General features: G+C 39.1%; 12 protein-coding genes and 1 long non-coding RNA gene across 32 annotated transcripts; 3 read left to right on the forward strand and 10 right to left on the reverse strand.

Annotated features, from left to right (window-relative positions):
* Positions 1–8,552: 8,552 nt before the first annotated feature.
* Positions 8,553–143,843, reverse strand: KCNH6 (potassium voltage-gated channel subfamily H member 6). The gene is made up of 14 exons (XM_058183445.1): positions 143,624–143,843; positions 117,791–118,021; positions 70,476–70,631; positions 52,182–52,390; positions 36,161–36,586; positions 34,329–34,728; positions 26,358–26,557; positions 24,117–24,369; positions 20,484–20,677; positions 19,956–20,059; positions 18,801–19,057; positions 13,541–13,721; positions 11,713–11,902; positions 8,553–9,011 (listed from the first exon to the last, which is right to left on the reverse strand). The coding sequence occupies exons 1-14, from the start codon at positions 143,697–143,699 to the stop codon at positions 8,727–8,729; spliced, it is 3,162 nt and encodes a 1,053-aa protein (XP_058039428.1). The 5' UTR covers positions 143,700–143,843; the 3' UTR covers positions 8,553–8,726.
* A 22,175-nt stretch (positions 143,844–166,018) lies between these two features.
* On the reverse strand, positions 166,019–219,297 carry ACE (angiotensin I converting enzyme). Of its 4 annotated transcripts, XM_058183281.1 has the most exons (25): positions 218,957–219,297; positions 209,771–209,938; positions 207,104–207,197; positions 203,891–204,034; positions 197,574–197,765; positions 195,303–195,400; positions 194,357–194,529; positions 190,818–191,041; positions 189,623–189,767; positions 189,007–189,105; positions 188,175–188,297; positions 186,463–186,674; positions 184,175–184,311; positions 183,046–183,204; positions 181,459–181,546; positions 180,544–180,687; positions 179,500–179,691; positions 178,300–178,397; positions 176,749–176,921; positions 175,637–175,860; positions 174,902–175,046; positions 170,944–171,042; positions 170,702–170,824; positions 168,586–168,773; positions 166,019–168,317 (listed from the first exon to the last, which is right to left on the reverse strand). In XM_058183281.1, exons 1-25 carry the CDS (start codon positions 219,170–219,172, stop codon positions 168,139–168,141), a joined length of 3,837 nt encoding a protein of 1,278 aa, XP_058039264.1. In that variant the 5' UTR covers positions 219,173–219,297; the 3' UTR covers positions 166,019–168,138. The 4 variants fall into 4 exon arrangements, with proteins under 4 accessions (XP_058039264.1, XP_058039267.1, XP_058039265.1 ...); XM_058183284.1 differs by lacking the exons at positions 195,303–195,400; positions 203,891–204,034; positions 207,104–207,197; positions 209,771–209,938; positions 218,957–219,297 and having other exon boundaries at positions 197,574–197,710; XM_058183282.1 differs by lacking the exons at positions 195,303–195,400; positions 203,891–204,034; positions 207,104–207,197; positions 209,771–209,938; positions 218,957–219,297 and having other exon boundaries at positions 194,357–194,550; positions 197,574–197,674.
* A 77,956-nt stretch (positions 219,298–297,253) lies between these two features.
* Positions 297,254–627,112, reverse strand: TANC2 (tetratricopeptide repeat, ankyrin repeat and coiled-coil containing 2). Of its 7 annotated transcripts, XM_058179544.1 has the most exons (28): positions 626,705–627,112; positions 593,698–593,796; positions 517,968–518,039; positions 485,087–485,269; positions 426,128–426,238; positions 409,274–409,422; positions 405,487–405,676; positions 394,967–395,230; positions 393,016–393,141; positions 391,139–391,420; positions 381,195–381,328; positions 378,187–378,418; positions 377,915–378,081; positions 370,482–371,089; positions 364,173–364,281; positions 363,153–363,275; positions 358,556–358,792; positions 352,097–352,282; positions 347,654–347,747; positions 341,377–341,510; positions 330,481–330,604; positions 326,526–326,701; positions 325,313–325,445; positions 323,859–323,950; positions 319,686–319,832; positions 318,073–318,173; positions 313,196–315,154; positions 298,029–298,153 (listed from the first exon to the last, which is right to left on the reverse strand). In XM_058179544.1, exons 2-27 carry the CDS (start codon positions 593,762–593,764, stop codon positions 313,213–313,215), a joined length of 6,183 nt encoding a protein of 2,060 aa, XP_058035527.1. In that variant the 5' UTR covers positions 593,765–593,796; positions 626,705–627,112; the 3' UTR covers positions 298,029–298,153; positions 313,196–313,212. The 7 variants fall into 7 exon arrangements, with proteins under 7 accessions (XP_058035532.1, XP_058035529.1, XP_058035526.1 ...); XM_058179549.1 differs by lacking the exon at positions 313,196–315,154 and having other exon boundaries at positions 297,254–298,153; positions 626,705–627,110; XM_058179546.1 differs by having other exon boundaries at positions 298,018–315,154; positions 485,198–485,269.
* A 66-nt stretch (positions 627,113–627,178) lies between these two features.
* Positions 627,179–798,221, forward strand: MARCHF10 (membrane associated ring-CH-type finger 10). Of its 4 annotated transcripts, XM_058179553.1 has the most exons (13): positions 627,179–627,560; positions 644,417–644,609; positions 702,530–702,614; positions 712,061–712,166; positions 712,416–712,568; positions 732,397–732,574; positions 750,799–750,948; positions 751,864–753,241; positions 767,375–767,541; positions 782,158–782,267; positions 785,916–786,029; positions 787,060–787,093; positions 794,977–798,221. In XM_058179553.1, the coding sequence occupies exons 4-13, from the start codon at positions 712,080–712,082 to the stop codon at positions 795,003–795,005; spliced, it is 2,400 nt and encodes a 799-aa protein (XP_058035536.1). In that variant the 5' UTR covers positions 627,179–627,560; positions 644,417–644,609; positions 702,530–702,614; positions 712,061–712,079; the 3' UTR covers positions 795,006–798,221. The 4 variants fall into 4 exon arrangements, with proteins under 4 accessions (XP_058035536.1, XP_058035535.1, XP_058035538.1 ...); XM_058179552.1 differs by lacking the exons at positions 627,179–627,560; positions 644,417–644,609 and adding an exon at positions 698,188–698,272; XM_058179555.1 differs by lacking the exons at positions 627,179–627,560; positions 644,417–644,609; positions 712,416–712,568 and adding an exon at positions 698,188–698,272.
* MRC2 (mannose receptor C type 2) lies at positions 797,049–871,757 on the reverse strand. 2 transcript variants are annotated; one of them, XM_058179550.1, is made up of 30 exons: positions 871,413–871,757; positions 846,391–846,798; positions 845,771–845,944; positions 844,287–844,451; positions 843,154–843,267; positions 841,692–841,835; positions 838,992–839,177; positions 837,675–837,829; positions 836,288–836,392; positions 829,301–829,416; positions 828,893–829,041; positions 825,153–825,370; positions 821,512–821,654; positions 821,033–821,135; positions 819,716–819,854; positions 818,983–819,018; positions 816,809–816,969; positions 814,604–814,671; positions 814,387–814,487; positions 812,403–812,548; positions 810,835–810,940; positions 809,267–809,430; positions 806,691–806,799; positions 805,499–805,734; positions 804,979–805,147; positions 804,643–804,792; positions 802,369–802,488; positions 801,773–801,952; positions 800,931–800,957; positions 797,049–800,066 (listed from the first exon to the last, which is right to left on the reverse strand). In XM_058179550.1, the coding sequence occupies exons 1-30, from the start codon at positions 871,513–871,515 to the stop codon at positions 799,846–799,848; spliced, it is 4,416 nt and encodes a 1,471-aa protein (XP_058035533.1). In that variant the 5' UTR covers positions 871,516–871,757; the 3' UTR covers positions 797,049–799,845. The 2 variants fall into 2 exon arrangements, with proteins under 2 accessions (XP_058035533.1, XP_058035534.1); XM_058179551.1 differs by having other exon boundaries at positions 797,050–800,066; positions 838,992–839,174; positions 871,413–871,756.
* Positions 871,758–912,482: 40,725 nt separating this feature from the next.
* On the reverse strand, positions 912,483–956,111 carry DHX8 (DEAH-box helicase 8). Of its 2 annotated transcripts, XM_058179558.1 has the most exons (23): positions 955,805–956,111; positions 952,177–952,262; positions 951,762–951,834; positions 950,634–950,716; positions 949,036–949,145; positions 947,988–948,287; positions 946,570–946,714; positions 945,303–945,503; positions 943,400–943,487; positions 942,907–943,004; positions 942,254–942,401; positions 937,776–937,957; positions 936,668–936,862; positions 935,297–935,482; positions 934,937–935,147; positions 932,878–933,059; positions 928,226–928,366; positions 919,155–919,310; positions 918,792–918,929; positions 918,219–918,347; positions 917,364–917,560; positions 915,700–915,879; positions 912,483–913,487 (listed from the first exon to the last, which is right to left on the reverse strand). In XM_058179558.1, exons 1-23 carry the CDS (start codon positions 955,908–955,910, stop codon positions 913,268–913,270), a joined length of 3,555 nt encoding a protein of 1,184 aa, XP_058035541.1. In that variant the 5' UTR covers positions 955,911–956,111; the 3' UTR covers positions 912,483–913,267. The 2 variants fall into 2 exon arrangements, with proteins under 2 accessions (XP_058035541.1, XP_058035539.1); XM_058179556.1 differs by lacking the exons at positions 942,254–942,401; positions 942,907–943,004; positions 943,400–943,487; ... (6 more) ...; positions 952,177–952,262; positions 955,805–956,111 and adding an exon at positions 941,644–941,805.
* A 94-nt stretch (positions 956,112–956,205) lies between these two features.
* On the forward strand, positions 956,206–972,069 carry MLX (MAX dimerization protein MLX). 5 transcript variants are annotated; one of them, XM_058179565.1, is made up of 8 exons: positions 956,206–956,330; positions 957,877–957,913; positions 958,448–958,537; positions 968,042–968,166; positions 968,370–968,469; positions 969,579–969,678; positions 970,252–970,453; positions 970,929–972,069. In XM_058179565.1, the coding sequence occupies exons 3-8, from the start codon at positions 958,477–958,479 to the stop codon at positions 970,983–970,985; spliced, it is 645 nt and encodes a 214-aa protein (XP_058035548.1). In that variant the 5' UTR covers positions 956,206–956,330; positions 957,877–957,913; positions 958,448–958,476; the 3' UTR covers positions 970,986–972,069. The 5 variants fall into 5 exon arrangements, with proteins under 5 accessions (XP_058035548.1, XP_058035544.1, XP_058035545.1 ...); XM_058179561.1 differs by having other exon boundaries at positions 956,292–956,407; XM_058179562.1 differs by having other exon boundaries at positions 956,292–956,407; positions 968,060–968,166.
* Positions 968,190–970,937, reverse strand: LOC131196602 (uncharacterized). The gene is made up of 2 exons (XR_009154778.1): positions 970,000–970,937; positions 968,190–969,882 (listed from the first exon to the last, which is right to left on the reverse strand). It is a non-coding gene; the product is annotated as an uncharacterized LOC131196602 (long non-coding RNA).
* On the reverse strand, positions 971,855–981,113 carry PSMC3IP (PSMC3 interacting protein). The gene is made up of 8 exons (XM_058179566.1): positions 981,039–981,113; positions 980,140–980,243; positions 979,528–979,617; positions 977,952–978,063; positions 977,632–977,777; positions 974,453–974,506; positions 973,406–973,465; positions 971,855–972,940 (listed from the first exon to the last, which is right to left on the reverse strand). Exons 1-8 carry the CDS (start codon positions 981,073–981,075, stop codon positions 972,884–972,886), a joined length of 660 nt encoding a protein of 219 aa, XP_058035549.1. The 5' UTR covers positions 981,076–981,113; the 3' UTR covers positions 971,855–972,883.
* A 6,866-nt stretch (positions 981,114–987,979) lies between these two features.
* RETREG3 (reticulophagy regulator family member 3) lies at positions 987,980–1,006,777 on the reverse strand. Its single transcript, XM_058179559.1, has 9 exons — positions 1,006,321–1,006,777; positions 1,003,217–1,003,323; positions 1,001,644–1,001,674; positions 997,094–997,220; positions 996,527–996,611; positions 996,161–996,298; positions 995,773–995,855; positions 991,104–991,236; positions 987,980–990,818 (listed from the first exon to the last, which is right to left on the reverse strand). The coding sequence occupies exons 1-9, from the start codon at positions 1,006,611–1,006,613 to the stop codon at positions 990,367–990,369; spliced, it is 1,449 nt and encodes a 482-aa protein (XP_058035542.1). The 5' UTR covers positions 1,006,614–1,006,777; the 3' UTR covers positions 987,980–990,366.
* Positions 1,006,778–1,006,855: 78 nt separating this feature from the next.
* On the forward strand, positions 1,006,856–1,032,061 carry TUBG1 (tubulin gamma 1). Its single transcript, XM_058179560.1, has 11 exons — positions 1,006,856–1,007,025; positions 1,007,455–1,007,567; positions 1,011,650–1,011,817; positions 1,013,215–1,013,283; positions 1,016,844–1,016,923; positions 1,022,732–1,022,858; positions 1,023,692–1,023,778; positions 1,024,611–1,024,760; positions 1,026,018–1,026,170; positions 1,026,492–1,026,653; positions 1,030,772–1,032,061. The coding sequence occupies exons 1-11, from the start codon at positions 1,006,977–1,006,979 to the stop codon at positions 1,030,967–1,030,969; spliced, it is 1,356 nt and encodes a 451-aa protein (XP_058035543.1). The 5' UTR covers positions 1,006,856–1,006,976; the 3' UTR covers positions 1,030,970–1,032,061.
* Positions 1,032,062–1,033,613: 1,552 nt separating this feature from the next.
* On the reverse strand, positions 1,033,614–1,053,411 carry PLEKHH3 (pleckstrin homology, MyTH4 and FERM domain containing H3). 2 transcript variants are annotated; one of them, XM_058182266.1, is made up of 11 exons: positions 1,053,029–1,053,408; positions 1,045,691–1,045,749; positions 1,044,002–1,044,087; positions 1,043,699–1,043,893; positions 1,043,225–1,043,382; positions 1,042,031–1,042,139; positions 1,041,340–1,041,637; positions 1,037,493–1,037,703; positions 1,037,030–1,037,245; positions 1,035,004–1,035,230; positions 1,033,614–1,033,871 (listed from the first exon to the last, which is right to left on the reverse strand). In XM_058182266.1, the coding sequence occupies exons 1-9, from the start codon at positions 1,053,176–1,053,178 to the stop codon at positions 1,037,237–1,037,239; spliced, it is 1,275 nt and encodes a 424-aa protein (XP_058038249.1). In that variant the 5' UTR covers positions 1,053,179–1,053,408; the 3' UTR covers positions 1,033,614–1,033,871; positions 1,035,004–1,035,230; positions 1,037,030–1,037,236. The 2 variants fall into 2 exon arrangements, with proteins under 2 accessions (XP_058038249.1, XP_058038250.1); XM_058182267.1 differs by lacking the exons at positions 1,042,031–1,042,139; positions 1,043,225–1,043,382 and having other exon boundaries at positions 1,053,029–1,053,411.
* A 30,127-nt stretch (positions 1,053,412–1,083,538) lies between these two features.
* Positions 1,083,539–1,086,716, reverse strand: CCR10 (C-C motif chemokine receptor 10). The gene is made up of 2 exons (XM_058182268.1): positions 1,086,632–1,086,716; positions 1,083,539–1,084,732 (listed from the first exon to the last, which is right to left on the reverse strand). The coding sequence occupies exons 1-2, from the start codon at positions 1,086,653–1,086,655 to the stop codon at positions 1,083,668–1,083,670; spliced, it is 1,089 nt and encodes a 362-aa protein (XP_058038251.1). The 5' UTR covers positions 1,086,656–1,086,716; the 3' UTR covers positions 1,083,539–1,083,667.
* Positions 1,086,717–1,107,260: the final 20,544 nt, after the last annotated feature.

Genomic DNA, 1,107,260 nt, shown 5'->3' on the forward strand with positions numbered 1-1,107,260 from the left:
GGTTTTGACTCCAGGACCCATCACTGGCTAATTTCTTGGCCAGCGAGACTCTCTGTGTACTTTGGTTATTTACTATTTTATATGTCCATCACTTGATCTTGTAATTAGATTGGATTTCTAAAGCACACACATTCAGAGAAAATGGGGTGGTAGCTCATACATATAGATAGCTCAAAATTTATGTTGCTAAGTAAGATACTTAAGTGAGTTTTGCCTCATTTTCTTGCCACAATTGTTAAGTGAATCACTGAAGCTGTTAAATAGCAACACAGTTGTTAAGTGAATCCGCTTTCCCCATCGACTTTGCTTGTCAGAAAGTCCCAAAAGGTTATCAGATGATCCTGGATCATTGCAATTGTTTGAGTTTTGATCACGTGACCATGGGGATGTTGCAATGTCATAATTTGAAAAACGGCCATAAGTCACTTTTTCAGTGCTGTTGTAATTTTGAATGGTCACTAAATGAATGGTTTTAAGTTGAGGATTATTTGTACAAACCCAACATGATTGCTCCCTTTTAGGATTAAATACTGTTATCCTAAATCAAAGCTCAGAAATTTTATTTATTTTTATTTCATTTTTATTAGATTTTTTAAAAAATCCTGCCTTTATTACTTTACAAATAACTCATTATCATTGGCCCCCTTAGAGCCCGGTTCGGAGGAAGAAGAGTTGGAACTGGGACCAAACACAGACACAGAAGGCACGCCGGGGCTGAGGTCAATATTGTCCCAGCCCCTTGGGCACTGGTAGAGGTGGTTGAGCAGATGGAGAGCTGCCTCCCTGCACATACATGGGAAGATCGGCTGCTGACTGGCAGTGGTCCTAATAGGTAGCTGATCTCCTCTGATGAGATCCGGACCTCCGAACCTTTTGCCGCGAGCTTAAAACTTACTTATTCATCTGCGCTGGACTGGGTTAGTGTTTTAATGGGTTTTAATGGGTTTTAGCTCTAAATTTTAATTCTGGCCAATTTTAATAAGTTTCTTAATTGTATTTTAATTTGTATTTATAGTATTGTATTTTTACTTGGCTGTGAACCGCCCTGAGTCCTCCGGGAGAAGGGCGGTATACAAATTTAAATAATAAATAAATAAATGAGGAACAGCTGTCTATCTACTGATTCAAGGGCAAGGGGAGTGGAGTTTAGACTATCTACTATTGACCTCACCCCATTCCTAAGAGGTCTGTAAGGGGCGTGCATAAAAGCACCAGCGTGCCTACCGTTCCTGTCCTAATGTTCCTTTGATTGTATCCAATTCGTATGGTTATTTCATGCTTATACTTATATATATACTGTTATGTTTGATAAATAAATAAATAAATAAAGCTCAGAGAAGAGCTGCAAGCCACCCCTCCTCTCAAGGAAGACCTGGAGGGGAGTAACTGGGAAGTTAGTCTTTGCCAGGAACAAATTTTTTCTCACCATTTTTGTGTATGCTTCAGAACAGAATTTTGCCAAACAAATTAATCCCTTTGCATAATTCACTCTTTTTTTTCTTTTTATGAGGAATATTAGTTGTGTCCCTCCAATTGTCAAGCTTGATATAGTTTTCACAATTATTAACATTTCTCTAATTACTCCAAGGCTTACTATTTTTCAGCACTAACATTTAATTACTTTCTTTTTCTCATTAGTTGTTCTTGGAAGCAAACATTTGTAGCATGTGTTTCAGTTTCCTTTTTTGACATGTGATTATTCCTACAGAATCTGCACAATACTTCTTCAAGCATTCCTCTTCTAATTTTAGATCATCCTGGGTTTTGATTCATTTCTTTTTCATGTCATATACAATTAACTGTAATTATGAAGGATCCTTGTTCATAATTAAATCTATATCTTCACTTCCTTGCATATATTTGTCAAGTCAACTCTGCATGATCAGATCATCTTTATTCAAATCTACTAATACTGCAGAGTGTACCTTATTCCCTCAGAATTATTGAAAAATAATAAGAGTAATAGTTTCCAATTTTTTTTTTAATTTGAATTTATATCCCGCCCTTCTCCGAAGACTCAGGGCGGCTTACATTGTGTAAGGCAATAGTCTCATCCTATTTGTATATTTATACACAAAGTCAACTTATAGCCCCCCCAACAATCTGGGTCCTCATTTTACCTACCTTATGAAGGATGGAAGGCTGAGTCAACCTTGGGCCTGGTGGGACTCGAGCCTGCAGTAATTGTAATTGCAGGCAGCTGTGTGTTAATAACAGGCTGCATTAGCAGCCTGAGCCACTTCCCATTTTGCACCCATATTGATACCACTCGATGCTGGGGCCCTGACAATTTTAGTGCCAATCTCTAAGAAGAGAAAGATATGACCCTGCTAACTACAAGCCAATTAACTTGATTAATGTTATGCTAATCACCTCCACAATAAGCTTAAGGACTGGCTGGATCAGAGAAATCTGATAGCAGAAGAGCAGGTTAGCTTTGAAAAAAGTAAAGGAACCATTAATCAATGTTTGGTCTTACAGCACTTGATTAAAAATTACTCAACTAGCAATGCTGTATTATTTTATGCTGCCTTCATTGATCTTAAGGCAGCTTTTGATTATTTATCCCAGACCAAGTTATGGGAAAAACTGAAAGTTGCATCAATTAGTTGTCGGTTTCTTCATTTAATGTGTATCCTACACACTAATATACTTTCAAGGTCATGAGAAATATGCAAGGGTTCTTCATAAAACCAATTGCAGCTCAAAAATGGATAAACAGGGATGTATTTCCCTCCACACTTCAATTTTTATATCAACAGTATGTGAGATGTTTAAATGATCCACATTTCAATCTTCTAAGCTAGAAGACTATAGCATGCCCTTGCTGCTGTAAGCAGATGATGCTGTAGTACTTTCCAGAACATCAATAAATCTCAAAAGAGTTCTAAGAATTTTGTTCCAATATTGTAACAATGATAATCTAGAAATAAACTGTCAGAAAACCAAGATTATGGCTTTTGCCAAAAAGCTGGAACTTCATTTTCAGAGCATTAATGGCCATAAAATAGAACAAGTGACTAGCTTTAAGTATTTAGGAGTAGTTATACATAGCACTGGCTTAAGGGAAGCCCACTATGAATACGCTGCTGCTACTGGAAAAAGATATTCCAATGCCATCCTTAATTTTTTTTTCAGCCCAAGGGAGAATATTGTGTTCCAGTTCCTAAAACTCAACAGATATCTTGTCACTGCTGCAGGCACCTTACACTAACTGCAAATATCTAGCCACTGGAAAACTTTCTCTCTTGCCTAATGACATACCTCCCCTCTGCAGTATTGATGGTAAAAAAAGTTTCATTGGCTAGAAAACTATAGAACATGTCCTTCTTCATTGCTTCCTTTAAAGAAACATCAGATCCAGTTTCATTCTTGCTCTAATTAGTAAATATCATAAAGGTTACTCAGATTCAGCCTATGTCCAGATGCTGTTTATATACAGTGTACCTCTTTACATCCGTTACAGTGGATATGGCCAAGTTTTAAAAGAAGCACAGAAAATCTCTCAAAATATCCCATCCTGCAACGTGTTTCCTATAAGTCATTCAAATTTTAGATATGATCACTTCTCTAATACTAATGGTTTTAGATACATTTGCTTTGTTGTAATTTTAGATATTGTACTTAATATAATTTTAATGTTTACATTATAATTTAATATAGGCTACCTCCTGGATCTCACTTATTAAATGCTAGTTGGGTGATTTTAAAAATGTATTTTTAGCTGTCTTAAATTTTGTTTATTATCTGTATTGGACTTTGACTAAAATAAATGGAAATGATTGATTGAAATCTACTAGTAGTCCCCCTCTCAAATATATATAACCTGATTCACCTCCCCCCCCCAAATCATTTAATTTTATGCTATTTAACATTTACATGTTTTACAGGTAAAACAACCTAGAACTAAGGACAAATTTTCTGACATTTAGAACAATTAATCAATAGAACAACTTGTCTCCAGAAGTTGTGAATGCTGCAACACTGGAAGTTTTTAAGAAGAGATTGGACAACCATTTTCTGAAATGGTAAAGGGCTTCTTGCCTCTGTTATACATTTTAGTACAATTTTCCATATCAACACATTGGCCCATAGATACTAATTTCAGCATGGCATTGGAGAATCAAGGGTTTCACATAATGTTTTAAAATGAAATGTAGATTAATTATCAGTCTTAGTTGCACTCTTGTCATACATATATTGGGAGAGAACCAAATGGGGTAATATAGTTTTCTGCTGTTTGCTATAACATCTAATGTATGTTGTTTGGTTATTCCTTTAGGAAAGGGTAAAAATCTGAATCAACGATGACCAAAATTGATTAAAACAAAGAGAAGAAATTTATTGAACAACACCATTTTAATAATCAGGTACACATATTTAGCATAGCAGTAGAACATCAGCAACCTTGCCCCAAACTAGAAAATATAGAACAAAAATTTCATTAAAATAATAGAACAGGTGGCTGGAACCTTGCCCATCATTGGCTGGACCTGTAACAGTAGGTATAGAATGAAAGACAGAGTCATATTCCAACCAGCTAGACATTCCTCTGTTCTTGGTTGATAAAGAATAGCATCCTCATGTGTTCACATAGGAGCCATGAGTAAGAAATTGGTAAAATCTCTGCAATAGGAGCTTGTGAGATAAATCTATACACTGCTAAAACATTTGTGTCTTTACCCTTTAACTAGGAGACTATCCTCTCCTCTTCAAACTCTTTTAGGAATTTTGTTTTCTGTGGAGGTAAGTGCCAACAGTTCAAAAAATGCCCAGACATAGCCATTTTTGGAATGGGCAGCCTATTTGGTGGGGACTTATATTCTGAATTATGTGCTAAGTAGAGTGGCTATATAAATTGATTAAATAAATAAATATTTACACAACTATAAATTACTTATGTGGAGCTGTCTTTGAAGATGATTTAGAAATGGCAGCTGGCCCAGAACATAGCAGCTTAGTTCCTGACCAGGTATAATGGAAGTTAGAGTTGACTTTGCAGAAGGTGTGAAATAATTCTTAAAAGAAAGACTTGGATTTTGATGAGAGATTACAGGGTCAGAAATAAAAAAGTATAAGGAAGAAATAATCACACTTTGGTTTAGTATGAGATGGTATGGAAAGAAATTTGACTGGACCTTCAAGATTTTGTTTTTTACCCTACAACAATAAAATAGCATTTTTAGGATCCCTATGGTATCTATTTCTTGCTTTCGCCTACCTTGAAGAGCTGAGATAGGGCCTAAAATAATTCAGCAGTGTAACATCCGTTTTATAATAGCTGTAGTAGTTGCTAGTAGGTTTCTGGGTCCAATTTTAACTCATGAGAATCTTATTCTGTAGCTCCTTACATGCCTTGAATCTACCTTGACTAGGTAGTCAATGCAAGAGGAGATGTTTTAAGTCCCTTCTTTTTCGGGGAGTATTTTGGAACAGGACTTCTCAGAAGGTGTCTTAGTGTAGAGAATAAGGAAGATGACTTTAAAAGAGATATGCAGGAGCCACTGCCTAGACAAAAGGAGCTGAACATTTTTAAAGTCCAGAACTGTGAGATAACATTTGGAACCAGTTTAGGCAGAGTCGGTTAGCTTAATTCACTGAATTATAACAAGGAAGAAAAGGACCAGCACAATCAGATTTGCAAGGTTCTATTATTGTAGTTACTATCCCAGCTCAGTGTATTTATTATCTTAACTACTAATACAAGTAGTTTCAGACTTTCGGTGCAGTTGATCTCCTGGTCTGGTACATCTAGTGGAACTGTTACCTTATCTTCTCGCCCTAGAAGTCTTCTTGACTCCTATACTGCTATAATTTAGGCAGTCCATTAAATCAGTTCTAAATTAGAAATACTTTAGGGCAGGGGTCTCCAACCTTGGTCCCTTTAAGACTTATGGACTTCAACTCCAGAGTTCCTCAGCCAGCTTTGCTTTGCTGGCTGAGGGATTCTGGGAGTTGAAGTCCACAAGTCTTAAAGGGACCAAGGTTGGAGACCTCTGCTTTAGGGGTTAACAGTCTGCTGCTATGCTGGCAGGTATGGCATTGATTTCATTTATTATTTAATACTACATGCTATAAACTTTTGTCTTACTGATATAAACAATTGAGATACTGGCAGTTTACAGATAATATAATAATGCTAAATAATTTCAAGAAATCAAATGACTGAAATTCTTTATTGTGAAGCTTCAATATTTTTTGGAAGAGTTATTTCCATAGAGCATGAAAAATAGATTATAGGATTGTTTAAGTATTCGTCTCTCACCCTGTAGTTTGAAATTCTATTGTTAAAAAGAGCTACGGTACTTTGTGTGTCTTTTGTCCACTAATTTCAACATCAATTTTCCTTCTACTTGTTACAGTAAGGACTTAATTGTTAATCTCCATTTGCAGTATGGGATAATATATTGAAGAGTTTATGTTTTCATTCTTTGTGTAGAATGCATTTGCACGGCAATATTTAATGTTTATTTAATTATTAATAACAAAAAATATCACCCATGTCAGAAAGAAACCTTTCTCCCTTTTTGTAGTTTTCTTCTTTTCTTCACTTTTAGCAGAAGTGAATAAGTCACATAATCATGTGAAATCATTATAAAAATTACTTTCTGGAATTCTCTATTGTCTTCCATAAGCAGTTGTCACTTTTAACATTCTCAGAACAATCACACATCAACTGTAACCAGAATCTGGTTTGTTGTCCAATACTTCTTTTTTGTTTTGAGAAAGTAGTCAGGATAATTGTCATCTTGGACCTTCATGGGAATAGATTGTTCATTGATTAAACAACTGCTATCCAATTGCCCAGAAGTACAGGGTATAAGAGAAAAGTCTTATGGCTTCAAACTGTTAGACATATATCATGGATATTCTGCTTTCATTATCCTGCTTCAACCAACTCTTTTCAATAAGTACACATCGTGTTCTAACTTAAAGAGAGGTAGTCATCAGACCACAGTAGGTGTCAAAATAATCTTTATTAGCAAAGTAATTAACATCTTGGGGGTGGCAAATGCTTACATTTTCCCCCTGCTACTTAAGATGGGGATTTAATATATTTTTCTGGGAACGTGACCTCATACCATTGCAGCATTTAGTGGAGAGGAAGAGAAAGAGGATTTGGGTACAATAATTCTTTATGCAGTGCTGTCATATAACGTCATCAAAAAGAAAGATGACACTCTTATACAAAAAGTGTAATCTGATTAGCTTTTCTTCTTAAAGGATATTCTAAAATTGTGCTTATATCAGGCAAATTTGTACAAAATGTGTTACTCATACATATATTTTGCATAGTGGTTTAAGCAATGCCTGGGGTAGTTTTAATCCAAAAGGAATTGTTTTGTTGCAAATGCATAATAGTAATCTTCACATTTCCTAAAACATAATGCAAACCTACATAAATCTTGACTGTTGTAAAAACCTGGGAAAGAAATTCTGGAATTCAACTATTGCTCCTGGCTCTTTTCTGAGCCTTGGGAGAGAAACGTCACTTCCACTTTATAGATTACTAGATAGAATGTGGGAAAATATTTCTCTATGAGAATATGCTCAACAGTGTTTATTACAGGGTACTTAAGATCTGACACTACTGTACAACAAATTTACATAATCTGTCAATGTGGTCTTCTGCCTTATTTGATGTTTAGTTTTAACTAAATTTGGTAAGACTCTCCTTTTTAACAAATACATATCAAACTGGAACTACAGACCAAAGTGTATATCTTAATTTATTGAAGGGGAAAGTGTCATAGAATTAAGAAGAGAGACTAAGAAGGGCTGTTAACAAAAACAGAGTCAATTAGATGTGCAGTTCACCGTTCTACAAAGGACTACACTGCATATTTTAAACTTTCATTGAATAGTCTTCCTTATATTTACATCCCTACAAGAAAAAAATAGAATTTATAATCTCACTTTATTTTTGGGACAAATCATTATATGCAAAAATTATATCATCCTTCCTAGGGTCACATATAATTAATAAAATCCTAAGATATTAATTGTAACTATTAACAGAAGAAATATCTATTCCTAGTACCCTCTAACCCAGTGATAATTTTGTGAAGTTCTTAGCAATTTCCACTCCGGGCCACATTTACCGTTAATTCTTTATTATTTTACAGAAATGTTTCTCTTTTCACTATTATTAAGTATGTAAATTATTAATAGATAAAACTTTCAGCATTCATAAGGATCCGCTGTTAATGCATGTCAAATCCGAGTTGACTTAGAGTTGCCCACAACTGCACGTAGTGTCACAGCATACCTAAGGTGTGAAGTGGATGATGTGTAAGTGCAGGTTACAGTTGGCTACAGAAGGCCAACACACACACCTTCCAAATACCAACTGTGTTTTGCAGTGGTGCGCACCCTGCATGCTGATTGGCAGATCTTACATCTTGTTCTGTGCTATTCTGTTTAAGCAGAAGAGCACAGAATGAGCATTTGCAGATGTATAAATGCAACAGCTATTGCAACCAAAGAAGTCCATCAGCATGTTTATGTCATTGTTCTTGGAAGAGGGAGGGGGAGGAGGGGGGATGTTTGACTTCTCTGTGTTAGAAATCAATGAAGTCAATTCTCTTTTAAATTGCCCTTTTCTCAGAGAGCAGAACATAGTTACAGTACGCTGGAAATGTCCTCCAAGTGTAAGGAGTAAACCCTATACTAAATGATTTCTCAATTCAACTCCTCTTCGCTTGGCTTTCTGTGCACTTGGATTCCTAAACTATAGGAAGGAGTGGGTCAGAGAGATGTCTCTGAATGTCCAAATGCTCAGATGTTGCCTCAAGGTGTTCAGGGAGAGAATGGAAACGAGATCCTTGGAAAAGTTTCTGGTTATTAGGTATCCTCCAGTGAGGTTCTTGTTTTGACAGGAACTGTGGATAAAGCTGTTGCTGGGAATTGATTGCTACAGTATCATTTAAAGCCAGTGACAGGGGTAAACCACTTGACAACAAATTCCTAGATTTTACTGTTTTTTTTCCAATTTCACAATAATTTGGAATCTAGTGAGGAAAGAAAAATAAAATCATACTTCCAGTAATATATTTGTGTGACACAGAATATCAACAATAACATGAAAACTCAATGTTTAAGCATCTATCATAACTATAGAAATATAGTTACAGAAGCATTATAGTAATAAAATTAAAGAGAGATGAGCTACCCTTGGTCTATGAGCTATATGTTCTAAATCGTTCTAAATTTGACTGTAAAAAATATGATTTCAGTAACAGAATTGCCGAAGTCTAGAATGCGCTACCTGATTCAGTTGTTTCAGTTACAAATTTTCACAGTTTTAGTCACACATTGACTTCCGTGGACCTTACGTATACTTAAGTGGTCAGTAGAGGGGGCGTGCATAAGTGCACTAAGGTGCCCATCGTCCCTGTTATTGTATTTTTATTGTTTTATTCTTGTTCTCATTTCTGTTTGACAAATTCTAATAAACAACTAACTAAATAAATAAATGTGGGTCTTGCCATCAGAGCAACTTCAGATGGTAAGCTGAAATTTGGTGGCAAAATGGTCCAATTTTGATGACCATTTTTCACTTCCCCATTTGCACACTATGAATTTGAAGTGAAGATTTGATGAACTAACATTGTATTATTTATTTGCATAAAACCAAAAAACACATGCATATACCTTTCTAGACGTGCAATTTAAAGAAAACTCAAACTGAAAAATGATGAACTTGTAGGGGAAGGATTTAATGAGACCATTTTAAAAATTAAACAATTCTGAAATCTTGAACTTTCGTGGCTACTATTATAGGCAAACTATAAAAGCCTGAGCTGGTTCCTAGCTACTTTAGTGTTAAACATATTTTCAAAACTACAATACAAATGTCCTCTTTTATTTTGCTACAAAGAAGGTTGCAATATTGGGCACAGCTCCCTGAAAATCAGCTATATTATGCATATACTTAGTATGGTCCCCTGCATCGAACAAACAAATGATAAAATACAGCAAAGGGGAAAAAAAATATATTTGAGGCAGAATAGTTTTCTTCCTACAGAATAGAGCTTTCTTCTATCCATTCCTTTTCCCCCTTTTGTTAATTGACCCTGAGTCAGATCAGACTATTTATTTTAGTTTATTTTTTTACCTTCCCAATCTGACATGACTTTGTAGCAATGAAGTTTTTAACTGCTTCATTGAAAATGAATAATTCAGGTTCCTGCGTCCAGTGGGGAAAATGGTAGTTTAATTATCTCCAGAGAGCATATTTCAGCTTGTTTTGCCCCCAGTTATGGGGGCTAGGATTGTTGTTGGTGGGGAGCCAGCTTTTTTTTCTCTGTATTTAAAGAGGAAACCAGAAACCAACCCATTTGTTTGGGTTTTTGTTTCTCATGAGCAAGCCATAGAAATGGAGATTTCCCCATGGCTGGTGAGTTGAGGGAGTCTTTCAAGTTCAGAGGTATGATGTAGCCTAAATTAGAACCAATCTACCTAATTTCTAATACACTTTTTGGATTGGAATTTCTGTTTCAGTTAAAGATAGAAGAGATACAGATGAGTTTTTCTCTTTGTGGATATTTGTAATTTTTGGAATTATAATATTTAGAAACAGCTGAGAAGCTTATTGACTTTGCTTGCCTCATAAAAAGCTGAGAACTAAAGAAATTAAAAGACTTGTAGCTTTTCTTTTTAAAAGATTGAATAGGAAGAACGTCTTCTGTGGGACAGCTGTCCTGTTTATATATCAATGATAAAACAAAACCTTAAAAATCAATTTCTAGAACAAGATGTCTATTTTAAAGAAAATGTTTGATTTAAGGGCCTGTGAAGTGCTTGAATTTTTTAATTCTTTACTTTAATCAGAAATTACTACTAAAGACAAACAAATCTCTCTGGAGATGACAGATGGATTCACTAGATTTACAAATAGAGTTGAATGACTATTGAAAAAAATGGAAAAAGACATTGTGGATTACTCTTTCAAACAGAAATGTAAGAGATTTATTGGACTTACTTATTTACTTACTGAAATTACAAGTAAACTTCAAGATAAGAATTTTGACAGAATAAGAAAGGATACTAGAAGAAAACAGGAGCCAGAATTTTATCCATTACCATGGGGTAATGGATTAATTTTTGATACCTAAAACTTTTCTTTTTGGTAATATTTAAAAGTTCTTAATTTCTTTTTTGTAATGTTTAATTGCTAAGAGAGGGATGAGGTGACCATAGGTTAAATAGAAAAGAAACCTATCTATTCATGCTATTATGTATTTTTTGCTATTTTTACTGGATCTTTGCTGATTAATAAAGAGAGCTGAAGTTTACAAACCAATTTATAGAAAATGGAACAATTTATGGAATGAAGAAGTATCTGTCTGTATTTTAAGACACAGTGATGAGTTGTTAATGAAGCTAATTTTGGACACTGCAAGAAACTAACAAGAAATGTAATTACGATTTTGGGATTTGATTTATTAGAATTACATGGGATTAAAGAAGTAATAGTAGGACTATTGTTAATTATATAATAAGAGTTCGATGTATTTTTTAATTTACTGTAAATCTGTATCCTTTTTTTGTTTGCACTTTTCTCTTGTTTTTTGCATGATTCTTTTTTTCTATTTTCTTTTTTCTTGCTTCTTTAGTTTTATGCATTGTTTCAATTTTTTTTTTTAAAAACCAATATTTTAAAAAGCCAAGAAACTGAATGTTTTAAGTTTTTTAATGCCTTCATCTTACCTCTTTCAGGGGAGTCAGTTCCTCTTCTCCCAGGGATGGATCAGGTTCTGTGTTCCTTAGGTTCATGCTATACAGAGATAAATTACGGGAGGAAGGCGAGATGGAACTATATGCAGGTGGCACTTGAGACAGCTGGCGCTGTAGCAGCTGCAGAATGAGATTAATGTCGGAAGACATCCTGGATTCTAGTCTATATGAGAGAACATAGTATTTTCCCCTGAGGCATTTTGATTTCTGAGGCAGTACAGAAGATTGATTTAAGAGCAGTTAGAGTTAGCATAGAACTCTTTCAAACAGTGAACTATACAACAGTAAGAATCAGAAGTCTGGTAACACCTTTCCCAACTAATAATCTGATTAAAAGGTTTTGTTTCTTCTATTCTATTCTATTCTATTCTATTCTATTCTATTCTATTCTATTCTATTCTATTCTATCCTATCCTATCCTATCCTGCCCTGCCCTGCCCTACCCTACCCTACCCTACCCTACCCTACCCTACCCTATCCTATTCTATTCTACTGAAAATTTATGCCTTTTAATAAAATGTGTTGGTTGGAAAAGGTGCTATCAGAGTTTCCTAATTTTTGCTATACGTAGGTTAATATGGCTCTCCTCCTATAGCGTGCAACACCAAGACTTTTCCTTTAAAAACTGAGCTTTATTTTCAGCTTCCAAAAGCTGACACTACATTTTGCTATTTATTTTTAAGCAGCAGTTGTAATTCCCAGAGGACCTCCAGATGCTGCACTGGTTCATCTGGGATAGTGGAAACCCATCCAATACTAAAAATGGTATAGATAGTATTCAATTTATGATTGTTTGTTTAATGACAATTTCAAGTTATGACAGCCTTGGAAAAAGTGACACATGTCCTCTCCTCAAAATTATAACCATTACATCCTCTGACAGCCATGTGATTGCAATTTGGATGTTTGGCAACTGGCTGACATTAATGACAGGTGCAGTGTCTTGAGTTCACATAATTATGATATGTGATCTTCCTAACCAGCTTCTGACAAGCAAAGTCAGTTGGGGAAGCCAGATTCACAACCACATGCTGTCAGCTCTGGAGACCATCTTTTTCTTTGGATCTTCAGGGCTGCCATACTTAGTGCTGTGGAAAATTGGGAGGGGGGATTGCATGGAGTTGTGGAGATATCTAGCCATAAAAACATTATTTTCTCTGAGAGTCAAGGAGTCAAGTCCCTTCTGCCTGCCCCTGGAGTGGCATGACTGGGAGGCATCTCCAGTTAGAACGGTGCATTGATTAGACCATGTGATGGACATGTAGGTGCAGGGGAAGGGACTTGAACTTTCTTTTAGGTGGAGAAAACCTGGAAGCTTTCGGATTTGGGTTTTCCCAGATGTGCCAATATGACATCTCTTTCTTTCGTTGGGGGTGTTACTTGGAACCCTGACACGTGTCATGTGTGATGATTCACTTAATGACCACATGACTTAACAACCAAGATTCCAGTCATAGTTATAGTAGTAGGTTGAGGACTACCTGTAAAGTCTTAGAACCAGCAGGCCTCAAACTCACTCAGTCTTGTCAGGGTTTAACTGAAACCTGTTGTTCCTATCCAGTCCTTCATAGCCCCAGATACCATAATAAGACATTCACAACATTTTAAAATTGATAATGGTGATGGATGCTGCTTGTCCAGCAGCTTCATACATTTGTTGAATTTGAGAGAAGAGCACTGAACTCGGCAGCAGCATCTCTCATGCCCAATTACTTTCAGGAATTTGGGTTGCGTTGTTGAATTCCAAAGCTATTAGAACTGGAACATTCTTATTTTCAAATCACTGAATGTCTGAATTTACCTGCTAAGCTGTGCCTGCAGGCATTCCAGCTTTGCTTCAATCTGCCGTGGTCCATCCTCAGGATTTAGAGGTGTGCCCATTGGACTATGTACCAAGGAGATGTGCTGGAAAGGCTCCGACAAGAGACTGGGCTTTTTTTTCTCCCAGAATGTGAACAGGTTGGAAACATCCAATGATGTTGCTGGGAGTTGAAAGAAAAAGGTTATCTATGTAAAATTGCATGGCATTGGCCCAGATTACCTGAGGAGCGATTTCAACCCAATGGGATTGGCCTCCCTCATCTGTACCAGCAGAGGAGGCAGGCTGTGGACCCTGTTGATCAAGGAACTCCAGCTGCTGGGGTCCAGAAGAAAAGGTTTCTCTCTTGTGGCTCCTATCCTTTAGAACTTCTTGCCTTCTCCAATGAGATCTGCTCCCACCCTCCTGACCATCCATAGAGCCTGAAGACCTCAGTCCGCCATTTGGCTTCGGGCTCTAAGTAGCAAGTAGCAGAGTATCATGCTAGACTGATAGCAGATTCCACCCCCCATGCATCCTGCTCCCTCCCACCCAACCTGCCTTTTAATTACGTTGTATTTGTATAGCTATTAGATGCACATATTTTTATGGTTTTATTGCTTTTAATGTTGTAAGGGTCAGTTTGCTGCGAGATGGGCAGCAAACAAATTTAATAAATTAACAATTAAAGGGTTTGATTTTGGTTCTATTTGCATTTCTATTTGCATTTATATCCCACCCTTCTCCGAAGACTCAGGGAGGCTTATACTATGTTAAGCAATTTATGGCATCATTATGTCATTTTTCATTTTAAAAAGCTGTTTAATACATCTATTTAAAACATCTATTTCTGAAAAAAATAGAAACATGATAAAACCAATTAAACCATTAGTATACACCAGTTTATACTATTAATATAAAACTAAACCAGTTTATACTAACAATGTAAAACACTAAAACTAGCAATTATTAATTAATTACAATAATTAGAGTTGATACAAAAGATCAATGGAAGGCTTATTTAAGTTTGTTTTTATTTTGGCAAAACCTGTCAGGTTTTCTTGTTTTTAATTAGAAATTACAGTAGTTTTGCACAGTGGAAACCAGTTTTCAGCATGTCAGCTTTTGCACTACAGCCAGATGAATGTCAGCTGTACCTAAATATCAGGTCACAAATATACTTGGTTTAAAATAATTCCTATTTATAATTCTTACAATGTTTGTTAAGTGTCTTTTTCTCATTAAGTAATATAAGTTGTTGTATTTAGTCCTACCCTTGTTTGGTCTTAATCAGTCACTCACTTGTTCTCTAAATTTCATTAGAATATTCCCTCTTACAATTCCCTCTCCTCAGTTTGCATTGTCCTATTGATTTAAAAATTATATACTGTACAAAAATATATATAAAGACTCGTATCAGTATGCTGTAGGGAGGAAATAAAAAAATATCTTTATGCTAGTCTCCCATTTCTGGAGTATGAAACAAAATATGATGGCTTTTGCCGTATCTCAAGGGCTACAAATTTCTTTAATGCTTCTAAAACCATTTTGTTCTTCATTGCCAGTCGTGTCTGAAGATGAAAATATCCTGGGCCCCTCTTGAGAAGGTATTTAAAAGATCAATACTGGTACTTTGATCTGTATTCTTTTTGGACATCTTGATAAGCACATATATATTATTGAAAGGAAAGGAAAAGTGATTTTGAGAGTGAGACCAATGGGCATATCTTTTGTCTTTGATCTCCTTGATTTTAATCTATAAAGACTGGCCAACCCTGTATTGGTGATACATTTAGGTTTACTTGATACCTGAAAAGAAAAAAAAGGGAGGACAAATGGTGATGGGGAGAGGAGAACATACTAATTGTTTAACTTTTGGCATTTGCAACAAAAATTACAGAGAAAAACTACAAAAAACGGACTTAGCCTATATATTTGTATGTATATGAAAGCACTTTTTCCAGTATCATAAAGACTTTTGTTTTAGTGGCATGAATATCCTAGAGACAGTTACAAGACAAAAACTTTCAGTACATAATTGATTAAGGTCTTATCAATTTCTGGCAGTAGCCTAGTACTAAGTAACTTAAGTACTAAGCAACTTAAGGCCCACTTCCAAAGGTGTTAGACAAGGATGCAGCTTGGCCCAGATGCAATTCAACCTTTATGCTAATGACATCTTGGGATTTCTCCATCCTATTAATGTCCACATGCCAAAGAACTTTAACAGGTATATCAATGTTCTGTTGGATGCAAGTGACATGGTTCTGACGGCATACTCCTAAGTAGGCCTGAGAAGATTAATGAGGAAATTTAGTGCCTGATATGCTTTTGAATAAGATTAAATCAAAGGTAGTGGTTTTGATGGAAAGACAGCCCAAATGCAACAGGCAATCTGATGGGAGTTATAAAATTTATCATATTTAGGGAAGTGGTGAAATCCACTTACTTTCACTACTGGTTCGGAAACGGAAGTGCGCGGTAGCCTTCTGTGCATGCACAGAGGATCAAAAACAGGTTGTAATGACGTCCCGGCAGGTGGGCAGAGCCTCCTACTACCAGCACTACCAGTTTGCATGAGCCGAATAGATCTGGCCAGATTTCACCACTGATTTAGGGGTGGATATAATCTTAGCCAACCACTTCAAATGAAGTTCTGCGAAGACAACCACAAGCTCTAAAATGTTTTGTATTTTAAAGATCCACAAAGCAAAAATTGTATTAATGTTAACATATGGCCTATCAAAGGTACCCTTACTTGAACAAAATTATAGGTATACTTTTTAAGAACTATTCTAGGGATTGATAGGAATACATCTGTAGTAGCACTACAAATAGAAAGAGGTACCCCTCCATCTATAGTATAACAATAATGAAAGTTTTTAATTATTAATCTATGATCCTCTCAGTGGAAACTGATGATGTACCACAAAGGTGCCTTAAAAAACAGTTGGGCACACTTCAACCTACCACATGGATCAATCAGTTTCTCCAAATTGTCTCACATCGTGGCCTCTCAGCACAATACCTATCCTCAGTCTGCCACTGAGGCCAGGGCAACATTCAAACAAAGAGTTTTGGGTAAACTAAACTAATATTGAGCCACTTGCAAACATCAAGTTGTTGAAATGGCTGGCCAAAAATAAAATAATCTTCCAAGGAGAAAAATACTTGACAATGGATTTGACTCAGTATCATAAATAGCTCTTACCATATGAAAGATTCAAGATTCAAACTGCTAGATTCTATGATCAAATAGGGAAGTCAAATGCCATATCAGAGAATGTGTATTTGTGGAACATTAGAAACAGAAGACATTAGCACATATACTCCTATTCAGTTATCAATTATGTGCCTCAGCAAGGATTCAAGTCTTACAGACACTATTCAACAGAACCATAAATGGGTCCCAAAAGATTACCTTATTTTTTTCAGGGCACACATATAAATGTAGTCACTAGAACTGTTAAATTTATAATCAGAGCTTTCCAATAAAGAATATGTTTTATACATTGAGGATCTGAAATGTGAAACTGATGAATTCACTTAAACACACGCTGTTTCTGAACTTTAGGATTCATTTCCTTATCTATCTTTGCATTCTATTTTACTTTGTGCTATTTTATCTTACTTTTTTATTTTTAGCCTGTTTCCTACTATATTTTAGTCTATTTTATCTCACCATAGCCTATTTTATCACATTTTGCTGCATCTTACCTTATCTCATTTTGTTGTATTTTACTATGGCGATGCTCATGGTTTGATATGGTAAAATCAACAAAGTATTCTGTTCCTACAATAAATTACACTAACACAAAGGATTAATTTTAGGTCAAAGAGTTGAACTTGTTAACACAAGTTAGCACTTATTAGAGTAAGTTAGTAGTTACTAGAGAAATGCGGCATTGTAGAAAAATGCTACTCGGGAAAGAAAGCTTGTTAGATATTGAAAAAACAGACAATGCTTGATTTTAAGGCTGTGCTTGCTAGAGGATAAGGAGGACATTCCATTCTTTTGCTGAATGTCTGAATCTTAAATTCATCTATTGTGAGGGTTTTCAAATTGGATTTAAAAGAACTCTTAAGAGTTTAATAGATTCCATGGGATTAAGAGTGGGGAAAAAATCCACTCAATGAGGAATTTGGAGAGAGAGAATCTTCTCTGCTAGAGGCTAAGTCTTAATTCCTGGAGTAGAAGGTGTGCTTTTTAAAAAACATAGTCCCATGTGGAACAATATTTTCTTTTCTATAAGGGAGGAACAGGAATTTTTTTTTCCACAGGTGTAGAGGAAGCAGGTTGAGAACCTTGATAAAAGTCTGCAATAGCTGTTAAGAAAAAATAAAAGACAAGTCAATTCTAGGAAAGAGGAAAGCATTCAAAATCAGTCCACCTTGATTCTGCTTAATGTAGGGATAGAGAAAAACTTCTGTTGATTTTCCAAATGGTTATTGCATCCTAAAACATGTTAGTTAAATAGCCTGAAATCCTCTTCCTGTCTTAGCCTATCTTTAAGATCTGACAGCAAGGAGCTAAAGAAAAGGGTTTAATCCAGTGGTGGGATTCAAATTTGTTTACTACCAGTTCTGTGGGTGTGGCTTGGTGGATGTGGCTTGGCTGGGTGGGCATGGCTTGGTAGGCGTGGCAGAGGAAGGAAAAATCTCCATTCCCATCCCACTCCAGGGGAAGATTACTGCAAAATCCTCATTTCCTCCCAATCAGCTGGAATCTGGGAGGCAGAGAATAGGTGGGGGCGTATACCTCAGAGAAGATATTTACCGGTTCTCCGAACTACTCAAAATTTCCGCTCCCCCCAAAAAGCACTAAGGTATATCACTTGTCAGCTGATAGGGTCAGAACACCCTTTTTGATCAAGGGTGTTGGAATTTGTTTGCTCTTTAAAGGCAAATTGGTTCTGCACCCTGAAAAACTCCAAAACCTCCTTATTTAGTGGGTCTCTCTCTCTCCCCCCCCCATATGTACTCAAAAATAAGTGAAAATGTCTATGATTTTTGGTGCATAAGTGACATTTTAGTCACACTAATTCTTCTCCAGGAATCAAACTACTCGCTTCCTAAAATTTTGTGGAATTTAATATTCATGAGGCAAGCAACAGTGTTATGTCCTAAACAAATAAATGTCTATTCCAAAAATTAACATGGTTATAAAAATAAGATTCTTGAACTAGCCCTACTAGTTAATCATAAACCTCAAGTCAAACATTATTTCATTTCTACACCCTACATGAACAATAGTTACCCATACCTGCGTAGGCTAAATTTTCTTCAGTTACCAGTTGATTGGCCTTTGTGCCATCAGTGACCAGGTTTACCACAGTTGGGACAAAATCATTGTTTTCAGTATCTGTGAAAGGATCAACCTTGATGGGATTGGGCATCTTGGCTTCCTCTTCACTCATTTGGGAGCAGGATGTTGTGGTGCTGTGCATGTCAGGATGCTGCACTGGTGTAAATTCAGAGTATCCATGACATTGCTCCAAGTCTGAGTTGCCTGCATCCATGCTATCTGAATCTGTAGTAGGTATAAAGAATGCAGAAAAGCCTCACATGGTCTGAGAAATGATTAAATACTGACAGAATCTCTCAAATTTCTACAAATACAATGGCCATAATTAGGCCATAAAAACATCTGGACATTTTAACATCCTGCATGGTGATGAGAAATATAAAATATGTCGACTATTGTTTCACATTCAATATATAGAGCAGCAAAAATCATTTACTTTGTGCAGGTAAATTTAATAACAACTGTAATAATATAGTCTTTCTAGAATCTTTAAGACAACTATAAGCAAAGAATGTATACAGTATTTCTGCATAGGAATAAATATGTTGTCCAAATATATTAATATATTGTATTTGTCAACAATTAAATGGAATAATTCCTTTATTTTTTCTTGTGGTCTTAGATGCCTTATTAAATATCTTCTAAATAATGCATGAGATATGATGATAATGAATGAGATAAATCATGTCTTACAGGTCCTGAAGGTTATAATTCACATAAAACTGAATTCAAAGCCAAAGAGCGTAACATAATGCTTTTTTTCTTTAATCCAGAGCATCAGTAAGATGCAGATCTACTAGGAAGCTATTTTTGCATTCCAAATTACACTTGATAAATTATAGGTGATAAATCTGGGTGATTGGCTAAAGTGACAGATTTGTCTTCATATACTTACAGTACAAAGCCTGATTCTCCAAATGTTATTGTACTACAGTTCCTTTGCCCAGGGACTGCATTGACTGGGAGATGATAGGAACTGTACAATTCAGCATATTTGGAAGGCCCAGATTGAAAAAGATACTTTTGGAAATAATCACAAGGTGGCAGTAGCGGATTTCCTACTTTCCTCCTAATTTTAATGGCAGAATTTAGTACAATTCCCAAGAGGCTAACTCACCAATTTTGTTAGCTTGGCAGGGAGAATGTTTATGATGACGTGTTTGGCGATAGTTGCATGTGTAGTCTTCACTGAGGAAAGAACGAGGAATACTATCTGCCTAAAGGAAAAACAGGGCAAAGTGTAAAATATGGTGGAAAAAGTAATTCTGAGCAGCTAGAACATCCAAACTCTTTATAATTATCCAAATAGATCAGAAATATTTAGATATTCATGTTTTAGAAAGAACATAAAAGTAAATTGTTCCCAACATTATGCATAAATGCATAAAATTGCTTGGGCTTTGAATAGCTGAGTAACAATGTAAAATATCATAAAAATTATTTATGTATTGAAAGGTCTGCTAGTTAGATTAATGTGACCTACTTTCGTGCCAAAAAAAGACAAACTGTACTTAATTCTTCTAACACAACTCCTTTTTCATGTCAATTTAGGTACAAGGAGTTAATATGGGTATGGCCTTGGTTAACCTTTTAAAAATGTTTCTCTCAAATCTTTTCTATCTTCCCATATTAGATACTCACATCTCTCAAGTTGAACGTTATCTCCAAATTGCTCCAAAAGTTATCTGAAAAGGATGGATACATATCCAAGACTTTCAGGAGATCTTCCCGGTGAATCTTATGCAAGTCACAATAAGTCAAGGCTCGCACATCTGCATTGGCTTTTCCAGGTCTGGCATACAGACTGATAGGCTCTCCAAAAATGTCGTTCTTTCCTAAACAACACATGAACTCCTATTAAAGTATAGTAATTTTGCTGTTGCTATTTAGAATTAAAACAATTATTCAGTCACTCCTTTGGCTGGTCCTTGATACCTATTGACACATTACAGTGGAAATATTATAGGAAATTGTACAAATACAAATGATGACTGCTTTTCATTTGCACCTAATCCGACAACTCAGATTAGGATTAGAATCCATTCATATTAGAACTATTCATTAGTATTTTTAAAAATAAATATAAGAAATATAAAGTACTTGTTCCTCAGGTATCCCATAGCCTACTTATTAAAGATAGGGAAACACTTATTTAGATTGTTGTCTCCAACTCCTTTGCTCAGTGTAGAAATCCAAATTTAAGTGCCTCTGACAATTGTCTGTGTAGCCTACCACAGTGATCAGTGAATGGTTCCACTGTCAAACTCTTGGGATGTCTGCCCCATATTAGGATCTTTCCTTCTATAGCTTAAATCCACAGTTCTGCATCTTGTGATTTGAAAAATACTATCATATTCCCTTCCAATCATTGCATTTGACTTTTGTTTTCTAAGTGAAAAACATTACGTTTGAATCAGTTAAATTTGATTCTGCCATGTTTAGATCATTCCTTTAATCTAGCAAAATCACCTTGAATTTTATTCAACAATTTAATGATACTTTTAATATTGTGTTCCCCCTAAAATAATAAAGTGAATTTATGTGATCTACTCTGAATAAAAATAACCTGATTAGGGTTTGGCAAGAAATAAATATACCACTTTTAATAATTAAACTTTAAATTAACTTTAGAAAATGAAAACATTTTATTTTATATAATAAATAAGAAAAAACTGATCCCAAATAATTTTTAAAATGTTATTATTTATTTATTAAACAAATATGTAATTTTTATATTGTCACCTATCTTTCAAAAAAAGAACCTCTATTAAACTTATTTTTTGTATTAAATGATTTCTCCTTGCCTTAAATCAGGCGTGTCAAACTCAAGGCTTAAATCTGGCCGGTGGGGCCAGCCTGGGAATATCAAAGGACCGGCCCAAAGGACAGTGCATCTGCCTGTGAAAACGGGCCGAAAATAGGCCACATGGGACCTCAGGAGGCCCATTTTCAGCCAGCAGAGTGCTGCAGGAGGCCATAGAGGGTGAAAATGAGATGTGGAGGCTTCTTACATGCCCCCCATGTGCCCCCCATGCCCCATTTTGACAGGTAAAATGCTGCAGGAGGTGTCTGTCCTGTCTCCCCACCCCCTGCTCTCAGCTCCCCCCCCCCCGACTCCGCAGGCCCGTGGAGGAGAACTACAATGCTGATCCAGCCCACAAAGAAATCCAGTTTGATACCCTTGCCTTGATAACCTTTTTAAAATGTTGCTTACAAAACAATGGCTGCAAGTTGCTATTTGCACTTTGTATCCCAATCCAGCCATCTTGAAATAATAATCTTAGCCCATCTTATTTTCTTTCATTACTTTCCTGAATTGTATTTTTTTTCTTTAAAATGACTATCAGTTTTCTTCTTGCTGAAATCAGAGTATTATAGCCATAACATATCGAGAATATATTAAGCAAGTTACCAAACAAAAATTGAATTGCAATAAGGTCCATCTGAAAAGACTTTATTGGCAAATTCAATCATGATTGGTCTCTTTTTTTTTTTTGTTATCTTCAAGTCAAGGTCACGGTGATTGTCTGGACAAGTCCCTGCAGTTTTGTTGATAGTGTTTTAAAATGTTTTGTTTGGAAGGGCTAAGTAAATGGTCTAGGATCACTGTGCTAGCTTGATGCCTAAGACAGAACTTGAGCTCATAATTCTCTAAATTTTAGCCTGTTGCTTTTAACCTCATTTAGTTACCACAGTTTAGTTACAGCAACTCAGTTATTAAGAGAAACAATCACAACTCTGTTTATGAGCTTATTTCAGTTTTCCATGGCTGTATAGATCTGCAAAGGTCATGCATGTAAGGATTTGTCATTTTTAGCAACAAGTAACTTTAACTTGTTGCTAAACAAGGCAGTCACTAAATGAGAACTACTTATATATTGTTTACAGCTTCTTACAAATCAATCTCTGTATTATCTGCTCTAGAAACTTCCAAATAATCATGTCAGACTCTCTGGTTTGTGGTTTCACCATCTTCCTTTTCTCCTTTTTGAAGGTAAGGATAAAATTTGCTCTCCATCAATTGACACTTCAAAATTTCTCAATAACTATTAATGATGCAGCCAGACCTCTGCTAGTTCCTTCAATATCCTAGAGTGCAATTTGAAAATTTAAACTCAAACAAAGTTAATATACAGTATGTTTCTGTCAATCTTACATTGCTTAACACAATGTAAGCCGCCCTGAGTCTTCGGAGAAGGGCGGGATATAAATTCAAATTTAAAAAAATCTCAGCCTTCAATCCTGCCCCTTTGTTTTTTGCAATTTGCAAAAATTGTTTTTCATAATTATTTAGTGAAACACTTTGTCACTGGAGAAGATTAAACCAAAATAATAATGAGCATTGCTGCCATTTCTCCTTAGCCTTTTGCCAAATGAATAGGCAATTATTGATTCTTTTCGTTCATATTTTGAATGTATGTAAGTAAGATTTATTTATATGTTTATATCAGTGATGGCTAACCTTTTTGCCATTGCGTGCCAGGAACAGTTGGGGAGGTCACATGCGCATGCCCACACCCATAATTCTATGCACCCTGCCTCCACGCATGCATGCGCCCCCCCACTCCCCCTGCTCCTGGCACGCGATGGTACAGTACGCCCTTTTTTTGCTCCAGTGAGCCTGAAGTTGGCAAACGGGCCGTTTCCAGCCTCCGGAGGGGTGCAAAAAGGCTGTTTTTGCCTTCCCCAGACTCCTAGAAAGGCTCTGGAGGCTGGGGAAAGAAAAACAGGCCTCCCCCCCCCCCCGAGGTCCTTCGGAAGTAGGAAACAGCCTGTTTCCCTACTTCTGGTGGGCCCAGAAGGCCCAAAAATCAGCTGAGCTTGCATGTCCACCAATATGGCTATGTGTGTCATCTGTGACACATGTGCCATAGGTCCGCCATCATAGGTCTATATCTGTAATCCGTATGTAAATATCTATATTTACCTATATCTATAGCCAGACACACACACACACACACACACACACACACACACACACACAGAGTATATGGATGGCTACAGGTTAAGAAGGAGAATCATATACACCAAAAGTTGTACTGTTCTTGCCACATATAGATAGGATAAAGAAGTTGCTTTTTTCAGCTTCAATATGTTGCTGGAACTGTAGTGCCCTCACTCTTAAGGGAAAATGGAGGGACAGAGTTTACAATTTGATAGTTCCTCGATGGCCTAATGACCACCCTCTACTTGCTGCAAAGGAACCAATGGGCTGAAATGAATCCACCTCCCCCCATTTTCTAAAGCTATCCCCCATCCTGGAAAATTTTTCACCTAGAATGGCCACTACTATGTCCTCCCTGAGGATCTCAATGGAGCCACGTGAGATAAAATAAAGAGTGGTAAGGACATCTCCATAATGCACCAGGGTATCACCAGGAGGGGCATGTGTTGTCTTGAACTTCATTGCCAAGGCACGTAAGCAGCCTTTGCTAGCTCCTCGGAAGGCCTTGCAATTTTGGAGAAGGGTGCGATTGAGGTGGAGGCTGATATCAGCCTGTAGGCAATCAGGAAATCCTTTCAGCACCTGAGTAAAATGAAAAGCATAGATAAGCAAATGAATTCTGTGAATCTTCCTGTATCTCAAACCCATATTCTGTAGAGTAATATATTTAGGATTTGTTGGTTATATTGATGGAGAGAATTAAACTAGAAAAAGGCCATCTATAAATAAAATAAAACTTTAAGTATCAGACATTTCATGAGTTGTTAAAATATTTCCAGATTCATTCAGAAACTAAGCTTCTAAGATTGAATGGTCAACTGTTACCGATTTTCTCCTTGTTTCATTCCAGGTAATAACTTTTGTCAATCCTGGAGTTATCTATTTATCTAGACCTCATACCCAGTGATAAAAAATAATTTTAATATTACTTGAACAATGCTATCACTCTCTTCTTTTCCAACAATCTAACTAAAACAATCATATTTTTTTTTGTTTGTTTTTTGTTTACATTTATACCCCGCCCTTCTCCGAAGACTCAGGGTGGTTTACAATGTATATGTTCATTTAAAGACTGCTCTGTCAGGTTTTTGCTCAGAAAAAGCTAAATTAAGCCTGTTGCTCCCAATCAGGAAAAAGAATCGTAACTGCCAAAATTGCCACTTCATTGTTCCATGGTGGCGCAGTGGTTAGAATGCAGTATTGCAGACTAACACTGCCCACAGCCAGGAGTTCGATCCTGACTGGCTCAAACTTGACTTAACCTTCCATCGTTCTGAAGTCAGTAAAATGAGGATCAAGATTGTTGGGGATAATATGCTAATTCTGTAAACCACTTAGAGAGTCCTGTAAAGCACTATGAAGTGGTATATAAGTCTAAGTGCTATTGATATTGTTGGAATGGGGTAGCAACAAGCACAGTGGCACTAAAAGACGTTAATTTCAAGTTCACATATACCATGAGGTGATGAGGAAAATGGAGGATTAGCCTGCTGCTATTCTCCGGTGAATATGTACATTCTAATTTGATAAGTGTTTCTGCCTCATGAACTGTCACTGTAGATTGAATTATTTTACTTCAATATCATCCATGCAATAGTGTAAACCAGGAAAAGAGATTTTATTTATACATTTGTTGATCTATAATATTGAAATGGCTGCCCATCTCACAAAATATGACTGGGTGATATATAATGACACCATTAAATGTGTTTAAAAATAATCTCTGAATACAAAAATTAAAATAATTATTAAAAGACTAGGAGATATTACAAAGAATATCCCACTTCATGGGATCCCCATTTCCTTGCAACCCCCAGGCCTATTGACACAAACATTTTTTGAGGGACTTCTGTAAGGTCAGCAGAGATGAGGCCAGTCTCACTTCAGAAGGGCTAATTTTCCACAGAGTAGATGCCATGACAGAAAAGGCCTATTTCATGGGCATTTGGCAGATATAATTCTTTGGCAGATGAGACCTGCAACATACCTTTTTCTGATAGACATGATGGGACAAGCAGATATAATGGAAAGAATTGGTCCCTAAAATAAACCAGCCCCATGCCATGGAGCCTTTAATTATCAAAGCTGCACCTTGAATTGGACCTGGAAGCAATGCAGCTTGTATAATAAAGTTGTAATGTGCTTCTTTAAGGATAGACACACAGCTGTCCACACACTCCTGCATTCTGTTCCAGCTGAAACTTCGGGATATTCTTCAAGGGCAGCCCCATATAAAACACATCATAATGGTAATATATATATATATTAAATCTGAATTTTTCTTTTAAATCTGAATTTTCTCTGAGTGCAACCAATTTCATTAATAAGACAGACATACTCTAAATAAAAAAAATATTATTAACAGTTGTTATCTTGTGAAATGGTTTATAACATTTTTGTCTAGATTGGTCCCAACAGTATATGGAAACTTACAGTAATTGTTTTCTGAAATGTTAGGATCTTCAACTGTAATGGGACATGTAAATACTCACTTAAGCTCCAACTCAAAATTACGTTTTGCCAACATGCATATACTCCAAGAATCTAAAACTCAAGTTTTTCTGACTTACCGCATTCATGTCAATACCATTGGTGTAAGACCAGGCATGTTGAAAATATTCTTCAAGGCGTTGGCGTAGAGGATTGGGGATTTGGTGGAAACGGATGAACTCCTTGACCCTTAACATCTGGGTGTGGTAGCGAGCTGTGCCAGAGTATAAGCGCTGGATGATAGCAGAAACATTGCCAAAAATGCTAGCATACATGAGAGCTGAAAGAAGAGGACAATTGTCAATTTTGAAGGGTTCAGGACAGAAAGACCGTGCCCAGTTGCACGGTGCCTTTGAAAAGCACATGTCAATTATTTCACAGAACATCGACCGAATGAGTCCCACAGTCCAGATACCAGGCAAAATTTTACTATTGAGATGTCATAAAAGTTGTATATGTGTTGCTTGTCCTTCCATCTCATTATTCTAAAATAAAATGATGCATAAACCCTCTCTATAGCTGAGTTGACTGCAGTTGGACACAAATTTCCTTTCTGAAACTGGGCAATTTATCTTACTATTTGTTTATTTATTTACTTGTGTGTGTGTGTGTGTGTGTGTGTGTGTGTGTGTGTGTTTATTTTCTCTGCCATCAGCAGTTTATTCTAGATGGAGAATTCACTACAGGTAATCTTCCATTAACAATGGCAACTAAAATCGCCATCACTAAGTGACGCAGTCATAAAGCATGATGCCATGTGCCTGCACTGCTTAGTGACAGAAATTCTGACACTTCCCATTTCCTGTTGTTAAGCGAATCACTATGGATCATTAAATGACTACATCATTACCATTTGCAACCTCCTGCCAGCTTCCTCAATGTCTTTGCTTGTCAGAAGCCAGCAAAGAAGGTTGCTAATGGTGTGACTGCATGGAAGTTGCTATGGCTGGAGCACACATGTAAGTAGCCCTCATTCAGTGCCATTGCAGGTTGAACAGTTGCTGCATGGCCTGGCTCTTTTATGGTGATTACACTATGAAAATGAAAAGCCAAATGAGAATAAATGGGAATAAATATTACCTTACTGAGTGTAATATTTCTTTGCCTAGCAGGGTAAGCTGCTAGTTAGTTGGAGGGAGCAGAACTCCCCTTCTGACTGACTCTTTTATCGTAGCTTTAGTACTACGTAAACACAGCTTTATCATTATAACAATTGCCTCAAGATTCTCCTAATTTCCTCAATGTTTTGTGCAACTATGAGGTTCATCCTAAGCTTTATAAGAATGCAGCAAGACATGGCAGTGCAGACACATAAGCAATTTAAGGATCTCTTAAGAGGGTCAAATTATCTGACTGTTTGATTAGGATATAACTCTTCTGCAAACATAGAGAAGCAAGGGACTGGCATTTTCCTAGACAGAGCAGGCGTTAAAAGAAATAGAGAATTAAATACTGTGTATGCACATAGCAGCGCACATAAAGGTCAGACAGCTATAAACACAGTTGTACAGACAGTTTTAATATATTGACAAAGGTCTATTTGTATACCTTTGTGGATGTGTGCATGAGAGACAGATTGAATGGTTTCAAATGGATTTGATATGAATTACAGTATATTAATGTATATGGGAATTAATTGCATACATCACACTATTTCCTCCCTTGTGACATATAGCCTCTTCCAGTATTATTGAGGTGATGTAAAGCCCCTCTTATAAATGAAACCCCCTGTTTCATTTATATGATTTCCCTCTATGAAATCATATATCAGAAAAATCTCTTCTTTCTACCTACAAGACAGTACAGAAATTACTGGGATCATACATTCTCCAAAACTTCAGGAACAGCATCTACTGACAGCAATAGAAAGGGACACTATCTTTTTTTTGTCAGAAATATTCTTGCTCATAAAAGGATATTGGACATTATTTATAAAATGTCTTTGCTTTGGCAATTAGCCAAGAGTTCAAAGTAGCCAAGGGTTCAGTATAGATAATATTGAGATTGGTGAAGAAACCAACAAATACTGATTTTGTATTCCATTATGTTGATGAGTGTTAACATATTTTCAACTCTGATATTGCTGGCATTGCGGAAATTTCCAAAGGAAACTTTAAAAAAATAAACCAAGAACAGACTATCCTTGAGGAGAGGTGAAAAGTCAATCTATAGGACTAAATTTCATTAGCTCCAGATTTGGCTGAGAAAAGTGGTGCTATTCATGTTTTTATTCTACAGTAGCACAATAATAGGACAGGCAATAGATAGGATTAGCAATACTCTCTTAAATGGCTTTCATTAGTAGAAGAATCAGTGAAAAGAAACCAAAGAACCCCCCAAAAACAAAGAAATGTATCTTGCATTGACTACCCCACCTCAAAATATATTTGAGGATATTGGACACTGGAAGTGAAATGATCAATCCTGTACCATCTATGAAAATGTTTATTTGTTTAATAATTGTTTAATAAATAAAATGTGTTTTAGGATGGATTGCCTGAGTATAATATTCATAGAAAGAATATTGGGGATAATTGAAAAGATCTGTAAGGCGTTTGCTGGAAATACTATTTGTTTCTTTATTTTGTATCCTCCCTAAGTCAAGGCAGTGAGCATATCCAACACACATTCCTCCTCCTATTTTCCCCATAATAATGGGAAATAAGATGAGTTGGGTTGAGAGTGACTGGACCAAGGTCACCCAGCTGGCTTTCATGGCTAAGACAGAACTCAGACTCATAATTTCCCAGTTTTTAGTATCATTCTTAGACAAGGTAGATAAGATTGAGAAATTGAGTTATTTATTGGAGATACTACATGGCAGTTATTTATTGGAGATACTACATGGCAGTACTACATGGCAGTACTACTACATGGGGTCCTTGGTACTCTCTGAGCTTGGTTGAAAATTAAAATTCTCCATGGTAACCTTACTAGTTTGATAATGAAGAAAATCCTCAAATATTTTGGTCATTTTGAACATTATGAATTGTTTATATAGTGCTGTCATGACCTAGTCACAAAGGTGCTTTTTCAGGAGGCAAGTGGACTTTCTTATTTTTTCTTTGAAGATGTTTCACTTCTCATTCAAGAAGCTTCTTCAGCTCTGACTGGATGGTGGGGAATAAAAGGATTTATATTCCTTGCAGATAGCTGGTCATTTGCATTCTTTTAGACAGTCATTGAAGCTGCTTGGAGGTTTATCTGTGTCTTCAGGGTTACCTGAGCAGTATAAATGGGTGTGGAGCCTTTTTGGCTGCAGGATGTTTTTTGCCCTGTATTGAAGACAGGCACAGACTGTTGGGCCTCAATGCCTCTTCAAGTGGTTTCAATAAACAAGAAAGGCCAGTTGCCTCCTGAAAAAGTACTTTTGGATAACCTGATGTGGATGACTGAGTATCTGCATAGACAGTCATAATTTAATAGTTTTTCTCAAGTGAGGAAGAGGAGAAAGCATCATAAAAAGAAGAAATAGTCTCTAGTTTTCATGGTTTTCATCATGCCCCAGAAGTCACTATTCTAGTCTACAAGCTTCCACATCAAACTTTCATGATTTCCCACATTTATGTTTTTATGGATGAATGATAATTGAATGGATCCATGATTTTTGAGGACTTGAAGGATTTCTTGTTGCTGAACACTGGATACTGCAGCTACTTTGTGATGCCAGTTTTCAGCTAGATGTCTCTTATTATTATAGAAGAAAATGGTTGCCCCATCCTACAGTAGATTAAGTATTTTGCTATACCATAGAAGGGACACCTTCACTGCATCAGTAATAATGATCTGAGAACAGGAATGATTAATGTTAGGTAATAATGCCTGGATACACCTAGGAGCAGTGGCTTTATGTTCAATAATACAAAGGGCATAATCTGTAGCTGATGAAATATGTACTAAAAATTTTGAGAAGCCAGTTTTATAGTCCCTTTGCCTATCATATGGTAGAAAAGTCTTTCCTTGTGGAACTCATATCTTGCATCTATGAAGTTTATGCAAAAATGAGGTTATGACTTTTCTCACAAGTTACCCATATTTGAAGAAAGGATAAGATTGAAAAATTGAATGTCACAAACTGGCAGACATCCCCGCTATTTATTATGCCTTAAGCGGTAGAAAGACACTATGAATGCCATGCATGTAATAAATACCTACAGAGATAAAGAAAACTGAGAAGGGATAATTGGAACTGCTCATCATGAATTACAAGTATTTGTAGAGATATACTGTAGTTTGATGGAAATATGAAAAAGGTGCATTCATGGGCATTTCCAAGCATTGTTTTTCCTGAAGGAATAAAAGATATATACTAGTACGACCATGCATGTCCCAAGATCAAGTAACACCATTAACATTCAGAAAAGGATGTCCTCTTTTGGTACAATAAAATAACAGGAGAAGAACTGTTATGTTGATTCAGTGTTTGAGTTATGAGCTGAAGGAACAAGCCATCTTTTTAATATTTCTTCAGATAGCAATATGAGATTACTATCTTCCCTTGTCCCTTGGGTACTTGAGTAGGGTACTTAGGTAGGTATCTTCCCTTGTCCCTTGGGTACTTGAGAGAGAAGTTTTGTTAATTACCTGGATTGGCTAAAGTTTTTTTTTGTTGGAAATTGGGCATACAATACATGCTCAGTCCCAAAGTGCAAGATTTGAGATTCTAGCTGTAAGGCTTGAGCTACAATAATTAATTGACCATAGTTATCCTAGGGGTATGACAACTGGTATTGAAGAGATTCTTGCCAGAAAACACAAGAGAGTAAATCTGAGGACCAAAATCAAGATCCTTTAGTTAGCCTCTATGGCTCAGACTGGTAAGACAGTCTGTTATTAACAGCAGCTGCTTGCAATTACTGCAGGTTCAAGCCCCACCAGGCCCAAGGTTGACTCAGCCTTCCATCCTTTATAAGGTAGGTAAAATAAGGACCCAGATTGTTGGGGGCAATAAGCTGACTTTGTATATAATATACAAATGGATGAAGACTATTGCTTGACATAGTGTAAGCCGCCCTGAGTCTTCGGAGAAGGGCAGGATATAAATGCAAATAAAAAAAAAAATATACTAAGCAGCCATATAGATAAAATTGAACGTGATTGTATAGAACTGCATGCTAAGACTGTTAATTGTTGGAAACCAATCTTTAACTATGAAGCCAAGAGTCTTAGCAATGTTCCAGATATGGCAAATGTCCTCAAAAGTTGAAAAGATGGTTAGATTCCTAGCAGAACCAAGTAGAATAACTAAAATCTGAGACTGAGATTTGAGACTGAAATCTGAAGACCACGTATCATTTTGGTCAGTGCTTCTTATGGTTTTTCTAATCCAGATCAGCATGACTAATGGAGTACTTACACTTCATTTCTTGAATCTAAGGGCCATTAATGTAATCAGATGATGCTGTTAATATGGCTCTGCACTACATCCTACAACATCTTGAGTCTCCAAAGACCTATGCAAGGGTCCTTTTTGTAGACTTTAGTTCAGCATTCAATACCATCATTCCAGACATTCTTCTAACTAAGCTAAACCAGCTACAGGTACCGGAACAGACTTGTAAGTGGATCACAAGCTTCCTAACAAACAGGAAGCAGCAGGTGAAGCTAAGCAAGATCACATCAAATACCTGTACAATTAGCACAGGGGCCCCCCAAGGCTGTGTGCTCTCCCCACTTCTCTTCTCTCTGTATACCAATGACTGCATCTCCAATGATCCATTTGTTAAGCTACTGAAGTTCGCAGATGACACAACAGTGATTGGTCTCATTCGAGACAATGACGAATCCGCATATAGACGAGAGGCGAACGACTAGCCTTGTGGTGCAACCAAAACAATCTGGAACTGAACACACTCAAAACCGTAGAAATGGTGGTAGACTTTAGGAGAAACCCTTCCATACTTCCACCTCTCACAATACTTGACAACACAGTATCAACAGTAGAAACCTTCAAATTTCTGGGTTCTATCATATCGCAAGATCTCAAATGGACAGCTAACATCAAAAACATCATTAAAAAAGGACAACAAAGAATGTTCTTTCTGCGCCAACTCAGTAAGCTCAAACTGCCCAAGGAGCTGCTGATCCAATTCTACAGAGGAATTATTGAGTCTATCATTTGCACCTCTATAACTGTCTGGTTCGGTTCTGCAACCCAACAAGAAAAACACAGACTTCAGAGGATAATTAGAACTGCAGACAAAATAATTGCTACCAACTTGCCTTCCATTGAGGACCTGTATACTGCACGAATCAAGAAGAGGGCCGTGAAAATATTTGCAGATCCTCGCATCCTGGACATAAACTGTTTCAACTCCTACCCTCAAAACGACGCTATAGAGCACTGCACACCAGAACAACTAGACACAAGAACAGTTTTTTCCCGAAGGCCATCACTCTGCTAAACAAATAATTCCCTCAACACTGTCAGACTATTTACTGAATCTGCACTACTATTAATCGTTTCATGGTTCCCATCACCAATCTCTTTCCACTTATGACTGTATGACTATAACTTGTTGCTGGCAATCCTTATGATTTATATTGATATATTGATCATCAATTGTGTTGTAAATGTTGTACCTTGATGAACGTATCTTTTCTTTTATGTACACTGAGAGCATATGCACCAAGACAAATTCCTTGTGTGTCCAATCACACTTGGCCAATAAAATTCTATTCTATTCTATTCTATCAGCAGAAGGAACCTTGATAAACAAGAGGAAGAGCCATAACCAAGACAAGGGTCAGATCAATGAAATCTGAGTCTAGGGCAGAAATGAAATGCAAGAGAGCATCTCAGACATGAATCTCCCAAGTTCTCATGAAAATAAAGGGAAGGAGGGAGAAAGCGTATTCAGAATAACAATATTTTGTACTAAAACTTTATAATAAAAGTATTATTAGCTTAGGTGTCTTTGGTTTCCAAGTTTGAGGTGTCTTGAATGGATGACAGTTACATATTTGCTCAATGTCAGCTCACCAGCAGAATCAATATTGGTCTAGATTAGGCAGGAGATACAACTACTAGACATGAAGGGGACAACACATCCGTCAGTGATATGATAGACTGAGCCATCCTTCAATGATATAATAATGAAGCATTCAGAATGGAGGCGTAGTAAATATTTTGAGAGGCTGTTTTGACAGTTGAGCGTAAGAAGTGCCTGATATAGAGGCTTGAAATACTAGTTTCCAAAGACAGTTGTGATGTATTATGTGGAAAATGTATGACAATATGTGCAAGAAGCGGCACAATTGTCCTCTGCTAGAGGAAAACACACACACACACACACACACATACAGAGAGAAATTCCTACACAGAGAATGTCTATGACAGGGAGTTTACTCCCACAGTAATTCCAAGGGGATTTGGCGTCTCCACGCCAAAGTCAAGGGAGAATTCTTAGATAAACATTGACCTGATCTTGCTAAAAAGTTATAACAACAAAAATAATTATATCATCATCATCATCATTATTAAATCAAAAATTTAAGAGCTCAACATTACCCGAGAAGAAAAGTGTTATGAATGGAAAAGATGAACTGAGATATTTTGTGCTACTTCTGTTAAGTGTAGCAGCATATGCAATGTGCAGTATAGTCCTGTTCTAAGTTCGGCTTTAGACTGTACTGAGAACAATCTGTGTATGGGAAAAACCACATGCCTGATGCAGATCATAAATAAATGTGGATACTAACCTGCATTTGTCTACTAGCTACATGGGCCAAACTTTTGTTTTGGGCTCATAATCGCTTATATGTGCTACTGTGTGAATTCTTTCCCACCTCCCTTTGCACAAGCTGAGAACTGATAATAGCCTAGATGTAGCTGGTTCTTCCTATGCTGATCCCTTCAAGCTATTTATGGTGATTCAGCTATCTGCCCCAGTGAATATCACCAACACTGTATCTCAAAGAAGAGCAAACTTTGGATTCATGCCAAGAAATCTCAGAAATGTTTGGAAGAAATGTTTAAAGAAAAATGAAATGTTGCTATTGCTGAGAGGGAGATACAATTAAATTTACAGAGAAGGTTCAGAAGCACTTACAGCCAATAAGCATGACGCAGATGGAAAAAATCTTCTCAGAGTTGGTATTGGGTGAGACATTGCCAAAGCCCACACTGGTAAGACTACTGAATGTGAAGTAGAGAGCAGTCACGTATTTATCTTTGATGGAAGGGCCAGACGAGAGGTCACTGTTATTGTAGGGTTTGCCAATCTGGTCACCGAGGTTGTCCAGCCATCCAATCTTATGCTTCATATATGGCCGCTCCACATTGCCAATAGCATACCAAATGCAGGCTAGCCAATGGGCAATGAGAGCAAATGTGCACATGAGCAGAAAGAGTACAGCGGCCCCATATTCTGAATAGCGGTCCAACTTGCGGGCCACTCTCACTAAGCGTAAGAGTCGTGCAGTCTTTAGAAGCCCTATCAGAGTTGTTGTCTAGAGAGAGGAAAAAGAAAGTGTGCAGAAAGCAAAGAACAAACAATGAATTAATGGCAGGGCTTCTGGATCTTATTTCCATCTTTAATAGGCACATGCTGAATCAACCTAAAATATGCATGAAAATGTCATACTTGCCTTGCAAATGCATTCTTTTTTTTTTTAAGAAATAGGAAAAAAGTCTAAAGAGGAAATATTTTCCAGATAGATACTCTCCATAATATCATTTAAAATACAGTGCATTATCTGTATGCATATTTTACTTTTTTTTGCATTTTAAGGTACCTATGTGATTTTATGAGTTGTTACTATTATTCTCTAATAGCAATTCCTTAAGGTCAGAATTTTCTAAAATTTTTAACTACAGAAAAATGATATTTGCCCCAAAATAAGCTGTAGATTTCTTTTTAGATGAGAGTATTTAAAGCATCCAAAAATCCCAACAATGCCTACAAACTGTGTCCATCTTATCCAGAGTCATCTAGGTATTGGTGCTGTTATGCCTCGCCTGCCCCCCTCTCCACAGCCGGGCTCCTCTCATCTCCTGTTATCTGAGCCAGAGACTGATAGTGAAGAAGAATGGCCTGGCATGCCTCCAACCCCCAGCCCTGGCACCATGCCCAGACAGACTGAGCAAATAAACCTCCCCCCCACAGCATGTGAGCAAGAAGCCAGCCAGGAGCTAGAATTGCCGGCAGCTGACAAAACGTGGACAGATCCCCGCTTCCGGAGAATGGAGAGGCGACGTCAGCAAAAGGAAGGGAGAGGCAGGCCTGGATAAGTGCTGAGTCATGGAGCCACACCCCATGGCCTATATAAAGGATCTGCTTTTTGGCATTCCTTGAGTCAGGCAAAGTCTAATCTGGTTGCTGAAGTCACATCTTGGATTCCTGCCTGCCCTGAGAACTCTGACAGGAATTTGGCAAAGCTGCAGAGGCTTTGTGGCCATGCTTGATACAGACTTCCCAGACCCGGCCGTCAGAGGAGGAGTGGGACACGACAGGTGCATTATCAGTTCTGTAATTGGCATTATATCAATAGCCGGTGTTTGAAAAGCTCAGAATATACCACGTAGCCTGATTAGCATCACTTAGAAAAAATACATGATTAATACATCTGTGGTGCAAGCTGAAATTTAAAGAACTATAAGCAAAATGATTTCTTGCACATCCTCCTCTAGAAGTTTTCTTCAACCTTCTAAAAACCCATGACGTTCCTGTCCCAATGTCCCCTTTGATTGTATCCAATTTGTATAGTTATTTTATACTTATGCTTATATATATGCTTATATATCGTATAGTTATTTCATCCTTATGCTTATATATACTGTTGTGACAAATAAATAAATAAAATAAATATGTTCACCTGACAAATGACAAATATCATATGCTATCAAATATATCCTCAGTGTGTAAGATAATGTATATCTCACCTCATCAGATCCAGAGCGAAAGATGAGTAAATCAAAGGGGATGGCAGCAACCATATCAATGAGAAACCAGCCTTTGAAATAATGGATAGCAATCTTTCCTGGGTGGCTGACTACTTCATCATTCATGTTGACATAAGTAGTGCGGAAATTAATGACAATGTCAATTATAAACATGATGTCCACAATGAGGTCAATTATATAGAGAGGATCACATGAATAGCTGCAGTCTGTCTCCTTCTCTTCCTGCTCTTCATTGAGCAAGAAAGCAGCCGAGTAGGGAGTGAAGACAGCTGTGTAGATGACCAGTAGTAGGATAAGCCAGTCCCATACTGCTTTGAAGGGGCTGTAATGCAGAATGGTCCATCGATGGATGCGTGGTGCCTGCAACTTATACTCTGGGAGGACATCTGCTCCCAGTGATAGGACCTAGCAGAGGAAAAAACAACAACATGCATTTTCAGAATAGCTATATCCAGGACTATATGTATATATATGACATTGAAATAAAACAGCTATAAAAATCTATTTAAAAATAACATATTTGTATAAAGATACAATTTATATGCTTTGCTTGGGGTTAAGGAAGTATAAAAAAATAATAGAAAAATATCTTCATGTCATTTTAATAATAAGAAAGAACCTGAGATTCATAAAAAGGAGTATTTATTGGTATTGTTTCATTCTTAAAATCATGGTTCTGAGGGACAGAACATTAATTTAAAAATATGAATTGAAATAATAATTAATCATTTTAGATAGGAAAAGAGGCAGTTTATATGGAACCTCAGAACATCTTAATCAGATTCCCACATGAACAAACAGAAGAAAAGACATTGGGTGGGGCCTGTAGGAAATCAATACTACCAATAATATGGAACAAATCTCTAAAGGCTTTATAAGGTAAGCTAAGAGGAAGAGTGTCTGTGGAGATTCTCAGTCATCCAGATCAGAGCTGTCTCAAAGCTGCTTTTCCAAAAAGCAACTGGATTTTTTTTTTGATTTTTTTTTGAGGAAGAAGAACAAAACATTTTGCTTCTTATCCAAGAAGTTTCATTAGTTGTGATGGTGCGTGTGTGTGGAATGGAAGGATAGGTACTGACAGTTTAGATTGGATGGTGGGGAAATGGAAGGATAGTTTACATTTTGATTCACACCACCCACTGGAGCACAAAATGGGAGTGATCAGAACTCTACACCACCAGGCTAAAAGTTTGCCTATTAGTAAAAAAGGAAAAGAACAAGAACTAAAACACATCAAGGAATCACTCAGAACTTGTGGTTATCCTAACTGTGCCTTCATCAAATCCAGAAAAAGATATAGCAACAGCTTCTCCATTATAGACAAAGAATAGAACAACAAATGCAGTAACATTGTCATTCCCTATTTGGCAGGAATATCTGAGAAGCTGAGGAGAATTTTCAACCAATACAACATATGTGTACATTTTAAACCCAAGAATACACTAGAACAGGGGTCTCCAACCTTGGTCCCTTTAAGACTTGTGGACTTCAACTCTCAGAGTTCCTCAGCCAGCTTTGCTGGCTGAGGGAATCTGGGAGTTGAAGTCCACAAGTCTTAAAGGGACCAAGGTTGGAGACCCCTGCACTAGAAGCTTGTCCATCCTGAGGATAAAACCCCCAGACATAAATGGAGTGTGATGTGATATATGCAATACAATACAGTGATACATGAGCCGATCTGTACATTAGTGAAACAAAACAACCACTTCATAAGCACATGGCACAACATAGGAGATCAAACCCATCAGGACAAGATTCAGTGGTCCATCTGCATTTGAAAGACAAAGGTCACTCTTTTGAAGTCAGCAAAATCCATATGTCAACCCTGAGGTGAATTTGGCTGAAGCCGTCTTGGAGGCTTCAGGATTGCCACACAACAGTGGGAGGGGGGAAATAGTTAGATGGGATTTTATAGCCAAAACAATAAAGTTTTCCTGTGGAAACCAAGGAAACTGCCAGAGGTGGAGCAAGTAACCAAGCAGGCACTTGGATTGGACAGCATGACCAGTGACTTAGGGGGAACGGAAACTTTTACTTTTAATTAAGTGAAAGCCATGGAAAATTTCAGAGTCAGTTTTCACCAGTTGTGCCAATATGAAGTATCCAATAAACTTGTTTGAGGAACCTGCCTGTCTTGGAGTTCTGTTTTCTATGGGTGCATTACTTGGAACACTGACACCAAGCTGACTCTCTCCTAATTCCAAATTCTCCGATAGAATTGGAGCTGTTCTCCAGGGTCCTGAGCCCTGGCTGCTCGCCTGACCTTTTGCAGGAGCCGCGAAGACTCAGGGAAGATTGCAGTGATGGAGAAATAAGAGGAGGAAATTGTGGGCACCTCGTCCTGCTCCCTGGGGGCCGTACAGACTCCTGTGGAGAGACAGTGGGTGGCCGAAGCAGTGGCCGAGATCACTTTCTAGATGACAACCCAGCTGAAAGTCTGTGCCGAATGGCTGGCTGCAGGGAATCTCTACCAGATCCGAAGAAGACTTCAACTGCAGGAGCTCGGTCCAGGGTTTGGTGAGAGACATGCCAGTGACCTCGATGCAGGAGTCAATGACCACCATTCATGGATGGAGGGCAAAGGGACCTCTGGAGCTGGACAAGTCCGGGGACTGGAAATATCGGACAGTAGTCCATAGCCAAACCCTGGAGGGCCTGCCAGAGAGGTTTGATAGTTGAGCTTGGAGAGCCTGAAGTGAGCATGCCAAGTTGAGCGAACTTGGGTGATCCTGACCCAGCCAACCATGATGTTCCCCTCCTCCAAGATCAAGCCTCTATCCCAGCAACTCAAGTGACTAGCCCTATGCCAGCTTCATCATTACAGTCAAGTCCCGGACCACAGTGCAGCTCACCAAGGCAGCACCAAGTGGGGACCCCATTGGGCCACCCTGTCAGTCCTGGAAGCCATCTTTTACTATGGATCTTCAAGCCTGCCACACATAGTGCTGTGGGAAACTGGGAGGGAGAAGACCTATGCTAGGGAGTCAAACTGCCAAACTGCTGATCTTTCGGATCGATGCTCAGCATCTTGGTCACTGAGCCACCTAGCCAGGCAATGTTATTAACATGGGAAATATCTTTAGATATAAAGATATTTTGAATGAAAAGCAGGAACTTAAAACTAAACAAGAACTGAGTGATCAAGGGATTGACATGGCATGGTATTCACAAGTGCAGATCCATTCTAGATATGAGAAAGATGCTAAATTATATAGTTTCTATAAAGAATTAACAGAATTATATAAGATAATAACAGGAAGAGAAGAAAAATTGATAAAAAAGCTGTATAATTACTTATTGGCTATTAAACTGGAAGATGAAAAAGTGAAGGAGACAATGATAGCATGGGCAAAAAAACTTTGGTTACACAATAGAATCACATAAATGGCAGAAATTGTTGGAAAGGAATTTTAAACTAACAATGTCAATTGTATATAAAGAAAATCTGTATAAGATGTTTTATAGATGGCATCTTGCACTGGCGAGAATGGCAAAGTTGTTTAAAGATAAGTCAGCTAAATCTACCTGCGCATGTGTCAAGATGGCGCGGTGACGATCTTCGCGGTGCGGTCCGCGGCTTTTCCAGGGGGTCTGGGACCGAGAGGGGGGTCTTTTTTAGCCCTCCGGTCCCAGACCCTCCCGGCGGAACATCAGAGGAGGCGTTTGGGCTGAGGCCCGCCGAGCCGCGAGCCTCGGAACAGCTGATAGGCTCGGCGGCAGGCTCGGCGGTTTTCCTCAGCGTCTCCCCGGGGCGGTGGTTGTTTGGCGGTAGGCCCGGCGGCTTGGCGGCTCCCCTGGTGGCTCTTCTGACGTTTCTCGGTGGCGGCTCTGCCCTGACTCGGCGGCTCTGCCCCGGCGACTCTGCCCTTGGCGTCTTTTATGGCGGTTCAGCCCCGGCGTTTTTTGGCTACGGTCTGCCTGGGCCTGCGGGAAGATCGGCGGTCCAGTGACGGCCCAATGGCGGCTCTGCGGTCCTGCGGCGGCCCTGCGGTGGCTCAGTGGCCCCCTCGGTGGCCCGGCAGCTCCCTCGGCGTCTCCCCACCTTCCTTGGGGCGGTGGCCGTGGCCTTGGCGGGCGCTGCGGGCCTTTGGGTCTGGCGGCGGTGGCGGCGGCGGCGGCCCCCCCCAGGGGCTAGGGGCCTTTTTTCCAACAGTGCTGGATGGGACTTGGCCGGACTTCTCTCCCTTGGAGCCTGGCGTTTTCCTCGGCTTATCCTTCGGACTTCTGTCGGGGCCTTGCTGGGCCTCTGGCTGGGGTGATGGCCACAGCGACCGCGCTTGGCTTCCGGGTATCGGCGGTGATGGCAGCGGCGGCGGGCGGCCCCCCCACTCCCAGGGACTGAGGGTTTTCGATCAATGCCTGAGAACGGTCTTTCCATCAATGCCAGGGAGGAGGAGAGACGAGAAGATCGATCGCTGAGTGGTAGTGGCGGAGGGTCAGATGTTGCCATCTGGAGGGTTTCGCCCCTCGGAGGAGGACTCGGAGGTGTGGCTGGCCCTCTTTTAGACCCTCGGCAGCTCGGCCTAGGACTGTTCAATCAGGCCTGGAGTGTCGGAGCAACTGGGTATGGAGTCCCTGACATCAAGGCCCATATTGACTTTAACACCAATTGACTGACTTGATGGAGAATGGCTAGTCATCTGTACCTGGGGCAAGTGGGACCGTTTGGGTTTGAGGGCAGAATAACGGCCCCATGGAGCCCTGGAAGTCCATGGTTCATCTCGCCAGCCAGGGAGCCTAACCTTGCTATAATAACCGCGCTACAATAACACCTTGACATTTTGACCGGCCTGGATGGACTGCTGACCGTTTTGTACTTTTATTTACTTATGCGAAGATTTTCAACCGCGGACCTTCTTGCCCTGCGAGACTCCCCTCTCTCGCAGGTCTGGCCCTCCACATTATCGAGGGCACATCTTGAGGACGGGTTTTGGAACCCCGAGAGATGGCATGCGAAATCTAGGAGGCTTAGGGGATTTTTAATGAACTCTTTTAGTCGTTTTTTATCGGGGGATTTTAAGGGGAATTTTAAGGGGGGGAGGGAAAGGGCGGGTGTTGGGGGTAGCCCGCCGAGGGTGGGGCCAGTCACTGCGCGTGTTTGCGGCGGAGTGTTAATAGGTCCGAAGGTTTCAGGGGAGGGTGATGTTCCAGATGACAATTGTGGTTCCATCTGTGTGGTTAGTGGGAGAGGCAGATATGGCGGAGGGGGGGGGTGTATCGAGACCTGGGAGCACGTGTTCGATGTTTGAAGGCGATCACGTGCTCCGGCCCCTCAGTTCCTACCCGTTCCTCAGGAGGCCATGATCCTCAGAGCTTGGATCTTCAGTTGATGTTATGTAATGCCCGGTCCGTGGCTAATAAAGCTCCCCTGATCTGCGATCTTATTCAGGGGGAGTCCGCGGACCTTATGGGCATTACGGAGACCTGGTTGGGCCCGGAGGGGGGTGTGCCCCTTGTTGAGTTGTGCCCTCCAGGTTTCTGAGCATTTCATCAGCCGAGGGCCCAAGGTAGGGGTGGGGGGGTGGCGGTTGTTATTAAGGAAGATCTAGAGCCGAGGGAGGCCACTGTTCCTCAGATTGCCGGCTGTGAATCCCTCCATGTGAGGTGGGGTCATAGGAATCAGTTGGGCTTGTTGATCGCGTACCTGGCTCCTTGCTGCGTGACCACAGCCCTGCCCGAGCTGTTGGAGGTACTGGCTGCTGTGGCGGTTGAGACCCCCAGACTTATAGTCATGGGGATTTCAACTGCCATCAGTTGGCTTGTCATCGACGGCAGCTCGGGAGTTCCAGGCTTCCATGACAGCCTTGGACCTGATTCGAGTAAATGATGGCCCTACGCACATGGGGGGAGGCATGCTGGATCTGATTTATATCTCTGGACAGTGGTTAAATGATCTGGTATTAGACGATTTAGTAACAGAACCAATGTCATGGTCGGATCATTTCTCCTTCGCCTAGACTTCCGAACCGCCATTCACCACGCGGGAGGCGGAACCTATCGGTGGTTCCGTCCCAGGCGCCTGATGGCCCCTGAGAGGTCCCAGCCGGAGCTTGGGCCATTCCCTGAGGATCTGGCCCACGGCACGACTGAGGAACTGGTCGTGGCCTGGGAGCGGGCCGCGGCCGGGGCCCTGGACCGTGTCGCGCCTTTGCGGCCTCTGACCCGGCGTAGATCTCGTCCGGCCCCTTGGTTCTCCGAGGGGCTGAGGAGATGAAACGCCGGAGAAGACGCCTAGAGAGCACCTGGAGGTCCAGTCGCTCCAGCTGATCGGACACTAGTTAGGACCTATTCTAGGACCTACCTAGTGGCAATGAGAAGCGAGGCGCCTCGCCTCCACCCTCATTGCGTCGGCAGATAACCGCCCGGCCGCCCTGTTTGGGTGACCCGCTCTCTCCTACATCAGGAGGTGCGGGATGACCCTTTGCAGGGACGAGCCGAGGAGTTTAGTGGTTATCTATCGATAAAATCGCTCAGCTGAGGGACGGTCTGGACCGAATTTGGGATGATCAAGCGAGGGAGAGGAGGCACGTCTTGTTGAGCACATTTGGGATGAGTTTGACCCTGTGGCTCCGAGGGCGTGGACAGGTTGTTGGGGAGGCTTCACGGCACGACATGTTTACTGGACCCGTGTCCTTCCTGGCTGGTACTGGCCACTCAGGCGGTGACACGAGGCTGGCTCAGAGGATTATCAACGCTTCTTTGTTGGATGGGGTTTTCCTGCCGCCTTGAAAGAGGCGGTGGTGAGACCCTCCTTAAAGCCCTCTTTGGACCCAGCTATTTTGGGTAATTATCGTCCAGTCTCCAACCTTCGCTTTGTTGCGAAGGTTGTAGAGAGTGCCGTGGCGCGACAGCTGCCCCAACACCTGGATGAAGATGTCTATCTAGACCCGTTCCAGTCCGGCTTCCGACCCGGATACAGCACGGAGACAGCTTTGGTCGCATTGGTGGATGATCTCTGGAGGGCCAGGGACAGGGGATATTCCTCTGCCCTGGTCCTATTAGACCTCTCAGCGGCGTTCGATACCATCGATCATGGTATCTTGCTGCGCCGGTTGGGGGGATTGGGAGTGGGAGGCACCGTATATCGGTGGTTCTCCTCCTATCTCTCTGACCGGTCGCAGACGGTGTTGACAGGGGGGCAGAGGTCGACCGCGAGGGGCCTCACTTGTGGGGTCCCACAGGGGTCGATTCTCTCGCCCCTGCTGTTCAACATCCACATGAAGCCGTTGGGTGAGATCATCAGTGGTTTCGGGGTGAGATACCAGCAGTACGCTGACGACACCCAGCTGTACTTTTCCACCCCGGACCATCCCAATGAAGTTGTCGAAGTGCTGTCCCGGTGTTTGGAAGCTGTACGGGTCTGGATGGGGAGAAACAGGCTCAAGCTTAATCCCTCCAAGACGGAGTGGCTGTGGATGCCGGCACCCCGATTCAGTCAGCTGCAGCCGCGGCTGGCTGTTGGAGGCAGTTACTGGCCCCAAAGGATAGGGTGCGCAACTTGGGTGTCCTCCTGGATGATCGGCTGTCGTTTGAAGACCATTTGACGGCCGTCTCCAGGAGGGCCTTCCACCAGGTTCGCCTGGTTCGCAGTTGCGCCTTCCTTGATCGGGATGCCTTATGCACAGTCACTCATGCGCTCGTTACCTCTCGCTTGGATTACTGTAATGCTCTCTACATGGGGCTCCCTTGAAGTGCGCCGGAGGCTTCAGTTAGTCCAGAATGCAGCTGCGCGGGTTATAGAGGAGCTACGTAGCTCCCATGTAACACCGCTCCTGTGCAGACTGCACTGGCTGCCTGTGGCCTTCCGGGTGCACTTTAAGGTGTTGGTTATGACCTTTAAATCGCTCCATGGCTTAGGACCTGGGTACTTACGGGACCGCCTGCTGTTACCACACGCCTCCCACCGACCCGTACGCTCCCATAGAAAGGGACTTCTCAGGGTGCCGTCCGCCAAACAATGTCGGCTGGCGGCCCCCCGGGGAAGGGCCTTCTCTGTGGGGGCTCCCCCACTCTGGAACGAGCTTCCCCCGGGTTTACGCCAAATACCTGACCTTTGGACATTTCATCGCGAACTCAAGACTCATCTTTTTATCCGCGCGGGGCTGGCTTAAATTGGGATTTTAATGTTTAAATTTATTAATTTTAAACGGGGTTTTTAGTATGGGAAATTTTAATCATTGGGCTAATTTAAAATAAGTTTTTTAAATCGTATTTTAAACTTATATATTGTATTGTCGGTTTTATTATGCCTGTACACTGCCCTGAGTCCTTCGGGAGAAGGGCGGTATAAAAATCAAATAAAATAAATAAATAAATAAATAAATAAATAAATGTTGGAAATGCCACCAAATACCTGGGTCCTATTATCATATTTGGTGGACATGTGTAGAAGCAAAAAAATATTGGATAAAAATACAAATGTGGCTGGAAAAAATGATAAAGCAGCACACTGACTTAAAATCAGAAATATTTCTGTTGGGATTTTACCTGAAACTTATAGCAAAGGGTCCAATAAATATTTAATTATACACGTATTAACCGTAGCTAGAATTGTATTTGCACAAAACTGGAAAAGTGGAGAGATCCCTACTGATGAGAATGTGATTAGGAAAATATTACAAGAAATATTACAGAAATGAATAGATTATTGCTTGCTATAAAGGAGAAAGAACAAACTGAATATTACGTGGCATGGGAGTTATTTTATGAATGGTTGGAAAATAAAAGTAGAAGTTAGAAATAAATGGAGATCAGTGAAATATAGAAAACGTTACGATAGAGAAGCAAACAATATGATGATTTTTATTAATATGACTATCATGATTATTATATTTAATCTTATTATTATATTCTTATTAGAAGATATGTTAAGAAGGAGACATGAATAGATGTATTATGCTCATTATTATTATTGTAAGATTAGAGAATTAATATCAATGTAATGAATACTGTTGTAAATTTTGATTGTTATTGCACAGGGATATTTGTACCCAGATGTTTAATGGAGGATGGAATGTTTAAGTTAAAAAAAAAGTACTAGTTGGCCTTTTCTCTGAACCAGGTGTGGGCTGACCTCAATGACTATTGTCCCGACTATCTCACTGACCAGGCTATTATTTATTTATTTATTTATTTATTTTGTCACAACAATATATGTAGGTATCATACAAAAAGATTATATAGTAAATAAACACATATATGGGTAAATATAAGGAGGTATAAGCATATATATAGGAAGAAGAAAAGAAAAACAATAGGACAGGAACGGTAAGCATGTTTGTGCGCTTATGCACGCCCCTTATGGTCCTCTTAGGAATGGGGTGAGGTCAATAGTAGAAAGTTTTTGGATAAAACTTTTAGGATTATGGGAAGAGACCAAAGAGACAGGTAAAGTATTCCAAGCACTGATGATTCTGTTACAGAAGTCATATTTTCTGCAATCTAGATTAAAGCGGTTGACGTTAAGTTTAAATCTATTAGTTGCTCTAGTATTATTGCAATTAAAGCTGAAGTAGTCTTTAACAGGAAGGACATTACAATAGATGATTCTGTGAGTTAAGCTTAGGTCTTGTCGAAGGCGACAGAGTTTCAAGTTTTCTAAGCCTAGGATTTCAAGTCTGGTGGGATAAGGTATTTTATTGTTTTCAGAGGAATGGAGAACTCTTCTTGTAAAATATTTCTGGACACGTTCAATTGTACTGATGTCAGAGATGTGGTGAGGGTTCCAAACAGGCAAGTTGTATTCTAGAATTGGTCTAGCAAATGTTTTATATGCTCTGGTTAGTAGTGTGGTGTTTTTGGAAAAGAAGCTGCGCAAAATTAGGTTTACAACTCTTAGAGCCTTTTTTGCTATGTAGTTGCAGTGGGCTTTGGCACTTAGATCATTTGACATGAAAGTGTAACCGCCTGCCTGGAAAGGGAAGCGGCTAAGTGGATGAACTAGCTCTATGATGAAGATGCATCAGAGCTGGGGAACATTGACATCTTCTTGAAAGAACTGAGGTCCAGATTCGAGAATGAATCCCAGACTCAGGAAGCTGAGGTAGAAATCTGCGACATTAAGCAGGAGGGTCGTCCTGCCAAAGAGTATGTCAGGAAGTTCAGGAGAAATGTGGGAAAGCTGTGGTGATGGCCCGAGTGACTTCTGGTCCATTTCTTCAAAGATGGACTAGACCCAGGGCTGCTTCACACATATGTCTCCCGAGGAGTCCCCGACTGCATCCAGGAGTGGTACCGAATGGCAGTGGCCATGGACCTCAAACTCAACCAGCATAAGAAGTGTGGACTAGCCAAGAAGAAACCAAAATGCCAGACTGAAACATGCCAGCTGGGTTGTCGGTCTAGCCCATGCCAAGCTGAGGAGCAACTGAGGGGACACCCAGGGCAGCCCATCAAATCTCCAATGTGACTAGCAAGGCCACTGGGTGGCCGAATGCCTGGCTCCAGCTCCAGACTTGGGGGGAAAGGGGAGACTTCTACTTTTAATTAGGTGAAAGCCATGGAAAATTTCAGAGTTTATTTATTATTATTTATTTTATTTTATTAGATTTCTAGACCGCCCTTCTCCCGAAGGACTCAGGGCGGTGTACAGCCAAGATAAAAATAAACAATGTACAATTAAAAATAAATTAAAAAACTTATTATACAGTTAGGCCGATAAATTAAAATATATAATCTAAAAAAAACCCAATTTAAAACTTAAATAACAATTAAATTTAAAATCTAAACAATTTAAGAAAGCCCTGCGCGAACAAACAAATATGTTTTCAGTTCGCGGCGAAAGGTCCGAAGGTCAGATATTTGGCGTAAACCGGGGGGAAGTTCATTCCAGAGAGTAGGAGCCCCCCCCAGAGAAGGATCTTCCCCTGGGGCTGCCAGCCAACATTGTTTGGCGGACAGCACCCTGAGAAGTCCCTCTCTGTGTGAGCGTACAGGTCAGTGGGAGGCATGCGGTAACAGCAGGCGGTCCCGTAAGTACCCAGGCCCCAAGCCATGGAGCACTTTAAAGGTGGTAACCAGAACCTTGAAATGCACCTGAAAGGCAACAGGTAGCCAGTGCAGTCTGCGCAGGAGAGGTGTTACATGGGAGCTACGTGGAGCTCCCTCTATCACCCGCGCAGCTGCATTCTGGACCAAATGAAGCCTCCGAGTGCATCTCAAGGGGAGCCCCATGTAGAGAGCATTGCAATAATCCAGGCGAGAGGTAACAAGAGCATGAGTGGCTGTGCATAGGGCATCCCGATCAAGGAAGGGGCGCAACTGGTGAACCAGGCGAACCTGGTGAAAGGCTCTCCTGGAGACGGCCGCCAAATGATCTTCAAGCGACAGCCGTGCATCCAGGAGAACACCCAAGTTGCGCCTCCCTCCTTTGGGGCCAATAACTCGCCCCCAACAGTCAGCTGCGGCTGCAGCTGACTGTATCGGGGTGCCGGCATCCACAGCCACTCAGTCTTGGAGGGATTGAGCTTGAGCCTGTTTCTCCCCATCCAGACCCGTACGGCCTCCAAACACTGGGACAGCACCTCGACAGCTTCGTTGGGGTGGCCCGGGGTGGAAAAGTACAGCTGAGTATCATCAGCGTACAGCTGGTATCTCACCCCGAAGCCACTGATGATCTCGCCCAACGGCTTCATATAGATGTTGAACAGGAGGGGTGAGAGAATCGACCCCTGTGGCACCCCACAAGTAAGGTGCCTCGCGGTCGACCTCTGCCCCCCTGTCAACACCGTCTGCGACCGGTTGGAGAGATAGGAGGAGAACCACCGATAAACGGTGCCTCCCACTCCCAACCCCCCCAACCGGCGCAGCAGGATACCATGGTCGATGGTATCAAAAGCCGCTGAGAGATCTAACAGGACCAGAGCAGAGGAATAACCAGCTTTCACCAGTTGTACCAATATGAACTATCCAATAAACTGTTCTTTGAGGAACCTGCCTGCCTCGGAGTTCTGTTTTCTATGGGTGCATTACTTGGAACACTGACACCACATTTTGGATAGAGAGGATTCCACTTACCTTTGCTACTGGTTTGGAACTGTGAGCATGTGCAAGGTACTTCTGCACATGCACAGGATGTGATGACGTCGGGTGGGTGGGCAGAGCCTCCCGCCGCTGCCATTACTGGTTCATCTGAATTGGGGCGAACCAGTAGAAACCCACCACTGCTCTAATTCCATATTAAATTTTGCCAAGTTCAATAGTGGTAGTGGATAGGAAATCATGAAAGTTTATTCAAAATTAAAAAGCTTAAATATTATCCCAAGAGTATTTGACTATTTAAAATAAAGCTATTTTAAGCATCTTCAATGTGAAAACAGGTCTAACCTGAAATATCATATATTCCTAAAATTCTCTATTTCAATATACTGCATTTGGAACAACAATAAAAGGGAATGCACACTCCCTACATTTGATACTGCCTCATTTACCTTTTCTCTCTCCCTCTCTCCCTCTCCCTCTCCACTCTCATTTCTTTTTAAATGTAGGATTAGTGAATTTGTGAAATATCCTTACTTTTCTTCATTTATTTTTATTAGCTGATTTATAATCTCTCTTGCCTCAAAACACACTAAAAATGCTTAAAATTTGAAACAAAGGTTGAAGGGAATACAAATCTTTATTATCATGTGCTTTTTCTTACTGGGGCAAATTTTCGCTGATAAATCTGTGAATTTATCTAATAGCCAATAGCAATCTAAATAATATGATGATTCAGAAAGTGATTTGAGATAAGAATTTGAAAAAATTGGCATTATAGCCATATTTAGTAGGCTTGTCAGTGACAATACTGTCATCTGCTTTGTACTTTGGAGGAGGGTGACATTATTAATATAAGAATACAAGAGGATGATCTGCTTGCAGGATATTTAATCCAGAAGAAAAGTAAGTGATCTATCCTTGGTAGATTCTATCTGTCCAAACCTCAGGGTAGTTTTTCAAGGCAAAAAGTGGATGTAGCAATGTTACTGAGACAGTTATAATGGTTTTGTAGGAAGTTAGCACCCACCCTTCTCTTAGGAAAACGAGATATTTTAGGAAATATTAAAAGGGCAAAATATTTCCCCTAAAAGGGAGGCAGAAACTCAGCCTCCCACCTTTGTCAATGGGCCTACTAAGGCCTGAGCCAGTCTAGTCTACCTCCTTCTAGCAGAGCCATAATAGGAATTGCCCAAATCCCCTTCATTACATCATCAACCAGCAAAGCTCAACCAAGCTTGGGACTCAGGATAGACTACAGAATTGCCCCTGCATGGCCCCATGAGAGTCTAACAACCAATCAGAATACAAGTTCAAATTCAAAGCCCAAGAGAGGGCATAAAATCCAGGCACTCTCAGCATCTCTGCTCTTTTCTGCCCAGGATCTCAAGCCATGTGATCCTGTTCATCAATAAACCTTCTTTCCCAGCAACTTCCATGAATCCAGTGTCTTTTTCCCCACTTGGAACTGAACCCAGAAGGATATTTCTTCCAACAGTTTTAAACCACAACTGGCATAACAAACACCACAAGAAGTGACAACTATTAGTCTCTGGTTTAGTGGGAAAGTAATATTAAAACAACAGTTACAAAACAAGTGGCTAACTATGTAACTCTTGTAGGAAGAATCCAATTTTTTTCTATGGATGGGCAAGTACTATCACTAGATGTGCAAAGATGAATCTGTGCACAAAGATATGGGAGGCAGATGTCAGACAGGAATGCTCCTTTTAACTTTTGTAACTCCACCCCCACCCCACCCCCGATATTTTGTACTGCCTCAGAAATTGCATCATGGCATATTGTGACACTGAAATGCAGAAGAAGATTGATGATGATGAAATGCCATTAAATCTGTGTTAATCTGCAGTAATCACATCAATATATTTTCTCCATGATTATCTTTCCCCATCCTAGGCCTTTGGGGTTTCTAAGTGTACCCATCATTCTTCACCTTACTACTAGTTGTCCTCTTCTTTTTGCCTCTAAATCTTTGCTGGTGAATATCATGGTGAATTCAGAGTCAGAGGGAGACCAGTGACAAGCAGCCTGTGCCAGAGCCAGCTCAGAAGTGCTGACAGATGACAAGTAGCAAGCTCCAGCACCACCATGAGACTGATTGTCTCTGAGCAGGCAAAGGGTGTAGGGCAAAACAGCAAACAGCAGATACATCTACTGTTGCTCACTGAAGATGAGGTCATGGAATTACCATTCACTCTCAACTCAAAAGCTCAGGGAACTGCAGAGAGTAGAGCAAAGGTGTTCTGTGAGACTGCGCACATAAAAGGAATCTTTTCCCCCTAAATGGGCTACACTGGGACTGTTTCTAATAAAATGTAGCAGCAAGTCCATATTGATGACCTATGCCCATTAAGTTCCACTCAGAAACATATTATAGAGATCTGGAGGGGAGATGGGAATATTAGTAGTAATGTTGGAGAATCCTTCAGTACTATGTCTTCTCTCCTCGGTTTTAATCACAGACATACATTCACCCTAGATCAGAGGTGGGTTTCAGCAGGTTCTGACCAGTTCTGGAGAACCGGTAGCAGAAATTTTGAGTAGTTTGGAGAACCGGTAGTAAAAATTCTGACTGGCCCTTCCCCCATCTATTCTCTACTTCCCAAGTCCCAGCTAATGGGGAGGAAATGGGGATTTTGCAGTAACTTCCCCCTGGATTGGGGAGGGAATGGAGATTTTACAGTATTCTGCCCCTGTCATGCCCACTAAGCCACGCCTACCATGCTATGCCACACCCACCAAGCCACACCCCCAGAACCGGTAGTAAAAAAAATTGAAACCCACCACTGCCCTAAATCCAAAATCCAATATAGGCTAGATCAGAACCAGCCTATCTTTTGTGAAGCAGTACATCCAATAATTGTTATTACAGTGAACTAATGTATACCTTTTTTTACTATGAATTTACCAGAAATCTAAGGCAGAGATTCAACCCAGCTGAAGAAAATACTTTTTTATATACTACATCATTAACATGGGTGCCTTGCTTAACAATTGCTACTACTTAGTAAGTCAAGGACTAATTTCAGTATAAGATAGAAGAGTTCAATTGTAATAGCAAAGATGTGACATAGGTGACTGTACAACAAAGAACAAATTGTTTTATGTCCAAGCTCCATGTTAAGTTGAAGCAGAAGAAGACCAACAATGTCGACAATACGAGCATTGATCGTAAACCTATCATTTAGATTACTCTTTCTGCAACAATGGAAGAGTACAGAAATTACCACATAGAGGAATCAATTGTGAAACTATCATAATTGGTGAAAATGGTAAAACTGGCCTGTTTTGTCAGGAAGAAAACAGTAAGGGCTTCTCTGAAAACATTTATGGACTTATTGCTAAAAGAAGAAAAAAAAGTGAAATGATAATTTATGGATTTAATGATTGAAAAAGATGAGGATTACAAAAGGGACTGAATGGATCTCTGAAATAGTTAAGAGGGAGGGAGGTGAAATGATAGGTTTGTATTTGTTGAAAAGACAATTGGAAATAATTTTTTTTTTAGTTATCACTGTTTTTTGTTTTTTGCATTTTTTCTTTACACTTTCTTCTCTTCTTTCTTCTGTCTCTCTCTTTCTCTCTCTCTTTTAAGATTTGTCTTTTATAAAAATCTAAATGTATGTGTGTGTGTGTGTGTGTGTGTGTGTATAGATACATAGATGATAGATAGATAGATAGATAGATAGATAGATAGATAGATCTATCTCCAACCTGTAACTACATTTTCATTCTTAAGAACATAAGTCATATCCATAACAAAAATTGTGCCAAAAGAGGCAAATGACTACTGCTGTGGGATGGGAGTGAGATAATAGCAATGTCATGAATACATAGGGGGAAAATACTACTGGGGCATATTTGTATTGTATCCAAAGCAATTTAAAATGTACTGCTGTACATTTATGTATAGATTATTTATGTGTGTATTTTCTTTCAGCTGAATTTGCCTTCCTCCACCCTATTAGTGATTCATCTTCATGCTACCTCAGAAGCCACATACCTGAGTGACTTTTTCAGTTACATTCTGGGTGCGTTCTGTTACTTTGTGCGGGGCGATTATCTCAATCTCTGTGGTAGAGCCTGAACGATGCTTCTCGAGGTTGAATTCCACAAAGTTGAGGGTGAACTGTGGAATCTGGCTGATTGTCCTATATTTCATGAGGTTTGCATCTGATGTGGAATTCTGGTTGAGTTTGGCTTGGGAACTTTCTGGGGGGAAACAAATAAAATATTTTTCTAGTTAGGCTTTTTGCAAATGCAGATGCCTAAACTTAATTATGTAGATTAACTCAATGTTGTTGGGGTTTTGGTTTTTTTTACAGCAAAATGGATAGGACAGACAATTTAAAGCCTATAAGATTGAAGATCGGTGGGATTTCCCTTCGTTTGGTAAAAGCCTTGAGCGATAAAGAAGTATCTCTTCGTTCTGTGGAATTTTGATGCTTTGAAATATGATTAAAAAGCTCTTACAATAAACAATATTGTACTTTACACTTCATTTTGTATCACCATTAGTAACCATTTTGTTTATTTAATTTAAAGAAATGCATGTAATATCAAAGGGAAAACAAACTCCTCAAGGTTTCTAAAATAATTACCCATATAATCATTAATATTAATTTAAAAAAATGAATGAAAACAATAATAGCAATTTCTAAAAGCATTCAGCCCATAAATAACTAAAGCCTAATACACATATACAGCTCAAAACTAAATAGCTAGAAAAGAAATAAATTATTTGAATTTTTTTTTAATAGACGTATACTCAAGGTATTTATAAAGACAGCATTGTAATCAATCAGTCAATCAAAATTCCAATGAATTCTGAATAATAATGAAAGTAATGAAAGTAATGGGAAAACATTCTACTGATACTCAACTTATTCAACTTACAACCATAACGAAACCTAAGTTGTGATGGTTGTTAAACAAGGTGCCATGTAAGCACCTCGCTTAACTGCACCTATTCCTATCTCCCCAATGAGGTTGTTAAGTGACCATGCAAGTTGTTAATTGAAGCATGGGGTGCTTCAGGGGCAGAGGAATCCTTGAGAGGCCCAGCTCACATGTAGCACCTCCCCAACTCACACATGACTTACCCTGGGTCTCCCAGATCTTCCCTACTGCTGAAGCAACTTGTGCTCTGCTTCCCACTCCTCAGTGTGCCTGCAGGCCTTGGGCATGCTTCCCACTCACAATATCCTTATTTGTTTGTTTACTTATTCAACATACATTTTCCATTCAGAATCCATGGAGAAATGTTCACTTGCAAATTTTATCTCATTTGGCCTTAAAACCTCACTTAGCTTAATTGTTATAACGGGAAAATGAAATCTGCAGCTAGCTCTATAGTTCTGAAATATTTATAATATCGGTATCTAAACATTTTTGCCAAATTACTAAAAACATTCTAAAATTCTTTTTTTTTCTCTTAATCCTGTTAAAGTACCTTTTTAATTTTATCAGCCTACAGGATAAATGGCATTTTTCTCCTGAATCAAGATACTGTTCAACGATTGCCCAGGCTTTGCACAGACAAATGGGTATTTTTAACACTGAATTACTCTTATTGTTATGAACTGATAGGTTCATTTCAGCCCTTTTTGGTCAGCTCAGAAAGCAAATAAAAAATAATGGCCTGATTCTGTATTCTATTACTCTTTCCATATCAACATTCAGCTTCTAGAGATTTTAACATTATGTTTCAGATTTTTTGCCTCATTACCCTAGCTGGATCCACTATCATTTGCTTTATTCCTTTCATCCTGTATTAATTAGCCATTATTCATTACCTTTTTGTTTCTTCTATTTGCAGGAAAAATTCCCCATCTCTTTTCTTTCCACTCCAGATGCGCTTTTTGAACTATCCCATAACTGCCACTACCGTACGTTACAAAACTTTCCATTTCTGAATGAATAAGGCATGATGGACAGTTTGTTCTAGGAATCTAATATGCCTAAAAGCATTTGAAGATACTTAAAGTAAACTTCAGAATTACTAAAATACGTAATTTGGAAGGAAGAAGGCAGTGCTATTCTTGTTGTTTTCTGCAGGTTCTGTTCCTTCTGATTTAAAGGAGCCAGAATGCTGAGGTAATATGACTTTTCATACTTCACTAAATAGCCATGTTTTCAGCACACTGGAATGTGCTGTCACTGGAATGACAGCGTCAACTACAGAAAAAGAATTAGATACCCAGTCCATTTTGGCAGTGGTGAGAACTGTCCAAAAGTATTCTAATGATTATTTTTTTTTAAAGACCCATCTTTGTCTAAAATGGTATATATGGATCTGTTAACTTTCTTGTTTCAAAATCACTAGCTTTGCTGTGACTTCCAGTTAGAAATCAATGTATAAATCTGGAAACAGCACTTCATGGGACTGCTTGACCATCTTTTGCCAGCCTGTATACAGAGAAGAGATAAGAACAATTAGCAACTGATCCATGGGACATTGTTGTACACGCTTTCTCTCAGTCTGCTCCAGATTCCTCTCCTTTCCCTGAATTTTCTCTGAGCCCAAATTCTGTATTCTCCAGTTTCTTCAAGAGGGAGACTGATGGACACTATCTCCAGGGTGGAACTGGTCCAAGCCAGTTCTGGCAGGAAGTGACCTTTGCAATCCCAGGGAAACCAACTGTTATACTCAGGCTGAATGGTGTGCTGAGAACAGATGCATTCTCCACCTGAGGCCCTACCCTCCTTCTGTTTCAAACTGGGCATAAGCTTCAGCTTCTTCATTTTTAAGAAATCCCCTCTGGGCTTTAAGGCAGCCATGATAATGTGTTTTATTAAGAGAAAAGGCTGAGAATAGTTGATAGTCACATTGTTATATCTACTCAATATAATTTCTCCCCAACATTGCTTTACTCTCCATCAATGGTTGGGGATTACATTTGCTTCACAATACTCCATTTGGTGGTATATTCAAAACATTTGTCCTACTTAGTGATTTTTGCAACTGTTATGTAGGTTAGATAGAGAGCTAAAGGGGAGAGAGGGAGGGGGGGAAGAGAGAGAGAGAGAGAGAGGGAGAGAGTGTTAGTTTACCATAGGCTACCTATTGATATAATAGCATAGGTTATTTTTAGCAACACATTTCTTGGTATATGGCTGTTAACTAATATGTTATTTTAGATGTAATCCAATCTAAATTAGTCATATTATTATCAAGCAAATGAACTGGATTTAAATTAATTATGATTAACATTTCACAATAATTACAAAGGAATTTCAGTACAACTGATCTACTTTAGATTCAGCCCCTTCAGCAATATATTCTAATTCTTGTTCAATTCCTTTTACTATAGAATTTTTCCAACTATATCCTAAAATGCCACAATAATGTCAAAATGACACATGGCTACAGAATATTAAGATGTCATGATGAATTTATCATGCATTTTCATAACTACTTTCTCCCTTAGAGATATGGACTGTTCTTTGATTATTTATTCTTGAGAGCACAAGATCAAAATATACAACCACATTCAACTGGAGTGCAATTCTCCAGAAAAAGCTGGGCCTAGATGCATTAAATAGTGATAGTGATGTATTATTTGTATAAAGTTAAATGATTATTTGCATCAACCTTCTTAAACAAGAAAAATAACTAACCAAACTATATAATCACTCATCAGTGTAATGTAGCAGCTACAGTGCTAGATTTGGAAAAACTTAAATATTCAGATTATCACTCAATCATGAAGCTCAGTATGAGACCTTGATCCACTTACCATAACAGCCTAATATACCTCCTCAAATGGATTGGCTCATTAGAATAAAATAAGAAAGGCATAGATCTTCAATAGCAATAAATTATCTTGGAGGGGGGAATGGGAAATATTTAATAACATCCAAGCATGTTCCTGTGAACTTGTTTGTGTCAACCAAATATTGTCATTTTTTTAAAAATACTGTGACTTGTTTTTTGAATGACTGGAATCTACCTAATTCAATTCACCTTTCTAATAGAATATTCCCTAAATCTATGCTGAACTAATAGTAATTAGATTTTATGCATTTGGATATTTTTTTTAAAAAAGGTAATACAATATAGATTGATTGAGGGCAAAAGAAGAAAGGGATGACAGAGAACGAGGTGGCTGGATTGAGTCACTGAAGCAGTAGGAGTGAGCTTAAATGGGCTCCAGAGGATGGTAGAGGACAGGAAAGCATGGAGGAACGTTATCCATGGGGTCGTGATGGGTCGGACATGACTTCACAACTAACAACAACAACAATACAACATTAAAAAAATATTTGTAAACGTCAGAGAAAAATTCTAGAACAGGGGTCTCCAACCTTGGCAACTTTAAGCCTGGCAGATTTCAACTCCCAGAAAGTTCTGGGAATTCAAGTCCTCCAGGCTTAAAGTTACCAAAGTTGGAGACCCTTGTTCTAGAACTCCTATTTTGCCTATTCATTTCAAAGATAGCATATTATTCAGGAAATGCACACAGTAGATAAACATGTTGATATAGAGTTTCCATCCTTGCAGCCTGAGAGTTGTAGTTAATCTGCAATGTACCCCATTGGAAAAGACTACACAATGTACTCTTTCAGGTAATAAAAATGATTTTTAAATATTTCAAATTAAATCTTTTCTAGTAATAGGAATTGAGGCAATGTTTAATTTGGCATTAGCACTAGCCATTGAAGCACTGTTGTAATAATTCTGAAGATTTCTTTTGACTTTGGCACTTTATAGGTTGAACTAATATAAAAATATGGTACATTAGTAATAGTAGACCTGCCACAGTATTCTTATTGTTCATAGAAATCTTTTGTTTAGAATCTCTATTATTTGTACTTGGTACAGAAGTAATAAGGAACATATTCAACACATTTAACAATCATAAAATGCCTTTCTTATTCTCTGTTCTCACTTTTTATTTTCTGAATGGTTAATTACATTCTTAGAAAATATCTTGGTCTTGCAATCTGAAAAATATACTATCATGCTGAACATTTCATTCTTTATATGTTGAATAACAGCTTGGTTCTGGAACTGGTATCTCTACTCATTTGTTTAAAAGCTTTCTAAATGTAAGTCGTCGTCGTGATTATGGATGATTAAGCATTAGAAGTCTGTTTACCATTAATGAGATATTTCAAAAGTCTTTCTCAAAATACAGGTTTTAATTCCCAGATAGAACCATCCACAGCCTCTTATTGGGACCATCTACTTTTTATTCCACATTAGAAGTTATAATTCATAAATTATTTTTTTCTTCAAACCTAGAAAACATCCAAGAAACATTCTCTTCAAATATTCCTAAAAAGCTGTCCATATTCCATGTTTTACTAAGGCTGGAAAATATGTTATTATTGCAATCCACTATCACGGAGTCTATATAGTTCAATGTACACATTTGTATTATTGGTATATATATACAGGAAAGTCAGCTGGGTTATTTGGGCTAATCGTTCCCTTTCTCTCCAATGGATCTCCCAGGGTTGTTGTTGTAGGTAAAACAGGGAGAGGAAAATGTGTTAGCTATTTTTGCTGCCTGGAATTATTTGTAAATATAATAAAGGCAGGATGCAAACAAACAAATATACCCTTGAGCAGTACAAACCAGAAAATATTGTCTCCATATCTATGCAGTCCTTAACCATAACTTTTGCGGTCTTCGATTACATCTAGATCATAACATCTAAGATCTTGACATAAGAGGAATATTTACCTGATCAAATCTATTATCTAAAGTAATGTTGCAATTGCAAGTGCCATGGCTTTTATGGAAATGTGGTTCACCTTGCAAAATCTGAAACCTATGGTATACAAGATGATAGCCAGAATATTTTAAGTGAAGACTGTCTTCAGAACAGCAGCCTCAATTGTTGGTGAGTTAAAATGAGACTTCATATTTTCCTTGCTTCTATTATAATTTCAATTGCTTTCTCTTCTAATATATCTTTATTTTTAAAATTAATTAACTTTTACTTGCAGCATGGATAAGGTGGGCAAGATGCCACATGAGCTTTATGGATAACACCCGCAGTTTGTCATAGATTGCAAGGATTATGACTTTAGCTATCATTCTGTCCTGAAATCACAGAAAAATTCTATAATCCTCATAAATCCATCACCCACTCCTATTTCTAACCAGCAGTACGATTTCCATTTGCACATTTATTACATACATTCTTCTTTGTCAAGTGAGTCTTTGAAGAATCTCACTGCACATCATAATCTATGTTCTTGCTTTGCACAAACTCCTCAGACAGTCTCTCATGGGAGAAAAAACTGAAGAACTGTGTTCAGGATTCCTGTGTTCTTTTCTTTTCTTTTCTTTTCTTTTCTTTTCTTTTCTTTTCTTTTCTTTTCTTCTTTTCTTCTCTTTTTTCTTCTTTCTTTTTCTTTCTCTCTCTCCTTCCTTCTTTCCTTCCTTCTTCCCTCCCTCCCTCCCTCCCTCTTTTCTTTCCTTTCCTTTCATTAACATCAGCCACTAATATCCCCAGATTAAATCAAGATGATTGCACTAAAGAAGGGCTTTTAAACTCCTCTTTTTCCTTTGTATCATTTTCTTCATTAAATAATATGGCCATGGCCAGGATGCTAGTTTATTCTATGGAGAAAACAGATGCTGTTTGTCAGACGTTGCAATGGAATGTGAAAAAGACCTTGAGAAACGGGGCAAAGAGCTGCTATCTAAGGAATGATCAGGTAAGAGAGGGTGTAGCCTACACCTGCATAATCGGTGGAGAAAGAGATTCAGAAGGACCATCCCTAACTTTTCAGGCTGTAAAAAAGATAGCAGAAAACTCTTTTATCCCTAGGCCAGGGATCCTCAATCCCTGGGCTGCGGCTCAGTACTGAGCTGTAGCCTCTGAGTGGCCGGCCAGAGTGTGTGCACGCATGTGCAGCTCAACTTGTGTGAGCAGCAAGCCAACAGGCACTCGCGCATGCTGGCCCGTTGCTTGTATAAAGGCTGCATTGCATGCGCACGCTGGCCCGTCACTCATGCAGCCCAATTCCATTCTCCACTCCAAGCCAGGCCACCAAGTTGCAAAACTTGGTGTCTTCTACCCTAGGCAGTATTTCTTCACCCATTTCTCAAGGTCTTTCTCACATACTATTACAGAAGTTCTATGTAGATTTTAATCCTGTACTTTGGAGAGAAAAATCATAGCAAAATAGTGTTGGAGAGATGTTCACGGATGTGATCTGGTCCATTCCCTACTCAGCTCTCTCCATGACACCATATTCTATTAATTGATATATATTAATATGGAATAACTTGGTTACTGATTATAAGTAAATCTCCTGTTTTGTCCATCTCCCTCTAATTTAAAGCAGTGTAGTGCTATTGATACTGCTAGTTGTGTATGATTGCTACTGCTCTCTCACGTATCAGCCATAACACTGCTACTTATGATAATAATCAATGTAAACAAGAGCTCTATAATTGTGCTGGGATAACTCAGAGTGTGGTGATTAGTCTGCAATAATCACCTCTTACATTCAGCAATTAGAACATAACTGATGATGGCATGTCCTTGTGACATATGCCCCAGAGGGGCAGGTACTGCATCTTCAGTAATCCTGCAAAAGAGGGCATTTCAGCAGATTACCATGAATTACAAGAGATGCTTAACTGCCATTCTCTCTTCTGCTAAATACTATATGGAAAATGCTAAATACTATATGGAAAATCCTGTCCTCTTTTTCTACTGAGAAAGATCACAGAGTCCTCAGTAGATTTTTTCCTATTCCAATACTTATAAGTGACATCCCATTTAAGCAGTGGGAGATGGAAATTTCTAAGTTTATATGGCAAGGGGGGGGGGACACCAAGAATTAGGTATAAATTATTTTAAGATGCTAAAGAAAGATTTGGGAATTTGGGTTTACCAGATTGTACTTTGATGCTTGCTATTTAGTCTGGCTTAAAGAGTGGGTGACTTTCCAGAATAAGAGGTTATTTGATTTGGAGGGCCGTGAGTTAAAATTTGCTTGGCATGCAAATTGTGTGCCAAGTAAAATAAATGTTGATTTCAATAATCACTTAGTTAGGTGGGTCATCCTAAGGCAGAGGTGTCAAACCCAAGGCCTCTGGGCCGAATCTGGCCCGCAAGTTGCTTAGATCTGGCCTGCGGGGCTGCCCTGAAAACAGTGAAGGACTGGCCCATGGCCTTTGCCAGTGAAAAAAGAGCTCAGGAGGGCTGTACGCAGCTCTTCCAACAGCGCCTGGGCTGCCACAGGTGCCCCTGACTCAAGTGATGTCAAACTGGCCATGCTCCCCCCCAGCCAAATCCCCCTCCAGAGGTCAAACATAACCCTGATGTGGCCCTCAATGAAATCAAGTTTGACACCCCTGTCCTAAGGGTATGAAATAGATAAGAAAATGAGATTCTCTGCAAATATATTTTTCTAGGTGTTACCCTAGGAAACTTTTTTTTTTTAAAAAGAAATGATGGTAAGGCCAGACTTTTCAAATAATATTTTTTAATCAAGATGAATCTATTTATGAATCTAAAGAAGAGTTGGAATCAGAAGGACATATATTTACCCTCCCCTGTGAGAGGGATCTTGGAGTCCTAGTGGATAACCATCTAGATATGAGCCAGCAGTGTGCAGCAGCTGTTAAAAAAGCCAACACAGTTCTGGGCTGCATAAATAGAGGGATAGAATCAAGATCACGTGAAGTGCTAGTACCACTTTATAATGCCTTGGTAAGGCCACACTTGGAATATTGCATCCAGTTTTGGTCGCCACGATGTAAAAAAGATGTTGAGACTCTAGAAAGAGTGCAGAGAAGAGCAACAAAGATGATTAGGGGACTGGAGGATAAAACATATGAAGAACGGTTGCAGGAACTGGCATGTCTAGTTTAACAAAAAGAAGGACTAGGGGAGACATGATAGCTGTGTTCCAATATCTCAGGGGCTGCCACAAAGAAGAGGGAGTCGGGCTGTTCTCCAAAGCACCTGAGGGTAGAACAAGAAGCAATGGGTGGAAACTGATCAAAGAAAGAAGCAACTTAGAACTAAGGAGAAATTTCCTGACAGTTAGAACAATTAATAAGTGGAACGACTTGCCTTCAGAAGTTGTGAATGCTCCAACACTGGAAATTTTTAAGAAAATGTTGGATAACCATCTGACTGAGATGGTGTAGGGTTTCCTATCTGGGCAGGGGGTTGGACTAGAAGGCCTCCAAGGTCCCTTCCAACTCTGATGTTATGTTATGTTATGTTACAGTTGAAAGGAAGGTTTAAATTAGATTTAAAAAGTTGTGAGTTTGACTTTTGCGAAGAATGAATTGAAAGCTCTATTTTGTGGTAATGATGAACACATTATTACTAAGGTTTATAAACTTATTGAAATTGAATTTGGAGAATAACTATGTGAAGCATTGTATTATCCAATAGGCAAAGAATTTTGAATATAATATAATGCTATAAAGTAATGGTTGAACAATATGTGGATTAAATTATAAATTTAAAGACAATTTTTATAAAATGATGTACCATTGAGCATTCTGTGAGTTAACTTTCTCTTAGTTTGAGTCCTCTGCTGAAACCTATCTAGCACAAGTTTCTGGTAGAATGTACTTCTGGCAGCATAGCTCTATATTATTATAGCTGTTCGCACAGTCAGCCAGATGTTTACTGATGTCACCATCAAACAATAGCATCTGCTTATCCTAGGTCCTTGGATTTGCAAGGTAGATAAAAATGCCAAATACAGGCCAAACATCTGTCTGTCTGTGCAACCAATCATTATCATAACAATTTCTGATAGATGTTGAGTTTGCAGTCTTTCTGATGTGAAACAATGAAATCTTAGGCATAGTTGTATGTCAGCAATGCAAGTAAATAGAGATAAAGAAACATTAAATTGCATAACAATTTTTTGGTCTGTAGAAGGAATGTTCTTCCTGTACCAGGTAGCCAGTGAAATGCTGAAATTAGCCTGTTGCAAACTGAGATATTCTAGGCAACCCAACAAGGAGCCCCAAAGATGACATAATTAGAAGAAGGAAGAAGCCATTTGCTCTGAGGCTGCTTCATAGTTGAGTGGAGAATTAATAGAGAGAAGTGTCATTCATTTCTGCCTTCTAGAAATTTTTTCCAGCCTGTTCTAGTAATGGAAAAACCAAGTAGTGCCAATAAGCCTTTGACTAATCTCAGGTCAATTCAATTGCCTTTCTTTTTTTGGCACATCTAGACAGAGCATTTGTTCACTGATTTTTCTCCTAATAGGAGGTAGTTAGCTAGTTGTAAGGCTCTGACGACTTCCATAATGTACTTTCTGTTCTGCTATACTCACTGTTAAAATCTTGCACATTCAGAATTTTTCCACTTCCAATAAAACCCAGGTTAACAAAACACAACTGATATTCACATCAGATATGTAATTATCTATGGCATTGATGTTGTTTTCCTTTCTTTATCTAATTTTTTTAACTGTTTCTTTAAGCTGGCATCTTTCTTGAGTCCTTTTGAACATTCTAGGAGCCAAAGAATTTTAACAGATTGCAGCATCTGGATGACTTTGCCTAGTGAAGAAAGAAGTAGTAATGGCAAACCATTTACAAAATTCTTTCCCAGAAAAATACATAGACCTGTTGATGAAGCCACCCAGGCCTGAGCTCAGTTTTGTGACAACGACCTTTATAGACAGAAAGGTAGGAAGCCACTAGTTAGATTCAGACACTCCAAAGACATAGAAATCTATTCTCCTGAATACCCTGAGTAGCCAGAGATAAGAGTTTGACAACAAAAACACTCTTTGAAGCCTCACAAATCAAAATCAAGAACACCAAAGTAATTCTCACTGAGGAAGTAAATAGTTCTGGCAAAAGTAGCTTGAGACTGTGAGTAGAATAGAATAGAATAGAATAGAATAGAATAGAATAGAATAGAATAGAATAGAATAGAATAGAATAGAATAGAATTATAAGACTGGAAGGGACCTTGGAGGTCTTGTAGTCCAAACCCCCTGCCCAAGGCAGGAGATGTTACACCATCCCAGACAAACAATTGCCAAATCTTTTCTTGAAAACCTCCAGCAATGGCACACCTGCAAGTTGTTCCACTTATTAATTGTTATCACTATCAGGAAATTTATCCTTAGTTCCAGGTTGGATTGCTCTTTAACAAGCTTCCACCCATTGTTTCTTGATCTGCCTTTAGGTACTTTGGAGAATAAATCAATCTCCTCATCTCTGTGACTGTTTCTTGAGTTCTGGAAAATAGCTATCATGTCACTCCTTCATTCTTTTCTTATTAGGCCAGACATACTTTGTTCCATTACTCATTCATCATATGGTTTAGCCTCCAGTTCTCTTCACATCTTCATTGCTCTGGACTCTTTTTAGGGCCTCAATATCTTTTTTATGTCTTAGTGACCAACCTTGACCCTGGGTATATAATAGAATAGACTTTTTCTGTTCTGTTCTGTTCTGTTTTGTTCTGTTCTACTCGATTCAACTTGACTTGACTCTATTCTACTCTACCCTTATTTGAGTGATCTCTGGCCCCCTCCATTTTCTCTTAATAAGGATTAAGAGCATGAAGAACCCTTTGTCTTCTCTGCCTGGCCAATAAATTGACACCTGGCAAGGCAGCATAGAAAGATGGGAGAGTTGATTTATATCAGAATAGGACAACTCTCCATGGCCAACTCTCCATTGGCAATGGGATAACTTGCCATGGGATAATTCAACAATTTAATTTATTTAAAATAATTTAAAAATATTTTAACTTTTGTCATTCCCATTTCATTTTGTCCCTCATTTTGCATCCTTTCCTTATTGCCACCATTTCTTCAATGTTAATGGAACTCTTGTCCCATGGTGAGTTGTCCTGTGGTGAGTTGGCTGCAGTAAGTTGGTTGTGGCAAGTTGGCTGCAGCAAATTGTCCTAGACCCCAGCTATATAGGCCTGTTAAGCATAATACAGCAGTTGCTTTTTCTGCAGGCATCTCTTTGTAGTCCTTTTAAAGTATGATTATCAGATATATGAACAGGTAAAGGACACAAAAACCCGAAAAGGACAAATGGGGAGAAAGGATGAAATATTCTTTAACTTTTTTTACATCTGTAACAAAAATAACAGTGAAAAATGGAGGGGAGAAAAAAAGAACTTAGGCATACATGACACCCAGCTGTACTTTTCCACACCGGGCCACCCCAATGAAGCTATCGAAGTGCTGTCCCGGTGTTTGGAAGCCGTACGGGTCTGGATGGGGAGAAACAGGCTCAAGCTCAATCCCTCCAAGACGGAGTGGCTGTGGATGCCGGCATCCCGGTACAGTCAGCTGAGTCCACGGCTGACTGTTGGGAGCGAGTCATTGGCCCCGATGGAGAGGGTGCGCAACTTGGGCGTTCTCCTGGATGAACGGCTGTCTTTTGAAGACCACCTGACGGCCGTCTCCAGGAGAGCTTTCCACCAGGTTCGCCTGGTGCGCCAGTTGCGCCCCTTTCTAGACCGGGATGCCTTATGCACAGTCACTCACGCGCTCGTGACGTCTCGTCTGGATTACTGCAATGCTCTCTACATGGGGCTCCCCTTGAGGGGCATCCGGAGGCTTCAGTTAGTCCAGAACGCAGCTGCGCGGGTGATAGAGGGAGCCCCTCGTGGCTCCCGCGTGACACCTATCCTAGACAGACTGCACTGGCTACCTGTGGCCTTCCGGGTGCGCTTCAAGGTTCTGGTGAACGTCTTCAAAGCGCTCCATGGCATAGGGCCGGGCTATTTACGGGACCGCCTACTGCTACCGAATACCTCCCACCGACCCGTGCACTCTCACAGAGAGGGACTCCTCAGGGTGCCGTCGGCGCGACAGTGTCGTCTGGCGACGCCCAGGGGAAGGGCCTTCTCTGTGGGGCTCCGCCCTCTGAACGAACTCCCCGACTCCGTCAACTTCCGGACCTCCGAACCTTTCGTCGCGAGCTTAAAACGCATTTATTCATCTGCGCAGGACTGGGTTAGTTTTTTAAATTTATGGGTTTTAATTGGGGGTTTTAAATGGGGTTTTAAATTGTATCTAAATTTTTAGGCCGTTATTGAATCAGTTTTTTATATAGTTTTTAATTTGTATTCTATGTATTGTGTTTTTTATTGGCTGTGAACCGCCCTGAGTCCTTCGGGAGAAGGGCGGTATACAAATATAATAATAAATAAATAAATGTATGAAATTACTTTTTCCAGCATCAAAAAGATTGGTTTTTCTGTTGCAATATTTTTCCAACAAATCTTTATTTTCACAATATGTGTTAGTGATATAGAACTGTCAACGATGTGTGTTTCAAATTTCATTATGAAAAATTTGATGAGTGAAAATAACAGTGCCACCTTTCTCGCTGGGTGCTAATTTATGGCACTCCGCACTGGATATGGTAAAAGCCGGTGTAAACAGCTACTAACAGCTGTTCCCGACTTAATTTTCCCTCTCTGGTTGAGAGAGCGGGGGGAAAGAGCAGGGGGGAGAGTGGTAGATTCCCCTAGGGGCTTTGTTTTTGTTATGCAAAGTCCCGAAAGGTCGAATCCCATTGAATTCCTCCTATCTCCAGTATCCAGCGCGTCTCCTGCAAAAGCAGGAAAAGAGGAAGGTGTCCAAGTTCTGCTAACAATTGATTTCTTTTTGTGGATTTCTATAAGCAGACGGAAGAAGCATGAGTGAAAAATTACTGGTTTGCAAGTATTGTTGATTTCCTGACTTCCTCCTTTTTTTAAAGAGAGAAAAAAATTTTTTTCCCCTTCTTTTAAAATGGTGTTTGACTAACTGCAAATAGACCGATAGCCTTGCTGTGAAATCGAAACTGAATGGAGACTTCATCTTATTGTGTTGGATTGTGGATTGTTGGATTATATTACGTTGTTTAAGTATTTCATAAAGGGATTTTCAGCAAGAACTTTGCCATGAAGGTTCTTTCAGAAGAATGGATTCGTGACTTTATACAGGATTACACAGAAAGAATGTATTTAATTATTCAAAAATACGAACTGATAAAAAATGGGGACTTTTTGGATCAAGGCTTGGAGGAAATTAACCAGTGTGATCAGGACTTAAATGCAATGGAGGAGATACAAACAAAAGTGGATAAATATGAAGATATGATCGTGAATAGACAAGTTGATGTAAAGAAGTTTCCTTTAAATAGTTTGGATGAAATGTCAGAATTTGTGTTACAGGAGGCTGTCTCCCGAACCAAAAAAATTTACAGGCTTAATGCTTTTCAAGAATTCTCTCCTTGGACTGATGGAATATATGGTAGTAATTTGTGGATTTTTGGACATAAGGAACTATTAGGCAATATTGTGACTGACTTTTCAAAAGGAGTAATGAAGGAAAGACAGAGATTAATGCATCAAAAAAAATGGCAAGAGACAAAAGTATTATCCTTGAAACGAGGTTGTTTTGAATTATTAACAGACAAAAATATTACTGTCCCTGAAAGACAATATGTGAGGAAGATCTGGAAGAAATGGGTTGATTATATGTTTTATATCTATCATCTATCATAAAAGACTAGGTATTTGGATTTATACTGGATTTTGACGAGGAAGGACTAAATTTGAATAGCTACTGTAATTCTCGGTATTGAAATTTTATAATGTGTTGTATTGTATTTTGAATAGAATATTTTTGAAAGAGTTTATGTAAGAAAGACCTGGGGGGGGGAAAATTATATGGTTATAGAAGCTATAAGGGAGATATTCTTTGAATTGGATTGGATTTTTATGCTTTAGTTGGTTTTAAATACTTTAGGATTAATTTGTTCTATTGATTTATATATTTTGTTACTGTTAATTGTAAATTATTATTTTTTTCCTGAAGGATTTTGGTTATGTTAGGAGGAAGTCAGAGCTAGAGAGGGAAAACTGGTATAATAGTTTTGGGGGAAAATTTTCTTAGCATATGTTTGTTTTATTTTTAACTATAGCTTGTGCTTCATCCGGGAAGTCAGGGGGGGGGCAGGGATTAGTGAAGGGAGGGGGGTTGGGGGGAAAGGGGGAAAAATTGTTTTTGTAAAATGTTTTGAATTAAAAAAAAATTGGTGAGTCATGTGATCTACAGACCATCGTGGTCATAAATTATTTGAAAGGGGTGGATTGAAGCCAATTGCTGGAATCATGAAATAAATTAAATAATGTGAATCATCAGCTGCCAAATCTGTCAACAGATCAGGAAAAGAAACAAGCAAACAATTTACAAGATCACAATACATGAAAGTTTCAATGACTTATATGAGAATAATCCAAAATAAAAATAATAAAAAACAAATCCTCAAAAAGTGAGACAATATTTGATTTTAAAGCTATGCCTTCTGGATAGAGGACATGAGGACATAGAGGAGGACATATCTTCTTTTTTCTAAACATCTGGTAACTGTATCTTAAAGGAGACTTGATCTTCACCGATTGAAAAACTTGTACATAAATAACTTGTTAATTAATGGTGAGCTCAGACCTATTGTAATTTTATAACAGAAGTGAGAGATATATCCATGCTTGGAAAGATGGCACTGGAGATGCTATGAAAAATTCTATAATGTAATTGCAGTTTCCTCTCTACAGTCCCTTTGCATCTTTACATACTCTTGAATTTCCAACTCCAACTTCATAGAGTATGTGGAATCAACAAGAGGTACCACTCTTATAGCTTTAATTGTTTTTCCAAGAATCATTTATCCACTGGATTACTCCTCCCCAAGATGGCTACTGATTTTTCTCCTGCTGATGATTTGCTAATTTTGCTACCAAAGCTCTTTGGCAGTGGGTCCTTTGGATTTGAATGGGAGCACTTGGAAATAACCCAAGATGGATTTTGGACAATCATATACCCACCTGGGGCAAAGGGTCTTGAAGATTACAATTCTTAGTGGGAACGGTGGAAAACCACGTCATCCATCTTTATTCTTTTTGCAAATCATTTTCATAAGTATGCCTGGGTATTAACTAAACCTTTTAAAGCTTTTGTTTTTCTTTGCTTCTTATCTCTAAAAGTTGACTAGCTGATTGAATGCAGATTTATTTTAACACCCTACTGGATTTTATTTATTTCCTTTTTGTTCCTTTCCTTTGACTTTTTTGAATGACTTTGTTTGCCATAAGGAAAACATGGCAAATAGTGGAAATGTTTGGATCTGATTTACATCTATATGGGACTTTACAGGAATTTTCAAATTTAACTTGAAAAAAATGTGAGTATTTTTTCAAGAAACTTTTTTATCCTGAACTAAATTTGAAATATCTAAAAATATTCTCCTTGCCTCTGTATTCTGAGGAATATTCTCCCTGTTTCTGAGGAGTTTTATTATCTCTCCATTGCCAAATTACATCAAAGCAACAATGCATCAGATTACAGACAAGAGAAAGTGGCTCATAGTAAAATGAAAAAAAACCAAAACCACATTTGGTAATATGCAAACCCAAGTTAAAACTTTTAAAAACACTCTGACAAAATAATAATGATACCAAAAAACGTACAAATCCAAGTAACTGGATTTAAATTAGATTCACAAAAGAAATTTGATTGAAAGTGTAGATTCAGACGGGAAAGAGATACAAGTGTTATAGATTTAGAACTGACTGAAGGGATTATGCATGCCTTCCCAAAGTTCAGGTCTTGCACTTTTTTACAATAGCTGAATTGTAAATCGAATTGGTTTTCTCTAAGACGATTGATGAAGATTGGGGAATGGATTCATCATACTTAACTCAAAAACAATTTCAGTTGGATTCCTTGGGGAAGATAGATCGACTTTGGAGAATCTGTTTTATTTAACCAGACAACAATTGATAACAGATGGTATTAAGGATATTTGATTCAGGATGAATCAAAGTTAGCTGTTGGGATGATTTGGAATAGATAAGAAGCTATGGGTAAATTTTCTATGAGTTGAATATAATAACAGTTTGTTAACAGAGGGTTTTGTGTTATGTGTTATTTTTGTTCATCTGTTATTCTACCTGTTAACTATTTGGCCATTAAAATGGTAGATAGATGATAGGTTAATAATTTGTAAACAGAATTAGAGGTTTGGGGAAAAAAATGGGGGGGCCTATTTTGTAAGCAATGGAAAACTAATATTGTTATAATATATTTATTAGCATTTAACTAGGGAGGGTAATATGTGTTTTTTAATGAACTTTTTAATATTTTCCTTGTTCATTTTTTTGTTTGCTTCTGTGAATTTTTTTGGGAGTTGTTTAATTTTAATTATTGCATAAAATAAAAATAATTTGTAAAAAAACATCTATCCACTGCAAGTTCCTTTTTGCCAGATACTCTGGGTATGTGAGAGAGGCATATATATTCTATGAAGTAAATATTGTATGTTTTTGTAGGATATATTTTCAAGATAAGTAGTATGAGTTTAGCAATATCATAATCAGCAATATTTCATATCTGAAGAAGAGAAGGCATGTAAAAGGTGTCATGAGCTATTTGTCCATACTTTGGACATAATTTCCTGGGTCTGTGCAGCTACCATATGAACCCAAAGAAAGATGCCGTTTCTTAAGAAAATGCTGGCAGGAATAGAGTATGTTCCATAACCTCTCTGAAGCACGTTCTCTACTTCAGATCCAAAGTGCTGTACATCTGTAGAAGTCACACAAAGCCAATTTAAAACTATTTTCGTATTAAGAACATTGTCCATTATATAATAGTCTTATTTTCTTTTTCTTTCTCTGCATATTTGTCTTGTCTTCTTTAGCTTCTTCTTTTTTTAAAAAAAAAGATTGTTATACTAGATGTCTCTACATGGCTACATGCTTCCTTCTTATTGTCTCTAAGTATGGAATATGGAACAGCATTTCCTGACAGAACATTCTTCCACAACTATTGATATAATTACACTTTCTTAAAATGCAGTGGACTTGATAAAAATAGAACTCTTTCCCATGCTATAAACCACATGCCTTACGAGTTCTAGATTTTAGCTTCCCACTGGTCTCTAAGTCCCACATATGCTTGTTTGAGGATAAAGGGTACTGGCCAGTGGTGGATTTCAACATTTTTTACTACCGGTTCTGTGGACATGGCTTGGTAGGCATGGCATGGCTTGGTGGGTGTGGCTTGGTGGGCGTGGCAGGGAAAGGATACTGTAAAATCTCTATTCCCACCCCACTCCAGGGGAAGGATACTGCAAAATCCCCATTTCCTTCTGATCAGCTGGGACTCGGGAGGCAGAGAATAGATGGGGGCGGGGCCAGTCAGAAGTGGTATTTACCGGTTCTCTGAACTACTCAAAATTTCTGCTACCAATTCTCCAGAACTGGTCAGAACCTGCTGAAACCCACCTCTGATACTGGCCTCTTATGGACCTCTCACCTGTATGCCATCCTTGGGTAAGACGCTGGTGTAGACTCTGTCGGGCACTTTTGGCAATGAGAACTGCCAGGTCCTCAAAGTTCAAAATAAACATGATGACAATTCCTTCTTCATTCTTTATAGGGACCACATCCACTAAACAATGAATGCGTGATGCTGCCATGAGAAAAAAATAAGTTTTAAGTTATTAAGTTATAAATTAACATAATCTATATTTCAGCCTTTACCATATCAGAAGCAAATCATCTTGACTGAAATCAGTTTATTCTGGCTAAGATTGGGCATAGTCTTAAAGATAAAAAAAGTATTCTCTACTCCCTTCCACTGTTCAAATGACTTCTTGGTTGCAACTGCAAATAAAGTAATAGATGTTCTCTAAATTTTTATAGCTGTATAATGAAAGAACTGACAAGTACAGCCATATTAGTTCTAAAGCCAAATCTCTTAGGAAGCTAGAATTCTATTTGTATACAGGACAGCCTTATAAGATGAGATAAAATTGCTTCATGATCCACATAATGACCAGTCATTGGAAAGTGTTGTTTCCTCCAAATAGTTCACCATTGCCCTCAAAATACCCCATATTCAGATAAACAGTTCTGTTTTTTTCTGATCCATGTTACTTTTCCAATTTACAAAAGCAATGAAATTTGTAAGTCCATTCTATCTCCTTTGTATCCATAGTAATCCACAATGTAAAAGGGCACAAAATTGTATATAAATACTTAAACATGGATTTTTAATTTGATTTCCCACAAGTTATGAACATATTGATAAACATATTTTCATGGGATTCTGTTCATACAGGAATTCACAAAGACTCAATCCCTTAAATATATGTAGACTTTATTGATATATAGGAATACAGAAATGGCATCCCATTTAGTCAATAGATGAGTTCATGATTTAAGTAATAGAGAGGGGTTCTGTCTTCCAGTGTCTGCTTTCCACAGTAAATTAATTTTTCCCATAAATTGTAATACACTTGTTTTTTCTCTTATGAGATCTTCTTTTTATCTTTCTCCTTCTCCTTCTCCTCCCCCTCCCCCTTCCTCTCCCTCTCCATCTCCCTCCTCCTCCCCACTCCTCCCCCCTCTTCCAACAAGGGGGATAAGACATAAGAGAGATACCAAAACTTACTTGTAGAAGATGTATAATTCAAATGTAATTCAAAACAATATAGACATTCAAAAAATATTACACATGTCTCTAAGTAATGTTAATGTATGAAATGACTATTTCCTAGAATATAGTGAAAAAAGATAAAGAGAAAATGTTCCTTTTATTATAAATGTGCCCTCCTAGATCAGCCTGATTTCTGTCAATGATGTTTACGCTTTGATTGTATAAGCAAATATTTTTTATTTCAGTTGATCTAAAGCAGTTGCTCAAAAACAAGGATTAGAGTATCATCTGCTACTAGGTAGTGCTGATTCCATACTTTCCTTGGCAGAGTTTCTTATCTCATCCATCACTTGTGCAACAGTAGATGAGATTGCTTCATTCCACACAGTTTGCAAGGGCTCAGATTCTTATAATCAGGAGCAGATGGTCAGTGTCTCAGAATTTCAAAACCTATAGTGACGTCAATTACATGTTTTTGCTGTATGTATGTGTGTGTGTATGAGAAAGAGACAGAGACAGAGACAAAGACAGAGACAGAGACAGAGACAGAGAAATGAGAGGGAACAGAGAATGGGATAATGTAACTCAATAGAATAAAAGTATGGGATTCAATTAAAAGAAGCTATTAAAGGATTGTAAAGTATCAGATCAGAAGTTTTCTAAATAATTTATTTGTTATTTTAGTTAAAACTTACAATAGAAATTTAGGCATCCTCAAAGACACAAGAATAGTAGATATTGCTGGCATTCAAAGAGGCACTATTTTCAGAAAATATGTCAGATAATTCATGAACTGGCAGAGACATGGTAACAAGGTCAGCCAATGAATAAGTATAGCAACTAAATCAGCCAATGGGAGCTGAAACAGTTTGGAGACTTGGCTTGGCTCAGCTTTGTGCTGTCCTGAGAAACGAAACTGAAACCTGTCTGGACTTGCATCTATAGTGTTTTCTCCTGCCTTATGTTTTGCTTGTAACTGCTACTACATTGAAGAAGAATCTATATTGGTATTGTACATTTATCTTCATATATTGGAGGCTCTAAAGGCTTGTTAGATTGCTGTGAGCAGAAATGCCACATAGAAAAAGCCACAAGGAGGAATTCCTGAGGTGGGAGCCCAAGGAGCAGAGTGAGAGCAATGGAAATTTCCACAGACTGGATGTCTCCAAAGAGAAATGTAGCAGCAGAAGAGATCAGATTACAGCCCAGCAAAGACTTTCTAAGCAGAAAGCCCAGCAACAACAGCGGTGTTCCCTTTGTGGTGAAAAAACACATTTAAAGAAGGACTATTTGAAAAGAAAAAGCTGTTTGCAAGGAAGACAATTGCAAGATGGACAGGTTGCTGTTGCAAAAGTTAGCTATTGCAATAGCAGAGACAAATGGTTGATAGACAGTGGGACAATTGTAAATAATTCTAAATTGTTTTTCAGAATTGATTCAGCTGCTGGAGATACAGTAGCCTTGGCAAATGGCCAGAAGGCTAAAGTCATTGGAAGAGGCAGTGTGCAAATTCCATATTTGGAAAAGAGATTTAATGATATATTATGTGTGCTTGAAATGAAGCATAATTTGCTGAGTGTCTCTAGTTTAGACAAACAAGGATTTGAGGTCACATCTGTAAATAGGAGGTGTCTCATGAATAGGAGGTGTATCAGGCGCGGGTTTCAAAACCCGTTGCTACTGGTTCATTCATGGGAACTTGCGTGCATGATGCTTCTGCACATGCACAGAAGCATCCAGGTGGGTGGGTGGAGCCCACTGCTGCTACTGCTACTAGTTCGCCTGATCTGGTGTGAACCGGTAGCAACCCACCACTGGAATGTATGTGCACAAGACATAAAAAAGGATAATCTTTATATGTTGCAGGAACAAAAGGTTCAATGTGCTCAAACATTTGGAAATAAAGCACAACATGATTCATGTGTTCATCTCTTGCACAGGAAGCTTGGCTATGCCAGCTTCAAAGTTTTGCAACAAATGCAACAGTTTGCAGAAGGATTAAATTTAAAGGGATGTAAGGCATACTTGGACTGTGCAGTATGTAAGACATCAAAGTCCAAGGCATTGCCAGTGAACAAAAATAGCAAAGGCAGACAACAAGAGCTCTAGAGCTGGTACATGCAGATTTGGTTGGACCAATGCAAGCCAGTTTGGGAGAAGCAAAATATGCGCTGGTCATAGTAGATGATTGCAGCAGGTTTGGGTTCTGCTATTTACTAAAAAGTAAAACAGAGGTGCTACAGAAATGTAAGCAATGGGTGAGCTTCATAGAAAGAAGGTATCAACAGCAGATATGTCAGCTACAGACTGATAGAAGTTCAGAATTCATGTCAGCAAGTTTTCAATAGTGGTTGGGACAGTTAGTTATAAAACACAGATGCACAAATCCATATACAGCAGCTGAGAATGGTGTAGTTGAGAGATGGAATGGAATCTTACAAACCATGAAGGACTCACTGCTGGAGGATTCTGGTCTGAGCAGGTCATATTGGGGTAAAGCCATGTTGACTGCTAATTATTGAATCAATAAGCTGTGGAGTTAATCCATTAATGATACTCCATATGCAGTGGTCTATGGGAGAAAACCATCTCTGGCACATTTAAGGGGTTTTGTAAGCAATGCGTGGGTGCATATTCCAAAAGCAATTAGAAGAAAAGGACAACTAAAGGTTAGAAAGCTCAGGTTTACGGGCTATGAGCCAGGTTCAAAAAGCTATTGTTTTAGTGATGGGAGCAAAAGAATAGTGATTTCCAGGTCTGCTAGCTTTGCAGGGCAAAATTGGAACAGAATTGATGCAAATTTTTGGAATGATCCACTTAGTGATGGTAACTCAGTGATGGTAACTCACTTAGTAACAGTGTCAGCATTCAGGGAGGAGAAGCTGAAAAAGACATGAAGCAAGAGAAGATTAACACACAGGAGCAGTCAATGCCATGCAGGTCAGAGCAATGGAACAAGGGGATTCCACCTGACAGGTATTCTGCTAGTAAAGTTAAAGTGTGTAATGTATGGTATGAGCCAAGAAACTTTAAGGAAGTATGGCATTACCCAAAATTGAACAAATAAAATGGAAAGAAGCCATGGACAAGGAAATGAAATCCATGGAAGTGTTCACATCTATGACTTTGCCACAGGGTAGCAAAGCCATAGGATGCAAATGGGTGTACAAGAAGAAAGAATACCCAACAATGAGGTACAATATAAAGCAAGGTTAGTAGCACAAGGATTTTCACAGGTGAAAAATGTGCACTATGATGAGGTATTCATGCCAACTGTAAAGAATGAAAGCATAAGGCTGGCACTAGCGTTGGCAGCGGCACATGGCCATAAAATTTGGCATTTTGATGTGACCACTGCATTTCTCAATGCAGAACTGGAGAAGGAAATTTACATGGTTCAAGCACCAGGGTATGAAAGTAAAAGGCCTAACATGGTGTATATATTGAACAAGGACATTTATGGGCTGAAGCAGTCAGCCAGGAATTGGAATATCTGTCTAGCTAAGGCATTGAAAGGTCTTGAGTTCAAGAGTTGCAAGGCTAATGGTTGCATATACACTGGAAAGTTACAAAGTAGGGATTACCAACTATTAGCATTTGTGGATGATCTTTGTTTCATCGTGAAGGATGCATCATAGGTAAAATAAATTGCTAATAAGTTAGAGAATTTGGAAGAAATAAAAATTATCTCAGTGTAAAGATACAAAGACTGAAAAAGGTGGTTATGTTCTCAGTCAAAAAAGACAAATTGAACAGTTGTTGGAGAGGTATAACATGAAAGATTGTAATACTGCTCCAACACTTATGAGTACAGGTTTTCATAACAGTTTGGGTGAGGACAAAAGTGAAGCCTGTGATCAAGAGATATATCAGTCAGCAATAGAGAGCCTGTTATACTGTCACAGTGGTCCAGACCAGACATAGCTTGTGCAGTAAGCATTTGAGTTGTGTTACTGCTGCACCAACACAATTACATTGGATGGATTTAAAAAGGGTTCTCAGATATTTGAAGGGACCTGTGAATTTGGGTCTTCAAATACAGGTCTCTGAAGAATTAAAATGCTATGTTGATAGTGATTATGCAAATGATGTAAAAACCAGAAAGTCCATTCTGGGATTGTGGCATTGTTTGGAGGGGCTTTAATTGGTTGGAAGTCCAGGAAGCAAACAACTGTAGCAATTTCTACTGTGGAGGCAGAATTTATTGCTTTGTCTGTTCTGAGGTAACCTGGTATGTACAGCTGTTACAGGATTTAAATATAAAGGTAAATGAAGCTGTAGTGGTGTATGAGGATAATGCTGCCTGCATTAGATTGGCAACAGGTGACAGAGTAAAGAATAGAAGCAAGCATGTTGACATTAAATATTGTAATGTCAGGAAAGCCATCAAATGTAAATTGATTAGCTTGATTCACTGTTCTTCAGAGACAATTTGGCAGACATAATGACCAAGCCATTGGTGAAGTGTAATGTGTATTGGATTCGGCCGACAGGCAACACGGAAGTGAGACTCCCATGAACACGTAACTAGGTCTTTATTAGCTATTTCAAAATACCACAACAGTCATAACTTCGAACTCAAAGCCTTGCTCATTTGACAGCTCTTTTATACTCGCTGTCAAACGGATTAGCCAATCAGAACAGAGAACACTTTTCTTGTTCTCCACTAGGGGAATGAACCCCGGGGAGAACTCAGAACACTACACCCCTTCCAACTATGCTTGTGCATGCGTAGTCTTGAAGGTACGCTGGTCGACGCCAGACTTGCCCAGAATGTCTGGGTCCTGGAGCCTGCAACAACTCTTTCTGTGGTGCTTCCTCGCCCTGTTCTGGATTATCGCTGGGCCTCTCATCTACTGGACTATCAGAACTTTCGGGACACTCTTTGCTCAGTTAAGGTAAGTGCTCAGTTTCTCGTATCTCTGCCTCTCGGCCTTCAGCTGGGTCTGCTGTGCTCACTGCCTCAATGTTCGGTTTTATTAGCACCCCCTCCTACTTGTTGTTGTACCCTTATTGTTGTGTTGCAACAAGCCACGTCCTCCTAAATTGATCCCTATGGCGCCTCCATATCCGGCCCTGACCTATCTCTACCCTACACGAACAGGGTCCTGTTATGTCTACTATTTTTCCAGGTATCCAGAGTGGTTGTCCCCCATAGTTTCTGGTGTAAACTATGTTATTCAATTGGAATGGCTTGTGCGTGCTGTTTGAATCTAACGGTTTGCTAGGGGCATACTGGGGGTGCAGCTGGTCTAACATGGTTCTCTTAGTCTCCAGCCCATAAGGAACTCTGCCGGACTTTTGTTAGTGGTCGGGCATGGTGTGGTGTGCTGCACTAACAAATACTCATCAATCCTTTCCTGCCAATTTCCTGGGCCCAGTTTCTTTAATGCTTCTTTGGGGGAATCTCACCGCTCGCTCTGCCAATCCATTACTAGACAGATGAAACGGGGCAATCAAACAATGTCTAATTCTCAACCTAGCCAGGAATGCTTCAAATACGGGTTATGGATTATATAAAGAAGTTAATGAATCCTGCTGTATCAGTCTGCCTGTGTGTACTTTCTGGTTTAGATTTTTGCAACAAACTCTGATAAAATAACTGATAAAATTGTTCACCCAAGATTTTGAAAACTTTTATTATACTCACTTATCCAGTCATTCCTGTTCTAATCTGAGAAGGAAGTTTTATACACATTCCCATATAAACATATATTCTAAGGGCAGGGGACATGCAAAAAAGTTAGAGACAGAATAATTTCTTTATGGAGATTATTAACCTACTAGTAATTAGGAGTGATAGAGATATTCTTGTGTGCTTGAGCTGGTTAACATAATGAATTGGTTCAGATAGAATAGTTGATATCTATTTAATCCATGAGAAATTATATGAAATCCAGTGATGAATGTTGCCTCTATTGTTTCATAATGAAATAACTCTTTATGATTAATTTTTTCTCAAAATGACAATTTCAGAACTATTGGGGAGCTAAAATACATCCTAATTTTTTTTTACATTCCTGGATTTATATTGATTTATTGTTTTTCCCATAGGTTAGCCAGTTGATGTATGATAGTTAGTTACTGCTAACTTCAAGAGTTATATGAAATAGAAAGCTTTCAGGGGATGCTCATTTAAGATATAGTTAATGTATGGATTCTGAATCACTTTCTCATTTATCTCCTCCTCCAGCAGTGGTGGGATTCAGCCAGTTCGCACCACTTCGGGAGAACCGGTTGTTAACTTTCTGAGCAGTTTGGCAAACTGGTTGTTGGAAGAAATCATTAGGGCAGAGAACCGGTTGTTAAATTACTTGAATCCCACCACTGTCCTCCAGGTATGCTCCTTGTTAGGCTCCTTTTCTGTCATTACAAGCAATTGAGGCTAATATTTTTTTAAAGATTTCAAATCATTTCCACCCTTTTCTTGCCACATCCTTTATAAATTACACTGTACCAGTGTACAAATTTTGTTACTACCAGTTCTGTGGGCGTGGGTTGGTGGGTGTGGCAGAGGAAGGATACTGCAAAATCTCCATTCTCTTCCCACTCCTGGGGGAAGGATATTGCAAAATCTCCAGTCCCAGCCCACTCTGGGGCCAGCCAGAGGTGGCATTTGCTGGTTCTCCGAACTGCTCAAAATTTCTGCTACCGGTTCTCCAAAACCTGTCAGAACCTGCTCAATTTCATCCCTGCATTACACTGGTAGAAGCATTCATGTGACTTGTTTGATCTTTAAATGAGAACCAGCTGGATTAGTGTGGCCAAGCACAATAGGGAAGAAACTTTGAAATTGCAAAAAATGAGATATGGGTCAAAAGTAGAATTCTAAGACTTAGCATCCTTTGGATATCCATGAAATTATGCTGAAGAAATAACTTGCCCCTTGTCGTGTCCCACTCCTCCGCTGACGGCCGGGTCAGGGAAATCCGAATCAGGCGTGCTTCTGCAGCTCTGCCAAAGTCCTAGCAAAGTCCTCAGGGCAGGCAGGAGACCAGAAAGTGACTTCAGCAAGATATGTTTAGACTTTGCCTGACTCAGAGAATGCCAGAAAGCAGATCCTTTATATAGGCCATGGGGTGTAGCTCCATGACTCAGCATTTATCCAGGCCTGCCCCTCCCTTCCTTCTGTTGCCTCCGCCTATCAAGTCTTCTGACGCGAGGGTCACTCCAGTCTGCAGCTGTTGGTAATTGACCTCCCTCAGGCTCACATGCTGTGGAGGAGGTGGTGGGGTCTAGTTGCTCCGTTTGCCTGGGCATGGAGCCAGAGCTGGGGGCTGGAGGTATTTCCTCCTCTTCAGCCTGTCTGGGCATGGAGCCAGGGCTGGGGCCGGGAGGCATACTAGGACATTCCTCTGTGTTCGGAAGCAGATAAGAAGACCCCGGCTGTGGTGAGATCGGACGAGACACAACACCCCTCATGTTTACTTGTAGAATCCTAGACTTTTAAACTGACTTCTGAGCAAACATAGAACTACGTTGGACATTTGACTGCTATTATCCTGGCAATAGGCTTTGACGAAAAGGCCTAGGAAATGTTGTACTTGAACTAAGTTTGCACAGATTCCTCTTCAAAACATTAGAATTGAATATATATGTATATCTTATCAATTATCTCAGTTAAGAAAATTCCTGGAGATAGAAATTTGAATATTACAGTCTTAAAATAGAAATGGACAATTGCTATATGGTAAAGATATGGCTATATGGCTATTTCCTTACTTTATTTATTTTCTACTATAAATTGGAAGGAATTTATAAAGGAATGTTTGGGAAATTTCCTCACAGATTTCAATACAGTCCTTGATTTACTATGAGAATTGCTTTCATTTGTGACATCAAATGAGCCCAAATTTTATGTTCCTAAGCAAGACAGTTATTAAGTGAATTTTACCCCGTTTTACAAACTTTCCAGCCATAGTTGTTAAGTGATTCGCTGCAGTTGTTAAGTTGGTAACATGGTCGTTAAGTGAATCTGGCTTCCCTATTGACTTTGCTTGTCAGAAGATCGCAAAAGGTGACATGGGACACTGCAACCATCATAAATACATGCCAGTTGCCAAGCGTTCAAATTCTGATCACGTGATCACAGAAATGATGCAACACACTGTTTAATATAGAAATGGAATTTGTGATATAAAACAATAAAATAATAATAATAGCAACAGTGATGCTGCAATGGTGGTAAGTATGAAAAATTGTCATAAATAACTTTTTCAATGCCATTGTAACTTTGAACGGTCACTAAATGAACTGTTGTAAGTTGAGGACTACCTATATTGGTTTCCTGTGTGTTCTGGGGGCTTAAATATAGAGTTTGGGGCTATATGAGATGTGTATTATAAATTGTCATTCCTGCCAGAAAGGAGAACATGCATATAAAGGTATCAGCTAGTCACTTACCAAGCATTCTAAGCTATGATGGACATACATGGGGTGTACTTATGATCCACATTCAAATTTATAATAGTCGCCCCATCCTCACTGGAAGGCATTTCAGGTATTTGACAATTGGGCTGCTTTTACAGTTGCTTGTAGTGTCCCATGGTCACATGACCGCATTTTATTTATTTATTTATTTATTTATTATATTTGTATACCGCCCTTTTCCCGAAGGACTCAGGGCGGTTTTGTGGTTTTGCCAAAAACTAGCATTTTTTGGTAAAACTGGCCCATAGTGAATGATGGGTTTGCTTTACTGACCATGGCAATTGCTTTATGACCATGGCATTTGCTTAAGGACCACTGCAAAAAGGATTATAGCATTGCATTGATCGCCAATTTATGACTGACACCAGTTATGACCCTGATTGGCAGGATCCATTATGGTTGTAACTCAAGGACTACCTGAAATGAGAATCTGTTTATCTGTGCATTTATTAAAAATGCAATATGTCCTAAATGTTTATTAAAATGTTATATAAATGTTGAAAATTTTAATAATATTCAAATCGCTATAAAAATTATGTTAAAATGTATGAAAGTTTCACAGACTGGAAATGAACTATTTCACCATCCTATATTTCAGTTCTCTAATTTCCCTATATAAAATGAGTCTTTGTGACCTCAAGAATATTTTAGAATGAAAATATTTATATCTGTTTAGTTGACCCATAACAGGCTGTTATACTCTAAATAAACAAGTGTACATACAGTATATACAAACATTCACATTCCTACTGGGGAGATTGTATGTTCCAACTTTTTAATTGTGTGTACATAATGTTTGATGTTCGCAGAGTCACAATTCGCTGCCTACCCAATCCATCATCTTTAACGTCTAGCATATAAAACACACAGAGCCAAGGTGCTACCTCACACCATCACTTCATTTTTTTTAATAGCTTTGTAAATTTGTTATGATAGTCAACTAGCCAAGTGATAAAGAGCCTTTGTAATACTCGAATTTCACATAACAGACAATGTTTGGCAAGTAAATGGGATAGGTGTGCAATGGGTCTTTGCCAAATTCCAGAGATCATATAGCGATATTTTTTTTAAAAAAATAAATTCTCTTCCATAAAATAAGGCACAAAGCAGGGGAAATAGAATAGCCAATCCCATTTTCTATAACTCTGTTTTATCATGATTGCCAGACCGTTATCAATCAGTAGATGTATGTGTTTTCTACGCTAAGGCTTATTACGTAAATACTATTTCACAAGTAAATAGAACAAGGATTAAAATGATGATTACATACACACACACACACTCACACATTCACAGATGCACAAACAAAAATAACAGCACAATATTCCCTATTACAAAGAAGCAATGCTCATCCTCACATGCATAAAATCACCAGACTTTAGCAATCCCCGTCTCCTTTTTGCTAATAATTCTGTAAAAGTGATGACTCAAAGAAACTCAAAGTATAAGGGATATAAAACTGCAAATATCACCCCCTTCTTCCAATGTTGCTGACATTTTTTTCTTCTTTTATTTATAAATAAGTTCTTCCTTTTCTTGACACTCTAAGCAATATAGTTCAAATGATACCCAGTAACTTCAATAGTAAAATATGCCCAAATCCTTGAACAATAATCCTTTAATGTGCTTTTCCATAATACTGAAGCATATAATCGCTATTTCAGCCTAACCATTTCATTCTTCAAAAAATTGCTTCTAGCATAATATTTTGATTCCACTGATGATCAGGTTTTAATTCTCCACAGTATTTGGAATATCCCTGAAACTCTCCTTTAACATTTGCCTCCATAGGGAGATTGGACCCATTAGAGTGGTCTGTCCTTGGAACTGATAGACTTAAATGGCTTCCAGAGGAACTAGGGTAGTGATGGCTAACCTTTTCTGGACCGAGTGCCCAAGGCATGCACGAACCCCCAAAATGCGATGCATGCACAGCCCCTAGATGCGCCCCCCCATGCATGCATGTCCCCCACCCGCATGCAACCCGCCCATTGTGCATGCACGACAGAGATCTGAAGACCAGCTGGCTGACTGGAGGCATGCACACATGTGTGGTGGAGCTGAGCTGGGGCGATGGCTCGTGTGCCCACAGAGAGGGCGCTGTGTGCCACCTCTGGCATGCTTGCCATAGGTTCACCATCACAGAACTAGGGGATATCCCAAAGGATTCGCTGCATAGTTCTGCCACAGCTTTAGTAATGGCATGGAACCAAAAGGCCACTGAGACTTTGGATACAATCATGCCTATGTGATATCTCATGAACCTTCATTCCCATAGTTCCCCATGGTTCATGGAGGTAATGAGAGTTCTGAAATGGGTTAATAAGGATGGAAAACAAAGGATGACTCTGACTGGACACATCTTGGAGCTTCTATTAAGGCCTACTTAATAAAAGCAGCAAAATAACACTGCCTCTCTGCTCATATTGCATCTGCAGTGTGTTGCCCGTTGACCATTTTGTGGATCACTCAATTTGTCCCAGGCCAGGGGAGGCTCACCTAATCATCTTCAGGGCCATGCAGAATTAGTTGGCCACCTATCAGATAAAATCACCTGGATTCATTCCCTGGACCCTTGCATGGTACAAGCCTATATAAATGCTTACGGAGAGATCTTGCCCAGTAATTTGTAAACAGCTTGACTCTATTGGATCTAAAGAAGTGAACAGGGTCCTCTGCATTGTTGATGCAATCACCAGTCAATTAGACCTTTTTCCCTCCTGGCTGGTGAAAGCCTCCAAGACAATGACCAGCAGTTGGATTCATGTAGTGATAAATTCTTCACTGTGAGAGGGGACATTCCTGGGACATTTTAAAGAGGCTCTGATTTATCTTCTGCTTAAAAACCATCACTCCATTGCCTGGACAACGTTCATTTAGTCTCCTGTCTTCCCCTTTCGAGAAAGGTGGTGGAAAAAGTAGTTTGGTGGTTCCGGGGCATCCTGGATAAAACAGATTTTTTGACCCCTTTCAGTCAGGATTCAGGCCTGGCTATATGAGAGAGACAACCTTGGCTGCACTCATGGCCAATCTCTGGCTGGAGCAGGATGGGGGTAATGCAACTATTCTTGTTCTCCTTGTCCTCTCAGCAGTCTTTGATACCATGGATCATAATAACCCTTTAGATTGGCTACACAAGTCGGGGCTAGGAGGCATACGTTTCAGTTTTTTCTCAAGGTCTGTCCCAATCGTTGTTGATAGAGTGAGAGATCCAGTCCCCAACTGCTCACTTGAGATATCCCCTGGAGCTTGGTACTCTCTCCTCTCCTGTTTAACATCTACCTGAAGCCTTTGGGTGAGCTTTTCTATCACCATGTGTCAAGATATCAATATACTTATGATACTCAGCTCTACCTTTCTAATCTGGTGACACAAGTGATGCTATCTCTGTCCCCTCATGATGCCTGGAGACTGTAGGCATGGGGGATAAAGGACTTAGACTGAACTGTGGCAAGACTGAGTGACTTTGGGTGCATGGAGCCTCAGGATCCAAGTTTTTATCATCCTTAGCTCTGGACAGGGTTGCACTACTCTGTTCATACCCAGTTTGCAGTTTGAGGTTTCTCCTGGAATCCCAACTCCTGCTCAAAGACTAGGTGGAGTTGTGACTAGGAGAGCTTTTGCAGAACTGTATTTTATGCACCAGCTATGACTTTTTCTATATCATGACTTATTTATTTATTAAACATTTATGCCATCCTTTTCCCTTATAAAGTGACTCAGTGTGCTCAATTATTCCAACCCTAGTCATCTCTCATCTGCACTCCTGCAACTAAGCAGTCTGTTATTAACACAACTGCTTGCAATTACTGCAAGTTCAAGTCCCACCAGGCCCAAGGTTGACTCAGCCTTCCATCCAGATTGTTGGGGGCAATAAAAGCTGACTTTGTATATAATGTACAAATGGATGAAGACTATTGCTTAACACAATGTAAGCCGCCCTGAGTCTTCGGAGAAGGGCGGGATATAAATTCAAATTTTAAAAAAAGTGCTCTACATGCAGTGTACAATGCATACAGAGTACAATGTGCTCTACCCTTGAAATCCATCTGGAAGCTTCATCTGTGCTGCAGCAAGAACAGTCTTTGGGGCCCCTAGGATGGCCCATATTACACCGCTGCTCCATGAATTGCACTGTTACTGGTTGGCTTACAAGTGCAGTTCAAGGTGTTGGTTATTATTTAATGGCAAAGTTCCAGGCTTACCTAATGAACCATCCAGGCTTCCTGATAAACCATCTCATCTTACTCATACTGGCAGAAAGGGCTTACTTTGGATTCCATTGGTCAGAGAACTTCCACTATCGGGATCCAGGAGGATAGCCTTCTCTGCCATAGCACCCAACCCCAAAAACATCCAACTTCCTTTCACGAGAACCTAAGGCTGGTTCTGCCAATTGAGCTGGGGACCAAATGAAGGAACTCCATGCTGGAGGTAGCTCTGGATTGATGGCAGACCATCCCTCCACCCACCTTATTCACTACTCTCCTCCCATTCTTCTTTTCATTATTATATAGATGTATTCTTGTTTTCTTTTTCATTGTTTCATTGTTTTATTATTTTACGTTTGTTTTATTTACATTTTTTTATTTCTTCCTTTTATTGCTTACAGCTGTAAACCGCCTAGAATAATCCCATGGTAAAATAGTTAGCAAATAAATTTAGCAAATAATAAAAAATAAATAACAACAACAATTCTTTCTTCCCTTCCTTTGTGGAATCTAATTTCACTGCAATCCTTTCTATGTCCAGTGAGAAATTTAGTAGCATCCCAAAAGTTGCTATTAGAATAAAAAAAGAGACATAGCAACATCACACCTCAAATTCCACTGTTTTTTGTGTTAGTATAATTTTTCAAAAAAGGGAGTGGGTCTTACAATGCAAAGCTGCAATGGTTGTGACATGAATCTAATCTCTTTTATCTTCCCCTTCTCAAATATGGACACCATTATCACCAACGAGTTCAATTTAGGTTTACACCAGGGGTAAAATGCTATCGGTTTGCACCGGTTTGGGCAAACCAGTAATAATAAAAGCTACCAGTTCGCCAGAATAAAAAAAAGCTATCGGTTTGTCCGAACTGGTATTTCTGATGATCAACTCAGAATAGAATAGAATAGAATAGAATTTTTATTGGCCAAGTGTGATTGGACACACAAGGAATTTGTCTTGATGCATATGCTCTCAGTGTACATAAAAGAAAAGATACGTTCATCAAGGTACAACATTTACAACACAATTGATGGTCAATATATCAATATAAATCATAAGGATTGCCAGTAACAAGTTATAGTCATACAGTCATAAATGGAAAGAGATTGGTGATGGGAACTATGAGAAGATTAATAGCAGTGCAGATTCAGTAAATAGTTTGACAGTGTTGATGGAATTATTTGTTTAGCAGACTGATGGCCTTCGGGGAAAAACGTGGGTTCAGTGGTGGGTTCTAACTGGTTTTACCACCAGTAAAACTGGGGAGCACCAGTAGCAACCCACCACAGCTCTCTATCATTAAAATACTGATAGAGAAGAATATGTGTAGCTCGGGGATGAGATGGGGGTGACCCTGGTGCTACTGATGATGTTATCTAGTTTGGATAATGAAATATCTGCAAGAAAAGAACCAAGATTGGAGAACACCAAGAACCAGAGGTGATATTCAGCCAGTTCGCATTGGTTCAAGTGAACCGGTAGCGGCGATCATGGGTGGGCCTGTCCACTCACCCCGTGTGCAAGTCGTGCTATTTAGGAACGTTTTTGAGGTCGGGCGCAAAAGGCATATGTGTGAGCAAAGCACATGTATGGAAGGCCGGATGCATGTGTGGACAGCCTGTGTGGGGCAAACTGGTGGTAAAGGTAAGTGAAACCCACCTCTGCCAAGAACCTGTCACATAAAATGCTAGGGATATATGCAACAACTTTAATCACATGGAATAACTTAAACAACAATATGTACATATACAATATGCTAAGTCCACAAAAAGCTTGGCATCTTTTTTGTCTTTTTGTAGTCATATGATTAGTTTATAGTTTATGCAACTTACAAATTAGATTTGTTGAGTAACCAGGTTAAGCGTGTTGTGGGAACACAGCTATAGGATCCCTTGGTCCCTTTGCCTAATAATGTGTTCAACTATAACCGGCCACTGACAAAACAAAATGCAGACAGAATAGGAATTCTGAAGTCATAAATGAAGACTGTAGGTTTTGTGCCATTCAAAAATATGAACTGATGTTAAAAAAAGAAAAATCAACTATACCATTCATCCAAGTTTTGGAATGGAAAATCTGGCCAACATCTTCATCCATGAAAATAATTTTGTGACAGTCAAGCTTAACTGTATCTGTTTAATATAAAGTCTGTTTCACAAGTCAATTTTTTTTTGTTATTTCTAGATTATTTTCTTTTTGAAATTCTCTGATTAATAATAACTATATATGGCTTCAAAGAGAATTATTGCTGAGTATGAACTGAATATCATGTCTTCCAAATGATGTGATTTGGGGCTGACTATTTTTCTCTCATATACATATGCACATTTTCAGATTGAGAAAATGATTAAAGCCAATGAACCTGATATAGATAATTGCTTCTCTGTTATTATCAGTAATAAGGAAAAAGCTGTTGGTTCCTTGCCATTCAGCTGAGTGCTAGTGAGCTGGACAACAATAAAAACAGATGGTGACTCCCAGGTCTCTCTAGATCAGCTATAGACTGTTCTGAATCAGGCCACTCAGTACATTTGATATTTTAAGAGCAATTTACGTGCACTGAAATAAATGGTGGTCAGGAACTTCATAAAATGGCAGCCATTGTGAATGTAGCAACTCCTAAAACAGGGGTGTCCAAACTTGGTCCCTTTAAGACTTGTGGACTTCAACTCCCAGAGTCCCTCAGCCAGCAAAGCTGGCTGAGGAACTCTGGGAGTTGAAGTCCACAAGTCTTAAAGGGACCAAGTTTGGACACCCCTGTCCTAAAATATCAATTTATCACAAAACAAACTGGTGAGGATTGTTTTATGCCATTGTGTATTGGCCTCTGCTGCCAAGACATTCATTAGCAAATCTCAGTTGAGAATTGTCTTTCTCTTTATTTCCCAAAATGTATCATAAATTTATCAGTATAAAATGTAGGTATAGATGGCCAATAGTTATTATGTTCTTTCGAGTAACAATGTGTGCAGTAATGGATAATTCAAAATACAATGTCGCTCCTTCTTTCTTTCTTATAACATCTATCCTCAATGGCTAATTTAATGGAATTTTGAAGTCACTGCTCTTATCAGTTTACCATAGCAATGATCCACTTCCATATAATAAATTGATATGTTCATGCTTCTATTTCCTTTTCCTTGATAAAGAAACTGAAAACTTACTTAATTCTCAGTTTACTATATCTTGTTTCCCCCAAAATAAGACATCCCCTGATAATAAGCCCAATCAGGCTTTTGAGTGCATGGCAATAAGACCAAGTGCTTATTTCAGGGTTCGAAAAAAAATAAGACAGGGTCTTATTTTTGGGGAAACACTATATTAACATTTTATCTCACTAAAGGTTGATATTTCAATATGATATGTCGGAATTCTGCAAAGTTTATAGATAAGCCATTTTCTCATTAGGCTTGTTTCACTCTACCTCCAGGCTCCTCTTTTGAAGCTGCCCTTCAAACATGGGAACAGGCCATGTTTGAAGGCTCAGAGTCATAATTTAGCCTTCCAACCCTCAAAAGCACCACAGTTGGCCATCCAGAAATATTATGACTTCACCAGAATGGCAGGACTGTTTTAGAGGGCACTGTGGAGAGAAAGGAGTCTAGGAATAACAGCAGGATTAGGGTCAAACTGCCCCAAAACTCTAAAGGAGAAAAAAATCAAAATAGTCTTGCTGAAATTCAGTCAATTTATACCAGGTGTAATTTGCCAACTCCTGCCATAGATATTCATCTGCTAGAAACATTATTATGTCTCCAGTTATACAACAGATGCCTAATATCTTGCTGGCTGAGAATTCCCTATCACAGCAACCATTTCTTTTAATTGAAAGGAACAAGTGGAGAAAGGAGGAAGCCAAAAAATTTATTATCTTTGTGTAGGACAGAAGTCAGGGATTTTTGTAACTCCAGATTTAGCGGAAACTCAGGATTGGGCAATGATTAAATACTATTTTGTATGGCTCCTATTCTGCTAGAGAGAAGTGTAAAAGCAATCACATGTTTTTATGCTGATAGCTGTATCCCAACTATGAATATGAATATGCCCCCAAAGAGCAAACAAACAAAACATAATGATAAATTAAATTTACTATGGCAAATGATATTTTTCTTTCTAATAATGTGTTTCCTTATGTGTTCATGTAGTTATTTGATGATGCAAAAAAAAAAAAGAATAAAAAGAAAAAGCAGCTCTTCAAAAAAAGTCTAACTGGATTTTGAATCCCTATTGCTTTCCAGCAACTACAGTAAATACAAGATAGCTCTAATACATCTTTACTACTATCAGCCCCCCACAGAAACCCACCCTCACCCAACAGATCAGGAGATTAAAACTTATTTTCAGTACCAGCTAGATTTTTCCAGTTGTTTCTAGTTGTTTCTTCTTAAGCATCTTCTGATCTAGCTCTTTCCTACCTCAGCTCTTCCCAGTGCATCGTATGTACTAGTATCATATTACAGGAGATTGGGAACTCAGGAAGGCAGCTGGATGAATTGCAAGGCAAAGCATATAATTTTCCTTGAACAAGTCTGAGATGACTAAAGGGAGGAGAGTGAATATATTCTGAATGTCAAATGGCATGATTTTGTAGGCATATAGCAGTTTTTAAAAAATTGTTGGTATTTGCTGTAAAATAAATCTGTAAAGTAAGTTTAATTGACAGTGTTTGAACAACAGTCAGAATATTACTTCCAAAGAAAATTGATTGATAATGAAGCATTAATAATAGCTGTGATATAGTCATAGCAATATCATGAGTGGGTGAAATTCCTGCATTGTTTGTAAAAATGATGTAATGTCTTTTCATTATTTTTTGTTACAGATCTGCATTTGGGATCTGTGTGGAATATTGAAAGAAGGAATAATGTCTTCATTAATGCTTTAAATCTATTTAATTTAGACAACCACAATAAATAGTCTTTCTTTTTTCTAGATGTTATTTCATGAGTTATGAGCTATAGAACTTCAAAAATTGTGCCAATTTTATATGCTACAACCAAAAGAATTTGTGGGTATTTTTTGTAAAACCTACTCAATCTGAAAAACCCATGATCATATGTCAACATGAATTCAAAAGCAAAATTATTTTATTCATCATATGTAAATGAGGAATACAGTAAATGAATGACAGTACTTATTGTTATAAAATAAGATCAATAATTGAGTCATTCCGGGATTATGGTTATTTTTTACTCTTTAATATTTATATTCTAAATCACGTTTGTTCAGTTTACTACTTCAAAACATTGCCTTTATTAATTTCAATGTTGTCATGCCATTTTAGCTTGCAGAGTGTCGTATAATTAGTGTGGTATAATTAAACTGTTGCTGTTCATGGCAATTGAAATAGAATACATTGACTATATATTGGCATTACTACACTTATTTTATTTGGTTTTCGTAATTGATTATATACGTCTCAATCAAAAATAGAAGCTGGGGACATGACTCATTCAATGACTTAACATACTTTTTCTCCACCAATGAACTTAATTTAAACTGTAGTGTAGCCTTAGAATAAAATTGGCCCATCTCCTCAGTCAAGTGGCTTTGCTTCTGGTTCATAGTGATAACTAGGAGTCTTGAGTTCCTATCCACCCTATCCATTCCCATTTGACCTTGAAAAAAAGACAAGCACTTAGCTTTTAATAACATAAAATAACATTATCATAAAGCTTTCACCCTCCTCCTCCCCTTCAGTGGGATCAGCATTGTTTCAATGTATTTATCTGTATCACCAGTATTAAACTACTCAGGGAGATATGGCTGTTTCTAAAAGCTGGACATGAGAATATGCAAATTAAAAAGGGAACTCTTAATCTTTCTCTTAAATCTACTTGGAAATCTTTTTTTTCTCTTCATTCCTTTACATTCCTGCTTTTTTGGGGCCCTGTTTATTACCAGATATTATCTCCAAGTTCTTCTTGCAAGCCTAGTTTATAGCAGTTTTTTTTAACAGTGCCCCCAGAAGGTCCCAATGACAGTGAAAAGCATCTGGCCATCAGCATACCAAATTGCACTCCTAATTTGAAATTCGCCAAATTCTCAAAATGGGCCAAGTCTTCCTACCAACTTTGCAATTCTGTGGTTCTAGCTTTTATCAGCTTTCATAATTTCTAGCCTAGCACCTTCCAGATGCTAAGCTTAGTTACCGGTACCGGTCATGCTGGCTGGGAATGATTAAAGTTGGAATCCAACATAGCTGGAAGATTCAAGTTGGGAAAAGCTGATATATAATGAGTAATTTACAGTTGTGTGGATTAGGTCTTTGGCATACAAGAATTTGTCATCAGGAGCAGTGGGGTTATTAAATATTGGGCACATGTAAAAAGTTCAATCTTATGTGTGGGGCCATTATCTTCATTACTTTTTTAATTCCAACCTGTGAACACCCCATTTGTTCTTGGCTTTCCTATGATTTTTGCATTATGCTATATCTATAAATTGATTTCCAGGCAGCAGTTAATCAGAGAAGCACATATCAACAATATCACATTGAAAAAGAAATAGCTATGCAATTTAGAGAAAAACACAAATCTATTAAAAGCAAAAAACCAATAACAATGCGCCCATAAGCTGAACATTTCATGTCTGGTATTGTAGGTGATAGATGATAATGATGTAACTGCTCAGCCATAATTGAATAAGGTTTTGTAGATCAGCCTATTCATCCCATTTTCTCTGTCACATGGCTATCACTAGCTAAACACAAATGTACTTTATTTGCACTTTATTGCTTCATTTCTTATGGAGATCTGAATATCTGCTGTTCTCAAAATATATTCAGTGCTGTAGTTAGAGATACAGCGAGGACATTCTATGTAGTGGTTATGGCACTAGGCCAGAAACCAAGAGACTGTGAGTTCCAGTCCCACTATCACTACAAAGCCAGCTGGGTTACTTAGGACCAGTTATTCTCTCTCAGACTTAGGAAAAAACCAGTGGCAAGACAGTTTTGAAATCTTGACAAGAAAACTGGAGGGACTTGTTGAGGCAGTTGCCAGGAGTCAGTAATGACTTGAAAATACACACACACAAACGAGATATGCTGTTAGGTTCCCAAATGGTGACCTTCTCTTTAAATGTCTCCTTCTTCTGTATAGAGAGATTTTGCCTCATCTTTCAGTGGAAACATTTTCCTCCTATGCCTACATATTTTTAATCTAGATCCATGTTTTTCAACCTTGGCAACTTGAAGATGTGTGTGAACGTCAACTCCTAGAATTTCTCAGCCAGGCATACAACTTCAAGTCACCAAGGTTGAGAAACTCTGATCTAGACTCTTCCCTAAAGAGATAAGTAGCTTATATGCCTGTCCTGTCTTCTGTTTGCATATTGTGGTCCAAGTATTTTTTATCAATAATCTTTATGTGCAAAGAAATGATATAAGTATTTTCAGACTTCAAAATCCAGGATTCCTAGGAGCATCAATCCTACAAGGATTGCTGCCCCATCTAATTTTTTTAAATTAAATAAAAAGCATGCATAGTAGATATTACCCTCTAGTTGCAGATGTATTTGTGATAATGTCTTCTGCATTAATATCTGTACATCTTCCTAGATTATTAGAGAATACCTTAATTTATACGTGAGTATAGTAGGACACAATTTCATTCTGGTAAATGGATATTTTATGCCTCCCATGTCAGATACATTGAGAATGGACAGGTCGTCTGCAAATTCTTATTTTGTGTGTATATCTATCACATGTCCTCACCATTTTAAATGTGCTCCAGTCTAGAAAGATTCCCTAACCCTGGGAATTTAGGGTCACAGCTCCTGGGTTCTACTACTTGTGTTATAAGGGATTTTGCTATGAAAAGCTTTGTGATAATATCATGTATTCTGCGAGTATTTCCTGAAGCTCATATGTGAGTTGCCTCAGTCCATGCATGGTTACCAGAAGGATATCAATAACACTCTACTCAATGTTGAGCATGCGGTCTTGCTAGAAGAATGCTGGCAGATTACCTTGCTCAGATTTTCATTTCATTGCATGATTACTGACATTACATCAGTACAAACTAGCCAATTTTTTGCCTGGACAATTGCATTGTGATATACAATTGCCTGTTCTATCCAGTCATGAGATCATACATTTTTAACAGAAACGATAGCATGTTTTTGTGCAGTGCATTCTTAGTGAATTATCAGAATGGATCAGCTACTTTGATTTCCCAGGATATCAAAATAATAGTGACTTTTCTTTTTCTGATTTTAGTAGATACAGAGAGCAAAATAGATTCAGTTATGAAAAATGCAAGATGATGGCCAAACACAATTATGAATTAGGGGGCAACATGGCTAGAGGTAAAATATCTGTGTTCTTTTACTGCCACAATAAATACAGTTGTTTATCACAAAATTATTGCAAACTAATGCATTCATGGGCACATATTTCAAAACCTGAACATGCAAAACAGCTTTCTAGAACTTTCCCAAGAAAACAGCTGAATTCTGTATTTACAGAGGAGGGTAGTCATGAATCACTTATTTAATTAGTACCACAAAGCTCTCTCTAAATGGAGGTGAAATAGCAGGTTCACAGCTTTATAAAAATATCGCAGGAACACAAATCCAGCATGAGTTTCCTGCATGGCCCTAATTCCTTCTTGTATAGCACAGAAAGCAAATATTTTCAAAACATGTGGGTTACAAATCAGGAGACCTATTGTAAAATGTGGATCTGAGTGAACCAGGTATTTAGTCCTTTTCTTCTGTCTAATTTCTTTTTTTCCTGATAATTGTATATGTATAATATGCAATAAGTGATGTGTTGGGATGAACACCTCTTGGAAAACTGGCCAAGTTAATGTGACTGGCATGGAATAGTCAAATATAAAACAAACAGGTCTCAGAAACAGCCATGTAGGTAATTGCACACATATGAAATATTGCCAACCCCACAGATCACGTGTTTGCAATCCATTCCCCATGGATTGGATAAAAAGTATTTATTTCTTTTGTTTTTCAGACACATACCTAAGATGTACCAAACTGTTTAAATACAATTGTAATATCCAGCCACTTGCAAACGAATATTGTACGTCACTGAGATTACTCACTAAAGGAACATGATCAGCTGCAGCAAGATCTACTTTCTCTTGAACTTCAGATGAAAAAAAAGAAGACTACTACAAGCAGTGTAACAGATTTACCTTATTTTCATCAAATAGCCCCAACATGGCATTTATGCTTCAAAATTCTTTGGAATACTTTCAAACTATTGTGTTATTATGAACAACAGATGATACTTGCAATGAATGGCAAACATAACAAAACAGTATTATTTCAGTACGTGTGGAAGAAGAGAAGAGTAGAGAAGAGAAGAGAAGAGAAGAGAAGAAGGGAGAAGAGAAGAAGGGAGAAGAGAAGAAGGGAGGGAGGGAGGGAGGGAGGGACGATCAGCCTGCAGGTTTGAGAGAAAGATGATGAATAATAAGGAGAAAGCTGAAAAGTTTAATTCCTATTTTTTCATTTATCCAAAACAACTGTCCAACCTGTCAGAAGCTCCACCATGAAATGCAGAAGAGAAATGCAAATCAAAATATATGAAGAAATAAGGAGATAATTGCTTTGAATGAAGTCCAATGGATTATATCCAGGATGCTGAAGGAACTGAGGGATATAATTTCTGAACCACTGATTGTGATTTTTGAAAATTCCTGAAGTATAAGGGACACTGCTAGAGGATGGGAGAAGAGTTAATGTTATCCCCATCTTTGAAAAGTGGGGAGTAAGGTGCGTGCATAAGCGCATCAGCTTGCCTATCGTCCCTGTCCTAATCTTTTCTTTTATTCATAACCTTTTCATGTATTTATAATTATGTTTACACTTGTATCTGTCATTAAATACATGCTTGATGAAAATAAAAATAAATAAATAAATAAATAAAGGAAACTATAGCTTAATAAGCTTTATAACAGTAATGGAAAAAAATTCTAGAAAATATTAGCAAACTGTAGAGTTTGCAAGTAACATACTTAGAAAGAAACAAGGTGATATCAGAAACCTGGATATTAAAAAAAAGAAAGTTCAATAAGAACTCTAGATACACTTTTGTGTATAAAGTCTGGATAGACTTCATCTTTTGATAAAGTTGACTATAGTATCCTTTTTGATAAAATGGAAGAATATAGGATAGGTTGTCTTATTATCAGATAAATTTAGAGTTGGTTAAACAACTCATCCTTAGTGGAGTACCTCAGGGTTTTCTCCTATGCCCAATGCTTTTCAACATTATTATAAGTTATTTAGATGCGATATTAGAAGAGATGCCCATGAAATTAGCAGATGACACAAAACTAGGAGGGATTGCTAACATCTCAGAAGACAGCTTCAAGATTCAAAAGGATCTTTTGAATCTTTTGAAAAAAGTAAGGTTCTACATTTAGACAAAAAAAACCCAAAATGCACAGGTACTGTATATGTGGTATCTTGCTCAATAGTAGTACCGGTGAGAGGAATCTTGGAGTCCTAGTGGACAACCATTTAGATATGAGCCAGCAGTGTGCAGCAACTGCTAAAAAAGCCAGCACAGTTCTGGGCTGCATTAAACAGAGGGATAGAATCAAGATCACGTGAAGTGTTAATACCACTTTATAATGCCTTGGTAAGGCCACACTTGGAATATTGCATTCAGTTTTGGTCGCCATGATATAAAAAAGATGCTGAGACTCTAGATAGAATGCAGAGAAGAGCAACAAAGATGATTAGGGGACTGGAGGCTAAAACATATGAAGAACGGTTGCAGGAACTGGGTATGTCTAGTTTAATAAAAAGAAGGACTAGGGGAGACATGATAGCAGTGTTCCAATATCTCAGGGGTTGCCACAAAGAAGAGGGAGTCGGGCTGTTCTCCAAAGCACCTGAGGGTAGAACAAGAAGCAATGGGTGGAAACTGATCAAGGAAAGAAGCAACTTAGAACTAATTAGAAATTTCCTGACAGTTAGAACAATTAATAAGTGGAACGACTTGCCTGCAGAGATTGTGAATGCTCCAACACTGGAAATTTTTAAGAAAATGTTGGATAACCATCTGTCTGAGATGATGTAGGGTTTCCTGCCTGGGCAGGGGGTTGGACCAGAACGCCTCCAAGGTCGCTTCCAACTCTGTTGTTATTATTATTATTCTCTTGATAGACTTCACCATCAGGCCCTATTCCCATACCACTGAATGCAGTTCAGTGGTAAGAGGTAGAGGGTTCTGCATTAAGTAAGAAAACCCAGATGCATCGATGCAAGATAGTCAGTGCCAATTCTAGCCAGCAATATTGTGATTTTTCTGGATTCTAACAGACAATGAACTTGCCATGTGTGATATCTGCCAAAAAAGCCAATATAATATTAGGTTGCATCAATAGAAATATAGTGTTAACATTACAGGAGATGACTATTCTGTTTTATACAACAAGATAAAAAACATTTGTATGTAGTTTGGATCACCATAATACTGCTAAGAAGTGGACAGAGTACAGAGAAAACTGGATATGTGTTATTTAAAAAAGAGGAGGTTAAAAGGAGTAATGATAGCAGTCTTCTAATACTTAAAGATATATTTTTTAAAAGGCCAGAGCTGCTAGTTAATTAGGCTGCTGGACAAAGAATAAAATAGAAACAGCAAAGAGTCATTTTATTTAACATCTACTTGCTGTCAAGGTAAGCATATTCAATTATTAAAGTCATTATTGTTTCCAAAGGGCTATGGATAGCACTAATCTATGCAATGTTTTAAATACATCTGCTCCTGGATTTTTGAAATAATTCCTAGCATCTATTCCCATCCAATGAACCTCTTGAGTTACAGTTATTCGCACTGCTCTGTGACTTCATGATATTCCTAGTCATTTAGGTACCTCTGCTCTTGAATCATCTTGCTGTTGGTTCTGCTATTCTCAACATTAATATTTTTAAAAAAAATATTTTTATTAAGCATATTTTTTTAAAAAAAGACAAAAACAGAAACAAAAAAAAATTGACACTTTCTTCTTTCCAACAGTTTTGCGTCGGTGATCTATACTTATACATTTTCTCTCTCTTATCCTAATGTATCTTTTATACATATATTTCTAATGTATCATATATATATCACTATATTATATTATTCTAATTATTTTATTTACAGATATACTAAGATATACACGTGTACCCAATTTCCTTTCCACAGTTTCTGTTTCTTCCTAGAATAGTTTATCCGTTATTTAATCTTTCCTTGCACTTTTTCCGCCCTTTTCCTTCAACCATTTATACCATTTCTCCCATACTAAATAATATTCTGTTTCCTCTTTTTCTTGTATCTCCTTCATTAGCTTATCCGTTTCTGCACATTCCATGTAATTTTTTCTAATTACATTGTCTTCGGATGGTATATTGTTATTTTTCCAGTTCTGTGCGTAGACTATTCGTGCTGCTGTAACTATGTGGATCATTAAATACCATATTTCTTTTTCATATGACCCTGGAATTATTCTCAGTAAAAATGCTTCTGGCCTCATTTCTATATGTTGATTTATAATTTCTTCTATTTGTAATTTAATTTTTTGCCAATATTGTTTCGCTTTATGACAGGATCACCACATATGATAATATGTTCCCTTTTGTTGTTTACATTTCCAACATAGTAGTGAAGTATTGGGGAACATCTTTGCCAATCTAGCTGGTGGCAAGTACTACCTATAAAACATTTTATACATGTTTTCTTTATAGGGTACAGACATTGTTAGTTTATAATTTGATTCCATAATTTCTCCCACTTATCTAATTCAATATTATAGCTGAAATTTTTTGCCCAAATTATCATGTTTTCTTTGACTACCTCTTCTTCCAATCTGTATCTTAATAAATAATTGTAAATTTTTAAAATCAATTTGTCTTCTGTACCTTGAAGAATTTTGCCTAATTCATATGCTTCCTTTTGGAATCCAAATTGTATCAAATCTGTCTTGTATCTGGATTTTATTTGCATATAAGGCCACCAATCAATGTCTATACCCGTTTTTTTAATTCCTGTCTTGTTTTTAGTTCCCCTTGATTATTTAACAAATCTTGTAATCTTTTCATTTTACCAATGTCTAATGCGTTTGGGTAAATTTGAGCCTCCATTGTGGATAACCATTCAGGAATTTTATCATAGTGGTTCTTTTTTATCCCTTGCCATGTCTATAACAGTGCTTCTCTAATTAAATGCCTTTGAAAATATCCATGTTGTCTACTTCTGCTATTCTCAACATTAATATTTCTTCTTCAGTTGGATAGACTTTTCTGTTCAGCTTCCATTTATGACTTTCCCCACCTTATGAATTCTCGTTTTACTTCTACTGCTCAAAGCCTCATTCCACCTCTTTTTGATGCTATCTCTATTACTTGACGGACAAAGATGCAGGGTATTTTTAACGAAAGCTTTCCCTGGAAATGATTCTTTACTAAAAATCAAAATAACATGAACATTTAACTTACAGTGTAGTCAGCAAATGACAGAGATGTCTGAATTATAATGTGAAAAAGAGGTACGTCCAAATTACATTGTTTTGGGGAACATAATATGACTTTAGGGACTAGTATAATTCCCATGTTCAGCACAGGGTAACAGAATAACTGATGTCTCAAATATATATCATGCCTCCATGGAAGTGGGACATGCTGATTTTTGGGCTTTAGTTAGATTATTAACTAAAACTCACAAGATTGCAGGTTTGGTGTTTTCTTTAGCAGCAAAAGCAACGACTACTTACAGCAATTTTTCTTCTCCCTGCTTTGGACTTACTTTGTAATTAACCTCAAAGCAGCTGCACTCTGTCATTGTCAAGCTCAGCTGTCAAATAGGTTGTAAGGAAATTAATTTTTGACTGATCCTCGACAAACTTGCATTGCCACTTCAGATTCAACTCTGCCCTAGATTCACTACTCTGCAAAGAACACTGACTTTTTTCCATATTGTTCCTGGGTAGGAAGGTTAGTGAATTGTGCAATGAAGTAGAAGCAAAAGCATTGATGCCCACAAGAACGATGCCCCAAAGTCATTATTAGATTGCAGGTCAGAACATAATATTCCCTGTTTGGAATGCCAACTCTCTACTTCCTCTCTCTAGCATTATGTCCTGACTCCTGTTCCTAGCACACATTTGGTGTTGCTTTTTCTACCCAATTTTCTCCTACTCACAAAGGTTAGTTTCCTAACTATAATTCTTCCACCAGAGCTGGAAGAATTTCAGCCTTTCCATTGTGTTTGTATTTCCTGGACCTACAAAACTACTCAAGAACTTGCTGGACATTCTCAATAAAATGGAATAGGATTACATGCTATTACTCTATTCATAAATTTTAGTGGCTATTATGGAGGCAAAGAGGATGGGTTGCAGACAATGCATAGAGCTCATCTGTCCTAATTGTTACTATAATCTGCTCCGTGCAGCCCTTCATCTTCTTACAGAAGACCAACAGTTTGTCCCAATGGGGAAGAACTGTCCAATGGGGAAGAATAGGAGACTGTTTCTTCAGAGATAATGGTATCATCTTCTCCCAGTAACAAAATTTTAAAGTCATTATAAGAATGATGAAACATTTACAACTAATGTATGTACAACAATATATGTAGCTCAGAGATGAATTGAAGAATTCTTGGTGCTTTGGTTGATTGCTTGCAGATGTTTCATTAACCCATCATGATGAATAAGAAATAATGAAACATCTGCAAGGAAACAACCAATTGCAGAAAGCACCAAGAAATTTACAACCATTTAAAATATTTTTATTTTTTCTTCCATTCAAAATAAAATATGCAGCATAAATATTTTTAAATATATATTTTTGAAAGTTCAAATTTCTAATAATTTGTTCCTCCTTTGGCAGCCTTTTATGGGCAGAGGAAAAGAAAAACTCTTATTACTTACTGTTTGCAGAATTGTTCCCCAAAGCAAAGCAGAAAGGAAGATGATAGCATGTGGAATATGTGCTTGTTGTATAACTTAAATTCTTGATCAATTTTTGAATCTAACATGCTCTGTTCTAAGATGTGTGTTCCTGGCTGCTAATTAATATTTGGATGGGAAATGCTCTCAACAGTGTTTGTGATATCCCAAATTCAGGAGATACTAAATATCTTGGTATAAAAGATATTGGATAAAATTAAGTATGGATAAAATTAAGTATGGCTGTTAGAATAAATTGCACAAGAGGAAGCATTTGCCTTAATTATTCTGAGTTCAAAATATGGATATTATTGAGAAAAAACTTATTGAATAGTTACACATAGATCTGTTAATATTACTCTGTGTGAACAAGAAAAGACAGGTGAATACTTGTGTCCAGAACAACTAGACACAAGAACAGTTTTTCCCCGAACACCATCACTCTGCTAAACAAATAATTCCCTCAACACTGTCAAACTATTTACTAAATCTAATTAAACAAATAATTCCCTCAACATTGTCAAACTATTTACTAAATCTGCACTATTATTAATCTTCTCATCGTTTCCATCACCCATCTCCTTCCATTTATGTCTGTAATTTTGTTGCTTGATTTATACTGATATTGATTGTTTCCTGATTGCTTATTTGTAGCCTATGACTATCATTAAGTGTTGTATCAAGTGTTAAATTTGTAACCTATTACTATCATTAAGTATTAAGTGTTGTAAGTGTTTTAAGTGTTGTACCTTGATGAAGGTATATTTTCTTTTATGTACATTGAGAGCATATGCACCAAGACAAATTCCTTATGTGTCCAATCATACTTGGCCAATGAAAATTCTATTCTATTCTATTCTATTCTATTCTATTCTATTCTATTCTATTCTATTCTATTCTATTCTATTCTATTTTCCAAAAAAAAAAAAAAAGGCAATGGACAATCTTCCCATAATGGTTTCATAGTTATGATTTAAATGGATTTTATGGATACAAGGAAAGAGTTTGTGGGTAATATGGTCCTTGGGTTGCAGCCTGTTCAGTCCTGGGCAATAACTAATAAATGCTTAGATGCTAGAAAGTTGGTTGAATTAAATATCCAAGAGGCAAGATGAAGACTACATTGCCCTATATTTTCTATCTCCTTTTTTAGTAGTTAAGATGCTGGGCTGTCGACCTGAAAGTTGGCAATTCAAGACTTGAGCATCGCATGACAGGCTGAGTTTGTTAAGTTCGGGAAGTAACGAGGCTGGAGACCAGGGTAGTGACAACAGCTCTTTAATATATGGTGAACCCAGCAACAGAACTGGGGAAAAACCTCTTCTTATATACAGTTTACCCGGCGGCTTCAACCAATCAGCAATGTGCTTGTTTCCCGCCCAAATATTTAAAGATACATAACACTCCTCCCCTCCCAGAAAACACTTTACCAACATCTACATATTATTTACATATTATTTTTCGACGTAGTCACGTAAATAACTTGGGCGTCTCCTGACTCTTTCGGACCTGCGCAGTTCAGTTTTTGGGATTGGGTTGAGCTGGTCGGAGGGGCTTTCTGCTCCTCCCAGCTCTTTCTCTAGGCCCTCCGGCCCTGGATTACTTGCAGAGTCGTCCCTGCTGTTCTCTACGGGAACCTGATGGCGTCGCTGGATCTCTGGGGACTCAGATAAGTCTTTCGCCTCTCCCGGGTTTAAATCAGCTGTGGGTTCAAATAATGTGTGGTCAGGGTCTGTTTCATTGAGCTCGGATTGTTCGGTTATTCTTTTTCTGATCTGATCTATGTGGCGCCTCCATACTCGGTTGTCTTTTAACTCAACCAAGTATGACTTTGGACCGGTTGCTTTTATGATTTGCCCTGCTAGCCAACTTGGGCCGTCCCCATAGTTGCGGGCCCACACTCGGTCGCCTATGCCCATTTCTCTAGTTTTTTCCAGTTCCCCCTTATAACCCTCTGGTGTGTAGTGGGGATTTAAACGGTCGAGTGGGCACCGGAGCTTCCGTCCCATCAGTAATTCGGCTGGGCTTCTGCCTGTTGCAGTGCTGGGGGTTCTATGCTGAACGGCCAGAAAGAAATCTATCTTTGTTTGCCAGTCGCCTGGCTTGAGTCTGGACAATGCCTCTTTAGCGCTCCGGACGGAACGCTCTGCAAGGCCATTCGGCGCAGGGTGGAAGGCGCAGAGAGGGCATGTCGGATGCCCTCATCTGCCAAGTATTCCTCAAACTGGGTTGCCGTGAATTGCGGGCGTTATCGGATACTAGCGTGTCGGGCAACCCGTGGGTTGCAAATAGGTGCCGCAGGGCTGCGATTACTGCCTCGGCTGTCATGGATCTCATGAGAATGATTTCCAACCATTTAGAAAGCGTCGACTACCACTAAGAAGGTTTGGCCGTGGAAGGGGCCAGCAAAATCGATGTGGATTCTTGACCAGGGCCCTTGGGGTTTCCCATTCCTAACCGGGGCCGTCGGGGGTAGTGGCCTGGATTCCTGGCAGGCCAGGCATTTCCCTACCCTCTCAGCAATTTCTGAGTCCATCAATGGCCACCACACATAGCTTCTCGCTAGCCCCTTCATCCTTACGATCCCTGGGTGACCCTCGTGGAGAAGGTCCAATACCTTTTCCCTCAATTTCTCCGGGATCACCACTCGATCGCCCCATAGCAGGCACCCCCCTTGAGCCGAGAGTTTCCCCCGCTTCTTCACAAATTCCTTAAAACGCTCGCCCGGCGCAGCGGGCCACCCTCTTTGCACCCAACCCAGTACAGTTCTTAAGGTAACGTCCCGGTAAGACGCCTAGCCACCTCCTTAGATGTGACTGGGCCAGAGTCCAGAGAGTCAATCAATAGTACAGGTGCCCCCGGAGTGGGGTCCTCGATTGCCCCTGGCAGTGGGCATCTGCTTAATGCGTCCGCATGCCCCAGGTCTTTTCCTGGTCGATGCTGCAGCTTGTAGGAGTAAGCAGCCAGAAAGATAGTCCATCTGGTCAATCGGGGTGAAAGTGCCACCGGCGTTGGGCGGTCGCCAGCCAATAATCCTAACAGTGGTCTATGGTCTGTAACAATTTCAAAGTCTCTGCCAAACACGTATTCGTGAAACTTCTTTACCCCTGACACTATAGCTAGGGCTTCTTTATCCAACTGACTATAGTTCCTCTCTGTTGAGGACATTGTTCTGGAATAGAATGCTATTGGGGCTTCTGTGCCATTTGGGAGCCTGTGGCTGAGCACAGCCCCCACTCCGTAAGGGGAAGCGTCACATACTAGAACTAATGGCATTTTGCTGTGGTACTGAATTAGCAAGCTATCACTCGAGAGTAGGTTTTTTACTGCTTCGAAAGCCCTGGCTTCAGGTTTCCCCCCAAGACCAAACAGCCTTCTTTCCCAGCAACTTATGTAGCGGCTCGGCAACGGTTGCCTTGTTTTTTAAAAAGACCGCGTAAAAGTTCACTAGACCCAGGAAAGCCTGTAGCTCTGTTTTGTTTTTGGGCGCTGGAGCCTTTCTTATTGCCTTGACCTTGCTCTCGGTGGGGTGAATTCCCTCTTTGTCTATTCTGTAGCCCAAGAATTCTACGGATTCTATCCCTATTTGGCATTTGTTTACTTTAAGCTTTAGACCGGCTGACCGGAAAATGCCCAAAACTTTTCTCAGACGCTCCCCCAGTTCCTCTAAATTTTCTGCCGACACCAACACATCATCAAAATAGGGAACTACCCCGGGGAGCCCTTGCAGAAGTCGCTCCATTAAGTTTTGAAATAGACCTGGTGCCACACTCACCCCAAACTGCAACCGGGTGCACTTGAAAGCCCCCCTATGTGTCACGATCGTTTGGGCTTCGGCGGTGGCTGCGTCTACGGGTAGCTGTTGATAGGCTTGTGCCAAATCTAATTTAGCAAAAACTTGCCCTTGTCCCAACGAATGCAGCAAGTGTTGCACCACGGGAACTGGGTAAGCGCTCTTTTGTAAGGCTTTGTTTAACGTCGCCTTGTAATCAGCGCAGATTCTTACTGACCCATCTTGTTTCACCGGGGTGACGATTGGCGTCTCCCATTTGGCATGGTCGACTGGTACCAGTATCCCCTGCCTTATTAACTTGTCTATCTCCCTATCAATCTTGGGCTTAAGGGCAAAAGGTACCCTCCTTGCTTTTATCCGGATAGGGACTACCTGGGGGTCTAGATTGAAGGAAATAGGGGTCCCCTTGTACTTGCCCAGGCAGTCCTTGAACACATCTTCGAATTCACTCATGAGTGCATCTTTAAGGTTAACGTCACTTCTGTAGATGCCAGTCACTCCCATGCCCAATGCCCGGAACCAGTCCAGACCCAACAAACTTGGCAGGGTCCCTTCGACGATCGTGATGGGCAGGGACTTCTTGTGTGGTCCGTACTCGACTCGGACAGAGGTGGTCCCTCGAACAGGGATGCGATTCCCTTGGTAGTCGTGGACTCGTAGCCGTTGTGTTTGCAGGTGGCGTTTTGCGACTGATGGCAAAGCTTCCGCAAGAGTGTCCCAGGACATGATTGTGATCGCTGACCCGGTGTCCACTTCTAGTCGGCACGGCACTCCTTCTATTTTGGGCTTGGTGAAGATTTTCTTCTCCACCCGGGTTGTGGCGCGGCCTATGATCACGGTCGTTTGATTCGAGTTCGCGCCTTTTTTGTTTGAGCCAATCACGGGTCGCCTTGCCGATCCCGCGCTCTGATTGGCTGATTTGAATTTCGGTAGGAAGATTGGGGAGCTCGACAGACTTGAGCCAGGTGCCCCTTCTTCTCGCACCGCCGACATGTAGCGTCCTTGAACTTGCATTGTTGGCGCTGGTGTTGACCTCCGCAACTTCCGCATTCGTCCCGGTCTTCTTTGCCACGTTTCTCGGTTCGACAAACCCCTTCCTCATCCTCACCGTCTGATTCGGTCTGGATCTCTTCGTGGTGTACTGGGGTTGGTTTTGTGCTTGCCTTCGGCGTGAGTGGCTTTTGCAGGGTTTCCGCCGCTTGGGTGGACATCTCATGAGCTCTGGCTTCGTCCAGAGCGTTTGCCAGCGTTAGGTTGCTTTTTGATAGCAGCCGCCTCCGCAAACGCATGTCTCTGACCCCACGGATGAGTTGCTCTAGCAGCGCCTCGTCCAGGTCTCGGTACCCACAGTCTTTGGAGGCTTTCCGCAGGGCGGCCATGTAGTCGCTGATGGATTCGCCCTCCAGCTGCCTGCGCTCTCCAAATTCAAAACGCCGCGTATTTGGACGGCGTTGGCGCGAAATGGTTTTAAGCAGGGTTTGCAGAGTTTGCCACGATACCGATTGTACGGCGTTGGCTCTGCCAGGGCTTCCGCGATGTCGATGACCTCGGGACGCAGTGGCTCAAAATATGCCCTTTTGCGGTTGTCTGGAACTCCTTGCAGTTCGTTTGCTTCTAGGAAGCTTTCGAAACGGGTCATGTACGTTCCCCATTTCTCTCTGGCTGGGTCAAACGGCGCGGGCGGAGTGTAACTGGCCATCTCCGCGTTTCTGCCCTGGGCTTGCTGGGTTCGGTTCTTCCGTGCTTCAGCTCGGTTCTGGTGCTCCTTAGCCTCGGAATCCCACCCTCGTCGCCAGTGTTAAGTTCGGGAAGTAACGAGGCTGGAGACCAGGGTAGTGACAACAGCTCTTTAATATATGGTGAACCCAGCAACAGAACTGGGGAAAAACCTCTTCTTATATACAGTTTACCCGGCGGCTTCAACCAATCAGCAACGTGCTTGTTTCCCGCCCAAATATTTAAAGATACATAACAGAGTTCTTGTTCTTGCCTCAGCTCCTGCCATTCTAGCAGTTGGAAAGCATGCAAATGCAAGTAGATAAATAGGTACCATTTTGGTGGGAAGGTAACAATGTTCTTTGGTGTACAGTCATGCCAGCCACATGATCACAGAAGCATCTTTGGACAATGCTGGCTCCCTCTGCTAGTAAACGGAGATGAGCACTGCCCCCTAGAGTTGGACATGACTGAACAGAGGAAACCTTTACCTTTTTTTTCCATAATAGAAACAGTCTGGACAGCTATCCACAGTACATTAGAATATGTTTACATGCCGGTCAGTTTATTCTACTCAGTTTATTCAAAATACAGAATTGCTTTAGCAAAGATTCTCTTAGAGATACATTGTGCTCTATGCTCACATATGTAGGTAAAAAGGACTCAATAATGAGATAACAAACAAACCTTTGCATTAAAGCAGCCCATTTAAGTACCTTTAAACATCTCATCCTCAATGTTTTATCTCTGCACTACCATTAATCTTCTCATCGTTCCCATCACCCATCTCCTTCTACTTATGATTGTATGACTGTAACTTTGTTGCTTGTATCCTTACGATTTATATTGATATTGATTGTTTCCTGATTGCTTATTTGTACCCTATGACTATCATTAAGTGTTGTACCTTGATGAACATATCTTTTCTTTTATGTACACTGAGAGCGTATGCACCGAGACAAATTCCTTGTGTGTCCAATCTCACTTGGCCAGTAAAAAATTCTATTCTATTCTATTCTATTCTATTCTATTCTATTCTATTCTGTTCTGTTCTGTTCTGTTCTGTTCTGTTCTGTTCTGTTCTGTTCTAATTCTAATTCTATTCTTCTCAAATACATTGGCAAACAGTGCTTGTTTTTCTCACTAAATTAAACAAGCCACTGTTTTTAAATAGGAGCCCCTAACTCAGTGGTTCCCAACCAGTGTGCCGCGGCACTAAGGGGTGCCGTGAGATCTTTTGAGGGTGCCGGGAACTTTTGAGCTACGGAGATTTTAAATATCTATTTCCTTATAAGGGTGCCGGGAACTTTTGAAAGGCTTTCCAAGGGTGCCTCAAACAAGAAAAGGTTGTGCCTCAAACAAGAAAAGGTTGGGAACCACTGCCCTAACTATTTGTCCTTGGTAAGCTGTAAAAGAAAGCCACAAAACAATAAACTACAGATAGGGTCTGGCAAAAGCTACTAAAACTATGAGAAAAATATTGAATAGATGAGAATCTGTTGTCTCATCTAATTAAACCTTGGCTGCCAATAACATAGGACTTTCCCCTATCAATAATATTGGTTTATATTACTGGGATAATTGATTACAGGCTGGGGATCAAGAAGAGACAATTATGTTCACTCTGCTAATAGGGAAAGGTTTTAAAAATAGACACTAATGCCTTTTTTGAGATGGCATAGAAAAAGAGAAAGGGAAGGACAGGAAAGGGGATGAAACTGGGAGATTCTTGAATTACAGATCTGAATTATATTCCAGAGCCAGTAATAGGATATACATCAATGTAAAACTAGTTGGAAAGTCTTAAAAGCCTAGAAAGAGCACATTTATATTCATGGGCAAATCTTACAAAGGGATAGAAAGATGTCTTAGAATGTCCTTGATTGTCACTGTCTCCCCGAAACAAATTATGTACTTTTTAATGGTGCACCTGCTTTCTCTGAACTTCTGATTTTTATTTCCATGATTGGATTGTTCCAGGCTCTTAACTATTTTATGTATTTAATATTTATTTGATGTATTTATGTGGAGGCTACCCAACTCCAAATGACTCTAGGCATCTTACACTTAATATGTAATATACGTAAACAAATATGCAAAAAAACCCATGAGAGCCAAAAACAATTTACAGAGGCTTAGCAGTCACCCTATCCCAAGGGTGGGAGAATTGTCCCATTTGGAAGACTGTCAGAACTTTTTGGGGTGGAATACTATCTTCAACTCTGCAAAGATATCTTCTCGGAAGAAAACATAATTTAGTTCCCACCTGATATACTGCCAATGTGAATCTTGGGATTCTGGAAAGCTAATTTGTTGTGTCTGGATATCATGCAACTCTTTTGGGCAGGTTCAATATGGTTGCAAGCTCAGAAGTTACGTAGAGATCCAGAAAGTCAGTTCTAAGTTGCCTGGATACATTTCTGAATCTTCAGCACTTCATTTCAGTATTCCAGTAGCAGCCTCAGTTCTGAGTGGTTGCATTGTTGCAACAGCCCTCTCCCCATTGATACTGTAAAAGTCTAATTCTGTAAACAAAACTTGTTTAGTCTTCTGGCACAAATGACTTACTACTTACAATTGCTTCTGAATATATCAGTATTTTCCATAAATATTGCTTGTTGTCAAAGTTGTAATATAGCCAATTGGATTGTTGGCTGTTAAGGTGCTGAAGTAGGTGATGACGAATTTGACTTCTCCCTTGGGCATGAAACTATCTAGGTGACTTTGGCCGGACACTGTTCCTTATCCCAACCAAACTTCCAGAGTTGTTTTTGAGGGAAAAATAAAAGGAGAACTATGTATGACACCTTGAGTAATGTAGAATAAAGAGTGGACATAATCTAATAATAAATCAATGTAATAAATCACTTTATAAGTGAGTTTTCCCTATTAGAAATCAATTCTTTGAAGGTTTTTTCATGATGAACCTTTTATATGTCTTTTTTATTTTATCTAATTCTGCTTTCTATTTTTATGATTAGCAATATTTTATTGTAGATGTTCCTTTACTTTCATGATATTGTCTGGACAAGAGAAATAACAATTGCAGAAATATGTTCTGTTTGTTCTTCTGCTTTTGCTGCTTTGAATAGAATATGTTTGGTTACATTAAGATATCTTTCAGAATGGTGAACTGCCAACTACCCTTACTCTTAAGGGTATGTAAGTTGGAGTGGTGGCAATTATAATTTCTTTACCCCTGAGGTATGCCATTGGCAAACAGCCTAGGCTATTATTTGAGTAAGTAAACTTCCAGGCCTCAGAAAACTTTTGGAATTCTGTTTTCATGCCATGGCCAACACTGTAATGTCAAGTCAGCACATTGCCTCTGGAAATTATAAACCTGCTTTGACTTCTATTTTGCAGTTGATTACCACGGTCTAGTAATGATGAACAGACATTATGCTGGAAAGATATCTTGTTGCTAACATTTGCCAGGTGCCACAGGATTTGTGCCAAGAAGGGTGATGACTGGACTCCTATAGAAAACAGTGGGCACTGTGCTATTCTCCATTATATTGCAAGGAAGAGACAACTTCAAGCTGGAAGACTCAGAAAGTTGCTCTGAAAGGTAAAATACTCAGGAGCAGTAAGTGGTATTAAAGCAGTAAGTTTCATTGTTGCTGTTATTATCCTTTTCTCCTCTTTTATGTGGGGATGAGTGATACAACAAAGAATCTGAAAATAGCAAGGGACTATGAACACCCCAGCATGAAAGCCAAAAAATTAGGAGCACAGATGGTGTAACTTCAGATTCCTAGACTGTAATCTACATTAACTATATGAAGGGTTTCTGACAGGGGATGGGCTGTCCTGCACAAGAACCAGGAAGAATGTGTTTGGAAAACAACTAGCTTAGGGCTTTAAAAGGCTTTAGCTCTAAAGGGCTTTAAAACTGAAGGGAGAGTGTGACCAATCTTTAGGATCTTTAGGACCTAATCCCAAGTATAAACCCCAAAACAACCAAACAAACAATGAGGTTCCTGGGAAGGAAGGGGATTCAGATATGAAACAGGAAATGTAGCCATAAAGGCCTCAGACCTCAGGCAGCCTAAACACCAATGCTCAAAGTTTGAGGAACAACCAGGATTGATGTGAAGTACTGTACATGAGGGCAGGTATGATGTAGTTGCCATTACTGAAGCTTGGTCAGATGAAACTCATAAGTGGAATGCACTTCTGGAAGGATATTAGAAGTTCAAATGAAATAGACCTAACAAAAGAAGAGATAGAGTTGCATTATATTAAGAAACCACTACACCTCTACAGGAAAGTATAAAACCAAAGATGAAAGGCTCTTTGAATGCATGTGGATTAATATAAAAGGGGGGGAAAAGAATGATAATGCCATAGGAATATACTACAGTCCACCCCGCCAAGTAGAGGAATTAGATGGACATTTTGCTAATCAATTAGCTAAGGCGTGCAGTACAGTAGTAATAGGGAACTATCCTGATATTAACTGGGAGACAAACTGTGTACCAAGTGGGAGATCAAACAGGTTCCTGATAAACCTAGTTACAACTTTGTCATCCAAAAGGTAGAAAAGGGAACAAGAGGGTCAGCTTTACCAGATTTAACTCTTACTAACGAAGTTGAAATTATATAGGGGATTGAAGTTTGGAAAAGAGTGATCTTGTCATACTGGAATTTAACATAATGCAGACACAAGTAATTGAACATAGCCAAATGACTGTCTTTGACTTTAAGAGAACTGACTTGGAAAGAGGAACATATGACTAAAACAGAATATCAGCAAATAGCCTGAATCTGCACAAAGCTTTTCTGGACAAAGTCAGAAAAGCTAAGGCTTAGAATGAACAGATACCAAAAATAATTTTATTATTTTTTTTCCAACATGTAAGAAACAAGAAAGAAGTAAGGGAATTGATTGGTGCATTAATGGGAAAAGGTGGCAAAAAGATGACAAATAGTAAGGGGAAAGCAGAATTGTTTAATTAATTCTTTGCATCTATCGTATTTTCATACAAAAGGAAAAAAACAGTCCAACCTATAAAATCAGCACTGTAGAAGAGAGAATAGGAATATAAATCAAAATAGGCAAGAAAATCATAAGATCCACTGTAGACAAGTTCAAATCACCAGGACAGGGTTCTGAAGCAACTGGGAAATGTGATCTCAAAACCACTGAACAATATTTTTCAAAGATCCTGGAGCACAGGAGAACTGGCAGAGGACTGGAAAAGAGTTGATGTGATTCCAATTTAAAGAAAGTGGGGGGGGGGAGTAGATCCAGGAAACTATAGATGGACATCTGGAAACTATAGATGGATATCCTGGAAAAGAAAAGCAATGCATTTGTGAGCACCTACAAACAAGCAAAACTGTAGAAGTCAGCATGGGTATATTAAAAAAAGATCATGCCAGTTAAAGCTTATTGCCTTGTTCAACAAAATGAAAAAATTAGTGGATAAGAGAAACAGTATGGATATAATTTATGGACTTCCAATATGACATTGCAGTGAGATTAGATTCAAGGAACGGAGATCCCCGAACTCACACCAAATCCTCCTCGTTGGAGGGGTCCTAAGAGGCTAAAGTCACCCTGTAGGGGTGACGAAGAAAGGAGGGGCACCCTGCAGGTCTCAGAGAGTGGTGGCTCTCCAGCTGGACCCAGGGATTTTCTCCCATCCAACAACGAAGAGGAGAGGCAGCCATTACAGCTGCCATGAAGTTGGGACAGCCAAAGAAACAAAGAATGTGCTAGAGCGGTATAGATGAACAGTGATTGGAATGGGGTGAGGTGATTCTTTTTTTTACCTAGAACCTAACCCCAAAGAAAATAAACCCTGGAAAAGTGACTCTTTGAAATGCTTGTCAAAGCAGTAAATAATTACAGAGAGAAAAATTATAGATCTGAAAGAAAAGAACTAAAGGGAGAGCACAAAATCTTTAAAATATAGAAAGATTGGATTTTTAAACTTTATTGGCAATATTTACGTAAGGCATTTTAAAATGCTGGAATTATTTGTCTGAATATTGTCTATTTGCAAAAAACTGAAATAAATATTTGTTAATTTTGTGCATTGAAATTTAAAGAAAATCAGTAGATGAAAATCAGTAGATGAAAATCTACTGGTGAATGGAATATACACTAAACTCCTACAACCTTGGGAAGTACTGATAAGACAAAGGGAGAAAAGTGGAAATAAATAATACCTGGAGGGCTGCTGTGCTATCTATTGCTCTATACCTGTCTAATTCATGGTTATTGGAGGTGTAACTGTGAGATTATGAAAGACATCTAAAGAAAGTGACTTTTAAATACCAGGAACTATGACTGAGCTTACAGAGTAGATTTAAGGAGACATTTGGAAATCTTCTTGGATTACCAAAATGGAATTAATTGACTAACTGTGGGACACAAAGAACTATAACTATTGTATTCCCCTGAGGAGCAATGTTAGGATTTAGCAAACAGTTTCTAAGCTGGATTTCTGAGGTCATAGACAATTGAAACTTTGGGGTGGTGACAGACTACTGACAGGCTATTGAGCAATATTTGGACCTATCAAAATAAGACAAGATGTTGCATAGGGAAAGATGAGTGGATTTCAAAAAGATATGGTGTTGATTCTCCAAAGTGCTTATGATATCTTAATAAAGAACCACCAGGAGATAAAAGACTTAATGCATGACATTGTGGGGAAATCAGAAAATGTTCAACAAAGGACAATGAATAAAGATCATTAAACAAAGGAAATAGAGGAGATAATAGAAATAAACCCTACATCTACACAGTGGGAAACATGCAGTGTAGTACTTCAAGATTCTGTCTTAAACACCGTAGTCTTCAACATCTTCATAAATGATCTAGATGAGGGGGATAGAAGAGGAATTCATCAAATTTTCAGATGACACCAAATTGGGGGAAATAGATGGTAGACTCAAGATTGAGACCTTGACAGATTTGAATACTGGGCCCTATCCAGCAAAATAAAATTCAGTGGTGAGAAAAGTAAGGTCCTACACAATAAAAAGAAAAAAAACAAATGCACAGATATAAAATAGGTGATAACTGGCTCAATACTAACAATTGAAAGACAAATCTAGATGCCTTAGTAGATCTCCACTTAGGTATGAGCCAGCAATACATTGCAGCTTCCAAAAAAGCTAATGCAATCCTAAGATTTGCAGAGAGATAGTTTCAGGATCATGTAAAACTATCGAACTATTCTCCAAAGCACTGAGGACAAGACAAGAAGTAACAGATGGAAGCTTATCAGAGAGTCCAATCTAGAATTAAGGTGGAATTCCCTGTTGGTGAGAACAATTAATCTGGCTTGTGGATTCTTCATTACTGGAGGTTTTATAAAAAGAGATTGGACAACTATCTTTTGGGTGCTCACATTGCAGCACTGGTCAAAAAGGCCGAGCAGAGATTATACTACCTGTGATTTCTCAGGAAACAACAACCGAATGTAAAATTGCTGGTGATCTTCTACCACTGCACTACAGAGAGTATTTTAACTTACTGTACTTGTGTATGGTTTGCCAATTGCACAGTGGCAGATAGGACAATGCTCCGGAGGGTTAACATCATTGTCCAGATGATCATTGGTTGCCCTCTCCGTACTTTGGAAGAATTTTATAGCTCCCACTGCCTTAAGAAAGTTCAAAACATTTTTAAAGATCCATCTCGTCCTGGGCACCCTTTTTTTTTTTTTGAACTATTACCGTCTGACAGACGGTACAGGATAATAAAAACAAGGACAAATAGGCTGAAAAACAGCTTCTATCCCAGAGCAGTAACTATATTGAACTCTATTGTATAGTGTAATATTAATGCAGAATCAGGGGTTTTCAACTGAATTGTATAGAATGTGAAGAGTGTGTGTTTTTGTTTTATTTTTTATAGTTTTCTTATGTATGATGTGCACAAGATGGCATTTAATTTCATTGTACAAGGTGCAATGACAATAAACTATACTAAAGTAAAGTAAAGTAAAGTAAAGTAAAGTAAAGTAAAGTAAACTAAACTAAACTAAACTAAACTAAACTAAACTAAACAAATAGTATAGGTCTCCTTCCTTGAGCATGGGTTGCTCTAAAACAGGAGTCACCAACCTTTCGGACCTCAGGGACCACTAAATTCATAATTGTAAATCTCGTGGACCACTAATATGAATTTTTAAAAAGATAAATAGTATTTAGTTCAATATAAAAAATGCAAATAATTTTTCTGTGGACCACCAAAATTTTCTCATGGATCACCGGTGGTCCATGGACCACCAGTTGGTGAAATGACTAGAAGACTTCTGAGGTCCATTTCAGTCACATGATTCTATGTTCTGTGTTTTATGTACTGTCCAGCAATAATGGGGGAAGAATTAGGTAAGTTGCCAATTAGTCATCTCTGAAAAATATTAGGTTTATTACTATGGTCAGAAGGCAGGCACTTTTAAAATAACTCTATGGAACTAAACTGGAAGTCAAGGGACTGGTCAGGATTGATAATATTATTGTACCTAAACTATGGACACAGTTGATTCAAGATTTTTTTTGCAAGGTTTTTTTTTTTCATCTTCTGATTTTAGACTACACATTTTCTCTTAGCTTAAAAAGAGTAGGAGGCTATTTAAATTATTAAAAGTTATTAAAAACAAACATAACTGCATAGTAAAATTACTACCGTGTTTTCCCAAAAATAAGACTTTGTCTTATATATTTTTTCTAACCCTGAAATAAGTGCTTGGCCTTATTTTTGGGGAAGTTTTATTATTTTGGGGGAGCATGGAACAAGATGGGGCTTCTCTTGCTGTCTTACCTGATTTCCAGCTCTGTGTTTAAATATTTTCGGGAGGGCTTATTTTGGGGGGGAGGTTTATTTTAGCGCATGTACTCAAAAGCCCAGTTGGGCTTATTATCAGGGGATGTCTTATTTTGGGGGAAACAGGATACTCCTGCACTTAAGGCATTGCTATTTGCCATAGGCCTCTGTAAAGTAGCCATCTTCATTTTGAATTTTCAATACCAGTTTTCAAGCCATATTTATTTTATAGAGTAATATCTGCACTCTGTATTCATTAGATATTTATGTAGTGATATTGTGTTTTTTTTAATATTGCAGTCCTGTCCAGACCATATAATACTGTCAAAAAAACCCTTGAATAGCTTGGGCCAAAAATTTTGGATATTCAATAGATCTAGACAAATAGCAATAGTTATGGGAGAGGAACTACAAATTAACAATGTCCATTGCATATAAAGAAAATCAATATAAAATGTTTTATAGATGGCATATGCCACCTGAGAAACTGTCAAAAATGTTTAAAGATAAATCAGCTAAATGCAGGAAATGTCATCAGTTACCAGGATCTAATTATCATATGTGGTGGACATGCCCAGAAGCCAAAATTACTGGGAGAAAATAAAGGATTAGTTAGAAGAAATGATCCAACAACACATTGACTCAAAACTGGAGCTGTTCTTATTGGGTATTCTACCAAAGAAAATCAGTAAAGAAAATATCTACTTGATTATACCTGCAATAACAGCAGCAAGAATTATTTTTTGCACAAAATTGGAAAGCAGAGAAAATACCCCTGGAAGGAGAAATTATTAGAAAATTTTTAGATTGTGCAGAAATGAATAGATTAACTTTGATGATTAAAGAAAGAGAGGACCACATCATAATTAAGTTTTTTCAATTCTTTAACCTTAAGTGAAAGCACTATACCCAAATATTTCAATGTGTTTTTAATCCTTATCCCAAATTGCTCTTGCATATTCTCAGACTCATTACCATTACTATCCATCAATAATTCTGACTTTGACCAATTTACTTTCAATCCTGTCATTTCTTCAAATTCTATCAAATGCTTATATATCTTTTTCAAATCTTTCTCTACATTTTTCAAAATAATTAAAGTATCATCCGCATACAAATTTATCTTATACCCCTTATATCCTTCTAATTCTTCATCTTTTTCTATCATTTTTGTCAATATTTCCATAGCCAATAAAAATAATGTTGGGGACAGGGGACATCCTTGTCTCGTACCAGCTTCTAATTTTATCTCTTCAGTTAATATTCCATTCACCTTCACTCTTGCACTGCTCTTTTGGTATAATTTTGAAATAACATGTATAAACTTATTACCAAAGCCTAAAGCCTCCACAATTACTTTAATTGTTTCCCATTGTACAGAATCAAAAGCTTTAAAGATATCCAATGATACTATACCAATTTTATCACCATTATATTCAGCTACATCTATAATATTTAATACTCTTCTAACAATATCACTCATGTATCTACCCTTCACAAACCTACTTGATTATAACTTATATATCTATCTATAAATCTATTTAATCTATTACTTATAATAGCAGTAAATATCTTTGCATCCTGATTAATTAAAGAAATGGGCCGATAGGACTCAATCCTTTCTAAATCTTTATCTGGTTTAGGAATTAGGGATATCACCGTTCTATTCCATGACGAAGGTACTTCCCCACCATGTAATATTCCATTAAATAATTTTTGCAATCTTGGTATTATTAATTCTTTAAATTCTTTATAAAACTCAATAGGTAATCCATCCTCACCTGGAGCTTTCCCTAATTTTAATTTTTGTATTATTCCATTAATCTCATCTTGTGTTATATCTTCTTCCATCAATTCCTTATATGTTTGATCAATTTTCACCACATACTTTTCTAAATAGCTTTGCAATTTTCCCCGATTAATTGGTTTCTTTGAATATAGTTTCTGAAAAAAATTTCTAACCACTTCACATTTCTCTAATTTTTTATAACATCTTATACCTCTATCATCTATCAAAACTCAAAAAATTATGATGTGGTGATTAACGAAATTGAGAAGAAGATAGATAAATATAAAATTTTAAAGTTGTCTTGGTTTGGTAGAATTGCAATGTGTAAGATGATGTTGCTGCCCAAGTTCAACTTTTTATTCGAGATGCTACCACTAAATTTGACAGAGAAAGATATTGAAGGATATCAGAAAAAACTGGATAAATTTTGCAATGGTGGCAAAAGACCCAGATTAGTGAAGAAAATGTGGTATCAAAATCAAAAGGAAGGTGGATTAGGAATCCCCAAATTACTTAATTATTACTGTGCGTATGGTATCCGGATAGTGGTAAAAATACTTAAAGGTGAAGATAATTATTGGAGAGATTTAGAGTTAAGGGATATAGAGAAATTTGGATCAAGGTGGTTTTAGATAAAGCAAATTTAAAATGTGTAAGTAGAAGTTATTGGTTAAAGGATTAAGTAAAAATGTGGAACAAATTTGTTAAAATTTTAATTCGGATATAATCTTTTGGGGAGACAACTGAATTTGGCCAATTAAAATAATATAAAACGTAATGAAGTGATTAAAGAGGAAAATATAGAAATTATTAGAGATTGGATTAAAGTTATGGGAAATGAAAGGAGGAATAAAGAAATTATTGAAAAATTAGGGTTAAGTTGGTTTGAAAAATTACAGATAGAAAAATGGACAAAAAACTAAAGGAAAATTATTCGATAAATAGATGTGAAACTGAATTTGAATATTTAGTATCTCGGATTATGAAAGATGAAATTGGGCTAAAGGGACTCGTTAGTAGGGTTTATAAGATTATAAATTCTGATGAAAAATTACAAAGAGTGATGAGGACAAATTGGGAAAAAGATCTTAATATTGAAATACCAGAGTCAGATTGGAATGTGAATTGGAAGAGTAGAATTATGAGAACTTTATCTATAAGGATTAAAGAGCACAATTATAAAGTTGTTTGGAAATGGTATTTGACTCCAGTAAGATTGTCACAAATGGATAAAAAATTAGTAAAAATGTTGGAGATGTGAGATGGAATTGGGGACTTATGAACATATGTGGTATAATTGTGATAAGGTTAAAAGTTTTGGCAACAATTGGAGAAAATGATATTTGAAATGATGGGGAAAGTAATAACATTGAGAGTGGAAACTATATTATTGTTGGTAATTAAGGAAATAGAATTAACAAAATATGAAAAAGAATTGATTAGAATTATGATTATAATAGGTAGAATTATAATAGCTAGATATTGGAAACTAGATGTGATTTTTAGAATAGAAGAGTGGAATTCTGAAATGTGGAAATTAGCTTTAAATGATAAAATGACATGTGATATTAAAATTAGAAGTGGTGTGTATAAAGAAGATATTTTCTGGAAGACTTGGAAACCATTTGTGGACTTTGCGCTTGGAACATTGGACGCTTCAGTACCTGTACCTCGAGAACGTGGATTTTGGCAATCATGAGGATATATCCGAAGACCCAAATCTTCCTTTTATGTATAGCACAAGGGTGTAATAATGTATTTTTTTTTGTTTGTTTGTTGTAAAAAAAGTAATAAAAAAAAAAAAAAATAAAGTTGCTAAGGTTGGAAAAAAAAAAAAAAAGAAAGAGAGGATTCAGAATATTTTAAGATATGGGATAAATTTTACCATTGGTTAGAAAAAAGGTATAGATAAGCAATGGATAATTATGTATGAACATGGTATAATTAGAATAGTGTACTTAAGAAAAAAGGGATGCGGTGGCTCAGGGTCTAAGACCCTGAACTTGTTGATCCAAAGGTCAGCAGTTCAGCGGTTCGAATCCCTAGTACTGCTGTGTAACGGGGTGAGCTCCCGTTACTTGTCCCAGCTTCTGCCAACCTAGCAGTTCGAAAGCACATAAAAAATGCAAGTAGAAAAAATAGGGACCACCTTTGGTGGGAAGGTAACAGCGTTCCATGCATCTTTGGCATTGAGTCATGCCGACCACAGAGACGTCTTTGGACAGCGCTGGCTCTTTGGCTTTGAAACGGAGATGAGCACCACCTCCTAGAGTTGGGAATACCTAGCACGTATGTGCGAGGGAAATCTTTACTTTTACCTACTTGTGGAAAAAATGGTAATAGATTAAATTGAAGTGAAGAAAGAAGAAACAACAAAAAGATGGAGCCATGAAGAAAACACTGAGATGTCACATGGAAGGAATGACTGATGTACTAAATGTTTGTTTGTTTATAAAATAAAAAACTTTTTTATAAAAAAAAATCCTTGAATCATAAAAAAGAAAATGGCCAGTACCTGGGACGAGGAAATAAAGAAATGTTATGAATGCTTACTGTCTTTCCTGTAGTAGAGGATCTCCAGTTTGCATTCCTCAGATCCAAGCAACGCTTGTCCCAGCTGGGCAATGGAGTTGGGTGTGGTGTCAGGCCCAGTGAGGAAACTGCAGCTGCAAGGCCGTTGCATAACTTCTACCCGAGAGTAGCCAAACATCTCACAGAAGCCATCATTGCAGTAAATGATAGCATAATTCTCCATCTGGGCATTGGCAATAATAAACTTGCGATCTTAGGAGGAAAATGGGAGAAAATGTCAAGGATTACCATTAAACTGTTAACCAAACCAGAGTAAAATGTTTGGAGGGAACAAATAGCAATTTACATCAACCCACTTCCTGGAACAATGAGAACCTTATAAATAAAAAGCAGTACCTTTCTATATACCCAATATCAGTGGTGGGATTCTGCCGGTTCTACCCAGTTCGGGTGAACCGGTAGCTGGGGCTGTGGGAGGCTCTGCCCACTCACCCAGACATCATTACGTCCTTTTTTTATGCTCTGCGCATACACAGAAAGTTCTGCACATTTGCGGAGGTAGCACTTATGGAGGTGGTTGCTCACATTTGTGAACCAGTTTTTAAGATAAGTCAATACCACCCTTGCCCGGTATGTAGAATGGACCAATGTTATTGGACAAATATGACAAGTATGATCATAAGGTATTAATGGAAGGTGTATATACTAATGTGTTTCTTCACTCGTCTCACCATATTACTAAAAATTACCTTCTGAGAATTTTGCTGCCATTTCTTTCTCTTTTTTTTAGGTAGCTCCTGAGTCCAACTGCTTTTTTAAAATTTAAAATTTGCATTCCTCGTTTAAAAAAACACTCAAGCCTGAATTATGTCAATTACTTTGGAAGCTTAGTCCATGGATTAATTTTCCCTTACATGCTGATCCAATATTCAAAGTCTTAACTCAGCAACAAGGTCAAAGTAGAAATGGATTTTTAAAAAATAAATTCACATAAAAATTTACAAACATGTCCATATATATTTCATCTAATGTACACATTGTATACATGTTTCCTTTTTATATACTGTAAATTGCTGAGCATATTCTTAATTTGGATATTGCATGACAGCATCAGGAAACTATAGTTTCAATGTAGAGCCACATTGCAATTGTAGTTTCAAGCAATTAAACAAATGTGCCCTGTTCTCTACCTTATCTTAAATGTTATGTAATTCCCCTCCAAAATATTGTAAAATTGATTAGAAATTAAATACAGTATTATTGTTTGTAACGTTTTTGTCTGACCATGGCCTATTTTCTTAGTTTGCTTGATTTTATGCTTCTATTTTTTTTTTGTTCACTTACGACAGAATAGTATTGAACTGATTGCCATTATTGTTCCTTTTATTTATTATGATATTGTATTTATTATACATAGTCCTCCACTTGTTTAAAGACAGTTCAAAGTTACAACAGCCTTGGAAAAAGTTACTTACAATATGATTTGTAATCTTTTTTTGCTAATCTTTGGCAAAACAAGCCCATTGGGGAAGCTGGATTCACTTAACAACTGTGTGATTCACATAACAATCGTGATGATTCACAAAACGATCACTGTAAAGGGCCCTTGATATGAGTATTCAGCAGGACTTGCCCCTACTTGGCATGCCATGCTACACCTTGGTATGCTGTCTTTAGGATATTACCTTCTCATGTAGGTAATGCTTACATTACCTACATGAGAAGTAATGTAGGTTACATTACTACATTTGCTTAGCAAACATCCTTTGTCCATCTCACAGGGCAGCTTTTACCTTGGCCTGATATAAGGCTAGAAGATTTCTCAATGTTCCAGTTCAAGAATGTCTTTGCCCATGCCTCTGGAGGACACATAAATTGTTTTATATGTCCTTTAGTAATGCTGTTTTTATAGGACAAGACCATTGAATTAATAACTCTTTTCTGACTCATGGTCATGCAAGATTGGCTGAGCAGAACACTTGCTTCCATTTAGCAGACAGCTCAATAAATATAACCAAAAGATAGCCAAATTACTAGCAATCTCTATTATTGAGGGACCATTAATTGTACAGCAGTCTTGTTAATTTGTTTTCCCTAAGCAGATTTGTATTTATTTATTTTTAATGCTTTTTACTTATCTTCCTGATTGATTTAATACATGTGGTGGTTTACTTCTATGCCTTGTCCTCTGACCATGAAGCATTCCAATGTTTTAAAAAAAATTATTTCTGTTCTCTCTCCACTTTCTTACCTGAATATATTGGAGTCTGTTGCATTGTAATATCCTTGATATTTTAGCTAGTTTGATCTAACGATTAAAACACCAGACTAGAAAGTGAGAGACCATGAGTTCAAGTTCTGCCTTACTCATGAAAGCCAGCTGGGTGATTTTGGGCCAGTCATTTGCTCTTAGCCCAGTCACAAAACAGGATTGTTGTTCTGGGGAAAATAGGAGGACAAAATTGTATTGGATATGTTTGCTACCTTGTATTACCTCTAGAACTAATAAAGGCGGGATACAAATAAATAAATATAACTCACTCCTCCATTCACATCAGATTGCTAAGGAAGTTCCTTTGTACCTCCTCTTGACTTATCAATATTACAGTCACAGCCAATTACATACAACATTCCCTAGTCGTACCACAAATAACTAAAACGATCTAACACAAATAGATTTCACAGAAGATAATGTTGAAAAGGTACTACGTAGACTAATATCATCTCTATCTCTCAGACCTGATAAACTATGCGCAGACTTCTTAAAAAAGCTGTCCACTGCAATAGCAGAACCCCTAAGCATAATCTTTGAAAAATCCTTCAGGATCAGCTCTCTACCTAAGCTAGCCACGGTCATCCCAATTTTCAAAAAGGGAGACCCCAGCCTGGTCAAAAATTACAGACCAATCTCTTTATGCTGTGTCACCTGCAAAGTCATGGAATCAATCATTAACTGTTCCATTATCCTCCACCTAGAAACATACAAACTACTCTCTAATAAACAGTTTGGTTTCAGAAAATAATTATCCTGTAATCTACAAGTTCGACACTGCAAGAACATATGGACTACAAATCTCGATCAGGGCAAAGCAATAGATGCAATTTACATAGACTTCTGTAAAGCCTTTCATTCAGTGGTATAAGACAAACTACTTCTAAAACTAAAATCCTATGGCATCTCCGGACCCCTACATAATTGGATAACCGCGTTCCTGTCAAACAGACAACAAGTGATCAAAATAGAGAGCGCCGTATCAAATCCTGCAGCTGTTAATAACGGTGTCCCCCAAGGCAGCATTCTAGGACCAACACTCTTCATACTATACATACATGACCTTTGCGATCATATTATAAGCAACTGAATTCTCTTCGCCAATGATGTAAAAATATTTAACACCACTGACAATGCTGCTACCCTTCAAAAAGACCTTGACTTTGTGTTGGAATGGTCAAACATTTGCAACTCCAAATTTCAACCAACAAATGCTCTGTCTTACACATTGGCAAAAAGAACCAGAACACAAATTACAAGCTGAGTGGACAAAACTTTATAGATGACCCTCACTCTATCAAGGACCTTGGAGTATTCATATCAAATGATCTAAGTGCCAAAGCCCACTGTAAATAGAGGACTATGAAGTTCTTCTTCCCTTACTTTTACAATATGTATATTTATGTTGCAAATAGGAACATTACTTTTTTGTTCCTATGAAGCTGATGGTGCTACAAAGTTTCGATTTATGTAAAGATGATTTTATCATCCTTAGAACAACTTGTCCCTGTTGCTTTAATTACTTTAGCATCAAAACAGGAATGGTATTATAAAGGGAGGAATAAAAAGTCAGGCTTAGATTCAAATGAGATAATATGGGAAGGGGACAGGAAAGCATCTATATGTGCAAACATTGCGAAGGCCAAGGAAAGGTGCAAGGACTAATAAAGGGGGGGAAAAAACCCTAAAAGGAAAAACAAGGAGGCGCCGGAAAAGCAGTGAACACTGAGGCTTGCCTTTCATACATGGGAACAATCACCTGGATCTTGTAGTGGATATAGCCCATACTGAGCAAACCCCATTGCTAATCCTCTAGAATCCAGGATTTCTGAGGTTGATTTAAGAAACAGCTGGGAGCATCATGGGAGACGAGCAGCTTAGTTTGCAATGAAGAATTGCCCTCATTGATGAATAACTAAAAAAATAAGCCTGTCTCTGATGTACAGGTAATCCTTAACTTATGACTAGTTGCATAATGATTGTTTGAAGTTATGACAGGAAAAAAGTTACTTATGACCCATCCTGGAAGTTATGATTGCTGCATTATTCATGCAGTCACATGGCCACATTTCAGGCACATGGGCAATTAGCCTGCATTTATGATTGGTTTCCATGTCCTGTGGTCACCTGTTTGTGATTTATAACTTATTTGCCATTTTCTGACAAAAAACACTTATTAGGCTTATGGATGGGTAGATTCGCATTTACGACAATGTAATTCTTGTTGTGAATAGCTGTCATAAAATAGTCATAAAATTGAGTCAGGTCACATGGTAACCCAACTTACGACTGCAACAACTTACAACTAAAATTCCAGACTTATTTGTGATTGTTAAGTCAAGGACTATCTGTATGTTCAGTGCATTTTTATTAATTCTTAAAAGAAACTTCCCTCAAACTACAGCATCCATCAGACACTGTATTATAATGTGTATAATTTATAGGTAGCATCAGAATAATGGAAGGATAAGTTTATTCCATCATTTATTGAAATATTTGTCATCTAAAAATATGTAAGAATAATTGAGATAATCAATATCATCACCGTTAAAAGATTAAGGCGGGGTGTCAAACTTGATTTCATTGAGGGCCACATCAGAGTTGTGTTTGACTTTGGGGGCGGGGTGGGCGTGACTGGGGTGGGCATCGACAGCTTGACATCACTCATGTCAGGGGTATTTGTGGTAGGCCAATTGCTCTGCCAGTAAAATCGGGCTCCCGAGCTCTATTTTCAGCCATGATGGAGCTTGGGGGGGCCTGCGTGCATGCTCCATTTTCACTGGCAGAAGGCGGGAGGAGGCCGTCGCGGCTGAAAACAGAGCCTGAAAACCTCCGTTTTTGCTGACAGAGGCACTGCAGGCCAGTACTTTGCTGTTTCTAGGGTGGCCTATGAGACTATTGCCTTATACACTCTAAGCCGCCCTGAGTCTTCGGAGAAGGGCGGGATATAAATGTAAAAAAAAAAAAAAAGGTAATTACCAAGATAATAGTTAAAAATAATTACATATATAACAAAGAGGAAAACCAGCAGGAAGGTCACTGAGCAATTCAAAATTTACTGAAGACATGAAGGCTGTCTTTAAAAGATGTTTAAAGCTTTTTAAAAATCTATGTGTTCACAATAGAAGATTTTAGATTGGTTTCTATTTTTTTATTTGTGGGAAATTGGTAGAATAACTGATTCAAAAAAGGTGGTGAAAGAGAAAGCTGCAGCCCTAAATGCCAAATTATAAAATCACAAGTCACCAAGCCTCTATGGCATATAAAACAATTTTTTTAAAAAGCACATGGAAAATTGCTATTCTTTAACAAAAATACATTATTACACTTATCTCAAAGTAAGAAAACGTAAATAATTTAATGCAATTCTTTAAAAAGATCAGTTAAATTCATGTCTATTTCAGGTAAATTGATGAAAAATATGGGAACACCTTTGTTGTCTAATCTTGAACTGGTAGCTATTGAACAGGTTGTGGTGGGTTTTAGTAATATTACAAAACTTCCTTTCTTAGGATTCATACAGAAATGGTCATTTGTGTTCTCATGATCCCTGATCAATATTCAAATGCTCTGAATGGTAAACAATTTATTATGTGGGACTTTGCAGAACATAAGAATGTATAGGCATAGTCCTTGAATTACAACAGTTTGTGTAGTGACCGTTGAAAGTTATAATGGCACTGAAAAAAGTGACTTATGACTGTTTTTCATATTTATGAATGTTGTAACAGTCCCATAGTCTTGTGATAAAAATCTGGATGTTTGGCAATTATTTATGACCATTGCAGTGTTCTGGAGGTCATGTGATCATCTTTTGCGAACTTCTGTCAAAGTCAATGGGGAAGCCGCATTCATTTAACAACCTCTTACTAATTTAACAACTGCAATGATTCACTTGGCAACTGTGGTAAGAAAGGTTGTAAAATGGGGCAAAATTCACTTTTGTCTCACTTAACAACAGAAAAATTTGGCTCAATTGTGGTTGTAAGTCAAGGACTACTTATATTTGTTTTTGCTTCTCTGCTAGAGTACTAGAACTGGCTCAATGCAAATTAAAAGAGCTTGCATAGCACAGAGATTTACAATTGGAAGATATAGCAATGGCTATTATTTTACTTGACTGTAAACAGAGTCATACATTTTTGAGGGATAGGCATATCTCCACCTGGAAGTAATGGTAACTAAATGGAACCCACATGTTCAACTCTCATGTCCAAAGTGATAAAATTAGTGGACCAGAGGAATGCTGTCGATATAATTTACTTGGACTTCAGTAAAGCATTTGATAAGGTAGACCATAACCTACTACTAGATAAAGTAGAAAAATGTGGGTTTGACAGCACCATCACCAGATGGATTCGTAACTGGATGACCAACCACACTCAACATGTAGTCCTCAATGGAACTGCATCCACATGGAGGGAAGTATGCAGTGGAGTACCCCAAGGCTCTGTTTTAGGCCCAGTACTCTTCAACATCTTCATCAATGACTTGGACAAGGGAATAGATGGGGAACGCATCAAATTTGCAGATGACACCAAGTTGGCAGGAATAGCCAACACTCCAGAAGGCTCAAGATACAGAAGGATCTTGACAGACTTGAACATTGGGTGCTATCTAATAAAATGAAATTCAACAGTGAAAAAAGTAAGGTTCTACATTTAGGCAAAAAACCCAAAATGCACAAGTACCGTATATATGGTACCTTGCTCAATAGTAGTAACTGTGAGAGGGATCTTGGAGTCCTAGTGGACAACCATTTAGATATGAACCAGGAGTGTGCAGCAGCTGCCAAAAAAGCCAACACAGTTTTGAGCTGCATAAACAGAAGGATAGAATCAAGAACACGTGAAGTGTTAATACCACTTTATAATACCTTGGTAAGGCCACACTTGGAATATTGCATTCAGTTTTGGTCACCACAATATAAAAAAGATGTTGAGACTCTAGAAAGAGTGCAGAGAACAGCAACAAAGATGATTAGGGGAGTGGAGGCTAAAACATATGAAGAATGGTTGCAGGAACTCGGTATGTCTAGTTTAATGAAAAGAAGGACTAGGGGAGACATGATAGCAGTGTTCCAATATCTCAGGGGTTGCCACAAAGAAGAGGGAGTCAAACTATTCTCCAAAGCACCTGAGGGTAGAACATGAAGCAATGGGTGGAAACTAATCAAGGAGAGAAGCAACTTAGAACTAAGGAGAAATTTTCTGACAGTTAGAGCAATTAATCAGTGGAACAACTTGCCTGCAGACGTTGTGAATGCTCCAACATTGGAAATTAAAAAAAAAAAAAGTTGGATAACATTTGTCTGAAATGGTGTAAGGTTTCTTGCCTGGGCAGGGGATTGGACTAGAAGACCTCCAAGGTCCCTTCCAACTCTGTTGTTGTTGTTGTTGTTGTTGTTGTTGTTGTTGTTGTTGTTATTATTATTATTATTATTATTATGGTGGAAATAGTTAAAAATTGTTGTGGGTGTATGATAAGAAATGAAAGTCCATGCACTTGCATTGACTTTTGGAAATGAACTGGTGGATCCCCTATAATAATGGATACTGTTAGGTCCAGCAATGGCTACTCTTATATGTTAATTTTACTTCAATTATTCAAAATTTTGTAGTGATAAGGTTAGGATTTTCAGAAGAGCAATCTTGCTCTTTAATACATGCCCTCATAATAAGTTTCTCCACTTTATAATTTAATTGTCTTTGTATGCTTTAGTTAATTGTCCATATGCTATCCACTGACTTGGAGAATCTTAGTCATCCAATCCCCTGTTCAAATGTCAAGGCCACCAACCTTTTTTCAACAGATAATTTGAGAATATTAAACAAGGGGCAATCTACCACTTCTAGGAAAACTGTTCCAGACATAACATCTCAGGTCATTGTAATGACTTTTATTACTTTTAATGCTACTGCAGCAGTGGTGGATTTCAAATTTTTTTACTACCGGTTCTTTGGGTGTGACTTGGTGGGTGTGGCATGGCTTAGTGGGTGTGGCTTTGTGGGCATCGTAGGGGAAGGATACTGTAAAATCTCCATTCCCACCCCACTCCAGGGGAAGGATACTGCAAAATCTCTATTTCCTCTTGATCAGCTGGGACTTGGAAGGTAGAGAATAGATGGGGGTGGGGCCAGTCAGAATTTTTACTACCGATTCTCTGAACTACTCAAAATTTCCGCTACTGGTTCTCCAGAACTGGTCAGAACCTGCTGAAACCCACCTCTGTACTGCAGGATCCTACTTGATGCTTCTCTCCAGGGCAGGACAGTATTATTTACAAGGACCTTGCATGCAGTTGTTCACATGGTTGCAGATCCATAGATTGCATATTATGCTGGCTCAGGAATTCTGGGAGTTAAATTACGCAGGTCATAAAAAGGCCATAGTTCCCGTGCCCTGCTCCAGACCATAATAGACATGACCTACTTTTAGCCATTATATTCACAAAGTAATCTATTGATTTATTTAGAAGTATTTTTATGACACCTTGGTCACAGTAGAGCTAAACAACTTGGTATAATGAGAGGCTATGTCAAACATCTTCCTGAAACTTGGTACATTATACATTATATTATATTTTTTGTGTTGCCTTGTGGTTTCCCAAACTAATCATTTTGTAATAAAATAAGTTTATTCTGAACTGACTTGTTGTAATAAATTGTGATATTTTTTTCTAAATGCTGCATACTTTCCTTAAACACTTTTTTGACAGATTGGCTCCACCTTCTGAAAAAAGATAGATACAAAGAAGGTATTAAATAGTTCTATTTTCCCATATCTCCTCATTATTACTTCCCTACCTTCCTGTGTGAATAAATGAACAACCTCCTTGGTTTTTCCTTTATTTTGGACAATCCTTTATTAGATTATGCTTTCCTATCAGATACAAAACTCTGAGCTTCAGCCTTTCGAATTCTACCCCTACAGGTTTGAATTAATAGTTTGTAAGTGTCCTTAGTTACTAGCCTCTGCTTCCATTTCCTGTACATCTCCTTTTACTTCTCACAACTTGTGTCATTATGCTTGCTGTTCATCAATAGGCTTCTTATCCCTATTTCTCCTTCTTCGTGAAGATCTCTTGTATCTCTTGCATCTTAGTATTGCACTTTTCATAGTCTTTCATCCCTCTCTGACTAGTTTATGCTTTAAAATGTCAAGGCAGCGTAAGCTACCTACGTTTTGTCCTATTTTACTAAAATCTGTCTTTTGGAAATCTTTTCCTGTCCTTGTTATTTTGGAATCCAACATAACATAATCTGTTTTGTCTAAGAAGCTTCACACTTTGAGTTCGTCAATCAATTCTGCTTTATTTGTCAGTACTAGGACCAGAAGAGCTGACCATATAGATTATTTTTCCATCTTTTGAAAAATAAAATTGTCAGCAGAAGAGATCAGAAATTAATGGAACTCTTCCATATATTATCAACATCCTTCACCAGAGTAGATGGTCTATAATCAAAACCATTATAGTCTCTTTTTTGCTTCTAACTCCTTTATATCTCACCCAGATGCTATAGGAACTTCCATATTCAAAATATAAATGCCTCCAAAGCTACAACTTCTTACTACCTTTTTTATTGGATCTGCTGAACTTTTACACTGTAGTCATGACTCTCATCTGCTTCCAGATTACTATAATACCTATGAGGACACATGTCCTTTTCTGGTTAGGATTTGTAGTTCCAAAATGTCTACTTGTTTCCTTCACTGAACTAATCAAGAGAGCATTAAGGTATGCATGGACTCTTCTTAAAAGACAAGAACATCAATAATTGAAGGGTGACCACTGGCTGCTCAAATACAGTGTTTAATGGTTATATCGAGAACACTCATGATTAATGTTAAACACAAAGAAAGGGGTGGGGGTGAGGAAATATACTGAGTGTTCCATGAACAAGCTATTAAGCAGAACTTTGATGGGTGCACGATAGAGACCTGTACAATTATGAACAATATAAAAAGGATGAATAGAAACAAATTATTCTGTGCTTCTTAAAATAGCAGAAAAGAAGCTGCTCAGATATGGTATTGACTAATTGAGGGACTTCATTTTATTTTACTGTATCACTCTGGCTCTGCATTCTCTCTCTGAACAGGTCCAAAAGAACACGGTTTCTAGTTGAATTGAAATGTGTTTGTTTTTAAAGATGTAATTTCCCAGCAAGGGAAAAGAGGCTTATACTTTTTTCAAATTGTGGTCATATTTTGTTGGTGTTCTCTCTCTCTCTCTCTCTTTCATGGTGAGTGTTGGAGAAGGACAGGGAGAAGGAAGAGTAATAATTAAGAATATTTTCAAGCCACTAGCCTTTGCCCTTTGTCAATTAAAAATCTACAATAACAAAATGGGCCAGAAAAAGGCACAGTAGTGAGGGTTGTATGCAAATTATACATGCAAAATGTTGAAGGAGTCTTAACATGGTGGAATTTGTCTTTTAAAACCCTTGAATTTGTCTTTTAAAACATAAACAGCAAAAAAATAAAGCAATGGAAATATGCTGAAAAACAGCAGAATGTTTGTTTGTGATGAGATATTATGAATATAACAAGTTACTTCATTGTTTTTTAAAGGCAACCCTACTATCGTAGACTTGACTTTTAGCCATCCGGATTTATGCCCACATTGTAGACAAATATTTTAATAAAATAGATTTGAAGCAGATTTCCTATAAACAAAAAAATTATATGAAATTTATAGATAGGATATGATAAATTTGCCAATTTTGTGAAAATGCTATGGATGATAGGCCTTCCCAAATACATTTAGCTAGCTCCTCTTGGTGAAAGAGTACTTGATTTAAGATAAGAAAATTATTGAATTATCATGATGTATAACTATTATGTTATAACAGTTGCAAGGCAGTCTTCATTGTGTTAGGATTGACTAAGACTTCTTCAAAGACCTATTTTCAGCAATTATCTTTCTTGTCTTCCTCCCAATATTTTCTGTTTACCCTGTGAAAAGTAAAAACCTAGATTGAGACTGGCTGTAATAATAGAATCTTATAAATCTGATTGTGTTGTACTTCCTCCTCCTCCTTATAGTTCAGCGAATTAAGAAAGTATCTGTCTAAGCTGCTTCCAAACATTGTGTGGAAGCATATCTGGACTTAAACAATGTTTTGCCGCTTATTTCATGACAACAGAGCCATCTCTATTAAAGATATGTTCCTTATTTTCTACAATCTTTGACATTTTTATTTTTTGTACGTTGGTGTACTTTTTTTTGGCTTTGATGAGAATGATTATGAACAGAGAGACTAAGTAGCATTCTTATTACTAATTAAATCTTATCCTCTCACCAGAGACACTAATCAATATGTGAGAAATTCTATCCCATTTGGTGATACTAAGGTAATCTCAACAAAGATCAGCTTCCTGAAGTCTCTACTGTTAATGATGTGTGATTGGGTTTTGAAATCCTGATATTTTGGATTTCAGTATTTTGATTTCTTCAACCCATACTGGTTTCATGAATGCAAATTGAGAAATATGATTATCTGTTAATACTAATAGTTGAAACAAGTGTTGTTTGTAAGAGCTGTTGAATATTTATTAAAACTTACTGTTAGTAAGTGTTAGTAACTTTGCCATAATGTTTGCACAACAACATTGATGTATAAAAGTAATTATTAATACCAGATACTGCTTGATGTTTATGGTATAATTGATTGTTACATAAACTGTTAAAATACTGTGCTATTAAAATGCTCTATTTTGGAGACGACTTCCGGTATCCGGTGGCAACGGACGTCTGGAAGGCTTCTCCTGCCTCCAGTGTCCGAATCCGGCCGCCGCCGAGGCCCTCAGGGGCCAGGTGTTCCGAAAAGGACACCTGCCGCACGGACGGCTCGCCAGGGGTCTCCCAGCCGATATATAGGACTGTGGGGACCGATGCTGGCGCGTCCTAGGCTCGGTGGGGTTCGGAGGCCACAGGCCGCGGCCATTATTTTGGTCGTCGCCTAGGCCGCTGTGCCCAGTGACACCGGGGCTTTGGATTTATAATTGCAGCAGCCTGGTGGTGAACAGGGAACGGAGAAGAATTGAGGAATGAAGAAGGGAAGGGGATATCGGCAAACGTGAGTGGAGTACCCTGGAGTGCGGGGGGGTTTTCCTCCCCTGCGACTGGAAGGAGTACGAATCACTTTGGAGAGAGGAGAACTTAAAATAACAAGATTACCGGTTTTGTGGAGCTCTGGAGAGAAGAGGTGATGGAGAAATTTAGGAGGGAGGGTTTGAGGCCCCTCCTCTGGGGAACAATGGTGGCGCCCAGCTTCCGCCTTCACTATGAGAATCTTGATGACATCACTTCCTTCGGTTTCCTGGTTGACTAACTGTACTCTGGACTCGTTGCTCCTGTGAGTGCCCCTGGTGGATCCGGAGGAAATTATAAGGATACTGTGCTTGCCTGAGGACTTTGAAAAATTTTTTAAATGGCAAAAGGTCAGAGACCAACTGCTGGAGAAATGGAGAGAATTTTGGAAAAGTTATCTAATATGGACAAGAAACTGGATGAAATAAGAGCAGAAATTGTGACTATCCAAAAGGATTTAAAGGATACTCAACAAGTCTCAGCAGAAAATAAGCAGAAAGTGGAAGGTCTGAGGGTGAGATGCGGCAGTGCAGAAAAGAGGGGAGACGACAAGCAATGCTGTGCTTGGATTACAGATGGATAAAATGTCTTATTTCCTTAGGTTTCAAAATTTGGAAGAAGTGGACCAAGAAGACTTGAGAGATGTTGTGACTAACTGTTGGGAGAATTTCTTGGGAGAGGTGTTGATTTTATGGATTGGGATGTGGATCGAGTTTATAGAGTTAATTCACAATATGCACGCACGCATGCAGTTCCTAGAGTGGTTCATGTCAAATTTGTGAAAAGAGAGACGAGAGATGAAATTCTTAGAAAACATAGGAGTGGGGCACTGACTTATAGGGGCAGGAGATAGCCATTCTGAGGCAGATTCCCAGACAGGTACGTGAAATGAGAAAGAAATATTACTTTTGTCAAGCAAATTGTACCAGAAGGAGTAGGCTTCAGATGGCTGATGCCAGAGGGATTGATGATTTTCCGGGAGGGCATTACGAAAAAAATTAGTACAATTGCGGAGGCCGCGGCCTACGTGGAGGAACACAAAGCCCTCCTGGAATTAGATGACCCAGGAATTGAAGAAGGGGAGGTTATAGACCATGGGGCGGAGGCAGCTGCCGCTGTTGCGGCCCTGGAGTTGGGTCAGGCTGAACCCAGAGTTCTGAGATCCAAAACTAGGAGGTGACAAAGATATTTGGTATTGTGTTGGTTTTACTTATTCTCTTTCGTATGATATTCTGATTATTCTTGACCCTTCTTTATTGCGTATGTAAGATTGGTAAACTTAGCTACTCCGTATTACCTGCTTGCCATATGGCTGTTGTATGTGTTTAAAATTTTGAGTAAAATTCTTATCATGTATAAGAAAAATGAAAATTTACCATACCTGATATGTATTTGTATAAACCTTTTTTTGACCAATAAAAACTTTTTTTGGAACAATAAAATGCTCTATTTTGGGATTATCTGGTATGTTATAATTAAATGTAGTCTTAATAATAAAGACTACATATTTATGAGCCAAATCATAATGCCCAGTTTAGTTTAATTAATTAGTATGTTTGACTAGGTTTGGAGATACAGGAATAGATTACAATTTCTTTCTTTTTTATAGCTGTGTTATTGGGCAAGAAAATAATCAAGAAAAAAACCTAAAAATGTACAGAATTTTAAAATGAATTTTGCAAAAACAAGAACTAAAACAACAGCATCAAGAAGAAAAGAGAGAAACCCAGGCATATTTACACATAAAAAGGGATAGAAAGAAATGAGTGTACATATCATGTTAATGAGAGAAATATTTAAAATATCAATATTTCTGATATAGGTGAATATAATCAGGAAAAACTTTGTTCTGATGTATAGTTGATTTGGTTTATAGAGCCTGATGACATAGATTTAGGTGCCATAGAAACTTGCAATTAGATTTGTTAAATTCATATCTCAAATCTTCTTCTCAAAGTTTTTAAAGACTTTTGGGAGAACCTGTCATGCTTGATATAAGACTTTTATAAAATATTAATGTAATTCCCTTGATTTTAAATGAAACAGAAGTTCATCATTTTTCAAGTGTTGTCAATGGTTGTAATGGATAACAGCTAATAATCTTAGAAAGGGAAGATTGAATTTGCCTCATTTGAAACTACATTGGAACTTGCAAGATGTATTCAACAGAAATAGTGTTTTTATCAATATGCAATATCTAGCCTGGTAATTTCCTCTGTTTCTCTCTTTCATGTATTGAATAAATTTAGTATCATGCATGAAAAAGAAAATTAAAAAACAAGAGAAAATAGAGGTCAATAACCAAGAATCATTTCTGACTTTCCCAAATTTATATGCAGTAGATGTAAATTTGTGAATTTAATTATTTAGTATCGGGGAAAAATGGCCTTGCCCTAGGATATGAGTAGTTCTATTTTAACCCAATTAGTTCCATTCATAACTATCTGACAGGCTCCTTTCCCCCACTTTGGTATGGAGTAGATTTGATGACCTTGTGGGCCAGTCACCACTATTTCCCAATCGCAGTCTATTTGATAAAATTGTTCTGATAACAAGGTTATTATAACTCAGGATGAAACTAAAGATAGCCCTCAACTTACAACCATAATGCAACACACCTATTATGGTTGTATTTCATAAGAGTTATAAAACAGAACAGAATAGCAGAGTTGGAAGGGATTTTGGAGGTCTTTTAGTCCAACACCCTACTCAAGCCAGAGATCCTATGCTATTCCAGACAAGTGGATGTCCAGTCTCTTCTTAAATGCCTCCAGTGACGGAGCACTCACAACTTCTAAAGGCAAGTTTGCTAATTGTTCTCACTGTTAGGAAATTTCTCCTTAGTTCTAGATTGCTTCTCTCTTTGATTAGTTTCCATACATAGTTTCTTGTCTTGCCTTCTAGTGCTTTGGAAAATAGGTTGACCCTCTCTCTTCTTTGTGGCAGCCCTTCAAATATTGAAACACTGCTATGTTACCCCTAATTCTTTTCACTACACTGGACATACCCAATTCCTGCAATTGTTTTTCATATGTTTTAGCTTCCAGCCCCCTAATAATCTTTGTTGCTTTTCTCTGTATTATTTCTAGAGTCTCAACGTCTTTTTTATAATATAGTGACGAAAACTGGATGAAGTATTCTAAGTATTTATTTATTTATTTATTTATTTATTTATTTATTTATTTATTTGTTCGCACTTTTATACCGCCCTATCTCCCCAGGGACTCAGGGCAATTTACAGCCATATAAAACACATATATATACAAAATAAAACACCAATTTAAAAAACTTATTACATAAGGCCGAATATTTAAAATAGGAATATAAATAATAAAACCCCATTAAAACCCGATTTAAAATTTAAAACATTTAAAAATTCTAGTCCAGTCCTGCGCAAATAAATAGATGTGTCTTAAGCTCGCGGTGGAAGGTTCGAAGGTCAGGAAGTTGGCGAAGTCCTGGGGGAAGCTCGTTCCAGAGGGTGGGGGCCCCCACAGAAAAGGCCCTTCCCCTGGGCGTCACCAGTCGGCAGTGCCTGGCCGATGGCATCCTGAGGAGTCCCTCTCTGTGAGAGCGCACGGGTTGGTGAAAGGCAATCGGTGGCAGCAGACGGTCCCGTAAGTAGCCCGGCCCTATGCCATGGAGCGCTTTGAAGATCATTACCAAAACCTTGAAGCGCACCCGGAAGGCCACAGGCAGCCAGTGCAGTCTGCGCAGGAGAGGTGTTATGTGGGAGCCACGAGGGGCTCCCTCTATCACCCGCGCAGCCGCATTCTGAACTACCTGGAGTCTCCGGGTGCTCCTCAAGGGGAGCCCCATGTAGAGAGCATTGCAGTAATCCAGATGGGATGTCATGAGAGTATGAGTGACCGTGCATAGGGCATCCCGATCTAGAAAGGGGCGCAACTGGCGAACCAGGCGAACCTGGTAAAAAGCTCTCCTGGAGACGGCCATCAAATGATCTTCAAAAGACAGCCGTCCATCCATGAGGATGCCCAAGTTGCGCACCCTCTCCATTGGGGCCAATGACTCACCCACAACAGTCAGCCGCGGCTGCAGCTGACTGTACCGGGATGCCGGCATCCACAGCCACTCCGTCTTGGAGGGATTGAGCTTGAGCCTGTTTCTCCCCATCCAGACCCGTACGGCTTCCAGACACCGGGACAGCACTTTGATAGCTTCGCTGGGGTGGTCCGGTGTGGAAAAGTACAGCTGAGTATCGTCAGCGTACAGCTGGTACCTCACACCAAAACCACTGATGATCTCACCCAGCGGCTTCATATAGATGTTGAACAAGAGGGGCGAGAGAATCGACCCCTGAGGCACCCCACAAGTGAGGCGTCTCGGGGCCGACCTCTGCCCCCCCTTCAACACCGTCTGCGACCGATCAGAGAGATAGGAGGAGAACCACCGATAGACGGTGCCTCCCACCCCCAATCCCTCCAACCGGTGCAGCAGGATACCATGGTTGATGGTATCAAAAGCCACTGAGAGGTCTAATAGGACCAAGGCAGAGGAATAACCCCTATCCCTGGCCCTCCAGAGATCATCCACCAAAGCCGGCTCAGTGCTGTATCCGGGCCGAAAGCTGGACTGGAATGGGTCTAGATAGACGGTTTCCTCCAGGTACCGGGGCAGTTGACATGCCATCACACTCTCTACAACCTTCGCCGTGAAGCGAAGGTTGGAAACCGGACGATAATTACCTAAAACAGCTGGGTCCAGGTAAGGCTTCTTGAGGAGAGGCCTCACCACCGTCTCTTTCAACGCGGCCGGAAAGACTCCCTCCACCAAAGAAGCATTCGTAATCCCCTGGAGCCAGCCTTGTGTCACCTCCTGTGTGGCCAGCACCAACCAGGAGGGACACGGGTCCAGTAAACATGTGGTGGCATTCAACCTACCCAGCAACCTGTCCATGTCCTCGGGAGCCACCGGGTCAAACTCATCCCAAACAGTCTCAACAAGACAGCTCTCTGACATCTCGCCTGGATCTACCCAATTTTGGTCCAAGCCATCCCAAAGCTGAATGATTTTGTCATATAGATAACCGCTAAACTCCTCGGCACGTCCCTGCAACGGGTCATCCCATTCCCCCTGTTGAAGGAGAGAGCGAGTCACCCGAAACAGGGCAGCCGGGCGGTTATCTGCCGACGCAATGAGGGAGGAGACATAGCAACGTCTCGCTTCCCTCATTGCCACTAGGTAGGTCCTAGTATAGGACCTAACTAGTGTCCGATCATCCTCCGAATGACTGGACCTCCAAGAACTCTCTAGGCATCTTCTCCAGCGTTTCATCCCCCTCAGCTCCTCGGAAAACCAGGGAGCTGGTTGAGACCTACGCCGGGTCAGAGGCCGCAAAGGCACGACATGGTCTAAGGCCCCTACCGTGGCCTGTTCCCAAGCCACGACAAGTTCCTCAGCCGTGCCGTGAGCCAGACCCTCAGGAAACGGCCCAAGCTCCGTCTGGAACCTCTCCGGGTCCATCAGGCGCCTGGGACGGAACCAACGTATTGGTTCCGTCTCCCTGCGGTGTTGAGTGGTGGTCAGAAAGTCCAGGCGAAGGAGGAAGTGATCTGACCATGACAAAAGTTCGATGACTAAATCCCTCAAGTCCAGATCCTTCAACCACTGACCAGAGATGAAAATCAAATCCAGTGTCCCTCCCCCCTGTGAGTAGGGCCATCAACTACTTGAGTCAGGTCCAAGGCCATCATGGAAGCCGTGAACTCCCTAGCAACTGTCGATGACATGCCGGTCGATGGTAAGTTAAAGTCCCCCATGACTATAAGTCTGGGGGTCTCCACTGCCACTCCAGCAAGCACCTCCAGGAGCTCGGGCAGGGCTGCTGTCACGCCACAAGGAGCCAGGTACGTGACAAACAAGCCCATCTGACATCTATGACCCCACCTCACAAAGAGGGATTCACACCCGGCAATCTGAGGTACAGTGGTCTCCCTCGGCTCTAGACTCTCTCTAATAACAACCGCCACCCCCCCCACCCCTACCCTGGGCCCTCGGCTGATGGAATGCTTGGAAACCCAGTGGGCACATTTCAACAAGGGGCACGCCCCCTTCTGTGCCCAACCAGGTCTCCGTAACGCCCATACGGTCCGCGGCACCGCCCTGGATAAGATCGTAAGTATTCTTAGTGATCTTATTAAGGCTTTATAAAGTGGTACTAATACTTTGTGAGAGCCTGATTATTTCCTTATGTTAATGCAACCTAGGATTGCATTGAGTTTTTTGACTGCTGCTGCATATTGCTAATTCATATTTAAGTGATTGTCCACTAGGACTCCAAGATCCCTCTCATAGTTACTACTATTGGGCCACGTTGGTTTTTCTTGCCTAAATGTAACACCTTACTTTTCTCTACACTGAATTTCATTTTGTTAGATAGGACCAGTGGTGAGATTCAGCCAGTTCGCACCACTTCAAGAGAACCGGTTGTTAACTTTCTGTGCAGTTTGGTGAACTGGTTGTTGAAAGAAATCATTAGGACAGAGAACCGGTTGTTAAATTATTTGAATCCCACCACTGGATAGGGCCCAGTGATCAAGTCTATCAGGATTTGGAGCCTATCGTCGGGTGTGTGGACTATTCCTGCGAGTTTAGTATCATCTGCAAATCTGATGAGTTCCTCTTCTATTCCGTCATTTAAGTTATTTATGAAGATGTTGAAGAGTTATGGGCCTAAAATGGGACTTTGTGGTACCCCACTGCTTCCTTCCTTCCATGTAGATGTAGTTTCATTAAGGACTACATGTTGAGTGCAGTTTGCCAGCCAGTTACAAATCCATCTGGTGGTGATGCTATCTATCCCACACTTTTTTAGCTCATCACATGACCAACCTGATTTTATGACCCTTGGTTTAGTGGATGTTAACCAAATGCCATTATTGTTAGGCAAATCAATTGTTTGTCAAGGGCTGGTTTTGCCAAAAACTGGTAGTAAAGGCCTGTTTTGGCAAAAATATTGTAAATATGTTCAAGTGACTGTGGGATGCTCAAATAGCTGTGAATTGGGCTGGATATCAACTGCCTGAAATGTGGTTAAATTATCATGGGAGAGGGCAGCTCTCATAACTTTGGAACTGGATTGTAAATATTCCTAGGGAGATCTGTCATAACTTTGAATGGTCACTAAGTGACCAGTGGTAAATTAAGACTACCTGTATGGGAAGGAGACTAACTCACTGCTCACTCCAGGAATTTGATTCTCACCAATTCAAGGTTGACTCAATTTTCCATCCTTCCGAGGTAAAATGAGGAGCCAGATTGTTGGGGGTAATATGCTGACCCTGTAAACTGTTTAGAGAGAGCTGTAAAGTACTGTGAAGTGGTATATAAGTCCAAGTGCTATTGCTATTACTATGGGAAAAAGAAAGTTTCTTGGAGGAAGGATATGCCATAAACCTTGGCATAATATATAAATGATTATGAAAAGCTGTGGTGGTGCAGTGGTTAGAATGCAGTTTTGCAGGCTGGATCTGCCTACTGCCAGGAGTTTGATCCTGACTAGTTCAAGGCTGACTTAGCCTTCCATCTTTCTGAGGTCAGTAAAATGAGGAGGCAATATGCTGACTCTATAAACCACTTAGAGAGAGCTGTAAAGCACTGTGGACTGGTATTTAAGTCTAAGTGTTATTGCTAAATGATGTGTTTGAAAATGTCCTATTGAGGTCAACTGAATGAAAATATAATATTCAGTTTTAGTACCTCTTTTATATTAGCATCTGTTTTTTATAGTCATAGAAAGATACAGTACAGGTAGCTATTAGCACAGTCCTTAATTGATTTCAGATTACTGCATCCATCTATAGTGCAATTTTTCCAGTTTTCATTATATTTTGTTTCCATTTCTATCCAAGGTTGAATAAGAGTAATTGCCTTTCCTAAAGCGATACTACCAAAATAGTGAAAAGAATAATTTGAGTTAATATTAGATTTTTTTAATTGGGCAAAACATGTTTCCTTCCTTCCTTCCTTCCTTCCTTCCTTCCTTCCTTCCTTCCTTCCTTCCTTCCTTCCTTCCTCTCCCTCCCTCCCTCCCTCCCTCCCTCCCTCTCTCTCTCTCTCTTTCTTTCTTGTTCTTTCTTCATTCTGAATCAGGCATCTAATATTTTATGGGTTCTGCTTTGAAACCTTTCCCTCACATGTGTGAATTCTGGTCGTGATAACACAGTGCTATGGAAAAGGCACTGTAGCCTGTTCCTGTTGTGCTGTGAGTCATTCTCTTCTTTATGATCACTTCACACATTCCAGAGTTGAGCACTGGCACTGAAAAGAATCCCATAACTTAGCTCTGATGTTCTCTGAGTTAAGAAGTAGACAGTTCCCAGAATATATAAGGCTTTCAAATCTCTCTGTTTTGGAAAGCCTGTGATTGTGTTTCTTGCAATTTTCCCAAGGGAAATACATTTTTTCAGATACGATCAGAACAGATTGTGGCTGAAGGGAACTAATTTGGACTAGGCACATTATCAAGATTTAGCTAGCTTATAGCTTGATTTCTCAAAAAACATTTAATCAAAAAAGCAAGACTCACTATATCAAAAAAAATAATTATTATTAAATATGATTAGAATTAAAATATTTACAGCAGATTGGTACAATTTTCAGATTGAAAGTGCTCTTTCAAATTTGGAGAGATCTGAGATACTATTCACAAAGACTGATGTGGCAGCAATTTGTGCATTTCTGGTCCCAAGTATATCTGCAGCAGGAGCAGTTTTCTTCTTCCCCTGATTTTCACCAAAAATATACAGAAACAGGAATCAATGCATAAAGGAATCATTGGCACAAGAAGGAAAGTCTCCCACATTCAAGGCCTTGCTCTAAAAATTACTGTAAAATGCAAATAGAAGCTCAGAAGCATTTTTCCAGTAGCGGCCCAATTATTTGGCAATATCTGGATGGGCTTGTTTGGTTTAGAAGTGAAGTAGAAGCAGTTCAAAGTAAGAGTTAATCTTTGAATAGGGAATACAAAGAATATGTAGGATAGGGCAGGAAATTAAAAAGCATCCCTTAAAAAGATTGCGGCAGCTAATTTTATATTGAATAATTTTTATAATTTATAATTCTATATTATTGCCAAGAAAACTGCAAAAATATGTCCATGACATTATTGGTGATTGAAAAAGTCAACTCGAGTAAACTCAACTTTACTTTTTAAAATGATGAAGTACTGTATTTTTCAGAGTATAATACCCTCCGGAGTGTAAGACACACCTTATTTTGGAGGGAGGAAAATAAGAAAAGAAAAAAATTCTGCTCAAGAGGCTCTCCTTTTGAGAGGCTGCATTTGTAGCCTCCAAAAGCTCCATTTGCAAAGGCAGCCTCTGAAATGGACCTTTTGGAGGCTGTTTGAGAGGCTCTCTGTTTGGGAGGCTGCATTTGCAGCCTCCAAAAGCTCCAAAAGAGTGAGGGCTGGCGGGTAGGCAGGGCTACATTCAGTGTATAAGACGCACCCAAATTTTCACCCTCTTTTAGGGGGGAAAAAGTGCATCTTATATGCAAAAAAAATACGGTATTTTTTGATATTTTGGTATTTTGGACATTGATCACTTATGTGCTTTTAATTGAATTCTTAGAAATTCTTGATTGTCTTTGCAAAGTTTACATTGATCTTAAGAAGAATCTTATTCTTAAGAATTTTAAGAAACTTACATTGATTTTAATAAGAGATTGGACAGTCACTTGTATAGGTTCTCCTGTTTGAGCAAGAGGCAGGACTAGAAAACATCCAAGGTCCCTTCCAGCTCTGTTCTATTCTATCTGAAATCTGTATTTTTTTATATATCTTATTAATTAATTTATACTGATATGATCACTCATCTTTTTTCTATACTTATGGGTGGCTCAGCGCAACAAGAATAAAAGCATGTAAGAAACCATTTTAAAAACAAAAAAATATCCCGTCATTTTATTTGTTTAAATTTTTTTATCCCAATTTTATTTACAAATAACTGAAGATGGCAAACATTCCTAATACTCCTTTTTACTCCTGTTTTGTCTATAACAGCAACTCTGTGAAATGAGTTGGGCTAAGAGAGAGTGACTTGCCCAAAGTCACCCAGCTGGTTTCATGCTAAGATGAAACTAGAACTCCCAGTCTCTAGGTTTCTAGCCTGGTGCCTTAACCACTAAATCACTAGGTACTTGAAAATATAAATAAGTGAGGAGAGAAAGATTCGGTTAATAAAAAAATTAAAATATTTAAATTCCTGTGAAATTCTAGCTGTACTTCCCGTTGCTGAATGGATTCTTAATCTCCACAGAGAGGATTTATGGATGATAGATAGGACTTAATAAAAATGTGTCTTTCTGCATTAGAGTTGTTTATTCAATAAGCCTATTTTAAAAATAAATGGGTGCAAATGTTGAAGAAGAGATAGCTAGAAGTGTCATCGTATTGGTCCAGCATCGCATCCAGAAATGCATCTCCTCAACGTCTGCAGGAACATCCCTGCTGTTCTCATAAAGGCAGCCGTGCTTTCTGGACACACTATTTTGAGTGTCATTACCTTTTTCCTGAGCAATTGCAATATGCTATTCCTCTGCCATTATGCAGCTGTAGAGAAACTAGCTAGGCTAACTCCACATTATCCTGGCAAAGGCACCAGGAGAGGATTAGATTGCTTTCCAATATTTCAGTGAATTAGAGCTTAAAGCGGAATGGATGAGTAGGAACGTGGATGGCTTTGTGTGGAGAGATTGGCAGCAGGAATGGCAAGTTATATAAAGATTCTGCCACTACGAAGTGCTTGATGCCTATACATTTATTCAAGGAAAACAAATATCTATAGCATGTTTAAAAGAGGCCAGAACAACTATATTGAGGATGGGCTAAACTAACTTTCTTTTTTTTCCTTTCTATTTCCCCTCTACTTTTCCAATGCTATTTTTTCATTTCCTTATCTACCTCCTTAATGCCTTCTTAATGCATTCCTTAATCCTCTACGGAAGCTTTATATTCATCAAATCAAAACCACTCCTAATTTCCAAAGAATCCCTTTGATTTGGTAGATCTAAAGTGATATTAGACCACTCATACCTTGCCACTTTTCAGTCCCTCATCTATCCACGGAAATGGTTTTTCCATCTAAAGCTGCCTGGCTTTTGTAGGGACATGAAATAACTTTTCAAGGACAGTCCAAAGATTAAACTTACTGAAGTAATTAGTTTGTGTTTCCAATAGTATGTGGATAGCCCCTTGTTCAAAACCCCACAAGCCATTATATTTAAGAATTCCCAAAGTTTCGTTATCATCAGACCATTAAGGAGAAAATATTCAATATCCTTCCGACTGGGTGAAAATAATACCTCCTCAAAGAAGCCATTCACTACTTGTCATCCAGAGTTATGGAATTCCAAAGTAGCATTTAAAAATTCTCAATTTGAGACCTTATCCATCCATTTCTCCATTTGGATGGGATCTCAGAGGTCCATTTGAGACCTTATCTCCAGCTGTGATTCCATCTGGGACAAAGAGAGCAATTTTGATGATAGAGAACATTGTCTGCAGGGCTGTCCCTGTAATCTGTTTGAAAACGTCAATTACTACAAGGCACATATGCTGGATTCAGTCCCCAATGCAAATGAATACAAGTACAGATATCTTGTTGAAATACACATCAATATTAGTCAACAAAAGTCAGTTTTCTTTACATAATGGATTAAAAAATACTGTCTTGAATTCCTTAAAAAAAGGGATAAAAATTAAAAGACGGAATCTGGCTTTTTTGTTTAAATTGGCAAGTATTCTTACTCGGTTAAGGTTTACATAAGTACATATCAAAGGAAAATTTCTGTATAGTGAAAGAGACAGCTTGTTTAAAAACTATTCTAAAACAAGTGTAAAATAGATTGCATAATGTCCCTGAGCTAGCCACACTGATTTGAAATATGCTTAGCTTTTTTATTCATGCTTTTTGAGTAGAAAAATGGAACAAGCTACTTAAGTTAAAATATAAGTATGGTCACACAAAGTAATGATTCCCTTGAACTTCATTCCTGGTAATTACATATTTCCTGTGGCAGCAGTACACTGCCTGGGGTTTCCTGCTGATGTCCCATCCAGGCATTAATCTGGTCCATTCCTTTTGGCTTTTTCAGTTCAACTAACATTGGTCCATGGGTAATGCTCCAGATATAATGAAAACAAATGCACAATTGATCTAATTTGTGCTGAAGCTACTTATTCTATCAGTATGATTGTAATTAGTGTCACTGTAGTTCAAGTACCTATATGTTCATCTAAAGCAACAACAGCTATTGCCTTTTATCAGACAGCCAACTATTTTGTCCTAGAATGGGTGCAGAAATTATTTCTATGCCAATTGGAGAGGCTATGAATAGAAATATTATTTAAATACAGTATGCATATAAAATTGTCAGAATAATTCTGCAGTTTGTTAGGTTTGCAACACTCCTGTGAATTAACTTTATGTTGTTCTCATTTTAAAGCTACAAAGCTGAGAATACTGGCATGCCTGACACTGCTCACTGAGAAGTTGGTTGTATATTTGGCTCCTCTCTTCGATCCAGAGGTTGTATGTCAATATAGACTTTTTTGGAATTTGGATTATTTTATTCTCTAGGTACACTTGTGGACAATACTGCAAGAGTGACATTTACAGACTATGCTACTTTTGCTGCTTGCAAGACTGTATCCTATCACTTTCAGCAAAGCAGCATTTATATATTTATTACATGTGACTAAATATAATCTAGAATATTAAACTATTTGTGTGTATGCATACAAAAATTCATTTTTAGTAAAAATGCATGGAAGTGGACAAACTGCTTTCTTTTAACCACGAGAACACATGATGTAAACAGAATGCTCAGATAGTTGATGTTTTATGGTGTTGTAAGGCTTCAACATATTTATGCTACAATCTTATACATAATTACTGGAAATAATTTTGGTTATGCTTACCACTTAATAAACAAATATGGGCTGCATTGTTTACCTTAATACCTCATACAGACAGAATAACAGTATTTTTTAATAAGGAAAACATTGTATTTTGAATGGTATCAAGTGAATTTCTGCTCTGTAAATAATATTCATTGCACAAATTCCCAATGAACAAGCTATATAAAAAAGTGCTATTTTAATGAAAGTTATATTTTGTTGATAAATTCAAAGATTGATAAATCTGGTGATTTTTGTCTTAATATTAGTAATATTAATTTCAGATTTTTACATATCAACGCACACACAGTTTTAAAATTTGCTGGACACAGATATAATACTGTAATAATATAGTAATACTGAAGGGATTAAACTACTCTGACATTCACAAAGTTTCAAGAAGTAATTGAGCAATACTCTTAATATATCCCATCAACTAAGCTTTCCATTTCCAGACACACACTTCACAACAGTGCTGACAGGCAAAAAATAGACCATTTACAATGCTAGTTCTGACCTTCAAGTAGAACAAATGCAGAGAATGAAAGTCAAGAGACTACTTACTTTGTCCTTCAAATTTCCTGATGATTGTATCCAAATAAGTGTTCTGAGGGGCCACATGCCCCCTCCTGACAGGCATTTTCAAATTTTTGTTCACATCCAACAGGAAAGAGAAATCCCACTTTCTTCAGTAAGATGCTCTGGTTTTGAGTAGAAGGGTGGAAGAAGCTTGAGCTCTGCTCTGAGAAACCAAGGGGTAGTTAGCTAAGAGGCCCTTGCCTCTTGTACTCTCCTGTTTGGTAGCTGTGAAGAGAGCAAAGACTCCCCCCTTGTACCCATATCCCTCCCTTAATTTTCTTTAGCTCCTGACCAATACAATTTCACCAAGGGCAGGAGGGGGTGAGTTGAAAGAAACACCAGAGGAAAAGGGGTGGGTAATTTCCTTTTTTTATTTTAAATGATGATGCTTAGTCATCAGTGTCCCATTCCATATGTGGCTGTCTCAAAGACTTGTCAGCAGCAACAGCTGTTAATCTGACAATAACCAGCAGCCACCTCCCTTCTCTCTTTTTGGGATCCTAAATAGACGTGGAACCGAAAAAACTCACGGGCAGAGAAATGTCTCTCTGGTCTATAATTCAGCGCGGAAGAAGCTGAAGAAAGGATTGGGGCTTGTAAGGAGAGACACACGCCTTTGGGAGGGGTCTCCTTGTCGCTCCCCCTTTCTGTTCCTTTAATGTTCGGATGGCAAGAATACGTTTGGAGTCGATGAAAGCAGGAGCTGTTCCCAGGCTGTGGTGCTGAAGAGCCCTTCCTGGACAGAATACCACCTGGGTTGCTGGCTGCTAATCCGGGGGCGGAAGGAGAAAAAGAATGAATGGGAGGGAGGGGCAGTGAAAAGAGGAGAAACAAGAAAGCACGTTTACAAGGTTTTGCAGACATTGATTCACTCTGGACTATACTCACAAACCGGGATGCTTGGCATTTTGCCATACAGCCACTTGTTTGCTACTGGGAAAGAAGATGGAACAAACAAAAGATTCCAATAACGCCAGAGCTAGAGAGCTGATCAGTGCTTCTTCACAGTTAACTTACCACCTTGTAGAGGAACAAAATAAATGGAAGAAAGCTATTGTAATAATGCTGCCATTGACTTTAGGGCTTATTCTAATATTTTGTTTGACATATCTTTTGGAAAACCACTGTAATGGGAACCAGGTTTCCATGCAGATGATCATAAGGATTATAAAACAGTTTTATATACATAAAAAAAGGATAAGGTTAAAATGTTTCCTACGGATCCTAATTTGTAATAATTGTGTGTCAATATCCTTTCTTCTAAAACTGAACATTGGTAATGAGCTTAATAGGGGTGGAAATTTGTCAGTTATAAAAAGTCGAGGTGAAATGCTCCCGGTTTGGACTTGATCACACAATCCAATAGCGATGGTGGCGCGTGGTTTGGAGAACCGGTAGCAAAAATCCCTGCCCCCCCCTGCCCTAGCTGAGCCACGCAATCATCAGAGGGTTTTTTTTACTTTTATAAGTATTTTTTCCTCAGCCAAAAAAATACTTTTAAAAGTAAAAAAAAAAAAGCCTCTGATGATCGCGCGGCTCAGCTGGGATTGTCAGAACCCTTTAAAACCTCTTCGACCGAACAGGTTGTAAAAAAAACTGCTTTTAAAAGGTCCTGGCAATCAGGCAACTCAGCTGGGATCATCAGAACCCTTTAAAAGCTTTTTTTCCTCTGGCGATCCCAGCTGAGTTGCCTGATCGTCACAGGCTTTTAAAAGCATGTTTTCTACAAGTTCTTCTTTTAAAATGCTTTTAAAAGTAAAAAAAAATAGTTGGCCACACCCATCCAGTCACATTACCACCCCCACCCCCCACCCCCACCAAGCCACGGCTACAGAACCGGTAGTAACAAATTTTACATTTCACCCCTGTAAAAAGTATATTACAAACTAAAAGAAAAATAATTTGAATTATATCTTTATGGGTATGCAGCATGATGTCATTCAGATGTATTGGATTAGAATCTCACAATCCCTAGTTAATAATAATAATAATAATAATAATAATAATAATAATAATAATAATAATAATAATAATAATAATAATAATAATAATAATAATAATAATAATAATATTTTAATTTGTATACCACCCTTCTCCTGAAGGACTCAGGGCGGTGAACAGCCATATAAAAACAACAATCAAAACACACAATACAAATAAAACAATAGCTAAAAAACTTATTAAATTTGGCCCAAAATTTAAAATACATTTAAAACCCAAAACACTAATTAAAAATTAAAACCCATAAAACCCATAAAACATCTAAAAATTCTATGCCAGCCCTGCGTGGACAAATAAGTAGGTCTTAAACTCGTGGTGAAAGGTCCGGAGGTCAGGGAGTTGTCAAAGTCCAGGGAGAAGTTCGTTCCATAGGGTAGGAGCTCCCACAGAGAAGGCCCTTCCCCTGGGGGCCGCCAGCCGACATTGCTTGGCCGACGGCACCCTAAGGAGTCCCTCTCTGTGAGAGCGCATGGGTCGGTGGGAGGCAAACAGGGGCAGTAGGTGGTCCCGTAAGTAGCCCGGTCCTAAGCCATGGAGCGCTTTAAAGGTGGTGACCAACACCTTGAAGTGCACCCAGAAGGTCACAGGCAGCCAGTGCAGCTTGCGCAGGATTGGTGTTATATGGGAGCTCCGAACAGCTCTCTCTATCACCCGCGCAGCTGCATTCTGGACTAACTGAAGTCTCTGGGTGCTCCTCAAGGGGAGGAGCTGTTCACATGCTGACTGGGGCTTATGTGTCCAAAATTTTTGGAAGGCATCAAGTTGTGTAGTCTATTCCAAGCACAAATTGCCACAGTTATTTATATGTCATAATCAGGCCAATTTTTATTACTTCAGCAGTATCTGAAGTAATTCAAAAGTCTCTGGAAACGTCAGCTAAAGCAAAAATGTCAGGTTATTGGCTGGAGCTTTGCAATGTAATAGTAAAATCCAATAAAGATACCTCTTTATTCAATCACCTTGGCTGCCTCTTTGACTCTAGGTTTGAGTTTTAGAGGTAACACCTTTTATGCTTCTAAAAAGTTGGGACCTAACCAGTGGGTGTCTCTCATCCCTTTATTTTAGACAATTTTCATCTAACACGAAGCCTTCATTTTTAGGGAAGATGGTAAAGAAACATCAAAGGACCTTGGAGAAAGTGAATTATCTGAACTGTTTCCAGTCAGGATTAAGACCTGGGTGTGGGACAAAAATGGCATTGCTCATGCTTATGGATAACTTCTAGTATGGTCAGATGGGAGAGTAAATCCATTACTGCTCTATTTATCCTCTCAGCAGCTTTCAATACTATCAACCATGAATTGAATTGGCTCAGAGAGCTGGGGACAGGTGGCATGGTGTTGTGCTTGTTCGCTTCTTTCTTTCTGTGCTAATTCAAGTTAGTAGGTGATTGGGAAGGAGAGTCCCACCCCTAATCCCTACTGTTATAGGGTGGCACAGGGTTTTGTACTTGCTCCTTTACTTTATAACATCTACTTACAGTTGTTGGTGAACTCATCAGTCATCATGGGGTGAGGCATCATCAATGTGCAGATGATACCCAACTGCATATCAGCCTGGCAAACTAAGCAATGGCTGCCTTACTCTGGTGTCTGGAAGCTGGGAGGACCTGAATGGGAAAAAACAGCCTTGAGCTGAATCCTGGCAAACTAATTGGCTTTGGGTTTTTGACGTTCTGAGTCCAGGACTATGCCAACTTTGCAGCTGGATGGGATTGTACTTCCCCAGACAGATTCACTTTGCAGTCTAGATGTCTAGACTCAAGACTCCTGCTCAGTGAACAGGCCCAGTCATGGCCAAAGGGTCTTTGCACAATGTTGGTTGTGTGCCATTTGTGCCTGTTTTACAATCTTCTTCTTACAATCATTTATGCCCTAATTAGATTCTGCTTCAATGTTCTATACATGAGGTAGCCTTTGAAGTGTTTCTTGCAGTTTCAAGTGGTACAGAATGCAGCAATGCAAACAGTTATGAATGCTCCTAGAACAGCGCATGTTACACCTGTACTCCACTGGCTGCATGGTTGCCACTCAATTTCCAGGTCCAATTCAAGGTGCTGGTTTTAACCTCTGGTCATGTGCAGAGTGCTTTCATGGTGCTTCTGGTCATGTGCAGAGTGCTTTCTGCCCAAATCTGGGTGGATGATTTTATGGAGTTTATGATCATGTGCAGAGTGTGTTTGGATAGAGAGTTACAGCAATGTTCTTCCCCAAAGCTGACGCTGATGCCGTGAAAAGAGTAATGCTGGCAACAGGGTTTCCCCCCCCCCCATTTTGGACTCCAAACTTTCTTGTCCCTGAAGCCCCATTTCCATAGTGCATCAGGCCTGTCACTAAATGCAGCTGCAAATTTTGCAATCTGCTTGATGGGCAAGGATCCCACCCCATTGTTTCCCAAAGCTGCCCTTATTTTCTGAGCAAGACACCCTCAAACATTAAGCAATGTGGCTTTAAAATAAAACTTGCAGGGCTTCCCATTTTGACATCTCCCCACCCCCCACTGATAGTCTGTCACTCGCCTGCCCATCCAGTACTCCATCCAGCATCCACAGCAAAGCGTTCCCACAGTGAATTTACTGTGTTAAGATGTCCTGCAAAGAGATGGCGGTGAGTTGGCAGCAAGGACTCAGTGTTGTGAGAAGGCTGCCCTCAGCTGGCCATGATGAGCTAGTGGTATCAAGTCCTCCCATTCCATCACCATGGATATCACATGATTGAGAATTAAACAAGCAACCTTAGGCAGCCAAGCTACTCTGTAATAACACTGGAGACTTGGCTCTCAATGTACAAATGCAATAGCTAACTAAACAATTAAATAAATAAACAAAGAAATAAACAAAGACATTCTTATATTTGTATTTGCTGTTTTCATATTTTTATTTATTGTTGTATACTGCCAAGAGTTGCTTTAGTGAGAAGGATGGCTATATAAATTAAGAAAGAAGGAAGGAAGGAAGGAAGGAAGGAAGGAAGGAAGGAAGGAAGGAAGGAAGGAAGGAAGGAGAACGGAGGGAAGGAAGAAAAGGGGAGGGAGGGAGGGAGGAAGGGGAAGGAAGGAAGGAGGGGGGGAGGGAGGGAGGGGAAGGGGAAGGAAGGAAGGAAGGAAGGAAGGAAGGAAAGAAAGAAAGAAAGAAAGAAAGAAAGAAAGAAAGAAAGAAAGGGAAAGGAGGGAGGGAGGGAAAGGAAGGGAGGGAGGGAGAGTGCTAGAAGAAATCTTAGCATCTCTAAAAGGAACAGTAATTCCAGAATTAAAATAACACAATAGGCTGTAATGCATTGTGATACAAGGGGCAATTCTGATCGGCTTCTTAAAATGTTTAATGTGGAATATTTCTCATTTTATTGATAATAGAGGAGGCAATTTATACTATAACTGTCTTATAGGTGCTACCATTTGGGAATCAGCCAAAATGGTTTGCAAACATTCATGCTTTCCTATATTTTTAGGCATTAGGCATGATTACAAAAAGCGCTCTCTCTCTCTCTCTCTCTCTCTCTCTCTCTCTCTCTCTCTCTCTCTCTCTCTCTCTCTCTCTGTGTGTGTGTGTGTGTGAGAGAGAGAGCTTTGGAAGCCATACTAGGCTGGAGGCTTCCGTGCTGCCACTTTCCCATGTGTGGGAAAGTAGGAGGGGGATTTGGTAGAGGGGGCCATTAGACATAATAACATTCTTCCTGCTGGTGAAGGTCAGACCAAGCCTGCATCTGGAGAAGGAGAAGGAGTGGGCAGAGTGAGGTCTTGAGATGAAACGGTTGGCGATTGGAGCATGTGATTGGCAGAGGGTAAAGGGGGTGGTGATTTTGGAGTTTGTCTTACTGAGGAAAAGCCCGGATCCCCAGTTTTATTATCCAGTTGTGCCAGTTTATCTATGCTAGTAAAAGAACTTTGAAAGATGTTGGCTTCGGAGTCTTTTCTGCAGGAGGGGGATTTCTGGAATGTTGATATTGTGTCTGTACCAATTTTCTCCTGAATTAAACCAGATGTTTCAGCCAAAATGTCTTTGGTTCAAAGTTAGTGTGGATAGAATTTCTAGACTAGATGTGTTAGAAGGGTGTCAATTTACACTTAGCATTCAGGGGGGACAAAATATGGTTGCTAGTTCAGGAGGTAAAAAAATTATCCACACTAGTTTGCACTCTGTCTTTTCTCAGAAGAGAACTAAAGTAGAAAAAAAAAAAGAGGCCACTCCAAAAAGGGTCATATATAACTCACCTCTCCCAAATTAATACTTGTAGTCCTGTATTTTTAAGTAATGAAAGAAATGGAAAAAGGGTGAACCATTAGGCTATGTATAAGATCATAAATGACTTAGCAAATTAGAAATCTTGGGACAAGCTAGATTTACTAGCTTGTATTATAAAATTATAATAATGTCCTATCCTTCACATTAGTTGAACTAATAATGATTGATAGACAGAGTTATCAATTATTATCAATTATTAGTTCAATTATTATTATTGATATCCTATCAATTATTAGTTCAACAGCCATCCTATGTATTAATAAACTATCTTGCTCATGAAGGAAAATGTTAATTTTAAATAAATAAATAAATAATATTAACTTGATCCCAGAAAGTAGTCTTCACTAAGAAACCATTTTGCTGTTTTTGAAAGTGATAGGATTCTTCTGTTTCAGCAATTCCTAAACATTAAGGTGCTTTTCTGTATAGAACAAGGGTGTCAAACTCAATTTCATTGAGGGCCACATCAGGGTTGTATTTGACTTCAGGGGTCCAGTGTGGCCGTGGCTAGCTCAACATCACTTATGTGGTGACGTTGAGTGGTGGCCTGAGCCCTCTGCCAGTGAAAATGGGCTCCCAACTCCGGTTTTGGCTGCAACGGCTTCCTGCAACCCTCTGCCAGGGAAAACAGAGCTCAATAGGGCTGCCTGTGGCCCTTCTGAGCTCCATTTTCGCTGACAGAGTCACAGTGGGCTGGTCCTTTGCTGTTTCCAGGGCGGCCCTGTGGGCCAGATCTAAGCACCCCACAGGCCGGATCTGGCCCCAGGGCCTTGAGTTTGTCATCCCTGGTAAAAATATAACTATTTTTCTTATGTTATTTGATGATGAGAGAATAATAACTTATAAACTAAGAATTGGTAGTTCTTGCCATAAAGAAAAGTGCTCCAAATCTTTTTCTGAACAAGAAGTTTTGAGAGGACAACATTTATTGAGAGACAAATTCTGCTAAGATGATCCCACTAGGAAACTCATATCTTGTCTTGCCGACAACTTTTTTCTCTGGAGATTCAAGGAAGCACAAGCTCTATCCAAAATTTGATATGAATTAACAGGGGAAGACATAGCATATGAGGTGGAACTGATGACATGCTATGATCATGTAATGCTAGAGTTCTTAATGCTAAAGGATATTAAAACTGAATTTATTTAAACACACACACACACACACACACACACATATGCGGGTTTTGGTATGTTCGGGTCTTTTCCCATGTAAGATTGGAATTATTTAGGCCTAAATACTTCCAATCTTACACAGGAAAAGACCCGAGCATAGCAAAACCTGCATACATATACCCGTGAAAACCTACGAAAACATATATATATATATATATATATATATATATATATATATATATATATATATATATATATATATATATATATATATATGTTTTCTGAGGTTTTCGGTGTTTGTATGTAGATCTTTGGTTATTCTCCGCGTAAAATTGGAAGTGTCTTGGCGACGTTTCGACGAAGTCTCATTCGTCATCTTCAGGCTTCAACCGTGCTTCTGGGAGCAATGTGTGATCGCAGCTGTTTCTTCCTTTTAACTGCTAGTGGGGTTTGAACTGATTGGGTGGGAGCTTGGCTGTGCTCTGATTGGATGGGGTTTTGTGCTCTGATTGGCTGGGGTGTGTCCTGTTTGGGTGGGGGCTTGGTTGTGCTCAGTTTAGTCTGTGTTGCAGGGGGATTTGAGCAGGGGGATTTAACCAAAGACCTACATACAAACACCCGCGAAAACCTCAGAAAACACACACACACACACACACACACACACACACACACACACACACACACATATATATATATATATATATGTTTTCTGAGGTTTTCACGGGTGTTTGTATGTAGGTCTTTGGTTGTTCGGGTTTTCTCCCGTGTAAAATTACGGGAGAAAACCCGAACATTACGGCCCCCACCCAAACAGGACACACCCCCAGCAAATCAGAGCACAAAAAAAAAAAAAAACAGCCCCCACCCTTCGTGCTCCCAGAAGCACGAAGCTGAAGCCTGAAGATGACGAATGAGACTTTGTCGAAACGTCGCCAAGACACTTCCAATTTTACACGGAGAAAACCCAACAACCAAAGACCTATATACAAACACTGAAAACCTCAGAAAATATATATATATATATATATATATATATATATATATATATATATATATATATATATATATATATATATGTTTTCTGATATATCTATATTTATGATAGAATATCACAATAGAAAAACGCCCACACAGTATGAACAAACGAGATAATACCTCCCGCCTACCAGCCATTTGGAAACCCGCCCTTATTGACAAACGAGTCCCTAACACGAGGAATGACACCAGACCCACACTCACGAGCTCCACACAGGATGTCACCACCACACATCCACCCAGAAAGCAGACTCAAACCCACACTGATCAGGAAGCACGACCAAGGACCAGAAGCCAGACCACAGCTGCAACATTAGCCATTTCAAACCCCTCCAATCCATACATGCAGCAGACTGACACCCACTATGAATAGCATGACCACGAACACGAAGCCAAACAACAGCAATGCAGCTCACCAGCTCAAATCCCCCTGCAACTCAGACTAATCTGAGCACAACCAAGCCCCCACCCAAACAGGACACACCCTCAGCCAATCAGAGCACAAAAAAACCCCCATCCAATCAGAGCACAGCCAAGCTCCCACCCAATCAGTTCAAACGCCCACTAGCAGTTAAAAGGAAGAAACAGCTGCAATCACACATTGCTCCCAGAAGCACGGTTGAAGCCTGAAGATGACGAATGAGACTTTGTCGAAACGTCGCCAAGACACTTCCAATTTTACACGGAGAAAACCAACAACCAAAGACCTATATACAAACACCGTGAAAACCTCAGAAAACATATATATATATATATATATATATATATATATATATATATATATATATATATATATATATATATATGTTTTCTGATATATCTATATTTATGATAGAATATCACAATAGAAAACGCCCACACAGTATGAACAAACGAGATAATACCTCCCGCCTACCAGCCATTTGGAAACCCGCCCTTATTGACAAACGAGTCCCTAACACGAGGAATGACACCAGACCCACACTCACGAGCTCCACACAGGATGTCACCACCACACATCCACCCAGAAAGCAGACTCAAACCCACACTGATCAGGAAGCACGACCAAGGACCAGAAGCCAGACCACAGCTGCAACATTAGCCATTTCAAACCCCTCCAATCCATACATGCAGCAGACTGACACCCACTATGAATAGCATGACCACGAACACGAAGCCAAACAACAGCAATGCAGCTCACCAGCTCAAATCCCCCTGCAACTCAGACTAATCTGAGCACAACCAAGCCCCCACCCAAACAGGACACACCCTCAGCCAATCAGAGCACAAAAAAACCCCCATCCAATCAGAGCAGAGCCAAGCTCCCACCCAATCAGTTCAAACGCCCACTAGCAGTTAAAAGGAAGAAACAGCTGCAATCACATTGCTCCCAGAAGCACGGTTGAAGCCTGAAGATGACGAATGAGACTTTGTCGAAACGTCGCCAAGACACTTCCAATTTTACACGGAGAAAACCAACAACCAAAGACCTATATACAAACACCGTGAAAACCTCAGAAAACATATATATATATATATATATATATATATATATATATATATATATATATATATATATATATATATATGTTTTCTGATATATCTATATTTATGATAGAATATCACAATAGAAAAACGCCCACACAGTATGAACAAACGAGATAATACCTCCCGCCTACCAGCCATTTGGAAACCCGCCCTTATTGACAAACGAGTCCCTAACACGAGGAATGACACCAGACCCACACTCACGAGCTCCACACAGGATGTCACCACCACACATCCACCCAGAAAGCAGACTCAAACCCACACTGATCAGGAAGCACGACCAAGGACCAGAAGCCAGACCACAGCTGCAACATTAGCCATTTCAAACCCCTCCAATCCATACATGCAGCAGACTGACACCCACTATGAATAGCATGACCACGAACACGAAGCCAAACAACAGCAATGCAGCTCACCAGCTCAAATCCCCCTGCAACTCAGACTAATCTGAGCACAACCAAGCCCCCACCCAAACAGGACACACCCTCAGCCAATCAGAGCACAAAAAAACCCCCATCCAATCAGAGCACAGCCAAGCTCCCACCCAATCAGTTCAAACGCCCACTAGCAGTTAAAAAGGAAGAAACAGCTGCAATCACACATTGCTCCCAGAAGCACGAAGCTGAAGCCTGAAGATGACGAATGAGACTTTGTCGAAACGTCGCCAAGACACTTCCAATTTTACGTGGGAGAAAACCCGAATAACCAAAGACCTACATATGTATGTATGTATGTATGTATGTATGTATGTATGTATGTATGTGTGTATATATATATATATATATATATATATATATATATATATATATATATGATTTTGGAAAAGCAGGATGTAATAAATTAAGGACAATTATAAGGATTGTACAGAGGAAAAGCAAATGAGAAAAAGTTCCAAAGGATTAACAGAAATTTCGAAAAGAGAAGATGCTAGAGAACCAATCTGAAAAGCATTCTAAAAAAAAAACTTAATGAAAATTATAAAACAAATGAAAACAAGATCAGAAAACAGAAAGCTGGATGCCACACAAGACAAATTCAAAGAGAACATCTTTCCATTTGCACCTAATAATGGCACAAACTTGCCTTGGCGACATCTTTTTTTCTATTCTCCATCTCCATGTTGGTTTTATCTCATCCCCAGCCCATGATTGGCACAAGCTTAAGCCTTTTCTTCCTTTAGTCCAATTAATCTTGGATAACAAGTTTGCTGCATGAATGGACTTTGTCTGCTTGGAGGAAAATCAGCAAATTAGCGGTGTCTGGGAAAAGAGGTCAAAGAGCCAGGGGAGGGTTTGCAATGGGGCCGTCAATATCATTATAAGTTTTCTGCTCAGTCAGAAATATATGGGTAGCATTTCAGTGCTGGGGAAAGACCAAGAGATAGTATGGAATTGTGGAGAAGTGTCAGAAAACTTAATATAAAAAATTAAAGTAAAAAGAAAGCAAACTGCTCATTGAAGCAATCACAACATTTGTGAAAAAGATGAAATTATTCTCCAACAGGAACCCCCACCCCCACCTCCATGATGTAGTTATAAAGAGCAAAAGGGAATGATTTTAGAAATACATGGCTGAGATTGAGAGAAAATGAGTTAGGAAATGTTTATTTATTTTGAGAGTAATTTGAGACAACCTTTATAAAACTATTTTTGAAAAATCTTGGAGCATGAGTGAAGTGCCAGATTTCTGAAGACAGAAAATTCTCCAGCTTCAAAAAGAAGAGCAAGTTTCATAGAATAAGCACTTTAAGAATGATAACTGAAAAGATTCTAGAGCAGATCATAAAGAAATTGATTTGTAAAAATCTTTAAAATAACGAAGTGAGCATGAATTTATCAAGAACAATTCTTTTGAGGATAGCCTTATTTCAATTTTTGCCTGCATAATTTCCTTTGAAGGCAATGAGGGTACAGAACAGTAGGCATAATACATTCTTGATTTCAGCAAAGCCTTTAACTGAATATCTCATGGCAAGAGTCTATGACTAAGGAGCAAAGGCCTACTGAGGAAGTCCCTGTGAAAGATGACAATTACAGCTAAGACTAGAAGGCCTCTGGTTGAGGAAAAAACATGCAATTTCCCACATGTGCCCCAAATGACTGCTCCCGCTCCAAACCAGTCATTCACAGGTTTGAGTGTCAGGAGTTGAAGCAATTATTCATAACCATGGTGGAACTTGCAAACTTGTAGCTTGCAAGCCTCACTTTCTAAATCATTTTCAGAAATTGTTTATTAACCGTCTTAAAGTTATTAGAGACCTTTGGAACAAGTTTGAAAGATCACCAGCTGAGTTTATCTTCAACTCTGAACAAAATTAATTATAAGCTTAAGAATTTAAAGAAGTTCTGAAACTTCTGAAACAAACAGCAAAAAGCTAAAAAACATTTTGATCTAAGAAAGTTAGACATGGATTAAGAGTCCAGTTAAATTTGGAATATTGAATTTTACTATAAGATTATGGAAATAGCAAAAAAAAAAAAAAGCCTCGAAAAACAGTTTATTTTGGCTATCTTAGGTTATTCTTAAATCATAACATAGCTTAAGTTATAATAAAGATGAGTGACTTTATGAGTTTAGGGCACGAGACGGAATTGAAGATTCTAAGTAGAAGGGAAAAGTACCAAGCCTGCTTTTGGTGTTGCGTGGTGTATAACAAATGTTGTAATACTGGAAAAGAAGATCTTTGAATAACGGAGGCAGAAAATAGTAGCTACAATATCAGCAGAATTAGAGTCTCTGAATCTATGGGTAGTCTATGTCCAAAGGCAACTGATAAGGAAATGTCAGATGTGGAGTAAAATTTGTCTGACAAGAGACAAAAAGTATTGAAAATGGAATTGCAGATGACAATCCAGGAGATTGATTTGGAAAAGGCACTTATTAGGTATACAAAAGAAATTGCTTGAAATTTTAAAAATTAAAGAGGAAATGCAAATGGTAAACCAAGAAAATGTCCTGGGAAATGTTTTCTTATTGGTCCTACAAAAGAGATTTATTAAACCCTTGAAGCCATTGAAAAAGCTGGTGTTTTATGAATTTGTATCTAGATAAGGGATGGTATATGGATGAAGAGAAATATGTTTATAACCTTTTAGGGCATGAAAACTGAATATGTCTATACTTGTGATGAAGCTTAGAAGTCACTTCTTTATTTCTTTTCTTTTTATTTATTATATTTTTTCTATTTCATTTCATTTCATTCATTCATTCATTTATTGAATTTTTATACCGCCCTTCTCCCGAAGGACTCAGGGCGGTGTACAGCCAAAGTAAAATACAAAATATATACAATTAAAACATATTTAAAATGGACCAAATTAGTATAGACGGCTGACAAATTAAAATAAATTTCAAATTTCAAATTTCAAATTTCAAATATAGATTAAAACCCCCAATAAAATCAACCAATTCATGCCAGTCCCGCTTGAGTAAATAGATATGTTTTTAGTTCACGACGGAAGGTCCGAAGATCAGGCACCTGACGTATGCCAGGGGGAAGTTCATTCCAGAGCGTCGGAGCTTCCACAGAGAAGGCCCTACTCCTGGGGGTCGCCAGCCGACATTGTTTGGCGGACGGCACCGTGAGGAGACCCTCTCTGTGAGAGCGTACGGGTCGGTGGGAGGCATAAGGTAACAGCAGGCAGTCTCGTAAGTACCCGGGTCCTAAGCCATGAAGCGCTTTAAAGGTGGTAACCAAAATCTTGAAGCGCACCCGAAAGACCACAGGAAGCCTGTAATGTATTACTGTAAGTTTTGGCGGGAGTTTTAGGCGGGAAATATCTCGTCTCTGATTGGATGCAGCCTCAGGCTGAAGTGTATATAAGGAGAGGTTTTTCTCCAGAGTTTTGCTGGGTCACCCATTATTAAAGAGCTGTTGTCACTAACCTGGTCTCCTGCCTCGTCATTACCCAAACATAACATTGGCGACGAGGATGGGATCTTGAGGCAGAGCACCAGAACAGAGCTGAACTCACTACGAGAATCAAACCCAGCAAGGAGATGGCGAATGCAGCGATGACCGGCTACACGCCACCCGCTCCGTTTGACCCTGCCCAGGAGAAGTGGGGAATATATATGACCCGTTTCGAAAGTTTCCTGGAGGCAAACGAACTACAGGGAGTCTCCGACAACCGCAAACGGGCTTACTTCCTAAGCCACTGTGGGTCCGCGGTCATCGCCATCGCAGAAGCCCTGGCGGAGCCAACACCGTTACAATCTGTATCATGGCAGACCCTTCAGTCCCTCCTGAAGAATCATTTCGCACCAGCCCCGTCCAAATACGTTCGACGGTACGAGTTTGGGGAGCGCAGGCAACAAGAAGGCGAGTCTATCAGCGACTACATGGCAGCCCTGAGACAAGCCTCCAAGCATTGCGAGTACCGCGATCTGGACGAAGAGCTGCTGGAACAACTTATACGGGGGGTCAGAGACATCCGTTTGAGGAGACGGTTGCTAGCCAAGAGCAACCTGACATTGGCAAACGCTCTGGACGAAGCCAGAGCCCATGAGATGTCCACCCATGCAGCAGACACCTTACAAAAGCGACTCACGCCGATGGCGGGCGCAAAGCCGAGCACAGTCCACCACGAAGAAACCTATCGTGAGTCAACCAGCGAAGAGGAGGAAGAAGTCCACTACACCGGAAAATCGACAAGGGAAGACCCGGAGGAATGCGGAAGTTGCGGGGGGCGACATCAGCGCCAAAGATGCAAGTTCAGGGACGCCATTTGCCGGCGGTGTGAGAGGAAGGGGCACCTGGCTCAAGTCTGCCGAGCACCCCAACCTTCCCGCCGAAAATTCAAATCGGCCAATCAGAGCGGCTCTGAGTCAGAGATGCAAACCCCACATTCCCGCCGAAATTTCAAACCGGCAAATCAGAGCGCAGGATCGGCAAGGCGACCCGCGATTGGCCGAGAAAGGAAGGGCGCGAAAGCAAACAGAATGACAGTCACCATAGACCACGCAGCTACCAGCATCGAAGAAAAGATCTTCACGAACCCGAAAATTGAAGGCGTGCCGTGCCGACTGGAAGTAGACACAGGATCAGCAATCACAATTATGTCCTGGGACACTTTTGTGAAAGCCTTGCCGCACATCGCCAAGCGCAAGCTTCAAAAACAACGGCTCCGAGTGCAAGATTACCAAGGCAATCGCATCCCTGTTCGAGGGACAACGACCGTCTGGGTAGAGTACGGGCAGCACAAGAAGACCTTGCCCATCACGTTAGTCGAGGGGACCTTGCCAAGCTTGCTGGGACTGGACTGGTTCCGGGCATTGGGCATGGGAGTGACTGGCATCCACCGGAACGGATGCAACCTGCAAAACGCTCTAATGGAGGAGTTCGCAGAAGTATTCGAAGATCGCCTAGGCAAGTACCAGGGGACCCCAATTTCCTTCAATTTAGACCCCAAATAGCTCCCATTAGGTTAAAGGCAAGGAGGGTTCCTTTGCCCTCAAGCCAAAAATTGATAGAGATAGATAAATTAGTCAGCCAGGGATACTAGTGCCAGTTGACCATGCTAAATGGGAAACGCCAATCGTTACTCCCATAAAGCCAGACGGGTCAATCAGAATTTGTGCAGACTACAAAGCTACCTTGAACAAAGCATTGCAAAAGCGCCTATCCAGTTCCCGTGGTGCAACACTTGTTGCACTCACTAGGGCACGGACAAGTTTTCGCCAAATTAGATTTAGCACAAGCCTACCAACAACTACCAGTAGACGCCAGCACAGCTGAAGCCCAAACCATTGTAACGCACCGAGGTGCCTTTAAATGCACTCGGTTACAGTTCGGGGTGAGTGTAGCCCCTGGGCTATTCCAAAATTTGATGGAGCGACTCCTACAAGGGCTACCAGGAGTCGTGCCCTATTTCGATGACGTGTTGATATCGGGGGAAAACTTGAAAGAACTGGGAGAGCGGCTGAGGAAAGTTTTGGCCGTTTTTCGGTCAGCTGGCCTGAAAGTTAAAGCAAAAAAATGCCAGATTGGGGTCGAGTCTGTTGAGTTTTTGGGCTATAGGATAGACAAGAAGGGAATTCACCCCACTGAGAGCAAAGTGAAAGCGATAAAGAGAGCCCCAGCACCCAAAAACAAGACAGAGCTTCAGGCTTTCCTGGGTCTGGTAAACTTTTATGCAGTATTTCTAAGGAACAAGGCAACCGTTGCTGAACCGTTACACAAATTGCTAGGAAAAAACTCTGTTTGGTCTTGGGAAAGCCAGAGAGCAGGGCATTTGAGGCAGTAAAAGTTTGCTATCAGCGATAGCCTGTTAATACAATACAACAACAGACTGCCGTTAGTATTGGTATGTGATGCATCTCCCTATGGGGTAGGAGCTGTACTTAGCCACAGACTCCCAAGCGGCACTGAAGCCCCTATAGCGTTCTATTCACGAACGATGTCCCGGCTGAGAGGAATTACAGCCAGCTAGATAGGGAGGCTCGCAATAGTGTCAGGGTGAAAAATTTCACGAATCGTTTTGGGCGAGATTTCGAAATTGTCACGGATCACAGACCGTTATTGGGGTTACTGGCTGGCGACCGCCCAACGCCAGTAGCACTCTCACCTAGGCTGACCAGATGGACTATCTTCTTGGCCGCATACTCCTACAAGCTGCAGCATCGGCCTGGAAAGGAGCTGGGGCATGCGGACGCATTGAGCAGATGCCCATTGCCAGGGGAAATCGAGGACCCCACCCCGGGCACACCCGTCCTACTAATTGACTCTTTGGGTTCGGGGCCAGTCACATCGCAGGAAGTGGCTCGGGCCTCCTACCGGGACGTTGTTTTAAGGACTGTAATAGGTTGGGTTCAAAGGGGATGGCCCGCTGCGCCGGGCGAACGTTTCAAGGAATTTGTAAAGAAAAAAGGGGAATTGTCCATACAAGGGGGGTGCCTGCTCTGGGGGGATAGGGTGGTAGTCCCCGAGAAACTGAGGAAAAAAGTTCTGGAACTCCTGCACGAGGGTCACCCAGGAATTGTGAGGATGAAGGGTTTGGCTAGGAGCTATGTCTGGTGGCCCCTAATGGACAGGGAAATCAGTGACAGGGTTGGCCGATGCCAAGTATGTCAGGAATCCAGACCGCTACCACCTACGGCCCCAGTTTTGGAGTGGGAGAAACCCCAAGGCCCTTGGTCCCGCATACACATTGACTTTGCCGGCCCCTTCCACGGCCAAACATTTCTAATTGTGGTGGATGCATTCTCCAAATGGCTGGAGATCATCCTAATGAAATCCACAACCGCGGGAGCTGTCATCTCGGCACTAAAACACCTGTTCGCCACGCACGGGCTACCGGACACCCTCGTGTCCGATAACGGCCCACAGTTCACCGCAGCATTATTCGAGGGGTACCTGGCTGAAGAGGGCATACGACATGCCCTCTCAGCGCCGTTCCACCCTGCGTCGAACGGCCTTGCTGAACGTTTTGTTCGGAGTGCGAAAGAAGCGCTATCACGAAGCGGCCCCGGCGATTGGCAGGCACAAATCGACGCATTCCTCACAGTCCAACACAGAACCCCCTGTGTGGCCACCGGCCGCAGCCCAGCTGAGCTATTAATGGGGCGGAAGCTACGGTGCCCGCTAGACCGGCTACACCCGAACTACGTGCAGGACGGGTTCAAAACAAAATCAGATAGAATCCGAGAGTTAAGCATAGGAGACTCAGTATGGGCACATAATTACAGCGACGGCCCAAACTGGAAGAGGGGGATAGTAATAGACAAAACGGGCCCCAAATCTTATCTAGTGGAACTGGACGATGGCAGAGTCTGGAGGCGCCACATAGATCAATTAAGAAACAGATTGAGCGATAAGGCAGAATCAGGCGAAACCAGCCCTGACTATGATTTAATTAACCCCACAGCTGACTGGAGCCGAGAACAAACAGAAATCGTAAGCAAAGAACCAAACAGAGACTTATCTGAGTCAGGCGAGGTCCAGCGACACCCTCCGGTCCCTCTAGAGGACAGCAGGCCCGAGCCGGCGAATAATCCAGGGCCGGATGGCCGGGAGGAGGAGCTCAGAGGAACGAAAAGTCCCTCCGGCACGCTCGACTCAACTCCAGAAAGTGAACTGCGCAGGTCCGGGAGAGTCAGGAGACGCCCCACGTACCTGCAGGACTACGTAGAGAAGTAGTATGCAAATATTGGCAAAGTGCTTTCTGGGAGGGAAGGAGTGTAATGTATTACTGTAAGTTTTGGCGGGAGTTTTAGGCGGGAAATATCTCGTCTCTGATTGGATGCAGCCTCAGGCTGAAGTGTATATAAGGAGAGGTTTTTCTCCAGAGTTTTGCTGGGTCACCCATTATTAAAGAGCTGTTGTCACTAACCTGGTCTCCTGCCTCGTCATTACCCAAACATAACAAAGCCAGTGCAGACTGCGGAGCAGAGGTGTTACACGGGAGCCTCGGGTGGCTCCCATTACTACTCGCGCAGCTGCATTCTGGACCAACTGCAGCCTCCAGGTGCACCTCAAGGGCAGCCCCATGTAGAGAGCATTGCAATAATCCAGCCGAGACGTAACCAGAGCGTGAGTGACTGTGCATAGGGCATCCCGGTCAAGGAAGGGACGCAACTGGCGCACCAAGCGAACCTGGTGGAAGGCCCTCCTGGAGACGGCCGCTAGATGTTCATCAAAAGACAGCCGTCCATCCAGGAGGACACCCAAGTTGCGAACCACCTCCTTTGGGGCCACTAACTCACCCCCAAAAGTCAGCTGCGGTTGCAGCTTATTTCTACTTATCTCCCTTTTTCTTTTGTTCTTGCACTTTTTATTTTTTGCTATTTTTTCCCCTTAAAGTTTAGTTTATACTAGTTGTTACCATTACAATACAAAAAATTAATAAAAATTATATACAAAAGTCAAAAAAATATATACAACACTTCTGGTTCATTTAACTATTTTGGGCAAAGCTGGAAAGGGAATCATTCCACCTGATTCATACAGCAAATAAAGATTCCTAGGAAATTTTTGTTTCCAAGAGTATAATTTTACTGAGCCAACGTGGATTCAGGAGTAGCAAAGCCAATTCTAAGAGTTTCACGTGCAAATAGCATAGTTAAACGTTCTCCTTTTCCCCTGGTCCTTCCATTGTCATTTTATTCCCTCCATTCAATACTGTCAATTCAGTTCAATTGTTTGGGTAACAGACTCTGCCTAGCAGACTTTCTTAGCAGGTGACCTTGAGTCTCAGATCTCTCTGGGTCAGTGCTCTTTGCACTCCCACCACCACCACCTTATACCTCCCCTTTATTCCAGTCTATTTCCCTCCCATGGCTTCTTGTTTGGCTGTGAGTGGGGTTTGTAAACCTGAGCCATGACAAGGAAGGGAACAGTTCAGGCTCATGCAAGCAATTTCATCCAGGGAGCTATGTTGATGACAGCTTTTTATCAGTGAATATGGATAAGTCACCTGCATGAAAGTGAAGAAAATTCAGAAGGAGTGAATGTGAGTGCATGTGCATGTATCCCACCTTTTCCTTTGATGAAATTATTGGCCTACCTAGGATCATGCCTCAAAAAGCAACTCTATAGGACCACTTTTGTTCTCTTTGTATAGTGGTTTAGTTTTTACTATTGCCTTAAAGTAAACATGGTGATTGCAGATGTTATTCTGGGAGACATATCTCTGCCCCACAATTTATTCTAGAATAGCCATATGGTGGCAGTCCTGCTGCCCTGCCCCCACGAGTACTGTTAATCAACAAACCCCAGGAAAATCATTTATGTAATCCTCCTGATGACCAAGTCCAAGCTGTTAGGATTAAAAACAGGTCCACTTTTTTACAAGGGTGATCAAAAGCGACTTTCAGGGCATCCTGTTCCCATCAGCACTTTCCGTAGAAGTAGCAGTAGCAAGAGCCATATTTTTCAATCATGCACGCAGGAAAAAACACTGAAGCAACAGAAGCAAACTGACATTTCAGAAATAGTTCTAAGCTCTTCTTCTCCATATAGCAGATTACTAAAATCAAGCCCATGAGCTTGAAATTTTAGTGTGTTTCTGACTCTAAAGGCAAAATTTTCTTATATAATGTTTGGGTTTGAACTTTCCTAAGGAGGCAAAACAGTAGTCAGGTTCTACCATATTTAGCACATACCACTTAGAAATGATGTCCATGTTGTGTTTTCGTATTCATACTAGAAGGATGCAATAATATTTATAACACTATCTTCTCTCCCTTACAGTCCATTCTCTCCTCCTCCCAGAAAATGTATTTGCTCATTTCAGAAATGCTTCAGGACTGAGGTTGCAGATCTGGTTGTTCGCTGAAGCCATAGAGTTGAGACTAATTATTTCTTCTCTGAGCAAAACTGATGGGCTAGAAATTTTCCAGCAATAGAAGACAGGCAAGTTCTTAGCATGCTAAGAGCATGTACAAGCAGTACTTTCTAAATCAGTGTTTCTCAACTTTGGGAAACATAGGATGCATCAACTTCAACTTCCAGAATTTGCCAACCAGCATGTTGAAGTGCATGTATCTTTGCCAAGATTGCAAAGTTGCCAAGATTGCAAAGTTGCCAAGATTGAGAATCATTGTTTTAAATATTAGCACCATCCAATATTAAATAATTAAATGATCGATTTTAATTTGCTCATATATTCAGGGACTTAAAACATTATTCCTTCCATCTTTTCTTAACCATCAGGAAGAAGGAAAGGAACAGCTTTACTTCTGAATAGTGGGTGGATTCTTAATTAAGGCTTAATTTGGGGATAGGGCTTGTATTGTGTGCAGATGTAAAAAATCAAGCTAGGATATACTTTTGGGGTAGGTCATATTTTCAGGGAAACACAGAATCTATCTATCTTTATCTGTCTGTCTGCCTGTCTGTTTGTATTATCATTTTATTTTGAGAGTGGGCATCAGAATTTCATTTTTTAATGTGTACCAGTGTGTTCACAGAAAAAGTGACAATAAAGGTCATCTCATCTCATCATCTCATCTCATCTCATCTCACCCCACCCCACCCCACCCCACCCCACTTTACCTATCTTCTCATCTTATCTGCAGGCCAGTGGATGGCAGGGAAGTAAAGGTTCACTGCCATGATTATTAAACTACACGCTGTTCCATTTTATCCCTATGCTGTTTAATTTCTGAAAAAAATCCTGGTTCAATTCACTTGGGATTGGAACTGTTGTTGGAAATCTGACTTTGGTTGCACTGACTCTTCAGCACTTCACACTGTATTGACCACAAGAGGCAGTGCAGTAGAGTTGAAGAGTTAGAATTTCTTCCTTCTTCCTTCTTCACCTTTCAATCTGCTTGCCTCTTTGCCTCTGTGACTGTTAACCTCTGGTGTTTCCTTCCTGCTTTTGCCTTCCTAGCATATTTGCTCTATTGTTCAAGTAAAGTTCCACTTCTGCAGGGATGCACTCAAATATCTTTCTTCCCATATTAATATGTTGGTGGTATGCAGCTCTGATTCATATCCTATTGAATCAGTCAATCTGTGCAGATGTGTGCATCTAACAATGGATCATACAAGGGTCTCATTGGGACTGAATCCCCCAATAAAAAGAGGGTCTTTGGGTTAGTTTCTAGGCTCAGGAATGGGATAAACAAGTATGCAGCTTGAATATGACTTTGGCAAAAGGTGGTGTTTTTGTTTTTTTTACTGTGATAGCCTCCTCAATAGTTTATGGTAAGGCAACTTTTCATCTTGATTACAACTCTTGTCTATTATGCGAGGTGACATGATATGCATAAAATACAGAATTCTGCACTTGTATATTATAAGGAATACAGTGGTGGGTTTCAAAAATTTTTACTACCGGTTCTGTGGGGGTAGCTTGATGGGCATGGCATGGCTTCGTGGGTGTGGCTTGGTGGGCATAGCAGGGGAAGGATATTGTAAAATCTCCATTCCCATCCCACTCCAGGGGAAGGTTACTGCAAAATCCCAATTTCCTCCCAAACAGCTGGGACTTGGGAGGCAGAGAATAGATGGGAGTGGGGCCAGTCAGAATTTCTACTACCAGTTCTTTGAACTACTCAAAATTTCCGCTACTGGTTCTCCAGAACTGGTCAGAACCTGCTGAAACCCACCTCTGAAGGAATACCATATACAGTATATTACATTGATTTTCAAAGAACTACCTATTTATCAATAAATGTTTTTGCCTGACTTTAAGGTTCTGCTATGTAAATTCTAATTCACCCTGCTCGCCACTACTGAAGGGCTGTAGATTTTGGAAAGAAATGGGAGATGCTCTTTTATTTTGGCTGACAGGTTACAAAATGCTCTCCTCCTGGACATTCAGCTTTATTTTAATGATAGATTCAGAGCCTGCCATTTATACCAATGTTTGGAATTTACTGAATGAAGCTTGTTTTGTTTTGCTTGTAAATGTTCTAATGATGATCATTATAGAGATTATTATGCTAGATTACTCATTTTCCTAATATATCTATCAGATGCATTGGTGTAGTCAAAAGCTATAAGATGGATATTTTAATAGGGTAGCATTTTTTAAAATTTATTTGTCAAACACAACAGTATATATAAGTATAAGCATGAAATAATTATACAAATTGGATACAGTCAAAGGGAACATTAGGACAGGAACAGTAGGCACACTGGTGCTGTTATGCACACCCCTTACAGACCTCTTAGGAATGGGGGAAGGTCAATAGTAGATAGTCTTTGGTTAAAGCTTTGGAGATTTTGGGAAGAGACCACAGAGTTAGGTAGTGTATTCCAGACATTTACAACTCTGTTACTAAAGTCATATTTTCTACAATCAAGATTGGATGTATTTGGAAGAGTGATTTCCTTTCCTCAAATACTTGTCTTGTAATCGATTTGTGATTTCTTCCTTGTTCTTTCACAAAGAAACGAAAAAGACAGTGAAAATACAGAGACTGATACATTTTAATTGTCATTCATGCACCAAAACAGACTTTTAAAAACTTCTCGGCATGATCACATAAAACATATGTTCAACTTCTGAAGAAATCTGACACAGCTCTTGTTAGATAATATATTCTTTGCCTGAGTTACAGTAAGCCTGATAGAATTTACCAGTTCTTCAAATGAATATATGAAGAAAGGCATTGGGTCAACAGTGATTTAAATTGTACAGCTATACCCATTACCCCAACTTGATCACATTGCTTTATTTTTTCTTCTTCTTTTCCCCTTGTACAAAAATTCAGGTATTATTTATAATAAATAAATGTTTTTGTTTTGGCTCTTGCATAATCAAAAGGTTTGTTGAATTTATTACAAGTCAAGTACTTTTGTTGGCACATTTGCCCTGTTTGTACATGGGTGCCCCCTTATGGGAGTGTTCTCAGTTGGGTAAGTGAACACAAATGCATAGCTATCCACATTCCAATTATTCCTTGCAAATAGGATACACACATACTCTCCCCAGCCATATATTTGCATATTAGCCATAGAGCATGTATGCAAACAACATACTCACATTCTCTGTAGAGACACTCAAACCAGGGGTGAAATGCTCCCGGATTGGACTGGCTTGCACGATCCGGTAGCAATGGTGGCTGCTGGTTTGGAGGACCAGTAGCAAAAATTCCTGGCCACGCCCCCCTGCCTCTGCTGAGCCGCACCATCTGCAGAGTTTTTTTTTTTTTACTTTTAAAAGCCGGTTTTGCTTCAGCCGAAATATGCCTTTAAAAGTAAAAAAAAGCCTTTGAGGATTCCGCCCTTCAGCTGAGATCAGCAAAGACTTTAAACTTTAAAAAAAAAAAATTAAAGTCTCCTCTGGCGATCTCACCTGAGTTCCTCATCAGCAGAACCTTACTTGTATTCTTATTTGTAGAAAACATGTTTTCTACAAGTAAGAGTAGAGATTCTAAGGCACTTACCTGATTACTGATGAACGCATGGCTCTTTTTCCAGCCCGAAAGCAGTTTCACTTTCAGCCAGACAGAATCAATTGCTTAGCCAAACTATTTCCTCGGCGATCAACTGGCTGGCTTTGCTGGCTGAGGAACTATGGGATTTGAAGTCCACAATAAAATAAAATAAAATAAAATAATAAAATATTTGTCAAGCTTTCTGAGATTTGGTGTGTTTCTGTAGTGTTTCACTCTAGCTACACAAACACACAAAATCTCAGAAAGCTGTATGTGGCATTTTGTGTGTGTGTGTGTGTGTGTGTGTGTGTAAAGTGTGAAAGTTGGTTTTTGAGCTTTTTGTGGCTGTGTGAAGTGTGAAGTGAAGCTGCTTTTACATTGTGTGTGAGTCAGTTGTGTTGTGTTGTGTTGTGTGTGTGTAAAGTGTGAAAGTTGGTTTTTGGTACCTCTTATTGTTTTTTATACTTTGTTAATTATTTTTATTATTGGCCACGCCCACCCAGTCATCTGACCACCAAGCCACGCCCACCAATTAAGCCACGTCCACAGAACCGGTAGGGAAAATTTTTAGATTTCACCCCTGACTCAAACCTATCTTACACACTCACAAAAGCAATATTAGTTTCTATTCTAAATGCAGATATATCTGGTCTCTCTCATTCAGCCACACATATACACATACAAAATTTTCTTCAACTCTTTTTCGCACTCATTTGGAGGCATAGTAGAAAACAGGTTAAACACATTCAATTCATTTCAGTTCCATTTCTGAACTAGTTCTGTAGGATTTCCTTCTTTTAAGGAAATATTTGATGCCCAAGGCTACTGTGATAATAAGAAGAATAAGCCCAATTGCAAGCAAAATCCACTGTCCTGCTTCTATTTGACTGCTGCTCAGTGACATCCCAAGGAAACTGACTTCTGGTTCACCTAAGAAAGAACCAAGAAAAAAGCATAATGAATGGATTTAAGTAAGCTCATCTTAGAAGGCATAGAATCAAACTAAGCTGCATTTTTAAAAAAAAAGCGCTAAGCAGGGTATAGGGGGAAGAAGGAAAAGGAGGGCATTAACTTTGTTCCCACTGTAGTCTTGCTATTTCACTATCCACAATCAGCAGAAAGCTTAAAGGGTCTATGTGCAAACTTCCCCCTCCAGTCCTCATTTTTGGAAAATACCAATGTTGAAACTTTTAAATACCTGCATAAGCCTGCCAGGTGTATTCAGGCCAACCCAGAGTTTCATTGTTTTCCCTGTTCTTTTCAATGAGCCACCTTGTCAGTGGTTCAAAATAGGTCAGCAAAGCTTCAGCGGACATGTTGGGCTGCCCTGTAATATTTTGCATGACTTCAGGCCATGGCCTGCTGAAACCCAGCTTCAAGGCATCCCTGCAAAAAGAAATTGTTTGTAGAAGATGTACATGTGCACTCCTCCCTCCCTCTGGAAACATAACATAAACATAACCTAAGCTTAACTCACAGAATCATCTATTGTAATGTCCTTCCTGTTAAAGACTACTTCAGCTTTAATTGCAATAATACTAGAGCAATCAATAGATTTAAACTTAATGTCAACCGCTTTAATCTAGATTGCAGAAAATATGACTTCTGTAACAGAATCATCAGTGCTTGGAATACTTTACCTGACTCTGTGGTCTCTTCCCATAATCCTAAAAGTTTTATCCAAAAACTTTCTACTATTGACCTCGCCCCATTCCTAAGAGGACCATAAGGGGCGTGCATAAGCGCACAAACGTGCCTACCGTTCCTGTCCTATTGTTTTTCTTTTCTTCTTCCTATATATATGCTTATACCTCCTTATATTTACTCATATATGTGTTTATTTACTATATAATCTTTTTGTATGATACCTACATATCTTGTTGTGACAAAATAAAATAAATAAAATAAATAAATAAATAAATAAATAAAACATTGTTTTGGTAAATGAAGCTAAAGGCACATCTATATAGAATTCTGTATTTTACTGAAGCCAGCCAGATCCTTATTAGCAATCTAAAGAGACCTTTGCGTATCATCCTTTATTTTATAAATCTACACAATAGATTTTCACCTAGTAGTAGAATTTTTGGTATTTTTCTCTTTCTTAATTTACGAAGATGCCAGTTTCTTAATGGGCGCTTTTTTGCCTTGCGTAGTTTTTTTTCCCCCTAACCCAACTGTTGCCTTGCTATATCTCAGCATTTTTGTTACAATCTACTTTTGCTTTTGTATCTGACATCCCACCCAAGGATACTGTTTTGTTATTAGACAAGTCTCTTCACTGTTGACTACTGAAACGGCACAAATACAGAATATATGATTTGTTGGTATTATTTGAGTTGGGAGTTATTTAGCTGGGGGTCAGCTGAAGTTTTGGGAATGAAGCCGAATTACACTGTAAGCCGCCCTGAGTCTTCGGAGAAGGGCGGGGTATAAATGTAAACAAAAACAAACAAACAAAAAAATTAAATGGTCCCTTGCATGAACTAGTACATATTTTGAACTCTCTGCAACAATAGACATTTGTTTAGTTGTGTGATGGCAATAATTCAATGTGTATCTTGTCAGTTGAAATAGCACTGTACCAGACAATAAAACATTTTTATCTGACAAATAATGGTCTTAAGCTTGATGATTTAAAACATCAGAATGAAATCCAAGAAAATTGGAAGACCAAATTACCCACCAGTAAATGGCCAAGACCTTTGTTGATAACTTTCAAATTTAAAATGCTAGTTTTGTTTCAATTTGATTAGTATCAGTTCCCCAATCTTTGGAGCTACCTGTAATTAATCAAAACTTGCTAATTTATTTTTGAATGAGGCAGAAAATTCCCTAAGTATCATTCAGTAGCAGTTCAAGACAATTAAATGCCTAATAATTTTTTTGTCCTTTTCTAATATTTAAACTATTCAGTCACCTGCCTTGCTGAGCCAACTTTACCAGTTTCTTTATAAGGATGATGCTTAGGGTTTAGCAAAAAAATGTTTTTAAAAATTGCATTTTAAAGCTAATTTGTAGGCATTTTCAGAACCATTACAGAATCCAAAATTATTTGAAATTCTGCAATGCAGTTACCAAGAACAATTTATCATGTACTAGGGGAAAGCCAGTACAAACCTTAATATTTAGGAAAATAATATGCAAAATGCATTGTATTAGAAAAATACAGAAACTATATGCTTAAAAATAGATATGTTTAGAGAAATAAATTTTAGTGCATAATTTTAAAAAGTCTCATTTGATGAATTTGACATATTTGCAAAAAACCTGAGAAAATGTAAAATTTACACACCTCAGGGCAACATACTCACCCTAAGATTTTCCCAGCTTCTTTAGACTGGTAAATGTCACATTTGTATAAAGGTCCAGTATGGCCAGCAACTTTGCACAGAGCTTCATGAAACTGAAATTGGATTATAAAACTGACAAAGTACCTGGAAGAGAAATGGAAGAGATAAAAAGGGGAAGTCAAGGCCATTCTAGGAAAAAGTGGTGATTGTAACATTTCATAAGTCACAGAGGTACACAAACCAGCAAAAAAATATATCCTTACCTGACATATGGGACATTAGCAGGAATATGGAATTTTGCTCCTGCATCAAAATCTTCTTCTGATCTTGGTGTAGGAGGACATAAACCCTGGTATTTCAATCTATAGATGTAGGGTACATTGAGAGAAGATAACGTTCATTAAGGAATTTGAAAAATGAAATAGTTTCAAGAGCTATATTCACCGGATTGAAAAATAATTATTTTTCCTTTCTATGGAAAAATCTAAAACACCTTCTGAATTTCTTTTTCCTTCAGGACCTTTCTGAATCATTTCGCACATGTTGCCGCAAAAACTATACAAATGATTTGTTCCCAAAGGAACAATATTTTTAGTCCAGAGTTGCTTTTATTAGTGAGATAAGCAGTGCATGAATGAATGACTTTTTTAAATCTCCTAGAATTCCTTCAGCAAAAATAATGCACAGGGTAGATTTGAAAGGGGAATACTTTTCCAAGTATTATCTTAGGAAGCCCCCTAAATATAAATTATTATATTTATTTATTTTTATTTATTTTATTTATTTATTTTGTCACAACAATATATATAAGCATAAGCATGAAAATAACTATCTAATATATAAGCATATATATAAGCATAAGTATGTAATAACTATATTAATTGGATATAATGAAAGGAAACAATTGGACAGGAATGGTAGGCACACTTGTGCTCTTATGCACGCCCCTTACAGACCTCTTAGGAATGGGGTGAGGTCAATAGTAGACAGTTTTTGGTTAAAGCTTTGGGGATTTTGAGAAGAGACCACAGAGTCAGGTAGTGTGTTCCAAGTATTAATAACTCTGTTACAGAAGTCATATTTTCTGCAATCAAGATTGAAGCAGTTAATATTAAGTTTAAATCTATTGTTTGCTCTTGTATTGTTGTGATTGAAGCTGAAGTAGTCTTTAACAGGAAGGACATCGCAATAGATGATTCTATTAGTTAAACACAGGTCCTGTCGAAGGCAGCGGAGTTCTAAGTTTTCTAAACCCAAGATTTCAAGTCTGGTGGCATAAGGTATTTTGTTGTATTGAGAGGAGTGGAGAACTCTTCTTGTAAAATATTTCTGGACACGTCCAATTGTATTGATGTCTGAAATGTGGTATGGATTCCAGACAGGTGAGCTGTATTTAAGAATTGGTCTAGCAAATGTTTTATATGCTCTGGTTAGTAGTGTAGTGTTTCTGGAGAAGAAGCTACGCAAGATTAGGTTTGCAACTCTTAAAGCCTTTTTTGCGATGTAGTTGCAGTGGGCTTTGGTGCTTAGATCATTTGAAATGAAAACTCCAAGGTCTTTAATGGGGTGGGGGTCATCTACAAGGTAATGTCCATCGAGTTTGTATTTAGTGTTTAGATTCTTTTTTCCAATGTGTAAGACAGAGCATTTGCTGGTTGAGATTTGGAGTTGCCAAGTTTTTGACCATTCGGACACAAAGTCAAAGTCTTTTTGAATGGTAGCCACATTGTTGGTAGTATTAAATAGTTTGACATTGTCAGCGAAAAGAACACAATTACTTTTAATATAGTCACAGAGATCATTAATGTCTAATATGAAGAGTGTTGGTCCAAGAACACTGGCTTGGGGAATGCTGCTATTGACAGGAACAGGATTTTTTTTTATTATTTAATTTGTCACAACAGTATACATAAACATTGTCATAGTAAAAAAAGAAAAACATATCATGAAATATATATATATACATATATATGTATGTATGTAAGGGATATGCATAGCTATATTAATTAGAAATAATAAAGAGAACAATAGGACAGGAACGGTAGGCACTTTTGTGCTCTTATGCACGCCCCTTATAGTCCTCTTAGGAATGGGGTGAGGTCAATAGTAGACAGTTTTTGGTTGAAGATTTTGGGATTTTTTATAGAGACTATGGAGTCAGGTAATGAGTTCCAAGCAGTAACAACTCTGTTGCAGAAGTCATATTTTCTGCAATCAAGTTTGAAGCGGTTGACATTAAGCTTGAATCTATTTTTTGCTCTTGTAATATTGCGATTGAAGCTGAAGTAGTCATTTACAGGAAGGATATTGCAATAGATGATTTTGTGTGTTAAACACAGGTCATGTCAAGTCGACGTAATTGTAAGTTTTCTAATCCCAGGATTTCAAGCCTGGTGGCATAAGGTATTTTGTTGTTTTCGGAGGAGTGAAGAACTCTTCTAGTAAAATATTTCTGGACGCGTTCTATTGTATTTATGTCAGAGATGTGGTGTGGGTTCCAGACTGATGAGCAGTATTCAAGAATAGGTCTGGCAAATGTTTTGTATGCTCTAGTTAGTAGTGTAGAGTTTTTGGAAAAGAAGCTGCGTAAAATTAGGTTAACTACTTTTAGAGCCTTTTTTGCTATGTAGTTGCAGTGGGCTTTGGCATTTAGGTCATTTGATATGAGAACTCCAAGATCTTTGACAGGGTGAGGGTCGTCAGTAAGGTAATGACCATCAAGTTTGTACTTGTTGATAGGATTCTTTTTTCCAATATGTAAGACTGAGCATTTGCTGGTAGAGATTTGGAGTTGCCAAGTTTTAGACCAATCAGAAACTAAGTCGAGGTCTTCTTGAAGGGTAGAAGTATTGTTAGTGGTATTAAATAGTTTGACATCGTCAGCAAAGAGAACACAATAACTTGAGATGAGGTCACAGAGATCATTTATGTATAGTATGAAGAGCGTTGGACCAAGAACACTACCTTGGGGAACGCCACTTTTGACAGGAACAGGATTTGATATAGCGTTACCAATTTTGACCACTTGTTGTCTGTTTGACAGGAAGGCGTTTATCCAATTGTGAAGAGGTCCCGAAATGCCATAGGATTTTAGTTTGAGGAGTAGTTTATCATGTACTACTGAATCAAAAGCTTTGCAGAAATCTATGTAGATTGCATCTATTGCTTTACCTTGATCAAGGTGGGTAGTCCATATGTTTTTGCAATGAAGAAGTTGTAAGTTGTAAGTTACAAGACTTGTTACAAATAATTAATTACATTAATTATTATTTAAAAATAATAATTAATTAAAATAATTACAAATTACAAGATTTGATAGGGCACTGCCTATTTTGTTGTCTGTTTGACAGGAACGCTGTTATCCAATTGTGGAGGGATCCGGAGATGCTGTAGGATTTTAGTTTTAGGAGAAGTTTGTCATGTACCACTGAGTCAAAAGCTTTACAGAAGTCTATATAAATTGCATCTATTGTTTTGCCTTGATCAAGATTTGTAGTCCATATGTTTTTGCAGTGAAGAAGTTATAAGTTACATGATAATTTTTTTCTGAAACCAAATTGTTTATTAGAGAGTAGATTGTTTCTAGGTGGAGGATAATGGATTGGTTGATGATAGATTCCATAACTTTACAAGTGACGCAGCAGAGAGAGATTGGTCTGTAATTTTCAACTAAGCTGGCGTCTCCTTTTTTGAAGACAGAGATGACCATGGCTAGTGACCAAAGTTTGGGAAGGGAACTGGTCGTGAAGGCTTTTCCAAAGAATATGCTTAGGGGTTTTGCTATAACAGTGGAAAGCTTTTTTAAGAAGTATGCACATAGTCCATCAGGTCCTATAGATAGGGATAGTTTCAGTTTGCGAAGATCTTTTTCAACATTTTCTTCAGTGAAATCTATATGTGTTAGGTCGTTGTTGGTGCAGTTGGGGAATGTCGGGTATGAGCCCTTACTGTTAAGAAAGACTGAGCCGAAGAATGTTAAAGAGGTTTGCTTTAACTGTTTCATCATTATTTTCTTATATTTTGGACTTTAGCTCTGACTGAAATAATTCAGTTATGATTATGTTTACTCTCAAACAAGCCATCTATTAGCCATGTATTGACTTCACTTTCTGTAGTTTTGGGCCTGACTTGGTTCCCTTCTTTGTAAATTCTTGACATTTAATTCTGACAGAACAATACCAAAATATCAATCTACTTACTAAACAGTTGCAAATTAATTACCTGAGATTCCACCATTGTTGGTTGTACTCATTTTTTGGAATACGCCCATCAAAGACTTTCCATCTCCATTGGTCAATCAGGTAGCCAAAGGGCAGGAAAGCAATCTTATCCAGTGCAATGCTCATTAGATAGTTGATATCACTCTCTGACCAAGAAGAAAATGTTTTTAACAGATCAAGGTACCTATCAAGTCTTCTGCTTTATGTCTTCTACTGCCTTTACTGTGATTCATGTCTTACATTTTTTTCCTTTCAGCCCCTAATCTTAATTGGCAAATTGTACAATATTACAATATTTTTAATAGTTGTGTCTCTGTTTCTGTGTGTGTGTCTCTCTCTCTTTCTCTCTGTGTTTCTGTCTCTATCACTCTGTCTCTGTCTCTCTTTCTCTCTGTGTGTGTCTCTCTCTGCCTCAATCTCTCTGCCTCTTTCTATCACACACACACACAATCCCCCAAAACTAATCTGTCTGCAATTAAATATTTAATTCAAAATATCTCACTCTAATATTAAAAACCAGCATGGGATGAAAAACAACACAATCAATTAATATTTTGTATTGGAAATATGCAAGATGAATTTGATTCAGAAAGATAAATGTCTCTACCCAAATCACAAATACATCTTAATGGGTTATAAGACACCATGAATCTGATGCACCAGTGCTGAACATTTTTAAAAAAAACACCTGAAGCTGATAGATCTACCTTGTAATAAAGTGTCCCTATTTGCTTACCAATGTTGTCTTCCAAATGTTCAAGCAGCTTGATTTTATACAAATGCTTTGGGGTTGACACTGATAAAGCCATAACATCACCAATGGCTTCATGGAATCCTGGATTGGCCCCATCACGAAATGAAATCGGCTGATCTTTATACTGCAAAAAGTATTGGACATGTCCCATTTCATGGTGAACTGTTATTAAATCATCCATGTTCACAACAGTGCATTGTTTTATCCTGAAACAAGAAAATAATAAAAATGAGATGAAGAATCTCTTGAGAAGAATGGAATAACCAAGTAATTTCTCAGCAGTTTATAAAATAACATGCACAATCCGGGTCCTAGAGAACCATAGGTAGAATATTAATTTATTTCACCTGGTCTAATTGCAGTGGTGTTTATCATTAATTGATTACTGTCAGTTGCTTGCTTCTTCGTTCTTTATAAGCTTATCTCAGAAAGATACTTACAGAACAATGTCTCCTAATGATTTTTGCATGTGAACTGAGCCACAAAGTACAACAAAGAAATACGCACCCATTCTCTCCCAGGTCCAAATATAGCCGTCCACCTGGGCCCAATTATCAAGTAATATTTGGAACAAGTATGTACATCCCACATGTCATCAGTAATTACAGGGTATCCTTTGAAAGACAAGACTGCAACCTCAAAAGGCCATCAAATCTCTTACTAAACTCAACCCAGAGAGATTTTAAGAAATGTTTCAGAAAATTTATTAAGAAGCAATTTCTTTACAGACCACTGAGTTGAGTTCAACATGTGATATTGGAATATGAGATTAGTGTGTGGACATACTAGTCAGAAATAGGGCCAAGAATGTTTGCTATATGAAAATAACATGAAAGCAGTTCTAGAGAGACCTGCAGGGTGAAAAACAGTATGTCATTCTGGGATATAGTTTGAAATGTACAAACAGTAGGATTAATCCCAAATGTGACTCATGTCCCCCTGGAGCACTAGTTTATACTATAATTCCTAGTAAAATACAGTAAGGGATACTGGTAAGTAACAAACCATAAACGTATTTCAACTACAATGAGCCATTGTAATGAAGTCTCCCTGATTTTCACAAGCTTTATCCATTTAGTTCAGTGTGCAATCACCTAAAGTCCTTGCGATTGTAGAAGTCCCAGGCTGAAGCATGACAGACCACTTCTCTCCCATCTGATGGCTTTTCTAGCATAGACTTTTCCCAGAACTCAGGCGGCATAGGGATAAGTCCCAGTGACTTGAAGAAACTGTCAGATTGATTAAACATCTTCAGTGGGGTCCAGCCCTATGGAAAAAAGAGCAAATGTGCCAAAAGTTAAAAAGCTAGCAAAGGGGAGTCTGAGAACAAGACCAATGGGTGAACTGGTAGTGGCGGTAGTGGGAGGCTCCGCCCACCCACCCAGATGCTTCTGTGCAGAAGCGTCGCACTCCAATGAGCGAACCAGTAGCGATGGGTTTTGAAATCCGCCTCTGAACAAGACACGTATATTTTAAGACAGTAGCAAATCACCCATTCTGGATTTGTTCTTCTTGTTCTAATTAAAGATAATCTTAAATACCGCATAAAAACAAGAAGATAACTATAAAATATTAACTGTGCAGTGCAGAGCAAACAAAGACAGTGATTTCAAGGCAGAGATAGCTTCTTAACAATGAAGAACTGAAAGCAGGAAGGAGAAATAATCTCAAAAAGCTAGATTTCTCTTGTCTCCTTTCCTAAGATTTGTAACTCCAGTTCAGTCTCACAAAAATGTGCCCATTCATAGGAAATGAAACCGAATTACCACTCTAGCTGGCTTCAAAAGATAGATAGGGGTAGCAATAATGGCCCCACCGCTTTTGATTTCAGCCATATGCCTGATACAGTATATATTGTATTCTGTTCCAGATTTGCACTGAAGAAATGTGGTCCAAGAGAAGGCCCAGCTCTCTAGCTCTGCTATATTTTGATAATCTACAACTAAGTTAGCTAGACTTCATTCTTGATTACATCATCTAATATCATACAACATCTAACATAAGAACACAACAAGATACATTCTTGGGGGCAATTTTGATTGTGGGAAGTCCTTCCAACGGAGATTTGTCATATTTTGAATTTTACAGTCAACTTCTGAACGAAGTTCTTATTTTCCTTGTTTTTGAATTGCAGTTGGGCAAATTTAATTAATATATGTTTTTTTTTCCTTTTGTACTAATGCTCAAAGCAGATTCATAGAACAGAATTCAAAATATATATTTAGGATACAACAGGAACCAGCTTTGGAAGCAACAATGGTTTTTAATACTAAGGTTCAGATCCAACTAAAACTTCCCTTCCATCTTCCTGTAGCCAATAAGGCTGGAAGAGTGAGTGGCTGAATTCAGATATAGCAAAATCAACTATTGTGGATCATTCACTAAAACATGGCAAAATTTCTACATGATGTAGAATGAATCAAAAGCATATATTCGACACATGCTCTTAAGTATTTGCTTGAATATATAAAATTGAAGATTATTGGAATATGACAGCTCCCAGCTACAGCATAAGCAACTAAAAAAATATGTCCAACAACTACAAGAGTTTTATTCCGGATAATTTTTAAAGAGGGAAAGAATTATGTTAAGTTCCTAGGAGAAAACATTGCAAGTAACAATTGAATAAAATCTAGTGTTTCAACCTGTTGTTTCATTGCTGGAGTAGCATCCACTTTGGTAGCATCAGGGAAGGGTATGACAAGGTCAAAAATGTTTGCCCATGATTGTGCCCACATGTTACCTAAAAATAAAAAGTAAAGTTGGTTAATAAGTAACCAGAAAATATATAGGGAGGGAAGTAAATCAAATTAGAAGATGAGGCAATGAGGGAAGATCACTATGTTTGAAGAGGAACTAAAACTAAATAAATTTTTGGCTTATGATATCCAGATAGTGCAGTGCTATTGTAGCCATCACAGTATGTGCAGTGCTATTGTAGCCATCACATAAAAATAGTTTAATGTCCAATTACATTTGTCCCTTGAATGTTCATATAGACACATTATTTTTAAAATAACAATTTATTTGATTTTTTTAAAAATAGAGGCAATTTATATTTTACTTCTCTAAATACACTCAGACTACTATACTTGGGGAAAAAAATGGTGAGAATTATGAAGAAAAAACAATTGAAAACTACAACCTGCCAACTTCAAAGGTGAATACCCTATCTATATTGTGGACTGGCTATCATAGTATTGCTGCTTAAATTGGTCTTCAAAGGGAAAGGATAAAATGGAGCTGGATCATGTTTTCTCCAGCATGGTTGATATGTTTTGGCTGTGTTCCAATTATTACTTGATTCTTCCAAGCTCTATCTCCCCCTAAAACTCTTGATGTAGAGTGCCTTATCCTAGAACTGTATTTGTCCAGGTTGTGGATGCATTTATACTTGTGTATAATACACATGATCCTGAGTCATTGTTCACGTGGGGTCTTGTCTCTACCCCTCAGTGTGACTGTGGTGCCCCTCGACAAATTTTCCATCACATTGTGTCTGAATGTCCATCAAAAGTCTACACCGGCTCAATGCCTGATTTTTTTCAATTGAACTACTGTAAGTCCATGTGTTTACCATACACTAAGTAAATAAATCCTGAGTCAAATCTTATGTGGAACACTTTATTAATGGATCACTGCCTGCCTTTGTAATAAAGATCTTAAGAAAAACTGAAAAGCAAAAGCTTTCAATTACTAAATTCTGTTACTATATCTAACAATTGGAAATAGGTCTTCAATGCACCAGGTCTGCAAACATTACAGAAATGTAGAAAGTTCCTGGGGATTTGCTCAGCATGCCTATTGCCCAATGGCTCAGGGCAGCCCTGGGTGGAAAGACTTACCTAGCAAATGAGCTGGAATTGGGCCTTTGAGGTTAATGCGCTTTTCTCCATATTTTTTGTATAGAGCCCGACGTACATAAGCATGCAGATTGAAGTATAGTGGTTGGAGCTGAAGCCAGATGTTCTCCAGGTCAGTTTCAAAAGTTGGTGTTTCATAAAGAGACCGCCAGTAAGCACCCTTGTCTGCATGTCCTGTATACATACATATATACATCTATTGTGAACTTAGATAAGCTTTTTAATATTATGAGACAGCATATATATGCAAATATATATTTTACTCTTTTCTTCATATACCTCACACCCATATAGCAAAGAGAAAAATATTGATTCTGAACCCTTTATTTAAACTATGAAAGTAGTAATGATTATGAGGACACTATAGGACAGTTTCTGACACTCAAAATAATTCATTCTGACTGGGCCTAACATTTTGCAATTGAAACAAAGTAATATGCAATCTGTGGACATCTAGATGAATCCACTCTTTAACAAAACTGATTAATTTGTATAAGATCATTATTGTGAAATGACATCTTAGAGTATATGCCATTTCTGTGATTATTCTATGATAGACTGCTATAGCAACAATTGAAATGCTTGAAAGTGTCAGCACAGATTATTTTCTTCTAGGATAATTTTTGTTTTATTTATATATTATTTTATATATTTTCCACATTTAATACTTTTTATAATTTTTATAAAATTATAAAATTATACTTTTATAATTATACTTTTATAATTCAAGGCAGCAAATATACATATACACTACTTATTTTCTTCATAATAATCCTGTGAGTGGGTTGGGCTGAGAGAGTGATTGGCTCAAGATCACACAGCTAGTTTTCATGACTAGCGTGGAACTAGAATTCACAGTTTCCTGATTTCTAACTTGGTGCCTTATCAACTTGAGCAAACTGTCTCTTCCTATAACATCAGCATTTCCACAATAACTCTAGCTTTTGAGTTTTACTTTTAATTATGTTGGTTCTATAGCTTTTGAGTCACCATCTTTTCCTTGATCACATTATTAAATTTCTTTACCATTTAATCTGACAGCTGCATTGCTCAGTTCGACATATCTCTCATAGTGACTTCGGATTTTCTTCCCTGATGCATCCCGCCAATCTTTCCAGATGTTAAGAAGCTCATCATAATCTCTTGATTTAGCCATAGTATCTGTAAGGTCTGAACAAGGAATCAGTGCACATATTAATGTTTATAATTGGACCCTTATCTCCCAGCTATACCTATTGCATTTCCCTCATTGTGCATATTTTGTATGACAGGAATCGGAATTATGCAAACAGATCTGGAGGGCACTAAGCTCAGAGAGCCCTCTCTGCATTTTAAAAGCTGAATTCTTCCGCATACTTTGTTCTTCTCAAAGAGAACTCCAGTGCAGTGAAATATATTTTCCTACATTTTAGGGAATGCTAACAATACAACAATCTATAATCCAACTCTGTTTTCATGAGCAAGATGTGTCTCACAAATATCAAAATAATAATTACTACAACATTACTAATATTTCCCCCAATCCATTTCTTATTGAACATCTGGGTTCTTTCCAGTTGAAGGTGGATTGTTCGATCAAAGAGTTCCATTGACTCAAAACGTCTTGAAAGCCTCCTATATTTCATGTCTAAAATATGTGGGATCTGTTGTGTGATAGCAACATTCCTGATCTGAACACTTTAGGGATAGACAGTTAAAATTCCATGTTATTGGTCATGTAAAACTGTCCTGCAGCGGGGAAAGTATATTTTCAATGTACTCAAAGCTCTGTCTTCTTTATGAAATCTAAATTCTGCTTCTCATGATGCCAAAGTAATATTTGGATGGAAAGTTGTAACTCCAAAACTTCATTTCTATATCGATTCAAAGTGAGTTTCAAGAAATTAAGGAGGAGAAATAAGAGACTATTCCTTAAAATTAAGTGACAGTGATGGGACTTACCAGGATCTAATGCTTTGCAGTCTGTGTCTTTTCTGCAGACTTTGGCTAGACTATAAGTTGTCTCCATTTCTGAGAGCAGTTGATTATACTGAAAGAAATAAGCTTATTCAACCATACAGTATAGAAACTGGCGTATGCCTTCTGTAGTTTAGAAGTTGACCAACTCTTTCTACTAAAGGATTTTAACAGTAAACATATTATATACCATGAAATTGATAAGAATGGACGATAATGGCACTCCTTAACCATTCAATTTTTTTAAAATAATAATAATAATAATAATAATAATAATAATAATAATAATAATAATAATAATAATAATAAATAATAAAAAATAAAATAAAAATAAAAATAAAAATACCACAACCACCACCACAGGATAATATTTGTGACAACAAATTGTCTGAAATTAATTATGCTGAATTTGTGGTGCAAACAGAATAAATAATGGAATAAAAATTTGTTTATGTGTTGCAGAATCTAGTAGTATTCCTTTCATTGTGTCCTTCTGGAGAATTACTCATTCATAACAGACTTTCTTGTTCCTTTATTATCAAGAGATTATCTATAGCTACTAATGAGTTCACCTAGACTGAACTCTAGCAGAGTCTTCAATCAGAAACCCAGCAACTCCTCACTTTTTGCAATATGATAAAAATATCACATTACCAACAGGCCACTGAAGATATGTCCCTTTTCCATCAGATTGGCAGTTTACTATTTAAAATTTTACTTACTGTTACTTACTACTTATTACTTACTACTACATTGTTTTTTATCGCTTTATAATTATTTTATAAATTACTTAAAATCTTAGAATCTGAAGTTGTTTATGTGAGTCTACTGGCAAGGATTTCATGTATCATGGGAATCTGAGGAAGAAGAGGGATGTCATTGGCATACTTATGACTTTGTTTTCCAAATACTTTTATCAGTGACTTCATATAAGCGTCCAAAGTTTGTGTTAGAGATCTCTAGAGAGCATTATATTCTGGAATCTACCAGTTCCAAAATGAAACTGTTCTGGCAGGAATCAAACTGTTGCAAAGTCATAGGTTTTTATTCCAAGCCTAGAAGGTAGTCTAGACTGTAGAAGCACTCTGAGACTCAAAGAGAGAGAGGGGGGAAGATATATAGTACATGTTTTCTATTTCTGTGAGAAAGGCAGATTCTGTATCTTAGGTATGAAAATTATTTTAAATAGACCCAAATAATCAACCAAATACTTACAACTAATATGCAACAATTTTTCTTTTTTTAAAGGATTATTCTAATAATGGCTTCTTGATCTCTATAAATACATTCTCGCTTTTCCAGAAAATAAAGCTGAAGTGGTACTATTTAACCTTTCTTCAATTTACTATCCTTAACAAAAACTGAGAAGTAATTTTTACTTTTTTAAAAAAGCTGGGATATTTTATATGCAACATAGCTAGATCTTCAAACTTAAAGTGAATAGGCCCAAGTAATTAAGAATGAGAACAAAGGAATCCATTACATGTAAAAGAAAAATATTACAAACTTCCATTATTATGCAATTCAAGAATTTTGTAAAGCACTATAAATAGTATCTCCCTTCAATCTCACCTCCTTCAGCTCTGTTTCAGGTAAGGCTGCCTGCTCAATATCACTTAATTTCTTCAGAATACGTTTTATTCTGAAATCTTTGAAATCAGTGGTATCAAATTGCCGAGCCTTTAATCCATTTTGCAGAGTATGGTTTGACATTGCAAGATTCTTCTCCAACTACAAAGGGAACAGAAAAAAAATGAAGAAGGATAACAGAACAGGAGCTCTCTGCTCCAAAGTAACAAATACGCTAATTCAAATTATAATCTTGTGTGTACAGGGCTGTTAACAGTACTAACACCACAGATCTGTTACTAGCAATTGCAATTATTAAGAAACTAGCAATCCATTGCTAGCTAATCAGAAAATCTAGATTACTGTTTAATAACAGGCCTGCATAAAATAATTTAATCTGGCAAATCATGGAGATTGCATGGTATAATATTATGCTAGAATAGTTATATATAAAGTACAATTCCAACAACAAGAGCCAGAATTGAGGGGTACTGGGAACAAGTGAGATGTAGCAAGAATGACTTAGCTTTGGACATTCTGTCCAAATCTTCACCATTCAGTTTTCAGTGATTTACAATACAATAAAGGAGGGGGGGAGGGGGAGGAGGAAGTGGTGGTTAAGTCAGCTAGAATTGCTTAAAAAATAATATCAGAAAAATACAAAATTAAGGGGGACCGATACAAATAGGTCTTAATAAGAAAAACCGATTGCACTGTAGCTTACAGTACAATGAAGGATAGCTCTAATAGTAATAGCAATAGCACTTAGACTTATATACCTCTTCAAAATGCTTTACAGCCCTCTTTAAGTGTTTTATAGTGTCAGCATATCTGGGTCCTCATTTTACTGACCTCGGAAGGGTAGAAGGCTGAGTCAACCTTGAGCCAGGGAGACTCGAACTCCTGACAGCCAGCAGTTAGCAGAAGTAGTCTGCAATACTGCATTCTAAACACTGCACCACCATAGCTCAATATAGTATTCATATATCTTGATGTGCCTCTATATTTGACAGTTGTAATAAATAGAACATAAGCAAAATATTTCACTGTTTTAAGCCTGGAATGTTATCTGTTTGCCTGTTTCTCTTTTGGACTTCCTGCAAGGATTACTAAACAGTAAAGACTTCCCTACCATAATCTGTTTGTTCTGTTTAGTAATGTTGACATTGTACGTCCAAAGGGCCTCTGTATAAGCATTCCACACCACTTCAGCTGTCCTGTTGTACTCTTCTAAGAATTCTTTAGCTTCAGCTTCATCAGTTATTTTATCTGGAAGATAGAAAGACGAATGTGTAAGCATACATATATACAAGTATACATGTGTGTATAAAAATAACATCATCATCGCTTGGAAAAAGAAGTTGAATTTGTTTAATTACTATCAGTATGGGTCTAATTTGTAAAAAGAGAAGTACCAAGATCCCAAATTGTAACAAAATTATATTAGTTATGATAGAATCAGAATACTCTCCACCCGGTCAGCTAAGTATGATTTGCTGCTGCCAGATATCTGAACTGACAAAGGAGATCATGCACAATTGGAAAGGAAAAGGAGAATACACTAACTGTTTAATTTTCTTGGCCACTATGGCAAAAATACAGTGAAAAACTGCAGCAAAAAAGGATTTAGGCCAGTGGTGAAATCTAATTTTTTAACTACCGGTTCTGTGGGTGTAGTTTGGTGGACATGATGTGGCTTGGTGGGCATGGCTTGTGGGCATGGCAGGGGAAGGATACTGCAAAATCCCCATTTCCTCCCCACTCTGACGCCAGCCAGAGGTGGTATTTGCTGGTTCTCTGAACTGCTCAAAATTTCCGCTACCTCACTCAATGGAAGCTTAAAATGAATACACAGGATATTTATATTTTAGAAACTATTATTTACCACAGAGAGTGCTGTCTTTCAGTCTATTTGGTTCCATAGAACATCAACAGAAGAGAACCCGATACCTGGGTTCTCATTTGTGCTTTTCCCCCAAAATCAAATGTCATCTTCTATAGCTCCTTAATCAGTTGCCAATCCAACAAATGAGCAAGTATTTGAAGGAACGATATTATTAGTTTTGAATATTTTTTTGTCCCATTTGCAACATTCTCAAGATGATTATGCAGCACAACAAATAGCTACCCCTGGCTTCACAGTCATATCTACTTCAGTTCCACCGTTATAGCAACATCATTCATTTGTTCCTGAGTTTAGGTCTCATCTCCACACTTCTTTTACATATATAGTCTCTCATTCTTCCCTATATCCCACTACATAACTAGAATGATAATTGTATATTTCTGTGGGATTATGATTATCAGATTCAATTATCAATTGGTATCTGAAGGTAATGATTCTTCTATTCCTCCCCTTTTTTGGGGCGGGGAACTGTTACAGCTAAAGATTAAGCCTCCCAGTACAACATTCAATCTATTCCAGGGGTGAAATGCTCCCAGTTCGGACTGGCTCGCGCGATCCGGTAGCGATGGCGGCTGCTGGTTCGGAGGACTGGTAGCAAAAATCCCTGGCCTTCTACCCACCCACCCCGCCTCTGCTGAGCCGCACCATCAGCAGAGGTGTTTTTTTTTTTACTTTTAAAAGCCGGTTTTTCTTCAGCCGAAACATGCCTTTAAAAGTAAAAAAAATAGCCCTTGAGGATCCCACCCCTCAGCTGAGATCAGCAGAGACTCCTCTGGCCTGAGTTCCTCATCAGCAGAACCTTACTTGTACTCTTACTTGTAGAAAATATGTTTTCTACAAGTAAGAGTAGAGATTCTAAGGCACTTACCTGATTACAGATGAACGCATGGCTTTTTTCCCAGCCCGAAAGCAGTTTCACTTTCAGCCCAGACAGAATCAATTGCTTAGCTAATCTATTTCCTCAGTGATCAACTAATGCTGGCTGGCTTTGCTGGCTGAGGAACTCTGGGAATTAAAGTCCACAATAAAATAAAATAAAATAATAAAATAAAATATTTGTGCAGCTTTCTGAGATTTGGTGTGTTTCTGTAGTGTTTCACTCTAACTACACAAACACTCAAAATCGCTGTATGTGGCATTTTGTGTGTGTGTGTTGTGTTGTGTGAGTTGTGTTGTGTGTGTGTAAAGTGTGAAAGTTGGTTTTTTGTGGCTGTGTGAAGTGTGAAGTACAGTTGCTTTTACATTGTGTGTGTCAGTTGTGTTGTGTTGTGTTGTGTTGTGTGTGTGTAAAGTGTGAAAGTTGGTTTTTGGTACCTCATTGTTTTTTATACTTTGTTTATTATTTTTATTATTTATTGTTATTGGCCACACCCACCCAGTCATCTGACCACCAAGCCATGCACACCAATTAAGCCATGCCCACAGAACCAGTAGGGAAAATTTTTAGATTTCATCCCTGATCTATTCTCTCTGAAATGGGTATCGTTTAAGGTTTTAAGCATGGAAAACTTTACCAAGGCCTTCTGGATAGCCTTCAGGGACAGGAGGACGCCAATCAAATTCAGGCCAGCCTAGTGTTTCATTGTTCTTCCCATTCTCTTCTTTTAGCCATTCAATAACAGGTTTGAAGTATTCAAGCAATGCTGAAGCATTCATTTTATTTGTACCAGTGAGTTGTTGGAGAATATCTTGCCAATGCTGGGAAGATCCCGCCTGCATTGCCTCACTGCAGTGAAGATAAAGCAAGAGTAAATAGATGAGACCATTGAGATTAGAACTGACACAGTTAAATTGTTAAAATGACACAGGTGGCATACCAGAATGATGTTTTTAGGGTTTTTTTTAGAGGTATTGAATTTGCAAGGCTAATTTATCTTCACAACGTGCTGATTATGGCTAAACCATTATGCTGATAAAACTGCTTAAACGTTTGAGATTTTTCTGTTTTGACAATATAATTGTCTTTTATAATTCTCACAATCTACAGAAACTCTTCCCCTGGAGATCAGATTGCCAAACCCCAGCATGTTTTTTTAAGTCCAAAAGATCATCGTTGTTAAGGAAAAGATTTTGCAGTAGTATATAATTTCTGTTCAATTTTGAATGATTGATGTAGAGGACATTAAGAATGGTCTTGAAGGATAGTTGGAAGTTCCATTACCAAGGCAATGACCAGACATGCATAGCTTAAGCCAAGAAACTAACTTGGAAAAATGCCTCAAACAGACCTCTCTCTAATTCACAAGGGAGGGAGGGAAGCACGTTTAGATTTGCAAGATTATGTTACAATAACTGTTGTAATAAAAGTAGTTTCAGACTTAAATTGCATTGTTTTCATGATCTATATATCCTATAGGGCTGATACTTCGTAACAAGATTATTTATTTTATTTATTTTATTTATTTATTTTGTCACAACAATATATGTAGGTATCATACAAAAAGATTATATAGTATATAAACACATATATGAGTAAATATAAGGAGGTATAAGCATATATATAGGAAGAAGAAAAGAAAAACAATAGGACAGGAATGGTAGGCACGTTTGTGCGCTTATGCACGCCCCTTATGGTCCTCTTAGGAATGGGGTGAGGTCAATAATAGAAAGTTTTTGGATAAAACTTTTAGGATTATGGGAAGAGACCACAGAGTCAGGTAAAGTATTCCAAGCACTGATGATTCTGTTACAGAAGTCATATTTTCTGCAATCTAGATTAAAGCAGTTGACATTAAGTTTAAATCTATTAGTTGCTCTAGTATTATTGCAATTAAAGCTGAAGTAGTCTTTAACAGGAAGGACATTACAATAGATGATTCTGTGAGTTAAGCTTAGGTCTTGTCGAAGGCGACGGAGTTCCAAGTTTTCTAAGCCTAGGATTTCAAGTCTGGTGGGATAGGGTATTTTATTGTTTTCAGAGGAATGGAGAACTCTTCTTGTAAAATATTTCTGGACACGTTCAATTGTATTGATTGGATGGGGGTTGTATTGTATTGTATTAAATATTATATTGATTAGGATGGGGATTGACCAGGCAAGCCTGGATCTTCAATGGAGCAGCTTTTTGTTTTAATTTTAGCATTTGAAAATGATCCTTCTTGTCATTTTAGAATGAATGGTAGGAATGGAAAACATTGATACATCCTTAGCTAAAGTATGAAGATGTATAATCTTTTAGCTATAAAGTTTATTTTTTTGTCAGTTGCCCCTCTCCCTTTGCTTTCACCTGAGTTTCTGTCCAGCTTCTTTGGACTTATAGATGTCACATGTATGAAGATCACCAGTGTGGTTGGCAGCTTGGCAAAGGGCCTTGTGGAATTGGAATTGTAGAATAAAACTGACAAAATACCTGTCCAAAGCAAAAAATCCATAATTTTTACAAAATATACGATACATAAACACATAATATAATCCTTTTAGACTGAAAATATTCAAATTCTGGAGAATAGAAATAACATATCAATTACAAATACAAATAATAAACTATTATTATTATTATATAAAACTCTTAACTATTGAAGATGAGATTTAAATTTTTGGAAGTAAGAAAATCTCATCTTTCTTTCTATACTTCAATTAACTTAATGGTATAACTATTACTCTTACTTGTGCTGAATGGTGTTGAAGGATAGATTAAGCATAACATAATTTTGCTTAGGAGATCTTGACAATGTGCTCTCAGATACTCAATATATAAGAAGTATAACATAAAAATTATAGGATTGTGGGTATGCAGGGGTATTCTTCAAGAACAGTCAGTCAGATATTCTCAAGCAGAAACTAGAAAGATCGATAGTTGTGCCAAGAGTTTATTATGGCTGCACTGGGGGAAAGATACAGTTTATGATGTAGTTTGTAGTTCTAGAGTCTCTTTACTTTAAAAAAATAACACTAGTTAGATCTTTTAAAGCTGTTTGCTGAAACCTGCAGCTGTACTAAACTCTACTATGTTCTCAACTCCCTCATGAAAAATCAAAGCATGAATCAATCTTTCCCAGTAACAATAAAACTTCCTAAAATTTCATATTTACACTTTTCCTTTTTCCAGCTTCAAATACCTGATATAAGGTGTGTTTCCAGGAATGTGATATTTAGCTCCAGGATCAAAGTTAGTTTCATTTCTTGCAATAGGAGGACAAATTCCTTGATATTTTGTTCTGGGGAGGAAAAAAACATCTTAACCAATGGACAAAAATGGAATGGACAAAATAAGTACAATCATTTCCCAACAACAAGCAGATTTCAGATTTAGGCAAAGGGTATATGTAGATATAAAGGCAATCATTGAAAGATCACAAAAAACAGCTATTTTGCATTAAGTTCTCCTTTATTTCCTTCAAATAAATTAACACTTCCATTTCATCTATCTTTTCAGATTTTCCTCTTCTTATAGTGTCATATTCTTAGATGTAGAAATTACGTTTGTCAGAGGGAAGTTTGTCGGAGGGATGGCAATAGAGGATGGGTGGTTTCAAAACATTAAAATAAACAACATTAAATAAAAATATTAACCATACATAAAACAACCACCACCAGAGAGTTATATGATGGAGGTTGTAATTCAATATACTTAGAAGGGTCTAGATTGGAGGATTACATTAGTTAAACCCGCTGCTTTGCTTGCCTGTCACCCATTATGGCAATTTTCTTTTTGCCTTGCTGAGGCTGTTTTACCTGAGGTACCACCAATCAAAATTGTAGCGGCCTGGAGGAGTATGTCCACTGAAGACATTCCACCGCCATTGATCAATTAAATAGCCAAAGGGTAGGAAGGCAATCTTTTCCAGGGCCATTTTCAGAAGATAATTGATATCACTCTCTGCAAGGAATAAAGGAAGACAAAAATGTTAAACAAACAAAATGTTAAAAAGTTGTGATGTTTATGTAGTTACTTACCAAGCACATCCAAATTATATTAGAGTAACCAAAACATCCTTACAATCCCCAAGGCATGCCACACCTTTTGAGTATCCCTAATGTTTGGAAATTGAAAGTTGAAAAATTTGACACACTCTAAAAGAAAGTTTCTTTTAAATCATTATATACCTAGAAGATGGCAAAGAAGTAAGAACAGATTAGCAATAGATATATATATCTATTAGCAATAGATATATAAGAATTCTCTGTTGAGAACAAACCAGTGGATTTCCCTCTCTCACTAACTAAGAGCAGTGGCTTGAAAAGCAAATAGCTTGAGCTGATCCAAGTGAGAATAAGGAATCTGGGAAAACCAGAAACATCTACCGTATATTTTACCTTAGGAAAAATAATTTGCTGCAACACACAGCGCAGCAGCAGTTATATCCTGAACTTGTCTGTAGCTCTACATTGCATTATTCTAATTCCTTTCGGTGTGGAGATGTGTGTGTGTGTGTGTGTGTGTGTGTGTGTGTGTGTGCATGCGTGCATGCACATGCATGCATGTGCACAAATGCAAACTCATGTGCACGCTTGCTTTCACTGACCTAAAGCAATAGGGATGAGATGGGAGTTTTATGATTCAGTACATTTTTTTTCTAGGATGAGATCAAAAAAGGTAAAGGTTTCCCTGTCACCATGCACCATCTAGGGCATGGTGCTCATCTGCATTTTTTGGCTGAAGTGCAGCGTTGTCCAAAGGTGATTTCCATGGTCATGTGGCCAACATGGCTATATGCCAAAGGTGCACAGAACACTGTTACCTTCCCACCAAAGTGGTACCTATTAATTTACTCCCATTTGCATGCTTTCGAACTGATAGGTGGATAGGCCGTAAACCTGATTCCCAATCCTTAATAACAATTATTTATTATGTATAAAAAACTTCTCCCATGAACTTTATTGGTTTTCTTCTTCTGCCTTGTCACCAACCATTGTATACTCATCTTACCTCTGTCTTCAGTGACATGGGTGAGCAGCCCAATTTTATTGAGATGGATGGGGGTGGAAACAGACAAACTCATGACATCTCCAATGGCTTCATGAAAGCCAGGGTTTGCCCCACTGCGAAAACTTATTGGCTGGTTCTTATACTGCAAGTAATATTGAACGTGCCCCATTTCATGGTGTACTGTAAAGAGTTGCTCCATAGTAACTGTTGTACATTGTTTTATCCTGCGGAACAGGGAACAAGAAAACGAGTGTTTCAGTGAAGTATCACAATATACTAACAAAGCATCAATTGCTTTTGTAACCCGGAATATTTTGCTGATAGCCTCAGAACAGCTGGAAAGGATCAATTTTTCTTGTGCTAGAACTAGGCTTTCTAATATTCCTTGAAGAAAATATGTAATTTAAAGAGAATTTAGAATAAATTTAGACAACCCCCTTTTACTATCTACCTAACTTACTTCATCCCTGAGCTATTCATTAAAAATTTATCAAGTCTAACACCTCATTGAACCAATAGAAAAAAAACAAGAGAGAGGGAGGGAGGGAGGGAGAGAGAGAGAGAGGGAGAGAGAGAGAGAGAGAAAGAGAGGGGGGGATGGTAATTTTGGCTTTGACTTCACAGTGATTACCTTTGACTCTGAAAGCATAGGTTAGTGGCAGATTAACACTGAGGAACTGTGTCCTTTCACACAAGCATAATTCTGAGCTTTGATAAATTAATCCCTTTTCCTGAATTCTTAATGTAAGAGAAAGTAATATTGTCCTAATATCACTTTGCCAAGTACCTTTTCCAGATATTGACACAGGGGGCAGGATAGAGAAGAAAAATTATATATGCATTTAAACAGAACAGGAATTATAGTTTAGGGCAGAGATGGCCTATATTTTGATAGATCAGAATTGTGCTTAATATTTTTGGGTAGGGGTAAGGTACAGTGGGCAAAGCAATGATTACAAATGCATAGTGCAAATAACACTATGCAAATGTTAGGTTAGGAGCCTAATTTAGAGGCTACTCTACAGTTCTCTTGCAGATGCGATTCAAGGAGCTGCTAAAAAGTAGGGATCCTTTGAGCTGTGTTCTTGGAGTTTTGTGATAATCACTCTAATACAGCGATGTCAAACTCAAGGCCCACCCTGGAAACAGTGAAGGACCTGCCCATGGTGCTTTTGTCAGCAAAGATGGAGCTTGGGAGAGCTTCATGTAGCCCTCCCAGGCTCCGTTTTTGGCTGCGATGGCCTCCTGCAGCCTCTGCCAGTGAAAATGGAGCCCCCCTGCACTCCATTTTCACTAGAAGGAGGCTAATAAAACAAACTAAAAGCAAAACAAAAGGAGAAATGTTTCCCCTTTTGCATTTGAGCATCTAAGAAGGGACAGTAAAGGAGAAAGGGAAAGAGGAAAAGAAAAAAGAAAAAAAGGGAAGATGGGAAGAGAGCCAGGAAGGAAAAAGAAGGAAAGAGGGGAAGGAAGATGAAAGGAGAATGAAGAGGGAAGGAAAAAGTAGAAAAGGAAGGAAGGAGAGGAAGGGTCTGAGGGAAGTCCTGCCTAAGCATTTGGCCATGGGTGCCCACAACAGAAGTGACATTGAGCTGGCGATGTCCACCCAGCCATACCTACCCCAGCTCCCTGAGATCAAACAAAACCCTAATGCGACCCTCAATGAAATCGAGTTTCACACCACAGCTCTAATACATCTTCTACTTAAATTCACAGCATCTTAATCATTTCCAAAATTTGGAAAAGGAGATCTTTCACCTAAATTGATCTTAATTTTTTTACCAGCATCAAACCTTGCATAATAAAAAAGCATAATTTTAAGTATTGACTTTATATTTATACTTTTCACTGATCATGTAATAAAAATATTTCTGAATTTGTGAGATACAGCGAAGATAGGAAATTTTTCTTCGTTTTCTAACCAGACATACTTAAAATGTCTCTATGCATTTAAAAATAAAAAAAATAAAAATTAAATGGCTCCATGCCAGTAAGATCTCAGGTTCCCTTTGCATGCAAGTCCCCATCATATGCAGTATGTACCTGAAGCAGGGGTGAGTTCCAATTTTTTTTATTTCTGGTTCTGTGGGCGTGGCTTATTTGGTGGGCATGGCTTGGTGGGCATGTGACTGAGTGGGAGTGGCCAACTTGAAGTCACTCAGGGCAAGGTGGGGCGGCACCTTGCTGTGAGTGACATCAAGTTGGCCACACCCACTCAGTCACATGACCAATGCTGCAGAGACAGGGCGATTTCTCCCGGGGGAAAGCCAGAGCTTCGCTGCCTCTTTTCCTCAGAGGAGCTGCCTCCAAGTCCTTGCGAAGGGACACACACACACAACACAACACAACAGACTCACACACAATGTAAAAGCAGCTGAACTTCACCCAAAATGGCCCCTGCAACAGCAGGAATCTCACACAGCCACAAAAAGCTCAAAAACCAACTTTCACATGTTACACACACACAACACAACACAACTGACTCTCTCTCTCACACACACAAAATGCCACATATAGCTTTGTGAGATTCTGTGTGTTTGTGTAGTTAGCGTGAAACACTACAGAAACACTGAGGAGATGGATTGCAGGCAGGCAGGCAGATTCAGTTGCTAGCTGATGCAACTGATTGCAGAAGCTGAAGGAAAGCGAGCCTGAAAGGATCAGTAATTATGTAAGTGGGGAGGGGGGATTGGGTGGGCCAGAGGAAAAAAAGATTTTAAAAGGCTCCTCTTGTTGTAGAGACACGAGCCAGCTCTTCTGGGAAGGAAAGGTTTATTATATGCACAGGTTCAAGATATAGAACAAAGCTGAAAGTCTGAACAAAGTCAGAGGATTTCCAACACGGATATATATACTTTTTGGTTACGTATAGGCAGCGTATACATTGTTTAGCATGTTACCTTCCATATATGGTTATATTTCCAAGAAATGAATATTGGGGAACTGATACCAGACATTGGGGGAGGCAACACCATATGTTTGTTCCGATACCAAACTTCAGTTAGAGCGTGACAGGGGAATATGGTTATCTAAGCTCAGCATATTTATGGGTGTATCTTGGCCGGGCCGTTGTCATACATCAAGCTGAGAAAGCAGTTTCCTTGATATAGCGGACAAGACATTTCCTTTCACAGGGGAATAGGTGTATGCAGCCCACCTTACTCTGACGATCCCAGCCAAAGTTGCCTAATAGCAGCCTAGAACCTCTAAACTCAGCTGGGATCGCCAGAGGAGCCTTTTAAAACCTTTTGTTTTAACAACCTCTTCAGCCGAAGAGGTTGTTTAAAAAAAACTTTTAAAGGGTTCTGATGATCCTTGCTCAGCCACGCAATCATCAGAGGTGTTTTTTTTTTTACTTTTAAAAGCCTTTTTTTGGCTGAAGAAAAGATGCTTTTAAAAGTAAAAAAAACCTCTGATGATCAGAGAACCGGTTCGGGGGCGTGGCTAGCCAGCCATTACTACCGGTTCTCTAAACACCAGCAGATTTTTACTACCGGTTCTTCAGAACTGGAGCAAACTGGGAGCAACCCACTACTGACCTGAAGTCTTTGCGATTGTAGAAGTCCCATGCTGATGCATGGCACACCACCTCCCGCCCATCTGTCGGTTTCTCCAGCATGGATTTCTTCCAGAATTCAAGTGGCATTTCAAACATGCCAAGCGACGTGAAGAAGTCCTCCGACACCCGGAACATGTGTGTTACATTCCAGTTCTAGGAAAGGCAAGGACCCATCTGAAGCATTAGATAGCACAAATGTGTTGGAAATTGTTCTTAGGGATTGATCCTGGGTCACTCAAGTATTCTCAGAATAAATTATACAGGCATATGTTGCTTGAGCTTTAGAATGTCATGGAGAACTATTGTTTAGGAAAAAAGAGTTACAGAGTTGGACAGAGGAAAGCATAGTTAAGGATTTGAAGGAGACAGCCTACTTGTCTTCTGCACTATGAGATGAAAGTTGCCACATATCTTGGGTCTTGAGGATAAATACTGCTATATTTGTCTCTTTTGAATAGTTGTGTCAAGAAATGAAATGAAAGACTGTACCCTCAATGTATTATTAAAGACAAGAATGTAGATGAATATCACCATTACTCCTGTATGTAATCTTGGACGGTCCTTCTGAAAATTTAACATGAAATTCAGACCTTGAAATGAAGAAACTGGAGCTAAATACATCTGGGAATTATGTAGAGAAGCAGCACTGAAAAGTGTCTATAGCACAGAAAGCTGCACTGGAAGAATTCCATGGAGAGCTGTGGTTCATTTATGCACTTTAGACACACCTACCTGGCTTATCACTTTTTGATGTTATGTTGAGCAGATTAGTATATATTTATTATTCCAATTCTTGCTCAGAGAACAAATAATCATCTCACTGCTGGATGAAAAGGTATCACTAGCAATATTTGTGTATATGGGCATTTCTGCTAACTGCTGCAGCTAAAGGGAATGGAATAAAACCATAACACTAATGTCCTTACTTTCTGTTTCATGGTATTGGTAACATCTAGATGTGGCTTATTTGCAAAAGGCACCATCATGTCGTAAATGTTGTTCCATTGCTGGGCCCACATGTTACCTGCAGGGGGCAAAGCAGCACTGTTTAGCTGAATAAAACCAACAGCTTGAAGGGGGAAGGAATGACTATTACATAAAATTAGAGAGAAAGTATTATTCGGCACAGAGTCTAGAGGGGAACAGCCAATAGAATAAGAGTCAAAGGAGGCACTATGTTAATTCGATGAATCCATGTGACAGTTTGGTTATATAAACAACAGCCAGAGGGAAGCTTAGCAGCCTCTGGACAAAATGCACAACTAGGAAGAAGATAAACTCTTCCTCTTGTTACTGTAGTTTCAATGAGAAGTATTGAAATTCCAACGCTCATAGGACCTCTTTATTTAGAAACTCTTTACATGTGAACATTGGCATGTAAAACATGTGTCAGTTTCCACAGAGACTGAATAACTATATAATTCAGGCTCCTAGCCTTTCCCCCATGTTATTCCAATGCATCTTCTCCATTGGCTGTAGTAAGTTTGTGAATCCTAGAAAGGAGATTAAAATATTCATAGAGTGGCATAAATATTCCTTCCTTCCTTCCTTCCTTCCTTCCTTCCTTCCTTCCTTCCTTCCTTCCTTCCTTCCTTCCTTCCGCCTTTATATTATCTACACAACAACCTTGTTCACAGTCACTCATGGTTTAATAATTTCCTGTCTGGATTATTGCGGTGTGGTTTACATGAAATACCACAAAGAAGTTACAACTGATCCAGAATGCAGCAACACATTTCCTATGATATACCAATACAAGTACTAATAAAGGAGCTCAGGGTTGACATAAAGGGTCCTTGGTGCTCTCTGAGCTTGCTTGTTTTCTTGCAGATGCTGATGATGTTACCTAGTTTGGGTAATAAAACAAGAAGACAAGCAAGCTCAGAGAGCATCAAGGATTCACCAATACAAGTGTTCATAGATTCACCCATATTATACCTCTATTGCTTGAGTTGCATTGAAAACTGGCATCGGTTTCCTTTCAGGTTCAATTCAAGGTGCTTGTTTTAAAAAGCTCTATATGACACAGGACCTGGTTACTTGAAGGTCCGCCTCTCTCTAAGAACATCTGTCGATTCTATTGAATCAGATAGGATAGGCAAGCTTCAAGTCCCTTTGCTAAAATTCTGCCACTTAGTGGGATTTTGGAAGCATGCCTCATCCATAGCTGTCCCTATCTTATGGAACACCCTTCCCCAGTAATTTGGCAGGCCCCCATCCTGTAGCCTTTCAGAAAGCCATCAAGAATTGATTTTTTTGTGGAGATGTTGGAATAGGACAGAATTGAAAAGAATAGAAAGAATGAAATGAGGATAATTGGAGGTTACCCAGGGAATCCTAAGGGGAGAATTTATTTTATCATGTTACTATTTCATTTGTTGTGGTTATGTTTTATAATTACTGATTTTATTCCTGTTGTGAGTCACCCAATTCGTTTAAAATGGGCAGCCATACAAATCTAATAAATCAACTAACCAATCTGTGATTGGGCTGAAAGAGGGTGACTGTGAGTCAGTCAGTCAGCTTTTCATGCCTAAACAAGGATTGGCATCCCAATTTCCAGTCCAATGCTACATCAGACTCAGTAGCGGGTTTCAAAGCCCGGCGCTACGGGTTCGGTATCGGTAGCGCACGGGTGCGGGGATTCACTTCATGAGCGCATGGCACTTTGATAAAGTCTGGGTGGGTGGGCAGAGCCTCCCACCACTGCTGCTACCGGTTCACCCAAAATGACGCAAACTGGGAGCAACCCACCACTGGCCAGACTGGTTCTTTTCAATCTCTTATATTTTAACATTTCTATTTGTATTTTTCTTCCCATCAAAACATGGTATTCTTTAAAGAAAGCTTATCATGATTTCCATTATCACCATTCAACATACCAACAGATAATAGGAGTTAAAGTCTAACCCATTAGGAAGACACTAATTTAGCAAGATTGCTCTCCAATGCCCCAAAATATGTGACTGAAATCCAAGCATTTTGCTGCCAAAATTTGGAAAATTGATTTCAGGTTGTGTTTGTTATTTGAGTTTAAAAGTAAAAATAAGACTGGTTTCCTCCCAGAGGTCTCTCATTCAAGTCAGCCTACATCCATTCCAAAAATTGCCCACTGTTAATATAGAATACGGTGGGATATTCCCAATTCTTCCCCGCCTGATCCCAGCTCTATTATACGCACACAAACTTTTTTTTACCCAATAAGTGAGCAGGAATAGGGCCTTTCAGGTTTATGTATTTAGAGCCATATTGGTCATATAGTTTCCTTCTGACATATGCGTGGAGATTCAGATAGAGAGGTTCCAATTGTTTATAAAGTTGCTCTAGATCTTCCTTAAATGTTGGTGAATCATACCAGGAGCGCCAATAAGCCCCAGTATCTTGGAATCCTAAATGTAAAAACAATAGAGCATGAATACAGTTCTTACAAAACAAACAAGCTCTTTAAATGATCCATAATTATTCTACAATTACAGAACATAGTTGTGAACAACCCATTTCCTAGACTTTTCTGCACCAATTATAATATAATTGAACCAGTCCAATTCTGAAGCCAAAAAATGTCCAGTTCTGAATCCAAAGACAGGGTTTTCCCCCCCAAATATTTATAAATGTACTTGTAGTAGGTGTAGGAGGAGGAGTTGCCAAACTGCAGAGAGAGAAGATAAAAAGAGGAAACAGCCTAAAATTCCTATATAGCTACTAATGAACTAAATCAAATGCTGTTGACTGTTATTTAATTCCAAGCAATATGTTTAGCAATAATCTAGTTGATTATTATATATAATTATTATTATTATAAAATTATTATATAGTTAATTGGACCTTCAGATGTGGACCTGGTCTGTTGCACCTGACATTAGGCTCTTGAGAATGAACAGGTTAACAAGTCAACCTCAGTATATCAATAATTTCTTATGCTGGCAACAGTCTTACCAGTCTTCTACCGACTAGAAGATATACTTTCTTCTGCGCATGCGTGTTATGGCGGCGTTTTGAAATCTTGCGGAGACGGCGGCTGGAAGTCATTGGGCCGCGATGCCGTTCTGCCGCTCGCCCAGCTGCTTGCTCTCTGGCCCCGGTCTTGTGATCTTTCCGGCCGCCAAGAGCGAGGTCTTTGGGCCTCATTGAACTCTCGGCTGCCGAGTACGGAGCCGGAGTTTGCTTACAAGCAGCGAACGGCAGCGGCCATGTTGGGGGGGGTACGAGGAGACGCCCGGCATGATTCAGCAGTTTTCCGGCCGTTTTTGGCCGCAGATACCAACGGATACCAACAAAGGATACCAACAAAGGCTGAGGAGCGTCCCGAACACCGATGGAGGGCGTCGATGGTGGTATGCCGGACACCGGGTGTTTGGGTCGCTATTAACTTTGGTTGCTGGGACGGGGCTTGTATGGGCACGAACATCGCTCCCCCCTCCCTTCATGGACTGGAACATCGTTTTCTCCCCAATGCTGACTTTTGCTATGGCCTGCCAATATACCGCAACTGCCATCAGCGGCTTACCTCTCTCTGAGTTGCTCTTTCCATCAGCGACTGAGAGGTGGCTTGGCCTGGACAATTTTAACAGCGGCATAGCGGCACACTGGGGCCATATTGGGCCCAGAGGCATAATCTGCCGACTTAGTGGTGGAGGCATGGACGGCGTGAGGGCACTGGCAGTGTCGTTTCAATTATCGTACTGCACGGGTCTTTGTCCCGTGATGGTGCGTTGCCAGGAATTCGAGGGAGATCTTTTTATCCTTGTGGTCCCATGGACTCCTACGGACTAGGACCCACATGGTTGACTATCTAATGTTGGGCCTTGGCAATCAATGGATATGACGGTAACATCTTCGACGGCTAAGGATGGACATTTTCCCGCAATTATATGGACTATTTCTCCATGAGATATTCATTTGCCGAACTACTACGACTGCGAGGTTCCCCCGCCTCGCAGGAATGGCCCTCCAAGCTATCGAGGGCTTACCTTAACGAAGGGTCTTGGGACCCAGAGAGGTGGCATGCGGCCAAGAAGAATTTGTGGGGTTTTTTAAATAGTTTTTTAAATAAGGGTTTTTTAAGGGGGGGGAGGGATTTGACGGGTGGGGGTGAGAACCCGTCAGGGAGGGATCCAGCCCCTGTGCTAGTTCGCGACACTACTCCATCTGGTCCGAAGGCAGGGGGGGAGGGCGTTGTTCCAGGACTAGAGGGTTGTTCGATCTGTACTGTAAGTGGGAGAGGCAGATATGGCGGGGGGGGGGGCGTATCGAGAGTTGGGAGCACGTGTTCGATGTCTGAAAGCGATCACGTGCTCCGGCCCCTCAGTCCCTACCCGTTCCTCGGGCGGCCATGATCCTCAGAGCTTGGATCTTCGGCTGATGTTATGTAATGCCCGGTCCGTGGTTAATAAGGCTCCCCTGATTTGCGACCTTATTCAGGGGGAGTCCGCGGACCTCATGGGCATTACGGAGATCTGGTTGGGCCCAGAGGGGGGGGGTTCCCCTTGTTGAGATGTGTCCTCCAGGTTTTCGAGAATTTCATCAGCTGAGGGCCCAAGGTAGGGGTGGGGGGGTGGCGGTTGTTATTAAGGAAGATCTAGAGCCGAGGGAGGCCACTGTTCCTCAGATTGCCGGCTGTGAATCCCTCTATGTGCGGTGGGGCCATAGGAATCAGTTGGGCTTGGTGATCGCGTACCTGGCTCCTTGCTGCGTGACCACAGCCCTGCCTGAGCTGTTGGAGGTACTTGCCGCTGTGGCGGTTGAGACCCCCAGACTTATTGGCATGGGGGATTTCAATCTGCCATCAGTTGGCTTGTTATCAACGGCAGCTCGGGAGTTCCAGGCTTCCATGATGGCCTTGGACCTGATTCAAGTAAATGATGGCCCTACGCACATGGGGGGAGGCACGCTGGATCTGATTTATATCTCTGGACAGTGGTTAAATGATCTGGTATTAGATGATTTAGTAACAGAACCAATATCATGGTCCGATCATTTTCTCCTTCGCCTAGACTTCCGAACCGCCACTCACCATCGCAGGGAGACGGAACCTACACGTTGGTTCCGTCCCAGGTGCCTGATGGACCCTGAGAGGTTCCTGACGGAGCTTGGGCCATTCCCTGAGGACCTGGCCCGTGGCACGACTGAGGAACTGGTCGTGGCCTGGGAACAGGCCGCGGCTGGGGCTTTGGACCATGTTGCGCCTTTGCGGTCTCTGACCCGGCGCAGATCTCGCCCGGCCCCTTGGTTCTCTGAGGGACTGAGGGAGATGAAACGCCGGAGAAGACGCCTAGAGAGCATCTGGAGGTCCAGTCGCTCCGAAGCTGATCGGACACTAGTTAGGTCCTATTCTAGGACCTACCTAGTGGCAATGAGGGAGGCGAGGCGTTCTTACACCTTCACCCTCATTGCGTCGGCAGATAACCGCCTGGCCGCCCTGTTTCGGGTGACCCGCTCCCTCCTTCACCAGGAGGTGCGGGATGACCCTTTGCAGGGACGAGCCGAGGAGTTTAGTGGTTATCTATACGATAAAATCGCTCAGCTCCGGGACGGTCTGGACCGAAATTGGGATGATCCAAGCGAGGGAGAGGAGGCACGTCTTGTTGAGTCCGTTTGGGATGAGTTTGACCCTGTGGCTCCCGAGGACGTGGACAGGTTGTTGGGGAGGCTTCACGCCACGACATGTTTACTGGACCCGTGCCCTTCCTGGCTGGTACTGGCCACTCAGGAGGTGACACGAGGCTGGCTCCAGAGGATTATCAACGCTTCTTTGTTGGAAGGGGTTTTCCCTGCCGCCTTGAAAGAGGCGGTGGTGAGACCCCTCCTTAAGAAGCCCTCCCTGGACCCAGCTATTTTGGGTAATTATCGTCCAGTCTCCAACCTTCGCTTTGTTGCGAAGGTTGTAGAGAGTGCTGTGGCGCGACAGCTACCCCAATACCTGGATGAAGATGCCTATCTAGACCCGTTCCAGTCCGGCTTCCGACCCGGATACAGCACGGAGACAGCTTTGGTCGCATTGGTGGATGATCTCTGGAGGGCCAGGGACAGGGGTTATTCCTCTGCCCTGGTCCTATTAGACCTCTCAGCGGCTTTTGATACCATCGACCATGGTATCTTGCTGCGCCGGTTGGAGGGATTGGGAGTGGGAGGCACCGTGCATCGGTGGTTCTCCTCCTATCTCTCCGACCGGTCGCAGATGGTGTTGACAGGGGGGCAGAGGTCGACCGCGAGGTGCCTCACTTGTGGGGTCCCGCAGGGGTCGATTCTCTCGCCCCTGCTGTTCAACATCTATATGAAGCCGTTGGGTGAGATCATCAGTGGCTTCGGGGTGAGATACCAGCAGTACGCTGATGACACCCAGCTGTACTTTTCCACCCCGGGCCACCCCAATGAAGTTGTTGAAGTGCTGTCCCAGTGTTTGGAGGCCGTACGGGTCTGGATGGGGAGAAACAGGCTCAAACTTAATCCCTCCAAGACGGAGTGGCTGTGGATGCCGGCATCCCGATTCAGCCAGCTGCAGCTGCGGCTGACTGTTGGAGGCGAGTTACTGGCCCCAAAGGATAGGGTGCGCAACTTAGGTGTCCTCCTGGATGATCGGCTGTCGCTTGAAGATCATTTGACGGCCGTCTCCAGGAGGGCCTTCCACCAGGTTCGCCTGGTTCGGCAGTTGCGCCCCTTCCTTGATCGGGATGCCCTGTGCACGGTCACTCATGCGCTCGTTACCTCTCGCTTGGATTATTGTAATGCTCTCTACATGGGGCTCCCCTTGAAGTGCACTCGGAGGCTTCAGTTAGTCCAGAATGCAGCTGCGCGGGTGCTAGAGGAAGCTACGCGTAGCTCCCACGTAACACCGCTCCTGCGCAGACTGCACTGGCTGCCTGTGGCCTTTTGAGTGCACTTTAAGGTGTTGGTTACGACCTTTAAAGCGCTCCATGGCTTAGGGCCTGGGTACTTACGGGACCGCCTGCTGTTACCACATGCCTCCCACCGACCCGTACGCTCTCACAGAGAGGGACTTCTCAGGGTGCCGTCCGCCAAACAATGTCGGCTGGCGGCCCCCAGGGGTCTGGCTTCTCTGTGGGGGCTCCCACACTCTGGAACGAGCTTCCTTCGAGCTTACGCCAAATACCTGACCTTCGGACATTCCGTCGCGAACTGAAGACACACCTTTTTATTCGCGCGGGGCTAGGTTGAATTGAATTTTAATTTTAAATTTTGTAAATTTGATTAATTTTAAATGGGGTTTTTAGTTCTTGGCATATTTTAATTTTTTTCAGGCTAATTTTAAAATAAGTTTTTTAAATTGCATTTTAATTTGTACATTGTATGTTTTATCTTGCCTGTACACCGCCCTGAGTCCTTCGGGAGAAGGGCGGTATAAAAATCAAATAAATAAAAATAAAATAAATAAAATAAATACCAACTTTGGGTAGTTTCCCATATGACTCTGATATGGTACATTTGATCCCTTTTATTATAGTGATCAGGGTCAAGCACTTGATCACATGTATGCCATATTCTTGAATACTTTTGAAAGGAATGCAAAGATGTTGGGACTAAAAACACAACATATATATTGATCAAAAATGGTTAATTCATAATAACTTCATTTCGGAATGGCAATGGACGGAAAATAAAACATGACAATTCATTTAAAAAATGTAAGAGTAAAGTCCATGAAGGTGGGTTAGATTTATGGAGGGTTAGGCGCAGGGGTGAAATGCTATCTGTTCAGGCCAGTTCACCAAAAAATGCTACTGGTTCACCAAACCGGTAGTAAAAAAATGCTTAAAAAGTAAAATAAAAAATAGTTCTGATGATTAGCTGAGCAACGCGCTATTGTCAGCACTTTTTTTTACTTTTTAAGCATTTTTTACTACTGATTCTCCAGAACCAGTAGTCAAAAATGCTTTAAAAAGTAAAAAAAAAAAAGTTCCGATGATCATGTGTTACTCAACTGATCATCTGAACTTTTTTTTTTACTTTTAAAGCATTTTTTTACTATTGGTTCGGGCAAATTGGTAGTAAAAATGGTTTAAAAAAGTAAAAAAAATGATTCCGATGATCGCATGGCACAGCTGTGATCGTTGGAACCTCTTTTTTTACTTTTTAAAGGCATTTTTACTACCTATTCACCCAAACCGGTAGTACAAAATGTTTTTTAAAAGGTTTTAAAAAGGTTCCCAATATTTTGGACCACAGCTGATTTACCCCCCCCCCTTCACTGTTCTACTTACTTTCCCAAGCCTCCTTTTGGTGCATACTGCACATGCGTGCACAGCACACATTTGGTGTGAATTGTGCATGCATGCGCACAACACGCATTTGGTGTGCAGCGCATGCATGCATGGCCAGAGAACTGGTAGCAAACTGGTTCAGATTTCACCACTGGTTATATGGTAATATGCCTCTTTCTCAATCACATTAAGGTTTCTTAGTTTGAATTAAAAATGCTTCAATTGTTTGACTGAAGGCAGATTTTCAATCCAGGTAACATTGATCCCATTCCCTGTCTATGTTTTTAACATCTCACCATCCATTCTATAGGCTTCATTGCTCAGTGAAACGAATTTCTCATACTTGGATCTCAGAGGATTGCCGGCGGAATTATGCCACCCTTCCCAGGCATAAAGCAACTTCCTGTAACTACGAGAAGTGGCCATAATTTCTGAAATATCTGAGGAGCATGGAAAAAGAAGAGGCATAAAAGAAATCATTAGAAGATCATACAACTGAACAAAATCCAAGAAACATCAAAAAGTCATCTGTATTTGCACTAACTTTTCTACATATCTATCTACATAAAGAAAAGACCCATTTGACAGTCTGTGGGTCAGACTGGTAAGACAGTCTGTTATTAACACAGCTGCCTGCAATTACTGCAGGTTCTAGTCCCAGCAGGCCCAAGGTTGACTCAGCCTTCCATCCTTTATAAGGTAGGTAAAATGAGGACCCAGATTGTTGGGGGCAATAAATTGACTTTGTATATAACTATACAAATAGGATGAAGACTATTGCTAACATAGTGTAAGCCGCCCTGAGTCTTCGGAGAAGGGCGGGATATAAATGCAAATAAAAAAAATGTAGTTTACTTGTATCATTAAATAATCCCATCACGCTAGAGTTTGAAGACTTGAAGAAAGGCACTATTCTTCTAAAGAGGTATAAAGCAACAGCCTTCTAGCTGAACCCGTGCTGCACAGCTGATAAGAATTGGATTCAGAAGGTCTTTCCTCTTCAGGAAGCAATATTTTTAAACATCATGGTTGTAGTGACTCGTATTCCAGAGACTCTTGTGGCTATTAGATCAAAACCATCGTTACTTTTTGAATCTAGTGTCTACATCCTCATCACTGATGTCATTTCACTAACTCTAGCTGTTTTCTTTCTACATGTTTCTAAGTAAGTGCTACTTGAAGTTTGGGATCCTGATAAAATATACTGAGAAATAACATAGCAATATGAAACATTACTGAACATAAGCAAGGGGTGCATCAAGTGCTTGTAATCTTACAAGCCTTTTTAGAAAATCCCACCTATATCTGCTCTGGCAAACTATGTGTGCTAATGTACCAATTATGTATTAATAGAACAACAATGACAGGTAAGCAGCTTTCTTCCCTACCTTAAATACTAGAGGTTGCTATCAGAAAATTGTTAGAGAAGTTACATGGATAGAAAGAAGGACTGTTATTGTTTCAAAACAATTGGGATTATATTTCAGACATGAGGCAAATAGCTGGGAGAAAAGTGCAGAAAAATGCAGTGAGACAGATCTGCAGATCTGTACACCGGGAAAACAAAACAAGCACTTCATGAGCGCATGGCACTACATAGGAGAACAAACCCATCAGGACAAGATTCAGCAGTTCCTCTGCATTTGAAAGACAAAGACAGCAAAGTCCACATTCTGGCTAGAGAGGACTGCTGGTTTGAAAAAGGGTTCAAAGAGGCATTAAAGAGGCCATCTACAGGTACTCCTCAATTTACACAGTTCATTTAGTGACTGCTCAAAGTTACCACAGCAATGTAAAATGTGACTTATGGTGGTTTTTCACACTTATGGCCATTGCAGCATTCCTTTGGTCTTGTGATCAAAATTTGGATGCTTTGCAACTAGTTCATATTTATGACGGTTGCAGTGTCCTGGGATCATGTAATTAGTTTTTGCCACCTTCTGACAAGCAAAGTCAATGGGGAAGCCACTTAATAACTGTGTTACTAAGTTAACAACTTCAGTGATTCACTCCAACTGTGGCAAGAAAGGTCACAAAATGGGGCAAAACTCACTTAACAAATGTTTCACTTAGCAACATAAATTTTGGGCTCAATTGTGGTCGTGAGTCATAGACTATCTGTATATTAAAATTGAACAGGCTTCTCTCCACAGAGGGGGAGGATACGACACCACCTGCCCCATGTGTCTGTCTCCAACATGAGCTGTTGCAGTCCCATGAATGTTCCACACCCATTTACACTCTGATTCACATGACTCTGATATAGTTTCAGAGAACTATTGACCAACCCTCAGAATGCTAATGACCAGATGACTGCAAAGAATACAAATCTTTCCATTCCCCACTATTCAGTCAGAACTGAAGAAGCTTCTTGGATGAGAAGCAAAACATTCCCAAGGAAAAAACCAAGGAAGTCCTGTTGTCTTTTAGGAAAGCACCTTTGGGACAATAATGATTCAGATGATTAAGTATTTCCATAGAAAGTAAAAAAAAAAGAAAAAGGGGGGGGGTCTCTTTCTATTCTCTAATTTTATTTGTTATTGATGTTTTTTTACAGTAGATATTAGTTGATTCAAAAACAGAGACTAGGGTTTCCAAATTAGAAAATACTAATTGAATGGAATGCAATGGAAAATCTATTTTCTAACAGTATGCTAGCTTTAAAAACATTAGCATAGTTACTTTTGAGTAATTGTAAGGACAGATTCAGTTCATAGCAAAATAAATGATTGAAACTCAAGAGAGGAGCTAGTTTATAAGATTACAAATTAGACTGCCCAATTTCTATTCTCCAATTTTTCTTTGGTGCATTTATTTCATTCTTAAAGAATAATATCACAAAACTGCATTTTGCTAAGTAGCATGATAATAACACATTATTTTTAAGTATTTTTGCATGTGGATAGTCCTCATGACTGATATTGGGACCAGCAACTCTGTCATTAAGCATCATGGTGCTCAAGAGAAACACCATGAGATTGTACCCAGCTTATATTAGATCCTCTGTGATACTTAAGCAAATCACCCATGATTGTTAAGGACAATGTCACATGACCATGACTTGCAGATTACTGCTGGTTTCCCCATTGTCTTTGCTTGTTGGGAGCCAGCTGTTGAAGACTACAAATAGTGATCATGTAATCACATGACATTGTAACTGTTATAAATGCACAATAGTTGCCAAGGTCTCAAATCAAGAACATGTGACTTCAGGATACTGCAATGGCTGCAAGTCTGAAAACAGGTTGTATATCTACTTTTTTAATGCCATTGTAAATTTAAAAAGTCAACGAACAAGGCAATTGGTAAGGAGTATCTTCATGTAAAATGTTATGTAATTAAAACATATAGGTTCACTATTGGCAGTCTCAGAAGCCATAACCTACTATAAATTAATTTTACATTCATATCCATGTATTAGGATGCTCTCAGGGTTCAGAAAACAATAGAAAGCATGCAAAACACCTGCAAAGAATGAGCTGAGCTAATGTAGAGAAGGAAGTACATACCTGGCTCTAAAGCCCAGCAGGAGGAGGTCTGGTTTGGTAGACAAACCTTGGCAGTGGAGTAGATGCTGTCCATCTCACTTAGAATAGTATTATACTGAAATTAGCATTAAAAAGCACACGTTTGAATAACAATCTAAATTTACAACATGTATATTCACACTATATAGTCTATAGCCATGATGGCAAACCTATGGCACGCATGCCACAGGTGGCACATGTAGCCATATCAGTGGGCACATGAGCTCAACTCTGGCGTGCATGCTTGTGCCGGCCAGCTGATTTTCGGGTCTTCTGGGCCCACCAGAAGTAGGGATACAGGCTGTTTCCTGCCTCCAGAGGGCCTGGGTGGTTGTGGGGAAGGCCCATTTTTCTCTCTTACCTGGCTCCAGAGCCTCTCTAGGAGTCTTGAGGGGGTGAAAACTACCTTTCTCACCCCCAGACCCTCTGGAGGCCAGAAACAGCCCATTTACCAATTTCTGGTTGGACAGGAAGTGACTTTTTTGCTGTCCCCAGCCTCCAGAGCCTCTTTAGGAGTCTCTGGAGGCTGGCGACAGCAAAAAATATCACTTCCTGAAGTTGGTAAACAGGCCATTTCTGGACTCCGGAGGGCCTGGAGGGGTATAAGGCAGTTTTCGCCCTACCAAGACTCATAGAGAGGCTTTTCTCTCTGGTGAGAGAGAAAAACTGGCCTACTGGGCCATTACGTGCCAGGAGCAGAGGGGGGCACATAGAATTATGGGTGGGGGCATGTGCGCACACGACACCCACCTCAGCACCCCCTCCTGGCATGTGATGGCAAAAAGATTAGGTCTATAGGCATCCTATAGCATAGATATTGTACCTCCATAGGAACCTGGCAAGTTACCTGCCCCTGTTGAACTTTTGGTAATTATTTTTATTTTAAATATGTAATTAAAAAGTGACACAATAAAGCAACAAGCTTCCAGCATTGGTTTTATTCATTCTTACATAATAGAAATTGTAAGCAACTACCACTGCGTACTGCTTTGATATATTGGTTAAGGTATCAGGCAAGAAGCTGGGAGACAGTGATTTCTAGTCCTGCCTTAGGCACAAAGCTGGATGAGTTACTTTAGGCTAGTCTCTCTCTCTGTCAGCCCTAGGAAGATGGCAATGGCAAGTCAATTCTGAAATCTTGCCAAGAAAACTGCAGAAACTTGACTAATATGTCAGAAATCAAGATGGGAGTTGAAGACACCAAATATATATCACCCAGAATTTTCTGAGATAGTAGCTAGATAGATTAGATGGAGGGAGGGAGGGAGGGAAGGAGGGAGGGAGGGAGGGAGAGAGAGAGAGAGAGAGAGAGAGAGAGAGAGAGATGGAAAATATCTTTCAAGGACAAAAGATTTTCTGAAAAAACTAGGTTTTAAAGATCTCAAGAACAAGCCGTTTGCAAAAGAAGAATGTTCTGGATTATTTAACAACACTTGATTACCCTAGAGAACATTTTGTAATTTGAATATTGAAATAAGGAAGGAAGGAAGATTTTAAAGCTTGAAATAAATGTAAAAGGGCAGCTGGAACAGGGAAGTAAAATAATATAAAATGGCTTTTTCCTCATAGAAATAAGTAACTTGGAACATATGGACAAAGAATTGTACTGAAAGAATCTGAAAAGGTGAAGATGCATACCAAATTGGCCATTACAATGAAGGGGCAAAAAGAGTGATCACCCAAAAATAAGTTACAGCGAGGGCAGCACCAGGAAAAGAATGTCAGCTTCTGGTGAAGGCAAATGTCTAGAAAGTTACTGGAGAAAATTATTATGAAGGGAAGCTAATTTCTGGTTGAGCACTGGTTTGAAAGAGAAGGGAGGCAATAAAAACAATTAAATGACAGAGGGAGGTGATTGCACAGGCCACAAAGAACACAAATGGGCTCTGAGGGGAGAAAAGGACAATTTAGTTGATCAGTGGGAGACCATTCAGTCCTCCAGCTGTATACTTTTTTGTAAGCTTTGTCTTTCAGTTAGAAATATAGTAAGTGAGGTAGTATTATATTATTTAGCTAGATGGATTATTTAGCATATGGTCTCCCACAATCTTTTTAATGCCCTCAGCGCAAAATCAGAACTCTTATCTATATTGATATTATTTGGTTTGTGTATATGTATATGGTTTTACGTCAATCTTGACTCCTGGCAACTTCGTGAACACTATATATATTTTTTCTAAGCAACACTTTAGAAGCGGTTTGCCATTATTTTTCTGAGTTGACATCCTGACATCTTTTTTATTTGTTTTTATCAAACAAACAATGTGTCACTGGGAATGCCTGCAACATGGAGCATAAACCAAACCCCCCCCCCCAAGTGCAGCTTCCTTCTTGTGTAAGGACTCGAGTCAGAAATAAAATAATGTGTCAGACTTCTTTAGCTAATTAGTCTTCAAATATATGAGAATGCTTCCCTCATAACCACTCAATACAGCCAAGACTGGAGTATGTTATTGTGAATATTACCTACCGGTATGTACTTTCAGAATCCTTCATTTTATTTATCCTCTCAACATTTCCCCCTCCATCATTGTTTGGAATTGATCTTATCTAAAATTATCTAAGGATCATCTCTCCCTTAGCCTAGAATCTTTTTTTCCCATTGCCGCCTCAGAATTCATCCACTCTTTCTAAAATACTGATTCTTACCTCTTCCCGTTTCTGTTGTGGTAAATTGGAAGGACCCAAGGTCTGAATGGAGCTGATTATTTTTTTAAGTTGGGGATCAGTAAAGTTCTCCCAGATGTCACCATAATTCTCCTTAGCTTTTTTCCCCCAAAGTTCTGTGAATTCTTGCTCCTTCAAAGAAGCTGCTATCTGTAACAGGAGAGGAAGACAAAGACATTTGGTACATATGTTGAACTTTATTTCTTTTTTCCATAGTACATGGTTGGAGAAGTTGTTGAATCACTTTTAGGACTATGAAAGAGTAAGTTGCATGCCTAGTGGTGGGTTGCCTCCAGTTCGAACCGGTTCTATAGAACCGGTAGTAAAAACGGCGGGAGGCTCCATCCACTAACCCAAAAATCATCAAAACTCTTCTGCGCACGCTCAGAAGTTCGCGGGCACAATGCGAATCGGTAGTAAAGGTAAATAGAACTCACCTCTGTGCATGCCGCTGATAAGAAAGAATGCCTTAAATATACTTTAGTGTTTTAAACATCTAGGCTTTTTCACAAGGGTTTGTGAAAATTTGGCAGCAAATACTAAAGAGCATTTAGCTCTTTACAGCCATCGGGATGACAAGGCAAAAAAGCAAACCACAACTCAGAACGGGCTTAATTAAAAGACAGTAAGGGACTGATTATTTTGGAACTTATTGAAGTTTTATTTATAAATGATTCATTTTTATCTCTAACGTTCCTATTAATAGGTGACAAGACCACATTACCTTATTTTAATTAGCAATCAGAATACTGAATGCTGGTGTTAAATTAATCTATCAATTAAAATCAATGGCTTGTATGTGTAGTTAGCATAAAATTGGATATATTGCCTTGAAACGGTTTAAATCCCACATCGATATGAACTGTCTGTAATGCCTGAGCCAAACCCACAGAGCAAAATAAGGCATGTCCTGTATTAAAGCCATAATCTGAAAGAACATGAGATGAGCCTGAAGTGTTCCCTAATGTAGCATTCTGGGTCAGACTACTGAAAAAGAAGGATAACTGGGTTTTCTGATTTGGAGTCCAGAAGAATCTCCAGCTGGAAATTTTGAGTGATCACAACTTATGTAACTGGCTCACCCATTATATAATGCCCACATGATTAAATAATGATATGCAAACATGGCGAAGGCAGCTGGAGCGGAGCAAATACTCCAAGGTAATTTATTAAAGTGACCCAAGAGCCACGTTTTTGTAGTGGAAGACAACCCCTCAAGGCTAACAGCCAATCTGATGGAACACAGAGAACCTTTTACAACTAAGAATGAATCAGTCACAAAGTCACTTCTCTGCAAATATTAAGCAAAGTAATGTATCTCAACATTCTGTCTCTGGATATATTTTCACTTAAAGTATGTGGAACACAAGATCTTTTTGGTATAGGTGGGGATACTATTTTCTCCTTAAAAAGGAAAAAGATCTTTTAATAGCTCCTCCTCTCATTAAAACAATTTACCAAAGACTTACCTATATCTAAGGAAATTAGACAAAAAAAGTGTGTGGGGGGGAATACTTTGAGGATGAAAAATTCCTCAGTTGGGGACTTCTATTGCTGTAACCATTTCTATAAATATATATTTTAAAGTCTTATCTCACACAGACATTTTATGGGATATAATTTCTTCGAATTCCTGTACCATCTCAATACAGCAAGCTATTCATAAAAATAGGTCTTTGGATGATTCCAGCAATTTCCAATATATAATTAAAGACATTTTACATAGATAATCTCATGGAAGTAATTGGTCTTCTTGCGGCATATAAATTAATCCTAAAGTAATACATAGTTTTCTTCTTTTTTAATATTTCCAACCTGTTCTAGCTGGATTTGAGTGTGTTGGGACACAATGCTCTTAAGAAATACTACATGGATTGCTTTTCTCATTCATTTTATTCATTGAAAATTACAAACTATAGTAATCCACTGCTTTTCTACTTCTGGTAATCTGTTATGAAGTGAATCTAGCCAAATCATTGTCCCAAAAAGCAAAGCACCTGGAGCAAGAATAATTATCAAGTAGAAACTCCATTAAATTCACATCAATGAAATTAGTAATTGCATCATGACATAATAATAACTAATAGTTTAGCAGAGTGATTGGGAAATAGTGAAAACATTCTGAAGAAGGCAATTGCAAAATTTCTTTGGAAATAAAAATACATGGATGTGCCTATGAAGCTGTCAACCAGTTGTTGAATTTGGTCAATTAGATTAGTAAATTTGGTAAATTCTAAATGTTTGTGCTTTCAGTTTCCATTGATCCAAGCCAATGTGGACAGTGGAAAGGGATTCTGAAAACAGTAGCCTAAACCAGGGGTCTCCAACCTTGGTCCCTTTAAGACTTGTGGACTTCAACTCCCAGAGTCCCTCAGCCAGCAAAGCTGGCTGAGGAACTCTGAGAGCTGAAGTCCACAAGTCTTAAAGGGACCAAGGTTGGAGACCCCTGGCCTAAACCATCTAGACAGCACCAGATTGTTTATCCCTGCTCTGGTCCATCCATAGCAGATGTACAAGAATTAAGATGGCATAGCAATTTCAGCTCTAGAGAAAACTCCAAGTAAGGAACTTTTTCTGGTGAAATCTAAAATTACTCTAATATTCTTTCTAGTGTGAATCCTTAGGTAAAGTTCCTTAGTATCTATTAGGGCAGGGGTGTCAAACTCACAGCATCATGTTTTCATCATGTGAAATGTCACGACTTTCCCTCATTCACTAAAATGGGGGTAAGCATGGCCAGCTCATGACGCATCCGTCCCATGGCTGCAAATTTGACACACCTGCATTAGGGTGTCATCATCACACACGCAAATCAGCCACCAACAGGTACATAGAGATGGAAAACATCTATATACCCTTCAAAAGAGACAAAAAGCCAAAAAGAAAACAAAAGGTCCAAACATCTTCTCACCGGCAATCAAACCCAGATGAGCAGAGTTTAACACTAAAATTAGACCAATAATAAGAAGTGAATAGTACATCAATCAAGCAGCTACCAACTTAGGCGAACAAGCTAAAGCAAGCAGCAGCCTAATCAAGGAACCACCAAGATCATCCACACTAAGATTGACTGGTCTCTTCCACAACAATGATTTTACCTAATTTGGTAATGAAACGTCTACATGAAAACAACCGAGCTCAGAGAGCACTAAGGACCCCACAGTTCAACCTGTAATATTCTCTTCTATCAGTATCTCATATTTCTTACCATTGGGTGGGCTCTTAATGCTTCAAAATCAGACTTGAGATAGCTCTCTGAAAGGGGAGGGTACCAATGCAGATTGCTAATCATTATTGTTAGATTCAGTATCAGGAATTGGATTCTATTTTTCAGTTGATAGAGCAGTGGATCAGATAGCTTCCACCTTCTCTAGCTAACCATTGGTTTCATTACTGGATTTTCCCTTCGGTTTTATCCTCTCTGCCAGAAACCCATGAAGAGGTAATACATTTCTAAAACATTTTGTTCTGATTTGCAGTGTTGTTGGCAAATGTTAAATCAAATTCCTCTTTATAGATATTGACTCTCAGGTGATTCTCTCATGAATCCTCAAAAATAAGCAATTATCTTCCACCCAACTCTTCCTAGTTGCCATTTTTTAGCTTTCGCTAATGCTGTCTGTATGAAGTATATCTCAGAATTGAGTCCCAAAACGTCCTGTTTGTTGAAGGAAACGTTTTCAATGAAAATGTTCCTACTGTAATTCTATTAAATGAAATTAGATAAAAGGTAAAGGTTCCCCTCGCACATACATGCTAGTCAATCCTGACTCTAGGGGGCGGTGCTCATCTCCGATTCAAAGCCGATAAGCCAGCGCTGTCCAAAGATATCTCCGTGGTCATGTGGCCAGCATGACTCAACGCCAAAGGCGCACGGAACACTGTTACCTTCCCACCAAAGGTGGTCCCTATTTTTTCTCCTTGCATTTTTACGTGCTTTCGAAACTGCTAGGTTGGCAGAAGCTGGGACAAGTAACGGGAGCTCACCCCATTACGTGGCAGCACTAGGGATTCAAACCGCTGAGCTGCCGACCTTTTGATCGATAAGCTCAACGTCCTAGCCCCTGAGCCACTGCGTCCCTACCTAAATGAAATTAGGAATGCAAAAATGTTGCATTTAACTAGGAAAAAATCAATGAACCACTGATTGATTTCTTCTATGAAGCTACTTCTATACTCTTTACATTTGACATTTGGATTAGAACTCTAGTTCTGTACAGAATATGCCTATTTCAAGATTAAATCTATAGTATATGCTAAATAATTTAACAACATTCAAAACCTTTAAGGAGGTACAAAAAAAAAGATCAGATCAGAGGAATTGGAGAGTTATTCTCAAATTAATTACTCCTAGTTCTTAAATCTTTCTGGAAATACAGGACAGAGTGAAACTGTTTACAGCTATGCAAGCATAAATAATATGCAAAGTATCCTCTAGACTATTCTGATTTTTGTTTAAAAAAACATTGAAATAGAGGACAATCTGCAAACTTCCTGAGTAAGGCAGATTCTATCAATAGATATTAGAATACTAGGTTATCTGACCAAACTGTAAACAAAGCTGAATTTGTCAATGTTAGGCAATAATTAACCATCATTAGTTGAAAACTGGAGCATTATTTTTACCTTCTTTTTGCATCTATATGATACAAGGAAAATAGTAAAGGAAGTGCAGGTATGTGCATTTATTTCAACCAAGCATAATAGGAAAAATTACATTTATTGGCCCCAGTTAAAGGTGCATTCAATGAATTCGATGTGGAATGTACTTTTGGACTAAAATACTATCCTGCTTCTATGCCAAGAAAAGCTAAATTGTACAAAACACACTTGCTTATATTGGCTTGCTGATTTTGCCTTATATAGGGAGAAAAACAAGAGTACTGTCATATTATGGCTATAAAAACTAGGTGTCTGTATTTTATTATATACCAGGTATACCACAAACATTTTTTTAACTTTTTCTGTTGGATTAAGTCCCAACGAGACAAAAAAAAAAGAATCTGAGATGGAGAGAAAGAATATCCTGGAGTTAAGTGGAACCATTTGGGTTTCAGTTCCATTTAACTTAGCTAGGTTGAGGGGGACTGCCATCTGAATGTGTACCTAATCCATCTCATACCCAACATATTTCAGTCTTGTTTTAGCATTCAATTTCAAAACAGTTTATTAGATTGTGCTCTTTTGATTGTACATGTATAATACAGAAAACAGAGGCAAGGAAGCAAAACAGGGCATATGATACAGGAAACAGCAACTGTATGTCTCTTTGCTTGACAGCCCAAGTGTCACTTTTCAAAACATACTCAAGTAGGAAAAAATCGTAGGGATAAATATAACCTGGTATTATGTCATATGTTGAAAGAAGTAATACGGAGTACGGGATAAGCAAATCAAAGAATCAAGAAATTGCTTGCAGAATCGTTCAACTGTCCCTCCTCTTTTAGCCTAGATAATCTGTTTGTATTTTAGGTAGCATCATTTTAAGTCATCTATGTATGCAGGTGAAATTATACATACAACCACATGCAAAATAAGCATTGTTTGTTCATCTAGGAGACAATGTGCTTTTGTTGTCTTTTATTCTTTACTGCTTCTTATTACTGCTGAAACACCACATTTCTGAACACCAGATCAGAAAGGCACTCTGGCTAGGCAGCCCACCAGCCCTTGCTCTAATTTGGAAATATATGGATAGTCTACAAATTGATCTTCAGTTTTTAAGCCTTTTTTAAAAATTCTCCATGTTTTTGATACTAAGATTTTTGCTGTGGATTAATATTTATGATAACTAATTTATGTATCCCATTTAAAACACATTGCAGCCACAATTTATCATTGTTAGGCTTAACTGATTACGTAAGCACGTTTTTTAAAATTTCTTTCCAGAAATCATTAAATTAATTTGGACCCTATGTTTAAAGTGTTTGTCCTCTGGGTAAATTATAGATAACACAGTTCACACAATTAAGGAAAATAAAATTTCTAGCCATTTTAAAGGAAAACTGTGTCTAAATTTAAAGTTCTTATTTTAGAAACATTGCTGATTGTCTTTCACCATGTTCTGGCACACTTTTTTTAGTTGTTAATGCTAAAAAGGGTTAAAAAAAACTACTTTTATATATTTAGAATCAGTCAAATTGAAACATGATAAAAATTGTTATTTTTAAATAAATACTGAAGCAGTATTTATTTAATACTGAAGCAGAATCGCCAGCATTTAAATCCCACCATTTCTGTCCTCAGTTGTGCAAAACTCACCAGTGGTCCCTGTATTATCCAACAACTACACAACCCAGCTGTTCCATTAGTTAAGGTAAGAAGTAAAGGAGTCCCTGGGGGTTTTACTCCATTAGCCGTAGCCGATTTTTAGGGGCAGTGCTCATCTCCTTCTCTTTAAACCAGCACTGTCTGAAGATGTTTCCATGGTTATGTGTCCAGCATGACATGATCATGCACTGCAAAGCATACAATGGAATACGGAACACTGTTAACTTCCCACCGGAGTGATATCTATTTATCTACTTGCATTTACATGCTTTCAAACTGCTAGGTTTGCAAGAGCTGAGACAAATGATGGGAGTTCACTCCGTCACACAGTGATAGGACTCAAATCACTGGAGTGTAGATCTTTGGCAGCATATTTTAAAACACTGAGCCACTGTGCCTCCCATCCATTAGTTAACCCTAGTGATAATTCAACTGCATTTCTACCACAACATCACTGAAGAAGGGCTATCTCTAATCAATCCTTGACTACCAACTTTTTTTTCTTTTGCATTCCTGCAACATTACATCCTTTATTCATGTACAAATTTTACATAGTAATGTCTGGAAAGGGGACAGGTGAGAGAATAAATCTCTAAAGTCTGCTTAGCAAAACAGCCTAAATTACTTGTCTAGCTGCAATCTCACCCTATAGAACAGTGGCCTCCAACTTTTTAGGCCTCGGGGACTGGTTTCTGTGGAGAAAGGTTTTTCCGTGGATCAGAGGGGACGTGGTTTTGTGTGCTGCCTGCATCCCGCAGATGGGGCTTTGCTGGTTTGCATGGCTCAGCTGCTGACATGCTGCAGACTGGTGCTGGCCCACGGACTGGGGTTGGAGATCCCTGCTATAGAAAATCCAATCCACATTTTATTTTATTTTATTTTATTTTATCTTTAAGCCTTTTAACTTTGCTACTAAAATACATCTTCAATGGTGAGCTATTAAATAACTGCAGAATATTTTGTGAAACTCAAATTAGAAGCAGTCACTTGCTTCTTGTAAATATAATTGGACTAACATCTCCTTCACTTTACATAAAAAGAGAAATGTTAGTCAGTAATTCCTAGTGGCTCCTGGACTACATTCTAGATGCCCAGAATTAATTGCCACCCAGCAGTAGAACAATCTACTGCTCTGCTTAATACTTAAGCTCATTTATTGACATCCAATATTCAACACCAAGTTATGATGTTGAATTGTGAGAACTGAAGTGAGACAGATAGGGTATCTCTAGATACACTTATCTATTTTGGAAGAATAAGATCTGTAAATAAAAAAAAATCCATTAGCACACAACAAAGCACACAAGACAGTGGGAATATTATTTTTCTATTGCCATAGCTTCCTTCTGCCTATCCCTTCTTAAATCTCTCTAAATTGGCCCATGTGAATATATAGAAAACATAACTTCAGTTTTTAAGACTATGAGCTTGCTTTTTCATCTGCAAGCATTTCATTGGCAAGATAGGTAATATCCAGTCCAAGAAGTCTAAGGGGCTTCTTGGTTCTTTATATGTAGTACAATAGCTTGTCCTGCTTAATTGGGATAGTGTTTCTTTCTTTATTGTTTCTATTTATCTGGTGTTTATCTGGTCCTTGGGTATTGGATATATAATGTGAATGGATACGTTAGGGGTGTTTGTTCATTTCCTTTGAATTTGGTGATAGTTTTTAAAAAATAGTTTTAGATGGTTTATATTAAAACTTATTTCGTGATAAAATGAGTTTATCTGGTGCTGATCTTTGGGTATTGGTTGTCAGGTGTATAATGAGAGTGGATGTGCTGATGGGTCTTTTATTCCTTTCCTTGATCTTTGGCTGAATCATTTTTTAATTTATTTATTTTTTTGTAAATTAAGCTTATCTCATGAGGGAGTGAGAGGATAACAAAAATCTTGTATCCACTTTCCCTATTCCAGAGTTCATGCTTTTTCTGGCAATCTTGTTGTACTTTTCTAAACTACAAAGATCCCAATATATGTATGCCTATTTCTACAGGAGAGTTGATCTATTCCTCTGTTTTGATTCTCCTATTTGTAGATATTTTGTTGTTTAAATTTACAGTTTAGAAACTATCTAACCTGTGGCCATGAAAACAGCAGTGAGTTAAAATTAAATATAGGGTCATTTTTGTTCCTGTCAGTTAACTGATTTACTGGTTTTTATAATTCTAACATTTTCATTCCTTCATTGCTTTATTCGGAGCTCAAGGAAGGGAGAAAGAAGCATTAAAGCTTCTTTTGAAGCAGTTAGATGCTATTTGGGCAGAGATATTAATGTCTGAAGGTGAGCTAACTCATGGAAGTTCGGTGATAAGGTGATTCTGAATTTCTCATAAAATTGCTAAAGTTAAGATCACTTATATTTTGCTGTTTTATCTGGTATGTTTTTTTGTTTTATTATTTTATTAATTTTAAAATACCTTTTATTACTTTGCTATCTGCTCTGAGAAAGCTTCACAGAAGTAGGATATAAATTATGTAAATGAGCGAAGTTAAGTCACCTTAAGCAAACTGCTTTCTTAGTTTAAAAATGGAAGACTAACATGCTTAGAGGCCAGAAAGGACTTCCAATTACACAACCACTATTGCACTAATAGGTAAAGTGCTAAGGATTTGGGAAGAACCAAATGCACATGTAGACATTTAGCCTCCCCACCAAATCCGAGGCTCTATAAGAGGAAGGAGAGATCTCTCTTATGACCTTTTGAATGACAAAAGCGACAAGTGAGAAAATGGGCTGAGTAATATCAGAAGAAAAGTCGTATTGGAGAGGCTACGGAGAGCTTCTCCCTCCCCGTTGTCGCCCCCGATCCAGCCCGGTCCTGTCCTGCCCTTCATAGGACAACAGGAGCCAGCTGGGAGACAGAGGCAGGTCAGGAGCGAGCTCTGCTTGCTTACCTGCAGCTGAGCGTTGTGGTTTGTCAGGTCGGTGTTGTAATTCCAGCTGGCGTTGACGCTTTCGAAGAACACAGTTTCCCCGGTAGTGTTATAATCGTTTGCGAACAGCTTGGCTCCTTCCTCGGTCTTGTTGCGATCAGGAGGCATCAGGGAGGCTTCCAAGGCGAATGCCACCCCAACGCAGATCGCAAGGAAAAAACCCGCCACCGGAGGCATCTTGGCAGGAGGCGCAGAACTGTCCCTGCGAGCACCAGGTTATAAACGCCGCTCTCCCCTCAGACCCTGCCCACGGCGCCTCCCCGCGCTTAGGAGATAAACTGGAAGGCTGGCTCTGCTTTCGGTTGCCCTGCCCGTCTTTCAGCAGAGACTCTGAAACTGTAACCGTCATACCAGCGGCGGCGGCGGCGGCAAATCACCCGCTGAAAGGACAGCCCCTTGTCTTGCTCAAGTCCACTCAGCGGGAGGGGGTGAAGGGGGAAAAAAGCAACATCTCGCACTTTCATGGAAAAGGGAAAACCAAGGACTATGGTCAGGCGGGAATCAGCAGAAGCTTAATGGGCAGTTGGGAAGACTTCAGAGAAGAACAACAGACTGCAAAGGGAGCCTCTCAGCCAGAAAATTATATTCCTCCAAAATTCCCTGACCCCACCACTGTCACCTGTGAACACACAGCCTTGCCTTAAATCCTCTTCACAGCCTCCCGGGTCATGTGGTGGCCCAGGGGTGAATTCCAGCAGGTTCTGACAGATTCTGGAGAACCGGCAGAAGAAATTTTGAGTAGTTTGGAGAAGCAGCAAATGCCACCTCTGGCTGGCCCCAGGAGTGGGGAGGGAATGGAGATTTTGCAGTATCCTTCCCCGGCCATGCCCACCAAGCCACGCCCACAGAACCAGTAGTAAAAAAAAAATGGATATCACCACTTTGGTGGCCTCATACTGTCCCATTGCCAATGTTGAAATAAGTAATCAGGTAGTAGCCTATTGAGTGGGATACAAAGGATGGAAGCTCCAGCCTGTTCTTTGCCCCAGGTGCAAAGAGTCCTGAGTTAGCCCTTCCTACGGAAAAAAGGTTGCTTCTGGCAACTTGAAGGTGTATAGCTGGAAAATCCTACCCAATCGACCAGGAGAAACCGTTTATCTGAAAATGATTGCTTCCTTCGGTTATCCCTTGGCCTGAAGGCCAGAGTTGTATGTGTGTGACGGTTGGGCAGCAAAACTCTATATCATCTTTTGCAGAATAAGCAAATGAGCTCTCCTACATATACACATATACACACAAGGTGTCATCAAGTTGGTGTTGTGTGTGTGTGTGTGTTTTACCAATGTAGATGTAACAGTGCCAAATGATGGCACTATCAGGAAGGAGTATGAGGAACTGGAGAAGGCCTGGAGAGGATGTGAAAAAGTAAAGGCTAAAGTGGTCCCAGTGGTAATAGGAGCACTTAGCACTGCAGTTCCTGAACTGGGTGAATGGGGTCCAGCAGATTGCAGGAACAACATCAGAGCTTTCTGTCCAAAAGAGTGCATTGCTAGAAGCAGCTAAAATCCTGTGCAGAACCTTCAAATTCCCATGCCTCTGGTAAAGGACCCACAATTGAGGAAGATACATACGAGCCATATGGGTGAGAAGGGAATTTTATATGTTACCTACATCTTTATCGATAACAGATATAGATAAGTTGGTGTCAACTCTTAGCATTCACATAGATGAATTTTCTCCCGGATCATTGGTCCCCAATCTGATCCTTCAGATCTTTCAAAAGTGAACCCATTGTCAATGTAACTGAATCAATCCAGTTTACTGGTATTGTCTGCTTTTTCTCTTTCGACTTTCCCCAAATTTTAAACTTCTCAAGAACCTAGGTCTTCACAATTATGTCTCTAAAATATGACAATTCGTGGTAGGTCAGTTATGCTTCAGGTGAGAACTATGGTTTAATTTGTTAAATAATCCATTTGTTTATTTTCTTGGCTATCCATGGTATTTCCAGGAGTCATTTTCTCTTTTCATATCCATAGAGCATTGTAGAGAAAAACACTGCCTGCACGATTCTGACCAATGTAAGTATAGACACATCCTGGCACCTGGATACCTTTTCCAGGATCTTCCTTCCAAGAGCCAGTGCAATATATTTCTTGACTGTTGTTTCCTTTATTGCTGATATTCAGTCTTAAAGCCAAAGCTTTCCATATCTTCATTGTCAGTTCCAAGGTTGGTTGCTGTACCTATTGTCATTAACATGGCCTTAATTTAATTAATTTAATTTAGTGTTGCTTCCAGTTTTCCTTGCATTTCTTCAATTAGGGCTTCAATTCACTTGCATGTCCAACTATCAGGGGAGTATCATCAGCATCATGCAGGTTGATAATGTTTCTTCTCCCATTTTTAAAATTATGCTCATCTTCTTCCAATCTACCTTCTCTCAAGCATGTAGTAGGAAGGAAGGAAGCAAGTAAGTAAGTAAAGGGAAAATCAATACAGTTTTTTTTCTCACTCCTTGCTGATTTTTTTTTATTTTTTATTTTTATTTGCATTTATATCCCGCCTTCTCCGAAGACTCAGGGCGGCTTATACTATGTCAAGCAATAGTCTTCATCCATTTGTATAATATATACAAAGTCAACTTATTGCCCCCAACAATCTGGGTCCTCATTTTACCTACTTTATAAAGGATGGAAGGCTGAGTCAACCTTGGGCCTGGTGGGACTTGAACCTACAGTAGTTGCAAGCAGCTGTGTTAATAACAGACTGTCTTAGCAGTCTGAGCCACCAGAGGCCCATTTTGAGACATTCTGTTTCAGATTCTGACTTTGTGACATGGGTATCATTGTTTCATGAGGGCAATGAGAGGTTCTGATATCCCCCTTTTTTTAGGCACATTCTTTCTACACTTTGACATAAGCTATACAACTCAAAATCTTTTTTAAAAAATAATCTTTATTCAACCTTTTTTAGTTTTAAAATCACATTTCCACCTTTACAGCATTCAGTTATGGGTATCAATTCTAATTATATATTTTCCATTTACGGCCTATTATACTTTTATGTAATTTTTGTATTTATATATCTAAATACATAAAACCTTTTGCTATGTTAAACAATTGTTCACCTGTAGTATACATTTTGTAAATTCTTTATATATTAAATATACTTATATATACTTACATAATCTCTTTAACCTTTAACCTCCTTTATCATATTCATAAATATATATGGCTTTCACTTTAACATGATTTCTATATCTATTATATGTGTTAATTTTACATTTAGTTTTTAGCCATTTATACCACATGTTCCAGATCTTATAATACTCTATTTCTTCTCTTTCTTTTAACACCATAGTTAATTTATCCATTTCTGCATGATCGAGCACCTTTTATATTATCATTGCATTTGATGGCATGTATTCCTGTTTCCAGTTCTGGGCAAATGTAATTCTGGCTGCTATTTTTTTTTTTTTTTTTTTGTAGTTTTAGAATACTCAGAATACTCAAAAAGTTTTTATTGGTCAAAAAAGGTTTATACAAATACATATCAGGTATGGTAAATTTTCATTTTTCTCATCCAAGATAAGAATTTTGCTCAAATTTTTTAACACATACAACAGCCATATGGCAAGCAGGTGACACGAAGTAGCTAAGTTTACAAATCTTACATACGCAATAAAGAAGGGTCAAGAATAAACAGAATATCATACAAAAGAGAATAAGGAAAACCAACACAATACCAAATATCTTTATCACTTCCTAGTTTTGGATCTCAGAACTCTGGGTTCAGCCTGACCCAACTCCAGGGCCGCAACAGCGGCAGCCGCACCCCCATGGTCTATAACCTCCCTTCTTCAATTCCTGGGTCATCTGATTCCAGGAGGGCTTTGTGTTCCTCCACGTAGGCCGTAGCCTCCGCAATTGTACTAATTTTTTCGTAATGCCCTCCCGGAAAATCATCAATCCTCTGGCATCAGCCATCTGAAGCCTACCCTTCTGGTACAATTTGCTTGACAAAAGTAATATTTCTTTCTCATTTCACGACCTGTCTGGGAATCTGCCTCAGAATGGCTATCTCCCTGCCCCTGTAAGTCAGTGCCCCACTCCTATGTTTTCTAAGAATTTCATCTCGCCTCTTCTCACAAATTTGACATGAACCTCTCTGGGAACTGCATGCGGTATATTGTGAATTAACTCTATAAACTCGATCCACATCCCAATTCATGAAATCAACACCTCTCCCAAGAAATTCTCCCAACAATTTAGTCACAACATCTCTCAAATCTTCTTGGTCCACTTCTTCCAAATTTTGAAACCTAAGGAAATAAGACATTTTATCCATCTGTAGTCCAAGCACAGCATTGCCTGTCGCTCTCTCTTTTCTGCACTGCCCGCTTCTCACCCTCCAGACCTTCCACTTTCTGCTTGTTTTCTGCTGAGACTTGTTGAGTATCCTTTAAATCCTTTTGGATAGTCACAATTTCTGCTCTTATTTCCGTTTGGCCTCTTTGCAAATCATCCAGTTTCTTGTCCATATTGGATAACTTTTCCAGAATTCTCCATCTCCAGCAGTTGGTCTCTGACCTTTGCCATTTAAAAAAAAAAAATTCAAAATCCTCAGGCAAGCACAGTATCCTTGTAATTTCCTCCGATCCACCAGGGGCACTCACAGGAGCAACGAGTCCAGAGTACAGTTAGTCAACCAGGAAGTCAAGGGAAGTGATGTCATCAAGATTCTCATAGTGAAGGCGGAAGCTGGACGCCACCACTGTTCTCAGAGGAGGGGGGCCTCAAACCTCCCTCCTAAATTTCTCCATCACCTCTTCTCCAGAGCTCCACAAAACCGTAATCTTCTTATTTTAAGTTCTCCTCTCTCCAGAATGACTCGTGCTCCTTCCAGCCGCAGGGGAGAAAACCCCCGCACCGGAGCACTCCACCACGCCACCGATATCCCTTCCCTTCTCCATTCCTCAATTCTTCTCCGCTCCTGTTCACCACCAGGCTGCTGCAGTTATAAATCCAAAGCCCCGTGTCACCGGGCACAGCGCCCAGGCGACGACCAAAGTAATGGCCGTGGCCTGTGGCCTCCAAACCCCGCCGAGCCTAGGACGCGCCAGCATCGGTCCCCCAGTCCTGTATGTCGGCTGGGAGACCCCTGGCGAGCCGTCTGCGGCAGGTGTCCTTTCGAACACCTGGCCCTCCTCGGCGGATTGGGCACTGGGGGCAGGAGAAGCCTCCAGACGACCGTTGCCCCTGGACACCGGAAGTCGTCTCTTCAATTAGAAGAGAATTCTGGCTGCTATTATGATGTGGAGTATGATGTATTGAGTCTTTTTATTTGTATTTCCTTTTATGATACCCAATAAGAACAGTTCTGGTTTCATCTCAATTTTTGTTCTGTAATTTCTTCTAACCATTTTTAAATTTTCATTCAATACCTCTTAGCTTTTGGACATGTCCACCATATGTGATAGAACGTCCCTTGTTCATGGTTACATCCAGTGGTGGATTGCCCCTGGTTCGGTCCAGTTCTATAGAACCGGTAGTAAAACTGGCGGGAGGCTCTGCCCACCTGCCACAACATCATCACGGGTGATCTGCGCACATGCTCCTGTTGCTGACTGGTAGTAAAGGTAAGTAGAACTCACCTCTGGTTACATCTCCAACAATTTGCCAGTTTATTGGGGAACATTCTTGGCAGTTTTACTGGAAGTAGATGCCAACGATAAAACATTTTGTACATGTTTTCCTTATAAGCTGCCGACATTGTTAATTTATAATTTTTTCCCCATAATTTTTCCCAATATTCCAATTCAATATTATATACAAAATTTTTGGCCCAGATTATCATCATCTCTTTCACTGTTTCCTCATCCATTTTAAATCTTAAGAAACATTTGTAAGTTTTGGTTATCACTTTTTCTTCTGTCCCTAATATTATTTTGTCCAATTCTTGTTGTTCTCTTTGGAAGCCAAAATTTTCTAAATCTTTTTTATACCTTGTCTGAATTTGTAAATATGGCCACCGATCTATTTCTAGTCCTTGAGATTTTAAGCCTTGGTTAGATTTAAGTTTTACTTGCCCATCCAATAACTCTTTGTATGTCACTACCTTATTCCAGTCTAATATATTGGGGAAATCATTGCTTCCATGGTTGATAGCCATCTCGGGATTTTTGTAATAATTTCTCTTGATTTTCCCTCACACATCTAACAAAACACCTCTTACCTGATGTCTCTGAAAATATGTATGAAATTTATTTTTTCCCTCCCAGATGAATGCGTGCCAGCCAATTTGTAGATCATGGCCTTCTATTGTTAGTACCCTTTTATTTTTAAGAGTTATCCAATCCTTAAGCCATTTTATGGCTACCGCTTGATGGTAAAGTTCCCAATCTGGGAGTCCAAATCCTCCCTTACTTCTACTATCCTATAAGAGTTTGAGTTTTATTTGGGCTTTCTTCCCTAACCAAATAAATTTTAAGATTGTTTTATTTAGTTCTACAAAATATTTTTTCTCATCTTAGCTTCTAGCAGCGGTGGACTTCCAGCCTTTAATACATTGGTAAAAATATAAGATGGAAGCAAAGTCGAGATTGGAAAAAAGCGGGAGAAGGAAGTAAAGCACACACAACTTAAAGTTGAGTTGGCAACTACTGAAGAAGAAACACTGAAAAAAGTAGGCGATGTAAATGAGCAAAGAATGATTCGAATAGATAATAAACGAAGCGAAAAGAGTTTCTTTTTATGGGAAAGGATAAATCATAACTGACATTGTTGAATATACTTAAAAAATTACTGTGTATGTGTTTAAATTTTGAAGAAGAGTTTGTAGTAATGTTATTTTATTATATGTGGTGGGTCTGTTAGAAACTAAGTTAAAAATTGATTTTGGGAATTTAAGGTGTTGATAAAAATAGAATAAGGAATGGAACTAGTTAAGCTCTGCAAACCAGATAAATATAAAAATTTAAGAAAAATTTTTAATAAAATGTTTTGTAGATGGTATCTGGAATTTAAATGCAATGTTATTTGATTATATATGGTGGATTTGTTAAAAACTAAGTTATTCTGGATAAAAATTGATTTGGAGTTATATAAGGTGTTGATAAAAATAGAATAAGAAATGGAATTAGTTAAGGATTGTATGATAAAAGGGAAAAATTGGGTTAAATGTTGGGTTAAATTTATATAAGTTAAGAATTTAAGAGGAAAATTTTACAAAATGTTCTAGAGATGGTATCTAGATTCTAAAAATACTGGCGTGTATGTATTTGAATTTACAATTTAAATGTTGGAGATTTGGTCGGGATGATACTATTTATTATTATATATGGTAGATACATAAATTTGGTGGATTATACAAAATATTTTGAAGAAGAAGATAATGTTTAAGGGCGTAAATTGATTTTAAATTAAATATTAGTAGCTAGACTACCGGCAGTGCAATATTGGAAGATGGAACATTTGCTTATCATTGAAGACTGGACGCTAAAAGTAGTGAACTTACTGGAGATGGCAGAAATTTTAGTGTACCAGAAAGACTATTCACAAGAAAGATATATATTGGAAAGGAGAAAAAGGATCGACTATTTTTAAAACAAATATTGGATTAAGAACTATCAAATAGTCTATGAATGAATAGAATGTATTGTATATTTTTTTTCTTTTTTATGGAAAATAGGAGTTAAGGTTCTATGGGAGGAAAGGGAGTTTAGGGATCGTTTGCGTATTCTAGCTTATGTTTGTTAGATATTATTACCTGTATTTTGCTCTGGGAAATCCGGGGAGGGGTGGGGGGATTGAGTGAAGAGGGGAGGGGGGATGGGGAAGGGTGAGGGTTGGAGGGAGGAGACGGGATGTATGGGTAAAAAATTTTTGTAAAACTTTTTAATAAAATATATATATATATTCCCAAGTTTTATTGGTACTGTTTGAAATCAAAATACGATTTTATGTAAAATATTCATTTTTATTGTCGCAATTCTTCCAATTAATGATAATTGTAGTTTTACCCAATTTTCCAAATCCTTTTGTATTTGTTGTAATAATTTGATATAATTATCTTCTTTTATGGAAGAACATTTTGCTGTCAGCCAGATTCTGAGATATTTCACTTTCTTTACTATTTGGATTCCCAATTTCTCCTCCAGTTTTTCATTCTGATTATGTATAAGATTTTGGGTTATTATCTTTGTTTTCTCCTTGTTTATTTTTAGTCCTGTTACTTTGCCAAAATCCTCTATTTCCTGCAATAATACAGTTCCTGTTTTTACGCTTTTTCTATAAAAAAGACCAGATCATCTGCAAATGTCTGTGTTTATATTATATAACTCATTTTTTGCATCTGTCTTTACACAAAAGGAAAAAACAATCCAACCTATTAAAAACAGCACCACAAAAAACAGATTAGGAACAGAAGTTAAAATAACAGAAAAAATGGTTAGTGAACATCTGTCTACCCTAGATGAGTTCAAATTACCAGAATCAGATGGATTACACCCCAAGTTTCTGAAGGAACTGGCAGACGAGATCTCAGAACCACTGAACTATATCATTCAAAGATCCTGGAGCACAGGAGAACTGCCAGAGGACTGGAAAAGAGCTGATGTAATTATCATCTTCAAAAAAAAAAAAACCAGATCCAGGAAACTACAGACCTATCAGCCTGACCGCAATACCAGGGAAGATTCTGGAAAAGATGATCAAGCAACAAATCCCCAAACACCTAGAAGCAAACAAAGTAATAACCAAAAGCCAACCTGGGTTTGTCAAAACAGATCATGCCAGACTAATCGTATTGCATTCTTTGACAAAGTGACAAAATTAGTAGACCAGAGGAATGCTGTCGATATAATTTACTTGGACTTCAGTAAAGCATTTGATAATGTAGACCATAACCTACTACTAGATAAAGTAGAAAAATGTTGGTTAGACAGGAAACTACAGCCACCTATCTCCACAACCCCATCTCAGACACACCAACAACAGCCAAGCCTCCTACAACTGACCCCATTTCATTGGGTTCACAACCCCTAGTGATCACAGAAAAGGAAGTGCAGGACCTATTTCACAGACAAAAGCCAGGAAAAGCTCCAGGCCCAGACAAGATAACTCCTTCTTGCTTAAAAGTCTGTGCTGACCAATTGGCCCCATCTTCACCCATATTTTCAATAAATCACTAGAGATGTGCTATGTTCCTTCTTGCTTCAAACGCTCTACCATCATCCCAGTGCCAAGAAGCCCACCATCAAGGAACTGAATGACTACAGACCAGTTGCTCTAACATCTGTAGTCATGAAAACCTTTGAAAGGCTAGTGCTTTCCTACCTGAAACCATCACGGATCCGCTGTTAGACCCTTGCAATTTGCATACCGAGCAAATAGATCAACAGATGATGCTGTTAATATGGCTCTGCACTACATCCTACAACATCTTGAGTCTCCAAAGACCTATGCAAGGGTCCTTTTGTAGACTTTAGTTCAGCATTCAATACCATCATTCCAGACATTCTTCTAACTAAGCTAAACCAGCTACAGGTACCGGAACAGACTTGTAAGTGGATCACAAGCTTCCTAACAAACAGGAAGCAGCAGGTGAAGCTAAGCAAGATCACATCAAATACCTGTACAATTAGCACAGGGGCCCCCAAGGCTGTGTGCTCTCCCACTTCTCTTCTCTCTGTATACCAATGACTGCATCTCCAATGATCCATTTGTTAAGCTACTGAAGTTCGCAGATGACACAACAGTGATTGGTCTCATTCGAGACAATGACGAATCCAAGATATAGACGAGAGGTTGAACGACTAGCCTTGTGGTGCAACCAAAACAATCTGGAACTGAACACACTCAAAACCGTAGAAATGGTGGTAGACTTTAGGAAAACCCTTCCATACTTCCACCTCTCACAATACTTGACAACACAGTATCAACAGTAGAAACCTTCAAATTTCTGGGTTCTATCATATCGCAAGATCTCAAATGGACAGCTAACATCAAAACATCATTAAAAAGGACAACAAAGAATGTTCTTTCTGCGCCAACTCAGTAGCTCAAACTGCCCAAGGAGCTGCTGATCCAATTCTACAGAGGAATTATTGAGTCTGTCATTTGCACCTCTATAACTGTCTGGTTCGGTTCTGCAACCCAACAAGAAAACACAGACTTCAGAGGATAATTAGAACTGCAGAAAAATAATTGCTACCAACTTGCCTTCCATTGAGGACCTGTATACTGCACGAATCAAGAAGAGGCCGTGAAAATATTTGCAGATCCCTCATCCTGGACATAAACTGTTTCAACTCCTACCTCAAAACGACGCTATAGAGCACTGCACACCAGAACAACTAGACACAAGAACAGTTTTTCCCAAGGCCATCACTCTGCTAAACAAATAATTCCCTCAACACTGTCAGACTATTTACTGAATCTGCACTACTATTAATCGTTTCATAGTTCCCATCACCAATCTCTTTCCACTTATGACTGTATGACTATAACTTGTTGCTGGCAATCCTTATGATTTATATTGATATATTGATCATCAATTGTGTTGTAAATGTTGTACCTTGATGAACGATCTTTTCTTTTATGTACACTGAGAGCATATGCACCAAGACAAATTCCTTGTGTGTCCAATCACACTTGGCCAATAAAATTCTATTCTATTCTATTCAATCCAACCTATTAAAAACAGCACCACAAAAAACAGATTAGGAACAGAAGTTAAAATAACAGAAAAAATGGTTAGTGAACATCTGTCTACCCTAGATGAGTTCAAATTACCAGAATCAGATGGATTACACCCCAAGGTTCTGAAGGAACTGGCAGACGAAATCTCAGAACCACTGAACTATATCTTTCAAAGATCCTGGAGCACAGGGGAACTGCCAGAGGACTGGAAAAGAGGTGATGTAGTTCCCATCTTCAAAAAAGGGAAAAAAAAAACCCAGATCCAGGAAACTACAGATCTATCAGCCTGACCTCAATACCAGGGAAGATTCTGGAAAAGATAATCAAGCAACGAATCACCAAACACCTAGAAGCAAACAAAGTAATAACCAAAAGCCAACATGGGTTTGTCAAAAACAGATCATGCCAGACTAATCTTATTGCATTCTTTGACAAAGTGACAAAATTAGTGGACCAGAGGAATGCTGTTGATATAATTTACTTTATTTATTTATTTATTTATTTATTATTCGAATTTATATACCGCCCTATCTCCCAAAGGACTCAGGGCGGTTCACAGGCATATAAAACATCAATATACAAATTAAAATAATCCTTAAAAAACTTATTCTAGCGCCCGAATTATTAAAAATAGAAATATAAATATAAAATATAAATATTAAAATCAATGTAAAACCCCTCTAAATTTAAAAATCTAAGCCAGTCCTGCACAGATGAATAAATGTGTCTTGAGCTCGCGACGGAAGGTTCGAAGGTCAGGAAGTTGATGGAGTCCTGGGGAGTTCGTTCCAGAGGGTGGAGCCCCACAGAGAAGGCCCTTCCTGGGCGCCGCCAAACGACACTGCCTAGCTGACGGCACCCTGAGGAGTCCCTCTCTGTGAGAGCGCACGGGTCGGTGAGAGGTATCTGGTCGCAGTAGGCGGTCCCGTAGATAACCCGGCCCTATGCCATGGAGCGCTTTAAAGGTGGTCACTAAAACCTTGAAGCGCACCCGAAGGCCATCACTCTGCTAAACAAATAATTCCCTCAACACTGTCAGACTATTTACTGAATCTGCACTACTATTAATCGTTTCATAGTTCCCATCACCAATCTCTTTCCACTTATGACTGTATGACTATAACTTGTTGCTGGCAATCCTTATGATTTATATTGCTATATTGATCATCAATTGTGTTGTAAATGTTGTACCTTGATGAACGTATCTTTTCTTTTATGTACACTGAGAGCATATGCACCAAGACAAATTCCTTGTGTGTCCAATCACACTTGGCCAATAAAATTCTATTCTATTCTATTCTATTCTATTTGTTGTAATAATTTGATATAATTATCTTCTTTTATGGAAGAACATTTTGCTGTCAGCCAGATTCTGAGATATTTCACTTTCTTTACTATTTGGATTCCCAATTTCTCCTCCAGTTTTTCATTCTGATTATGTATAAGATTTTGGGTTATTATCTTTGTTTTCTCCTTGTTTATTTTTAGTCCTGTTACTTTGCCAAAATCCTCTATTTCCTGCAATAATACAGTTCCTGTTTTTACGCTTTTTCTATAAAAAAGACCAGATCATCTGCAAATGTCTGTGTTTATATTATATAACTCATTTTTTGCATCTGTCTTTACACAAAAGGAAAAAACAATCCAACCTATTAAAAACAGCACCACAAAAAACAGATTAGGAACAGAAGTTAAAATAACAGAAAAAATGGTTAGTGAACATCTGTCTACCCTAGATGAGTTCAAATTACCAGAATCAGAAGGATTACACCCCAAGGTTCTGAAGGAACTGGCAGACGAAATCTCAGAACCACTGAACTATATCTTTCAAAGATCCTGGAGCACAGGGGAACTGCCAGAGGACTGGAAAAGAGCTGATGTAGTTCCCATCTTCAAAAAAGGAAAAAAAAACCCAGATCCAGGAAACTACAGATCTATCAGCCTGACCTCAATACCAGGGAAGATTCTGGAAAAGATAATCAAGCAACAAATCACCAAACACCTAGAAGCAAACAAAGTAATAACCAAAAGCCAACATGGGTTTGTCAAAAACAGATCATGCCAGACTAATCTTATTGCATTCTTTGACAAAGTGACAAAATTAGTGGACCAGAGGAATGCTGTTGATATAATTTACTTTATTATTTATTTATTTATTATTTATTTATATACCGCCCTATCTCCCAAAGGACTCAGGGCGGTTCACAGGCATATAAAACATCAATATACAAATTAAAATAATCCTTAAAAACTTATTCTAGCAATTATTAAAAATAATATAAAATATAAATATAAATATTAAAATCAATGTAAAACCCTCTAAATTTAAAATCTAAGCCAGTCCTGCACAGATGAATAAATGTGTCTTGAGCTCATGACGGAAGGTTCAAGGTCAGGAAGTTGATGGAGTCCTGGGGAGTTCGTTCCAGAGGGTGGAGCCCCACAGAGAAGGCCCTTCCCCTGGGCGTCGCCAGACGACACTGCCTAGCTGACGGCACCCTGAGGAGTCCCTCTCTGTGAGAGCGCACGGGTCGGTGAGAGGTATCTGGTCGCAGTAGGCGGTCCCGTAGATAACCCGGCCCTATGCCATGGAGCGCTTTAAAGGTGGTCACCAAAACCTTGAAGCGCACCCGGGAGGCCACAGGTAGCCAGTGCAGCCTGCGCAGGATGGGTGTTATGCGGAGCCACGAGGGCTCCTCTATCACCCGCAGCCGCATTCTGGACTAACTGCAGCCTCCGGATGCCCTTCAAGGGAAGCCCCATGTAGAGAGCGTTGCAGTAATCCAGGCGAGACGTCACGAGGGCGTGAGTGACCGTGCATAGGGCCTCCCGGTCCAGAAAGGGGCGCAACTGGCGCACCAGGCGAACCTGGTAGAACGCTCTCCTGGAGACGGCCAAATGATCTTCTAGAGACAGCCGCTCATCCAGGAGGACGCTGTTGCGCACCCTCACCATCGGGGCCAATGACTCGCCACCGATGGTCAGCTGGATTTAGCTGACTGTACCGGGATGCCGCATCCACAGCCACTCTGTCTTGGAGGGATTGAGCTTGAGCCTGTTTCTCCCCATCCAGACCCGCACGGCCTCCAGGCACCGGGACAGCACTGATAGCTTCGTTGGGGTGGTCCGTGTGAAAAGTACAGCTGGGTGTCATCCGCGTACAGCTGGTACCTCACACCGAACCCACTGATGATCTCACCCAGCGGCTTCATGTAGATGTTGAACAGAAGGGCGAGAGATCGATCCCGCGGCACCCACAAGTGAGGCGCCTCGGGCCGACCTCTGCCCCCTGTCAACACCGACTGCGACCGGTCGGAGAGATAGGAGGAGAACCACCGATAAACGGTGCCTCCACTCCCAATCCTCCAACCGCGCAGCAGGATACCATGGTCGATGGTATCAAAAGCCGCTGAGAGGTCTAATAGGACCAGGGCAGAGGAACAACCCCTATCCCTGGCCCTCCAGAGATCATCCACCAATGCGACCAAAGCCGTCTCCGTGCTGTAACCGGGCCGGAAACCGACTGAACGGGTCTAGATAGACAGTTTCATCCAGGTGTAAGGGAAACTGATATGCCACCATACTCTCAACAACCTTCGCCGCGAAGCGAAGGTTGGAGACCGGACGATAATTACCTAAAACAGCCGGGTCCAGGGAAGGCTCCTTGAGGAGGGCCTCACCACCGCCTCTTTCAAGGCGGCCGGAAAGACACCTCCACCAAAGAAGCGCTCGTAATCGCCTGAGCCAGCCTCGTGTCACCTCCTGCGTGGCCAGCACCAACCAGGAGGGGCACGGGTCCAGTAAACATGTGGTGGCATTCAGCCTCCCCAACAACCTGTCCATGTCCTCGGGAGCAACAGGGTCAAACTCATCCCATAAAATGTCACCAAGACCACCCTCAGCCGCAATCTTGGTCCAAACCATCCCGCTTGAACGATTTTATCGTATAGATAACCGTTAAACTCCTCAGCACGTCCCCTGCACGGGTCATCCCGCTCCCCTGGTGTAGGAGGAGCGGGTCACCAAACAGGGCGGCTGGGCGGTTATCTGCCGATGCAATGAGGGAGGAGGCGTACGCCGCTTCTCAATGCCACTAGGTAAGTCCTAGTATAGGACTTCACCAGTGTCCGATCAGCTTCTGAACGGCTAGACCTCCAGGAACTCTAGGCGTCTTCTCCGCGCTTCATCCTCTCAGCTCCTCGGAGAACCAAGGAGCCGGTTGGGACCTGCGCCGGTCAGAGGTCGCAAAGGCACGACCGGTCTAAGGCCCCCGCCGCCCGCTTCCCAGGCCGCAACAAGTTCCTCAACCGAGCCGTGAGCCAGACTCTCAGGAATCCATCAGGCGCCTGGGACGGAACCAGTGTCGGCTCCGCCTCTCCCTGGTGGTGAATGGCGGTCAGAAAGTCCAGGCGAAGAAGAGAGTGATCTGACCATGACAAAGGTTCAGTGACTATTTCCTTTAAGTCCAGATCTCAACCACTGACCAGAGACAAAATCAGGTCCAGAGTGCCACCCCAATGTGAGTAGGGCCATCAACTACTTGGGTCAGGTCCAAGGTCATGGAAGCCATGAACTCCCGAGCTGCTGTCGATGACGAGCCGGACGATGGCAGTTAAAGTCCCCATGACTAAAAGTCTGGGGTCTCACTGCCACCCGCCAGCACCTCCAGGAGCTCGGGCAGGGCAGCTGTCACGCAGCAAGGAGCCAGGTACGTGATCAGCAAACCCATCTGGCACCTATGACCCCATCTCACAAAGAGGGATTCGCACCCGCAATCTGAGGTACAGTGGTCTCCTCGGCTCTAGGCTCTCTAATCACACCCACTACCCTGGGCCCTCGGCTGATGAATGCACGGAAGTCTCATTCGTCATCTTCAGGCTTCAGCTTCGTGCTTCTGGGAGCAATGTGTGATCGCAGCTGTTTCTTCCTTTTAACTGCTAGTGGGGTTTGAACTGATTGGGTGGGAGCTTGGCTGTGCTCTGATTGATGGGGGTTTTCTGTGCTCTGATTGGCTGGGGTGTGTCCTGTGTTGGTGGGGGCTTGGTTGTGCTCAGTCTAATCTGTGCTGCAGGGGATTTGAGCTGGTGAGCTGCACTGCTGCTGTTTGGCTTCGTGTTCGTGGTCGTGCTACATCTTCGTAGTGGGTGTCAGTCTGCTGCATGTATGGATTGGAGGGTTTGAAGTGGCTAATGTTGCAGCTGGTCTGGCTTCTGGTCCTTGGTCGTGCTTCCTGATCAGTGTGGGTTTGGGTGCTTTCTGGGTGGATGTGTGGTGGTGACATCCTGTGTGGACCTCGTGAGTGTGGGTCTGGTGTCATTCCTCGTGTTAGGGACACGTTTGTCAATAAGGGCAGGTTTCCAAATGGCTGGTAGGCGGAGGTATCATCTCGTTTGTTCATGCTGTGTGGGCGTTTTCTATCTCGATGGCTTCTCTGATTATTCTGTTGTTAAAGTGTTCAGTTTTGGCGATAGTTCTGGTCTTTTAAAGTCAATATCGTGTCCTGTGACTTTAAAGTGTTGGACCAGGAAGAAGTTGGTTCCTCTTTTGAATGAGTTCTTGTGTTCTTCAATCGTGCACTTATTCTTCTGTTGGTTTGTCCAATGTATGTGGTGGGGCAGGCGGTGCATGGGATTTCATATACTCCTTGATTTTCTAACTCAATTTTGTCTTTGGGGTTTCTTAGGATGGTGGATATTTTTGGTTTGTGCAGAATGCTGTCTTGATGTTATGTTTGTGGAGGATCTTGCTGATTCTGTCTGTGGTGCCTTTTATATATGGGAGGAGGGCTGTGCCATTTTCTTGCTCTCTGTCTTGGGTTTTAGTGGGGGTTCTTTTGGATTAGTTTGGTAATCTTATTTCTCTGGAATCCATTGGATGTTAGTACGTTTGTGAGAGTGTGTAGTTCGGTTTTAGGTGTTGTTCGTCAGCTAAGCATTTTGTTCTAGAGATGAGTGTCTTGGCTACGGAGTTGATCTGTGCTGGGTGGTGGTGTGAGAGTGCATGCAGATAGCGGTTTGTGTGTGTTTTCTGGTAGATGGTGTGTCCTAGGGAGCCATTGGGTTTCTTGTAGACTAAGACATCTAGGAAGGAAGTTGGTTGTTAACTTCTGTTTCCATGGTGAACTGTATTTTGGGGTGTAGGCTATTGAGGTGTGTGAGGAAGTTTTCAAGTTTTTCTTTCCGTGTGGCCAGATTATGAAGATGTCATATCTGAGCCAGAGTTTGGGTTTGTGATCAGATTTTCTAGTGCTTGGGTTTCAAAGTGTTCCATGTAGAGGTTGGCAATGACAGGTGAGAGGGTGATCCCATGGGTGCGCCTTCTATTTGTTTGTATTTTTGTCCGTTATAGATGAAGTATGTGTTGGATAGGCAGTGGTTGGTCAGATCTAGTATGTGCTTGGGGGTTATATTTGTTTTGGATAGCTGTCAAGGCTTCTTTGATTGGCACTTGGGTGAAGAGGATATGACATCAAAGCTCACGAGTAGGTCGCTGGGCTGTAAGTTTTGTTTCTTTATGATCTCTATGAACTGGAATGAGTTTTACATGTGATGGATTCTGCATAGGGCTGTAGTTGTTTGGCAGAAATTTGGCTAGGTTTTGTAGAGGTGAGCCTATGGAGCTGACTATGGGTCTGAGTGGGGGTTCCTTCTTTGTGTATCTTGGGAGGCCAGAGCTTAGGGCATCTGGATGATTTCTCTCTGGGAATGATTCTTTGTTGGATTTCTTCGCTGATGGGGAGGCTTTATTTTGGATCTAGTGGTTTTTCTAGGTAGGTGGTGGGGTCTGTTTTAGGGGCTTGTATGCAGGGTCTTGGAGTAGGTTGGTTAATTTGGTTTGGTAGTCAGATGTGTTCATAACCAATGCCCTTGTCTGCTGGTAGGATTATTATGCTGGTATCTTTTTCAGGTTAAGTAGTGCTGTCTGTTCCTCTTTGGGTAAGTTGCTTTTGGGTGGCTTGCTGCTGCAGAGGATGTTGGTGATTTCGAGTCTGATTTTGTTAGCGCCATCGGGTTGATTTTGGTCAGGCTGGTTTCAACTCCGCATATAATGGTCTCAGTGGGATGTATTTGGGAGTGACTGCAAAGTTGAATCCTTTGGAAAGGACATCGGTTTCAGCTTTGGTGAGGATCCTATCTGAGATGTTATGCACTGTTTGTTTCATGTGTTGCTGTGAGGGTGGAGGGTTTGTTTCTGGCGTTCTTGTAGTCTTCGGAGTTTGTTGGTGTGCGTGTCTGTCTTGAGGGTGGTCTGTGTTTCGCCTCCAGACGGCAAGTTGTTTGGATTTGTCCCAAAGTGCGGGTGCATCTTGTTGCTGAGTTTGAGGTGAAGTGTGAGGAGATCTTTGTTGATTTGATCTAGGAGGAATCTTTTGTGTGAAGTTCATTTCTGATTAAGGCCAATTCTGTTCTTTTAGGATGCTTTGGTGGCTGCAGAGTTGGAGTGGAATTTCAATTGGAAGCATTTGGGGATTAAATTTTCATCGCGGCAGTTTCAGAGAATGCGAGGTCACATACAAGCCCCTAAAACAGACCCCACCACCTACCTAGAAAAACCACTAGATCCAAAATAAAAGCCTCCCCATCAGCGAAGAAATCCAACAAAGAATCATTCCCAGAGAGAAATCATCCAGATGCCCTAAGCTCACGGCCTCCCAAGATACACAAAGAAGGAACCCCACTCAGACCCATAGTCAGCTCCATAGGCTCACCTCTACAAAACCTAGCCAAATTTCTCGCCAAACAACTACAGCCCTATGCAGAATCCATCGCCTCACACGTAAAAACTCATTCCAGATCATAGAGATCTTAAAGAAACATAACATTCAGCCCAGCGCCCTTCTCGTGAGGTTTGGAGTCTTATCCTCCTTCACCCATGTATCATTCAAAGAAGCCTTGACAGCTATCCAAAACAAATATAACCCCCCCAAGCACATACTAGATCTGACCAACCACTGCCTATCCAACACATACTTCATCTATAACGGACAAAAATACAAACAAATAGAAGGCGCACCCATGGGATCACCCCTCTCACCTGTCATTGCCAACCTCTACATGGAACACTTTGAAACCCAAGCACTAGAAAAATCTGATCACAAACCCAAACTCTGGCTCAGATACGTAGATGACACCTTCATAATCTGGCCACACGGGAAAGAAAAACTTGAAAACTTCCTCACACACCTCAATAGCCTACACCCCAAAATACAGTTCACCATGGAAACAGAAGTTAACAACCAACTTCCTTCCTAGATGTCTTAGTCTACAAGAAACCCAATGGCTCCCTAGGACACACCATCTACCAGAAGAAAACACACACAAACCGCTATCTGCATGCACTCACACCACCACCCAGCACAGATCAACTCAGAGCCAAGACACTCATCTCTAGAACAAAATGCTTAGCTGACGAACAACACCTAAAACCGAACTACACACTCTCACAAACGTACTAACATCCAATGGATTCCAGAGAAATAAGATTACCAAACTAATCCAAAAGAACCCCCACTAAAACCCAAGACAGAGAGCAAGAAAATGGCACAGCCCTCCTCCCATATATAAAAGGCACCACAGACAGAATCAGCAAGATCCTCCACAAACATAACATCAAGACAGCATTCTGCACAAACCAAAAATATCCACCATCCTAAGAAACCCCAAAGACAAAATTGAGTTAGAAAATCAAGGAGTATATGAAATCCCATGCACCGCCTGCCCCACCACATACATTGGACAAACCAACAGAAGAATAAGTGCACGATTGAAGAACACAAGAACTCATTCAAAAAGAGGAACCAACTTCTTCCCTGGTCCAACACTTTAAAGTCACAGGACACGATATTGACTTTAAAAGACCAGAACTATCGCCAAAACTGAACACTTTAACAACAGAATAATCAGAGAAGCCATCGAGATAGAAAACGCCCACACAGCATGAACAAACGAGATGATACCTCCGCCTACCAGCCATTTGGAAACCTGCCCTTATTGACAAACGTGTCCCTAACACGAGGAATGACACCAGACCCACACTCACGAGGTCCACACAGGATGTCACCACCACACATCCACCCAGAAGCACACCCAAACCCACACTGATCAGGAAGCACGACCAAGGACCAGAAGCCAGACCGCAGCTGCAACATTAGCCACTTCAAACCCTCCAATCCATACATGCAGCAGACTGACACCCACTACGAAGATGTAGCACCACCACGAACACGAAGCCAAACAGCAGCAGTGCAGCTCACCAGCTCAAATCCCCTGCAGCACAGATTAGACTGAGCACAACCAAGCCCCCACCAACACAGGACACACCCCAGCCAATCAGAGCACAGAAAACCCCATCCAATCAGAGCACAGCCAAGCTCCCACCCAATCAGTTCAAACCCCACTAGCAGTTAAAAGGAAGAAACAGCTGCGATCACACATTGCTCCCAGAAGCACAAGCTGAAGCCTGAAGATGACGAATGAGACTTCAAAACGTCGCCAAGACACTTCCAATTTTACACGGGAGAAAACCCGAACAACCAAAGACCTATATATATATATATATATATATATATGTATGTATATATGTATGTATGTACATATATATATATGTGGTATATATATACATACCACAGGACTGAACACCATTCCTCTCTCTGCCACTTGTGAGCCTTAGAGTGAAAAAAGCAAGAGGGATAAGTTGGCACTTGTGCCTCTATGGCCAGTAAATTATCTACGAGTGGAATAGGGAACATTTTGTAAGAACCCACATGCACCTACACACATTCCATTAACTCATTAACTCAACCTTCAGTTAAAATTGAGAGTTGCATTTCAAAGTATTGACTACAATGTGTATTTTATCTCATTTCTGAAGTAAGCAATTAGCTTGTTTAATTAAAATAAATCCAGTGTATCATTTATACAACGATTTTCTGTCTGAAATTATCAAAGCAGCTATCAAAGTAGGTCACTAAAAGTAAGCTTGATCCTTTAAAAACAGTGAATAATTGGGGTTATGATTTATGAGAGCTGTGGTTCTAATTCTGGCATAGATGAATTTGTGTACAGATTTTACAAAACCAAGAGAATTGCATTCTCCATTCCTGATAATGTAGGTTGTCTATCAAGGCAATGAATATAGTTTGGACTTAAGATCTAAAAGTGACAGATTGAACTAACCTATTAAATAGTGCAATTCAGTAAATATTATTAAATATGTGCAAGATATACTCTATTAAACACATTAGATAGTAATTCTGTTTCCACGATTTGTAAAGATCTTACAAGGCTAACAAAATTGCTGAATAACTATATTAATCAAACTACGTTTTAAAAGAAAACAATATCATTTTTTATTTTTAAAGAACACATATTTGAAGAAAGCGAATTACCTAAATCTTTCTCTTTCAACATCATCAACAGTTCAATATTTTATTTCATGTTTATAAATGTTCTCTTGGATAAATGCAATATTCACTAGGTATTACTCCTTTCTATTCTTCATTGGACCTGGAGAATTGTCAGGAAATAATTCCTCTGTCCTTCAGTGGGGAAAGTTTTCTCTGCATTTGGAAAAAGAAAGTATTATCCAAACAGTTGCCTGGGCAAATGTTATCATAAATTTTTTTATAAAGAGAATTTGTAATGCTACACACTGTTTTCCTGTTATAATACTGATGTTTCTACTTATTTCTTCCACTTCCTCAAGGGCTGAATTAGCTGTCTTTCCAATGCTGGAGTTTCCTCAATTTATTTATTTTTTATTCTTGTCTATCTGGCACAACATGCCACATTTTTGTTATGCTTTTATGTCCAGTTTCCTGATTTGCTTTTTTGATCATATTCTAGTCACAGCAATTATCCTTCAGAATGATTGCCACTTTGTTCACTCATTCCAATTGATAAAAAAGTCTCTCCCTTGTTTTCTATAGGCTATCACATAGTAAATCTTGTACCATATGTGTTTTTAACTAAGAGGTTAAGCTTCTGAATCTGGCCTAAATCCAAATAACATTTAGATGATAGCAAAAAGATGAAGAATACTTTGCTGCCATCTGGTAGAAAAAATATGGATTTTTGCAACTCCGATTGCAACTCATAGTAAAGTGCCCCCTTCATAGTGTTTTAAAATTAGTTTTATTACATCATTTTAAACAAGGAGCAAATGGCATGAATTATTGAACATAACTAACAGGAGCCTTTTCGGAACAAAGGTGTGATTACTTTGCCCAAGGAAGGTCCCTTTGGGGAGGGGGTATTTCAAATAATTTTATATTTTTCATGATTTGTTGTTTAGTAATCTTCCTTTAAATTTTTCTGATTTAGTCTTTTCCCCCTGTTACCTCCTGAAATTTCCTCCCATTTTTAATATTGCATCTCAATATTCTCAATCAAAGAATAATATGACTTAAGTTAGAAAACATAAATTAGAAAATGATAAAAACTGTTCTGTCAGCATTTAGATTGCTTAGGGAACAACCCTATGCAGATTGGGTGCATAGCTGATGATAAGTCACCGTGGGCTCATTCCTTCATCATGAAAAAGGTTCAGCTGTCACTGCTCAGATTGGAACCTGCTTAGAAAGAGGGCCCCCAATGGCATCAGGATGTGGCATGAATTTTTATGTCCTTGAGTTTGTTTGGAGGTTCTAGCAGGGCAGCACAGCTACCGTATACCTTTAACCAAAGATTGGTACACTCCTTCTATGTGGGATGGTCGTCCTCTTCCACTGAGCACGCAGCTTTGGGAGGGACACACATGTAGCAGTGAGGAAAGAGGGGGACTCCCACTTAGCCAGTCAGATCAGCCGAATCAACACTGGCGATTAATGGGGTGACAGATGTCACAGCCAGATCGCCCTCACATCCAATTTTTATGTCCTCTTAAACCAATTCCTAAAAGCTAAGAATTAATTCAGAGTTGAGTGTCAACAATTTCCCTTCTACAGTGTCAGTAAGAAAGATACAGGAAAACTCTTTAAATAGGGAGAAAGCACATGAATCCGCCATAAGTCAACAAAGCATAGAATTAGTGTTTTGTTTGCTATAATGATATCTCTTTTCTGTAGTATTATTGTACTAGTTTCTCTTCAGATTTTTTTTTTAAGTACTGAACTTTTAATATTTTATTTTCATAGTTTTTATAGTTTTAACACAATCAGAGCTAAGGAATCTTCTTGGGTAAGAAGTGATACGTCCAGTGGTGAAATACCCCTTCCCCCGGTTCTATCTGGCTCGCCAAACTGGTAGTGGCGGCTGGAGGCTCAGCCCACCTGCCGTGACGTCATTACATCCCGGTTTTTACCATCTGCGCATGCGCAGAAGAGGCATGCACATACTCCCACGTGCCCCCGTTCCTGAACTGGTGGCGAAGGTAAATGGATTTCATGGCTGGATACGTCCTCAAGGAAAAAAAGTCCAGTTGCCCTTTGAAAAAGTACTTTGGGGATTTTAAAACAAATGTTATCTGGAGAATGACTTCTAGTCAATACATTATATCTGATTACAGAAAAATGTTCCTTGGTCCAAATACACTTGCTAAGAATGATTTCATTATAAGTAGCATTCCTTTCAAGAGTGAAATAAGATGAAAAATTACAATTTAAACAGAAAATGTGGGGAAAATCTATTTTATCTCTTATTGGCAAATCCAAGCAAAGCTATGCAAACCTTGAAATGTTTCTAGCATATGTCAACAAGTCTTGTAATACAGAGCAAACTCTTTGAAAGTATAGTGCTCCCTTTTTCTTTATCCTTAAAGGAATAACATTGACTTCCTCCTAAAGGAAATAACTCCCCTGCATCTATCCAGGTCCAGCCCATGCACTCCCTTTTAGTCACAATAAGATCAGGAAAGAGAGAGCTTTATGACAAGTCGAACTTGCATTCAGCAATAGCAGCAAAAGACGAAGACCACTGAGAAGCAACAACCAATGACCTATTTGTCAGGATGGTCCAGGGGCCAAGAAGGCAGTATTAAGCTTCAACTTCTTCAACTTCAACTTCAGACACAATCTTCCTAGAAATGAAAATTAATTCCACACTTAAAGCAAACTGATTGAAATGAATGGGACTTTGGTTAAGCACACAAACAAGTGTGATTGATTTTGCTGGGGCCGTCTAGACAAAAGCTAGAGGAAAGCAAGCTAGTGCTCAATAATAGTGGTGGCAATCTTATTTCCTTTCTGTTGCACATTTTATCCCGCGATAAAATTGTTGTGCTACCCCTTTGTATTTTCAATTAGTTGAATACTGTACACTGTGACTCAAACTCACCGGAAGAAAAATATTTACCATTTTCTTCTTGAGACCAAATAATTGCTAAATATAAGAGTAAATAGATCTCTTTTGGAGAAGAGGTATGGTATTAGTGAGTCCTCTGAAATTTCAAGTTCCAACATATTGTGGATCACCAAAGATAAATTAAAATAAATTTAAATTTAAATTTAAATTTAAAATTTCTAAATCTAGAAATTTAATTTCATCAGCCTGTATAAAGTACAGATCTTAATTAGTACACAATATTTTTTTATTGGAATTTTTTTTTTTTTTACATTTATATCCCGCCCTTCTCCGAAGACTCAGGGTGGCTTACAGTGTGTAAGGCAATAGTCTCATTCTATTTGTATATTTACAAAGTCAAATTATTGCCCCCCCAACAATCTGGGTCCTCATTTTACCTACCTTATAAAGGATGGAAGGCTGAGTCAACCTTGGACCTGGTGGGACTAGAACCTGCAGTAATTGCAGGCTGCTGTGTTTTAATAACAGGCTTCTTACAGCCTGAGCCACACCGCAGCCCTGAAGGCTAAAACAAGTTTCAGGCTGATCTAACTGTTATACTCTCTCTTAGAAGTATCAGTGTTTTTTCCTTTTAAATTGCATCCAATCTGAGAAATTTTATATAATTCACGACCTTGTACATTTGACTGTGAACTTTCTGATAAACTATTTCATTGTCCTTGTACTTATAAATACTTTTTTGCTCTCCAATACAACCTTCTTATTTTATCTTAACAGTAGCTATTAACAAGTTCACTGTCCTTCAAATATCTTTTTGAACAATTATTACCATAATAATTTGTTTATTTATTTATTTATACAATTTTAACTTTTTCTTTTTACTCTGTATATCTTTAAATTATCCTTGACTTGTGGGGGACTGCCCAGACAAATGCATGTAGATTTTCAGAGGGTAGTCACTGCTTTCTTCCTAGGGCTGAGAGAAAATTATTGAACCAAAGTCACCTAACTGATTTGTACTAAGGGAGGGCTAATTCTCTTCATTTCTAGGTTTTAAGCCTGGTGCTATTAGCCACAACATCAAGTTGGTTTTCATAAATATATTAACTATTGAGATCCCCATCTGATGAGAAACGGTTATTAGGTGCTATCCAAAACGCAAGTAGAGCCAAGAGGAAGAGGTGGATTGATATAAGCGATTTGAATAGTCAGTTTCATACATGGGGAAGTAATCCTAAACCAGTGAGAAATTAAAGGTTAAAGATTAAAACCAGCACTTCCAATTGAATTTAGAATTTAGGATCTTGACAGACTTGAACATTGGGTGCTATCTAACAAAATGAAATTCAACAGTGAAAAAAGTAAGGTTCTACATTTAGGGAAAAAACAACAACAACAAAATGCACAGGTACTGTATATGTGGTACCTTGCTCAATAGTAGTAACTGTGAGAGGGATCTTCGAGTCCTAGTGGACAACCATTTAGATAGGAGCCAGCAGTGTGTAGCAGCTGCTAAAAAAGCCAGCACAGTTGCATAAACAGAGGGATAGAATCAAGATCACGTGAAATGTTAGTGCCACTTTACAATGCCTTGGTAAGGCCACACTTGGAATACTGCATTCAGTTTTGGTTGCCGCCATGTAAAAAAGATGCTGAGATTCTAGAAAGAGTGCAGAGAAGAGCAACAAAGATGATTAAGGGAATGGAGGCTAAAACATATGAAGAACGGTTGCAGGAACTGGGTATGTCTAGTTTAATAAAAAGAAGGACTAGGGGAGACATGATAACAGTGTTCCAATATCTCAGGGGCTGCCACAAAGAAGAGGGACTCAAGCTATTCTCCAAAGCACCTGAGGGTAGAACAAGAAGCAATGGGTGGAAACTGATCAAAGAAAGAAGCAACTTAGAACTAAGGAGAAATTTCCTGACAGTTAGAACAATTAATAAGTGGAACGACTTGCCTGCAGAAGTTGTGAATGCTCCAACACTGGAAATTTTTTAGAAAATGTTGAATAACCATCCTGGGCACGGGGTTGGACTAGAAGGCCTCCAAGGTCCCTTCCAACTCTGTTGTTATTATTATTATAATTTGAAAACGGATTTGGAAGTAAACTCAGCTGTTTCCATAAAAGGATGTCTATATTCTATATTCTGTTCAAGTGCTTTTCAAAGGCAGCCTTACTTAGACTGTAGGCCTATTCCAATCGATTTGTATATTTTTCTGCATGGAGCTCAGCATGGATAAATGGGAAAGGGCATTTTATCCAAGCTGTGAATGGCTTAATAGGTTAATATCTGGACAAATAAAAGTACATGCACCAAATTGTGAAAATGAAAAAAGTCCATATACATGTTTTTATTTATATAATTATAAACCACTTCACTAGGAAGACTGTGTAAGAGCAACAGCAAATGCATGACAAAGGTAAATGTAATAAAACCCTTGCACAACCTTATACTTCACAGAAAAGTTTATTGTAATGTTTCAAATGTTTGATGGAAAACTTCTTTTTAAGAGGACCATTAATGGTAGAACATTTTTACATATGTATACATCAGTAAAGTTACAAATAAAATATCCAAAGAACATACTGACACACAGTATGGAAAAAATAGAGTTATGTAAAAGGAAACTGATCATTACAAAAAGCAGGTAAAAATGATATATAAAAACATTTTTGAACTGAGAATAACGTTATGACAAACTCAGGAGAATTAGTTATAAGAAACTTAGGAAAAATCTATTGTCTCATTAAAAATACATGTGAGTACAACCCACAAAAATTGAATGGAGTTTAACAAAATTAAAAATGTTGCTGTATATTCCATAGAAATGTTTGGCAATAATACCATTTTTTCCAATTACACAAATTATGCCAAGATGTGCTAATATTTTAAAAAAATGCACTAGAAGAATAATAATAGATATAATTACAATAGATATGATATTCAAAGCATATGATTCCACTCAAACTGTTGCCAATATTAAAAATGCAAAACTCAGCCCATTAATCGTATGAAAAAGAGAAAATACCCAGGTGTTAGCCTCTGCAGGAGTAAGAGTATTCAAGGCCTTCAGCTGTAAAGATTAAAATGTGTGCTTAAAGATTGTGATATATAATAGAACAGAATAGAATTTTTATTGGCCAAGTGTGATTGGACACACAAGGAATTTGTCTTAGTGCATATGCTCTCAGTGTACATAAAAGAAAAGATGCCTTCAACAAGGTACAACACTTACAACAATGATAGTCATAGGGTACAAATTTAACTCTTAATGATAAAACACTTAATGATAGTCATAGGCTACAAATAAGCAATCAGGAAACAATCAATATCAATATAAATCATAAGGATACAGCAACAAAGTTTCAGTACATAAGGTTTAAGTAAATAATACTTTTGTTGCATGAACCTTTTCAGTGAGATTAGATCTCCAACTGAGATAAGTGAAACTAGTTGCCAGTAATTATCATGATTTTGCAGACTCATCACACCAAGGTAAAGATGGATTCAAATTTTAATGCAGCTTCTATAAATTTATCTTCTTTTAGTGCATGCCATAAATCAACTTCTGAACATCGTAGCTCTCATTCAAGAAGTTCCAGGAGGATGTCACTCTGACAGACAAAAATGAAATAACAATTAATAGCAAATTAACTATCACTGGCAAATATTGCATATTTTCTTTTGTGAGATATAATCATTTGTTGATTTGATTGACTGATTGACTGATTATGTGCCATCAAATAATGTTCAACTCCTAGTGATCACATAGATTTTCTCCATGACAATCTATCCCTAAACTTTTCTTTCAAATCTCCCACTGTAACTAAATCCATCCCCTTGCTGGTCATCTTTTTCTTCTCTTTCCTTACACTCTTCCCAGTGGTGGGTTTCTACCAGGCGAACTAGTGGTGGCGGTGGTGGGAGGCTTCGCCCACTTGCCTGGACATCATCATGATCGCTCTGTGCATGTGCAGAAGCTCACAGTTCTGAACTGGTAGCGAAGGTAAGTGGAACCCATTACTGATTAGATTATTCTGCTGAGAGTTGGGTCACTGGATAATATATCCAAATGGATAATATATCAATTTTTGTGCCTCGATTGAAAATTCTGGGTTGATTTCTCTGATGATCCATCAGTTTATTTTCTTAGCTATCCATGATATTCTCAAGAATGGGATGAATCCCCCAAATGATAGCTAGAAAGATTACTTTGAAAAAAAAATCATGCCAGATGAAGCACCATGTGCACAATATCATTTGGAGGAAAATTTTAGTGAATCAAAGAGCAAACCTTGGAGCGAAAGCGTAAGACAACAGAGTGAAAAGAAGCTGCAGCTAACATGACCGTGAAATTTTTTTAATCTTATTACTTCTGAATCGATATCCGATAATACTAGATGTGTGGGACTCCAAGCCATAATGAAGTGTGTTCTAGCCATAAATTCCTTGTGATTCTTAAATTGTCTGGTTCACATAAAGTTACAGAAAAGTTGTTTAAAAATACTGAACTGATGCATTGGATTTCAGGAGCATAGTTTTATAGCTAATCCTTAACTTATAACCAGATCTTTAACAACCATTCAAAGTTATGATGGTGTGATGGAATGTCGTTTAGATTCCCAAGAGGAAGGGAGTGCATTCCAGAGGCAACTCAGTTCAGATATTTTGTGTGAGAGAAAAAGGGTGAAGGTGGTGGCTGCTGCTGCTGCTGCTGCTGCTGCTGCTGCTCCTCCTCCTCCTCCTCCTCCTCCTCCTTATTCTTAATCTTATTCTTAATCTTCAATTTAATTCACATTCTGAGACTGGTAAAAATTTAACAATCCAAGTCCTAACCAAGGACCTAAGAGCTGTTAAGGTAATGTCTGAGTATATAGGCAGTTCTGAGTAAGATGGTTTTTTTGCAAAGTTGAGCTATTCAGGTCTAATAAGTTTAAAATTTCCATGAATCTAGCCAGCCGTTTGGGTATTGCTCCAAGGGGTCCTATTACTATAGATACAACCATTGATTTCTTCCTCCACAATTGCTCAACTTCAATTTGCAGATTGTGGTATTTCATTATTTTTTCTAATTGTTGTCTTCAATTCATGTACCACCTGGTATTGCAATATCAATTCTTTCCCACAATAGTGATGTCAGGCATGTTGTGGGACAGATGTCTGTCTGTTTGGTTTTTTAAGTCCCACCAGATCCTGACCTGTTCATTTTCAAGAACTTTGTCAATTTGGTGTTTCCAGTAATTTTTGTTGCATTCGAACCTAAACGTCTGGCAAAATATATGTTTTTGGAAACTCGATCATGATATTATAGATATTCAGTTTGTAAGATTTTGCTGCAGCCACTGATATTGTGATCCACTTTCATCTTTCTCATTGCATAAGCCACATTTGCTGTTGTTACTCGAATTGGTCTGCAGGGCTTGTTTTTGGGCAGCCAAAAATGAAGCCTTCAGTTTCTTTCTTCAGCACCCCTGTTCTCAACCAGCTCCATGTTAGCTTTGCATTTACCTTTCCTTTAATGTCCACCAGGTATTGACTGCGCATAGGCTTCTTTTTCCAGTTAGAAACTCAATGCTCAATTGTTCCTTTTCGATATTCTGCTTTCAATCTCTTTGTTTTCAGGAGGTTTCCCTTGTTCACCTACTTCAGCAGAGGCTCTTTTGTTTTTGTATGTAATCATTTAAGTCATGTTTTTCCTCTTTCACAATTCTGCCACCCTGAGATTTAGGCAAGCACAATCAATAAATATCACTGTTTGGGTGCAGAGCATGGTGCATTGTAATTAGTTTTCTTGTCTTTCAATCCAAGTTATCAATTTCTAGCTGAGTCTATCAATTATTCCAGCTGAGTATTGTATTACAGGCACTGCCTAGGTATTAACTGCCTTTATGATATTTCCTCCACTTAGCTTTGATCTCAAAATTTTCTGGACTCACTTATGTATTTGGTTGAAGTAGCTTACTTGTCTTTGTTGTGCAACAGGTCAGAGGCTTCAAAAACTCCTAAGTACTTGTATTCTTCTTCTGGTGTTATTGTTTTTATCAGCTCTTCATTATCAAGTTCAAATCCATCATCTTCAATTAATTTTTCTGCCTTAACAGCAATTGTTGCACGTTTATCAATGCCAAATTGCATCTCAATGCCTCTGTCAAACTCCTCAGTGCCTTTCAGCAGTGAGTTCACTGCTGAACAACTGCTTTTGTTTTTCCAAACAGTTTTAAATCATCCATGTAGAGCAAATGGGAAATTTTCAACCCTTTTTTTGCCAATTCATAGCCAAAGTTTGTCTTGTTCAAAATGCTTGTTAGTAACATTGATAGTACAAATAACAGAGGTGACAATGAGTTGCCTTGGAAGATTCCTAGTTTGATTTTGACTTCACAAAGTTCTTTTCCACAGGCCATAGCTTCATAGAAGTCTTCAGGAATTTCTGGATGTTGCTGTTAATTCCAAAAAACATCTAAGTATTTCTCTATCCAGCTTTAGGAAACAGAATCAAATGCTTTCTTATAGGCCATGAACAAATTTGTTCATCTTTTCTTTGAATTCTTCAAAACCAATTTGTTAATCATTAGTTGGTCTTTGGTCCTCTTGAATTTTTACGACACGCTTTCTGTTCTACTGGCAGCAAACCCTTGTTTTCCAGATAAATTTGGTTTGCAATAATGCCTGTAAGAAATTTTTATGTTGTTTGGCAGGCAAGTTATAGGTCTGTAATTCTCAGATTTATTCCCCTTTGCTGAATCCTTCTGAATCAAAATAGTTCTTTCAATTGTCAGCCATTTTTCATTTTCTAGTGTTTTTAGAACCAGATTCATCTGATTTGCCAATCTTGCATGCAAACTTGTTAGCGATTTCAACTAGAATCCATGCAGCTCATCTAAAACAGAGGTTCATCTTGACCGTTGCTTGTTTTTGCACCATTTCTGTTGTTATGTGAACATCTTCCATTCTAGTTACTTTCACAGTGCTTTCAACTTGCTTGATCTACCACTTTGCATTCCCATTGTGTTTCTCGTTGGTTTCCCATAAGTTTTTCCAAAATTTCAGGGTATTTTCTTTGTTAGAATAGAATAGAATAGAATTTTATTGGCCAAGTGTGATTGGACACACAAGGAATTTGTCTTGGTGCATATGCTCTCAGTGTACATAAAAGAGAAACAATTAGAGAGCATTTCACCGAGGCAGCCTTCGTCGGCGCCATCTTAGGTTAGGTTTTCACTTGTGGTAGCCAGGGAAATCAGCAGAATCAGGCAGTTCAAATGAGAATAAAGATTTATTGCAATCTTCAGCTCTGTACAAGAATCTGAACTGCTAATGGTCAAGGGAAGTTAGTGGGAGATAAGAAGGTATTCAAGGACTTAGATAACTTATGGGCATGCAGCAACTCATGACTGATGATGCATTTGACCCCTCTATTGGGCTCAGCCTGGTCATCTCCAACACTATTTTTAAAAAAATACTGGCCATATACATTGTACAGGACAGTACTTTGTACATATATTGGTCTTTGTCTTCCCATACCTCCATTCTGGTCTTCATTTGGTCTCTCTTGTAGGTCAGTTTGGTCTCTCCAGTATTTAATAAGTCTTCCTGATGTACTAACTTCAGTGTATATTCTTCATTGTCCGTTGGATATTCTTCCAATGCCCTTTTTCTTCTTCAACCATCTGATCTATTTGCAACATTCCACCCCCACCTATTTTCCTTGATAGGTAGAATCTGTCAATGTCACTGGGAGGATGAAGGGCATGATTCATTGTCATTATTTTTCTGGTTTTCCTATCCGTTGCTTTTGGTTCTGCTTGGTATCATCACACAAAGAAGCAAATAATCAAATTTGCATTGTGTGTGATGGGGTAATATACATGATGTCCACTAATCTGCTTCTAAAAAATATGCATCAACTTCAAAACTGGTATTATTATATAAATTATTCAGAGTTTAATAGCACTAAGCAAAAGCTCTTTTCAAAGATGCTAAAAATACGACGGTAAAATCATGTTACATTAAAAAACCATAAATATTGCAGCTACATTGGGAAGAAAGAAAAGGGATTTAGGGGCATGGATGTGTTAGTCTGAACTCTCTGAATAAGACTGATAACATCATTGCAGATAGACCTATTCAGAGACAAAATTTCTCTTCCTGCTAATTTGCAGGGGAGATCTTTTGCAACCTACTGACCAGGTCTATTGACCATCTAATTGTGATTGGATCCACCAAAGATGTGGCTGGCTTGTTAGATATTTCTGGTATTGTAATCACTATTGAATAAATTTTAATTTTTATTTATTTATTTATTAAATTTTTATACCGCCCTTCTCCCAAGGGACTCAGGGCGGTTTACAGCCAAAATAAAAACGACAGCAATATACACATAAAACCATGAATAAAAAACTTATTACACAAATGGCCAAATTAAAACATTTAGAATAAAACCCCATAAATTATAAAATATTAAAAACATTAAAACTAATTAAAATCCTATGGCAGTCCTGCGCGAACAAACAAATAGGTCTTCAGCTCGCAGCGGAAAGTCTGAAGGTCCGGCAGTTGCCGAAGTCCAGGGGGAAGTTCGTTCCAGAGGGTGGGAGCCCCCACAGAGAAGGCCCTCCCCCTGGGGGCCGCCAGCCGACATTGCTTGGCGGATGGCACCCTAAGGAGTCCCTCTCTGTGAGAGCGTACAGGTCGGTGGGAGGAATTCGGTTACAGCAGGCGATCCCATAAGTACCCTGGCCCTAAGCCATGGAGCGCTTTAAAGGTAGTAACCAACACCTTGAAGTGCACTCGAAAGACCACAGGTAGCCAGTGCAGACTGCGCAGGAGTGGTGTTACATGGGAGCAACGTGAGGCTCCCACTATCACCCGCGCAGCTCATTCTGAACCAACTGGAGCCTCTGGGTGCTCTTCAAGGGGAGCCCCATGTAGAGAGCATTGTAGTAATCCAAGCGAGAGGTAACCAGAGCATGAGTGACCGTGCATAAGGCATCCTGGTCAAGGAAGGGGCGCAACTGGCGAACCAGGCGAACCTGGTAAAAAGCCCTCCTGGCGATGGTCATCAGATGATCTTCAAAAGACAACCGTCCATCCAGGAGGACACCCAAGTTGCGCACCCTTTCCACTGGGGCCAATGATTCGCCCCCAACAGTCAGCCGCGGCTGCAGCTGACTGTACCGGGGTGCCGGCATCCACAGCCACTCCGTCTTGGAGAGATTGAGTTTGAGCCTGTTTCTCCCCATCCAGACCCGTACAGCTTCCAGACACCGGGACAGCACTTCGATAGCTTTGTTGGGATGGCCTGGGGTGGAAAAGTACAGCTGTGTATCATCAGCGTACAGTTGGTAACTCACCCCAAAGCCATTGATGATCTCACCCAGTGGCTTCATATAGATGTTGAACAGGAGAAGCAAGAGAAGCAAGAGAATCGACCCCTGCGGCACCCCACATGTGAGGGGCCTCACGGTCGATCGCTGCCCTCCTGCCAACACCGTCTGCGACTGGTCAGAGAGATAGGAGGAGAACCACCGATAAATGGTGCCTCCCACTCTCAAACTCCCTAACTGGTGCAGCAAGATACCATAGTCGATGGTATCAAAAGCCGCTGAGAGGTCTAATAGGACCAGGGCAGAGGAGCAACTCTTGTCCCTGGCCCTCCAGAGATCATCCACCAACGCGACCAAAGCCATCTCTGTACTGTACCCGGGTCAGAAGCCAGACTGGAACGGGTCTAGATAGACAGATTCATCCAGGTATTGGGGTAATTGACGTGCCACCACACTCTCAACAACCTTCGCCACAAAGCAAAGGTTGGAGACCAGACTATAATTTCCTAAAACAGCTGGGTCCAGGGAGGGCTTCTTGAGGAGGGGCCTCACCACCGCCTCTTTCAAGGCGGCGGGGAAAACCCCCTCCATCAAAGAAGCATTGATAATCCCCTGGAGCCAGCCTCGTGTCACTTCCTGTGTGGCCAGCACCAACCAGGAGGGGCACGGGTCCAATAAACATGTGGTGGCATTCAACCGCCCCAAGAACCTGTCCATGTCCTTGGGAGTCACAGGGTCAAATCCATCCCAAATAGTCTCAACAAGACGTGTCTCCAGCCTCTCACCTGGATCTACCCAATGTTGATCCAATACGTCCCGAAGCTGAACGATTTTATCATATAGATAACCACTAAATCAGGGTTGGGTTTCCAAAACATGGGTTTCCAAAACAAATCATGTGAACCATGATTTGCCAAATAGAAGACTGGCCTCATACAACATACTAAATATAAATAGAAGCACATTATGAGAGCTTCCAAATGGCCCACTTTTTAATTCTACAAGTTTGAAAGGAAGCAAGGCAGGGGTGAAATTCAGCAGGTTCTGACAGATTCTGGAGATCCGCTAGCAGAAATTTTGAGTAGTTTGGAGAAGTGGCAAATATCACCTCTGGCTGGCCCCAGAATGGGATGGGAATGGAGATTTTGCAATATCCCTCCCCCAGGAGTGGGGAGGGAATGGGGATTTTGCAGTATTCTTCCTCTGCCGTGCCCACAAGCCACACCCACCAAGCCATACCACACCCACCAAGCCACGCCCACAGAACTCATAGTAAAAAAATGGATTTCACCACTGAAGCAATGGTTAGGGTTCGGGTTAGCAAACTCTTCTGTTAAGTAACCAAGACTACAGGAAAATGAACATGTTGTTATCTAAAGCTTAGATAACAAAAATCTTCAGGTCTTTCCCCAGAAGAATAGGGAGTTCCTGACCAAACAGTGCTCAATTTCTGGCCAGTAAGGATTACTGTATGGTGACTTCACTCTCCACATTTTGGTGCCCTAAAAAAAATCCCTTTATATTGGGAAACAGTTTTTGTGGTTGCTGGATTTGGGATTTGTTTGTTTTTATGTTACTTTATGTTACAAACCACCAAAGGTTGTGATTCCTAATATAGACATGTGGAGATATCTTTTAAATAAATATAAACAAAATCCTGACTATAACACCAGCCTGAAATTAACGGTACGTTATGGGCAGAAAGGTAAAATTGAAATCTAATAATGATCACAGCAGCAATAATAATAATTATAATATTGCAGTTGGAGAAGCTGGATCACAAGAACATTATCCTAAGCTTTGTTTGCTGTGCTGTCCATGCTGTTCTAGTTGTGTCTATGATTAATAGTTGACAGGAACTTTTTCCCTGCAACATGCAAGAAAATTTGCCTTTTGTTTAATCAAGGGCTCTTCAGAAACTCCCTCTCCTTGCTGCCTTTTTTCTCTAGACACATGGAATGCTTATTAAAGCATATTAGATTAAAAATCTCCCTCCACCACCTTCCTCTGTTTTAAGAGGCAAGGAAAATGTCCCAGCTCCTTTTCTGTTCTGTGAGCTACTTCGAGGTTGATTGGGACAGAAGAGAAGATCTGTTTCTATTATCCCGAGAGAAAGGCCTACACTTCCTCCTCCCCATATTCAATTTTCATCAGCCACAGTTGCCAAGTATTGGACCCAATCATCATTTTTATCTCAACAATGCCTACTGTTTTAGCAACTGCTTCCCCCAACGCCGCCCATGAAAGAAAGCAGAGGTGGGTTTCAGCAGGTTCTGACCAGTTCTGGAGAACCGATAGCGGAAATTTTGAGTAGTTCGGAGAACTGGTAAATACCACCTCTGACTGGCCCTGCCCTCATCTATTCTCTGCCTCCCGAGTCCCAGCTGATCAGGAGGAAATGGGGATTTTACAATATCCTTCTCCTGCCGTGCCCACCAGGCTATGCCATGCCCACCAAGCCACACCCACAGAACCAATAGTAAAAAATTTTGAAACCCACCACTGAAAGAAAGGCAGTTTAGCATTGCCAATTGCTTTGCAATATTGTTCCAATGTGAGAACACGTCAAAGGTGAAAGTACCAGAGAAATTCTCTTTTAAGATGTACCTTACCTCTGCAATTCCAGGCTATTAATATTGATTTATGCATAAAAGTTTATGACAGGTAATACAAATGTAGACTTTATTCTTCGGGGCAAGATTTATTAACACAGATATTAATGGCAATGAAAATGCAATAGCTCAGCTACTGACTACCATGAATTATAGGAAAGATCACCTGCTTGTGTTGAAATCATCCACCTGTGGGCCGTGGTGGCTCAGGCTGTAAGATAGCCTGTTATTAAAACACAGCAGCCTGCAATTACTGCAGGCTCGAATCCCACCAGGCCCAAGGTTGACTCAGCCTTCCATCCTTTATAAGGTAGGTAAAATGAGGACCCAGATTGTTGGGGGGGCAATAAGTTGACTTTGTAAATATACAAATAGAATGAGACTATTGCCTTACACACTGTAATCCGCCCTGAGTCTTTGGAGAAGGGCGGGATATAAATGTAAATTAAACAAAAAACAAAACCTGAGAGAAAAAGTGATTGGAATGGAGACTTCTGGAAATGGGAGTTTTTGATTGCCTTGCCCAGGCAAACTTTAGGTCTGTTGGAAACCGGGCCACTCCTCCCCGCCAGGTGCACTTTCCCAAGGGCAATGCAGCACCCTGTCATCCCCCAAAGGGAGAGTGCTGGGCTTCATGCCACCTTATCATGCTCATTGCCCTCCTACCACTGCACTACCAGGGTGGGATGCTCCCCACCACTGCACTGCCAGAGTGTGATGCCACTGATGAAGAGTGGGATTTGCAAGCTGAGGCCCAGCATGGCCAGCAGCAGCAGCACTCCATAGCACGTAGGTAGTAGCAGGGGTGGGTGCAGCCAGCAGTTAGGAGCCCTGAAGCTCAGGCAGGACACCTGATGTCAGCTGGAGCAGAGAGACCCCTCCCTGAATAGTTGATCAAAGAAAGGGCGCTTTCTGCAGCCCTACAACATCGGGGCTTTGTCCCAGAGAGCCTTTGGAGCCCCCAGGAGGGCAAGCGAATGAGCACAACTTCTCTGTGGGGCATCCATGGTTTCTCAAACCCTCCTTGGAGAGGCCTGGTGGAGCTGCTTCATCCCAGGGCTGCTTAGCTGAAGGCTGTCTGTGTCCCCAGGAAACCCTCTGGGGCAATGGGAATGGGGCAGGAGAGGAGAGGGAAAACTCTGGCCCACCTCCTCCCCAGTCCTACAAAAGGATAAGAAAGGAGGTGGAGGGAGTGTAGGGAAGAATAGCTGATTTAGATAGTGCTTGGGGCCAGAAGACTGGGGAGAAAGGCTGGACAGCAAATGGCCCCTCCCCCAGGCTGGGAGACAAGATTAATAGTAGTGTAGATTTAGTAAATAGTTTGACAGTGTTGAGGGAATTATGTGTTTAGCAGAGGGATGGCGTTTGGGAAAAAACTGTTCTTGTGTCTAGTTGTTCTGATGTACAGTGCTCTATAGCATCGTTTTGAGGGTAGGAGTTGAAACAGTTTATGTCCAGGATGTGAGGGATCTGTAAATATTTTCACAGCCCTCTTTTTGACTCGTGCAGTATACAGGTCCTCATTGGAAGGCAGGTTGGTAGCAGTTGTTCTATCCTGCTCCCTGTCCTTAGCAGGCAGTCAGCTGGTATCTCAGCTGCTCTGCCCTGACTGCAAGGTGCATAAGGCAGAGCAGCTGCCCAATCCCTTGCCCTTAGAAATATAGTAGGTAAGGAAGGGACCCAGCTCTTCACCAAGATTCTCTGGGACTGGCTGGGTACCAGCAATGAAGCCAGTGCCTTTGGGGCAGCTGCCAATGCTGGGCTCTCTACCACTGGGCCCAGAGCTGTTGCTGGTGCCGAGCTAGTCCCACAATAGTGGGGCTTGCAAGCGATGGAGGCGTGGCCAGTGTCGCAATGAGATGGACGTGAACCCCGGGAGCTCTGGAGAGAGCGCCAAAATTCCTATGGGGGTCCGCAATGAACCATAGCTTTCCTGCAGGGACAGCAAAGAAAGAATGTACCATCAGAGCAAACAGGGAAGCTGCAAATTCCCTGCAGCACCAGCCTTTTAGCCTTCAACCCAGCAATGAGGACCGCAGCCATCACAAGCTGCCAAAGTCGGACGGCCACATAAGATCATGCAGGAGGTTGAAGTGGTGAATTGGGCAAAATATTGAAGCTGGGTGAGTGAACATCAACTCACGGTGAGGCATCTTAAAATTGATATTTGCAATAAACTTTCAAAACCCTGGAATAGCGGCTAAATTGACAAGGATTGTTAATACAATTGAATAAGAGAAACGGAAACAGTACCCAAAGATCTGATAAAAATTTGCCTTTTGAAATTGAAGTTTAGAGCCTTCAAATAAAAAGAGAAAAATAGAATTTCTAATTAAAGTTGGAATCTGGACAATCTGAAAGTTTTAAATAACTAATTAAAGATTATAAACGCAAAAAAGAAAAAAACAGGATTTAAAATTTGATGGAATATCTCCAACTTCCTCTATGGATTTGAACTAAGCAAAGTATTAAATTAAAGGGCCTCTGTGGCTCAGACTAGTAAGACAGTCTGTTATTAACACAGCTGCCTGCAATTACTGCAGGTTCTAGTCCCACCAGGCCCAAGGTTGACTCAGCCTTCCATCCTTTATAAGGTAGGTAAAATGAGGACCCAGATTGTTGGGGGCAATAAGTTGACTTTGTATATAAATATACAAATAGGCTGAAGACTATTGCTAACATAGTGTAAACCACCCTGAGTCTTTGGAGAAGGGTGGGATATAAATGCAAATTAAAAAAAAATTGAAGTCATGGATTTTAAATGGGACAAATTGGAAACGGAAAAAACAAGCTGAAACAAAACAGGGTGTGACTCCAAATTGGATTGGATTTGTGGACTAAAAAGGGACATCTAAAGGCGGAAGAGAAACTACAAGCACTTGGTCATTGTTGAAAATCTTTTATGACTGTGATAAGAATGGTGAGAATTTTTAAGGAGGTTTCTATCTGTCCCGTCACAAGAATAAGAATAAAACAGAGAACAATTGAAAACAAGAGAAACACACAAAAGATTTTTAACCAAGGAACACAAGAAACAACTATTAGACTGGACGGAAAATAATGATTTAGAAAAAACTAGAGCTGTTCCTAGCAGTGACAGTGAATAAAGAATTTATGATGTTAAAATATAAACTTAAAGGATTATGCAGAGATTATTAGAGAGATATAAAGAAGGGGGGAAGAGGAAAAAAGGAGAATTAATAGAAATATAGGATAACCTAAGAAAGCATGAAATTTTAAGCAAATAAAAACCGAATTGAAATAGTTTAAGAATAAAACTTCTAAGAGATGAGAATATATAAATATAAGCATAAAACCTTTTGAAATAAGAGAAATGTTTGTTCCTTTTTACTTTTGCTTTTCTAAGAATAACAATTTCAAAATCTTCATTAATAAAGAAATGATTGATATTAAAGTTATGGAAATGGGTAGAATTTATTGAAATATAAGATATATTGTTTTAAAGCAAGGAACTTTAAAGAAAAGAAAAACAAGAAGAGAATTAATATAGATTAAAATTGAAATATTAAAGAGATGAGAATTAAATACATAAGAGACCTTTTGAAATAATGAATATTAGCTGGTATTATTTTGTCTTTTCTTGTTTTTGTTTTTCTTTTGATAAAATTAAGAATAATAATTTTTTAAAATGTTTAAGGAAATGTAATGGAATTATGTAGTGATAGGATTCAAGTAATTAACAACCGGTTCTCTGCCCTAATGATTTCTTCCAACAACCAGTTCGCCAAACTGCTCAGAAAGTTAACAACCGGTTCTCCCGAAGTGGTGCGAACTGGCTGAATCCCACCACTGGAATTATGGATGTTGATGATACAAGGATTGAAAAGAAATAAATTTGTAAATGGGATAAGAAGGGGCCTCTGGTGGCTCAGCAGACTAAGTCTCTCTGTTATTAACACAGCTGCTTGCACTTACTGCAAGTTCAAGTCCCACCAGGCCCAAGGTTGACTCAGCCTTCCATCCTTTATAAGGTAGGTAAAAAGTTGACTTTGTATATAATATACAAATGGATGAAGACTATTGCTTAACACAGTGTAAGCCGCCCTGAGTCTTCGGAGAAGGGTGGGATATAAATTCAATTTTTTTTAAAAAAAGAGGTGGGGGATTAGACTTGATTAAAGAGTTAAATTCAGGACAGAGGGTTAGATTGAATTTTACATTAGAGATATAAAAATAGTAAAATTAAAAAGTGGGGAAGGGAAATATATTTGATAAAATATAAAAGAGGGTGATGGAAGATTGAATTGGGTCTGACTATGTACCTGGCTGATATTTTGTTCAAAAAATATACTGTATGTGGTTTGTTTTAAAAAAGTAAACAAATTTCCAAAAAAATAATAATAGTGGGGCTTGCAAGCTGAGCACCCCTATAGCCAGCCCCATTGCACTGGCTCCACAGTGCAAAGGACGTGTGCAGCTTTGCAGTGAAGTGCCCATCCTGGAGGGGAGCTTAGCTTGGACAACCCCCAAGGAATGGAGTGGCATCCTGCTCTCACCACACCAGTGGCACAGAGGTGCGTAGATGGCGGGCATGGCAAGGAAGGGTGGATCCCTGCCACCTCTCTTTTTGGGGGGGATGGCAGGGCATCATGCCTCTCCAAGGAAGGTGCACTTAGTGGGAAGGAGTGGCCCAGTTGCCATGCACAACTGCCTCATCCCTCAGTTCTCAGCACATAGTCTTTTGAAAAGCCCGGTGCCCAAGGCTGCTGCCTGCCCATCCCAACACCCGCTCTGCATGCTGCATCCAATGGGAAGTCAGAGACCCTCCCCTCTGGGTTGTCGGGATGATTTTTCTCATAATGGATTGGCTGCTGGAATGCATGGCTAATTGTCCTGTGGAGCAAATCAGCCATGAATCGCCTGAGGTGAAGCAGTGTGGGAGAAGTGGGAGGAGGAGTGGTGGGGAAGGGACACCTGCAATGGGTTGGCTGGAGTGCGGGACAAGGTGAAGCTGGCAGGGCCAGATGGCTGTGGCCTATTGTCCCATTCCGACAAAATGTTGCAATCAGTCGTAAATGCAATCCAGTTGCCAAGTACCCCAATTGCAACCATATGATTGCAGGGGTAGTGTGCTGTTCATAAGTATAGGGACAGGTTGTAAGTCACATTTTCCAAGACCATCACAATGAACTGATGTTAAATGTATGGTTATACATTGAAGACTATCTGTAATTTTACAGATTTGCTCTTGATTTAATTGATTGATTTACACTTTGGTAGAATTAGATAAAGATTGCTGATACAATTATACCTCCTGAGGAGATAAAGCCTGCTATAGGGTGGACAAGGCTAATAAAAAGACTAATCACAGAGATTATTTACCCATTTGAGATAGTGACACATTTGTTGATTTGCCTTAGCGAAGAAACAAGTCAAATTACAATGCAAGAAATGGAGGAGTTCTCTCTTTTTTTTTTTGTCACAACTTTATATACAGGAACATATATTGAAAGGAAACAATAGGACAGGAACGGTAGGCGCTTTTGTGCACTTATGCATGCCCCTTATAGTCCTCTTAGGAATGGGGTGAGGTCAGTGGTAGACAGTTTTTGGTTAAAGCTTTTGGGAGTTGGAGAGGAGACCATAGAGTCAGGTAGTGTATTCCAAGTGTTAACAACTCTGTAACTGAAGTCATATTTTCTGCAATCAAGATTGAAGCGGTTAACATTAAGTTTGAATCTATTGTTTGCTCTTGTATTATTGCGATTGAAGCTGAAGTAGTCTTTAACAGGAAGGACATTGCAATAGATGATTCTGTGTGTTAAACACAGGTCTTGTCGGAGTTGGCGGAGTTCTAAGTTTTCTAATCCCAGGATTTCAAGTCTGGTGGAATAAGGTATTTTGTTGTTTACAGAGGAGCGGAGAACTCTTCTTGTAAAATATTTCTGGACTCGTTCAATTGTATTAATGTCAGAGATGTGGTATGGGTTCTAGACAGATGAGCTGTATTCAAGAATGGGTCTGGCAAATGTTTTGAATGCTCTGGTTAGTAGTGTAGAGTTTTTGGAAAAGAAGCTACGCAGAATTAGGTTTACAACTCTTAGAGCCTTTTTTGCTATGTAGTTGCAGTAGGCTTTGGCACTTAGATCATTTGATATGAAAACTCCAAGGTCTTTGACAGGGTGGAGGTCATCAGTAAAGTAATGTCCGTCAAGCTTGTATTTAGTGTTTAGGTTCTTTTTTTCCAATATGTAAGACTGAGCATTTGCTGGTTGAGATTTGGAGTTGCCAAGTTTTAGACTAATCAGATACAAAATCAAGGTCTTTTTGAAGGGTAGTACTATTGTTGGTGGTGTTAAATAGTTTGAACATCGTCAGCAAAGAGAACACAATAACTTGAGATATGGTCACAGACATTATTTATGTATAGTATGAAGAGCGTTGGTCCAAGAATGCTGCCTTGAGGAACGCCACTTTTGACAGGGACAGGATTTGATAGAGCATTGCCAATTTTGACCACTTGTTGTCTTTTTGACAGGAAAGCAGTTATCCAGTTGTGAGGAGGTCCTGAAATGCCTTAGGATTTTAGTTTTAGGAAAAGTTTATCGTGTACTACTGAGTCAAAAGCTTTGCAGAAGTCTATGTAGATTGCATCTATTGCTTTGCCTTGATCAAGATTAGTAGTCCATATGTTTTTGCAGTGGAGAAGTTTATTTATTTATTTATTTATTATTTTAATTTCTATACCACCCTTCTCCCAAAGGACTCAGGGCGGTTTGCAGCCAGAATAAAATAACAGATACAAAAATTAAAAACAAATATTAAAAGACTAATTCAAATTTGGCTGAGAACTGTAAAAATTCAATAAAAATCCCATTAAAAACTATTAGGCCAGTCCTGCGCGATGGAACAAAAACATCTTCAACTCGCGACGGAAGGTCCGGAGGTCAGGGAGTTGTAAGTTACATGATAATTTTTTTCTGAAACCAAATTGTTTATTAGAGAGTAGGTTGTTTGTTTCCAGTGGAGGGTAATCGATTGGTTGATGATAGATTCCATTACCTTGCAGGTGACGCAGCATAGAGAGATTGGTCTGTAATTTTCAACTAGGCTGGGATCTCCTTTTTTGAAGATAGGGATAACTGTGGCTAGAGACCAAAGTTTGGGAAGGGTGCCAGACATGAAAGCTTTATCAAAGATTATGCTTAGGGGTTCTGCTATATTAGTGGAAAGTTTTTTTAAGAAGTATGCACATAGTCCATCAGGTCCAATAGATTACGATAGTTTCAGTTTGCAAAGAGCTTTTTCAATATAATCTTCTATGAAGTCTATATGAGTTAAGTCGTAATCATTGTTAGTATGATTGGGGAATGTCGGATATGAGCCATCACTGTTAACAAAGACTGAGTCAAAGAATGTGTTAAAGAGGTTTGCTTTAACTGTTTCATCGTTATATTCATTGCCGTTAGTTTCTTTTAGTGGTGAGATGGATCTTGATTCTTTAATTTTATTGTTAACAAAATTATAAAAAGCACGATTGGAATTTGTGCACAGAAGATCTTCTTCTTGCTTTGTGTGGTAAATGGTGCATTCAGTTTTTATTTGGTTGCAAATATTTCTGTGGCGGTTTTTGAATTTTGCTACATGGCCCTTTTTGTTTCTTCTCCAGAGGGATTTTTTTTTTGGATTGAAGCTTCTTTATTGATATGGGTAATTTTTTTTTTATTTTGGTGGTGATTTGTGGTATGTATTGTTTGATGATTCTATTGATTTCAAGTAGGAAAACTCCGTAGTGGTCTTCAGCAGTGATACAGGTTGAGAATAGATTTTGCCAGTTCAAGATATGAGAGGTCGTTGTTTATAAGGTCATAGTTGGCTTTTTTGAAATTGTAGTTAGGAGTACTATTATTATGATGATTTATGTGAGGGCGTATATTGAGACAAAAGTCTATCATGCAGTGGTCACTGTTGGAAAAGGGTTCTTTTATTTGTAGTCCATAAATTGAGTTTGTGTTATTGCAAAAGATGAGGTCAAGGCAGTTGTTGAATCTTGTATTGTTAGTTACTAGTTATTCAAGACCTAGGTCTGTAACGGTGTTGTATAGTGTAATATGGATTGGTTCAGTTGTACATTCATTTGTTATCCAGTTAATAAAAGTTCTGTTGCTCTTTGTCAGAACCACCAGCTTCAGCTTGAAGCTTCTTCAGCATTCTTTCATCAAAACAAGGGGGAGAAGGAACAAATGGTACAGTTTGCAGTACACCTTTATGGTGGGAAATTAGCAAGGGGGGGAATGATAGTTGAGGAAGAGCAGAGAATCTGGTTTCTGCTGGAACAGGCATCTTCAACCCCATATCTCCTGAGTGTGGAATTTCACCAAACCAAACACTTCAGAGTTCTCAAAACATCTCAGTGGTGCTGGATTGGCTATGCATGGATGGACTATGGGGGAAGGGCTTGGGAAAACCAGGGGTTTTAGTTCTGTATTACTTCTGCATTTAGTTCTGCATTTAGTTCTGTATTTAATTTTAATTTTGTATATTGATGTTTTATATGCCTGTGAACCGCCCTGAGTCCTTTGGGAGATAGGGCGGTATATAAATTTAAATAATAAATAAATAAATAAATAAATGTATTACTTCTGCATTCCCTAAGGGATTAGACCAGTGATAGTCAACCTGGTCCTTACCGCCCACTAATGGGTGTTCCAGCTTTCATGGTGGGGGTTGGGGTTTTGTCCAATACTGAAGCACTTTCCTTTTTTTAATTTAATTGACTTTTTAAAAAAAATTCATAGCTTTATTTAAAAACATTTTCATTAGGTTTCATAAAAGTTTTCATAGCATTATTTAAAAACATTTTCATTAGGTTTTCATAAAATTCCCCATGACAATTTAAATTTCTGAAAATATACTATTTGTATCACCCGTGCATGTTTAGTTCACGTTACGTAAGCGAAACTAAATGGCGCTATAGTGCGACCACAAACAAAAGAGCCTCGTCCCAGAATAACTCACTCATCTCCCCCCACACCACCCAGCTGTAACAGACAAGCAGAGCGGGTAGCTGGCACCCCTCCAACCCAATCCATGATGCGCGAGAGGCATGCACAGATGACAATACATGGCACATTACTGCAAGGGTGAAATCTAAAAATTTTCCCTACTGGTTCTGTAGACGTGGCTTAATTGGTGGGCATGGCTTGGTAGTCAAATGACTGGGTGGGCGTGGCCAATAACAATAAATAATAAAAATAATAAACAAAGTATACAAAACTATAAGAGGTACCAAAAACCAACTTTCACACTTTACACACACACAACACAACACAACACAACTGACTCACATACAATGTAAAAGCAGCTGCACTTCACCCAGAATGGCCCCTGCAACAAGCAGGAACCTCACACTTTCACACTTTACACACACACAACACAACTGACTCACACACACACAAAATGCCACATACAGCTTTGTGAGATTTTGTGTGTTTGTGTAGTTAGAATGAAACACTACAGAAACACACCAAATTTCAGAAAGCTGCACAAATATTTTATTTTTATTATTTTTATTTATTTTTTTAGATCAAGGGGTCTCCAACTTTAGTAGCTTTAGGTTTGTGGACTTCAAATCCCAGAGTTCCTCATTCAGCAAAGCAGGAAGTCAAAGCAGGCTGTAATCAGTAGCTGAAGTAAGCATTGCGTTGCCAGCCCGAAAGGAGCAGTATGCAGTAATTATAGGTAAGTGAGGAGGGGGAATTGGCTGGGCATGAGTGGGGGCTCTTAAAAAGTGTAAGTGGGGGCTGTTAAAAAGTGATTTTAAAAGCCTGCTAGGATCAGGAAACTCCTCTGGGATCGCCAGAGGAAAAAAATTTTTAAAGTCAGCTCCTCTGACAATCTCAGCTGAAGTTCCCTCATAGCAGCCCAGAACCTCTTAAAATAATTGTTTTAACATGTAAAAAACATGTTTTTTAAGGTTCTGGTGATGAGGAACTCAGCTGGGATGGCCAGAGGAGCCTTTTAAAGCCCCCCCTTTCCTTTTTTTCCCCTTCAGCTGAAAAGGTTTTTTTAAAAAACCGTTTAAAGTGTTCTGATGATCTCTGCTCAGCCCTGTGATCATCAGAGGTTTTTTTTTTACTTTTAAAGGCATGTTTCGGCTGAAGAAAAACTTTTAAAAGTAAAAAAAAAAAACTCTGCTGATGGTGCAGCTCAGCAGAGGCAGGGAGGACGGGGCCAGGGATTTTTGCTACCGGTCCTCCGAACCAGCAGCTGTCATCGCTAACTAATCGGGAGAGCCGGTGCGAACCGGGAGCATTTCACCCCTGCATTACTGTGGAACCAGTGGGCGGTTAGAAAATTTTACTACTAACAGAGATACAAAAGTGGGCAGTAAGTATAAGAAGACTGACTACCCCTGGATTAGACACTTCAGGTCTGACATTAAGTGGAATATTCAATTTTGGTCAACCTCGAGAGGGCATCACCTCTACCATGGGGACCATGCTCACAATGTCAGTTCATGGAAGCGATAAGGAAGAGATCAAATGATGATGGGAGGCTTCACCCAGGCCCTCTCCCAGGTTGGATCTCTCCAAATGGATGAGAGATGGGAAGAGCTATGGTGAACCACGAAGACCCAGGTGGTCCCTGGGCATCAGGTGAAAGGAAGATTGGGAAAAGAAACCCTTAGGATGGCCTTTATGCATGGAAAATGCAGCCACTGCGGGTGGGAATAGAAGATGGAGCTGAAAGGACTGGAAGAGGAGGAGGAAGAAATACGCAGAGAGCATGGCCAAATCGACTGGATGATGGAGCAAGCCATTAAATTTATGCAGGGAGCCTTCGAAAACCTCAAGGTGCATGAAATCCTTGCTCAAGCCTCCCAACCAGGCAAGCAACCCACCCAGCCTCAGCAACCAATGGAGTGACCGCATTCACCACAGCAGGCAATACCAATGGGTGGACCTGTGGCTGCAGCGGCTGCAGAAGCCCAAACACCTGGAAGGATGGCCCAGTGTGTGGGGCCTGTGGGGATTTCACAGGTGAGAAGAAGCTGCAAGACCCCACCACTGGGCAAGACGTTGATGGAGATCCCTAGAAATTAGGCTTCTTTTTGGCTGAAGTCTAGACCTACATGCAGGAATACAGCCCCAAAATAGCCATAGAGGGTGGCAAGTTGAGGTGTGTCACCATGACCCTGAAAGGAGTGGCAGTGAGGTGAATGGTCACCCTATTATCACCGGCTATGGCAAACCTCCTTCCCAGCCGGAAATATCACCGGCTATGGCAAACCTCCTTCCCAGGCTGAAGGTAATCAACAACTGGCAGATGACCTGAATGAGTTTTACTGCAGGTTTGAAAGGAAACTACAGCCACCTATCTCCACAACCCCTATCTCAGACACACCAACAACAGCCAAGCCTCCTACAACTGACCCCATTTCAAATAGTTCCCATCACCCATCTCTTTCCACTTATGACTGTATGACTATAACTTGTTGCTGGCAATCCTTATGATTTATATTGATATATTGATCATCAATTGTGTTGTAAATGTTGTACCTTGATGAACGTATCTTTTCTTTTATGTACACTGAGAGCATATGCACCAAGACAAATTCCTTGTGTGTCCAATCACACTTGGCCAATAAAATTCTATTCTATTCTATTCTATTCACAATGATGGCACACCAGTTGAGAAACTTCAACCATTTCATGGTGCTCACAACACTTCAAGGATCCTCCCACTGACCGAAAGGCTAGAGACTGTATCAAGACCATCAGTCAGGGCTGAAGGAGCATAGCTGAGTACACCCAAGAGTCTGTGACCTGGCCTGCCAGCTGAACGACTGGCCACAAGATATCCTGATTGACTGTTTCAAAGACAGAATAATGGATGAGGTCTACAACACCTCTATCTTCAGGAGTTCCCCTCCCACTCTCTATGGCTGGGACAGCCTGGTTGAGGAAGCGGAGATTGACAAGCAGTATCCCAGAGAGAGGTTGGTGAAAATCCTTCCTGAAGAAGAAGGAAATCCTAAAAATGAAGGCAGATGCCCAGAACCCTCAGCAATGCTCCACAGCCTGCCTCAAGTGTGGAAAGAAGGAGCATCGGGCTGCCAAGTATAGGTCCAATCGACCAGTCCAGAAGACAACCAGAGGGTTGTCTACTAAAAAACTCACCAAGGCACTACCACAGATCCATGAGACTGCCTTGGAAGTAACTCTGTAGGGATTCTCAAACATCCAGGTCTTAATTGTCCCGAAGGTACTTTTTCTGGAGGCAATTGGATTTTCTCATTTTTGCTTTGAACACATTTTGCTTCTCATCCAAGAAGCGTCTTCAGCTCTGACAGGGTAGTGGGGAATGAAAGGATTTATTTTCCTTTCAGACAGCTGGTCATTTGCATTCTTTTAGAGAGTTTATCTGTGGAGGTTTATCTATGTGTCCAGGGTTGCCTGAGTAGTGCCCCTAATTCCTGTAGTCTGCAATTTTTTTCCCCCTCTGGAAATCCATTCCTACTCCCACACCATTCAAAGGGTGTTCATCCCAAATTGTATCGCTAAAAATCTGTAGAGATTCTCAGTCATCCAGATCATGGTTGTCCCAAAGGTGCTTTTTATGGAAGCAACTGGACTTTCTTGTTTTTTCTTTGAAGATGTTTTGCTTCTCTGAAGTGCTGAAAAAGCTTCTTGGAAGAAAAGACGCCCCCCCCCCATCGCATCCTTAATAGACTAGGTTGCAATTTTGCAATTGCAAAATACATGGCTTGTTCTCAGGAAATCATTGGAAGCAAGAGAAACTTATAAAAAACACAGATAAAAAAAAAGAATAAAGCCCAAAGATTTCAAAATAGGAAATTGGGTCTACCTGTCAACCAAATACCTACAATCCAGGCAGTCTTCTGGGACCCAAGTACATTGGCCCTTTCCCCATCAAGAGAATCATCAACCTGATCACAGTTGAAGTTTCGGAGTCTTCGGAGAAGGGCGGTATAAAAATATGAATAAATATAAAAACATGAATAAATAAGTTGAGCTGCCGAAATCCCTTAGACATCTTCACCTGATTTTCCATTGTAACATACTGAAACTGGAAACTCAATCCCAACTATGCCCAAGCCCACTCCCACAACCCAAACTACTCAGGATTGAGAGGGAACAACATTTTGAAACTAAGAACAATTTAGGCCTGTAGACACTTTAGGCCTGAGGAAAAATCTAGTTTTTGGTAGCTTCCTTCAGAAACTGAATGGGTGGAATTTAAACAAATAAAAGTGACCAAACTTCAAACTTCAACCAATATCCAGATCAACCAGATAAGTACATTACTCTAACTGTATATTTATCCTGTCTCTCCTTTATGTTTTCCATTCATCTTGTCCCTGTCAAGGGGGGCAGCATGTCAGAACTTATCTTCAGCTTGGTGCCTACTTGGGCATTCTCTCTTCAAAGGGAGAGAGTGGGGGGAATAAGTAGGTAGTGTGTTATATGCCTTTATGGTGGGAAATTAGAGGTGGTTTAGACAGTTGAGGAAGAGCAGAGATGGTTGGAATCTGATTCATGCTGGCACTGGCATCTTCAAGACCATTTGCCCTGAGTGTGGACTAGCCCAAATGTCTTGGAGTTTCTCATAAAATATTGGCGGTGCTGGATTGGCTACGCATGGATGGACCATGAGGGGAGTGTTTTGGGAAACCAGGGGTTTTAGTCCTGTATTAGTGAGTGGGAATTCCACTTGACTTTCTTGCAATCAGCATCTCTTACTAAAAGTGCCTTTTCACTTCAATGGAGTCAAGAGTTTTACTTCCCTAAAGGATCAGACTGGGGCAGGTCTGACACTCTTGGACAGAGCTAACTAAAATTTGCTGTCATTCACATATAGGCACACAATCAATGTTCAAGATTTCATGCCGAAATGTTGACAGAAATATTGATGATTTTTGAGAGCATTACTTTCTCTGTTTTTTTTTTAAAGTCAGCCACATAATGCCTCTGGTTTAACTTATAGCAGTGGTTCTCAACCTTTTCTTCGCCACAAACCACTTTATGTGGCATGTTCCAGGGCCATGGACCACCAAGAATTAACTCAAGATTTAAATCATAACATTTCTTCAAGTCTTTGCGGACCCCCTGTGATGACATCATACCCCTCCCCTTAGGGTTCTGTAGACTGCAGGCTGAGAAACACTGCCCTACAATATTATTTAGGTCTCAACTTCTGGTCAAAAGCTACAAACTTCAGTCTTGTACTTCTGATGTTGCCTTTAAAGCCTCATTACCAGATTTTAAAAGTTAAACTAAAAAGTATTGCCTATACTGGTCTATGTCAGATTTTTTTTCTGTTTAGAGAGGCTTCATACAATGTAAGTCATGGGACATTTTACAATGAGCTAAGAAGACATTTCAATAGTTTCCTATGTAAATGAAAAACTTCAAAGAAATTATTTTCTGCGAACTAATTTTGACTGATAAGCTTACAGCTTCCTTCCACTCCTTTTCCTTTTCCTCAATGTTGCATTTTACGGAAATATTCAGACAATGTTGCTATTTTTAAAGAAAGAAAAGTCAGCTGTTCCGCAGTGTTCCAAATGCTAAATCATTCACCTACCTTTTGATTTGGGTTGCTTTGTAGGACTGCTTCCTTGACTTAGTCCTAGATTCAAACTTAGTATTTGTCAAACCAATCCTTCTCCTAGTTAATGTCAACTAGACACAAGAACAGTTTTTTCCCGAAGGCCATCACTCTGCTAAACAAATAATTCCCTCAGCACTGTCAGACTATTTACTGAATCTGCACTATTATTAATCGTTTCATAGTTCCCATCACCAATTTCTTTCCACTTATGACTGTATGACTATAACTTGTTGCTGGCAATCCTTATGATCTATATTGATATATTGACCATCAATTGTGTTGTAAATGTTGTACCTTGATGAACGTATCTTTTCTTTTATGTACACTGAGAGCATATGCACCAAGACAAATTCCTTGTGTGTCCAATCACACTTGGCCAATAAATTCTATTCTATTCTATTCTATTCTATTCTATTCTATTCTATTCTATTCTATTCTATTCTATTCTATTCTATTCTAAGAAATTGTTGGTGCAAGTCATAATATTCCCAGAATGCTTTTGAATCTATAAACTGTAGAGAATATGAAGAACTAGTGAATTAGGACATGGCTAGCTGTTTGGAAGCATGGTAAGCCACTTGGCTGATCTGCATGGAGAGTGGAATGATATCTCTCTTTCAAGTTTAGTTTGGAAAATTTGGCTTCCCCTAAATTTCTCAGCAATTTTTTGGGGTGAGTTACATGAATGCATCTGCATGTAAGATTTTTTTCAAGAATTGGGGGGGGGACTTCTTGTGCAACAGACATGTAGGCTGCATGTTATTCTGCGTATCTAATATCTCTTAAGATAGTTTGGAAACTCATTTCTTGGGATTAATTTGTCTTCCAAGTCACTTTCTCTTAGAGAAAAATTGATTGCTGTTCTTTTAAATTAGTTTTGCATTGTTTGGAAAGAATGGTCTTACTGAATGAATTTCCTCTACTTTCCAGCAGTTTAAGCTATGTTAAGGAGTTAAGAAGTTTGTACGGATGTAAGAATCCTGCAACTAAATAAAGAAAAATAACAGGTGAAAAGATTACTCAACTTACCTAATTTCATAAATTGTCATATATAAACTAATACAGATAAGTTCTTGATTTATAAGTTTGCTTAATGACTGTTCAAAGTTACAATGGCATTGAAAAGAGTGACTTATGACCATTTTTCATACAAATGGATCCATCCATACAAATGGATCATTGCTGACCTTCTGTCATCCCCTTGTCTCCTCCTGACCTCTCCTGGTGGTCTCCCATCCTATCGCTGAGAATGCTTTGGTTACATAGCCAGGCCTCCTTGCATGGAGAGGGAATGGGCCTCCCTCTGACCTACTTTGTCCTCCCACACACTCCGTGAGCAATCTGGCCAAGGAGAGCGAGCACAGCAGCAGCAACCTCAAGGAGGAGGTAAGGAGGTAAAAAAGAAAGAAAGTGCAGCCTGGCATCCCCTTGAGGAAGCGGGGCTGGGCTGGGGTCCTGATGCCCTGGGAACTTGAGGGCTGAGCTGGGCACTTGGGCACTGGACAGCCTGCGTCGCAATCTGGGGGTCCTCTGCATGGCCTGAGGAGGATGGTGAGGCTCCTCTGGAGGATAAGGGTTTGGTGCTCTCCTTGGTCTTGCCTTCCTCCGCTGGAGACAATGGATCCCCTCCCCAGCCCCACCCTGGTCCCCCAACATGAGTGACATTGAGCTGGCCACACCAACCCTGGCCATGCTCCCCCCTAAGTTCAAACACAACTCTGTTGTGGCCCACAATGAAATCAACTTTGATACCTCTGGTATATGCAATAGGTTTCATCTCTCCAGCCCTAAAGATGGAAAAAGATCTACAGTAACTAGTCAAGCAGAAATAAAAGTTAAACAAACTGGACCATATTTTACCTACAATATGCTTTCCAGTTCCAGGGGCAGTCATATGAAGATGGATCAAGATGATGGCAATTGAATCACCATCCATTTTTATATGTGTTGCATGTAAAAATGGTGCAGGACTTTAATCAGATGGCTGTGGCCACCATCCTGACTCCTTCTATGGCTATCCCTGCCCAACGCAGTAGGATGTAACCTCATAGATCCTTTCTACAGTTATCCTTGCCCAACTCAGCAGGATATAACCTCAGCAAGATGTAACCTTCAGATATAGCATATCTGAAAAACCCTGTAAAAATCTGTTGTATCAGTCCTTTTTTGTGCGAAGTTGTATGTATTAGACCTCTAACCCTCCCTCATATCCTTCTCATTTGAATTATGTGGTGATGATGCAATGGTGACAGAGAAAAACAACATTTGCCAATCTTTTGAGTAGGTTCTCAAGTTAATTCTAGACCATATACAGTCAGTCTCTTTTCCACCAGCCCCATGTACCTGTTACTTTAATCACTTCTTGGCTCCCTGGAAAAGAAGATGTGTTGGTCTTGTTTTCTTTAGTAAGCAAAAACACTAGTATGATTATATCAAATGCTCAGACCATTTCCCATTCTCACTACTCAGTGAAGAGTTTAATAGATCTGCTTGCTGAATTGATAGGAACGTTCCAAAGAAATATCAGAAAATGATTTTAATTCTTTCTGGGAAGAATTATCTTCAAATCCTTGTCTCTCCAAGAAGCGATATTAGAATTGCAGATCAGTCTGATTACATATTTCCTGCTGAATGAAGTCAGCCCTTGTGCCAGTCGTATGCTGAAACGACTTCTGATGTAGCAGCTTCAGCAAGTAGGTTGAAGTCCCACTGAACAAGGCGGGGATAGGGAGGAAGCAATTATTCCAATAACACCCTCAAGTCTTTGCTAACTAGTTCAGGAGTGGAAAATGATAAATAGCAAAATTAGACGTACAGAATAGACCTCTTTTCATGAAATGAAGACCTATTTCCGAACTGAAAGTTGAGAGAGAGAGAAAGGACTTCAGGGAGAAAATCACCATAGAATACAGCTCCTCCTCCCTGCCTGTGAAAAACAAACAAGGCTGATCAAAACAGATAATTAACTTAAGGCACAAGAATTGCTGACTTGTCATCCAGACCTGCAGACTCTGCAGCCCAAGCATTTTCTCAGCCTAACCTCCGAATTCCTTTTGGCTGGGGGACGGGGGATGTGATGGTGGGGAATTGAAACATTTCACTGAACGGTTTTAATCTATACATAAATACACTGCAGTCTTTTCCTGCCCCTTCTGGAACTTCAGATACCCAAGACCAACACCTCAAACAACCACCTTGTAAGTCCAGTTAGGAATGGACCAGCAGGTGTATTTATGATCTCAGCTTTCTAAAATAAGAGAAAGGATTAAGGTGCCATCCAGTAATATTCCTATATTGAGCAGTGACTCTAAACTTTAAGCTAACAGCAGAGAAAACAGGAAAATCATCAGGAATCCGCATTTATACTCCTTGCAACTTGATTGAATCTAAAGAGGTTCTGAGACCGTTTTCCTCCTGCCAAAATGCTAAGATTAAGACAGGTGGAATTTGGGAAAAAGAACCAAGGTCCTGGGAATGCGGAAGAGACTTTCCTCATTGCGGAAGAGAATTTCCTCATCAAGGAACAGAGTGTAATAATTGCACCTGCTGCCTTATCAAGGCAGGCGCTTGATGTGAAGGGAAGAGCAGGTACAGATAAAGGAAGATTTTTTTCAGCTATGAGGTTGAGATACTTAACTTGTCTCTCTTCCTTGCCAATGGACCAATTCTTGAATACAGCTCGCCTGTCTGGAACCCATACCTCATTTTGGACATTAATACAATTGAGCGTGTCCAGAAATATTTTACAAGAAGAGTTCTCCACTCCTCTGATTACAACAAAATACCTTATGCCACCAGACTTGAAATCCTGGGTTTAGAAAATTTAGAACTCCGCCGCCTTCAACACGACCTGAGCTTATCTGTTATCATCTGTTACAACAGCCTTCCTGTTGAAGACTACTTCAGCTTCAATCACAACAATACACGAGCACACAATAGATTTAAGCTTAATGTGAACTGCTCCAATCTTGATTGCAGAAAATATGACTTCAGTAACAGAGTTGTTAATGCCTGGAATGCACTACCAGACTCTGTGGTCTCTTCCCAAAATCCCCAAAGCTTTAACCAAAAACTGTCTACTATTGACCTCACCCCGTTCCTAAGAGGTCTATAAAGGGCGTGCATAAGAGCACCAACGTGCCTACCCTTCCTGTCCTAATGTTCCCTTTGATTATATCCAATTTCATATAGTTATTACATACTTATGATTTTATATATATGTTTATATATCAGATAGTTATTCCATGATTATGCTTATATATAATGTTGTGACAAATAAATAAATAAATAAAAAACAATGTTAAAAGGGCAAAAAAAATGGATTCATAATAATTTCCTCTCCTCAACAATGCTGTCTTCTGTTCACCACTAGCACACCACAAATGAGACCTCCATCTGTGTTTTCCTGCTCAGTTGGAAATAATCTGTTCCAGCTAATGCTGGACCAAATGTCTTGTGTGCTTTTTGAAAGCTATGCTTTACTTTCTTCTAGATAACACCTGCCCCTTTACTGGCTCCTATCCAAAGGTAGGGTTCTTCTTCACTTGATTCAGTAGTTGATTCCTGGAAAAGCAATAGATGCAATCTACATAGACTTCTGCAAAGCTTTTGACTCAGTAGTACATGACAAACTTCTCCTAAAACTAAAATTCTACGGCATCTCCGGATCCCTCCACAATTGGATAACAGCGTTCCTGTCAAACAGACAACAAGTGGTCAAAATTGGCAACGCTCTATCAAATCCTGTTCCTGTCAAAAGTGGTGTTACCAAGGTAGTGTTCTTGGAACAACGCTCTTCATACTATACATAAATGATCTCTGTGACCATATCTCAAGTTATTGTGTTCTCTTTGCTGACGATGTCAAATTATTTAACACCACAGACAATACATCTACCATTCAAGAAGACCTTGACTTTGTATTTGATTGGTCCAAAACTTGGTAACTCCAAATCTCAACCAGCAAATACTCAGTCTTACATATTGGAAAAAAGAACCCAAACAACAAGTACAAGCTTGATGGACATTACCTTACTGATGACCTCCACCCTGTCAAAGACCTTGGAGTTTTCATATCAAATGACCTAAATTCCAAAGCCCACTGCAACTACATAGCAAAAAAGGCTCTAAGAGTTGTAAACCTAATTTTACGCAGCTTCTTTTCCAAAAACTCTACACTGCTAACCAGAGCATACAAAATATTTGCCAGACCTATTCTTGAATACAGCTCATCCATCTGGAGCCCATACCACATCTCTGATATTAATACAATTGAACAAGTCCAGAAATATTTTACTAGAAGAGTTCTTCACTCCTCCATAAACAACAAAATACCTTATGCCACCAGACTTGAAATCCTGGGATTAGAAAACTTAGAACTCCGCCGACTCCGACATGACCTGTGTTTAACACACAGAATCATCTATTGCAATATCCTTCCTGTAAAAGACTTCTTCAACTTCAATCGCAATAATACAAGAGCAAACAATAGATTCAAACTTAATGTAAACCGCTTCAAACTTGATTGCAGAAAATATGATTTCTGTAACAGAGTTGTTAACGCTTGGAATTCATTACCTGACTCCATAGTCTCTACTCAAAATCCCAAAATCTTCAACCAAAAACTGTCTACTATTGACCTCACCCCATTCCTAAGAGGACTATAAGGGGCGTGCATAAGAGCACAAATGTGCCAACCGTTCCTGTCCTATTGTTCCCTTTCATTATATCAAATTAACATAGTTATTGCATACTTTTGCTTATATATATATTTTTCTTTTATGATGTGTTGTTGTTTTATGTCAATGTTTGTGTATACTGTTGTGACAAAATGAAATAAAACAAAAAACAAAAAAACTCCCTAATCTCTGTTGTAGGAACTTTTGAAAAACAGAGTCTCAAAGCACCATCATTATTATACTTGCCTGACACATGACTTATTTTATGACTTTTGCAGATACTTGCAGTACAAAAAGGAACATTTATTTTAGAGCTGGTCGTTGTGTCTACATAAATGTATATTTCAGTGATTCAGTTCTATATGAATGTATGTGCGTATGTGTGTTATGTATCCCCCATTCTTTTTTTTCCATATGCAACTTAAAACAGCAAACAGACCACACTCCTTTCCCATAACAGTCCTGTAAAGTGGGTTCGCTGAGTGACAATGACTGGCCCAAAGCCACCCATGAGTTTTTTCATGCCTAAAGCTAGAACTCATAATCTCCAAAGCTAGAACTCATAATCTCCAATAGCTTGTAGGCCAACACTTTAAAAAAATAAAAAATAACCAGTACACCAAACTGGGTCTTACTAATGTAATTATATTAATTATAATTTATATAACTTTTCAAAGTTGTATGCATTATATATTTCTCAGCCTTAACCAATCCATTGCAAGATTAATGGTTCTTCACTGAAGGTTATGGACTAAAATCTATCATGCTTATCCAGTACATCTTAGTAGATAATTGACAGAGGTTTTTTTGACTCCCCACACTATAGTTAAAAGAGAATGGCTGTCTCAGACACTCAATCTGGCTCATGGCAAGATCTGCCTGGAGTGGGAGAAAAGAGACAGGCTACTCCTTTCTTGGGCTCCAAAATAAGCTCTAGGGCTTATTTTTGGGGAAACATGATTTCAGGGTGACCAGCCCGGCTGGGCATCCCCACCCCTCCAGCGTGTGCACAAAAGGCGGCAAGCACATGGTGATTGATGGTATCTAGCATCAGCTGCATACCACCAATCCCTTGATTGTTGCACTCTGAGGCTTCGCAGCCTGCACCATGGAGATGGGTTGATTCACTGTCCAAGCAGCAGATGGAAGCAGAGGCACTGGGGGGAAGCGGATACACGCGGGCTGCAAGAAAACCAAGAGTCGGTGGGCCGAACAAGACAGCCGGCTGCAGAAGGCTCATTTTCACATGGCAGCACCGGCAGCAAATGGAGGCAGAGGCATGGGGTGGAAGCCAGGTGATACCAACGTGCTGCACGGGCCACAGGCAAGTTGAGAGATGTAAGATGAGCCTCCCATGGTTGTCTGCCCATTCTGGCCCACTGATCTCGGCTTCCCTGCAGCCCACATAGCACGTTCAGATAGCCTGCCTCCCCCCAACACCTCTGCCTTTGTCTGCTGCTCGGACAGGGCTCAACTGCACTGCACGGGCTACAGCTGCTTCCAGAGCCCATCAGCCCATGCACATGCTGCCTTCTGTGCTGCCCCCCACCCCCCTTCACTAGGGCTTATTTTGGGTGAGTAGGTCTTATATTAGCCACACGCTTAAAAATCAGGCTAGGTCTTATTTTGGGGTAGGTCTAATTTTTGAGGAAACCAGTAGGTAAATAGGAAGTAATGGCATCTAGATAGTAAAGTCACATGTGCGCATGCACATGCACACACAACCAAATGGGGTGGAGCTTGCAGCATGGGTTAATGGTGCTTTTGATCACTTTGATGAAAGCAATAGGAAAATTCAATAAACACCTGTGTGTGGCACGGGTGGGTTTCAAAACCGGTTGCTACCAGTTTGCTCATGGGTGTGCACGCACTCACGTGCGCGACGCTTCTGCACATACACAGACGCTTCTGCGCATGCACAGAAGCATCCGGGCAGGTGGGCGGAGCCTCCTGCCACCACTGCTACTGGTTTGCCTGATCCGGGGCGAATCAGTAGAAACCCATCAGTGGTGTGTGGTAGCATGCATCCTGGTTCAACCCACTGCCACCTCCATTAGGATAATTTTTTCCTTAAACTATTTTAGAGATAATCAGCACAGTTAAGGAATAGTCAAGGCTCTGGTTTTCCCAGTTGCAATGTATGGCTGTGAAGGCTGGACCATAAGAAAGTCTGAGCACCAAAGAATTGAGGCCTTTGAACTCTGGTGCTGGAGAAGACTCCTGCGAGTCCCTTGGACTGCAAGGCGAACAAACAAGTCAGTCCTAGAGGAGATCAACCCTGACTGCTCTTTAGAAGGCCAGATCCTGAAGATGAAACTCAAATACTTTGGCCACCTAATGAGAAGGAAGGACTCACTGGAGAAGAGCCTAATGCTGGGAAAGATTGAGGGCAAAAGAAGAAAGGGACGACAGAGAACGAGGTGGCTGGATGGAGTCATTGAAGCTGTAGGCATGAGTTTAAATGGACTCCAGAGGAGGGTAGAGGACAGAAAGGCCTGGAGGAACGTTGTCCATGGGGTCGCAATGGGTCGGACACGACTTCGCAACTAACAACAACAACAGAAATGATCTTAACTACCATAATGCCTGGTTATGCAAAAGAACTGTGTGTAAGAATGCCACACAAATTGTACAGTGTAACAGTTTGAAATAATACCTGCAGATATATAGAGAGAACATCAACATTTCCATCTATTTCACCATTCTTGCTAGCCATGTTGAATCTTTGAAGGTGTCCTTGAAGCCATCAGTCCAAATCCTAACCCTAACCCTAACCTTAACCCTCACAGGGATACTATACCTAACTTACACTGAAGGGGAGTTCACTGCCTTGTTAAATAACTTATTCCAGTGCTTTTATTATTAGGATATTTTTCATAGGATTTAATAGGAATTTGCCTTCTTTTCTTTTAAAAAACCATCCAGGGATAGAGAAAATACATCACTGGCCTATATAACTACTCTTCTGGTATTTGAAAAATGCGGTAATATTCCTATCATATCTTTCCTGAGTGCTTTCCAGTAATATTTAGCTTTCAGTCCTGGTTCCTCTTTATTGCCTTTCTCTGAATCTTATTTGTTCTAATGTGTCTGATCATATCTGAATTGTACACCCAGATGGCACTTGAAGTTAAATCGAAGAGCCAGTACTGGGGAATCTCGTTGGGGTTTTCATTGCTATCCCATCTTCCGCTATGTTCTTTCTGCTTTCCCTTGCAGGGCAGGAAGTAGATCTGAAAGCTGGCTGATGAGCAGGGTAGATAGGAAGGTCTGCCTGGAGAGGGAAAAGTGGGATAGGTTGCTTCCAACCAGAAAGATGCTTAAGACAATAGCACAAGAAAAATGAAACCCCCTCTTTTTGTTGTACATTTTTAAAATCCCATCTTTATTATTTTTATAAATAATTGAAAGCAGCAAACATACTTTATATTTCTTCCTCCTGTTTAACTTTTGTTTTATTATTTATATATTTTTCTTATATTCTTCGTTGGTCTTCTAGGCTTCTTCTGCCAATATGGAGCCCAGAAGACAGGTAGGGACAAAGTCAAACAAGAGATATGACCAAAGCATTTGAAGATAATGAAGATATGTGTTACTCATGCTGTATGTATATGATGCCCACCTTTCTTAACTTTGCAGACATGCAGCAAGCTGATATGAAAAGTCTTGTGTTATTTCAGGATGTTCCAGTGTTAATAAGCTCACGAGATGTGTCATGGGTCATTATTTCATCTTAAAGGAATGACATTATCTACTAGGCCTGAAGACTGATAAGTAAAGTGACGTTGAACTTGTGTTATTTCAGGATAGATAGTCATTACTATCTAATTTAATTATGATATCCTAATCATACTTCTTATCCAAATAATCATAAATAACCATATGCTTCTGCTCTACAAACAGATTAATTATTGCTTTCTTGCAGAGTAATCATCTTTCCACCCTCCCAAGGAGTCGTGTCATATTTTGCTTTGATTTCATTGTACAAGGTTCAGATTCCCTAAAGATGGATAAAGTCCATTTCTTAATTGCAATCCATACATATATGAAACAAACATAAGTTACTTTAGAACCTGTGGCCCAAAGCCAAAGATATGGTATGTACAGAATATCATGTTCCCTTGTTTGGAAACATTGTGTTCTACAACTTCCAACCATCTACAGAAAGGATTGATGAGTGAGCCAAGACCAAACTCTGCTATTGCAAACAGTTCTTCTCAGTTTTGCTTGTCTTCCTGAAGTATTTTGTAACCCTTGAGTTGCTTTTAAGGCTTAGTATAGATAAGAATTGCTTAGCTGAAAATGGAATGAGATATTTAACAATGAGAGATATAAGAAACTTTGAACATTTTGATAACAGAAATAGATTATAAGCAATTACCAGTGAACTCTAGATTAATCATGTTAAATAGTATACATGAAAGGTTACTTAAGTTTAAGCTTCATGAGTGAGGAAACTACATTCAAAGGCAAGCGTTGCTTGGTATTTCCTTCCATATTTCAGAACATAAAGGTAAAGGTTCCCCTCACACATATGTGCTAGTCGTTCCTGACTCTAGGGGGCAGTGCTCATCTCCGTTTCAAAGCTGAAGAACCAGCGCTGTCTGAAGACATCTCCGTGGTCATGTGGCCAGCATGACTAAATGCCAAAGGTGCAGAGAATGCTGTTACCTTCCCACCAAAGTGGTCCCTATTTTTTACTTTTATTTATTTATTATAAATAATTTTTATTAAAGAGGTGTGTTTTTTTTGAAAACAAAAAAAAAATTCTTACAATTTTTTTCTTTTCACATCGGTAAACATTTCTTACATATCCATTTTTTTCCTTATTTCAATTTATCCTTTATGCATACAATTCTAATATTGATTTATTTACATATATACATATAGATAACAGTGTACACAATTTCGTTTCTACGATAAGCATTTGTTTTGTTTCCTCTTGTTCGTTACTGCATCCTCATTTACTCTTTCCTTGCCTTTTATCCCTTTCCTCTAATTATTCATACCATTTCTCCCACACTATATAATATTCTGTTTACTCCTTTTCTTGTATTTCCTTTGTAAGTTTGTCCATGTCTGGATACTCCAAAACTTTTCTTATCAGATTGTCTTCTGTTGGTATATTATTTTTCCAGTTTTGTGCATATATTATTCCTGCTGCTGTTATAATATGTATAATTAAATATTGTATTTTTTTTTCGTAAGTCTCTGGGAGTATTCCTAATAAAAATATTTCTGGCTGTCTGTTTATCTCTTCTAATTGTATTCTAATTTTACTCCAATATTGTTTTGCTTTGAGGCATGTCCACCACATCTGGTAGTAATTTCCCTGATGTTGTTTACATTTCCAGCATGTTGATGGGGAACATTTTGGCCAGCCTTGCCAGTGGAAGATGCACCTATAGAACATTTTGTACATATTTTCTTTATAGGTTACAGACATTGTCAATTTGTAATTTTTGTTCCATAATTTCTTCCATTTTCTAATTCAATGCTATATCCAAAAATTTTATCCCATATTATCATATTTTCTTTTACTACCTCATCCTCCATTTTGTATCTTAATAAATAATTTTTTTAATCAATTTGTCCTCTGTGCCTTGAAGAATTTATCTAATTCCTGTGTCTCTTTTTGATATCCATATTGTGTTAAATATGTTCTATATCTGAACTGTATCTGCATGTATGGCCACCAATCAATGTCTGTACCCTGTTCTTTTAATTCTTGTTTTGTTTTCAATTCTCCTTGACTGTTTAGTAAATCTTTGTATCTTTTAATTTTATCAATATCCAATACATTCAGATAAATTAGTGCCTCCATGTTGATAACCATTCTGGAATTTTTTTATCCCTTGCCATGTTTGTAATAGTGTCTCTGAAAGTAGCTGTGTTGTCTGTTTTTTCCATCTCATAAAAAGGCATGCCACCCTATCTGTAAATCATACCCCTCCAATGTTAATTTTTTTTATTCCATAATTCCATTCAGTCTTTGATCCAAATAAATACTTGCATTTTTTATGTGCTTTCACACTGCTTAGTTGGCAGAAGCTGGGACAAGTAATGGGAGCTCACCCCGTTACGCAGCACTAGGGATTCGAACCGCCAAACTGTCGACTTTTTGATCGACAAGCTCAGAGTCTTAGCTACGGAGCCACTGTGTCCTTGTATTACAGAGCATAGCCAGTACCAAAACAGGGTTCTTGTCCATTGTATATAATTATCAAATGGATAATTATCCCAGGACTTCTATACAATTATGCAATAAAAGCCTCATCAGCAACCCCCCTCAGTTTAGTTGGTGCTGTTAACTCCCACCCTAAGACCACTACTTTATTTCAGGGATTGGGGGACCACTATAACAAAAGGCAGCCATTATTTTTGTCTGGCTTCTCTAAGCCAGTCCTGGAAGTAGAAGCCCCAAATGCAATGATTTAAGGTGCTGAGAGTTTCTGCTTCTTGGAAACATTAGAAAGGCCTCTTAAGATAAAGTTTCACTTACTGTATATGCCAAGAATGAGATGCAAACCATATTCATAGTAGTAGCAATATTTATTTTGCTCTTTCTCCCACTTCCTCTGAATAGGGGCAGCGGCTGACATCTGACCCTTGATGCCACAATGGACCAGTCCGCTCTTCAGTTTTTTTCCTGCTGGCCTTTCCAGCCTTCATCTTAATACTTGTCCCCAAATGCCCTGGAATGAGGCTACCTTGAACTTGGATGTGCTGTTGAAATGGCTGCCAGAGGGCAATGATATTTTGCCATGCTATGCTTTAGCCTTTTTTCACACCCAGTCTGAATAATATACCCATCAGTGTTTCTCTGTTATGCTCCTAATTATATTGGTATCTCTTTTTTCTTTAAAAGCCTCTGAAATTTCCATTGGCCAGAAGCAAGATTCTCTTAGTTATAGAAAAACACTTTTTGCCACTGAGAAGCTGTATGCTTCTTCCTGTCATCCAGCCACAGGGGAAAAGCAGCATTTATATGGTTACATAATATTAAAAAATGTCCTGTGACAGATCTGGTTTTCCCTCTGTATTCCAGCTTCCATTTTCTCAGCAACCAAGTTAGATCCCTTACGTAATCTATGTTTCCTTCTTTTCCAGCCTGAAATGTTGTACAAATAGTGCACCGAACAGCAAACTATTTTTTTTTAGTTAACATTGCTCTTGCAAAGCATTTATTTCCCTATTCTAAACTCCCTCTGAGGTGCTCTCTTCTTGTCAGCCCATCTCTTTTGCATTTCCCGAGCTATTTCTAATGCTTTCCACACTATGGACCAGATAGCTTTCAGAGTACTCATCTACTCAGACAATGAAGTCAATAAAGGAGGCTCTTGAAGAAGCTCTGGTCTGGGCACAAAATCTGCACCTGTGGCCATTCAAAAGATGGTAAATCCGGACCTACTGTGCATAGAGTTATTGTAGGCCACCTCAGCAAAGAGCAAGAGCTCAGTCCAATTGTTTGTACAGCATTGAAGTACTGTTCCAAGACTACATTTGTATGTTCACAAGCCCATTTGTCCAAGGATGACGTGGGAAGTTAAGACCCTGGGAGTACTCTAACAACTTCAGGAACTTTCACCAAAATTTTGAGGTGAACTACATACCCCCAATCTGAGATTATGCTGTTTAGAACCCCATTCAGCCAGCACACATTCTGTATGAAGAGCTAAGCAGGGCCTGAGTGAAGGGGGTTTTAGGGCATGCCACAAAGTTTTTGCTGCTGTGCACCCAGGGCAGCTGGCTACATAAGATTTTATGTCTTTCTTCATTCACAGCCACCAAAACAGTCTCTTTACAAGATGAATGGTCTTCAAAATTCCAAAATACCGAGGGAGAGATTTTCAAGCCGCCAGACAGCTGATTAGCGCTCTATAGAAGCTGAGTGGCTCTATAGAATCACGGAGCTAGCGGTCTAAAATAGACCGCCATCAATGAAACGGAGCCACCGGAAGAGGGAGAGGTGAGCATTCGGGCTGAAGTAGAGCCCGAAAATTTCTGGAGGCTTGATGGGAACACTCCTTCTATAGCCCGAGAAAAGCTCCGGAATCTGGAATGCTTCTGCCTAATGGTGGAACAAAATGCAGCGCCCATCTCTATGACTGAAATGGATTTGTGATGGATTGCTAATGTGGACACAGCAGAAACAGGAGCGTTGGCATTTGTTTGTAAGAAGATTTTAACTCCCTATCAGAGGATATATTTGTAGTCAAGATTGGAGATGAAGAAAAGAAATGGTGTTTTGTGTATTGAAAGCAAATGGTGCTTTGGTATTGGAAGTAAAAGTTAAGGAAATGCTTATTACAATTGCTGGCATGGAACCTATAAGAAGAATATAACAAGATACTTTTTAAGTGGAATGAATAAGAATTGTTTATGATTTTTTTAATCTTTTTTTTTCTATTACAGTGTTTAAGAAGAAAAGTTTACTGAATTTTTTTTTCTTTTGGGTAGATTATACAGTTTAAAAATGGCTCTTAAGAAAACAGAATTAACTACTACTAAAATCTTGGAAATTTCTTCAGCTCAGATACGGAAATTAAAAGAAGATATCAAGGAAGGTTTAAGGAATTTTTTACAGGAACTTTTGGAGGCTCATTTTTTAGAAATAGATCAAAAATTAATGGAAAAAGAAATATTGGATTTTAAAGATATGGTGGAAGAGCAGAGGGGGGCTATGAAAAAGGTAAAGGATTCAATTATGCCATTATTGATATCTAGTATTCAGATGGAGGAAAGACTGGAAGAACTTAACCAAATTAATTTAGATTTGCAAAGGAAAATAGAGAAAGTTCAAACAAATCAAATTAATTTGAATTTAGAAAATAAAATAGATGATATCCAGGTTAAGGTGGATAGGGCAGATGAAGAAAGGGTTATATTACAATACAGATTAATGGAATATGCAATAAGGGTGAGGGGATTAAAGGAATGTAGGCAGGAAAATTTAAAGGAGATTTTTAATCAGGCCTTTGCTGAGATAGATGGAGTGGAACCAGAAGATTTTGAAGTTAATATTGAAAAAAAATCTATCGTGTTAATTCTTGGTTGGCAAGGCAGAAGCATTTACCGAGAGATGTGGTTATTTATTTTACAACTAAGAAGATTAGGTATGGAATTTTACAAGCATTTTATAAAAATAAATTTCAAATATTAGGACAAAATATAATAATGACGAAGGAAATTCCTCCTAAAATGTTAAGAAAGAGAAAAGAATTTGCTTTTTTAGTGGATGAGCTTAAGAAACATCAGATATATTTTAGATGGGAGGTTCCAGCTGGCTTAACAGTGAATTATAAAGGAAGAAAGTATTTTCTTAATACAGTTTTTAAAGCTATACCAATGTATTAAAGATTGGAAATCCTTTATTGCTAGATGTTAAGTTGATTGGTGAGCAAATGGTGGAAAATGTGTAAGATAGAAGATAAGGGGAGGGAGAACGTTTAATTCTAATGAATTTGATTATGGTTAATCTTTACAAATAATTTATTTTGGATATAAATGTGTAATTTTAGGGGTATTATTTGATATATGTGTGGTATAAAGAAATGGGAAGATGGAATATTGTTTAATTTTGGAGGATAGACAGTAAAATTTATGAATTTGGATTAAATATTATATTTGAGAGATTGTTTATGGATGTAGTGTTGTTATTTGGTTAAACAGAACTTAATTGTTATAATTGATATATTTTGGATATAAGTTATAGGTGTAATTTCAATAATGTTATTTGATATATGTAAGCTAAATTGAAGATTCTAATTATTACAATTGACATATTGTGGATACAATATAGGTTTAATATTAATATTAGTAATGCTATTTGATGTATGTAAATGATACCAAAGATATGAGAAGATAGAATATTGTTTATTTTTGGAGATTGGACAGTAAAATTTAAGAATTTAAGTTGGAAATTTGAATTATTTTTGAGAGACTGTTTAAGGAAGAAATATATTATAGAAGAACTTCTGATGAATATTGGAAGATGGAACATTGTTTGGGCGTTGATCAATGGAGATTGGATATTAAAAACTATGTATTTTATCGAAGAACTGGAAATATCAGTTTAATCGGGAGATTCTGAAGACTTTAGGAGTGGAATGGACTGAAATATAATGGACCGGAAGAAGAATGTACTTTCTTGTTTCTGGAAGGGGAGTTAAGGTTTTAGAGAAAGGAGTGACTATGGATTATGACTTATGTTGTATTTTAATTTATGGTTGTTAATTTTATATCCTGTATTCGGTTCTGGAAAGTCTGGGGGGGAGGGGAAGGGAGGGGGAGGAGGTGGATTTGGGTGGGGGAAAATATTTTGTAAAACCTTTTAATAAAAAAAAAATCCCAAAATGCCCTGCCTCCTTTGTGTCATGGCTCTGCTGCAATACTAAAGTCCTCTGGCTCACTGGATGTATAGTTTGCTCCCCATCCATGCTAGTCTGTCCCTTAATGAGAGTTCACTCTTTTGTTGTTGAAAACACTCATTCTCTACCAGAGCCTCCTTTGGTGGTTGTGTTATGCATTTGGTCCTTGGTCAATGTTGAAGACGCTTCCTGTTGTCTCATGAGGGCTGATGCTACTATTTGCTTGGAGGGGATGATGAAATTGATGACCTCTTCTCAAGCACTGATGTACTGTGGCATTCAGGAAGGAGAGTCTGCCAATAAATTTCACCCTCCTAGTAGGTAGCAGAGAGTGAAGTTAAAGCAGTTGAATTACTGGGCCCACCAGACCTGTTTAGGATATAGTTTTCGGGGAGCCTTCAATGCTTCCAGGTTTTTGTGGACAGTCCACATCTCAAAAGGGATTTTACTGCTTTCTAGGAACTGCCTCCAGGTTAGGAGAGTCCAATGAACCATGTAGGCTTCCTTCTCCCAGATAGTCCATCGTTTCTCAGTCTCAGCAAGCTTGAGGGATGTGGAGAAGTTTGGTTGCAATTATCCTTTTTGCATTTTTTTTGAGCAGCACCACACCCATGGCTACATAATGGTGTCTGCTTGTATTACAAAGAGCTCATCTAGGTCAAGGTCTTTTAGAACCAGATCAATAGCAAAAAGATATTTTAGCTTTTCAAATGTGGCTTGGCATTCAAGTGACCAGCTTCCCCTTTTGATCAGCAGGACAATTTGAGGAAATGGGATGAATTGACGATAGATGTTTGCGAAGCTGAGGAAACTCTGGGTTGCCTCCTTTCCGGAATCCATTTCTATGACATCTTTCAAAATCTAGTACACTAAATAGTCTAAGCTGGCCTTGTGGAAATCACATTTGGTCAATTTCATGAAAAACTGAGCCCTCTGCAGTTTCTTGACCACTGCTCTGAGCAATTTCTCATGCTCTTCCTTAGTTTTTCTATAGATCAGTATATCACTCAGATACACTCCTTGTACAAATCCTCATGCAGGACTTCATTTATCAGCTGCATGAACAGCATGTGGGCCCCCTTTAGCCCAAACAACATCACCTGGAAATGGTAGCAACCCAGAGGGCAGTTGAACATATTTTTCTATTCATCCCCCTTCTTAATTCTCACTTGGTAGTATGCCTCTCCAACTTCGTGAAAATCTTCCCCTTTTCAAGAGGGGCCAACACGTCCTTCATTAAAGGGAGGGAGTACGTATTCTCCACGCATATGCTAAACTGTATACAGCCTAAGGGACCCATCTTTTTTTTCTTTAAAAAGCACAGGGGCTGCCATCCTTGACTTAGCCCTGTTGAATGAAGCCCCTGGATAACTTTTTGTCTATAAATGTGCAGAGTTCCTCCATTTCCCTAGGTCTTATCAAATGTAGTTTTGGCTTTGGCAGGCTAATCCCAGGCAGAATCTCGATCTCTGGGGTGGTGGGGTAGAAGTGTGTTGGATTCCTTCTCACCAAAGACCTTGGCCAGGTTGTAATATTCCTAGGGGATCAGTGGTTCTAAGCTTACCACTTCCCTCTAGTTTATTGGCAGATTCAATTTTCACTTTCTTAGCTGCAAACGTGTGGCAGCTTCTTGGCACTTTCCCAACTCTTGCAGATTGGATACTTTCCTTTGCATCCGCCACTTGTCTCTATCCCAATTGACAGATGGGCTCTATTTTTTCCACCACACTAGATCCAGTACCATGGCCCCTGTCATCTCCAGGGCCACAATAAATCAAATAGTCTTTGTGTGGGTCCAAAGTACTATGGGCTTCCTTAGTTTTCTTAATCCCATTCTTAACTTCTCTACCACTTGGGGATTGACCAATTTAAGCAAACTGTAAGGACCATCTTTACTCCTGAGGAGGACACCAAAATCTCCACTCTAGTAATTTTGAGGATGATGGTGCCATTTACTATTGAATCATCTTCTCCTTCATTGTTGCTCTCGTAGAAGACTGGTCTCATCTTGACAGGGGCTGAAGTTTCCTCCCCTTCACTGGATGGAGGGCAGAACTCTATGACTTGCTGCCCTGCTCATGTTTTCTTTTTTGGCTTTGAACACAGCCGACACTATCAGCACTGCTGGCTGCAATGGAGGAGGTATGGCGAAGGCCCCTTTTGCTTGCTTGAGGCTCTGACCACATGTACAGCTGCTGATATGGCCAGCTGAAAGATAGGAGGAGAAGGAATCACTAGGGCCACTGGGGTTTCCATTACTCCTGGGCTGGCACCAGCAGCCATGGCTCCAGGTGTTGCTGCAGCATAAATCTCCATCCCTCCAAACTTCTCTCTCAGCTGCTCCATGGACGGACTGTGGATGGTGATCAGGATCTTCCACTTGGCAGGGTCATCCCCTTCAGCTAGCCGCTTTGCTCTCCATCTGCTACCTCAGACCATGTTGACTCTGACAGGAAGAAGGGGTCTGAGGCCTCTGCTGCCTTGCCCATGTTTGTTGCCCAGTGGGTCTTCAGTCCCTGGTACAGAGCATCTCTCACTCACTCCTTCATAGCTACGGGTGATTGCTTGGACTTCTTGGGTGTTGGTTTTGGGCACATGTCAGCGGCCTGCGCTCTAGCTTCAGCCTAAGGCAGCACTGGCTTTTCCTAAGCCAGGATCTCTCCCTACTTCTTTCTTCCATGTCTTTGGCCATAGCCAACATCTTGAAGTTGACCTCCTGGTGGAATCCAGGTAGGCTATTACTGTGAGCATTGGCTTAATGTCAACTGTCACACTACATTAAACAGCAAAAGATATTTTTTCTTTATGAGTATAGCTTTACTGAGAAGTTACATGGGTACAGAAGTAGAAATACAGTTCTGAAGTTTTCATGCGTAAACAGCATAGAAAAACTTTTCCTTTCCCCACTGGGTTATTGTCCATTGTGTACCATTTGCTTTATTTTGGAAATGGCTTGTCTGCCTCAGATTTCCCAGGAAATGACCTTGGGGTTTGGGTCTGTCTCCCAAACTCCCATCTTTCAGATGATACACTTGCATTCCAGAGTTCCCCCTCAAACCACCCTTACATTCCAATACCTTCCCTCCCCACTGCTTATGTTGTTTGGTTGCGAACTGAGCTGCATAGTGAGTCAACCATGACATCATATTTTTAAGGCCCATTTTCACAAACAATTGAGATATTTACAGCATATAAATTCCTTTTTGACAAATTATTTTATTAAAGATTACAATTTACAACAATAAGAACTAATAGAAGGTAACAAAAATAAAAATAGAAGTTGCAGAAAATAAAAAATAGAAAAAAATAGAAATATAATAAAGAAAAGATTAAAAAAAATTCTTCACCAAAACAAATATATACAATTTTAGTAACATATCACTTTCTCTTAAAATACAAGCAACAATCTCTTCTTCTCATATGTCATCTCTTATCTTGTTGTTAAAACCTTGTTGTTTCACTCCTGAAGTTAGCAAAAGTTCATTAAGTGTTACCAGAATTAACATATTTTTAACCTTAATTAAATACACTAATTTCATATTCCTTCCTTTTCTTCTAATAATGTTGATCTTTAGTCCCTTCAAATAACATCTTGGAACTTGATTTATTTTAATATTTTCTTTGTCATTACTCACAAAATTCTTTAAAACTTTAGAAAACCTCTTTTCTAAATCAACTATAGGAAAATTACCCAGGTCACACTCTTAGTTTATTTTTATTTATTTTTATTTTTTAAAGTTTTTTATTTTTTTATAAAAATGTTAAATCAATGCATGAACAGTGTGGCATCTGGCCACCATACATTCCAATACAAGCAAAACTGTTCAGATTAAACATTATCGCATCAGAGTCATTCAATCAACTTATAAAATTCCCATAACAATACACATCTGTATTAGGTTATAGTCTATCATTATTCAGTTATTCCACCTATTTCTCATTATTACTTTCATTTTATCAAATAAAAATGTAATACATTAATATTCTCTTTATTTCTATCACTTATTCTAGCTTTTAATTTAGCTTATATTAAAAAGCTTTTTCTTTCTTTCCTGTTTAACTGCTATTCATGTCACCTGCTTACAAAAAGAGGAAAAAAAGAAAAAGAATAGAGAGGGAGAGAAAGGGAAAGACAATTCAAAACAGCAACCAAGGAAAGGAATCATTCAACCATCATGTCAGGGTATGTAGATTTAATAGCTGTAAACTGATGAGAGGTTGTAAGCGGAGGCAACTGGAAGCTGATGCAATGGGAATGAGGCAGCAGAATTACTGCCACTTTAAGAAGCCAGGTAAGAAGCTGCCTATATAAGGGAAGCTGCCTTTATAAGGGAAGCCATTCTCCTCATGTTCTCTCTCGTAGTGTATCTCATTGCTCTCCTTGTGTCAGTAGCTGTATGATAAGGTGTTTGCCACATATAAATCTGATATTTAGCTGTAGATAAAACCATTGTTAATTATCTAAAGGCTCTGTGTGTTGTGTTTTGCTCCTGGGTTTATCTCATAATACTAGTCACGCTGCCTAAACTCTGGCATATCACCTCTTGCTTTATATTTTAATTGCTATACTTTAAAAGAAAGAGGGGTAGAAGTAAAAGCGAGTCAAAATAACAATAAAGAAAGGGGGAAAAGGAAAACATTACCCATTGTCTTTTGCCCGCTTCGATACTTCATGCTTTTTTTTTTACTTGCCTCCCCCATTCCTCTCTTAAGTTTCCATCTATCTCTATTTCTTGGATGTCCAATCTAAGTGTTTCCCCCCACCTCTACCTCTTCCACTGCCTATTTTCTACAAATTTTTACCAAGGCCCCTGCCTCCATTTCAAACATATCTTCCAACTGTTAATATGTTTTCCACCTAGTTTAATCCATCAATCATTATTAATTTTGTTATAATCTCCTCCTTGTCTTCTTCCTTCTTTATTTCTTCTTTTGGCTCCTCCCTTTCCTTGGCGTCTTGGTCTGTAGTCATTATTCCTTGTAAAGTGTTTTCCATTTTTTCCATAATATCCTTAAATCCTTTGTCCATATGTCTTTTATATTTTGATAAAGTAAATCCATCTCCTGGACAATTCTACTCATTTCTCCTTCTTCAGTATCTTATTTAATTTTTAAGAAAGTTGATTTTTGTCCAACAGTCCAAGAATTATTTATTTAGTGTTTAAACTACCTTTCAAGGAGTACACTAGCCCCGATTCTTTATATTTCATAAGTTGACACTCAGTTCAATTCAAATAGTCCCAGAGATTATCAAAAAACCATTTATATCCTCTTTGCAAATTTAATCCTCTAATATAGTATTCAAGTGTCACTTTATTTAAATCACTTACTTCTAGTTTCCTCTTTTGTCAGCAGTTGGCACTCTCTGTTTAAATTTCGGTTTACTAGTTTACAAGTCCATTGTCATTTGGATTGTACAACAAATACAAAAGCAGGGTAATTTTTTTATATAGATAATTCCAATATTTAAAAATACCTTCCCAGTAGCACTTCTTCCCAGTTTAGAAGTCTGTTTATTTCATAATCTGTTGTTTATTCTCCTACAACTTTAATTTTTAATTAGTTTTTTTTTCCCAAAACGTCCCAAAATGCTTAGGCGCCGCTTAACACTCAATTCTGGGCAAATAGTTATTTCTTGAGGTTCAATTTAAAAGAAAAGAAAAATTCCCTCCCCCAGTTCCACCATGGCTCACCTTCTCTCCAGCACTAGTCTTAGCTGTTGTTCTTCAGTTGTCCCAACTTTATAATGGCCATCTTTAGACTGCTGCTTCTTCTTGCCATGGCTGAGAGGAAAAAAAACCCTGACTAGACAAAAGAGCTGCGACTCCTTCAGGGTGGCTTAGGCTCCCTCCAGAGCCCACAAACATTAAGAAATCAGCACAGGGAACACGGGAATGTGTCTGTATTGCTGCAACTTCAACCGGAAGTCCCACACTCTTAGTTTATTATCTCTATTTTTTTAATTATTAAAGCATTAGCTGATTTCTTTTTCATTCCATGCCACTTTTCTTGTTGTCATTTTTAAGTCCATGACAAGTAATATTATCCTCTTCCATAACATCTTTGCAGTTTATCTATAGAAGAAGACACCATGCAAATTATGAGGTCCATTATAAAAAAATATTCTTCAATATTTCCCACATTAAAATATTTTTCTTTAGTTTGTATTTCTAAATTGAATTTAATATTCCTCTCTAAATGTAATCTTTAATATCTTCTAGTTCTTTCTACTATTCAGTTTGAAAGTCTTATTTCATATTTTTTTAAGAATTTAAAATAGAAGAATTTTCCCATAAGGAAGATTCTTTATAGTGCCAAAATCTTATTTCAAATTTATCTGTTCCCTAAGTCCACTTAGTTTATTTTAACCCTTAGCTAAAGTAATTTTAAATACAAGTTTAAAGATTTTTAAAAAATAAAGGAATAAACAACAAAAGGATGGTTATGATGTTGACTTTAGAAAGAAACTTGCCCAGTGCTGTCAAACTTGTTGATCCAATAATAGCTGTAAAACAGTCACAAGCAATTTCTAAAAGTGGTTAGAAAAAGAAGTATGCAAACCCAGGTTTAAAGGTGCCAGCTGCAATTTGATCAAGATAGCTATTCCTTTTTCTCCTAGAGCGCTAAACCCACCAGAAATCATTGTCTTGCAGTCTCCTTGTGAGGAACAGCAATCTGGAACACTTGCAAGTGATCTGAAGTCCTTTTCCAGAGAGGAAGTAGAAAGACTCCATCTATTCACTAGCTCTTCATTCTGTCATGGTAGTTGTTGTCTCTGCTTTTCGCAGAGCCATCTTCAGTTCACCGGAAAAAGAAAAAAATTCACAATTTCTTCCTTGGAAATCAGCCAATTGTTTCCAAATTATAAAGAGCACTAACTTTAGCATGCTTCAGTGCTCTCCTGCTGGGAGGGCTGATACAAAAAAAGTTCCCTAGGAGCTGAGACCTTACCCCTATGGACCAGAGACTGTTGAAACAGCAGCTCATGTCCTGCTACATTGTTCCCTTCATAAGGATATAAGAACTTGCATTATTACTCTTTATCTGGTAAAACACTGATTCTGATCTTTTTTTATGTAGTTATCAGATCCATATGATACAGTATCCTGGAATGTGCCTATGTTTTGTGACAAAGCTTATAAAATTAGACAGATTTTTTAATCCACTGATCAGCCCACCGCCATTGAAATATTTTACCTTGTTTTGTTTTTATTTCATTTTTATTTTGTTTGCAATTTTGATTTAACATTTAATTTAACATTTTGATTGAGGATAATTGAAGTAAAAGAAAGTAGAAACAATTATATGAGAAAGGAAATTAATCTGGGAGGGAAAGAGAAATGTAAGGGTTTTTTTTGGAGTTGAGATGGTGACTTTATAGGCAGCCTATGCAGCTGTTTCACAATAGAACAAAAATAGCTTGGCATTGCTTTTTCTCAGGATGTTTTTGTATTTCTCAGCCTAACTTAGAAGTCTGGGACTCACTAATAATTCTCATCCAGCTGCTAACTAAACTAGACTTTTCTTGGCTTTGAAAGCTAGCCAAATGCCCATAAAGGAGAACATAAATTAGCACTACAAGAAAAGACCAGACAGGCTGGGATATCCCTAAATTTCTGAGTTCTTACACAGTCTTGGTACTTTATCTTTTAGTTGTTCTGATGGACTAGTCACCTTGAATAAAAGCAGAAACTTTCAGCTTACTAACCTCAACAGTACAGCAATTGTGAAATACTGGAAATGTTTCTGAGATTCCAAACACAAAAGCAATGTTCTCAGAACACAGTAGAGTGAGCTAGTTCAGAAATAAATGAAAGCATTGATTTAAATCTTATCTTGATGGGAACTGCCCTGACAACCAGTTGATTGAAGGGCAATATATTAAAGCATATATGTTCTGTAATGCATTTTTTTTAAAGAAGTAAATTGAAAACCCAATTTGGTTGCAACATTCTCATGTATCAGCATTTTCAGAAATTCTTGGCAGCATGTGAAGATAAACATTTCACATACAGCTAATTAGTAACATCTCCCCACAACTGACTTATAAACAATTTGGCATCCCCCAGCCATTTTCTTCATCACTGTGGCATTGCAACAAATGGTTGGATAATTCTAGAAGATATTAGAAAACACTAGAAGGGATATGGTACTTCCCAAGCTGACCAGGTTCACATTTGTGCATTTTCTTGAGCTACTAATACTGAACTCAGTGGACATTATTTCTTAAAAGGTATCTAGAGTATATTATTTGTCATCTTTTGGTAGATCATGTCTTTTCTCTCTCTCTCGTTTATTAACAGGAGGAATAACAGGAATTCCTATTAACAACAGGAATAAGCAACTTTTTATTAGATAATTTAACTCATTTATTATTTTTAGTTGTGGGCAGCAAACCTGTTGGCAGGGTTAGATTTGGGGAAGTATTTTGGGGGGTTGTTGTTGTTTGATTGGTCTTTTAAGCTCTGATGTGTCTGCTTCATGGTAAGTACTACAGCTTCCATTTGTTTTTCATTTCCAAACAGTAAGAAACTGTGCTGGCTGCTTTCACCAATCTTGATCAAGGAAGGCTCTGAGAATCACAAAAAGACAATTTGGAGCTGCAGATGACCCCCAATTGTCCACCTACTATTTAGAAAGATATACTTGAAAATAGGATGTGTGTGTATTCATCTTTGAATTGTAAAATTGTTGGCTAAAGTGGTTGCTATTGTGCTCATACTGTCTGAAAAATCTTTGAAATCAGAGAATGTTGGCAAGAATGCTAGATTAGTGTGTCCTATATATATATATCCTATATTCCCCCGCAGGAACAGTAAAAGCCCAGGGCATCTTTGTTCACTGAGCTAGGAAGTAGTTTCTGCTAGGAGAGGCTGATGTCTCCAGCTGCATGTTTCTCCCCTCATCACTTTGATTCATCATCCCTTTGACTTGACTGTTCCCAATATTAGCTGTGTTTCAGAAGCTATGGATAATATTAAGAAATGACCAGATACTAGAGATAAAACAGAATGATAGTCCTTCTTGCCTGCTGAAGAATGATTTATTAAATACTAAAATAGTTTTTAATAAAACCAGTTCTATTTTTAATTAAAACTTCATTTTAGGCTGTGCATTAAGGAAATATTTGAAATATCTTGTTTATATTTTAAAATAGGTTTAAAATATGAACTGTTGGACAGGAGGATGCAGAATAAGCTTTTCTGAAACCCAATACCAATTGGTTGAAGAACAATGATTTTTAAGAGAGAGTAGACCATAAAATAACACAAAAAAGGATTTGATGCAGTTTAAATATTTGAATAAATTACAAATTTATCATATGACTAATGTGGAAGATATTTATCATTTCGGTGTGACATAACCTGTTAAGCCACTTTGTGATTTGATTTAGCAAGTAGCAAGGCCCAAATTGCAGATAAGTCAGAGCACTTTAATCATACTGTAATTACAGCTGAGGTTAGGTTAGTTTTCTTTAGCCATGCTCTGGCATGTCACATCATCCAGAAAGAACTTTAGTTTTCTAATTGTTAACCAGGAACAGTTAGAAAAGGGGCCAACATCCATGGCAGTATATTTGCTCTTTCAAATTTATTTTTATTCCTGCACAAGAGGAGGATAAAAATAAGATCTGGCCAAGACTTCCTCTCTCTGGGCATAGGTGTTCCAAACTTAAGAGGTCTTTTAAATCAACCTACTAACCAAAAATGAAATTCCACCTAGCCAGTAAAGGCTAAAAAGAAGGGAATTGGCAAATCAAACTGCACAGCTTGCATTCCAATGCTTTCAAGGCCATCCCAGCAATTAACTTTATGCCATGGATAAATGTGCAGCAATTCCAGAAGCTAGAACTACTTTTGCCATGTGTCCAGCTTCATCCTGGATAGTAACTAGTTCTCTGGAGTTGCTACTTACTTGCTTCTTTAATTTATTGATTAGATTAGATTTGTATGGCCTCTCTAGTTTGTACTGTGTTTATTTAGATTACTCACCCATTTATTTAATTGGCTTACGGCCACTCTAACTATCTGGATGGCATATTTAACTGAATTTGTTAAATTAAATTATTTGTTTGAAATAATGTAGTTCCACTGAAAAATATTTTCATGCAGGTTTACTTCTTGAAGTCAATATAAATTATGTATGGATTCATTTTACCAAGAATCCTTACTGTGCCACATATTGAAGCATATTCCAAGATATAGCTGTAGTGTCTTGCTATAAAACACCTTCTCAATCATGCCCTCATGTGATACCCTGATTTGTGGACGCAGCAACGATAACTATATAGTTTTTCAAAATACATTAATAGTAAAAAAAAAACTATTGAAATGCAAGTTAAAAACTCACATTTAAAGTCTGAATATAATACAAAGAGGACAGAAACGACAAACTGTTCCCTGAAAGATAATTCTGCACGTGAAAATCTTTAAAAATATATTTTTAAAATCTGTTACATTGATCACAAGAAGGCACCATTTGAAAAGTTTCATCTTGCAGGCATTCTTCAGATAGGTAGGTTCTGTAGAGTCCAGACACTGTCCTGAAAATTTTTACTTTTCAGATGTCTATAGACATATATCTGCATATAGAGACATTGTAAAATATGTTAATAGTATCTGATTCTATACCCATGCATGTTTCTTGGAATTTTACAAAATTGGAAGGTTTCTTTCAGATTTCTTTTCTCAGTTTTCCAGTGAACAGTCTTAAAATTCCCAAGCATTCTCCCCAACCCCAAGTATTAATCAGGGCCAACCTGCCAGCCAAGAGACCTGAATGGTACTATCAGCAAAGTATAGAACTTCAAGAGATGCAGACAAGCACATTTTCAGTTGCTTGCTAGGAAAATAATAAATAAACTCAATAAATTCACCAGGCTTCACCATACTTTGATAATGTTTGCATGACACATTGGCTCATGGTTAGCTGAACCATGATTTATTAAATTAAGAATATAAGACAGCTTTCTGCTTCAGGATGAGGCCTATCTCAGTACACAATTTGTTTCTCACAGTAGTGGCATAAGTGTGTGTTTAAAAGAAAGAGCTGGACAAATCCCATATCGCACATTTATTCCTTTGCATATTGGAGAATTTGGATGCATGTTGCCCCACAAGCTAGATATAAGTCTTCAAGACAGAGAAATTATCCTGGCCCAACATATTGCCCTTTCTTGCTTTAACATAGATGATCAAGCAAATCTGAGGTAGAAAACATCATGACTTTTAAAGTTGGTCATTCATACCCGCTGATGTCAACAGGTGACTAGTGTGAGCAAGTGAAATTAAATAAGAACAATTATTTATCCTTCTAGCGATAAACGAGGCAACAAGAGAATAAGAACCAAGCAGCATATTAGATGTGACCAATAGATGAAATAGGTTTCTTGATTCCACACTTCATCCGTGTTAAAGTAACTCTTATAGAGATCACACAATAGACCAAACTGTGGTTTTAACCATTGTTTGTTGAACAACTCATTGAACTTAGTTCATGCGTAATATAAGTCTAGAATCATGGACTAGTTCTATATAAATAATAATGGCTGTGTTCACATACCACACTTCGTCAAAGTGAAGCAAGCCACACTGTGGTTTAGTGAAATGTATGAACTAGTTCTAAAAGCACAGCTACATAGCTTTGTTAACACACATTTCTTCTTGCTCTGAATCGTCAGAATTGTTTTGTATTGCCCTATTATCTACCTTCAAAAAATACGCAACCCACTCCAGGTTCTTGTTTTGTCCACCATTAGTGATAAAATCTCATGTCCTGAAATTTTGTGCCTGACAGTAGATAAGTTCAGACAGGAAGATTCTGCAAATGTTTATTAATCAAAAACTCAGTTACATGAATATTGCACAGATATATCATGTAGAACACATTCAGACATCCTTCTTGTGATTACAACACCAGTATATAAATTCACAGCAATAATAATTGAAGCTCACTAATATGCATAAAAGACAACACCCCCCCCAAAAAAAACCCCACTCTCCAACTGCTCTCCAGAACATTGCTAAGGAAAACTTAACCCCTTCCTCTATACCCATTTTTTCCCATTGGCCAGCAATCAGCTGGAATATTTTGTTTTGATGCAGAACTATTAACCTACCAGAAGATTAATAGTTCTATCAAATTCTTCCTATAAACCCCCATTGCCTTTTCTTGTCTGTCTCCCATTTCTTAATATTCAAATTTAATCCAATTTTGTGTGCGGGAGGAAATTTTAAGAAACTTTAATAGGTCTCTCAAAGATTAAAAACAGATACATCTGCATCATCTATAAATACATTTCCATAAATCAAATAAGCTTCACATTTACTTTCTGGTACACGATAACTCTGATGTTGACATTTTTTCTCAGAAGACTCATTATTAATACAATGATGCTTATTATGAATAAGGATGAATTTTATTTATTCTACAGAATCAGCATTTAGATGTCCCAAATATGTGAAAAGCAGTTATTATAACAAAAACAATAACAGGGAGGTCTCCTTTGGGAAGTCTCAATACAACACATATTTCTGTATTCCTTATACTTGCAGAGTCATCAGATTGTGACAAGGTATACATTTCATCAGTGAAGAGACTTCTTTCCCAAGATATCTTTTTTTTAAAAAAAGGTTCCAACACTCCTCCTGCTGGCACTCCAAAATAAGATGTGGGTGATGATGTAAGCCTGTAAATGCCAAGTACAGAAGTCATGACATTTTCATGAGTACAAACCTGCTAATTTAAGCACACTGTAAAAAAAGTCTTACATTCTTTCCAATAAAAGTTTATAGAGAATCTGAGTCTAATTTGAGTGAGGTTCTCCAATTCTCCAGTTCTCCAATGTAAAGCAGCTGCAACCCGGGATTATGCCATGCAGCTAAGCAAATCCTCTGAAAGGACAGTTTTTCCCTCACATTCTTTTCCAACTACCAGTCTATAGCTACCAGTCTATAGCATGTTGCATGTCAAAGCAGGATATTCAATGGGAAGGAAATACTTCTAATGATCAGAAGATGTTTATCTGACCTGGCAATACCAGTTTCTTAGAAGATGAACTATTCCATATCCAAAATAGAGAAAACAACACCTCATCACCTACCCAAAATATCCTGGCTGGCATGTCTGCTTTGTCTTGTAGCTCAAGCAAAAATGTAAATAAATTATATTTATTTAGAAATTTTATTTGCCACCCATCTTGTATCCAACAATTCTAAAGAGTGCTGAGTAGGAGCAAAAGGGGATGTGCTACAGGAGATTTATTTAGCCAAAGAGAGATGGGTAGATGATAGCCCTTGACCATATAAACAATCCTATCATTAGTGAAGCATTGTAGATTGATACTATGGCAAGATTGTGCCAGTATAAGAGGAAAAACACCACTTTTAACAACGACCAACTAAAGAGGATTGTGAATTGCCTCTTCTAAGCCTGAAGATGAACTAGATAGAGGATTAAATGGTTATTGCAGCATCTTAATGCACAAAAAACTGGGCATTATGATGAAGATGCAAAATTAAAATGAGGGGGGGATTGATGTATCATGCTGTACCCTAAAAAGTTTTGATAAGGCAAAGATTGAAATCCACAAACCTGATATATGCAGGAGTTACAGAATAACAGAGTTGGAAGGGACCTTCTGAAGGCAAGGCATTCCACTGATTAATTTTTCTCACTGCTAGCAAATTTCCTAGATTAGATCTCTCTATGATAAGTTTCCATCCACTGCTTCTTGTCCTGTTTTCAGGTGCTTTGGAGAATAGATTGTCACTTTCTTTTTTGTGACAGCCTCACAAATATTAGAAAGCTGCTATCATGTCACCCATAATCTTTCTCTTCATTACACTAGACATATTCAGTTCCTGAAATTGTTCATCACGTTTTAGCCTCCAGTCCCTTAATCATCTTTGTTGCTCTTCTCTGCACACTTTCTAGAGTCTCAACATCTTTTTTGTATCCTTGTCAACAGAGCTAGATGCAGTATTGTGCATGTGGTCTTGCTAAAAAAGTCAGGCAATTCTTCAGAGTGCCCAGTGACCAAACATTTGGATTTGACCTAGTGGTAATTATCTTGCCAAGCTTAGAGCTAAAGATTTTCAAAAATTCAGACAACTATTTAAGAGAAGTAAATAATTACAACACACACACACACACCTTAACTCTAATGTGCTATTTGCCTAGTGATTATCCAGATTTTCCCATCCCAGATCTTAACAAACATTTAGAGAACACAGGTAATTCAGACTCCAAAGCCAAAAAACCTAGAGATACAAGCATGTTTGGTGGCAAAAAAAGGACCTCCTGAATAAATGTGCTAATAAGCAAGTTTTTGTTCTAAATAGGCCATTTGACAAGTATGAGAAGCATCGATTCTGGGTGAAAGTTTCAGGGGCTGAAGAATAAATATCTTCATTTGGAAATAAAGCAGTTTTATTGTATGGGTACACCAGTGGTGGGTTGCTACCGGTTTGCCCCAGCTCAGGCGAACTAGTAACGGCGGCAGAGGGACTCTCTGCTCACCTGCCCGGACGTTTCCGTGGAGAAGTGGCACGTGCAAGCAAACCGATAGCGATGGGTTTTGAAACCCACACCAGGGTACACATCTAAAATGACTGTGATTTGGGGTAATACTTTTATAGGAATTTATGGACATGGAATTGAAATTTATCACTATTTAGATTCTGATGTTTAGAGAATGCCAAAATTTTTTCCTTTAAAAATCCTACTGCTTGTAAAAATCTTCCTCATGCAAAATATTATCCTATGCAAAATTTACCCTGGATTAAGTTTTATTAAGAAGAAGAAATATATATATATTTCCACTGTAAATGTAAAGCCACAAGTCCATAATGCATTTAGTTCCAATATTCCTGTTTTTAATATCAAAATATTTTTAAAAATAATTATTCACTTTAAATGCTTTTCTAACTCACTTTTCCTCAATCTATTTTCCTTCAATATTTAAGCTTCAGAATTCCTAAGCAGTATGATCAAAGGGTGATAGAAATCTTGCTTCAGAAAAACCACCAAATCTTGAGAATTCAAAACTCCCATTTGTGAATCCTCCCTGACCTCTAGTGGCCAAATATGGTGATATAGAAGTTGGCCAGACAAATTAGAAGAGAATATCCTGTATCCCCATGTGGTACATTCATTAGCATTTCTTTCTTCCTACATGATCTGCCTATTGGTAATTTTATAGTGAACCAAGGAGTCTGGAGCTCTAAATCTTGCCCCATGAGATCCCCATTGTACATTAATATTTTCTATAAATTTTGCACAGAATGTGAAGGTGCTATGAAATGATGCTTTTAGACCCGAAAGAATCCTACAGAATATGCTCCTGGGGATTATTCTCATGCATTCCAAGTGGTTGTTCTCTGGTTTTTCCCCCTACATTCCCTTTTCCAGAGAAGACAAAGAAACAGAGAGAAAGATAACCAACCAATCAGTGAGAAACTGTTTGGGCTGCTGGAGTTGGAATTTTTTTTTAAATTTGCATTTATATCCCGCCCTTCTCCGGAGACTCAGGGCGGCTTACACTATGTCAAGCAATAGTCTTCATCCATTTGTATATTATATACAAAGTCAACTTATTGCCCCCAACAATCTGGGTCCTCATTTTACCTACCTTATAAAGGTTGGAAGGCTGAGTCAACCTTGGGCTTGGTGGGACTTGAACCTGCAGTAATTGCAAGCAGCTGCTGTTAATAACAGACTGTCTTAGCAGTCTGCGCCACTCAAGGATCCTTATCTACATTGGGGGATTTAGATTTATGCCCAGTGTCCTAGCTCTGTTGGCATTAAAGGATCAATCTGTTTGGGAAAATTCACCAAAATTAATTGTATGGAAATTCAGTGGTAATAAGCTTGAGTTGCAATTGTTTTCAATAAACTGAAAGCATGTCTTTCTGCACTAACAATTATCAGGATCTTAGCGGGTAAAATGGAGCTTTCAACTTAATGCCCCCAGTGCCTAAAGACTAAAGTTTTCTCATAAATAGATTTTAAACTTTTAAAAAGTACAAATTGTCAATATGGGTGTCCCAATAGAATCAAAATCTTCCCTTTCAATCCATTGCAGTTCTGATTCAGATTGAGGAACATGGTAATTCTTTTTTTTAAAATCCTCTTTACGACCTATGGCAAAATTAAAACCTACTAAAAAGGAATTCATCTGTAGTTTACTCATACAAAAGGTTTCATTTAAAAAATTCAAACGGAGCACCAAAGCTCCAAGACAAACAAGATAAATAAATGTCATTCCAAATGATGAAATTTAAGATATGCCAAAAAGTAATAGTTTGTTTGACATACTATACCCACTTACACCCCCTGTTTTTATGGAACTTAAGGGGAAGAAATGACAAAATTGAAACAGTGAACATATGGAGAAAGAGAACAGACTTGTTTCCTAAGAGGTGGCAAGAGAAAAAGTGAAAAATGCCCAGTTAGATCCAGATGCTGCATTTGATTGTATAAGATAGTGCTTGTTGATTTGAAAAGCGAATCCTGCACTTAAGCGAAAAATGATGATGATGATGATAAGAGGTGGCAAGCTCTGGAAGAGAAAATTGCAGGGGGAATTTCTTGGTTGATGATATAAAAAGATCAGGAAATGGAAGAGAATACAGTTTAGTAGGCAGCTCAGGTACTTCAAAGGAATTGGTCTTGGTGTACAGGGCTTTCTAAGCTGTTTCCTTGGCAGAAGGATCTAACACAGTGGTAGTCAACCTGGTCCCTACCGTTCACTAGTGGGCGTTCCAACTTTCATGGTGGGCGGTAGGGGTTTTGTCCAATACTGAAGCACTTTCCTTTTTTAAAATTTAATTGACTTTTTAAAAAAAATTCATAGCATTATTTAAAAACATTTTCATTAGGTTTTCATAAAATTTCCCTTGACAATTTAAATTTCTGAAAATATAGTATTTGTATCGCCCACGCATAAGTTTAGTTCACATTACGTAAGTGAAATTAAATGGCACTATAGTGCGACCACAAACAAAAAAGCCTCGTCCCTGAATAGCTCGTGCATCTCCCCCCACACCACCCAGCTGCAACAGACAAGCAGAGCTGGTAGTCGGCACCTCCCCTCCCCAACCCCAATCCACGATGCGTGAGAGGCATGCACAGAAGATGATACACGTCGCATTACTGTGGAACCGGTGGGCGGTTAGAAATTTTTACTACTAACAGAGATACAAAAGTGGGCAGTAGATATTAAAAGGTTGACTACCCGTGATCTAACAGGATCCCAGGAGAAAGCCCTGGTGTATTTATGTAACCTCTAGGTGAAACAGTTGATTCCTGTGGTTTACATAGGAAACAGTTTATATTTTGTATTGTAAATCATACCTGGCCCCTAGAATCAGATTTCTCTATTCAATGCTACAGAGATATAACTGGGCCTCACATAGTAAGATTACTTGGTTTTTTCCTGGCAGAATCAAATGTTTATGTAATACTGTGAACAACTGTATAGGCAGCTGTAGCAAAGTAACTCAGCACTATAAAGAATGTGCATTAAGAATCACCTTGAACTGCAAGATGGGTGGCAAATAAATTTGAACATAAGAGAGACATGGGAAGACAAAGTATTACATGGCCAGCACAATAAAAACAGCAATAGACTTATAAACCGCTTTACAGTGGTTTACAGCCCTCTCTAAATGGTTTACAGAGTCAATATATTGCCCCCCCAACAATCTAGGTCCTCATTTTACTGACCTCAGAAGGAAGAAAGGCTGAGTCAACTTTGAGCCAATCAGAATTGAACTGCCAAACTGCTGGCAGCTGGCAGTCAGCAGAAGTAGTCTGCAGTACTGCATTGTAACCACTGCGACACTACGGTTCATGATAGTACACAAAGCAAATAATCTGGCAACAAAACTTTTACTGCTAAAAGCATAAAATTGAATAAAGAGTCAGAGGGGCTAATTCTGGCTACACAAAACTAAGCTTTAAGAACTAATGCATACAAAGCTAGAATTGAGAAGACAACAATAGGCAGCAAGTGCTGTTTCTGCAAAGAAACAGTGGTTAGCTGCTGCAAGAAGATCATAAGGTTGACTACAAGCAATGGCACAACAAAGTAGTAACAATAGTGCATTGGAAGATCTGCAAGAATACAATTTTCTTGCAAACCAGAACTGGTGGGACCATAAGTTGGGAAAGTCATAGAAAATGAAGCGCTGTGGGACTTTAAAATTCCAACCCAGATACCTGCCACATAGCACCCCAGACTTAACAACTGTTAATAAGAAAGAAAAAAAGTACTAATTACTAGAAGACAGCAAAGTAAAAGAAAAAAAATTGGAGAGGATAATAAAATACAAAGACCTGCAACTAGAAATAGGAACAACTGTGGCAAAAGAAAGCAAAGATAATACCAATAGGAATAGGAGGCTTGGGTGCAATCCCAAAACAACTGAAGTACCACACCATCAGCACTGAAAAAACCACTTAGTCAATTGCAACAGGCAGTTTTACTTGGAACAACTTACATCCTGCAACGATACCTATAACACCATCAGGCATCAACATCTGACTATTCCAGATCCTTAGGAAAGACTCGAGCTTCTGATATTATTGGAGAGTCAAATATCTGCTATGACTATGGCAATTTCTATGCTATATCCATCCATCTCCTCCAAGTTTTAAGGACATTTACTGCAGGTGGAAACAATGATTGTTTCCTTACTTACTAGTGGAAAGAGAAGACTCTGGTTATATAACCCATAGAAGGAGGCAATTCGTTTTACAGGTAGAAATGCATGTTTAAAAGTCATCAATTCATTCAATTAGGGGGAAATGATGCTTAATGATGTATTCAAATATACAGATTAAAATTGTATTTTTTAATCACCATGTATCTATTTTTTTGGCCTTGTCCCTCCCTGTGACTCTGGCATGCTGCTTACTGGCTAAAGTCATATACTTTACTTAGGCTATCCTGGCTTTGGATTAGCATGTGGATGTGCATATGAGTTTTGTGAGGAAAACTCCTCAAAAAGCATAGGCAGATTGACCAAATCTTCATTTCTAGATAGGAGGCAGAGAGCTTATCAGGTCCTTTCCTGCTCTGTGGCAATTAGTAATTTAGAATAAATTATCTTGAATAAACTATTTGAATGAATAAACGAATACATCATTTCAGCTTTAGCCAAGAGCATAACTATAAATTAAAAGTATTATATTAATAAAAATAGTGGATACCTTTATAGCAATAAAATAAATTGCTATACCTAAGATTTTTTAAAAAGCCTTTACTCAAAAATTCACATAATTCAAATCAGTCCTGTAGAATGGTTGTAACTCAAATCCAGAACTCCTTATATACTTTTGAAAGTCAGCAGCTCAAATTTTGAAATTCAGAAACTGTGTTCATATGACAAAATATGAGAGAAAATTCAGTTATCAGAGAAAGTCATGCCAGCTTGGTGCTTTTTCTGAGTAATGGTGTATTTTGTAGTGTTGTAATATTCCCTTGGTAGTAGTATATTAAATACTACTATAGCCAAAAGATTGATTTTAAGAATGCTCCCTAATTAATATTGAGGAAAATGCCTTTCCTCAACATACTGATCTTTAAAAATAAGCTATTTTTTAAATGGAAATGAGCTAATAGATGTTAGCAGGTACATGATTACAAAACATCATATTTAACGTCTGTATCATCTTATTGAACTCATTTACATTTCACCAGCAATAATAATGGGATAATATTGACCTGCATTTTTACAAAGCTGTTACAAGAATGATTTAATTAAGGTTCTAAGACAGGCATGTCCAATCCATGGCCTGCATTGTCAGCCCTGGACAGCTAATAATGCAGGCCCACAAGGTAATAAGAAATATTTTAAAATAAAGGAAATTTTATGTTTATATACTTACCTATGTTATATATTTTATATGCATCCCAAAACAATTCCTCTACACTTAATGTGGCCCAGGAAAGCCAAAATATTTGACACGCATATACTGAGAAGCTGAAAATACTAAATATGCTAGGTCTCATATTGCATATGAAAACATTCATTTTCTAGAAATTTTTGATAGGATTTTTTTTTCCAAATACTATATATCACATAGCATTTTAAAACAATTAATTTTCTTATATTGGCAATATCATTTTTGTTTGGTGAGTAAGTTTGATATCAATAAGTAAGTTGCTTTAAACTTTTCAGTTGCTTGTGGTTAATGTTACAAAGCACAGTAAGGGCCTTTTGTATCTCAATCTGACAGTTATTTGGGACCAAATACTGTAAGTGGAAATGTGTTTTAATTAAACATTAATATTGCACTGAATTTGATTATTATCTAGAATTTGATTATAACTCAGATGTCTGCATACTTAGCAAAAATGTTAAGTACCCCCAAAATCTTATATTTTATTTTAAAGGCTATGTAGGGAATAAAGAATACATTCATACCAGATGTGGGTATGAAGAAATAGTCGTATAATTTTCAAAGAACATGTAGAATTCATAACTGACATATACTGCAATATTGTCATGCCATACTTTCTATAATAGAGTAATCTCAGAACTAATCTTTGTTCCTATAAAGTCTGGTTGTGTGTGAGAGAGCGAGAGAGCGAGCGCAATATTGTTGTCTATTTATTCCCAGAATGATGCTTGTTTTTCATTCTTACACCCTTCCCCTTATTATCCAAATGTTTACTACTTTAAAAATAAACTACAATTCTTCATACATTATTTTATGATTAAATAGTTATACTAAGATGTGTACATGACTTTGTATTTACAAATGGGCCAATAGAACAAAGCTCTGTGGTGACTGGATTGAAAATTCATTTGGTACACATCTGGAAGAGAAACAATCTGTTTTGCACCTTCCAAGATAATGCTCAAATTGGAACATATTGGAATATGACATCTTTGATATCAGCTTTTTTTCAACTTTAGAAAACACCAAGCTAGTACAGAATCTGCATGCACTGTTATCCAGATCCGCATTTCCGAAGTAGTTATACATAAATATAGAAGTTGGACAGAATGGATTGAGTGAACCTGATAAGCTGCTGTTACATGGCTAGTACTGATTAATTGTGCAAAATTATTTCTACTAACAACAGGTTACACAGAAATTTGATCTAATATTCATAAAATACTTGCAGCATATTTTTCATTTGATTAATAATGATCATTAAAATATATGTACTTTAGAACGGTGTGAAGTTCCATTAAATAAAATTTTGCTAATTTTTTTCCCATCATGGCTATGCTTCAGTTGCCTTTTGAAAACAAAGACAAATCTAGTATTTTAATAATACAAGAGACTGATTGATATTGGATAAAGTTATGTCAGTAAAACAGATTGGAATTTCTTCAGACATGTTCCATTCTATATCTATCCCAACTAAGATAAAAAAGTCTGAATTAGATAAGGTATTCTGCTCTGAAAAGCGTTTCTTTGAACCAATGCTATAAAATAGAGCCTTTGTAACAAGAGAGTGATACATTGCAAAAAGTACACATAAAGGGTTATTTGTTAACTCAACAATTAAAGGATAAAATAAGATAGAAAAATTAGCGGAGAGTGCTTTTTCCACTCCATGAAGTGTCAAAATAGATGTGTTGAACACAGTAGTCAACCACCATTTCCAAGTATTAACCATTTATAAATAAGTACATTTTAATACATACAGTTCATTGTACAGGTTACAATCTGTATACATTAGGGAGGGGCTGAGGATAATGCATTCTTTTTGAACTTTTTCCACGTCTATCTCACAGCTTACATGTACAGACAATAAAACTCTGCTCAAGCAAATACAGTGAAGGGAAAGAAACATATTTCTTTCCTTTATACAAGGGTGGCCAAAAGTCTTAACCGACTGCAGGGATTTGTGCAGCATCCCTGCAATAAAAGATCACAACTGTGTGGTGATTCAATATATCAGTAAGAGAACAGAACATGCAATTGAATATTATACTGTACAGGGAAATTCTTTACATCAGACTGATAGAAAAAAGGAAAAGGAAAAGGAACTCAGTATCTTTCCAGCAAGTTGGCAAACCAGAAAGATTGAATACAAAGGAATGTGTGTTGCTGTACAGAGGCAGACAAGGCAGGCAAAATGTCTCAATTTTCATGGGAAAGAAATTGTTATGAGAAACATATTTAAAAGCAAAACATTCATTCCCTGAAAACACATCTTCTATCTAAACATATTAATGCCTTGCACTCTGTAGAATGATTAGTAACAGTAAATATGGTAGGAAATGATCTCAAGGTCTGGTAAATGTTCAGGTGGAACAAAGTCAAACTGCCTCAGTTCTCTCATAGTTTTTATGATAGCAACAAGCAAAAAGCATCTAAGTGTCTTGCCCCCCCCCTTTTTAATTCCAAGTAAGACTTCCAAGCAAGCAGAAAAGTGTAGAAGCTCATTCCATTTTATTAAAAGTCTCTTGAATATGCACTTGTTTGAAATGCAAAAGTATTTCTCTCTGCATTTCAAACAAGTGCATATTTATACATTATATCAAGGTTTTAATCTGAAATAGCAATTAGATAATACTGTGTTGAGGTTCTATATGTTAATTCAGTTACCACTACACAAAATAGTCTGCTATGAAATTTCAGCCCTTAATATGATTTTTCTTGTTAGGGGAACAATAATAATCCAACAATTATATTCAAGTAATTAGGGAGGGGAGGCGCAGTTTAGCTATCTACCCCTTTGTGCTTGTGCCTTAGGTTTGTCCTTCCCTTTTCACAGCAACCATAAATTCAGTGAAGGCATCAACATGTAAAAAGAAGTATATTAGGTTTTGACCCCTCTAAGCCCTTTTAAAAAGCTGAACTCTAAATAGCTGAAGGTCCTGAAACTCCAGTGTTAAGTAATGCGAGATGGGGAGAGAGATGCAGCTTTCCATTCAAGAAATTACTATGGGCTACCTTAAGGAGAGAAGAAAATTTTCTAGGCACAAAGTGTTTTGTTTTGTTTTTTAAATGTAAGGTGCAGAAAAGCTGGCACTTCGGTTTTTATTAGATGATCATGAACAGTAGAAACTTGTTAACTCCTGTCTAAGGCCAAGTGAACAGCTTGGAATTTCAAAATGGATGCATTTTTGTTCCTTCTTTTAGCACATTTTGTAATAAAATTTGAAAAAATAAACATACTAACCTTCCCTCTTTGCCCTCCCCGTGATAGTTTCTACTTCACTAAAACAGTAAAATAATTTATATTTCCAGATATTCGATATTTTTGAGAGCCACAAAGAAACTCTTTTGATACAAGAATAAATAATTGAGCCATTTACCAAGCTAGCAACTCTCTCCCCTGGAGCCAAGCCAAACTTAACATGTATTAAGATTTCTACATGATTCTTAGGACCTGATAGCAATCTTACTTGGACCCAGCTTACCTAATTGTTTCAAATTCTTAGAAGTCAGCATTACAGTACTAAGTCTCCAAAGTCCTCTAGAAAGCAAATTCAGGGGCCAAACAAGACAAAATTAATGTGTGAATGCAATTAACATGCCCATTTTTTTTAATATGACTAAGCAGTTAAGATGGACCAGTGAAGACAGAGAGAGGAAGTAGCTTCCTCTTTCTGCCAGTTAAGCCGTTTTACATTTAATAGGAAGCCTCTGTTGATTATTTTGGAGAGGTAATTTTTGTAATGATCTTAGGAAAGGGAGAAAGAATTCAATTTTTCTTAAGACTGCTTAGGCTTCATATCTTTACTAGGATCAGCTGGTACATCTTTGACAGCCAGATGCACAATAAATTAGCATCTAGATTTTTGTTCACGAAAATATCCAGTGAGCAAAAAAACTTTCTGCAAAGCCCGAGTAACACCATGTGGTGGATTTGGTAAAGCAAGCATACATTCACAGTAAAAGTCATATAGGACTTGAGGCTGTGATTTATTTGGTATGTTGATTTCATAGAAAATAGTTCTGAAACTCCAGCTTAGGCATGTGATGTGCACACATGTATAAATAAAAAATATTAGTACAATACTTTTGCATGTCTTTAAACAAACAAAAAAGCAGCATGGCAGATCAATCTGTGATGTGGTATTAGCCACTCTCTCTTAACTATCCTGAGTAGGAAAAAAATCATTTGAAAGATGAATTAAAAGACAATTAAATATATTATTTTGTGCTGTGTTATATCTCAAGACAGTATATGATAATAAAGAACTAAGCTGAGAACAAATCCAGAGGGAATTCTTCTCTGGCAGATCTTTAGAGAAATGTGTCTTTTATTTCATGTGAGATGGTTATTTAGTAACTAAAAGCACAATAATTAAGCCTCAGATGTATCTAAAGAGAATTGCTGGAAGAACACAGCATGTATTTCAACTTTTGAGGCTTATATACAATGTCAGTAATTGTGCTGTATACCTTGAATAATTGCTTCTTTTTTTAAAAAATATATACTGAACGACAAGAGCTTTTTGTAATGTTGGTATCATTTATGTTTAAATAACCATTACTGATCATAGAAACAAATGCAACTATAAAGTGCACCCAATTTACAGAGAACAGGTGGCAAATCCATCAGTGCAAGAATCCTGTGAAATCACAACACAGTATTGTTAAGAAGGGACAGAGAAAATTTTTGCTCAACAGCAGTAATAGATCTCTCATTTTGGATGAGTATGCCATTTCTTTTAGTAACTGCTAAATGTAAACAATTATGGTACAGTGAACCCTGTGACAGTGAAATGGAGCCAAATCCAAAACTATGAACTTTCATTCATTAATATTAAAATCTTGAAATTATCAAGTTAGTTGCATTATGATTCCACCTTCCGTATGACAGAGATGGTTTCTTAATTATTTTTAACTTTATTTATCAGGAAAGAGTGGATAGTATCTCAGTGCACTTATGCTGATCACGTGCACTGTGGTACAAGAGACTATATAAAGGCTCAAAATCAGAACATAACAATCTGACCCTCCTCTGCCTATTGTGAGAAAATAGGTTTTTCCAAGATATAAGCCAGACAAGTGCAAAAATATTTTCAAAATAAATCACTGATAAACACAACTTTGTTGATGCAAATTCCAGTTTTAAAGAGTTTAAAATTGAAAATAACCATTTTTCATAAAGCAGGAGGAAAGTTTTACAAGACCCAGAATCCAAACCATCTAGGAGATAAAAGAAATATGTGAGAAAAACAGCAGTGGCTTTGTCTATTCTGATAATTAAAAAAAACTAAATATAGAGTTGCATCTTTAGATTTTTTTAATGAAACTTTTCCTTCACTTCTCTCACACTCCTACATCACACATACACATTCACACTGAAAGAAAAGAGAACGCTATTGTTGGTTTCACTCACTTAAATAAAAACTGAAGAATGCCCCCAGCTCTTTGAAAAAAAGTATTAGCAAACATCTGAGATTCTTTGACACCAGCATGCCATAGCATGAATCAATCAGATTAGCAATTTTCTATTTAGCAAGCAAATTTTGTACTGTGACCAATTCAGGAGGGAAAAAATATGTGCAAAAAGTTGGAAAGAATCAAAATCAAAGTAAAAGTTCAGGTAATCCTAGATTTACAACCACAATTCATCCCAACATTTCCATTGCTAAGTGAGTTTTGCTCCATATTACTATCTTTCTTGCCACAGTTATGAAGTAAAGTCACTGCAGTTAGTTATTAGTTACATTAGTAACACAATTGCTAAGTGAATCTGACTTCCTCATTGACTTTGCTTGTCGGAAAGTTGCAAAAGGAGATCACATGATCCAAGAACACTGCAACTATCATAAATACTTGCCAGTTGCCAAGTGTCAAATTTTGATCACATGATCATGGGATGCTGCAACAGTCATGTGAAAAAGTCACATTTTTCAGTGCCATTGTAACTTTGGTCACTAAATGAATGCAAGTCAAGGACTACCTGTAACTTTTGGAAATGCTACATTTCACTCAGAGAAATATGGCAGTTTATAATAAGGATACAAGAACTGTCTAGAGAAAATAGTGATTAAAATTGTTACATTGATCTCTTTGCCTTTCTGAGGAGACAGGAAAAACTTATTTTATCATACCCTTCAATTCATATGAAGGAACTTCTGAATAAAGCATTTTTTTAAAAATAGTGTCATAAAGCACAGTGAAAGGTGTTCTGCATTTAAAAACCATTAGGATAGTTTGACAAAAATAATGAAGAAAAATTAAAGGGTCAGGATGCTAGCTATTCGCTTCTATGCAACAATGATATGAAGAAAAATATATTGTTTTTAGAAAATGTGATTTTTAGAAGATAAGACCAATTTATCCTCTGAATGATCAAAATGCTGAGAAGGCAAAATGTTATTACTTTTTTGGCCTGATTTGTGTTTTTGTCCTGGAGCTGAGCTCTCCATATCATTGATTTTTTTGATTCACATATGAATTCATAGAATATTCTCCATCCCTTGATTTCCTGGCACCTTCCCAACTCCAGCTTTTTTGAGCTAGTTTAAAGTGCTTCCTGGAAATATTATGGATTGAGAATATTTGCATAAAGTGTTTGCTACGTTACTATTTTCTCCCTTGAAATCACTGTTTTCATTATCTTGCAGGAATTATTAATCAGTCAGCCTTTTCCATTTGGATTGGAAAAGCAGTCCAACTTCTAACACCAAGCCATATAACTCACAACAAATTACTCCAAAATATTCTAAATTATATTATGCCAAAACTAGAAAAAAAACCTGTTCTAAGTGTTTCACTTCAAAAGCGTTATGCAGGAAAAACTGCCCATGTGTAATCCAGGAAGCTAAACTTAGACCAGGGGAATTAAACTACCATTCAGTCAGTTCCTCCTTTATGATTTAAATTAGAGTTTTCTAATTTTAGATACCCAGATAGTGCTCCAACACCTCTAGGAAACATAAACAATGATCAGAGATGATGTGAGGTATAAGCCAGTATCTGGAGAGCCAATGATTTAAAGCATTTGATTTAATTCTTTTTTCAAATGAATTTTACTGATTATCAACATGTCTACAATATGATTTGTTCCAACAGGAAGATGTGCACTAGAAAATGAACTGGATATCTAAGATACAGAATGAAATCAGCACTGACTGTTGGGCTGAAATGGAGAGAACTTTAATTTCTCCCTAAATATTTGCTCAATGCCTTGGAAACAGTAACAAATTGTTTTTCAAATCTAATACCTACAGAAGGGTAAGGGAAGATGCTAAGAATAAATAATATGATATTTTTTTTAAAAAAAGTGTAACCCTATCAGAAAGCAGACTGGGTTTTATGCATAGCTCTTTGTAAATACTAAAAACAAAGGTCCCTCATTCTCACAGATTAATAGCTCTTTGGACATAATAATCTACACCAACTGAAAAGTGTAATTTCCCAGCAAAAATAAAGGTCAGTACACAAAAAATGGTCAGACTGTATTTAAATCAAATCAATTTTGAAATTAAAACTTTTCTTCAAAGAGCTGGTTACTTCCCTTGAGTGTGTACAGAATTTGACTCAGCCCCCATACTGTACATTTAATTAACTAATTGGCAGCTGAAAATTGTATGGTGCTGGCTTTCTCTGAGGTCAGCTGTGTATAGAAGAGAATTTGGAGCATGTCTTGGACTGCCTCATTATCATACAGAAAACACAGGATATCTCCTGGGTGGTAGTCTGCTAGTAAATACAAATCTTAGAAAGGAAGGAAAAACAGCAACGTAAGATGTGAATTCAGCCAGGAAAAATGTGCTAAAAAATAAAAGGCTCTTACTCCAAGACACATCCATTTTAAACATTAGACTCCACAAATGGTCTCTTTGGTTTGATTGGGGATGTCTGCCCTTGCCTGGAGTCTCTGGAAAGTTGCCTATAGATGTTGTCCTGATATGCCTGTGCAACAGGCAGTGTCCTGGCCACCTTAACATCAGGATATGAAGAAGTTTGGCTAACTCTTTCTAGAAGATCTCCTCTGGAGCCATTGGCCAAAATCCCGTGTGGACTGTAATAGTCATCCTCCAACAAGTGGCCATTCTGTGCATTGTTAGTTTTGTTATAAAAGGCAAGGCTGCTGACTGAAGAAGGCGGGCTGAATGTTTCTGGCTGAGGAAGATTTCCAGGAGATGTAGGGCTTATTATGGTATCCACTGAAGATACAGCCCAGGTTCTGCTTTGTTGGTGTAGGTGAGGATACTGCTGAGTCCGGGCTGTTTTATCTATGATTCCCATGAAAGGTGTGGTCCTGGAGCGAGTAGGTTCACTGGGATAACCACCTTGGGTTGGAGATACTGGGGACAGCTCATCACATGATCTGTCATATGCTGGCTTAAGCGGAATCTCCATCTGTTGAACAGAAGCAGAAGGTCGGAATGGGGGAGTCAAATTGGGAGTAGAGGAAATGCTACTGCTTGAAGGGGAAAATCTGAGACCAACACTTTGAGAATGAAGCAGAGGTCTTGGAGTTGGTGGATGAGGCTTTATTTCATTGGAATTTACTGTAATAGGCCTTCGTATCAAATGGGAAATGTCAGGGGAACCAAGCTGACTAGAGGGTAGAGAGGAACGTTCCAAATCAAGCTTTGCATGACAGACTGGATAGTAGGAAGCTGACTGGCTCCGCCCAATCTGTGGGGTTTGACTATATCTCATCCCTCCACGATAAGCAGAGGAAGGTCTTTGTGGAAGATCCTCTTTAGTCAGCCCTCCATGCTGACAGATTGCCCCTGCACTCAGACTGGCTTGAACATGCTGCACAGGTCGCCCATCTCCCACTATTCCCCCAATAGAGGTCTGATACACCAACCGATTTTGGCCTCCAGCCATTTCTGCTAGTGAAGACTGAAACTTGTTGGCCACAGAATGGGACACTTGGCCATATGTTCCTGTTGGAATTACAGTACTACAATGCCCAGCTGAACTTGGCTGGTTGCTTCTGACAATCTGTGCCTTGGCAGGTTGCAACCTAAGTCCTTGCTGTGGAACTGCAACAGGTAGTGGAAGCATCTGGAAAGATCTCTGTGTCATTTTAGAAAGTGGAGACTTGGGCCGACTAGGAAGTTGAGTGATGTTGGATTCTTGCTGGTACCGTACTGGTGAACTGGACTGAGCTCTGTAGACACTTACACTATCTGCAGGAGGACTGGCTCGATACTGAGGGCCTCTACGAAGGGGTGAAGGAGGTGGGCTTTGATAATCCTTCCCTTGGCTACCAATTGGTGGTGGACTGAAACGGTAAGAGGAAGGCTGGTGAGCAGGAGATGTGTGTGGTGGACTAGGCCTATAATGAGAATTCTGGTGTGTTGGAGAAAGTGCTGGTGAGGTGGGTTGATATCCTTGCCTTGTTGGTGATCCTACAGAATTATTTGATCTGAAGTCGAAGACCTGATGTGAACCAAGTGGTGAATTGGAGATGTAGGCAGAGTCCCGGTGGGCAGGTGAAGATGGTGGACTTTGGATAATGGGCAATGTTGGGCTAGGTTGTGACTCTGTCTGCAAGCCAACAGAAATGTTTTCTACATCTTGCTCAAGATATTCTTCTTCCAAGATATCTTGCACTCCATATAACTCTTCTTGCTGTATTTCTGATTCAGATGCTGCAAGGGATTGTTGTTGTAGTTGCACCTGTGTCTGTCTGCACTCTTCTTCTACCCGCAGAAGGAGCCGCTGGATTTCACGGTTGTTTGGACAAAGTTTGATGGCCTCATTCAAATCCTCCAGTGCTGCTGAAAACTGCCTGTTTTATCCAAAAAGTGACAAAATGAAAAGAAAATAAGAGAGTAAAATTTACTCTGGATAACAATGGCTTTAATATGAATTTGGTATGCATAAAATTGTAGCTAGTCTTGAGGAGGAGGATTTCCAAATCTTATGAACAAGATTAATCAGCCTTGTGTGTTTCTTCTGTTTATCCAGATGAAGAAACAGGCAGTATTTCCAAGATTGCACTCTTGGAGATGAGGGAACAAAGACAACATATTGGGATATTTCAGATCTGTAGAGCTCTGTTTCTCCACTATTTTAAGTCTGAGCATATGTCAGTTTAAGGCTCCAGACAAAAAGCACACTCTGACCTGCATTCAGCCAGTGGATTCTGTTCTGAATATTGCTGTCTTGGAAATGAAGAGAACAAGGATAGGAGAGTGTCTGACAAAAAATAATCCCTTACAAGCCTTTGCCTATCCTATTAGGAACAGAAGGGTGGGAAGTTTCAAGGGAGATGGGTTGTCATTTACAGGGACACTGGTAGATTTTGAACCAAATAGTAATCTAGTTGTATGTTTCTGATTGATAGAGATTTATTTATCTCTACACTTTTCATGCATTTTGCTTTCTTGTTCAGTTTTTAAAACACACAAATGTGTTTTAAAAACATAAAAACTATTGAATACCTAAAGTTCGACCTATACTGACTGTTGATGCTTGGAGGCAAGACAAGAATTTTTTTTTTACTGTAGACCCCAAGAATATAAATGGGGGAAGTCCTAGAAATTAATTATGTTAACTGTTTGAACAACATATTGCCAACTATGGAAAATCAAATAAAACAGCATAAATGTGGAAAGCTATGATACTAACTTGCACTTTAACTCAATTAGTAGAGTTCTGACTGTGGAATGAAGTTTAATTATAACTAGAAGAGACCCAGAGAACGTTATATAGCAACCTAATGGGCTGTTTCTGAGCAAAGGGGTTGAACTGTGGGATCTTCAGCTCAATCTCACAGAAAGCATACTCTTGTTATCTTACTCAATGAGCTGATTTAATAGAAAGCAGTTTCTGAAAGATAAAGCTCTCCAGCAATTTCAGTATTCTGAAATGTGATCCCACCTTTCGCGTTTGAACTGGGCCGCGCGCATGCGCATGCACACACACACACACACACATACACACACAGAGTTGTGCAAAAATTTTAGGCAATTGTACAGAAATGCTGTAAATTAAGAATACTTTCAGAAATGAAAGTGTTAATAGTTTATTTTTTATCAATTAACAAATGGAAAGTAAATGAACAGAAGATAAATCCAAAGCAAATCAATATTTGGGGTGACCACCCTTTCAAACCAGGATCAATTCTTACACTTGCACAAAGTCAGGGATCTTGTACAACTAGAACCAGGTGTATGATTAACCAATTATATCAAGCAGGTGCTAATGATCATTAATTTCATAAGAAACACAGTCATTAACTGAAACAGAAACAGCTGTGTAGGAAGTTTAAAACTGGATGAGGAACTGATGAACTCTGCTACTAAGGTAAGGTTGTGGAAGACAGTTTCATGTCATAGCTGAGCACAGCAACAAGACAAAAGGTAGTTATACAAAAGGTAGTAAGGCCTCTCTGAAGCAAAGATTTCAAAGCAGACTGGGGTTTCAAGTTGTGCTGTTCAAGCTCTTTTGAAGCACAAAGAAATGGGCAATGTCGAGGACCACAGATGCGATGGTCAGCCAAGGAAATTTAACAGAGAGGTGGCAAACACATCATGCTCACTTCCCTTTGACATCGGAAGATGTCCAGCAGTGCCATCAACACAGAACTGGCAGAAACCAGACGCATTTTGATGAGTCAAAATGTGAAATATTTTGCTGCAGCAGAAGGCAGTTTGTTCGTTGAAGGGCTGGAAAGCATACAATAATGAGTGGCTGCAGGCAACAGTGAAGCATGGTGTAGGTTCCTTGCAAGTTTGGGGCTGCATTTCTGCAAATGGAGTTGAAGATTTTATCGATCAATTATGTCCTCAGTGCTGAGAAATACAGGCAGATACTTATCAATCATGCCATATATCAGGCGTGTGATTGGCCCCAAATTTATTCTGCAGCAGGACAACAGCCCCAAACATATAGCCAATGCCATTCAGAACTAACTTCAGCATAAAGAAGAACAAGGAGTCCTGAAAGTAATGGTTTGACCACCACAGAGCCCTGATCTCTACATTAATGAATCTGTTTGAGATTACATGAAGAGACAGAAGAATCTGAGGCAGCCTACATCCTCAGAAGATATGTGGTTAGTTCTCCAAGATGTTTGGAACAACCTTGAAGGAGTTCCTTCAAAAACTGTGTGCAAGTATACTTAGAAGAATTGATGCTGTTTGAAGGCAAAGGGTGGCCACTCCAAATATTGTTTTAATTTGAATTTCTCTTCTGTTCATTTACTTTACATTTTGTTAATTGATAAAAATAAACTATTAACATTTCTATTTCTGAAAGCATTCTTCATTTACAGCATTTTTTGCACAACTGCCTAAAACATTTGCACATTACTCTGTGTATGTATATGTATATGTGTATATCTTGATCCAACTGCTTTCAACTTTCTTACGTAACAGGTAGTCTTATACTTAGAGCAAGTTATTGATCAATCCACAAACTAATCCTCCATGTTGATGCATGTTATTATGATGCGAATAAAGGTTATGCTAGCAGAATGTTCTATAAGGACGTTATGGCAAAACCTAAAGAACTACTATAGCTGAAACTATGGAAGGTGCTCAGGTTGATGACAGGCTATAAGAGCATCTGAATCTGTTATTTTTGGATTATAATTATAATCTTCCTCAAATATATTCTTGCTATTTGTTCCTTGTGTGGACCAGGACATTTTTAGGAGTGTATGACACCCAAACCTTCATTTCTGTCTGGCTCTCCTCTCACCTGCTGCTGCGTTTGGCCCTTGCTCTTGCATAGTAAGCTTCATAAGATTTCGGTTTCAGCTCCAGTGCTTTAGTAGCAAATTCCTCCGCCATTCCAAAATCCTGCCATTACAATAGGTGCGTAGATAAGTCATTGAAAAAACACACAGAGAATTTGGGAAGAAAAGAAATAAAATTGATAGATTGTTGTAAGAGGACTGAGTACATTAGCAAAATATCAGACAGCTGGTATCGAGAGATCCAACTTTTTTAGATATTATCTGTTCCTAACCTAGGATTGTAAGTGTCAAATCTGTTCTTTGGGAATACATCCAGTCCATGTATCATAATTTATTCCGCCCTAGAAATAGTAAAATCTACTTCATTTTTTTTATTTGCAACTTTCTTAGTGCTTCAATACTAATAACTTGAAATAATTTACGACTTCATACAGGCCATTGACATGAACAAGTTGTGGAACACATATATATAGTTTTTCCCATATTCTTAGGGTTGCCTCATTTAAACTGTCGTGTGTTGAAGGAATTAGGTGACAGGAATTTAGGGATATATTATATAATCTGGACATTAGCAATAATTCCTAATAATTATCTGATTATGTGAAGGATTCTAACTAGATACAGAAGTACACACATTAAAGTTCTCTAGGTAGTTGTTCCATACTCGTGTGGCCAGTAGTATATAAAAGGGAAGTCATGGCAAAATAGGCAGGATGGGCAACCATGTCTACCATTCAAACAATATGACTTTAAAACTTTTAAGTGACATTTCTCAGAATTAAAATTCCAAGATAGAAGTAGATATGTCTGATTTTATCTGAACTTTTTGTTGCACTAAGGATAGGGATAGAAGCAGGTATATCTGATTTTATCATTAAAATAAAAGGATTTCTCAGCTAGAGTTAATATCATTGTTTTGATGATATAAGTTTGTAATATTAAGTGCCTTGCTGGATTGGACCCTTGGCCTATGCTGTCCAGGAGTCTGTTCTACAATAGCCAACCAAATGTGCAAACTGTAAACTGTAAAATTTCTTGTTATTTTTAAGTTTGTTTAAAATCTAACCTGTTGTTATATATTTCAATCTCTAAGTCATTACTACACGATTTCTAACTTTAAAAGTTCCCCTTTTTCTCTCTCAAAGCTGTATTCCACTATATGCACACAAACACACATTTTATGTTGTTTTAAACAATGGCTTCTGAATAGCATAAAGCCTGTCATATGTGAGGAGAGTGTAACCTATGCATTTTGAGACTGAGTCACTGTTCTAAGAGAAAGCAAGAGCTTTATAAGGAAAAGACAATATTTTATATCTACCAGCATCCTTCAATTTGCATATGCACATATATTTTTTACAAAATGAAAGGAAGCTGTTTTCATAAACTGATGAATTTTTAATTGTTTGAAATAAATCCTAGACTATTGCTTGGCTGTTTCGGAATTAGAAAACGCCAGTGCTCTGTGAAGGACAACCAAGTTACAAAAAGGTGGAGGTTTTAAGGCCATTCTAGGAATATAGGTAAGAGTCTGGTTAGGAAGTGATTAGGAACAGGAAAGGAAGCTGGGAAAGGATCACATTCAGGAGTAAGCTGTAAGAAGGAGGGCACTTACATTCATTTTCCTCCGACAGCGTGATAAGTTGAGAAGGAGTGACACCTTCAGTTCCCGGAAAGTTTTTAGATCTTCTCCAAACCCTTCTCGGGGAAACTTCTTCAAAGCATACTGATACCGTTGGGCAGCTTCTTTCACTTTCCCTTTCTAATAAAATGTCAAACAGTAAATGTACCATTCAGTTTTTTTTATCTGACTTTTGTAAGTTATACTGTGGATCAAGAAACTGAATGTGCCTGTAAAAGGTTCTAGAAATAAACAAGGAATATCAGTTATTCTCCTTAGAGAATGATTTTTATCAATTTGATGATCATTAAAAGAAGCTCTGTATTTACAAACAATTCAGATTCTTTTTCTGCATACCTTTATATTTCTTGCTTTATTGGAGAATCAATTTGCTAAGAGATACGTTTAGTTGAATGATTAAACAATGTACATATTAAGAAAGTATCATGTAAGGAAGTAAGGAAAATAAGACAGAATAAGCAATAACTTCCAATAATTTTCATTATTTAGCATATACTTCACTCTAACCAAAATCATGTGCCTAACAGACATGTAAAATTGCCTAATAATCTCTTCTGGCCTATGATTTAAGATGCAGTGGATATTCTCTTGTTATACAGTCTTCAATTATGAATTTTTTATTTGTTTTTCACAAAAAGGTGAATTAATTAATAGACAAATGGATCAGCAGGGAAAAAAAGCAACAACTACTATTTCTGTGGAGAAAATGGAATATTGGGCACTTACCATGAAGAATATTTTTTGTTTGACGCATTACATCTTCATACTGGACTATGATTTCCCTGCAGTTCAGAAATGGCAAGATTCCTTACCCAAGATCTTTATTGAATCATTCTCTTAGTGAGACTTAATGAAAGTTCAATTTCAAAGCAAGATTTAAATACAGGAAAAGAGGCCAGGTTGATATAATAAAAGGACTAATGTATAACTACAGTTAGTCCTTGAATTATAACCATTATTAGCAACCACTCAAAGCCATGACGGTGCTGAAAAAAGTGACTTACAATTTGTCCTTGCACTTATGACCACTGCAGCATCTCTGCAGTTACGAGACTGTGATTCAGCCAGCGTGTAGTTACAACAATTGCAACACCCCAGGAATACATGATTTACAACCTTCCTAATCAACTTCTGGCAAGTAAACTCAATGGGGGGAACCTGTATTTGCTTAATGACCACATGATTAACTTAATGATAATAGAAAAAAGGTCATAAAATAGGTGTGATAATGTGATAATTCATTTAAGGACTGGATAATTTAGCAACACAAGTTCCAGTCCTAAGTCAAGGACTACCTGTGGGTTTGAATTATTTGTAGTACAATATGGAATAGTGAGTTAGCTAACATGATTTAAGTATGTGGGATTAGTTCTCATAAGAAAATGGAACATCAGCCATGCTTATGAGAAATATTGGGAGAGAAAGAATGTAAACTGAACTCCTCATGGGTCCTAGGGAAAACTTCAGTAATGAGGAATTATTTTTTTAAACATGAAAATAGTTAGAGAAATCCTATAGTAGAACGATGAGAAATATAGAAGGTAAATAAGTAGGTCATAAGGATTCAGGAGAAAACCATTATGAATAAAGGCAGAGCATAAGATCTTTTAAAACTGTTTCCTGACGATTGCTGGGAGGCAATTTAAATGCTTTAATTGCATGTTTCTTTATAACATTCTAGAACAGGACTGATAACATCTTCTAAACCATATTTCTTAAAAGTTATGATTTCTGGACCCAATTTTAAAAAATTACAGAGGAAGAGCCCAAAAGAGCTTTCATTTGTATGAATTACATTTGTCAATATTCGCCATATTAAAAATTAAAATTGATGCATTCAAGAAAATGTTTTATTCAATTATGTAAAAATAACAATATTAAATCCATTAGAAATTAAAATTATTACAATATTTTTAACAAATGAAAAATAATACGTTGTAATATATAAGAGTTGTAAACTTTCTATGAGATTCTTATTTTCCCTGTACTCTTATTTGTTTGCTTTATTGAGGTTCAGCAGTGTATCATTTAATCATTTTTGCAATCACCTGAAGTGAAAGATTTTACCCACAGCTTGCAAATGGTGAAATTTTTATACTTTAGGTCAGGGATCTCAAACCTTAGTAACTTTAAGGCTTGTGGACTTAAACTCCCAAAGCTCTGGGAACTTTGGGAGTTGAAGTCCACAAACTTAAAGTTACTAAGGTTGGAGACCCCTGCTTTAGGTGACTGCAAAAACCCTAAAGGAGTATGCTATTAAGACTTCTTTTTTTCTCCAAAGAACATGGAATAAAAAGAAAGCTTGTGGGGAAAAATAGTAATTAAAAAAGAAGTTTCTATTTAGTTTTGAACTCACAATCTTCTGTTTACAAGGCAAGTGTTTTAACCATTATTCTATTTGAGCATTCATAATAAAAGCACTTTTAAAAAGAATTAGAGATCCTGAAATAAAATACGATAATAGGTTTTACATAGCTTTAAAATGGCTGAATGATTTTAGAGGTCACTCACTAGCACTTACAGAGAAATGGCCTAAAAATAGAAATAATTATAGAATGATTCTAATTTTCACAACTTTATTACAATAGGACAACAAACAGCCTAAAGTCATTCACGCTACTTCAGTCTCACTCTTCTTAATGTAAATGATAGTTTATATTCTTCTCCTAAGAACTTTAAATATGATTAAAGACTTGTACTGGCAATAAAATATCAGTGCTAATCAGATTTTCTTATAAGTAATGTTTATTAACTAGCTTGAAATAATGATTAGGATAGGAATCTGGTTTATTTAATTATAAGAGTATTTACTAAATTACATTATACAACATAATAAAACATCTTATCAACACCATTTTTAAAAGGAGCAGTGGAAGCAAATTGATTAAGAATCATGATTGAAAATATATTCAGTGTATTTTATAAGAAAATTTATCCCGTAAGGGAGACTGTTCTCTAATCTGGAAGTCACAAATGAAAAGTATCTCTTCCTTAATCCTCACCAGGAAGCATCTTGTCAAAAGGAGAAATCAGAAGATGGCAGCAATAAAGTCTGCAGAAATGGAGCAACATTCTTAAGCAATTGGGAGGATGTAATTATTGAGACGCTCCAGTCTAACAGAGTTTAAAGGACAAAATCAGAAACTTCATCATAGAAACAAACTGGGAATGATCAGACTGAGATCAAATTCATACAATATGGTCTGTCTTGCAAGTGCAAGTAAGATTCTCACAGTGGCATACCAGGCTAACTGATGTTTCTACAAGCAGGTCCACACAGTGTACAGTACAATAATGCAGCCTGAAAATTATAAAAGGATGAATGATTATAGCACTGATTTTTCCCCAGGAAAAGAACAAAAGAAAATTTTAGTCATAGTTGTTTAAATTATGATTATGGTTTGCAGAGAAGGAAAAATAAGAAATTAAAATTAGTAGAGAGAATTTCACAGTCTGAACTTTATGATTTAATTATGATTAGATATAAAGACTATTATGTCTGTGCATAACTTCAGCCTGAACTATATACAACTTGCATTGAATTTTATTTTTTTCATAAATAAAATATATGCCAATCTTAACTCTCAGAATAAAGAAAACTACCTGAGTCCCAGAGAGTTATATTAGGTATTAGAGAATTCAAACATTCTCTTTTGCTCAGATTGGACAATTTATCATAGAGTAACTGTCATAGATACCATGGACAATCAAAATACCCTTTGCATTTTATCAAATAATGTATTTTGTTCCAGTGATCACAGAAAATTTTATGGGTCATCAAATCTGCAAAGGTAGTGTTTAACTTAGTGTTGGAAACATGTGGAAGAGGCCTTCATTCTGCAGTAGATAGACAATGGCTAAAATGATGATGATAATTATATAAATGTTTAAATACATATATACATACATAAACTTACATATATTGTTCTAAATTTAGGCTATAAGTGTATCTTTTTAGCTTTGTAATTAGGGAATTGTAGTTTATTTAACAGTTCAAAATATTGCCAGAACTGCTTATGTTATGAATTAAAATTTCTGAAGATTTCTGATATATATTTTCATTCGTCTATAAACAAAGAATAAAAAATGTTTCTTTTTTAACACAAAGCTCGATTATTAAATATAAAATCACAGTTTTCATCCTACCTTGTAAAACATGTCTCCCTCCTCCATCAATTTGCTCAACAGGATGACCATGATGTCTGGTTTGGAAGTGGCCATTGCCCATGTTGCTGGACCTGTAGTGTACAGGATGCATGATGGGTAAAAAACTCATACAATGCAAAAGGTGGCAGTGGAGGAAAGCTAAAATGGGAAAACATCCTGGGCAGATAATTTCTGATGGAGAGAACAACTTGGTACAGTCAATTCAGAAGCAACTTTGTCCCAACAAAAAGGTTGGGTTTGTAGATGTAAGTGAATAAGATATATACTTTGTAATATTATAATTAAATTAATTTTAGAACAAGTCATAAATCCTTGAGTCATTTTTGAAGAAAGAATATTTACTTAGTGGCATTACCAAGAAAACACTATAGAAAAATGAGTAAGAACTAGTCTAATATTAACTAGAATTAAAATTAATATCTATATCATTATACATAAATTAACTGATGTGCAATGCAAAATCTGATACAGATATATATCTGAAATTTTCTGTGTCAATATTTGTGTCACCGTGTGAAAAGCTTTTAAAACTTCAGTTTCTGGGGAAAAAAATTCAATTCAAACTACAGATTCAAATTCAATCTGTAAAAGTGCATTCTTCTGATGCAGTTCAAAAGTCCAGTTTTATATTGGTCTTCAAAAACAAAAACAATAAACAAACAAATCATTTCAGAATGAGTATTTTCCTCAGTAAATTATCAGCTTCTGTAGTTGTTATCATCAAGAAAAGCATTTCAGAAGACTCAGTGAAAACAAATTTGCAATGTTTTACATATTTTGCAGCATTTTAAGTGACTTTAGTCTTGCATTCAAGTTATTCTCTGCAGCAGTAAGAAAAGAAAATTATTTGAAGGTAAGAAAAATTAAAAGTGGGGAATGGAACATAGGCAGGCAAAACTGTAGAAGAGAAAAGGCGGAGCTGTTAGACCACCAAGTTTGATGATGACAGCAGTGAATTATACCTCTTGGACGACTTGGTAGTGTCTGACAGCCTTTGGGGTATGTGGGGGATGGGGGGGAAGATAGGAGGAAAACACAAAGTTGTGGGACAGGGAGAAAAAATGGATGAAGGTGAATTTTTAAAAAAAGAAAAAGCAGCAGTGAGAGGCAGGCAGCAAAGCAGCAGCAAATTTTGTGATGCAAGAATTAAGAGACAAAGGCATATGCAGATAATGCTCAAATCTAGAAATACCTACAGAGTAGGGTAGGCAGCATACCAGCATAACACAGCTGTTTAGATTTTCATTTTTAGACAAGGACCTTGCTTTAATTTGTAAGAGCTAAGTAATGAATTCACTACTGCAATCCTCACATATGGAAATGCTGAGCATCTGCATATTGAAACTGGCTATGCCTATATCACAGGAGTATACTGTGTTTTCATATTCAAGAAAGATATGAAAGATAGATTATTCCCTTTGTGTCCTTCCTACCTATCTTGGCTCCTTTCTTCAAGAGAGTAACTACAACAGAAGTATTGCGGCAGCCCACTGCCCTATCGAGGGGGCGCATCCCACTGTAATCCACATGCTCAATCATGGCACCATGATCCACCAGGAATTGAACCTATAAATAAACAAATAACTGAGTCAGCATCATCCAGAAAAGATCAATGTTGTTATGTGATTAAGCTGAGGTTTCAGATTCATAGAATGCTGGTTATCTTCTTTAAAGTCTTACATGATATAAGGCCAGATTTTGGACTGCTAGGATGGATGTGCTCCTAGTCTTATCAGTAAAATATTAATGCCTTGCAGAATCCAAAAAACATGCCTTCTTTGTAATAGTGCCTGCCTGGTGAAACACTTTCCCTAGTTATCCAGATGGTCCTGATCTTGTTGACTTTCTGGAAAGCTGAAAAATCTGGCTTTTCCCATAGACATTAAGGCTAGGTTGTTAGTCATAGAGATCACTGTATGTATGGTTGAGGATAAAATGTGAAGTGCCTTGGCTTTTGTATTTATTAGATTTCTTTGTATATATGTTGTAAGCTATATTTCTAAATACAGGTTTAAATATATCACTAAGATTGATGTCTCTTCTGATATCAATTGGAAGAATATGACAAGCTGGACCAGTTTGTCAGACTGGCCAACCTGTTGCACAAAAATCCCAAATGGCGCAGAAAGCTGGAGTTTACAACATACTTGAAGTATCGTAGGAGTCATCAAGGCTTATTGTTGACAATGTAACTTCATGGTGGCTCCTGTTTTTTAGCCCTCCGATCCAATGTTGAAGTTAACATTTAAAGGGCATATAAGCTGTTCAATACTGACCATTTATGTGGTCTGAGAAGACAGTAACCCAATTAACTCTACATATTAAATTAAATATGAAAGATTGATAAAGGTGTCATAGGTTTCAATTCCCCTTTACATTTTATAAGATGCAGCTGAAAATATTGGATTACATAGTCCATTTTTTCCATGGTACGAACTATGAAATAAAGAATGGGGCATGCCATTTTACTTGCTAGTTTCAGTTTATTCTACTGCAAACTTAGATTATTTGAATTGAAAGTGGAGAGGTACCAATATTATGGCTGTGTCTGTATGTCATATGAATCGGTGGCTGTGATAAAGAAATGAAATGAATTATTATCTCTTATAGAATAATAAACAAACAATAAAAATAATCATAACTTACCACCTCTGCATCTCCATAAAAAGCTGCTAAATCCAATGGAGTACGCCCATTTTTGTCAGCGTGGTCTGTAGCAGCTCCACTCTCTACCAAAGCTCGCACTACCGAAAGATGACCTTTTAGGCAAGCCCAGCTAAGAGCAGTTAGTCCTTCTTTGTCCATTAAGGAAATTGAGGAGCCTGGATGAAAAAAGCAAAGCTACTTAAGTGCTTGCACAAGGTAAAATGATTTACACCTCATTCTTGTAGCAATCTTTCATAAAGGTTTGGTGTTATAATAATTTAGGAATGTATGTATGTCTTTTACAAGAAGTACTGCTTATATTAGCTTGCTAGATACTGTAGAGAAAAAATGTTACCAAATAGCTTGCTGGAGTAGCTTGTAGAGTATTTTATGGTCAGAAAATGGCTTCACAATTTTTTTACTGTATGTTGGAACAAAATTCTTGTAACGTTCTTCTGCATTTTTGCTCATTCCTTAAGAATGAGACGAAGTTATCTGTTGACTCTTGTGCCCAAAAGAATCTCTGCCCAAGTTGCTTAATTGGTCAACCACGGTGTGTTGAAATGCCCCTCTTGCTGGCATTGATGACTTCAACCGTCACACTTTAGAGAGTAGGTTGGGAAGAGCTAAAGATTTCATGGCCACCATAATTATATGCGTTTGCTCCAAGAAACTCCAGACAAGATACACTTAAATGATTATACCTAGACCTTATCAGTGCCTTGGAGCTAATGTACTATCGTTTAGATCTGGACAACATTATAACTAGCCCTGTGCCATGATTATATAATTTCCCAATCCTGGTAAAAATAGTTTAGTCCATTTATAGGACCATTTTTCTTTTATGTACTCCAAGACAAATTCCTTGTGTGTCCAATCACACTTGGCCAATAAAGAATTCTATTCTATTCTATTCTATTCTATTCTATTCTATTCTATTCTATTCTATTCTATTCTATTCTATTCATTGAAATGACTCAAGGCTGATGAAATTGACTGTTGCTCATTATCTTTGTGAGGTAAACTGACATTACAAAGGTTGATCTCAGGTGCCTTATGAATTCAGATCGATTCTGGAAATGTCTGGTGAGAGTCTCAGTGATTTTACAGTATACATAATTGTATTTTCTAAACAACCTGAGGTTATGGGAAATTGTTTTTGAGTGCTTTCCCTCTGTATAAAAATTTGAATGGCTGCTTTTTTATTGCAGATTTTAGACAGATGAAACAAAAAAAACAACAACACCTGGAATGCTGGTTTGGAAACACGAGAAGTGAAAATGGGGAAAATTCAAATCTGAGCCTACATCATGGCAATAAAACAGATATAGCACACTTTTCCTCTCTTACTGCATCAATGAAGTGCTATTCAATGGTCTTGTTTAAGCTAGCAAGCACCCCCTCTGAGCAGAGATCACGTGTAGCTTCTGTTGGCAGAATTCTTTACTGATAAAAGTAAATCAAATTCACCAGTCTTTTGATGGGCTCTTGGAGGGAGTAGAGTCCATCTAATGGCTGGAACATCATTGTGCTATATTACCTGGAATTCAGTTTTGCCTGTGGACTCCAAGGAAGCAGGGTTGTCTCTGGTATCCTTCAGCTACTTGTGACTTGGATTCATTAAAAAAAACAATATTTCCCCTGTTTTTTTGGGGGGGAAATGGAGTGTGTGTGTATGTGTGTATGTATATACGATGGGCTGGTTCTAGGTGATTATCAATGCTTTGCTTTAGGTAAAGTAAAGGTTCCCCTTGCACATATGTGCTAGTCATTCCTGACTCTAGGGGGAGTCATCTCTGTTTCAAAGCCAAAGAGACAGCGCTGTCAGAAGACGTCTCGGTGGTCATGTGGCCGGCATGACTAAACGCCAAAGGTGCACAGAACACCGTTACCTTCCCACCGAAGGTGGTCCCTATTTTTCCACTTGCATTTTTTACGTGCTTTTGAACTGCTAGGTTGGCAGAAGCTGGGAGACGTAACGGGAGCTCACCCCATTATGCAGTACTAGGGATTTGAACAGCTGAACTGCCGACCTTTAGATCGAGAAGTTCAGCATCTTAGCCACTGTGCCACTGCTTTGCTTTAGGAAGTGACATTTCCTACATATTTAAAAGAATTCAATTACTTCCCAGAATTCAACTACTCTTGGATATTATTGCTGTCTCTATTGTAAACAAGAAACAGATAAAATATGTGCCTAAAACTACTTTTTATTAAGAATGGCTATAGTCCCAGAAAGTTGCAAGATAGCATGTGCTTCTCTTTCTCCTTTTTAAAATTTGAATGAATTCAGGGTGTATTTGTCTAAGATAGTTCCATACAGTTTCCCCTCATCTAGGCTTAAATAATTTTTATTTCCTTGTTGACTTGTAATAGATTCTCCGGTAATAGATTCTCCCTCTCCCCATTAAGGTCGTCTGCTTTAATCTCTGCAGTTATTCAGATTATGCTCACTGGTCATCTACAGAGCATACTAGAAGAAATGGATTATGTTTTCAATCAGAATTCAAGCTTGGGCATAGGGCTGGGGCCATACTGGTTGTTGCCTTTGCCTTGGCATCCATTTATTTGTTCATTTTAAAAGAGCTATATACTGCAATCTCCATAAATTACTATCATCCTGTCCTGAGCAAAAAAATCAAGCCAAGCATTTATCTTCTATATTAGTGGGACTGGACATTATTTGGGAGAACTCCATGCTTGTCATGGAATCTTGGACTACTCCTAAGAGAATGGCTGGTATATGTTCCCTAGACACTTATCAGTTAAATCATTCAAACATCCAGGATTGGGGAAATAACTAAACTAGAATGTGGTGATAGGGGCAGCACACATGATCTCCCCATGTTCCTGTGGTTACCAATCTCTCTTTCAACATTATTCCTTCCTCTGCCTGCTATCCTTAAAATCCTATTATTTATTTCCTATCAAACGTTTCCTTAAATGTCAGATTTCTAAAAAGAATACTGCAAAAGAATAGAAACTAATAGCCTGGGTCTAAACTCATCCTTAATTACACCATACTAAGCCCTACATTTTCTATATCAGAACTTGCAAAACAAACATACTACAGGTCCACTCTCTAACATATTATCACTTATTATTGTGTGCCTCCTATATCATTGGTCCTGCCATATAGAACAGCCTCCCCTCTGAGTTCTGGAAATCTGGTTGGGCTTCTGGAAGACTTTGAAGGTATAGGCTTTTTTTCTCAAAGGGACATGATGTTAGTGTGATCTTGTATTTTTGTTTTGTTTCTATTCTGTTAGCAGTTCTGTGAGGTGTTTCAGCTATGTTTAAATTTGATATTATCTTACAGCTATTTGAGAGGGTGGCTTTTGGGGGGGAAGGGGGTAAGCTGCCCACAGTTACCTTATTAAGAGATGGGCATCATGTAAATTAGAGATGATTAGGAGATTAGATGATGAGAGATCTTTATCCCACAGAAGATTAATACAATATAACAAAGGGTGTTTTTACATCCTTTCTTGTAAAATCTAAGACCAGAAAGCCACTGTGGCTCCCGACTTTCAATACAAATTATTACTGATAATCTAACCTCCTGGATAACAATATTCAACCAGGGTGATCTACATTTGGAGTAGCAGGTGATCACAAAAATAAAAATAAGAGAGTTTCTACATTGATGCAGTGAATAGATGGGATTTTGTGAAACACATAGGTATGTGTTGTAAATTAAAATAAATTGTTGAAAAGTTTTTTAAAAAAATATCCAAAATATTTCCAAAATATTTCCAAAATAAGGCAGTTCCCAACTGCAATGAAAATCTTTTGACTTTGAAATAAACTCTTCTGCTCATTTGATCATATCTCTATTCTATTGCACATGAATGATGTGGTACAGAATCAAAGAATGAACAAAACTATTTATAAAAATGGGAAGATTTGCATTCGGGAAGATTTGGTCTTAATCTTACAATTTTTCAATACTAACCTTGTCCCAATAAGAACTCCACAGTACCCAAATGCCCCTCTGAAGCTGCCATCATTAGAGGAGTCCGACCTTGTTTATCTGCCATATTAACATCTGCACCATGGGTGAGCAAGAGATCGACAATCTGAAAACACATAAAGAATACACTGGGTACAAACCACCTACACAAATATCATGTCAGAAGTATCATGGATTCTTTTGCTAAGAATGACAATCTTTTAATGGCTGTTGGCTGCAATTAACTTTTTTCTGGAGCGGGTGGAGGAACCCACAGGCAAGGCAATGTAACAAAAAAAATCTATGGGATATATCCCATCTCATTCTTGCATGATACCTTACGTTTCTGTGACTCAAAAATAAATTAAATGCTTCTTAACTGAAACACAGAAAGACCAAACAATTCAAAATAAATTTCAAGATGGCAGTTACTAGGAGCTACCAGAATCTACAGCCCAGAGTCTGACCTTCTTCCTAATTGTAGAAGGATGTATTCTAAGCAGTTAAGTTCAAGAATCTAGCAGAAGAGCAATTTTTTGTGGGAGCTATTCTGAGCCGGTGAGCCCAGAGGTTTGTAAATGTTTAATGCTTTTGTAATGATTGTAGTTTATTGCTGATTAGACAGACCTATGATAGATCTTAAGGTTTAATTTAAATATTTTTTCATTGGCTGAATCTCTTGAACCCCCTCCCCAATCCTTCTCCACTGAAATTCCTTTGTTTAGATTTATGATTCTTTTATATTTCAGATGATATTTCTTCTATATCATACTAACTTTCTATATTGATTTTGGAAGGGTTTTTTTCCCCGCTTAACACCTTACCATCTTTGTTTTATTAATATTTAGAATTGCAACTTTTAATTAGAAGGACAATAACTGAAAGAACAGTTATTTTACCAACACAGTAAGGATTACTTTTTTTGTTTTTGATTCTCTTTCTATATAAAAAAATCAAAGTGAAACTTACCTTGATCATAAATACAAATCTAATTGTTTTTAAATCGTCTGTATGCCTAATAATGTTATTAATTTTGATTTATTTGTCTCTGAATATTACTATTTGTTTTTTTATTTAAATATATTTTGCTTCAACCAGTGTACCCTATTTTCAAGTAGATAACTTTTTCTAATATTGTTTCTTCAACCAAATGAGGAAACTCCAACATAAGGATTTATGAAAATATATTTACGTTTCTTGTTTCTTTCAGGTTTTCTTACTATTTAATAAGCTTATTGATCTTGTTTTAACTTATCACAGAACTAATGTTTTTATTTGTAAAGTGAACTGTTGAAAAAGAGTCAAATTAGCATAGTAAAGACTTAATAGTACCATTCTTTTTTTTCTTTTTTTTTTGAGAAATTTAAAATATTGTTTTGATCAGTGGTGGGTAGTTCCCGGTCTGGTCTGGTTCTATAGAACTGGTAGTAAAACCGTCAGGAGGTACCACCCACCCGCCACAATTTCATCATGGGTGATCAGTACATGCTTCCATTGTGAACCGGTAGTACAGGTAAGTAGAACCCACCCCTGGTTTTGATGTATTTTTTTTCTGAATGTAATTGTACATTCAAAAACTTTATTAATTTGGTAATATATTGTATATTTCTGGCCCTTACTATTTTGTATGCTTTGATCTAATATACATTTGCCAATTTGTTTTATTATTTTTTCAACTATAAAAGAGTTCCAACATAGAGAATATTTTGAATGGCAATCAAATGTAATATTATGTGTGAATTACAGGTAATTGTTTGATATTTGTTAAAAATAATATTGAATGCTTGTTTATGGTTATTTTTCTTCTCATACATTAGTAGTTGGCTATTACATATTTTGTTTTAAATATCACTGAATTTTATGTTGTTTTAATATTGCCTATTTTTAACATTTTCAATTTTGTTTTAATTTAATAAATAGAAATTCTGGGCATAGAATAAAATATTATTTTTCCAAAATGAGTAGGAATAATAAGGAAGAATCAAAGATGGAGGAAATACAGCTTGATTCCTCTGTACTTTTCTTTCATCACAAAGAATTTCGGCTTCTACAACGCAATTGTGTTCTTTTTACATAAGAGAAATAGCGACCATCAATCAGTTGCTATTAAATTCTGCAAGCACTCAGACTGCACATCAAATTGATACATGTGATTTACATTATCTGGAGCAGCGGTCTCCAGCCTTTGCAGTTTGGTGGCCTAGCTGGGGGAGAGAGGGGAATTGGGCCGTGTGTCTGGCCGGTTTTCATGCATACGCAGCTCAATTTTCACAGGTTGAGCTGCATGCATTACACACTGGCTCACTGTTTGCACAAGTTGAATTGTGTGTGTATGTGTGCCAGCTTACCACTCACATGGCCCGGTTGTGAATAGGCCACAGCTTGGTAATGGACTGTGGCCCCGAGATTGGGGACACCTGATCTAGAGGTCCACCAGGATAAAATGTGCCAGAGTGGATGTGAGGGCTTTGACTGAATATATGAAATATCAAATCCAGATTCTGGTAAACATAGTGACTTCACCTTCCAAAGATACAGCTGCACTTACAGCCTATGAAAAGCAAAATGTAGGATTAAGAAAATTCTTAACAGAAAAGGCATCCCCAGAAGGTCCCAGATAAAGACCCCTCACTGGTTTGACTTAAATAAGAAAAAGAATAGCTATGTGTTTAGCAGGGAACCATCCATCAAATGATAATTACATTACCATACTTTCATTTAGACAAGAATACAACAAAACTATCAGGTGTTAAGAAGTCTCACTATTTGTCTTCTCTCTTGTAAACAAAGAATTAGCCTTTCTCTGGCACTCAGTCACATGGGAATGTAGGTTCTCCTTGGACATTCCTATACCTGCCTACATGTGGAAGGAAACTTATGGACCTACTCGCCCCTCCCCTGCCAGCCAGTCCTCGCCTCCCCACCTGGGCTCCTTAAGGCAACAACTTAAGCAGTTGTTGGAGCTAAGCAGAGAAAGAGTTGGCAAAACAGCTGGCTCAGTTCAAATTGGATCTAACCGAGAAGGAGGCTCAACAGAAGCACCTCACTAAAGACTACGAGCATAAGCTTTCCAAGCAGAGGGAAGACCTGCGGGAATGCGAGGCCAGGTACCGGCGCCTGGAGGCTCAGCGGGCTGAGATGGTCAGCCAATTCCAGGCCATAATGCAACCCCATTGGAACAAGGCCCTCTGGCTCTTCGCCACCAGCGGCACTTCCCTCCAGCCTTTGCCCAAAGCCCCACATCAGGAGGCTGAAGCAGACCCCAAATCGGAATTTCTGCCCCCTTCCAACCCACACAAAAAGACCCCAAAGGGGGAGACTCTCTGCAGCAACACAAATGTTTATTGCATATATCCAGGCCAGGGGCTATAGTTTGAGGACCGCTGATTTAGTTCAATATAAAAAATGCAAATAATTTTTCTGCAGACCACCAACATTTTCTCACGGACCACCAGTGATTCACCAACCACCAGTTGGTGATTGCTGCCTTAAGATATGTAAACATCCTGCTTTATACATATGATATGCTATTTATAACTTATATCTAGGTAGCGATGAGAATACAATAAGTGGAAAACTAAATTAGTTTTTTTCAGGTAGAGGTGGACTAGGTGTAATTAGGGCCTAGATAGGGAATGTATACAAGTCAAACTCTACTTATACTTAGGACTGGCTTTCACAGAAATAGGTTCCTGGTTGCCTCATTTTAAGAAGAATTTTTAAGGGCTACAGTGTGTGTCAATGCCATAAGATAATTCACCAACCATAGTTATGTGGGTTCTCTAATTCCAATCATAAAGATATATAACACCAAAACAGACCCAATGATCACATATAGTGCAGAACTGTGAGGATATATAAATGCTGACTTACTGAAATAAAAGGTTGTTGTTCAGTTGCATAGTCGTATCCAACTCTTTTTGACCCATGGATCAGGATCTAGGATAACTCGGCATAGCCGGCTCAGTGCAGCCAGCTCACCACTGCCAAGTCATTTCTGCTAGCTGACCGCTACCAAGTCATTGTAGAGTAACTCAACACTGAGTAACTCAACTCGCCATGGGCAGCCAGAGTGAGAGCCAGGAGGTGAGCACAGAGCACAGAGCATGGTGATGGTCAGAGACTTCCCAGTGGAGGGAGAGCCAGGTTGGTGGGTGGGCGAGCAGGTCGGCAGAATGCAATAGCTGGGAGATTCCCTCTTTTCACACATGCCACTGCTGCCAAACCAAACTCTGCATATCCAAAGTGGCTGATATTTCTCCTGGCAATCTTAATTCCTTCTTGTGATTCATCCACCCTGAAATTTCAAATGATGTACTTTGCATATTAGTTAAATAAGCAGGATTACAATATGCAGCCTTGTCATGCTCCTTTCCCTATTTTGAACTAATCAGTTTTTTCTCAGAAGAAAGGTAAGGTGGTCTAGTATTCCTATCCCTTTATGAACTTGCAACAGCTTATTGTGACCTACACAATCAAAGGCTTTAGTGTAGGCAATGAGGCAGATGTTTTTCTGCAACTCCTTTGCTGTCTCCACAATCCAGTTCTAGTTCCTCTGTCTCCTCGAAACACAGTTTATACCTCTGGTAGTCCTCGGTTTACATACTGCTGAACTCTAGCTTGTAGGATTTTGACCATGACCTTGCTAGCATGTGAAATGAGCACAACTGTATAGAATTTGAACATTTTTTGACAGTGCCCTTTTTTGGAACTGGAACATAAACTAAAATTTTCCAATCCTGTGGCGAGTTTTCCAAATTTGCTGGTATATTGATTGCAGTCCTTTAATGGCATTATCTTTTAGGATTTTAAATAGCTCAGCTGGAATACAAGCTTTGTTGTTGGAAACACTTCCCAAGGCCCATTTAATTTCACACTCCAGGATGTCTAGTCTGAGATCAGCAATCATACCCATTGTTATTAGGGACATTTAGGTCTTCCTTGTATAGTTCTTCTGTGTATTCTTGCCACCACTTCTTAATCTCTTCTACTTCTGTTAGGTCTCCCATTTTAATTCTTTATTGTGCTCAACGTTGCATGGAAGGTTCCCTTAATATCTCCAATTTTCTTGAAGAGATCTCTGGTGTTTCCCATTCTATTATCTTCTCTACTTCTTTGCACTGTTCATTTAAGAAGGCCTTCTTCTCTCTCCTTGCTATTCTCTGGAAATTTGTATTCAGTTGGCTATATTTTTCCCCTTTTCCTTTAGCTATCCTTCTCTACTCAGCTATTTGTAAGGCTCATCAGACAACCACTTTACTTTCTTGCTTTTCTTTTTTCTTTGGATGGTTTTAATCGCTGCCTCCTACACAATGTTAGAATCTTCATCCATAGTTCTTCAGGAACGCTACTACCAAATCTAATCCCTTAAATATATTCATCATCTCCACTGCATATTCATAAGGGATATAATTTAGGCCATACTTGAATAACCTAGTAGCTTTCCCTACTTTCTTCAACTTAACTCAGATTTTTTAAAATAAGAAGCTTATGATGTAAGCCATAGTCATCCCCGGATCTTGTTTTTACCGATTGTATAGAGCTTCTCAATCTTTGGCTGCAAAGTACATAATGAATCCGAGTTTGGTATTGACCATCTGGTGATGTCTACCTGTAGAGTTGTACTCCAAGGCCAAATACTCTGTACTCCAAGGCCAAATTTGCCTGTTATTCTAGTTATCTCTTAACTTCCTATTTTAGTATTCCAATTCTATATATCTTTTTTGGTATTAGTTATAGAAGTGATATAGGTCTTCATAGAATCATAGTTAACTTCAGCTTCTTCCTAATCAGTGGTTGGGATATACATTTGGATTACTTGATGCTGGTTTGCCTTGGATTCAAATCAAGATCATTCGGTCGTTTTTGAGACTGTATCTCCATATGCTTTTCCCATTGTTCTATTGACTATGAGGTCTACCCCATTTCTTCTAAAGGGTTCTTGCCCACAGTAGTAGATATAGTGAAATAGATACAGTCTACTTTTGAAATATCTCTGAGGATGAATAAATCTATCCCAACTCCAGCCATAAGGGCAGAGTTGAGTATATTCAAAATCTAGTAATATTTTGCATGGAACAAACTTGCATATTAATAGCAAGATTGCACTCTTTCTATCAAAGGCCATTTTGAACAGAACAAAATGTTCAGATAAAATTGTGGTTAACTGTAGGGGTAATAAATTATTATGAACATGTCCTATTGTCTTTTTTGTATTTATTTGTATATTTGTATTAGTTTTTCTATTTTAATATGGTCAAATAACTTTAGTATATCACTAAAGATTCTATTCTACTCTATTCTATTAAGCATTCCTTACAGATGGGTTTCATACAATAGAAGATAAACTCTTTAATATAATTCAGGAAATGAAGATATAGAAGTAAAATTCAATTCTTTTAAGGTAAATACTAATGATGCATATGATAAATTATCATCTGAAGTAGAGCAGAATAAAGAAATTAAGAATTGCAGATTGGACATTTGGAATTATTCTTAATTCAGATAATCAGAAATATTTCTGCCAATCCATCAATGGAGATTCTGCAATGAACTTGACAAAGAGCACTTGACAAAGAAGAAATAGTGCAATTCTAGATGCAGTTATCAGACAATTCCAAAGAGCACAAGGTTGCAATTTGGAAACAAGAGGTGGATAAGAACAATAAAAGAAGCTGAACTTGTAATAACAGCAGAAATGGTGGAGAAAAAGCATGAAAGCTCAGTTTCAGGTGAAGATGAACTTTATAGTTTTGGGTTGAGACGCCTGATTGATCTACACTCACTCATTGCCAAAAAATTATTGAATAGAATAGAATAGAATAGAATAGAATAGAATAGAATAGAATAGAATAGAATAGAATAGAATAGAATTATTTATTGGCCAAGTGGTTTTTTTAATTTGCATTTATATCCCGCCCTTCTCCGAAGACTCAGGGCGGCTTACACTATGTCAACCAATAGTCTTCATCCATTTGTATATTATATACAAAGTCAACTTTGTATGATTGGACACACAAGGAATTTGTCTTTGGTGCATATGCTCTCATCAAGAATTATTGAATTAATAATTATTAAATTAAGAGGTAAAATTGAAGATTGCTTAACATCTGGTAAAACCTACCTGATAATGAAAGACCCAATAAAAGAGATGGCACTAGGAAACTACAGGCCAATTACCTGCTTACCTGCAACTTTCAGACTGCTAACTGATGTGGTAGCTGATGCAGTCCAACAGCATCTAGCTACCCAAACAGAAAGGACATCATGCAAACAGCAGAGGAGCAAAAGATCAGCTCCTAATTGGCAAAATGATTTTGGAAAACTGCAAGAGAAGGAAGATCAACTTGAATGTAGCATAGACTGATTATGTGAAGGTATTTGATTCCCTTTCATGTGATTGGACAATCAAGCACCTAGTCAATACAGACATCAGATGCTTTGTGCAAATATCAATGGCAGAATGAAAGATAAAGTTGTCTTTCATGGAAATGGTAACAGACTAGGAGTGGTTAATTTCAAGGAGGGCATCTTTCATGGAAATTCACCATCACCATTACTATTTATTATTGCACTGATTCCTCTGTCAACAGTACTGAATAAGTCAGGCAAACATGAAAATTTTTTGCCAGGCTCTCTCCTTTACATAGATGATCTGAAACTGTATAGAAAAACAGTATCTAAAATGGAATCGCTGCTCAACATTGTCCACTTACACAGATTATCATGGTGGACTCTTTGGAGGACCCCAATGATAAGCAGACAGAGCCACTTCTAGAAGTGCCCACAGACAAAAGCAGCCAGCCCCAGTACAACCAGATGGACTGCTATCTGTGCAGGCAGAGAGATTGGATAGGCCAGTAATCAGCAAACAGTTGCCATCACTCTGAAGATGAAGCCATAGAATTACCTAATATAAGAGTTCAGCCAGCTGCAAAGTGCATACAGCAGAATAGAGTAATAGAATAATAGAGCTGGACGGGACCTTGGAGGTCTTCTAGCCCAACCCCCTGATCAGGCAGGAAGCCCTGTACCACTTCAGATGAAAGGACCCTGCAATACTGCTTGTACAGAATGACTCCTGTCCCGCTGAATGTGCCACACTTGGAATTACTTTTATTAAAATGGAGTAGCAAGCACAAGCTGAAGAAACAGTGCACCAAATAGTTAGCCGCTGCAAGATTTTACAGATGGACTAAAATAATACAAAGTAAAAACAAAGTAGCAACAATGATGCATTATAATATCTGCAACAAATGTAACTTGCTGTGAACACTGGTGGGACCATAATAGGTAAAATAGTAGAAAAGAAAAAAGCTATAGTGCTCTGGATTTTTTAGCATTAAACAGACAACATTAAAAACTGTGGATTAAAAAAAAAAAGGCTGCTGCGGTACCTGGAGACAGAAGAATAAAAAAAAATACAAAGATCTGTAAATAGAAGTAGAACAACTGTGCCCAAAGAAAACAAAGGTAGTATCAAATAGGCCCCCTGGGTGCAATCTCAAAACATCTGTAACCTCATTGGTACTGAAAAAAATCATCATCAGTTAATTGAAGAAGGAAACTTTAGGTGGGACAGTTTACCTTCTGTGACAAAACCTTTAACACTATCAATTATATACAAATAAAAATTTACCATAGATGCTAGAAAAAGAAATCCAAGATGAATAAGAAAAATGTATTATAAGACATTTTCATACTGAATCTGGAAAAGTAACAATTGCCTCAAGTTATATTCTGAATAATATATAGATCAAAATCCAATAATTATAAGACTAATGCAAGGAACTTCCAGATCAAAGAGATAGAGATTTCATGAAATACTATAATTACATAAGGATATTAAAATGTTATCAGGAACTAAATAACTTCTTTCAAATGAATTAAGTTCTGATGATTCATTATAGTATAGGGTACTAGTCAGGTATTTTTGATAGATTTGTTTATCTCTCTGGCATTAGAGAGAAAAAGCCACAGAAAAACAGGAGTATATATTACTGAATGATTTGAAGCAATTAGAGTGAACATATAACCCAATGCCTTATGGTCATATTATGGACATGTGGGGTCCTCTCTTAATGTGCGCAGTCCTGAGTTATAATAGCAACTGTGGCTGCCAGAATTGCCTGAGCACTACCTATAATGATCCAATAATAGTCCAAGGGTTATATTTTGAATTTTACAAGATTTAAGTGAGATGGATTAGCACATTTGAAATCCAAGCATGCTAGTTGCTTAAAATGTGTTTCATAAACAATTGTATAGAAGTTGGTTGCTTCTACAGAAGGGTCAAGACTTCCATGTGGTCTGAATCAACTGAAAGCTATTTGTGTAAACAGAAATAAACAATATGTAGAAAATCATGAATGTCTATGAAAAATAAAAGAAAAAAGTGTCCAGATTTTCTCATACTTCCCAAGTTGTTCTTAAATGTCTACTGCCATAAAGAGGCAAATACTAAAAAAAAATAAAAAAAAAATTCTTCATGGTAAATTAATAATTAAATAGACTGTAATCTTAATCTCTTAATAGGAGAATGATGAAATCTTTTGAAAGTTTTGTCTTAGAATAATTTAGTTTATCTGGGTGATTTCAGTATCTTCAAATAAATAGAACAGCACTAAAACAATTATAAAAACAAGGGGGAATATTGAGAGACTTGACTTAATTCAAAAACCTCATAATATATAATTTTGAATCTGAGTTAGGCTTGCTTCATAAATTATTGGTGGTAAAACTCATAATCCAAACAAATAAAAGATTGCATGATTAAATGGATGGAGAATTTGAATGTAGTAATAGAGATGCAAAAATGGGAATTTTAATATAAGAAGATTATATTATGAACAATAAAGAAAAATGGGGTTTTTTACCATTGAAACATCACTTCAGTTTTATTCGCTCAATGTATACAGAATTAGCTCTGTATAAGTTAACTGTTTCATAGATATTACATGTTTCTTATTGGAAAATTGTTTCTTCGAACAAATAATTTACTAAGTTGCAGGACTAAGTTTTTATACTTCTAAAATAACTTTGTACCTTAAAAGTAAATCTGTTATGGAATTTAATACAAAGTGGAAACCATTCCACTACAGTTAAATATCTCAATTTGTATCATTCCTTAAAAAATTTCAGTATACAGTCTATATTTCAATTTAATGGGATATTTTAATCAGAACAGATTTTCAATCTCAGGCTATTATGGCTTATAGATTTATTGGGTGATTCATCTATCCTGAAAGCCTTAGTTTCTTAAAATATTATAATATATTCAAATATTCATGATTAATGAGATACTAGAGGTATATAATACTAAGATATTTTATATTTTGTTTACTCACTTGTGCTTTTTAACTCACTTTATTTGAGGTATGTTTTTTGGGGTTTTTTTGCCTCTTTTGCTTATCTCTCTAAAATGTTTCTCACTAAAATGTTTAATAGCCTTTTTTTTTAAAAAAGGAAGAGAAATATCCTTTTTAAAATAAAGATGGCAATGTGGTAAACAAATAACAAATAAGAAGACAGAGCCCATTACCTTCAAATGAATGAATGAATGAATAAATGAATAAATTTACCTATGTCCTTTAAAAAATCCTATAGCAATGAATGCCAATTTATCAAAAATGGCCTCAAGGTCTCCAGGATATTCCAACATGCCTAAAACTTCCTTATTTCCCCCCCTTCCTTTTAATCATGTATAATTCTTGGAGACTAACTGGGCAAGTCCCTGCAGTTTTCTCATGTTACTCTTACTAACAAGAGGCTCACATACTCTGGCTGATGAAAATAACAAATGTGGTCCCCAAAATATACAGAGTATACATGTTATTACAGCAGTACAGCTGTATCACAATACAGTAGGGAACAGCTTTTCCCTCCCTCTTATTCTGTTACCTGCCAATGGCCTTGCCTAACGGCACTGAATAAAGGAACAATCCCTCGTCGGTTGGGCTGGGCTACAGCTGCTCCTTGCTCTAGAAGCAGACGGCAAACATCCAACTTCCCTCTTCCTGCTGCAGCAGTTAGAGCTGAAGAGATAAAAGACTGATTAGAAAAAAAATGATTACAGACTCTCAATCTACTTTAAGAAGAACTGAAATTGAAAAAAAGAAGGAAAGAAAGGAAAATGGAATGGTTTCTGGCTATAGTTTCCAAAACTTTTCAAAGACTAGCTTGTTAGAAGCAACTTCTGGAGAATGAGTAATACTTCTTACTTTAATAAATGTATTTAGCTTTGTCCCTTTGCAAGAATTTCCATTCCTTGGCACTGCTGATAATTAGAGTTGTTCTTCAATTCTGCTACATGTAGAACTCTATGTAATTTGATAGTTTGTATATGTACATAAAAATACTTCTAGACTGGAATTAGAGCTCATTTGTTGGAGTAAACAGAAAAAGTTATTTTTCTACAACCATAAAAGCTAATAAGATTATGTTATTTTATCCATAAAAATAGTTTTAAAACTAAGATAATTCTTTGTTTTTAAACATTCCCAAAACTTTTCTCATGTATATATTAGAATACAATGTAGTTTCTATGATATAAAATTATGAGACATAAAGGAACACTGCATAATAATTTCATCATCCCCTCAAAAATGGATCTATTTCTCCTAGTACTGCAATTCAATGCAGTATTATTGATGAAGAATTTAAATAAAGAGAGACCTATTGCAATAAACAATTGATATGCACTTCAATTTCTTTTCTCAAAAACGGGTATTTATTTACTTACGGTGATTTTATGTCACATGGGAGCTTAAAAATTTTTTTAAAAGGAGGACAAATTCAACTGATGGTGCTGAGGAGCTATTACAATTCCTGGATTTTCTTTCAAACTTAACTGCATGACAAGCTACGCTTGATAACTAAAATGTATTTTATTTTTAAATCTGGACCAAAATTCAAATAATGATTAACTTAAATACATGTATCATTATAGGACACAAAACGTGTCAGGATTGAAATATTGAAATATTTATCAAATATTTATGAAACCATAAAACATTCCAGTCCTGGGCATGTTTTAACATCTGAATAGTCTGTTCCTTTCTAATATGAAATACTTCGACTTCAGAACAATCTGCTCTGACTGTGGAAAATTTTGTACATCTCTTTTCTATTGCACACAAACTGGGATCAAACGAAAGAATGTATCTAGATCTGAATCTAAATTCATAGAGCTGAAGAAAAAGTATAAAACGTGGAAGAATGGCATCCTTTTGTTCTCTTCAAAGTCAGAGTACCGCTGCTTTAAAAAGCCAGAGTTTGGTATGTTTAATTTGGAAACTGTTTTTGGTATCTTGTATTTCTGAAACTTGAAGAGATACATATATACTATATATGTACTATGATTATATATGCAGGATCTTAAACAATGCAAAATAACACAATTTCTTTTATTTACAGGTAGTTCTAAGAGAGTGCAATAGGACATGTAATAATTCTACTATTAGGTGTCATCTCACTTAATGACTTACTGACTGCTTCAGATCAAATCAAGATTCCAATCCCAATTATGGTTGTAAGTCAAGAACTACCTGTAAGCCTCCCTAGTTTTGGAGCATCAAGTAGGCAATGTAAAGAAAATATTGGAATCTAAGCTGAAGAGTCTCAGGAAACATCTGAAAAATTTAGCTGTTGGTAGTGCAACCATAGATAGCAAGAGTTTATATCCAGTCATACAATCAACTAATCCAGCTAAAGAGAGAAAGAAGGAATGAATTCAATGGAGAAAAATAAGGAAAGCTGGGAGACAGAAGAGAGCCAAGAAAAGATGATGAAAGAAGCCTTGTTGACAATGAAAACAAAATTTCAATGTCTCTCTCTCCCTGGAATAGTTAAGCCTTCCCTTACCATAAGTTCCCCTGTCCATACTATCATTACCCTTTCTTCCATCCCTAATACCCTCAGCTACCTAGACACCCCACACTCTCCTGATTATCCAAGAATAGACACCACACTTCACCACTTCACAGTCAGATGGTTGTAATAAATCTTGCCAATCCTCATTTAATTTCCCCACTTCTGAGCAGTAGAACAACTACTCTGATATGTGGGGATTCTCAGTTTATGTGAAACTAATGGGCAGATTTTTACCCGGAATAGGTGGTCTTGAACATTCCCAGGCTCAGAGTCATTTAGACTTTTTGATAGTGACCAGAAACTTTAAATTATATTTGGAAACAGACTGGCAACCACTGCATTTCCTAAAGAAGTGGTGCTATATGTCAATAAAGTCTCTGACTTATATAAGCTAAAGTACAATTTGTACTAGCTGAAATTTCTGGATAGGCTCAGATGCAACAAATTTCAATAATCTAATTGAGCCCAACAAAAGTGTGAATGATTACCCTCAGTGCTCCCCATTCCAGGAAAGGCAGCAATTGACTCATCAGGTAAAGCCGTAGACATGCCTTCCTCATCACTGTTTTCAGTTGTTCTTCAAACAACAAACAGAGTCTTAGAGGACCTCAAACTGAGAATCTGTTTGTTCTGGAGAAGTGCAACACAGTCAAAAATTATACTTAGTATGAGCCTGAAATCAGAAGACCTTGATGGAGATGCATAGGAACTATTAGCTAAGCAAAAAGGCTGTAGCATTTTTAAAGTGCTGAACAAAGAAGTAACATTAGGAAATGCAGCACACTTCCTGAGGATTAACATCAATTTTGCAAATCTATTTGTATTAAATAGGGGCAATTCCCTTTTTTTAGTAATAAGACTAATACTTTTACAGCATTAAAGGCTAAGATGGAAATAAAATTTTGATGTCTATTGATATGATAAACATATTCTTTGTAATAATTCTGGTTTGAAAACTGGAAGTAAAACTTTGAAATTCATAATTCAACAGGTATAATATTTTCAATCAGTTTATGGCAAATTTTAAGGTTATTGTAAGAGAAATTTGGACTGATAGAAATAAAATATCAGCATATCCAATTAAAACATCTTTTGATTTCATTATTAGCAAGTACTCTGAATCACTATCAGTATTAAAATACATTTGTATTGTACATTAAAATACTACAATGTGTGTATAGAATTCAAAGGAATATTATTGTCTATGACAACTTGAAATGAAGAGGCACGTAATTGCCCATGTTGACAGTCCATCTTTCAAGGTAAGCAAGGATTCCAGGACAGTCCATCTTTCAAGGTTCATGGCAAGGATTCCAGGAATGCTACTTTATTGTTGTAGGGTACATTAATAGAGTCTTGAAAGCCTGCCCAAAATCTTCACTGCTCTTTAAGGACATGATAGTCAAGGCTGAGCTATTCTGAGCCTCTTCTTTCTCAAATTTTCTCCAGAATTCAGCAGCCATTTTATTATTTATTTGTTTTATTTATATCCTGACTCTATTATTTTTACAAATAATTCAACACAACTAATTTAGCTTATATACCTTTCTCCTCCTATCTTCCCTTTTCATCCAAAGGAAGAGCTAAATCCTTTTTAACTGTAAAGACTGATATTAGTTATTTAAAATATTTGGAAACAAAAAGATGATTATACTTATTTTAACAAATCTATTGTTAGGAGTACTAAAGTGTCTTAAATGTGACTTTAAGATGAAATTGATTAAATAAAAAACTTTTTTTATCTATATAGAATGTTGAAAATGGATCAGCTCTCAAGACCATTATTCCTGAAGTATGAAATAAGAGACATATAATGTGGGTTTCTTCCACAATAATTTAATTTCCATGTTTTTCTTAATACGGTTTTGCAAAGAATAATATAGAATAAAGGTGTAAATGTGATTTTGAATTATATGCTAACATTTTGGAATGTATTAATATGAAAAATTATAGATTTAATTAGCATGGAGTGAAATAATATATAAATTATTGGGCACTTTAATGCTGTATTTTAAAAGTGAGTTTTTTTAAAATTATCAATTTCTGTAGGATTGAAGGCTTTTAATCAAAATGACAAAAACAGTGTTGCACTGTCATGATGCAAGCCACCCCTTTTATATATATATATGTATGCAATGAATAGTGTTTTCATAATTTGCTTCTTTAGTATATACTGAATTTTATAATGCCATCATGGCAAACCTATAGCACATGTGCCCAAAGTGGCACATGGAGCCATATCACTTGGCATGCATGGTATCGCTCGTTCCTCTTGTGGGTTTCTGATGCGCATGTGCAAGTGATGATCAGCTGGCCTTTGTGCATTTAGCAGTGCCAGAAACTGGAAGAGCTGGTCTGATCGGCACAGATCGGTACATGCGCATGAGTAACCGTAAGACTTGCTGGCCAGCGCACAACTGGAAGTACCTTATCCGGTGTGCTCATGCCCCCTGGGTAGTTCCTCTTCCTGGTCGCGGCCCTGACAAGCACACACGAAGTGCTCCCTTTTCGGCACCTGGTGCCAAAGAGGTTTACCATCACTGATATAATGTGCCAAAGAGGTTTACCATCACTGATATAATGTATTATGTCTTCTGCCCTTTTTCTCCTTTTTTCTTCTTTAGATTGTTTCCCCTTTCTTTTTATATACGAAAGCAAAAGAAAAAAAATGAAAAATGAAACTGTGTTTAAGCCATATATGTTTATACTGGGTGCACATACCACAATATAATGCTACAATTATGGAAGAAATCCAGGATAGAATTATTTCATGTTTTTTCAAGTTTTTAAAAATGTTTTACAAACCTATGTACATTTGTGCAGGACTATAGTATTAAAACAAACAAACACACATGCAAACACACCCTATTATTTATAGATTACAATCATGTAGGTATAAACTACAAACTAGGTTTAAAGTGGTTGAGCAACTATCCTACTTTCAATAGAAAATAGGTGAAGAAACCAGAAATATCCTGCCTGCAAATCCCTAACCTTATTTTAAATTAATGGTAAAATGAGAGGGAAAAGGCTCTGTCATTTAAAAGCACTCCCACTGATAAGAATTAATAATGCCAGATAGGAATGCAAATGAATCTATAATAACTGGAAAATACAATCAACCAATAAATAATTTAAGTGAAATGAGTGGTATAGAAATGTGACAAATGAATAAATAAATAAAATAATACATCCACAAAAGAGGTCAAAGAAAATACAATTTATTGAGGTAGAAACAATGAAAGAATGATTGATTGAAGAATGTATCAGCTTAGTTTCAGCATCTAAAAGGAGGGCCGGGAAGAGCAATAAGTTTGTGCCTCCCAGCTTTTTTTGTTTTCTTTATTGAAGAAATGTGGCTTTTTGGGGAAGGAGAGGGTTAAGCAAGGGGAAGCTCATCTTGAAGCTGCCACATTTGAATCCAGGTGACTGACTTTACCAAAGCCTAAGAAGAGCCAGAAGTTTGCAGTTTTCTAAGAGCAACTTCCAGTATGATTTCATTAAGTGAGCATGGAGGCTTGTATGGAAGCCTCTCTGGCATTGGAATGCAAATCTGGGGACTAATCTAGCTGTGTGTGTCCCCCTCCACTGGGCTATTTTTGGCTTTGCAAAACTTTTTGTTGCTTGTTTGCCTCCTTTATGTAACCTCCCAGGGTCTCCACACCCACGAAATATCCCATGCTCACTAAACAGGCCTCACATTAGTTTAATGGTGGAGCTAGATCAGAGAGAGCAAGTGGTACGGATCATTAAGCAAGGTTGTCTCACTTAATTGTTGCCACCATTTGTAACTATAATGGGCAGGCTCCCTTACCTTTATAGGTTGAGGATTATTTATTTGCCTATGTGACTAGTATTGCACACTATAAGTTGAATATTACACCAGAATTCATCTTTTTTATACAACTGAATGATTACAGAAAAAGACTGAAAATTAAAGTACATCTTTTTGCATCAAGATATTTAAAAGTTTTGAGAAATATTACTGATTGGGAAAATCAATCTAACAGAAAAATTACTATTTATCATTTAATAGGTCTATCTATATCTGTATGAATCCTAAGGGTACTGGTTTTCTAATGTGTTGGATAATGGTTATGAATCTTGAAAAAATGTTATTTAATTAATATTCTAGCTATCTAATTAACTGGCAAACAAATGAAAACCTGTATTTCATATGGCACTCCCAAAATTAAGAAAATTAATGAGACAATTTTGGCACTGCAAAGAATTCCCACAGATCAGTCTCTTTGAATAAATCTACTATGTACCCAAGAGATACAAACGTTCTAGCTAAAAAAGTTACCTGTCTCTCCCCATAAGCTGTCAAAACTGTTGATTTGTGCTCGCTCCACCTCCTCTTCATCTTTTTCTGGGAGATCAAGCAGGTAGGACACAATCTAAAACCCAAGAATCTTGTCAGTTCATGAAATACGTGGGTACCCCCCACCCCCCAAAAACCTACACAAATCAAAATATTTGGCAACATTAAAATAATTGCCTTTATGAGACAAATGCACTTTCTACACTTAGTAGAACAATGTAAAAACCAAAAGGTTAACATAATACTTTATTGATCTACTGAAATGAAGTATGATATATTTAATATTCCGGCTAGCATTACGTTCAGCTTGGTTAATATGCTAATATACTTTTTCCTGGGAAGATAAGCTATTATCTATGTTTTAGTTAACAATGGGAGAACCTAACTTGAGTGTGAGTGGATGTTCCAAAGCTATCTCTCGAGAGGCATACTGGATTGGACTCCAAAAAGGAAAATGGGGCCAAGACAAAGAAGTGGATGGGCACCAAGTCACAAATTGTTGTAATATTAAATTAAACTTTAAATCAGAAGTTCTCATTAGCAAATTAATCATTTATACCTTAATCATGAGTGATCATTTCAAACTTCTGGCTAAAGACATGCAACTAGGATTTTTTCATCCACTGCAAAGATACAGAAGCAAAGACTGACAGCCAGACAGTGAGCCTGAGAAAATGAAGCTTCTCTGGGCAAGGAGAAAGCTGTGAAACTGCCCACTTGAGATCTTTGTGAGGAAAAGAGGATCCAGAGGGTTCTTATAGGCAGGTAAAAATGCCGGGGAAGTCCAAGGAGAAAAGAGCTTGCTCATAGCCTCAAGCAAAGATTGTTTAAAAGACAGGTTTTGTCCAATCCATTTTCTAAAGCACTTTTGGATGGAGAAAATTTAAAGTGTAAAAAAACTGAGTGCCCAAAGCCATCTGGGTGAATGTATCTTTCATCCTTGGGAAAAATTAAAGAAAACTAAGGATATAAAGATTTTTAAAAGAATTAAAAGCAAAAACCTTACTGGGAGTTTGGAATGCAAAAGTTAAAAATGGACTAATGGGACAGTTAAATTTGGAGTATTGCCTTATTTAAAGAATTTTAAATTAAATAGATAATATGCAAATCCATGGAAAAGGGAATTATTTAAAGTTTCTAAGAAGACTGATTGGCTAATTTTGCTAAAAAAAGACATAAGTGGAAAAGGGAAACAGAAAGATCAAGTGTATTATAGTAGCATGGTGTGCCAAAAGGGATTAAAGAGTGACAGAGTGATTGGACTGATTTCTCCTTTTGGATTACAAATTAGAAAAAAATGCCTACTATTAGAAAAGCAGCAGAAGTTGAAGAAGGCATTAAAGGATCAGAAACTCAACAAATAGAAATAAGGGATTATGTCTGTCTTCACAAAGGAAGTTTGAAGAATTAAGAAGAAATGTACAGTATCAATAATTGTATCTTGTCTGCATCAATTAATAGATCTAGCTACTATCAGAGAATGGAGGAAAATATACAAATATGCAAGAAAACATGAATAAAAAACTTGAAGAATTTGCACTATAGATGAACTATGAGGTAAGTAAATTCAATATATATATATTGAAGTGGTCAAAAATTATATTCTGAAGAATATAATATTTTTTTGAAAGGCACAAATCTTTCTCAAAAATAGATGCGTTCTGGATTTCTAATAAATGTGCTATCTACTAATAAAATGGAGATATTACCAAAATCTTTTTCAGATCAGTGACTTGAATATATAGAGTAAAGGCAGAATTTGCAGATAGGGGCTAAATGAAACTTTGCTACAAAAAGAATAAATAATTGAGGTACTGTACAGAACTTTAAATGCTTTGAGATTAAATAAAGGCATGGACATAAACATAGTTTGGACTGCAATTAAAGCATTTATGAAAGGACAACTTATACAGCAAAATGGTAAAATGATAAAAATGAAAATTGAAGAATTAAATTGATCTCCAAAAAGGAAAAATGTCTCATAGCAAATTAAAGTTTTACAATGCCAGCTGTGCATTGCATGGGTTTTTATGGTGCAATAAAGTTAATGTAGATTTCAAAAATAATTATGTAAGAAATACCACATTAAGATTTTGGAATAAATATAAATCCAGGTTGCATCCACAGATACCTTTATGTTCTCAGCGCTGAAAGCATTTTATAATAAACAGCAGGCAAAGAAAAATGGTCAACATATTACAACTTATTAATAAAGTTCAAGTTGAAATCAAGAGAATAATTGCAGAGGGATTTAGTTTTCCATAGTTTTTATATGTATAATTAAGTTAAATATTTAATGCAGGTAAATAGTTGTAGGGCTTGAACAATACAAGGCAGAGCTTAAAAATTGACCTGTGTACAAATGATGAACATCTGACTGCAAAAATGTATACTTTTTTGTTGAAATATGAAATTGAAGAGGAACAAATCAAAGACTACAGGATAAAATAGGCAAGAATTTTAGCTACAACATACAAATAGATTAATGGGAAAGCATATGCCTAAAGGAACTTAAATTAATGTTGTGTTAAAAGAGAACTTTTACAAAATGATATATTACTGATATATGACACTAGAGAAATTATCTAATTTCTCTAACTTCTAATCAATGTTGAAATTGTAATAAATATGAAGGAACATCTTACCACACATGGTGATTAGTGCAAAGCAAAAAAAAGATGATAAAAAGAATTTTGAAGATTAATATTGAATTGAAACCAGACTATAGCCTTTTATAGACTTTTTATTGAAAATGGAAGAAAGTGAAATTGTGATATCTAGATTCAATGATTGAAAAAAGAGACTGAATGAGGGTCTGAAGGAATTGTTGTAATATTAAGGAGAAAAATGGAATAATGAATTAATCGGTAACTTTTGTAAAGAGGAGTGGAAATCATTTCTATTTTTTCTTCCTTTCTTTAACTTTATTCCTTTCTGCAATTTTCCCATCTCTTTCTCTTTCTTTTCTTTGTATATTTTTTGTATTAATATTTTATTTATGTAAAATATTTAATAAAAATTAATTTTAAAAGAGAGAATGTGTGTGTGTCGATATATTTAAAATATGATTTTTAAAGCTCTATATATCATGGTTGCTCAACCTTTTGGCTTGCCTGTGCTGTATTGAGTGAAGATTAATTGACTTGGGCCACATATAAAATATATAATACAGTTACTGTATATAAATAACAAGTGTCTTATTTTTAATATTTTTTGGTTATTTTGTGAGGCCACATATGGCCCATGCACTATGCGTTGGACATACATGCCTTATAAAGTCCAGTACCAGGATCTTAAGATTTGATCATTTTGACCACAGCACTTTTTCTTAATATCTCCTCTACCTAGCAGAGTGGTCATTATCTGATTGCTAAACTTAAAAGTTGAGGTTAATTTTTAGCAATCACACAAACAGACCTCCAGGATGATCTATCCCCAGTCTGGTTCTTCAGGTTTTCAAATGTTGTATTCACTGTCCTTGTAACTGATATTACCAATTTTGCTACTGGTCAGTGATCACCCTCTTCTCTTTTCTTCCAAATGAACCTAGTCATTTGTGCCTTAAGCAAAAACTGGATTGATTTGTTATATGGTCAATTTGGGTTTTTTTTTTTATTGGCTATTCATAATATTCTCAGAAGTCTTCTCTAACACCCAAATGCAAAACAACACTAGTTCTATCCTATCCTGTTTTTTCAAAATCCAATGTTTACTTCTATAGAGTGTACAACAAAGTCCATTGCTTGCATAATTCTGATGTTTGTAAGTATAGACACAACATTGTATCTGAATATTGTTTCAAGGCCCTAATTGCTACTCTATTAAGTGCTAGTCTTTGGTGTACTTCTTGATTGCTGTTTCTTTTACTGTTGATAGACAATCCTAAAAGATAGGTAATGTGCACCACTTCAATTATCTTCACTGTCAGTTTTAAAACTGATTGTGGGATCTGTTGTCATTAGTTTGCTCTTCTTTATATTTAATCTTATTTTTTCCTTTTCTTGACTTTCATTACTAGAACTTTTTAACTAATTAATCAATCAATCAATCAATAACATTCAGAAAATGCCAATCTTCCTTTGGGACTCTGGGTAGTTACAAACAAAATGTTGAAAACATAAAAGCAGAATATAAAATTTAAAACAGAGGAAGATCAATTGCATTTTTAGCATTTTTGAAGTAGTTTAATATCAGCCAAGTTTTTTTTTTGTTTACATTTACATTTTGTTTACATTTAAGTTTAAGTTATCAAAGTTTCTTCACCCAGTTTTAAAACTATGGCTCATCATATTTCAGTCTTCCTGAATAGTGGCAATTCTTTCACTTCTTTCAAACTTCAGTAAAGAGTTATTAACCAGGATCCTGAATAAATATATCTAATTTGAAGGCTACCTAGCCATTCAGCAAGACTACATAACATTTTACCTCAGTATATCCCATGCTAGCAGCAGCAATGAGTGCTTGTTGGATGGCCTGGCTTTTTTTGAACACTCCTTGTAGCTGTCCAGCCATTGTCCAGTCACACTGAATCAAAAATTTGACAACCTCCAGGTGGCCTCTAAGAGCTGCATGTACCAATGCACACTGACCATTCTTGTCCAAGTGATCCACCTTGGCAACAAAAGGAAAACCACAATTAAAATCAAACTGTTTCAGTAACTATCATTACAATGCAATATTCATATAGAAACATTTCTACTATGTTTCTCTGGCCAAATATATGCAGAATTAGCCAGAATAAATTACTAAAATGAGGTGTCCTTTGAAAATAGATGTTCTATAATATAAGTAGTCCTTGACCTACAGTCATTCGTTTAGCAAATGTTCAAAGTTACAACGGCAAATGGTGGCTATGCAGTCGTTGGAATTTTGGCTGTCCCAACATCCCTATGGTCATGTGATTGTGATCTGTGTGTTCAGCAACAGGTTCACTTATATCTGCACTTCATCCTCACTCCAATTCTGTCCCCAACTTGCACTAAACTCTTGCACCCTCCATGATTCACCATTCACCGCCAAACACCTTTGCACACCCTTCTTGACTCACATCTCTTATGCATCTCCTTGTGAATCTTCTCTTTCCCTCTTCCTCTCCCCATCCACACCACCACCACCACCACCAGCAGCAGCAGCAGCAGCAGCAGCTATTTAATTTGCTTCACAGTGTGGGATTTACAGCTTGTTGCTGGCGTCCCCATAAACTTTGGTTGTTGGAAACTGGCAGAAAGTTGCCTTGTCAAACAACTGTGGGATTTGATTAATGACAACAATTTTAACTGCAGTGATTTTCATTGCTAAGTAGGTGGTGATGTTTTACAACTGCATCATTTATCGATGGGAATCCCAGTCCCAATTGCTATTGTAAGTCCCACTACTTCATATTCATCACTGTTAAGATCCCGCTTCAACCAGAGCCATTACCTCAAATCTTCCCTTCCAGCAATAAAGTCCTCTAGTCTGCAAGTCTGATAAGTAATTGGAGAGTCACTATGCTACTCTCTTCTGATCACCCATGTCCAGCCTCTGCTGCTTCCTCAAAGTCCCCTCCTTCAGTAATAGCTGTGATCACAGATACCTACGGTTTCTGTGTAGGCATAGGGAGTAGGGTGTATGCCCAGGAATCATGGCCTCCCAAGTATATACAGACTGTCCTTTCCAATAAATCAATGTTCAAATTGCCTCTCCTGAATCAAGACTCTAAAATACACTCCTCCCCATTTATTAAGATTGGAAGAGGCAGTAGAGCTGATGTGTGCATGGTAATGGGTTAGGGTTAGGGTTAGGATTAACAATGACAATTTGAGTATCTTTAGTGTGCAAGAAAGCTGCAAGTAAAGGCCATTTCACCGTGTCACTATGAAGAATTAATGAATAAGCATAGCCCCAGTTTCTTAGACAATTCTTAGAGGAAAGATGGTTGATAAAAAATCCCAATCCATTACTTAATTACATTGGTGGCGGGAGCCTATCCTGATGTTGACAGTTAGGAAAGTACTGATAGGAATATTTAGTGCAGTATATTGTAGTTTTTGAAGGAGTGACCTGCCTAAAACTCCTGAAGGAAGAAAGAAGCTTCTGGTACATTCAAAAGCAGAAGATACTCAGAAAAAAACCCACAACAATGGTAGCCATAAGTGAATTCAAAAATGACAGTTGATGGGAGACCTGAATTAAAAGTAAATTATTTCATATATTGAATGATTAAATAAACAAACAAATAAATTGTTCCAATGTAGTATTTGCTCTCTTATTCTTCTAAAATAATTATGGAGGATTGACCAAGAACAGATTGAATACAACATCCCAGCTGTTGAAATAAGATCCACTAAATATGTAACATGATTTGTGATCCCATCAAAAATCAAGTGGTTAAACTCCAAAATATGATCAAGTCTATTGAAAATATATTCCAAGAATGGAATCAGGTTACCATAACCCAATTATAAAAAAAAAAAAAAAACCTCCTTTTTGCTGACTTCTGAGCTGGATTGGCTGGAATTGGATTTTGCACTGTAGCTGGGGCTGCTTTTGGCATTTTTCCCCCACTGTGAAAACCCATTCCCAGTCTGGCCCAAGATGTACGACAAAGAGCTTTTTTATATGCTGTGGCTTTAGGGCTCCTCTTTTCATAGCACAAAGCCTACACAAGCCTGGCCCAGGAGCCTGGCTAGGTACCCCTCATTAGCAGTGGGAACAAGAAGCCAGTGAAGGTTGAGGGCAGCAGAGATCTTGCAAGACAGCAAAGGTCACTGTCTGGGACTGGGACTGAGCTGGAGTGACTGCAACTTTCCAGAGCATGGCAAGCAGCCCAAGAGCCATGCAATCACGGGTTGTTTGCCGCCTTGCAAGGCAGGGTGTTGGATAACAAAAAGGACAGAGATGTGGAGGAAGTAGGTGAGTGAGAAGAGTTGGACACAATCCCTTATCAGGGCTAGCAGGGAGCAAGACCAGAATGGCTTGGTTTGGGATTGGTACTCATTTAAGGATCTGAGATTCTTGGTCAATGGCAGCAACTGGGACTGCTGAAATTATTGTTGCTAAGTGATGTGGTTATATGACATCATGCTTTGTATTAGAAATGCTGATCCCAATTATGGTTGTAAATTGTAAATTGAGGACTCTGTATTTGACATGTGCTGATGCATGAAACAGTACATCTATACATATTTTATATTATATGTCATAGGCATGTCATAATTAAATTGTACATCCTTTCATTTTGGTGGTGAAACAATCGCTACTGCCACACTGGCCAATCTTGATTTTGCTGTCACGTGCCTGGTATTTTGGCTTGACTGATATGAAAGTCCTCAGTCTCATAGAAATTTGTATTTTCTTTACTTGAAAGGCAGTACATTTAGTTGGATTTGTCCTTTTTGTCTTGCAACAATGCAGGTACCCACTACAAGTATAGCTTCTGCTATCTTTTCTGCTATGTAGTCTGCAGTAGTGGCATGTTTTGTTGCACCTGCTGGGTTAAATTATTCAAGTTCTGGATTAGTTGGTTGAATTGAGTGTCTTATGTATATATCGAAACAATGTCTTAACAGGGCAGTAGCCATTGTTCTGAATCCAAATGGATATGTGACAGCCCTCATCTCACTGATGCAGAAGTGTAGAAAGGGAAATCAAGCTATTTATCAGACTCAAACTCAATAAAAGCAACCTAGGCACTTGGCATAATATGATTAATTAAAAATTTTGATTTGTCAAAAGATCGAAGACACTTACAGTAAATCAATTGAATGCCCTCTGCCAAAATGAGGTAACCTGGCATTCCTTTTTCCCATGTTTTCCTCTTCTTAGCAGACACCTTGCTTGCATTTCTCATGCATAATGTGAGGTACTAGTACATTATTGACATATTAACATTCCCATCCTGGGAAATACTAGTTCCCAATGTATTGTGTTTCTTACATATACAATTCAGCAGAATATCATACAGATTGCCTTTCAGTTTGAATCCTCAGCTTTTTCAAAGAAGCTGAAAAAAGTTTATTTATTTTATTATTTTAATTTATATACCGCCCTTCTCCCAAAAGACTCAGGGTGGTTTACAGCCAAATAAAACAAAAATATAAAAATTAAAAACATTATTAAAAGACTCATTCAATTTGGCTAACAATTAAAATTCAATAAAAAAACTAAAACTCAATTAAAAGCTCCCATTAAAAACTACTAGGCCAGCCCTGCGCGATGAAACAAGAATGTCTTTAGCTCGCGTCTAAAGGTCCGGAGGTCAGGGACTTGACGTAACCCTGGAGGTAGCTCATTCCAGAGGGCAGGAGCCCCCATAGAGAAGGCCCTCCTCCTGGGGGTCGCCAGTCGACATTGTCTGGCCAACGGCACTATGAGGAGACCCTCCCTTGGGAGCGCACTGGTCGATGGGAGGCACTAAGAAGCAGCAGGCGGTCTCATAAGTAACCCGGTCCTATGCCATGGAGCGCTTTAAAAATGGTAACCAACACCTTGAATTGCACCCGGAAGACCACCGGCAACCAGTGCAGCTTGCGCAGGAGAGGTGTTACGTGGAAGCCTCGAGTTGCTCCCTCTACTACCCGCGCAGCCGCATTCTGGACCAGTTGGAGCCTTCGAGTGCTCTTCAAGGGGAGCCCCATTGCTGTAGTCTAGGCGGGAAGTGACGAGGGCATGAGTGACCGTGCATAAGGAATCCTGGTCTAGGAAGGGACGCAAGTGGTGTATCAGGCAAACCTGATAAAAAGCTCCCCCGGCGACGGCCATCATATGATCTTCTAAAGACAGCCATACATCCAGGAGGATGCCTAGATTGCGAATCCTTTCCACGGGGGCCAATCCCTCGCCCCCTACAGTCAGCGAAGGAATCAGCTGACTATATCAGGATGCCGGCATCCACAGCCACTCGGTCTTGGAAGGGTTGAGTCGAAGCCTGTTTTTCCCCATCCAGACCCGTACAGCCTCCAGACATCACTTCAACGGCTTCGTTGGGGTGGTTAGGGGTGGAAATGTACAGCTGTGTATCATCGGTGTACAGATGACATCACACCCCAAAACCACGGATGATCTCACCTAGCGGCTTCATGTAGATGTTAAACAGGAGAGGCGAGAGAACCGACCCCTGAGGCACCCCACACATGAGGCGCCTCGCGGTCGAACTCTGCCCCTCTGTCAACACCGTCTGCGACCGGTCAGAAAGGTAGGAAGAGAACCACCAAAAGACGGTGCCCCCCACTCCCAGCCCCTCCAGCCGTCGCAGCAAGATACCATGTCGATGGTATCAAAAGCCGCTGAAAGATCTAATAGGACCAGGGCAGAGGAACAACCCCTGTCCCAAGCCCTCCAGAGGTCATCTACCAACGCGACCAATGCCGTCTCCGTGCTGTACCCAGGCCAAAAGCTGGACTGGAACGGGTCCAGATAGACAGTTTCATCCAGGTGCTGGGGAGCTGTTGAGCCACCACACTCTCAACAACCTTCACCACAAAACGAAGGTTGAGACAGGATAATAATTCTCTAAAGCAGCTGGATCCAGGGAGGGCTTCTTGAGGAGGGGCCTCACCACCGCCTCTTTTAAGGCGGTGGGGAAGACACCCTCCATCAGAGACATGTTGACAATTCCCTGGAGCCAGCCTCGCGTAACCTCCCGGGTGGCCAGTACCAGCCAGGAGGGACACGGGTCCAATAAACATGTGGTCACTTTCAGCCTCCCCAGTATCCTGTCCATGTCCTCGGGAGCCACAGCGTCGAACTCTTCCCAAATAACGTCACCAAGATCTACCTCCGTCATCCCGCCCGCATCTGCCCAATCTGCATCCAGACCATCCCGGATCTCAGCGATTTTATCATGCAGATATTGTCCAAAGTCCTCAGCACGCCCTTGCAAGGGGTCCTCCCGTGCTCCCTGCAAAAGGAGGGAGCGGGTCACCCTAAACAGGGCGGCTGGGCGATTATCTGCCGATGTGATAAGAGCGGAAAAATACTCCCGTTTTGCCGTTCTTATCACCACTAGATAGGTCTGAATGTAAGACCTTACTAGTGTTCGATCAGATTCAGAACGACTGGCCCTCCAACCATTCTCTAGGCGTCTTTTTCGGTGCTTCATCTCTCTCAGCTCCTCAGAATACCAAGGAGCCAGTCGAGACAGGCACCAGGTCAGAGGCCGCAAAGGCATGACGCGATCCAAAGCCCCAGCCGCCGCCCTTTCCCAGGCAGCCACTAGTTCTTCAGACGAGCTGTGAGCTAGATCCTTGGGAAATGGCCCAAGCTCCGTCAGAAACCTCTCCGGGTCCATCAGGTGCCTGGGACGGAACCAACAGGTCGGCCCAGTCTCCCTGCAGCAGGGGTTGGGGGTTCGAAAGTCAAGTCGAAGGAGCGAATGATCCGACCGTGACAGAGGTTTGATGATTAAATCCCCTAATTCTAGATCATTCAACCACTGCCCAGAGACAAAAACCAGATCCACTGTGTTTCCCCCGATGTATAATACTACTTTATACAAATAATGCTGAGATCTTCTCATAAACTCAATCAGCCATGTGCCCTATAATAGCATGTCAAATCCTGTTACCCATTCTGAACTGAAATATGTATTTTTCTTATGATTGTAAGATTATCAAAGGAGCCCACAAAAAAAATACAGCTGTTTTAAATAATTGTTAATAGATATAGCATGTATGCCCATGCCTGCTCCATTGTACCTTTTCAGATCCAGATATGAAATGCACATCCCTAATATCTAAATATTTTATTCATCCACTAGTTTTTTAATCAGAAAAATATAATCACTTATCTGATTCAAATAAATTAAAGAGCAATTCCACCATATCACACCCCAATCCCATGTTAGTGTTCTAGATAGCTCAACTATGGCAACTTAGCGGTCACCCATTCCAACCCCTTCATCACCTTGGCTCTTTTCTTGCATAAAAGTGCCACAATGCTTAAATATCCAGCAGCAGCAGCATAACCAAGAGATGTTAAGCCACTTTCAGAAGAGGCATCAACGTTTGCTCCAAACTCCAACAGCAAGGCTACCATCTCAGAGTAACCAAGATGAGACTGGACACACAAAATTGGGGCATTGTTTAGCACTTCAGTCCTGTAATTGATGTTGGCACCTCCCAAGATCAGCAGACGACTGACCTATGCAACAAGAAACAGAGTAGTAATATATTAGAGCAATATTCTCCAGATTTCTAATACCTGAGAAAATTTGATTTGATTACTCACTAATAGCTACAATTCTTTGAACGGTTATATGTAAATTTAATTTAATTAATTTGATTTAAGTGCCATCCGACTCCAAAAGGCACTGGGGGCTCACAATACAAGAAAAGAATAAAATACAATGTAATACCAAAGCAAACCAGCTGAAAGGTTTAAAGAAGCAGATGAAAAAAAAAACAATGAATCTGGATATAAGTAAAACTCAGAAGGAGCTTCAAACTTCTTAGTCTGAGATTCCAGATTGTAGCATGATGCCTAGTCACATACATGGATAATGGGAGTCTAACAAAAAATTATGTGGATTGTAGAGCCCTGAATAGGTTCTACCTAATTCAGATTAATTTTAGCCTAAAATTATATTTTTCTCAGCTTATGTGGAAACTTTACAAAAAGTCAAATAAAAGTTCAAAAATTATTCTCTCATTTTTCTGCTCCTAGTTTAAGCTTTGCATAGAAAATTAGTTAGGAAAGGCGAAGCAATAACATGCATCAGTTACAGCTGCTCCAGAATGCAATAGTGCAGGCAGTGATAGCACTTATTATTGCATGATCTCACGTTGCCAATCTACTTCCAGCCTAAAATTTTAATAAAATTAATATATAAGGCTAAATAATTCCCATTAGATTGATTTAGTCAGATTTTAGAGATTTTAGATTTACTCATATATGCGAACTGCATAAATTTCAAGAACTGCTACATCTTTGTAAAGAAAGAGATAGAAAATGTAGTGTCCCAGGGTCGGGTAACTGCCAGTTGACTTCAACAAACAAAGTCAATGGGGAAGCCAAAATTGCTTAATGACCATGTGATTAATTTAATAATCATAGCATAAAAAAATCATAAAATCAGGCACAACTCATTTAACAGTCACCCCTCTTAGCAATGGAAGTTCTGACTTCAACTGTAGTTGTAAATTGAGGACTACCTGTTTCTGAAACAAAAGTGAACCAGGTTGCCTGAAGCAGGCCAAACAAGGATATTCTCCATTTTGCTCTGATGTAATGTCAAAAACCTATGAACAACTAAATGGAGATTTGTTTTCAGGATCAAGACAAAACCAGAAGTCTTACCATCTGGCAGACAGTACAGAATAATAAAAACAAGGACAAATAGGCTGAAAAACAGCTTCTATCCCAGGGCAGTAACTATATTGAATTCTACTGTACAGTGCAATATTAATGCAATATCGGGTTTTCAATTCAATTGTATAGAATGTGAAGGATGTGTGTTTGTGTTTTATTTTTATAGTTATAATGTACACTGAAGATGACATTTAATTTTGTTGTACGAGGTGCAATGACAATAAAGTAAACTAAACTAAGTGGGAAGGATTGTTGTTTCCAATAGGAACATCTATCAAAATACTGGCTTTGCTTAATGAAATGATTAGAATAGATAACCTGCTCCACTCTGGAATAACAGAAGATATAGAGGATAATGTGTTCCACAAAAGGACCCTACACTTAAAACACTGTCCACCTACCATTGTCTTGGTTTTTAAAAATAATTTTTAATTTTTTTTTCTAAGAGAGAGCATCTCTTGACACTTCAAACCCAAAATATTATTATTATTATTATTATTTATTAAATTTTTATACCGCCCTTCTCCCGAAGGACTCAGGGCGGTGTACAGCCAAGGATAAAAAACAAAACATATACAATTAAGATAACAATTAAAACAAAGCAAATTATAAAGGCTGATAGTTAAAAATTAGATTTAAAATTTTAAAATAGTAAGAAAACCCAATTAAAATCCAACACTAGTTATGCCAGTCCCGCTTGAATGAATAAATGTGTTTTGAGCTCACGACGGAAGGTCCGAAGATCAGGCACTTGACGCAGGCCAGGGGGAAGTTCGTTCCAGAGCATCACTGCCCCCACAGAGAAGGCCCTACTCCTGGGGGCCGCCAGCCGACACTGTTTGGCGGACGGCACCCTGAGAAGACCCTCTCTGTGAGAGCGTACGGGTCGGTGGGAGGCAAAGGGTAACAGCAGGCGGTCTCGTAAGTACCCGGGTCCTAAGCCATGGAGCGCTTTAAAGATGGTAACCAAAATCTTGAAGCGCACCCGAAAAACCACAGGGAGCCAGTGCAGACTACGGAGCAGCGATGTCACATGGGAGCCACGAGCGGCTCCCGTTACTACTTGCTAAATAACTAGTATTAGGGAAAGGAGGATCAAGAGAAAGAGCTCAGTCCATCTCTCATTCTTCTGTATTTGTCATAATGTTCAGGATTATCAGAGCTGCTATTTATATAAGGAAAATATAGATATGTAGTAGTAGTAGTTGTAGTAGTAGTAGTAACAACAACAACAACAACAGAGTTGGAAGGGACCTTGGAGGCCTTCTAGTCCAACCCCCTGCCCAGGCAGGAAACCCTACATCATTTCAGACAAATGGTTATCCAACATTTTTTAAAAAATTTCCAGTGCTGGAGCATTCACAACTTCTGTAGGCAAGTTGTTCCACTTATTAACTGTCAGGAAAATTCTCTTTAGTTCTAAGATGCTTCTCTCCTTGATTAGTTTCCACCCATTGCTTCTTGTTCTACACTCAGGTGCTTTGGAGAATAGTTTGACTCCCTCTTCTTTGGCAGCCCCTGAGATATTGGAACACTGCTATCATGTCTCCCCTAATCCTTCTTTTCATTAAACTAGACATATCGAGTTCCTGCAACCGTTCTTTGTATGTTTTAGCCTCCAGTCCCCTAATCATCTTTGTTGCTTTTCTCTGCACTCTTTCTAGAATCTCAACATTTTTTTACATCGTGGCGACCAAAACTGAATGCAATATTCTAAGTGTGGCCTTACCAAGGCATTATAAGGTGGTATTAACACTTCAGGTGATCTTGATTTTATTCCTCTGTTTATGCAGCCCAGAACTGTGTTGGCTTTTTTGGCAGCTGCTGCACACTGCTAGATCATATCTAAATGGTTGTCCACTAGGACTCCAAGATCCCTTTCACAGTTACTACTATTGAGCAAGGTACCACATATACGGTACCTGTGCATTTTGGTTTTTTTGCCTAAATGTAGAACCTTACTTTTTTCACTATTGAATTTCATTTTGTTAGATAGCGCCCAATGTTCAAGTCTGTCAAGATCCTTCTGTATCTTGAGCCTATCTTCTGGAGTATTGGCTATTCCTGCCAGTTTGGTATGATCTGCAAATTTGATGAGTTCCCCATCTATCCCCTTGTCCAAGTCATTGATGAAGATGTTGAAGAGTACTGGGCCTAAAACAGAGCCTTGAGGTACTCTGCTGCATACTTCCCTCCATGTGGATGTAGTTCCGTTGAGGACTATACGTTGAGTGTGGTTGGTCAGCCAGTTACGAATCCATCTGGTGGTAGTGCTGTCTAACCCACATTTTTCTACTTTATCTAGTAGTAAGTTATGGTCTACTTTATCAAATGTTTTACTGAAGTCCAAGTAAATTATATCAACAGCATTCCTCTGGTCCACTAATTTTGTCAAAGAATGCAATAAGATTAGTCTGGCATGATCTGTTTTTGACAAACCCATGTTGGCTTTTGGTTATCATTTTGTTTGTTCTAGGTGTTTGGTGATTCGTTACTTGATTATCTTTTCCAGAATCTTCCCTGGTATTGAGGTCAGGCTGATAGATCTGTAGTTTCCTGGATCTGGTTTTTTTTTCTTTCCTTTTTTGAAGATGGGAACTACATCAGCTCTTTTCCAGTCCTCTGGCAGTTCCCTTGTGCTCCAGGATCTTTGAAAGATATAATTCAGTGGTTCTGAGATCTCGTCTGCCAGTTCCTTCAGAACCTTGGGGTGTAATCCATCCAGTCCTAGTGATTTGAACTCGTCTAGGTGCTGTTTTTAATAAGTTGGATTGTTTTTTTCCTTTTGTGTAAACATAGATGCAAAAAATGAGTTAAGTAGATCTGCTTTCTCCCTGTTGCTTGTCATCTTCTTGCCACTTTCTCCCAGCAATGGGCCAATTGTTTCCTTGACTTTTTTCTTAATATTAATCGCATTAATTAAATCGCAATATTAATCGCATTAATTAAATTAATGTCACTTTTGCTTTGATACCAACATAACATAATATTAACCAAAGAGGCAATTCCATAAGATGGATCATGGGTAACAAACTGTGATGATCAATGTTTAATTTCTCAAAGTCCAGACAGTTTATCCATTATTTCAGAATTTAAGTTTCTATTTAAACTGAAAGCTGCTGTTTTGACAAAATCACAAGAGGATTTGGTCTCTGCCATCTGGAACTTAATAGGCAATCTCTATTTCTAGTACCTTTATATTGGGTGTATACAAATTGCGCAGAGAAGCCAGTGCCATGGAAAGACCTTCTGAGCTATAAGAAATCCAAAGCCCTTGTAGAATTGAGGAAGAAACGCCAACTTTTTTACTAAGCCCCTGAAAAAGATAAACATTATATAACTCTAAGCATTTATTTTCATTTGTAATTAAACCTCATGAACAATTTAATCTCATATCTATTAGCAGTAACTCAAAGTTAAAAGTGAATAATTTCTTTAAGACAATGCAAAAATACTGTAATAAATGGCATATTTTAAATTTTATGTTCAAAGGGAAAAAAAGCCAGAGTATCAATGATCATTTTTATTGTCACTTAGTAATTTTTCTTCCTAAGCTCTAATCAGATACGAAAATAATCAGCCAGGTGTGATTGTTTAGCATTGGATCATTTCTCACTGAAAGTAGGATACCTACAGACACGTTTCTATGACAGTTTTAATGCTCCCATTTTTTAAAGATTTAAAAGCCTATAAAATTATTTCTGATCTAAAAATTATATTTCAACCATGGAAAAATACTTTAATGAGGATTTATCAAATATAACACATTTTTAGAAAAGGATCTCCAATTCTAAGGTTAAACACAGATTACTTTCAAGATTCTTGTGAATCTTGCTCACCACATTCACAAGAGAGAGGTGAGATAACAATAATCATTCATACTGTCCTTTAGTATATCTATATCATTTTCTATATTTTGGATGAGAAAGTTTGAATAATGAATGAAATTGTGCCAATCAAAGATTTAGAATTATTCTTTGCTGGGTCTGATAACAACAGAAAAAGCATGCAAGGCCATTGTAAGTTTTCTCTTTCCTTGTTATATTGTTTTGGTAGTGAGCTATCTGAGAATGGAAACTTGACCCTCCTTGTTAACTGACTAAACTAGAATATACAACTTAGAAGGTAAATATTTTTTATGCTTTATTATAATAGCAATACACACCAGTACACAGAATCCAACAAAAAAATATTATCGTTTTTTTCTGCCTACCTTAAAGATGTGTGCTTTCAGAATATGATGGCCCAACTCAATTGTCTGCTGCCTGTTGAGTTTTCCCTCTTGACGGGAAAACCAAAAGGCAAGTAAAGTATGACCGCTCCTAAAGAGAGAGAGAGAGGGAGTGAGAGAGGGAGTAGGGAAGGGGAGGGAGAAGGAATGGGAGGGAGAGGGAAAGGGAGAGGGAGAGGGAGAGGGAGAGAGAGAGGGAGAGGGAGAGAGGGGGGGGGAAGGGAGGGAGAAGGAATGGGAGGGAGGAGAGGGAAAGGGAGTGGGAGAGAGAGGGAGGGAGGGAGGGAGAGAGGGAGAGAGAGAGAGAGAGAGAGAGAGAGAGAGAGAGAGAGAGAGGGAACAAACATAATGGGAAAAGGAACCCAAAGGTATAACTTCAACATATGTAAATGATATGTAATGACATTTAACAGCCAGATCCTGGAAAAGTATTGATCTCATTTATACAATTTATTTATATGATAAAGTTTTGATAAATAAATTGAATTTCATTTAACTGAATGTCAAATGCTATTCAACTTTTAATTACATGAAAATAATCTCCTTGCTTTAAACTGAATAAAATCACTGACATGTAAGTAGAGTTACATTTATAACATGAAAAATACATTTATCAAGTATGAGCGTTCAGATGTGATTTTCTTCTCTATCTTGGTTGTAATTAATGCCCCCTGCTTGTAATTTTATTTGAATTCTTATAGAGCAGAATAATGATTTGTGCATATATACTTCATATCTAAATCATATCAAAAGATTAATAAAGTTTTTAGATCTTGCTACTAATGAATAGATTTATACTTATTTTGATTGGTTATACTTCATTGGTTATTTCTTTCTTTGTGGGTCTGCGCCTTCAAGTCAGTGTTAGCTCCTAGCAAATGCCTGAAGTCCTTGCAAGTTTTCTTCACAACATTTTTGCAAATGGTTTGCCATTGCTTTCTTCCTAGGACTGAGAATGACTTGCCAGCTAGCAATATGCCTGAGGCAGGTCTAGAACTCACAGTCTCCTGGTTAATAGCTGATTCCTTAACTACTACACCAAACATATTCTCTTTTTCTCAGACATAAATTGAAAAATTAATGATGAAAAAGGAGCAGGTAGCTTCTAGGAAGCAAATTGTGTGAAATCCCGTGAGTATTTCATAAACCTGATAACACAACTTAAACCACTGGAATATTTATGTATATATGTCTGTTTCTATACTTATATCATATTAATATCGCCATCCGTCTCACAAAAACATTACTCTGGGCATAATATTAAAATAAACTTTCTTTTATAAGAATGACTAGAAAAATGCTAAAAATAATGATGTTATGGTTCAAGCATTTTTAGATAATGAATGATACTTTATTTACTGTTTGAAGATATCTGTTTTTCATATTGCTAAGGTAAACTTTAATGACCCCACAAAAGATAACCTGGAAGCAATTTATAAATAACTTCCAAAATTATTTACTATTTCTTTGGATAATTAATTATTGATGGAAATATAAACATTATGAACTTTTAGTTGGATAGATACAGTATACTCCTCCAAAAATGTATTTATAATCAAATTTGAACAATTAGGCAAAATTATCTGCAAGAATTTAATTTGAAGGATAATTGAGGGTACATCATGCTTTAAAAAGATATTATACTTTTATATCGTAGGGTACAAGAACTATTTTGAAGATTGGATCCTTTTAAAAATGTCTTCATTGTTTTTTCTGATACACAAATGAATCCTACTTGTTGATTTCATAATGTTTTGGTTATATTAACAGTTCATCTTAAAGAACATAAGTTAATTAGTGATATTTTTTTTATCATTTTAAACCTTGTTAATGATAATTTTTCTGGAAGTGGATTTCCAGAGATGATTTATGACAATCTAATTGTGTTTGAGGTGGGGATTCGGAGAACCTATGTCATAGCTTGAATATGGCTGGTGACTAGTGGTAGATGCCTGAAATCTTCCACCAAATGAAGGCAGAAATTGAAATAGACTCATTTACTCTCCAGATAGCCACTCCTCATGAGTAAATGACAAAGGCAGAGTTAGTGTATAAATTAAAAAAAAAAGAATGAAAAGAAGATGATTTTGAAACCTGAAGCAGGAATTTTATATTAGAAGTCAATGGGGTTATACAAAAATGTTTCATCAATTCTAACTTATACAAAGTACATGACATGCACTTGGAAATGATAGATGATTATTTTAAAATTTAAAAAATTTACCAAGGTCTACAGAGAACCAAACAGATGTGAAGTTTCTTAAGCTATAAAAAAGATTAAATTAAGATAAATAACTGGATCAGATGGATTACCAGTTCTTATTACAAATACGTTAAAAATAAACTTTTAGAATCTCTCCAAAATAAAATGAATTCTATCTTACAGGGAGGTAACATGCCAGAGTATAGGTATCAAGTTTACATAGCATTAATACCTTTACATTGAACCACAGATCAATATCATTATTGACCAGTGATTATAATTATTTGCAATAATTTTAGCAGATAGATTGAAAATAATTTTACAAGAGCTTATTTATGAACTTTTACATTAAAGGAAATTAAAGATCATGTCAGAATTATATATGACACAGAATATTTGGATTAGGTTAACAAAAAACAGGAAGCATTAAATTTTTTTAGATGCAAAGTCTTTGACAATTTAAATTGACCTTAAATTGACATTTTTGTTTAACATTTTAGAAGATATGAACTTTGGAGAGAATTTTATAAAATGGGTGAAACTGATGCATACACAGAGACCATAAATTATAAATAATAGAGATTTAACAAAACTTTTGTCAGATACAAACAGGAACAAGACAAGATTGCCCATTATTTTCCCTCTTGTTTATTTTGTTTCCTGAAGTTTTGAATAGCGATATAAAACAAGATGAGAGCATAATGATGAAAAAAAAGGTCTAAACAAGTTCAAAGATTTGCAGATGATTTGGTACTGGAAGATCCTTTAAACAGGATTGAAATATTAATGAGAAAATTAAAAGAATTTGGTGCACCAGCTGGTTTTAAGATAAATAAACAGAAGACAAAAATATTAGCAAAAATATAAAAACATAAGATCAAATAGAATTGATGAACAAAATGAGTTTTATGATTGAGAAAAAGGTAAAATACTTGAGTGTTAATTTGACAAATATGAACTTTCAAACAAGTAACTCTTAAGACATAAAAGGGAATTAAAAGAGATACGTCAAGATGAGAAAAAATTACAACTATTGTTTATGGAAAGAAGTTCTGTGATTAAAATAAAAGTTTTACCTAGAATTTTATTTTTTTGTTTCAGACAATACTAGTTTTGACAATTGAGGTAGACAATGGAAGAAATATATATCCAAATTTATCTGCCCAGTAAAAAAAAAACCCTGTGAGTTAAGTACACAGAGAAAGAAATAGCTTAGGCCTACCTAATTTGAAATTGTAATTTGCAGATTTTTGTTTAATTTGGATGAAAGAGTGGAGACACAGAGAAATATAAGGTTATTGGGAGGGCATGGCTATTTATGGTATTACAAAATTAAAGTTAGCATAATTTCAAAAATCATGTTGTTAACAACGTGGAACAGATATAAATTTAAGTTGTTTCCAAAAGTATTTTTATGGCTATCATCGTAAGAAGCATTTTATAGAAGAGAAATTATAACTAAGCATAGTTGCTGATTTATTAGAATTTTTCCAAAGAAACATTAATATGAAATCAAAAGGATTTTATATCAGAAGAGTTCATATGTCAATAGTTTTCCTATGTACAATTATTAGAAAGATTAACATGAGGTAAAAGGATTTTTGGTTTTGAATATGGTAAGACAAAATTTGAAACAGAATTATTTACATATTATTGCTAAAAAGTATAAATGCCTCCTCAAATTGAAATAGAACATGAAATAATGAAATAATGTTCATTTGGTTTTTTTGATTTTTTTTTTGAAAAAAACAAAAAAAACCTCACTTTTTATCTTACAAGTTCTAAATGAAAAATTAGATAAACAGTTTGATAAATTACCAACAGTTTAAAATCTGTCTAAAGAATATATCCAGATTCAGGCAATAGCAATTAAATCGGCCATACAACTGGGAGGCTCATTAGAGAAGGCTGAAGGGGGCATTAACTAAAAAAATTCAGTTACAACAGAGATGATAGGATGGATGAGTGATGATCTGAATCTTCTTAGGAAAGCTGATGGAATTTGTGGAATAGACTTATGACATACAATCAGAAGGCAATTGTTAAGAGATATTGTGCTTCAGTTTATAGGAAAATTTACTAAACAAGTGCTGCGGAGATATTCTCAATGGAGATTTATGATTTGGGGGAATGACATGCAGTTGTTTGGAAAGATTGCAGATAAAATTTTAAGGAAAAGTACAGATGATAAACTGGAAGGAATTACTTTATATTAAAAATCAATTGATGCTATTTGATCCTGGATAGATCAGAAACCATAGTTATGGTGGGTTCCTGGGAGATTAGAAGCTGTTAGTGGACTTTCTGCGAGTTAAATACAATAATAGATTTTTAACAGAGGGCTTTGAAGCTTTGTGGTTGGGATTTCCTGTTTTTCTTTTTCTTTTACAGTAGATTGGTCACAATTTGGTTGATTGATTTTCATATCTGTGATATTTTTTAGTGTTATATATTTATTTAGCAAAAATACATGTAGAAGTTTATAAATTGTAGATTAGCTTTGCAAAGGGATGAATTATTATTGCTGTAATTTATTTATTGCTGTAATTTATTTATTTATTGTTATTCCACCATGGGGGGCATTTTATGTGTATATTTAATACACATAAAATGCCAAGAAATTGAGGCCTTTGAACTATGGGGCTGGAGAAGACTCCTGCGAGTCTCTTGGACTGCAAGGTGAACAAACAAGTCAGTCCTAGAGGAGATCAACCCTGACTGCTCTTTAGAAGGCCAGATCCTGAAAATGAAACTGAAATACTTTGGCCACCTAATGAGAAGGAAGGACTTACTGGAGAAGAGCCTAATGCTGGGAAAGATTGAGGGCAAAAGAAGAAGGGGATGACAGAGAATGAGGTGGCTGGATGGAGTCATTGAAGTAGTAGGTGTGAGCCTAAATGGACTCAAGAGGATGACAGAGGGCAGGTAAGCCTGGAGGAACGCTGTCCATGGGGTCGCAATGGGTCAAACACAACTAACAATAACAATTCCAAATAGCTATATTATTCAGATTGATAGTCCCACATGGAAATTTACATGGCAAGATAGGCAACCAAGAATTTCATGGTCAAGTTGAGACTACCTATTGATGATGGATTTTCCTTACTAAAGGTTAAAGGTAAAGGTAAAGGTTCCCCTCGCACATATGTGCTAGTCGTTGCCGACTCTAGGGGGTGGTGCTCACCTCCGTTTCAAAGCCGAAGAGCCAGCGCTTTCCGAAGACGTCTCTGTGGTCATGTGGCCGGCATGACTCAACGCCAAAGGTGCATGGAACGCTGTTACCTTCCCACCAAATAAGGTGGTCCCTATTTTTTCTACTTACATTTTTATGTGCTTTCGAAACTGCTAGGTTGGCACAAGCTGAGACAAGGAACGGGAGCTCACCCCGTTACACGGCAGCACTAGGGATTCGAACCGCCAAGCTGCCGACCTTTCGATTGACAAGCTCAACATCCTAGCCCTGAGCCACCGTGTCCCTATTACTATATTAACTAGATTGTTAACACTATCATTTATCATCTCTATTTAAGGTAACAGAATTTATAATTAATAAATATGTTGGCTATTACTATTTTTATAAATTACTTTTTTCCTGTATTTCTTTTATAAAATAGTATTTAAAAATACTTTATATCATCTTTATACTTGATTGAGGAGATCCACATATAAACAAACTGATTAATGTAGTTTGGCTCTGATGTCTTTTTCCAAAAGCCCAAAGAAAAACCCTTTTAAATCTCAGAAGTAAAGAGATGTCATCACAGCCTATCTTTCAACTCTTCTTTTTTCAAATAGACCTATGCTTTGTAAAGGAATCAAGTCTGTCTTTCAGAATTATTTTACACTGAGGAAATCTTGCCATATTGGCCCACAACCATCCTATAAAAGACTGAAAAATGTTTGGAATCTAATACTGTGTCTGATATATCAAAATCAGGGAGACAAATTTCCTTTACAAAATTTATTTTTTTGACACCTTTATAGAAAATATTAGCTTTCAAGGAGTGCATTTTTATAAATTGCAACTCAGAACTACATTCATGTTTTAAAGTGCTTTCTTTCATTGCAGAATTGGATTAATTACTTACCTAGGATCACAAAGAAACTTAATCTTTTCTCCTTCGTCTCTCCAAATCAACCATTCTCGAAATGAAGGATGTACAAACATTCGGGTCATATCTCTGCGTCTGATAAGAAACATAGAAAGATTTTCCATTCTTTGCTGAAAGTCCTCCCATTCTAAAGTACCTTCAATGCTCCCAGCATTGATAGCCTGAAAAATATGCTCATCTGTCAAAGGATGTAGAGATGCCACTGCCACATTCAAAAGAGGCATTACCCGGTCAAAGGAAGACTGTGTTGGGAACTTCATATTGCACTGCAGTAGATATACTTCTGAAAGGGAGACAGGCACTACCTTATAACTGGAGCTTTTTAACACCAAATAGCCCTTCTCAATTAGATCAAATGTGAGCTTAAGGTATAAGTATGATCCTTGACTCAGGGTTTTGAGATGAGAACTGAGTTTGCCAAAGGTTGTATTGTCCATTTTGCCATTAAGAGAGATGTTATTTTGTATTTCCGAGCTGCTCTGTATTCGGTGTAGTATATAGGCTTGGAGATCTTGATCTATAGCTTCATTTTCTTCCAGTCTATCCAGAAATATCCTATGGAAGGGCAATAACTTTATTATTTCCTAAAGGAGAGAAAAAAAAATGAACAACAGAGAACTTGAAGAAAGCTTACATATAATATCTCATTGTATAAATATTAGCAATCTTTTACTTCCCAAGTAGCATCCCAAACCATATATACTGGATTTCTTATGCTTGGATCAAATCACTGTTTTCTTTGTTTAAACTATTATTATGCCTTTGCATTGAAAATAGTACAGAGTCCCTCTATTAGGCTTACAATCTAAAAATATGAACAGAACAAAGGATAAGAGGGAACAGGAAAAAGTACAATTTTTATTCATATAGGCTTATTAAACTCCCAAGGATATATGAAAATAACATTTTAAAAATTCTAAAATCCATTTGAAAGAATAAGGTGATTTCCTACATGTCCATATTTTCTACAAAATCATGGTACTTTATAGATGATGACTTTGACCTTAATCCAGAATTCACTGATATGAATGGATGAAAAGTGCAGGCTAAATTCTCACCCATGTTTTAAATTAAGCACACATTCATATATTTAGTGTTGTTCTTTATATGTTTGATTTGAAAATATTGAAAATACTCAAGAGTAGAAATGCAAAATTTCGGTATATTTTGCAGGAGATTCCCCATGACTCTACCTTTGACCCAGCAAAATATCCAGGAAATTCAGTAAAATTTAAGATGCTTTTCTAAAGCAGATTTTCTTTCATAGATTTAAAAATGCTATGTTATTTCAGGATTATTACATGAGTGGCTTTGTCAGGTTTGGTTTAATAAGAATTCAGTTATGATTTATATAGTGAAGACAGCAGAATAGAGAATCACAGTGAGTTAAGAATTCATTACAATTAATAAAGAATTGTAAAATGTGTCTTTTTAGTTCCTTGGTACTTTTAAAATCAATCTCAAAGGAAATCTTACAGATCCTGAGAAGTTTCTTCAACTCTGGACTCTTTTCTCTGTCTTTTGAGCAAAGATAACCAGATTTTGTTTGGGTTGGCTTTTTGTGCTTTGAGCAGTCTTGATTTCTGACCACTAACTAAGTGAACAAATCTTTGCAGCTTTCTTGGCAAAATTTCCAAGTGAATCCAGGCAAGGCAGAGTTGTTTGCCCATCAAGATACTCTGCTGGCTCTGATATTGTTTTCTTGAAGGAGCAAAATGTCTAGAGAAGCAGGTCAATGACTTGGGTGAGCTAAATGCACAGGAGAAGGCTGTGGACAGAAGGTCCTTAATTGATGCTTGGCTTGGTTGTAGGCCAATCCAGAGCAAGAGAATCTCACAACAGTAATTCATGCTGTCATCAAAAATAGACTGCGAGTTGCTCTATATCAGGGGTGTCCAAACTTGGCAACTTTAAGACTTGTGGACTTCAACTCCCAAAATTCCTCAGCCAGCTTTGTTGAAATTTGTTTGACTTGTGAATTCCATAAGTCTTAAAGTTGCCAAGTTTGGACACCCTTGCTCTATATGGTTTATTTAAAAAACCATTTAGAAATTGGTACAAAATGCAATAATCCTTATGCTAACTTATGATAACATTGGCACAAAATGTTATGAATCTATTATGCTTGTGCTGATGGTCCTCTGTATCAATAGACTTTCAGATATAATATCTGCTGCTGCGTTTTGCTTATTAAATATGTTTAAAAAGCTCCTGAGAGTTATCCAAAGTTTGTTATAGTCTGTGTAGATAGATTGATGGATAGACATTCAGACATATATAGCCTGGCAGGCTATATATTCTAATGAGAATTGATACGTCTAATATGAACATCATGAGAAAATTCCCACCACTGTGAAATCAGACAGGCTGAGAAAAAGAGATGCTTTTCTCAGTTGCTAAGCATCATGTGACCAGGGTGATGCTACAATGGTCATAAGTCTGAAAAATGCTTATAAGTCACTTTTTTCAGTACTGTTATAACTTTGAACAGTCACTAAATGAACTGTTGGAAATTGATGACTACTTGTACTATTCAGTTACTTGAGAAGCAACAATGCAAATACCTGTAACTGAGCCACACTTGCATCTGATCTATTTAAGGGCAGCCATTAACAACCAACTCTTTGTAGAGAAAAATTCAACAAATCTAGTTCAGTGGAGGAAGCTATGTCATTATAAAATAAATATATGGAATTTGAAGATGTTTTGGAGAAATCAGAAGCAGATAAGCTGCCCCATAAAGATCCTACGAGTGTGACATAGATTTAGTCTTTGAGGCCCATATACTGGTAGGGTTACTACATTCCCTCTGTGATTTTTTTCAATAAAAATTGAAAACAGAGTTTTATATGGCTACCAATCTCTCCTACTACTGTTCCTGTTTGTTAAAAAGAAATATGGGGAACTACTTTTATTCAAGAACTACTAGGCTTTAATTTGAATCAGCATTTGCAATCATTATTCCCTGCCATTTATTTTGGACTTACTGGAGTGGTCACCATTTCAATCTTCCCACAGGGCTTCTGACAAGCAAAGTCAATGGGAAAGACATTTAATTATCATGTAATTTGCCTAACAACTGTGGTGATTTACTAAAATACCATAACAAAAGGGTTGTAAAACTGGGTGCAACTCTTTTAATAATGGTTACCCTTTGGAATTTGACAAATAGACAATATACATGAATTCTATATGTCCTTACTATGGCTAAAGACCAATATTGCACCATTAGGAAGATAAACGTATGACCCTCTTTATTCAATGGATTGAACATCTGATTGCTCTTGCCATTTTTAAGCAGATTGCCTGTAGACATAGGCCTTATATAGACAATAAAATATGGGACTCATTTATACAGAATATGGTAGGTTAAAATATTAAAAATATACCAGTACTTGTATAATGTTTGCATTGTTATAACATCATACATACATTAATTGACTATGCTAAGGCCTTTGATTGTGGATCACAACAAATTGTGGCAAGTTCTTAAAGAGATGGGCGTACCAGGCTATCTTATCTGTCTCTTGAGAAACCTGTATGTGGGTAACAGTGAGAACTGGACACGGAACCACTGATTGGTTCAAAATTGGGAAAGGAGTCCGGCAAGGCTGTATACTATCACCCTGCCTATTTAACTTATAAGCAGAGCAAATCATCAGGAAAAAGACAGGGCTGGATGAATCAAAAATTGGAATTAAGGTTGCTGGGAGAAATATCAACAACCTCAGATATGCAGATAATACCACTCTAATGGCAGAAAGTGAAGAGGAACTAAAGAGTCTCTTGATGCAGGTGAAGGAGGAGAATGCAAAAGTTGCTTGAAACTCAACATTAAGAAAACTACGATCATGGCATCTGACCCTCTCAATTCCTGGCAGATAGATGGGGAAGAAATGGAGGTAGTGACAGATTTTATTTTCCTGGGCTCCAAGATCACCGCAGATGGGAACTGCAGCCAAGAAATTAAAAGACGCTTGCTCCTGGGGAGGAAAGCTATGGCAAATCTAGACAGCGTACTAAAAAGCAGAGACATCACCCTGCCAACAAAAGTGTGTATAGTCAAGACCATGGTTTTCCCAGTTGCAATGTATGGCTGTGAAAGTTGGACCATAAGAAAGGCTGAGTGCCAAAGAATTGAGGCCTTTGAACTCTGCTGCTGCAGAAGACTCCTGCGAGTCCTTTGGACTGCAAGGCGAACAATCAAGTCAGTCCTAAAAGAGATCAACCCTGACTGCTCTTTCATCCTGAAGATGAAACTGAAATACTTTGGCCACCTAATGCTGGGAAAGATTGAGGGCAAAAGAAGAAAGGGACGACAGAGAATGAGGTGGCTGGATGGTCACTGAAGCAGTAGGTGTGAGCTTAAATGGACTCCAGAAGATGGCAGAGGATAGGAAGGCCTGGAAGAACGTTGTCCATGGGGTCATGATGGGTCAGAAACGACTTTGCAACTAACAACAACAACATCATACTGTTTTTCCTTCATTATATTTCTTTTATTGTTTTGTTACCACTTTTTATGTGTTTTTTCCTCTTCTTTTTAACACTGTATGCATTTCCATCATTATCTTTGTGTTTTGCTCTTCTTTCTTTTTCTCATTAATTAAAAGGAATTAAAAAATTAAAAAATCAAAGCTGGATCTCTGAGGAGATTTAGCATGAATTTGTAAAGGCGATGAATTTAAGGTAGCATTTCAGACCAAATATGGACACTGATTATTTGTAACGTGCCCAACATCTATAAACAACATCCTCCATAATAAACTTGGATGATAAATTGATTTCTTCAGAGAGGAACCAAGTTCATGAAGATCATGTGAGTCATTTCACAATGCACTTGTGAACATTCTCTTTTGGTCAAGCTTGAGAGGTGTGCTTTTGACTTAACAAAGATATACTGCCTAGGATACTCAGTATCCACAGCAGGAATTGCCATGGAATCCAACAAGATCCAAAGAGTTAGCTCTGCAAAAAAAAAAAACATATACAAGGCTTCTTTAGAATGGCAAATTATAATAAACCTATTATAAGTTCATTCCTGAAATTCAGGAAGTGTGCTTGGGCAAAGCGGCCATTTCCAAAATGCTGCCTGATTTGTTAAAGGTAAAGGTTCCCCTCACACCTACATGGTAGTCATATTAAACCTCTCTCTGGGATTATATGAGGGAGGAGGTGAATCTCCCTGTGTTCATGTTCTAGTTGGTAAGACAGGACATCATGTAGCTATTAGAAATGTATGTAAGTCAGAGTAGTATGAAGTATGTAGCTATTAGAAAAGTATGAAGTCAGAGTAAACTACCACTGATTTAGCTTCTTTGATGTCTACAGATCCTTCAGATTGTGATGGTTGTCATCAACTTGAAGAGATACTGGTCTTCTTCCAACAAGTGTCTTGATCTTAAGTACCACTTTAATACAAATTTATAATACTATCCAAGTCCTTTCCACCCATGATCTGACAATCCTCAGTCCTCACACCAGACTACTTCCTGGAGAAATTAAAAGCCAATGTTCTTCAGAATCAGCTCATAAAGTCAAGGAAATATATAGATATTTAGCTGATTATTACTTTATGGGTGTTTTCCCATAGTTAATCCATCATCAACCCTATGGCTTTTCCTTTAAATAATCCTCAAGATCAATTCATATTTGTTCCAGTAGCTCCTTTAAGCCATCACCATCAGTCTGTATCTCTAAGACTCAAAGTTCTGACAAAGAGGGAACTGGAATATGAAATGGATTGCATTTTGAATCTATCTGTTATTATCTACTTGCTACTATCACAGATAACTCCATTACTTGATTGACTGTATGGGTAATTCAGGTCATTTCTCAGAAGATGCAAATCAGATCTACACAATGCTTGGTCAGCAGTTTTACTGCCATTACCTGGAGAAAGCCAAGCCTCCAGGTACTGGAGATGGAAGTCATAGATGGGTAACAATTTTGTTATGGACTCAGATTCCCCAGAGTCAGAGCCAGAGTCTGAGGGGCCTGATTCATCAAGTTGCCAACATCAGGAATTGGCACACATCATTCATCTGAGGCTGATTCAGCAGAAGGCCAGTAGCGGAAGATATGTAAAGAGTCATGAGGAAGAGGTCAAAGATGCAATTACAACTTCAGAAAGCCAAAAAAATGTGTTCTGCTCAGCAACTTCAGCAGTAAAGAAAAGCTGAGCCATACCTGTATCTGGCTTTATAAGAGAAGCCATCAACACCTGACCCTTCATTGGGAATAACTCATTCACTCTGGATCTGTGTTCCTGCTTTGATTCTTGACTCTCAGCACTTTGATTGATGGACTACTGTTTTTGGTATTAGACTCTTAGACTGCTGTAGACTATTTGTTTCTCCAAGTCCTTTGACTGAACTCTAAGGTGCTCAACTATGAACCAAAACTTGGCTTTTTTCTTTTGTGTGTGTGTGTGCTATGTGAGTCTGTACTACTAGCTCTCTATTTATTTTTGACTGCACAGCTACTTGAAAAAAAACATTTGTAATAGAGCAAGCATCCAACAAATAAATATAAAGTATTTTTTATGATACTTGGAATTGAATGAGAAGACTAATAATATATCTAAAAGGACCTGGTCTTTTTAAAAAAGCCTGAATATGTTTAAAAGGTAAAGGTAAAGATTCCCCTCGCACATATGTGCTAGTCGTTGCTGACTCTAGAAGCGGGTGCTCATCTCCGTTTCGAAGACGTCTCCATGGTCATGTGGCCGGCATGACTCAACGCCAAAGGCGCACGGAACACTGTTACCTTCCCACCAAAGGTGGTCCCTATTTTTTCTACTTGAATTTTTATGTGCTTTCAAAACTGCTAGGTTGGCAGAAGCTGGGACAAGTAACGGAAGCGCACCCCATTATGCAGTACTAGGAATTCGAACCACTGAGCTGCCGACTTTTCGATCAACATGCTCAACGTCCTAGCCCCTGAGCCACCGCATCCCTCTCTGAATATGTTTACACTGAATATGTTTATACTGCATCAAATAGTTCTTCTGAGAAACAGAATAATTTCAAGAGCAGTTTATAATGAAACACAGGAAGATCAGAAATCCAGCTATATGGATCAGTAGAATTTTATGGATTGCAGAGAAAAAGAATTATAATGGAAATATCACAATTTAGCTTTCGATCTCATATAAATCTAAAAAAGATCACATTAGATTTACATTTGGTTTCAATCAATTATAGCAGATGTCTATCTTATGATTTTTGCTAAAGTATCAACAAATTACATATAGTATCTCTTTTATGTCAGGATCATAATGTTATTTCTATATTTTACATACCTTATGACCCAGGCATATTCTTACCATGGAAATGGGCATAAATTCCCCCTTCCACAAATAGATGCTCATCACATTAATTATCATATATGGCATAGCTTATATCTACCTGTAGACTTGTTCTAACTGTTACAATTAGCTTCAGCCAGGATGGAAATTTTCCAATGGTTTTGCTGAGAAATGATACAATTGTATCCCCATAATCTGGTTTGTGAAATTCAGCTTCATTTAAGCCATCAATCAATATGATGAAATCTTCATTTGGGATCTTCCGTTCTATAGTTTATGAGAGAGACATAAAAAAATATATGCAAAATTATATTAGATTGTATGTTTTATGCAATTATGTGGCCATTTATAGTTATGTAATTAAATTCCTACCTTTATGAAGGCTTTCCAACGGTTCTAGAACTCCCCTCCGGAAAGATGCAAGAGGATCTTGAACACAGGATCGCAAACTAAGCATGCTTTGTAGATGTGGTTCACGCAACAGTTGCTCTCTGTATGCAACAAACTGGGGTGAACGGCAGAGCAAGGCTGCTACATTGTGAACAAATTCCGGCACCAGACAGGTGTAGGCATTATCAGCTTGACAATAGTGATATGCAACAACCTAGAAAAGGTGAAGCAAACATCAGTTTCTCAGTACATACATATTAAATTAAAAAAAAATTGTTTCATTCAATCATATAAGAAGAGAGAGGTCTGCCAGATATCTGGAACCTAAGAGGATCTAAAAAGAAATATTAAAGACCTAGTGATTCTTATAAACTCTAGGTTAGGATAATGACTGTGCCTCTTTAGTTTTTGGTTCTGTCTTCCATTCAGCTGTACTCTCTTTGTTTTGTATATATTGTTTCTCTTAATTTTTTTTAATAACCCAATCAGATTTGCTGTGGAGTCAGGTTAAATAATGGAAATAAAGAAATATAAAAATAAGTAAATAAAACTTACAACTCTCAAAACACAAATATCAATAAGTCTAACATATCTGTTGGAAATTGTACTTGGTAAATATTATAAAAAACTGCAACATTTTGTTTTAGATTTCTAAAACTAAATGAATAAAATGTGCAAACACTTCAGGAGACATTAAGCTCCTTGGAGGCGATTGTTGCCTCTGCCACTAAAGAATAAGTAAGCATTGGAGTCCTTGAAAAGGCTGTCACAAAATTTTAATATATAAAAATAGAAAGGATTCTTTTAAAAACTACTTTAACTATTTGTCATATTCTGTTTTCATTGCACTGAAATATTAAGTACTTTATTTTATTTTTAAAACAACCTATAAATTATGATTTACTGTAGCTGCATACATTTAATATATTTCTCTTCCACAAATTAACTGTCAGGCTTGAAGCCGAAATGGAAGCACCATTTCTTTTCTCAGGGCTTCTGGCTGACACAGTGAAGGGAGATAGTGATAGAAGGGGTTTGTAGACAAAACAGAATAACTCCTTGGTGAGTCAGAGACATTCCATCCTAGCAGAGGGGAGGAGAATTTTAACCAAGCAACCAGCTAGTGTCCAGATTAGACAATGTGATTTAATGTTTTGAGACTAAAAATGTTTTCTTTTAAGATTTAGAACTGGCTTTCCATCAGTTTATGCCAAGATGTTAATTCCAATAAAGACTACTCTTTGAGGACTTAAACCTGCCTTGAGGTTCTGCTTTGAAATGGAGGCATTCAGGGGTGGGTTCTACTTACCTTTACTACCGGTTTGCAATGGGAGCGCTTGCACTTCTGCGCATGCAGATTGCCAAATATGACATCAGGGCAGGTAGGCAGAGCCTCCTGCTGCTTTTACTATTGGTTCGCAAGAACTGCAGAGAACCGGGAGCAACCCACCACTGGAGACATTACTTGGAACACTGATATTAACATTTTTTTCATGTAATGTAGAAATAGCTTGGTACTAGGGAACACATTTGTGACAGGTTGACTCACAGAGGGCTGGAAATAATCCACAATCCCTTTCCCTACAATCTATACTATTGCAACCACCCATTGACATGGTTGGTGTGGGTGTACATTTGTAAGAAATCACCATTATATTTCATTCAGGAGCTAATTTTCTTCTCATGCTTTACTCCAAAGAGAGAAAGCAGACGATCTGTGGGTTTTTTCCACTCCTATTTATTTCTCTTGCTTTTCTCTAATATCAGAACTGCAAGGTATTTGAGGCAATTTCCCAAGCAGAATGAAAGTAGTAATATAATAAGTTACAGGCAACTATCATGTTTATTTATGTTTCGTATCTCTTAACCACCCAGCTTCCTCAGAGAGGGGCTGTGGGTGGTGTACCTGTATATAGAAGTTAGCTACCAGATTATCATTAAAAGGTCAAAGGGGAAAGAAACAAGAAATTGGGACCTGTGAACAGCAAGGCAACTGCACACATACACAGAATATATAGTAGTAAGGGCATACAAAATTTACAAAACCAGCTCAGAATAATCATTAATATGAAGTTAAAAACAGAATTCTAATTGCATTTTGTTTTGCATTTATCTTAAATGACTAATTCATTATTCCATGACTGAGATGGCCAGTATTCACCTGGCAAAAGCCAGCCAGGATTCTTTCCTCCCATGGAAGGAATATCTCCCTTCCCTATTAAAAGTTCATAGGGAAACCTTTCTGTTCTTGATTGGCTGCTTGGAAATTATTTTTTCCTGGCTTTGCTGGACTCTCCCATTATCTAGATCCATTTACAAATAGTTAATTGCAATCAAAGACAAAGAGAGACCTGGCTGGCTCGCAAATTCCAGAAAAAATAGGAGATAGAACTTCTTGGGCTATTTGTACTGCAGGATAAAGCTGTTCCTATTTGAATTGAAAATACGAAAAAGTACGGCTCCAATACTTTTTCTAATGGATCCATTGTTAAGAGGAAAGACTTCAAGCATTATGCAGTAAGCAGGTTGGCTTTTGCTCACTGAAGGCTGCCTACAAAAACTCTAAGTGCACCCTACCCACCTTCTTCACACTGAATGAATACAGACTGAAAAATGCTAAGCTTTACTTCTATAAATATACAATATTGGTTCTTGGTAATCTAAGAAAATGAACTCTGATTTTAACTGAATGTGTCTGGTATGAAACAACAGAGCAAAGCTGGACTTCTCATTTAATAGAAGAAAGGCAGTGTAGACAAAGTGATGAAAATGATTAAATGATAGAGATAATTGAGATTGTTGCTGGTAGCTATGTGTGTATATATTAAAATATATGCTTTGAAAGGCCTTGTCTGGCATCTGTTTTGTTCTTGTATAATTGCTTAAAGTATATTAGCAACTTCCCTTACCACATTTGGTGCTATGAAGGCAGAATAAGATTTTGGTTCTGGAATGAAAAGAAAACATTTAATGGAATAACCATTTTATACCTGAGCAGCAAGTCTTCGCATAGCTTCTTCTTGGCGTCTGCGCATTTCTGGAGTTCCAGGACAACTCCCACTGGTAATGGAGGGGTGAGCAGAGGGTTGCTGAGTAAGGGAAAGTTCTCGATTTGCATCAACATCTGCAATGTAGATGAACATGAACAGATTAGAGTTTATCGGGTAAGGATACAGAGTTGAATGGCAATGCTTGTGGTTAAATTCAGTGAATGATGGTAGGGCAAAAAATCCTAAACTTATTCAACATATATGGATAGATATATGAATTAGCATAAGGAATCATGTGAGTTTTTAAGAAGAGATTGGACAGTCATTTGTTTGGAATGTTACAGGGTCCCCTACTCCTGCTTGAGCAATAAGTTTGACCAAAATATCAAGGTCCCTTCCTACTCTGTTACTTTGTTATTCTGAATTGTGAAGAAAGAATTTGCTCTGGATTCTTCTTCCATAACTCATATTTAAAAAGATTAGTCTCTGAAAGGTCATGTACCATTTAATTACTCTGAATGATTTTTATTTAAAATACTATTTTGTAAACTTTTATCTTAAGACAGCAAAAGAAAAACAAATTATATTAATAGATTTTTTAAAATGCATTTCAAAATAGAAGTCTATTTGAAGTAATACAAAGAAAGAACAAATTTTCCTAATACAAGCCAAAAGCAAGAAGTAAAAGTAGACACATAAAAAGGAGATGATGCAAATCAAAATACTGTTACAGTTACATAAAATCAGGACAGATTACAATGCTGATACAGCCTGCTATAAATAAAATAATACTTCTCCCTCAAGCCTTATTATTTGAATGGTAATGTTGTCCATAATTTTCTATAAACGTTACCAAACCATTTTATAAAACTGTAGATTAAACAAACCAAAGTGACATCCATCCATCCATCCCCCCCCCCACACACTCATCCCAGCTTGACCAAGACATAGTCCAACCTTCTAATGTTTATTTATTTATTTATTTATAATTACATTTATATACCGCAACCATTTCCCGAAGGACTCAGGGCGGTGTACAGCCAATATTAAAATACACATAACACTATGATATAAATATAGTAAATAAACACTATTTAAAAACAATTTAAAAACAAATATTTAGTGGCCGAATCACTAAAATGGCCGAAGAACGATTAAAAACCCATTAAAATTCGCTAAAATACATTCTTAGGCTAGTCCCGCTCGGTGAAATAATAAAGTCTTTAGTTCATGCTTGAAGGCCCGGAGGTCAGGTAGTTGGCGTAACCCCGGAGGTAACTCGTTCCATAGGGCTGGTGCCGCCACAGAGAAGGCCCTCTCCCTGGGGGCCGCCAACCTACATTGTTTGGTCAACGGCATCCTGAGGAGGCCCGCTCTGTGGGAGCGCACAGGTCGTTGGGAAGCAATCGGTGGCAGAAGGTGGTCTCGCAAATACCCCGGTCCTAAGCCATGGAGCGCTTTAAAGGTGGTAATCAGCACCTTGAATTGCACCCGGAAAGCTACCGGCAGCCAATGCAGGCCACGCAGGATGGGTGTTATATGGGAGCAACGTGGTGCCCCCTCTATCACCCGCATTCTGGACTAGCTGGAGCCTCCTGGTGCTCTTCAAGGGGAGCCCCATGTAGAGAGCATTGCAATAGTCCAGGATGGAAGTGACGAGGGCATGAGTGACCGTACGTAAGGAGTCCCCGATCAAGGAAGGGGCGCAACTGGCGAATCAGGTGAACCTGATAAAATGCTCCCCTGGCGACGGCAGTCAAGTGTTCTTCTAAGGACAGCCGATCGTCCAGGAGAACGCCTAAGTTGTGCACCCTTCCCCTGGGGGTCAGTATTCCCCCCCCCCCACAGTCAGCGATGGCGTAAGCTGACTGTACCGGGACGCCGGAACCCACAGCCACTCTGTCTTGGAAGGGATGAGCTGGAGCCTATTCCTCCCCATCCAGATCCGCACGGCCTCAAGACACCGACCCATCACCTCGACACTTCGTTGGGGTGGTTCGGGGTGGAAATGTACAGCTGCGTATCATCAGCGTATAGATGATAATCCACCCCGAAACCACGGATAACCTCACCCAGCGGCTTCATATAGATGTTGAACAGGAGAGGCGAGAGAACGGACCCCTGCAGCACCCCACAAGTGAGGCGTCTCGGGGTCGACCTCTGCCCCCCTGCCAACACTGTCTGCGAACGATTAGAGAGATAAGAGGAGAACCACCGATAAATGGTGCCTCCCACTCCCAATCCCTCCAACTGCCGCAGCAGGATACCATGGTCGATGGTATCAAAAGCCGCTGAGAGATCTAACAGGACCAGGACAGAGGAACATCCCCTGTCCCGAGCCCTCCAGAGGTCATCCACCAACGCGACCAAAGCCGTCTCGGTGCTGTACCCGGCCTGAAACTGGACTGGACCGGGTCCAGATAACCAGTTCCCCCCAGGTGCTGAGGAAGCTGATATGCCACCATACTCTCAACAACCTTCGCCAAGAAACGAAGGTTGGAGACTGGACGGTAGTTTGCTAATACAGCTGGGTCCAGGGAGGGCTTCTTAAGGAGGGGCCTCACCACCGCCTCTTTCAAGACGGCGGGGAAAATGCCCCCCACCAAAGAAGCGTTGGTAATTCCCAGGAGCCAGTCTCGTGTAACCTCCCTTGTGGCCAGTACCATCCAGGAGGGACACGGGTCTAATAAACATGTGGTGGGATTCAGCCTACCCAACAACCTGTCCATGTCATCGGGAGTCACAGGATCAAACTCAGCCCAGATAAAACTCTCAAGACTCGTCCCCGCCAACCCACCCGGATCTATCCAATCAGTGTCCAGTCCATCCTGAATCCGAGCGATTTTATCAGACAGATACTGTACAAAATCCTCAGCACGCCCCTGTAAGGGGTCCTCCCGAGCCTCCTGCGTAAGCAGGGAACGGATCACCTTAAACAGGGTGGCTGGGCGATTATCTGCTGATGCGATGAGAGTGGAAAAATAGTTATGTTTCGCTGCTCTGATCGCCACTAGGTAGGTCTGAATATGCAACCTCGCTAGTGTTCGGTCGGATTCGGAGCGACTGGACCTCCAGGCGCTCTCTAGGCGTCTTTTCCGGCGCTTCATCTCTCTCAGCTCCTCATTATACCAAGGAGCTGGTCGAGTTTGTCGCCGAGTCAGAGGCCGCAAAGGCATGACACGGTCTAAAGCCGCCGCCCCTTCCCAGGTGGCGACCAGTTGGCGACCAGTTCCTCAGCCGAGTCATGGGCTAATTCCCTCGGAAATGGGCCAAGCTCCATCAGAAACCTCTCTGGGTCCATCAGGCGCCTGGGACGGAACCATCAAACTGTCTCCGTCTCCCTGCGGTGTGGTGCAGCGGTTCGAAAGTCTAGCTGAAGGAGCAAATGATCTGACCATGACAAGGGTTTAAATAATAACTCCCCTAACTCCAGACCATCTAGCCACTGTCCCGAGATAAAAATCAAGTCCAGTGTGTTACCCCCAGTGTGAGTGGGACTGGTAACCAACTGGGTCAGGTCCAAGACCGTCATGGAATCCATGAACTCCTGGGCTGCTGTTGACGAGTCGCCCGCCGACGGCAGGTTGAAATCCCCCAAAACCGTAAGTCTGGGGGTCTCAACTGCCGTCCCGGCTATCATCTCTAGCAGCTTGGGCAGGGCTGCCGTTAGGTAGCAAGGAGCCAGGTACACAATCAGCAAGCCCACCTGCACCCCACAGCCCCACTTCACTAGAAGGGTCTCACAACCGGCTATCTGCAGGACAGCAACCTCCCTCGGTTCCAGACTCTCGTTAATAACAACCGCCACTCCCCCACCCCTATCCTGGACCCTCGGCTGATGAAATGCACGGAAGCCTGGCGGGCACATCTCCGTGATGGGAACCCCCCATTCTGCGCCCAACCAGGTCTCCGTAATGCCCATTAGGTCCGCACCCCCCTCTAGAATAAGATCGGCTATGAGGAGGGCCTTATTCATAACGGACCTGGCATTGCATAGCATCAGCCGAAGGTCCAGGCTCTAAGGGAAAAAGCCACTCGGGGCCCGAGTAAAGTCTGGGGGCCCAGAGTGCGCAATCGCTTGTAAACAGCTTGAGCGCACTCCCTGAACATGATATGAGCCCCCACTTCGGCCATATCTGCCCCTCCCTCGTACCGTGCAGATAGGAATGCCCATACATGGTCGAGTCTTCACCTCCTCAAGTACCTCCGTTTTACAGACCTCCAAATCGTGAACTTTAGAAGGGACCAGCCTAACCCCCCCACCCCTAAACACATTATTTGATTTAATTAAAAGTTTATTAAAAATACATTTAAAAACCTCCTTAACCCTCTCTTAGAAGCATGCCACCTCTCGTGATTCCAAACTCCGTCCTCGGGGTAGGCCTCGATAGAGAGGAGGGCCACACCCGCGAGAGGGGGGCATCTCGCAGTGCAAGAAACTGGTTTAACGTATAAGTCATAAAAGTCTTTAGGAATGGCTGGGTCCTAAAATGTCGAGATGTTAAACGACAGTATCTAGGCTAGACAGCCCACCAGCTGAGAACGGAAAGTTCTTTATAGTACATGATGAGGATGGTAGGGACCTGGGTGGAACTAAGATGGTCTGCCACCCAGGCTCTCACGAAGGTTCCATGGAGAAAGGGAAAGAGCAGCAACCGTCGCCACCACGGCCCACTACTTCGGCACACCCACGCACACCACCTCGGCTCATCCACGACCGTCCAGCCTCCTCCACTGCCCCAGTCACCCTCAGCCACTGCTGATGGCAAAACAAACTGCCACCAGTGATACTGGCCTCGCCGGGAAAACACCGAAGGCTGCCCGCCGCCCCAATCAGCACCGCGCACCTGGAAACACCACACTAGGAACCACCGCCTACAACCGTCCATGCCATGCTTCCGTTTCTGTCGGCCCAACCCTTCCCGAGGGCGAAAAAACCCCTCGTCGGGCCGACGTGATGTTTCTGCAGCCGGGTGGGGGGGTAATGCTGGTAAATCCCCCCCACACCGCCCATTGTCTCCATGCCTCCGTTCCTGTCGGCCCAACTTTTCCCGGTGAAATAATAAAGTCTTTAGTTCATGCTTGAAGGCCCGGAGGTCAGGTAGTTGGCGTAACCCCGGAGGTAACTCGTTCCATAGGGCTGGTGCCGCCACAGAGAAGGCCCTCTCCCTGGGGGCCGCCAACCTACATTGTTTGGTCAACGGCATCCTGAGGAGGCCCGCTCTGTGGGAGCGCACAGGTCGTTGGGAAGCAATCGGTGGCAGAAGGTGGTCTCGCAAATACCCCGGTCCTAAGCCATGGAGCGCTTTAAAGGTGGTAATCAGCACCTTGAATTGCACCCGGAAAGCTACCGGCAGCCAATGCAGGCCACGCAGGATGGGTGTTATATGGGAGCAACGTGGTGCCCCCTCTATCACCCGCATTCTGGACTAGCTGGAGCCTCCTGGTGCTCTTCAAGGGGAGCCCCATGTAGAGAGCATTGCAATAGTCCAGGATGGAAGTGACGAGGGCATGAGTGACCGTACGTAAGGAGTCCCCGATCAAGGAAGGGGCGCAACTGGCGAATCAGGTGAACCTGATAAAATGCTCCCCTGGCGACGGCAGTCAAGTGTTCTTCTAAGGACAGCCGATCGTCCAGGAGAACGCCTAAGTTGTGCACCCTTCCCCTGGGGGTCAGTATTCCCCCACAGTCAGCGATGGCGTAAGCTGACTGTACCGGGACGCCGGAACCCACAGCCACTCAGTCTTGGAAGGGTTGAGCTGGAGCCTATTCCTCCCCATCCAGATCCGCACGGCCTCAAGACACCGACCCATCACCTCGACACTTCGTTGGGGTGGTTCGGGGTGGAAATGTACAGCTGCGTATCATCAGCGTATAGATGATAATCCACCCCGAAACCACGGATAACCTCACCCAGCGGCTTCATATAGATGTTGAACAGGAGAGGCGAGAGAACGGACCCCTGCAGCACCCCACAAGTGAGGCGTCTCGGGGTCGACCTCTGCCCCCCTGCCAACACTGTCTGCGAACGATTAGAGAGATAAGAGGAGAACCACCGATAAATGGTGCCTCCCACTCCCAATCCCTCCAACTGCCGCAGCAGGATACCATGGTCGATGGTATCAAAAGCCGCTGAGAGATCTAACAGGACCAGGACAGAGGAACATCCCCTGTCCCGAGCCCTCCAGAGGTCATCCACCAACGCGACCAAAGCCGTCTCGGTGCTGTACCCGGGCCTGAAACTGGACTGGAACGGGTCCAGATAAACAGTTTCCTCCAGGTGCTGAGGAAGCTGATATGCCACCATACTCTCAACAACCTTCGCCAAGAAACGAAGGTTGGAGACTGGACGGTAGTTTGCTAATACAGCTGGGTCCAGGGAGGGCTTCTTAAGGAGGGGCCTCACCACCGCCTCTTTCAAGACGGCGGGGAAAATGCCCCCCACCAAAGAAGCGTTGGTAATTCCCAGGAGCCAGTCTCGTGTAACCTCCCTTGTGGCCAGTACCATCCAGGAGGGACACGGGTCTAATAAACATGTGGTGGGATTCAGCCTACCCAACAACCTGTCCATGTCATCGGGAGTCACAGGATCAAACTCAGCCCAGATAAAACTCTCAAGACTCGTCCCCACCAACCCACCCGGATCTATCCAATCAGTGTCCAGTCCATCCTGAATCCGAGCGATTTTATCAGACAGATACTGTACAAAATCCTCAGCACGCCCCTGTAAGGGGTCCTCCCGAGCCTCCTGCGTAAGCAGGGAACGGATCACCTTAAACAGGGTGGCTGGGCGATTATCTGCTGATGCGATGAGAGTGGAAAAATAGTTATGTTTCGCTGCTCTGATCGCCACTAGGTAGGTCTGAATATGCAACCTCGCTAGTGTTCGGTCGGATTCGGAGCGACTGGACCTCCAGGCGCTCTCTAGGCGTCTTTTCCGGCGCTTCATCTCTCTCAGCTCCTCATTATACCAAGGAGCTGGTCGAGTTTGTCGCCGAGTCAGAGGCCGCAAAGGCATGACACGGTCTAAAGCCCCAGCCGCCGCCCCTTCCCAGGTGGCGACCAGTTCCTCAGCCGAGTCATGGGCTAATTCCCTCGGAAATGGGCCAAGATCCATCAGAAACCTCTCTGGGTCCATCAGGCGCCTGGGACGGAACCATCAAACTGTCTCCGTCTCCCTGCGGTGTGGTGCAGCGGTTCGAAAGTCTAGCTGAAGGAGCAAATGATCTGACCATGACAAGGGTTTAAATAATAACTCCCCTAACTCCAGACCATCTAGCCACTGTCCCGAGATAAAAATCAAGTCCAGTGTGTTACCCCCAGTGTGAGTGGGACTGGTAACCAACTGGGTCAGGTCCAAGACCGTCATGGAATCCATGAACTCCTGGGCTGCTGTTGACGAGTCGCCCGCCGACGGCAGGTTGAAATCCCCCAAAACCGTAAGTCTGGGGGTCTCAACTGCCGTCCCGGCTATCATCTCTAGCAGCTTGGGCAGGGCTGCCGTTAGGTAGCAAGGAGCCAGGTACACAATCAGCAAGCCCACCTGCACCCCACAGCCCCACTTCACTAGAAGGGTCTCACAACCGGCTATCTGCAGGACAGCAACCTCCCTCGGTTCCAGACTCTCGTTAATAACAACCGCCACTCCCCCACCCCTATCCTGGACCCTCGGCTGATGAAATGCACGGAAGCCTGGCGGGCACATCTCCGTGATGGGAACCCCCCATTCTGCGCCCAACCAGGTCTCCGTAATGCCCATTAGGTCCGCACCCCCCTCTAGAATAAGATCGGCTATGAGGAGGGCCTTATTCATAACGGACCTGGCATTGCATAGCATCAGCCGAAGGTCCAGGCTCTAAGGGAAAAAGCCACTCGGGGCCCGAGTAAAGTCTGGGGGCCCAGAGTGCGCAATCGCTTGTAAACAGCTTGAGCGCACTCCCTGAACATGATATGAGCCCCCACTTCGGCCATATCTGCCCCTCCCTCGTACCGTGCAGATAGGAATGCCCATACATGGTCGAGTCTTCACCTCCTCAAGTACCTCCGTTTTACAGACCTCCAAATCGTGAACTTTAGAAGGGACCAGCCTAACCCCCCCACCCCTAAACACATTATTTGATTTAATTAAAAGTTTATTAAAAATACATTTAAAAACCTCCTTAACCCTCTCTTAGAAGCATGCCACCTCTCGTGATTCCAAAATCCGTCATCGAGGTAGGCCCTCGATAGAGAGGAGGGCCACACCCGCGAGAGGGGGGCATCTCGCAGTGCAAGAAACTGGTTTAACGTATAAGTCATAAAAGTCTTTAGGAATGGCTGGGTCCTAAAATGTCGAGATGTTAAACGACAGTATCTAGGCTAGACAGCCCACCAGCTGAGAACGGAAAGTTCTTTATAGTACATGATGAGGATGGTAGGGACCTGGGTGGAACTAAGATGGTCCGCCACCCAGGCTCTCACGAAGGTTCCATGGAGAAAGGGAAAGAGCAGCAACCGTCGCCACCACGGCCCACTACTTCGGCACACCCACGCACACCACCTCGGCTCATCCACGACCGTCCAGCCTCCTCCACTGCCCCAGTCACCCTCAGCCACTGCTGATGGCAAAACAAACTGCCACCAGTGATACTGGCCTCGCCGGGAAAACACCGAAGGCTGCCCGCCGCCCCAATCAGCACCGCACACCTGGAAACACCACACCAGGAACCACCGCCTACAACCGTCCATGCCATGCTTCCGTTCCTGTCAGCCCGACCCTTCCTGAGGGCGAAAAAACCCCTCGTCGGGCCGACGCGATGTTTCTGCAGCCGGGTGGGGGGGGGGGTAATGCTGGTAAATCCCCCCCCACACCACCCACTGTCTCGTGCCTCCGTTCCTGTCGGCCCAACTTTTCCCGAGGGCGAAAAAACCCCTCGTCGGGCCAACACGATGTTTCTGCAGCCGGGTGGGGGGGGTAATGCTGGTAAATCTCCCCCACACCGCCCACTGTCTCAATTTGATCAATGACTAGTCCAAAACATGACAGATTACTCCAACCATTCCTTCAATCTCTGACCCCCTCCAACCTGTTCTCCAGATTAAGAATTGTCCAGCCCAGTTTCAAAACCCTATCTCCAACACTTGGCTCAGGGGCCTGACAATGCAACAAATGCAACCATAGTAGTTGATGAAGTGGCCAGAGTAGCTTGTAGCACACAGTCCCAAAACAGCTGAAAAGCTGAGCCCAAATCCAAATCCAGTCCAGATTTGACTAAAGATATTAAAATAAAAAAATAATCCAGCTATACCACCAAGGTCATGTAGCATTAACCTCCACCATTTTATCAACTTACATTCCTGGGTATTTCATATAACTTAAAAGTCTCCTAAGGCCGGATCCCCAAACCCTGGGCAGCGACCCATTAAGGGGGCTGTGGCCAGTTTGAAAGTGAGTCATGCGAATAGCAGCCCAGCACACGTGCACAGTTCTACTTGCACATGTGCAGGCCAGCACATGCACATGCATCCACTAGCCCATTGCTTGTACAGGTAAGTTCCCCTCTGCTCCAAGCCTGCTGGGCCACCAACCTATAAAGATTGGGGATTACTATCCTAAGGCTTTAACTTTCCACAGAGTATTCCTTTGTATTTAGGAGTGGCTACTATGATTTCCTTGAATTTATCCTCATTGTGTAAGCTTGGCACTTAATTGTCTCAATTAAATTAATTTACCACCATGCACAGCCATAAATAAGCATACACTTATTTCAACCTGCACTGCAATAAAACCAAAGTTGAAATATTTACTGAAAATATGAATATGAAGTTCACATAGTAGAGTTCTAATACAGAGGATTATTTTACATTGTCAAGTATTATTGTCCCATTTTTTAATGCAAGAATACCTTTTCATATAATATTCATTTTTTATATAGGAACTTTATATAGGTAATGGTTCACTTACGTTTTGGAGATGCATGGGGGCTGTCCGAAGCAATCTGCCTCATCCGTGTGCCATGACAGCTCAGTGCAACCAACCTAGATATGATTGCTGTCTTGCCAAAGCCAATATTTCCAACTATCACCACACCTCTGTTCACATTGGCATCAGTACTCTGTAAATGTACATCAATCTCCTGGAACACCCAATCCCGGCCAACAAACACGGACTCTGTGGTGATGCTAGGTACCTCAAAAAGCAGTGGTTTCAAAGAGATGTCGGGAGGTCTGTAAGGCGCAAAACGAACTGGAAAGGAATAAAGAAGACATTTATTTATTTATTTATTTATTTTATTTATTTATTTATTAAATTTTTATACCGCCCTTTTATTCAGCATTCCACAACAGGTTACTAGTTAGGGAAGTATAACATTTCTTGTCTCAAAAGAAAATTGGCCTGTTTTATTTTTTCTTGAAGAAGAACAAAAACCCAGTCCAGTTGCCTTTTGAAAAAGCACTTTTGTGACAACTATGAACTCAGAATCTCCACAGACACATAAAACTTCTTCCTCTAGACATCAATATAATTTTCAAATGCATATTCCTAGAGAAAACCTATGTGGCAGGGATGAAATGCTCCCGGTTTGGACCGGCTCGCCCAAGCCTGTAGCGATGGTGGCGGGTGGTTCGGAGAACTGGTAGCAAAAATCCCTGGCCCCATCCCCTGCCCCCTGCTGAGCTGCACCATCATCAGAGGGTTTTTGTTTTTTTTTACTTTTAAAAACAGTTTTTCTTCAGCCGAAAACATGTCTTAAAAAGTAAAAAAAAAGCCTTTGAGGATCCCGCGGCTCAGCTGAGATTGTCAGAACCCTTTAAAAGTTTTTTTTAACAACCTCTTCGGCGGAAGAGGTTGTAAAAAAAAGGTTTTAAAAGGTTCCTCTGGCGATCCTAGCTGAGTTTCTCATCACCAGAACCTTAAAAAATATGTTTTGTTCAAGCTCTTTGGCCGAAGTGCTTGTAGAAAACCTCCTTTTAAGAGATTCTGGGTTGCGATGAAGCACTTACCTTATACTGCTCCTTTCTGGCTGGGAAAGCCATGCTTAACATTAGTTGCATCAGCTAGCAACTGAAGCTGCCTGCCTGAAATCCATCTCAGTCAGCAACTGAATCTGCCTGCTTTGCTGGCTGAGGAACTCTGGGAATTGAAGTCCACAAACCTTAAAGTTACTAAGGTTGGAGACCCCTGATCTAAAAAATATAAATTAAATTAAATAATAAAATATTTGTGCAGCTTTCTGAGACTTGGTGTATTTCTGTAGTGTTTCACTAAAAAGAAAGAGACTGCTGCCCCAACCTAGCCCTAACCCTGTTTTATATATTTTGTTCCTACCTAACCCAGAAAGGAGAAAAGGAAACTGAAAACCAAGTCATAGGAACTGTGAGTCAAAGTCTGAAGGATTTGATTTCACTTTCCTCAGTTTCTCAGTTTCTCTACTTCAGTATCCTTCTTACTATTTATTATGTTTTTATTAACTCACATTTCTGAGCCATTCTAATATGAAGACTCTGAACCACTTTAGATTTGCTAGCAAAAATGGGATTTAAAATCATGCACCATTAAGAATAACGAATGCTATAGCTTATTTTTCCCATATAGCACACATATCTCAGAAGTAATTCAACATTCCGTTTCTTCCCCAAGTGCCCTCTGGAGAGTGGCTCAACAATAGTGATTATATTTTATATTAAAAGTGCTAAATTCAGTTTTCAGTATTTATTAAGATAGCTTCGGTGAGGAGATTGCTACCACAACTCACAGTGGAAGAGCATATTTCCAAAATATTTTTTAAAAAATCTGTATTGGTAAAGGAACTGATAAAAGCAGAATCACATGATTTCTACCTCTTAGATCCTGTTGCGTGCGAGTACCAGCCATACTTTGACGAGGCATCCTGAGAGATGTTCGTAGAGGAGCATGTCTCTGTTCATCTAAATAAGCTAGATCTTCCAAGTGGGCTGAACTGGTGGCTGTCCATAAAAAATAATCGGATATATTCATAAATATATTATAGAAAGTATAAATTAAGACCCTTACATTTGATACTAAATATTGTCTTTATTTTGATTATTTTGATTATTCTATTCTTATTTGTAAAATTTTGTAAATTACAGGCTCACTTTTGTTTTTTTAAAACATTTATACTCATTCATTCTGGTTCTTTAAGTGGAATTTAAATTATTCTCTCTTATATATAATGTACCGTATATACTCGAATATAAGCCGATCCGAGTATAAGCCGAGGTCCCCAATTTTACCCCAAAAACTGGGGTAAACTGGGGACTCGAGTATAAGCCGAGGGTGGGAAATGAGGCACCTACCGGTTGGGGAAAGCCTCCCTCCCTCAGCTGAGAAGGCTGGCGGCTCCCCCGCCCCGCCCTCTCACTGCACCGGCAGGGCTTCCGTCCGGTAAAATGTGAAAAAAAGAAAAAAAAAACTCGAGTATAAGCCGTATATACTCGAGTATAAGCCGAGGGGCTTAAAAATAAAAAAAACCTTGAGTATAAGCCGTATAGACCCGAGTATAAGCCGAGGGGACGTTTTTCAGCACAAAAAACGTGCTGAAAAACTCGGCTTATACTCGAGTATATACGGTAATATTAAAGGTGGCGCAGTGGTTAGAGTGCAGTAATGCAGGTTACTTCAGCTGATTGATAGGTGGAATTCGGCAGTTCAAATCTCACCAGGCTCAAAGTTGATTCAGCCTTTCATCGTTCTGAGGTGGGTAAAATGAGGACCCAGATTATTGGGGGCAATATGCTGACTCTGAAAACCACTTAGAGAGGCTGTAAAAGCACTATGAAGTGGTATATAAGTCTAAGTGCAATTGCTATAAATGCTATAAAGATATTACATTTCTGGATTATTTTTTTCTTAAACAGAAAGACAAATATTTAAAAACAGAGAATTAAAATCTAGTCAAATAATAACTGAAGAAATGGGGGGAAAGGGAGCTAATTGTTTATTTGAACTTAAAGTTAAAAAATTAAACATTATGTTTTAATACCTTTCTCCAGAAAAAAAATACTAATTTATTAAAGAAAACATTAACATAGATAATAAATAGAAACTAAATTTGAGTTTTGCTCCACTATAAGGTAAGAAGTTATTTTTCTTTCTTTTATTGAAATACAAAAAGAAAGCATTAAATTACTGAAATTCTTGATACTTCATACTTGTCTGGAAGAAGATGGAAGATTTTAAAATCTATTTGTCTTCTTTTCTTTCTCTTTACCCCTTCTTCCTTTCCTTTTTATAATTTTTCTTAGCTTGCATTAATAGTTTATCTTTGTAAACATTAATAAATTATTTAAAAAATAAAGTGATTCAAGACAGTAGAATAACTATCAGAGAAGTAATAATTGGTTTCAATTTTTTCACAAGATCACCAGGTTTAAAGTCTAAAACAGGTAATTACGAGTGTATCTCTTATCACAAATATAAACTTTATAGGTATATGGCTGTCTCCTGAAGCTTTCATGGATTGTGATATCAATACAGGATTGCTAAACGTTGTGTTATCCAAATAGTTCTGATATTGCCAGCAATGGAGCTTTTGCTTTGCTTTGATTAATTATCTAATTAATTGATCATATTTCAATATCATCCATCTACCTCAAAGAGGGACAAACAAAACTTCAGTATAAATAAAAATCTAGAATTTAGCGATCAAAATGATAGAATAAGATAGAATAACTTATACCTATACCACTTTATAAATCTATAACACTTGAATAATTTGACCAACCATTTTACAAAAAAAATTAATTATAACCTGTTGGATAAGATTCTTACCTGCTACAGAATTGGGCCGTGGCATGAGATAAAGTGGAATGGATTGTACTGACTGAGATAAAACAGTCTCTAGATTCCGGTCAGGGATTTTATTCAAACTGTATGTAGAAGCTGTCATGTTTTCATCTACTCTATATAAACAGGAGTCTATATTGGATTTTTGAGATTGCCAAGGCTTCAGGTTTACTCCAGATCCTAATTCCTTACTACTTTCCCCTCCATATTTAGCACGATCCACATTTTCAGAGTAACTTGTCAAAGTTGCTGCAATGAACAATAAAAGACAATGAGTAACAAAAAAATACATTTCATTTTTGTGACTTTGCAGATGATAGATTGTGATTGTCAAGTTTTAATATTATGGATTTTTCTTCTTTTAAGATGGCTTGTGACAGTATGAATGTATTCATTGCTCCTTCTTGTCTCTATTCTATATTAATGATTTCCATATTAACCTAGGAATCTGGTGGATGAAAAGGCCAACCAAGAAGAAACATAGAAGATACAGTAACTGTATATCTTATATTCTTTCTTGAATACTCCTTATATTCCCGTAGAATACTCCTTATATTCCCGTAGAAATTAAATGTTCAATCTCATGATAAACTCTTGCCCAACCTAATTGTGATCTGCATTACTAAAACATGAATATAACAAATTCAAAAATATATATAGTATATAGCATTTAGTCTATCAAGTAAAATCAAACTTCAATATTATGGAAGAGTTGAAACTGGGTATTTATATTGCAGACAACAAATGCAACATGACAGTACATGAATGTGCACCATCTAAATGCAACAAATAATATAAGAGAAATCAGAAATGTCTTGGTTCTTGCTAAAACTAGTTTTTCAAGACACATAAGATAAGACACCCCACTGCATTCCCATCCTTTAAATACATCATATTCCCTTTCCCCCCACTTCTTTTCCTCATATAAGTAGAAGGAATCTTACTAGTTAATTAGATAGTAGTTATTAGGATCTTTGAGCTATTCAAATCTATAGGTATGGTGGTACTTGTACTTGCTTACAGATAAAAAATATAGCAATTGTTAAAAAAATTATTTAACTATTTACATTTTAATTAACTCTTTATAAAGACCTAGCTTATTCTTGATCATTTTTCTCTTTATATCCTCCCTTCTAGTACTGTAACAATCTATCTAGTGGCTTTTTATGAATATTGTGATTTGTCACTGCATTATATAAAGAAAGATCAATCATGATTGCCTCTGCAGTGGAATCAGAAGCCTGCTATATAGGAAATACCTCAGATGAATGGTGACTAAGAGGTGAGGTCTAACAGGAGACAAAAGGAAATTTCTGTCATTTGAGAAAAGGTAAAAACTGCATGGTTCCGTGCAATGATTTCAATTATATTGGGAGAACATACTTATCAATAGCTATATGCAACAATTTCTACATATAGGACTTTTGTGGCTCTCATATTTATTCATGTACTATCATGATATTGCATTTGTCATCTGCAATATTGATATTTTGATACTGACAGAAAATATATTCACAAGCCATTACTACCTGGCACAGGCTTCGACCACCTTTATTTAATATTTTACATGACCACAATATAAGATATTTCTCATCTTAACCTGTAAAAACAAAATTTACCTTTTTTTAAACCAAGCTTTACCTCAAAAGAAAGATTTTTCAAACTGATAGGACAGAACTTTTCAAGTTTTCCAAATATTAAACTTCAAAATAGAATATTTTCCTCATATTTAACTTGAGCTTTTCCAATATTTTTCTCACTTTTAATACACTAGTTATACAGAAAATATATTTCCATTTTATTAATTGGCAAGATTCTAACACTTCAGACAAGATCCAAAAAGTCTTGTGGAATGAGCTCTTAGCAGCTAAATTCAAAAGCAATTCAACATTTTGGACTTTAAACTGTTTCTAGTTTAAAAAATTTATTTCTAGAAACCAACAAAATATCCCCTGTAATAAGACAGTCCAGCGATGGTTCATCATTGAATTGGAAATGGACCACCCCAACTATGCTGTTTCCTGAGATTTTGCTGCTATTCACCTATTTAAGGTAATGCAGGCAGAAACTGTATTCACTCTCTCAAACATTTTGCAGCACATTTTGGAGATTAAGTAATTCTTTTCTATCAAGTAGTGCCTTATTTTCTTAACTGAGCTTACACTGCATGTCACTTTGAATAATTTTCCTCAATAAATAAATAAATATAATGTTTTTAATTCATTTGTTCAATTGCGTTCTCTTCACTGTATTCAGTTTTAGGGCTTGTATGGAGAACAGAGCACATTTAGGTAATATTTATGAATAAATATTTAAAATTCAAAAGTATTCACAAATTTTTAAGAACCACTATATTTAGGAACTTCACAGTATCTTTCCTATCTCTAGCAGCATTCAACAGCCTATACTGCCAATTAGACTGCAAGGAAGCAGAGCAAGATAGCTGCACAGTAGTTGAATCAATCATCAAGAGGCAAACAAGACTTTGCTTGAAAAGCTATCACAAGCAATGACATGGATAACCAGTCATTCAACATTGTGAAGAATGACATTCTAACATTTCCTCCATCTCATTGCCCCTAACAGATCCCCAGATACACCACCTCAGCAGGCACCCTTTGTAATGTCAGGTACTTTGGGGCAAGTATTTGTCAGAAATCTTGCCATCCTTTTTCTCCCATCCACAGCAATATCTACTGGTGGGGGAAAAGCTGTCAAATGTGAGAATGCAAGCAGGGCAATATGCTCAATTGTACAATTTGAATTGTTATAGCCTGGTCTTGATGCTTGGTTGATGCTAACCTGATTTCAGATGGAACGTAATTCCAAAGGAGAGGGACAGCTACAGAAAAAGTATATCATCATGGTCCCTGATGACAAGCCTTCAGGGATGGAACTTGAAGGATGAATTTCTCTACTATTTGACTTACAACTACAATTGGGATCAGAATTTCCATTGCTAAACAAGGTGATTGTTAAGTGAGTCATGTTTGATTTTCTGAATTTTTGTGTTTGTGTGCTATGGTTGTTAAGCAAATCATGAAGTTGTGTAAATTTGGATTTCCCCATTGATTGTACTTTTTGGAAGCCTGCTGAGAAAGTTGTAATCACATGACTTTGGGATGCCAGTTGTCCAAATTTTGATCATGTGACCATGTGTAACAGTTAAAAGTGCAAGGACTGGATGGTTACTAAATGAATGGTTGTAAGGAAAGAATTACCTGTAAGCCAAAGGAAGAAGATAATGTCAAAGATTTCTGAACCATGTAAATAATAACCACACTGAGCTTTGATTTGAAGAATCCATTTTATTTATCCCAAACAAATCAGCAGATCAATAATAAAAACATATATAACTGAAACAACTATTGATTTTCTTCTGAGGTTATATTCCTAGGAACGTAACTTTAAAAACATAAAGTGATTTCAGCTTTCAGAAATACTGTAGTACCTCAATGAAAGATGATGAGAAGGGAAAACGGTACAGTATGTAGATGAGTTCTTTTTTAGTTTCTGTGTAGCCACTGAATGAAACTTTGTTATTGTTAGTTGTGAAGTTGTGTCCGACCCATCGCGACCCCATGGACAACATTCCTCCAGGCCTTCCTATCCTCTACCATCCTCTGGAGTCCATTTAAACTCATGCCTACTGCTTCAGTGACTCCATCCAGCCACCTCGTTCTCTGTCGTCCCTTTCTTCTTTTTCCCTCAATCTTTCCCAGCATTAGGCTCTTCTCCAGTGAGTCCTTCCTCCTCATTAGGTGGCCAAAATATTTCAGTTTTATCTTCAGGATCTGGCCTTATAAAGAGCAGTCAGGGTTGAACTCCTCTAGGACTGACTTGTTTGTTTGCCTTGCGGTCCAAGGGACTCGCAGGAGTCTTCTCCAGCACCAGAGTTCAAAGGCCTCAATTTCTTGGCATTTTATGTGTATTAAATATACACATAAAATGCCCCCCATGGTGGAATAACAATAAATAAATAAATTACAGCAATAAATAAATTACAGCAATAATAATTCATCCCTTTGCAAAGCTAATCTACAATTTATAAACTTCTATTTGCTAGGAATTGAGAGGGCCAGATGCCATAATCATAGTTTTCTTAATGTTGAGTTTCAAGCAACTTTTGCACTCTCCTCCTTCACCTGCATCAAGAGGCTTTTTAGTTCCTCTTCACTTTCTGCCATTAGAATGGTATCATCTGCATATCTGAGGTTGTTGATATTTCTCCCGGCAATCTTAATTCCAACTTTTGATTCATTCAGCCCTGCCTTTCTCATGATGTGCTCTGCATATAAGTTAAATAGGCAGGGCGATAGTATACAGCCTTGCTGGACTCCTTTCCCAATTTTGAACCAATCAGTGCTTCCGTGTTCAGTGCTCACTGTTGCTTCTTGACCCGCATACAGGTTTCTCAAGAGACAAATAAGATGGTCTGGTATGCCCATCTCTTTAAGAACTTGCCACAATTTGTTGTGATCCACACAATCAAAGGCTTTAGCATAGTCAATGAAGCAGAAGTAGATGTTTTTCTGGAACTCCCTAGCTTTCTCCATGATCCAGCGTATGTTGGCAATTTGATCTCTAGTTCCTCTGCCTCTTCGATATCCTGCCTGTACTTCTTGTAGTTCTCGATCCACATACTGCTGGAGCCTAGCTTGTAAGATTTTTAGCATAACCTTACTAGCATGTGAAATGAGTGCAATGGTGCGATAGTGGTGCAATGGTGCAATGGTGCAAAGAACATTCTTTGGCATTGCCTTTCTTTGGAATTGGAATGTAAACTGACCTTTTCCAATCCTGTGGCCACTGTTGTGTTTTCCAAATTTGCTGACAAATTGAGCGTAGCACTTTTACTGCATCGTCTTTTAAGATTTTGAATAGCTTGACTAGAATACTGTCACCTTCACTAGCTTTGTTGTTGCTCAGATTTCCTAAGGCCCATTTGACTTCACATTCTAGGATGTCTGGCTCAAATCCCATCGTGGTTATCAGGGATGTTAAGCTCATTCTTGTATAGTTCTTCTGTGTAATTTTGCCACCTCTTCTTAATCTCTTCTGCCTCTGTTAGGTCCCTGCCACTTTGGTCCTTTATCATGCCCATCTTTGCATGAAACGTTCCCTTCATATCTCCAATTTTCTTAAAGATATCTCTGGTCCTCCCTATTCTATTGTTTTCTTCTATTTCTTTGCAGTATGCATTTAAGAATGTATTCTTATCTCTTCTAGCTATTCTCTGGAATTCTGCATTCAACCTGGTGTATCTTTCTCCCCTGCCTTTCGCTTCCCTTCTTTCCTCAGCTATTCGCAAAGCTTCCTCAGATAGCCATTTTGCTTTCTTGCCTTTCTTTTTCTTTGGGATGGTTTTAGTGGCTATCTCTTGTACAATGTGGCGAACCTCCGTCCATAGTTCTTCAGGTACTCTGTCTATCAGATCTCATTCCTTAAATCTATTTGTCACCTCTACTGTATATTCATCAGGGATATGATTTAGTTCATACCTGAGTGGCCTGGGGCTTTTCCCTACTTTCTTCAATTTAAGCCTAAATTTTGCAAGGAGAAACTCATGATCTGAGCTATAGTCAGCTCCTGGTCTTGTTTTTATTGACTGTATAGAGCTTCTCCATCTTTGGCTGCACAGCACATAGTCAATCTGATTTCTGTGTTGACCATCTGGTGATGTCCATGTGTAGAGTTGTCTCTTGGGTTGTTGGAAAAGAGTATTTATTCCCTTAGTCAAATCATCTTTCTGTTTATTTTTCATATTCTTGGCTATCATTTTAGTTTTCTCCTTATTTACTTTTAGTCCGGCTACTTCTCCGTATTCCTCCAATACGTCCATAAATCTCAGTCCTGATTGCAATGGCTCCTCTAAAATGAAAACTAAGTCATCCACAAAAGCTTACAATTTATAATTTTCTATTTTAATTTCCAATGCTTTAATCTGCGTATCTTTTCGAATTATTCTCGTTATTACTTCTAAAGTCAGTATAAACAACAAAGGTGATGGTAGACACCCTTGTCTTGCACCTTTCTGAATTCTAAAGTTTTGTGTCACCTCTCCATTCACTATTACTCTGGCCTCCTGTTTAGAATATATTGCCATAAACATGTTTATAAATTTATCACCAAAATCCATGTATCTTAGTTGTTGTAACTTAAAAGTCCATTTAACATTGTCAAAGGCTTTTTGGGCATCTAGAAACATCAATATCACTTGTATCTCACTATGTATTTCATAATATTCTAACATGTCTAATTTCATTCTAATGTTATTCTTTATTTTATTTTATTTTTTTGCAGAAAACCATTTTGATTTACATGTATAAACTCGTTTAGAAACCTTTTCAATCTTTCCGCTATTATTCACATAAATATTTTATAATCCATATTCAACAGAGAAATAGGCTTATAGTTTTTAATCAATGCTAAATCAGCATCTTCTTTCGGGATCAACATCATATTTGCTTCTATCCATAATGGTGGTATCTTCACTTCATTTAGAACTGCATTGTATACCTCAAGTAATATTTGTCCAAACGTATATTGTAATTCTTTGTACATTTCTGTTGGCAACCCATCCGGACCTGGTGTTTTGTTATTCTTTTGTTTTTTTATTGCCTCTATTAATTCTGGCATCCTTATATCTTCATTTAACATGTTTTTTGTTTCTTCTGGAACTTCAAGCAGCAAAGCTTTCTTTAAATATTGTATTGTTTTGTCTTCTGAGTAACTTTCTGAGTAACTTTATCATCATACAATTTCTTATAAAACTCCTTTTTCCCCTCATTCTAATAATGTATATCTCCTTCTTCATTTTGCAGCTTAATAGTCCATCTTTTCTCCTTCTGCTTCTTCAATTTATAAGCTAACCACCTCCCTGGTTTACTTGCATTCTCAAAGAAATTTTGATTGATTTTCTTTATATGTCATGCTAACTCCTTCTACTTAAGAATGTTCAGTTTATGTTTAATTAAGTCCATTTGTTGTTTTAGATCTCTTTTTTTAGATCTCTCTTTGTAACTCTGCCTCAACTCTTCTATGTTCTTCTTCTAGGTAATGCTGTTGCTGTTTCTTCTCTTTGTTTTTATTTGCCATGTATGATATAGCAACTCCTCTCATGTAGTGCCCCATAGATTTTATAAGAATGTATCTTCTTTCTTATTTTTTTTTTTAAAAAGGCCCATTTGTTTTTCCATTGTTGATCTGAATTTTTCCTCCTTTAAAATTGAACTGTTTAAGTTTCATCTTACAGGGTTTTTTTGCCTTTTCCAACTAACCCTCATTGGATTATGATCTGCCCAGATGTTTGTATCTATTTCTACTTCATTCAATTGTACGTTTAGTTCCATCGACATCCATACCATGTCGATTCTGGACTAGGATTGGTGCCTATTAGAATAATATGTATATTGAGTCTTCCCCTGATTTCTCCCTCTCCAAATATCCTGTATGTTTAGTTCATCTACCATTTTAAAGAAAGTTCTAGGTAACATTCTTCTAATTCCTTTTTTTAATTTGTTACTTTTGTAATCTAATTTTTATCTATTATTGCGTTAGTCTCCTAACATACAGAATTTGTCACACTCTATGCCTCGAATAATATTGTGTAATTTATTGTAAAATTGTTCCTGTCCCCCGTTTGGAGCATAAATTTCTATTAATAACATCCGTTTCTGATTTAATATTATTTCCACAATCAAAATCCTTCCCTCTTCATCTTTATAAATTTGTTTAGATGAAATTGTTTCCTTAATATATACTAGCCCTCTCTTCTTTTGTTTTTGTTTGCTTTAGTTCTTGTTGTCCTAATCTCTCTTAATTCCTTAGGTCTTTCCCCATTATTTTCCAGTCTTTCTCCTTTTTCTTTTTCCCTCTTTTTAAATTGTACTTCCCTTTCTTCCACAGCAGGTATTCTTTGGTCTTTTTCTTCTATTACTTCCCTCTCTTCTATTTCTTCCTCATTATCAAAATATTGGTTATAGAATTCCTCTGCTTTATCCAAAGTATCCACTCTGTAACTCTTTTCTCACCAGGAAACCATTATACCTTCCGGTGTCAACCATCTAAAGTTGATGTTGTATTTAGTCAACAATGATATTAGGAACTGGTATGGTCTTCACAGTTTTCTAACTCTTCTTGGAACTTGCTTAAGGACTGTCAGTTGTTTCCCTCTGTATTCTATTGGTTCATCTCTTGTCCTGTGAAGCACTTCATCCTGGATCGATTTCTTCACAAATCTGATATGTACTTCCTTTGGAAGATTGTGTCTCCTCACGTAGTTCATGTGAATTCTATAGGTCTCATCTATTTCTGTCAACATCTCTTTTTCTGTTCCTAATGCTTTCGCTATTAGTTCTGCCATAATATCTGGTAGATCTTCTCCTTTCTCCTCTCTTATATTCTGAAAATATATGTAATCCGCAGCTTTCTCTGATTCCAAAAAGATAACTTCTAATTACTTATTTGCCTGGATTAGTTTCTCACTCATTTTGTCCACTCTTTTTTTTTCTCTTTCTATCCTCTCTTCCCTCTCCTGCAGTTTCTGTTCGTTTTTGGTAATCTGTTGTTGAAAAAGTTCAAATTTGTCATCCATCTTTTGCATTTTTTCTTTAAGTTCTCCTATATCATTTCTTACCTCTCCTATCTCTTTTTTCATTTCATCATGGTTCTTTGTCAAAGCTTTCTGCATTGATTGCAGCATAACCTGAAAATAATTGGACCTTTCCTTTTGAACCATGTCTTCTATCGATCTCTATGTTGACAGACTAGATGTAGCCGATGATGTCTGGGCAGCTGGTCTCCTCCCCATCCCTACCTTAGTTAAATTCATAGTGTTTGTCATCTTTCTTTAAGAGTTTTTCTACAAAGTTAAACTTTATCCAACATTCCCACCTCTTTTTCACACCAGTAAAACCCTCCACTGCTGAAAAGGTAATTTAGGCTATTGATGTTAACCACTAAATATCAAAATATCAGATTTATTCTAATTATATTAATCTATCTATAATTAGCTAGTTAAGCTAGCAGTGACGATAATACAGGTGAGAATTGTAGCATTAACATTAATGAATACAATCTTAGTATAAATAATAATACTTGTAATAATTACAATAATCACAATGATATAATAATAGTGATGGTAGTACTTCTGATGATAACAGTAATATTGATAGTAACATTCAAGGTTCCTGTGGCTTCCAGCAAGCTAGCAGTGTATTATAGTTCAGTTCAGCAACTCTTCAACCTTGCACTTCTGCTGGGTTTAAATAGTCACCAAAGGTCTTTTTTTTCTTTATTTCATCAAGTATCTTTATGCACTAGAACCTCAAATATATCTTTTGCTGCCAGATATAACCCCTATTTGTCCGCCATTACAAGATTATAAGATTATCACTTCACCAGAATCCCAGAGATCCAAAATTCAGCAAACCAAGTGAATATCACTCAAAGGAATGTTTCTCTTCAATCTTCCCTACTTACAGATATATGTCACCCTAAATGTCACCCTTGAGCCTTACCTCAGTTCCAAAACAAAAAGTGCCTTGTCAAAGTCCAAGGAAGAGAAGAACAGCCATTTTATCTCCCATGCTTATCAAATCTTCTCCAACTTTCAAATTATCCAATTTTTCCTGTGCAGTTCCATGGAAATCTCCAAATCCACTCTGTCTAAATAACTGCCGCTGTCACTCTCCTATCTTCCATCCTTTGTGGGTCTTTTAAAAAAAGCTCCGTGATCTCCTTTGCTGCTTCTATCATGGGGGGGGGGCAACATCCACCCCTCCTTCTAATATGAGCCCCTTCTTCTCATAAATCAGCTAGGAGTTTCAATCAGCTTCTTCTCCCTTCCATTCCACTCACTCTGTAGAAGTCGGGACTAATTTTGGCCAGTTCCAGTACACCAATTTTCCACTTCACCACCGCTTTCTTTGTCTAGCTGTGGTTCAGCCATTACTGTCTTCTTCTCTGTCTGAACTTCCTTCTATCAGCAGTATAATTTGGATGTGGAAAAGGCTCGGGTAACTTTTTCCCTTACAAAATTTTGATTAGTGATAAGAACAGGTCCTTTCTCTATCTTGGGAACTGTTTCATGTGTGACCAATTCTTAACCCCAAAACAGATTATTTCTTTCTCCAAAGCACCAAAACATTAAATCTTAGTAGCGTAATTCATTTATAGAAAATCTCAGCTTCAGCCCTTAAAAAAAATTCTAAAAAATTGTATCTCCCAAAATGTTATTCAAAGCAGAAAGATTTCAGACAAGTCACATTCATTTATTTATTTAGCAGTTGTTTTATTACCCAAAATAGGTAATGTCAAAACTGTTGATGTTACCTAGTCTGGGTGATGAAACATCTGCAAGAAAGCAACCAAGCTCAGAGAGTATCAAGGACCTCTCATACTTGTTCTGCTTTTCCCAATTCCCTTCAGGATGCTGCAAACATAAACATCCAATACCTGTACAGCTGAATTTTAAAATAAACTTGTGCATATCTAAGACTCACCTATGATGCCACTATCCCTGCTTTCAAGAGTAGATGTAGGACTTGTGACAGCTCCATAATTGCAGTCCTTTGCTATAACATCCTTAGCACTAGTTTGAGGGAGGGTGGAACAAGGGCTACTGGCAGGTGGTGAAGCAGTACTGCTGGTCAGTGTGGAACAGGGACTTATTCGCTGGGACACTGCTGAAGTCTGGAAAATTGGAAGCAGGAACATAGACATCACACAAAACTATCAGTAAAGTTTATAGGGTTTCACTACAACATAGTGAAGAATTCACTTGATATAATCATAAACATATTAGCCTATTGGAAAATTGATATACAGATTTACTCTTCTATTTCCTTATAAACTGTATCATTTTTCTGCTCTTTAGCTACAGAACATGCGGAAAATGCATAATTTCAGCAATAACAAAAAGCAAACTTAGCACAAGATGAAACCAGTAATATTAGGATACTTTCTTCTGCCCAATATCTTTTAAAATTGTATATTTTTAATGAGTTCCAATGTATAGTAAAATACCATACATGAAGCTAGACTGCTGGCTTCATGTATTTTATTATATGTAGCAAAATAACAATTTTATTCTTTGAGTATTGTGGCTATATTTAATACTTCTAATTTGCAGCAAAATAAGTAAAGCTAATTGTTATTTTAGAATAACACATTTTAAACAATTTATAGATAGAAAATTCTGGCCAGTATAAAATAATTCAAAAAATAATTTAATTTAAAAAACAAAATAACAACACACACAATGATGTTCACTCAAATGGGCCAAAAGTTCACTGAAATCATGGTATCTTTACCTGCTTCTTAAAAGCAGAGAGGTTGGAAATGCTCATATTTCTAGAGAAAATATGTTAGATGATAGTGTACCATGCGGGTCTTTTTAAAGGAATGATCAAAAGAGGGCTCAGAGTCTACTGGTAATCAATACAATAGATTCAAAACCAGGATAATTCTATATTGATGGGGTAATCCTATCAACAACCTTACTACTAACAGTCCTTTCCATATTCATATTTCTGTCTCTAAGTGAGATAACCACAGCCTTCTATATTCCACAAATCCATGAGAACTCAAATATATAATACATAGATACATACATATACAAATATACAATACATTCAAAGGGGAAAAAATGGCTCATGATATTTTAATGTAAGAAGTTCCCAAAATAAGAATAAAAAAGACTAAAACCAAAATCAGAAAAAGATAAACCCCCTCCCTCTCCAATCAAACAAAACTTCATTAGGATTGGAAGAGTGTGTTACAAACCGAGCTAAGCTATATTATAATACACTTTTAAAAATCAATACAATTCCTTTCCTATTCTCCCATGAGTGAATTTCTCAGCTATGCCTAGATTATAAACCAGTTTTGCACCTTTTCCAAGGTTAAACAAAAAACAAATATAGAAAAGTGAGGTTTAGTCTTTTTTGTTTTACTGTTTAACAAGCTTTCCCGCCTCCCCCAAAAAGCTTCTGAATTATCTGTAGAGGAAAATCTGGGGAAAAAATCATTAACTTGTCTGAACTTCATCAAGCCCAAGCATAAATATTCAAGATAGCAAAAGAAAAAAAATCTCATGATAGTGACACTATGTTTCTGAATTCAGTCAGCAAAAACTTGCTCAATCTGCAACTTCCCTTAAAATTAACTTCCCTTAAAAACTTCCCTCTATTTGACTTTTTCTTGGCCTCCTTGAAGGAAAACTTGAAACTGGCCTCCATATAAAATAAAGTCATTGTTCTTGTTGCTTTAGGATGTATATGTATATCAATATGTCTGTTCGTCTGTTGACAACTCTCCTGTCCCCTCGACTAAAATTTCTAAAACACTTCTATTCAAAAATTGACAATTGTTCTGAAAACCTTGAAGATGAATCTTCCCTAAAATCTGGAAAGGGATAGTTTGCTATCAGACTAATAACATGAAATGGAGCAATTTAAGGAATCTGCCCTGGCCACATTCTCCAAAGATGAACAGAGAAATTTTTATGAAGACCTAACCTGAAGAATAGGTCCATATATCTTTCCAATGACCTAGCATTGTAAGAACCATATCTACTTGCTCAGCTTTTTCTGAAAAGAATTGTTTCTTTGTCAATAGATGCAACATGCTCAAACTCATCCAGAATAATATTCTAACGATAGGTAATCCTTGGGTTATGCTGGCAATTGGGATCGAGACTCCTGTCATTCAGCAATGTGGTCATAAAGCATGTTTTATGACCATATTGCTTAATGATGAAAGTTCAGGCAGTCCCAGTTTCTGTTAAAACCCCAAGATATGCAAGTTATTAAGTTAGAAGCTTCTGAAGTACCATGGAAGAAATGAAGGGGTACTTCAGGGAGGCCTGGACAGGACACACATGAGTTAGAAGAAAGAGGTGCTGTGGTGTGGCACAAGGAGCACAGGGAGGTCAAGGGAAGGAGAGTATGAGTCGGTGCACGCACAGATAGGTGAGGGAGACTTTCCATAGCAACTTGTGACCTTCCCTGTCATCTTCCCCATAGATATTGCTTGTGGGAAGCTAGCAGGCAAGGTTGCATATGGTGATCATGTGGCCATGGGACACTGTAACTGTCATTAGTGCAACTTGGATGTCAAGCACCCAAATCATAATCACATAACTGTGGAGGCACTTCAATAACTGGAATTTCAAGGACCAGTCTCAACTTTCACTCATTTATCTTTGCCACAGTTTTGATGATCTCTGAGCAAGCGGTCAGTAAACAAGCATTACCTGTACTAAATTGCTAGAGGGCTGCCCTTCCTAGAGGCTACCCTTCCTAGAAAAATAATTAGCTTTCAATGGGCCAAATAAATGAGTAATCTATAACAACTAATTGTTTAAGATCATTGTTTGATCATATTAAAGATTTTACTGTGTTTCTATTTAATCTGTATCTTATCTATAACAAGAATTACTAAAAATAATTTACATTAGTTTCTGTCTAATCTACCAAAATGGAATTCTTTACTAAACTAAGATCTGAGCAAAAGACAAACTCTGAAAAGTTTTTCCTACTTGGATCTTATACAAGACAGCCTATTTAGCTCCTATTCAGAGTTATATGTCCAGAATCATTCTTAGTTTGATTTAACTTGACTTGGTTTCTTCAATCTCTGCCTATTTACAAGTTTAACAGTGGTAAGAATATCTCTCATGTTCTGTGGTGGAATCACCAGCTAAAGAAAATTCCACAGTAAAGAGGAGTGGGGGATGAAGAGATATAGGCCAGACTCCTACTACTACTATTTTCATATTGGAAGCACCAAAGTACTTCCGGGTTGAAAGCATTAAATTGTAACATCAGCATTGCCTGGAGGATGCCAGTTGGGGGCTCCTTTCATATCTCTATTAAATTGCCCACCTAAATGGTAACTATCTATTTGCGGTCCATCAGCTTTCAAACTGCTGGATCAGGAGGAGCTGGAGCATGTGACAGGAGCTCACCCCATCCCATGGCAAGCAATCGGGTCTCAAATGTGAACCTGCTGATCATCAGCCTAGTGTTTATCCACGTGAGCCATTTCCAGATTACTGAAGCCCTTATCTATTGGTTCACATGGGAATGCAGTCAGTCTGGCGATTCTTGAAAGTTCATGGACTTGTTCTGGTTGCTTCTGCCTGAGAAGTTCTAGTTAATCACCAATATGTATGATTTTCATACATCTAATACAAGATGAGATTCGAATCATAGCATGTAGTATTTTGTTTTCCAGAAACAGAATACAGTAAAATCATTATAATTGTACACAAAGTTTTAAGCTCACCTGATTGTCTTCCTGTCCTTCCATGTTATACTGATTCCCTGCCTGTAGCTCAGTGACTTTTTCTCCCAGGAGGAAGCCCAGGCGAGTCATGAGTGTGTTTGCTGCCTCATCTACAGAGGGAGGAGGTCCCAGCTCCTGTTCAGTTTCACCTGCATGGAGTAAGAAAAAGGATTTTAGCTATATCCTAGATTTTATATATTTTCATATATAGAAATATAATCTTGCACTTGTAGCACTGAAAATATTCTGCACATTATTATAAGAGACTAAAGGATATGCTTTTTAAATAAAAAAGTGCTATTGGGCTGTTATATTTCAGGTTGGCCCAATTCATGGATCGGAAATAATTACACTGATAAATTAAAAGAAATTAGGAATAATGGCTGTGCTATCTGTTGTTCAGCATCTAGTAGTACAGCAGTAGCACTGCAGCTGACCATGTCAGTGAGGCCTAGAGATAATACAGGTACTCAACGGTATGAGTTTCAGGGTTGTAGCAGTGACATTTGGTAGTGGTGGATTTATTGAATTCCAATAAAAGTTGGCAGGGCAGTATGCAGGTAACATGAAACCTATGAGTCATATGTTTCGCAGGCTTGCCTACAGTATACTCAAAATTTTATTAGAATAAAAATTACCCAAAAGTGGTTTTTTTATTAATGTTTGCATCTATGTAATTTTAAATTTGGGAAATATTTATATAGACCTGAGACAAAAAGATTCCTACATACATCTGTTTATAACAATTGCTTTTAGATAAGATATAAAATTTATTATTTGCTATTTTTTCTGCTGTATATCCAGGACCACTTATAATAATTAAAACATGCAATTTACAGTCTTAGCATAAGAATTTCATACAAGGGGACAAATATGAATTTAGAAATATATCTTTGTCCCACTTATTCTGAAAGGTAATTCTGGACTAGGTGGGCAAAACAACAGAAAGCAGGCTCAAAAGATATTTATATTGTATTTTTATTAGAAAATGGAATAGCTTAGGTCTTTTATTTCATGTGAAATAGTCTTTGTGATCTTAATAGAAATACAGCCTCTCTTTTTGTCTTCCAGGAAGGTTCTGTTCAGTGCTGCATTATTTTTAGACAAACAAATGAATGCTCATAAAAAAGACAGCAGATAGTCTCCTGAAGTACATTTAAATCAGCAGCCATAATGTGTTTACAAACACTTCTTTCTAGAAAAAATGGCACTGAGCAAGACAGTTTGCTTATGGAATGGCCCCTTCACTTGTTTAACGTGCATATATTATTATGCATATATATGTATTTGATTAAACTGTTTGTAGAATATTCTTTTTTAAATAAAACATTCAAAGTGGGAAACCTTATGCGTAAAGTAATCATGTCTTCCACAATACCAAGACCTAGCTGAGTATGAAACTTTTGCGCAATATTCTTAATTTCACATGTTAGAGGAAGTGGGGAAGGAGGGAGGGGGGGAAAGAGGGAGGGGGGGAAGGGGGGAACTGGGGAGAAAGTCAGGGCAAGCCATTAAAATATAAAATGACAGCAAACCCCACTCCCTTCTATCACTGATGAGGTTCTCTAGTTTAGGTAATGAAACATCTGCAAGAAAACAACAAAGCTCAGAGAGAACCAAGGACCCCTCTCCGAACTTGGAACGTGTGATTTGCTGGAACTTTGTTTTACTTAGGGAGACTAGAGAATCATTTTGATCTATGCAAAATAAATGGAGGTGCTCCAGAAGATCTCTGTGAGAACTTTCATATTGGCCTGGGAGACTTAACCTAATACTAGGTTATTGGCAAAACTGCATAATTTAATTATCTCTATAAAGTTCAGCATGAGTGTTGGAACACTCATGCTGAAGTAGCAAGAAACTTGACAGGGCCCCGAGCACCTATTATATATCTCTTATATAAAGCCTGCAGTTTCACTATTGAGATATGGAAAAATGCAGTAAATTCAAGATTTAGATCTAATCATGAATTTAATTACAATTGTATGGTTACCAAAAAAGATTTAGTCAGTTTCTAAAAGCTGCATCACAAAGCAAGTTCCCATATCTATATTATCTGTTGGGGGGAAAAAATAGGAAAGCTTCAATGAACTTATTACTAATTGTCTCTAGTTGTCAAAGAATATTCTGGCATATCCTATCAGGCCAGGTAAATAACACATATATACTGGCCAAGCCACTGAAAATTTGGAAAGCCTTATTTTGCATTTTTTATGAGTCCAAGACAGAGGATTTCTCATATTAGATGAGCCCCACCCCATTGGCCATCCATTTGAGTGAGGAGACTTGTTACTGATGTAGTTTCTTATTAGACTCTCAGATGTGCTTTAGAAGCTTTTTTCCAGCCCTAACGAGACGCTAGTGAGTGAAGCGATCTCTGTGCTTTGCCTGCTTTTCTCATTGCTGCTCCCTCTCAGCTGTGCTTTCGAAGCTGTTTTTCAGCTCTAACGAGGTGATCTTTCGAACTTCGCCTGCCGTTCTCATTGCTTCTCTCTCCAAAGATCAGCTGTGCTTTAGAAGCTGTTTTTTATCCCCAAGTAGGAGGATAAAAAGCATGTGTGCTCAAAACCAGCAAACTAATGTGCTGAAGCTGACCAGACTAAGGATGCTAGCCAGATGAATACCTGGTAGGCAGATTTCCCCCCCCCCTACTTTCCTCCCCAAAAATTAAGCTGTGTCTTATACTTCGATGCATCTTATACTCTGAAAAATACGGTACCCTAAAACTAAAGTCATAGTTTTTGCTAAGCACCCTAAGACACATCTCTCGCAACTAACCATTTAATGGAATAAGTCAAGACATTTAAATATCTGGGGATTCTCTTCCAAGCTATTGGGAACTGTACCAACTATGTTCTTTAAATGAATAAAAAACAATTTTGCCTTTGCAGATCTTTTTTTTTTCCAAAAGAGCTCAGCATTTGCCTTCAGTGATTAGTCTTCTCAGCTAAGATCTGAGCCCAGCTTCTTTTTGGAGCTCAGCTAGGCATTTCCATCATTCCTTTATTTGGAAAGAGTTCAGCCCAAGTTTTTGAGAAACATCTTTTGAGCACTTTGTTGCATTTTGAATGCTGTCTCTTGCCATGAAGCTGGCTTCCTTAAAATTGAAACTTCTGCCTGGATTTACAATACATTTTCCTCTATTGGCTTAAGCTCTCCTTCTCTCCAATCAGTTTGGCTCCTTCAATTATAGCCAAATGCTTACAGTGTTCCTGAAGCCAGGCAATATTGCAACTTTATGGCTTTTCATGGCCAGTCATCACCTTCATGGGCTATGTAATCACACTAACTGATCTCAAACAGATGGTCTTTGATCTATAGCTGCAAACAAACTTTCCAGCTCAAGCCAGAAACACCATTTTGAGCCATTCTGCACTTCCTCCAACCAGCTTTTAAATCCCAAAATTCAGAAGGGCCTTATCCTTAGCCAGATTCAATGCCTGCCCAACAGCCATTACCAAAGAAAGATATCAAAAAGTCCCCTTAAAACAGAGACTGTGTTCCTAGAAGAATAACTTGAATTGATCAATGAATTGATGGAACATGTTATTTTCTATTGTCCTCTTTACGCAGGTGCTTGCTAGTAATTATGATTTTCATTCTTTACTAAATATCCTATTCAATCTGTTTTATCTCAAATTGTTATTATCAGATTAATCTGATTTTATTTTCTTGACCACAGCGAAGTATTATTTTATAATCTGCACAGTATACAATATTAACTCTAACCCTTTTTAAATCGAATATATTATATTATATTGTATTGTACTGTATTCAGTGGTGGGATTCAGCCAGTTTGCAAAGGTTCAACAGAACCAGTTGTTAACTTTGTTGTTAACAACTGACTCACCATGTCCGGCCCTGCCTTGCAGCCCTCCCTCCCGTCCCAGCCACTCCTTGCCTTGCCCAGCCTCTTCTGAGACCATTTCAACATATTGGCACTTCTCTAACTGCTCCCCACCCCCCTCTAAGCAAGTGACATCAGCACAGGCAAAACCCCAAGGCAGCTCTGACAAGGGGTCCAGAGAGAGGGGCAGAACTACTAAAAAGGCAGCCAAGCTAACTGCCTGAAAGACTCCATCCATCACCGGGAGTCCAGGTGCCTCAGTGGGCAGCAAGAGAGGCCTGTTGGGTTCCTTGGCAGATGAAGGCTTCACTGGGGGGGGGGGGAGATCTAGGACCCGGAGTCAGCTCTGCCCTAAAAAGGCTGGGGGTGTCGTTGGAGATCCTGCGAAGAGGGGATCATGATCCATGAGTCGCTGCTGGTGCTGCATGGCTACCCGAGTGGCCTCTCTGTGGGCCTGCAAGTGGGTGCAGCGGTGAGGCGAGTGGGGAGCCCCTCCTCCTCCCCAGCGCTCTTCCTCCTCCTCTCCTGCAGTTGTCCCCAAAGCTGCTGCCATTCCTGCACCTGAGCAAGGCCATCCTTCTGGCTTGCATCTGCCGCCTGGGCGCACTCTACGTCTGCCTGCACGAGTTCATCAAGCAGTTCACCGAGTATGCCCAGCCGCTGCTGCCACTTCCCAGTCTGCGTGGTGGACTCAGGTAAGCTCAGAGACACGTAGAGAGAGAGGGATGAATGGGCGACTAGGCGTGTGGCTGACAGTTGGCTTCCAGCGCTGGAAAGGGTGGGGAAGGGAAATGGCCCGGCTGCCTCTGCTTTTCATTGGAGTGCCTGGAGCAAGACGGGGCTCTTCTTGCCGTCTCTTCTCCCTTTGCTGGGCATGGTAAGGCTTCCTGCCACCCACCCACCTTTATCAATGCAATTTGGGGGTGGCAGATAAGAAGGGGTGGGACAGGGGAGAATGGGTATTCCCAGCTCCTGAGCAGACTGGCTTCTTCCTGGGAGTGCTTTGTCTGCCTTTCAGCATCAGCCATCAAAAAGAGGTTTTGTGGACAGAAGAGCTTGCCCACCCACCATTATCCAGATGCCCTCACTTCCCCCAAGCATTTCTTTGCCTACCTAATTTTCAGCTCAGTTGTGTTTCTCACCATCATGTGCAGGGAAACAAAAGTTTGTGGGACTAAAAAAAAAACAAAAGTTCAATCAATCAATTCCAACTTCTCATGAAAAAAAATCTTTGCAAAGTTGGAATTGAACTTTTTTTTTTAGTCCTACAAACTTGTTTCCCTGCGCAGGACGGTGAGAAATGTGATGGAGAAATGTGATGGAGCTGGAAATCAAGTAGGCAAAGAAATTCTTGGGGGAAATGAGGGCATCTGGATGCCAGGCGCTGAAAGGGGCATGTCCCTCTCCAGTAATTGCTCAGGCCCACTGGAGGGAAAGCTGGCATCTACTGGCGCTTAAATATGGCAGCATTCCAGCTCTGGCTGTGAAGGGGCAGCTGGCATGGGTGCTGCAGGGATGGAGAGAAGTGCAATGGAGAAACGTGATGGAGCTGGAAATTAGGTAGTCTTAGAAATGCTTGGGGGAAGCAAGGGCATCTGCAATGGAGAAATGAGCAACACAGTGACCAGCATGAGGGAAGGAGGAGGCCGCTTTCCCTGCTCTTCCTCCTTCTCTTGTGCTGGTCGCTCTATTTCCCCATTGCAGCACAGCGCCCAGGATCCACTTTGATAGCAGGGGGGAGGGGGGTTTAACAACCAGTTTGCCCAGGGTCAGGTTGGCCATTGCAGGATGCCTACCCGCATGTGTGGTGGAACTGGAATATGGGCTTGGGCCATGCCTCCCATGATGGCCAACCTGACCTTGAGCGAACCAGTTGTTAAATTATTTGAATCCCACCATATATTATGTTGTGTTGTGTTGTGTTGTGTAAAACTTGAGATTAGTATTAATTGCTTAAAAGTTACTTGTTCATAGGGATATTGTTGATATTCATTAGGGTTATTATTTTATCTGTATTTTAAAAACTTGTAAAAAAAATCAATATCAGTAGAAGTTGCCAATAGAAGAGAATACTGTAGTTGCAAAAGCAGAAGAATAACAGAATCTTTCAGAAAACAGCTGAAAATAGATCAGTTCTTTAAAAAAACCTTCTCTATCTGCATTGTATTCTCTTTGTACATAGCCTACATGAGGTTTCCAAGCAACTAGTCAAAGTTCAGAGCTGCAGCTAAATAAAGCTTTAATGAGATTCTTACATCTGCAGTAGCCTGAAGCTGTTCAAGATACTAAAGAATTTAATTGATACACAATAGATTTAGAGCACTTTTGCGATAAGTCAGGGAATAAAAGTATTTTATTTCTAATAATGTCATTTTCCTACATTAAATTAGTAGGTAAACATACTTTTCAAACTCTATAATTTAAAATCATATTAAAAAATGGGGAAATGATGTCATACTATAGAAATCACCAGTCACTTACGATTTGCTTTAATGAGACATTTAAGAAAAAAGGGAAAACAGAAGCACATCCCATTATATTTTTATTTGTTATTTATTTATAATCCAATTTTATTATTTTTTCAAATAACTCAAGATGGAAAACATACCCAACATAGTTTCCTCCTCCTATTTTCCCCACAATAACAACATTGTGAAGTGAGAGAGGAGGACTGGCCCAAAGTCACTCAGATGGGTTTTATCTTTAAAGTGAGACTAAAATTCACAGTCTTCGGGTTTCTAGCCTGGAACCTTAATCACTAGATCAAAATGGATATATAATTATGTTACTTATGTCTTCATATGTTTCTGTATGAATCTCTGTAATTGCACAAATTATACACTACATCTGACTTGGACAACTATTATGAAACATTTAATACTATGAAAAAGTCTGACCATTCTCTGATGACATTGAGAAAGAACAGTAGAATCAGCAGCCACCTGCTAAAATTCCTTTTCTCAATATAGAAGCAAGGAAAGCTTCTACAAAAAAAGAAATCTGAACTCGAATGTCAAAAATACAAGTATATCAGATAAAAGACTTACTGTCAAAGACCAGAATTTCAATTAAATGAAAAAAAAGCAAAAATAAAAAGCCAAAAATAAACTGTAATGACTAAATAATCAATACAAAAATTATATTAAGTTTTTTTAAAAAAACAAAATTTGGCAATATTCAAACTAAATAATATTGCTCAATTAATAGCAGTAGTACATAAAATAGATATGAAAGGCTCAAACATTTAAAGGAATATAAAATTGGCAAAGAAAAATGCATTGATTGTATTTTCAACTACTTCATCACAAAGTCCCAAGAGTAAGGAATTTTCCTAAACTTTCCTTCAAAAACAATTGTTAAAAGTGTTGCAGTATATTAGGGTTAATGGTCTCCAAAATTTAGTACAGTAATTTTGGAGAATGGTTTATATAAGGTGATCTGACAGAGTCAGAATAAAAACAATATATTGATATTAAGATACAGCCTTGCTCAACTCCTATATGCAATAACCAACCTCAAAGAGCACCAACAACCTCCACAACTCCTATAAAGATAGGAATTATTACTGTATATTGCACTGAATTTTTAATCTTCCATTTTTATAAAGTTTATTTATTAATAAAAGCATGAACCATCTACAGTAGAATGTTTAAGTTTGTACTATTCCCTACCTCTAGAAAAAAAATGCAAATCTAAATTCAATAAAGGAAGCATGTCCAGTAGATTCAGTTTCAATTAGATTAGGGCATGATCTATAATCAAACATCCAGCTCTAAAGCCTAACTGGCTATTTATGTTTTGAACTGACCCAAGTTTACTATAAAGATGTTAAACATAATATTTCCATAAAGTACTTAAAGACCTAGTGTCTATAATGAACAGGTAAATCCAATGGTGGGATTCAAATAATTTAACAACTGATTCTCTGACCTAATGACTGGCTGGATAAGTGTGGCTGGGTGGTCATGTGGTTGCGTGGGCATGGCCAGGGTGGGCATGACACAGGACTCATGTGTTGCTAAGGCAGGATTCCCTAAAACCCTCATTCACTCATTATAGAGGGAGTCCTCCAGTTACAAATGTAATAGAGCCTGCCAATTACATTTGTAACCTGGGGATTCGTTTGATTGAATCACGTTAAATGAACGTGATCGCTCCCTGCTTTCTCGAATGCATTTGTTAATTGAATGTGCAAGTCTTTAAATGCACATAAGGTATCTCAGGCTGAGAAACAGCATGTGAGGCCTAGTGCTGAAGCAGACTATCCAAGGCCTCCCCAATCCACTGAGCTACCTCATGCTTTCCTGTGATCCCCACAATTGCTTCCCCCATCCCATCCTGCCCTGCTGGGTCTCCACAGGCTGGGCCTACTTTGCTAGCATCTCAGATTCCACTTACTCTTCCCCACTCCCTTTCCCATGGATTACTTATTTTTTTTCCCTTTCTTTCTTCTTTTCCTTTCCTTTCCTTTCCTTTCCTTTTCTTTTTTTGCTATAAAGGTATAATTTTTACTGATAGCTATTCTGTTACTATAACTAAATAAGCGATTACCATATTTTTTGGCATATAAGATGCACCTTTTCCCCAAAAAAGAGGGTGAAAATCTGGATACGTCTTATACGCCAAATGTAGCCCTGCCCAGCTTCTTAAATGGAGGTTTCAGAGGCTGAAAAAAGTTTTTTTCTGAAATGGAGTTTCAGAGGCAGGAAAAAAAAGCCCCAAAAACAAGGCACAGAGCTCACAACCAAGGAACCTTTTGCTAAAATTCACCTGTGGGAACAGCTGATGGGGGCATTCCCAGAGGCCAATCCACCTGCCAATCAGCTTTTTTCTTATTTTCCTCTCCAAAAACTAAGGTGCGTCTTATACTCCGGTGCGTCATATGCTCCGAAAAATATGGTATACACTTGAAGCATTGTGAAATGCAATCTGATCAGAAACAAGAAATTTGACAAGCCTAATGTACAATGCTTGATAGTAGCATTATAAAAAGACTTTTCCATGTAATGTTTAAACACTCAGAATTTTTAAATCTGGCAATCTTATGTCAAAAATGGCTAAAATGATATGAATACCTTTGAAACACTGAATTCTGTAACATAAATTTCAAGAACTACAAGAAGACAAAACTACATTAGCTGTTCAGTGTAGTCTCATTCTAACACTAGCAAAAGATTTCTCATAGACTCTCAAGCAAATATAAAAACTTGCTAGATTTGTGATTATGCTCCCCTATATTGGAAGCTGTTCTTCTGCTAATGGAAGCAGCTGTCTGTTAACAAGTACCTTCTAAAATTTTACCAAGTAGTGGTATATAATTTGGAAATAGTAATAGTTATATTTTAAAGTCATTGTACTAGCTTTTTACTGTGTAATAATACCACTTTAGTGACCATTCATTAGATAGCTGTACGGATTTTATTCCCTTAAGAATTCTATTGCCTTTTTTCTGCTTCCTTAATGTTGTTCTAAATAAAAATAAAATATAAAAATAAAGACAAATTATTAAGAAAAATCAGTTAAGGAGTAGAGGTTTAGAGGATGGTGAGAGAGGAACTACTCTGAAGAAACAGATTGATTCTCAATGAATATTCACTTTGCTTTTATCAAAACAAAAATGTACAATTTGCTACAAAAAAATCAAAAGATGGACATAAATGATTTACAGTGGTTGCAAATCAGGGACATTTTTAACATATAATTCTTTTATATTTTAAACATAACTTTAATAGGTTATATTCATGATAACTTAATTACCTTTACTTCCCACTGAAAATAATTAATCATGCCATTTACTTTATTACTTACTTTTTGTAGTTCTTATTTTTTTGAAGATCTCCAGAGGTCCAGAAGAAGCTGACCCATTAGCAGAGAAGTCAAAGTATTTTATTCAGATGATGGTGAAGCTGTAAGAACGTGAAATCTAAGGAAAACATTTTCACCAGCGTCTGAGTAAAAGATTGGCTGGGGCCATGTGGCCAGCAGGCCTAGGCCTGGACTGGGCCATGGCAGCCTCCTGCTTCAGGGATCGAGGTGGCAGCAGCAGCAGCCAATCAAAGGGGAGGTTGCTTCCGTTGTCTCATCGGGCTGAATTGCAAAGCCCTTGTTGATTGTCTGCCACGCCCCAATCCCCGAAGTTGCTCATTCAAACTAGCCAGTCAGCAGCAAGCAGACTGGGTCCAAACTAAGTCTGACCAGACTGAGTAAAAACTAAGCCTGCAGGCCCTCATGCCAGAGAAACTGAAATCTTTTATTCAGATGGGAAAAGCTGTTTTCCTTACATCTCATGTTCGAATAGAATAGAATAGAATAGAATAGAATAGAATAGAATAGAATAGAATAGAATAGAATAGAATAGAATAGAATTTTTTTATTGGCCAAGTGTGATTGGACACACAAGGAATTTGTTTGGTGCAAATGCTCTCAGTGAACATAAAAGAAAAGATACCTTCATTAAGGTACAATATTTACAACACAAATTATGGTCAATGTATCAATATAAATCCTAAGGATTGCCAGCAACAAAGTTACGGTCATACAGTCATAAGTGGAAAGAGATTGGTGATGGGAACGATGAGAAGATTAATAGTAGTGCAGATTTAGTAAATAGTTTGACAGTGTTGAGGGAATTATTTGTTTAGCAGAGTGATGGCCTTCGGGAAAAAATTGTTCTTGTGTCTAGTTGTTCTGGTGTGCAGTGCTCTATAGCGTCGTTTTGAGGGTAGGAGTTGAAACAGTTTATGTCCAGGATGTGAGGGATCCGTAAATATTTTCACAGCCCTCTTCTTGATTCGTGCAGTATACAGGTCCTCCATGGAAGGCAGGTTGGTAGCAATTATTCTTTCTGCAGTTCTAATTATCCTCTGAAGTCTGTGTCTTTCTTGTTGGGTTGTAGAACCAAACCAGACAGTTATTGAGGTGCAAATGACAGACTCAATAATTCCTCTGTAAAACTGAATCAGCAGTTCCTTGGGCAGTTGAGCTTACTGAGTTGGCGCAGAAAGAACAGTCTTTGTTGTCCTTTTTTGATGATGTTTTTGATGTTAGCTGTCCATTTTAGAGCTTTTATAGCTTCACCAGCTTCTGAATAAAAGACTGGCTTCTCTGCCACGTGACTCAGCCTCTTCTGCAGTTCTTCAAAAAGTAAGTACAGTAAAGCCATGGGAAATAGGGTGGGGAGGGCGGATCGGGCCCAGGGATCCTCCATTTCAGTCTGTAACAGGCCAGGGGAGCCCTAGGAAGGCCCTGTAACAGGCCATTCATGTCAGCAAAGAGGCAAAGGAAGGCTCACCAGACAGGCAGGTAGATGGGTCGTGTGTGAGACAGTGGAGAATGGTGAAGAAAGGCTCGGCAGGTAGCTGGGCCACATGGGAAGCAGGCAAGTGGGCTGGACCACGGGGGCCACATGGTCAAGGCAAAGGAGCTAGCAAGCAAGGGAGCCAGAGAACAGCAGCTGCTAAGCCATGGCCAAGGCAGGGAGGCAAGATAAGAAGTGACTGGGAGGGGAGGGGCCAGCCAGTGGTGCAAAATTTAACAACCGGTTTGACAGAACTGGGCTGAACCGGCTGAAGCCCACCTCTGGGCAAATCTCAACTGACTTTTTTTTTTAACAAATGCCACTATAATGATTCAGCTCCACTTTCTTAAAACCTGTGCAGCATAATCTATGAAAGTAAAATATAGATGCTAACACTGATTATTCCAGATGATTACTCACAACTGCAGTAGTGATAAAATTTTTACCCAGCTTAAATTGTTTCACCAGCTCTGCTATTTCTAAATGTGTAACAGGGACCCCGTCTGGAAACAGACTGTCATCAAAGCTCCACAACAAACTCTTCTAGCTCTTCAACCTACATAGTATCCTGAAGTGATCCTCCCACATTTTTTCATTGGTATTAGAAAAAACAAAGTGATCTGGAAACCGTATGAGTAGTTCTCTCAGGAAAATTATTCAAAGCTACATACATCGTCGACTTACAACCATTTGTTTAGTGACTGTTCAGTTACTGCCCTGAAAAAAGTTATTTATGACCCATTTTTAGGACCATTGCAGCAACTCTGTGGTCCTGTAATCAAAATTCAGATGCTTAGCAACTGGTATGTATTTATGACAGTTGTAGCACCCTGTGATCACCTATTGTTATCTTCTAACAAGGAAAGTCAATGATGAAACCAGATTCACTTAACAACCATGTTACTAATGTAACAACTGCAGTGATTCACTTAATAATTGTGGCAAGAAAGGTAGTAAAATGGGGCAAAACTGGCTTACCTGTCTTGCTTAGCAATGAAAAAATGGTACTCAACTGTGGTCCTAAATTGAGGCCTACCTGTATTTCTATATGGCAAACAAATATGAACTTTGCTATCAGTAACTGGTGGGCCCTCCTTAGGCAGCAACATGTACAACTAAATGTTTCTGATAACTGATCACTCCTGCACATCAGCTTGGAAGAATTTTAGGCCACTACAACACTTTTAGCTTTGGAATGTTGGTGGGCTTCTTCACATGAATTGCCGGTTTCAAATCCTTCCAAAAGATTTCAATAGGATTAAAATTAGGATTTTAACTTGTTCATTCCAAAACAATAATAAAAGATAAATGCACATACATACTAAATACATAAATAAGTTAATACAAGCCACATGCTAAGATGGGGAGCATGGGGGTGGGATCTGTTTAATCAATCAACCACTTCCACTATGATGCTCTTGTACTGAAACGCAGTTGTATCAATGATGACAAATAGTTGTGATCCACCACATTTCACAGATTGGATAAATTCTTATACTGGAATGCAGAGTTTGCCTTTCACCAAACATAATGCTTTTCATTCAAACTCCACAGTTCTATTTTGGTTTTCCATCCAGAGAATACTTTTCCAATAACTTTCTGGCTTATTCATTGTGTCTTTCACAATCTGAACATAGCAATGTTCTTTTTTTAAGGGCAGTGGCTTTCTCCTTGCAACCTGCCATGCACATGATTGCTGTTCAGTGTTCTCCTGATGGATGGTCTCATGAACACTAATCTTTGCCAATGCAAGACAGGCCTTTAGTTCCTCTCAGTCTTATTAAGTAGACAAGACAGGAAACACAACCAGATGAGCTAATTCTACTTTATTGTAAAGCCAAATTTTACACTCCTGCAAATCTGAAAACATAATTATCCCACTGCCTCTTTTACAGCCTGAGAAACTAGGGAGTGGCTCTTCTGGGTCTCTTTGTTCCACCAATTATCCAGCTTTGGGCTAGGCTGCAACTTGTATAATCATTCCCTTGGCATCATTTCTTGGTCCACTCTCCCATTGCCTTTCCCATATACTATTAGTTCGTTAGATATTATCCTGTGGTTATTGAAGATCTCCTGGAATGCCTTGCTCTTGGTCTGATTTTGATTGATTGACCAGTCCTGGGAAGATTTAGAATACTGCTACTGTTGCCTCCATTTGTACACTATCTGCCTGAAAGATGACTGGTAGAGTATAAACACTTTGACAATAATGAATAAGCTTTTCTAACTTCGTGAGTATCAACAGCTGTTTTCAGAGGTCCTCAGAAATCTCCTTTGTTAGCTGTGCTGTGGAGATCAGACTTTGACAGTGAATATCCAGATTTTTGTTTTTTATATAAGGCAGGATCTCCCACATTCACACTTGACTATCATCTCATTGTTTGAAAAACTGGGTTCTAACTTCCTCTTCAAATGAACTAATAATAGTAGAAATTTACATACTTTTCCCCACATGCAAATATGTAGCTTTGAATAATTTTCCTCAATAAATAAATAAGTCTAATGTTTTGACTTGTTTGTCTAATTTGGTTCTAAGTAGTTTTAGGACTATTGTGGGAAACAGATTACATTTTAGATCATATTTATGCAGAAATGTTGAAAATTCCAAACAGTTCACAAACTTCTAAGTACTACACTACAAAATGCCATAACTATAAACTAGTTTGGGAAATTGAGAACATTTCCAGGAAGAAGGTAGTAACTGATGCCCTCTGTATTACTATGAAGAAGAATATATAGATGTGACTATACAAGCACCACAAGCTGTATTTACCTTGAGGGAATTTTCCCCTACTCTTAGTTGTTGATTTTATTAATTTGTTGCAAATGTTTACAGGTAATCCTCGACTTACAACAGTTCATTTAGTGACCATTCAAAATTACAACAGCACTGAAAAAAATGACTTATGACCATTTTCACACTTATGACCATTGCAGCATCCCTACAGTCATGTGATCAAAATTTAGAAACTTGGCAATTGACTCATATTTATGGCGGCTGCAGTATTTCAGGATCATATAATCTTCTTTTGTGACCTTCTGACAAGCAAAGGCAAGGGAGAAGCCATATTCATTTAATAACTGTGTTACTATCTTAACTGCAGTAATTCACTTAACAACTGTGGCAAGAAAAGTCATAAAATGGAACAAAACTCACTAAACCGTCTCACTTAACAACATAAATTTTAGGCTCAATTGTTGTTGTAAGTTAAGGACAACCTATATTTTTCAGCTAGTTTAAAGCAAAAAACAAGGTTCAATCTAATGAATAATGACTCTTATCTGAAGAGTGAGCTGTCTGGAAAAGTGTGCTAAATCAGAGAGAAAATATGGCTCATATAAAAATTTGCAAACAAATAACTATATTTACACTCCCAGACCCACTGAAAGACCTTATTTTGGATTTAAAGCTTGAAGCACTGGAGTTCTTGATATAGTACTAAACTGTAGCTCAAAAATATTTAGAAAAATCAGTAAAAGAGAGAAGGAACGAAAGGGAAAGCAAAATAGTACTGTCCTTAATTGCTACAGGTTTTATCTAATTTATATCAAAATAAATTATTTTTGAGTGATCTTCCTGTACTGTCAGGTAAGATATAAGACTCTATTCCAGCCAATGAATATCAATGGGAGATTAGCAAAATCTGGTTTCAATTTTCAGGGCTTGAGTATTGGAAGTTTAGAAATATGCAAGCAACTAAGGAAATAAGGCAGAACTGAACTGCTGGTATCTTTTTTTTCTGAACTCATATTCAAAAATTAAGCTCCATAACCATGGAAAGTAATGTTTCAAATATCAGAAATAGCAAACTATGATTTGTCATTACAGAAATTAACTTCATATGCTCTTTACTCTTTTCTTTCAGCAAAAGGGAATAAAATTGAATTAAAACAACAGCCTATTAAACCAAATGTGATAAATTATGGTTTTAGCAAATCAAAATTTCAAACCAAGATAAAATTATCATTTGGAACTGGTTGTAGGGCAAATATGATTAGGACAAGTTAGCAAAGAAGTATGCCAGGATATAGATGATTTTTTTTCTCAACTTTGAGAATTTTCATCTCCACCATTACAGATTATCATCTTTGTTGACAATAACTGTACACTAAATTCACAATAGTTGATTATTGCAGAAAAGCAAAGCTGTTGCTGCAATTTTATTTATTGCTATTTATTTGATTTACAACACATATTTTTAATGGTGAGAACTTCAGGACAGCATAACATATGTCACGGATACTATAAAATTAAATGTGTTTAAGTTTTTACAGAACAGTAAAGAGAATATTAAAGAAAATTTAATGGCAGCCACATCACATTTTGGGATAGCAAAAGAACAAGATTCTGAAGTTCCCTTAATCCTCTGTCTAATTGAATACATAAATTTTCTATTTGTATTACATTGTTATTTTTCTTTTAATTCTTTACCCCTCAAAAACTAAGAAACTGCTTGAATTTGTTAAACCGGGAGAAGTTTTTATGAAAAACGTAACAACTTTAGTATTTCTATTACAGTGGTTATGTCTGCAATCTTGGCAGGATTAGTTTGAGATGCATTCTCTGAATCTCGGGAAGCTGCTTGCAGATGCTCCTGTGAGGTATTTCCGATTCTTGTTATATGTAGATATATATCTGTAATGATAGTTTATTGTGCATCTTTCTTACAATTAAACTACTTGAAACAATTTCTGAAGTTCAGAAACTGAAGCAGGGAAATGATTAAACCACTTACACATGATAATAATCAAAATCCCCCAAAAGCTTCAGGAATTGGTCTTTGTATATCCTATTCTTGCAGACAGTTTCAGAAATCACAATATCAATATTGAGAGGTCCATGGTGCTCTCTAAGCTTGATTCTTTTCTTGCAGATGTTTCATTACCCAAGCCAGGTAACAGGATCAGTTCTAGTAAATTGCTCTCAACCCCGCTCTTTACTAGCACTAATGATGTTACCTAGTTTGCATAATGAAAGAAAGCATTAAGGATACCTCCTTTCAACCCTGAACTAACATATTATCCTTTATTAATAACATCAATATCGTACAATATAAGGTAAAGAATGGAAAAATCACTCATGGATTCTTCAGTCAGAAGTCACAACCCTGTGATCTGTTTTATTTTTGTACTTCCCTTTTCCTAAGTTTTTATTACCAATTGTTTGAAATATATTTGCTCAAAAGTAGACGTTTATAAAATAAAATAATCAACACACAAACACACATTCAGAGGCTTATTTTGGAAACAATCAGGATTTTTAGTGTTACAACCTCTTTTCTGGCTAAGAAAAAAATAAAACTGTTCTGGCTTTATTTTCAATATCAGTGTTTCATGCCTTAAGAAGCTTGAGACACAAGTTTTAGGGAGTTCATAGTCTCCCAAAATGCTATGGATCTGTGCATTAACTGAATAAATATCCATGGCCTTAGGCTATCTAAGCCAGATTGTTATTTGTGTAATAGTTCCAATTTTGAAGTTATGAAATTTTGAGTTTTGAAGCTTTAATTTAAATCTGCAAAGTAACAAATACTAAGTTACAACTGTTTGTCAAAAATAAAACTGTTACATCTGACAATTTCTATCTGCCAGAAATAAAAACTGCCAGTTTTCAAGTTAAAAAAATGTGAGAAAGGCAAATCTTGCTGAAATATAAAAGGACCTGGTCTCCTCCTTTCAGAATGCATAGGAATGGTGCCCGCATGCTTACCAGGACAGTAGGCATCAAGATCCAGTTTTGGTGTTGAATTGAGTGTTGGTGAGCCAAGCTCAGATTCTGGAATTCGGGGGCTCTCAACAAATTTGGCTTTCCTTAATGGAGCTTAAGAGAAAAATAGAAAAAAAGGACATGAATGTAAATGAATGTGAATGTACAGCAATGGCATATGAAATCAGTTATCAAGCCAAGATCAGCTCCACTTTTTATTTATTTTTTTATGCTTAAAGAAGGAACTATCCATTTTATAGAAAAGATATGGCCTACATTAACAAATTTAATGCTGCAAATGTTTCTCACAATTTCTCAAAACATCTAAGTAAAGAATTAATCATATTTATTATGTTCAGTGAGCTTTCATTGTTAATATGTGCCAGAATTTCATTACATAAATGGTGCATTTTCTATATCTATACTTTCTTTGAACCAATTATGCAAATAACACACAGACACACACACGTGTATGTATGTATGTATGTATGGTCCAAAGAGTGTGTAAGTGTGTGTGTGTGTGTGTGTGTACTGTGGGTATAAGTGTATGTATGTGTATTGTGTGTGCGTATGTGTATTTTTCCCATTTTTTACCGCCTATTTCCCTGAGATCAAATCTAATTTTTATGATGCTAATACCAGCATATCTTGGTGCAAATCCTACCTGACCATAAATATATCACCTAATCCAAATTCCACATCACAAAAGGCATACAGACTTGTGACTGCACATCTCCTAGCAACGTAATATCTAAAGTGGACAATAGCACTAAGCAATAGCACTTAGACTTATGTACTGCTTCACAGTGCTTTATAGCTCTCTCTAAGCGGCTTACAGAATCAGCATATTACCCCAACAATCTGGGTCCTCATTTTATCAACCTTGGAAGGATGGCAGGCTGAATCAACCTTGAGCCTGTCAGGATCAAACTCCTGGCAATCAGTGGAATTAGCCTGCACTACTGCATTCTAACTACTGCGCCACCATGTCTCTTAAGTAATCCTCAATTTATGACCACAAATGAGCCCAAAATTTCCATTGCTATGCAAGTCTGTTGTTAAGTGAGTTTTGCCCCATAAGTGTGAAAAACAGTGATAAATGATTTTTTCAGTGCTGTTGTAATGTTGAACAGTCACTAAACGAATGGTTCTAAGGATTACTTGTAATCTTTTTTCATTTTCTATTATTACTTTTTTTCTTCCTGATATATGCTACTTTTATTCTATTATCCTTTCTCTTTCCCTGCCAGCTCCCTGGTCAAAGAGGGACATGGAGAGATGGAGTTTTGATTGTGTTGAGCTTTAAACTGCTTATTTAAAACTATGTTGTAAAAGTCCTAGAATTGCATGTTTCCTAATTTTAAATTTTGTATTTTTTGGAGTGTAAGACACACTTGAATATAAGACACACCTTAGTTTTTGGGGAGGAAAATAAAAAAAAAGCTGACTGGCAGGTAGATCAGACTCCCGAAATACCCCCAATCAGCTGTTCCCAGAGGTGAATTTTAGCAACAGGTTCCTTCAGTTGTGAGCTCTGTGCCTTGCTTTTTTTTTCTGCCTCTGAGACTTCTGAAACACTGTTTTCAGAAAAAACTTTTTTTTCTGCCTCTGAAAGCCTCCAAAACAGAGCTTCAGAAAAAAAGACTGAGGCTTTTTTTCTGAAGCTTCTTTCAGAGGCTTTTTTCAGCCTCTGAAATTTCTGTTTGAGAGGCTGGGCAGGGCTACATTCGGAGTATAAGAGGCACCCAGATTTTCACCCTCTTTTTGGGGGGGAGGGGGGGAAGGTATGTCTTATACTCCGAAAAATACAGTATGTTTAGAACTGCAGCACAAGTTACAGCAAAATAAATGGAAAGGTTGCCAGAAAAAGATGAGTAATTTTGCTTGTTTTTTACTCATAAATTGGTTACAGATAACATTGGGTTTAGTATTTTTCTGTCACTTATTGTCCCACTCCTTTTACTGTTATGTTATTGTTGTCCATTGCAGTATATCATTGATCCCTTTATTGCTAACATGTTATTTTTCCTATTTTTAAAATATTTTATAAAGTCATTTATATTTTTTATAAAAGCATAAATTCATGTTATCTAAGCATATGAAAGGAATAAAAGGATAACGGTGAATTTAAAAGAAAAATGTGATTATACTATAATAGTTTTAAGTAGAGATAAATATCCATTCTTTAATATTTATCTGTTAATGCAGACATTCCTGTATTAGATTCCTAAAACAATAATGCAATTTATACAAAATTAGAACTATTCCATATTTGGAGAGATTTGTAGCAGATTGTAACCAATTATCCTTTCATATTTTCAGGAGATAAGAGCATAATATATCAATCTCTAGCAAGAGAGAAATTTCTTAAAGTAACAAAGAGATGAAATAAACCTTCCTTCCTTCCTTCCTTCCTTCCTTCCTTCCTTCCTTCCTTTCTTCTTTATTCATTCATTCATTCATTCATTCATTCATTCATTCATTCATTCTCAGTTGATTACTGCACATGTCACAGACATGATTTTGGGCAGCTTACAATAAAAATGGAAACTAAATAAAATACATACAGTACAGAAAATAAAAGCACATAGCAGCTAAAACAGCAGAATAGTCTCCAGCTCTCTTTACAACTAGATTAGGCCTATTAGTCACTGAGGGCAGATCAACATTACAGATCTAGTCTCTGGGATGGAGGGTAGTGACAGAGAACTGCTGGATTACCAGAGACTGATCTGACTATGACAGGGGAGAAGTTTTCAGCTCCCCCAAGTCCAGAATTTCTTGCTACTGTTCTGACTGATAAATCAGGTCAGACATATGACCATTATTACGCATTGAGACCTGTATGACTTGGGATAGGTTTACAGCTGTCATGATAGCCATGAACTCCAAAGCCACCTCCAATTCCACACCCTGAGAAGGAATAGTTCATAAGTCTGGAAATTTCCACTGCCAGTCTATCCACAGAATCAAGCAGCTCAGACAGAAAGATTGCTACACAGCAAGGAGGTTGACGTATGTGACACAATAACAACAGTCTGAACTGAACTCTAGAACCCTTTCTAAATTAACTAAGGGAGATCTTGAGAAATGGATGGTATATAAATTTTAGTAATAATTAAATGGCAATTGAACTGGCAAATTTCAATCAACATTCAGGTTTTTTTAATATTGCTCCCCAATTCAGATATTATTCTTCATAAAATCAACCATGATATTGCCAATAGGCTAAAAAGTTTAAATTGTATTAACAGTTAGCAAAAATTTACACTTCTCATCACTTATGTTCTTTTCTTGCCTGTGAAAACTCTTGTCACATCTTATCATTAATACTCCATTAAATTTGTCTTGCCATTTTGAAAATATGCAGAATGCAGAATATTGAAGTGTGCAAATGTAGATCTCTATATTTTGCAATGAAGTTTTCTGATTGTGTTTCATCAATCTTATTAAGGTTATTTAGACTACTGTTGTGAGATGCAAGCATTTTATCAATATTATTACGGAGTAATCATGTTTAAGTGATTAATATACTTATGTGTTTGGAAGGCATTTGAAAAAGACACTTTTTAAAGCACCTATCCTGTTTCCCCTAAATTAAGACATCCCCTGATTATTCAAAAGGGGAATATTATCTGGAAGTTTCACTTTTGTTGCCTCTGGCAGAGTTCAAGGCAGTTGTAGAGTAGGGTATGGGAAAATCAGTGAAGCATGTACACTGAATGTGACAAATGGATGCCAAAAATATGCTTTACTATTGAGTATTGCAGCATGGGAAAAAAACAATAATTTGCACAGGAAGAAGCTACAAGATAAAAGCAGAACATCGTACTTTTACTGTTGCTGTGCCGTAATATGACTTGCACTGTATTGAACTATGTTCTATGGTACAACCGTTGGGAATCAGGATTTAAAAACTCACTGGACAATATTGTACTGAACATACATAACATTCAGCACAACTACTGTTCCACCTGCTTTGGTGGACATTGAGATAACAGGGACCATGTTGAATTTTGCAATATTTCCTGGGTTGAAACACTTGGCATACATTTCAGTTTTGTTCCATTGAGTATTCCACAAGATATTCACAATGTTCACACAGAGGGCTGTTTCATTTTTCATTCAGAAAAAAACAAAAGTTAGGCTTTGCTTTCTCTCTAAAGTTCAACAGAGAAATAAAAGAAAGAAAAGGGAAGCTCAACTTATTTTAGTTAAACATATTTAAATAAGCAGTTCCAAGCATACACAGAAACCAGTGAGACAAGGCGATGTTTAAACTGAAGGTTGAAAAAACTATAGGAATGAAGTTTCTGGGCAACTATAAAAAACAAATACGGAAAAAAATCTTATGTGAAGGTATGAAGGGACCACAATATTACTAGTAACTCTCCAGTACTATATGAATTTGACTGACAGTTTCATATATAGTATTAGTTATTTCATTATTTTCAGAATTACACTGATTTTTAACCATTCCATATAGTTATGTTACTAAAAAAAAGTAACTGCTTTATATACCAACCAATTTTTCTTTGTAAAAGGTTTTATATTTCTGTCCTCCACCATACCCGTTTAAGATACAACAAAAGCATTCATAATTTTGTTTAATTATGTTTGTATAAAAATTGTACAAAAAAGGACTAAGTAGTCTAATTGTCCTTGACACATATTTTTGATTACTCAATTTACATACACAAATTCTCCCTCCCTCCTTTTTACCGCATCCAACTAAAGGACTACTTTTAACAAGGGTCAAGTAAACTCTGCTGATTACTGTTGTGAGTTCTTTTTAAAATACTCCATGTTTGAGTTTTCTTTTAGCACATCCCATCTGTAAACACCTGAGTAATATTTTAATATAAAATATAATGAATCCCAAAATCAAAATCAAAATAAATCAAAAATAAATCAAAAAAATAAAATCAAAAATAAATCCCAAAATCTTCAACCAAAAGCTGTCTACTATTGACCTCACCCCATTCCTAAGAGGACTATAAGGGGCATGCATAAGAGCACAAAAGTGCCTACCGTTCCTGTCCTATTGTTCCCGTCCTTATATCCAATTAATATAGTTGATGCATATTTATATATATATATTATATATATATATATATATATGTTTTCTGAGGTTTTCACGGGTGTTTGTATATAGGTCTTTGGTTGTTCGGGTTTTCTCCCGTGTAAAATTGGAAGTGTCTTGGCGACGTTTCGACGAAGTCTCATTCGTCATCTTCAGGCTTCAGCCTCGTACCTCTGGGAGCAATGCATTGCATTTCGCGGGTGTTTGTGTATGGGTCTTTGGTTGTTCGGGTTTTCTCCCGTGTGGAATTGGAGGTGTCTTGGCGACGTTTCGACGAGGTCTCGTTCGTCATCTTCGGGCTTCGGCTTCGTGCTTCTGGGAGCAATGCATTGCTCCCAGAGTCTGAGCTGAAGCCTGAAGATGACGAATGGTTTCGTCAGCGTATATATATATATATATATATATATATATATATATATATATATATATATATATATATATATATATATATATATATATATATATATTCATTCTTCAAGATATGCTGTTTTATCTATGACATTTGTTTGTGTATACTGTTGTGACAAAAAGAAATTAAAAAAAAGTTACTCACACAATATTCTTGCATTCTCCACTATAGAGAAAATCTGAAAGGTAAAGTTGCTTATAAAATGTTATAAATCCTGCTGCAAATTCTCAGGTGCAAATTCCATTCCTCTAGCATTCTATTAAAAGAGTTAGTTCTTTTAGCTATATTAAAATACTCAATAATGTAATAAGCTTCCAATCTGTCAAAAGCAAAGCAGAAATGATCCTGAGGACCAGTTTGACTAGCGAACATTTATTGATGTGTTAATGGGGCCTAACTATTTAGGGCAGGGATGCCATGGACTAGACAGAGTTGGTTCTCTTGAGAGGGATAGGACTGGCAAATCATGGTGACTGGCAGTATGAAGTATGATGGGAGAGAGGGAGAAAGCAGCATTTGAGGGTGGGAATGTTATACTGATTCTGCCTTGTCAATTCTCGGGCAGCACTCTGATGCTCTATAATTGGACCCTCAGTGAGCTGGATTCTCAGCTATTGGTATGTAACACCAGGTCAGCCTATTAGAAGAGTAACCTCATCCAGGATTTAATTATGGATGAAAGGCCAACTTGGCATATATTGCCAAGACCTAGATGGGCATATAGAGAGGGAAATTTCCCTCTCAGTAGTGTGCCATCTGTGTTTCAATTGTTATACCAATAGTGACCCCAGGGCAAGGCCAGTAGAGTGGCTATCCAGGAATTTCTGGCAGTTTTTAGAGATGGTGCTGCATAGATAACCAGATGAAATGGTCTGTTTTTGTGAAATTGGCTTTAGGGATAAGATGGGGTTGTTGCAATTTTATCCTGCTGGACTGGACCGGATTGCCTGGATTGCTCAATGCTCAAGGGTTTTTAAGGGGAGGGAGGGTTAGGATGGGTTTTGGGGGAAACCCATCAGGGACGGGGCTGGACCCTGCGAGGGCTCGCGGTATAGATGCCACAGATCGGAGGCGAAGGAGGTGGCTGAAACTCGACTCTATGAGGGCTATTTCATCGGCACAGTAAATGGGAGTGGCAGATACGGCGGAAATGGGGGCCCGCATCATGTTCGGGGAGTGCGTGCTCGCTGTTTGCGAGCGATCGCGCACTCCGGTCCCTCTGACTTTCCTCGTTCCCCGAATGGCTGGAATCCCCAGAGTCTGGACCTTCGGCTGATGTTATGTAATGCCAGGTCCGTGGTGAATAAAGCCCCCCTTATTTTTGATCTTATACAAGAGGGGGGTGCGGCCCTCATGGGCATTTCGGAGACCTGGTTGGGCACGGAAGGGGGGGTGCCCCTTGTTGAAATGTGCCCACCGGGCTTCTGTGCATTTCATCAGCCGAGGGCCCAGGGTGGGGGGGTGGCGGTTATTATTAACGAAGGTCTGGAACCGAGGGAGGTCACTGTACCACAGATAGCCGGATGTGAGTCTTTCTTTGTGAAGTGGGGTCAGGGGATGCAGGTGGGCTTGCTGATTACGTACCTGGCTCCTTGCTGCGTGACAGCAGCCCTGCCCGAACTGCTGGATATGATAGCCGGGATGGTGGCTGATACCCCCAGACTTATGGTTATGGGGGATTTCAACCTGCCATCGGTCGGTGAAGCATCAGCGATGGCTCGGCAGTTCATGGCTTCCATAACGGCCTTGGACCTGACCCAGTTAGTGAATTTTCCCACTCACATCGGGGGAAACACTCTGGATCTGATTTTTGTCTCTCAACAGTGGTTGAATGATCTAGAATTAGGGGATTTAGTTATTAAACCCCTGTCATGGTCAGATCATTCACTCCTTCAACTCGACTTCTGAACCGCCATCCCACACCGCAGGGAGACGGGGCTAATTCGTTGGTTCCGTCCCAGGCACCTGATGGACCCGGAGAGGTTTCTGATGGAGCTTGGGCCATTTCCTGAGGATCTAGCTCACGGCTCGGCTGAAGAACTAGTGGCCGCCTGGGAAAGGGCAGCGGCAGGGGCTTTGGACTGAGTCATGCCTTTGCGGCCTCTGACCCGGCGCCGATCTCGACTGGCCCCTTGGTATTCTGAGGAGCTGAGAGAGATGAAGCGCCGGAAAAGATGCCTAGAGAGTGGTTGGTGGGCCAGCCGTTCTGAATCCGACCGAACACTAGTAAGGTCTCATATTCAGACCTACCTAGTGGCAATAAGAGCGGCAAAACGTGAGTATTTTTCCGCTCTCATTGCATCGGCAGATAACTGCCCAGCCGCCCTGTTTAGGGTGACCCGTTCCCTCCTCCATCAGGGAGCTCGGGAGGACCCCTTGCAGGGTCGTGCTGGGATTTCGGACAATATCTGCACGATAAAATTGCTCAGATCCAGGATGGTCTGGACTCAAATTGGGTAAATTCGGGTGAGATGACAGGGGTAGATCTTGAGGAGGTCATCTGGGAAGAGTTCAACACTGTGGCTCCCGAGGATATGGACAGGATACTGGGGAGGCTGAATGCGATCACATGTTTATTGGACCTTTGTCCCTCCTGGTTGGTACTGGCCACACAGGAAGTTACACGAGGCTGGCTTCAGGGAATTGTCAATGCTTCTTTGACGGAGGGTGTCTTCCCTACCGCCTTGAAAGAGGCGGTGGTGAGGCCCCTCCTCAAGAAGCCTTCCCTGGATCCAGCTGTTTTAGCGAACTATCGTCCTGTCTCCAATCTTCATTTTACGGCAAAGGTTGTTGAGAGTGTGATTGCACGACAGCTCCCCCAGTACCTAGATGAAACTGTCTATCTTGACCTGTTCCAGTTTGGCTTCCGACCTGGGTACAGCACAGAGATGGCATTGGTTGCGCTGGTAGATGATCTCTGGAGGGCTCGGGACAGGGGTTGTTCCTCTGCCCTGGTCCTATTAGATCTTTCAGCGGCTTTTGATACCATCGACCATGGTATCTTGCTGCGATGGCTGGAGGGTTTAGGAGTGGGGGGCACCGTTTTGCGGTGGTTCTCTTCCTATCTTTCTGACCAGTCGCAGACGGTGTTGGCTGGAGGGCAGAGATTGGCTGCAAGGCACCTCATGTGTGGGGTGCCACAGGGGTCGGTTCTCTCGCCTCTTCTGTTCAACATCTACATGAAGCCGCTCGGTGAGATCATCCGTGGTTCTGGGGTGCAATGTCATCTGTACGCTGATGATACTCAGCTGTACATTTCCACCCCTAACCACCCCAACGAGGCCGTTGAAGTGATTTCCCGGTGTCTGGAGGCTGTGCGGGTCTGGATGGGGAAGAACAGGCTTCGACTCAACCCTTCCAAGACTGAGTGGCTGTGGATGCTGGCATCCCGGTACAGCCAGCTGATTCCATCGCTGATTGTTGGGGGCGAGTCATTGGCCCCTATGGAGAGGATTCACAACTTAGGTGTCCTTCTGGATGCACGGCTGTCTTTAGAAGACCATATGACGGCCATCGCCAGAGCAGCTTTTTATCAGGTTTGCCTGATACGCCCTTTCTAGACCGGGATTCCCTATGCACGGTCACTCATGCTCTCGTCACTTCCCGCCTGGACTACTGTAATGCTCTCTACATGGGGCTCCCCTTGAAGAGCACCCGGAGGCTCCAACTGGTCCAGAATGCGGCTGCGCGGGTAATTGAGGGAGCAACTCGAGGCTCCCATGTAACACCTTTCCTACGCCAGCTACACTGGCTTCCAGTGGTCTTCCAGGTGCAATTCAAGGTGTTGGTTACCACCTTTAAAGCGCTCCATGGTATAGGACCGGGGTATTTACGGGACCGCCTGCTGCCACCAATAGCCTCCCATCGACCTGTACGCTCACATAGAGAGGGTCTCCTCAGGGTGCTGTCAGTCAGGCAATGTCGACTGGCAACCCCCAGGGGGAGGGCCTTCTCCGTGGGAGCCCCTGCCCTCTGGAATGAGCTGCCACCGGGGATACATCAACTTCCTGACCTCTGGACCTTTCGACGCAAGCTAAAAACCTTTCTGTTTTATCGCGCAGGGCTGGCCTAATGTAATTTTAATATGGGTTTTATTATGGTTTTTATTATAGTTTTAACTTGCTTTCGGCCTAATTGAATCAGATTTTTAAAATGTTTTTTTAATTTTTTTGTGAAATCTGTTTTTACTTGGCTGTAAACCGCCCTGAGTCCTTTGGGAGAAGGGCGGTATATAACTTAAATTAATAAATAAAATAAATAAATGCTTTGGCCAAGTTGGCAGTAGAATAGCCTAGACTTACAATGTTGGGAGTGTGTGGAGTAAGATGGAGCTTGAAAGTTCATGGCCACCATGACAGTCATGGGCCTGACCCACAGTAGAGGTCAAATGCTTGATCTGATTTTTGTAGCAACATTTTTATAATAGTTTTATTGCAAGTTGCCTAGAGTCACTTTACTCTGAGATGGGTAACTATATATATGATCAATAAATACAGCAATGAATAAATAAACAACTATGTTAAGATTATTCACCTGCCACTTCCTTACTGTTTTGTAGTTTCCACAGCTGAAATTTAATCAGATTATATCTTTCATTATAAACAGTCTAGAACTTTAGAAACAATAAAAAACAGTAGTTAATTTTAGTCCAAAAATCCTAAATTAAGAATCTATAAAATCCTAAATAAATTTCAGTAATGTTCCAAAATATTTTATATGTTTGTTTATGATTGATTTGTGCAGAGTTGGTCTTATTTTTGATTCCTTGTTTCAGAGAATGGGAAGGTGGCAGTGGAGTACAGTTTGAAAAGACCCCATTGACTGTTTACCAGAAGATAAACTTAGGGAGTCTCATACAGATGAACAGAAGCCCCTTTTTTAATACATTTGGATACCCTCTGTTGTTTGCATTGCAAGTGTGAGGAAGCTGAAAGGAATGAATAGAAGTGATTATCCCTCACAAGCATTTTAGAATACAGAATGCAATTGTTGCTGGGACATTTATTTTAGCTTATCAGACTTGGGCCAAATTTGAGAGTCCAAGAAGTGGGCTGGAAGAGAGAAGTGGGCTAGAAACTAGAGGTGCTACAGTATATAGCAGGTTACTCATCAGCTCTTCTTAGCATCCCAGATTGTCACTCCAGCACAGCTGACTTCACAGGCTTGCGAGTGGTAAATTTTTAGGGGGGGAAATTAGAAAAAAAATTCACTAAGCAACATATTCTAGGCACAAATGGATAAAAGGGAACAATTATCACCATTAGCATTCCTCAACCTGTAATCCTCCAGATGTGTAAGAATACAGTTCTCCTGCTCTCTCCACAGCACATTACCCATCCTGGAAATTGGTTCTCCTTGCTTTTAGAGCACTTGGGGGTGAAGCTACCAAATACAAGCTACCAGTCAGAAGGTAGAACTCCTCCAAGAAAAAACTAATTGCCTATTTATAATTAATGATAATTGGAAAAGCAGCATTATTTTTCTGGTTTTTATATTTTTCTAACAAAATAACTTGCTGATAAAAAGGACCACTTGATTTTTCACAGGCTGCAAGTATTTTCAATAAAACAGATATTAGCCTTCTATCGTAAATATCCAATAGAGTGATTATTCTCCCTCCCCTCCCAGATCATTGTAAATTGAGGGAGTGGTCTGATAAGAATAGAAATTATTGAAAAGAAAGAAAGAAACGAGAGTTGCAAAGGCTGAGAAATGTTGCTGTTGAAAAGTACAGATGCCCTTGAGATTAGGCTTGGTAAAGTCAATTTGATTGAAATTTCCTTTTTTATAACAGCTTTTCTCCCTTTCCTACTTTTTCCTTTCCTCTTTCCAGTTTTATCCTTACCTTTCTTTCTCTCCAGTGCAGCTCCCTATTGCACCCTATTATCCTTTTTTTCCAGTCAGAAGTAAGAAAGAAATTGGAGGTGCTAAGGGTTGTATGCCTGTGCTCATGTATGTGAGAGAAGTTTCTGTATTTAATAACTGTCTGTGGATATAGATCAGGAATGTCAAACTCAATTCCACTGAGAGTTGGCCTCGGGAGTGGGGGTGGGCTCAACATCACTCATGTCAGGGGCAGTTGTGGTGGCCTAAGCACTCTGCCAGCAATAATGGAGCTCACAAAGGTTGCATGCAGCCCTCCCGAGCTCCATTTTCACTGGCAGAGGCACCATGGGCCAGTCCTTCACTGTTTCCAGGGCAGCCCTGCAGACCAGATCTAAAGCATTCTGCGGGCTGGACCTAGCCGGCGGGCCTTGAGTTTGACACCCCTGATATAGATGGAGATCAGTCAATGTTATAAATGGGGGTATCTTATTTTTCTAGGTAAGTAATTTAAATTAAATTAATTCAGTACTTAATTATTTATTTTTGTGCTGGCTCTTCCTTTTCTTCAAATATAGGTACTGGGAGGGGTATGTGTATTAACAGCAGCCATAGTAAATCACTGTAGCAAGTGATAATTTAATCATCCAAAAGCCACCTGTACTGTACGTCATGGCACTTAATGCATATTCCATCATCCTGTTCCATCCTCCCCACAAATATCCCTCGTGTTTATCACCCCCAAGTATGATAAATGTGAAGCTAGGAGGGATTGTTTTTCAGTTTAGCTGGTTCTTTCTATGGGAAATCATGTCCCTGATTGTATTCAGTGAGATGTTAAAGATCAAGTTATTCTGGAAAGCATTTTAACTTATTTGGGGGTCATTTTTGTTGTTATTACTGCTTTTTCCTGAGTTATTGTTTTTAATATTCTCAAAGTTGTTTTTGGATTTACCATAGATATTGTAAATTGTCCTACTGATAGTACTCATGTTAAACCCCCCAAAATTGGGCTGCTTGCAATGTGATACAAATAGCAATAGCATTTATATATCGCTTCACAGTACTTTTACAGCTCTCTCTAAGTGGTTTACTGAGTCAGCATATTGCCCCCAACAATCTGGCTCCTCCTTTTACCAACCTCGGAAGAATGGAAGGCTGAATCAGCCTTGAGCCTGGTAAAATTCCATCTGCTAAATTGCACTCAGCCAGCAGTCAGTAGAAGTAGCCTGCAGTACTATATTCTAACCACCGTGCTACCGCAGCTCTTGCAATAAATGCAAGATATAAATGCAATAAACAAACTGGGGGGAGGAGGAAGAAAGCTGGATGTTTCACAGGGAGTTTCTGTTTATCATGATCATGGTCTTCTGAGGACGATTACCTTTTTAAATTCAAAATATCTTAAGTGATCCCAATTTACCTTCTGGAATAAATATTATGCATTATTAATAATATTGGACAAATGCACTACTCTCATAATAAGGGGAGTGGGTTTTAGGTACAGCTAATATAGATAAATTTCCAGCACTACCTTCTTTCCTCCACCACTTACCCTTTTTTCTAGCCTGTATGTAATTTGCATTGATGTATTTTAGTAGCTGGAAAATGACATCCAGGTCTTACAATATAATTTTCCAGTTGAAATATATGGCATTCCACACTGTGACTCAACCCCCAAAGATGAATCACAAATGTCTGAGCAATCTCATGAAATCATGAGCAATCTCATTATTTGTAAAAGAGACCAATACTTTTATTTTTTGGATGGTTCTGGCAATTCTATGATGTCAGGAATCATGGTAAAATGGTGTCACAACTCTTGGAATGTGCACACACACACACACACACACACACACACACACACACAGTGACTGCATAGTCATATCCAATGTTGGCTCCATTGTACAAGGCATCAGAGGTGGGTTTCAGCAGGTTCCGACCAGTTCTGGAGAACCAGTAGCGGAAATTTTGAGTAGTTTGGAGAACCGGTAGTAAAAATTCCGACTGGCCCCGTCCCCATCTATTCTCTGCCTCCCAAGTCCCAGCTAATCAGGAGGAAATGGGGATTTTACAGTAACCTTCCCCTGGAGTGGGGTGGGAATGGAGATTTTAAAGTATCCTTCCCCTGCGACGTCCACCAAACCACACCCACCAAGCCACACCACAGAACCGGTAGTAAAAAAATTTGAAACCCACCACTGCAAGGCATCCTTTACTAGAGTCAGTGAGCAAGGGGGGGTGTAGCATGGCATATGTTGCCACCTCCGCTACCCAAATTTTCTTCTTGGAATTCTATTGGTGCCTCTTAAGGGGTTGGACACAGCCATAGAGCCTTCCTCAATTTCGTGCTATTATATCTTAGAAACCTTAACGTTAGCAAGACTACCAATTTTCCTGATCTTTACCATGTGTCTATTCCAGAGTCATTGGGTCATCTCTATGTTTTTGCCTTGCTGACAGTATCTAAGTCTTGAAGGCAACTACGACACCCCTATAACTGGGAGGGGAAAGCCACTTAAATTTTATTGGTTTTAAATTCTCTATTAATTTTAAGGGTTTTTTTATTTTTATATATTTTAAAGTTTTTAGGCCAACTATATAATAAGTTTTTTAATCTGTATTTTAATTGTATATTGTACCGTTTGTTTTTTACCTTGGCTGTACACCGCCCTGAGTCCTTTGGGAGAAGGGCGGTATAAAAATCGAATAAATAATAATAATAATAATAATAATAATAATAATAATAATAATAATAATAATAATAATAATAATACTTTGTTGCAAGTGAGAGGAAGATGGGGCATAACATTCCCAGGTATGATAAGCATAAAGGTGAAAAGTTCTGTGTCTCCTGAAATGTGCTGAACTTATTCATAATGCTTTGGCACATTGTGGCTTGTTTTGTTTTGGCAGCCAGGTCAGTGAAGCTAACTATTGGTTTGTAAACGATGGTTTAGAATTTGACTGTCATGAAATCAGCTGAGCATTTTTTTGTTTCGATTTGGGCTTTGTGCAATATATGGATTGAATCATAGATAAATAAGCTTTAAACATTGCATGGATTGTATTTCATTTAGCTCTTCATGTTATGTCAATCATAGTAGTTGGTAAACCTACAGATCCAGTTTATATATCATGTATTATGTAAACTGTCTGGTTTAATAATTGCTTTGCTATCCCTTCCCTTATCTAGCCAAATGTGAAATCCAGAGGCTAGGATAATTTTTATTTATTTTTTTATTTATAGTTTTTTTTTTAAAAATAATCATGGAAATACATACTGACATTATAGTTATTTACAAAGTATGCCATATATTTGAGCTTATGCCCACAGAAGACCCAAACTATGTATGCATCAAATATAAATTATATGAATTATTAGGAAAAAAAATAAAGGGTCTACAAGCAACTCTAGCCATTTTGAAACTCAATGAACAAAATGAGAATCTCCAACCTAAACAAGACGATTATACCAAAATTAAATACAATAGGGAGCAAACAGCTTTTTAAAAAATGACCCTAAAGAGGAAGACTGATAGAACCATGCCACTTTTAGAAGAAAACAACAACCCCTACTATCTAACCTAGCCTACTTAAGTGAATCCCCTCTGGAACTAAATAATCACTTTCATAGCCTCCCCTGGAAGAAAAGATGCAGATACCTATAGTCATCAATAGTTTCAAAAAAAAAAAAAGACACAACCCAGCATTCATGTGACAGGAAGAATAGTATCCCAGATTTCCCCGGGGGGGGGGGGGAATAAATATTGGTGATAAGAGATTCAATTCTTTGGGGAACAGAAACTATAGTCTGCAGACTGAACAGTCAATTTAGGGAGATATGTTATTTCCCTGAAACAAAAATCAAAGATGTAACTGAAAACCTTACTGAAATAATCAACCCCATTGATTACTATCTACTTTCTTCTCTTACACTGGGGATCAGTAACTCAACACTGAATCTAAAATCAATAACAAGAGATTGCAAACAGTTAGGGAAGAAAGTTAAAGAATTAGGAGCATAAGTGATGTTTTCATATATACTTCGTACAAAAGGCCATGATCCAATGAGAAAGCAAAGGATTTTAAGAAACAAACCACCGGCTTAAAATTTGTATTGTCAAGAGAACTTCGGTTTCCTAGACCATGGTCTAGCATTACCTACTTGTCCCTGAAGGGCTACTGGCAAGAGATGGACTGAACCTCATAAAAACCTGAAAGAATATATTCGAAAAACAACTGTCTCATCTTATCAGAAGAGCTTTAAACTGAAATTGGGGGGGGGGGGGAGAGGCAGTCTTTAGGATCTTTAGAACCTAATTACAAGCAAAAACCATTAGATAATCAATCATATAAGGAAGTAGGGAGCAAAGGGGAACAAGAAGGAGAAGGAAAAAAAGAAAGACACAGTGAAGTAGAGAGTGATAAAAAGGATGGAAAACTCAGTTACAAAGTAGGAGATATAAGAAATATACCCAAGATCCATAAAGGACTCAAATGCCTATACATAAACTCTCAAAGTTTAGGAGCAAACAGGATGAACTTGAAATACTAGTATATAAAGGTAGATATGATATAGTTACCATTACTGAAAAACCAAAGATGAAAACTTCTTAGAATCCATATGGGTCAATATAAAAGGGGGTGGGGATGACATTGCTATAGGTGTATACTACAGGCCTCCCAACCAAGCAGAAGAAATAGATGAACTTTTTGTTAAACATTTAATGAATGTATATAGGAAATATACCGCAGTAATAATGGGAGATATCAACTGGGAGACAAACTCTGCTGCAAGTGGGAGATCAAACAGATTCCTAACCAACCAAGCTGATAACTTTGTCGTCCAAAAGGTAGAGGACGGAATTAAAGAAAAAGCTATACTGGACCTAAGACTTACTAACAGAGAAGTGATAGAGGGAAATAAAGTTGCCAGGACTTTGGGTGAGAGTGATTGGAATTCAATATAATGCAAATGTATAGAACATAATTTAGCCAGTGTCTTAAACTTTAAAACAGGTTATTTTAATTTACTCAAAGAGAGCTTAAGAAAAAATTCATGCCCTCTGTAGCTGAATTCTGAATTCAAGAGCAGTCTCTAAGTTGTAATACCAGCTTGCATAAGTTTCTGGTTTCTAGAGAATCCCAGATACACAAGGCCTAAGGAGCTTTCACCTCAATATTTGTTTTCTTGCCTGCACACCTGAACTCTAGTAATGCAGCCCTTCTCCTGATGTCTCTTTGCTTCATCCTCTTAATTATATAATACTGCATGGAAATATAATTTCTGACTAGTAGATATTCTTATACTCCTCAGCTGGGAAGCAAGCTATCTATATTTTAACTCCCAATTACTTCAACCCAGTTCTGAGCCACATGGACAGAGAGATCTTGTCTTGTGATTTTGGAATCTGAAAGTCTGAAGCCTGATGACACTGGCAAATGAAACTTCCCATGGTCTGCAGCAAATAATAATTTAACCAAACCAAATGTTTCCTTCAACACACACTAAGACTCTGTTGAAAAGTATGTAAAGTATGAGGGGGAGGGATGGGATGCAGGGGAAATGAGTGTTTTTTTCAAGTAAAAAATTATCTGGAAAACCTAAAAGTTGATTTCCCTAATCTGCTGCCTTCTAAAAGTCTTAAATTATAATTCCCAACATAGTAGGGAAAGATTGTTTTAAATTATGATTGAAAGGGTTAGATCGAACTGGCAAGTTACAAATCACTGTAGCTTATAGAAATAATAATAAAAGTTTGTGATGCCCTTCTCTTTTTTCATCCCTAGTGTCTTGCCTAGGAAAATATCTTGCTACCCTCACAAAATTCAGGGTTCCATTGGAGTCTTGTATAACAACGTTAAGTTGGAGTGCATCAACAAATGTCCCTCAAACATCACTGAGTGTGGTAGGCCAAAAGCAGTTTTCCAGAATACTTTACAAAATACAGAATAAGAGAGTCTTGTAGTCCAACCTCCTGCTCGGGCAGGAAGCCCTACACCCGTGATGGCAAACCTATGGCACGCATGCCAGAGGTGGCACACAGAGCCCTCTCTGCGGGCATGCGCACCGTCACCACCTGCTCTTCTGGTTTCCAGCGCACGCATTCATGCCATTCAGCTGATCTTCACGCATGCCGGAACCTTGGAAACCCGAAGACCAGCCAGCTGATGAGCATGCATATTCCGGTTTGGGCACTCAATGCCGAAAAGGTTCGCCATCATTGCCCTACACCATTTCAGAAAAATGGTTTTCCAATCTCTTCTAAAAAACTTCCAGGGTTGGGGCATTCACAACTGGAGGCAAGTTGTTCCACTGATTAATTGTTCTAATTGTCAGGAAATTTCTCCTTAGTTCTAGGTTGCTTCTGTTCTTGATTAGTTTCCATTCATTGCTTCTTGTCTTGCCTTCAGGTGCTTTGGAGAATAGCTTGAGTCCCTCTTCTTTGTGGCAGCCCCTGAGATATTGAAACACTTTGTCTGCATTCATTCCAATCCTTCCATAGTTCTTATGTAGGTAGATTGGTTTTGGGGGGAGGGGTGTAATCCAATGACAGAACATACATGATTGTGGGAGATGTAAATGATTTATTTACAAATTAATGATTGCTTATTAAAACACTTACTTTAGCAAACATTGGCATGCACCATAAAATTGATTAAGCCAGACAGATTTTTCTTAAATCATCATTTCTTGTATCCAGTTCCAGATATTAACTCTCATGGAAGTGATAGGTTTATTATTATTATTATTTTATTTTATTTCATTTCATTTCATTTATTTTATATTTTATTTTATTTTATTATTTTTATTTTATGAAATTTAGAAACTGCCTATCTCACCCAGAAATTGACTCTGGCAGCGTATAAGTAAAATACAGAAATATAAAAACTGCGTATGAATATTAAAAGACAAAGTCTTAATATAAAGTCAAAGGAAAAAAGATGGGGGAGGGTCGTCAAGGAAACTTGAATCCCAACTAAAATGGCAGACAGGTCTTCAGACATTTCTGAAAGGCCAGACCTCACCTCTGTGGGGAGGACGTTCCAAAAGGCTAACTGTCAAAATTCTTTATTGATGGGGTCCACAACATACCCTCCCTACCTAACTGAGTGGGAAAGGCTGATGTAACGGGGCAAAGATAGTTTCACAGATCATCTGGCCTCAATCCATGTCAAGATTTAAAAGTCATAACCAAATCAAAACTATGGTCTTGAATTGGACCCAGAAGCAAACTGGCACCCACTGCAGCTCATCCCAACATCAGTGTTATATGCACTGTCCTTGGGATGCCCAAGATTGCTTCTAAGGCCATATTCTGCAGCAGCTGATGCTTCCAGATACTTTTCAAGGATAGTTCCATGTAAAGCATATTGCAAAGTCCAAACAGAATATGACCAAGGCATGAATGACTAAGCAAAGGGCCTCTAGTATCCAGGGAAGGGTATAACTAGTTAACAACATAAAGTTAAGCAAAGGCCCTCCTAGGCATAATTGCTCTCTGCTCTGCCATGAGTCCAGAACTCCCAGATAGTGCATCAGATCTGCCTGGGGTAGTGCAACCCCATCTAAAACCAAAGATGATAAACTCTCAGATAGAAAGCTCTTCCCCCCATAACGACATGGGTTCCTCCCATCTTTACAAAATAATCTTTGTCTTTTTGAGATTTGCCTCTTTGGAACTATTGGTCACTCAGTCCAGTATTCTAATTGCTAAGTCTAGGCAATGTAGACTAGCAGGTCTCATTAAGGTAGCTAAAGGTTTGGAATTCAGAGTAGTTCTCCATTTTATGATTTGTAATAACTGAGATTTTAACTGTCATTCTCAGTTATTTTTCACATGAGTTAGCAAAAAATAGTAGAAACATTTATAATTTAAAGAATTTCATTTTAAATTTTAATATAAAGATTATAGTAAGTAGTCCAGCCTTGGCCAATCTGATACCTTCTAGATAATCTTTAGCCAGGAATTCTATGATCTGTGGTTTCAATCTTGTATGGAAAGCAGCATGTTGCGGTATAAATCATGAATGAAATCTGATTTGTGTAACAACCACATATTTCTGTGGCGAATGCTACTCGCTTTCTTAGTTAGAATTCCACCATGGAATTCCATATTACACCATTGGTAGCAATATGGTTCTAGTTTTCAAACTCCTGTATAAAGGTTATACCCTAACCCTAACCCAAACAAGACAGTTTACATCATTTTCCCTTGGCAGATATTATCTAATCATTCAAATGTCAAGATGATCTCCTGCAGTAATTATTTAATATCCATTGTGCAATCTGATATATTTCTGTTTAAGAGTAATTGGAACTAATCCTGGGTAAATGGGTACCGGATTGAACTGTACACCACATTTAATTATAATTGGATAAATTGATTTATATCCAACAAACTCAGTTATTTGTTCCACCTGAAACATTTACTACCTGTGAAAAAAGAAATCTGTTTTCTTTTTCCTCTCCTTTTTCCTCTTTCTGACCAAAGAATGAGGAACTTTGGGAAACTGGGAAGGATGAAGTAATGAAAGTACTAGAAACCAGGAAACTAAATTGCAGCAACATAGAGAATGTTTTCCCTGGAAAAATTGTACATTCTATTACTCTCTCACTCTTGGTGACTCACAGATGTACTCATTTAGGTACCCGGTTTTATAAACATAGACTACATATTTTCAGATCAGTCAGTAGATTAAGTTAACCGATTCCTGATGAATATGTGGGTGTGAAGTGGCCTGATAAAAATGAGCTGGAGAAGCTGTGCAAGTTAGCCAAATTGCTACAGTTGGCTCTCAAAGCAAAAATAGCAGAAAATGAAGAGAAGATTCAAACATATGAAGAACGGTTGCAAGAACTCGGTATGCCTAGTTTAATGAAAAGAAGGACTAGGGGAGACATGATAGCTGTGTTCCAATATCTCAGGGGTTGCCACAAAGAAGAGGGAGTCGGGCTGTTCTCCAAAGCACCTGAGGGTAGAACAAGAAGCAATGGGTGGAAACTGATCAAAGAAAGAAGCAACTTAGAATTAAGGAGAAATTTCCTGACAGTTAGAACAATTAATAAGTGGAACGACTTGCCTGCAGAAGTTATTAATGCTCCAACACTGGAAATTTTTAAGAAAATGTTGGATAACCATCTGTCTGAGATGGTGTAGGGTTTCCTGCCTGGGCAGGTATTGGACTAGAAGGCCTCCAAGGTCCCTTCCAACTCTGTTGTTATATTAAGAGTTAGAATCTAAAAGGAATTGCCTGCAGAAATTTCAGAAGCTTCTGGTAACATCATCCTGAGGACTAAAAGTCATCTGAAAAGGTTAAAACAAGATCATTGGCTTGGAAAAAATCCAAGGGGAAAAAGAAATATTTCTTAAGTTGCTCAGGAAAAGCCACTGGAAAACTTGTAGGAGAGCAAGGAAAACCTGTTTCACACACCATGGCTGAAAAATAGGAGAAACTTGCAAGGCGACTAGAATCTCAGAAGATTGCTTCCCTTAACAGGCTTCATCAAGCAGGACCTTTTTTCCTAACAGAAGTGCTCTATTTTCCATCTTCCAACTAAACTTAACTGCTTCTATTGTAGTGGATGATGGTGCAGAGAATCTTGCTGGAAAAGTGGTCATTAATCTGAAAACTGCCAACAGATCAGCAATGGCCATTGCCCAGCCATATAAAGCTTGGTGTAATGAGTGAGCAGGAAAGTACTCAGAATGGACAAAACAAGATAATGTTTTAAAGAAAGAACTTGAATCTCAGGAATCAAGAAAGGAAAACCTGTTCAGCCCCTTAGTAATTGGAAAGAGCAAATCCAGAATTCCTACTTTGAATGAACTCTCATCTTATATAACATTGTCTCATGTGATACATTAGGAGCATCAGGAACAAACCATCTCTGTTCTCTCTTCACTTGATTTTTTTGCCAGATACTGATGACTGTTTGCTTCAGGGTGATCTCTTTGAAGCTGAGTTGAACAAACAGTTGGCATCTCTTATTCCAAATAAGCCTCTCAGGAACCTAATTTCCCACATTATCTGTATCTTCATAATGGACTGCAGAGAACCCACCAGCCAGATGACTTGTGGTAAATGTATCTCTAGAACAGATCTTCTCATGAAACTCTTCAGTGAGAGAGAAAACATCCAGGAACCATCTGCTCTGTGGAAGTCCTACTTGTTGCCAGCTAAAAATGTAAATAATGTGACTACAGCATGCTCCAGAAAAGTAGAGAAACCTTCGGATGAAGTAAAAGCAACTTAGATTAGTAGTCCTAACAAGTGCCCTGTAGGAGCTTTACCAAGATTGGTTACCTAGATCAGCATTCCCCAACCTTTCTGGGTTGGTGGCCCAGCACAGAGGTTGGGGCCAATGGTTTTGTGGAGGGGCACGTGCACATATGTAAGCAGCAGGCAGAACTGCATGAGTAACAGGTAGGGCTGCAAGCTGTGCTACAAATGCCGCAGCCCGGTTGTGAAAAAGCCATGGCATGATAGTAGACCACGGCCCACAGGCTGGGGACCCATGACCTAGATGTGTCTCTTTTTTTCCAGAGACCACATTGGTGTAAATTAATTGCATATTCATTTCTGTAAAGGCAATTACAGGTAATCCTCGACTTACGACCACAATTGAGCCCAAAATTTCTATTGGGAGACATTTGTTAAGTTAGTTTTGTCCCATTTTACAACCTTTCTTGCCACAGTTGTTAAGTGAATCACTGCAGTTGTTAAATTAGTAACCTGGTTGTTAAATGATCACACGAACCTGGAACACTGCCAACTGTCATTATTTGAGCCAGTTGCCAAGTTTCTCAATTTTGATCACATGACCATGGGGATGCTGCAATGGTCGTAACTGTGAAAAATGGTTATAAGTCACTTTTTTAGTGTTGTTGTAACTTTGAGTGGTCACTAAATGAACTGTTGCTAAGTTGAGATCTACTTGTACTATTTTGGAGTAAAAGCCTTGTTACGTTTATAGTAATGTGTATGTGTGAGAACCATTTCTCTGCCTGATTCCCATGTCTGTATTCAAGGAAAAGCATATTTGTAAATATGTACAGTTCTTACAGATGGTGATCAGCATCTGGAGAGAGTGGCATATAGCACAAAGTTAAAATAATTAAAAAATGAAAGCAAAGAAAAATAGAATGAGGTTCATCAGAATTAAATTCAGATATGTTGATATGGTTTCAAGAAGCCTGGATTGATAGAACTGTCAATGTGCCAAATATACTTTTTTTCCTGGGGAAGGAAACTTTTATATGGATTAGAAGAACCATAAGAGTCTATAATATTTCTTTTATAAAGATGATAATTGGTCATCGAAGAAAATGGATGCACTGAACAATGTATAGTTAAATGTTTCCTGCACTAAGATGATAACGGTAATGATGATAATATATCATTGTCTCGGGCCTGATTTATCAACTTGATTTCTGCTTTTGAAATTTGACATGTTATTTTAAAGGAAAATAAATGGATATTCTAAGAAAGGATGTCTCAAGATTTTTTAAATGCTAAATTTTGCAAATGTTTCCCAAGTAGTAGATGAAAATGAAACTTAGACAATAATATCATAGGTATTATCTACATTCACTTAATACTAAATAAGATTTGCTTAAATCATGGTTTTTCTAATAATCCATATTATTATAATTAAATATAATTGAAATGGAGGACTTTTATGCCCTGGTCCAAGAAACAATGGCATAAACAGACATTGTTTACATCTTAGGCAATTTTAATACAAAAGTTGGCAAACAAGTGGAGACAGCCATCACTGGTCATTTTGGATAAGTGAGAGAAATGATGCAAGTGATTGGTTACAATTTTGCCAAGAAAACAGATTTAGGATCATGAATACATGGTTCAAACAGCACAAGGACCACTTATACACTGGGACTTTCACTATAATCAAATTGACTATGTCCCATGCAATCATCAATAAAGCAGCTCAGTCCTTGCTATTAAGACATATCCAATTGTTGTTCAGATAATGAATTGTTAATGGCAAAGATTAAAGTCAAATTATGCACCATCAAAAAAAGCAGTGCCTCCAAAGAAGTTTGATGTCACCAAAATCCCTACTATAGAGGTACAAATAAGTTTGAACTACTGAACACTGAATTTCCTTCCCGATGAACTGTGGCAGAAATTCAAACCACCATTACTGGTACTGCAGAAGAACACATATAACACAAGAAGCCAGAGAAAAAGTACAAGTGGCTCTCAGATGAAACCATCAAAATGACTGAGCAAAAAAAAAAAAAAAAAAAAAGCAGCCAAAGCAGCAGGCAAACAGGAAGAAATAAGAACATTGAATGCAGCTTTCCAGAGGGCAGCAAGGAAGGATAATGAAGTTTACTGGGATGAGCAATATAAACAGCTTGAAGTGGACTACATGAAGGGTCTTATTTGAAATGCATTTATGCAACTCAAAAAGATCCAAGCATAATTTATGGCTTGTAAAGGCATCATTAAAAACATGCAAGGGAAAGAACTATCTAACCAACTAGGTTTCAAGAATACGTGAGAATATACAGAAGAGTTATACGCAGGTAGCAAAAATGACAAGGAAAGAGAAGTAGAAATAGAACCAATCATCCTTGAGGAAGAGATCATGTGGGCTATGAACCAACAATCAAACAAGACTCCAGAGGTTGACACCATACTTGAAGAATTACTGAGACCGATATTAACCAGAGTCATGAGAGACTTGTGTCAGAAAATCTGGGAAACCAACGCTGGCATGGGATTGAAATGCTCAATGTTAATTTCACTGCCGAAAAAGGGTGACCCGAAAAATAAATTATCATACAATTGCTTTCATCCCTCACATCAGCAAGGTTTTGCTAAAAATTATACAACTAACCATCGAAAGGGAATTATCCAGGCTGGCTTCTGATGGAGTCATATTGCAACTCTGCACTGGATCATGGAAAATTCTCATGAATATCAAAAGAACATTTACATGTGCTTCATTGACTACTATAAAGCTTTCAATTGTGTTGATCATGAGAAGCTATGGAGAGCCCTACAAGACCTGAGGGTACCAGCACATCTGGTCAAGTTGATATAATCACTGTAAACAAATTAGAAAGCTTCTGTACAAACTCCATATGGAGAAACCAATTAATTTAAGACAGAGAAAGGAGTGCAACAAAATTATCTGTATCTCAAAATGATGAAGAGAAGCTAGGTCTTGAAAAATCCCAAATTGAGGTAAAGATTGGTGGAAGAAATATCAACAATTTTCGATATGCTAATGATACAGCATTATTTTAGCTACTATAGATATTGATAAACTATAAAACAATACCCTGCACAATCGTCAATTTCAAGCCATCAATATACAACCACTAATGACACTTTTCAATGCGCTTGTTGAAAACCTTCATCCTTATTATTTTTCTCCATAAATTTAGTTGCTGCAGTATTCCGTTATAATCAGTAGTGAGGGCACTAACAGGTGAAGCTCTGTGAGACATATTAAATAAGAGTTAAAGATTAGAATTTTATAAAGTTCTGAGATTTACATAATGTTTAGGAGAGGAATTAGGAGTTTGATCCAACTTTCAGATGTTTTTATAAAGACATAATGCATATCTATATGCTTCTAACTTCCATCCAGAACATCTATAGCCAGGCTCTAAATTACAATGGCATTTGTTCTGATCTACTTGATAGAAATGTTCAATTATTGGAATCAAACCAGGCATTCAGGAGTCTAAACTACCAATCTAACATGTTTGATAAACAAATCAATAGATCCAGATTCCCAGATAAAGCCTGTTAAACACTTGATCTCTCTTATAACCCCACCTCTAAAATACCAGAACAAACTAACAGCATCGTTTGTCATTTATAATCTACAGCTCAAACCACTCAAATGCAATATTAATAAGCTACAACCCATACTGAGCAATGACACTGCATTTGCTTAGGTACTGAATTGTCATATAAGTAGTTATTTAATATGTCTCAAGCAGATTCTCACAAACAAGAAGGAGCAGCAATGATGTTAACACAAGTACTAGACTCTACAACACCTCCCCTGTACACATTCTGCCTCTAATGCGATTTGGGCCGTCAACTGCCAACAATCCCTTCTAAACACTACATAGGACAAATATTGCATAAAATAATTAACAGACACAAGTTTGACATCAAGCCTGAAACAAGGGGAAAAGAATAGCATCACAGCATTTCAACCTCCCAGGACACTCAACTATAGATTTAAAGTGATCATTTGTTTGGGGGAAGGAGGGGGGGATTTTAGCAGCACTACCAGATGAGGCAATGCTGAACTCAAGCATATCAAAAAGTTTCAAAAGTTCTCAAAAAGCCTCAACACAATGAGTTTTACCTCATTACCTCAATGAGTTACATCTGTAAATGATGTAATGATGTAATGATGAGTTGCATCTTTATAATTAAGCTGTCTTCCCTTTTTTCTCTCCCACTTCATTCCAATTTATATCTTATACCAATCTATCCATGTATCTGATGAAACGACCTATAGCTTACAAAAACTTATGTCCTTATAAAAACATCTGAAATGGATCAGGCTCTTGATTTTCCCCCAAACATTATGTAAAGCTCAGAGCTTTCTGAAATCCTAATCTTTAGCCTCTTATTTAATATGTCTCACAGAGCTTCACCTATTGATGAACCTCTCTATTGATTATAACAGAATACTGCAGTAGCTAAATTTATGGAGAAAAATAATAAGGATAATCATTTTCAACAAGGATATTGAAAAAAAGTAAAACAGTAAGAGCAGTTCAATCAATCAGCCTCTTGCTAAACACCTTGCTACCAGATTGATTAATTAGGCTTCCTGTGTGGAATACAAGGTGGACTTGATGACCAAATGGATACTTTCAATACCATCATTTTTATTATTCTATTTTTGTTGACATAATCATGTATCTATCAAAATTCACTGATCTTAAAAACAATGATGTTTCTCTGCAAAACAGTTAGAAGCAGATTAGAAAGAAACTTTTATTACAATAAAGATGTGCCATTTCATACAACTGCCCCACAAACTGCTGTAAATATACCCCTTTAAAAGCCAATTTAGATATTATATACAGAAGAGCTAATTTACTCGTTGCATTATATAATCATTACAGCTTTACTAAAAGATACTACAAAGTCTAATAATTGGCAGAACTTTCCAGGCTATAACCATTTTCAGTGTCTAAATCAAAATCCCCTGAACAATAGAATGAATTCTTTTCTGTAAGAGAATGTAATAATATGGAACAAAACATAGATGACAAAGCATATACTACTTACGGCTCACCAAATTCATGCCTTGTAAGATATTTACATATTGCAATTATTATATTTAATAATGAATAAACATTAATATACTACCATTCCTATTTTTTATTTAGTTTGTACAACTTACTTTGAAAAAAAGTATTTTGGAAATATGTGAATTTTTTAAAAAAAATTAGAGTACATCTAATACATTTGTAGAGAAACAATAAATAGGATTTAAAAAAAGGAGAAATGCTCTCTACAAAAATGTTCAGATTTTGTGATGTAATGATCTTCATAGTTATTAAATCAATCTATATGATGCCACTCATGAATAAAACTGATAGGGCTGCTGCTGTTTTTATACCGGCTTTTCTAGGAATAGCAGAAGTGTGGTCTGGCCATGATCCTATTATAAGTGCATGCCAAGCTAATGCATCCAAAGCTGGATTGTTGTTGGAACTCACTCCCGGGGCAAAATTCTCCTTTGACAGCATTAATACTAGTATCAATGAGTCCAGCCCAAGGTAACCTGCAACTAAATCTGAGGTGTGGTTATCTAGTCACAGCTGCCCCTCTTTCAAGGGCAGTTCTTCCTGAGTTCTTTCTGGAAAGCATCATACTGAATTTTGGCAAAGACCCCATATGACCACACTAGCTAATGCAGGTGGGCCTCCTGACTCAAAGCGTCACTCTTCTGCAAGATATGGAAGAGTTGCAAAGCTGACTGTAGCTTTGCCTCTTATAAATACAGATACTTTTTTCATCTTTATGTAAAAATATTTACAGATCCCTCACATCCAAGACATAAACTGTTTCAACTCCTACCCTCAAAACGACGCTATAGAGCACTGCACACCAGAACAACTAGATACAAGAACAGTTTTTTCCCGGAGGCCATCACTCTGCTAAACAAATAATTCCCTCAACACTGTCAAACTATTTCCTAAATCTGCACTACTATTAATCTTCTCATCGTTCCCATCACCAATCTCTTTCCATTTATGACTGTAAGACCGTAACTTTGTTGCTGGCAATCCTTAGGATTTATATTGATACATTGACCATCATTTGTGTTGTAGATGTTGTACCTTAATGAAGGTATCTTTTCTTTTATGTTCACTGAGAGCATATGCACCAAGACAAATTCCTTGTGTGTCCAATCACACTTGGCCAATAAAAAAATTCTATTCTATTCTATTCTATTCTGTTCTGTTCTGTTCTGTTCTGTTCTGTTCTGTTCTGTTCTGTTCTATTCTATTCTACTTTTTTCATCTGCCTTAAAACTTTGGCTCAATCTCCCTCGCTCTCCTTCCACACAACCTATAGTGACTTTCCTCTTCAGTGTGCCAGATGATGACCCTTCAAAATTCCTGTTTGTCTGCTTTCATCCTGCAATGTCCTGTAAACATTCAAATCGATACCTGGTTTCCTCAAAATCCTCAGCATACTCATTGGATTGAAGGAAACGTTTCTTTCCTGAATTGCCCATAAACTCAAGAGCGATCTGATTCTTATGTAAAGCTGTCCCCTCTAAGGCTGGAGGCATTTAGCACAAAACACTAATAGAGTTAATCTTCACCATATCTCCTTATCCCAATAGAGGACAATTCTTTGGAGAGAGGATTTAAAGCATGTCTACTCTGTGTAATCTATTGTCGGGCCATAACCTGTTCAGAACCTGGCCATGTGAGTCGCTGGCCAGTGTGTGCATACAGCTCAATCAGAGCAAGTGGCAGGCCAGCGTGCACGAGTGCAGTTCAACTGCCGCAAGTGGCAGGTTGGCACACACAAGCACAACTCGAATGCTGCAATCAGCAGGCTGGCACAACCCACGCAACTCAACTTGCACGGGCCAATTTCCCTCTTCCCCACCCCCATCAGGCTGCCAAGCCATAAAGATTGGGGAGCACTGCTGTAGAGTAAAGCTTTAGGCCTGGTAGATTTTTTTCCATCCAAATTATGTAATACAATACTATCATTAGTGGATCAGCAAACTCTAAATAGTTGTTGGTTTTCTGCCAATGTAGTTTCATGATTCGAGAAATAAATCAACACAGTGATATTTCAAATATACTTTGAAATATAGATGGGTCAGCCCCACATTTTTAAAATGGGATTAATGTTATCTATCCTAGTTCCTAGAGAAGATTAATCCAATCAAGCAGGGAAGGCATTTCCTCCAAATCAGTACAGCACATGCTACATTATTCTTATTTTGCATACAGTTGAGTTTCACTCAAGCTCACAGTATTATTTGAAATAATTATTTTCCATTTAATTATTCTTTCATTATTATATTTCTCAAAATTTATAAATATTCTTGATCAATTTAGAATAAAAACTAGAAACTGCAATCCACAAATATTATATCATCATGTATCTTATCTTTAAATTTAGCTATGTGATATTTACAATTTTTAGCTCCTAAAGATGCGACACTAAATAAGACCTCTAGACAGTGTAATGATTCTAAAGGAATGCACCTCAATTTTTTACATAATATTCAAAGATCTGAGCTCCTGAACTGATACAGAATTATTAAATCTTTAAAAGATCAGAAAATACAAATAGTGTAATGGTCAGATTTTAGGCAGAAATAAACAATGTAATCCACTAAGGAGTTATATTGGGATTGGTTCTTTTGAATATATTTACTAATATAAAATTTTTAAAAGTGTATATAGATGAAAGTTGAGCACAGAACTGCAAGGGACAACAGTTCTCCTATTTTCCTTCTGATCTAATAACATATATAAATCTGAAAAAGTCAAGAGAACTTGACACACTAGCAACTTCATTATCATGGAGAATCAAAGGATCTAGGGATAACAGTGAAAGTTGTGATAATCAAGGTCACTTTTATAGGTAATGGAACTCCAATGAGAAAAGACTTGGGTGAGTATAGAATTTTTTTCAGTGATTCTAACTATTTCAACATCACAGTAAATAGTAATATGATAACTCCAGTGTTTAGCAAATATATACAATGAATATACAATAATAATTGGCTAGCAGGGGTAACTGGCAGAAACAACATCCCAAGTTTATCTTGGTCCAAAAATGAGATTTAGTTTTGAAAGATTTTGAAAGGAGAATCTAGGTAACAGTCTTCCCAGTTTAAAGCTATAAAGTCTATAATGTATATATTTTTAGTTGCTCAATAACAAAATTATTTTTGCTGTTAAGTGGAAAATGACTATGAAAAAAAGAAATTAAAAATTAATTCCAAACTCTAAAATATTGTGAAGGAAAATACCATGTATAATTTATCACTATATTTCTGTGTGAGTTGATTTAGAGTTGGATCTTTAATACCATTTACATAATCCTCAAATAATAGAATTACAATAGCTGTTAAGTTTGTTTATGCTAATTTATAGTTAAAAGCATTAGAATTCATCTTGGTTTTTTGACTTGGCTTCATCTCTCAAGCTGATACGTGTATGAAATATCACTCCCAACATGCATACTAAATTCGGCTGAAAACAGATAGATTTTGTTTTCAAAAATCTCAAATCTTTTAAAAAAATCCAAAGCATGATATATATGTAGCTCACAAACAGAATAATACATTCCTATTCTAAGCAAAAAGGAATAAACAAATAAATAGATGAGTAGAAGCACAGATTCTGAAGATATAATATGGGCATATTTAATATAGTTTTCTGCAATCAAAATATTGTTCATATCAAAATCTATAGTATAAATATATCTAACTATGATTCTTGAAATTGTTGTATCTTGTGATATACATACAAGTTTTCAAGTGTCTAATATAGTGGGTTTTTTTTCCTTTTCTGGTGATAAAAATGTGGAGAGTTACAGATTCCATAATATGTGTGTGTGTGTTGTATATGTGTAAAAGTTGTTATTTTATTAGCTTCATATAAACATGAGTTTCATATAAATATTCTAGAGGAAAAAACTAAATACATTATATAAAGCTACAAGTAAACAATTAAAACCTATATGAAACATCTGACTGACAACAGCAGCCTCTTGGTAGTCTCTGTAAATTAATTTTCAAGAGACAAGTATCTCTTTTTCTACACTGATTTTCACAAGGTCTGAAGCAGGCCAAAAATAATTTTAAAAGATTATCCATGGTACAAACAAGGCATCAATTTTCCTCTTAATATACTTACGGACTTCAGTTCTTCTTCCTCATTAATAGAATACATTTTTCTGCCAAACAGAGCAAAAAAATCTATTTTCATGGGCAACTTTCCCATCAATTCACCCTCTTAGTGTCCTTGTCACTAGATCCATATCACTGCTGCCAGCATCCATGTGAAGTTACATATGTTGATATGTTCCATCCTCCAAACCAATCGTCCTATGGTGTTGCTATAGCTTCCAAGCTTCCTATGGTGCTGCTATAGCTTCAAGCAAGAAAATCCAATTCAAGGTCAGTTTTAGGATAGCTCAAATGAAAGCCAACCTTGTCTCTCGATTAAGTCCTTCAGTACTAAATAATCCTTCTTCCTGGACTGCCATACAGAACACAGAATCTACAGCTCCCTGAAGATAAGTTCAGTATTATCACACAGTTTCTTTTTTAAATTTGCACTATACCTTGTCAGAGTAAATAATAGAAGGGACAAATAGGTAATGGCGCAGTATAGCTAAGTGAATGATTCACTTATGTGCTCCTTAACATTCAAGAGTAACATGAAAGGCTAGAAATGCAATCCAGTACAGAGCTGATGAATGGTGCAATGCTGTTGTTGTCATAGCAACAGGGAGGGAAGCACTACCATATATAGAAATATGACATGAATTCCGAGAATGGCTTATATTAAAAAGCAATAAACACTTACCATCTCTCTATAATGTCTATGCTGCCTTCATTTACAATCAAAACAAACTGTCACATGCATAATCGTCTCAAACAGCAAAACTATCCTGGGAATATTGAAGTAGCAGCAATAAGGTTTTTAAAAAATACAAAAGCTCCTCCCACAGTGGTTAGGCAGAAAGAGTTTGGCTGTGATCTAGGATTCCATCTATGTTTTGGGCAGAAATCAAAAGCTGCATATCAGAAATGAAGCAAGCAGGCTCCGTGGAAAGAAATAAAGTGAGCCACGGTCTAAAAATAACATAGCACTGGAACTTAGTGAAAACTCAGAGACCCTAAGCTACTGTTGTATATAAGGAATGTAACCTCTGCAACAAATAAACAGTTTATAGTAAACTATACTCACATAAAACATAAGAAATAGAAGACTGAAAAAGAAAGTATTGCCCATCTCAAAGATGTATCAACCTTTACGGTGTTATTGTCTGGCAAACATAGATCACTGGGGCTACATCAGAGTCCAAGAAATGAAACCTTTTTGAAGAAAATGTGAGTAGATAAGAACTATGACATCAACCACTCAAGTAGAGTTGAACTGGTGGAAGTATTCTGTTCTTAAACCAAAATCATTGATTTAAACCACCAAAATATTATGAATTCTTATGTAATATAAAGATGACTCCACAACAAACAATGGAGGCAGAAAAAAATATTCCATAACACAATATTTTGTTTGATATGACAACTTAATACAACTCTATATAAAATATAACAAACTGAGACAAAGCTAGTTTTCCTTTTATGAAAGGCAACAGACTTTGTGAAACATTAGTATAACTGGGCATGTGATATATCAAGCATAAATGACAACTTCAGGTGATTGTTATAATGAATATGCAGGGCAATTTTAGTAAGTAAATAATAGAAGTTAAGTTATTTATTAGCAAGATATATTCTACATTGCCACCAACAGATTTTAAGCTTCAAGGAAGATGGCAGAATAAAGGATGGTATACATTGTTGATAGTCTTCAAAATTATTTTGTAAGAAGGTGACCTGCTGCCCCCCACCGAAATTTTTTTTCTCAATTCTAGCAAGGCAGAAATGATATCAGGTTGGAGAGAACAGTTATGTTAACATAAACCAGATGCTTCCAAAGGAGACTAAGATAAGGATCAAGTATCCTTTTTACTCAAAAATGTGTGAGAGAAAAACCTAGAGCCTAAACTCTGGATTAGAGGCATATATAAATATTTTGAATTCTATGTATTACAGTGGATAAATTATCTGTGTAGATACACTCTCATTCTTGTCTGAAATAAAGAGATTAATCTTGCCAAGCTGTGCTGAGATCCTTCTAATCAGTACATCAATTCCTAAATAATCATCTTAAATATCTAGACTGAGCATAGGATTAATACAAAAGCAGTATTTAATGGTGTATGAATTGGTTGGTTTCCAAAGTCAGGTAAGGCAGCCAAATAGGTAGTTTCCAAATTTGCTGTGTATTCTGAATTGAATTATTGATGCCATCGAATACTGAATGCTTTATTTTATTGATACTAAAATCTGCAGTACCATTCACATGTGAGCAGAATAGGAAATTGCTTGCCAGGGTCATCATCAAGAACTCACTGTACAGAAATGTGCCTACAAGAAACCCATACACATTCATAAAACTAAAATCTTGCCTTAGGCATTCTGTATTAAAGCAAAGAGTATTAATGTGGGTCACATCAATGAATGAGTATTGGTATATACCAATTGTCAGCCATGAATATCTGTCTTGGCCCTTTCTGACTAAATAACAATCCAAGCTATCCATCTCTATAGATAGTTGTAAGATAAACAACAAAATATCAAATGCCTCTTCACTTCCTCAGATAAAACCTGGTAATGATTTTGCCTGTGAGTAATTATAATATATAGCTAGCCATTACCATTTCCAAAACCTGCAGGAATGTTTTGACAACTAATAACAAATTGTATATTCATATATAAGGATATATGAAACTTAGTGTGATAGCTTTGCTTTCACATAATATCAAATCCCCAATTTCATAGAAAGAAAGACCTCCATTTCCCCTTCTAAACTGCACATTCAGCACCTCTGAATGTTCAATTTGGATCACAATTAGGTGATGACCTTATGACCTAAGCGTAGCTCATAAGATTACCTGCTACAATGTCCTACCTGTCAATGACTACTTCAGCTTCAACCACAATACGCAAGCACACAATAGATACAAACTTAAGGTAAACTGTACCAAACTTGATTGCAGAAAATATGACTTCAGCAACAAAACGGTCAATGTCTGGAATGCACTACCTGACTCTGTGGTTTCATCCCCAAACCCCCAAAATTTTAACCTTAGACTGGCTACTGTGACCTCACCCCATTCCTAAGAGGTCTATAAGGGGCATGCATAAAAGCACCAGCATGCCTACCATCCCTGTCCTAATGTTCCCTTTAATTGTATTCATTTTATGAATTCAATTCATGCTTATACTTACATATATTATCTAGTATGTACTTGACAAATAAATAAATAAATAAATAAATAATTTTAAAAAAAACCAATTTGTAAATGGAGAAGAATACTCCTCAATCTGCTTCCACTGCTTTTTATATCTGACATAGCCTTGGATGTTTAAATCTAACCTATGCCCATTCTTGGCTATGCTTATGTGAGAATGCCTCGTGAAAAAATGCTTCCAGTTTTGTTACATATGCATTCTGGAATAGGTATTCCAAATCTCTGTCAGAGTTTAGAACATAGATCCTCTATCCAGATTTTCAAGTACTTTCAATGGGCTAAGCCAGGGGTGTCAAACTCAATTTCATTGAGGGCCGCATCAGGATTATGTTTGACCTTGGGGAGATGGGGTGGGCATGGCCAGGGTGGGGCTGGCCAGTTCAACATCACTCCTGTTGGGGGCATCTGTGGTGGCCTGAGTGCTCTGCCAGAGAAAACATGCTCTCGAGCTTCGTTTTTGGCTGCAACGGCTTCCTGCAACCCTCTGCAGGAAAATGGAGCTTTCATTTTGGCTGGCAGAGGAGCCATGAGCCGGTCTTTCGCTGTTTCCAGGGCGGCCACACGGCCAAATCTAAGCACCCCGTGGGCCAGATCTGTCCCCCGGGCCTTGAGTTTGACACCCCTAGGCTAAGCAAAAGCATTATAAGGATACATTCTAAGGATACATGCTAAGACATTCTAAGGATACTAACATCTGCAAAAGGCAAAATAAAAGATCCTGTTTTATCCGTTGAAAAATATTAAACCTTCCTTTGTATATTAATAGCACTGCTGCCAAAGAAAGAAAAATGCAATAAAATTTTGACAAAATTGAATATTTTGGGGTATCAAAAATACCTGCTGACTGAAACCCAAATATGAGAAAATGATAGTCTGAGCAACTTTGCTGTATTTGGGCACTATACTGATCTGGACCAATTCCCAAGCCAGCACAATCATTGCTAAAAGTTTGGGATTTGAGGTATGCGCTTCTGGGAAGCATTCAGGTTGAGGGAGATTGATATGGAAAGAGAAAGCAAGTGAATGTTTATGCGCTGGTGTAGCACACTATAAGCAAATAAAATCTTGCTTGTGGTCCTGAATATGAGAGTTAAAAACCTGTTATAGGCCAATGGTAGCTTCTTCTATGGAAAGGCATAGCTGTGGGTAAGGTAAGAGAGGTGAAAGAGAAAAACAATTAAGAGAATACAAACCAGGGGTGAAATCTACTTACCTTCCCTACTGGTTCAGAAGTGCACTTGCCCTGCGTGCATCACATGCGTGTGGGGATTCTCTGAGCATGTGCAAACTCTTCTGTGCATATGCAGAGGATAAAAAACAGGTTACTTCCTGGTTAAAACCAGGAAGTAATAACGACCGAGCCAATGGGTGGAGCCTTGCGCTGCCGTTGCTACCGGTTTATTTTTATTTATTTATTTTATTAAATTTTTATACCGCCCTTCTCCCGAAGGACTCAGGGCGGTGTACAGCCAGAAGATAAAAAACACGATAAATATACAATTAAAACACCAAACTAAAAACAGAGCATATTAGAAAAATGGCCAACATTAAAAAATTTAAAATTTAAAATTCAAAACCCTAAAATAATAAAACCTCAATTAAAATTTAATAAAACTATTAAGCCAGTCCCGCTTGAATAAATAAGTGTGTTTTCAGCTCACGGCGAAAGGTCCGAAGATCAGGGGGAAGTTCGTTCCAGAGCGTAGGAGCTCCCACAGAGAAGGCCCTGCCCCTGGGGGCCGCCAGCCGACATTGTTTGGCGGACGGCACCCTGAGAAGACCCTCTCTGTGTGAGCGTACGGGTCGGTGGGAGGCATGAGGTAACAGCAGGCGGTCCCGTAAGTACCCGGGCCCAAAGCCATGGAGCGCTTTAAAGGTGGTAACCAAAATCTTAAAGTGCACCCGAAAGACCACAGGAAGCCAGTGCAAGCCGCGCAGGATTGGTGTTACATGAGAGCAACGAGTTGCTCCCACTATTACCCGCGCAGCTGCGTTCTGGACTAGCTGCAGCCTCCGGGTGCACTTCAAGGGCAGCCCCATGTAGAGAGCATTGCAATAATCCAAACGGGAAGTGACAAGAGCATGCATTTTAGCATTTTTCAGAATTTTAAGCCTGTTTTGTGATTGCATACCTATTTCATATATCACTTTAACAAACAAGAACTTATTTTAAACTAAAAATTTACAAAATGTGCCTCTTGTCCTCAACTTACAATCACACTTGAGCCCATAATTTCTGTTGCTAAGTGAGACATTTATTGAATTTTGCACCATTTTACAATCTTCCTTACCATAGTTGTTAAGTGAATCACTGCAGTTGTTAAATTAATAACATGGTGGCTAAGTGAATCTGGCTTCCACATTGTTTTTACTTGTTAGAAAGTTGTAAAAGTAGATCATATGATGCTGGGACACTGCAACCATCATAAATATGATTCAGTTGCCAAGTGTCCAAATCTTTATTATATGACCATGGGGATGCTGCAAAGGTTCTAAGTGTAAAAAATGGTCATAAGTTATTTTTTTTTCAGCACCGTTGTAACTTTGAACAGTCATTAAATGAAATGTTGTAAGTGGAGGGCTACCTTTATTCATACATTTCCAAAATATCTATAAAACAAAGTATTTTCCATAGCAGTTCATAACTAAATATATTTTGAAACTCAAATGCAGGCATATAGTATTCTTCCAGTAGCGTCAGCAATTATGAGCTAAGGAAGTTTCAGGATGAATCAGCAGAAAGTCTAGGGCAAGCTTTGGGCCAATAAATGGCAGGTCTTGATGAAAAGGCATTTGCCAGGCTAAGAAACGGACATCTGAAATTTCCCCCATTCCTTGACAATTTTAAATATGTTACATTCTAAGTAAAGAATGTAAAATTCTGCATTTATTATTTATTTACCGACTCTTCAAATATGCTCTTTTAACAAACAATATCTTCATAAAATAGTATTCTAGAATGTACTATCTTACTTTAAATGTTAATATGAGTTACCCAGTATGAATGAAAGTAAAACATTTTTATGATTTTTATGATTAGGGTATGTTCATTTTTAATTATGTACAATTAAATTTCATAAAATAGTATTCTAGAATGTACTATCTTACTTTAAATGTTAATATGAGTTACCCAGTATGAATGAAAGTAAAACATTTTTATGATTTTTATGATTAGGGTATGTTCATTTTTAATTATGTACAAATATTCAACGAAGGGTGGAATATAAATCTGAAAAATAAATAAGCACACATGACTGCTTCAGTCTACTTGTAGCTGATATAAATAATTCCTACTTATAATTATAACTGCCCTATTCTATGGAATTCTCTTCCCTCTGGCAGGTCCCCCATCCTTTTACCCTTTTTAGAGGATATAGCAGTGGTGAAATCCTGCCAGTTCTGTCCAGCTTGCGTGAACCAGTAGTGGAGGTTGAGTGTGGGTTCGTGAACTGGTAGCGGCGGCAGCGCAAGGCTCCACCCACTTGCCCGGACATCATTGTTAAAACCAGGAAGTAACCCGTTTTTGACCCTCTGCGCATGCACAGAAGGCTTTGTGCATGAGCAGAGGAACAAAAATTGGACCTGATGATGGCCACAAGCGTGTGCGGTGTGTGCACTTCCAAAATGGTAGGAAGGGTAAGTAGATTTCACCACAGGGATATAGCCATATAACCATGTAAGGAAATAATTAGATTGTGAACCCAAAATAGGCAGTGATAAAGGCCTGGTCTTGATGATGTCAAAAAGTATATAAAAGACATGTATTCCTTTTTCTCATTGTCCCCTACTCAGCTACCACATTTAGCTCAGAGGATCCGCTTTTGCAAAAGCTTATAGATATAATAAAGGCTCTTTTATTGTTCAACATATCTCCTGTTGATTCACCTGAAATTTGCACTTCTCACAATCTTCTTGAAGACCATAAAAAGCTCTCTCTTCCCCCAAGATCTCACTTCCCCCAAGAAAAAGGCTAAGGTTAGAGCCCAGCAATTACATTTGTTAATTACGGAAGAATTTTAGTCATGGCACCAAGTTTTGGTTTTATTGCTTTTGAGTTTGTTTTTACAAACAAACAAATTAACTGGTTGTTAAGACCCCCAGGTTCAATCAGTTTGGTTGAACTTTGATTGTTTCATTAGGATTTGCCAACCCATAAATTGAAGCAAGTTTTCTTATAATTTCTCAACATTCCTTCTTTGGTACAAGTATTTAAAGGTTCATGTTAAATCTATTCCTTTGATTTTCCTTTGATTTTCTTACAGTTACTGTCTCAGCAACCAATTTTATGATTGTGGAGTTCAAGATCTATAAAGCCTTAAGGTACACAAAATGTTCCAACCAGGCCACAGTTGTAAGATTTTTTTTTTCATTACATGCACCATTTAATTTACAGCTTATTTTTCTAACCCAATAACATAAACCAGCTTATAAGGTTAATGATTAGTTAATATAAAACATTTCCTGCAAAACCTTCTGATAAGAAGTCCTAGACAAGAGCAAACAGGATGAAACATCAGAAGAATCCATCTCCGAATTTCATGTAACTGCATATGAGTTTTTAAATTAGAAGCAGTTACTGAAATTCCAGGTCAGACTCATATGATACCTATAAATACAAGAGCATTTAAGATTTTTCCATGGTATATTTCTATTTATTCCCTTATTCAAGATATTTGTATGCCTAGGTGGAGGGAGGAGAGGATGTAGATAAGAGAAGGAGAGGAAGGTTTGGAAAGTAAAAGAAGGTAGAAGAGGGAAGAGTGTTAAAAAGGGGGGTGGTGACTGGGCAAGCCCGACTAATTGTATATAACTGTACATTGGATGAATTATTTGATATGATTGTAAAAATAAAACTTTAAAAAAAAAAGATATTTGTATGCCTTGAAAAACTGTACCAGTTTAAGCAAGGATTTTAGTTGTTCAGCATAAGCTCTCCCATTTAATATCCATTTTACACAGCAATTTTTCTATAGAAACATTGCAGATGACACAATACATTTTCTGTAGAAATATTGCAAGTGATTATATAAAATCTGTTGAAGAAAACACTGTACTTGTCTGCAGAATAATCTATGTTTTAAAATGGTGGTGTTTTTCCAGCATGACATTTTCTTATCAGATTCTCACACCAATTCTATTATTTCCAGCCATTTGTCTTAGAAAATTACCTCACAAAAAGGCACAACATGCCCTTAAAGGTGAGGAGACGGACCTAACAATTACAGATTTATCCTTATATCTTTATGCTATGATGCAGCTTATTTCACAGTTTCTTCATAAAATCACACATCTTATATGTTCATCTAGCATTTTCCACCCACAGCAAACTATTTTTGTGTTTTATGCTTCTCTCCATTTCCACCCCCAGCAATCCTTTGAGGATTCTAGGTTGCTTGGCAAAGAAATTGGCTACATTCCAAATTTGACAGGGACAACTAATATATCCTACAGTCTTTTTATGAAATCCAGCATTATGGGTTCATCTTTCCTGCAAGGAATAGAAAATCCCTAACCTACCTCAGGGATTTTGATATCCCTAATTTTGATACCTGGACTCAGTTAGCCAAAACAGTGTGATCTTGTCCTAGTAGGGTTAAAGAAGAACTACTTCTGTGTCAGGACTTTTTCATCAACATTTTTGGTCAAAAACTCCTAATTTTAACATGAAGAGCATAGAATCTGATAAAATTATCAATTAACAGAGCTTCAGATGTCCCTCTCTACATGTCAAAATATACTAAACATACTGTATTTTTCGGTGTATAAGATACACTCCCTCTCCCCAAAGTGGGTGGAAATGTCTGTGCATCTTAAAAAGCAATGGTTGCTGAAATTCCACCCATTCCCACCCTTTGGCCTCTGCCTCCCAGCAATTCACCTCTTTGCAGCTGATTGACAGTTGGATCTGCCTCCCAGAATACTGTCTATCAGTATTTTTTCAGGCTGCAGGGATCTTCACCACCCATCGCCGCCCATCACCGTTGCCGCCTATCGCCGCCTGCGCATACCCCATTTTCAGTCTCCGTAAGTTCTGTTTTGGTCTCTGTGCATCATTTTTGGCTTCCCTGAACCCCATTTTCAGCCCTTTCCAGGCGGCATGAATTACCACTGCCTATCCCTGCCGCCTGGAATGGGCTGAAAATGGGATGCATGGAGGCCAAAAATGGGGCCAAAAATGGAGACAGTAATAGGCAGCAGCGGCAATGGGCCATGACGGTGGCGATGGGTGGTGGCAATCCCTGCAGCCTGGAATAGCTGGTAGACAATATTTCAGGAGGCAGATCCAACCACCAATCACTGCTTGTGCTAAATCAAACTGATCAGGATGTTTGCTGCAAGGAGGAAAATTGCTGGGAGGCACAGACAGAGGCAGATTTTTTTTCTTGTTTTCCTCCCCAAAAGCTAGGTGTGTCTTATAGTCCGGAGTGTCTTATAGTCCAAAAAATATAGTACTTCACTTTATCTCTGCCCACATATTGGAACATAATATATAATAAAAACGTAAATATTTTGAGATCCATTGAGATACAAAATGCATAATTTTTTTTAAATTTACATTTATATCCCGCCCTTCTCCAAAGACTCAGGGCGGCTTACACTATGTTAGCAATAGTCTTCCATACTATTTTTGCCAATCCGGCACTGTTTGGGAAATGTTGAGGTGATTGGGCTGGTGAAATTCTAATCTCATAGCAAACAGCCTTGAAGATGCCAGCACGAACAGGATTCCAAACTTCTCTGTTTTTCCTCAGTTGTCAGTTCTTCCTCCCAATTTCTGATCATAAAGAAATACATCATTATTGCCCATTTTTCCTCCCCTCCCTTCCTCAATTGATGGCAGAACATGAGGAGGCACCAAGCCAAAGACCTTTTAAGTAACTCAAGGTGGCAAACATATATACATATTCTTCCTTGTTCTAGTTTCCCTACAACCACAACCCTGTGAGGTTGGTTGGGCTGAGAGAGAGTGATTGGCCCAAAGTCACCCAGCCAGCTTCCATGCCTAAAATGGGACTAGAACATCAGTGTCGTGATTTCTAGGTTGAAGCTTTAACCACTAGACCAAACTGGCTCCCATTAAAACATTCTTGTTCTGCCGAAGTGCATATATAATATTTTTATTATGTATCTCAAAGTACTGCTTTGAATTAAAGACCAATTTCATAACTATATACTACAGATCTCAAATTAAATAAGATGTTTTTTTTAAAAATATATAAAACAACCAATTCTGTTCCAGAACAATTCTAACTAGTAAATTTTCATCAGTACTATATAACATTGTTAAAACCATATAACTTGCATAACACAATATAAAATAAGAAATGTATTCGTCTGCAGTTAAGATAAACATTTTGACAGAATAGTCATCTTAATTAAAAACATATTTATTTATAACTAATTTACAAGAAATATTTACTTACTTAAAAATAATTAACAATTTGAGGAATGTAGCCAAGATGATAAAGAGATAACCAAAACTATACAGAGCTCCTAGAATTTCTCTAGTTTTACTCTATTTGTTTGCTACTGTTACTTACAACACGTTTGTCTTATCAACTGCATGTCTATCAATATTAAACTTTAACAGCTATGTGTGTAACTATTCATAAGCTTAATGTAGATTTATATCATTTCCACCATAATGGAATCATCACAGAGGAGGCAATCCTCTTATATGCAATAAAAACAGAAATCTCTTCATATAACTTCCCCCCCTCCTCACTCCTTCTATGATCAGGGCCTTCATGAGGCAAAGGGGCTTGTGTGGGTAAGTGAAATTGTGGGCTATGTCATTGGACATATATATGTCCAAAAGGGTCTCCCAGGGAAAACAGGCCATGATAGATACCTCAGACTAAAACCATTCACATCTGCCAATCCGCGTGGCAGATTATGGTCTATTCCTTCCACATGCCAATACAACCTCAAAAACAGCCTTCATTCCCCAGAGGCCCTAGGGCAAGAATCCATGGCAGTAGGAACACCTGCCTGAAGGCAGAGCGTGCTAACAATCACCATGTTAAATCAGGCTGACTTTGGACTTTGGACATAGGTACAATCAACATTTGAACAATGAAAATAGATGCTCGACTAAAACTGCTGACTGAACACAACAATATGCATTGGGATATCATTGGATTATGTGAAAAACGATGAGAAGGTGAAAATTTAGTTGAACTAGTTGGGCATTTACTCAACACTAGAGGTACTGAAAATGGACGATGTGGTGGAGTTGATTTTCCCATCAACCAAAACCTGAAAGACTCTGTAGTAAAATTTGAAAGTATATCAGACGTGATAGCCCAATGCATCATTCAATTGAATGAACAATACAAGCTTCAAATCAGCCAAATTTACAAACTGTGTAATGATGATGAGGTTGAAGAGTTTTATAATAATATGGCCCACCTTCAAGGAAAAGAAAAATAACAATACAAAATTCTAATGAAAATCTTTAATACAAGAATAGAGAAAACAATACTTAGAGAAAAAACAACTGGCCCTCATGGAAGTGGCACAGAACTTTGTATGGAAGATAATAGAGGTGACAGACTAGTAGATTTTGCTAAAGGACAGGAACTTTATATTACGAAGTCATTTTACAGGAAAAAAAGTTACTGTGTTTCCCCGAAAATATGGCCTACCACAAAAATAAATCATAGCTTGATTTTTGGGGGGTAGGCCTAATATACGCCCTACCCCAAAAATAAGCCCTAGTGAAGGGGGTGGGCATGGCCAGCATAGGAGGCAGCCCTTCCCTTCTCTGGTCACCTCATGGCTGCTGGGCCCTTTAACCGAGGACCGCAGATCAGCTGATCCACTGAGGGCTGGGAGTTCTCTCTCTCCGGGTGCCTGGAGATATTTCCAGCGCACTCTTGCTAGCCCCAGTTTTGCCCGTGGTGCCAGGCAACCTTGCAGCTGAGGGCTTCTCTGTTCTGCAGCTTACCTTGTAGCTATGGAGCACCATTTGCACTCCGGTGTTACTTAGACTACTGCTACGATGAGGCAGAAAGCCATGCGGACCATTGGAATCGGCAGAAAATGCACATGGAAGAGTCCATCTAGGTACACCAGCAAAATTGACTACATCACGTCAAGTAATAAAACCATATTCTGCAATTGTACTGTCATCAATTGTTTTAACATTGGAAGTAACCATAGAATGGTACAAGCTAAAGTGTAGATAGACTGTCGAAAGGAACATATGAAAATGATAAAGACATAATGAAAAACAAAAATAGTGATAAGCTGTTAGAGGAGAAGAGTGATTTTGAGATTAATCTATCAATTCACTTTGCTCTATTGAAAGATTTAGAAGAGATTAAAATTATGGACCAAAATGAACAAATAGTCAAAACCATCCTTGAATCCACTGACGTCCATAGCACCACTGGAAAAACACTTTGTACAGTCAAAAATATCTGATGAAACTATTTAATGAAAAAAATGACGACAATGAAAAATACCTTTCACTAACAAACTGAACTTTGAACTTTGCAAGACCATAAGAAAACATTTCCAAAAAATTGCGGATTTTTTGCAATTGAAGGCAATTGAAGAAAACAAAGAGAAAATGCAAGCTGAAAAAAGGTTTTTGCATTAAAACATGAAGATAGCTCTGTGTAGAACAAGATGGGAAATGTTAGAAACAATTGGAAAATTATAATCAAGAACTATACAAAGAGCAAAATCACTCAAAAGTAATAACATCCACGAAAGAAGAAATGCCAGAGATCCTAGTGGAGGAAGTATCAAGTGCCATAAAATCAATAAAAAATGGCAAAGCTTCAGGAAATGTGTTACAGTTGAAATGCTGAAAGCTGGTGGTCACAGTTTACACAAGATACTAGCAAAACTGTATTCGAGATGCCTCAGAGAAGAATAAATACCTGATGCATGGAAAAATGCTGAAGTGATTTTTATACACAAGAAAGGGCCCCAAGATGATTTAAAGAACTATCGCCCAATACATCTACAAGGCTTTCTACATCTACAAGGCTTCTCACCAAGGTTTTCTACAAGTCATTTACAAGATAATAGCAAAAAGACTATTGAGAACATTAAATGATGCACAGCCAAAGGAGCAGGTAGAGTTCAGAAGTGGCTACAGCCCAATGGATCACATTCAGGTTATTCAGGAAGTAATTGAAAGGCACAACCATTGCTCTTTACATGGCTTTCATTAACTACGAAAAAGCGTTTGACTCAGTATTCCAACAAGCAATAGTTAAGGCATTGCTCAACCAAAATGTAGACACTGCTTACATAAGATGTACAATTAATACATGAAAAAACAATGGCAATAATTTGCTTTAATGATTTTAAAGTGGAAATCAACATAGAATGAGGTGTACGACAAGGGCATATAGTATCCCCTATCATCAGCCTGCCTTAAAGAAGTATTTCGCAAACTAGACTCGGCAAAAGATGGAATAAAAGTCAATGGTTTTTGGCAGTGGTTTGCTCTCCAAGCTTGTTTCAATTTACTTTCTGAACATTTCGTCATCAGCAGAATTTTCTTGTCCTATTCTCCTTAGCTTATATCTTGTTTGCCATGTTGTCAGTTGGTCATCTGATTGATTGTTCTTTTGAAGCTACATTTAAATTCTGTGCAGCTGATTGGTTCTCTTGTTAGTTGTTTGAATGAGTTATTATATATTCATATGTTGGATCTAGGTCAATATGCTTGTTAATTGCTCCTTTAGTAGAATACCAGGCTTCAATAAATTCACGTGTGTGGCAGGTATTAGGATGGCTAATGATTTTTGTTCCTTCCCAATCAAACTGTTAATGTTTATTATCAAGGTAGTTTGAGATCAGGGATTTTTGGTTATGCCCAGGGGTGAAATTTATTTACCTTCCCTATTGGTTTACCAATGTATGAGCGCTGTCATCTGCGCATGCGCAAAGCCTTCTGAGCATGCACAGAGGGCTTAAAATGTTGCAAAAAGGGAAATCATGATGTCCACACGGATGGGTAGAGCCTCCTGCAGCCACCGCTACTGGTTCACCTAAGCCGGATAGAACCAGCTGGATTTCACCCCTGGTTATGCTGTTTAACTGCTAGCAGATATTTATGAACCTTTGTTTTCAGTTGCCTTCCTGTTTGTCCCACATAGAATTGGTTAACAATCATTGAAATTGATTTTGTAGTTTTGTAGTTGAAATCAAGGCCTTTTATGAGGACGGCCTTTTCATCTTCAGATAATGGTCTACTGGACAAATTTTTGATCCATGAATTTGAATTGTCATCTTGCTGTTTAGGAGTAATCTTTGCTAATTTCTTTCTTAGGACGTCATGTTTTCTGGTCTGGAGTTTGTCAGATATCATGTTGATTGTGTTTTCCAATTTTTCTGTGAGATCTTGTCCAATTGCGCTATTCAGTTTTTTGTTTGTTAATGATGCATTGGTATTTCTCCAGATTATTTTGTGCATCAGTAATCATGAACTGAAGCATTTTACACCTGTTTTTGTAGGCTAGTTTCCATGCTTGTGGGTGGTTAATTGGAAGTCTGTAGCATATGCTTTTTGGTAGTGTTTTCTTTCGGAGGCACTCATGGAAGAAGTGTAATTGTTCACAGGTCAATGACTGTCTGATTACAAAGGTCTCCCAATGAAGGGCATGTTTAAGCAGTTTACGCCCATATAACTGAAATAATAGAAAATATTTGTAGCTTGGGTTTTAGATTTTGGCAGTCATTTGCTCTCCAAGCTTGTTTCAATTTAGTTTCTGAACATTTCATTACCAGATTAGGTAACATCATTAGCAGGATTGTCTTGTCCTATTCTCCTTAGCTTATAAATGTCTTGTGTGCTAGTGTGGTCAGTTGGTCGTTTGATTGGTTGTTCATTTGAAGCTATATTTAAATTCTGAGCAACTGATTGATTCTCTTGTTGATTGGTTGTTCAAATGGTCTGGTTTCGTATATATTGATTTGTTGGATCTAGATCAATATGCTTGTTAATTGTTCCTTTAGTAGAATACCAGACTTCAATAAATTCAAGAGTGTGGTGGGTGTTAGCATAACTAATGATTTTTTGTTCCTTCTCAAAAAATCAATGGCGCCTATTTAAATCACTTAAGATTTGCAGATGATATTGTTTTCTTCTCACAAAACCCAGAAGAGCTGCAAAGACACACAGAAAAGCTGCACAAAGCAGGAGAACTACTTGGTTTTAAAAAATTAACCTGAAAAAGAGCCAGGTTATGTTTAATAATTTCACCAAAGAAAAAAAGAAAATTATATCTGGAAAAGAACTAAACACTGTAGACCACTACATATACCTTGGCCAATTGATCTCAATGAAAGGTGATACAATAAAGGAAATTGAATGGCATGTTAAATGTGTTTGGCAGGCATTCGGCAACCTAAGCACAATTTTCAAGAACAATCTCCCCCTATGTTTGAAGACAAAGATTTTTGATCAGTGTGTGCTATTTGTTATAACATATGCCAGTGAAATATGGACACTAACCTTACAATTGATATAAAAGCTAAGAGTGATGCAAAGAGCCATGAAAAGATACATGCCCAGCATTACAAGACAAGATAGAGAAGCCTGCACATGGATTAGAGTATGATGATGATATCATTAAGAGAATAAAAGAAATGAAATGGAAATGGGCTGGTCACATAGCAAGAAGAACTGATGGCAGGTGGACCAAGGCAGTCATAGAATGGATCCCACTTGATAAAAAGCGTCCATGAAAGAGGCCTAAAACAAGATGAATCTTCAACATCAGCAAAGTATTGTGGGCCCAGTTGGCAAAAGAAAGTTCAGGATTGTATTGGTTGGAAACATGAAGAAGAGGCCTTCATCCTGCAGTGGATAGACAATGGTGGTGGTGGTGGTGATGATGATGAACTTTCCCAAAGGAAGTCTTCATAACTACATGGATTTTAAAATTAATAATCTCATGACCAATAAAATTCATTTGGATTTGATTAACTTTGATATTTATATACTACTTTTCTGTAAAATTAAACACAATCTAAAATTAATCAAACTCAAATTGCTAAGCAAAAGAAAATATGAATGAAAAGTATAGGTAGTCCTTGACTTACAACCACAATTAGAGCCAGAATTTTGATAGCTAAGCAATGCTATGGTTAAGCAAGTTAACATGTAAACAGACCTAATTTCACAACCATTTTTACTGTTGTCATTAAGAGAATTACTATAGTTTATTAAGCAAATCATGTAATTTTTAAGCAAATCATGCAATTGTTAAGTGAATTCTGCTTCCTTTATTAACATTTATTAACATTACTTGTTGGAAACCACTGAAAAGCTGATCTCTGACTACAGGATGATACAAATAATCATAAATGCAGTTGTTAAGTGTCCCAATAAAAATCATATTATCATGAAGGTGAAGCAACGGTCAGAACTTGCAGGACAGATCATTCCTACTTGAGCAAGGGTTGGACTAGAAGAGTTCCAAGGTCGACTTCCGGTGGCTCCGCTTCATTAATGGCGGGCTATTTCAGACCGCCAGTTTTGTGTGATTCTGAAGAGCTGTTTAGACAGCGTTAATCTGCTGTCAAGCAGCTTGAAAATCTCTTCCCTCGGGCAAAGGAGGGGGAGGTGAGCATTCGGGCTGAAGTAGAGCCCCCAAGGAAAGCCCCAGGAAGATTTCTGGTGGCTTGTTGGGAACGCTCCTTCTATAGCCCAAAAAAAGCTCCGGAATCCAGAACGCTTCTGTCAAATGGCAGAACAAAACGCAGCGCCCATCTCTGTGACTGAAATGGATTACTGAAGGACTGCTAATGCGGACAGAGCTGAAAACAGGAGCGTTGGCATTTGATTGTAAGAAGATTTTAACTCCTTGACAGAGAATGTATTCGTATTCAAGATTGGAGATGATGAAAGGAAATGGCGTTTTGTGTATTGGAAGTGAAAGCTAAGCTAAGTGAAAGCTAAGGAAATGCTTATTACAATTGCTGGCAAGGAACCTTTAAGAAGAATATAACAAGATTTTTTTTAAAAATGGAAAAAAAAAATTAAATTTTTTTTTTTATCTTTTTCTTACAGTGTTTAAGAAGAAAAGCTTACTGATTTTTTTTCTCTTCTTCTTGGTATTACTTAGTTTAAAAATGGCCTTCAAGCAAAGAGATTTAACCACTTAAATCTCTTAACCACCAAAATATTGGAAATTTCTTCAGTTCAGATATGGAACAGATACGGAAATTAAAAGAAGATATTAAAGAATATTAAAGAAATATTAAAGAAAGTCTAAGGAATTTTTTACAGGAGCTTATGGAGGCTCATCTTTCAGAAATAGATCAAAAATTTAATGAAATGGAGAAAGAAATACTGGATTTTAAAGATATGGTGGAAGAGCAGAGGAGGGAGATGAAAAAATTAAAGGAATCAATTACCCCATTATTGTTATCTAGTATTCAGACAGAAGAAAGAGTGGATGAACTTAACCAAATTAATTTAGATTTGCAAAGGAAAATGGACGAAGTTCAAATTAATTTGAATTTAGAAAATAAAATAGATGATATTCAGGTTAAGATAAGATAGGGCAGATGAAGAAGGGGTTATATTACAATATAAATTAATGGAATATGCTATAAGGGTGAGGGGATTAAGAGAATGCAAAGAGGAAGATTTGAAAGAGATTTTTATTCAGGCCTTTGCTCAGATAGAGGGAGTGGAACCAGAAGATTTTGAAGTTAATATTGAAAAAAATTATCGTGTTAATTCTTGATTGGCAAGGCAGAAGTGTTTACCAAGAGATGTGGTTATTTATTTTACAAATAAGAAGATTAGGTATGGAATTTTGCAAGCATTTTATAAAAATAAATTTCAAATATTAGGACAAGATATAATAATGATGAAGGAAATTCCTCCTAAAATGTTAAGAAAGAGAAAAGAATTTGCTTTTTTAGTGGATGAGCTTAAGAAACATCAGATATATTTTAGATGGGAGGTTCCAGCTGGTTTAACAGTGAATTATAAAGGAAGAAAGTATTTTCTCAATACAGTTTTTAAAGCACGAGATTTCTACACTAATGTATTAAAGATTGGGAACCCTTTATCAATAGATGTTAAGTTGAATGGTAAATAGATGGTGGAAAATGTGTAAGACAGAAGAAGGGGAGGAAGAATGTTTAATTCTATTATATATATATATATATATATGATTATGGTTAATTTTTGTAAATGATTTATTTTGGATATAAATGTGTAATTTTAGGGGTACTATTTGATATATTTGAGGTATAAAGGAATAGGAAGATGGAATATTGTTTAACTTTGGAGGATAGATAGTAAAATTTAGGAATTTGGATTAAATATTATATTTAAGAGATGGATGTAATGTTGTTATATGGCTAACTAGAATTTAATTGTTATAACAGATATATTTTGGATAAGTTATAGGTGTAATTTTAATAATGTTATTTGATATAAGCAAGGTAAAGTGAAGATTTTAATTATTACAATTGATATATTGGGGAGATAATATAGGATTAATAATAATATTTGTAATATTATTTGATGTATATAAATGATATCAAAGATATGAAAAGATGGATTATTGTTTACTCTTGAAGGTTGGACAGAAAAATTTAAGAAATTAAGTTGGAAATATGAACTATTCTTGAGAGACTGCTTAAGGAAGAAAGACATTTTAGAAGAACCCTTGGTGAATATTGGAAGATGGAACGTTGTTTTGGTATTGATTGATGAAGGTTTGATATTAAAAACTATGTACTTTATTGAAGAACAAACGCCAACTCAATCGGAAATTTCTGAGAACTCTAGGAGTGGAATGGTCTGATATATAATGGATTGGAAGAAATGTATTTTCTTTGTTTCTGGAAGGGGAGTTGAGGTTTTAAGGAGTGACTATGGATTATGATTTGTGTTATATTTTAATTTTTGCTGTTAGTTTTATACCCTGTATTTGGTTCTGGGAAATCCCGGGGGGTGGGGGGAGGAAGGGGAAGGGAGGGGGAGGGGGATGAGGGTATAAAATGGATTGATAGTTAATGTACAAAGATGATTGAAGATGTATAATTAATGTAAGATCGGAGCTGCCTGGCTACCATTTCAGAATGATGGGGAAGAAAGAAGTAGAAGAGAGAAGGAGGTAGGAAAGAGAAGAGGAGGAAGAGGAAAGGAAGGAAGAGGGATAGAAGAGGGAGAATGAAGGAGTAGGGAGGAAGGAGGAGAGGATGTAGATAAGAGAAGGGGAGGATGGTCGTGGAAAGTAGAAGAAGGTAGAGAAGGGAAGAGAGTTAAAGGAAAGGGGTGGTGACCGGGCAGGTCCAATTAATTGTATATGATGGTACACTAAATATGTTATTGGATATGAATGTTAAAATAAAACTTTTTTATATAATAAAAGAGTTCCAAGGTCCTTTCCAACTCTGTTATTCTGTTATAAATCACATTTTTTTAGATTATTGTTACTTTGAATCAACATTAAACAGTAGTTGAGGACTATCTATAATCTTTATAGTTCTCATTAATAAAAATAATAAAAAACAGTAATTTTTTTTAAAGTGCCAATCTATATACACTAATGATTTAGTAAAAATATGTCTGAATAAAACAATTATGAAGCATTTTAAAAGTCAGCAAAATTACTCTATTGCTCTCTTTACAAAAAAAAATGATGAAAGGAACAACCGATGATAAAAATAAATACATTTCCATACTATGTACCATGTTTCCCTGAAAATATAATGTGTCCCAAAAATAAGGTCACGCCTGATTTTTGGGATGGGCATAAATATATGCCCTCCCCCGAAAATAAGCCCTAGTGAAGGGGTGGGTGTGGCCAGCACAGGAGGCAGCCCTCCCCTTCCCCAGTAACCTCAGGGCTTTAATCGGATCAGCTGAGCCACTGACATTGGAAGAAGCCCTGCGATGAGCCGCCGCTGCTGATGTGCAGGAAATCTGCCCCTCCCCCACACACCTGCAGATCATCCTTTCAAAGAGGAGTTTCACCAGGATGAAGAGGTGGCTGGAGACAGCGTTTGTATCAGGTTGGCCTTTCTTCGTGAGGAGGACGATCTGGGGAGCGAGAGATTTAGGAAGCCTGAGCTGGCGTGGGGTAGTTTCTCCAGTGAAGCGTCTGATTCATCCCCAGGGGTGAGAATCTTGTGGGCTGGCCAGAGTGGGAGTGTCTGTGCTGAGCTTCAGAACAGGGTGAGAGGCAGGAAAATCCCCCCTCCCCATTTTAATATTTTCAATGTTGCAATCATGGAATATGCAGAGAGAGAGAGAGAGAGAGAACTCTCCCCAACCCTTCCAAGGCACCTACACACCTCCACTAACCTGCTTTCCTGCTCCATTCTCCACTGCCATGTGCAGAAAACACACAAACAGAGGTTTGCAGGAGCTCTTCGCCCTCCTGGCAGCGCTGCTCTCGGCCACCCTGCTGGGTGCTCCTGCCTGGCGCAGTATGAGTCAGCCAAGATCTATGACCTCTGGCGTGCCCCCCTCCCTGCTGCCAGCCTGCCAGGGTCCTTTGCCAGCGGCCACTGGTGGAGCCAAACCATTTTGGGCTGCTGAGCACCTTGCTGCAGGTCTACTTGGTGCTGCAGGCTCCAGGCTACGAGCTGAGCCCGCGCTCTTCAGGCCCTGGTGGGCACTAGCTCTCATGCTGGCTGTGCAAGGCAGTGCAGGTGGCGCCGCTCCACCAGCAGTATGGGAGCACTCTGGAGTGCCAAGAGCAGCCCAGCAGGATGGCCAAAAGCAGTGCTGCCAGGAGGGCAAAGAGCCCTCGCATGGCCAGAACAGCAGTTAGCTGTTCGGCAGCCATCCAGCAGCAAGACCAGCAAGGAGGGCAGGCAGAGGCCAGGGCGCACGGAGAACTTGGGTCATTGTGGTCATAGGCAAGCAAATGGTGGGACAGAGAGGGTGGGACCAGTGGGCTTGCTGCCTCCTGCACCTCAAAAGTAATATCCCCAGAAATAAGGCTAAACCCTTATTTGGAGGGTCAAAAGAAAATAAGACCCTGTCTTATTTTCGGGGAAACACAATAACAAAAGGGATTATTGGGACCTCTTTTTTCCCCCTTTTTTTTGGCAACTAGAAGCCATGAAAGCACTCAATGAAAAAAATGAAAGAAGTAACAGAAATGGTTTCACTTCAACCCTTAAGTTTAAGGTATTTTCATAAGATATACAGGTTCATAATACCAGTTTCTGTATTTGTCATCACTTTCAGAGCTCAATAAAATTATTTCTTTTTTAAAAAATTCTGAAATCTGAAATTATAATATGATAATTATATCTATAATACACATACAAAGTGCACATTATTATATTTGGCCTGAAAATGAAAACACAACATACAGAAAATACCTAATGACAATCCATAAACTCTAACTTCCCTATTACAAAAGAACTGATTAGTATTAAATTTACCTCATGAGTAGGCAGTAATATATGCTTAACATATCCACCTGCATCACTAACCCACACCTCCTCTCAATTAACTATAAATAATGGCACTAGGGATAGAATGTGTGTCTGCTTTTTATCAACTTTTTTTCAAATATTCATAGTAGAAGAATAACAAAAAATTCAACTAGGAGAACACTAAAAACAACATGGAATAAAATATCCTGGTGGTGATGGTGCTTTGGTGCCTGGCTAGCCAGGATGTCCCCACTTCTCACTTGGTCACTTTTCCTCTTCCTTCTGGGCAGCTGCTGGAGAGAGATGGCCTGCCCAGCTCCCCTCGCTTCTTCCCCAAAGCATTCCTTCGCTAACCTGCTTTCTAGCTCCCTTGTGTTTCTCTGCCACCGCATGCAGGGAAAGAAGTTTGTGGGACTAAAAAAAAACTTCAACCAGACCTTTCAACTTCTCACAAAAAAAAAAAAAGGATCTCACAAAGCTGGAAGGTCGGATTGAACTGGGATTTTTTAGTCCCACAAACTTCTTTTGTTGCCCCACACACGGTGGCAGAGAAACGCAATGGAGCTGAAAAGCAGGTGGCAAGGCAAACCCTCCAAGAACTCCAGGCGCTGAAACGGAGTTGTCTCAAGACAAGGATGTCATATACTGAAACACAGTGGCAGAGCTGCCACCTTTGAAGCAGTGAATGGGGACCAGGAGCATGAGGTGGTGCCGCAGGGCTGAAACAGCAGGTGGTGGAGGAGACAGCAGCCGCTGACAGGCATCTGCAGGGCAAGGCAGAGGGAGGCAAAGAAAGCACCTCCAGCAGCAGACGCAGCTGATGCGTAGTGGCAGAGGCCTTTCACTGTCATTCATCCTGGCTCAAAAACAACAGAGGGGGACCGAGGTTCCCCCACCCATTCTCGGTAGCATGGCAGTCTGGCTTAGGAGGGAAGTGAAAGGAAAGTGGCAGGTGGGCAGACAAGTCATTGAACAGGTGCTGGGAAGTCACCAAGCAGAAAGTGGCCATGCTGCAGGGGCTCTGAGGTATGCAGGTTGGGGCACATGTGGCAGCTCCCCCCCCCCGCCCATCTCACCTCACATCATGGCAATTTCATGCACCATCCTGCTCTGTTGTGGCCGCGAGCAACCAGATGGAGTGGGCGGGGCTTAACTAGGGCTTATTTTTGGAATAGGGCTTATATTAGGAGCAGGCGTGAAAATTGAGCTTGGGCTAATTTTCAGTGTAGGTTGTATTGTATTACAACCTACTGTAATACTGTATTAATAGTGGGATCCGAATTGTATTTATCAGGCTCAGATTATCTCCAGATGTTAGGCAAGTTCCAGCTGGGTCAGATTCAAAATCAAAGAATTTGTGGTCAGTGATTGCAGTAGGCTAACAATGGCTAACAATGAACCATATGGCACTTCTTATGGTGCAGCTAATTACTGAATTAATTCTCTAATAATTTTCCTAAACACAAATGCCAAAAGCACCATCAATCTGCATGGGATTAAAGGTGCCACAAGAAGTTTGGATTGGTTTTATTGATTTCATGGTCACTGTAAGTGTCTGGCATCAGAATATACATTGCTGAATGTTGTAGAATAGACAATAAAATGAAAAGCATATAGGCCAAATTTAACATGATTGCTAGAGATCCTATTTCTAATGGGAGGCTTGGGCATGAAACTCTTACAGTGATCACAGGAATCCACCCACAGGCAATTATATAAACATAGCTCAAACACTGCAAGTACATCCTCACTATCTCACTAAGTCTCTTTCATTCTCTTATATCAGCAAAGGGTGAGGGAGGATGGGAGGGGGGTTATTTTACAATTCTATACACACAAGAAGATTCCCCCCCACCATTTGAGTCCTGTCAAGTTGTAAAATAATAGACCGTGTTAAACAAATTAAGCCTGGTAAAGTTTCACCGATTTTTTCAATCATTGCTAAGGCTTATATAGTAATTTGGAATGGTGGGCTTCTGCATAAGCTTCACTGTTTACCTATACAGCTAGAACTGTGTATATACCAAAAGACTAAAACTTATCATAATGCCCATCTGCAACAACGCAATTGAGATTTACCTGCTAACTAATGGCTGATCAGTTTCTAAAGCAAATAGTATTTAAAAAACTTTTAAAATAAATTGTACGATTGAATCAATTCAGAGCATATTTCGGTGGGTGAGCAAGCAAATTTTACTGCTGGATACTTTGCTTTGGCCACAATCTTATACAGCAATACCTGGCTCAAAATATTTCTCTGAGCCAGGTTCTGCATTGCATACTGCATTCATTGACTTGAATTGCACCTGATTTCATTTCAATGTACTTCACTGTAGGAAAGATATAAGAACACAGATCGACACTATTTTTTTTCCTGAAAACTTCTGATACTTTTTCTAAGCTGTCTTGGAACGTTATGAATCCTGAAATGTGGAATCTAAATCACCGTCATTTGAGAGGCAAAAACCAAAGTTGTTCTGTAGTAGTCCAAGAAAATAATTATGGGGTCAAGCTGAAATACCTCTTGCATTTTACTAACTTATTCCTATATGAAGAAAACAGGGAATTTCAGTGACTGGGATAGATAGGTTGGAAGGAATTATCACATTGAATTATCACCAGCTGTTGATAATATTTGTTTTTTTCATATTTGTTTTAGAGCAGCATTACCCACAATCCTCAACATACAACCACAATTGGCATGGGAACTTTCATAATTATGCAATGTGGCAATTAAGTAAGTCAAGCCCAATTTTATGATCATTTTTTGCCATGGTCATTAAGTGAATTTGACTTTGCTTGTGAGAAGCCCGTTGGGAAGGTAACAAATAGTGATGACAAGGCCCTGAAGATCACATGACCTATCAAATTGTCAAGCACACACATTTTGATCATGTGACCATAGAGACAGTGTAATAGTCGTAAGTGCAAGGACAGTTGTAAGCCACGTTTTTCAGTGTCATTATAAATTTGAATGGTCTTTAAAACCTGAGCATATTTTGACCCCTGGGCTACATCTGGCCCTTTGGCTATGCTTGTCTACCCCATGTAAGATCAATTGGAAATTAGAAATCAAATTTAAATAAGTGTATATCATGCACATAGTACAACTCTTTCTTTTATTTTGAAGGCAACTAATTTTTAAAGAAAATTTACATACATGTGTACATATCTGTGCCTACGCACCTTCACACCTCTATTGGTTCGGTCCTCCACAACAGTCCCAGTTAATCACATAGTCCCATTGGAAAATTAACTGCCCACCCTGCATTAAATGAATAATCATAAATTGAGCACTAAGAAGTTATGTAGTTATAAAATTATTTCAAATTTTGTAGAAAAAAAAGAAGGAGAAGGGAAAGAGATAGATAGAATGATATGGTAAATTAATGTGTGTGTGTGTGTGTGTGTGTGTGTGTGTGTGTGTGTGTGTGTGTGTGAATTAATGTGGAAGGAGGAGAAAGAAAACTTGAGATTATGGGAACAACATCAGTGAATATGCCATATACTGTCAGGACTGGAGGATGAATGGGCATGTCAAGATGTACAACTTCCTATGGCAGTTAATACTGATCTAATGAGTGATTGCTGGAATATATAGTAATACGGTAGAAATGAAAATGGGGCCAAGTTATTTTCTGAGATGATGCAACTGAGATGATGACAGAGTGATGGGCAGATGGCATTCAAAGAGATTAACTAGAATACTAGAAAATACTAGAAAAACATATTAAAAACACAACTATAAAAAGGGTAGTATCCTGCATCAACCTTTAGGTGATTATCCTAAAGTTGTTAATACCTCAAGGAATGACTCAGCAAAATATTTTGGCTTACAGGTTGAAGAGCAACCAAGTTGGAGTTAGCTTGGCCTTTCTAGGTATAAATTTCTAAGGCCTGGAGAGTAGTAATGGAGCTTTTTTTGGGGGGGGGGGTCTTATACTCCGAAAAATACGGTAACTGGCAAATAGTGTTTGTATTTGCATTCACTGGAGAGGAAGCAATTACACGAGAGTAAGCAGGCACACAACAAGGTCTACATATAGAAAGGAATACCAGCTGGCCATATAGATTTAAAACAGAGTAAAAGAAGATATCCAAACAGCAACCCTGGGTCTTCAGGGATATGTAATTCTACCCTGCACAGGATAAATCCATGAGCATTGATCTGTTTTTCGATTATCAGAAATACATCTGTTTATCTAAATTAAGTATTTTTTTTATTCCCATTGAGTGTATTGCCCTCAATCAGATTTTAAATCTGAACAACTTCCTTGGATTTGTATATATAGCTTATAAATACATGTATTATTATTATTATTATTATTATTATTATTATTATTATTATTATTATTATTATTATTATTATTACTACTACTACTACTACTACTACTACTACTACTACTTTATTGTCATTGTATGTTTATACACAGTATACCCATACAATGAAATTCACATAATACCCAAAGACCAGGCCCAACACACATAACAATCCCCAAAAACACCCCCACCCACCACAAATTCCCTGCCCCTGAACCACGTAAACATCCACACAACAGACCAAGTAATGCTGTCCAACAGTTCACTGATGGTGGCCCTTTAGTTCATTATTGAGTGCAATTATAGCTCTGGGATAAAAACTATTCAGAAAACATGTTTATTTATCGTATTTATTTATCATATATCATATCATATGTTGGCTTCCTTAGATGTATCATCTGCTTGAAAGGACAATGCTCTTCAAATATGATCCCACCTCATCCCATCCTGCAACTCACTGGGAAAAATAGAGAGAAAGAAATATAAGTCAAACAAAAATCTAGTGCCGCATTGACTCTCCCCATATTTTCAAAATAGGATTGCTAACCTCAATATAATAAAAACCTTAATTCTTCATTCCAATTGCTCAATAAATATGCACTTTGTCTATGTGTGAATGCACTTGCCAAAAGCCAAACTCCAGAAAAAGACCAAGCTTAGAAAGGAAAAAATTAAATTAACTGAATTAATATTCAGTATTAATTAAAATCAATTGTCTGTAAAACTAGATAACTTATTTATTTAATCCTCATCTGATTATATAAGCCATTATTTCATTGACATAGATAGAAAGTCTTCCAGAATAGAAACAGAAAAAATAAAAACTACAGTACAATAGAAACAGAATAGCACAAAGGGTATGTACACTAGAAAATAATGGAAAAGAGTTACAAATCTTGATGAAATGGGCAAGGGCACGAGGTATTGGATAAGAGAGAAAATGAGAGAGGGAAGCCCCATTGATCTATTCTTAATTTTTTTTTTAAAAAATTGTTTAAACATCAGGCAAACAGCCCCTCCAATCTAATCTGATAGGCTCTACTCAGGAGCTAAAAGTTCTCTCTGCAAAAATCCAAGCAGGATTTTCAGTTTCTGAGCAAAAAGACACTAACAATAAATATGGCTTGCACTAGCTCCCTCACCTATCTCAGGCACCCTGTGTCCTTCATCTTCCCACATTGCCTCTCTGTTAGTATTTTGGCTTCCTCTCATCTCTAGGACCTGGATGAAAGCGCTACCAACCAAAGGAGTTCAGCTCCCTGTCATGCATGGAAGGGAATTCCTTTGATGGAGCTTCAGCTGAAAAAGCTAAAAGAGCCCCCAGAAATGAAAGAGTACTCTTTATAGGTGGTAGCAACTAGCAATCTTCCCTGATGGCTTTACCACTGAGTTTCTGGAAAAGCCAGCAGACAAGATTGCAAATTGTGATCACATGATCACAGGACACTTGGCAACCGGTCATATGTGCTAACCGATTACCAAGTGCCCAAATCGTGATCACATAACTGCAAGACATTTTGTGATGGTCAGAAGTGCTTTATAGGATGTAAAGCACCCTTTCAAAGGCCATCATAATTCCAGACCATTGTTATATGAAGGTTTAGGACTATCTGTGGTGAAAAAAGGTTGGGTCTCATTGTTACATGCTACTCCCACTACAGTAGTATGGTATATGCCAACCCATTCTACTGGGCTCTAGCCCCTGTTTATTTAAATTCACTCAAAATTTTATTTGTTATTTAGAATTACTTTATACCCTGCTAAATGACTAGCACCACATTTAAAGAGGAATAGCACCATGATTACTATGGATATCCTGACATTCTGATTTCCAAATACAAGTTGTCACTCCAAAGAATAAGCTGGGAAAATCCCAGCAATACCCTTGCTGGGTATATATACCCTTGCATTGTAGGAAAGGGATTTTGGATCCCCATTCCATTTCTTCATATATGAACATTCAAGTTAGAAAGATAGCAAGTTGATGGACACATCTGGGTTTAGAATCATGAATACAGCTGCTCCCTCAAGTCTTACCTATTACTGTAGGAAGAACTTAGGTGGGCAAAACTGATATCATTGTGTCATGCATATCAAATCAGAATCACAATTATTCACTGACTGGGCACTCAGCAAAATATTATAACAGCTAGTTTCTTCAACTGTTTTATTGACAAAAGTAAAACAGGTACAGGACAAGTGCAATACAACGCTAGTTAACATAAGCTACAGAAGTCAGGCAATCATCAGTGCAGTTTTGGGAGGGGGGAATTGAGGATGAGAATCTTTATTCAACAATTTGAATTTATAAATTTAAGTTCCTTACCAGTCAATTTCTTCATAGGCTGCAGTCGAACACTGATAGATTGATGTGTTAGTAATGGGGAAGATGGGAGAGAGCGGGACATGCCTTCCATAATTCGAATGTGCTGCATACCTTCAGGCACTGTGAGTGTTGGGATAGCATACTCTGGTTCAAAAGCACAATCGTTCTCTGCACAACTGCCACCTAAGACAAATCATTTCAAAAAGTGTTATTAATATAATAATGAACAGACAACATCTAGGGGACTTTACACTAAATTAGGAAAAATCTTTTGAGAAGCTAACTTCTTTCCCAATCTGTTAAGAAATCTTACTAATTCAACAATCAAAGCTTTACGCTCTTAACTGTATTCTATAGTATAGGAAATCAAGTTTAATTATTGTTTTCTTTAGGACTGTGTTCAGCATAAAAAGAACTCCTTATTTGCCTGTAACTGTAGTTCTTCAAATGCTTATCTCATATATATATATATATATGTTTTCTGAGGTTTTCGTAGGTGTTTGTATGTAGGTCTTTGGTTATTAGGGTTTTCTCCCGCGTAAAATTGGAAGTGTCTTGGCGACGTTTCGACGAAGTCTCATTCGTCATCTTCAGGCTTCAGCTTCATGCTTCTGGAAGCAGGAAGCTGAAGCCTGAAGATGACGAATGAGACTTCGTCGAAACGTCGCCAAGACACTTCCAATTTTACGTGGGAGAAAACCTGAATAACCAAAGACCTACATATATGTGTGTGTGTGTGTGTGTGTGTGTGTGTGTGTGTGTGTATGACATATATAGGTTCTGTAACTACAAAATAGCAAATTCAAAATACTCCAGAGCAAAGATTTTTGACAGCTTCCCTCCTCATCTCATAGCATTATATGTGAATGAGACTCATATCCGATCTCTCAGTTTCAATTATCACCACAAATAAAACCATGATACTGTTTCAAGCTCTATCCAGAGAGACAAGAGATTGTGTCAAGTTGTGCTGACCACCTCAACTACTACTATTAAAGGTAAGAAACCAGTTCTGTCTGTTACATATATGGGTGACCAGCACAAATTGCACTGGGTGGCAGACTTATATGATAATGGAAAAATACTGAGGAAAGAAAAATGTGCCAACATTGCCTCATACTGAAACCAATGATTCAGATAACATCTTATAAATGTATAAAATTGAGATGAGGTAACCATTAGACAGATCTCAGAAAAGAAAATGTTCCTCAAAAAATATTCTGAAAGCTTCTGCACGCATGTCAAATGGCAACAAAGTGCCTGGCCAAATAATAACACTCTAACGGTGGTCTGACCAACAGGAAAACCACTGTGAGATAACTGATTTATTCTCAACCCATTTTGAAAAATGTGAAATTGCTTAGTTAGTCAGGCTTTGAGACAATGAAAGGAAGAAGATATTACTCCACAGAATTAATTTCAAGAAAACACCAATAAACTCTGAAACCGCATTCAGGGAGAGAAAAAAACCTAAATAGTGCTTTGCCCTTAAGAAATATCAAAGCCCATCCTAAAAGGAACATGTCCTGAGCAAATGAAACAGAGATTCAGGTACTTCTCAACAATCCTAACTGGGAGCAGAATTTCAATCACTAAGAGATGCAGTCATCATGTGACTGTACCACTTTGCTATGGCAATTTTGGTAACTCTGGTTGTTATCATTAGGCCAAGACTGCACCATTGTTTGGCAAGGACTTCACACTTCTCCTGTCCTATCATGCTTACCTCCACTTGAATTTCCCCCACCCACCATGTTCCCCATCTCTGCCCTTTTGCCCACCTTGCACAGCCACTCCCCTGCTGACCTATGCTCCACTGATCCTGCCACCTGTACTCTGCAACCCCTGCTATCTCCATCATCTTGCATTCTGCCTCACTCAAGCTCCTGCTCACCTTGACCATCTTCTTCCTCTCACAGTTGATGCCAAAGATACAGGGCAGAGTGCAGGGGGGCAGGGCAGTGGAAGTTTAGGACAGAGCACAGGGCAGCCAGGCAGCAGAGTGCAGGGAAAAGGGTATAGGAACAAAGGGTGGCAAAGTGAAGGTAGGAGAAGAAATGGGGGAAATAGGGGGTTTGGGGGGGAATTTGAAGGACATTCTATATTTGTAAATATGGGCAAACTGCCAAGCACCCAAATTTTGATTACATGACCATAGGGAAGTTGGAATAGCTGTAATTTTGCGGACCAGCCGTAACTACCATTCATTCAGTGCTGTTGTAATTTTAAACGAATGAGGCAAGAACTAACTATACTACTAAAACCAAAAATAGTTATCAACTATTATGTTTACCCCAATAAAAGACTGCAGGCTAAAAACAATCAATCAATCAATCAATCAATCAATAAAAAATAATAAATAAATAAATAAATAAATAAATAAATAAATAAATAAATAAAAAATAAATAAATAAATAAATAAATAAATAAATAAATAAATAAATGTCTGATCATTGGTAAAAGGTTTTTCATGTCCAGTCATGCCCAACTCTAGGCACAGTTTCTCCATTTCTTGGCCAAGGGAACCAGCATCGTCTCAAGACATTTCCCAGATCATGTGGCCAGCATGGCTATACACCAAAGGTGCACGAAACACTTTTAGCTTCCCCCTGAAGTGGTACCTATTAATCTACTTGCATCTTGCATGCTTTTGAACTGCTGGGTGGGCAGGAACTGGGCAGAAATGGGAGCTCACCTGGTTGTGAGGCATTCAGGTCTTGAACCTGGCCTATCAGCTTTCCGGCTGGTAAGTTCAGCATTTTAAGCACTGAGCCATTGCGCCCATTTGAGTATTAGTTAAAAGAAAAGGATGCTACTTTGTAAGAGACAGTCAAATGATCAAACATGTAGAAAGATAGACTGTTAAATAGGAATAATTTCTCCATTCTAGAGGAACTAAATTTGTCTAAGTGGAATTATACTCTAATACCATGAAGACAGGCAGGTGCGCTAAAGTTAGTCCTACAGATAGTGTTCAACTTAAGCTAGGTAGCTTAGCAACCCTTCAATGTTACGATGGATTACCCAGGGTTACCTATGACCCAGATTTGAAGTTCATGACAGCCAGGGAGAAGGGGTGCCTTCATACTTTCATTTCATTCATTTCATTTATTTGATTTTTATACCGCCCTTCTCCCAAAGGACTCAGGGCGGTGTACAGGCAGATAAAAACAGACAAGACAATAATCTATAAAATGCAAAATTAAAAAACTTATTATACTTTGCCTAAAATTTTAAAATATATAGAAATTAAAACCCCGTTTAAAATTAATAATAAAACTATACAATCCATAAAATTTAAGCCAGCCCCGCGCGAATAAAAAGATGCGTCTTCAGTTCGCGGCGAAAGGTCCGAAGGTCAGGTATTTGGCGTAAACCCGGGGGAAGTTCGTTCCAGAGTGTGGAGCCCCACAGAGAAGGACCTTCCTGGGGCCGCCAGCCGACATTGCTTGGCGGACGGCACCCTGAGAAGTCCCTCTGTGAGAGCGTACGGGTCGGTGGGAGGCATATGGTAACAGTAGGCGGTCCCGTAAGTACCCAGGCCCTAAGCCATGGAGCGCTTTAAAGGTCATAACCAAAACCTTAAAGTGCACCCGAAAAGCGACAGGCAGCCAGTGCAGTCTGCGCAGGAGGGGTGTTACATGGGAGGTACGAGACCCTCCCTCTATCACCCGCGCAGCTGCATTCTGGACTAGCTGAAGCCTTCGGGTGCACCTTAAGGGGAGCCCCATGTAGAGAGCATTACAATAATCCAAGCGAGAGGTAACGAGTGCATGAGTGACTGTGCACAAGGCATCCCGATCAAGGAAGGGGCGCAACTGCCGAACCAGGCGGACCTGGTGGAAGGCCCCCCTGGAGACGGCCGTCAAATGGTCTTCAAACGACAGCCGCTCATCCAGGAGGACACCTAAGTTGCGCACCCTATCCTTTGGGGCCAATAACTCGCCTCCAACAGTCAGCTGCAGCTGCAGCTGACTGAATCGAGATGCCGGCATCCACAGCCACTCCGTCTTGGAGGGATTGAGCTTGAGCCTGTTTCTCCCCATCCAGACCCGTACGGCTTCCAAACACCGGGACAGCACTTCGACAACTTCATTGGGGTGACCTGGGGTGGAGAAGTACAGCTGAGTGTCATCAGCGTACTGATGGTACTTCACCCCAAAGCCACTGATGATCTCACCCAACGGCTTCATGTAGATGTTGAACAGAAGGGGCGAGAGAATCGACCCCTGCGGCACCCCACAAGTGAGGGCCCTCGCGCCCACCTCTGCCCCTGTCAACACCGTCTGCATCGGTCGGAGAGATAGGAGGAGAACCACCGATAAACGGTGCCTCCCACTCCCAATCCCCCCAGCCGGCGCAGCAAGATACCATGGTCGATGGTATCAAAAGCCGCTGAGAGGTCTAATAGGACCAGGGCAAAGGAATAACCCCTGTCCCTGGCCCTCCAGAGATCATCCACCAATGCGACCAAAGCTGTCTCCGTGCTGTAACCGGGTCGGAAGCCGGACTGGAACGGGTCTAGATAGACGGATTCTTCCAGGTATTGGGGTAGCTGACGCGCCACAGCACTCTCTACAACCTTCGCAACAAAGCGAAGGTTGGAGACTGGCCAATAGTTTCCCAAAATAGCCGGGTCCAAAGAGGGCTTCTTAAGGAGGGGTCTCACCACCGCCTCTTTCAAGGCGGCAGGGAAAACCCCTTCCAACAAAGAAGCATTTATAATCCTCTGGAGCCAGCCTCGTGTCACCTCCTGAGTAGCCAGCACCAGCCAGGAAGGACACGGATCCAATAAACATGTAGTGGCGGAGCCTCCCAACAACCTGTCCACGCCCTCGGAGCCACAGGGTCAAACCCATCCCAAACAGGCTCAACAAGACGTGCCTCCTCTCCTCGCTTGATCATCCCAATTTCGGTCCAGACCATCCCGGAGCTGAGCGATTTTGTCGATAGATAACCACTAAACTCCTCGGCACGTCCCTGCACGGGTCATCCCGCACCTCCTGATGAAGGAGAGAGCGGGTCACCAAACAGGGCGGCCGGGCGGTTATCTGCCGACGCAATGAGGGTGGAGGCATAGAGCGCCTCGCCTCCTCATTGCCACTAGGTAGGTCCTAGAATAGGACCTAACTAGTGTCCGATCAGCTCGAACGGCTGGACCTCCAAGTGCTCTCTAGGCGTCTTCTCCGGCGTTTCATCTCTCTCAGCCTCGGAGAACCAAGGGGCGGTTGAGATCTGCGCGGGTCAGAGGTCGCAAAGGCACGACACGGTCCAAGGCCCCAGCCGCGCCTGTTCCCAGGCCGCAACTAGTTCCTCAGTCGTGCCGCGGGCCAGATCCTCAGGGAATGGCCCAAGCTCCGTCAGGAACCTCTCAGGGTCCATCAGGCGCCTGGGACGGAACCAACGTAGAGGCTCCGTCTCCCTGCGATGGTGGGCGGCGGTTCGGAAGTCTAGGCGAAGGAGAAAATGATCAGACCATGACATTGGTTCTGTTACTAAATCGTCTAGTATCAGATCATTTAACCACTGACCAGAGATATAAATCAGGTCCAGCGTGCCTCCCCCCATGTGCGTAGGGCCATCATTTACTCGTATCAGGTCCAAGGCCGTCATGGAAGCCTGGAACTCCCGAGCTGCAGTCGATGATAAGCCAGCTGATGGCAAGTTGAAATCCCCCATAACTATAAGTTTGGGGGTCTCAACTGCCACAGTGGCAAATAACTTTGGGTGCTTGGCAACCAGCCTGCATTTATAGCCATTTACTGTATCCTGTGGCCACATAACCAAAATTTATAAGGTTTTTTTTGGTCAAAAATCAGTGTTTTATTTTGGTTTCCAGCTAAAAACATCCATTGCAGACAATGAATTCACTTAACCCCTGCAGCGTTTGCTTAATATCCACAGTGATTCATTTAATTGCTGCCAAAATGATCATAAAATAGAGTATGGTCAAATGGTGACTTTCTTAATGACCAGCATAACATATACAACTGTAATTCTGGTCTCAATTATAATTATAAATTGAGAATTACCTGCATACAATAAGAAAGTATCCTTGACACTATAATAAAGATTAAGACAATAATCAATGGGACACAGAGTTGAAGGGAAATGTCCCAATCTTACAAATTACACTCAGAACAAAGAAAATATGCAAATCAGTCAGATCAACAGCCAGTGAACACCAACACCCAGGAATTGCTTCTTTATCTATGGTAGTCCCAAGGTTTGAATGCTAGGTTTATTCCTCCTGTCTTTTTGAATCAACAGTCATGTGGTTTCTTTGCTTTAAAATTTCTGCCCTCTATCATTTGCTTATAAATTGTCTTTCTCTTCTCTGAGAATCAGAGATGCCAATTTTATCTGCTTCAACCCTTCAAGAGAATATAAGAGATGGGCACTAAATGAGGACGGCAGCAATAATAATACTGTTTCCCCTGGGCTGGATTGTGATATCACACAAATAATAGTATTCCATGAAGAAAGTAGGTTACTCTGTTGGGAGAGAAAGGATAATAAATAAACTGCTCTGAAAGAAGTGTACTGAGTTAGATTGAAAAAGCCAATTGTAATCCTGTTATGAAGGATTAGATGGAGATTTGGATAACCAATGGGATCAACGGAATCAATGATGCAACCAAGAGTAATCCTCAGGCTGGTAATCTGTTGCATCATGCCAGTAATAATCTTTGGTTCTCTCCTGCATCATATCAGAGCAAGATGGCACAAAAGGAGCCAAACTAAACATCATTCATGACTCACTGGAGCCTGAAAAAAGAAGTTGATGCATAGTAGTAGAGTATAAATTAATCATAAGTCTCCTCTCAAGTTCTGCCATCTGCACCATCAGAGAAATCTAGGATAAGATGAAAGATGCAGGTGAAAGATGGAGAAGTAGAAAGAAAACATTAAGAGCGTCTGTGATAAAATGCCAATAGTTCCAGAAAATGGATGATAAAATCACAATATTATCTGTTGCTTCCTTCGCTTCTTGCACTTTTAACTGTCAGGTTCAGAAGATGAACTTTATGTCCAGTTTTATATCCAGAAGGTTTTAAGGGTAAAACACATGGCATCCTCTAGGTCAAAATTTAAATGGAAGTTGGCTGAGCCAATTTTTTCCTTTGACACAACATGCTGATAATAGTTAGTTGTAGTTCTTAGATCAATGTGGACAAACTGGGATAATCATATGGAACAGCTGTGATGACTCATGGCTGGTTTAGTCATGGAAATTTGGTGATGTGAGGATCTGTCATAACAATTTCAAATTTCTGTGATTATAATATTTCAGGCAATATTGGTTCAGTGTCTAAGTAGGACATTGCAAATTCTTAAATGCTTGGATTCTGGTTAAATAATTTGTTAACAGAAATTTCCAAAAGAAGAAATATAAGTTCCAAAAGAAGAAATATAGACTGCACAAATATTGCTATGTTGACAGAAGATTATGTTTATATCTATTGCAAAACCCACAATTACAATTAAGGAATCTGCAGTGCAACAACCAGAGTCTGAATATGCCTGTGTGTCACTTTCAAAATGGAACTTCATAGTATGCATTATTTATATTTATGCTTTTAGCTTGTGAACTTATGAAATAGTTTAAAAATGAAATTGATTCTACTACAAAAGAACATTTGCCGTTGCAAAGTTTTCATTCCCCCATCCTGAATTGGAAACTACTTAATGTATATGTGTTTGTGTTTGTGTGTGTTTTTTCCCCACATATTGGTATAGTATTTAGACAATAAACTTTACCAACACTGCACACATTAAAGAGATGTGGTTTCAATCTTCTCACTCAATTGCTAAAAATTATTACAACAGCAATACAAAAAATATCAAGGAAGTGAAAACATCATCATTATCATCACTATTGGCGTGACAAAAACCAAACTGGCTACAGAATCTGGGAAAGGACAAAACTAGCAATTTCTATTTCAGAGTCAGTTTTCTGCCCATCTACAAATTCGTTAGGAAACTGAAGAATTGGAAAAGATGGCATTGATATTTGAGTCAACTGGTCATCCACTATATAATGTCCTACCCACAAAATCCAGAAAGTCTATAGACATCTTTAGCAACAGAAAAGGCCAGACAAGTAGACTGGTTGTGTGCACATTAGAAATGGAATTGGTAAAGGAGGGACATTCTCAGCTGCTTCCAAGGATTTATCTGCATCTATGTATCAAAAGAGAACAAGGGACAACTAAACAGGATATAAACATAGTTGAGAGACAAACATGATCCTCCAAAGCAATAGAAAGACAAATCATTGGAAAGATTTAGCTGGTCCTTGAGAAGCTACAGATATGAAAGGCACCCTGTTCTCCATTTAACAACAGGTACATTCATTTAATGACAACATTGGGGAGATAAGTTGTTAAATGAGCTGCTTCACTTAACAGCCATTGCCAACACACAATGGTAACGGGCAAGTTTCATTACAGTCATATCTCAAGGACCACCTGTATTGTGCTGCCTTTTCTTACATGAGGCCAAAATCTCTAGATGGAGAAGTCACTGATGTAAAGGCTAGCCATAAGAAGCCTGAAAATGTGGCATGAAAGTAGAAGAATAGAGCTGTTATATTAAAATTCAGTCATAGGCAAACATTTTTTAACTGTTTATATAAAAGCACAGGTATTACTGCATAGTAAATTTTATTCCCTTGCTACTGAAGTTTGGATGATGTGCTGAACAAAAATGGAGCTTAATGGGCTGGGAAATGAGCACCATAGTCTGAATTAAATTACTTATTATTTTTATTATTTTGACTTTTTTATTGAAAAATTAAAAGACATCAACACCTTGATTTCAAACTTCTTCGGTGCAATTAAATGGCTAAAGCTTAATTTGGAGATTCTGCTCTGTACTGCTCTATTCTGTTTGCTCTAAACTGACATGCATCACTCCAATATTCATAATGGTTAAAACTGCTTTTTAAAAATATTTTACATGTATTTTTTAGCCACAAGAGGGAGCTCCAATATAAGGACAAAATTAAATTAAATGTTCAATTTTATGTTAATAATGAAAATGGCATTTAATTTTTAATGTAAGAACTAATATTAAAAAAAGCATTTATATACTATGTAAATGAATGTTACTGAACTTTCAAATAATTTCATATTAATGTTTTAATCTTTTTAATTTAATGAATAAGAATTCTAAGCATAAAATCAATTATTTTTAAGTATATTATTTACCAACCTAATCTGAGTAGGACAAAAAATAGCAGAAATGGAAGAAAACAAGCTTGATCCCTCTACTGCCTTTCCTCAACTTAAAAAAATTCTGACAGGAGAGTTGCACAGAAAGGAAAATAATCTTGTTGCTTTAATTCAGTGAATACATCAAAATTTAAAAGCAAAATTCAAGTTCTCCTAAGGTTGATATTAATTAGATATATAATAAATCAATGACTCTAAAACATCAAAATTAAGAAATTAAGAACTGAAGACAAAACGTCTGACATAGTCTTCAGTAGTCTCAGGACACAAAACTGAGTAAATTGGAACCCAAATTAGAACTATTCGACAGAGAAATATGGAAACATAACTTAAGTTTCAAAGATATATCTGAGGATTTTAGTAAAGAAGATATGGAAAGAGAAATGAAAAAAATGTACTTGAGACTTATCCTGATCTAGATATAGACAAAAATCTGTAAATTTAAGAAGCCTATAGAATGTTCTTGGATTCTACAAAGCAGAAAACTGTCATAGAATATACTTATCAAATGCATATATTCTAAAATTAAAGATGTAATAACAGAAGTAAAAAGAAGTAAAAAAAATTTAAAACTTGGAAATCCATTAATTGAGACTGTAATAGATGAGACTATCTCTGGACATACTCAGAAAGAGGAGAATCGGAGATCTTTGGTAACTATTCTTCAGAATAAGAAGAGTAGATATAGATGTCCTATTCCATTTTGGAGACAATAAAGATATGAACCAAACTTTTGTGTATTATGTTGAGGACATATGGAATGCAGTTAACAGATGAGGGGAACAAAGAATGAGGACAAGCCAAAAATTGGATTAAGCAGCTGGTATATCAATTGAAGGGATACTCAGTGGCTCAGTAGCTCAGTGGCTAAGAAGCTGAGCTTATCGATTGAAAGGTCGGCAGTTCAGCGATTCGAATCCCTAGTGCCGCATAAAGGGGTGAGCAGATTCAGACACACCGTATGACTTTCTGCCTCATTGTAGCAGCAGCCTGAGCAAGGCCTGAGTCCAAACCATGGTTGCTGCCTGGTCCAGAGCCACAAGATGAGCTGTGGAAGAGAGGGGCCCTTGGCTGCAAGGTTGCCTGGTGCCGTGGGCAGGACTGGGTCTGGCAACAGTGCACCGGAAATATTTCCAGTCGCCTGGAGAGAAAGAACAAGAACCAGCTCCCAGTCCTCTCTGGCTCAGCTGATCCGCAGCCCCGATTAAGGAACTGAGCAGCCATGAGGTGACCAGGAAAGGGAAGCGCTATCTTCTGTGATGGCCACGCCCACACTCTTCACTATGGCTTATTTTCCAGACAGAAGAGAATGGTTCATAAGGAAAAAAAATCAGGTTTAAGGAAAAGATCCTTACCCTTCTTTCAACTAGTGCCATGATGGCGAACCTATGCAACGTGTGCCATAGGTGGAACGCATAGCCATATCAGTGGGCATGTGAGCTCAGCTCCAGCGCGCATGTGCGTGCCAGCCAGCTGATTTTCAGGCCTTCTGGACCCACCAGGAGTAGGAAAACAGGCTGTTTCCTGCGTCCAGAAGACCTTGTGGGTGGTGGTGGTGAAGGCCCGTTTTTCTCTCTCCTCAAACTTCAGAGCCTTTCTAGGAGCTTGGGGAGGGCGAAAATGGCCTTTCCCATCCCTCCAGGCCCTCTGGAGATGTGAAACAGCTTGTCTGCCAACTTCCGGTCCCACCAGAAGTGGGCAACGGGCTGTCTTTGGCCTCTGGAGGGTGAAAAAGGCCGTTTTCACCCTTCCCAGACTCCTAAAGAGGCTCTGGAGGCTGGGTATAGCAAAAAAACTGGCCTTCCAATCCCACTGGAAGTTGGCAAATGGGACGTTTCTGGCCTCTGGAGGACCTCCGGGGGGGAGGCCATTTTCACCCTCCCCAGACTCCTAGAAAGGCTCTGGAGCCAGGTGACAGAGAAAAACAGGCCTATCAGGCCATCGCGTGCCAGGACCGGGGGGGGGGGTTTGCGCATATGCGCAGGGGCAGGACGCGTAGAATTCTGGGTGTAGCTATGCACATGTGCTACCCCCACCCCCACCCCCCCAGCACGCAATGGCAAAAGGGTTAGCCATCACTGAACTATTGATATATATGAGACTAAAAACAAAACAAACTTTGTGTCAATGTGATTTAATATTATGTAAGTTCCTACAAGGTCTGTATGCATTTCAGATTTTTCTGATCTGGGTGAACCAGAATGGGATACAATGCTTTTTCTAAAGGATAGATTCAGTGATTAATGTTGTGTTTCATTGCTAAACTCCTTTCAAAAAATAACAGTGGTCTCAAAACAGAGGCACTGATTGTGTTCCTAATGCAAACTCAGAAGCATCAATTTAAACAACAAAGGAGAAGTGAGTTCTGTGTAATAAATCAAATTTACAAAATTAATGCTTCTTTAAATGCCATGAGTCTATCTTGTGCTTTGGAAATTAACTTGAATGGAGCTCCTTTCTTCATAAGCTTAATAGGAACTCAGGTGTGACTTAAAAAATGATGTATGAAAAGTGATGTATGATGTACAGATAGTCCTTACTTAGCAACTACCTTGTTCAGTGACTGTTTGAAATTACAAATTTGTGAAAAAATAACTTTTTAACCAATGCATACATTTATAAGTAGTCCTAGACTTTTGATCACAAATATTGGTCATAAGTCATTGCAGTCATTAAGTGAAATCCCAATGTGACTGCTTTGCTCAACAACCAAAATCTTGGCCCTCCTAGTTGCAGGCATTAAATCACCATACGCATCTTTAAGCAAATAGGATGAAAGACTTGCCTGCAGAAAAAGGGCAAGCAACTCTCCTCTGGGCACAGAAGAGGAATTCCTGCACTAAGCCAGAGAAAAGAAGCAAAGATTCCAAAGATCTGAATTTTGTTTCTCCAGCTCAGCATAGAGAAAGGCTGTGTACTAGCCTATCTTTCAAAACATTAAATTTATTAGCTTTCTAGCCAAAATCTAGCAAACATAAATTTTTGAATGGTAGAAATCTTTTCATTAAACTAGACATACCCAATTCCAGCAAGTATTCTTCATGTTTTAGCCTCCAGTTCCCTAATCATCTTTGTTGCTCTTCTCTGCACCCTTTCAAGAGTTTCAACATCTTTTTTATATCATGTTTATATCATATATTAGACCTCTCAGCGGCTTTTGATCCCATCGACCATGGTATCTTGCTGCGCCCGTTGGGGGGATTGGGAGTGGGAGGCACCGTGTATCGGTGGTTCTCCTCCTATCTCTCCGACCGGTCGCAGACGGTGTTGACAGGGGGGCAGAGGTCGACCGCGAGGTGCCTCACTTGTGGGGTGCTGCAGGGGTCGACCCTCTCGCCCCTTCTGTTCAACATCTATATGAAGCCGTTGGGTGAGATCATCAGTGGCTTTGGGGTGAGATACCAGCTGTACGCTGATGATACTCAGCTGTACTTTTCCACCCCGGGCCACCCCAACGAAGCTGTTAAAGTGCTGTCCCGGTGCTTGGAAGCTGTACGGGTCTGGATGGGGAGAAACAGGCTCAAACTTAATCCCTCCAGGACGGAGTGGCTGTGGATGCCGGCACCCCGATTCAGTCAGCTGCAGCCGCAGCTGACTGTTGGAGGCGAGTTATTGGCCCCAAAGGATAGGGTGCGCAACTTAGGTGTTCTCCTGGATGAACGGCTGTTGTTAGAAGATCATTTGACGGCCGTCTCCAGGAGGGCCTTCCACCAGGTTCGCCTGGTTCAGCAGTTGCGCCCCTTCCTTGATCAGGATGCCTTGTGCACAGTCACTCATGCGCTCGTTACCTCTCGCTTGGATTATTGTAATGCTCTCTACATGGGGCTCCCCTTGAGGTCCACCCGGAGGCTTCAGTTAGTCCAGAATGCAGCTGCGCGGGTGATAGAGGGAGCTTCGCGTAGCTCCCATGTAACACCGCTCCTGCGCAGACTGCACTGGCTACCTGTGGCCTTTCGGGTGCACTTTAAGGTTTTGGTCACTACCTTTAAAGCGCTCCATGGCTTAGGGCCTGGGTACTTACGGGACCGCCTGCTGTTACCTCATGCCTCCCACCGACCCGTACGTTCTCACAGAGAGGGACTTCTCAGGGTGCCTTCCGCCAAGCAATGTCGGCTGGCAGCCCCCAGGGGAAGATCCTTCTCTGTGGGGGCTCCCACCCTCTGGAACGAACTTCCCCCAGGTTTACACCAAATACCTGACCTTCGGACCTTCCACCGCGAATTGAAAACACATTTATTTATTCGCGCGGGGCTGGCTTAAATTTTATTGGTTTTAAATTTTCTATTATTAATTTTAAGGGTTTTTTTAGTTTTATATATTTTAAAGTTTTTAGGCCAATTATCTAATAAGTTTTTTAATCTGTATTTTAATTGTATATTTTACCGTTTGTTTTACCTTGGCTGTACACCGTCCTGAGTCCTTCGGGAGAAGGGCGGTATAAAAATTGAATAAATAAATAAATAAATAAATAAATAAATAAATAAATAAATTAATTAAATAATAATAATAATAATAATAATAATAATAATAATAATAATAATAATAATAATAATAATGATGATGATGATGTCAACCAAAACTGGATGTTGTATTCCAAGTGTGGCCTTACCAAAGCATTACAAAGTGGTGTTAATATATAAAGTGGTGCTGATTCAATTACTCAGGTTGTCTTAAAAACCATCTTTTTGATTTAAAAAAATGTTGGACAGATAATAGTGAGATTGCAACCTGTCAACAGTACTTATTTAAATAAGCCAACCTCTGCAGAATATAGAAGATTAGCATTTAGAGAAATGTAAGATTCAGAAACCAATATTACAGCACAATCATAGGAATGATGAGGTTGCATCTATATACCTCCTTTTTCCCAAATGTATCAGCAGAAACAAAGTATTTTGAAAATAAAACCATAGAAATGTCTTGCTTATTATGGTTAAGGAAAGGGTTAAGCCTTGCAGATAGTGAGGAGTTAAGCATTTGTTGTTAGTTGCGAAGTCATGTCTGACCCATCACGACCCCATGGACATCGTTCCTCCAGGCCTTCCTGTCCTCTACCATCCTCTGGAGTCCATTTAAACTCATGCCTAGTGCTTCAGTGACTCCATAATAACTCTTTTAATTGAATAAGTAAAAAATTAAAATACAAAAACAAAAATGGAAAATTTTTGTTTTAGAGCTAAACTTAAAAGTCAAAATATGATTATAAAAAATAGTTAAAATGAAAAACATTATAGTAAAACAACTCTCTATTTGTTTCCCAACTGCAGATTGCTAGTATTTTTATATTATGCTTTAGACATTTGTGGTGGTGGTGGTGGTGCTGCTGCTGCTGCTGATGATGATACAAAATGACAGTATACACAGCAAACAAGATAACTATGCTGGATTTCGTATCACAGATCACTATTCGAACATTTCCCAAGCCTTTAGGACTGCGTGATGTATCGGTGAATTATGCGAGCAGATCCCAGTAAGGTGGCCTTCTGCAGCTGACCAATGGTGATCTTGTTAGCGCCAATTGCTTTTAAGTGCTTGCCAAGGTCTTTAGGCACAGCTCCCAGTGTGCCGAGTATCACTGGAACCACCTGCACTGGTTTATGCCAGAGTCTTTGCAATTCAATTCTCAAATCTTGATATCTGGTGACTTTTTCAAGTTGTTTCTCATCGATTCTGCTGTCACCTGGTATAGCAACGTTGACTATCCACACTTTTTTCTTTTCCACAATCGTGATATCCGATATTGTGTTCCAAAACTTTATCAGTCTGTATTTGGAAATCCCACAGTAGTTTTGCACACTCATTTTCAATCACTTTTTCAGGCTTATGATCCCATCAGTTCTTTGCTACAGGCAGATGGTAGTTGTGACACAAGTTCCAGTGGACCATCTAAGCAACTGTGTTGTGATGTTGTTTGTAGTCGGTCTGAGCTATTGTCTTACAACAGCTCAGTATGTGATCAATGGTTTCATCCGCTTCTTTGCAGAGTCTGCATTTGGGATCATCAGCAGATTTTTCTATTCTGGCTTTGATTACATTTGTTCTAATGACTTGTTCTTGGGCTGCAAAAATCAGGCCCTCTGTTTCTTTCTTCAATGTTTCATTGGTCAGCCATAACCAGGTCTTTTCCTTATCTACTTTTCCTTGGATCTTTTCAAGGAACTGTCCATGCAGTGCTTTATTACACCAGTTGTCAACTCGAGTTTGCATCGCTGTTTTTCTATATTGACACTTGTTTTGCTATACTTTTAGCAGCTTCCTCTTGTTGATCTCCATCAAAGCTGGTTCAACACTGTCTTTCACATAATCTGCCAGAGCATGTTCAACTGTCTGCTTCACTTGCAAAAGTCCCCTGCCGCCTACCTTTCTGGGCAAATATAACCTGTCAATGTCATTACGCAGGTGCAGCGCATAGTGTATGGTCATCAATTTTCTTGTTTTCCTATCCAGACTGTCCAGCTCTGCCTGTGTCCAGTTTACAATTTCAGCAGTAGATCTGATAACGGGTATGGCCCAGCTGTTTATAGCCTTGATGGTGTTACCACCATTCAGTTTACTTTTTAGAAGTGTCCTGACCCTTTGTGTGTATTCTTTGCTGACCACATTTTTCACTTGCCCATGCTTGATATTGTCCAGCTACAGTATGCCCAGGTATTTGTAGGCTTCGGGTTGGTGACACTTGATGGTTTGTCCATTGGGCATTTCAATTCCGCCACTTTCTACGATTTTCCCTTTCTTCAGTGCCACTGTGGCGGATTTGTCCAGGCCGAACTCCATGCTGATGTCAGTGCTGAAAACTCGAACTGTATTGGTCAGTGACTGGATTTCAATTTCTGATTTTCCGTATAGCTTCAGGTCATCCATGTATAGCAGGTGAGAGATTTTCTATGAATTTTTAGCAGCTTGATAACCCAGGTTAGTTTTCTGTAAAATTGTTGACAGGGGGATCATAGCAATGATGAACAGCAGAAGTGACAAAGAATCACCCTGGAAAATCCCTCTTTTGATGTTGACCAGTCCGTAGCTTTCACTTCCAATAAATAGTTCCGTTTTCCAGTGCTTCATCTCATTTGCAATGAAATTACCGAAGCACTTGCATATTCCAATAATGTCCAGGTACTTGATGATCCAACTGTGCGGTAGTGAATCAAATGCTTTCTTATAATCAATCCAAATTGTATGCAGATTTGTTGTTCAGCTTTTGCAGTTCTCTAGAATCATTTTGTCAATCAGGAGCTGATCTTTTGTTCCTCTGCTTCCTCGTTTGTTTCCTTTCTGCTGTACTGGCAAGATGTTATTTGCTTCTAGGTAGTCCTAGATCCTATCAGCTATGATGCTGGTCAACAGCTTGGACATGGTTGGCAGACACGTTATTGGCCTGTAATTTGCAGGTGTTGCTGGAACCTTCTGTATCAAATAAGTTTTTATGGCTGTTAACCATTCACATGGCTGTTTCCTGTCTGCAGCATCTCACTGAATTGTTCAGCCATTTTTCCGTGTAGGCTGGTCAGGTATTTGAGCCAAAAGCCATGCAGCTGATCTTTGCCAGGCGATGTCCAGTTCTTGATTTTCTTCACTCTGTTTCTTATCATTTCAGTAATTATTTTCAGTTGGTCCATTTTGTTCTTGGAGAATTTCGTCTCTGATCCACCCAGCATTTTTGTTATAACCTTTCTCAGTCTCCCACAGGTCTTTCCAAAACTGGATAGTTGCCGTTTTCTCAGGTTTTTCAATTTTCATATCCCCCATCTGGTTCATACTCTGATAGAACCAACTTTGGTCTGATTGGAACAACTGATTTTGTTTGTACTGGATGACTCTGGCTTCGTATCTTTCAATTTTTCTTGCTGTTGCTGTTAACTGCTGCTTCACAATTTCAAATGCTTCGTTAATTTTTCTTATACTGAGTCCATTTTTTTTATCAGATGTTTCTTAATCTTACTATTCTTCAGCTTTTTCTCCTGCCAATTCTTCAAGTTGCTTGCATCTGCTCACAGGCTCTTGATTTTCAATTCAACCTGATTTTTCACTGCAATTTCCCAGTCAATTTTCTAGGGGGCTGCGGCTGTTGAATCCCCAGTTCTTCCATTACTATAGCTGCTGCACTGTAGGCAAGCTGATTTGTTTGTTAAATTGATGTTATCTGGACTACTGCAAGTGCATAATTTGCATCTGTCACCAATGGCGCCCAATATTTTCTAGGCACAGTCTTCAATGTTGGAAGCCTTCTTCTTTCTGCATTTGTTGCAGCATGTGCCAAGATTTTAACTTTCAGTTCTTACTGCCTGACAATTGAGTACTCCTGGTGTTTCAATGATGGCTTCAGGCCCTTGCTGATCCTGTTCTTGCAAAATATCTGCATTTTCTTCAAATTCAGGTTGTTCAGTTGCTCCAGATGTTATTGGAGTATTTTCTGCAGCCACATCAACAGTCTGCTGTTCAGTCTGTGTTCCCGTTTCACAATTTTTCCGTATTTCTTCCAGTTCAACTTCACTGAGCACTTTGTTTTGAGTGATGAATCTTTGCTGATCGGCTAATTCAATTATCCTTGAATCTGGGTATTTTTGTTTCAATAATTTTTATATCTTTTTTTGATAGCCTCGTTGTTCTGGTTCTGCTTTGTAATAGCATTTCATTATATTGTGGTTCTCTGACATGGTGTATCTGTGCCACTTCTGAGGTTGTTCTGCTTTCAGTAGCTCTACAGGCCCATGCCCTGGTTGCTCAGCTATGGGATCCGTGGCCTGTAGCCCACGATGGATGCCCAGATTCCCCAACACCTGACGTGGTCCTTGTTAACCCGGGTAACGACCGAGCCGGTATAGGCTTCGTTCGGTTGTGTTTCACCATGAATCATTGCATGGGGTGTTTTTTTAAATAATAATAATTATCATCATCATCATCATCATCATCATCATCATCATTTACTTTATTCATTAAACATGAAACTCAGTCAACTGAACATTCAAAAATGCATCACAAATACCATTGACTGGTGCTAATGGTTGATACGGGTTGCTGCCAACGTCCTAGGTATCAACCAAGTACCTTCTTAAGATGTATGATATTCCAAGTAGCACAGTTTTTTGCAGTTCCGCTGGTGTATTTTTTACATAATGACCAGTGAATTAATTTAGCAACTCGGTCGTGTCATCATCATCATCACCACTACTACTACTACTACTATTGAACAGTTTTTTTCCTTCAAAATACATTTTCTAATATTGCCTCACTATGTGCAGTCTGATTTATGTAAGGAAATTAATCCTGCTTGAATTTGGCTTAAACTTGCTTTGAATATTATACAATTTTACATTGTTGCATTCTCCGACTGATTTTTGCTGCTGTGTGATACTTTTCATTTGTATTCTATAGGATCATACAATCAAATTTTATTTTTACGATTTTATGATTGTTAGCTATATGTAGTATATATATATTTAGTTTTTGTGTATAGCTTCCTTCTTTGCTGTGACATTTCTAACATTTATTGTTGTATGATTGTTTTATTGTTATTTTTAACTATTGTAATGTTATTTGCCTTTTGTTGGGCCATGATTGAAATAAAAGCAAACTGATTTTTGAAAAAGTCTTCACAATAAAACTATTAATGGCTAGAAATCCATTAAGGAAGAAAAGTGAATAGCTGAATCTGATTGAGAACAAATACAGTCAGATTAAATGTTCCTTTAAATCCTACTTTTGAGCAGTTCTTAATTGTTGGATGATGCCCCTTCTGGGCTTTACAAAGAGCAATCTGGGTAATTTGTCTCAAAAGCAAGCCTAGTATAATTAGAGTATTTACCTACAAAACAGTTCTTGATTCCAACCAACTCAGGAGGAAAAGAAGAACAGATCAATCACATTCAAAATCAATAGAAACTCCACAATTCAAACAGAGCAAGTACTTTCAGCAATTCATCAGGTGTTGCACCAGCTAGCCAATACTGCACACTAGCTTTCCAGAAAAGAGAAGGATAGAAGCAGGGTATTTTTTGTTTGTTGTTGTTGCTGCTGCTGTTTGTTTGTTTTAGAAATTACTTATAACACTTATACAGGTTGCTAATAACTATTAACAATTGAAGCCCTAACAGGCATGCAGAGATAAATAGGGAGTGTTCCTGCAGTAAATTCTCTTTATATGTGTGCCATGGGTTCACATATGAAAAACAAACCAAATAGGAAGGGGAGATCCTATCTTCTCTAATTTCTTTCATTCTGTTCCCAGATATGCTCTAAAGCAGAGGTGACAAATTTAAGGCCCACAGGCCGGATGCGACCCATGGAGTCTTAAATCTGGGCCATGGGGCCGGCCTGGAAACCTCTTGTGTCTGCGGGCCCCGAACCTGGCCTCCTGGCAGAGAGTGACTCAGAGAGGAAGGGCCGACAGGGCTTCCCTCTGCAGGACCTTCCTCTCTGGCTCCGCTCCAGGTTCCAGAGGCAGGCCAGGTGGAGGAGGAGGAGCTGACACAGCCTCTTTCCCCCGACCCCTCCTTTTCCCTGGCAACGCCCCAAGCGCCAGCTGAGGAGGATCAATCATGGCTAGATGCAAGGCAGCGACGCCAAGGGAAACATGCGCAGCAAAGGAAAGGGAGGGGCTGGCCCAGGGAGTGCTGAGTCACGGAGCCACACCCTACAGGGTATAAAAGTGGGTGGAACTGCCATTGGGCCTATGAGATCCACCACATATTTTATGTGGGTAATATCAGGAAGTCCAATTCATGTCCTATTGACTCCATGCATTCTATCTCCATATTTTGTATCCAGATGCATAAACATGAGAGGAGAATATTAAAGGTTCCAGAATATTAAGAAATCAAAGCATGAGTTTTCCCATTTTCTGGCTATTAATATACTACATAAGTATTCAGAAAAATTATATTTCTAACTACTGACATTTTTATATCTGTTCAATAGAAACCAAAAAAAATCTGGGAACCTCAATAATATATATCTGAAAACTATACTTTGCCTTTGGAATTAAGGAACATGCAGACAAAAGATAGAAAAAGCAACGTTGTTGAAACGAGACAACTGAGTATAAGAATCGAGATAACAGGAAAAAAGGAAAATCTCTTATCTAGAATTATAATAGCTAATCTTCAGATATTGATCAGATGATGTGAACCATTCCAGAATTTGTAAAAACACCAGTCCATGACTGAGGCAAGATAATTTTTTTAGCTTTTCCAGCTATATTGCAGGAAGAAAATTCTTCAGAATCAACTTAAAGCAGCAATTAATACTCCTACCTCATACCTAATATCAGTGGTAGGATTCAAGTAATTTAACAACCGGTTCTCTGCCCTAATAATTTCTTCCAACAACCACTTTGCCAAACTGCTCAGTAAGTTAACAACCGGTTCTCCCGAAGTGGTGCGAACTGGTTGAATCCCACCACTGCCTAATATCTTCCAGTTCTATCCTTCTCTCCTTTTTTTTCTTCTTCAGATTCAAGACAACAAAATAGGATAGAATAGAATTTTTTATTGGCCAAGTGGGATTGGACACACAAGGAATTTGTCTTGGTGCATATGCTCTCTGTGTACATAAAAGAAATGATACCTTCATCAAGGTACAACACAACACTTAATGATAGTCATAGGCTTAATGATATAACACTTAATGTTACAACACTTAATGATAGTCATAGGCTATAATTAAGCAATCAGGAAACAATATTAGTATAAATCATAAAGATACAAGCAACAAAGTTACAGTCATAAGTGAAAGAAGATGGGTGATGGGAACAATGAGAAGATTAATAGTAGTGCAGACTTATATTGTTTGACAGTGTTGAGGGAATTATTTGTTTAGCAGAGTGATGGCGTTTGGGAAAAAACTGTTCTTGTGCCTATTGTTCTGGTATGCAGTGCTCTATAGCGTCGTTTTGAGGGTAGGAGTTAAAACAGCTTATGTCCAGGATGTGAGGGATCTGTAAATATTTTCACAGCCCTCTTTTTGATTCATGCAGTATACAGGTTCTCAATGGAAGGCAGGTTGGTAGCAATTGTTTTTTCTGCAATTCTAATTATCCTCTGAAGTCTGTGTCTGTTTTGTTGAGTTGCAGAACCAAACCAGATAGTTATAAAGGTGCAGATGACAGAGTCAATAATTCCTCTGTAGAACTGGATCAGCAGCTCCTTGGGCAGTTTGAGCTTTCTGAGTTGGCGCAGAAAGAACATTCTTTGTTGTCCTTTTTTGATGACATTTTTGATGTTAGCTGTCCATTTTAGATCTTGCAATATGGTAGAACCTAGAAATTTGAAAGTTTCTTCTCTCGATACTGTGTTGTCTAGTATTGTGAGAGGTGGAAGAATGGAAGGGTTTCTCCTAAAGTTGTCTACCACCATTTCTATGGTTTTGAGTGTGTTTAATTCCAGATTGTTCCGGTCGGACCACGAGGCTAATCGTTCAACCTCCCATCTGTATGCGGATTCATCATTGTCTCGAATGAGACTGATCACTATTGTGTCATCTGCGAACTTCAGAAGTTCAGTAGTTTAACAGATGGATCATTAGAGATGCAGACATTGGTATACAGAGAGAAGTGGGGAGAGCACACAGCCTTGGGAGGGGGGGCTCCTGTGCTAATTGTACAGGTATCTGATGTGATTCTGCTTAGCTTCACCTGTTGCTTCCTGTTTGTTAGAAAGCTTGTGATCCACTTACAAGTCTGTTCAGATACCTGTAGCTGGTTTGGTTTAGTTTAGTTAGAAGAGTGTCTGGAACTAAAGTCTACAAAGAGGACCCTTGCATAGGTCTTTGGAGGTTCAAGATGTTGTAGGATGTAGTGCAGACCATGTTAACAGCATCATCTGTTGATCTATTTGCTCGGTATGCAAATTGCAAGGGGTCTAACAGTGGATCTGTGATAGTTTGAAAGACACTAGCCTTTCAAAGGTTTTCATGACTACAGATGTTAGAGCAACTGGTCTGTAGTCATTCGGTTCCTTGATGCTGGGCTTCTTCGGCACTGGGATGATAGTAGAGCGTTTGAAGCAAGAAATAACATAGTACATCTCTAGTGATTTATTGAAGATATGGGTGAAGAAGGGGGCTAATTGGTCAGCACCGACTTTTAAGCAAGAAGGAGTTATCTTGTCTGGGCCTGGAGCTTTTCCTGACTTTTGTCTGTGGAATAGGTCTTGCACTTCCTTTTCGGTGATCACTAAGGGTTGTGAACCCAATGGGATGGGGTCAGTTGTAGGAGGCTTAGTGTTGTGACCCAGGTTCCTGGACCCGGACTCCTGGACTCGGATGATTCAGAAAGTGAGGGAGAAGACCTGGCAAGGCCTGCTTCTCTTGGGCCCTCTCCTTCCCTGGCACCCACCAAAAGGGAGGAGGAGGGGCCGGCAAGGCCTGATTCTCCCGAGCCTTCTTCTGATTTGGCAATGCCCCAAGAACAGTTTTGGGGTGATGCAAGACTGCGCAGATGTGACCGGCACGCGCAGCAAAGAAAGTGTTGGGACAAAGCCAAAGAATGATAGTCATGCAGTGACATCTGCAGAGACTATAAAAAGGAGGCGGAACTTCCTGGTTTTTTGTCTTGGACAAAGCAGTGAATTTGCGCGGGCAAACTGTATCAATGGAGGGAAGAATATATTTGTGAGTAATTTTGGCCTTATCTATAATTTCCTCGTTATCTCCAGAGACTTGGCAGGCCCGTGGGTAGACGTGGCCAGGACATTTATCTATGTAAATAAATTAGAAGAGAAGGCCTTTGACTGACTCTTTGTTGGGAGTATTGGGGGAGGGAAACAGAACACTTAGCTGTTGTTGGTGTGTCTGAGATGGGAGTTGTGGAGATAGGTGGCTATAATTTCCTTTCAAACCTGCAGCAAAACATGTTCAGGTCATCTGCCAGTTGTTGATTTCCTTCACCCTGGGAAGGAGGTTTGCTGTAACTTTTTAAGAGTTTTCCACATGTTTGCTGGTTCATTTGTTGAGAACTGATTCTTTAGCTTTTCAGAGTAGCTTCTTTTTGTTGCTCTGCTCTTTTAATCTGTAATCTGTTAAAACATTTCTGGCATGATTGTACAGCATTTTATCACCTTTTCTGTAGGTTTCCTCTTTGGAATGACGTAGCTGCTGAAATTTAGCTGTGAACCAAAGTTTGTTGTTACTGTATATTCGCAAGTTCCTTGTTGGTACACGTAGGTCTTCACAGAAACTGACATATGATGTTACAGTATCTGTGAGTTCATCCATATCTGCAGAGGTATCTTCAAAAATATTTCAATCAGTGCGGTCAAAGCAAACCTGTAGCTTTAATTTTGCCTCCTTAGTCCAGGTCTTCACTGATTTAATTGTTGGTTTTGTGGTTTTAAGTCTTTTCCTGTAAGCAGGTATAAGGTGAATCATGCAATGATCAGAGTGTCCTACAGCTGCTCAAGGTAAAGACCGATAAGCATTTTTAGTGTTGTTTAGCAGTGGTGTAAAGTATTCTTGCCTCTAGTGGGAAAATTGACACGCTGAAAGTATTTTGGTAGCTCTTTCCTTAAGTTTGCCTTGTTTAGATCTCCCAAAATAATGGCCAGTGAATCGGGATATTTGGCTTCAGCCTCCATAATTTGGTCAGCTAGAGTTCGTAATGCCTTGTTTACACAGGCTTGTGGTGGGACATAAACAGCAATTAGAAGAAATGAGGAAAATTCACAAGGCGAATAGTATGGTTTGCAGTTGATAATTAATGTCTCTAGGTTTTTGTCACAGAATTTGTATATTATAGTTAAATCCTGACACCAGCTGTTGTTGATATATAAGCATAAGCCTCCTCCTTTCTTTATACCAGATGTTTCGGTAATTTTGTCTGATAGTTCAATTTGAACTCTGGGACATGCAAACTGCTATCTTCAATTGATTCATTTAACCAGGTTTCAAAGAAGCATAGGACTGCTGAATTGAAAAATCAGAATTGTATCTGTTCAAGAGGAGTATTTCATCCATTTTATTAGCAAGCGAACATACATTGATTAGAAAAATTGAAGGCAGAGGAGTTTTATTTCTATTATTTCTTAGCTTGACTAGAATTCCTGTCTGTTTACCTCTCCTTCTTCGCTTTCTCCGTTTGGTTTTTTTGGTAATCCGTGGCTCCAGGGAAATTGCTTCTTCCTGTGTTAGAATCTCCTCCTCACAGAAAGCTGCTCTTAAAGAAACGTTGCTTAATTTTTAGCAGATGGTCTCGTGAGTAAAAAATCCGTAGTGAATTGCAGAGAATGATTTAAAATAAACCATCAGAGAGCATTTCACCAAGGCAGCCTTCAGCAGCGCCATCTTGGAAAAAAATAAAAATAAAAGGTTGCTAATTGTAGGTGTTCACGTCTCCAGACTCCTTCCCAGAATGAAAAAACCTGATATAAAGGCTAAATTCATGTTGATTCAAAAGTAAAAGTTCTTCTTCATTAAGCAGAGTTGATAATGAAATTCTATTAAAATTAGCTTGTTGCTGCAAAAGATTTGGTTTGGAAATAAAGCTACCGTAGATAGATTTAAGGAAAATATTACAACAAAAAAGGAATCTGCTGATTGGAGGAGAATCATACAATAATTTAAATTTTTTACCATAATTTATTTCATTAATTATAATATATATATTATATTTTGAATATAATTTTATAATAACCACTTTATAGTGCTTGGTAAGGCCACACTTGGAATACTGCATCCAGTTTTGGTTGCCACGATGCAAAAAAAGATTTTTAAATTCTAGAAAGAATGAAGAGAAGAACAACAAATATGATTAGGGCAGCAGTTCTCAACCTGTGGGTCGCGACCCCATTGGGGGTCAAATGACGATTTGCCAGGAGTCGGCTAAGACCATCGGAAATATGGGAAGTATACTTGCGAGTCGAAGAATCGCACTGCAATGGTTGACTCCACAAGCAATCACTCCCAATTGCTAGCCTAATCTGGCTTCAGGCGTGATAAACTTAATAAGGGAGGAGTCTCCGCTTTAATGCCTCTGTCCTCAAGGCAATCGCAAACAGTTCAGATTGCTAGCCAATACTTAGGACCGGGTTACTTACGGGACCGTCTACTGCCGTCTTCTATCTCCCAGCGACCAGTGCGTTCCCATAGAGAGGGACTCCTTAGGGTGCCGTCAGCCAAACAATGTCGACTGGCGGCCCCCAGGGGGAGGGCCTTCTCTGTGGGGGCTCCTACCCTGTGGAACGAGCTTCCCCCTGTACTCCGACAATTGGAGCTTAGGACCTTTCACCGCGAACTTAAAACCTATTTATTTCGTATGGCTGGACTGGCGTGATTTTAAAATTTTAATTTAATTTAATTGGGTTTTAAATTTCTGTAATTTTATGGGTGTAATTTGTATTTTAAATTTTTTCGACAAATTGAATAAGTTTTTTAAGGGCTGTTTTTAATATTGTATCTGTCTGTGTTTGTATTTTATTTGGTTGTTCACCGCCCTGAGTCTTCGGGAGAAGGGCGGTATACAAATTAAAATATTATTATTATTATTATTATTATTATTATTATTATTATTATTATTATTATTATTATTATTATTATTATTATTATTAATACGGCTTCAGGCACGATAAATTAAAAAAAACTGTTTGCTGCTTTTTTTCCCCTTCTGCAGCTACTGAGGCGCGCTGAGATCGCTGCAAAAATAATTTTATGGTTGGGGTCGCCATATCCTGGGGAATTGTATTAAAGGGGTCGCAGCACTATAAAGGTTGAGAACCACTGGATTAGGGGATTGGAGGCTGATACATATAAAGAATGGTTGCTGGAATTGAGTATATCTAGTTTAATGAAAAGGACGAGAGAAGGAGGACATGATTAGCAGTGTTCCAATATCTCAGGGATTGCCACAAAGAAGAGGGAGTCAAGCTATTCTCCAAAGCACCTGGAGGCAGGACAAGAAGCAATGGATGGAAGCTAATCAAGAAGAAAAGCAACCTAGAACTAAGGAGAAATTTCCTGATAGTTAGAATAATTAATCAGTTGAACAACTTGCCTCCAGAAGTTGTAAATGCTCCAACACTGGAAGTTTTTAAGAAGAGATTGGATAACCATTTGTCTGCAATGGTATAGGGTTGAACTAGAAGACCGCCAAGGTCCATTCCAATTCTGTTATTCTATTCTATTCTATTCTATTCTATTCTATTCTATTCTATTCTATTCTAATTTGAAATATTATTTGAATTTACGGTAATTTGAAAATATGGGAACACAATAGAGAATATAAATATAGAACAGAAACAGGAAATGATTACTTATAAAGAACTTTTGTATGCTGAAGGAGGTAGATTGCAATTAAAATCATTACAGGTATTAAATGAAGAAGGGAGGAATTATACTTGATTTCAATATGGGCAAATAAGTGCTAGATGGAAAGAAGATCAAAAAATTGGTAAAATGCAAAGGGAGGAAAATTTAATAAAGCAAATTAGAAATCAGACCCAGGAGCATATAAAGAGATTGTATAATGTGTTGCTTGAAATAGATTCGGAAAAGGATTTGGTAAAGGACTGTATGATAAAATGGGAACAGAATATTCAAGAACCAATAATGTTGGAAACATGGGAGAAAATCTGGGTTAGAAATGTTAAGTTTACACAAGCACAGAATTTAAGGGAAAATTTTTATAAGATGTTTTATAGATGGCACTTAGATCCCAAAAAATTATCACGTATGTATCTTAATATCCAAGCGAAATGTTGGAGGTGTGATTGTGATGACACTACATATTTTCATATTTGGTGGACTTGCAAGAAAATTAAGGCCTTTTGGATAAGAATTTGGTGGATTATTCAAAATGTACTGAAGAAGAAGATAAAGTTCCTGCCACAATTTTTCCTTTTGGGAATCATAACGGATTGTACAGGGATTGAGACTAAACTGATTCTGAATTTAATAACAGCAGCAAGACTGTTGATTGGACAATATTGGAAGAAAGAAGAGGTACCTACAATAGAAGAATGGATACTGAAAGTCATTAATTTGGCTGAGATGGCTAAAATCTCAGCTTTTTTAAAAGACAATACGCAGGAAAGATATTTAATTGAATGGAAAAAATGGATTGATTATATACAAAACAGATATCAGATTAAGAAATATCAGATTGCCTTTGAATAATTAGAAAGTTATTTTATTTAATGGGGAGGGAGTTGGGAGATGAAAAGCTTTGGATGAGGTTAATTGGATTGGAAGGGAAAATTTTATTCTATGTTTGGTTTATGTATAACAATACCTTGTGATTGACCCGGGAAGCCGGGGGGGAGGGAAGGGAGGGGGGAAGGGGGTTTTTTGGGAGGGAGGGGGGGAAAAAGGGGTGAAAATGTCTTTGTTTTTTTAAAAAACTTTTTCAATAAAAAATAAAAAAAGAAAAAAAAAGAAAATATGGGAACAGTCCCTTATCCTAATGTTTTTCTGCATAAAAAAGTTATCATTACTGGATTGCTTTTAATGTTATATTGATAATACAGGTTTAGCAACTGCCTTTGATAGTAACTGTTTGCATATACAACAGTAATAAACGGGAGTATACAGTAGAAAAAATCATTTTATGATTACTATACACACTTACACCCACATTTTTGTGTCTGACAACAATGCATACTTGAATGAGAGTAATACTGGCCATCAGCCTCCGACCAGACAGGAAACACAACGTCATTTGTTTATTCTACTTTATTATAATATTACATTAACAGAATCTCACATATGGTTTGCATGCTACTTTGCAAATATTTCATCAGAACCAACTTCATTTGCTAAACAAGAGCTACATATACAAAGTGAATTAGCATCAAAAGTTAAGCAGAAGTTCACCTTTGGTTAAGCTGAAGATATACATTTTACAGAGGATTTAAAAAATGAAATATGGTTTCACTCCTTATTGCTCAGAAAGATAACATTCTGAATGCTGAGCAGTATCTCTTTTTTGTTTTAAGAAGAAAAGTTGTATAAAACCTGGAGAACAGTAAAATGTTTTTGAAGAGAGGAACTTTAGAGAAATTATGGTTTTCTTTTTCTGGAATTTCTCTACATTTTCCACACTGTAATGGCAATTTGGGTGGGGAGAGTAATATAGTCCTTAATCCTGTTCTGGTTTACAGTCTTTGCTTTATAACATCCTAACTATTCCTTCTTTTCTCCCCGTGCTTACCCACTTCTTGATTTTTTTATTGTTGTGTATGTGTGATAATATTTTTGGGTATAAGTCCTTATACCCAAGAACTTGTCGCCGCCTGGGAAAGGGCGGGGCGGGGGCCTTGGACCGCATCGTGCCTTTGCAGCCTCTGACCCGGCGCCGATCTCGACCAGCTCCTTGGTATTCCGAGGAGCTGAGAGAGATGACGCGCCAGAAAAGACGCCTAGAGAGTGGTTGGAGGGCCAGCCATTCCGAACCTGATCGAACACTAGTAAGGTCTCATATTCAGACCTATCTGGTGGTGATAAGAGCGGCGAAGCGTGAATATTTCTCCGTTCTTATTGCGTCGGCAGATAACCACCCAGCAGCCTTGTTTAGGGTGACCCGCTCCCTTCTTACTCAGGGAGCTAGGGAAGATCCCTTGCAAGGCCGTGCTGAGGACTTTGGAAAATATCTGCACGATAAAATCGCTCAGATTCGGAATGGGCACAGATTGGGTAGTTTCGGATGGGATGATGGAGGTGGGTCTTGAGGCTGCCATCTGGGAGGAGTTTGATTCTGTGGCTCCCGAGGACACGGACAGGATACCAAGGAGGCTGAATGCAACCATATGTTTATTGGACCCCTGTCCCTCCTGGTTGGTACTGGCCACACAGGAGGTTACACGAGGCTGGCTTCAGGGAATTGTTAACGCTTCTCTGAGGGAGGGTGTCTTCCCTACAGCCTTGAAAGAGGCTGTGGTGAGACCCCTCCTCAAGAAGCCCTCCCTGGATCCAGCTGTTTTAGCGAACTACCGTCCGGTCTCCAACCTTCGTTTTGTGGCAAAGGTTGTTGAGAGTGTGGCAGCGCATCAGCTCCCTCAGTACCTGGATGAAACTGTCTATCTGGACCCATTCCAGTCCGGTTTCTGGCCTGGGTACAGCACAGAGACAGCTTTGGTCGCGTTGGTGGATGATCTCTGGAGGGCCCGGGGCAGGGGTTGTTCCTCTGCCCTGGTCCTATTAGATTTCTCAGCGGCTTTTGATACCATCAAACATGGTATCTTGCTGCATCAGCTGGAGGGGTTAGGAGTGGGGGGCACCGTTTTTCGGTGGTTCTCCTCCTTCCTCTCTGACCGGTCGCAGACAGTGTTGGCAGGGGGGCAGAGATCAACCGCGAGGCGCCTCTTGTGTGGGGTGCCTCAGGGGTCGGTTCTCTCGCCTCTCCTGTTCAACATCTATATGAAGCCACTGGGCGAGATCATCCGTGGTTTTGGGGTGTGGTGTCATCTGTACGTTGATGATACACAGCTGTACATTTCCACCCCTAACCACCCCAGCGAAGCCGTCCCGGTGTCTGGAGGCTGTGCGGGTCTGGATGGGGAAAAACAGGCTGCAACTCAACTCCGCCAAGACCGAATGGCTGTGGATGTCGGCATCCCAATATAATCAGCTGATGCCATCGCTGACTGTGGGGGATGAGTCATCGGCCCCCACAGAGAAGGTCTGCAATCTGGGCATCCTTCTGGATGCACGGCTGTCGTTGGAAGAACATATGACAGCTGTCGCCAGAGGAGCTTTTTATCAGGTTCGCCTGATACGCCAGGTCCCTTCTTAGACCGGGATTCCTTATGCACAGTCACTCACGCCCTCGTCACCTCCCGTCTGGACTACTGCAACGCTCTCTACATGGGGCTCCCCTTGAAGAGCACCCGAAGGCTCCAACTGGTTCAGAATGCGGCTGCGCGGGTGATAGAGGGAGCGACACATTGCTCCATATAACACCTCTCCTGCGCAGGCTGCACTGGCTTCCGGTGGTCTTTCGGGTGCAATTCAAGGTGTTGGTTACCACCTTTAAAGCGCTCCATGGTATAGGACCGGGTTATTTACGGGACCGCCTACTGCTACCAGCGACCTCCCATCGACCAGTGCGTTCCCATAGGGAGGGTCTCCTCAGGGTGCCGTCAGCCAGATAATGTCGGCTGGCGACACCCAGGGGGAGGGCCTTCTCTGTGGGGGCACCAACCCCCTGGAATGAGCTACCACCAGGTATCCGCCAACTCCTTGATCTCCGGACCTTTCGATGCGAGCTGAAAACATTTCGGTTCCATCGCGCAGGACTGGCCTAATGGTTTTTTAAATGGGGTTTTTATGGGTTTTATAGTGTTCAGCCAACCTTAAATTTTCTCTTTTTAAACTGGTTTTAATTTTTGTATCTATTGTTTTATCTTTGGCTGTAAACCGCCCTGAGTCCTTTGGGAGAAGGGCGGTATAGAAATTTAAACAATAAATTAATTAATTAATTAATTAATTAATTTCCTGGTATCTAGGATAAATAGGAACAATATTTCAAGTAAGCAGTTATTTTATCAAACATATAGCTCCACCTGTTACCTATTATGAGGCACATTCCATAAACTATATACATGGTGCATTATTGAGAGGATATTAACTGATTTCCTTATAAAGTAATTAAATGGATGCTTTAAGAAAGGATAGATGCAACTTTTATTGAGAAGGGTCAAAAAAAGTTAAAGAGAAGTTACTTACCTTAAATCTTTTCACAATGATCTTCAAGAAACATTAACAGTAATACAGATATGGAAGTCTATGCCTTGAAATCAGATTCTCTAAACTGTTTCTAACTGACAGATGCCTTCAATTTTATAAGATATAGATTTTCTTCAAGACAATGTTACATGAATCTATAATGTAACAAATGGGTGTTATAAGAGGGTAGAATGTAGCTGGCTAAAAACCTAAAACTCAGTAGAAAGAGAAACACATACATCAGGGGTGTCCAAACTACGGCCCGCGGGCCAACTGCGGCCCGCGGGTCAGTTTTTATTGGCCCGCAGCAAATTCTGAAAATATAATTGAATATGGCCCACACATGGCGCTTGAGCTCAACTCTGTTGCACTTCTCAACCAGCCCCAATACTAGAAACTCAGCGGCAGCCTGGGGCTGCCGCCTTCACCATTCTGCCCGGCTTCCCAGGTGGGGCGGCCTGGTGCAATAGAAGGTTGCGCAACGTCTCGGGTAAAATATGTAATAAAAATCGTAGATGGCTCCTGTTTCTGTATGTGACTCTTCCGTCCCGGCGCGGGGCTGTTGCAAAGAGGGTTGGGGCAGTTCAGCCACCGAGCGGCAGGGGGAGCTCGCGCAGCGATGGAAAGGTGGCGCCTGCGTAGCTGCACCGCCAAAATGGGCGTCTCTGAGGATGAATTTCGGCGGCGGGATCCGCCAGGGTGGCGGCGGGGGCAGCGGCGCGCGGGATAGGCACAGGCGCTGCTCCCGCCGCCACCCCATCCCCCGTCCCCCCGGAGCGCGGACTGAAGCGAGGCGGTGCCCCTCGGCCGCCCGGGAGGAAGAGGCAGCAGGAGGCGGACGGAGAGCCGCTGGTGGTTCCGGCCAAGTCCCGCTCGGAGGCCGGGCCAGGCGGGAGGCGGCCCAGGGCTGGTGAGTCAGGCGGGAGGCAGGGAGTGGGGGGAAGAGGCTGAGGTGATCGCCGCCTGGGAGCCACTGACTGCCGCCTGCTCTCCGCCTAGAGATGAAGGGCCGCGGGAGGCCGCCGCCCCCGCTGCTGCTTCAAGGGCCGGAGGACACCCGCCACGGACTCGAGGCCCGGGTGGCCCTACTGCTTTTGGAGGCCCTGGCCGCGCCCCGCACGCCCCCGCTGCCCGCCAGCCGCTGGAAAGGGGCCCCGGCTAATGCGAGGCCGGGCTGGCTGTGGGAGCTGAGCTCGTTGACGGGCACCCTGGCCATAGCTCCTTGGGAGGCCGATCAGGTGCGTGGCTGCGGCGAAGCGTCGGGCTCTTCTCCGGGGTCCTCCCTTCCCCTTGGGGGCAGCTGAGCCGTCGCTCTTTTGCGGTGTTTCTGTTCCCGGAGCATCCCGAGGCCGAGTTCGCCTTCAATCCAAAGGACAGCATCACTGCTCCCACTGAGAGCAATGTTCTTCACATTATAGGTGAGTTAGAAATACACACAATAATCATGTGTCAATATGTCACCTCTTGTGTGTGGCCCGGGCCTTTGCTTATTTTTCTGTATTTGGCCCTCACCAAAAAAACTTTGGACACCCCTGACATACATTATACAGATAGCTGGCAAAAAACTGATTAAGTGAAGTGAGAGAATATTCCATCTTCAGAATACTCCACTAATTTCAAGACAGGTCAACTAAGCTATACTCTCAAGAGCTATTTTCTCAAGAATCATAGCTTACCAACATTCAATTTACTGTGATCTTTTGCATGTTTAGTTATTTTTGAGATATTCTTAATAAAGCCTATGTATTAACCAATAACGTCACCTCCTGGCAAGAAGGGCAAAAACAAAATTGATTAATTAATTGATTGATTGATTGATTAAATACATTTTTCTTGTTTAGGAGAAAGATTTTGGGATAAGCAATTCATTTCTTTCTTTGAAAGTCAGAATGTCTTTAAAACACAAATTATTGCTGATTATACTTTTAAATGAAAATAAATATTAAACATCTAATATGAAATAAAATGCAAGAATACTTGAAATTCATTTGTTTACTTACCTTGTCCAGAATGACTCTGACAATAATCTATGCTTGCCTGCCTTCGATCTTGTGGCTCCTCGCTTCCTCCATCTACATGAGAACCAAAACAACACAAGAGAGATTAGGCAAATATAATTTCTCTTCCACTATTACTATCTCTTGAAAGACAGCAACCAGTAATCACAAATATTTATTGTTTATATAAGGTACAGAGGCAGACAAAGTGACTAAATAAACTTCTTTATGGAAAAATTAGAAGACCAGATTTTGCAGTTAAGATCACATGATGCTCATTGGTAAACTACATACCTATGTAAACATCATACAATGTAGGACCCAGACCAAATTGTGCATCAAAATGCAACAAATTTTAAATGTATCATTTATTAATCAAATTTCAAAGTCAATAACAATTCAGAAGAGAACCAGTCTGGTATAGTGGTCAAGGCATCTGGGTGAAAACTATGATACTATTTATTCTAATCAAGGGTAGATTCTACTTACCTTTATTACCGGTTCACAAAGGGAGTGCTGCGCATAAGCTTCAGCACATGCACACATCGCCAAATATGACATCAGGGTGGGTGGGCAGAGTCTCCTGCCGCTTTTACTACCAGTTTGCAAGAACCGGACAGAACCGGGAGCAACCCACCACTGATTCTAATCCCATTTTAGGCACAAAGACTGCTGAGTAGCCTTGTATCATTCTCACTCTCAGCCCCTAGGAACAAGGCAATGGCAAACCACTTCTGAAAAAACTTACCAAGAGCTATTTCACAGAAGTTTAGAATATCTACTGAAAAAATCCTCTATGCTCAATATGATATTCATTGCTACCTGGTTCTTAGCAACTAAAATGATTAAAATCCTGGAGACAAAAACATATGAAAAAGGCTTGCAGGATTTGGGCTTGGCTAATCTAGAGAAAAGAAGGGCTAAGAAGGACATGATAGCAGTATTTCAGTATTTGAGAGGCTGCCACAAAGAGAAAGGGATCAACTTATTTTCCAAAATACCAAAAGGCAGGATGAGAAACTACAGATGGAAACTGATCAAGGAGAGAAGCAACCTGGAATTAATGAGAAACTTAATTAGCCAGTGGAACAGCTTGCTGTCAGAAACTGTGGGTACTTTTATCACTGTAGGTTTTTAAGATGAGACTGGACAATCAATTGTCTGAAATGGCATAGCATCTCCTGTTTGAACAGAGGGTTGAGCAAGGTCCCTTCCAGTTCTATTCTGATTGTACTAAAAAAGACTACATACCATAATAGTACCACCATTGTAAAACTAGCCGTTCTTGGTTCTTCCAAGACAAAAGACTGCTCCAGCAGCTCCACCATCTATATCCCCCTCCCCCCAATCTCTATCTTTTTTGGCTGTCCTGCACAGCCTAAATAGGCCACTGTATTCTCTCACCACTACCTAAAGTGAACTGTCTTCCCTGTCCTTTGTATTACTATGATGTAATTCCTACCCTTTTCTGGGTTTACTACTTCTGAAGAGTGCTGCCTCAAGACCCGAAGCATTGCATGGAATTCCTGAGCTGCAAAACACCAATAAGCACTATTGCTACAGTGCACAAAAATGGCTCAGATCTATGGCACACCAAGAAATCTCCAAGCTATGTGGCTCTGGTCTTGCAATCGTTTTGAAATTAATTGAGGCAAAAAAAAACCCCAGAGGGTGCATCCAGGAGTCCCCAAAGCCATGGTGATGCTCTAGTACTTCTTGCCACACCATGGCTTCAGGGGCTTCTGGATGCACCCTTTGGGGTTTTTTGCCTCAAGTAGTTACAAAACCATTTCAAGGCAAGGAGTCTCTGAGCCACACTGCAGCAAGAAGCACCTGCTTAGGAACCCATCTCATGCCATCCTCCATTGGCCACTTACCAAATAAGAAATAACCTCTGGAGAGCCCGGGACAGGGGTTGTTCCTCTGTCCTGGTTCTATTAGATCTCTCGGCGGCTTTTGATACCATCGACCATGGTATCCTGCTGCGACGGTTGGGGGGATTGGGGGTGGGAGGCACCGTTTATCGATGGTTCTCCTCCTATCTCTCTGACCGTTCGCAGACGGTGTTGGCAGGGGGGCAGAGGTCGACCCCTAGGCGCCTCACTTGTGGGGTGCCTCAGGGGTCTGTTCTCTCGCCTCTCCTGTTCAACATCTATATGAAGCCGCTGGGTGAGATTATCCGTGGTTTCGGGGTGGATTATCATCTGTACGCTGATGATACTCAGCTGTACATTTCCACCCCGAACCACCCCAATGAAGCCGTCTTGAGGCCGTGCGGGTCTGGATGGGGAGGAACAGGCTCCGACTCAACCCTTCCAAGACAGAGTGGCTGTGGGTGCCGGCGTCCCGGTACAGTCAGCTTACACCATCGCTGACTGTGGGGGAAGAAGTATTGACCCCCAGGGAGGGAGTGCGCAACTTAGGCGTTCTCCTGGACGATCGGCTGTCCTTAGAAGAACATTTGACAGCCGTCGCCAGGGGAGCTTTTTATCAGGTTCACCTGATCTGCCAGTTGCGCCCCTTCCTTGACCGGGACGCCTTATGCACGGTCACTCACGCCCTCGTCACTTCCCGCCTGGACTATTGCAACGCTCTCTACATGGGGCTCCCCTTGAAGAGCACCCGGAGGCTCCAGTTAGTCCAGAATGCGGCCGCGCGGGTAATAGAGGGAGCACCGCGTTGCTCCCATATAACACCTATCCTGCGCGGCCTACACTGGCTACCGGTAGTCTTCCGGGTGCAATTCAAGGTTTTGGTTACCATCTTTAAAGCGCTCCATGGCTTAGGACCGGGATACCTTCGAGACCGCCTTCTGCCGCCGATTGCCTCCCAACGACCTGTGCGCTCCCACAGAGTGGGCCTCCTCAGGGTGCCATCGACCAAACCATGCAGGTTGGCGACCCCCAGGGGGAGGGCCTTCTCTGTGGCGGCACCAGCCCTGTGGAACGAGCTTCCTCCGGGATTACGACAACTCCCCGACCTCCGGACCTTCAGACAGGAACTGAAGACTTTATTATTCCAGCATGCGGGACTAGCCTAAGAATAAAATGTTTTAGTTAAATTTTAATGGGGGTTTTATTGGTTTTTATTGTTTTAGTGATCAGGCCAGGATAATATTTAGTTTTAACTGGGTTTTAATGGTTATTTATTATATTGTTTTAATATGCCTGTGAACCGCCCTGAGTCCTACGGGAGATGGTGCGGTATATAAGTTTGATAAATAAATAAATAAATAAATAAATAAATAAATAAATAAATAAATAAATAAATAAATAAATAAATAAGAAGCACCCCACACTCACCCAGCTCCATCTTGCCCGTGTCTTTACCACCACCTCCTAAAGTAGCCCTTGTATTCTGAACTAACATCACTGGCCTATGGAACATTTCCATTGTGCTTCCCATGCATGCCAGGATGGTGAGCCCAATGGAGGGGAGGCAGGCAAAGACAACAATAATCAGCCAGGGGAGCAGTGGTGGGCAGTTTGTAAATGCAGGCAAACTCAAATTTTTATCATGTGACCTTGGTCACAAATCCACTTTTTAAGCACCATTGTAACTTTGAACAGTCACTGAATGATTGGACATTAAGCAAGGATTATCTATAATTCTGTATCTTTTTTCAGCCTTCTCTTTTAGGGTGAAAATGTCACCTTCCTTTTGAGTAAATATGGTTCTAGAAGGAAAAGTCTGCTACAAATGTATGAAGAAGCTACGTGAACCTTGAGATTTATCTATGTGGCAGAAGTGTGTGAACCTTTAGTGCCTGCCTCTGAACCAGGATGGCTGCCATCACTGATGCAACTTTAAATTCTGAATTCTATCAGCAAATTCTATAGGAAGATGTCAGGTATCTTATCCATGCTCAAGAGAAAGTGGGTGATGCAGCAAAGGACCAAATCACACAAATCATATGACCCAAGAATGGCTGAAATTGAAGTTAATGTTTTGGAATAGCCAAGTAAAACTCCTAATTTAAATCCTTAGAAATGTGGTAGAACGACCTAAAGCATACAAGGAAGACTCCCAATATTCCTAAATTGAAGCTGTTCTGTAAGGAAAAAGGCCAAAATTCCTCCCAGCCAATGTGCAGGGTGATAACAGTTATCGGAAACATTTAATGAAGTCATTGCTGTGCAAACAGGGCATATCAGTTTTTGAAAGCAAAGGTTTATATGCTTTTGCCACACAGATATATATTCTGTAGCTTTGAATAATTTTCTTCAATGAATAAATAAGTAAAATGTTTTTGACTTATTTCTTTAAGTGGATTCTTTTTATCTATTCTATCTATTTAGGATTTATGTGGAGAACGGGTCAATAGACAATGAAAATTCAAAGAGTTCTTAAGCTTTTAAGTATTATTGCATTGTGTAAGAGTATAGTATACAGCAAATGGTACCAAACACACCACATACCTAGTATCAATGGCGTTTCCCAGTCCCAGTACTTTTAACCTCTACATCAATGATGTGTCAGAAGTCTTCTGCTCTCAGGATGTTCACAGTTACATAATAAATCTATCAACATTATTCTAAAGGCAGGTTATATGATTCTTATGGACAATCTCAATCTTGGAATAATGAGACATTTTGGATAATGGTACAAAAGTTAGTGCTTACCACATTATTAATTCTTTGAAACTAAATAAAGTTATCAGGGAATTGCGCAGCTGGTATCCAAACAGACTCAGAAACACTGATAAGTACTTGTGGTTTATATAAATAAATATATTTACAGTAAATAAGAGAGGCAAATATAGTAAATCAACACAGCAGGAACATCAGTAAATCACAGACAGCACACCCAGCACATAGAGGAAAAAGGTGGGAAACAAGAGAACTCCTCCTTTACACTCACAGCAACCAATCACAGCTTAGATTGCCTCATGCAGTGGCCACCTCTCTTCAACCAGTTTAGTCAATGGCTTTGTCATGTGGTCAGCCAAATTATCTTCTGATAGACAATAAATTAGATCTATTACATTTTCTTTCACTGCTTTTACGACATTAAAATATTTTATGTCAACATGTTTGCTTCTGATTTTACTCTCACCTATTGCCATTTGTACACATGCTGTGCTATCTCCAAACACTAGTATAGCTCCCTTCACCTCAATATTCAAATCCTTCAATAATTGTACACTTTTCTTTTTTGACTTAGAATATATCCTCCTTCTTGTAGTTTCTTTATTTCTACTCCTAAATACTTCTTTATTTCTCTTAGAAGCTTTGCATTTCTTTTGTTCTGCCATAGGTAAACCCAATACCTCCCGGCAATTTTAAGGTCAAAAAATGACATATATCTTCACCTCATCTGTTTTGAATCTTCTTGGAGGAACACCTTTGTTTGCTCTTTCAGACTTCCTTGGAACAAACTGTTCCTATTTCACAGGGATCCCACTTTCTAAGCATTTCTCTGAACTATTCTCAGAATTTGAGCCACTTTCAGATATTTGATCAATATACCTATGTGAATGCTCACCCACTGGAGACTTTTGACTAACAGGCATTAAAATTTCAGTACTGGTATGCATCTTTGCCCAATTCTCAAGTTCTGAAAAATTTGCAAAATGTGAAATAATTACATTTTTGTGTCCATCTGTATGCCTGTATGCCTTTGATCTTGATTGATAACCTATAAATTTCAATTTCTTTGCCTTTAGCTGTCCTTTCTTTCTGTTTTGGGAATGTGTGCCCATGCATTGCCAAAGATTCTTAAATGTGCCAAAGATGGTTGTCTTCCATACAACATGTAACATGAAGTGATTAATTGCTGAACTACAAAGGTCTATTGCCCAAATAATTGGCAGTTATGGTTCCCTCATCCCAATACAGTTTACTCATTCCTGCATCTGCTAGTAAAGCATCTTTCATATTTTGTAATACACCATTCCTGCACTCGCCAACTCTATTCTCTGCCAGAGTGTTTGGTTTTTCTATGGTTTATGTCTTTCTTTCTCAGCCACTACTGAAACATATTCGATATAAACTCTGTTCTTCTGTCTGTTTGTAGTTGACATACAGATTGATTATACCTCGTCTCTACAAACATTACCCATTGCTTAAATTGTTGAAACATACTTGTTTTGCTTTTTAATAAATAACAAACACCCATACCATTAGAAATCATCAACAATTTCCAAAGCAAATTTGGCCCCTCCCATTGATGGGGATAGAGGGCCAATTAAATCAGCATTTAAAGAAAATTTCTTTCATATTTCTTATCATTTCTTTTGCTGATAGGGTATATTTTTGATTTGGCCTATTTGTAAATAGCACAATCCAAATATTTGTCACAATCTTTTATATTTAAACTACAGCCAGGTCAGGCATTTTCTGCAATACTTTAAAGTTTGCATGACCCAACCTTCCGTGCAACAAATGTGCACACCCATTATGCTTTGGTTCATTAGAAAAGATGGTCTCTGCGCTGCCACCAGTTTCTTTGTGGTTCAAAATATATAAACTGTTCAGTTTCAAATCTTATGCACATACCCTTTTATTCTTTATGACCTTGCATGTACCCTTTGCAAAAATTACATCATACCCTTCATTGTCTAAGTGAGACACATTCAGCAAATTGTGATGTAAACCTGGTTCACATAAAACCTTATCAAACAATTTACCAATACATGGTACATATACTGTTCCTTGTCCTTGTACAGAACAATGATTGCTATTTGCCAGGCTTACAAATTTCTGGGCAACTTGTCCCAGACAGGAAAATAGTTTTGAGTTATTCACAATATGTTCACTTGCCCTTCTGGCCAACAACCACATGCCTTTGTTGTTTTTGTTGCTTGCCTTCACAACAGAAATCTATGTGTCTTCTTGTTTCTGTCTCTGTGCTTTGTCTCTCCTGCTTGAATCTTTTAATATTCTTACTGGACAATTTCTCCAGATATGCTGAGTAGATAGATCCACATGCAAAGCACCATTTTACAATTCAGAATTTCTCTGACGCCATCTTATCTCACTGGAAAACAGTTCCTTTCTGACTGGGTTGAAAATTATTATTGTTTCTATCTAGTCTTTTCTGTTCTTCTTCCAAAAATTTCCTAGTCAGATAACTCATGGTTAAATCACATTCATTCATGGACTCAAGGCTTATTACGAACATAATACAACATACACTTTGTGTGCTTCTGAAAACACTCTTCCTTGCTCTTCTAACTCAAGGAAGATTTTCCTCATAAACTAGAGGTGATCTGACACACTTTCTCCAGATCGTAGCTTTGCTCTATAAAGTTTTTTGGTGAGAGTAACTTTGCTGCTTGCAGTTTCCCCGTATATAAATTCTGCATAAGGCCAGCCAGGATTCTAGCAGATGTAAGCCCACGCACATGTATTACCTGACTATCTCTCAAGCACAAAATTATGCTGGCTAATGCTTTTTCAGTCTGTTTTTGTCCCTCCTTATTGAGATCTGCTAGAGGATTGCTTATAACTGTCCACAAATCCTCCCTCCGCAGAAAGGTCTCCATGTTTAGGCTCCATGAGACATAATTTGTCTCATTAAGACAAGCCAAAGGAAATCCTCTCCCCATTCCTCTAACAGATAGCATCGTGCTGTCTCTACAGGCCAATAATCCTCAACCTCCTTCAGGCTCACAAATAAACTTTTACTTCAGAAAAATACTATTGGCTCTTCACAGTGCTTTGGGCCCCTTAACTTGTCAGGGAATTGTGCAGCTGGTGTCCAAATGGAGTCAGAGACGCTGACAAGAACTTTTGGTTCTATATAAATAAATTTTTACAGTAAATAAGAGAGGCAAACAGGAGCATAGTCATGTAAATCAATACAGCAAAAATATCATCAGGTAAATTCCCCTTTTTTACTCACAGCAACCAATTACAGTTCAGATTCCATCATACAGTGGCCAGCTCTCCTTAAGCAATTAGCTGCACTATCCAATCCTTCACAGGTCCAGCTATTAAATTTTAAGTATCTTAACAAAGATTAAGTTCAAAGTAATGATATTTGGAAAGAAGTATATCAAATATACCTGGTATTTGGACAAGGAACCTGTAGAACAAATCAACTCCTTTTTAATACCTAGGAGTACTTTTTAACCAACTTAGGGTCATGGACAAGGGTCTAGGATAACTTGCTACCACTGGCTTGCTGCTGTTGCCTTGCGTTGATCACCTAGCCCTGACTTGCTGTGTGACAACTCACCTTGGGAAAAAGCCAGAAGTGAAGGGAAACCTCCTCCTCCTCTTCTGTAGTTTGTACGGGGTAAAAAAATTTGGAAGGATGAAACAGAGTGGAAAAGAGGGACCAGAAAAAAGATCACTTGGGAAAGAGTCACACACTTTTTGGCGCACAGGAATTTCTGTCACAGAATTCAATGGTCTGGGTGCAAGGAGGAAGGGAGGAGACAGAAAGAGGGAGGGAGGGAGGGAGGGAGGGAGGGAGGGAGGGAGGGAGGGAGGAAGAGAAAGAAAAAAAAGGAAAAAGGAGGAGGAGGAAGGGGTTGCCTTTGCCTCTGGCATTCTCCCACAGTGAATTGCCACATGGTGAGTTGCCAGGGTGAGCCAGGTGGGGCAAGCTAGTTGGGGTAACCCTGCCAGGGCAATCAGGAGGCAGTGATCCTGCTGTGGTGACCCAGCTGCGGTGAGTTGTCCCTTTCCACATGGACAACCTTATTATTAAAAATGTGAGAAGGGGCTCAGTCCAGGCCGTTTTTCTTTGTTTGATTTATCATTTGTATTTGTATTTCCACTCTGTCCTCTGTCTTATAGTCCACAAATTCTTTATTTTCCAATATTTCTAGGATCTGTAACTCCTCTTCAACCCATCTATCCAAAAATTCTTCTGTATTGTTGTCTGTCACATCTTTCACTTCTTTTTTATGATCTTCAAAAAGTACTCTTTTAGGTGCAGAAATAATTGCTCCCAATTTAGTTGTAAATTTTTCTCCAATTCTTCAAAAATGCTTTGAAATGTTTCAAACATCCCTCATTTTAAGATTTCACTTTTCTTTTTCTTCAAAATTTAATTGTCTCTACTGCCCTTTTTCTGAATTACAAAGTCTCAAGTTTTATTGTTGCTTTGTTTTCAACTTTCAGACAATGATCTCTTTCTGATAGATTAATTTGTAATTCAAGGAATTATTGCAATATTTACTCGGTTTTTTAGAAGTCTTAGCAAATATTCTAATATTCCAAATTTGTCTGATCCATTTAAAATTGTCTTAGTTTAAATTCTTATTTAGTTTTTTACCATTTGTTTTATATTCTTGAAATCCTTTAAACAGTTAACTAATTATTCTTTCATTTTGGGATGAAGTTTTATTCACCAGGTAGTTTTTCAGCCTTGTTATTTAGAAGACCTCTTTTGGTTATAAAATAATTGTGAATTCAAAGGCGATTAGCAAGTAAACCCCAGTGTCCTTAAAGATTCATAGTTGCAAGCTTGATGGCTTCTATCATCTCCAAGCATTCGAACCCTCGAGGCCACCACTATCCTCAGGTGTTCTCATTAGGAGCAGCTATCCAGAGCACCAGTGGGCATTCTCTCATCTCCTCTTAATTTGAGGAGGTTCTGTTGCATCGAGCTTGTCACCAGTTTGCTAGTTATCAATGCAGCAGCATCTCCACTCTGATTTGCCATTTTTCTTACTCAGATGCTGAAGCTATAGTATATTGCTTTTTATCATTATATCATCTCCTGTAAGCATTTAAGATAATCCTCACCACATTTCAAGCTAATTAATCTTAAATTATAAACTTGGGAAAGTAAATCCTGTTTCATAACTTGATGCCATAAATAATGTTTGAACCCAAATTTGTATGTTTGATTAAATTTTACTCAATAAATGATAAATGAATTCCTTCTGTAGGCAATTGTTACCAATTCCATGTTCAAGTAAAGAAGGATTGACCTCCCCCCTCCCTGAAAGAACTGTAGGAATTTAGCGCCCACCCCCCTCCTAGAAGAATGAAATATTTTAGAAAATATTTAAAAAGGCAGAATATATTTCCCTGGATGAGAAATGGAGAAACATGCTCTTGGAAAGCGGCCCCCACCTTTGTTAATAGCCCCAGAAAGATAAAAGACATCTTATCTACAACACAGAAGACCTTCAGCTCCAGGGTGATGGGATTAAGACATGGCCCTCAGGACATGATAGGATTAGCCTCTACCCATTTCACCACATGGCAAGGCTCAGGCAAGCTTGAGGGACAACCTACAATGTTAGCTAAGACCCCCACCCCTGGGAATCTGACAACCAATCAGGATACTCTTCCTGTGCCCCAGAAAGTTCAAAGCTCAGAAAAAGCATAAAACCAGGGAGCACACAGGATCTCAGCCCCTTTTCTGTTCAGGATCTCAAGCCATGTGATCCTGGCCACCATTAAATCATCTTTCCAAGCAGCCTCCATGTTTCCAGTGTCTTTGTCCCCACTTGGAACTGAACCCAGATGGATATTTCTTCCAACAGAACAAAAAAGCAGGCATGAACCTATGGGAATGAAAATGAATTTTCGCCCTGAGAATAATGCTTTAGCCAACATATCAGCACTATAACCAAAGGCAAGGTACTATTTTAATATAAAATTTCAACTGTGGCAGTTGAAATCAGAAATCAGAATTAGTACTCACTGGATTTGAAAATGTCCATGTCCACATAGCAGACAATGATAACTGGATGCTGTTGTGCTACTCTGAAAATGAGAAATAGAGGGTGTTGGCTAAGCTATAGAAAAAATAGCTTCCAAAACTATTGTGAAACTTCCAACTAGTCTCATGTAAATTAGCATTTCTGTCACTTTCAGGAATAAGAAAAATGAATGTAATCAAACAAGTACAGATTGAGTACTAATCTTGATCATTAGTGAACTAAATTTCATGTTGGTAACAACTGGCAAGGAAAAAATAACTGATGGGAAATTTTGACACAAGAAAGATGAATGACAATGGCTGTATTATTTGCAACAGTTAAAATCTGAAAACAGTTTATTTCAGCACCCACTAAAACATCAACTGACTTAGTGTTCACGGACTAGAAAGGATAAATCAGTCCTCAACTATTCCCTAATTAGCAAGTCATTTTCAAACAATCATTCATGGATGCCATAACAACAAGAGACCAAACATCATTGTGATCATCATCTTGCACATGCAATATTATAACTCTAACTGAAATGAACTGCTCATAATATAGACACACTGAAATTTATGAATGGGTGGAACTACAAGACTCTACTTGCCAACAACAATTCCAACTAATGTTTAGCAGCTGATTTGTCATCCTTGAACCTCTGGAAGATATAAATGATTAAATATTATGAATTTCAAAATATAATTAATGAATGTGCCAAAGAGATTGGTCATATAGTGGTGAATAAAACCATGGATTTGGATGAATATCTAGCACTGATAGACAAACAAAGCCAGTGCAAAGTCAAAGGTGTGTCACAATACTCACCAGCTTAACAAGCATATCTGTACCCAGCTCAAAGCAGGATGCAATGCAAATTGGAATAACATTGCATAAGAACTTGAAGAAGATGCACATTTGTAATGAATACTGCAGTCTCTAAACCACATTATGCCTTGTCAGAAGTCAATTACTGGCTCCACTCATTCCTTCAAAAGATCTAGCAGTTTGAAGAAATACCAAATTCATGGAAACAAACAATAATAATGTCAATTTCCAAGAAAGGAGAGAATCAAGAGTGCAAGAATTACCATGGTGTTGTCAGTCATGAGCAGGGTATTTTGAAAGTTCTCCATAAAAAGTTTCAGAAAAGAAGAAAACAGTTAGCTCAAGAACAGTGCAATTTTTGGCCTGCAAAAGGATATGGTGGCCAATTAGAACAATTGCTTGAGGAATACATCATATACAGAAAGAGGCCTGTTGTTGTGTTGGTTCACTTTGAGGCAGCATTTGCCAATGTTTTGGTCACTACTACAGAAGTCACTTGCTTTAGAAAGTTTTCCTGCTAAAATAGTACAACTCCTGCCACAGATCTTTAAGGAATCATGAAGTTCTGTTTGTGTTGAACCATGAAATAACCAACATCAAATATTCCTTGTATGTACTAATGTGAAGTCTGTGTTACATCTTCCTTATTGGTAATATGGTAATTGATCCAGTTAATTACTGGTAGAAATGGTATCAAATTTCAACACAATTAATTCATTATAGACCTAATGTTTATTTATTATAGTGTGATTTGTGCAGACAGTGAAAATGAAGGCTTTTTGATATAAAAACATATGGCTTAAAGTCAATATTGACAAGATCAAGATATTCAAAACTCATGTTTTTTCAGGCAACCATCCACTTTGACAGAGCTCAGCTTCTACAAGTTAAACTATTTAAATATATTGATTTAATTTTCTAAGAAGACAAAATAGCTACTAAAGGCAACATCGACAATCAAAGCAGCTGTCTCTGGTGCAAAGAAATCAGAAGCACTGCTACCAAAATATGCATCTAATGATCATTAATACTACAGATGCTATTGCATAACGCAGAGTCCAAGACCTTACTTCAAAATTAGTTGAAAATCTAGAAGTTTTGCCTAAGTCAAATATGATGGTTTTCAATATATAACAAAATATTAAATAAAACAAATAATGGTATTGTTATCAATCTGTAGAAATTCGGAAGCACTATTTGGATACCTCTACCGCACTCCCCTATGCCAACTTCCTTATTGATTACTCTGGAAATCATGCTTTATAGGTTGGAAAGTACAGGTATCCACTCCAAAGAAAACTTGGCTGAAAATATGGAAGAAGATCTAACGAAATGTAAAGTCAATGAGATTGAACTGAAACACCTGATCCACAATAAACAAAAAAGAAGAATATTCCAGATAATGTCAATGGATCCATTGTATTGCCAGCCACATGCAGTTTACATTGTGGGCAATTACAGATAAGAGCAAAGGACATAATGAAACCCCACTTCAGTGTATCTGAAGTGAGCTGTAAATCTTTTTAACATGACTATAGCATGATCAGATTTTATATAGAATTATCGATTAGATTCCACATCTGTTCCATTTAAACTTTCCAAACACTTTTCAAGGGAAACCATGCAACAAAAGCACTGGGACTTGAAGCAGAGGCAAGCAAAGTGAGCTTAAAAATAGTGAAGACAAAACCAAGCTGATGCAAACTGATAATGTTCAAGACAACACTCTAATAATATTAAGACCTTAAAATTTTTGGAACAGTTTAACTATCTTAGTAGCATCATGGATACAGATGAACATATGCAGATGTAAAATGCCAAATAGGCAAAGAAACTGCTATTTTCCAACAAATGCCTTCAGTATGGACCACGTCTGTTATAAACACATCAATGTAGTTCAGATTATTTAATGAAATTGTCAAACTGCCATCTGCCACTCAGACCTAGAAATCTACAAAAAGAATTACGCATAAAGTCAATATCTTTCCAAAAACATGGCCTCAAAAGGATTCTTTGTAGCTCATATCAGGACCATGTCACAAACAAACAAGGAAATTCGTTAAAGAAGTAATTCCTAAAAACCCTTTGAGATAGTAACAGAACAAAGGAGAAAAAGAGAAAGGCCAAAGAAAACCTTGCGCCAAAATTTCAGGATGATCTGAAAAACATATATCTTAAATAGAAGGATGTGGAGACTTGTAGCTGAGGATCGAGAACCATGGAGTATGTTGGTAGCCCAATGTGCTCAGCATAAGATGTGAATCTAAATCTGAATCTGGCTCAGATTCTGGCTAAATATCTGACTGAAATGGGTCCAGATAACCAAATGCTCTGGGTGTTGCATATTAACATTGCCATAGTGAAATGACTGTGTATTTAACGCAGTATATTATCTACTTATTTTTCTTTAAAAATTAATTTCAAAAGTATGCAATACTTCACAAAATAAGTTCAAAAGGAAGTTTTCTATAGAGTGAAATATCATTTTAAATATAGTAAATGACAGCAGTAGCTACAGAATTTGCCTAAACAACTGATCTAAGAAAGTAGAGGTTCTTTATTAAAATTCCATTCCTTGCCTTTCTTCCGAAAATATTATTTCAAAACTGAAGCACAATTTTTCTCTCTGTCTGTCTGTCTGTCTGTCTTTTCTCTGTTGTCTGTCTGTCTATCCGTCTCTCTCTCTTTCTCTCTCTCTCTTTTTTTTTTTACAATATAGGAGTACTCAAAATCACACTGGCCAAGTGTGATTGGTGTATATGCTCTCAGTGTACATAAGGAGAATAAAAATTCATCAAGAATAAAAAGATACAATACTTAGTGATAGTCAAGGTTACTAATAAGCTATCAAATCGTACTAGGAAACAAATAAAAACAATATAATTGACAGAAACAAGCAACACTGTTATAGTAGTAAGTGGAAAGAGATAGTTACTAGTAAGGAAGATAAGAATAATAGTAATACAGTCTTAGTAAATTGTTTGACAAGGGAATTAGTTGTTAAGCAGAGTGATACATTCAGGAAAAAAATATCCTTGTGTCTAGTTGTTCTAGTGTGCAGTGCCCTATAGTGTCATTTTGAGGATAGAAGTATAAAAACATTAAACATATAAACATATAAGTATGTTTTAAAACATATAAAAACATACAAAGTATAAAAACATTAACAACCAAACAATTTAGAATACAGAATATATGGTCACCAAGTAAAACTATTGCTAGAGATGATCCTAGTAAAATTATCAAGAAAGTCTTGTTCCTGATATTCAAATATTAAATCTTTATCTATATGAAGGTGCTAGACAGCAGCACCTCTGAATCTCATATTTAACTGAACGTGTTTGTATATGCAAATATGTTTGTAATTCCAAGATTTTTAAGAACAGAACAGAACAGAATTCTTTATTGGTCAAGTGTGATTGAACACACAAGGAATTTGTCATCCATGCATAAGCTCTCAGTGTACATACAAACAAGAAGTGATAGATAAATCATGATTATAATCATAAAATACAATAATCATAAATCGTAAGATACAACACTCAATGATACTGATGAGATAAAAGCAATCAACAAAAATCAACAAAGTGATAGACATAAGATGCTAAAGGAATAGGTAATAGGAAAGATGAGGATAATAGTAATAAAGCTATAGTACATGATTTGATATCCTAGGGCATAAGACAATGTTGTGGGAATTAGTTGTTTCGAAGAGTGATGGTATGGGGGGAAAACTATCTTTGTGTCTATTGTTTTGGTGTGCAATGCCCTATAGCCGTGATGGCGAACCTTTGGCACATGTGGCACACAGATGTGGCACACAGCGCTCTCTCAGATGGCATGAGAGCCATCTCCCAAGTTCAGCTCCACTGCGCATGTGCTTCATGCCGGCCAGCTGGTTTTCAGGACTCTGCTGCGCATGTGTGTGGGTAGGGCACATGCAGGGGGCACGTGCAGGGGGGCACGTGTGCATGCACAGGGTGGGGCACATGTGCGAGGCCTGCGTATGCCTGTGTATGCATTGCATTCCATTTTGGGGGTTTGGGCACACACGCACATGCTTTGGGCACTTGGTCCAGAAAATATTAGCCATTTTCTCACTGCCCTATAGTGTCATTTTGAGGGAAGAATTTGAAACAGTTTATGTCCAGGATGTGAAGGATTCTAGATATTTTCACATTCCTCTTTATGGCTACTGTAGTATACAGGTCCTCAATGGAAAGCAGTCTGGCTGCAATTGTTTTTTCTGCAGTCCTAACTATCTGTTGAAGTCTGTGTCTATGTTGTGACCTGATGGCAGCCAGCAGAGTTGGCAGCAGAGTCAGACAGTGAGGAGGTTGGGGAGGAACATGGGCCAATCCTGGGGGTTGGAGAAAGCTTGGACTAGGGCTTTGCGTTGGAGGCAGAGAAGGAGATAGAGAGCAGTGAAGCAGAGGAACAGCTGGAGCCTGTTCCCAGTGTGCACATGCGCAGAGCTGCCAGAAGACAAAAACAACTCAGAAAGCAGGGTCAGCTTGGGAGTAAAGCCACACCTTGGAGATGATTGACCCCTCCCATAGGAAACAAAAGAGGAGCAAATGTGGAGGGAGCTTTTGCAGGAAACAATTTGTTCATTCGGTAGTTCCAAGCATGAAAAGTTCTGTTTGTGACTCTAAGAGATTCTGTGTCAAGTTTTGCCTTATTCTGCATTTGGAAACAAGTTACGTGGCAGCTTGCCAAGCGAGATAAGGTGTAGTAAAAAATATTCCTTTGAAAAATTGTTTTTACAAACCTTGCTGACTGTGAATGAAAGTAATTCACAGTTGTGTAAATAAAAGAGATTTCGCTGGGACCAATTCCTGCTTCCTGCTTTTTAAGGTAGCCTGGGTCAGAACAGTCTATCCTGTTTGGTTGCTGTGCCAAACCAGACAGTTATAGAGGTATAAATGACAGACTCAATAATTCCTCTGAAGAACTGTATCAGTTGCTCCTTGGGCAGTCTGAGCTTTCTGAGTTGGTGCAGAAATAACATTCTTTGCTGTACTTTTTTGATGATATTTTTGATGGTAAGTGTCCATTTTAAATCCTGGGAGATTATAGAATCTAGAAACCTGAAGGTGTCTACTGTTGATACTATGCTGTCTAATATTTAAGAGGTAGTAGAATAGGAGGGCTTCTCCTAAAACCTACTATCGTCTCAGTAGTTTTGAGTGTGTTCAGTTCAAGATTGTTCCAGCCACAACAAAGGGTTTTTAAGGTTTTAAAAACCCCAGATTTTTACAGTTTTAAAGACTATCTCTGGTATTTAATTTGTTTTGAATACCTCCACAAAATGGTAGCCAATTGATGTACATGCCTGAAATGCAGTCATGTTACTGTATTTCCAGTGTCATACAATTGCATTTTATACAAATTGTACTTTCCAAACTCTCTATAAAGGCAACTCTATTGAGAGAGTATTGAAATATACAACTTAAAGTCCTGATTGAACCCTGTTTCTTCATTTTCAGTAGGACCACACTTTGAAAATATACCTACAGATACCATCTAAATTTCTAAGAATTCTAAACTTTATGCTTCATTTTCAGGAGTACAACCCAACCAAAATAAGGTTGGGTTGTATAGCCTTACCCTTATTATATCTGTTTACGATTTGTTTACACATATTGGGCCTATTTCAGCCAAAGCCTCAAAATGATCTCTTTTAGCATTTCATCTAAATCAGTGTGTTTTTGCACCTGGTTAGTAGCAGACAGAGAAGGGAACGTTGTCTTACCTGAACGTCCCTTCTTAGAGAGGGGAATGACTTAAAAACTGAGGAGGTGAAACCGTTAAATCAGGCTGATTAATACTGGCGTCCGCCATTTTGCCACTTTTCCCGCCAATTTACGGCCTCTGCGGCCTACTCACAAGTTCTCAGTTGAATCCACCGGCTCTTTGAGGAGGCTGCCGAACAATGCCCAGCTTGGATCTTGATCGCTGGTAGTCAAGCGGCAAATTTTAAAGTGACCTCTTTTTTTTTTATTATTATTTATTATTTATTATTATTTTGCCGCGCTTCCAATATGGCTGCTCGATTTCCAGCCCGATAGCCACTGACTAGGCTCTCCCCAGCTTCCGCAGCCCCGAAAAAAACCTTCTGTCGATGGACAGGGCGGGCCGCTCACCTCGTGGCTTCTGGCGCGGCTTAGCAGGGCTCCCTGAGGCAATCCAGCGCTGCGATCTCAGCGGCGAAGGCGGAAGGGCGAGCCGCCGATTGAGAGAGAGCGTTGGGGACCTGCCCGTGAGCTCCTCCAACCAATGCCTCGTAATTTGCTGCTGCTGCGGCCTCAGCGCGGCGGGAAAAGCCCGCTAGCGCTTCCCAGCTGTTCGGCAAGCTGCGAAACCGCCGCGGCGGTCTTTAGCGGCTTGGGAGCCCGTCTCCTCCACCGGATATCCAAAGAAAAGGCAAATAAAAATCGAAAAATGTAAAAAAATAGAAATAAAAAGGCAACAAGTAAGGGAACCTCAAGCGATGCAAAAGAAACCGCCTGAGGTAAATTTAAACACGACTGGTCCGAGCAAAACCGAGTCGAAAAAGCTGGAAGGAAAGAGAAGGCGGGGGCTATGAGCAACAAGTTAAAGACTCGGTCCAATCAGCAACGAGGAGATTTAACCCATTCCTGACGGCCGTTTTCCCCGACTGAGAGAACAACAACAGATCCCTAACATCAACTTCTTCAATTTTCTTACATGAAAGAAAAACTGTAAAGCAAATCTCTCAAACATAATCTTGTATGGTTATATATAATTGTGGCACCTATCATTTACAGAAATCTTAGATTTGAAGCTTCAGTTCTTTTTAGATTCAAAAATATGTCTATTATCAAGCATAATGGGAATTGCAGTACAAACATCTACATAGAATCAGGTTAGCTACTCTTTAAATTATAATAATGAAAGCTAATGAAAGTTAGGGAAATCATCAAGAAAGCAATCTCCTGTTCATCTTCCAATACAATATTTTTCATCTGAACCACATCTAAATTTTAGATTAGAAATACTCCAAAGAATGAGTGCTATTCAGAAGCACTCGATTTTATTTGTTATTAGCACTGGTTAGCAGCCACAATAAACTGAATAGAATCACCATTATTCACTGAAAGTAAATGGAGCCACCATCTTCTTCAAATGTGTCTTAAGTTATAGTTCTCACTTTTTTCTTCTCCTTCCCCCCTCCCCACCCCATACTACAGCTATAGTAGAATCATATGTCTTAAATGATTTATTTTACTCATCTGGCCATATGGCATCAATCATCTGAGATAGCTCCTTCTTTAGGCTTATTTTTACTTACTCCTTCAATACAAGTGTTCTCGTGTTCTCTCTCTCTCTCTCTCTCTCTCTATCTATCTATCTCTCTCTCTTCTCTCTCCTCCCTCCCTCTTCTCTCTCTTACACACACACACCTATTTACCTACCTAGATACAGTTACATTCTTGGATTATGACAATTCATTCATTGACCAATCAAAGTTATGATAGTCATGTTAATGAGGGAGACTTATGATTAATTCATGAAGTTGTGGGTGCTGCAGCACCCCCACAATCACATCATCATTATTTTGGTACTGGCAACTGGCTCATATTTATACAGTTGCAGCATTCTATGATCACGTGACCTTCTCTGCTGGCTTCGCACAAGCAAACCAACAGGAGCTTGCAGTTTGCAAGCCATTTCCACTTCTACCACTCATTAAACTGTCTGTGGCATGCATCCAATGGCTCCTAGTCCACCTGACTACATTTCATAGCATCAGGCCATAGCATCTGTCCGCATACATTCCATATCTTAATGACCTGCAGAGTCCTGGTTATGACAATAACCAGGATTGCCATCACTAAGCAATACCATCACATGACATCGTGCTTTACACTTTACTCTTCTCCTTCTTTCTCTCCTCCTTATACATATTCCACTTATCCAAGTGGCATGAATCCTCTCACGAGAATGGACTACAGTAGTAAAAAATAGTAAATGTCAATATTATCAAACTGAGTAAGTATCCATTACAGAAGTTTCTGAGTCTTGTTTTATGTTCAGAAGCTATTTAAGACAGTGTTTACTTGTTTGCTGTAATTCATGCCTCTATTACAAGGGGGCAAGCTGCTTATGACTTGCTTTTTCATCCTAATCAAGTGAATATTCCCCCACTCCAAAAAAATCATATCTCTATCAGCATAGATTTATTTTGATGCCCTATAAGTCCATGAAATGCTTATCAAAAAATATATAATTTGTCACTCAAATCAGACTCAGTGCTAAAGGACTTGAAGGTACCCCATTAGATCTTTTCCCTGGCACCTGTACCCATTTTAAACAGCATTTTGCTAACCAAGTTACTAGATTCACAGCTGTCGGAGTCCATGCTTATGATTGGTATGAAATCTAGCTTTTAGTTGCAGCATCCCAGTTTTTAATTTAGTTTAATAGGATGGTGCCACCATGTGAATGATATTTTACAAATATGATTTTGTTTATTATTATTTGCATTTATTTATTATTTAGCTGTTTATAACAGCTAAATGCTGCTGAAGGTGCAGGGATTTAGTCTAGCCAAGGTAAGTATATCTGTTCTTCTTTTAAAAATAGTCAAAATAGTTTAAAAACTACTCACATTATAGCAATGGTAATGAAGATAATGAGAAGCCTCCCATAGGTTGAGCTTGACTCCTGATTACATATTTTAACCAATTAGGACAAGCCTGTCCAATTCATGCCAGCAGAGTGGACCTACTACATATACTTTTGTTCAAAGAATTCTACTGGAATCTAGAAGAAGAGACTTCTCTGCTGCAGTGCTCACTCTTTGGAACATCCTATCTTTGAGAGAAAAAACTTCTTATCCTTCTGTAGAAACCTGAAAACCCGGCTCTGCCAATTTTGTCTCTGGAGACAAAAGGGGGAGTTCCACACTAGGAAGTGGTTGCTGGATTGATAGCTGATTCTACTTCCCCTTCACTCTCTGCTCTCTACCATCCATCTTTTTATTATTATATTGATGTAGTCTTGTTGTTTTCTTTTTCATTGCTTATTTTATTGTTCTATTATTTTTGTTTTGTTTTGTTTACCTTCTTTTGATTTTTTTCATGTTTATTATTGTAAACTGCCTAGAATAGGCAGCAAATAATTTTATCCAATAAATAAACTATGTTCCAGTAGATGTATTGGTTCAGCTGCACAATAGTTGTGCACCTGAACCAATACATAATTGATAAGTTAGTTGAAGAGCTTTGCCCTATGCAGCGTTCAATTAACTTTTTCCATAATACATATGGAGATCACCTAACTCCAGAATAAATCCCTATTAGTCTTTTCAACTTCAAAATTGAGTGCAAACTATTAAGCCAGACTTTTCTCACCAGTAACAGAAAGAAAATATACAATATGGGGCCTCCAGAATTATGCACAATGTTATAAAGAGCGTCCTGAGGGGCATGGAGAGTACCCATCTACAGTATAGAGTGACTGAGGGTCAGACTACACTGACATGATAATTTCTAATAATTCCTAGCATGGAATTGAACTGCCTTTAACGTACCCAACTTTTAAAATGTATTTTGTGGTTTTAACTTTGAACTATTTACTCTGATTTATTATATCATTAACATTTTATTACAAATAACTGATTGTTAAATGCTGAGAACAATGATTGCGGTGAACCAAAAGCAAATATAATACTGGAATGGATATAAGTAAAAAATATATGTTTTAATATCTACCAAAATATTCTGATTAATTCCTTAGCAGCACACTGACAATTATTTAATATTTATACTGAATATTTATACTGAATATTTATACTGTTCACCCAGGCCTTTTGGATTTTGGGACATTGTTTTTCTTTATTCCAATCAATTTTTTGTCACCCTTTGCATCTTAACTTTTTATTCTTGTCTGTTGTTATATTTTTATCATTTTAATGTTTTTATTTTTAAATTCCCAGAGTCATTAGGAATTGTGTTACATATCATTTTAAATAATAATTATAATAATTTCATTTGCCAACTTATTGAATATTTATTTTGACAAGGTCTTTTATAGAGCTCTTTATAAACCTTTTTGTTTTAAATATTTTGAATAACCTTTTTGGCTGTATTATAAAGTATATTATATATTATTCATGCAAAACCCCAGATTAGTAATAAATAAAAGAAACCAAATAGATAATTAGAGCAATCAGATCAGATCTCTTCACTACTCTTTCCACTATAAGAATTATTCATTTATTTCAGTTTCTTGCTTTTTCAACATCAACTGAATGAGGATGATCAAATCTTACCAATTTTATTAAGATTTTTTGCAAGGTTTTGAGAGTATATAATACTCTTCTGGAAGTTTTGAGAAACAATTATAGATGCATTATAGGAGCTATACTACAAAATATCTATTAAATAGTCACTATCACTATTGTTGAGGGAGACTTTTTAAATCATATATTTCACATTTCAGTTTTCATTTCAAATTAATGGTAAATATGATAGAGTTGGAGATGGCAAAAAGTATTTTAATTTAAAGAAAAGAATTTATGTAATTTTGTTTTTATTTGGATTTTATATTCAAAACTGAAAAAAATGAAACACCAGTTTTAGAATGAGTTACTTGTTATAGAAATTGGCTTTAAATATTTAGAAATATAAAGCAAAAAGTTGTGACTGTAACTTTTTTTGTATTTACTGCACTGAAAAAAAGTTGGAAGTCACTTTTCGTTCTTTTTTATCCTCTTTTGCACTTCTCTTTCTTTTTTCTTAATTTCTGTTTGTATTTTAACTCACAATAGACTTTACTAAAGAGAGAGAAAGAGAAGCTACACATAAATGTTCAACCAATGAGTCTCCCAAAGATGCTTTTTCAAGAGGCAACTGGACTTTCTAGCTTTTTTCTTTGAAGATGTTTTGTTTCTCATCTAAGAAGCTTCTTCAGCAAAGAAGAAGAACAGAAGCTTCTTGGATGAGAAGTGAAACGTCTTCCATGAGCTGGATGACTTGAGAATCTTCATAGACACATTCAATGGGTTTTATTTCTTGGTAAGAATACATAGGTTTGTAGCCTTATATGCTTTTCACTCTTGAAGCGAGTTTAAAATAATAATTTAGCTTGTGGAATCAAGGGCTTACCAGAAGTTCAGTTTAATAAAAACTTGATTCATAAAAAAAATTATTAAGAAATATTAATTTCACAAACTAAGCATGGGAGCTCAATAAAAATATATGAAGCCATGAAAAAGTTCATTAAAAAAATGAAGCAAGAATATACCACATTAAAATATTCAAGTATGCTTTATTACAAACATGAAAAGGAAATAGGGATATTACTGCTTCTCCTTTCTCTCTTAAAGGAATAATTACAAATAACTTGTTATCACATAGAAGAATTTTTTATGCTTCCAGATAATTTTAAAGCAATATGCTCTAGTGCAGGGGTTGTCAAACTAAGGCCCGCTGAAGCAATTAATACAGCCTATATGGGACATAAGGTTGCCCTGCCCACATCACCCCACCAACCTGCTGGCCCCCACCTTTGGCCAAGCGCAGGCCTTACTTTCGCGAGCCCTGCAGGCTGAAACTGAAAAGTAAGGCCAAAGCTTTTGGCCAGCAGAGAGCTTCTGGAGGCCGGGGAGGCCCAAAACGGGATGCGCAGAGGCCCTGGGAGGGGAAAATGGTGCCCTCTGCCTCAGCTTCTTACCTTGGACTTCCTCCATCCACGGCGAACTCAGGGTGGGGATCAATCAGTGCACTCAAAGCAGGCAATCAGCCGTGGTGGCCCTGATGGTTGCCTGGAGAGTACATGCCTCGCTTTTGAGGCTTCCAGTGGGGGGGGGGAAATGTGGGTGGAGCAGCCTCGCAGTACCTGGCCACCCTCCCCACCCACTGGCATCCACAGCAGGGAAGGATGCAAAAGGAGCAGCAAAAGGAGCGGCATCCACTAAGGTGCAGGTGTCCAGCAGTTGGGACTCCACAGCTGGCCTCCCAAGAAACAGGCATGGTGGCGGCAACACTGTCACTGGCAGCAGGCAGAACGGAAGGGGGAAGGCACATGATGCGGACCACCAGACGTGCATGCTCCATCCCATGTGGCTGGGATAGGGCAGGTGGCTGCCTGATGCATCCAGCAGGCCAGACCATGTGCCTTTCCCCTGTGCCTGTGCCTTTGGCTACTGCTGCTGCTGCAGGCAAAAAAAAAAAGTGAGGAGGGTGTGGGGCAACTGCTGCCTGCTCCGTCCTGTCTCTTTTAGCTTGCGGTTGGACATCAGGTCGCCGCTGTTCATCTCTTTGGCCTCCTCGCAGTTATGGCACCACTGAAGCCACCAACAGCTCATGCAAGTCCATTAGGCCTTTGCTGTCACTGCCGGGAACACCAGGCCCGGGGAACACTCAATCCCCATTGGCGCTATGGCGGCCTAAGCCCAGCCGGGATCACTTGCCTTCCCCCTCATCTCTGCTGGGCCTGGGCAGCCAGGGCTCTGATGGTGATCTGGCTTTCCCCACTTGTGGTGGTCATTTTTGCCTGCTGGGCCTAGTTGTGCTTTGCCACCTCTGCTCAGCCTTTCTAGCTGGCCACTTTGCCTTTGGGCTGAGCGGGTCCACCGAGCAGCGGCCGAGTTGCCACATGGAGTTGCCAGGGGTAGAGATCCCTGATGACATGCCTCCTTCACTGGAGCTGCTCAGCAGGGAGAGCCGAGCCCTGCCCTGCAAGGCAGCAGCTCCAGAGCACTTTTGGGGAGCTGCCCGACTGACACAACTCCTTCAGACAGAGCTCCTAAGGCTGCAGTCCCTTCTGTCTTGCAGACTCCCCCCCACATCTCCGTTCTGAGCTGAGGGTTGTAAATTCCTCACTCAGCCGGTGTTCTGGGAAGGCGTAGCTTGGGGGTAGTGGGACTTCCCTCCACACGAGAGGCTGAGTCGGCAAGGCGCTGCCTGAACAGGTGCCTGGGGCTCAAAGGCCCTTTTATTCCAGCCTTGGGATAGGCACCACTTCCTACCCCTCCACACTTGGGGAAGCCCAGCTGGGCACCTTGTATTAGGTCTGGCAGCAGATGGGGAAATGCTACATCCTCTCCCACTTCCTGCAGGGCGTGCTGACGAAGCACCTCTCTCATGCATCTGCCGCTCCACATAGAGGAGGGAGATATGCACCCATTGCGCTTGGCCAAAGGGCATGGGTGGGCAGCTATGGCCGGATGGTGGAAGGGTGATATTGGTGGGTGGACTGACACATGCGGGGAGGGGAGCGCATTGGAGATGACAGTATCAGAACCCTCCTTGGCTCTTCCCCAAAGCGCTTCTCATCAGCCAAATCTCCTGCCCCACATGCCACTGCCGCCATTCCCTGCCTTGCTTGGGATGCTGGTGGTGTCACTTTGAACAGGACGGCGGGGTGGGGGGGGCTAGCAAGGCTTCCCAGAATGCTCTTTGGCTCTTCCCTGAAGCACTTCATATGAGCCAAATTCCCTGCCCTGATTGCCACCACCGCTCCCCATCTTGCTCAGGATCCTTGCCCTTCACTGCCCAGTTCTGGTGGGGCAGGCAGATTTTAATATCTGCCCCGGGGAGCACACTGAGGGGGAGCTGGAATGGCCAAATCTCTTCCAGGGGGCCCTCACTATAAAGAGGGCCTGTCACCCCTACTTCGCCTGTCAGGTGGCAGCAAGGCAACGTCACCAGTAGGAACCCCCCCAACCTCTGGCCCTGCAGATGTCACCTCTGCTATGGATGGGCTTGAATGGCGGCAGCGGGAGCAGGAGCCCTGCGCTAAGGATGGTTTTCCTCTCCCCACTCAAGAAAAGGGTTTTGGCGCAGCATTTTAAAAAAGCAGCATTTTAATCTTTCGTAATTGGAATATACGAGTGCATCTCCCATGCTCCCCTATCCCCCTTCGTAGCTTTCAGATTGATGCTATGGGCTCCTCGATCAAGGGCAGGGCTGAGGGGAAGCCGGCCTTAATTTCAATAGCCAAATTGGGGAGGGGAGGGGGAAACAGAGGCAGCCCTTTCTGGGAAGGCAGGTCAGTCTAGTAATTCCTCATTTTCCCTTCCTCCACCAATTAAGGGGGCAAGCGGACTAGTATACTTGGTAGTCTACCTCAGCCCAGGAAGGCAGAGGAGGCCCTTGTGCCAGAAGGGGCTTGCCTAGATCTCATGGCTGCTACTTCAGCCACAATGAAACACATTATCTTGGCAAGGGAGCTATTGGGGAGGGGGCAAAGGAATCAAGGCCAGAGGAGAAGCACCCCTTTTCCTTTTTGTCTGTTCTGGCACTGAGCAGCAGTGGAGGGAGAACAAAAGGAACCTGTGCTGGGGGACTTGGCCGGGGAACAGTCCCAAGTATACAGGAGGTTGTTGCTGAGGGGTGCCTGTTTCCAGGTTCTGTAGTAGACATAAATCTGCTCCTTTGCCTCTCTAAGAAGGCCCAGCTCTTGAGATGAGTCCCTTGCCTCCCACCCATCCAAAACAAGGAGAGGCAATGCCTTCCTGGTTTGTTCTACTTGTTGATTGTAAGCTGCTTGGGACTGAGAAGAATTGCTGCAAAACTGAGTTTCCTGAAGTGGACCACTAGATTCCTAAACAACTTTAAAAAATGATCTAGTAAAAAGAAGTCAACCAAAAGAGCAACATGTAAACAAAAGCAAATAAAATACCCCCAGGATCAAAACAAATTAAAGTTTAATTTGTATGTATTGCTTAATGGACTGCTAATTTGGCCACGCCCACCCAATCACATGACCACATAGTCACGCCCACCCAGTCACATGACCACCTAAACACATCTACCCCAGCCGGTCCGGCCCCCCAACAAGTCTGAAGGACCGTGAATTGGCACCTGTTTAAAAAGTTTGAGGACCCTTGCTCTTGTGGCTATAATCTATCCTACTAGGAACAGGTTGTTGAAGAATTTTTGTAACTCTGCTATCTGAAATTCTTTAGTATTTCTAGTACTAGTATTCTATCTACTAGTAAAGCAAATTGTCTGAAAATGAGCTATTTCCAAGCAAAGAAGATATAAAAGGCCCATAGAAGACTCAAGGAATAAATCCTAGATACAAAACTGTATTTTCAGGTAGGTGCCAATATTTGGAGCAAATCACAGCTTATTTTCTACCAGTCACTTTCTTCCAAAAGATACACAGACATTGTGAAGTAAACATGAAAGACATAAATAATGGTTTAAGTGAAGCAGAGTTATATCCCAAACTATCTTCTACATACAAATAATGTTTTAATAAAATGTATTTGACTTTTCACATCTGTTCCTTGTTTCATCATGCATTTCTTCTCTAACTTATGCTGTACTTTTTAGCAAAGTTGGGAGATGGTGAGAGGAAAAGTTTGGTATCTATTGCTTGAATGGGAGAAAAACACATATCACCTCATATCTTCACACCCTCAATGGCTAGTAACTCAAAGTATCACAATACAGTATCCCATATCTCCTGCTCTCAATGTTTTTAAGTGAAAATGCCAGTGATTGTATCCGTCATAATCTATATATAAATACATGTTTTACAAATTAAGTATATCACTTCTCATAGAGAAATATACAACAGAGAAGGTATCTGCTCCTACTTAAAATTAAATTAGAACTGTACATTTTTTATTACCACTTGAAACCAACGATTGAGGAAAATCTCTCTTTAATCAATAGCTTAAGACAAACTAGTCTTGAACATGAACCTAGGAAGCAACAAAAATGAAGCATTTGATTATGCCTGGAGATAAGACAGTATCAAATTATTCACAAATTGCCACATAAGGTTACATAAATGCTATGAAGCTGCTGGGTGTGGCTTCATGATCATCTTTACTCATATTGTATACTTGCTTAGTCAGAGCAGAGGAACAACTATTAGTTTAAAAGTCAGCTAGAAACGGGGGTCTAGAAATATCCCCTCCAACAATAATGTCTCGAAGTTCCTTCTATATTTGAAACCAGGAGACTATTTTCAGAACAAATTTTCTTCTATATATAAACCAAAGAAAATCAATCCTCTAAGTGTAAGTGTCAGTATGATAAGCTCTTCCCTTTTCCCTACAGGATACTGTGTATTAGTAGACAGTATTTTGGATATTACTTGCATCAATTCCTAACATTTCTTTTAATTAAATGGAAGGATATGTTCTGAAAGTGTCAATAAAAGCATATAGCATAAAACCAAAAAAAATTAGTCCGAGTAATGTTTGACAAACTTTAAAATGAAACTCTAGTCCTTAAATTATGCAATATTACACTTTAAAGAAACTACTTTTTTATCCTTATTCCCCGGAAATTTTTAGCACAAATATATTGTCTATATATGTTTATCTTGTTGCTTTCCCTCACCGAAAAGATAGTTAATTGCAGCCAGTTTTACATCTGCAGTTTGCAGCAATAATAACCAGCCATTTTGTTTTCACCATAAAAGACTATCAACCAGATATCTTTCTATCTATCTCTTTATTAGAATGTTAGATTATTTTAAAAATAACCATTAAAACAACATATTGCATCGAATAATTTACATTAAACAATTTTAGACTGTTTCAAAAATAGCTACAAATATGCACTTACTTGCACAACCATCCGTGCATATAACAGCAGATTCTGTAACATAATGGATTTTTATTCTATGACTTCAGAGCAAAATCTACTGCTGCATAAACTATTAAACATATAGTTTAAAATATTTTAAATAAATATGTTCATATATTTAATAAAGTAGTATATTTTATTGCTTCAGCTGCCTTATAATAAATATGTCAAGGCCAACACACATTTTTCTCCACCTGTTCAGACTGCAATAGCTTGCTGTGAGAATGCCAATTAAAAAGGTGTCACTGTTGACAGTCCCTATTTCTTCTCAGTTAATCTGTCTCAAACATACATTTACATCCTATATTTTAAAGACACTACATACATGCACATACTTGTTTATATAATAGCATGGCAACACAGAAATATATGAAATACCAGCAGTACATAATGAAGAAAAAGCATCTCTGAATTCAGCTTAAATGTAGTACAGTCCACAGTAGGGAAAAGTCATTGAAAGGCATTGATATTTTAGAGGCTAAAAAAATATGTCTTTCTTATAAACGATTGAGATTTGAAAGGGAAGTATTTTATGCTTTATTGTATCTTATTATAGGTCTGATCATAGTACAGTACTCAATTTCATCTGCAATGTATCATAAGAATTACGTAACATTTTGGAGACACTAAAATATTCAGAAGTTATCACATGGTACAGCCTTAATAACTAGAACAAATATAAGCAATTCAGAGGAATTATATGTTGCTTCAAGTAATAATATTCATCTAAATCTAGAACAGGAATATGACACTGACAATTCTGTAAAAAATAGCCTGTGATTTAAATTTAAGGGACTGGAAGTGTCTTCCTCTGTTTGAAATAAATGGATGAGTTAATAAGACTAATATTCTGTATTAATAAATTCAAATATACTGCCCACATAATACCATGCAGGATTAAATTTCTAGATATAGGATGGAACCTTGTGATAGATTAATATGTGATGTTGAAATAAAAAAAGTATTAATAATTTTTAATATAAAAATCTGATAAACTAGCCAGTAACGAAAATATTCTTTAAAAAATTACATTTTCATCTCTGACATGACTAGTTTTTTATTCCACCAATAGTTCATTGCACAAAACATAATTAATCTTAGATATCATACAAGTTAAGGTGCAATACCACTACTATAAGCAAAATTCAAGTGTCTGCATTCCTTTTCCTCCCATCCCTATGCCAAATGACACAGCACTGCTTAAATCATTCTTATTCAATTATGTTATCTACAATCTTGGATTATAGCCTGAAGATTCCACAATCTGCTACATTCAAAATACAATTAATTAGCATTTTAGACAGTTTAGCTATCTTTTTCTTGCACATTTCACTTACTAGCATCTATTAATGCTTGTGAGATATGCTGAAATCAGAAGCTCAGAAAAAACCACATTTAAATCCAATGTTAAAATTCTTTTTTCTATTGACTTTCTTAATTGTAACTTTACAGGCTGCTGTAAATTATTATATTTTTTACAGCTTTTGAAAATACATGTTTTGAGCAAAAACATAACGCTGGATCTGATTATATTTCTTTCATCAAACATAATTAATAAACACTAAACAAGTGTCAAACAAATGTCGAGCATTTGCAATGCAAACCTGATATTGCAGCTGTTAAAAATAGCTACAGCATTCATTCTCTGGGATTGCTGTGTCCTCCCTTGGCCAATTCAACAGAAAATCCTTCACTATTCACAATAGGATAAAATTAAATTCTATTTCTTTCATCTCTTCTTACCTTTCATACATCTCAGAAAAATTACGATTGGAAGCATAATAATTTATCAAATTGATACTGCATGCTTATAGTCTTTCTTTTAAAACATGCTAGATAAATTATCCAACACATACTCTTACATGTTTTACAAGTAGCATGCTGATCTATTGTACATAATCAAGATATTGTCAGTATACCTTGTCAAAATATTGTCACAAAATTCCAGATTAGAAAAAGACAGTATTGCTAGAATTATTTTTGGTTAACATTATAAACAAGAAAGTCTTACACTCCCTCTTTCTGTTGCAGCTAAATAAAACCATTCACCTACCTCTGCTGCATACTGATGGTTATTGTTTCCTAAGGAAGCTTCAAACATGCTGCACCATTTTGCCTGTCTCATGGATGGTGCAGAAGCTGGCAGGGCAGCAGACAGAGAAGTATACTGGAGTCAGCAAATGTCAGTGATAGCCTCATACTGCAGTCTATGCATTAAACACACTGAAACCCACAGGTGCCTACGTAGAGCCATACAGCTGCAGGCAGCGCCTTTACATTTTCTCAGCAGAACGCCTGTGTTCCACTTTCATTCTTCTTTAACCCATTGCATGACAATAAACCAGTATCATCCCTGAAGGCATCTGTAGCAAAATTGTCACATAAAAGATTGAAAATTCAGGCAGAATGAAAAGCTTTAAGGCAGCACATTTCCTATAGAAACAACAACACAACTGAAATGAATTTATTTTATTTGATTATAATCAATCATTTTTTTAAATTTAACATAGCCTCCATTGTTAAACACTTTAGTATTTATAATATACTTGCAAAATAGCTGTCCTTTTGAGAATATCTAAGGAATGTACTAATTGCAAAATTGTACAGTCTACATTCTTGATGTTCTGCAATAAAATGCAGTATGTTCCAAATAGATATTCTCTGTTTAGGAGCTGAATGGATTATTTTATTTCAGAAGAAGCAGTAGCTAGAGGAGCAACATTTTTCCCCACTGAGGAGAATGGCAGCCATTTACTTGTATTCAGCTCTTTCAGCAGGACAATTAAGAGAGTTTGATGGAATGGAACTCAAATGAGGAATGGAATAAGGGAAGAATAAAGGCTATTTCTTTGTAATAGTTTATATTTGGTTTCAAAATAAGATTATGCCTCGTAATTTATTGAGACCCAGTGAATTTCCACTGCTAGTTACAATCTCAAAACTACATCAATAGTTCCTTGTGAGAATAATGCATGCCAGTAATTTATTTACATATTTAAAACTATTTATAAGTCACTTAGCACAGCTACATTACTACCAATTAAAAGAATTTGCATAGATTCAATAAATAAATATATCAGAAAAATACCTACTATGGATAAATAAATTTTCAGATAAACACATCACTTAAAGCATTATAGCTACCTTGTTTGTTTATTCATGTCAGAAGCATCACAATTAAAATAAGCATACTATATAATGTAACACTTAAAATATGAAATACAAGACTAAGATATGTATAAGTTAAACAGATCTTGCCCAGAAACTAGCAACGTTAATTGTGCTCTGTTGCACTGCCATGAGGTCTTCAGTTGAACACTGACTGGGGCACAAAGGGTACACATATGTGTTGTCATCTGTATGTTACCACCATTGCAAAAAGCAGAAGCAGAAGCAACTAGATAGCCCCATTTGTTCAAAGTATCCCTGAATCATTTTATACTCATGTGCAGTCTATTCAATGATTTCCTTATTCCCACGCTTTTGTTAGGCCCAGGTGCCAGCTCCTCCATTGGTTCCATTCATGTTGGCTCTTTATTGTTTCCCATAGATCCACTCTGCTTTCAAATTCTTCAAATCTTCCATCAACCTAAGTAAGCTATTGCTGGATTTTAGTCTCTCCTGGGCTGGTTGTAGGCCATTGTGCAGATATTGGTGATGGGAGTCTTTCTCTGTATATTGCTGCTTCTCTGTGAACTTGAAAGCTAGCTTTCAAGGCTTATTAAAACCTGTTAGACCACCCTATGATAGGTGCAAATTTGTGTAAAGTTTCCCAGAAACCTCTCATGATGTAATTAAAGTTGTATTTTTATTGTAACTTAAAACAGTCCCCCTTAAAAGTGTCTCTGATTATTAAGACAGATTCCTAAATGTCTCTTTCCTTTGAGCTCAAATTCAATGATCCATCTGCAACAATAAACTGGCCTTTTGGTTCCCACTCCTAAATGACATGTGTTTGTCTAAATTCTCTTTATTCATGCTTTGAGAAATTCTAAATACTAATAAAACCTATCACAAACAACAAGGACTACAAATTCTGCCCCCATCAATGAGAAATATGATGAAATAGCTCTGAACTTATTTAATCTTCCTATAGAAAATCACTGTAAGAAAATGGAACCCATGAGAAAGATGGGTGGTTTTTAAATATGATATATAAATAAATACATAAATTCCTGCATAAAGGTAATAAGTATCCTTTAGAAAAATATGTACAAAAGACATACAAAAATGTTCATTATGGAAGTGTGAACAATAAAAAATAAAGGAAGATGATAGCAATTGCCATATTTTTTGGAGTATAAGATGCACCTTTTTCCCTCCCTAAAAGAGGGTGAAAATTGGGTGCGTCTTATACACTGAATGTAGCCCTGCCCAACTGCACCTTTCGGATGTTTTCGGCCTCTGCACACTGCAGTTTCCAGCAGTTCTAAGCAGCGGGGATCCTCATTTCCACTTGAATTTTGATAACGAGCAGCACAGATCTTTTTATCCATTTAAAACAAACCCTATCATCCTACGTGTATTTAACTGAAGTGGGTGGGGTGGGGTGGGGGATGATTTTCATGGGGGCTGAAGAGGGACCTGGCACCAAAGGCTCCATTTCCTAGATGCCCCTGTCTTCCTACTGATAGCTGTAGGAGTAGAAAGCTGGCTTTCTTACAGCAAGGGCCAATAGAGGCGCAGTACTTCAGTCCTCCTGGAAATGCCATCTCATAAACACGCTTCCCGGCAAGCCCTCTGGCGCCTTTGCTGCCTCAGTCAGACCCTGATTCCTAAAGCGGCCAAGGGAAACGTGGAGGTTAGGACTCAGTTAGCAAAGCAGGAGCTGTTGTGGCTCCAGCCCCCACCCCCCGGGCCCTGCCCCCTGCCAGAAAGTGACTCAGAGAGTGAGGGGGAAGGGCCGTCAGGGCTCCCCTCTGCAGGGTCGGTCTCTCTGGCTCAGCTCCAGGAGCCAGAGGCAGGTCAGGTGGAGGAGGTGACGAGGCCTCTGTCTCCTGGATCTCCCCCCGCCCAGGCAATGCTTCCAGACCCAGCTGTGGACAATCGGTCCTGGTTAGATCCCTGGTTTCGTAGACAAGAGAGGCGGGAACAACAGAAGAAGGGGTGGAGCAGGCCTAGAAAGTGCTGAGTCATGGAGTCACACCCTACAGGATATAAAAGCAGAAGGGGCTGCTCTACTACTTTGTGACGGACAAACAAACTGACTGGAGAAAACTTGAGCTGAACTATTTGACTGAGCATTTGGCCTGGACTGCTGTTTGTTCCTGACTTCCTGGTTGCTCCGGTAACATCAGGGAAAACCTTGGCAGACGTTTGCTGGTCTGCTGCCAGAGCTGATAGCTGCCGTGGACTAAATTGCTGGCTAATTGAGTCAGTTCACATGCCTCCCGGACTGAGGTGGGGGGACAGAACAGGAGCTATGCAGGAGGCATAAAGCAAGGCGGCTTGCCACTTGGCTGCCCCTTCTCCAGATGACCCAGGCAGAGGGCGGTTGGCTTCTGCTCCTGGCCCAGAAGACAGATCTGAGAAGGAAAGAGAAGGTGAGTCTGTGGAGGAGGGCGTGTGGTTCTGCTATATGCATCAGGGAACTGGGGACGAAAGCATATTCAGGTGGCAGCACTAGCTGGAACCGCCCACTGTCTGAAACCTGATGCTCTTTTTTGGCCTCCGGATGCCCCGTTTTTCGAATTGGGGAGGAAAGTATATTCAGGTGGCAGTGCCACCATCCCCTCAATTCCAAAAATGAGGCATGCAGCAGGCTCTGCCACCCAAAAATGTTTTCCTCCCCGATTCCAAAAACAGAATCTTGTTTTTCTACCCCAAATTAAGGTGTGTCTTATACTCCAATGCATCTTATACTCAAAAAAATAAGGTAATATAATTAGGCTCTAAAATTTAGTGTAAAATATGAATAAAATATATGTAAATTGTCCTTGTTTAATGACCACTCATTCTGCTATTGTTCTAACTTGCAACAGTGGTACTTACAACCAGTTCTCAAAGTTACAACCATTATAGCTTCCACACTTAACACCCAGCTCACAATTAGAACATTAAAGAGTTGTGCAGTCACTTGATCATTATTTGCAACCTTCTTGGCTTGATTCTTAAAAGCAAAGAAAATAGAGAAGCTAGCAGGAGTTGCAAATGGTGGCTATATGACATTCTTGCTTAATGGAAGTGTGGGATTTTGCTAACAATGGCAACCAGTTAGTCCTGGAATTGCTGTCACTATGCTACATGGCCAAATAATTTGTGCTTTATGACTGCATCGCTTAGAAACAGAAATTCCAAGTCTACATTAATTGGAGATATCGGTATACTTAAGATGAAGAGTGAGATCTGAATGTGAAATCGTAATTTTCTTCTAAGGGTACCAGTAGTAAATATACAAAAGACTGAGTTTTAAGAAACTGAAATACATTAAATCTAACATAATTTAATTAACTTAAGTTCTTCAGCCAGGCCTATTTTAATGTAATGACCCCTAATAACAGGGTCTTTTGATAATTTCTGATCTGTAGTAATTTAAATAAAAACTGAACATCAAAGAAGGCATGTTGCTCAGTGAATGGCTCATCACAGAGTGAAACTTACATTTTTTTCTTAGGAACAATGATTGATACCTCATCTCACTATTGGAGGGGGTTCCTCCAATTATAGAATAGAATAGAATATTTTTATTTATAGACCGCCCTTCTCCCGAAGGACTCAGGGCGGTGTACAGCCAAGAATAAAATACAGAAAGAAAACAAGAAAAAGAAAAACCATATCCTACAAAGCAAAACCTTCTTCCTAAACACATTACAGCACTTCTCAGATATAGACAAACACACATACACATACAAGTCACAAATTTTTTTTAGAAAAGTTTACTATTTATTTTCAAAATCTGTATACTGTTTTTTTCCTCTAAGAGACTTACAACAATACCATTCAAAATCTTTTTTTTATTTATCCCTTTTTCTTTCTTTCCTCTCTAAGAGTAAAATTGTTATTTAGGTATTACATGTGAATATCAGGGGTTTATATGCATGAGGTTAAAGCCATAACATTATGGCTCTTAACTGGAGTTTTGCTTAAAACAATATGAAATATAAAGGTGACTGTGTAATTTATTTTTTGCAGTTCACAAATATGTCCAAGTCTGCAGATGACTTGACAAATCAAAGTAAGGTACACTTTTTTAAAATATTGGAAGAGTTTAATTCTTTGTTATTCTTGAAAATATGTTAGAAAAAACTAAATAAAAATAACTTAAATAGTAGTAGTGTTTTGATTCTAAAAATGTCATTGAGAAAATATGTGTAAAATTTGTAATATGATACAGATTTCAAAGACAAAAAATATTTTGAAAGCATTTCAAAATATTAATTGCTTGCTTGCTTTTCTTCCTTCCTTATGACAAAAGTGACTGCCAACAGTCACACAAGGCAAGATTGTAACTCATCATCTCATAATTTCTAGTCTGATACCTTAGCCACTCTACCATATACGTATGGCTCCATATATACATGCAAACATTTTATAATGTAAACTCACTAGTCATTGATAATAGACATAGACATGGAAAAACAAAATTTTCCAAAAGATCTTTCAATTCAGAAAAGGTTTTAACCTCAAACTGCTATGCTAAAGATGCTAATGGACAGTACAAGAAAGATATATATAGTAAAAAATGCAGAACTTTTGGAAATTAATTTGGAATGAAATTACAGTTTTTCTTATAGGTAGAAAAAAATCTACAAGAAACATTATAATTTAATGAGAAATATGCTTATATGAAAAAGAATAAACTTTGGTCAATATTGGAAGAAATAATACAATAATACCTGATGGAGAACTTAAATTTGAAGAATATGCAGCAACGGGAAAAATTAACAGTATTCACAAAGTCCTCATTTACCAACCATAATTGGAACCAGCAACTTGGCTGTTAAACAAAACAGTGGCTAAGTGAAAAATCACATGAGCATGACTGAGTTTACAGTTTTGCACAGAAAACACATATTAATTGAGTGTAATTGTGAATACATGGTTGATAGAGAGATGCTGCAAAAATTGGTCACAAAGTTTCTTTTTCAACACCATCTTAACTGAGAATAGTTGCTGTCTGTGGCAGTTGCTAAGTGAGAACTATCTGTATAAAGAGAGATGCCCTGGCGGTGCAGTGGTTAGAATGTAGTGTTGCAGACTAGCTCTGCCCACAGCCAGGAGTTCGATCCTGATTGGCACAAGGTTGATTCAATCTTCCCCCCTTCCAAAGTTGGTAAAATGAGGATCCAGATTGTTGAGAGCAGTATGCTGACATTTGTAAACCACTGAGAGAGTGCTGTAAAGCAGCATGGAGAAGTATGTGAGTCTAAGTGCTATTGCTATAAATACAACAAAAATCTAACAAAACTTAAGCAAGAATGGTTCCCATACATACATTACATGACATAATATGGGAAATATAATCACAGCTTGTCTTCTAAATGGGCTTAAATGCTTTACAATAAAGCAGAACAGCAGATATATAAAATGGGGGAAGTTAGAAACTCAATAATTATTTTTCCAATCTGGGTCGGTCACTAGGACCAGAGGTTTATTCCTCCAAGCTTTCAGACTCATGTTGGAGTCCATCTATCTCTACCAGAATGTATGATTAGGCTATTCTATGTATCGTATTATGAAGTGCCTTCCTATGAGTTACCGTATTTTTCAGAGTATAAGATGCATTTTTTTCTCTAAAATAGGATGGAAATGGTGATATGTCTTATACACCAAATATAGCCATTTTTGGCCTCTCAGAGCCCTGCCCTGCTCTTCCCATTTTTGCTAAAAATGGGCCCATTTTTCACAAAAAAAAGGGTGCACAGAGGGTTTGGGAGGCCTGCAAAGTGTTCCTGGGGGCAGGGGGAGGGCAAAAACACCCCCGTTTTTGCAAAAAACAGGACACACAGAAGGTTTGGGAGGCCTGCAAAATGTTCCTGGGGGCTGGTTAGGACAAAAAAACCTTTTTTTTTCTTACTTATTCTTCAAAATCTTGGTGTGTTTTATAACCGGTGTGTCTTATAGTCTGAAAAATACAGTAATTAGTGTATTAATTGCTGGTGATTGGCTGTTGTTTCTTTGTGTTGCCAAGTCCTTGGCTCCTAAGTACCTGATAAGCTGGAGGTAAATCAGTACTCCTATTGACTGACAAGGATTAGTTTCTCAGGTTTCAATCATTTATAATAACAGAGTTGGAGGTCTTCTAGTCCAACCCCCTGCTTAGGCAGGAAACCGTATACCACTTCAGACAAATGGTTATCCAACATTTTCTTAAAAATTCCCAGTGTTGGAGCATTCACAACTTCTGCAGGCAAGTTGTTCCACTTATTAATTGTTCTGTCAGGAAATTTCTCCTTAGTTATAAATTGCTTTTCTCCTTGATTAGTTTCCACCCAATGCTTCTTGTTCCACCCTCAGGTGCTTTGGAGAATAGTTTGACTCCCTCTTCTTTGTGGCAACCCCTGAGATATTGGAACACTGCTATCATGTCTCCCCTAGTCCTTCTTTTTGTTAAACTAGACATACCCAGTTCCTGCAACCGTTCTTCATATGTTTTAGCCTCCAGTCCCCTAATCATCTTTGTTGCTCTTCTCTGCACTCTTTATAGAGTCTCAACATCTTTTTTATATCGTGGCGACCAAAACTGAATGCAATATTTCAAGTGTGGCCTTACCAAGGCATTATAAAATGGTATTAACACTTCACGTGATCTTGATTCTATCCCTCTGTTTATGCAGCCCAGAACTGTGTTGGCTTTTTTGGCAGCTGCTGCACACTGCTGGCTCAAATCTAACTGGTTGTCCACTAGGACTCCAAGATCCCTCTCACAGTTACTACTATTGAGCAAGGTACCATATATACGGTACCTGTGCATTTTGGGTTTTTTTCCTAAATGTAGAACCTTACTTTTTTCACTCTTGAATTTCATTTTGTTAGATAGTGCCCAATGTTCAAGTCTGTCAAGATCCTTCTGTATCTAGAGCCTATCTTTTAGAGTGTTGGCTATCTTTGTACCTCTATGGCCAACAATCTTAAGTAGCTGCAAAATTGAATCTATGTCCTTGTTCATTGCAATATAAAGCTACCAATAAGTTCAGATCTCCTCGTCTGACTGTTCATTTGTGTTCTTGCAATCTGTGATTAGCTTCCTCCCCATCTCTTCTACATAGTCACAGGAGCAATCCATTCAGGAAATCTAGTACATATTAGAAGTATATCCTGCCTCCAAGCGATCTTTGCAATGTATGATTTGTCCTCGTATCGTAGCCTCTGTGCAGTGTGCCATGCTGACTTGCAGATCAAGAAAGCTGCTGACTACTGCTTCTGAAATGTTTTTGATCTATGGCAGGGTGTGCCATATTGTCGGTCTTGTATCTTCTTTCTTTCTGTCTCTTGCTTGCTGCACAGACATCTTGTAATAAATGCTTGTGGATCCCCATTCTGCCATAAGTATCTTCTCTTGAGTTGCTTAGCTTGCTGGGTACTACAGCAGGTTCGCACACTGTCATTTAGTGTTCTGACACAACTCTTTTTGTGTGACACTGGATGGTTACTATTGAAATTAAGAATGCATAAAGTGTTGGTGGCCTTGTCATAAACTATGGTATCTTAGGCTTCCATCTTCGTGCCTGTTGACAAGCATATCTAAAAATGGCAATTGTCTAGCTGTTTCTTCCTCTATTGCGAATTGTATGTCTGGGAAGATGGAGTTCAGTAGAATATGAAAGTCTTTCAGTACATTTCTTTTGATGATGACAAACTTGTTGTCTATATAGCAGCATCAAAATTTAGACATGTAGTTTTGAAATGCACAGTATTCTTGTTCTTGCATGACGGTTTCTGCAATAACTTAGCATAATGGGGATTCTATGGCCAGTCCTTTTGTTTGTTCATACATGTCCATTTTTGACATGAAGAAGGTAAGTTGGCAGTATTGGCTTGGCTTCATGATTTGTGTCCTGGGCAGGTTGTTCTGATCTGTGTTGTACTCTTCTTTTAGTTTTTTTAATCTATTTTTTCATATGTTAAGTGAGGAGGGATAGATGTAAATTGGGACACTACATTAAAGGACACCATGATCTCGTCAGGAACCACATTTAAGCCTTGTAGTTTTATCAAAATTGTGTGGATGATGTGACCAGGCTGTTCAAGAGTGGGTCAAGAAGCTTAAGCGTTGTGCCAGCCATTTAGCCAGGTTTTAGGTAGCAGTTTCTCGTAGCATTACAATAGGTCTAAAGGGGACTCCTATTTTGGGTATCTTGGGGAGTCCATAAAATCTCACTGGAGCAGCATCTGTTGCTCTCATTTCCCAGTATTATTTTTTTTGTTATACATTTGTTTTGTTTGAGTTGGCCAAGATAAGCATTCAATTGTGTGACCATCATTCTCATCTCTGATGTCTTTGATGGCCTATATGCTGAGGAATAATTGAGCAGGATGAATGCCTTCATTTCATAATTGGTGTGGTTCATCTTTACCGTTGAGCAGCCTTTATTTGCTGGTAAAATAATAATGTCCTGCTTTTGTTTCATGGCTTTCAAGATGTGTTGCTCCATTGGCTTGAGCGTATTATTTGGTTTGTATGTGACCAGCATTGCTGATACTTTTTGTCTGATAGCATGTTTTTCTGGCTTTTCTATCTCTACTCTGTTGAATATGGATTTCACCACTGCTATAAATTCTCTTGGTGTAGTGTCTCGCATGTTAAACCTTTCATCATGTTCAAGTATTCATAATTCCTGCTGGCTTGTTTGTTCAATAAATTCACACAGGTTTCAGAGCGTAGCTTTAACATTTGAATTGTATCCTCCAACTGTTTTTTTTCTCCTGTCTTTCTTTTACAAGGGTCCTAATAACATTTTCTATGTGGGTGATTAGTTCTTCAAAGTGATAAGACAATGTCCCTCACAGCTGCTTTATATTTGCCCATTTTAGATGGTAGTCATTGATTGAGACCTCTAAAATACGTTTGCTGAATGCTTTTGCCATGCATCTGCCCATTTCTGAGTTGACCAGTGGTCGACATTGTAGGCTGTATGGAATGACCCCTTCCTGGGTGTATCAGTGAAAGAAGGGTAGTTGTTCGTAAGTGGATGCTTCATATGCTGTGAAGGATTCCCAAAGCCAAACTGTTCCAAGAATTAGCCACCCATATCTCTCATGAATGAAGACAAATAGACGTGTCCCAGGATAATATTAAAAGATCCAATCTGGGTCGGTCACTGACCAGGGGTTTACTCTTCTGAATTCTAGGACTCATGCTAGAATTCATTCTCAGGGAACTTCTAACACAATGTATACTTTGGGCTATTCTATGTGTCATATTTATATGGTGCCTTCCTATGGGATGATTATTTGTTGATGGTTAGTGATTTCCTGTTGTTTCCTTGTGCTGCCATCCATGGGTCCTAAGTACCTGAAAAACTGGTAGTAAATCAGCTCTCCTATTGACCCATTTTGTTCATGTAAGTACCTTCTCTCGAGTTGTTTAGCTTGCTGGATACTACAGTGAGTTCTCATCCTGTATTATGTTTTCTTTTTCTTACTTTTTTTAAAAGCATTTTTAGTATTTTAATTTTTGGTAAAATATAATCTACTTATCTATTTTTACTAACATATAAAACGTTATATATTTTCCTTGAATATTGAATATTTTTCTTGAATTGAATATTATATTCAATTTTTCATGAAAAAGTCAAATAATTTAATGCTTGTAAGATCAATATTCTAAACTGTAATTAATATTTAAATAAATCTCTACTTTTTCTCTATTTCTAATATTCCAAATTACATATATATGACCGGGATATTCACGGGACCGCTTGCTGCCACCAGTTACCTCCCATTGTCCGGTGCGTCCAGTGCGCTCTCACAGGGAAGGCCTCCTTAGGGTGCCGTCGGCCAACCAATGTCGGCTGGTGGCCCCCAGGGAAAGAGCGTTCTCTGTGGGGGCCCCGGCCTTGTGGAACAAGTTGCCGGTGGGACTCCGTCTTCTCCCTGATCTTCGGACCTTTAAGCGCGAGCTCAACTTTCTTTTTTCACCAAGCGGGGCTGGCCTGATTGATTTTAATACTGAGGGTTTTTAGTGGGTTTTTAACAGGGTTTTTATCTTTTGTAATTTTTTATCTAATAGTTTTAATTATACAGCGTTTAAATTAGATTTTTAAACTTGTTATTGTATTTTAATATTTTTGGATTATTGTTATTTTATTTGCTGTACACCACCCTGAGTCTCCGGAGAAGGGTGGTATAAAAATGTGAATAAATAAATAATAAATATAAAAGAACATTAATATCATTAATTAATACTGTGCTGTACTCTGTAGATAAACTATGCTTTTCACTGTACTGAAACAATATAATGCATTCGGATTATAACAATGTAATACAAAATAGTTCTTCAAGGGACACAAGTATAAAATAAAAGCCCTCATGTGAAATAGTAAATATTCCCCTTATTTCTCTAGCTGCATTTGAGAGGGAAAAAGATATTCTGCATATATTCATGAGTACTTTTATAATGAAATTAATTCCCTGGACTAAATGGTTTGGAACAAAATGTGATCAAATGGCAGTAAACCATTTGTACACTATTTGAAAGGAAGAAAAAAAAATGGTCACAGAGAGAAGCCAGAACACTCTTTCTTCTAATCTAGACTCAAGTTTGGAAGATTCAACACTAAATAGTAATAATAATAACAGAGTTGGAAAGGACCTTGGAGGTCTTCTAATCCAACCCCCTGCCCAGACAGGAAACCCTACACCATTTCAGACAAATGGTTACCCAACATTTTCTTAAAAATTTCCAGTGTTGGAGCATTCACAACTTCTGCAGGCAAGTTGTTCCACTTATTAATTGTTCTAACTGTCAGGAAATTTCTCTTTAGTTCTCTTTAGTTCTAAATTGCTTCTCTCCTTGATTAGTTTCCACCCATTGCTTCTTGTTCCACCCTTAGGTGCTTTGGAGAATAGTTTGACTCCCTCTTCTTTGTGGCAACCCCTGAGATATTGGAACACTGCTATCATGTCTCCCCTAGTCCTTCTTTTTGTTAAACTAGACATACCCAGTTCCTGCAACCGTTCTTCATATGTTTTAGCCTCCAGTCCCCTAATCATCTTTGTTGCTCTTCTCTGCACTCTTTATAGAGTCTCAACATCTTTTTTATATCGTGGGACCAAAACTGAATGCAATATTTCAAGTGTGGCCTTACCAAGGCATTATAAAGTGGTATTAACAGTTCATGTCTCTTGCTCACAGATTCCACAAATAAGAAAGGCCTAAATGAAGCTTGCGGTAATATTAGATCAAATTCTCTAATTTTTTTTTTATTATTTACATTTATATCCCGCCCTTCTCCGAAGACTCAGGGCGGCTTACATTGTGTACATTGTGTATAAATGTGAAAACATTTATAATTAAGAAAACGAATTAATGTCATAAATCTTGTAAAGCACATAATAGGATAGAGTAAATTTAAATGATCAAAGGATTGAAACATTTCACCCTTAGATAAGTTACCAGCTTTAAGAATTACCATATATTTGTAAACAAAGATATTTTACTGTAATCGTTTTTATTTTCATAGAAGAATTAGAAAATGGCAGCTGTGTATTCATCTATCAGATATATATCTTAATCTTACTCCAGCTGAATACTCAAGGGGGATATATAAATATAATAATATTTGAACAATAAAAGTTCAGAAATATAAACATCAGATAACAATAAAATGATTGGCAAAAGAAATTCTTCTTGTCTGTTTTTTTAAAGATAGACTGGTGATTAAATGCTATTCCTAAGGGAGTATACTACGCCTACTAGTAATGATGCAGGAAAAGGTCAATATAGCATAACTAGATCAATGAGTCCGCTGATAGATTTTTACCACGGCCTCTCTTGCAGAACTTAGTGCCTGAGCAAGTTCATATTTAATACTATAGATGTAGTACTCAGGCCATAAACCACTTATAGATTTAAAATACAGATAGTCCTCAACTGACAATGATAATGGAGTCTGCCCATCATTGTTTAAGTAGTCATTAAGAAAGTTGACTTCACCTAGCGACCTCCACCTCCTGCTCTCCCCTGATACAGATTGTTGAGCAAATGCCTGAGAGGCCTAATGGAGATCCAGGCCTGCCTGCACATGGCTTTCACCACCCCAAGGTACCGTGTTCCACTTTCTGATCCTGAGGAACCTGACAGGCCTTGGCCTGCTCTCAACCAGGCTACTCAGCCACTCATGGGAGCCTAAAGCTGGACAGCAGAAACTACTGAAATGCAGAGGACCGTTATAGTTTGTAAGTCTTGGCCAACTTCCCATCCAGCCACTCAAGAGACTTGCAGAATTCAGCCTATTTTTCCTCAGCTAGCTCCAGGGACCACTTACCTTTCTGTTTTTTTGCAGAGGAGCCTGGTTGATGTGATCCAAGCTCAGCTTTTTTAGAGGCTGCCTCATGGCAATCTGATGACATTCTGCTAGCAAGTACTACTATCACAAATCTGTAGGGAGTTTTTAAGGAATCTCTATTAGAATAGAATAGAATAGAATTTTTATTGGCCAAGTGTAATTGGACACACAAGGAATTTGTCTTGGTGCATATGCTTTCAGTGTACATAAAGAAAAGATATGTTCATCAAGAATTCTAAGGTACAACACTTAATGATAGTCATAGGGTACAAATAAGCAATCAGGAAACAATATCAATATAAATCGTAAGGATACAAGCAACAAAGTTACAGTCGTACAGTCATAAGTAGAAGGAGATGGGTGATGGGAACCATGAGAAGATTAATAGTGCAGATTTAGTAAATAGTTTGACAGTGTAGAGGGAATTATTTGTTTAGCAGAGTGATGACATTTGGGAAAAAACTGTTCTTGTGTCTAGTTGTTCTGGTGTGCAGTGCTCTATAGCATCGTTTTGAGGGTAGGAGTTGAAACAGTTTATGTCCACAGTTATGTGAGGGATCTGTAAATATTTTCACGGACCTTTTCTTGATTCATGCAGTATACAGGTCTTCAATGGAAGGCAGGTTGGTAGCAATTATTTTTTTCTGCAGTTCTAATTCTTACTGGAGTTTGTGCAGTTTAGATTGCTTAATGACAAAAATTCTGATATAGGCATATCTTTATATGCCAAATAAAATTTACTTGTTAACCCATAAGGACCAAGTGATTTTTCATTTATATATATTTTTTTTAAAAACTCTTCAACTTCTGATTCTGATTGAGACATTCTGTCTATCTAGATACTTTTTGATTTTTTGCAAGATTGCAGGATTTTTAAAAGTGCATAGCTCCATAAAAATTCCAGAAAAATACTATTATTTTTATACTATTAGTAATATGACCTTTATTATCCTTTATTGCCTTTCTTTCACTTATATAGTTTATTTGTCAATTCTGAGTTGTAATCATCTAATTTGTAGCATTTTTGTTTTAAGACTAAAAGTTGGGATGTTGTCAGTTTCTAAAATCAGTCTCTTTTCTTTTCCAATATAAATGTAAATGTAAATGTAGAATAGCATAGCATAGCATAGCATAGCATAGCACAGAATAGCATAGCATAGCATAGAATAGAATAAACAGAGTTGGAAGGGACCTTGGAAGTCTTCTAGTCCAACCCCTTGCTTAGGCAGGAAGCCCTACACCACTTCAGACAAGTGGTTATCCAATCTCTTCTTAAAAACTTCCAGTGTTGGAATATTCACAACTTCTAGAGGCAATTATTCCACTGATTAATTGTTCTCCATGTCAGGAAATTTCTCCTTAGTTCTAGGTTGCTTCTCTCCATGATTAGTTTCCACCCATTGCTTTTTGTTCTGCCCTCAGGTGCTTTGGAGAATAGTTTGACTCCCTCTTCTTTGTGGCAACCCCTGAGATATTGGAATACTGCTATCATCTATTCCCTAGTCCTTCTTTTCATCAAACTAGACATACCCAATTCTAGCAACCGTTCTTTCTATGTTGTAACCTCCAGTCCCCTAATAATCTTTGTTGCTTTTCTCTGAACTCTTTCTAGAGTCTCAACATCTTTTTTACATTGTGGTGACCAAAAGTGGATGCAGTTTATAAATTAATTATATATAGTATATATATTCATAAACCTTTGATTTCTCTAATAAATATATATATTAAAATCTTAATTTTTGAAAAGATAAGTCCATCGTCTTTGTAAACTTCTTTTTGATTCTGTTCATTTGACTTCATGTTTACCCTATTTTTTCTGATTAATACTGTGTGTTTTTGTAACATAATCATGGACTGAAAAATTTTAAATATTTATTAATTTTATTTCTTTTTACTGAATTACGGTGCCTTATAGTTAAAGGAATCATCCTATATTGTTCTTCGGTTGCCCAATTAAATTTCTCCTTTAATAGACCTCATTATTCACTTCTTTCTCACTGAGTTGGCCTGATACTGGTTATCTGCTTTTTCTTTGTTTAATATTACCTCTGAAATTTCCACAAATGTAGTAATGCAATGGCAATTAGGCAGCTTTGAAACTGATTTTTGTGCTTGTTAGGGACATTAAAGTTGCCTGTCTACCTCTCCACTACCCTGCCTATCTATCTATCGATCGATCAATCGATCTACCTATCTATCTTTCTATCTATCCATCCATTCATCCATCAATCCTCCCATCTTCATTATTTTTATAAATAACTCAAAAGCAGCAAACATACCTTCCTTTGTTCTCCTATTTTCTCCACAGCAACAACCCTGGTAGGTAGATTGGGCTAAGACACCATGACAGTTCCAAAGTCACCCCACCAACTTTTTTGTTTAAAGTGGGACTAACTTTCACAGTCTTCTAATTTCTAGCCTGGTGCCTTAACCACTGGTGCCTTAACTAGCTATTCTTGTTTTGTTTACCATTTTTACAAAACAAAATTATCAACCATGAAGCCCTAACTGTCTTATGCTACCTATCTTTTTGGGCCTCTACATCTTTTATCCTCAGCCCTTCTCCAGACACATTTTTCAATTATTACTCGCACTTTTATCCTTTCACCCCATTTAGACCACATGTGAACATTATTCACAGACTAGATCGGCTAACCGGACTAATTTAGGTGACAGCTACATGGAGCTCCAGCTTCCCCCTTCCCAGCTTTCCTTGCCTTTGTATTTACTTCCAATAATACTTTGCCATTCTTTGTGTCTTAGTTATTTTTCAACTAATACAAGCAAGAAAAATTGCTTGACAATATTAAACATTTTCACAAGTAGTAAAACTCCCCTCAAGACTTGTTATTATTTATATCCCATGTTTATTATTTTTAGAAATTGCTCAAGGTGATAAATGTGTCTAATACTCCTATCTCTTCCTATTTTTCCCTTAACAACAACCACCTGTGAAGTGGGTTGGGCTGAGAAAAAGTGATTGTCTCAAGGTGACCAATCTGGCTTCCATTTCTAAGATAGGACTGGAACTCACAGTCTCTTGGCTTCTAGTCTAGTGTCTTAATCACTAGATTAAACTGGCACACTTATTCTTTATTAAATATTATTTAAATTTATGAGGATTTTACTCATTTCTGGACTGCAGTAATAATATGTCTTCTTTGCAGATGATAAATTAATTTGAAACAGAACCCCATTTATATCTTATTTCTCTTTTTATGCTTTTTTTTGTTACGGGTTTGAAGACCTTTTTTGGGGGAGTGTAGCAGGATCAATATCCTAAAAAAATAATTTTGACACGATCCAAATTTATATTTTAGTCTATGAGCTTGTTGCAAAATACTTTCTCTCACCTGGTTCCTTTCAAATCTTATTAATATATCTCTTGGTTTTTACAACTCATTGGCTTTAAAAGAGAAGATACTGGTGTGTTTCTTATGTGAATACTTTAAATCATTGTTCACCTTTGAGATAAGTTATCCAATTAAATTAGTCTTTTCTGCTCTTTGCCTGATTTCCCTCAGATTATTTTCTTCTGTTCTGATCCAGTATATCAACCAAATGCAATCTATATCAAGTCTATCTTTTTGAACTTTTTCAATGTCATTTTTCATAGGAACATCATAGACTTTGCTGCCAGTCTGGGGAACTGATGTAATTTGAGAAGACAAATCTTTTATTTGCTTATTAACTTCTTCAAACGTATCTGCCAAATTCTTTCAAAATAAAGTGATTGATTGGTTTATCCTATTCCTCCTTTAATTCTTGTCTAAGCTGCTTAATTGGATTCCTTACTGAATCATCCTTGAAGTTTATCTTTCAGGTGTGGGCAGACAGACCTTTGGGCCCTCTGGCTTTTGTGCCGTCTAACAAGGTATTTTCTTCCAAAATCACCACAATCTCTTCTTCACTGCCAGTTTCGGCCCTGTCTTAACTGTCCTTGATTGATTCATGTAAGCCAGAGGTCTTCAAACTTGGCAGCTTTAAGACTTGTGACTTCAACTCCCAGAATGATGGATATTAGTTAAAAGTAGATGGCCAACATCAGAAAAAAAAGCTGGTTGGAAGGAGAGTTGTGACCGTAGCTTTAAGTAATATTGATATGTATACAAACACTTTTGGTTTTCCAATTTTTATTAGAAATATCTATTTTCAAAATCATCTGCTGAAGTGAACCCCTATTTTATCAAAATAGCTTCCTCCTTGTTGTTTTGACCAAACTGGTGTATTTTAATTATTTTCCTAAAATAAGATAGTAGTTAAATAATAAATTTCAGTAATCTAGTCAGATTTCTTATTTTATTTATACAAAGGTTGAACAATTCAAGTGCTTATTAACAAGGCAATTCAAGGTTATATTTACAACATTGCTTTGCTCAGTGACGACAATTTCAGCATTCCTGGTTATAGTCATTAAGTAATCTTGCAGGTCATTAAGTTTCAAGTAAGCAGTGTGGGGTGTCCAGAGGAGAGGGGAAGAATTTTAGTTAGGGAGTCCCTGCTGAAGAAGGAGCTCCATGTCCATTTGGGAATGATGCGAACCGGTAGTAAAGGTAAGTAGAACCCACCCCTGCTGTGTAGGCGACATTTTGCAATGGTTGGAAGTACTTTACAGGCCATGAAGGAACTGTATAAAGTTGTTTTTTTACATGCCATACAGGGGACCAAATGGGGGAGTTCCAGACTAGAGATATTTGCTGGATTGTTGGCAGACTCCCTCCCGCTTCGTTCGCTATTTTCCTTTTTTGTTTCATATTGATGTATTTCCATTGTGTTCTCTTTCACTGTGTATTTTATTCTATTATTTTACTTCTGTTCTGCTTATGCTCTTTTCATTTCTGCTTTTTTATTGTTGTAAGCTGCCTATAGTAGCCACACAGCAAACTAGGCAGCAAATATATTTAACAAACAAACAAATAAATAATGCACCCCTTCCTTTGCCCTCATTAATTTGAATTATCATTAAGTAAAAAGTTGTAAATTGAGAACTACCTTTATATTTTTATTTAAAAAACACTCAATTAATAACAAATTAACTCAATTAACCAACATAAATCAAAGCTCTTTGGGTCCCATAATCATTTTTAAGAATGTAAAGGGATTCCAAGACCAAAATGTTTGTGAATCATTGATCTATGATATAGTATAAAGATTGGGTGCATATTAGAAGGTGTAACCATTTGATCACTTCCAAACATTAAGTGATTTCTTTTAAACCAAAAATTAGTACCTATGTAACTTTTCCTCTGGATTAAAAATTCGTTTATTACTGATTAATGTTTTCTACCTTCCACTAATAAACTGATTCTTCCCGTAATCTATTTGAGGATTTTATATGGATTTGGTCTTTCAGTTTCCCAAATCAGCTCTGATTTTAGTTGGTGATTTTAATGCCAGATAGAGCGCTAATGACTAATGTAGTCTTCTCCTGCATTTTAATGCTTCAATTTTTTACATTAACAAGCTCTTTCACTTTGGCCCAACTCTAAAGATAAAAGCATAATAATAGGTTGGAGATTAACTATTTTAATGATTCTGTATTTTAGGTGACTGACTCCTGATGTCTCAAGGAGAATTCAGTTTATGTTTTGCAAGATTTAGCAAAAAGAAATGTCAGTCTCCCCTGAAGAACTTTTATTCTGATTTTTTGGGAGTAGCTACAGCAGTAATTTGATGCCTCCTCTATTAATATTGACTTCTACACCTAATTAGAATTGAAAGTAGAATATAGTGAAAATTAAATGTGATATCAATACTACTTTAACCCCATCAATCCCCACAAAAAAGGGTATTAAAATAAGGATTTAGTCTGTCCCCAGCACTTCAAGTTTTATATTAATAGAATTGTTCAGGTAATGTGAATTTCATTCTATCCCTTGTTAAATCAGAAACCAATTTTCACTTTTCTCTTTACTGATAAGGATACAATACACTTTCCCTAATTCAAGATAGATTTTGCTGTAATTTTTTGACATTGGCTAAATACTGATAAATCCATAGCTCTACCCACCATCCAACTAAAATTCTGGAGACGCTATATTGATGACATCTTCATCATAATTAAATATTCCCAAATTGAAGAAACACATCACCTAGTCAATAACATATTCCCCGGGATCAAATTCACATGCAAAGAAGAAAGAGACAAAAGACTTCCATTCCTCAACATCGATATAAAGAGACTAGACAGCAGAGAACTGGAAACCAATGTCTACTGCAAACCCACCACACACATGGACCAAATTCTCAGCTTTGCAAGCCACCACCTCACTGCACACAAAAGAAGATGTATGCAGACCCCCTTCAGAAGCGCCGGGACACACTGCAGCACCACAACAATAAGAAAAGCAGAAGAGAAACGGCTGCTTGATGGCTTTCTCTGCAATGGCTGTCCGAAAAACTTCATTTTTGACACACGGCATCCAAATCATAATGCACCACACAACAATAAAAAAAATATATATACAAATAGAATGAGACTATTGCCCTATACACTGTAAGCCGCCCTGAGTCTTCGGAGAAGGGCGGGGTATAAATGTAAACAAAAACAAAAAACAAAAAAAAAACAAACCACCATGCAAAAACTAACCCTACCATACACAAAAGGGGTGTTGGAAGTAACAGGCAGAATTCTCCAACCTCCAGGAATAGCAATAGCCCACAACTCACAACCACACTCCATCAGAAATTATCCAGAACCAAAGAAAAGATGAAAAAGAAAGAAACAATGTAATTTATAAAATCAATTGTAACAATTGCAACCAATTCTATATGGGATAAACGTCACGTCAATTAAAAACCAGGAACATGAACACTGGCTGGCAGTCAAACACCACAATCCCAAATCCCTAATCTCTACCCACACTGACACCAAACAAAATCAATTCAATTGGTGCAATACAAGAAATATCGGCCATGCTATCATCCGCCACGCTCGTGAGTTTATCAAAGCCTGGCACTCCACAAACAATTCCATCAACAGACACATCAACCTACAATCAGTCTACAAACCCCTCACAATTCAAATCAACTGCACAACCAACCAGAAACAGAATCGATCCTAATCAACCTTTATAACCGCCCCAACCAGCACTTCACCTTTCAATGACCTTCACCTGATGTAACGTCCCCATCACAGGACTCATCACAAGACTCTCACTGGGGACCCACACCTGACCCATCATAAGACCCACCATAACCCTCACTTGACACAACCACACCTGACCCATCACAAGAGCCATCACAAAACTCTGACCTGATGTGAGCCTCATTTGACGTCACCTCACCATTGCAAGACCTACTGACCACACAAAGCTCTTACAAACAGAAGGACACTGACACTGATATCCCCTAAATTCTGCTGAAGATGTTACCTAACCTGGTAGCAAAATGTTCAGAAACCAACCAACAAACTCGGAGAACAAATTTCCACCCTCAAATTCTGATAAACTAAGGACCTGGGTATATATTATTCAAAATATATTATAGATTATGTGGGGCTGCCTGTGCACTACAAAAAGGGGGGGAAACAGCTTAAAGAGACTGAAGCATATCAAAATGTCCTTTTGCAAAGAGCTCCTGGGCAGGACTGGGGCTGGCTTTGGGCTGCAAAAATCAGGAAAAAAATCCACTTCCATTTTTCTTCCTCTTTTCTTAATACAAAGCCAGCCCCAATCAGGAGAGCAGCACAAAAGAATATTTTAGTGCACTGTGACCCATTTAAGGTTTGTGCTTTTCTTTTCTTTTTTCATGTTATTTTTCGCTAAGCAAAGCCAGACCCTTGTTGCCCAAGGCATGCATGCCTCATGAGCAGTAGGAGTAAGAAGATGGCAGCAAAGAGCAGCTAGAGCAGTGGAGGCAGGGTGGCAGGCTTGTAAGAATGCAGGGTGGTAAGATCTAGTGGGACTGGGCTAGGGAATCTGGAGCTTCTCCGGCATGGCAAGTAGCCCCAGAGCCATACAGTTCTGGGGCTGCTTGTTGCCTGGCAAAGTAAGATGTAGAGTAAACAAAGAGATGGGGGAGGGGAGATGGGGAAGAATTGGTAACAGTTCCTTTATTTACTGGGGCTGGGAAGACCAAATCCAGAATTATTTGGATTGAGATGAGTACTTGGCTAATGACCAGTAAAATTCATTTAACAACAGCAATGGGGATCACTGTGATCACAGTTGCTAAATAATATTGTTGTGTGATATCTTTAAAATCATAAAGTTTAGTAACTGAAATTCCAGCCCAACTGTGCTCATGTTGAAGACTATCTGTACCACCATTCAGTGGTCAGTTCTGTACATATTCTGATCATTCATACTTTAAAATAACTCAATTCAAATTTGTCAAAATATTAAAGTCTCCCACTCTTTTCTGAATGCAGCTCTTCAGTCACAACTTGGATGTCCTTCTATATACAATTTAGTTGTATATAGTTGGTTGCTTATTTGTACCCTATGACTATCATTAAGTGTTGTAACTTAGAATTCTTAATCAACATATCTTTTCTTTTATGTACACTGAGAGCATGTGCACCAAGACAAATTCCTTGTGTGTCCAATCACACTTGGCCAATAAAAAATTCTGTTCTGTTCTGTTCTGTTCTGTTCTGTTCTGTTCTGTTCTGTTCTATTCTATTCTATAGCAGCTTAAGTAAAAATATAACACTAAAAATATTGGCTGAAATCTTGTCTGAGCTTAGTTTGGCTGATATTAACTTGGAAGATGACCCCTGACAATTATTTTGTCCTCGTGTAGTTTTTATGCCCTATTTCTAATATTAGTTTTTACCTAAACCCACGCAATTAAGTGCCCTTGAGATGACTATATAGAATAAGAGATCTAAAACTCCATCTTACTGTCTCCTGATCATCTTTCATATTCTTTTCACATACCCCAATTGTCTCTACAGAATTATATGCCACAAAGGAAAATTCATGCTAGCAAAGGTAGGCTATGTTCTGCTTTATTATCCTATCTACTGTACTTGATAGAGCTCATTATTCACTTTTTTCTCACTGTGCTGGCGTGATACTAGTTATCTGCTTTTTTTTAAACATCACCCCTGAAATTTCCACAAACGTAGTAACTGATTTTGGAACTGATTTTTATGCTTGTTAGGGACATTAAAGTTGCCGATCTGCCTGCCCCCCAACCTATCCTGTCCATCTGTCCAGTCCATCCATCTGTCTATCTTCCATCCACCTCTACCACACACCTATCTACCTACCTACCTAAATTTTTTTTTTATTTGATTACTGAAATATTATTGTGATTTCCTTCTGTAATGGGTGGTCTCTGGCATACATTTAAAAATTTAATGCAATAATCTAAACCAGTGATTCCCAATCTGTCTGCTTTGCGGTGTGGGGGGCAGAGGAGTTGGTTTCACATATGCAAATGCAGCTTTGTGGGCACACACTGCTCACCTTCTCCTTGTGCAGACCAGTCCCCAACTGACTGGGGCCCAGCACCGGGCTACAGACCAGGAGTTAGGGACCCCTGATCTAAATGACATCAGAAAAACTCTCTAGAATGTAGAATGTACTTCAAATTTATGATTTAATCATTTGCAGTGATGGCAAAATTGATTTGCTTGATAGAGAAAACCCAACTATTTCATCAATGTTTGGTAATCCTTTATGGACTTTTTGCTGAAAATGGAAAAAAATGAACTTATGATTTATGGGTTTAACAGTTAGAAAGGATAAAATATTATAAGAAGAAAGCCACGCTATCCTCTATACAGGATAAAATTTAAATGCATTTATAACTGCTGAAAAGAAGATTGGAAGTCTCTCTTTATAGCTCTTCCTTTTTTCTTTCTCTGCTTTTTCTCCTTTGTTTTTTACTCATCCATTTTCCTTACTTTTATTTATTTTTTCTTTCAATTTATACAGTTTTTATTCTTTAAAAAAATTCTTCAACAAGGGATTTTACAGCAATAATAATAAGCAAATGGCAGCTTTACTTGGAACAGTTTACATCAGTGGTAGTCAACCTGGTCCCTACCGCCCACTAGTGGACGTTCCAGCTTTCATGGTGGGCGGTAGGGGTTTTGTCCAATACTGAAGCACTTTCTTTTTTTTTAATTTAATTGACTTTTTTAAAAAATTTCATAGCATTATTTAAAAACATTTCATAGCATTATTTAAAAACATTAGGTTGTCATAAAATTCCCCGTGACAATTTAAATTTCTGAAAATATACTATTTGTATCACCCGTGCATGTTTAGTTCATGTTACATAAGTGAAACTAAATGGCGCTATAGTGCGACCGCAAACAAAAGTCTCATCCCAGAATAGCTCATGCATTTCCCCCCCCCCCTACCCAGCTGTAACAGACAAGCAGAGCTGGTAGCCGGCGCCCCCCCAACCCAATCCACGATTTTATTTATTAGATTTGTATACCGCCCTTCTCCCGAAGGACTCAGGGCAGTTCACAGCCAATAAAAATACAAAAAATACATATAACACAGGTTAAAAACAGTATAAAAAACTAATTCAATATATGGCCTAAAAATTAGAATAAAGTTAAAAACCCCATTTAAAAAACCCCATTTAAAAACTACTTTTAATCTAACCCTGCGCGCTGAAACAGAAGCGTCTTCAGCTCGCGGCGAAAGGTCCGGAGGTCAGGGAGTTGACGAAGCCCCGGAGGCAGCTCATTCTAGAAGGCAGGAGCCCCCACAGAGAAGGCCCTCCCCCTGGGGGTCGCCAGCCGATATTGTTTGGCCCATGGTACCGGAGGAGGCCCTCTCTGTGGGAACGCACAGGTCGATGGGAAGCTACTGGTGGCAGTAGGCAGTCCCTAGATAACCCAGTCCTATGCCATGGAGCGCTTTAAAGGTGGTGACTAACACCTTGAATTGGACCCGGAAGACCACGAGAGGCATGCGCAGACGACGATACACGGTGCATTACTCTGGAACCAGTGGACGGTTAGAAAATTTTACTACTAACAGAGATACAAAAGTGGGCGGTAGGTATAAAAAGGTTGACTACCCCTGGTTTACATACTGCGATGATACCTTTAACACAATCAAATAACAAATACCTATTCCAGGTCATTGGAAAGGACTCAATAAGTGGATAAAAATGCCAAATCCAGTCTAAACATTTGGTTGACTATATGGCCAGCCATAATAATTGTAATACTGAAATCAGAAAAAGTCCTATAAATCAAATAAGTTCTAGTCTAGATTCATTGCACACTATTGATATCAAAATATTGATATCAAAACATAAACATACAAGGTAATCCTCAACCTATGACCACAGTCAAACCAGGGATTATGGTTTTAATTGTAGCAGTCATTAAGTAAAACATTCATGTGATTGCCTCACTTAACAACCACAATTGTGGTTCTTCCCACTGTAATCAAGAGATGCAGGAGACACTGAGAGATCTAGCACAGGCCCGCACTGCAGTACCTCATCAGTTCACAAGTGCCCCAGATCTTTGGAAATTGCCTTCCAGAAAAAAAAGTTACTGATTCGCCAGGCAGCCTTCCTATTAAAGGTAAAGGTTCCCCATGCATATATGTGCTAGTCGTTCCCAACTCTAGGGGGTGGTACTTATCTGTTTCAAAGCTGAAGAGCCAGTGCTGTCCAAAGACGTCATCGTGGTCATGTAGCCAGCATGATGGAATGCCATTGATGGTCCCTATTTTTCTACTTGCATTTTTGCATGCTTTCAAACTGCTAGGTTTAAAAGCAGAAGCTGTGACAAATAATGGGAGCTCACCCCGTTACGTGGCATTAGGGATATGAACCGCTGAACTGCCGATCTTTCGATCGACAAGCTCAGTATCTTAGCCACTGAACCACCGCATCCCCTCTATTGCAAAAGTGAAATTCAGTGATACTTTTATTTCTTGCCAGATCTCATTAAGATAATACTTGATGAATACCTGCAACTGCTTCAACTTAAATCAAAGGAATCTCTTTGATATTACACAAAACTTATTAAAACATGTCCTCTGAAAGTCTGAAAAACAAAAACTCCAAGAAGATTAATGATTTGAACTTGGCACAGAATTTCTTTCAGCAAAAACGTAATAATTAGCTTTAAAAGCAATTCTTAGGTAATGCTACAGTCCTATAAATTTTTAAGTGCTTAATTTTTATGCTTTCTAGATTATGTTAGTAGGCTTGTAAACAAATTGATACATATCATACATACGATTTTAGACAAATGTCCAGCTAATCTAAAGGTTAAAACAAAAACAACAAAATAATCATTCAAGGATGTGCAAACTTTAGTGCTGTTGCTTTTCAGTCCAGCCTTTGTTAATATATATGTTACTGGCAATGTGTAAAAAACTGGCATTGTATAGAATGCCTAGGAAATGTGTAATATTTTTAGACAAAGTATGAAATGTCTGTATTGTTTTAATATGCTATATACTTGGATATAATACAGTATCTATTACAGTACCTATTACACAGCATTACACAGAATGACACAACTACTTAAGCAAACTATGAAGAATATCATAAAAAAAGGTTAGGGTTAAGGTTAGGCTAACCTTAAGCCTAACCCTTTATTGAAAGATGTATATGAAAATGAAAGAAGAAATGCGAAATAGAGCTTTCTTATTGGAAAAAAACCAGAGAAAAAGACCAGTACTGACCTACTTGTTGCAACAAGGAAAGCTAGAAGGGCATTTTAGCAGACATATTTTATACTTTGCCAGTTTGCCTTTTGGCACTGCAGAGAATGCCTAGGAAATATATGAAATATTAAGCGTTTCATACTTTGATGTCCCATTTTTGGCATTTCCTAGACATTCCATAAAATGTTTAATTTCATATATTGATGGTAACATGTATAAATTTATGCAGAGTAAGAAATTCATTCAGTAACTACTGCTAGCTGCTAATTTGTTAGTGCAAATTCACGTGTAAAAATAGATCTTTGATCAGTTCAACACGATTTTAAAAAGTGAGAAACTGCTTCAGCCAAAACAAAAAACAAAGTGATTTGAATACCACTACAATTAAGAAAAGCATCAATCAAATCTGACAATAATATGGAAATAGTTTGGGATTGTTTTTTTACTTTTTTTTCCAACTTTTCATTCTATAGTCTGAGATTTCCTGCTGATCTCTCATTGGGTAGTGTTTAGGTCAAATCCTGCTTTGATTTTTTTTTTTTAAATCATGCATGATCACCTAAGTACTGTCATCTGCTAGAGACTATACATACCATAAAATAGCAAGTATAGACACAGCTAATTAAATGCATTCTCCTACACCAAAAGCAGCATATGGATCGCACAACAATTTATCAGTCATGTTAAAATTCTAACCCAGCCCAATGGATACTATTGAAAATTGTATTAACCACATGAAGGTTACTGTAATACAGTTGACAAATGAAAATTATTTTAAGAAAATTGGTGAAGGGCAGAAGAGGGATGTGGACCTAAATGTGAGACTGATCAATTTTTCATAGAATCAATAGAAGAGGAAAAATTGACATGAAGAAATATGAAATAAATGAACATAATCAGAATCAATGTATGGGTAGTACTTAACTTACAACTTGTCATTTTATGTCCATTCAAAGTTATGACAGCTACCAAACAGCTGCCTTATGGAAGGGTGGTTGCAAATACTTTAGAGAGGTGATACGGTGTCTCTAAATACAGTCATAAATCATTACGATCATAAATTGAGGTACCCACAAAACTGGAAATAATTTTCTAGCCTTTTTTACAGCAATGCTGAACATTATTGTTGTTAAACAAGCACCACAGTTGTTAAGCAAACCCATTAATTTGAATTGGTGTTTTTTGTGAATCGCGGTGATGCAAAATGCCACAATTGGTCATAAAGCTGATCCACCCAACCTGTGGTCAGGTGACCATGGAGGTGGCAGCATGTCCAAGGTAGGGATGTCCAAGGTATGCTGGATGTCCAGTTTGCCCGAACCAGTAGTAAAAATGTAAAAAAAAAAAAAAAAGTTCCGACGATCAGTGGAGTGACGCACAATTATTGGAATTTTTTAAAAAAACCTCATTAGCATTTTTCTAATACTGGTTCTCCAGAACTGCCACTGCCTGCCGCCGCTGTTACCACCATCGCTGCTGCCACCTATCACCGCCTCTGCGCACCCCATTTTTGCCTTCTGTGCATCCCGTTTTCGGCCTCCGCACATCCCATTTTTGGCCTCCACACATCCCATTTTCAGCCTGTTCCAGGTGGCAGGGATAGGTGGTAGTAGCGGCAATCCCCACCATCTGGAATGGGCTGAAAATGGGACATGCAAAGGCCAAAAATGGGGCACGCGAAGGTGGCAATAGGTGACAGCGGTGATGGGCAGCAAGAGCAGTGATCCCTGTAGCCCGGAACAATTGATAGGCAATATTCTGGGAGGCAGATCCAATTGCCAATCAGCTGCTCATGCTAAATCAGGCTGTGCTGAAGCTGACCACGCTGTTTGCTGCTTGCTGCAATGAGGCAAACTGTTGGGAGGCAGAGGCAGATTTTTTTTTCTTGTTTTCCTCCCCAAAAGATAGATGCGTCTTATACTTCGGAGTGTCTTATAGTCCAAAAAATACGTAAGTTAAAAAGCAATCATAAAGCCATCTGACCACAACAACAAACTGATCGACCATGGTATCTTGCTGCACCGGTTGGAGGGACTGGGGGTGGGAGGCACCGTCTATCGGTGGTTCTCCTCCTATCTCTCCAATCGGTCGCAGACGGTGTTGACAGGAGGGCAGAGGTCGGCCCTGAGGCACCTCACTTGTGGGGTGCCTCAGGGGTCGATTCTCTCGCCTCTCCTGTTCAACATCTATATGAAGCCGCTGGGTGAGATCATCAGTGGCTTCGGTGTGAGGTACCAGCTGTACGCTGATGATACTCAGCTGTACTTTTCCACCCCGGGCCACCCCAACGAAGCTATCGAAGTGCTGTCCCGGTGTCTGGAAGCCGTATGGGTCTGGATGGGGAGAAACAGGCTCAAGCTCAATCCCTCCAAGACAGAGTGGCTATGGATGCCGGCATCCCGGTACAGTCAGCTGCGACCGCGGCTGACTGTTGGGGGCGAGTCATTGGCCCCGATGGAGAGGGTGCGCAACTTGGGCGTCCTCCTGGATGAACGGCTGTCTTTTGAGGATCATTTGACGGCCGTCTCCAGGAGAGCTTTCTACCAGGTTCGCCTGGTTCGCCAGTTGCGCCCCTTTCTAGACCGGGATGCCCTATGCACAGTCACTCACGCTCTCGTGACGTCCCGTCTGGACTACTGCAATGCTCTCTACATGGGGCTCCCCTTGAGGAGCACCCGGAGGCTCCAGTTAGTTCAGAATGCGGCTGCGCGGGTGATAGAGGGAGCCCCTCGTGGCTCCCATGTGACACCCCTCCTGCGCAGACTGCACTGGCTACCTGTGGCCTTCCGGGTGCGCTTCAAGGTTTTGGTAACTATCTTCAAAGCGCTCCATGGCATAGGGCCGGGTTATTTACGGGACCGCCTGCTGCTACCGAATACCTCTCACCGACCCGTGCGCTCTCACAGAGAGGGACTCCTCAGGGTGCCGTCGGCTAGGCAGTGCCGGCTGGCGACGCCCAGGGGAAGGGCCTTTTCTGTGGGGGCTTCCACCCTCTGGAACGAACTTCCCCCAGGTCTTCGTCAGCTTCCTGACCTCCGAACCTTCCGCCACGAGCTTAAAACACATCTATTTATCTGCACAGGACTGGATTAGATTTTAAAATTTAAATGGTTTTAAATGGGTTTTATTATGTATATTGTGATTTTAATAATTCGGCCATTTTTAATAAGTTTTTTAACTGATGTTTTATTTTGTATTTATATGTATATATTTTATTTTGGCTGTGAACCGCCCTGAGTCCCTAGGGAGATAGGGCGGTATAAAAATTCGAAAAATAAATAAAATAAATAAATAAATAAATAAATAAATAAATGTGTTAACAGTTTCAAGGAAAGGTTATATTGAATATATGAATCCCAGTATGTATTGGGCCCATTATGACTTTGGAAATACAATTCTTGGAAGCCTGCTCATGATTGTAGATTCTAAGTTCTGTGGCTATTAAGAACAATTACATAGTAGCTCTTATTTTAGATCTGCTTGATCACTTTCAGAAAGCATGCATTTTCACTAGGCTGATTTTGAGAGGAGTTTGATGTAATGAAAGAGGGCTATGAATATTTAATAGCTTATAACACTCAGTATGGCAAATCTGAATACACAGTAATACACAGCCCTTTTGACTGAATAACAGTGGTCTTTTCCAGATTCATGAATACGTTTTCTGGTTTGGACAAATATGGTGTTTATCATAGTGACATCTTGATTTCTTTCATTTTTACATGAGATTCACATCAGAAATATCCTAGAACTAAGAAATGTATGATTAATCATCCCCAACTGGCATGGCTATATAAAGGCCAACTGATGGTTTAAGTGCAGCCCAACAATGGTGCCTCTTGACAGAAGTAAAATTCCCATGTCACGAGATAGAAACAAATGTGATAAAAGACAATCTGTCCTTTCAAACCAAACTTTTTAACTTCACACCATGTCAAAAAAAAATGAGGTTTTTTAACAATGGAGACTAAAGTAAAACACAACAGCTAAACTCAATTAAACAACTAAAGTTGAGTATGGCAGTGAAAGAATGTAAGGAGGAAAATATATATCTGGTACTCTGACGCGTAAGCTGCCAGATTCATCTGCAAATGAGGGAGAAAGGGACAAATGAGAGACAAAGCCCCCTGCCCTTTCAGTATGAATTGCCTGGTCCATCTTTGTGCAGGGGAAGGAAAAGTGATTTTTACAAGGGTGTTGATTTGACGTTATCTGGCTTTGGGAATCCAGAAGGTACCTTTAAAGAGAGAATTTTTCAGAAGCAATTACACTTTGTTCTGAAAAGAGGAAAGCATGAAAAAAAAAACACCTCAAAATAAGCCTGTGTTGATATTGTTTAGTATATGATGCAATAGAGATAAACGTTGATAGGTTTTCAAAATTGTTTTATTTTATTCTACATTCAAAACAATCCCTGCTGTTTCTTGATCTTGCCCATCTCAAAAAGATGACAAAAAGTGATGCACTGATATCTTCTTTTTGGGGGGAGTGGATTATACTCAGAGATTTACAGAATAAGAGAGATTCAAATTCCCCTGTCTTGATTCTGACCTGGAGTTAGGGGCTAGGAATTGTTTATTAACTGCATAGTTTATGATCAACCATAAACAGGGAATAAAGAACTTGAATTAGCTTAAGTACCTCTTTGAGAAATATGTAGTATAGAAAGAACTTGAATGCCAATGAAATAGCTACTGTAAATAGCCACTGTCACAGAGACAGAACAGCTGAAAAGGTCGATGTCACAGAGACTGAACAATGAATACAGAAGGTATCGGGAAATGTTCTCATAAGATGTGCTCATTTACAAAAGTGGTATTACAACCACTTGGGCTAAATATACTACTGAAGTAAGCGGAAATTCATGTTTTCTCCAGCCAAGGAGAGTTCTGCTACTGATAACTGTAAATAAGATGAAGCATGGTAACTGGCCTAACAAAGAGGCCATTATCATTCTCTCATTCAATTGCTATGATGTCAAATATATTACAGGGATCTGAGACAGACTGTATGGTTATTCAGTCACTACAAACACAATATAATTGCACTAACCTTTAACTTGCCATTTTAATGATTTTAAGAACGAAACTTCTTGAGAAAAATACAAGTTGTCCTTATGCAGTTTTTTAGAAACACTGGTGCTGTATTTCCCCTTTATTGATATGCAGAGGCTAGCCTCAGTCTGGGGAGTGAAAGAGTCAGCTTAGAAAACAGTAAAAATTCATGCAGTAATACCCAATAGGAGATAAGAGACTTTATTCAATTACACTCAAGGTCAGGCCTAAATCACCACAATTATGCAAAACACATAATGTACTGCATACACTGACGTACCTGAAAAGCAGGTACATCAACAAAAAGGAAAATCAGAATGATCAAACATACTGCTTAGCCCTGAACTACCTATTGCCTAGTTTTCAAAAATTTATTTATACAAGCTGAAAGCAATAAGGAGCAAGAACCTTTTATTCTTCTGAATTCTTCAAAATTTAATCCCAATAAAGTTCCGCTTGGCGCCACCTTTCTCGCTGGGTGCTAATTTATGGCACTCCGCACTGGATATTGTAAAAGCCGGTGTAAATAGCTACGAACTGCTGTTCCCGACTTAATTTTCCCTCTCTGGTTGAGAGAGCAGGGGAAAGGGCCGGTTTAGCTCACGATGGGCCGGTTTAGCTCACGATGGTAAAGCCTGTTATTAAGAACACAGTAGCCTGCAATTACTGCAGGTTCGAGCCCGGCCCAAGGTTGACTCAGCCTTCCATCCTTTATAAGGTAGGTAAAATGAGGACCCAGATTGTTGGGGGGGCAATAAGTTGACTTTGTAAAAAATATACAAAATAGAATGAGACTATTGCCTTATACACTGTAAGCCGCCCTGAGTCTTCGGAGAAGGGCGGGGTATAAATGTAAAAATAAAAAAAAAAAAAGAGCGGGGGGGGGGAGGGGGGAGAGAGGTAGATTCCCCTAGGGGCTTTGTTTTTCTTATGCAAAGTCCCGAAAGGTCGAATCCCTTTGAATTCCTCCTTATCTCCATTATCCAGCGCGTCTCCTGCGACAGCAGGAAAAGAGGAAGGTGTCCAAGTTCTGCTAACAATTGATTTCTTTTTGTGGATTTCTATAAGCAGGCAGAAGAAGCATGAGTGAACAATTATTGGTTTGCAAGTATTGTTGATTTCCTGACTTCCTCCTTTTTTAAAGAGAGAAAAATTATTATTATTTTCCTTCTTTTAAAATGGCGTTTTAGACTAACTGCAAATAGACCAGCCTTGCTGCGAAATCGAAACTGAATGGAGACTTCATCTTATTGTGTTGGATTCTGGATTGTTGGATTATGTTATAACATAACATAACATCAGAGTTGGAAGGGACCTTGGAGGCCTTCTAGTCCAACCCCCTGCCCAGGCAGGAAACCCTATACCATCTCAGTCAGATGGTTATCCAACATTTTCTTAAAAATTTCCAGTGTTGGAGCATTCACAACTTCTGAAGGCAAGTCGTTCCACTTATTAATTGTTCTAACTGTCATTCTAACTGTCATAAATAACTGTATGTTATTTAAGTATTTCATAAGGAGATTTTCAGCAAGAACTTTGCCATGAAGGTTTTTTCAGAAGAATGGATTCGTGACTTTATACAGGATTACACAGAAAGAATGTATTTAATTATTCAAAAATACGAACTGAAACAGGACTTAAATGCAATGGAGGAGATACAAATAAAAATGGATAAATATGAAGATATGATCATGTATAAACAAGTTGATGTAAAGAAGTTTCCTTTAAATAGTTTGGATGAAATGTCAGAATTTGTGCTACAGGAGGCTGTTTCCCGAACTGAAAAAATTTACAGGCTTAATGCTTTTCAAGAATTCTCTCTTTGGATTGATGGAATATATGGTAGTAATTTGTGGATTTTTGAACATAAGGATCTATTAGGCAATATTGTGACTGACTTTTCAAAAGGAGAAATGAAGGAAAGACAGAGATTAATGCATCAAAAAAAATGGCAAGAGACAAAAGTATTATCCTTTGAATTATTAACAGACAAAAATATTACTGTCCCTGAAAGAAAATATGTGAGGAAGATCTGGAAGAAATGGGTTGATTATATGTTTTATATCTATTATAAAAGACTAGATATTTGGATTTATACTGGATTTTATTTATTATTTATTTATTATTTATTTATTTATTATTTAAATTTTTATACCGCCCTTCTCCCGAAGGACTCAGGGCGGTTTACAGGCAGATAAAATAAACAGTACTATTACAAAATAAATACTATTAAAATACTACTAAAAAACTTATTCAATTTGGCCGCAATTAAAATTTAGCAAATAATAAAACCCATTAAAAACCCATTAAAAACCCATTTAAAACCCCTTAAAAACCCACGAATTTAAAAACTAATCCAGTCCTGCGCAGATGAATAAATGTGTTTTAAGCTCGCAACGGAAGGTTCGGAGGTCCGGAAGTTGACGAAGTCCTGGGGGGAGTTCGTTCCAGAGGGTGGGAGCCCCCACAGAGAAGGCCCTTCCCCTGGGTGTCGCCAGACGACACTGTCTCGCTGACGGCACCCTGAGGAGTCCCTCTGTGAGAGCGCACGGTCGGTGAGAGGTATCCGGTAGCAGTAGGCGGTCCCGTAAGTAACCCGGCCCTATGCCATGGAGCGCTTTGAAGATGTTCACCAAAACCTTGAAGCGCACCCGGAAGGCCACAGGCAGCCAGTGCAGTCTGCGCAGGATAGGTGTCACACGGGAGCCACGAGGGCTCCTCTATCACCCGCGCAGCTGCATTCTGACTAACTGAAGCCTCCGGATGCCCTTCAAGGGAGCCCCATGTAGAGAGCATTGCAGTAATCCAGGCGAGACGTCACGAGGCGTGAGTGACCGTGCACAGGGCATCCCGGTTCAGAAAGGCGCAACTGGCGCACCAGCCCAACCTGGTAAAAAGCTCTCCTGGAGACGGCAGTCAAGTGATCTTCAAAAGACAGCCGTTCATCCAGGAGGACGCCCAGGTTGCGCACCCATTCCATCGGGGCCAATGACTCGCCCCCGACAGTCAGCCGAGGACTCAGCTGACTGTACCGAGATGCCGGCATCCACAGCCACTCTGTCTTGGAGGATTGAGCCTGAGCCTGTTTCTCCCCATCCAGACCCGTCACGGCTTCCAAGCACCGGGACAACACTTGATAGCTTCGTTGGGGTGGCCCGGTGTGGAAAAGTACAGCTGGGTGTCATCAGCGTACAGCTGGTACCTCACACCGAAGCCACTGATGATCTCACCCAGCGGCTTCATATAGATGTTGAACAGAAGGGGCGAGAGGATCGGCCCCTGCGGCACCCCACAAGTGAGGTGTCTCGGGGCCGACCTCTGCCCCCCTGTCAACACCGTCTGCGGCCGATCGGGGAGGTAGGGGGGGGACCACCGATAAACGGTGCCTCCCACTCCCAATCCCTCCAACCGGCGCAGCAGGATACCATGGTCGATGGTATCAAAAGCCGCTGAGAGGTCTAATAGGACCAGGGCAGAGGAGCATCCTCTATCCCTGGCCCTCCAGAGATCATCCACCAACGCGACCAAAGCCGTCTCAGTGCTGTAACCGGGCCGGAAGCCAGACTGGAACGGGTCTAGATAGACAGTTTCATCCAGGTGCAAGGGAAACTGATATGCCACCATACTCTACAACCTTCGCCACGAAGGGAAGGTTGGAGACCGGACGATAATTACCTAAAACAGCCGGGTCCAGGGAAGGCTTCTTGAGGAGGGGTCTCACCACCGCCTCTTTCAAGGCGGTCGGAAAGACTCCCTCCACCAAGGAAGCGATCGTAATAGCCTGGAGCCAGCCTCGTGTCACCTCCTGAGTGGCCAGTACCAGCCAGGAGGGGCACGGGTCCAGTAAACATGTGGTGGCATTCAACCTCCCCAGCAACCTGTCCATGTCCTCGGGAGCGACAGGGTCAAACTCATCCCATAAAATGTCCCCAAGACCACCCTCAGCCGTCTCACCCACGCCACTGCAATCTTGGTCTAGGCCCTCCCGGTTGAACGATTTTATCGTATAGATAACCGTTAAACTCCTCAGCACGTCCCTGCAGCGGGTCATCCCGCTCCCCCTGATGTAAGAGGGAGCGAGTCACCCGAAACAGGGCGGCTGGGCGGTTATCTGCCGATGCAATGAGGGAGGAGGCATAGCTACGCCTCGCTTCCCTCATTGCCACTAGGTAAGCCCTAGTATAGGACTTCACTAGTGTCCGATCAGCCTCCGAACGGCTAGACCTCCAAGAACTCTCTAGGCGTCTTCTCCGGCGCTTCATCCCTCTCAACTCCTCGGAGAACCAAGGAGCCGGTTGGGACCTGCGCCGGGTCAGAGGCCGCAAAGGCACGACACGGTCTAAGGCCCCGGCCGCCCGTTCCCAGGCCGCAACAAGTTCCTCAGCCGAGCCGTGAGCCAGACCGTCAGGAAATGGCCCAAGCTCCGTCCGAACCCTCCGGGTCCATCAGGCGCCTGGGACGGAACCAACGATCGGCTCCGTCTCCCTGCGGTGGTGAATGGCGGTCAGAAAGTCCAGGCGAAGAAGAGAGTGATCTGACCATGACAAAGGTTCAATGACTATTTCCTTTAAGTCCAGATCTCTCAACCACTGACCAGAGACAAAACCAGGTCCAGAGTGCCACCCCGATGTGAGTAGGGCCATCAACTACTTGGGTCAGATCCAAGGCCGTCATGGAAGCCATGAACTCCCGAGCTACCGTTGATGACGAGCGGAAGATGGCAAGTTAAAATCCCCATGACTAAAAGTCTGGGGTCTCAACTGCCACTCCAGCCAGCACCTCCAGGAGCTCGGGCAGGCAGCTGACACGCAGCAAGGAGCCAGGTACGTGATCAGCAAACCCATCTGACACCTATGGCCCCATCTCACAAAGAGGGATTCACACCCGCAATCTGAGGTACAGTGGTCTCCCTCGGCTCTAGACTCTCTCTAATCACAACCGCCACCCCCACCCCTACCCTGAGCCCTCGGCTGATGGAATGCACGGAAACCCGCGGCACATCTCAACAAGGCACACCCCTTCCGTGCCCAGCCAGGTTTCCGTGCGCCTATAAGGCCCGTGGCGCCCCCCTGAATAAGATCGTATATTAGGGGGGCCTTATTGACTACGGACCGTGCGTTGCATAACATCAGCCGAAGGCCCAGGCTCTGAGGGTCTTGACCATCCGGGGAACGGGAAAAGGACGAGGGATCGGGGCGCGCGATCGCCTGCAAACATCGAGCGCGTCCCCTAGGACGATATGATCCCCTTCTGCCATATCTGCCCCTCCCACTTACCGTGCAAATCAGACCACCCTCACCAACAGGAACGCAATCTTCCCCCCTAACCTCCGAACCCGTTAAAAAACCGTCACGAGCACGCGCAAGGACTGGCTCCCCACCCGATGGGCTACCCCCAACGCCCGCCCTAACCCTCCCTCCCCTTAAAAAAACCCTATCTAAAAACCCCCAAAGGCTCTTTTTTTTCGCATGCCACCTCTGTGGGTCCCAAGACCCGTCATTGAGGCCGGCCCTTGATAGTGCGGCGGGCCATTCCTGCGAGGCGGGGGCACCTCGCAGGCGCAAGAGTTCGAGTGCTGAATATCGCATAAATAGAGTACATAAATAGAGGATAGAGGCCGACGAGAGGCGATGCTGTCCGGAGTGGTCAAATGTTATACCAAGTTCAAATGGACACCCATTGACTAATGAAGATCAAATGACGAGGATGGACTAAATTTGAATAGCTATTGTAATTCTTGGTATTGAAATTTTATAATGTGTTGTATTGTATTTTGTATTTTGTATAATGTGTTGTATTGTATTTTGAATAGAATATTTTTGAAAGAGTTTATGTAAGAGTTTATGTAAGAAAGACCTGGGGGAAAAATTATATGGTTATAGAAGCTATAAGGGAGATATTCTTTGAATTGGATTGGATTTTTATGTTTTAGTTGGTTTTAAATACTTTAGGATTAATTTGTTTTATTGATTTACATATTTTGTTATTCTTAATTGTTAATTTATTTATTTTTTCCTTGAAGGATTTTGGTTGTGTTAGGAGGAAGTCAGAGCTAGAGAGGGAAAATTGGTATAATAGTTTTGGGGGAAAATCTTCTTAGCATATGTTTGTTTTATTTTTAACTCATCCGGGAAGTCAGGGGGGAGGGATTAGTGAAGGAGGGGGTTGGGGGAAAGGGAATTTTTTTTGGTAAAACGTTTTGAATAATAAAAAAAAATTAATCCCAATAAAGAAGAACAAGGTTTTCTGACATGTTAGATTATATAAAGATTATATGTCCAGTCATGTCCAATTGTATGGGGCATTGCTGATCTGTATTCCATAGCCAATGGAACCAGCATTTTCAGAAGATGCTTCTATGGTCAGGTGGCCAGCATTACCTATTTGAATTTCTAGGTTGACAGGAGCTGAGGTAAAAACAAGAGTTTTCCCCATTGCACAATGCTTGGGTAGCAATTCAAAATGCCAACTTTCCAATCAAGAAGCCCAGAGTCTTAACCACTAGACCATTCTGCCCCAATTAAATTATATACCTCCAGCATATTACTGCAACATTTTAAGATTATGTACACATAAAAGGTTAAGGCACAACAGTCAACTTCAAAAGCACAAGGGAATAAAGGGTACAGAAGATTGGCCTGTTCTGAACTAATTCATCATACAAAAGAAGATCCTGAATAATTAGAGAAGACTAATAAAATTATTAGTCAATATCTACTTACAGTGCATTCAGAAAGTATTCAGACCCATTTCACTTTTGTCAATTTTGTTATGTGACAGCCTGATTCTACAAGCTGAAATTTATTTATTTTTCTCATTAATCTACACTCTACCCCCTAATGCAGTGGTTCCCAACCTTTTCTTGTTTGAGGCACAACCTTTTCTTGTTTGAGGCACCCTTGGAAAGCCTTTCAAAAGTTCCCGGCACCCTTATAAGGAAATAGATATTTAAAATCTCCGTAGCTCAAAAGTTCCCGGCACCCTCAAAAGATCTCACGGCACCCCTTAGTGCCGCGGCACACTGGTTGGGAACCACTGCCCTAATGACAAAATGGAAACAGGATTTTAGAAATGTCTGTAAATTTATGTAAAAGAAAAAAAGAAAGTGAAATATTATTTTGGCATAAGTATTCAGACTTCACTCAGTACTTAGTTTGCTACGTTTGACAGCAATTGCAGCCTCAAGTCTTTCTGAGTATGACACAACAAGTTCTGCACATTGGATTGGGGGATTTTCTGACATTCTTCTCTGCAAATCCTCTCAAGCTCAGTCAGGTTCGATCACAACTATCAGTGGACAGTGGACAGCCATTTTCAGATGTTCAATATAGTCCAAGTCATGGCTCTGGCTCAGCCACCAGTGACCAGTTGTCCCTAAGACACTCCTGTTTTGTCTTGGGTATGTGCTTAGGATTGTTATGTTGAAAAGTGAACCTTTGGCCCAGCCTGGAGTTCTGGGCCCTCTGGAATAGGTTTTCACTGAGGATACCTCTGCACTTTGCTCTAGCCAGCTTTCCCTCAACCCTGACCAGTCTCCCAGGCCTTGCTGCTGAAAAACACCCACACTGCATGATGCTGCCACCACTATGCTTCAGTGTTGAGATGACATTAGGCAGGTTATGAGCAGTGCCTGATTTCCTCCAGACATAACATTTAAAATTGAGGCCGCTGGAGGAACCAGAGACTTCACACTCTTAAGTGTCTTTCGGGTGCTTTGAAAACTCCAAGTGGGTTTTCATGTCTTTTGTACTGAGGAGATGCTTTTATCTAGCCACTCTGCCCTAAAACCCAGATCGGTGGAGGGCTGCAGTGATGATTGTTCTTCTGAAACTCTGTCCCATCTCCACATAGGATCTCTGGAGCTCAGGCCATCACCATCTTGATCTTTCCTCTTACTCTTACTTCTCTTACTTACTCTCCCGATTGCTCAGTTTGACTGGGACAAAGATCCTGGTCATGCTAAAATTCTTCCATTTGAGAATTATAGAGGCCACTGCGCTCTTAGGAACCTTCAATGCAGCAGAAATTTTATTGTAGCCTTCGCCAGATCTGTGCCTTGCAATAATCTTATCTCTGAGCTTTGCAGGCAGTTCCTCTGACATCATGGCTTTTGCTCTGCTACAGTATACATTGTCAGTTGTGAGACCTTGTACAAAGAGGAGTGTGCCTTTCCAAATTATGTCCAATCAATTTAATTTACCACAGGCCAACTCCAAATCAAAATGTAGAAATCTGTCAGCAATGATCAAGAGAAATGGGAGGCACCTGAGCTAAATTTCAAGTGTTGTTGCAAAGGGTCTGAATACTTATGTCAAGGTGATATTTGTTTTTTGGGTTTTTTTGCAATAAATTTACCGAATTTCTAAACTTCTGTTTTCACTTTTTCATTATGGGATATTGAGTGTTGATTAATGAGAAAAAATGAATTCAACAACTGTAGAATCAGGCTGCAGCATAGCAAAATTGGCAGTGACACAATAACAAAAATGAAGTGGGTCTGAATAATTTCTGGACGCATGGTATTTTGGCTCTCTGCTTGATACAGAATTTCCATAGCCAAGCACTTGTTACAAAGTCATCCAAAGTCAAGCAGGATGAGCTATTAGGCGGAAACAGAACTTTCAAATGGTAGAAACAAAGATCCATTCTCCCCCCTCAGGTTTCCAGTGAGATGCAAACTTACACAATCACAAAACGATGGGGGAGCAAACAAATACAGGCCAAGTGGGGCACAGAAACTGAAGGTTTGGATGAAGAAGAAACAGATTTTCTGTATTCTAATATCTGTCTACATTTCCCGTAGTTTTAATTTATTTATGAAAATTTGTAAAAATTGGGGATTTGCTTAGTGTTTAAATCATTTTAAATATGCTAGAACAATTGTCCAAGAATAATTTCTCTACTTGTAGACGTAAATATTTCAAATTATCTTTCTTCAATTAATAGTGACATAAATAGATGGCTGAAAACCCCAATGAGCTTGTTTGCAAGAATTGCATTATTAAGATGTATTTAACAGAGTTCCAGGTTCATATTTTGAAGATCTTTCAAGAATATTATAAATTAGTAAAGATGTTTTTCAGAAATGACAAACCTCCAGATTTACATCTAAATTACAACTATGATAAGATACTGGGTCTTTTAACTGTCTTAATTTTCACTTTTATCACTGAGAATTCGTTTTTTATTTCTGAATTGTGAATTATGAATACAAATAGTGATGTGGGAGTGACATGGAGAAGAAAGTATTTTTATGTCCAGTTGTTTTGGCATGCAATATCCTATAGCGGCATCCTGAGGGGAGAAGTTGAAATAGTTTGTGTCCAGGATGTGATGGATCTGTAAATATTTTCTCAGCCCTCTTTCTGATTCTTAACAGTATACAGATCCTCAATGGAAAGCAGGTTGGTCATGATTGTTTTTCTACAGTACTAACTATCCATTGAAGTCTATACCTGTCCTGTGTGGTGCTGTGCAAAGAGGTACAAATGAGAGGCTCATTAATTCCTCTGGATCAGCAGATCTTTGGGCAGCCTGAGTGATGCAGGAAGAACATTCTTTGTTGGGTCTTTTTAATGATGGTTCTAATGTTAGGTCTCCATTTCAAGTCCTGGGAGATTATAGAACCCAAAAACTTGAAGATTTCTGCTGTTGATACTGTGTTGTCTCATATTGCAGGAGGTGGTACAACAGGACAGCTTTTCCTAAAATCTACTATCATCTCTACAGTTTTAAGAATATTCAGCTCCACATTGTTCTGGCTGCATCAGATTGTTCCAGCTGCACCAGAGCCAGTTGATGTACGTCTCATCTGTATGCAGACTCATCATCATCTCAAATGAGACCAATGACTGTTGTGTCATCTGCAAACTTCAGTACTTTAACAGAAGGATCCTTCAAATTTCACCCTCTCATTATATCATTTGTCCAATATTGAAATTGAAATTTGAAATATGTTTGAATATGTACCCGACCGATATCTTTTTCAACAAAGATCTGTATGTTTTATTTTGTTTTAAAAAAAATAAAAAAAACTTGTAAAAAAAACCCAGAAGGATCCTTCAAGATGCAGTCATTTGTATATAGAGAAAAGAGTAATGGAGACAGCATACAGCCCCAAAGAGCTCCTGTGTTAATTGAATGGGAATTAGATGTGATTTTACCAAAAATATATATTTTTACCAAAAAATATATAAAGATTTACCGAAGAAGTAAATTACAATGGGACAATAGCACCAGCCAGATTTACAGTTATGAATTCATTACATATTTGCTCTTTAATGTATGAGTTGCATTTTTATTGTATAATGAAATGATGTGGTCAAGTTTTTGCTTAAGAACTAAGATTTAGGTATACAGGTACAGTATGTATTTTGTTTCTTTTTTTTCCTTTTCTGGATTTTATGTATTTATATCTTTTGCATGTTGATGATATATATTTATTAAGCATTTCTGTATATTAGTTAAGTATTTCTGTATACTAAAGCAAAGAGAAAAAAAATATTTGTTCCCCAGCAAGCTCAACAGGCATAACAAATTCAAGTCATTTCCATTTCCTTTCCTAATTCATTCTTACAAAGAAACAATAAATTGATTCAATGTATATTCAAAGTATTAACAAATTCTGCTTTCAACTATGTAAATTGTTTATAACCATGTATGTATAGTATATAATGAGACTGTTGAAATAATAAACTCAGTCAAGTTGAATTACAAGGCCTTAGCACTAAATATTGAAATATCTTAGCAGGCTTTCTTAGCAGGCAACTGACCCAGACAACTGATCTTGGTTGCTTGGTTTGGGAAATGCTACGAAGAATTTAAATTTTAGAATGACAGCATGTTTATGTCCTACATGAAAAGAGTCACAATAATTTTAGATACAACTAAAATATTAAGAAGGCATAACTGACATGATTGGGATCCACGTCTTTTGTGAATATTTAGAAGCTTGCAAAGATTTTTTTAAAAAGGTAAATGTTCCCCTGTCCAATTGTGTCTAACACTAGCAAAGCTAACAAAGATATGTGACCATTAAAAGGAAAATAATATTCTTGACTGAAACATACAATGGAGGTAACTCTGTAAAAGGTTTAGTCAAGTAAGAAAAACTCGGACTTTATAATAAGTGTTAGAGGTTCAGAAAGAAGAGAAATATTACACAATTTTATCTTCCTTTAAAAATCAACTTGAGGTTTAGAACATTATTCTGCACTTCACCACCATCAAGATTCTCTCACAGCTTCAAATATTATCTCTGGGTACTATTTAAGTGAAATCCAAACTCAAACACAATATTAGCTATACAATCCATATCCATAGGGGACTGTAAACTTAGCATCCAAATTCAAAATAGACTGGATACATTTAAGGTACCAATCTTCAAAAATATTCTGCATCAGTAATGCTGTTCATCAAACTTTAAAATGTCGTCAGAATTTGCAGGATTTATATTCTAGCAAAAAAACTGCTTTTGTAGCAATGAATCAATTTTCAATTGTAACAAATCCTCCTACTCCATTACATTGCACTTTACACATTTTGGTAAATTTTAATTACAGTGTAGATAGGCTACAGGTTACTGCATAAGCCAAATTAATACTATATAATGTTAGGTTAATGCAATATTTAACTTCAGTGCAATTTGTTCATCTAGAATATTAGTTTCACCAAATGAAAAATAAAAACATACAGAAATATTAAGAAACTAAATTACAACATAGCCCTTGATGACTAAATTCTTCACTCCTATACATTCCTTGAGCAAACATCCCTAGATGGCACTGGGAGGCCAAAATATGGATAAAAATGTTCTGCAAAATTAAAATAACCCAACCTAATGAGATATGACTATTTTTGTCAAGCATATTGAGACAGTTCAGGCGACACTTACAAAAATATTATAACTGCTGAATTTCAGAATAACTTCAGAATTTCATATTGCTACAATTTTGAAGCATTTTATTTTATGTTACTTTATTTTTGACAGCAGTTGCCCACTTACCAAGGGAATAATAAAAAGTCTGCTGACCTTAGCAAGAAGTAAATTACATTGAATGCAAGATATTCTATTTCCAAATTTGTGTGCATAAGAACATCTACTTAAACCTGATTTCTTAATATTATATTAATGGATCTGCAACCAAGAGAGAAAATTTTAGAATTGTCACATGAAAACATATCTAATGTTTTATATTTATTTTAGCTTCTTTCTTCCTATTTATTATTCACCCTAAATGGTTTCTGGGCCTATATTAAAATGGCCACATGTGGACATGTCCCAGATTATATAGCACTCAAAATACATCAAGGGTCACAAGATTGATCTGGTTTTTATTTCAGGCAAATGCAAAGTGATCTAAGAGCTAAGACCTTTATAAACTATTCCCTCTTATGGCCAGACCACTTTCTGATTACTTCGGAGTTTTCTGGTGCTGCTGTCCCCTGCAAGGGAGCTATTAGATAACTCCACCCTGGGTGCTTGATGGTTTTCAAATGATAGTAGCTTTCTGACTCTTTGATGGATCTGAAACCCTGATCAATCTTTGAAGTGAGTAGGTAGCCTTTCTTTACATGTTTATCCTGTTCCAGGCCAACCATAGGCAAACACAGATGTTAGGTTGCTAAGGCTTTACTTCTGGATAACTCAAAAACAGGCAATAGAAGACAGAGTGTGCTTGCAAGCACCTCAGCAGAATCCTAAGAACACATCAGTTTGCTTACAAATAAATTCCAAACAGGGAGATCCAAAGTGATGGGCAGAAGTATTAACAGTTCGTAGATCATAGCTTTAAATTGTATATCTAGGTCATCAGCCAATCCAGTTTCACAGCAATAGAATTTTGGGAGGCAAAGGGTACAAAGCTTCAGAGAGAATGGTTGTACCAAAGGAATTAGTCTTATGTAAAGCCTCTGCCAATAAAGGCTGTGATGCCAGGCAAGGAACTTTGACCCTGCTTGGCATGGAGACTGGCATGGACAATCACCCAACTGCCAACTTCATCAACTGCCTAGCCATACTTCTGATGATAGCTGGCAGGGTCAGCCTCAGGTGCTAAATTGTTTACTGCTTCCTGATGCCTGGTACATCCAGAGTAGACTCCTCAGTGTCAAGAGTCCTTCAAGTCTGAGCTGATTATGTTAACACTGATCCTGGTGGAATTCTTGATTTTATGAACAGCTCTAGGAAATGAGACTTCAGAATAGAGACATGCCTAGAGTGGTGCTGGGAAAGACAATGAAAGAGACTGATTGAACACTTGTACAATTCCATATTAAGACCTTCATAGTAGTTATAAGAATAGCAAAGTAAAATTGTTTATCTGCTCTTATTGCATTTGCATATCACAATCCCAAAGCTCTTTCTGAAACAACTTATGGTATTAATAGAGAGGAGGAAAACTTAACAAGCACATTAAGGAATAGTGTAAGAATTTGATGGATAAAGTTACTCAGATTCATTTGAAGTTGAACTCTGGCTGGATAGTTCGCTTCACATTGAACGGAGAGGGATCTTGCCCTATTATGTAGGAAGAACTCATGAGCCTTGAGGAAGTGAATAAAGTTCTTGGAGATATTAACATTGTCAACTGGGTATCATATCATCCTTCCAGGAAAGGTGCAGACTGAGTCTCAACCTTAGCAAGACTGAGTGCTCTAGATTCAAGGAAATGTCAAGCCAAGAATTTACCATCCTGAGCTCTTGATGTGGTAGCAGTTCCCTAGGTAAAATATATATGTTTTTCTGGAGTTTTTGACTCCTATTCAATGATCAGGAAGCAGCCAGGACTAGGAATGTTTTTGTACAAATGTATTTTATATGAAAATTATGTCCTTTCCAAGATTGAGAGGAACTTCTACAACCACACGTGCTCTAGTCACCTTCCACTTGATGGATAAAGAACACCCAGAAGCTACAATCATTCCAGAATGCAACATTACTAGCAATTATGCTATTCCTCATTTTGCCCATGTAGCATTTTTGCTCTATGACCTGGACAGTTACTAGAAAAATTCTGATTGCAATTCAAAGTACTGATTGTCACCTATAATGTCTTTTATAACTTAGGATCTGATTATCTTGTCCTTCTTCTATTTCTATCCAAGCTGTAAAATCTGGTAAAGTTGGTATACATGAGATCCCAGCTGTAAAGCATTGTCACATTGCCCAACCTAGGAGGTATCCCTTCTCTGTAGCAGTGTCTCTCTTATAGAACAATGGCCCTTATCTGTTGAGCTTTCATAAAACGTGGTTCTTCCACCAAATGTTTAATGACTTATTCATTTTAGTCCTTTTAAGTTAGTTATTATTCCCAGCATGTGGTTACATTTAATTATGTTTTGATAATCCTAATATTTTTATAATTGGTTTAAGCCAAACATATAAGCCACCTCCAGTATATTTTAGTAATTGAGGCAGTGATTGAGGCCGTACATAAATGAATGAATGAATGAACAAACGAATGAATGAATGAACGAATAGCAAAGCAAGCATTATTTCAAGAGCAGCAATGCTACTATGAGGTCTACCTGGGTCTACCTTAGAAGTAGTTTCATTCCTTGGATTAAGATGATTGCACAGCATCAAGACACTCCTTTTACTTACCACTGGATCTGTTCTTACGGTTTGATTTACCACCTGTAAGAAGCATCTTGAGACTGTTCCGAAACATGGTTGTTCTGGTCTACCAGCAGGACCCAGAAGCTATATAAAAAAAGAATTAAATGTATCCATTAACTAACTTTTGATAATTATCAACAAGGAATAAAATTGAGATACAAATCTTTATAACAGCTATTTACATTTATAAGGTAACATCCAAAATCCAACATTTAAAAACCCCTTTGTTTTTGAATGAAGTCTTATATAAGAAATTTTCTATCTTCTAAATATGGCTGACAATACTTAGATATTTCTGGGTTCTGTTCTACCTCATCTGTTTAATAATTTGGGACATGATTGAATTCTTCAAATTACATAAAGCTGACAAATTATCTCCATGCTGTTAACAATATACAATCTAGAGTTTTATTGCAGACAATCCTTGTCTTAACATAGGTAGTCAGGAGCACCAAACCTATATAAACAGAAAATGACCAGTGGTGAAAGATCTTCTATAGTTTGAGCAGTTGAAACTAAAAATGAGCTAGTGGAACTAAAGTGTGAAGTGATTTACAGTAATTCAAAAGGACCCATGTTAGGTACCTCATTTACTAATAAATACTTACCAACTGATATACTTCAAATGAACACTAACCAAATGAACACTAACCAAATGAACGAATGTTTCTTCAATATTACATTACCTTTGAATGTGTTCTGAAATGTTATGCAATTTGAAAATACAAGAACATCAACATATGCATTAGATTTACCTTTAATATTTTCCGACCATTTGTGAAGAAATAAATGAAGAATCAAAAGCCATAGGAGTAACTGAGTAAGATTTGTACAGATTACAACCCAAAGATATGGAGAAATAACTTGCCCTTATACTATCTCTAGGTATAAGAGCTTGCTATTCTTTATATGTAGACTATGATAAATAGAATAAGTAAGTTATACACAAAGAACCAATTTGATTTAATAGTTAAGGTATCATCAGGCTAGAAACCAGGAGATTGTGAATTCTACTCAGACCCTAGGCACAAAGCCAGCTAGGTGACCTTAGGTTAGTCACCATCTCTTAGCCTTAGGAAGAAGGTAATGTCAAACTATTTCTGAAAAACCTTGCCAAAAAAACTACAGGGACTTCTCCAGGCAATTTTAAATAATCAAACATGATTAAATGGAAGAAGAAAAAAATTATATAGAACCGACCTTTTTTAGTTAAAGAAAGATCCGTTTTACCTAAGATTAGCAATCTATAGCAGCGGTCACCAACTGGTGGTCTATGGGTCACTGGTGGTCCGCAAGAAAATTTTGGTGGTCCGCAGAAAAATTATTTGCATTTTTTTATATTGAACTAAATCAGGGATCCTCAAACTATAGCCCCTGGGCCGGATACATGCAAAGAACGCTTGTGTTACTGCAGAGATTCTCCCCTTCGGGGTGCAGGTCAGAGGGGGGCAGAAATTCCGACAGGGGTCTGTTTCAGCCTCCTGGTGCAGGGCTTTGGGCGAAGGCTTTGGGGAAGCCCACTGAGCCTCCAGGCACCGGTACCTGGCCTTGCACTCCCACAGGCCTTGCACTCCCACAGGTCTTGCACTCCCTCTGTTTGCAAAGCCTATGCTCGTACTCCTCAGTGAGGTGCTTCTGCTGAACCTCCTTCTTAGTGAGATCCAATTTGAACTGAGCCAGTTCTTTTGCCAACTCTTTCTTGTGGTGTCTGCTTAGCTCCAACAACTGCTTCCTGTTGGGACCCTAAGGAGCCCGGGCAGGCAGGTGAGAAGTGGCTGGGAGGGGAGGGACAAGTAGAGGCCAGCGAGGCACCCCTCAACATGAGTGACATAAAGTTGGCCATGCCCACCCAGTCACATGACCACCTAGCCATGCCCACCCAGCCGGTCATATTGGTCCACGGAATTTAAAATTATGAGTTTAGTGGTCCCTGGGGTCCCAAAGGTTGGTGACCCCTGATCTATAGTGTAATGTTAAAAAAAAGTGGATGTGTTGGGCAGTAATAATATTGGAGGGAAAAAAAGCAAAACATGTTTTCTTTTCCTTTAACTGACTTTTTTCAAGTTATTCAATAGAAAAGTTGGCAATGTGCATTTAAGGATCATTCTATGAAATATGAATTACATAACTACTATAAAATTGCAAATAACATTATTCTTTTGCTGACCTTCTCAACTGATTAGCCTTTTCCCTCACCTTACTACTGTGACATAAGCCCTGTGTTACAGCCTGGGAAACAAGCAGCTTCTTACACTTATTGCAAAATACTACAATCAGAGATGTGAGGCAGAAAATGAAAAACAATCTGAATTTTAAAGCAGAAGCAAAAAAATCCCAATGAAAAACAACCCCTAAGAGTCAAATAACATCTGATTTCATAAATACACCAAATGTCTAAATGTTACTTGCTACTTCAAAAGTTATATATTCTATGCTCTTAAAGTGTTAAATGTTCCATCTACTTCGATTTTTCAAATGAAAAAAATACCCTGAGGAAAAAATAATTCAAAATTCTAGCAATATTATATTACTAGGAAGCACTGATTCTTAGTGGCTAAGGCACCAAGAATTCTTCTGTGAAAGCAGGTAAGATAGCCATTTGTCTATAATATTTGACCTGAAATATGTAAACAGCACTGCAAGTTCTTTTGTTTAGCAAAAAAAAAGTCCTTCTATAGATTTAAAACTTCTATATGTATAATTTAAGATATGTCTCCTTTTACACAGACTTGTTGATAGAAGTGTTTATTTATATATGTCCAGTCATAAGAATCAGCACTGAACTTTTCCATGAATGCTGTTTAATTGTGCTGTTTAATCTTCCAACAGAATATTTGTTAAGGTAGCTTTTGACTTATGACCAATAATTCAGTAAGCATTCAAAGTTATGAATGTGCTGAATGGAGTTATGATCATTCCTAAAGTTATAGTTGTTGCAGGGTCCTTTGCGGTCACCTAGTTGTGATCTAGGCAATTGAAAATCTGTTTGTATTTATGACTGGTTGCCAAGCACCCTGTAATCATATCATTGCCATTTGCAATCTTTCAGGAAAGATTGCAAATGGCAATCTTTTATTATTTTATTTTATTATTTATTTTTTATTATTATTTTATTTTATTTCACATTTTTGACCTGCTCATCTCCCCCAGAGAGGAACTCTGAGAGGTGTATAATAACATAATAATAAATTTAAAATAACAAAAAAGTAAAAAGTTAATGAGAATGAGAGGAAGGAAGGCCACAAGTCACTGCCACCTGTCAAGAGGACCCTCTACTCTCTGGGGGCTGGCTGAAAAAAAAATCTGTTCTGATATTTAAGCAGCATTTTCAGTCATAGAGGAGTTGCAGAGTTCAAAGACTGACCTTGAAAGTCCTTGAATTTATCTTTAATCTTTTCAGATCATTTGTAAAGATAAACTAAAAATAAATGAGGACAAATCACAAGCCATCAGAGTTATTAAGATTTTGCACAGATTAAAACCCAAAGATAAATTATAGAGAAATAACCTGCTCTGATATTCTGCACTCTGCTCCAGATAAGCCTTTCTGCTCTGAGGCTGAAAATCCTCCCTGCCAAAATCCAAACACAATTTTCAGACATAAAGGATTTCAATCCTACTTGGATTTCAGTTAGAATTACTTTCAGCCCCAGGGCAGAAAGGCTTGTTTACAGCACCCCAAACCCACACATGGTTTATCCTGGGCTTCCCAGGATTTCTCCACTGCCCTGAAGCACTCTTTAGCTTGGACTCCATCCACTTAATGACCAATGAGATAACTTGAGAACTGAAATCAGGAGTGCAGGGATTGTGGACATTGAGAGAAGCAGTCACGTAACATATTGTGAAACATCCACTTTACTCAATAATTAAGATTCTAGTCCCAATTGTGGTTTGAGACATAATTAGCTCAATTGAGCCAGTTTGGTCTAATAGTTAAGGTATCAGGCTAGAAACTGGGAGGCTGCGAGTTCAAAACAGGCTTTCCAATCACTCTCTCCCAGCACAACTCACCTCACAGGCTTCTAGTTGTGGGGAAAATAGGAGGAAGAAGACCATATGTTGATGCCTTGAGTTGTTTATAAAAATAATAAATTCAGGATATTATAAATGAACAAATCAAACAAATAAACATGTTGAGGACTACTTGTATATGAGTCAGGTCTTCCTAGAACTTTAATAACAAAAGGATGCAGGGTTTTTAGTTATAATTTTATTTTTATTCCAACATGTTTTTAATTTGGACAATTCAAGTGGCAAACATACTTAATATTTCTGCCTCCTGTTTTTCCCACAAGAACCACCCTGTGAAGTGGATTGGATTGTGAAAGAGCGACTGATTCAAATTCAGACATCAGACTCATGTTAAGGAAGACCTAGGTAACTAAACAATCTCCTGGTTTCTAGTCCAGTACCATAACCATTATATCATTATTTAACCATTATTTAACTAATAAATAAATATCTCCGGGCACATTCAATTTCAGTCTCACTATTCCGCATAGATAACACAGACCTAAAGAGAAAAACTCTTCTGAAAACTTCTATTCAAAACAGCAAGCAGGAATATATTTAAGTGTGCTCACTTAAAGAATAACTGAATGGTTTGTTACAAATATAAAGCATATGCAAATTTAAAATGGAAATACAATTCTATTACAAGCAGTACAATACTGCATAACATAAGCATTTCAATTGTTCTTTCAACACAGGCTGCAATGGATATTTTAATATCTCCCCTCAGGAAGCTATTGGGAGATTGTAAAACTGGCCAAAAATAAAGTCCTTCTGGATTTGGGGATTATTATACAGTCATGGTACTAATAATAGAGGAGGTGGATAGAGGAGTAAAGCAACTCAAGAACATATTTCTGAGCAAAACTGACAAATCTGTTTAGATCTTCATGCTACATTGTGCTGAAGATTAACCAATGCACATTCATGACCTCCAATGGACACAAAAAGCCGCAAGATTTTAATTTCTTGTGAAGTGCCTGGCTCCAGGAACAATTTAAATTATTGATCAAGATTAGAGCAGTCAGACCAATTGGAAAAAATAGCTTAAGTCTGTAAGAAAAGGTGTAAATTCAAACAGATGATTTGGTTGTAAGTAAACCAAAGTCATAAAATATAAAGGAAAGCTTAGAAACTGGTCTTACAAATTAGGTTTAAATCCTTTCAGGGGGAAGGAGTGATCCATAAAAACCCAACTGAACTCCAAAATCTAGTTGAGCACAGACCATAGCCAAGATAATGTTATGTGCAGGTGCAAACTGAGCTCCTTGGAAGAGTGGAAAAGATTCTGCGCTGACATGGAACTTTAAGATCATCAGTATAATTTGGCTGTCATGAAGCCCTAGAATTAAAAACTATATTTTTGTTCAGTAATATGTCTTGTATAATTGGAACATAGACATTTCTTTTTTTTAAAAAAACACCTTTAGCTTTCATGTAGTTATAATTTAGTGAGGTCACAACCCTAAAATGACCTTTTACCATACCAAAGGAGTCTTTTCCTGACAAATCTATTCTAGGAAGACTGGTAATTATTCCATAATATCAGGGCAATAATCCAGATGAGGTAAACAGTAATTTAAATCCCCATTTTTATTAAAGAGATTACAGACATCATCTGCACCCCTCAAGTCAATGATCTTTTGCACACCAGCTCTCGTCTCTTGAATGTCAACTGAACACAAGTATGTCTGGATTATCATTGTACTGAAACTGTACCATGCTGAGCACTGAATGGTTGGCAAAACAAATATACTTCAGCCTTCTTTTGCAGTCTGCCTTGCTGCAGCTAGAACAACACATGATACTGGCCTTCAATCCAGGAATTTTTTACTTTGATGTTGAACCACCAAGGGTAGTACACACCAACAATGTATTCCACTATCATTCTAAAGTTTTGGAGAGTTTTGCCTTTAAAGCCATGTTATGAAACCCATATTCAACAAAGCCTATTTGCAGTTGTCAACCAGCATGAATGGCTTACGGGGCCAATTTCCAGAAGCCAGATCTGTGGGAAGTTCTCCTGTCCTTATTACCTGTGTGGTCCTCTATACATACACTTGATCAGTAGAGAGATCCTTTACAACACTGTCACTCAGTGAAATGAAAGGCTCACCAATTGAAACTCTGGTGAATGAAGGATCAATGTCAAATTTTGTTGCAGTGTCTAGTTCATGAAATACACCAGCAGGTTTTCTGTTTTTGAGCCTTTCTCTGGAGTGAAATGATAAAGATATCTTCCACCCGGCTCACTGCACACAGAATATTTTCTTCTGTGATGGTACTTGGGAATTACTGATCTGAATTGTTTGCTTTCAGCATAGTTTTAGTTGCATCTATAAGGTGTCAAAGAAGATGCATTTTATTTTGCCCTTCTTGCAGAGCTCATCAAATTCTTTATCTAGGGACTTCATAATTTTTTCTTGGGTTCTCTTGATTTTATTGTGGTCAACTACAAGTCTCTTGTCTTCTTCGGTGATCAAGACAGCATCTATGAAGGCAGCTGTAGTAATGGCAGCAATGGCACATAGACCAACACCGTATTTTATGCTCTACATAATGAAATTTGTTATTTCCAATTGTATTCTGTCTTTTCTTTTGAAGTAGAGGGCACATGTCTTTGGTCTAAGGCCTCTTCATAACTTCAACCCCACATTCTTCTTCATCATCAATCATCTGTCCTTCATTTTCATCATAAGAAATAATTACTTCATTGTCAGTATCAAAATGCTGCTTATATAATATCTGCTTATATTTAGTGAGCTTTTGTCTCTGCTTTTGCCTTTCGCCTAGTTGCTTCTCCTCAGGCACATCTGGCAAACGAATCTGGTGTGATCCAAAAGAACCAATCTTGTCTCTCTCACCTTTAAGGAAAGCAAGTTGCTTCAATGGTAACTTCATCCCTTAGGGCAGGTACAGTTAATGTAAGCTTCTTCTTTGCAGCCAGCAGGGCAGCTGAATTCAGCATACAGAACAATTTGACACTTGCAGTTGAGGATGTCAAACATTTCCTTATGATTTATATTGATATATTGACCATCAATTGTGTTGTAAATGTTGTACCTTGATGAACATATCTTTTCTTTTATGTACACTGAGACCATATGCACCAAGACAAATTCCTTGTGTGTCCAATCACACTTGGCCAATAAAATTCTATTCTATTCTATTCTATTCTATTCTATTCTATTCTATTCTATTCTATTCTATTTTGTCAAGTTTCACAGTGAAAGTCTCTTTGACATCTAGCTTCCCTCTACCAAGAGATACCTTTTGGCTTGATCCCAGCTCTTTTGGATCTTGTTCAAGATTGTCACTCATGAATTTGCAACAGGGGTTACAAAAGAACTGCTCACTCGTTCCCATTTGTCAAGCACTTTGGGATATATGTCTCTTGCAAGACTGGCTGCTGGGTAGTTTCTAGCATCATCACTACTTTGTTCTCTTAACAATAGGTCATATCTGAGAATGTCTCACAGTGTTGGGAGTTCAGACAGTAACAAGTCTCCACCAGTCCCAATTAGGTTGCTCATATGAGTGAATGTTCCCAGTCTTGTTTTTTTTTAGAAGCCATTACAGATCAGTTATTACACTCACAGGAAATGAGGACAGCAGTATTAACACTCTTAGACAAAATAACATTTAACAAAAAGAGAAAGACAGCTGAACCTTTAACTTTTTAACAAAATGTTAAAAAGTTACAATATTTATGTAGTTATTTATTAAGCACATCTAAACCAAAACTAACCAAAATATCTTCACAATCCCCAAGGCATGTCACAACTTATGAGCACCCCTAATGTTTGTAAATTAAAAGTTGACAAATTTCACACGTCCTGCACAGGTCAGAAGGAGGGCTGATAAAATATCTGCAGACCTTGATAACAGTCATAAACTGTTTCAGCTCCTCCCGTTGGACACACTATAGGGTATTACTACAATTAGATACAGGGATAGTTTTTCCCTCATGCATTCATTCTGCTGAAAACCTAATCCTCACTGTATTGTCTTATGTCTAAGTATATTTGTCCATATTGAATGTCATTATTATTATTATTATTATTATTATTATTATTATTATTATTATTATTATTATTATTATTATTATTATTCATTAAACATGAAACTCAGTAAACTCATCATTTAAAGATGTATTACAAATATTATTGACTGGCACTGATGGTTGATAGAGGTTGCTGCCAGCATCCTAGGTATCGAAAACAAATATCTTCTTAAAATGTATGTTGTTCTGAGCAGCTCAGTTTTGCAGTTCCGCTGGTATTATTGCAGGAAACTGCAATTTTTTGATGTACTTTGTAAAATTCTTGGCGATGGTGCCAAGTGCCCCAATGACAATTGGTATCACTGACACATGTTTCATCCATAATTGTGTAGTTTCAATGGCTAGGTCATGATATTTTGTGATTTTTTTCCAGTTCTTTTTCTTCGACTCTGCTGGTACAGTGATATCAATAAACTGTATGTTGTTCCGAGTAGTGCAGTCTTTTGCAGTTCCACTGGTGTTATTGCAGGAAGCTGCAATTTCTTGATGTACATTATTATTTTCATCATCATCATCATCATTTTCATCCTTCTCATCCTCTATACTACCTTTCTTATTAATATCATTATGATTATTATTACTATGTTGCTTTTCATGTACACTGAGAGCTTCTGCACTGGAGACTAATTGCTTGTGTGTCTAATCACACTTGGCTAGATAAAATATTCTTCTTCATACAGTCTACTCAGATATTGTTGGATAAAATATACAGAAAAACACTCCCTGAGAAATGTCCAAATAATCTAAAAGGCGCAATTTTTATCTGGAAGCAGTATGTGCAATAATTCTTTGTGTTTGTGACTCAACAAACAGAAGAGTTTTTCTGAATAATACAACCGATACATCAGGAAACATACACACTGATAATATTTATAAGTATCAGTAAAGGCTGTAGATAACTTTCAAAAGAATTTGAAATGACTAGTCATGAATAATGTTGCAAACATCTCTGTAACGAAAAATTTAGAATATGAGAAATCTCCAAACTAAGAACATTCATTTTTGGAGCTCATTTAATACAGTCTAAAATGAAACGCATTGAACACACTGATTGAACAAAGGATAATGTTGTAAATATTGCAAAATGCTTTTCATAATAATCATTATTTAGCAAGCATCTTCTCTGAAGATAAAACTAAAGGTATCTTATCTGAATGGTTGATTTAATTTAGTGCTGTGCAAATACTTCAAATACATCCCTTGGAATGCACAAACATGTCCAAATATTTTTTTTTTTTCATTACATGTAGTAAACTTGAAGTGATTAATAAAACAGAAGGGGTTATTTTGGTAACAACTTATGCCTTATTTTTATCATGGCAACACAGAATTTGGCTACTACCAGATGATTAAAAAATGTTACCGTGGGCTTCAGATGAAACCAACAGAGAGCAGCCAGCTCCCAGAATTACCAGGAGACAATGAGCAGTCAGTTCCAAAGTCACCGGACAGAGTGCATTCTGATCTGGAAGAGGAGATGGAGCTGTCCCACAACCAGGAGACACAGCTTCAGCCGCTCTCTGAAGAAGGTACAGAATTACAAACACACACCCAGGGGAGTTTACAAATTTGCTCGCAAGGAATAGAAAACAAAATAGAACAGGATGGAAGGGGAGAGAAAGGGAGACTTCTGTTCACTGTTTTGATTTGGAATACAAATTGCAAGACTAATTTGCTGAACTTTTTGGGGAGAGGACTTTTCTCTCTACTCCAAGTACATGTTTATGCTCATTTGTTTATTTTCTTGCAAATCCAATTTAATAAAGTAAGCAAACTACTTCTGTACTTGTGTGTGCTTGGCCCAGGAAAAGACAAAGAGTTTCAAATCTTCTCAAAGATGGTTCATATAAACCAGGGCTGTTAAACTCATGGGCCATGGGCCGGATGCATCAAATGCTGGTCACACCCATGCCTGGTTAAGCAAAGGAGAAAAAAGTCCCAATATGTCATGTGATGCCGTGAGTTTGACACCCCTGATTTAAAGAATCTCTGGCCCTCTGGAAAGTTACACTCTGGGGCTGAATATAAGCTAATTATTAGATATGATCTAATATCCTGTGGAATTTACAGAATTACTACTACTACTACTACTACTACTACTACTACTACTACTACCACTACTACAAATAACAACGCAAAACAGATTCAATCTTCTTGTCATCACATAGGCACTGGGCAGGTACGCTAAGTTAATGTATCTGCCTTGCAGCAATGCAGATGGCAAAATGTTATGCCTGGCTTTAAATATTCTATTCTCAGTTTAGGAAAAGTTAGATCTTTTAAGTATCTTGCAAGTTTTTAAGTGATTTTTTTATTCAGTATCTGCCATGTTAGGGTAGCCTGAAACTGTGTATCTCTTATTTTGCAGGTGAACAGTTATTTGGCTTCACCATACTCTAAAAAAATTAGGATTTTTATTGAAAACCTACCTAATGGCAACTTTTGCTTTATGGTCTGTTTCAAGGGAGAGGAAAACTGTCAGGATTAGGTGGGGGGTCCAGCTGACTGGGAAAAAAATGGATTTTTAACCAGTAATTTGTGCTGATCCTCCAGGCCCTTACCTCGATTGCAGGCATTCCTACTGCAAGCCTTAAATGGGTATTTGTTGTTCCACTGGATGGAAAAAGAATTGATCTCAAAAATTTTGTTTGTACTTTCAATACAGTCTTTTTCATATAAATTCCTAGTTGTGCGGCATAAAGATTTGGGGCAGCAATTTAGCGGCAAAAATTTTAGTGCTGCAGAAACTGGTTTCCACTTATATAAAATAAGCCCTTAATAGTACTAAAAGCTAACTTTACAGTTAGGCGGTTCGAATCCCTACTGTAGGTCTCCTGCAGGAACAGGGGGTCGAACTAGATCACCTCCAAGGTCCCTGCCAACTCTGTTGTTGTTGTTGTTGTTGTTATATACTTTATTCATTAAACATGAAACTCAGTCAACTGGACATTCAAAAATGCCACACAAATACCATTGACTGGTGCTAATGGTTGATACGGGTTGCTGCCAGCATCCTAGGAAATTGTTGTTGTTGTTGTTATTCTTGTTGTTGTTGTTGTTACTACTACTACTATATGATTCTAGCACTGATCTCATGTATATTTAGAGTGGAAAGCCACCCCAAGGTATTTAAATACAGTAAACTGTTCTAATTTGTGTCCTTCTATTGACTAGAAACATTGGATGATTCCATTAGCAAAAAACCAGAAATTTTAGATTTTTCAAAATTAAAAACCAGGTGATTTTGTCTACAGTATATTGCGATACTTTTCCATTTTAAAGAGATTTGTGATATTCTGAGGGCAAAATCAGCATAGAAATATAGGATTTTGCATCCTACCAGTTTAGAAGAGTGGAAATCCAAGTTATTAAAAAAATCCAGCACTGAATTCATATGTAAATTCAAAACAGAGAGGGCAAGAATACATCCTAATCACACTCCTATCTGAACATTTACTGCCCCAGATATGGACTCCTGCAAATTATACTTCACTCTTAAAGTACTGTGTTATTTTTGTACCGGAAAAAGAAGGCATCTGTCAATAATTATGTTTTTTCCAAAAGGTATTTCTGCAAAGGGAATCAAAGGCATGTTTAAAATCTATAAAGGTCACAAAGGAGGAGTTATTTTTAAGAGTGTATTTTTGGGCAAGATGGTGGAATACCAAATATGGTGTAGTGTTGATTTCCCTTCTCTAGTTCCTGCCTGCTCATCTTGGATTATATCCAGTCTTGAAACTTGCGATTTAAATATTTAGCATATAATTTCATAACAATAATTGAAAGGCTGATAATTGCACTGATTGTTCTCATTGTCCTTTTTATAAATTGGTACTATTATTGCCAGCCCCCAACATTTGGAATATGACTAATCTGATCTATGAATGTGAAAAGGAATGCTAGCAGAGGACCCAACTAATTGGGATGCTTGTTGATTATTTCAGGCAAAACACAATATCTGGAGCCTTGTTAATCTTAAGGGATTCAATCAATTGCATAGACAGACTAATTTTGCAGTTGATCCAGATTGAGCTCTCTCATTTATGTTTCTATAACAGTCCATGAACACCCCTCTAAAATACTCCTCTCAGGCTTGAATTGACACTTGGATGGGGGGAAGTGGGGGGGAGACTGGTTTTCCTAATTCTTTGATAGTTTGCTAGAAGAGGGAAGAGTCCTTTTTTCTGACTAATTGAAAAGAAGATTTAAAATATCCTTTTGGAACTATTGGCAAATTATATGAATGGGCTTTAAAATGGTGTGGTATAACAGAAATATTTTTAAAAAATCCAAATTGCAAAAATGTACTAATGTACTAATGATGGGGGAGATGTCAATCATTAAGAAAGTAACTATAATATTATAACAAGTAGCTAACTGAAAATGTCAACCAATGTACCTCACTGGTAAAAAAAATACAATTTTAAGAAGTACTGAAAATAAAAGGGATGTGCCATCCTGATAAGGCAATGCTCTTATAAAACAGTAGTATAGCCATACTTTGAATCATACTATAAAATTGGAATTATTGGCAGGCTGCTTTCTTACAATATTCCTAGAGTATCTGTGGCTTTTTAGATTTTAAAAAAAGATGGAAGGAGATTGAGAAAGATATCTAACCTCATGCACCATGTTGTTTTAATCAACATATATGTTCAACATATACCAATATCTGTGTACTTCTATCTGACTTGCAGCCTGCTTACTCATCTACTTACAAACAAGAATAGGAAAAAAATGAGTAAATGTAAAAGCAAATTTATTATCATGCAAAAGCTACTTTTATTCCCATGTTTTTATTTTTGACAGACGTAAGTTAAAAACAAATACTCATTTATATTTTCCACTTGCTTTGTAAGTCATTATATCACACTGTGCTACTAATGAATTTGCAAAGGCAAACAGCACAATCATCCGACATCCAGATACAGTGAATCAGACATGAACTTCTTTGTTCCTGTAAATTTAAGGTTATTTTTAAAAATCAACGATAACAGTAAATTTTAACAAGTAGATAGAAATGGGTCACAAAAATGGATTACGTCAAATGCTAAGGAAATTCAAGAGACTATAACAGAGCACTAGTAAGGTATCCTCATGGAAAAAAGGGCTACATTCTTGGCACATATGTTTTTTTCTTCCTAAAAAGATAAGTGAAATTAAAAGTTCTTCATCGATGTCAAAGATGTACAGGGAGAATTCAAAACAAGAATTAGATATAGACTACTGCAAGATGCTAAGGAAAGAGGAGGTTTGAGTTTACCAAATATGAAACTGTACTTTGATGCCTATTTTTGATTTGGCTAAAAGAATAGGTGAACAATCAGAATAAGAGGCTACTGGACTTGGAAGGCCATGAATTAAGATTTCGCTGGCACAATTACCAGTGGTATTGTAAAATTAAATTAAATGTTGATTTCAGCAACCAGTTTGTCAGATGTGCTATTTTGAGAGTTTGGAATAAATATAGAACAAGGTTTTCCGCAGATGTGCCCCTTTGGGTTTCCCTATAGGAAGTTTTTTTAAGAAGAGAGGCCGAACTGGTGGACTTATGGTAAAATAATATCTTTTAACTTGGGTGACCCTACCCTCAAATCCAAGAAGGAGCTAGAATCGGAAGGTCATGTTTTCCATTGATTTACATATCTACAATTGTAAGAAAGATTTAAATTAGACAAAAAGAATTTTGGGTTTAACTTTGTCAAAAATGAACTGGAAATCCTATTGTGTGGTAGTGATAGAAGATATTATTGCTAAAGTCTATAAAATGTTATTGAATTTGGTTTCAATAATTGAATAAAGGCTTAAAATTTATATTAAACTATAACTTAAAAGAAAACTTTATAAAATGATGCATTGTTGGTATTTAACTCCAGATAAGTTGTCAAGAATGTATAAAGGCATTTCAAATGAATGCTGAAAATGTAAATGGAAAGAAGGCAATTTTTTTATCATCTAGGGTGGATCTATGATATAAACCAAAAAAATATTGGAGTAGGATTTGTATCTTAATACAGAAAATTCTTAAAGTGAATATAAAAAGAAAACCAAAGGCTTTTCTTTTGAGTTTAATGGAAAAAGACCTGGAAAAACATTCGGAACTTTGATGTTATATATGTTGACGGCAGAAAGACTACGCTACACACAGAAATCGATCTCCACAATGGATGAATGGACGCAAAAATTGATAGTGTTTGCAGAAATGGCTAAATTGAACACTTTGGTCAAAGAAAAAAATACAAATACTTTTATTTCTACTTGGAAACCGCTTCTGGACTTTGTGCTTTAGATGGGAAAAAATGAAACTTTGATTTTGGGTTTTATTGATTAGATAATTTGTTGTTATAGAAATGGCTAGTTTATACTATTTTGTAAAAGTAAAAAGTTGAGGTTTTGTGTTAATGCCTTCTTAGACTGCACCAACGGCAGTCGGAAGTCAATGCTTTTCTTTTTTCCCTTTTCTTTCCCCCACTTTTCCCTTCCCTATTTTTCCTATTTACTTTTGTATCTTCTTTGCTATATTATAAACTAAGAAAAACTGTTTAAAAAAGACGTATGGGGAGAATTCAAGGAATACTAAGTTGTGAAGTAAAAATCAAGTGCAGGAAAAGTGTAGACAACGGACACTGAACCAAAATGGCTACCCTGTACTTGTAGTTCAAGCAGGAAATAATTTATTCCAAACAATGAGCTCAGTATTTAAATCTATTTTATTAGACTTCAGAGAATCTTCACTGTATTACTTTGGCAGTTGTCTTTGGCAGGAAGGCTATCCACAGGTCACTCAAAATTGTAATCTTCCCTACCATTTCATGAAAATATATTCATCCTTTTTCAGATTCTTTGAACGTTTGCCACTGAATACTAATGAAGTTTGTTGTGGGATCTACTGATATATAAAGAGAGTTTATGTGAATACATATGTTTCATTTACAGGTAGTCCTCAACTTATGGCAAATCATTTGTCACTCTCTGAAGTCCAATGGCTCCAACAATAGTTACACTTACAAAGTTCATATAGAGGATCCACTTAGTTACATAGTTATTTTCAGGTATTAAGACAACTGGCCTGCATTTACAGCCATTTGCAGCATGCCATAATCACGTGACCATGATTTACAATATTTCTGAAAAAAATTAATGTTTATTTCTGGTTCTTGGCAAAAACATCCTATAATAAAAAATGGCTTCATTTAACAACTACTGCAATAAAGGTCATAAAAAAAGGTCACATGGGTGACTTGCTTTAAGACTGTCACAATTTATGACCATAATGGGCAGGCTCCATTATGATTGAGGACTACCTGTATGTCATAACCATTAAAGTCCTGCCAGTATGAAAAACAAATGCTCTCTAAGATTGATTATTTGCATTACATGTTCAAACTTGATCTCTTCCTATAATTGGTTATGTCTACTATAAAGGAATTTCAGGGCATTTCTCCATGGGCAAGAAGTTCAACTCAATTTTCTACCATGAATTGCTTGTGACAAGTTCTATTACCTTTATATTTATATTTACACAGCATATAGGTCTCGACTTCGACTCTGCCATTCCAAAACAGTAGATGTATTCACCTTCAGCCATTCTTTTGTAAACTTGCTTGTATGTCTAAGATTAATGTCTTGTATTATGAATTTCAGTTGATGGACAGATGGCTCCAATAAAAGATAATATTTGTAGCTCAGGAGTCCTTGGTGGAGTCCTTGATTCTCTCGGAGCTTGGTTGTTTTCTTATAGACACTTCATTACCCGAAGTAGGTAACACTGATGTTACCTAGTTTGGGAAATGAAATGTCTGCAAGAAAACAACCAAGCTCAGGGAGCACCAAGGACAGAAGGCTTGATATTCTTCTATAGAATTCTTTGATACAAAGCAGAATTCATGCTCCTTAAATGATGGCAAATTATGCAGGCAGCAAAGCATTCCTGAACGATGACACTACCATTTCCATGCTTGATAAATGGTATGAAGTTCTTATTGTGGAATGCAGCGTTTGATTCTTCCCGACATAACTAGGGCCCCAAACTTTCATGTTTGTTTCATCTGTCAATACAGCATTCCTCCAGGTATTTTTAAGCAAATGTAAAACAAGTATCAATGTTGGCTTCTGAGTTGCTACTCTCCTGCAAATCTCATTTTACTCCAAATACTTTTCAGGTGGTAGAATGGTGAATATTGAGCATAGCCAGGAAGAGAGAGACATACAGAAACCCTGATGTTGTTCTGGGTTCTTTCCAACCTCTTAAGAGATTACATGTTGTGTTCCCAGAACAATTTTAAGAAAGGTATTGTCCCAATTATATTCCATTTCAGTACTACAACTAATTGTGGAAGAGGCTCACAGCCTTAAAAATAATTTTATAATTCTTTTCAGATTGATAGTCACCAGTGACTTTTATGGAGCATTTCATAACTTTTATTTTGAACAGGCATGAAATGCTTCTAGAATCTGAGTGATGAAAACTTCACTGTGAGGAAGAATTCCAAAGTTTGTGAGATTTAAATATGACATGATTAGCTCTGATTTTTAATGAAATATAACTACTTCTAGTTATGCCTTTAATTGCACTGATCTTTCTTTCACTATCACAAGGCATGTTAAAGGATTTTCTTTATAGAATAAACAAAATAGCATCAAAGTTGGGAATTCTTTGTTCATCTAGGCTGATTAGCAAGACCCACATTAATGTGCAACAGTATTTGGTTGCAAAGATATAAATGAATTCCAGAAAACTCAAAGAGCAGAGATACTATGAACTGCAGGTTTAAGTAACCTGAATAGTTTTCAAGTAAAATAATATTTCTATTAAAGCAAAGGCACTGAAGTTTCTATAAAATTAAATAAGGTAGGCAGAATAGATCAGGTAACGTCAACGCCTCATCCTTAATCATAGCAACTAGATACATTTATTTTAGTACCCAGTTTATTTCTAAATTCATTGGGTATAGCTTTCTTGATCCTCTTGCCAACCACCTATTAATGTAACAAGAAAGTTACTATCCATTTTTCTGATAAAGCAGATATTCTCTGTTCCTAATATTTTGCAAACTGCCATCTCTCTTCCAGATTCTGAAAAGCCCACTACAAGTAGGTCTTTCAGAAGGTTTATGTTTAAAACTGAGGAATGAGCATTACCCAAATCTACTTGGTAATTTATCCTTAACTGTTGAAACACTTAACTCTCTCCATGATCTTTTGATAGATTGTTTAGCATCCTGGATCTAACAATATTAATTTCTCTGATTAAGCAATTTGTCACCAGAAAAGAATCTAGGAAAGTATAACATAATATCATAAGGAACTACCATGTTTCCCCGAAAATAAGACCCTGTCTTATATTTTTTTGAACCCTAAAATAAGCGCTTGGCCTTATTGCCATGCGTTCAAGAGCCCGATTGGGCTTATCATCAGGGGTTGTCTTATTTTGGGAGAAACAGGATATGAATAAAAATGGACCCTGAGAGAATTCAGAAAATTTATAGTCTTTCAACTATAGAGCTCTTACTACTTCAGCTAATATTAAATGGAAACAAATTAGTCTGGAACACTAAAGAAGTTTCTTTTCCTTTCTCCTATTCCACTTCTAAATGCAAGTAATTTTGCATTTTCTACATCAAGAGAAGAAAGCTACAAGTTGAATATTTACAGTAGATTACTACTTTGAGATTAATTAGGTAGTCCTCAACTTATGACCACAATTGAGCCAAAACTTTATGTTGCTGAGAAATTTATAAACTAAGTTTTGCCCCATTTTATGACTTTTCTTGCTACATTTTGTTAAGTGAATCACTACCCTTATTAAATTATTAACATAACTGAAATGTATTTGAATATAAGTAGCTTGGGTTGATAGTTGGGCTGAGCTCTGAGTTTGGAAATTTGGTTGCAAATGTTTTGTCACCATTCAAGGAGACATCATCAGTGTGCTTTCAATTGTGCTCATTTGTCAAAGTACTGGTACTTAAAGTACAAAGTACTTTAAATAATGTTTTATGTGATGCAAATTAGTGCGGGTGTTGTTTGTTTGGCTATTTCTGAGTCATAGTCTGACTTCGGACTATTTGGCTGGCTGCTGTTATTGAGGCATGGTCTTTGGTTTTAAATACCATCTGTGTGATGTAAATTAGTGTTTGTTTGGATACTGCTGAGTCATGGTCTGGTAATGGTTTGTTTGAATGGCTAGTTGTTGTTAGTGAGACATGGTCTGATTTCCTGTGAGCTTATGGGTTGTGATTTTTGTTGTTGGGTAGTAAGGTGTCTGTTTTTGTTTTAAATGCTATCTTTGGGATCATGATTGATGCAATTCTTTCATTCTCAGCGATTGTTAGACTGGGTCGATGTCAATATGTCTGTTTATTGACTTATTGGGAGAAACCCAGGCTTCGAGGAAGTCTCATCTTGATTTCGCCTGGATTACAACTGTGGTCCCAATTAGATCAAACTTGTGTCCTTCTGAATCTTTGTGGATCGATATGAGGGATAGTAGGTCATGTCTTTTGATAGCCAGGAAGGGTTTGTGCAGTCTGGTTGATAGTTTTCTTCATGTTTGACCAACATAGTTCTTGTCATGGCCCTGTTGAAGCCTGGGTCTGAGGAGGACAAGACAGAGCCAGGGCCGATGGAGGAGGATGGGACGGCCTTGCTGGCCCCAAAGGAATGACTGGAGGAACAGGGTGAGGCAATCCAGGATCCCTCAGACTTGGAAGGGTTGCCAGTGAAGGAGAGAAGGCGCAGGACGACAGAGTGAGGGGGGACGAGATGGAAAGAGTAAGCAGTGAAGCTCCGGAAAAGAACAATTGCTTTCCCCCATCCCCGATCCTCAAGCACAGAGAATGGAGATGGGAGCAGTGCAAGGCGAACAGATGACTTGGGAGGAGGGAATCCCACCTCTCGTCACAAGGTTCACCTGGGGAATAAGCTTTACAGAGACACCGTGGGGAGGGGCGCTTGTTGGGAACAAGTGTTGTCTTTTTCCAGCCATGCTTGCAGTTGTTGATATCTTACCACCTTGTCTTATTGTGCTTAGCCTTGCTTTGCCTGGATTCAACTTGCCTTGCTTTGCCTGGACTGGCCATGAGTGAGTACTCAGCAACAAAGCTCTGCTTCAAGTTCTGCTGCAGCCCCAGTGACCATTTCATGCAACAAGGGCTCCCTGGAACAAAGTTTCCTGAACTGTGTTTGCTCTCAGAACTGGCTGCTTCTCTGGACTCACAGAAGCCAGGAACTAGTGAAGGTAAGTGTGTGTGTTTGGAGCTTTGCTCTTGGACTTACAGTGAACTGTGGGAACTTTGGAGGGAAAGGTTGGAGCAATAAAAGGGAGTTAAGCCTTCACTCCGGCTGTGTTGCTTTTATGTCCAGCCTGGGGTCATCACAGTTCTTTTCAAAGTTGCTGAATTGGATTCGATATATTGTGTCTGATCTTTGGTTTGCTTCTGTCTGCTCTTTTGGTTTTGACAGGGTTCATTTGATAGTTGAGGTTAGTTTGTGGGCTACCACGAGATCATGTTGACGTAATAATTTTGCTGTCATTTCTGAAACATTCTGTACATAAGGAATTGTGATTCGTCTGGTTGTTGTTCTTCTTGCTGTGGCTGTTGTATTTCTTTGAGTGTTTTTGTATTTCTTTTATTCAACAATTGGAAAAAAAATATGAACACCACATCAACCAAAGTGAGGAGAAGCAGACCTGTAAATCGGGTCGTACGGGTCTGGATGGGGAGAAACAGACTCAGACTCAATCCATCCAAGACGGAGTGGCTGTGGATGCCGGCATCCCAGTACAGTCAGCTGCAACCGCGGCTGACTGTTGGGGGCGAGTCATTGGCCCCAACGGAAAGGGTGCGCAACTTGGGCGTTCTCCTGGATGGACAGCTATCGTTTGAAGATCACTTGGCGGCCGTCTCCAGGAGAGCTTTTTACCAGGTTCGCCTGGTCCGCCAGTTGCGCCCCTTTCTTAACCGGGATGCCTTATGCAAGGTCACTCATGTTCTCGTCACTTCTCATCTGGATTATTGCAATACTCTCTCTGCACTCGGAGACTCCAGCTAGTCCAGAATGCAGCTGCGCGGGTGATTGAGGGAGCACCACGTTGCTCCCGAGTAACACCACTCCTGCGCAGTCTGCACTGGCTACCTGTGGTTTTCCGAGTGCGTTTTGGTTACCACCTTTAAAGCGCTCCATGGCTTAGGGCCCGGGTACTTACAGGACCGCCTGCTGTTACCAGATGCCTCCCACTGATCCGTGCGCTCTCACAGAGAGGGTCTTCTCAGGGTGCCGTCTGCCAAGCAGTGTCGGCTGGCGGCCCCCAGGGGAAGGGCCTTCTCTGTGGGAGCACCTACTCTCTGGAACGAACTTCCCCCCGGTTTATGCCAATTGTCCGACCTACGGACCTTTCGCCGGGAACTGAAAACTTATTTATTTATCCAAGCGGGACTGGCCTGATTTTTAAATTTTAAATTTTTAAATTTTAATATTTTATTGGGTATTTTATATGGTCAATTGGACGGTTTTAATTTCGGCTTTTATTGAATAAGTTTTTTAATTGTTATTTTACTGTATATTAATTGTTTTAATGTGGGCTGTACACCACCCTGAGTCCTTCGGGAGAAGGGCGGTATAAAAGTTTAATTAAATAAATAAATAAATAAATAAATCATCATCACAGATGTGATAATTAACTATGAAGATAAAACCAGAGAGCCTTGCTGAAGGACTGTTAAATAAATTAATAAGGGATTCAACATGGATCCCAGAGGAAAGGTTAGAAATAGAACTGTTCCATTAAACTTATGTTGTCTGATGAGACGGATACAACTGAAACTGAAGTTCTACACCAACAGTACCAAAAGTCATATTTGGTGGTCCAAGATTCAAATGCAGTAGATAGATAGATCTAATAGCAGCAATGTTGATTATAGATGGTTTATGTTGGAATCACCAAATCAATACATATCCTACCTAATAATCTAGCTGAAATGATTCCATAAAATTATTAGCAGAAAGATGACGCTAAAATACAAATTAGCAAGAACTATTCTCTCAAGAATCTTAACCAGAAGATGAAGAAGAGAACTGGGCAAAATTTAGAATAAATAAAAGGATCAAAAGAAGAGTTTTTCAAAATGTACATAAACAAATAAATATTTTTTAAAAAGAGCTAATGGAATAAGAGCAATTTACCTACCTTATAAGAAAGGATATAAAAAGGGAGGACAGATAAATAATAAAATTATTTTCACTTTTTATTCTTTCTATTAAGACAAAAATAATAGTCAGACTGAATAGTGATAGGTGAATAAAGTAGCTCCATAGGTCTCCCACTGCTGACTACATAGTTGTTGAAACAGATAAAATTTAAAAAAAAACAATTGCACAGTAAAGCTATGAATCTACAAAAGTGCATTTTTATTTCTTTTGAGATTCATTCTTCACAACAGATTTTACATTTCATCCACTATATTTCCATTAGCCTTTCCACATTTTAGAATGTTTCTTTTGTTTTTTCCATTTCTCGATCTTTTTGATTTGTTCATTTTTCATTCATATATGGTTTTATAATTTGATTCTCATTTGTTCTCTCTACATAATCAAATCATCTCAGCTTAATATTTTTCACACTACTCATTTCTGTACTCAATCTACAATACAGAACACATTTATTCTTCATTCTATTTTCTTGTTTTATACCACACATTTTTAAGTACAACGTTCCCACAGCATTTAACATATGTTTATATTTCTCCTCACATACCAAACTTCCTTCTATACACAAGCGAGAGAACATTCTTACAGAAATAGTGTTTTGCTTCTTTCAACAAACATTTATTTCTTACTATTCATTAAATTTCTACTAGGAAGTGTATATCTTAACATTTCTACATGCATGTTCCCATCCTTAGAAAATGTTCTTCCATGCTATATAGTTCATTCATTTATTCTAATTTTTTAACCTCCATCTATAACTGTCCTTCCCATTTTCCCTGTCAAACACAACTAATTGGGTTATTGATAATTATGTTTAAATCCATACTCCTCTTATTTCAAAAAACTATTTCAAGATTGCATCCAACAATACAGCATTGTATTCATAGAAAAGTACACATACATTCACATCTCCAAACTTCTAAAATCCCCATATCTCTATCACTACAAGTATTACTTATACTTTTATTCAAAAAACATATTAGTCAAGAAGATATTGCACGGTATTGTCCTATTTCCAGTCTATATACTGAACATTCATTTATCCTCCCACATAACTGTGGGAACCCGAAATTAGTACACATTAGCAGACATAACCAAAATCACATTTAGAATGCATCACAAAATAAGTTAAGACAGTGATTCCCAAAGTGTGAGCCGCGGCTCCCCAGGGAGCCGCGCTATCATCATAAGGGCGCCGCGAAATATTCAATTAATATCTGCGCCCGCTGGGTCTAACGCTGATGCGCCATTTCTGAAACGTCTAGTGCGCATGCGCAGTTACAAGTCAGATTTCTATTCGTTTGTTATCACCTTCTCAGTGCTCGCATAAGTTTTTGTTTGTTGGGCTAACTTAATAGTGTGGTGGTGAAGTTACTTTTCAAAAGCTATTTTTCTGATCACCCTAAAATGGACAAATTCTTATTAAACTTGAATAATCAAGATAGTGCTAAATCTATAGACGAAGTTCCACAAACTAGTGGCAAGGGTTCCGAGAAGCGAAAACGTCGTAAATATGACGACAGTTACTTGGATTTTGGCTTTACATCAATAAACGAAAATGATAGAGACCACAGTGTGTATTGTGCATGAAAGTTTTGGCACCGGAATGTATGCTTCCAAGTAAGTTAAAACGACATTTAGAAACCAACCATTCTAACTTTGTTGGTAAACCTCACAACTTTTTTAAAAGAAAGTTAATGGAATTAAAACAACAAAAAGGCAGCATTTATAAACATATGTCAATACCAAATAATGCCAAACATGAGTATGCCAAACACTTTGTAGAAACAGACTTTTTGATTAAACTCGCATACCTATGTGATATCTTTGAAAAGTTGAATGTGTTGAATCTCTCTTTACAAGGAGGCAATATGCACATTTTAAAGTTAACAGAAAAGATTTCAGCTTTCAGAAAAAAATTACAGCTATGGAAACTAAAAATTAATGAAGATGATCTTAATGATTGCTTTCCCTTGTTGCACCAGTTTTTAACCTCCAATGAAATCAGTTTGTCTTGCAATTTAAAATCTCTTTTTGAAGATCATTTATCTCAGCTTATCAAATGGTTCGAAAAATACTTTGAAGCAGATAACATTGAAAAATTTACTTGGATACAAGGCCCGTTTAGAGCCAAAGCTCCATCAGAATTTACCTCTACAGAAGAAGAATCTCTTATTGAGTTGTCTTGACACAACATTGAAGTTAAAATTTGTTAGCATGGAACTTTCTGATTTTGGATATCAGTAAAGAGGAATACCCACTGCTTAGTTGCAAAGCCCTAAGAATATTAATTCCTTTTGCAACGTCCTATTTGTGCGAAGCTGGGTTTTCGGCAGTCGCGGTAATAAAAAGTAAATATCGCTCAAAAATTAACGTCGAGCAAGAAATGAGAGTCGCTATTTCCAATTTTATTCCAAGATTTGAGAAGTTGTGCAGCGAACAACAAGCCCATCCATCCCATTAATAATTTTAAATCATTAAACGATGTTCAATAAATTGTGAATTTAAAGCTCGTATTTAATTTATTTTTCAATTAACCTAACCTTAACGATCTAAAAAGTAGATTTCCAAATCCTTAAAAAGACAAAAATTTAAAAAAAAATCGGATGTACCTATTAAGGGAGCCGCGGAAAAAATCTGAAGTGTTATGGGAGCCGCAAACCGAAAAAGATTGGGAACCTCTGAGTTAAGAGGCAGGATCCAATCTGGGTCGATCACCGGGACCAAAGATTTAGACTTCCGAACTTTCAGACTCGTGCTGGAGAGAGAAGTTGGTAGATCCCTGAGGATCGGCTCCAACACAAAAGCTTGGAAGACTAAATCTCTGGTCCTGGTGACTGACCCAGATTGGATCCTGCAACATTATCCTGGGACACATATATCTGCCTTCATTTGTAAGTTAGAATCCTTTTAAAATAGCAACTAAGGTGCAAATATGGATGATAGATAGATAGAGAGATAGAGCTAGATATTTGTTTAAATTACTGTCTTGTACAATTCTCAGAAAAAGGAAATAAAGTACAAATAATTGTTTAAGATTAAGAATAAGGTTATTATTTTCTAAAATCAGCCACTATCTGTTTCTAATAAGGTAAGCAGAAACTCTATTTTTCAATAAAATTAAAATGAATTATTTTTGCATAATTAATCATAGTGGATATAGTACAACAATTTTAAGTAAGGAAAATCAAATTTTTAATTACATCTTTAGATGTCATATCACATATTCTGGATGTGGATAGGCCTGACTGCTGTGTGGAATTATAAATTACAAACGTTGTTTTAGGAACTAAAAACACATGAACACGTGTTTTACTAGCTTCCTTTGCAGATGCTCAAACACTAATTATTGTGTCTGATAATACCGTGTTTCCCCGAAAATAAGACTAGGTCTTAATTTCTTTTAGGCTTGAAAATAAGCACTTGGGCTTATTTTTGGGGAGGTCTTTTTTTTTTTGTTTTTGAGGTGCAGGAGGCAGCGAGTGTAGTTACCTCATGACTGCTAGGCCCCTTAATCGCAGCCCATGGATCAGCTGATCCAGAGAGGGCTGGGAGTTCTGTCTCTCTGGGTGCCTGGAGATGTTTCCAGCGTACTCTTGCTAGCCCCAGCCATGCCCACAGCACCAGTCAACCTTGCAGCAGAGGGCCCCTTTGTTCTGCAGGTCACCTTGTGGCTATGGAGCAGGCAGCGACCACAGTTTGCGCTCTGCCAGGCCTGGAGCTCCAGTGTTGTTTAGGCTACTTTTACGATGCATCAGAAAGCCACGCGGCCCTTCGGAATCGGCTCCACCACCACCACCCCGCCTCTACCCGGCTGCTGCTGCTTGAGAAAAGGACAGGCAATTGTGGAAGATTGTGGGAAGCACATGCTTACGATAGAAGGAAAGCCCAGCCTGTCCCTTTCAAGGGATCAAATGTGAGAGAGAGAGAAAGAGAAAGAGAAATGACCGGGGGTGGGGGGTAACAAAAATTGCAGGCAACACTGTTTGAAAGGGTATCCTGTAACATACTCAACAAGTGATTTTGTTACTATGCCTAGTTGTAACTAATTGATGCAGCCTTTCCTCAACCTTCTGAGCCTGAAAGAACCCTTGGAGTATTTTTCAGGCCTCAGGGAGCCTCTGTATTAGGGGCTTAGATATATGCCAGAAGTTACAAAATTATTATATTCATTTATATTCATGTGGGCCTGTATAGATGCATTAAACTAAAAATTGTGATTTTTAAAAAAATTAAAAATAAAGAATTAAACTTCTTCCTACCCTCCACCTCATTTTCCTCCCCCCGCCTTTGTGGATGGCTCCTGCTGCCACTGGTGCCTGAACCAGCACAGACCTGGATTTCCTATACCTGCCCTGAGAAGAAGCCAGGCCACTGTTCTTGTAGAAACAGAGATATGCTCTAACAAGGAGAGCTCCAGCATGGAGGTCCTGGCAAGTGTCTTTCTTGTGCACGCTCTCTCACCATCTGCTGCATCTCCCTTCTTTTCCTCTTGCTCACTCCCCTCTCCTCAGCTTGTACAGTCCCACAGGTCATCTCACTGTTGGAGATTAGAGCATTTTTGTGTGGTTTCCATTTTTTTCAAGTAAATCATCATCTCTCAAGGAACTCATGATCGCTCATGGAACCCGTAAGATTCAAGGTATTTCCTTAACTCTTCCATATAACTTACTTTTGTCTTAACTGTCACTATATATGACAGTTCTATCTATTAAAAAGCTCATGTCACATGATACTTGTAAAGCTCTTTAGGTTATATTTCTATAAACACATCAAGAAATAATATTTGAAACATCCAGACTTTAATGTTTTAGTTATAGGAGTTTGATCAATAAACACTTGACATTTTGCTAGCATTTATTTCAGAAAAAAATTAATTTCAGGATATATTCATTATCCTAAAACCAACACTGCTACTTCAACAGATAAATTTCCCAAAAATTAAATTAGTTAAAATAAGTTTAAAATCAGTATGTTTAAAATAAGTACAACTGAGTTTCAAATTGAACTACTGGATGGATAAACAAGTGCACAAAGTTGGTGACATGATTTACCCACAACTTGTGGATCCCTGAACTCTGTGGATTCACTATTGATTTAATATGTTCCAGTAAATCTCACTAATCCATGGAATTTATTTCTAAGTAGATCTATAGACTGCCACTTACTATTATAAGCCTTATGGGGATATTTGTCTAAAAAAATTAAGGTAACAGCAGAAGACAGGTTCCAAACAAGAATTTGAAATAGAAATATATAAATTTTCAATAACATAGAAATACATGCCATTTCAATAAAACTTACTTTAAATGTAGAATACTTAAGATTCATTTTTACTTCTTTCTAGGTTCATCATTTAAAGAGAATCAATTACCAGGATGTTTCTTATAACATTTTCATTAAAAGCATCTGAAACCTGTTACCAAAACATATATTTATGTGATGCCAACGTAAGTTTTTTCCTTATATTAGTGCCTTTAAATGGCATGTCTATAAGTAAAAGGAAGGTAAAAAGTTATTAATTCAATGAATATAGAGAATAAAAAAGGTTGCTGAAAGCAAGCCAATGGGCAGAGGAGCAAATGTCTGCAGATACTACTTCTGGGGGAAAAAAAGAATGTCACTGAAGATTTCTTTTTCTTTCCTTCCTAGTCTCCTTTCTTCACTCACCTCTACTTTGGTTTCTCCTTTCCCTTTTTCTTCTTCCCCAGTTCAACTACTATTTCCCATCAATTATTTCATCCTAGGGGGCCTTTTTCTTCTTTTGTTTATTTTGACTGAAAGGTGAGTTATTTCTGTGACTGTGGGGGTTTATGTATCAGAAACAGAATAATTAGTGTAGGCAGAAGATGATCAATTTATTTTATAAATGGGGATAATTAACTGTAAATAGTATTCTCTCTCTCTCTCTCTCTCTCTCTCTCTCTCTCTCTCTCTCTCTCTCTCTCTCTGTGTGTGTGTGTGTGTGTCTGTGTGTATTGCCTGTGTTACAGTACAACTCTGGGCAGCTCAGAACAATAATAAAACCACACACAATGAAAATTATTTTAAAAATCTAAAACCCAGTATGTTAGTCAACCTGCTAAGGCATTCCAGAGAATCAACTATAGGCTTCTACTGCATTCTACTCCAGTGCCTGAGGAAGAATCAGCTTTTTATCACTTTCCGGAAGGTAAAAATGTGAGGGCCTGTCAGATTCTCAAAGGAAAGCTCTTCTGTAAGTTTGGGACCACCGCAGAAATGGCATATTTCTTAGGTTCATTAGATGGCTGTATTTAAAAGAGACCTGGAGCTCTCTATCCAACTTGGTGGGATGGGCAGATACCGTCAGGGAGAAGTACTCTCACATATAACTATGCCATATAAAGATTTAAAGATGATAACCACCACCTTAATTGCGCTCAGAGAGTCAAAGACAATGCAGCCCATGCAAGAGTGGGATGACAAGTATAAAACAGGGGATACCCAACACTGCATGTACCGCTGCATTCTGTATCACTTCTAATTTCTGAAAAGTCTTTAAGGGTAGCCCAATGTTGAATCTCCATGCCTAGAATGAGTGCAATTGGCATAGAAGATGATCTGTGCAGACCCCTTGACTATGGCTGCCACCTGCTCCTTAACAAGAATTACAAATCCAGGAGGACTTTCAAATTTCACCCCCAGCTTTGTGGAGGGAAGTGGAACCCCATCAAGAAACAAATACATTTTGCCTGGGAGGTTAAAAACCCAGAGTTATACCTCCTTACTAGGGATAACTCTAAGCTGGCAGCTTCCTATCCATACCTTTAGAGCCTCCAGCCACTGGGACAACATCTAAACAGCATTATCTCCTTTATCAGCTAGAGGTGATAAAATACAATTGAATTATCATAAGCATAGTGATATTGCACCCCTTGCCAACAAATAATCTTGTCCAACAGCTTCATGTAAAAAAGGAGAATTGAGAGATCAAAGCTTTGAGGCACTCACAATGTAGAAACCTAAGATTGGGCCTTCCCCCTACAGCACTGATTGGAAGTGATCCTGCAAGGAGATGAATCACTGTCATGCCTCCTAAGACTCAAAGCTAGACTACAAAGATACCATGCTTAATAATGTCAAAAGCCACCAAGAAATCCAGGAGAGCCAGGACAGGTACATCACCTCTGTTCCAAGCCTTCCAAAGGTTCTCCACAAAGCCAATCAATTTTATTTATTTATTTATGTCAAATTTAGAAAAACTCACAGAGTGATTCTGGTCAGTGTACAACTAAAATCTAAAACAGTGATGGTGAACCTTTTTGGCACCGAGTGCCCAAATCAGAATGTGTATGCATGTATGTGAATGTGCCCGCACCGGAGCACTGGAAACCCAAAGACCAGCTGGCTGGGGTGTGCATGCCTCTTTTTAGGCTGTTTTTGGGGCTGTTTTCTGGACATTGGGGGGAGCATTTTTAAGGCCTGAAAAATGGCCTGAAAATGGCCCAAAAAAGGCCTGGAAACAGCCCAAAAAACAGCCTGGTTTGGGAGCATTTTCAGGGTGCTTTCTGGCACTCCAGCGCCTGCAAAGACCAGCTGGCCAGGACGCATGAAACCCGAAGATCAGCTGGCAATGGCACGTGTGCCGACAGAGAGGGCTCTGCGTGCCACCCCTGGCACGCGTGCCATAGGTTCGCCCTCACGGATCTAAAACATAAAAGCTAAATTTAATTATATTTAAAAGCTGGGAAAGCCTTCAAGACACTAACCAGCCCCATGGCTGCATACTCTTCTATGAGCCCCAAGGACATCTGCAGAGCCTGTCTTCAGATAATTCAAAGTACTAGTCGAATGGGGACCTGCCTTGCCTCAAGGAGAGGGGGAATGTTCCAAAGGGTGGGGGCAACTACAAAGAAGGTTCTACTCCTGGACTCTGCAAGTTCACAATTATTTAACCATTGGGGTCTGCAAGATACCTTCTCTGCCTGACCAGGTGGGATAGGACAATGAATGAGACAAAGACAATTCTATAGGTAACTTGGCCCATGCCACATGAGATTTTCAAGGTCGTAACCCATATCATCCATATTGTCTCTTTGTTGAGCCTAGCTTTGTTGAACCCAGATTGAAAAGGGTTCTACTAATTCCATTAAATATATTTATAAAGGTTACTTTTCTTGTCTTGTCTGGTCCATTATGGAGTATGATCTCTGTTACACATTTTTCACATGTATGCACATTTATGTGTATTACTTCTACATATTTTGTGATGGGAAAGAAATTTCCAAGATCAATTTCAGCTGGAATTGGCAACTTGTGACTTATATTTGCATCTGAATGTTTATATTTATTTTTCCTTTGGGATTCCTTTTTTTTTTTATAAAGAGAATAACCGTTTTCATGTCAGTAACCTCAAATTGACTATTACTGATTAAGTCAGTAGACTGACAACAGATACATATTTCAGCAACTATATCAGAATTGTCCAGAATGAAACAATGGTCTCATTCCCAATTATTTATATTACTAGAAAACAACATAATCTGAATCAACACATTTTACTAAATTGTATTTCTGATATTGCCTGATTTACTACTAATTTTGCTGATCAATTCCAGTCCTACTGGAATCAGGTATAACCATTATTTTCAGTCAACATTTATAACAGTTTGATCAATTATAAATATTTTGCTTCAAAACAATTTTTAAAATTATCAGTTTTCAAATATAATTGCAATCCCACAGCAAAGCTGAAAAAAGTCTTCTTCCTGTATAAATTCTTTAACAAAGTTGCATAACTTTGGGCCAGGGCCACATTCAAACCTGAATACAGGGAGACTTCACTTAATGATCAGAACCTTGAGCACAATTAAGATCAGCAATTCTGTCACTAAGCAATGGAGTCATTAAGCAAAATATCATGTGTCCATGAGAGACGTGACCTCATTTCCATCATGGTTGCTAAGCAAGATATCACATAACTAGAAGTTGCAATTTTACTACAAGCTTATCCATTCATAGTCAGAAGCTGGCTGTGACGCAAGGAAATAGCAATCATGTGACTATTGGATGCTGCAACAATTGTAAAGTGTCTGAATCTCAATCACGTGACTGCCGATATGTTGCAATAAATGCAAGGACCAGTTGTAGTTACTTTTTCAGCATGCCGACATAACCTTGAATGGTCACTTTACAGGGCAGTTGTTTATGAGAAGGCTACCTGTATCTTAAACACAACTTAAAACAATTCCAAAGGTTATTAGCAAACTGTAATTTTAAATGCAATTATCCAAGTTGCATTCCAAAGCAGTTCACAAGAGTCTCCTAGCCATGTCTTCCACCTGTTGTTCCTGCAGGAACTGTAAGCTCAGGAGGAACCTCAAATTTACATGTGCTTCTTTAGAGTTACAGATGGAAGTAACATAGAGCCAGATGAGTTCTGGTAAATCCATAACTTTCATTGTGGTGTTTCATCTCGTCTAATTATTCAGAGTTACCAGACTAACAGTGGCACACAATCTCCTGCTCAGCTCAGGATATAGCAACGCAATTTGGTATCATTAACATACAGGTGACCCTTCACTATAAACCAGTGAATGATCACATGAGTAATTTCAAGAATAAGGTGCTACCACTCAAATCTATTTCTCCATAATATTTCAATAAAATTTCTTCTGAATAGCCACCTAAGTCTGTAAGGTTTGTGAAATGAAAGTTAATAACAGTAAATCTAAATAAAATGAAAGGGCCCATTGTGTAGGTGAAAGTAGATCTCCTAATTCTGGATTGGATCATAATTTGGAGGAGCTTCTGGATCCAGATTTGTTTCCAATTTCTCAGTGAGGAATAGGAGCATATACTATCACTTTGCTACATCAACTGCATCATTTTTAGAAAAATCATGCTGGTAAAATCCAGGCTACACAATATGCTCTTTAACTATATACAAAATAAACACATTTTGCAAACTGTGTTAACACAAGTTAATCACTGTTTTAATGCACTGATTTAATGCATATCCTTTGAAAGGCTTGCACAGCTACTGTATGTCAAAGACTGCCCTAGTTGTCTTTATATATGCATGCACAGATGGCACTTGCACAACCCTTCATAGAAGGCATGTACGTAAGCCTTTTGAGTTGGAATGTTTTGTTTCCACTAACATACTTTATGTAAAACATACTTTTTAAATGTTTGCACTTTTTAAATGTGTTCTAAGTGAAACTACCTCCAAATAACAATGGTACTCAAAAAGACAATTATACAGTATCTTTGATAAAATCATTACATTAACTGCAAAATTATTGCTAAATATAAATTGTTGCATACAGTTAAGTTCAATATTACCTCAGAGAACACTTTGTCTTTTTAATCCGGCTCCTTCCATGGTTCATTGAGGTGACCTGAAGGCTTCTACCTATAGTTTCCACTGGCTCATCAGATGATGACAAGTAATTAAACCTTCTTTGTAGCCCCAGAGATCCCAAAATAACTCTGTTATTCTGATGAACTGATACTGTCACATCTTTTAAAAGGCCTTAAAACATAAATTTTTAAACTGGCTTAAATTGCTGACTGATTAAATTTTTAATGTTTTAATTTTACTGGTACTTTTAAGATATTTATTATAAATGACACTATAAAATGCCTAATAAATATATTTTAAATACATGAATATCAACAAGTCTTGAAATGGCCCACAGGCAGTTTAACAATTCCAATGAAGTCATATCTATATAGCTCAGATAGCCCTTTACATTCCAATACATATCATGTTCTTTATTTGAAAATATCTAGTATTCTCCATACACAGCTGACACTGACATTTTAATCTATAAAATGTTATACTTACAGTAAAAAGTGCCTATGATAATCTACTGAACTAGTAATGCATTGCAACCCCTCATTCTGGCTGATATGCTTCATCTCTTATACATGAATACTGAATTAAAATGTTTTCTCACACATTATTGTTTTATCCAATTTTCTGGCATTGATACCAGTAAACTACAAATTACCATTTCCTGTCCTAACAGTTTTACAAATGAAACCCACTTCCCCACCCAGTAAGTCACCACCAAAAGATTCACTCCCTGTGTCTCCTATAATATCAGACTTCCAGTGCACGGACAACACACTAACATAGCACTGGGGTTCTTTTCTTCTGTAAGTTTTGCTATGCCTTCAGCAATGACAAATTGGTATTGGAACAGGTTGGAAGGACAGGATTCCTGTTTACAAAATACGTTTCCCATGGCATGGCAATGTCACTATTCCCATCAATGTATTATCGGTTTTTCATTCCAATAACATAATAAGTATCCTCAATTTCAGTTCACTTTAAAATAAGAACATGGATCAGCTTCATAAAGAAGCAGTGTTTTAAAGATGTGTGTGTGTGTTCTTTTCTAGAAATAGTTTTATGTAGCAGATTAAAGTATCGATTCAGAATACCGTATACATATGTTATAAGCTCACACCAATAGATAGAAGTTCATTTATACATATTCTGGAACCTTATTTCTTGCTTCCACATCAATGTACCAACGATATGGAAATGGTGGGAGGGGGAACAAGAAGAATCAAGGACGATGACAGAATCTCTTTCCCCTCAACCTCGCATAGGTCAGTATGGCACACCCATTCAGCGTTCAATTTCCTTCCTTCCTTCCTTCCTTTCCTTCCTACCTACCTACCTAGGCAGGGCGTCAGCCGAAATGAATTGTTGATTTCCTCCTCACTCACCTACTCCGGTGTCGGGCTCTGTCCAAGCACCCTTTCGGGGCGCGGCAACTTCGAATCCTCCTTCTTCCCGTCCTCTGTCCCGAAGTTTGGGGGAGGGGTTGCGAAGCAGAGGTGTGTGTGGGGGAGGGTCTTTCCTGCCTGCCTCACCACATCTCGATAAGGAGCGGCTCACTACGTCTTCCTCAGATGCAAGCCAACTGGGGGGGCTCTGCTGATGGGACGGCGGCGGTGATGGCGGCGGCTAGGCGCTCCCCACTCGCCTTCAGTCATTGAGCCGCTGCTGCTCCTCACAAAACAACCAACACAGCAGGAGGAACCAGAGAAGCAAAGGGCGAGCGAGCGAACGAGCGAGCGAAAGAGCGAGCGCGCGCCGCACGCCACCCGCTTGCACGCGCGGCTCCCTGATGAACGAAGTGATGGTGTGGTGGGGGGGGAGGTGGGGGTGGCACCGCCTCGCGCTTCTTTAGATCTGCGCGCGCAGGCACGGTTGCGCACGCGTCACGCGTTTGCCAAGTCAGACTGTATGTCCTACGAAGGGTGGCGCGCTTCTCTCTCTCTCTCTCTCTCTCTCTTTTAAGAAGGAGGGGGAGTTGTAGCCCGCACACAGGTGGTGGGTTGGGCTAGCACCGACAACGTTTCTTCCTCCCCACTTCACGTTCTACCCGTGAACAACAGGGGGCGCGCGGGGGAGCTTCCAGAGCTGGCTCTGCTTCTTTCACACGTTTCCCCCTGTTCGCGGCACGCCCCTCTCTCTCTCTCTCTCTCTCTCAAGGTTTGGGTTTCTGCGGGTTTGGAAGAAGAGTTATAAAAACCGAATTTCCACAAGGAAAGGGAAAAGATAACTATTAATAGCAAGGTGAGGTTATGCAATATTTAAAGATGTATGTTGCTCACACGTTCGTTTTTTCCAATATAGAATCTGATATTATTAAATATAGCGAAATACGGTCTAAAATGCAACGTCCATTTGTAAGAAAGATGCAGTGATGCCAAAATTTAAAGAGAAAATAGACAAGTACTTTGGACTGTACCTCTTGTCTGTCTGTATGTACTGCTGTGAAAGATGGACATGGAGAAGGTAGATAGAAACCTTCCAGTTATGGATCTGAAGATACAGTTACGAAGAATACCATGGAGGCGAGATTAAATCAGTCAGTCCTGAACTAAATCATTGTAATTTTTGCTCCCTTAAAGAAGAAGAAATTCTCGCCTTTGGGACATGTGATGAAAACAACTGACAGCCCCCCCAAAAAAGGACTAGAAATGAACTGGAGGACTAGAAGAAGACCTTTGCCTGGCAAAGTTGAGGGAAGTAGAAAGGGGGAGGTGTAAAATCAATAAGGTGAATGGGTAGGATCAAAGAACTTTCAGGACTGTCTTTGAGAGAGGTATAGGTTAATATTAAAGACTGATCAAATGGTTAGCATTTATTCAGTCAGTAAACAGGAGTCACCTGACTCAATAGCATCTACCCAACCTCTTATCTATGATAGATCTGATCTTCCATTATTATGTAAACCTGGCTGTAGAAGAAGTTGAGATCTATATACAGTTCTATGTTCTATATAACACAAAAAAAATATAATACTGTATATTTCCATCTGGATTTTAAATTACACACTCTGAGAACTTAAAACTCCAAAAGTTGGCATAAGCATGTTTGTCTGCAGAATATCTTTTAATCAGTGTTGTGGTTTTCAATTGTTAAAATGTATGGGGACGTTACAATGCATACATCCTCAGATTTCTGGAGAAAGGCAAAGTCAACATGCGCATCTTAATTTATTATTATTTTATTATAAGCACAATTTTGATATAAACAAATTACTTGGGTTATACAGATATAGCCCTGATTTTGGAATTCTGTGGAGGTGCCTTAGGAAAAATCTAGGGCAATTCTTCTTTGAATTTTCGTACAAACAAATCACACATTGCTTAATTTTGTATGGCACTTGGCTGGACTTTTACGAATAATATTCCATAGCTAGTTGAAAGCTTCCTGGTATAACCCAAGGGTGCTTTTTCAGAAAGCAACTGGACTTTCTTGTTTTTTCTTTTGAAGATGTTTCACTTCTCATCCAAGAAGCTTCTTCAGTTCTGACAGGATAGTGGGGAATGGAAGGATTTATATTCCTTGCAGATAGCTGGTAATTTGCATCCTTTTAGAGGGTCCTTGAAGCACTTGTAGGTTTATCTGTGTCCTCAGGGTCACCTGAGTAGTGCTTCTGGCTCCTGTGCTCCTGTGTACTCAGGTGATTCTGGAGACACAGATAAACTTCCAAGTGCTTCAACAACCCTCTAAAAGGATGCAAATTACCAGCTGTCTACAAGGAATATAAATCCTTCCATTCCCCACTATTCTGTCAGAGCTGAAGAAGCTTCTTGGATGAGAAGCGAAACGTCTTCAAAAGAAAAAACAAAGACCATCTGCCTCCTGGAAAAGCACCTTTGGGACAACCATGACCTGGATGACTGAGAATCTCTACAGACTTCCTGGTGTAACATTGGAATTGTTGTAGGTAATGCATTTAGACTTGTTACAGTTGTGCAAATATGATAATTAAGAAAGGCCTGTATTTTGGCCAGCGTTTGTCTGTAGTTTATTTTCTGCAGTAGTTATATGAAATACAAACCTCAGCATATTCTGGAAGATGGTGGAAGAGGAGGATGAAAGTTAACTGTAGTAGAAAAAAGGAAAGAGATAAAAAGAGAGCAGCAAGAAAACAGTTGCCATGAGTAGATTTTCCTTTACTTTTGTGTGTACAAAATGAATAGAATGACATTTTATAAAAACATGAACGAAATCTTTTCCAAACTGAAGTCATACTGAGTATGAGAAATTTGATTTAAACGAAATAATTTCTATTTTTCAGGCTAATGTATTCAAAAGTGTTTGTGTCCATTTCTATGTATTTATTTAGCTGCATGAGAGCATTATAAAAAACCAAATTCTTAAGGCAACATAAACAACTATTAAATGCCTGCTTCAAACCAAATTATTTGTATGTTATATTTTAATTAACATTGATGTCAAGTGCCTTTTTGATTATATAGAGAAAACTAGAGTAGCAGAAATAGAAAAGAGGTGCTTCCATCCACCGTTAACTGTCTGCATCCATAATTCCATCTCCTAATTATTTTTTCATTTATATAAAAACGTTGCTCACTATAGAAACAATTTTTAAAACAACAAAGGACATAATGTACATGTTTTGCAAATTCATGTCTGTTACAAAATTATGGGTTTGTTACAAGGGAAAAGGTGACATTTTCATTTATTGTTAACTTTGAGTCTCAATATCTTGTTTTTTGTAAATGCCATTTTGATTCTTAAACTTAAGAGCTTTTCCAAAATCAATTTTCCAGAACATTGTCAGTACAATTTTTTAAATTCTAGATTGGATTAATTTCAGTCAGAAAAAAGGAACATATATGTAAAGCTAATTCAAGAGAGGTAGGTGGTGAGGACACGGAGCCCATCAGATACACATAAATTGTTAACTCCCAGCGGTCTCAGGCAGTGTGGCCCTTAATGATCAAATAAAGCCATGATTCCCCAATCTTGTGTAAATTATAAAATGCTTTCCATTAATTTTGCCATTGTTTTTTTTTTAGAAATGCCCTAAAATTCCATCAAATATAGTGGGTGATTATTGCTAATGTTCCAGAAATATTGTCATGGACATTTTTGTTGATTTCATTTCATCAACTGTGTAGAATATAATGCAGACTGTTTTATGTAAGTACAGGTAGTCTTTGACTTACAACAATTTACGGTGACCATTCAAAGTTATACAGTGCTGAAAAAAAGTGACTTATGATCTTTTTTCACACTTAGGACCCTTGCAGAATCCCCATGGTCATGTGATCAAAATTCAGACACTTCTTAATAAGTTTTTAAAAAAGATTTTTACACCAATATATTAAAGATTGGAAATTCTTTATTGTTAGATGTTAAGCTGATTGGTGAGCAGATGGTGGAAAATGTGTAAGATAGAAGACAAGGGGAAGGAGAATGCTTAAGATGTGATTTTGATGGTATTTTTTTTAATATATATATATATATATATAGGGTTTAATTTTTACAACTGACTTATTTTGGGTATAAGGTGTTACTATTTGATATATGTGAGGTATAAAGGAATGGGAAGATGGAATATTGTTTAACTTTTGGAGGACAGATAGAAAAACTTATGGATGTAATGTTGGTATTTGGTTAAATAGAGTTTAATTGTTATAATTGATATATTTTGGATATAAGTTATAATTTTAATAATGTTATTTGGCAGATATAAGGTAAATTGAAGAAATATTAATATTAGCAATGTTATTTGATTTATGTAAGTGATATTAAAGATATGAGAAGATAGAATATTTTTTATTTTTGGAGAATGGATAAAAATTTAAGAATTTAAGCTGGAAATATGAATTATATTTGGGAGACTGTTTAAGGAAGAAAGGTATATTATAAAAGAATTTCTGATGAATACTGGAAGATGGAATATCGTCTTGGTCTTGATCGATGAAGATTGGATATTAAAAACTATAAGATTCTGAAGACTTCAGGAGTGGAATGGATTGATATATATTTGGTGTTAATTGATGAAGATTGGATATTAAAAACTATGTATTTTATTGATGAACTGGAAATACTAATTTAATTGGAAGATTCTGAAGATTTTAGGAGTGGAATGGACTGATATATAATGGACTGGAAGAAGAATGTACTTTTTTGTTTCTGGAAGGGGAGTTAAGGTCTTAGAGAGAGGAGTGACTATGGATTATGACTTATGTTGTATTTTAATTTATGATTGTTAATCTTATACCCTGTACTTTGTTCTGGGAAGTCTCGGGGGGGTGGGAGGGGAGAGGGAGGGGAAGGGGGAGATGAAGGATCAATGTAAAGGAATGATTGAAGATATGTAATTAAGAAATAGAAATAATTTGAAATGAAATCGGGGCTGCTCAGCTGCCATTTCAGAAGGGAATGGAAAGGGAGAGGAGAGAGTGAAGGAAGAAAGTAGATAGGAAAGACAGAAGTAGAAAAGGGGGAAAGGAGAGGAAGAAGAAAGGGGAAAGGGAGAGGGTTAGAAAGGGTGGAAGAGAAGAGTAGGGAAGGAGGAGAGGATGTAGAAAAGCGAAGGAGAGGAAGGATGAAGAAAGTAGAAGAAAGTAGAGAAGGGAGGAGGAAAGGTTTGTTAGGGAAGGAAGTGGTAGCTGGGCAGGTCCGAATAAGTAACAAATGAAAGTTAATGACTAATGTTGAATAAGAGACTGTATATTGAATAGGTTGTTGGAAAATGGAAATAAAACTTTTTTACTAAAAAATAAATAAATTCAGACACTTGGCAACTGACAATTGCGGTGCCCAGGGTCATGTGATCACCTTTTGTAACCTGACAAGCAAAGTCAATAGGGACGCTGCATTCATTTAACAACCATGTAACTAACTTAACAACTGCAGTGATTTACTTAACAGCTGTGGCAAGAAAGACCGTAAAATGGGGCAAAACTCACTTAACAATTGTCTTACTTAGCAACAGAAATTTTGGGTTCAATTATGGTTATAAGTCAAGGACTACTATAGTCAATTGATGTTTGGAAAGAAAAAAATAACAAATGAGAAAAAGAATTGACTCAGGTAACCTTTAACAAAATGATTCATTTCAAGTAATAGTTTGGCGCATATAGCATAAGAAACTTTGACCTCAATTTAGGAGATAAGGTTTTCTACCTGAATATATCTTTGTATATACATGTAACTGTCGTGTCACATAATGGGCAAGAATTACACAGATTTTAATAAAATATCTTTAGTATTAGCTGGACAAATCTCAAGTGGAACCTAATAGAAATTTTCTAGCTCATTTATAGGAATTTTCTATAATGTTTTAAGTCCCTTTGAATGCTTTCAAAAAAGCTGCAGTATAGTTTGCCTACTATCTCTTGGTCATTTGTGTCTGTATCTCAGTCATTCTTTTCTCAGCCTCCCAGTCTCTGACAATAACCTTTCTCAAAACAGAACCTCAAAGGCATGTAATTAGAAGTGGTGGCAAGGGTTTTTTGTTATTGTAGTTTATGCTAGTCAGCAGAGATCTGAAAGACCATTACGGTACGATGCAATGAATACATACAGAAAAATCAACATGAACTATGTAGAAATCCACAAATTCTATTAGTGAATAGTAGTTGTCCTCATTTGATAGCCTCAAGAGGACAATTTTCATTGTTCTCAGCCAGGGACATACCAAAGATGGGACAGCAGGAATGCCCCACCTAGTTACAAACAGTAAGCTTGAACATTGTCTGTGGAAGCTATCTGGAAGCTTGGTGCCAGGTATAGAATCAGGTTGCTGCTCTTGGCATGCCAATCTGCTCTTTGGCAAAGTGATAGAGCAAGGGAGATGGTGCAAAGTGATGCTTGTTTGATTAGGCCAGCCTGAATCCTTCTGCTCAGGTCTGATCTGCTCCAGGGATCAAAAATGCTAGTTACAGCTGTGTTACCAGTTCCAGACAATATTGCTAAAGACTAATGCTGGTTAAGAATTGTCAAAATTGTAATACATCATGGATGGTACCAAGCTGAAGAATACTGCTATAAACATGTCCAGTAATATCTATTAATATATCTTTCTTCTCTAGTACCTGCTCTTCAAAATTTCTACACGTTCTCTGTAAATAACTTGCTAGAACATGAAGATGAATATATATAGCTTGCTAAAAGGGAAAAAAACAAGCTACGTAATTATATTGTTTCGATAACAAAAAAGAGCATTCCTAAATAGAAGCAGTAGCATAGTTACATATCTTACCATGTGTTTTAGCCATTCTGAACTTTGAATGGATCCCATTTATTTATTTATTTATTTTATTTATTTATTATTTAAATTTGTATACCGCCCTTCTCCCGAAGGACTCAGGGCGGTTCACAGCCAAGTAAAAAAAATACACAATACACTATAAATACAATTAAAATACAATTAAAAAACTTATTAAATTGGCCTCAATTAAAATTTAGGACTAAAACCCATTAAAAAACCCATAAACTTAAAAACTAACCCAGTCCAGCGCAGATGAATAAGTGGGTTTTAAGCTCGCGGCGAAAGGTTCGGAGGTCCGGAAGTTGACGAAGTCCTGGGGGGAGTTCGTTCCAGAGGGCGGGAGCCCCCACAGAGAAGGCCCTTCCCCTGGGTGTCGCCAGACGACACTGTCGCGCCGACGGCACCCTGAGGAGTCCCTCTGTGAGAGCGCACGGTCGGTGAGAGGTATTCGTAGCAGCAGGCGGTCCCGTAAGTAACCCGGCCCTATGCCATGGAGCGCTTTAAAGACGCTCACCAACACCTTGAAGCGCACCGGAAGGCCACAGGTAGCCAGTGCAGCCTGCGCAGGATAGGTGTCACTCGGGAGCCACGAGGGGCTCCCTCTATCATCCGCGCAGCTGCATTCTGGACTAACTGCAGCCTCCGGATGCCCCTCAAGGGGAGCCCCATGTAGAGAGCATTGCAGTAGTCCAGACGAGACGTCACAAGGGCGTGAGTGACTGTGCACAAGGCATCCCGGTCTAGAAAGGGGCGCACCAGGCGAACCTGGTGGAAAGCTCTCCTGGAGACGGCCGTCAAATGGTCTTCAAAAGACAGCCCGTCATTCCGGGGGACGCCCAAATTGCGCACCCTCTCCATCGGGGCCAATGACTCGCTCCCGACAGTCAGCCGCGGACTCAGCTGACTGTACCGGGATGCCGGCATCCACAGCCACTCCGTCTTGGAGGGATTGAGCTTGAGCCTGTTTCTCCCCATCCAGACCCGTACGGCTTCCAAACACCGGGACAGCACTTCGATAGCTTCATTGGGGTGGCCCGGTGTGGAAAAGTACAGCTGGGTGTCATCAGCGTACAGCTGGTACCTCACACCGAAGCCACTGATGATCTCACCCAGCGGCTTCATATAGATGTTGAACAGAAGGGGGGAGAGAATCGACCCCTGCGGCACCCCACAAGTGAGGCACCGCGGGGTCGACCTCTGCCCCCCCGCCAACACCGTCTGCGACCGGTCGGAGAGATAGGAGGAGAACCACCGATAAACGGTGCCTCCCACTCCCAATCCCTCCAACCAGCGCAGCAGGATACCATGGTCGATGGTATCGAAAGCCGCTGAGAGGTCTAATAGGACCAGGGCAGAGGAATAACCCCTATCCCTGGCCCTCCAGAGATCATCCACCAACGCGACCAAAGCCGTCTCAGTGCTGTAACCGGGTCGGAAGCCGGACTGGAACGGGTCCAGATAGACAGTTTCCTCCAGGTGCAGGGGGAACTGATATGCCACCATACTCTCTACAACCTTCGCCGCGAAGCGAAGGTTGGAGACCGGACGATAATTACCTAAAACAGCCGGGTCCAAGGAAGGCTTCTTGAGGAGGGGCCTCACCACCGCCTCTTTCAAGGCGGCCGGAAAGACTCCCTCCAACAAGGAAGCACTCGTAATCCCCTGGAGCCAGCCTCGTGTCACCTCCTGAGTGGCCAGCACCAGCCAGGAGGGGCACGGGTCCAGTAAACACGTGGTGGCATTCAATCTACCCAGCAACCTGTCCATGTCCTCGGGAGTCACAGGGTCAAACTCATCCCAAACAACATCACCAAGACCGCCCTCAGATGCCCCGTCCGAATCGCCACAATTTTGGTCCAGACCGTCCCTAAGCTGAACGATTTTATCGTATAGATAACCGTTAAACTCCTCAGCACGTCCCTGCACGGTCATCCGCTCCCCTGGCGAAGGAGGAGCGGGTCACCAAACAGGGCAGCTGGGCGGTTATCTGCCGGCGCAATGAGGGAGGAGGCGAGCAACGCCTCGCTTCCTCAGTGCCACTAGGTAGGTCTAGTATAGGATCTAACTAGTGTCCGATCAGCCTCTGAACGGCTGGACCTCCAGGAACTCTCTAGGCGTCTTCTCTGGCGTTTCATCCCCCTCAGCTCCTCGGAGAACCAAGGAGCCGGTTGGGATCTGCGCCGGGTCAGAGGCCGCAAAGGCACGACACGGTCTAAAGCCCCAGCCGCAGCCCGTTCCCAGGCTGCAGCTAGTTCCTCTGCCGTGCCGTGAGCCAGACCCTCAGGAAGTGGCCCAAGCTCCGTCCGGAACCTCTCTGGGTCCATCAGGCGCCTGGGACGGTACCAACGTAATGGTTCCGTCTCCCTGCGGTGTTGGGTAGCGGTCAGAAAGTCCAGGCGAAGGAGAGAGTGATCTGACCATGACAAAGGTTCAATGACTATTTCCTTTAAGTCCAGATCTCTCAACCACTGACCAGAGACAAAAATCAGGTCCAGTGTGCCTCCCCCAATGTGAGTGGGGCCATCCACTACTTGAGTCAGGTCCAAGGCCATCATGGAAGCCAAGAACTCCCGAGCTACCGTCGATGACGAGCCGGCAGATGGCAGGTTAAAGTCCCCCATGACTAAAAGTCTGGGGGTCTCCACTGCCACCCCGGCAAGCACCTCTAGGAGCTCGGGCAGGGCAGCTGTCACGCAGCAAGGAGCCAGGTACGCGACCAGCAAGCCCATCTGACATCTATGACCCCACCTCACAAAGAGGGATTCACACCCGGCAATCTGAGGTACAGTGGTCTCCCTCGGCTCTAGACTCTCTTTGATAGCAACCGCCACCCCTCCACCCCTACCCTGGGCCCTCGGCTGATGGAATGCACGGAAACCCGGTGGGCACATCTCAACCAGGGGCACACCCCCTTCAGTGCCCAACCAGGTCTCCGTAACGCCTATAATATCCGCGGCACCCCCCTGAATCAGATCATGTATTAGGGGGGCCTTATTGGCCACGGACCGTGCGTTGCATAACATCAAACGAAGGCCCAGGCTCTGAGGGTCTTGACCATCCGGGGAACGGGTAAAGTCAGGGGGATCGGGGCACGCGATCGCCTGCATACATCGAACGCGTGACCCCCTATGTCGATACGATCCCCCCCTTCCGCCATATCTGCCCCTCCCACTTACCGTGCAAATAGACTCACCCTCACACAAAGGAACACACTCCCCCCCCATAACCTCCGAACCCATTTGATAGTCGCCACGAGCATGCGCTGGAACTGGTTTCCCTCCCGCCGGGCTACCCCCATCGCCCGCCCTAACCCTCCCACCCCTTAAAAATGCCCTGTCTAAAAAACCCCAAAGGCTCTTTCTTCGCATGCCACCTCTGTGGGTCCCAAGACCCGTCATTGAGGCCGGCCCTTGGTAATGAGGCGGGCCATTCCTGCGAGGCGGGGGCACCTCGCAGGCGCAAGAGTTCCTGTGCAGCGTAACGCATAGAAAAGTACGAATCGGTGAGGGTGCTAAGATGGTAACATCCCAGATGGTAAGACATTAAAAGATGGATCCTCCAACGGATGTCCAGATGTCAAAGAGGACAAATAAAGCTGGAACCAGATGAAGATGATAAGCCTAAGCAAACAGACCGGCAGCCTCCATGGTAAACCTATGGAAAACGTTTCTACGAAAGGTCTTAATAAAGGTAGAAATGACTGTCAGTCTGTCAGTCTGTTCATAGTCCAAAGTCCAATCCAGTCCAGTCCAGTCCAGTCCAGAAACCCGTGGGTAAAAATACCTGGCGACCCAACTTCGATGGTCAAAAGTCCGGGGGGGGGGGGGGGGAAGGCAAGCCATACAACAAGAGGCAAATGAACAAAGCACGATGTAAAGTGCCAGAAGTGCCAGAAGAGGGAGACAAACCATAGCCTTGCCTCCGGCCTCATCTCCGACCGCGGCCTCACCACGCCCGCCGCCGAAGGGGCCGCAGAACACTGACGCCGCTGCACAGCCGCCCCACGGCCCACAAGGCCCCGCCAGGCGCAACAAAGCGCCGATGGAGCAGGCGGGCCCACAGGCAGGCGAACGGGCCGGAATCCATACCCCAGATAGAAACGGGCCGAAGTCTTATCGCCGCTGGAATCGGCTGGAGCCGGGCCGAAATCAAGGCCGAAAATCGAGGCCTGCAATCCATACAGGCAACAGCAGGCCTCCCTCGCCTCCCTCGCGTCCCCAAGATGGCCGCCACCAACCGGTCTGCCGCTCTTCCCTCGGCCCGTTCTCGGCTGCCGCACATCCGAGAAGGCCAGAAGACCTCTCCTGCGGCCGCCAAGCAGATGGTACAGCGTGCCGAGGGACAAGAGCAGCCTGGTAGGTCATCCGGAGTCCTCCATTCGGGAAAAAGTACCCCACGCCGATCCGAGCTCCTCTAGAAAACCGCCATCCTCGCGCATGCGCAGAGTAGAATTTAGACTGCAACAATTCCAAAAAAAGTTTAAATTTGATAGGTGAGTAGACATATTTGAGAGGATGTACATTCCAAATTATCAGATTATTTTCACCTCCTTATTCCATTCTAAAAATCCATTCCATTCTAAAAATCATGAACTAGAATTAATTTTCATACCATAATGCTGATTTAATATATATGAGCTTCACACATGGAATTGCACAGGGCTCCCACATGATAATATTTTGCAGATTCCAACATCAAAGGTATCAGAGTTGATTTTGCTCTGGCCTCTCCCCCAATAATTATTTCATTCATCTTACATTATGATATGATTGTGGGATGAAAATATATATATTATTTTGAAATAAATTCATCCTGCTTTATTTTATGAAGAGCCTGACTACGTGTCTAATGGAAGCAAATAAATACATGAAGTCAGTTGAGACTGAGCCCATGAAAAGAAGTAACATCATGAACCATTTCTAATGTCATTCAGCATAGTTTATTTGTACATGTATATGCTTTCTCTTTATGAGCTATAGAAGATATAAATTACTAAGAACTTTTCTACAAAGTATGTGCACTTATTTTGCTCAAGTGAAATCTTGAGAAAAAGCAAAAGAGCTTTTTGAAGATTAAATGGAAGTAGAATATCTTGAAAAGAGAAAGTATAAAAAAAATGCAATGTTTGGGATGAAACTGAATCCTGAAAGAAAATGGATGGATGGATGGATGAATGGATGGATAATGGCAGATAGAGGAATTATTCAATGCATAAAAGAATGGAATTGAAATGAATGCTGTAAATGCTAGTGTCTAAAAGAAAAGGAAATTACAAATCTTATGGAAATGTTAAAAAATGGAAAAACTGCAAATACAGATAGTGTAACTAGAGTAATGTTAAAATATGGTTGTGGGTTTTTTTAGAATATTTGCAACTTGTTTAATGTATAAGTCAAGAGTGCATCTGTATCTTTTAATTTGAAGAATGCTATACACGGAAGAAGTAACAATGCTTCCGTTTCAAAACTAAAAATGTTTTTTAGAGTAGACATGATGCCACTTCACCTATCAGTACCATGTAAAGTACCCATGTCTTTTCTTGGGTTTGCATAAAGGCAACCTGATTGCAGGATAATAAATAAAGGCAAACATTACAGAAGGGTAATATGATTGTTGTGCCCTCTATACTTGAAACATAGGAACCCAGGAAAACACTTGCTTGGTTTCAGGAGTTACTGTAATAGAGGTATTACAAATGCATCCATGTACAAGAGTAAACATAAACAAAGAAACATTGGATACTGAGCTTAGGAAAAAAATAGTTGTGGGTGAAATGGGATTCAAAATACAATAGTATTAATTGATACACATACTGTTTGTTTGTTTGTTTGTTTGTTTGTTTGTTTGTTTGTTTGATTGATTGATTGATTGATTGATTACTTGCTGCATATCGGAATATGAGAGTAGGCTGAGGTTGGCATAAACCAAAAATGGACCAGACATGCATAAGAGAAAAGTCAGGAATCTTGTTAAAATATCCCTTCAGGAGGTAGATAAGAAGGAACCAAGTCATTAAGGATGAAATATCAGAAGATAGCCAAAGGATGCTGGGCACTGAACATGCAGGAAATCCTTTAGTCTCATTGACAGCTACAGATTTATAAATCAGTACAGATGGTCCTTGACTTACAACCACAATTGAGCTGGAAATTTTAGTCAGGATGTTGCAACCAATCATAAATGCTATTCAGTTGCCAAGTGCCCAAATTACAATCACATGTCCATGCAAGTAGTGTGGCAGTAACTTTGAGGACCAGGTAATAATGTTTTTCGAATCCATCATAAATCTGAACAATTGTCAAACAATCTGTAAAGCAATGATTTTTAGGGATAAATAAGGCTTGTAAATCCTACCCATTCTTTGAGTCATTCTAGATCCCAGCGTAGCAGTTTCTGTCCCTCTAACGAGTCTCTAGCTGAGAAGAAGTTGGGTAAATGGGGATGATCAGGTAGGTGCGAGACAGGAAATTTATAACAAAGTTTGCTGCGACTTTGAATTCAGTAGGTCTATTTATTCTCTCAGAATCTTACGTGCCACAGAGTTCTGTTTAAAGTTATTTGCCTATGTTTCTAATTATTTCTCAGCTCTTGACTAGTGTGGTGTGGAATTTTGTATTCTGTAGCTGCACCTATCTGAAAAACCCAGGCGGGGGCTAAAAGAGCATGGGGGACTACAAGATCCATGCAGTCCAATAGGTTGCATGTAAGTGAGTGATCATGCCACTCTGTACTCTCTTGATCCCTATCCTAAGATAATAGTGTGACAAGTTTGTTATATGGAAGTGAGGGCTGAATACTTCAGGAGAGCATAGTAATAAAATAAGCCTAATAGCTGTGGATTAATCCAGAAGTGGCATTGCAAAACAAGAAGAGAAAGCATGAAAGGTTGCTGAATGAATGCATATTGACTTCAAAACACAAAAAAGGTACGTTGGGGTGAATTTATGATGTAGAGAGAATTAATTAAGATCAGTAATATAAAAGAAATGACAGAAACAAGGTTTAAATGGGTTGAAAAGAAGCGAAATGTTGAAAAAGTTATAATTGAATAGAACTGGGACCCACAAAGAGAAAGAAATGACAAGCTAAAAGAACAAAAGGCTTTTTTCAATCTTGCTTCTGTCATATGTGTATGATAGAGGTAAGAATGGTTTGCAAGGGTACAATGGTGTGAAGATATATACATGTTATTAATATAAACTAGATTTCATTAGATTTCTTTTTCTTTGTCTATATTTTGTTTTGCTTTTTAACTCATTCTTTTTCGGTGCTTTGTATAGAGTACCAATTTTTAAAAATTGTAAACAGTTTATTTTTAAAAATCATACAAAAACCTGGGGCATTCACATAGAGGGGAATTTCTGTATACTATCCCAATATAGCAATGTCTACTTGTATAAGAATTGTAATTTTAACATCATTACGATTGAATCATTGGATTTTGGGTCTTCCTGTTGTTTAATCAAGATAAAAATGGCAGCAGCATCACAATCAACATTATGTTTCAGTTAGCTAGGTAAGTTTAGTCATGTATTTTTGCAGAGTGATGACCAAATCAGTACCTCTTCTATGCACATCCAACATTGCACACTAATTAGTTTTTAAATCTGTTTGTGTCTTGTAAGAAACACATATCACATCTCTATCACAGTCTTAGTAGCCAGAAAATTAATATTTGCTTCTAGAATGATTAGCGAGCCCATTGCTTTTAGGGGTACCTACTAATATGCAGAGGCTCAAACCATGAGGATGTAAATTTCAAAATACTTACTTGATTTTATATATATTTCTTGCAGAATAGTATTAATGAATGTGCTTTAATATTTTGGAAAGCCCTTTCTTCTCGTTGGAGAATCAAATTAGTAGAAAAGAGGAAAAACCATTTCTACTTGTAAAGTGAATTAATATAAATGCTTACAATAGATAATTCTAAGAGAACAAGGCAATGAATAAAATCAGGAATAAAACATTAATACAAACAAAACTGAGATATCAGTTAAACCAACTGGTTGGATATAGCTACAGTGATCATATATCATTTATTATGAAGATAATCTTTTATTTCAAAAAGTTATTTCTTTAGATGTTTCAAAAAGTCAGTTTTGCCCTTTATTTTGATCATTTAATTTCTACTATACAAATGGTACCGTTTAATGCACAATCTTTCACATTCATGTGAAAAATAGAAAATTTGAATTGTCTTTTAAAAATAAATTTACATATATTGTTTTAGATATTTTTATTAGAATCTTTTTATAAAGTTTTTTTTTGTTTTACTTTTGAATTTTCTTTTGCGAAACAAACTTATAAAAATAATCAATTAAAATATTTTATCTTTATAAACATCTTTCAGATTTGCCTTTATTTTTTTTTCTAAAATATAGTCACCACAGATATACCAATAAAGGAGAATACCTGGGCCTCAGGGTTGAAATGAGGGGTCCTTGGTGCTCTCTGAGCTTGCTTGTTTGTTTTCTTGCAGACATTTCATTACCCAAACTAGGTAACATCATCAATGCTAGCACTGCTGATGCTACTAATTAAATGTCTGCAAGAAAACAAGCAATTTCAAAGAGTCCTGAGGATCCCTCACTCCAAATATAGTCCAACAATTATAACATTTTATTTGAGAATGCTGTCACTAGATTCCCACTCTTGAATAATGTAATATTAATTAAAGATGTAATTTATTGACTTTATTTATTTATTTTGTCACAACTGTATATATAAGCATAAGCATGAAAGTAACTATATAACATATAAGCATATATATATAAGCATAAGCATGCAATAACTATATTAATTGGATATAATGAAAGGAAACAATAGGACAGGAACGGCAGGCACGTTTGTGCTCTTATGCACGCCCCTTACAGACCTCTTAGGAATGAGGTGAGGTCAACAGTAGACAGTTTTTGGTTAAAGCTTTGGGGATTTTGAGAAGAGACCACAGAGTCAGGTAATGTGTTCCAAGCATTAACAACTCTGTTACAGAAGTCATATTTTCTGCAATCAAGATTGAAGCGGTTAATATTAAGTTTAAATCTTACTCAATCAGTCAATTTATTTAGCCTCCCATCTCAACAGTGACTGGGTAGTGAGGAATAATAAACATTTAACAAGTATATATGCAAAAATTAAAATACGTAGAACCAAACCAATATCCACATAGCAGGTCCACATATTCAGGAATCCAGGCCAGATACAAAGCCAGGACTTCAGGGGCCTTACCAAAGACCAGTAGCTCCAGGGCCAACCTAATCTCCAGGAAGGCAATGTTCCCAAAAGCAGATGTGGCAAAAAAAGGCTTGACTTCTGAGACTCAGAGCATACCCATTCTGCTGAACTGGATGAAATGGGCAGAAATAACTGGGAAGAGAAGGTTCCACAAGTAATCTGACCCAAGCAATGGACACATGAAAAGAAGATAATAAGTCCACAGACTAAGATGGGATACTAAATATATAGTTTGGAACCATAGCCACATGGAAATCTAGTGATACTTACTAGATTTCAAATAATGGGATTGCAGGTAAACACTATTTAAAGGAAGTATGTAAACAAAGTATGTCCACTGGGCTCCATTTATCTATATGTATAAAAAGAAACCCAGCATAACTCTGGAATGGCTCAAGCAATTTCAACCAAACTTGGTACACAGATGACTTACTCTCTGGAAACAAAACTGTGGGGGTAAGACATCCCTAAGGGGTGTGGGGGGGGGGTGAGAGTGAGAGAGTGAGTGAGTGAGTGTGTTCCAGCAGAACTCTGGAATGCCTCAAGCAATTTTAACCAAACTTGCTACACAGATGACTTACTCTGTGGAAAAAAATGCTGTGGGGGTAACATACCCCTAACACCCCTCGGGGTGCATGTGTGTGTGTTTGTGTTCCAGCATAACTCTGGAAGGCCTCGAGCAATTTTAACCAAACTACACCCCTCAGGGTGTGTGTGTGTGTGTGTGTGTGTGTGTGTGTGTGTGTTCCAGCATAACTCTGGAATGCCTCAAGTAAATTTAACCAAACTTGCTACACAGATGACTTACTCTCTGGAAAAAAATGCTGTGGAGGTAAAGACACCCCTAACACCCCTTGGGGGGGTGTCTGTCTGTCTGTCTCTCTCCCTCCCCCCCCTCTTTCTCTCTGTGTTCCAGCATAACTCAAACGCTTGGGCTGCTGAAATGAAAACGATTGAATTATATCCATAGTGTCAAATCACAGTACTTTTGACTTGATCATGTGCATTTTATATTCAAGTTCTGTTAAGATACAGCCTGTTGTGCCTTAAAATGGCTTCTAATGTATGTCACAATGGATTTCTCATGGTAACGGCTTCACAGTACTCCATAAGGGAGCTCCCTCTGGTAAGGGGGATTGGTTCTTAAACTAACAAACAAATTAACAATAAACCCCCTAGATCCTCAGCTTCAAGCAAAGAGGGCTGGTTGTCGGGGGAGATGCCTGCTAATGCAGATAATCACCTCAAAGGCTATTCTCTGTAGAATTGTTCCCAGGCTGTTGGCCAGGGCAATTAGATCTCTAATTCTCACCACAGTGAGCAATGACTTTTCCTGTCTAATACAGGTTTCGGATAAATAAATATCCTGGCAATGCTGGGTTATCAGCTAGTATATTTATAAAAAAATCCAGAAAGGGGCAAACAGCACTAAAGAGAAAGAAGGTCCATTTCTCTTTCCTTCCTTGTAGCTTTATTAAAACACAATAACTCAGAAGATCAAACTTTTTTTAATATAAAAGGAATTATCAATGATTAATGACTACCATGAAGGACAAAATCAATCCTGTATCTATTTGAAGATATTGTTTATATAATCTGAAATATACGGTCCAAATTCTTCCTTGTATTTGATGCTAATGTATTTTCCTTTAAGGTTTCATGCTATGAAGTATAAATGAAGGTTCATTATCATGACATACAACAATTCTCAACAAAGAAAGTCAACCACAAAGAATGAAGCTATTGTGTTTTGCCTCCCGTTACTGAAATCCTTGGACTGCTTGACAATTTACGATAGTCAAAGTGTTAAGGATCAGAAACTTTGCAACATTAAGAGATTAACAACAGTAAGTCATCTATTACTAATTAAGTACCAGGTTCAGACCACTCAGTGTAACATAATGATAATAAAGTTGTTTGCTTCTATTTACACCGCAATATGTTGCAGCTTGAAGAGGAGTAGAATATATTTGTAGGAGATAGACAATTTTAGTCATTCCCCTCTCTGATTAATAAGATTCCATTTGAGGATGGGTTGACTGGGTAAATTAAGTGATAATTAAACTTTTCAAAATATGAACACATTATGAGAACTGCTTTGAAATAGATACTGAGCTGCACTTCTTATTAAAAGATACTCTATATACTCAGAGATTCTGTGGAACAGCCACCCAGTTGGGTTGCACTTCCCTGCCTCTCTTCCTTTCCTCCTTCCTTATGGTAGGTTGCCAGGTCAGCCAGATGTTTGGACTGAATTCGCATTTGGTATTTACAGTGATTGAATCTTTGGCATAGCTCTCATCTTCAAGATAGTGCCTGACTATTATTATTATATACACAGCAATGTGAAGTAACAACTACCGTATTAACCCAAAAATAAGCCCTAGCCTGATTTTAAGTGTGCACTTAATATAAGCCCTACCCCCAAAATAGGTCCTAGTGAAGGGGTAGGTGTGAGCAGCAGAGGAGGTGACAGTGTCCGGCAGCAGCCACACAGCGCAGGTGAACTGATTCCTTGTCCAAACAGCAGGTGGAGTCAATGGCTAGCGGAGGCATACAATCTGGACATGCCATGTGCCTGCGGGAAAGCCAAGAGCTGGGCTGGAGCAGCAGATGGCCGTAGGAGGCTTGTCTTCATGTGGCAACTCCGGCAGCAGACAAAGGCATAGATGTTATGGGGAAGGCAGGCAATCTGGACATACCTTGCGAACCACAGGAAAGCTGAAAGTCGGGTCGGGGCTGGTTGGCAGCTGTGGAATGCTCGTCTTCACATCTCTTGAGTTGACTGCAGCCTGCATGGCATGTTGGGATTTCCTGCCTTCCGTCCCATTCGTCTGCCTTCATCTGCTGCCAGTGCTGCCACATGAAGACAAGCCTCTTGCGGCAACTACATAGCCCACTGAGTCTCAGCTTTCCTGCAGTCCATGTGGCACCTCCCAGCACACCTCTGTCTGCTTGGATAGGGAATCACCACTTGCTGGGCTGCACAGCCCCAGATTGAGCCAACTTTGGAAATAGCGGGCTGCAGCTGCTGCTGGATACCATCAGTCCTCGCAGAATTGCCGCCTCTTATGTGCATGCTGGGGCCAGGGCACCCAGCCGGGCTAATCACCCTGAAATCGTGTTTCCCCAAAAATAAGCTCTAGTGCTTGTTTGGAGCCCCCCAAAATATAATACCAGGTCTTATTTTCGGGAAAACACAGTCCCAGTTCTTTAGCTTGGTGTAGGCTTCATAGGTATGTCGTATTGTATCATTGTAGTATATGTGTAGCTAAGCAGTGTGGCTTTTTGTAATGGACAGATAAAATGTCAATGTGCAGATTTTCTAAGTGTCATCAAAGATTTTTTGATATCCAGTATGCCAATAACTACTGAGATCCCTACAGCCATTTTATGCCATAATCTTCGATTTTCAGATTTAGAATAGAACAGAACAGAATAACAGAGTTGGAAGGAACCTTGGAGGTCTTCTAGTCCAACCCCTGCTTAGGCAGGAGACCCTACACGATGTAAGACAAATGGTTATCCAACATCTTCCTAAAAACTTCCAGTGTTGGGTAGGATTTTCAGTAGGATCTTCTCCAATTCTTTGTGTTCAATTCTATTATCCCTGTATTGCCATATCAATTATCCATACTTACTGTTTTACTTTATTATTTATGGATAGTTGTACAGTCAGTCAGATATTTATATATTAGTAATATTAATTTATTATGGTTTGTCACATAGCCAGATTTTAGATGGGACTTGGCATTTTTATCATTTATCCTTCTCAAGGACCTGAGATAGGCAGATATGTATGTTTTTGTTTGTGTTGCATATATTGTCGCATAATGTAAGTTGCTTCAAGTAGAGCTGTCTTTTGCAATTGACTGATGGAGATTTTGTCAATATTAGTAGTGTTCAAATGGTGCGCCAGATATTTTGGAATTGCACCCAAGGCATCTATTACTATTAGTATTGTATTTAGTTTTTTTAACCACAGTAATTTTATTTCTCTTTGCAAGTCTTTGTGTTTTGTTATCATCTTCAGTTCTTTCTCTTCTATTCTCCTGTCTCTAGGTATTGTCCACAATCCAGACTTTTTTCTGGATTCCCACAGAGAGGGACTCCTCAGGGTGCCGTCAGCCAAACAGTGTCGACTGGCTGCCCCCAGGGGGAGGGCCTTCTCTGTGGGGGCTCCGACCCTGTGGAACGAACTTCCCCTCGGACTTCGACAATTACCTGACCTTAGGACCTTTCGCCGCGAACTTAAAACTTATTTATTCCGTATGCTGGACTAGCCTGATTCTTATTTTTATTGGATGGGTTTTTAAAATTCTGTGATTTTACGGGGAAGTACGTTTTTTAATATTTTGGGCATTTAAATTAGTTTTTTAAGGGATGTTTTTAATTATTGTGTGTATGTATATTTTATCTGCCTGTTCACCGCCCTGAGTCCTTCGGGAGAAGGGCGGTATACAAATTAAAATATTATTATTATTATTATTATTATTATTATTATTTTCTTTCTTATCAACCAATTGTTAAGTCTGTGGTACCATATGGCAGATGCTTGTGATTCTAAAGTCCTAGAGAACTGAAGCGTCTTCATTTTCTATTACTCTGTCTATTTTAGGGGTCAATGAATTCTTGCTTGCAGGTAAATGGTATTTCTTGCAGATCTTCCAGTTACCATTGTTTCTGCTTTGTCCTGCTGTTGTTTATCATCAGCCTGTGTGATCTTGCAGCAGCTAACTAGGTAACTTAAAAGACACCTAGAGCATCACTGGAGCAAGACAAAGAGCAGGGCTGACTGAACTCAGGTAAAAGTCTTACCGTATAGTGATAAAGGTGACAAAGAATAATTATTTTAGAAGTTCTAACAAGCTATTCATACCCTAAAGCAGTGTTTAATATTTGGACAGACATGTTACTACTTGATTACAGATAGACGAGAAACCTGTTTTTTTATATATATATCAGGAAAGACAAGGCAAGATTAAAAGAAAACTATTTCCAAAAAATACCATCCTGCAACAATATGAATGCAGTATTAGTCATTGCTAGGACTGTAATTGATAGCCCTCTTTTGTTTTGATTTGTCCTTGAATTACTCTGGAATAAGGAAGAAAACTAGCATCAGTAAAACTAAGTTTGTCAGGCACAAATAACAGGAACAGAAGTTTATTATGTGCAACCTATACACAAGAAACTGATCTACTAAAAATCAAGGTAAATTGGTGCTAGATAAGAATCAACAGAATTCACGGAGGTCCGACTTAGGTCTCTTGTGGGAGTGGAGCAATTCCAAACTGATGATGTATTTGATCCTGCCTTTGGCTCCACCTGGTCATCTCCTACAAAGTTGTGGGACTAATAGGAGGAGGAAGGAATATTAGCTATGTTCGTCACCTTGAGTTGTTTATTTAAAAAAAATAAAGGCAGGATATAAATAAATAAATAAAGTAACTTAAAGCCATCTTACTCATTGGTTAGAAACAAAGCAAAGGGAACACCATGAGAACACAATAGAATAAAAGATGTTGTCAGGACAGGTTTGTGATTTGTATGTGCAAATGTGAAACTCCAGCAATTTGGGAGATGAATATTATATTTGGTAATTACAGATATGCTATGCTTTGAATCCACAGCCAAAAGGGTGTTTCAAGCTGTGCATGAGTGTGCATGTTGCATCTGTTGGCACCTCCCTAAAGAAAGTATTTTTTAAAAATGCCTTGTCAGAAGTTTCTTAACTCAAATCATGTTTTCCTGTGGTCTTGCAGCTATTTGTAATCCCAGGAAAAGATGCAGCTATTCTGAGGAGACAATGATAGGTATAGTATGAGTGCCGATACCCACTCTGAACTATATTTCTAACTGTGGATCCAGAATGAAGTACGTACATTCCTAATGGTAATGAAATCTAACTTCTATGTAATATTATTATACTTAGTTTTATTTCAATCAATTTCACTCTAGTGCAACAACTAAAATTACTTTACAGCCATAAAGAGTGTCATGTTTCTTTTTTCTCCACATCGCTGACCCCCCAATTTGCTTGAGGAAGATAGATTTGAGATATATATTATCATTGTAATACGTATGTACAATGATTCATAGTGGTGGTCAGCCATGGTTTCTTGAGTCCAAAGTACCACTGAATTTCAAAATATTAACTTATAACAAAAACATTCAATCTGCAATTTCCATGTGAAGGCTAACTCCAAACTATAGACCTTTTTACAATCTTGCTTAATTGTTTTAAATTGTTCTGTCTCTTCATTATCTGCTTGTTTATGATGAGTAGTTTTGAAAAACTGGATAGTTTAGATCAACTTTTAAAACATTTTGTATACCGTATTTTTTGGACTATAAGACACTCCGGACTATAAGACGCACCTAGATTTCGGGGAGGAAAATAAGAAAAAAAAATCTGCCTCTGTCTTCCAGGATTTTGCCTCCTTGCAGCAAACAGCCTGATTAGCTTCAGCACAGCCTGATTTAGCATGAACAGCTGATTGGCGATTGGATCTGCCTCCTAGTATACCAGGCTGCAGGGATTGCTACCACCCGTCACCGCCCATCGCCACTGATGCCTCCACGCACCCCATTTTTAGCCTTCGAGCATCCCATTTTTGGCCTCAGCGCATCCCATTTTTGGCCCGTCCCAGGCAGCCAAGTTAAGCGGTGGTGATCCCTGCCACTTGGAACAGACCGAAAATGGGACACACAGAGGCAGTGATAGGCAACAGCAGCGATGGGCGGTGGCGATCCCCGCAGCCTGGAACACCTGATAGGTAGTATTCTGGGAGGCAGATCCAACCACCAATCAGCTTCTTGTGCTAAATCAAGCTGTGCTGAAGCTGACCAGGCTATTTGCTGCAAGGAGGCAAATTGCTGGGAGGCAGAGCCAAAGAGTGGGGGCCAGCGGGAGGGCAGGGCTTCGGTAACATTCATTGTATAAGACACACTGGCATTTCCACCCACTTGGGGGGGAGTGCGTCTTATATACCGAAAAATGTGGTAATTATAGTAAAGATTCTAATAATAATAATAATAATAATAATAATAATAATAATAATAATAATAATAATAATAATAATTTATTTATTTATTTATTTATTGTTCAAATTTATATACCGCCCTATCTCCCACAGGACTCAGGGCGGTTTACAGGCATTTAAAAAACAGATAAATACAATCTAAAAAACAATTAAAAAACTTATTATAAAGCCTAACAATTAAAATAATTAAAAATATAAAAAATAAAACCCCACTTAAAACCCATTAATTAAAACCTAACTCAGTCCTGCGCAATGAAATAAGTATGTTTTGAGCTCACGGCGGAAGGTCCGAAGGTCCGGAAGTTGACGAAGTCCCGGGGCAGTTCGTTCAGAGGGTGGGAGCCCCACAGAGAAGGCCCTCCCCTGGGCGCCACCAGGCGACATTGCCTCGCTGGCGGCACCCTGAGGAGTCCCTCCTGTGAGGCGCACGGTCGATGAGAGGTATTCGGTAGCAGTAGGCGGTCCCGTAAATAACCCGCCCTATGCCATGGAGCGCTTTAAAGGTGGTCACCAACACCTTGAAGCGCACCCGAAGGCCACAGGTAGCCAGTGCAGCCTGCGCAGGATGGTGTTATGTGGAGCCACGAGGGCTCCTCTATCATCCGCGCAGCTGCATTCTGGACTAACTGTAGCCTCCGGATGCCCTTCAAGGGAGCCCCATGTAGAGAGCATTGCAGTAATCCAGGCGAGGCGTCACGAGTGCGTGGTGACCGTGCACAGGGCATCCCGGTCCAGAAAGGCGCAACTGGCGTACCAGGCGAACCTGGTAAACGCTCTCCTGGAGACGGCCGTCAAATGGTCTTCTAAAGACAGCCGTTCATCCAGGAGGACGCCTATGTTGCGCACCCCCTCCATCGGGGCCAATGACTCGCCACCGATGGTCAGCCGCGGATTTAGCTGACTGTACGGGGATGCCGCATCCACAGCCACTCTGTCTTGGAGGGATTGAGCTTGAGCCTGTTTCTCCCCATCCAGACCCGTACGGCCTCCAGACACCGGGACAGCACTTCGATAGCTTCGTTGGGGTGGTCCGGCGTGGAAAGGTACAGCTGGGTGTCATCCGCATACAGCTGATACCTCACGCCGAAACCACTGATGATCTCACCCAGCGGCTTCATGTAGATGTTAAACAGAAGGGGCGAGAGGATCGACCCTTGCGGCACCCCACAAGTGAGGCACCTCGGAGCCGACCTCTGCCCCCCTGTCAACACTGACTGCGACCGGCCGGAGAGATAGGAGGAGAACCACCGATAAACGGTGCCTCCCACTCCCAATCCCTCCAACCGGTGCAGCAGGATACCATGGTATAATAATAATAATAATAATTTAATTTTTATACCGCCCTTCTCCTGAAGGACTCAGACATGTCCTTGGACAAGAGACATGTATCTTGGAATATTTTTTCTCTCATGGAGCATCATAGATATCTTTATGTTTTATCATTTGTATATCTTAATTATCTTCTATTGTTGAAAATAGAACAATAATCTATTGTTTAGAATAAAATAGAATAGAATAGAATAGAATAGAATAGAATAGAATAGAATAGAATAGAATAGAATTTTATTGGCCAAGTGTGATTGGACACACAAGGAATTTGTCTTGGTGCATATGCTCTCAGTATACATAAAAGAAAAGATACGTTCATCAAGGTACAACATTTACAACACAATTGATTATCAATATAAATCATAAAGATTGCCAGCAACAAGTTATAGTCATACAGTCATAAGTGGAAAGAGATTGGTGATGGGAACTATGAAACGATTAATAGTAGTGCAGATTCAGTAAATAGTCTGACAGTATTGAGGGAATTATTTGTTTAGCAGAGTGATGGCCTTCGGGAAAAAACTGTTCTTGTGTCTAGTTGTTCTGGTGTGCAGTGCTCTATAGCGTCGTTTTGAGGGTAGGAGTTGAAACAGTTTATGTCCAGGATGCGTATTGTTTACGTATTTCTGAGATTATTTTTCTGTGGGAAACTATCTCTTCTAATAACAAGTTGATTTGGGAGGGGGAGGCTCCTAGCACTATCAGTTTAAAAAGTTACATTCTTTCTTTTCTTGGTGGAAAAAAAATGTGAAAGAATTCACAGGAAGAGTGTAAATACAACTTAACACCAATCATATGAAATAAATAATCTCACATGGAACTTTCTTCCCAAATATGGTTATTTGCTTTGTTAAAGAAGAGAATTAGAAGAAACATACTTTCTCTATGTGATCAGGATGGAATTTTGCCATTCTATTCTTCACAAAAGTGAAATTGCATATATTAGTTTCATGAAGTACAGTAGAGGATATCCATCAAGAATTCAGATTATCCATCTATTTTAGAAATTTAAAACTTAGTGATGCATCTTAGAGAAAGTAATGCTTTTTAGGGGAAATATGCATTTATTAATTAAAACTGTTTTAAAAATAGAATTCTATGTCATTTGCTTTGGGAAAAATCAAACATGGATTAATTACAACAGAAACTTTACCCTGTAATTAGCAGGGTAAAATAGGATAGTGCTACAAATTGAGAAAAATCTTCTTTCTCCTCCTTTCATGCAGGACAGTTTGGACAGGGATGAGTCCATTGTAAAACAAATGTAGACATTTAGTAACAAATGGAAGAAAAAAGAACTTTTGGAAGAGTGGAAAGCTGTGTTAGTTTTTGTCCTCATTTGAAATCTGTCGAGGCCTCATAAAAAGTACTGGAATTAAACTTCACCAAGCAGACTCAAGACTTTCATATTACATTCAGAAATCATGCCCTTTATTCATGTTTACTTCCAAGCTTTGGCTCTTTAGTGCCTTCCTGCTGCCTTTTTGAATCAATGTCTTACTCATTTCCCAGTCTTGAAGGCCTCTACCATCTGTCCCTTGTCTTGTTTATAAAACAGCTTTCTCTGGCATGAGAATCAGAAATTCCTATTTCACCAGTTTCAACCCTTGCAGAGTCATGATTACAACTTAGGACATAATTATGCCTTGTACTTCCCCTATAATGTGCTACTCCTTTTCTCTTCTTTTCCTCCTTGAAGACAGATCTTTATCATCCCCACTTTTTCTACTGTGCCCTTTTTAAAATTTTCTTTGTAATCACAGCAGCCACTGCTGCTCTTTTTTGCCTGCCTGCAGTTTGATCCCATCATCCAATCCTTATGTACCTTATGGGTTTTTTTTAAATCTTGTAATCCTTTAATTCAAGGTAGAGTCGGGATAACTGAATGGGGCTGAGAGTTTACTGGCTAGATGCCCTTCCTGATGCATATGTGAAGTTTGCAGCAGATATTTTTGCTTTCTACCGTGAGAGAGAAACATCTGCCATTACTTAGGATTGAACTCTCAACCTTCTAAATGGGAGGCAACAGTCTTCTTTTTTTTTTTTTTAATAAATAATTTTTATTTCCATTTTCAAACATCATATTTATGTACAAACTATTATCCATCATTAATCATTAATTTTTATTTATTACTGATTCAGGCCTGCCCGATTGCCACTTCCTTTCTTCACAACCTCCCTCTCTACCCTCTACTACTTTCCCATCCATCCTCATCTCCTTCACTTTACTACTTCCTCTCTTCCTTCTCCACTCCTCCCTTCTTCCACCCTATCTAACCTTCTTATTCCCCTCCTCCTTCTCTACTCATTCCTACCTACTTTCTTCCTCCTTCTACTCCTCTCCTTTTCTTCCTGAAATGGCAGTCGAGCATCCCCAATATCATTTAAAAATTTTTAATTTCATATCTTCAAAAATTACTGTACATTAATAATCAATCCATGTATCATTTCCCCCATCCCCCACCCCCAGACTTCCCAGAGCAAATACCAGGTATTATGACCAACAATCACAATCTAACGTATACAAAATATACATAACCTCCCACCTTTAAAAATTTAAAACTTTAGATCCCCTCACAATAAAAATAAAAAGATAGGAAAGAATAATAAAAAAAGGAAAAGAAGAGAAGCAATACCAACTTCACATATTACTACTTCTTACAGTCCAATCTTAAAATTAATCCATCTTCTCAAATTCATTTTTTTTCCCACTTGTATATTCCTTCAAATTTCATAAGTCCATTTCTCAAATTACTGTCCATCTTCTCGAACTCAAATTTTTATCACTTATATATTTCTTCAATTGCCATAACATTTAATGTCCGTTCTTCTTACAGTCCATTTTAAAAATTAGTCCATCTTCTAAAGTTCAATTTTTTTTTCCAGCCACTTGTATATTCCATTTCTTAATTTACAATCCAGCTTCTCAAATTCAAATTTTCATCACTTATATATTTCTTCAATTGTCATAAGATTTAATATCCAATCTTCCAATACTACCCCATCAATCAAATATCATTTCAAATAAAATCTCTCAAATATAGTATTCATCCACAATATAACAGTAAGCAGTTAAAATCATTACATCTGCATTATCTAAATTCATAAATTTCACTTTCCATCCTTCACAATTGAATAATATCATCCCATAAATTTATACCATACGAATAGCAAATAACAAAAATCCTATAATTTATATCCTAAACAAATCAATTCCAAAAATTAACCATAATCATCCTATTCACATCTTAAACATTCCTCCCCTCTTCCATTCTATTTTCCATCATTTCCAAACCAATTAACTTAGCATCTAACAACAAAGGATTCCCACTATTTAAAACATTAATATAAAAATGTCTCGCTTTCATAACTGAATTAAGAAAATACTTTCTGCCTCTAAAATTCACTGACAAACCCATTGGGACTTCCCATCTAAAATATATCTGATGTTTCTTAAACTCATCCACTAAAAAAGCAAATTCTCTTCTCTTTCTTAACATTTTAGGAGGAATTTCCTTCATCATTTTTATATCTTGTCCCAATATTTGGAATTTATTTTTATAAAAGGCTTGCAAAATTTCATACCTAACCTTTTTAGTTGTAAAATAAATAACCACATCCCTCGGTACTCTATTTTGTCTTGCCCACCAAGAATTAACACGATAAATTCTTTCAATATTAGTCTCAAAATCTTCCGGCTCCACACCCTTTATCTGAGCAAAGGCTTGCGTAAAAATCTCCTTTAAATTTTCCTTCCTATTTTGTTTCAACCCCTCACCCTTATAGCATATTCCATTAATCTATATTGTAATATTACTCTTTCTTCATCTGCCCTATCTACCTTTGCCTGTATATCTTCCATCTTATTATCTAAGTTCCAATTGTTTTGATTTTTTTTGAGTTTCTTCTATTTTCCTTTGCAACTCTAAATTAGCTTTATTAATTTCTGCAAAATCATCCTCCATCTGAATACAAGAGCTCAATATTTACGCAATTGCATCCTTTACCATTTTCATTTCCCTCTTCTGCTCTTCCACCACTTCCTTAAAATCCAACATCTCTTTCTCTATTTCATCAAATTTTTGATCTATTTCTAAAAAATGACTCTCCAAAAACTCCTGTAAAAAATTTCTTAATTCCTTTTTAATTTCTTCTTTTAATTTTTGAATCTGACCTGAAGAAATGTCAAAGTTTTTAATGACTTTTGGCACTATTTGCTTAAAATCCATTTTTTTAAAAAAAATAGCTTGATAATGGACCAAGAAGAAGAAGAAAAAAATTAAAAAAGAAAAATTCAAAAAACTTTTCTTCTAAATCACTATAATCCCAAAGAAGAAGAAAAAATATAAATCATAAGATTCTCGTTTCTTCCATTTAATCATTCCTATATATCTTCTATTTCGACACTAGCTGTTAGTAAGCATTTCTTTAACTTTCGTTTTCAATATACACATTCCACAAAACCGCCATTTACTTTCTTCTCTCCTATCTTCGCAGCAAATATATCCTCAGGGGCTTGCAGTCTTCTTACAAACAAATGTTAAAACTCCAGTTTCTGCTCCGTCCACGTTACAGTCAATCATAAATCAACTCCAGCCGTGGAAATTGGACGCTTCGTTTGTCCGCCATAAAGGCAGAAGCCTCGTCCAGCCAGGAGCTTATCAGGCTATGGAAGGAGATCTCCCCGTAAGCCTTTGAAGCTTATTAGGTGTCTCAACTTCAAACCTGAATGCTCATCTTTCCTTCTTTGCCCGAAGGAAAGAATTCCAAGCTGTCGGACCCAGATTTACGATGTCCTGACAGCTCTTACTGACTAGGGAGTTAGCAGCTAAATCATAGCTGCTCTCCACGAAGCGGAGCCATACCGGAAGTATGGGAGGCAACAGTCTTCATCAGTAGACCATGATATTCAACTATAGGACCTGTTTTAATTTGTGAGCAAAAGTGTTAATGGAAACTTTTAGTCACTGAAGAAAAAGTTTAGAATATCTCAAGAAAACTGTGAACTGCAGCTGTGAATAATAAAAACTAAGTCAGGTCCATACAAGAATTGACAAATGCCAAGGCTCAGGAATCAGTATTCATGTCTATGGCCCCCAGATATCATCCCATATTACTGTAACATACCAGCTTGGTGCCACCTTGAACAGGCAAAGAAAAGGGTAGCAAAATTATCATAAAACTTAAAACATATTCCAGGTATCAAAGGTTTCTCATATATATAAGAGGTGTATGAAATGCCAGATTCCTGGAGATCTGCTGATTAATTCAGAGGGCAGCAAAAATAATAAATCAGAAATCAGATGATTGAAATTGATGTTGCTTGATCTTACCAATATTATGGGATGCCATATTGTAACATCTTTCCATGCTTGAAACTATAAAACAGAATAGTGAGGAGCCCTATACTTGGAGTCAACATAAGCAGAAGCAGGAAGGTAAAAAGCAAAGCAAAGCCTGGAGCCCTTCTATCTATCTTCAACTTAATAACTCTGCTGGGATAAAGTCATCCCCAGAGCTTTCCCTGGCTATGCTCAATTAACTGCTTGGTTTCAAAGGTGGTAACTGACGGCTAAGGGGTAATTGCATGAAAGATGCAGATTATAAATTCCACAAGCTGCAGAACCTATGATTTTCCTGTACACTGGCCAGTAGACAAGCAAGATATTCTAGACAGAACTAAAGAGATGTGAGAAGAGAGAAGTATAAGTATTCATTGACTTACAACCCAATGGAACCCCTAATTTTTGTTGCTAAGGAAGACATTATATATAAGGGATGTGGTGGTCAGGGGCTAGGACGTTGAGCTTGTCGATCGAAAGATCGGCAGCTTGGCGGTTCGAATCCCTAGTGCTGCCATGTAACAGGGTGAGCTCCCGTTACTTGTCCCAGCTTCTGCCAACCTAGCAGTTTCGAAAGCACGTAAAAATGCAAGTAGAAAAAATAGGGACCACCTTGGTGGGAAAGTAACAGTGTTCCGTGCACCTTTGGCGTTGAGTCATGCCGGCCACATAACCACGGAGATGTCTTCGGACAGCGCTGGCTCTTCGGCTTTGAAACGGGGATGAGCCCCCTAGAGTCAGCAATGACTAGCACGTATGTGCGAGGGGAACCTTTACCTTTTAAAGAAAACAATTAAGTATGTTGTTTAAAGGTCACTTTATGACCTTTTTGCCACAGTTGTTAATCAAATCACTGCAGTTGTTAAGTGAATCGTGTGGTTATTAAGTGAATCTGGCTTCCCCCATTGATTGTTTGTCAGTAACCAGCTGAGAAAATTAGAAATGATGATCACATCATTATGAAATGTTTTGAAAAGCTGATAAAATGATTTTATTATTAATATTTTACTATTTATCCAGCCTCCCTCCAGTATTTGACTCAGCTGATGGATATAGTGGAGTTGATGTCAAAGACTCCTGCTCCCTTAAGCAGGTAAACAATTTCGCTTATTAGTGATGCTTATTTGTTTATTTTATTTATTTAATCATATTTGTATATCGCCCTATCTGCCAAGGGACTCAGGGCGGTTAACAGCCAAGTAAAAAATATACATAAATACAAGTTAAAACCCCAATTAAAAAGCTTATTAAATACGGCCGAATATTAAAACCCCAATAGAATAGTAAAAACCCCATTAAAACCCAATTTAAAATTTAAAATTCTAGTCCAGTCCTGCGCAGATAAAAAGATGTGTCTTAAGCTCGCAGCGAAAGGTTCGAAGGTCAGGAAGTTGGCGAAGTCCTGGGGGAAGTTCGTTCCAGAGGGTGGGAGTCCCCACAGAAAAGGCCTTTCCCCTGGGCGTCGCCAGCCGGCACTGCCTGGCTGACGGCACCCTGAGGAGTCCCTCCCTGTGAGAGCGTACGGGTCGGTGGGAGGCAATCGGTGGCAGTAGACGGTCCCGTAAGTATCCTGGCCCAATGCCATGGAGCGCTTTAAAGATAATTACCAAAACCTTGAAGCGCACCCGAAAGGCCACAGGTAGCCAGTGCAGTCTGCGCAGGAGAGGTGTCACATGGGAGCCACGAGGGGCTCCCTCTATGACCCCCACAGCCACATTCTGGACCAACTGGAGCCTCCGGGTGCTCTTCAAGGGGAGCCCCATGTAGAGAGCATTGCAGTAATCCAGACGAGATGTCACAAGGGCATGAGTGACCGTGCATAGGGCATCCCGGTCTAGAAAGGGGCGCAACTGGCAGACCAGGCGAACCTGGTAAAAAGCTGTCCTGGAGACAGCCGTCAAGTGGTCTTCAAAAGACAGCCGTCCATCCAGGAGAATGCCCAAGTTGTGCACCCTCTCCATTGGGGCCAATGACTCGCCCCCAACAGTCAGCTGCAGCTGCGGCTGACTGTACCGGGGTGCCGGCATCCACAGCCACTCTGTCTTGGAGGGATTGAGCTTGAGCCTGTTTCTCCCCATCCAGACCCGTACGGCTTCCAGACACCGGGACATGCTTGATTCTTTGCTTACTGTCCAAATCATTCCACAGGGGATGCTATTTCCCCTGTTCTCCAAATGAGTTTGGTGCACTTAGAGGAAAGAAATACTCATGTGTGAATGCTGTTTGTTGACTTTAGTTTGGCATTTAATGTAATCATCCCTCAGCATTTAGTAGATAAACTAGATTTGGGGGGGGGGGTTAACCACGCTTTAGTGCAACTGGGTTCTTGATTTTCTCATTATTAGGCACCAGTATGTGCAAGTTGCGATTAATATTTTTAACATCATGTACTTGAATACAGGTTTTCCTCAGGACTAGGTCCTAAGTTCGCTATTGTTCACCTTGTTGACTCATGATTGTTGTGCAAGGTTTGCTACCAACCATATTGTGAAATATGCAGAGGATAACAGTGGTGGGCCTTATTCAGGGTGATAATGTGGACAATGACGTAAGGGGTTTGATGGTGTAATAAAAACAGCCTAGTTTTAAATATAGGAAAAACAAAAGGGATCATTGTTATTCAGAAAAGGCAGGCACAGTCATATACCTGTGTATTAACAATTCAATTATGGAGGTGGTTAGTAGTATCAAGTTTCTGTGTGTGCAGATGACAAGCAGATTAGCTTGGTCATTCAATCAATGAGACAGTGGTGAACTGGATGCAGCAGCACCTGCAATTTCTGCATCATATGAGAAGAGCACACCTTCCTTCCACTATGCTTACCACTTTCTATAATGGGACGATGAAAAGCATCATATTGTGAAACCATTACTGTGTGGTTTCGAGGTATTACTGTTTCAGACAGGAAGGCTGTGCAGAGAGTAGTGAGGATGGCAGAAAAGATTATTGGAAGTTCACTTCCTTCTATCATAGCATATAAGCAATGTTTGACCAGGATATTCACTGTTGTCTCAGATGCTCTCTATGACTCTCTCATCCTCTCTATGACTGGTTTTCTTTGTTACTTTTTGGGAAGAGTCTTCACAGTATCCCAAGCAGACCAACTAGATTCTATAATAGTTTTCTACCATATGCTATCAACCTTGTTAACTCTCAAGTCTCTTTTTTCCACTTTGTATTCTAAATGATCTGTGATTAATATATCTATCATCTATCTATCTATCTATCTATCTATCTATCTATCTATCTATCTATCTATACATACATACATACATACATACATACATACATACACATATATGTGTGTACGTGTGTACATATTTTCTTTTGAGAGCAGGCATCAGAATTTCATTTTTTAGTGTATGCCACTGAGTTCACAGAAAAAGTGACAATAAAGATTATCTTGCCTTGCCTTGCCTTGCCTTTATTCTCTTTGAATATAAGAGTGGAACTCTGTGGAATTGTTCCCTGGAGATAATGTAAGGATTCCAATGAGGACACACAAAGTCTCCCTACACTTTTCTTTCCTCACTGCAGTTTCAGTTTTCCATTTATTCCTTCAAAAGCTAGTCTATTTTTTTCTTTCAAATTGATTCTTGTTCTTCATTTGCTTTCCTTTTTGTGCCCCATGAACATCTTCAAACTTACCAACTTTGCCTCTCTTTTCAAGCATTGCTTTTCCTATTGTCCCAAATCTCTTATTTACACTGATGGTTATCTGCACTGCTAAAACAGTGCTTACTTTGCCTCAACAGAAGCAGCAGATACTCTCCATTATTCAAGTAAGCTATTGTAGATGGTTCAAAAAGCATGGATTAATCTAGAAGATAGGAAGAATTTACAGTAATGGGTGGAAAATTTGTTGGCCAAAATACCATGGGTTTAAAAAGTCTACATACTCCTCTTAAAATGCCAGGTTTTTAAAATGTAAAAAAATTAGACCAAGATAATCCTTCTTTAATATATAAGCTTTACAATTCCATTGAAAAAACAACTAAAATCTTTTTATGGGAAAATTAAAAATAAATAATGTAAAATAATGTAATTATTTATTTATTTATTTATTTATTTATTTATTATTTAAATTTTTATACCGCCCTTCATACCTCCCAACAGTCACCCGCGGACTCAGCTGACTGTACCGGGATGCCGGCATCCACAGCCACTCCGTCTTGGAGGGATTGAGCTTGAGCCTGTTTCTCCCCATCCAGACCCGTACGGCTTCCAAACACCGGGACAGCACTTCGATAGCTTCATTGGGGTGGCCCGGTGTGGAAAAGTACAGCTGGGTGTCATCAGCGTACAGCTGGTACCTCACACCGAAGCCACTGATGATCTCACCCAGCGGCTTCATATAGATGTTGAACAGAAGGGGGGAGAGAATCGACCCCTGCGGCACCCCACAAGTGAGGCACCGCGTGACCTCTGCCCCCCCGCCAACACCGTCTGCGACCGGTCGGAGAGATAGGAGGAGGACCACCGATAAACGGTGCCTCCACTCCCAATCCTCCAACCAGCGCAGCAGGATACCATGGTCGATGGTATCAAAGCCGCTGAGAGGTCTAATAGGACCAGGGCAGAGGAATAACCCCTATCCCTGGCCCTCCAGAGATCATCCACCAACCGTCTCAGTGCTGTAACCGGGTCGGAAGCGGACTGGAACAGGTCCAGATAGACAGTTTCCTCCAGGTGCAGGGGAACTGATATGCCACCATACTCTCTACAACCTTAGCGCGGCGGGTTGGAGACCGGACGATAATTACCTAAAACAGCGGGTCAGGAAGGCTTCTTGAGGAGGGGCCTCACCACCGCCTCTTTCAAGGCGGCCGGAAAGACTCCCTCCAGCAAGGAAGCGCTCGTAATCGCCTGGAGCCAGCCTCGTGTCACCTCCTGAGTGGCCAGCACCAGCCAGGAGGGGCACGGGTCCAGTAAACACCTGGTGGCATTCAATCTACCCAGCAACCTGTCCATGTCCTCGGGAGCCACAGGGTCAAACTCATCCCAGACAATATCACCAAGACCGCCCTCAGACGCCCCGTCCGAATCGCCACAATTTTGGTCCAGACCATCCCGAAGCTGAATGATTTTATCGTATAGATAACCGTTAAACTCCTCAGCACGTCCCTGCAACGGGTCATCCTGCTCCCCCTGGTGAAGGAGGGAGTGGGTCACCCGAAACAGGGCAGCTGGGCGGTTATCTGCCGACGCAATGAGGGAGGAGGCGTAGCAACGCCTCGCTTCCTCAGTGCCACTAGGTAGGTCCTAGTATAGGATCTAACTAGTGTCCGATCAGCCTCTGAACGGCTGGACCTCCAAGAGCTCTCTAGGCGTCTTCTCCGGCGTTTCATCCCCCTCAGCTCCTCGGAGAACCAAGGAGCCGGTTGGGATCAGAGGCCAGAGGCACGACACGGGGTCAGAGGCCGCAGAGGCCGCAGGGGTCAGAGGCCGCAGAGGCACGACACGGTCTAAGGCCCCAGCCGCAGCCCGTTCCCAGGCTGCGGCTAGTTCCTCTGCCGTGCCGTGAGCCAGACCCTCAGGAAATGGCCCAAGCTCCGTCCGGAACCTCTCCGGGTCCATCAGGCGCCTGGGACGGTACCAATGTAGTGGTTCCGTCTCCCTGCGGTGTTGGGTAGCGGTCAGAAAGTCTAGGCGAAGGAGAGAGTGATCTGACCATGACAAAGGTTCTGTGACTATATCTCTCAAGTCCAGATCCTTCAACCACTGACCAGAGATGAAAATCAGGTCCAGTGTGCCTCCCCCGATGTGAGTGGAGCCATCCACTACTTGAGTCAGGTCCAAGGCCGGCATGGAAGCCATGAACTCCCGAGCCACTGTTGATGACGAGCCGGCAGATGGCAAGTTAAAGTCCCCCATGACTAAAAGTCTGGGGGTCTCCACTGCCACCCCAGCAAGCACCTCCAGGAGCTCGGGCAGGGCAGCTGTCACGCAGCAAGGAGCCAGGTACGCGACCAGCAAGCCCATCTGACACCTATGACCCCATCTCACAAAGAGGGATTCACACCCAGCAATCTACAGTGGTCTCCCTCGGCTCTAAACTCTCTTTAATAACAACCGCCACCCCACCACCCCTACCCTGGGCCCTCGGCTGATGAAATGCACGGAAGCCCGGCGGGCACATCTCGACCAGGGGCACACCCCCTTCAGTGCCCAACCAGGTCTCCGTAACGCCTATAAGATCCGCGGCGCCCCCCTGAATAAGATCATGTATTAGGGGGGCCTTATTTGCCACGGACCGTGCGTTGCATAACATAAGCCGAAGGCCCAGGCTCTGAGGGTCCTGACCATCCGGGTAACGGGAAAAGTCAGAGGGATCGGGGCACGCGATCGCCTGCAAACATCGGGCGCGTGCCCCCCTAAACCGATACGATCCCCCCCTTCCGCCATACCTGCCCCTCCCACTTACCGGGCAAATGGAACCACCCTCACAGAGAGGAAGGCGTTCTCCCCCCTTAACCTCCAAACCCATTAAATAATCGCCGTGAGCACGCACAGGAACTGGTCTCCCTCCCGACGGGCTACCACCAACCCTCCCACCCCCACCCCCAACCCAAACCCGTCGGTTTCCCTCCCCCCCCCTTAAAATCCCCTTTAAAACTCCCCTTAAAAAATCTATTAAAACAACTGACTAAAAAACCCCTAAGCCTCCTATTTTTCGCAATTACATAAGAGTGCAGACTCTCTTATAAGTAGGGATGTGTCTGTGTTCAGAATTAACCAATCACATCCAAATTGATGCTAAATAATAGGATATACCTGCCATTAATTAAAGTGATACTGATTAAACCCATACAAAGTTCAGTTGTGCTAGTAGGATTTTTCTGACATCTACTCAATGCTCCTACACCAAAAGCCATGGTCAACAAAGGGATCTCATTGTTGGAAGGTATCGGTCAGGAAAAGGATACAAAAAAGTTTCCAAGGTATTGGATATACAATGGAACACTGTGCAGATAGACAACAACAACTAGAGAAAATATGGCACAAAGTGACATTATCAAAAACTGGATGTCCTTCAAAATTGATGAAAAAACAAGAAGAAAATTGATCTGACAGCCAGCCAAGAAGCCTACAGCAACATTAAAGGGACCATAGGAATTTCTGGAAAGTATTGGTTGTATGCTCCGTTTCCCCCAAAATAAGACATCCTCTGATAATAAGCCCAATTGGGCTTTTGAGCACATGGCAATAAGGCCAAGCACTTATTTCAGGGTTCAAAAAAATATCAGACAGTGTCTTAGTTTCGGGGAAACACAGTAGATGTGAATGTGACAACAGTACCCCATATTCTTCATATATCTAGACTGTGGGGTAGGGTGGCAAGATTTACCAAAAAAAAAAAAAAATCCAAGCACCACTACATTTTGCAAAAACCTATATAAAGTCTGACAAAGCAAGTGGGGAAATGTGTTATGGTTTGATGAGACTGAGATTGAACTTTTTGGCTATAATCCCAAAAAGTATGTTTGGTACAAAAACAACACTGTGTATCACCAAAAGTATGCTATGCTCAAAGTGAAGCATGGTGATAGCAGCATTATGTTTTGCAGCTGCTATTCTTCAGCTGGAACTGGGCCTTTAATGAAGGTGGAGGGAATTTTGAATATCTCCAAATATCAGTCAGTTATACCACACAAAATCTTCAGGCCTCTGCTAAAATGCTGAAGCGGAATATCTGAAGCGGATTGTTCAATATGCCAACAATCCAAAGCACACTTCTAAATCAACAAAAGAATGACTTCACCAGAAGAAGATCAATATTTTGGAATGCCCCAGTCAGAGCCTGGACCTGTATCCAATTGAAATTCTGTGGAGTGACCTGAAAAGGGTGGTACACAGGAAAAGCTTCCCACCTCTGATAATTTTAGAGCAATTTCAAAAGGAAGTGTTGGCAAAGATTCCCAAGGCAAAATGTACCATATTGATAGGTTTCTATCCCAAAACACCGAATGCTCATAACATTAAACTGTGTTTCAACAAAGTTTAAGGTGTCCGCACTTATGCAATCAACTTATGGTAAATAAAAAGGTTTTTATTTCTCACCCCTAAAAGATTTGTGTTTTTAGTTGGATTGTACAGCTTATATATTCTTTCTCACTGTGCTACTGAGAGTGAGTTGGGTAACCATATAAATGTTCCTAAATAAAAAAAAATATTGGAAAAGGGTGGAAAAATTCTAAAGTGATTTTATAGTATCTTGATCTAATTTTTTACCTCTCAAAAACCCTGGCATTTTAACAGGGTGGGGTAGATTTCTATATCCAATGTAAGGTACATATATAATATATAAGCCTAACCTTGCTATAATAACTGCGCTACAATAACACCTTGACATTTTGACCGGCGTGGATGAACTACTGACCGTTTTGTACTTTATTTACTTATGCGAAGATTTTCAACCGCGGACCTTCTTGCCCTGCGAGACTCCCCTCTCTCGCAGGTCTGGCCCTCCACATTATCGAGGGCACATCTTGAGGACGGGTTTTGGAACCCCGAGAGATGGCATGCGAAATCTAGGAGGCTTAGGGGATTTTTAATGAACTCTTTTAGTCGTTTTTTATTGGGGGATTTTAAGGGGAATTTTAAGGGGAGGGATTTTAAGGGAATTTTAAGGGGAGGGATAGGCGGGTGATGGGGTAGCCCGTCGGGGAAACCAGTTCCAGCGCATGCTCGTGGCGACTATCAAATGGGTTCGGAGGTTAAGGGGAGTGTGTTCCTTTGTATGAGGTGAGTCCATTTGCACGGTAAGTGGGAGGGCAGATATGGCGGAAGGGGGATCGCATCGGTTTAGGGGTCACGCGTTCGATGTATACAGGCGATCGCGTGCCCGATCCCCCTGACTTCTCCCGTTCCCCGGATGGTCAAGATCCTCAGAGCCTGGGCCTTCGTCTGATGTTATGCAACGCACGGTCCGTGGCCAATAAGGCCCCCCTAATACATGACCTGGTTCAGGGGGGTGCCACGGATATTATAGGCGTTACGGAGACCTGGTTGGGCACTGAAGGTGTCCCCTGGTTGAGATGTGCCCACCGGGTTTCCGTGCATTCCATCAGCCGAGGCCCAGGGTAGGTGGGGGTGGCGGTTGTTATTAAAGAGAGTCTAGAGCCGAAGGAGGCCACTGTACCTCAGATTGCGGGTGTGAATCCCTCTTTGTGAGGTGGGGTCATAGATGTCAGATGGGCTTGCTGGTGGCGTACCTGGCTCCTTGCTGCGTGACAGCCGCCTGCCCGAGCTTCTGGAGGTGCTTGCGGGGTGGCAGTGGAGACCCCCAGACTTTTAGTCATGGGGGACTTTAACTTGCCATCTGCTGGCTCGTCATCGACAGTAGCTCGGGAGTTCATGGCCTCCATGACAGCCCTGGACCTGACTCAAGTAGTTGATGGCCCTACTCACATTGGGGGAGGCACACTGGACCTGATTTTCATCTCTGGTCAGTGGTTGAAGGATCTGGACTTGAGAGATATAGTCACAGAACCTTTGTCATGGTCAGATCACTCCCTCCTTCGCCTGGACTTTCTGACCGCTACCCAACACCGCAGGGAGACGGAACCACTACGTTGGTACCGCCCCAGGCGCCTGATGGACCCAGAGAGGTTTCGGACGGAGCTTGGGCCATTCCCTGAGGATCTGGCTCACGGCACGGCAGAGGAACTAGCCGCAGCCTGGGAACGGGCTGCGGCTGGGGCTTTAGACCGTGTCGTGCCTCTGCGACCTCTGACCCGGCGCAGATCCCAACCGCCCTTGGTTCTCCGAGGAGCTGAGGGGATGAAACGCCGGAGAAGACGCCTAGAGAGTTCTTGGAGGTCCAGCCGCTCAGAGGTTGATCGGACACTAGTTAGATCCTATACTAGGACCTACCTAGTGGCACTGAGGGAAGCGAGGCGCTACGCCTCCTCCTCATTGCGCCGGCAGATAACCGCCCAGCTGCCCTGTTTGGTGACCCGCTCCTCCTTCACCAGGGGAGCGGGATGACCCGCTGCAGGGACGTGCTGAGGAGTTTAACGTTATCTATACGATAAAATCGTTCAGCTTCGAGACGGTCTGGACCAAAATTGTGGCGATTCGGACGGGACGGCTGAGGCGGTCTTGGTGATATTGTCTGGGATGAATTTGACCCTGTGGCTCCGAGGACATGGACAGGTTGCTGGGTAGATTGAATGCCACCACGTGTTTACTGGACCTGCCCTCCTGGCTGGTGCTGGCCACTCAGGAGGTGACGAGGCTGGCTCCAGGGATTACGAGCGCTTCCTTGTTGGAGGAGTCTTCCGCCGCCTTGAAAGAGGCGGTGGTGAGGCCCTCCTCAAGAAGCCTTCCTGGACCCGGCTGTTTTAGGTAATTATCGTCTGTCTCCAACCCGCGGCGAAGGTTGTAGAGAGTATGGTGGCATATCAGTTTCTGCACCTGGAGGAAACTGTCTATCTAGACCTGCTCCAGTCCGGCTTCCGCCCGGTTACAGCACTGAGACGGCTTTGGTCGCGTTGGTGGATGATCTCTGAGGCCAGGATAGGGGTTGTTCCTCTGCCCTGGTCCTATTAGACCTCTCAGCGGCTTTGATACCATCGACTATGGTATCCTGCTGCGCCGGTTGGAGGATTGGGAGTGGAGGCACCGTTTATCGGTGGTTCTCCTCCTATCTCTCCGACCGTCGCAGACGGTGTTGGCGGGCAGAGGTCGACCCGGCGCCTCACTTGTGGGTCCCGCAGGGGTCGATTCTCTCGCCCCTTCTGTTCAACATCTATATGAAGCCGCTGGGTGAGATCATCAGTGGCTTCGGTGTGAGGTACCAGCTGTACGCTGATGACACCCAGCTGTACTTTTCCACACCGGGCCACCCCAATGAAGCTATCGAAGTGCTATCCCGGTGCTTGGAAGCCGTACGGGTCTGGATGGGGAGAAACAGGCTCAAGCTCAATCCCTCCAAGACGGAGTGGCTGTGGATGCCGGCATCCCGGTACAGTCAGCTGAGTCCACGGCTGACTGTTGGGAGCGAGTCATTGGCCCCGATGGAGAGGGTGCGCAACTTGGGCGTTCTCCTGGATGTACGGCTGTCTTTTGAGGACCACCTGACGGCCGTCTCCAGGAGAGCTTTCCACCAGGTTCGCCTGGTGCGCCAGTTGCGCCCCTTTCTAGACCGGGATGCTTTGTGCACAGTCACTCACGCCCTTGTGACGTCTCGTCTGGATTACTGCAATGCTCTCTACATGGGGCTCCCTTGAGGGGCATCCGGAGGCTTCAGTTAGTCCAGAATGCAGCTGCGCGGGTGATAGAGGGAGCCCCTCGTGGCTCCCGTGTGACACCTATCCTGCGCAGGCTGCACTGGCTACCTGTGGCCTTCCGGGTGCGCTTCAAGGTGTTGGTGAACGTCTTTAAAGCGCTCCATGGCATAGGGCCGGGCTATTTACGGGACCGCCTGCTGCTATCGAATACCTCTCACCGACCCGTGCGCTCTCACAGAGAGGGACTCCTCAGGGTGCCGTCGGCGCGACAGTGTCGTCTGGCGACGCCCAGGGGAAGGGCCTTCTCTGTGGGGGCTCCCGCCCTCTGGAACGAACTCCCCCCAGGACTCCGTCAACTTCCGGACCTCCGAACCTTTCGTCGCGAGCTTAAAACTCACTTATTCATCTGCGCTGGACTGGGTTAGTTTTAAATTTATGGGTTTTTTAATGGGTTTTTATTCTAAATTTTAATCTTGGCCAATTCAATAAGTTTTTTAACTGTATTTTAATTGTATTTATTGTATCATTGTGTATTTTAATTGGCTGTGAACCGCCCTGAGTCCTTCGGGAGAAGGGCGGTATAAAAATTTAAATAATAAATAAATAATAAATAAATAAAATATAATATAACAACAGAGTTGGAAGGGACCTTGGAGGCCTTCTAGTCCAACCCCCTGCCCAGGCAGGAAACCCTACACCATCTCAGTCAGATGGTTATCCAACATTTTCTTAAAAATTTCCAGTGTTGGAGCATTCACAACTTCTGCAGGCAAGTCGTTCCACTTATTAATTGTTCTAACTGTCAGGAAATTTCTCCTTAGTTCTAAGTTGCTTCTTTCTTTGATCAGTTTCCACCCATTGCTTCTTGTTCTACCCTCAGGTGCTTTGGAGAACAGCCCGACTCCCTCTTCTTTGTGTCAACCCCTGAGATATTGGAACACTGCTATCATGCCTCCCCTAGTCCTTCTTTTTATTAAACTAGTTTCATCCAGTTCCTGCATGAAAGATGCAGATTATATATGTTTTAGCCTCCAGTCCCCTAATCATCTTTGTTGCTCTTCTCTGCACTCTTTCTAGAGTCTCAACATCTTTTTTACATCGTGGCGACCAAAACTGGATGCAATATTCCAAGTGTGGCCTTACCAAGGCATTATAAAGTGGTATTAACACTTCACATGATCTTAATTCTATCCGTCTGTTTATACAGCCCAGAACTGTGTTGGCTTTTTTAGCAGCTGCTGCACAATGCTGGCTCATATCTAAATGGTTATCCACTAGGACTCCAAGATCCCTCTCACAGGTACTACTATTGAGCAAGGTACCACATATACCGTACCTGTGCATTTTTTTTTTACCTAAATGTAGAACCTTACTTTTTTCACTGTTGAATTTCATTTTGTTAGATAGCGCCCAATGTTCAAGTCTGTCAAGATCTTTCTGTAACTTGAGCCTATCTTCAGGAGTGTTGGCTATTCCTGCCAGCTTGGTGTCATCTGCAAATTTGATGAGTTCCCCATCTATCCCCTAGTCCAAGTCATTGATGAAGATGTTGAAGAGTAAAACAGAGCCTTGAGGTACTCTGCTGCATACTTCCCTCCATGTGGATGTAGTTCCGTTGAGGACTACACGTTGAGTGCGATTGGTCAGCCAGTTACGAATCCATCTGGTGGTGGTGCTGTCTAACCCACATTTTTCTACTTTATCTAGTAGTAGGTTATGGTCTACTTTATCAAATGCTTTACTGAAGTCCAAGTAAATTATATCGACAGCATTCCTCTGGTCTACTAATGTTGTCATTTTGTCAAAGAATGCAATAAGATTAGTCTGGCATGATCTGTTTTTGACAAACCCATGTTGGCTTTTGGTTATTACTTTGTTTGCTTCTGGGTGTTTGGTGATTCATTGCTTGATTATCTTTTCCAGAATCTTCCCTGGTATTGAGGTCAGGCTGATAGGTCTGTAGTTTCCTGGATCTGTTTTTTTTTTCCTTTTTTGAAGATGGGAACTACATCAGCTCTTTTCCAGTCCTCTGGCAGCTCCCCTGTGCTCCAGGATCTTTGAAAGATATAGTTCAGTGGCTCTGAGATCACGTCTGCCAGTTCCTTCAGAACCTAATCCATCCGGTCCTGGTGATTTGAACTCGTCTAGGGTAGACAGGTGTTCACTTACCATTTTCTTCCCTATTTTAACTTGTGTTTCTAATCTGTTTTTTGTAATGCTGTTTTTGATAGGTTGGATTGTTTTTTCCTTTTGTGTAAAGACAGATGCAAAAAATGAGTTAAGTAGATCTGCTTTCTCCCTGTTGCTTGTCATCTTCTTGCCACTTTCTCCCAGCAATGGGCCAATTGTTTCCTTTACTTTTTTCTTGTTTTATGTTGGAAGAAGCTTTTTTGTTATTTTTTAGTTTTGTCGCTAGCCTTTGTTCATTGTGAACCTTAGCTTTCCTCACTTCATCTTTACAGGCTCGGGCTATTTGCTGATATTCTGCCTTAGTTATTTGCCCCTCTTTCCACTTTTTATATTTGTCCTTTTTGTCTTTCAATTTGTCAGATAGTTCTTTATGCATCCATGCTGGTTTCTTTTGAGAGCTATTATTTTTCTTCTTCATTGGTATTGTGTTAGAATGCGCTTTTATATATTGAGGAGGGGTACATTTCATTAAGATTGAATTGCATTGCAGGAAGAAGTTTAAAATTTTTGTTTTGAATCTAGACAGCCAAAACTTATGGAAGTATTTTATGCAAGTGTTAACAGCCACTTCTTTTTAGACTACATTTTTAAACACTTCATATTTATTTTGTTTTCAAAATTCAAGTAAGAAAAGCTAGGATATTAAGTAAAAGAGGAAAGCTAGAACTACATTTAATTGCAATCTGAAAAATCACTTGTTCTGTTTGGCAGCAAGCATACTTGAAAGTGAACCTGATTACATCAGCTATTAATTTATAGGAGAAGTATTGATAAATGCCTATATTCAGTGTGTCCACTCGATGGCCCTAAATTTCTGATTTCTCAGAAACTAAAAATATTATACAACAAACAAACCAATTAAGTTTGAGCTATGTTTTCACTGTGATTTGAAGGGAGAGATAATAGAATTTTGTTTCCAAAAGACTAAGAAAATATACTTGCTTGATTAGCAATGTGAATCAGTTTCCTTGGAAATAATAATTATTAAAATGTATTTCTTATGGCATAGCAAAATTCAGCATAGCACATAAAATTCACAGAAACTATATATAAATTGTGTATCAAAATAAAAAATACCAGAGCATTGAGTTATTTTAAAAACACAATGCAAGTGATGAATAAAATTATGAATAAAATTAAATTATGTATGAGTGGTTACTGGATTGACTAAATCTATGGCAGGATATCTAGATTCTTTAGTCATTGTTAAAATTAATGGGATTTACAAAAACAAAATTGTGCCATATGTGTTCTCTCTATATAAGGATTTATATATAGATTATGCTATATATCCAGTACATCTGAAAAAACAGATAATGCAAATAATGAAATGTGCATTGATGTTGTTCATGAGAGAGAATGTCATTTCCTTGGATTTTGGTATATTTGAGTATCACAAAACAAAGAATTAGGAGACACTGTTTAGGTCATTAAGTCAAATTCATAGCTAAGTGCAGAAATCCAAATAAAGTGGTCTCAAATAAAATAGTTCTCAAAATAGTTCCAACACATCCAGCAAAGAGGATTTTACCACTTTGGGTTACTAGGTCTGCTGTAGGGAAACATTTTTAAACAATTGAATTGAAATTTGCCTTCCATACAAAACTTTCTTGCTAGCATCTTATTTACAATGACTCAGGAAAATGTATCTTGCACTTTGGAATAATGAATAGGTTTTGAACTTCTACTATGTAATACCTTTCTGGTAAATTTGATGTGTGCTATTTTTTCCATCCTATTTTTCTCAAGGCTAAATATTCCCAGTCCTTTCTTTTTAGGATTTAATTTACAATCTTCATTATTCTTCTACTCTTTCAAAACCCATTTTTTGTCATGTGAATGGAAAAGATTCCATTCAAATGTTCTCTTTAGAAAACTATTTTATCTGGAAATATAAACATGTGAAAGCTGCTCATCAGAATGGGAGATAAAAATAACACAATATCATAGCCAGTGTTTGCACCTCACTTTAAGTCAAAAAGTCCAGTTTATTTAAAAAAAGTGCAGGTCATCTTCTTGTCAACTAAGAATGTTGCTTAAGCTAAGGTTTTAAGCTTAATAGGCCTTTGAGATTAGAGTAGCCACGCTGGGACACGCTGAGGATTTTGTTCAGTATCTGTCTGATAAAATCACTCAGATTCGGGACGGCTTGGACATTGATTGGATAGATTCAGGTGGGATGGCGGAGACAGGTCTTGAGAATGTTATCTGGGCTGAGTTCGATCCTGTGACTCCTGAGGACATGGACAGGTTGTTGGGCAGGTTGAACTCCACCACATGTTTATTGGACCCGTGTCCCTCCTGGATGGTGCTGGCCACTCGGGAAGTTACACGAGGCTGGCTCCAGGAAGTTACCAACGCTTCTTTGTTGGAGGGTGTCTTCCCCGCCGCTTCGAAAGAGGCGGTGGTGAGGCCCCTCCTCAAGAAGCCCTCCCTGGACCCGGCTGTTTTAGCGAAATATCGTCCAGTCTCCAACCTTCGCTTTTTAGCGAAGGTTGTTGAGAGTGTAGTGGCAAATCAGCTTCCTCAACACCTGGAGGAAACTGTCTATCTGGACCCGTTCCAGTCCGGCTTCAGACCCGGTTACAGCACCGAGACGGCTTTGGTCGCGTTGGTGGATGACCTCTGGAGAGCCCGGGACAGGGGTTGTTCCTCTGTCCTGGTTCTATTAGATCTCTTGGCGGCTTTTGATACCATCGACCATGGTATCCTGCTGCGATGGTTGGGGGGATCGGGAGTGGGAGGCACCGTGTATCGGTGGTTCTCCTCCTATCTCTCTGACCGTTCGCAGACGGTGTTGGCAGGGGGGCAGAGGTCGACCCCAAGGCACCTCACTTGTGGGGTGCCTCAGGGGTCTGTTCTCTCGCCTCTCCTGTTCAACATCTATATGAAGCTGCTGGGTGAGGTTATCCGTGGTTTCGGGGTGGATTATCATCTGTACGCTGATGACATCCAGCTGTACATTTCCACCCCGAACCACCCCAATGAAGCCATTGAGGTGATGGGCCGGTGGCTTGAGGCCGTACGGGTCTGGATGGGGAGGAACAGGCTCCGACTCAACCCTTCCAAGACAGAGTGGCTGTGGGTGCCGGCGTCCCGGTACAGTCAGCTTACACCATCGCTGACTGTGGGGGAGGAAGTACTGACCCCAGGAGGAGTGCGCAACTTAGGTGTTCTCCTGGATGACCGGCTGTCCTTAGAGGATCATTTGACAGCCGTCGCCAGGAGCTTTATCAGGTCCATCTGATTCGCCAGTTGCGCCTTCCTTGACCGGGACGCCACGCACGGTCACTCATGCCCTCGTCACTTCCGCCTGGACTATTGCAATGCTGTCTACATGGGGCTCCTTGAAGAGCACCCGAGGCTCCAGTTAGTCAGAATGCGGCCGCTGGTGATAGAGGAGCACCACGTTGCTCCCATATAACACCTATCCTCGCGGCCTGCACTGGCTACCGTAGTCTTCCGGTGCAATTCAAGGTTTTGTTACCATCTTTAAAGCGCTCCATGGCTTAGGACCAGGATACCTTGAGACCGCCTTCTGCCGCCGATTGCCTCCCAGCGACCGTGCGCTCCCACAGAGTGGGCCTCCTCAGTGCCGTCGACCAAACAATGTAGGTTGGCGACCCCAGGGGAGGCCTTCTCTGTGGCGGCACCAGCCCTGTGGAATGAGCTTCCTCCAGGATTACGACAACTCCCTGACCTCCGGACCTTCAGACGTGAACTGAAGACTCTATTATTTCAGCGTGCGGGACTAGCCTAAAAACAAAATGTTTTAGTTAAATTTTAATGGGGGTTTTATTGGTTTTTACTGTTTTAGTGATCAGGCTATGATAATATTTAGTTTTAATCTGGGTTTTAAGGTTTATTTATTATATTGTTTTTATATTGTTTTAATATGCCTGTGAACCGCCCTGAGTCCTACAGGAGATGGTGCGGTATATAAGTTTGATAAATAAAATAAAAAAATAAATAAAAATCACTGGAGATTTATGGAAACTCAAATTCATAAGCAAGGCTTATTATAAGTTTTAACTTCCAATCTGTGCAAACTCGCCCCCCCCAAATGGTGTCTGCTCCAATATAGGATGGGAGAGTAAGCCTAAAACTTTGATTAAAGAGCAGCATTGAGCTGTGGGGGGAAAATGGTGTATGTACTTTAGCTGAACTGTGTGGCTTTGGCCAAATGTGTAAACAGAGCCATAAAAATAAAAAAGAACGAATTTGTTCTTCCAGTATTCTTGAGATCTATATTCACTGAGTGAATGAGAAAACCTATTAGTACTCCTAGTAATCTAGTATACTTTTTCCACAAAAATATTTTCACTCTATATATTCTGTATAGTAAATATTCTTACTCTAGAAAAAGAATAGTATGTGTTTGGCAGTGTTTGAACATGGAAGTATAAAGGTTCTGCACATAAACATAGATTTTTATTAAAATGTTTTGAGGACAAATTATTTGTCCAAACAGTTCTCCTTTATGTTCAAAATTCTCTTCCCCAAAGTTCTGTGACTTATTTTATTTATTTATTTTTCCCTGTAAAAAAGGGCCAGAAAGATATAGCTATATATGGACATAGATATACTATGATTGGTTTCTGAAATAAACTGTTACAATACTACCTGTGTTAAAGGACTTCAATTTTTCTCTCCTTTAAGATTAATAGCTTTTTATTTATATACCCCTTGCAATTAATGTAATGTTGCACTGTATCAAGCTCTTTGGGGAGAATTTTAATATTTGTCTAAACCTTTTCTGAAATATTCTCAAGCCATTCTTATTCCTATCCCATCGTGGAGCCATTACTGCTGGGTTGCATTCATATTACAGATAGACTGAAATGGAGTTGTATTGATGGTTTCTCTACTGCTGAAAGGATATTCAACATTCAGTATAAATTTGTTTCCCTCACCTAAGCATCCCTTCTCAGCTAGCATACTGAATACAAAAATCTGCCCTTAACAAACAGACTGTGTTATACATTAGTATAGTATTAGATGGATTAATACAAAGATGAGTCCTAAATATGCAAAGCTACATTAATAAAGTATGGCAATTTTACAGAACATAGAAAATATCAATATTATCAGTAAGGGAAGGGAAAAATTTTAAAAAGGCAAGGTGTATTTTTCTTTTTGGAAAGTGCTAAATAATCTGATCAGAGACAGAGGAGGATAGCATCAGCAGTAAAAAAAAAGGAAAAAAAAGATGGAACATAGATTTGTTTAGCAGTTCTTCATGCTAAAAGAGAGGGAGAGAGATAATAAAGTAAGCAGAAGCAAACACATGATGATGATATCAGGTTTCCTGAAAAAGAAGAGGGTGGAAGCTTCCACATTTTGCAATAGACAGTGTTTCCTAGCGACTGCAGAAAGAAACAGGTTGCTAAGTAACCTGGGGGATATGCAGGCAACAGGGCTGGCCACACAGAATCTAGAAATCAGCTATAAAAGGTCGGCTCCCTATTTCAATTTCCTGGTTACCATGGAGATTATATATAAGCAATGGATCCCAAGTTAAGAAACATGATTTAAACATATTTTCCTTTACTACTTTTTTGCCTATAATTCCTAGATATTTAACCAGGAAGTCTGCACATACTAGGTTTTTTATCCCTCTACTGAATAAGATTATTTTCAAAAACCGTACTGACAGGACTAAACAACACTAGACAGAAACTCAGTGCTATGTTTTTCTTTATGTGCATTATACGGATTACTTGAAAAAATGTAAATGTACTAAATTAGAAAAATATTGGGATTATCAAAATCACTACCAAGAATTCAGCATATCATGGAACAACAGCCAATAAACATTTGAATGTAGTTCATTGGATCCATGGAATATTCATTTTTGGGGCATAACATGCATTTTCCTGGATGATCTTTTGTCTCCTTTTTGTCTTTTGCTAGATGGAGTCTGATCCACTATTTGTGCAAGACCCACAGGAAACAGTGAAGTTGGCCATTCTCAAGTTTGTTGATTAGGCAATTAATATGTTTGCCCTTGCTACTTTAAAGACAGCCAAGTGCTGAATATCTTTTGCTCCATCACAATGAGCACCATTTGATGAAAATGAAGGTTATTTATAAACAACCAATGAAGTAGTTTCAGAGACTTATATAAAATTTGCTTATATCACAAGGTGTTTGTACCATGATCATGTTATAAAAGATCACAGATCCATAGAAATGAATCTATCTCTTCTACTCCTGTTGCTTATGGAAAGAGTGAAGCAAGGAAAGAAATATGACTGATCTTCATTTATTCATCAGTGTCGACCCTGCCACCTATTGCAAAGAGATTACCTTTAACTTTCCTTTTGCATGACAAACAAATGTATACAGAAACAACTGTACACCACAGTCTGTTCAGTGTCTTGGGCTTAATACGATGTATGGACTATCCATATTATGTTTACATGGTGTACCACAAAGCATTGTGGCTTTTACAGGAAACCACTGTTTTTAATATTCCATCTTAGCATAATATATGAATCCAGATCGTCACATTAGAAACAGCTTGCCTCTCATCTTTAAAAAGTTGCCTATGGGAATCCATATTAATAGATTAATTCTCAAAACTGTTTGGTCTTCAAGATTTAGAGATATGAAAAGATTTCTAAAGCATATCTAGTTAATCAAATCTAAGATTAGCACAGAATAGTTTGCATTATCTTGCTGAATCAAAAGTAAACAATCTTTTATAGCCTTAGGAGGTCAACTGAGATGGAGATGCAAAATAAGATAATCCATATTCTGTTTAAGCACAGCATTTGTGTGTATATGTATATACTGAGAGCCCTGTGTGATATAATAATTAAGATTCTGACCTAGGACTTGAGAGACTTGTGTTCAAATCCATCCTCAAATCCACTCATTGGGTGACTTTGATCCATTCTGGGTAATTTGATATTAAAAGATCCTGGTTTCTTTAACTACTTCCAGCATCTCAGAACTTTCAGAATCCCAGTATGGATTGCAGTGGATTGACTGTAGAATTGAATTGGCAATCATCCAGACTAGTATGGCCACTGCAGAACTTAATTGCAGTTGCTGCAAACCAACCACGTAGAAGGGCTTAACCCAACTTTGGAGAAACAAGATCTATTCCTACAACTCAGTAGTAGTGATTTAAGAGTCATTAAACTCTGCGTACCACAAACCACCACAAAAATCAAGAAAAACAAATTACCCATATCAATAAAAAAGCATCAATCCAAAAAAAGTCCCTTTGGAGAAAAAACAAAAAGGGACACGTAGCTAATTTCAAAAACCGCTACAGAGATATATGCAACCAAATAAAAATTGAATGCACCAATTACCACATCAAACAAGAAGAAGACCTTCTGCGCACAAATTCCAATCGTGCTTTTTATAATTTTGTGAACAACGACTTAATGACTCGAGATCCATCCCACCACTAAAAGAATCTAATGACAAAGAAAATAATGATGAAACAGTTAAAGCAAACCTCTTTAACACATTTTTCGGTTCAGTCTTTGTTAACAGTAAAGGCTCATATCCGATATTCTCCAATCATACCAACAACGACCAAACACACATAGATTTCACTGAAGAAAATGTTGAAAAAGGTCTGTGCAAACTGAAACCATCCCTATCTATAGGACCTAATGGACTATGTACATACTTCTTGAAAAAGCTTTCCACTAATATAGCGGAACCCCTAAGCATAATCTTTGGAAAAGCCTTCACGACCAGTTCCCTTCCCAAACTTTGGTCACTAGCCACGATCATCCCTGTCTTCAAAAAAGGAGACCTCAGCTTAGTTGAAAATTACAGACCAATCTCTCTGCATCACCTGTAAAGTTATGAAATCTATCATCAACCAATCCATTATCCTCCACCTAGAAACAAACAATCTACTCTCTAATAAACAATTTGGTTTCAGAAAAAAATTATCATGTAACTTACAACTTCTTCACTGCAAAAACATATGGACTACAAATCTTGATCAAGATTTGCAATTTACATAGACTTCTGTAAAGCTTTTGACTCAGTGGTACATGACAAACTTCTCCTAAAACTAAAATCCTACGGCATCTTTGGATCCCTCCACAACTGGATAACAGCGTTCCTGTCAAACAGACAAGTGGTCAAAATAGGCAGTGCCCTATCAAATCCTGCTCCTGTCAATAGCGGCGTTTCCCAAGCCAGTGTTCTTGGACCAACGTTCTTCATATTATACATTAATGATCTCTGTGACCATATTAAAAATAATTGTGTTCTTTTCACTGATGATGTCAAACTATTTAACACTACCAACAATGCGGCTACCCTTCAAAAAGACCTTGACTTTGTGTCAGAATAGTCAAAAACTTGGCAACTCCAAATCTCAGCCAGAAAATGCTCTGTCTTACACATTGGAAAAAAGAATCTAAACACTAAATACAAACTCGATGGACATTACCTTATAGATGACCCCTACCCTATTAAGGACCTTGGAGTTTTCATATCAAATGATCTAAGTGCCAAAGCCCACTGCAACTACATCGCAAAAAAGGCTTTAAGAGTTGTGAACCTAATCTTACGTAGCTTCTTCTCCAGAAACACTACACTACTAAACAGAGCTTATAAAACATTTGCTAGACCAATTATTGAATACAGCTCGCCTGTCTGGAACTCATACCACATTTCAGACACCAATACAATTGAACGTGTCCAGAAACATTTTACAAGAAGAGTTCTCCAGTCCTCTGAATACAACAAAATACCTTATGCCACCAGACTTGAAATCTTGGGTTTAGAAAACTTAGAACTCCACCACCTTCAACAGGACCTGTGTTTAACTCATAGAATCATCTATTGCAATGTCCTTCCTGTTAAAGACTACTTCAGCTTCAATCACAACAATACAAGAACAAACAATAGATTTAAACTTAATATTAACCGCTTCAATCTTGATTGCAGAAAATATGACTACAGTAACAGAGTTATTAATACTTGGAACATACTACCTGACTCTGAGTTCTCTTCTCAAAATCCCCAAAGCTTTAACCAAAAACTGTCTACTGTTGACCTCACCCCAATCCTAAGAGGTCTGTAAGGGGCGTGCATAAGAGCACAAATGTGCTTACCGTTCCTGTCCTATTGTTTCCTTTCATTATATTCAATTAATATAGTTATTACATACATATGCTTATATATATGCTTATATATTATATAGTTATTTTCATGCTTATGCTTATATATACTGTTGTGACAAAATAAATAAAAAAAATTTTAAAAAATAAATTAATGGCTCATACTGGTAAAGGCAAGCAGAATGTACAGATCTGCCCTCTCCATCCTATTTTAAGAGTTGCTCTTGTAAAGCTCTTTGAAGGAAAATCTTTGTATAATCTTTAAGAATCATGGACATAAACATATATCTTTACCTCATATATGGATTGTCAAGGACCACAGGAAGCATGCCTGATGAAACTGGTGTAAATGGCTACTAAACTTTTCATGTATATTTTCTTATCAGGGCTGAGGATAGAAAGGATTTGTCTTACAAAAAGCTTATTGCATACATGTCCACCTTTTAAAAAAAATTAAAAAGCAATTTCTTGTCCATCAAACCAGCCATTTTACCACCAATTTTCAGTGGATCTGAGATAGCTCTGCATTTCACAAAACGAAAGCTGAGATACTAATAATTATAATGTAACTTGCAAACCTAGAAACTGAGATTTCGAAATTATATTTTGTTTATCAAATTTTGAAACTACCCATCTCTCTTGCAGAGAGAGAGAATTATGTTACAATTTAACACATACTAACTTAGTCAATGGTGATTTATGCAATAAATCACAAACAATTAAATCATGACAGTTCAAAATATGAATTTCACCTTGTGTAATATCAAATAAACTTGGATTTAACTACGGTATATAACTGTTTAGGGTTGTGTTACTGAAAAATAAAAATAAAATGCGGTCAAATTCAGATACATTCACCAAATGGAATGCAATCAAATTCAGATACATGCAACAACCAAGAAAACTATACCAACCAACTAGGGTTGGCTTTACCCAATATACTAAGCCAAAACATGGTTTGCTTGCTTGTTTGTTCATTTATATTTTAACCTATGTCGGTCATAAGACATGACCTAAATCTAACAAATATGATTTGTTAGCCTTCATTCTATGATGTATATCCACCAAATATACCTTTTAAATTAAAGCATGGTTGGCATGTTCTATAAATACAGCTTAAGAAACTAGCAAACATAAGGAAATCGGGGTATATATTATAAAGAATTCATTAAGTATTATTTTCCTCTTAAAAGAATGTTGATTCAAGTTAATTCTATATGTTGTTGCCCAAATTCCTGCCTGACATCAACAGATGCAAAATACAAAGTTAAGCCAACCCAAGTAACTATTATAGCATAGGATGACAGTCTCCTAATATTATCATTAAGTGTGCTGTTGGCTTATCTGAAACACATAACTAAGACTTGGTTTGGTTTACCACTAAAAGCATAGGGTGTGTTCTCATAAAATTGTACTTTACAATTTAATAACAGTTTTCAAATAGCATGTTAAATTTCAAATAAGCAAATCACATTTTGAATAAATATAGTATATTGTCTCAGGCAAGTTATAGTTTTACTGATATTTATTCAGAAATAAATCTCCCTGATTTAAGTGGGTTACTTCCAGGTAAATATATGGAACTACAGACACAGTTACTTTAGACTTAGTAATCAATGTTGGGACTTAAAGCTTTCTATCACATGAGCATAGGATTGTATTGTAACTTTTGTAGTTAGTGTACTACAAAGTAAGTTTGTGTATAACAAATACTGTATTTATTCAAGAAACAAAAATTACAAATTTGAACAAACGAAATGAAAAAATGAAGATGTGATAGTGACAATAGACACATAAGTGCACTTATACACACAGCCTTAAGAACCTCTTAAATATGTGATGAAGTCCACAGAAATTAAGTTAGAATTAAAACTATGAAAGTTAGTAGCTGAGACAACTAAATCAGGTAAGATATTCCAGACTTTGACAACTCTGTTACAAAAATTGAATTTTTTTAAAATCAAGTTTAAAGTAGTTTACATTAAGTTTAAAGAAGTTGTTTGCATGTGTTACATTATGATTAAAATTAAAAAATCATTTACAGGTAAGATACTATGTCCAATTGTGTATGCAGTACCTAAATCTGACCACAAGAGTTGCGGTTGTAAACTATCCAAACCAAGACTATTTATTTATTTATTTATTTATTTATTTATTTATTTATTTATTTATTTATTTTTCAAACACAACAGTATATGTAAGTATAAGCATGAAATAACCATACGAATTGGATACAATCAAAGGGAACATTAGGACAGGAACAGTAGGCATGCGGGTGCTCTTTTGCACCTGGGGTGCATAAGAGAATGGGGTGAGGTCAATAGTTGATAGTCTTTTGTTAAAGCTTTGGTGATTTTGGGAAGAGACCACAGAGTCAGGTAGTGCATTCCAGGCATTAACAACTCTGTTACTGTAGTCATATTTTCTGCAATCAAGATTGAAGCGGTTAATATTAAGTTTAAATCTATTGTTTGCTCTTATATTGTTGTGATTGAAGCTGAAGTAGTCTTTAACAGGAAGGACATTGCAATAGATTATTCTATGAGTTAAACACAGGTCCTGTTGAAGGCGGCGGAGTTCTAAGTTTTCTAAACCCAAGATTTTAAGTCTGGTGGCATAAGGTATTTTGTTGTATTCAGAGGACTGGAGTACTCTTCTTGTAAAATGTTTCTGGACACGTTCAATTGTATTGATGTCTGAAATGTGGTGTGGATTCCAGACAGGCGAGCTGTATTCAAGAATTGGTCTAGCAAATGTTTTATAAGTTCTGGTTAGTAGTGTAGTGTTTCTGGAGAAGAAGCTATGCAAGATTAAGTTTACAACTCTTAAAGCCTTTTTTGCGATGTAGTTGCAGTGGGCTTTGGCACTTAGATCATTTGATATGAAAACTCCAAGGTCTTTGATGGGGTGAGGGTCATCTACAAGGTAATGTCCATCGAGTTTGTATTTAGTGTTTAGATTCTTTTTTCCAATGTGTAAGACAGAGCATTTGCTGGTTGAGATTTGGAGTTGCCAAATTTTTGACTATTCCGACACAAAGTCAAGGTCTTTTTGAAAGGTAGCCACATTGTTGGTAGTGTTAAATAGTTTGACATCATCAGTGAAAAGAACACAATTATTTTTAATATGGTCACAGAGATCATTAATGTATAATATAAAGAGTGTTGGTCCTAGAATGCTGCCTTGGGGGACACCACTATTGACAGGAGCAGGATTTGATAGGACACTACCTATTTTGACCACTTGTTGTCCGTTTGACAGGAATACTGTTATCCAATTATGGAGGAGTCCAGAGATGCCATAGGATTTTAGTTTTAGGAGAAGTTTGTCATGTACCACTGAGTCAAAAGCTTTACAGAAATCTATGTAGATTGCATCTATTGCTTTGTCCTGATCAAGATTTGTAGTCCATATGTTTTTGCAGTGAAGAAGTTGTAAATTATATGATAATTTTTTTTTTTCTAAACCAAATTGTTTATTAGAGAGTAGGTTGTTTGTTTCTAGGTGGAGGATAATAGATTGGTTGATGATTGATTCCATTACTTTGCAGGTGATGCAGCATAAAGAAATTGGTCTGTAATTTTCAACCAGGCTGGGGTCTCCTTTTTTGAAGACAGGGATGACCGTGGCTAGTGACCATAGTTTGGGAAGGGAGCTGGTCTTGAAAGATTTTTCAAAGATTATGCTTAGGAGTTTTGCTATAACAGTGGAAAGCTTTTTTAAGAAGTATGCACATAGACCATCAGGTCCAATAGATAGAGATGGTTTTCAGTCTGCGCAGGGCCTTTTCAATATTATCTTCTGTGAAATCTATTTGTGTTAGATCGTTGTAATCATTGTTGGTACAACTGGGGAATTTTGGGTATGAGCCATTACTGTTAACAAAGACTGAGCCAAAGAATGTGTTAAAGAGGTTTGCTTTAACTGTTTCATAATTACATTCTTTACCGTTAGATCCTTTTAGGGGTGGGATGGATCTCGAGTCTTTAAGTTTGTTGTTTACAAAATTATAGAAAGCGCAATTGGATTTTGTGCGCAGATCTTCTTGTTTGATGTGGTAATTGGTGCATTCAGTCTTTATTTGGTGGCATATATTTTTGTACCGGTTTTTAAAGTTGGCTACATAGCCAGTTTTGTTTTTTCGCCATAGGGATTTTTTTTTGGATTGGAGCTTTTTTATTGAAATGGATAATTTGTTTTTCCTGATTATGATGGTGGCTTGTGGTACGTATAGTTTAATGACTCTATTGACTTCAAGTAGGAAAACGCTATAGTGGTCTTCAGCAGTGATACAGTTAGGGAATAGAATTTGTCAGTCAAGAGAAGAGAGGTCGGTGTCTATAAGATCATAGCTGGCTTTTTTGAAATTGTAGTTTGGTATACCATTATTATGGAGATTATTGTAAGGACGTATATTGAGACAAAAGTCTATCATGCTGTGATCACTGTTGGGAAAGGGTTCTTTTATTTGTAGTCCATAAATTGTGTTTGTGTTGTTGCAGAAGATGAGATCAAGGTAGTTGCTGAATCTTGTATTTAGTTACTAGTTGATCAAGACCTAGATTTGTACAGGGTAGTATCGATGAGTTAAGTTGTACATTCGTTTGTTATCCAATTGATAAGAGATAGGTTGAGGTCACCCAGGAAGATGAGAGGATAAGGCAAGAGGTAGCCCATGTTAGTAGTGTTAACATGTTTGCATGTGCAATGTCGTAGTCGGGGGCTCTGTAGCATAGCAAGAAGCGAAGTGTGATGTTAAGGGACAGTTCATAGACAATAGTTTCTGGAAGAGCGAGTTTATGTGTAACTTGAATATTTTTTAGATTCAGTGACTTTTTGTAAAAGATAGCCACTCCACCATCTCTGCAGGTTTCGCGATCAGAACGGAAAACATGATGTTCTCTGTCTGAAATGATCGAGTCTGGGAGGGATGAGTTCAGCCATGTTTCTTTCTTTCTTTTTTATTGAAAAAGTTTTACAACAAACATATTTTTTTTTTTAAAAATCCCCCTTCACCCTCCCCCTCCCCCTCCCCCCTCAACTTCCCAGAGCAAAATACAGGGTATAACATCTAACAAACATGCTACAAAAACCATACCCCATAATCCCTTCTCCCTCATTGATCCCTTAACTCCCCATTCCCCTTTTAAACTAATACCCAAATACAATACAATCCCTACATTTGAAATAAAAATAAAAACCTAGGCAAAATATTCATTTTAATTGCTGCTATTCTTCCCAACAAAGATAATTGTAATTTCTTCCAATTCTCCATTTCCTTCTGTACCTTCTGCCACAACACCTCTTAATTATTTTTATATAATTTCATATTTGAAGCTGTAATATATACTCCTAAGTATTTAACTTTTTTAACAATTTCATATCCTGTAACTCTTTCTAATTCTTCTTTTTGATGTATGTTCATATTTTTAGTTATCATCTTTGTCTTCTGTTGATTAACTTTAAAACCAGATACCTTACCATATTGATTAATTATCTCTTTTAAGTATATAGCTGACTGAATAGGTTGAGTTAAAGTAACAACCAAGTCATCCGCAAATGCTTTTAATCTATAATCCTGCTGTCTAATTTTTATTCCCGTTATTTGATTTGAGCCATGTATCCTTGAGTGGCTCAGACTGCTAAGACAGTCTATTATTAACAGCAGTTGCTTGCAATTATTGCAGGTAATAAGGCCCAAGGTTGACTCAGCCTTCCATCCTTTATAAGGTAGGTAAAATGAGGACCCAGACTGTTGGGGGCAATAAGTTGACTTTGTATATAATATACAAATGGATGAAGACTATTGCTTGACATATGTAAGTCGCCCTGAGTCTTCGGAGAAGGGCAGGATATAAATGCAAATAAAATAAATAAATAAATAACATTTCTAAAGTTAAAATAAACAATAATGGGGGCAAGGGACATCCTTGCCTTGTACCTTTTTCAATTCTAAAAGATTCTGTTAAACTACCATTAATTATTATTTGTGCTGTCTGTTTCTGATATATTCCTTTAATTGCTTGTATAAAATAGTCTCCAAACTGCATCCTTTCTATAACTTTAAATAAAAATTGCCAGTTCAGTCTATCAAAGGCTTTTTCAGCATCCAAAAAAAAGAACGCTGTTGGGACTTGGTTATTCCTTTCTAAATATTCCAATAGATCTACAATCTGTCTCATATTATATCTCATTTGTCTCCCTTTAATAAACCCTGATTGATCACTATGAATCGTATAACTCATTAATGACATTAATCTATTGGCTAATATCTTAGCAAAAATCTTATAATCAGTATTTAAAAACGATATTGGCCTATAATTTTCAGGTTTACTACAATCTTGCTCTTCCTTCAGAATCAGCGAGATAAAAGCCGTTCTCCATGATGGAGGCACTCCTCCTCCAGATTGAATTTTATTAAATAACACCTTAAGCGGCTCTAACATTTCCTCTTGTAAGTTTTTATAATAAACAGCTGTTAAACCATCTGTACCTGGGGCTTTACCCATTTTCAACTATTTAATTGCAAAAATTATTTCTTCTATTGTTATAAGTTGGTTCAATTCCTCCCTTTGCTCTAATGTAATTTCTTGAATACCTTCCTCTTGTAAACATCTATCTATATCTATTTCTTTGATTAAATCTCTATGGTATAACTTTGTATAAAATTCCAAAAAGGCTTTTTGAATCAAATTCTGTTGATATACTTCTTTACCCCTATATTCTACCTTACCAATAGTACGTAATTTCTGTTTTTTCCTTAATATATAAGCTAACCACCTACCCGATTTATTAGTATTATTAAATGTATTAAGTTTAGCATATTGTAAATTTGTTGCCACCTGGTCTGCCACCATCATATTAAATTGCCCTCGTAATATATTTATTGACTCCTTTATTTTCTTATCTCCAGGACTCTTTATAAGTAACTGTTCTCTTTTTTTCATTTCCTCCTCTAATTCTTTTCTCTTTTTCTGTAATTTACATCTATATTTATTGTTCATATATATTAAAACTCCTCTCATTAAGCCTTGTTCGCGTCCCAAACGATCTCCACAGAAGTACCCTTATTCATATTCATGTCAAAAAATTATTTCTTTTTTTTTTACATTTTTTTACATTTTCTTCATATCTAAACAAATTTTCATTCAACTTCCATGATCTCCTAACACCCTTCCCCTAATCAGATTCTATCCACACAGGGCTATGATCCGTCAAAATCCTTGGACATATCTTAGTTTTCTTCACCCTAAAAAGCAAATCATTAGTAATTAATATAAAATCAATCCTTGAAAAAGATTGATGTCTATCTGAAAAAAAAATTTTTTTTCTCTTCCTTATTCAATTTTCGCCAAACATCTATTAGTTCTAAGTCATCCATCATATCAAAAAAGGCTTTAGGTAACTTTGCACAACTTGAAATATTGTAAAGTAAGCCCTTTTTGTCTTTCCAAGTATCCAAAACTCCATTCCAATCTCCCATTAATATATGCGATTTATAATCCCAATGTATAATTCTATTGTGTAAAAATTTAAAAAAAGGTTCTTGCTGTTGGTTAGGAGCATAAACTCCAATTATAAGTATCTTTTCTCCTTCTTGTAAAAGTTCAATAGCAATATATCTTCCTTGAACATCTGCTTCAATTAGTTTTACTAATAATCCCTTCTTAAAATACACAACTATACCATTTTTTTTTCTCTGGAACTGCTGCAACAAAATGTGTACCAAGCCTGGAGTTTATCAAGTACTTTCGGTCCGAACTTCTAATATGGGTTTCCTGTAAACATATTACATCATACTTAAACTGTTTCAAATAATGAAATATCTTCTGTCTCTTGCATGATGAATTTAAACCATTAACATTCCAGGATAGAAACCTATTTGCCATTTTTGGCAAACGGAAGCTTTTGAAGCATCAGTTGCCAATCCTCTCGGATCTTCGGTCTAGCTCCTCCCTCTGCTTCTGTTTTGGTATCTTGTACTGCCTTTGAAGTTTGTTGAACTTTTGCTTCTTGTTGCATCTGCTTGATAGCAGCTCTAGTCTGCCTTTGGTCTTTCGGGCTTTCTGTAACTTTATTTATTTATTTATTGAATTTTTATACCGCCCTTCTCCCGAAGGACTCAGGGCGGTGTACAGCCAAAGTAAAATACAAAATATATACAATTAAAACATATTTAAAATGGACCAAATTAGTAGACGGCTGACAAATTAAAATAAATTTAAAATTTAAAATTTAAAATATAGATTAAAACCCCCAATAAAATCAACCAATTCATGCCAGTCCCGCTTGAGTAAATAGATATGTTTTTAGTTCACGACGGAAGGTCCAAAGATCAGGCACCTGACATATGCCAGGGGGAAGTTCATTCTAGAGCGTCGGAGCTCCCACAGAGGGGAGCCAGCCGACATTGTTTCGCGGACGGCACCCTGAGGAGACCCTCTCTGTGAGAGCGTACGGGTCGGTGGGAGGCATAAGGTAACAGCAGGCGGTCTCGTAAGTACCCGGGTCCTAAGCCATGAAGCGCTTTAAAGGTGGTAACCAAAATCTTGAAGCGCACCCGAAAGACCACAGGAAGCCAGTGCAGACTGCGGAGCAGAGGTGTTACGCGGGAGCCTCGGGTGGCTCCCATTACTACTCGCGCAGCTGCATTCTGGACCAACTGCAGCCTCCGGGTGCACCTCAAGGGCAGCCCCATGTAGAGAGCATTGCAATAATCCAGCCGAGACGTAACCAGAGCGTGAGTGACTGTGCATAGGGCATCCCGGTCAAGGAAGGGACGCAACTGGCGCACCAAGCGAACCTGGTGGAAGGCCCTCCTGGAGACGGTCGCTAGATGTTCATCAAAAGACAGCCGTCCATCCAGGAGGACACCCAAGTTGCGAACCACCTCCTTTGGGGCCACTAACTCGCCCCCAACAGTCAGCTGCAGGAGCAGCTGGCTGTACCGGGATGCCGGCATCCACAGCCACTCCGTCTTGGAGGGATTGAGCTTGAGTCTGTTTCTCCCCATCCAGACCCGTACAGCTTCCAAACACCGGGACAGCACTTCGACCGCTTCGTTGGGGTGGCCCGGGGTGGAAAAGTACAGCTGAGTATCATCAGCGTACAGATGGTAACTCACCCCGAAACCACTGATGACCTCACCCAGCGGCTTCATATAGATGTTGAGCAGGGTAGGCGAGAGAATCGACCCCTGAGGCACCCCACAAGTGAGGCACCTCGAGGACGACCTCTGCCCCCCCGTCAACACCGACTGCGATCGGAGAGATAGGAGGAGAACCACCGATAAACGGTGCCTCCCACTCCCAATCCCTCCAACCGGCGCAGCAGGATACCATGGTCGATGGTATCGAAAGCCGCTGAGAGATCTAGTAGGACCAAGGCAGAGGAACAACCCCTGTCCCTGGCCCTCCAGAGGTCATCCACCAACGCGACCAAAGCCGTTTCCGTGCTGTAACCGGGTCGGAAGTCGGACTGGAACGGGTCTAGATAGACAGTTTCATCCAGGTGCCGGGGGAGCTGCCATGCAACCACACTCTCTACAACCTTCGCCAGGAAGCGAAGGTTGGAGACTGGACGGTAGTTTCCCAAAATAGCCGGGTCCAGGGAAGGCTTCTTCAGGAGGGGTCTCACCACCGCCTCTTTCAAGGCGGCGGGGAAAACCCCTTCAACCAAAGAAGCATTTATAATCCCCTGGAGCCAGCCTTGTGTCACATCTTGGGCAGCCAGCACTAACCAAGAAGGACACGGGTCCAATAAACACGTAGTTGCATGCACCCTCCCCAACAACCTGTCCACGTCCTCGAGAGCCACAGACTCAAATTCATCCCAAATAACCTCAACAAGACGAGTCTCTGTCATCTCAGCCGAATCGTCGCAACCATGGTCCAAGCCGTCACGAAGCTGAACGATTTTATTGTATAGATAACCGTTAAACTCCTCAGCTCGTCCCTGCAGAGGGTCATCCCGCCCCTCATGTTGAAGGAGGGAATGGGTCACCCGAAACAGGGCGGCCGGGCGGTTATCTGCCGATGCAACGAGGGTGGAAACGTAGGAACGCTTCGCATCCCTCATTGCCACTAGGTAGGTCTTCGTAAAAGACCTCACTAGTGTCCGATCAGCCTCGGCACGGCTGGACCTCCAAATACTCTCTAGGCGTCTTCGCCGGCGCTTCATCTCTCTCAGCTCCTCGGAAAACCAGGGAGCTAATTGAGATCGGCGCCGGGTCAGAGGCCGCAAAGGCACGACACGGTCCAGAGCCCCAGCCGCGGCCCGTTCCCAAGCCGCGACCAGTTCTTCAGTCGTGCCGTGGGTAAGATCCTCAGGAAGCGGCCCAAGCTCCGTCAGGAACCTCTCCGGGTCCATCAGGCGCCTGGGACGGAACCAACGCACTGGCTCCGTCTCCCTGCGGTGTGGAGCGGCAGTCCGAAAGTCTAGGCGAAGGAGAAAATGATCTGACCATGACACCGATTCTTTCACTATATCTCCTAAAACCAGATCATTAGCCCACTGACCAGAGATAAAAATCAAGTCAAGCGTGCCTCCCCCAATGTGTGTAGGGCCATCAGTTACTTGAATCAGATCCAAGGCCGTCATGGAGGCCTGGAACTCTCGAACCACCGTTGACGACAAGCCGGCTGATGGCAGGTTGAAATCTCCCAAGACCATAAGTCTGGGAATCTCAACCACTACGCCGGCAAGCACCTCTAGCAGTTCGGGTAGGGCTGTAGTCACGCAGCAAGGAGCCAGGTACGTGATCAACAGCCCCATCTGATTACGATGGCCCCACTTCACAAGGAGGGATTCACAGCCCGCTATCTGAGGAACAGTGGACTCCCTCGGCTCCAGACCTTCACTAATCACAACCGCCACCCCCCCACCCCTACCTTGGGCCCTCGGTTGATGAAATGCACGGAAACCCGGAGGGCACAGTTCGACTAGGGGTACACCCCCTTCTGTGCCCAACCAGGTCTCCGTAATGCCCATAAGGTCCACGGCCTCCCTCTGAATAAGATCGCTAATCAGGGGAGCAAATCCTCCTCCATAACTATCACCACAGTCATCACGTGCCTTCTCTTTCCCCTTCTTTATCTCATCAGAATCCCTTCTGCTTCATCTTTCTGGTGATGGCGGGTTTCCAGCTTTTAGGACATTAATGTAACAGTCTCTCACTTTCAAAACTGTATTGAGACGATGTACTTTTCCTGCTTGAAAAACTATTATACTAGTTGGAATATCCCTTCTATATTCTAGCTGTCTTTTTCTCAGTTCATCTACGAGAAAGGCAAAATCCTTTCTACTTCTCAACATTTTAGGAGGAATTTCCTTCAGTATTAAAATTTCTTAACCAGCTACTTGTATTTTCCCTTTATAAGATGCCGTAAAATTTAGTTTCTGACTCGCCTGATAGTAAAATATATAACCATATCTCTTGGCAGTTGTTTTTGTCTCGTAATCCACGAATTAACCCGGTAAATTTTATCAATTTGAAGAACAAAATCTTCTGGTTGCTCCCCCAAAATCTCTGCAAAAGCCTCTGAAAATATCTGATTTAAATCTTCTTGTTTATTCTCTCTAACCCCCCTTATTCTTAAAGCAAATTCCATTGCCCTGTGTTGTATCAAAACAACCTCATCATCTGTCTTCTCCACCTTATTTTGAATTTCCTCGATTTTACTTTCCAGTTTTAAATTAACTTGCTTAATTTCTTCCACACTTTCCTCTAACTGTATCATATTTGATACCAAACTTTGGATTGCTATATTAATTCCTTCTCTTATTTCCTTATTTCCTTCCTTAATTTCTGAAACTTCCTCTTTAATTTCAGAAACTTCCCCCACCATCTCTTTAAATTTCTCCTCAATAAGGGAGGCTTGTAAGCCTAGAGACTCTTTGACAGTCCTTCAAATTATCTTGTAATGTCACTAAATTTAATACTTTAGTTTCAGATGTATGAGCTGGGGATGCCCCAGCTCCTTTAGTAGAACTTGCTTTAATTTGTTTAGCTGCCATTCTAAACTTATATTTTAATCAAAGTCAATAAAAGTCATTAAAACTTCTTCAATCTTCCACCGCTTTCAAAGTCTCCTTTTTCCTTTCAAAAAGTACTACAACAGTCTCTAGTGACTCAGCACTGAAACAATAAGAGCGTTCTCACTTTCACTTTCAGCCTATTACTTCAATGGCTGCGTTCCGTTCTTGTCTTTAGCATAAGAAAACAAGGTATCGGGAAGGTAAGGTTTTGTTATTTGCCACCGCTTGCCCTCCTGCTTCTGCTCCGCTGGTAATGATTCAATTTATAATCCAATATTGGTCCCAGGAGTGGATGTTGTGATTTGTTCTGCTAGCCTGCAGAAAAGCCTTGGATCCGGAGTTTTCCCGGGGCTTCCTAGGGAGCCCTCCCATCCGAACCCCTGGAGTCGTTCCAGGGATTCTTGGGGCACTCTACCTCTGCCCATTAACTCACTTTCCCCTCTTCTCCCGATTCGGTTTTCCAAATCACTTGACAGCTGATCGACACTGTCTTAGTGATTCTTACAAGATCCCAAGGCTGGCGGTCTAAAAGACCATCTCCATCACAAACGGTGCCACCTGGAAGTCCTAGTTCAGCCATGTTTCGCATACAAATATAATGACGAATGTACCAGTATTTAACAAGAGGAGAAATTCAGGCATTTTGTTTACAATGCTTCTTGCATTTATCAGTTTGCATTTAAGTTCTGTAGTGGTTGGTATAGAGGAAATAAAGGGCGTGCGTACCTAGTTTTGGATGACGGCTGATTGAAAGTTTTGTACGACGGATGGTTGGATGTTTTGGGTGACGGGGGGCTATTATTTCAAGGCTAGTAGCAGAAGGTATTCTATTATGGACAGAAAAGTGCTAGACTTTTCTTGTGAAGTACTTCTGAACTCGCCTGATTGTATTAATGTCCGATATGTGGTAAGGATTCCACATTATTAGCTGTAGTAGACTTTCTATAAGTTAAACACAATAATAGATTGATAATGGAAGATTTTAAAATTTAATTCTGTTGCTTTATTGATAGATGACAGGTCAAATAATGCAATAGATAGAAGTTTTTAAATTTTAGGCCTTCTTCACAAGCGGGATAATATTGTTGCAATATATTTATCAATATTCATGGGGCAGTAATATATGTACATGTTTTTTTCTCTTGCTTTTTAATATAGTTTTTAAAATGTTGAGTATTTTTGTCTTGTTTTTGCAAAAAAAAATCTTTGGGAGTTTGTATTTTAATTTTCTGAAGAAAAATCAAAATTACTATTAAAAAAAGTTCTCACAGAATCTAGGATGCCATGGAACACAGTTTGAAAAACCCCGATCAAGAAAGTTATGATTCCTTTAGTGGTTACCTGGGAAAATTAAGATATCCATGGCCTTAAGAAGTTTTTGCTACATTTACTCCTAAAATATAAAGAAGAAACCAAAATGATACTAATGGCTGATATTCCAGAAAGCATAATGATTAATCTCTATATTCCACATTTCAAAATTTTAAAGAACTTTCTATTTTCAAAGCTATGTGTATGCTTTGCCTTGATGCAAGATTATTTTACTATTTATTTATTTATTTATTTATTTATTTTTGTCACAACAATATACATAAGCATCACACAAAATGATTATATAGTATATAAACATATATATGAGGAAATATAAGGAAGTATAAGTATACATATAAGAAAAAAGAAAACAACAGGACAGGAACGGTAAGCACGTTTGTGCTCTTATGCATGCCCCTTATAGTCCTTTTAGGAATGGGGTGAGGTCAATAGTAGAAAGTTTTTGGTTAAAGCTTTTGGGATTATGAGAAGAGACCACAGAGTCAGGTAATGTGTTCCAAGCACTGATAATTCTGTTACAGAAGTCATATTTTCTGCAATCTAGATTGAAGCGGTTAACATTAAATCTATTGGGTGCTCTTGTATTATTGCAATTGAAACTGAAATAGTCTTTAACAGGAAGGACATTACAATAGATGATTCTATGAGTTAAACTTAGGTCTTGTCAAAGGCAACAAGGTTTTCTAAACCTAGGATTTCAAGTCTGGTGACATAAGGTATTTTGTTGTTTTCAGAGGAGTGGAGAACTCTTCTTGTAAAATATTTCTGGACACGTTCGATTGTATTGATGTCAGAAATGTGGTATGGGTATCACACTACAGTCAGCTGAGATGCAGTGGATTGATAGAAATGATTAAACCTGGATTTACATGAGATTTAAAGTAGGGTGAATAGCATCTCAAGGCTGCATAAGGGGCATAAGGCTGCATAAGGGGCATGCATAAGTGCACAAACGTGCCTACCGTTCCTGTCCTATTGTTCCCTTCATCATATCAAATTGATATAGTTGATGCATATTTTTATACATATATGTATATTTTCTTCAAAATATGTTGTTTTATCTATGACAATTGTTTGTGTATACTGTTGTGACAAAAAGAAATTTTAAAAAAAGTAGAAACAGATAACAGCAGACAGAACATCCCTTTTCTAAATAAAGCCATTGCAAACAACAATGGGATGTATCATGGGATCAGAAATAGCTGATACCTTTATTATTGACTCTTTCCAAGCCAAAACTATGTGGAGCATAGATTTCATAAATTATGATTTTCCAAGAATTATTACAGAGACATGTGGGAAGAAAGAGATTTGTGAATTTTTTAAAACAATTAATCTTTTGTCAACCAAATTTATTTTAATAATAAGGGAAAGATTCAAAATATTTTATAAGACATTGCTAGGAGGATAAGCCAAAAATCAAACAGGCCATATGCCTGTAGAGGGCATGGAAAATATTACTAGCAACAAAACTGCATGTGTATATGAAATATTAAATACATAATGAGAAATGATGGATTAGAATAGAAGTTGGAAATAAAAATTGCTGAAAATTCAAAGGCTTGTTGAAGTTGAAAGGCTTTCTAAGCTGTATTGGGAATTTTCTGGCTGACTTGCAAGGTTTAAAAGAGAAATACACATTACATTTTATTAAACACGATCAAGGCATTAAGCAAAAAATCTATACTGGCCGTTTTTAATATATTTAAAACACAGAAACAGTTGCCAGTTGTTTTTACCCTTATTTCTCATTTGGAGAAATAATGGACTCTTATCTCCTACAGAGCAGTGATCCAGAGATGCAGCTCAGTGTAAGAAGTAGGAACACAGAACACTAAATTTCAGCAAATCCAGCAAGACAGCTTTGAACCTTTTAAGGAATTAGACAACCGACAACAAAATGCCCAATGTAAACTCCTGACCAAACAGACTCTTGAGTTATATCTCTCTTCAAAGCTCCAACAGTGAAAGGACACTCCATTCTCATCAAGAAATCACTTCCAACTTTTTGGTGGTCAAGCAGAACACTTTCTGAGCACTCTTGTTCCTTCTCTATAAAGGAAATTGACATCATCATTGGTAATCTGAAATGTGGTAAAGCATCAGGCTTTGATGGCATTCATCCAAAATTCCTGATAAACCCTGGGTGGTGCATGGAACTGAATTGGTAAATTCCACTCAGAAGTAATTTCCAATAGTTTCCCACCAGAATTCAAAAAAGCTAAAATAATATCACCTCATACCACTGGCAAACCACTAGACAGAGTTGAAAGCTACTGCCCAATTGCCCTTTTGAGCTTCTGCTACAATTTCTGGAAAAAAAAATTATAAACAGAGTAAGTCCCATAATAATGAAGATCTTCCCATGGAACAAGCCAGATTCTGACAAGATGGAAGCTGTGTAGACCAGGTTCTAAGCCTAACAGGCTATATTGAAGCAGGATTCCAACGAGGCCTCAAAACCAGAGATTTGTTCATAGACCTAACTGCGGCTGAAACAGTTTGGAAGGATGGGAAAACTGCCATATTATCCCCTGAAAAAAATTCTATTGACTCATTTTAGAATTAGAATTTTTTTTTTTTTATTGGCCAAGTGTGATTGGACACACAAGGAATTTGTCTTGGTGCATATGCTCTCAGTGTACATAAAAGAAAAGATACGTTGATAACATGCTGAGTGATAATGGGAAAAGAAAAATAAAGTAAGATTAAACAATACTTTCCCCCCACAGCTCTGTAATTTATTTATTTATTTATTTATTTATTTATTTGATTTTTATACCGCCCTTCTCCCAAAGGACTCAGGGCGGTGTACAGGCAAGATAAAACCAACAATACAAATATACAAGTTAAAATACCATTTAAAAAACTTATTTAAATTAGCCTGAAATTAAAATTACCGTAAACTAAAAACCCCGTTTAAAAATTAATAAAATTTCGCATTAAAAATCCAATTTAAGCCAGCCCCGCGCGAATAAAAAGATGTGTCTTCAGTTCGCGACGGAATGTCCGAAGGTCAGGTATTTGACGTAAACCCGGGGAAAGCTCGTTCCAGAGTGTGGGAGCCCCCACAGAGAAGGCCCTTCCCCTGGGGGCCGCCAGCCGACATTGTTTGGCGGACGGCACCCTGAGAAGTCCCTCTCTATGGGAGCGTATGGGTCGGTGGGAGGCATGTGGTAACAGCAGGCGGTCCCGTAAGTACCCAGGTCCTAAGCCATGGAGCGCTTTAAAGGTCGTAACCAACACCCGGAATGGCACATACACCATTCAACTTAGATAATGCTGGTGACAAGGGGAAACAAATTTGGACACACTGATGATTTGGCCAAAGCAGTACAAGAAAAACACATGGAGGTAGCTGACAGCCTCCTATCCAAAGACCTTAAAATCTTGGTAAAATTCTTTTCTGGAGGCTCAGTCTTAGCACCAGCAAAACGTTAACTATGTGCTTCCACCTTAGCAAAGAACTAGCAAATGAAGCCCCTACCCAAGGTCTACTTCATAGGTGGGGAACGATGGTCCTTTTATGACTTGTAGACTTAAACTCCAGAATTCCTCAGCATGACTGGCTTAAGAATTTTGGGACTTGAAGGCCACAAGACATAAAAGGGCCATAATTCCCCATCCTATTAACCCTCCTATTAACCCCATTAAAAAGTATCTTGGAATAACATTGGACTAAAGAATACAGTGGCAAAAATCAATACTAGGAACAGCATACTCCAGAAACTATGCGTAAATGAGAAGCCTCAGCTGCCACCTTCAGGTCATTAGCACTAGGGTTGGTCTACTCTGCAGCAGAATACTGTGCCCCTGGTATGGCTTAACAGCTCTGCCATACTAGGAAGTTGAGATGACAGACTCAATGACACCATGAGTATGATAAGCAGATTTATTAAAACCATTCTGCCTTGCTGGATTCCTGTTCCAGCTTTATGAAGGCAAGATGCACTAGTGAGGGAATACAGAAAAATTATGAACAGCTCACTCCTACCGGTGCCTGCCGACCTTCCTCATTTATCAACAAGAAGACTCAAATCCAAGAGACCCCCCACTGGCACTTGCACAACATCTGCTCAACTTTTAACACTGATTACCAATGGAAAATGAAATGGGTTGCTGAACACCCAGACATAGAAAGACATATAAATGATCCCACAAAAATGATGCCACAACCATCTCAGCAATGGACAATCCTGAATAGAATTGACAGCTCACACAGCATCTGCCAGGACTCTGTATAAATGTTATAGTATCCTTCCTTCAGTGTGACTGCAGGGTCCCACATCAAAATGTAGATCACATTCTGACCGACTGTAAACTGAGGGCATATACCAATCCAGAATCTATTTTTTTAAATATAAACAAAACTGGGCTTCAATGGTTAGATGGCCTAGATATATTTGAACATAGGTCTTTTTAACATTTGTATTTTATTGGATTCTATAATTTAGATGAAATGTTAATATATATTGCTAATCCATGTATGAAATGGCATACGCAAAATAAATAAATTCTCATTTGGAATAGAATAGATAATAGAATGAGGAATTGGAAAGATGCTTTGATTTTTATTTGCATTGTGTTCATTAATATATCTATACATACAGTGGACAAATTTGGTGTGAAAACTTGGCAGTTTGCAAGCTAGTTGATCATTGCAATATCAGTAATTTGGAAGGCACGAAATTCAAATTTTCACCGTTTCAGGTCAGTATTAATTTCTCCACCAAAGAAAATACCTTGGCCAGTTTTCTACCTTTGGATCGTTCGTGAATGTCAGCTGACAAGAGTAGACATTTATTTATATACATGCATATCAATCAATCACCTGTAGGCAAAGCAAAATTACGAGGTATTTCTGTAAGAGACCTCGGGTTCTCTTTCGCCTCCGCGCTATTTATTTATTTATTTATTTATTTATTTTTAACTAAGGCGTTTATGAGTTCCCGCACAAAGGCTGACCAATTTACGGGCCGACAAGTACGAACACCCACCCAAGGAATCGCCTCCGCTGCCACCCACTCCGCCTGCGGGTAGGCGGGGGAAGGGGCCGTTTTGCGCATGATGACGAGACCAACCGATGACGAAGACAACAGCTGCTCTAGTATCAACGCGTGAACTGCGGACAGTTAAATAAGCCTGGGTCCCGCCCTCCTCCTCCCTGCGAGGCGCGGGTCCTCAAGCGCCTCTTTCGAGCATCTTGGGCATCTCTTCGATTGGCGCATAACGCTTGTTGTCGACTCATACATTCAATACATGAGAGTGACGGGCCCCTCCCTCGGTACAGTAATAATAATCGAAGAAATCCATCCCTGCTGTCACAGCCGATCTCAAATACAGTAGGCGCGCACACAATAGCCTCTACGAAAAACACGAATGCAAACAGCAAACTGCACTCCCTTCTGTCCCTGATGAGGTTACCCCAGTTTGGGTAATGAAACGTCTGCAACAAAAGAACGAAGTTCAAGGAGCGCCAAGGACCCCCTCATGCCAGTCCCGAGCTGCAAATATTCTCCTTTATTGATATGAATGTTTATTGGCTCATTTTAAAATTTTAAACCCTAATTCACAGTAATCGGAGTCAGTGAAATAAATTCCTCGCTGAAATTTTCCTTCAAGGGAGTCAACACGTTTTGTCTGCGAGGCGAATTAAAGATGGCTTCTCTAAAGAAAAACTAGCTTTTTTTTTTTTTTAGTTCGTTTAAGGGTATCTATCATTTCCTATCTCTGTGGTGCTTTACCATCACGGCATAGTGCGCACGCTCGCTCGCTCGTTCTCTATTCCCTAAACCGGAACTATGGGGTTGCTACGGAAACGGGTAGACGCTACCCGACGGCTTGGAGAGAAAGAAAGCGCGAACGCGCCCGAGGCAGGCAGACCAAAAATAGGAAGGTGAGAGATTTCTTGGCGAAACGTCGTTCTCAGCTCATGGTTGTTCAAATGCGAAAGGGTTATATGCCCTTCCCCTTTTTTGATTGCAATATTAACTTTTACACACGCAGTTTGTTTACTATTATGGGCGCAATTCCATTTCTGGCGATGGCCGCGGCGGTTTTTATATCCTTATGGCTCGCTTGTGAAGGATATCTCTTTTTTTCCCCCTACATTCTGTTCCCAGTATCATGGGCGAATTTTTACGGTTTTATTTCACAATAACAGACTTAAAGACCGAGACACACAGGTACATGTATCCCTAGTTAAAATGGGACATTAACTAAATGTCTACGAAGAAAACATAGACATTTTTGACACTTGTTACCTTCTCTGTAATATTTGTATCTATATTAAGGGAACTGCAGCTACTGGAAACTATCACCTGATGATCCTGCCAGGGGTAAAAAATCGCAGTCTTTGACTAGGCAGTTTAACCTGTTTCATTTTGTGTTGGCCCTTCAGTCAGTTTTGACTTTTAGGAATCAGTCAGGTAAGTCCCTGTATACTTGGCATCATTTTAAAAAGTGGTTTGCCACTGTCTTCTTCTTAGGACTGAATGTGGACTAGCAAGACTAATGATCTCCCAGTTTCTAGTCTGGTCCAGCCTTTAATCATTCCATCAAATAATAATATCTTTTTATTAGGACCATCCAAAGTGTCATAATAAAAGTCACCCAAATATGACATCAAGCTAGATAATACAAAAGGCCATGAAATATCTACATGCTCTACATAGATTTAATCTAATAATGCAGATGATGGTTATTCCATTTGATTATTTTGTTTAGTACAAGTACAAATTAATTTATCTATGGATTGTTGATCCATAGATAAAAATGGAAATCTATTTTCATTTAACTAAAATAATTCAGTTTTCACTCACAACTCACAACTTAAAAAACATTTAAGTTATCATTTTATCTTTTTCACAACATAGGGATATCCATTTTGTCAATATGGACATAGGAAAAGATTTCCTCACTTATTTAAGTCTCCCTCATAGACAGCAGAAGAGACTCTTTCCTTTTAGTCCTGGTAGTATATTATGTATCACTGGCAGTTACTCCATCACTTTTTTCACCCTAAAGTGACCAGGGATTTCACATCATGTTTCTATACAATATTTTGGAATGTTTTTATACATAGCTTTTAAACAAGCTGAAGTAGAGGATGTCTGGAAATAAACAATGTATTGACATTTTGAGGAAAAGCGAGCCGACCTGGAAACTGAGTGGAAAGGGGGGATTCCCCTCTGAGAGATATGTCCAGTTGGTTTTGGGTTTGGCAACAGCTGAGACCCTAGTGGAGGGAAAGTGGGGTGACAGTGGTTATTAAAGAGTCTCTTTTGGACTTCAGAGGCCTTTCTCTGAAAGTTTCTGGTTGTGAGACCCTGTTTCTGAAGCTGAGTTGGGATTGTTCTTAGTATACTAGCTTTCCTGTTGTGTGACAACTTCCCTGCCTGAACTGCTGGGGGCTATCTTGGGGCTGGCGGAGGAGTTTCCCAGATTTATGATTCTGGGAGACTTCAGTCCTTGAAAGCAGTCAAGGAATTCATGACCACCATGGTGGCAATGAGCCTATCCCAGATCAGGCTAGTGTTCACACACCAAATCTGATTTTATTGTTGGAGCAATGGCAACATGGCCTGGTGAGGGATTTAAGATTATCTCCCTTATCATAGTCAGATCATGTCCTGGTATCCCTGAGATCCTCTTATGCCAGCTGATGGACCCTAATAGATTCCAGAGCAATTGGGGGATATCTTAGAGGTGTTGCTGCATAGCCCTGCCAAGCCTTGGTAACGGCCTGGAATCTAACGGCATCTAGGGCCTTGGATAGGATTGTGGTTGTGCTGCCTTTCTTGACCCATTGTTCCTGATACTCCCTGTGGTTCATGGAAGAGTTGCAGATTTTAAAAGGGTTAAGATAAGCCTAGAGTACCACTGGAGGAAGACGAAGAATGACTCGACTGGACATGCTTTAGAGCTATAAAGGCCAACCTCATGTCAGTAAGAGCAGCAAACAGCATTATTTCTCTGCCCTTATTGTATTTTCACAGTATTACATAGTGAGCCTGTTCCAGATCATCTGTTCTTTATTGGAACGGGGTGTGTGTATGTGTGTGTGTGAATGTTGGGTAATCATCTTCAGGGCCATGAAGAGGAATTTGTTCAACAACTGACAAACAAACTCAGTTGGATTCGTTCCCAGTTAGATCTCATGCATGAAGCAATTCCATGTGAGATACTTGTGACAAGGTCTTCCACAATCATCTGGGAACAGTTTGACGCATTGGACCTGAAGAAGTGGACAGGATCCTTAATGCTGTCAGCACACTACCTGTCAGTTAAATCCTTTTTCCTCCTGGATGGTGAAAGCCTCCAGGACAATTCAGGCAATGTGGATTCAGGCAATGATTAATACATCATTATAGGAGGGGACATTTTGAGAGCCGCTTAAGGAAGTCCTGGTTTACCCTGTCCTTGCAATTCAAGATGTTGGTAATCACCCTTAAAGCCCTTCATAGCATGGGTCCAGGTTACTTGAGGGACCATCTTATCCCACTGGGATTAGTTTGCCCCACTCATGCCAGCAGAGGAGGCCTGCTGTGGACTCCATCAACCAGGGTCTTCCAGTTGGCAGGGTCTAGGAGAAAAGCCTTCTCTGCCATTGCATTTGTCCTTTGGAACATCTTGCTCCCAGAGTATGGTCGGCTCCAACCTTCCTAACCTTCTGCAAGAGCTTAAAGAGCTGGCTCTGCCAGTTGGTTTGGGACTCCAATGGAGGGGTTTCACATGGAAGGTGATTGATAGATTACTCTCTCTCCCCCCCCCCATCTTTTAACTGGGGCTCAGTAATTGAATCTTTACAGTATTTTATTTATGTCTTTTACGTTTTGAATAGTTTTTACCTTTTTAAGATAGTAAGCCACTCAGAAGTACCCTGTGGCAAGATGGGCAGCCAATAAATTTTATAAATAAATAAATGTGTTGATGCCTGCATTGAACATCCATTTTCTTCTGAATTTCTGTTTACCTGGAATTCTATTTTTGAAATAATTTATTTGCAATTTGCCAATAAATTATTTATTTTAAAAGTTGTAGGCTTGATTCACATACTAACTACAGTTCATATTAGCTTTGGTTTATCATAGTCATGGTTTAATGGATGTTTTATTTGTATTTATATGTATATTTTTTATCTGGTTGTGAACCGCCCTGAGTCCCTAGGGAGATAGGGCGGTATAAAAATATGAAAAATAAATAAATGAATAAATGAATAAATCATGTTATGTGAACACACTATTCTGATTTATAAATTATAGTTTATGAATTGTATAAACTAAACAATTTTGTATTCAATAAATCATTTTTAAAGAGGCCATGATTTCATATATATGAACCCAATCACAATGTGTCTGGAAACACATATCTAATGAGCCAATATTTTTTAATATTATTCATGGAAATGCTTTCAGTGAAAGATATTAAGTTATCAGTATGAAAACAAGCTATAGGAATTTTTCTAGGCAGTCAACAGGAATCACTAACTTAAAGCTCCTCTCTCTGCAAAAAACAAGCCTCAATCCACTTATTTGACTTGTATACACATTCAAAATTACTTCTTGCTGAGTTCAAAATGCCTGAATAGGCATTTTTTATGAGGTGGGATTGGTAAATCTAGTCTCCAGATTTTCAGAATTCTACAAAGTTATACAATTAAAATTTATTGACAGAATGGTTGAATTTCAAAATTATGGTTTTTATTTTTAAGGTTTTTTTAATTAAAGACCAAAATGTGAGGTTTCTCTATCAATTTTCTATTTTAAAAGTGCTGCCCCTCATCCTACAATGAGAAAAAATAGTTGGGTCTGCTGATTCAATGAAATTGTAGTGCATATCCTTTGGAGCTCTCAAAGAAAAAACTAGTTAGGGAAAAATATAGCCAAGTCAGATTTTAAAAAAATTAGTTACCCATCTCTGTGTTAGGGCAAATGGTCTCACCTATGACGTATCATAGTTCTCAGTATATTGTTAAGTCATTACATATGCCCAGGAAACAGAATGTTTGGATTTCAAAGAACCAAGTATTTAGTTGCAACTGTGTTTCTCTCTGCCTTGTCTATAATATAATCTTCCATTTTTCTCATGTCCTTTCCTCCCTTCTTTAATTACCTTTCCTTTTCCCTTCTGCCTTTCCTTCTACTTTACATAGAGTGACAAGCCTGCCTCTAGAGGATCAATTCTGCACAACAGAGCACAGCAATGAGAGGGCAACAAAAACTGCAGTGATCCTGAACGTAAGAGCATTTAGAATTAATAGAACTACTAATACAGAAAAGCAAAAGGAAGCTATCAGTAGCCTTGCTGCAGGAAAAATATTAAATAGTGCTTATATGATAGCAGTTATAACAGTTTGCATGCAGCATGGTATCCAAAGTTTCAATTCACTATCCCATTTGAATTCAAAGTGAACTATATGTTGAATCCCTTTAATTTTGATAAAAAAGATGCAAGAAGATGTTTAAGATCACATATGATAGTGATTAGTAGAAAATACAGAAATTAGAAGAGCATTGCATTCTGATAGAATCCCTCTAATAGTTTTAGAAACAAGAGATCACATATATGCCGCTTAATCAGGACTGTATTATAGATTCAGAAAAAAAATTATTTCATCACTGGACCTACATAACTAATATTAGACTGCCATTTAACTGAGGTAGAATGGATGATCAGATTTCTGTCTGCAAAGTACATGTAGTCCTCGATGTACAATAGTTCATTTAGTGAGTATTCAGAGTTACAACATCACTGAAAAAAGTTATGACCATTTTTCACACTTACGACCTTGCAACATGGTCACATAATCAAAATTCAGATGCTTGGCAACTGATTCATATTTATGACGGTTGCAGTGTCCAGGGGTCATGTGAGCCCTCTTTGCAAGCTTCTGAGAGGCAAAGTCAACAGGGAAGACAGATTCAGTTAACATCCATGTTACAAATTTACCAACTGCATTGATTCACTTAACTGTGGCAAGAAGAGTTGTAAAATGTAACAAATATTTCACTTAGCAACAGAAATTTTGGGCTCAATTGTGGTTGTAAATTGAGGACTACCTGTATAAATCTACTATATTCCAGTCTACTAAACTCCCCAGCAAATAGAAACACTGTCGTAGAAAAGAGGGGGAGAAATGGCATTTTATTCAATATGGTAATTCAGATGCTGTTTTTTCTAACTCTACAGTCATAGTCAGATTAAACAAACACTTTTGCAGACTGAATTGCATGCAAAGCTATGGATTCAATCCTCAAATTGAATCAGACAAGCCTGAATATCAGTATTCTTAGCTGATCCAAGTTTCCCTGCCCAGATAATAATTAAACTATTGGTTAAAGAGCTCAGTGAATTAATTTGTTCTGATTTTCTTATCATTGTTATCATTTTAGCTTAGATTTAAATTTAAAATTCCCAAGAACTTCCTTGACAATAATTCATTGCTTTTAATCCTAGAACATTCAGGAATGCAGTAAAATAGAACAGATTAATAAAGCAATCTAAATGCTTCAAACAATACCTTTTCAAACAAACTTTTCTCAGCATTGCTTATTGTTTTCTTAAATTTAACTGCTTCATACATTGCAATTACTGAATGTTTTTCCTTGTTACTTCTGTATGTTTGAAACTGTATATTTGAAACTGTTAACTCCATCCCAGCACAATATTTTTGGTCTTCCCCTAATTCTTGACCCATGCATTGTTTTTTCATATATTTGTTTTGCAATTCAGTCTTCATTCAGTCTGTCTATATGATTAAAACTCTTCAGTGTGTTTCTTCTGTATTGCTAATACACATTTTGTAGCCACATTTATTCAATATTCATTAATTACTGACTTTATTTCCTCTAGATTTACCAGACATAGTAAACTAAATATTCTTACTACATTCAATTTACTTTTATGCCGTACAATTACTCTTGGGTTTTTGATGTTCTCTGAGTTTGCTTCTCTTCACAGAGAAATTCATTATCAAGCTAGGTAGCATTTTAGCTCCTGGGGAAAATGTGGTTTATATGTAGTAGCTTTTCTTACAGCCTCAGTTGGGGTATTGTTTGTTCCTTAATTACAGGGTATTGTTTCTTTCTTTATTGTTTTTGTTTATCTGGTGTTGATTCTTGTTTATCTGGGGTATTGGTTAATAGGTATGTCATAAAGAACATGTTTAGTTCTGTTTTGATTTTTGGTTGTTTCTTTTTTTTAAAATAGTTTGTAAATGAGGTTTATCTCAGTGTTTCTGTTAATGGCTTATTTATCAGTGCCATGTTGCTAAGAATTCTCTTGGTTTTTTTAGAATATAATTTTTTTTTATTGGTCAAGTGTGATTGGACACACAAGGAATTTGTCTTGGTGCATATGCTTTCAGTGTACATAAAAGAAAAGATATGTTCATCAAGAATCATAAGGTACAACACCTATAGTCATAGGTTACAAATAAGCAATCAGGAAACAATCAATATCAATATAAATCATAAGGATACAAGCAACAAAGTTACAGCCATACAGTTATAAGTGGAAGGAGATGGGTGATGGGAATGATTAATAGTAGTGCAGATTTAGTACATAGTTTGACTGTGTTGAGGGAATTATTTGTTTAGCAGAGTGATGGCATTCGGGGAAAAACTGTTCTTGTGCCTAGTTCTGGTATGCAGTGCTCTATAATATCGTTTTGAGGAGGAGTTGAAACAGTTTATGTCCAGGATGCGAGGGGTCTGTAAATATTTTCACAGCCCTTGTGCAGTATACAGGTCCTCAATGGAAGGCAGGTTGGTAGCAATTGTTTTTTCTGTGTTCTAATTATCCTCTGAAGTCTGTGTCTGTCTTGTTGGGTTGCAGAACCAAACCAGACAGTTATAGATGTGCAGTTGACAGATGACAAGAATTCTCTTGTGTTTTTTTATTTTGTTTATTATAAAATATTTACTTTCTTTGCTGAAACTGATTAAATTTTCAGTGTGTTATGTCATTTTATGGGATCCAGGGGACATGCTTTCTCTGTAACTGTGCCTACTCTGTGCTACAATATCTGAGTTGTAGTTCCCTACGACTGTGTTTGTTTTTAAATTATATACATTATATTGTTTTCAGTCCTTCTTGTAGTTTAGTGAGTAAGCTGCCAGATTGATTAACCAACTGATTGATTGATTGAATTAATTAATTAATTAAACTTTTTATTCTTTCCAGACAGATTTCTTCTCTAAAACATTATGTAAAGACATTTGAGACTCTGTTTGCCAGGATGACCTTGTGCAGAATTGTAGCCTGATACTCCATTCTAACACCAGCTCCCTTTTCTCTTTCTCTCTTCATTCTTCATGTGATCTAGGCTGTAGGATATGCAGCACTCCTATGCTTTCCAATATATTTTATATATATATATATATTCAAATGCAAAAACACAACATGAAAGATCAGAAATACACGCACATACAAAGATTTGTGATGGAAAATTCACCCAAGAAATATCACAATCTTGGAGAAGATACACATAATCATTTTATTTTCCAAATCTAGCAGATTAGTGTGAGTCATTAATCATTAACAGGAGACCCCAACAGTGAATGGTATTACCCAAGATAACCACAAGACATACTATAGGTATGAACACATTATAGGCACATACGTAGCAACTGCACCACCCATGAATTAGCTTTTCATATGTTTCCATTTTCACAATGGGCTTATTCATAGGTGGTGCATTTTTCATGGATATTTCTTTCAAAATTCAAAGGCCAGCTTATGTACAGTTGGGCTTATACATGAATATATATGGAATATATAGGTATTTTAAAACATAAAACCTGTGGGTTACTGCCTTTGCTACTTGATTCCCTACCTCACAGGTTGCACAGCTAACTGCAGATTCTGAGCCTGATGGCTATTTGGGACTTAGGCTATCCAGCAAGGTGTAGGACTACTCATTGCAGCCACCTTACCGCCACCATATCACCATGGGCATGTCTTTCTGGTCAATTCACTATTGGGACAACTTGCCACAAGCCTGGGGCCTTCCACTCTAGTTTCCAAAGCTGGCCCTGCTTAAGGGAAACAAAAATTCCCACTAGCTCACCCTTCTTCTCTAAAGGCTTCCTGCCTCACTTTCTAGCAAAGAGTATCATTCCATCTGTACGGTAAGTGGGAGGGGCAGATATGGCGGAGGCAGGGGGCCGTATCGTTCTTTGGGAGCACGTGGCCGATGTTTAAAGGCGATCACGTGCTCCGGCCCCCCAGTCCTCACTCGTTCCCCGGATGGTCAGGATCCTCAGAGCTTGGGTCTACGGCTGATGCTCTGCAATGCCCGGTCTGTGGTTAATAAGGCTCCCCTGATTTACGATCTGATTCAGAGGGAATCCGCGGACCTTATGGGCATTACGGAGACCTGGCTGGGCACAGAAGGGGGCATACCCCTGGTTGAACTGTGCCCTCCGGGTTTCCGTGCATTCCATCAGCCGAGGGCCCAGGGTAGAGGTGGGGGGGTGGCGGTTGTGATTAGAGAAAGTCTGGAGCCAAGGGAGTCCACTGTTCCTCAGATAGCTGGCTGTGAATCCCTCCTTGTGAAGTGGGCCATCGAAATCAGATGGGGTTGTTGATCACGTACCTGGCTCCTTGCTGCGTGACTACAGCCCTTCCTGAACTACTGGAGGTACTTGCTGGCGTGGCGGTTGAGATTCCCAGACTTTTGGTCTTGGGAGATTTCAACTTGCCATCGGCCGGCTTGTCATCAACAGTGGTTCAGGAGTTCCAGGCCTCCATGACGGCCTTGGACCTGATTCAAGTAACTGATGGCCCTACACACATCGGGGGCAGCGCGCTAGACTTGATTTTTATCTCTGGTCAGTGGGTAAATGATCTGGATTTAGGAGATATAGTGAAAGAACCATTGTCATGGTCAGATCATTTTCTCCTTCGCCTAGACTTTCGAACCACTGCTCACCACCACAGGGAGACGGAGCCGATGCGTTGGTTCCGTCCCAGGCGCCTGATGGACCCGGAGAGGTTCCTGACGGACAGCTTGGGCCGTTTCCTGAGGATCTTACCCACGGCACGACTGAAGAACTGGTTGCGGCTTGGGAACGGGCCGCAGCTGGGGCTTTGGACCATGTCGTGCCTTTGCGGCCTCTGACCCGGCGTAGATCTCAATTGGCTCCCTGGTTCTCCGGGGAGCTGAGAGAGATGAAACGCCGGAGAAGACGCCTAGAGAGTGTTTGGAGGTCCAGCCGTTCCGAGGCTGATCGGACACTAGTGAGGTCCTTTACTAGGACCTACCTAGTGGCAATGAGGGAGGCGAAGCGTTCCTATGTTTCCACCCTCATTGCATCGGCAGATAACCGCCCGGCCGCCCTGTTTCGGGTGACCCATTCCCTCCTTCAACAGGAGGGACGGGATGACCCCTTACAGGGGCGAGCCGAGGAGTTTAACGGTTATCTATATGATAAAATTGTTCAGCTTCGTGATGGCTTGGACCATGATTGCGATGATTCAGCCGAGGTGGCAGAGACTCGTCTTGTTGAGGTTATTTGGGATGAGTTTGAGTCTGTGGCTCTCGAGGACGTGGACAGGTTGCTGGGGAGATTGCATGCAACTACGTGTTTACTGGACCCGTGTCCTTCCTGGTTAGTACTGGCTGCTCAGGAAGTGACACGAGGCTGGCTCCAGGGGATTATAAATGCTTCTTTGGTTGTAGGGGTCTTCCCCGCCGCCTTGAAGGAGACGGTGGTGAGACCTCTCCTGAAGAAGCCTTCCCTGGACCCAGCTATTTTGGGAAATTATCGTCCAGTCTCCAACCTTCGCTTTTTAGTGAAGGTTGTAGAGAGTGTGGTTGCATGGCAGCTTCCCCGGCACCTGGAGGAAGCTGTCTATCTAGACCCGTTCCAATCCGGCTTCCGACCCGGTTACAGCACGGAGACGGCTTTGGTCGCGTTGGTGGATGACCTCTGAAGGGCCAGAGACAGGGGTTGTTCCTCTGCCTTGGTCCTATTAGATCTCTCAGCGGCTTTTGATACCATCGACCATGGTATCCTGCTGCGCCGGTTGGAGGGATTGGGAGTGGGAGGCACCGTTTACCGGTGGTTCTCCTTCTATCTCTCCGACCGGTCGCAGACGGTGTTGACAGGGGGGCAGAGGTCGTCCTCGAGGGGCCTCACTTGTGGGGTACCTCAGGGGTTGATTCTCTCGCCTACCCTGTTCAACATCTACATGAAGCCGCTGGGTGAGGTCATCAGTGGTTTCGGGGTGAGTTATCATCTGTACGCTGATGATACTCAGCTGTACTTTTCCACCCCGGACCACCCCAATGAAGCGGTCGAAGTGCTGTTCCGGTGCCTGGAAGCCGTACGGGTCTGGATGGGGAGAAACAGACTCAAGCTCAATCCCTCCAAGACGGAGTGGCTGTGGATGCCGGCACCCCGGTACAGTCAGCTGCTCCTGCAGCTGACTGTTGGGGGCGAGTTAGTGGCCCCAAAGGAGGTGGTTTGCAACTTGGGCGTCCTCCTGGATGGTCGGCTGTCCTTTGATGAACATCTGGCGGCCGTCATCAGGAGGGCCTTTTACCAAGTTCGCTTGGTTCGCCAGTTGCGTCCCTTCCTTGACCGGGAGGCCTTATGCACAGTCACTCACGCTCTGGTTACGTCTCGGCTGGATTATTGCAATGCTCTCTGCATGGGGCTGCCCTTGAGGTGCACCCGGAGGCTGCAGTTAGTCCAGAATGCAGCTGCGCGAGTGGTAATGGGAGCAGCTCGTGGCTCCCATGTAACACCACTGCTCCGTAGTCTGCACTGGCTTCCTGTAGTCTTTCGGGTGCGCTTCAAGATCCTGGTTACCACCTTTAAAGCGCTCCATGGCTTAGGACCCGGGTACTTACGAGACCGCCTGCTGTTACCTTATGCCTCCCATCGACCCGTACGCTCTCACAGAGAGGGCCTTCTCAGGGTGCCGTCCACCAAACAATGTCGGCTGGCGGCCCCCAGGAGTAGGGCCTTCTCTGTGGGAGTACCGACGCTCTGGAACGAACTCCCCCCTGGCTTACGTCAAGTGCCTGATCTTCGGACCTTTTGTCGTGAGCTAAAAACATATTTATTCATTCAAGCAGGACTGGCATAAATAGTTGATTTTAAATTGGGGTTTTAGTAATATTTTAAATTTTTAAATCTTTTAAATTAGCGGCCGTTTAGTAATAGTTTATTTTAATTTTTTTTAATTGTATATATTTTGTATTTTATTCCGGCTGTACACCGCCCTGAGTCCTTCGGGAGAAGGGCGGTATAAAAATTTAATAAAATAAATAAATAAAAATAAATAGTGCCCCCCCCTGCAAAAGGCAGGTTAAGTGGGAGTCATTGTCTTGTACATTCACAGACACACACACTATTCCGAGCTTGGGGACTTTTACTCACATCCAAGCTGTCAAGCTGCCAATTGTGCCTGGGCTTGGGGAGAAGGACCTCTCATTCGGCATGCTATGCTGGACCCTGACAGCTCCCGGGCAGGGAGAGGGGCAAGCAGGGACAGTTTTAGAATCAGAGTGGAAGGCCTTAGGCTCACGGTGAGTTGTTTCCATGGTGAGTTGTCCCTGCAGCGAGTTGTCCTGCAACGAGTTGGCCATAGCAAGGTGTCCCATTTCGATCCAGCAAGTAATAAGTCAGTATTGTCTGCAATAGCACCACCTATTCTTAACCTGGTTCAGTAAGCACTTGCCATTTATCATCTGTAACCTCATTTACCATCTTGAATACACCAGAAGGTACAAATGGCTGGTAGGCGGGAGGTATCATCTCGTTTGTTCATGCTGTGTGGGCGTTTTTCTATCTCGATGGCTTCTCTGATTATTCTGTTGTTAAAGTGTTCAGTTTTGGCGATAGTTCTGGTCTTTTTAAAATCAATATCGTGTCCTGTTGCTTTAAGGTGTTGGAGCAGGGAAGAAGTTGGTTCCTCTTTTTTGACTGAGTTCTTGTGTTCTTCAATGCGTGCATTTATTCTTCTGTTGGTTTGTCCAATGTATGTATGTATGTATGTATGTATGTATGTATGTATGTATATATATATATATATATATATATATATATATATATATATATACATACATACATACATATATATATATATATATATGTATGTGCATATACATGCACCTACTTCATCATATTAGAGTGCTTTGTAACTTGATACAATCTTCCACATAAACCTTTTATGCCCCTCATACCCTCCATTGCTCCTTTCCCTTCTTTTGGATTCTGCTTTTCATAAATACATTTAGTTTTAATCTTATATCTTTTATATCTTCTAGTTCTAGTTCTAAAGTTGTAGACTTTAGCTCAGCATTCAAAACCATCATTCCAGACACTCTTCTAACTAAGCTAAACCAGCTACAGGTACCTGAACAGACTTGTAAGTGGATCACAAGGTTTCTAACGAACAGGAAGCAGCAGGTGAAGCTAAGCAGAATCTTATCAGACACCTGTAAAATTAGCACAAGGGCCCCCCAAGGCTGTGTGCTTTCCCTACTTCTCTTCTCTCTGTATACCAATGACTGCATCTCCAATGATCCATCTGTTAAGCTACTGAAGTTCGCAGATGACACAACAGTGATCGGTCTTATTCGAGACAATGATGAATCCACATACAGATGGGAGGTTGAATGACTAGCCTTGTGGTGCAACCAGAATAATCTTGAACTGAACACACTGAAAACTGTAGAAATGGTGGTGGACTTTAGGAGAAACTCTTCCATACTTCCACCTCTCACAATACTAGACAACACAGTATCAACAGTAGAAACCTTCAAATTTCTAGATTTTATCATATCGCAAGATCTAAAATGGATATCAAAAACGTCATCAAAAAGGACAACAAAAAATGTTCTTTCTGCGCCAACTCAGAAAGCTCAAACTGCCCAAGGAGTTGCTTATCCAGTTCTACAGAGGAATTATTGAGTCTGTCATCTGCACCTCCATAACTGCCTGGTTTGGTTCTGCAACCCAACAAGACAGACACAGACTTCAGAGGATAATTAGAACTGCAAAAAAACAATTGCTACCAACCTACCTTCCATTGACGACCTGTAAACTGCACGAATCAAAAAGAGGGCTGTGAAAATATTTACAGATCTCTCACATCCTGGACATAAACTGTTTCAACTCCTACCCTCAAAACAATGCTATAGACCACTGCACACCAGAACAACTAGGCACAAGAACAGTTTTTTCCCGAACGCCATCTGCTAAACAAATAATTCCCTCAACACTGACAAACTGTTTACTAAATCTGCACTGTTAATCTTCTCATCGTTCCCATCATCCATCTACTTCCACTTACGATTGTAACTTTGTTACTTATATCCTTACGATTTATACTGTAATTGATTGTTTCCTGATTGCTTAATTATAGCCTATGACTATCATTAAGTGTTGTATCATTACGTGTTAAATTTGTTCCCTATGACTATTATTAAGTGTTGTAAGTGTTGTATCTTGATGAAGGTATCTTTTCTTTTATCTACACTGAGAGCGTATGCACCAAGAAAAAATCCTTGTGTGTCCAATCACACTTGGCCAATAAAAAATTCTATTCTATTCTATTCTATTTATATTTTTGATAAATCCATTATCCTTTTAAAATGAATGTATCCTACCTTTCTTATGCAGGTTTGTGACTGCAATAAAGATGTAATTTGAATATATTTTTATAGGTTTTCCTGAAGTATTGCCATGTATGAAGCAAAGGAAAGACAGAAGTTTATCAGTGATGCTCAGTACCTAAGAGAGATGCAGCACAAGATGGATTCAGAGTATCAGGTAATAAATTATATTTCAGTATCTTGATTTTTTTACAAAGAACATGAACCAGAAGTAGTCCTCCCCAAATTAAACATTGTTATCTGGGGATACTAGGATGACGCATGCTTCAAGAAATCCGGAGAGCTTCTGATTGGGAAAAATTGGCAGAGGGTGTTATGGATGTGTGGCCAGATTCCATTAGCTATTGTTTGAACGTAAGTCTCCACATACAACTCATTTAAAATAGATATATGGTTTATTTATTAGGCTTGCCTGAGAAAACAAGAGCACATTAAAGACCAGTCTGATAAAAAACGAGAACAAAGCAGACAAGAACTGAGGCAGAGAAGTTTATCTTCTATCTCTCCAGTGCGTAGATATGAAAGGCCATGGATTTCAAGACTTCCTGTTAATAGACAGGCAAGTATTTGCTAACTTTAGATGTGAAGTAGAAAAGAAAAACGTTCTGATAAAGACTCAAGCAGCTTTTTAAAATTGATAATCCTGGTGGATCAGCTGTCAATGTATTTTTTAATTCTGGAGCATAGTAGTTCACATTACTGTACATCTTAGAATTATTGTGAAGGCTGAAGACCATAATTCTTAGACAATCAGGGTTTTTTTTTCAATTCAAGAAACATTTCATTCCCTTTAGGTCTTGTAACATTCTTACTGAGAATTGGAGCTGAGAGGTAGCATCAGAGGAAAATGAAGAGGAATAACAATAACAAAAACTTTTTGGAAATTTTTCTTTGTGAAATTTGCTAAAGTATAGACCATTCCGTTTTCTAAGATATTGTTAGAAGATCTTTCTTCTGTGTTCTGAAAAGGAGATTGCTTGTTTAATAGAGAATTAAGTAAAGTTAACAATTATAATATATCTCTCATAAGTTTAACCTTTCAAATAAGGAACAAATATTAACACGCATATTAATCACTCTGTTGCCATTCATGGTAAACAAAGTTAGGGAAGTTATAAAAAAGAAATAAATAATAAGGCAAAGAAATTATAGGATAAGGAAAGAAAAGGACAACCATTTGTCAGAAATACTACAGGTCTCCTAAGTGAACATGAGGATTGGACTAGATGACCTCTCAGGTCCCTTCCAATTCTATTACTGTTATTGTTTTTTTATAAAAAAAAAGTTTTTTATTTCCATTTTCCAACATCATATTTATGTACAATCTATTATCCATCATTAATCATATTTTTTATTTATTGCTGATTCAGGCCTGCCCAACTGCCACTTCCTTTCTTCACAACCTCCCTCTACCTTCTACTACTTTCCCCTCCTTCATCTCCTTTACTACTTCCTCTCCTCCTTCTCCACTCCTCCCTTCTTCCACCCTTTCTAACCTTCTTATTCCCCTCCTCCTTCTCACCTCTTTCCTACCTACTTTCTTCCCTCCTTCTACTCCTCTCTCCCTTTCCTTCTGAAATGGCAGTCGAACAGCCCCAATTTCATTTCAAATTTTAATTTCATATCTTCAATCATTACTGTACATTGATAACTAATCCATGTATCATTTTCCACCCCTCTCCCCCTCCCGCCCTCCTGCCCTCCTCCCCCCTTCTACCCACCCCCCCAGACTTCCCAGAGCAAATACCAGGTATTATAACCAACAATCACAAGCTAAGATATACTAAATATACATACACTCCCACCCCTCTCTAAAACTTTAAATCCCCTTACAATAAAAATAAAGAGATAAGAAAGAATAAAAAAAAGAACAATACAAATACAATCTTCGCTTCATAAATTACTTCTTCTTACAGTCCATTTTTAAAATTAATCCATCTTCTCAACTTCAGATTTTGTCCACTTGTATATTTCTTCCAATTTCATAAGTCCATTTCTTTAATTACAGTCCATCTTCTAGAGCTCAAATTTTCATCATTTATATATTTCTTAAATTGTCATAATGTTTACTGTCCAGTCTTCCAATATTACTCCATCAATCAAATATCATTACCAATAAAGTCTCTCAGATACGATATTTCCAACTTAACTTCGTAACTTTTACTATCTATAAACTTATACCCAAGGCATATGAATTAAAACAAATAATCATTTAAGTTACATTCAAAATATAACAATAAACAATTAACATCATTACATCCACAACATTATCTAAATTCATAAATTTTACTTTCCATCCTTCAAAATTAAATAGTATCATCCCATAGGTTTATACCTTACAAATAACAAATAACAAAAATCCTATAATTTATATCCTAAACAAATCAATTCTAAAAATTAACCATAATCATCATATTCACATCTTAATCCTCCCCTCTCCTATTCTATTTTCCATCATCTGCAGACCAGTTAATTTAGCATCTAACAACAAAGGATTCCCACTCTTTAAAACATTAGTGTAAAAATCTTTTGCTTTCATAACTGTGCTGAGAAAATACTTTCTACCTTTAAAATTCACTGACAAACCCATTGGAACTTCCCATCTAAAATATATCTGATGTTTCTTAAACTCATCCACTAAAAAAGCAAATTCTCTTCTCTTTCTTAACATTTTAGGAGGAATTTCCTTCATCATTTTTATATCTTGTCCCAATATTTGAAATTTATTTTTATAAAAGACTTGCAAGATTTCATACCTAACCTTTTTAGTTGTAAAATAAATAACCACATCCCTCGGTAATCTATTTTGTCTTGCCCACCAAGAATTAACACGATAAATTCTTTCAATATTAATCTCAAAGTCTTCTGGCTCCACACACTTTATCTGAGCAAAGGCTTGCGTAAAAATCTCTCTTAATTTTTCCTTCCCACCTTCCTTCAACCCCCTCACCCTTATAGCATATTCCATTAATCTATATTGTAATATTACATTTTCTTCATCTGCCCTATCTACCTTAGCCTGTATATCTTCTATCTTATTATCTAAGTTCCAATTATTTTGATTCTTTTGAATTTCCTCTATTTTCCTTTGCAACTCTAAATTAACTTTATTAAGTTCTTCCAAACTATCCTCCATCTGAATACAAGACCTTAATATTTGCGAAATTGCATCCTTTACCATTTTCATTTCCCTCTTCTGCTCTTCTGGCTCTGCACTACATCCTACAACATCTTGAGTCTCCAAAGACCTATGCAAGGGTCCTTTTTGTAGACTTTAGTTCAGCATTCAATACCATCATTCCAGACATTCTTCTAACTAAGCTAAACCAGCTACAGGTACCGGAACAGACTTGTAAGTGGATCACAAGCTTCCTAACAAACAGGAAGCAGCAGGTGAAGCTAAGCAAGATCACATCAAATACCTGTACAATTAGCACAGGGGCCCCCCAAGGCTGTGTGCTCTCCCCACTTCTCTTCTCTCTGTATACCAATGACTGCATCTCCAATGATCCATCAGTTAAGCTACTGAAGTTCGCAGATGACACAACAGTGATTGGTCTCATTCGAGACAATGACGAATCCGCATATAGACGAGAGGTCGAACGACTAGCCTTGTGGTGCAACCAAAACAATCTGGAACTGAACACACTCAAAACCGTAGAAATGGTGGTAGACTTTAGGAAACACCCTTCCATACTTCCACCTCTCACAATCCTTGACAACACAGTATCAACAGTAGAGACCTTCAAATTTCTGGGTTCTATCATATCGCAAGATCTCAAATGGACAGCTAACATCAAAAACATCATTAAAAAAGGACAACAAAGAATGTTCTTTCTGCGCCAACTCAGTAAGCTCAAACTGCCCAAGGAGCTGCTGATCCAATTCTACAGAGGAATTATTGAGTCTGTCATTTGCACCTCTATAACTGTCTGGTTCGGTTCTGCAACCCAACAAGAAAAACACAGACTTCAGAGGATAATTAGAACTGCAGAAAAAATAAGTGCTACCAACCTGCCTTCCATTGAGGACCTGTATACTGCACGAAGCAAGAAGAGGGCCGTGAAAATATTTGCAGATCCCTCGCATCCTGGACATAAACTGTTTCAACTCCTACCCTCAAAACGACGCTATAGAGCACTGCACACCAGAACAACTAGACACAAGAACAGTTTTTTCCCGAAGGCCATCACTCTGCTAAACAAATAATTCCCTCAACACTGTCAGACTATTTACTGAATCTGCACTACTATTAATCTTCTCATAGTTCCCATCACCAATCTCTTTCCACTTATGACTGTATGACTATAACTTGTTGCTGGCAATCCTTATGATTTATATTGCTATATTGATCATCAATTGTGTTGTAAATGTTGTACCTTGATGAACGTATCTTTTCTTTTATGTACACTGAGAGCATATGCACCAAGACAAATTCCTTGTGTGTCCAATCACACTTGGCCAATAAAATTCTATTCTATTCTATTCTATTCCACCACTTCCTTAAAATCCAACATCTCTTTCTCCATTTCATCAAATTTTTGATCTATTTCTGAAAGATGAGCCTCCAGGAACTCCTGTAAAAAATTCCTTAGTTCCTCTTTAATATCTTCTTTTAATTTTCATATCTGAATTGAAGAAATTTCAAAGTTTTTAGTGGCTTTTGGTACTATTTGCTTGAAAGCCATTTTTAAAATATATGACCTACCCAGTAAAAAAAAAACGACAAAAAGGTGTTAAACAGGAAAAATTCAAAAGGCTTTTCTTCTAAATCACTATAATCCCAAAGAAGAAGAAAAAATATAAATCATAAAATTCTCATTTCTTCCATTTAGTCAGTATCTTCTTGTATACCTCTTGGTTCCACACTGGCCGTTAATAAGCATTTCCTTAACTTTCGTTTCCAATACACAAATCACCATTTGCTTGTATTCCACAAAACGCCATTTGCTTTCTTCTCTCCTATCTTTGCAACAAATGTATCTTCTATTAGGAGCTTACAGTCTTCTTGCAAACAAATGCTAGAACTCCAATTTCTGCTCTATCCGCGTTACAATCCATCACAAATCCATTTCTGCCACGGAGATTGGACGCTACATTTTTTTCTGCCAAAAGGCAGATACCCTCCAGGTCCGGAGCTTCTTTCAGGCTTTAGAAGGAGCACTCCCCTCAAGCCTCCAGAAACTTTTCTGGGGTTTCTCCGGGGGACTCAAACTTCAGCCCGAATGCTCATCTCTCCCTCTTTGCCCGAGGGAGAGATTTTCAAGCCGCCGGACAGCTGATTTACGCTGTCCTGGCAGCTGTACAGACTCACAGGGTTAGCAGTCTAAAAAGGACCACCATCAACGAAGCAGAGCCAACCGAAAATCTACTGTTATTGTTATTGAAAAAGAAAATACAGTTAAATCCACAATTCACTATACCTCTCCATAATATTGCTTTCATCACATTTGTATACTGCTTCATGCATAGCCTTTAACTCCTCAGTCATCTCTCCTTGGTCTGTTTTGGAGGCTCTTATCAACTCTATCAAATCACATTTTTTAGACTTGCTCTTCCTCTCAATCCAACCCAATCACTTTTCATATATATATTTAATTCATTCTCCTTGCATGACCAAATTTCCTCAATATACTTCCTTCATACTGATAACTAATTTTTTGTATTAAGCAATTATTAATTATTGACCTTATCTCTTCTTGATTATCATGCACATTACTGAAGAGCTCCAATCTGACTTCATTCAACTTACTTTAAGGTTCCCTTGACATACACAACTTGAAATTCTTCATTATAAAGTAGATAAAAACAAACTTTTGTAAAAAGATATATTTTGTTTCTTTCAACTAAAATTTATTCTTTATAACAGATAAAACACTATTTCCTACCTTTCTATCAGCATTTGCACACAACGTTTTTATCTCTATTTCCTCATGTTATACAAATTCATTTGTGTGATCTAATTTTTCATCTTTATATATAACTTGCAATTATTTACTTAATTTTTCAATGAAAAACAACATATTTTCTGCAATCAATCTTGATTGCAGAAAATATGATTTTTGTAACAGAGTTGTTAATGCTTGGAACACACTACCTGACTCTGTGGTCTCTTCTCAAACTCCCAAAAGCTTTAACCAAAAGCTGTCTACCATTGACTTCACCCCATTCCTAAGAGGACTATAAGGGGCATGCATAAGTGCACAAAAGTGCCTACCGTTCCTGTCCTGTTGTTTTCTTTCATTATATGTGCTTGTATATAATGTTGTGACAAAAATAAATAAATAAAATTAAATAAAATAAACTACCTTGGTCACTCATACGCTAAATTTCTTATTACATCATGCAGTCTTTGTCTTGTATATGTTAATTTTCAAATTTCTAATTAACACACAATCTAACATATGCTTCAAATCAGAATACTGCATCTTCTGCTTACAGAAATGCACGTTCATTCACATTCCCAGGAAACCTATCTCTAACTTCATCACCAGAAGTATTCATGTACATTTATCTATAAACATATTTAACAATCTAGATAGTATATCCCTGCTTGGCACTGTGAACCATTTGTTAAGCATTTCACTTATTTTCATGCATAGTTTACTTCCATGTTTTTTATCATATTCAGCCATCAACCCTCAAGTTCATATTTGCACAAAACTGAATAGATGCATCTCCTGACTTCAGCTCTGTTTACTTCTTACAAGTGGAGAAATAAGAGCAATTTCTTTCTAGATGAGAGCTTAGACCAGCGGTTCTCAACCTGTGGGTCGGGACCCCCTTGGGGGTCGAATGACGATTTGCCAGGGGTCGCCTAAGACCATTGGAAATATGGGAAGTATACTTGCGAGTCGAAGAATCGCGCTCCAATGGTTGACTCCACAAGCCAGCTGCCGGCTCTTCAAATCACTAGCCGAATTCGGCTTCAGGCGCAATGAATTAAAAAAAGAGAGAAATCTTTGCTCTGATGTCTTCCTCTCAAGCCAGCTGCAATCACTCCCAATCACTAGCCAGTACAGCTTCAGGCGCGATAAATTTAAAACGAAAATAATTTTATGGTTGGGGTCGCCACATCATGGGGAATTGTATTAAAGGGGTCGCCACATCGTGGGGAATTGTATTAAAGGGGTCGCAGCACTATAAAGGTTGAGAACCACTGGCTTAGACCAATTCAAATTAGAGTAAGCAATTTTTAGGTACACATGTGCAAATATCACAAAATATCACAAAAATCACCTCCAAACCCCCTATCACCCAAAACAATCAACCAGCCATCCCAATATTCAATCAAGTACCCATCACCCTACCATCCATCCAACCAACCATCCAAACAGCCATCCAACAATCCATCCAACCAACCATCCAACCAGCCATCCAACCAACCAGCCAAACTACCATCCAACCAGCCACCCAACCAACCATTCAACCAAACATCTCAACAAACAGTCAAGTACCCAACATCCAAACACTCACCTCCCAAAACATCCATCCACCCATCCAACCACCTATACAACCACCTGTTGTACACAACCCCCAACCAACTAACATCCAAAACTAGGTATGCACGCCCCTTACCTCTTCAACACCAATCACTACAGATCTCAAATGCAAATTGATAAATGCAAGAAGCATTGTTAACAAATTACCTGAATTTATCCTCTTGTTAAACAGTGGTACATTTGATATCATATTTGTTTGTGAAACATGGCTGAACTCATCCCTTCCTGATTCCATTGTCTCAAACAAAGAATATCAAGTTTATTGATCAGATCGAGAAAACCGAAGAGGTGGTGGAGTGGCTATCTTTTACAAAAAGTCACTGAATCTAAAAAATATCCAAGTTGCACATAAACTTTCTTTTTCTGAAACTATTGTATGCATCCTATCCCTTAACACCATTCTTCGATTCTTACTATGCTACAGAGCCCCTGACTATGACATTACTCATGCAAATATGTTAATCTCACTGCTAACATGGGCTATCTCTTGCCCATATCCTCTCATCTTCCTGGGTGACCTAAATCTATCTCTCATTAACTGGATAACTATTGAATGTACAACTGATCCAATCCATATTACACTATACAATGCTGTTACAAACCTAGGTCTTGAACAACATGTAACTAACAATACAAGACTCAACAACTGCCTTGACCTCATCTTCTGCAACAACTCAAACTCAATTTATGGACTACAAATTAAAGAACCTTTTTCCAACAGTGACCACTGCATGATTGACTTTCGTCTCAATATACGTCCTTGCTTAAATCGTCATAACAATAGTATTCCTAACTACAACTTCAAAAAAGGCCAACTACAACCTTATAAACAAAAATCCCTCTGGAAAAGAAACAAAAAAGGCTATGTAGCAAATTTCAAAATCCCTCTCTACCCTCTACTACTTTCCCTTATCCTTCATCCCCTTCACTTTACTACTTCCTCTCCTCCTTCTCCACTCCTCCCTTCTTCCACCCTATCTAACCCTCTTATTCCCCTTCTCCTTCTCTACACTTTCCTATCTACTTTCTTCCCTCCTTCTACTCCTCTCTCCTTTTCTTCCCGAAATGGCAGTCGAGCATCCCCAATATCATTTTAAATTTTTTAATTTCATATCTTCAAAAATTACTGTACATTAATAATCAGTCCATATATCACTTGTTGATTCATTTTCCCCCCTCCCCCCTCCCCTTTCCCCCCCCCAGACTTCCCAGAGCAAATACCGGGTATTATAACCAACAATCACAAGCTAAAGTATACAAAATATACATAACCTCCCACCTTAAAAAAATTTAAAACTATAGATCCCCTCACAATAAAAATAAAAAAGATAGGAAAGAATAATAAAAAAAGGAAAAGAAACAATACCAACTTCTTACAGTCCATTTTTTAAAATTAATCCATCTTCTCAAATTCAATTTTTTTCTTTTCCCACTTGTATATTCCTTCAAATTTCATAAGTCCATTTCTCACATTACAGTCCATCTTCTCGAACTCAAATTTTTATCACTTATATATTTCTTCAATTGCCATAACATTTAATGTCCATTCTTCTTATAGTCTTATAGTCCATTTTAAAAATTAGTCCATCTTCTAAAGTTCAAATTTTTTCCCCCCGCCCACTTGTATATTCCTTCAGATTTCATAAATCCATTTCTTAAATTACAATCCAGCTTCTCAAATTCAGGTTTTCAAGATTTAATATTCAATCTTCCAATACTACTCCATCAATCAAATATCAAGCAAATAATCATTTAGACTACATCCACAATATAACAGTAAACAATTAAAATCATTACATCCACATTATCTGAATTCATAAATTTCACTTTCCAACCTTCACAATTGAGTAATATCATCCTATAGATTTATACCATACAAATAGCAAATAACACAAATCCTATAATTTATATCCTAAACAGATCAATTCCAAAAATTAACCATAATCATCCTATTCACATCTTAAACATTCCTCCCCTCTCCCATTCTATTTTCCATCATTTCCAAACCAGTTAACTTAGCATCTAACAACAAAGGATTCCCAAGCCCCCACCCAAAGAGGACACACCCCCAGCCAACCAGAGCACCAAAAAAACCCCATCCAATCAGAGTACAGCCAAGCTCCCACCCAATCAGTTCAAACCCCCACTAGCAGTTAAAAAGGAAGAAACAGCTGCAGTCACACATTGCTCCCAGAAGTACGAAGCTGAAGCCTGAAGATGACGAATGAGACTTCGTCGAAACGTCGCCAAGACACTTCCAATTTTACGCGGGAGAAAACCCGAATAACCAAAGATCTACATATATATATATATATATTGTTTACATTTATACCCCGCCCTTCTCCGAAGACTCAGGGCGGCTTACAGTGTATAAGGCAATAGTCTCATTCTATTTGTATATTTTTACAAAGTCAACTTATTGCCCCCCCACCCAACAATCTGGGTCCTCATTTTACCTACCTTATAAAGGATGGAAGGCTGAGTCAACCTTGGGCCGGGCTTGAACCTGCAGTAATTGCAGGCTTTGTGTTCTTAATAACAGGCCTTACCAGCCTGAGCTATCCGGCCCTTATATATATGCTTATACCTCCTAATATTAACTCATATATATGTTTATATACTATATAATCTTTTTGTATGATACTTATATATATTGTTGTAACAAAATAAATAAATAAAATCAAAATAAATAAATACATAACAGATTTTATGGATCAAAAGCAACACTTTGAATTGGAAACCAAATGGTAATCAGTCCAATCTCCATAACGCAGGTATAACATAATCACAATGCCAAGTGCTAAATGGCCTGTTTCATTCTGGAATAATCTCAGAGAATTATTTAAAGGCAGTCCCATGTAAAGCACAATCTAGTAGTTTAATTCTTAGGTCTCCAAATTGCCTTTGCTGTAGTTTTTTCTCTTATTGTCACATATCCATTCATGTAAAGTCCTTTGATCATATTTGTTCATAACATGGTGAAATTTCCCCCCAAAATCATATCCAGTTTATTCATTATCACCATTCATTGGAACATATAGGTAGTTCTCATTTAGTGACTGCAATTGAGACTGCAACTTGATCATTAAGTGAAGTTTCTATGTAAAACCACAACTCTGTTTATGATTTTAATTCAGTTTTACTCTGCTTTACAAATCTGTGACAGTTATAAATGTGAGGAGTTTCTTTTTCATTGCTGTGGAAACTGAAGTTGCTAAACAAATCAGTTACTAAATAAAAACTATCTGTAATATTCAAATATAATTTCCTATAGATTCCTTTGAGATTTACCTAGCCAACCAAGTGGTACTGACCTACACTTAATGACATACATTTTAGCCTCTGAATTGTAATTAAAATTACATAATTCTTTCCCTTCATGCATTCATCGGTTTCATACAGATGGAACCTTGTGCTTACCTAAAGGCTCGTTCTGGGTGCGCTGCGTGAGAGTCCAAGCAGTGGGTTTAATCTCATCCGATTGGCCAGAGACTGAGTTAAATTTGCATAAACACTCCTCCATCCTCCTTTGGAGCTTCAGTTTGTTAACAAGGTCTGGATCTGGAGAAGATGACACCTATAATGAGAAAAACACACTCACTCCCAGACCCTGGACCTGTTGAACTTAAAGGAGGGAGGGTTTGGACTCTCACGCAGCGCATCCAGAAAGAACCTTCAGGTAAGCACAAGGTTCCTTCTCTGGTGCTCTGCTTAGAGAGTCCAAGCAGTGGGATATACCCAAACTAAGTATCTCCGGGGTGGGAAGTGGTAGAGTCCAGGGTCCTCTCGGTCTGAAGAACCTGCTGTAACACTCTCCGTCTAAAGGCCACCTAAGCTGAGGCAAATTTGTCAATCTTATAATTTTGTATGAAGGGAGAGGGCGAAGTCCAGGTAGCTGCCTTACATATTTCAAGTATTGAAGCGTGAGTGGCACAAGCTGCCGAAGTCCCACCCTTCTTGTTGAATGGGCTGTGATGCCAGGTGGTCGGGGCCTGACCTTTTGGTTGTAAACCATAGATATGCAGGTTTTTATCCAGTGACTGATGGTAGAAGGAGACACTCTAGTGTCCAAGGAACTAGGCTTGAAAGATACAAATAATGATTCCATTCATTGAAAAGATGTGGTACAGTCAATGTATTTGTGCAGAGCTCTGCATACATCTAGGGAATGCCAGAGTCATTCTCTAGGATCTGTCGGATGTGGACAAAAATCCGGAAGAATGACCTCCGGGGCCCTATGGTACCAGGAGTTGATTTTAGGTACAAACGTGGGATCCAGACGGAGCACCATTCTATCAGGATAAAAAATACAGAGTTCCTTGCAGATGGATAATTCAGTCAGTTTCAGTCAGATAATTCAGTCAGATAATTCAGTCGAGCCGATGTGATAGCTATGAGAAAAGCTACCTTAAATGTCATCAGCTTAAAGCTAGTAGTGTCCATAGGCTCGAATGGAGGAGATGTGAGAGCCTGTAATACAAGTGACAAATCCCAGGAGGGATATCTATGTACTGGAGGAGGTCATATATTGGATGCTCCCTTCAGGAAGCTATGTACCCTTGAATGGTGAGCAAGAGAGTCACCTCCTTTCCCAGGTATAACCGTTGCCAGGGCAGCAATTTGTCTTCGGAGGGTGTTAACCGCTAAACCAGAGGTTAACCCATCCTATAGAAATTGCAGAGTGTGTGGTATGGTTGCTGATATCAGGTCGATGTGTTGTTGGAGACCCCAACGACAGAATGCGGCCTACGTTGCATCATAGATACATGACGTCGATGGATGACAAGATGCCAAAATGGTGTTGATTACATCTCCAGAGAAACATTCCTGCTGCAATATCTCCCGTTCAAATGTCATACAGCTAATTGGAGCCATTGCGGATCTGAATGTATTATGGCTTCCTGGCACAGTGACATCCTGTCGGTTGGAATCCTCCATGGTGGGGAAACAGATAGATTCCATGAGATCCGCGAACCAAGATCGCCGGGGCCAGTGAGGTGCCACAAGAAGGACTTTTGCCCCCGTGTCTAGAACCTTCCTAATGACTCTGGGTAAGAGCGGGGTCAGTGGGAAGGCATATAATAGGCCCTATGGCCAGTGGCATCTGAGGGCATCAGTGCCTTTGGCTCCTGGTGTCTGGAACCTGGTATAGAACCATGGAAGATGCGCATTGACTGGGCTTGCAAAAAGATCCATTACCGGGATATCGAATCTGTCCATGATTTGTTGAAAGAGATGTGGGTAAAGCTGCCATTCTGCGTGATTGATGGTTTTCCAGCTCAACCAGTCTGCCTGACTGAAGGGCCGTGATAGCTCAGGCTGGTAAGAAGCCTGTTATTAGAACACAGCAGCCTACAATTACTGCAGGTTCAAGCCCGGCCCAAGGTTGACTCAGCCTTCCATCCTTTATAAGGTAGGTAAAATGAGGACCCAGATTGTTGGGGGGGGCAATAAGTTGACTTTGTAAAATATACAAATAGAATGAGACTATTGCCTTATACACTGTAAGCCGCCCTGAGTCTTCGGAGAAGGGCGGGATATAAATGTAAATAAATAAATAAATAAAAATAAATAATAAAAAAATGAGTGCTGATCATCCTGGAGATGTGACTCACCTGCAGTGATAGGAGGTGTTTCTCTGCACACAATCCCAATGCCTGTGCTTCCTTCATCAGCGCCTTTGAGCATGTCCCTCCCTGGTGGTTTACGTGTGTCTTTGTTGTAATGTTGTCCGTCAAAAACAGCACATGATGACCTGACACCTGTGGTTTGAAATGACATAACGCCAGGTGAGCAGCTCTCAATTCTAGCCAGTTGATGTCGTTGAGGAGATCGGTTGATGATCAATGACCCTGGGTTACCTGGGATTGTAGGTGGGCACCCAGCCGAAGGGACTGGTGTCCATGGTCAAAATGAGACAGGGATGTTCCCTGAAAGAATTTTCCTTCTCTATGGTTCGTAATGTCCACCACTCCAAGGACTTGTGAACCATTGGAGTAATCCGGATCCGTTTGGTGGAGCTGCTGAGGCCTTTCCTTTGGCTGGGTAAGAGAAGCCACTGGAGAGGACAGAAGTGAAGTCTTGCCAAGGTACAATGGCTATGCAAGATATCATTTTTCCCAACAGTTGAGATAGTAGCAACAAGGGGACACATGAACAAGATCTGACTTGTTGTACAGTGGTACGGATGCTGGATAGACGCTTCCTGGAGAGAAATACAAAACAGATCTGAGTGTTGATCTGAGCACCCAGATGTACTAGGGAGGTGGAGGGAGTCGGATGACTTTTCTTCCAATTCTCTGTGAACCTGTGATCTTGAAGAGATCGAATCATGATTTGGAGATCCAGAAATGCTTGATGATGGGAGGACGACATTATCAAGATGTCGTTGAGATAGCACAAGAGATGAATGGGTCTTGCCCTCAGATGTGCCGCCACCACATCTAGAAGTTTCGTGAACGTCTCTGGGGCAGAAGACAGTCCGAAAAGCGTTGCACGGTATTGAAAATGATTCCCCACATAACAAAACCGGAGATATCTTCGGTTTGATGGTCTGATGGGCACATGCCTCCCGGAGATCTATAGATGTTTTTTTTTTATTGAAAAAGTTTTACAAAACTTTTTTACCAATTAATTCCCCCCATTCCCCCCACCCTCCTCCCTCTCCCTTTACCTCTTCCCTACACCCTTCCCCCCCCCCCGAGACTTCCCAGAGCAAAATACAGGGTATTGCATCTAACAATCATAAACTAAATTACTTCAATAAACCATAATCCATAATCTCTCCTCTCCCCTTTGAAACCTTAACTCCCATTTCCCATATAAACAAATACATTAATACAATACAATTCTTACAATCACTCATAAACTATTTGATACTTCAGTTAATATTTGATTTGAATATAATCAATCCAGTTTTTCCATTCCAGTAGTCTTCAAATATGCTGAGTATATTTCCAGTAGTCTTCAAATATACTGAGAATATTCTTTCGTAGACATTCTTTTGAGTACGCTAAAGTTTCTACTTTCTCTCTTAAATCCATTAAAATTAGTTGAACCTTCAACAATAAATAGTATTCCATCTTCCAATGTTTCAGTAACGAAAGCCCAACTGCCGATATTAGATTTAGAGTCAATTTACTCCTCATTATTCTTCATAATATCTTATCTTACATATTGGTAAAAAGAACCCAAACACTAAGTACATGCTTGATGGACATTACCTTACAGATGACCCCCACCCTGTTAAAGACCTTGGATTTTTCATATCAAATGATCTAAGTGCCAAAGCCCACTGCAACTACATAGCAAAAAAGGCTCTAAGAGTTGTAAACCTAATCTTGCGTAGCTTCTTTTCCAAAAACACTACACTACTAACCAGAGCATATAAAACATTTGCTAGGCCAATCCTTGAATACAGCTCACCTGTCTGGAACCCACACCACATTTCTGACATCAATACAATTGAACATGTCCAGAAATATTTTACAAGAAGAGTTCTCCACTCCTCTGAAAACAACAAAATACCTTATGCCACCAGACTTGAAATCCTAGGTTTAGAAAACTTAGAACTCCGTCGCCTTCGACAAGACCTAAGTTTCACTCATAGAATCATCTATTGTAATGTCCTTCCTGTTAAAGACTACTTCAGCTTCAATTACAATAATACAAGAGCAACCAATAGATTTAAACTTAATGTTAACCGCTTCAACCTAGATTGCAGAAAATATGACTTCTATAACAGAATTATCAGTGCTTGGAACACATTACCTGACTTTGTGGTCTCTTCTCATAATCCCAAAAGTTTTAACCAAAAACTTTCTACTATTGACCTCACTCCATTCCTAAAAGGACTATAAGGAGCATACATAATAGCACAAACGTGCCTACCGTTCCTGTCCTATTGTTTTTTATTCTTTTACATATATGCTTATACTTCCTCATATTTCCTCATATATATGTTTATATACTATATAACCATTTTGTGTGAAGTTTATGTATATTGTTGTGACAAAATAAATAAATAAATAAATATAATTCACCAAGTTTATAAATCTACCATACATAATAACAAATAATATCATTTTTCAATCCTTAATACTCCATTTCTTATTCTATTATTATCATTACCTTATTTAACCCCAAATCTATTTTTATCTAAAATGATTTACAATACTACAATCACTCAAGCATTTAAATTATAAATTCAAACAATACCATGTAACTTTAATCCAGATTCTTCCCCATATTTCCATCACTATAAAATTACCAAACCTTCAGATTATAAATTCAAACAGTACCATTTACATTTAGTCCTAATTGTTCCCCATATTTCCGTCACTATAAATTACCAAATATTTTATAACCATTTTTCATACATTCCCTAATTGAATCCATTTCTTGTTCTGTTTTTATCAAGGCACTCCCAAATCAAATAATTCAGTTGTTAATAATTCAACCATATATAAACAAATAATATCATTACAATCATATCTCCAACATTGAAATTATAAATTCAAACAAATACTAAATTTTTTACAAATTCCAAATAACTATTCTTACAAAAACCATTATATAAATTAACCTTTCTTCTTATATTATATTCAATGTCAATTATAATTTATCCTTTCCCATAAGAAAAAAACTCTTTTCGCTTAAAACTGTTTCTTGTTTCCTCTTTATACCTCCCTACTTTTCCCACTATTTCTTCTTCAGTAACTACAAGCCCAACTTTATCTTGTGTTTGTTTTACTTCTTTCTCCCAGCTTTTTGCCATCTCCACTTCTGTTCTCATCTTAGCTTCTAGCAATAAAAGATTTCCAGCCTTTAATACTTTATTGTAAAAATCTCTTGCTTTGAAAACTGTACTAAGACGAAACTTTCTTCCTTTATAATTCACTATTAGTCCAGCTGGAACATCCCATCTATACTGTATCTGATGTTTTCTAAGTTCATCCACCAAAAAGGTAAAACTCCTTTCTATTTCTTAACATTTTAGGAGGAATTTCTTTCATCACTAATACATCTTGTCCTAATATTTTCATTTTATTTTTATAAAATGCTTGTAAAATTCCATTCCTAATCTTCTTGGTTTGAAATAAACCACAACATCTCTTGGTAGCTGCCTTTGTCTAGCAATCCAAGAATTAACTTGGTAAATTTTTTCAGTATGGGCTTCAAAATCTACTGGGTATTCTCCAATTATATGTGTAAAAGCCTGTATAAAAATCTCTTTTAAATTCTCCTGCTTATTTTCCTTTAATCCTCTAACTCTCAAGGCATACGCCATCAATCTATATTGCAATATAACAATTTCTTCATCCGCCCTATCCATTTTACTCTGAGCTTCCTCTATTTTATTTTCCAAATTCAAATTAACTTGATTACTCTGAACCTCCTGTATTTTCATTTCCAAATTCAAATTAGCTTGATTAATTTCTTCCATTCTTTCATCCAACTGAATCACGTATTTTGAAAAACATTGAAAAGCTGCCAGTTTCACTCATATCCTTATTCCAAGCTGCCACCGTACTTTTAAGTTCCAATATTGTTTTTTCAGTTTCCTCTATTTTATTTTCCAGATTCAAATTAATTTAATTATTCTGAATCTCCTCTATTTTCTTTTCCAAATTCAAATTAACTTGATCAGTTTCTTCCATTCTTTCATCCAACTGAATCATACTTTTTGAAAAACATTGAGATACTACCAACACACTTTCACTCATATCCTTATTTTGGGATTCCACTATGTTTTTAAGTTCCAATATTTCTTTTTCTATTTCACTAAATTTTTGATCTATTAAACCCTTTAGATATTCTTTCATATCTTCTTTTAGCTTGTGTATTTGAACTGGCAAAGCTTCAGCGTCCTTAGAAACATTTAACTTTGTTTGTTTAAAAGCCATTTTCTGTTAAACTTTAAACTCTACAAAAAGAAAAAGAAAAAAAAGAGGAAATCTTCAGATCTTCTCTTAAGCATTGTAATTAAATTAATCAAATTAATTAAAATCATTCCATGGCTTAATCTCTTCGCGTAACTTCAGCGCTGACAGCTTTAACTAGCACTTCCTTTAACTTTTATTTTCACGCCTTGTTACAACAAAGACGCCATTTCCTGTCTTCTTCTTAGATCATTTTTTTAAAAATATACTATGACTGAGGAGTTAAAATTTGATAGTTGCAACTGCCGGTACTCCTAATTTTGCTCTGTCTGCTTAAAAATCCATTCCAGATTCAATATTGATCGCAGATGTGGGTTGCAGCGTTTTGCTCTGCTTTCCTGCAGAGGCATCCCGGATCCGGAGCTTGACAAGCTTAGGAGGGAGCCCTCACCCTCAAGCCTCCAGTATCATCCTGGGGCTTTCTGGGGGGCTCTACCTTAGCTCGATTGCTCACCTTTCCCTCTTCACCCGAGGGAAAGGTTTTCGAGCTGCCAGACAGCTGATTTGCACTGTCTGGCATCACAGGGCTGGCGGTCTAAAAAAGACCGCCATCAATGAAGCAGTGCCACCAGAAGTCCCCATGGAGATCTATAGATGTTAATAGATCTCCTGTCGTATGCAGCCTAGAATTGTATGCAGGGAGAGCATTTTGAAGCGCTTGTATTTGACATGCAGGTTGAGCTTCTTTAAATCAAGTATGGCCCTGCTGCCTCCCGACTTCTTTTGTACCAGAAAAAGAATCGAATAGAAGCTGAACCCTTGATGTTGAAGGGGCACTGGTTTGATTGCTTGAATTGACAGTAAGTGCTGGATTAGAGATCTTTAGGTGGCGTCTCTGGGTACTGAACATTGTATGAATCTTCTTGGAGGTTCGGAAATGAACTCCAAGGTAAGACTGAGAGACACGGTCTGTAAAGCCCAGGCGTCTGTGGTTGTTTCTTGCCAGGCTGAGGCAAACCTGAGCAGACGACCGCCAAGGGTGTTTCCTTCGGAACCATCACGTGGTTCGGCAGTAAGGACAGTGTCCAGTATCTCGAAAAGGATGTCTGGTTTGCGATATATGAAATCGGTCCCTGAATGACTGCCTGTCCAGAGATCTATCCGTGGACTGAGGAAAGGATCTTTGGTAACCTGGATTCTGGAATCCAGATGCAGGAGCTCGAAAGGACTGCCTGTGAGAGGGAAAGTAGGATTGTCTATCTGTCCATCGGTAGACTTGCGGAAGCATCTTCTTTTTGTCCCTTCGTTCTACCAGGATAGGGTCCAAAGCCTTTCCGAAGAGAGATCCTCCTTTGAATGGTTTTTACTGGTTTCTTTCATTCTAATATATTATGGTAGGAGAACTTGTTTTGCTCATTCTGATCCTTACTGTCTTGTTCTGATGCACAGATTTAATACCTTGTTTCCCCCAACAAGGGACATCAGACATCCCCTGATAATAAACCCAATCGGGCTTTTAAACGCATGGCAATAAGGTCAAGTGCCTTTTTCAGGGTTAAAAAAATATAAGACAGGGTCTTATTTTCGAGGAAACATGGTAATATGGAGGTGCATATGTCCTCCAAGCTTTTTCCAAGTGGCCCTGTTTGAGAGAGTAAGAGTCAAAGGATATGAGCACCAAGGCAGCTCCAGGACAGTTCTTTTGGAATGAATTTTCTAGAACAGGAAATTTGAATAGTAATATTTATAAGAGTATTTTTTTAAAAACACTGTAATTTTTGTTGCAACATACTTGGATATCTTTTGAATTTGAGTAGAGGCTTCTCTCTACTTTTTAAGCATATTTGTGTGGGGATCAGAGGCGGGCACAGCAGCCAGTGGTGTCAGCATGGTCTGGCTTCTGACCAGGACCACACCCACACAGGATGCTACAAAACAGCCGACCAATCTGCAAACACCCACTCCATCTACCAATCAGGATGCAACCACAGAGCCAAACAACCCGCTCACAGCAACACTCCCCACCTCGACCAATCTGCAAACACCCACTCCATCTACCAATCAAGATGTAACCACACAGCCAACCAATCCGCTCAGAGCAACACTCCCCACCTCCCCACCAGTATTTATAGAGAGATGGCAGCTCCGATCACTCTTTGCTCGAGAAGCACGAAGCTGAAGACACCAGCCTGAAGATGATGAGTGAGACCTCATCGAAACGTCACCAAGATACTCTCAACCTTACATGGGAAAAGACCCGAAAATGCCAAGTCCTACATACCTATACCCGTGAAAACCTATGAAAACAAATATATATATGTGATTAGTTATAAAAGAGTTATTTAATAGAAGGCAAATATTATTAGGCTGTTCAACATCTTAAAAGTGCTTGGCATGCTGTCTATCATTTTACCATACCTTTATTTCTGGACATGTGGACACACTTCTAAATAAATACCAGTAATAGGTTGCAACTGCCACTTTATTTATTTTTTAAGAATCCTTCTTATATCTAAATGGGTTCTAACGACATTCTTGGAAATTAAATTGATGCTGTATTATTGTAGCATGCTACATTCAAATTTAATATTTTGGCTTCAAAGAGTCTTAAAAAATAGCAGGGTTTAATCTCATGAACATCAGTGACAATATTAGTAGACAGTGCATTTGGATGCCACATTGGAGACTGGGCACTTGAGCTGCAGCTGATGTACCAACTTATAGTAGTTTCATAAACAAGGATTAAAAAATTTTTTTAGCCAAACTATTTCTAATGCTACTAATATCTGTTGCAGAGGCAGAGGCAGGACATTTCTTCATTTGAGGAAAAGAAGCTTAATTTTTCCAGCTATAATCCTGATTGAAAGAATTACATTTGCCACAATGGAAATTAAACAGAGGAAGAAATTCCTCTAAAGAGAAAGTAATTCTCCTAATGCTGGTATATGGGCTGTTAAAATTAATGTTATTGTTAATATTTAAGTATTTCTTTTCAAATTACCAGACCCCATCTGATGAAATTTCTGGAAGTGATCCAAAATCCAATGTAAAATCTCATGGGAATAAATCAGAAGCTAAATTTCCTGCCATTGACAAAACATCTGTTAAACAGAAGCAAAAATCAAGCTCAAGTATGAAAAAAAATGAAAAAAGTGGGTCTGGCCCCAAGAAAGATTTGCAAGGTATGTATGGAAAAATATTCAGGAAAATAAATTGTAATGCACATGATTGGAACTAAAGATATTTTTAAATTAAGGAATGATAGAAAAGATGGTTTGCAAAGAATACATTCAATGGCCAAAAGCATTGATTCAGCAAAAGAAACATTTATTCTCAAAATCAATAGTTTTAATAGACTATTGCCAATAGGGCAATAGGCAATAAGTGTAAAAATAAGCAAAACAGGAAATTATAATAAGGCTGAATTAGAAACTGTGAGTTATATATGTGCATAAAAGAGTCTTCTGATAAAAAGCAATCATATAGTCTATTATCCTGGAGAAAACAGTCATGTACAAAATCCATTTAAACCTTTTGGGCACCAGGGACTGGTTCCATAACGAGAGTTTTTTCCGTGGACCAAAGGGGGCCATAGTATTGTGTACTGCCTGAATCCTGCAGATGAGGCTTTGCTTGTTTGTGCAGCCAGTGCTGGTCCACAGACTGGGGGGTTGGGACTCCTACCTTAAAAATTGAACTGTGACAAATATATAAAATATTACCCTACTTACTGTAGGGTATGCATTTAATAATTTTGTCACTGTAACAAGTTTAATCTGATAATAATATTGGAGAGTTTTTGTTTGAGTCAAAGGGGTCTTTGATTATATAGCCTTATTTTCAAACGAAATGTAAATGTAAATATGGTTACTATGATTACTGTGCATACATTTGATATTTTATCCTTATATCATATTCATTACAATCTGGTAACAACAATGAGAATTTTATCACAACTGCACCTAAGACTTTAGAAGCAAGTGGCTCTGGAACCAAGTCTTTGACATCATCTTTCACCAAAAGTTCCTGACCAAAATCATCTACCACAGGATAATTGGGTGCTTTCATAACTAATCAACTGCTTACAAAACATAAACCATAAATGGGGTGGGCACACAATGAGGACTTTAATGGTATGAATGGCATCTTCCTCTTTCTCCCTCTTGTCTCTCTATCTCTTACATACTTCCGGTAGTTGCTGGAAAGCAATGTCAGGTTGAGGTAGGTAGACAGTTCTCCTCTTCCCTAAAAGTCCACTTTATTCTTTGGTGGCCAGAACATTTTGTGCATTAGCCACACGCTAAACAATTTCATGTGAGAAGTTTGCTATGAAGTCCAATGGGCTTTATTGCAACATTTTTCCAGTATGTGGGTTAGTTAATGTCTACACTAAAGAAAAGTCCTCAGTCAAAATTCATTTAAGCTTCAGTCAGAACCTAGCAAAAAGAATAAAACATACTCCCCAAAAGGAAAAAAATATTGAAATCATATACAAAATAGTGATTAGCAAGTTATATAACAATGCTGTGTACAAATTCTAAGTCTTTAAATTTCAACTTAATCCCATACCAATATGCATTTCATTTTAGCCAAGTAAGCACAACAGCAGCTGTCCTGCTTTTCTGTGTGTGCTTTTTTTCCTTCTGTGTTTATGCATGGTTGTGTCTTTATGCCTTAGTGAGCATTAATTGACAAATGTCATTAGCCAGGTCTACAGGAGAAGATAGGGTGAAAATGCCCTGTACCTGGATGGTTTCCAAAATGGTTTCAGAGGTCTTGTTTTCTCCTAGAGGTTCTTATCTAATTATAAAAAATAAAGTTCTTTGTTGAAAACAGGCACAACCATAGGCAACACTGATTCCAGCAAAGGTGCTACCTAGTTGTGGCTAATGTAAAATGCCTTTTTAATATGATTTCCTGACATTTGACAGTAAAATAAGATTACCCTCTCCTGTCTAGATCTCTATGTTTCCTAAATACATTTGATCACAGTGTAATGCAGAAAACTGGACTGCCTGGCTTTATGGCCATCAAGATATACCAGAGCTTTTCCTTTCTCTTAAGTTGATCTTTGACAAGAAACCTTAAGAAAAGAGAATAGTTTATGTTGAAACAAATATCTTTCCTTTGTCTTTACTACAGCCATGAAACCAGAAGTGAAATACAACTATGCACATCTGTACACATGCATACACAAATATACACACATTACATATGTAACTATAAGTGTTAAATAATAAAATTTAAATTTAAAAAATAACATGGTTCTTAAATCACAAGGAATGATGAATGATACATATGGAAGCACAAAATTGAACAGTCCAGGAGGATATATATGGATCCTGGTGAGACAAAAGAAGCAACAAATAGAAGCCATGTTTTCTACTAGAAAATTTCTTCAGCATAGAAGATGAAACTTATCCAAGATTCCCTATAGAGAGAATAAAAAGAATCATAAGGCTTGGGGATATATGCACTGGCATAGTATTTTTGTACTATTCTAGTGAAGTGGCAGAGGGCAGTATATCAAACATGCCCAAAGATCTGATGAAATTTCAGAAATGTGATGGAGTAGAAGCTGGCTGACTCTTTTGAAAAAAATCCCATGAGCTGTAATGCTTAGAACCAGATTTAAGCTGATTTAAACATCAAAGTCACAGATATGTTACCTAAAGACATTTGATGTTTTCATAGCTTAGTGGGTAGAAGGTCTCTGAACAGAATCCTGGGGAGTAGACTTTGTTAATAGATGTTTAGACAGGCTGACTTAAAGTTGTCTGGTTTTTACACTGGATCAAAACCCATTGAAAGAAATTCTAACTTTAACTGTAGGTTAAAGAAACATACCAAGCTCTGGCATCCACAGAGAGCCAGCTCATCTCTAAATATAAAGAAGTATTTTTAATATATTTCGTAACTGCAAGAATAACACTAATAAAATTAAACTGAAGAACTTCAAGGGTCTCACCCTTGTAAAGGACACTTGGATATAATAAAAAAACTGAGAAAAGACTTAGGTGATAAAGATTGGCTGTAGGGATGAAGTATGTTAGGGAGAATCTCAGAATAGCTATTATGGTTGGTTGCACAGTCATCCAGATGTTTAGAATGGATGTGGCATTTTTTTCATCTTCTGAGTCCACCGAAGAAGGAAGATGTTGTTAATTGGTATTAAAGGTAGTAATAATGGCTATCATCATCATCCAGTTAGAAGCAAAATGCTATTTCAAAACTTACTAAAGGTTATAGGTATAGAAAAGACTATTTGGCCAACTCAGTTGATATCCTATAGCTAGCTAATTAAAGGAGCATGATACAAATAGACACAAGTTGGTAGAAATTGATACTTTAAAAGTCCTGTGACTTAGGCTTCAAATCGCAGTATTTTTATTTCCTTGAGGCTCATTTACAGATCCACATGTTCAGGAACATCTTCAGTTGGAGGACATCTACAGTTAGGCAACTCATTCATCTCAAGGATGATACAGATAGGTTACACAACTGGGATAGAAGTCTTATGTGTTGGTCTGCTTTTCAGATTCTGCTGGTCGGAAAATCTTGTAATATTGTTTCTCTTCCTCTTTATATCTTATCTATAGTTTATCAAGATACTTGAATAAATTCCATACCATATTTCCACTTTGTACATTATGCAAGAAATGATACAGTAAGTTCATACAAAAAGAACAGACTTTTTTCTAGTGAGGCCAATCCCATTATTGAGCCCAGTAAATTTAAAAGTTATAAGATTCAAACTTTCCATATTTTATTCATTGTAAAATACTCTAAATCTTATCATTTTCCTGCCAGACAGAAGTCATCTATTTAACATATTTTTGTGAAACCACTAGGAATGATTCTTTGATTGACAAAGATTGTCACTTTGATCATCAATAGTGATTTGATACTTGAGGCCAATGTATTGATGACATCTTGAACCAGTGCATGGAACATATGAATGTCCAAAATGGGAGAAAATTGATGCCCAACCTTTTGAAAAAACCTTTTGAGGAGTTCACTAGATACACAATTCTGTTTCTGATAATATCATTCTTAAATCATAAGTAAATTTTTCTGATATTTGTAGTATTTCATTAGTCAGGTATATAACAAATGCTAATATTCTCTCTCTCTCCACAATTCTATATAAAATTGAATTGTTGATTTTATTTAAAGTATTGTATCTCTGAAGGATTCTAAGATTTCAGATATCTCTCTTCCAGATTTCTCTTAATTTTCTAAAGCATTTGTGCCATGTTGTTTGTAAATATCTGCTTTAGTTGTATGTATCTATTGTGAAGTAGATATTGCAAAGTATCTTGTATTTGACATAGTCATCCCAGATGTTTTCTGCTATCTTTAAACGTGGATTATTCCATGACATCAATTTCTTGTGTGGGTTCTAGATCAGACATGTCAAACTCAAGGCCCATGGGCCAGATCCAGCCTGTAATGTGTTTAGATCTAGCCCGCAAGCAAACTAGTAGGACAAAGTGATTGAATAGTTACCTCCTCGCTTCTTTGGGTATCTTATTAGTGGCAGCAGTGCCCTCTACCTAAGAGCAAGTGGCTGGTGAGGGAAGGAAAGGGAGGAAGGAAAGAGAAAGGATGGAAGATGATCAGGTTGTATGTGTGTAGTGGAGGAGTGAGCTGAAGCAGCAGCAGTGCCACACAGGTCTGGGGGAGAGTCAGCTGGAGTTGCAGTGTTGATGGGGCTCTGTTGAGGCCCTGGGATCAGCGCACGCAGCCCTAGCTGATGGGCACTTCCAGTAGTCTCACTGTCCCAAGCAGCAGCATGCAGCCTAGGGGACATTTGGAGCTGTGGTGCTCCCAGGGCTCAGGGGAAACCCCAGAATCAGTGCACGCAGCTCCAGTTGATGAATGTGCATGCAAAGACCAGCTGGGCAATGGGTGCCCACATGTGGGGGGGGGTGAGGCTGGAACAGGGGCTGATGCCAGAGCTCTGCCTGAGCCCCTGAGACTGACGCACCTGAAAGAGAGAAAAAGAGGAGGCAAGGAGAGAGGAAAGGAGATAAAAGGAGGGAGATTAGTGGGAAAAGGAGAGGAGAGAGAGGGAGAGAGAGAGAAGACGATAGGGAGGAGAGGCTTCTGTGGCCAAACCTGTGGGAGATAAGGGAATATAGGAGAGGCTTCTGTGGCCAAACCTGAGGGAGATAAGGGAATATAGAAAAGGCTTCTGTGGGGCAAGCCTGAGGGACAGAAGGGTTTGAGTGAAAGAGAAGCAAGCAGAGGAATCAACAAAGGAGCAGAGGCTGTGGAAGGAGAACCCAGCAGGCAGTGCAAGAGAGACAACCAGACACCTGAATCTCATCACGTGATCCGCGTGCTGGGAGAGACTGACCACCACCACTACCATCACGTGACCTTCAGCCAGAAGATCTGTACTCACAGCACCCTACTGAGACTTAGACATAATGCACTTCTGAACTAATATGATACATAGTCTTATATGCAACTGGCTATTTTGTTTCATTCTGCAATTGTAAATCAAATTTAAGTGTTCTCCTTTAGTTATAATCTTCAGTTCCTTCTGGTTCCCCCTAGTATACAATTTTTAAATTTTTATTATTGTTTTTAAAAAATTCAAAATAAGAGCAATTTTACATGGAAGAATTATTTATAAGTAATTCCAGATCTTTTTAAAATTTATCTGAACCTTTAGTCTGCTTGTGACTTTCTAAAATCAAAGTTTTAATTACTGTTTGTTTTTTTTTGCTGCTTGTTTCCTGCCCCATTTTTGAAAAGTTCTGTACTGTAGTTAAAATTTATTTTGCAAAGGATTGAAGAAAATTCACCTGGTGCAATAGAACTTGTTGATCTAAAGAATAATAATAACAACTGAAAAGCAGTTAATAAGCCATTTCTGAAAGTGATTATAAAAAGATATACGCAAATATGTCTTTTCAAACACATAGACTATGGTTTGAGCAAGAAGGGTGTTCCATCATCTCCCAGAGTTATAAATTCATTGGAAACTGCGGTCTTGCAGTATCCTCACAAGAAGCAGCTGTCTGGAGAAATTGTGGGTGATCTGTCCTCTGTTTCTCCTGAGATATTATATTATATATTATATAGTTATTTTCATGCTTATGCTTATATATACTATTGTGACAAAATAAATAAATAAATAAAGATAAAGATAAATGATTAAAGAACTACACTACTTCATTCTCCTGCAGTCATTGGCTTTGCTTTTCATGGTCCTCAATTCACCATTTCTTCCTAGTATATGTTATTATGTAAAAGTAAAAAATTGAGGTTTAATGTTATTATGTTATTCTACTGCACCAGAGGGAGTCAGAAGTCAATGCCTTTTCTTTCTTTTTCTCTTTTCCCCCCACACTTTTACCTTGTCTTTCCCCTCCCCTATCTTTCCTACTGTTTTCTTTTGTATTTTTGTAACTTGTAGTATTAATACATAAATAAACGAAATTTATTCGAGAAAATGTCCACCATTTCTTCCTCAGAAGACTGGAATTAAAGAGGAACAACTGGAAGACAGGTTGAAAAGATATAAGGGGCATAATTTATTGGTACGAAGGTGCAATTTAATGGATTGAAAAAGAAAATCATTTGTGAAGATATTAAATTATAATCCAATGGGCAAAAGATGAGAGAAAGCCATGTCTTCTTAGGACACACATCAAAAATTCAGTCCAAATTGTAATAAAGGTTATTCTTATTTTTTCTCTCTCTACCACACTCAGTTTTTAAACAAAAAATATTCTCTGCATTTGATTCTCCGGTCTCAAATAAGCCAGTTTTTGTGTAAAAGCTGCTGCTTTTTAGTGTGTGTATGTTACATCTTGTAAATCTATCTTCCTCTTTTTATGGCAAAAAGTTCAAAGATTCTAAGTTTTTCAGAGCAAGGATTTGTATTTTTCTGCCATTTCCTTCTATAACTATGCACTGTAAAGTCAATCAGTTCATTTAAATTCTCCTCATCACAATTGCCACTATCTACATTCCCCACCTTGAAGTTTTGCTTTATCTTTCTCTCAAGGAATTGAATAATATACCAAATTCGCAAATACAGCTTTTTATGTGTTTCCTTGTATGCCATTAGTCTTTGTTAAAGTGCTTGAATGTTTATAGGGTTTATTATTAACCTCAAATATTACCTTGCTTGGTAATTAATATAGATTCATTAAACATCTGTAATGTTTAGTCTCAACAAGTTAAGAAAGATTACACTGGAAAATAAGATCAGCAAGTTGAGATCAGACACAAGCAAGCTAGAACAGATGAAAGAAAAGAAACTGAAGAACAAGAAGACCAAAGAGTACCTAATTAAGAAATACCACTTAGAAACAAGGAAGATCAAGGAAGCACTGGAAATAATAAAGCAGCTATGGCCAAAAATATAAGCAGATATGAAACTCTAATTGCAAATTATAGGCAGAACCTACAATTTCAATCCAATCAGAAACACTTCTGCCAATCCATCAGTGGACAAATTGCAAAAACTGTCTACTATTGACCTCATCTCATTCCTAAGAGGTCTGTAAGGGGCATGCATAAGAGCACAAGCCCGCCTACCATTCCTATCCTATTGTTTCCTTTCATTATATCCAATTAATATAGTTATTACATACTCATACTTATATATATGCTTATATATTGTATAGTTATTTCATGCTTATGCTTATATATACTGTGTGACAAAATAAATAAATAAATAAATAAATAAATCAGTCAGTACCTGACAAGGAAGAAACGGTGCAGTTCTGAGTGCAGATAGGTGATAACCCAAAGAAATAAAACAAGTTGCAGAAGTTGAAATGAAAGAACTAATAATAACAGCAGAGAAAAAAAGCAAGGAAGAATTGGTCAGCACTAGGTGAAGATGAACTGCATGGGTTTTGATTGAAACACCTAACTAGTCTAAATCCAGGTGTTGCCAAGCAGTTTAACAACATACTACAAGGAGGTGAAAATGAAGAATGCCTAACATCTGGGAAAAGCTACCTGATAATGAAACATCCAGCAAAAGGGGCAGTACCAGGCAACTGCAGGTCAATTACTTGTTTACCAACAACTTTCAAATTGCTAACTGATGTGATAGCTGATGCAGTCCAAGAGCATCTAGTTGAAAACAATCTCTTTCACCTGTACAGAAAGGAAACTGCCCCAATAGCAGAGGAACAAAAGATCAATTCCTAATAGACAAGATGGTTTTGGAAAACGGCAGGAGAAGGAAGACCAACTGAATGTAGCACAGATTGACTACAAAAAGGAGAACACTTCCGGTTGATGTCATGGTGAGAATGGTTGGAAAATGGCAGAGCTCCGCCGGGCTCCATGATATGCAGCCGGTAACTGGTTGCTGGGAGACCCCACAGGGTTAAGCCTGCCTAGAAGGGTGGTGAAGAAAGGAGAGGTGCTTTGTCAATCGTGAGGAAACTGCAATTTCCTTGTTGATCCAAAGAAAGCTCTCCTAAATAGCAGCAGGGACGATGGCCATTTTTGGTCAGTCACAAGCTGGGACAACCAGAACACTAAGATCTTGTGCTGAAGTGGTGTATGGACAGAGCAGTGAAACTGGGTGAGAAAATTTCCAACTGTTATCTTAGAGATTTAACTTAAGTTAAAAGTTCCAAAAAATGATCCCCAAATGTTAAAAAAGCAGCAATTGTATTTATGGAGAAAGATTAAAGACTAAGAATTAAGAGGAAGATTAAAGATTTAGACGTAAAAGAAAAACCTAAAGGATGATTTAAAACAGAAAATCTGGAAAAGCCAAACAACATTGTGAAAATGACTATTGGGAGAAATTGCTTTTCTAAACTCTATCTTTAACTCCCCTGACTGGATAGCAATCAGCTGTTTTTGACTTTTACACTCTGTTGAGCTGGAATTGGGAGCAGGGGAGCCATCTACTGGAGGAAGAAGAATACTGCAATATATAAAATTCAAAGGAAAGTGATGAGAGAAAGTAAACAACATCTGGAGAGCTACCTGACCTTGACTTTATCTTAGTAGATGATTTGGATGCTAGGTAATATTTACTGAGCTTTTTGAAGATTCATAAGGCAAATTAAATTAAACACTAGAACTTTATTGGAACTGTACAGCAAAAACTGGATTTAAAACATTTGAAGAAACTTGATTGGCTAAGTTGGATTTGGGTTATCAACATCACAGGGGAAAAATGAAAAATAAGAAAAAATAAATAAGACTTTAAAATCTGGACAATTGGGAAGGTGTAAATTGGAAATTATAAAGATTGAAAAGCATAAATATGTAGCATCTAAGGATTAGAAATTTAGGGGACTTGGAGGAATAACTTGGGAATTGACCAAATCTTATTAACAATTGATTTTTTTTTTGGAATTTTCAGATATTGGGATACTGAGATATTAGAGGTATATTAATGTGTTACAAAATGACCCAGAAGGAGACAATAAAGTTTTATGAAGAAAGGTTAGAAATAGCGACAAAGAATTATGAGAAGTTGATGGGAATATTTAAAGATAAAGATGTGAAAGTAGAAGGCTCTCAACAAATGGTGGGAAAAGATTAATATAAGACATAGAAGACAGCTGAGAAATTAGAAGGAATGGTGAAGGGGACAAAGCAGAACAAATTACAAAAAGATAAGAATAAGTTAAAAACAGATAAAAATAGTAAAAGGCAGCAATAATAATTACTAAAAATCAAATAGACAATCCCTTAAGAGCTTATAATAGCTTAGAGAGAAAAAAGGAAGATCTTTCAAAAATAATGGATATTCAAAAGATGCAGCAGAAGGAGATAAAGAGTAAAGCAGAGGGAACAATCAGTCTGTGTAAAAATGATAGAAAGACATAGGATTCCAAGAGAGAAACATAAAAGAATCACCAAAAAAAATCAATAAATGATGAAATTCTAAAAAGGCTGAAAGATGATGGATAGCAATATAATATTTTGCAATATAGTAACAATATTGAAAACCAATAGAAATAAGTGGAAAGTTATAATTGGGAAAATAGCACACATATAGATGTATAATAGAATTTATTATAAACATAAATATATTAAGATTAGGAGGTGGAAGACTAGACAAGGTACTGTATATCTAAAGGTATTATTATAATTAAGATGATGTAAAACTTATATTGGAAAATATAGTTTTCAAGGACTATAAATTCAGGGGACTTAGAGATATAATCTTGGGACTGATTAAATCTTATTGATAACTGATTTTATTGGTGTTTATAAAAAATTGAGATATTGAAAATCTGGTGGAACACAGTGATATTTATAAAATTAAAATATTAGGGGTTAATAAGTATATTATATAAAGAAATGATATTGATGCTTACATATACTTTTGGAGAAAGTGATAAAAATCATAAAGAGAGAATAGTATTGTTTAAAGATAAGGAGGTAAGAACCCCAACAAATGGCAAAAATAAAGAAATAAGTATAAATTGGGAAAATAGTATCATATAGATTGATGCATAGAAGAATATACTGAAGGAAGATAAAAATTCTGTATATGTAATTGTATTATTACATATAAAATGTATACAATGTGTACATTATACAATATAATTATACACAGTGTGAGCATTGTGTGAAAAATATGTTCTCATTCATTACACTGTCCACAAAAAATGTTGGTTGTTAAAGAAAAACTGCAAATAAAACATACACCCCCCCCAATTGACTACAAAAAGGCATTCAATTCAATAATCAAATGCCTAGAAATAATAGGAATCAATAGAAACATGAGGAGCTTTATGCAAAGATCAATGGCACAATGAAAGACACATTTGTAGGACAATGGTGAGAGACTAGGAGAGATTAATATCAAGAGAGGAATATTTTTTTAAATATGGATTTTATTGGGGTTTATTTTTTATATTTTGTGTGGTATTTTAAATTTAGGCTATTTTGAATAAGTTTTTTAAAATGTGTTTTATTGTAATATATTGTATTATTTTATTTGCCTGTTCACCGCCCTGAGTCCTTCGGGAGAAGGGCGGTATAAAATTTATTATTATTATTATTATTATTATTATTATTATTATTATTATTATTATTATTATTATTATTATTATTATTTCAAGGAGATTCACTATCACCACTACTATTTGTCATTGCACTGTTTCCTCTGTCAACAATATTGAAAAACTCAGGCCATGAGTTATTCCATGGCTATCAAACATCAAAAACATCTGCCAGACTATCCCACTTCCTTTACATGGACAATTTGAAGTTGTATGGAGAAACACCATCTAAATAGAATTGCTGCTCAACACTGTCCTTATATATAGCCAAGATGTTGAAATAGAATTTGAATTGGAAAAATGTGCCACACTCACTAACAAACAAGGAAAAATAGTGAAAACTGAAGGTTAAGATGCCCCCTGAAAATTACATTAAGAGTCTGAATGAAGAGTCTACAAATACCTGGATATCCTTCAAGTTGACAACATCAAACATACTGAAATTAAGAAAAAAGATTAGAGGTGAATACATAAAGAGAGTGAAGGATCTTAATGTCCAAACTCAATGGAGAAATACCATCAAGGCAATCAACACCTAGGAAATTTCAATCATTAGATACAACAACTGGAATAGAGGATTTTTTTAAAATTTGCATTTATTTATTTATTTATTTATTTATTTATTTATTTATTTATTTATTTATTTATTATTTTGATTTTTATACTGCCCTTCTCCCGAAGGACTCAGGGCGGTGTACAGGCAAAAATAAAACAGGCAATACAATGTACAATTTAAAATGCAAATTAAAAAACTTATTTTATAATTAGCCTAAAAAGTTTAAAATATATAATAAACTAAAACCCCATTTAAAATTATTAATAAAAAATTTAAAATCGATAAAATTTAAGCCAGCCCCGCGCGAATGAAAAGATGTGTCTTCAGTTCGCGACGGAAGGTCCGAAGGTCAGGTATTTGGCGTAAACCCGGGGGAAGCTCGTTCCAGAGTGTGGGAGCCCCCACAGAGAAGGACCTTCCCCTGGGGGCCGCCAGCCGACATTGCTTGGCGGACGGCACCCTGAGAAGTCCCTCTCTGTGAGAGCATACGGGTCGGTAGGAGGCATGCGGTAACAGCAGGTGGTCCCGTAAGTACCCAGGCCCTAAGCCATGGAGCGCTTTAAAGGTCGTAACCAAAACCTTAAAGTGCACTCGAAAGGCCACAGGTAGCCAGTGCAGTCTGCGCAGGAGCGGTGTTACGTGGGAGCTACGCGTAGCTCCCTCTATCACCCGCGCAGCTGCATTCTGGACTAACTGAAGCCTCCGAGTGCACCTCAAGGGGAGCCCCATGTAGAGAGCATTACAATAATTATATCCCACCCTTCTCCGAAGACTTAGGGCGGCTTACACTATGTTAGCAATAGTCTTCATCCTATTTGTATATTTATATACAAAGTCAACTTATTTCCCCCAACAATCTGGGTCCTCATTTTACCTTCCTTATAAAGGATGGAAGGCTGAGTCAACCTTGGGCCTGGTGGGACTAGAACCTGCAGTAATTGCAAGCAGCTGTGTTAATAACAGACTGTCTTAGCAGTCTGAGCCACAGAGGATTGGACTTAAGCAGAACTAAAAGCAATTGATAGGAAAACAGGAAAAAATAATGACAATGAATCATGTCCTTCATGTCCTCGCAGCAACATTAACAGACATTAACTCTACCTACCAAGGCAAATAGGTGGGTGTGGAATGTTGAAAGGACAATAGAAGAAAAAAGGGGGCTTTGGAAGAATATCTGAAGGACAATGAACAAGATGCACTGAAGTTAGTATACCAGGAAGACTTACTGACTACTGGAGAGATCAAAACTAGCCTACAAAAAAACCAAATGAAGAACAGAATGGAGACATGGTAAGACAAAGCATTACATGACCACTGCATTAAAAAAATAGCAGGGAAAACATATAATAATGAGACCTGGCAATGGCTAAGAGCAGGAAAGTTGAAGAAAGAGACCAAGAGACTAATTCTGGCTTCAAATGACCAAGCCTTAAGGACAAAGGCATACAAAGCCAGAATTGAGAAGACAGCAACCGATAGTAAGTGCTGCCTATGCAAAGAAGCTGAAGAAACAGTGGACCACTTGGTAACTGCTACAAGAAGATTGCCCAGACTGACTACAAACAACAGCATGACAAAATAGCAACAATGATGCATTGGAAGATCCGCAAGAAATATCATTTGCCTGCAAGAAAGAAATGGCGGTACCATAAAATAGAGAAATTCATAGAAAATGAAGAAGTTAAATTGCTCTGGGATTTTAGAATTCAAATAGACAAGCACCCATCACATAATACCTTGGACTTAACAATTGTCGATAAGAAAAACCAAAAAGTCGGGATAGTGGTGGTGCCTGGAGACAGCAGATTAGAAGAGAAAAAACTGGAGAAGATAATAAAACGCAAACACATACAAATAGAAATAGAATGACTGTGGCAAAGGTGAGCAAAAATAGTACCAATAGAAATAGGTGCTTTGGATACAATCCCAAAACAACTGGAGCACTACTTGAACACCATTGGCATTGACAAATTCACCATCAGTAAGTTGCAAAAGATGACTTTCACTGGGAACAGCTTTCATCCTAAAACGATATCTGTAACACCACCAAATATCCAGGTCCTTGGTAAGGATAGGTAGACAAAAATGCCAAACTCAGTCTAACATCTGGTGACTATGCAAATAACAACAACAATAATAAATATAACTATAAAATCAGAGCTGATGGAAAAACAATACATTTCATTCTGCAGGGACTATTCATGAATACCTCAAATTCAGTACGACACTAAAATAAGGTGAAATAAGGCATTCAGAAGATGGTGAACAGTCAAAACTAGAAAGATGTATCTTCCAGAGGCCCTAGTCTAGGCATGACAAAATAGAAGGCTGTTCTGAAAAGCTTTATAGGACAGTAATCAATCTTCACACTAAGGTGACAGGAAGTTTGTAAAGGACAGAGTCAACAGCAATAGTAACAACATTTAGACTTATATTTCTCCCCTTAGTACTTTACAATACACTCTGGGCAGTTTACAAAATAAGCATTATTTGCATATGGCCCTCAACAATCTGGGTCATCATTTTACTGACCTTGTAAGGATGGAAGGCTTAGTCAACCATGACCCTGGTCAGGATCAAACTATAGGCTGTGGGCAGTTTGCCTACAATATTGCAGTTTAACCACTGCACCATCAGGACTTCTTAAATCCCCCAACTGCTCCCATCTTAGGAAGAAGTTGTGGGTTGGTTGGTTTTTGGGAGACTGCAGGGAGATGTCATTGGGAACAAGAGTTGTAAGAAGATGTGGGCCAAGTTGACAAGGAGAGGAATTTCTTCATCTTTTTTTAAGATTAAGAGGAAAATAAAAACCTTTAAGAATTTCTGGAGAGAAAGTATAGAGGAAGCAAGCAAAAGGCTATTGTTTTTGTGATAACTGATAAGCAAAGAATTTTACCCAGAAAATTAATGGAGATTGTTATTTTCTTTTACATGTTTATATTTAATATTTTCTGTCTTGAATTTGTTTTCTCTGCACTAGATTAGTAATGCTGCATTTTTATGCACCTTGAATTTTCTTTACAGTAGAGTTGGATTCTGCCAGAATAGTTTGTCACATTAATGTTTTCCCTCTGCTGTTTTTCTCTTTGTGATTTTAACAATTCTCTATTTTATTTCTAATGCAGTTGATGCTTGCAAGTTACCATTTAATATTAAAAAACACTTTTTCTATTTTCCCATTTTTCATAGTTTAATTTTGTTGATTTTATTTTGTGGATTAGTCTATCTCCCAAAAAGAGATGAAGGCAGAAGGATATTTTTTAATTTTAATATGCCAGAAAAGATATTTGGCATATCTTTCTTTTATTTCTTGATTTAAGGAGCAAATGTCAGTTGCGATTTTTCTCTGGAAAATAGCAGAAATTTATCAAGCTACTACACCAAAGTAGGAAGTGGAGCTATGTTGAGGAAACTCAGAAGGCTTCTGGGAGGAGAGATTTGAAATCCCCAACCTCTTGGAAAAGAACCTTAATGTAGTGTAGTGTTTTTGGAAAAGAACCGTAGCTTCTTTTCCAAAAACACTACACTACTAACCAGAGCATATAAAACATTTGCTAGACCAATTCTAGAATACAGCTTGCCTGTCTGGAACTCTCACCACATTTCTGACATCAATACAATTGAATGTGTCCAGAAATATTTTACAAGAAGAGTTCCACTTGGCGCCACCTTTCTCGCTGGGTGCTAATTTATGGCACTCCGCACTGGATATGGTAAAAGCCAGTGAAAACAGCAACCAACAGCTGTTCCTGGCTTCAATTTCCCTCTCTGGTTGAAAGAGAGAGAAAGAGCGGGGGGGGGGGAGAGTGGTAGATTCCCCTAGGGGCTTTGTTTTTGTTATGCAAAGTCCCGAAAGGTCGAATCCCATTGAATCCTCCTTTAATCTCCAGTATTCAGTGCGCTTCTGCAAAAGCAGGAAAAGAGGAAGGTGTCCACTTCTGCTAACAATTGATTTCTTTTTGTGGATTTCTATAAGCAGACGGAAGAAGCATGAGTGAACAATTATTGGTTTGCAAGTATTTTTGACTTTCTGACTTCCACCTTCTTTAAAAAGAGAAATTTCCCCCCCCTTCCTTTAATTGTTTAAAATGGCATTTGAGAGCAACTGAAAGTAGAGCGATAAAGGGAAGGGAAAGGAAAGGAGCCTTGCTGCGAAATCGAAACTGAATGGAGATTTTATCTTATTGTGTTGGACTGTGGATTGTTGGATTATATTACATTGTTTAAGTATTTCATAAGGGGATTCTCAGCAAGAACTTTGCCATGAAGGTTCTTTCAGAAGAATGGATTCGTGACTTTATACAGGATTACACAGAAAGAATGTATTTAATTATTCAAAAATACGAATTGATAAAAAATGGGGACGTTTTGGATGAGAGCTTGGAGGAAATTAACCAGTGTAATCAGGACTTGGAAAATGGAATGGAGAAGATACAAACAAAAGTGGATAAATATGAAGATATGATCGTGAATAAACAAGTTGATGTAAAGAAGTTTTCTTTAAATAGTTTGGATGAAATGCCTGGATTTGTGCTATAGGAGGCTGTCTCCCGAACCGAAAAAACTCACAGGGTTAATGCTTTCCAAGAGTTCTCTTTTTGGACTGATGAAATATACGGCAGTAATTTGTGGATTCTTGGACATAAGGAACTACTAGGAAATATTGTGATTGACTTTTCAAAAGGAGTAATGAAGGAAAGACAGAGATTAATGCATCAAAAAAAATGGCAAGAGACAAAAGTATTATCCTTGAAACAAGGTTGTTTTGAAATATTAACAGACAAAAATATTAGTGTCCCTGAAAGACAATATGTGAGGAAGATCTGGAAGAAATGGGTTGATTATATGTTTTATATCTATCATAAAAGACTAGATATTTGGATTTATACTGGATTTTGACGAGGAAGGACTAAAGTTGAATAGATATTGTAATTTTCTGTATTGAAATTTTATAATGTGTTGTACTGAATTTTAAATAGAATATTCTCGAAAGATCTTATGTAAGAAAGACCTGGGGGAAAAATTATATGGTTATAGAAGCTATAAGGGAGATATTCTCTGAATGGGATTGGATTTTTATGCTTTAGCTGGTTTTAAATACTTTAGGATTAATTTGTTCTATTGCTTTACATATCTTATTACTGTTAATTGTTAATTTTTTTTGAAGGATTTTGGTTATGTTAGGAGGAAGTCAGAGCTAGAGAGGGAAAATTGGTATAATAGTTTTGGGGAAAAATTTTCTTAGCATATGTTTGTTTTATTTTTAACTATACCTTGTGCTTCTTCCGGGAAGTCAGGGGGGGAGGGGGGAGGGGATTAGTGAAGGGAGGTGGGTTGGGGGGAAAGGGGGGGAAATTTTTTGGTAAAACTTTTTGAATAAAAAAAGAAAAAAGAAAAAAGAAGAGTTCTTCACTCCTCTGAAAACAACAAAATACCTTATCCCACCAGACTTGAAATCCTAGGCTTAGAAAACTTAGAACTCCGTTGCCTTCAACAAGACCTGTTTAACTCATAGAATCATCTATTGTAATGTCCTTCCTGTTAAAGACTACTTCAGCTTTAATTGCAATAATACAAGAGCAACCAATAGATTTAAACTTAATGTTAACCGCTTTAATCTAGATTGCAGAAAATATGACTTCTGTAACAGAATCATCAGTGCTTGGAACACTTTACCTGACTCTGTGGTCTCTTCCCATAATCCCAAAAGCTTTAACCAAAAACTTTCTACTATTGACCTCACCCCATTCCTAAGAGGACCATAAGGGGCGTGCATAAGAGCACAAACGTGCCTACCATTCCTGTCCTATTGTTTTTCTTTTTTCTTCTTCATATATATATATATATATATATATAGGTCTTTGGTTGTTCGGGTTTTCTCCCGTGTAAAATTGGAAGTGTCTTGGCAACGTTTCGACGAAGTCTCATTCGTCATCTTCAGGCTTCAGTTTCGTGCTTATATGCTTATACTTCCTAAAATTTCCTCATATATATGTTTATATACTATATAATCTTTTTGTGTGATGCTTATATATATTGTTGTGACAAATAAATAAATAAACAAACAAACAAAATAAACCTTTCACTCTATAGCTAAACTGCTACAGAAATCTAGTAGGTTCAGAAGAATGTCTCTGTAGAACTGAATCAATGGGGATTTATTTTGGAGAGTGTATTTCTTCTAATATTAGTTAAATTCAGAGATATTTCATATAGAATAAATTGTGATTATCCAGTCTTGATTAAACTAAACCTTGTGGTTGAATATGTCATGGGCACATTTGCTATCTGAACAACAAAGCCAGAGATTTAAAATCAGCATTTTTAAAGTTGAATATAACTCCATCTAAGACAAAATGATTTTTGGTTTACCAGCATTTTAAAATAAAATAAAAAAATAACTCTGTGTTTGAACTATAAATTTGAAATCATCCAATATTACTAATAATTTAGGAGTCCTGATACAACTAATTCTACACTCAAAAGATCTTTTAATTGAACTTACTGTGATTCATCTGTTTGCACAATCCAAATTCTTCTTGAAAATTTAAATGTCATAAAAAGCTGATGAATAACAAGATCTAAAGAATTGGTACTGTTTTTGTCTATGAACTTCAAATATTTCTCAGGGGAAAAAGATCAAACATATTCTTCTTTCCCAGTGTCTTCCAAATGGATCTTGCATTCTTTATTATTAGAATTGCTTTAGCCTTCTACATTTATTATTCCAATGCAGGGGATAATATGTTTCTAAATTAATAAAACTTTGGTTTAAGATTGTCCCTATCTTCATCTTTCTAAAACAAGTGAATTAATAAACCAATGTTTTTAATAGGTTTCCCAAAGCCAATTTTATCAAGAAGACAACAAATGAACCAGAGAAATGTTCTGGAAAATCCAGACTCTGAAACTTTTAGAAAAGCAGAAGGAAAAGGAAGGAAAACGCCAATGCTCCAGGGTATAGCAAAGATTACTAGAGGATCTGGTGAGAAATCCTTTTGCAAGTTGTGCTAGTTTTATGATTCCTTTTTATGCATGTATGGAATTTTTCTTTAGATAGATTTTTGCTTACTTTAGCAAGAGTAATACATAACAATATTATCAGGTTATTGTAGCTAAAGGACAAAACATGATCAAAGTTGATTAAAGTTAAAAGTTACTTTAAGCTTCTAAATGAGGCAGCTCCATGTATTAAAGTCCCAGTGTGCAAGGACATTTTATAAAAATAAAGAGAAAAGCAGCAGTGTGTAATTATGTACTGTATCATAGTCTATGATTTTTCATATTTCCCTGGCATTTCCTGTAGCACTGATATAGCAGACTGTGTTGCTTTGGTGATTTGAGGCAGAACTGTAGTAGTTATTTCTTTATTTTGGTTAGTGACCAATGTATCATTTGGCAGAATTACAAATATATTATTTTACATGCAATCCTCCATAGTTATTGTATTTTGCTGTCATATAAATAATATAAATTTAAATACTTCATCAAATAGTATGACCACTTCTCCTATACATTAAAATTAAATGTAAAAAGTTTTCGTAATATAGAAAAACTAAGCAGTTTTCAAATGGACTGTCTCAGAGCTGGGGTGAAACTCTTTTATCTCACTTGACTGAAAACCCCACTGATAAAACAGTTTATCTCAGACATAAAAATCTCACTGCATTTGTCAAAATATCTCAAACATGAAACAACAATTGAAAGAATTTTACTATAAATAATTTGTGGATTCAAAAATTTAATATTTATTTATTTATTCATCAATTTATATAGCCTATATTTTTATTATATAGAAACAAAATGCTTTTCCCATCATTGTTGAATCATATTTAATAAGTGTTCAGGAAATTGGCTATAGACAAATAAATTATAAAAGCTAATTTTCTCTTCAATGCAGAACCACAAAATATCACAGGACAAAAAAATGGTCCTATTCAGAAGACAAAGAAAAAACCACAAGAAAAAAAGAACATATTCCAGTCCTCTAAATTAAACATAAGTAGTAAAAACCTAGACCAGGATCTTAAGAAAGGAAATATTCTTACAGTAGCACAGCAGCCCTTGGCTAATGCAGTGGATTCTTCTGTTCAGACTGCTAATAATTCTTCTTTATCAAATGAATCAAGTAATTCAAATCTTCCACCCATTAGAAACACCCTTATGAAGTCCAAAGAAGATGATTTTTACACAACACTATGCTCAAATGTGGAAGCATCTGTTGGAATAAATGAAGGCACCAAAAACGATAACTTAGAACAAGAACTTATTTCAGTTGATCTTAACAAACCTCCTCTTCTTGATCAAAGTAGGGGTAGTACGATATCTTTAACACAAGTGGAACAACATAATTGTGAAACTGGAGTTGGGAGTGATGGAAATAGGGCTGAATTTTCCCATAGATTTTTACGACATGATGTAATAGTGGACTCGGCTATTGAACCACATTCATTAGGACAAAGAAAAGTAAGAGATCAAAAAAAATCTTATTCTCTTGAAGAAAACCTTTTGGAAGAGGCTCATAAAAATGAAAGTGAACATTTGGAATTTAATACAAAAATCCCACAAGGAGGAAATGCAGCAGCTGTTGAGGCTCCTGCTAACTTAAATACTCCTGAAGACTGGCAAGGGAGCAATGTGTATGGCACAGAAAGACAGAGTTTTGAGAGCAATCAAAGATGTTATGCTGGTTTTATTTCTGCTAGATCAACAGTGCAAAGGCCTTCTATGCGTTCTACACTAAATATCCCAGGCACCTTAATACAAACTGCAAACAGAAGTGACATGGCAGGCAGTGTGGATGTTGCAACGGGTCCTGTGCAAATCACAGAACTGAATGGAAACCCAAGACTAACTGCTCGCAGACAACTATCTCCCATAAGAATCAGGGATTCCTTTTCAGGTGCTGAAAGTTGCCAATCTTCGTCACCCACAGTCAGCCACTTTGATGATAGCAATCTGCTTGAGGACAGTATAAGCAATGGTCTAAGTAGCATATCTCCAAGCATTGCTTCTCATGATGAAGATAACTTTCTGAATTCCCACAGTTCCTCGTCATCCACAGATTCTTCTCCTCCATCTCTTTTCCAGACAAACTTCACAGCACATCTTCACATGACTGGTCCTTTACCGGATCAAGTTCCAATTTTCCTGACAGTATCTGATTTGCGAAATCAAAGCAACTATATAAGCAATACTACTTCTTGTAATTCAATAAATCCCAAAGAGATTAATAAAGCTGAAACAGACCCTGAGAAGCTAAAAAAGTTGCAAGAGAGGTGAGTAAAAGCTAGTGGGTGGGGGAACATTGACACTTATGTATTTTGTTTGGTGTAAGTTAAAGTATAAAGAGGAATCTATTACCTTTGATCTAGAACTATTTTAAACTATTTCATGCTACAATCATTTTTCAATTCCAGAGTTTAAACTATAAACTCTAATGTGGAGAAATAGAATATTCTGCATAAGCGACCAGATTTGGTGAAACATTTCTAAAGATTCATATATAATAAATTCTAGATTTTCCAGACCTTGATGCACTGGACTTTGCATACAACAAAATATTGTTTAGTAATGATACAATATTGGATAGGAGTATTATTACACAAATGATGCAATGAGTCAAATGGTGTAATGTGCAATATTGGAATAATCATTCTGGCATATTCTTCAATTTTTTTTTCAATTTGAATTTATATCCCGCCCTTCTCCGAAGACTCAGGGCGGCTTACATTGTGTAAGGCAATAGTCTCATCCATTTGTATTTTATATACAAAGTCAACTTGTATATATATAATTTATAATATATAATTATAATTTATATAATTTACTGGAGTTTGGGAAATAATGGATATTCTCTTCCTTCACCTCCTTTAGGTTTCACTGAATCAATTTGTACAGAGATTTTAACATAACTGTGTAATCCATAGAATGTTTTTATTTACAAGAACATTTATTGATTGTGTCAACAGGTTGTTTTCAGATCTTCTATATGGGTAGATTTTCTCCATCATGATCCATCTCTAATTTGATCTTTCACATCTTCTGACAAAGCATTCATCACTATTGCAACAAGGTACAATGGTGATGAGAGCATTGCAACTGAATCCATCCATGTTGCTGCTGGTTGTCCTCTTTCGTTCTAACTTTCTCCACATTAGAGTGTTCTCCAGAGAGTTAGGTTGTGGCATAATATATTCTAAATAGGATAATTTGAGCCTGGGCATTTGTACCTCAAGTGAGAACTGGACTAAATCATTTGATGATTCATTTAATTGCTGTCTTGGCTGTCCATGGTATTCACAGGAGTCTTCAACACCAAAGTCCAAAGACATCAATACCCTTTGTATCCTGTTTCTTCAGAGTTTAACTTTTGCTTCCATAGGATGCCACGATGAATACCATGGCTTGCATACTGTCATTCTGATCTTTATAGTTTTAGGAAAAAGTTAGGATAACCACACCTTAAAATCTCCCAGGATATATCTATTACAGGGATAAGCAATTAATTTTCCCAATGGACCACATAAGAAACTGGGACTGTTGTGGAGGGCTGCTGACACCGCTACATCCCCATCACCACCATGCCCTCTGCCAGAGATGCTGTCATACATACACCAACACCGTGGGTCAGATGTGGCCTGTAGATTGTAAAATGCCAAGGTCCAATCTATTAGTTTAAAAGGTTATAGCTTTAATTTGGTAAGATTCTGTTTATTAGGTGTAAGCAAATAAAGAATTGCTCATTTGGATCACACTGTTGTCTTTGAGCTTAGGCCTAACATCTGTTGATAATTTTTATTTATTTATTTTATTTTATTTTATTTATTTGTCATAACAGTATATATAAGCATAAGCATGAAATAACTATATGATATATAAGCATATATAAGTATATGCTTATATAAGTATGTAATAACTATATGAAATTGGATACAATCAAGGGAACATTAGGACAGGAACGGTAGGCATATTGGTGCTTTTATGCACGCCCCTTATAGACCTCTTAGGAAAGGGGTGAGGTCAATAGTAGACAGTTTTTGGTTGAAACTTTGGGGATTTTGGGAAGAGACCACAGAGTCAGGTAGTGCATTCCAGGCACTAACAACTCTGTTACTGAAGTCATATTTTCTGCAATCAAGATTGGAGCAGTTCACATTAAGCTTAAATCTTTTGTGTGCTTGTGTATTGTTGTGATTGAAGCTGAAGTAGTCTTCAACAGGAAGGATGTTGTAACAGATGGTTCTATGAGTTAAACTCAAGTCATGTCGAAGGCGGCGGAGTTCTAAATTTTCTAAACCCAGGATTTCAAGTCTGGTGGCATAAGGTATTTTGTTGTAATCAGAGGAGTGGAGAACTCTTCTTGTAAAAAATTTCTGGACACACTCAATTGTATTAATTATTATGTAATAATTAATTATTATTATTATTATATAATTATTATATAATTATATAATTATTATAAATAATTAATAATTATGTAATAATTGATCCTAAATGGCAGAAACCATTTCAATATCTTCATTTCAGTTAAGTTTAGAACTGGTTGTTCTATCTATCTTCAGTTTGATCTTTATATTTAATTTTAGTTCCATTTTTTCACTTTGCTTCTTAATGTTTATTATTAGACCATGCAAATCTTTTGCATTTTCAGCTATCGAGGAAGTGTCATCACCCTTATGCAAGTTATTGATTCTTCCAGTTTAAAAACACACACTTTCCAATCCAGTTTCTTTTAATATACATTTGCATATAGGTTGAACAAATAAGAGCCTCTAATATAGTCCAGTGACACTTCTTTCCCAACCTGGAGCTAGTTTTTTTCAACCATACTATGGCTTCCTGGACTTTATATAAATTTCTCATGAAGATAATGAGATGTTGGCAATTTTTGTGAATACATTCCACAGTTTGACATGATCACAGAATCAAATGCCTATGTATTATCAATGAAGTAATAATTTCTTTTTGGTATTCTTTGACTTTCTCAATTATTCAGCATGCATCAGCAATAACCCCTCTTGTTCTTCAACTTTTTCTAAAGCCAGCTTGAACATCTGGCTTCTCTTTTCTCTTTTATAGATCTTCTATCTTATCTTTTAATTTGCATTAAATGATCCTAAGCATTGTTTCGTTAGCATGGAAAATTAAGGATTTTATACAATAGTTTACACACTCTCTTAACTCGCCTTTCTTTTGGAACTGGAATGTAGCACCTCTTCCAATCTGTTGGCCACTGTGATGTTGTTGGATCTATTATGATTCTTTTTCTGTGGCTTACCATATGTTTGTGAGTATTCTAGTAGTTCTTAGAGCTTTCAACTTGTTAAAGCTTGGAGTTCTGCTGTAACTTCATCTTCTAGTATTAGAGATTCTTGCAAGTAAGGAATATCTTTTCAGGTAACTTGGATGTTGGCATCTCTGATGTACAGTATTTCAGTATTTCCCTTAAATTGATTATCATCTGTCCATTAACATTCTTTAGTCTGGTCACCAACTGGTGGTCCGCAGTGCACCTGGGTGGAAGAGCTGCTCCGGGATGACCAATGGACCAGTCCTGTGACTAGAGTTCTGGAATATGGGACCGGGCAGGCAGCTCATGGTGGGACTGGAAATTTCCACCATAGAGGGTGGTACATGCAATTTGTAACTTTTTGGGTGGTACAACATGCAAGGAGTAGTGCAGCCCTCACCAGCCAGAATGAGGTAATGATGCTGTTGCGGCAAGGGGGGTGGCGACACAGACGGGCCAAAGGAATGGGTGGCAGCAACACACGGCTCTTTTGTCCTCCTGATGTAGCTCCCTGTTGGCTGAACCCACCAGTGGCTGGCCCTGCCCCTGCCCCTACCCCTCCCCTCCCCATCATTCTTCACCTGGCCTGAGAGGGTAAGGGCAGGGGATGGAGACTTGCTCCATATTCCAGAGCAGGAGCCAAGCACCCCTGTACTTGCTTCAACTTTTGCTAGGTCTCGTGGGCGTTTCTTATGGCCCTTGTTAGTGCTGCATGCACCTCGGTCGCTTGGGGAGACACGCACCTTCCTCTCCACCTCAAGACACTGGCCCGACACAGCTGTTTCTCTCTGCTGCTGCTGTTGGCACCTCCCATGGCCTGCCCACTGCTCTTGCAGCATCTTGCGCAGCACAGTTAAATTTAGCATGCTTCACAATGGGGGAAACAACGTCCCCTCCTCCTCATGGAGCCTATTAGGATGTGGGTTGGGCGAGTGTCTTGGGGCGAAGAGCAGGTTGTGTGTCTCCCTGAGCAACCAAGGTGCGTACAGTACCAACAAAGGCCAAAGAAATGCCCATGAGACCCACAGAGTGCCGGAGTGTCAGAATATGAAGGAGAGAGAGAGAGAGAGAGAGAGAGAGAGATACCTGTTTCCCATAGAAAAGAAAACACCAGGAGCCACAAAACCTGGGTAGGGGTGACTGGGTGTGTGTGTCATGTGACTGGGGGGAGAGAATGATATTGAGTTGGTCATGCCCATCCAGGTTTTGTGGCTCCTGGTGTTTTGTTTTCCGCGGGAAAAGGGTCCAAATGGCTCTTTGAGTGTTTAAGGTTGCAGAAACAGGCAGCCAAACTAAGTGCCTGAAAGACCGCATCCAGTAGCGGGATTCAGCCAGTTCGCACCACTTCGGGAGAATCGGTTGTTAACTTTCTGAGCAGTTTGGCAAACTGGTTGTTGGAAGAAATCATTAGGGCAGAGAACCGGTTGTTAAATTACGTGAATCCCACCACTGACCCCATCCCATCACTAAGCTTCAATGAGTGGAGTCCTGGATTCTTATTAATGATCCACGGGATTTTAAATTATGAATTTAGTGGTCCCTGAGGTCCAAAAGGTTGGTAAACCCTGCTTTAGTATACCAATTCAAGGTTGGACCTTCTTCTGAGTTCAGAGATTTTTTGAAAGATTATCCTTGTTTTTTTATGTCAGTGTCTTTATACATGTAGTCCTGCTTCTTATCTTTTCTAACAGCTGCCTGAAAAGATTTTTTGTCTTTATTAGCCTTGGCTTTTCTTTTAGCAATTTCCATAGTTTGTCCTGACATCCAATTTGCTTTTCCGTTTTCGTTTTTATTTTTGGCAATTCCTTTTCACATTTATCCTTAACAACTTCTTTAAATTAATTCTGTAATAATTCTGTTTCAATGAAATTCAGGACTTCAAAGCAGTTCCTGATGATCTGCTTGAAAATGATGGGTTAAATGCTCAAGATAATATTGTGGAAAATGACTGGCTTTCTTCTTCTTCTTTGTTAGCTTAACTTGAAACTTATGAACAGTTCATGATTTCCACAGTCAGCCTCTGATCATATATTTGATACTATAATTGAACTCCTCCATCTCCTTTATATTTCTCCATCAGGTGATATCCATGTATAGATGTTTTATTTTGATTGTTTGAAGGTAATGTTATCTATGAAAAAATAGTTGGTATGGCAAAAATTGATTAGTCAGTCTCTTGTTTCATTCTGGTTTTCTATGCCATACAATTCAACCTGTCCTATTGTTTCCTTTTGTTATATCCAATTAATATAGTTATTACATACTCATACTCATATATATGCTTTTATATTGTATAGTTATTTCATACTTATGCTTATATATACTGTGTGACAAAATTAATTAGTTAATTAATTAATTAATTTTCCTCTTCCATGTTTCCAACTTTGGCATTCCAGTCTCCAATCATAAGCAGAACTGCTTGCTTGCATCGTCTATTGATTTCAAGTTGAATATATACATATATTCTCTAGAACAAAATGCTTAGCTGACGAACAACACCTAAAAACCGAACTACACACTCTCACAAACGTACTAACATCCAATGGATTCCAGAGAAATAAGATTACCAAACTAATCCAAAAAGAACCCCCCACTAAAACCCAAGACAGAGAGCAAGAAAATGGCACAGCCCTCCTCCCATATATAAAAGGCACCACAGACAGAATCAGCAAGATCCTCCACAAACATAACATCAAGACAGCATTCTGCACAAACCAAAAAATATCCACCATCCTAAGAAACCCCAAAGACAAAATTGAGTTAGAAAATCAAGGAGTATATGAAATCCCATGCACCGCCTGCCCCACCACATACATTGGACAAACCAACAGAAGAATAAGTGCACGCATTGAAGAACACAAGAACTCATTCAAAAAAGAGGAACCAACTTCTTCCCTGGTCCAACACTTTAAAGTCACAGGACACGATATTGACTTTAAAAAGACCAGAACTATCGCCAAAACTGAACACTTTAACAACAGAATAATCAGAGAAGCCATCGAGATAGAAAAACGCCCACACAGCATGAACAAACGAGATGATACCTCCCGCCTACCAGCCTTTTGGAAACCTGCCCTTATTGACAAGCGTGTCCCTAACACGAGGAATGACACCAGACCCACACTCACGAGGTCCACACAGGATGTCACCACCACACATCCACCCAGAAAGCACACCCAAACCCACACTGATCAGGAAGCACGACCAAGGACCAGAAGCCAGACCGCAGCTGCAACATTAGCCACTTCAAACCCCTCCAATCCATACATGCAGCAGACTGACACCCACTACGAAGATGTAGCACGACCACGAACACGAAGCCAAACAGCAGCAGTGCAGCTCACCAGCTCAAATCCCCCTGCAGCACAGATTAGACTGAGCACAACCAAGCCCCCACCAACACAGGACACACCCCAGCCAATCAGAGCACAGAAAACCCCATCCAATCAGAGCACAGCCAAGCTCCCACCCAATCAGTTCAAACCCCCACTAGCAGTTAAAAGGAAGAAACAGCTGCGATCACACATTGCTCCCAGAAGCACGAAGCTGAAGCCTGAAGATGACGAATGAGACTTCGTCGAAACGTCGCCAAGACACTTCCAATTTTACACGGGAGAAAACCCGAACAACCAAAGACCTATATATATATATATATATATATATATATATATATATAGTCACAACATTATATATAAGCATCACATAAAAATATTATATAGTATATAAACATATATATGAGGTAATATAAGGAAGTGTAAACATATATATATATAAGAAGAAAAAAAGAAAAGAAAGAAACAAGCAAGCAATAGGACAGGAACGGTAGGCACTTTTGTGCTCTTATGTATGTATTAGATAATATATATGTATAAGCATGAATTGAATACATAAAATGAATACAATTAAAGGGAACATTAGGACAGGGACAGTAGGCATGCTGGTGCTCTTATGCATGTCCCTTACAGACCACTTAGGAATGGGATGAGGTCAACAGTAGCCAGTCTAAGGTTAACATTTTGGGGGTTTTGGGATGAAACCACAGAGTGAGGTAGTGGATTCCAGGCATTGACACTCTGTTGCTGAAGTCATATTTTCTGCAATCAAATTTGGTGCGGTTTACCTTAAGTTTGAATCTATTGTGTGCTTGTGTATTGTTGTGGTTGAAGCTGAAGTAGTCATTGATAGGTAGGACATTATAGCAGATGATTTTATGAGCTATGCTTAGGTCATACCGAAGGCGGCATAGTTCTAAATTTTCTAAGCCCAAAATTTCAAGTCTGGTGGCATAAGGTATTTTGTTGCGAGCAGAGAGTGGAGGACTTTTCTTGTGAAATATTTCTGGACGCGTTCAATTGTATTAGTGTCTGATATGCAGTGCGGGCTCCAGGCAGACGAGTTGTATTTGAGAATTGGTCTAGCAAATGTTTTGTATGCTCTGGTTATTAATGTAATATTATCGGAGAAGAAGCTACACAAGATTAGGTTTACAACCCTTAATGCATTTTTGGCAATGTTGTTACAGTGGGCTTTGGCACTTAGATCATTTGATATGAGTACTCCAAGATCCTTGACAGAGCGAGGGTCATTTACAAGGTCATGTCCACTCAGTTTGTATTTTATGTTCTGATTCCTTTTGCCAATGTGTAAGACAGAGCATTTGTTGGTTGAGATTTGGAGTTGCCAATTTTTTGACCATTCCAACACAAAGTCAAGGTCTTTTTGAAGGATAGCAGCAATGTTGTTGGTGTTAAATAGTTTTACATCATTGGCGAAGAGAACGTAGTTACTTATAATATGATCCAAAGGTTATTTATAACCTTTATAGAGGGAGCCCCTCGTGGCTCCCGTATGACACCAATCCTGCGCAGGCTGCACTGGCTACCTGTGGCCTTCCGGGTGCGCTTCAAGGTTTTGGTAACCACCTTCAAAGCGCTCCATGGCATAGGGCCGGGTTATTTACGGGACCGCCTACTGCTACCAAATACCTCTCACCGACCCGTGCGCTCTCACAGAGAGGGACTCCTCAGGGTGCCGTCAGCTAGGCAGTGTCGTCTGGCGACGCCCAGGGGAAGGGCCTTCTCTGTGGGGGCTCCCACCCTCTGGAACGAACTCCCCCCAGGACTCCGTCAACTTCCGGACCTCCGAACCTTCCGTCGCGAGCTCAAGACACATTTATTCATCTGTGCAAGACTGGCTTAGATTTTAAATTTATAGGGGTTTTAAATTGGTTTTAATATTTATATTTCTATTTTTAATAATTGGGCATTAGAATAAGTTTTTTAATGATTATTTTAATTTGTATATAAATGTTTTATACGCCTGTGAACCGCCCTGAATCCTTCGGGAGATAGGGCGGTATACAAATATGAATAATAAATAAATAAAAATAAATAAATAAATATATATAGTATGAAGAGTGTTGGTCCTAGAATGCTGCCTTGGGGAATACCATTATTAACAGGTGCAGGATTTGATAGGGCGCTCCCTATTTTGACCACTTGTTGTCTGTTTAACAACATCCAAATATGGAGGGGTCCGGAGATGCCATAGGATTTTAGTTTTAGAATTAGTTTGTCATGTACCACTGAATCAAAGGCACATCATAAAATTAATCAACTTCCTCTTTTTCTGCATTGATGGTTGGAGCATAAACTTGAATGACTGAAGGGTTGGTCACAATGTCTTATCAACGTTATTCTGTCATTGATTGCATTGTAATCAAGTACTGCTCTTGCTATATCTTTCCTAATTATGAAAGAAAGATTTTCATAAGTAATAATGTCTTGAGTAATAAAACAGTGTAACCTAAATGAAAAAGTCCAATCCCATCTCAATTCATTACTGCCTAAGATGTCAATTTGTACGCAGTCATATTTCACTATGTTGAGTTTTCCCATGTTAGTGCTTCTTAGATTCCATGTTCCTGCTGTAGTCCTGTCTTTGCAGGTACAGATTTTTTTTTCCTGAATGGAAACTTGATGTCCCAAAGATTTAATCTAACCACATAATAAGCACCATTAGTACTCTGAAAGATCCTCAGCTGTTCCTGAGTAGCAGGTTGAGTGCCATCCAATCTGAGGGACCCATCACATAGCATTATATCATCAGGCATTTTATATATTCTATCCATATGGCTTTCTTTGTAAAAATACAGAAGTGATTTACTATTGCCTTCTCTCATGCAATATGAATTGATGCCTTTGCCATTGTCACTAAAGTGACCATCTGCCTCTCATTTTTAAAAGTAAAACTGAGCTGAACCATATGAATTTCATTAGTAATCCTAACATCCATTTTCAAAAACAAATTGGGAAAAAGCAAATCCTAAATGAGAAGCTCTTTAAAAGCTATTCTCAACATACTATCTGTAAATGTGGGCAACAAATTATTCTAAAATAGAGGGAACTTTTTAAACCAGCTCGATGATTAATGTAAATAACAAAATTTAAGAGCCGTGGTGGCACAACGGTTAGAATGCAGTACTGCAGGCTACTTCTGCTGCCTGCTGGCTGCCTGCAATTTGGCAGTTCGAATCTCACCAACTCAACGTTGACTCATCCTTCCATCCTTCCGAGGTCAGTAAAATGAGAACCTAGATCCATGATAGCAAACCTATGGCACATATGCCATAGGTGGCATGCAGAGCCATATTGGTGGGCACACAAGCTCAGCTCTGGTGGGCATGTGCATGCCAGCCAGCTGATTTTTGGGCCTTCTGGGCCCACTGGATGTCAGAAAACATGTTGTTTCCGACATCCGGAGGACCTCCAGGCGGGGTGGAGGCCTGATTTTTTGCTCTCCCCAGACTCCAGAGGCTTTCTAGGAGCCTTGGGAGGGCAAAAATGGCCTCCCCCCCGAGGCCCTCCAGAGGCCAGAAACGGCCCATTTCCTGCCTTCTGGAACATGGGAAAGAGGGGTGGGGAAGGCCATTTTCGCCCTCCCCAGGCTCCTAGAAAGCCTCTGGAGCCTGGGGAGAGCAAAAAATGGGCCTACCGGGCCCACTGTGCCATTGCGTGCCAAAAACGGGAGGAGCATGGGGGGGTCACGCGCGCATGCGCAGGGGCGAGGCGCATAGAATTATGTGTGTGGGCATGCGCTTGTACAACCCCTCGCCTTCCCCCCACTTGGCACGTGATGGCAAAAAAGTTAGGCATCACTGACCTAGATTGTTGGGGACAATATGCTGACTCTGTAAACTGCTTTGAGAGGGTTGTAAAGCGTTGTGAAGTGGTATGTAAGTATAAGTGCTATTGCTATAAACAAATCTGGAATTTGGCAAGCATTGTTTGTTCTGTATTATAATAAATTTTAATTTTAAAGTCCTTCATATGTAAAATCCTTTTATAGTGCATAATAATTTTTTACCATTGACAAGGGTTTGTAAAATTTTTGTTTGTAACACCGAAAGTGATCCTGCAGTCATGCTGCTTTTGAGGATAATGCCAGAATGCTTAACTGTTAATAATTTATCAGTACCAGATTATAAAGTAGTGGGCAAGAATTTGAATTCCAGAAGCTCTTTTTCAAGCAGAATGACAAAGCAGGAGCAGGGGCAAGATAGCAAATTTAGCTGACTAAGCTGTGTTTTTTGGTTGGTAGATTGGCTGTCTGTCTGTCTTGCTTTTAGTTTCTCTGTCTGTTCTCAAGCCATGTCAATCCCATTTTATTAATGGGATTGTATGTGGCACCATTATTCTTTTTCCATTCCTTGATTATCACAAACACAAACAAAATTGTAGATACTGGTATTTTAAAAGGAATTTAGACTATCTATGGGTAATATTCCTGTCTGCCTCCTTCCATAGTCATAGATGGGTGCAGTGAATAACCAGTTCCTAGGAAGCAATAATGAAAGCTATTACATTTTGATCATATTAATAAAGTTTTTGAAAGCTTCTAGCTGATCATGGTATAATGATCTGAAGTAGATGGGCTGTTGTGGGAAAAGGGCTCTTTAAGTAAAGAACCAAACATTTGGAGAAAGTTGCAACAAAGTATTATTGATTAGCATGCCCAGGTAAGTCCTCACTGGATTCCAAAGCCCACAAGATTATATACTTTCTGAAAACGATGCATAGGACTTAAAAAGCAATATAAATTATAACATGACCTTTACAGTAACAATATAAAGTCTAATGCATGGAATAAAACTTTAAAAATAAATAGTATCTGCTATTGTGCCCATATATTCTTTCCCTTCACAACTTGTTTTTTGTTATCTGTCTTCTACCACTCCAGGGTCCTCTAGCAGTCTAGTTTTCCTGATCTAATATACACTTCAAACTTATGTGTGTAAAGTAGAACGTTATTTGTCCCTCACATGGACATTTCACTTAATGTAGCAAGGTTCTTAAATTTCTTATGAACATGCAATCTTTTAATGAAAACTATTTAGCAATTAACATGTCTAATAAATCCAAATGATTGATATTTTCACAAAATATAAGGGTTCTTTTATAGGTAAGAAGCAAAACTAGAAAGAAATCAAAGAAGTTTTATATTTTAAAAAATCAGGAGATAATTTTATGAATCAGTTAAAAAATAAATAACTAAATTAGAATTCTATATATTTTCCAAATAACAAAAAGTATAAACAGAAACATTTATTTATGGAGCTCTATTCTGTCCTAATTTCATTAAGAAGAAAATCATTATAAAATAATTTAAATATTTAGGTATGTAATCTTATTTTAAAAAAGACAACCTGATTTATTAAAAAGTAAACTCTACGTCATGGACCTCTTTGTAAAGAGTTCTACTTTTTCTGGAAAGAGCTTAGTATGTAACTAGCCTGAAGGAATTTCCATCCACAGCACAGCATATGTATTAACCTGTAGGATGCCCATACCTTCATATCTTCATACCTTCACACACACACACACACACACACACACACACACACACACACACACACACACACAATCACCTTTATGGATTACTGTCTTGTCGTGGTGAAGGGGATTGCATAGCTCAATGTAGCTATGAGCTATGCCATGCAGGGGCACCCAAGATGGACAGATCATAGTAGAGAGTTCTGACAAAACATGATCCACTGGAGAAGGACATGGCAACTCCAGTATCTTTGCCATGAAAACCCCATGGATTGTACCAAAAGAAAAAAAAGATATGACACCAGAAGATGAGCCCCTCAAGTTGGATGGACCTCTTTGTAAAGAGTTCTACCTTTTCTGGAAAGAACTTAGTATGCAACTAGCCTGAAGGAATTCCCATTCACAGCACAGCATATGTTGGCAAATTTGAATTTTTTTTGTTTTAAATGGAACTTTTTTCAAATATTAAATTGAAATGGTTGGGGAGAATTTTTATTAGCTTTTGGCATGAAATATTCTCTTTCTCTAATGAAGAAATAAAGGAGATAAAATTCTGCTGTTCTCTAGCAGGGCTTTAACGTCTTCAGAGGCTCCAATATTATAACTTTCAAAAAATAAGTAGAATTTGAATAAAAATCAGATTACTTTCCAAGAGATCCTTGGTGCTCTTTGAGCTTGATTGTTCTTTTGCAGATGTTTCATTATCCAAACTAGGTAACATCATCAGTGATAGCACCGATGTCAATGTCATTATCAGAGGGCACCAAGGACTCCTCATTTCAACCATTACCTACAAATATTCTTTTTTATTGATAAGTTAATTTCTAAACATAATTAAACAAAACTTACAGAATGCTAAATAACAGAGTTGGAGTAATCTAAACCCTGGTCAAGCAGCAGACCCTATACTGTTCCAGACAAATGGCTGTCCAATCGCTTCTTGAAAACCTCCATTTATGGAGCACCCACAACTTCTGGAGGCAAACTGTTCCATTGATTAATTGTTCTCACTGACAGGAAATTTCTCCTTAAGTCTAGGTTGGATTTCTCCTTGATAAGTTTCATATTTTTTTTAATTCTGTATTCGGAGAATAAAGTTGCTTTGAAGAATAATGTGATCCCCTTTTCTCTTTAACAGCCCCTTAAATATTGAAAAACTGCTATCATCTCATCCCTAGTCTTTTTCTTCCATACACTGTTCATCATATACTGTATTTTAGCCTCCAACTCCCTAATCATCTTTGTTGCTCTTCTCTGCATTCTTTCTAGAGTCTCAACATCTTTTTTGTATTGTGGTAACCAAAAGTGGATGCAGTATTCCAAGTGGGTTCTTATCAGTACAATATAAAGCAGTACTAGCACTTCATGTGATCTTGATATTATCCTTCTGTTGATGCAGCTTAGGCTTGGCTGTTTTGGAAGCTGCAGAAAATTGCTGCCTCGTATTTAAGTGGTTGTCCACTAGGACTTCTAGATCTCTCTCACAGACACTACTGTTAAGCCAGATACCCCCTATTCCTGAGATAGTGAACCTATGTCATGTGTGTCACAGGTGGCACGTGGAACCATATCGGTAGGCATTTAAGCGTTGCCCTAGCTAAGCTCCAGTACGCATGTGTGTGCTGGGCAGCTGATTTTCAGGCCTTCTGGGCCCACTGGAAGTCAGGAAACAGGCTGTTTCCGGCTTCCGGAGGCCTCTGTGGGAGGTGGGGAAGGCCATTTTCGCCCTTCCCAGGCTCCAAGAAAGTCTCTAGAGACTGGAGAGGGCAAAAAACAGGCCTACTGGGCCCACCATGCCATCACTTGCCAAAAGCAGGGGTCGCACAGGGGGGTTGCACATGCATGCGCAGGGGTGTGCGGTGCATTGAATTATGGGTGTGGGCACACACACGCATGACTCCCCCGTGCTTCTCCCAATTTTGGCACGCGATGACAAAAAGGTTAGCCATCACTGCCCTATTCTATACTTTGCATTTGGTTTAGTAAGAATTAAGTTTGTTATATCTGACCGTTTAGTTCTCTAGTTTTTGAGAAACAAAGTTGTCTGCTAATTTGATTGAAGCCTGGAAAAAAGAGACATTATTCCTTTTGTAATTTTGTGTTATAATTAAATTGAATATACTCAGCATTTAAGAGAAAATTGAAAAGTAAGGAATTAATTGCTTCTTCCCACTGCTCCTTTATTTTGATAATTCTCAAACCTATTTTAGGTATGGACTTTTAAATGCCATTCTTTCAGATCTTTGGATTCAAATTTTGCAACATTGAAAAATTCCTTGTATTTCCAGTCTCCTGGCAGAAGACCCTGAAGAGGAGGGAGATCAGTGTCGGATATGCCAAATTGCAGGAGGATCTGTAACCAATCCTCTGCTAGAACCTTGTGGATGTGGAGGAAGTCTTCGATTTGTCCATCAGGAATGTCTAAAGTCATGGCTAAAGGCTAAAATAAAGTCAGGTATGGTTACAGGTTCAAATAACAAACAAATATTACCATAAACATTTTAGACATTTCATTGCATTATTGAATAGCTCAACCATCAAGAAACTATATATATATATGTGTGACACAGACACAGACATATACACACACAGAGATATATATACATATATATCCCCTTTATGGATTACTGTCTTGTCGTGGTGAAGGGGCTTGCATAGTTCAATGAAGCTATGAGCTATGCCATGCAGGGCCACCAAGAAGGAAGGAAATGGCAACCCACTCCAATATCTTTGCCATTAAAACTCCATGGACTGTACCAAAAGAAAAAAAGTTATGACACCAAAAGATGAGCCCCTCAGTGTGGAAGGTGTCCAATATGTTACTGAGGAAGAGCAGAGGGCTAGTACTAATAGCGCCAGAAAGAATGAAGCAACTGGTCCAAAGTCGAAAGGATGCTCAGCTGTGGATGTATCTGGTGGTGAAAGGAAAGTCCGATGCTGCAAAGATCTTTTCTCCATAGGAACCTGGAATGTAAGATCCGTGAATCAAGGCAAGCTGGATGTGGTCAAACAAGAGATGAAAAGACTGAACATCAACATCTTAGGAATCAGTGAACTAAAATAGACAGGAATGGGTGAATTTAATTCAGATGACCATCAGGTATAATACTGTGGGCAAGAATCCCTCAGAAGAAATGGAGTAGCCTTCATAGTCAATAAAATAATAGGAAAAGCAATACTGGGATACAATCCCCAAAATTACAGAATGATCTCAGTTCGAATCCAAGGCAAACCATTCAATATCACAGTAGTCCAAGTCTATGCCCCAACCACTGGTGCTGAAGAGGATGAAATTGACTGGTTCTATGAAGCCCTACAGCACCATATAGAATTAACACCAAAAAATGATGTCCTTTTCATCATGGGGGATTGGAATGCTAAAGTAGGAAGTCAAAAGATAACTGGAATAATAGGCAAGTTCTCTGGTGCGCTGCTTAGAGAGTCCAAGCAGTGGGTTTAATCTCGTCTGATTGGCCAGAGACTGAGTTAAAATTTGTATAGATGCACCTACTTCCCTCTTGGAGCTCCAATTTATTTATTTATTTATTTATTTATTTATTTATTTATTTTATTTACATTTATATCCCGCCTTTCTCCGAAGACTCAGGGCGGCTTACAGTGTATAAGGCAATAGTCTCATTCTATTTGTATATTTACAAAGTCAACTTATTGCCCCCCCAACAATCTGGGTCCTCATTTTACCTACCTTATAAAGGATGGAAGGCTGAGTCAACCTTGGGCCGGGCTTGAACCTGCAATAATTGCAGGCTGCTGTGTTTTAATAACAGGCTTCTTACAGCCTGAGCTATCACGGCCCAGTTTATTAACTCAGTCAGCCAAGAGAGGCATGATCTTTTCTTCGCTCCACTGCTTGGACTTTCTAACCAACTAATTTTACCGTTAGCTACCTTTTCCATCAAGTTTGAATTTCTGTACCTTCATTTACCTTCCAATGGTGACTGCAGCTTTGGGGTGGGTTTTTTTGCCCCTGCGCCATTCAGCTGAGCCGCAGGGATTCAAGCGGCGACTCTTTGATCCTGCAACCTGTTAGCAACCCAGAGAATTGAAGACATGCTTCCGTGAATCTTTTCTTCACTCGGGGCTGCAGCGCTAATTGCTGTGGTGTCGGCTTACTAATAGCGACAAATTTACAGGGTTTTTGAAATTGTGGACTGGCAGCCCAGCGTTTTGCAGGAATGCTAACCCATTTCAGCCCCTTTGCTGCGGCGCGGCGGGCCGTTTATTGGCCAGGTGCCATTTTTGCTCAGCTAGTTTCGGGATGCGTGAAGGTTTTATGGCATCGACCCAATGATTTATCATCCACAATAGCCCCTTAAGTCTAACTGCAGCTGCTTAATGGATCGTGGTGTTGATTCGGCGCCATTTTCAATGGATCATTTCCTTGACTTTCGGAGTTGTTTTGGCGCCATTTCTGGGGCTCTTGTGACCGCCACCATTTTGTGATTGCCTTTCTTGCCATCTGATACCAAGGGCACGCGAAGGGACCGTAATGTTGGCCCTGTGCCGGATAGGAATTTATCTCTGGCGCCTTAGAACTGTGGTGTCAGTTCTGCACCTCAGGCCATTCTAGCGCTTAATTTCGCCAGAATATCAGCGCATTTTGGCCGTGGTGTTGGCCTATCGCTTTTATTATTCTCCAGGACTTCCTGTCACACTCTGAGTCCCTGTGTCGCACAACGGGCTGTGGTGTCAGCTTGGCATCTATCTGCCCCTGAGTGGTCATTGGCCTTTCAGTTCAGCCTGCGCATTCAGAACTGTGGTGCTGGTTTCTGCGCTTTGACTTCAGGACAGGATCCATGGTGCCTGATACCTTGTCCCTTTCATTGCACAGCCTTGCTAGGCGTTGAAGCAATTCCTTTGACTTCCGCCTTTTAATTGAGGTGCCTGATCTTCTATCATGTGTCTAAGCTGTGGTGTCGGTCTCTACGTGTATATTGGTTCACTGAATTATTCCATCTGCTACCCTTGCTGCTGTACAGTAGTTTGTTTTGATCCTCTACATTGATTGTGGCTTGCGCAATGGCTTCTCACAGTCGTTTGCCATCTTGTACTTCATCTCATGCATCTGTAGCATTCTCGCACAGATTCGGCAGATCTACTACCAAGAGGGCTCATACTAGGCCGCAGTCATCTGTCCCAGCCTCCTCTCAGCAGCATCTGAGAAAGATGCCCAAAGACGACAATGTGCTCTGGAAAAACAATTTATTCTAGCATAAAAACGGGCATCTTGAGCCATAATTTCTGTTCCCCCTGAAGAAAGCGGGGTGTCCACTGATTGATTCAGAGCAGGGCCTAGCAACTAGCAGCCATTACCTCCACAGCCCGGCTGGTCCCCTAATGTTTCACTTGTACACCAGCCCTCAACAGGTTCCTGAACCAGGGCCTCTCGTAGATGTTCCAGGCCACCTATACACCCACCATGGCGGAGCTCCGCCAGGAGGAAGCCAAGTTGTTCACTTTCTCAGGAAATGTCTGCATTGATCACACAGACAATTGCTAGGAGCATTGACACTGCTCTCACTCAACGGGGCATTGTTGGCCCACCTCAAGCGGCTCCGCCCCCTTCGTGGGCCATTCCACCCTCCCACCTAGGGGACAAAGAGGACAGATATGAGAGGCATTCTCCCTTGTCTTCGCAATATTCTGATATGTCATATGTCTGTGATGAGGAGATGACGGACTAAATCTTTCGGATGACGAAAGGTCACTTCTGACAGACCTCCTACTATGGGTCTCTTCCGCCATGACCTTTTTCATTCCCTACTGTACAAGTCCAAGACCACGGCCAACATGGGAGATCTTATTGGACAACGGGAAGGTTCCACAGATCCTCCCGATCCCACTGCTCTTCTGTTTACTGAACTGGTCACAGAATAGGAGGCTATCCCATCCCCCAGGCTCTTCATGGATGTTATCCAATGCCAATGGAACCAACTAGGTTCTGTCACGGCTCCCAGTCGCATAGACCAGAGGAGGTTTATGGTAGAGCAAGACCTTGAGGAACTGCTAAAACTTAATAAATCAGGTTGTCTTTTTTAAAAATAAGATTACCTACTTAAATATATAAATTATTTTATAATGATTTTCTTCTTAATGAAATTAGGACAGAATAGACCTTCATAAATAAATGTTTCTGTTTCTGTTTAAACTTTTGTTATTCGGAAAATATATAGAATTCCAATTTAGTTGTTTATTTTTTAACTGATTCATAAAATCTATCTGCAAGGATCTGTGTACCTTTTACCCCAACAGAGTGGTGCTCCACCTGGACCCCACGTTTATCCCAAAAGTCAACTCCTGGTTCCACAGGGCCCAGGGGGTTATTCTTCCTGACTTTTGTCCACAACCCAAACATCACCAGAAATGATAATGGCATTCCTTAGATGTCCGCAGGGCTCTGTGCAAATACATCAGTCGGACAGCGTCTTTACATTGACCTGAATGATTATTCGTCTCCTTCCAGCCTAGTTCCCTGGGGACTAAAGTGTCTCCTTCCACCATCAGTCACTGGCTCAAAGCCTGCATATCAATGGCCTATGATCAGAAGTCCAGGCCTCGGCCATCTCACATCACAGCCCACTCGATGAGAAGCGCAGCCATCTCAGCAGCATGGGCCACTCAGGCCTCCATATTTGAGATCTGTTGAGCGGCTACCTGGACATTGCCCTCGCCATTCATCTGCAACTACCGGATTGACAAGTTCACTTCTGCCGAGGCTGCTTTTGGGTGGAGAGTGCTACAGCAAGTTCTTCCAACGGACCGGACCCTGGACACCTCCATTTCCCGCCCTAGGGATACTTAGCTTGGGTATATCCCATTGCTTGGACTCTCTAAGCAGCGCACCAGAGAAAGAACATTGTACTCACATGAATGTTCGTTCTGAGTGCACTGCGTGAGAGTCCAAACCCTCCCTTTTTTCACAATCTGTGAGGGTGGGTCCAGGGTCTGGAGGCGATTTTCTTCTTTAACATTACAGGTTTCATCCTCTCCTGATCCAGACCTCGTTAATAAACTGGAGCTCCAAGAGGGAAGGAGGCATATCTATGCAAATTTTAACTCAGTCTCTGGCCAATCAGATGAGATTAAACCCATTGCTTGGATTCTCACACAGTGCACCCAGAACAAACATTCACGTGAGTACAATGTTCTTTTGGCCTTGGAGTACAAAATGAAGCAGGGCACAGGTTGATATAATTTTGTCAAGCGAATACGATGGTCATAGCAAACACTCTTTCCCAACAACCGAAGAGATGACTCTACATATGGACATCACCAGATGGTCAACACAGAAATCAGATTGACTATGTGCTGTGCAGCCAAAGATGGAGAAGCTCTATACAATAAGTAAAAACAAGACCAGGCGCTGACTGTGACTCAGATCATGAGATACTCGTTGCAAAATTTAGGCTTAAATTGAAGAAAGTATGGAAAAGCACTAGGCCACTCAGATATGAACTAAATCATTTCTCTGATGGTTCTCAATAAATAAAACTAAATAAATAAATAAAATAAAATAAATAAATAAAACTAAATAAATAAATAAAATAAATAAATAAAAATAAAACTCTGATAGTTGAGGTGACAAATAGATTTAGGGAATTAGATCTGATAGACAAAGTACCTGAAGAACTATGGACAGAAGTTCACAACATTGTACAAGAGATAGCCACTAAAACCATCCCAAAGAAAAAGAAATGCAAAAAAGCAAAATGGCTGTCTGAGGAAGCTTTGCAAATAGCTGAGGAAAGAAGGGAAGTGAAAGGCAAGAGAGAAAGAGAAAGGTAGATCCAACTGAATGCAGAATTCCAGAGAATAGCTAAAAGAGATAAGAATGCTTTCTTAAATGAACAGTAGAAAGAAATCAAAGAAACAATAGAATAGGGAGGACAGAGATCTCCTTAAGAAAATTGGAGATATGAAGGGAATGTTTCATGCAAAGATGGGTATGATAAAGGACCAAAATGGCAGGGACCTAACAGAGGCAGAAGAGATTAAGAAGAGGTGGCAAAATTACACAGAAGAACTATACAAGGACGAACTTAACATACCTGATAACCAAGATGGGGTGGTCACTGACCTAGAGCTAGACATCCTAGAATGTGAAGCCAAATGGGCCTTAGGAAATCTGAGCAACAACAAAGCTAGTTGAAGGTGATAGTATTCTAGTCAATCTATTCAAAATCTTAAAAGACGATGCAGTAAAAGTGCTATACTCAATTTGCCAGCAAATATGGAAAACTCAACAATGGCACAGGATTGGAAAAGGTCAGTTTACATTCCAATTCCAAAGAAAGGCAATGCCAAAGAACGTTCAAACTATTGCTCCATTGCACTCATATCACATGCTAGTAAAGTTATGCTCAAAATCCTACAATCTAGGCTCCAGCAGTATGTGGATCGAGAACTACCAAAAGTACAGGCAGGATTTTGAGGAGGCACAGGAACTAAAGATCAAATTGCCAACATACGCTGGATCATGGAGAAAGCTAGGGAGTTCCAGAAAAATCTCTACTTCTGCTTCATTGACAATGCTAAAGCCTTTGATTGTGTGGAACACAACAAATTGTGGCAAGTTCTTAAAGAGATAGGAATACCAGACCATCTAATTTGTCTCTTGAGAAACCTATATGCGGCACCTGGAGGAAGCACCTGGAGGAAGCTGTCTATCTAGACCCGTTCCAGTCCGGCTTCCGACCCGGTTACAGCACGACCCGGTTACAGCACGGAGACGGCTTTGGTCGCGTTGGTGGATGACCTCTGGAGGGCCAGGGACAGGGGTTGTTCCTCTGCCTTGGTCCTATTAGATCTCTCAGTGGCTTTTGATACCATCGACCATGATATCCTGCTGCGCCGGTTGGAGGGATTGGGAGTGGGAGGCACCGTTTATCGGTGGTTATCCTCCTATCTCTCCGACCGGTCGCAGACGGTGTTGACAGGGGGGCAGAGGTCGTCCTCGAGGTGCCTCACTTGTGGGGTACCTCAGGGGTCGATTCTCTTGCCTACCCTGTTCAACATCTACATGAAGCCGCTGGGTGAGGTCATCAGTGGTTTCGGGGTGAGTTATCATCTGTACGCTGATGATACTCAGCTGTACTTTTCCACCCCGGACCACCCCAACGAAGCGGTCGAAGTGCTGTCCCGGTGCCTGGAAGCCGTATGGGTCTGGATGGGGAGAAACAGACTCAAGCTCAATCCCTCCAAGACGGAGTGGCTGTGGATGCCGGCACCCTGGTACAGTCAGCTGCACCCGCAGCTGACTGTTGAGCAGTTAGTGGCCCCAAAGGAGGTGGTTCGCAACTTGGGCGTCCTCCTGGATGGTCGGCTGTCCTTTGATGAACATCTGGCGGCCGTCACCAGGAGGGCCTTTTACCAAGTTCGCTTGGTTCGCCAGTTGCGTTCCTTCCTTGACCGGGATGCCTTATGCACGGTCACTCACGCTCTGGTTACGTCTCGGCTGGATTATTGCAATGCTCTCTACATGGGGCTGCCCTTGAGGTGCACCCGGAGGCTGCAGTTAGTCCAGAATGCAGCTGCGCGAGTGGTAATGGGAGCCGTTCGTGGCTCCCACGTAACACCACTGCTCCGTAGTCTGCACTGGCTTCCTGTAGTCTTTCGGGTGCGCTTCAAGATCTTGGTTACCACCTTTAAAGCACTCCATGGCTTAGGACCCGGGTACTTACGAGACCGCCTGCTGTTACCTTATGCCTCCCATCGACCCGTACGCTCTCACAGAGAGGGCCTTCTCAGGGTGCCGTCCGCCAAACAATGTCGGCTGGCGGCCCCCAGGAGTAGGGCCTTCTCTGTGGGAGCACCGACGCTCTGGAACGAACTCCCCCCTGGCTTACCTCAAGTGCCTGATCTTCGGACCTTTTGTGGTGAGCTAAAAACATATTTATTCATTCAAGCAGGACTGGCATAAATAGTTTGATTTTAAATTGGGGTTTTAGTAATATTTTAAATTTTTAAATTTTTTAAATTATCGGCCGTTTAGTAATAGTTCATTTTAAATTCTTTTAATTGTAAATATTCTGTATTTTATTTTGGCTGTACACCGCCCTGAGTCCTTCGGGAGAAGGGCGGTATAAAAATTTAATTAAATAAATAAATAAATAAATAAATATGCGTGTCAAGAAGCAACAGTGAGATCTGGACATGGAAACACTGATTGGTTCTAAATTGGGAAAGGAGTCTGGCAAGGCTGTATACTGTTGCCCTGCCTATTTAACTTATATGCAGAGCACATCATGAAAAAGGCGGGGCTAGATGAATCAAAAGTTGGAATTTATTTTTTTTATTTACATTTATATCCCGCCCTTCTCTGAAGACTCAGGGTGGCTTACATTGTGTAAGGCAATAGTTTCATCCTATTTGTATATTTATATACAAAGTCAACTTATTGCCCCAACAACAATCTGGGTCCTCATTTTACCTACCTTATAAAGGATGGAAGGCTGAGTCAACCTTGGGCCTGGTGGGACTCGAGCCTGCAGTAATTGCAAGCAGCTGTATTTAATAACAGGCTATCTTACAGCCTGAGCCACCCATGGCCCGTAATTAAGATTGCCGGGAGAAATATCAACAACCTCAGATATGCAGATGACACAACTCTAATGGCAGAAAGTGAAGAGGAACTAAAGAGCCTTTTGATGCGGGTGAAGAAGGAGAGTGCAAAAGTTGGCTTGAAACTCAACATTAAGAAAACTAAGATCATGGCATCTGGCCCTCTCAATTCCTGGCAAATAGATGGGAAAGAAATGGAGGTAGTGGCAGATTTTAATTTTCTGGGCTCCAAGATCACCGCAGATGGGGGCCTGCAGCCAAGAAATTAAAAAATGCTTGCTCCTGGGGAGGAACGCAAAGCTGGACAGCATACTAAAAAGCAGAGACATCATGCTACCAACAAAAGTGCGTGTAGTCAAGGCTATGGTTTCCCAATTGCAATATATGGCTGTGAAAGTTGGACCATAAGAAAGGCTGAGTGCCAAAGAATTGAGGCCTTTGAACTCTGGTGCTGGAGAAGACTGCAAGGCAAACAAACAAGTCAGTCCTAGAGGAGATCAACCCTGACTGCTCTTTAGAAGGCCAGATCCTGAAGATGAAACTGAAATACTTTGGCCACCTAATGAGAAAGAAGGACTCACTGGAGAAGAGCCTAATGCTGGGAAAGATTGAGGGCAAAAGAAGATAGGGACAACAGAGAATGAGGTGGCTGGATGGAGTCACTGAAGCAGTAGGTGTGAGCTTAAATGAACTCCAGAGGATAGTAGAGGACAGGAAGGCCTTGAAGAACGTTGTCTATGGGGTTGCATTGGTTCGGACACAATTTCACAACTAACAACAGCAAACATATATATATAAGATGCACCTACTTTTTTTGGGGGGGGGGGGGCAGGAAATAAAATCTGCCTCTGCCTCCTAGCAATTTGCCTCCTTGCAGCAAACAGCGGAGGTCTGCACAGCAATAGGCAATAGCAATTCCTACAGCCTGAAACACCTGAGGGTTGGGAGGCCAATCCAACCGACAATCAGCTGCTTGTGTTAATCAGGCTGTGCTGAAGCTGAAACAGGCTGTTTGCTTTTTGATGCAAGGAGGTAAATTGCTGAGAGGCAGAGGCTAAAGGGTGGGGGCCGGCAGGTGGGCAGGGCTACATTCAGTGTATAAGACGCACCCAAATTTTCACCCTCTTTTAGTGAGGGAAAAAATGCATCCTATATGCCGAAAAATACAGTGTGTGTGTGTGTGTGTGTGTGTGTGTGTGTGTGTGTGTGTGTGTGTATGATCATCACCATTTCAGCCATTGTCTATCCATTGCAGGATGAAACACACACATATATACAGTATGATGGAAATTTTATGTGTGTTTGTATGTGTGTATATTTACAGTATACATGTGTGTGTGTGTGTGTGTGTGTGTGTGTGTGTGTGTGTGTGTGTGTGTGTAAGTGTGTATATACCCTGTTTTCCCCAAAATAAGACATCCCCTGATAATAAGCCCAATCAGGCTTTTGAGCACATGTCAATTAGGTCTAGTGCTTATTTCAGGATTCAAAAAAATATAAGACAGGGTCTTACAGTATTTTTGGGGAAACACGGTATGTGTATGTGTATGTGTATGTGTATGTGTATGTGTATGTATACACCATGTGCACAATTATTAGGCAAGTGAGTATTTTGACCATATCATCCTATGTGTGCATATTTTCCACATCCTAGCTGTATAAACTTAAATGCTTACTGGATATAAGCATATCAGGTGATTTATATTTGTGTAATGAGAGAGGGTGTGGCCTAAGGAGATCAATACCCTATATCAAGGTGTGCATAATTATTAGGCACTTTTCTCTTTTCCTCAGGCAAAATGGGCTAAAAAAGAGATTTAACTGACTGAAAAGTCAAAAATTGCAAAGTCTTTCAGAGGGATGTAGCACTCTTGAAATTCCTAAGATATTGGGGTGTGATCACAGAACCATCAAATGTTTTGTTGCAAATAATCAACAGGGATGCAAGAAACTTATTGAGAAAAAAAGATGCACTTTAACTGCCAAAGATTTGAGAAGAATCAAACGTGAAGCTACCAGGAGCCCATTATCCTCCTGTGCTGTCATATTTCATAACTGCAACCTACCTGGAGTGCCCAGAAGTACAAGGTGTTCAGTGCTCAAAGACATGGCCAAGGTGAGGAAGGCTGAATCCGACCACCACTGAACAAGACACAAAAGTTGAAATGGCAAGACTGGGCCAAGAAATATCTGAAGTCAGATTTTTCAAAGATTTTATGGACTGATGAGATGAGAGTGACTCTTGATGAACCAGATGGATGGATCCGTGGCTGGATCAGTAATGGGCACAGAGCTTCACTTTGTCTCAGATGCCAGTAGAGTGGAAGTGATGTACTGGCACGGGCTGGTATTACTGAAGATGAACTAATTGGACCTTTTCGGGCTGAAGATAGACTCAAAATCAACTCCCGAACCTACTGCCAGTTTTTAGAAGACACTTTCTTCAAGCAATGGTACAGGAAAAAGTCTGCATCTTTCAAGAAGACCATGATTTTTATGCAGGACAAAGCTCCATCACATGCATTAAAGTACTCTACTGCGTGGCTAGCCAGTAAAGGCCTTAAAAGATGAAAAAATAATGAGATGGTCCCCTTCCTCACCTGGCACTATTGAGAAGTTATGGGCCCTTCTTAAATGGGAGATTTATGGTGAAGGAAACCTTTCTGAACAGTGTCTGGGAGGCTATGGTTGCTGCTGCACAAAAAGTTGATAGTCAACAGATCAAGAAACTGACAGACTCCATGAAGGGAAGGTTTGTCATTGAAACTGTCACTGATTTTTTTTAATGTCAGAATTGTTTGTTGGAAATTTTGAGTTGTTTATTTATTATTCTCACTTTAACAGATGAAAATAAATGAGTGAGATGGGAAAATTTCATTTATCATTTAGTTGCATAATAATTCTGCACACTAATAGTTGCCCAATAATTGTGCACACATAAATATTCTCCTACGAAAGCCATAACCTCACTTTTACTTTCTAAGTATTCAGGTTTGAGGTTTATTAATAATTTGGATTGACTGAGAGCACTGTAGTTGCTCAATAATAAAATTAATCCTCCAAAATACAGCTTCCCTAATAATTGTGCATACAGTGTATATATATGTATATGTGTGTGTGTGTGTGTGTGTGTGTGTGTGTGTTGGGGGGTTTTATGTGTATAAAAAGAAAAAAATGAAGCAAGAACAAGTGAGGTATGTATTAGACTTACATATAATAAAATTCCGCATACGCATTTTCAATATATTGTAATAATTATAATAATTCATGGCTAATCTTAACTAGGTATGGATTAGCTACAGATATTTTGATTTTATTTTTTATTGATTAGTTAGTCCAAACTTAGACTGCAGGTTAAGTTCAATATGCATGCTTAAGTAAATCTGCTTAAAGCACATCAACTAATTATTTTTGGTCCACACACTTCCATTATTGAGCTTAATCACATCTACTGTGTTTATCTGATAGGAAGATACTTTAAATTTTAGACCACACTGTGATTTCCTACATCAATCTGCAAAATTAATTAATGGACCTTATAATGCATAATTTCACATTATCACATTTGATAAATAAATGATCTAAATTCACAGTAATTATTTTTTTATATTTTATATCTTATAACAGTAAGATATTTTTTAAATATCTGCAGTTTTTGGCACCTGCAATCTACCTTTTATTCACCCAATTTCCCAGCACTCTGCAATATTCTTATCATATGTGATTGTTCTCTTCCTTTATATTATTTTTCCTTTATATTATTATTATTTTCTTCACAGCAAAAATAAACAAGTGCAAAGCAGAGAACTTTGCATCCATTCCTCCAATTTCCCAGAAACCCTAGAGATCTTCTTAGGAAGATCTCCTTTCATTCTTAGGAATCAAGAGTAAGCTCACAACGTTCTGTTGTAAATGTTTGGCCAAAGTATTGTCCTTGAATAAGAAAGTAAAGCAGCTACGCTAACTGGCTTGTAGAATAGAATAGAATAGAATAGAATAGAATAGAATAGAATAGAATAGAATAGAATAGAATTTTTTATTGGCCAAGTGTGATTGGACACACAAGGAATTTGTCTTTGGTGTGTATGCTCTCAGTGTACATAAAAAGACAAGATACACTTGTCAAGAATCACAAGGCACAACACCCAGTGACAGTGATACGGTACAATGTAGAGGCAGTGCTAGAACTTTATAAGGCATTATTATGACATCAACGTCTGCTATGTAGTTGTGATATGTGTGTGTGTCCATAAAGAAAAGAAACCTGAAATGGATAAATAGATGGCCCTCAAATTAGAGGGATATATGTTAAAGAAGGATATTTGTATATAAATAAATAAAATCTATAATCCATGGATACTAAGAGAATGGAAGTACTTCTCAAAGAAGCAGAAATCCCTACTTTTTTGATAATATTTACTAATTTACTTATTATTATCTCTACTTTCTGGATGTTTGCTAATAATGTAGTTCTTCTGTCTATATATTTCTTGTAATGCACAGATATATGAACACATTAAGGAAAGATAGAAGCTTTCAGGTTTTTATAGTAGTTTATTCATTGTGGTGTCTGTGTATCACATACATGGACTTTACATATGCTCAGAATTATTACCAGAAACCTATATATCTGAGGTGATCTTTAGATAGGATTCTCAACTCCACTTTTGCATGACTAGATATTCCATTCCCTCCTTTTGTGTGTGTGTGTGTGTTTTATTTTACTCCTGCAGTAGCTGCATTGTTCTTTACACAGTTGAACAGCTAACTGGAACCTTTTTATTGTTGGTCATTTCATTGTCATTTTGTTCTTCAACAAATTTCTATTTTAGTTTTTATTTTGTTTTCTTGGGAAACCACTAGTAAAAGAAAACTGAAGGTTGCAGGTACCGGTTTCAGACTTCCCATATTAGGATATGAGCAACTTTTGATATGAACATACTAAGCAACTTTTTATATATGCTCAAAATGTGCAATAAATTGCCTCTGACACAAAAGCATTATATTTCCCTATTAATATAAGTAAGATCCAATTTGATGTAATGGTTAAGGCATTAGTCTAGATATTTTATTTATTTATTTTATTTTTATTTATTTATTTTGTCATAACAATATATGTAGGTATCATACAAAAAGATTATATAATATATAAACACATATATGGGTAAATATAAGGAGGTATAAGCATATATATATAACCGCCCTGAGTCCTTTGGGAGATAGGGCGGTATATAAGTTTAAATAATAAATAAATAAATAATAAAAATATGTATATAGGAAGAAGAAAAGAAAAACAATAGGACAGGAATGGTAGGCACGTTTGTGCGCTTATGCACGCCCCTTATGGTCCTCTTAGGAATGGGGTGAGGTCAATAGTAGACAGTTTTTGGTTGAAGATTTTAGGATTATGGGAAGAGACCACAGAGTCAGGTAAAGTATTCCAAGCACTGATGATTCTGTTACAGAAGTCATATTTTCTGCAATCTAGATTAAAGCGGTTGACATTAAGTTTAAATCTATTGGTTGCTCTAGTATTATTGCAATTGAAGCTGAAATAGTCTTTAACAGGAAGGACATTACAATAGATGATTCTGTGAGTTAAACTTAGGTCTTGTCGTAGGCGACGGAGTTCCAAGTTTTCTAAGCCTAGGATTTCAAGTCTGGTGGGATAAGGTAATATATTCGGAGACCAAGAGTTCTAGTCCCACCTTGGGCATAAAGCCACCTGGGTGACCTGGGATCAGTCATTTTCTCAGTCAATGGCAATGGCAAATCAGTTCCAAAATCTTGCCAAGGAAACTGGAGGGACCTGCCCAAATAGCTCCAAATATTTGAAAGCACACACCCATATTATCTGTACATTTCAAGCATGTTTCAGTTGCCCAGAGTTACTGTGTGGTAAGATAAATTTTATAAATAAATAAATGTCTTGTAGGCTGTAAACTGGACATCAATATGTTAACATCACTAAACAAAATACTAATTCTATAATGTGATTGTGACTACAAAATTGTATATACAGCTATCAACTGATCAAATTCGTGGTATAATTAGACAGTATATTAAACTAATCTCCAGTAAATATGAGGTGGTTTAGTGGCTAAGACGCTGAGCTTGTTGATTGAAAAGTCGGCAGTTCAGCGGTTCGAATCCCTAGTGCCGCGTAACGGGATGAGCTCCCGTTACTTGTCCCAGCTTCTGCCAACCTAGCAGTTCGAAAGCACGTAAAAAATGCAAGTAGAAAAATAGGGATCACCTTTGGTGGGAAGGTAACAGCGTTCCGTGCGCCTTTGGCATTGAGTCATGCCGGCCACATGACCACAGAGACGTCTTCGGACAGTGCTGGCTCTTCGGCTTTGAAACGGAGATGAGCACCGCCCCCTAGAGTCGGGAACAACTAGCACGTATGTGCAAGGGGAACCCTTACCTTTACTTTTATCAGTAAATATATCTTGCAAATAAGATAACAAAAAATATTTGTGTTCATTAGGTGCTGAGCTTGGTGCAGTGAAAACCTGTGAACTGTGTAAGCAGACTCTCACTGTAGATCTGGATGATTTTAATGTGAATGACTACTACAGGAATCACCAACAGTCTCGGGTAAGAAATCAGCTACTCTGATAAATCCATCCTTTATTGAAGAAAGAAAATATCTTTTGATTATCTTCCTTGATGAAAATTATATGAAACTGGAGATTCTACCTATACTTAGAAATCCAAAGTTTGTATCTTCTATCTTCTTGGCTATTGCTGTTATTTGCTGCTTTATGATTTCCAGTGCTTCTTTAATCTTCCTTGTTTCTAAATGGTATTTCTTGATTAGGCATTCTTTGGTGTTCTTCACCTTTTTTTCCATCTGTTCTAGCTAATTTGCAACCAATCTCAGCTTGCTAATCTTATTTTCTAGCCTGATCTTCCATTTTGATGGTGCATCCCTTGGTTTTCAGTTATGACAGCATCTGTGTGATTTGTTATTGGTTTGTTTCTTATAGTGAGTGGGTGCTTATATTTGATATTGCAATAGTGGCATCTTGCAATGGTTATGCTGCTTCTTTGGAACAAATTTCAACGCAGAAAACCTTATTCTATTGGTTTTGTGCTGTTCTACATGCTCAATTAGTCTTTGTCCAATTCTTCTACTTTAGTTAGAATTAGTTACTTCTTTGCTCTTTCTGAGGTAATGGAGAGGTGTTCCTCAAACCTTTCAGAGGTGCTGTCCCAAAAGTTACTTCATGTGAGATAAAATTGCTCTCTAGATATCAGTTGAGATTGTGGCTACTGTTATAGCCTCTCTGCTGCATGATGATCTCCCTGTCTGAACTCCTTGACTCCATTTCTGGGGGGCAGTGAAGTTTCCCAAGTCTTCTCTGTGGATGGTTCTGAGGCTATTTGCCACCGTGACAGCCATGAGTGTAACCCAGGTCATCCCAGGGCAGTATGAGACATTGGTCACTACCTGTTTTCAGTTTGAAGCAGTGGCAATTGATCAGGAATTGGAAGAACTGTCTGTGGTTCCCATGTCATGGTCAAATCATGCCCTGATAACCAAGAGATTTTTTAATGTATATTATTCCCCACTGCAGGGAGACAGAATCTATTTCATTGGTCCACTAGTGGCAATAAAGGGGTCCAGATAGATTCCATAGGAAGCTGGGGCTTATTCAGAATAACAGAATAACAGAGTTGGAAGATAACTTGGAGGTCTTCTAGTCCAACCTCCTGCTCAGGCAGGAAACCCTACACTATTTCAGATAAATAGTTGTCCAATCTCTTCTTAAAAACTTCCAGTGTTGGAGCATGCACAACTTTTGGAGGCAAGTTGTTCCACTGATTAATTGTTCTAACTATCAAGAAATTTCTCTTTAGTTCTAGTTTGCTTCTCTCCTTGATTATTTTCCATCCATTGGTTCTTTCTCCTGCCTTCAGGTGCTTTGGAGAATAGCTTAAATACCTCTTCTTTGTGGCAGCCCATGAGATATTGGAACACTGTTAATCATGTCCTTCTTCTCTTGTCGTTCTTTTCATTAAACTAGACATACCCAATTCCAACAATCATTCTTTATATGTTTTCGCCTCCAGTCCCCTAATCATCTTTTTTGCTCTTTTCTGCACTCTTTCTGGAGTCTCAAAATTTTTTTTTATATCGTGGCAACCAAACTGGATGCAGTATTCCAAGTGTGGTCTTGCCATGGCATTATAAAGTGGTATTGATGCTTCATGTGATCTTGATTCTATCCCTCTGCATACTTTCCTCCATGTAGATGCAGTTCCATTGAGGACTACATGTTGAATGCAGTTGGTCAGCCAGATATGAACCCATCTGGTAGTGATGATGTCTAACTCACATTTTTTCTATCTTATCAAGTAGTATGTTATGATCTATTTTATCAAATACCTCAATGAAACCCAAGGAAATTATATCCACAGCATTCTTCTGGTCCACTAATTTTGTCACTTTGTCAAAGAATGCAAAAAGATTTGTTCGGCATGATCTGTTTTTGAGAAACCCAGGTTGGCTTTTGGTATGACTTTGTTTCCCTCTAGGTGTTTGCTGACTCATTGCTTGATTATCTTTCCCAGAATCTTCCCAGGAATTGAGATCAGTCTGACAGGACTATAGTTTCCTGGATCTATTTTTCCCTTTTTTTGAAGATCGGAACTACATTAGCTCTTTTCCAGTCCTTTGGTAGTTCCCCGGTGCTCTAGGATCTTTGAAAGATACAGTTCAGTGGTTCTGAGATCATGTCTGCCAGTTCCTTCAGAACCTTGGGGTTTAATCCATCTGGTCCTGGTGAGTTGAACTCATCTAGGGTGTAAGGTGCTCATTTACCATTTTCTTGCCTATTGTTGATGGTTTGCTGCATGATCCTATTGAGGTCTTGATTGTCACCTGGAATAAGAGGGCAGAAAAGACACACATACAACCTTTCTTTTCTCACAGATCTGATCACTGTCTGTGATTTATAGAAAGATTGAGGGGGATCAAGTGGGTTAAGTGATGCCTGGACTGCTGCTGGAGATTGATGAATATTGTGGGAAGTGTTGATGCTAGCAAACTATTTCCCTTGTGTGGAAGACGGGGTGAAAGGATTTGTACTAATTTATCACACATTGAATAGAATAGAATAGAATAGAATAGAATTTTTTATTGGCCAAGTGTGATTGGACACACAAGGAATTGACGTGTAGATATATTCAAGTTAGGGAGGCATTCAGGTCTTGTCCAGCTTAGTGATAGCAAACATGAATTCTAGTTGAGTAAGATGGTTTGCAACTCACAATTGGCATCTTAGAGGCATTTTAATGTACTTTGTAGGGCAGTTGTCTGGAAAATGTCATTAAGATCAGTTAGAAAAGCATAGTGGACTCTGGAATTTTAAAACTGATGGTTTATGTTAGAAAGTATTGTTTACAAATCCTGTTTTAATTGCATAGTTATTTTTCATGAAGTCATTTCTTCCTTCCTCACAAAATAAATAATATTTCCATAGTGATGGGAAATATTCAAAAAATATCCAGTAGAAAGGATTTAAAGTTTTTATACTTATCTTGTATTCCTGCATCTTGTGCCAGAAGATAACAGAAATATGCTCAGTTAAGAGAACATTACTGTATTTTTCAGCGTATAAGACACACTTTCCCCCACCTAAAAGAGGGTGAAAATTTGGGTGTGTTTTATACATGTATATAGTCCCACCCACCTGCCGGCCCCAACCCTTTGGCCTCCACATGTCCTCTCAAATGGAGCTTTGGGAGGGTGAAAAAGCAAGGCAGAGAGGCCAAAATGGCAACCCAGAACAGCTGCTACCTTGTCAGACTGGTTCCACGCTTCCCCTGCTATATTCACTGGAGCTCCCTGTGATGATCAGCTGCATTTTTGAAGCTGCGTATCTGCCCCAACGAAGCGCATGTGAGTGTAGTGAGTAAGCGCACATGTGCGCTCACAACCAGCGAACCTGTTGCTAAAGTTCACCTCTGGGAACATTTGATTGGGGGTATTTGATCCACCCACCAATCAGTTGCTCGTGCTGAATCAGGCTAATGTGCTGAAGCTGACCAGGCTGTTTGCTAAGGATGCTAGCCAGATGAATAACATTGGATGCTGGTAGATAGAGGCAGATTTTTTTTTCTTATTTTTCTTCCCAAAAACTGTGTGTCATATACTCTGGAGTGTCTTATATTCCACAAAATATGGTATTTGTTGTTTCTTTTGTGGAGCAAACTCATAATGTCTTATTTAACATATAGGCCCAGGATGAGCTGATGAACTCAGGCCTTTACCTTGTACTGCTGCTTCATCTATATGAGCAAAGGTTTGCAGAACTCATGAGATTAAACTACAATCAAGCCTCCAGAGATAGGGTAATAGCCAGAATAATATCTATTTTTTCTTTCTTTTTACATAGGAAGATTAGCACTTCTTTTGTGTTTATCACATCTATTCACAGCAGCCTAGGAATCCCAGGGTCCCCTGTGTCATTACTGGTTTAAATGAATATAGGTAAATAGGAACACATCTCACTTTAAAAAAAAATTGTATAGAACATGCAGCACATTGAATAATTATGCTCCTGTCTTCTTCTTTTTTCAAAACTACAATGCTACAAAACTACAAAACAAGACAGTGTCAAAATCACCCAGCTGGCCTTTATGCCTAAGGGACAACTAGAACATAGTCTACTAGTTTCAAGTCCAGCGTTTTGCTCACAACATTAACCTGGCTCTCGTATTTATTTTACAACTTATGTTCTTTAATATAGTGCAAATTATTTTATCTTTTTGTATAACAGACATATTTACATCTCTTTGTAATATGCAGATGTTTTTAATTAGAAAATTTATCACACATTTGTGAAACACTGCTGCTTTAGAATAGTGCAAATTAATTGTGGATGTAATGAAGCTTCATTCAATATTAATACCTAATGTATCACAAATGTCCAACATACCTTGCATAGACCAACAGTACTCATTCAACAAAGTACTGTTGTATGAATATTTGAAATGAATATTTCAAATACCTCAACAATATCCATTGAGATATTAGAAATTCATACCTCATTTGTGATATCAGCTATTAAATATCCAAGGTTAGAAGACTATGTAGTATCCTCTAGACATGTATTAGGACATAAGCTTTTATTCAGTCACAAAGGAATCACTTTTTTAAAAAATTCCAGTAAACATTGGATAAAATGTTACAGCATCTTAATTTAAATGGTTACAGTACTTAAAATTTTAGTACTATGCTTTCTCCATTTATTTTAGATTGGTACTTTCTTTTAAAAGACTTTTTCCAAGTTATCTCTATAACATTATTAAAACTTTGGAAAATCATGTTTCTGTTTATTATTAATAGAGATGTATATTAATCTTTTTTCTCTTTCTCTAGCTCTCAAGGCAACCTAGAACAGAGGAAAACCAAAGTAGGTTTATATAGGGTTACAGCAAGATGCATACTATTTAATAGTTTCCAAACATCTTATACGTTATTCCTTACAGTGCCTAAAAATTCTTAACTGTTTACTACTTATCTGTGGCATCAATATGATAAATTCTTCTTCTAGCATCAAATCAGATAGCAAAAATAAACCTTGTATCTTATGTGACTTTCAGTTTTTTTCAATCTCTTGAAGCTCTCTATTGAGAGTAGAAAACAATGGAATTCTGAAGCTCTTTCCATTTAGAAGTACAACCAATTATACAGATTGATTTTATGAAGTTCCTAGTCTCTCAGATATTCAATTTTACAAAATACTTTGAAAAATATAGTTCTGAGTGAGCACGACTATTGGTGTGATAAATCAGTTTTAAAAACTGTATAATTAAAAATATGTGTGTATTAATTGTCATAATGCAAAACCAACGATAATAAAAGTTATCATATTCTTATTTCTTTATAATCTAAGTCAGGGCTCCCCAACTCCTGGGACGTGGCTTATTACCAGGCTGTGACATGTTCAGAACTGGGCTGTGGAAGCAGCAGGCAGGCGAGCACGCATATGCAGGTCCATTTGTGCGCACAGTGGATGGGTGATTGTACATGCACTACTCCATTTGTGTGAGCAGCGAGTGCATGTGCATGTCCACTGCTTGTGCAAATGGAGCTGTACACATACTCGCTCCCCACTTGCATGGAACCATCCCCGCTTTCCCCCCACAAAGCCAGAAAGGTTGGAGACCGCTGATCTAAGTCAAGATATAATTTGCATTATTGCTGAAGCAACAAGTGTTGAATGATACACTATTATGGCACTCTTTTTCCGCCACACTATTCAGCACTGATTTTCAGCAATAGAAAGATTGGTTAACAACTAGGTTGACCCACAGAATGTCCTAAAACAGAACTTTGAGACAATAGGTCATAGTTTTTCTAGCAATTTGTTCATCTGTTCCAGAATTAGTCAGATGAATATTGCAGTATGAAAGTTAAAGTCAAGTACAGCAAGTTTAAGGGATCAGCAACAAATGACGTAGATGGAATTGAAGGCAAATATATATTTATATTGAAAGTCCCAATATGGATATTTGGTAGTAATATAATCAATAATAAAACTTATTGCATTAGTTTAATGAGCTAAAGCCTTTATCAGGTGCAAGTCATGATTGGCCACTTTTTATATTGTATAGCGAAATCAAAGAAATGAAATTAAAGCAGTGACAATTTTATGTGATACTTAAATGTATATAAGATAATCAAAGTGATATTTTGTAACAGCAGAAATTATTAACGTGGATATTTTGAGTCCCTTGTAATTAATTAATTGTGGGGTGGCAGAGCTCTGCTTTATTTCTGACTCAGCTTGTGTCTTCCCTGGAAGTTCTGTCTTTGAAGAATGGGAGTTCAAGATTAATGATATTGGAATTGAATGTACTTTAGTGTCAGAATGTTTCATTTTATGTTTTTCTTCTCTTTTGGTTAGCAATTGACCTGCTTTTGCCTACTGTATTTAGGTAACACAAGAACAATGCTGATGCATTATCACATGTATCAACTTTCCTCAGTTTGTTTAGACTTGAATTCTGATGGTCCCCCACCTTGCATAGCTTGGGAAGCCAAGAATCAATAGTTTAATGACTATTTGATGGACTTATAGCTATACAGATTCTTGTAACACAGAACAAATAATCAGTTAAGAGAGGCAGTATGGCATAGCACTTAATACACTAGGGTAGAAACCATGAGACTGTTAGTTCTAGTCCTGCTTTAGGCACAAAGCCAGGTGGGTGACCTTGAGCCAGTCACTTTCTCTCTCAGCCCTAGGAAAGAACCAATGATAAATCACTTCTAGAAAACTTGCCAAGAAAACTGCAGTCCACTGTTTAAGAAATATCTAAGGAGATTTCTCTATACCCTAAACTTCAGAATAACAAAGTTGGAAGGGACTTTGAAGATCTTTTGTCCAACTCCCTGCACAACCAGGAAACTGCATGCCATTCTGGACAAATGGCTGCCCAATCTTTTCAAAAACCTCCAGTGATAAGAGCACCCACTACTTCTGAAGGCAAGTCATTCCACTGGTTAATTGTTCTGTCAGGAAATTTCTCCTAGGTTGGTTCTCTCCTTGATTAGTTTTCATCCATTGCTTCTTGTTTGGCCTTGTGGTGTTTTGATAAATAGATTGACCCCCCCCCTTCTTTGTGGCAGCCTCTCAAATATTGGAACACTGTTATCATATCATCCGGTCCTTTTCACTAGGCAAGACACACCCAATTCCTACAATTGTTCATGTTTTTGTTTTCAGTCCTCTAATCATCTTTGCTCTTCTTTGCATTTCTTCCAGAATCTCAACATCTTTTTTATATTTTGGCGACCAAAATTAGATGCAATATTCCAAGTGTGGTCTTACCACAGCATTATAAGGTGGTACTAACATTTCCCATGATCTTGATTCTATCTCTATTAATGCAGCCTAGGATTGCATTGTTTTTTTGACAGCTGCAGCATACCACTATCTCCTATTCAAAGTGATTGTCCACTGGGAATCCAAGATCCCTCCTACAGTTACTGCTATTGAGCCAGATTCCACCTATTCTACTGTTTCCCCAAAAATAAGACCTAGACTTATATTTTTTGGGGCTCCAAAATAAGCATGGGGATCAGACCCCGCCTTCCCGGCACACACACAAGATGGCAAGCACGTGGGGATCAACAGTATCTGACAGCAGCTGCAGCCAACTGGTCCCTTGGTTGGAGCACTCTGGGACTGCACAGTCTGTGTAGCACAGGTGAGTTGATTCCCTGTCCAAGCAGCAGATGAAGACATAGGCCTGGGGGTGGGAGGCAGGCAGTCTAGATGCACCGCACAGGCAGTGGGAAAGCTGAGTCAGTGGGCCAGGGTGGAAAGCGGCTGTGGGAGGCTCATCTTCATTTGGCAGCATCGGCAGCAGAGACACAAGGCGGAAGGCATGCAATCCTGATGTGCCGTGCTGGCCACAGGCAAGCTGAGAGATGTGATGAGCCTCCCAGAGTCACTTGTCCACTCTGGTCCACCAACTGTTGGCTTTCCTGTGGCTTGTGTGGTGTGCTTCCCCCTGCCTCTGCCTGCTGCTTGGATAGGGAATCAATTCACCTGCACTGTGCAGGCTGTGGCTGCTGCCAGACACCGTTGGCCCATGCAAGCTTACCGCCTATCCTGGCCATGCCCACCCCTTCACTGGGGCTTATTTTTGGGTTAGGGCTTATATTAGGCACACTTAAAAATCAGGCTAGGGCTTATTTTCAGGAAAAAATAATGCAATATACTTAAACCTTTTGTTTTTTTCTTGCCTAAGTGCAAAATCTTGCTTTTCTCACCATTGAATTTCATTTTGTTAGGCAGGATCCAATGTGGAACTCTGTCAAGATCCTCCTGGATATTGACTCTATCTTCTGGGGTGTTTGGCTATTCCTGCTAGCTTGATGTCTGCTACAAATCTAATTCGTTCTTTTGTATTCCCTCATCTAAATAATTTATGAAGATATTGAAGAATACTTGGTCTAAGACAAATCCTTGGGGTTCCCCACTGCTTATTTCTCTCCATATAAATGCTGTTCGATTAAGGAGTACACACTGAGTGCGGTTTGCCAGCCAGTTACAAATCCAAAATCAAATCTGGTGGTGATGCCATCTATCCCACATTTTTCTAACTTCCTAAGAACTAGGTTTTGGTCTGCTTTGTCAAATACTTTACTGAAATCTAAGTAGGAAACCTTCCTTTATGATGGACATAGGACATCAGCTGGCATGATTGGTGCAGATCCCTTTTCCTTTCAGTATCAGTTTCATTACCTTGTGGATATAAACATGACCTTAGACATAGTTGTGCTAGTATATCCCTTAATGAGAAAAGTGTGTTCTAAAATTGTATTCTTAATCTTTGCAAAGATGCTGTTATAATGAAGAGTGAAAGATTCTTGAATTAAGTCTTACTACTCTGAAAACTCCATAAAATGTTTGTTTACTTATTTATTTATCAAATTTAAAGACGGCCCATCTTACTCTGGGCAATGTACAATTAAACTATAACTCTCCAAATAATAAATTGAAGCTGTAGTTCAGAATCTGAAACAACTAGAATGCCTGTTATTCAGCTTTACTGTTATTAGTAATATATAAGCATTATCAATTAGCTATGGAATCTTAAGTTCGTAAAAATGATTATGTACAGTATTCCATAAGGTTTTAGAAAGCCAGAAATCTCTTTATAGAACAATGATAGTTCCCAATTTTCTGTAGTTACTTGCCTTGAAGTAAATTTATTGGCCAGAAATAAGTCATCAGTATGTTTCTGGTAGTAGCTATCCATCAGCAGATGGGCTGGGCTCTGTGTCTCTCCACATTGACATAGCATGTTGTTATCTGCTAAGAACCTCCACCTGAGCCTATTGATTTTACATTTAGGCACTCCAACCCTCAAACTGTTCAGGGTCCTTCAGGTAATATAAGGAAAGTCAGATCCTTCAGTCATATTACGTATCATTAAGCAAATTTGTCATCTCCCATTGGCTTATCTTGCTGGAAGCTAGCTGGGAAAAATACAAATGGTGATCCGAACCTCTGACCCTGGAATGTTGCAACCATCATAAATACATACCAGTTGCCAAGTGCCCAAATTTTGATCCCACGATCATGGAGATGCTTCTAGAGTCATAAGAGCAAGGGCTGGTCATCACTTTTTTCAATGCTGTTGTAACTTTGAATGGTTGTTAAACAAATGGTTCTAAGTAGATCAATCTCTTTATACTTCCTGAATACTTCCTGCATCAAAATGGTGGGAAACTATAGCACCAAGTTTCAGTAATCAAGGGTTCTGGAACTATTAAAAGAGAGTTTGATAACCATGCATATACCTGATATATAAAAGTGGAGTTTTGTCCACACTCCAACATCATATCCATGCCCACAGAAACCAGAGTATTCAACCTTGCTTGCTACTTAGCTGCATCTTAATAAAGGTGTTGCAGTGCTGCTTCTTTCAGACCTTTTCATTTGGCAATACCTATTGCACATTTATCCAGAATACATTCTTCATTGTTCAGAGTTTTTTATTCACTAGTTTCAGCTACTGCTCACTACTTTTGGTGATGACAGGGTACTTCTAAATGAAGGCATATGTTAGGCAATTATCCTGCTTATTTACAGAATTGTATTAGAATTCCTGATGACATGATTTTTCATATGCATCCTTCCTGGGTTTTTCCATTACTGTGGAAAAGTACTTAATTTCTATCTAAGTGATTATGTACATATGGATTCTACTGTGTTAAGGCGGCAATCTTACTATAAAAGTATTAGGAAGAAAATAACATGATTCCCTAGGTTTCAATTCATGCAAGATGTTACATTTTTTTCTAGTTTTTAGAATCATTGCTCTTCCATGACAATATCTATATCATGAATGAAGAGAAATATAGGTGTCCTAAAATAATGTTGCAGGATCCAATCTGCATTGGTCACCGGGACCAGAAGTTTAGTGTTCTGAGCTTCCAGACTCAAGCTGGAGGGAACTTCAGGGAACTTCTATCAGAATGTGTGCTTTGGGTTATTCTATGTGTAGTATTTATGTGGTGCCTGGTTGTGTGTGGTTTTTTATTTCTTGATTGGAATGTTGATGGCCAGCTATTAAATCATTGGCTACTGTTTCCTTGTGCTGCCAAATCCTTGGCTCCTAAGTACTTGATAAGCTGGTGGTAAATCAGTCCTCTTGTTGACTGCCAAGGGGCTTCCATCATTTCCCTGGCTATCTTTGTACCTATTCAGCCAACAATCTTAGTAGTTGATATTCTCCCACAATCTCCCGCCTCCAAGTGATCTTTGCAGTGCATCTTTATAATGCATCATGCATTGCAAAGATCACTTGGAGGTGGGAGATACTTCTAATATAATCTACCAGAATCCCTGCATGGACTGCCCCTGTGATTAAATAGGACAGATGGGAGAAACCATCAGACTGCAAGGACACAACAGCAGTAGACGAGGCAGGAGATGAGGAATTCATTGGTAGCCTCACATTGCAATGAACAAGGATATACTGTATTTTTCAGAATATAAGACGTACCTTTTTCCCACCTAAAAGAAGGTGAAAATTTAGGTGCATCTTTTACACCGAATGTAGCCCCGCCTACCCACTGGCCCCAACCCTTTGGCCTCTGCCTCCCAGCAATTTACCTCCTTGCAACAAGCAGCAAGAAGAAACAGCCCATTTCAGCTTCAGCACAGACTGATTAGGACAAGTTGATTGTCCCTTGGATCAGCCTCCTGACTCTCAGCTGTTTCAGGCTGCAGGGATTGCCACTGCCTATTGCTGCAGGGACCTCTGCTGCTTTCTGCAAGGAGATAAATTGCTGGAAGCAGATTTCTTTTTTCTTGTGCTAATCAAGCTATCTTAAAAATGAAAATGAAAGTAAAGTAGGCTATTTGCTGTTTGCTGCAACAAGGCAAAATTGCTTGGAGGCAGAGGCAGATTTCTTTTTCTAGTTTTCCTCACCAAAAAAGGTAGGTGCGTCTTATAGTCTGGAGCGTTTTATACTCCAAAAAATAAGGTACATTCAATTTCACAGCTATTAAGATTGTTGGCTGAGCAGGTAAAAGGTAGCCAGGGAAATGGCCACTTCTCAGTCAACAGGAGTGCTGATTAACCATCAGTTTATCAGGTACTCAGGAGACCAGGACCTGGCAATACAACAGCTAATGACTTAATAGCTGGCATCAACATCCCAATCAACAAATAAAAAGCCACACACAACTAGGCATCATATAAATACTACGCATAGAAGTCCAAAGCACACATTCTGGTAGAGAGAAGTTCTGTGAGGATCGGCTCCAGCATGAGTCCAAAAGCTCAGAAGAGTAACCTCTGGTTCTGGTGATAAGCCAGACTGAATCCTATAATATCTATAATGATTATTACCTGTAGTAAGTTGGGGCCACATATTTAAAATAAAGTTTTCAGGTATAAATCCATAAATCACTGAAATGTATTGTGCTGTTTTCAGAATTTTAGTATCTATTTTATAGCTAGGAGATAGTCTAGTTCATTAATTTTTGTATGGTCAACATCTGTCATAAACTTATCTTTATAATCTCCTTGAAGATAATAAATAAAATAAACCGTTATCTGGAGAAATGTACTATGTATATGCCAAGAGAAGCATCCTTTATTATATGACATTTCAGAGAAATACCCAATATATTCTGAGATTGAGTGCTTGGAATATTCTCTTGACTTTGACAAATTAATTTGAATCTGTGACATTCATATATGTATAATATATGCCATGTCACAAGTACAGTATATTATTCTAGTTATTATTTTGGGATTCCAGGTTATTTTAGTTTAATTACTAATAATGAAGTGATAAATGCTTATAAATATATAAACACAATTTTATCATTAATTTAAGAAGATTTTGTTAATACTAATGCGTATTATTTTTTAATTAATGGTTAGTTTAAATTTTTCTGATTTGTCATTTTATTCCTTATTTTTTGTATGGTCAATATCACAAGCTACATATTTTCACTAGTTACATTAAGCAATTCTAGCTAATTGAAGCCTTTGCAAATATAAATAAATTCAAATGCAATAGTGATTCTGACACTTATTTTTGGATGGTCCCAGTTTGTTACAGTGGAACTAAATACCTTTACTTGGCCTATTCAGTTCATTTTAATTGACTATGTCATGCTTAGAATTAAGCTACAATTTATTACATTGTTTAAAACTTCACTGCGTTCTTCAACAGCAGTATTCAGTAAGTTTAACATTTTTGCTGTTTTATGAGGCAAAAGAGTCTAAAATGTATTTATTTATTTATTTACTGCAGATCCAACCAATTCTGCCAACAGTGGCTAAGAACTGTCAAGCAGGATCTGAAGAAGTAATTCCCTTTAGAAATCTGACAGCACTCTCCTCTACACCCTTCCACTTTCACCCGTTGATTAACACCAGGCCAAAATGAATATGTGCACCATTCATATTCAGTGTCACCTTTTTAAATTTAAAGCCTTCTAAGGGTCTAGGGTTGTTTGTGTGGTTCGGTTCTTGTCTTAAGTTGTATTACTAACTTTTTTCAATACCATGGGTTATTAACAGCAACTTGCAAAATGATCTCCTACTGACAAGCTAGCAACTGGTAATCAACAATGGCTACAGTTTTGTTTGTGGGTACTTTTTAACTGAAGTTTAACAATCTTCTTGATGCTAGGTATCTGTTTTTCTACCGTTTCTTTAGAAGCCAGTCAGCATAATTTTGCTATGGATCAGAGGCTTCTTGAAGATCCATAATCATCTGTATATTAAAATAAAGTTGTATGCCCCATCTTATAAAACAATCTGTGAGACACAGATGTAAATGAATTGATGTACTGTTGTATGAACATCTTGCCTATGATTTGCATGGCACAAGAACCTAATAAAATACACAATATTTTGTTCTCTTTCCAATCACCAATTTACCCTTTTTGCAGATTAGGTAGTTTGCTTAGTTATATATAACACCACTGTTATACTATCACCCTTTTAGGAAAAGGATGAAAATCCAATAGGTGCTTCTTTTATCTGTCTAATTCTAGTATTTAACAATTTTTGATGTAAATTTTCTTTACCTTGAGATAAATACAGAGTTTTCTTTAAACCTCACCTATTTTATTTTGCTATACATATTTTAGTAATGTTTTCCTTGGTGAGGACTGTTTCATTTCCACATTTAGTACAGCACATGTCATAAGTTGATTTAATGTTATAATAATACCAACAACTGTAGCTCAGATAATTTGCCTCAGTTGGAGCCCTTAGAAAATGTCCATGCGGCCACAAAAAGCTATATTTGAAGAACTTATTATCTTCTAAACTTAGAGACAGCTTTTGAAAAGTTACATTGCCATAAATTAAAAATCGAGGAACGTAATTTATAAAAAACAGGAAGTATTTTTGGAGAGTCCCTATACCCACAGGAGGGAATCCAAGAATACCGATAGCTCTTAAAGTACTTTTGTAGTTCAAACATACCATATTAGTTACAGATACATGAATCCTTGTCAGAGAAACTTCATTTCTTTGTTACACTGTATAAACAGTGAATGCCTTCGGTGATCAAAACTTTTAAAGCTGTGCTGAATAGCAATTTCTTAAATTCTTTTTTAATTCACCTTTGTTTGTATATGATAGTAACTATCAAAACCTTTGCAACTGCATCCCCAGGATGATTTAAATAAACATATCTAAGATTAAGTCAGCATATTTCATCGATATAATCTAAAGCTTCACTGGCATTCTGATTTTCATATTGCTTTAGAGTTGATGCCCTAGTGTTAACTATTCTGACTATTCTCCTAAAGGGAGATCACATGAGTAGTTTGTGAATCAACTTTAGAGACTATTTTTAGTTCTTTATTTCTAGTAAGTCTCCCTTTATCTCATTTCTCTATATACTATATTTGGACTTAATTAGCTACCTGTATAATTCAAAAGGAGCAATGCTGCATAATATTATAGATGTTTGCAATTAAACTGGGATAAATTGTAAAGTTTGGCTAAGGCTAGAATTAAATAGTACTCATTTTTTAAAATTCTTCTGCTTCATACATTACATAACACAAAGGACTATCTATCTCATGATTTTGAGTTCTAACTTGAGTTCCATTGCAGAGAAAAAATTAACAATGCTTATTTAGGTCATATAAAACACAATCTTCCCAATATTAATCAAAGCAAAGATCAGCATTGTAATACATCCTGAGAAAATAAAATAAATCACAAAGGGTAAGAACTGTTTCGATTCTTTGTAACTGTTGAAATCATGGGGGGGGAAACATTTTGCTGAAAATGATGGGAAAGTAAGCTTTATTCAAAATACTTATTTAAAAAAAAGGCTATAGCAATTTATTTTAAAATATGCCAGTTTATTTAGCACCTTTTCACATTATTCAAAACAAATAGGAAATATTTAATCTGAAACATTTTTCCAGTATATTCAAATGCCTCCATTAATGGCAGGACACTTCTCCCCTCCTTTATGGAATTAATCATTTCTAGTTACACTTGATTTACTCTGAAAGCAAATAATAAGCAAGAATATAAGAAACATAATGGCTACAATATAGTCATTATGGAGAGAGAAACTGAGGGAATAGCAGCAGCTTGAATAGCTGGGAGAATGAAGAGGCTGATCTTGAAAAGCTTCCCATCCTTTCAGCTCTGCTATTGCACTTACTCCTTGAACACATGTTAGCTGGCCTGCCTGGCACAAGAGATGCTTTCAAGACAATTCCCCTGTTAAACAAAATTGAACGAGCATGCCAGTGGTTCCTGGGGAAAGAACCTGTGCTTCTTATAAAAAATACCCATTTCAGTGAACACACATGGTCAGTTTCCACAAGATATTTGCACAGAAAACCAGTCCTAAATATTACTGCAAAGTGATTCTACTTCTTCAGTAAAATGGCAAATCTTTTGTGCCCAATGCTATAAATCTTGACCTCTGCTCTAGCATTATTAACATGCAGGAGGACTGCTTGTATGTCTCATCAGTGTGTTTCATCAGTGAGATGAAAAAAACATTGCACATGCTCAAAGGCAACTTGCCCATCTGAAAAATAGACTCTGAAAAATCTAAATGCTCTATCTTGATTTAAATTATCCCCTGAGGAGAAAAATATTGAGCAAGATAGCCAAATAAACATATATAGACACAAATCAAAAAGTTGTCCATGAAACAGGCAGTTATGAAGGGAAAATAAAGGAAAACGGGAAAGTTAGATTTGCTTTTGAAACTTCCCTTACTATTTGTTGGTGTGGAATGTGTTTGGCTGTCTAAATGTCATAAGTATAGCTTTTTTACAAACACTTAATATCCAGCTTAAGTGAAAAATCTGTTATCATATAAAATAAATTCCTTAAGTATCTAAGTTGTAAAAATATTTATCCCCACTTCATTGTCACAGTTACCACTCAGAAATATTTAATTAAAAATGAAAACGTAAAATAGAATGGCTCTCACAGGGTCCCTGTTTTAAATGAGGCTCCTTTTATTCTTTATTTCTGTAAATATAATAATTATTATAATAAAAAGCCACACTTCTAAGCAGGTACAGTATTTTTTCATTGGTTCTTAGCATCTGGTATCCAAACCTTAAGTTGCCCAGCAGCCTATATGCTATTCTTAAATAAAAATAAAGGATTTACTTTTTTCAAATGATTTTAAACCCATGTGGAATGGAACTTCAATTCACAGACCAGCTTTTTGTTCCTAAAACATGGCTGCCCAAAGTAGGGGGATTAATAAAATATTGAGAACAGAATCCAAATGTCATAATACAAACTATGCTCCTGCATGCATACAGAATATCTTCCTGACACACAAAAGTTTGTGTTGTGCTGGTCATTTTGTGATTGTGATGAAATTCAGATTCTGAGCACATCTGGATTCCAAAATCTGGATGATATTTTTCTGCTGTATCAGGTTTTATACAAGGTGCATTATTGTTTCCCATTTGTGTTATTTTACATAGGGCAATTACTCCTTTGGCTGCCTGCATTTATTTTAAGTGCTCAAACATTATTTCATCTGGGGAAATGTAATCCTGCAGTACAACCGTCTCATTCTGATTATTCTTCTCTCAGAGATATAAAGATCTAAACACCACACCTTCTGCATATTCTTAATTACAAGGATTTTTTTAATCAGTGAATAGTAATTACACAATACTCTGGCCATTTTTATGCAGTATTGTATAAAGTATTCTAATTGCCAAAACATTTCAATATCCTTATATTGTTTGCCACCCCAAAGCATTCATTTATTATTTTATTTATTAAATTTATTTGCCACCCATAAATTTAATAAAATAAATATAACTACACTGGCACTTTAAAGTTTGTGAATCCTCTCAATATTTATACATAAATATGACCTAAACCATGATCTGTTCTCCATATGTCCTAAAACTAGATAAAGAGGAACCAATTAAACAGATGAGTCAAAACATTATGCAGAAATATTGAACATTCAAAGGGATTCACCAGCTTTAAGCACTGCTGTAAATATTTCTGATGAAGCTGGCATCCATAAATATGAAAGTTCATTGAGACTGCTTTCAATGGTTTCGGGAAAAGGCTTTCTATGGCAATGGGTTTCAATGATAGCATCATGGCTTAAAAAAGAAAAAGTCCCTGGGCAGCAGTGGAATAGAAGATCTGGCCCAACTAAAAGAATTCAAGGGCCTTTCACATGGCTCTGAGAAGTAATGGAAGGACATATCAGAGAAAGAAACAGACAGGGTAGGAAGAGCAAAATGAAAAGATACAACAAAATACTTGTTTTGCTATTATTATCGGAGAGAAAAAAATGCTTATATACTAAGTCTCTAAAGAGATGTGAAGAAGTTATACAACTACTTAGAGATTATAGGTTCCAAAATGACATTTTCCTTCCAAGAGATGAACCATCATTTCTCTGAGTAGGACAAAAGTAAACTGGGATTTCTTACAAAGCTCCCTTTAGTATATCTCCACATCTCTTTAGTGGGTCACTGCCCTGCCTTCCAACCCTTCTGCTGTTGACTCAGCAGTTCTGTTCTCCTCTCCTAAGAGACTTGGTTTTGAGACTGTTCATGACAGGTGCTTGTGACCCTCCCATCCCTGTTCTCCCACCACCCGCATCCCTACCCCACTCCCACACTTGACAGTTTCACCATTATTCTTGTTGTTCATTCATCTCCATGTCAGATACCAGGATGTTCTTCTCAGCAGATTCAGTAGGACTAGCGTTGGTGCGGCTATAGCGAGCACTCTCAAATGTCCCTTGTTCTGAAATCCACCGGCGCTTATACAGATAGAAGGCCACAGCTGCCAGTGCACAGAGTGCTAGAGAGGACAGTATGACTACAACAATGGTTTTTGTGTTTTCCAGGAAAGCTGCAGTAAAAGGGGAAAAGTTAGGAAAGATCCATTTTTGTAGCTAAACAGTATTCAAAAAAAGAGTGAGCAAAATAACTTTGTATGTAAAACTGACCAATAACAACAACTTGATGAACACTAAGAGATGAATCACTGAAATTGGGAGATTCCAACCCATTCATAAACTGTGTATATTTCATCTAAATACTTCGTTTACTCATAGATTCTCAAACTACTCAAAATAGCCATAATCTGCAATTATATGTAGATGTGCTAAATTCAATTTGTTCAATTATTTCTACTACTTTCTTTCAAAGAATAATAGATAAAATTTAAGGGATTTTCTTTTCAGTAGTAAATGATGCTCTACAAACTTTTTACATATAAGGCATCATGGTGGGACTACAAGCAAAATTACAAACCATATGTGTCTCACCGCTTGGTCCCCCAAAAATCTGGAGAGATACCAAAGCATCCTCTTTGATAAAGTCAATGGACTCTCCAGTCCTATTCAAAATTACCTAACCTTAATTATACTTCTCAAGTCAATGCTTCTTTCACATCTGAGGTAGAGTGGGTAAAAGAAGAGGTAGGAGGCAGGATGAAGAATTAAAGAAGGTCTATTTCTGGTATGCTGTCTGCCTTTGTTTCCTAATATAATTCGAGTAGGGGAAATCATTAAGTTGAACAAATACCTGCCATACAGAATATATTAATTTTTTTATTAGTTTGATTTACCTTCTGTTTTTTATTCAATTTGGGCATTCATATACAAGGCCTTGTGTTTACAGCATAATTAGATCAACTCTCACCCTATTAGTTTCAACAGTGATGTTAAAAGCTGTGTTGGGTTAGGCAACTGAACTGAGTTATAAAGCATACCTGATTCGGAGATGGAGTTTCCGTTCACTGCCATGGAAAATACAAAGAAATAAAGAATGTCAGCTTCCTGTCCCAATATCATTTGACCTACTTCTCCAATGCTGTTCAAGCTATTCCATAATGACTCATATCCTGCTACAGGAGGACCCGAGTTGTGATCAAATATGCCTTGATTTCAAACAATACATCTCCAATTTAGCCACACACTCAACAAGGAGGTAGATCAGTTTTACATCTAGTTGCGCCCTTAATTTTTGTCCTCCATCATAATATTAAACAAACTAGAGTAATACTTTAATTAATCCAATTTAGAAAAATGTGAACATATGTAAACCTTTCTGGATTCCTACAATATAAAAGATTGTGTGCAATCCACTCACTGTCTTTCCTTTATCTAATAAGGGTTTCTCTTTTAACTGTCATTTTGCCTCTTAAAGAATTCCATAAACCTGCAGAATATTGCAGATTCTTTCCAGTTCAGTTGGCCCAATCAAAGACCCAATTCTAACTCAGGGCTACCACAAACCAACCACAGTTTACAGGAAAATAAAGAACAATGCAACCCAAATAATTCCTGTCTAAACCCATCAGCCTACTGGTCGAAATTCTCCCTGACTCCTCAAATTCATCCGCAGGTCTTCATGAAAATATTGCTTTTTCCTCATTAAAAACAGTTGTTCCAATCATAAAATGGTATCTGTTATAATTTGTCCTTGCCCTAAAATAGAGGGATGGGCAAGAACTTCCAGCTCCTGTTTGCATTCTCCAGTACTGTAGTTCAATTTAGGGCCATTAAAAGCGTACTCTGATTTTATCTGAACAAATTTAATTCATTTCCATACCTCGAGTTGTCTTACAGATGACTCCCATGGTTACATTTGAACAAGAGCCCAGACGCCACACACCATTGCTGCTCTGGATCCAATAGCAGCTATTTGGGCTGATCATGCTTGGTCCTGTATCATGTTGTCCCCAGTTAGAATAATTTACAGCCGTGCTGTCATGCCAAACAAGGCTACCCCCTGTGCAGAAGGGAGAAACATGATTAGTGAAAGAGCCATTCTAGAGTAATACATGAGAATCTCCTCAGACCACCAAATGTTGGAAAGCAGCAAAAAGCAGTAGCATAGTCATTAAACCATTTGACTAGGACTGGGGCGGGGGATACAGATTTAAGTCCACCAGCCACACCTAGTCTCTCTTTATCAGCCCAGCCAAATTCACAGGTTTATTTTTGTGGGAGAAAAGGTGAAGAGAGATCTCATGTAAAATACCTTTGAAGAAACAATAGTATATAAAGTTAATAAGTACATTGTCAAAGTATACTTTCAGAGAATGACTCTCCAAGCATAGCATATTTCTGCAAATCAATTTCAAAGTTACCAAAGTTGTCTAACTGCTAAACAGTAATGGAGTCTCTCAATTCTGCTTGATTTACCTTTGGGATTAAAGGACATCCCCAGCCATACTCCTTTGGCTTGGCTTTCATAATCTTGTAGATGTTGCCAAACAAAGATATTCTCCATCTCATCTAGGATGGACAGCACTGTTCCTCCAACTGTGGAGAATAAAAGAGATGCAACAGCCTAAAAAATTACAGAAGAGTTTACACTTCCTTGTGATAGTTTAAGGGCCATAGTTCAGAGGCCCTTAAAATTATACGATTCTGTTGAACATTTTCCTCATATGAAGGATATTCACCAGAATAAATATGCAATATATTTTACAATTATTTTTAATTCTAAAATATATTGCATATTTATACTGGTGAATAAATGCATTTGATTAATTTTATGCAATCTTCCTGTAAGACTGAAGTTTACAAGAAAGAGAACTTCACATACGTGGGTATCTGCTGGGAGTGCCAAAATCTACAAAATGGCAGAATCATAATCAATGCTCTATCCCTTTTATCTGAGTGTTTGACATCACAGCCAATACAAAAGGAAAGGATTTCAGTCAGGATGCCACATTCACCATCTGGCAGATTTTGATTTTTTTTTTTTAAAAAATGTCAAACTTATATGCCACCTACCTCATCAAAGCCAACTCTAAGCATTATACAAACATTCAATAAAAATACCATATAAAATATTAAAAAATAAATAGAGACCATACATTTAAAATGCAGTTAAAATTAAATTGACCAAGGTGAAAAGGAAGGGAGTAACTGAGACTTATTGGAGTCCCAGGCCAGTTGGCACTGGCAGGTCTCCAGGCCCTTTCAGAAGGCTAAAAGAGTGAGTACTAATCTCACCTGAGGGAAACAGCATTCCAGAGAAATGGCCTTTCTCTGGGACCTTGCCAGCCAGAATTCCTTAACTGCAGGGTCCATAGTATTATTCTTCTAACAGCATCAATGGATAGGCAAATCTCATCAGGGTGAAATGATTCCTCAATTTTCACTACCACTCCATCCCACCAAGCAACTGCATATATGCCATTCATTCATTCATTCATTCATTCATTCATTCATTCATTCATTCATTCATTCATTCATTCATTCATTTCCCACTTTATTATTTTTACAAATAATTCAAGGCGGCAGACATACTTTCCTCCTCCTATATTCCCCACAACAACCATCCTGTGAGGTGGATTGAGCTGAGAGAGCGCGACTGGCCCAAAATCATCCAGCTGGCTTTCATGGCTAATACATAATAGTGTGGAGCTTTGGCTTCGAAAAAGATACAATTTCTGCATCAAAGATTCCACACATCATTCATGTATCCGCTTTGCATTAAAACAGGGACAAAATAGGAATAAAAAGATGTCTCTGTTTCTTTTCTATTATTACTTTGTATTTCTCTTAATACCTTATGTTTTTTGCTTGCTTCTTGGCAACAAAAGATAATTTCAGGATGCGGGTGATAAAATTCCAAAAAACCAGTCCCTACTTTATTTCCTTTACATAAAATATACACATAATATCTATTTTGCAGGAATATAGGTGGAAAAATATGATAATTTGTAATGAATTAATGTACTGAAATTTTGTTAAGATTCTCCTACTCTCATGCAGATAAAGGGTTCAAAAAGAATTGTTGGATAAGAGATGGGCGGCAAATAAATTTCCTAAATATAATAAATAAATAAAGCTAAAGTCAGATGTGTGGCTGAGCTTCTATGGAAGATAGTGGTGCTGAATGCCCTGCTTGTACCTTAACTTAGCTATTTTTTTAGCTATTATCAATGGCTTATCCGCACTGAATTCTCTTCTAAAGCAACTGAGAAATACAAACTGTCCAGAAAAGGTGCTTCTCAAGAAGCAAAAAGAGTCAGAACTCGCATGAAAGAGACAAAAACAAATAACCAGCTGAAAAGAAGAAGATGAAGACAAACTGCTGCCTACAGCCATCAATATATCCTATCACCCCAAAGAGATCTTTAACAATATCAAGTGTTCATTACATTAATTTATTTAGGATCTGAAGCTGGAGTGGGAGAAATCCTTTATTTCAGTAAAAGATGATTTAGTAGGTATGTAATGTCTGAAGAAAATTAATAAACAGTTCAAAGTTTTACCAAAGACATAGCTGAGACAAGTACAGGTAGTCCTTGACTTACAACATTTCATTGAGTTCATTTAGTGACCGTTTGAAGTTATAGCCACTGGATTTGGACCTCCAATGCTTTAATTATATACAACACTGCCAACAAGTAATAGCCAAAACAAACAAGACAAGAATCCATTAATTCTGGCAAGATTCACCTTTCTGGCATTTCTTCACAGCTTCCTTCTGACCTAGAATAACTTCCATGTGGAAAGCATAGCAATGGTTTCGGAAAGGAACCCAAGAGGAATCTTCTATTGTTTTAGGACAACTTCCATTGTAGCTCCACTTGTGTGAAGAAAGGGGTCCTGAAGCAGAATACTTGGTTAGAAGAAACTTAGCAAATATTTAGTCATTTGGTTTTAGTCATTAAAAACAAATTAAAAAATGATTTTTTCCCTAACCCCTTCATTAAAATTCAGGGGATGAGAGAAGAGAGTCCTTATTTCAGCATTCCCTCCTTTATCTGTATAGCTGTCATATAGGTAAATTACCTGTGTTCAACTTGCAGATGGCCCCTTGAAGCTTTGTGTTGCAAGTGGCAGTTCGCCATGTTCCGTCTATATCCATGAATGCACACCCCACAATTTGTTGCGGTTCTCCATCTTGCCAGTTTGTGTAGGAGACACTCTCATCTATAAACCATTCATAGTTACGTCTCCCCTAAAAAAAGTCAATATATATAAAGTTTTGCCACACTGGATTAATCAATTTGGCTACAAAATATTTGATGGCATACATTTACCATACACACACACACACACACGCACACACACACACGCACCACAGAGTCACACTGCTAATAGTTCTCCATAGGTGGTTTTGGAAATGTAAATCAGTCAGCATTCACTACTTCTTTATACCTTCACCATTTGTTATTCCAGAACAATGATTTAGCCAACAAATAAACTCAAGACCATGTCAGACTCCTAGATATGCTTCCATTTTTTGCAATTACTATAGGCAAGGCAGGTTTGATTTACATGCTATGGTTTCTAAATATAGTTGACTCACCTCTTCATTGGACAAGCCAATCCAGAGTGGGGTATGTAAGCTGCTGACTACCTGAGTGAGGAAGGCCTGGGTGAATGGTTCCATCACATTCGCTAGACTTCCATTGAGACTCTCACATAACAACACAGCTTCATGCCACTGGAGCGGCTTCATCAAGACACGGTAAGTGTTGTTAAGATATGAAAGAGTCGAGTCGAGAACAGGAGAGAAGGATGTTGAAGGGTTTAGAGTAGGGTCTTGAATGTGGAGGAAGAATTTGAGAGAAAGAAAATAAAAGCTTGGTCACACTTTACAAATATATCTTAGAGTCATGAACAAAGCAATATTGATTTTATTCAAAATTAGTAGCAATTTGCTGATTATCAAATAGTTTCTTAGTGTTTTATTCCATTTTTAATGGCTATTTTTGTGTTACTTTCTTACCATTTCTATGAAATAGAACTTTAATTCTTTCTGGAAGCCATTGTATAATGATGGTGAGAGAATCAAGATATATTTATAGATACTATTATACCCTCTCATATAAAACATTTATATTTAATTTTTTAGTTAGGAAACCTCACTCCTCCTCCATGTAGTTTGACCAGGATAAGGCATATGAGGATAAAGGAGAGAAAAATGTTAATGTCTGTATTCTACTTCTGGTTGTTGTTAAAGACTGTTTTCTAATTCTTAATAATAAAAAATGAGGAAGGATGTATCTGCTCTCTATCTTATTTGATACTTAATCGGAGTAGGAAAAGTGGATAGAACTCATGCATCAGATACACGTTGCAGAGAGAAATCAAAGGCCATAGCATCCTGAATAAGTGCTCATAAAAACAGCATTTTCAAGACTAACGGGTTTTGACAAAAAACAAATTAAGAGTCTGGAAGCATTTTTAAGACTAATCAACCTTTTTGGGGTATATTCTGTGATGAGAAGCAGCAGTTTTCATGAACATGCATGTAACTGAAGAACAGAGTTGCTGCCCATGAAATAATATGCTTCAAGTTGGCCAGTCTTGAAGTTTTTTACCAGATTCTTGTATCTGTCTTGTTGCCACAGACTAATATAATTCTTTCTCCCTTGGGCACAACAGAAATGAATGCCAACATTCTTGGCACAAGGAATCAAAATTATCACAAGCCCTCTCTGCTAAGCATAACTTAAGCCAATGTTATTGGCTTAAGCATTATTCCTAACTCTTACCTTTGCTCTTCTGGCAGATAAAAATATGTTTCTCCTCTTGACAGTTCCTATCATCCCAACGGCCTGTAAACATGGAAGGGAGGCCATGCCACATTATAGCGCAGTTGGTCTATGAGAAACAGAACCAGGAAAATCAAAATTATACACCTGCAATCATGAGAAAGTACCTATCAAACAACATCAATAATTGTCTGAGTGTCTGCTGGCTTATGACCAAATAAATATTGATTTGATTAATGGATTGAGTGTGTCCACACTGTGTTGTCCAATTCTTGTCTTATGATTACTGCAACATGACATATATGAAACTGCTCTTGGCAAATATTACAAGTATATAGGCAAAGCAGAATAGACAATGGGTTCCAGAAAACACAAAAACAAGCAACACACTGAACATTAAACCAAGTTGTGGTTTTCACATAACTCGTTATACCTGAACAATAATCTTATTGTGGAATAAATAAGCCCGATAGCTTAATATACACAATATGTCAGTAACCTGACTCCTGCAATATGTCAAACCACAAACTATCCTATTCAATTTTAATTCATTCTGCATGAACCAAACCAAACTGCTACTTCATCTTTACCAAACTTTGGAACTCATTACCAGTAGTCCTCAACTTAAAACCACAAGTGGGCCTGAAATTTTGGTTGCAAGTCATTGTGGCAGTTAAGTAAGGTGTCCATATGACCACTTAATTCAATAACTGCAATCCCAGCACTCTGAATTGTGGATGCTAAGTAACCACACAGGCCAGTAAGTAGACAAAGGAGAATAATAGAGTAACAGGGGTGGAAGGGGTCTTCAGACAAATGGTTGTCCAATCTCTTCTTAAAAAGAATAGCTGCCTGCCAAAAGAGGGCAAAAGAGAATTCCTGCACCGAGTCTTAAAAACTCAGATCCCAAAGATTCAAGCTTTGTTTTCTTCGGCCCATTACAGGTAATCTGCTCCTTTCCATGTGCAGAAGGAAACCATTACACTGCAGTGAAAAAAGGAAGCCCAGGTCTCTGATGGATCTTCTTTGAAGAACCTTCTACTCTTCAGAAACTTTGCATTTATTCATTTTTCAGGCAGAAAGCTAGCAAGTGCAATCTTTCTTAAGAGTATGAAAGCTAGAAAAAGCATATCTCCATGGCATAGGGCCGGGCTACTTACGGGACTGCCTGCTGCTACCGAATACCTCTCACCGACCCGTGCGCTCTCACAGAGAGGGACTCCTCAGGGTGCCGTCAGCTAGGCAGTGTCGTTAGGCGACACCCAGGGGAAGGGCCTTCTCTGTGGGGGCTCCCACCCTCTGGAACGAACTTCCCCCAGGACTCCGTCAACTTCCGGACCTCCGAACCTTCCGTCGCGAGCTTAAAACACATTTATTCATCTGCGCAGGACTGGATTAGTTTTTAAATTTATATTGGTTTTAAATGGTTTTTATTATTTATATTGCTTTTTAATTCGGCTTTGTAGAATAAGTTTTTTAACTGTGGTTTTAGTCTGTATTTATATGTCTTCTACTTGCCTGTGAACCGCCCTGAGTCCCTCGGGAGATAGGGCGGTATATAAATGTGATTAATAAATAAATAAATAAATATCTAGCATTTAGAAAGATCACGTTTGCTAGCTTTTTGGCTGGAAAGGTTGGGAAGAAGCTCAGATCTTCTGGATGCAAGCTTCTTTTCTCCAGCCCAGCGCCAAAATTCTCCTCTACATGGTGTGTAGGAGAAACTCTGGCATTGGCTTGAAGAAAAGTTTGCATCCCAAAGATCTTTGTTTCTCCATCTTTTCCTGCAGGAGTCTCCCTCCCCCCACCCTGCAAAGAGGGGAGGGAAAGTCCTTCCACAAGCGGCAGCAGCTTTATCTGCCAGTTTCCACATTGAATTTCTGGTGAAACGAGCAGAGAAGATTGCAAATGGCAATCATGTAATTACAGGACTCTTGACAACCAGTCATAAGTACAAACAGGTTGCCAAATGCCTAAAATGTGATCACATGACCTTGGGAATAATCGGGGAATCAAAATTTCAAGGACAGATTGGAAGTAATTTTTTCCTGAGTCTCTCGTAACTTTGAACAGTCATTAAACGGCCAATTGTAGGTTGAAGATGGCCTGCGTTGCAAGATGTGCTGGTAGCATCTTTGAAAAAACAGGTGGCTGGTTAATTTGTAAGTAACAGAATGCTGCCCTAGATACTAATTTTAACACTGATTGCAAGTTTTAATATTTTTAAGAAATCACCTAAAACAAAACAAAAAACCCCCAATTTTATTATATATTTATTAAGAGGGTAGAGAAAAATGTTCTCTGAAAATCATGCCAAATGCTTGAAGAGAAATAAACAAATTGTCATTTGTTTATGAAAATACACAAAAGGCCATTTTCATGATTGACCAACTTCAAAAATTCAGAAGTTAGAAATCAAAAGCCACATTCTAGAAATACATAAGGCATAGCCTTTTCTTCTGCAGTTTTTGGCAGGGAAGCCTGAATAGAAATTGTAATCCTGTTTGAATATGTTTCCTGTATTTTATTTAATCCAGAGCCTTAATTATGCTATTAGCAGTAAAAGTTCAGCTCACTGGCTGATCACTAGCAATGGATGTTCCATATCCAGATGGTTCTCCAGGGGCCCAGTTCACATAGTTGACAGCCTCAGATTCTACCCAAAGAAATTCCTTCTTGGAATCATGGAGGCCAATCCATATATCAAAGGTCTCATTTGGAAGAAGAGTTGTTATAAAAGCTGCAAGAAAGAAACAAAAGAATGGAAAGTGTTTGGCATTCGATTAGAGAAAAAGCAATGCATATAGTGCTGTTTTTCTAAATGGAGTTAGGAACTCAAAAGTTGAATTCCACTATTCCCTCTGCTAGTGTTTTTCAATTGTCCATAGTATAAAATTTGCTGTCCTCCTCTGGCTTTGTTACCTCTGGTTTCACTGCAGTCCTTGATCGACATTCAAGATAAAGGAGAGTTAAAAGCTAACAGATTTTATACATCATAAGCTTCATTGGATGGTGTCAGAATACTATTTTAACATTGGTACTGCCAAAGAAATCAGCTCAGAATTGTTCAATATTATCTCCTCTTATCTCTGAATTTATGCTCAGACCATAGCATAAAAAAAGGCTTGCCCTGGACTGAAATGGTACTTCGTCCTGTCACTTTTTGGCATAGACTTGAGCAGTCTTTTGGTAATAATAAGACTACTACAATTATGCTACAATTGTCTTGTTTAGAATAGATAACCTGTTAGTTTAGTTATTCAACAGATAAAATAAATGCAGTATTTATATTTTCAGGGGCCTCTATTCTTTAGTACTACTTCAGATATTCCTGGAGTGAACGCTACAAAATAAATTCTGCTCTATCAGAGAAGACATCTGTTCTAAGCAGAATTCAGAACAGTTTAGGGTTAAAACAGATATCTCTACCAAAGACTACTAACTATGATGCTGAGAGGCAAAGAAAGAAACAGATGAATCTCTGGCTATCACACACTGATTAAAACCCCCCCACTATTTTTTCCTTCCTGCGAACTGGAAGATTATTTATTTTAGTGTTCTGGAAATTTCAAATTCATACGGAAATCATTTTCAAAGAGACATCTGTTACCAACAAGAAAAACTTGCACTTTTGTTTTAGTTATTATTGAAACCCATAGCCAATCATGATATTATTTCTTTCAGAAGGGCTTTGCTGGCTGAGGAATTCTGGGAATTGAATTCCACAAGTCTGAAAATTGCCAAGGTTGGAGACCCCTGTACTAGTATAGAATAGAATAGAATAGAATTTTATTGGCCAAGTGTGATTGGACACACAAGGAATTTGTCTTGGTGCATATGCTCTCAGTGTACATAAAAGAAAAGATACGTTCATCAAGGTACAACATTTACTGTAACCTCTCAACAAATGTACAAAAAGAGTTTGCATTGTGAGGTCACCACATTAGGTTCAGTATCTGTCTCCCCACCTCCTAACTTACACTTCATTAGGTGAATTTTTCTAAGAAAAATACCATTCTCCCTTATCATTTATCTCTTGAAGAACTCTCATATATATTCTGGGACCAAAACCTGTCCACTTTTCAGAGGCAGAACAAGCATCTCTCTGTGTACGCATATCCAAACACCCTTGGATAAAACCTACCTTGCTCAAGGAGGTTGGAGACAGTAGCCAATATACCTCCCTGAAATTCACATTTCCGATTTGCCTCCAGCCATGTCACTTTATCTTGATTATAGATCCTAAAGCACTATAAAAAGTATTTAACAACAGAGAGAAAGAATAAAAAACAGGATGTGGAGGAATCTTTTGTATGCAAATTTATTTACAGTAATTTACTATTGCTCCTCTTATTATTCCTCTCTCTAAAAACACTTTTTCTTCCTGCAACAACCTAGTGAGGTAGTGTAAACCAGTGTCCCCCAACCTTTGGGGCACCAGGGACTGGTTCCGTGGATAGAAGTTTTTCCGCAGATCGGAGGGGTGGGTGTGGTTTTACGTGCTGCCTGCATCCTGCGGGTGGGGCTTCACTTGTTTAGGCGGTCCAGTTTCTGGCAAGCCAGGCACAGTACAGGTCCAAGGACTAGGGATTGGGGACCCCTGATATAGACCAACCAGTAATGACTGACATCGAGTGAACCATACTAGGATTTCAGTCAAAAGTCTCATCAACCATATTTACTATTTTACTGCACTGGCTCTTTATTCTTGTATGTTAAACATTAAATGAAGGAGAAGAGATAAACAAGAAATACTAGAATTAGTAGAAACTTGCTAGCTGTTGTGTATATGTTTCCTGTGACACTGACATATATATTATGCCTTTGAAACTGTAAGACAGACATGCTGGTGTCCTGGAGTGTTGTGAGGTCACATTGAGTATATTCCTGGATTGTTATTGGGATATCATTCCGAAAGTGTCTGGCAATTGTCAAACTATATCATTTGATCAGATCTCTCCCCACCCCATTCTGGCTGAGAACGTGTCATCCTCAGGGGGCCAAATAGCCAAATGTGAGAACAAAAGAGACTAATGGTGCCCATTAAGAGGCACTATCCTATTTCAGGAGATACACAAACCAGATTCCAGGATACGCAGATGCCAGAGTTGAGGATTTATGACCTTTTTGGTATAAGAGGACATTGCTTTCTCTCATGAGTTTGTAGTTCCTTCTTTGCATGTATGTATCATCTTATGTGTTTGGAACAACTAACCATTTTGAGCCTGATCAAGATTAAAATGCTATTTTACTCAAGCCTCTGTCTATGTCTCTTGATTGGCAGTTATGAGCTTAGACATATTAATAAGTGAACCTTACATTTTTGGCGCCCTCCCATTCCTAGGAGAACTATAGGGGGCGTGCATAAGAGCACAAAAGTACCTACCGTTCCTGTCCTATTGTTTCCTTTCATTATATCAAATTAGTATAGTTATTGCATACTTTTGCTCATATATATGCTTATATGATATGTAGTTATTTTATGTTGATGCTTGTGTATACTGTTGTGACAAAATTTAAAAAAAAAATGACATCAGACTTTCAGGAAAATGCCCTGATACCAGGAATAGGAATATTTGTGAAGAAATGGTTTCAGTATTCTCCACAAACCTTTATTTTTCTTCTCACATATTCAGCTCAAAGAGGATGCACAGACAGATATGCCTCTCAAATTGTCCCCGCTAATGATTTACAATAGAGTGATCTGAGTACCTTATTAATGAAGGCATGCCAGTCTTGGGCACAGCTGCCAGGAGTTGGTACAAGTAGCGATGGCAAGGAGGGCTGCACAGTGGTGATGTTGGTACGCTTGCAAATATAAGGCAGAGCAGTGAGGCATTTCTGGTCACCCCAATCCTCTGCAGAAGATGGAAAAATGATGATGAGCAAGAGCACAGTGGCCCTCTCAAAAAAACTGCTGTAGTAATAAATGGTACCAAGACTTGGTATTAAAATTCTGGCAGAAAAAACCTCAAAATATGAAACTTGTGGTGTTTCCTTTCTTACCTGCTGTGTCTGAAAAGCCATATAGACCCACACCACTAAAATAAAATATAAATGAAAGGAACCTTATACACATTTCCATATTAATGGTTAATTGCATTCCACTTGTTAAAAAGAGAATGGAAAGTGAGGAAGAGAAGAAACTATAGTGCTTTAATAGCAAGGAAATAAGAACAAAGACAGGAAAGAAGTCTACTACTACAAACATTTCTATGAGCTTGGTGCATAGCACAAAGTTTTTCAATGGCAGATAAGGATACCAATTCTGGCAATACTGGAAGAAAGAAGAGGTACCTACAATAGAAGAATGGATACTGAAAGTCATTAATTTGGCTGAGATGGCTAAAATCTCAGCTTTTTTAAAAGACAATACGCAGGAAAGATATTTAATTGAATGGAAAAAATGGATTGATTATCTACAAAACAGATATCAGATTAAGAAATATCAGATTGCCTTTGAATAATTAGGAAGTTATTTTATGTAATGGGGAGGGGGTTGGGAGATGAAAAGCTTTGGATGAGGTTAATTGGATTGGAAGGGAAAATTTTATTCTATGTTTGGTTTATGTATAACAATACCTTGTGATTGACCCGGGAAGCCGGGGGGGGGGGGGAAGGGAGGGGGAAGGGGGTTTTCTGGGAGGGAGGGGAAAAAAAAGGGGGGAAAATGTTTTTGTTTTTTAAAAACTTTTTCAATTAAAAAAAAAAGGATACCAATTTTGGCACTTGGCTAATTGGAAAAAAAGGAAGAAAAAACATTTTAGCTTTCTATCATGGGATTTTTTAAAAAAAAGAAAATCTATTTTTATTCTTTATATTTGTTGAAATCGCTGCCTTTTAAAAAAATCTCCTATTTATTTTTATTTTTTATTTTTATTTGCATTTATATCCCGCCCTTCTCCGAAAACTCAGGGCGGCTTACACTATGTTAGCAATAGTCTTCATTCTATTTGTATATTTATATATACAGTCAACTTATTGCCCCCAACAATCTAGAAAGAATGTAATGAAAACTTCTGTTCTACAAGAACCGCAGAAATGTTTGTAACAAAAGAGATCACCCATATTGAAGCTTTATATAAATAATTCAAAAGTATCTAGAATGTGGAGGGAGGGGAGGAGCTCCAACTCTCATTGTATCTACCATGGGGATGTTTTTTCCATTCATCCCAACTCATCAGTCCATGAAATCAAGGAGATTAATTGGGCAAGTACAGGTAATCGAATTATGACCATAACTGAGCCAAAAGTTTGTGCTGCTAAGTGAAACATTTGTTAAGTGAGCTTGCACCAAGCGCCAACTTCAGGAGAAGTATCAAGAACAAAGAAAGCAAAGAAATGTTATGCCATAGTTCCCAACCTTTCCAGCTTTGCAGATTGGCTGGGTTGGGGGAGGAGGGGATAGTTCCATGAGAGCGGTGGGCAAGTGTGCAGCTCCATTTGTGCGTCTGCTGGGCAAACATGCCCACCGCTCATGCAAATGGAGCACACACTCGCCTGCTGCTTGTGCAAGTGGGGATGCTCGCCCACCAGTTCTGTGACCCTGTTCCAAACAGCTCAAGGCCTGGTAATACGCTGTGGCCTGGGGGTTGGTGACACCTGCGTTATGCCATAGACACAGTAAAGGCACTCAAGAAAGAAATCAATTATTATTTGGGAATGTCAAGCAATACCATGAATATCTACTACTAACCTCGGCTAGCTGTCATGTACACACATTTCCTTTCTTTGTTGATAAACCGTGGTTTATCAGGTGCCCATGAGATGAAATTCAACAGAGAACCATCAGACCACCTGAAGGAAGTAAATGCATAGAGGGAGACTTTCATATTTTAAGCAAAGGTGAAGTCATGAAATAAAAACATTTCTAGAGCAGTGACAGGTGTTAATGAAGAACACAGAAAACTCACCGAAACCGTCCATCGTTCTCATAGGTGTTTAATCCAATCCACCAATGTTCCTCCTGACCCCTTGAAAACTGGTCAAGGATTGTATATATTGGCATTAGAAATATCATAGAGAATAAGAGGGAGAATGAGAATAAGAGAACTAATCATTTCTCTCCAATGTCAAACTAAACTGTTGTGACTAAAAAAAAATACCATTCTGGGCCGCCTCCTTTCATTATTCTAGCTTTTGATGAAACATGCCTCAAGTACTATTAAATAACTGTTGACACAGCAGCCTTCAATCACAAGTCCACCAATCTCTCTTTAAGGTTATTAATTCTCTATTATATTTTCAAGGATCAAACAACGTGCTTTTATATAACTTTACCCCCTTGTATATTCTTCAAGAAAGGCAGAATAAAATATCAACATTAAATCGGCCTGCAAATGCACACAAATCTGCCAAGATTCATCCTTAATAAGGCTTCAATCCCCACATAGTTTATCTATACATGAAACCATAACTGCACACAGCAAGCTCTCTTATACCAAACCATGTTGTTTTGTCTAGCCCAGTATTTATGTTAAAAAAACCAGTTTACCATCACCTTAAAAAAAACCATATTACATATAGCAGTCTTCCAGAGTTTGGCGTTCTTCAGATGTTTTGAATTAACACTTCCACTCGGTTCAGCTAGCTTGCCTACTGGTCTGGCTAGGGTTCTCATTAAAGCCATCTAATATGCAAGTAATGTAGAAGTCTAAATTATACAGTGTAATAAGATCACTTTAGGGATAAAAGTTACCTGGCCCTTCCATTAGGAAAATGCTACTAATATTCCAACAGCATGGTCTCATTAGTGCTATGTTCTTTGTAGGTACTTTTAAACATAGATAAAATAATTATGTACATTAATCTTTAATCTTTTACCTGAAAATGCCAGAAACTGAATCTGAGAATATGTATATTAAAAACATATGCTCATTTACCAACTGCACTGGAATATAAAGTTCTATAACACATCAATGGAAAATAGCTTTCTTTTTTAACTTAAAATAAGTCAAAATCACAATTGTCCATGTTTGAATTAAAAGGTGCATACACTACACTCTGAACACTTAATCTTATTGGATTCCCATTACATTTATATAGAAAAGGACTGTTAAAAGCAGCACTTTGTTGAAGATGTAATAGGGAAAATGCTTTTTAAAACATAAAATATTATGTTTCCACAATATTTTCTATTTACCAAGTTTGGCAACAAAGTGGTGGATTGTATAAATATGTGCAACAAAAGCTAAATTTTTTGGAGTATAATGTTCTTTTGAACTCAAGTACATGGAATTTGGATGACGTAAATGGATTTTCCATGCTCTTATTATGGCTAAGACTGATACTGCATCATTGGAAAGATAAAGGTATGGCCATTTTTAGTCAATAGATTGAAGGCTTGATTACACTTACTTACAAGCAAATTGCTTATAGATGTAGACTTGTATAGATAACTATAATGAAATATAGGATTCATTTATATAGAATGCATTTATATGATAACTTAAAAATGATGGTTGTATAAATATATTAGAAGTACATTGAATAATATTTGCATTAGTTTAGCAAATACGAAGTTGCAACTATTTACTATTACAACGATATACTATTTGTTTCTTTGTCCTATTTTTTCCTTTTTTTTTTTGTTAAAGCACTTTTACATGGTCTTTTTTTCTGTTCTCTTTCACAATATAAGCATTTCCAAATTATTATCTTTATGTTTTTCTTTTTTTGTTAATAATTAAAAAGCAATACAAAGAAATTATATAATATCCTATACAAATTTGCAAAATTAAGTTATGATATAAATAGAGTCTTGTTTTTGATGTCTTCCTCCAGACCCCCCTCCCATCCTATCAATCATCAATACTCTCTTCTTATAATAGGCTGCTTTCCAACTGGATTATCAGGGAGGTAGTCCATCCTCCACAGATTTTTTTTGATAGAGGAAATCAAAACTACGTTGTCTTCTTTTTATAAATCTTTTGTGTTTCTTACAACTTCTTCCCTTTTTGTTTTTTCCATAAATGAGTTGTTTTGGATGGATGGAAATATGGAAATGTCTTTTGAGTGATCCTGAAACCCTTACAATCCCTAAGATAACACAATACCAATTTGACTAAATTTATTTGACATGAATTCATCACATCATCATATTTTAGATATAGTCCTACCTTCTTCAAGTTTTGGCCCAGAAAATCCAATTCAGTTTGGCTATGAATTGATACCAACTCAGCTTGAAACCATGTGCAAATACGTTGAGCCTGCACCCAAGTTGAATGGTGATCAAAAAACTTGTATTCAGCATCCTGAAACTTTAACCATTCATTACTCCCTGAAGAGAAAGTGAGAAAATAACTGGTCTGTCTTACTGCTTATTAGCGGTACAAAAATCAACGATACAGCAAATAATGTAATCATCAAAGGAATGATTTCTTTTACTTAGTTAGTTACTCTTTTATTGTTTTGTTTTTTGTTTTTTGTTTTCCTAAGACCTTGATGGCGAACCAATGGTACGTGTGCCAGAGGTGGCACACAGAGCCCTCTGTGGGCACATGCACCATCACCAGCTGCTCTTCTGGTTTCTGGTGCACATATGGCCAGCTGGTCTTTGTAGGTACCAGAGCGCCAGAAAACGGCCAAAAAATGCCCCCAAAAATGGCAAAAACCCAGGCCATTTTTCTGGCCTTTTCCAGGCCATTTTTGGCCCAAAGAATGGCCCAAACCCCAGCCTGAAAACTGCCCAAAAATAGCCAAAACCAGCTTGAACAGCCTGAAAACATTCTGAAAAATGGCCTGAAAACAGCCCCCAAAACGGTCTCAAAACAGCTCGAAAACAGCCTGAAAACTGGCCAAAAAAGAGGCATGCACACACCAGCCAGCTGGTCTTCGGGTTTCCGGTGCTCCAGCAAATGCAAAGACCAGCTGGCTGGCACGCATGCACGTGCTGGAAACCCAAAGACCAGCTGATTGGCATGCGTATGCACCTTGGCCAGCTGGTCTTTGGATTTCTGGCATTCCCATGCACCCCATGCACACTCATGCACACGCGTTCTGGTTTGGGCACTCGGTGCCAAAAAGATTTGCCATCACTGTCCTAAGAGAAGAGTTAAAAATCCTTCAGTATTGGTGAATGAACAGGTTTCACCAAAACTGTATCAAATTTCTGCTCATAAACTAATGTAGGTGAACATTATCCTCATGAGCATTTAATATTTATGAACACAATATCTTGACCATAAATTTCTTGCCATCCAGAAACTGTTAAGATTACAACCTCCTTCATCCATTACGATTGCACACAGTGAATGGGATTGACTGGAATTTGATTTCAATTGCAATATATTTCTCACCTACGATAAAATAAATGTCAAATCAAATTCTTTGAGTCTGGTCAGTAAGCCACACTCAATAAAACTTATTAAATATAACCTGCATAGTAGCGCTATAAGAGCGAACATACCGAGTAAAATAAATATGCTGGGTCAATTTACAACACAATAACTTGTTTCTAAATAAACACAATCAAAATCAAATGCATGATAGAAAATCAGTTCCTGCCCCATAAAACAGAAGTTTCAACAAACTTAACTTTCTTATTGTTTTAAGAATCATCAAAGCTGCACCTCCCACAAACATTTACATTAAATGGAATTTGTGCTGAATATAATATATTGGAGCCAGAGGATTAGATTATACAGTAAAAATAAATGCTGTGTTCAGCTTCAGTCAATTATTTTTCTTTTTCAGTTTTTTCCAGATCACATATGCCTCCAGAAACCATAATCATAATATGCTAAGGTGTACACTCACAAAAGCCACCCCCCTTTCATTTTAATCAACTTTTCCTTCTGCTGCCTCAAACACTGATCTGTCTTTTAGAAGTAGGGCCTTATTGACAATGATTATTGCCTTCCTCTTTTGGCACTTAGTTAGGGACCTGCACTTTCTCAGAGCACTTAGCTCATCTCTTAAAACCAATTCATACATATTAGGCCCCTGCAAGTCCACCCAATTTCTAGATATCAAATCCTTTCTAGTTTTAGTTGATTAACAAAAATCCTTACCAACCACCTGCTGAAAAAAATAATTTATTTTTAAGAAACATAATCCTTTATTGCCAACTACAATAGTTTACGGATAATGTGGCATACTACCACATCTATATATGTAAGTCTTGACGTCCATTGTTCATAAAATCCCTGAAGCATAATATTAACTTTGTTGTCTTTAATTTGCATGCATCAGAACAAATATCTGTTGTGTATACAAATCAAAGAAAGGACATAACTTTACAGGAATGGGGGCAGCAGAATTAGGATATATAGACTAGACTAGATATACTCACCTTGGATGGTTGTTTCTGGTTCTTTCACCTCAGTCCCTAATGAATGAATAAATGAATGAATGATAAATCATTTTCCCATCAAGTATATCAAACTGTTTTCAAGAAAGCAGTAAAATGAATTGTCTTTATTTAAAACACCCATAAGGCAAGTGAATTTATTTCCCTTTTTATTAAAATAGTTATAGATTTTTCTATTTCCTTTACTGTCAAAACTCAGAGCACTTAGTAATGAGCGATCCACATAAATTTGTGAGTTAGACAATAACTGCCATAATAATGCAGCAATAAAAAGAAAAGCAAGTGTAGTGGATAAAGCTAATTTTTTAAAAAAAATTCAGGACAGTCATAAAAAAAAGTTAATCTTGCAAATCAAATGGGGCAAAACTGTCTCAAGCTGAAGTACACAGCTGTAATTGTATTATTCATATGGTCTACTTAGATGGACATTCTCAAAAGTAATTGACAGCTAGTAGTCATTGAAATTAGTTAATAAACCCTCTTTAAAGTCTCATATTTAAAGACATAGAGAAATGAAGAAATAAACAGCAAAAAATAGAGATACTTAATAGTATTCATAAGTACATACCAGTAAGTATTCAATTCCCCAAAAAGAGAATGGAATTAAGAATACAAACCATGTTCAAACTTTATCTCAAATACCTTGTGCTCTGTACTATCTCATCACTTCTTTTATTCTGCTCCCTCCCTGCCTCCTCATTACAATCCCAGTCACCTTTGGGCAATTTGCAGATCCAGTCCAGTTTAATTTCACACTGCAGAGGCACCCACTGCAAGGATGCCAAGTCCAGGGCCACACAGTTACGGATGTCATCATTATCATGATTACTGCGGTCAAAGTTGTGATAAGAAAACTAAAGGCCAAAACCAAACGGGAAGCAGTTAGTTCCAAAGAGATTTGGAGAAAAACTCTCAGATCATGTTTGACTGCAGGTGCAAGAGACACAGATAGGCTGCTCTTGATCCTCTGCCAGCATACTCTTATTTCCTCCTCTCCTGAGTTATGCTTAGTTTTTCAAAGGTTAGAGCATTTTGGGTGAGAAAAATGAAATATTTTCTATTGTTTGTGCTTTAAATTATTAAAGTACTCTAGTTTTGAAACTATTCACCAAGTCAAAAATAAACAATTATATATGAAAGCAGAACTTGTCTCAGGATGGGCGTATCGTATTCCAGTATAATTACCATATTTTTCGGAATATAAGATGCACCTTAGGTTTTGGGGAGGAAAATAAGAAAAAACCTGATTCGTGGGTGGATCAGAATACCCCCAATCAGCTGTTTCCAGAGGTGAATTTTAGCAACAGGCTTGTTGGTTGTGAGCTCTGTGCCTTGCTTTTTTTTTTTTTTTTACTTCTGAAACTCTGTTTCAGAAAAAACTTTTTTTTCTACCTCTGAAAACCTCCGAAACAGAGCTTCAGAAAAAAAGCCTCTGAAACTTCCTTTCAGAGGCTTTTTTTTTTCTGAAGCTCTGTTTGGAGGCTTTTTTTCTGAAGCTTCGTTTCTGATACTTTTTTCAGCCTCTGAAACATCCATTTGAGAGGCTGGATGGAGCTACATTTGGCATATAAGATGCACCAAGATTTTCACCCTCTTTTTTTGGGGAAAAAGGTGCATCTTATACTCTGAAAAATATGGTAATCAAAAGTAGAAACAGCTGATAGTGAGAATTATTCAGAGTCAGAAAAAAGAGACAAGATATTCTTGCTGCAAAACCCATATTTTCCCAAACCTTTTTCAGATTTTTTAAATATAAATATTGGCATTTAATTTGTTTGATGCATTGGAGTACAAAATACAGAAGAGAGAGAATGTTATTTGATTTATTATAAAGCTTATAGGTTTTTCTGTTTTCAGTGTAAATTGTTTGACTAATTGGTCTAAGCAGACAGAATTAATGCTACATTAAACAAACCATAGCTCAATTTGTAATTTAAAAAAAAGCTGTTTCAATAAATAAATAAACTAATAAATACTGTCTAAATATTTACACTTTTCCATGTATGTTCCAAATATAAAATCCACTACTCACTCCAACACCATCACTCCAGGTCCAACTTCCCCCAGCTCTAGGGCTACGGCGATTCAAGCCAATCCAGAACCAATGTTGCTCATGAATGTCAGGTTCCGACTCCCTGGGTCATAGCAAAGGGGGAAAGAAAGACATGATTGCATAGGCGAAAAAAATCCATTTGATATAATTAAGATAAGTAGTCTAATTTTGCTTTTGATGCTGAGAAAAAATTGAACAATTCATCTTCTTCTTCATTTCCCCTAATTACTTGCCCCAAATAAAAGTATTGCCATGATTTAAGTTATGTTTTTACTGAGGTTAATTTGGGCCTTTACAAAATATATAGAAACTCTGGGTAAAATTACCTTATACTCAGCCAATGCATGTATATATTCAGGAGCACAGAGAAATGCACAAATGTATATAAGCCTGTAACTCCAAAGTATACATTTTCTAATTAGTTACAAAATTACTTAAGTACTTATTTTATTCCTCACCCAAAAATCTTGTTGAGAGTATTGGCTACAAAATGTTCTTCCTCATAATCACTCAAGCTCAAGAGCTGTGCTTTTAATTCCTGACAGAACAAATGTGATGTGATCCAATTTTTCTTTTCCTGCAGCTTATCATAGCTGAATACCTGTCCAAAAATTAAGGAGAAATGGTAATTTTACTAATTTATCCCTGTTATTATCCCAGCATGACTAACTCTGGTTTTTGTTAAAAATGTATAACAGGATATGTCTCACACAAATACTGCACTGGAAAATGAAATCTATCCTGTTAAAGAAGAATGCTCCATTGGAATAATATCCCTTCTCCTGAAGACTCAACAAAGGCAGAATCTGATAAATATGCAAAAGGAGCATCATGTTTTCTCATAACTTGGTTGGCATTTGGGATAATGTGAATCTCATGTTTTTTATTCTATCTAAAGCCTTCAATATTGATTGAGGTTTGGTTGTTTTTCTTACTTAACCAAAACCATATTTACAGTAATGTGTGATAGAGCTACAAATCTATTCATTACACCCATTACATTTCTCCTCAGTTCATAGTCATAAAACATGTCAATTTCTCTTTCTCTCTTTCTTTCTCTCTCTCTCTCTCTCTTTCTTTCTTACTTGTCTTTCATCTCATCTGTTAATTTATTCCCAGGTATCCTTTGCTCTTACATTCAAAGTCACAGTCTTCTATATTTATTTTATTTTTATTTATTTTTGGTGATATTATATACTATTATAATTTGAATGGGTAGTTTACAAACAGAACTAAAACAAGAACAGCAATACAGTACATTACAATGACACAAACACAATGCATTAATCTCTCCCCCCACCCCCCCCAAAAAAAACTTTCTTTAAAAGCACTGTTTGAACTAGGTTCTGGATGGCCACCAGACCAAAAGTGGGAAATGTTCCACAGTGAAAAAGCATTATCTATAAGTTTTGCCATTTAACCTCTCTGTAATGAGGACTCCTATGCTGTTTTCTCAGAGAGCATATTCAGGAAGGTACCTAGGAACCAAGCAAAATAGCACTTTGAACTGTACTTAGAAACCAATGAATAACATATTAGAGTTACAATACAGAATAACAAAGTTGGAAGAGACTTCGGAGGTCTTTTAGTCCAACCCCCTGTTCCGGCAGGAGACCCCATAGCATTCCAGACAAATGGCTATTCAATCTCTTCTTAAAAACCTCCACCTAATGGAGCACTCACAACCTCTGGAGGCAAGCAGTTCCACTGATTAATTGTTCTCAATGGTCAGGAAATGTCTCTTTAGTCCTAGGTTGGATGGCTCCTTGATAATTTTCTGTTATTTTCTTGTCCTACCCTCAGGTGCTTTAAGTTGACCACCCTTTTCTCTGTAACAGCCCCTCAGATCTTGGAAGACTGCTATCATGTCATCCCTAGTCCTTCTTTCATTAGAGTAGATATACCCAGTTCCTGTAACAGTTCATCATATGTTTGTTTCCAGCCCCCTAATCATCTTTGTTGCTCTTCTCTGCATGTTCAACATCTTTTTTGTATCATGGTGAACAAAACTGATTAAGTCTTCAAAGTGAAGTCTTCCCAAAGCAGTATAAAGCAGCACCATCTAATGTAATGTCCCTAATTGATTGATTAATTTTAACACTGTGGGTTTTTAGTGGGCTTTTAATAGGGGTCTTAATCTATTTTGTAATTTTGTAATTTTTTATTTAATATTTTTAACATACAGCTATTGAATTAGTTTTTTAACTGGATATTGTATTTTAAATTTTTTTGATTATTGGTGTTTTATTTTGCTGTACACCGCCCTGAGTCTTCAGAGAAGGGCGGTATAAAAATTTGAAAAATAAATAAATAAATAGCAATTCCTGTTTCAAACTATCTAACAAGTTGGCTACTATATTTTACACTAATTGCAGTTTCTAGGCAGTCTTCAAAAACACCTTTTTATTACAAATATTTTCACACTATTCTGCAAAACTAGAGGATCTCTGATTTGCAAACCAATATGCTGTTACTGTATCATACCAGCTAGGAAATACAAGCACATTCAAACCATAGCATTTATGTTGAATTATGAAACTGCTGCATTAAAATCAGTTCAAGTTAAAATCATTCTCTTTCCCTTTAATCCTTTGAGTATACAGTGATGCTTATAAGTTTGTGAACCCTTTTGAATGTTCAATATATATTTGCATAATTATGACCTAAGATGTGACCAGTTTTCCACACAAGTTCTAAAACTAGATAAAGAGAACTCAGTTAAACAAATGATTTAAAAACTTTAGACTTATTCATATAGGAGATGATTAGGCTGAGCCCGAGGGTGGAGTCAAATGAATCATTGGTTTGGAATCTCTATGCCTTCATAAGAAACTTAAATCCAGTCCCCTTTGAAGTCCATTAACTCTTACCTGGCCTTGACCCTTAGTAGATCAGATTCTTGTGAATAGATACTATGAAATAAACTTGTAGTACTTTTGAACTCTATCTATCCTGGTTCTTGATTTCTTGACCCTGACGTTCATTTATTTATTGAGGAAAATTATCCAATGCTACATATCTGCGAGGGGTGGGGGTGGGGGAAGTATATGAACCTCTAGGATTATCAGCTCATTTGAAGGAGAAGATAGAGTCATGTTTTTCAATCAATGGGATGATAATCAAACATTAGTTTTTGTAAGACCACAATCAGAAGAACATTTGGCAACAATGGTTTGCATAGCAGGGTTAAAAGGAGAAAGTAACTACTCTCCAAAAAGAATACTGATGGTCATTTAGTTGCAAAAGACCACATGGATAAACCAGAAGGCTATTAGAAAAATGTCCTGTGGACAGATGAGACCAAAAAAGAACTTTTTGGCTTGAATTAAAAGCTTTATGTTTGACAAAAGGAAAACATTATATTCCAGCATAAGAACCTTATCCCATATGTGAAACATGGTGATGGCAGCATCATAGTTTGGGGCTAGTTTGCTGCCTCTGGACCAGGATGGCTTGCCATAATTGATAGAACTATGAACTCTGAATTCTGCCAGCTAATTCTGTAGGGGAAAAAACAGAATATATGTATATTAACTGAAGCTGAAACTGAAGAATGTGGGTCATGTAGCAAAATAACAACCCAAAACACAAGTTATACAAGTAAAGAATGTTTAAAATACAAGAAAATAAATCTTTGAACTAGCCAAGTAAAACTCCTAACCTTAATCCTCGAAAAATGTGGAAGGACTTGAAGCAAGCAGTTTATCTCAGGAAGTCCACCAGCATCCCTAAATTTAAGTTGTTCTGCAAGAAGAAATTAGCTAAAAGTTCCTCTAAGACAATGTGCAGGGTAGATAACAGTTATCAGAAACATTTAGTTGCAGTCACTGCTGCACAAGGAAGGCACACCAGTTATTGAAAACAAAGTTTCACATTTTTGCCGCACACAAATTTGCATCTTTGGATCATTTTCCTCAATAAATAAGAAGTCTAATATTTTGACTCACTTGTTTAATTGGGTTCTCTATCTAATTTTAAAACTTGTGTAGAAAACAGATGTGTTAGCTCATATTTATGCAGGAATATTGAAAATTCAAACTTTTAAGCATCACTGCAAATCACTAAGGTAGTTGGTTGCCTTCCTTTACTCAGGACTTACTTTATAGCAATATCTCAGCTTGGAGGTGGTGGTCCAACCTGAAGGACAAGTGCCAGTGTGGCTGGGTGTAGGATGTGGTGAAGGAAGTTCAGGATTTACTGGTGTTCCCAGATTCTGCCTGCAGATATACTTGGCCTTGAATGTGGTGCAGTTCTTTACTTCCCACAGGCCCATGGCACTTCCTGTGGCCAAAGCAACACAGCCACCTTTGTTATAACCTAATAAGAAAAAAAGGAAACATACAAGAGAAAAAGTTTAAGCTAATATTTTCTTTCTGACTCACAATACCACAAGATTGCTACCATCACAAAAGCTGACCTTTCTCCTTCCTTGAATCACAAAATACCATTCTGATCCTCTCAAATGTGTATTCAAGCTGAAATGTTATTGTCATATTGATTGCAAACTTTTTATAGGAAGATGGCTAGAGACCGTAGTTAATATCATACATCTGATGAATGTTATATATGGTGGATACTGGTGAAATATACAGTTTTTTCTTTTATTTTTTTCATTCCAGGTGCTCCGTGTTCCTTTGACTCAATTTCCATAGTATTATTTTGAAAGAGAGATGATTTACTATTATTATTGTTGTTATCAAATTTACATGCTACCCATTTCACAATTCAGAGACTCTGAACAGCTTATAGCAAGATAAAACACATAAATATCTGAAACTTATAAATCTAAAAATAGATTAAAGTTACAAAAACTAAAACAAACTTTTTTTAAAAAAGGGGGGGGCTGGAGGGAGAAGTGAGGGTGTCTTCTCTGTTAGTGCACTAACTAACTCCAGCCAACAGCTTCTCCTTCAGAACTCCATGCCAGCCAGCATAGTCACGTTTTAAGACTGTTTCTGAAGGCTAAAAAAAAAAAAAAAAGGGTGGATCTTACTTTTGTGGCAAGATGTTCCAAAGGGTGGGGACCATGGCTCTTTTCCTGGATCCCAGCAGTCAAAATTCCTTGGCTGATTGGATCTGCAGTAGGGCCCTTCTGCCAATACGAGCAGAGCAAACCAATCCCATTGGGGAAAGATAGTTCTGCAGCTATCCTAAATTCATACCACAAAGGACTTTAAAGGTGATAACCAATATCTTGGATTGCACCAGAAGTGGATAGGCAGCCAGTGCAGTTTGCATAACAGTAGTGTTACATGTGTCACCTTAGGGGCCTCCAGAACTGTCTGTGCCGCTCCATCCTGGACCAACTGTAGCTTCCAAATAGACTTCAAGAGTATCCCCATGTACCGCGCACTGCAGTAATCCAAGCGGGAGATGACCAGGGCAAGAGTGACTGAACACAGAGTCTCACAATGAAGAAAAGGGCACAACTGACACACGACACAAAGTTGTGGGAGGGCTCTCCGATCCAGAAGTACTAACTGCTCTTTGAGCAGGAAATATGGGCCTAGGAAAACCCCCAAGTTGCATACCAAGACTGCCTAGGGTAATGCCACCCTATCCTAACACTACCAACAATGCTGCTACCCTTCAAAAAGACCTTGACTTTGTGTCAGAATGGTCAAAAAATTGGCAACTCTAAATCTCAACCAACAAATGCTCTGTCTTACACATTGGCAAAAAGAATCAGAACACAAAATACAAGCTAAGTGGACATGACCTTGTAGATGACCCTCACTCTGTCAAGGACCTTGGAGTACTCATATCAAATGATCTAAGTGCCAAAGCCCACTGTAACAACATCGCCAAAAAGGCATTAAGAGTTGTAAACCTAATCTTGCGTAGCTTCTTCTCCAGTAAGATTACACTACTAACCAGAGCATACAAAACATTTGCTAGACCAATTCTCGAATACAGCTCATCTGTCTGGAACCCACAGTGCATATCAGACATTAATACAATTGAGCATGTCCAGAAATATTTCATAAGAAGGGTCCTCTACTCCTCTGCTCGCAACAAAATACCTTATGCCACCAGACTTGAAATTCTGGGTTTAGAAAATTTAGAACTACGCCACCTGAGCATAGCTCATAAAATCATCTGCTACAGGGTCCTTTCTGTCAATGACTACTTCAACTTCAACCACAACAATACATGAGCACACAATAGATTAAAACTTAACGTGAATCACTCCTATCTCGATTGCAGAAAATATGACTTCAGTAACAGAGTTGTTAATGCCTGGAATGCACTACCAGACTCCGTAGTCTCGTCCCAAAATCCCCAAAACTTTATCCTAAAACTGTCTACTGTTAACCTCACCCCATTCCTAAGAGGTCTGTAAGGGGCGTGCATAAGAGCACCAGCATGCCTACCGTTCCTGTCCTAATGTTCCCTTTAGTTGTATTCATTTTATGTATTAAATTCATGCTTATACTTTTATATATTATTTAATATGTATTCAACAAAATAAATAAAATAAATAAATAAATAAATATCCAGAACTAAAGATGATAAACTTCTGGGTCCCAAGACTTTGTATACCCCTGGCCACTCTGTCTTACAGAAGGTTCAATTGAACCCTCTTGTCCCTCATAAGGCTTCCACAGCCTCCAGGCACCACAAAAGGACAACCACACCCTCACTTGTGTCACCAGGGATGGATATATAAAGTTGAATATTATCAGCATACTAATGATATTTCAACCTATGGTGTTGGATTATCTCACCCAGAAGTTAAAAAGGAGGGAGTACCGAACCCTGAGGCACCACAAAAAAAGAGCTGCCGTGGGCTCGATCTCTTGCCCCCATTAGCATCAATTGGAACCAGCCACAGAGAAAGGGACTAAACCAGTGCAACACTGCACCACCCAGTCCTAAATTCCGCAGCAAGTACAAAAGGATGCTATGGTGGATGATATCATCGATATCATAACAACCATTTTTCTAAAGACATTGATGCATGCAGATAATGAAATCCTGAACATTTTTGCTATCAGGTACAGGTATTTTTGCTCTCTGAGGTGATAATAACCTAAGAAGGAGATGTCACTAATCATGCAACATATTATATAACCCCAAGAAAGCCTAAGAATTTCCCCGTTAGAGAAGATGTTTCATAGGGAAGATTTTGAAATAATATAACCAGAACTATGCACAGAATTTCAAATGGAGCTATATTGTAATTCAATAAGATACTGACTCTTAAAATAGTAGATAGTATTCATTTCTTAATCATCCATAGAATAGAATAGAATAGAATAGAATAGAATAGAATAGAATAGAATAGAATAGAATAGAATAGAATAGAATAGAATAGAATTCTTTATTGGCCAAGTGTGATTGGACACACAAGGAATTTGTATCGGTGCATACACTCTCGGAGTACATAAAAGAAAAGATACGTTCATCAAGAATCATAAGGTACAACACTTAATGATAGTCATAGGGAAACAGTCAATATAAATCTTAAGGATACCAGCAACAAGGTTACAGTCATATAGTCATAAGTGGGAGGAGATGGGTGATAGGAACGATAAGAAGATTAATAGTAATGCAGACTTAGTAACTAGTTTGACAGTGTTGAGGGAATTATTTGTTTAGCAGAATGATGGCGTTCAGGGAAAAAATGAACATTTTCATTACTGATTCACACAAAATTAATGTTTAATAAAGCAAACCACAAGATTTTTTTCTAAAAGGCCACTGTATATTGATATACCACATCAATATAAATACAAAATCAGAGTGTGTTTTTTTCTTATATTCAATACTTATAACAAAGTATATAAGAGTGTATATACTTATGCTCATGATTTGGAACATGATATAAACTTTTACCAGGTTGGTTGCGGTTCCAATGCGTGTAAGTGACTTCATCTCCACTCAACCAATGGAAAGAACCAGTTTCATTTATGTCTTGTAATGCAGTCCAAAAATATTCATCCTCCCAGCCATAGATGAGGCTGCTCACATAGGCCTGTTCAAACCTGGTCCAAGAAAAAAGGAACAAATCCATCATTTCCTCATCTTTTCCTCCAACCCTAATCTTTCCCCAGACATTCTGCCATTTTGTTACTATCTCTGGCATCCAAGTAGCACATACTCCTTCCCAAGGCAACCAAGAAGACAATGGGAAAGTACTTTACACCGGAGCATTCAGAAGCCAATCTCACCAATACCTGAATATTTTTTTAAAAATGCCACAATACAAAAGCTTCTCTTGGTGACTTATGGCGCGATACATACCTGTTGGTGATGGTAACCAAGGCAGAGCCAAAATCCATGCACATTTTCCGAGCTTCACTGTATATCACATGGTCGTCCCCCAGCCAATAACAGGATGGACTGTGCCATTTCCAACCCTGAGCAGAACAGAACAAGATTGTCTTCAAATTGACATGTATTAATTAGTCTGCATCAACAATTACATTATTATTATTTTTTGACAAAATAATGATTAAAAATATTCCAAGAATTTTTAACTTAATGAAATGCTAAATTACCTTATTAAAAACAGAGTGAATATTATTGTAGAAGGGCTCCAAAGAGATATTTTTATCTTGTTGTCTATCTGGAGTAAAGCTACCAGATCTGGGCTGCAAAAATCTAGACAGCGATGAGATGAGAGGTTGATTGTTTTCTTTATCTCGTTCCTGCTATTTTTGTGGTAAATATTTTGCAGCCCAGATCTGGTAATTCTTAGCATATTGTCAAGCTCAGTCACAAAGTTAGAATGGATGGCACAAACAGACTCCAGCAACCTACAATAGCTGAAAATATTATGCAGATAATTTTTGTCCTTCTTAGTCCTTCAAGCCATAATTGATGGTAACAATGGAAATATTACTATCTGCCAACAAGAGAGTGCCAGGAAAGAATTAAAAAGAACAATTGAAGAAGTACAAATGACAGTGCTCCTTCTGTGCTGCTGGTCTCCATTATTCATCACTGCCTAGTAAACCTGTCACAGGATAAGCAAAGAATATAGGGGAACATGGGAACTGTTAAGTTTATAGTCAATTTACATAAACAAATATGTTTATAACCATCATCATAATTTCTTATAAGATTTGTAAAGCAGGCCACAATTTGCAAAATATAGCATTTTCTACATGCTAATTAATCCCTGTAACTTGAATGCATAACTGGAACAATCATTATATTAATAGCAAAATAAAAATATTATAATACTAAAATAAAAAATTAAGGTTGTATTCCACCAAGAGTTTTCCAAGTGAAGTAGGCAGGCATAAAACAAAAGCTCTGGGAAAGGGATGCCCTTACAATGTCAGATCTTCTCAGTATTTACACAATGCCTTTCTTTGGTCTAAGCCAGGGGTGTTAAACTCGATTTCATTGAGGGTTGCATCAGGGTTGTGTTTGACCTTGGGAGGGGCTGAGTGGGCGTGGCCAGGGCAGGCATGGCCAGCTTGACATCACTCATGTTGGGGGCTCCTGTGGTGGCCCGAACGCTCTACCAGAGAAAATGGGCTCCCGAGCTCCATTTTCAGCTGTGATGGTTTCCTGCAACCCTCTGCCAGGGAAAATGGAGAATGGGGCCCTCCCGAGCTCCATTTTCACTGGCAGAGGCACCATGGGCCAATCCTTTACTGTTTCCAGGGCAGGCCCATGGGTCAGATCTAAGCACCCTGCAGGCTGGATCCAGCCCTTAGGCCTTGAGTTTGACATCTTTGATTTAAGCAATGCCATTCCCACCTGATTGCCCTTAAACACCTTCTCTAATTTTTCCTTCCTGTACCCCCTCAGCCTACATATCTCAGATACATATTTTCTGGTTGTATGGAACTGAGCATTTTATTTATATTTTAGAAACTGTGAGGTTCAGCATATGGAATTATTTAAGGAGGCTAAAAGGGGCACAGTTTCTTTTCATGTCTTGGCAGCCTTCCACAGAACCATATACTATAAACTGCACCAATAATTCAAAATACGCTTCACCTCAAATTCTTCCTCTCAATTTCAATTATGAGATGGGAGCATGGTGGGCAGAAATACACACAGGCCAATGCAGCTGCTCCAGCTCAGGATGGAAATCAAAAACTGGATGTATCCTTAATTCATGGAGCAGCTAAAAATGAAAGGCTATAGGACTGATGTGTACAAGAACAGGATATAGTCCAATAAACTTAGCATCCAGTTTGATGGCTAATAGCCTTTTTAAAATCATCACAGTTCCATTCAGCAGAAAAGATTTGCCAGAAAGAAAAGAATTCACAGTAGAGGAGGCAGTTCTTAAAATCTAGAGTAGATTATATAAGAACAACTCTGGACACAAAATCAAAAGTAACTGTCTTTACCAGGTTCCCTTCCCTTCCCTTCCCTATTGGTTTTGCAAATGTGTGCACACTGCGCAAAGCCTTCTACACATGTGCAAAGCCTTCTGCGCATATGCAGGGGCTGAAAATCATCAGAAAAAACATCATGCCGCATGGGTGGATGGGGCTTCATGCAGTCGGCCCTACCGTATCACACGATCTGGAAAGAACCAGCTGAATTTCACCCTGGTCTTTACAACAAAGGCAAGATATTTGAATAGAAGCTGAAGACTTCCCGAGAATCTGAACCTCACTGACAGGAATCATCTTCTTGGTTAGATGGTGAGTAAAATCATTAAGGCAGCTAAATTAGCAACAATTTCATGTTAAAAGAGAAAATTGTGGTGAAGCACATCAGCCTTACTCTACTGGGGCTATTCAAATTATTCTATTATTTCTCTGGATTTTATTTTTCAACTAAAAGCCAAAACAATCAAAATGCTTTGCTTTTTGCTTCTGCAAAAACCAATGCCAATCTAAAACAGTTCAGGAGAACTTCTGAGTTCAAATTAAAACTCATTTTACATGTCATGTCCGCCATTTATAAAAAGTTAAAATTTGGATGAGTGAGAGAGCTATCCTTTAAACTTCCATTAGCCATAGTCATGACCTTATATGAACTGTTTTGCAGACCATATTTTTAAAAATTGTTTAACTGGAAAATCAGTGAGCCAGGTTTACATTTGTCAGTCTTTTTTGATAAAATGAGATGAAATTGCTTTTAATTCTGTATAAATGAGATTAAGCAACCTTAAACCAGAGATCACATTTTTGGAAAGGGAAATGAGGATCAAAGTGTTGGAAAGTAACACTGGAATGGGCATAATCAAAATTTTCTTTTTCTTTTGTCAGGACTGACAGGAGAGCAAATGTACTTTTGCATCTCGACAAAGGAAAATCATTCTGATTTGTGATGAAGAAAATGGGTACAAGCCTTCTTCTGAAAACTGCCTCTCCTGCTCCCTACCAAAAGGGAGTGAGTTTTTTATCCTGATCTCCGAGGACACTCTGGGAGCTTCAAAATGAGGGAGTGAGAAGGCGACAGACTAATGATTGTGATGTAAGTTAATCAAGATCTTATATAACTTAGACCAATGTTTCTCAAGCTTGACAACTTTTATGATATGTGGATTGGGGAATTTTGAAGTTAAAATCCACATATATTAGGCTGACAAGTTTGAAAAACACTAGACAATAGTAGTAGACAACAACAGTAACCCAAAAAAGTCCCTTAAATATTTCAAAGTTTGTTAGACTTTTATATGTTGTGTATCTGACAAATCTTATTTAAATGAATAATAGTTAATATCTCATAATTTAGTCCAAACGAAAAAATTGCAAAAGATATTACATATCTAAATATTTTCTCATCTGCATTTTGTTAAAAAAAATACAACTCTATTCTTGCTATTCTAGTTTTTTTACTGAAAATGTTAACATCCTTGATTTTTTCTCCAAGTTATAACATTATGCAAAAATATTAACAAAAATGGATAAGAATCATACTGCACATTCTTTCAAAGGTATCATTTAAGAGCACTGTTAGTTTTCCTTATAATTATCTGATCTGATAGCCCTAAAAGATCTTAATGAAAATGTTATGAACATTTAAAACTATTTATTTTATGTGTCACATAACAATAACTTTCCCTCTCTCCAGTAATGGACTCCTCTTACCTTCACTACCGATTCGGAACTGGGACCGCACATGCGCATGCTTGCTTCACTCACACACAATGCTTCTGCGCATGTGCAGAATCTTCTGCACATCCGCAGAGCATCTGTGATGACATCAGGGCAGGTGGCCGGAGCCTCCTGCCGTCACCATTACCGGTTCGCCTGAACCAGGGCGAACTGGTAGAAACCCACCACTGCCTCTCTCCCTATATACACAAATACAAACAATTAGTAATTTCTTATTATTTACTATGCTATTTATTTCTTCTTTTGAAGGTAACCACAGAATTCGCTACTATCCGGAGTTGTTTTTCCTAGGGATCCTACCAGAGAAAATTAGTAAAGATAATATTTATCTGATTATACATATAATTACAGCAACAAGAATAGTTTTTGCGCAAAATTGGAAAGCAGAGAGAACACCCCTAGAAGGAGAAATTATTAGAAAAGTTTTAGATTGTGCAGAAATGAATAGACTAACTTTGATAATTAAAGAAAGAGAGGATTCAAAATATTTTAAGATATGGGATAAATTTTATTATTGGTTAGAAGAAAGATATAGATAAGTAATGGATAATTATGTAAGAAAATGTTAATAATGTATTTGTGGAAAAATGGTAATAATTTAAATTGAAGTGAAGAAAGAAGAAACAGCAAAATAATGGAGCCAGGAAGAAAACACCGAGATGTCACACAGAAGGAATTGTTGATGCTTTAAATGTATGTTTGTCTATAAAATTAAAAAAAACTTTATTTAAAAAAAAGGAATTTGCTACTATCAATGCAGAGAATAAATGAGAATAAATAAAAGCAGTTTACCAGTCAATCACTTGAGAGGTAAACAAACAAAAAGATAAGTAGTAAAATGACATGCAAGCTTGCAGGCTTGAGAAAGAAACTTCAGGTGTCTTATCACATTTATACCACATATATTCATAAGTCCCCAATTCCATATCACATCTCCAACATTTTTTACTAATTTTTTTAGCCATTTGTGACAATCTTACTGGAGTCAAATACCATTTCCAAACAACTTTGTAATTATGCTCTTTAATCCTTATAGATAAAGTTTTGGCAACAATTGGAGAAAATGATATTTGAAATGGTGGGGAAAGTAATAATATTGAGAGAGAGTATTCACTCCACTGAATACAACAAAATACCTTATGCCACCAGACTTGAAATCCTGGGTTTAGAAAATTTAGAACTCCGCCGCCTTCGACATGACCTGAATTTAACTCATAGAATCATCCATTACAATGTCCTTCCTGTTGAAGACTACTTCAGCTTCAATTGCAACAATACATAAGCACACAATAGATTTAAACTTAATGTGAACCGCTCCAATCTTGATTGCAGAAAATATGACTTCAGTTACAGAGTTATTAATACTTGGAACACACTACCTGACTCTGTGGTCTCTTCCCAAAATCTCCAAAGCTTTAACCGAAAACTGTCTACTATTGACCTCACCTCATTCCTAAGAGGTCTGTAAGGGGCGTGCATAAGAGCACAAGCGTGCCTACCGTTCCTGTCCTATTGTTTCCTTTCATTATATCCAATTTATATAGTTATTACATACTTATGCTTATATATATGCTTATATATTGTATAGTTATTTCATGCTTATGCTTATATATACTGTTGTGACAAATAAAAATAAATAAATAAATAAGTAAAGTTACAATGGCATTGAAAAAGGAAACTTACAATCCATGTTCAAAGTCACAGCAGTTGCATTGCCTCTGGACACTCATTTGATCAATATTTAGGTGCATGGCAACCTACACTTATAACTGCAGGTGCACTGCAACTCTACCACTACCTGTCTCTCTCCCACCCACCCCCAATCTATGCTCTTTTGGCCACCTTCCACAACAGCACATGCAATGGAAGTGCCAGGCCCGGGACTGGAGTGAAAGGCCTTTAGCAGTGTCAGTCAATTGACACTGAAAAATGCTGCCTCTAACCCAACACCACAGCCAGCCACCTGTGCACAAAGCCCCATTGCTCTGCACTCCACAAGCCTGCTGCATCGAGCTTGACTTTCCCTTTTTCTTCTTTGCTGATAAGGAGGGCTGGCTTATCCCTACTGTACTTGAGGCAGATGCTGGCTGCATTAGGCCTTCTTCCCGCGGATGCTTGCACCATTCTCCAAATCACGGGTACCATTCAATCGCCAAATCATGTGCCCCATTCCATCTACCAGCAGTAGTCCTCAACTTACAACCACAACGGAGTGATCTTTCTTGCTACAGTTGTTAAGTGCTCTGCACTCTTAAGTTAAATAAGTAACATGGTTGTTATGTGAATGTTGCTTCCCCACTGACATTACTTGTCAAAAGGTCACAAAAGGTGATCACATGACCCTAGGACATTGCAGCTGACATAAATATGAGTCAGTTGCAAAGTATCTGAAGTTTGATCACGTGACCATGGGGGTGTCACAACAGTTGTGAAAAACAGTCATAAGTCACTTTTTCCAGTGTCTTACCTGTAGCTTCGAATGGTCACTCAATGAATGTAAGCCAAGGGCAACTATACTTGTATACATGATCTTTTATGGTATGGCAAGGGATGGAAATGCCCATATTTGTCCATGAAATCCAACAATTCAAATCTTGCTCTGAAATAGGCTTTTTTAAGAAATTGTATCAATCTCATTGACAGGTCATTTTTTTCTTTGGAAAGTGTTTTTATTCTTAGCCAACCAATTTAAAATTCTATTTTTATCAATAATTCTGTGTCAGTTTGGGCACTGATATCTAAAATTCTCTATTTAAAAATGTCCTTTGCCTGGGATGCAGTTGAGAATGAATATTGGGTGGAAACCGATGCTGTAAAATAATTTTGATAAATTGCTTACCCAGCAGGTGTGCTGAACCACACTAAATAGAAAGCATGCTTGCTGTTTTCTGAAGGGGAAAAAGGCTTTCACATTCTTCATGTTTGCTTTTCTACATTCAGTTTTCATATAACTAACTTTTTAATCAGGATTTGCAAACTTTTCATCATTAGTCACTCCTGCATCAGAGACTTCAGCCAACTGGAAAGGAAGAGCTCTAGGTCTTGGTTTTCATACATGAATCTTCAGAACAGTTCTGTACAAGCTTTGAGCCACAAAATGCAGCTTCTGGGTCGCCTCCTTTTGCCTTTGACCCTGCACCTAGATAGGTATGTGTACATGTATATATATATACGTAGCAAAATAATGTCTTACCTTTCTGCAGCCATGGTCCTCCTCTTTCCCCTGACTTACTCGACCTCGTTTCTTACAGACAGAAGGCAAGGTCTGATTGCAAGGACTGTCGTTCCATCTTCCTTCCTGGATGGAAGCATAGAAATTTCAACTTAGTAAAAGCTACTTTCACAGTTGGGTCTAGTTTCTAAATATTCTAAACAGTAATACTGTATCTTACCAGCTTCCTGTGTCAACTATATATTTATAACTTAAACAGTTTTGCAAAGCCTTTATTGTATGAAATTTTCTAATCTAATACTAGCTTAATCTTCATGGTATCTTTTGTCTTTTGTATGAGATCATCAATTTGTATTTTTGTCCAAAATCCCCATTTGCAATGCTGATCTGTTTAGCAATGCCTGGGCATATTTCTGCAAATTCTACAAACTGCAGAAATCAGTTTTTAAAACAAGTAAACCAACTTTCCTTCTACGTAAAATCTCCTAGATATCATAAACCAAAATGTTTGCAATCTAAAGGAATACTATAGGCAATATGAAAACAGCGGTTATAAATGTTTTAAAAGGGTTATTTAATCCTGTTATACAGCTATTGGCAAAACCTCAAAAGGCTTCAAAAAGTAAATGTTTCAAGTTTATCAATATATGTGGATGATCCAACTATAAAAAACAAATTGGAATGGATTCCTACAAAGCTTTGTCCGCTTCAGTTGTCTATGAAGAAAATAAATAGGTCTTAGATTACATACCGTATATACTCGAATATAAGCCGATCCGAGTATAAGCCGAGGTCCCCAATTTTACCCCAAAAACTGGGGTAAACTGGGGACTCAAGTATAAGCCGAGGGTGGGAAATGAGGCACCTACCGGTTGGAGAAACCCTCCCTCCCTCAGCTGAGAAGGCTGGCGGCTCCCCCGCCCCGCCCTCTCACTGCACCGGCAGGGCTTCCCCGCGCCGTCCGGTAAAATGTGAAAAAAAGAAAAAAAAAAACAAAACTCGAGTATAAGCCGTATATACTCGAGTATAAGCCGAGGGGCTTAAAAAAAAAAAAAAACTCGAGTATAAGCCGTATAGACCCGAGTATAAGCCGAGGGGACGTTTTTCAGCACAAAAAACGTGCTGAAAAACTCGGCTTATACTCGAGTATATACGGTAATTGTTTTTGGCAAAGTTGGATAAGTCATTTCCAAATTTCTTTACAATCAAATCTGTTTTAAAGAAAAAAAGAGTTTAAAGTCTACAGATCCCTTAAGAATCCAAAATCACAAGTCATTAATGAGGAGTTATTCACCTACAAGTACATGGTATTATTTTGACTTTTGGATACGGGGTACGAAGAGTCCTATGTATGCTAAAATTATATATTTCTCTTATGATAGAAAGATTTCCAAAATTTTACTCATACCGGCCCCCAGATAGTCACACAATCTTCAAGGCTATCTCGGAAATTGTTGGGCTCAAAAGGATGCCAGAATGTAAATTGCACTGGTGTTCCGTCTGACCACTCAAAATTCATCTGCAGTCGAAGATCATTCAGACCAATCCAAAGTTCTTCAACATCTGGCACAACAGGGAACAAGAGAAGAGAGTTTATATAAGCCTCCTTGTGTATATCTTAGTAATGTACTTCTTTCTATTCACTACATCAGACAATGCATAACTTCTGCCTTTCTAATTTACTTGCCCTCTACTTGCCTAAAAATTTAGCAAAATGCTGCTAAATTCATGAAAGCTTCCATGAAAACAAGGAATTTAGAATTTGGATATGGCACCCAGAAAAGTTGTAACTTCCTCTGCTGTGGTTTATCTTCACCCTTATTCCCAAACTACTGTAGTTCAATTTCAGCATTGCCTTTATCCTCTCTAATCCATGTTCTTTTCAGGAAGATTTCTCACAAACATACAACACAGCAATTCATTTTAAAGTTCAGTCAGTATCAACAAAAAAAACAAATTTAGATTTTTAGAAAAACTGATTTAATCCTTGAGGGGAATAGCCTCATAATTGACCCAAAAATCAGCAATCAGCTAAATGAAGCACAGAGGTAATCATTTTGATTGTCAAAATGACAATTCAAGGCTACATCCCAGCCAATCAACATTTTTAATTGAATTAAGACTTATTGGGAACAAGAAGGATCTATTTTCTTTTAGCTTAATTCAGTATTCTGTCAGTCAAACTTGGTTCTTCTTAAAATGCTAAGCAGAATCAAATCTGGTTATTATTTGGACATGTAACATGAGGAAATATCAGGGCTAGGCTAGCCTAGAAATCTTAAAAACATGGAAGGCAATGGCAAACAATTTCCATATTGTTGCAAAGAAAATTGTATTTATGAAGTTTGACTTGGATGTATCACCATTTTAAAGCCACTGGCCACAGAGCAAACTAATTGGATAAGCATCTAAATCTAAGTCACATCTTATTTTCTGTAAACTCTAAAATAAAAATTATCTAGCCATTTTGTAATATGATTACCGGGAGATAGAGAGATTGTACATAGGTGCCACTTTTGTACTAAAAACACACTCTAATGGTGATGTGATCACCAATCTTCTAGCGTTCTCTTTTTGACTGCCACCATGGCAATCATTTTATAAATGAGATTACCTACTGCATAGCTACTGCTTAAGAAGAATGCTTGGGATACTAATTTGAATATCTGTGTATACTTCAAGCTATAAGGGTCCAGAGGGCATGATAAAATCAATTATTCTTTACCTTGCTTGATTTGCTTGGTGACAAACTCCAGTTCAGAAAGGGTATGGATGCTCACCAGATCCCCTTCACTGCGCAAGCACGTCTTTTTGGCATCTACCCAACTCTTCTTTTCACTTATCAAACGATAGCAGTTAGATTGGAATGGCTGCCAGCTGGGATCACAATCAATCTTCACTTCAGATTCTACTGGGATTATAGTACATACATTTAAGAGAATCAGAGCACCATAGGACATATTTGTGAGACTACAGCCATGATCTATAACGCAGAAAACAGAGTACTATAAACCTAGCACAGAGCTTTGCTTGCTGCCATATAAACCACCCTACTAATTCTTTTATTAATATTTGTGATTAAAGAATTCAAACTAAAGGCCTCATGCATAGTTTCTTTTCAAACAGAATGCAAATATTTATTCCCTTCTTATTCTTTACATTGGTGCCCTAAGTGCCTGGCTTTCAGGCTCTGAAAGTCTTTTGCCTGTGTACTTCCTTCTAAATCTAAACCATTCAATATATCCCTCTGCCCAAACCCTCAAAATAACAATAAAATAAATATTAAAATCATCTAACACAGAGGGCTTCAAATTTGGCAGCTTTAAGACTTGTGGACTTCAACTCCCAGAATTCTCCAGCCAGCTATGCTTGGAGACCCCTGATCTAACAAATAAAAGTCTGGTGAAAAGATCTTACAGATTTTCTAAACATTAGGGAAAAGTTAGGGAAATACAATCCAGAGCCTAGAAACAACACAAGGGCCTTTTTTATGTATTAGAAAGTGAGCTTTCCTGCTGATTGAAAGAAATGGACAAATTTATCATGGAAAAGACAGGACTTATCCATCAAGTCCCTTGTTCAAATTTATTATGTCAAGTAGTGGGTTCCACTTACCTTCGCTACCGGTTCGGAATCGGGAGCACGTGCATGTGTGTGCATGCGTGCTTGCTTCACTTGCGCTTCTGTCTGGGCGAGTGGGCGGAGCCTCCTGCTACCGCCACTACTGGTTCGCCCAAACCAGGGCGAACCGGTTAGAAACCGACAACTGGTCCTTACACAAAGACCACTACCTTGGTGCTAGCTTGCTGCTGAGTGTGAGGCTTAAGCTGTATCAAAGCAATGCAGCAAGAAAATGGCACTTTCCATTGAAAAGCTAAAGAAGATTTCCTACATCAGTGCTTCATATTGCAGAGATCTATCATCTATGTAACATTGGCAGCTGGCTGGGCTCCTAACTGTTCTTTGCAAAATCAACCCCTCTATTTAGGCTGCTAGAAAGAATACAACCATGCACTGCAAGCTTTTTGCCCGTAGGGCAGGAGAGCATCAACCTCATGGGAAATTTCTCTAAGATCTAAAGGTAAGCTTGATATAACTTTTCCATTTATGGCTTACACGGTTTCTTATGAAGTCCTATAAAATAACAGATGGAAGATGGTAGGGACTGGCAATTGCTGCAACCACAAAGTGAACACACCTATAAGAAGATGCTACTGTGTAATGTAATGCCTGTCCAGTGCTCTGCCTCAAAAGCAAAACTTTTAATGTCAGGAAACCATAGCAATTGGCTTAGAATCATAACTCTGGAAAGACATTTAAGAGGTCATGCAATCCAATCTGTATTCAGGGCCCAATTTTGTATCTTTGGCTATCTAGCCTCTCTGTGAAGACCAATGTGAAAAATCAAGCCTCAGGCCAGGAAAGAATCTGGCAGCAAATGCAGCTGAGAAGAATCTTGTGAAAAGAGCTGGGAACCCAGCACTGAATTTATTTCTTCACAGGCTGGCAAGGTCTGATTTTGTATGCAGAACAGGTTTGCGAAAGGCGCTTTGCCTGGGTGTGATGCCAGGGTACTAAATGGTGGTTGTTGATTTGTTGATTTCATTTTTCCTCTGCTCCTACAACAGGAGGAGGTATCTGCCACTCTTGTTATGAGGACAGGAACTCCATTGGCATTTTTCCAAGGCACAGTAAGAGAAATTTGCAGCTGCTACCTGCAAATCCAGTGAAAATCAAAGTGCATTCAACAAACCTACCCATTCAATGGGAATGCAAATCTATCTAAAAAGAGGTTACCACAATCCTTCAGATCACTTCTTTATTTACTTATAGCATCTCCAGTTTATCTGGACTTATTTTCAATTTGTTCCTTTTGGTACAATCATTTATTGAACTTGGATAGCATTCAAGAGTACAAATTCTTCTGCTGAATTGGACAAGGAGCAATTAAACTGGCCATCTCAGTATTTATTTTATTATTATTATTTTGATATACTGAGAATATCCCACTCTGAAAGGATTACTAGGTCCTTTTGGAGTGGGATATATGACTTAACCCTTCTTGATGGCTTTCTTCAGTAGATCCCTATTGTAGCTTCTTACAAGCTAAAGAGGAATATATTTTTCTGGCAAATAAGTACTGGCCTCTAGCTGGTCTCATTCTGGCCAATTTACTCAGGTAAGAAGGTCAAGGCTAGGAACATAGCTTGTGGACTCATTTAATCCTGTCACACAAAAGGCCTAGGATAATATACAATACATTTCCACATTTACCACACAATTTCTCCAGTACCAAGGCCCTGTGTGAGATTTTCTGCAAGGATCTATATTATGGACATTTTATATTCTGCAGTATTGTTATTGTTTATGTTTAAACTAAAACATTCAAATTGTTTGGGTTTTTTGCATTTTCCAAATTACGCACCTGTGAAGTAGGTATCAGAAGTGGCATTTGGTTTCTTCTTACAGATATATGGCAAAGCAATGCTGCAATCCCGATTCTGCCATCCTCCTGAGGACTCTGTCCGTATCACCCCACAATTTTCTTCATTAGGATTATCAGGTTGATCTATAAGAGAAGAAGAAACCCTACCTCTGCAACAACCAATCTTCAAACAAAAAAAAAAATCATAATCCAAGAATGTTTTCAGTATTAAGGATTCAATCTTGGATCGACTCTGAATTTCAAGGATTGACAAAACATTCTTTTCTGATTTTGTTATCAGAGGTGAAAAAAATATACATTGTACTGATGAAGATGAGGCTGCATATGGGAAGTTAAAGCAATTTCTGTGCAATGCTGCAAAATAACTGAATAAACCAATCGCAGAAAAGTAAAGATCTGTATATCCTCAAAAATATCATTATTTTAAAATGTAATACTAAGTTTTAAGATTAGCTACACTTATTTCAAATAGTTTCCATTCCTTGAAAAGGATGGATTTTTAAAAATGTATTACTATTATCGTATTACTTTAAATTGTACATTAAAGCCAAGCAGTAAAAGGACAGGGTACCGTATATACTCGAATATAAGCCGATCCGAGTATAAGCCGAGGTCCCCAATTTTACCCCAAAAACTGGGGTAAACTGGGGACTCGAGTATAAGCCGAGGGTGGGAAATGAGGCACCTACCGGTTGGGGAAACCCTCCCTCCCTCAGCTGAGAAGGCTGGCGGCTCCCCCGCCCCGCCCTCTCACTGCACCGGCAGGGCTTCCGTCCGGTAAAATGTGAAAAAAAGAAAAAAAAACAACTCGAGTATAAGCCGTATATACTCGAGTATAAGCCGAGGGGCTTAAAAAAAAAAAAACTCGAGTATAAGCCGTATAGACCCGAGTATAAGCCGAGGGGACGTTTTTCAGCACAAAAAATGTGCTGAAAAACTCGGCTTATACTCGAGTATATACGGTATATTTGACCCAATGTTTGCTAACCATATCAAATTTGGACTGTAAAAATTCAAATACGTTCCTTTCACTACCACCTAGGAGCACGAGGCCTTCCTCAACACCATTTTTGCTGGCAGAGGCACTGTGGGCTGGTCCTTTGCTGTTTCCAGGGTAGCTCCGCAGGCCAGATCTAAGCACCCCATGGGCCGAATCCGGCCCCTGGCCCTTGAGTTTGACACCCCTGCCCTAGATGGTGTGAAAGGAACATATTTGAATTTTTACAGTCCAATGTGATATTTTGTATTATCACAGAGAATGTTTTAAATTTTGCCTGGCTCTTCATTTTACATACACACACACACACACAGAGGGAATACATATTTATATAATAGGAATCTATACAGTTAGTAAGCAAGATCTGTTTATATTCTATATAAAATATGTGTTATTTTTATTTGTATAATCTCATTCAGTTTTCAGTCTCTGTGTCCAACTTACCATTTTCCCAATTGAGGAACTTCAAGGGGGAATTGTCAGACCACTGCCAGCCCCCATTGAGGTCCAAATCATTAAGCCCAATCCACAGTGTGGAACCATATCCTGTCAGTAGTCCTGGCAGAGTCAGAGAAAAATAGAAAGTCACAGGAATAGATCCCCTATCGTAAGTCATACTAAGCCATAATGGCACCTAACAACATACTTTTCTCCACATTCTTCTTAAACCATGGTGACAGTCAATTACACATTACGCACACGCCATCCATTTGCACCGGACAGCTTTCTTTGACAATATTCATATTGCATATTCAAATATTTTATATATAGGTAAAAAAGTAAAGATAAAGGTAAAGTTCCCCTTGTACATATGTGCTCATCTCAGTTTCAAAACCGAAGAGCCAGTGCTTTCCGAAGACATCTCGGTGGTCATGTGGCCATCATGACTAAATGCCAAAGGCGCGCAGAACGCTGTTACCTTCCCATCAAAGGTGGTTCCTATTTTTCTACTTGGATTTTTTATGTGATTTCGAACTGCTAGGTTGGCAGAAGCTGGGACAAGTAAAGGGAGCTCACCCCGATATGCGGCACTAGGGATTTGAAACGCTGAACTGCCGACCTTTCAATCGACAAGCTCAGTGTCTTAGCCACTGAGCCACTGCATCCCTTATATAGAGGTATGTGTGTGTGTGTGTGTGTGTGTGTGTGTACTGTGCGTGCACATGCGCCCCTTCTGTCCGGGCGGGTGGGCAGAGCCTCCTGCTGCTGCTACCAGTTCGCCTGATCCAGGGCAATATGTATGTATGTATGCATATGTATATGTGTGTATATGTGTGTGTGTGTTTGTATGTGTGTGTGTGTGTGTATAATATGTGTGTAGATAGATAGATAGATAGATACATACATACATGCATATACATATACACATATACATTCATATATACATACTGATACTTTCTTTGTATTAATATTCATTTTATCAAAATACTGAAGAATACCCAACAAACACTATTGGAAGGCTTATTGTTAGTCTATAAAAGTGAAAGAATGGTAAACGTGTCAGTCTGCAGAGCAAAACATTTTTCCATCCCTTTTACTAGGAGAACCTGTTTCAAGTACATATTTCCAATGCTTACCATTGATGTAGGTCTGCTCATGAATCGCAGTGATGCTAAGCAAGCTGGCTCCCTGCTGCTCACAGCTCTTTCCAGCCTCCTGCCAAGACAGAGTGGACTGGAAGTTGAACTGATAGCAGCTATTGGTGAGTTGGTCTCTGTCCCAGAATGTATCACAGTCATTGCCTACAAAAAGGAAGAGACTCCAAGTTAACACAATACGTCCTCACCTTGGTTAGCAAATGGGTTCAAAAAAAGTTATGCATTTTTGGAAATTCATTCTACAGCTTTCTAAGTTGCGTGATCATGACTGCCTAGGGAATAATCATGTGAAAAAAAGAAAAGAAGAATATGCAAGTCAGAATTGTTGGATTCAGAAGACTATAATGTACAATGCGTAAACGTATGTGTACTTTTCATAAAGATTGCAGCAACTGCATAGAAAGATACATTTCTTGAATGCTGAATTTGATATTAAGCTTTCACGGTTACTGTAAGACATATAGCCCTAGTTTAGCAATCCTAATTTGTATCAGAATTTCTGTCGTTAAGCTTAGGGAAAACTTCAGGGGCCTGCACTGCTTAGCAACTGTTTTGGTAATCCTGGTTACAGTCATTAAACAAGAGCTGGTGCCATTTTTAGTTGAGAACCACATGCTTATCCCGGCCTGCACGAATTACTGTCTCTGTCCCGCTGCATTCTTCTCAGCCAGGCCCAATGAGCATCCTTCTACAGACAGGCTCTGCCCTCTTACAATGCTCCACTCCAATCAAAATTTTGGCACTTGACAACTGGCATGTATCTATGACAGTTGCAATGTCTCAGGACCATATGATCACCATTTGTAACTTTGACTCTGTCAAAAGTCTATGGGGGGAGCCAGATTTGCTTAAAAACTGCATGATTCACTTAACAACTGTGAGAAAAAGGTTATTAAACGGGGTGCAATTCGCTTAACAACTGTCTTGCTTTAGCAACGGAAATTTGGGGCTGAACGGTGGTTAATCTGTATATGCATATGCATTTGTATCCCTATCCAGTGCCTATATAAACACCACTTTTCTATGTGTTCCATGGCAAAAGTACTCAAAGTCTGGCTGTACTGCTAAATCTGTATTTCACTGTTCTGGTTACTAAGGGGAAGGATCATATAATGCAGGAAAAGAAAGTAAGTACTAGATAAAACTGCATACATATAATTTGAGCCTAGTTACAAAGTAGCAACTAAAGGCAGGAAGTATAGGAAAGCAATATAGGTGCTTTAAGACGAGCAATATCTATAAAGCAAAATCTATAAAGATTTTTTAGTAGCAGAATTATTCAGGAAATCACAGCCCTAAGCCTTAGGAGCTTAGCCGTGAAAAGGAGAAACAATAAACTCTTGTGGAATCTAGCAAAAAAAGAGAACCCATTTAACTGCACATAGTCACCACTTCATTCTCATGAATAAATTGAAAAGTATTAGCCTAGGGTGTCATATTCTATACAACTGGAAGCAGCTTACTCTTAATGGGGCAGAATCCCCATCTCTCATCTTTGCCATAATCCTGTGTGGTGGCACACCAGAGATGACCATCTCCACGTCCCATACTTGTACAATCATGAAACCACTGATGATCATACTTGAAGGGGATGGTGCAGGGCCTTCCATGAGAGTTGCCTTGAATAGTGTAAATTTCTGGAAAAGAGAGAAATCATATTTGTCCAGTTAGAAAAAAGAAATGTTTATAATTTTGAACAAAAGGTTTGGCAATCAACACTTTGTAATCCAGTTTAAGATTCTATAATTCCTTTATGGGTAGCCATAATCAGCCTTGCTGCCTAATTTCAAATTGATCCAACACATAATTAATGCAATGATAATAATGCTTGGACAATGAAAGTTTAATGCTGCCTATCACCATCTTGCTCTACTTTCACGATGCAAAGGCACCTAGCTGGTTGACTACTGGAAGTAAAAATGCTAAATTACATAACTTGGACTCATAAGCATGTATTATTATTAGCCTGCACTCATTAAGAGTCAATAATATCTGTTAATGATATATTTTGCTTATAATTTTAACAAAAACATCTAAAAGATATTAAATTTGGATAGCGCAGAATCTTCTAATGTGGGTTTACCAGAGTACGGCCGAGAGCACAAATCTTCATCATGGCCATAGATCTTCCACTGTCCTCCACGAGCATGGTCACCTCTCTCAGCTGGTGTCATTGACCAGTTCCCCAACCTTGAGCTCAAATACTGGGAAAGCTGGTCCCCTAGACTCCGACAGTTCCATCGCATGTTGACAGATTCACGGTCACATTCATAAGTGGCCAAGGCGTGGGTAGTGGCACTGCTGTTTGCAGACTTCCAGGAGACTCCCAAGCACTGCGTGTTTCCAATGTTGAAAAGCCGATTCCTGGAAACCCATTTCCACTTCTGAGCAGGAAGACTTGCATTACAGATCTTAGAAATCTTCACCAAAGTGTCCTTTGTTTCCAAGCAGCTCTGCAGACCAGTGTTATGGATGAGAAATATCCCAGAGTCTGAGAAAATACAAATAAACAACAACAAATATTACTATCGCTACTGAAGGTTCAAATACAGAAAACCATTCAGTATCAACTACCTGACTCATATCCCAAAATACCTCACAAATGAAGCCATCAAAATCTGGCCTTGGCACTGAGTCAGAAGCAGACAATAAATATGGCAAAAAACTATTAGTAAATTAATATGGAATAGGAAAAGATCCAGAGTGAAAGCAAATGTGTACAAGATACCAAAGAGAGACCTGGTCTTTGGCTCTTCCAAATTTAAGACTATATCATAAAGCAAGCCACCTAACACAGATAACAGAACGGATAAAACCCCTGAATAGTTGAATGTCAGTTTTGGAGAGGGCCGATTTAGAATTTCATTGATGCTTATGGTACAGAGTCACAAAGGACATATTATAAACAAAGTTTGATAAGCATATGGAATATAGGTAGTCCTCAACTTTCAAACACAATTGAGCCCAAAATTTCTGCTGTTAAGTAAGACATTTGTTAAGTGAGTTTTGCTCCATTTTATGACTTTTCTTGCCATTGTTGTTAAGTGAATCACTGCAGTTGCTAAGTTAGTAATACAACAAGTGAATCTTGTTTTCCCCATTGACTTTGCTTATCAGAAGGTTGCAAAAGGTGATCACCTGACTCTGGGACACTGAAATATGAGTCAGTTGCCAAGCATTTGAATTTTGATCACGTGACCATGGGGACGCTGAAACAATCATAAGTGTGGGAATCGGTAAAATAATCACCTTTTTCTGTGCCGACAGTTCTATCCTTGAACTGTCACTAAATGAACTGTTGTAAATCAAGAACTACCTGTACTCAACAATTTCATCCCTCACTTCTCTCTCAAATCTTTTTCATGTTGGAGATAACAGAAACAAAAATATACCGTATTTTTCAGAGTATAAGACGCTCCAGAGTATAAGTATTAGTTTTTACTGAAGAAAACAAGAAAATAAATCTGCCTCTGCCTACCAGCATCCATCAATATTCATCTGGCTAGTGTCCTTGCAGCAAACAGCAAACAGCCTGGTCAGCTTCAGCACATTATTGCAGCCTGATTCAGCACGAGCAGCTGATTGGCGGTTGGATCGGCCTCTCAGAATACTGCCAATCAACTTTTCCAGGCTGCAGGGATCGCCAGAGCCCATTGCTGCCTCTGCATGTCACATTTTTGGCCTCTGCACATCGCGTTTTCAGCTCTGCACACTCCATTTTAAACTAGTTCCAGGCTCCCGGGATTGCCACAGCACATTGCTGGCAATCACTGTCTCCGCGCATTGCGTTTTCGGCCTCCACACGTTGCATTTTTGCACTCCATGCACCACGTTTTTGGCCTCCGTGCATTGCATTATCGGCCGGTTCCAGGCAGCGGGGATCAGCAGCGGCAATCCCTGCTGCCTGGAAGAAGCTGAAAATGCGATGCACGGAGGCAGCGATGTACTGTGGCAAGACCCGCAGCCTGGAACGGATCTAAAATGGAGCATGTGGAAGCTGAAAATGTAACACTCGGAGGCCGAAAGCAGACAAAGAATGAGGGCCAGCGGATGAGCGGGGCTTTGACAACATTCAGTGTATAAGACGCACAGACATTTCCATCCACTTTGGGGGGAGTGCATCTTATACTCCAAAAAATAAGGTAATTATATACACAAATATTGTTTACTCAGATTCAACAAGCAAATAAAAAACAGCAAGAACTGTTTAGTGAAAAGTGGGATATATCACGGTTGATGTATTTACAAATAACAACAAGGATAAAATCAGATCTCAAAAAGGAAACAGTTATATTACGAAAAAGTGTGAAATTCATACAAAATCAGCAATAATAACTAGGATACTTATATATCAACTCTTACCTAAATACGATGGGGAAACAGAACACACAAGCATTGGAAAATGGATAAAAATTTTCAATGACGATATTACCATATAATAATGGAAATTATAATTGTATAATATAATTATATTATTATATTATTATAATTTTTATAGAATAATCTATAAAAGTCACACCAAGCCATAATTTCAAGGAAAATAATATAAAATGTTTTGTAGATGTTTCAACCAAAAACCGTATAATTCATCTTCACCTGGTGCTGACCAATTCTTTTATCTTTCTTGCTCTTTTCTCCACGATTTCTGCTGTTATTACAAGGTCCTTCATTTTATTTTATTTTTCTTTCACCCCCCTCCTTTATCCAAGCTATATTCTTATATTTCTTTGAGTTATCTACATATCCGCTGATTTTCTTGCCTATGGCTGTTACTTGCTGATTTATAATTTCCAGTGTTTCCTTGATCTTCCTTGTTTCTAGGTTTTATTTCTTGATTGGGCATTCTTTGGTGTTCTTGATCTTCAGCTTTTCATTTGTTCTAACTTGCTTGCATCTGATCTTAGCACACTGATCTTATTTTCTAATCTGATCTTCCATTTTGGATTTTTTTTTCTTGTTTAATGATTTTGCATCCAAGAGCTTCTGTTATAACTGCAGCTATGCAGTTAGTTTGTTAGTTCTGTCAGCTAGTTCTTTGAAATGGTGCATATATTTCATACTATAGTACTGGCATCTTTTTAGCTATGTTTTTCAATACAACATGATTCAATGCAGGCAACCTTATTCTGTTGTTTTTGTGCTGTTCTAGATGCTCAGTTATTCTTTTTTTCAGTTGCAGGACTTTGTTCTTTCTGAGGAGGAAGTATAGAGATGGTGCCCAGTTTGGGAATGAAACTGATCCAATAGTAATGCTGGCTTCCTGAGGTCCTGACTCCCTCTGATTTGTCTCTACTATCTGAGCTACTTTTGGCTTTGATTTCTTTGCTCCTGCAGTTCTTCCAATTCTATTTCTGGGGATTTTTTGTTTCATATATATCTCAACATTGATCTGCTGGCCTATGTTCTGCTTCTGGATGATGTTCTTTTCAAACTGGTGTTTTCTTTTCAGATATCCACTTCGCATTGGACTTGGTATCTAATAGCAAATAATTATTTCTTTGTTTTCAATCTCTGTATATTAGCAACAGGTAAGCTATTTTTTGGACCATAAGAAAAGCTGAGCATCAAAGAATTGAGGCCTTTGAACTCTGGTGCTGGAGAAGACTCCTGCGAGTCCCTCGGACTACAAGGCGAACAAACAAGTCAGTCCTAGAAGAGATCAACCCTGACTGCTCTTTAGAAGGCCAGATCCTGAAGATGAAACCGAAATACTTTGGCCACCTAATGAGAAAGAAGGACTCACTGGAGAAGAGCCTAATGCTGAGAAAGATTGAGAGAAAAAGAAGAAAGGGACGACAGAGAATGAGGTGGCTGGATGGAGTCACTGAAGCAGTAGGCGTGAACTTAAATAGACTCCAGAGGATGGTAGAGGACAGGAAGGCCTGAAGGAACGTGGGGCTGGAAATCTCTGCCATAGGGGGTGGCACATGCAATGTGCAACTTTGCAGACAGTGGCGAGTTTCCAAAATTTTTTACTACTGGTGTGTAGGTGTGACTTGGTGGGCGTGGGTTCATGGGCATGGCAGAGGAAAGATACTGTAAAATGTCCATTCTCACTTCACTCCAGGGGAAGGTTACTGCAAAATCCCCATTTCCTCCCGACCAGCTGTGACTTGGGAGACAGAGAATAGATGGGGGCGAGGCCAGTCAGAATTTTTACTACCGGTTCTCCGAACTACTCAAAATTTCTGCTACCGGTTCTCCAGAACTATTTTGACTATAAATAGTCATCGTTTAATGACTGGTCGCTTAACAGCCATTCAAAGTTGTGACAAACCTCCCAGCTATTTACAACCCATTTTTGAAGTTTCAATGCCCGCACACACACACAGTCAAATGACCACATTTTGGATGCTTGGCATCTGGCTCATATTTACAGCATTTGCAGCATTCCATGGTCAGGTGACTGTGATTTCCAGTGTTTTTTGTCCATTTCTGGCATTTACTTCTAGTTTCCAGCAAAGAGCTAGAAACAGACTGCCATGTTCACTTAATGACCACTGCAAAAAAGATCATAAAATTAGGAACGGACACATGGTGACCCGTTTAAATTTACTACCATAATTCAGGGCTTGATTATAGTCACAAGTAAAGGAGTACCTATACTTTTTCAACATCAATTTTCCCATCAATGTTTCATTACTGATATATAATAATTTATACAGAGGTTTCAGTGAATCAATTTTGCAACTGTGTATTGTCGTTATTTGTAATCAATTAATGAGATCTTCTTACACAAGCTGAATATATAATCTATTGTTTCTCCTGCTTCTTTGCACAATCTGCATTTTGGATAATTTGATGATTTTGCAGTTCTGGTCTTGATTGCATTAGTTTAAATAATTTGCTCTTGTGTAGCCAAATTCAAGCTTTCATATTTTTTTAAGTTGTAAGCCACTGCCATGTTTTATCTTTAATCTTTTTCCTTTCCAATTTTCATTGAAATTGATCATGTAATTCCCCTTGTTACATTTTATTTGTGTTTTTATTGCATTACAACATTCATTTTTTGTTTCCTGTACATTTAGTAAGTTCCAATTTTTGTCTTGTATCAATGCTTGTTGATATTTGCCATTATTTGTTGTTATCATTGGTAATAATGTTGTTATTATTATTACTTCCCTTTTTTTCTGTATGGCAGCAGCCAAAAAAGCTAATACAATCCTTGGTTGTATAAATCTCTGTTTATGGTTCTATGAGGCATAGAATCAAAATCACATGAAATATTAGTATCGCTTCATAAAACCATAGTAAGTCCACATCTGGAATACAGCATCCACTTTTGGTCACCGCATTACAAAAAAGCTGTTGAGGCTTTGGAAAAAGCACAGAGAACAACGAGGATGATTAAAAGCCTGGAGATAAAAACATATGAAGAATGGTTTCAGGAACTGGGTATAGTTAGTCTAGAAAAAAGAAGGACTAGGGGGGTGGCATGATAGCAGTATTCCAGTATTTGAGGGGCTACCACAAAGAAGAGGGGGTCAACTTATTTTCCAAAGCACCAGAAGGCAAGACAAGAAACAATGGATGGAAATTAATCAAGGAGAAGCAACCTGAAATTAAGGAGAAACTTCCTAACAGTAAGAACAATTAACCAGTGGAACAGCTTGCCTTCAGAAGTTGTGGGTGCTTCTCACTGTAGTTTTTTAAAGAAGAGACCAGGCAGCCACTTGTGTCAAATTGTATATGGTCTCCTGCTTGAGCAGAGTGTTGGATTCAAAGACCTCCAAGCTGTAATTGTTAATTATATTAAATAGATATAATAATATAAAGAGAAAAAGGAGAAGCAGACAATAAACATGAAATAGAGCCTTAGAACATAGAATGGAGTTAAAAAAAAACTTTGAGGTCTTGATGTGGGAAATCCTAGATTCAACAGTCCCACATCTGTAATCAAATATTTTGGAAAGGAATGATCAAGTCAGTCTGCTGACAGTAGGGACAATTAACGAGAATGACATATAGTACTTTGATTGCAAATAAATATATACTCTCATAATGTTTTAGTTGGGTGTTTTAGTTCAAATTTCCAGTGATAACTAATGCTATGATTAACTTTCTTGTCTTAAACTATTTTTTTTCCAAGAAAATTCTTAGCAGGATTTCTGGCTTTCAGCTCAGAAAATGTGAGTTCTGAGATACCACCTTTAAAAAAAATAGTTTTTTTTAAAAAAACTTTAGGATCTCTTTTTTTTAAGCAGCAAAAAGAGAAACATAAACTCCCCTTCCAAACAAAGGGCAACAGCACATTTTAAGAAGAGTTAGCTTTCCCCAACTTGCTCTATATTCTTAGCTTTGTGGTTTTAGAAACTTTCAGGTCACAGTAAGCTAAGTCAGCAAAAAGTGTGAGAGAGCCAAAAAAACAAACAAAAAAGCATCAACTTACTCTAAAAACAAAGGGCTAAAGTTGGAAAATTACAGCTTGTAGAACTTAGAAAATTACAACCCCAAAAAGTTTCATGACCTTTTGCTGAAGAGAAAAAAAGAAAAATAATTATCAGTTACTTGGTTAATAAAGAGTTATGGTAAAGGTGAAGGTTCCCTTCGTACATATGTGCTAGTTGTTCCTGACCCTAGGGGGCGGTGCTCATCTCTGTTTCAAAGCCAGCACTGTCCAAAGACATCTTCGTGGTCATGTGGTCAGCATGACTAAACCCCAAAGACACATGGAACGTTGTTACCTTCCCACCAAAGGTGGCCCCTATTTTTCTACTTTCATTTTTTATGTGCTTTCGAACTGCTAGGTTGGCAGAAGCTGGGACAAGTAATAGGAGCCCACCCCGTTATGCAGCACTAGGGATTTGAACCGCTGAACTGCCGACCTTTTGATCGACAAGCTCACGTCTTAGCCACTGAGCCACCACGTCCCTCAATAAATTACCTGATTAGTAAAATCTTGAATCTATTTGGAAGATGTTTCTTCTGATTATTTGATCTATTATAGTAAAAATCATGTCTTTAAGGGCAACGAAAACTTTAATAGATGAAGTGCAACAAGAGCAAGCATGGGCAGACCTCAAAAGGAATGTGTCTATCTTGCTTCTCATGTAATTACGCCTTTCTTTAGGACTATTGCCTTGTAGATCTTCTTTGCAACCTGGTTAAGAATCTGACTATATGTTGCTAACGGCCTTTATATGTTTGTTCATTTATCAAACTTATATGGCTATATTCTGGGCAATATACAGCAGCTATACTTAACAGATATCAGAATACATTGTACTCAGATAGAGTCATTGGCTGGTTTCTTATCTAAATTTCAGATGTAAGCTCAGAAAAAATTTAAACCCCCATACAGTATTTTTCTAGTCCCTTCAAGTCCAATTTACAGAAATGGGAGAAACTACATATGGACACTATTATTGCAATTATGCAATTAATTTCAAAATATGATAATTTTACAGTTCTTATAGGGGTGATCATTTACACCAAAGGACCAAAATTTAAAAAAATCTAGATTAAGCAAATGAGATTATAGACCCTAAAGTCAGTTAAGTACAGCAACCGGTACCAACCTAATGCGTTTCAGAAATGTTAAGAATGGTTACTATATTACCATATCTTACTATATAAGAATGGGTATATAAGGTAAAGGTAAAGGTTCCCCTCGCACATATGTGCTAGTTGTTCCCAACTCTGGGGGGCGGTGCTCATCTCCGTTTCAAAGCCGAAGAACCAGCACTGTCCAAAGACGTCTCCACAGTCATGTGGCAGGCATGACTAAATGCCAAAGGCGCATAGAATGCTGTTACCTTCCCACCAAAGATGGTCCCTATTTTTCTACTTGCATTTTTTTACGTGCTTTCGAACTGCTAGGTTGGCAGAAGCTCGGAGAAGTCGGGGAGCTCACCCCCTTCCGCGGCACTAGGGATTTGAACCGCTGACTTTTTGATCGACAAGCTCAGCATCTTAGCCACTGAGCCACCGCGTCCCTTTTTTTCAGGGTATAAGACACACCTTTTTCCCATCTAAAAGGGGGTGAAAATTTGGGTGTGTCTTATACACCAAATGTAGCCCCTCCCACTCACTGCCTCCCCCTTTGGCCTCTGCCTCCCAGCAATTTACCTCCTTGCAGCAAGCAGCAAGAAGAAACAGCCCATTTCAGTTTCAGCACAGCCTAATTAGCAGAAGTTGATTGTCCATTGGATCAGCCTCCCAACTCTCTGCTGTTTCAGGCTGCAGGGATTGCCACTGTCTATTGCTGTGCAGTGCTGGGAGCAGATTTTTTTTCTTTTTTCAAGCTATGTTGAAAACAAAAATGAAAGTAAAGCAGGCTGTTCTCCTGTGCGCTGCTTAGAGAGTCCAAACAATGGGTGTTAACTTCATCTGATTGGCCAGAGACTGAGTTAAGATTTGTTTAACTACACCTCTTGCTTCTGGCTGGACCCCCATTTCTTTAACTCAGTCGGCCTAAAGGGATGTATATTTTTCAACTCGGCTAGTCCTGACCATGGATGCCAGCCTCTTTGGCTGGGGTGCCCACCTGCATTCCAGTGTGATCCAGGGTTGTTGGACTGTGGAGGATCTCTTAAATGACATCAATGGGCTGGAGTTGAGAGCAGTACATCTGGCAGTTCGGCACATCCAACAGCCATTGTCGGGCAATCATGTGCTCTTACTGATGGACAATGTTACCACCAAAGCGCATGTGAACCGTCAGGGGGGCACCCGCTCCAGGGCTCTGATGTGTGAAGCTGCAGACCTGGGACTGTGGGCAGAGAAACATCTACTCTCCCTCCAAGCCAAACACATCTCTGGGGTCTCCAACACCACGGCAGACTGATTAAGCAGGTCTATCATCAATCCGGCAGAATGGAAGCTGCATCCAGACCTCTTCCTCCTACTGTCAACCAAATTTGGACTTCCTTCGGTGGACCTATTTGCCAGCCCGCAGAAATCACAGCTTCTGCGGTTCTATTCCCAATTTCAGAGGCCAGGAGCCGAGGGGTCAAATTTGCCTCGGCAGATACAGGGTTTGGCAGGAAGGTGCTGCAGCAGGTGTTTTCAGTTGATCGGGTCCTGGACCCATCCATTTCCTGCCCTAGGGATACTTAGCTTGGATATATCCCATTGTTTGGACTCTCTAAGCAATGTATAGGAGAATGAATGTGTACTTACCTGATGTGCGCTGCATGAGAATCCAACCCCTCCCTGGGTCCGTACTGGTGCAGAACTCCGGAGTGGGTAAATTTCATCCACAGGTCATGACTCTCTAGGACCAAATCTTTGCTAAAGAAACTGGACTCCAGCGAAAAGCAAGAGGTGTGGGTAAACACCTCTTGAAGAGCACCCGGAGGCTCCAGTTAGTCCAGAATGCGGCCGCGCGGGTGATAGAGGGAGCACCGCGCTGCTCCCATATAATACCCATATAACACCTGCTCCCATATAACACCTATATAGGTCCCATATAACACCTGCTCCCATATAACACCTATCCTGCGCGGCCTGCACTGGCTACCGGTAGTCTTCCGGGTGCAATTCAAGGTTTTGGTTATCATCTTTAAAGCGCTCCATGGCTTAGGACCGGGGTATCTTCAAGACCGCCTTCTGCCACCGATTGCCTCCCAACGACCTGTGCGCTCCCACAGAGTGGCCCTCCTCAGGGTGCCGTCGACCAAACAATGTAGGTTGGCGACCCCCAGGGGGAGGGCCTTCTCTGTGGCGGCACCAGCCCTGTGGAATGAGCTTCCTCCAGGACTACGACAACTTCCTGACCTTCGGACCTTCAGACGTGAACTGAAGACTTTATTATTTCAACGTGCGGGACTAGCCTAAGAACAAAATGTTTTAATTAAATTTTAATGTGGGTTTTATTGGTTCTTACTGTTTTAGTGACCAGGCTTGGATAATATTTAGTTTTAATTTGGGTTTTAAATGTTATTTATTATATTGTTATATTGTTTTAATATGCCTGTAAACCGCCCTGAGTCCTACGGGAGATGGTGCGGTATATAAATTTGATAAATAAATAAATAAACAAATCTTAACTCAGTCTCTGGCCCATCAGACGAAGTTAAGACCCATTGCTTGGACTCTCACACAGTGCACATAGAACAAACGTTCAGGTAAGTACAACGTTCATTTGCTGCAATGAGGCAAAATTGCTGAGAGACAGAGGCAGATTTCTTTTTCTTGTTTTCCTCACCAAAAAAAGGGAGGTGCGTCTTATAGTCCAGAGCATCTTATACTCCAAAATATATGGTATTTGTTGAGAATGAAAGGAGCAGAAGAGGGCTTGCAATGCATCTGGAGGTCAGTAGGCTGGGAAGGCTGCACTATAGATGACTTGTTTGCCCTTTCCTTCCCTTTCTCACTCTCTCCGACTTCTATTTTCTTCTGTTTCCTCTTACTTTTAAATATTATTATTCAGCCAAGAATAAGAATGGCAAGCTTCTGGTAGCATTTCTTACTATCTAATCACCTGGTTATTTTATTACCTTATCATTTTACACTGGCACCTGGAAATTTGAAAACAATGATCCTCTACCTAGAAAAATGGCAGGGAAATTCTTTATTGGGAAAAGAGCTTTAAAAGTTAGCATGGTAGGCATGGTAATGCGTGATATGCATTAATAGGGATGAAGTTTCAATTGTGTAATCATCATAACCACCTTGACCTTTTGGATGGCTCCTAAAAACAGCATAATTTCTATGAAATTAAATTCTTGTAGTGTTAGTTTAATGCCAACCTAGAGAGATCAGTGTAGAAGTAAGACAGGCCAACCCAAAGAAGGGAGAGATGATTTGTTAAGGAAATTTCCTGGTTAAACTTTAGTATATTAATTTGAAAATTAAAAAAGGAAGAATCCGGAAACACACTCTTCAAAGCAAATTCTCTTGCTACAAATACTGATACTGCTATAAAAATGATCAAGGAAGCAAATACCATTTTCTTTTCTAGACAGCTGGATGGTAATTCCCTCATGAAAGTTTACAGAACAGCTGCTCTGCCTCAAGGCAATTATTTATGGTATTTTGCAGAACAGTATCTTAATCTCATCCTGATTAATATTCTAATGAAAATACTGAGTGAAATGCTGCTGTTCTCAAGGGAGATCAAAATTCTGAAATATGTCAGACAACCAGACTTAATTTTTTCTTGACTATCTCATGGGAGCAAAAGTCAGATTCCAGCAGGCTCAGAAGTTGCCAATAGACACCAATCTGTGCTTTACTTAATTAAAATCTATCATATAAGGAATACCAAGCTGAAGCAACTATAGCTATCACTAACATAATTTTTCCATGCTACTTTAGGTTACAATAAAAGAGCCCAGACACACCACAGGGAAATTATGATATTGGCAGCTCAATCACTTTGTTCAATGAAATGCTGTTTCATCTTCCTTGCTATGCAATGCGGTGTTGTCACATACTTTGCCACATCTGCATCAGGAATATCCAGATGTTGCCTAGGGTGACTTCAAGCCTGACACTACATAGAGTCCACTTTGTGGGATGATGCTTGGGAGCCCTGAATTCAGACATCTGACACTTCCAATCGAAATATAACTTTTCATCAGACCCCTAGAATCACGTATAAAAATCCAAGTACAAATAGGCTTCTGGCTTTGGATTGAATACAAGTGGGCTCAGATTGGATGCAATTAGCTACAGTATTTTCTTTCTGTAGATGAAAAAAGATAACATACTGAATGGATTTAATTATAAGATAAGCCAAGAACGCTGACAATTTTTGACTGGAACAAAATGATTCCTTTTGTATATTTTTCCCATTGTTTTTTCTTTTCTTTACTTTAGATTTGAGGAAGTAATATGTAGACTATATTTTTCACTGTTCAGATGTTTTTATATATGCAATGACAATAGTTCACGCAGTTAAGAATAAAGAATGTAAAAGCATAATGAGACATCTTATGCAATAATATAATAATGCACAATTTATAGATAGAATTAATTTAGAGCTTTTGACAAATAAAATGGAAATGTTGACAACAGATTAGATTGGGAAGTAAAGAAGAGATTGTTAATGAAATAAGTAATGGAACATCTGAAATTAAAGTAAAACAATCTTGAAAACCTGATAATGAAAGTAAAGGAAGACGAAAAAACTGAGGGAAAAATGAAGGAGCAATGGACAGCATTATAGGCTACAGACACAAATTAGCCAGGTGGATAGAAGAGATTTCCTTTCTCTCACAGGAAGCATCCATGTCCCAAAGATAGTAGAACAGGGCTGTCAAACTCCCAGCCCATCGGCCAGATGCGTCACGCACTGGCCACGCCCACGCCTGGTTTACCCAACGGGAGAAAAGTCCCGATACATCATATGATGACACCGTGATGACATGAGTTTGACATCCCTGCAGTAGAAAAAGGACAGCAGAATGTTGAGTACTAAAGCTTTTTATGTTCAATTACTATTAAAATGGTACAGTTTTTAAAATAAACTCTATTTTGCTTCTTTTGTCAAAACAATACAACTTGGAAATGAATGGCCAGAAGAGTTGTTAAATATGACATTTAATCAAGTAATTGGATTAATTGTTGGGGACAATATGCTGACACTTAAACTGCTCAGAAACTGCGGTAGGGGTCCCCAACCCCCAGTCCACGGACCAGATCCGCAGCATTCCAGCAACTGGGCCGTGCAAACAAGCGAAGCCCCATCTGTGGGATGCAGACAGCACATGAAACCACACTTCTCTGCTCCATGGAAAAATATTTCTCCATGGAAGTGATCACTGGTGCAATTTTCCCTGCCCATGGAGATTCCCCAAGTAGTTTAAAATTCATGAGTCGAAAAACTTTTTCCAATGGAACCAATTCTGTATCCTTTCACTGCAGGATTTTTAATCCACTTTTTAACATAGTACAGGTAATCTCCAAGTTATGACAGTTCACTTAGCCATCGTTCGAAGTTATAACATAACCCCCCCAAGTACTTATGACAGAGTTCTGAAATTATAAATGTTGCAGCATCACAGCAGTCGTTCACATTGATGAGGCTTTGCAACATTTGCCCTGCCTATTTTCCTCCACACACACACACCGGATCTCCACAGGCACTAGGCCTGTGGATACTCACCTTGCGAAGATCTAAGGCGTTTTCAGTATCTTGGCCTACTTTGGTGCTTCACGCCTTTGGTGCATTTGCAGAGAATGGAGGCCTAAAATACTGCAAGATCCCATGAGATCAGAAGCATGAGATGTCATGCTATTGCTCTTGCCTGATTCACAGTACTCTGGGCCTCTGTTCTCTGTAAATGGAGGCCTGGATGAGATCTGCAACAAAAGGCTTTGCAAACGGCGGGAAGACCTGAATCACGGAAGCAAAAACCATTGAACAAGACTTGATTGTGTCCTTATAGGCTTCGGTCGTTTTTGCAAAAACCTTTTGACACCGAGAACAGAGGCCAGGAGGGGCACGTGTGCCCCTCCAGGCCTCCGTTCTCGGTGGCAAAGGCTTGAGGAAAGGCCTTTGCTGCCCCAAACAGAAGCTTAATTCTCAGTGGCAAAGGCCTTGAGGAAAGGCCTTTGCCACTGTAAACGGAGGCCCGGAGGGATGCCTCCATTTACAGAGAACAGAGACTCAAAGTACCATGAGATCAGGTAAGATCAATGGGCTCCATTCTCACAGCTTTTTGTAAAAATGATTGGAGCCTATAGGGATGCAATCTCTAGTCCTTGACAGCCTTGACAAGCTTTTGCTCAAGTTGAAACCATGCAGAGAGGTTGGAGGGTGGACAGTTCCATTGATCATTGAGATCTACATAAGGTAAGTGACCTGGATGGGGGCAAAGCATGAGATAGTAGGTGGGGAAATCACTAGCCTCCTCCCATGGCCTTCCCCACCCTGAGACACCTCATGTGCCCTTAACAATCTGTGTATTTGATTAGCAAATGCTTGGGCAAAAGCAGAGAGTGATCACAGTCAAGCTATGTAATTCACTCCTACGAATCCTCGGGTTACAAATATAACTGGCAGGCTCCATTACATTCGTAACTCAAGGACTATGTGTATTTGGTTTTAATTCTCTATAAGTTATATATTAGAATTGGAGATAGGAATATCAACTCAGATCTGACTAACAAAGAGGAAGGAATATACAATCTCCTAAACCTAAATTATATAAATGTATCCTTTTTTAAATACCTGTATGGGAAGAGAGTGCATTTCCATATTCTGTGAGATTTTTATGGAGACCAAGAGAACCTTTTCTTGCCATTATTTGGGCCTGGGCCCTTCTTCAGGATAGAGATTCTAAGAGCCTTTTCAACCTGGAAACCTTTGCTGCTCTCTTTGATAGGAATGGTCTCAACAATCTCCTTTCAGCTTTCCTGCTGACATGTTTCCACTGAATACATTTAGTCTTTTCTCTCACACACAAGCATGAAAGGCAAAGGCATATAGATTACATGGCTTCCCTCTGTCACCCCCACCCCCCAATCATTCCTCACAAGTCATTTCTTTCAGGAAATTAAACCATCTTCCAACACACATGCAAGTTAATTATTTATAACTATAACATATCCTTCATTTTGCTTCAAAAAGCAAAAACCTTCCTCCTTAAATTAGTTGGTGTTCTCTCCTCCTATTTACAATAAAAATTAATGGGGAGCTGTTCAGCTTTCTATTCCTATCCCTGAACTTAAACAAAAATCAATCAAAGTCTATCTGCATTTCCCACCTACATCAACTTGGAGTGACAGCATTAAGATTCATTCTGGCAGAACAAAGCTGCCTTTCTTGTAGGAATGAAAACCAAAAGCCATAAGGGCATCTCAGAAGATTGTCTAGGCCAGGAGTTTTCAAACTTTGCAATGCCACAGTCTCCTAAAATGATAAATTGATTTGTGCAATATCATTAACCATTAATAAAATGAATTAGTTCATTGGGATTGGGATTGGCATTAGGTAAAAGATAAGCAAATAGTTTACTTTTAAAAATATTTAACAAAACAATGATAGAATTTTACAACTTATTAAAATAAAATGTAAATTAAAAAAATTAAATCCATATTTTAATGAAAAAGGATAAGCTTGTTTACTTTTGCACAATCCCTGAAATCTGTTAAAATTTTAAAATGGACACTCATTTTTCTCTCCATGTTTACTTTCAATAACTGTTTGCTCTTTATAGCAACAACTGAAGAAAACACACAGTCACCGAATAAGATCCTTATAAATGTTTATCAGTGCTTCTAAAGGATTCTTTAGTTTTGTCATATCTCTGAACAAAAATCTTTTATTCAAAAGATGCCCTTTACATCTAATAAAAACATACATATTTAATGCTTATTAGTAACCCATAACAGGGACGGGGTGGCTCAGTGGCTAAGATGCTGATCAATGTCAATCGAAAGGTCGGCAGTTCAGCAGTTCAAATCCCTAGTGCCGCATAACGGGGTGGGCTCCCGTTACTTGTCCCAGCTTCTTCCAACCTAACAGTTTGAAAGCACGTAAAAAATGCAAAGAAAAATAGGGACCACCTTTGGTGGGAAGGTAATAGCGTTCCGTGTGCCTTTGGCGTTTAGTCATGCCGGCCACATGACCACAGAATGTCTTCGGACAGCGCTGGCTCTGAAACAGAGATGAGCACCGCCCCCTAGATTCAGGAACGACTAGCACATATGTGCGAGGGGAACCTTTACCTTTATCTTAGTAACTCATAATCAAATTGGAATGCTTATTAAATTTACAGAGGATCCAAAATTATATGGATAGTTAATACCATTGAAATAAGTTTCAAAATTACCTTTATAGATTAAAGGAATTGGCTAAAAATAACTAATTTAACAGGGATAAATTCAAAGCTATTCATGCATCATGTAATTTCAAGCTGCACCAACAGAAGAATAGTTTCCAAATCATGGAAAATAATTGTTCAAGTTTAATCTTTAGACAGACTCTACAACAAACTGATGTGTAGTTCTTGGAATTATACTTTAAGAAGAAACTGTAACACTTTCAGAGAATGGCAATACAAGTAATCCTCAATTCATGATTCATTTAGTGACCAAAGTTAGCACAGCACTGAAAAAAGTGACCTATGACTATTTTCTCACTTTCGACTGTTGCAGCATTCCTATGGTCACATGATCAAAATTCAGATGCTTGGCAAGTGGTTCATATTTATGATGGTTGCAGTGTCTTGGCATCATGTGATCAGCTTTTGCAAACTTCTGACAAGCAATGTCAATGGTTGACTTTGTATATAAATATACAAATGGATGAAGACTATTGCTTGACATAGTGTAAGCCGCCCTGAGTCTTCGGAGAAGGGCGGGGTATAAATGCAAATTTAAAAAAATGGGAAGCCAGATTCACTTAACAACTATGTTACTAACTTAACAAATACAGTGATTCACTTAACAACTGTGGCAAGAAAAGTGGGGCAAATTCACAAATGTTTTCACTTAGCAACATAAATTTTGGGCTCAATTGTTGTCGTAATATAAGGACTACCTATACAGATTGTTGGGCATAGACTCTCAGCTTTATTTAGAGAGATGGAATGCTTCATCTTCCAAAGAAAAGAGAAGGCATATGAAAACACCTTCATATACCTGAAAGGATATTACAGATCAAGACTGAGAGAGAGAGAGAGAGAGAGAGAGAGAGAAGAGAGAAAGAAAGAGAGAAAGAAAGAGAGAAAAGGGGAGAGAGAAAGGGGGAAAGAGGGGAGAAAGAGAGGAGGAGAGAGAAGAAAGAAAGAGGGAGAGAGAAAGAGAGATGACAGAATGAGGGAGAGAGAAAGAGGGGGGAGAGAAAGAGAGGGGAGAAAGAGGGGAGAAAGAGGGGAGAAAGAGAGAGAAAGAGAGAAAGAGGGGAGAGAGAAGAGGGGAGAAAGAGAGGAGGGAGGAGAGAGAAGAAAGAAAGAGGAGAGAGAAAGAGATGACAGAATGAGTGGGAGAGAAAGAGGGGGGAGAGAGAAAGAGAGGGGAGAAAGAAGGGAGAAAGAGGGGAGAAAGAGAGAGAAAGAGAGAAAGAGGGGGAGAAAGAAAGAGAGAAAGAGAGAGAGGGAGAGAGAGAGAGAAAGAAAGAGAGAAAGAATGGGGGAGAGAGAAAGAGAGATAACAGAATGAGTGGGAGAGAGAGAAAGAGAGGGGGACACAGAGTGGGGAGGGGGGGAGAAAGAGAGGAAGAGAGAGGAGGGTCAGTGCTTGAAGGATCCCATCCCGTCATTGGGAGTCCAGGCGCTTCAGCAAGCAGCGTGCTGGATTCGTATTAGTGGTCCCCAGGATTTAAAATTATGGACTTGGTGGTCCCTGAGGTGCAAAAGGTTGGGGACCCCTGATCTAGGGGACAGGCAATAATTTGATGAAGATATTTTAATAGGGTTTCTTTACTGAAAAGAAAGTTACTCAATAATCTAAAAGCAGTGGTGAAATCCTTCACAGATTGCCACTGGTTTGCTGCCTGCGCAGTGCACACCAAACATACGCTGCATGCGTGCATGCATGGTGCTTGCCAAAAGCACACTGTGCATGCATGCCTGCACAGTGTGCGCCAAATGCACACTGCACGCACATCCGCAGTACACACCAAACACACTCTGCATGCAAATGCATGTGCAGTGTGCACCAAACGCACACTTTACACGGAAAAAGGAGCAACAAAAGTAGTTTGTGGGACTAAAAGAAAAAAAGTTCAGTCACACCTTCCAATTTGCAAAATCTTTTTTTTGGGGGGGGGAGGGAGAAGTTGGAAGGTCTGATTGGAATTTTTTTTAGTCCCACAAACTTCTTTTGTTGCCCTACGTGCAGCGGCAGAGAAAGCAACAGAGCTGGAAAGCAGGTTAACAAGAAATGCTTTGGGGAAGTGAGGAGAGCTGGGCAGTGGTGTTCCAAGTTCTCCAGTTCCGCAGTGGTGTAGAAACGCAACGGAGCTGGAAAGCAGGTGGGAAGGGGTCTGTCTAGGTGCTCAAACAGGCCTGTCTCATGGCAAAGCCAGCATCTACTGAAATGCAGCAGCAGAGTTGCCACCTTTGAAATGGTGAACAGGGACCAGGCAGCACGAGGTGCTGCCACAGTACAGAAGTGGCAGGTGGACTAGGAGGCAGTGCCATTGCACATGATCTGCAGGGCAGAGGGAACCCAAAAAAGTCCCTCCAACAGCAGACATGGCTAATGCGCAGCACCAGCAATGGCCTTTTGCCGTCACTCCCCCCTGGCTCCGAAACAGAGGAGGGGGACCAGGTAAGTCCGCAACATGGCAGTCCCGCTCAGGAGGAGAATGAAAGGGAAGAGGCGGGCAGATAGCATTGAATGGGTGGGGGGAGATTGTCAAGCAGGGAGTGGCCGAGCTACAGGGGCCGCCATCTGCCTTGCCTCACCTCATGGCGATGCCATGCATCCTCCTGCCCTGTTGTGGCTGCAAGCAACCAGACGCTGGGATGGTGTGGATGGGGCTTAACTAGGGTTTATTTTTGGGGTAGGGCTTATATAAGGCACAGGCGTGAAAATCTGGCTAGGGCTTATTTTCAAGGTAGCTCTTATTTTCGGGAAAACACAGTAGTAATTTAGATGTGATACATCTATATATAGTAATGTATACAGAGAAATATTCATTTATTTACATGTAGGTTTAAAGAAAGAATATGATGAAAACAGTAGGATTGAATTAGGGAATCAGCAATGTGAAGTTGATTGCTCAAGACAATCATAGTGGCATATGATGGAAATAAAACATGTGAGAACAAACCATGCTTAGAAAATTGTTCAATCTTAAGACGGAAATAACACAAGAATGTAAGATGTCCCCTTAATAATATATTGGTGGACAAAGTGTATGAGATACTGTGATGATAGTGGAAATATACTGTTTGAGAACAAAAATGTATGCATATTTTTTTATGAAGTTGACGCTGTATAACAGATAACTGAACAGTTTGCAGTGGATCTCAAGACAGATTATATGGTGCAACAAAAAGCCTGCATCTGAGAAATACTACATGAAACAACAAGTAGTTGTGTTTTCAGGTAAAATGGATTGAACAAGTTCAAGTTGTACATAGATGGCACAAAGCTAGAACAGACTGATAAATTAATAAAGCCTATTTTACTTTCTCCCCTCTCAAGAGAGTTCATTCCCTTCTTATTTTCCAGAAGTCCATCGTGACCTGGTTTTGTTATTAGACTTGGAGTCTCAGGAGTCTGGGTGTTATTATAAACTAGTTTTAGCTATAGTTCCTCATCTGATGCTTTTAATTTCTTTGGTCTACTTTTTTTTTTTTTTTTTGCATTCTGCATAATGTCCGAAATGTAATAGCATGATAGGCATGTTTTATAGATGGAAGAACCCTGGCTGGGCCATGATGAATGCATCTCTCTGACCATGGCTATTAGTGGAACATTCAGAGTCAAAGCAAAATCTTGATTTGTGTTATTGTACATTGTGATCTGTGAGAGATCACAGACTTCACCAAGAGCCAATAAATAGATTTAGAAGTAAATTGAAATAATATTATTGTTTTGTATTTCCACTTCTTTTGAGGGCCAAGCATAGCAACGACTAAATGCTCATTTCATTTTCTTCCTGTCTATTTTATATACATACAGTATATATTTAGTATTCGGACACTATAAACTTCTGAACCCTAAATATGAACAATCATGCAATGATTAATTAGTTGAGGCTACTATTATGTGGGAAACTGCCCAGAGCCATTTGTAATGAGATGGGCAGCAAATAAATTAATAAATAACAATAAATAAATAATTAATATAAATACTTTTTTTTTTACAAAGAAGAAACTGAGTCATTTGTGACTCAAGGACAATTTGACCAGGGGGTGGGGTGGGGGAAAGGATTATCATTATGCAATATCCAAGAATACTTAACAAACCACAAACATGCTCTGAGATCACCAGCAGTTTTTTCTCCAATGCTGCCTCCATCTCTCCCTCTTTGCCTGTGAGTGAAACTTAAGTTATTGTTCATTGTACTGATATAAAAAAAAAGTCTTATCCTAGTTATACAGTTTCGACTGGTATAAACTGTGTAATGCTTCACCATAAATTACCTTGGTGGCAAAGGCAGATAACTATTAACAAATGTTATTGGAGTTATGTTTGAGAAGCACTGGGAGATATATGCATATATCCTCTCTGGTCACTAGCCAATCTCCAATTCAGTCATTTATCTCCCTCCTTTTCCCTTCTCCGTTAATATTTTGTTTCTTGGTTTCCAATGATATCTGTCACTTTCTCTGTCCTCTCTATTTTGACTTTCTTCAGTGCCCACATGGGTAGATATTTTTCCATTGAGTAGTGATGTGCTGAAAGGAAAAGCAACTAAGCCAGATAAGGCCAAGCATTGCTTTGCTTATAACAATGATGGCAAACCTATAACACGCGTGCCATAGGTGGCACACAGAGCTCTCTGCGGGCACGCAAAGTGTTGCCCCAGCTCAGCTCCACCATGCATGCCTCCAGCCAGACAGCTGATTTTCAGGTCTCTGCCGGGCATGTGTGGCAGGGCACATGCGGGAGACACGTGGGCATGTGCAGGGGGTGGAGGAGAGTGCAGGGAGTGTGATGCATCTCCCCCACGGCCCATTTCTGGTCCCAGGAGGCTGCAGGGAGGCCTGTTAGGTCCAAAATGGAGCGCAGGGTGGGGATGCGGCACACATGAGTGGGGGGCAGGGGGAGGGTGGGGTTGCACACACATGTGGGGGAGCATGGAGGAGTCACGTCAGTGGTGGGATTCAGCCAGTTCGCACCACTTCGGGAGAACCGGTTGTTAACTTTCTGAGCAGTTTGGCAAACTGGTTGTTGGAAGAAATCATTAGGGCAGAGAACCGGTTGTTAAATTACTTGAATCCCACCACTGAGTCATGTGCACATGCCCAGGGAGGCGATGCACACAGGGATGTCATGTGCACATTGCATTATGGGTGCCTGTACATGTGCATGCTTTTGGCACACAGCAACAAAAAGGTTAGCCATCACTGGCCTATAATATGTGGCACAATCAGAAACAGGACAAGAATGATAGCAAAGAGTCAGCAGGGTTATTTGATTTCTACCCCTTTAAGAGGCTGTAATATAAGAGAGGCCCTGTGAGGGCATGTCTCTCTCTCTCTCCATATGTGCTTCCGTGGTATAGTTGATGACTGATTGCCTGACTTTGCCTAGTATGTGTATATATATATCCTGGGTTGTCTCAAAATAGTCACACTATGCACACTCTGACAAAAAGATTCAAGAGAAACAGGATAGGGATTTACAATTGGAACAATAGCAAAAAAAATTGCTACTCAAAGAAGAGTGGATAGAAGGGGAAGTGGATATATCTCTTGATTCTCTGAAGAAAATTCAGTCTAACCAGCATGATCAATGACCAGAGGTGCTAGACTAGTGCTGGCTAACCATTTTTTCCTCGGGTGCCAAAAGCATGCGCACGTACACTATCGCACGCTCGCACGTGCCCACACCCATAATGCAATGCCACTCCCACATGCCCTGCCCCCCTACATATGCATGCAATCCTTGCATGCACACACGACCACCCTCCCCCCTATGCATGCACACATGACCCCCCCCTTTTGGCTTCACATTCCAAAACAGCACTGGGGGGGGGGAAGCCTCCCAAAATGGCTGTGTGTGGGGGGAAAGCCTCCAAAATGGCTGAGGGGGAAGCCTTTGCCTCTCAAACCAGCTGGGGGGGGGAAGCCTCCAAAACAGCTGGCGGGGAAAAGCCTTTGCCTCCCAAAATGGCTGGGAAGCAAGCCTCCAAAAGGCTGGGGGGCAAGCCTTTGCCTCCCAAAATGGCTGTGGGGGGGAAAGCTTCTGAGATGGCTGGGGGGGGGCCTCCAAAAGGGCTGAGGGGGGAAGCCTCCAAAACAGCTGGGGGGGAAACCTTTGCCTCCCAAAATGGCTGGGGGGGAAGCCTCCAAGACGGTTGGCTGGGGTAGGCCTCCAAAAGGACTGTGGGTGGGGAGACCCAAAATGGCTGGGAGGTGGGGGAAAGCCTCATCTTCCAAAAGAACGCTGGGAGGGGAATCTCCGGAGATCTGGGCAGGCACAGGCAGCAGAAAGTGAGGAGAAAGGTAGGTTCCAACACGTGTCTCCTGCTTGCAGGGCAGACCCGAAAATCAGCTGGCCGGCAGAAAGCATGGGTACACGCAGAATGGAGCTGAGCTGGGCAATGGCTCGTGTGCCTGCAGAGAGGGCTCCACATGCCACCTGTGGCATGCATGCCATAGGTTTGCCATCACGGTGCTAGACAATAGAAGTTCAGCAACATCTGAAGGCCCGACTTTTCCCACTCTTGTTTTGTGCTGTACTATAGTGTAGTAAAACCTGAATATTATTTTAATTGCTATGAAAGCAGGAGATCTTTGTTCCCATTCATCCCAAAGAAAAATGAAACTAATTTCTAGGTTGAATAGAATTTTGAAAACTCAAGGAAAATGGGATAAGGAAAAATCTGTGATAATACAAGTAGTCTTTGTGTTACAACCATTCCTTCAGTGACTGTTCAAACCACTTACCTTTGCTACCAGTTCATTATGGTGAGCACGCACGCGCCTCCTCCACACGTGCACAGCCTTTTGCGCATGCAGAGGATCAAAACCGGGACATGATGATGCCAGGGCGGGTGGGCAGAGCCTCCCACCACCTGTGCTACCAGTTCGCCCGAGCCAGATAGAACTGGCTGCATTTACCACTGGTTCAAATGAGCAGGTGGCGAGCAAGTGGTACTTACAATTGGTTCTTGAAGTTCCAGCCGTTGTAGCAGTCACATGATCACAGTTTGGATGATCACATCCCAGGGTGTGTGACATGAGCATCAGTTATGACCTTCCTTGCCAGCTTCTCACACCTCTTCCCGTGTAATAGCCTGCACACTCCTGGGGCTACATCAGGGGTGAAATGCTCCCAGTTCGGACCAGATCGCCTGATCTGCTAGCGATGGCGGCAGGTGGTTTGGAGAACTGGTAGCAAAAATCCCTGTGCACACACACCCCATGCCCAGCTGAGCCGCGCTATCATCCGAGGTTTTTTTTTTACTTTTAAAAGCATTTTTTCTTCAGCTGAAAAAATGCTTTTAAAAGTAAAAAGAAAAAGCCTCTGATGATCGTGCAGCTCAGCTGGGGTCATCAGAGCCTTTTAAAAGCATATTTTCTACAACTTGTTCGGCCAACGAAAGGTTGCTTTTAAAAGTAAAAAAAAAAAAAAGTTGGCCACACGCACCCAGTCACATTACCACCCCACCCCCATTAAGCCATGCCCAAAGAACTGATAGTAACAAATTTTACATTTCACCACTGGGCTACATCGGCATCTGGGACTGCCTGTTGCTAAGTAATGCAGCAGGAGATATTGTGCTTTATGACCACATTGTACACAAATCCCAGTCCCAATTGCTTTAACTGATGACTATCTGTATTGATGTTTTTCTTAGCTCTTTCAATCATAGAATAATTTAGTTACAACTTGGTTTTTCTATAACTTTGCATACAAATAGAGCCATTTCCAACTGATGAAAGTAAATTAGTATGGCATTCATGGCTCAGACCACCTTATTTTAAGTCACATTTGTCCAATAATGGCAAAGTCACATGTTTAAATAGATACAGCAAATGGAATCGCCTCCTTTGAATTGTTATATGTTAACCTGTTATTATTTCAAGTCTTTGCAACAAACAAAACCATGGTTAATTTCAGATACACATCACAATGCAATGCTATCATTTTCATTGGTTAATTGACCAGTAAAAGGTGGGAGTGAGAGCAAAAGCAACTTTATTTTAAAAAATGCCATTCATCTGTCCCTGGATTGGTCTATGAAATCCCCCCCCCCACAATTTGGCAAGAAAAAATAAAGGGCAGGGGGGACAAGGATAAAACAGACATTGAGAATTTAATACAAATCTTGGAGTCCGTATCTCTTTTACCTTCCTCTCCAGCACAAATGGGAAACATTTTTTTGCATGTTTGGATGACTCTTTGTTTTTGGTGTAGTGATTAAGGTGCTGGTCTAAAAATCAAAGACTGTGAGTTCAGGCTCCCCTGCAGCAATGAAAGCTGGCTAGTCATTCTCTCTCAGCCCAACCTACTTCACAAGATTGTTGCTGTGGGGGAAATAGGATGAGGAAGTAATATGTATGTTTCCTGCCTTGAGTTACATATAAAGTAATAAGGACAGGTAAAAATCTAAAAGTCAGATTTGTCCAATAATGACAAAGTCACATGTTTAAATAGATACGGCAAATGGAATCTCCTCCTTTGAACTGTTATATGCTAACCTGTTATTATTTCAAGTCTTTGCAACAAACAAAACCATGGTTAATTTCAGATATACATCACACTGCAATGCTATCATTTTCATTGGTTAATTGACCAGTAAAAGGCGGGAGTGAGAGCAAAAGCAACTTTTTTATTTAAAAAAATGCCATTGATCTGTCCCTGGATTGGTCTATGAAATCCCCCCCCCACACACACACACAATTTGGCAAGAAAAAATAAAGGGCAGGGGAACAAGGATAAAACAGACATTGAGAATTTAACACAAGGACAGGGTAAAAATCTAATAAATAAAATAAAATAAATTCTTGCATCATTCTCACAAAGGTTGAGTAGCACGAAGTGGTGTACTGTATATGCGTTTTATTATACCTGGACACGTTGGGAGCAGCAGAACTGAACGGTTGTGCTAGAGTGAAAGTCCCGAATCTAACTCAGAGTATTGGGATTGCAGTTTTACGTGCCAATTTCCCTTCCTAGAAAATTTGTTCAAAGGCAAAGCAACTCTGGAAAGCAACTCTTCCAACTATAGATGGCTTTTGTTGCTGGTGTTGTTGTTGGAGAGGGGCAAGAGAAGCAAGTTTAAAAAACAGCCTGTCGTTCACGCCAACCAGTCCCTCCCTTTGCCATTCCAAGCCACATCTGGTTTCATTCAGTTCTCTCCTTCCTTTACCACTCGCAGGCACACACCCCCAAAGGCCGTACAACTGTCCAACAAAAAGGGAGAAGGAACGGTGGGGAAATTTGCTAAATTAATGGGGACTCGGGATCAGACTCCCTTTTTTAAAAAAGAAAAAAAATGCAGGGTATGCTACAATCGCCTTCTCCCAAACCCACACCCATCTTAAAACACCGCAAATTTGGAAGTGGGGGGAGGGAGCTTACCTGAAGGAAGAGCATAGAGTCCGACATCCAGGATGAAGAGGATGCCCAGGGTGTAACTTAGCAAGCGAGGCAGTGATGAAGAAGGGGGTCTGGAGAGCTTCATCTCTGACGAGGTGAGAAGACAACTCGAAGAGACGCGGTGAATTCCCTTTCCTCTTTCTCCTCTTGGGTCCTCCGGCTCCCGGTCGCCGCGCTGCTTGGACGCAGTAGCTTTCCACCTCCTAACCCTCCTCGCGTCAGGAAGGTGATGGAAGAGAAAGACGGGGAGATGGGAGAAAAAGGAGAGCACCCCCCAAGCTCCTCCCTGCCCTCTAAGAATTCAGACGCTGCGTCACGAACCCCACTGGCTGCCCAGCCAGTTGTGGGCGGAAGGGAAAAGAGGCGGGGGGAGAGGGACGGAGGGAGGGAAGCTTTCTTTAAGACTTCCAAAGTGGAGGCAAACTTTCAGCGGTTTGGCAACCGGGACTACACTAAACGGAATTGCAACACGTTGCAAATGGGGTGGGGGAAGGAGAAAGTGGGAGAAAGGCTCGATCCTTTTGGAAACTTTCTGTAGAAAAAAAAAGAGCCGTATCTCCTTTCTCCCTTCTTACTTTCTAAGGAGCCACCACTTCCACGTTAATTTTTGCTCCCGCGTGTATTCGAGCATTGTGCGTAACGCAACGTGTACGCGTACATGTCATGTCTTGTTACATAGCCTTTTAAAGAAAACGTAAACAATATCTGCTACAGCAGAGAGTATAGAACGTGTAATATTCTGTCTTTACCTTAACTACCACAAAAAAAGTGTATTGCTGCCATTCGAGAACTCCATCGTTACTGTATAATGCATGCATTTCACCTTAAAATACGTTATACTATCTAATTTTGAAATAATGAAAATATCAGAATCACCATCAATTTTTCATTTTTAACATAAAGCATGCCTTATTTATCACTATTTTCTGTAAGTGGTGATTATTTCCCACTAACAGGAATGGGAATAAGGTAGACAAGTCTTTCCGATAATGGATTGAACTAAAAACCTCATAAACCTCAGCAAACATGGCTGCCTTTGGGGTTAAAATTAAATTGAAAAATCTTGGAAGACTCCAGGTTATGTATGCTGTTCTGTCCAGACTAGAGCTATCTATAAAGCCATAGCCCTTCCTAAAAGCCACATGCAATCAGGTCAAAGTGTATTCTTGTTGGTCAACTGAAGAAGTGGACTTAGAGACTGCAAGTTGACTCTTGTCGCCTTCGACAAGACCTAAGTTTAACTCACAGAATCATCTATTGTAATGTCCTTCCTGTCAAAGACTACTTCAGCTTTAATTGCAATAATACAAGGGCAACCAATAGATTTAAACTTAATGTCAACCGCTTTAATCTAGATTGCAGAAAGTATGACTTCTGTAACAGAATCATCAGTGCTTGGAATACTTTACCTGACTCTGTGGTCTCTTCCCATAATCTTAAAAGCTTTAACCAAAAACTTTCTACTATTGACCTCACCCCATTCCTAAGAGGACCATAAGGGGCGTGCATAAGCACACAAACGTGCCTACCGTTCCCTGTCCTATTGTTTTTCTTTTCTTCTTCCTATATATATATATATATATATATATATGCTTATACCTCCTAATATTTACTCATATATATGTTTATATACTATATAACCTTTCTGTATGATGTTGTGACAAAATAAATAAATAAATAAAAAAGTTCATGCTATCAAAGACATGCCCATATAGTTTTGGTAGCAATAGGAAAGTAATTTGCAGTTTTTGCAGTTCCTGGGGGGGAGGAAGATTTTTTTCCCCCAGCTTCTCAGTTTAAGGTATAGGTCCCCTGGTATACTGGATAACAAATATTTTGCTCCCTGAGCACTTTTGGGTGTTTCTAATAAATATTTGATTGCAAATCACAAAAATAACCTGTAATTTAACCTACATTCAATTTTATAGAAATTTTCTGTTTTTCAGTGTACACTTTACAGTAACTATTGGATATCTGCACCCATGAAAGAAACACAAAAACATGGAACTGTTGTCATCCTGTCCACAAAATACAACTGGGATATCTGTAGAGATCTAAAAGTAGTGGTTCTGTTGCTTGGAATGCAGCTCAATACCAAGTACTGTTGTTATATGTGTGAATGAGATATTATTCACACATGTGAATAACATCTTGAAAGAGATAGCCATGCAAGAGATTCATGTTACATTTTTAAAAATGGCCATGGTAAAAGAGTTTGTTTCAGAATAGAACAGAACAGAACAGAACAGAACAGAACAGAACAGAACAGAATTTTTTATTGGCCAAGTGTGATTGGACACACAAGGAATTTGTCTTGGTGCATATGCTCCCAGTGTACATAAAAGAAAAGATACCTTCATCACGGAACAACACTTAACAACACTTAATGATAGTCATAGGGTACAAATTTAAGACTTAATGATATAACATTTAATGATAGTCATAGGCTACAAATAAGCAATCCAGAAACAATATCAGTATAAATCGTAAGGATATAAGCAACAAAGTTACAGTCATAAAGTGGAAGGAGATGGGTGATGGGAACGATGAGGTCGATAGTAGTGCAGATTTAGTAAATAGTTTGACATTGTTGAGGGAATTGTTTGGCAGAGTGATGGCATTCGGGGGAAAAACTGTTCTTGTGTCTAGTTGTTCTGATGTACAGTGCTCTATAGCATCATTTTGAGGGTAGGAGTTGAAACAGTTTATGTCCAGGATGTGAGGGGTCTGTAAATATTTTCACAGCCCTCTTTTTCATTCATGCGGTATACAGGTCCTCTATAGAAGACAGGTTGGTAGCAATTGTTTTTTCTGCAGTTCAGGACAGAAAAGCATGGCACATGAACCACTTACATGAGCCTAGAAAGATATTTTTGCTTCTGTTTCACATAAAACTTGGATTGGTGAAAACTTTTGTAAAAATGATGAACAAGCAAGGTGAAGGTTTTCATTGTTTGAGACAGCTGTTTCCAAGAATAATTGATGGCAAGATTAAAGAAGGCATTTTTGTTTATCCACACATCAGATATATCATCAGTGACAAGCAGTTCGAAGGTCTGCTAGTGGGGCCAGAGAAAATAGTCTGGAAAACATTCAAAGGATGTGAGGGCGATCTGGCTGCGACATCTGTTACCCCATTGATCACCAGGATTGATTTGGCTGATCTGGCTGGTTAGGCAGGAATCTTCTTCCTCCCTCATTGCTCCATGTGCATCCTGTTAGATTCGGGCAATAACGAGGCAGGAGACCAGGATAGTGACAACAGCTCTTTACTATATGGTGAACCCAGCAACCAGTGCTGGGAAAAACCTCTCTTTATATACAGTTTAGCCGGGGGCTTCAACCAATCAGCAACGTGCTATTTTCCCGCCAAAACTTTTAAAGATACATTACACTCCTTCCCTCCCAGGAAACACTTTACCAATATTTACATGAAATTAACATCTTATTTGTCAACGTAATCACGCAAGTAGACTGGGCGTCTCCTGACTCTTTCGGACCTGCGCAATGCATTTTCTGGGGGTGAGTCGAGCTGACCGGAGGGACTGTTCGTTCCTCTCGGCTCCTCCTCTAGGCCATCCGGCCCTGGATTATTGGCAGAGTCGTCCCTGCTGTTTTCAGGAGGAACCGGTTGGCGTCGCTGGACCTCTTGGAACTCAGATAAGTCCCGCGTTTGCTCCGGGTTTGAGTCAGCTGTGTATTCATAGTCAGAGTCTGTTTTATCAGTTATGCGTTTCCTTATTTGATCTATGTGGCATTTCCATACCCGGCCATCCTCTATCTCTACTAGATATGATTTTGGCCCTGTTATTTCTAGGACTTTTCCTGCTAACCAGGTCGGGCCCTCGCTGTAGTTGTGTGCCCACACTAGGTCGCCTAGTGCCATCTCTCTTGTTTTACCGTGTGCCCCTTTGTAACCGTCTGGTGTGTAGTTTGGATTTAAACGGTCTAGTGGGCACCTAAGCTTCCGACCCATTAATAGCTCGGCCGGGCTGCGGCCAGTTGTTACACAGGGGGTTCTGTGTTGGACTGCTAGATATGTATCAATTTTTGTTTGCCAATCGCCTGGCTTGATTCTGGACAATGCTTCCTTTGTGCTCCGAACGAAACGTTCTGCAAGGCCGTTCGTCGCAGGGTGGAAAGGCGCCGAGAGGACATGTCGGATGCCCTCCTCTGCCAAGTACCCCTCAAACTGGGTTGCCGTGAATTGCGGGCCGTTATCGGAGACTAAAGTGTCGGGCAACCCGTGGGTTACAAATAGGTGCCGTAGGACTGAAATCACGGCCTCGGCTGTCATGGATCTCATGAGAATGATTTCCAGCCATTTGGAGTAGGCATCGACTACTACCAGAAAGGTTTGGCCGTGGAAGGGGCCGGCAAAATCGATATGGATCCTAGACCAGGGGCTCTGGGGCCTCTCCCATTCCCGAATCGGGGCCGTTGGGGGTAGCGGTCTGGACTCCTGGCAGGCCTGGCATTTCCCTACCCTCTCAGCAATTTCCGAGTCCATTAAGGGCCACCACACATAGCTTCTCGCTAGACCCTTCATCCTCACGATCCCTGGGTGACCTTCGTGAAGGAGATCCAATACCTTTTTTCTCAGTTTCTCCGGGATCACCACTCGATCCCCCCATAGCAGGCACCCCCCTTGAGCCGAGAGTTCCCCACGTTTTTTTACAAACTCTTTAAAACGCTCGCCCGGCGCAGCGGGCCAACCTCTTTGTACCCAACCAATTACAGTTCTTATTGTAATGTCCTTATACGAAGCCCGAGCCACCTCTTTGGATGTGACTGGGCCAGAGTCCAAAGAGTCAATTAGCAGAACTGGTGTCCCCGGAGTGGGGTCTTCGATAGTCTCTGGTAACGGGCATCTGCTCAGTGCATCTGCATGCCCTAATTCCTTTCCTGGCCGGTGTAGTAATTTGTAAGAATACGCTGCCAGGAAGATAGTCCATCGGGTCAGTCTTGGCGAAAGTGCCACGGGCGTTGGGCGGTCGCCTGCCAGCAGACCTAGCAAAGGTCTATGGTCCGTGATGATTTCAAAATCACGACCAAATACATACTCATGGAATTTCTTTACCCCTGAGACTATAGCCAAGGCTTCCTTATCAAGCTGGCTATAATTCCTTTCAGTTGATGACATGGTTCGGGAGTAGTATGCAATAGGGGCTTCTGTGCCATTTGGTAACCTGTGGCTGAGCACAGCCCCCACCCCATAGGGAGATGCATCGCAGCTTAACACTAATGGCAGCGTGCCATTGTATTGGATAAGGAGGCTATCACTCGTTAGGAGATTCTTTACCCCTTCGAATGCCCTAGCTTCTGCCTTTCCCCAAGACCATGCAGCCGTCTTCGCTAGTAATTTATGCAGCGGCTCGGCTATTGTTGCCTTATTCCTTAAGAATACTGCGTAGAAGTTGATCAGACCTAAGAATGCCTGTAACTCCGTTTTGTTCTTTGGAACCGGGGCCTTCCTGATGGCCCGTACCTTGCTCTCAGTGGGGTGAATCCCTTCCCTGTCTATCCGGTAGCCCAGGAATTCCACAGACTCAACCCCGATCTGGCATTTGTTCAGTTTAACCGTGAGACCGGCAGACCGGAAAATGCCCAAAACTTTTCGCAGCCTTACCCCTAATTCCTCTAGATTCTCAGCGGATACCAGTACATCGTCAAAGTATGGTACCACCCCTGGTAGGCCCTGCAATAGCCGCTCCATTAGGTTCTGAAATAACCCGGGAGCCACACTAACCCCAAACTGTAATCGGGTACACTTAAAAGCCCCTCTGTGAGTCACAATTGTCTGCGCTTCGGCTGTGCTGCTATCTACGGGCAGCTGTTGATAGGCTTGGGCCAAGTCTAGCTTGGCAAAAACTTGCCCTTGCCCCATTGAGTGCAGTAAGTGCTGGACCACCGGGACGGGTAAGCACTCTTTTGCAACGCTTTGTTAAGCGTTGCCTTGTAGTCAGCGCAAATCCGGACCGACCCGTCCGGTTTGACTGGGGTGACTATAGGGGTCTCCCACTTAGCATGGTCAACTGGCACTAGAATTTCCTGGTTTACTAGCTTGTCCAGTTCCCGATCAATCCTGGGCTTTAGGGCGAACGGGACCCTTCTAGCCTTTAGACGGATAGGGGCAACTTGGGGGTCTAGGTTAAACGAGATAGGGGTCCCCGTGTACTTGCCCAGGCAGTCTCTGAAAACGTCCCCAAATTCTTTCACGAGTGCCTCTTTGAGGTCGACTTCGTTTCTGAAGACTCCAGTCACTCCCATGCCCAATGCTCGGAACCAGTCCAGTCCCAACAAGCTTGGCAGGGTCCCATCGACGATGGTGATGGGCAGAGTTTTCTTGTACTGTCCATACTCGACGTGGACGGATGTTACCCCTCGAACAGGGATGCGATTCCCTTGGTAGTCTTGTACCTTTAATTTCTGTGGTTACAGCTTCCGCTTTGCGATGGCAGGTAAGGCTCTCACGAGAGTGTCCCAGGACATGATCGTGATCGATGAGCCGGTGTCCACTTCCAATCGGCACGGCACCCCCTCAATCTTTGCCTTTGTAAAGATTTTTTTCTCTAGGCGTGTTGATGCGTGACCCACTCTCACGACAGTCTGATTCAACTTCGCGCCTTTTTTAAACTGACCACTCGCGGGCCGCTTCGCCATTCCCGCGCTCTGATTGGCCGGTTTGAATTTTTGGCAGGAAGGTTGGGGAGCTCGACAGACCTGTGCTAGGTGCCCCTTCCTTTCGCATCGCCGACAAGTTGCATCCTTAAATCTGCATTGTTGTCGTTGGTGTTGCCCTCCGCAACTCGCGCAGTCACCGCGGTCTTCATTCTCTGGCCTCCCGGTGTGGAAGACTCCTTCCTCTTCCTCACCCTCCGATTCGGCCTGGATCTTTTCATTGTGGACCGGGGTTGATTTCGCACCAGCCGTTGGTGTGACTTGCTTTTGTAGGGTTTCCGCCGCTTGGGAAGACATCTCGTGAGCCCTGGCTTCGTCCAAGGCGTTTGCCAGCGTTAGGTTGCTTTTAGACAGCAGCCGCCTCCGCAAACGGATGTCCCTGACCCCGCGGATGAGTTGCTCCAGCAATGCCTCATCCAAGTCTCGGTACTCGCAATGTTTTGAGGCTTTCCTCAGGGCGGCCATGTATGCGCTGATGGACTCGCCCTCTTGCTGTCTGCGCTCCCCGAATTCGAACCGTTGCACGTACTTGGACGGCGTTGGTGCAAAATGGGCTTTCAATAAAGTTTGCAGAGTTTGCCACGGTACCGACTGTACCGGCGTTGGCTCAGCCAGGGATTCTGCGGTGTCGAAAACATCTGGACCGCAGTGGCTCAGGAAATACGCTCGTTTCCTGTTGTCTGAAACTCCTTGAAGTTCGTTCACCTCGAGGAAACACTCGAAACGAGCCATGTATGACCCCCATTTTTCTTTAGCTGGGTCGAATGGCGCTGGCGGTGTGTAGCCGGACATTGCTGCTTTCCGCCCCTTGTTTGCTGGGTTCGCGTCTTCCTGGTGAGTTCAGCTCTTTTCCTGGCGCTCTTAGCCTCGAGATCCCACCTTCGTCGCCAGTGTTAGATTCGGGCAATAACGAGGCAGGAGACCAGGATAGTGACAACAGCTCTTTACTATATGGTGAACCCAGCAACCAGTGCTGGGAAAAACCTCTCTTTATATACAGTTTAGCCGGGGGCTTCAACCAATCAGCAACGTGCTATTTTCCCGCCAAAACTTTTAAAGATACATTACACATCCCTCCGGAACCTGCATGCTCAGTGGAAGTGGATGACCCTCCCAGATAGGAGTGTACCGATCTTTGGTCAAGGGTATACAATTCAAGGATGTCATTGAGATTAATTTGGCAACTACAAGGTACCCAGACTACATTCAGCTGCTGACAAACTTCTTACAGCATACAAGATCGTGAAGCACAACATGTCATTGAAGATTCATTTTCTGCATTCACACTTGCCTTCTTTCACAAAAATCTAGATTTAGTCAGTGAGAACATGGCGAAAAGTTTCAGCACGACATTGCCACAATGGAAAAATGGTATTGGGGCAACTGGAATCCATCAATGCTGGCTGACTATTGTTAGACACTGCAGCAAGATGCATCAGACACTTGAGTACCAATGAAAATCTGCAGCACTACACTTTTGGCCCTGTTGAACTCATGCAGCATGTTATATAAGCATATTTAAGTCACTAGTCACATTTTGAAATATGATAATTTAGAAAAACAAGTCAGATCCATCAATGTACACAAGAATAATTGCCATTTATGCAATTAAAAAAAATTCTAGCAAGGGGAGAAAATTTCGCCCACCCAAGCATCGCTTTCTCCCACTGAATTTCTTCATGCAGATTGGAGATACTGCACCTGGAGATCTGCTATTTTTCTGCAATGAAGATTGTGGAGGAAAAAATAAACAAAGTGATAAGGATGGTGGGAAAGAGAAAGTTTTGACTAAGGGAAGAAGAAATATGCAGATTGTGACTTCTTTTCTTTACAAACTCAAACAACAGCTGCGCCCACAACAGAGATGCTTAAAAAACTTGCACAGAAGCCAACTTTTTTACCAAAATACCCTGCTATGATCAACTTCTCTTTGTCTTCTAGCAAAGATGTGAAACTCGCATACAAAATGCTAAATATCTAATATCCAAATATCCAGTTAGCAATGCTTTGTTTCATTTCCTTTTTTATAGATTTCTTTCAGATTCATTCTTTTTATCCATACCTGTAGCTACCTGGAAATACATGGTTTATTAGAACTTATGATTTATTTAAACTGCCAGAAGCAGAAAGAGTGAATTTTCTGTCCAGCTGGGTGTTGCCTCCAAGAAGAGACAACAGTTTGTTTTTTGGCTGCATCAAATCTTAGAGAAATGCCTCTGATATTAGTAATACTTAGTGTCAGAAAAATCAGAAACCTGCTGCTAGCTATATAATAGCCTCAGATTTGCTGACCTACAAGAAAGTAAAGGATTCAAAATCCTGAGAGACTCAGCAAATTCTTTAAAAAGCATAGCAGCAGTAAGTCTAATTGATAAAGAAAGGAAGGGAAATGCCCTATAAAAAGAATTATACTGTAATGACATCAGCAAGTCTAATTCTACCTCATAACACATTCTTGCATCAACAACATTTGAGAGCACCAGCAGAAGAGCTTAATTTCCAGTTCCCTAAAATGCAGTTTAATGGTTTAAGTGCTTGAGCTGATTCGGAGAAATCTCCAGTCTATATATCAAATCCGAAGTTTACTAAATGAGTCATTCTATGGGAGATTAAGGAATTGAAATCCTGTTATCATTTCCTGTCTCCAAAGAACACAATGTTTAGTAACGCTAAATGACAGAAGGCCTTGGTATAATGGGGAAGAAAAAAAATATTTTATGATTCAAATTAGTAGTTTTCTTTGCCACCGGTTCACTATTGGAAGCATGTGGCGCTTCTGCGCATGGGCAGAGCGCCTTTGGTGATGTCCAGGTGGTGGGCAGAGCCTCCCACTGCCACTGCTACCGGTTCACCTGAACCGGGGTGAAACGGTAGCAAACCACCATTGATTCAAATGCAATGTGGTTTGCAGCAAAATGTTATAGTATGATAAGAACAGAAGAAAAAGTCCTGCTGGATCTGCTCAGTTTCTCACACAGGATAGCCGGATGTATTTTGAAAGCTCACATGTGTAGACTGAATGGCTTCTCCATTGTCCTTCCCTGGCTGCTGGTAGATAAAATACACTGAAAGGATTCCAGGGAGATTAAATACGGAACACTGACTTTTAATTCCCTAGATTCAGTAACCTATAAAAACTCTGTATTTTGGTGGCCATCAGTATTTCTGATGGCATTGAATTCTGCTGTTTAAGTCTGTAATACGTAATGTTCCTTATTTTGGAATCTCCTTAAAGTTTATTTCAGTTGATGACTTTCAAGTTCTATTTTGAGTGAGGAAAAAACTTGCATGGTTTTATTGTTGAGAGTCATTGTGGCAGAGTGATTGATATAGTGGTCCGAACTGGGAAGACCGAATTTGAAGCCATCAAGTACACTAGCTGATTTCGAACCAGTCATCTCTTAGCCCAATATACTATGCAAAGAGGGAAAGGGGGAGATATCTGTGTACATTGCCTGGAATTTCCAAGAGTAAAAGAAGAATATAACTGCAGCAATCAATAATATTTCTACTTTTCTCTTATCTATCTTTACTCAAAACTAAAAACCCCAGTTGCCTTCAAATAATCCCATTCAGGTTCCCATCATTTTCATTTGCTCATTGTTCAGTTTTCTGTTTCTTCCTCCTAACAATCAGCATTTCATGGCTACTGATTATTTTTGTGATCATTACCTTGAGGTCCTTAAATTAAGTTTGTTCTTAATCTTTGTTTCCTATAAATCTCATATATCTCTTCCTGTATGTATTGTTTGTTCTTCAAATCTTGAGAAAATATTAGCCAAATATTTAGCAGATTAAATATGTTTTTAACCTCTGCAGACCTGGATGAACTCACAGATACTATATCATCATATGTCAGCTTCTGTGAAGACCTATGTGTACCAACAAGGAACTTGCGAATATACAGTAACAACAAATCTTGGTTCACAGCTAAACTTAAGCAGCTATGTTGTTCCTACAGAAAAGATGATAAAATGCTGTACAATCAGGCCAGAAATGTATTAACAAGGAAGATCAGAACAGCAAAAAGAAGCTACTTTGAAAAGCTAAAGAATCAGTTCTCAACAAATGAACCAGCAAACATGTGGAAAACTCTTAAAAATATCACCGGCTACGGCAAACCTCCTTCCCAGGCTGAAGGTAATCAACAACTGGCAGATGACCTGAACATGTTTTACTGCAGGTTTGAAAGCAAACTACAGCCACCTATCTCCACAACCTCCATCTTAGACACACCAACAACAGCCAAGCCTCCTACAACTGACCCCATTCCATTGGGTTCACAACCCCTAGTGATCACAGAAAAGGAAGTGCAAGATTTCACAGTCTATTTTGTCTATTTCACAGACAAAAGCCAGGAAAAGCTCCAAGCCCAGACAAGATAACTCCTTGTTTAAAAGTCTGGGCTGACCAATTGGCCCCCATCTTCACCCATATCTTTAATAAATCATTAGAGATGTGCTATGTTCCTTCTTGTTTCAAACGCTCTACTATCACCCCAGTGCTGAAGAAGCCCAGCATCAAGGAACTGAATGACTACAGACCAGTTGCTCTAACATCTGTAGTCATGAAAACCTGTGAAAGGCTAGTGCTGTCCCACTTGAAAACCATCACGGACCCGCTGTTAGACCCCTAGCAATTTGCATACCGAACAAATAGATCAACAGATGATGCTGTTAATATGGCTCTGCACTACATCCTACAACATCTTGAACCTCCAAAGACCTATGCAAAGGTCTTCTTTGTAGACTTTAGTTCAGCATTCAATACCATCATTCCAGACACTCTTCTAACTAAGCTAAACCAGCTACAGGTACCTGAACAGACTTGTAAGTGGATCACAAGGTTCCTGACAAACAGGAAGCAGCAGGTGAAGCTAAGCAGAATCACATCAGACACATGTACAATTAGCACAGCCCACCCCCAAGGCTGTGTGCTCTCCCCACTTCTCTCTGTATATCAATGACTGAGTCTTTAACAATCCATCTCTTAAACTACTGAAGTTCGCAGATGACACAACAGTGATCGGTCTCATTCGAGACTACTTATTTATTTATTTATTTTTATTTATTTATTTTATTTGTCACAACATCATACATAAGCATAAGCATGAAGCAACAGTAGGACAGGATGTATTGGTTGATGATGGATTCCATAACTTTACAGGTAACACAGCATAGAGAGATTGGTCTATACTTTTCAACTAAGCTGGGGTCTTCTTTTTTGAAGACAGGGATGACCGTGGTTAGTGACCAAAGTTTGGGAAGGGAACTGGTCGTGAAAGCTTTTTCAAAGATTATGCTTAGGGGTTCTGCTATATTAGTGGAAAGCTTTTTTAAGAAGTATGCACATAGTCCATCAGGTCCTATGGATAAGGATGGTTTTTAATTGTGAAGAGCTTTTTCAACATTTTCTTCAGTGAAATCTATATGATTAGGTCATTGTTGGTGCGGTTGGGAAATTTCGGGTTTGAGCCATTGCTGTTGACAAAGACTGAGCCGAAGAATGTGTTAAAGAGGATTGCTTTAACTGTTTTGTCATTATTTTCTTTGCCATTAGATTCTTTTAGTGGTATATAGACGGGAGGTTGAAGGACTAGCCTCATGGTGCGACCAGAACAATCTGGAACTGAACACACTCAAAACCGTAGAAATGATGGTAGACTTTAGGAGAAACCCTTCCATACTTCCACCTCTCACAATACTAGACAATACAGTATCAACAGTAAAAATCTTCAAATTTCTTGGTTCTACCATATTGCAAGATCTAAAATGGACAGCTAACATTAAAAACATCATCAAAAAAGGTGAAACAAAGAATGTTCTTTCTGCACCAACTCAGAAAGCTCAAACTGCCCAAGGAGCTGCTGATCCAGTTCTACCGAGGAATTATTGAGTCTGTCATCTGCACCTCTATAACTGTCTGGTTTGGTTCTGCAACCACAGACACAGACTTCAGAGGATAATTAGAACTGCAGAAAAAACAATTCCTATCAATCTGCCTTCCCTTGAGGACCTGTATACTGCGCGAATCAAAAAGAGGGCTTTGAAAATATTTACAGACCCCTCACATCCTGGACATAAACTGTTTCAACTCCTACCCTCAAAATGATGCTATAGAGCACTGTACATCAGAACAACTAGACACAAGAACAGTTTTTCCCCGAATGCCATCACTCTACTAAACAAATAATTCCCTCAATACTGACAAACTATTTATTAAATCTGCACTACTATTAATCTTCTCATAGTTCCAATCACCCATCTATTTCCACTTATGATTGTAACTTTGTTGCTTATATCCTTATGATTTATACTGATATTGATTGTCTCCTGATTGCTTATTTGTAGCCTATGACTATCATTAAGTGTTGTATCATTAAGTGTTAAATTTGTACCCTATGACTATCATTAAGTGTTGTTAAGTGTTGTACCGTGATGAAGGTATCTTTTCTTTTATGTACACTGAGAGCATATGCACCAAGACAAATTCCTTGTGTGTCCAATCTCATTTGGCCAATAAAAAATTCAATTCTATTCAATTCTATTCTATTCAATTCAATTCAATTCTATTCTATTCTATTCTATTCTATTCTATTCTATTCTATTCTATTCTATTCTATTCTATTCTATTCTATCTGTTTGCTTTTTACCATTATTGAACAAAGTAAAAGAAGAATTAAAAGACCAATTGGGGACATTCATTTCTGAGCTTGGATAGGGCAGCATTTTCGATTTAAGATTGATTCACAATCCAGGGTTTTTTCTGGATTCATAGGTCCTGCTTAAAGAGCTGGTGTCATCTGTGACTAGAAAGGCTTTTGCATAACTGGTATATCACTTCACCAGTGGTGAGATTCAAGCAATTTAACAACCTGTTCTCTGCCCTAATGATTTCTTCCAACAACCAGTTTGCCAAACTGCTCAGAAAGTTAACAACCGGTTCTCCCGAAGAGGTGCGGGAACTGGCTGAATCCCACCACTGTACTTCACATTTCCCAGATTAGGAACACTTAACTCACTTATACTTTAATCATCTTGTGATCTGACTACTGCTGCTCTCTACATGGAACCAGATTCAACTGGTTCAGAATTGTAATGGTATGTACTAATTGCCATGGAAGACAGTGGAAGAGCCATAACAAGATCTTGTGTTAACATAACACTACAATAAATTTGAATTTGTTCTTCTGGGCTGACATTTCAAGGCTGATATCAGTCTTCAAGGATGGTGGGAAAGAGAAAGTTTTGACTAAGGGAAGAAGAAATATGTGGATTGTGAGTTCCTTCCAAAACCAAACAACAGCTGCGCACCAACAGAGATGCCTAAAAAACTTGCACAGAAGCCAACATATCTACCAAAATCCCCTGCTATGATCAACTTCCCTTTGTCTTCTAGCAGAGATGTGAAACTCACATACAAAATGCTAAATACCCAATATCCAAATACCCAGTTAGCAATGGTCATTCTGTTTATCCTTACCTGTAGCCACCTTGAAATATATGGTTTATTAGATCTCATGATGTATTTAAACTGCCAGAAGCAGAAAGAGTGAATTTTCTGTCCAGCTGAGTGTTGCCTCCAAGAAGAGACAACAGTTTGTTTTTTGGCTGCATCAAATCTTAGAGAAATGCCTTCAGTCTTCAAGTGCAAAAGTACATTTCCCCCCCCTTGTCACCTTTACACCCCAAGAAAGTAGACAGGATCCCTTCTGAGACATTTTTTGTGCCCATAATCATTTTCTGAGCGAAACTGCCTCTTATACAATTGTTCTCCTGGCTGAGGCTCCTCTCCCCTCAGCTCCGCCCAATCTCCCATGATCATTCCCACCAGCGATGAAATCTGCTACCAGTTCTGTGAATCTGCTACCGAGCGTGTGCTGCGTGCACACATGTGCGCTTCGCACGCATGTGCACCTGAGGCACGTCTGCACAGCACTAAAAAAGGAACATTTTGAAGCCTTCCGAGTCTGCAAAGGTAAGTTGAACAGCGAGGGGGGGGAATCCGTTGTGCCACGCAATTTAGATTAGCTAGAAAGCAGGAAGTCTGATGATTCTAGCTAATATAAACCGCACATCACAGCTGATCGTCGTCCTGCTGATCGTCGGAAATGGTTGCTTTGGGCAAACCAGTAGCATTTTTTGCTACTTGTTCGATAAAACTGTCCAAACTGATAGCATTTCACCTGATTCCTACATACCGCTATAAGAATGCAGTAGTTATGGGAAGGCCTCATCTCTGCTTTATGAGCCATATTGGTTGCCAGTTTATGTCCGGGTATAATACGAGATGCTACCTGTTATCTATAAACAGCCCTACATAGTATAGGGCCTGCTTATTTGATGGAATGTATGTCTCCCATAATAGATGTCCAGACAATTCAATCCTTAAGGGTTGGAATGCTCTCTGTTCCTTGGATCAGAGTTCCCCAACCTTTTTGGGGTTAGTTAGAGGGGGGAAAGGAATGGTTTGTAGGAGGGGCAGGTGACCAACCATTACTCACATGAGTGGGGCTGTGAACACCTGAGATGTTCACATGAGTGGGGGCCAGTTGTGAATAGACTGCAGCCAAGTAGTGGGCCGCAGTCCACAGGTTGGAGACCCCTGCCTTAGATTATACAATACCAATGGTGAAATTCAAATTTTTTTACCACCGGTTTTGTGGGCCTGGCTTCAGCATGGTAGGGCTTGGTGGGCTGGCAGGGATACTGCAAAATCTCCTTTCCTATTCCACTCCAAGGGAAGGATACGGAAAAATCCCCATTCCCTCCCCACTCCTGGGGGAAGGATATTGCAAAATCTCCATTCCCACCCCACTCTGGGGTCAGCCAGAGGTGATATTTGCCGGTTCTCTGAACTAATCAAAATTTCCACTACCGGTTCTCCTAACTGCTCAAAATTTCCACTACCGGTTCTCTAGAACCTGTCATAACCTGCTGAATTTCATCCCTGCACAATATCATCTCCTAGGCCCCTGGAAATGTGCCATCTTTATAGCACTCCTGCCCTTTGGAACAGGCTCTGAATAACCCTTATCTGTTGTTGTTCATAAGTGTATCACAGACCTGGCTCTTCAACCAGGATTTCAGTGTGGGAGAGTGAGATTTCTCATTTTGTCACTTTTATCTTAACTTTTAAAGTTTTATCGATTTTATTATTTGATTGTTAGGAGTCATTCAAGAGTTGTTGAGCGTACAAGTTTAATAAATTATTATTTGAGGCAATGGAGAAAGATGTAAAAAAAATCTTAGAAAAATAAAGGTAGAATCTCAGAAGCTGAAGGATACAATTTTGAAAAAAGAATTGGCAATCCACTAAATGAGCTAGACAGGTTCAAGTATTAGCTATAAGCATCTCAGAATCTTATAATTTCCTTATTAAAACAATAACAAACTATGGTCATTGTAATGTTTTTCAGAATTAATTATTGGAGTCAGAGTGTTAAATAGGCATAGGGGTATTGAGAAAATATTTAAGAGGAAATGCAAGAACATTTCCTCTTAAATATCAACCCATTCTGAGAAAAAGGAGTGGGTGAAAAATAACCCTTCCTTAATTCTCTTTGGAATAAGAGGGGGCAGAGGAAAACTGTATTATGCTTTCAGGATTCTTTTATTATAACCTAAAGCAACAGAGTTCCAGTAGTCTTTGTAGTATCTATTTCCTAATCTGTACCCCCAAAGAGTGACATTGATTTTTCAGCCTCACTACTTTCTGATTAGAGAGACATCAAACTTTGACTTTGATCATGGAGATGGTACCAGATCTCTGGAATATTCTACTATCTGCAAAACAACTTGCTGAAGCACTGTTAAAACACTAACAGCAAGTGTATGTACAAATAATTAATTTTCTAAAGCCAACATACAGCTAATGCAGCATTTGGAACAAATGGTATTTCAATAGTAGAAAGTTTTTTGGTTAAAGCTTTTAGGATTATGGGAAGAGACCACAGAGTCGGGTAAAGTATTCCAAGCACTGATGATTCTGTTGCAGAAGTCATATTTTCTGCAATCTAGATTAAAGCGGTTAACATTAAATTTAAATCTATTGGTTGCTCTTGTATTATTGCAATTAAAGCTGAAGTAGTCTTTAACAGGAAGGACATTACAATAGATGATTCTATGAGTTAAACTTAGGTCTTGTCGAAGGCGACGGAGTTCCAAGTTTTCTAAGCCTAGGATTTCAAGTCTGGTGGGATAAGGTATTTTGTTATTTTCAGAGGAATGGAGAACTCTTCCTGTAAAATATTTCTGGACACGTTCAATTGTATTGATGTCAGAGATGAGTTTTTGTACATCAATTGTATTGATTTCAGAGATGATATCAGAGATGAGAGATGGTGAGAGTTAAATTTTAATTTAAATGTCCGTCTCATGGAAATTTCTTGAAAACATTTGGAGGAACCCTGGATTTCTGAATTTCATGTTGCAACGTGACTTGCATATTTAGAATTTAGAATTTTAGAATTTAGAATTTTTATTGGCCAAGTGTGATTGGACACACAAGGAATTTGTCTTGGTGCATATGCTCTCAGTGTACATAAAAGAAAAGATACGTTCATCAAGGTACAATATTTACAACACAATTGATGGTCAATATATCAATATAAATCATAAGGATTGCCAGCAACAAGTTATAGTCATACAGTCATAAGTGGAAAGAGATTGGTGATGGGAACTATATAACGATTAATAGTGCAGATTCAGTAAATAGTCTGACAGTGTTGATGGAATTATTTGTTTAGCAGAGTGATGGCCTTCGGGGAAAAAACTGTTCTTGTGTCTAGTTGTTCTGGTGTGCAGTGCTCTATAGCGTCGTTTTGAGGGTAGGAGTTGAAACAGTTTATGTCCAGGATGCGAGTGATCTGCAAATATTTTCACGGCCCTCTTCTTGATTCATGCAGTATACAGGTCCTCAATGGAAGGCAGGTTGGTAGCAATTATTTTTTCTGCAGTTCTAATTATCCTCTGAAGTCTGTGTTTTTCTTGTTGGATTGCAGAACCGAACCAGACAGTTATAGAGGTGCAAATGACAGACTCAATAATTCCTCTGTAATAATAATAATAATAATAATAATAATAATAATAATAATAATAATAATAATAATAATAATAATAATAATAATAATAATAATAATATTTTAATTTATAGACCGCCCTTCTCCCGAGGGACTCAGGGCGGTGAACAGCCAGTTAAAATACAGGAAAACAGACAATATTAAAAAACAACCCTTAAAAAACTCATTCAATTGGCCAAAACTAAAACACAATTACACCCTATAAATTATTAAAAATTTAAAACCCCAATTAATCAAATTAAAAAAAAAATTTTTAAAAAATCAAGCCAGTCCAGGGAGACAGAACAAATATGTTTTAAGTTCACGGCGAAAGGTCCTAAGGTCAGACAATTGTCGGAGTCCAGGGGGAAGCTCATTCCACAGGGTAGGAGCCCCCACAGAGAAGGCCCTCCCTCTGGGGGCCGCCAGCCGACATTGTTTGGCTGACAGCACCCTAAGGAGTCCCTCTCTGTGAGAACGCACCGGTCGCTGGGAGATTGAAGCCGGCAGAAGACCGTCCCGTAAATATCCCGGTCCTAAGCCATGGAGCGCTTTAAAGGTCGTCACCAAAATCTTGAGGCGCACCCGGAAGACCACAGGTAGCCAGTGCAGTCTGCGCAGGATAGGTGTTACATGGGAGCTACGTGCTGCTCCCTCAATAACCCGCGCAGCCTCATTCTGGACTAACTGGAGTCTCCGAGTGCTCTTCAAGGGGAGCCCCATGTAGAGAGCATTGCAGTAGTCCAGGTGAGATGTAACGAGAGCATGGGTGACCGTGCATAGGGCATCCCGGTCCAGGAAGGGACGCAACTGGCGAATCAGACGAACCTGATAAAAAGCTCTCCTGGAGACGGTCATCAAATGGTCTTCAAAAGACAACCGTCCATCCAGGAGCATGCCCAAGTTGCGCACCTTCTCCGTCGGGGCCAATGTAGAATTGGATCAGCAGAGGAATTATTATTATATGGTGGATCAACCATTAAGATTCTTCCAGGATAAGACAGCAAAATAGGCAATGCCCTGCTTTAAAGCAATGATCCCTTGCTAGACAACTAGCAAAACTTTATGCGCAGATTAAGGTACAGAAGCAGCAATTGGATTTGTTCCTTAGCACAATCTCATAAATGAGGTTTCACATCCAGTATTTTACAGGATATTATATTTGAAAGCCGTGGAGTCCCTTGCAAAATAATAGCCACCTTTCCCAAATCCTCAGGGGTCATGGCTTGTGCCGTACTCAAAACCCAGGAGGTCACATTTCTAACAGTTTTGCTAATACAAGCCAGCTCAAACTTTTCCTTTAAAATATTTTATGTGTTTTAAATATTTTATAGACTTATTATGGGTACATCTGGTGTTAAGCTGCCTAAGAGCAGGGCTACCAAAGAGCCTAGGAATTTTTAAAATTACCATAAATTAAGATACTGAAGGATCCTAAAGGATATATGAAAATAACTATACTTTAGCCAAATAAGAATATTCTTTTCTTTTAACTCCCTATACATTCTCATTTGGATTATATTTTAAATATCTTAGTTAATACAGTAATTAATTTGGGTGAGAATCGCCTATAGGTTCTATTGTAGATTTTTATCTTGTATGTTTTATTTTACTCTGTATATTCCATCTTTGTGTATCTATTTTGTAAATTTTATTTAATAATTTTTATGCAGTCTGGACACGGACCTTTAATAAAGACACTGATAGGGCAAACCTCTAGAATATAAATTGAAATCAAAATCTACTCCCTTCTAGCACTGATGAATTTCATTACCTAGTTTGGGTAATGAAATGTCTGCAAGGAAGCAACTAAGTTCTGAGAGGATCAAAAATACCTGTAAAATTTTGTCCTGTAGATCCAGTCATACTCTGGTAAGCAGTGTCAATGGTGCTTAGTAGAAAATGTCAGGTTTGGTGCAAGGTAGAATTTAAAGGTTTTATTTGAACTAAAACGTATTACATTATGAAAATAGAAAAAGACCCTACAAATTATAAAACTTATAAAACTTAGATACAATCAGAGGTGGGTTTCAGCAGGTTCTGACCAGTTCTGGAGAATTGGTAGTGGAAATTTTGAGTAGTTCGGAGAACCGGTAGTAAAAATTCTGACTGGCCCCGTCCCCATCTATTCTCTGCCTCCCAAGTCCCAGCTGATTGGGAGGAAATGGGGATTTTGCAGTAACCTTTCCTTGGAATTGGGGTGAGAATGGAGATTTTACAGTATCCTTCTCCTGCCACGCCATCAAGCCACACCCACAAAGCCATGCCACAGCCACTAAGCCATGCCCACAGAACCAGTAGTAAAAAAATTTGAAACCCACCACTGGATACAATGATCCTAATTGTAGCTTTGGATAAAAAATTGCAAGGGTATGACCATCAAAATTTCATACTGTACCATCTGACTTTAAAGAAGAATGCCAATCCTCTGATAAAATTAGATTATTGATAGATACATATAGTATTTTAATCATATAATTGAGAATTATGAAACAGCTATAGAAGTTTCACTAGATGAAAACACCTTTGATGTGGTACAAATTAAATGGTTAGAACTATGAGGTATAAAAATGCATCTCCATTTTGTATTGATTCTTTGATTAAAATGTATTATTCTTGCCTTAATAAATGAATTATACTAAGATTCAGTTAAGTTGTATGGTGATACTCATTAAGCATGCTCCTTATTTGCTCCCATATTTAATTTGATAACAGAATTCTTGTCTTGTCTTAACGAATTCCATGAAAACTGGCTGTAACTGAACACAGATTATTTGTAAATAATATTCTGGGCCTTCTCAAATGTAGCTTTGTGGAAAATTGATAGAAATATGTCTAATGTTTTGGGAGATATAATAAATTGAAATAAATCTAATATTTTTCAATAAATAGATTTCTATGGAAATATGTAATTGGGATTTTATATTATTCAAATTCTATTAAAATATGGGGATAATTATTCATAGAAAAATATTCTTTTAGATAGATTTGTGTATTTCAAATTGCTAACAAAAATTAATGGAAAATACTTATATTTTTATCCTATAATGAATTTAGGGAAGAGTAAATATGAAAATGAACATTACATCGAGTGCTAAATACTATAAATGGGATATCTATGTTACTTATATTAAAACATTTTGAAAGATTTAAAAGTTAAATTATGACACAGTCAAGCTCCAAAATTCTCATTTTCATCAATGATGACTTTCATCAATGATGACTTTCTTATTAAATGGAAAAGAGGAGAATTACTTTTCAATTTTCAATTATATCCCTGGAGATATTTGCTAAATTTTTATTGTATTGCTACAAAACCAACACAGAATTTACATTGTTAGGGATCATTTGAAGAGCTATTCTTTGGCACTTTCAAAATCTTGGCAAGTTGTTCATTCTAAATATAATAGAAACTCTATTATCTTTCTAGCATTTTTAACACTGAAAGTGGTCTAACATATCTGGAAGATAAATTGATCCTTGTTCTCTTGAGAAATTAGTGTTTTGTAATAATTATTCCAAAACGATGGGTTGTTGTTTTTTTAAAAAAAGTATGGGCTGAAAATGGGACAGTTAGCCTTAATCCGTTAATTAATGAGTCTTTTCAATGCTTGAAAGATTGCAAAAACATTATACTTATTCCAAAATAACTGAATAGCAATGCATTATATTAAAGCATTAGATATGCTCTTTATTTCAACCAAATGCATTGGCTGCTTCAAAAGCTCCTAGGGTTTTGAATATATTAGAGATATTTTTTTAGAAGCTGAAGCAACAATTCAGATTTACTACTACTACTACTAATAATAATAACAGAGTTGGAAGGGACCTTGAAGGTCTTCTAGTCCAACCCCCTGCCCAGGCAGGAAACCCTACACCATTTCAGACAAATGTTATCCAACATTTTCTTAAAAATTTCCAGTGTTGGAGCATTCACAACTTCTGCAGGCAAGTTGTTCCACTGATTAATTGTTAATTGTCTCCTTAGTTCTAAGTTGCTTCTCTCCTTGATTAGTTTCCACCCATTACTTCTTGTTCTACCCTCAGGTGCTTTGGAGAATAGTTTGACTCCCTCTTCTTTGTGGCAACCTCTGAGATTTTGGAACACTGCTATCATGTCTTCCCAGTCCTTCTTTTTATTAAACTAGACATACTCAGTTCCTGCAACCGTTCTTCATATGTTTTAGCCTCCAGTCCCCTAATCATCTTTGTTGCTCTTCTCTGCACTCTTTCTAGAGTCTTAACATCCCTCTTGATGAAGGAGGGAACGGGTCACCCGAAACAAGGCGGCCGGGCGGTTATCTGCCGATGCAATGAGGGTGGAAACGTAGGAACGCTTCGCCTCCCTCATTGCCACTGGGTAGGTCCTAGTAAAAGATCTCACTAGTGTCCGATCAGCCTCGGAACGGCTAGACCTCCAAGTACTCTCTAGGCGTCTTCTCCGGCGTTTCATCTCTCTCAGCTCCTCGGAAAACCAGGGATCCAATTGAGATCTACGCCGGGTCAGAGGCTGCAAAGGCACGACACGGTCCAAAGCCCCAGCCGCAGCCCGTTCCCAGGCCGCAACCAGTTCTTCAGTCGTGCCGTGGGTAAGATCCTCAGGAAACGGCCCAAGCTCCGTCAGGAACCTCTCCGGGTCCATCAGGCGCCTGGGACGGAACCAACGCATTGGCTCCGTCTCCCTGCGGTGGTGAGCGGTGGTCCGAAAGTCTAGGCGAAGAAGAAAATGATCCGACCATGACACTGGTTCTTTCACTATATCTCCTAAATCCAGATCATTTACCCACTGACCAGAGATAAAAATCAGGTCTAGCGCACCTCCCCCGATGTGTGTAGGGCCATCAGTTACTTGAATCAGGTCCAAGGCCGTCATGGAGACCTGGAACTCCTGAACCCCCGTTGACAACAAGCCAGCCGATGGCAAGTTGAAATCCCCCAAGACCAAAAGTCTGGGAATCTCAACCACCACGCCAGCAAGCATCTCTAGTAGTTCAGGTAGGGCTGTAGTCACGCAGCAAGGAGCCAGGTACGTGATCAGCAGCCCCATCTGATTCCGGTGGCCCCACTTCACAAGGAGGGATTCACAGCCAGCTATCTGAGGAACAGTGGACTCCCTCGGCTCCAGACTTTCTTTAATCACAACCGCCACCCCCCCACCCCTACCTTGGGCCCTCGGCTGATGGAATGCACAGAAACCCGGAGGGAACAGTTCAACCAGGGGTACACCCCCTTCTGTGCCCAGCCAGGTCTCCGTAATGCACATAAAGTCCGCGGACTCCCTCTGAATAAGATCACAAATCAGGGGAGCCTTATTGACCACGGACCGGGCATTGCAAAGCATCAGCCGAAGACCCAAGCTCTGAGGGTCTTGACCATCCAGGGAACGAGTGAGGACTGAGGGGCCGAGCACGTGATCGCTTTTAGACATCGAACACGTGCTCCCGAATAACGATACGGCCCCCTGCCTCCGCCATATCTGCCCCTCCCACTTACCGTACAGATGGAATAACATTCTCTGCTCTGCACAATCCCCTCCCCCCTGTCTTCGGACCAGCTAAAATAGTGTCGTGAGCGCGCGCTGGGGCTGGACATACCCTCCCCGACGGGTTACTCCCCCTACCCGTCAATCCCCTCCCCCCCTTAAAAACCCCTTATTAAAAAACCTATTTAAAAACCCCCAAAGATTCTTCTTAGACGCATGCCACCTCTCTGGGTCCCAAGACCCTTCATTAAGGCAGGCCCTCGATAGTGTGGAGGGCCATTCTTGCGAGGCGGGGGCATTTCGCAAGCGAAGAAGTTCAAAAGGTGAGTATCTCATGGGAAAAAAGGCGGCTAAAAGATGGTATGGCCCCAGAGCGGTATAGATGATAAACAAGGTCTATTACAGTCTCAATAAAAAATTGAGTCTCAATAAATCCATTTAGGGCCTGGTGCAAGATGGTAAAAGATAGAAGTGTTGAAACCATCTTCCAAGGCAAAGATCCTGATGAGCCCCTAGTGATGGAATTCAGATGGCTCCACATGACAAATGACAGTCACACCACTTCAGGCACACAGGGGCAAGATGACACCAACCAGTTTAGGGGTAGACGCAAACATCAAGGATATCTCTCTCATTCTTCTCATTCCCCCATCGCCTCCATCACCCCCTCCCGCCCTCCATATGGCCCAGCCCAGTCATAGGCCCTCCGGCATAGTCCAGTCAAGCGCAACATCGAGGATCATATCGGCCTCCTTCACCTCCAGCTGATGTCCGCTGGCAAAATAAAAGCCGTCCGGAGAGCCCAGAACAGACAGATGGACAAAAGACGGCCAAGGCGGCAAAAACGCCGCAGATGAAAACCGCCGTCGCAGAGAAACCATAGCCACGGCCATAGGGGACTCCCAGCTGGTGATGAAAAACCTAATCAGCTGGGGGGGGAACCCCAACGCCCCATCGCCGATAGGCAGATACCTAGCTGGGAGGATGGCATGGGTAGGAGCCAATGGCCCGCCGTTCCAAGCCGTTCCAGGAAACCACAGTCCTTTCCTCCTCCGATCTTTGGCTGAATCAGCTGGAAAGCGCCGAAAATGCCGCCCCTAAACACCCCAAGATGGCCGCCGCCATGCACCGCTCGCCTCCCCGTCTCCGTCTCCGTCCTCGGCGACCGAAGATCTTACACGAGGCCCGAAGGATTCCAAGATCCCTCTCACAGTTATTACTATTGAGCAAGGTACCACATATACGGTACCTGTGTATTTTGTTTTTGTTTTTTTGCCTAAATGTAGAACCTTACTTTTTTCACTGTTGAATTTCTTTTTGTTAGATAGCGCCCAATGTTCAAGTCTGTCAAGTTCCTTCTGTATCTTGAGCCTATCTTCTGGACTGTTGGCTAATCCTGGCAGCTTGGTGTCATCTGTAAATTTGATAAGTTCTCCATCTATCCCCTTGTCCAAGTCATTGATGAAGATGTTGAAGAGTACTGGGCCTAAAACAGAGCCTTGGGGTACTCCACTGCATACTTCCCTCCATGTGGATGCAGTTCCATTGAGGACTACACATTGAGTGCGGTTGGTCAGCCAGTTACAAATCCATCTGGTGGTGGTGCTGTCTAACCCACATTTTTCTACTTTATGTAGTAGTAGGTTATGGTCTACTTTATCAAATGCTTTACTGAAGTCGAAGTAAATTATATTGACAGCATTCCTCTGGTCCATTAATTTTGTCACTTTGTCAAAGAATGCAATAAGATTAGTCTGGCATGATCTGTTTTTGACAAACCCATGTTGGCTTTTGATTATTACTTTGTTTGCTTCTAGGTGTTCGGTGATTCGTTGCTTGATTATCTTTTCCAGTATCTTCCCTGGTATTGAGGTCAGGCTGATAGGTCTGTCATTTCCTGGATCTGGTTTTTTTTCTCCTTTTTTGACGATGGGAACTACATCAGCTCTTTTCCAGTCCTCTGGCAGTTCCCCTGTGCTCCAGGATCTTTGAAAGATATAGTTCTGTGGTTCTGAGATCTCGTCTGCCAGTTCCTTCAGAACCTTGGGGTGTAATCCATCCGGTCCTAGTGATTTGAACTCGTCTAGGATAAACAGGTGTTCACTTTCCATTTCCCCCCTATTTTAACTTGTGTTCCTAATCTGTTTTTTGTGGTGCTGTTTTTGATAAGTTGGATTGTTTTTTCCTTTTGTGTAAAGACAGATGCAAAAAATGAGTTAAGTAGATCTGCTTTCTCCCTATTGCTTGTCACCTTCTTGCCACGTTCTCCCAGCAATCGGCCAATTGTTTCCTTGACTTTTTTCTTGCTTTTAATATGTTGGAAGAAGCTTTTTTGGTTATTTTTTACTTTTGTCGCTAGCCTTTGTTTATTGTGCGCCTTAGCTTTCCTCACTTCATCTTTACAGGCTCGGGCTATTTGCTGATATTCTGCCTTAGGTATTTGCCCCTCTTTCCTCTTTTTATACTTGTCCTTTTTGTCTTTCAATTTGTCAGATAGTTCTTTATGCATCCATGCTGGTTTCTTTTGAGAGCTATTATTTTTCTTCTTCATTGGTATTGTGTTAGAATGCGCTTTTATAATCTCACTTTTCAAAATTTCTCAAACTTCTTGAGTTTTTCCCCTTGAGGATTCTCATCCATGGAATCCTTCTCAAGCCCTCTCTAAGTCTAAGATTCTAGTTTGACTTTGTTCTACTACTTCTGTTTGCATAATGTTGAATTCCAATATTGCGTGATCACTTGCCTCCAACACCTTCTATCATTTCATCTGTTAGTGAGAATTAAGTCCAATATGGCTGATCCCTTTGTTCCCTTCTCTATTTTTTGGGAAACAAAGTTGTCTGCTAGGTTTGTTAGGAACCTTTTGGATCTTCCACTTGGTGCAGAGTTTGTCTCCCAGTTGATGTCAGGGTAGTTAAAATCCCCCATTACTACTGTGATGTGCTTCCTGCATACCATAGTTAGCTGACTAGCAAAAAGTTCATCTACTTCCTCTGTTTGATTGGGTGGCCTATAGTATAGATCTATGGCAATATCATTTTCCCCCTCTTTAATATTGACCCAAATTCAAGATAATTTTCATCATTGTTGTGTTCTATTTCTGTAGAGATGTAGTTATTTCTTACATATAATGCAACTCCACCTCCTCTTTTATTTGGTCTATTTCTTTTAAATAATTTATATCCCTCTAGCTGTATGTTCCATTTGTCGGTTTATTCCTCATACTCTGTGCACTGGTGTATAGATATTTGAGTCCATTTTGATTGACCTTGTGTTTACTGTCTACATAACCTGTGTTGTGCCTGACTGCCCCTACTTTCTTGCCACCTGTTTGATTAGTGCACATGGTATGGCACTCACTATTAAATGCTTGGTTTTGCTTGATAGCAGGGCTGATAATCTTACCCACACAGACATCTATGTTACATGCACTGATAACCCTATTAATTTTGGATTGCTGTGGACAGAAATGTTCTGTATCAATTAATCTCTGTCCCCGCTGTTTAGTTTAAATGTTTATCCAGAAAATCTGTGAATTTATTGCTAAGTAACTCAGTCTCTTTCTTTGATGGATGCAATCCATCTCTTTTGTACAGTTTTTCATTGGACCAGTTGTAGACATCATGACTAATAAAACCAAAGCTTTCCCTTTTACACCACTCCTTTAGCCACACATTAAACTCCACTACACGCTGGCCTTTACCTTTTTGTTCCTTATATATTGGTAAAACCTCTGAAAAGATAAGCCTATAACCTATACTACTAAGTTCATACCCCAAACTCTGGAAATCATTCTGCACAGAAAGTACATCCTTTTGGGACAGATAATTTTTGCCAAGATGTATAATAGCATCAACATCACAATCCCTACTGGCATTCTTGACTATTTTAAGAATACGCCTCTTGTCTCTGCTGGCAGTAGCACCTGGCAAACACCTGACCTCTTTCAAAACCTCCATATCCTTTCCTAAATTTACATCCCTTACAATTGAATCACCAATCAGAAGGTGGCTTCTCTTTTTGGATACCATGCTCTTCTTGTGTGACCGATGTGTAATACCTGATTCACACTTTCTCCTTTCCAAAGTAAGTTCTTCATCTCGGACCATGATCCCCTGCTTGTTTGAGTTATCAGTATCACAACTACCTTGACCTGTCACTTTAATGTCCCTATTAAAGTCAGCCAGGGCACTATATCTGTTATACTGGGACACTGCAAAAGCTTTGTTTATGGTTCACAGCTCTCACCCTGCCAGATCCCACGGTTGTCCATACTGCAGGATCTTTGTGGTAGAGGGTACTGATGGCACAGCAGCTCAATAGAGTAGAATGGCTGAATTGGGCACCTAATTTCTGCTTGCAGAGCACAGATTTGAGATTCTAGATAGGTAATCTGTCCAAGTAGACTACTAAATTGTTTACAAAGAGGACAGCACCCAATTTCTATCTAGACCCATTCCAGTCCGGCTTCCGGCCCGGATACAGTACGGAGACAGCTTTGGTCGCACTGGTGGATGATCTCTGGAGGGCCAGGGATAGGGGTTACTCCTCTGCCCTGGTCCTATTAGACCTCTCAGCGGCTTTTGATACCATCGACCATGGTATCCTGCTGCGCCGGTTGGAGGGGTTGGGAGTGGGAGGCACCGTTTATCGGTGGTTCTCCTCCTACCTCTCTGATTGGACGCAGACGGTGTTGACAGGGGGGCAGAGATCGACTCCAAGTGTTGTGTCTTGCCCGCCCTCAGAGCAGCCGGGGCCTTCTTACCTGCTCCCGAACACTGAGGAATGTATGCCTCCCGGCCCAAGTCCTAGCTCCATGCCCACACAAACTGCAGAAGAAGGAGCATCTCCCTGCCCCAGCCCTGACTCCATGCCCAGGCAAATGGAGCAGCTAGACCCCTCCCCCTCCTCCACAGCAGGTGAGCTTGAGGAGGGTTTACTCCCAACAACAGCTGATTGGAGTAATCCTCGCATCAGATGATTGGAGAGGCGGAGGCAACAGAAGGAAGGGAGGGGCAGGCCTTAATGAGTGCTGAGTCATGGAGCCACACCCCATGGCCTATATAAAGGATCTACTTTCTGGCAGTCTCTGAGTCAGGCAAAAGTCGAACTTATCTTGCTGAAGTCACTTACTGGTCTCCTGCCTGCTCTGAGGACTTTGCTAGGACTTTGGGCAGAGCTGCAGAGGCAAGCCTGATTCGGATTTCCCTGACCCAGCCGTCAGCGGAGGAGTGGGACACGACACCAAGGTGCCTCATGTGTGGGGTGCCGCAGGGGTCGATTCTCTCACCCCTCCTGTTCAACATCTATATGAAGCTGCTGGGTGAGATCATCAGTGGCTTTGGGGTGAGATACCAACTGTACGCTGATGACACCCAGCTGTACTTTTCCACCCCGGGCCACCCCAGTGAAGCTGTCGAAGTGCTGTCCCGGTGTCTGGAAGCCGTACGGGTCTGGATGGGGAGGAACAGGCTCAAACTTAATCCCTCCAAGACGGAGTGGCTGTGGATGCCGGCACTGCACAGTCAGCTGCAGATGCGGCTGTCTGTCGGGGTGAATCATTGGCCCGATGGAGAAGGTACGCAACTTGGGCGTGCTCCTGGATGGTCGGTTGTCCTTTGAAGACCATTTGGCAACCGCTCCAGGAGAGCATTTTATCAGGTTCGCCTGATCCGCCAGTTGCGCCCTTCCTGGACCGGGATGCCTTATGCACAGTCACTCATGCTCTCGTTACCTCTCGCCTGGACTACTGCAATGCTCTCACATGGGGCTCCCTTGAAGACACCCGAGACTTCAGCTAGTTCAGAACGCTGCGCTGGTTATCGAGGGAGCGCCTCGAGCTCCCACATAACACCTATCCTGCGCAGACTGCACTGGCTACCTGTTGTTTTCCGGTGCGCTTCAAGGTATTGGTTACCACCTTTAAAGCGCCCATGGCTTAGGACCGGCTATCTACGGGACCGCCTACTGCCGGCTTCTATCTCCCATCGTCCGCACGCTCCCACAGAGAGGGACTCTCAGGGTGCCGTCAGCCAAACAGTGTCGACTGGCGGCCCCAGGGGAGGGCCTTCTGTGGGAGCTCCGACCCTGTGGAACGAACTTCCCTCGGACTTCGACAATTACCTGACCTTAGGACCTTTCGCCGTGAACTTAAAACTTATTTATTTCGTATGGCTGGACTAGCCTGATTTTTATTTTTATTGGATGGGTTTTTAAAATTTTGTTATTTTACGGGGGAGTACGTTTTTTAACATTTTTGGGCATTTGAATTAGTTTTTTAAGGGATGTTTTTAATTACTGTGTGTATTTATATTTTATCTGCCTGTTCACCGCCCTGAGTCCTTCGGGAGAAGGGCGGTATACAAATTAAAATATTATTATTATTATTATTATTGAAATGAGTACTGCGAAAGACAGCTGCAAAACAAGTATTACACTGAACTAAGCCAGTCATTTTGAAATAGAATAAAATCACAATCTCAAGTGGACTAATCCTGAATATATTATTACTATTTGTGGTTTATAGTTATATGATTCACGTCCCACATCAGAGCCAGCAGCTCCATGCCCTAGCTTCTGTGAAGTGAAAATGTAGTGAAGGCAGTTTCACTCTGCTTTTTCTCTGTACTCACCCTCACTCCCCCCTCAGAGCCAGCAGCTCCACCCCCTAATAATTTAACAATTTTATTAAAACTAACAATATACTAAAATAAATATTGATATACAAGAAAATCAGAGGGTTTTCAGTTTTAAGAAATGTTAAATAAATTCGTTATGATCTTTAAAAAAAAGATTCATTCATCAAAAATATTTTGGATTTTTCAGTAGATGTCAAAAAATGTTGGCTGTCAAATTTCTTTGTTGGAGACCCTATACATTTAATTTAACCAAATCCCCTGGTTATCTATATGAGGTATAGTAAGCCAAGTGTTTTTGGAAGGACACTAGATTTTAAAAATATCAATATATTGATAAATGGCATTCTGAAAATTTGGAATTTGTCTATTTATGAAGAACTTTTATTTCTTACTTGGTGTGTTACCCCCAAATTGCAACTTGTCCAGGCTGTTGCCAGAAGTCAAAATAGTCTCAAAGGCACATATCAAAACCATAATAATTATATAAAATGATGACCAGTGATCATAATAACAGAGATCTGCCAGACCAATTCTTGAATACAACTCATCTGCCTGAAATCCATACTGTATATCAGACATTAATATGATTGAGCGGGTCCAGAGGTATTTCATGAGAAGTGTACTCCACTCCTCTACTCACAATAGAATCCCTAATGACACCAGGCTTGAAATTTTGGGCTTGGACAATCTGAAATTGTTCCGCCTGCGATCTGATCTAAGTATAGTACGCACAATTGTCTGCTACAATGTTTTACCTGTCAACAACTTCTTCAGCTTCAACCTCAGTAATACACAAACAAACGATACAAACTCAAGGTAAACTGCTCCAAACTCGATTGCAGAAAATATGACTTCAGCAACAGGGTGGTCAACACCTGGAATGCTCTACCTCACTCAGTTGTTATATCCTCAAACCGTCACAGCTTCAACCTTAAACTGTCTACCATGGATCTCACCCCATTCCTAAGAGGTCTGTAAAGGGGGCAGGCGTGCATAAGCGCACCACTGTGCCTACCATCCCTGTCCTACTGTCCCCATTTATTTGTATTCATTTCCTTTTTTCATGTCCATGTTCATATTCATACTTGCTATCTTGTACATGTTTGACAAACTAATAAATAAATAAAATATATTAAATTTAAAAGTTCTTAAATACACATAATTAATTTTGTATTTATATTATGTTTGATTTAGCTTTTTTCTTTTGTTTCTTTTTCTTTTCTTGTTTTGTTTTATTTGTTGTCATATACTTCCTTTCGTTTTCTGTTTCTGTATTGTATTCAAGCAATGAAAAACTGTGGAAAAGACTGACTTGATATGCAGTCAATCTTATGATATGTTGCCTCCCCATTAATTTCAAAAATACAGTTTATGTGAAATTAGATACCGTTGAACAAACATGTTTGTCAAAATGATATATTCTTCGTTCAGAGGGTGTAGAGTAGGGTGGGCAATTAATTTCCCTAGGGGCATATGCGGAACTGAGACTGTTGTGGAGACCAAACCAATAGGGCCACCGCTACCTCAGTTTGCTTGCTGCTGCCATGGTCCCCTTCACTGCCTCCATGGCCCCCATCACCACAATTGTCGCCATCACCATGGGCTGGACAGGGTCAGCCAAACAGTTAGATGCGGCTCACAGGCCATAGAATGCCCAGGTGTGGTTTAGAGGAACAATTAACTGGAACAATAGCTTTCACAAAATTCAAGCTTAGGCTGGTGTATGTGTTTGAGAAAGACTTCTTTTATTTACAATGTAAAAAAACAATGTAAACTGTAATCAGAAAGGAAGAAATTTACAATCTTCAGAACAGGTACAAACTTAGTAAATCTATCATATCTGCCTTAAACAATTTTTTGTTTTTCATTATTTCAATTTTTTATTATTTCAATAATTTCTTTATATTCTAATACTTCTGAATCAGATAAGGTTTATTTCCGCTCTTTATCCTACATCGTACATCCTACAACATCGTGAATCTCCAAAGACCTAGGCAAGAGACCTCTTTGTAGACTTTAGTTCAGCATTCAATACCATCATTCCAGACACTCTTCTAACTAAGCTAAACCAGCTACGGGTACCTGAACACACATATCTCAAGATCTAAAATGGACAGCTAACATCAAAAACGTCATCAAAAAAGGACAACAAAGACTGTTCTTTCTGCGCCAGCTCAGAAAGCTCAAACTGCCCAAGGAGCTGCTGATCCAGTTCTACAGAGGAATTATTGAGTTTGTCATCTGCACCTCTATAACTGTCTGGTTTGGTTCTGCAACCCAACAAGACAGACACAGACTTCAGAGGATAATTAGAATTGCAGAAAAAACAATTGCTACCAACCTGCCTTTCATTGATGACCTGTATACTGCACGAGTCAAAAAGAGGGCTATTTCAACTCCTATCCTCAAAACAATGCTATAGAGCACTGCACACCAGAACAACTAGACCTGAGAACAGTTTTTCCCCAAATGTCATTACTCTGCTAAACAAATAATTCCCTTAACACTGTCAAGCTATTTACTAATCTGCACTACTATTAATCTTCTCATGGTTCCTATCACCCATGTTATGACCCATCCTTCCACTTATGACTGTATGACTGTAACTTTGTTGCTTGTATCCTTACGATTTATATTGGTATTGTTTCTTGATTGCTTATTTGTACCCTTATTTGTATCATTAAGTGTTGTACCTTAGAATTCTTGATGAACTTATCTTTTCTTTTATGTACACTGAAAGCATATGCACCAAGACAAATTCCTTGTGTCCCCCCTCACACTTGGCCAATAAAAAATTCTATTCTATTCTATTCTATTCTATTCTATTCTATTCTATTCTATTCTATTCTATTCTATTCTATTCTCCTGTAGATCTTTAAAATCTGTCATTTCTTCTTTAACAACTTTTGGTCATAATCTATCCATAGGAGCAGATGCCATTGCTGATACCGTCACTACAAGTTTCTGTCCCCATTCTTCAAAAGTTTTGAATTATCTCAAATATCATATTCCTTTCTGTCATTTTGTCTCAAAACTAATCAAAGACAAACAGCAAGACACTTTTTTTCTTTTTCCTTGTACCTGGAAATCTCCTCTCTCTCCATGTGCAATTTCTGAAATCACAAATTCTCAAATTTAATCTTAAATTAGATTAAACAATTTCCACAAAGATGCTGTTTATTATAATTATTTCCAAAGACTTACAGCAGTTTTTAGAAATAACAGAATATTAAGTCCTGATATTCAAAATTCATTTGGTCCCTAGAGTCATTTATGAACTTTGGTCATTTCTTAGATTAAAGTCTAATTTAGCTTTTTGCATTTATTTAAAATTCTTCAAATTTGTAAAGAATGAGGTAATTTAAAGAATACAGGTATTTTTTCTTTTCTTCTGGAAAGAAGGTAAACTCACCATGTGGCTTTGTAGACTTTTTGCTTTGAAGTTCTCTAATACCATACACGCAAAAGATAGGTAATTTTTAAAAATTAGATATTGAGGTAATGAACCTAGTGTCCTTTCAAAAGCTGTGTTTGAGTGAATGATACCCTCCCTTCATCTCCTCAAATCTGCATGAAGCAGCTAGTAGTGGTTTTCTTGTGAGGAGAAGCTATCTAGAGCATAAATATATAATCTCCTATCCTCTCCTTATCTGGAGAGGTTTAATTGAGACTGGTGTACTAGCTGGTGCTTTAGCCTTGGCCACATCATCTTCTCTGCTTGTTTGACCTACTAGCTCAACATTCCTTACCCAGAAGTCCTAAGACAGTGTTTATCATTTCAATTACTTTAAAATATGTGGACTTGCTGGCTGGGAATTCCATTCATCCCAAAGTTGCTGAAGCTGAAAAACATTTTCTAAGAGATCCAACATCTAAGGAGATATTTGAACCATTTGTCTTCAATTGATGGTTAGGATATAATATTACAGCTTTAATGGACTTCAATTTCTATCATCCTAATTGCTATTCTGTTTGAAAAAAACAAACTTGATATAAAATATACCTGGAAATCCTCATATTTCCTCAAAGTTGAGGAAAGCTGAACTACTGAATTTGCTTAAACAGAGAGTTATAATAAATAATACTATTGTTGCATCAATACATGTATTTTTTTTAAAGTAGCTGATGTAAGTTGTGAGCCTGACAAAGGTGAAATTAACTGCAAGTTTTATCATTTCATTCTGAAAAAATATAATCTAAGAGATACTTTAGAACAGTGTTTCTCAAACTTGACAATTTTAAGATATGTGAACTTCATGCTGGCTGGTAAATTGAGGATTTGAAGCCATACATCTTAAAATTACTAAATTGGGAAACATTGCTTTAAATTCTCCCTTGCCCAGAAATGTTCTAACTTAGATTTATAAAAGAAGCTTTAATAATGTTTATGACATTCTAATATTCAAAACCATAATGACACAGTGGTCCAAAGCTGAACAATATATTGCAGAAATTCTATTTGCTAAAATATCAGCATATTTAGATATTATATCATATTACAATACAGCCAATCTTCTAAGAGCTACTACAACCAAAGGACTACCCAAGGCAATGGAAGCCTTATAACTGTGCAATTCTGAAACTAATCTGAGCCATATCTGATTCTAATTTAACTGTGCTTGTTAAATGAGATATTCTTCTGCTGGAAGGTATCATCCAATCTACTTTTAAGAAAGAAGATATAAATTTCATATTTAATATTAATTCACTAAAACCATGTTGATATTTCTTCCAATGCAAACAATTATATATTACAGAAATACCAAAGAACAGAACTTCTTTATTTTAAGACTTCCATATTAATGAGCAAAATTATTCTCGGTACAGATATGGATTTGATTTATCATTTCTCTGCAAACAAATCATAAATTTTCTGTCTCTCTAGGAGAGAAAATATCGTACAAACTTTCCCTTTGGGTACAAATATTTCATCAGTTTCAGCAGCTACTAGAAGATAGTACATATTCCTGCAAAACTATGAATGAGAGCTCTTAATTTTTCATGAGATATTCAATATTCACATTACTGAAAGGTTACACAAGGCAATGGGTAAATTTCCAAATAGAAATAGTTATTCCATCAAATCAAATTCCAGCAAACCTGAGCTCATTGTTACTTGAATATCTGTCTAGAAATGTTGATCAGACCTGAATAATTCTGCTAACTTGATATTTTACAATGATCCATCCCAGTACAGCTTTAAAAATTAAAATAATCCAAGATAGATGTTGGCAGACAAATGATTTATTTCCCTAGAAAGACCTTATTTACTTTGATATTATTACCTTTGATGCTTGGAAATTGTGAAACTAGAGAACTCAATTATAAATGTTAATGTGCATATGTTCTCTCTATACAGCTATGTGTATATAATATTTTGAAAAAATGTATGGTATTTGTTTAGTATATTTTTTGTTTTGAGAATAATTGGTCTCATCATTTCTGGCTTAGCAATCAAACTTACCATAGTGGCATATTTTCTCCCCACCATATTAGGATCTGAGAAACAGCAAAAATAAGAAGTCTCCTCCAGTGACTGTACAGATTACGCGGGGCAAGACAAAACTGTGAAGCAACCATGCTTCTGCAATAACACTTAACTGCTTGAAAACAGGAGTTCCTCATCTGCCAAAAAAAATTAACACTATAGTCTTTACTTAGTGACCACAATTTGGACCAGCAATTTCATCGTTAAACCCATGATCATTTACTGGAAAATTATGTGACAATGAGTATATGCTGGCTGGTCAGTCATTCAGCGAGATATTGTGTGACTGTGACTTGTGATTTTATTTCTGGGTTCTCCATTAACTCTCTTTTCAGAGGCTGATTGGGAAGCACAAAAATGCTGATCATGTGATCATGGTACTAATACATATTTACCATCTGTCACATCAAAACCTTTTTTAAAAAACCATTGAGTTATTTTTGACTCCTGGTGACTGCCTGGACAAGTCCCTATAGTTTCATTGGCAAGTTTTCTGGAAGTGGTTTGCCATTGCCTGCCTCCTGTAAAGTAAGTGACCTATGGGCAACCAGCTAGCTTTGGTCTAAGGTGGGAATACAACACAACCAGTGGTGGGATTCAGCCAGTTTGCACCACTTCAGGAGAACTGTTAACTTTCTGAGCAGTTTGGTGAACTGGTTGTTGGAAGAAATCATTAGGGCAGAGAACCGGTTGTTAAATTATTTGAATCCCACTACTGAACATTAAGAAAACTAAAATCATGGCATTTGGGCCTCTCAATTCCTGGCAGATAGATGGTGAAGAAATGGAGGTAGTGACAGATTTTATTTTCCTGGGCTCCAAGATCACCGCAGATGGGGACTGCAGCCAAGAAATTAAAAGACGTTTGCGCCTGGGGAGGAAAGCTATGGCAAATCTAGACAGCATACTAAAAAGCAGAGACATCACCCTGCCAACAAAAGTGTGCATAGTCAAGGCTCTGGTTTTCCCAGCTGCAATGTATGGCTGTGAAGGTTGGACCATAAGAAAGGCTGAGCGCCAAAGAATTGAGGCCTTTGAACTCTGGTGTGGAGAAGACTCCTGCGAGTCCCTTGGACTGCAAGGTGAACAAACAAGTCAGTTCTAGAGGAGATCAATCCTGATTGCTCTTTAGAAGGCCAGATCCTGAAGATGAAACTGAAATACTTTGGCCACCTAATGAGAAGGAAGGACTCACTGGAGAAGAGCCTAATGCTGGGAAAGATTGAGGGCAAAAGAAGAAGGGGATGACAGAGAATGAGGTGGCTGGATGGAGTCACTGAAGCAGTAGGCATGAGTCTAAATGGACTCCAGAGGGTGGTAGAGGACAGGAAGGCCTGGAGGAACATTGTCCATGGGGTTGCGATGGGTCGGACATGACTTCGCAACTAACAACAAAAACTGAGTACAACTCATGGTCTCCCAGCACATCAAACTAGCTCTCTATGACCTTCCACTAGAAAATAAAAAAACACACATTCAAAATTAAAATAGCAAGTAAAATGAGTTATTGTACTTCAAAAAAGTCCTACTTGAGAGCCTCCAGGCATAGACTATCCTCCCTTCCTCAGTCTTCTCTTTGCAAACAAAAACTGACCAGTTCCTTTAAGGTTAATAATCCAGATCCCTTATGGTAACTTATGGTAACTTTGAAATTACTCCAGCTTCACCATTTTATTTTATGTGATGCCAGCATTCCAAGTATGGTCTTGCATACCTCCATAACAATGGAGCTACATGTAATGAGTTTAAGGCATTTTACTAATGCAGTCCAAGATTATGCAAGCTGTTTTAGCTATTTCATCATACAGTTTGCTGATGTTCAGCAGATGCTGATGTTCTAGGTTTCCATCCAGTTTTGTATCTATATGTTCTTTTTGCTATGTCAGGTCATTCTGCTGAATTTAGTCCAATGTTCCAGCCTGTCAAGGAGTCATTTTGAATGAAGATGTTGTCTTCTTAAAAGTATATTATCATCCGCAAATGTAAAAGCATTATTTTTAGAATATTAGAGCAGACATTTCAAAAGGGCAGCTGCTGTTGCAAGACTATTTTCATCAATGCCCTTTCTTCTTTCCTATGAGTGCTACTTCAAGAATACTTGGGTTCTTACAACACGTTATTACAGTACTAACCCTAACCCTAACTCTAACCGAGACACTATTATGCTATTATGCCTGTATGATGTAAATTCACCTGTATAATCTTATGCTAAGCAATTGGTTCAAGAATATGTACTGTTTAGTTACTTACTCTTTGCTCCAAATTAACAACAATTTTAACTATTTATAATTCCTGAATTTTTTTGACATTAAATTCTCCACTATTTCTTTTTCATTATCTTTCACATCAAAACAGCAGCATAAAAACAATTAATCCAACTGGAAGGAGAAATCAATGTGGTTTCTGAGACTATGCTATAAATGGATACTGCTGAATAGTAGTGTTATCCCAAGAGTAGCCTATGGTTGTGCTGGTAAATACATTTTAATGTAAATTTGCATTTGTATAATTAACTGCAGCATATCTATTTTGAGGCAATTATTTTTGGAAAATAATTTTATAGCATTAATCACAGGGCCTACAAAGCTGTGGAAAAATTTAATCCAAAAACAATCCCAGATGACTCAAAACCAGAACCAGAACAAAAACATGGAGTATGTATGATACATCATGCAGGTAGACTGTCTTGAGAACCTGCAATTATGAGATTGACCAAAGCCTGCAAAGATGGGTCAGCTGAGCCTGAACTGAAGACAATCCAGAAATTTACTGCTGCTGTTTCTGTAGCTTCATTGTTTTTGCATGCGTTTTGAGGAAAGAAAAGGAATGCAATAATCTCCCAGTTGGCGAGTATGTAAGATAAATTTAATCTTTAAATTTAAAGACAAAACACTTTACAAGAGGTAGCTGCTAACAATTAACAATTCACCACCACATGGTGGCATCTGTTTCACAACTGAAGAAGTGTTAATGATATCAGCTAGGATTTAACTGTGAGCTCTGAGGAGGAGTATTTGAATTATTCTCTGCTGTCTTGACCTTAGCTGTTACTAGCCAAAAAAGCCTTCTGATCAGTAATTTCAACGGTAGCAAATGCTAAGGATAAGTAATTGAGGCAAAACAGTGACTTAAGAGCACATGGAGAACTGAACAAAATACTTGTCTGCGTTTCCTTAAAGTGGTTGTGTTTGGCTTGAAAAATTACAGAGAAGTGCTGTTTGTGCAGCTTATTCCCCAAGCACTTTTTCTCCCTTGAATCTCAGGTGCTTCAGAATCCTAGTAAATGACCTGTAATGGCAGGTAACAGTGGCTGTCACCTTGAAAATAGTAATAAGAATGTAAGAGCACGAGATTTTAAGAACCAGAAGAACCTTACCTTCCTTCAGTCCAAGCTGAAGAACCCTAATTTCAGTAGCTTTTCCTTTGAACTGTTAACAAGTGCAACATTTAACTACAGTATGAAGATAAATTCCTTTTCTCAAAGTACCATGTCAAATTGTCAAAACAAGTCTCCAAAAATTACTAAATAAAGTATATTGATTTAATATAACCTTGACATACTTTTCTTAAACTAATCCCTTTAAAGGCTCCACTACACTGGATGTCTACTGGCATTTTCCCCACAACGTATTTTTGTTGCTGTTGTTGAGTTCAGAGGTTTCAATTCAATGGTCCATTGATCTTCTCCAAGTCTTATGATTCTTAAGGCAACAGGTTACAAATTAGGAGGCTAAATTCTACTCCCACTTGGGGCATGAAGCCAACTGGGTGGTGTTAAGCCAGTCATTTTCTCTCAGTCCTAGGAAGAAGGCAATGGTAAAAACCACTTCTGAAAAACCTTCTCAAGAAAACTGCATGGACTTGTCCAGGCAGTCTCTGAAAATCAGATATGATTGAATGGAAGAAAAAGGATGACCAATTTACAAACTAGCCAGGCAAATGTTAGAGTGACATATATTGTATTACTTATTATTATTATTATTATTTAGGATTTTTTAAAAAAAATTCTATGTCCATAATTTTTTAATTAAATGGCAACAGAGAACATTAGGGAAACAAAATAAAATAAATTGTTGGCATTGGGAGGAATTAACAATGCTAAGTCTCCCTTTTTTAATTAACATAATTGAAATGCATAGCAATAGCATTAGACTTATATACTGCTTCATAGTGCTTCACAGCCCTCTCTAAGCTGTTTACAGTTAGCATATTGCCCCCAACAATCTGGGTCCTCAAATGCATAATTACAAGTACATAATGGGAGTCAGATAGCAGAGAAGTGAATGTTCAAGTAAAATCAGATTATATTGCATTTGTCTGAATTATCATTTTGTGCAACATAGCATGTACCAAAGCCTTTGTAATCTGAGACCTGTCCTAACCCAGCTTCTGCCCTTTCCAATTGCAATCCCAAAATTACTTTGTGGTATGTCAATTTAAGAGAACAGAGTCAGTCCAACTGCAGGGTCAAGCAAGATATCTTATACCATTTCAGACAAATAGCTGTCCAATCTCTTCTTAAATATTCTAGTGATGAGAGTATTCACAAATTCTGAAGGCAAGCCATTCCATTGGTTAATTGTTCTGTCAGGATCTTTTCCCTTAGTTTCAGGTTGATTCTCTTCCATCCACTGCTTCTTGTCCTGGTGCTTTGGAAAATAGATTGACACCCCTTCTTTGTGGTTAGACCCTCAAATATTAGAACTCTGCTATCATATCCCCTAGACATTCCCTAGACCACATACCCAATTCCTGCAACCATTCTTCATATGCTTTAGCCTCCAGACCAGTGGTGGGTTGCTACCGGTTCACTCCGGATCAGGTGAACCAGTAGCAGCGGTGGCGGGAGGCTCCGCCCACCTGCCCAGATGCTTCTGCGCATGCACAGAAGTGTTGTGTGTGCACGCACAAACTGGTAGCTAACTAAATTGAAACCCACTACTGCTCCCGACCCCTAATCATCTTTGTTGCTCTTTATCTGCACTCCTTCCAGAGTTTCACTCTTCCCCTCCCCATAGGTTCCCAAGCCAGTTCTCTCTTTTTTGTTTTTCTAAACATTTAGAATATTTCTAAATCTTCTGTAAGCACAAGATTATTTCTCCTCCAACTTTCCAACTCATACCAATTTATTCTTATAAATTAATTTAAACCAGATGTTTTCACTGTTTGGCACAATAGCTAGGAATTTCAAGCTGCCTCTAGCTGAACATATGCTAGCTCCTTGCAGTGACAGACAAATTGAGCCAAATAAAATCATTGGATATCACTTTCTCTTTTCTTTTCCTCAAGACATCAGAAAAATACATGCCGTTTGCAGATACTGTAAAAAGAGAATTTATTTTTGGCAGTTTCTCATTGTATAAAATTGAAGTTAATAATGAAAGCTCTTCATATAGAATAGGAGACAAGTTGCTTACTTCAAGCATATAAGGTCTTGCTTGATACTTTTGGTGGCTCTACAATCCCGAACATCAAAAACCGCAGAACAATAGCAGAATTTCCTGCCACTTTTTGCCAGGCAGTGAAATAACCAAGAATACAAAATCTTCAATAAGCAAAATGCCCTTATTATTATTATTATTGTTGTTGTTATTGTTATTAATTATTATTATTATTTTTTAAATAAAAGTTAAAAAAACAGGACAGGGATCATTCATCTTCTCACAGTCTCAGATGTGGGGGAAAATAATCCCTTCAACAACTATCAATTTAACTCATTTTTTTTTATTGTAAATAGATTGCAAAATTATAATGTAAATGGAATCAAAGGAGCTGTACAATTATTGGTTGCATGAACCATCACTTCCTTATGGACATGTAAATGAAGCTGGTCCTTTTTTAATATACATTTAATATCTTTAAGTTCAGGAAATGGGCAATGGAAAAGTTCTGCAAATTAGGGCTCTCCCTGACATCATGAAGACAGAAAGTATCATCAAATAATTGCAGAAAAGATAAAAGGGTAGCCAAGCACTATTATTTTTTATCTAAAATTAGCAAAAAAAAAAATGCTTGGAAAAATAATTGATAAAATACAGGAATATTGCTTTAATGCAATAATGATGCCAATTAACATTTTTAGGTTAGTGTATGTTATACCAACAATTCTCCTCCCTCTAAATGGCCTGCTTAGGTTAAAAAAAAGGTACTCAGTGTTATCACCTCTGAAAAATGGGCATTTTTCTCATTTCTACTATAATCAAAGCCAATGATAACCAGGTTCCAATATGAGAAGCCCACAAATTAATACTGAAATATTAATTTATTAACCAAGATGTTTGGTAACTTTTGATCCATGGACAGTGTAGGAAAAGGTCTGTCTAACAATAAGTGACATCTCTGAAATTGACAATGGTATCAAGGTAGGTAGTGCCTTTCAAATGCCACATTTCTCTGCTTCATCACTTGACAACACATGGACAAATATGCCTTAAATCAGAGTGTGTGTTATAGAGATATTGAACAGTTTGTGCCACACAAGGATGAGGTTCATCGACGCCTGAATGCCCGTGATATCCTCCAGGCATTGGGCTCTTCATAGCGATTGTAAAGTGGCTCCAGGCGCTGCTGCTTCTTTTGCTTGCTTAGCTTTGTGGGATCAGAAACCTTGAAAAAGGCTGGGGCAAACTCCACAAGCCAGCGGGGATCTATGGTGGTAACCTCTCTCATATACTCCTTGGTTGTGAGCACAAGCTCATGGTACACCACCCTAATAATAAAACAAAAAAGATAAAAAAGTCATTTTTTTTTCCGAACGGAACTCTTCTACCTTTCATATACATTATATATAGGCTGACTGTCCTTAAAGGGCACACATAACAACACTCAGGCTCAATTAATTTAAAAAGGAGTATAGATGTTTTATATTTAAAACAATATAAAAGCAACTTAGTTAGCTTCCACTTGAGTATAGTGGACCAAGGCTGAATAAAGAACAATTCCGAACTGGCAGAACTTGTCTTTTAAAGAAAGGAAGAAGAGGGATGGATATATTCACATCAAGGCATAGCTCCAGATTTGGCTCAGCTCTTTTAACTATAGAAATTAAAAGCTTATTTTATATGTTAGAAGTTAGGCTAGAGATTCTTAAATCGTTTGACTCAATTACTCCTGTTCCAAGTCTCAAATAATGTCATTAGTCCCACAAAATAGATGGACAAAATGTTTTTTTTTAACCCAGGCATTTTTGCAGCTACAGTCCCAAACAGGATCCTTGACTCACAAATAAGCAATTACAAATTGCTTCATCCCCAGGATATAACCAAATTACCTTCCTGGGAGTAATTACCCCAATTTAAAAATCATAGCTCTAGAGTTTTAAATAAATTTTAAAATGTTAGATAAATTTTCTACAAAAAATGCCTTAAAATATATAAAGGCAATCTTCAGTGAGCAGAACATTTTAAAGCAAAGGCACTATTACAAAGAAAACTCAAAGAAGAAACCACAACGTTGTACTTCACAGTTCTAGGCATACATAGTAGGATCTTCTATAATGATCTGAAATATTGGCCATGACTATAGAAGTAGTCCTCAATTTACAAAGTCCCTTAAGTGACTGTTTGAAGTTATGATGGATTTCCCCAGAGCTACTAACAATCTTGTTTCAAAGTTCTGACAGCTGCCTCCTGCTTCACAGTCAAGTGATTTTGGGAATGGCAACCAACGCACATTTGCTACCATTTGGAATATCCAATTGTCATGTGACTGAAATTTATGATTCCCCCCCACCCCGGAAATTGGCTTTTAACTTCCAATATCTTGACAAAAAAATTGGGTATAATGGTTTCTCTTAATGCTGTGGTATTCACTTAATAACTGCTGCAAAAAAGATAATAAAATTGAACATGATGATCTGCTTAATGACAGCAGAACTTAACAATAGTAATTTCTGGCTCAATTGTGATCCTAAATTGAGGTCTATGTATAATGGTGACAACAGCCATCATGTTTCTGGTCTCTGACTGTTATTTAAAGCTTTATACACTGAAAGCAAAATCTTGAATCTGATTTATAATCTAAAAGCTGTTGTGGAATCTGTATAGCTAAATATCTCCATTAGAACATGTCACATAAGACAGTTGGCTACATATCTATTCTGTAAGTTTCCACTAACTTTCAGTTGTAGCACACCAAAGCAGAATTGTATCATAACATAATAGAGGGTAGGATGGTATACTTTATTATCTTGATAGAAGAAATGATGCAAATTCAATAAATGTTCTAGATTATGATGTTCTAGGGGCATTTAGACCTATTTAAGAGGATCTCCACACATTTGCCAATACAAAATATTATTATTCTCGATGCATACAAATTTCTCAAATTCACAGCAATATTTTTTGTTTCCAAATTTCTAGCAATATAGTTCTTTCATAGTGCAACTGTGAAGGAAGCACTGTGGTGCAGCAACTTAAGGACACTGGATCTGCTAACCAGAAATGGTCGGCATTCTAGCGGTTCAAGCCCTGATAGCATTGTGGGACGGGATGAGCTCCTGTCACTTGCCTCTAGCTTCTGCCCTACACACCCAGCAGTTTGAAAGCTTATTGTGAGTAGATAAATGGGTACCACTCTGGTGGGAAAGACTAACTGCATGAAGAGAATGAGAGTCATGCTGGACCTTCCCAGACACAGGGTGAGAGTGGCAGAAGAACCCCCAGAAGATGTCATCACCCTGAACACTGCTAGCCAGCTAGTACAAGCTAGTTCACCTCCCATGGAGTACCATGGATAAGAGCACAGGCACTAACCGAATGAACCAGCAATTAAACTGTCAAGACTAGTCTGTAAAAATATAGATCTTCCTGACAAAGGTATGCTATACAAAATAAACAAAGTGTAATTTCTATTTACCTACTTAAAGGATATTCAGCAGATATCCAAATAGACATAATTCTGATTTCAATCCACACCCTTACCATTCAGGCTGGCGGTTGAAGAGGGCACTTGAGGGATGGATATAGACCACTTGCTGATCAATCAAGGTCCGGTAGCCCTCTTGTGGGTCCTTTTTGGCTGCATTCCGGAAGAAACCACTGCAAATGGCTTTCTGGACTCGTACTGTTGCTTTTCCACAAGATACCACATCTAACTTGTGCCTGTTAAAGTCAAAGGGTGATAAAAGGCTTTAGGACTATTGTGTTTAATAGTGAGATCCTCTGGTGCATCCTGTTTTAATTTCTAATTAAAATAGATTTTTCCCAAAAGAAAAACTATTTTAGATCTCCATACCCAAATATCAGCATTACTCAATTTCTAAATATTATTTTCAGCAATGGATTATCTTAGCTCTACTGTTTTTATAATTGCAATATTTTACAGAAAAGGACTGTTAAATATGGCCTCCTACTGTGAGCACATTCCTAATCAATTAGAATTCAAACATGTGGTGTACCACTGCTTCTTTTACTACTCAGTCTCAAAAGACTGAAACCATCCATCATTTCACTGACTTTACTATATACACTGATAAAAAGAATATTAATTTTAAAAAAGTTAATCAACCTCATGATACCATGATATATTTATCCTTAGAAATATTAGAATTGTGCAGGCAATGATTTTCTCTATGATATATCATGGATATAAACGTTGGTCTTTGAAGATGCTTTTCAGCTTGGGTATTGGAGAAGACTCTTAAAGACTATCATCAACCAAACAAAAATGATCAGCTTAAACTGTTATATTTTGGACACTATATGAAGCTACTTGGAAAAACACATAATACCAGAAAAAGTGGAAATAAAGATAGGATGACCAGCAGCAAGGTAGATTAACTCAATTACAACAGCAATGAATGCACTTTTGTGAGACACTAAAGGCTAGATTAGAGGAGGACATTCCAGAGAAAGTTTACATGGTCAGTAAAAGTCAACCAACTTGGTGGCAATTAATCAAACAACAGGTATAGCATAACCAAATCTTGGGAGTTTATATATTTTATTATGGAGAAGATTCACATTATTCCAGACAAACCTGGTGTGTAATTGGGTATTACTCCAGGCACTGAGTTGGGAGATAAGGGACCTGTTGGTGTTTTTCAGTTGGATGAATTTGTCTCTAGTAAAGTGTGTTAATAGTTCCAGATATTATGTGCAATTATACTTACCTATGTTGTCCTAATCACACATTAGTGAGTGATTATGCAAACTGATTCAATTAATCAATTTCTGTCAATTTCTTGTTATATTCTACATCTAGTTGTTATTTTTTCAAAATCTTTTTAGATAAGGTAATAGGATAACTTTATTGTCATTTTTTTTTACTCTGAGCACATTGGCCCACATTAAAAATTTAATTCTGTTGCCTGTTCTCAAGAGAAAGTATATATCTACACAAACCAAACACACGTACACATACATAAATATACCTGCACATCTACACACACACACACACACACACACACACATACACAACACACACAATCTAGATGTTCTGCTTCAGATACCACGAAGCCTCCTCCCAGAAGGTAATCTTCAAATACAACACTAATTATACTCAAGCCCAGATGTTGCCACATATAGTTTCTCAGCCTGTTTTTTTTGGCTAAAAAACAATTTCCCCTCCTAATTCATTAACTCACCTATCCATTATTCCCAGCATCTGCTTACGAATATCCTGGGCACGACGTAGTGAGCGGGCTTGGATAAAATTTTCATAGCACCAGGGATTGGAGAACTTATTGTTCTTCCAGGAGTTGTAAACAGCCAAAAGTGTGAGATGATCTCCTTCAGTTTGGTGGAACTTAGCTTTCTTCTGGTCAGCAAGAGCTTGCTTGTCCTACACATATGAAACAAAATTAGCTTTATTTAATTTATTCCTTTCAGGCATAAAAATATGCATTTTTCTAGAGTGGTAAATATATTTTGTGATGCAATATTAGTACATATATTTAAACCAATCAAGTGCAAAAAAGGGATAAAAGAGAATTTTAAAATAATGTGAACCTTTAAGCAAATTATTGAAATATACATGATCATTTACACTGATTACAAAATAAATTACAAAATATTAAATAACTGGCAATACCAAGGGTTCTGTGTAAGCAGATATGCAAAGAAAACAGGAAGTTGCACACTTCAGAATTACACTACTTTGTGTTATTGGAAGATATGTATTGGAATTAGTGCTCTTTCTTCATCTACATTACATTAAATTTTACAAACCTAACAGAACTGACATATAACTTATTTATTAAAAAAATAAGTGAGAAGGGTAATCAAATAATGCTTGAAAATTTAAAGATTGACTTAAATAATGTCTTCTAAAATCAAGAAGCTATTGCGTGATAAGGCAGGAAATCAAATTTCCCATTCCGACATCAAACCTGCACTTTATCAGATCATCCATTCTTCTCCCATGCACTAGTCCAGCTGCGAGCAGAGCATGGTTGCTCTGTAAGATGCAATCTTTTTCATTCTAATATTCCCCAATTTACCTTTGGTCGATAGAAAACATTTTGCACAGACAGCATTGAGACAATGGTGAGCATTTCCTCACTGCAACCTAAGTGCACTGACATAATGAGCATCTTGCAAAGCATAGGCTCCAGTGGAAACTCCGCCATCTGCCAGGAACGAGAAAAACATAATTTGGTTGAAATATCCCCGAGTAAGGTTTAACTTGCAACTCTATGTAAAAAATACACATAGACCCAATAGCTCCGTAAAGAAAAATGCCAGCCCAGAATAAGGTACTATCATCCTCTGCTGCTGCTGCTGCTGCTGCTGCTAAAGATTCCTTCCAATCCCTGCATCAAACCACTGTGTGAGAACCAACAATAATTCTACCTGCTTAGGTGTATAGCAAAAAATATTTTAACTGTTTCCATCTATTATGTTCCAATAGGTTTCCATCTATAACTGTTGACTGACTTCATAAATAGTTGACACCAGTGCGGTGCAGACAGGCATCCTGTACACACCACTTTCCCAAAGGCTGTGTTACCTTGGATATTACTTTCCTTTGCTCAACCACACACTAAAGAGAATCTGAACAATGCTGATCCTACCCTGCGTCCGAGTCGAGTGAGCAGCCCTTCATCATCCAAAGCTCCCAGAGTATACAGTTGCTCCATTGCAGTGATCAGAGTCTCCATTGGGGGGGCATCCATAAAATCGAAAGACAGCAAATCATTGATACCCATAGCCTTGAGTGTATCAGAGGGGAAGAAAAGATAACAAGCATTGTTCACACTTCTGGCAACTGACAAAAGGTATTTCCTAGGCCGGTCCCCCAAATATTACTCTCAACTTTATACATTAGTTTGTGTGAAATCCCCCAACTTCCTTCTTTATAAAGACAGCTGGGCAAGGATTTTTTTTTTGAAGATACTGAACAAAAGCCTCAAAGTCATTTAGGTGCCAATGCTCACCTTGAGAGATAATACGGTGCTTGCCAGATTAGTTCTCTGAATCTCAGGTACATTGGTGGTCAACATCTCATCACGGTAGGCCCGCTCAGTGTAGAGTCGGTAGCACTTGCCAGGGCCTGTTCTTCCAGCTCTTCCAGCTCGTTGCTTAGCTTGGGCCTGTAAGAATCACAAATTAAAAGATACACAGGAGAAATTATTCCTTCTGCTTACCCACCACATATTTTAATTTGCATTCAAATTGAACACAGGATGGTTGCAATTCAAGACAGAAGAAAAAATGAAAGACGGAAGGAATGCAGCAGATATTATGTATAGCAGAATATGACATAGAAGCAAAAAGTTACAAAAACAGTTCAAGAAGTGCTCTATGGAGCTCATGAAAACATTTTTATATATTCCATGTAATATGGACATCCATTTAGCATTCAAAGAAGGTCAAAATTCCTTTAAAAAACTCACCATCGTCTTTTAATGACCCCATAATCCCTTGTGGGATAGAGTCTGGGCAACTGAATGGAGCTGCGTGTTTACTGGCCGGATGCCTTTCTGTCACCAATGCGGAACTAAATTCAGCAGATATGTTGTCATCGTGCCCAGAGAGAGAAATATCTGCCTAGGATTAACCACCTAGGATTGAACTCACAGCCGCCTGGCTGTGAGACAAGAGCTCCACCTCTAGGCCACTGTACCACTCATTCATTAAAAAAAATAATCCTCCAGACTTTAAAATAGAACTGAATAATAGAGACACCACTGTTTGAATCCTGACAAGTGGTTAGTCTTGTATAGTGTCAGTATGGCGTGGCAATGATATAATAAAGACTCAGTGCCATAATAGGCCATTTCACGGCAAAATCTTGATACAGAGAACAAGGTAACAGCACATTTTTAGAATTTATGTACAGGTAGTTCTTGCTTACAACCACTTGTTCAGCAACCATTTGAAGTTATGACAGCATTGAACAAGCGATACTTACAAAGTTCCAGCATCCCTTAACATGATTGCAATTCAGGTGTTTGCCAATCAGCTCACTTTGGTTGCAGAATCCCAAAGTCACACATGATCACCACTTGTGATCTTCCATGCCGGCTTCCCACAAGAAAAGTAAATGGACACTTCCAGTTGACATTGCAGTGCTTTCAGACACAGTGAACGGGTCTGTGGGCTCCGAGAGAAGCCGAAGCCGCCCTGTAGGATGGTGAAGTAAAGAGGGGCACTCTGTGAGGTCGAGGAGAGTCGCAGCTCTCCTGTCTGACCTGGGTTTCTTTTCCCTCTCAGCCATGGCAAGAAGAAGAGGCAGCTAAAAATGGCTGCTACAAAGCTGGGACAACCAATGAACATCTAAGATTGGTACTGGAGCGAAGTAGATGAACAATGACTGGAACTGGGGGAGAAGATTTTCTTTTGCTTTAAATTCAACCCCAAGGACCAATTTAAAACTATTTGCTCATAATTATCTGTTAAAGCGGTATTTGAGCACTCTGAGAAACTACCAGTGAAGGGCATAGGAGAGAAAAATATTTTTTGAAATATACAGAAAATAGAACTTTTAAATTGGGAAGACGTCGTACTGGGAAGGCATTTTAAAATGCTGGAATGATTTATTTACAAAACTTATTCTGCTTTTATAATTGTTCTGGAACTAAAAGAACACCTGATTAGTGGCAATATTGAAATTTAAGCTGAGTGCGCCACCTGCTGACGAAAGGAAAATTACAAGCTTGGGAATACTTATATGAAGGACTGTAAAAATATCTATTGGATTACTTTTAACTACCCTATGACTATTGGAGACTCAACTATGAAAATAAGGAAGCTTCTTTTCTACTAAAGGGACCCCTAAATGTTATGCTAGAAGATTGAAGCTGTAAAGGAGATGCAAAGAGGTTTTGGATTTTTTAAAAATAAAATAAGATGCTTTATATGGCAGAAATGGGCAGAATTTTGAAGGAGATGGTGTTACTCTTTCAAAACACAAAAGACACCATAGAGAAAGGATTTAAGGAGATCATGGAAAAAATGGAAAACACCATATGAGGCATGATGAGTAAAGAACAAGATGCCCAGAAAAGGGAGGAGTCAGCAGAAGAAATGAAGGAAGAAGAAGACAAAGAGGAGATAACAATGGAAATAACAGTGATTGATGAATTAAACCAGGGGGAAAATGTATTAAGAGAGTTGAAAGATATGTTTGAAAGAGAGATGGGGGCCTGGGCAGAAATTTTGGGAAGTAGGCACTGGAAGAGGGTAGAGATGGGAGAAATACCTAGATTGAACAGCCAACAAACAGTTTCTGACAGAGATAAAGATCCAAGAGAGGCAAGTTAAAAAAAGCATAGCAATTAAAATACTGAAGCGGGCAAGAGATGATGCATAGATGATTTATCTTTTCTGTAGTTGTTCTGATTTGCTTTTGCTTTTCTTTCTTTTCTTTTAGTAGGTGATATGACTAGAAATTAGGTAGGATAGAAAGAAAATGTTTTTTAGTAAAATGTGATATGATTAAAAGTTAGAATAAGTGATAGAAACAAGAGAAGGGGGAAGGTTAGTGTATACATAATAAAATAAAAGTAATAATAAGAGAAAACATGAAATAATTGAATAATGACAGATTGCAACTTATTATATATGTGTATCATTATTAGAAATATATAAGTTGATAGAATAAATTATAATTATAATAAATTATAATTAAAATTATAATTATATATAAATAATTATAATTAATTCTACCAGCTTTATTTCTATTAGAATGTATGATAACCAGATGTCACAGTGTTTATGCATTGATTTGACATAAAGCTGACTTCACACAAAAGAAAGGAAGGAAGGAAGGTAAATGGAGAAGCCAACAGGGAAAGTCATAAGTCATTCTGGTAAATTCCTCCATGGATTACTGTGCACATACCCTGCCAAACCCTCCTCCTAGCCTTCCTTCACACATGTGATGTGGTATATGGGAATGATCCTGGGAGCTGGAGGAGAGATGCTGTTTATGGAATGATCACATCTAGGAGGGTGAAGCCTTTCACTTATAACTAGCAGAGAAAGAAACTCAGAAAGGAGTTTCCTAATTTATCAGGCTATAAAATGAGATAGTGAAAGTATTACTTTCAGACATGCAAGATTCTGTTCATTTACTTATAATAAAGTACAATTAGCTCTTCCAGTCAGGTTTCCTTTCTGTTCTATCTAATAATGTGTGTGTTCTGTTTCCCTTCCCCCAATACTCCCAGCAAAGAGTCCGTCAGAGGCCTTCCTTTTTTTTTCCCCTTTTATTTACATAGATACATGTCCTGGCCACGTCTACCCACGGGCCTGCCAAGTTTCTGGAGATAACGAGGAAATTATAGATAAGGCCAGAATTACTCACGAATATATTCTTTCCTCCATTGAAATAGTTAGCTCGCGCCAATTCATTAGCTCGCGCCAACTCATTACTTTGTCCAAGACAAAAAACCAGGAAGTCCCGCCTCCTATTTATAGTCTCTGCAGATGTCACTGCATGACAATTATGACTTGGCTTTGTCCCAACTCTTCCGCTGCTGCGCACGGCGATCACGCTCGTGACCTTGCATCGCTCCAAAACTGTTCTTGGGCGTTGCCAAATCAGAAGGAGGCTCCATGGAATCAGGCTGTGCCGGCCTCCCATCCCTTTGAGTGGGTGCCAGGGAGGAAAGGGCTCAAGAGAAGCAGGGCTGGCCAGGTCTTCTCCTCACTTTCTGAATCATCCGAGTCCAGGAGTCCGGGTCCAGGAACCTGGGTCACAACACTATCCTCACCGCAGGGCCCTTCCCCGGGCTGACGATCGGGATGCGGTCGGGCTGGGTTCTGCTCATGGAAGGCCTGCACCAGGTCAGGGCATGAACGCCGGAGGCATCTACCCAGGAGAAATCAGTCCCGTATCCCTTCCACGCGATCAAATATTGGAAACGACCTTCAGCCAGCGGGAGTCTCGACGCTGTGGACTTCAGATTCCTCCGATCCGTCCTCGGCGACAGTGACGGGTGCTGTTGGGCACCGGGGACTCGGTGTGGCCTCAGGAACCAGAAGGGACCGTGAAAACGGGTGGATCCGCATGGATCGTGGCAGGGTCAGTCGGTAGGCTACCGGGTTGATGACTGCCTCGACAGGGAACGGGCCGATGAATCGGTGGTCCAACTTTACCGGGCGGTCGGACGGGAGGTGTTTGGTGGAGAGCCACACCGGTCTCCAACTGCCAGCGGGCGTTGCCCGTCGGGAGCGGTCGGCGGACCGTTGTAATCCTCCTTTGCCCGATTCAGCTGCTGACGTACCAACTGTTGGACCGCATGCAATTCCGTCAGGAAGGTCTGCGTTCGGGAACAGGAGAGTCCGGTGGTGCCAGAGGAAGAGCGCGGATGGTACCCCACATTGGCAAAGAACGGGTCATCTGAGTAGAGGTGTGCTGAGAGTTGTTAAAAGCAAACTCCGCCAGGGACAGGTAGTCGCCCAGTTGTCCTGTTGCTGGTTGATGAAGCAACGGAGATACTGTTCCAGTATACCGATGACCTTCTCTGTACCCCGCCGGTCTCCGGATGGTGCGATGACGACAGACATACCTGCACCTCCAACGCGCCATCAGGCTCTTCCAGAAGCGGGCTGTGAACTGAACTCCGGTCCGAAACCACCCTGTCCGTAGACCATGGAGGCGGAAGATGTGCTGCAGAAAGAGACGGGCCGTTTTGCGGCTGTGGGCAGTCCGCGGCATGGGATGAAGTGTGCCATCTTGGTGAGCATGTCCACCACCACCAGCACCGTGGTGAACCCAGAGGACGGCGGCAGGTCTGTCAGGAAATCCATAGAGATCGCCCCAGGGTCTGTCGGGTGTCGGCAAGGGCTGGAGGAGCCCGGAGGGGCCCCGTGGCGGTCTTGGCTTGCCGGCACGGCACGCAGGATGTCACGTAGGCATGTATATCATGCCGCACTGGGCCACCAAAAGGTCCGTGTCACCAGGTGGAGGGTCTTGAAGAACCCAAAATGTCCTGCTGCAGGGTTGTCGTGGCACTGGGTCATGACGAGGGCTCGGAGTGGTCCTGTGGGCACATATAATCGCCTCAAACTTGAGTAAGTCCTCCTCCAAGGTCCAAGGAGACGTGGGGCCCACCTCCGCCTCCTTTGCTGCGACCAGGCGCCCTGGCGCTGCGCCTCGCACCTGGGCCCGCAAGTCCACTGGCTCCGTGCTGCGCCAAGGCTTCTGCCGCAGCACTGTCCGTGGAGGAAGGGGTCCTTGGCGCAGAGGTACTCTGGCTTATGGGACAGGGCATCCGCCCTCCGGTTGTGACCGCTGGGAATGTAGGTCACGCGAAGTTGAACCGGCAAAACAACGACCACCGGATCTGCCGCTGGTTCAACTTCCGAGCTGTGGTGAGGTGCTCGAGATTCCGATGGTCCGCTCGACCTCCACCTGATGTCGGGCCCTCCAGATGGTGTCGCCAAGCCTCGAATGCAGCCTTGATAGCCAGCAACTCTTTTCCCAGATAGTGTAGTTGCGCCGGAAGGTTGAGTTTCCGGAGTAGTAAGCGCAGGGAAAAGTGTGCCACCATTCGCCGGAGCCTGTAGCAGCACCGCCCCAGAGCCACATTGACGCGTCCGTTTCCACCACAAAAGGCCGGAGCGGGTCGGGATGCCTCAGGACGGGTTCCGTGACGAAGGCTTTCTTGAGGGCTGTGAATGCTTCTTGCTGCGGGGACCCCACCGAATGCAACCTTCTTCCTGAGGAGCTGGGTAAGTGGAGCTGTCAGTGTGGCGAAGCCCGGATGAAGGTCCGTAGTAGTTGGCGGCCCAGTAGGCGCTGAACATCCTTCACCCGACGAGGGGCTTCCCAGCTACACAAAGCTTCTACTTTACATGGGTCCATGGCTATGCCCTCGGGCGAGATGATATGCCCGAGGAATTCTATGGAAGTCCGGAAGAAGACGCATTTCTCCAGCTTCGCATTGAGTTGTTGCTCCCGCAAGCGTTGCAGAACCAGACTGACGTGTCGAAGGTGGCTTTCCCTGGACCGGGAGTAAATCAGGATGTCGTCGAGGTAGATAACCACGAACCGATCCAACATGTCTCGAACACGCTGCTCATGAAGTGCTGAAAAACGGCGGGAGCATTGGTCAACCCAAATGGCATGACAGTGTATTCGTAGTGTCCGTATCGGGTGCCGAATGCCGTCTTCCATTCGTCTCCTTCTCGTATCCGCACCAGGTTGTAGGCCCCCCGGAGATCGAGCTTGGTGAAGATCGTGGCCTCCCGCAACCTTTCCAGTAGCTCCGGGATGAGCGGCAGGGGGTAGCGATTCCGCACCGTAATGGCGTTTAGCCGGCGGTAATCACAGCATAGGCGCAAGTCCCCTGTCTTCTTCTTCACAAAGAGGACCGGGGCCGAGAGAGGGGACTTTGAAGGCCGGATGAACCCTCGGGCCAGGTTTTTGTCCAGGAAGTCCCTGAGGGCGGCCAACTCGGGCTCCGACATGGAATACAGGCGTCCCACAGGCAGTGGTGCGTTGGGCAGAAGGTCCACGGGGCAATCGTAGGGCCGATGCGGGGGTAGTCGGTCCGCCTCCTTCTCGCTGAACACGTCGGCGAAGTCCGTCAGCTCAGGAGGCAAGGTGATGGCAGCGGTGGGGACGTTCTGGCCGGCACAGGTGTGGCGGATGTGATCGACGCACTGCAGACTCGGGAAAGAGATGGTGTTCCGCGACCAGGCCACCTGAGGATCGTGGGTCCGAAGCCAGGCCATCCCAAGGACCACAGGAAAATGAAGGTCCGCCGTGACATAAAACTGGATCGCCTCCTCATGGTCCCCAATAGCCAGGCGCAAAGGCTGGGTGGCAAATTTAATGGGGCCGGACACCAGTTCTCGCCCATCAATTGTCTCTACCCGCATCGGAGGGTCCACCGGAACCACGGGGACCGCAAACTGGGTCACAAAGGCCTGATCCATAAAGTTTGTTGTGGCCCCTGAGTCCACCAGCGCATGCGCCTGGAGCCCGTCCGACTGGTTCCCCAACCATATCCGTGTGTCCAGAATCAGATGCCGAGGGGGCCCAGAGTCTACTTCCGCAACGTCCAGTGGGGGCTTAGTCCGTGCCCGACCTAGGGTTCCCCCGAGGTCGGGCCTGCTCCGTTTCCCGATTGGTCACGCTGTGATTCGGGGACCGGCGTGCGTGCCCCACTTCGCTTTCTGGGGCAAGAAGCGGCGAAGTGGCCGGGCTCCCCACAGTACAGGCACAATCCCCCTTGGCGCCTCCGGTTCCGCTCCTGGGCTGTCAGGCGAGGTCTGGCCGCTCCCAACTCCATGGGCTCTTCCGCAGCGGTTACAAAACGTGGGGCGACCCGGGGTGCTGGTGGTGCAGGAAGTCGGGGTGCAGATGTCGACGGTGGGTCCCGGGGTGCGACGGACGGTCGCCGTTGCAGACGGGCATCGAGGCGGAGACAAAGGGGCACCAAGTTGTCGAGGGTCCGCGCGCCCACGCGGGCCAGCTCGTCTTGCAATTCCTCTGAGAGTCCCTCCTGAACGCTGGCCCACCAGCGCTGCATCATTCCAGTCAGAGTCCTGGCACAAAAGACGAAATTGCGATGTACTCCTGCAGGGGCGTTTCCTTGACTGAGTTCCTTAAGGCGCCTGGTTGCCGCCAGCATTCGAACGGGTCCTCATACATGGTGCGAGGTGCTGCCAAAACGCTGTTGGTCCGCCAGCAGGGGCTGTCCTGGAGCAAGAGGGCGTGGCCCATCGAGCAGCCGAGCCGGAAAGAAGGTTAATCACGAAGGCCACCTTAGCCCGGTCGTCTGGGAAATCCTCTGGCCTCATAGCCATGTAGAGCTGGCACTGTCCCAAGAAGGTCGGGAACATCTCAGGCTGCCCAGAAAACTTATCCGCACGGTTATCGGGCACTTGCGACGAGGAGGAGGTGGGAGGATGGGGGGCTGCAGGCACATTCCTGGCAGCAAGTTGGCCTGCCAAGTGAGCCACTTGCTGCTGGAGCTGTTGATTAGCTGCTTGTAGCTGCTCTAACTGCTGCTGTACCTGCTGCTGATCCATCTTTGGTGGAAGATGTTTTAGTCAGGTCTTGGACAAAATGTTCTGTTTCCTTCCCCAATACTCCCAGCAAAGAGTCCGTCAGAGGCCTTCCTTTTTTCCTTTTATTTACATAGATACATGTCCTGGCCACGTCTACCGACGGGCCTGCCAAGTTTCTGGAGATAACGAGGAAATTATAGATAAGGCCAGAATTACTCACGAATATATTCTTCCTCCATTGAAATAGTTAGCTCGCCAATTCATTAGCTCGCCAACTCATTACTTTGTCCAAGACAAAAAACCAGGAAGTCCCGCCTCCTATTTATAGTCTCTGCAGATGTCACTGCATGACAATTATGACTTGGCTTTGTCCCAACTCTTCCGCTGCTGCGCACGGCGATTACGTCTACGTGACCTTGCATCGCTCCAAAACTGTTCTTGGGGCGTTGCCAAATCAGAAGGAGGCTCCATGGAATCAGGCTGTGCCGGCCCCTCCCCATCCCTTTGAGTGGGTGCCAGGGAGGGAAAGGGCTCAAGAGAAGCAGGGCTGGCCAGGTCTTCTCCCTCACTTTCTGAATCATCCGAGTCCAGGAGTCCGGGTCCAGGAACCTGGGTCACAACAGTGTGCTCTACTACGCCATCCTCCTTAGCTTTCCTGCACATGCACCCTGCTATGCCATCCACCCACCTGATTCTCTTTTAGCACCCCAGCCTAACTTGCAGCAATCTGCACCAGGCCTCCCGCACTCCTTACCTGGGACTCCCACCACTTCCCGCTTACCTTATGTGTCTTATGGTTACAACAGCAATCAGGATTGCTGGAATTGTCATTGCTAAATGATGTGGCCACATGGCATCACACCACATAGTAACAGCAAACCCAGTGCCAACTGCTATCCTAACCTGAGGACCACCTCTGTTGCTCCTCAAAGATTGGAATAAGATAAAGACATTCTCATTCACTGCAGAAATTGTGCTGTGTGCACACTACACTTAGTAAAAGCTTCAAGTAACATAGTATCCAACAAATACAGGATACCTGAGAAATTGGTGTCACAACGAGCTGGTCAATCCCAGTCTTGGAGTTGTACACTTTCTGCTTTACAAAACCAGGATCAACTACATAATAGATACCATCAATTGTAAGTGAAGTTTCAGCAATATTTGTGGCAATGACCACCTGCAGGGGGACAAAAAGGAATGGCAAACAATTGAATATAGCAAGAAAAAAGTAGGAATGAAAACAGGACCACTATTAAGCTACTTTTAAGAAATGCTATTCATTCAATGGTCAAAACCTTCACTTATTATACATAGAAAATGCAGAAATATTCTTCCTGAAAAAAATTGGTTTAAATTGGAGGGGGGGAGGATGGAAAACTAAGCTGAAGTTTACATAATAGATGTTATTCTTAAAAACCGAATAATGTCAAGAAAGTGTGCATAAAAATCCATGAAAAATGTGAATGTTGCACTGCAAAAAATATGCAATTTATAACTAAATATCCCTCTTTACAAAGAGAGGGAGGAGTTTATTTATTTGGGAAACCTATATGGCCACAAAATTCACAATTCAAATAACTGTGACCAATGTACATTAATGAAAATAAAAATAGTAATAATTTTAAAAATTCAATTACAATTCTACATACATTTACTATAAATTGATATTTTGTATATAAAATTAAAAAAACAACTTTTATTATTAATTAAATCTACAGCAACAGCAATTTATAAAATGACAACCAGAACCCTCAAACTGAACTACTACTCAAGGTGGCAGATCACCAATGTAGCTCCAATTTCTAAAAGATTAAATCTAGGAATGAGCCTTTTAAATAATTCAATATATCACCATGAATATGAATGAAGAACAATCTGCCTCTCCCTTTAGAACTCTTAAAGATTTGAACATGCAGGCAGTGTGTACAAGCCTTCAGGTAGATCTTATGAGACTTAACTGTTACTTTGCATGTCATGATAACATGAAAAAAACCTGAGGATAAATGATAAAGAATTGCTGGGAATGGATATTACATTCCAATCAATAATTTTATCAACAATGTAAAAAAGCGGCTTGTCAACTTGTCTGACATAGTTCCTAAAATATTATGTTACTAGGCCCCAAAATTTAGTATCAGACCCACATTTTCAATTTCCCACAGAAAGAAAAAGGAGTTGTAACCATGAGCTATTGTACTTTAAATATCCTCAAATTGTTTGGAAAATATTCTTTTCAGTTGATCAAGAAGTATTTCTAGATGCTATAAAAATGTGTTCATTATATAATAATATCACTGTACTTCAGTTTCTTCCAGCTGTAGTGTGTGTCCAAAACCTTCATTTCTTATAAGGTCCTGTTTGGGTAATCGGTGACAATATCTAGACAGATGTTCTACTATCTTTTAAATTGCCTTCAACTTTCCAAATATCAGGCTTTCTCAATGACCTTTCAATGTGCTAATGTATTTAAGCTTTAAGATCATTTTTTTTACTTCATTTAGAACAGCTGTTGCTTTTCTGTTCAAGTTTTTTTTTAACTATCATACCTAATGTTATAATTAATTAAGGGGCGTACATAAGAGCACAAGCCTGCCTACCGTTCCTGTCCTATTGTTTCCCTCCATTATATCCAATTAATATAGTTATTACATACTTATGCTTATATATGCTTATATATTGTATACTTATTTCATGCTTATGCTTATACATACTGTTATGACAAATTATTTTATTTGGGAAACCTATATGGCCACAAAATTCACAATTCAAATAACTGTGACCAATGTACATTAATGAAAATAAAAATAGTAATAATTTTAAAATTCAATTACAATTTACATACATTTACTATAAATTGATATTTTGTATATAAAATTAAAAAAACAACTTTTATTATTAATTAAATCTACAGCAACAGCAATTTATAAAATGACAACCAGAACCCTCAAACTGAACTACTACTCAAGGTGGCAGATCACCAATGTAGCTCCAATTTCTAAAAGATTAAATCTAGGAATGAGCCTTTTAAATAATTCAATATATCACCATGAATATGAATGAAGAACAATCTGCCTCTCCCTTTAGAACTCTTAAAGATTTGAACATGCAGGCAGTGTGTACAAGCCTTCAGGTAGATCTTATGAGACTTAACTGTTACTTTGCATGTCATGATAACATGAAAAAAACCTGAGGATAAATGATAAAGAATTGCTGGGAATGGATATTACATTCCAATCAATAATTTTATCAACAATGTAAAAAAGCGGCTTGTCAACTTGTCTGACATAGTTCCTAAAATATTATGTTACTAGGCCCCAAAATTTAGTATCAGACCCACATTTTCAATTTCCCACAGAAAGAAAAAGGAGTTGTAACCATGAGCTATTGTACTTTAAATATCCTCAAATTGTTTGGAAAATATTCTTTTCAGTTGATCAAGAAGTATTTCTAGATGCTATAAAAATGTGTTCATTATATAATAATATCACTGTACTTCAGTTTCTTCCAGCTGTAGTGTGTGTCCAAAACCCCTTCATTTCTTATAAGGTCCTGTTTGGGTAATCGGTGACAATATCTAGACAGATGTTCTACTATCTTTTAAATTGCCTTCAACTTTCCAAATATCAGGCTTTCTCAATGACCTTTCAATGTGCTAATGTATTTAAGCTTTAAGATCATTTTTTTTACTTCATTTAGAACAGCTGTTGCTTTTCTGTTCAAGTTTTTTTTTAACTATCATACCTAATGTTATAATTAATTAAGGGGCGTACATAAGAGCACAAGCCTGCCTACCGTTCCTGTCCTATTGTTTCCCTCCATTATATCCAATTAATATAGTTATTACATACTTATGCTTATATATATGCTTATATATTGTATACTTATTTCATGCTTATGCTTATACATACTGTTATGACAAATTATTTTATTTGTCATAACAGTATGTATAAGCATAAGCATGAAATAAGCATAAGCATAAGTATAAGCATAAGCATGAAATAAAAAAATAAAATAAATTAAGCCTTTGTAATAATCCAGGTTTTATAGCCTTCTATTATCACTAAGAGGAAAATCATAGCTTTCACAATATGAAAATCTGTCATCATTTTAATATTTATTCTAGATTTATCGTAATCTTTCCTCTAAGTAACAAACACCTCTTTTTCCTGGCTAGAGTCATCATCTCGGAATGTTTACATCTAGGTACTGTGACTAAAACTGATTAAAGGAAGCAATGAACAGATGCCCACCAGGTCACTGGCACCATTTACAAGCAAAAGGTATTCACTGCTGAAGCCAACTGGATAGCATACATTGCAATCAAGTTTATTTGTGGTTTTACCCATTTGTTGCGTGGTAACCAGTTGCTTTGATGAGATGGGTGATAAATTTGGTACATACATTGATACATACATACATATATACAAATAGACAGATACAGACATATTGCCCAGAACTGCCATATCTGATTCCAAAACAAAAAAAATCTAAGCATTAATTAAAATTGTAAGGAGCAGCTCAAGAACTGAAAGTTTCCTCTGTTATAGATTTTTTTAAATTAATGTACTCTATTAGGGAAAATATCAAGTCCAACATTAAAGGGAATAACGAACAGAATGAAGGAAGAAAATAAGAAATTTTAAGAAATGGGGACATATATGTATATATATACACACACATGCAAATACACATCCATGCATGCATGTATACCCATATTTCTTTTCAAAAAAAGCAATTTTATACTGTACATAAACTGCATAAAGAGAGTAATAAATTGTAAACATCCCCCCAAATTAAAAGACTAATCTAACAAAAAAAAACATAGCTAAACCTAGTTTATGCCCACTCCATTCACTATATTTCTACCTCTCTTTCTATGCCTTATATCACTTTATACACTTATATTTTGTTCTTTAAACCTCTTTTCCTTCTTGCTGATAAATATTAAAAGAATGTACTCAGAAGAAGCATCAACCTAAGAGGGAATGAGTATATTTTTCGTATTGATATTGTTCACATAGTCTGTGCTGAAGCAAATCCATTACTGTTTCTTTTTAGTTCAGCAAAATCCTGAGACTATTTGTGAAAGCAAACCACAAAAAATAAACTTAACATTCATAGTGCTCCAACATAGAATCTAAATAAATTTGTAAATATCTTCACTGAGAAGATAATCTGATTTTATTCCCATCCCACCCTCAAAAGGTATCTGAAGAATAAGAGGACAGGGAATGAAGCTTTAGGGTTAACAGGCTATTAAAATGATAACAAGAAATAATCCTTGAATCCTTTTAATTTTTCACTAAATATGTAAACTTGCTGATTTATTTATTTAATTTATATGCTGTCCATCTCACTCTCAAGCAACTCTATTCTGTCTTTGATTTACCATCAAATATATGCAACTTCCTCTCAGCGCCTCAAAAACATCGCCTTCCCCCCCATTAATGAAGTGATCAGGAATTCCCATATTTATAGAACGAAAACACAATAGGAATTGGAAAATGTCTTCCAGCCTTTTAACAGGTTTCAAAGAAACATTTCATTTTTGAGAACAAGATGCTCAATAGACCCCCTGATCTAGAAAAGATTTGATTATTAATTATATTATATTGGAAGATAACAACCATCTAGCAAACCCACCCACCCACCCTTCAAAAAAACCCCCAAACATGTGGGAATAGATACCTTTCGACTTCCTGGGGGAGCTGGGTCAAAGATCCGCGTCTGCATCTCACTAGGTAGTGCTGAATAAACAGGCAAGATTATCAGCTCAGGAACATCCGGGCCGAGGGACTTCATTCGCTCATAGAGAATTTCACAAGCTGTATCAATTTCTTCCTGGCCAGTCAAGAACACCAAGATGTCTCCTGCGTGAAAGAAAAGCAAATCATAGTCAGGCCAATATAAAAACAACACTTACAATTAATAAACAGACAATGGCATGAGATTTCAGATTTATCTTGTGATTTGCAGAACCGAACCAGACAGTTATAGAGGTGCAAATGAGTCTGTCATTTGCACCTCTATAACTGTCTGGTTCGGTTCTGCAACCCAACAAGAAAAACACAGACTTCAGAGGATAATTAGAACTGCAGAAAAAATAATTGCTACCAACCTGCCTTCCATTGAGGACCTGTATACTGCACGAATCAAGAAGAGGGCCGTGAAAATATTTGCAGATCACTCGCATCCTGGACATAAACTGTTTCAACTCCTACCCTCAAAACGACGCTATAGAGCACTGCACAACAGAACAACTAGACACAAGAACAGTTTTTTCCCGAAGGCCATCACTCTGCTAAACAAATAATTCCATCAACACTGTCAGACTATTTACTGAATCTGCACTACTATTAATCGTTTCATAGTTCCCATCACCAATCTCTTTCCACTTATGACTGTATGACTATAACTTGTTGCTGGCAATCCTTATGATCTATATTGATATATTGACCATCAATTGTATTGTAAATGTTGTATCTTGATGAACGTATCTTTTCTTTTATGTACACTGAGAGCATATGCACCAAGACTAATTCCTTGTGTGTCCAATCACACTTGGCCAATAAAATTCTATTCTATTCTATTCTATTTTCAGTCTGATTTTATAAAAAAAGCAAGTATGTGGCTTTTACACTTGTGAGACTATACTAAAAAGTAGACAACTGGAGTAAAATTAGCTGATTTTAATGATTTATTCTGAATAATGGAACTGTAAATCATCCAGGAGAAAAAGAAACATAATGACAGATACTTCTTTGCTGAGTGAAGATGAAAAAATAGATGAAGTTGATACGTTAAATAGAGCATGGTACCCATTCTCCTGCTTAATCAATAATGATTATGTAAATCAAATAGAAGAAATTCAAAATTATATACTGCAACTATGGATGGGGAAAATATAAGACTTGATTATGGCAAGATGGGCAGTAAATAAATTCAATAAATAATTTTTTTGTATAATATGATTTTCCCTGAAATTTCCATGTTTTCCCCTTAAAAACCTTTGAAAAATTTTGCTCTATCCAATAGCTTTATACAGAAATTCTGCCTTTATTCTTCAGCAACGTATTGAATATTTCTCCTTTTAATATATAAACTGGTTTAGATATGTTTGTATTTAAGCGAAGTTCTCATTTAACAATCTTGAGTGGTATCTAGGTTTGTGACTGCCAAAGAAATCCAACAATGTTAAAAAGAGTTTAAATTAATAGCAACTATCTCCTCAGGAATTACTTTGTCCATAAAAACTAAACCTCTTTACACTAGAAATGGCAAATTAGACTCCCAAGAGCAAGAAAGCTGTCTTATCAGAGCTATTTACATCAAATATTTTTATTCTATCTCAAGGAACAGGTATATTCACTATAAAAATTGTACAGCTTCCACTGGAGGCCAAATCTGAATAATAAATCTTGTGCATTTATTATTAAAAATGAAAATCCCATTCTGACTTAACTAATATAAAAAGAAAAGGGACTGAAAGCTTTACAGAAGCATGCATGCAACCTTTTTCAGTCTCAGGCCCATAATAAACCTTGGAATGCTCACTTGGGCATTTGAGAAGGAGAATGAAGAGAGATTGTAAAACTATTCTGGGCCAGTTCAAATCTTAATTAAACTGAAATCATATTCAATGTAACAAATATGGCCAATATAATTACACTGAACGTACTGAATATTTTCCCAGTTTGAAAGCAACTTCTAAAGAGAGTCTCAACATTGTTCTCATGCCATGGCTCACCTGGAGGTTCCGTCAAGTGGATCTGCATGACTGTAATCAGGCTGGCATCTAAGTAATCTGTCTCAGGTTCCTTGGTGTAGAGAATCTCGACTGGGTATGTCCTACCAGGAATGGTAAAGATAGGAGCCTCATAGAAATACTGAGAGAATTTAACTGCATCCAGTGTAGCTGAGGTCACTATTAATTTCATGTCTTGTCTCTTCTGAACTGTCTGCAGAGAAAAAAAAGTAAGACAACAGAATATAAACAGAAGGCTCAATATATAGTTGAACCTCAGGACAAACTTGCCTGCTTTGCTTTCTTTGAGCAATTTTCTGCTTCATCATTTTAACATTGTGGATGATTTGAAAGAGTTCATACCTTTTTTAGGAGACCAAAGAGTACATCAGTATGTATAGTGCGTTCATGGGCTTCATCCAACATTATAATTGCATACTGTGTCAGATCCGGATCAATGAGGCATTCACGAAGCAGCATTCCATCTGTCATGTACTTGATCACAGTTTCAGGGCTAGTGCAATCTTCAAATCGGATAGTATAACCAACCTTCAAAAAATACAGCAAAAGGAGTATCAGTGATGAATTCCTTCACTCTTAGAGAATGATATTAACATCAATTTGTTTGGAGGCAGGAGTTACAAACAGAACAAGGACAGACAGCCTTTAGTTTGGTGGTACAGCTAGAATTTGAAACTTTTGTTATGGGCAAGACTTTGTTATGGACCCACTTATAAAAATCATCATGTGGTCAAAAGTTGTCTTTTACAACATGGCTGCTCTAGTAAGCTTGGCCAATTACAAACACCCACTATGAAGCAACCTACCTACCCAGTCTAGCCCCACGGAAAAGCAGACATCTTCAACTGGCAAGGCAGAAGGATCAAGAACAGAATTCCAAGAATATAAAAATTCAGATCAGTAGTTTTATTGTGAAAAAACTAAAGAAGCCATCTTGGAAGAATTCCAGCAACTGCTATGCATCATATGCCAGCCCTATTTATTATTTCAGGAGGGAGGCTGGGTTTCTATCTGCTTTTTATTTGGTAATGGATACAGACTTACTTCTGCTTACGAGAACGAGTTCTCACATAGAATACTCTTTGCCACTCAAGTTTATTTTTTTATTTTTTTTTCTGAATAGGTGAGATTACTCTATATTTGGATTACAGATACATATCTTATTTTCTAACAACATGCTTCATCAATTTATGTAAATTTCACAATTTAAGAACCATATCACATAACTTCCCAAAGCATAGGTATTGAAACAAGTAATGTTTGTAGCCTTTAAAATTGGGAGAAAAAAATCAACAGTTGGTAATTTTCACAAAATAAGATATTCATGTTTTGCATACCTAATTGAAATAAATTATGTAAATTAACATATTCAAAAATAAGCAAATTGCAGAAAACAAAACATACATTTCCTTCAAATGAAGTTTTCTTTATTCAGCATGATTCTCATAACAGCAGGTAGTAATAAATGGGGAAGAATTCTCTGCGAAAGAAAAGTGATTACTGTGTACACCCCAGATCTAAATTCTAAGAAGTAAACTGTCCTATTTGTAGAGTTCAAGGAGAAAGTTTTGTCATGGCTAATTTAGAGTAATATAGCTTCTACAGATTTGTTGAAAACAGTTAAATACAGCTGCTGCTTTAAAGTCTTGTTATATTCCTTCTTTTTTCAGTACATTGCAGAATTAATTCACAAAACAGCAGAATACATCTTACCTCTTGTCCTAGACAACAACCAAATTCTTCTGAAACCCTCTTAGCAACAGACATGGCAGCCACTCGACGAGGCTGAGTGCAGCCAATCTTCCCACGGGTGGTGTAGCCAGCTTCAGCAAGGTACTGTGTGATCTGTGTAGTTTTCCCAGAGCCAGTCTCACCAATGACAATCAGAATCTGGTTATCATGAACTGCCTGAAAAAAATAGGGTGAAGCATTGAAATAGTCTCATTTAAAAGAAAATGGGTGTTCAGGAGGAATCTGGTTGGTGTTGTTTGCTTTTAAAATCAAATAAATAGCCATCACAGCGCAGAAAACAAGTTGATGTGCGAAGGTGTCAGATCAAAATGAGGAATTTGTTTATTAATCTTACAGATCTTGTTTCCAATCTTGGTTCTACATATTAGAGGGAGGGGAGGAGAAATAAATTGACCACACTGAAAAATACAAGCAAATCTGGGCAGTATTTTCAGTGATCAAATCTCCTGTACAATAGTTTGAAGTTTTATACTAACTTAATTTTTGCACCTGGAAATTCTGACTAAGCAATGTCAGGACGGACGTAAATATGTGCCTATTGTCAGAAATTTTTCATTATTTTCTTACTGAGAGCTGTTTAGTCGTCAGATAAGTCATCTTGGATATTTGATAAAAGCAGGAAAAATATTTAACAGATAAAAATTCAAGTTTCCTTTGAGTGAAGCTTCAGTCTGGTGATATCATGGATACATCAATACAATTGCCCTGAAAACAATACATAGCTTTTTTGTTTCCCTTCTGTTTACTTCTGGAATTTTTTCCCCCTAGTCTATAGCAGTGTTTCTCTGTAGTGATCTTCCATTCATGTAATAGTGAGACATCACCCTGCTTAGCGTCTCAACCCAAATGTCAGCCCAGGTGTTACGACATGCTAAGTGCATTTTGGATAAATGAAAACAATGTATTAAATAATTACATCAAAAATCCCTATTTCAGGATTTTTGAATGCAGGATTCAAAGAATAAGTGAAATTCAATGTATGTCCAGACTAGATGACTAGGACAGGCAAGATATTGGATTTAACGATCCTTACTATGATTCAAGTCAATTGCTTTTCTTAAAGATTTACCTGGATGAGTTGATCTTTCAGACGAAAAATTGGAAGACTTTCTCGCTGTTCAATTATTGACAGTTGTGTCTTTTTGCCATAAGAAGCCTTGTTGCCTCCAAAAGCATGCTTCTTCCATTCAGGTATGTCATTGGGCATCATGCCAATACCCCGCATGTTAGCTGCAATTTGCCTTCCATCCACTGGGAAGGAAGGAAGAAAAATCATGAGTCTGAGATCCATATTGCAACATAAAACAACTGATTGGATGCACTAGAAAGGGATGGTCATTGAAGGAAGGGACAAGAGTCATCATATCAAGAACAAACAGAGCTACATTGAGAAGATTTCTATTATATGTTGGTTTGCTTCATTTGTCCTGTTCTGAATATCCATTGCTCAGGTGGAATTCTAAATTATATTTGAATAACACACTTAACAGAATGAGAGACAATCCTGAATTTAAGCTAATCTCTAATCTAAAGGAAGGCCCAAAAAGATTTGTAGGATCACAATAAAAAATTCGTGCAATACCCAATCTTACCAATGAAAGGTTTCCAACTTCTGTTGAAACCAATACTGGAATTCTTTTCTACTCAATATATGTGGGATATATAGTATCATGAAAGTGTATGCACATATATTTGCCAGAAGCAAAATAATTTCAAAAAACGGAAGGACCAGAAAAAAAATTGTATTAACTTATTAACACCAATTAAAATAATTAATTGGTAGTTATTTATTCCATTACAATAATAAAGTATTTAGCGTGATGATATTGCTCCAGCTGAATCTATGCTTCAGAACTGTCAGCCTCAGGAATCACTCAATTAAAATTCAATTGAAACTGATAAGTTACAGGTATTTCCTGTTCAGATAGAGCAATCAGATTCTGAGGCACAATCCCCAAACCCTAGGTTTAGAGTATACAGAGAACAGAAGAACAATGTTTCTCAGTGAGGCTTCTTGCAAAATGAAGGGCAAGGCATGAGTGAATGCAACTAGCTGGCTGCAGACAGATTTAGATCCTCGGCTTGCAGTCCTTATTGGAGATAACCATTTGGCTATCCAGCTCCTGAATTGTGTTCCTGCTTCTTGTTCGTGACTCTTGACCTTTGCATTAACTAATGAGCTGGCTTGGCATCCTGGGACTCTCGTTTTGGACTACAGGTAGTGCTCAATTTATGACTGTAAGGGAGTCTGGCATTTCTGTCATGAGTCATCACATTTTTAAATCAAGGCACCCATATGACTGACCCAATTTTACAACTTTTTTGCAGCAGTTGTTAAGTAAATTCTGCAATCATTTAATGAATCAATGTATTTCCAAGGTTATTTTTTTAACCCGGAACAGAAGACCAGTTTCTAGCAAAAAGTATTGTAAATTGTGTCACATCCCTGCAGAATACAATTGGTTGTAAAGGTGAGCTGGTTGCTATGCATCTGAAATGCAGTCATGTGGGGAGGGGAGCAGTCATCGGAATGCCAGAACTAGGTGATAAGTACCTTTGGGGGAGTTGTCATAACTTTGAACAGTTGCTAAACAACTGGTTATTAAGCTAGGATTACATTATTGCTTCTTGGACTGTCTCTGGCTCTCTTCTGACAAGCACTCTTTATTAGGCATTTGAATTACATTCTTGTCTGCTGTTATCTGTCTAAACTGCAATATTTCTGCTTCCAAAATACTGTTTCTGTGTGTTTGTCAGAAATCTTGAAACAGAGCATCTGTTAAAAATAATTGACTCTCCACGTGCCTATTATTAACCATAGTCCCAGTTACTCTCATACGCAGAAATATAATGTATGTTTGCCTGAGCTATGTTGAGCTGCAGTGGCACAGTGGTTAGAATGTAGTACTGCAGGCTATTTCTGCTGACTGCCAGCTACCTGCAAATTGAATCTCACCAGGCTCAAGGATGACTCAGCCTTCTCAGATGGGTAAAATGAGGATCCAGATTGTTGGGGACAATATGCTGACTATGTAAACTGCTTAGAGAGGGCTGTAAAGCACTGTGACACGGTCTATAATCTGTTATTGCTATTGCCTACAAATATATCCCTCCATCAGCAAAGGGGAAGAAAATATGATGCAAATGGGATAATTTGTAGGAATAACTGCACTAGAAAGCAATAAGGACAAAACTATTGCTTTATCAAGGGAAGCTGAAAAGGAAAGGAAAGTGAGAAAAGAAAGAGTTATGTATTACAAAAAAGTGATCTTCACTAGATGAGCACCTCTCCAACTATCTCTCTTCAATGGCAGCTAAGCTTGCTGTTTACATCTCCATCCATTCCCTTAGCCATTCTGTATTTTTTTCAGCAAATGTAAGATCCTCCCCTTTCCTTATTCAAAAATAATTATGGGAGGGGGAACACTATGTTCTTCTCATTTTGTTAATATTTGAATGGAATAGTAGATAATGATGAATGAGCAATACTATTCTAGTATACCTTACGAGGTCGGTAAAAGAGGACCCAGATTGTTGGAGACAATATGCTGACTCTGTAAACAGCTTAGAGAGTCCTATTAAGAACTATGAAGTAGTATCTAATTCTAAGTACTATTGCTATATCCGTATGGGGAGACTTCCTTGAACAATAGTTAGGACAAAGAGAAAGCATACCTGTTGTGCCTCGTCCTCCCTCCTCTCCTCAGCCGGCCCCTCCCATCTCCACCCGGGCCTGTTATCAGACTCGGAGTCTGATAATGAAGATGAACGACCTGTCATGCCTCCAGCCCCCAGCCCTGGCCCCATGCCTGGAGAGGATGTCAGGAGTGAACAGAGAAGCCGGATAAACTTCACTCCTACAGCGTGTGAGCAGGAAGCCAGCCACGTGCTGGAATTATTGACAGCAGATCCAGCTGAAGAGAATTCAAAGTAGGAGGATCCTCGTTTCCCGAGATCTGAGAGGTGACGCCAGCAGAAGGAAGGGAGGGGCAGGCCTGGATAAATGCTGAGTCATGGAGCCACACCCCACAGCCTATATAAAGGACCTGCTTTTGGCATTCCAACCTTGAGTCAAGCAAAGTCTCATCTAGTTTGCTGATATCAGACTCTATCGCTGAAGTCACAACTTGGACTCCTGCCTGCCCTGAGAAACCTCGAAGGAATCTGGCAAGCTGCAGAGGCTTCGTTGCCACGTTTGATACGGACTTCCTTGACCCGGTCATCAGAGGGGGAGTGGGACATGACAATACTCGAACCTGGCACTTTAGTTTCCTTGAATGACCTAACCAACCAGTAAGATACTCTGTATTTTGATAGAGATCATATTAAGAAAAGTAGCGAATAAAGATGCTATTCCGATCCAATTCATAAGCATCTCCATTCCAAAAGTTCAACGTTACAACCAATTGACAAGTGTTTGTGGTTCTTGGATATGTTCAATCAGGTGCTAGAAATCCATCTGCAGGGATATTTTAATTTACATTTCTGAACTGAGCATGGAGCTAGACATGATAATACAAATGATCCTTTCTATCTATATGACTCTAGGAATCTAATAAAGAAAATGGGAAAAACAATCCTCAATAGTAAGGAATGAGAAACTAGTCGTGACTCTAAGTATTTGTGTGTATATGTGTATAACCACCCTCATACTAATTATAAAAAAACACCCCACAAACTTAACTCAATCTAACAAAATTGATACCACTTTTAAACCTCTTATATTATGATGCTGTATTATTTTGAAATTCTATTTCATAGTAGACTAATAGGGGGGGAAATACTGGGCAATTTCACAAATTAAAAACAACTGTTTTGTCAAGCAGATTTGCTACCATGTTGTGCGTATTTAGATTTGAAATAAATATTAGTGTTAGATGGTTTCAAATAAATTGCCTGTAGAAGACAAATAATACTGAAAAAAGGTTTGAGATTACCATCTGGAAGGGGATCCACCCAGTGTTTGTTGAGCCCCATGGGAATAGAATCCATTTCTGCTTCCCGCTGGGCTTGCTTCAGTTCCCGCCTCTCTTTAGCAAGTGCACTTTGCATCATGGCTGCTTGAGACAGGGAGCCATCAGGATTCTGGAATCAACAAGAAAATGTTTTCTTACTTTTTTCTTCAGATTTCCTGAATCTGATCCTGACTGATTTCTCAACCATCATCCAAAACATAAATGAATAGGAAAAAAGCAAGGAGAACTTGATAGTCATACACAATTTTAACAATGAAGAGGACAAAGTTTGAATACAAAATCAGAAAACAGAATCAATGTTAATTTTTTTGTAATTTGTTTAACTAATGTTAATTAATGTTTTGTTAATGGCCATTAACAACGATAATAAAAGAGATGAACTGCTGAGATTCCTGGAACTGATGTAGATAGGGGAAATACTGGGCAATTTCACAAATTAAAACAACTGTTTTGTCAAGCAGATTTGCTACCATGTTGTGCGATTTAGATTTGAAATAAATATTAGTGTTAGATGGTTTCAAATAAATTGCCTGTAGAAGACAAATAATACTGAAAAAAGGTTTGAGATTACCATCTGGAAGGGGATCCACCCAGTGTTTGTTGAGCCCCATGGGAATAGAATCCATTTCTGCTTCCCGCTGGGCTTGCTTCAGTTCCCGCCTCTCTTTAGCAAGTGCACTTTGCATCATGGCTGCTTGAGACAGGGAGCCATCAGGATTCTGGAATCAACAAGAAAATGTTTTCTTACTTTTTTCTTCAGATTTCCTGAATCTGATCCTGACTGATTTCTCAACCATCATCCAAAACATAAATGAATAGGAAAAAAGCAAGGAGAACTTGATAGTCATACACAATTTTAACAATGAAGAGGACAAAGTTTGAATACAAAATCAGAAAACAGAATCAATGTTAATTTTTTTGTAATTTGTTTAACTAATGTTAATTAATGTTTTGTTAATGGCCATTAACAACGATAATAAAAAGAGATGAACTGCTGAGATTCCTGGAACTGATGTAGATAAGGGAAATATGATACTGTGCTTTGCACATGTATATGGAAGAATATGATGGGAAAGAGTATTAATTTTGCTTTCAGTGCCCTTCATTGTTCTGTTGTACTTTAGTACTTTAAAGCATTTTAACTTTTCACAAACCCATCTGAATCTAGTATTCAATTATACTTCTCCATTTCTATGGAGAGACCCAAGAACAGTATTTCTTTACCTTCACTATTTTAATGGGGCTCATGTCCATGCTCTGTTTTGTATGACCTCGCAGAAATGGTGGTTCCTCCTCTACCAATTCAATTTCTAGGTCCTCATCTAGAATAACAAATTAAATTTAGCTCCAATTTTAATTTAAAGCTTAATTATGCAAACCAATTCCTCCACTCTTTATTTACCAACATTCAAAGCTAACTATCATACACTTGTGGTACAACATTCTTTTCTATTGCGAAACAGCCCCTCCATAACTTTATTTCAATACAAACCACAGTTCTGGACTCTGGATTGCTGGATACAAAGATTATGAAAGAACAATCTCTCTTCCATAACATGAAAGTATCTTAAGCAATTATCTGAACTGACAGTAATCTGTTGAAAAGAATCTGAGTAAGCATTCCCAAATTCAATACAAATGAGGAGCAAAAAAACTACTTTGTGAAATACACTGATGCTTCATATCTAGACCATTACTAAATCTATCATGGTTTTACCTTCCTCATCATCAACCTTTGGCAAGATTCCAGTTTCTTCATCAAAGTCAGGAAACTCCTCCTTCGAAAGCACGTTAGCAGCAATCATCTGGGAATGAGGCAAATGGTTATATGTACCCTCAAAGACACAACAAAGAGGTACTACTTTTTCTAAACACAGATTTTGAAGGAAAAAAAAAGCTAATCTTTTTATATTGACATAGAATCTCTCATAGAACTGCTAACTATAATGAAGTTGTCATGTTCCAAGCAAGGTGTCTCCCTTTACTAAATTGAGAATGGTTCAAATTGGGATTGTTCTGTTTATTTGCTTCAATGAGTATTTGAAAAATGCAATAAATTATCTTAATACTGTTTAGCAGCAACATAAATCCCAGATTCATGTAGGGAGGGCTTTTAATATGAAAAATATCACAGCTAAGGAAGCTACCCAGATTTTGTGATCATCTGTTCAATTTCATTTCAAGGGAGTATGAAGTATCCCAAACAATGGCCTAACAGGAAACAGTACAATAGGAAAGTTCTGCCATATTATTTATACCATCTTAGAAAAGAGGAGAAGGATTTCTCAAGGTGACTTACTACATACAGGGTATCCTCAACTTATGATTAGTTGCTTATCAACTGTTTGAAGTTAAAAGAGATGCCCCAAAAACTACTGATAACCTTGTGTCGAAGTTGCAGCCACTGCAACGTCTCCACCATAATTCACCCTTATTCCATATTCCAACCACAGGGACACGGTAGCGTCCCCTGCCAATCTCCCTCACCATCCTGTCCTGCAAGCCTTGGCTCTTTGGACAGAAGACGAGGAGGAGGCCCACCAGGTTCCTCAGGACGTAGGCCTCCTCCCCATCTCCTGTCACAGATTGCACACTTATCTTTTGAAAATCTCCAGAGCTCCGGATCTCACATTGGAGAAAGACGGCAGGCCATTCCATAATTCAACATTCCTGGGCTGCATGACCATGTCCCAGAAGCAGTTGCAATTTCAGTGAATAGCCTCACTGTTTTCCTAACCCAGTCTATACAGCACTGACATGGTGGTCACAGCGAAATGGCGACTGCTTCTATGACATGGCTGCATGGCCCAGAAATGCTGAGGGAAGGAGTGGCCTGCCATTCTACCCCAACATGAGGTCCAGAGCTCTAGAGATCTTCAAAAGATAAGTGCACAATGGGTGATGGGAGAGTGCAGAAGAGGCCAAAGGGTAAAGTAGACTCAAGGACTGTGTGGCCTTGAACAAGACAAAGATTAATTTGCATAATAGTAAGTACTTCAATCCACTATCCATATTATACAGAGCTTTAACAATTATATTGAATACTGAATTGCACATCAAAATGTAAAGTATGATAAATAGAGCTTCAAATAACAAAACTAGCATCCTCATTAATAAGATGTATTCTCTGGGCAATCTCAAATATAATCTAGTTATCACATTATTTACCAGTCTTCAATGGTCATCTTTATCACATACAGCAATAGTTAAACTAGATGGCTTTATTAGAAGATAGTAAACAATGACCAAGTTTCATGATCAGCTGACAGTCTAGAGCAGAATCGGATGATACTAAATTGGCTATTGATTCACACTGAAATCACTAATATCCAATTTGCTGAGAAAATGACTTAAAAGCCTGCTTTGGTATCAACAGGAAGAAATATAAATATGTATTTAAAACAATTAAAATCTGTTAAAATCTTGGTCTTTTTGTTAGCTGTCAGGTCTGAACTGGGGGATGAATTTCACAGGCTGCTTAGCAATTGCGAAATGTTCTGTTTCTACAGCAGCCAAAATCAAAGCAAAATAAACAAAGCAAATGAAAATTTATGCACAATCAATTCTCCCGCTGATCTATAGAATAACATCAAACCATATTTCATAATGAAAATTATTACCTGCTTAATTTCCCATTTTTCTGGATCTGAAATACGAGTGAGACGTTTTCGTTCTAATGTGTCATCTTCTACTTCAGGAGCACTGACCAAAGATAAGTGAGTAGGCCTGTCTGGATTTCTCATGGCTGTCTCTTCAGACTCTCCAATGAGGTTGCGACGTCTATTTGGATTCAAATCTTCTCCTGTCTCTTGATCTACATCCTAATACAGACATGGGAGACAGTTCCATAGTATAGTAAGAATTTACCAAGGGCACTGAGAGTTTAGTTTTGTAATCTGCAACAAAGCATATTCCCAGATAAGCAATTTACAACATGTCCAATAGTGACCACAACTGCATAAAGTAACAGAAAACAACAGGAGCTTCTATGTTTGTAGTATATAATTAAATTATAATCTTGTGATAATCTTAGCCTGTGAATTCGCATAGTTCTTTGGAATAGCGTCAGTTACACTTTTTTCATTTTCTTTCAAATATTCAAGAAGTTTATTACTAATAAAATAGTATTCATAATATAGCAAGAGAGAGGAGATAAGAAGCTTGATAATCAGTCTTTTTTTAAGTAATATTTGGGATATCTGATGGATATGAGGGTTTTTACCTGAATCTTAAAATCCTAAGAAATATACTTAAAATTATTTAAACAACTCATTTGTTAACAGTCCAACTTTTTATATCAAAATTCCTAATATCAACCTTAGTGATATTGTTTATTTAAAACTCAAGATTCAAAGCCATTTGCAACACATTCTGAAACTAATAGTACTTTAAGAGTTTTAGATATTACTTATGCATCCTGACCAAGCAGTGAAATCAAGAACATGTTAAATAAATATACTGCCATTAGCCATTTTAAATAATCCAAATTCCTTTTACAATAACTCAAATGTTTTTTAAAAAATAACTTGACAAATAAGCTGAACTAAAGAATTAATGCTGCTACTCAGCCATATTCCCAAAAAGGATCAAAAAGCTATGCCTTCATTTTTCAAGTTGTGATTAATGCAGCTGTCATATAAATAACATCTCACAAATAGCAGGAAATACAAAAGAGCAATGGCTAAAAATCAAGTTAAGTTTCTATTTTTTCTGATGTCAAAATGTAGTAGCTGTCATACAATATTTTCTAATTGTACTCATGGTGATTTGTATTTTACTCAATCACTTCCATTCCACTGAGAAATTGAAATCAAAGCATTAATAAATCTAAAAGTCAGCAGAGCAAAAGACAAATTATCTAATAGACAATAGAGAGGTCTGACTTACTTTCATGCTAAGGCTAGTTTTTGAGCCAGTGAAGGAGAGCACTTTGACCTTCACCCGCTGGCCCTTACTCACTACATCAGCCACATTAGCAACTCTTCCTTCTCTACGTAATTCTGAGATGTGGACCAGTCCTTCCCAGCGTTTTCTAAAGGAAATAAGACACAGCAAGAGGAGCAAGAATAACTCAGTGCTGTCTTCTAATACCAAAAGCACAAAGTATTTTAGAAACATTAGTTCTTCCTGCACAAAATTCATTTGTGTTTGTTATAGTAATACTATTAGCTATTACTATTATTTGATTTATATTCTTAACCTTTAAAAAGGTTTTAAAAAGTTTAAAAACCTTTAACATTTACAAAAAGCAATTCACTCCTACATAGCTTTCCTGACTACTGACTAATGATTTCAGTTAAAATGTAAGGCAATTTTATAAACACTGGCAAACAATAACATAACATTAAAAATAACATAAAATCTTTCTTCAGGAGTTAACATATACAATTTATCGTATTTTTCAGTGTATAAGACACACTTCCCCCCAAAAAAGTGGGTGGAAATGTCTGTGCATCTTATAGAGCAAATATTGCCAAAGCCCCGCCCACCTGCCAGCCCCCACACAAACTGCCTCCAAGCAATTTGTCTCTGTAGCAAACAGTAAGATCAGCTTCAGCACAGCCTGATTTAGCACAAGCAGCTGATTGATGGTTGGATCTATCTCCCAGAATACTGCCTATCAGCTGCTGTCCATCATCGCTGTCGCTGCCCATCGTCACTGCTACATATTGCCACCTCCACGTGCCCCATTTTTGGCCTCTGCATTGTCCCGTTTTCAGCCTCTGTGCACCCCATTTTCAGCCTGTTCCAGGTGGCAGGGAAAGATGGCGACAGTGACAATTCCCACCGCCTGGAACAGACCAAAAATGAGGTGCGTGGAAGGACGTGTAGAGGCTGAAAATGAGGTGTGCAGAGGCGGCGATAAACGGCAGCAATGATGGGTAGCAATGATAGCAATGGGAGGTGGTGATCCCTGCAGCCTAGAACAGCTGATAGGCAGTATTCTGGGAGGCAGATCCAACCGCCAACCAGCTGCTTGTGCTAAATCAGGCTGTGCTGAAGCTCACAAGGCTGTTTGCTTTAAGGAGGCAAATTGTTGGGAGGCAGAGGCAGATTTTTTTTTCTTGTTTTCCTCCCCAAAAGCTAGGTGCTTCTTATAGTCCAGAGTGTTTTATAGTCCGAAAAATACGGGTACATGAAATCATAAAAATTCAAATAGTTTGTAGCAATGGCTACATACTAGTTTGTAGCAATGGCTACACACTAAATGTATACACTAAATACACGAAAAAGGCATTGCCTAACTTATACTTTTTAAATTGTATCGATTCTTAGCAGGATAGTGAAACAGTGACATCATATACCTGAGTCCTTCAAGCTGAACAAAACACCCAAACTGCATGATGCTGGTAACTTTGCCATTGTAGATGTCACCAATTGAAGGCTCTTCAGGTGGAGGGCGGTCCACATGTTTATCCCTCCATCTTTCATTGCTTTTCTCTCCAGCTCTTTCTCTTTCTTTGTGGTCCCAGCTAGGACTTCTGCTCCTGGAGCGGTATCTGGATTTACCCTTATGTCGTTCCCGTGTCCGGGAGCGAGAGGATGATTTTCGCTTCCGCTTTCGATCTCTACTACGACTGCGACTCCTATGCTTTTTCTTGGCTCTACCAACAAAACAGACTAAAATTATGCTAATTTCTACTTAGATGCCAGTCACTACAGTACAATTTAAAGATGGTTGTATCGATACCAATAGTCACTATGCTTGGATGATTACCTGTGATGCCTAATGGAGACTCTTTTATTCTTCTACGGTTATTTGCTCTTTTGTTTTTTGTTGCCTCAGATATATTTATAACATTTGCAAGCAAATTTTAGAGAGAAAGCAAGCAAAAACTGCTTCTTATTTCAGATATTAGACATTAGTAAGCAAAAGACCAGGTACCATTTGATTTCATTGCAATAGAAAGTGTGTGTGTGTGTGTTTTCAAGTCAATTCTTAATTCCTGGCTACTGCCTGGACAAATCCCTGCAGTTTTCTTGATTTTAGAAGTGATTTACCACTGCTTCCTTTTTATGGTTGAGAATGACTAGCACAAATTCACTCAGTTGGTTTTCTGCTTAACATGGGACTAGAAGTCAGTCTCCTGGTTTCTAGCCTCTTAACCACCATACCAAACTGATACTTGATGTAAAGTTACTAACAGAGGAATATTGATAGCTATTAAAAACACAGAAATAAAACCCAAATATTGTATTACATCTTTACTACAGACTACATCCCTATTTTGCCTAATCTATTTGCAATTCTTTGAAAAGATGCTTCATTTAATATAAAAATATTAAGCTAGATAATCTATAATTTTAAGGTGAAAAATTCTTTCTCAGAGAAATAAGACAAAGGGAACGTACTGGTCCTCATTATTCCGGTGTTTTTCCTGCCTGCCTGCAGATGGCATTAAAGCTTCTAGCTCTTGGAGAGCATTGGCAGCCACTTTCACATCATCTTCATCCAGCATTGTCTATTCAAGAAGAAGAAAGAGTTCTTAGGGCAGCAAGATATTCCCTAAGCAATTCTCTCAAACCTATATGATGGCAGTTGCCATGTGGCCTTGGGAAAGAAATATTAGAAATTTTTGTTTTGGGACACAGATATGTGATGTTTCTGTAAACAGATTTCATTTTCAGAAATGCAGTGAGTCACCAATTAAGTAACATCACAGTGAATAAATACTGGTACAAACAATCCTGAGAAAATAGCGTAGATAATAGTCAAATCAAGTTGCAATTCACTTTGCTAAGACAACACACTACGGTAAATCTGCCTACAATTTTCAATGATCTTTTTAGTTTGTCCTTAAATATGTTGTGTATGCTATTTAATTGTCATATCTTGAAATCCTCACAAGCATTCTGGTAAAAGGCCAGACCTATCTCTGATTGTTTCAGAGGATCCAACAGAATGGGCAGGCTTTGGGACTCTTCTATGAAACTACATCATCGAGCAGGACCCAGAAAGTGTAGCTTAACTGTCATAATATCTGCCTTCTAGAAAATCAAATTGCCCAATATTTGGATAGCCCCAACCCTGCTGCCCTTTTTTAAGGCTTTGAAAATCATGCAGACAATTGAAAGAGGCCTTGAAAAATACCCAAAGTTACTGGGGGTCAGGCAGCATATAAATATATTATTAATAAAAAATATGTTTTCAACTACATTTTGCTGTAGGGGTTGCAGGGGTTTTGTGCTTTATATAATTATTATTTTATTTTGTTTTTAATCCTACATCAGCAGTACAGAGCCAAATGTGCAAGTCTGACAACCATATGAAGTCCAATAAGTAAATAAATAAAGTTAACAAATTAATTTCCAAGTAACTCTTTGAATAGACATTAGAAATTAACAAGACATATACATTCAAACCAAACCACCACCACCCCAAAGAGAGAAAGTGATTAAATAACAGATCTCCATTAATTTAGGGCAGCAGCCATTTTTCTATTGCTTTGGGGAAATACATTTTTTATTTATCCTGAAAACTTCCTTCACTGGCTATATATAACTTCTTCCCTCCGATGCCATTTTAACTAACATTATGCGCGGTGTCTTGCACAGAATTTTTGCTATGTTGCTCCCAATCGTTTTCTCATTCTTGCACAGGTGACACTGGTACTGGTAGCTGTGACAGGATTTTATATTTATGGCCATCATAGTATCCTTGCAGTTATGTGATTGCAATTTGTGATGTTCCCTGCTAGCTTCCCACAAGCAAAATTAATGGGGAAGCACCCAGAAAGTCAGAAGGGTGGTCCATACTTAACAATCTGCACAGTCCTTGCTTAATAATGAACAGTTGTAATTGCCACTGCTAAGTGGCATAGTCATGGGATTTTTCAACTTATGTCATGTCACTTAAGTACCTGGTCTCAGTTACTATCAGTAAGTAAGTATTCCCAACTTCTTTTATCCTCAATGTATTTGTCAATAAAGAAGGAAACTCACACACCTACCCTCACCATGGGATTATCTGGCCGACACAAGGCTGGAAACAAGTCCTTCAGCTTATCTTTTTCTGTTTTTGGTTTAATAATATCTAATGTGATAGCAAAACAAAAACAAAATAAAAACCCACATTTAACGTTTAATTTAAATGTATTTTTCTTATGTCACAAGAAACATTTCTACTTTTTAAAACTCTTCAAAAAATATTCTTTACTTTTCTTTCCTGCTTGCATATAACTTAGTCATATTGGAAAACTTGGATAATGGGAACAGGATAGAAAATTGATATTTACAAGATAAAGTGTATGCCCAACTATTCACAGAATTTGAAACAGTCTCCAGGGAGATTTGTAATCTAGTCGCTCTCTATTAGGAATAAGGAACTAAAAAATCTCTACTGTCCTACAAATATGGCAATATTTTTCTGCTCACAATTTTACAAAGTGGAAAATTATATGTTTTTTTTTTATTTGCATTAATATCCCACCCTTCTCCGAAGACTCAGGGCGGCTTACACTATGTTAGCAATAGTCTTCATCCTATTTGTATATTTATATACAAAGTCAGCTTATTGCCCCCAACAATCTGGGTCCTCATTTTACCTACCTTATAAAGGATGGAAGGCTGAGTTAACCTTGGGCCTGGTGGGACTAGAACCTGCAGTAATTGCAAGCAGCTGTGTTAATAACAGACTGTCTTACCAGTCTGAGCCACAGAGGCTCATTTATATATCCTGGTTATGTTGTACCATATACCTCTGGAAAGTCAAATGCTTATTTTTTAAAGGCATTTTTCACTTGAAGAGGCTAACTTCATTTTAATAAGATCAAATGCTTGGGATATCAAGGAACCATTCATTGAAAGTCTGCAAGTAATGGTTGCAATCCAGGGTCTTTTGCAAGATTAAATAACAATCTTTAGAATAATTGATGTAACTACTTTGGTCTTTAGAGGTTTTGGCCTCTAAACATACAGACAGGTTTGTCTGCTTCATTTATTTTAAAATTTTACAATTTCAATGACTTAAAACCAATTTTTAATTTTTATTGCAACTTTCTTTTCTCAGCTAAACAAATTAATTCATGTCCATAAGAATCCATTTGTCTTACAATTGATGAATGGCAAAAAATATTAACCTTTGCTAGTGGAAGCTTTTGCAGGAGGCCGCATTGTCTGTATAAGACGGAGCAGATTGCTGACGAGGGAGTCCTAAAATGGTAAATAAAGAAAAAAAATTCTAGAAGCTGCACGTTTTTTTAGTAAAGTAAAGCAGTACTGTACTATTTTTTTTCTGTGTTGATGACACATTTGACCTTTGAATGGATTGATACAGACCCACTTAAGAAAGTAAGGGGACAGACAAAACGTTTACTTTGAATATTGTTAATATGAATATTTTAATTATATATTGAATTATGTTCTTTTCATGGAATATTAGAGGTTACAATTTGGTGATACGTCTGGAATTTGTACTCAAGTATTTGGGAACCTCAGATTATGTACTTCTGATATACCACATGATATCTTCAAAAGATTTTAACAATTCCTTACTGTGAACTCAGCACCATTCTTCACCAGAGCTATTTTGAAAGTATCAAAGTTTGTATTTCTCTCTGCAAGACTGATTACAAATTCGGCTGTGAACAGAAAAATTAAGAGAAATTATTATGCTGAAATTACTTAGATACTCAATTCTACTTTATTCATTTAATTTTATGGCTACGGATTGTGAATAACAGTGGCCAATATCAATTGAAAACAAGGAAATAATTAAAAAAACAATTAAACATTATCTTTAGCATGACTCCTAATCCACACAAATATTTCTGTTAAAATAAGCCCACTAGTATCTTAGCCCAGGTCTTCAATGTCTAAGAAATGGCTGGCAAGATTGGGAGCATGCTGTTCCATACAATGGGCACCATAATAAAGAATACAATTTCTGAGTACCATTACATGATGGTGTTTGATAGAAGAGACTTGTAGAGGGGATAGGAAGAAACAACTAGAGTGGCACAAATAACCTGGTTCTGTGCTATGAATAGCTTAATAATTGATAACCAGATCTTGGATAGCATAGCTTGATCAAGGATACTGAAAATTTCCGAGAAGAAGGAGAGCCAGAATGCATTTATCACTACATTAGATGAAACCTGGCTCAATAGTACTAACCTTGAAAGGGATTTTGGAGTTCTAGTGGACAATCACTATGTTGTATTAACAGAGGGATAGAATCATGGTCATGTGAAGTATTAGCACTGCTTTATAAAGTCTTAGTAAGACCATATTTAGAATATAGCATCTAGTTTTTGTCACCGTATTATAAAAAAGATGTTGAGATTCTGGAAAAAGTGCAGAAAAAAGCAACAAAGATAATTAGGGACTGGAGGCTAAAAAATTAAGAATGGTTGCAGTAATTGGGTATGTTTAGTCTAGTGAAAAGAAAGACTGGGGTGACATGATAGCAGATATTTGAGGGTCTTGCAACAAAGAAGGGGTGTTCGACAACATATTTTCCAATGCACCTGAAGGCAAGACAAGAAGCAATGAATGGAAACAAATCAAGAATTCCAACTCACAACTAAGGAAACATTTCCTAACATTCCAGTGAAATGGCTTGCCTTCAGAAGATGCACATGCTCCATTCACAGGACGCTTTCAAGAAGAGACTAGGCAGCCACTTATCTAGAATGGTATAGGTGCTATAGAGTATCCTGCTTGAACAGGGGATTGGACCAAAAGACCTCCAACGTCCCTTCCAAGTGTTATTTGTTATTCTCTTCAGAGATGATCAAGCGCAATTAATATACCACTATGTCCTGGTCTTGAACCCTGATGAAAGGGGTTTAGATAATCAGCTTCTTCCAGGGTTCTCTGAAGTCCCAGCCTGACCACTTTTTCTACATCCTTCACCAGGAACAGAAGGACAAGAATTCTCCAATAGCATTTGGTCCAGTTACAGTTTCCAGATGAACTATCTCCTTCTTAATTGCTAGTGGCACTACCCAATCACTAAAGAACGAAATCACTACGACGTGGATATAACAATATGCTTCATATTGTTAACAATTAATTAATTAATTAACAATTGAGGAAGGACATAGATATAAACAGATTCACAGATTTGTGGATTTTGCTCACTTGAGACCAAAAACTTCATAGAATAAAATATTTTTTATTGACCAAGTGTGATTGGATCCCAAAGGAATTTGTCTCCAGTGCATAAGCTCTCAGAATACATACAAACAACAAAGTGATGAATCATAAATCATAGGATAAAACAAAGTGATAAGTCATTAGAGATCAATAGATGATGGTAATAGGAAAGATGAGAAGGATAATAGCAATACAGCCCTACTATATGAGTGAATATCCTTAGGTATAAGACAGGGAATTCAGTGTTTAATAGAGCTATGGCATGAGGGAAAAGCTGTCTTTGTGTCTAGTTGTTATGGCATGCAATGCCCTATAGTGACATCTTGAGGGGAGGAGTTGAAACAGTTTTATGTCCAGGATGCGAGGGGTCTATAGATACTTTCTCAGCCCTCTTTCTGGCTTGTGATGTAAACAGGTCCTCAATGGAAAGCAGGCTATTGTTTTTTCTGTAGTCTTAATGATCCATTGAAGTCTATAACTGTCCTGTTTGGTTGCTGTGCCAGTTCAGAAAATTAGAGTACTACAAATGACAGAGTCAATAATTCTTCTGTAAAACTATATCAGCAGCTCCTTGGGCAGCCTGAACTTTCCGAGTTGACACAGGAAAAACATTCTTTGTTGTGTCTTTTTAATTATTCTAATGTAAGATGTCCATCTCAAATCCTTATTATAGAAGATTATAGAACCCAGAAACTTGAAGATCTCAACTGCTGATACTGTGTTGTCTATTATTGTAAGACGTAATAAAATAGGAGGGCTCCTCCTAAAATCTACTATCACATCTGCAGTTTTAAGTGTATTCAGCTCCGCTGCACCAAAGGAATAGTTGTTCAGCCTCCAGTCTATATGCAGATTCATCACTCTCTCAAATGAGACCAGTGACTGTTTTATCACCTGCAAATTTTAGTATTTTAACAGTACTCTTAAATACTTAAAATTGGCATAGCTAACAACTGTTTCCACCTCTGCGATTGTTAACAGAACCAGAGCATCACAATTAATTTCTGTAAGCCAGAACATATAAATAGGGCATAGGTAGTACTGATACAAAATAACTCAAGATAACAAACAAGCAACCCATACAACTTGTGTCATGAAGGGGCGTGCATAAGAGCACCAGCGTGCCGTGCCTACCGTCCCTGTCTTAATGTTCCCTTTAATTGTATTCATTTTATATATTCAATTCATGCTTATATATATTATCTAATACGTACTCGATAGAGGATTAATAGATAGATAGATAGATAGATAGATAGATAGATAGATAGATAGATAGATAGATGAGAGAAAATGTTCAGCATAATTAATCAAGTTGACATATGGAAAGATGCAGGACCTGGGATGTTAATTTATGTATCTTGAAACAGCCACAATTACTGACGTATTTTCTACAGATACTGCTATTCTAACTTCTTTGCCATCCATATCTATATAGATAAAATAAAAACAAACATTAAGAAAACCAGAATTTTCTATTGATTTTAGGGCAACATACAATTCTGTCTGTCCTGGGAAAACCGATGCTCAAAATGCAGCTGTAATTTAACAGCTATGTCAGACCGTTTTACAGGTTCCCTCCGTCTTCTTCAGAACCAACTGAAGCAAAACAAGCCCCATTTTTTTGGCGACTTGAGTTTCTCCAGTAAATGGAAAAGGCGCAGCTCCCTTACGAGACTGCAATCAAAGAAAACGGACAAGCTCCGTTGCGAGGAAATACAGAGGCCCGAGCAGCTTTGCCACAAGAATTCACTGCGCCCAGTAGCAGAAGGCCAGGGAAGGAATAAGGCGGTGAAGGAAGGCGAAGGGTCCATTAGACGCCTCACAGAACCCACGATGCCCCACTGGAGCCTTGGCTTTTTTATTATTATTATTTTGTCAATCATATATAAGATAACAGGTAAAAGTATAAACATAATTTGGATACATGAAGAGAGCAAGTAAAAAAGGATTATTAGGACAGGGGCGATAGGCACGCAGGTGCTCTTAATGCACGCTCCATCCCTCTCCCGTCCAAGAGACCCACCTAGATCCTTGTCGTTGATGCCCAGATGGTTGTCGAGCTCGGTGCAAACTTTGGAAACGAGCGACAGGTACTCGAGCTTCGCGAGCTCCTCGGCAGGATCCGCCATGACGCCCCTAAATATCCTCCCCGTCCGGCCGATCTCCAGCAACAAACACTTCCGGCTTCCTTTCCTCACAAGCGCTCCATCCAGAAGGCTTAGAAAATAGAAACAAGGCGGTTTTTACTCCAACGGCCGCCTCCGAAGATCACCCGGGAGAAACCTCTGAGGGGGATTTCCAGTTATCTTCCCCTCTCGGCCAAGATGAAGTTATGACGGATTTAAATGGAGACGCGAATCCGCTGTCATGAACACATGGGCAAAAAAGGCAGGCCCGAGCTATGCCTGAGCGATGCCAGGATGCGGGGAACCCACAGAGTCAATTTTAGAGGCCAGAGAAACTACATCTCCCAGAATCCCTTCCGATCCAAGCTCCTTCTTCCCGGAAGTGCGCTCCCCGAACTTGATTGGCCGCTCTGGAGATGAGACGTGAGCATGTGCCAAAGGGAGGGGAAAAGATGGCGGAGCCGTCGAGCGTCTCTTCGGAGGCTCCTTGGGGAGGAAAAGTGAGCGATGCGAATAGGAAAAGCGAGGGACAGAATCAGCCGTCAGAGCAGACAGTATTTTTAGGAAAGATTTCAGTTGTTCGTTGGGATCCAGTATTATAGATGGAGAGTGGGCGTGCACTACTAACGTGCTTATCGTCCCTGTCATTGTATTTTTATTCTGTTACTCTTGTTGTCGTTTTTGTTTGGCAAATTCTAATAAGTAAATAAAATGTAAATTAGTAGTCTAGCGAACCTCTCCGAACATAGGAAGATTACTTTTTTTCTTGCCGTGTTGAGTTAACCGTAGAAAGTTGTCTGTGTTCAGGACTCGTTGCCTATAACTGGGATGGGAGTGATATTTCAGGTTGGGTTCCTGCAATATCTTAGGCTGAAGGTAGCCGATACATTAGTTTGGTTCAGTGAGCAAATGTAGCCGGGTGTGATTGCGCGCTGTTGTGCAAATTCTCAACTGGATTAATTGGGTACACAATGGTTTAATAAGCCATGGAGTAATAAGTTGTGTAAACATAGCCACTGGCTTCCCAGGAATATGTCATGCCAAGATTCGTTGAATTTGGTTTGTTGCATAGATAGCATAATAAAATAGACACTTTAAGATTCTAAAGAGATTACTCCTGGAATTAATAAGACTGTTGCTCCATTGATAGCAGTAGCTTTTTCTGCCATGATAATTAAAGTGCGGATGACGATGTTTGTTTATAGGTGAGCTAGTAAATTTGTTGCTGTTTATCTCATTGCAAATTATCCTACATAAAACAGAAATGAAGAGAGACAACAATTAAATTCCCACCTTAAAATTATAGATAGCAAACATAAGCATGATTGGCATGCTCAAAACTATCTTTATTGAAAAATAACTTTTTATCTGAGACTTTATTGATTGCACTTTATTAAGTATTATTGTCACTAGCATGCTGGGTAGAACAGAAGAGTGACCAACTTTCTAATTTATATTAGTATATTTTCTTTGAGGCAAAGTATTGTTTCCCTCATATCCAGAGTTTGAACTTTATAACTTTTAATGTTGCAACACTTCATTGCTTCCCTTCTTGTTTCTCTATTGCAACAAATTGTGCAAGGATAAGACTAAAGCATTTTAGGGGATTATATCCTTGCATTGTAAATTTAACTCTTTCCATAGGGATATTTTTTCCAGAGGAAAATAAACAAAATGTTGGCTTAGTATTGTTAAAATATGCCTTAATTTGTTGCTCAGAAACAAACTAAAAACTGATGATACAAATTGGACTCTTTCTATGTGTGTTTATAGACAGTGCTTACTTATTTTATATATTCTGTGTGAGATAACAGTAGATCCATTGAGCATACCTCTTTGTGTAATCACCATGGACCTTTAAGAGATGGTTAGGGAAATTTATTTAATACAGTTCACAATTTTGAGTTATCGAAGTTGAACAATGGAAAAATGATCTCTTATATTTTCTCTTTGTGACATACTTCAACAGGTTAATATTTCTTATAATGACAATGGGTTGGATTCTGGTAAGTTTTAATCCCTTTCTCTTTCTCTTTCCCTGGTGTAATTCTTCTATGAAGAATTAATACTAGGGAGTTCACATGTTTTAGTTTATAGTACTAGTTAAGCATTATTTGTGGTTGCTTTCATTTCTTATTTTCCCAAAGTTTGTTCACATGAGCAATATTTAAGAAGCACATAGTCTTTGCTTACTTCATATTGTGCTTTGAATGAATTCCTAATAAAACAGGTAGAGAATAGTGTCCTTGCCTTGAAATCAAAATGACAAGAGAACCAAGTGCAGCAGAGGGGAAGAAAGAAAGGAGAGATAAACTAATTTTGCCAAATGATAATACCATTCACTGCAGTGCATAGAATACTTGCTAACGAAACAGTTATTCTTTTGTATTGCATAATTGCAATCAATACCTATTAGAATCTTTGCTTCAAATATAACCAGGACTATCAATTTTAAAAAAAATATTTATTGAACAGCAAATAGTATCTAAAGAATTACTAAATTAGTTTGAGTTATCAATACTTTTGTATTTATTTTCTAGCACTCTTTGTGGAAAACAGAAAAAAAGTGATGATTGTATCAAGAGCTAATAGTATTGGTTCTACTAGTGCCTCTTCAGTACCAAATACAGGTATGGATTGCTTCCTTTCCTCTCAATAAAAAACAGTTTTCTAGTCTTAAGTGTGTAGTGAAATGTACCTTTGTCTTATATTCTTGATTTGCTTCTAAATGGCTGTAAATAGGCGATCCAAAATGGTAAAAGCTATCCACTACTTCAATATCTTCATTATTAGTTCTCAGTCTGGTTGTTGTATTTGTTGCCCTTCGTCTGGTCTTTATATTTAATCTTAGTTCCATTTTTCACTATGCTCCTTGACTTTCATTGCTAGACTTTGCATATCATTTTATTTTCAGCTATCAGAGTAATCATCAGCATAGGGTAAGTTTTTGATGTGTCTTCCTCCATTTTTAAAATCAAGCTCATCTTCTTCCATCCAGTTTCCTTCAAAATATATTTCACAGGTAGGTGGAATAAATAAGCATAGAGTATACAATCCTGCCTCACTTCTTTGCCATCTTTTGCCATGTTCTGCTTGTAATTTGATTTCCTGACTTGTGCATAGGTTCCACATAAAGATAGTGAGATGGTTTTGGATTTTTTTAAAGCATATTTTATAGCTTGAAATGATCAAAGGCTTTTTTTTTATGATCAGTGAAGCACATGCAGACCTTTATTAGTTATTCTTTGGCTTTTCCAGTTATTTAGTGTACACCAACAATAATATATTTCTTCCTCTGCCTTTTCTGAAATGACCTTGAACATCTAGCATTTCCTTTCATGTAATGCTGTAATCTGCATTAGATGATTCTAATATTATTTTACTACCATATGAAATCAAGGATATTAATAGAATGATTTGCATATTCTGTTAAGCAATCTTTCTTTGATATTGGTATTTAGGTAGACTTCTTCCAATCTATGCATCAATCTTTGGATTTGTTAGTATAAATTGATTAGAATCTTGATCGATTCTTCTTCTGTTGCTTGCCATATTTCTTTAGATATCCCGTCAATTCCTATAGCCTTCTGACTTGGTAATAACCAGAGTGTTGATCTAATTTCCTCTTGTGGCCTAGTGAACACAGAAGCAAACATGCTCTGGAACCATTGGATACAGGTTTATTCAAGTCTATAGCCTAAGGCAATTGATATATAGTAGTCCATTGCAAAGTCAGTGCTGGGAGCTACCGCCTCCCAGCGCTCTTTATAGGCGGTATCATGTCCCTCAGCTCCCCCCGTCACACTCAACCACCATCTGGCGTCCCTCAGCCCCCCCTCCCCCTCAACTCCTCCCCTCACACTCAAGCACCATCTGGCGTCAGCATCTGGTTCCACAGGCACCTCGATCCACCATCCGGTGCTTGGTCCACACCAGCCTCTGTCCCACGGCCTGTAGACCGCTTTCACTCCGCATGCTGTTACATCCGCTGGCAGCCAGCTGGGTCTCAGAAGGCTGCCAATCAGCTGTGCGGGCGATAATGCTGCCATTGCCTCCTTTGCTGCCTCTTCATGCTGCACCCAGAGCTGAAGCTGTCCCAGCTGGGCACCTTGTCGCTGCCTGGGCTGCCTCACAGCATGCCGCCGCATAGCTGTTCCTGCCGCTGCACTCTCCAATTCCCTCTTCTCCCCAGGTATGGCAAACCAGTCGGGGTTTGACATCTCTATTACTAAAAGTTCTTGTAAGTAGGGACTATCAGGTGACAATACTAAATCTAATTTTTATTTGTACAATGCAAACTCAACATGTTGGAAATTAACTTAAGCGAGTGTAACCTTGCTTTGTGAAAACTGTAGATTTAGAAATGGAATTTTTTAATTATTGTACCAACACTCTATAATTCTAAACAGTTCCTGCCTGAAGTTTGTGTAAGCAAAAACTAAGTCTACACCAGGGGTGGTCAACCTTTTTATATCTACTGCCCACTTTTGTATCTCTGTTAGTAGTAAGAAAACCATTAAGAAAACATATTCAGAAAGCCTAATTATTAAAAATAATATAGATATTAAAACCAATTAAAACCCCTATAAAATTTAAAAATTTAAAATTTAGAAAATTTAAAAAACTATTCCAGTCCCGCGCAGATAAATAGGTGTGTTTTAAGCTCGCGACGGAAGGTTCGAAGGTCAGGAAGTTGACGGAGTCCTGGGGGGAGTTCGTTCCAGAGGGTGGGAGCCCCCACAGAGAAGGCCCTTCCCCTGGGCGTCGCCAAACGACACTGCCTAGCTGACGGCACCCTGAGGAGTCCCTCTCTGTGAGAGCGCACGGGTCGGTGAGAGGTATCTGGTCGCAGTAGGCGGTCCCGTAGATAACCCGGCCCTATGCCATGGAGCACTTTAAAGGTGGTCACCAAAACCTTGAAGCGCACCCGGAAGGCCACAGGTAGCCAGTGCAGCCTGCGCAGGATGGGTGTTATGCGGGAGCCACGAGGGCTCCTCTATCACCCGCAGCCGCATTCTGGACTAACTGCAGCCTCCGGATGCCCTTCAAGGGAAGCCCCATGTAGAGAGCGTTGCAGGAATCCAGGCGAGACGTCACGAGAGCGTGAGTGACCGTGCATAGGGCCTCCCGGTCCAGAAAGGGGCGCAACTGGCGCACCAGGCGAACCTGGTAGAACGCTCTCCTGGAGACGGCCGTCAAATGATCTTCTAGAGACAGCCGTTCATCCAGGAGGACGCCTAAGTTGCGCACCCTCTCCATCGGGGCCAATGACTCGCCACCGATGGTCAGCCGCGGATTTAGCTGACTGTACCGGGATGCCGGCATCCACAGCCACTCTGTCTTGGAGGGATTGAGCTTGAGCCTGTTTCTCCCCATCCAGACCCGTACGGCCTCCAGACACCGGGACAGCACTTCGATAGCCGTTGGGGTGGTCCGGTGTGAAAAGTACAGCTGGGTGTCATCCGCATACAGCTGGTACCTCACACGAACCCACTGATGATCTCACCCAGCGGCTTCATGTAGATGTTGAACAGAAGGGCGAGGATCGATCCTGCGGCACCCCACAAGTGAGGCGCCTCGGGCCGACCTCTGCCCCTGTCAACACCGACTGCGACCGTCGGAGAGATAGGAGGAGAACCACCGATAAACGGTGCCTCCACTCCCAATCCCTCCAACCGGCGCAGCAGGATACCATGGTCGATGGTATCGAAAGCCGCTGAGAGGTCTAATAGGACCAGGGCAGAGGAACAACCCCTATCCCTGGCCCTCCAGAGATCATCCACCAACGCGACCAAAGCCGTCTCCGTGCTGTAACCGGGCCGGAAACTGGACTGGAACGGGTCTAGATAGACAGTTTCATCCAGGTGCAAGGGAAACTGATATGCCACCATACTCTCTACAACCTTCGCCGCGGCGGGTTGGAGACCGGACGATAATTACCTAAAACAGCCGGGTCCAGGGAAGGCTTCTTGAGGAGGGGCCTCACCACCGCCTCTTTCAAGGCGGCCGGAAAGACACCCTCCACCAAAGAAGCGCTCGTAATCGCCTGGAGCCAGCCTCGTGTCACCTCCTTCGTGGCCAGCACCAACCAGGAGGGGCACGGGTCCAGTAAACATGTGGTGGCATTCAGCCTCCCCAACAACCTGTCCATGTCCTCGGGAGCGACAGGGTCAAACTCATCCCATAAAATGTCACCAAGACCACCCTCAGCCGTCTCACCCGTATCACCGCAATCTTGGTCCAAACCATCCCGAAGCTGAACGATTTTATCGTATAGATAACCGTTAAACTCCTCAGCACGTCCCTGCAATGGGTCATCCTGCTCCCCCTGGTGTAGGAGGGAGCGGGTCACCCGAAACAGGGCGGCTGGGCGGTTATCTGCCGATGCAATGAGGGAGGAGGCGTAGCTACGCCTCCTTCCCTCAATGCCACTAGGTAAGCCCTAGTATAGGACTTCACTAGTGTCCGATCAGCTTCTGAACGGCTAGACCTCCAGGAACTCTCTAGGCGTCTTCTCCGGCGCTTCATCCCTCTCAGCTCCTCGGAGAACCAAGGAGCCGGTTGGGACCTGCGCCGGGTCAGAGGCCGCAAAGGCACGACCCGGTCTAAGGCCCCCGCTGCGGCCCGTTCCCAGGCCGCAACAAGTTCCTCAGCCGAGCCGTGAGCCAGACTCTCAGGAAATGGCCCAAGCTCCGTCCGGAACCCCTCCGGGTCCATCAGGCGCCTGGGACGGAACCAACGTGTCGGCTCCGTCTCCCTGCGGTGGTGAATGGCGGTCAGAAAGTCCAAGCGAAGAAGAGAGTGATCTGACCATGACAGAGGTTCAGTGACTATTTCCTTTAAGTCCAGATCTCTCAACCACTGACCAGAGACAAAAATCAAGTCCAGAGTGCCACCCCCAATGTGAGTAGGGCCATCAACTACTTGGGTCAGGTCCAAGGCCGTCATGGAAGCCATGAACTCCCGAGCTGCCGTTGATGACGAGCCGGACGATGGCAAGTTAAAGTCCCCCATAACTAAAAGTCTGGGGGTCTCAACTGCCACCCCGGCCAGCACCTCCAGGAGCTCGGGCAGGGCAGCTGTCACGCAGCAAGGAGCCAGGTACGTGATCAGCAAACCCATCTGGCACCTATGACCCCATCTCACAAAGAGGGATTCGCACCCGGCAATCTGAGGTACAGTGGTCTCCCTCGGCTCTAGACTCTCTAATCACAACCGCCACCCCCCCACCCCTACCCTGGGCCCTCGGCTGATGGAATGCACGGAAACCCGGTGGGCACATCTCAACAAGGGGCACACCCCCTTCCGTGCCCAGCCAGGTTTCCGTAACGCCTATAAGGTCCGCAGCGCCCCCCTGGATAAGGTCGTATATTAGGGGGGCCTTATTAACTACGGACCATGCGTTGCATAACATCAGCCGAAGGCCCAGGCTCTGGGGGTCTTGACCATCCGGGAACGGAAAGGACGGGATCGGGCGCGACCGCTGCACACATCGGGCGCGCCCCCAGAACGATATGATCCCCTTCCGCCATATCTGCCCCTCCCACTTACCGTGGAAATCAGGCCACCCTCACCAACAGGAACGCAAGCTCCCCCAACCTCCGAACCTATTAAAACCGTCACGAGCACGCTGCAAGGACTGGCTCCTCCCGACGGGCTACCCCAACGCCCGCCTTAACCCTCCCACCTCCCGACGGGTTCTCTCCCCCACCCGTCGAATCCCTCCCCCCCACCCTCCCCTTAAAATTCCCATTAAAATTCCCTTAAAAATCTATTAAAACAATTAATTAAAAACCCTGAGTCTCCTATTTTGGCATGCCATCTCGGGTTCCAAAACCCGTCCTCAAGATGGGCCCTCGATAGCGTGGAGGGCCAAACCATGAGAGGGGAATCTCGCAGGGCAAGAAGGTCAGCCGCAGTAAATGTCCGCATGCTAAAAGTCTGGCAAGCAGACCCATCCTGGACCTGTCACGATGGAAATTGACACACCAGTAGTTCTGGGTGAAAGACAGACGAAATATAGTTCTTAGGCGGTAGATGAAAAACCGCCATGAGTAAATCAGAGCACCAACCCCTCCTATCCCGAGGGGTGGACTATGGACGAGGAAATGGGGGAAAAGGATAAAGTCCTACAGTAGTCCAGCTAGGATTGTCCAGGACCCGCCTCAATTCACCCCACTGGGGCCAAAGATCTTCAAAAGGTCCCCTTGCAGCCGGCCCTTAGGCATCCTCTAAGATGATGAAAAAAGGCGGCCACATGGCCCGTGATCGTCCTTCAAGGTGACAAAGAGGACGGGCACGTGCCTAATGGCCAGCCACTCCACCGACGAGACGCCTCTCTCCCAAAATCCGGGGGGGGGGGGCAAAGGACTCAAAAAAGCCCCCACAGACGGCCATAGACGCCCTCAAGATGGTAGGGAGGGCGTCCCCTGGGCCGGGGATAACCTTCAGAGTGGCAAAGAAGTCCCCTAGGTCCCCTAGGTCCCAGAGTCCCCTAGGTCCGTGGATAACCTTCAGAGTGGCAAAGAAGGTGACCATTGGGCCTCTTCATGGTCGCTAAGCCAGGCCGTCAGCTGGAGTAGGCCACTCACCCGCCGGGCCTGCTGGGTCATGCCACCGCGGGACCCAGCCGCCCACTGACAGGCTAGGCCCCCACCAGGCCGGTCCGGCCAGGCCGCCGCCATCGCTGCCACCACCGGAGGGAGAGAGCTCCAAGGCTCCTCCAGGAGCAACGCCAGGCCAGGCCGCCGCCGCCGCCGAAAACTCGACCGCCGCCGTTGGAAAAGGCCCCCACCTCTGACACCGCAGACCGAGGGGCGAAGAGGAGAGGCTCTAAAGCCCTTCCTAGGGCAGAGCTAAGCTAGGCCGCCGCTGCAGCCGCCGAAAAGCCGACCACCGCCGCCGCTGGAAAATGCCAGGCCGCCGCCGGTCTTATCGCCGCCGGGGGGAGGGGGAGTGCTCCGGGACTCCTCCCGAAGGAACCCGGGGGCGCCCCGCTTCGTTTCGCCCATCCTCCGATCCGTCGTACTGTCCTCTACCCGGGCGGGGGGTCAAAGCTGTCCAAAAGACCCCCCCCCGACCCGGTCGGGTCCAAGATAGGCCCGTCGCTGCCACAGCTGTTCAGCGGCGCGGCGCCATCTTGGACATGCGCAGTAGAGACCTGCGTAAATATACACCCTCCCCTGAAAATAAGTCCTAGTGAAGGGATGGGTGTGACCAGCACAGGAGGCAGCCCTTCCCTTCCCCAGTCACCTCCTGGAGGCTCAGCCCTATAATTGCTGCCTGCTGATCAGATGAGCCAGCAAGGGCTGTGCAATTCGGCCCAGATCTCCAAAGCACCCCCCATCTATCGGCCTCCTTCCCCTTTTCCTGCCAGTCTTTCTTTACTTGGGATTGCAGCACAGACGCACATTCCCAAAATGCTCCATCCGAAGACTTCAGCCTTGCAACCTTGGCGGGGGCATCTGTGCTGTGATCTGAAAGAAAGAACGGGGTGTGTGTGTGTGTGTGTGTGTGTGAGAGAGAGAGAGAGAGAGAGAGAGAGAGAGATCGGATCCAACCTCGGAGAGTTATCCAGGGCTGACAGCAATGTTGTCTCTTCCCCCCCCCCCCCTACACACACATATAGAGGTCTCTCACCAAGGCAGCCATATCCCTTCTCTAACCTGCTTTCCAGCTCCATTCTCCACCGTCACATGCAGGGCAAGAAAAGTAGTCTGTGGGACTATGGTAAAAACACCTTCCAACTTTGTGAGATTTTTTTTTTCTTCATGAGAAGTTGGAAGGTCTGAACTACCAGTATTCTTTTTTTACCGTAGTCCAACAGACTTGGACTTTCTTTCCTGAACGTGCAGTGGAGAATGGAGCTGGAAAGCAGGTTAGTGAAATGATGTGGCTGCCCTGGTGGGAGGGGGAAGGTTTAGCATGGGTGGCCTGGCTGAAGGACCTTCAGGTAAGCTGATGCAGGGCCTTGGGACAGCTCTGTAGCCCTTGCCTTGCTTTGTCCTTCACCACCACCCCACTGCCTTGCTTTGTTCTTCTTTGCAACGTGCAGCCTCTTACAGTAAGGAGAATTGCAGACAATTCTTGTTACTATGAGGCTGCATGTTGCTTCTGGGCAGGGGAGGCTTGGTCCTCTTACCCGATTCCCCTCCACCATTTCTCTCTTTCTCTGTCACTCACACAGAGATATTTGTTCTCTTGAACTGCCACACACTTTTCGCCCAGAGGGAGATGAAGTGGGTGAAAAATGTTTGGTGCCCAATAGGGACCAGCCTGCATTGTCAAATATTTGGGCTGCTGAGCACTGGCCTACACACCTATTTGGTGCTGCAGGGGCCAGGCTACAGCTACCCCAAGCCAGGCGCTTTTCGGGCCCTGGCCCTAGTGGCTGCTGCAACTCTTGTGCTAGCTCTGTGCTCAGCTGGCCTGAGAGCTGCAGCACTCACCAGACCCAGGATTGTAGCCTGGCACCTGCAGCACCAAGTAGGCATGCAGGCTGGTGCTCATTAGCCCAAAGGAGATGCCTTCCTGCCGGAGTTCCGTGTCCAGCCGGAGAGCAGTTCCCAGGACTGCCCAATTCTCAACCAGCCAGCTGCATGGTAGGAGGGGGCTTCCTGCCCACCTGAAAGAGAGGCTGGGTTGTGTAAAGAGGCTTTCCCGCCCCAAGACCCTCTCAAGTGCCGGGCTGTGGGCTCCTCAGTTGGGGCCAAGCTCTTGGCAACCAATTGAGGTCAGACAGACTGTTCTTGAAGGCAAGATGCGTGGGGCCTCCTGCTGCTTTTGCAGCCTCAATCAGCTGCAAAAGCAGCCATGATTTTTGCCATCTCTTCTCCCCCCACTCGCCGGGCATGGCAGGGCTTCCTGACTCTTGCTTCTCCCCCTCCCCACTTGCCACCCCAAAATTGTGCCCCAAAATAATAAGACCCCCTGAAAATAAGGCCAACCCCTTATTTCGGTGTTCAAAAAACCATAAGATAGGGTCTTATTTTTAGGGAAACACGGTACTATGCACTTATCTACAGCAACTTCATGGTGGCCACCTGGTGCCAGAAAACGGTCAGCACATAGCAGGGTCCCAGCAGCTGCACTGCACCCGCCACCAGCGCCTCTGCTGCTAAAGTCCCAAAACTGAGAATGCAATGTGCGTGTGCATGCGCTTGGCTGCCAGCAATCTGGGGAGGCAAGGAACTTGTGGAGCACCGAATTGTCCCCACATCGAGTTAGCCAGTGCGGTTTGTTCCATTCCAAGTCAGCGATGACCAGTGAGCAGCACTGAGCCAGCCATACCCACCTAGTCGCAGCAACCCAGCCGTGACCACCCAGCCACGTCCACCTGGCCACTGTGAATTGTCATAGTCTTACATGCAATTGGCTCTTTGAGGGCAACCATAATGCTGATGCGGCCCTGAGTGAAATTGAGTTTGACACCCTTTCCTGTTTTCTACTTTTGTTATTTTTGAAGAATTTTTAATAGTCACTGATATATATATTGAATATCTGAAAATGACAGGTTCTTTTTATTATATTTCAGTGTTGTTGTTTTTTGTTTTAGATAGTTTGCAAACCAGTTTATTAATTAGTTTAGGTACATTATCTTTTCTGGTTTTCCACATGCTTCTCCAAAAATCTAAGTAATTTTAAACTCTTTCTTTTATATTAACTGCAATTGATTTCTGGGCTCCTTTCAAGATACCAATGGACATAACATTGCTGATTCCTGCCTTATTTAGCATCAGTTACATAGAATTCTTTATTAATCTTGAGTCTTTAGGTTATGTATCCCAAAAGTTTGTTATTTTTATTAAACAATTTGGTTCTTCATATATCACTTAAACATTATATTGCTTTAAGGGAAGTAACCAATTTTTCAATTGCAACTGAAAGTTGAAGGAATTATTTTCTTAAGTATCTATGCTGAAATGAAAGTGTCTTTTAGGGACTATTTTCTTAAGTTATAAAGCTACGGTCAAATTACTTCTCTTTGACTTTGGAAAATAAATCTGAGGCTAAGCAATGCTGTTAATGATTCTTAAATAGTCTATTGGATCTTCTTTCAATAAATTGAAACTTTGTGATTAGGAAATTATTGGAAGCACTCACAATGACTTCCCTTCCTTGCTTTGCCAACAAAGATTCTTTTCATGCCACAGATGATGAAGACTCTGATTACCAACAAGATACCTACAAAGAATCATACAAGGATCGTCGTCGACGTGCTCATACACAAGCTGAGCAAAAGCGGAGGGATGCTATCAAGGTGAGAATATGACAAACCATATATATGTGTGCTTGCTATTTATTGCATTTCAAATTCCTTACAAGGAATTTACAAAGCTTCCACTTTGGAAGAACAGGTAAAGGAATAGATTTACTGACCAGATTCTACTACTTGTTTATAATTTTCTTGTCGTACGTGGCAGATTTGATAAGTGAGTTGTAATGTTTTTGTTTTTCTAACAGAAAGGTTATGATGATTTGCAAGCAATTGTACCCACATGCCAGCAGCAAGATTTCTCAATAGGCTCCCAGAAGCTAAGCAAGGCGATTGTGCTGCAGAAGAGTGAGTAGGGCTCCCAAGATTATCTGTTTCTTGGCCGATCATTTACCCATTATAAGTTTCCCAGAAATTTGTACAAATTTCAGAGTTTGCATTATATAACTATTAAATTCTGTAAATAGCTGAATCTTACTACTGTATTCTAACAAATTGAATAAAATGGAGTAGAATAATCACTTTTCTGATTAAAATATTTTAATAAAAGGTGTAAATTTTCATGAGCTCTGTAATCCATTTTGTAGGAGATATATAGTGGCTAGATTGTTGCAGAGATAGGGGAGGGAGAGGCTATGCAGATTATATGTGACAGCTTTGAAAATGTGTCTGATTTCCAAAAAGACTACTATTGAGCTAGCAGTTGCTCAATTCTAGTTTAAATCTTTTGTCAGTTTAACCACTCTCGGCATTTGCTAGTGACCTGCAGCTGATGAAAGCTTATGCTTTTTAACTAAAATTTACATCTTTAAAAAAAAAAGTTATAAAACGTATAGGTAGAACACTTACTTTATTGCCATCATACACTTAACATGGTTCTCCAAAACTTGTTAGTCTTAGTGTTTGTGAATCTATTTAACTCTGTCTTCATTCTAGGGCAGTGATGGCTAATCTTTTTGCTGTTGGGTGCCAAAAGAGGGGGGGGAGCATAGGGGGGTCGTGTGTGTGCGTGCCCACACCTATAATTCAATGTACCCCAATACGTTTCCCCCGGCTTTTGGTACACAATGGCACAGTGGGCCCAGTAGGACCGTTTTTCACCTTCCCCTGGCTCCAGAGGCTTTCTTGGAGCCTGGGGAGGGCGAAAACAGCCCTCCCCACCCCCAAGGCCCTCTGGAGGCTAGAAACAGCTTGTTCCTGACTTCTGATAGGCTGGGAAGGGCCAAAAATCAGTTGGCCGGTGCATGCATGCATGTCGGAGCTGAGCTAGGGCAATGCTCATGTGCCCACCGATATGGCTACGCATGCCACAGGTTCGCCATCCCGGTTCTAGGGAGTGGAATGGCACCTTTAATGTAACTTGAGTTTAGAAATACCTGAATAGCCAGGTGTTGTAGGTTGGGCTTTGAAAAAACTTAAAGGCTCCTTTCTAAATTGTTGCTTTCTCTGCTACCCAGCTATTGATTATATTCAATTCTTGCACAAAGAAAAAAAGAAACAAGAGGAAGAGGTCTCCACTCTCCGGAAAGATGTAATGGCCTTGAACATCATGAAAGTGTAAGACTTGTGCATTTGTATATTCATGATTCACTAGCTGACCTCCCCAAAATAAAGTGATGTATTAGAACTAAGAGCTGGGAGATCTATGTTTTAAACTACCTTCAGTTATGGAAGGTCACAGATTGACTTTCTTAGCTCAGTCAGGGCTATGATTTTCAGGAAAAATAGTAAAGAATGTTACATATGTCAGGGGTCTCCAACCTTGGCCCCTTTAAGACTTGTGGACTTCAACTCCCAGAGTTCCTCAGCCAACTTTGTTGGTTGAGGGACTCTGGGAGTTGAAGTTCACAAGTCTTAAAGGGACCAAGGTTGGAGAACCCTGACATATATTACCTTGAATATGTATGCCTACAGGAAGGAAGGGAGGAGACAGATATTTTTAGTTCAACAGTAAATTGCATTCTATCTTTGAGAAATGTTTACTCTGTAACATGATTATCATTTATTATTACAACTCTTCCATCCTATCTTTAAGAAATGTTTCTTCTATAAAATGATAATTTATTATTCCAGATCTGATTATTCCACATGTTTTCTGCTAAATTAACTAACTACATATATGCATTTCAGAAACTATGAAGATATTGTTAAAGCTCACCAGGACAATCCCAGTGAAGGAAAGAACCAGATCTCTGACCAAGTGAAGTTCAACGTTTTCCAGGGTATCATGGACTCTTTGTTCCAGTCCTTTAATGCCTCCATCTCTGTAACAAGCTTTCAGGAGCTCTCAGCTTGTGTTTTCAGCTGGATAGAAGAGCACTGCAAGCCACAGGTAATTCCAGAACATAAGAACGTATGGCCAATATCACATACAGGAAAAATATGCCTGATTCGCTAGTGGAATCCTGAATTCAGAGGTAATCATATAAAAAATTCATAATGTGGATATCCATTGCTGTCCTTTAAATAACATTAGTCAGCTTCTCTGACTGGCTTTTGTGCTTAATAAATAGCCTAAAAGTGGCAGAAATGGTCATGTCTTTCACAGGAAGGTATTCTTGGCACTGCTTAGGAGGAAAAAAATAAAGCACTTGAATGGAAACAGCATTTTTTTCCATAATCTTGCTGCAATGTAGGTGATGAAAGTTCTATTCCAATGCTAAAAGGTTGAGAAACTGCCATAGTCAGACTTTAGAAATAGAACAGTGATTTTTGGTGATTTAATTCTACACCTACCATAATCTTTCAAAGGATAGATTATACCAGAAACAGTTCGTTATCAATTTACTTAGTGCCTTTTTCCACAGACCCTGCGAGACATTGTCATTGGTGTACTGCAACGACTGAAGAGCCAACTCTACTAATCAAAGAGAAAGCTTTGAAGGAGCCTAATTTGGAGATAAATGGCCAAGAAGCTTTATTCCTTCCAGCAATTCCATCTCAAGCTTTTTTTAGGGCTACAGATTTGGTTTACCTCTGGAAATCTCTCAGTTTACACTGCAAGCTCTTCAGATGAGAAGAAAAATAATCAGCTCTCAGTTCATGGGGATTGCTTGCTGCCATCTCTTTTTCAAGCCTTGGCTCTACCTGTTCCTATGCATAAATGTAGCTGATCTAATAGAAACGTATTTACAATATACCAGGGTTTCACAATGAGCCAAATTCTTTTCTTAATGTCTCTTCACCTCAGTTTGTTAAAATACTTTTTCTAAATACCTACATGTTATATCTAAAGTTGGTTCAAGGTGCAGTAGCTAGTGTAATGATTATAAAAACAAAGCTGTTTCACATACTATCATGACTCCATGTAGCATTTACCTTGGGTTAAGGGCAGAGAACCAGGGAAGTTAAGCAATAAACGGCCTTCCTTTGTATAATACATTCTGATAGCCTTGAATAGTAAGTCATCTAGCAACAACCTTCTGTTGTGTAGCCAACCTCCAGCTTTTTTAAATTAACCTATATGCAATCATTATTTGTCTTCACTTCAATTCTATGGATTAAAAGTCTGAATAGGCTTATCAATTATGTTGTATTAGCAATAAAGGGGCAATACCTTTTAGTCTCTTGCAGCCTCGGTTTCTAATAATGCAATGAAGTGAATTAAGCCAACTCCCTTCTGCAGCTCCTTTTTTTTTTTTGCTGCAAAGGTGGGTCCACTGTCTTTTATAGGCACTGCTTTCTGGATCTACTGCTGGTTGGTGGAGAAGGACATTAACTCAGACAAGACAAGACCTTGCTATTTTTTTATTATGACACGCAGTTCTAATAAATTTGCTATGTGGTTGAATGACTTGTTGGCTTTGCCTGATTTTATCTAAAGTATTTTAGAAGACTGGGCTTAAGTATTTTGGTTGAAATTACTTGTTATTTCATGGTAATTGTATAAAATGCTAATTTCCAGACTGGGTGGCTATTCTATTATTTTGGACTCTGAATTACATATAATCTTTCACTGACAACTTCAGGTAGGAATTTCTATTGGCCCTTATTTGAAGAGGGGGTCAGCAACTTGAAATGTCAAAATGAATGCATTATACATCTGGCTTAAGGGAACAGTATTACCTTTAGTAAAAATAAAGTCCTTGTGCTACTGAAAATTTGTATTTTACTTCCAAACTTTGGCAATATGATCTTGTAGTGCAACTGCCAGTCACATGAATATGCTGATCTTTGATCTAATCCAATAGCCACTTGCCCAAGTCAGGAAACTAATCTTTTAATATCAATTTTCCAAGGTACATTGTTTTTCTTCCATGTAACAAAGAACCCAGCTGTTCTCCCTCCCACAATTGCCCAATTAACTTGGAGAAAATGTATTCAATGTGTTTGCATCTCACAAGGTGACTCATAGCATAAAGCAAAGCATGATGGCTAAATAACAACTGACATTAAAATTTCCCCAATTCTTGGTGGGATAATTAGCTCACTCTAACAGTGTTGCTTTAATGGCATAATATGCTGTTAACACAATATGCAGGCCAATTGCAGAGAAATTAGTATCTGAAATTCAAGTATTTTGAGCCCCCTCCCCCATTTTCTCAAGTGCATATTAACATTTCGTTCTAACTACTTTAAGAACAAAATAATCAGACTGATTAGGAAGTCCTATGGAGAAATACTAGGAAAAAACTAAAGTGTAAAATGGGAGGTGTGCTTATCACCAATGAATGCAAATATTTTTAAGTTCTGAAAATTAGCAACAGAATGAGAAACTGAAACTTGAATGCTTAGATTTCAATTACGCAGATGAGATCTTGGTTCACACAGAAGGTACTGTAACATTGAAATCTTCATCTGTCTCAATGCCAACTTCCTCCTGAACAAGAAACAACACATGTTCTTTTAAGGTGTTAATAAATGAAAATAAGAGCATTTTGCAGATCATAACTGGCCCAGTAGTTGAACAATCCACAGTTGGAACTGACAGTGGTGGGTTCTAACCAGTTTTACCACTGGTTTGCATCGCGCACGCACTTTGCATGCTATCACCGCTTGCATGCACCAAACGCACAAGCGCAATGAGTAAAAAAACAGTTGAGGCATGGCAATCCATTCTGCCGTGCCTTACAACTGAGCTAAAAACAAAGGAATAAAGGTAGGAATAGCATTGGGGAGGGCCCAGCTGACATTCGGAGCGAACCAGTTCACTCTTGTATCAAAATTTCCGTTACCGGCTCTCCCAAACTGGGGAGAACCGGTAGCAACCTACCACTGGAACTGACCAAGAAACGCCTGCTTATATCCCTGTGGCTCTCAATATTAGTTAAAATGTAATACTCACAAAGAACTGTTTCTTGCTTTTAGGATAGCCTTCAAGGATTGCATCAAGTAATTCTGTTGCCTGTTGAGAAAGTTATGTCTTATGTTTAGTTGCTATTCTTTCTACAAAAAGATTGGCAGACAGAAATAATACAGATCTGGTAATTATAGGAGAAAATATATGAATTTCTCTTAGTTAGTTGAAAATACGGCTAGTAAGCAATTGGAAAGTTACTCTGTAAATCTGAAAACAAAATTTCTCATAATAACAGACAATAATGATAAAAATAAAAATCACTTTTCAAAATCTAAGTCAACATTTTTTCTATAATTTTACCTAAATACGATTCAAAAAGAAGTATGAAAAAAAAATAGAAACAGGAACTTCCATTTTAAGGAGATATAAAACTTCATATTAAATTCTTATTAAAAAGAAAAATCAATTGGAAATATTTGTTAAAAACAGACTGATTTAAGAAAAATAAAAGTATTTTTCACAATTATTTGTAGCTATTCTACCTTTTCAATAATCCATTTCCCATATTTTTAGTATAATTGATCCAAAAGGGTAAGTGTTTGGTTTCCAAGAATCCTATGGTCTAACAATTTACACAAAGAAAATGAAGGTGCAGTTCTTAGAGCACACATAACTTTCCATATTGCTACATTTTTCAACAGCTGAAGCTTACCAAAACATCCATGCCAAGAAAGTTATACTCTTATTTCCAACTATCTTGTACATATTTTAATCTTGTATTTTATATTATAAATTTTATGGCATATGTTTTATTTTAATTTTGATGCTTCTGACACAAATAAGCAAATTATTTTCAACATAAAGAGAGGAAGAACGCACCATTTAGTTTTACAGATAATAGGCATGAATCCGTGCATTCAATAACCAGATTAAATTATACATGGAAAGTCAGTCTGCAGCTGTATATTGTAAGCCATCACTTAAATCTTATCTTTTATACTTGAAAAATAGGATATTTAGAATGTATTCTGTTGGTTTCCTAGATACATACTCAACACATCATTTTTTAAACCGTAAATAATTGTGTTTTACCATTCTCTTGCGACGACGCCATTCTTTGCAGTACAGCTTTTTCTCATTGTATACCTGCAATCAACAAAACCCAAGCAATCCTTATTCCAATGAAACAGCTCAGACTGCAGCCAGTTTTGATTTAGGAACGAAGGCTGCAGCATCCCAAACTGAGTATTGACAAACTACCTGCAAGAAAAGGGCCTTAAAAGAGCATTCATGTTTATTCCCATTTAATGCAAATTAGAATTAATTTTAATTAGACAATTAGATTTTCAGTGCTCTTGGTGTATGCCACGTTGTAGGAATTCCCCAGATCCCATGAACAATTGTTACTGTAGCAAATAAATATTTACAATGTTGCAAATTTCTGTACAATTCACTGGCTAATGATATGTGCCATAAACTAAACTTAATGAGCATGTAACTTATTAGAGTACTATGTAAACTGATATAGTCTTCCACATATTAAGCTTTATGTTACCCTATACCTAATACTTCTACTCTTCCCTTTAGATTTTTATATACACTTTCTATTTTATATTTTTTAGCTTTTTTTAATCTGTGTTTTTAACTGACTGCACCTTAACCCTTTTGAACCGCTGCTCACCACCGCAGGGAGACAGAGCCGATGCGTTGGTTCCGTCCCAGGCGCCTGATGGACCCGAAGAGGTTCCTGACGGAGCTTGGGCCGTTTCCTGAAGATCTTACCCACGGCACGACTGAAGAACTGGTTGCGGCTTGGGAACGGGCCGCGGCTGGGGCTTTGGACCGTGTCGTGCCTTTGCGGCCTCTGAGCCGGCGTAGATCTCAATTGGCTCCCTGGTTCTCCGGGGAGCTGAGAGAGATGAAACGCCGGAGAAGACGCCTAGAGAGTGTTTGGAGGTCCAGCCGTTCCGAGGCTGATCGGACACTAGTGAGGTCCTTTACTAGGACCTACCTAGTGGCAATGAGGGAGGCGAAGCGTTCCTACGTTTCCACCCTCATTGCATCGGCAGATAACCACCCGGCCGCCCTGTTTCGGGTGACCCGTTCCCTCCTTCAACAGGAGGGACGGGATGACCCCTTGCAGGGACGAGCCGAGGAGTTTAACGGTTATCTATACGATAAAATCGTTCAGCTTCGTGATAGCTTGGACCATGATTGCGATGATTCAGCCGAGGTGGCAGAGACTCGTCTTGTTGAGGTTATTTGGGATGAGTTTGATTCTGTGGCTCTCGAGGACGTGGACAGGTTGCTGGGGAAGTTGCATGCAACTACGTGTTTACTGGACCCGTGTCCTTCCTGGTTAGTACTGGCTGCTGAGGAAGTGACACGAGGCTGGCTCCAGGGGATTATAAATGCTTCTTTGGTTGAAAGGGTTTTCCCCGCCGCCTTGAAGGAGGCGGTGGAGAGACCTCTCCTGAAGAAGCCTTCCCTGGACCCAGCTATTTTGGGAAATTATCGTCCAGTTTCCAACCTTCGCTTCTTAGCGAAGGTTGTAGAGAGTGTGGTTGCATGGCAGCTTCCCCGGCACCTGGAGGAAGCTGTCTATCTAGACCCGTTCCAGTCCGGCTTCCGACCCGGTTACAGCACGGAGACGGCTTTGGTCGCGTTGGTGGATGACCTCTGGAGGGCCAGGGACAGGGGTTGTTCCTCTGCCTTGGTCCTATTAGATCTCTCAGCGGCTTTTGATACCATCGACCATGGTATCCTGCTGCGCCGGTTGGAGGGATTGGGAGTGGGAGGCACCGTTTATCGGTGGTTCTCCTCCTATCTCTCCGACCGGTCGCAGACGGTGTTGACAGGGGGGCAGAGGTCGTCCTCGAGGGGCCTCACTTGTGGGGTACCTCAGGGGTCGATTCACTCGCCTACCCTGTTCAACATCTATATGAAGCCGCTGGGTGAGGTCATCAGTGGTTTCGGGGTGAGTTATCATCTGTACGCTGATGATACTCAGCTGTACTTTTCCACCCCGGACCACCCCAACGAAGCGGTCGAAGTGCTGTCCCGGTGCCTGGAAGCTGTATGGGTCTGGATGGGGAGAAACAGACTCAAGCTCAATCCCTCCAAGACGGAGTGGCTGTGGATGCCGGCATCCCGGGACAGTCAGCTGCTCCCGCAGCTGACTGTTGGGGGCGAGTTAGTGGCCCCAAAGGAGGTGGTTCGCAACTTGGGCATCCTCCTGGATGGTCGGCTGTCCTTTGATGAACATCTGGCGGCCGTCACCAGGAGGGCCTTTTACCAAGTTCGCTTGGTTCGCCAGTTGCGTCCCTTCCTTGACCGGGAGGCCTTATGCACAGTCACTCACGCTCTGGTTATGTCTTGGCTGGATTATTGCAATGCTCTCTACATGGGGCTGCCCTTGAGGTACACCCGGAGGCTGCAGTTAGTCCAGAATGCAGCTGCGCGAGTGGTAATGGGAGCCGCTCATGGCTCCCATGTAACACCACTGCTCCGTAGTCTGCACTGGCTTCCTGTAGTCTTTCGGGTGCGCTTCAAGATTCTGGTTACCACCTTTAAAGCGCTCCATGGCTTAGGACCCAGGTACTTACGAGACCACCTGCTGTTACCTTATGCCTCCCATCGACCCGTACACTCTCACAGAGAGGGCCTTCTCAGGGTGCCGTCCGCCAAACAATGTCGGCTGGCGGCCCCCAGGAGTAGGGCCTTCTCTGTGGGAGCACCGATGCTCTGGAACGAACTCCCCCCTGGCTTACGTCAAGTGCCTGATCTTCGGACCTTACGTCGTGAGCTAAAAACATATTTATTCATTCAAGCGGGACTGGCATAAATAGTTGATTTTAAATTGGGGTTTTAGTAATATTTTAAATTTTTAAATCTTTTAAATTACCGGCCGTTTAGTAATAGTTTATTTTAATTTCTTTTAATTGTATATATTCTGTATTTTATTCCGGCTGTACACCGCCCTGAGTCCTTCGGGAGAAGGGCGGTATAAAAATTTAATAAAATAAATAAATAAATAAATAAACCCTCTGTATGCTGGTCTGTGACCATTATTAAGATTTGATTATTAGCAAAGAATAATGTGTTTTGGAGTCCTAAAACTCTTCTCTCTGTGATGCTTGACTTAATTTTGGAATACTCAGCACTTCCACGGCCCTTATATATGGTTGGTATAGGATAGCGGGGCAACCAGAATGGGCAGTCTGAACTATCCCTTTCCCTGCCACTGGACCCTCCCTTTGCAGCTTTGTTACCTTTTCTTTCTCCTCAGGGGACACATGATTGGCAGCAGATTTGATCAATTCCAGTTTCTCTGTATAATTGGCACAATCTTTTTTTAACTCTTCAATTTCTTTAACCATCTCTGGGGTTGTCATAGAGCCCTTCAGTTCTTTCAGTTCTGGAATGGAATTGCTAGTTAGAATAGCTGAAATAGCACTGGTCAGTGGGAAGGCTTGCAGGCATCCCAGCTGCAGTTCAGATAAAAACAGTTCCCAAAGTTTCCATGGCATTCAACCACTCAATTGCACACGTATCCACACTCAACATACTGATTTAACCTTCCTGAACGCACCTGATTCCATGTGACGACAGTTCTGTTGAAGTGTCTGAACCTTGCAAGACAGTTCTGAAATCTCATTGTCCAAGCCCTTGAGTTCTGATTCACTCATGTTACCAAAACGATTCTGGAAAAACATGTATAGGAGAGAGCATTAATCTAACATGATTTATGTATATTTTCTATTATGATATAATGGAATAAACCACATTCCAAGCAATCAAGTTTTTGTGAAAATAAAACCTTCATTGTATATCCTTGTACTATCCTTATAGTATGTTCAGCCAATGCACTTCTCTTCCAAAACAATCATTATCAATTTTCAATAATTTTCAGCTAAGAAGCAATTGGCTTATTTAGTAAAACTGTAAAACAGCATCTCCATCAAGATTCTTTCTCTGATGCTTAAAAATTTGGTACAACAGTATAAAAATATTTGTCTTGTAATATTAAGATTCAACTTAATTTATATAAGAAAATTTCATCATCTGGTCATCTACAGTAGTCTGTAGTCTGTCAACTGCTGGATTCATCTGGGAAGCTCACATGCTTCTACTAGAGGGTGATAGCTTTCCACTTTCGTTTCCTGGTAACTAATATTTTTATTTATGTAATTGTTCTATTTTTAGATTTCTATCCCATCTTCCTTCAGAAACTCAGAACGCATGAAGAATTATGGCACTCCCTCCTTCAATTTACCCCTGCAAAGATGAAATTGGTTGGCAGACACAGGAACTTGGGGGATAAGAAGAGAGATGAATGTGGGATTCCTATGTCCCAGGCCAATACCTTCATGGCATGCATCAAAAACCAGAGTTGTCTAGATCAGGGGTCCCCAATCTTTGGGCCACAGTCCACTACCAGGCTGTGGCTTATTTGCAACTGGGCCACAAGCTGGCAATGCGTGTGTGCATGTGCAGCTTGACTGATGCAAGGGGTGGGCTGGCACCCCTGGGGATGCATATAATGAAAGGTTTTATTTTCACAAAAACTTGATTGCTTGGAATGTGGTTTATTCCATTATATCATAATAGAAAATATACATAAATCATGTTAGATGATTGTGTGTGAGGGATGGCACACAGGCATGTGCATGCGCAGCTTGACTTGCAGTCCAGCTGCATATGAACTTGTGCTCGCGCAGCATGGTTCCCCTCCCCCCACCAGCCAGCCACCAAGCCGCAAAAATTGGTGACCTAGATCCATCTTATGTACCAGCTACTATACATCTTCCTGCTGGCTGTTCACATATCCAGACAGAAACCCAAACAAATGTTTAATGTAGCTAGCTAATAAAAACAAACTGAGATCAGAAGCTAATTCTAACTTGTAGAAGTGTTGGGCTGGCATCAGAGTCTTTTAACTTACTAAAAGACTCTGGAAAAGAGAAATTGAAGATGTGTAACAGCTGGTATATAAGGTGGATCTAGATAGCTCTAGTTGTTGATATTGGTTATTGGTTTTAGAAAAGCACATGGATTTTGGCAGTCCTGAAACAGACTGAGTTAGTTTTCTTGCTGAGGCTTTGTTTTCTGTTTTTTTCCCTGGGGTGGTAGAAATTAAATTTAAGTTTCACAGAATGGCATTTCACCTGATCTGGAAAATAAATCTTCTGTTTCCCATAAACCTTTTCGTTGATCTTCCCTTGCTGAGCCAACTGCTCCAGTGCCTTCACTACAGCCTAAGTCAAACAGAAAACAAGAAAATGCAGAATGAGAAAAATTCACAACAAAGTGGAGGACTGAAATAAAAATTGCAAATTGTTTCAACATCAAAGGAAAATGAAAATTTGACAAGAGAAAATTCTTTGCTATAGGAGAGCTGAGCACAATTCTTCAAAATACACATGGCATTTCAGAAGAAATCTGCCAACTCAGGTGGTGTAGGTAGTTAGGAATTAGTGCCAATATGTGAATGTGTCTGCTTAAATTGTAACATGCTGCATTACACAGTACAAATAAAAACTGATGCCATAAACAGAGAAACAATAGTATTTCTTAACTAATTGGTTTCTTCAAGGACTCATGTCATGAACATTATGAACATTCATTATTCTTGTAGATTAGGATTATGTTAAATTAAAATACCCAATTTGGAGAATTTAAAAGATATGTAGCATACATTTGGAAATTGAAGTGCGATGTTATTTTGACCACTGGAGCTAACACAAGTCCCACAATGCACTTCTGACATCTTGTCTTACCGTCTTGCCCAATCCATGTTGTTTCTGTAAATTGCTAAAGACATCCTGAGCACTATGAGGCCGGTTCTGCTCCTGAAGATAACGTAGCAGGATGGCAGCACATTCTCCAAATCAAAAAGAAAAAAAGAAAATTATAACGACAGGCTAGCATATGTAAATCACATAAAAACAAAAAGAAATAGAGTCTTTTCTCATAGATACTTCAATATCTTGAGGATGAATAACATTCTCCATCTGTTAAAAAATTTGCTAGGCAACAAGACCATAAGCAGGAAAGCTTACTGCAAAGCTACTAAATGCTGTGCAACTTTGTCAATATTGCAGCAATATATTTTATTATGGTAGAGATTCTGTGATATTTTACAATAGAATATCTATATATTACAATATAATATCTTGTATTATTTATATTACAATAGCAAATTCATTGGTAGGCCAGTGACTATTGATAAGTATAAAAAAATTTTTTTTTCTTTTTCTCCTTAGTTTGCATTTTTAGCTGGTATTCTTTTAAAAATTTTTTTTTAAAGAATAAACATTGTTTTGTTACAAAATAAGTACGTATCAGACAAAGACGTGACGTTCCACTCTTAAGCCTTCCCAAAGAGCAGCACTCCTATACATTTCCTGGCGATGGTGGGAAATGTAAAATTTGGAAAATGTCCGATTGGGGTGTTGTAAAAAAAACGAAGGGGAATGCGAAGATCCTAACACTCTGCATCCTATAGTTGAGTTCGTCACGAAGGACTTTCAAATGCTGGAAACAAGGGAGTTTGGTTATTATTATTATTTTTTAAATAAAGCGGATTTCACGATAAGCGCACTTCGCTTTGTACATGAAAAGTGGAAGAGGACTACGGATCCGCGCATCACCCCCTTTGGATTCCTAGTTGCGTTACCATCAGATGCGTCGCGCTTCTTCCCTCCTCCGCTCATCCTGATCAGGGCGGGACTCCTATCGGAAGCGGAAGCTACTCCCTAAGACGGAGATTCCAAAAATAGACATATGTCAAAATAAATAGGCTTCCGGGTTGAACGTCAACGTCATTTGGGATACGGTTGGGGATCCAAAGCTGTCTTTTGCCGTTTAAAATGTAAAGCTGCTGAAAAGTAGTGACTACTACTAGTTCATCTAGTTCATCTCGGCTGGCGCGAATGCTCAACACTGGAAATTTTTAAGAAAATGTTGGATAGCCATTTGTCTGAAATAGAGTAGGGTTTCCTGCCTGGGCAGGGGGTTGGACTAGAAGACCTCCAAGGTCCCTTCCAACTCTTTATTTATTTATTTATTTATTTATTTATTTATTTATTTATTTATTTAGTCACAATAATATATATATAAGCATCACACAAAAAGATTATATAATATATAAATATATATATGAGGACATATAAGGAGGTATAAGCATATATATATATTTATATATTTATATATTTATATATATATAAATATATATATATTTATATATATATAAATATATATATATATAGGTCTTTGGTTGTTCGGGTTTTCTCCCGTGTAAAATTGGAAGTGTCTTGGCGACGTTTCGACGAAGTCTCATTCGTCATCTTCAGGCTTCAGCTTCGTGCTTCTGGGAGCAATATTATATTTATTATTATAATATATTATATTATATATTATAATATATTATATTATATTATTATATTATATATATATAAATATATGTATATTTATATATAAATATATATATATATTTTTCCCTGAGGTTTTCGCAGGTGTTTGTATGTAGGTCTTTGGTTATTCGGGTTTTCTCCCGCATAAAATTGGAAGTGTCTTGGCGACGTTTTGACGAAGTCTCATTCGTCATCTTCAGGCTTCAGCTTCGTGCTTCTGGGAGCAATGTGTGATTGCAGCTGTTTCTTCCTTTTTAACTGCTAGTGGGGGTTCAAACTATATATATATACATATATATATATATATATATATGGACATATAAGGAGGTATAAACATATAGCCCCCACCCAAACAGGACACACTCCCAGCCAATCAGAGCACAAAAAAACTTCCATCCAATCAGAGCACAGCCAAGCTCCCACCCAATCAGTTCAAACCCCCTCTAGCAGTTAAAAGGAAGAAACAGCTGCGATCACACATTGCTCCCAGAAGCACGAAGCTGAAGCCTGAAGATGACGAATGAGACTTCGTCGAAACATTGCCAAGACACTTCCAATTTTACGCGGGAGAAAACCCAAATAACCAAAGACCTCATACAAATACCCGCAAAAATCTCAGAAAACAAATATATATATATATATATATGTGTGTGTGTGTGTTTTCTGAGGTTTTCGCGGGTTATATTTATATATTTATATATATTTATTTATATATATAAATATATAAAATATTTATAGTTTTAAGAATTTGTTAACATTGAAGAGATCATTGTATTATCAGAAATTGGTAAGTTATCCAACTGTTTATTATTTATGGTAGGTTGCAAAGTAAAACTATATTTTCCTTTGTACTACAGGTAGTCCTTGATTTACAACAGTTTGTTTAGTGACTGCTGAAAGTTACTGTGGCACAGAAAGAAGTGACATAACCATTTTTCACTTTACAACTGTTGCAGCATCTCATGGTCATGTGATCCAAATTGAGACACCTGGTAACTGACTCATAGTTATGATGACTGCAGTGTGCCCAGATCATCTTTTGCAACCTTCTGACAAGCAAAGTCAATGGGGAAACCAGATTCACTTAATAACCATATTACTAACTTAACAATTGTAGTAATTCACTTAACAAATGTGGCAAGAAAGTTCATAAAATTGGGCAAAGCTCACTTAACAGCTGTTTTGGTTAGCAATTTGGGCTCCGTTGTGATCATAAGTTGGGGACTAGCTGCATTTCCAACTTTGACATTCCAGTCTCCAACCACAAGCAGCACATCTTATTTGTATATTTTGTCTATTTCAGATTGAATCTGATCATCAACTACCTCATCTCTTTTGCATCCGTGATTGGGACATACACTTGAATAACCATCATACGAAAAGGTTGTTTGTGAAATCTAAGTGCTATTAGTCAGTGACAGCTTTCTACATAAATGCTATCTTTGCTCTATCATTCTTGACTAGGGAGTAACAACATTCCTTCTTTGTTTGTCATATTCTGACTATAAATAATATAATCTTTGGCTTGAAGTAACTAATTCCAATTTATTTCAATTTGCTGATATCTCAGAAGCCAATACTGATACCTCAAAAGCTGGGTTGAGTCATTTAATTTTTCTCTGGGTTGAATCTTCCCATGTAAGTATTTCTTATGCTCTATGTTCTCAGTATAATGCTATCTTTGCAGCTTCAGCAATTAGATATCCCTAAAAGTTTTAATCTAAACCAGGGCTGTCAAACGCCCGGCCCACGAGCTGGATGCATCACATGCTGACCATGCCCATGCCCAGTTTAGCAAAGGGGAAAAAAGTCCCGATACATCAGGTGATGCTGCCATGCTGCGAGTTTGATATCCCTGATCTAAACAGTATCATAATCATCAGTATTTTATAACAATCTAAGCTCTTCTTCAATAGCATGTTGAGTGTCATCTATCCAATGGGGCATGTCATCTGCCTCAATATTGATAACCATTTTATCTTGTCAGTCATCATGATTTATTTTGGTAAATGCACAGTAGATAAATACAGGATTATTTGAGAGGACTACATTTTCTGTGGTTAGATAAATTCTCACTATATTGGAAAATGAGAATGTATTTACCTTTGCCTTGCAAGAATTTAGCCATTTGAACTGTGAATCTATTTTGTGTTTTATTAGGAATTGTGGCATATTTAAAAATATCTCTGTGGGATTAATATAAGCAGCAGAATGGCCATCCAGCAAGATCTTAAAAGCAGAGTTCTTGATCACCTAGGTTGTTTTTTTTATTTTGTCACAACAGTATACACAAGCATTAATATAAAATAACTACATATTTTTTATAGATATAACCTATAAGTATTTTAATTTATTAATTAATGAAAATAAACTCCTCTCCTCCAAATTTAGCATAAGGATTGATGTAAAATCTAGGAGGGCAGAATCCCAGAAGGTTTGCAATATATAGGTATATCACATTTTGCAACACATGTTACCAAATCATGGATGAGTAGAACTTTATTATAAACAAACCAGGCATTTATTCTTCAGAGCTTGAGATTTATAGGATTCAAGATTGCAATCATTGGATAGGAAATAAGGATTAAGGATACATGGTTGATTCTGTTTTCCCTGGAATGGCCCCTCCAGTGCCCGCTGCTATACATATATTCAGACTGAAACCAGGATTGGAATGCTTCCCCACTTAAAAAATCCTGCAATAATATTAAAGCGGCACTACATTACACAAAATATCAATCCAATAATGAATAAAACATTATATATTATCTTACTATAACATACTAAGTAGTGGATCAAGCAATCTGGTAAACCACTCAGGTTGGCTTTTCCCTTCCTACATCTTTCAAGTACAAATACAGCTTCTAGCTTCATTTTCAATAAGTAAGCTGATAGAGATTCAAGTTGGTAGGCGGAAACACCTCCTGATAGTGCTGACCAGGAATGGTATTCCTCCACCACTGCTCTGATCAATATACTCTCTTTAGATTAGGCTCACCTCAGTTTACATTTTACCTGATGAGTCACCCTAATGTGACTTATTAGTAATCTCCCCAGAAAATTTTATTTTTTTTGAGATCACAACTGCAGCAATCTTGGTGCTAAAATCATTGGATTCCACCAAGCATGTGCTGATCCAAGACATCACATTCCCGGCCTTCACTGCCTCCTTTCTTCTGAGTCAGTTTTTGCACTTTTAAAGCATAGATCATCATATCAGTAGGTAGTTTTCCATTTTAGACCATCTTTATCTCCTTTGCGCCTAACATTATCTGTTGAGCTTCCTTCCACAAAAGACTTCCAAACTTTACTCAAACTGATTTCTATACTCTCCATCAGTAGTGGGATTCAAATAATTTAACAACCGGTTCTCTGCCTTAATTTCTTCCAACAACCAGTTCACCAAACTGCTCAGAAAGTTAACAACTGGTCCTCCCGAAGTGGTGCGATCTGGATGAATCCTACCACTGCTCTCCATTCAAGACCACAAAGATTGCTAATAGGCCACAGTTAATCACAAATTTGGAAGTGGGGCATAGACACTCCACACATCACTCCATTCCCTTAAAACAAGGATTGGGGTGAGAATCCTGGTGACAGCAAAAAGCAGTGGGTTCTTCAACAATATCATCTGTAACCTGCTATAATAGCAGTTTACAGATGATATTGTTGAAGAACCCGCTGCTTTTTATAGCAGTTGCCAGTTCAGATGTTGGGTAAATTCCTAAAATAAGGCAATTAAACATAGGAATAATCCTACAGAGGAATAAATGAAAATTAGAACATCAGCTCAAAGAATGTCAATGAGATCCAGCTACTTATCTCAAGACACCGATACTATCATATATGTAGATTACTGGTTAGTATAGACTGAGCTCCTAAAATAGAACTGGAGCAGAAGAAAAATATGTTGGTTGAAAGTTAGAAACCATTATTCAGGTTCGAATTTAGTGGCACAGTTTTAATATGACATTGTTCCTTTTCTTTACCACAATATTTAAAATCTATATAAAGCTTCTATTGTTTGCATTCTTCAAATGGACTTTGACTTCTGGTGACTGCATAGAGATCCCATGCAACCAGTTCACAATCATCCAGCTAGCTTTTATACATAAGGGAAAACTTGAACTCAGGTCTTCTCACTTTGTCCAACATCTGTGATTAGTCCTTCTGAAGTATCTGGAGAAAATCAGTCATCAAATTGGGTTGAAATATCACCAGTTTGCTGATGATTCCCTCCCTCTCCCCAAACAGGTTCATGTAGAATAAAAAAAAAATGCTGTTTAAGTTCTAAGTTGCTATGCAAATACTGTAAGTATCTGGATGGTATCAAAGTTGAGATTGAATCCTGGCAAAAAGATTGTTCTGTAGTATTGGGTGGCTTGGCTTCTCTATTGTCTCTGGAGTGGGTTATACTAAGACTGTGATTTTAATTCGCCTTTTCTTTGCTTTACAGCTTCAAAAAGATTAAGGCCCCAAATGGCAAAAATATTTCTAGAATTCAACTCATGAGAAAGCTGGGTAAAATTTTATAGCTCCCTTTCTTCACTTTCCCAGCATTTGGGATGCTCTTCCTGGTAATGGAATGACTAGTAAGAAAGGAGTTTAATATATGTATTTGTTTCAGTTGGAGAGAAATGGATTATAAGAGCGTGAGCAGGTATGCAGTGAGAAATGCACACATTTATTTCGAAAAGGAATACCGTAATTGGGATCTGCTGTTTGCCTACTGGCCTCTGGGCTATGAAGCTCCACTTAGAAAAAAAAGGAAATGAAATTGATTAGGGTCTTGTTAATTTCAGGTAGCAACTGCAAGGTTATAATCAACTTATGAAGAACTGAGCTTGTTAACTTGTGGGCAGCACTATACTAGAGAAAAGCAGTTCAGGAAGAGATTATTTATGAAAGCATTCTCCCTCTGCAAAGGGAGAAAGAAAAAACAACAACCCAGGACACAGGAAAATGTCTACTGATTTGTTAATGGTGAATATGTGACTAAGGGAAAGACAATATGGTCACAAATGTGGGCATTGGTCACCAGGTTACTTTTTCATTACCATTGTAATGGCATTTGCTGTCTGAAACAGTTGCTAAATGAGGATTTACCTGTATGGTAAAGTGGTCTACTTGGGACTGCAATCTGAAATCTGCAATGCATGCAAATGCAACAGCGTATATAATGGATAGAAGTTGATTCAGCAAAATAACTTTGCAGGTTTCAGATGCTAGTTTTCACCTTTAAATCAGTATATAGTAAAATCTTATTTAATAAATTTACATGCCACCCATCTCACTATCCAAGGTGACTCTTCAGGTAAATCTGAGGATACTCATGAGATTGCAAGAAGAACTCTGGAGAACCTGTCCTGCTCAAGATGTGATGCTCTGGATTCCCTCAATTCAGAGACTGAAAAGAGCAGGAACTCAAAAGTAATAGTTCTCTCTGTTGGTGCCCCAATCCTGTATGAGCTCACCATATCCTGAAGGATGGCAGTAGATACAAATAAAATTTGTATGAGCACTTGTGCTGGAAGACAAAGATACACTGAACTTAGTTCCTCTTGGGCTTCCATTCTTTTATAAGAATAGCTGTATTAAACTGAGAGACAATAATTGTACTATGTTGAGAGACAATGGATGGTAAAACAATGGGAGAATATACATTTTAAAAAACCTTTCAAAAAGCAAACTTCTCCAAAAAAGGTACATATACAAATAGCCAATGTAATGTGAAGTTCAAATTTACCTTCAGTCACTCTCACTCATTAAGTGACTTGGGTCAATCACTTTTTCTCATCTCAAGTGAACATAACTCTGTTAACAGGAGAGATAAAATGAAAGATCCCTGTACAACTTGTCCTGCACTCTTAAAGGAAACACAGGATATAAATTTAATTGTACATAAATACATCATATTCCAATAACTAGTATTTAAATGGCACAGCACAATATGTGAGTATAACTATCAGATCTAATTTGTTTTGTTTATACGAGAAACAGTGCAAAAATAGCAGCTGAATTAAGTTAACAATTGTATGACACTATGGGCCAACAGGAAAAATATTCAAAAAAATGTCTTACTGTTGGAGCTAGAGAAATGAAACAAACAGATTTTTTTCTCAAATACTTTATTTTGCAGCAGATACAGCAGATAAAAACACTCAATAAAATGTTTAAAATATATTTAACTATTAATACAATGAAGGAGTGTTTGATGGTATTGATGGTCTTATTGCACTAAACCTTTTTCTATTCAACATCACATAAAATCTAATGAAATAGCCAGTTTTCCATTTCCATTTTGTTTCATTTTATTTTACTGTATTGTATTTTGTTTTCTATGATAAACAATACATTTAAATCAAAAAATTATTTACTTTAAAAACTTCTCCAATGAGACAATTTACTATAAATATTCTACAATACTATAAACACTCAAAAAGGCAATTAAATACCATGATATTGCCACACAAATGCTATCAAACCAAGCTGTTTTAAATGTACAATGTATTACCTCCTCAAATATTCTCTGCAAGAATGTGCTATTAGTCATATAGCATTAACATCACAGTACTACTGGCCAATAAAATAATAGGCAGTATTTTACGAAGGTCTTTTAATGCTGTATGTTGGGAAATAATAGTAAATCTCAAAACTACTCAGTCTGCAAAAACGATAACAGATTGAATTGCTACTATAGAAATATGGAGCAAGACCTTCTAACTGGATATGCAAATGCACAAGTTGTTATAAGTAGTTCAAACCTAAATAAATGTTTAAAATATAAAAGCACAGCACTTATTCAAGTCTCTTGTTCAGAGAATCACCAGGAATGCTTTCCATCAAGGATAATTACTTCTAAGGTACAATCTTCCAATAGTTTAGTATAGAAATAGTTTGTGTATGGAATTCTGTACAGGAAATTACAGAGCACCAGAATAATTAACTCGTAGGTTTCTCACAATATGAATTATTAAAAGAAGGATTGTTTTTCGTAGGTCTGCAAAACTGTTTTAAGATGAATGCAGCAAAAAAAAACAAAAAACCAAAAAACAACACCTTTGCTGGTTTACTCAAAACAGAAAGACGCAAGCAGTATTCTGGTGCCATAGTACCGTTTCCCTAAAATAAGACACCTGATAATTAAGCCCAATCGGGCTTTTGAGTGCAAGCACTAAAATAAGACCCCCCAATAAGCCCTCCCCCAAAATATTTAAACACATGTGCAGCCAGTCCCCGCCATTTTCTCTGGTTAGGGTTAGGGAGACAGAGCTGGAAATCGGGTAAGACAGCAAGAGGAGCTCCAAAATATCTCCAAACATAAGGCCAAGCACTTATTTTGGGGTTCAAAAAAATATAAGACAGGGTCTTATTTTTGGGAAAACATGGTATTTATAACATCCAGATATTAGCAGATGTTTTACTAAGATGGAATGTACCTTCACAGTAATGCAAACAGTACAACCAAGATATACCAACTATTCTACTAAGTCTCATGAAATTGGTCTTCAAATGGAACATTCCTGCTATCTCAGAATTACACATGTCTCCTTTCCATTTGATGTAATTTTGTTCCTATTTTGTATTCCTAGGAAATTTCCCTAAAAAAAGTATCGTTAGGCAGTGTAGCCCACTTTTATATTTTGAAATCTGTATTCAAAGCTTGGAGCAGTTGTTCTTAGGATTCTGACCTTTGTCATCTTTCAGTAGAAATCAATTAGCTTTCTTAATAAGCAATATATTTTTCTTCAGAAAGTAGGAATCCATCTGAGAACTAAACAGCTACAGATAACATGAAATAAGGGCATGTCAACAATAGTGGGATATATCAGTATGATAGACTGCTTGCTGGGTATCTATAGGTAATTTAGATATATTCCAATTTTGAAATCAATATAATTAAATTTGATGACTTCTAGAGTGAAATAGGGCAATTCTTTCATGAACTGTCATAGAGAGAAGGTAAGAAATCTTCATTCAAAAGTTTAAAGATTTCTTTGTGTGTATTATTGCTATTTTGTGTGAGAATACTTCATCTAGGGTTTAAATAAATTATGTATTTGGAATCGTTACATGCAGATACTTGCTAGAGATAGGAGTAATTTCTAGTACCTCTAAGGTCTTGGGAGCTTTATGTATATGTCTATACAGATGCAAACGCATATACAGTGTCTCTGTGTATATATATTTCTAATAGTACTGAAAATTTAAATCCTAAACCAAAAACTGGGAAAAATACTCACCTGAATTTCTCAAGAACTTAAGTTTGTTAACTACAAGACAATTTCTGACTTGTTTCTCAAAATCTGAAGCCTATTTACTGGGTCATTTAATAAATCAGGCAGGACTTTTTTTCCTTTTTTTATTAATTAAGAGTGCAACATATGGCAAAGTACAAAGGTATAGGTCACAAGAGCCAAATTCTTGTGATTCTGCTATAGTAGTGTTTTGTTCTAAAATTTATACAATTTCCCAAATTTGCCAGGCCAGATTAGATATGAAAACTGTACGGTAATATCTTATTCCTGCACCTGGCTCTTCTAATTCTGGTCCATTAGATAAAGGAGCCAGAAAACAAATGCTAGATAATTGTTATTGACCACGGGAATTTGAAGGATCCATCTGATTCAACTCTGATTGATCCAATAGTTCAAAATCATCTCCTTCAGCATCTGTATCCAGCTCTGAGCTGGAGGTCCGAAGGAAGGCCTTGGCACTTCGCTGCTGTCTGTTGCTATGCGCAGCAACTGACTGTGAAGTTCCTGACAAGGCTAGCTGAATCATTCCCCTGGTCACAAAACCAGCTAAGTCATCTGTCAGATTATGCATTAATGGAAGCTCACTCAGGAGGGATTCTGAAGTCACTGCTTCCTTTTTATGAGACTGTTGGTTCTGTTCCCAGGCCTGGTTACGGGGGGAAAGGCTTGGAATGCCAATGCTGGTGTCATCCTCATCATCTATGCCTGTAATCTCAGGGTTGATAGAAGGGAAATCAGGAAGATCTCGAGCAAAAGATTCCTCTGGATCACTGTGGCCATCGAAGTCTGAAGAGAATTTTAATGGGTAATTAAATTAAAGATATTGAGTTCTGAAAGGTACTTGTTCAATAAATAAAAAAGTCATATTATTCAGTTGATCTTAGCATTTATCTTTCCATATCAGTGTCACTCCTCAACATCCAATTTAAGTGCAAACATTTTTGAGCAGCTCTATTGTGTTTTCATACTGGATAGTTTGGTTTTTGTTTTATTTTGTTATCCCAATGGATCTTCAAAATGGTGGTATTTAATGTCAAATGCATCTTGCATGTTTTCCATATATCTACATACCCTCAGAACCTTCTGTCAATGGTGTTTGGCCACGGGATAAATTGAAGGTCCCATTCTCAGTATAAGACACTTCTGCATCAGAATGCTCAGAGTCAGAGAAAGTCAGTTCTTTGGCAACCACAGCATCATCCAACTTGGGGGGAAAAAACAGGTTTGAATACTTTTGACAAAAGCAATTGTACATACTTATTTCTATCATCCTTTTTCCTCTTGTTTTATTGCTTCATTTTGATTGTTGTGAACCACTCAATTATTGGGAGCTGGGTGGCAAAATAAAAATTATATATACTGTAAGTTGTCCACTCTTAACTATGCCAATTTTTGCAGAACTGTAAATAATTCTATTTTTCTCCAATAGTTCACTTGAAGAGTTCAAATCATCAAAAATAAGCATATTTAAAAATCTCCTACTCACAATGAAATTTAAATATTACGAACTAACAATTGATTTATATATACTAATCCTAAATATAAATTTGCTCAAAAAATATTTATATGCTATACTAAGGGAATCATACCACAGAATCCAGTTATATGCAAGTATAAAAAAAAAATCTTGAAAGCAAGCAACCACCATAATAGCTACTGCACACTTTTAATTTTTGTTGATTTGTTGTATGTTTATTGAATAACTATTAATAAATATGAATGGTCACAAGTTTGGTCTCCTTCTCTGTATTCTGTTGAAATGCGTCCTACAGCAGGGGTACCTAAACCCTGGGCCACACAAGCAGCAGGTGAGTGCACAAAGCTTCAATTGCGCATGCAAAACCATCCCTCCCCCACATCACCAGTTTGTGGAGCCAGAAAGGTTGGGGATCACTGGCCTTTAGGAAATAAAAACAAAAGTGCTGGCATTGGTGAAAATCTGACTACTCTAAGGAGGAAGAGTCTGTACCTGAGATGCAATTTTTACAAAACAAATCCAATAGCATCATTTAAAAAAAAAATCACCTCTGTAGTAAATAATCATTTATAGATACTTCATTCTTCAAGTCATGAAGAAATTATTCTTCAAGTCATGCGGACCTTCTTGCCCTGCGAGATTCCCCTCTCTCGCAGGTTTGGCCCTCCACACTATCGAGGGCCCATCTTGAGGAGGGGTTTTGGAACCCCGAGAGTTGGCATGCTAAATCTAGGAGGCTTAGGGGATTTTTAACAAACTGTTTTAATCGTTTTTTAAGGGGGAGTTTTAATGGAAATTTTAAGGGGGGTTGGGAAATTGACGGGTTTGGGCTGGGGGGGATGGGTGGGGGGGGGAAACCCATCAGGGAGGGTGCTAAGTCCAACATGTGTTCGCCGCGGTAATTTAACAGGTCCGAAGGTAGCGGGGGAGGGTTTCGTTCCAGCTCATCAGGGTCGAGTTATCAATACGGTAAGCGGGAGAGGCAGATATGACGGAAGGGGAGGGCCATATCAGGTTTCGGGGGTTCGCTCTCGCTGTTTAAGAGCGGTTGCCCCCCAGGATTTTCCCGTTCCCCAAGTGGCCAGAGTACTCGGGACTTGGGCCTTCGGATGATATTATGTAATGCTAGGTCCGTGGTTAACAAAGCCCCCGATTTTAGATCTAATTCAGGAAGGGACCACGGACGTTATGGGCATTACGGAAACCTGGTTGGGCACCGAAGGGGGGGTTCCCCTAGTGGAGATGTGCCCACCAGGTTTCCGAGCATTCCATCAGCCGAGGGCCCAGGGTAGGGGTGGTGGAGTGGCGGTTATTATTAAGGAGAGTCTTGAGCCGAGGGAGACCACTGTGCCTCAGATAGCTGGGTGTGAATCCCTCTACGTGAAGTGGGGTCGTAGGACTCAGGTGGGCTTGCTGATCACGTACCTGGCTCCTTGCTGCGTGACAACAGCCCTGCCCGAGCTGTTGGAGTTACTGGCCGGGTTGGCAGTTGAGACCCCTAGACTGTTGGTCATGGGGGATTTCAATCTGCCATCAACCGGCGCGGCGTCCTCGGCGGCTCGGGAGTTCATGGCTTCCATGACGGCCATGGACCTGACTCAACTAGTTGACGGCCCTACCCACGTTGGGGGAGGCACCCTAGACTTGATTTTTATCTCTAGCCAGTGGTTGAATGATCTGATTTTAAATGATTTCGTTGTGAACCTTTGTCATGGTCAGATCATTTTCTCCTTCGTCTGGACTTTCTGACCGCTACCCACCACTGCAGGGAGACGGAACCAATGCGTTGGTTCCGTCCCAGGCGCCTGATGGACCCAGAGAGGTTCCTGACGGAGTTTGGGCCGTTTCCCGAGAATCTGGCCCACGACATGACTAAAGAACTAGTTGCGGCCTGGGAACAGGCCGCGGCTGGAGCTTTGGACCGTGTCGTGCCTTTGCGGCCTCTGACCCGGCGTCAGTCTCGACCAGCTCCTTGGTTCTCCGAGGAGCTGAGGGAGATGAAACGCCGGAGAAGATGCCTAGAGAGTGCCTGGAGATCCAGCCGTTCTGAGGCTGACCGGACACTAGTTAGGTCCTATAACAGGACCTACCTAGTGGCATTGAGGGATGCGAAACGTTCTTACGTTTCCTCCCTCATTGCGTTGGCAGATAACCGCCCGGCCGCCCTGTTTCGGGTGACCCCCTCTCTCCTTCAACAGGAGAGGCGGGAGGACCCCTTACAAGGGTGTGCTGAGGAGTTTAACGGTTATCTATACGATAAAATCGTTCAGCTTCGGGACGGATTGGATCAAAATTGGGTAGATCCAGGCGAGAGTTCCGAGACCCGTCTTGTTGAGGTGGTTTGGGATAACTTTGACCCTGTGACTCCCGAGGACATGGACAGGTTGCTGGGTAGGTTGAATGCCATCACATGTTTACTGGATCCGTGCCCCTCCTGGTTGGTGCTGGCCACGCAGGAGGTGACACGAGGCTGGCTCCGGGGGATTACAAATGCTTCTTTGCGGGAGGGGGTCTTTCCCGCTGCCTTGAAAGAGGCGGTGGTGAGACCTCTCCTCAAGAAGCCTTTCCTGGACCCAGCTGTTTTAGGGAATTACCGGCCAGTCTCCAATCTTCGCTTCACGGCGAAGGTTGTAGAGAGTGCGGTGGCATGTCAGCTACCCCAGTACCTGGATGAAACTGTCTATCTAGACCCGTTCCAGTCCGGCTTTCAGCCCGGATACAGTACAGAGACAGCTTTGGTTGCATTGGTGGATGATCTTTGGAGGGCCAGGGACAAGGGTTATTCCTCTGCCCTGGTCCTATTAGACCTCTCAGCGGCTTTCGATACCATCGACCATGGTATCCTGCTGCGCCGGTTGGAGGGGTTGGGAGTGGGAGGCACCGTTTATCGGTGGTTCTCCTCCTACCTCTCTGACCGGACGCAGACGGTGTTGACAGGGGGGCAGAGATCGACTCCGAGGTGCCTCATGTGTGGGGTGCCGCAGGGATCGATTCTCTCATCCCTCCTGTTCAACATCTATATGAAGCTGCTGGGTGAGATCATCAGTGGTTTTGGGGTGAGATACCAACTGTACGCTGATGACACTCAGCTGTATTTTTCCACCCCAGGCCACCCCAGCGAAGCTGTCGAAGTGCTGTCCCGGTGTTTGGAAGCCATACGGGTCTGGATGGGGAGGAACAGGCTCAAACTTAATCCCTCCAAAATGGAGTGGCTGTGGATGCCGGCACCCCAGTACAGTCGGCTGCAGATAAGGCTGTCTGTTGGGGGCGAATCGTTGGCCCCAATGGAGAAGGTGCGCAACTTGGGCGTGCTCCTGGATGGGCAGTTGTCCTTTGAAGAACATCTGACGACCGTCTCCAGGAGAGCTTTTTATCAGGTTCGCCTGATCCGCCAGTTGCGTCCCTTCCTGGACTGGGATGCCCTATGCACAGTCACTCATGCTCTCGTTACCTCTCGTTTGGACTACTGCAATGCTCTCTACATGGGGCTCCCCTTGAAGAGCACTCGGAGACTCCAGCTAGTCCAGAATGCGGCTGCGCGGGTTATTGAGGGAGCGGTTCGGAGCTCCCATGTAACACCGATCCTGCGCAGACTGCACTGGCTACCTGTTGTTTTCCGGGTGCGCTTCAAGGTATTGGTTACCACCTTCAAAGCGCTCCATGGCTTAGGACCGGGATACTTACGGGACCGTCTACTGCCATCTTCTATCTCCCAGCGACCGGTGTGTTCCCATAGAGAGGGACTCCTTAGGGTGCCGTCAGCCAAACAGTGTCAACTGGCGGCCCCCAGGGGGAGGGCCTTCTCTGTGGGGGCTCCTACCCTGTGGAACGAGCTTCCCCTTGGACTTCGACAATTACCTGACCTTAGGACCTTTCGCCGCGAACTTAAAACCTATTTATTTCGTATGGCTGGACTGGCTTGATTTTTAAAATTTTAATTTAATTTAATGGGTTTTAAATTTCTGTAATTTTATAGGGTGTAATTCGTATTTTAAATTTTTGGCTAATTGAATAAGTTTTTTAAGGGTTGTTTTTAATATTGTATGTGCTTGTGTTTGTATTTTATTTGGTTGTTCACTGCCCTGAGTCCTTCGGGAGAAGGGCGGTATACAAATTAAATAATAATAATAATAATAATAATAATAATAATAATAATAATAATAACAACAACAACAACAACAACAACAACAACACTCCCCATTGCACTCTTTCCACAAATCTCAATAATATGTTACTCTTTTCCAAAGTCTGTCCTACTTTTACCTTAGGACAAAAAGCAGCAAGCTCTTCTTCACTGTCACTCTCATCGGCTCCAGCAGGATGCTCCCTCCAAATGTGGTGACGTGCTAAAATGAAATTAGAGATCCATCTTCACAGAAGTAAATTGAAGAAAGAAGGACCAAAACAAAACTATTTACAGAATAAGATTCTAGAATTTGAACATCTACATGAAATGGCCATTTCCCAAAAAAAAAATTGCTTAGGATAGGGAAAAGTTTGTCAATATTCCATAAGCATATTTAATAATTCCATGCAAAGCAAAGAGATGCGAAGTCTTTTGTGTAACAACAAAAAGATACAATTGACAAAATGTAAAAAAAAAAAAAGCTTCTTGCACTCAAAGAATGATGAAAGTTAGTGTCAGACTCACACTGTCTCTCCTTGTGTTTGGACATCATATAGCCACGAACACTGAAGTCTAACCGTTGCAGAGCTGGCTGTAGTTTGGTGTACAGATGTTGGCTCAGGTTATGGTATACAGCAAGTGGCCACAATAAGAAAGAAAGCACTGGAGAAAAAGGGTGATTAGAAGACTACTATTCTATAAACACCTCCAAGAAACATTTTGGGTAAAAAGTGAGGTTGCTATAATGAACATTTTACAGTGCACCACAGCAAATTCAAATTGGGTATGGTTAACTCACTTTTTGACCCTGCATTTTAAAATGTTTATAAATGATCCCCCCCCCTTTATAAGGAAAGTATTCTAGTATCCAGTTGTTCCTTTGATACTCACTTATAATATAGGCAAGACACACACCAGGGATGTAGTATCCTAAGACAGCCAAAAATGTAAGGACACCACAAGCTAAAAGGCAGAACTGCAAAAACAAAACAAAATCTTGAAATCAGTTTGTGTTAGGCAAACTGGTTATGACTCAAGACAATTGTAGGTATATTTGAAGTGCTGCCAACAAACTGCTTTTTGGGGAAGTGGTATCAAACTGAAATTATATATGTAGCTGAGATTGGAGCATGGCAGGAGTTATCGATTTCAGTTGCCTTCAACATATGGGCAATGGGGAAAGAATCTAAGGCAATTAGATGATGGTTGAAAGCTGCATGAAATATAAATGGGATGTGCTATATTCTCTATTTTTGTATCCCCTTATTTTTGTATCCCCTTATTTTTCCAATTTCCCTTTTCTTATATGTATAATTTATATAACACAGACACAGGTATATTATACTCTTATGCAGAATATTCAAACATCCCCTTTTCTCAGGTTTTTGCTTTGGGGTAGCTTTTCCCCATCCCACAATTAACACATGGTTGCAACTACTACTTGAGATTGTTTTTCACCTTGCCAGGATTTTGCTTTTTGAAACTCAGCAGGCTTCTCATGAAGCTGTCTCCTGTGATCCATCCTTTGGCCAAAAAGTGGCATAGTTCAGGAACACTCAAAAGTCGAGGATGGACAAAACCCCAGCTGAAAAAAATCAGATTATATTTTACTTCATTGTAAAATACAAATACACTGAGCACAGTTTTCAAATAGCTGCATTTCACTTACAAAGATCATTAATATTTGTAATGTACACCTTAGAGCTAAAAGCTAAAGTGTTATTTGTCCTGCTCAAATCCATAACAATAGAACTTTTACTCTGCTATACTGACCTCCAATCTTAATAGATAAAATGTCATCTGCCTTTTCATTAAAATGCATAGGTACTTAAACAGAGAAAGTATTTTCTGAGTTAGGAATCTGTTACAGCAGTAATAGATTTTAACAAATCGCATTATGGCAAACAAATTCATAGAAGTTAATAAGACTTTTCGTGAATAGTATAAATTGGACATGAGCCAAAGAATTCATCTTTGGAAATAGTTCTAGTTTGCATTTTAAAGAGGTAATTAATTTCCCGTAAACAATCTTGACTATGAACTCAGAGCAATTAAAAAGCAGCAAGCTCTTCTTCACTGTCACTCTCATCGGCTCCAGCAGGATGCTCCCTCCAAATGTGGTGACGTGCTAAAATGAAATTAGAGATCCATCTTCACAGAAGTAAATTGAAGAAAGAAGGACCAAAACAAAACTATTTACAGAATAAGATTCTTATTTTTAGAAATAAGATGACTGTTCTTAAACAGACAGTATTTAAATGTCTTTTGCTGCTAATTATAACAAATCTTTATAGCTATGCAAGCCATATGCAGGTAGTCCTCAACATACAACAGTCCACTTAGTGACTTTTAAAGTTACAATGGTACTGAAAAGAGTGACTTATGATTGTTTTTCAACCTATGACCGTTGCAGCATCACCATAGTAATGTGATGTGCAACCAACTCACATTTATGACAGTTGTAGTGTCCCTGGTCAGGTGATCCCCTTTTGCAATCTTCTGACAAGCAAAGTCAATGGGGAAACCAGATTCACTTAACAACCGTGTTACTAATTTAACAATTGCAGTGATTCTGGTGGCTCAGCAGACTAAGTCTGTCTGTTATTAACACAGCTGCTTGCAATTACTGCAAGTTCAAGTCCCACCAGGCCCAAGGTTGACTCAGCCTTCCATCCTTTATAAGGTAGGTAAAATGAGGACCCAGATTGTTGGGGGCAATAAAAGTTGACTTTGTATATAATATACAAATGGATGAAGACTATTGCTTAACACTGTGTAAGCCGCCCTGAGTCTTCGGAGAAGGGCGGGATATAAATTAAAATAAAAAAAAAATTCACTTAATAAATGTGGCAAGAAAAGTCATAAAAGTCACTAAGCAAAATTCACTTAACAAATTTCTCCCTTAGCAATATAAATCCTGGGCTCAATTGTGGTTGTAAGTTGAGGACTACCTGTACAGACAATAAAAATACATAATTGGACTTCCGGGTGGCTCCACCCCTTCGCTGAGCCCTAATTAAAGGGGCTCCGCACTGAACATCGTAAAGCCAGGAAAAGCCGGCTTTAATCTTTTTCTCTGGATGAAAGAGAAAAGATAAGAGCGCAGGAATGTTGGTAGACCTCCCCAGAGGCTTTGTTTTAATTAAGCAGAGCTTCGAAGGGTCGAGGGGTCCCATAAATATTTCTGCCATCTCCGACTTCAGTGCGTCACTGCAAAAGCAGGAAAAGAAGAAGGTGTCCATCTCTGCTAATTGTCTTATCTTTATGGATCTCTTTAAGCAGACGGAATGAGTGCAAGCGGACGATTATTGGATTGCAAGTATTTTTGATTTCCTGACTTCTACTTTCTAAAAAAGAGAATTTTTTTTTCCTTTGTTCTAATTGACTCTAAGATGGCGCCTGAACGGGAGTGAAAATGACGAATGGAATTTTAAACAGTCTGTGCAACTAAGAAGATAAGAAATGTTATGTGTGGATTTTAATGAAGTGAACTGAGCTCTCCTATACTTAAAGGGGAGAAGAGAAGTTTCTAGACTTATATTTTGTGAATTTTAAAACTGAAATGGCTACTAAACCACCTAAGACTGGGGGCAGAAGGGGTTCTGAACCAGCTTTAGAAGATTTGATTAAAGAGCAAGGGAAAGTGTCTGAAGAAAGGTTTAAGGAGATTATGGATAATAATGAGAAAATAAGAGAAGAAATAAAAGAGAATAATAAAAAAATAAGAGAAGATATCTTAATGGCTTTTCAAGGTTTGGCAAAAAGACTGGAGGTGGTGGAGGAGGAGGTGCAAGAAATTGCTCAGTCAAATCAACAAATAGAAAATAGAATGGGGGGAATGCAAATCAAATTGGATAAAAATGAAGATCAAGTGGTGGTAGAGCAAACAGCACAGATTATAATCAATGGTAGCTTAACAGAACCTTTTAAGATTGCGAAAGGAACAAGACAGGGATGTCCTTTATCACCATTATTGTTTATTTTAACTCTAGAACCATTATTGGATAAAATACGAGAAGTAAAGGAGATAGAGGGAATTAGAGTTAGACAGTATGAATATAAGTTAAGAGCTTTTGCAGATGATTTGGTGATTACTTTAACAAACCCTATAAATTCTAGTAAATCTTTGTTGGAAATAATTGATCAATATGGGAATGTCTCAGGGTTTAAGGTAAATCAGAAAAGACAAAAAGTGATAATAAAAATATGGCCAGACAACAGAAAGAAAACTAGAGGAAGTAACAGGATTTGAAATTGTAAAGAAGGTTAAGTATTTAGGGTTTATATTACGTCATCAAATGTGAAATTGTATAAGAATAACTATGAGGTTTTATGGCAAAAGTTCAGAAGGAGTTGATTGTTTGGAAAAATTGCAATTATCTTTGCTGGGGAGAATTGCTGCTATTAAAATGAATGTTTTACCTAGATTTTTATTCCTCTTTCAGATGATACCAATAATTAAGAAAGATAAGAATCTTGAGGAATGGCAGAAGGAATTAACAAATTTATATGGGAAGGTAAAAAGCTAGGGTTAAAATGAAAATAATTCAAGATTCTCGGAAAGGGAGGTTTAAAATGCCTAATTTTAAATTATATTATGAAGCAGCTGCTCTCTCTGCAATAAGTGATTGGTTTAATTTAACAGAGGACAGAATTTTGAATATAGAAGGTTATGATTTGTTATATGGATGGCATGCATATTTAATTTATGACAAAAAGTGGATAAGGCCTTTAAAAATCATGTGCTAAGAAATGCCCTTCATGTGTTTGGAAAAATACTCTTATAAACTAAATTATAAGGTTCCTATATGGGCAAGTCCTAGACATACAGTAGAAAATATAAACATAGAACAGAATCAGGAAATGATTACATATAAAGATCTTTTGTATACTGAAAGAGGTAATTTGCAGTTAAAATCTCTGCAAGTATTAAGAGAGGAAGGGAAATTATACTTGGTTTCAATATGAGCAATTACATGCTAGATGGAAGGGAGATCAAAAAATTGGTATAGAGCAGAACGAGGGAAATTTGGTAAAGCAAATTAGAAATCAGTCTCAGGAGCATATAAAGAGATTGTATAATGTGTTACTTGAAATAGATTCTGAAAGGGACTTGGTAAAGGACTGTATGATAAAGTGGGCACAAAATTTTCAGGAGCCAATATTATTGGAAACGTGGGAAAGAATTTGGGTTAGAAATGTTAAATTCACGCAGGCACAGAATCTGAGGGAAAATTTATATAAAATGTTTTATAGATGGCATCTAGATCCTAAAAAATTATCGTGTATGTATCCAGAAATGCAAGCAAAATGTTGGAGATGTAATTGTGATGACGCTACATATTTTCACATTTGGTGGACTTGTAAGGACATAAAGGCCTTTTGGATAAAAATTTGGTGGATTTTACAAAATGTTCTGAAAAGAAGATAAAGTTCCTGCCGCAATTTTTCTTGTTGGGAATTATTACGGATTGTACAGTAATTGAGACTAAATTGATTTTAAATCTAATAACTGCAGCAAGATTACTAATAGGACAATATTGGAAGAAAAAAGAAGTACCAACAATACAAGAATGGATATTGAAAGTTGCCAATTTGGCTGAGATGGCTAAGATATCAGCCTTTTGAAAGACAATACGCAAGAAAGATACTTAAAGGAATGGAAAAATGGATTGACTATATTCAACGAGATATCAGACTAAGAGTTATCAGACTGTTTTTGAATGATTATGATGTATTATTTTTGATTGTTTTTGGGGGAAGTTAGGAAATGATGATTGTAGGGGTATAATTAAGTTGGGACGAAAACTTTTTAGCATATGTTTGTTTTACTTTTAACTATACCTTGTGCTCGTTCCGGGAAGTCGGGGGGGGGAGGGGGGTTGCGAAGGGAGGGGGGAAAGGGGGGAAAAAAATTTTGTAAAACTTTTTGAATAAAAAAAAAAAAAAAAAAAAAAAAAAAAAAAAAAAATAAAAATACATAATTAAGGTGACTTGATTTTTCATACCTTCCATTGTCTAGTTGATCAGGTCTTACTGCTAAAACATTAAAGATACAACAGGATTAGATCTGAAATAATGCCTGGAAATATACTAAGCTGAATAATTAAAACATAAGTTGACATGGCATTTTATTACTGATGGTCATGAATAGAAAACAGAATGGATATTGTGGTTTGTAAACTGTTTAGGAAACTCAGTTACATATCCTCCTTTCCTTCTTTCTGCAGTTATTTAGGAAAATAATACAAATTCCTTTACTAAATATCATTACACTAGACTGATAATACTGCAGTATGGAAATACAGAGATTTCAGTTAAGATCCAGACCCACCTAGTGTTGTCAACTGGTAATGATCCAAATCAATAATTACTAGGTTGACTGGTATTTAGATCTTTACCAGTTGACAACACTGGGAAAAAACTAAATAGAACTTTTATAGTCTTATATGTATTTGTCCATCACCTTTGAAAAATATTGTTGGCCTACAATAAACGTCAATAACTGTTTTAGGAAGAAACCAACTAAACAGCTATTAAACTTGAATCTTTCTAAGGAATTTAGAGCGGCTGTTTGTCCTTAGAAGAATTTAGTGACACAGATTGGATTGAAGGTATATGGGCAAGTATATACAACACTCTAAATCATAATGCAGTTTTTGGCTTTCACTTGGTATATTCTGTGAAATGTGAATTGCAGTTTGTAGCCAATGGCTTATCAATAATTATGGTTTATTCAATAAATGGTTAAAAAAACATGGATCTATAGGCTGGTACCTCAACAAATTCTCTTATTGTGTTCTATGGAATCAAAAATTTAAATCTTGATTTCCTAATGACAGATGACTAGGCAGATGACTAGTATGCTCTATCAGGGCTGCATATTTTTTTCTAGGCTGAAGGTTGCACATGGCTTTTGAATGGCATTTTGCCATTTAATTTAACAATGTTTATTTTAATTAAATCTAAATGTAAATCTGATAATTCTCCACTAATTATTACAACATTTTTTCTTTTTATTTCATAAAAAGTACAACTTTATACCAGGCTTTGATCCACATTTGGGTGGAAGTGAATATGTAAAAGCATTTTCTATATTATGTCACTTGAATATTTTTTAAAAAAATTTACAGTTCCATAACATAAGGGAAAAAAACATTTCTCCCAGGCTGGCCTACACTACTGTACATATTTTCTTCAACTGTGAACTCCACATGGCAAATTACCTTCTATGTATTCAGGCATTTAAAAATGAATAGTGCTATTTTTTATATCCAATGTTAATATATTTTTGGATTGAAAACTATTACAATTTTCTTTTAAAAGTTGGCTTACTATAGCTGTAAAATACTATTATTTTTCTCACTTGATACTGTTGTGTACAGACTAGCAGTGTAAGCAATCCTTTCTCTTACAACCAGACGGAGGCACACATATTTTCTGGTATCAGAGAACCTTGAGGATTTTCAAAATTCTCATTTACCTTCAGTTATTACCAGATTTTGAGTCTGGTAATCATATAATTATAGCAGATGAGAAATTATAAATGAGATGTAGTTATCAAAAGGAAAATGAGCATACCTTTTATTTCAGGCCAGATTCTATTCTTCCACTGATCTAAACATACTATTAGTATTAGGGTGAATGCAACTAAGAATATCAGATGAAGAGAGGTCAGGGCAAAAAACCTAAAGGAAAATAAATCCAGTTAGTGCAACACTGTTGTTGTTTTTTTGAGAGGGGATTATTATATAATATAAAAAGAACAGAAAAACTTACCTGGGCCACCAAACAGAAGTCAGGATAAATAATGCTGCATTGTTACCAACTCTAGATTGCCAGAGAGCAGAAGATATTGAAGAGAAATAACCCAAAGAGCTTTTAAAATTTCTCTTTTGTTTTCCATAGTTTTGTATAAATCAAAATTCCCAATTATGGTTTAATCCAGTTTTGAATGATACGACATGAAACACCAGCTAAAATAGCTCTTTAAGAATAAATTACATAATACACCACCTCTGCTAAATTGGGTGGTTTGCATTATTTTTTTCAATTAGCTTTTTTTACTTAAGATATTTTTTATTGAATGTTTTTGGCTTAACAAAAAGACTGATGATGATTTAGATCACAGGTGTCAAACTCGTGGCATCACGTTGCCATCCGATGATGTATCACAACGTTTTTCCCCTTTGCGGAGCTGGGGTGGGCAAGGCCTGCACCTGATGTATCCGGCCTGTGGGATGCCCCTGATTTAGATGAACCTGAAAGCATCTTAGTCTTTTAATAACTTTCATATGGTTATAATGAGTTTTTTTTTCTTTTGGATCAACATGGATACATTTACTTATGGTTTAAAAATATCTTCTACGTTTCTCTATATTTACAAAAAAAGTGTAAAATCTTTTAATAAAAATTTTAAAAATAGAATTATCAATTTGATATTGTATAACTGATTATGAAAGAACATTGCATCAATATATAATGTATTAAGGATGATTACACAATAAAAACAAAAAATTAACTGAAGTACATTCTCATTGTTGGAATCAGAATTACTGACAATGCTTTTTAAAGGAGTAATTATTTTAAAGCCAAATCTAAACTGAGCATTATTGTTAAATCCATGAAAGACAGTATCACTCAACAGTGGTCATCAAATGACACATCAGCACATTTTATGAAAACAGAATTGAAAACATGCTTGTTCCTCAGTGAATAAGAGCTATATGTTCAATTCTTTGCCAAATATAATTAGCATTATTGTGATGGAACTGCATCCATTTATTGCAACAATTTGAACTACCAAGACATTAACTGCATTCATCTTACAATGATTTAATCAAAACGGAAAAATTCATTCAAAGTATTCAAATTCCTACCATGTTTCCCCCAAAATAAGACCCTGTCTTATATTTTTTTGAACCATGAAATAAGCACTTGGTCTTATGGCCATGTGCTCAAAAGCCGATTGGGCTTATTATCAGATGCTGTCTTATTTTCGGGAAAACAGGGTATCTATAACAATGACAATTTGTTTTTTTTATCTTTCTTGTAGAATGAACATGCCTTGGAATGGTTTCTTTCTCAATAAATACAGAAAATAACAATATCAAAAATAAAATACAATCCAATGGCACATTTTCAGAAAAACAAACTTTCTGTTGCACAGTGACAAAACCAAACTTCAAAAACTTCCTAAAGTTCTCAACCTCAACTATGTGATAAATATTCCACTATTTCCCTGACCTAATCCTCTGTTCCATTATTATCAGTTTATATTTTTGTTTCATAATTCAGTTGTTCAAGAAGTAAAAGCTGCAGCGTCCTTTGGGTTGAAGTAGAACATATGGCTTTTTGGAAGTGGGAAACAACCCAGCAAGCTGATTCCTCTAGAATAGGAGTGCCAATCTTGTGGCCCGTGGGGCGGATGCGTCACATGCTGGCCACACCCACCCTGGTTTAGCGAAGGGGGGAAAAGTCATAATATGTCATATGACAACAACGTGGTGCCATGAGTTTGACACCCCTGCTCTAGAACAACTCATCTGGAAGCATAGTTGCAACATGGAATCAGATCTGTCTGGGCAAGAACATAGTTTTCACGTTGGTGGTGATGAGAATCAGCATAAGAAACGTAAAGGAAATCTATAAAAATACATAAAGTTCAAAAGGTACTGCTAAAAAGAATGGAAAACATCTGTATTACTCTAATTACTGCCCTTGCTGCACTATGAACTTACAACATCTTCTTTATAAAACAGCATTCTAATAATTCCATTAAGTTTATAAAGAATTCCAATTTAGATTTAGCCAACACGCCTTTAACTTATGTACATTTTCAGCAAAAAGCAAAACTTCATGAACTCAATATGATTTAATTTGCCTAGCAGGCTATTTAATTAGGCAATGGTTTTTACAGGCTTCTCTTGGTAAGTATGCACTAAAACACTGACCTTTACACAAATACTTTCACTTCAAATAAGGACCCCCACCCCCCAAAAATAACAGCAATAAACAAGGTATCAAAAAGCCTTTCAGGCCCAGGACAAGTTTTTCTGTGCTTTATTTTCCCATTCCCGTTCAATTAGATCATAATAATGGAAATAAGATTAATCTTTTGCACTCCTAATTATGAGGGGCTTTTTAATCAGAGCTGTTGTGAGCAGAACCACCCTGGGAATGAAATCTTGCATCCTCTATACAACATCAACATTGGCCTGCTTTTCTAGAGAAGAATCGCCTTATTGTACCTATTCCCACTGATTTCCAATTTCTTCCATTGGTATATATCCCAGTGCTCTCTCTCTCTCTCTCTCTCTCTGTGTGTGTGTGTGTGTGTGTGTGTGTGTGTGTGTGTGTGTGTGTGTGTGTGTGTGTGTGTGTGTGTGTGTGTGACAGAGAGAGAGAGAGAGTATTTGTAAAGGAGAATATTTGTAGCTCAGGGTTGCAAGAAAACAAGCAATTCAGAGAGCACCAAGGACCCCTTATGTATGTATGTATGTATGTATGTATGTATGTATGTATGTATGTATGTATGTATGTATGTATGTATGTATACCATCCTGAGAAGCCGCTAACCAGAGATTTTCACTCTCGGTCCCGAAACGGTTGCTCCCCTTCCTCTATGCCCAGAAATCCCTTCATTTCCACATCCCCGTATCCTCCTCCTTCCTAAGGCTGCTCACCCGAATATTGCGTGAGCGCCAACCCAGCCAAGAGCGCTCCTTGCTGGCTTCTCCCAGGTGAGCGTGGCCTGTAGAGCTGTCAGGACCGGTTCGTAAGGCCCGAGGTGGGTCCTCAAGAAGGCGCTCAAGCCGCGCACTCGCTGCTCCCGCTCCGAGGACGGGGCCTGGCCATCAGTAACGAGGCCTCCGGTGCCGGTGCCGGTGCCACTGCTGCCGCTGTGGTTAGTGCCGCTACTACTGCCGGCAGCCTGTCCTGCTACTTCCGCCGCTGCCATTCTTCCTTCGCCCAGCATCACCGAGGAACCGGTGAAAGAAAGGATAGGATTACCATCCCTCGTCAGCCACCGCAGCAGCTCGAACCCGGCCGCTACCCTACTTATTCACGCACGCTCACGTGCCGGCCTAAATCACAGGAAGTGACCGTGTTAGGGGTGCCATCTTGTTGTACGGAAAGTGCACACACGCGCCCACTGCTTCTGTTCCAATTGCTCCGGCACATGCGCGTTGGTAAAAGAAAGCTATCAGATAGGTAAAGAAGCGGCAGCGCGATTAGCAACGGCATTTTTTATTTTTTTTTAAGGAAAGCGGGAACGGCTCAGGGAAGGATCGGTGTTAATTCCAGAAGAAGAGGATTCGGATTTTAATCCACACACACTATGCCGCGGGAGATTATTACTCTGCAGCTGGGGCAGTGTGGCAACCAAAGTAAGGCCAAGAGAAAAGGCCTATGGGACCCGTGTGTATATGTGTGTATTGTTGTATGTGTGTATGTGTGTGTAGCAGTGGAATCAGAACTTGATTTGTGGGTAGAAGTGTTTGAAAAGAAGGGAGGTTGTCCCTTGAAGGAGAAGAAACTGCCGTCCAATATTTTTTTTAAAAAAAACCCAGAACATTAAATTCTGTTGTGCCCCATCTGTTAATCGCGGCAAAACGGTAATTAAGGTAATTCCAGATTTCTAAAGTATAGGAAATGGTATAAGAACCATGTCAAAGATAATGCTGTCATATCAGAATCCTGTGATGTGGAATTTTTAATAAAACCCATATCTCTCCATTGCCTCTTGAAACCATTTCTGACTGACTCGGGTAGGGTACAAGAAAAGTGCCTATTTTTATACTTTTATGTTTTTGCAGTTGGATTTGAATTTTGGAAACAGCTCTGCGCTGAACATGGTATTAGCCCTGAAGGAATTGTAGAGGAATTTGCCACTGAAGGCACTGATCGCAAGGATGTCTTTTTCTATCAGGTAAAATATTTTTCTTTCTTCCATTTCTATCATAGGGTCTGGGGGTTGTGTGCAAGGGTTTGAAAGAGCATTGATTGTTAAAATATAATCCACAACTGATCTCAATTTATTCATGTTTGCTTTACTTTTAGTAGTTTTAGGAAAGTTATCCAGTTGCGGGGTAAATAAACTTTTGGTTGAAAAAGACTTAAGATTTAAAAAGACAGGTTACAATTGATAAATTCATTTATGCACCAGAAACTTTGGAAACTATTGTTCCTGCAACAGGTAAAAAATGTTTACCTTTTATGTATATTTGAGGCTAATCACGCAAGCCACTGTACCTATATAAACTATAGTAGATGTAAACTATTCCTATTAAATAAAATAATGATTTTTTTTTTAAAAAAGCCTATTTTCAGGAGACACTCAAGTATCATACTGTTGTGGTGTTTCTTCCTGAAAATCTGTCAATTTGGGACAAGAATACCAAAATCAGCCATGATAAAGCATTGACATATCAATATCTGATCATAGATTGTGATGGCCTTATGAAGTTTTAGTCATTTAATATATATGCATATATACTTTAGCTCTGGTACCAAAAACAAGAACATCATTGTATTTTTTTGCTGTTCACATATAACTGTTTTTATTTCAGTACAGATAGTCTTCAACTTACAACCACAAATGAGCCCAAAATTTCTGTTAAGCAAGACATTAAGTAAGTTTTGCCCCATTCTATGATTTTTCTTGCCACAGTAGTTAAGCAAATCACTATAGTTGTTAAGTTAGTAATACAGTTGTTAAATGGATCTGGCTTCCCCATTGACTTTGCTTGTCAGAAGGTCACAAAGGTGTTCACATGTCCCCAGGACACTGCAACTGTCATAAATATGAGCCAGTTGCCAAGAATATGAATTTTGATCATATGACCATAGGAATGCTGCAACAATCATAAGTGTGAAAATGGACACAAATCACTTTTTCGATTCTCTTATAACTTTGAATAGTCACTAAATCAAATCAGGTAGTTGAGGCCTACCTGTATTCAATTTTAAAATAAACCACTGGTTTAGGAGATAGTTCCATTGAGAGAACTCTTAATTCTTAGACCACAGTATCCAATACCTGTATGGAGGGCTTTTGATAGGGGATGGGTTACACTTCAAAGGAATCGAGAACAATGTCTTTGGAAATCAGTTGGCCTGCCTTATCCATAGGGCTTTAAACTAAAACTGTACGAAGAGGGAAAATAATTTTTAGGAAGTAATTGCAAACACAAATTTTGGGCCAATCAAGAAATGAAGGTAAGAAAGAAGGTGGACGCTCACAAAACAGGAAATGTAGAAACCAGAGGGTCAGTTAAAAAGGACTTAGATGCCTATGCACTAACCCCCAAAGTATGCCTATACACTAACGCTCAAACAGGGTGAACCTGAAATCATCTACATGGAGACAGATATGGTATTGTTGCCATTGCTGAAAATTGGTGGCTTGAAACCAGTGACTCGAATAGATAGCTTGAGGGATTTACATTGTTCAAAAGAAACAGACCTAATAAAAGAGGAGGTGGAGTTAATTTATGAGAAATAACTACAGCATTATAGAAATGCAACAAAACAATGATGAAAACCTGCTCAAATGGATTTGGGTTAATATAAAAGAAAAAAAAGAATGACATTGCCAAAGGTGTATACTAGACCTACTCAACCAAATAGGAAATTGATGAACTGTTTTGCTCCAATTAAGGTATGTATGAAGCATACCACAATAGTAATGGGGGATTTGAACTACCCTGACATCAAATGGGAGACAAACTCTACTTCTAGTGGAAGGTTCCTAATAGGAAACTTTGTCTGTCAAATGATAGAGAAAGAACTAGAGGGTCAGGTATACTAGACTTAATTCTCATTAACAGAGATGAAATAATAGAAGGGGTTGAAATAAACTTTGGGGTAGAGTTATCATGCAGTACAATAGAATGAAAGAACAAGTAATAGACAAAGCCTAGCAGATGTTTTAGACTTTTAAAAGAACTTGTGAAGGACTCCATGGGTGGAAATTATTAAGGGAAAAACAATCCAAGAAGCTTGGGAAAAATGAGGTTATAAAAGCCCAGTCTAGCACATTTTATTTTTGAACATATTTCTTTCTGAAAGGAAAAATAAGAGTAGTTCTATATTTTTAGGAAGAAGAATATCAAGTGCAATGGATAAAACAGGAAGGAAGGTACAAGCACTAGATTTAAGTGTGGATCATAATAACTAGCAGATGAAGTGGATTAAAAGTGATATCAGCAATCTTTTTTTAATGATGGATACACCAATACATCAAATATACCAAAACACACCTAGCATTTTTAAAAACCTGAGATTTTGTTTATTTACTCAAAATCTTACATTATCTTAATGGGAGAAGGCTAAAATATCTTGTGAAATTTTGATTTTTGTTTTGAGGATTTTGTGGGCTTAATTGACTTTAGGAGTATTATGGACTTTTTATTATTAACCCCTGGATTTAATTGACTTGAGGAAGATTAGGAAATTACGAGTTATTATTTCCATAATTGTTTTCCTATTGATTGTAATATGATAACTGATCTGGGATGATATGTTCCCAGTGTTTTACTGACTTCTGAGAAGCTTTTATATGAGAAATGGATGGAACCCAGAAGCATATCTGATGGCTATTAGTAATGGAGAACTAGTTTTTTGGGGGGAGGAATCACTGATTTTTGTGGAGGCTGATAACTCCTGAGGAACATGACTTGGAAGCTTATATTTGTTTCATTCTATAAGCTGGTCTCTTTCTAAAGTTTGAGGACTTTGAGTTTAAATTCAGTTTTAGAGACCTTAATTAAAAGGTCTGAAGTGTTAGAGTTCTGGTCGTTTTTTTCAGATGAAAAAAGGTTACCAAGACTTTGTTCTCAGTTTTTATATTATTGTTATTCAGACGGATCAAGAGTACTTTGAGAAGAGAAGACTGGAAGGTGGTAAGATAACATGTCAGGGGGAAAACCAAATCTTATTTTCCACAGCTATAATACAGAATGATCATCTTAAACTAGAGCAAAACAGATTTCTGCTAAATATTTGGGAAACATCTTAAATACTTTGCAGGTAGAATCCAATTTCTAGTAAAATGGAGAACTCTTCTAAATACAGTAATATCTTTTTTCCCTGAATAATATTAAAATTAGAAGAAAAAGTAATGAATCCAATTTTGGCAGCATCCCAGCACTTCAGTTAGTAAAGATATGCAGATCCCAATTTTAGGTTTCCAGAAATCATTTTGTAAGAGATACCACAGATTACTTAATATTGTTTCTTTTGTATACATTCACTAGATGTTCAATCTCTGGTATACAGTAGAAAGCATATATAAAGACAAAGGTTGATTCTATTGTGTCTTAAATATTATATAGAAAAAAATGTATCACAATAGTACTTTACTAAGCTTAAAAATTTTACACAACCTAAAATATGCAATCTGGCTTCTTCACTGCCATGAAACAACCATTGCTTGTCCTTCACTACTACTATTACTACTACTACTTCTTCTCCTTCTCCTTCTCCTTCTCCTCCTCTCTCTCTCCACACACACATACACATTCAATGAAAAAACCTCAAAGCATTGTTTCTTCCCCCATTTTTAGCCACCCCTATGCAAATACATATAGGAAGAAAGGGGGGCAAAACTTTTCTTTTCCCACACCTTCTACATCTATCATCTTTAGACACTTGAACTTCTCGAACTTTTTGTACATGATAAAAGATGGGGAGAACCTGAATCCTGCAATTATTGAATTACCAGCCACTCCGGTATTAATATTGGTTTCATCACCATTATTGAATATATCAGGGACTAGCTGCCTTCAGTAGTTTAGATATGTGTTCAAAGTCAAAAAGGATGAAGATAGGAAGCATAGAATAAATAATAACTCTGCCCTCTAGTGGCCACTGTTTCTTCTGTGCAGATCAGTCTTGCCAATTGTTACCTATAACCAGTGCCCATGGCTGAAGAGTTATGGGAATTGAATTTCAACAAATTTGAAGGGTAATTCTGCAGGTTGCTTATGGTATTTTCTTCCCTATTTATAGGCAGATGATGAACATTATATCCCACGGGCTGTTCTTTTGGACTTGGAGCCACGAGTGATCCATTCCATTCTGAATTCTCCATATGCCAACCTTTACAACCCTGAGAACATATACCTATCTGAAGATGGTGGTGGAGCTGGAAACAATTGGGCTAGTGGCTTTTCACAGGTAAAGTAGCCAAGAAGTGGGGGAAAAACACCCTTTGATTCCTCTCTTGGACATAATTTTATAAACTTAGTAGCATCCCAAGAACTCTACTTTGTTTTGGAACCTGATAGCCTCCCACCCATTTGATTAGCCCTTTTCACTCCTTTATTTTATACCTGCCTCTGTATGCAAGGACCATTTTAAAACATTGTATTCATAAGAAGAATTTCCTGACTTTGATTTATGTCTCAGTGGCAGTCTGTTCCCAAACTGGGCTCCAGTTACAAGTGCTAAAATAAAGATGCTCATTAATCAGCTAAAGTCTGGTAAAGCTACATAAAATGATTTTATCACACCTGAAATACTATGAAACAATCTGGAATAGTGGACTCCCATTTTTGCGCCCCCCCCTTTATGTATATTGATCAGTCTGTACAAATTCTAGAGCTTTGGGGTCTAATTATTATTGTGCCTATTTACAAAAATGGCATCTGAGACTTGCCTACTAACTATCAGCCTATCAGCTTCTTAAGTATAATTAAGTCTATGCTAGATATTTATGCAATAAATTAGTCGATTGGATTGACTTAGAGCATGTACTGGCAGAGCAAGGGAGGTTCAGATCTGGACACACTGGACATGCCCTTATTCTTCAACACCTGGCTGAAAAATACACATCAAAACCAGTTTCATCATTATATACTACATTTATTGATTTCAGGTCTGCATTTACCTTATTTTTCGGAGTATGCTCCGGACTAGAAGACGCATCTACCTTTTTGGGTGAGGAAAACAAGAAAAAGAAATCTGGCTCTGCCTTCCAGCAATTTTGCCTTGTTGCAGCAAACAGCCTGATTTACTTTCATTTTTGTTTTCAGCATAGCTTGATTAACACAAGAAAAAAAAAATCTGCTTCCAGCAATTTACCTGCTTGCAGCAAGCAGCAGAGGCCCGCTCAGCAATAGGCAGTGGCAATCCCTGCAGTCGGAAACAGCTGAGAGTTGGGAGACCAATCCAAGGGACAAGCAACTTGTGCTAATTAGGCTGTACTGAAGCTGAAATAGCCTGTTTCTTCTTGCTGCCTGCTGCAAAGAGGTAAATTGCTGGGAGGCAGAGGCCAAAAGGTGGGGGCCAGTTGGTGGGTGGGGCTACATTCAGTGTGTAAGATGCACCCAAATTTTCACCCCCTTTTAGGGGGACAAATGGTGCGTCAGAAAGATACAGTAATCTAGTTCCCAGAGAAAAGACTCAATTTATAATATCTTACCTAATAAAATAATCTGAGAAATACTGTTTTATTTGCTGGTCTGTGATCTTAATAAAATTGATTGATTAATAAACTTAAATTTATAAAAAAAAGAACTCTGATTTACAATTGAATTTAGAATAAATATTTAGTCTTGTCTCATGATTTACAGGGAGAAAAGATCCATGAAGATATTTTTGACATTATAGACAGAGAAGCTGATGGCAGTGACAGTCTAGAGGTAAGGCAGACTTCTGGTGCTAACCCTTAGATTACTTACAGATTTCTGGACCTGGAGAATGCTAGTACTGGACTGCAATGACCATCTGTTTAGCTTCAGAATTAAGGGGGAAAGGGGAAATCCCTTGGCATGCAGGGGGAACAGTCCCCAAATCTAATGTTCCCTGCCAGCTTCCTCATTGACTTTCTGGGAAAGCTGGCAAAGAAGATTACAAATGCAGATCACATGGTTGCAGGGCACTTGGTTATAAATGCAAAGAGGTTGCCAATATCTGGAATGTGGTCATGTGACGGGTAGTTTCATGATGGCCAAAAATGCTCTATAGGTTGTAAAGTACCTGTAGCCAGGCTGTTGTGATCATGAATGATTGTTAAACAAGCAGTTGTAAGTTGAAGACTACCTGTATTATGGAGGCTGTCTTCTGATTTATTGCAAAATAAACCTGTAGAAAGTAGACAATCTGATAATCTAGTAATAATTTATTAGATTCTAATTATTAGAATCTAATAATAAATATATTTCATTCTTCAGGAAGATTGAAGCAGTGAGGATAAATGTTGATGCAGTATATTTAAACTATGTGACAGAATGATGACTCATTTTTAAAAAAACTTAAATACTTGTCTTCCCTTAATGATAGAGATTCTCTCTCTCTCTCTCTCTCTCTCTCTCTCTCTCTCTCCCCCACTCCCTCTCTCTCACACACAAAGACACATTCTCCTGTGGCATAGGTTAGGTGGTTCTAGCCGCAGTGACTATTCTAGGGTTACTAAATTTGTTACTAAAAATAAATAAATTCTCCTCCCCTTACATAATGTGTCTATAAATAATTATAAAACTTTTCATCCTTAATTAATGAGAAATATATATAAACAAATAGTTCAGATGAGAAGATTTCTATCTGATAATTGAATCTATCTAACATCTAATCATAATACATATAAAAAATGTAAAAAAACAACAACCCAGGCAATGGGTTAGCCCAGATATTACACTAAACTTCAAATCCTTCTGTTAACCATCTGTATTAACTAGTTATTTACTTGTATTTAACTAGTAGATTACAAGGTGTCGTTTATGATTTTTACTTTGGATGGTTTTCATTTTTATGTTCTGCTACTAAAATAGATTTTTGAATGTATTCTGTTTTCTGGTGGACTTACAGTACAAATTTATGTAATCTTTTACATGTCTGGCAGTGTCTGGTCTAGGACAATTACCCACTGGCACATGACTGTATCCATCTTACCACAGCTCTCCCCCCCCCAGCTGACCCATTACAGGCATTTATCATCAGCTGGCTCTCTGCCAGCACTTCTCCCCCACCAATGGTCTGCTGGTGTTCCTCCAACACACTCTCCTCCTGGGCGATTTGCCAAAGGATACTTGTCCTTGGCTAGTCCACAGCACAGGACAAATAACTGTATGTCCCCACTCTGCAGATTCATGGCAAGGCAGTGGGCTGCCAGGCGGAGATTCGTGGTGCTTCTTAAAGGGAGAGATTGAAGTCAGGAATTCGTTTTCAGTTTCAGGATCAGGCTTCCTGCATTCTGAAGAATATGTCAAAAAAGTTTGTATAAGAAAGACCCCAAGGAAGAGGCATGATATATGTGAAGGACCCCCTCTCGGAAAGAGAACTATTAACTGCGCCCTGAAAGCTTTTCCCACCAACCGCATTCTCTGTAATTGTAGTAAGCAAAAATAAAATGAAAACATTCAGAGAGAGAGAGAGAGAGAGAGAGAGAGAGAGAGAGAGAGAGAGAGAGAAAGAAAGAAAGAAAGAAAGAAAGAAAGAAAGAAAGAAAGGGGGAAACCTCAACACCACCATCCCCGCACAGATGGAATTGGATGAAATGACATTATGCATATGAAAATGTCCAGAAAGATGTTTGCAACAAATGTTGCAATCCCAAAAAAGCAATCCATTAGCCTCTTTAAAAGAAAGATGTTTTCTTGTAATAGAAGCATAAATCACTAATCCTGACAATTATTCTCCTAGTTGCTACGTTTTCCTTCATCTTTTTAGGACGATGTTTCTGGTTGATTTCAATAACTGGCATTTCCTCCTCTTTCGCCTTCTTCTTTCTCCCCCCCCCCATCACATTTTTCTCCTCCCCAAACAAGGTAATCTCTTTTTTAAAAAAATGAGAACTAGGAGTCCCATATAAGATTAAGCTCTAACTATGTTATAAAATTGTTTTTCTCTATAATAAAAGCTGTTTAAGGGATTTGCCACAGCTTTAAACAGAATTATAATTTACTTCTTTTCAAGTGTCCAGACCATAAGTTCTTCTCAATTCGCTCTTTCTCCTCATTGGAATTAATGAGATCGGAATTGATCAGGGCAGTGATTGCAATCCCTAAATAATTAGACTCTGAACACATCATTGCCCTGATGTGATCACTGGGGAGGAGAGCAAGGATACGCCTGATATTGAAATCCACCAGAATTTCAAAATCAGGCATGGATATCAATAATCTTTTTCTCCCGTGTGCCCCCCACAATCACATCAGGGCAGCAACGTGTTCATTTGGGATAAACAGTTTTTATTAAAGAGAGAAGCATTTAGTTTTATAACATAGTCATATGGGAATTCATCGTTCTATTATTCTGCTTCTTGCCAGGGAAACCACAAGTTTCTCTCTCCCCCCCCCCTCCCCACCCAATTGTTCTAGTTTCTACTTCAGGAATGTGAACTGAAAAGAGACTGCCTCCAATTGGAAGGCAGAGCAAGGATGCATGGTTACTTGTCCTGCACTGCTGATTGGATGGGGACAAGAATCCTTTGGCAAATTGCCTGAAAGGAGGGTGCACTGGCAGGAGAGAAGCGCTGCAGAGGACCAGCTGATGATACATGCCCGTGATGGGGGGGTGGGGCGGCAGAATGAAGTGGAGGCAGCCATATGCCCATGGTTAATTGTCCCAGTCCAGTGTTGAGGAGCATGGATATTATTTGGCTGCAAAAAAGAGAATAGCTAACTTTTAGGACATTAGTGCTCAAAAAGAAAGTTGCCTTACGTGCATTGTGGTTATATAGCTTTAATATCCATTTGTCTTTCCTCTTGATACATTCATGTGCACTGATACTTCTCCCATAAGAGAATAGTGTGTATCTACTAGCTGGATAACAGTGCTTCGCTACGAGTCTGTGTGATCGGACCTATCCCCCTTCTCTCCCTCAGGTTTGCCACACAGAGCCCTCTCCTGTCCTATCTCCTCTCCCTTAGGCTTGTCCCACAGAAGCCTCCCTTATCCTATCCCCTTCTCTCCCTCAACCTTGCCCACAAAAGCCTTCCCTAGCCTATCCCCTGCTGTGAAAGTAAAACTGAAACTCCTCTCCTCTGCTTGTGTTTTACATTTGGAACAGATTTCTTTTCAGGTGTGGAGGGGGAGTAGAATTCCTTAGCATCAGAGCGTGTTAATCCTAATATAGGAAATCCTAATGCTCTGATGGTCATTTCAAAAAATCATTTCTTAGTGAGTACCTAGAAACCAAGAGGAACATACATGGCAAATTTCAGGTTTGTTATATATAGATTTCCTATGTTGTTTCTTTCAGGGTTTTGTGCTGTGTCATTCCATTGCTGGTGGGACTGGCTCTGGCTTGGGCTCTTACCTTCTGGAGAGGTTAAATGACAGGTGAGTGATGGCCGCAAATGTGTTTGTGCTCATGTCTATACTTCCGTAGGAAAATTGTAAAGGAGTCAGGATACTTTGGGGAAATCTACTAACTGGCAGACTTGGAAGATACATAGCTGACTCAATAAGGTCTGCCCCACCCAATCACCAGCTTGGACAAGCCTTGTAGTTTGTACAGTTGTAACTTGAAATAAGAAAAAGATTAAAATAATCAGCTTTGATCCCTCAGGCAAGAAATGTTCTTCAGTGTTGGCTAAAGAAAATCACATTTATTTTTGTTGGATAACATAGTGTTTTAAAAATTGTAACTCTACAGAACTTTCAGAAATTGTGAGGAATGTTAAACAGGCACTTGATGAAAATTAAGTTAGGCTAATTAATAATATGCCAAATATCCTTTAAATGTAGCCAGTTTTCATTATGAGATGTTTTCAGAGGGGCAATATTTTTATTCTTCCCAGAGATCCATGGAATGTTTTAAATCTTATCCCTAATCACTGCTTGTAGTTACTATTTGTACTATTCTCTTCCTTGCATCCTCTAAGATGCTGTGGAGGCAGTCTAACGTTGGACTGAATTAAAAAAAAAAACATTTTTCTTGTTGGTTGTGAATAGCAACTCTGTTTTATTGAGAGACTGATAAATAGTTGGTAGGCATGTATAGATGGATAAATTACATTTTTATCAAAGAGGGAAGAACATGCAGAAGTTATAATTCTCAATGGAAAAATTATCCCATTAGTGTTTGTTTGTTTATTTATTTATTTATTATATTTGTATACCGCCCATCTCCCGAGGACTCAGGGCGGTTCACAGTCAAAAAACAACAGAAAACATATAATAGATAAAAAACAGCTAAAAGAATAGATAGTTAAATAGTGTTATTATGAGATATTCCTGAATGGATCATTTGTGATGTTTTCAGTTGTTCTTGTGATGTAAATTGCTAGTTAGTACCTATACAAAACTCTCAAAACTGTTCCATGTGATATTTTAGCAAAAAAAATTAGTTAATGTACTTTTTATCCAAAACTAACAATAAAGCAGAACATTTTAAAAGTAAAGCTTACTTTGCATTATATTTTTCAACTAAGTTCTTTATTAAGTATATTATCCATACTGTTGTAATGCTATCCAGCTATTACAGGCCTGCCAGGTACATACTAGACATAGAATCAACATTTCATTTGTACTTGACCAATTTAGGTTGGCATAATAGATAAGGCATCAGGCTAGAAAGTGGGAGACTGAGTTTTAGTCCTGTATTAGGCACAAAGACAGCTAGGTGATCTTGGGCAGGTCACTTTTTCTCAGTCTAAGGAAGGACTGCAATGACAAATCATTTCTGAAAAATGTTGCCAAGAAAACTGTAAGATTTGTCCTGGTAGTCTTCAAGAATTGGACATGATTGGATGGAAGGACCCCCCCCCCCCGTCTAATTAAATTTTATAAATAACTAACCAGCGAGATGCTATGGTGCAACTAATACAGTACTGCAGCTGACAGAATAATTGATATTACTATACTCATGGGAGCTTGCCAGACAAGTTTGGAAGAGCTCAGAATTAATTCTGATTTATACTACTCAATCTGAATTGTTTATAGTCAGACGGCTGGCAGAATTTCCTACCGATCACACTGAGATGATTGTTCTGAACTTGCTGAAAGCAAATATTTGTATTCATCATAGAACATGGTGATCTAGTGCAGGACAATTACCAGCATTTCATACACAGATTTAGAGATGTATCTGATGATTTTGCAAGTATAAATAGAGAGATCCACGGTCTAGAAGACATCATTGAAGAATTTATCCATAGATATTAGATTTTCAGTTATTTGCCAGAGATGTGGGTAGAATTGTTTGACTCTGATTGAGCCAAATTTAAGAATGACTTGCTGACAAGCTAAGATACGAACTGGTGAGAATTCTTCCTAAAGAATTTGGAAGAATTGAAGCACGGAAGAAATGACAATGGAAGAGGGTTTTACAGCTACCTTCTGCCATTGCCCCCCCCCCCTCAGAATTCAGCACTGAAAAAGCCTTGTAATAAGAACAGTGAAGAGATCATTGCCCAAGAAGAAAAACAGAGGAGATCTTGGTTCAGGTTTCTACTGTGGTACTCTAGAACTTGCACCATTAAAGTTCATGTGTCTGGATCAGCTGTGAAATGCTGTACTTATGGACCTGTCGGCTGTTTAACAAACAAAAGCCTGAATTACTCCAGAGAAGTAAGACTTCTCCCAAGAGTTTAGCAAGGGGCTGCTCATTAAGCAGCTGACAACAGGGAAGTATATTTTCTGTTTCTCTTACTTATTTAAAGTATTCTGGCTGGGAAGTACAACTCTTAGTCCTAATAATCTTGACAGCCAATTTCACAAATGAGAGTACAGGTCAAAATTTTGATTTAATTACACTGATACTGGAAAAAGAAAAGCTGGTAGAAATGATTGATAGGCAAATACCAAGCCTGTTTGTGTATTACAATGCATACACCTTTATAACTGATAATAAAGAATCACATACTGTAGATTTCTTACCACTCTATTGTTATTGCTTCTTTGTTTGTTCCTGTGGTGGAACTGATTAGCTGCAAATAACCCAGATGTACATAGGGAGAAAAGAACTGTTTCTTTTTTCTTTCCAAAGTACAAATAATACAATTTGCAGTCTTTATGTTTTTATGCTTCATACTTGCCTGGTCAGCTCACAAACTCCATTTCATTGCCAAAAAAATACTTGGATTTGTAGTTGTGTTTGAGGACAAAGAAACAACTGTATCGTCTTCTTACTGGACTTGTAACTGTGTCATCAATTTGAAGTCAGAAGCCCAAATTCTAGCTAAAAAGCAATATTTGTTTCTACTTTAAAAGAATTTCTGGGTGACAGTTTGAAGAAAGGTTTTGTTTTGAATCTCCAGTATCTGCATTCACGTTATTCATCCCTGAGGGAGACTGCTATGTTAGAATTGTGCATGACTATAGACTTTAAACTATAAGACCGTTAGGGTCACTACCCATTGTCTCTTATTTCAGATTTTCTAGATTATGCTCAGGTAGCATGCATTTTCACAAAGTTAAAGTCATCTATCAATTGATCAAAATGAAAGAAAGATATGAATAATTAATTGCATTTGATGCAAGATATGGCAGGTTTTAATAAACATCTTGGGCATGGTGAATTGCAGGATAGTTTTTTCCAGATTCATGAGTAATTTGGACAAGTATAAATGAATGACATACTGATCTTTTCGAGAGCTTAAATACATGCTGGAAACACAAACCTTTAACTAAATTGTGAAATAATTACATTTGATCTACCCCAACAGTCTCTTTAGCTTACTAGGTCTTTATAGAAGGAATTCAAATGGCCCTGCAAAAGTGCAGTTGATAATTTCATGTAAAAAAACTAAAAATGTAACAGATGCATAGCATTTTCCAAGCACTGTTAATTTTTAATAGAAGATCTATCTTTAATTTTGCAACTAGATAATACTGCTATTTGAATTTTAAAGAAAAGATGAACGTTTATATGAGCAAGCAATATTTCAGAAGCCAAGCATCCTTTTTACAACTGCTATTCAAGCATCCAAAGTCCTCTTGCCAATTCGTGGTCTAAACAGATGCATCAAGTATTGCATTTCACACTATTGTCTTCCAAGCAGAGAATGGGGGAAAGAGAAGGGGATGAATCTTCTGCCATTTGCAGTTTATTCCAGGTTGCTTTTACCAGCTGAATGAAACTGACTTTTTTGGTCACAGTTGCTTGCAATGAAGACAGCATTTTAGCAATGGAGGCCCTTCCTAGAAGGTATAGTCTATTCAGAACAAACACAGATTAATTTAGAGATTCTATGAAACACAGTTTCACACCTTGACAAATCAGGTGGACACACATTTTTGTTCCTGTTTCAATTTTATATCACCTGTTTTTTTCAGTTCACCAACAATACCTTATCATATAAACCTGTATACAAACTTCCCTACTCCTCTATCCTTACCATAATACTGCAGCTGAATAACTTTGTCTCTCCCCAGGAGTTAGACTTTCCTAAAAGATTAGGCACAGGGAGTCAGATGATAGTAAATTGGATCACAGTGCAGCAAATAGGCTATCACTTGTGCTGGCAGAGGAGGCATGCTGCAGGTCTCTTCAGCCCAATTATTCCAGCTGGTGGGGTTCAGGAGGATGGCCTTCTCTGCTTCTGCCCTCTGGAACATCTTGCCCCCAAATGTGAGCTTGGCCCCAACCCTCCTTTGTTTTTATAAGAGTCTAAAGATGTGATTGTGCCAGTCGGCTTGGAGCCTCAGTGCGGGAAGGATACAAATGAAGATGGCTGAGTTCCACCCCTCCCACCCCCAGCCCTCCCCCTCCCCCTTGTACCTTTGGTTTTAATGTTTGATTTTGACTTATGTTTTAACTTAGATAAAGTTAAAACATGCCCATAGTTACCCTATGGTAAGATGGGCGGCCAAGGTATTTTATGAATGCATGCAAGCATAGGCCAGAGCTCAGATGGATGAACTCTAGGGTGACTCATAGTCTCCATTCACTGTTTTGGTAACTTTTATAACTTTTATAAAATGGTTTCAATCCTTTTATCAGTGTTATACATTTTTGAGGGCATTCTGGTGCTATCTTAGGGGACAGATATGTTTGTGGCTTTGCTCAGTTTTTCATCTGTGCTTCATTGTCAATTTGCTATGGTTGTCATTTCATTGAGGTTCCCAGCATTTCTTAGCATTTTATGATGTACTGTGACATCTTATTGGCTATGCCAGCTAAGCTATCACTGCTGATTGACTGCTTTGTGCCAGCTTATTGCAGGCTGGACAGCAATCTTTTCATCAAGAGGGCTGGCTTTGGACTGTTTTTTCAGAAGAAGGCTGCTGCTATTGTTGAGGATTGGACTAGTGTTGGATGCTATTGAATGCTTAGGATGAGCTTTTAAGGGAACTTTCTGCTGCTTGATAACTTGTCCCTGTTTGGTTTTTTTCTTCATTACTGATGTTTTGTGGGATCCTGGATCTTTTTGGGGCGGGGGGCAACAATAGAGTGGCAGGCAACTATGGACGCTCATTCGTTGGGTAGGAATGAAATAATAGCATGACTTAACTTTTCTCCTTTTAAAAAAAAATGCCTTAGTTTTAAGTGTGAATGAATGGTTGCCTCCTAGCTAAGTGCTAGGGGAGGAACTGGTGGGCGTTGCAGGGGAACCATCTTGCAGTGGGTAAACAATTGGGGAGGGAGCCTTCGGCTTTTATGTGTTGCTGCTACTGAATGTCAGGTCAGCCTGCAATAAGGCCTCCCTTATTCATAATTTAATCAATGGTGAGAGGGCCATCCTGGCATGCATTTACAAGACCTAGCTGGGCTCAGAAGGGGGAGGAGGTTTCTGGATCTGAGAGGCTGTTCATTAAGTTGGGCTTCAGTAAGGCTAAGCTTGGTTTATTAGGTTACTACAGTTGCACATTTCAGTACTGAATGCTCTTTTCTGGTTAAATGGAAATGGAACATTGGTAGTTTCTTGAAGGTTAGTCCTCTTATATTAATTAAAAATTTGGAATTGGCTTCTAGAGGCAATACCAGCTGTCCTGCCAAAGAACAAGTTTCTTACAATACTCATACATCAACATCTGATTTTCTGCATCTGTTTGCATCTTCCAAAGTGGTAACCAGGTAACAAGGGCACCCCCTTTTTTATATATATAATACCATGATAGAGTAAGTGTCTGAGTACAGCAAAGAATTGTGTTACATGTATTATCTTCTATTGTAATACTGACTAGGTAACCATTTTTTTACAGGTATCCCAAGAAGTTGGTGCAGACGTATTCTGTATTCCCTAACCAGGATGAGATGAGTGATGTAGTGGTGCAGCCATATAACTCTCTCTTGACACTCAAACGGCTGACAGAGAATGCTGACTGTGTGGTAAGAAATATTAATAGGGAAATACCAGTACTTCCCTCTGAAGAAGGAAATTCCCTTCATTTAGTCATAGCACTTGAAGCACATTATCATATACCTAAACATAGGTACATTATAGTAGGATAATTTTATTGCTAAACAAGTATTGTTTACGTAGGCTTTCTTTGTTTTTGTGGCTAACGTTGGCATAACAGGTGCTTACCATCCAAGATCTCATTGTTAGTTCCTGTTCTATTTCCTATTGATTCTGTTTGGTAAAATAATTTTTTCTGTGAATAAAGTTTGACTGCTGGTGGAATGTCCATATAGTTTTCTTGGCAACAAGATATGGAAATGGTTTGAAATCACATTCTGACTAAGTATTTAATTAGATTATTATTTAAGCATACAGAAACAATGTAGCTACAAAAGAAATTGCATAAATTGATGCTTTTCATGCAATTTAATTTTTCCTTTGATCAATGATACTATGAGAATTTTCTTTATCTGAAAAATCAACAGCAAAGCTGAAAAATCAACAGCAAAGCTGAAAAATTCTTAATTAATTAATTTGATAGCTGTATTTAGGTTTTCCCTTTTATGTTATTTTTTTTCTGAAGAAGTGTTATTCTGCATAGAGAAACTTAACACAGATATTTAAATCTTTGCTCCTCTTTAAAATAATATTTATATCCATTTTCTCTTTCTTCCTTTTATCTATAATTTAATTTTCTTTTAAATGTTACTTATTCATTTTATTTGTTCAGTAAACCTCACAATTCTACTTAGCAGGAAAAATGTGCCCTCTCTCATCTTTTTGATCTAATAATGCTTAAACCAATTTTCTTTTTTAACAGGTGGTTCTAGATAATACAGCTCTGAATCGTATTGCTACTGACAGATTGCACATCCCAAATCCTACCTTTTCCCAAATCAACCAGTTGGTAAGCACCTAGGGAGGCTTCCTCAGGCTTCTTGAAAAAAAAAAAAAAGATTAGGATCTCAGTCATGCACAAGACTGTTTCCATAAGGTAGTCAGAACTTAGTAGAGATAGGACGACGACAGGAAGAAATTCTGAAGTTTTCAGAATTTCAAGGCATCAGTGCCTTGGTTTTCTATATTTTAAAACTGAAATATTAATACCACCAGAAGATTACATACATTTAAAACAAGGTGAGCTTTGAAATGTAGAATAGGTGACTTATTCATTTTCTGTGTTATTTATTTTATTTATTTATTTGATTTTTATACCGCCCTTCTCCCGAAGGACTCAGGGCGGTGTACAGGCAAGATGTTCTTGTCATAAAATTATGAGTAGCTCACTTTTGGTCAACTATAAGCTATTCTAAAATACCAGCTCTTGGTTTTCCCAATTTCTTTTTATATTTCAGTTTTGAGGATAATTTTTAGGCCATTTATAGATAACCCTGTTCATGACCGTTTCCAGGTTGTTTTAGTATCGTTGTCCATACAACAAGCCTCTGTATCTAAGAAATACTATATGTGATCAGATAATGAACTGGTTCTCCTATGTACAATCCCAGCTTATTAGCCATAGTAATTTGTAAGAAGAGCTAGCAAATACTATTATAGTAGTTGTATCTGTTTCCCATTTTGAAAATTCTCATCATTTGAAATATAGGAAGTACAACTCCTGAACATACTTCTGAACAACTCTGGAGATTATAGGCTAATTTTTTCAGGATGTTAGAAACTATAGTTGCCTCCTTGATTTCTTGGGAGGTAATCCTGAAACTTCTGTCTTTTCTTTGTAGGTCTCTACCATAATGTCTGCCAGTACCACCACGTTGCGTTATCCTGGTTATATGAACAATGATTTGATTGGGCTGATTGCCTCCCTTATTCCCACACCTAGGTTGCACTTCCTTATCACAGGATATACCCCTCTCACCACTGATCAGGCTGTAAGTGATTTGACTTTAAATCAAGATATGGGAATTTTCATACTCCATTACAGATTTTCACATTGTATTTTCTGTGATATGTTCAGATGATATGTGATTGGATAGAAATGATGTCAGGACAATCGCCATGTTAAAAGGATGGCTAGAGATTACATTCACCTGTCAGACTAACCATGCTTTGCTTAATAGTGGTTATTGAATGAAACACAATAGTTGCCATGAATTAGGGATTATAAATCCATATACATCCCAACAGCACTGTATTTATATCCTTGCAATCTAAACAAACAGGGCTAATACACTAGGGAGTACTTTTTTCTGTTCTTTTGATGTTTTGATGGGCACACATTTAAGATGGGTGCCTTAAATATTGTACAATCTTGTAAATATTGACGTATCTAAAGCTTCCTGAATGTCCTTCAAATCAAATGTTACCTACTCAGTAATGTCCCAGTGTGATTATTTTTCTCCATTGCAAGTTTCAGGGTGGGCACAGAGAAAAATAACTCAATTTGAAAAATACAGTGATTGGTTTTACACAGTAAGTTAAGGTTTTCAAGCAAGGCTATAGTACTTTGATATTGTTTGAATTGGCCATTCTGCCCTACATGCAGTTGTGATGAAATTATTAAAGATATAGTACTAGCAATAAAAGCATGAGCTCTCCTGCAGACATGTTCCCAGAATGCTAAATAGCTGTCTTCATTTTTCATTCTTTTCAACAAGCAACGGGACAAGATGCCGAGGGGCAGAATGCAAAGACTAATGATTCAAAGGGTATCAGTTGCATGGTGTTTTGGGGTGGGGGTTGTACAAAATTTTTGCTGTGCATTTTTTCTCTTCTCACCATCTTCCTTTTGGAGATGGGGTGCTCTTACATTATTTGTCTGCTTCTCTAAATGTGAGTATACTGTATACCCTGTGAAAATAGCTATATTTCTCTTTTCTTTCTGTTGCTTATTATTTAAGGAAACAAATAGTCCGTTAGAAGGAATTCTAATTTTCCAGATTCAGGAAAAGTCATCTTGTATAAGTTGTGTATGATTCTGTCATTTGGTCTAAGTTTTGGATTGGAACAAATGTTATTAGCTTTAATGCATGAAACCAGGCTATGGGCCTCTGCATAATTTGCCTTTAAATGAAGAATCCTCCGAAGCTCTATTTGTAATCTTTTGTGTGTGTGTGTGTGTGTGTGTGCAAGACACTCTTCAGTTCTTCAATATTCAGATAATACTTCTGTCTTTATTTTGCCCATAGGTGGCCAGTGTAAGGAAAACTACTGTTCTTGATGTCATGCGTCGGTTATTGCAGCCTAAAAATGTGATGGTATCCATGGGGCGTGATAGGCAGACAAACCATTGCTACATTGCCATCCTTAACATCATCCAAGGGGAAGTGGACCCAACCCAGGTCAATAGCTTGAGAAACATTGGGCAATTGTTTAAGTCGTATTATTAAGGCTTATCGCTTATGATAATAGCAATGATCAAATAATTATATTTTTTATGTTAAAGCTATATAATGTACAAGTGTTTATTTGTGGCAGGGATAGCCTGTAACTTTCTGTGTTGATGAATTAGAAATCCTATGAATTATTGTTGGTCACACTCTCAAATTAATGGTACATTGAGTAAACATTTTTTCAAGAAGCTTTTCTACTATTGTTATTCCTCACTACAGTTGAATAATTATATACATACTCATACTTACAAACCATTTACTCCTAATCAGGTCCATAAAAGCTTACAGCGGATCCGAGAGAGGAAACTAGCCAACTTCATTCCTTGGGGTCCTGCCAGCATCCAAGTGGCACTTTCAAGGAAATCTCCATACTTACCATCAGCCCATAGGGTCAGTGGTCTCATGATGGCTAATCATACCAACATTTCCTCGGTAAGTTTGATTGGGACCATTCATGTTGTAATTATTTATTTAGGATCTTAATGTTCTTCTATCTGAGATAATAGCATGGAGATGTGCAGCAGTTCAGATTTTATATCCCAAAGGTGCTTTGGAATCACAGGACTGGAAATATAGGATACCCTTGTAAAACAACCATGCCATTTTCCAAGATCTGCATTTGTTGAAAGATATAATTGTAAAACTTTGCAGACAGACAGAATTCTCATTCTACCATACAAATCAAAGCAGTTCTTGGAGTTTGACTTGAAGGTTCTGCACAGCTCTTCCTTAATTCCATCAATCTACCATTCCAGCCATTTCCCATTTATATGCCACTGCTGGAGACGCAGTTGTTTACAGTGGCCCAATAGAGGACAGGACTGAAACAAAACAATTAAACAACTGACAATAGCCATACCATTGCCTCCACTTTTTTGACATCTCCTATTTCCCAAGAAACTACATAACATTGGTTCTGTATTCTTTTTAAAATTAAATTCGAATTTAGGAGATGATGTCTCACATTCTTTCATTAATGGCTTTGAGCTAATATATCCATTTTCTAAGTATAGAGTTTATGATTCAGAAATAGTTTACATTGATTCCTTGAGGAGGAAGAAATACAGGTTCAATAAACGTGACAGTACTTGAAAGAATATTTTATGTCAAATTTCTGGTGAAATTTGGAGGAAATACAGCACACTTTTATTTTTTGTATGGATTGAGAGGGGCTATTTGGTAATGTAGCATGTGGTTTCTGATGACTGAATTTACTCAGTCTTTTTTTTTTTCCTTCTCTGGATTCCCTCGCTGTAAATAAGCCTATTTGATGCACAGGAATTGTTCTTTAACACCAAGAGAATAAAGCTGCCGTATTTTTCAGGCTTTCAGACGCACTCTCCACCTCAAAAAAAAAGTGGGCAGAAATGTCTGTGCGTTTAGAGCAAATGTTGCCAAAGCCCGGCTCACCCACCAGCCCCCACCTGCCGGCCTCTGCCTCCCACAATTTGCCTCCTTGCAACAAACAGCAAACAGCTTGGTCAGCTGCAGCACAGTCTGATTTAGCACAAGCAGCTGATTGGCGGTTGGATCTGCCTCCCGAGAATACCTCCAACCAGTTGTTCCAGGCTGCGGGAATCACTGCCACATATTGGTGCCATTGGTGCCCACCGCTGCCACCGCCTATCACCTCTGCACACCCCATTTTTAGCCTCCATGCGACCCATTTTCGGCCAGTTCCAGGCAGCGGGGATCGCCACCACCACCTATCGCTGGCCAAAAATGGGACATGCAAAGACTGAAAACGGGGTGTGTGGAGGCAAAAAATGGGGTGCAGAGGCCAAAAATGGGGCGTACGGAGGTGGTGATTGGTGATGGGTATGATTGGAGTTGTTTGTTGCAATGAGGCAAATTGCTGGAAGGCAGAAGAAGTTTTTTTTTTCTTGTTCTCCTCCCCAAACCCTAGGTGCGTCTTATAGTCTGGAGCATCTTTTGGTCCAAAAAATACAGTAAATACCAACCATCAGGGACTTGATCCTGGATTGTTTGCTGATCTGATATTTCTGCAGAAATGTGACTGAGCAAATAGGGCTAATCAAATTTCGGAATACAGCAGTGGCTTTTGGTAGGAAAATGCCTTGTCCTTTGTAAGCAGATCTCCTTTCCAAATGCTTTGTTCATTGATCCATCCAGACTGAATATGTTGTCCTGCTCATTTGCATGCACACTTCGCAGTGGTTTAGGTTTATTAATATTCCTCAGCAATTCCCTTCACCAAAACCCCAGAACTGTCCCAATTATGTCCAGCCAAAAGCAGACAATGCTAGTCCACAGAGCAATGTCCAATGAATCCACTTGAAACTTTACCAAAGAAGATAAATCCTCCAGGCTAAATTAAATCCACAGTATAAGAGGATTCACAAGGCAAGAAAAGGATTCACAAGGCACGATCCAAAGTCAAGACAGGAATCGCAATGACCAGGAAACACACAGCTAGGAAATGAACGTATTGTTCCCAGTATCATCTCCATCTGTCTGTGCTGAATAGCCAGCCTCTGGTAAAGGCCATCAAGAGGGACAATGTTGCCTCCTCATATGTAATCAGGCTGACATTTGCTGTTACTGCCTTTTCTCTGCCCTACATATTCTTGGATTAGGTGCAGAAAGCAGTTCCTCCTCATCCCTAACCAGCTGCAGCTGCATGCTTTCCCCACCTGAAGCCTAAAGGCTGTCCTGCTGCAGTTGTGCTTCAGCCAAATCACTCTCAGGTGGCTGCTCACAGCTATTGACCAACTCCTGTTCTGACGTGCTTTGGACTGGTTCATGCTCCTTCAAACTGACATCTGGGGATGTGGGGGCAGGGAGAGGGGAGTCATTACAATAGGTGAATCTGGTACCAGGATTATGTTTATATTTAACTTTCCCTGCCTGGGAGATGGATCTCAGCATCTTGTTTGAAATAGTTACAGTGCACTGTTTGGGGGAACATGCTGAGACAATCTTAACCTGCTGCAGTGACAATAACTATGTCTCAGATATATTTTGTGGGGCATATATCTAATCTATAGGGCAAAAATCTGGTGATAATTTTGAGAAAAAGTTACTATAGAGCAGAAACTTAAAATTATTATATAGTTAGGATCAGATTATCAGCAATGTTTTTTCTACATAGGGGAGAACAATTGTTAGGATGATACTGTTCTGGAGAGTGAAGATTTCTAATTGCCATTTTTATGCTTTAATTGGTAATCTTATTTGTATTTTGGCTCAATTCTGGAATAGAGAAGCACACATTATTCTCAATCTTCTGAATTGAAGAAGTAATTTGCATGTGGGGAACTGAGAATATTAATATGGTTAGAGAATCTATCATAATTCCTTCTTTTGAGTTTAAAGAGCATTGTATCTTGATGGTTGCATCATTTCCTTGGAAAACAGTCAGAGAAAACAGCTTCTGTAGCTTGAGACTTTTCAACTGCATTATATTACAGGTTCCATCTATGCATTTAAGCCTCCTGAGACTGCTGGATGATTTTATTTTAAGCCTTGAAGTGTCATAAACATGGATAATACAGTGGGCTGTACTTCCAATTTTCAGTTATCCAATTATCACTGTTCTACATCATAGGGAGGGGTAAACAAATGAAATACCATCTTGATAAATTGAAGAAACTGATAGTCAGAATTTATAGCGGTTTGGGAGAGGTTGTATAACTCATTCTTGATGTATTATATTTCTTTTTTTGAGATTCTTGCAGCAATTTTAACTTTCAATTTGCCAGTTGAAAGTCACTTTCCAAAAACATAAACCTGACCATACTTATCCATATCACAAACTACATTATTCCAAAGCTTTGGTGGGACTGCGTTAATGCATTTGGAAACTGATTAGTCAAAAAGTGTTTTGTTTTTACCATCTGAGCTCAAGGTTAACATCAGACCAACAATCAAGTAAACAATACCCCAATCAAGAAACTGCCAAACAAGCAAACAACCCAAAGAACCTGTAAGACCACTCCCCACCAATAGTGATAGGCAAGCCACTAGAATATAAACTGATTGCATTCCTTACCAGCATTGATGATACCTAATTTAGGTAGTGCCATGTCTGCAAGAAAACAAGCTCAGAGAGCACCAGGTAGCTGAATTTTTCTTTCAGTATGTTATTTTTAAAGGTTTTTTTTATTTCCTGATTAGTGTTTTACTGCCTAATGTATTAGCCCTGCAAACACCACTCCAGCATTTATAACAAAATACACTAAAATAAAAATAAATCCTAATTTCTCAAAATAAAACTCCAGTTGATCTCCCACCGTATGTCTGGGTCTGGGTCCCTCAACCTGCAGAGGTTAGTAATCTCTGCTGGATGGCACCATTTTACTAACTCCACCCTCCTTTCCCTTTTAAGCAAAATAACAGCAACCAAAGTAAGAAATCCTCTTGCTCTTACTGTATAATACTTAGAACTGAAAAGAGCAATCCAATACTTGATTTTGTTGTTCGAGTGAAGGATGCTTGGCATTGTTAGAGGCTTCTATGATTAATCGACTCGACTCTCTCTGTAAAATCCTTCCCTATGCCTTTTTTGACCAGTTGTTCTTTTCATCTAGCTCTTTGAGCGTACCTGCCATCAATATGATAAACTACGCAAGCGTGAAGCCTTCCTAGAACAGTTCCGAAAAGAAGACATGTTCAAAGAGAATTTTGATGAACTTGATGACTCCCGAAAGTTTGTCCAGGAGCTGATTGATGAATATCATGCTGCCACTCGGCCTGACTATATCTCTTGGGGCACTCAGGAACAATAAATTAATTTGTAATGTGGTTTTACCTGTCTGTATTCTTGTAACAATAAATTCGCTTAAATCTCAGTATTTCCTTTCTGTTACTTATACCTGGAAGTAGTTGCAGATCTCTTTCCAAGAGAAGAGATTTCTTCTATACTGTTGGGTTTACAACTATTCATTTAACTTTGACCATTCAAAGTTATAACCTCATTGAAAAACTGACTTTTTTTCATCTTAGGATGTTGCAGCATCCCTATGGTCACATGGGATATCTGAGAAAACTCAGGTACTTGGCAATTGGCATGTATTTATGAGAGTTGCAGTAGCTTGTGGTCATGTGATCACCTTTTGTGACCTTTTGACAAGTGAAGTCAATGAGGAAGCCAGATTCACTTAACAACCATGTTATTAATATAAGGACTGCAATGATTCACTTAACAACTGTGGCAAAAAGTCATAAAATGGGGCAAAGTTCCATTAAAAACTGCTTTGCTTAGCAATGAAAATTTTGGACTCAGTTCTGATTATAAGTGAAGGGATACTTGGTGAGCTATCATTAAGCCCAACTTCCTCCTTTCTAAAGGAATCTGGCTAGATTAACATCAAGCAATATACCAATTTATTTTGTTTATTTTTAATGTTCTTAAAATGCTTTTTGTATCTTGAGCTATGTTCATTTGCACTTGTGCTTATTTAAACATGTTTCTGCTGAGGAAGCCTCAGAGTGGATAATGAAGAGAAACATCTACAGGCATTTTAAAATAATCCAAACCTGTATTTCTTGCATACATTTCTGGCAATTTTGAATTGCTCAGCATTTAATCTGCAGATCCATTAACATATAATGGATGAAGAAAGATTAAAACAGGAAGAGTAAGCTAGACAGTGGAGGCCTGGATATCTGTGTAGTGATCTATGCTAGTAATGAAGAAACATAGTAATTGATAGTGAACCTACTTCGCCAAATACTGCTGCATTTTGTCACTGATAGAGGGACTTCTTTATATTTTAATTTTTCAATATATTCCTCAATGATGTTTATATATTACAGATGTTGTAAGTCATACGTGTAGAAAATTATAATTGTCATAATAAAGATTTCATATCATTTGAGCCAGCTCACTTTATTCTTCTGTTGCTTACCTGCCACAGTCCTTCTGTTGTCCTTGTCACTTTAAGGTGATCATCTGGGAGTTGGGACCAATTTTTAATACTTGTTTTATTCCCTTTTTAGAGTTCTGCTTAATTTCCCCCCCCCCATCTTTTCTCCTCTCTGAAAGTAGCTAGTAAATCCTGTGTTGAAAAGGGAGAGTTTTATACCAATTCCATATTTCTCCCAGACTTATTATAGTCTTGCTTAAGAGCCAGAATACCAACAGCTAACTGACAGAAAAACCTATGATAGACTGGGTTGGTGGAGAAATATCCTTTTTATGCTTTCCTGCCTAATGGAATACCAGAAAGAAAAGTATGTGAAGAAGCCTGGGACTGTGCCTACCTGCCTGCCTGCCAATCAACATGATAGTTTTCCAAAAACAGAATGGGACCAGATTTGTTGAGGGGAGAATCTGGCCAAAGAAAGATTAGAAAGTAACCCAAAGCATTCTCTTTATGTGGAAAATAGTTCAATTCATTTAGAAGCATTTTTTCTTTTTGCTTTTAAAACATTCATAATTTCTGGATTCCTGTGGAAAGAATATAAGTAGGTTATGTTGTTCACTATTTATCTACATCTGTGAGGGAACCTTTACCTTTATTTATCTAACAGAGAAGGTACAAGTGCTTGGAAAAACAGGTTCGTATTCTTTGGCTTTAATGTATAGGGTTTGCAGCCATCCTTTTAATATATCTTGATCAGCAACACCACACAATAAGGCTACAGGTAGTCTTTGACTTACAATAATGGAACCCACTACTAATCACATGTTGTGACAGTCATTAAGGTGCCCCATGATTGCCTTAACAAACCCAATCCCTGCTCTCCCCATTGGTTATCAAATGAACCAAGGGGTACTTCAGTGGTGGGGGAGGTGCTGGGATACCTACTGCAGGCCAAGCCTGCATTGCAGCACTACTCCATTTCCCATATGGCCTGCCCTGAGTACTCCCCTGCTCCAAAGAAGCCCATGCTCTGCTTCCTATCCAGCTGGGTCTGCACTCTCCTCATAGTTTGTCACTTACCATGTATACTTCCTATAATGAGGCCACAATCTCCTAATATGCAGTGAAGCTGCGAGGCAGACAAGCCAGCTTTTCTTCTCAAATATAATGTCCAGAATGCAATTCATAAGGGCAGGAAGACTGCCAACACCCAAATTTTGTTTACCTAACACAGGACTGCTGCAGTGCCTGTAACTTTAGGCAGGGGATGTAAGTCCCTTTGTTTAGCATTGTCATTATTCAGTTGCTGAATGCATGATCTTTAAATCGAGGACTACCTCTAAATAATAATTATTTATCCCTTAATTCTTAAGAGACAATGACAGGAAATGAAATAATGGCTCTGGCTAGTTTCAATATCTTTTGTTTGATAGACTTTGTCAGTAGGAATAGTGTGCCAGGTATCATCCAGATGAAGAAAAGGGACATGAAGAGTAAAATTGTTCAGCTATCTTTGTAACAAAGAGGTTTTTTTTATACACAGGAGACAAGGAGACAGTTTGTATAAAACGTATTTAATCAGAACAGATGTGGAAAACAGAATTCCTCTGAATAGAAGACATAGTTTATCAGCTCCTTAGGAGCAAACAGTATCATTATTATTCTTTTCAAATGAACAGAATATATGATGATCCAAGACACCTGACAGGATACCTAGGAGTCAACTCAAAATTCTACCACTGGTATTTTGGGGAATATTTCCCTGTTCATGTGATTACTGGGAGTTCTTGATGTTGAACATGCTTGTCTGTTGATGCTGCATCTGAAAAAAGAAAACAACAGGTCTGATACACTAGGGTCCTCCCAGCATATAACTGCCAAAATTAAAGAAGGATTGGTACACATCCTTCCAGTCAGAAAAGCTGGAGAAATGTTAAGGACACAGAACGTATAGAAATGAATACCAGAACTGTCTATGGAACTTAGTTTGCTTCAATCAACCTGCATGCATAGTTAAATTAGAAACCTAGTAAGAATACGTTTTTGTTCAAATTTGCCAAAGTTGGGTAAAACCAACTTGCCATATTAAACAAACCACATATGGGGTTTATATACACTAAGTTCAAGCAACCAAGTTCTTATACTTCTATGTTAAATATTGAACATATGCATTAATCAAATGTCGCACACTGTAGTACAGCTGGGTTCAAAATGCTACAGGAGTGCAGAGCTTTTTGTCTTCAACACCCCTGCATACTGATCCCTTTTCTCATACTGAACAGACTTCCATCTTCTTGTACAGATGTACAGATTGTTAACTGAAAGAACTTGCATATGTTTTTTAAAAAGTTAGACTAGGATAAATAATGTGTACCACCTACATTAATTCATCCGTATCAAATTTCTGTAACAGTCTCAATACATAGTAAGGACACGATGGTAACTACTTACCAAGAACAGCACTTCAGTTATAGATTGGCATTATTTCAAAGTCAAATAACTTTTTTCGACTTTCCCTGCTGGGTACATAGTGTGGATGACAGAAGTTTGATCACTTAAGCAATATGGGCCTATTGTATTTAGGAATATTATGCAGCTCATCTGAAAGTCCTAAAGGTTAGCCTTCCCCTAGGTGTAGAACAAATTGATTCAGGGTTTGGGACAAGATACATTGGCTAACTATGTATAAAGGTGGAGAAACAGTGAATGTTTGCAGCAATACATTAATTAAAGCAAAACTTGCCCATCAAGAGATATTAAAATGAAATCATGCTATCTAAGTTGCCTCTGGACAATTTTCATATGCATCAACTATTCCTAATAGAAAGAAGAATTCCTGGTCCTAATTAAAACCCTAACCAAACTCCTAAAATATTTCTATGTGCCCTTTCACATAAGTAGCTTTGTCCAAATTGGTACCAATCTATTTTCATATTCTCCATGGAGTAACTCACCTGAAAATACCCTGGAAAGGGCAGAACTAATTTTTTTCCAGACTTGTTCAAAGAGGCTTCCATGATCTTCAGTTGTCCCGTACTTCATTTCTTCTGATTGTTCATGATGGCCCATATCAGAAAAATAGTCTTCAGGGTACCACTGTGCAGATGTTCTTGCTTCTCTATTTATTGCTTGGCCAAAGAAGATCCAAAGACCAACAGACAGTGCCCTAACAAAAAAGATCCTGGAGATAGATAATAGTATGTAGTTATATGATGCTGAAGATAGTAGGACATAAGAATAAAGCAGGTTAATATAAAACAGCTGGCTGAAGCAGAGACATAGCAAAGTTGCCCTTCAAATTCTGAGTGTCTCGTTAAAGATAGGATACTACTATTGGTGGACAGTTTATATGGCTGAAACAACAAACTGGCAGAAGATGCATGTTAATTTTGGAATAAAATTCTCCACTTTGGGCTTGACCTCTCACACAGGATGACCTTATTTCCAGCATTAAAAAGCAGTGCACACTGCTGGCTGTTGCAAAGGATTTAACTCGCATTGAGACACCCTTGTAATTGAACGATAGTTTCATAAGTTTCCAATATAATGCCTGCCCACCATAGCTACACCTTTAGGTAAGAAATTGGGGTAGGGACAGACATCTCCTTATATTTTCTACTATTTCAAAGTTAACAATTTCTGGCTTACAGAATGCACTGTTTCCAAATTGTAGCTTTAAATTCTTGCAAACTTGAATTTTTATTTTGCTTAGTTCTGTCCCAACTTGACAAAGGGAGGCTCCTCTGTTGCAAAAACATGCTACAAAAGCCGAGGTGGCACAGGGGTTAGAATGCAGTACTGCAGGTGTTCTGTCTCCTCCCGGCCTCAGCTGGCTAAACGAGCCAGTAATTGAGTTCACGGCTGCTTTCAGTCCTGGCAGGGAATCTGCAGCTGCCTGCCAAAGTCTCCCTTTTATCTTGGGGTTGTCAGGCAACCAGGAAGTCAGCAGTCCAGGCCGAATGTTCAGCTCAATTCTCCAAGAGTCAAAGAGTTCAGCTCACTCCTCCACAAGTCAAATAGTTCAGCTCAATTTTTGCTTGTCATGGAGCAGAAGAGCAGTCAGGGCTGCTTTTATACTCTGTGGGGTGTGGTTCCGTGACTCAGCACTTCCTAGGCCTGCCCCACCTCTGCTTCTGTTGTTCCCGCCTGTCCTGCCTACGAAACCTAGGGTCCAGCCAGGCTTGATTGCCATCAGCCGGGTCTGGAGGCGTGGCCTGGGGGGGAAGAGTCAGGGGATGGAGGCCTCGTTATCTCCTCCACCTGGCCTGCCTCTGGCTCCTGGAGCTGAGCCAGGGAAGCCGGTGCTCCAGAGGTAAGTCCTGATGGCCCTTCCCCCTCACTTTCCGAGTCACTTTCTGGCAGGGGGCCCGGCTCGGGGGGCGCAGACACAACAGCAGACTACTTCTGCTGACTGCTGGCTGCCTGAAATTTGGAAGTTCCAATCTCACCAGGCTCAAGGTTGATTCAGCCTTCCATCCTTCCAAGGTGAGTAAAATGGTTGGTTGCAGATTGTTGATGGCAATATGCTGACTCTGTAAACCGCTTAGAGTGATCTGTAAAGCACTGTGAAGCGGTATATAAGTCTAAGTACTATTGCTACTCTTAACTATGTATTCCTTCATTCATCTATTTTATACAACCACCTCTCAAATACATTATTTGTTGCCCAATAATGCTTAAAAACAAAATACAATATAAAAATGATAAATAAAACCTACACCTGGATCCCTTACGGATGGGACCCAGATCACGCCTCTTCTGAAGAATCTAATGGGATTGATAGACGTAATTGGAAATAGATGGTCCCTCATATAAGCCAGTCTGATGCCATAATGGTTGCTGCAGCCAGACAGGCTCCAAGACCTTGCTTTTTTTTTTCTTTTCCCAATCAAGATTCTAAACATACTGTCAATTCTTGATCCTTTTTTTCAATTTAGCTATAACTGACACACATATTTTATGGGGATTTTTTTTTCATACCTGATAAAAATATTTAATACATTCTTTGAACAGGATTGCTTATGCTGCCAGTTCTCCATGTGGAAAATAAGTAAGTTGGGGATATAGGTCACACCCAAATGCAACATCAGTTCTTGAGTCACCTGGGATAAGGTGACAAAGGGGGGGATGACAAAAGGCCTAGTAATGTCCAGTAGGAAAGTACTCAGTGCTGCAAACGTCACGGTGTCAAACATGCTGAAGAAAGATAAACGGAATGAGGGGAGGAAAAAAAATGATTTAGCAATTTATATGGAGAATGAAAAGCCAAATCTGATTGTTCTACCAGACTATATAGTTAAATGACACGATATAAGACTAACTCTTGGCTGTTGATAAGAAACTAGAGTTGTAGAACTTGCTGTTTCCAAGAGGAGATAGAAGTCATATTACTAGTATCAGTTAGACCCTTTTTTGCATCCCACCTATTAAGCAATCCGCTCACCTTCTGGGCTGTAGCATTAGATGTGATGGCTACATAACAGGTAGTAGTAGTATCAGGACAATGCGTTGAGTTTGGGATTTCCTGGCTTCCTATTAGTGTTGCAATCTCATCCAAGGAGGGCACACACTCCCGCCCTTTGCTTTTGTGCAGGGCTTGTGTGATTAAATGTCCATAGTGGGTCACTGGTGATCTTGGGAACATTTTCTCCATCCTATTAGGTCAGGAAAGATATAGTATTAAGTGAGTGATTCCATTAAGTTTCATTAATAAGAATACTGCACTGACTTCCCTCCAAGATGGCATGCTGAGTGGTGGTGGTGGTGGTGGTGGTGGATTTGTTTCTCCTGCCAACAAACTACTGCTTTTATTTATTTATTTTATTTTATTTTGTCAAATACATACTAAATAATATATATATATATATATATGTTTTCTGAGGTTTTCGCGGGTGTTTGTATGTAGGTCTTTGGTTATTCGGGTTTTCTCCCGCGTAAAATTGGAAGTGTCTTGGCGACGTTTCGACGAAGTCTCATTTGTCATCTTCAGGCTTCAGCTTCGTGCATTGCTCCCAGAAGCACGAAGCTGAAGCCTGAAGATGACGAATGAGACTTCATCGAAACGTCGCCAAGACACTTCCAATTTTACGCGGGAGAAAACCTGAATAACCAAAGACCTACATATATATATATATATGTATGTATGTATGTATGTATGTATGTATGTATGTATGTATGTATAAGCATGAATTGAATACATAAAATGAATACAACTAAAGGGAACATTAGGACAGGGACGGTAGGCACACTGGTGCTCTTATGCACGCCCCTTACAGACCTCTTAGGAATGGGGTGAGGTCAACAGTAGACAGTCTTAGGTTAAAGTTTTGGGGATTTTGGGATGAGACCACAGAGTCTGGTAGTGCATTCCAAGCATTAACAACTCTGTTACTGAAGTCAGATTTTCTGTAATTGAGATTGGAGCAGTTCACTTTAAGTTTGAATCTATTGTGTGCTCATGTATTGTTGTGGTTGAAGCTGAAGTAGTCATTGACAGGAAGGACACTGTAGCAGATGATTTTATGAGCTATGCTCAGGTCATACCAAAGGCTGCGTAGTTGTAAATTTTCTAAACCCAGAATTTCAAGTCTGGTGGCATAAGGTATTTTCTTGCGAGCAGAGGAGTGGAGGACTCTTGTGAAAATATTTCTGGATGCGCTCAATTGTATTAATGTCTGATATGCAGTGTGGGTTCCAGACAGATGAACTGTATTCGAGAATTGATCTAGCAAATGTTTTGTATGCTCTGGTTAGTAGTGTAATCTTACCGGAGAAGAAGCTACAACTCTTAATGCCTTTTTGGCGATGTTGTTACAGTGGGCTTTGGCACTTAGATCATTTGATATGAGTACTCCAAGGTCCTTGACAGAGTGAGGGTCATCTACAAGGTCATGTTCACCTAGCTTGTATTTTGTGTTCTGATTCTTTTTGCCAATGTGTAAGACAGAGCATTTGTTGGTTGAGATTTGGAGTTGCCAATGTTTTGACCATTCCGACACAAAGTCAAGGTCTTTTTGAAGGGTAGCAGCATTGTTGGTAGTGTTAAATAGTTTAACATCATCGGCAAAGAGAACACAGTTACTTATAATATGATTATATTATATTATTATATGAATATATTTTGTTGCCAAAGCAAGTGCCTTGGCTGCCAGCTCATATGGGAGCAGTTAGGAATGCACCCAAGATGATTCTTGGACACTCATGGACTCTCCTGGGGAGAGGAATCCCAGAGGTTGCAATTCCTAGTAGGGGCAGTTGGAGTTGCAGTGTCCCTTCAGCTGTTTGCTTTTTAAAGTTTTATTGTTTTAATTCTTATTTTTAAAAGTTAATTGACTGGTTGAAGGCTGATTTACTCTAATCACATGCCGGATTTTAATATTAAATTTCCTTCCTTGCTTTACTGTTTTTGTTTTTGTTTTCCGCTCTGAGCTACTTTGGCTTTTTTTATGAAGCTTTCTGAGTAAACTGACCAGACTGGATTCACATCTACATGGGATTTTACTACAGAATTAACTTTTAAAAAGCTCTGGTCTGTATTTTTTCTTTTTAAATTTTTGATGGAACTTTTTCTTTTCCTTTTTTTTCAGTGTTCTATGTGGCCATTTTGTTGCAGTAAATCCTTTTTATTTTTGAAAGAATTTATTTTCTTTAGTTGTATAAGTTCAAATACAAGAGAGTCTGCCTTATATTAAAAATGCAGATAATGCACCAGGTTAAAGATAAAGTCTGGTGGCTATCTTCACAGAAAAACTATTTTTTAATCTACAACTGCAAAACCTTTAGTTGAAAGCTTAATAAAATTACCTGCAATTCAAATCAACCTAAAGAGAATACCCTTCCAAGCCAGACCAACAGATGGATGGACTGGAATCTAAGTTTATGCTGGCAGATTTGAAGAAGGAGCAGTTTGGCTGGAAAGCAGGAGGCCTGTTGCAGAAATTTGAAGATCTGGATTTTACAGATTTATAATTGGCAAATTTGATGACTAATCAACTGGATTCTGTTAAGAAGATGGAGTTATCATACCATATTGTTAAATAATTTGGATGAGATTTTCCTGTGAAGATGGATTAATTTTTGAAAATGGATTTATTATACCTAACCAGACAAAAACTTTATACCTTGGTAAACAGTGATACTGCTTCAACAATAGATATGGTAGAGATATTTACAGCAGAGGTTTAGGACATTGGAAAATATTGTTCCAATTGTTCCAAAGAACAATTGGGAAAACTTCCACTAAAAATCTTAAGGGGAAGTTTTATTACAAAGAACCAAATGAAGATACTTGATCCTGAATGGATCAGAGATAATGATTGTGGGAGATAAGCAGCCATTGTAGACTTTCTATGAGTTAAATACAATGACAGATTGTTAACAAAGGGCTTTGAAGTTTAACTTTGCTGTTGATTTACCTGTTAACTATTTTGTTTCTACCTATAGTAAATAGATGTAGAAGTTTATAGACCGTGGGCCTGCTTCAGAAGGGGGAGAAACTAGGACTGTTGCAATATATTTGTCAGTAATCAAACAGAGAGGATAATAATTGTACATTTTTGTTTTTTGTCCTTTTTAATGCACATGTTTAATGTTCTGTCCATTTGGGGGTTTTTTTGTTGCTTTTTTTTTCTGAATTTGTATTTTAACTTTTTGAACAAAATTTTTTTTGGGTGGAGGGCATATTTCAGGGTTTTAGAGGCTCCTGCTGGACTGAAGCTGTTTTACAAATACTGTTCATTAAACATTCTGAATCAAATTGAAGAATAAAGAAACAGATATATAAAGAATATTGCACCTACAAAGAAATTCCTTCCAAAGGTCTGTCTTGCACATTGCTCAAATATGTCAAATGAATTATCTTTCTAATCCACTTCCTGCCTACTAGACCATAAGCAGACTTAATGGAAATTTATTGGCAACTGGAACTATGTTGTCTCTGAACACATTAAAAAGGGAGGGACTTTTATTCACACCCTTGTGAATAAGAGCTCCTGCATATAGAACAAGGAAGGATGTTGAACACAGACACTCCTCCCCCCCTTTCACTTCCCTCAGATTGGGTGAAATAGTTTTTGCCAGTTGCTCTGCATTCAATTTGTGACCAAAGTTTGTGACCATAGTATTTCATTAAGAATGGGAACTCATGGCCATCCAACTGTGGCTGAACTACAGCTACCAGCAGCTGATGGTGAAGGATGTTTGGAGTTGTAATTCCTCAACAGGTGGAATATCCTAAGTTTCCACTTCTGCATTAGACATGTTTTGCAATGTTTCCCATTTCCCTGGCTCACCGCTGCAGATGCAGATGCAAATAGCAGAGTATAGGCACAGAAGGTATAAATGTGTAGCTCATGCACACAAGCAGCTGCCAATAGCGCAAATCTGTGGGTGCCCCTGGAATAGGTGGCTCTGTTGTCTGTTTCACCAGTTGGCAGAATATTTCATCCACCAGGGCTGGAAGGTCATGGCAAGTTTGCAGCACCCCCTGCATGAGAAGGATTGGATCTCGCAATTCTTCAAGCTGTTGTAGTGAATGGAAGAGTTTGACAGCTTCATCACGAAGCCCTGCATAACCTTGGCCACCCTGAGCTGCAAAATTGGGCAAGGAGGGGAAGAAGATAAGAAAACAACAATTAGGTACTATGCATTTAAGATCTGTTTAAGCTCTTGCTCTCATTTTCTCCTCAGTAGGCAGAAAACTGGAATATTTCATGCACAGTTTGTATTTAGGTCAATACTTTAAATATTGAGTGGTATGGGACTTATTTTTATTTAAATTCAATACAGTTGATATAATAATGATTAAATATTTAACAATGTTTCCTTTCTAGTTTCCTTTAAATTTTAGTGGGGTGGTGAGTTTTGGAGGGTACCTCAAGGCCATGCTCCTGAAAAACCACAAGCAACACAACTTTAGCATATAACAAATAATGAAGTCAATAAGTTAAGGATTCTGATTCCTAGCCAAGAAACACTACCCACCTGCATAAGGGAAGGGCAGAAGAGGTGCATAAATTGGGCCAGCTGTATAACATAGGATGGGATTATTGCGATAAATTTGATCCAAGATTTCTGGGCTGTTGTGGTTCTCCTGCAATAAAGCAGAAAATGGGGGGAGGGGAGAGAGAGAGATCTAATCTATATTTCTACTCATTAACATCAGGTTCTTCATGAACCTTCTTCATTTATAGAACTAAGGTCCAATCTCATTTCCAACATAGCACCTTCCTAATGTGCTTCCTTAGCAGAATGTGCTAAGATGGCTGTTGTCTTTGTAAAGGGCATGACATTTCAGTAATTGCCATTATTTGTGATTGACTCAGAGGCTTCAAGAACCTTCCAATCTCCATCTGTATTTTATAGTAGAAATCTTAGGAGGCATGGATAATGTATATATATAATAGTACAGCTATGGAGATTAATTAAAATTAAATAACAAAAATACAAGTAGCCCTCGATTTATTCATTTATTTGAAGTTACAACAGAACTGAAAAAGTGACTTATGACCATTTTTCACATTTATGATCATCGCAGCATCTCCATGGTCATGTGATCAAAATTCAGACACTTGGCGACCGATTCATATTTATGACATTTGCAATGTCCCAAGGCCATGTGATACCCTGAGACCTTTTGACAAGCAAAATTAATGTGGAAGCCAGATTGACATAACAACCTTGTTACTAATTTAAAAATTCTAGTGATTCATTTAACAATGGTGGTGGGAAATGTTGTAAAATGGAGGAAAACTCACTTAGCAATGTTTCGCTTAGCAACAGAAATGTTGGCCTCAATTGTCATATGTTGAGGGCTATCTGTATCATTACACTTACAAATAACTTACTGAAATTTAATTTAATGAATATTCATAGCACTTTTCTGAACAAGAACTGCTCACTGCCATATGGTTTTTAAAAGTAAATATCAAAATATTTTAATGAACTTAAAATGACACTGAAATCAAAGCTATCAATTTAACCATAAAGGACTGAGTTCTTGGCCCACTCAAAACATTGCATGTGATTAACTTTTTCTGCCCCCACTTCAGAGAAAAATCATTGCATGTTTCCCTTGCCTATTTCTGTCAAAATTCTCTCCCAGATCCCTATTGCTAGTTAACCATGCTTCCATTCCTACTCCCAATGGCATGTCCTTGTGCTCATTCGGTTCCTCACCTCAATGTCACTCATGAGGAGCTGTGTGGGGGTCTGCAAAGGGGCCTTGCTGATGATAACCTTCTGCAAAGCACAAACCCAATGTACAGCTTCATTTAAGTGTTCTGTATAGAGTCGGTAGCAGTGCTTTCTGCCAAAAACTGTCACTGCCCAGTAGCCTGCAGGAATGGGAGAGAGAAGTACTCATATATAATTAACATAAAGATAATCATAGATAAGTAAAAGGAAATTTGACCTACTTTCTTAAAATGCCTGGGTTATATTTTTACTATGTAAAAAGGGGGTAAAAATTAAAAATGCTTCTCAAATAAATCTATGGACTATGGATATCTTAGTGGCTGACCACAGCCTGGTAAGAAAACTCAAAAATCAAGCGTTTGCTGAAATCATTCATTCCTGTTGCCACAAAGAAGCTACAATGGTATTAAAGCTGAGCACAAAATTCTTTAACCATGCAAAAGCTGCAATCTTTACCTGTTTCCTTATAGGTTTGCTTGTCAGGCCACAGCACAGAGCAGAGGCTGGTGAGAACAAGGGATCCAAGGCGTGGGGCGCTCACTTCACACCCGCTGTAGTAATCTAGAGAATCCTCTGTCAACACAAACCAGTATTTCCGAGGACGCAGCCAGGGAGTTTTAATACCTCCTCGAACCTCTCTCTGCAACCAGCCTGGAAGATTAAAAAAAAAGCTGAGTATCTTCAGATTTAAGATCGTTAGATTAGATTTTTTTTAATTTAAAAGGGAAGGGGAGGAGAGAAACAAATCTAAGTTCCCACCTTTCACAATAGCATCAGGTTCATGTTGCATCCTTCCACAGTTCTCTGTGATAAGACTGTGTGTCTCTTCAGTCACTGGCAAAGACCTGAAGACAGCAAACAGAGAAGAAACAACAGGCAGACCTACATTAATACAAATGAAAGGAGACTGATTGATCTTTCCTTAAGAGTAGACCCATCTCTTTCAGTTCCACCTCCCCGCAAAAATCCAATTTGCTGGGATCCTATTGTTCTCTATCTCAATCTATGGATTTTCATTAGATGTATCAGGGGCCACCACGGATTACAGCCAGATTTTAAGTCATAAGAGCAACTCTGTATTACCAACACACCTAGTTTTACTAATATGAACCTGAGAACTTTTGGAAAACCTTCAGGTGCTTTCTCAATGGATTCTCATTTCTGTACATTTATATTCTTATATTGGGGTATAATTCCCAAGCCACCTCCCTTTTTTTAATAAGGAAAGAGGGAGAATATTGCCCCCACCCCCAATCCCTTTTCTTCCATAGTTCTGGGAAACCGGTCTGAGATTTTGCACTGTTAACCTCAGACTAAAAATAAGCTGTTTATATAGAAGGGTTGCCAAGAATTTGGGAAACGAAGGAGCTCAGCTGAGGAGAGGATGCTGACTGGATTGCCTGAGATGAGTGGGGAAAAGATATAGAAAGAGCGAGATCTTGGCATTTGTGCATCGGAGAAAAGGGGGGGGGGGAGGAAAGAAAGAGAAGAGAATTCCTCCTCCTCCTCCCTTTTCATGTTTCTTTATAGCATACTGTTATAAACCCCACAAATTACTGCAGATAAGCAAATTTGTCTCTGCAGGCGTTCATGGCATTATCTACTATTTTTCTATTTCTATTACCACAATTACCTAAATGTCCTAATACCACAATTAGGCTTTGGGGCTCAAGTAAGAATTAAGTACATTTCCAGGTTCTTCTTATGTCCTCCCCTCTGACATCTCCCTGCTTCTGTCTCATTCCCCATCCCTTTCTCCCAGCAACCTCCTGGAGCAGAATTCTAGTGGCCTCAGCCTCACAAAAAGAATCTTCTACTTCCCTCTCCTTTTTCCCAGGCCCACCTTGGCAACAGATAAGAAGCAAGAATCACTCGCCCAAATAGTTACTTCCTGCCTGGCTATGCCTGATTCCAGCTGGGAACTATTAGCTCTGAAGCAGAGTTGGAAATGTGTGGGTCACCAGGCAGAATTCTTTCCATGGATTTTTTTGGCTTTCCAGCCGAGAACAAACAGAAAACATCAGGATCGAACAGATACACTTGGAAGGTATTAATTTGGTCTTAGGGGAGACTTGGGAATTATACCCAATACTAGGGTTGAACCCTAAAGTGCGAAGTAATCATGAACATTATGTTTTCCAATTCTTTCTCCTCTTTTGGCTTCTCAGTTTAACAAACTGAAGCCTGAAGACGAAGCCTTTCTCAGAGGAAAACCATAGGGAAAGGAGGGATATGAAGTTTCTGGTCTGGAACAGAGGAAGTTTTAGAGGGGAAGTTTTAACATTTTAGAATGTTAAGAATCTCCCTTTCTTTTATGAGAACAATAGCCAGAAATATGACTTTGGCTAACATATAGCATTCTCCCATAAAAACACAGTATCTTCTCCCACTGCAATGCCAGTTGCCCTCTATTTCCCCCTGCCTCATATACAACTCTTTTATGCTCACCTTTCAGAACAACTGCTAGCACGACTGGGTTGAGTGAGGTTCACTTGCAAGGTAGAGTCCTGGGGAAAATGGGGTGCATAGAGAGAGAAAGAGAAAGAAGAAGAAGGTCATCAGTTTTTTTTCAGAATTGAACGTAAAAGGCATGAGAGTTAAATTTAAGGAAAATGAGGGCAGAAGACACTCTGGAAGACTTAGAAATTAGAATTCCAAAATAGATAATATGTTATCCTGTAATTTCATCATTTATGTGTTAAAAAGTAAGAGGCTATTTAAACAGAAAATGGGAATGCATAAATAATATTCATACAGGCAGGACGCCTCCCAACCCTACAAGGAAGTAAATTATTAAATTGGAGCTTTCCCAGGCTGCCTCGTCTGCACTATTGCCCCTCCCAAGCCAGAGTCTGGCTAATCAACCTTCTCACATCCTGCAAATTGCAGCAGCTGAACAAGTTCCTGTATCCTCAGCCGACCTCGGTGTTGGGCTGCAGTCTCCTCAGAATTGCACAAGCACTCTGTTGGGTAAGATACAGCAAAAAAAAAAAAAAAGTCCTATTGTAGCCAAAGATCCCTTCCCCTGCAAGGGGAGAGGGGGAAGGAGCAGACAAGTCCTGACAGAAGACAGGAAGCTAGTCTCAGGCACTTAATTCATGCAAATTCCCTAATGCTGGCAAAAATTGTAAGCAAGTTTAAGATGCAGTTATGAGAATTTGGTGGAACTGTAGTATCTAAAACTTTGTACAGTCTAGACACAGTCCCAAAAGGTGCCCCAAATAAAAAAATTATGCTGGATTTGTTGTAAACTGCAAGGGAGGGAGGAGAGAGAGAGGAGAGAGAGAGGGGAGAGAGAGGGAGGGATGGAGGGAGGGAGAGAGGAACGAGACTATATATAAAGTCAAACTGGAAGGCAAAAAGTAGGGGGCTACTGCAACAGGTATTGAGTAATGGACAGGACACCAACTGCCCTGTGGCATTTTAACACCTGTTGTAACTTGGCCCAAGTTGGCATAGATCGTCATGATCCTGTAAGACAGGGAGACTAGCAACCATCAACAGAGCATGGAAAGACTAAGCAACATCATAGCTGAAAAAAATAAAAATATCTAGGAAACAATTGCAAAAATTAATTTTCCCCTCATAATTCACTTCTAAAAATTGTATTCTGGACTGCAGATATGGCTGGATTATAAACTGTAAAATATGGTTTAAATTATGTCTGAGGCACTTAGCAAGGACTATAGAACTTTTATTATACTCTCACATGATGTTCTTGCTTGAAACCTAGCTTTTTGCAGTTATATGGTGCTTTTCACATTTCTCAGCCACAATTCTCATGTTTCAGTACCCCAGAACATCGAGACACCATGGAGCTTGTAACTGTTAATTCCATCTAACTGATTTTCAATATTTTCATTCTAGATGAGAAAGAATAGCATAGATTACTATTGACAGTTACATGCACATGTAGGGAGGGACAGTAGGGGAAAAAAAGAAAGAAATAGAAAGAGGCACTTCTGAAAACAGGCATGATATAAATGTCTTTATTATCACGAGCAAAAAAAAACATTGAAAAAAGCAAAGCATATCCAAACATTCATGGAATTAACTTTGCAACAGGCTAGCTTTGTTTGAATTAATTATTGAATTTGTAATTTGTAAGTGGACCAAAGCAAATCCGACATTTCAGTAATGCTGAATATGTACAACTTTACAATTCTTCAATTTTATAACAATGAATCAAAATCAAGAGTATATAGCATTATATCCTATTAAAATTTGATCATGTTCTGACTCTTCAACATTGTTCTTACAACTTGTAGAATACGAGGGTTGAAATATATGCTTCCTTCATTACCTGTTACCTTCCTGCTGCAGCCGGTTGACAGCCGTTTTATTTTAGGAGGCAGATATTCCTAAAAAAAGTTTCTGTCAGAAATGTACAGTAACTTATCTGGAATTCAATTCCCATCAATTAAAAAGAGAAATATGAAACTTTAAATCTTTAGGACGCTCTACAGATTTTCATTAAAACAATGAATGACATGGATCATACCTCTGATGCTAACAATGAAATAATGTGTGGCAGGAAAAGACTAGATGAGGAAAAATCTGACTGCTTACAGAGCAGTTTCCTCATCCTTGTCACTGCCATTATTTGCTTTCAACTCTTTCTCTATGTACGGTTCCCTCAACAACACTGAAATTAAACAGATAATGTTCATGCCCACTGGTAAAACAGCTGTTGCCCAGTTCTTACCTAAATGAAGATACCTGCCTGACAAAAGTATATTTATTGTTTGGGACTGTCGTCGCACAAGCTGCCAGCTCAGATATACAATACACATTTTCTCAGGCTCTGACATACAATCCACCTTTCAAGGCATGACTCTTGGTTGCATACAGATTATAAATAAAATAAATATCATCATGTCCAGCCTGACATGGACAAATGGCTGATGTTACACATTCAGCTTCCTTATTTGTACTGGGAACATCAGGCTTGACTTAGTCTGGCACCAAAAAATAGCTAGAAAAGGAGAGAATGTGCAATTTGTAACAACCCAGTACCATCTGATGGTCTACTGCGATCACTTTATTTTCTTTGTAACTTTTAAATTGGTGACCACAGCATTGATACTTGAACAGCTGTTATTTATCGTTAACAGCAATGAATACTTGCAATTTTACATTTGAATTTTTTAAAAAATGTGCAAGCTGTATTTTTCATTTTTTAAAAAAAGTTAAATTTGATTTTGTTCATATTTAATGGGATTGGTCTCAAAGAAGGAAGAAGGGGTGAATCTTATTTACACACAAACTTCTAAGTTACATGGCCAGGAGGTCGTGCTATGAAATTATGCTGCTTTCTTGTATTTTTATCATTCACTTGCTAGAAAGGCAGCACAGATTGTGAGAGCCCTACTTCTCTCTACAACAAAGTTAGGGAGTAGCATGACAGGTGAAGTTCCAGAGAAAAAGAAATGGTGACAGCAGGAACTGACAAGCTGCTACCCCAAAATAGGAGGTGGAGACAAAAGGGCTTAAGGGGGAGAATAGTAAAGCCTCCTCACAGGCTTAGCCATTCTATTACAGTTATGAATTCTGATTTATAAAATTCAGAGCAGCTTATACAAATACCCATGGCAGAGGGTTTTTGTAATCCGGGACAGAAAATTGCTTATCGGTAATAAAGATTATGGTGTAAAAATGTTTATTTTTAAAGTACCATAACTTCTCTTGAACCAGGATTTCTGTTGAAAAACCATTCATTCTTAGGATTTTAAAAAAAATGAACAGGAAATTAAAATAGACATCATTAAGCCTCAATTCAATAATCCCATTATTTGGAATTTTACACAGGAAAAGTGGAACAAAAACAGTGCATTGAAATTTAAATAAAGACTATATGCAGAATACTGAGATGAATGTACTTTTTTAAAAAAGCAGTAGTGAGTAAAATTATCAATAAATATAGAACAAGGAGTTCAAGTGGGAGAGTTGCTTCTGAGTCTAGATAAAGGCTATGTTTAAATAATTTATGCAATACCACAACACTAATTTTGTTAGGTAGAACTGTCAAGTAGAATTCTATAGGCTGTAAAATCCAAGAACTTTTATTTATCATGGAAAAAAATTCCTCTGATTATATCACAAAGCTAGAACATAAAACTTAAGTTAAAATCTACTGGAAGAGAATGCCTGACCAAAACCTCAAATCTTAAAGATTTATAGAGTATTGCCTTTCTACAATGGAAACAATGGCAGGAAGAAATTTTCCAAGGGTACAATAGCCTCCAAAGTACAAAAAAATAAAAGCTGACCTTTTAAGCAATTAGTATTGGTTGAAATAGCATATACACGTCAATGTATTTCCAAGTTTCTGATTAAAATTAAGAATCTATGTTTCCATTTGCTCCATTTTTCAGTTCTGCTTCCTGCGCTCCCCCCCCCCCAAAAAATATGGGGGTTGAACCAATGATCTATCCTATCTCAAGCATGGCAGACGCCCTCTGAATAAGCGATACTTCAGCATGCATAGTTGATAACCACTGCACAACTGACTTCAGTTTCTGATCTCTCCAACCTGACAAATGATAGACTCCCATTTACCAGAAGATCCTAGTAGCTTCATGCAAAAATCATTCGCAGATAGCACAGTATGAGCATATAATTTAGGAGTCAAAAAAGATAACAGCGGGTTAGTCATATATAATAAGTTAAATAACAAGCATGATATGGAGGGAGAAATATTCAGAATCTTTTTATTAACCTGGCAAAAGATTCAAAAGTAGCAAAAAAAAGGAGTCTTTAAATTACTGCATATTCAATTCAGCATAGATGCACCAGAAGACACAGTAGCCATGGATTTAAAATCAGTTTTCTTTAACTTGGTATTTATTATACACTCTAGAATACTATTCCTGTAATCCTCAGCCAGGCATTGATTTTAAAACAGGGCAATTTATGGGGGGAAAAGTCTTATCAGAGGGTCTCAGAGCAAAATCAAAATGGTAGTTTCAAAGGTAATCTTTTCCTTTCATATCAAGGAAGAGCGAAGGAGGGCTGTTGATTCTCAGAACTTTTTATTTGATCATTTGGAAATAGGAGGATGGATTGGGAGCTTATCCAGAATCACTCCTCATTTCAGCCCTGATATGGGCCCTTGTCAAGATTCTCAATTCTCAGAATAATCCTATTGTTGTGGTGGGTATAGACCTGGGGTGAAATCCAGCAGGTTCTGGAGAACCAGTAGCAGAAATTTTGAGTAGTTTGGAAAACCAGAAAATTCCACCTTTGGCTGGCCCCAGAGTGGGGTGGGAATGGATATTTTGCAATATCCTTCCCCTGGAGTGGGGAGGGAATGGGGATTTTGCAGTATCTTTCCCCTGCCACGTCTACCCAGCCACACCCATCAAGCCATATCATGGTCACCAAGCCATGCCCACAGAACCGGTAGTAAAAAAAATTGAATTTCACCACTGGTATAGACTAGATTTGGAACATTTGTTAATTGATCCCATGTGCTTCCCATGTTCTTGCTTGGAAGGATTAAGCAGCAAGACAATGTGGGGTTGAGGAGATGCTCCAAAAATAACATGCACCCAAATACCCCACCTCCCACTTGGCGCTTCCCTGTAGCATACTTTTAGCACAGGGCATCTTTGTCTCCTCATCCCCAACTTGCCATCAAAATATAGTTTCATAATTTCTCCTTAATTGGTGATTGGGGAACAATGGGGAAAGTAAAAGGGCACAGATCTGTTATACAGCTAAATGTAGGGGGATAGGCTGGCCGATCACCAGACCAATGATTCTCTGAAAACCAGGTGTTTTTTGTCTTCCGCCTTTGGAGTTCTGATAGCAGATTTGTAGAAAACAAAAGAACTCTAGGCCAGTTTCTTCTAGCAGCTATACTGAACTGCCTCAACATGTTATATCTCGTTCATCTTGACGATGCATTTTTTACCTAAGAAAGAACTCTTGAAAGAAAAACTCCCGGAAAAGAAAATGTATCCAGCACATCTGAGCTCTGAATTAAACTGAACTTTTTAAAGATCTCTTGGGGATTTAAAACTAGCCATCACTCCAGCCAGCCACCCACACCTCAATTTAGTTTTGTCAGAGAGGACAGCTTGGCCTTTTTACTGTGCCAAGAAGTGACGCCATGAAAAAAATTATCCAGACAAAGGAAAGATTTCCTTGGGGGCTGAATTTTTTCTGCCCTAGTATAGGCATCATCATGCCTTTAAAACATAGTTTCATTTGAACCAGAACTCAACAATCTGAACTTGATTGGAATGAGAAAGATTTTAGATATGTGGTAAAGCCAATGTTAAGTAGGTAGAAAGTATCTATGAAAAACTGTCTCTTGCAGTAGCCAAGAAAACCTAACGTAATTTCTGGAAATACACAGAGCTGTTAAGTGCTTCGTATTTGATTCCCAAAATCCAGTTTGGAGCAGAGTGCAAATATAGCAGCTATCTGTAACTCTAGAAAAGAACTCTAGAAAAAGATGTGACTACTTTAAAGAGCGCAAGAAGTCCTTGTTTGCATACCTGTGCAGACAGTTGGTAAATAAGAATGGAAGAAACAGTTCATCTTGCTAACTTGGCTACTTTTTTCTGAAGGGAGTGACCAGATTCAAATGGTGGTGGCAGAGGAATTTTCTTTCTGCTTATTAAAGGGAAAAGAACAGCAGAACAAAATACGGGGTGACAGACCCGAAGGCCTTGCTGTGAAAACTTTGGAAACATTCTGATGGGCTCTATATGCTAGCTGTTCATGCCAATCAACACTCAGCCTTTCTCTCCATCACTTTGAGGCTGAGCTCTTTGACCCTCTGTCATAATTAAAAGGAAACAAGGAAGAAATTCCAAGCATCCAAGGTAACAGCTTGTCCTATATAACTCATGGCACAAGCATTGCATAAATATGAGGAAACACTAATTTTTCTGCTCACCCAGGTCAGCGTACCACTCCTGCAATTGGATTAACTGAAAGGTGAAGGACATCTACCCCCCAACAGATTTTTCTGTTATAACAGCTTCAGTCAGCATAGTCCATTTTGACGGGTGATGGGAGTTACCATACAGCAACACTTAGAAGCTCACAGGTTCCCCATTTAGAAGTTAATTTGATTTATCTAAAGAAGTTTGAAAATGGAGAATGTACTGTAAATCCATCCATGGATAATCCAAACCTGATTTCGGCAATTAAAATTCTCAATTTATCTGTTATATACATTAGAAGAAAGGCAGTTAGCTACCGAGATATAATAAAATCCTTGTGGATTAACACTGAGAAAATCATGAAATTAGAAGAGGAAAAAAAGTAGGATGAGAATTAAAATAGCAACAACAACAGATAGAACTCCTCCACCAGAATAATAACATTTCTTCCAACAATGAATCTGAACATATGAAGGTATCTTATTAATGACAGCTATACTGTAATGCCAGTACATTTGAAAGACATTTGAAAGACATGAGGTTAGAAACAAGGCATGTTCCTTTGCAACTCATTAAAATAAAGAATGTTGGCCCACATTTAATCTGACTGGATTCAGTAAGTGAGCACATTCTAAATTAATACTTAGCGGTATTAGAAGACCTTCCAAACCGGAAAATTTTCCAAGGACCACTTTACTCTCTTTTTACTATTGCATCCTTAGTATTTACATAAGATCTTTTGAGTCCCCAGCAGAGGGGTGTGAAACGCATCAAGGCACGCATTTTCTTCCCAGACCACAAAAATGATAGTTTTTCCTTCTAGCTCTGGAAGGAAGTCCCAAAAGAATGTCCCAAGTTCTTAGGTTGCTCCCGCCAGCGCACAGCTCACCTCATCGCCTTGCCTGCGTAATTCAAAGGATTCTTCAACAACTTCGTCTTCACTGGCTACCCCCTTGCTTGCCTCACAGTAGTCACGTCGCAGCAAGGTGAAACCTTGCCTGCAGCACAGCAGCCACCATAAGCCGCCGGGGAATGGCATTCGTAGCTTAGGTCTGCGCAGTAAAAGCAGGGCAGGAACGAAGGAAGGAGGGAAGGAAGGATAAGGAAGGAAGGAAGGAAGGAAGGAAGGATTCGGCTGAGTTGGTTGAGGCGCCTTGGGCGCGCTTAGAGAAAGCTTAGAGAAACCTTTTGGCGCCTTGACTTAGCCGTCTGTTCAGCTTGCTTAACCGGGCTCTTGCCCCGCCACCGCTCTCTCCGCCCCAGTCCAGGAGCGGGGGAGGGACGCGGCAAGGCCCTGCCGGTTGCCCAAGAAAGTGCCACCCTTTCCGGGCGGGGGGAAGGCGGGGGCGGCGGCGGCATATTTCATCACGTGGGTTGGGTCGGCCGGGAAGGGACGGCCGGTCAGTCCTGGAGCGTTCTCTTTCCTCGCTCCCTTGGCTGGAAACGGAGCTGCAGTTGGCTGCCAACATTGAAATGCTTCATGAAAAGCATAAAGTATGTTCCAAAAACGTCACTGGGACAGGATGGTGTAGCATTTATTTCCCGGAGAATGGAAAGCGGAGGGCTGGAATGGAACGGGTACCAAGAGATCTGAAACTTTGCAGGGCAGCAGGAAACCCGGGACAATAAAAAGCATCATTCTTAAGTCATTGGGGCTGTCTGCACCATCTACTGACACTCAGACTGGCCAACTATATTTTCGACTACCGTTTGTGAGAATCACTGCAGGTCAAATATAAGGTAACGATGGCTTGTCCTGCAATTCCAAAAAATTGGGTTAAGTTAAGGTAACATGAGAACGCTGCTAATAAGTTGAAGTACTTCCCGATAGGAATCACTACTGTAGAGAATGCCTTGGCTTCCAGATGATTTTGAAGCCAAATGAAAAGTGTGTGACACCCAATGTATGTGAAAAATAATTATTTTGAGGAAACAAAAGGTTTTTATTCTCTCTGAATGAGTACAACTAGCACTTACAGATTCTGGATTGCTAGGTCAGTAGCAGATAACAGGCAGATAGGTTAATTTAAATTTAAATTTAAAAACAACACTGCTCAAATCCAGGTATTCTTTCATTGCAGAGTTGAAGGCCCGCACTTTCATTTGCCAGACTTTTTACAATGATGGTGGTGAAGCTAAAACTCATTTTGGATTGAAGGCCAAATATACCAATTTCTTTAACAATAAGGCTTCCTGGAGCCTCTCTAGTACAAATTTGGTAACTTTAAGGCCTGTGGACTTCAACTCCAAGAATATTGCTCTGGCAGTATGCATACAATGGTTTCCACTACAAATATGCATTCACCTCATGTTATCCCCCTTCCTCGGATTATATATAGTTTTATTAATGTTTGGAATTTGCTACCTTGACTTGAAATAATCATTTTGGAAATTGGATTTAGTAACTTACAACATATGTTGGTTAGCTCTCAATAACCAAAGACTGTAGTTTAGTATCAGATGCATTGAGCCTGCAGATTCATACTCAGTGTATTATTAAGTAACAAGGAACATCCGTGCATGCCTGTGTTTGCATGCTTCATGACCTGACTTGGAGCTTCCCTTCTGGTTAGTCATTGTGGGAAACAGGATGTGGACTGGATGGGCTTTGGGGCTTTTTCTGCTTTTTGTTATGCTGTTAACTCTTGTTTCTCCTTTTTGAATAGTGAGATTTGCAGTTACTGAAAGTGACATTCTGTCCAGCTTATCTCATTATTGATTTTGTATTTGGTTATGGATAGCTCTGTAGAGCTCTGTTCTGTAAAACTTTTTTTTCTCTGCCAAATAATAAGTATATTTAAACTGAAAAACATTCAAACTTTTCAACTTCTTTCTTTCCATTAGTACCACAAATACTGTGTGCTTTTTAAAAGTGAAACAGTGCAGTTTTAAAACAATATAGGTTTAACAGTGGTGAAATTCAATTTTTTTTATTACCGGTTTTTTGGGCGTGGCCTGGTGGGCATGGTGTGGCTTGGTGGGCGTGGCAAGGGAAGGATACTGCAAAATCTCCATTTCCACCCTACTCCAGGGGAAGGATACTGCAAAATCTCCATTTCCACCCCACTCCAGGGGAAGGATACTGCAAAATCTCCATTCCCACCCCACTTCTGGGGGAAGGATATTGCAAAATCTCCATTCCTCTGGGCCAGCCAGAGGTGGTATTTGCTGGTTCTCCAAACTACTCAAATTTTTCACTACCGGTTCTCCAGAACCTGCTGAATTTCACCCCTGAGGTTTACCATCTAGATTTATCTAAAGCAAATGTAGGTTTACTCTTTAGATTGATCTGAAACATCTTATAATATTTGAAGATAGAAGCTAGTCTTTAGCAGCTATAAACTGTGGAGTTGCCAGCTGGTGATTTCCCCAATTAAGGAGCTGCTCCAGAAGCTTCCAGCAGACAAGATAGCTTTCACCCCAGAAAGTCTCATGGAAGAAGAATAAAAGTTACCATTCTCTTGCAGCATCAAACTCAAAAGGAAATACCCCACCCCACATGGCTGCTTTTAAGGGAGGGAAGAGCAAAAAACAAATTATCTGCTTTCCTTTTTTTTGAGGGGGGGGGTATATATTTTATTTGTAATTTTCCTTTAGCACCATACATATTTTGTGGACAGTGCATTGACTGGGTCAATATCCTTTTTACAAAACGCTAACAGTAATAATACCATTAAATATACATAATCCTAATCTTCCAATTTCAGCAATACCATTCTCTCTTTATGATTCTTTATCACTTTTTTCATTTAAACATCAATAACATTTCTTTATACAATACGTTTGTTGTCCCCTGCTGAATCTTTACTATTTTACTATTTTAAAAATTACTCAATTCTATCATAATTCTAATACCCCAAATATCTAGAAACACTAATAAGGCCAATTATTAACTAAATTTAATCAGTCCCAGGATTATATCTCAAAGTCTCCAAACTTTCTAGTCTCTAATTATAGTTTCCAATATAGTTTTTACACACTGTTAATAACAATAATACAATAAGGTTGTCTAATCCTAGACTTCTAACTTCTAACCTTAATTTTTTTAAGATTATAATAAATTCTATCGATATGTATACTACTATTTTCCACTTTGTGATTTCTACTTTTTATCTTTTATGTCTATCCATCATCTCTTACCCTTTTTGAAGTTCCATCATTTATTCACTTTTTGGTCACTCTTATTTTTTTCTCTTGGAAACTTATATCTTTTTCTAACATTTTTATACCACTAAATATTCCCTTCGGCTTACTCCTTATCTCTTTCTGTTGCAGCCATCCATACGCCTTTCTTGTTTTGGAGGATATATTTTTTTCTCTCTGTTCTATTGTAAACTCTTAAGTGATTATCTATTTGATTCATACTTAATATTCCTTTCTCTTCATTGTCTTCTTTATCTCCCCGCCCCCAAGTTCTTTATTTTTTTTTTTTACAAATACATCAATGCGTGAACAGTGTGGCACCTGGGTGTCATACATTCTAATACAAATAAAACTAATGGCTTTATTCATAAATATTACTTTCAATCCAACTAATATATTTCTAATAGTAATACATATTTATATAATTTGCAATCTCTCATTATTCAATTATTCCATGTTTTCTCTTATTATTACTCTTATTTTATTATATTAAGGTGTATACACTAATATTCCCCTTTTCTCTTAATTCTATCTCTTATTCTAATTTTTAATCATGCCATCGTTCGTTAAAAAACATTTTCTTTCTATCCTACCTAACTTCTAATCATGACACATACCTATAAAAAGGAGAAAGGAAAGAGAAATGAAAAGCAAACAAAATCAAAACACCACCAAAAACAAAAAATCATCTATCCATCATCTCTTGCCCGCTTCAATAATTTAGTTGCTATACTTTTTTTCTTATTGCCTTGTCTCCCAAATTCCTCTATTAAGATCTTTCTCTCTTTTTACATCTGCTTCTTGGCTGTTCAATTGGAGTACTCTACCGAATTGAGAGTACTCTACCCATTGGCAGTGGAGGAGGGTAGAGGGTACACCTCTACCCTCCTCTACTGCCTGGTTTCCAAAATTTCTGCCCATGCCCCTACCTCCCTTTCAAAGGTACCTTCCTGTATCTCCAATTCTCTTTTTGATTCTCTTAATATATTTCCCCTCTGATTTAATTCATCAATCACTGTTATTTTCTTTGTTGTCTCCTCTTTGTTTTCTTTTATTCTCTGATTCTTCATCTCAGTTTTTTCCTCCATTTCTATTGTTAGCTCCTCTCTTTCCTGGGCATCTTGATCTTTGCTCATCATCCCTTGTATAGCATTTTCCATTTTTTTTCTATAATCTCCTTAAATCTTTTCTCCATAATGTCTTTTGTGTTTAGAAAAAATAACGCCATCTCCTTCGATGTTTCACTTGTTTCTTCCTTATAAAGCATCTTATTTTGTTTTTAAAAAAAGAATGCCACTTTTGTTCAACAGTCCAAGTGCTATTTATTCAGTCCTTAGGTTGCCCTTCAAGATGTGAGCTGATCACAGTTCTTTGTATCCAAAGGTAAACAGTCAATTCCATCTGAATAGTCCAAGGGGTTATCAGAAGTCTTTCAGGGGTCCCTTTAGTTAAGTAGCTTACTTATTTTCATATTTAAATCTCTAGTAATCCTGGGGTAGTTGGGAATAATCCTATAATCCAGTGGTCACCAACTGGTGGTCCGTGAGAAAATTTTGGTGGTCCGCTGCACACCCGGGTGGTGGAACTGCTCCAGGATGAGCAATGGCCAGTCCTATGACTAGAGTTCTGGAATATGGAACTGGTCTGGCAGCTCATGCTGGAGGTTCATGCAACTTGCAACTTTACAGTGCAGCCTTCACCAGCCAGAATGAGGTAACGGTGTAAGGGGTGGTGGTGGTGCAGGCAGGCCGAAGCAACAGGTGGTGGGAACCCTGGGCTCTTTCTTCCCCCTGCTGTAGATTCCTGTCAGCTGAACCCACCAGTGGCTGTCCCCACCCCTTGGCCTCCCTTCCCAGTCACTCTTCACCTGGCAAGGGAAGGGCAGGGGATGGAGATTCGGTCCATATTCCAGAGCAGGAGCAAAGCTTCGTTTCTTGCTGGATCTCGTGCATGTTTCTTCTGGCCCTTGTTGGTGCTCTGTGCATCTCAGTCTCTCAGGGAGATGCTTGACTTCCTATCAGCCATAAGACACTGGCTTACCCATGAGATAAGAGAGAGAAAGAGAATGAGAGAGAGAGAGAATCGGAGAGAGAATGAAAGAGACAGAGAATGAAAGAGAGAGAGAACGAGAAAGAGTGGGAGAGAGAAAGAAAGAGGGGAGAGAGATGAGAGAAATAGGGGGAAGAGAGATGAGACAGAGATAAAGAGGGGGAAGAGAGATGAGACAAAGGGGAGAGAGAGAATGAGAGAGAATGAAATAGAAAAGAGACAGAGAATGAAAGAGAGAAAAGAGACGGAATGAAAGAGAGAGAAAGACACAGAATGAGAGAGAGAAAGAATTAGAGAGAAAAGAGAGAGAGAGAGAATGAAAGAGAGAAAAGAGACAGAATGAGAGAGAGAAGAATTAGAGAGAAAAAGAGAGAGAGAGAGAGAAAGACAGAATGAAAGAGAGAGAATGAGAGAGAGAAAGAAAGAGACAGAATGAAAGAGAGAGAAAGAAAAAGGGCATCAGAGAAAGAATGAGTGGGAGAGCGAGAGAGAGGCAATGAGAGAGAGACAGAATGAAAGAGAATGAGAAAAAGAGAGAGAATCAAAGAGAGAAAGAGAGAATGAAAGAGAATGGGAGAGAAAAAGAGAGAGGGAATCAGAGAGAATGAGAGAGAATGAGTGGGAGAGAGAGAGAAAGAGAGAGGAGGGAGCCCACCTGAAGGACCCCATCCTGTCACTGGGAGTCCAGACACTTCAGCAAGCGGTGCACTGGATTTGTATTAGTTGTCCCAGTTTTGCGGCAGCCATCTTTAGGCTTTTCTTCTTGCCATGGCTGAGAGGGAAAAAAACCCCGGGTCAGACAGGAGAGCTGCGACTCTCCTTGACCTCATAGGGCACCCCTCTTTGCTTCACCACTCCTACAGGGTGGCTTTGGCTCCTCTCAGAGTCCACAAACAGGAAGAACTCAGCACAGGGAACGTGAAAACCCGTTCTCTGAGTCTGAAAATCACCATGATGTCAACCGGAAGCCCTATTATCTTTATCATCTTGTATCTTATTTTGTTTTGCCTCATTCCCCAATTCTTCTGGTTTCTCATGTATTTTCTGAATATTATGTTCATCTTTTTTCTTTTTCCTCTGTTTGTTGAAGATCTTCTACATTTGCTTCTTTATTTTTGGAAATTCCCCTTATCTTCTTATTGTTCTTTATTCTTTCATGTATACTTTTAAGCATCAATAACATTTCTTCATGTGCCTTTATCATCCCCTGTTGAGTCATTTTATAATTGTTTGATATATTAAAAATACTCAATATACCTCTGATGTTCCAATGTCCCAATATCTAAAAACTCAGACAAAGTCAATTATTAATAAAATTTAACCAGTCCTATGGTTGTACCTCCAAATCCCTTAAATTTATAGACCTTGGAGCTCTTTAGTAATTTATAGTCTTTATAGTTTTCCAGTTGTTCACCTTCCCAATTTTTCAAATTTTAAAATCTTATTTAGCTTTTCTTCTTTTCTCTTTTCTTCTATCACCTTTCTTTTTTTGCCTTGTATAATGTTCCGTCAAATAATTTTAATAATCCAAGTTCAAATTGGTCCACCAAATTTCCTCAGATGTTTCAAATCCACCATCCATTAATCAGTTTCAGTAGAATTTTAGTTCTTTGCAATTTAATTTTTCTTAAGGATTTTCAAAAAGCTCAGTAAGTATTTCCAAACATCCAAAATGCCTTCTGGAATGGAGTCAAGGTCAAGCCACCTTCCAGGTGTTGTTTAGTCTTTCTCCTTCCTTTATGTGTATTAAACCATTCTCACTTTCACTACTTTCCCATGTTTTAGTGTTCTTCTTCTTCCAGTAGATGGCTCCCCTTCTCCAAATTCCCACCTTAAACAGTGTTCTTAAAACAGCTGATTGTCAGATAAATCCAGGGGGGTTAAAAATAAAAATAAGAAAAGCAGTTTCTCCCAATAATCACCTTTCCAATTATTTTTGGATCTTTTCCGGGCTTTTTATATTTTAAAGCTTCCATTGGGCATTTCTTTTGCCTCTTAATCTTTAGCCTTTAGTCTTTCTCCATATATCTAATTGCCACTTTCTTAACTTTTGGAGATTATTTTGAAATACTTTTACTTGGGTTAAGTTTTTAGAATAAAGGAGTTATCTTTCAAAGTTTCAATGCTCTGTCCACAAACCACTCCAGCACAAATCTTATTGTTCCAGTTGTCACAGCTTGTGACTTGCAAATATGGCCGTCATTCCTGCTGCAGGAGAGCTTTCTTTGGACCAACAAGGAAATTGCAAATTCCTCATGGTCGACGAAGCACCTCCCCTTTCTTCAACATCCCTCCAAGGCAGTTTTGACCCCGTACGGTCTCCTTGTCAGCAGATACTAGCCGTTTTTCATGTAGCTCAGCAGAGCTCCACTATTTGCATTCGTTCTCACCATGAGAACCAATTTTGGTCTGTCCAAAATTACCTGCTTTCTTAATTGCTTAATTGAATCTCCCCCCCCCCTCTTTCTCTCTCTCTCACACACACACGTTTTTGATGCATAACTGGAAGTTGTTAAATTATGGAAAGAGATAACAATCTTTTTATAAAAATCTTTTTATAATTTTGTGAACAACAATTTAAAGATTCGAGATCCATCCCACCACTAAAAGATTCTAATGACAAAAAATATAATGATGAAACAGTTAAAGCAAACCTCTTCAACACATTCTTTGGCACAATCTTTGTTAACAGTAATGACTTATACCCGATATTTCCCAATCGTACCAACAATGAGTGCAACGACCTAACACACATAGATTTCACAGAAAATAATGTTGAAAAAGCTCTTTGCAAACTGAAACCATCCCTATCTATTGGACCAGATGGACTATGTGCATACATCTTAAAAAAGATTTCCACTAATATAGCAGAACCCCTAAGCATAATTTTTGAAAAAGCTTTCATGACCAGTTCCCTTCCCAAACTTTGGTCACTTGCCAGGGTCATCCCTATCTTCAAAAAAGGAGACCTCTGCCTAGTTGAAAATTACAGACCTATCTCTCTTTGTTGTGTCACCTGCAAAGTAATGGAATCTATCATCAACCAATCCATTACCCTCCATCTAGAAACAAACAACCTACTCTCTAATAAACAATTTGGTTTCAGAAAAAAATTATCATGTAATTTACAACTTCTTCACTGCAAAAACATATGGACTACAAATCTTGATCAGGGCAAAGCAATAGATGCAATCTACATAGACTTCTGTAAAGCTTTCGACTCAGTAGTACATGATAAACTTCTCCTAAAACTAAAATCCTATGGCATCTCAGGACCCCTCCACAATTGGATAACAGCTTTTCTATCAAACAGACAACAAGTGGTCAAAATTGGCAATGCTCTATCAAACCCTGTTCCTGTTAAAAGTGGCGTTCCCCAAGGCAGCGTTCTTGGACCAACACTCTTCATATTATACATTAATGATCTCTGTGACCATATTACAAGTAATTGTGATCTCTTTGCTGATAATGTCAAACTATTTAATACCACCAACAATACAGCTATCCTCCAAAAAGTCCTGGACTTCTTATCTGAATGGTCTAAAACTTGGCAACTCCAAATCTCAACCAGCAAATGCTCAGTCTTACATATTGGAAAAAAGAACCTAAACACTAAGTACAAGCTTGATGGACATTACCTTACTGATGACCCTCTCCCTGTTAAAGATCTTGGAGTTTTCATATCAAATGATCTAAGTGCCAAAGCTCACTTAATTACATCGCAAAAAAGGCCTTAAAAGTTGTAAACCTAATCTTGCGTAGCTTCTTTTCCAAAAGCACTACACTACTAACCAGAGCATGTAAAACATTTGCTAGACCAATTCTTGAATACAGCTCGACTGTTTGGAACCCATACCACATTTCTGACATCAATACAATTGAACGTGTCCAGAAATATTTTACAAGAAGAGTACTCCACTCCTCCGAATACAACAAAATACCTTATGCCACCAGACTTGAAATCCTGGGTTTAGAAAATTTAGAACTACACCGCCTTCGACATGACCTGAGTTTAACTCATCTATTACAATGTCCTTCCTGTCAAAGACTACTTCAGCTTCAATTGCAACAATACATGAGCACACAATAGATTTAAGCTTAATGTTAACCGCTCCAATCTTGATTGCAGAAAATATGACTTCAGTAACAGAGTTGTTAATGCTTGGAATACACTACCTGACTCTGTGGTCTCTTCCCAAAATCTCAAAAGCTTCAACCAAAAACTATCTACCATTGACCTCACCCCATTCCTAAGAGGTCTTTAAGGGGCGTGCATAAGAGCACAAATGTGCCTACCATTCCTGTCCTATTGTTTTCCTTTGTTATATCCAATTAATATAGTTATTACAACTCATACTCATATATATGCTTATACATTGTATAATTATTTCATACTTATGCTTATATATACTGTGTGACAAAAATAAATAATAAACAAACAAACAAACAAACAAATAAATATCCAGATTAAATAGTCATAGCCAAGTGGATTCCTAAAATTGGGTCTTTAGGTTAAGAAACTTAATCTGAAGCACCTGATTCTAAAGGTTCTATAGAAGTAGTTACACTTCAGAAAAATTCTTTAGTTTGATTAGTATTTAGCCTTGCAATTACCATCTGCCACCCTGCAAACCATCCACTGAAGTTGGTTTTTTAAAAACTAATATCATTATGGACTAGAGATGAGATGCTAAAGTATTCCCATTATTGAAATATTCATTTTTACCATTACATTTAGCATTGCATAGCTTATTCTATCTTTAATGGACAATTTCTACTGAAAAATTGTGTTCTGTCTTTCCTTTTTTGTTTAACTCTCCTTGTGTTTTTAGAATTTGAAAAATTGTGACTTCCTTGCCTTCTAGATGGAATATAATAATTTCCACAGAAATAATACTGTGCACAAATTTGAGATAAAACATCAATATTCACATTTCTCTATTTATTTATTAAATTTGTCTTCCATCTTGCTGCAAGGTGACTCTGGGTGGTTTACAATATCAAAATTAAATCATTTACAACTAAATCTATATAAACATATAATATCACTAAAAAAGTACAATAAAAAATACAGATTATAACTCAGAGATGGAGAGGAAAGGAGCAGAAGATGGGGAGAAAGGGAACAATTTATTTTGAATCTTTAAATAAAAAGGCTGTCAGAGCACAACAAATTGAGAAATAATATTGCCCTATTCATACTAGAAGCCTGGCATTATTCAAACCTCTGAATCTAGCAGTTTCCACCGTTAAAGTTTAGCAGATGCCAAACATGCTTGAGCTTGCCCTGGCTCACAAGTTGGGTCAAGCAGCATCTCAGTAAAATTAGGTGTGTTTAGCCTGAGTTGTGGACACAGGATATAAAGGTACAGCACATTTGTTTCAATTTGCAGGCTGTGCCAATTCCGTCTCTCTCTCTCTCTCCCTCCCTCTCTCTCTCTCTCTCTTTCTCTCTCTCTCTCTCTGTGTGTGTGTGTGTGTGTGTGTGTGTGTGTGTGTGTATAATCCTATCATATGAGAGGTAGAGTGGCGCAGCTGTAACTGGAGGGATGAGGAGCACATGGATAGGAACTGCAAGAGTTGAAGAGTGTGACTGAATCATCTCCCAAGAAAGTGAAGGGAAAAGAACCAGACAAAAGAAGGCCTTGGCAGTCTGGTTGAGGTAGGTTAGCCCAGTTTTCTCTATTGGTTAGGTAGTAATGGGTTAGAGATCACGATTATAAGATTGTTGCAACTGGAGAGTGGTCAAGGAGTTAGGCAAATTGAGGATGTGAAAAAAAATGGGGAGGATTGTAGTTCCTCCCTCCTATTTTCCACACAGAGGAATAGAAGAGAAGAGAAGCTAGGGATCAATCTGTTGCAATAAAGAGATTGCAGTGGCCTTAGACTTGGCTGGGGCCGATGAATATTAAGTCTGAAGGCGCAGAAAGCTCTGCTGGCCTCTATAACTAGTGCTGAAGACACAGAAAGCTCTGCAATATCTTATTAAGGCTTGGTTAGATATGGATAGAGGGTTCCTCTGTCTGAAATCTGCCTAATTAAGTTTAAATGGTACACCAAACAAGGGGCGGGTTCCAAATCCCATTGCTACTGCTTCGCTCGTGCACGTGTGCACGTCCAGGTGAATGGGCAGAGTCTCCCGCCGTCGCTACCAGTTCACCTGATCCGGTGCGAACCGGTAGCAACCCACCACAGCACCAGACTCAACTCCAGACCAGGAGAGGATGGCTGATGTTAATATTCCATGAAAATGTGATGGGTGACCTGGTGTTTGTTTCACAGATTGCAAGATTAAGATCCTATGTGTGCTGGGTGCTGGGAACAATTTCTGTCAGTTCTCCCAGCTAAACCAGACAGGAAACATGACTAGATGAACTAATTTTACCTTATTGTAAGGGTACATTAACAGAATCTTAGAAGTCTGAAGTACAGACTTCCTGTTGCCACTTTTAACTGCTTGATCCATTAAGGCAGATCCTTTCTAAGTTTTTCTGACAACTAAGCCACTGGGATGTCTGCCTCTTGTGCCCAATTGTTTCCTAGGCAACATCCCTTCCCCTCATTCCCCAAGGTCTTTCACACAATTCCATTAGAATCTGGGAGTTTTGCTAGACTGTTGCCTCACTTGCTGCCTAAATAGCTCTTTTCCAAGACACTCAGCTTAATTACTATGCTGATAATTTACTTCCCCAGGCTCTTTCTGCTAAGGAATTTCAACCTACATACCTTGGTTGCATGATCACAGGTTTTGGAATTTATGACTACTCATGGTCTGTGTTTTAAATTGTCACAGTCACAGCTCACAGGCAGCTACAGCCTGATTTGGAATTCCTCTTGGAAGCATCTAGTTTGTGATTTTAGGGTGGAGTAGTCTATATGTCTGTCTGCCTGTCCGTCCATCTGTCTGTCCATCCATCTGTCTGTCTGTCTATCTTCTATCTATCTATCTATCTATCTCCATCCATCCATCCACTTTCAAAGCAACTCTGGGAAACTTACAGAATTAAAAGCATTTTTTTTATTTTTTTTTATTTGCATTTATATCCCGCCCTTCTCCGAAGACTCATGGCGGCTTACACTATGTCAGGCAATAGTCTCATTCTATTTGTATATTTATAGACAAAGTCAACTTATTGCCCCCCAACAATCTGGGTCCTCACTTTACCTACCTTATAAAGGATGAAAGGCTGAATTATTATATAATTATATTATATAATTATATAAATTATATAATAATTATATAAATTATATAAAATAAATATTTCTTAAACAAAACAGAAATTACATTCAAAAATAAAATTGTAATTAAAAGATGGGGAAGGAAGGAGAAGGAGCTGGGGTCCACAATTTGCTTCCTCTGCTGGCATGGATGGGACAGTCCAGTCCCAGGGTCTGAAGCAGTTCCTCAAACAGCCATGCCCTGAAGGAGTTTAAAGGTAATAGCAACACCTTGAATTGCACCCTGCAGCAAACCAGCAGCTAGTGAAGTTTGCAGAGCAGTAATGCAATATGGTCCACCCTAGGGGTCCCAAGAACTGCCTATGCTGCTCCACTCTGCACTAGTTGAAGCGTCCGGATGTTATTCAAAGGTAACCTCGTGTAGTGCACATTGCAGTAGTTCAGACATGATATGACCAGAGTTTGAATGACTGAGCCCCGGGATTCCTGATCCAGGGGAGGTTGCGACTGGCGCACAACGTGAAGTTGTGCAAAGACTCTCTAAAGCTGCAATTGCTGTCTGCTCTTTGAGCAGGAATTGTGAATCCAAGTTGCGGACTTGGTCTGCCTAAAATAATGCCACTCAATCCAGAACTAAGTAACAGTCTCAGATCTTGGAGTTGAGATAATATTGAGTCCTGCGGCACAGCACAAAGGTGCAGACATTTGTTGGACATCTCACTCATTCTCTATGAACAGCTATTGCTGCCAGCCTTGGAGAAAGGGTCAAACCAGCACAAACCAGTGCTGCCCAGCCCCAAACCTCATAGCCACCCCAAAAGAATATCCTGGTCTATGGTATCAAGGAGATGATGAAAGATCAAGGAGACCAAGGATAGTTGCACTATTCCCAACCGTCTCTCTCCAGTGGTCATTGACAAGGGCAAACAATGCCATTTCTGTCCCATAACCAGACTTGAATCCTGACTTTAAGGGATCCAGAAAATACATTTCATCCAGGACCCTCTAAAGCGCCAACCAAGCATCTTTTCTACCACCTTCTCTGGGAAGGAAGATGGAAAACTGGACAAATGTTGCCCAGGCAGATGGGATCAAGAAGGAGGGGGTAAACCAGAGCCTCCTTAAAAGGTCCTGGGAAGTCCCCTCCTTCAGTGAGAAATGTATTACTGCTTGAACCCACCTCCCAGTCACCATCCTGGAGGCTTTCACCAATTGTCATTGGTAGCACTGACAGTATGAAGGACCCTGTCCTCTTTCTCAGGTCCAACAGAATCAAACTGCTTCCAGATAATGGGCAAGACCTTTCCCTGGGCATCTCACATGGACCTGCACCACACATGGGTTCCAAGTGGGAATGAATCTGAGCAGGTTTGAACAAATTCCTTTGCCCAGCCCTGAAGATGATCAAGTGAGCTCCCCTGTCCTAAAAGAGAACAGATAATCCAGAACAGGGCTACAGGGCAACACTCTGCAGATGTAGTAAGGCCAGAGAAATAATTCTGTTTTGCCATTGTTACTCACATGAGATAGACTTTAATAGCGGCTCTACATTATGTCCAGTTGGCGTCATCCTTCATTTTCCTCCACCAGTTCTCTAGAGAGGTCTCAACCAGTAGTGGGTTTCAATTTAGTTTCAATTTAGTTCAATTTGGTTTGCTCGTGTATATGCACGCTACGCTTCTGCGCATGCACAGAAGAGTCCAGGAGGGTGGGCAGAGTCTCCCACTGCCACCGCTATCAGTTCACCCAACCCAGGACAAACTTGTAGTAACCCACCATTTGTCTCAACCATTTTCAGGACCCACAATTACTCTGTGAACCATGGGGAGAATCGGGAGTGATGGGTCAAGAGAGGCTGCATAGGCGTAATTCTGCCGGAGCTCTGGACACTGTTTAATTCCAAGACGTTGCCAAGGCTTTGGCAAGGCCTTGCAGAAAAACCTGTGGAATGTCCCCCAGTTCCCTCTGGGACCCAGTCGGGTCCATCCAAAGCCAGGAGTGGACCATTCCAATAGGTTGGCCTCCCTGCAGAGTAGGCTGGCATAAGAGAATCTTAAGGGCACTTGGGCATGATATGATCATGTTGTGGGGAGAAATGTTAGATCTACCACCATATCACACTGCCATTGCTCTGATGAGAAAATCATATCTGGTGTGTGACCACTGTCCGAAGTCAGGCCTGAGATGATTTGGGATAGGCCCTTGGTTACCATGATGGCCATGAATTCCTGGGCTGCCTCCAAGGCTACACTGAGGGCTGGGAGGTGAAGTCCCCCAGAACTATAAGTCTGAGGAACTCTATAGCCAGCCCCAAGATGGCCTCCAGCAGCTCAGGCAGAGAGGTTGCTATGCAGCAGGGAGACTGGAACAGTAGCAACATTTCCAACTAATCCCATGGGCCCAGCTTCAGAAACAGTCTCACATCCAGAAACGTATCTTTATTAGGCTAAACATATTTCATGTATTGTATAATATAGCTTCCAGATGCCTTATCATCTTTGTTGCTCTTCTCTGAATTGTTTCCAGAGCCTCAGCATCTCTAGGGGATGAGGTAATACTTCTCTCCCAGAAGGAGATAGTCATGTATCACTTCCTCAAAATGCTGTCCCTGGATCCAATAGTCTTAAATAATTACTGACCACTTTCCAACCTCCTAATTCTTAAAAAGATGGTTGAAAAGATGGTTGGACTATAGAAGACATATTGTTTGGATTCCTTTCAATCAAGGCTCAAGCTTGTCATGGAAGATAAGAGTCAGGAATTGAGAGGAGGTGGTGTACCTCTCACCTTCCTGTTGCATCTCTTAATGGTATATAACCATGGTAGTCTTTTGCATCACCTGAAAGAGATTAGTATACTGTTTTACAATGTTTTCGCTCTCGCCTACATAGATATTTCCAGTGGTTGCTAAGGGAGGAATGGTTCAACTTTGGGCATTTGAGTGCAGAGGGCCACTGACCTTGACCTTCTCCCCATCTTATTAAACATCTATATGCAATCTCTGGGGGAGGTCTCTATAAGTTTAGGGCCTAGTACCCTTAATACACTTTAGCGTTACCTCTTGATATTAGGTCACACAGAATATGTGATAGAAATCTTGATTTAGTGCCAGAAAGACCTGGGTGTAGTGAAAGAGACTATAATTAAATCCTAGGAAGACAAGAGTGCCATGGAAGTTCTATCTACTCTTCTACTTTTGGTTGCACTTCCCCAGAACAAGCTGGGGTGCAGTTTGGAAATTCTGGACTCATAGCCTTGCTATCACTATGTGTTAGATACCCTGGTTTTGAGAGACTGTGACCGGTCTTAGTGAGTCTGCCAAGTGAATCAGTTCCAGGGCTAAAAGACTCAAGGCAATAGTTCATATCTTTGTCATTTCTAAGATTGTGGCAATTTTTTCTATGTGAAATTGCCCTTTAGGACAGGTTGAAAGCTGCTACACAGAATGCAGCTATGTGTTTGTTGAGAAGCTACACTTGGTTCAGCAGAATAACATCTATTTTATGAGAAATCCTCTGGTTGGTTGCCACTAGGCTTTGGAGCCACTTCAAAGTGTTGAAGACTATAAAGTCCTATATAATCTGGATTCTTGTAATTTTGGGACTGCCTTGTCCAGAAAGAATCCACAGTTTTACATAACTTTTCTAGGGGACAATGCTGTGGAGGCACATCAGTGGTGGGTTTCTACCGGTTCGCCCTGGTTCCCGCGAATTAGTAGCAGCGGCGGCGGCAGGAGGCTCTGCCCACCTGCCCAGATATCATCATGGATGGTCTGCACATTGCAGAAGGTTCTACATGTGCAGAAATGCTGTGCATGTGCAAAGCGTGTGCACATGTGCACGCTGTCACAGCTGCGAACTAGTAGTGAAGGTAAGTGAAACCCATCACTGATGCACATCCTAAATTGATTGTGGAGTGGATACACACACAAAAATCTTAATGGCTCCCTCCTTACAGAGTTGGAAGTGACCTTGGGGGTCTTTTAGTCCAACATTCTGCTCAAGTAGGAGACCCTATACTATTTCTGACAAATGGCTGGAAATGGTTGAAAAGTTGTGTCAGGGAAAGTAAGTTCCGATGTCTTTTACCAGCAATTTTCTTTTTTGCTCCTCATAAAGTATACAGCTTTTACCATTTTCTTATTCCTTGAGTCTCTTTTAACTCTATTTTAACTCCTCTATTGAGGCAAAAGGGGATTAATTATGATTTTTCATATTTCATATTCCTTTTTTATCATAAACATTTTATCTTTATACCTTGATTTTCCAACTGATACTTCAGTATTGCTAATGTTTTCTATGCCCAGAGGGCAGTAACAGAACCAGACAGCAGTGGGTGTGTAGGGTCTCTATAAATGCATTGTCCTTTAAGCACATAGCACTTTTAAGCAGTATCCTGAGTGACAGGAAGTGAGCTTCCTGTAATCTTCTCAACTGTCCTTACCACTCTCTGTATAGACTTTCTATCTGAGGCACTGCTACCACCGAACCAAACAGTGATGCAATTTATTAAAACACTCTCAATCATGCCCCTGTAAAAAGTGGCCAGGACAGAAGGAGAAAAATATGCTCTTCTTATCTGATGCAGGAAATGCAAACACTGGTTTGTGTGCTTTCCTAAAGATAACCAATGAAAAGGCCAAGTCAGATTGTTAGTTAACTGTACCCCCAGATACTTAATATATTGACCACCTCTACAGCTGCAGCCTTGATACAAAGTGGAGTATAACTATGTCAGCTCTTTCTAAAATCAACAATAGTCTTCTTTGTTTTATTAACATTCAAAACTAGGTTATTTTTATTGCACCAGTCCACCTTCACCTCCTCCCTATAAGAATCTTGATTGTCATCCGGGATAAGATCTATCACTGCTATGTCATCCGCATACTTCACCATATGATTCCTAGCAGACTTGGCACAGCAGTCATGGGTCATCAAGGTGAACAGTAACAGACTCAAAACGGGAACCCGTACTCAAGAGATGGAATTGGAAACTTTTTTTCAAACCTGCATAATCTTATCTTCATAAATGACTTAGATGAGGGAATAAAAGGGGAACTCATCAAATTTGCAGATGACAGTAAACTGGCAGGAATAGCTAGTCAAGCTTGGGATCCAAAAGGATCTCAACAGACTTGAACAACAAACCCTATCCAACAACATGAAATTTAATATGGAGAAAGCAAGGTTTTACACCAAAAGTACAAGTACAGATTAGGCGAAACCTGGCTCAAAAACAGTAACTGTGAGAGAGACGTTGGAGTCCTAGTGGACGTTCACTTAAACATGAGCCAGCCATGTGCTATGGCAGCCAAAAAATGTTAATACAATCCTTGGTTATATAAACAGAGACATAGAATCAAAATCACGGGAAGTATTAGTACAACTTTATAAATCTTGAGTAAGACCACACCTTACTCATCCAGCTTTGAATTATAAAAAAGATATTGAGACTTTGGAAAAAAATGCAAAGAAGAGCAACTAAGACAATTAAAGGCCTGGAGACAAAAACATATGAAGAAGAGTTGCAGAAATTGGGTTTGGCTAGTCTAGAGAAAAGAAGGATTAGGGGGGGTGACATAATAGCAGTATTCCAGTACTTGAGGGGCTGCCACAAAGAAGTGGGGGGCAACTTATTTTCCAAACCACCAGCAGGCAAGCTAAAAAACAATGGATGGAAACTAATCAAGGAGAAAAGCAATCTGGAATTAGGGAGAAACTTCCTAACAGTGAGAACAATTAACCAATGGAACAGCTTGCCTTCAGAAGTTGTAGGTGCTTCATCACTAGAGTTTCTTATGAAAAAACTGGACAACCCCCTGTCGGAAATGGTATAGAGCAGGGCAGGGGTGAAATGCTACCGGATCGGACCAGATCAGATGAGTAAGTAGCAGAGCTTGGGGCTGATTTGCCAAACCGGCAGCAATGGCTGGCTGGCCACGCCCCTGAACCAGTCAATGGCCCACAGTCCTGCCATGCTTGCCTGCCTTCCATGCTGCCTTCCCAGCATCCCAGTGGCCAGCTTGCGAAGGCAGGCAAGCAGAAGTCCACGTGGAAGGCAGGTAAGCATGGCAGGGTTTCAGGGAAGAAGCTAGCAGCTTACTCCCTTCCCCAAAACCCTGCCATGCTTATCTGCCTTCCACGTGGGTTTCCAGATGCCTGCCTTCACAAGCTGGACACCGGGACACCGGGAAGACAGTTCGCCACCCACTCTCCCTTCGCCATGCGGCATGTCTTACCTTCCTCTAGCAGCTGGCTTCCAGGAAAGGCAAGCGTCCAAAATTTACCGGAAGAAGTTCTTCTTAAATGGGCCACTGCCATCACCACCCTGTTCCATTCACCGGCTGCGCAAGCACACACCATTTATTTCATTCATTCATCAGCGGCAGGTTGGGTGTGTGCTGGTTGAGGCAGGCGGTGGCTCTGAGGTCCTGGGGAATGGGGTGTCCCTGGGCCCTGACCAAAAGTGAAGGGCGAGCGGGTAGCAAGCAGGTGGCGAGCAGGCGGTGAGGGGTGGCAGCTCCGGGGAAAGGCCGGAGTCAGGGAATAGTGCATTCCCTGACCCGGTTGAGGCAGGCAGCAGCTCCGGGCCTCGGGGAATGGTGCGTCCCTGGGCCCCAGCCCCCAACCCAAGATGAAGGGCGAACTAGTGTCGAGCGGGTGGTGAGTGGGCAGAAGCTCTGGGGCAAGGCCACATTCAAGAAGGGGAACGGCTCTGGTAACTTTCATTTGCAAGAAGCCTGCAGCTGCTGCATCTTTCAGCACAAGAAGTGCCTCCGGGTGCACCGAAAAAAAGAGAGGCTGCACCTGCAGACATCTCGAAAAAAAGGGAAAAGGCAGGATACAAATTTAAAAAGTTTTCCTACCGGGTTCTGTGGACATGGTTTGGTGGTGGGGTCTTGCGACTGAGTGGGTATGGCTGTGAGTGACATCGAGTTGGTCACGCCCACTCAGTCACAGACACCGCCACCCCCAGCACCAAGCCATACCCACAGAACCGGTAGGGGAAAATTATAGATTTCATCCCTGGAGCAGGGGTGGCAAACTCAATTCCATTGAGGGCTGCATCAGCGTTGTGTTTGCTCTTGGGGGGCCAGTTGAGTATGGCCAGGCTGGGTGTGGCCAGCTCAACGTCACTCGTGTCAGGGGCCTTTTTGGTGGCCTGAGCTCCGTTTTTGCTGGCAGAGTCACTATGGGCTGGTCCTTTGCTGTTTCCAGGGCAGCCCTGCAGGCCAGATTTAAGCACCCCAGGCCTTGAGTTTGACACCCCTGGTATAGAGTCTCCTGCTTGATCAAGGGATTGGAGACCTCCAAGTTCCTTTCCAGCTCTGTTCTGATTGATTGAAGTGGTCACTTGCAATGAAGTGGGAAAATGGCCCTAAGAAGGCTTGAGTTGAGTCTGCCAAACAATTATTTTAAAAAAAGTTTCTTCTAGAGAGCAGTTTTTCTACAATTGACTTGATAGGAATTTTCTGAAAACTTTGCCCTCTTCTAAGACTCGTCTTAAGTGCCAGAAGTGATTGAAAATACTTTGCCTACTCTACATGAAGGATATAATAATATCCACCTTGACTCTGTGGCTACAATTAGAGATCAACTGCTCAGGAAGTTGAATTTTCAATACTTGGGAGAAGATTAGATCCTTCACTATATTTGAACTTATAACTGAAAGCAGAGGAGACAATCTAGCACACAATCTTGCTGTTACTTTGCTTCAGAACCTAGCATGATTTATGGCCTGAAAGAAAAATGCTGCAAAGTGTCTTACAAATAAGGTGGTCTGGGCTGGCTATGTGTCTGTCTGCTGAGTCAATTCTTTTTTCTAAGTGTTCTCTTGTATTTTGGGAGAACATAAACCAATTCAGCATCATGCAAATATTCAGCATCATGCAAATATTCCCATTTAAGTGCCAGCTGTTGGGAATGGCAATGTTCCATGAAACTTTCAGGTGACAGGGCTGGAAGAGTTCTCCTGGAGATGTTACTTTGCATTCTTCTACCTCAGGATCTCCCTTTTCCAATTAGGGTACAATGTATATAGAATAGAATAGAATAGAATAGAATAGAATAGAATAGAATAGAATAGAATAGAATAGAATAGAATTTTTTATTGGCCAAGTGTGATTGGACACACAAGGAATTTGTCTTGGTGCATATGCTCTCAGTGTACATAAAAGAAAAGATACGTTCATCAAGGTACAACATTTACAACATAATTGATGGTCAATATATCAATATAAATCATAAGGATTGCCAGTAACAAGTTATAGTCATACAGTCATAAGTGGAAAGAGATGGGTGATGGGAACTATGAAACGATTAATAGTAGTGCAGATTCAGTAAATAGTCTGACAGTGTTGATGGAATTATTTGTTTAGCAGAGTGATGGCCTTCGGGGAAAAACTGTTCTTGTGTCTAGTTGTTCTGGTGTGCAGTGCTATGATATGTTGATATGTAGACAAAGAACAGTTTTGGAAGTGTGGAGAAGGGCTTTCCCTCACCACTGAATAACTATTGGAGACCCTGGTGCTCGATAAGCTTGGGCTTTTGCTTGCAGATGTTCCATCATCTCAAAAGGTAACATCATCACCACACTCCAATCAAGTTCACAAGTCATCAAGGACTTCTCAGTTCAATTCAGAGTTACATATATTCTCTTCTATTGAATAACTATTGTCAGCTGACATAAAAGAGCTAAGAAGAACTTCCAGTATGCAGAGCTCTGACCCATGTATCTGCAGAAGTTCCAGCCCCATTACTGTGGTGCTGAGTGAGGAGGGGTCTGCTCTGGCCTTCTTTTTCCACAGCACTAGGGAGATTCAGCACCACTTTTGGTCTTAGCCTTTCTTCTTCAAGACATGCTCCCTCCAACTCCTTTTTCAATTGCATTCTTTTAAAGCCTGGGTGTAGCTACCACCACCCACCCCATCCCCATTGGATTTTTGCGACTTTGTGGAAAGAAAGACAAAACCCTTGCAGTCTGGGTCTGGTGTAGGATGATTCCAGGCCTGCTCTGGCTTCTGCTGGCAGGAGCGGCCAAACTGGCTCAGCCATCCCTGCTTTTTGGCCTGGAGTGCTCTTTCAGCCAAAGAAAGGACAGAGCCACAGCAGCACAATGCTTGTGAGCAACTCACTGGCATTTTTATCTTCTGGCGAGGCCTGGCAAATAGGAGTTCAGCTCTTTTTGTTTTCCCAGAGCTACCAGCCTCATAAATTTTAAACTGCATATAGGTTAAAACATCTAAACAATCAGGGAATGCTGTGTCACTTGAATTGCAGCTGTTAATGACCATAGAAATCTTGGCTGGAAATATTTGAACAATACAGCAGCGATTTCTATTCTAACTAGTGCAGGAAAATAATGGAAACTAGACATTAATTCCCTACTCAAAGCAAAATCTTAGAATAATAGATCACAGATTTTTTTAAAAAAAATTACACATGCTCATTAAATATTAATTTGCTGGATTTTTTATTCTAGCAATTAATAGTACTTTATTCCTGTGGCATATGGAGGAAATACTTTACTTTAGTAATAATTTTAATTAAGAGCACAACTGAGTGATTGGAGCAGCAAAGGAAAAAGGGGAGCCATGAAGACCAGTCTATCTTGCCTGTTCAAACAGGATAATGGGTAACCCCACTGACTGATGAATGTGTCCAGGAAATAAGCAATCAAGATCTTACACATACTGTATTTCAGATAATCACAAAGCTTGTAAACAAAAATACCAGGGAGATAGCTAGAGATTTGAGACAGGAAATCAGGTATCACTTTAATCATGAAACAGCTGGATTGGATTTCATAAGAAAATGTAGCACTGTTTTTCATAGATTAAATAGAAAATAGTATCTCTTATTAGAAGCATACACAGAGACACTATATTTAGTACAAGAATATTTGTTACATGTAACATCTTTTTTGTGAATGTCCCATTTATAGGCATTTATCACTTATTTGGAATGTATATTTACTTCTTCTCTTCCCTGCAAATTATGTGAAATTGCATGTATATAATAGGATATTTTATAGGCCTGATGAAATGAGCTATTCAGACAAGCGGACTGCTATATGTAGCACAAGTATAATGCAGAGGGGTAAAGCAAATTGTCAAAATTCCTAACAAAAACACAAAAAACAGTGTACAAATTTCATGTCTTTAAAAACATTAAAAGAATCACTATGTAAAATATTAAAAAGAATCATTACCATACTTTTCAGAGTATAAGATGCATTCCCCCACCAAAAGAGGGTGGAAATGTTGGTGCATCTTATACACCAAATAAAGTCATTTTTGGCCTCCCAAACCCCCCCACATGTTGTATTTTTGCCTTCCCCAGCCCCCAGGAGCATTCTACAGGCCTCCCAAACCCTCTGCGCACCCTGGTTTTACAAAAAACAGGCCCATTTTTGCAAAAAATGGACCCGTTTCTGGCCTCCCAAACCTTCTGTGCATCCTGTTTTTTGTAAAATGAGTGGAGGGTTTGAGAGGCCTGCAGAGTGTTCCTGAGGGCTGGAGAGGGCAAAAACCAGACACACGGAGGCCAAAAACTAATTTTTTTCTTGTTTTCCTCTTTGAAATCTTGCTGTGTCTTATACTCCGGTGTGTCTAATAGTCTGAAACATACGATATACAAATTACATGTAGCCTTTTGGTTTCAGATAGGAAAGCAGAAATAATTGGCATGATTTATAGTTTGCTGCCTCCTGCAGGTGATTTTAGAAAACAACAATTTTTTTGCATTCCAGATATACCATGCATGTATTTGACATTTTACTCTACTGCAACAGTTTTAAGAATTCAGGAAGGAGTATAATTAAAAATCAATTTTAAAAAGAAAATTAGTTTAAGCCTATTAATTAAACAAATGAACTGCCTCTATTTCAAAGCATAAAGATCAAAGAAATGAAGCCCCACCCCAGCTTATGTATTTGATGTATCGATAGAAGATACTTGAAGATTCTAAATTGTTTTTGTAATTATAAACAATACAGTTGGATCATTTCCAGTTTACAGTCTGGCACGATTAACTTCAATCATATTCTACTTAAGATGTGTTTGATGAAAAAGATCAATGGGTAATGTAATATAGATCATGTTTTTTTATGCACATCCATCACGTCTATCTTACAATACATATTACAATACTTTCAAATTTATCATTTGAAATATGCTCAGGAAGTATGCACAATGCTCTGCATGCATGGAATTGAATTGAATCAGATATGTATGAAATAGAATAAATGTGTGAAACCTTGAAAAAGGTTTAGAAAATTGGTTTAAATGTTGTAATGTGTCCTTTGTTCCAATAGAACAAAACTACAACAAACTTGACTATTTTCCTCTTAGAAAGCAGTGAAAATTTTTAAAAAATCCTCATTTCCTTGTTTTTTACATTATGGCCATAAAAGTAGATAAGGTAGCAATCCTTGATGAATGCCATCTATCACTCACACTAAAAAATTGTGAAGTGGGTATTTTTTAAAAAAAATTCCCATAGCAAACAATGAAAACAAGATCTAAGAGCATCTTTTACATACAAACCAAGCTTTGGTTTTGACTTGCCTGTATGAACAGTCATAGAAATGAGTCCAGCAAAGAACGGGCAACTCTGAGACCTAGTTTGGTGAAATAGTTAAGATGCTAGTATAGCAATAAGGAGGCTGTGAATTCTAATCCCACCTTAGCCATGAAAGCTAGCTGCATGAATCTGGCCTAGTCACTCTCTTTCCTTCCAATCCATTCACAGGGCTGCTGTTATTTATTTATTTATTTATTTATTTATTTATTTATTTATTTATTTATTTATTTATTTATTTATCGTATTTTTATACCGCCCTTCTCTGAGGACTCAGGGCATAAATAAATATGTACAGCATAAATAAAACATAGATATCAAAAAATTTAAAATACAATATTCATTAAAAATCTAATTCAATGAGCTGAGAATTTAAAATAAATAAGTAAAATTATAAACCAGATTAAACCCCCTTAAAAACCCCACTAATAAACCCTCAATTAAAATTTATCATTAGGCCAGCCCTGCTTGGTGAAAGAAGAAAGTTTTGAGCTCGCGCTTAAATGTTCGAAGATCAGGGAGAAGACGTAGCCCCACAGGTAGTTCATTCCACAGGGCTGGAGCCCCCACAGAGAACACTCTTCCCCTGGAGGCTGCCAGTCGACATTGTTTGGCCAACGGCACCCCAAGGAGGCCCTCCCTGTGAGAGCGCACCGGTCAATGGGAGGTTACTGGCAGCAGCAGGCGGTCCCGTAAATATCCCGGTCCCATGCCATGGAGCGCTTTAAAGGTGATAACCAGAACCTTGAATCGCACCTGGAAGAATTGCACTGGCAACTAATGCAGCCTGGCAGGAGAGGTGTTACATGGGAGCTATGAGACGCTTCCTCTATCCCCCGCGCGGCCGCATTCTGTACCAGTTGGAGCCTCATGGTGTTCTTCAAGGGGAGCCCCATGTGGAGAGCATTGCAGTAATCCAGACGGGAAGTGACGAGGGCATGAGTGACTGCGCATAGAGAGTCCCGATCCAGGAAGGGGTGCAACTGGCGAATCAGGCGAACCTGATAAAAAGTTCCCCTGGCGACGGCCATCAAATAATCTTCTAAAGACAGCCGTGCATCCAGGAGAACGCCTAAGTTGCGCACCGATTCCCTGGGGGCCAACAATTCGCCCCCCACAGTCAGCGATAGAATTAGCTGACTGTGCCGGGACGCCGGTATCCACAGCCACTCCGTCTTGGATGGGTTGAATCGGAGTCTGTTCGTCCCCATCCAGACCCGAACGGCCTCAAGGCACCGGGTCATCACATCAACGGCTTCGTTGGGGTGGTTCGGGTTGGAAATGTACAGCTGAGTGTCATCAGTGTACAGTTGACAACTCACCCCGAAACCACGAATGATCTCTCCCAGCGGCTTCATATAGATGTTGAACAGAAGAGGTGAGAGAATCGACCCCTGTGGCACCCCACAAGTGAGTTGCACAGCGGTCGACCTCTGCCCCCCTGTCAACACCGTCTGCGAACGGTCGGAGAGGTAGGAGGAGAACCACCGAAAAATGGTGCCCCCCACTCCCAAACCCTCCAACCGTCGCAGCAAGATATCATGGTTGATGGTATCAAAAGCCGCTGAAAGATCTAACAGGACAAGAACAGAGGAACAACCCTTGTCCCGTGCCCTCCAGAGATCATCAACCAATGCGACCAAAGCCATCTCCATGCTGTACCCAGACCTGAAGCTGGATTGGCATGGGTCTAGATAGACGGTTTCCTCCAGGTACCGGGGAAGCTGCCAGGCCACCACACTCTCAACAACCTTCACCACAAAGCGAAGGTTGGAGACGGGACGATAATTAGCCAAAATAGCCAGGTCCAGGGAAGGCTTCTTAAGGAGGGGTCTCACCACCGCCTCTTTCAAGGCGGTTGGGAACACTTGCTCCACCAAAGAAGCACTAATAATACCCTGGAGCCAGCCTCGTGTAACCTCCTGAGTGGCCAGCACCAGCCAGGAGAGACATGGGTCCAATAAACCTGTGGTAGCATTCAACCTCCCCAGTATCCTGTCCATGTCTTCGGGAGTCACAGAGTTGAACTCCACCCAGACAATATTCTCAAGACCTGCCTCCGTCATCCCACCTGAATCCACCCAATCAGCGTCCAGTCCATCCCGGATCTGAGCGATTTTATCGTGCAGATACCTTCCAAATTCCTCAGCACGTCCCTGCAAGGGGTCCTCCCAAGCCCCCTGAAAAAGAAGGGAGCGGGTCACCCTAAACAGGGCGGCTGGGTGGTTATCTGCCGATGCGATAAAAGCGGAAAAGTATTCCTGCTTTGAAGTCTCTATCGCCACTAGATAGGCCTGAATATATGACCGTACTAGTGTTCGGTCAGATTCGGAATGGCTGGCTCTCCAGGCGCTCTCTAGGCGTCTTTTCTGGTGCTTCATCTCTCTCAGCTCCTCAGAAAACCAAGGAGCTGGTCGAGAGCAGCGCCGGGTCAGAGGCCGCAAAGGCACGATGCGGTCCAAAACCCCCGCCGCCGCCCTTTCCCAGGGGGCAACAAGTTCTTTGGGTTAGCCGTGGGTTAGATCCTCAGGAATTGGCCCAAGCTCTGTCAGGAACCTTATGGGGTCCATCAGGCGCCTGGGACGGTACCACCGAACAGGCTCTGTCTCCCTGCGGTGTGGGTTTGCGGTTCGAAAGTCCAGGCGAAGAAGCGAATGATCCGTCCATGGCAGGGGAGTAATGACTAAATTCCCCACTTCCAGATCATTCAGCCACTGCCTTGAGACAAAAATCAGGTCCAGCGTGTGTCCCCCAATGTGTGTGGGCCCATTCACTAACTGGGTCAGGTCCAAGGCTGCCATGGAGGCCATGAACTCCCGAGCTGTCGACGGGGGAATATAGGAGGAGGAGGGTTTATTATGTAGGGTTTGCCACCTTGAGTTACTTATAGGTAATCCTCATCTTATGACTACAGTTGGGACCACAATTTCTGGTGCTAAACAAGGCAGTTGTTAAATGAGTTGCACCCAATTTTAAAACTTTTAGCATGGTTGTTTACCAAATCATTGCAGTTGTTAAGTAACCATAGGGTCTTAAGCCAATTCAGCCTTCCCCATTGACTTTGCTTGTCGGAAGCAGATTTGGAACTTTGTAAATTGTGATCACATGACCCCAGAACATTGCAGCCTTCATAATTACATGCCAGTGGCCAAACAGCTGAATTTTGATCATGTGAGGGATGCTAAAACAGTTGTAAGTGTAAGACCAGTTTTAAGTCACTTTTTTCAATGCTCTTTAACTCTGGTTGGTTGCTAAACAAATGGTTGCAAATTGAGGATTATCTGTATAAAGTAATAGAGGCATAAAGTAATAATGGCAAGATAAAAATCTAACAAATAAATAAATAAAACCAATGGATTGTTTCATTTCAACACAATCCATGTCGATTGTGTTGACACCATGAACAATTACCATAACAGCAAAACTAGTATTTTGGCTTACAAGAACCAACAAAGGAGCAAATTTATTCCTTTATCAATGTAAAGTTCAACTGCACAGCAATATCTTTAATGCATTAAAAAGCACAATTTCCACTTGACAAATTATCTGCAAAGCTCAACAAAGCAACGTAACTTCACCATTTGCAATCTGAAAGTTCAACAGTGTTGAACTTAGTGCCAGTCATTGCATACGTGTAACGCAATACATTCACTGTAACACTTAAACTTGTAACTTTCACATAGTAAAACAAATAAATCAACTTAAGCAGCAAGCAACAACCTTTTGTCTACGAACTATTATCAAACTGTTTACAGTATAATGCTTTTTAGAATTTAAAATGTAGTTCAGTTGCTGTTCACTTCTCCCCTTCATTAGTTCAAGCCAATGTCCAGGAGGTTGGAATCCTGCCTGTTCTTTTGCTTAATGAATCTCCAGGGAAGAATTGAAAAGAAAGGAGTCATAGGAAGTTAGAATAGTCAAAACAATATGAAATGAAATGTACCATTTGGTCATAAGAGCTGGACAAGCACAAAATATTTTGCTTTAAGTTTGGCATTAAATTCCAGAACGTTGAAATGTTTTCCTTGGAAGTTTTTGCATACCCCTTATATCTTCGTTTTTCTGAAGTTGATGTAATTAAGAGAGTCATTTGGCTCATGTAGGGAGGGCAAAAGAAAAGGACAGAAAGGAAGATAAAAAGCAGAGCTGAGACTGAAACTATCCAGTCATTTCTACCCTTTACCGTGCTTTTTGGTGCACATAATAACTCATAACAGGAAAACTTTCACCTCACATAATAAGTCCCATTTATTAATATCCAAGAGCAGAGCAAAAATGACTAAATACTGTGAGGCAGGCAGCAGAACTGTGCTATTTTGGCACACATCTATCACTTTTCATTATATTGGCTGTAACACAGTGGACAACGAAACAGGCCAGGTTCAGTTTGAAGTTGACACTCTGCTTCTGAGAGGAGACATTTTCTGCCTTTTTACCTCAAGTGAACATGTTTACTTGAACTATGAGTTGAAGGTGCTGTGGCTTCTTCAGTTTATGGCTTCTTTTGCTGCCAGGCTGAATCCTACTGACTTTGTGGGGACTTGTGACTGTCTGTTTATAAGTACAGTGCAAAAAGAGAAATCAAAACACCAGATCATGCTGGTTCTGTGGGGCTCACAGCATTTCTGGGTGGGCTCTAGGGCTCAATCTTCTTAGCTCCTTTTCTTTTTTTCAGAAGGAATCCCATCTGCTGTGCAGCTGCTCCTACATCTTGCCTTTTTCCAGAAAACATCTAGCTAACCATAAACTAATAATCTGTGTGTGGAAGACATCCTGAGCTATGATTAGACAAGAACAACCCATGGTTTCAGAAAGGAATATTTTAAATACTTAAGTAGCATTTGTGCTCTGATTTGGGTCTGAAAGCATACATGCCAAGCAAACCTAGGCACATTTCTGACCAAGATCATATCCCATGTTTTGCCAAAATAAACAAAAACTGAAGTGTGGAAAACCTACCACTGCCAACTGAAAAGAAATATAAAGAAATTAAACCCTTTATTGATTACTCTATAGATTTTTAGTAAAAAAAACATTTTATCTGTTAAAGAATTAAAGAAAAACAAGCAAAACCTAAGAAAAGCTGTGCTCTGTCTGACAAAATGTAACATTATCCCCTCAGTAGTCATCAGATGCCCCAGCAAAGTCCAAAATCTGGACGTACGTGCAGGAGCAGCCTCTTGCTCTGTTACTGGTAGTTAATTGGAAAATAAGCTCATGGTAATCTCAGAGATCATTAATCTCATAGTCTTATTTTCCATGAATTGTACTGTGTCCTTGGAAAACTGCCTAAATTAATTATAACAGCACATTCTCCAACCGGAAATTCCTATCATTCAGGTCGTCTACTAATTTTTTGCAGAATATACGTAACTCCTTGCCCATTACTTTCCTGATTTAAGAAACTATAAATATTGTAAACTTTCTTTTCTAAATTAACAAAAGCAAGTGACCCATTTTAAAGACATCTATAGCACCAGAACACATACAAAGGACTGAGCACTACAAAGGGTCAGATGATGGTACATACAAAACCATTAACCTACTAGCTTTATCATATTGTTTATCATATTAAATTTGTTCTTTAACAAAAGCTAGAATGGGGTTAGAATTTAAATAGAATGTGTATTATTTAATCGCTAGACTGATTAAATAATTCAATTTAATTCAATGGCTGATTTGCCATTGAATTAAAAAAATCAAAGTCATTTGAGTTCTCTTTAAGAGGGGAATAATGGAATATGGTCAGTGGAGGAAGATTAGGAGGTATTTATTTCATACAACCCCTCCCCCCAATTCTATTTCTCCCACAAAAATCCCATGAAGTAGGTTTTACTGAGAGAGAGTAGCTGGTTCAAACTTACTCTGTGAATCTCCATTGCTGAAGGCAGAACTGAACCTGGGTCCAAGAACTAATTTCACTGTCTAATACATGAATGTATGACAGTAAACCTGTTGCTGGTATCCTTAAGATTCATATTAACTGTTTCCCTATGACTATTATTAAGTATTGTACCTTATGATTCTTGACGAATGTATCTTTTCTTTTAGGTACACCGAAAGCGTATGCACCAAGACAAATTCCTTGTGTGTCCAATCACACTTGGACAATAAAGAATTCTATTCTGTTCTGTTCTGTTCTGTTCTGTTCTGTTCTGTTCTATTCTATTCTATGCTGTAGTTCTATAAATCTCTCAGAAGCCCACTTTTTAGCATTTACATGCTCAACAGAACATAATCTTATTCCTCCTTCCCGGATCCATTGGTACTAACTACATGGACTTGAACTACCGAAGATACTCTCCTATCTCGGTCCAGATTTGGGCAGGACGACTAATTGTCTCAGTTGTGGATTATTCCCATTCCACACAATCATACACACAGACCAAATAACCTGTCCAGTACAGGAGTAGTGGTAAATGTAAAAACAAACAAAACACAAGTTTTATATTTATCCAGAGTTGAAGCTTTATTGTCAAGAGTTGCAGAGATCATGTTAAAATTGCACATTTCCCTGAATGCAAAAGCCAGGCTTCCAGAATTCGAAGACTCTTCTGAAGTGGACAGTGCCAGTGTTTTCATGGGGTTCTTGATAGTCCTTCCAGATGGGTAGTAAATGAAGCACGATGGCTGCTACTCCTGGGTCTATCATTACAGCATGCCCAATACCCGAAGCAGCCAAACTCTCTACTTAACCTTTGAAGGTCCTTTCGGAACCGCACCCCCAGGAAGGTATGAAGCACAGGATTTAGGCAGCAGCGAACAAAAACCAAGCCACTGGTAATGAGGAGGGCAAGATCGCGCTGAAGGCTTACCGTGCAGCTTGATGCCTGCTGGCCTATCAAATCTGCTGCATCTAATAAGGTGAGCAGGGCATAAGGGAGTTGCAAAACCAAAAACAGCAAAACCAGGGCCAAAATGAGCCACAAGGCCTTGTGTGACTGGGCATAAGGAGAAGACCAAATAGTACGTGTGATGGCTGCATAGCAGATTACCATGATAGCGAATGGTAGCACAAAACCAAAGCCCACTTGCACTAAGCAAACAGTAGTTCTGACAACAGTCACCCTGCAGAGCTGAAAGCCTTTGTAGTCCTCCACATGAGCATACATGATGTTGGGCACTGCTAGAGCTGCTGAGAATAGCCATATCAGCCCGGAGCAAAGCTTGCCCCAGAAACTGGCAGTGGGACGCATGCGGCGGGCAATGGGTACCCACACTATGGCTATATAACGGTCCAAAGTAAGACTCATGAGGAAAAGAAAGCCACTGTAAAAGGTCAGGGCATGAAAGCCTTGCAGAACCTGGCATGCAGTCATGCCCAGATACCAAGTGCCCATCATCCCAGCCACACCCACTGGCAGAGTCAAGAGCAGTAGCAAGTCCGAGATAGCCAGATGTAAGAGGAGGATGTCGCCAAGGAGCTGGACTCGATGGTAACGGGCACGAACTAACAGCAAAATCCCATTGCCAAGGAAGCCCAGAACACACAACAGGATGACCATGATTGGAAGATAGATACGTGCCACCATGCGGATAGCTGCCTTTTCACATAACTCTGGCAGGTCTGATGGGAATGTCTCAAAGTCCCATTGATACCATTCTGTGCTGACTGGAGGCTCACCGGTCCAAGGAGCTCGTTCCTGCAAATGAGAGGAGGAAATAAGCATCTCTATGCTGCTCTTCAATAAATGTTAAACAAAATACAGGTAGTGACAAAGACTCCACAGTGATGTATGGCCGTGGGATTGATATATCTTTCAGTTTATTTCCATTATTACAAAACTTTTTCCCCTGGAAATATTACCCCTGTGAAGGAGTTCCCAACAGGAGTTCTCTAAGACAAACGTACACTTCCCATCCTTGAACAGTAGTTCTCTTAACTTTAAAAAATGAGCAAGGCTCAATTTGAGCTAAAAATTATCAGGGTGCAGATTGTAAAGTGTGATTTTCAGTCCAGATTTTAATTCTGACTTATGCAGAATTATGCTGGCTCTTGTCACTTAGTCATTATTGCTTGTTTTTCCTCTTATCTTGTAATCAATTATTGTGCATCGAAAGCCTACAAATTATTTTTGAAAGGCTGAGTTGTTATCATAAAGATATTATTTTAACATTCCTTTTGATTTTTTTAATCACACACACACACACACACACACACACACACACACACAGTTTTAATGACATTAATTACAATGGTGGAATGAGAAGCAATACATCCAACATTTTAAGTTGCCAATAGTTGGAAGTACTGAGGTATTAAAGTGCTAAACAGCTCTGATCTGTTCTCTAGCATTTTTTCTTTCATTGCTGTGAACATTCAATTGCTGGAAATTGCTGTGGGAAAAGTTTGTCTTGTTCATGAAACGAAAGCCTGCAGTGTTTACTCATCAGTGCTCTATAGCTAAATGAGGTTTGATTGCTCAATGCAGATTATCTATGGTGAAGACTAGATTGATATAGTATGCATTGCTGGCCATAAAAAATGCACACACACAAAAAAAAGAACTAGGAACAGTTGATTTGTATGATCAAAAATGAAGTAAGCTATCTGTGAAAGCAACCATCAAGTTTTACATAGAAAGAGCTAATGATCTGATTAAGGACAATCATTCAAATTCAAAAGCCAGGCTTTGGCAAGAAAACACAAAATTGCTAATTTCTGGAATGCAGGTAGTGTGATACACAGGGATTATTTTAAAACTTGGCATTATTATCAATTCAAAATGCTACATTGCATGTGATTTACACCTTTTCTCAAAAGTGAACCAGCACCATCATAGGCTTCTGTTTGCCTTGAAGGGGTGAAATCTGTACCTGGTTGAAGAGAAAACGTTGACTTCTTTTGTGATGGTTTTAGGACGCTTGCCCATTATTGACAGAGGTGCATAGTGAATGATAGTTTGTGTAGAAAGGTAAATATAGCTAACAATAGGATTCATTTTGAGGGTTATTTTCCCATTTCATTAATAACATATATTTATTTAAACTAAAATTACGAAAATGGAAACATTGCTTTTCATTCAACTGTTATAATTCTACGAACTTGTAAATTTGATGCAAACAGAATTAAAATGAAATACAGCTTAGAGTTCTTCCATACAAAGATCCTTATTATTTTAATTTTTCATTTAATCAGAATAAAATAAAATAAAGCATATTGTTAAATTCAAGTTTTGAATATTTGGTTTAAATCCTTATCTACTACCAATCACACATATAGATCTATTTATAAAACTGGTTGAGTCTTAATGCCCATTCCTTATAGTAAATAATAACAAATACAAAAGTCAAATACAAACTGAATGGCAGGTATTCTAACTTCATTTACATCGGAAGAGATTGGGGAGTTTAATTACTCTGTATGCTGCCAACAACTCAATGCAAAAACAGTTTGAGAAACCTTTGATGCCTGAGATTCCCAAAGATATAAAAAAGGTTATTCTAATCTTTTTTTTTGTATTGTACTTAAGGCAAGATCTGGGATTTCAAAGGGTGGAGTTTTCTTGGTCATTCTTAATAATAAGTATATTCCTACTTACTTGAAATTGGAGCTGCTCATCCATCGTCAAATTATTGTTCCTTATCAGTTTGCTGTCTACAAATATTATTTAAGGCTTGTTATAAGTTGCCAATTCTGTTGAGTGATGTGGCTGATACTGAGAGGACAGTTCCCCTGTTTGATAGTGAAAGAGCTGGGCTGTGTTATTCTTAAACAAATTATTTGTAGGTATGGCATGGAGATTGTGAACCATACATGTTACACAATGTTATCAAAATCTGATGGATAGCACAATGTATAAAAATTGAGTGCAATCTTATACATAAGGTAATGTAGGTAATTCCAAGGAGATGGAATCTTTAATGTGATTTTTGAAGTTGAAGATACTTCAAATTCAATATATAACTCCCATCCACCTGATCCCTGCCTATGCTAGTTGTTTTTGATGGGAGCTGACATCAAGCAAGACCTAGAAGGCCCTTATTTCCACCTCTGGCTGTAAATGTCAGATCTACAGAAGCTACTGCTCTGAAGCAAGTATTTTGGACAGCAATCACCACCATTTTTCTACAGCCCTTTCATGTTTTCTCAAAACAACACTGCTCATGCACAAGAGATAATAGTACAGACAAGGTTTGCTCTTTCACTTGTGACAATTGGAGGAACTGAGGTGGGAATTAGGGGGGAATTAAAACTAGGTGTAAGAAAAGAAAATGTGGGAGCTAATGGTTAAGAAGGACCATGTCCAGTATTATCTATCTTAAACCAGAAGCAGAAGCAAGAGAAGCCCATTACTGGAGAAATCAAATATTTTTGTAAATATAGCTGGAATTCAGGCAAGTGCAACTATTCTTACATAACCTTCCTCAACAGAATGAGGAATATCCTTCTGTCTTTGGGCACAACACAAAGCCAGCATGGTATATTACTTAAAGTGACCACTAGAAGGCATCATATTACTTCAGATGATGGTAGCCAGATTTTGTTATTCTATGAAGTAGAATAATTCTCTGCCAGGAATTGAAGTAATGGACTTTTGCACTTTAGATGACTATATAGGACATTAGCTTAACTACCTAGGGCCTGTATGTCTCAAGATTTCTAGTAAGGATAACATTGCTACTGTAACATGGTGCTTCCTGGTGAAAACTGAAAACAGAATATATATCGTGGATTTCTGCGTGCTCTCTGAACTTGGTTGTTTGCTTGCAGATGTTTCATTACTCATTTGATAACAACCTTAGTACAGAATATACACTGAGAGAAGGGGGGAGAGGGAGAGAGAGAGAGATCCTTTATTTCAAGTTACATAAAACCACGAAATCTCTCTACTCTGAAAGCTTAAGGGGAGGCAGACTGCAGTGCATATATCATTCCGATAGAGAATACAATTTGCCATTTCCACTGCCAATCCCTATCCTGATTCTATTCTAAGTTAACTGCCAAATGCTACTATCCTCTAGGGCAGGGCTGGGCAACTATGGCCCCTTTATGACCTATGGACTTCAACTCCCAGAATTCCTGAGCCAGCTGGCTCAGGAATTCTGGGAGTTGAAGTCCATAGGTCATAAAGGGGCCATAGTTGCCCAGCCCTGCTCTAGGGAGAAGGTGAATTAGTGGCTATTTACTGAGCTATAGCTCCCCAAAATCAGTCAGCAGAGCTAATCCTAGGAGTTAGTATCTAGAAAAAAACCCACCCTCTCTATATTTTATTTGTATTATATGTCACTAATTGAGTTATATCTTTTAGTATAGATAAAGGTAAAGGTTCCCCTCGCACATATGTGCTAGTCATTCCTGACTCTAGGGGGCGATGCTCATCTCCGTTTCAGAGCCGAAGAGCCAGCGCTGTCCGAAGACGTCTCTGTGGTCATGTGGCCAGCATGACTCAACGCCAAAGGCGCATGGAATGCTGTTACCTTCCCACCAACGTGGTCCCTATTTTTCAACTTGCATTTTTTTTACGTGCTTTCAAACTGCTAGGTTGGCAGAAGCTGGGACAAGTAACGGGAGCTCACCCATTACGCGGCTCTAGGGATTCAAACCGCTGAGCTGCCGGCCCTTCGATTGACAAGCTCAGCGACTTACCCACTAAGACACTGCGTCCCTTCTTTTAGTATATAAATGCCTAAATATTTAATAGATGCAGTATAAATATGGAATTGATATTTAAACGTACGGGTAACCAAATTTTCGTTTATTGACATCAATTCCAATTGACTACTTTACTAAAACCATTTATCATTCACATCAACCGTGGAATAGTAATGTGAGATTTATAAATAAACAAAACATATTGTCTGCAAAAAAAAAAAAGCAGTTTTTGTTCAGTTGGGTTATGTTCTACAGGTAATCCACCACTTACAACAGCTCATCTAGTGACCATTCAAAGTTACAATGATGACCCTTTTTCAGTTATGACTTTTGCATGCCCACGTGATCAAAACTCAAATAGTTAGCAACTGGCATGTTTTTACGATGGTTGCAGTGTCCCGGGGTCATTGATCTCTTTTTGTGACCTTTTGACAAGCAAAGTCAATGTGGAAGCCAGATTCACTTAACAACAGGGTTACTAACTTATCAACTGCAGTGAAGAAAAGTCAAAAAATGATGCAAAACTCACTTAACAAATGTGTCACTTAACAACATAAATTTTAGGCTCAATTGTGGTCCTAAATCGAGGGCTGACTGTATTCTAGAGATCTCTCTACATTGTCTAATAGCACAGGCCAAGGGTTCCATGCAGATATTAAAAAGACAAGGAGAAGATGTTTCATTACAAAAGTGGACATTCTTGTCTAGGTTCTCTAAATAGTGGGATTACAGAAAAAAAATGCCATTAACCCTTACTTTAGATGTAGGCGACTCATGTAATATTTTGATTCATTTTACGAATTCCAGAGGAAATCTGAACCTATTTAATACAGCCAATGTTTATTGTTTATGTATATATACATTTGTACAAAAAAGGACTGTCTAAGACAGCATTTTACTGTAGTCGTAACAAACTCATGTTTTTACAATGTCTTGCATATAATTCAACAGCTGGACAATGTAAATGGATTCTCCATGTCATTACTATGGTTTAAAAATTGATCTTGCAACAATGGAAAGATAAATATATAATCCATTCACACAAAGGATTAAAGATATGATTATGCTTGCCCTCTATGAGTGAATTACCTATAGCTTTTGTATACACATATAATGAAACAGGGAACTCATTTATAAAAAATACAGTAGGTTAAATAATGAGTATTACAGTATACTGTATATGTACTTGAATAATAGGATATTTACATTTAGATAATTATATATAGGACTGTAGTTGCTGTAATAATATATTATATTTTTTATTTTCTTTTTGTTGTTGTATGCTTTCAATTTAAAGCCCTTCTTATGTATAGTTTTTGTATGCATTTACATTATAACTCTGTTGTGTTTTTCTTTTTTTAAATAATAAAAAAGAATGCTGGGGATTGTAGTTCAACAACATCTGAGCATACACACATCCTCAACTCTAGTGCACAGTTGGACTGTACTACCGGTTCGCAATGGGAGCATGTATCCGCGCTTATTTTTACACATGCGCAGAAGCCCCTTGATGACGTTGGGGTGGGTGGATGGAGCCTCCCGCCAGTTTTACTACCGGTTCTATAGCACTGGACAGAACCAGGACCAACCCACCAATGATTGGAAGCGTTTGGGGAATACATAAAGAGGAGGATTTTTTTTTTTTTAATGTGTTCAGATCTGAAGAGATCTAAATAGACCCTTCTGCTGGCTGGAGTGCTAGTCTTAGGAAAGGGAATATCCTGCCAGGGTTTATTGGTCATTATATTTATTCTCATTAATATGGGAACTCAGGGGATTAAATATATAACCCAGAATAAGTGAAAATTAAAAAAGGTATTCTCTATGCTCCAAGCAGCAGTACAACTCTTTTGCATTAAGCTATTGGGATATGCATATTTCTAAATGTTGGCGGCAGATGTTCACTTGCCCTCTTTCTTAATTTGACCTAAATACAGAAAGCAGCTTATCTGTAGGCTGAATCTTGACTCCAGAATATAGGAATATGCAGCATGAAAGAGGTAACAGCAGTGAAGACGCATCACATATTTTCCAAGCTTTTAGAGTGAGGGGAAACAAATGTAAGGCCTCTCTTAAGATTTCATTAATCTCTTCTAGTCTGCATGAACCAAGCTTTAATTATTTTTTTAAAGTAAAATTAGAGTCATTTCCTCATTAACAAATTAAATGACTTTATTCTTCATCTCAGCTAAAAAATCAATTTGGCTTTAGTCTTAATATGTTTTTGGATTTCAGCATATATAATCCTGAAATATCTTCCCCTTTTTTCTGGCTCCATAAATATTCCTCATTTAGCTTTACAAACTAAATCTTTTGTCCCTTATTTTTCGGAGACGAAAAAGAAGATGGGTAATGTTCTGCACCTGTTTTCTACATTACGTAACAACAACAAAAAAACCTCTGGTGTTTAAATTTTCTTTGTTTTGAAGATGAGGGACAATATCCAACTGTCATGGAAACTAGATGATTTTGGGACAAAATGAAGAATCTCAGGGATGAAATCCTGGAGAACCGGTAGTGGAAATTTTGAGTAGTTTGGAGAACGGGCAAATACCATCTCTGGCTGGCCCCAGAGTGGGGTGGGAATAGAGATTTTGCAATATCCTTTCCCCAGGAGTGGGTGATTTTGCAGTATCCTTCCCCAGCCACGCCCACCAAACCACGCCCACCAAACCAAACCACGCCCACCAAACCACACCCATAGAACCAGTAGTAAAAAAAATTGAATTTTACCCCTGAAGCTTCTTCTGCTCTACCAGGATCCCCTCCCAGGTGCTGATACAAGGAAATGGAATGACTCTATATCACCCACCAACATGGATCAAGCACTACAAAGGATCTAGGGGTAAATAAGGGCCTCCTGGTAAAACAGGAGAGGAGATCTTCTTTAGCTTTTATTGTACTAGGATTCCCCACCCTCAATTAGGTTTTGAAGGTATCTAAATCCACTGCTTTAGTCATTATCTAAATTTGCATAGCTGTTGGCCCATGTAACAAGAGCAGCTGGTAGATGCTCTTGCCACTGTCCAAGAAATCCACATATAACCCTACCATTTTTTGCCCCATAACAGTAGTAAATCACAGTATTCATGCTATTCACTCACTGGCTTCATTGTTGATGAGAATTACAGATTGGCAATTAGAATCAAATGCCAACTTAATTTGTATCTTAGGCTGAAGGACAACAGTATCAATATATGCAGCCAACTATGGTCTGTAAATCAAAATTATAGTTTAGCCTAGTATATAAACTCACCTACTCTAGATTTTTCAATAATCAATGGTTATGGATTAATTTCATAATTCACACAGCTCGCCAGTGTAAAATATGGTATTTCCTGATATGGTTCTTATATCTTTAGCAATTTCAAAGCTGGTTAACATTCAACAACTGAAACACTATTCTTAGGTAGTAGGAGCTTCAGTAACGGTCTTTTAAGCAAAGTTATTATTTTACTAACAACTTTTGGTTTCACCTAACAACACCTGGAACTTTTCATTCTCACTTTCATCCTCAAAGTTTATCAGTTAACCCACACGTCAATGCACAGGATCCTCAAAGTGACTTGGCAAGTGAACAAATAAAGTGAAGACACCTTCAAGAAAACCTATTTGTTGATACTGATAAATATGTTGGAGGATTGTATTTCCTGACACATATCAATATAAACTTTGAGTCAGCTACACCTAAGAGCAAGAAATAGAAGTAACTGATCCATTTCTGGTTGACTACCTGATAAAACACACTCAAGATACAGTCCTCAATGGAATTACAGATGGCAGCAAAGCAAAACAGAAAAAACTTCATTTAGAGTTTATCTGATTTTTATAGACCAGAAGTGGCAGACTTAAGCTAGTTAGTTAACTATTTCATCCAGCACAGAGAGATTAAAAATAGTGTAGTATTATTCTTGCAACTGAGGCAGAATATAGGATAGCAGAGTTGGAAGGGGCCTTGGAGGTCTTCTAGCCCAACCACCTGTTCATACAGGAGACCTTATACCAGTGATGGTGAACCTTTTCGGTACCAGGTGCCAAAAAAGGAGCGCACACACATGCTCATCTGAGTCGCAACCCAGAAGAGGAGCTGCCCAGGGCGCATGTGCGTGCCTGAAAATCAATTTCTGGTTTTCAGCATGCACATGCGCACTGGCCAGCTAGTCTTTAGGGTTTCTGGCAAGCATACGTGTGCGACGATCAGTAGGCCAGTGCACATGATCACTCAGAAAAATGGAAGACCAGCTCTTCCAGTTTCCGGCACTGCCACATGCATGAAAGCCAGCTAATTGTTGCACATGCATATGCACCAGAAACCCGGAAAAGGAACAAACGACGCCGCATGCCACTTCAGGCACGCGTGGCCATAGTTTCACCACCACAGCCTTATACCATTTCATACAAATGGCTGTTTAATCTCTTCTTAAAACATCTTTTTTGTATCATGGTTACCAGAATTGATGCACTATTCCAAATGTGGTCCTGCCAAAGCAGTATATAGCGGTACTAATACTTATGATCTTCATACTATTTCTCTGTTGATGCAGCTTAGGACTGCATTGGCTTTTTTGGCAGTTGCAGAAAACTGCTGGCTCCTACATAAGTGATTGTCCACTACAACTCCTAGATCCCTCTCACAGTTACTACTGTTGAGCCAGGTACCACCTATTCTATACCTATGCATTTGTTTTTTCTTGCTTTTCTTGTCGCTAAATTGCATTTTGTTGGATAGGATCTAGTGTTCTAGTCTGTTGAGATCTTTCTGGATCCTGAGCCTGTCTTCTAAAGTGTTGGTTTTTCTTCCTAGTTTGATGTCATCTGCAAATTTGATGTGTTCCCCTTCTATCCGCTCCTTTAAATCATGAGAAATCATGATTTCTCATGATTTAAATCATGGATTATTGAAAAAACAAAACGAAGGTGCAAACGGAAAACAGGTAATCGGGCTGGGATCTTAAACAAATTAAAAAAGAAAGGAAATAAAATTCCTCTGCCTTCAATTTTCCTAACAAATGTACATTCGCTTGCAAATAAGATGGATGAAATACTCCTCTTAAACAAATACTATTCTGATTTTCGCAACTCAGCAGTCCTATGCTTCTCTGAAACCTGGTTAAATGAATCAATTGAAGATAGTAGCCTGTATATTCCAGGTTTTCAGATAATACGATCAGACAGGAATTCAGAAGCATCTGGTAAAATGAAGGGTGGAGGTTTATGTCTATATATTAATATCAACTGGTGTCAAGATTTATCTGTAATTTACAAATTCTGCGGCAACAATTTAGAGACTTTAATTATCAACTGCAAACCATACTATTCGCCTCATGAATTTTCTTCATTTCTTCTAACTGCTGTTTATGTACCACCTCAAGCCTGGGTAAACAAGGCATTACGAACTCTAGCTGACCAAATCATGGAGGCTGAAGTCAAATTCCCTGATTCACTGGCCATTATTTTGGGAGATCTAAACAAAGCAAACTTAAGGAAAGAGCTACCAAAATACTTTCAGCATGTCAATTGTCCCACTAGAGGCAATAATACATTAGACCATTGCTAAACAACACTAAAAGATGCTTATCGATCTTTACCATGTGCAGCTGTAGGACACTCTGATCATTGCATGATTCACCTTGTACTTGCTTACAGGCAAAGACTTAAAACCACAAAACCAACAATTAAATCTGGATGGAGCAATCAAAATTAAAGCTGCAGGCCTGCTTTGACTGCACTGATTGGAACATTTTTGAAGATACCTCTGCAGACCTGGATGAACTCACAGATACTGTAACATCAAGTCTGTGCTGACCAATTGGCCCCCATCTTCACCCATATTTTCAATAAATCACTAGAGATGTGTTATGTTCCTTCTTGCTTCAAACGCTCTACCATCATCCCAGTGCCGAAGAAGCCCACCATCAAGGAACTGAATGACTACAGACCAGTTGCTTTAACATCTGTAGTCATGAAAGCCTTTGAAAGGCTAGTGCTTTCCTTCTTGAAAACCATCATGGATCCGCTGTTAGACCCCTTGCAATCTGCATACCGAGCAAATAGATCAACAGATGATGCTGTTAATATGACTCTGCACTACATCTTACAACATCCTGAATCTCCAAAGACCTATGTAAGGGTCCTCTTTGTAGACTTTAGTTCAGCATTCAATACATCATTCCAGACACTCTTCTAACTAAGCTAAACCAGCTACAAGTACCTGAATAGACTTGTAAGTGGATCACAAGCTTCCTAACAAACAGGAAGCAGCAGGTAAAGCTAAGCGGGATCACTTCAGATACCTGTACAATTAGCACAGGGGGCCCCCAAGGCTGTGTGTTCTCCTCACTTCTCTTCTCTCTGTATACCAATGACTGCATCTCTAATGATCCATCTGTTAAACTACTGAAGTTCGCAGATGACACAACAGTGATCAGTCTCATTCAAGACAATGACGAATCCGCATATAGACGTGAGGTCGAATGACTAGCCTTGTGGTGCGACCATAACAATCTGGAACTGAATACACTCAAAACTGTAGAAATAGTGGTAGACTTTAGGAGAAACCCTTCCATACTTCCACCTCTCACAATACTTGACAACACAGTATCAACAGTAGAAACCTACAAATTTCTAGCTTCTATCGTATCACAAGATCTAAAATGGACAGTTAACATCAAAAACATCATCAAAAAAGGACAACAAAGACTGTTCTTTCTGTGCCAACTCAGAAAGCTCAAACTGCCCAAGGAGCTACTGATCCAGTTCTACAGAGGAATTATTGAGTCTGTCATTTGCACCTCTATAACTGTCTGGTTTGGTTCTGCAACCCAACAAGAAAGACACAGACTTCAGAGGATAATTAGAACTGCAGACAAAATAATTGCTACCAACCTGCCTTCCATTGAGGGTCTGTATACTGCACGAATCAAGAAGAGGGCCGTGAAAATATTTACAGATCCCTCACATCCTGGACATAAACTGTTTCAACTTCTACCATCAAAACGATGCTATAGAGCATTGCACGCCAGAACAACTAGACACAAGAACAGTTTTTTCCCCGAAGGCCATCACTCTGCTAAACAAATAATGTCAAACTATTTACTAAATCTACACTATTAATCTTCTCATCGTTTTCATCACCAATCTCTTTCCACTTATGACTGTATGACTACAACTTTTTGTGGCTATCACTAAGGGTTAAATTGCAACCTATGACCATCATTTGTGTTGTAAATGTACCTTTGATGAAGGTTTTTTTTCCTTTCTTTTTATTTTTCTTTTCTTTTATGTACACTGAGAGCATATGCACCAAAACAAATTCCTTATGTGTCCAATCACACGGCCAATAAATTCTATTCTATTCTATTCTATTCTATTCTATTCTATTCTATTCTATTCTATTCTATTCTATTCTATTCTATTCTATTCTATTCTATTCTATTCTATGAGAACAAACCCTGGGGTACTCCACTGCATACTTCCCTCTATGTCAGTGATTCTCAACCTTTATAGTGCTGCGACCCCTTTAATACAATTCCCCACGATGTGGCGACTCCTTTAATACAATTCCCCACAATGTGGCGACCCCAACCATAAAATTATTTTCGTTTTGAATTTATCGCGCCTGAAGCCCTATTGGCTAGCGATCTGAACTGCTTGCGATTGCCTTGAGGATGGAGGCATTAAAGTGGAGACTCCTCCCCTATTAAGTTTATCGCGCCTGAAGCCAGATTAGGTTAGCGATTGGGAGTGATTGCAGCTGGCTTGAGAGGGCGATATCAGAGCAAAGATTTCTCTCTTTTTTAATTCATCGCGCCTAAAGCCGAATTTGGCTAGCGATTTGAAGAGCCTGCAGATGGCTTGTGGAGTCAACCATTGGAGCGCGATTCTTCGACTCAGAAGTATACTTCCCATATTTCCGATGGTCTTAGGCGACCCCTGGCAAATCGTCATTCGACCCCCAACGGGGTCCTGACCCACAGATTGAGAACTGCTGTATTAGATAGTCACAAGCATTCATCTGGTAACTTGGTGACACCAACTGGACCAAATGAGGCCTTTTTTTTTTTTTTTTGATATGAGAAAGTTAAGAGTTGGGAATGAGAACAGGAGGTGTTTCAAAGACAAACTGTTCCCATTTCCCTCCCTCCCCCCATTCTTCAGAATCAATCATTTTCATAGAACTTTTTAGACATTTTATAGCATTGGCTACCTATGCATGGAATTTAGTATATCTAGAAGTAAAATATATGGGAAAGTCTTTTCTTTGGTCCACTGATTTCCTGGGGAACATTCGGACAAAAGTGCTCCATTCCAAATGACTCCTTAGAGACGACCTTTCATTTTGTACTGTAATGAAAAGAATGTTCTAAATCTAAAGCATGTGTATTTTAATGTGTCTGAAAGGATCCCAAATATTTGGGATAAATGTTATTTCATATTTCACTATGGTCTTGCTAATGAATCTGCTCCACCAAATGTTATCAAAGATAGAAAAAAACATTTAATCATATAGAGCCTGATAGAGAAGACTAGCAATTTTTTCAATTTACATAAAAATGTGGTTTGTCTATTTTTGGCATAGCGTATTTTCAAAATTTAGCCAATTACAGTTTATTCAAAAATATGACTAAACAAGCTATGGCTTAACACCTTGTGGGATTTAGTCTTTTGTTTCAGGATTCTTTTTTGCAAAGCAAATTCTTTGTCACTCTAAAAGATGCCTTCCCAGAATCATTCTTATGGATTTTATTCTTTTTTTTTAGGTTTAACATTTTTATTGCGTTAAAAGATATTGTAAAATACAAAAGTAAACAGAAAAGCGATGGGGAAGAGAAGTGAGGAAGGATAAGAAAAAGAAAAGAAAAAGAAACATTGATTTCTGACTCTCTCTCTCTGTTGCAGTAAAATAAGGTATTAACATCAAACAGCAACTTGGGCGTCCTCCTGGATGGACGGCTGTCCTTTGATGAACATCTGGCGGCCGTCTCCAGGAGGGCCTTTTACCAAGTTCGCTTGGTCCGCCAGTTGCGTCCCTTCCTTGACCGGGATGCCTTATGCACGGTCACTCACGCTCTGGTTACATCTAGGTTGGATTACTGCAATGCTCTCTATATGGGGCTGCCCTTGAGGTGCACCCGGAGGCTACAGTTAGTCCAGAATGCGGCTGCGCGAGTGGTAATGGGAGCCACTCGTGGCTCCCACGTAACACCACTACTCCGTAGCCTGCACTGGCTTCCTGTGGTTTTCCGGGTGCGCTTCAAGATTTTGGTTACCACCTTTAAAGCACTCCATGGCTTAGGACCCGGGTACTTACGAGACCGCCTGCTGTTACCTTATGCCTCCCACCCACCCGTACGCTCTCACAGAGAGGGTCTCCTCAGGGTGCCGTCCGCCAAACAGTGTCGGCTGGCGGCCCCCAGGAGCAGGGCCTTCTCTGTGGAGGCAGTGACGCTCTGGAACGAACTTCCCCCTGGCTTACATCAAGTGCCTGATCTTCGGACCTTCCGTCGTGAGCTCAAAACACACCTATTTATTCAAGCGGGACTGGCATAATAGTGTCAAATTTTAATTTGGGGTTTTATTAATATTTTTAAAATTTTAAAACGAAATTTTAACCGGGTTTTATTATTTATATGTCTATTTTAAATATTTGGCCTATTTAATAAGTTTTTTAGATTAATGTTTTACTTTGTATATTTATGTGTTTTTTATATGGCTGTACACCGCCCTGAGTCCCTAGGGAGATAGGGCGGTATAAAAGTATGAATAAATAAATAAATAAATAAATAAATAAATAAATAAATAAATCACAGCTTTTTGCTTTTTCATAATAATATGAACCAGCCATTTCTGTAAAGATCTATCAATTTACTTGGTAAAACCCAAAATCAAAGTTTCATTCTTTTCCAGTTCAAGCACGAAGTTCTGAAGCAGTCTCCAAGTGGAAACAAAAGTGTTTCATCAAAATAGTCAATTTTGCCATTTCAGCCAACTCCATCAACTTCTGGAACCATTTGTCCATAGTAGGAATCGAAGTGTCCTTCCATTATGGATTTTATTCTTGAAAACTGAACTAGGAATTTAATTTGTATCAACTTAATTTCATCAGGTTATATCTGAAAGTAATATTTGTAGATGGCAGGACTAGCTGAAGTGGGCTGATCTTAGAAGCTATGTATGTCCCTTGTTGTACCCAGATGAACTTCTCCTATGGTTTTCAGAAGAAAGAGGAGAAGAAAGAAAAAAAGGAAAATAATGGCAAACTGCCATAACCTTATCAAAGAGGATTTCATGGATGCAGTGATAAGAAAAAAAGTTTGATTCAAAGATGTTCCTATCTTTTTATATCTTGAAAGGAAAGAAAGATTGATGGGAGGGACATAGATGGAACCCACCCCCCAATCAATTGAACCCTCAGTATTGGGGGGTTTACTTTTACAGTATGTGATTTCCAGACAATCTTGGAGAAGATAAATGCCAAAAAGAGCAGGGCCCAACTCCTTATAAAAGTCCATCTGGCAGGGGAAACTTAGTCTCCTGAATGACTCCTCAGAATCTGATTTTCTTGAGCTTCTATTTTTCCCCCCATCCATTACTTGGATTACCAGGTCACCACTTTGTTTTAATTCTTTCAGTGGCCAAATTTCTTGAAGTGTAATAGTTTATTCAGGTAGTTCTCCATTTAGGGAACCAGGATGATCTTTTTAACAACAATACATTTAATCAATTAAAATATGAAGGCTCTCCCTCAATGGCCAACAGTGAAAACTCTAAAATTATGGGTCTGAGTTCTCATATGAGATCAGAAAAAGCTCCTGGGGGTGATTTATTCTGGCCTGACTTAGTTGCAACCAATTCTCTATTTTGCTATTATGGTGACATGCAGACAACAACCCATCTGTATACCTGTCCTTTGTGTCCTGATCTGTGTACATTTGAGGACCTGTCATGGCAGCATGATAAAACACACTTAGTGTTGCTAGTTTCTGGGCAAGATCTGTTTAACTTGTATATTATTTTAATCTTGTGTTTTATATTTTAAATTTTATGTCATATAATATGCCTTATTTGAATTGTGATGCTTCTGACATGAATAAACAAACTTCTTAACATGATGATCACTTTTGAAGTAGTACATATCATATAAAACTAACAGTCCTGGCCTAGAGAAGAGCCTTTACTTTAGCTCAGGGTGGTGCTCTTCCCTCAGCTATATTGGAAGAAATTTAAAATAAAGATATATTAGTACTCCCTGTAGTAATGGATAAGCTGAGTTAATTTAACATGTTTTTTTCTATATTGTCAGGTTTTATATTTTCTTATTTTCTACCTCTGACTAGGATGTCAGATTGCTCAACCCAATGCTATTGGCTGATGGCAACTCCTTTTAACTATTGGCCAAGTTTGGGGCAGCAATATGTAAGATTTGCAAAAAGCCATCAAATAATAACCTTCTTGTTGATATGGAAATACTGAAGTTAATTTAATTTGTATAGCTATTGTTAAAATATTTTGAAATGTTTACCATGGTAGTTATTTATTTCTTGTTTCAAATGACTTCTTCTTTGAAGACTTTCTTACTATCTAGTATTCTGACATTTTAAAAATTGTTCTTACTTTCTATGGCTCAGTTGATATTGTCATCTTATGCTGGCTAAAGGCCCTAATTTCCATGGCTGATGCCAATTTCAGGTTCAGTTTGCATATTGCGCCTGGGAAATGTTATGTCCCCAACATGTGTATTCAGAGTTGACTATGTAGCCCTTCTTATCTTTGTGTTGTATTAAAGGAAGAAACTGAAATGGAACCAATCTTTTTTCTACTGACATCATTTCTATTTCTTTGGACATCTTTCCTTCCATAAGATCCATGGTGAAGTCTTCCCTTGCAATAATGTGTTTTCTCTCTGCTGGTCAAGCTGCACATTTTTGTTTCAATTCAAGCTTCTGCAGCTCATTCTCTGCCCCCCATTACCTGTCACTCTCCAGTCTCCAGGTTCTCAGGCAACTGCAGTTGGATTTTGTTGAAATTTTCCCTTTGGTCAAATATTCTAATCTTCATGTCCTCACATTTTTAGGGCTGGCATTCTATGTACTTTTATCTCCCCTTGAAATATATAATGTAGATTATTACCTCTCTAATTCTGTTATAAATATTTATCATTCGTCAGATTTTACGAAAGAAAAAGCTATAAACCTGATGATGATTTTTGTGGGGGTTTTTTTCACTTAAGTCTGAGAATAGAAGGGATTCCACCAAACTTTCTAACTTTAAATAAAATTAATGGATTAAAAACATCTTCAGTTAGCTTGAGTTAGTATCAACTTCTGTTCCCCATAACAGCCTAATCCACCCTGTCCGTGCTGCCATGAAATGGGGCATGATGTAAGTTTGCATAGGATATAGTGCCTTGGGCGCCAATCAGTAGTGAAATCTGAACTGGTTTACTACTGGTTCGCTGGCTGCGCATGTGTGCTGTGTGCATGGATGCATGCTATGTACCATGCACCAAATGCGAGGTGCGCGTGCGGGGGCGCACAGTGCATGCCAAAAGGAGGCATGGGGTAAGTAGAACAGTACGTGGAGGTGTGTGAGATCAGCTGTGGTGCCCTATCTTTTTTTTTACTTTTAAAAGCATTTTTTTACAACGGTTGAATAGGATGCAAAAAAATGCTTTTAAAAGTAAAAAAAAGGGGCTCTGACGATCAGGCAGCTCAGCAAGCAGGCGACCGGGTGACTGGGTAGGGATGGGTAGGAATGGGCAGGGTGGGGGCAGGGATTTTTGCTACTGGTTCTTCGAACCACCTGCCGCCATCGCTACCAGACTGGCCAATCCGGTCTGAATCAGGAGCATTTCACCCCTGGCGCCAATGATTCAGAATAACAGAGTTGGAAGGGATGTTGGAGATCTTCTAGTTGAACCCCCAACTCAGGCAAGTAACCCTGTACCAGCTTTTCCCCATGGCATTGTTGTACTCTGTCCACACCTCCTGGGAAAAGCAGACTAGATCTGAGTCTACCTAGCTACCTTACTCCAGAGAAATCCTCTCTCTGAAATTGGTTTACTAGGAAAGGAAGAAGGAAGGAGCAACCCCTCTGCTTTGGGTAGCCAAATCTGGCAGGAGGACATATGCCAAGGGCTAGATCCTTGGAAAAGGCTGTTTTGCTTTTGTGCTGCTTTGTGAAAAGTGTTAGGCCTGGGGTGAAATGCTACCGGTTCGCTCCGATTCGTGCGAAACAGTAGTGATAAAAACTATCAGGATTTTGCTAGAAATCCTGCTTTCTAATGAAGCTAAATCACATGGCACAGCTGATCCCCCCCCCATGCTGTTCTGCGTGTGTGCATGTGCAGCCAGTAAACCGGTAGCAAACTGGTTCAGATTTCACCACTGCGTTAGGCCTTCATCTTAGGTAGCAAAATCAAAAGCATAGAAGAAAGTTGAAGAGGCAAAAAGGGAAGAAGGACTAAAAAACACTTTTCTGGAGGAACTGATCTCCATCATCTGTTCCCTCCAGCCCAGGATCTTATATAAGAAGCACTCATCCCAGAATAAACTTACATGACCAAGCTCTCAGTCCATAAAAATAAAGCAAAATCTATACTGCAATTATGTTTTGCTTTTGTGCTGCTTTGTGAAAAGTGTTAGGCCTGGGGTGAAATGCTACCGGTTCGCTCCGGTTCGTGCGAAACAGTAGTGATAAAAACTATCAGGATTTTGCTAGAAATCCTGCTTTCTAATGAAGCTAAATCACATGGCACAGCTGATCCCCCCCCCATGCTGTTCTGCGTGTGTGCATGTGCAGCCAGTAAACCGGTAGCAAACTGGTTCAGATTTCACCACTGCGTTAGGCCTTCATCTTAGGTAGCAAAATCAAAAGTATAGAAGAAAGTTGAAGAGGCAAAAAGGGAAGAAGGACTAAAAAACACTTTTCTGGAGGAACTGATCTCCATCATCTGTTCCCTCCAGCCCAGGATCTTATATAAGAAGCACTCATCCCAGAATAAACTTACATGACCAAGCTCTCAGTCCATAAAAATAAAGCAAAATCTATACTGCAATTATGATATAATAATAAAACTATTAAAAAATAATAACACATTAAATTAAAATAATCTATACTGCAACTAGCTTCAGTGACCCTAATGTGCTGTCGCACTAACGAATTCCAGCCTGATGCTGGTGCTTCAGACTGACTTGGCTAAATTTCCAGCCAATAAAAGATGAAGGGGTGGAGTGGACTTAGCCAATGTGCTTGATTGGAACTCCACCCCGTGATCCTTAGCATTTGAGTAATCCTTTCTATTGCCCTTAACTTAGATTAACATGTCATTTTTTAAAAATTTGCATTTATATCCCGCCCTTCTCCGAAGACTCAGGGCGGCTTACACTATGTCAAGCAATAGTCTTTATCCATTTGTATATTATATACAAGGTCAACTTATTGCCCCCAACAATCTGGGTCCTCATTTTACCTACCTTATAAAGGATGGAAGGCTGAGTCAACCTTGGGCCTGGTGGGACTTGAACCTGCAGTAATTGCAAGCAGCTGCTGTTAATAACAGACTGTCTTAGCAGTCTGAGCCACCAGAGGCCCGGTCATCCCTTTTCTTTAACTTCTTCTGGGTCTGAAGCTTTTAAAATGGATTTTTGCCACATTTACTATAGTACATGCTTCCTTTATCATAAAATCCAGATTTGATTTTAGCCATTCTGCTTACTTAACACCTTAACTTCCATAAACCCTTGGGCCTTTGGGAACCAATATTCTTCTGCAGGTTGGAGGAATAGTGTAAACCAGGGATGAAATGTAAAATTTGTTACTACCAGTTCTGTGGGTATGGCTTAGTGTGTGTGGGGATTAATGTGACTGGAGGGCGTGGCCAACCTTTTTTTTTACTTTTAAAAGCATTTTTTCTACAACCTCTTCGGACGAAGAGGTTGTAGAAAAAATGCTTTTAAAGTGTTCTGATGATCCCAGCTGAGCCACGTGATCGTCAGAGGCTTTTTTTTAACTTTTAAAAGCATTTTTTCGGCTGAAGAAAAAATGCTTTTAAAAATAAAAAAAAAACATCAAAAAAACCTAATGATCGCGCGGCTCAGCCGGGCATGTGGGGGGAAACGATTTTTGTTACTGGTTCTCCAAACCACCCACCACCATCGCTACCGGATTGGGCAATCCGGTCCGAACCGGGAGCATTTCACCCCTGGTGTAAACTCTAGGGTCAGCAACTCAGACATAATTCTTAATAACATATTGTAGATATTCTAATTTGATAAATAACTTTTGAATATCTATGTTGCAGGGTACAATACTGCATAGAAAACTCAAGGATGTTCTCTATTCTCTGCTTTAAATTAATTTACAAAGGCAGACAATAGTGAAAGCCAATTATAATTGCAGGATATCTTTTCCTTCCTTTCACTACCTTTGGGTCAAGAATTGCTTGTCTTTCCAATCTTGAGTCCCTTATGCATCATCTATTTACCCTCCTCAAGGTAGCTGGTATAATTTTATCTCAGTCAAAAAGAAGAAAAAACTGATCCATCTACAATACATGTTTATACCCTAATCCTTTAATTTGCAGATAGAAAAGACTGATGAAAAGATGAAGGGAAAACATGAGTATGTCAGAGTCTAATATGGGGTTCACATGTTGCACATAAATAGACTTTGAGTTTTATTTTTATTTATTTATTTAATTTTTATACCGCCCTTCTCCCGAAGGACTCAGGGCGGTGTACAGGCAAATAAAAACAGACAAGACAATATTATATAAAATGCAAGATTAAAAAACTTATAATTTGCCTAAAAATTTAAAATATAAAGAAACTAAAACCCCATTTAAAATGAATAATAAAAACTATAAAATCCATAAAATTTAAGCCAGCCCCGCGCGAATAAAAAGATGTGTCTTCAGTTTGCGGCGAAAGGTCCGAAGGTCAGGTATTTGGCGTAAACCCGGGGGAAGTTCGTTCCAGAGTGTGGGAGCCCCCACAGAGAAGGACCTTCCCCTGGGGGCCGCCAGCCGACATTGCTTGGCGGACGGCACCCTGAGAAGTCCCTCTCTGTGAGAGCGTACGGGTCGGTGGGAGGCATGTGGTAACAGTAGGCGGTCCCGTAAGTACCCAGGCCCTAAGCCATGGAGCACTTTAAAGGTCATAACCAAAACCTTAAAGTGCACCCGAAAAGCCACAGGTAGCCAGTGCAGTCTGCGCAGGAGGGGTGTTACATGGGAGCTACGCGGCGCTCCCTCTATCACCCGCGCAGCTGCATTCTGGACTAACTGAAGCCTTCGAGTGCACCTCAAGGGGAGCCCCATGTAGAGAGCATTACAATAAGTTTTAGCTTATCATGATATAAATGTCCACTACGAGTCATCATAAATGTGGTTTGCAGATAGTTCTCAATTTATAACCATTCATTTAGTGACTGTTCAAAGTTACAATGGCACTGAAAAAAGTAACTGATTTTCACACTACAACCATTGCGACATCCCCATGGTCACATGATCAAAATTTGAGCATTGGCAACTGGCATGCATTTATGACAGTTGTCCTGTCCCGGAGTCATGTGATCACCATTTTACTCTTTCCAGGCGGCTTCCAACAAGCAAAACCAATGGGGGAAGCCAGATTCTTTTAATAACTATATGATTCACTTAATAACGGCAATGATTTGCTGAATAGCTATGCCAAAAAGGTTGTAAAATGAGCAAAACTCACTTAATAACTGCCTTGATTAACAATGGAAATTTTGGGGTCAATTGTAAGTTGAGGACTGCCTATATGGAATAAACTTCAATTTGGATCACTCATGTAAACAAAACATGGCTTAGCACAGTGTATAAAACCAACTGAAGGCTGAAATCCCTTCAATTTCAGTGGCATTTACTTGATATACTAGTAACTTTCAAACATGATCTAAAAATGTACTCAGAAGTAAGTGCCATTTATTTCTGAGAACATTTTTGGATCATGTTTTAAATATATATCAATATGACTGTATATGTATATTGTATATTGATGTATATCAATAAGACTGGACTTCCATTACATATTCAACAGTAGTGAACATATTTTAACCTAGCCTGCTACATGAACTTTTATATTTAGATAATGATCCTTTATGTTGTATAAACCTAGAAAATTGGGTTAACTCAACAAACCATAATGACTCAAGTGTACACAGCCAGATAGGACATCTTTATAGACTTTGTTTGACTGTGAAGATTTTCAATCATCCACAGTCATGGTTTTCCCAAAGGTGCTTTCAAGTCAAAGGTGACTTTTTTTCTGAAACAAAATGAAGAAGCTTCTTGGATAAAAAGTGAAATGTTTTCAAAGAAAAAAACAAGAAAGTCCAGTTGCCTTTTGGAAAAGCACATTTAGGACATAGTTCTTTCTACCTGGAAAGAGTATTTGTCATGAATAAACAAGTAAGTGACATTAAAGATGCTAAAAGTTCAAATGAGTTGGCCAGGACTACAAGTTTTGATCATTGTAGGAAATCTATGAAAAAGCACCTGATATATATATGAATAATATATTTCCCCATTAATGTTGGCCTCTTAATGTCATACACTTGCATTAAAATTTGGACCTTATTTCATTATAAAGGATAAGACCTGGAATATGATGGAAAAGAATAACATCAATGGAATAGATAATCAGTTAATTGAATACCTAAAAGTTTGATTTATGTATGATTTTCCCCATCTCCCTTTTTAGATAGTCTCCTCTAATATGAATAATTACATATGAAATAATGAATATAATTTTTTATTGGCCAAGTGGGATTGGACACACAAGGAATTTGTCTTGGTGCATATGTTCTCAATGTACATAAAAGAAAAGATACGTTCATTAAGAATTCTAAGGTACAACACTTAATGATAGTCATAGGCTACAAATAAGCAATCAGGGAACAATCAATATCAATATAAATCGTAAGGATACAAGCAACAAAGTTAGTCATACAGTCATAAGTGGAAGGAGATAGATGATGGGAACGATGAGAAGATTAATAGTAGTGCAGATTTAGTAAATAGTTTGACAGTGTTGAGGGAATTATTTGTTCAGCAGAGTGATGGCGTAGTTGTTCTGGTATGCAGTACTCTGTAGCATCGTTTTGATGGTAGGAGTTGAAACAGTTTATGTCCAGGATGTGAAGGGTCTGTAAATATTATCACAGCCCTCTTTTTGACTCATGCAGTATACAGGTCCTCAATGGAAGGCAGGTTGGTAGCAATTGTTTTTTCTGCAGTTGTAATTATCCTCTGAAGTCTGTGTCTGTCTTGTTGGGTTGCAGAACCAAATCAGACAATTACAGAGATGCAGATGACAGACTCAATAATTCCTCTGTAGAACTGGATCAGCAGCTCCTTGGGCAGTTGAACTTTCTGAGTTGGCGCAGAAAGAACATTCTTTGTTGTGCCTTTTTGATAATGTTTTTGGTGTTAACTGTCCATTAGATTTTGTGATATGGTAGAATATAGAAATTTGAAGGTCTCTACTGTTGATACTGTGTTGTCTAGTAGTGTAAGAGGTGGAAGTATGGTTCTATGGTTTTGAGTGTGT

Source organism: Ahaetulla prasina, chromosome 4 (assembly GCF_028640845.1).
Source record: "Ahaetulla prasina isolate Xishuangbanna chromosome 4, ASM2864084v1, whole genome shotgun sequence".
Lineage (NCBI taxonomy): Eukaryota > Metazoa > Chordata > Lepidosauria > Squamata > Colubridae > Ahaetulla > Ahaetulla prasina.

Coding starts and splice junctions, on each gene's coding strand:
- KCNH6 (XM_058183445.1), bottom strand. CDS start 143,699: ATGCCTGTCAGGAGGGGGCATGTGGCCCCTCAGAACACTTATTTGGAT. Junction 70,632..117,790: donor CCTCTACTACAGGAAAGACA/GTAAGCATTCAT, acceptor TTCTCATGGCAG/CATCACGCATTCATTGTTTA. Junction 11,903..13,540: donor CTGCAGGCACAGCTTAGCAG/GTAAATTCAGAC, acceptor TCTCTCATATAG/ACTAGAATCCAGGATGTCTT.
- ACE (XM_058183281.1), bottom strand. CDS start 219,172: ATGCCTCCGGTGGCGGGTTTTTTCCTTGCGATCTGCGTTGGGGTGGCA. Junction 204,035..207,103: donor CTGCTGGGCTTTAGAGCCAG/GTATGTACTTCC, acceptor CATGCTCCTCAG/ATATTTCAGAAATTATGGCC. Junction 188,298..189,006: donor GGAAACACACCTTATATCAG/GTATTTGAAGCT, acceptor TGCTTTGGACAG/GTATTTTGTCAGTTTTATTC.
- TANC2 (XM_058179543.1), bottom strand. CDS start 593,764: ATGTTTCGGAACAGTCTCAAGATGCTTCTTACAGGTGGTAAATCAAAC. Junction 518,040..593,697: donor CCGTAAGAACAGATCCAGTG/GTAAGTAAAAGG, acceptor GTTCTCATGTAG/ATGGAGGAAGCGAGGAGCCA. Junction 409,423..426,127: donor TCTTGATGCCTACTGTCCTG/GTAAGCATGCGG, acceptor TACTCCATGCAG/GTGAAACTGAACAGGAGCTG.
- MARCHF10 (XM_058179553.1), top strand. CDS start 712,080: ATGTATGAAGCAAAGGAAAGACAGAAGTTTATCAGTGATGCTCAGTAC. Junction 712,569..732,396: donor GACTTCCTGTTAATAGACAG/GCAAGTATTTGC, acceptor TCAAATTACCAG/ACCCCATCTGATGAAATTTC. Junction 767,542..782,157: donor AAAGGCTAAAATAAAGTCAG/GTATGGTTACAG, acceptor TGTGTTCATTAG/GTGCTGAGCTTGGTGCAGTG.
- MRC2 (XM_058179550.1), bottom strand. CDS start 871,515: ATGAAGCTCTCCAGACCCCCTTCTTCATCACTGCCTCGCTTGCTAAGT. Junction 829,042..829,300: donor TTGGTTACCATCACCAACAG/GTATGTATCGCG, acceptor TTCTTGGACCAG/GTTTGAACAGGCCTATGTGA. Junction 806,800..809,266: donor CCATTGCTAGTGATCAGCCA/GTGAGCTGAACT, acceptor TGTTTCTCATAG/ACCAACTGCGCTATAATGTG.
- DHX8 (XM_058179558.1), bottom strand. CDS start 955,910: ATGGCGGATCCTGCCGAGGAGCTCGCGAAGCTCGAGTACCTGTCGCTC. Junction 952,263..955,804: donor CATCAACGACAAGGATCTAG/GTGGGTCTCTTG, acceptor TTCTGTTCACAG/CCGAATTTGTAATCAGTCTT. Junction 949,146..950,633: donor CAGATAATCCCATGGTGAGG/GTAGGTGTGTGA, acceptor CTTCTTGAATAG/ACAATGCTGGATGAAGATGA.
- MLX (XM_058179561.1), top strand. CDS start 956,324: ATGAGACGTGAGCATGTGCCAAAGGGAGGGGAAAAGATGGCGGAGCCG. Junction 957,914..958,447: donor TGACAATGGGTTGGATTCTG/GTAAGTTTTAAT, acceptor TTTATTTTCTAG/CACTCTTTGTGGAAAACAGA. Junction 968,167..968,369: donor AGCGGAGGGATGCTATCAAG/GTGAGAATATGA, acceptor TTTTTCTAACAG/AAAGGTTATGATGATTTGCA.
- PSMC3IP (XM_058179566.1), bottom strand. CDS start 981,075: ATGAGCGGAGGAGGGAAGAAGCGCGACGCATCTGATG. Junction 980,244..981,038: donor GAAGCGCGACGCATCTGATG/GTAACGCAACTA, acceptor TTTGATTTGGAG/AATGTGCTGCCATCCTGCTA. Junction 972,941..973,405: donor AAAGCAAGAAACAGTTCTTT/GTGAGTATTACA, acceptor TTTCTTGTTCAG/GAGGAAGTTGGCATTGAGAC.
- RETREG3 (XM_058179559.1), bottom strand. CDS start 1,006,613: ATGCTGGGCGAAGGAAGAATGGCAGCGGCGGAAGTAGCAGGACAGGCT. Junction 996,299..996,526: donor GTGTCTTGCCTATATTATAA/GTGAGTATCAAA, acceptor CTTTTTCTCCAG/TGCTTTCTTTCTTATTGTGG. Junction 991,237..995,772: donor TTGCTGCTTTTTGTCCTAAG/GTAAAAGTAGGA, acceptor TTTCCCCCCAAG/TTGGATGATGCTGTGGTTGC.
- TUBG1 (XM_058179560.1), top strand. CDS start 1,006,977: ATGCCGCGGGAGATTATTACTCTGCAGCTGGGGCAGTGTGGCAACCAA. Junction 1,023,779..1,024,610: donor TTTCCCAAATCAACCAGTTG/GTAAGCACCTAG, acceptor TTTTCTTTGTAG/GTCTCTACCATAATGTCTGC. Junction 1,026,171..1,026,491: donor GGGAAGTGGACCCAACCCAG/GTCAATAGCTTG, acceptor ACTCCTAATCAG/GTCCATAAAAGCTTACAGCG.
- PLEKHH3 (XM_058182266.1), bottom strand. CDS start 1,053,178: ATGCCATTCCCCGGCGGCTTATGGTGGCTGCTGTGCTGCAGGCAAGGT. Junction 1,044,088..1,045,690: donor GCTAGCAGTTGTTCTGAAAG/GTGAGCATAAAA, acceptor TGCTGTCTTCAG/GTCTTTGCCAGTGACTGAAG. Junction 1,043,894..1,044,001: donor ACCTGATGCTATTGTGAAAG/GTGGGAACTTAG, acceptor TTAATCTTCCAG/GCTGGTTGCAGAGAGAGGTT.
- CCR10 (XM_058182268.1), bottom strand. CDS start 1,086,655: ATGGATGAGCAGCTCCAATTTCAA. Junction 1,084,733..1,086,631: donor ATGAGCAGCTCCAATTTCAA/GTAAGTAGGAAT, acceptor TCTCATTTGCAG/GAACGAGCTCCTTGGACCGG.